Raw genomic sequence first — 1,076,670 nt, forward strand, 5'->3', positions numbered from 1 at the left:
CTACATCCATTTGCTAGATCAAAAGTAAGAGGTGAAGAGGCAAAATATATCTGGACATTGCATATACTTCATATTTAATATATTTAAAAATAGAACTCATGCTTAACATATTTTAAGTCAACTATACCTCAATAAAACTAAATTTTTAAAAAAGAAACAAGAATGTAAACTATCAAAAAATAAAGTCCATCACAAGGCCAGAAGAGGTAAGGGGGACATGACAAGTTAATACAATATAATGCCTTGGTTGTACCCTGGGCAGAAAAGGGCCATTAGTGGAAAAACTGATGAAATTCAAATGATGTTTGGAGTTTAGTTTATAGTGAAGGTACCAAATCACATAGATTTTTTTAATGTACCAAAGTTCGATGAGATGTTAACATTCAATGAAACAGGATAAATGCCATATAAGAACTCACTGTGCTATCTTTGCAACTTTTCTGTAAATTTAAAATTTCCAAAATAAAGTGTTTTTTCTTTTAAGGTCAAATTTATTGTCATAAAATTATTTGTAATATATTATTATTCTTTTCTGTGTTGTTTATATGTTTTAAATATAGCAGGGGGTGTATACATGTCAATCCCAAACTCCCACTCCATCCCTCCTGTTCTCCCTCCCCCAGAAACCACAAGTCTGTTCTCTATATCTGTAAGTCTGTTTCTGTTTCATAGAAAGTCCATTTGTATCATATTTTATTAATAGATGCCACATATAAATGAAGTAACAAGTAACATATTCAGATTTTGGTTTATTTTATATTCAATATTACAACACGGGATATAGAAATGTTGAAAGTAAAAGAGTGGATGAAGATATACCATGCAAATATCAACCAAAATAAAATTACTATAGCAATATTATTACCAGACTCAATAACTTAAGGCAAAAAGCATTACTAGAAGTAGAGGGTCTTCATAGTGGTAAAATAATTCACCATGAATAAGTTACAATTTTAAATAACAATTAAAAAATATTTAAAGCAAAAACTATAGTACTCAAAAAAAGTACAGTACTCCAAAAAAGTACAGTACAACAGAGGATGAGATGGTTGGATGGCATCACCAACTCAATGGACGAGTTTGAGCAAGCTCCAGGAGTTGGTGATGGACAGGGAAACCTGGTGTGCTGCAGTCCATGGGGCCACAAAGAGTCAAACATGACTGAGCGACTGAACTGAACAGTACTCAAAGGAAAAATAGATTCACAGTCAAAACGAGAAATCGCACACATTTGTCTCAGTTGTTATTCACTCACTAAGTCGTGTCTGACCCTTTGCGACCCCATAGACTATAGCCCGCCAGGCTCCTCTGTCCATGAGATTTCCCAGGCAAGAATACTAGAGTGGGTTGCCATTCCCTTCTCCAGGGGATCTTGATGACCCAGAGACTAAACCCATGTCTCCTGCATTGGCGGGGTGATTTTTACCCCTAAGCCACGAGGGAAGCCCCTTGTTTCAGTAGGTGGTGGAAAATAGCAGCCAAAAGTTTAGGAATAATATGGATTTGAACATTAAGATTAGCAGAACTGACCAAATGGACATAGAGGGACACTGTCCTCACCACCTCCCACCCCCCACCTTGTCCCATATGCAGAAGAGGAAGCTCTAAAGAGACACTATTTTTAACACTTGAAGAATATATCTTATCTTTCAGCACACATAGAATTTTTAAAATTGACCATAAACTGGGAATAAAGTCTTAAAACATTTCAAAGGATTGCAATTAAAGTGCATATTCTGACCACAATGAGACTGTTAGATAACCAGAAAATTCCCCTTTGTTTAGAAATGTTTAAATGAACTACTAAATAGTCCATGGATGAAATAAGAAATCATGATGGAAATTAGAAAATAGCTAGAACAGGATGATAATAAAAATTCTATATATCATAACTTGTGGCATGAAGCTAAAGTAGTAAGTAGGAGGAAATTTATATCTTCAAATGCACAATTAGAGAAAAGGGGCTAAAAGTGAATGATCGAGTCATTTATCTTAAGAAGCAAGTTAGAAAAAAAAATCCAGCAAAATAAATTCAAGGAACAAAGAAGTAATTATGTCAGTTATATCTTAATAAGGCTGGGGGGGTGGCAGAAAGTAGAAGTAAGGAAATAATAATGACAAAAGCACAAAATACTGAAATAGAATACAAACATTCAGAAGAGTTGGTTCTTTGAAGAGATTACTTGACAAATTTCTAGCAAGATAGATACAGGAAAAGGAAGAGGGGGAGAGATAGGAGGTACAAATAACCAATATCAGAAACACAAAAGAAACAGTACTATATTTGAATAGCTGTATGTCAATACATTTGAAAGAGTAAATTAAATAGAAAAATCGCTAGAAAATACAGCTATGGTTTTTCCAGTAGTCATGTATGGATGTGAAAGTTGGACTATAAAGAAAGTTGAGCGCCAGATAATTGATGCTTCTGAACTGTGGTGTTGGAGAAGACTCTTGAGAGCCCCTTGGACTACAAGGAGATCCAACCTGTCAGTCCTAAAGAAAATCAGTCCTGAATATTCACTGGAAGGACTGATGCTGAAGCTGAAACTCCAATACTTTGGTCACCTGATGTGAAGAACTGACTCAATGGAAAAGAGCTTGATGCTGGGAAAGACTGAAGGCGGGAAGAGAAGGGGATGACAGAGGATGAGATGATTGGATGGCATCACCAACACATGGACATGAGTTTGAGTAGGTTCTGGGAGTTGGTGATGGACAGGGAAGCCTGGCATGCTGAAGTCCATGGGGTCGCAAAGAGTCGGACACAACTGGGCAACTGAACTGAACTGAACAGCTCTCCAAAGCTCAGTCAAAAAAAAAAAAATCCCCAAACAAATTCTCAGTTGTATTATAACCTTCAAATAAATTGAATCTGTGGTCAAAAATCCTCACCCACAGAAAACTCCAGGCTTGTATGGCTTTGCTGCCTAGTTGTACAATCACTGAAGTATCAAATAGTTCCATCTCATACAAACTCTTTCAGAGTGTAAAGAAAAAGGAAACATTTCCTAACTCATAAGTCTAGCATAACCTTGATATCAAAAGCCTGACAAAGACAGAACAAGAGAAGAAAATCACAGGCTGGCCTCATCCTTGTAAACAGGTCACAAAAATCCTAAACAAATTCAATTGGAATGTAGCAGTACATTTAATGACAATTCTCAATTTACTTAAGAAGACGTGTTTACAAATTAGTAATTATTAGTAATCAGAAAAATTTAAGTTATAACCACTATGAAATATCATTACCATATATACCTAAATGGCCAAAACTAAACAGTCTGACAGTTACAAAGAGTCAGACACGACTGAGCAACTGAACTGAGCTGAAACAGCCTGACTGACAATCCCATGGACAGAAAGCCTGGTGGGCTACAGTCCACAGTATCGCAAAGAGATGAACATGATTGAGCAGGAGACAAAACAAAACAAAAACAGCCTGACAATACCACATGTTGTCATGAAAAAGAAAGCAAGAAGAACTGCCACTCACCACTGGTGGAATTATTAATTTATATAACCACTTAGGAAAGACAGTTTGGCACTGTCTTCAAGGTTGAGTTATACCTACACTATAACCTAGCAATATCATTCCTAGATCGATACTTTGATCAGAGATCCTCAAAGTATAGTTCTTGGACCAACATCATCAATATCACCTGGAAACTTATTGGAAATGCCAAATTCCTGGGTTCCAGTCCAACTTAATCAGCAATCAGCATCCTGCAATCTGTGGTTTAACAAGCCCTCCAGATGACTCTGATACATGTTAAACCACTGCCATAGAGAAATAGAAATATATGTTCACTAAAACACATGGACCAGAGAAGGCAATGGCAACCACTCCAGTACTCTTGCCTGGAAAATCCCATGGACAGAGGAGCCTGGTAGGCTGCAGTCCATGGGGTCCCTAAGAGTTGGACATGACTGAGCAACTTCACTTTCATTTTTCACTTTCATGCATTGGAGAAGGAAATGGCAACCCACTCCAGTGTTCTTGCCTGGAAAATCCCAGGGACGGGGGAGCCTGGTGGGCTGCCATCTATGGGGTCGCACAGAGTTGGACATGATTGAAGCGATTTAGCAGCAGCAGCAGCAAGACACATGGACAAGGATGTTTTTAATAGCATTGTTGATAATGGCCAAAATGGAAAACAAGCCAAATGTCCATCAACATTAAAATGGATTAAAAAATTATGGAATAGCTATATACTGCTACATATATTAGCTATATAATGCAATGCAATAATAATGTGAATGAATCTCAGCTTTACAAAATAGCATGAATGACTCAAAATGGTGAGTGAATATTTAAGACACAAAAATATATTTTAATAGAAATATATTTATATAGAAAAAGTTCTTGTTGAGATATACACATGTGTTAAGACCCCAAAACTGTACCTTCACCCCTAATCTTTTTTTTAGAAATGCAGTACCTGTCACGTAATGTGTGCTCTTATGACAGGCTTCATTCCTTATAATCTTTATGGTGACTGCAGAGTATTTCATAATACGGATATATCACATTTACTTAACCAGGTCCTTGTTGATGGGCTTTTCAAGAATATTATTTTGGCTGCCTCAATAGACTGAAAGTTCTATGAGGTGAGAGTCCATGTCTGTCTTCTTTTAAGACAGGGCCTACTATTCAACAGTTATTGCATTGTTTTTCCAAATGAATTTTCCTATAAGAAAAAAAATGCCCTGGCCAGTTTTATTTATCTTTGTTATCTACTAGACCATTCAGGTATGACCTAAATCAAATCCCTTATAATTATACAGTGGAAGTGAGAAATAGATTAAAGTGACTAGATCTGATAGACAGAGTGCCTGATGAACTTTGGATGGAGGTTCGTGACATTGTACAGGAGACAGGGATCAAGACCATCCCCAAGAAAAAGAAATGCAGAAAAGTAAAATGTCTGTCTGAGGAGGCCTTATAAATAGCTGTGAAAAGAAGAGAAGCGAAAAGCAAAGTGAAAAAGGAAAGGTATACCCATTTCAATGCAGAGTTCCAAAGAATAGCAAGGAGAGATAAGAAAGCCTTCCTCAGGGATCAATGCAAAGAAATAGAGGAAAACAATAGAATGGGAAAGACTGGAGATCTCTTCAAGAAAATTAGAGATACTAAGGGAACATTTCATGCAAAGATGGGTTCAATAAAGGACAGACATGGTATGGACCTAACAGAAGCAGAAGATATTAAGACAAGGTGGCAGGAATACACAGAACTACACAAAACAGATCTTCATGACCCAGATAATCATGATGGTGTGATCACTCACCTAGAGCCAGACATCCTGGAGTGTGAAGTCAAGTGGGCCTTAGGAAGCATCACTAGGAACAAAGCTAGTGGAGGTAATGGAATTCCCGTTGAGCTATTTCAAATCCTAAAAGATGATGCTGTGAAAGTGCTGCACTCAATATGTCAGCAAATTTGGAAAACTCAGCAGTGGCCACAGAACTGGAAAAGGTCAGTTTTCATTCAAATCCCAAAGAAAGACAATGCCAAAGAATGCTCAAACTACTGCACAATTGAACTCATTTCACATGCTAGTAAAGTAATGCTCAAAATTCTCCAAGCCAGGCTTCAGCAATACATGAACTGTGAACTTCCAGATGTTCAAGCTGGATTTGGAAAAGGCAGAAGAACCAGAGATCAAATTGCTAACATCCGCTGGATCATCGAAAAAGCAACGGAGTTCCAGAAGAACATCTATTTCTGCTTTATTGACTATGCCAAAGCCTTTGACTGTGTGGATCACAATAAACTGTGGAAAATTCTGAAACAGATGAGGATACCAGACCGCCTGACCTGCCTCTTGAGAAACCTGTATGCATGTCAGGAAGCAACAATTAGAATTGGACATAGAACAGCAGACTGGTTCCAAATAGGAAAAGGAGTACATCAAGGCTGTATATTATCACCCTGCTTATTTAACTTATATGCAGAGTACATCATGAGAAACACTGGGCTGGAGGAAGCACAAGCTGGAATCAAGACTGCTGGGAGAAATATCAATAACCTCAGATATGCAGATGACACCACCCTTATGGCAGAAAGTGAGGAAGAACTAAAGAGCCTCTTGATGAAAGTGAAAGAGGAGAGTGAAAAAGTTGGCTTAAAGCTCCACATTCAGAAAACTAAGACCATGGCATCCGGTCCCATCACTTCATGGCAAATAGATGGGGAAACAGTGGAAACAGTGGCTGACTTTATTTTTCTGGGCTCCAAAATCACTGCAGGTGATGACTGCAGCCATGAAATTAAAAGATGCTTACTCCTTGGAAGGAAAGTTATGACCAAATTAGACAGCATATTAAAAAGCAGAAACATTATCTTGTCAACAAAGGTCCATCTGGTCAAGGCTATGGTTTTTCCAGGGGTCATGTATGGATTTGAGAGTTGGATTATATAAAGAAATCTGAGCACTGAAGAATCGATGCTTTTGAACTGTGGTGTTGGAGAAGACTCTTGAGAGTCCCTTGGACTGCAAGGAGATCCAACCAGTCCATCCTACAGGAGATCAGTCCTGGGTGTTCATTGGAAGGACTGATGTTGAAGGTGAAACTCCAATACTTTGGCCACCTGATGCAAAGATCTGACTCATTTGAAAAGACCCTGATGCTGGGAAAGATTGAGAGCGGGAGAAGAAGGGGATGACAGAGCATGAGATGACTGGATGGCATCACCGACTCAATGGACATGAGTTTGGGTAAACACCAGGAGTTGGTGATGGACAGGGAGACCTGGAGTGCTGCAGTTCATGCAAAGAGTCGGACACGACTGAGCGACTGAACTGAACTGAACTGAATAGCATGGGTTGATTCCTTGTAAATTTTGTTTTCAGTGAATTAGCTCTAGAAAATCCAGTCAGTTCTGGATGTGATGACAAAATGGAAGTTCTAGACTTGGAAAATGTTACAGACTTAGAGTAGAGTGATCCTCTAAGTTCATTTAATTTCTCTATGTGATATCTTTTCTCTGTCTCAATGCAATAACAACTAGGAAATGTGTCAAGCATCGGATTAGGAAACCATATATCACACATTTTCTGAGAGTACCTACTTAAAGTATTCTAGCTTTCTTAAATGTGCTTGACCCTGTATTCTAACGTCTGGTTTGAAACATTTGGCACCATACCTGGACTTCTAGGGAGTAACTGGCTCCAGAGAAGACACTTACAGGGAAGGGCATGCCATTTGGAAGGCTTGCTCTTTTGAAACCTTGCCACCATATTCTCTGGTCTATAACAAATGGTCCAGTCCAATTCTAGAAGAATCATAAAGGAGCTTCCTTGAGCACTGGCTGTCAGAGCAGGGCACAGAGGCAGCTGCAGAAAAGGGCAGCAGGTGTGTGACTCAGAGAAGGGACTCAAGCAGCAAGCACATTGGCTGGACTCTTGGGATGCCCATTGTGACGTCATATGGAGTTACAGCCTTGAAGGATAAAACTGTTTGGCTGATACGGGCATGGGGTTGAGTGATGGCTCCGATTTGGGGGCTCACCATCCCACTGCCACCATATGTCAGCCTTCTACTATTATTTGGTTCCCTTGTCTGGGGGCTTTGGATGCTGTTTTCTGGGAAACAGAATAGGGAACAGGTGGCAGCCAAGACATGCTCGGAGGTACGTGATGCAACAATCTCTTGAAACTATCTGCTCCTTGCCTCTGCTCCTGGAGACATAGAAATTCCTAATCTTGGCCTGTGGGAGGAACTGACAGTGGAAAGAGGGGAGTTGAGATAGTGCCTATGGATGTCTTCCTATAAGTCACTCTCAGTCCTTTTCCTTTCAATTCATTTCAACAAACCTTGAGCACCTATTATATATGGCAGCATACTGGGAATTGAAGAAGAATAAAACACCATCTCCACCTTTTCAAGGTGTAGTGGGGGAGACAGTCAGACATATATACATATAGCCCAAGGAAAGAGAAAGGGATGAGTTAATAGATGTATAAATATTGCTAAAGAGATGAGAGGTAAAGAGTATTGTAAGATCTATAAAATATCTTTGGGGGGAGCTTAGGTTTGAGTTGTGCTTCAGAGGAAGGATAGGATTTTAAAAGTGGGTAGGATGGGGGGAGGAGGGTAATGGATGACTTTCTGGACAGAAGGAATTGATTGGGGGAAAGCAAGGGAAGCAGAAGAGTGTTGGCAGTGTTTTGAAGAGAGGTGAAGACACCTACCTGAATGGAGTGTAGAAGTGTAGAGAACGGTTTGGGGAAAACTGAGAAGAAAAGAGGTCAGAAAGAGGAAAGAGGTTAGAAGTCCCCTTGTAGAGGGATTCAAATGCCAGACTGAATAGTTGGCATAAATACTACTCTGTCTGCAATTGAAAGATATTAAAGATTTTAAAGCCAGGTGAAAGTGTGCTTAGATCTGTGCCATCTAAAGATCTGTGCTATCTAAACAGAATTTAAACTTAAAAAAATTTAAGCTTTTTCCCTCAGACTTATCACCTGGGAGTCTAATTAAAAAGCAGATTCTGATTCAGTAGTCAGGGGAAGGGATCGACAGTCTGCAATTCTAAGGAGCTCCCAGGTGATGCTACTGCTGTTAAACTGAGCACCATACGTTGGGTTTTCTGTTCATATTTGTACTTGTTTGGTGTTTTGTTTTGTTTTGGTTTTTGGCCACGTTGCCTGGCAGAAATCTTAGTTCCATGAGCAGGGATTGAACCCTGGGCCGTGGCACCGAGTCCTAACCACTGGACTGCCAGAGAAGTCCCAAGTACCATACTTTGGATGTGAGGCTTTACATACCTCCAGGGAGTGCTTCCCTAGTGGCTCAGCTGATAAAGAATCCACCTGCAATGCGGGAGACCTGGGTTCGATTGCTGGGTTGGGAAGATCCCCTGGAGAAGGGAATGGCTACCCGCTCCAGTAGAATTGCCTGGAGAGTTCTAGGGACAGAGGAGCCTGGTGGGTTACGGTCCGGGGGGTCCCAAAGAGTTGGACAGACTGAAGTGACTTAGCACAGCACAGTGAGTGTCTACGGTAGTTCTCTGGCTTGGTTAAACCAATAGAGGCTACGTTAAAAATGTAGTGAGGAGAGAAAAGGAGGTGAAAGAGTCAGAGCAGCGAGATGGGAAACAGGACCTTGATTCACTCCCCCAGCGTTTATCACCTGCCACCAACACCATGTACAAGGCATTCCTCTGGGAACCACGGATGAAGTTAATGGAAGGAACGAAAATCTGCCCTCTGGGCTGTAAAAGGAAAAGGGCCTCGGGTGAAAATTTGGATGTAGGAAGCAAGGCAGAAAGAGTGAAGGGGGAAATTCCAATGGTTAGAACTCTGAGCTTCCACTGAAGGGAGCATGAGTTTGAGCCCTGGTTGAAGAACTAAGATCCTGTCACACTATGTGACCAAAAAAAGGACAAAGAAAGAAAGTAAAGAGACTGAGTCTTTTTTCCTGATTGGACCTTAAATACAAACAGTTGACTATAAACATTATCATCATTTTCCTATGAGGACTATATTCATCTTTGTATCCTCTATGCCTGGTATACTACCTTTCATGTAGTAAGCACTCCACGTAGGTTTGTGAAATGAAAGAATGGCTTCTCAGTTTTAACCCTGAATGATTGAAAAGATGGCATTTTAAACAACACAGGAAACATCTGACAAAAGTTACAAGTGTGGCAGGAGGCAGAAAATGTATGTAATGTGGAGATATTAATCAAGCTTCTCAAATTAATAGTCTAGACTTGGGCTATCCAGTCTAACATCTGTTGGCTACATGTGGCCATTTAAATTTAAATTGACCAAAATTAAATAAAATTTAAAATTTGGTTCCTTAATTGCACTACCTACATTCAAGTGTTCAGATAGGATGATTTCCATCATCATAGAATATTCTGTTGGGTGGCATTAACCTAAACTTTAAATCTTGGAGATAGATAGTGGCTGTCTGTGTATTTGGACACAAAATCCTTTTATTTTTTTTTCCTCAGAAACATTTCTCAAGTGTGGCAATCCAGATTCAGTGTCAATGTTTTAACTACAATTCCTCTTGAACTGTTTTCAGTCTCTAAGTGGTTTCCTACAAATGTTTTCCAGCCTAAGAGCATAGACCCTGGCTCTACAAAACAACACGAGAGCACACACAAAACCTCCCAAAGCTGATTGTGCCACTCCACTAAAAGTAACTCAAGAAACTGATAGGGACTTCCCTGGCAGTCCAGAGGTTAAGACTGTGCACTTCTAGTGCAAGGGGTACATATTTGATCCCTGGTTGGGGAGCTAAGATCCCACATGTCTCCTGGCATGGCCAAAAACAAACAAAAAGAAACTAACAAAAATTTCTCAGCATCCCACTGCCTGCAGCAGCATTTCTTAAACTTTTTTACTTTCAAACTTCTTTGCCAAAATTTGTCAATCACCTTAAGAATTTAAAAATTGTTTCATCACTTTTTCATAATATTTAAGCGATTTGGGATAAATAATATTTCATTTTAAAACACTGTGTTTTCTTAAAATTGCAAAGTTCATTTTAATATCATCTGTTATAGATAAATGTTCACCTTTTCTCATGTAACAAGTGATGCATGACATTTAATTGACTTTAACTTAACAGATATGAACCCCCCCTCCACATTTAGGTATGAAAAATGGTAAATGTATTTCTTTGTCTACATCAAATATAATCCAGCTTAAACTTCCTATCACCTAGGTTGGCACAAAGTCTAGTATCTGTTTTTCTTCCCCAATCTGTGTGCCATATGAGAACCCTGGAGTGGGTGCAATTTATCCAAAATACCAGAGGGCAGGTCCTTAGCTATGGAAACAGCTGTTGCTTTTCTTCTTTGCCATCTTAAGGCAAAAATTGCAGTTGTGTGCCAAGCTTGATCACAGAGACCTTTGCCAAAGACCCCAGTCCACTATATCTGAGCTCTTAAGAGCAGGAGGAATAAATTGCATCAGGCTGAGGGCCTCACTGCCCAGCAAACCTGTAGTGTCCCTGTTGTTTCCCAGTTTCAGTGAGTCAGCTCATCTCTTCTTAACTCCAGAAGCACCAAACACTAGACCTCTGGCACAATTCAACTTAAAATCCTCCACAGACCTAGTTTTATATGAGGGTTATCTCACATATTGAGATATATCATACACTGGAAGTTCCAACCAATCTTTTCAGCACCCAAAAACTAGCTCCCTACTCTGGATTAGGAGAAACAAGACTGTAAGAACACATTCCTGGCTACCTTTTTCGGTGAGGGGAAACATTAGTTTCTCTCAACAGAAGAATGCAGCAATAAACACAAAGTGGAGTATAACTTATTCCATGCTGCTCTTCTACATAAAAAAAAATTCTCACTACGTATTTATGTAAGAAGAAGCTATTTTTTTCAACAATCCTACTTTTTATTCAGATACACAGGTTCCCCTTGACTTTTACCACAATAAAAAAATTAAAACAAAGAAAAGTAGAGTGAGTCTATGAAACCTTTTATAAGCCAAAATGACACAAAGAGAAGAGATTACCTTAGCACATATCTTTCTAATGGATACATAGAATAAATTGAGATAAAGCGCAGATGCTCACAGACACATTTCAAAGCTATGACGGCCTGATGATGAGATGCTGAGTGTAGTTCTCAGGGAAGCTGTGTGGCAGGGCCATTCTTGCTGCTGGAGTGCGTGCTGCTTCTACAATAACTCGCCACAAAATGAATGTTGAATGATTTTGCCTTTGTTTCCCCTATAAAAATAAAAATCCTCTGTAGATTTCTTTCAGTTAGCAAAAACATACTAATAAAGGTCTTTCTTAAAATGGAAGCAGCATAAGACAAATTTTCAAAAAGTGGAGGATACTTGTAGTTACATGCAGTAAAATGCACAGATACTAAGTGTACCGCTTGATGAATTTTGATAAATTCATACACCCATTAACTAACACCCCAGTCAAGGTACAGCAAGCATTGCCATAATCCTGGAAAGTTCCCTCATGTTTCTTTTCTACTCAAAGGAAACATCATTTCTGATTTATATCATCATGGATTAGTTTTGCCTATTCTTGAAACATGTTTAAATACACAATGTTTTAATATACAATGTATATTCTTTACTATCTGGCTTCTTTTTGCTGAGCATATTTTTGAGGTTCATGTATGTTGTCAACAATAAATTCTGAAGTGCCATTATGTCATGCTTATTAGTTTGGGGACCTAGTGTATATTGAAATATAGAATGATATTTAACTACCTGTTGGCATAAAAAATAGACCAAAAAATTTCATTCCATGATCCAGTGGCTATAATTCTTGCATCTTGCATTTCAAAAAGCCAGTTGTTATTTTATACTTAAAAATTAATATCTATATGAGAAAGTGAGGTTTCAGGATGTTCATTGCAAATAACACATTGTTGATATGGAACCCCATTTCCAGTAGAAGACAAATTGCTTGGGCAAGTGGTAATATGTTTAATTTTAGTAGATGATGCTGAACAGTTTTCTAAAGTGATTATATCCATTTACACTCCCACAAGTAGGGTACGAGTGTTTCAGTTTCTCCACATTCTTGCCAGTACTTGTATCTAAGTTCAGTTACTCTAACGAGTGTGTTTGGTATTGCATTGTGGTTTAATGAGCATTTCCCTAATGATTAATGATATGGAACAACTTCTCAGGTTTATTGGTCTTTTGGAAATCCTGTTGTGAACTGTCTGCTCAATTCCTTTGCCAATTTGTAAGGATTGGGTTGTCAGCCTTTTAAATCCTTATTGATTTTTAGGAATTCTTTAATTATGCATATGAGTCTTTTGTCAGTTATTGGTATTAAAAACAAATCCTCATTCTGTGGCTTACCTTTTCACTCACAGTGGTGTGTTAATAAACAGAAGTTCTTAATTTTAATGAAATCTAATATATCAATTTTGGGTTTATGTTTAATGATTTTTCTGTTTTTTCCCAGTGTGAAAATATTTGCCTATTGCTAGGCTATGATGATACTCTTTTATGTTTCTTCTAAAAAGCTTTTTTATTCCTTTCACATTTAGATCTATGATCCATCTCAAATTACTTTTTCTGTATGATGTAAGGTAGCGATAAAAGTTCTTTTTTGTTCTACACAGATATCCAATTCCTCCAGTAGGGCAGGGACTCAGTGCAATTTAGTTGCTCAGTTGTGTCTGACTCTTTGTGACCCCATGGACTGCAGCATGCCAGGTTTCCCAGTCCATCACCAGCTCCTGGAGCTCACTCAAAGTAGGGCAGGGATGAGTGTGAAATAAATGAGGCACTCAACTTGGGGACAACATTTAAGGTCACCATAAAACTTTGTGATTAAGATAATATTTAATGCAATATTGTTTAAAAAAGACAAACTTAATGTGGAAAATCTATGATGAACAAAACATTAGAATTTTAAAACTGACTCTGCACTTACATGACCATACATCACCACCTCGCTCTAAAATCCTGGGCCTTTCTTCCAACACCATTTATTGAAATAGCCATCATTTTCTCATTGACTTGCATTGGTGACCCTGTCATAAATTAGGTAATTACATATAAGTGTGGTTCTGTTTCAAGAGTCTCCTCTTTGTCACACTGGTTTATTTTCTATACTTGCACTGACAACTGTTCTTAAATATATAATTATTTTGTAGATAGTCTTGAAATCTGGTCTAGTAAATATTCCAACTCTGACCTTCAAAATTGCCTTAGCTATTCTAGGTCATTGAACAAATTTTAAAATCATTCTGTTAATTGTCTCATAAAGACATTCAGGATTTTGATTGAAATTGCATTGGATTTGTAGTTCAGATTAAGGATAACTGACTTCCTAAAAATAATGAGTCATCTGACCTATGAATGTATTTGTGTCTCCATTCATTTAGGTCTTCTTATTTCTTCCAAAAATACTTAGTTTTCAATAAAGAGGGTTTTTAAAAATTACAGTAAGTGATTGTTTTTCATTTTTATTAGGAAACTTTTCAAACAAATCAACAGCATACAGAAGTATATAGTGAATCTTCATGAACCCATCACCCAGGTTCAATTCTCGTAATAATTTAATTATTAATAATTAACCACATAATTTTGTAGCAAATCTCAGATAATATAATTTCATTAATAATTAAATATGAATATCTAAAAATTAAGTGTTCTCTGAAAATAATAATAATATCATTATTATGCCTAAAATTTTAATAATAACTCTTGAATACCACCAAATATCATCAGTATTCAAATTCCAATTGTCTCATAAATGATATAAATTATTGTTTACAGTCTGTTTAACTCAAGATCAAATAAGGTCCACATATTGAGATTGATTGGTGTGTTTCTTAAGTTCTTTCTAATTTGTATTAATAGATTCTCCACCTCTATATTTTTCTTTGCATTATTTTTTTTCTTTCCATTTTTGTATTAAAGAAAGATTGGTTGGTGGTTTCTTACATTCTTTCTAATTTGTAGATTCCCCACCTCCGTGATTTTCTTTCTTTCCATTTTTGTATTAAAGAAAGGGATTGTTTATCTTCTAGAGTTTTTCAAGCAGAATTTTGCTTATTAAATGCTCCAGTTGTCATTTATCATGTTTTTTTGTCTTCTGTGTTTCCTATAAATGAGGAAGTTGGATCTAAGTCTTATCAGAATTAGGTTTGTTTTTGGGGGGCAAGATTATTTCATAGACGATGGTGGTTATCAGGAGGTTCAGAGCGTTTGGTTTGGTATAGTATAACTGTCATCTTCTAAATGATGCCAATGCTTGGAAATAAGTAGATGTTTTTAGATTGATCTTCTACTCAGTGAAGTGAAAGTCGCTCGCTCAATCGTGTCTGACTCTTTGCGACCCCATGGACTATACAGTCCACGGAACTCTCTAGGCCAGAATACTGGAGTGGGTAGCCTTTCCCTTCTCCAGGGGATCTTCCCAACCCACGGATTGAACCCAGGTCTCCCCCATTGGAGGTGGATTTTTTACCAGCTGAGCCACAAGGGAAGACCAAGAATACTGGAGTGGGTAGCCTATCCCTTCTCCAGGGCATCTTCCCGACCCAGGAATCGAACTGGGGTCTCCTGCATTGCAGGTGGATTCTTTACCAACTGAGCTATCAGGGAAGCCCCCTTATGCTCAGAGACTTTGCTAAATTTGCTTATCACTCCTTGAAACTTATCTATAGATTCTTGTTTGAAAAGTATATTGTGATATTCTACACAACCATATTGTTTGAGAGTGATAATTTTATTTCTTCCTTTTCAATCCTATGCCTTTTATTTCTTTTCCTTGCTCTTTTTGCACTGACTAGAACTTCAAGTACATTGTTCAACAGAAGTGATGCTAGTGGAAATCTTTATCTCCTTTTTATATATTTAAAAAATATATCTGCGTATCTATTTCTTTGGCTGCATCAACCAGAATCTTGGGCAGAATCTTCTGTTGCAGCACACTTAGTTGCTCTACGGCATATGGGATCTTCATTCCCTGACCAGGAATCAAACTCTCATCCCCCAAATTGCAAGGCAAATTTTTAATCACTGGAGCACCAGAGAAGTCCCTTCTTTTTTGTTTTTAATACAGAAGGAGGTTTTCCTTACCTCATCCTTCATGTATATTGTTTGCTATGTGATTTTTGCAAATGTTCTTCATTAGATTAAGAAAGCTTTCTTTTATTTCTAGTTTGCTAAGGATTTTAGCATGAATGGGTATTGAATTTTATCAGGGTTTTTTCTGCCTCTATTGAGATGCTCAGATGCCTTTTCTTGTTTATTCTACTAATGTGCTGCATTACAATTAATGTCTAAAATATTAGACTACCTGTGAATTCCTGGAATAAATATGACATGTTTGTGATGTTGTTCATGATCTTTTTTATGTATTAATAGTTTGCTGATATGTCATTTAGAGTTTTTACATCTGTATTTTTAAAAGTATCTTAGAAAACATTTGCATTTTTTTGCACTTGTAATGATGAAAATGATTGACCTATAATTTTCCTTTCTAGTACTATCTTTATCAGATTTTAGAATCAAGGTTATTCTAGGCCCCTACAATAAAGGGAGAAGTAATCCCTTTTTCTTTCTCATTAACATAGCCAAAGCATTTCTATCACTCAGGAAATTCCAAGGGTTTTTGGACCTTTGGGCCAGGAACCCAAGACAAACACCAAATATATTCTTTATTATTACACACGACACTGCTGTGTGCCGTGCTTAGTTGCTTAGTCGTGTCTGACTCTTTGCGATCCCATGGACTGTAGCCCACCAGGGTCTTCTGTCCATGGAGATTTTCCAGGCAAGTATACTGTAGTAGGTTGCCATGCCCTCCTTCAGGGGATCTTCCCAACCCAGGGATTGCAGGCAGATTCTTTACCATCTGAGCCACACACAACACATGCACACCTGAACACATATGTGAAAGCACGAGAGAGAACTGGCTTACATAATCATACAGGCTGACAAACCCAATATTCTTATGGCAGGTTGAAAACTCAGGGTTTCTATTTTTCAATCTTAAGGCAGAATTCCTTCCTCTTCAGGAAACATACCTCATTCTCTGCTCTAAGGCCATCAACTAATTGGATGATGCCCACCTGCATTATGTAGGGTAATTTCTTTTACTTAAAGTCGACTGATTTTAGATGTTAATCATATCTTAAAAATACTTCTCCAGCAACATCTAGACTAGTGTTTGGTTATAACCAGGGGCACCATTGCCTAGCATATAAAATTAACCATCACGACGTAAAATTAACATAAAACTAATCATCACAACCTTTTTTTTTTGAAGAATGTTATAGTTTTGGCTCTGCGATCTAAGTCTTTGACACATTTTTAGTTAATTTTTGTAAATAGAATAAAGGGTTCAACTTCATTCTTTTTATTTTTGGCTGTGCTGGATCTTCCTTGCTGTGTGGTCTTTTCTCTAGATGCAGTGAGCAGAGGCTACTCTCTAGTTGTGATGTGTGGGCTTCTCATTGTAGTGGTTTCTCTTGTTGCAGAGCCAGGCTTTAGGGCACGTAGGTTCAGAGTTGTGGTTCCCAGGCTCGAAAGGACAGGCTCAATAGTTGTGGTGCATGGGCTTAGTTGCTCCACGCCATGTGGGATCCTCCCACATCAAGGATTGAACTTGTGCCTTCTGCAATGGCAGGCAGATTCTTTACCACTAAGCCACCAGGGACGCTCCACCCACCCCCACAACTTCATTCTTTTCTATATGTTTATTCAGATGTCCCAGCACCATTTGTTGAAAGACTGGTCATTCCCTATTGAATGGTCTTGGTATCCTTATAGAAAATCAATTGGTTGCAAATATGAGAGTTTATTTCTAGACTCTCAGTTCTAGTCCATTAATCTATATATCCATCCTTATATTAGTACCAAACTGTTTTTGACTACTGTAGCTTTGTTGAAAGTTTTAAAATCAGGAAGTGAGAGTAGTTCAACTTGTTTTTCTTTTTCAGGATTGTCTTGGCTATTTAGGGTCCCTTGTAATTTCATATGGATTTTAGGATCAGCTTTGCCATTTCTGCTAAAATGAGAAATAAGAGGCATCAAAATTGGAAAGGAAAAAGTAACTGGGATTTTGATAGGATTATACTGAATCTGTAAATTGCTTAGGAGTATTGCCATCTTAACAAAATTAAATCTTCCCATCCATTATTAAGGCTGGACTGCAAGGAGATCCAACCAGTCCATCCTAAAGGAGATCAGTCCTGGTTGTTCATTGGAAGGACTGATGTTGAAGCTTAAACTCCAATACTTTGGCCACCTGATGCGAAGAGCTGACTCATTTGAAAAGACCCTGATGCTGGGAAAGATTGAGGGCAGGAGGAGAAGGGGATGACAGAGGATGAGATGTTTGGATGGCATCACTGACTGGATGGACATGGGTTTGGGTGAACTCCTGGAGTTGGTGATGGACAGGGAGGCCTGGCGTGCTGCGCGGTTCATGGGGTTGCAAAGAGTTGGACACAACTGAGCGACTGAACTGAACTTTCCATTTAAGTCTTCTTTAACGTCTTCAACAATGCTTTGTAGTTTTCAGTATGTAAAACTTACATCCCCTTGGTTAAATTCATTTCTACATAGACAAATACTGTATGATATCATTTATGTGGAATCTAAAAAATAATACAAACAAATGTATATATAAAACAGTGTCACAGATATAGAAAAAAACAGTCATTACCAAAGGGGAGAGGGAAGGGGGAACAAATTAGGGGTATGGGATTAAGAAATACAAATTACTATGTACAGAATAAGATATATATATATATCATATAGTAATATTTTATATTACTATGTATAGAATATATACATTGTGCATAAGGAATTATAACCATTATCTTGTAATAACTTTTAATGGAGTATAATCTGTAAAAATACTGAATCACTATATGCTGTACACCAGAAACTAATATTATATTACAAATCAACCATACTCCAGTAAAAAAAATTAAGTATTTTATTTTTTAATTAAAAAACTTTTATTCTTTATGATACTAAAAATGGAATTATATTCATTTTCTTTCCACATTGTTCACTGTATGTAGAAATACAACTTATTGTTGTGTGTCAGTGTGTATCTTTTAACTTTTAGAGGTAAATTTATTTGTTAGCTCTAATAATTTTTTGTGTATATGTGTTCTTTAGGATTTTCTGTCAGTAAGGTTATATCATCTGTGGACAGAGATAATTTTACTTTTTCCTTTCCAATTTGGGTGTCTTTTATTTCTCTTTCTTACCTAATTGCTCTGGTTAGAACTTCCAGTACAATGTTATGAAGAAGTAGTGAAAGTGGGCATCCCTTTTTTAAATTGAATTATAATTGATTTACAATGTTGTGTTAGTTTGAGAATCTCTTTTTCATATTTAATTTTTTAAAATGTATTTGTTTTTTTTATTTGAAGGATAATGCTTTACAGAATTTTGTTTTCTGCCAAATGGATAGTTTCATTGAGTAGAAAGGTCTGAGTAGTTATTTTCTTTTAGCATACTGAGGATGTCATTCCACTGTTTTCTGGATTCCATTATTTCTAAAAAGATATAAACTATTAATCTTATTGCTCCTTTGAATGTTATGAGTCCTTCATCTTTGGCTCTTTTAAAAATTCAGCAACTTTGGTTTTCAGCACTTTCTAATGTACTTAAGTTTGGCTTTTCTTTGTCGTTACATTGCTCATAACACTTCTTGCATTTATAGCTTGAATCTCAGGCTTTCTCAGTTTTGGAAAGTTCCCAGGGATAAACTTTCCGCCTAATACATGCTTTAGTTTTTAGAGCAGTTTTTAGGTTCACAGCAAAACTGAGCAGTAAGTACAGAGAATCCCCATATATCCACTACACTATTAAATTTCTCAAATATTTCTCTATTCTCTCTCTTTCTCTTCTGTAGTGTCTATCACTTTGTCCTTCACATTTCTTGGTTCTTATATCTTTTTTCTCTTTTTTTCCTCACCATGCTTCAGTATGAATATTGCCTTCAGACTTCTCTTCAGTTAGTTGTGTCTAATCTGCTGTTACACCCATTTTAAGTTCTTTATTGTTGTTCTAGAATTTCCATCAGATTTATTAAAATAGATTCTAGTTCTTGGTTAAGATTCTCCATCTTGTCACTTAATTTCGTGAAGACATAAAGCATATGTATTTTAAACACCATGCCTTTTTAACAACATCTGGATTGCCTGAGAATTTGTTTGTAGTGCTTGTGTTTGTCTCTTAGTTTTCAATCATTCAGTCTTATCTTCAAGTATACATGGCAATTTTTAGTTGAATAATAGATATTTTAAAAGTAAAATTTAAGAGATAATTCAAAGCTCTGGATAAATTACTTTCCTCTAAACAGTAGAATTGTTTTTGCTTCTGGAAGTCATCTAGAGTAAGGAAAGATGATCTTAATCCAATCAAGGGTTAGATTCATTGAAGGCTGAGCTTCAGTTTTAGAGACTAGTTTATTTCAGGTTTATTACCAAGATATGGCCATTTGGAGATACCAACTAAAAGCCTGGAATTTCTATTAAGGCCCCTCCTTCTTGGTCCCTGAAGTCAGTTTTTGTCCATTAGCCATATAAAACTACTGAATGTTCTGCTTAGACTTTTATACATAATTTAAAAAATAATTTTATTTATTTATTTTTGGCTGTGCTGGATCTTTGTTGCTGCATGGGCTTTTCTGTAGTTGTGGTGAGTAGGGGCTACTCTCTAGTTGCAGTGCAAGGGCTTCTCACTGCCGTGGCTTCTCTTCTTGCAGACAGAGTATAGGCTCTAGGGCACTCCAGCTTCATAGTTGGGGCACATGGGCTCAGTAGTTGTGGCTCCCGGGCTCTAGAGCACAGGCTCAATAGTTGTGGCCCATGAGCTTAGTTGCTCTGTGGTTTGTGGATTCTTCCCAGAACAGGGATCAAACCTGTATCTCTTGTATTGACAGGTGGATTCTTTACCACTGAGCCACCAGGGAAGCCCTTGCTTAGAGTGAACATCAACATTTTAGGAGTCAGTGAACTAAAATGGACTGGAATGGGTGAATTTAATTCAGATGACCATTATACCTACTACTGTGGGCAAGAATCCCTTAGAAGAAATGGAATAGCCCTCATAGTCAAAGAGTCTGAAATGCAGTACTTGGGTGCAATCTCAAAAATGACAGAATGATCTCAGTTCATTTCCCAGGCAAACCATTCAATATCACAGTAATCCAAGTCTATGCCCCAACCACTAATGCTGAAGAAGCCAAAGTTGAATGGTTCTATGAAGACCTACAAGACCTTCTAGAACTAACACCAAAAAAAGACATCCTTTTCATCATAGGGGACTGGAATGCAAAAGTAGGAAGTCAAGAGATACCTGGAGTAACAGGCAAGTTTGTCCTTAGAGTACAAAATGAAGCAGGGCAAAGGCTAACAGAGTTTTGCCAAGAGAATGCACTGGTCATAGCAAACACACTCTTCCAACAACAAAAGAGACAACTCTAAATATGGACATCACAAGATGGTCAATACGGAAATCAGACTGGTTATATTCTTTGCAACCAAAGATGGAGAAGCTCTATACGGTCAATAAAAATAAGACCAGGAGCTGACTGTGATTCAGATCATGAACTCATTATTGCAAAATTCAGACTTAAATTGAAGAAAGTAGGGAAAAGCACTAGGCCATTCTGGTATGACCTAAATCAAATCCCTTACACTTACAGAGTGGAAGTGACAAATAGATTCAAGGAATTAGATCTGATAGAGTGGCAGAAGAACCATGGACAGAGGTGTGTAACATTGTACAGGAGGTGATAATCAAAACCATCCCCAAGAAAAAGAAATGCAAAAAGGCAAAATGGTTATCTGAGGAGGCCTTACAAATAACTAAGAAAAGAAGAGAAGCTAAAAGCAAAGGAGAAAAGGAAAGATATGCCCATCTGAATGCAGAGTTTCAAATAATAACAGGGAGAGATAAGAAAGCCTTCTTAAGTGAACAATGCAAAGAAACAGGAAAACAATATAATGGGAAAGACTAGATATCTCTTCAAGAAAATCAGAGATACCAAGGGAACATTTCATGCAAAGATGGACACAATAAAGGGCAAAAATGGTATGGACCTAACAGAAGCATAAGATATTAAGAAGACGTGCAAGAACACACAGAACTATACAAAAAAGATCTTCATGACCCAGATAACCACAATGGTGTCATCACTCACCTAGAGCCAGACATCCTGGAGTGTGAACTCAAGTGGGCCTTAGGAAGTAGCACTAGAAACAAACCTAGTGGAGGTGATGGAATTCCAGCTGAACTACTGAAAATCCTAAAAGATGATGGTTTTAGAGTGCTGCACTCAATATGCAAGCAAATTTGGAAAACTCAGCCACAAGAGGCCACAAGACTGGAAAAGGTCAGTTTTCATTCCAATCCTAAAGAAGGGCAAAGCCAAAGAATGTTCAAACTACTGCATAATGCTCTCATTTCTCATGCTAGTAAAGTAATGCTCAAAATTCTCCAAGCTAGGCTTCAACAGAATGTGAACTGAGAACTTCAAGGTGTACAAGCTGGATTTAGAAAAGGCAGAGGAACCAGAGATCAAATTGCCAACATCTGTTGGATCATCGAAAAAGCAAGAGTTCCAGAAATCTACTTCTGCTTCATTGACTATGCTAAAGCCTTTGACTAAGTGGATCACAAGAAACTGTGGGAAATTCTTCAAGAGATGGGAATACCACATCACCTTACCTGCCTCCTGAGAAACCTGTATGTAGGTCAAGAAGCAACAGTTAGAACTGACCATGGAACAATTGACTGGTTCCAAATTGGGAAAGGTGTATTTCAAGGATGTATTTTGTCACCCTGCTTATTTAACCTATATGTAGAGTAAGTATACCATGTAAAATGCCAGGCTGCATGAAACAAAACCTGAAATCATAACTGTGGGGAGAAATACCAATAACCTCAGATATGCAGATGACACCACCCTTATGGCAGAAAGCAAAGAGGAACTAAAGAGCCTCTTGATGAAGGTGAAAGAGGAGAGTAAAAAAAGCTGGTTTAAAACTTGATAGTAAAAAACTAATATCATGGCATCTGGTCCCATCACTTCATGGCAAATAGATGGGGAAACAATGGAAACAGTGACAGACTTTATTTTCTTGGGCTCCAAAATCACTGCAGATGCTGACTGCAGCCATGAAATTAAGAGACACTTGCTCCTTGGAAGAAAAGCTATGACAAACCTAAACAGCATATTAAAAAGCAGGCACATTACTTTACCAACAAATGTCTATCCAGTCAAAGCTATGGTTTCTTCAGTAGTCATGTATGGATAAGAGAGTTGGACCATAAAGAAGGCTGCGCACCAAAGAACTGATGCTTTTGAACTGTGGTGTTGGAGAAGACTCTTGAGAATCCCTTGGAATGCAGAGATCAAACCGGTCCATCCTAAAGGAAATCAGTCCTGAATAGTCATTGGAAGGACTGATGCTGAAGCTGAAGCTCCAATACTTGGCCACCTGATGCAAAAAGCTGACTTATTAGAAAAGACTCTGATGCTGGAAAAGATTGAAGGCAGGAAGAGAAGGGGATGACAGAGAACAAGATGGTTGGATGGCACCACCAACTCAATGGACATGGTGAGTTGGTGAAGGACTGGCATGCTGCAGTCTATGGGGTCGCAAAGAGTTGGACACGACTGAGTGACTCAACAACAACAACAACAATAGTCATGGTAGTTGTTTGAGGTTTAGGATGAAGATCTTTCTCAGAGAGTATCTCATCTGTTTTAGACTATGGTGCCATCAATCCAGGATGACTTCAAAATCATGGTTTGGGGACCATGCAGATGATGTGAACTTGAGCTGCAAATTACACAAAAGTTCATGACAGAGGATGAGATGGCTGGATGGCACCACCGACTCAATGGACATGGGTTTGCGTAGACTCCGGGAGTTGGTGATGGACAGTGAGGCCTGGCGTGCTGCGATTCATGGGGTCGCAAAGAGTCGGACATGACTGAGCAACTGAACTGAACTGAACAACCTGTAGTTACAACTTCTCAGATACTTCCTTCCAGTCCTCTTAACTTCTCAGGGTCAAGGCAACTTTCCCTTCAGGCCTCTGAGGTTAGAAGTGGCAGATTTGTCATTTTGTTGTCCCAGTTGGATATGGTAGTCTTCTATGGATTTTTCCCCCCCATTCTGGTATTTTCTTTAAGACGTTATTCTGTGCCCTAGGTCACAATGGTTTTCTCCAACATTTTTTTTTAAATTTTCTAGTCTACCTTTCACATTTTAGTTTTTAATACATTTAGAGTACATCTCTATATGCAGTATTAGAAAGTGATCCAATTTTATTTTTCTGTTTATATTGAGCCAATTTTCTCATCACTATCTGTTAAAGAATCTTTTTCCCATTCATTTGTAGAATTCCTTTTTTTCATATTAAGTAGCCATATATATAGGAGTCCCTTTTGAGTTCTCTATTCTGTTCTATTGGCTTACTTGTTCTTGTTTCTATTACTATATATTGTAGTGTGTCTTAGCTTTTGGTACAGCAAGTCCTTTCTTTGCTCTTCTTTTCAAGGTTGATTTAGCTGTAAATAGACCTTTATTTAGCCATACAAATTATAGATATTTTTTACAAGTCCTTGAAATAGTCCAACTGAAATTTGAATTGGGAATGTATTAAGTATAATTTAATTGGGGGAGTACTGACATCTTTATAATCTTAAATTATTCCAGCCAGAGCCTAGAATGTCTCTTCATTTATTCAGACTGTGCTCTATGTCCTTTAATAGAGCTCTAATAATCTTTTACATGATGCTGTTCTGTCTTTTTAGTTAATATCTTGGTATTGGTCATTTTATTGCTATTGTGAAAAATATCTCTCATTATTTAAAATTACATTTGTCTAGATTTTTTGCTACAGTAGAGAAATGCATTTATAAGACATTTATAAGTTGTGCTTGTATTCAGAAACCTTTGGTGAGTTCTTTCATTAGCTCTGATGGAGAATGTCTTTGATTATCATTTCAATTGCTTTCATGCTTACTGTCCTACTCGATCTATTTTTTCCCCAATTTTGATGTTATATTTTTTCTAAGAAGTTAACCATTTCACTAGGTGTTTCACATTTATTATTACAGTTATTCAAATTATTTTTCTTTTCTCTTTTCTTCTACTTCAATTTTCAAGGAGCTTTATATTTACTTTTGCCTTTTACCCAGGCCCACTTTTATTTTCAGTTTGAGGGCTCCTGACTACACAGGGCATATAAATTAGAATTTCAAATCAGTATGAGGGTAGATTCTTGGTTAAAAATTTCAAAGAAGGCTTTTTCCCCACCCAGAGTTCAAGCTTCCTTGTCTGGCAATATATATTTTTTTAATTTTCTTTTTTTGTCTGTACTGGGTTTCTGTTGCTGCTCGGGTTTTCTCTACTTGCAGTGAGTGGGGGCTACTCTCTAATTGTGGTGCAATGGCTTCTCAATGTGGTGCCTTCTCTTGTTGGGGGAGATGGAGTTCTAGGCATACAGGCTTCAGCAGTCGTGGCACTTGGGCCTAGTTTCCCTGAGGCATGTGGAATCTTTCCTTACCAAGGATTGAACTGCATTTTTTGAGGAAGGACTTCCTGCATTGCAAGGCAGATCCTTAACCACTGGACCACCAGGGAAGCCCTGGTGGCATTTTTTTCTAGCTACCTTTTTACCAAGTGTGTAGTAATTTGTGAATCCTGGCTTTTTTTCCCTGGGGTCTCATTTAAATACCACTTCACACAGGCCTTGTCTTTGTCCCCACCTTGCTGTTCCCTCAGTGGCTGACACTGCAAATGACCGAGAGCATTTAAGTATTAACAAGTTTCCATTCTTGTTTCTCAGTTTTCTCCTGATTTTTGGCCTGGAGATTTCCCTTACTTTCTTGTAAGGAGCTACATTCTGCATTTAAAAAGATGTTTGTTGTATTTTATTCAGCATTACCAAGTGTTTCATAATGGGAGATTATTTTAGGTCTATAATACATGGAGATCATTTTGAGATAAAAATAGAGAAAGGTTATATGTAAATATATCAACTTGTATTTCAACATTAATTTTCCTTTTGCTTATTTTTTAATCAACAGTCCATTATGGATGTAAATAACATATCATGAAGTATAAAATCAATTTTAAACTGTCTAAAAGTAAAAACTACCACTGCATCTAGGACTATTCTACTGAGTAATAAACTGAGTTTCTTCATTATCAGCATATTCATGAATTCCCAACTAATTGTTGTAGGCTCTTTTAATACACTTTCAGAGACTGATAACCTAATTTAAAGAAAAGAAAAAAAAATGTTTAGTTGAAATTGTAACAATGTCACTTCTGCCTTCAAAAGCACCTGGAACACCCTTGCAGAAATATTAGGAGTTTATTACCTACTGGATGGGAAATTCTGACCTGCAGGATGAAATGAAAATCCCATATAATCTGGCTTCCCACCTATTTTTTCAGCTTCATCTTTCACTACTTAGCAAAGATGCATCTGACAGGGACTTCCCTGGTGGTCCAGGAATTAAGAATCTGCCTGCCAATGCAGGGGACACAGGTTCGATCTCTGGTCAGGGAAGATACAATATGCCGTGGGGCAACTAAGCACATGTGCCACAACTCCTGAGCTCCTGCTCTAGAGCCAACGAGACACAATTAGAGAGAGAGGGTAGACCTCACTCTTCACAACTAGAGAAGGCCTGAGCACAGCAACAAACACCCACCACAGCCGAAAATTAACTTATTTAAAAAAAGTACCTGACAATTGTGATGCTCAGTGATAGTCCTGCTTGCCTGGATGGCTCTTTCTTCACCTAAAAACCTTCTGTTGATTCTTCAAACTCCAGTACAAATGGTAACATCTTTGAGTAATTCTTCCTTTCTCTCCCAGGCAGTTAATCACTATCCTTTTTATGCCCTCACATTTCTATTTATGTTACAGCATTTACCCCATGGTATTGTAACTTACCTGTTTAGACTTCTCTTTTCCCTACTATAAGTTCCTATTGTAACTTACCTGTTTAGACTTCTCTTTTCCCTACTATAAGTTCCTAGAACACAGGAATCATATTTATCTCTACAGTTCCAGCACCCCACACATCACATTGAACATAGTAAGTACTCAATAAATGATTCAGTATTAAATGAATGAAGTAACTGTTGCTGTCTTTATGAATGCCAATTGTTTATATTTATGTCTATCAATAAAGTCTCTAACCTAGAGCATTACTTGATTTTATCTGTTCTTTTTGTGCCTTTCTAGGCTTCAAAGCAGCATATATTGAAAAAGATCCAGAAATTCACAGGTCAGAAAGATCTTTTATTCTTCAGTTCAAGACTAATGACAAATCAACTGCAGGGTCTGCTTTAAGACTTTAACCTGTAATAGCAGGTAGAAGGAAGAAGGTTGAAAAGATTGTGTTATTGGAAGAAATATGCCTACTCTTTCTAGCAACTACACTTCTGAAGAAATGTAAATGGCTTCATAATTCTTTTCATGAATGAAAAGAATCATGAATTCTTTCATCTCTATCCTCATACTTTCTTTCCTAATCTCCTTTTGTGCAAAGCTTATTTAAAGTATCAGGAAAGAAACTCTGTGAGAGGGGGTAACTGTGAAGAGTTTGGTCCAGGAAGTTTTGATACCTTTTTTCTCTACCATAGAGACTGGATAATACATATCTTTTCCTCCAAAGATATGTATTTCTCTGTTTTCCCCACTTCTCCTTACCATGATTATTCCTGCTGCTTCCAATGGCTTACAGTGACTACATGGTGAAGACAGCATACTGTAGCTTAAAAGAGAAACAAACAAAAGGAGACATTGGTTAAATCTGAGCTCTTCCACTAATTAGCCTTTTGATCTTAGGCATGGTTTTGTCTTTGTTTCCTTATTTGCAAAATGAGGGGATTGAACTAAGGTAAGGCCAAGAGTCATAATTCTAACAGATTCTTCACCTCTACTCCCAGATCCACAGTTGGAAAAAAATCTCAGGATGAGTTGCATTGAAGCTAACCTGAAACAGTGAGTAAAATCAATCTTCTCTGTGCCTATTTTTTCTCTCTTCAGCTTACCCTACTGATAAATCCTGTGACAGTCAGGAGTAAGATACCTGGGATTCTGTTTCACTTTCCTCACTATGATAGCTGTCTCCTTTCTAAGTCTCTTTTTTCATTGTTCTCTTACCAGTATATTAATATCACTTCAATTACACTAACACACTCTGCTGCACCCAGTTTTTCAGAACTCCCTGTGGGATGGACCCAGGAATATGTACTCTGGTCAATGGACAGGAGTCTTCAACAGATCTTCCAACACCTGGAAAGTACAAGGTCAGGTGGTTTCTGAGTGGAGGTTGAAAGTGGTAGAGCTTTTAAGAGGGAGGAAGGAAGGGAGTGAAGGAAGGAGGGAGGGAGGGAGAGAGGGAAGGAGGAAAAGAGAGGGGGAGGGAGAAGAAAGATGGTTAGTTTTCGTAGTGGGGCAAAGTTTAAGAACCACTGGTTTGTGAATCATTTCTGATTGGAATGGGGACAAATGCCTCCCTTTTTCCTGGTGGAGGAATTCTTTCCATAAATAAGCAATTAATGTTGGGGAAAGCCACCTTTTTTGTTTTCCCTCAGTCCAAAATATTTTGCATTCAAAATGGCCATTGTCTTTCCATTTTCCTACTTTTTCCTGTTTCAAAACAAATGGGAACTTTTCTCTTTATTTCTTAGATCAAGTCTTATGGAATTGGGTTTGCCTGAACCACAGGATATGATTTCTTCTTCCACCTCCTCTGTTTTTGTGGCTCAGGAGCCTGTTCTACCCTGTTGTGACTGTAAGAATGCAGAACATTCTACTGACAGTAGTATCTCCTCTGGATCATCCTACAGCTCGAGCCTGTCTCACCTTCCTGTCTTTTCTGAAGAAACAACTTGGCAATTCCGGAGCCGTAGTTTACCTATTTTACCCCAAAATCAACCTCCTGTGTTCAGGAACCAAGGCAGATCTCTGCCTTCTTTTAGGCTTTCAGAGCTTGGGAAATCAGAATTTTTTCAGAATTTGGAAACTCTTTCATCCTTAAGCCATCAAAGCACTTTTATCAACTCTCTTTTTGAATCCCCAGATCTCCACAGACAAGGAGAAAAAACAAAGGATAAGAGAAGGAGTGAGAGTGATTTGACGTCAGATTATAAGCCAAATATTATCTTCAAAGAGAGACCACTATTGTCAGGGTCAACTCCAATCCAGCTCTCTCCTTTGGCTAGGTGGGAGTTAGAGGGACATATGGCTTGGAAGGTTTGTACTTTGCGGGAACAAACAGTGCCTCTGCCTGTGAGGGAATCATGGGCAATGCTGAATTATTTAATTGAGGTGCAAGGAGGAGTCCCTGAACCAGAGAAACCCCAAATCCAGCTATCTATGCCCATTCATCAAAGCACTGAGCAAAATATCAACAATGAATCCCCAGACCTTCCATCTCTTCAGCTCCAGGGGAACACTGGAGTGGAATCTGGATTAAATAGAACAGAAACAAGAATTTCTCAGACTCTTATCCCAGGTAAGCAGTCACAACCTGGATATGGCCCGCAAATCCTTGCATCCAGGCCATTAATGACATCAATAGATATTCTACCTCCCAAAAGCTTAGGAGCTGACATCACTCAAGAGGAAATGACTTTACTGAAGAAGGACCCAAAACATGTGCTAGAGCTTAATATAAAGCAGAGGGTCTTAGGTCTTCCAGAAAAAAGGATACAGCAGCAACAGACCCAGGTGCCTAATATGGAGCTGACCCCACAGCGACCATACCAAGTCACAGATAGTGTAAAAGTTACTCCACTGGCATTACTTCAAGTCATGGATTCAATGGGGATGATTCCAGATTCACATTCAGAAGTGATAGAATCTGTGGGTTTGTTCCAATGGCCATCAAATGAAGTTGTAAAACCAATGGAAGCCATGGAAACAGTGCATGTAAACCAAAAACCATCATATCAAGTCATTAAATCAGTGGAGGTAACCCCAAGACCTCAGCAGCAGGTTATGGAATCAAGAAAGATAACTTCAAGACCGCTGAATCAAGTCATAGATAATGTGAAGGTAACTCCGATAGCATTGCTTCAAGTCATGGATTCTATGGGGATGATTAAAAAATCACATCCACCTATCATACAGTCAATGGGAATGACCCCAACAATGCGATATCAAGTTGTGGAGTCAGTAAAAAGGAGTACATTGTTGGACCATCAAGTCATACAATCAGGAAAGATGAGTCCAAGACTACGACATGCAGTCATAGAAACTGTGGAAATAACCCCAAGGCCACATAAAGTTATGCAATTAGTTGATGTAACATCAAGGCCACAAAGTCAAGTCACAGAATCACTGAAGATTACTCCAGGGCCAGTATGTCAAAATATGAAATCACTTGAAATGATCCCCAGGCCACTGCATCAAGTGATGGATTACATGAAAGTGACTCCAGTAGCACTATTACAAGCTATGGACTTTATGGGGATAATTCCACCAACAAAGTCACATGTTATAGAATCTGGGGGTTTGATCCCAGATACACAGTCTCAAATTGCAAATATAACCCAAAGGGCAATTCAATCAGATGGTTTGACTTCAAGCTCTCTTACTACTATTGGTACACTTGGAGTGGTAGAATCTGTGGGCTTACCTCCAAAGCCACCACATAAAGTCATGGTATCAGGAGGAGTGATCCCAATATCTCAAGCCAACTCCAGGAGTCTGGAATTGACTCCTGGGTCATGTATTCAAATGCCAGATTTTAAGGGAATGACTCCACAACCGTATTATCGAGGCACAGAATCTATGGCATTAATACCAGGGCCATCTCATCAAGTCACGGAGTCTTCAAGGTTGACCCCATGGCATCAAATTCTGGAGTATTCCGAGATGAGTCCAAGGCAAAGTCATCATGTCATAGAAACTATGGAGTTGACCTCTGACTCCTGGCTAAAAATGGAGAAATCTGCAGAGGTGACACATTCACATCATCAAATGATGGAATCTTTAGGGACAATCCCAAGGTCACTGGGTAGAGGTACAAAATCTATGGGAAAGAGCCAAAAGCCACTGCCTCAAGTCACAGAATCTGCAGAAATGTCTACTACATCAGTTCAAGATGTGAACTATAGAGAGATGAAATCAATCCCACAACTTAAGGTTATGGGTTCTATGACATTATCCCCAAGATTGCAAAATTTGAAGTCTGGGAAACTGGTTTTAGCACCAGAGTCACAAAATATGAAATCTGTAGACATAACCACAGGTTCAGTCCCAGAATTGGGAAATTACAGACAGCCAGTCTCAACTGTGAACTCTATAGAATTGGCCACAGAACCACAACAGCAGAGTGTAAAACCTGAGGAGTTGGCCACCACACCACAGGGGCAAAATGAGAAATCTGTGCAGTCAGCCCCAGGGGCTCAGCTTCATGGTGCGAAATCTATCCAACTGATGCTGGGACCCCAACAACAAAGTAAAAAATCTACTGGGTTAGTTCCAGCACCACAGTTGCAAAGTAGGAAATCTATAGATTTGGTCCCCAGTTCACAGTTGCAATGTATGGAATGTGGTCATTTGGCTCTACCATCAGAGTTTCCAGGTATAAAAACTGTGGAATTGTCTCCAAGAATAGTACAAAAAGATGTGAAACCTATGGAGTTGGCCCCAAAGTCATGGTCACAAGATATAAGATCCGAGGAGACAGCCCCAATACCATTGCTTGAAGATGTAAAAACTCCTCAAATGGTAGAAAGCACAAGACTGACTCCTAAGACACAGGTAGAAAGTATGAAAAATGAGGAACTGATCCCAAGAGCACACATTCAAGCAGTAAACTCTGTAGAGGTAGACTCCAGACCAAATCATCAAGTCACAGAACCTGAAGGACTGATCTCATGGTATCAAGCTTCAGAATCTTTAGGGATGATCTCAGAACCAGGATATTCAGAAACAGAAGCAAAGCTAACCTCTGACACTGGTCACCATGCGAAAGAGTCTATGGGGTTGATACAATCATCTTTAGGAAGTACCCCCAGGTCATTGAGCCAAGCATCTATGCAGATGAACTCAATGTCATTCAGGGGCACTCTTGAGCCAATGTTCCAAAGTGTGAGAGCCATGGACGAAACTCCAGTGTCAGAGCACACTACACAAGAATCTCTGGAGTTGGTACCAGGATCAGAGATGCAAGGTATGAAATCAAAGATGTTGACCCCAGAGCCTCAAGATACGAAGTTTGTTCATCCGAATCTAGGACCATATTCAGAGGTTATGAACTATGAGGAACTTATCTCAGAACCACGATTTCAAAATGTGAAATCTGTGTCATTGACCTCAGAACCACAGTCCACAAGTATAAAACCTGAGGAGTTGACTCTAGGGCCATTAAGGCATGATGATAATTTTGTGGATTTACATATACCACTGGAAGAATCTAGTAGGTTAATTCCTGAGTCACAGTTACAACATGTTGAATCAAGGAAAGTGACTGTGGAACTGCATTTACAAGAACTGAAATCTGTGGGTCTACCTTCCAGACCAAGGCATCAAGACATAGCACTTACAGAGTTAGCTGCTGAGAGCTGGCCACAAGAGGAGGAATCTGTAGTCTTGAAACCTGGTGGTGTGATGCCCAGGCTGTGTTTTCAAAAATTTTCAGAGTTGACTCCAGGTCAAGATCGTGAAGACACAGAAACTGTAAGACTGATTTCTGAGGCTTTGCCCCAAGTTAATTTGCCCCAATTAGTGCAAAAACCAACAGATCAAGTTATAGAATCTGCAAGAATGACTCCTCTAAGGCCACATCTTCAAGATACAGAATCATCAGAGATATCCCTAAGGTCAGAATATGCAAACACAGAAAATGTGGGGTTAGCAGCATTTCCAGTTGAAAACATCCAGGAGGTAATACCAGTACAACCAAATTCAGAAAAAGAATCTCTGGAGTTGACTTTAGAACCAAGGATGCAATATGAGATATCACAGCCACTACTGCAAAATTTGAAATATGTGAAGTTAACCTCCGAGTCATCCCCATTAGTGGTGGAATCTAAACAGTTTGTTACAGGACCAAAACCACAAGTTACCGAGTTGACTCCAGAGCCACAGTTCCAGGAAGTAACATCCAGGCAGTTGGAATCAGAGCCAAAACTACAAGACATGAAATATGTTAATTTAATTCAACAGTCAACTACTACCAAAATGGTAGAATCAGAGAAGCCAATACAAGAGCCAGTGCTACAAAGTATGACACCAGAGGAACTGACTCAGGAGGTACAGCTCCAAGGTGTGTCCCTGGGACCAGAGTTGCATAGTGTAAGATTTTCAGAGTTATCTCCCGAGCCACCACTTCAAGGAGAAAGACTTTTAGATTTAATCTCAGGGTCTCCACATCACAGTGTGACATCTGATGAATTGACCCCAGGTTCCCCAATGCAAGAAATAAAATTGTCAGATTGTATCCCAGGACCAAAGCATCAAAGTGTTGTATCTATACAGTTGATGGCAAAACCACAAACTCAAAGTACAAAATTCGCGGAACTAAGCTCAGGACCATGCTTACAAGGTGTCAGATTTTCTGATTTGACTCCAGACCCACAGCATCAAGGTTTTGAACATGTGCAGTTAATGCCAGGAACACAGCTTCAAGATACAAAGCCTGTAGGATTTGTAACAGAGTCATCTTTGCAGTTAAGTCAAGGGCTCCCAGTTGAAAATATGAAATCTATTCTGTCTATTGATGGGTCACAGTTTCACAGCATGAAATCAGTGAAACTGACCTCAGAACTACAATTTCAAGATATGAAATCTGAGGAACTGAACCTAGGGTCAAGGCAGCAAGATGTCAAATTTTCTGAATTGACCTCAGGACCAAAGCTTCAAGGTGTCAAATTTGGGAAGCAAATCCCGGAATCACCGTTTCATAGTGTGACTTCCATGGAGACAACTCTAGAGTTAGGGCTTCAAGATTCTAAATCAGCAAAGATGTCTCCAGGGCTTCAAGGTGTGAAACAGGTGGGGCCATGGCTACAAGATGTCAAATTTTGTGACCTAACATCAGGAGTTCAGTCTCAAGGTGTGAAATCCTCTGAATTAAACTCAGGGCCACAACTACAATATGTGAAGATTTTTGAGTTAACTCCAGAACCAAAGGTGCAAGGAGAAAGATCTATGAAGTTGGCCTCAGGACCTGAACAGCAAGGGGTTAAGCCTGAGATGTTAGGACCAAAGCCACTGTTCCAAGGCATAAAATGTGAAGCAGCAGACCAAATGTCAAGCTTTGAAGGTGACATTTCTTATAAATTAGTTTCAGAGCCACAGAGACCAGATGTAAAATCTATGGAGGTGTCTCCTAGACTCCAGTTGCCAAGTGTAAACTATTCTGAGTTGGCAAGAAGACCACTGTTACAAGTTATGAAATCTTCTGGATTGACCCAAAGACCACAGATGCAAGATGTAAAACCTGCAGTGAGGACCCCAATCTCAAAGGTTGAAGGTTTACAATCTGAGGCACTAATGCCAGAGCCACAGCTGGAAGATACAAAATCTGTGAAGTTAACCCCAGGACCACATTTAGGAAGTATGAAATCCATTCAGTTAACATCAAAGCCACAACTGGGAAATGTTAAATCTATGGTGTTAACCCCTGGGTCAGAGGGGGAAGATGTGAAACCGGTAGAGGTGACCCCAGGCTCAAAACTTCATGGTTTAATATCTGAGTTGCTGTCCTCAGAGTTGGAGTTGAAAGATGTGAACTCTGCAGTCTTAACTCCAGGACAACATCCAAGAGGTATGAAATCTACATTGCTAACCCCAAGTCCACAGCTGGAAGATAAAAAATCTGTGGAGATAACCTCAGGACCACTGAGAGAAGATGTCAAATCTGTGAAACTCACCTCAGATTCCAAGCTTCAAGGTGTGAAATCTGATGTGTTGGCACTGTCCTTAAGAAATCAAGGATTAAAAACTGTGACGTTCATCCCAAGAACGCAACTGCAAGATGTGAAAGCTATGGAATTGAAACTTGGGCCAAGGATGCAAGATGAGAATTCTGTGTTTTTGGCACCATGGTCATTGCTCCAAGGGCCTCAACTGCAAGGTATGAAACCTCGGGAATTGACTGCAAAGCCCCAAATGCAAGATGTGGAAATTTTGCAGCTAACCCCATGTCCAAAGCTTCAAAGTTTAACACCTGTAGAGGAGATTCCAGATCAAGAGCTGCAATTTGCAAAACCTATGAAGTTGACCCCAAGGCTAAAGAAGCAGGTAGTAAAATCTGTGAATGCGAGCAGAAGACAAAAGTTTCAAGGAGTAAAATCTGTGGATTTAGCCCCAAAGCAACAGTTTCAAGAGACGGCACTTGTGAACTTAACTCCTGGGCCAAAACAGGTTAGTGAGATATCTGTAATCTCACCAGAGCAGCAATGTGTGAATTCAGAGTCACTGAAGAGAGGGTCTAAGTCAGAAGATGGGATGTCTTGGGAGTTAATTCCAGAGCTAAAATTTAAAGATGGAAAATTAGTAGATCTCAACTTTGAATTACAGTTGAAAGGTAGGGAATCATCTGAACTGACTCCAGAATCAAATATTCAAGGTGTAAAATCTAAAAAGTTAAAACTTGAACCACAGTTGCAAAGTATGAAGTCTTCCAAGCTGACCCCAGGACCACAGTTACACCAAGTAAAATCCTCAAAGTCAACTTCAGAGCCACAGCTTCAAGATGTGAAAACTGCTAAGTTTAAACAAGAGCCACAACCTGAGAGTATGAAACATATTCAGTGGATACCAGGATGTGAGTTCCAAGACGTGAAATCTGCAGGGTTAAGTCTTAAGTCACAACCTCAAGGAGGCAAATTTGTAGAGTTGAAATCTTCAACACAGTTAAGAGATGCGAAGTCATCTGAATTGCATCTGGGGCCAAAAATTCAAGGTACAGCATATTTGAAGTTCGACCTTGGGCCACAGTTGAGGAGGGTGAAAACTCCTGAGTTGTCCCCAGGACCACAGTTGCAAGAAGGAAAAGTTTTGGCATCAACCTCAGGGCCACAGTTTCAAGGTATGAAAATTGTGGAGTTAAACCAAAAGCCACAGTTTGGAAGTACGAAAACTGTTCAGTGGATGCCTGCACCAGTGTTTCAAGGTGTGAAATCTCTGCTAAATCTTGAGTTGCAACCTCAGTGTGTCAAACCGACAGAGTTGATACAGTTGAGAGATATGAAATCATCTGTATTGACCCCAAGGCCAAAGCTTCAAGATGTACAATCTTTGACATCACTCCAAGAGTCTCAGGCTCAAGGTCTCAATGTGAAACCCTGTCTACAGTTTAGCAGTATGAAATCATGTGACCTGACTCCCAAGTCAAAGCTCTGTGATATAAAATCTATGATGTTCAAATCTAGGCTTAATTTGCAAGATGGCAAATCTCCTATGTTGACCCCAGGACCATGGCTTCAAGAAGTGAAACCATTACAGGCAGCCCCAGGAACACAGCTTCAAGGTGTGAAGTCTCCACTGCTTACACAAGAGCCACAGTTTCCTGAGATGAAATCTGAGGTATTAAGCCAAGGGTCACAATTACAAAGTGATAAAACCATAGAGTTGAACTCCCCACTACACTTGAAAAGTATGAAGTCATCTGAGTTGACTCTTCAGCCAAAGCTTCAGGGTGTGAAATCTGAGGATTTCAACACTGGGCCACAGTGTCAAGGTCTAAAATCTTCTAAGCCACCGTTTGAGACAAAGTCCCAAGATAAGAAAGTTACTGAACTAATCCCTGGCTTACAGTTGCAAGGTACAATGTTTTCTAAACTGACTGTGGGAACAAAGACTCAAGGTGTCAAATATACAGATTTTGACCCTGGGTCATTGTTAAAAGGTGTAAACTCTTCTGGGTGGACCTCAAAGGCCAAACTTCAAGATGTAAAACATAAAGAATTTAGCCCCTGTCCCCAGTTGCAAGTTCTGAAATCTTCTGAGCTGATCCCGGCATCAAAGCTTCAAAATGTGAAATTGGTGGTCAACTCTGAGTCACAATTTCAAGGAGAGAAATCTTCTCAATTAATCTCAGACTCAAAGTTACAAGATGTGGAATCTGCAAAGTCCAAATCTGGGCCACCATCGCAAGGTGTGAAATCTGAGTTGACACTGGGGTCAAAGCTTCAAAAAGTGAAATCAGTGGAACTCAAGTCAGGTCCACAGTTGCAAGATATAAAATCTTCCAAGTGGATCACGGGTATAAAGCTTCAACGTGTAAAATCTATGAATTTCAGGTCTGGATCAAACTTGCAAGGTGTGAAATTGTCTGAAGATATCCCAAGGGAGAAGCTTCAAGGTGTGAAGTCTGTAGACCTGAAACCTAGTCCAAAGTTACAAGGTGCAAAACCTGATTTGACAAGGAAGATTCCAGTTGTGAGATCAGTAGAGTCAGACTCAGGCCAACACTTACAAGATATGAAATGTTCTGAACTGATCATGGGTATAAAGCTTCAACATGTAAAATCTAAAGGGTTAAGTTCTAGACCACACTTTCAAGGTATGAAGTCTTCTGAAGCGGTCTTAGGGACAACGCTTCAGGAAGTGAAATCGATGTTCAACTCTGAACCACAGATACAAAGTAAAAAATGTTCTGAATTGACTCAAGGGACAAAGCTTCAAGATGAAAACTCCTTAGAGCTCAATCATGGACTGAAGTTACAATGTGGGAAATCTGATTTAACCCAGAAGAGGGAACTTCAAGGTGTGAAATCAGTGGAGTTCAACCCTCAACCACAGAGACAGGGTGATAAATCTGATTTGAGGCTAGGGTGGAGGCTTCAAGATTTGAAATCTGTTGTTCCACCTCTGCAAGGTATGACATCCTCAGAGTTAACACCAAAGACAAAGCCTCAAAGTGGAGAATCTATGGAATTCATCACCAGGCCAATGTGGCAAGATATGAAACCTTTTGAATTGACTCTTGGTACAAAGGTACAAGATGTGAAATCTTTGGGGTTCAACTCAGCTCCACAGTTACAAGATAGAAAATTATCTATGCTGACATCAAAGGCATACCTTCAAGGTGTGAAATCTATGGAATTCAACCCTGTGGCAGAGTTGCAAGGTGCAAAATCTTCTGGGCCTATAAAGCTTCAATTGATGAACTCTACAGAAGTCAATCCTGGCCTAGAATTTCAGGTTGCAAAATCCTGTAAGTTGGCCTTGGAATCAAAGATTCACAGTGGGATATCGTCTAAGAGCAATGCTAGAAAGCAAAAGCAAGATGAGAAATCGTGTAAGTTGAATCCATGGCAAGAGCTTCAAAGTGTAAAAGTCATGGTGTTCAGTCCTAGGACACATTCACAACATATAAAATCTTCAGAATCATGCAAAGGGACTAAGTTTCAAAATGTGAAGTCTTTGGAATTCAATCCTGACCAACAACTGCAAGATATGAAATCTTCTGATTTGAGTCTGGGAACAAATCACCAAGGTATTCAATCTTTAGAGTTCAATCCTGGACCACAGCTGCAAGAGGTAAAATCTGAGTTGAGCACAGAAATGAAGCTTCCAGATGAGAAATTGCTGGAATTTAACCATGAGCCTAAATTACAAGGTGGGAAATGCTCTGAACTGAAGCCAGGGCCACAACTTCAATGGGTGAATTACACACCATTCAACACTGGGTCACAAGTGCAAGATACAAAATCTTCAGAGTTGAATCCCAGTACGGAGCATCAAGGTAGAAAATCTAAGGTGCTCTGCGTTGGGCCAGATTTGCAAGGTGTGAATTCTTCTGCATTCATTTCAGAACCAAAACTTAAGTGTGTAAATCCACCTGGATGCCAGCCTGGGTCACATTTGCAAGGTACAAGCTCTTCTGAATTAACTTCAGTTTCAAAATTTCAAGGTATGGAGTCTTCTAAGTTAAATTCAGGGACAGAGCTTCAAAGTGAGGCATCTATGGTGTTCAACCCTGGACCACATTGCCAAGGTCTGAAAGGAGCAAAATCATCTACGTTGACTTCAGGGAAAAAATGTCAACATATGGGATCTGAGGTGAGACTAAGCACAGAGAATCAGTGTGAGACATTTATGGTGTTCAACCCTGGACCACACTGCCAAGGTTTGAAATCTGAATTGAGGCCAGAATCAAAGTTTCTAAGTGTAACACCCACAGAATGCAACCCTGGGCCACAGATGCAGTGTGCAAAGTCTTCTAAGTTGAATCCAGAGCCAAAATCACAATGTTTAAATTCTATGGGTTGCAAATGTGGGCCACCCTTGCAAGATATAAAATCCCTTGAGTTGACTTCAGGGGAAAAATGTCAATATATGGGAACTGAAGTGAATCCAGGCACAGAGAATCAATGTGAGACATCTATGGGGTTCAATCCTGGACCACACTGCCAAGGTCTGAAATCTGAATTGAGTCCAGAGTCAAAGTTTCTCAGTGTAGCACCCACAGAATGCAACCCTGGGCCATGGATGCAGTGTGCAAAGTCTTTTGAATTGAATCCAGTACCAAAATTACAATGTTTAAATTCTATGGGTTGCAAATGTGGGCCACCCTTGCAAGGTATAAAATCCCCTGAGTTGACTTCACGGGAAAAATGTCAAAATATGGGGTCTGAAGTGAAACCATGTATAGGGAATCAATGTGAGACATCTATGGTGTTCAATCCTGGACCATACTGCCAAGGTTTGAAATCTAAATTGAGTCCAGAGTCAAAGTTTCTAAGTGTAACACCCACAGAATGCAACCCTGAGCCACAGATGCAGGGTGCAAAGTCTTCTAAGTTGAATCCAGAGCCAAAATCACAATGTTTAAATTCTATGGGTTGCAAACGTGGGGCATCTTTGCAAGGTATAGAATCCATTGAGTCAACTTCAAGGAAAAAATGTCAAAATATGGGATCTGAAGTGAAGTCATGTACAGGGAATCAATGTGAGACATCTACGGTGTTCAACCCTAGGCCACACTGCCTAGGTCTGAAATCCGAATTGATTTCAGGGTCAAAGTTTCTAAGTGTAACACCCACAGAATGCAACCTTGGCCCACAGACACAGTGTGAAAATTCTTCTGAGCTGAATCCAGAGCCAAAATTACAATGTGTAGATTCTATGAAGTGCAAATGTGGGCCACACTTGCAAGGTATAAAATCTCCTGAGTTAACTTCAGGGACAAAATGTAAAGGTAGGAAATCTTCTGATTTTAATCCGGGGCCAGAACTTCAAGGTATAAAATCTGTTATGTTCAACCCTGTGCACAATTTACAAGACATAAAATGTGAATTTACTCCAGGGACAAAGTCTCAAGGTAGAACCTCAACAAAGTTCAACTCTGACCCACAGCAGCAAGGTGTGAATTCTACTGGGTTGAATTCAGGGTTAGAACTTCAATACTTAAGTTCTGTAAAGTCTAATCCAGGGCCACAGATGCATGGTATGAAACCCTCTGAAATGAACCCTGGGCCAGAATCTCATGGTACAAAATCTATGTTGTTCAACCTGGAATCACACTTGCAAGAAGCAAAATCTCCTGAGTTAACTTCAGGGACAAAGTTTCCAAAAGTCCAATTTTTGGTTAACCATGCTGGGTCAGAGCAACAAGTTGTGCAGTCTGTGTTCACTTTGGGCCCTCAGTTAAATGTTATGAAACCTATGTTATTTTTACCAGAGCAACTGTTTGAAGATATAAAATCTATGAAGATGAACAAAGAGCCACTGCTTTGTGGTACCAATTCTACAAAACTGATTTCAGACTCTGAGCTGCAGAATTTGAAATGGAACGTGTTTGCTCTAGAGCCATGCTTTCAAAAAGTGAAATCTATGGAGTTAAACTCTGGGCCACATCCTCAAGGTATGAATTGTGAGGAGTTGCCCTCACACCTCAGGCAGCATAGTATAAGATCTGTGGTGTTTGCACCAGAGCCATGTTTTCAAGATGGGAAGCCTCTGGAGTTGAAACCAGAGATACAACCTCAAGATGTGAATTCTAATAAATTGATTTCTTGCTTCAGGCAGAAGTCTGTAGTATCTGTATCAGTGCCATGTTCTCAAGATGTGAAATCTATGAAGTCAAACCTACTGCCCCAATCTCAAAGTATGAACTTTTTAGGATCATCATCATGTCTCAGGTCACAATGTGTTAAATCTGAGATCTCTGCACCAGAACCATGTCTTCAAAATATGAAATCTGTAGAGTTGACACCAGGGTCTCAAGAGCAAGGCATGAATTGCCAAGAGCTCACTTTAGGATTGCAAGGTGTCAAATCAGGAATCTCGGCACCAGAGTCAACTAAGAACTTCATACCAGGACCAATGTTGACTAGTGTCAAATTTTCAAATTTGTCTCCAGAATCACAGCAACAAGGTGTGAAACATTTGGAGTTTACTCCAGAACCAAAGTTGCAAAGCACAAGGCATGCAAAATCATCTTCACTGTCTCTGCAACAAGCTATAAAATCTGTGGAGTTAGCATCAGAGTCACTGTTTCAAAGACCAAAATCTGAGGATCTAACTCCAAGAACAAGCTCTCAAATGACAGGCTCCTCTGAAATCATCCCTAGGCCAGGGCATCAGTTTGTAGAACATGCAGAGATGATTCCAAAGCCAATGCATCGAGTCCCTAAATCTGTTAGTTTGACTTCAATACCAATTTATCAAGTTATAGATTCTTCAAAAATGCCACAAAGTTTGGCACATCAAGACACAGAAACTGTAGAGAAATCTGTGAAGATGACCCAAAAACCAAAAGGAAAAGCCATGAAAGCTTCAGGAATGCCTCTGAAACTAAATCTTCAAGTACCAGAATTTGTTGATCTGACTCCAGTGCTAAGGAATCAAGGTTTAAAATCCTTAGAATTAACACCAAAGAAAAGCCACCAAATCCTGGAAACTCTGGAGTTGCTCTCTCAGTCAGGGTCCCAAGTTAAGGAGTCACATACAGGGCAGCTGCAGCAAGTTGTGGAATCTGAAGGGATGACTTCAGGACCCAAGAATCACATTACAGAAACTATGGGGTTGACCTTCAAGACAAAGCTGCAAGGGGAGGAATTTCTTGGAAGGAGTCCAAAACCAATAAGTAAAACCACTGATGCAGAGAGATATTCAAGGCCCTACCCTCAAGCCCAGGAATCTGTGGAGGTGATCTCCGAGCAAAAACTGCCAAGGGGAGAGTCTATAGCATTGATTACAAGGACATTTCAAGATGTCCCAGAATCTTCAGAGATGTCAGAAGGGATACAATATCAAGTTCCTGGGTCTATGGGTTTGACCTGTAAGCAATTCCTAAAGGCGAAGCAAATAGGTCAAGTTGCAGGACACACAGCATCTGCAGAGGTCACCACTGAGACATGGGAACAAGGGGAGGGAAAAATGAAGCTAACCCAGTCACAGAATCAAAGTATGAAATACTTAGAAACAGCCCCAGGACTACTGGGTCAAATTACAGAATTCATGAGGATTAGTCCAAAGCCATTAGAACAAGTCACAAACTCTACAAAGACACAGCTTCAGGTTGCTCAAGCAATAGGGGTAAAGCCAGTAGCTCCCATCAGAGTTGCTACACCTGTGAACGTGACTCCTGGGCCACCATATCAAGTTGTGAAGTCTGTAAAGTTAACATCATGGCCAAACTCTCAAATGGTAGACTGTGTTGAGTTGACTTCAAAACCACAAGATGTGAGACCTTCAACCTCAGGCCTAAGTTTGCAAAATGCAAAATTTAAGAAATTAAGCACAGAATCAAAGTACCAAACTTTGAAAAGAATGGATTTGACAGGGTTTCAAATTGTAAAGACTGTGGGGCCACCACTTCAAATTGTAAAATCTGAGGAATTAGCACCAGGGCCAATTCCCCAGATTGCAGAACCAATAGGAGTGGGGCTTAAGGCAACAAATTACTTGGATTTATTCCCAAGGCTACATCTTCAAGAACCAGTAGAATCTGTAGAATTAACACCAAGGCCAAATACTGAAGTGAAATCTGCAGAATTAACCACACAGCCAACATGTACACTCAAGACACCTACAGTGTTAAATCATAAACAAGGGCTTCGGGCTGTGAAATCTACAGGGGTAAAAACAGGACCTCCTCAAGTCATGGAATCTGAGGATTTGAATCTAAATGAGGTGTGTCAGAATAAGGACTTTGAGGAGGGATCATCAGAAGAAGATTTACAAATAGGGAATTATTTCTCTAGGTTTCTACACAACTCTTCAGACTCACTCAGCTCAAGTTCTGTCAGAACATCTGAATTAGATTTTTGGGATTCTAAGATGCCGCAAGTATCAAGTGTATTGGATATAAAAAACCTTGTGACAGATATTTTGCAACCTGAGGAGTCTTTTATAGACCTTGATATGATACAATCTTCAACTTTTTCCTTATCCCTTCATAACCAATCCCCTGATGAGACAGTTATTCCTGTAAAAAACTCAAATTCTGAGATGTCAGGAGTGGATGTCATACCTAATGAAAGGACTAAGAGGAAACATGTGGAGGAGTCAGAAAGCTCACTCCAGAGACCCTCACAACATTCACCACAAGACTGGATATCACCACCTAGGTTTTTCCAGGCAGAGTCAGGGGCTCAAAGAGCCCTTTCCTGGCCTGTCCTGGGCAGGCAACGGAATGTCTGGGAGAGTCGCTCCTCGAGGCCACGACTAGCTAGAAAATATCTCTCCAATATGCTAATGCTGGGGAATGTCTTGGGGACCACTATGGAAAGGAAGCTTTCTTCTCCAACATCTTTAACAGAAAGAGCCACTGAAGATACCTGTCAATCTATTCAGAATTTATTTGGGGTTCCAGCTGAATTGATGACATCTTCTGAGAGATTATTTGAAAAGGGTCAAGGTACTATTTCTCAGCCTTCAGTGGTCAAAAACTACATTCAGAGACATACTTCATGCCATGGTCATGGAAAAAAAACACCCTTAAGGATGTGGACACGTAGTTCCATGCCCTCCATAATACAGCACTACTCTGGGAGTAGAACGAGAATAAAGAAAACAAACTCAAAACCCTGCAATATATCCCAGGAAGTCATTCAGTACGTGCCTGTTTCATGCACAGGGAGTCAGCCTCCTGCCCCAGCAAAGTCAGAGTCTTCCCTCAACATATTTTTTGCCAGGAGAGATTCTGTTCCAATGGAAGAGACTGAGAACTCACAGAGTGATTCACAGACAAGGATTTTTGAGTCCCAACACTCCCTCAAGCCAAGTTATCTTTCCCAGGCCAAGACTGACTTCTCAGAACAGTTCCAGCTGCTACAAGATTTACAGCTAAAAATAGCAGCAAAACTGTTGAGGAGTCAAATACCCCCCAATGTACCTCCACCTTTAGCTTCAGGTCTGGTCCTAAAATATCCTATCTGCCTACAGTGTGGCCGATGTTCAGGATTTAATTGCTGTCATAAATTACAGGCTGCTTTTGGGCCTCACCTTCTTATCTATCCACAGCTTCACCTTGTAAGCACTCCTGAAGGCCATGGAGAGATTAGGTTACATCTTGGTTTTAGGTTGCGAACTGGTAAAAGACCCCAGCTCCCAAAGTATCACAGAAGAGACAGACCAGTCACGCCAAGGAGCCTTAGATCAACATCATTAAGGAAAGCCAAAGGTTACACACGAGCTTCCAAGAGTCCTACTTCTACAATAGATTTCCAGTCTGGGTCTTCCCAGTCTCCTTCTCCTATAGAAGTCCACATCAGGCGAAGGCAATATGACAGCTCTAGCCTAATAGAAAAGACAGAAATTAGAGAGCCTGGACACTATGAGTTCACTCAAGTTCACTCACTATCAGAGAGTGACTCTGAAAGCAATCAGGATGAAAAATGGGCTAAAGTGAGAACCAAAAAGACTCATGATTCAAAATATCCAATGAAAACAATCCCCAAGGGAGTTAGATCACAAAATACAAAGTTCTACACAAATGGTAGAGCTATAATACAGAGTTCCTCCAGGGAATTACCAAACCAGTTAAGAAGGAAGAGGAGTGGAGCATCTCAGACAACGACCGCCTCTTTAAAAAGACAACCTAAGAAATCCTCCCATCCAAAATTTATTCAACTGCTTTTTCAGGGCCTAAAGCAGGCAATTCAAACAGCCCACAGAATTATGGCTTTGGCTGGGCAGAAGCCTGAGGACACAGCAAGGTCAGACTATTTCTGGTCAAGCAAAACCTACCTTCCAAAACAAAAAGCCAGAGACTATTGCTTAACAAGAGACAGCAAAAGACACAGGATGCCAATTCTCAAGCTAAGGCAATCAGAGTCAGTCACCAAGCAGGAGAGCACACGGTGGGAAGAAACAGACCAATTCAGACCAGCTCAACAACCAAAAAGGGATAGCTCTTTCCAACTCAGACCTAAGCAATTACCCAAGCCCACAGTTTCCCAAAGAAGTACCACTCTCAAAAACACCTCAACTAGCCAGTGTTTGGGTCCTGTTCAAAATGACAGTAGTAGCAGAGCTAAGAAAAACTTTAACAGAAATGAAATCTCTAACCAGGAGTCCAAGAACTTCAAACCAGGAATCAGAGTTCATGCTGGAGGGAGACTCTTACAACCTGGTTCTCTTATGAAGAGGACCTCACACAGTCACCTTAAAGGGAAACCCACACACAAGGAACGAAACCATCAGAGCTTCGGCTTCAGTAGGGAAAGAACCCCATGTTACTCTTCTGGAAGGAGCCAATACAGTCCCTCTGAGAGGGGCCAGCACAGTATCTCTGAGAGGAGCCATAGAAGTGCCTCTGAGAGAAGCCACCGCAGTGCCTCTGAAAGGAGCCACCGAAGTGCCTCTGGGAGAAGCCATCGAAGTGCCTCTGAGAGGAGCCATCAAAGTCCTTCTCAGAGGAGCCATCAAAGTGCCTCTGAGAGAAGTCATCGCAGTGCCTCTGAGAGAAGCCATCGAAGCGCCTCAGAGAGAAGCCATCGCAGGGCCTCAGAGAGAAGCCATCGCAGCGCCTCTGAGAGGAGCCATCCAAGCCCTTCTCAGAGGAGCCATCACAGTCTCTCTGAGAGGAGCTATCGAGGTCCCTCTGAGAGGAGATGTCGCAGTCCCTCTGAGAGGAGATGTCGCAGTCCCTCTGAGAGAAGGTGTCGCAGTCCCTCTGAGAGGAGCAATCGCAGTCTCTTTGAGAAAATTCGTCGCAGTTCCTCTGAGAGGAGAGAACACAGTGCTTCTGAGAGAAGACAGCACAAGCCCTCTGACGGGAGCGGACAAAGTCCCTCTGAGAGGAGCCACAACAATCCCCTCAAGGAGAGACTCAAACACAGCTCCCCTAGGGAGAGGCCCAGACATGGTTTGAGTAAAGATTTCAAGAGTAACTCTAACACGTCTCCTGGAGACCACACCAAAAATCCCCAAAGGAGGGCAAGTTTGGAGGCCTGACGCTAGTAGATGGAAGAGACCCCCCCCCCCCCCGTTATTCATTGCCTAGCTCAAGTCTCCCCTGAGCGGCCCTGGCTTCTTTCCTACTCGGCCAAGGCCTCCACTTCCTAAGCCCTCAGCAATGAAAGAGCTTCTTCGTCTCTCTACCTGGGGGGAGGGAGAGCGGGAATGGGTCTGTCATTTCCCTAAGATAAATAAAGGGCAATAATTGACCTTCCTGTGCATCAAGAAAGACCACTCTTCTCGCGGGGTGGAGCCTGGGGGCGCCGGAAGGGCAGGAGAGGTTGTGCAAACCGTGGGAACGAAAGGGAGGGGCTCACAGGCCAAAGTTGACGCTCCAAACCCCACCCCCAGTTTCCCGGGTCCCACCGCGCACTGCCGGGGCGGGGGTCTCAGAGGAAAGGGGGGCTAGTCACGTGACTCGCCCCTGCCGCAGCCCCCTCGGAAGCTGCTAGGCGGAAGTAGACGTTCGCCACCGGGCTCGCGGACCCGACTCTACATCCGGGAGCGGAGAGGAGAGCGGAAGTGGCGTTGGTCTGGCCGGAGCCCTTGGGTGAATTTGTTGGGCGTGGAGAGGGAGTGATGTCTTCCAGACTCGGTGCAGTGCCCGCTGTGAGTTTCTCGGTTTGACCGTTACGCTTTAGGGGTAGCGCTGTCGAGCGCGCCACACGCGGTGCCTCGCTTTTGTCCCCAGCTCAGAGTCGGTTTTCTCAGAGCTCAGCGTAGGCCCCACCCTTCTAGGTCAGATCTGTGAGCCCCCGTATTTCCCCCCCACTTTCTGCTGCCCGTTCCCCACCCCCTTGGACTAAGTTCCTCATCAGATTACCGTTAGTCTCTATTCCTTTTACATCCCTGATGTCTCCCATATCCTTTGTCCTGTCTTTCCGTCTCCCGTTTAGAGTCTTTCTTGGACCAGGGCTTTGAGAATGGAAGAGATGAAGGCTCTGGTGGTGTCACCTACCTTGACCCCGTAGGTAGAGCGGCGCACTTTCCCTAAAAAGTCTTGCCTTGTTCAGTGTTCAGTAGTAGCCCTGGGAGAGCTTCAGTTCTTGGCGCAGGGGGATTCATCTTTTTGTGATCAAGTTTCAGAGGTCCCTAGCATACACTCACTCGTGTGCTTACCATTTGCTAGACCCCGGGACCCACACCCTTTAAGCAGCAGAGGAGCACGAGGATCGTGGGAGCTAAGAAGTAAGTGAGGTTTTCTGCAGTCCATTTATAATTGTGTCACCAGTGTTGTCCAGTAGAACGTCCTGTGATGATAAAAATATTCTACGTCCACACTGTCAAGTGTGATAGCCACTAGCTACGTATCCTTTTTGAGCGCTGGAAATGTGAATAGTAGCAGTGAGGAACTGAATTTTAAATTGTATGTTGATTAACTTAAATTTAAATAGCCACCTGTGGCTAGTGGCCATCTGATTAGACAGTGCAGGTCTAATCTTGGTGTGGGGGAGGAAAACGTCCCTTGCAAAAAAAAAGTACGGATTATAATAAAAATGGAATGTGTGACTGTGTAGCCCTGCATTTCTTTAGACATCGTATAGGTACTCAAGAATACATTGATGAACTTGGGAAGGACTGATGAAAATGACTAAGAAGTACTTATATTTTCAAACTACTTGGCTTCAAGGCTGGTTTATTATATTGTATATTGAATGCGCTAAGCTTTTCCATATTCGTTAATACCAAAAAAAATTCTTGTTCAGGAGATATTCAGAAAGGATTAATTCCTTCATATAACATTTACTAGATACCTGCTTTATGTCAGTTGTGTGATAGGTTAGATATACAGACATGAAAAACACAAGATCAACACAATACTGAGTAATGAAATATTTTTATTTCAAGAATTATATATAGTCTTTTGGGAAGGGGAGTGATGTTTGGAAGGGAAGGGTTGCTGGTGCAAATCACTCCTAAACAGACTTGAAAGTCAGGGAATAATGCATTTAACCATAAGGAAAAAGATTTTTTTGTTTGTTTTTCAGAAGAAATAACAGAATGTGAATTTGTAAAAGGTTTTAATGGAATAGCAAATGGGTAATTGTTAGGAAATGTAAAGGCTTATGGGCTCTCATCCATTGATAATCAGAATCATTGGGCATCAGAATCCCTATTTTTAACTGGCCTAGGATATTGTGAAGTTTGAGAATCACTGGTGAGAATTGAGACTAGAAGAGTAAAGGATTAAAACGTGGAAAAGATCAGTGTTTAAGGTTTGGGTAGAATAAAAAAAGGCTGCAGATGATACTGAGATGAACTTAAAATATTTTTCTAATAAAATATAACTATTTTCACCTAGAGAATGAACTAGGGGCTCTTAAAAGTTCTTGGTAGATCAGAAAGGAGTTGAAAATAGGTTAAACTTCTCATCTTCATGATAAGAAGCCAAGACTAAACAACAAATTATTTTAAAGTCACTACCATTATGATAGTCATTGTTGAAGCCAAAAGCTATTTCTTGTCATATTTATGGAAAGAAAGAGAGTGAGTGAGTGAGTGAAAGTCACTCAGTTGTGTCCGACTCTTTGAGACCCCATGGACAGTAGCCTACCAGACTCCTCTGTCCATGGAATTCTTCATGCGAACACTGGACTGGCCTGGGTTGCCATTTCCTTCTCCAGGGGATCTTCCAGACCCAGGATCAAACCCGGGTCTCCTGCATTGTAGACAGATTATTTACTGACTGAGCCACCACAGAAGCCCCAGGATAAAGAAGTTTGATATTAATCTGGTTTTTAATAAATAATAAAAAAATAAATGAACCCTGAGTTGATAGGTACTGTAAAATACTTGAGAATTGTTTTTGTTGAGTGCTTTAAAAATAAGAAACCTGGAGAGAGAATTCCCTGTCCACAATGACTTAATCCTCAAGTTAATCATGCTGACATATAAACTAGTTGATTTTTCACTATACACATGCTTATTCATGAGCAGGGAGCTGGGTATGTCTGAGTCCAACATTGACTGTATAGAAATTCCTATGAGGATGTTACCTAAGAGGAGTCAACTGGGACTTGACTCTTTATAGCCTGTTGATACTATCAGGTCTTTCTGGTAGAGATTATTCCCATTGTTTGGTATGGTGGGTTTTGGCCCTAGAGGACTGCCTGTTCCCATTAAATTATTTTTATACCTTCACTGAGGTATAATTGAAGTGCAGTTGGCTGCATATATTGAAAGTATAGGGTACCTTCAGCTTTGACATAATGTAAGTACCCATGAAACTGTCACCACAATCAAGATAAGTTTCCCTGTCTCCCATAAGTTTTCTCATGTCCCTTTGCAATTCATTCCTCCCTTCACGCCTGTTGCCAGACACCCACTGACCTGTTTTCTGTCACTGTACAGTGGTTTGCATGTTCTAGGATTTTATATAAATGAAATCAGACACTATGTCCTCTTTTTGCATTCTTTCTTTCACTCAGAATAATGATTTTGAGTGAAAAATAGTTTTTATTGCTAAAAAGAATTCCATTATGGATATACCATAGTTTGTTTAGCCATCTACCTGAGAGATGTTTGCATTATTTTCAGTATGAGGGTGTTAGAATAAAACTGCCATGAACATTATGTGCAAGTTATCTGTGTGGAAAAATATTTTTGTTCTCTTGATAAATACTTAACACAATATATATTTATAAGATGGTACTTACCATCTTAGACTGATTAGCTCATATGTCAGGAGTATGTTTAAGTTTTTAAGAAATTATTTTGCAAGTCGGTGGTATGATTTTACATTCCTACCAGCAGTGTATGAAAGTAAGTCTCTAATTTTAGCAACTTTAATGGTGTGTAGTGGTGTTTCATTTTGGTTTTAATTAGCATTTTCCTGATGAATAATGATGTAAAACATCTGTTTATGTGTTTTATTGGTCATTCATATATCTTCTTTTGTCAAATGTGTGTTCATGTCTTTTGCCACCAAAAAAAAAAAGTTTTGTCTCACTATTAAATTTTTTTTGAATACAGTTCCTTTGTTACATATATCTTGACTATTTCCTCAAGTCAGTGGTTTGCATTTCATTTTCCTAATGGTATCTTTTGAAGAGCAAAAGTTTTAAATTTATCATTAAAAATAAAAAGAATTTTATCATTTTTTTCCTTTTATGTTTTGTGCTTTTTGTGTTTTATTTAAGGAAACTTTGCCATCTCTAATTGCAAAGATTTTTTTCCTGCGTTTTCTTCCAGATGTTTTATAGGTTTTGCATTCAGGTCTGTGGCTCATTTAGAGTTAATTTTTATGCATGGTGTGTTATAAAGATCAGTATTAATTCCTTACATATCTAGTTGTTGAAAAGACTTTCCTTTCCCTATTCAATTGCCTTTGCACCTTTGTCCAAAATCAGTTAAATGTAAATAGGTGTGGGTTTCCTTGGTGCCTCAGTGGTAAAGAATCCACCTGCCCATGCAGGAGACATGAATTCCATCCCTAAGTCAGGAAGATCCCCTGGAGAAGGAAATGGCAACCCATTACAGTATTCTTGGCTGTAAAACACCATGGGCAGAGTTGCCTCGTGGGCTACAGTCCATGGGGTCACAAAAGGAGCCGGACACGACTTAGTGACTAAACAACAGCATATATAGGTGTGGGTCTGTTTCTGAACTCCTGTTATCCTATTCCATTGATGTATATGTTTGTCTTTTTGCTAATACTGAACTGTCTTGACACTGTGGCATTAGAGTAAGTCTTGAAATCAGTTGTCATGTACTTTCTTGTTTTTTCAAGATTGTTTCAGCTGTTATGTTTTCTTTGTTTTTTAATATAAATTCTACAGTTTGTCATCTCTATAAAAAGAAGCTAAAATAAAAATAAAAAAGGAAGCATGCTGGAGTATTGATTGGTACATATATTGAATCTGTAGGTAGATTTAGGGAGAACTGCCATTTTTAACAGTGTTGCATTTTCTGATTTATAAGCATATTTTCCATTTGTTTTGGTCTTCATTTTTTCTTACCATTGTGTTGTAGTGTTCATTGTAAAAGTCTTGGATGGCTTTTTTTAAAATTTTAATTCGAGGCTAATTATAATGTTGTGGTGGTCTTGGATGGCTTTTGTTAGATTTGTTTTTAGGTTCCTAGATTTGTTGTAGATTCCTGTGTTTTTTGTTATTGTCAATGCTATTATTTTTATAAGTCTATTTTCTAGTTGCTTGTTGCTAGCAGCTACGAATAAGTTGAACTTTTGTACTTTAACCTTGTATCCTGCCACTTGCTAAATTTGTTTTTAATTCTAGTAATTATTTCATATATTTCCTTAGATTGTCTTTGTAAACTGCGAAAAATCTGTTAAAAAAATCTGCAAATCAGTTCAGTTGCTCAGTCGTGTCAAGACTCTTTGTGACCTCATGGAATGTAGCGCACCAGGCCTCCCTGTCCATCACCAACTCCTGGAGTTTATTCAAACTCATGTCCATTAAGTTGGTGATGCCATCCAACCATCTCATCCTCTGTTGTCCCCTTCTCCTCCTGCCTTAAATCTTTCCCAGCGTCAGGGTCTTTTCAAATGAGTCAGTTCTCATCAGTTGGCTAAGATTTGTAGAATTGTCTGCTTTTCTTTTTCTGTCAGTTTTATTTTGTATACTCTGAGCCTCTGTTGTTAGACATGTGCAATGAGTAATTATGTCTTCCTGATGATATTTTTATTATGAAGTGTTTCTTTTTATATCTGGTAATACTCTTTGTCTTGAAGTCTATTTTATCTGATAGTAAAATAACTACTCCAGCCTTACGGTGTTTGCTAATGGCATAGTATAATTGTTTTATACCTTTACTTCCAATCCACATATGTCGTTTATGTTTAAAGTGTGCCTCTTGTGGACAGCCTATATTAAAATACTTTTTTATTTACTCTCTCAATGTCTGACTTTGACCTGGAGTAATTAGGCCATAAACATTTAAATTAATTATTGACATGATTGGATTTAAGTTTGCCATTTAATTATTTGTTCTCTCTACCTTGTTTTGTTTATTCCTATATACCTTCTTTTGGATTATTTAAATGTTTAGTGTTCTATTTTATTTTATTTAATTTTTACTCTCCCTCCCCCCTGCCTTTTTTTTGGTGGGGGAGAGGTTTGGTAATGGTTGCTTTCAGAATTAACAAATATACATACCTATCATTTCATCATCTACTTAAAGTTAATATCCAACCACTTTGCTTAAATGTAGAAGCCTTACAACCATATAAATTGCTTTAACTGCCTATTGCTGACTATTAAATTATAGCTGTTGTATATGTTATATCTACATTTACCTTACTAGATAATGTTAAAATTTTGCTTTAAACAGTTTTTAGTATTTATCCACCTATTTACCATTTCTCTTACTCTTTCTTCATTATTAAAAATCCAAATTTCCCTCTAGTGTCATTTTTTCCTTCAGTTGAAATTATTTCCCTTTGCATTTTTCACAGAGCAGTTCTGCTGGTGACAAATTTTCTTAGTTTTTGTTCATCTTAAGGGTATTTTTCACTGAATGTGGAATTTCAGGTTGATAAATCTTTTCTCTCAGGATCTTAAAGATGATGTTGTGCTGTCTTCTGTCCTTGGTTTCTGTTGAGAAAATCATCATTTGAATCATTGTTCTCTGTATGTAATATGTCATTTTTTTTCTAGCTGCTTTCTGGATTTTTTAAATCTTCAGTTTTAAACAGTTTTATTAAGATATATCTAGGTGTTTTTTTTTTTTTAATTTATCCTATTGAGTGTTTAATTTACAGCTCTGTGAATCTGTGAATTTTAAGTCTTTCATTAAATTTGGGGGATTTTTTCCACTGTTACCTTTTTAAAAATATTTTTTCTTAGTCTCTGTCTCTCTTTCCTCTTCTGTGATTACAACTATATCTAGGTTAGATCTTTTGATATTGATCCACAGGTTGTTGAGGCTCTGTGGACTGTTCTTCAGTCTTTTTCCCTCTTTCTTCTTCAGATTGGTTAATTTCTCCTGATCTGTCTTAAGTTCATAGATTCTTTCCTCTGTCATCTCCCTTTTGTTACTAGTCCATCCAGTGAGTTTTTTATTTTATTTGTTATTTTTCAGTTCTTAAATTTCATTTGGTTCTTTTTTATGATTTTTATTTTTCTGCTGATGATTCCTGCATTTTCCTTTATTTCAAGTGTGTTTTCCTTTCATGAAGTGTAGTTATAATAGCTGCTTTAAAGACTTTGATAGTTCCATCATCTGCATCATCGTGGAATTGACATCTGTTTATCTGTCCTTTAAGAATTGCTTGCATTTTACTGGTTCTTTGTATGCTGCATAATTTTGGATTTTTATTTTCAAGATTGTGAATGTTATTTGTGTAGACTGTGGGTCTTTTTAGAATCTTCCGGGGATCATTGCTGCTTTTATTTCTGTTTAGGTTCAGACCATAAATTCTGTTCTGCTTTCTGAAGGCATTGGTTCAGTCTTAGTTCCTTTCTTTGAGTCTTTTTTATGATGGTTTAGAGCTTAGGGGTTAGTTTTAGACGTTTTCAGGTTTTTCAAATCCTGTTTTCAGTTTTCCAATCTTCTAATACATTGGTTTGGATCTGTTTCACACTGATAACTTAGGGGTTAGTCTGAGACTTGTGTGCTTTGTTCAAATCTTATTACATTTTTCAAAGCCTTTGCTAAGCTGGTTTGACTATGTTCCATACATACATAACTCAGGTTAAGCAGTGATTTGTGTGGATTTGTACACAGAATTAGGAGATTACCTTCTTTGCCTGCTTCTACTCTGTGATTCACTCACGTTCTCTAGTATATAGAGACCCCTTTTCATGGATTCTAAGGCCAAAAAGTTTCTACTGGAATTTAAGCTGTCCTTGCTGGTCTGCACGTGGAGCCCATCATGTTGCAAAGCCACTTGTGAGAGGGGGAAAAAAACTAGAAAGCATACCCTGTGTAACTCACTTCTACCAGTTTTAACTCTACTGCACAATCCACCTACTTTTGTTTACTTTTTGAGGTCCAGAGTTTTTCGTTGTAATCAGCAGGAAGAATGGGCTATAGTGGGTGTATGCCACTATGCAAAAGCGGGACATTTCTATATTAAAGCTGTAATATTGGACCTCATGTACAGAGAGCTGAAAATCATTTTTCCCTTTTAGTAGCATACTGACATTGTAAGCCTCTGTTATTTTTCAATCTCCATGTCTGTCCCCTTCCTCCCAGAGATAGCCATACTAACAAGTTTGGTATTTGTCCTTAAATAGTTGAGTCCTTGTAAATAGCTAGTGCTATTTGTGTATTTGTTAATTTACTGAGTTGACATTGTACTATAGATCTGTTCTGTTTCTTTTTTTTATTCCACAATATGCCTTTTAGTTATGTTCAAAGATGTGTAGAGATGGTTTATTGCTTCTAACAACTACATAGTATTCTGTAGTAAGCATGTATCACATTTTACTTTTTCCCCCCTAAGAATGGTCACCAGTGTTACTTCTAACTCCCTGCTACCACAGACCTCTATGTGTAATTCTTACCAACTCTGCCTCTAAAGTATTGTCTTGAGTTTTTTGGTTTGTCATCTCTACTGCGAAACTTTAGTTCAAGCTTAAGCTTTTGTCATCTCTTACCCATACTGTTGCAACAAACTGCTAACTCTTCTCTTTTCATTCACTCATCCTCTGTGGGTCATTTTTCGTACCATCCAGAGTGGCCTTTCTAAATCACACATCTAAGGTAGGTCTCACACAGTTGGTTGGAAAGGGGATGTCTCAGAGATCCTGGACTAGGCAGTTTGAGAACTGCTACTCTACCACACTTTGAGCCACCTAGAAGATACTGTGTTGCTACTCAGTAATGTTTGTTAACTGCATAAGTGACTGGTCTTAGATTTGGAAATTTGGATGTAGCTGTATACCAGATTTCTGGCCAGTGTAACTCAGATAAGATAGCACCCTTCCTTTAGCTATGAAATCTTAAGTATCATGTTGCTTAAGTAAGACAGGGTGTCCTGACATCAAGGTTTAGGGCTGAGGCTAAGGGAAAAGGAAGATGGATCAGACTAGAGCTTACAAACTGTTCTTTTCCTTCTTTATTCTAAGGGGTACTATTTGGTTACTGTCCCTCTGCCAGAGAAATAGAGAAGCCTGGATATACGTTCTTATAGATCAGGAGATCTTCTGAAGGGTCATCAAACACCCTGTTACTTTTACTACTTTCTTTTCTTTGATGAATTTAGGAAAGAATACCTATTTTGGCTATAAAGTGATGATTTATGGAGAGTGCTTATTCTTTCTGATTATAGCAAAGTGTAATAACAATTTTATGTATTGTATCAGGTCAACTATTTTAATTGTTAGAAAATTACAATCTAAATTGTTTTTATTATCAGGCTTCTTAGTTTTTTTGCACAGGTAACCAACTTGGTTATCTTCTTAGGATATAATATAGTTAATAGGAACTTTATCCCAGACCCTTCTTTGTGGTATTTCTCTTTGTGTCATGTTAGTAGCAGGACCCAATGCTCCATAAAGGATAATAGTTTCCAGTACACTATCCCTCACGATGACTCCTTAAGCGGCTCATCATCTGCTTCTTCATGTGAACCAGTGAGTGATTTTCCAGCATCTTTCCGAAAATCTACCTACTGGATGAAAAGGAGAAGGATCAAGTCAGCTGCTGCTTCCCATGTAGAAGGTATCAGTATTATTATTTTATTCTATCTTATTCCAAAGACAGAGAACTCTCTACTTAATATTTTGAGGTGGTGGTTTAGTCGCTAAGTCATGTCTGACTCTTTGTGACCCTATGGATTGTAGACCAGACTCCTCTGTCCATGGGATTTCCCAGGCAAGAATACTGGAGTGGATTGGCATGTCTTTCTCCAATATTTTGAGGTAGCTATTGTAAATGACTTTTAAAGTGTTAAGTACCACTTACGTGTTTCTTATTAGTGATTGAATTTTTTTTTTTTTTGGCTGTGCTAGGCAGCTTGTGGTATCTTAGTTCCCCAACACGGGATTAAACCTGGGACCCAGCAGTGAAAGCAGAGTCCTAACCACTGGACAGCCAGGGAACTCCCTTGAAATTTTTTAAGGTGTTAGGCTGTCACACACTATTAGTTTCATGAACTGTTCCTCTATTTTACTGAGTGAAAGTCTGCAGATCTTATTTCTCTAGGCTATACTGGTATCACCTTTCCTTTTCACATGAATTGAACTTTTTTTTCCATTGTTCTAGTTTCATCCTCTGTTGAAGGTTTAGGGACTGGTGGTAAAAGGGCTGTTCTAAGTAGAATTTTCTTAGTGGTTATAGCCTGAGGGGTTCTTAGGAGCCCTTTATCTTGGACAGTTAGCCTCAAATCAGGATCAAACAAATCACACTGCCTAAAGGACCTTATTAGTCATAGGGAACAATTAATCACTTGGAATGGAGAACAATACAGAAGGAAAAGGGGAGGTTGAGTCAATTAATAGAAGGTTATATCAACTTCCCTAAAAAACTTATGAACACTTCATGAGGCCTCGCTTGCTGATGATCTTTTTCCTTTCATGATCTTGTGATAGATGATTTAGAGGCAGGCCCAGATGTTCATATATAAACCATACTAAGATTTTGTTTTGTTTTCTTGTGTTATTTCAGGGTCAGGTGGAGTATCAACCAAAGGAAAAAGGAAACCGAGCCAGGAAGAAGATAAAGACTATCGAGAATTTCCTCAGAAGAAGCATAAGCTTTATGGTAAGGGAGTAACTTCGCTAATTCTTTTTCCCTGGGTGCCTAGGTTTTGTTTTTTGAAGGTGAAAGGAACCTTAGAAAGCACTTTTGAGCCCTTTGAATTTTTTGGCAAGGAATGGCCTCCAACCTGCCTTATTTTTTACCCTTTTCTTCTCTCCTGACTTAAGGGAGTCAGTTGGTTGAGGGAGTGGGGCACAGCGTGTTGAGGAGGGAAGAGATTTTTGGTGGTAGCGCAGGATCAGCAGAGGTGATGTGTCAGGCTTCAAGTTTCTGTTTTGCGTCAGGGAGGAAGCAGCGGCCTAAAGCTCAGCCTAATCCCAAAGCCCAGACTCGCCGTATTCGGAAGGAACCACCAGCTTATGCAGCAGGTATGCTTTCAGAAGCTTTGTGAGATCTAGTTCTCTCATTCTGTCTTTGTTGTTGTTGCTGTTGGTAAAGGAATGATGTACCAAAGCATTTCTTTAGGAGGCACTTATTAGGGACATAGGTTTGAAGATAAGTCATGTTTGTTCAAGTTTTGGCTCTTTGTTAGTTCTTTGACCTGCCTCTTAATTTCTGCAAACTTCAGTTTCCTAGTCTCTAAATAGGAATAATAAAGCAGTCAGAATTGTTGTGAAAATTAAATGGGATAAAAACATTCACCAATCTCTGGCACATACAACCACTTAGCAAACTGGTTGTTACATATCTCAGTTACATATCCCATTCTTACATGCTGCTATGAAAAATGTTACTCATTGTCACTTATATAGGTCAGTAAAACTGGGGAAAAAATTATTGTCCATTTCTATAAGCCACTGGGCTTGGGAGTGGTTCTTGGATGGTTTTTGTCATGGGAATTGAGTGGGAGTTTCAGAAACTCTTCACTGTCTGAAAAAATTTATTTCTAGAAGTTATATACAGCAAGAGTCTTTCCCCCAGGAAGAGAAAAAGCCACTTTATGATACTTTTCCTAAAGTCTGAGATTGTGCTTTTTGTATCTGGAGAATACCGCAAATTTTAAGTGTTCCTTTCTCTCCTTTGTAGGCAGTTTAGAGGAGCAGTGGTACTTAGAAATTGTGGATAAAGGCAGTGTCTCCTGTCCTACCTGCCAGGCAGTGGGGAGAAAGACCATAGAGGGCTTAAAGAAACACATGGAAAACTGCAAACAGGTTAGATAATTTGTGGCATTTCATAACTCTTATAAATTTTTACCCAAACTTGAGACCTCCGGCACTGTGTTGGATATGCTGATTATTGTGGAGAAGAGGCAGCATTGTGTCATAGAGAGTCTGACAGACTTGGGTTTGAATCGTCATTCAGCCACTTACTTGTTGGGTCATTTAGTTTTTCATTTGTGGACCTCAATTTTCACACTTACAAAGTAGCAATTATTACTACCTGTGTAACCCATGAGGATAAAAAAGTGCCTGTCCCATTTCTTGACAAATACTGGCACTCAGTAAATGGTAGTTCTTATTATTTTAAAAATGCGTAGCCTTTACCTCTTTGCCCTTGAGGACATGACAGTGAATTATGGGGGATTTTGAGATTCATTATTATTGTATAATTTGGGAAATGAAGATACAGATGAGAGCATTTTCATAGGACTTTGTGACATCCTATTTCTTTGTTGAACAGTTTGGCTGAGCAGCATTTTTCCCTTGTAGGAAAAGCTTACTTGTCGTCATTGTGGGAAACAGCTTCGTTCATTACCAGGGTTGAAGTATCACGTCATGGCAAATCATAATACCTTGGTAAGAGCATCTTCTGTCCCTCATGAGCGTGTGATATTTGAATATCTTTACTTGGATGAGTGTAGATACCTCAGTGGAGATGGCTAAAGCTCTGGGACTTCATAGGGATGTAAGGAAGAAGAGATCATTTTGATAGAAGAGTTACACACAATGAAATGTGGATACGGAAGTATTTGAGGTATTTGTGTGTTTAGGTTAGCCCAAAGGTTCATATCCTGAGAGGCAGAGACTTTGAACTCTTAGTTCCTTTACATTCACTTTACTGTTCAGGAGAAGATAAAGCCAGGAGTCAGATAACTTAGATTTCGTGATCATCAGCTTAGGTTCTAGTCCAGGCCTTGATTCTCATGGAATTTTTTTCTGTGAATCAGCTGGCTGTTTGTTTCTCTTGTTTTCAAGCCCATTTTAAAGGCTGGAGATGAAATAGATGAACCCAGTGAGAGGGAACGTCTCCGAACAGTTCTGAAGAGACTGGGAAAGCTGAGATGCATGCGTGAGGTAAGAGCCCAAAGACAGAAACTCCATTTGCCTGGAGCCTCAGGTCAATGTCTTTCTGTTACTTCCTCCCATCTCTCCTTCTCCCTTACAGACCTGGTTTTGTGTCATCTTCCAGCATCAGAGTAACTTCTGATTTTCAAGGTCTCCTGAACTCATTAACAGTTCTTTATTTTCTTTCTCATCTCCAGAAATGTGTGCTTCTCCCTTTTCCCTTTGTTTGAAGGAGTTTCTTTGTCATCCTTTCTTTTGTGTGATAAAGAGGATCATAGTAACCTCATATTGAGGAACTTTGATATTGCTGGGTATTTGGTGTTGGAATGGAGCTGGTTCATAGATCAAGGAGGAAGCTCTGACACAGAGGAGGTATACAGTTCTAGTTTGTTGAATGCTGACTAAACTGGTTGAATTTCATGCTTGGTGGTAGAAAGGATAGCACTTGGGCCAGGGAAAAGGAAGGGTTGTGCCAATGGGAAATGTTGAAGAGGGTCTAGTAATATCAGAGTGTCTAGTTGTGTGATATGGCTCTTTAGAAATTAGAGGTTATATCAAAATATGTAAGATTAAAATATAGGCCTTTCTCCTGTGTTCAGAGTTGCTCTAGTAGCTTCACCAGCGTCATGGGATATCTGTACCATATGAGAAAATGTGGCAAAGGGGCTGCTGAGCTGGAGAAGATGACCCTGAAATGTCACCACTGTGGAAAGCCGTATAGATCGAAGACTGGACTTGCGTATCACCTGAGGTCAGAGCATGGTCCTGTGAGTACTGATTACTTTCCAGACCCTGTTTGGGGGTCTATTCTGTGGTGACTGCTTTGCGACTACATGTTCTGTACATCCTTGGTTCCTCATTTGTAGTTCCTTTTATTCTGAATGTTTTTGTTCTCTTTTTCCTTGTTTCTGTGCTCTTCTTTCTGCTGTTTGATCACTATTAGAGAAATCAAAGTTTATTGTGTAGTCTGGGTCTAAGTAAACTCAATACTTTATTTTTAAAGCATAAGGCATTCTCCCTTAGCTAGAAATTTTATGGGACTCTATCCAGCTGGTTCGGTCCCTCTATTCCAGTTTTCTTGTCCTGACTTTTTCTTTTCCTCATTACATTTCTAGGCTCTCCCACCTCATGTTTTTTTTTAGCACTAAGTTTCAAGGTATAGTTTAGATATGGTCATTAATATTCACCCTTTTTAGTGTATATTATAAGAGTTTGAGAAAAACATATGTAACTACTACCATAATCAAGATATAGAACAATTTAATCATTCCCCCCAAATTCTTTTGTGTCCCTTTGTAGTCAGTTGTTCTTCCCACTCCCAGCTGGCTCACCACTGATACATTTCATGTCCTTATAGTTTTGCCTTTTTTGGAATGTTATATAAATGAAGTTGTACAGTATGTACCTTTTTGAGTCTGACTTCTTCCACTAAGCATAATACATTTGAAACTTGTCCATGTCTTACATGTATCATTAGTTTATTCCTTTTTGTTTCTGTCTAGAATTCCATTCTGTCTAGGATGTTTCACAAGTTGTTTATCCATTCACCAGTTGAAGAGCATTTGAGTTGTTTCTAGTTTTTGGCAATCAGGAATAAGCTGCTGTAAATATTTACATAAAGGTTTTTGCATGAAAATAAGTTTTAATTTCTCTTGGGTAAATAAATACTTAGGAATGGGATTGCTAGGTCATGTGATAAATGTATGTTTACCTTTTTAAGAAACGGCCAAACTTTTCCAAAGCAGCTGAGCCATTTTCTCACCAGCAGAGGATGAGAATTTTAGTTGCTTTGCATGTTTATCAACTCCTGGCTATTGTCAGGTTCATTTTTGAAATCCATTCTAATAAATATATAGTGGTATTTTACTGCTGTTTTAAATTTGCACTTCCCTAATGACTAGTGATGTTGACTGTCTTTTCATGTGCTTATTGGGAATGTCAGTCTTTAGTGAAATTTCTTCTTTAGTGAAGAGTATTGAAATCCTTTGTTCATTTTATTGTTGGAGTATTTGTTGTTTTACTAATAAGTTTTAGGGCTTCCCTTGGTGGCTCAGAAAGTAAAGAATGCACCTGCAATGTGGGAGTCCTGTGTTTGATCCCTGTGTTGGGAAGATCCCCTAGAGGAGGGCATGGCAACCCACTCCAGTATTCTTGCCTGGCTTCCCTGATAGCTCAGTTGGTAAAGAATGCACCTGCAATGCAGGAGACCCCAGTTCGATTCCTGGGTCAGGAAGATCTGCTGGAGAAGCGATAGGCTACCCACTCCAGTATTCTTGGGCTTCCCTTGTGGCTCAGCTGATAAAGAATCCACCTGCAATGGGGGAGACCTAACCTGGGTTCAATCCCTGGGTTGGGAAGAGCCCCTGGAGAAGGGAACAGCTTCCCACTCCAGTATTCTGGCCTGGAGATTTCTGTGGACTGTATAGTCCATGGGGTCACAAAGAGTCGAACAAAATTGAGTCACTTTCATTAAGTTTTAAATAATATTTTGAATTTTTTTTAATATATTCTGGACACAAGTCTTTAAGCAGATACATGTTTTACAAATATTTTCTTCTGGTCTTAGTTTGTCTTTGCATTTTTTTATAGTGTTTTTCAAAGGGAAGAATTCTTAATTTTCATAAAGTTCAGTTTGTCTTTTTTCTCCCTTCATGGATAATGCTTTTGTTTTTATAGCTATGATATTTTTGCTCAGTATGATGTATAATTTTCTTTTGCTGCATTAAAACAATCATCATAAAATTAATGGCTTAAACAACATAAATGTATTATCTCACAGTTTATTAGGCCAGAAGTTCAGGCTCAGCTGGTTCTCCTGCGTAGAACCTCGTCAGACTGGGCTCAGTGTTAGTAGGACTGTTCCTTTATGGAGGTTCGAGGGGCGGATCTGTTTGCAGGCTCATTAAGCCCAATCAAGAATTCAGTTCCATGCAGGTATAGGACCTTATTTCTTTGCTTGCTGGGAGATGTGCTCAGCTTCTGAAGGCCACCTGCAACCTTTGGCTCATGGACTCATTCGTGTTTGAGTCAGCAAGAGTATTGAGTCTCTCTCACCTTGGGAATCTTTCCTGTCTCTTTTTTTCTGTCACACCTGTCTTACTTAAAGTCAGCTGACTGTGGACACAAATTAGATTTACCTTAAAATTAAACCTAGGTTAATGTTTGATTGACTTAACTGATGACAGTAGCCTAACGAAGTGGACCCATCAGAACCCATCATGCCCAGGATCATAAGAATGTTCTCCCTAGGTTTCTCCTAGAATTTTTATACTTTTTATGGTTTATATCTAGGGCTATGATGCATGTTTATTTCTTTTTATATGGGTATGTCTTGACTTTTAACCACTTGTTACAATATAACAGATTTTATCCTGCTAAGAAGCTTTTTTACCAGTAAAATATGCAGTAATATGGTGGAGCTTGATACTAGTGGTTAGCAAGCTAGTAAAGAGCTATTTTGATTTTTAGGGCAGGAAGGACAGCCTTTAATCACTGGCTCTAATGGAAACCATTTCTCAGGCCTGTGTTTTACTATGTCTTATTCTTGCAGATATCCTTCTTTCCAGAGTCAGGACAGCCAGAGTGCTTGAAGGACATGAGCTTGGAGTCGAAGAGTGGAGGCCGAGTTCAAAGACGTTCTGCCAAGATAGCTGTATACCACCTGCAGGAACTGGCCTCTGCTGAACTGGCCAAGGAATGGCCTAAGAGAAAGGTGCTTCAGGATCTGGTACCTGATGATCGGAAGGTGAGGCAGAAACTTGTATCAGTTTTGAACTGTTAGGTCTGATATTGTGCTTACTACACGCAGAAAGGTAAACACATATGAAATTACATGACAAACAGTATTTTTCTCCTTTATCCTCGGAGATGGAGTACATATGATCCAGCTTCAGTGTTTGAATTCATGTAGGTCCTAGAGTGACAGTCTTTTTCAGAAGTTCCTTAAGGAGCCCTCTTAATTTTAGACTACTTCCAGGGGAACCTGAATTCCCAGATTTTTGTTTGGTCTTTGCCCAGTGTGTTTTTACTTTGTTAGTTCATATGTAGTAGTTTAATATTTAGTTTAGGTAAGAACTCCTCTTATTTGTTTCAATTTGTTTTTATAGCAGTAGACTTCCTCTTCCCACCTTCTTTCTTTTCCCAAATAAAAGCTTATGCAAAACACCATTTTATATACTAAAAAGGGAGTTGCACTGACTGGGGGTAGTGAGCCCAAAACTGAAAGAAAAAAAATCTTAAAAGCAGCAAAGCAACTGGATATGTACAAGAGAACTCCCACAGAACTATCAGTTGACTTTTCAGCAGAAACTTTGCAGGCCAGAACGGGGTGACATAATATATTTAAAACCATGAAAAAACCTACAACCAAGTACCCTACCCAGCAAGGCTGTCATTCAGCTTTGAAGGATAGAGAAAAGATTTTACAAGACAAGTAAAAGCTACAGGAGTTCAGCACCACTAAATCAGCTTTATAAGAAATGTTAAAGGGACTTATGGATATATGAAAGAAAAAGATATAGAATATGTCTAAAACATTTGATGGGGTAGAATAAAAATGCAGGGTTGTTAGAAAGCCTTCATACTTAAGAGAACAGCAAGTATATATGTATATGTGGCTTGCTGTTGGGTTTTCTCTGGTGGCTCAGATGGTAAAGAATCTGCCTTGAGTGCAGGAGACCTGGGCTTGATCCCTGGATTGGGAATAGCCCCTGGTGAACAGAATGGCTACACACTCCAGTATTCTTTCCTGAAGAATTCCATGAACAGAGGATCCTGGCTTGCTATAGTCCATGGGGTCCCAAGAGTCAGACACGACTGAGCAACTAACACTTTCACTTCCAAGGGTTGCTGTATGTAAACCTCTTGGTAACCACAAACCAAAAATCTGCAATAGATAAACATGAAAAAAGAGAAATGAATCCAAAACTGTCACTAAAGATAGTCATCAAATCACAAGGGAAGAGAGGAAAAGAAGAAGAAGGAACAAAGAAGAATAGATAACCTGAGAACAGTTAACTAAACACAGGAAGCACATATCTGTCAATAATTACTTTAGATATACATGGACTAAATATTTCAATCAAAAGACAAGGTTACTGAAGAATGGATATGAAAATAAGATCTGTATATATGCTGTCTAAAAGAGACTCATTTCAGATCTGACTGGCTGAAAGTGAGGGGATGAAAAAAGGTATTCCATGCAAATGGAAACAGAAAGAAAGTTGTTCAATACTTATATCAGACAAAATAGAACTTAAAGACTATAACAAGAAACAAAGTACATGACATAATGATAAAGGAGTCAATCCAACAAGAAGACATAACAATCTCAAATATATATTCACTCAGGGTGCTCATGCTCGGTTGTATCCGACTCTTTGCAACCCTTTGGACTATAGCCCACCACACTCCTCTGTCCATGGGATTTTCCAGGCAGGAATACTGTAGTGGATTGCCGTTCCTCCTCCAGGGGATCTTCCTGACCCAGGGATCGAACCTGCATCTCCTGCACTGCAGGCAGGTCCTTTATCCGCTGGGCCAGCGGGGAAACCTATTAAACACATGAAATGTAAAAATAATGTGTCTTATGTGGCTTTAGGATGGAATATATATATTTACTATATAAAGTCCATGTGGTATAATGTGTCATTTAAGGCGAGTTTTCCTTATTGATTTTTTTGTCTGGATGATCTGTCTGTTGATGTAAATGGGGTGTTAAAATCCCGTGCTGGTATTGTGTTACTGTTCTCCATTTTTGTTTGTTAAATACATAAAGCAAATATTAACAACCAGTTCTGTACTCTGATTTATCAAAGTTTCTTTAGTTTACCTTCCTTACTTCCCCCATTACCTCTCCAGACTTGATTCTGTCTTTCTATCTCAGAGAATTAGCTTCCTTTCAGATACTTTCATTTTTCAAGTAGGAGGATTCTTTACTCACCAGAAATGCAACTGTCTGTTACCAGTGGTGAACTTTGTAAGAACTATCTCTGCAGATGTTAAAACTTTTTTCTGGAAACTAGTTAACAGGACTTCTCTGATGGTCCAGGGGTTAAAACTGTGTTCCCAACACAGGGGGTTTGAGTTCGATCCCTAGTTGGGGAAATAAGATTCCGCATGGCTGAAAGCATGGTCAAAAAAAAAAAGTCACTGGAAACCAATTACAGTTGTAAGAAAAGACCAACTGGTGTCAAAACGTGTGAAAGAAAGTTCTGGGAATAATTCTAATTTTGTAGTATAAGGAAATAATAGGTGTTCTATACTCTGAGTCTTCTCACATTCTTTCAGGTTGAACCTTAGTTTTTTGGTGTTAGAATTTTTTGAATATCAAAAATTAACATGATTTCATTGAAGAAAAATGATAAATGCAGATAAGCAGGAATAAAATGAAAACCACTCAAAATTCTAGCACCCAGATAATACTGCTGTTAACATTTTGATTTCTATCTTTTGACCTTTATACATCATATTTATATATATTTATATGTTATATATGTATAAATATATAATATTTATATATAATATTTCTTGAGTATAATGTATACATATATATAGAAAGGACATATCTGTATTGCTTTCTCTCTCTTTTGTAACAAATATTTTTACTGTGTAATGCTCTGTCACTAGCTTTTTTATTTTCAACTTTAGCTGAAATGTTATATCTGAAAGTCTCCTGTCTTCTGTTAAAAGTCAAACTGTTTTAAGACAAAACAGTAGGCAATGTTTTGAAACAAACAATATGTTTTAGGAACTTAAAAGGATCTTACATGTTTTTTGTGTATGAAAATATACTTCTGTAAATCCAGAATTACATGACCTGAAGAGTTCACATAATTCTCTTACATGGGATATTTTGGTTGACAGTTAAGTTCCTCCAATAAAATGTTTCCTGTCTTATAGTTAAAATATACTCGTCCTGGGCTCCCGACCTTCAGCCAAGAAGTACTACACAAATGGAAGTCAGATATCAAGAAGTATCATCGCATCCAGTGTCCTAACCAGGTGGTTCTTTCTCATTCATCTAGTCATTAAATGTTAATCAAGTATCTGCTGTTGTTTCAGTTATTTATTCCTTTGTGACAAAGCACGTGAATCTTAAAGAGTTAAAACATTGATTACTTTATTAACAGTTCTGTAAATCACCAATTCTATCCACACTCAAAGTGCAGTTGTATTAATACATGGCATCAGCTGGAATCATTTATGGGTTGCTTTCAGCTGAAAGTTCTGAGTGTTGAATGGCTTCTAAGCAGCCACTTCAGCTGGGATATTGGCTGCCCATATGCACTCTCTATCTTGTATTGTAGTTGGATTACCAGCAGGATGCATGGTGACTGAATTCTCAAGAAGAGTATTCTAAGAACATAAAGCAAAAACTCAGATCTCTTAGGCCTAGCTTCAGAATTTGTTAAGCATCATTTTCATAGCATGCTGTTTGTCAAAGGAATCACAGGACTTACCCAGTTTCAAAGGGAGAGTGTATGACTCATTTCCTGATTGGAAAAGTGGCATAGACTTTCCCACCATCGTTAATCAACTGCAATTGTATATGCAGTGCTTTGGGGAGGAGTAGATATACAAGAGACATTTATACTAGAGAAAGTTGATTTTTGCAAAACCTGAGCATACAATTTCTTATGTTTTTCTAAGTATCGGAAAAGCACAGGGAAGAGAATGTTTTAAGCTTCATTAAGCAGCTTGCTTATCTCTTTTTCTTTTACCTCTTGTTCTCTGGCTTGCATATGTTTCTGTGTGGTTGTGATGCAATTTATTTGACCTCTTCCTCCCGGGGGCAGAGTGGGTTAATGTGAATGGCCAGATTGCTAAGAAAACGATGCTATTTGGTGTCATCTTCATATGCTTTCTTCTCTGTTACAGGGTTGTGAGGCTGTCTACAGTAGTGTATCTGGTCTTAAAGCTCACCTGGGCTCTTGTACATTGGTTTGTAACATTCTGAACTATTTATCTGAACATGACCTCTAAAATAGTCTGACATGGAAGAGAATTCAAATTCAGTGAACAGCTACTTACCCTGTTGTCTGTTATCTTCAAAGACTGGTTTAGTTTTTTTGTGTGTCCCAAAAATTCTTGGTTTGTTACTAGGTGGGATACCAAGGCATGCCAAAGATGCAGAATAGCCCAAAATAGCCATAAGTCATATCAGGGAAAAACATTTGGAGAAAAATACGTAGTTCTCAGTGCCTGTCAGGGATTTAACTTTTTCTGCTTGAGCCTATGCTACACTGGGCCTGTCCTGCTTTACTGGATCTTCAGCTTCCTAGAATCAACTTAACATGTGTTTATCTAGATGGGTGACAATCTCCAGAGCCATCTGAACTATACCGTCTTCTGGGGATGGGAGATGGGATCCCTGGATGTCAGGTTCACAGCCATTCACCTCACTGAATCTTTTCCATGTTGACCCAAGGGCCCTATAGCCCACCAGCCCTGGGATTGCTGCCACTTTCTGTTCCTGTTCAGTATCTGCTCACACAAAATGAACACCATGGAAACCTGAAGCCTTAGGAGGGGAGAGAAGTCTTAATTCAAGGCAACAAGGGAGTGGTAGGCTCCCAAAACCGACCTGTGCAGGAATGCTTAGGGGTTTGTCATCTTGATCCTAGTTTGAGTCATTCAGCTAGGTCTTATTGAGGGTGATCTTCTAATTCTGAATTCCCAAGGCATTCTTTACAGCATTGGATGATTCTAGTGGGAAGAATTACATGTTGGTTCCTCATTGAACTTAAGGAGTTTGATCATTTAGGGGGAGAAACCTGGAAGGAAGTGGAAGACATAGGGAAGATAGAACAATGTGACATGTTACATAACAAAATTGGGGACCTTCAGATTGTGTTGGGGTCTTAGTGGGGGCAGTGTTTGGTATAGAATTACATTAGAATAGATGTATTATGGTGATAATATACCCAAATGAGTTTTCCTAAATATATTGCTGTGCTTCACTTTGCTGAAGTCATATTTCCTCTTTTCATCTCTAATAGTCCCTACCCATTGCCCAGGTAGCACATGTGGCTTGTTGGAAGGGTAGCATTAACTATTTAACATGTAATGGTGCACTTTAACTTTTACCTGGGATGTTGTCTTCTCCATACTTTGAGGAAGGGAGGGTCTCTGCTGGCACTAACTTACTTATCTGCTGAATTAGCAGTTTACTTGTGCTGTAACCATTATTTGTGGGTATGACTTAGGATAGGCTTAAAGTGCTGGGTGGTGATTTGCGTTCAAACAATAAATTGTATTTTTTCAATATTGTAAATATATGTATGTGTATATGGGTGTGTATACACACACACACACATAGATAACATAGATACATACATTACTGTTTGAGATTTTCCTAAATTTGCTCCTAAATTGACCAATCATGCTTTTTTTCTTTTTTGAAAATAGGGAACATTTGTGGCTGGAAAATACAAGTGTCTTCTCTGTCAGAAAGAATTTGTGTCAGAGAGTGGTGTCAAGTATCACATCAACTCTGTCCATGCTGAGGTGAGGTTCCTTCTTTCCCACAACTTCATAATCTTATGGACCCCATGACTGTGCCACAAGGGTACATGGATTTTGTGCTTCTTACTATGGGCTGGGACTGTCAAGAAAAACTAAAGGGTCTACTGGACTCATTAGAGTTAAACAACTTCCTTAAATCAGATGTAGACTAGTATTTTTCTGTGAAAGCATTTGGGCTTCCTTGGTAGCTCAGCTGGTAAAGAATCTGCCTGCAATGCAGGAGACCCTGGTTCAACTCCTGGGTTAGGAAGATCTCCTGGATAAGGGAGTGGCAACCCATCCCAGTATTTTTGGGCTTCCCTGGTGGCTGAGACAGTAAAGTATCTGTTTGCAATGTGGGAGACCTGGGTTTGATCCCTGGGTTGGAAAGATCCCTTGGAGAAGGGAATGGCTACTGACTCCAGTGTTCTAGCCTGGAGAATTTGATGGACAGAGCAGCCTGGCATGCTACAGTCCATGTGGTCACCAAGAGTTGGACATGACTGAGTGACTTTTACTCACTCATTCATGAAAGCATTTGAAATAACTGTGGCTATGAGCATCCCTGATTATTCTAATTAACTTGTATGCACGGGCTCAGTCATGTCTGACTCTGTTGTGAGCTCATGGAGTGAGGCCTACCAGGCTTCTCTGTCCATGGGATTTTCCAGGCAAGAATACTGGAGTGGTTGCCATTTCCTTCTCCAGGGGATCTACCCGACACAGGGATTGAACCCATGTCTCCTGTGTCTTCTGCTTTACCACTGAGCCACGTGGGAAGCCTTCTGATTTCCTGAAGTCTAGTTAAACTAGGCATTTGACAACCAGGTTGCATTTACACCTTTGGAATTCTTGTTTCACAGCAATGTCTATACTCCTGAACTCCTGTTTTCTGGTATTCCAACATCTTTGAGCAACCTGTTTTGAATATTGTTGAAATACTGCATAGAAACAATGTAAAAGATGTTATTGAGAGAACTGAGGTAATTTGAATACTAACTACTACAAAGTGATAGTAATAAGTCAATGTTAATATTCCAAAATGTGATAACTGTATTGTAGTTATGCAGGGAATGCCCTTGTTCTTAGGCAGATACATGACGTTTTTAGGAATGAAGTACCATGTCGGTAACTAAACTGAAGATGGTTCAGAGGAGGGAACAAAGGGAGAGTTGGAGGGAGGGAAGGAAGGGAAGAGAGATTAACAGAGCTCAGTCTCGGTGTTCATTGAACTATTGTAACTTTTGTGGAAAGTTTGTAAATTTTCAAAATTAAAATATTAAAAGTTGAAAATGCTTTAAGTTCAGAAGATCAAGAGTTTTCTCTTGGGGAAGGTTTTTAGGAGTCCAGATGAACAGAGAATTTGTTTGCTGTAGAATTAAATCCCTTATTGCAAAAGCTCAGGGAGTAGAGTGTGCATTCTCTTGGCATATTTTACTGCAGAAACTGTTGTTGCCTGCTGGGGAAAAATAGCAAGCCCCTGCAGCAGTTCTCTGCCCTCAGATGTAATAGTTCTTAGCCATGTGAGGTTCAATTCAGTTCAGTTCAGTCGCTCAGTCGTGTCCGACTCTTTGTGACCCCATGAACCGCAGCATGCCAGGCCTCCTTGTCCATCACCAACTCCCAGAGTCCACCCAAACCCATGTCCATTGAGTCAGTGATGCCATCCAACCATCTTATCCTCTGTGGTCCCCTTCTCCTCCTGCTCTCAATCTTCCCCGGCATCAGGGTCTTTTCAAATGAGTCAGCTCTTCTCATCAGGTGTCCAAAATATTGGAGTTTCAGCTTCAAAATCAGTCCTTCCAGTGAACACCCAGGACTGATCTCTTGTAGGATGGACTGTTTGGATCTCCTTGCAGTCCAAGGGACTCTCAAGAGTCTTCTCCAGCACCACAGTTCAAAAGCATCAATTCTTCTGCACTCAGCTTTCTTTATAGTCCGACTCTCAGATCCATACATGACCACTGGAAAAACCATAGCCTTGACTAGACAGACCTTTGTTGGCAAAGTAATGTCTCTGCTTTTTAATATGCTGTCTAGGTTGGTTATAACTTTCCTTCCAAGGAGTAAGCGTCTTTTAATTTCATGGCTGCAATTATCATCTGCAGTGATTCTGGAGCCCAGAAAAATAAAGTCAGCCACTGTTTCCACTGTTTCCCCATCTATTTGCCATGAATAGTGATGGAACTGGATGCCATGATCTTAGTTTCCTGAATGTTGATCTTTAAGCCAACTTTTTCACTCTCCTCTTTCACTTTCATCAAGAGTCTCTTTAGTTCTTCTTCACTTTCTACCATAAGGGTGGTGTTATCTGCATATCTGAGGTTATTGATATTTCTCCCAGCAGTCTTGATTCCAGCTTGTGCTTCCTCCAGCCCAGCATTTCTCATGATGTACTATTGCATATAAGTTAAATAAGCAGGGTGACAATATACAGCCTTGAGGTACTCCTTTCCCTATTTGGAACAAGTCTGTTGTTCCATGTCCAGTTCTAACTGTTGCTTCCTGACCTGCATACTGGTTTCTCATTTGTTATTCTCACTGGCATTCCCATCTGTTTCAGAATTTTCCACAGTTTATTGTGATCCACACAGTCAAAGGCTTTGGCCTAGTCAATAAAGCAGAAATAGATGTTTTTCTGGCTTCAGTTAGTGTCATCTGTTGTGGTTCCTGTTGCTTTACTGGTTGAAGCTTTGGGAATCCCTTTCCTCATCTGAGATTTCTTCAGGAAGGCCAGTCCTTATTTTCTTTTTTAATAATATTATAACTTTTTATGCTACAGGAAGTGTTTGAAAGATAATTATCTCCTAACAAAATATGGTTTTGTGTAGTTCACTTGTTTCTACAGTTTCTTCCTCAAAAGTTGGAACCAACAAATTTCACTTAGTCTTGGACTTGCTCCCAAGCATTTGTTCAATGATTTATGATGGTATTTATGAACTCTGTACTGTGGTAAACGTGTTTACCTTGTTCCTACCATTTTGCCTCACTTTCTTAGGCTACATTTTTTTAAACAGACATTCAGAAACAGTGTAAGTGGACAGAGTAGTGTAATGAACAGCTTTCACAGTCCTCTGTGTGGCCAGTCTTGTGTCACTGATAATTGCATCCACTTTCCTTGTCCTTTTAAGGCTTATTTTAAAGCAAATTCCACATCACATATTAGCTGTCAATACTTCTTTCAACCTGTGTCTAGAAATATGAGGACTTTTAAAAATATATAACTGCAACCATCATCACACGTTAAAATTTAACAAAGGTTCCTTCATATCATCATATATGTACTCAATATTTATACTTCCCTGTCTCATCATTTTATTTCAGATTTGGTTTATTCCAATCAAAATCTAAAACCGGACTTCCCTGGTGGTCCAGTGGTTAAGACTCTGTGCTTCCACTGCAGGAGGAAAAAAAAAGGAAGTAAATGAATGAATTAATTAAAATAAAAAAGACAAATGCAATATATGGACCTTTGTTTTAGATTTTTTTTTTTTTGCCTCACCACATGGCATGGGGAATCTTAGTTCTCCGAACAGGGAACCAGTGCCCTTTGCATTGTGAGTGCCGAGTCTTAACCACTGTACTGCTAGGGAAATCCTTCTGTTTGTTTTAATCTAGAGCAGTGCTATCTAATAAAAATATAATGTGAGCCACATGTGTAATCCCAAGTTTTCTACTAACTGCATTTTTAAAAAGTATAAAGAAAACTGGTGAAATTGACTTTTAATACTGTATTTTATTTAAACACAATATATCTAAAATACTATCTTTTTAACATGGTAGTCAATATGGAATTATTAATGAGATACTTTACATTTTTTTTCTTTTTTTTTTTTTTACATTTTTTTTCACAGAAAGTCTTTGAAATTTACTGTGTGTTTTACATAGAAAGCATATCTCAATTTGGATTAAGCACATTTCAAGAGCTTATTAATGACACATGGCTAGTGACAATCTCATCAGGCAATGCAGATGTTTCTTTTCCCCTATTATTTAAGAAACCAAGCCCTTGGTCACTTATGTTTACTCACATTCTGGACTTGGCTGTTTGCATTCCTATAGCAGTGATTCTCTATTCTGCTATTTCCTATAAATTGGTAGTTAGAGCTAGAAGACTGAGCAGATTTCTTGATTTAAGTTGACATTTTTTTACTGAATTTATTTCTGTGTTTTGTTTTGTTTTTTTTCTTTCGGAGGAATACTTCTTCATTGGGTGCCAGTTCCTCCAGCCCTTAATTTTTTAAACTGAGACTCAGAGAGGTTAAGTAGTTTTCTGATGGTCACATGGTTCGAAACAGAGCTGAGATTTATACTTAGGTGGTCTGACTGCAAAATTAAAAATTGAAATAAAAATCTCCTATGGCCAAATGTTTTATGTTTCATGAGGAGATCTTCAAAAGGATAGGAATGGGTGGGATGATGCTAAGTAGTCAGACTTTGTAGATCCCTTACAGTAGTACCTGAAGTCATGTCTTATACAAGAAATGCTTGTAATGACTGCTTTGTACTGAATTTCTCCAGTTTATAAGACACAGTTCTAAGCTCTGGTTTCATATCTGTTGCCTCCTTACTGTGTTCTGCCCTAATCCTACCTTAAAAAACAAAGTCTTCCATACCGCTTCCTTGGGCACTGTATTTTGACTGGATGGTGTTTCTGTTTTGCCTCTGTAGGACTGGTTTATTGTCACTCCGACAACAAGCAAAAGCTTTGAGAAGCTGATGAAGAGAAAACAGCGACAGCAAGAAGAAGAGAAGCGGAGGCAGCAGCATGGGAGCCAATGGTCTCTAAGGCGGCGGCAGCAGCCTGGCATTGAGCTTCCTGAGACAGAGCCAAGTCTTAGAGTAGGGAAGGATCAGAGGAGGAATCATGAGGAACAGCTAGTGGCAACATCCGGTAAAGAACCAGAGCAGGAGCCAGTGCCATCACAGTTTCAGAAAGTCAAGTCCCCAAAGACAAATCACAAATGAGGAAAGAAATAGGCAGGCAGTGTGAAAGCACTCCTGGGAGAGTGGATGGGAGGCTGTGGTCACAGGGACCTGTGTGGAGAGGCCTGAGTCACGGGGGCTGAGTGAAGAGAAATCTACTCTTTCAGCTGTTTGTGTAATGCTGTGACACTCTCAGCTCCTTCCTCCTGTGTAAATTTCACTGTTTTCCCTACTGATTCTTGTGAACCCTCCACTACCCCCACCCCATCTCCTTTTTGGTAGATTTTCATGCTATTCTCATTGGAGTCCCCCTGTTTTTCTCTCATCGTGCCCAAAGAGCTCCCCCTTAAGGTCCACTGTAGGCCCTCTTGCCCTGTACAAGACTAAGAAATCTGTTTGATTATCCTTTCCATACTGGGGTATAGAATGTTCTTGGAAGCGCCATTGATTTCGTAGTTGCTCCATCATCTATCTTATAAAATGATTCCAAACTAACTTTTTAAAACCATACTGATTTGATGATTTTGTATTTGTGGTATAACAAGCCTAGAACCTAGAACTGTTGTCGCTCCTTTAATAAGGGTCCCCTGTCTGCTTGGGTGACAGAATATATGGAGGCTGTTTGTTGTCTCATTATGGTTTTAGGATTGAAAGTGAGAAAATACTTAGAATAATAAAACTAGACCCTCTGGATGCAGGTTTTCCTGGGAAATACTTCGTCCCAGGTGGCAGTAAGTAACTAGATGCACAGGCATTATATGCAACCTTAGGAGGAATATGTCTCACATAAAATGACTGGAAAGAAGAAGGCAGCAGAAATAAATACCACCTCAAATCAACTTTCCTGCAGTTTATTTTGTTCCTGCAGTTTTGAGGATTGAGAAGTAATACCCTTTTTCCTCTGATATTTGATACAGAACCCTAATATTGCTGGTACTGCCATGAAGATTGGTAGCCAGGGTGCACATTCCTTCTCCCCTGGACTTGACCTGATGGTTAGTCTGCACTCTGTTAAGTCCTCGTATCTCCCTTTAGCCAAAGTCTGTCTCTGAATTTTCTGAGAATGTTGTTCTCTACCCTTTTTTAGATGTTGTGTTCTGTCCTCTTTATAACCTGAGACTTTGACACCAGGTGTAGATACTTATCTGGAGTTGGAAAGAAAAGTTCTTTTTCTGATACTCATGCCTAGCTGATAGTATCTGTTAGGCTGTTTCTCCTTGAGGCTGGCTTTCCCTGGAGCATTGATTAGAGCAGCTCTGTTATTGTATTTCTGAATTCTCTTCCCCTTTTCCATAAATATTGGTCTTCTATATTCTTGCCAGTTTTTGTGGCTTATGCCACATAAAAAGCCAGAGACCCTTAACCCTGATGTGGACCAATACTGCCTTTTCAAAATCTAAAAGGCTGTTACCACTATTAACTGTTCTCCGTGCTCCTCCATATAGCCTTAAAATGTGGGCTTTTGTGAAGACCACTTTGACACATAGGAGCATTGAAACCTGGTTGGGATACTGCCAGAACAGGTAGTTTTGAAATGAAGGACATGGTCTATCCACTCGACATTGTCATTGGCAGTTGCTCTCTTAAAGCCCTTTCCATTCATGAGGATTGTCAGGGAGGAAAATGGAGAAGCTCTGTTAATTTCTGGTGAGTAAGATTTGGGGAATGTTTGGCAATGGCAAGAAAAATAAATTACTGTGTTAGAATGATGTTTTCCATTGTTCATTGACTCCAATGTGCTACCTGTCTCTTTGCTGACACTCTATGTGAAAGGAGGGAAATGATGACTAGAGATGGGAATGAGTTTTGAAGAAGTAACATACAGTTGTCTCAGTAGTTGCTTAGGTCCAAAATTATGCTGGTTCAAATGAATCTACTCATACCTTGCTTTATTGCTCTTCCCTTTAGAGATACTGATTTTGATTTGAAGTACGTACAATTGTTGCTTTAGACACAGTGATATTGCACACTTTAAATCAACTACAATGTAGTGTAGTCTACATTGTATACCTTTTATATGCACTGTTCAGTTCAGTTGCTCAGTAGTGTCCGACTCTTTGCGACCCTGTGAACTGCAACACGGCAGGCCTCCCTGTCCATCACCGGCTCCCAGAGTCCACCCAAACCCACGTCCATTGAGTCGGTGATGCCATCCAGTCATCTCATCCTCTGTCGTCCCCTTCTCCTCCTGCCCTCAATCTTTCCCAGCATCAGGGTCTTTTCAAATGAGTCAGCTCTTTGCATGAGGTGGCCAAAGTATTGGAGTTTCAGCTTCAACATCAGTCCTTCCAGTGAACACCCAGGACTGATCTCCTATAGGATGGACTGGTTGGATCTCCTTGCAGTCCAAGGGACTCTCAAAAGTCTTCTCCAACACCACAGTTCAAAAGCATCAATTCTTCTGCGCTCAGCCTTCTTTATAGTCCAACTCTCACATCCATACATGACCACTGGAAAAACCATAGCCTTGACTAGACAGACCTTTGTTGACAAAGTAATGTCTCTGCTTTTTAATATGCTGTCTAGGTTGGTTATAACTTTCCTTCCAAGGAGTAAGCGTCTTTTAATTTAATGGCTGCAATTATCTGCAGTGATTTTGGAGCCCAGAAAAATAAAGTCAGCCACTGTTTCCACTGTTTCCCCTTCTATTTGCCATGAAGTGATGGGACCAGATGCCATGATCTTAGTTTTCTGAATGTGGAGCTTTAAGCCAACTTTTACACTCTCTTTCACTTTCATCAAGAGACTCTTTAGTTCTTCACTTTCTGTCATAGGATGGTGTCATCTGCATATCTGAGGTTATTGATATTTCTCCCAGCAATCTTGAGTCCAACTTGTGCTTCATCCAGCCCAGCGTTTCTCATGATGTACTCTGCGTATAAGTTAAATAAGTAGGGTGACAATATACAGCCTTGACATACTCCTTTTTCTATTTGGAACCAGTCTGTTGTTCCATGTCCAGTTCTAACTGTTGCTTCCTGACCTGCATACAGATTTCTCAGGAGGCAGGTCAGGTGGTCTGGTGTTCCCATCTGTTTCAGAATTTTCCACAGTTTATTGTGATCCACACAGTCAAAGGCTTTGGCATAGTCAATAAAGCAGAAGTAGATGTTTTTCTGGAACTCTCTTGCTTTTTCAATATGCACTGGGAAACTGGAAAATTCATGTGACTCGCTTTATTGTGAATTTCACATTGCAGTAGTATGTGCCCAAGCCCCCAATAATAGATGTGTGCCTGTAATTGGTTTGAGATTAAACTTGTCCAGTCTCATCCCGGGCCCTCACAGGGGATCCTTTTATTTTTGCTATCTGAGCCATGCATCAACAGGACACAATAGAGAGGATTCTAATCATTACTGAGTGTTTAAGTTTTTAAACCAAATTCATTAGAATACATTTTCCTGAAGTTGGACTGTATCAGGTCCAGCTAGATTTTGGAGTAGTGTGAACTCCCTGCACTTGGGAACAGACACCGGTACAATTAATTTATGAACAACTTGGCAAGATCTCTTAAAATTGAAGATCTGCCCTGCGACTCAGCACACCCTAGGGCTATATAGATTCCTCCTGCTCAGGGGTTCCAGTAGACATCTACAAGAATGATATTTCAGTCTAAAAATAATGATACTGCAATCTTATTCCCAATTTATATTGGAAGCATCCTTATACCAGACTACTGACTGTCCAGCAAAATTGGACAGGGTTGCAGAGTTACAGAGTTATAGGACAAATGACTACACTTCCCAGGGCTCCACCCAATCCCCCTATAGTGATGGAGTAACCAGCTAACCTCTCCAGTGGAATGTGAGTAGAAATGTGTCAGTTCTGTGCCAGAACTTTTAAGAGGGTGAGTGTGCTTCCATGCTTACTTTCCCCTTCTGGTAGATGCGTATGATATGGCATCTCTAGGGCCTGGTAGAGCATAGCATGGAAGATGTTTGATTCCCTCAATCACCTCAAGAAAGACTATTTGCCCTTCAGGATGATCTCTGATGGGTAAAAAATAAATGTTCTTTGAGACATGATACAGTCTGTTCTGTTAGTGAGCCTAGTCTCCTGTGTAACCTATCTGTCCCCTCCCACTAAGAGTCAGTTCCCCTCTATGCCTTCTGTTCACTCCCATGTTTGCCTTTCCATTCTGAACAGTCCTCACCTCTTGCCTTTTCAAGAGCTTCCTTACTGGATTCCTTCTTTTCACTGCCTTGGTATACTCCACATACAACTGTGCTGAGTTTTTTATACTATAAATCAGACTTTATTCATTTGCTCAAAGCCTAATGATTTCCCAGTGCAAGTAGAATAAAATTCATCCCCCTTTGTCCTACAAGGCCTCCTTGCTCTCACCGTTAACCTTTTTAACCTCCTTGGTCTCTGCTCCACTCTTTTTTTGTCCTGTCCCCAACTATACTTAGCCACATTGACTTTTGTTCCTTAATCCTCCCAAACTCCTTCCCATCTTGGGGCCTTTGCATTCTCTGTTCCCACTGTCTAGAATGTCTTTTTCCCTAGTTGTTGTACTGCAGGCTTCATTTTATCACTTAAGTCTTAACCTAAATATCACCTCTGATACTTTCTTTTATGGTCTTTTCTGTCTAACACACTTTCTGTAACATCATCCTCTTTCCTTTCCAGCATAGGGAAGCAGACAAAAAGTAGACTGAAATCCTAGTTGGCCAACCTACTGCTGGCTTGCTGCTAAGAATTTCTAAGGGCTTTTATCAGATGACCTACCCCTTAAAATTCTTCAAGTCCTCAGAGGCCTCACTCCCAACAGAGAAAGCCAGAAGTACTACACCAGACCAGATCCCGTTATCTGGGATGAGAGAAATTAAAAATAAACTGAGACAGGATGGAAATTATTCACTCCTGAATTAGATCATCAGGATAGCACTGGCAGGAGGGGGAATTAACAGAATAATAAGAGTCTCCATCCCTCCTGCATTCCAACTCATTATCCTTAGTTATATATTTTCCTGTTGTTTTTGCATCCATAGAGAATAAAGGTTTCAAATGTGTTTTGGATACCACGTTTTAAAACAAGCTCTATTTTCAGCTCCACTGACAAACTCTTTAGGTTTCTGTGTGCTACCTAACAATTTGTACACTAAAACTGCATTTTTATATACACTAGTATGAGGAAGACATTCAGAGTTGGTAAGAAGTGAGAAAAGATATGAAGTAGAAGGTATATTACATTGGAACAATAATAAAATCACTGGGTATTATAATCTTTTTTTATTTTCAATAAAAAATTAGGAACCAAGACATTACACATTTAACAGCAAGTTGTTAAAGCTAGAAGTAAAGGCACATGGAGGCAGAATCCTTTTCTGAATCTTAAGTACAAGAATTCATTTTACATATGAATGAAACAAAACTGGGAAAATCATTCTGAAGTTTTTCATCACTCACAGTTTCTTAAAAACATAAAGCTGATTCTATTTTTTCATCAGGGAGTGATATTAAAATATGAAGCTATATTTCTGTACCAGGATTCAGCATTCAAAGAAATCCCTGATTTGATCATTAGTATGTCCTAAGTGCCAAAAATGTAACTATCCTAAAAGTCTAGATTAATTTAAAATACTATTCCTAGTTCAATTGAAGGGGCGTAGATGTAGGATACACATGACCTAAAGCTAAAGTGCTCTTTCTATTGAAACTTCAGTCATCTTTGTAATCTTAGAATTAGGATGTTGCTAGGGAACAAGATGGCAAAAGAGCTTCAAAAAGTTCTCCAGATATATGATCACTTTCTTTTGATACATTTTTCTAAAACAGGCAGAAGCATTCAGTCATCTCACTCAGGTTAGTGGTATTTCTCCACAGAAAACTGACTAGCTATACTGTGCCTTCTACCCTTCCTTCACAGAGTTTGAAAGTGTAAGTGTTAGTCGCTTAGTCCTGTCTGACTCTTTGTGACTCCATGGATTGTAGCCTGCCAGGCTCCTCTGTTCATGGAATACTCCAGGCAAGAATACTGGAGTGGGTTGCAATGCCCTTCTCCAGGGGATCTTCCCAACCCAGAAATTGAACCCGGGTCTCCCGCATTGCAGGCAGATTCTTTACCGTCTGAACCACCTTCATAAAGAATCTGCTTGCAATGCAGGAGACCCAGGTTCAATCCCTGGGTCAGGAAGATACCCTGGAGAAGGGAATGGCTACCCAATCCTTGCCTGGAGAATTTCATGGACAGAGGAGCCTGGTGGGCTACAGTCCATGGGGTCACAAAGTGTCAGACACGACTGGGCAACTAACATCACACAGTTTACTCAAAATTGTATGGGCTGAGCATCAGATAGCAGGTCATCTTGTTTACACTTGCTGTTACTAATCTTTCAATCATGAGAAAACTACAGAAGCAGCTACTTGATCACCAGCACAGACTTTATAAAGAAGTTTGAAAACACTGCACATGTGTGCTAAGGTGGCCAAAGAAGGGAGGATACATGGACATTGGTTGTTTACAGAGCACAAAGCAGAATCTAACAATCTGAAATGCTATTCCTCAGGAGTTTCTTTTTCTGTAAAGAAACCTAACTTAGCTAGGTGGAACACACCACACAACTGTTTTTCTGTCACTTTCTCAAGGTGTTTTCTTGAGGTGGTTTCACAGGTGAATTTTTGGCAAATGGTACTGGGTTATCTGGAGGTATGAGGAACAGCCCAGTTATTACCAGGAGCTAATTAAAAAAAAAAAAAAAACCTAACTTAATGGGAAGCCAGTGCTACCAAATAATCTAGCAGTACTGGTTGAGAAAAACACCTACTCCTTCACATTAACACATTATAATGGGTATTTTATCATAGCAATCTGATATCTCAAAGCCTTCCTAACCAGGGTTATGTTATATAGCACCTAAGAACCCTTGCTCCAGTCTAGACTTAGTGTTATTTTAGAAATTACTTTGGATGCACCTTTGATTTGGTGCCTAGGGCAGGGTTCCTTGTGGCCTTCGGAGAACCCTGTCCATTTGGGCACCGATTACGCCTTTCTTGCAGCTGTTGCCTCCCTCGCCTTAAGCACTCCACGTACCAGTGCTCCTGTTGCAGCAGCAGCTGCTTCTTTTTTAATTGGCTGTGAGTACCCTCCAACTGATGGCATTTCTGAACTAACTCCGGCAGTTCCTTCTGTAACTGTTGGTGCTGTCTGTTGATGTTACTGTGGAACTCGGAAACGTGCTGCTTTGCTGCCTTCTCCAATGCCTGGTTCTTGCTTTTCAGCTCCTTTGTTAACTTCTTTCCCGACTCCCTTGCCTCTAGCTCACTCAGCTGTGCCTCCAGTAATGCTTTGTCCTGGAAGAACTGGACGAGCATCGCCTGTTTCTTTGCAGCTGTCTCAACGTGGGTCTTCTTTATCTCCTGCTGAAGTTTCTCAATTTCTCTGTCCTGTTTTTCCTTTATCACTGAAATGTCCCTCATTGCCTCCAACTGCTTATTCAAATTGGATAGGGTGTTTTCCTTCTCCAAGAGCTCTCTTTTAAGCGCTGAATTTTTGTTCGCATATTTGGAGGTTAATTCTTGTTTTCTTTGTTCAATCTTCACGCTTTGTTGTAGATAGTAGTTCCACAGCTTCTCGGTTCTCTGTCTAGACTCCTCCGTTTGCTTGGTCAGGTATTCCTGAAAGAACTGGTTTTCCTTCTGTATGTGATCTTTTTCCTCCAGTAGCTGCCGGGTTTCCACCACTAAGGGTTCTAGCCGAATTTGAGTTTCTTTGATTTCCTTGTCCAGCTTCATCATTTCCATTACTGCTCTTCCCTTAAACCTTTTCTCGACCTTTGTTAGTTTCTCTGGCTTGAGAAAAGTATGTATGAAATTAACATCTGGTTGAAGGGAATTACTGGTGTCCTCAGCCAACCTGAAAGAAGAAGTGAGACATTTGCTCATGTTTTTCATGAGAAATTAGAAAATAATTTTAAAAATGCACACTTGTACTGTAATTCATATATCAAGTATTTGGGAGGACAAATCAATGTCCCTCACACAAGGTAAGGGGGTAGGAGTGGTGGGGGGAGAGTGGTAGAACTAGGGGTAAAGACAAGGGAGTGAAATTTACAAGTGACATGTCTTCGCTGCAACCCTGAGAGGTAGTATCTCCAGCTTAAAGAGGGGAAAACAGGTTCAGAGAATTGAAGTGACTTCACCACAATGTACACCCCCAGAAATTCCTAGTTTCTCCAAACTAGGCTCTATGTATCTCCGGGCGGCCCAGCAACTCTGGGGCTTGGATCCTTCCAGGGTCCGGAGTCCTGCAGTCCTAAGCCGCTTAACGTCCTCAGCTGATGGCCAAGCCTCAGTTCAGTTCAGTTCAGTCGCTCAGTCCTGTCGGACTCTTTGCGACCCCATGGACTGCAGCACGCCAGGCCTCCCTGTCCATCATCAACTCCAGGAGTTTACTGAAACTCATGTCGATTGGGTCGGTGATGCCATCCAACCTCTGTCGTCCCCTTCTCCTCCTGACTTCAGAAGTTAACTCCAGGAATGTACAATGTACAACAGAGCCTGGGTGTAAAACCCACATCTCACAGCTTACTGAACACTAGAGTCACTCCAAAGGGCCATTGGAGCCAACCGGGTGATTGGGAGGAGCACATGCCTCAGCTTTTAGCTTCAGCTTTCCGGGTGCCAAGGGCTCTAGGGTGGAGGGAGGTGCCCCTTCAGTACCTACTTGACAAACTCGTCAGCCGACTGTTTTTCCCCGATGTCACGGTTCTGTCCCTTTCGGGAGACCACCAGGGAGCGAGAGCTACTTTTGGGGGCTGGCAACACTCGGAAATAGCGTGTCATTACGGGGGTTATCCCCAGTTTCTCTGAACTAGGCTCTGCGGATCTCGGCGTGGCCCAGCAACTCTGGGTCTCGCATCCCGTCAGGGTTCCCTGTCGTGCAGTCCTAAGCCGCCTAACATCCTCGGCTGACGGAACAGCTCTGACGGCCGGTTCTCCAGAGGCTCGGTTCCCCGCTCCCCGGGGGCTGACAGGAAAACGCACTTTCTTCACTAACGTAGCGCGGGAATACCTGGTCGTCCCTGGGGTCCCCGGGGTCCCTGGTGGACCCTGGGGTCCCTGATCGTCCTGCCCGCCCGGGATCCAGAGCTTTGACCTTCCCAGGCCCTGCCCGACGACCGTGAGCAGCTCTTTGGTTGGCCTTTTCCAGCCGTCCTCCCAGTGCCTCCACTTCCCTGACGGGGTCCCTAGTTGGGCCCCCATCCGGATCACAACGGACAGAAAAAGGTGCACGTCTCGCCCCTTGGCCCTGCCCTTACTGGCCGGTTGGGTTGGATTCGATTTGGTTTTGTTCGGTTCTAGTCTCATTCAGAATCCGGAAAGTCGCGGGTGTCTCTCTGGCAAGTAGCATCTCTATGGTCTAGTGGGCGGAGCCAGGAGCAAGATGGCCGCGCCCGCAGCTGCCACGGAATCTCAAGCTTCAGGAGGTCCCCAGTCCCCAGCGTGTCTGTTGGTTTTGGGAATGGCGGGGTCTGGGAAAACCACCTTTGTACAGGTGACCTACATGGCGCGGGCGTAGTCGGGGCGCGCGACAAGTTGTCTGTGGTGGGAGTAAGGCCAGGGGAAAAAGTGAGGAGGTATCTCTGGGGAGTTGGAGGGAACCGGCGCCTGCTTTCAGGGACACACCGGCAACTCCGGTTCCTTTCTCCGCGAAGCCTTCTCAGATCCTAACCTGGGTTCATTTAGACTCTTCTACGCACCATCAGTGCCGATTTGGTACGACCGTAGTTGGTATAGAAGTTGTCATGTTGCCAACTCCACAAGGCAGAGGCTTAAAGGAATTCTGGCGGTTAATAGAGTGCTAGGTTTCTGAAGTGTAGATTTCTAAAGAATTCTTTCTGGGATGCCTGCCATGTTTCAGGCACTGGGGATACAGCAGAAATGACAAAGTTCCCGCTTAGGTGGAGCTAATATTTTGGCGGGGAGATAGAAACCCCGCCCCCGCGCCAAGTTAAGTGATGGAGAGTAGAGGAGACTCTTGGATGTGCGACGAAGAAAGGTAGCATTTCAGCTGAGAGTGAATGTTGTAGGTGGAGATCAGAGACGAATAAGGTAGAGGGAAATGGAAGTACAATTCTTCTGGTAAGTTGGATAAAGGGGAGGAAGTTCACTCTTGTCCCTGTGTCCTGCTCTTGGTCTCAGTCCATCCCTCTCTCCATGTCATTGCAGAGGCTCACAGGATATCTGCATAGTCAAGGGTGTCCACCTTATGTGATCAACTTGGACCCAGCTGTGCATGAAGTTCCCTTTCCTGCCAATATTGGTGAGTAAACTCTGCCAGAACTTGTGTAAAGTTTCCTAGAGAATGGGAAGCTGTCAACCTATCCTACCCGTCTTCAATACTTATATTTTTAATGTTTTCTAAACTGCCTGATTTCATTTCCCTTAGATTTGCTAGTATCCTGAAACAGCCTTCTTCCTATTTCCCATTTTTTTCTTTGTTTACTCCCTCCCCTTCCTTGTTATTGTTGTTCAGTCCTTCAGTTGCTCAGTCATGTCCAACTCTTTTAGACCCATAGACTGCAGCACGCCAGGCTTTCCTGTCCTTCACCGTCTACTGGAGTTTGCTCAAATTCATATCCGTTGAATTGGTGATGCCTTCCAACCATCTCACCCTCTGTTGTCCCCTTCTCCTCCTGCCTTCAATCTTTCCCAGCATCAGGGTCTTCTCAAATGAGTTGGCTCTTCCCATCAGGTGGCCAAAGTACTGGAGTTTCAGCTTCAGCATCAGTCCTTCCAGTGAATATTCAGGGTTGATTTCCTCTAGGGTTGACTGGTTTGATCTCCTTTCTGTCCAAGGGACTCTCAAGAATCTTCTCCAGCACCAGGTTTGAAAGCATCAATTCTTTGGTGCTTAGCCTTCTCTGTGGTCCAACTCTCACATCCGTACATGACTACTGGAAAAATCATAGCTTTGACTATACAGACCTTTGTCTGCAAAGTAATGCCTCTGCTTTTCAATGTGTTGTCTAGGTTTATCATGGCTTTTCTTCCAGGGAGCAAGTGTCTTTTAATTTCATGACTGCAGCCATCATCTGCAGTGATTTTGGAGCCCAAGAAAATAAAGTTTGTCACTGTTTCCATTGTTTCCCCATGTATTTGCTGTGAAGTGATGGGACCAGATGCCATTAGTTTTTGAATGTTGAGTTTTAAGCCAGCCTTTTCATTGTCCTCTTTCACCTTCATCAAGAGACTCTTTAGTTCCTCTTTGCTTTCTGCCATTAGAGTGGTGTCATCTGCATATCTGAGGTTATTAATATTTCTTCCAGCAATCTTGATTCCAGCTTGAGCTTCATCCAGCCCAGCATTTCTCATGATGTACTCTGCATATAAGTTAAATAAGCAGGGTGACAATATACAGCCTTGATGTACTCCTTTCCCAATTTGAAACCAGTCTATTGTCCCATGTTCAGGGCTAACTGTTGCTTCTTGACCTGCATACAGGTTTCTCAGGAGGCAGGTAAAGTGGTCTGGTATTCCCATCTCTTTAAGAATTTTCCAGTTTGTTGTGATTCACACAGTCAAAGGTTTTAGCATAGTCAATGAAGCAGAAGTAGGTGTTTTTCTGGAGTTCCCTTACTTTTGCTATGATCCAATGGATGTTGGCAATTTGATTCTGGTTCCTCTGCCTTTTCTAAATCTAGCTTGTCCATCTTGAAGTTCTTGGTTCACATACTGTTGAAGCCTAGCTTGAAGCCTTGCTTGTGTGTGAAATCAGTGCAATTGTGTGGTAGTTTGAACATTCTTTGGCATTTCCCTTCTCTTTGGGATTGGAATGCACACTGACCTTTTCCAGTCCTGTGGCCACTGCTGAATTTTCCAAATTTGCTGGCATATTGAGTGCAGCACTTTAACAGCAACATCTTTTAGGGTTTTCAGTAGCTCAGCTGGAATTCCATCACCTCCACTAGCTTTGTTTGTAGTAATACTTCCTAAGGCCCACTTGACTTCACATTCCAGGATGTCTGGCTCTAGGTGAATGATCACACCATTGTGGTTATCCAGGTCAAAACTTTTTTGTACAGTTCTGTGTATTCTTGCCACCTCTTCTTAATATCTTCTGCTTCTGTTAGGCCCATGCTGTTTCTGTCCTTTATTGTGCCCATCTTTGCATGAAAAGTTCCTTTGGTATCTCTGATTTTCTTGAAGAGATCTCTGGTCTTTCCCATTCTATTATTTTCTTCTATTTCTTTGCATTGACTTAAGAAGGTTTTCTTATCTCTCCTTGTTATTATTTGGAACTTGCCCATTCAGATGGGCATATCTTTCCTTTTCTCCTTTGCCTTTTGTGTCTCTTCTTTTCTCAGCTATTTGTAAGGCCTCCTCAGACCACCATTTTGCCTTTTTGCATTTCTTGGGGATGGTTTTGATTACTGCCTCCTGTACAATGTCACAAACTTCTGTCCATAGTTCTTCTGGCACTCTATCAGATCTAATCCCTTGAATCTATTTGTCACTTCCACTGTATGAGTGTAAGGGATTTGATTTAGGTCATACCTGAATGGCCTAGTGCTTTTCCCTACTTTCTTTAAGTCTGAATTTTGCAATAAGGAGTTCATGATCTGAGCCACAGTTGGCTCCTGGTCTTGTTTTTATTGACTGTACAGAACTTCTCCATCTTTGCCATTATGTTTGTGAAGAACATAATCAATCTGATTTTGGTATTGACCATCTGGTGATGTCCGTGTTTACAGTTATCTCTTGTGTTGTTGGAAGAGTGTGTTTGCTATGACCAGTGCGTTCTCTTGGCAAAACTCTATTAGCCTTTGCCCTGCTTCATTTTGTACTCCAAGGTCAGGCTTGCCTGATACTCCAGGTATCTCTTGACTTCCTACTTTTGCATTCCAGTCCCCTATAATGAAAAGGACATTTGTGTGTGTGTGTGTGTGTGTGTGTGTGTTAGTTCTGGAAGGTCTTGTGTGTCTTCATAGAACCATTCAACTTGGACTTCTTCAACATTAGTGGTTGGGGCATAGACTTGGATTACTGTGATATTGAATGGTTTGCCTTGGAAATGAACAGAGATCATTCTGTCATTTTTGAGAATACATTCAAGTACTGCATTTTGTACTCTTGTTGACTATGAGGGCTACTCCACTTCTTTAAGGGATTCTTGCCCACAGTAGTAGATATAATGGTCATCTGAATTAAATTCGCCCATTCCGGTCCATTTTAGTTCACTGATTCCTAAAATATTGATGTTCACTCTTGCCATCTCATGTTTGACCACTTACTATTTACCTTGATTCATGGATCTAACATTCCAGGTTCCTGTGCAATATTGTTCTTTACAGCATTGGACTTTACTTTCACCACCAGACATATCCGTAGCTGGGTTTCGTTTCCTCTTTGACTCAGCCTCTTCATTCCTTCTAGAGCTGTTTCTTGACTCTTTTCCAGTAGCATATTGGAAGTTCATCTGACCTGGGAAGTTCATCTTTCAGTGTCATATCTTTTTGCCTTTTCACATTGTTCATGGGGTTCTCAAGGCAAGAATGCTGAAGTGGTTTGCCATTCCCTTGTCCAGTGGACCATGATTTGTCAGAACTTTCCACCATGACCCGTCCATATTGGGTGACCCTACACGGCATGACTGATAGATTCATTGAGTTAGAGAAGGCTGTGGCCTGTGTGATCATTTTGGTTACTTTTCTGTGACTGTGGTTTTCGTTCTGTCTGCCCTCTGATGGATGAGTATAAGAGGCCTGTGTAAGCTTCCTGATGGGAGGAACTGGCTGTGGGGAAAACTAGGTCTTGCTCTGGTGGGCAAGGCCATGCTCAATAAATCTTGAATCCAATTTTCTGCTGATGGATGGGGCTGTGCTCCTTCCCTGTAGTTTGGCCTGAGGCAGCCCAATCTTAGAGGCTACAGACTCTATGGTTCAGTTCAGTTCAGTTGCTCAGTCGTGTCTGACTCTTTGCGACCCCATGAATCGCAGCACTCCAGGCCTCCCTGTCCATCACAAACTCCCAGAGTTTACTCAAACTCATGCCTATTGAGTCGGTGATGCCATCCAGCCATCTTATCCTCTGTCGTCCCCTTCTCCTCCTTCCCCCAATCCCTCCCAGCATCAGGGTCTTTTCCAATGAGTCAGCTCTTCGCATGAGGTGGCCAAAGTATTGGAGTTTCAGCTTCAGCATCAGTCCTTCCAATGAATACCCACGACTGATCTCCTGTAGGATGGACTGGTTGGATCTCCTTGCAGTCCAAGGGACTCTCAAGAGTCTTCTCCAACACCATAGTTCAAAAGCATCAATTTTTCGGCGCTCATCTTTCTTTCTTTCTTTCTTTTTTTTTTTTGCTCATCTTTCTTCACAGTCCAACTCTCACATCCATACATGACCACTGGAAAAACAATAGCCTTGACTAGACGGACCTTTGTTGGCAAAGTAATGTCTCTGCTTTTTAATATGCTGTCTAGGTTGGTTATAACTTTCCTTCCAAGGAGTAAGCATCTTTTAATTTCATGGCTGCAATCATCTGCAGTGATTTTGGAGCCCCCAAAAATAAAGTCTGACACTGTTTCCACTGTCTCCCCATCTATTTCCCATGAGGTAATGGGACCAGATGCCATGATCTTAGTTTTCTGAATGTTAAGCTTTAGGCCAACTTTTTCACTCTCCTCTTTCACTTTCATCAAGAGGCTCTTTAGCTCTTCTTCACTTTCTGCCATAAGGGTGGTGTCATCTGCATATCTGAGGTTATTGATATTTCTCCTGGCAATCCTGATTCCAGCTTGTGCTTCTTCCAGCCCAGCGTTTCTCATGATGTACTCTGCATAAAAGTTAAATAAGCAGGGTGACAATATACAGCCTTGATGTACTCCTTTTCATATTTGGAACCAGTCTGTTGTTCCATGTCCAGTTCTAACTGTTGCTTCCTGACCTGCATACAGGTTTCTCAAGAGGCAGGTCAGGTGGTCTGGTATTTCCATCTCTTTCAGAATTTTCCACAGTTTATTTTGATCCACAGAGTCAAAGGCTTTGGCGTAGTCAATAAAGCGGAAATAGATGTTTTTCTGGAACTCTCTAGCTTTTTCGATGATCCAGCGGATATTGGCAACTTAATCTCTGGTTCCTCTGCCTTTTCTAAAACCAGCTTGAACATCTGGAAGTTCTCGGTTCACATATTGCTGAAGCCTGGCTTGGAGAATTTTGAGCATTACTTTACTAGCGTGTGAGATGAGTGCAATTGTGCGGTAGTTTGAGCATTCTTTGGGATTGCCTTTCTTTGGGACTGGAATGAAAACTGACCTTTTCCAGTCCTGGGGCCACTGCTGAGTTTTCCAAATTTGCTGGCATATTGAGTGCAGCACTTTCACAGCATCATCTTTCTGGATTTGAAATAGCTCAACTGGAATTCCATCACATCCACTAGCTTTGTTCCTAGTGATGCTTTCTAAGGCCCACTTGACTTCACATTCCAGGATGTCTGGCTCTAGGTGAGTGATCACACCACTGTAATTATTTGATTCTATGACAGGGCTATAGATTTCCTTTTTTCCTTACCACTACTATTCTCTCTACCTCTTTTTGACCCGAGGGTGTCAGAGTATGGCTGTTTGGAAAAATGAAGTGACAGAAAGTCAATCCTCTGTCTTCTAAGACATAAACCCTTCAGCAGGCTCTGATACATAAACCTTGTGTATGTAGTTTCTTGTCTTCAAGTTTAGAGCATGAGGGTTTGGTGCATAGTCTGCTTACTGATCTGTAGCCATCTTGCAAAGTTACATGGGAAAATGTGTGTGTATATGCTGGTGTGCATTGTCATGGTAAGAGGTTCCCTCCCTCATCACACTCTGTGAGGATAAAAAAGATTAAGAATGGGTGAGAGCCAGTGTCCTGATACTTGATAGGATCTAGGCCTCCTGATTTTCAGACTATTCCTTGGTATTAGTCTTTTCTCCCCTGGTCTCTTTTTAATCTCATTAAGATTGTACTCCAAACATACTAATTAAGGAAGACCTGGTATTAAGAAGCAGAAATCATTATGGGAACAATTTTGGAGAAAAAATACTTCCATCTTTTCACTTAAAGACTCAGTTCAGTTCAGTCACTCAGTCATGTCCAACTCTTTGCGACCCCATGGACTGCAGCTTGCCAGGCTTCCCTGTCCGTCACTAACTCCCCGAGCTTGCTCAAACTCATGTCCATTGAGTCAGTGATGCCATCCAACCATCTCATCCTCTGTCGTCCCCTTCTCCTCCTGCCTTCAATCTTTCCCAGCATCAAGGTCTTTTCCAGTGAGTGGGCTCTTCCCATCAGGTGGCCAAAGTTTTGCAGTTTCAGCTTCAGCATCATTCCTTCCAGTGAACACCCAGGACTGATCTACTGTAGGATGGACTGGTTGGATCTCGTCGCAGTCCAAGGGACTCTCAAGAGGCTTCTCCAATACCACAGTTCAAAAGCATCAATCTTTGGCACTCAGCTTTCCTTATGGTCCAACTGTCACATCCATACATGACTACTGGGAAAACCATAGCTTTGACTAGATGGACCTTGTTGGCAAAGTAATGTCTCTGCTTTTTAATATGCTCTCTAGGTTGGTCATAGCTTTTCTTCCAAGGAGCAGTAGTTGATGGGGTAGGTCTACCAACTGCTGCTTAGGTTTAGTTAGATATTACTGGATAGATCAATTTCCTTTTTATTTTGAATTCCATCCAAATACATTTTTTTCTAGTTCTGTTGAGATATAATTGACATACATCATTGTATATGATTAAATTGTATAACATAATGGTTTGATTTAGAAATTCAGGAAGTGATTATCATAGTAAGTTTCAGTTCAGTTCAGTTGTTCAGTCATGTCCAACTCTTTGCGACCACATAAACTGCAGCACGCCAGGCCTCCCTGTCCATCACCAATTCCCGGAGGCTACTCAAAATCATGTCCATTGAGTCAGTGATGGCATCCAACCATCTCATCCTCTGTCGTCCCCTTCTCCTCCTGTCCTTAATCTTTCCCAGCATCAGGGTAGTGAACATCTATCGTCTCATATGATATAAAATTAAAGGAATGCAAAATCTTTTTCCCCTTGTTATGAGAACTCTTAATAGCTTTCATATGTAACATATAGCAGTGCTCGTTATGATTATAATATTGTATATTACATCCCTAGTATTTATTGGTGTTGGCATTGGAAGTTAGTACCTTTTGCCTACCTTCGTCCAATTGTTGCCTCCCTCTGTACCCACTTCTGGTAACTACAGATCCAGTCTGCTTTTTCTGTGTGTTTATTTGTCTTGCAGTGTAAGTGACCTGCCAAAGTATTATCATTAGTTCCTGGTACACAACATACTAATTTGAAATATCTGTAAACATTTCAAAATGATCGCTGTGACAAATTGAGTTAATATCTGTCACCATACAACAGTATTATATTATTATTGACTATATTCCCCACACTGTACATTTCACCCCCATGACTCATTTGTTTTGTAACTGAAAGTTTGTACTTTTTAATCTTCATCACTTATTTCTCTCCCTGACATCCACTCCCCAAGTTAATGCCTTTATAAAAGTATTATTGGCTTTAACGTAGTTACTAGTAAGTGAGGAGTAAGAAATAAGCCTTTTTTCTTGATTTAACTCCCTTTTTCTATATATATGGTCACTGAGAAAGTATTTAAGTTGTATAGAACTTTTCTTTTCATCTCAGACCATCCCTACTGTAACTGGAGAACTCCTAGCCTAAACTTCTTCTTCGGTTACTTGGCAGTTATCCTTGGCCATAAGGAAGTAAACCAGTGTGAAACTGGAGAAATTATTAACAGACAGTGCTGAGCATAGAAGCTTCAAAAGCTGGTTTCAGTTTCTTGTCGGGAGGGAAGATACTTCCAGGGTACCTTTTCTCCTCCTAGTCTGTTCCTGAACTTGCTTCTTTTGCTGTCACAGTTCAGTGATCTTAGCTTGAAAATTTATGAAACAGATTTGAAAAGTGACTTGGATGCTAAGAGAGAAACTGATTTGTTTCCTCAGAGGAAGCAGAGATGACTTGAGAGGTCAATTGGCTTAGATATTATAGACAGTCTGAAATTGTATTGTTTCTTATGTGTTAAATTCTATTTCTTTTTTTTTTTCCCCTGCAGACATTCGTGACACTGTGAAGTATAAAGAAGTCATGAAACAGTATCCTTTTCCACATCTACTTTGTTTTTGGCTCATCCCTGGTTAGTTACTGTCTGTGTATTGTGTAGCTTTGAAAAAATATCTGTGCCTTTCCTTGTGAATTATACTAGCAAAAACATTTGATAGCTTTCAAGTGACTTTATAAAGAGGAGGGATGATGAATGTGAGGAGAGGCACTGTAGGTGATTAGACATCCTATTTCAGCTTGTGAGTTCCATTTTCTGCCTTTGTCCCAAAGTGCAGGATGTTGTGATTAGCACGGAGGATGAGAGGCTAGCTGGTGGTGTGCCTGGGTCCACAAGGTAGTATTACCTGGGTGGATAAAGCTATTGGTCACCATCTCTTTAGACTGGGAAACTCAAAGGTTAGTAAGATCAACTCTAAGTTTTGGGTTGGTCAACTCTTAGTACATTGCCCATAAAATGTGTACTTTCCCTTTAGGTCCTACTGAGTAGGAAGACTGACTCCAGTCCTCAGGTGACTTGATGAGTGAGAATCGGAGCAAGGAGTGGTACATAGATGATCTTCATGGCTAATGCTCTCAGGCTATCAATGCCTGAAATATCTGTCCATTCCATTTGGCCCCATTTTACGTGGCTGTTTTTAAACAATAAATGAATGAGGTAGATATAAATAATGAATGTTTCCCCATGAGGTTAAGATTGTATGGTACATTCTAGTCAATGGAACACTAATGTTATGCTGGGTTTTTGTGTGTGTGTGTGAGGGATTGTCAAGATAATAAACTTTATCATCTAAATTGATCTATAAGCAATTTAAATCCTTAACTTAATGTCTAGGTATGGACTTGGACCTAATGGTGGCATAGTGACCTCACTCAATCTCTTTGCTACCAGATTTGATCAGGTATATCTGTCTCTATTTACATAGACATGGCTGTGTTAAAACTTGTGACTCTTAAATGCCTTGGCTTGATCACATCGGGAAAGAAGGGCAATCCATCTGGATGTCCATATAGAACATAAGGAGGCATTTTGGTAGACAGAGAAGTAGGCAATGTGAGGATGATCAACACGGTGAGAGACTTCACACTGAATGTTTGTGGCAGCCAACACAGCAGACACCTAAGAGACTTGAGTTCTCTTGCTATCTCTCTTTTTTTTTTTTTTTTTGGCCATGTGTCTTGCAGGATCTTAGTTCCCCAGCCAAGGATTGAATCCTGGGTCTTTGGCATTGAAAACACGAGAGTCCTAACCACTGGACCGCCATGGAATCCCCCCGGGTTCTATTCTTGATCTGTTGTTGGCATGCAGTTTTACTCTGAGGGTGGGTTGGAGGGATGGGGAGTGGGAAGGTCTGCCAGGCAGAGAATGGAATGATTATGGGGCTTTTCACTTCCAGTAGATAGTTGTCATCTATGAGGTTTTCTCTGTCACATTCCACTTCCTTAAGAGTTTTGCATCACTATTTTTTTTTTAACCCTGGTTTCACCCAGTGAGACAAGCTGTTAACATTTTACCAAAGCACCAAGAAAGAGACTTGGGAGCGACAGATCAAGTCTTCAGCTGCTTAGGCCCTTGCCCTGTGCTCCAGGGGGTTGTGCTGCTGCAGGTGTGGCTTTGCTTCTGTAGTTCCATGAGCATGTTAGCTGGTGTCCTCAGATGGAGAACATAGAGATTCAGTTTTGAATGGTGCCTGTGAGGTGGGCCACTCTGGACAGGGCCCTGCAATTTTTTTTTGTTGAACCTGGATCCTGTTGTAATTGACATCTTTCCCTTTTAGGTGATGAAATTTATTGAGAAGGCCCAGAACATGTCTAAGTAAGTGATTTCAGTCTAATGCCTATTTATTACTCTGCAGTAGACGTGTTTCTAGGTGTTTTGAAAGATTTTGGGATACTCTCAAGTTTTGAAAGAGTGAAGTTTGAGATGAAACCATGACAAGTGAAAAAATTGTGGGCAAGAAGACAAGTCATTGAGATGCTCCACAATGTGGAGCTCGGTTTAATAGAATCGCACCCCCAATCATTTTGGAATATGGTTCTGGCTTCTTAGGAGGTATCTTTAGAATTTGAGTCAACTCACTTGTTCAATTGCCTTCTCTTACTTATTGGCATTAAAGTCTCTGAGATACCTTTCTAATCCTTATTTAAAGTAATATAATTCACATGATTCAGAGAGACTATTTTTTAATTTAAAAAAGTATTAAAACATAAAATAGAGTAATATTCTTATTATCATTGTCTATGATTAACTTGTTAAATTTTTAATAGGTTTGCTTTTTTAAAAGAAAGGAAGATAATTTATTGTTTTTGTAAAAAGTGTATAGACATTACTGTGAATATTTCCTACCATTCATAGATTTAAAATAGGAAGCTATCATCCTTCTTATCATTAGAAATAACAATCATTATTATCATTATTGCTACTATGAGGATATAGTAGCAGTGATTTATCATCCCAGGTGTTTCTGTTTATATGTACATAGATAGAAGGATGGCTGGATAAGGTGTTTTTACAAAAAAAGGATCATATAGGAGTAGTTTTTTATTTTTATTTTATTTACTTTTTTTTAGGAGTAGTTTTTTTAAAGTAACAGCTTTATTACAGTATGAATTCACAGACCGTAAAGTGCACTCTTTAAAAGTGTACAGCTTAGTGCTCGCTTCGGCAGCACATATACTAAAATTGGAACGATACAGAGAAGATTAGCATGGCCCCTGCGCAAGGATGACACGCAAATTCGTGAAGCGTTCCATATTTTTATAAATGTTAAAAAAAAAAGTGTACAGCTTAGTGGTTTTTGGTATATTCACACATTTGTGCATTGATCATAATCACCTGATTTCAGAACATTTTCATCTCCAAAAGAACCCCATTCTCATTAGCATTCATTCTATTCCCTGTTCCTCCAAGCTCCTGGTGGCTGCAGGCACCATTTTACAACATACATGCATTGAGGGTTCCATTTTCTATACATACTTATCAGTACTTATTACTGTTTTTGATTAGAGCCATCTTAGTGGGTACGAAGTGGTGTCACATTGTGTTTATGATATATATTTCCTAAATGATTAATGATGTTGAGCATCTTTTAGTGTACTTCTTAGCTATTGGTATATATTTGGAGAAATGTCTATTCGAATTTTTTGCTTTTGTTTTTTTAAATAAGTTTCCAGTATGCATTATAATTTAACATCTGTATACACTGCAGAGTGATCACCCCCAAAGGCCAGCTATCATCTGTCCCCATACAGTTGATCCCTTTCACCTCTGTGACCCACCCACAACTCCTTTCCCCTCTGGTAACCACTGATTTGTTCTCTGTATCTGTGAACTTGCTTTTGGTTGGTTTTCTTTTCTCTTTGTTTCATTCTCTCTCTTTTTCCCAGATTATTCCACCTATGAGTGAAATTGTACAGTACTTGTCTTTTTGCTTCTGATTTGTTTTACTTAGCGTCATCCATGTTGTCACAAATGGCAAGATTTCATTCTTTTTGTATGGCTAAATAGTTTTCTACTATGTGTATACCACGTCTTCTGTATCCATCCATCCATCGGTGAACACTTAAGTTGCTTCTGGGTGTTGGGTGTAGTACGTAGTGCTGCAATGAACATATGGGTGTGTATATTTTTTCTAATTAGTGTTTTTATATTCTTTGGGTAAATACCCAGAAGTGGAATCACTGAATCATATATGGTAGCTCTACCCTTCAATTTTTGAGGAATCTTCCTACTGTTTTTCATAGTGGCTGTACCAGTTTATACTCTCACTAACAGTGTACGAGTGTTTCTTTTTCTGTACATCTGCGTCAACACTTGTTATTTGTTATGTATTCGATAAGAGCCATTCTAACAAGTGTGAGGTGACATTTCACTGTGGTTTTGATTTGCATTTCCTTAGTAATTAGTGATGTTGAACATCTTTTCATGTGCCTATTGACCATCTGTGTAGCTTCTTTGGAGAAATGTCTACATATTATATCCTCTCTCATTTATAAATCATGTTGTTCGTGAATTGTATGTGTTCTTTATGTATTTTGGATACCAATCCCTAATCAGATATGATTTGCAAACATTTTCTGCTGTTCAGTAGGTTGCCTTTGGGTTTTTTTTTTAGCCATGCCCAGTGACTTGTGGGATCTTAGTTCCCTAGCCAGGTATTGAACCCTGGGCCACCACAGTGAAAGCGCCAAGTCCTAACCACTGGACCACCAGGGAATCCCCACCTTTTAGTTTCGATGATGTTTTCCTTTGCTGTGCAGAAGCTTTTTCATTTGATGTAGTCTCATCTTTTATTTTTGCCTTTGATTTCCTTGCTTTTGGTGTCCGATCCCCATCACTAAGACAGATGGCACTGAGGCTACTTCCTCTGTTTTCTTTCAGGTGTTACATTCAAGTCTTTCATCCATTTTGAGTTCATTTTTGTATGTGGAGTCGTCTGGTTTCATTCTCTTGCATATGACTGATTTTCCCAGCACCATTTCTTGAAGAGACTTCCCTTTCTCCATTGTATGTTCTTGGCTCCTTTGTTGTCAGTTAATTGTCCATATATGAGTGAATCTTTGTTCTTTTTTATAAACAGCTTTGTTGAGATATAGTTCATGTGCCATACACTTTACCCATTTTAATTGTGCAATTCTGTGGCTTTTATGGTAGTTATAGAATTGTACAGCCATCACCACAAGTTTAGAACATTGCATCCCCTCAAGAGGAGACCCTCTTCTTTAGTTACCACCTTCTTCTTTTTCTCTTCCTCCCTTCCCTCCGTTTTCCTCCAACCCCACTGCTAAGTAAACAGGTTTCCCAAGAGATTTACATACTGGTTTTGGTTATCTCTCATTTTTAATGCAGTGTGTTTCTAAAACTGTCAGTTTCCTCTGTGACTGCAGCACTGATGTATTGCTGCTCCTGCCAATGAACCTGAATACTGGACACTGATCAAAGCCTGGGGGAATGTGGTCTTCACTTTAATGGCAATGGGAAGACGTGAGACTTGGCATGGGAGGTTATTTCTTGTCTTAAATGCCCAGATGTTAATGTTTTGTGGTCTGGAATATCTTTCAGAATGCACAAATAAAAACTTCTTTTATGATCTTTTTTGACACAGGTATGTCTTAATTGACACACCTGGACAGATTGAGGTATTCACATGGTCAGCTTCTGGGACAATTATCACTGAGGCCCTGGTAAGTATTTTAGGACTTGTTACTGAGGGTTAAGTAGAGAGCCAGACAAGAGAAACTTCATATTTCTGCCTGGGAACTTATGTGGGATAGAGTCATAGAGCTCTGCACACCCTCCTATAGTGGTTCTTCCTCTCCACAGAGGGTAGGAGAAGAGTTTGGGGACAGGTCAAGGACCTTTTGACTAAAGCTGTGATTATTCTGTGGCTTTAGGCATCCTCGTTTCCAACGATTGTCATTTATGTAATGGACACATCTCGAAGTACCAACCCAGTGACCTTCATGTCCAATATGCTCTATGCCTGCAGGTAATGCATTATTGTTGGGCATAGTATTGTGTCAAGAAGTGAAGTCTCCACTTGTTCTTTTCCTTCATTTTTGAGTCCTGAGTGCTTCCCTCTCAGTTTGTGCTGCCCACACCCTCTTTAGTGGCTCTGGATTGGTGAGGGAAGAAAAGCACATATGCCTTGGCATCAGCCCCTGGTGGTCTTTCCCCTTTGCTTATTACAGAATAGGTGATGAATGAAAATGCACCTTCTGGTAGATGCATTGCCCCAGTTGAATGAAATCCAATTCTGAATAGAATAGAGGCTCTGATCTAAATGCTTTTTCTTTTTCTTTTTTTTTTCGTGCTAGGAAAAATGAGATGATAACATGAGGAGAGACTGAATTAAAGATTCATCCGTGACTCTGCATGCACATATTTTCTCAAGTGTGGTGCTATTAGGAGAGGAAGGGCATCTCCTACTAGGCTATGTTAGTGTGTTAGACCTAGGAGCAAGGTGGGCCATTATTAACACTGAGTTTAATTTTAGGCATTTGCAAAAAGCAAGCACTCCAGTTTGTCTCTTCTGATGTGACCAGGGATGTTCCTTCCTGTTAAACACAAGAAATCCTGGTCCAAATAGAAATCTGATGTTTGATAGCATGATTTTGTCTTCATAGTAACTGTTTAATAAACAGTTAATTTGGTGAAAACACACACACACACACACACACATACATAAACATACCCAGGATCAGTACCAAAGCATTATTACTCCAAGAATAGGAGAGAGTGTGTATGTGTGTTATTTGCTTAGTGGTAGTGGTTTCCTGCTTGGGATGGGAACACACGTGAGTGCTGTGTGAAAATGGATACCTGTATTTAGAGTCTGAACCCCTCTCCCTTTTAATTACTCAGTTCCATTGGATTAATAATGCAAGCAGGAGCTTAAGTGCTTTTACTAATAATGCCTTCATATTTGATTTTCAGCATCTTATACAAAACCAAGCTGCCTTTTATTGTGGTCATGAATAAAGTAAGTGGAGTCTTCTTCCTGTCTTGCCTGAATATTTCTTTTCATTAGAACCTTGTGTTAGAAGTTTGGTTAGGTGAGAGGGATGATTTCAGATGCTGGAGAGCAGATTTAAGCTAACTGAAAGCAAAGTTGTGAGCACTTCTCAGAAATGGACTCAATTAAATTGAATGAATATATGTCACTGATTCTTCTCCAAAGTTAATTTAGGCTAAATAGAGTAGCTCCTGGTCCACAGCATATGGGTTGTCCCTCAAGATCAGGACTGTGTAATGGTGGAGGGCCTGCCAGTCTATGGGGAGTGGCAGTTAAAACAAAACCAAAACTTCTCTGTGGTTGGTTGTTGGCCAGAATGCAAGAGACTGTGTACTTGACTTTGGAGCCTGGAAAATGTTGGCCTCCACTGTGGCCATGGTCACTTGGCAGTGGATAGTGAAGGGTCTGTTTTAACCTGGAATATACAGATCTTCATTTAATTATTTATACTGCACAGTAGTCTTGGCTCTTTGTGGCTTGTTTCAGTGGAGGAGGAAATGGGGGAAGCAGAGAAGGAAAATATATGAATGATTGCTGTTTGTTGTCACCACTTAATTAAAAGAAATTGGGAGGAGGAACTTCCCTGATGGTCCAGTGGTTAAGACTCCACACTTCCACTGCAGGGGTCATGGGTTCAATCCCTGGTCAGGGAACTAAGATCCACATGCTGTGGGATGTGGCCAAAAGTTTTAAAATTGTTTAAATTAAAAATAAATAAATAAAAATTTTAATTAAAAAATTAGTTTAAAAAAATAAAAATTCCCATTGTTTGGGGTCTGACCTCATCTCTGGTTGCTGATAATTGTCTTCTCTCTGGTACAGACTGACATCATTGACCACAGCTTTGCAGTGGAATGGATGCAGGATTTTGAGGCTTTCCAAGATGCCTTGAATCAAGAGACTACATACGTCAGTAACCTGACTCGTTCAATGAGCCTGGTGTTAGATGAGTTTTACAGCTCACTCAGGGTAAACTTTCTCTCTTGCTTATGCTGTCCATCTCTCCAGTTAATCTATTAATCCAGAGGGCTGGCTTTGAACATATCTTTGGAGAGGAAGTTCATTCCTTTACGAAAAGTAATTTGTAAGGCATTACTTATTAAAAACTGGAGATTTAAAAGATAAATATGATAGAGACCCTACTTTCAGAGAGTTTATCATCTAGTTAGGAAAGAACACTAAACACAGAGTTGAAATACAATGTATTGTAATTTATATTTTGATATATTAGGAAAGATTAAAAGTTGGCCTGATAGTGGTTAGGTGGTAGATCACTTTTGAAATGAGGGATTTTGGAGGATATAGCACATATAGGTGTGCTTTGAAGGAAGGGTAAGATTTGTGTAAGGAAAAGAGGGTGTGGGTAGCAAGGAGTATATTCACTGTCCAAGCAAAAACATTGAGATACTAATTTTTATAGAGAACAGACTGTGGTTTGATGTGATAGGGAACAGATGAAAAGAACTGCTGCTTGTTTGGTCCTCATTTTCTTTTTCACTTCTCTACTTTCCATGGACTTATTACCATGACTTTTAAACTTAAAAAATTAAAAAATTTTTATTTCCATGACTTTTGAGTAAGCATGCTGTTCTGTATTGTTTTAGCATCATTCTTTACCAGGGACTTCTTAACTTCCAAACTTCTTCTATGAAGATTTTATGAAATTTGAACCAAATAATGTACACTGTTTAAAAATATGCAGTTGTTTCCTCAGTGGCATTAATGATGCTTTTGGCAGGTGGTGGGTGTGTCTGCTGTTCTGGGTACAGGATTAGAAGAACTCTTCGTGCAAGTTTCCAGTGCCACAGAAGAATATGAAAGGTGAGGATAAAAGAACATTTTATTGATGACATTCTTAGTTACTCACAATTCTGATATGACAGCAGTTTTGTTAGGCAAAATGTTTTGGTTTTCATGTTTGTATTATATTTTCCATGTAGATGTGTACCGGGTCTCATCACATTTAGGGTTAACAAGTACCCATTAGTTTAAAAAAAAACAAAAAAACCCACAATAATATAAAATCTTCACTTTATTGAATGATGAAGAACAGGAGTCATCAGGTATTGTAAAAGTCAGATATTAAATATTTTTGGCTTTGTGGACTGTAATAACTCTTATCATTGTGGTGCAAAAGCACCTATAGACAATTCCTAAACAATTGGGTGTGGCTGTGTTCCAATAAGACTTTATTTATAAAAATAGACAGTGGGCTGGATTTGGCCTGTTTGCTACATTTGTTGACCCCCGATTAAGAACATAGACTTTGGAGTCAGATAGACATGAGTTAGACTTCTTTTTCCTTTGTTTAATAAGTGAGTAACTGTAGCATTTATTGTTAAGGTTGGTCATTGTGAGGATTATTTGAGATTATTTGAGATGATATACCTAAAGCACGTAGCGTAATTGCTGACACAATGAAAGCATGTTTCTTTATAAATGATTGTTATAACTGTTGTTGTGGTTAATACTGGAGTTCCATTTATCTAAAGGAAAGTGGAGTCAGAGCACCTATACACTTCCCTTAGGTCCGATAGCTGGCTGCTTTCTAGCAAGCTTCATACTTAGTACGATCCTAGTAGCCACATTATTATTTTCAGACATTATTTTTTGTTCATCAGACAAGGATTGTGGGTTTTTTGTGGTTTTTTTTTGCGAGTGTTATCAAAGTCTCAGGATAGACTCTTTTCTGTATCCTTTGTTGCCCAGATGAATGACATAATTTATATACTGGGCTTCCTGAGTAGGCCTAGCTTCTTTTACTCATGATTTAAACATCTTTTATTCATGTTCATCCAAGTGTATGATGAACTCATCAGTCATGGTCTCTCCAGAGTTGATCTTCCCAGCTCAGCAGTCAGTCTTTTGTCTCTGCTGGTTTCAGGGTGGGGGGCATGTACCTTGCTTTTAATTCCTTAGGGATAGAGTCTTAGTGACTAAGATTTGTTACATCTGATGTTTGGTGACATAAGATCTTTTGTTATCATCAAAATACTAGGAAAATAGAAGTAACATGATAAATTATTAATCAAAGGGATTTAGAGTGTTTCTCTTTCCAGAGAGTATCGTCCCGAATATGAACGTCTGAAGAAATCACTGGTAAGATAAGAGGCTGTTTGTGTTTTAGGGCTACTAAAAAACAGTCTCAAACTATGTCCTAATCCTTCTATTGTAAGTTATTTTGTTTTGGTTTATCCTTTAGATACTTGTAATGGCTTTCCTTGTAGCTCAGCTGGTAAGGAATCCGCCTACAATGCAGGAGACTTGGGTTCGATCTCTGGGTTGGGAAGATCCCCTGGAGAAGGGAAAGGCTACCCACTCCAGTGTTGTGGCCTGGAGAATTCCATGGACTACAGTCCATGGGGTCGCAAAGAATCAGACAGGACTGAGCGACTTTCACTGTCACTTAGATACTTGTGAAGGATACATGTATCTTTTAGATATAATGTATCCTTTAGATACTTGTTAATTTGATCTATAAATTTGTATGTATGCTGTCTGGATGCAGAAAGACCTCTTTTTTTCTTCTCTAAATTTGAAGTAATAAAAATCAGGTTTATCCTGTTATATGTGCTGAGCCCTTCTAGTGCTACACCTCCACCCTGACTCCAAGGTCCATTTAAAGGCTGTTGTAGAATTTTGTTTAAGAACAGAGAGGCAGTTCATAACTCTTACCCCAAATGATCAGGTGTCCTGTCCCCATTGGCTCCATTGGACATCTTATGATTCAGCCTTCCTGCTATGTATACTTGAGGGTTCTTTTGAAGATTCTGTGTCTAGTTTCTGAAACCTCTAATACAGTCTGCAGAGCCCTTTGGAATGAATTTATGCTAATATGGGCCCACATTGATTAGTGTTTCTGTCATCATTCATCCCTTACCTCCCTCATTGTTTAAGTAGCCTCTAGTATTTGTATAATTTGTCATTTCCATTAGAAGTCTGGCATCTAACTTGGGCCTTCTTTTTTAATATAATGACATATTTTTCTATGTATATAGGCCAGTGCACAGAGCCAGCAGCAGAAAGAACAACTGGAACGCCTCCAGAAAGATATGGGCTCTGTAGCCTTGGACACAGGAATTGCCGCAGGTACTGGAGGGTCTTCTGGTGTTAGGAACTAAAAGAAGGGTACAGTTATCTCCCCTTAGTAGTTAGGTGTTTGGATTTAAGGGAGAGAAAGAGAAAAGGATAAAGTAAATGTGGTATTTTATATCTGTCAATCAATTTAGATAAATCCTAGATCCAACAAGTAATTGGCCACCCATGTTTCCCAACTGAGCTTTTTTAACCTTTTAGGCTCCTGAAGAGGGAGTGGTGGTGACATCCCATGGCCTTAGGTTACATGGCTTGATGTTAGGTTCTCCTAGAGACCATTCCCTAACAAGCTGAATCCTCTGCTCAGGACTCAAACCCACTTGATTAGACTTTCTCCTGATTATTGGAGCTCAGCCCTTACTTAGTTTCCCTGTGTAGGGAGCTTACTTCTATTAGTATATTCAGTTTTCCATTTTTTTCTCCTATTTTTCTTTTAAAATTAATTTATTTTAATTGGAGGCTAATTACTTTACAATATTGTAGTGGTTTTTGCCATACATTAACACGAATCAGCCATGGGCGCACATGTGTTCCCCATCCAGAACCCCCCCTCCCACTTCCTTCCCCATTCCATCCCCCAGGGTCATCCCAGTGCACCAGCCCTGAGCACCCTGTCTCATACATCGAACCTGGTCCAGTGATCCACTTCACATATGATAATATACATGTTTCAACCCTACTCTCTCAAATCATCCCATCCTCGTCTTCTCCCAGAGTCCAAAAGACTGTTCTTTACTCCTGTGTATCTTTTGCTGTCTCACATATAGGGTCATCATTACCATCTTTCTAAACTCCATATATATGCGTTAGTATACAGTGTTTGTGTTTTTCTTTCTGACTTACTTCAGTCTGTATAGTAGGCTGCAGTTTCATCCACCTCATTAGAACTGATTCAAATGCATTCTTTTTAATGGCTGAGTAATATTCCATCATGTATATGTACCACAGCTTTGTTATCCATTCATCTGCTGATGTACATCTGGGTTGCTTCCATGTCCTGGCTATTGTAAACAGTGCTGCGATGAACATTGGAGTACACGTCTCTCTTTTAATTCTGGTTTCCTTGGTGTGTATACCCAGAAGTGGGATTGCTGGGTCATATGGCAGTTCTATTTCCAGTTTTTTAAGGAATCTCCATACTGTTCTCCATAGTTGGCTGTACTAGTTTGCTTTCCCACCAACAGTGTAAGAGGGTTCCTTTTTCTCCACACCCTCTCCAGCATTTATTGCTTGTAGACTTTTTGATAGCAGCCATCCTGACTGGTGTGAGATGGTACCTCATTGTGGTTTTGATTTGCATTTCTCTGATAATGAGTGATGTTGAGCATCTTTTCATGTGTTTGTTAGCCATCTGTATGTCTTCTTTGGAGAAATGTCTGTTTAGTTCTTTGGCCCATTTTTTGATTGGGTCGTTTATTTTTCTGGAATTGAGCTGCAGGAGCTGCTTGTATATTTTTGAGATTAATTCTTTGTCAGTTGCTTCATTTGCTATTATTTTCTCCCATTTTGAAGGCTGTCTTTTCACCTTGCTTATAGTTTCCTTTGTTGTGCAAAAGCTTTTAAGTTTAATTAGGTCCCATTTGTTTTTCTTTGCTTTTATTTCCATTACTCTGGGAGGTGGGTCATAGATTTATGTGTGATTTATGTGTGATTTATGTCAAAGAGTGTTTTGCCTATGTTTTCCTCTAGAAGTTTTATAGATTTATGGTCTTACGTTTAGATCTTTAATCCATTTTGAGTTTATTTTTGTGTATGGTGTTAGAAAGTGTTCTATTTTCATTCTTTTTCAAGTGGTTGACCAGTTTCCCCAGCACCACTTGTTAAAGAGATTGTCTTTTCTCCATTGTATATTCTTGCCTCCTTTGTCAAAGATAAGGTGTCCATAGGTGTGTGGATTTATCTCTGGGCTTTCTATTTTGTTCCATTGATCTATATTTCTGACTTTGTGCCAGTACCATACTCTCTTGATGACTTTAGCTTTGTAGTATAGTCTGAAGTCAGGCAGGTTGATTCCTCCAGTTCCATTCTTCTTTCTCAAGATTGCTTTGGCTATTCGAGGCTGTTTTTATTTCCATTACAAATTGTGAAATTATTCGTTCTAGTTCTGTGAAAAATACCGTTGGTAGCTTGATAGGGATTGCATTGAATCTATAGATTGCTTTGGGTAGTATACTCATTTTCACTATATTGATTCTTCCTAGTCATGAACACAGTATTTTTCTCCATCTATTTGTGTCATCTTTGATTTCTTTCATCAGTGTTTTACAGTTTTCTCTATATAGGTCTTTTGTTTCTTTAGGTAGATTTATTCCTAAGTATTTTATTCCTTTTGTTGCAATGGTGATTGGAATTGTTTCCTTAATTTCTCTGTTTTCTCATTGTTAATGTATAGGAATGCAAGGGATTTCTGTATGTTAATTTAATATCCTGCAACTTTACTATATTCATTGATTAGCTCTAGTAATCTTCTGGTGGAGTCTTTAGGGTTTTCTATGTAGAGGATCATGTCATCTACAAACAGTGAGAATTTTACTTCTTCTTTTCCAATCTGGATTCCTTTTATTTCTTTTTCTTCTCTGATTGCTGTGGCTAAAACTTCCAAAACTATGTTAAATAGTAGTGGTGAGAGTGGGCACCTTTGTCTTGTTCCTGACTTTAGGGGAAATGCTTTCAATTTTTCACCATTGAGGATAATGTTTGCTGTGGGTTTATCATTCATACATGGCTTTTATTATGTTGAGGTATGTTCCTTCTATGCCTGCTTTCTGGAGGGTCTTTATCATAAATTCTCCTTTTCTTGAAAAATACTCAGCTCCTCTGTCATTTCACCCTCTATTCTCTTCAGACCCTCTCTGAACTTAAATTTCCATCAGGAAGTTTCCTGAACACTTCACACTTTTATGCTGGACTTACCAGCACACTGGGTCTGCTCACATGTCTTTAGCCTTCATAGGAAAAACCATAGCTGCTTTCAAGCTAAGAGCTAGTAAAAACAAATGACATTACTACTAAGACAAGCTTCTTGAGAGTTGAGTTTTTTCTCAACTTAAAAATGAGACCTCTTGGATTACTGGCACTTTGTGAAATAAACTAGTATAGAAATGTTTAATGGTGTGAATAGTACATTTAAAAGAGAGAAGATCCTGGATTTTATCATGATCACTTTATCCTGCCAATTTTTAATCATAGTTACTTACTGATTCAAAATTACCCTTTTGAGGAGGCCTGTGTTCCTGATATGCTGCTGATAGTATTTTACATGCAGGGAGCTCATCTCCTGTGCTGGACCCTTCTGATTTGATCCTGACTCGGGGAACCTTGGATGAAGAGGATGAGGAAGCAGACAGTGATACTGATGATATTGACCACAGAGGTGAGAGGTGGCTGAGGTGACTCATGAAAACAGAACAACTGCTTATCCTCTCATTGTTTGCCTGGGAGCTTTCTGTTATTGAGAGACTTTAACCATGCAGCCAGTAATAGGGGGGAGAAGAAATGGTAAAGGATATAGCACCAGGAAGGAGTTCCATACATTGAGAGTTCCTGGCCTTCCACAAGAATGGTTAGTACTGAGCTTGATTATGGCCTTTTCTTAGTCTTGTGTCTTCTCATCTTTAGGTCCTAACTCAATTTTGAGGAACCCAGGATTGTTTATTATAATTGTTTTAAGAATACAGGAGGCCTTAGTGAACCTAAACTAGTCAGAAGGGACTGTAACATTGAGGAGAGAATGGCTTTGGAAACCCTAAAGGGTTTTATGTGGCATAGTTTTATGGACTGTGGACAGAATCTATTTCTTGAAACAACCCTTTTAGGTCCTTGCTGTGCTCAAGGGTAAACCTCTATTTCAGTGTGCTGGATGCTAACATGTAAATTGCCTCATTTAATAATATTTATTGAGGTATAATTTACAAACAATAAATCCCACCCCTTTAAAGTGTATAGTTCAGTTCAGTTCAGTTCAGTCAGTTGTGTCCAACTCTTTGCAACCCCATGGACTGCAGCACGCCAGGCTTCCCTGTTCATCACTGCCAGAGCTTGCTCAAACTCATGTCCATTGAGTCAGTGATGCCATCCAACCATCTCATCCTCTGTTGTCCCCTTCTCCTCCTGCCTTCAGTCTTCCGCAGCATCAGGGTCTTTTCCAATGAGTCCATTCTTCGTATCAGATGGCCAAAGTATTGGAGCTTCAGCTTCAGCATCTGTCCTTCCAATGAATATTCAGGGTTGATTTCCTTTAGGATTGACTGGTTTGATCTCCTTGCAATCCAAGGGACTCTCAAGAGTCTTCTCTAACACCACAAGTGTATAGTTAGATGAATTTTAATACATATAGTCTTGCAGTAATTACCATCATAAGCAAGGAATAGAACACTTCCATCACCCTAAAATTTTGCTCATGCCCATTTTTATTTAGTTCCTTCCCCTACACCAGTTCCTGGCAACCACTTATCTGATTTTTGTGCCTATGATTTTGCTTTTTCCAGAATGTCATGTAAGTGGAATCACATATTTAACTTGACTTTTTTCATAGTGTAATGCTTTTGTGATCCTTCCATGTTATTGCATGTGTAATATGTTTTTTTAAAATTGCTTAGTAATATTCCATTATGTGAATGTGCCTTTGTTTATCCATTCACAAGCCAATTGACATTTGGGTTGTTGCCAGGTTTAAGCTGTGGTAAAATAAATTGCTATAAAGATTGGTTAATAGGTTTTTGTGTGGACACAGGTTTTCATTTCTCTCAGTTAAAAATATGTAGGAGTGGGACCTCATTTTAGTTACTTTATGAGGGAAGCATCTCCCCACCTACTGGTCAGAGAAATTGTACATTTTGGGCAACATGGTAAATAGAACCTGCTTCTAGGAAATACTTCCTTATTGGGAGAAGTAAACATGTAGTGTCTTAGAAAGCATACAGTTGACTCTTGAACAACTCAGGGACTGGGGTACCTATTATCCTTGGTACAGTTTTTTTTCCCCCCTTGGTACAGTTTTAACAGTCCTCATATAACCAACTTAGAGTTGGCCCTCTGATTCTGTGGTTCTGCATTTGTCGATTTCATCAACCATGGATTATATAATACTGTATGTTGTATTTACTACTGAAAAAAGTTAGTGTGTAAGGCGACTCACCCAGTTCAAGCCCATGTTGTTCAAGGTTACATGTACTATTTCTTATGGATGAGAGACAGTGGCTCTAATCCACCTGTCTAATGGGTAGAGTTTGAAAATAACTCAACTTCTTTTTTCCTTACAGTTACAGAGGAAAGCCGCGAAGAGCCAGCATTCCAGAACTTTATGCAAGAATCAATGGCACAGTACTGGAAGAAAAACAACAAATAGTTTCTAAAGTTCAAAATTTTGGAACTCTGTGTGAAGGACTATCTTTATCTCTGACTGGGGGCTACAATCTATAAAGGATGGTTTTGTTCAGAATAGCAGTTTGTCTTACTAGTGAAACTTTCTGACTCCGATGAAGCCAGGAATAGATTATTTGGACCTGCTGATTACCATTGGCCTTCCCCTTGGATTTATGCAAGGAAGCATATTCTGTTTTTGGACACTGATATCCCTTTGAGCCTAAAACCGTAAGTTGTTATCATTTGAGCTCACATACTTTTGCTACTGATGGATGAAACAGAGAACTTAGTAGGCTGTATCTCTAGCCTCTACTTCCCGAGCACTTGCCTTTGAACTTGCACCATGAGTTCCCTTCCTTTTTAGTAGAAAGGGCGAGAGGAAACAGGAGCTTGTCCAGAATAACAGTGGAGTCTCCTTGGCAACCAGTCAATGTTGGTATGAAATGTGCCTCCCACTGGGGAGCTCATTATAGAACATCAGGTTCACTGAAGAAAGTGGGCAACATGTAGTTATTAAGAATTCTACTTTAGATGCTGGCTTGGATAAAGAGTTTTTAATTTTCACTTTGTTGTAAGCCTGCTTGTCATCATTTCAAGTAAGAAAATCATCACAAATAGTCACTTCAGTTTAGAAGAGAGATTTAAAGCCACATGATGTTTATTAAAGTTCTGTGTACACACCACACCTAATAGCGAGGTATGAAGCCAGGCCCTGTTTGTATTGTACTTTAATGAAGTGTGTCCTTCCTTAGTGATTTACTCAAAGGACATGGATTTGGGTCAGGTGCACATTCTACGCATAATAGCCCTGGTAAGGGTTTGCTTTGCCTCCACATTCTTCACAGTATCTTAAAACATAATATTATTTCTCTTAAGAAATTTTATTCCTGCCTAACCTGTATTTCAGTTCAATGGTTCTCAAAGTGTGGTCTCTGGAACAGAAGCATCAGCATCATCTGGGAAGTTACCAGAAACGGGACATTCAAGACCAAAATCAGAAACTGGGGGTGGGGCGTGGGGCCTAGCAGTCTGTTTTAAAACGGCCTCCAGGGGATTCTGATGCATCCCAAGTTCAGAACAGTGCTCTAACTCAACAGCCTATGGCATAATTCCAGACCAGGTGAATCTCAGGTATCAATGCTCCTATGACTTGCTTTATCAGAGTACCCGAACCTTGGCCATCTAGTGCCTATTCTCCAATTTAAACCTTCTAAAAATAAAAATATTTTGTTTTACATGAAGTATTAATTTCAATACTGTGTAACTAATGGGAACCACTGGTCTAAAAACTTGAACTTGTTCTTTAAGAGGGAACCACTTGCACAGCAAACCTCTGCATACCTGTTTTTCTCCCTAGTGCCTTTGAATACTTTTTCATTAAAGAGGAAATCATCTGGCCTAAGCTATAAGCTCCATAATGGCAGAGACAGTCTTACTCATCTGTGTATCCTTTGCAAAGGACCCAGTACATAACGGGTACTCAATAAATGTTTGCTAAGTGAACCAACTAAATACTAAATGGCTACTTTCTGGAAACTGACCACCAGATGTATACTTTCATCAGTAAATAAGGGGAAGTGAAGTGAAGTAAAAGTTGCTCAGTCATGTCTGAGTCTTTGCGACCCCATGGACTACAGTCCATGGAGTTCTCCAGGTCAGAATACTGGAGTGGGTAGCCTTTCCCTTCTCCAGGGGATCCTCCCAACCCAGGGATTGAACCCAGGTCTCCCGCATTGCAGGCAGATTCTTTACCAGCTGAGCCACAAAGGAAGCAAATAAGGGGAAATGAAGCTAAACCTGGAACAGGAAAGGTTTAAACATGCCAAGGATGTCCAATTAGCAAACTTATAAATGCTTTGGCAACAGTTTAAATCATAACCTTATTTTGTTGCTGTTGCATTCATATTTATTCCCAATACCTGAGACATTTAAGGCACTCAGTGATATAGGCCTTGATTTCTAGTCTACTAAGAGTGTTCTAAATTTCACAAGACTTGTATTCTGCACCCCCAAACCAAACATCAGAAGTACTTAACTTGCACACATTTGCTAATTACTCCTGATTATTCCAGTGCTACATCAAGTACTTAATAAATAATGATTGACACTATCAGATGCCAAGTAGGGCAGATACTGTGATGGATGAGTAACAGCAGTCAAGTTGTTCAGGACATGATGTAAAGCAGAAAGGTGTATATTGTTAGCCTTTTAGAGGCTGCCCATCCAGTAGAAGCACAATGTGCAGGTGTAGAATTCTGGTAAAGGAATGGACCACTGTCCTCTGATGGCCAAGCAGATGCAACAAATGAAATAGGCACAAGTCTGTCTATGGACAGGTCCTGTTTGCTTCATTCACAAAGTGAAAGTGTTAGTCCCTCAGTCATGTCCCAACTTTTTGTGACCCCATGGACTGTAGCCTGCCAGTCTCCTCTGTCCATGGGATTTTCCAGGCAAGAATATTGGAGCAGGTTGCCATTCCCTTCTCCAGGGGATCTTCCTGACCCAGTGATCGAACCCAGGTCTCCTGCATTGCAGGCAGACTGATGAGCCATCAGTTAGTTTCATCATTCAAAGAGAAAATGAAAGGAGCAACTGAAAAATGTGCATGCTGAAAATACTGGGTTGCCCTCGTTTGGGTTTTTGTATAGAATATGGAAAAGCCTGAATGAACTTTTTTGGCCAACCCAATGTTAAAAATCCGACTGGAAATAAAGAGGATTGGAATACCTGGACTAAGTCTAGAGAAGGAAGAAGAAAAATATATGGTTGAGATAGGAGAGGGCTATTTAGATAAGCAAAAAGGCTGTTCACAGACTGTTCTGATTTCATAGGAGATTCTGTGGGCAGCAGAAACAGTTCGAAAAAAAAGACTACTGATAGATAAGCTGTGCAATGTTGAGCTATTTCCATTGGATTCCCAATGACTTGAACCAAAAATGAAGCAAGTTAAAAGAAAAAAATTGACATCTGATATCAGCATATATGTGAGTCTGTTCAAGCACAGCTGTGAAGCTTAATAACGTCTTCATCTTCATAATATCCCTGCAGTGTAGGCCAGACCCAGTGTGATTCTTAGTGTGCAAGAGAAACAGCTTGAGAGAAGCTAAGTCACTTGACACAAGGTAAAGACAAGTCAGGGACACTGTTTTGGTCTCTGGATCACCATCCCGGTATGATATCTGTGAAAGGTGGCTTGGTTGTGGAAAACAACAAAAACTGGATGCAAAAGGTAAAAGTAAACTTATTTGGTTAAATCCAGCTCCACTGATATCAGGAAAACCCATTGTGTTTAAGAGTTTAATCACTATTTGTGGAAACAAATAAGAATTCACCAGAGTTTCTGTTAGGTCTTTTAAGTCTGGAGAGGTCTCCCTCTTTGCCTTTTATATTTTCCTCATCCTCTTTTTGCAGCGTTGGTTGAAAACAGGGGAGGAGCCCATGAGGCTGTCAGTGGAATGGGAGCCGTAGCTGCTGTCTGAGTCATCAGGGCTTTGGGGGATCCCAGCTTCACTCATGCCTGACATCGGCTCCTCAAAAACATCACTGCCCAGCACGCCGTGCCCAGAGACGTTGCCTTCTTCACTTTCTTGAGGCTCCATTTTCACGTGGGCCAAGTTCCAAAAAGGGGAAGCATTTACCTCTGTACCTGGGGATGGAAAAGAACACAGAACTAACTAGCAGCAAGAAAGGCTGGAACAAAGCAGGTGGCATACACCACCCAGGGCTGGCTGATGGCCTTTGAACTCAGTTTTCATTCTGATTCACTACTTGCCTAGAGAATATGGTGGTTATTCTCTGCTCAAAAAGTTACCAACTCAAAATATCTTCTTTTCCACTTCCTCCCCTTCCTTTACCTCACCTCATCCATCTCCATTTCCCCTAAACCAGGGAAAGTAAAGCTATGCAGGTGGAAATAGTCACGGTTCAAAGGCAGGCACAACCATGGGTTCTTGGGCAAGTGTTACATTTGCCTGTCCTTTTATGGGGCTGTCTTGTTTTTCTGCCTTGTGTTTGGGTCCCTGGTTCTCTCTCACATTATGAAGTTAGTGATCACTACAAAACGGTGGCAGCAGTTCCCAGACTGCTGAAAAGAGACATGACCCTGATGTCTGAAAGAATTTCTTTCTGGCTCTCCTGCCTCTGTGTCTTCTAGCAAAGCTGTTCTGTGGTTATTACATCTTCCATAGTGAAAGGCTCTCTGCCCAGTACTTTGAAAATGTGCCCTAATTCTGTTTAGGCCACACTGGAGGACTGGCTGTTTGCATCATTAGTTCATTGATGACATAATTTATATTTCTAAAGAACTGGGACTTCCCTAGAAGTCCAGTGGTTAAGACTACCACTGCAGGGGGCTCAGGTTTGCTCCCTGATTGGGGAACTAAAATCCCACATGCTGTGTGGTGCAGCCAATAAATAAATAAATATATTGTAAAGAACTGAGCCTCTAGAATTATTTGCAGCCTTTTTGACTTAGGGATCATTGAGCCTTCTGGTTCTGAAGGGAATCACAGAGAAGCAGCAGCCAGCTGCCTATAATTGAGTTGCCCTATTTTAATCCTTTCAGGTTCAATTTTGTTGGTACTACTGTGGCCAAGGAACCCCAACTATTCAAACATCCTTGAGCAATTAACATTACTCCACCTGTCTGGAAGTTGCCTTAATTAACCCAGCACAAGCATTGGGAAAGACCAGAATACCGAGAACAGGAAGCCATCTGTCCACCTAGCTGGGTCGGCTGAATTAATTGTCATCAAGAGAGTAACAGCAAATTTGGAAAACTCAGCAGTAGCCACAAGACTGGAAAAGGTCAGTTTTCATCCCAATCTCAAAGAAAGGCAATTCCAAAGAATGTTCAAACTGCTGCACAATTGCACTCATCTTACATGCTAGCAAAGTAATGCTCAAAAATCTCCAAGCCAGGCTTCAACACTATGTGAACCATGAACTTCCAGATGTTCAAGCTAGATTTAGAAAAGGCAGAGGAACCAGAGATCAAATTGCCAACATTCGTTGGCTCACTGAAAAAACAAGAGAGTTCCAGAAAAACATCTACTTCTGCTTTATTGACTACACCAAAGCCTTTGACTGTGTAGATCACAACAAACTGTGGAAAATGCTTAGAGATGGGAATACCAGATTACCTGACCTGTCTCCTGAGAAATCTGTATGCCGGTCAGGAAGCAACAGTTAGAACTGAACATAGAACAACAGACTGGTTCCAAATTGGGATAGGAGTATGTCAGGGTTGTATATTGTCACCCTGCTTATTTAACTTACATGCAGAGTATATCATGAGAAATGCTGGGCTGGAGGAAGCACAAGCTGGAATCAAGACTGCCAGGAGAAATATCAATAACCTCAGATATGCAGATGACACCACCCTTATGGCAGAAAGCGAAGAAGAACTAAACAGCCTCTTGATGAAAGTGAAACACAGTGAAAAAGTTGGCTTAAAACTCAACATTCAGAAAACTAAGATCATGGCATCTGGTCCCATCACTTCATGGCAAATAGATGGGGAAACAGTGGAAATAGTGGCTGCCTTTATTTTTTTGGGCTCCGAAATCACTGCAGATGGTGACTGCAGTCATGAAATTAAAAGACACTTGCTCTTTGGAAGGCAAGTTATGACCAACCTAGATAGCATATTAAAAAGCAGAGACATTACTTTGCTGACAAAGGTCCATCTAGTCAAAGCTATGGTTTTTCCAGTAGTCATGTATGGATGTGAGAATTGGACTATAAAGAAAGCTGAGCGCTGAAGAATTGATGCTTTTGAACTGTGGTACTGGAGAAGGCTCTTGACAGTCCCTTGGACTGCAAGGAGATCCAACCAGTCCATCCTGAAAGAAATCAGTCCTGAATATTCACTGGAAGGACTGATGCTGAAGCTGATACTCCAATACTTTGGCCACCTGATGTGAAGAATGGACTCATTGGAAAAGACCCTGATGCTGCAAAAGATTGAAGGCAGGAGGAGAAGGGGATGACAGAGGATGAGATGGTTGGATGGCCTCACTGACTCAATGGACATGAGTCTAAGCAACCTCCGGGAGTTGGTGATAGGGAAGCCTGGCATGCTGCAGTCCATGAGGTGCAAAGAGTTGGACACGACTGAGTGACTGAACTGAAGAGAGTAATATTGCATCTACATCCTAACTAGGAATAATTTCAAAGAATGTCTGTAAAGCTGTGTTAGTTCCCTCTTCACCAATTAGGAAGAGAATGTTGGTATCTCCAGATCAGTGAAGCTATATTTCTTTTTAGACTTTCCATTCCCCTGCCCATCCCTACTTTTGCTCTTCCATCTCCAGACTTTGACTCTAAAATGCAAGAAGTACTGAGGCTGGCACATCTCTCAGAATCAAGATGGGTAGGTTGTTCTCTCTTACTTGAAGCCTGTGGTGAAGCCTCGACCTCCAGGTTAGATGGGAAGCGCTCGCTCTGAGCCCCAAGGACTCCCATGGGCAGCGACTGGTCTCCAGAAGCAAGGTCGGCCTCCAGTTCTTCACTGACAGGGAAGGTGATGTCGCTCACAGGTTCCTCCTTGATCTTGACAGGCTTCGTGTCCTCTGTGGCCTTCTCAGGATTGACGATCCTCTCATACTCTTCAGAGAGCTGCTTACTAATCTGTTGGCAACCAAGAGTCAATTTTCCAAAGGAATGTTAAAAGCAAGTTGGATAGTCAGCTTGTGGCATCCAGTGGAAACAGAATATGAATACAAATAAAGCATCACTGCTAATGGGAGGAATTTGAGTTTGAAATTTATAAATGACAGGGACATGTAAAGAAAATTTGTTTGGCAGAGAACGTGTATGTAATTAATTAAAAGGTACATAAAGGTAAAATATTTAGATGTATTATATTGGCAGAGAATGTGTATGTGATTGATTAAAAGGTACATAAAGGTAAAATATTTAGATGTATTATATCAGATCTGGGATGAAAGGTGACATTTTTGGCTATAAAAACTAACATTTGACATAAATACAATGGGTGGCTAATGAGCACTGTAGACATCTGGATCACTTAGCAAAGCCGATTGGGTGTTATGAATTCCTTATATTTCAGATTTGGGGAAACCAAAACAGTGAACAAAATGCTTAAGGCCACAAGGGAGGGAGAGATTAGATAGTTCTGGTTTTAACAAAAAACGGTGTCTCCCCCACCACACTCTACCTTTGAAGGCAGTGTCATCTCACTGTTTTGCTCCTGGTTCATAACACTTAATGCCATCTGAAATGATTCTGATCATTGTTTACCTGTTTTTGTCTCTCTCTCAACAAGAATGCAAGCTCAAGGAACTTGTCCTAATCAACTGCTGAATTCCACAATAGGCACTCCACAAATATGTGTTGAATAAAAGCAGGCTAGCCACCTGCTATAATTTCACTGCCTGAAGAAGAACCCTGGGTCTGACCAGGTCAGTGTGGGTCACAGCCGGGGCCAAGAGGAAAGCCAAGTTAAGCTCACTCTATTCCAGTCCCCGCTCTCTGCACCCTAGGGCAAGTGTTAGGGATCCTGCCTGAACATCCCCAGATCACACATCCTTGTGCATCCCTCCTCAGGATCCTCTCACCTGCAGCATGTAACTGTGATAGTCCTTGATGCGGTGCTGCCAGAATTTCTGGAGGGAGAGCACGCTGCCGATGCCCACTTCATGGAACACCTGCTCCATCACGTCGGGGAAGGGAGTCTGCCCCAGCCGGGCTTCCTGATCCACAGCAAAGCGCAGCAGCTTAGTGAACTTCAGGCAGTACTCGTGTGCCACATCAGTCAGGGTCTCCAGGACGCTCTCATTAGCACACTCAAAGCCCGCGTGGGCCAGGATTGTGGCCACTGCCTGGTAGAGGAGCTGTCGGCAGGAGTGCCAGCTGAGTTCAGTCACAGGCTCCCCTTTCCCCCTGAAAGTGGAGACATGATGAGTGTCATTGGTTCTCTTGCAAAGGGGTGACCTGTTCTGTCTTCCTAGGTGGTTTACAATCCTAATTAAACATCTGGCTCAGTTTTCCAGGAGAATTTTAGGCAGGTTACATAGCCTAGTTTTACCTTGCTGCCATTTCAGGGCATGTCTCAATGACCCACAGTCATATCCCTGAGCGGTTCCAATTACATAAAGCTTGCATAGGTTATATGTGTTTATAGTAAACATTATAAAAGGGTATCTACTGAAAAGTAAGTTCCCATCTTCTATCAACTGCTGATTTTGATCACTTTTTCTGATTAAGAGCATAGCTCAATGGTGCACATTTTCAGCATAGTATAGGTTCCTCACATGCTGGGCAATATATGGACCTCTAGAATTTAACTACAACAAACCGTTTGTAAAATAGGAAAGCAATTCAATTTTATAAAAGCAGTTTAAAACATATATTGCAAAAAAAACCACATATATTGCTTACAACTGACAGAGGATGAGATGGTTGGATGGCATTACCGACTCAAAGGACATAAGTTTGAGCAAACTCCGGGAGATAGTGAAGGACAGGGAAGCATGGCTTACTGCAGCATGGGTCGCAAAGCGTCAGACATGACTGACAGACTGAACAACAATTGCTTACAAAGCATTTTTATCCTACTTTATGCTGTGAAATTGGTAGGGGTCCATATTATTATTCCTATTTGGCAGGTGAAGAAATTGAAGTTCAGAGGGGGTGGTTTGCCAAATGTTTTTTGGTAATATAAAGTAACAGAGCTTATGACTCTAGATCCTGTGTTCTTCATAATACTCTGTTTTGCACCTAATCATTGTGGCAAAAATCCTATCTTTCTAAAACAAAACAAAAAAACTTCAAAAGCTGTCTGATTTCCTAAAAGTAACTTTTAATGAGCTCCTAGTAATTTACCTGGTCTCCTGAAATTTCCTATCTTCTGCCTTCCCCTGACAAAGGAAGTAAATAGATAAAAATAAAATAGGGTATAGAAAATGACTCTTCCCTGTCCACACTTGACATTTGTCACCCCGTGCTTGCTGTAGAGAGTGCCTGAGGAACTATTCACCCACGCTGCTATTATCTGCTCATTAGCAACTACTGCAATTCACCTACTAATTGGAAAATAAGAAAACCAACTGTCAAGTAATTTTTCATTTACTGTTTATATCATCATTTCCCATGGCCAGTCTCTCTGGATCAAAAGCTAAAGACTTCAGATGTGCCTAATAAACAGAGCTAAATCAATTCTGTTTTACTTAATACATGGACCCATTTCAAAGGAAAATAATTCTTCCTGCAGCCCCAGAACTGATGCAAATTATTTTTGTTACAGTCTCTTAAATATATATAAAATAAACTATGTGTAAATATCTGATGTTCACAGAATCTTCCTAACAATTAAAATAATTAGAAAACTGACACAAAACTACAAATTCTAAATAACAGCATCAATTTAACATGAGGGACAGTATTATTTTGTTAAAGCTAAGTTGCTCTCAAAATGTAAAGTTGGTACTGATTGCTACAGAGCAAGTGTTCTGAAGTTGGGCACATCTATACCAATATGTGCCAAGCATGTAATGACACATTTCTCATTCCCTTTTTCACTATTCCAGTATCTTCAAAACTTCCAATTAGATAACGCACCATGATATCATCTCGCCTTAATATGGCCCAACTGCAAACCTTACATAATAAGTCTATTTTTCTTCTTTTTTCATTAGTTTGGGACAATTAAAATAGTAGCAACATCATCAACAGGCAGATGCAATAGGTGATGTACAACACAATTAGTTATGAAGCATTTTTATCAAACATTTAATCTGAATCTTATCTTGAGAAAATAATCAGCAAATCCAGTCTGATTTGGAACAGACAAATGACCTGAACTCTTAAAAAAGATTAATATCATGTATTATAAAAGGGGAAAGTTATTCTAGCTTAAGACACTAAAGAGGCAGAGAAAGACAAATACTGTATGATATCATTTATACAGAAAACAAACTAGTGAACACAACAAAAAATAAGTAGACTCACAGATATTGAGAACACACTAGTGGTTAACAGTGAGGAGAGGGAAGGATGGGGCAAGATGGGGTAGATTAAAAGGTACAAACTACTATGTATAAAATAAATAAGCTACAAGGATATATTGTACAGCACAGGAAATATACCCAATATTTTATAATAACTTTAAAAGGAGTATAATCTATACAAATATTGAATTACAGTGTTGTACACCTGAAACTAATATTGTAAATCAACTATACCTCAAAAAAAAAAAAAAAGACACTAAAGAGGTATAACAAGGAAATGGAATACATGGTCTGTATTAGGTCCAAGACTAGGGAAAAACATACCTAATAAAAGATATTTCTGGGACAACTGGAAAAATCTGAATACAGATGTATTAAATGATAGTACTTAATTTGTGTTCACTTTGATGTGATACTAGTTATTGGGATTATGTAGAAAATTTATTTTTAGGCTAAGATGAAGAATTTAGGGGTGAAATATGTGATATCTACAACTCTAAAAGATATGGCAAAAAAAAAACCTGTATGTGTATATGTATACATAAATATTTGTATATTTGTGAGTAAATGTGTGCATACACACTTATACATATGTGAGAGAAAGTAAATGTAGTAAAATATTAACAATTGTTGCATTCAGGTGAAGGGTATTTGGGTTTTTGTCATTCTATTATTTAAAATTTTCTGTAGGTCTGACGAATTTCAAAATGAAAAGAAAAAAGTACTTATTTGGCATCAAATGCAAACTTTCATACTGAAATCCAGTAGTAGCACTAGCTTTTAAGGCAATCACTCAGCGGATCTGGAGCAGGGTTTCTCAAATTGAAATATATGTATGAATCTCTGGAGATCTTGTTAAAATGAAAATTCTGACTCAGGAGGTCTGGGTGAGTCTGAGACTCTGCATTTCTAACAACCTCCCAGGTGATATTGATGTTGCTGATCTCAGATCAGATTTTGAGCAGCAAGGATCAGGAACATTGTTACACTATTATTTCTTGAACTGTGTTATCAAAATGAAAATACACCATTAAAAAATTCTTGTATAGAACTCATGGATTCCTAATAGTAAGAGAATAAGTCCATAAACCTCATCTTGAGGACAATGAGCTAAACCCACAGTATGTCTTTTTTTTTTTTTTGTATGTCTTTTAATTAACAAGAAAAACTAGATTTGGAGGACTATGAGACCACGGCCTGTTTTACAAACCAGTGTAGTACTCTGCTCCTGGTAAAGTGCTTGGCATATATTAGGGACTCAATAAATATTTGTTGCATCAGAAAATAAAAAAATACAGACTCTGGAATTGTAAGGACATGGTTAACTCTTAGACTTTCCACTAATTACCTGAGCAACTCTGGCCCAGTCATTTACTCTCATCTTCAGTTTCCTCCTGGAAATGTGGTGACATGCTTAACAGGGCTGTTGGGATGATTTTTTGAGAAAAGTAACATAGAGCAAAGCCTTGCCTTACCGATAAAAGTCACTCTCTGGGTCACTGTGCCGGACCTGGAATGGTGCATTGGGATTCTTACAATCTAAAGGAAGGAGATCATCAGGAAGAGGAGGTGACCCAGGGCAGGATGGAAGAGGTTCACTCTCTTCAGTCTTTACACCTTCTGTCTGTTGCTGATTCTGGGCCTGTGCTGTGGCAATGAGGTTACGCAGACGTCGGTTGTGCTGGATCAGCTGAATGGTGTGGATGGTGAGGCTGCAGGGCTCTGAGGGGATGTCCAGCATAGTGGGGGGCTTGGGCTTGTTGGCTGAGGGTTGGTGCAGAGGCGGGTCATGGACTTCTACCAGTCGGAACTCCCGAGGGAGCAAGTCAAAAGAACTTCTGTTGGTCTGGCTTGATGAGATTGGTATCTCTCCCCAGTATCTCAACATTTTGGAATTACAAAGGAAGAGCTCCCAAGTTAAATGTGGATGGTATCCTAAAGGCAGTGTTTTAAAATCTCTAGCAACTGCAGGTTAAAGGCTTCTGTAGTGAAGAATACGAGGTCTAGCCAGGTATTGACATAAAAACTAGGCAGTTCAAGACCACTTAGAAAAAGTCAGTGTCAGCAACACTGTTGGACCAAGGACGTTCTTCCTGAAGAAATTAAGAGAAATATAACTGTTAATATCACAGTCATACACTGTGATAATTCCTACTGGACTGAACCACAAGGTAGAGTCTGGGTCTTTAGTAGACTAATAGCTGCAAGAGTATATAAGGCTATAGTGTCCATATTTTCCAACTCACCCCACTAACTTATTACCAATCCTGAATGATTTGCAAGGCAAGACACTTAAATGAGACTTGGGATATTTCTCAGAGTATCTTGACACATCTCTCCTAGATCTGCAGGAGAAAAAGGAGTAGAGTTAAAGATAGGAAAAGGTTCTTCTTCTTTTTCTTCTTTTGCCATGCCATGCAGCCTGTGGGATCTTAGTGCCAAGTCCTAACCACTGGACTGCCAGGGAACTCCTGAGGTGGTTATTAATCTGTGAATGCTTCCCAGGTGGACTAGTGATAAAGAACCTGCCTGCCAATGCAGGAGTAAGAGACATGAGCTCAATTCCTGGGTCAGGAAGATCCCCTGGAGAAGGAAATGGCAACCCACTCCAGTATTCTTGCCTGAAGAATCCCATGGACAGAAGAGCCTGAGGGACTACCATCCAAAGGGTCGCAAAGAGTCAGACACCACTGAAGTGACTTAGCATGCATGCATACATGCCAAGCATGGGAACCTTTAACTAATCCTGGTGGGAAAATTTATGAACCGCTATCCTAAACAGTCTTATGCATTCAACTTCTGACACTCATAGGAAAGAATCTCAGCTATCTGCTATCTCTTAAATAATATCCCTTCCTTTAGTCTTTCCTTGTATCAAATCTACTCCCTACAGTGATGCTGTGCTGTGCTTAAATGCTCAGTCGTGTCCAATTCTTTGTGACCCCATGGACTGCAGCCTGCCAGGGTCCTCTGTCCTTGGGATTCTCCAGGCAAGAATACTGGAGTGGGTTGCCATGCCCTCCTCCACGGGATCTTCCCAACCCAGGGATTGAACCCAGGTCTCCCGCATTGCAGGCAAATTCTTTACCAACTGAGTCACCAGGGAAGCCCAAGAATACTGGAGTACCCTATCCCTTGGCCAGGGGATCTTCCCAACCTAGGAATTGAACCCTTGTCTCCTGCACTGCAGACAGATTCTTTACCACAGCTGAGCTACCAGGGAAGCCTCTATAGTGAGGCTAGACTTAATATTTTAGACTTAGACCTAATGACTTCCCATTGCCTACTGGAAAAACGTCAGTCAAAAATTTTTGATTTACCATTTAACACCAGTTACAGTCCAGCTTCAACTCACCTTTCCAGATTCATTGCCCATATGTCTCTTCAAATTCAATAAATATTTATCAAATGCCAAGTGTCATGTGAGGAGATAAAGACTAATTCAAGGTTCTTACCCTGAGGTGAGGGAGAAACACATGAAAAGAATGCTTCAACATTAAAGTGTGTGGTCAGTGCTGTTCTAGAGACACAGACCAAGTTCAGCGAGAAAACACAAAGGAGGAAATGCCATGCATTTCCACAGCTTAATGACGTGATCTCTGCAGGCAATGCCTTGCTACCCGCCACATCCCTGGCAGACTTGTGTTCATCCTTAAGTATGATTTAAGTCACCACCCTCTATCACCTCCCCAACACATCTCCCATTGTTAAGTCTCACAGCACTTCGTATGTCTCCATCACAGCATTTATCCCTGTATTTAAACTAGTACTTGTTTCAATTTTATTCTTCCATCTGTCTCTTACAGCTGTGATCTTGAAGTCTAAGATTTGAGTGTCTACTATACATGCCAGGCTTTGCCTCTACTGTTAATTCAATTCTCCCAACCTTTCTGTAAGTAGATATCATTTTTTTTAAAAAAAGTAGATACTATTATTACCCCACACTTCAGACATGGAAGCTGAGACCTTCTGTCTTGCCTAATGTCAGAAACAGCTGAGAGGGAAGATGGAGATGGTCAGGCTCCAGGGTCTGCACACTTAATTACACTATGCTGCCTCAATTGGTTTCAAAAGAATAAAAGAACGAACGAATACATGAATGAACCAAGTGACAACAAAAATCGCCCTCTCCCCTAAATTGAACCAAAGGAGCAGGAAGGACAGGCATCAAGCACAAGCAATGCCCACATCCCTACCAGGGCTCCTCTCTCACCATCAGCAGACTCGGGCGCCAGTCACAGTGCCCTGGGGTCGTTTAATGCTGGGGCAGCCCAGACACAGGGAGATCTGGACCCGGACCGAGGCAAGGAGGCTCCACTATAGACTGCCACTTCGCAGGTACTGGACTGGGCGGCTCATCGTTTCCGAGAGGCCTGAGACAAAGTTCGTATCAGGTCCGGAAGGCTGGTGTGTTGACCGGCGGTTCAAGGCTGCCGGAAGCGCTTCTTCTCAATTAGGCTCTGCTGCAGGAAGTCATTACGACCCGGTTGCAACCTCTAAAGATGTCCCCATTCTGACAGAACCTGGACCGCCTTTTTCTGTTTTCCTCTTACTACAACTTCCAGGGATAACTCGATTCTTCATAAAGCTCTGGGTCGTAAAGGATCAACTCCACTATCGCTGCTAGAGAAGCGGCTGGGGGGCTGGAGAGAGGGAGACGTGGAGAGGAATGTAGAGACCCGAGGAGGGCGAGGTTTCCCAGGGACAGATTTTGAGGCTGCTCCCGATTGAGGATGGCTGATAGTCCCTCTCAGTCCGAGCCGCTGCCTTTGCCGGAACTCAATGACGACTTCAAGAAGCCAGCCCTGCCGGTGCCCCCGGTGGCGCAGAGTAAGGCCCAGGCCAACAATCCTCCAAACCCGGAGGAGGTGAAGGAAAGGCCCACGGCGCTGCCGGACTCTGATTCCGGGGAGCCTGATGTCCCGCCGGCCCTGCCGGACAGCGGGGAGACTAGGGGTCCAGCGGAGGAGCAGCCGCGGCCCCACACGGCGGCTCCTTCCCCTGGCGGCCCGGCCCGGGCGCCCCCTTACCGAGAGCCGCCGTGGGGCGGCCCCACCACGGCCCCCTACAGCCTCGAGACACTAAAAGGAGGCACCATCCTGGGCACCCGGAACTTGAAAGGACTGAGTTGCTGCCTTTTCGGGAGGCTGCCTAGCTGTGACGTGTGCCTGGAGCATCCTTCGGTGTCTCGCTACCACGCCGTGCTGCAGCACAGAGTGTCCGGCCTCGATGCAGAAGGCGACGGCCACGGGCCTGGCTTCTATCTCTACGATTTGGGAAGCACCCACGGCACTTTCCTTAACAAAACCCGCATCCCACCCCGCACCTATTGTCGGGTCCACGTCGGACATGTTCTTCGGTTTGGAGGCAGCACCCGGCTCTTTCTTCTTCAGGTAAGTAGAAAACCCTAGAATTGAAATCTCTAGAATTGAAAAAAACCCTACAATTGAAATCACCCGGCTGCGTTCCTGAGCTCCTTGTTTTCCCTGAGAAAGGAGATTGTCCTTTATGAAAGTGCGGGAATCTGGCTCCTCATCTCCAGACGTCTGTACGCATTGCTTTGTTTCTGAAAGTGACTTTAGCCATCCTAAACTCTAAAAGAATTCTTTCGCTTGATTCATCAGGGACCAGAGGAAGATCGAGAGGCAGAATCCGAGTTGACAGTAACGCAACTGAAGGAATTGCGCAAGCAGCAACAAATGATGTTGGAAAAGAAGATGCTGGGAGAAGACTCAGATGAAGAATTGGAAATGGATACCGCTGAAAGAAAGAGAAATACTAGTAGTCAGGACGATGAAATGGGCTGCACCTGGGGAATGGGTAAGGCATTAAAACTGCTGCCAGAGGTTAATAAATTCGTTTCTATTGGTACAGTTAATTTTTAAAAATCATACAGCTTTCGTGACTCTTTGAGAAAGATAGGGCAAATACAGTTTGCACATAGATTACCAAAACTTAGATTTATTAACTTTTCTGATGCCAAAAAACTGAATTATGGGCCCAATTGATTTATCTTCTTGTGTTTTACATTGCACTCCCTTGTTCAAAAGTCTTAGTGTATGGAGAAGGAAGTGGCAACCCACTCCAGTGTTCTTGCCTGGAGAATCCCAGGGACAGGGGAGTCTGGTGGGCTGCCGGCTATGGGGTCACACAGAGTCAGACACGACTGAAGTAACTTAGCAGCAGCAGCAGCTTTTGTTCTATCATGTACAGAAAACAGTAATGGCATCATTGAATATATTTTTTTCAGAACCATATGTCTGTAACATTAATACTTCCTTTTAAGACAAATATAAATTCAAAAGATTTTATTTAGAGAAACTGTTCTAACTAAAATTGTTTTCCTTCACGCTGAGTTAATATTTAGATTCATAATTGTTGAGAGAAAAGAATTCACTGTAAAATAATGCCAACCTATATAATGCTGTAATAAATTATTTTATACTTAAAAAAAAGTCTTAGCATATAGTTTAACAATTAAAATTTATTTCATTAATTAAGTACTGACTATCGCTAGAGGGAGTGAAATAAAATGGAATATTATCTAATGTAGGAGTTCTGTCAAATTTTTTGTACTTTGTGTAAACACCCTGAAGTGTGAAATATCTAATCGGAGGGATAAATTGAATTTTCTGTAACACCAGACATTTTGGTGGATAGATATTCAGGGGTGGAGTCTGAAAAGCTGGATGACTTTAACTGTGTTGTGGGGAAGACAGATAAATCTTATGAAATTACTTGTGGTAAGTGCCAAACAAAAGCTGGAAACCACTAGTATGCTGGAGTGAGGGTTCAGAGAAGGGAGCAGCCCCTGACACCTAGACCTGCACTATCCAGTATGGTCATCATCAGCCACACTGGGCACTTACGGGGTGGCTAGTCCAAACTCACAAGTGCCGTAAAGGTAAAATACACACTGGGTTTCAAAGACTTAGCGTGAAAAAAGAATGTAAAATATCCATAATGCTTTTATTTTGATTACATGGTAATTTCACCTGTTTCTCTTACGTTTTTAATGCAGCTACTAGAAAATGTAAGATTGCATATATGGCTTTCATTATAATGCCTGTTGGGTAGCACTGACAGAACTTTGGGACAGTGTATTAGTTTATAAACAGAAGGGTTTTAAGCTGGAACTTGAAGGAAAGGAAAATAAGCCCTTAGGAAACTGAGCATTGGGACGGTGTCCAGGGCAGGGATTGATGATTTTTAAGGAAGTACTGAGTAGATCAGTCTGTTGGTGGACATGATAAGTATTGGGAAATTATATTGAAGACAAAGTATAAGACCTGGCTGTGAGAGAATGAGAATGTGGGACTGAGGAGTTTAGATTTTTCTTTTTTTACATAGAGAATGTGGTAGGCAGTCTTGCTTTTAAAATACATATAGTGATGGAGAAAAAAGTAAGGTGCCATGAAAACAAGTTTTAACTTGTCACCCAATGTAGAAACCCGAAGATGTTCAGACTGATGGTTTTGTGCTTGTTCTTCCCCACCCCCACCTTTCTTTTCATCGCTGGTAACTGTATCTTTGTGCAGCCTAAAAGGATAGTGAGTGCCATTCAGATAGTCTCTTATGTCTGATTGGCATTGCTTTCTTTCCTGTATCCTGTAGGAGAAGATGCTGTAGAGGATGAGGCTGAAGAGAACCCCATTGTCTTAGAGTTTCAACAGGAAAGAGAGGCTTTTTATATAAAGGATCCAAAAAAGGCTCTCCAAGGTTTTTTTGACCGAGAAGGTATGTATACAGATTCTGACCCTGCTGGTAAAAATGTATCCACAAGAGGGTGCTTTTCTAGATCTTCAAGTACTTAGAAATGCTGTATTTTATCTAATGTCCTCCTTGTTCAGTTCTTGCCTGTGTGGTCAGTTGCTTCAGGTTTGTTTTGGAAATTGTAAAAATTCTGTTAGTCTTTTTTCACATCTTGGAAAAAGGAAGTACTTTTTTCCAACTCATCTCATCCTTCTCAGAAGATACAGGATGGGGTGGTTGGGAGACTGACCCAATTTATTACAATTTCTTTGTTTCTAATTCCCCTGATCTTTGTCATTCTTAACATGGATTTACACTTTCTGTGATTTAAAGAATGTTTCCATTAAAAAAATAATTAAAGCTGGAATAAAGCATTTGAGATAATAATTACAAAAAGAATGTTTCTGCAGAGAATTGTTTCAGTGGATATGCTTTTAGAGAACATTTATATGTATGTGTGTGTATGAATATAAATATATACATATGAACTGTTGGCATTCTTCACTTAATAGTTACACTTCTAAAAACTAAGCAACTGTGACAAATTAACATCAAGTCTACAACTTACAAGTGTGAGAGCTTCTGTTTCGTGGACAAACCTGTGTGTGGAGACTCGATTGTTTTGAGTTTGTAGTTCTCTGTCTCAAGCTCGTCTTAATTTTATTATCAGATAATAATTCCTAGTAATAGGAAGTGAAATGCTTTGAAATTTAGTGTTCAGTGTGGTTTGAGACTTTGTATTCTTATTCAACCTCTGCTCTCTTTTCCCTTTGTATCAACTTGTAATTTTCAGATGCTATTAAAATTGTTTTGCCTTTCTTCCTCCCACAGGAGAAGAATTAGAATATGAATTTGATGAACAGGGTCATAGCACTTGGCTCTGCAGGGTGAGGTATGTTCTTTTCTCAGTAACATCCATTTCTGGAAAGTGGCTAATTTCAAGTTTAATTTATGGTTACAAACAACAACCCAAAAGGCAATTTTAGTCTTTTTGAGACTTCGTGAATTTGGGGATTGATAGTTTAGTAACACATTGGGGTTATAGAGGGATGGGTAAAAGGTGTAAGGAAAAGAATTGAAATTCACCCTTGGCAAGATAGAACAAAATGAACTGAGATTAAAAAGCTATCTCAAAAATATGACTGTTATCATAAAATATTAATGTTTTTCATGAGACTTGGAGCTTAGTTCTGTGCTTAAATCCCTCCCATACCAATGCAGATTACCTGTGGATGATTCAACTGGAAAACAGCTAGTGGCAGAGGCCATTCACTCAGGAAAGAAAAAAGAAGCAATGATTCAGTGCTCACTGGAAGCTTGTCGAATCCTCGATACTTTGGGATTGCTGCGGCAGGAGGCGGGTGAGTATGCGGGGACTCCTTTTCCCTTTTAAAAAAAAAGATGGATAGAAGGAAGGAAAATTTAACACATAAAGTAATAAAACCTCTTTTTAGGGGAAAAGTGTAAATTGTACAGAATTCTATGAAATGAGAAGAAAAACATTCTCTATGTCTTTAACCAAAGGTAACCTTTGTTTTGGAGAAGGAAGTGGCAACCCACTCCAGTACTCTTGCCTGGAGAATTCTGTGGAGAGAGGAGCCTGGTGGGCTGCTGTCTATGGGGTTGCACAGAGTCAGACACGACTGAAGCGACTTGGCGGCAGCAGCAACAGCAATCTTTTTTAATTTATATTCTCCCAGACATTACCTGTAGACGTGTTCAGAACTAAAACCTTTAACAAAATACAAACACTCATAGCAAATGCATTTATGTTTATATTCTTGTGACTTTAAGAAAATTTTATTTATTTTTGGCTGCACTGGGCCTTTGTTGCTATGTGTGGGCTTTCTCTAGTTGCAGAGAGTAGGGGCTACTCTCTGGTTACAGTGTGCGGGCGTCTCATTGCGGTGGCTTCTCTTTTTTGCGGAGCCCCGGCTGTAGACTGCTGGCTCAGTAGTTGTGGCACCTGGGCTTAGTTGCTCCATGGCATGTGGGATCTTCCAGGACCAGGGATCAAACCGGTGTCCCCTGCATTGCAAGGCGGATTCTTAACCACTGAACCCCCAGGGAAGCCCCTTTTGTGACTTTTTAACATAAGAATGTATCATGGATAGTTTTTATATTGTTGTGTTAAATTTACCTTATTTTGGTAATTTATCATTGCATTAAATTTACCTTATTTTTTAAAAAACTGGGTATGTAATTTTTTTTTATTCTGAAGTTACTTTTTATTATTGCAAAGTAATTACATATACTTTAAAACTACCAAAGTCTTATAGCAGAATATACCTGTTCTTGTCCTGCCCGTCTCCAGTCTTCGACTCTAGAAGGTCTTTAACTCTTTCAGTTATTTCTTCTAGCATTTAAATATATCCATATGTCTAATCCAATATCTTATAATAACCTGTAAGGGAATATAACCTGCAAAACAAAAATGAATTACTATGCTGTATACCTAAAACTAATGCAGTATTATAAATCAGCTATACTTCAATTAAAAAAACATTTAAAAAATTTCATATTTCTAAAAAACATGAGCATGCTATTATATTTTTAGTCATGTAAACATTGACTATAACAAGTATTTAATGTTTACAAGGTTATGTTTATGCAAATATTAATCACAATTGAGCAGTTTTATTTTGTCGTTTTTCCTGGAGTTAATAATTGCGTTTGTGTGTCATGTGTTTGATTTTTTTGGTACCTCTTTCTCATTCTTCCCACACATTTCAATAACCTTCTAGTGTGTTTTTCCATATGGTCAATTACGTTAAGTAATTTATCAGTCCTGATTTTTGGGGAGACATTTCTCCTGAAGAGCACTCTTCTTTTAAGGATGCCTGCTGCAGAACAGTAATCTAGGGCTTCATTTGCTATCTTCTTTGAGATTTCCTTTCTTTTTCTCTAGGGTTGGATTTTCTGTTTCATGATTCTCATATTTCTTGGTTTATTCATTTGTTTTAGTGAAACACATCTTTCTGTAGTTTTGGCAGGTTAGGAAGCTGGTACCAACAATAAGGGCATGGATGGTAATAATCTTCAGTGGAGTTCACATCTTTCATTTTTCTTGCTCTATTGTTGTTTTGGTGGACATCCTCTAGTAGATTCCTAAGAAAGGACAGATAGCAAGTCAACTTTATTAAACTCTCCATTCTGAACATAAAATTATTCTGACTTTACTTTTGGTTAATAGTTTGGCTGGGAATAGAACTCTAAATTGGAAGTAATTTTCCTTTACAACTTGGAGGGCATTGCTCTTATATGACATCCAGCACTGCTGTTGAAGTCCTAAACTATTCAGGTTACTGATCTAATATATGTTATCTTTTTTCCCATCCTCTCACTAGAAGTTTGTAGGAGTTTCCCTTTGTTCTTAAAGTTCTGAAACTTAACTATGATGTACCTTTCTGTGGGTTTATTTTTATCCATTTCCCTGGGTACTTGTTGGATCTGTTTGACCTGGAAATCTGGACAGTTCAGGAACATTTTGGGAATTGTGCCATTCCCTCATTTTATCTTTCTGTTTTTTCTGTTCTCCGGAATTTTGTTTGTTAGATAGTGAACCTCTTGGGCTGGTTGTCTATGTTTCTTTTTTCCCTTCTCTATCCTGTTTCTGTGTCTCTTTTGTTCTTTCTGGGATATTTCTATAACTTTCTTTTTGTATTTTGCTATCAAGATTTCAATTTCCAAAGCTCATTTTGTTCTTTGGATATTCATTTTTAAAACGTAATAAGCCATTGTTGTTCATGGATTATTAACATATCATCTCTCTGCTAATCCCTTTTCTCCAGGTTGTTTTTTCTGTTTATTTGATGTCTATTCTGCATGGTAGAGGTCTTTCTCAGGTGTCATGTAGTTCTTAGTTGTAAAAACTACTCAGGGACAAAAAAGGTGATGAGCAGCTTGGAATATATAGATGGGGCTATTTAAGTTTGAGGAACACTATAGAAGGATGTGGGTGGGCATTTTGCAGGGGAGTTCCTCATGTAAGTATCTTTAGATTTTCCTTTTTCTGCTGGCAAGATTCCCCAAAGAGTACTCCTCAGTCTCCTGCATGAAGGGAGAGGACTGGCTGCCAGCATTCCTGGACCTATGTGGTAGAGATAGCTAAGAATGTTCTCAAATTTAGCCATTTTCAGGACAGTGCTAGTTTTTGAACACAGTACCCATGCCCTCAACTATACTAGTCAGTCCATAGTTCAAAGACTTTCTATCTTAAACGCTGGGTTTTTCCTGGGGATGGGAAGGAGGTGAGTAGGTGGGGTGGATGATCTGTTTCTCTGTCAGCTTTTACTCAGGCCTCTCTATTTTGTCACTGCTATCCAGCCCCAGTTCTAGATCCTTTTGAGGATTCTGTAGTATAATCAGATCAGTTCTGTTTCCCCCCCTGTTGGGTTAGGATCCTTTTTTTTTTTTTTTTTTAGTTTTGCTAAGTTAGTTTCCACTCATCTGTCTGCTTTCTAATTTCCAAAAATTTGGTGTTGTTGCTGTCCCCATTCCTATTCGTCCTGTCTTTGTAGATTAGTGTTTTTTAAAAAAAGATCTCTTTGGTGCAGTCTTAGTGGGGTGTGGGGAGAGAATGAAGTTAGATATGTGTGTTCAGTATACCATCTCAACTTGGAAATTACCAGGTTTATTATTAATAAGGACTGTTTTGTTTGCAAATAATAGAAACCTAATGAAAACTCACATGGGGAAAAGGTTATTGGCTGCAGAAGCTGGAAAGAATAGCGCACAGGATTGAAGAAAGAACTGCATGAACCAGGACTGCAAGTTCTGGAAGCAAAACTTAGTGCTGTGAAACCAGAACTCGGTATCCTGAGGACACATGCAACCTGTATATGTGTATCTATATTTCTGTCTCATGAGTGCATGGTTTTATTTTGCAGAGATTCTAACCCCATAAGGAAAAGCTGGATGCTTACAGCCTGTCTGTAATAACTTCATTGGAAAGAGAGCCTCTTTTTCTCCTATATCTAAATATAACTCTGGGGGAAAGATTCTCGTGAATCTGGTGTGGTCACATGAATACCTAATCTAGATGGAATGGGAGAAGAATTTTCTAGAGAAAAGAGGGCACTTTTACCACACCCAGGGGAGTAAGATAGGATAGATAGAAACATAATGGCTACCATAGTTCCCTGCTGATGGACTTTCTAGATTTTCATTGTTACAATGTTGCATTGATAAATATGTTATAAATTCCTTATAAATAGAATTGCTGGATTAATTGCATCTTTAATGTTGATGGATGTTGTAAGATTGACCATCAAAAACATTGTGTCAGTGTGCATTCCCACCAACTGTTTGAGAGTCCTTTCCCCATATCCTTACCAAGTGAAAGTGTCAGTTGCTCAGTGGTGTTTGACTATTTGTGACCTGGTGGACTGTAGCCCACCAGGTTCCTCTGTCCATGGTATTCTCCAGGCAGGAATACTGGAGCAGGTTGCCATTTCCTTAGATATTATTAATCTTTGTATGTTCTTTCTAGTCTAATATATGCTTCCCTTGTGGCTCAGCTGGTAAAGAGTCTGCCTGCAATGCGGGAGATCTGGGTTCAATCCCTGGGTTGGGAAGATCCCCTGGAGAAGGGAAAGGCTACCCACTCCAGTGTTCTGGCCTGGAGAATTCCATGGGCTGTATAGTCCATGGGCTTGTGAAGAGTTGGACACGACTGAGTGACTTTCACTTTCAGTCTAATATATATGAAGTGGTATCTCATTATTTTAGTTGGTGTTTTTTAATTATTAAAAAATGTTTGACATCTTTTTAAATGTTTGTTGGCCATTTGTATTTCTTTTCTGTGAACTGCTTTGATTATTTTTAAGATTTTCTTTTGGATTATTGGCCCTTTCCTCATTTATTTTTTTCCTTTTTCACTAATTGATTTTTGAGAGCTTTTGCTCATTAAATAAATTAGCTCTTCCTTTGTTTTAACTTTTTTATTGTGGTAAAACATACACATCCTAAAATTTACCTTTGTAAGCATTTTTATGTATACAGTTCGGTGGCATTAAATGCATTCATGTTGTGTAACCATCACTACTATCCATCGCAGAACTTTTTCTTCATCTCATACTGAAACCTTGTGCCCATTAAATAGTAACTTCCTATTCTTCCTCCCTCCAGCACCTGGTAACCAGTGTTCCACTTTGTCTTTATGAATTTGACTAGTTTATGTACCTCGTGTAAGTGGAATCATGCAATATGTGCCCTTTTGTGTCTGGTTCATCTCGTTTTTAATAATGTCTCCAAGGTTTTCTAATTTAAATGTCGCTATGTCGTGTTGGATCTTTTGAGACCCCCATGGGCTGTAGCCCTCTAGGCTTCTCTGTCCATGGGATTTTCTGAGCATGAATACTGCCCTTTGTTTTTATATGTATTTTGGCAGCTTGTTGAGTCCTTTCTTTTAATAATTGGTGGTGGTGTTTTAAGCTGCTTGCCTACTTGCCTTCTTTCTTTTTATTTTATTTTTCTAATTTTATTGTATTTTATCTACCTCTAGTATCTCGGAAAAGGAAAGCCAAGAACTGGGAAGATGAAGACTTTTATGACAGTGATGATGACACATTTCTTGATCGGACTGGCCTGGTTGAAAAGAAGCGTCTGAATCGAATGAAGAAGGCTGGGAAGATTGACGAGAAGCCAGAGACCTTTGAATCACTGGCAAGTTTTAGTTGTAGGAGTAGCTGTGGTAGTATTATAAATAATGTATTATTTATGTTTGTTTTTTAATTTTTAAAGCAGTAGCATTGAAATCTGGTAGTGAAGTATAATTTTTGTGATCTGTAAGTTTGATGGTAATAAACAACCATCTAGTCTTATCCAAGTTGGAAAAAAGTTTGGCTTGTTGCTAGAAGCTGCATCTACCTCTAGGTGGGTAGTGATCCATTAATGAGCATTCTTTGGATATGATCTTACCATATCTTTGGATATGATCTTTTGAAAAAGAAAAGGAAAAAGTTCCAAATAGTGACGTTCTGAGGTGCAATTGACCTTGGCTTTTGGTAGTCAAGAATTGTGAAAGGAATTTTTGAGGAGTATAGTTCCGGTAATATAGGCACACCTCAAAGACATTGTGGGTTCAATTCCAGACCACTGCAATAAAGTGAATATTGTAATAAAGTGAGTCACATGAATTTTTTGGTTTCCTGGTGCATATAAAAGGTATATTCACACTATACTGTAGTCTCTTAAGTGTGCAGTAGTACTATCTTTAAAAATATGTATATATTTTAAAAATACTTTATTGCTAAAAAATGCTAACCATCATTCTATCAATGCAGAGTTGTGACAAATCTCTAATTTACAATATCTGCAAGTTGCAAGTAAAGTGAAGCTCCATAAAATGAGCTATGCCTATAGTCTTAAACAGTGTGTCCTTCATGAAATTATCATAAGATGGCCTGCATTTTCACTATATTAATTAGTATTCAGTTTAAAACATTACTCAGTGTCTATCTTTTTGATTGATCAATGAAAACAAATGCCTTGGGTTCTTTTGAGTAAAATAAAGTCTGTGTTTTGTACATTCTTTCTATTTAATTCTTGGTTCTTTAATTCAGAAATAAATTCAATTAGAATTAAATAAATGAAAAATGTTAACTCCATGAGGAGCAGATTTAAATGCACTTCTGAATTAATCCTCTTAAAACTTGTCACAATAATGAAAATAAGAGGAAGAAGAAAAGGAAAGCTACCATATTTTGAAAGATATAAAACATATGCTAACCCTGGTAATTTGGTGTTATAGGTTGCGAAGTTAAATGATGCTGAAAAGGAACTCTCTGAAATTTCTGAGAGACTGAAAGCCTCCAGTAAAGGTAAGGGAGTGACTCATTAAACAAATATTTATTGAGTGTCTACTGTGTGTAGTGCACTTTGCTAGGTACTAAAGCTGTATTGGTTAGTAAGATAGATATGGAGCCTTTCTAAGGAGCAACATATAATTTTAGAACTACAAAGAACATTATAAATTATTTGTTTCAACCTTTTTATTTAATAGATGAGGAGAATGAAGCCCGTTGAGGCACAGTGACATTCTAAGATCTGGTACAACCAGTTTCCTTATTCCTAATATCAGTATCTTCCTCTGTCCAGCTTCAAGTTAGTGACTTTTCTATGGAAACTTGGGCCGAATTTTAAAATATTTTCAGCCATCTTTCTGAATACGTATTATCCCTTTCTTGGACAGCTCTGTCAGAGTCACCATCTCAGGACTCTTTAGATGCATTCATGTCAGAAATGAAGTCAGGGAGTGCATTAGATGGTGTGTCCCGGAAGAAACTTCACCTGAGAACTTTTGAACTGAGAAAAGAACAGCAGAGACTTAAAGGGTTGATAAAGATTGTAAAGCCAGCAGAGATTCCAGAACTAAAAAAGTAAGTGAGTCTTAATTATACTTGTAAGTTTAAATAAGCATGTTTACATAGATAACATTCTGAATTATATCTTTGTTTCTTAGCTAATCACTTTGGACTAGAAATAGAATATAAGAAACTCTTTAAAGCACAAAAGGCAGTGGTTTTGAAATGGGTAAAAAAACATTTCATTTGTGAAATAGAAACTGCTAGAAGATTTTTAAAGAAAACATATTGATTCCTGTTTCATTGGAGGGCTCTAAATTTTTACTTAATCTTTTAGTGCAGAGTAAACTTCTTTAAAAAGCAGAGACATTACTTTGCCAACAAAGGTCCATCTAGTCAAGGCTATGGTTTTTCCAGTAGTCATGTATGGATGTAAGAGTTGGACTATAAAGAAAGCTGAGCACCAAAGAATTGATGCCTTTGAACTGTGGTGTTGGAGGAGACTCTTGAGAGTCCCTTGGACTGCGAGGAGATCCAACCAGTCCGTCCTAAAGGAGATCAGTCCTGGGTATTCATTGGAAGGACTGATACTGAATCTGAAAGTGCAATACTTTGGCCACCTGATGTGAAGAGCTGACTCATTGGAAAAGACCCTGATGCCTGGAAAGATTGAGGGCAGGAGGAGAAGAGGACGACAGAGGATGAGATGGTTGGATGGCATCACCGACTCAATGGACATGGGTTTGGATAAACTCCGGCAGTTGGTGATGGACAGGGAGGCCTGGCGTGCTGCGGTGTATGGGGTCGCAGAGTCGGACACGACTGAGCGACTGAACTGAACTGAACTGAAACTTCTTTAAAAAACAACATGCACAAAAGGCTAATTTCCCTAATATATAAGGACCTATCCACCAAAGAGATAAATGGGCAAAGGGTATCAACTGAAAGTCTACTGAAAAAGAAATACAGATAACTCTCAACTATATAAAAAGAGAAATAAAATTACTATACTTATAATAAGAAAAATACAAACACTACAATGTATTACCATTCTTATCTATGATTTTAAAACCAGAGATGAAAAGATATGAGTAGATTGTCATTTTAATGCCCATATCTGTCATTCTCAAGAACAAATTGATAACCCTTTAGTGTATTTAAATATTTTTAAAAAATGGAATCTGTTCCTTTAAAGGGGGGAAAAAGCACAATCCCCTGAAGTTGATTTTATTGTTAACTTTGGTTTCAGGGCAATTATTGGACACAAGTGATATTTGAATTACATTATTGATAGGTGGTAGATTAGCACTAGAGTTAGACTTTCTAGGTTTCATTCTCAACTCTGTCAATTACTTTTTGGGAATTTTTTTTTTTTTATACAAAGCATCATTTTGTTTATAAAGTAGATTTGGAGTCTATCAGTAGTTTAGCTTGACAGTCGGTCATAAATTGTACATAAATGTTCTTTTTTTAAAACTTTTTTATTTGGAGGATAATTGCTTTAGAGTATACTTTTTGGGAATTTTAAGGCAAGTTATATACCTTCTTTGATCCTTACTTTCCTCTTCTGTAAATTAGAAGAAATGATGTTGCAAAGATTAACTGAAAAGCACTTAACAATGTGCTGGCATATATATATTGTCATCTTGTCATAATTTTTACTGTCGCTGATATACTTAGCAACTATTTGTGGAATTGTTTTTGTGGAACAAAGGTAAAAACTCAGGAACCGTAGTCCAGAGCAAACAAATTAACAGTGAGTTTCAATTGTGGGGAGGGGATGTGAGGGATGTTTGACAAAGCATCTTTAAGGGCAGGCAGGCAGGATTTCCTCTGGTGGCCTTCTCAAGGCAGTGGGTCTGTCTCAGTAGAGAAAGGGGGAGAGTACCTCTGAGCGGGGAAGACTAGGTAAAAGAAGGCAGGATTGGAAGTGGGGCTTCAGTCGAGCAGAGTAATCAGTTTCTTGTATGAGTCCCTGTGAACCAAGGGTGCCAGTGCTGTCCTTATGTTCCAGAATGCAGGGTTGTTCTCTCGTCATGCAAAGAAAACACAGGGCTTTCTTCCCTCTGTCTCCTCATGCTATCTTATTTCTGCCTACTCTCTGAGTGACTTGTCAACTCAACTGCTATCCTTTTTGTTTTGCTTTGTTCTTTTTTCCTTGCATCTTTTCTAATTTTTACAGTCTCTTCTTTTTGCTCTTCCTTAGCTTTACCCTCAGGTGCTTAGCTTTTAAAACTATATTCAGCCAGTGATAACATTGACAGCTCACCAACTGTGGGGTCTCTCATTAAGTCTTTGTCAGGATATCCTGCCTCCCACCCCCTACACACATACTTTTTTTTTTTTTAAACTTCTGTGCTTAGAGCTGTTGTGTGTGGTTATGATAAGTGTGGCCTCCAGGTAAGTAAGGTATTGAGTACTTTTGAGAGGTTGGTGGAAAGTAGGGCTTTACACCATGGATCCATCTCCTGCCACTTAGTGGGAATGGGTCATGTCTATGTGTCCTGTCATGTTACGAATAAGTAACATACAGGCAGTACCCAGGTCAGTGTCGTTTGTCAGTACCTGTGTACTGTACGTATCGTTTTATGAATGTGAAGTCAGATGGCATGTTGTAAATTAAGCACCTTGTAAATGACTGGACTGCAGTAGCAGCCTCATCTGACCCTAAATAGCTCTGTGTCTGTGTTGTCCATTCAAATTCTGCTGGCCTGAATCCCTCTTCATTGGTGTATGCGTAACTGTTTACTTTATGGAAAGTTTTGTTTCACCAAAAGTTTCTTTCTCATGGTATTTTTAGATAAAACCTTGGCCTCACTGGGATATATATATATTTAATTATTCTTTCTTCCTAGAACTGAAAGTCAGGCAACAGATGGAGAAAACAAAGCTAAAAAGCTCACATTGCCTCTCTTTGGTGCCATGAAAGGAGGAAGCAAATTCAAATTAAAAACGGGAACAGTAGGGGTAAGTTGTAGGTCAAGGTCTTAAACTTTTAGCTCTTGAGTTATCCCGAGTGAATTTTTCTCTTTTCTTTTCAAAACTCAGTGACTCATTGCACAGTAATGTAAAAACAGGCTGTGGACTTGGTACAATCACATCTTTTCCAGGATGTGGTTCTTGGATTTTTCTCTTCAGCCTGGGGTTATCAAGAATTGATGAATCGGGAATTCCCTGGTGGTCCAGTGGTTAAGACTGCGCTTCCAGTGCAGGGGGTGTGGGTTCGATCCCTGGTTGTGATCTAATATCCTACAGGCTGCTCAGCTGAAAAGAAAAAAGAATTGATGAATTGATTCATGCCAGTTTGCATGTAGCTAATTTATGAATTAGAATACCAGTTTATTAATTTGTGATCAGTGTTGCATTTAAGAAAGGGTCTCCTGTGGTTTTTTTTTTTCCCTGGTGGATAGATGTTAAAATATTCAGACTCAGCTAACACTTGTTAGTAACATAATCTATACACTTGGTTCTGCTATATGGTTTTTCTTCCTTCATTTAATCCTTCCATGACTTTATGAGACCTTCCCTGGTGGCTCATATGGTAGAGGATCCCCTGCTAATGCAGGAGACATGAGTCATACTGTAAAGCTGCTTGTTCATGGATTTTTTTCCCCCTCATAGAAGTTACCCCCTAAGCGTCCAGAACTCCCTCCAACTCTAATGAGAATGAAGGATGAGCCTGAAGTAGAGGAGGAGGAAGAGGAGGAGGAAGAGGAAGAGGAGAAAGAAAAGGAGGAGCATGAAAAGAAAACGGAGGCTGGGAGCAGTAGGCTGCAGCAGGAGACAGAGCCAGAAGAAGCAGCGCAGGAGACGAGTCCTCCCATAGACTTCACATGTTCTAAAGAAACAAAAAACCATGGTAATGTCTTCTCTCTCCTTCTTATGCTGTGCAGTGGGCATTCATCATGCATAGGTTTGAAAAAGCAAAGCCAGTTCTTGCTTATGCATTTTGACTTTGTGACACTTTGTGATAATGTGATACAACTGACTCAAACATACCTTCCTGGTCTTTCTTTGATTGCCAGTTATTATTTATTCTCACTGCAAAATAAGGGCAAGTATTTCCAGTGTGTTCCAGAATTACTGAAAGTTGAAAGCTGTGGAATCTGAAACCTCAACGGCTGTGGAACAGTCCTGAGCTGCTGCCTCTCTGTGACTGGAGGCCGGTGGAACAGGGTGGATGACGGGGCCTGACCAGATGGTCTCAGGGAAAGCCTTCCCTTAGTCATTTTTCCCCCACAGAGGCTAAACGTAATTGTATCTGCAGCTTGCACTTCTTAGGAAGCATCATACCTCATTCATCTTTTTGTCACAGTACCTGGCCGAGAACCTGGCATGTAGTTTTCACCTACCTCAGCAAAGGGCTAATGAAAAATGTAAAAGAGGAAATTGATTGGTTTTTAAATATTAAGTATAATTTCTTCTGCTTATAAAAGGAATATATGTTCATTTTAGAAACTTTGGATCATACATTAAAGTCCAAAGAAGAAAAGAGGAATCTGCTACCCCTAGATATTATTATTTTTTTAGTAGCCCCTTAACCCTTGTCAGCTGCAGGGGTTATTTTCCTGCTGGTTTGTTGAACTGCTTTGCAAGATTAAGACTGTAGAGAAAATAGGGAACATTAGGAAAAACATAAAACATCGGCAGTAAGCATGTGTGGAAATGTGTGCATATGGACTTCCAAAACAAACCAGGCATGTCTATGTGAAAACACGGAGCCTGCCTGGTATTTTTAAGTTACTTTCAGCTGTTTTAGGCACAGAAAAGTTACTGTTTCCTCATCTATGAGAAGTAAATCTTTTGTTTTTGCATTTTTCGTTGTTACTGGCACAATGCTTAGCCTTTTCAAAAAAGGCAGTTATACATACTTTTTTTAGCATCTAGTCTTTGATGCATTCATTATAAGGATGATACATAAACAGCATTATAGGGGATCAGTAAGTATTGTGGTTTTTGTTTGATTGTCTAAGGGCCCAAAGCAAATGTGTGTTTCTAAAAATAGCCAATTAAAAAATTTGGCTTATAAGATACATTAATTAGTAAATGCAACTGATTAGGGGTTACTCCAGGCATTCATTTATTTTTAAATTTACTTATTTATAAAACAACATTGGGATCATATTGTACATGCTATTTTATAATCTGTTTTTTCCTATGCCTTAAAAAAATATTCTTTTAAGTGTGGTTTTAATAAGGGGCAAAGTGGTCTATCACATGAGTGTGCCATAATTCATTTAATCAACTCTATTTTATTATGCATGTATATTTTTATTAATTTTTGCTATTATAAACATGCTTGTATGTAATAAACCTTGGTGCTCATCTTTGATTATTTTATTTGAATATATTCCTTGAAGTAGAATTTTTGGTTAAGGAATATGTCCTTTTTTCAGGCTTTCAGTAAGTATTGCTAAAAAGTTTTACTTCAGAGATGGCCAGTTTTTGAAGTAGAAAATTGGTGGTTCTCTGTTAGACATCTGGAGGCACGTTTATCGAAAACCTAATTAAGCTTATTGAAGCTAATGATAGTAAAACTGGATGATTACGTATGTACTTAGCTTTTCTTGCCTTTTTTTTTCCTTGGGTCCCCACCGCAAATTAAGTTAATACAGTATGCTTTGGTTCTGCATTCTATAGAAAACATGTCTCAACTCAGCCAAGTGGAACAGAATAAAGATTACCAAGAGATTAGTGAAGCAGCTGCGTCGTGTGAGGAGCCCTCAGGCAAGTAGAACAGTGACTCCTCTGCTGCTTCTCACACAGGCAGCCAGCCGGTGTCAGAGAGGGGATGGGAGCTGAGCTGCGGGGTGCAGACCGGGGGTCGATGCTGCTGCCAGGGCCAGGGACAGAGTTGGAATATATGAGAGGTGTCTGTTTGGTGCCATCTCATTTGTCCTTCTTTTCCTCCTCTGCCTCCTGCGGGTCCCCCAGGAGGTTCCCCCCCAACCTCCAAAGCACCCTAATACCTTCGTTTTCCTCTGGCTCTGCAGAGCCCTCTACAATTTTACCTCTTCCAGAGTTGAGTATGTGCCTATCATGAGGGTAATTCCAACATTATTAAATTGGTTGAAAGATTGGCTTATTAAAAGGACTGGTTTTTTTTTCCTGGTTTTTTACTGCTTTAACTATAATGATTAAATTGTAAAATAGTAGAGTCACCCCATTTTCCTTTACCTTTTCAAAAGATGTGATTAAATTCAAGCTTAGGATTTGAAAACTAAGGTTATTAATGAAGGGACAGCTCTCTCTTTATGTAGTCTTTACAGTAGTCAGAGATTTTGAGAATTAGATTGTGATGTTTTCTTCAATAATTAGAATACTGTTTAAGGAGGAATTTTTCTTTTTTATTTTTCTGACATAGCCATTGCCTCTTTTTTTTTTTCTTTCTCATAAATTAGCATCAAAGAATGAGAATGAGAAAAGCAGAGATGAATTCAAGAAAAAGAAAGCTCCTGGTCCAGGAAAAGTAAGTATTTTAGTCATAATCTTCACTTCTGAAAGTAAAAATGAATCCCTTTGTCATGAGCCATATCCAGAAGAGTGAATCCAGGGGCTGTCTTAGAAGAATTCCCAGATGTCTACTACTATCTCTTCTAGAAATCTGGGCTCTTTTATTTTTATTTTTGAATTTTTATTTTTTTAACCTGTGGTGGAAATCTTTGTATTAATATATTCAGTGCACTGAGAGCTTCCTACTGTGTGAAGTGAAGTGAAATAAAAGTTGCTCAGTCATGTCCGACTCTTTGTGACCCCATGGACTGTCTATGGACTTCTCCAGGCCAGAATACTGGAGTGGAAAGCATTTCCCTTCTCCAGGGGATCTTCCCAACCCAGGGATTGAACCCAGATCTCCCGCATTGCAGGTGGATTCTTTACCAGCTGAGCCACAAGGGAAACCCAGGAACACTGGAGTGGGTAGCCTATCCCTTCTCTGGGGATCTTCCCGACCCAGGAATTGAACCAGGGTCTCCTGCATTGCCGGTGGATTCTTTACCAACTGAGCTATCAGGGAAGCCCTCCTACTGTGTGGGTGTACTCTATTGAACCAGTTCCCTACTGATGGACACTTGGGTTCTTTCTAGTCTTTCATTATAACAGTGCTATAGTGAATAACCTTAATGTATATATAATTGTGTTAGGATAATGTAAGTTCCCAGAAGTGGAATTGCTAGGTTGTGTCGGGAGGTCCACCCTCAGGCTGGGTAACTTCACAAGAGGCCTCACATGACCCAGCATGTGATGGAACTTACAACTGTGGTGTATTACATCATTCACATGGATACTAAGCACAACCAGCAAAGAGAAAAGGCACGTGGAGTGAAGTCTGGGAACCAGGTACAAACTTCTCAGGGTCCTTTTCCAGTGCAGCCACATAGGCTGTGCTTGCTTCCCTTCACAACAAGTGACAACTTGTGAAACCAGAGAGGCTCATTAGAGACTTAGTCCCCGGGATTAGTACTGGAGACTGATCACATAGCAATCCTGCCTGGCATCTACCCAAATTCCATTGTCCTAGAAGGAAAGCAGGTGTTCAGCATAAACCACATTGTTTTTCTAGTTTTGGCTCAGTGGGCCACTCTTGTCAGGTAGGGTAGTGGGAACCCTCCTGAAATCCAAGTTCCCAGATGCCAGCCAACAAGTCTTTCACACAGGCCCTTCAAAGGGTAACAGTTAGGTTTCTTTGTGAACTTTTTTGCACCTGGATCAAAAGGCAGATGTCAAATTTTCCTCTCTGCGGTTATATCATTTAGAACTCACACCTGCAATGACTGCCTCTTTTAGAAAAAATGCCACTCTCACTGGCTGAAAATAAGCTTGTTGAAACTTTATGGGAAAAAAAAAATCAAGATTCAGAGAGAGAGTGATTCCCCATTTTTGGTTACTTATGTCAAGATCATTAGTGGAAACTGTTCTCTCAATTTTTGTTTGCTAACAAAGATAGGGACAGTGGTTCTTAGAGTTAAAATTCATTTGAATAAAATAACATCTTTTCTTTGCAGGTTCCACTGATACTTTCCTCCAAATATCCAGAAGATGACCCAGATTACTGTGTGTGGGTCCCACCTGAAGGTAGATGGTTTTTACTTTTCTTTTACTATAAGATTTATTTATTTAAGGTTTCAAATAGGTAATATGTACTGAAGTATAAGAACTTTTTACAAGAGTATATAGTAGAAAAGTCTCCCATCTGGAGGAATAGGTAGATATTTGATGATACTAGGAAATTATTGTTAATTTTTTTGAAAGTATGAGTGATATTGAGTTTTTTTTTTAGAGAAAGTCCTTATCTTCCAGGAATATTGTATTGTATAGAGGTGTTTGCAAATGAAATGATAGCTGGGACTTGCTTAAAATAATCCCGTGGTGGAGGATGAGGGAAGATAGAGGAGGGGCAATAGATAAAGCAGGATACCACATACTGATAATTGTTGAAGCTGAGTTCTGGGTACATGGAAGTTCATTATATTTTCTCTTTACTTTTACGTATGTTTTAAATTTTCTGTAAAGTGGCGCAAAAAAAAAAAGTTTTCTAGCTGTGCTTAAGCTACTCAGTTTTTTTCTTTAAAGACAACCAAATATCAGTTTCTTATCACTTCTTATATGCATTATATAAAATGCCTTTGAAAGCAATAAAATTTCATTACTTTTTTTTTAATGTAAATGGAAATATACCCTATACCTTACTGTTTTGCACTTAATAGTATATGGAAATCCTTCCATAGCTGTTTACAGATTTCTTTTCTTTTTTTTATGGTAACATAGTTTTTTTTTTTTTTTACATAGTTCTTTTTTATGGTATGGATATATCTTTACGTATTTAACCAGTTCTCTCAATGTATATTTGCTGTGTTTCTAGTCTTGTGCCATTACAAACAAGTCTACAATAAGTAATTTCTAATAAGTATAATTTTGCAAGTGTAGATGTGCACTTGTAGAAAACAAATTCATAAAAGTCAACATATTGGAGCAGAGGCTATGAACATTTTTAAGATAGTATAAATTGCATTCTGTAGGGATTGTACTAGTTTATGTTCATACATACACCCTTAAGGCAATATAGGGCTTCCCTGATAGCTTAGTTGGTAAAGAATCCTGCAATAAAGGAGACCCCGGTTCGATTCCTGGGTTGGGAAGATCCTCTGGAGAAGGGATAGGCTACCCACTCCAGTATTCTTGGGCTTCCCTTGTGGCTCAGCTGGTAAAGAATCTGCCTGCAATGTGGGAGACCTGGATTCGATCCCTGGGTTGGGAAGATCCCTTGGAGAAAGTAAAGGCTACCCATTCAAGTATTCTGGCCTGGAGAATTCCATGGACTGTATGGAGTCCCAAAGAGTTGGACACGACTCAGTGACTTTCACTTAAGGCAATATATGAGATACTTGTTTCTCCATGTACTTACCACAAATTGCTTTTTCTGTGGATTGGGTTTCTAATATGTTAGCAGTTAATAGAAATGTAGGTACTAAAATGCTTGCTTTTTATTTGCTAGTAAATGTTAGAGTAGTGGTGAAAAGACTGTAGTTTGAAATTATATACGAAAGGTCATGTTTGTTTTACTTTTTGGCCCACTGATGACTGGATATCTTTTCCCTCCTGACTTGGAAATGTGAATGTCTATTTTTCTTTGTTTCTTTTTATGCTGATATAGGCCAAAGTGGAGATGGCAGGACCCATCTTAATGACAAGTATGGGTATTGATTGCTTCTGAATCTTGAAGGAAGACCTTGTGGACCATGTGACATGGGGTATTTAGGATAATATATCAAGTTGAATGTCCGGAGAAGGAATTCAGATGCTCATTTGTAAAATCTGGTGACTGGCATTTTCTTCTGTACTCAGCTTCCTAAATTTACCTACCTATCTGATTCTCTTGAATTTGATATTTATGTTTAAAAGTGTTTGTGTATGTATGTAAAAAGGAACCATATATTTTGAGAATTAGTAAAGTGAGAGACATGAGTCTATTAAAGTAAGAAACTGAAAATGTCTCATGTTTATTTAAGGCCACAATGTCTTTCTTAAGCTTTAGGGACTATGGTTTTACTGAGCAATAGGGTACTTTTGTCAGGTGGGCTCTAGGATTCACTGATAATTGCCTCCTCAAGTAAGTGCCGTAATAGGAGGTCATGCCAGAGCATAACCCTGAGTTCTGTGTCATTCGTGGAACTAAGAATAGATACACAGTGGGGGTTTCCTACTCCCTCCCACTGTAAGCTTCCTGCCAAGTTTGAGGACAAACCCTGGCCTACCAGGACACAATTCAGGAACATATAACACACCTCATGCACTCAGGCACCAATGCTGATAGAAACTCAGCCCTTTGAATATCCTGGATTCTGACCAATTGGGTTAGTCACTCCTCCTGTGGAAAGGTGCAAATAAGGTCACAGAATGAAAAGCTGGATGTCTTCTGCCCACTGTGGGGCTTCTCACCTCTGTAATGAGGGGAATCAAAGTTCCTTCCTCTCTGCAAACATGAAGAAATGCAGGACTATGTCTATTTCCACTCCACTTCCCATGATTAGTGCCTCTTTTCCACAGGAAAGGAAAGCCTAAGAGTGGAAGCAAGGTGGAAAACCTGTGGATTAGGCTGGAGGCAGACATAGTAAGCAGGCAGGAGAAAGGCTGTGGCCCAGCGAGAGGGAGGGGATTCTACGGGATGATGAGGTGGGCAGGAAGCGGTAATGAGAAACTTCAGTTACCCTGACAGATGTCTGGCCTGCTAAAAATAAGTCTGACTTCTCAGAAAACAATACCAATATTGGCATTAAGAGAAACTACTATTTTGAACTTCATTTAGACGAACAGATAAGAACTTGATGTAAGGAGTGACTGGAATTTGGGGGCAGAGTGGCCATGCCACTGTAGATCTAAACAGTGGACTGATCCGGATCACTGATCTTCAAAGGTAAAACTCTTTATTTAAACAAAATTGCATGTGGAATCCTAATACTTGAACAGGTGAAAATATACCTAACTCTGGTTGAGTTGAAGGCATCAGGATTGGATGTACACACATACACACACCTGCATGCCTGTCTTCCCCTCCTCACTCTACTCTCGCAGTGACCTTAAGGAATCCTAGGTGCTGCACAGAGCACAGTCTGCTTTCGGAAGGCAGATTTCTAAATGTTCTGGGAATGGTAGGTACGGTCCTGTGTCTGGAGAGCATGAGAGCAAGTAGGACTCCACTGGCCAAAATAAAATATAAACATGTAACTTGTACAGTTAACATCAGTGTTCAAAAGACCTGCACATGGATCTTAGCTTCTTTTTACCAAATAGGAGGCTTTGAGGACATGACTTATATGCCTTGAGCCTCGGTTCTGTCATGTTTGAAGCCGGGACAGTAATGCTTTTAGCTCTTTGGATATTCGAGTTTATTCTAGGATCAAATGAGACCATGTAGACAGATGTGCTTTACACAGTTTTGAAGATACTAGTAGCTGTTAATCACCACAAAAAAGATCATAACATCTGGGCTGACTTATCTGTGAGAGAGACTGGGTCATATCAGTGATTCACCACTGTAGTTGTATATTAGAATTACCTAGGGATATTTTACCCCACTCCAGTACTCTTGCCTGGAAAATCCCATGGATGGAGGAGCCTGGTAGGCTGCGGTCCATGGGGTCACTAAGAGTCCGACATGACTGAGTGACTTTACTTTCACTTTTCACTTTCACACATTGGAGAAGGAAATGGCAACCCACTCCAGTGTTCTTGCCTGGAGAATCCCAGGGACGGGGGAGCCTGGTGGGCTGCCATCTATGGGATCACACAGAGTCAGACATGACTGAAGTGACTTAGCAGCAGCAGCAGGGATATTTTAAAAGTTTTTGATTCCAATACTTGGATTCCATGTCAGATCAATCTAATCAGAATCTTTGGGCTTCCCAGGTGGTCCAGTGACTAGGCCACTGCACTTCTGCTGCAGGGGACACGAGTTCAATCGGGAACTGAGATCCCACATGCTGTGTGGTGTGGCCACAAATAAACAAATCAGAATCTCTGGGTCAATCCCTTTTAAAAGCAGTCCAGGTGATTTTAATGTGCAACCATAGTGGAGAACCTCTGAAGCAGAGTTGGCAGACTTTTTTTTCTTTTAAATTAATGGCCAGGTATTTTAGACTTGCATGCCATACAATCTGTTGTGTACTCAGCTCTGCTGTTGGAGTGCAAATGGCATAGACAGTATACAATGAATGAGTGTGACTGTGTTCCAATAAATATTTACTCATAAAAACAGGTGGCAGGCCAGGCTCGGCCCAACCTCAGCTCTGGGCTAATTCACTTTTCAGGGTCTCATCATATTGAAGATGTTCCTTACAACTTCTTTAGGATATTTGAAAAGTTTCTAATCAAAAGGCTAATTACCCACTCCTGTACTATATGGGTTGTAGTTTTTTGGTTACCAGAAATCAAAGTGATCCAGTGTCCTTTTCACAAAAATGGAGAGCAAGGTTATTAGACAATACAAAAAATATTGTTAATACCAAGAATTCAACAGGTTATCTGTGAGCAGGGTGTCCCTGGTCTATTCTCTTGGCTTTCTCAGGAATTCTGCATTATATCTGCCTCTGAATTTAAAGAACAATGGGAAGCCACTGGGGTGTCAGTGATAGTGAAATGGTCAGATTTGGGTCTTTAAAAGAACACTCAAGCTACCGGTTGGAGGAAGGATGGAAGAGGAAAGAGAATACAGGAAGACCAGTCAGGAGTCTGCTGCAGAGATCCAGCTAAAAGACGATGGTAACTTGAATTAAGTGGAGATCAAGATGCAGAGACAGAAAGGGGTCCTTGCAACTATTTAACAAGTAAGATGGCTGAGACTGAGTGATGGATTGTCTGGGAGTGAAGGGGAAGGAGGCTGGAGGGTAATTCCTCAGTCACTGGCTTGTACATTTGAATGGCTGATGCTGTTTGCTGAGATGAGGGGACACTGGAGCAGGACCTGCTGGAGGTGGAGTATATCATAGATATCATCTGGACAAGTTGAACTTGATGTCCCTTTAAGACATCTAATTAAAGATGTCGAGAAAGCAGCTGGATAAAGAGGTCTGGATTTCAGAAGAGGGCTTGAGAACAATTTCAGTCTTCACCAGCTAAGCCTAAGATTCAGACCAGGTGGCAGGCAGAAATTTTGCAAGCAGACTCGAGTCTTGGACAACTGGTCTCCAAATCTTTGGTACTGGGAACAGTTTTTCTTGGCTACCGGTACTCATTTATTTGGGGAAAAAGTAAGTGCTACAGTGAGCAACATTCTGTAAAGAAAAGGTCAGTGGTGTGAATTTAAACAGAATCTCTGTCTGCTTTCAGACATTTCTAAGGATTTTGCAAAGTACCTGGTATATGCAATAAATTTTTGTTGAGTGCCTGCTCTCAAAATTTTCCCTGGAATTGTCCCAATCTAGGATAGGAAGTATGAAGTCCCATTATTTCCCTGTAGCCCATTATAAGCCTTTACCCATTACTGCTTCACTGGAACTGGAAGGGGTTAACTATGTGGGAAATAATGACACAATTCCTATCTATTGAACTTTGAAGTCATCACCACAGCCTGGGGATCTGTTGCTTTACCATTGAAATGCTGCCACCTCCCGGATAGGGTGTGACAAGTGACCAGCAGCTGTGGACGGCTTCCTGAGAACGGGAGCCAGGGGGAAGCCTGCCAGCCCTGTGGCAATCAAAAGCAGGAACCCAAACCCCTGTTGAGGCTGAGTTCCCATGCAAGGTTCGGTCCACCCCTGTTTGGACCCAGCAGGTTTGATGAACTGCTGGGAAATGATGTAAAACTCTCCTTGACCTTTTTGGAGGGTGGGTCACAGCATCAAGCTGGTATGGCGTCTTCTAGTGACAGGCTGCTCTTTGATCCTGAGATTCCTCACTTGATGTGGGCGTTGAGAACCATTTTTCAAGATTTCTTCTCAGCAATCTGAGAGGACTTTGTGCTGCTTTGTTTTAGAGGTTTGGCGCAAGCACAGTCCAGGATGGGACTGAGAGAGACTTCTATTATAGGGTAGACCAGAAGTTTTTACCCCCAAAGAGGACCCAGCATGGATGACAGGTTTGAGAGCTCAGCATGTGATGGGAACAGTGGTTCCCACTGAGTGTAACTCCACCTTCTTTGCCCCCCAAATCAATCTATTTCAAGTCTTCATAGAATTTGTTACTCATTTTAATGAGATATCAATAAAATTGATAGTATGACTTTGAACAGATTTCTATTTGGAAAATGTGAAAAGATTTAAGAATAACTCCTTTTAAACTTAGTCCACATCCTTGGTTCTGACTGTAGTAATTGCCAATTTGATATGGAATTTTAAGTGTAGCATTTAGAGTCCTCATTTATCCTTAAAAGTAAGAGTCTATTTACTTCCTGCAGAGGACAATTTTTCTTGCCATCTAACCTGTGAAAGAGCATCTTATAAATCAATGTGTATATCTTATATGTCTTGAGGAAGCATTTCCGCAGGCTTCGTAAACCTTTAGTTGAAAAGGATTCTATAACCATTGTGTCTCAATGTTTGTAGTAGGAGGTAGTATAACATGAAACATATATCTCTTGAGGTCTTTGTCTGAAACCAAATACTATGATTTTGTTTTGCTCAGCCATTTAAAGTACCTTCTTTTTTTCCCTTTTAGCATTAAAAAAAGATGGACCCCAGGTCAATCTTTTTTTTTTTTTTCCCAAGTCAATCTTAAAAATTTCTCCATGTAGGGCTTTTAGGATTCATTCCTCTGTATCGCCCACTGCCCTGACCCAAGCTTCACTTCCCTTATGATTCCTCCCAGATTTCCCTTCCTTTAGTCTGTGCCTCATCCAGCTCTTGTCCACACCTCTGAGCTCTCCTAAAGAGAGAAAAACCCCAAAGAACTTCTTGGGCAGTACATCACTGAGCAGAATCCTTGTCTCTGAAACCTCAAAAGCCTCTCCATTATCCAAATTCATTTGAGGCTTTAGAATCTGTATCATAGGGTTCCTGTAATTTTTTTTTTATCATAACTCATTCCCATATGCTCTTGTCCCTTCCCTTTCTGCCACCCAACCACCTGTAGTAACCATAGATTTGCCCTGAACAGAACTTTTCCTTTTACTTCTTCCCATATTGTCCATCAAGCCTGCTGTACATGGCCTTTAGCCTCAGTTTCCTTGTTTATTAAATAGAGAAAATATGAGCTACCTCAGAGTATTGTTGTGGAGATTAAATAACTGAGCTGTCTATAAAAACTTTAGCCAATCTTGATACATAATCAGCTCCCCAAAATGTGGTCCTCTTGGGCTTTCCAGGTGGCGCTAGTGGTAAAGAACCCGCCTGCCAGTGCAGGGGACGCTAGAGACTGGGGTTCCATCCCTGGGTCGGAAAGATCCCTTGGAGGAGGCCATGGCAACCCACTCCAGTATTCTTGCCTGGAGAATCCCATGGACAGAGGAGCCTGGTGGGCTACAGTCCATGAGGTCACAAAGAATTGGACATGACTGAAGCAACTGGGCATGCGGCATGCGTGGTCCTCCTGGCTTGTGTCCACTGGGTAAAGTCCTACTCATTTTTCAGAAGTTCAGCCTGAGTCTAACTGTCTTCAGGAAACCTTGATCATCCTGGTTGTCACTAAAGCCCCCTTTCCCCAGCAGCCCTGCAGCACTTTATTTCTGCTTCTGTGATGGCTCTTGCTTGGATGGCCTGACAGCTGTTAATTATGTGTGTGCTTGGGCATTCTTTGCTCACTCCTTCTAGTTTTCGTTTACGTTTGTAAGTGTTACAAGTTGAGGACAGGAACTATCTTATTTTGTACCCCACCTGCACCTCATGGAACTTACCAGTTCACAAAATAGGTGCTCAGCTAACTTGCTTTACATGACTGAGGGGTGGAGGGCAAGTTCAAGGCCTGGCCCTTCCTACCATTGGGTTTTCCAGGCAGAGAAGGGGCCTTAGAACTCTTTGTTTCCAGAACTTTTCCAGACAAGCTGGATAATCTCAGCACCTACCATTTTAGCAGCGTTAACGCAGGCAGAGGCCTGGATTCCTGTCCTACTTGGGGCAAAATCAGGCAGAACTACCCCTTCCCATCAAAGAGCTCTGGGTTACAACAGCTGGCTTTAATTTGGGCTCTAAGTCCTCTGCTGGCCCTGGAAAATCTTGATCTGGAGGGTTGGCTCTGGTTTCCTCTGGCTGTCACGCACAGCCCTTCAAAAGTCAATGCAGCTATGTCAGGGAGTGACCACAAGAGGGCAGTAAAGCTCCATCACTATACAGGAGTTGGATGCCAGAAGACAAACGTTTCTAAGCAGAAGAAAGAAGATCCTGAACTCTTTCACAATCAGGATTCTGAAAGACTTCAGGGCAGCAAGCTGGTTCAGGTCACCAGAGGCTTCCCAGGCCTAAGACCCAGAAGCAGCAAATTAGGGACACTGACAAGCTCCCCAAATCTCTTCCCAGCCTGTTGTTTCTGGTGCTTCGTTTCACCTGGAGAAAGTCATCCTCCAGTCTTAATGCAAATATTCTATGGAGGAGCTTGCTGCTGCTGCTGCTATCAGTCTTAGAGGTAAAAAGAGGAGATATTATCACCTTTTGTCTAAGGAAACTGAGGCTCAGAAAATGAAGCGACTTGCTCAAAGGCATGCCAAGTTCATGGTGGAACCATAATTCCAGATTCTTTGCTCATTCCTTCTAGTTTTCAGTTGTTTGTGTTTGTAAGGTTTGTGAGTTTCTCGAGCAAAGACTACAGCTCATTTGTCTTTTTGTCTCTGCATGCTGCTCCCTTAACCTTTAGGACTGTGAATGGGTGTGCTGTATAAGACTCTGTCCCTTATGAGTTGGATTCCATGACCTCTCTTATCCCCTCTGTTTTAGTAATTCTGTGATTTGGAGGCACAGCCCTAACAACGACAGTGGTGGCCCTGAGTGATCCTACTGGCTGAACATTTCAACAAGGGCAGCCACTTGGCTGCCAGCCTGTGACAATCCATCATTAGTAATGCAGGGAGGGCGGAGGACAGTTGGACAGTTTCTCGAAGTGTGCACCAGCATCGCTGGCATTATGAAAGTTGACTTTGGGGGAGGAGAATGAACATGTTTAATTTTAGCAGTTGTGAATATAAATACATGCATTATTACTTATACATACACACACGTATGTAATGTTGCATAGAATGAGGTCAACTTTTAAGGTGAGTTTATTTAAAGAAGGACATTAAGTAACAGTGTGGTGGAATGAAACAGGTATACCAATGAGTGAAGTTCAAGGAACTGTGGTGGGACTACCTGGTGGTCCAGTAGCTAAGACTGCGCTCCCAGTGCAGGGGGTCCAGGTTTGATCCCCGGTCAGGGAATCCAGACTACAACTAAGATCCCATATGCCGCAGCTAAAAGATTCTGCCTGCTGCAATGAAGACTGAAGATCCCACATGCTGCAACTAAGACCTGGCGCAGCCAAATAAATAAATACATTTTGAAAAAAGGGACTTTGATGAGGTGGGAAGATACTGTAATCACAAAATTATTTCACATTTGGCTCTGTGACCCTTAAGCCATGAAGCCCTAAGTTGCTGACCTTAAACAAGTCTTGGTTTTCTCATCCGTAAAGTCAGAGAAGAATTATTGCCCTCCTTAACTCAAATGAGAACAAATGAGAGCACAGTGAAGTCTGGAAAAGTGTCCAGTGGTGCTGTATCACGATTCCCGCTTCCACCCAGCTCTCCCTGGGACCTCCTCTTTACCACCACAGAGGGGGCCCCTCAACTAGCATCCGCTTCCCAGATCCCAAGGACCGAGTCCAGTTCTGCTTGTTGTTCACACCTGGGCCTGCCATTCTGAGGAGGAGGAGGAAGGAGGGGCTGGAGAAATCCTGGAATCAATCAGGGAACAAGTCCCAACACGTCACTGTTTGCTTTGTCATCCTGATTCAATGACCTCATACAAGGAAGGGAGGGAGCAGAAGGAGCTGTTCTCTCCCAGATACCTAAGGAGGCTTCTGACATCTCCTGTTTTCCTTGTCATGAGAAGAGCAGGCGCCAGGCTGCGATTTTTAAGGTCTGAGCTAATGCTGGAAGCGAAGGAGAACAGCACCTCCCATAAACTGGCCAGACTCTGCTTCTTGGGAGCTGCTTGGAGTAGAGGGGCAGAGGTGGCTGTGATGGGCATTGGAATCCAGGCTGTTGCCCCTGCTCCCCAGAGGGCTCAAGAATACACAGCCTTGTCCTCGGGTTCTGAGCAATCTCAGCGCTATTTGGGTGAACCCTAAGGATTTGCAGTTAGCTGTCCCTGAGGCTAGGGCAGCTCCTGGACTGGTTATTCATCTGGTCTCCAAGGGGCAGCCCCTAGAGTTGACAGAGGCTTCGGTGACCCCAGTGTCATCATTCTCATGTACCCTGCACCTTCACGTACAGTATCCAGTGAATACTTTCTGAGCATCTACTGTGTACCAGGCCTTTTGGGGAAATGAAACAGCCGTGTGCATCCAAAGGCTACATGGGACCTTAGACTCACCTTCTTACCATGGAGATTGCTGCTGTTGTCCTTACCGTCTTCTCTCGTGGCTCAGACAGTTAACAATTTGCCTGCAATGTAGGAGACCCGGGTTCAATGCCTGCATCAGGAAGACCTCTTGGAGAAGGGAAACGCAACTCACTCCAGTATTTTCGCCTGGAGAATTCCACAATGGAGGAGCCTGGTGGGCTATAGTCCATGGGGTCGAAAAGAATCAGACACGCCTGAGTGACTAACACACACACACCCCCATCTGTTCTGCTATCCTGAACTTAATTAATATTTAAATGAATTATCTTGTCAGCCAAACAAACTGCATTTGTAAGGTGTTTATTTCCAAGTTTTTTGTAATCAAACATTTATGTAACTGCAAATAAGTGCTTCTGATCAACACAAGATAACATTATGACACCGAGTATCTAGTCACACAAAAGCAAAGAAATTCAGCATTTTTGCTATCCTGTTTATCCTGGTTTGGCTTTTTAAAACTTGAAAGGTAGCTGGCAGTCCACCTGGGGAATCAGTTCAAGGTTTTTGAGGCAGTGACATCTCAGCTGGGTTTAGAAAAATAAGCACGCTTTCACAAGCAGGAAGAAAGAGGTCCCTGCAGGCAGAGGGCACAGAGCGATCCAGGTGCTGGGCCCAGCAGCTCCATCCCTGGGCTGGTCAAGGGGATCAAGCTGTGGCTTGAACTCAGTGGGGGGAAGCTGCAGTTTGGGATGGAGCTGATGAGGGTGGAGATGGGAACCAGGGATCTTACAGTTGAGTCTACTCATGTGATGGTCCTGGAGAAACCGAGGCAGGAAATCCTCGGTAGGATTTCCTGGCAGTTTTCCTAGGCAGGAGTCCCTTTGGTTCCCAAGGGCAGGAAGGAAAAAGACAGCAGAGGCCAAGCCAAAACTCTGCCCCAGAGCTGGCCGGAACCCCATCTCCCACCCTGGCTGCCCCGCCTCTTAACTCCCAGAGCAAACCATTTTTCTGTGATTTTTTGGCTCATCTCTTAAATGTTCCAGAGTCAGAACAGGCTGTGCCATGGTTGAACAAACCTGTTGAACAAATAAACAAGGCAGGCTGTGGCGCTGGGAAAGCACCAGACGTGGGCCCCCAACCAGACCCATGGGTTCCGGTAAGTCTGTCCCAAGCCTGGGCCTCAGCTTCTTCCTTCAACCATGAGAGGTAGGAGCCTGGCAGTTTGAGGGGGTCCCTCCTAGCTCTGTGATATAAGCAAGTTGCCCACAGAGAGGAAAACTCCAGAGCTGCCAGTTCAAAAGAAGCCTCCTTTCTTCTCACTACCCAATGCAGCTAAGGGCAGAGAGAGGGGAGATTACCTCATGGCAAATATTGAAACCAAAGGACATCCGTTCACTCATTCATTCATCAAACACTAACCGAGTGTCCAATCTGCTGGGTGCTGTGCTGCCCCTTCCCCCCAGGAACATACAAGGAGTTATAAATGCTCCAGCTGAGGAGACAGGGTCACAGTTCTTGTGTGTAACTAGTTCCCACCACCTCAGGGCCTTTGCTCCTGCTGTCCCCATCCCCTAGACCACCAACCCCTCCTTCCTCCTTCTCCAGGCTCAGCTTCAATGGCATTTCCACTGCCTACCCTCCCGGTAGTAGGGCTTCCCCATTTCTCCCTGTCTCTCCAGCCACACTGCATCACCCTCATAGAATCTATGGCAGTTTGTAATTGCATGTCTGCCCTTCATTTAGTCATTGATTTTTTTCACCTTTTTGACTTGAGTATGAGCTACCTGAGGGCAAGAATTCTGTTTGCATTTTTCACTTCTGGACACTTAGCAGCATATACTTGTAGAATTTGGCATGGGCTGGATTTTTTTACATGGACTACGCTATTTAGTCCTCTAGATAGCCCTAGGGGAGAGGCATTGCTATTCTCTATTTTGGAGTGAAGAGACAGATGTCCAGAGGATGTTAAGTATCTTGCAGTTGGCAGGGCTGAGTTTGGACCTTGTCTTTTAATTTTAATTCTATTTAATTGTTATATCTCTTTAGTTTTTTTATGATAAACATTTTAAGACTTTTTTGATGTGGACCATTTTTAAACTCTTTCTTGAATTTATCACAATATTGCTTCTTTTTTATGTTTTGTTTTTTGGCCTTGAGGCACATGGGATCTTAGCTCCCTGAGCAGGGATTGAACTCACACCCTAAGAAGGCAAAAGTCTTAACCACTGGACCACCAAGGAAATCCCTCAGTCATTTTGTAGAATGTCCTTTTGCTTGGGTTAGTCTGATGTTTGTTAGTGATTGGATTAAAGGTAGGCATTTGTTGGCAGGAATCTCACAGAAGTGCTACTGTGCATCTCAGCGCATCATCTCAGGAGCCAGCGTGCTATCTGTGTGTCCCGGGACTGGTGATGTTAACTGCCGTCATTAGGGCCGGGAGGTGTTGGCTAGGTTTCTCTGTGGTAAAGTTACTATTTTTCGCTTTTTAATTAGTAAGTAATTTAAGAAGAGATACTTTAAGCCTGTGAATACTCTGCCCTCATCAAAATTTTCCATCTATTTTTTATTTATTTGGTTAGTTAGTTATTTGATTCTGGCTGTGCCGGGTCTTTGTTGCTAACGGGCTTTTCTCTAGATGCGGCGAGCGGTGGCTACTCTCTAGTTGCTGTGTGAGGGCTTCTCATTGCTGTGGCTTTTTGTGTTGCAGAGCACAGGTTTTAGGGAGCTCGGGCTTCAGTATTGTGGCATGTGGGCTCAGTAATTCTAGCTCCCTGGCTCTAAAGCACAAACACAGTAGTGGCACAGGGGCTTAGTTGCTCCACGGCATGTGGGATCTTCCCAGACCAAGGATCACACCCATGTCTCCTGTATTGGCAGATGGATTTCTTCCCACTGAGCCACCAAGGAAGCCCCGAACTTTTCCACCTATTGATGATTGTTGACTGAATCAAGAATTAGTTGTAAAATCAAGATCCTGGCTCTGATTTTAAGGCTGCCTGTCTGTATTTCAGAATGATAGCATAGGATAGAAGGGAGGAGGAAGCAAGAGACAACATCTGACTCTGTAAACTGTTTCTGAGATGTCTGTCCTGGAAAATGGAAGGTGACTGAGAGTGACTTTCTAACCCTATTAAGAAAAAAACTGAGGGGGTGGAGGATTGGGAGCTTAGGATCAATACATGATCACTATTAATACTATGTATAAAATAGATAACTAATGAGAACCTACTGTATAGTGCATGGAACTCTACTTAATGGTCTCTGGTGACTGGAACGGGAAGGAAGTCCAGAAGCGAGGGGGTGGATGTGGACGTACGGTTGATTCACTTTGCTCTACAGCAGAAAGTAACACAGCATTACAAAGCAACTATATTCTTATAAAAATTAATTTTAAAAAAAAGAAAAGGAAAAAAACGACCTGCAAAATCAGACTGGATTTTAAGCAATAAAAGCTTTTACTTCCTAATGGAATAAGAATTTCCCCTTATCTAGCACTAACTCCCAAACACCACACCAGCCATTTAGCAGACACAATATTTTAGTGCTCGTAACCATTCTTCTTAAGAGTACTGTAATCTTCAATTTATAGTTGAAGAAACTGAGATCAGAAGGGAGGAGGTGTTTGCCTAAAGTTACACATCTAGGAGTGGAAGAGTGTGGATTCTGACTAAGATCCGTTGGGCTTCACACTCTTACTCTTTTTAGAGGGAAGGAGCTTGGGGTCATGTCATGACTTTCAGCCTCAACACACATCCCGCCAGTGCCAGTTTTCAATGAATTCCCAGCTTAGGAGTGAGGTAATTCCCACTTTCCACGTGGATGTTAAGCCCTGGAGTCCTGCAAAGAGGCTGATGAGGTCCCAGTGCAGCGATCTGGCCCCAGCCAGCTGGTCCTTGACCCCCAGCAGTCCCCTGGCTGCAGTGTCCTGAGAGGACCTCCCTCAGCTCTGCTGCTGCCCCTGCGGCCCAGGTGGCAGGGCCATCCAGACATTGACTCAACAGTTCGCCTCGCCTGCCCAGCACGGCTGCATCTCCCGTGCTTAGAAAGGCAGGAAGCCGAACTCCGGTATTTTAGAAAGTCTTTTAACAATAAGCTTGATTAAAAGGGGATTTTCCAGTTAACCCTGGAGAATTTTAGCTAACCAATGACTTATTGTGTTCTAGTTCTTTGAAATGTGGTTATCTATGTTCATTGTGTATTTAGGGTAAATCTCATTTACCAGACGATTCAATTAAACAGGATTTCCCTCTTTAGGGAAATCCTAAAATTACTGTTTGGTATAAGCCACAGAACCAGAGAATAACCATGTTGAAAGGTTTTAGGGATCATTTAATAGGATTTTTTTTATTGTTCAGATGAGGAAACTGAGGCCCAGAGAGGACTATAACTTACCCAAGGTCACACAGTTTATTATTGACATAACTATTAACTAGGAACCTTGCATCCAAAGTGCTTTCTGACACATCAAAAATAATTACAAGGCAGGAAACCTTTATGTCTAGGGTTACCTGCAGGCTGAATTTATCTTGTAGCTGTGTCCTTTTTTTGTCCTGCACAGTGTGTTAAAAGTTGGGAAGCTTCCTGTAAAAATCCAAATTTGGTGTTTCTTTGGAAAAGCTGTACAATCTAGCCACACTGAGCCCAATGGTGATGAAGGGGGGCTGAGCTGCAGCAAGCCCTCTGGAGTGGGGTCATGGGATCTACATTCCTCCGTACCCTGTCAGCTCACACCTGGGTAAGCTGACATTTCATGACCTGCTGGTCCCTCTAGGCATTGGGATTTGGGTTCTCTGCTTTCTGGTGGAAGGCACTCCTTAGTTAATTAAAATAAATAAATAAATAAATAAATAAAAGAGGGCTGGAGTGGCCAGACTGAAAAATAGGGGAGACAATGAGGAATCAGAAACACTTGTGTTACATGCCAGGGTGCAGTGCCAGGCATGGAGCTGGTCCCAGGTAAGCTCAGATCAGGGGCTAGAAAGAGCTCCAAGAGCTTCTCATTTAGGTGAAGAAGGTAAAAAGCTCAACAGCAATAGGAGGGACTTCCTTCAGGGTCCAGTGGCTAAGACTCTGTGCCTCCCAATGCAGGGGGCCCAGGTTCGATCTCTGGTTGAGGATCTAGGTCCCATATGCTGCAAAGGAGTTTGCATGCTGTAACTAAAGGTTTTGCACACTACAATGAAGATCAAAGATCCTGTGTGCCACAACTGAGACTCAGCACAACCCCCCCCCCCAAAAAAAAAATATATATATATATAGAAATAAACAGTAAAAGGAGATAAAGCACCTGGCAAGATAATATGTACTGGTAAAGTGAGTGGAACAGGAAAGATGTGCTAGAGTAGTTCAGATGGTCAGGGAAGTTCTAGTGGAGGTGGATCCTGACTCAGAAGTTGACTTATTTTAAAGAATGGAGACACTGTGGGCAGAACAACTAGCCAGGAAGCTGTTTCAGCTATCAGAGCCAAGAGCCAGGGTTAGGTGATTGGAGACAGAGAGGGAGGAAAGAGGTGGACGCCAGAGAGACACCAGCAGGGATGGACAGTATCGGATGCATGCATGGAGGAGAGGGAAAGAGAACAGTCAAAGCTGGTGGATCCTTTGTGCCTGTGTGACCAGGAGGAGGTCATGCCCCAAACAGAGAAGGGGAGCTGGGAGGAAAAGCTGGGTGGGAAATGATGACGAATTTATTTCTAGACATGTTGAGTTTGAGGTGATAATAGGGTCAGGCAGGTCCAGGTGAGGAATCAGAATGTAGACCCAGAGCATGCCCCCAACCCCCAATAAGCACTTTACAATCCAGCCTCCCTTTGCCCATTTGGGAGTGAAATCCTTAAACATACAGATGCACTGATTAAATATAAGGAGGCCTACCATAGGGGAGGGGAACAGCAGAAGGGAGTGGTGAGCATGGTTGGGAGGAGATGAGTACTCAGGACCTCTGTGCTGGAGCTTTTAATCTGGGGTCTTGGGACACCTAGGGTCTCATGTATAGCCCTGTCCTTAGAGGCAGAACTGAAGTGTGTGTGTGTGTGTGTGTGTGTGTGTGTGTGTGTGTGTGTGTGTGTGTGTGTAGTGGAGGGGTGGGGGTGGGGGTTGCCTAAGGACATTTTTTGGAAAGAGGGTGCATAACTTTCATTAGATTCTCAAAGGGGACTTGTCTCTCTGGCAAAGTTGAAAACCACTGAAATGGAAGCCCCTGCAGTCCCCCTGGTGGATCTGGAACACAGTGGTGTCATTTATCCTGGTTCCTTGTCATTTTTTTCCCCCAGATCCTTGCCTAGAAGTATATTCTAGCTGGCCTCTCTCACCCAGAACAGGGGGAATGTCCCTCCTCCTTAAAGGCCTGTTTTTTGGGTTGGGCGTGGCTGAGTGAGTCCGTGAAGCTGCTGGGGTGCAGCAGAGAGGGGTCGAGGAGGCACAGCTTTCAGGGGACGGGAGGGGGAGGCTGCGGGGAGCCAGAGCGGATGTCACGGCTTACCTCAGAGCCCGAATTAGAAGGCTGAAAAAATCACAGCAGGAAATAACGTGGTGCCTAAAATAGAAGCATCAACTGGGAGAGAGGCCGGGAGTAGGTGGCATTTGAGGCTCCCGCCGCGTCCTCCCCAGCGGCTGCCTGACAAGCGCGTCGGAGGAGGAGGCGTGTGGATGAGCAATGGGGCCAGAAAAGGCCAGAAAGGCCGAGGCCGCGTTTCTGCTGGGGAGAAGGGAAGGAGGATCGGAAAACAGCCATAGTCTAAGGAGCAGAAGGGGCCCTGCTGTCCTGGTCATCTCCCCGGACCCCCCCCCCCCCCCGCCCGACACACACACACACACCTCCACTGTCCCCCTAACCTCCCCCTTCCTTCTCACCTCCACCCCGCCACAAAGCCCCCTCTCCCCTTCTTCTTCCTTCCCCCACCTTCCGTCTCTCACCTTGACCACTGCCTCAGCCTGGCCACCCCCCCCCCCCCCCGCAACCTTTCCAGTACCCTCTGTCCTTCCGCCAAAGTCCCCTCCAGGCTTGTCACCCACAGCAGCGCCTCCACTTCCACCCACTCCCACTGGCCCTGCCCCTCTGCTCCAAGCCTCTGGACTGCAAGGCCTTGGTCTCCAGACAGGAAGCTGCCCAGCGGTCCTCACTGCCTTCCTGGGCCATGTAATCAGAGGTCATTCTAGGAGCAGCAGCGCTCAAGGTCAGCCTCCCTCTGCCTGACTGTAGTAACCCCTCCACCACCCCCAGCCCAGCCCCTTCCCCTCCTCTATGAGACTGCCAGGGCCTGGTGCCTTGGGAAAGGCAGGGGTCCTTCACCTGGACTCTTGTCTCAGGAAGGATTGAGACCACACAAAACCTTTGCCTGCAGACCTGGGCTGTCCCTCCTTCCATGGCCATGTCTATAGAGAGGACTCTCAGAACTGTTCCCTGACTGTTGGTTCTCCCAGCTCATGCCTGCTCAGAGCAAACAGCCAGGAACAAAAACAGTAATGGCCACTACTTATAGAGCATTTATGTGTACATATTAACTCGCTTAATCCTCACAACTCCATGAAGTAGGTATTTTTATCGTTCCCATTTTAGGGATGATGAAACTGAGGTTAAGACTCTTTACTTCCACTGCAGGGGGCTTGGGTTTGATCCCTGGTCAGAGAAGTTCTACATGCTTTGAGGAATAGCCAAAGAAAAAAAAAATTGTTTTAATTATGTAAAAAAAGAAAATGATGAATTAACTTGGCCATATTCACAGAGCTAGTCAGGGGAAGGGCCAGGCTTTGGGCCCAAGGGGTCTGACTGCAGGTCCTAACTGAATTTCATACAACATTGCCTCTCAGCTTAGTGCTGTTCTCTGCAGCTCTTTTTTCTAAAAAAGTAGATTTTGTTTTATTTTATTTATTTATTTTTTTTTTTCTGAAAATAAGCATAAGGTATTTGAGATTCTAAGCATGATGAGTGCTTGGAAATTTCAATTTTTAAAAAAATCAGATAGTTTTATTTTTACTTCTCTGGGTTGTTTTTCCCCCCAGCTGTTGCTCTTCTGAAAACAAGTGTTCTCATTTTTGCCAGTCTCGAGTGCCGAGCGTCCTCATCACCATCTGGAATGAAGGGGCATTCACTCGCGCTCAAGTGCACTGCCCACACACATACGTGCACCACTCGCTCCCTCCCGAATCACGCCTTTGTGTTGTTCTGGGGTTAATGGCTGATGATTTGCCAAACAGAATTCTCAGGGAAGGTATGTGGCTAACGTGGCTTCACGCAGGCTTTGTTCCCTGGAGGCTGAGAGTTATTGGAATCGTGGTAAGAAACAGTGGCTAAGGTTGTGGGTAGGGGACTCAAAAAAATGTCAGAAGGAAATAATAATGTAGTTAACATTTATTCATGCTTACTAAATGCAAGGCTTTGTGCTAAACATTTTACAGGAATGATCTCATTTAAGTGACACAATAACCCTGTGACATTAGTAGTATCGTGACCATTTGACAGAAAATTTGAGGTCATGTAAGGCTTAAGGGCAGAGGTTCTGATGTACTGAACCAGCACTTACTGCCATGAAAACTTGCTGGTTTCTGCAAGGGTTTTTTTTTTTTTTCTCTCTGATATGGAAATATCTTTGTCATCTGCTAATTATAAAAGTAATACATGCTCAGGACTTCCCTGGCAGTCCAGTGGTTAAGACTCTGTGCTTCCAATGCAAGGGGCAGGGATTTAATTCCTGTTGGGGAACTAACATCCCACATGCCATGTGGCTCAGCCAAGAAAATTTTAAAAAAAAGTAATACATGCTCATGGAAGAATTAAAACAACACAGAAGTGTATAAAGTAAAACATTGAAGTCTTCCCCAATAATGCCCCTCTGTGTAGACTTTTAATGCACTTGTCCATTTTAAGATACCTGGTATCCCACCATTTTACTCCACAGTGGACAACTTTGCACAGTCAGTACACACTAGATGATTTCCTTAATTCTAGCAGGGGAATTGGTGAGTCAGAAGGTAGAAGCATTTACATTTTGGTCACTTGTTGAAATGGATGAAGTATTTTATTTTAAGCCATGGTATTAAATGGAGGGTAAAGAGGCAGTGAAAATAGGCCTTTGTTCTGCTGGCAATAGTTTAACTAGTACAATCTTTCTTTTTAAAGAAATTTTGTTTATTTATTTATTTGATTGTGCCAGGTCTTGGCCACACGTGGGATCTTTGATCTTTGTTGTGGCATGCAGACTCTTAGTTGTAGCATGTTGGGTCTAGTTCCCTGATTGACCCAGGGATTGAACTAAGGCCTGGGTCTTAGTTGAACTAGACCCTGGGTCTAGACTCAGGGATTGAACTAAGGCCCCCTTGTTGGGAGCATGGAGTCTTAGCTGTTGGACCACCAGGGAAGTCCCTAAGTAGTACAATCTTAAAGAAATTTATTAACATATATTTAGAGACTTAAAAATGTTCACACTTTTTACTTTAGAGCAACTTATGGGAGTCTATTGAACTCAAGGAAATAAGTGAAAATAATATTTAGTATGATGATAGGCAAAATCTGGGTATAACTTAAATGTCCTTCAATAAAGGAATGGTTAAACAAGTCTTGAAAAGAATTATGACCATCTCCATGCTGGAATACTATATAGTCATTAAAAATGATGGTTTTGAAGACTCTCATAACATGGTGGAAATGCTGAGAAAGTAAAGTCAAGTGAAAAAGTAATATACAAAATTATATGCATGTATGGTTATAGTTGGAACCCCCCTTTAGCTCAGTTGTTAAAGAATCTGCCTGCAATACAGGAGACCTGGGTTTGATCCCTGGGTCAGGAAGGTCCCCTGGAAAAGGGAATGGCAACCCACTCCAGTATTCTTGCCTGGAGAATTCCATGGACAGACCATGGGGTTGCAAAGAGTTGGATGTGACTGAGCAACTTTCATTCATTCCATGGTTACAGTTGTACAAAAAGAAACAGTAAATAAATAGTAGCAAAATGATATCATTGGTATATTAGAGTGTTGGGATTAATGCGGTTTTTCTTTTTCATTCTTTTTGTAATACGGTTTATTTTTGTAGTAAATGTTATATTTGTTAAAAACTGCAGAATTGTTGGAAATTATCCAAAGACTTTGCTTCCTTTTCCTCTATGGATTTGAGTTCTTATCTCTATAAATGAAGCAGTTAGATTGAAGTTGATGACTTCTAAGTCATCCCAGTCCTGTTATTGTATATTCTCTGATACAAGCAAGCAGTTCTTTCTGTTACAGATTCAAAGCCAAAAGTCAGTCTTCATACTGAAAGTGGACAGATCACACTGGAACCTATTTTGTGACCATGAGCTCAGGTTATGCTTACATGTGTCAAAGCCTCCTTTGAAGAAGAAAACAGAATGTTGGTAAAATCTTCATAGATACATCTTTAGGCTCAGTGTTTCCCCCCAGAACATGGGGTGTTTGAGCAGTGACTGCCCAGCTTGTCCCAGTGTTGAGGGGCTGTGTCTTAGACCCGCTCTCTCCCTCATTCCCCCTGCTGTGGGTCTGTTACATTGGAGACCCAGTAGGATTTCACAGACCCTGGTAAACAATGGGAAATTAGTAAGGCTAGCAGTCAGGGGAGGCATGTTGAATTGAGCTGGAGAAATCCAGTTGATCTGGAGAAGTAAGTGTGTGTGTGTGTGTGTGTGTGTGTGTGTGTGTGTGTGTGTGTGTGTGTGTGTGTGTGTGTGTGTGTGTGTGTGTGGAGAAGTGTGTGTGTGTGTGTGTGTGTGTGTGTGTGTGGAGAAGTGTGTGTGTGTGTGTGTGTGTGAAGGGACAAGGCTGGAAGAATGCCACTGTGCTGGCACAGCCTTCGTCAGAGCCCTGAAAAGGGCTGAGTGGGCTCTGACTCAGCTCTGTGACTCACCCTCTGTACTGCGTCTCCATGCTCCATCCTCTAGACCATTTCAGCCCAGCCTCCAGTGGAGGAAGGTGAGATCTGGGCTGGCAGCTCCGGATGACTCATCCTGCTGAGCTGGAAGGAAGGGGCCACAGCCCCCTCTCCTACACCCCTCATCACCACCCTGCCTCCCCGGGGGTTCCCATGCAGGCCCAAACCCCATGTGTTATGGCTGCTCCACTAGAAGCCCCCATCGAGGCTCAACCCACCCACCCATTCACATACCTGCTCCCATACCATCATTTCCTTGGTCCCTTTCCCTAGTTGTCCCCTGTCCTTCCTGTGGGCATCTGAGGTCAGCTTATAGGGAGGCTTGTAAGCCTCTCTGGATTGCTTGTCATTCTGTTCTTTGCATCTCACAACTTCCCAGCTTACAAAATAGTTTTACATCCCTTTTCTCATTTGATTCTCTGAGACCCTAAGAAGCCTGGCAGGGCAGTAAATATCACCATTCTACAGGGAAGGACATGGAAGGTCACAGAAATGAAGGAAATATTTAAAGGAATTCATGAAGGGCACTGAGGTCTATGATGCAAGAGGCTTGCCGGGAAAGGGCAGAGCTGTTAGGGCAACTGCAAGGCTTTTGACTGGACAGTGAGCTGGGGAAGAGGGACAGTGCTGGCCACTATGTGACATGACAAGAAATGTGCCTGCCTGAGAGCAGAAAATGGGTGAGGTGTTTTGACTTTATCCCAAGACCAATGAGAGGTTCCAGTGAGAGGTTTTAAGTGGGGGGCCTGAGGGTGGCATGCCAAGGAGCCAGAAGGCTATTTCCATGGTTCAGATGAGAGTGGATGACCTACCTGTGAGCAGTGGCTCCTGGGATGATGTCAACCCTGAGAAAATTGTAATTTATTCCTGTAAAGAGGCCTGGAGCTCTCTGTAGGTGGTGACTGGAGCCAAGCAGAGGGTGAGATGGCTGGGGGAAGAGGGAGGGACACGGGGGACACCACACGTAAGAGCTGAGCCAGGGAAGGAGTGCTTTACCCTCTTTACCTGAACAAAGGCATGTGTGGCCCCTGCAACAACAACCTCTCTGGAAGAGGGCTCGTAATAAGTGAAAGCAGTGCCCACCATGACCTCCATCCATGTGGACAAGACCCTGTGAAGGAGACGGGCTAATGTCACCTCACAGAAGCAAGCATGAACACCTGAGGGAACCCCTTGCTCCCCCTACTGTCATGGTCCTTCTCCTCTTCTACCCAGCGCTGGGCTACGTGGGTCACCAACTGAGGACACAGTCTTGGCAGGCACCCAGCAAGTGGCCTCTCGGGAGAGTTCCTGGAACCTCCAGTGAGCTGTGGCTCCAGACTCTGGGAAGGGACTGGGCTTCCTGAGCCCTTTTACCCTCGGGCATTGGTGGAGGTGACAGGGTTTCCAGATAAAATAGGGAATGTCCAGTTAAATTTGCATTTCAGATCAACAACAACAACAAAAATTTATTTTTTAGCATAAGTATATCCCAAACATGAGATATACTTATATTTTTAAAGTATTTGATGTGTATCTGAAATTCAGGTCTGACTGGGTATCTGTCCTGTATTTTTATTTGCTAAATACAGGACAGACATCCATAGGGGTGCCTCACTGCCCCCTGCCTACCAGGGCCTCAGGGATTTTCCTTTGTCTGAGGTCACGAGAAGACCCAGCCTCTGCATCCCTCAGCCTGCCCTGGGACTTCATGTGGGGCTCAGGGTTGCCTGGGGAAACATGCCTGCCCTGATGGCCTCCCCCTTCTGGTTAACTAGCATCGAACCCAAGCTACTGTGACCTTCCACGTGTCCGTGGCTCCCCACCTGGATGGACAGCTTGCTGCCTCTGCTTGTGAGGCCTAACTAGTGAGGGGACCAGGGCTCTCCTCCGGCCATCAGCATCCCCCAAGGTGTTGGTCGCATCCAGGCCCAGTTGGTGGCCCCAGGAGCATGCCGCTCCCAGCCACCAGCAGCTTGCACAGTGGGGCCTGGGCTGAGGAATGGAGGAAAACGAAGGTGTAAGCTCTGCACTTGGGGGTAGTGTAGTGTGTGTTTGTTCAGAGGCCTACGTTAGAAAACAGCACAACCACACCTGGCCTGGCTTTACAGAGTTCAAGGTGCTTTCCCATGTCTGAGCTCATTTGACCCTCACCAAGACACTGTCAGGGGAGCAGAGAGGGAGCTGCCTCCTCCTTTATGCATGAGTGACCTGGGGCTGGGAAAGGTTAGGTCTTTGCCCAGAGTCACCTATCCTAACACATGTGAGAGTGGCTGCTTCACCCTAGCACAGAGCAAAGTGCTACAGCTCAGAGGAGTTGGTGAGTTGGTGCTCTGGGCGAAGTTCCTTTGTTCCCACAGTAGGGGGCAGACCTGAGGCCTTGTATTGAGAACCAGGTGGACCAGGTGGACAAGTCCGCTGCCCTGCCCTGGCCGTAAGCAAAAAAGGCAGGCCTCCCCACCCCACACCCTGCCCTGCTCTCACTGGCAGAACTTGGAGAGCTTCCTCAGGATACATCTTATCTCCCTGCTTCTCCGACAGGAGAGGGGAACCGAGATCTTGGTGAGGACTTCCCTGGGACAGCAGGGCTGGGCGCTGAGTGCCCTGAGTGAGGATCTGACTCAGTCACAGCAGAGTCTTATTGAATGCTGAACAGACTTTGAAGGAGGAGGTCACAGTGAAGAGTGTGTACATGAGGAATTGTATATATCTACTCCACAGATATTTTCTGAGTATCCACTGTGTGCCAATCACCATTCTAGATATTGGAGATACTTAGTGAAAGTCACTCAATTGGGTCTAACTCTTTGCAGCCCCGTGGACTGTAGCCTGCTAGGCTCCTCTGTCCATGGGATTTCCCAGGCAAGAATACTGAAGTGGGTTGCCCCTGGAGAAGGATCTCCAGGGGATCTTCCCAACCCAGGGATCGAGCCCAGGTCTCTCACATTGCAGGCAGATTCTTTACCATTTCTTTACCAAGGAAGTCCTGGGGATGCTTAAGGATAGAACAAATATGCATACACTGATGCCTCACAGATTGCCCTCTCTTGCTTGTGAGCTATCTTGACCCCAGCTAACAGAATGTAAAATTCAGCCCCTTTACCAGTTTCTAGAAAAAAACTTTTTCCTCCAGATATGGGGGTGGGGTAGGGCATGTGTGTATGGGGTAGGGCATGTGTGTATGGGGTGGGGGTATTGTACTAAAGATTTATGGGGCCATGATGAGAGGTTGTCACCCCCTCACAGGCTCTCACTGTGAATTAATCCTCAGTGTAGGAGACCCTTCTCCCAAGTCCCCGTTTTGGCCCTGCAGCCATCCTGGGGGTGCACCTCCTTCCCTCTGCTCGGCCTCCCACCTCGATATCCCAGCCTAGCCCGGCTTTCTCCGGCAGTTTTCTCTTAGATGTCCACTCTTGGGAGGGAAGTCTTTTGAGTCATTCTGCTGTCACTGTTTGGTCTTAAAGGACACAGTCTCTTTCTGCAAGGTCCCTACTTTCTGACATGGGGATGCTGTCCCTATTCCATTTCTCCTTCTCAGAATTATTCCAGGGTGAAATGACCTTGTATCTGAAAAGAATTGTTCTCAGAACCCTCTAGCGCCGTAGGTCATGTCAACGAGAAACACATTTGACAGTGACTTGCTCTCAGTGTTAGGTCAGCCAAGAGAATAGCAAGCCCAGTGTGTTTACAGGAGGAAAGCGTGAGCTGAGCCCCTCTAGTCTGAATCGGATGTGATTCAGCATCTTATTCTCACACTTTTGTTAATAAAATAAAACAATAAACACACACTACCATCAAAAGAACATTGACAGCCTGTGTTTATGTGTTTATGTTGTGTCTGTCTCTAATGTAACCGCTATGTAGGTTTTTTAACAAAAACAGTGGGGGGGGTATGTTAATTAAACCAAAGAGAGAGAGCCGTTCCTTTTATTGTGTCTTTCTTTCTTGCTCTTTCTCTTCCTTTTCTTTCTTTCTTATTTTTTTCTATCTACCTTGAAACAGAGATGTTGGCCCTTCCATTGATGTTGATTTTAGCCATCTCTGACAAGGCCAAAGCAGAGAAACTGGGTTCTGAGCATGTCTGTTTTCACTCTGCAAAGACTCCAACCAGAGTCAGGCAAATACTCTTTCCATCCGCTGTTCCCAGGGGCTTTCTTAGCTGCTCTACCCTCCCCTCCCTGGAAAGGACCTTCCTGTGAGATCTGGACACCTGAATATGGTGCCTAGGGCAAGAGATGTGTGAATGCGGAGAGCAAGGAGAGAGGAAAGGAATGGAAAAGAAGAGAAAAAAGGAACATTGAAAGAGACAAGAGAATTAGTGTAAGCTTTGTGAACTCAGTGACAAGAATGACAGACATGATGGCCATCTATCCCTTTTAATGAGAAGTTTGATCTTTTGGCTGAAGTAATAGAAACACAGCTGTAATTAGCTTGGGCCCCAGAGGAGGAGGCGTTAGTTCACTTAAGCTGACTGTGGAGACTGTGGAGAGAGAACAATTGGGTTCATGGACGCCCTCAGGACTCACCCTCCTCTTTTGGGTGTTGGTTCCCCGAAGCTCTCAGGGCTGTGCCAGGGTAGAGAGAGCCCCTCCCACCAGTGCCAGCACTGACACAAACCCCTGAGATATCTTGGCAAACAGCAACATACCATTTTTCAGTCGTCAGATTTCAAAAATGTTCAACTCTGATACTCTCAACTATCAGTGAAGAACGGGGAAAATAGAGATGCTAACACTCTGATATACTGCTGGAGGGGATGTAACTTGTTCCAGCCACTTTAGAGGGACAGTTGACCCTATTTATCCTCTTTTTTTTTTTTTTGGCCTTGCTCTGTGGCTTGTGGGATATTAGTTCCCTTACCAGGGATCAAACCCATACCCTAGGGTGGCGGGGTGGCGGGCAGTGAAAGTGCAGAGTCTTAACCACTGGAACACCAAGGAACTCCCTCTGTTGTGATTTTAAAGGGCTTCCCTGGTGGTCCAGTGGTTATAAGACTCTGCTTCCACTGCAGGGGGCGTGGGTTCAGTTCCTGGTTGGGGAAATTCGAATGCCTTGAAAGTGAAAGTTCCTCAGTCGAGTCCAAGTCTGAATCTTTGCAACCCTATGGACTGGGGCCTGCCAGGCTTCTCTGTCTGTGGAATTTTCCAGGCAAGAATACTGGAGTGGGTAGCCCTTCCCTTCTCCAGGGGATCTTCCTGACCCAGGAACTGAACCGGGGTCTCCTGCATTGCAGGCAGATTCTTTGCCAGCAGAGCTACCACTGCAGCCAAAGGAAAAAAAAAAAACAATTTGCAAACTATAAAAAAAAATGTGAATATTATTACTCTGATGATGCCACTTCTCAAAATCCTGACCAGTAACTCTCACACGTGTACATAAGGAAATATAGGCAAGGGTGTTATTTGAAGTGTTGTGTGTAGCACAAAATTAGGAATAACTTAAAAGTCCATCTTTAAACTATAGTATCTTTTATACTCTGAAAACATGGAAATTTAAAAAGAATGAAATATACATTGACATAAACCCCTAAGATATCTTGGCAAATGAAGAAAGTAATTTGCAGAATGATACATACAATATGGTGTCACTAAAGTATAAACAAAAACAAAAGTTTGAAGTAATAATAGGTATGTCTGTGTGTATGTTTATAATATATATTTCTAAATGTGCCCAAATGCATAGAGAAAGTTCTGGTGAGGGACAAAGATTAGGGGTGGGGGGGGTCATAGGAGACTGTCAGGCTTGAATTTTTTCAGTGATAACAAATTATGTATTTAGACTTAATTTTTAAAACTTAAATGAAAAAGCTATGGAGGCATTCTCATTAGTTTAACTTTGGTCATATGACTATTTCTAGACCAAGCACTGTAGCTAGGGAGCCCCTAGGGTTCTATGACTAGCCCCAACTGGGTTACACACTCACCTCTGTGAACCTGGGAGCAACACATTTGATTGGCAGCTCTTTCCATAATTTCATGTTGGAATGGTGAAAGAGGAGTTCCCCTAAAGGAGGGAGGTGTTGTTCTAGACAGGCAACATAAGTCCCTATAGTGGAAGCTTTTGAGCCAGCATTGTTGTGGGTTTATGTAGGTGTCATCCAAGGCTGATGGAGAAGGCAATGGCACCGCACTCCAGTACTCTTGCCTGGAGAATCTCATGAACGGAGGAGCCTGGGGGGCTGCAGTCCATGGGGTCACTAAGAGTCGGACACGACTGAGCAACTTCACTTTCACTTTTCACTTTCATGCATTGGAGAAGGAAATGGCAACCCACTCCAGTGTTCTTGCCTGGAGAATCCCAGGGATGGGAGAGCCTGGTGGGCTGCCGTCTATGGGATCTCACAGAGTCGGACATGACTGAATCGACTTAGCAGCAGCAGCAGCAGCATCCAAGGCTGAAATACTTCGTCCAGTATATTTCTATGACAATACAGGATAAGGATTTGTTCTGCTCACTGGAAGTTCACCCATGGAAGTTCTGGGAATACAGTTGTTGTTCAGTTGCTTAGTTGTGTCTGACTCTTTGTGACCCCATGAACTGCAGCACACCAGGCTTCCTTATCCTTCATTATCTCCTGGAGTTTGCTCAAACTCATGTCCATTGAATCGATGATGCCATCCAACCATCTTATCCTCTGTTGCTCCCTTCTCCTCCTGCCTTCAATCTTTCCCAGCATCAGGGTCTTTTCCAATAAGTTGGCTCTTTGTATCAGGTGGCCAAAGCATTTCTTGGTTTAGATATTAGTAGAATGGAGACAACACTACTATAGTCTATGATTATTTTCATAGTAATCTACAAATGGACAACTGCAAAGGCAGCTCCTCCCAATGCTCTCAGCAAGGGTAGAAGAGCAAAGGAAAAGGAAGACAAACCACCAGCTCGGGACTCCTCCCAAGGCCAGGGAGTTGCCGTGACACAGGCTGGGACAGTTTGACGATGATGTGGACTAGGTGTGGGGTTGTGCAGGGGGAATGTCTTCAACCCAGTTGCTCACACCCACTCATGACTAAGTGGCGATTTCTTTCCAGGCTACTAAGAGTTTGTAAATGCTTGTTTAGCCAGTGTAATACCTTACAGTTGATCTATGGGAGATGGAGACACAGTGAAAGAGAAGGTGACAAAAAGGCCCAGGTCACCCAGGATGGGAGACCCTTGGGGGGGGAGTCACCTAACTCATCTAGATCCTTTCCTCCTCTGCAAAGTGACAAAGATCTCATAAACAGTCTCTCCGTGACCCCATGAACATGTTCCTTCACTATCCATTGCAAACATGGAGACATCAGCAACAACCATGATGAGGGTGTGGTTTTCGAAGAGAGCCCCCTGGAGAAGGAAGAGCAGAGTCCCAAGGATTGAACCCTGGCAGGTACCCCCAGCAGGAAGGGAGGCTCAATCCTGAGCCCCAGACCTGACTCTGGCCATTGTCACCCCCTCTGCAAGATAACTGGATCCTGCTGGGTCCTGCGCCCATCCCACCTCTCTACTCCCTGTGGGCTGAGGTCCTCCCTGGAAGGGCCCAACCAGCTGGAACCTCTCTTCCCAGGCCTGGCCTCCCAAGAGCATGATGGCGGAATGAGCTTCCTTTAGCCAGCTCCAGAGCATGCCTGCCCAGAACCTCGGTGTTCCAGACCATGTGGTTTTCCTGTTTATAGTCTCCCCTGCCAGGCATGCTGTTGAGTTCCCAGCATGCCTCTCACTTAAGCACACTTCCTGAATGGAGAAATAGGGGAGAAATAATATGGTCTTAAGACACAGCACTGAAGTATTATAATATTAGACATATACATAAATATATAAATCATATAACATTGTAATGTATATAGCATCCATATTCCTACTAATATCAGTTTATTTTAGGGGGTTGAGGCTTTACTATAGATACACAATTTGTATCTCTCTCTCTTTTTTTCTCACATAACACCAAATCACAAGCATTTTACCAGGCCATAAAAAAACTTGTGAAGGCATTTTAATTAAGGCCAGGAGAGGCCAACGTAGAGACGAGTATATAGTTGTAGGCAAAGGAGAAGGTGTGAGTGGAGAAAGAAAGCACAAAGATGCTACAAAATGAAGGAGTTCAGCCAGGGGTCCCAGTAGGGCCACGAGGGCGGAGGCTGAAGTGGCAAGGCTGGTGGTGTCCAGGATGAGGAGTTGGCTTGCCCCCGAGTTTGCTGACCCAAGTTTGATCCCAGGGTTGGGAAGACCCTCTGAAAAAGGGAATGATGGCAACCCCCTCCAGTATTCTTGCCTGGAGAATGCCATGAACAGAGAAGCCTAGTAGGCTATAGGCCACAGAGTCACAAAGAGTTGGACCCAACTGAAGTGACTTAGCACTTACTCACTGCTTTACTCTCACTCCTGTAGGTGCTCTAGTGACCCTCAGAGATCAGGCAGGAGTCTACACTGTTTAGGTTCTATGGATTTTTCTGGTTGGAGAAACTTGAGAATTTTAATTGTGGCAACCAAACCAATTTAGTTGCTGTACGTTGGGCTGAGTCTAGCTTGGCTCAGTTTTCCCTAAGGAACCAAGAGGAGCTAGAGCTGTGTATGTCTGGTAGAGATGAGAAACCCAAGCCAGATAGCCCACGGACTGTGCACATTCCAGGGTGGGTTTTCAGATACATTTCTTTCATTTCCCACCACCTTGTCCCCTCCCCAGCCTCGTCATCGCTGGCCACCTCAACTCACACAGCTGGGATTCTACCCTGGTGAACACCTCCATCTTTTGCTGTCATCTTTACCCAGCATTTCATTCTTTCATTGGAAATATTTAACAAGCATCTCCTTGGTGTCAGATATCATGTTATGCTGTTGTTATAAATCACACCCTTGTCCTCAAGAAGCTTCCATCTACCCAGCAGTCAGCTCAAGGGACCACAGAGATCACCAAACCTTTTGTCTGATTATCAGTCTTCTCCCCTCACCATGAACTGACGACAGCTTTGCACACTTCCCCAGAAAAATATGCACATGCATAGATATGTGCATGCAACTGTGGGCAGCACCAACCTCCTGAGGCCCATTTATCATTTAAGGATCTATGTTCCCCAAGTTGCAAACAATTGATCTAATTTAACTGTCTCATTTTATAGATCAGGAAACTAAGACCTAGAGACAGAAATGACTTGTCCATAGTGGATTATGGGCTGAGTCAGCCCTGGAAGCCAAGTAACTGGCTCCCCAGACACTGCTCCACTGGGCTCCTCTGTCTTCCCTGTTGGCTGGAGGAACCAGGCTGGAGAGGGGACCTAGGCCAGTTCCCTTTTCAGCTGCCAAGACCAGGGTGTCCAGCCTACAGGCTCTGGCCTTCACCAGCCCTCTGACTCCTGGGGTATACGGGCTGGTGATCAGGAGCTCCCAGAACAGTCTCTCTAACCCTGACCACCCCAACAGGTTCCCCCAGACGTCAAGGGAAATGTGATAGAGGGAACAGGATGTGTTTTCCTGTAAAATCACTTGTCTCACAAGATGATTTGCATACTGGTGGGACACAAAAGTCAGTCCCTGCCCATTTCCTCCCTAGAGAAAAGTGTTCCCATCACAGCTTTCCCTTCAAGGGAGGAGACAGCTGTGTGGGCACAGCCCCAGGCCCCCGGGAAGACTTCCTGATAGAAGGGAATCAGACATTAGTGAGGACTCCCGGAAGTAAGGAGGCGCCTTTATTTGACTTCTTCCCACTCCCAGGGCTTGGCTGGAAGGGGCTCATGGCTCCAACTCTGGGAATCAGCCTGCTTCTGTGATCCCTGGAGCACTGGGCATCCCACCTGGCTCTATATTTGTTGTTGTTGTTTAGTCGGTAAATTGTGGTCGACTGTTTGTGAGCCCATGGACTGTAACCCACCAGGCTCTTCTGTCCATGAGATTTCCCAGGCAATAATATGGATCTTTCCTCTTCCAGGGGGTCTTCCCCGCCCAGGGATCGAACCCATGCCTCTCGAGTCTCCTGCGTCTCCTACATTGGCAGGTGGACTCTTTACCACTGCACCACCTGGGAAGCCCTATATTATTATTGGAGTTAAATAACTGGAGGTTCCCTTGCTAAAAGAGAGGGTTGACGTGATGATAGGTGAAAAATAATAATAAATACTTAGTGTTTACTCTGTCAGACATTCCTCTAAGCATGTTACATGGACTGTAAATTCATTTAATCCTCACAAGGATCCATTGTCTGTATGAGAAATCAGAGTTCAGAGAGGTTAAGTACCTTGCACGCATTGCATTTAGTTGTCATATTCTCTTCCAGTTTGGAATAGTTTCTCAGCCCTTGTTTACCCTTTAGTGGCTTTGTGAAATGCCCCTCAGTTCAGGTTTATCTGATGTCTGGCTGGCTGAGCTTGCGTGGTCCGTTTGGTGGGCGCTGAGGTCAGGTCCCGCAGCTGCAGAGGGGAGGAGCCCGGGCCGAGCACAACCTCCGGAGAGGGGCTCAGGGGAAGCTGGAGGAGGAACCTGGGCTGCTAGATTCCCCACTTGGCGGATTTACTGGGAAGTGCCCCGAGAACGGCAGAGGCTCTGTGGGGGCTTCTCCGTCACCCTTTCCCAGGAACAGCCAAGAGAGAACGCGAGGGTGTGTCTCGAGGCCAAGTGCTTCCCGTTGTGGCTTCACTGAGGGTTCCCGAGGCCTCGACCAGCCCGGCCCCGCCTGGGAAAGGCAGCAGAGAGAGACGTCGGGATGTCCGGGAAAGGGCAGGAGGGGGGAGACCAGCAGGCCCAGTGCTAGGAAGGAGCTGCCCCTTTCTGGGAAGGACTTTGATGCAAGAGCCCACCCCTTCACCCCTCCCTCCCCCGCGCCCTGCACTCCAGCTTCCGGCGGTCCCAGCCCGGTTCTCTGGAAGGCTTTGGGGGAGGAGGCTGCAGCCTGATTCTAATCAGAGGCTGGAAGTGGAGATGGGAGGATGGAAGGCGGCTGGCTTCGCTTGGCCCTGAGCCTGTGTGTTCTTCAAGGACTCCCAGCGCAAGGCCCTGCCCACCTTTGCAAAAGGCCTTCTAGGAGCTCCATCAACAGGACTGAGGGGAGCAGAGTCTTTGATCCTGCCCCTCTGCTGCCCAGAAAAGTTCTGCCTCAGGCAGTAGTGGCTTGTTTGTTCCTTCATTCCTTCATTTTGTGGCTGAAGATCCGTGTTCCTCATCCTGACCTCACCCTCCTGGGGAAGAAGCTTGGTGGGCCTTCCAGGTGGCTGTCTGGGACTGGGCCTGCTTCTGTTGAGAACACAGGTCCTCGCTCAGCTACAGGGCCTTGGGTTCAGGCCACAGCCAGGGCTGAGCCAACCTCAGCTCAGTTTACAGTGTGGTAACAGTAACCACCTGGGGAGGGCGGTGCCTTAGAGAGCCAACCAGAAGCAGAGCAGGGAGAGGAGGAAGGAAACTAATACAGAGTGAGCCCAGAGGCCAGCAGGCAAGTGGACATCACCTGAGTTCATGCATTGATCACCAGCAGGTATGTTCTGTTCTGCCCTCACCAGCTGTTGACAGTTGAACAAGTTCATGTGAAAAATCCAGACTTCTGATTTTTCTTGACAAATAGAAAGATCTGGCAACCCTGAGCCTGCCTTCTGCGTGGCAGCCATGGTAAATCAGGAAACTTGATTGCAGAAACTCTCTTCACTAGTCCCATTACCTGCCTGTTCCCCAAGGGCACCTGTGATCTCATTCGGCCCTTACCACCATCCTGGTGAGGCCAGAAGCATTAACTCCATTTTAAACATGAAGAAAGCGAGGGGAGACGTCGGTAGTCTCACCCGAGTCCTGGCCAGGGAGAGGCAGAGCTGGGCTTCTCATCCAGGTAATCCTCTCCAGGTCTGGGTTCTCTGCATGCCCCTCAGCTTTTCCCTGGTCAGAGAGCTGGTACTCCTAGTAGCAGCTGGGGAGACTGCAGATGCAGACAGCAAATGAAAACCCTCTGACTTTCCAGATCTGGGGCCTCCTAAGCCTCAGCAGAGTCCTGAGCTGGGTGAAGCAGCACTTAGCTGAGGCACTAGAGAGGCAACTCTTTACCCACACATGGAGCAGGAAGTGGCTGGTCATCGGTCCCACCTCCACAGACAGGCGAGAGGACCTGTGCACTTCTGGTCGGTCTAGGTGGTGTCTCCCTTCCTGGCTTCTCTCCCTTTGCTGGAAGCTGGCTCCTATGGCAGGATCTTGCTCCATTTAGCTTTTTTGCCACACACGGTGCAGGCCAGAACCATTGCTGGTTGCGAATCACAGCACAGTTCAGACCAGTAAGACTTCCTTGAGTGGAAGCCCTCTTTCTGGTCAGTTGTATATGCTCCTTCCTTCTGGAGAAGCTTGCTGACCCTTTTCCTGGAACGGTTTGTCCAGTGTTCCCTGGCAGTTTTTAGGAATGAATGGAGGAACAGTGCCTGAGGATGGCAGGGCATCGGAGGTGGAAGGGTAACTGCCTTATAAAAATAGCTCCACTGTGTATGGCACTCTATAAATCCATTCACATCCTTGTGTAGTATTTGGTTCTCACAACTTGGTGAGCGAGATAGAGTAACAATTGGCAAATAAGGCTCATCTAGGAAAGGGCACGGGATTCTGAGTTCCATTCTTAATCGTACAACTTACCTTGAGCAAGTTTATGCCTTCTCTTTCAGCTTTTATTTCCTCATTGACTAAAAAAGATAACAGTTTCTTTATAATGGGTGGTTTTTTGTTTTGTTTAATTAAAAAAGGTGATAATCTCTCCCAGCAAGGCTCCTCTGCTTTATAACTTCCGGGAGTATTGTTCACATGGACTACTATGGATCCCCTTGAAATTGTGCCACCCATGGAACGCCTCATGTGTGTGTCGTGATGTAATCTATGTGCTAGCACAAAGCCTGGGAGATAGTAGGTGACTAACAAATGCATGTTGAGTGGATGAACTAATTTACTCCATCAGAATGGATTTTGAGGGGAGCTCACAGGAAGAAGGAAGTAGTGCTGGCTCCCTGTGGCTGGTGTTGCATTTCCTGCCCATTTTTTCTGTGACTCTTGCCAAGTTGCCCTTTGTCCTAGGCCTCTGGGCTCTGAGCTGGCTCGAGGCACAGACTTATCTGTGGGGACTGGAGAGCTGGGTCTGGACTGGGTAATGACCAGCCTTCCGCTCACTTGAAGTTTCCGCTGGGGGGACTGGAAGCCACAGCATCCAGATGGCTAATTGCTTTGTGCCTGTTTCTGCAAATCACAGTGATTCACTGTCCCTGCTGAAAACACGCTCTCATTTCAAAGATTTAATGGTTTCCAAAATTAATTTAGCCTCATCTGTTATCCCCCTGCCCTTCTGCACTGTCCCCGCCCCCCCCACCCCCCCCACCCAGTATCCTCCCCCATCCCAGGATGGAGTTTTCCGATCCAGAAAACCCGCTTTCACCCTGTAGGGCATAGTGGAGAGGGGTGGGGAAGGCAGGCCCCTTTCCAGGGTCACCTGAGCACATACTGAGTGCGGATTTTGGGGGGAAGAAGCCCGGGAGGGCAGGGCTAGTGTTAGGAACACACTTACCTCCCACCATCCTACATGCTTTTGACCACCCAGCTCACTGACTCTCCTAGATGAAGAACTCCAAGAAGCTCCCATTTGCACTGCTTTGCTTATAAGACTCCCAAAGATCATCTGTTTCTTTTTTTTTTCCTTCGCACGTGAGAGACATGGGCAGCTCTGTTTTAGGCAGCTCTTTATGGTTCCATGAGACCTTGGGGCCAGAGCTCTGGTTAAGAGGCCAGACTTTATGAAGTTTTCCTCCATCTGATTCTGAATTGTTTCTTGACCATCTTAAGACTTCTGTTCTTCCCTGTGATATAATCCTTCCCTCTGCACACTATTCATTTATTTAATAAACAGTTATTGAGCTTCTCTGTATATCAGGCATGTGCTAGGGATTGAGAACACAGTAACCAAAAACCTCCACAATCCTGGCCTTTCAGGATTAACTTCCAGTCTAGAGTAGAGAAAGGAAAGGCCTGAGGCCAGCAGGCTGATACATTCTGTGTTAGGGAACAGTGGTGGCTAAGTGAAGACCCCATCTGGAGGAGCCAGGAAAGACCACTGGATAAGGTCTTGCCTGAGCTGAGCCCTGAGTGATTAGAAGGAGTTATCCTGAAGAAGAAGGAGAAAAAGGGGAGGAGGAGAAGAGGATAGATGAGCAGTGTCCAGGTAGAGGAAATAGCATATGCAAAAGCCCAAGGCAGGAGAAACCGTGGTTCATTCTGAGGATCTGCACACCAGTGCAGCCTGACTGGTGGGAAGACAGGGAAAGCAGGAGTGGTGAGGAAGGTGGCTAGGACAAATGTGGAGCCAGAGCAACAAAGTCCTTTTAGCACTTTGTGGAGTCACTGTGGGGTTCTAAGCATGGTCCAGTGTGTGCTCTGGAGAAATCACTCTGGCTGCAGTGTGGAGAATGGATTGGATGGATAAGACTAGAAGTAGGAAGTCAGTCTGCAATGGCTGCATCTTCAGAGCATTCTGAGACCCTGGGTGAGATATTGCTAACCATATTTTATGATACATATCGAGAAAATATCTTTATGGATTTGTAAAATTCTCTCTGTAACTCTTTTGGATTTTGCTTTATATATTTCAAGACTGTGTTGTTGAAAACATTCAGATTCCCAGTTATTACATCTTCTTGGTAAATTGTTCCTTTTATCAGTATGAAATGTCCTACTTTTATCCTTATGATTTTTTTTACCTTAAATTCTATTCTGTTTCGTCTGTTAGTAAGAGAGTCATTGAATCAATCATGGTATATCTATGGCCAATAAAATCACAGAGAGAGGCATTCAGATATAACATGCCTCCTGATGAAAGTCTACAACACTGTCTATTAAGCATTCTGGCCAAAAGCTGAACCTGAATCAGATAAAAATTCTGTATCTTGTTACTGATTGACAGAAAGTACAGGGTACCAAAAAGATGTAAAGAATATACAAAAAGGCAATCAGCAAAATCCAGACCAAAATCCAGAAACTCTACAAAAAGGATACAATTCAATAGATATAATAGAGAAATAGAATTTTAAATGTATTTAACATATAATAAATATAATATTTAATATACATAATGTAAGTATATATGAAAAATAAAAAAGGAAGAACCTTACAAATTAAAAGAGACTTAAAAGATATATAGAACAAATACAACTTGAAAAAACTTGATAAAAACATTTTCAGTGTGATAACAATAGCCAAGAAGTGGAAGCAACCCTAATACCCACTGACGGATGAATGAATAAACAAAATGTGGTATATACACAGAGTGGACTATGCACTGCCACAGCGTGGATGAACCTTGATGACATTAAGCTAAGTGAAGTAAGCCAGTCACAAATGGACAAATACTGTATGACTCCACTTATATGAAGTAATCAAAATAGTCAAATTCATAGAGACAGTAAGTAGACTGGTGGTTACCAGGGATTATCTGTTGTATCATGGATACAGAATTTCAGTTTTGTGAGATGAAAGAGTTCTGGAAATTTGTTTATAATAAGGTGAATTTACTTGACGCTACTGAAATGTATGCTTAAAAATGACTAAGATAGTAAATTTTATGTTATGTATTTTTTTTAACCACCATTTTAAAAAAGAATAGGTTCAAGGCAAAAAAAAAAATGTGTGATAACGACACTGGTTATTTTTAAAGAGAGTCTTTAGCTGTTCTGGACGTGTACTGAAATATTCACAGTGTAAATAATAAGGAATCTTGGACTTGCTTCAAAATAATCTAAGACAAAGACGGAGGAGTGAGTGGGGCTAGAGCTGAAATAACATTACTTACGTGCTGCTGATTATTGAAGCTTCTATAATGGGTATCGGGAGCATCATTATACTATTTTCTTTATTTTGCTTACGTTAGAACATTTCCATAATGTATTAGTCAGCTTTTCTGTGCTAACAATTCTTTAAATCTCATTAACAAAATTTAGGGAAGCACTAACTCTCTGGTGTGGACTCAAAGGACATTTTATATCCTAAACTGTCACAGTTTCTTTTTGTACAGGTTGGTATTCTTTTGATGATGCAATTTTCTCGAAAACTTTGCCTTTTTTTTTTTTTTTTTTAAAGAACTGTTTGATTTCAGTCAACTCTGTGTGTCCAACATTGTACCCATAATTCTTTTGGAGACTTGCCTGTCTTTCTAGGCTTTGTTACAGATGATTTGAGTTAATCTGCTCCTGTGGAATGCTGTCCATACTCCCTTTTTTGATCCAACTGAAAGGATTTACTAGGGGCCATCTCATAATGGGCTTCCCTCATGGCTCAGATGGTAAAGAATCTGTCTGCAGGTTTGATCCCTGGATTGGGAAGATGCCCTGGAAAAGGGAATGGCTATCCACTCCAGTATTCTTGCCTCCACACGCCCAGGCTTTAGGTAATCAGTTCTTTTTGTCTCTTGACTTCAAAACTTGAAAATTTATTCTTGATATTCTCTTGATAATGTTTTTTGATGTTATCTCATTTCTGGAAAATTCTCACATATTCTTTGAAAAAAATTACTTTTTGTCACTCTTTTCACTTTCTTCCAGAATTCTTACTATTGGACTCTTGCCACTTCTTTCTTATCCCATCTTTTTATCTCTTTGATGTTTCTGGTTATGATCTAGAAAACAGTCCTTACTTACTTCTGTTTTCTAAATCACTGAAGTGTCACACCTCAGAATAGAGCTACAGAGTGTAAAACTGCTTAGCCACAGTCCAGAACTGGCCCCACAGTTAATGTGCATCCCACAGTTCATGTTTCAGTCATCTAACCCTCTTCGTTTCAGTTTGTCTGACTGTTTGGTGTATGGGACCAGGAGCACAGGGAACTGGCATCTTTGGCTTCTTCCTTTGCTGTCTATGTGAGTAAAACATTGTCTAAGTCTCAAGGTGGCTAATTACATCTTTACTGGTTAAATCAGTTAGGTCTTGACTTTGCTTTGCCTTGTATGCATGGACTTGACAGATACTATCTATTGATTTTCTCCATGATAATTGAGGTGTTAGTTCTCTTACATTTCCCCTTTCTCATATTCCCATATAAGTGTAGACATGATTTTAAAAATTAGTAGTCAAATGTGAAACCATACAACCATACAACCCTGGGACTTGACCCACATCCTGGGACACAGCAGAGCCTCCTTCATCCCTGTTGCAAATGCTTATCTTATGATTTTGTAAATATCATTTACTGCTGAAAAATAGTATTATATAATTATATTCCCTCTGACTTTGTGATTTTCTTGCAGTTAACACTTGTCACAGTTTTTATTTTGCTTAGTTTCTTTATAATAGCTATTGCTTATGTTCAAAATGTTCTTTCATTTCAGTTCAGTTCAGTCACTCAGTCATGTCCTACTCTTTGTGACCCCAAACACTGCAGATCGCCAGGCCTCCCTGCCCATCACCAACTCCCGGAGCTTGCTCAAACTCATTCCATTGAGTCGGTGAGGCCATCCAACCATCTCATCCTCTGTCATCCCCTTCTCCTCCCACCTTCAATCTTTCCCAGCATCAGGGTCTTTCAAATGACTCAATTCTTCCCATCAGGTGGCCAGAGTATTGGAGTTTCAGCTTCAGCATCAGTCCTTCCAGTGAATATTCAGGACTGATTTCCTTTAGGGTGGACTGGTTGGATCTCCTTGCTATCCAAGGGACTCTCAAGAGTCTTCTCCAACACCACAGTTCAAAAGCATCAATTCTTTGGCGCTCAACTTTTTTAGAGTCTAACTCTCACATCCATACATGACTACTGGAAAAACCATAGCTTTGACTAGATGGGCCTTTGTTGGCAAAGTAATGTCTCTGCTTTTTAATATGCTGTCTAGGTTGGTCATAACTTTCCTTCCAAGGAGCAAGCATCTTTTAATTTCATGGCTGCAGTCACCATCTGCAGTGATTTTGGAGCCCAAGAAAATAAAGTCTATCACTGTTTCCATGGTTTCCCCACCTATTTGCCGTGAAGTGATGGGACCAGATGCCATGATCTTAGTTTCCTGAATGTTGAATTTTAAACCAACTTTTTTACTCTCCTCTTTCACTTTCATCAAGAAGATCTTTAGCTCTTCCCTTTCTGCCATAAGGGTGGTGTCATCTGCATATCTGAGGTTATTGATATTTCTCCTGGCAGTCTTGATTCCAGCTTGTGCTTCCTCCAGCCCAGCGTTTCTCATGATGTACTCTGCATATAAGTTGAATAAACAGGGTGACAATATACAGCCTTGACCTACTCCTTTCCTAATTTGGAACCAGTCAGTTGTTCCATGTTCAGTTCTAACTGTTGCTTCCTGACCTGCATATAGATTTCTCAGGAGGCAGGTCAGGTGGTCTGGTATTCCCATCTCTTGAAGAATTTTCCACAGTTTGTTGTGATCCACAGTCAAAGGATTTGGCATAGTCACTAAGCAGAAGGAGATGTTTTTCTGGAACTCTCTTGCTTTTTTGATGACCCAATGTATGTTGGCAATTTGATCTCTGGTTCCTCAGTTCAGTTCAGTTCAGTCGCTCAGTCATGTCTGACTCTTTGCGACCCCATGAATTGCAGCACACCAGGCCTCCCTGTCCACCACCAGCTCCCGGAGTCTACCCAAACCCGTGTCAATCAAGTCAGTGATGGTATCCGGCCGTCTTATCCTCTGTTGTCCCCTTTTCCTCCTGCCCCCAATCCTTCCCAGTGTTAGGGTCTTTTCCATTGAGTCAACTCTTCACATGAGGTGGCCAAAGTATTGGAGTTTCAGCTTCAGCATCAATACTTCCAATGAATATTCAGGACTGATTTCCTTTAGAATGGACTGGTTGGATCTCCCTGCAGTCCAACGGACTCTCAAGAGTCTTCTCCAACACCACAGTTCAAAAGCATCAATTCTTTGGCGCTCAGCTTTCTTCACCATCCAACTTTCACATCCACACATGACTACTGGAAAAACCATAGCCTTGACTAGATGGACCTTTGTCAGCAAAGTAATGTCTCTGCTTTTAAATATGCTGTCTAGGTTGGTCATAACTTTCCTTCCAAGGAGTAAGCGTCTTTTAATTTCATGGTTGCAATCACCATCTGCAGTGATTTTGGAGCCCCAAAAAATAAAGTCTGAGACTGTTTCCACTGTTTCCCCATGTATTTCCCATGAAGTGATAGGACCAGATGCCATGATCTTAGTTTTCTGAATGTTAAGCTTTAAGCCAACTTTTTCACTCTCCTCCTTCACTTTCATCAAGAGGCTTTTTAGTTCCTCTTCACTTTCTGCCATAAGGGTGGTGTCGTCTGCATATCTGAGGTTATTGACATTTCTCCCAGCAATCTTGATTCCAGCTTGTGCTTCATCCAGCCCAGAGTTTCTCATGATGTACTCTGGTTCCTCTGCCTTTACTAAATCTAGCTTGAACATCTGGAAGTTCACAGTTCACATACTGTTGAAGCCTGGCTTGGAGAATTTTGAGCATTATTTTGCTAGCATGTGAGATGAATGCAGTTGTGTGCTAGTTTGAGCATTCTTTGGCATTGCCTTTCTTTGGGATTGGAATGAAAACTGACCTTTTCCAGTCCTGTGGCCACTGCTGAGTTTTCCAAATTTGCTGGTATATTGAGTGCAGTACTTTCACAGCATCATCTTTTAGGATTTGAAATAACTCAACTGAAATTCCCTCACCTCCACTAGCTTTGTTTGTAGTGATGCTTCCTAAGCCCCACTTGACTTCTCATTCCAGGATGTCTGGCTCTAGGTGAGTGATGACTCCATCATGGTTATCTGGGTCATGAAGATCTTTTTTGTATAGTTCTTTTGTGTATTCTTGCCATCTCTTCTTAATATCTTCTGCTTCTATTAGGTCCATACCATTTCTGTCCTTTATTGTGCTCATCTTTGCATGAAATGTTCCCTTGGTATCTCTAATTTTCTTGAAGAGATCTCTAGTCTTTCCCAGTCTATTGTTTTCCTCTATTTCTTTGCATTGATTACTGAGGAAGGCTTTCTTATATCTCCATGCTGTTCTTTGGAACTCTGCATTCAAATGGGTATATCTTTCCTTTCCTCCTTTGCCTTTAGCTTCTCCTCTTATCTCAGCTATTTTAAGGTTTCCTCAGACAACCATTTTGCCTTTTTGCATTTCTTTTTCTTGGGGATTGTCTTGATCCCTGCCTCCTGTACAATGTCATGAATCTCAATCCATAGTTCTTCAGGCACTTTATCAGATCTAATCCCTTGAATCTATTTGTCATTTCCACTGTATAATCATAAGTGATTTGATTTAGGTCATACCTGAATGGTCTAGTGGTTTTCCCTACTTTCTTCAATTTAAGTCTGAATTTGGCAATAAGGAGTTCATGTTCTGAGCCACAGTCAGCTCCCAGTCTTGTTTTTGCTGACTGTATAGGGCTTCTCTATCTTTGGCTGCAAAGAATATAATCAGTCTGATTCAGTACTGAGGTGATGCCCCAGTGTAGAGTCTTCTTTTGTGTTGTTGGAAGAGGGTGTTTGCTGTGACCAGTGCGTTCTCTTGACAAAACTCTATTAACCTTTGCCCTGCTTCATTCTGTACTCCAAGGCCAAGTTTGCCCGTTACTCCAGGTATTTCTTGACTTCCTACTTTTGCATTCCAGTCCCCTATAATGAAAAGGACATCTTTTTTGGGTGTTAGTTCTAGAAGGTCTTGTAGGTCTTCATAGAACCATTCAACTTCAGCTCCTTCAGCATTACTGGTCAGGGCATAGACTTGGTTTACTGTGATATTGAATGGTTTGCCTTGGAAGTGAACAGAGATCATTCTGTCGTTTTTGAGATTGCATCCAAGTACTGCATTTCAGACTCTTTTGTTGACTATGATGGCTACTCCATTTCTTCTAAGGGATTCTTGCTGACAGTAGTAGATATAATGGTCATCTGAGTTAAATTCGCCCATTCCAGTCCATTTTAGTTCACTGATTCCTAAAATGTCAATGATCACTCTTGCCATCTCCTGTTTGACCACTTCCAATTTGCCTTGATTCATGTACCTAACATTCCAGGTTCCTATGTAATATTGCTCTTTACAGAATCAGACTTTACTTCCATTACCCGTGACATCTACAACTGGGTGTTGTTTTTGCTTTGGTTCCATCTCTTCATTCTTTCTGGAGTTATTTCTCCACTGATCTCCAGTAGCATATTGGGCACCTACCGACCTGGGGAGTTCATCTCTTAGTGTCCTATCTTTTTGCCTTTTCATACTGTCCACTGGAGAAGGGAATGGCAAACCACTTCAGTATTCTTGCCTTGAGAACCCCATGAACAGTATGAAAAAATGTTCTTTATGTATCTGTTAAATATCTAACAATGTTTTTCCCCTCAGATAATAAATGTATCAAATAATCTATCACTATTTTCTCTCCACTGCCCCACCCCTCAAATCCTCTGTTTTCCTGCTTCAGTTTGAATGGGTTTTTCTCTGTACCTGGGGCTCAGGTGTCATCTTAGGACTTCCTTTTATCAGTCTTCTCCTTTGAATTGTTCTTCTGTTTTCTGGAATTTCTTTGTTCCTCCTTCTTGGCTTAGTCTTGCATTTCACTGAATCACACCCTTCACTATCTTCCTAAGAAAAGGTATGTGGGAGGTAAAATTTTTGAGTTCTTACATATCTGAAAATATCCTTGTTCCACACTTACACATAGCCTTTATTTGGATAAGTATAGAATTCTAGGATTAAAATAGTTTTCACTCAGAACTTTGGGTTCCCAACACTACTGTCCTCCAGTATCTTGTACCACTGTTGAGGTATCTGATGCCCCAGCTCTTTACTCCTTCACATATGATGTGATTTTTCTCTCTAGAAGTTATGATTTCTTTCTTTTATCTGGGCATTCTGAAATTCAAGTTATTGCCTTGGTATTTTCCCTATATTCTACTGGACATTCAGTGGGTGTTTTCAATTTGGATGTTTATCTCTTTCACTAATGGGAAATTTTCTTACATTGTTATTATTTTTAAAATAACTTACTATTCTTTGCTTTCTCTTTCCTGAAACTGCATACAGATGTCAGAACTTGAATAATCCTCTAATACTATTTCTCTCCTCATTTTCATCTGTCTTTCTATTCTACTTTCTAGGAGATATCTTCAAGTTTATTTTCCTACTCTTTTGTTTAATTTTTAGTTTTAGCTATCTGTTTAAAATTCCTAATTGCTCTTGCTCATTCTCTGATTATTCCTTTTTTTACACCATGGCTTTACCAGTGGCTCAGTGTTAAAGGATCTGTCTGCAGTGCAGGAGACCTGGAGACTTGGGTTTGATCCCTTGGAGGGGAAGATCCCCTGGAGGAGGAAATGGCAACTGATTCCAATATTTTTGCCTGGAAAATCCCATGGACAGAGGAGCCTGGCAGGCTACAGTTCATGGGGTCGCAAAAGAGTCGGCCACAACTGAACAACTCAACAATTCTTTTTCATGGATGTGTATCTTCTTTTAGCTGTCTGAGGTGACTAAATATATACATAAACTTTTATTTTTTATTTTTTATTTTATTAGTTGGAGGCTAATTACTTCACAACATTTCAGTGGGTTTTGTCATACATTGATATGAATCAGCCATAGATTTACACTTATTCCCCATCCCGATCCCCCCTCCCACCTCCCTCTCCACCCGATTCCTCTGGGTCTTCCCAGTGCACCAGGCCCGAGCACTTGTCTCGTGCATCCCACCTGGGCTGGTGATCTGTTTCACCATAGATAGTATACATGCTGTTCTTTTGAAATATCCCACCCTCACATTCTCCCACAGAGTTCAAAAGTCTGTTTTGTATTTCTGTGTCTCTTTTTCTGTTTTGCATATAGGGTTATTGTTACCATCTTTCTAAATTCCATATATATGTGTTAGCATGCTGTAATGTTCTTTATCTTTCTGGCTTACTTCACTCTGTATAAGGGGCTCCAGTTTCATCCATCTCATTAGGACTGGTTCAAATGAATTCTTTTTAACAGCTCAGTAATATTCCATGGTGTATATGTACCACAGCTTCCTTATCCATTCATCTGTTGATGGGCATCTAGGTTGCTTCCATGTCCTGGCTATTATAAACAGTGCTGCGATGAACATTGGGGTGCACGTGTCTCTTTCAGATCTGGTTTCCTCAGTGTGTATGCCCAGAAGTGGGATTGCTGGGTCATATGGCAGTTCTATTTCCAGTTTTTTAAGAAATCTCCACACTGTTTTCCATAGCGGCTGTACTAGTTTGCATTCCTACCAACAGTGTAAGAGGGTTCCCTTTTCTCCACACCCTCTCCAGCATTTATTGCTTGTAGACTTTTGGATAGCAGCCATCCTGACTGGTGTGTAATGGTACCTCATTGTGGTTTTGATTTGCATTTCTCTAATAATGAGTGATGTTGAGCATCTTTTCATGTGTTTGTTAGCCATCTGTATGTCTTCTTTGGAGAAATGTCTGTTTAGTTCTTTGGCCCATTTTTTGATTGGGTCATTTATTTTTCTGGAGTTGAGCTGCAGGAGTTGCTTGTATATTTTTGAGATTAATCCTTTGTCTGTTTCTTCATTTGCTATTATTTTCTCCCAATCTGAGGGCTGTCTTTTCACCTTACTTATAGTTTCCTTTGTAGTGCAAAAGCTTTTAAGTTTCATTAGGTCCCATTTGTTTAGTTTTGCTTTTATTTCCAATATTCTGGGAGGTGAGTCATAGAGGATCCTGCTGTGATTCATGTCGGAGAGTGTTTTGCCTATGTTCTCCTCTAGGAGTTTTATAGTTTCTGGTCTTACATTTACATAAACTTTTAAAATTCAAAAATCATTTTCTTAAATTATCTCTATTTCTTCTGAGTTCCTTTTTTATTTTAATGTTTGTTTGCTTTAGTCTCTCTCATGTGGGATACTTTGTGTAGATTTCTGGTGATTTCAGGCTGTCCAGTCGTATGTAACAGTGAGCGTCAGTGTGATTGACAGCTGTGTGTGTGGGCAAGGATTTAACTGGTGGGCTTCATCCTCAGGCCATTTCATTGGGGAACCATGAAAAGCCAACACTTTGAGGATTTCTCTCGGGGGCAGATAAATTTTTTTCCGGTGAATCTTCTATCCCCGGGGACATATGCCTGAAAGTTCCTTTCGGGGAAGGAGTCTGGTGGAGGGCCCTACTATTATCATGTGAACTGACACTTAATCAGACATCTGCCTTTTTTCTTGCTGGAATCCCGGAATTTGGGGATGCTCTGATTCAATTTCTCTAGAGAAACCTCCACTCTCTGGTAGGGGCATGGTTCCTGACCGTGTGATGGAAGGGTATCTAGAGTTGTAATTTCTTCATAGATCTCTTCTAGCCAGTTCCCTAGAGTCTAATCCCATGATTCAAACTCGCTTCTTGCAGAACCTGCTGCCTCTAAGACCCCTGCCTCTCTGGGGAGAGTCTGCTCACTCATCACCATCAGTTCCTCTCCAGGTCCTTTAAGTCTTAGTTTCCTCTATTCTGGCGACTCTGTTACCATTCTCCCAGCCACTTTTTTTCTTCTAAAAAATATTTATTTATTTGGCTGTCACGTGGCACACAAGATATTCTATCTTCATTTCAGCTGCAAGATCTTTAGTTAGGGCACATGGGATCTAATTCCCTGACCAGGGATCAAACCTGAGCCCCCCTGCATTGGAAGAGCAGAGTCCTAGCCATTGGACCAGCAGGGAAGTCCTTTCCAGCCCAAATTACTGAACTCAATCTTGTCCATCGATGTCCTCATTTCCACCCTCTGTATTCTCATGAGTCTTTACTTTAAAAAGAATTTTGTGGAGTCTGTGGAGGAAGAGGAGATAAAGATACATGATCAGTTTGTTATCTCTAACTGGAAGTTCATACCTACCTTAAAAAATGGTTTCAGATTATATAAATAGTACATACTTGGTAGAAAATTTGAAGCAAACTTGTATGATCCTACCATCCAGAAATAATCAGTATTAACATTTTGGTGTATGGTACCTTTTTTTTTAAATAAACTTTTTGTTTTAAAATAGTTTTAGATTTACAGAAAAATTACGATGATGATACAGAGTTCTCATATACTCACCCAATTCCCTCTATTATTAACATCCTACATCAGTATGGCACATTTGTCATGATTAATGAATCAGTGTTGGTACACCATTATTGTTGTTCAGTCTCTCAGCTGTGTCTGACTCTTTGTGACCCCATGAATGACAGAGTCCAATCTTAATTCAGTTTTCTGTAGTTTTTCCTCCAATTTCCCTTTCCGGGATACTATGTTATCTAGTTGTCATGTCTCCTTAGGCTCCTCTCGACTGTGACAGTTTCTTGGAATTTTCTTGTTTTTGATGACTTTAACAGATTGACAGTCAGGTATTTTATAGAATGTCATTCAATTGGGATTTGTCTAATGTTTTTCTCATGATCTGACTGGGGTGTGGATTTTGGGGAGAGGAAGACCACTGTCATCATATCAAGAACACATATATCAACATGACTTCTCCATCTCCTTGAAGACAGAGTATCTGTAATACACAAGTTATTTGGAATTCTTCTATATGGAGGTTCACCTTTTCTCCCTCATTTGTCTAATTATTCAATTTTTTATTTGTATTAGTGTACTCATGAATACTCATTTTATACTTTGGGTTATAATACAATAACACTTTATTTTCTTGTTCAAATTGTTACAGCTTTAGCCCTTAGGAGCTGTTTCAATTGGCTTCTGTATTCCTTTGTGTTCTCTAGCCACTCCAAACCCCATCATTGTGGAGTTTTGAGCTTTGTAAGATGCTCCTGGATCATTCTGTATATTTCCTGCCCCAATTCTAGATCAACCATTTCTTCAAGGTGACCTAGTCCGTTTATTGAAAAATGGTATTAGAAACCAAGTTCTGGGCAGTAGGTGTGCTTGTTGCTACTGGGATGTCATTGCTTCTCGATCCTCTAGACTGACACAGCAAGGAAATAGATGTGTGTGTACTAACCCATATATGTGTACATATATCTGTAAATATTTCCATATGTAACCATCTGTATTATATCAAGTTATACATGATTTCCCACTTATGTCTCTTAAGTCATTACCACATGGATCATTTTACCCTTCTCCTGTCTGTCTGTAAACACCTACTCCAACAATAAGAAACCTGGCTCTCACCATCTGCCATTCATTTACTTAATCATTCAATTCCAGTGTACAGGTGTTGTCAACCACCTGCTTTTTAAGTTAGGAACTTAATTATTCCCAAACTACTTATGTAACATGTCCAAGATTCCATAAAGGACTTTATGCACTCAGTCCTTGTAGTCCCTGATCTGCTGCCAGTCTTCAGTTTGCCAAACTAAAACGCCGACTCTCACACCAATGTACTCTCTAGGCTTGGGTTGACTGAGTTTTTTCTAGTCTCTCTCCAGCTGAAGTGTCCTTCTGTAGGTCTGCTGACAGGAATGCATCATTTCAGACACTGCCTGAATAACAAACTTGTATTCTACCAGATCTATGCCTAAATGGTTGACCAGGTGGTATAAAAGGCAGAGCTTGCCTCTGCTGTGAGGAGAGGAGTACGTTCTCTACATTCTTCCTCACTGTAGACAAAGTTCTCAGAAGCCACTTGGGCCGCAATGAGAGATAGAAGTATCCCTTAAATGGTGTGTTCCCACATCACCACACACCACACTGCCTGAGGAAACACTGCTATAAATAGCACGTGGTCTCCTTACCAGTCGGCCACAGCCGGGTTAACCCAGACATGATGGAGACTTGGTAGGAAGAGGAAAAAGCAGAAAACTAGATAAAGCAAGAAGAGGGGAGGAAGAAGGATGATGTGGCAAGGGTGGTGATGATATTAATAATACATGTAATTAATGATTTTAGTAATCACTGATATTTGCAGAAATCTTCCATATGCATGGTCTCGTTTATTTAATTAAGTATAACAACTCGAGAAAGTAAATATTTAGTTCATTTTAAGCTATCTTATAGGCTAAATTGACTTTTGTGGGTTCTAAATTCAGAGTTCCTTGAGCCTGGAATCCAAGCTGGGCCAATGAGAGTTCGTCCTGGGACTGTTGCTATTAATAGAACTATTGGAAAATAACATGTTCTCTTTTCATTGGAATTATAAAATAAGCATGGGTGGGTGTTCAATATATCTAGTTATCTGTTTGTTTATTTATTTGTTTATATGCATAGAGGAAGATCTGAAGATAGTATCCCAAATGTTGACATCGATTCATTTTGAGGGGGTTAGGTAATTGGTGATATTTATGGTTTTTACATGTTCACGTATTATTTATATTTTCTATAAAGTAGCATATTACTTTATACTATCATAAATTTTTCTGTTGTAAATTATTGTTTTACATTTTATACTATATGTATGTTAAAATATATATCATAATATATTTATGTTTTCTTATTAATAGAGTAATTTTTATACTAATGTAAGACAGAAATCCTTTACCCCCATTTTTTAAGAATCAGTTTGCACCTTCATAGCTGTTACTTTATTTTTTAAAAAAATGTTTATTTAGCTGCATCCAGTCTTATAGTTGTAGCATGTGGAATCTTTGTTGTGGCACATGGGCACTATAGTTGTGGTGCATAGGCAGGTTTAATTGCTCTGTTGCATGTGGAATGTGGGATGTTAGTTCCCAGACCTGGGATCGAAGCCGTGTCCCCTGCATTGCAAGGCAAATTCTTAACCACTGGACCACTAGGGAAGTCCCCATGTAACCTCTTGATGTCCATTGATTCCTTCCCTTGGTTACTGACTCAAGCCCAGTTCCCTATGCCTGGTAGGACATGCACCCTTAATCCCAGGATGATCCAGTTCCCTAGAATAACTTTTTCAAAATAAAGTTTTTTACCTTTTCAAAGTAAAGTATTTGTGAAAAATATTTTTCAAAATAAGAATATTTAGGAACTGGGAGGTTCTGTCGGTTTTGGCCACATTCCATCAGACACTGCTGCTGCTGCTGCGTCGCTTCAGTCGTGTCCAACTCTGTGCAAGCCCATAGACAGCAGCCCACCAGGCTCCCCCGTCCCTGGGGTTCTCCAGGCAAGAACACTGGAGTGGGTTGCCATTTCCTTCTCCAATGCATGAAAGTGAAAAGTGAAAGTGAAGTCGCTCAGTCGTGTCTGACTCTTAGCGACCCCATAGACTGCAGCCTACCAGGCTCCTCCGTCCATGGGATTTTCCAGGCGAGAGTACTAGAGTGGGTTGCCATTGCCTTCTCCGCATCAGACACTAGGCTTCATCAAAGAGCAGAGTGGAAAGGTGGGTGAGGTTCTGGTGTCATGGAGGTGCTCCTGCTCCAAGCTGACAGTGGCAGGGGTGCCAGGGGTGGATGGGTCAGTTTCACTCGGTTTTGTAGTCATTTTAGAGGAAGCTCAGTTTTTTTTTATGTAGCCCTGCCAGAGGGAGGAACAAATCACAACCCCCAAACAAAAGAGAAGCAGCGCCAGTGGCCACGATCTTGCTGGGGTTCCCTCCTCCAGGTTTGTGAGAAATCTGGGAATTGTACGCAGACCTGCCCTCCCTGCCCATCACCCACTCAATCCAGCTCTCTCCCACTGTAGACACAGGCCCCACTCTCAAGTCCCCAAAGCACAGCTAAGGCCACTCTGCAATATTCAGAAAACTTCCCATAAACCCTGACGAGATGCCACTCATTCCATAAGAAAACCACCTTTTATAATTATGATGCAGAGCCTGTAGTTTCACATTGTTCTGCATTGCATTGTCTCTTTTCCAGAATAGGTTTACGTTTTATCCCTGCATAACCCAAAATCCTATTAAAATATTTGCCTAAAAACAAAAGGGATTATTCCCACAAGAACAATTTGCTTCCCCCTCCACAGGAGATAGAGGAACTGGGATGAAAACCCAAACCCACACAGTTTAGACTAGCACTTTGTTCCCTTTTCTCATCATTGCAGTTTTCAAAAATACTAGAGACCACTTTCTTCTACACATTTCAGTATCTACCCATTTGGAAACAAAAGCCTGGGTCTAACAAGGGTCGGGGGCTTGGCTGGGGGATGGGGTGGGTGTGGGTGGGGAGTGTGGATAAAGGGGTGAGGTGTGTGCTCTGGGATTGACTTTAGGAGGAGGGAGGGGGGTCAGGACACAGAAAGCGCCAGTTTCCCTTTGGCTTGGATTTTACATCTTGGCGTCAGAAGTAGGGAAAGAGAGATAGACAGCCATCACGGGCAGTTGACCTGACCACTGAGTGTTTATTTCGTCTTTAAAGGAGGCACCTGGAATAGATGACCTCTCAGGCTCCTTTCAGCTCCCGAGCTCTCTGGACCTCAGCCAGGTCAGTGAGGTAAGGGGCTTGCTACCCATGTGTAGGTCGCTACAGACCTTTTCCTGGATTGCAATCAGAGGCTGCCTGCCCACCTGCCAGAGAGCACTCATTCTCCTGATTCCAAGGGCGCCTACACCTCCCAGACTTCTTAGCTTGAGATAACAGCCTTTTGTCCTCTCAGTGACTCCACACCCATGGGGAGAGGGAATGAGGAAACCTTCGGGAGAGTGGGGGCTATCTGATGAAGGTAAGAGGTGGGAGGCTGCCCCGTTGCTTCTCCTGCCTTCCAGGTTCCCAAGGGCCCCCACCCAGCTCAGGAGGTGTTTCTGGGCTTGGCTTCCTGGCAGAGGAGGTTTGCAGGCACTGGGGGAACTGAGGAGGGTGGTGAAGGCCCTTGGCTCATAAATCTTCATCTTGGGGATTCATTAGGGATTTTTTCCAAGGACTCTTCCAGGGTGGAGGTGGGTGTCTTCTAATGGGTTCCCATCAGACTCAGGATCAGGTCCCAACTCCTCAGCCTGGCATCAGGATTCTGCAAAATCTTGCCTCAGCCTTCCTGCCAAACCCCTCTTCTGTTATTTTTCCCAGACCCACTGAGCTCTAGCAACATAGAACTACACTCTAGCAACATAGAACTACACTATTTCCCTGGACACATTATGCATGTTCACATCTCTGTGGCTACTTTGCATATTGTTTCCTCTGTCTGAAGTGCCCACTGACACTTCTCAAAGAACTCCTATTCATCCTTCAAGACCCTACTCATTGCTTCTTCAAAGCCTTACTTGACTCCTTACACAGGGTTGATTGCTCTGTGCTCCCAAGGGATAGGGTTCCTTTCCTGGCTCATCACCCAGTAGGGTAATTATTGGGATTTGCATGTTTATCTTCCTCCTAGTGGCTCCTCTAGGGCAGGGACCGTGTCATTTACTTTGGTAAACCAGTGCCAGGCTAATAATTCTTCAGGCAACATTTGTGTTAGAATGAACACCATTTCTGCTAGATTCATGGTATTTTGAGTAGCATTAAGAGAATGCTTCTGGGGACTTTCCTCATGGTCCAGCGGCTGGGACTCTGTCCTTCCAATGCAGGGGGCATAGGTTCAATTCCTGGTCAGGGAACCAGATCCTACATGTCGCAACTAAGATCTGGCGCAGCCAAATTAAATAAATAAACATAAAAAAAAAAGAGAGAGAGCAAGAGAACACTTCTGTTACCATGGCCATTTCTTGGCCCACAATGCTATTTCTCCAGACAGAGGTCATATATCTGTGAGTCTATGTATTCACATAGCATCAGTACAGCACTCTTCAGGTAATTTTATATCTGATTTATTTATGCATTTACCTGATGGGTGGTTATTATAATTACCACCATAAGATGAAGAGACTGAGATGCCAAGAGATTAAGCAGCGTCATGTTCAATGTTACAGTCCGTGTATGGCAAAGCTGGAACTTGAACCCGGGTATTCTTACTGTAAGATCTCTGCCGACACCAGAGATTCTCAATAATCTTTGTATCAGCATCACCTGGGAACTGGTTAGACATGCCCATCATCGGGCCCCACCGCAGACCTACAGAATCAGAAACTTCTAGGGTGGGCTCAGCAATGCTTTAACCACCTGCAGGTGATTCTGTTCCGCACTCAGCTCCAAGAAACCAGGCCTACATCCTCAGAGCTACTCCAGTGGCTGCCCAGAGCCAGAGGAGGGCGCTCCAAGGCAAACTTTTACCCCTGAATAGTCATGGCTTCTGCCATAGAAACCCTGGGTAAAATGGAAGAAAACATGTCGACTGGGAGTTAGGAGCCAGAGTTCTAGTCCCACGGGTTCTGCAATTATTGACGGTGATTTTGAGCACCTCCCTGGGTCTCAGTTTTCACATCTGTAAAATGAGGATGTTGACTAAATGATCTCATCTCTAATTTCCCTTTACACTCTGTTATTCAGCTCTCCTTTGGACTATGCTGTCCATGGCAGGACTGGGATGAAGATGGAGTATGTGTGCTCATTTTTCATGAATTTTCCCCGTACTTGGAAATTGATCATTTCCAAATTCCAGATCCTTGGGCCAGCTATCCTCTTATCATCTTCTTCTTTGGGGGCAGAAAATGGGAGCAAACATTTGAGTTGACTCATGAAACTTAATTAGGCAAAAGATAGAGAACTGTTTAATAATGTTGGATTGGACCCCCTCCGGTTGCCTGAGGCTCCTCATCTGAGCCTCTCCCCTGGTTCCTCTCCTGTTGCCTGCTTCCTCACTCTAACTGTGCCAGACGCTCTTGCTCACAGGACTGTCCCCTGTCCCTGTCCCCACTGTGAGCTCCTGTGTCCCCTGCCCCTCTCTGTGGGGTTGCCTGATTCAAGGCTCTTGATAAGTGCCCATCCTTCTGAGGAGGGGTGAAGGGTGATGTGTCAGGGTGACTCCCTAGGTGCACCAGCGAGGGGCTTGGTGACCAAATGGGGGAGCCCCATGAACACAATGAAGCCCTGTCCTCCTGTTTTCATGTAGACCCCATGGCTCTCCCAGGAGCACACCTGATAGTGGATGGTGTTGTGTTCATTGGTACCTGCTGGGGCCCAGCATTTAACCGGCAGCTGGAAAATCTCCTGTGTGCAGCAGGCTGAAAAGAAGGAAAAATGCCTCTTGCCCCTTTGAGATAATATAAGAAATTCAAGGTGAATAATTGCATAGTAAGAGTAGAGCCCTAAGGGACTTCCCTGGTTGTCCAGTGGTTAAGAATCTGCCATCCAACGCAAGGGACACGGCTTCGATCGAGGATGCCCCGGTGGAGGATGCCCTGATCCCATATGCCTCAGGGCAACTAAGCCCACACACTGCAACTAAGACCCAACGCAACCAAAAAAAAAAAAAAAAAGTAGAACCCCCCTGAATCAGAAAGGTGGATTGAAGAATTTTAATCTCTTAGGACCTGGGTGTCAGCAGGAAAACATGGCTGAGCTCTCAAGTCCTGAGGGGCTGTGAGTATGTGGGCCGTTCTAGAAGTCAGTTAAAGAAGATATTGCCTTCAGCAAAGTCACAGGTGCCAGATAAATAGCACAAGTGTCTGTTAAATCAGTGTCAGGCTCAGAGAGAGACTCAGCATGAGGTTTCCAGAGTCCAGGAAAAGCCTAAAAACTGCAGGACATCACGTGTTGCTGGCAGCCTTTGGGTTAAAAACCAAAAAAGGTGGTTCTTAAACAAGGTCCCAGAGAGAGCAGGAGCCGATATTGATCCTTCATCAGCTAAAGCTCAATGAGGCTGCCCTTCTCAGCTGCAAGTGACCCAGGAAGCTGGACTCCTCTTGGACTGAGCATCGGTGGAACTACACGTAAATAAAGAACATGTGTGTATTCCAAACTCATCAAATTGTGTACATTAAGTACCTTCAGCTTTTTGTGTGTCAGTCATACCTCAATAAAATGATTTTTTAAAAAGAATATGTATGTGGATTTGTGTGTAGTTCTAGCTTCTGTTGTTGTTCAGTCACTCAGCCTTGTCTGACTCTGCCACCCCATGGACTGCAGCACTCCAGGCTTCCCTATCCTTCACTGTCTCCCAGAGTTTGCTCAAACTCATGTCCATTGAGTCAATGATGCCATACAACCATCTCATCTGTCACCCCCTTCTCCTCCTGCCTTCAATATTTCCCAACATTAGGGTTTTTTCAAATGTTTTTTTGACTCTTCTAGGTTTTTTTTGACTCTTCTAGGGTTTTTTCGGCTCTTCGCATCAGATGGCCAAAGTATTGGAGCTTCAGCTTCAGCATCAGTCCTTCCAATGAGTATTCAGGGTTAATTTCCTTTAGGATTGACTGGTTTGATCACCTTTCTGTCCAAGGGACTCTCAAGAGTCTTCTCTAGCACCACAGTTCAGAAGCATCAATTTTCCAGTGCTCAGTTTTATGGTCCCAATCTCAATATACCCTTAAATCAGCATACATTGTCAGTAGTTATTGATCTCCACTCAGTGCCCTGGAGTCCCATGTTCATAACTTCAGCTGATGGATGCTTTCTTTGTGCATCCTGGTCCCCCACAGTGGGCCTGGTAGTTGAGTTCAACCTGGAAACTGATGACCTGCCTTAGTGGACCTGAGACTTCTCAGTATTCCGGGGACTTGAAGGCTGGGGGAAGAGCCAGGCATTGGTTAGGCTTTCTGGGACTGCTCCAGAATGGGTCCCTCCCTTCCCCAGTCTGCTCCTGTCCAGCTCAGTCTAAAATTGGCCTGCTCTCCTGCAAGACTTGGATTAAGGGATTCTTCTGCACAGGTTCAGAATGGATTTCAACCTCACTCATTAGAATCTCCTAAGCATCCTACTCTCCATCTTAAATGACTTTACAGATCTCAGAGCACTCATTTCTGGTGTTGTCTTCCATTCAAATACTTCCCAAGTCCAAATACTTTGGTCCTTTGTTTCTGAGGTTGTGCAAGGAGAGAGGGGAGATGTGAGCTATAGACTGAGCAAGCTGATTCACTCTAGCTGTGGGCTCTTTGGCAAGTCATTTTGCTTCTCTGGGCCTCAATTTTATCATCTGTAAAATGGGAATGTTGATTCAGGTGCCCTCTGAGGTCTTCTGGCCCTAACATTCTGAGATTCTAGATCCCAGTTTGACCAAAAGAGAAGCTCAGAAGTCCTGTCCATCACCGCATGATGTCCAGGTGGAGGTAGAAAGGGCTGTGTGTAGTGTTAGGACAGCTGGGAGGACTCCGGGCCTGAAATGTGCTTTCCCTTCACGGACTTGGATTAGGAGTGCCTGTTGGGTGGGGCCTGGCTGGAAGGAGTGAGACAGTCTCTTCCAGACGTCCCTCTGCCTGAGTGGTTGCCTCACAGGCTGTTACGTAGCTCTCCCTACCACTTTCCAGGGTGGGGCGGGGAAGGGCAGCTGGGGAGCAACTGATGCAATAGGCAGGCTCAAGCCTGTGTTCTTCGACGACTAACTAAGCAAAAGTCGGCTGGCTGGGCTGGGCCGACCTGGGCAACAGCTTCAGGGCCCTACTCTTTGCAGAGTTTCAGCTTCCTCTTCTTTTCCTGAAATGGGGTTCATTCTCTGGTCACCAGAACCAGTAATTGACATTTTGTATTATACGTTTACTCGTGGACTCTTTAATCTTATAGCCTAAGAGAATATCCTTCCTTGCTAGGAATGGGGACATGCATGAGTACACATACACAGTGTAAGGACACACACACACGGTGTGGGGACATGTGTGAGTACACACACACACATATACAATGCGAGGACATGCATGAATATGCGCTTGCACACACACACAATGGGGTTCTCCAGAAGTAGGATAGCTGTTTTGAGAATCTGCTCCCACCAGACCATGCTTCCCACCAGCTCTTCCAGGAGGAAGTGGATCCAGTCAAAAGGATCAGAGAGCATCCGAAGATGGGGAAATTTCCTCTGTATAGCCAAAGCCTCCAAATATGCCCCAAGGGATGCCATTTCTATTCAAGGCCCATCTATCAAATATAAATGAGTCTCTGGGCTACTTTCCACCTCCCAGGGATCTGGATGCCCAGAACATAATAACTAATCTTTTAAGTTAGTGAGAGGGAAAAGAAAGGAAGTGCATCAAGTTCTCAACAAAAGGAAAATGGCTAAATATTGCACTCAAACTAGCTTGATAATGAGCAACTATGTCTCCATCATAAATTCCAAGGAACTTTGTCTTACTAAACCCATGCTTCAAGGCTCTGTATTCCTTGCAAAAGGCTCAAGAAGGAAAGTTGAAGTCCAGTTGGGCTCTACGTCCCTTGTAATTATCATAATTTACTTTGTACTTGCTGTGTTTCAGGTCCTACGCTAAATGATTTATGTGAATTATCACATTTCATTCTCACAAAAACCCTATGAGATAGGCTACTATAATCCCCATTTTACAGATGCAGAAACTGAGGCACAGAAGTTTAAGTAACTTGCCCAAGGACACAGGGCTAGTAAGTGGTAGAGTCAAGGTGTTAACCTGATTCTCCTGACTCCAGGGCCTAGGCTCATAACAGTCTGAAAAACCCACATGTACAAATAGAGAGTTTAAGTGGCATAGAATCCTTCAGATTACAAAAGGATTTGTCAGAATGTTCTCTAAATCACAAATTCCTCTATAGCTTTAGTCGATAAAGTCCATAATTTTATTTTCCAGAGTTTGTTTTATTTTTTTATTTGTCTTTATTTTTTTGGAAAGTTTGTTCCAAATTTTTAGGAATGTATTTTTTTCTTTTTTAAAAAGTTATTTTTATTTATGCTGGATCTTTGTTGCTGCACAGGCTTTTCTCTAGTTGCGGCAAGTGGGGGCTACTCTCTAATTGTGGTGTGCAGACTTCTCATTGCAGTGGCTTCTCTAGTTGTGGCTCCCAGGCCCTAGAGTGCAGGCTCGGTAGTTGTGGTACATAGGTTTAGTTGCTCTGCAGCATGTGGAATCTTCCCAGATGGGGGATCGAATCCATGTTCCCTGCATTGGCAGGCAGATTCTTATCTACTGTACCACCAGGGGAGTCTAGGAACATATTTCTTAATCTAACACACAGACTTTTGCTCTTTGGGAAGTGTCACTCCTAGACTTTCATCAAATCAGTTCATTCTGTTAATAGTTAACAACTGACTTACATTTAGAAAGGAGCTTCGGGCAAGGTAGTTCTAATTTAAGTATGAATTGTATAATTATACATTTGTACATATTCACACATAATCAAATTTAATCAAAGGGACAGCCTGAAAGAGTGAAATTGGAGTGTTTTCATGGTAGAGCAGGAGTTGGGGGCTTTCTTCTTGATTCGGCCGTCATCTTGATTTATAGATGTTTTATCTCATTAACCTTAATGTCATGGAGCTAATTAGTAACTCTGAAAACTGCAAAACACACTTGAAGCACTCCTGTAGCTCTTTAACTTCACCATGCACCAGATTAAACTGGACTCAGTTATTCTGAATCACAGAAGACATCTTTCGAAAAGTTGTGCCTCCTTCATTTGGAATGGCTTACTGCCATGAAAATCAAGGTGGATGTGGATCCCAATTTTCCCTTTTGGCTGCACATCATGTTACATCAAAACTGTCTGAATCCATCAAATCTCTTGCCTCACAGAGAGACAGACACATGCAGATTGCTGTGATTACCTCTGTTTGGGTTAAGTAGTCCCAGGACCCTGTGGAGGGGCCTAAGGATCTCACTGCCTGCGTTCTGCCTGCTGGTGAGCATCAGGGCAGCCATGTGGGGACCCAGCGCTGTTCAGGAGGCTGCCATCTTCAGGATGCAGAAGGTCCCTTGGTCCTAAGAGTACTATGGGCATCCTTTTCCTTCTTTCCCTCTTCTCACCTCTGGACCAAGACCCCGATGCACAGGTAGTTACAGTCTTTCTTCCCTTCTGGCTTTCTATGGGAGGACTCTGGGCTGCTTGGCAAGTCCTCCCTGCCCACCCCCTCCCTTTTCTTATGGCTGAATTAGATGGTTGCTAGGATAGAGGATGGTAGACATCAAAGAGGCTAAATTAATCTACAAGATAAAGGGGAAAGCCATTCTCTGGAGAGAGAATGGGCTAGGTATGGCTGTTGAATGGGACTTTGGGTGAGAAAAATGGTCACTTCTCAGGAAACTTCTCAAAGGTTTCCATGATTTTTAAGGCATTTGGAGTTCAACTTATGTTTCTTTTGAATAGGATACCATGTAAAGATGGAACTACATAAGGAAGGAAGGGGGCTCAGGTTTATTCAAGTTACATTTCAAATAATTTTTTTTAAGAAAGGAAAGTGATTTTTCTAAGATGCTGACTTGCAGTGGGGTTTTCTGAATTTGCCTGGCCCTGGAACAGGACTGTGAATTGTAGGAGTAATAGAGAGCAACCTGTGATGACACATTATAAAGTGGGGAGCCTTGGATCTGTGCATGAAGCTGAGATTTCTCCTAGGAGGATTTCACATGAAGAATAAACTCCAATGCTGGAATAGGTGATAACAAGTGAATCTCTATTCTTGATTCAGTTTGAAAATGGACTAGATTGTTAACATACAGATGAATTTTTGTGTGGGCCCTTGTTCCTTAAGTGCCAAACTGATGTTCTAATGCCATTTGACATGTCTCCCAGCTGAGTGACTCAGCCCCGGCCTCATGGACCCTCCGCAGGCTCTCCCTCCCTCAGGGGTGCAGGTGTGTCCCCACCTCTGTCAGAGGCCAGGAAACTAACCACAATCTCCTGGCTAGAGACACAGGCTTCTGCCTTGGAGGCAAAACAGGGTGAAACACAGGCAGGCAGGATCCCAAACCACAGAAGCTCAAGTTAGGTCATCCTTGTGAACATGACAACTCGCTGTCTCTCTCGATCAACAAAAAAGAAACACAGACCCATTCAAAATGGCCCTAAAAGACTGAAAATTTGCATGACTATGGCAACTCGCCATTGAATGCTATTCCTAAACAACATGAAAAGTTAATTAGCCATTCTTTTCACTAGGCAAGAAAGGTGCAATGATACATTCACACAAGGACAGTGGAGTACAGGAGTTTAAATCACTTTTCTGGCAGCCAATGAGTACAGTGTCAGAGTTCATGATCCCTCCTTATATGCACCTGGCAACTTGGGGGATTGGGTGCTAGGCAGGGACCATCCTACCAGGAGATGCCAAGACATTCAGAGGATTGTTTTCCTCTGTGGGACCCGCCTCTCTGGAACACTTAGAAATTATGTTGAGGATTGGGTTGAAAGGGAGGAAGTCATGATGGAAAATTATTATTCTTTTGAAAACAGTTATTCATGGGGACTTCCCTGGTGGTCCAATGGCTAAGACTCCATGTTCCCAATGCAGGGGGGCCTGGGCTCGATCCCTGGTCAGGGAACTAGATCCCACATGCTGCAACTAAGACCCAGTGAAGCCAAATAAATAAATAAACTTTTTTTTAAAGAAAGGAAAATAGTTATTCATTGAAACTTTGCCATGACTAGTATGGCCATTACCGTAGTCATTTTACTTTACCTTAAACATGGACCCCAGTTCAAGACAGAGGTACATGAGCCCTAGGGAATGCACAGTTACTATTTACTCAATTCATTTGCAGGAATCAAGCAAATGAAATTGATGATTAAAATGACATTGCTTTAGAAGGCATTCTCTCATGTTCACGGTATATTTAAAATAATCATTAGGAAAAAGGTCATGGTGTTTTGAAGAATCTGTCAGAAATCTTCAGCCCAATTTGTTCCTAGGGCAGGTTGAGAATGGATTTCCTTTGGCTGGAATCCTAGCTTCTATTGTTAGGATGATACAGACATTTTGGATAATAGTACACATGGGAAAAACAAAGAGAAATACTTTCTCTTCTAGACTGACACCCTTGAAGACTACTTCAGATATGAATTATTGGTCTGTTCCTCTAAGGCTAGTTAATAACAAACACGTTTGTCCTTTGTAGGATCTACTATTTCCCCAACCCACAAAAGCCATACTGGTTGCCTTTGACTCTGGGGTAGGCCTTACTGACATCTATTTTAAACAGAGGAAAGAGGAGGTATACTAGAATTGTTGCTGAGTGTAATTAAATTCTACCCGCTATAAACATGTTGGAGTCAGCTTCATGGATTCCCTCCTCCAGACCAGAAGGTTATTTCTGGAGCTGGGGCTCCTTTGGCCACCCATACCCCACTAGTTGGCTCAGCCCCTGGTTCTTGTAGCAGACCTACTTGAGAAGACCAGTGTTATTTTTTGGCTGCAATTTCGTATAGCCTTTTCATCTTCACAGATGAGACAACTAAATACATTCCTGCCTCACATGGCCATGAGTTCTACCAATCTTGTCTTGGACAGAGGGCTAGAAAGACTTGGACCCTAGAAGTTGGCATCTAGTCATGGTGATTACTGGCTCCACTCTAGCCTCATACCTGGCCCCAGAGACTGGACTCTTAGCTCATCCACTCACTTGACAAATATTTATTGAGCTCTTATTATGTGCCAGGCTCACAAATATGGCAGTAACTGAAAGAAGTGAAAATCTCTGCCCTTCTCTAACTTAGACTCTGTTTTAAGGAGCCGAGCCTTGTCTTCCCATTCCTCTTTCAACCTTGATTCCCTAAGCAGTTAGTCACTTCTAGAACAATCTTTCTTGAACCTCAAGGTGCTTATGAATCACTTTGAGTTGCAGATTCTGATTCAGTGGGTCTAGGGTGGGGCCTGAGATTCTGAATTCCTCACAAGCTCCCAAATGATGCTGCTACAGCTGCTGGGGGTGTTGCCTGGATTACGCTATGAGTGGCATTGATGCACCATCGGTGAGTCTTTCAGAAACACAGAATCTAAAAAAAAAAAAATCTCAAGCCTTACTTTGGACCTCATGGCTGAGAATCTGCCTTTTGACAAGATCCCCAGGAGTTTCTCCCCACGGTCTAAAACAGTGATTCCCAAACCACATGAAACATCAGAAGCACCAGGTGAGAGTTACAAACCACCTGCAGGCCCCCATCCCCCACTGAGTTGTATTATTTGGTGCTGAACACCCCACATGATTCTGATGGATAGTAGGTTTGAAAACCTCAAAGAGCATTTTCGGAGGGCACTTTCCTATGCTCATGGGACCTCACAGTGAAAAAAGCCTTAGAGATGACCTGAGGATAATCATCTGAGATTGTGGTCTCCTCTGAAGTTACTGTCACACAAGTTCCAGGTAAGGAACTGAGGCCATGTCCTCGAGCAGGGCCCCTGGCTGGTACACGGTGGGGTCAGGCCTTACACCAAGTTCTCCTTCCACCGCAGCTGCCTCTCCTGCTGCTGTGATGCAAAACAGCTCCCACCACCCCCCCCACCAGATTGCTTCTCCTTGACCACACCCCAAATCTTCCTTTCCTCCCGCCAAGAGTTGCAGCCCATTACCTCCACACCCTCACACCCGCTTTATTTCAGCACCCACAGTTGCCACCCTCTCCCCACCTGTGTCACCAACCACGTATTTAACTGGTTGACTTTCCCCAAAGGCTGGTTCTGCCAGCCCTTTGATAACGTTGCAGCTCTTCTTGGGGAGGTGCAGTGTGTGGGTGGGAAGGGTGTTGTCTGCGGGCCTTCCATCCATCTCTCAGGAAGGCAATTAAGCTTCATGCTCTTTGTCTTCAGTTCCAGCGCCTTTTTTGCTAAGTATTCTGCAACCTTCTGGAATGCAGGTGAGCACCTCCTCTCTCTACTGACAGCCCCAAGACTTCCTCATTCTTTCAAGCTGGCTATATTCTCCCCTCCCCTGCCTACACAGGTAGGTGCTGCTAACCGTCAAAGTTAAATGGACACACATGGACTTTATGGTCTACGCTAGGGGCCTTCACTTGGAGTCCACAAATCTACTTTAAAATTTTCAGTGTACACTAAAATCTCCTCAGTTCAGTTCAGTTCAGTTGCTCAGTCGTGTCCGACTCTTTGCGACCCCATGAATCGCAGCACGCCAGGCCTCCCTGTCCATCACCAACTCCTGGAGTTCACTCAAACTCATGCCCATCGAGTCAGTGATGCCATCCAGCCATCTCATCCTCTGTCGCCCCCTTCTCCTCCTGCCCCCAATCCCTCCCAGCATCAGGGTCTTTTCCAATGAGTCAACTCTTCACATGAGGTGGCCAAAGTACTGGAGTTTCAGCTTCAGCATAAGTCCTTCCAATGGACACCCAGGACTGATCTCCTTTAAAATCTCCTAGAGAGTTTAAAATTCCAGACTGCACTGAGATCAATTAAATTAAAAACTCTGGGGGTGGGAGGCAGGCATCAGTTGCTGATAAATCTCCCCAGGCATTTCTAGTGTGCAGCCAAGGTTGAGAACTACTGGAAAGTCCAGGTAAAATTGTTTCTGGACAAGTATATGTCCATTTGGTGGAAAAACTAAGCCACAGCTTTTAGCAGATTCTTAAAGGCGCCAATGACACTCTTCTACTTCCCTTTCTCCCCTTTTCAAAAAAGGTGAGTTGACTGGAAGCAGGAAGAGCTTACCAGTTATTACAGAAACACCAAATACATGTGTTAACTAAATAAGCAGGTATTAACATGTAGGGCAGAGAAAGTGCCTATTGTTGCTTCACGAAGTGAAGGGGGCTTGCCAATGTTGTGTTTGGTGAGATGGGTTGGTCCCTGCCTCTCTCCCAGTTAACAGGAAAAAGGTGTGATTTCAGATGCTACCACTACAGAGATCTGATCACATCACTTAACTCCCCTGCTGCCCACAGAACCAAGGCCTCACCCCCACTACATCATCTTGGCTCCTTCCTTCCTGGTTACCTAGCCCCAGGGATCCCTTCTAGTCACCATGCTCATTTCTTCACACACTCTAGCCCCAGGAGGATGTGCACTGCTTATTTTATTTATTTATTTTTTTGACAAGCCTGTGCCTTTGCTTCTATTCCTCTCCTGGTTCCTCCCACTCTCCCTGTCTCAAGTGGACCTGGGAGGGGAAGTAGGATTGAAGAGACGGAGAATGGCTGAAGGCAGGGTTCCCTAGTACAGAAGATGCTCGGTTCATACTTGTCAAAGTTAGTGGGGCACCCCTTTGTGTTAAGAGCTCCTGCTGACAGGGAATGGAGGGTGCACAAGTGTGGGATTGGGAAGATATACAGAGACTCAGAAGCTCTGGCTCTCAAGGGACTTAGATGCCAGTGGGGAGGCAGACCAGTGATCCAAGGAGGGCAGAAAACATAACAAGTGCTCTTAGGGGAAACTGTGGAAGGTAGGATGGGAAATGGAGGGTCAGGAGAGACTTCCTTCAAAGAGTAACTGTTACTCTTCCAGGAAGGGCAGGCTCCATGGAAGAGAGATGGGGCTGAATTAGGAGAGTGAGGGCAGACTATAGAAGGCACTGAATGCCAACTTGAGGATATTCTCTGCACACAGATTGAACCTGGTTGGTGCCCCTAGGTCTTGCCAGCCTTTAGTCTTTCTCCCTCAAGAAGTTTTTGCTGTAATACTAAATTGTTGAGGTGGAGGACCCAATTTTGAAACTGTCCAATCTGCCAGGAGGTGCCTGAGTTGGTGAAGTGAAGGTGACTCACTCTCTGCTACCCCAGGGACTGTAGCCTACCAGGCTCCTCTGTCCTTGGGATTTTCCAGGCAAGAATACTGGAGTGGGTAGCCATTTCCTTCTCCAGGGGATCTTCCCAACCTAGAGATCAAACCCAGGTCTCCCACATTGCAGATGGATTCTTTACCATCTGAGTCACTAGGGTAGTCCCTACAGATGTGAGAGCTGGACCATAAAGAAGGCTGAGTGCAGAAGAATTGATGCTTTAAAACTGGTGTTGGAGAAGCCTCTTGAGAGCCCCTTGGACTGCAAGGAGATCAAACCAGTCAATCCTAAAGGAAATCAGCCCAGAATATTCATTGGAAGGACTGATGCTGAAGCTGAAGCTCCAATACTTTGGCCACCTGATGTGAAGAGCTGACTCACTGGAAAAGACCCTGATGCTGGGAAGGATTGAGTTGGTGAGGGTAGAAACTATTTGCGCCTTGTCCTGTAGTCTCCCTCCCTCAAATGCCCATGTGCCCAGGCCCCTGGGACAGCCAGGCAGCCAGGATTACTGACCCTGTAGACAAGAACAGTGGCTGTACTTACCAACTGTAAGTCAGGCAGGATGTAGGTAGGACAGTGGGCTGAACAAATACGCAGTTAGGGACCTCTCAGCACAGCAGAGAGGGGAACAGCTGTGATCCTAGGTCCTCACGGCCGAATCCCAGTGCTAAGCAGTGTGGGGTTGACCAACACAATGCAGACACTGACTAAGGCCCTGCAAGAGCAGATATTCAATAGATGTTATTGTTTCCCTCCATCTATTTTTCTGGACTGAGAATCTAAGTTAAACAGCTCTACCTTCTCCCAGGTGCCAAAAGAGGATGAGTGCCCCTCCCCTAAGGATTATACGCTTTCCATTTGGGCTGCCAGGATGCTCTAATTGTTCTGCACTTTAATAAGGCACAGAGGGCTCATTATGTAAATTCAGACAAATATACACACACATCCCAGATCATAAATTACATCTATATTAATAAACATTTTAATTAACACTTACCAACTGCCAACAAAGTGTTAGGTGTAAATAACAGGTGGATGTAGGGTGAAGTAATAAGACTAGAAAGGCACTGCTTCTCTCTACTCCATACAAAAATTTCAACAAACTGTACATGCTCTTTTTAAAAGTAAGCTTATAAGTTTGCCTGAAGCCTGAAACAATCAACAGTATACAAATTCTTATCATTGTTTGCCATTTAAATGTAAGTATTAATAATTTAACATTTGTATGGTGTATCTCATTCCAGAGTCAATTCATTCATTCATTTATTCATTCATTCAACAGATATTTAATAGAGGCAGCAAGCATTGTTCCAGGCACCAGGATACAGAAGTGAGTAAAGAAGACAAAATTCCTGATCTTAAGATATTTACATTCTGGTGAACAAAGATAGACAATAAGGAAATTAACCAGTACACAAGTAATATTAAATGATAATAAGAACTATCAGAAAATATAAAAGTGGGTTAGAGTGAATAGGGAGTGTGTGCCTGTGTGTGCATGTGCTTGCCCATTGCTTTTTTACACAGAGTGGGCACAGAGGCCTCACAGATTAGGTGACATTTGAATGACAGGACTTGTTGATGGGTTGGATATAGGGTGTAATAGAAAGAGGTATCAAGTTGGCCGCCAGGGTTTCCATTTTAGCAACTGGAAAAGTGAAATTGCCACATACCGACATAGAGGAAGCCTGTGGGGTGCAGTGCAATTTTGGGAATTTGATTTTGGATGTGTGATGTCAAGGAGGCAATTAAATGCACCAATCTGAAATTTGGAGAAAAGATTGGGACAGGAGACATAAATCTGAAAGTCTTCCGCTTGTAGATTTTTTTAAAAAAATATTTATTTGACTGTGTTGGGTCTTAGTTGCAGTATGCAGGATCTTTGTTGAATCATGTGGAATCTTTCATTATGGCCCACAGACTCTCTAGCTGTGGTGTGTGAGCTCAGTAGTTGCAGTACACAGGCTTAGTTACTCCACGGCATGTGGGATCTTAGTTCCCTGACCAGGGATCATACCCATGTCCCCTGAATGGCAAGGTAGATTCTTAACCACTGGACTGCCAGGTCCCAGCTTGTAGATTTTTAAAAACATAAGCCAGATGTGACCATCAAGGGAATTAGTGTGGACAGAGAAGAGATCCAAGAACTGGATCTGCCCTCATGACCTCATCACCTCCCAAAAGCCCCACTTGCAACCATCACGTTGGGGATTAGGTTTCAACATATGAATTTGGTGCAGGCGAGAGGATACACAAACATTCAGTCTTTGGCAGATACTGTATAACTGTGGTCCTGATTTGATTCTGAAGTGCTGTTTCCTATCTCTGAGGAGGTGTAAGTTTTGAGTGGTCTTCTGCTGCATGCTGTTCCTGCTGCTGCCAATGTGCCCATAAAGCTCTCTCCTCCCTGGACCAGGCCTCTGCATGGTCAGACAGATTGGGAAGGAAGACAATGGAAGTATGACAAAAGACTGCAGGGCCTGTGGGTGGGATTTGAAACCTCAAACTGGAATCCAGAGCAATGGCACTGGAAGAGAATGTGGCCATTTCCATAATCCAGAGTTTCCATGACTTGTGGAGTCCAAGATTCTGAGGACATCCCTCAAGAGATGATGCTTCATTTTACACTGTGAGCTCTGAGACAGATTTCACTTAAATGAAAATTCTATGGCTTAAAATAAAACTTGAAATCCCCTAAAATCTAGTCCAGTGCTGTGCATCAAATGGTGACTTCTGTATATCACTTCCTTCCAAAAGAACTAGGGTACCTTGAAGAAATGGCTGATTCCATGTTTGGGCCAGGAAAAGTACAAGGTTAACCTGAGATAGTTGGTGACAGAAAGCAAGGAAGGAAATGCATTGAAAAAACACTGGACCAGCTTGAAGGAACTCCTAATGACCTCCTTTGGGAAACTTTGAACATCAAAAATAATAATAACCATGTTTGATTATAAAACAAGGAATAAAAATCCATTATAGTGATACTAAAAATTTAAAGAAAATTACACAAAGGGGAAAACGTCTTTGTCACCATTGGAAGTGATTCTTATGCTAATATCTTACTTGAATTTTAGTAATTAAAGAGAGAACAATTAGCATTTATCTTGCCTTTTTAGGAAGAATTATAATTCTGCCTCAATTGATTATAGAAAGCTTTTCTTTACAGAAGACAACTAACAAATGAATAAGGAATGAAATGTTAGAAAAATTACCACTGTGTACCCCAAAACATAATTCTTGGGTAAAAAAAAAAGACCATCAATGAATGCTAAAACCATTGAGGAAAGGTTGATGGGGAGCAAGATATTTTCATATGCTGAAGTATCACCATACAGAAAACTGCAAAGAGAAACAAAATCTACTTTTACAATGAAAAGGAGGGAAAGGTTGTGATGTCTCCAATTTGCTTTTACACAGCTAGGCAAAAACTAACCAAATAATATATATATATATATAACATATATATACACACATATATGACACCTATACATGTTATATATGCATATTAAAAATTCAATGTACATAGCAGAATCTTAGCATTTACTGCATTGGGTATAGAGTTTGTTCATTATACTATCTTTTCTACTTTTTGATATATTCAAAATGGTTCTTCATAGAAAATTGGGGAAGGGGAAGAAATACTGTATAGACTCTGGGCCTTACCTCTGGCATCCAGGCCTTTTAAAAGACCCAAGATGACTGATACACTCTCAGGAATGAGAATCACTGATTCAGTGTCCACATTGAGCCTGAAACTGAGGTCTGAAGAGTTGAAATGACTTTCCAAGGGACAGAATAAACACTAGAATTCATGTTCCTTGGCTTCCAGTCTTGTGTTTTTTCTTATAAATCTTCAAAAGGAATTTCCTAAATAAAAAAAATTATCCTCTTGAACACCTGAAGCTCTTGTTTGTCAGCAGCTGAACGACACAAGGTAAGGAAGGATTTGGTCACCTAGAGGGTGCTCATTTGTTGGAATCTAGTTATGGGAAAAAACCATCAGAGGTACCCAGGGCAAGGACAGTCCAAATTTTAAAAATTGAGTTGTATTGGATAACATTTTCTCTTTTTAATAATTTTATTACCTTCAGTGAGGATAATCCATGAGAATAAGTCTTTCACTTGTTTGTAATAGTTAATATGTAGATAAAACCACAGATTAGAAAAAAAAAATCCTAAAATCCTGATTATTAGTTGGGAAATAAGGTTTTGCCTGAAGTACCTGGTGTTGCAGGTACTTGCAGGTTTCTTGCAGAGAGATGAAAATTGGAAGATGGTAAAGTGGTTAGGTCCCAATGTCTAGTGGGAAAGGCATGAGTCTTTGCAGTCAGACAAACTTTGGGTTCAGATTCTGACTTTGCTATTCACTAGTTTTGTGACATTAAGCAAACTATGTGACTGCTCTCAGTCTCAGTTATTTGCCCCCTATTGCCAGGTAGGTGCTTAGATACAGCAGTTAAGATGCTCAGGGCCCAGCCTTCCTAGAAATCCAACACATAATCAAGAATAGGCATATTCAGGTGGAGTTCTTAATTCTGGAGGGACTGAGAGTAGATGTTAACCAGATGGAGATGGAGTTGGGCTGGAGGGGGAAAACGAAGGCAACAATTGAAGGAAATAATGCAGAAGCCTGATAGCCTGGAGTGGGTGAGGAACATGCAGAGTTCCTGTAGCTTTAATGTAGTCGACTGCGATTATTTAGTGAAACATGTATGGAAAACATCTAACTCTGACCCAGAAGTAGGAGTTAGGGTCTGGGGCGCGAACCCCGAGCGATAACAAAGGTCTTCTCCCAAAATGAAAAGGACTCCACACCACAGCACCACATAAGAGACACCTGGACTGTAGAGACCACAAATAAGAGGCGGGCTCAGCCCTGAGGTTTATGTAGGGGGCGTGGCTGCGGAGAACTTCCGGACATCCTTTTCCGGAACAGGCCTGTGCCCCGGAAGCAGTTGTTTGTTGCGGGAACTTCGGGCCCGTTACCGAGTCTTCAGGGGTACTGTCGCCATGTTCCTGTCAGCGGTTACGTGTAAGTGGGGCTGGAGGCGGCGGCAGGGTCTGCAGCGCGGACGGGAGGTGGTGACAGGTGGGCCCTGGGACATTGCAGGGTGGAGTGCGCGCGCCGGTGGGGAAGCTGCCGCTGCGACTTCCCAGGCTTTCAGGACTACAGCACCCGGCATGCCCCGCGGCGCGCTCCCTGCGGGGTGAGTGGGTCTTGGGGGGTCTTCGGCGCAGATTTCGGGGCTGTTGCGGCTCATTCGGACGGTAGAGTCTGGCCGGCAGAAGTGGGGCTCTCCCTCGCCCTCTGTAGCGGTGTGTCAGCAGAATCGCTGGACGTTCTAACTGAGAAAACTTCAGAATTTTTAATTCACTCATTTCGAGTTCTCCAGGTGAGAAACAGTGATTGATCCTAGGTCGTACAGCGGGCTGGTAACGAAGCCCACTGGCTCCCAAGACTGTTCTGCGGTGCACCAGGCTGACTTCCCGGATGGATTTAATATTCTTTCTCCACCTGACGTGATGGTTGTTGAAGTTTGCATAGGTTAATTTACCAGAGAAAAGGCTTGTTCTAGTGCAAATATTTGCACCTTAGAAGAGGAGCAGATCTTACTTTGGGAAAATTTAAAAGGTAGTCAGTTCAACTGAAAAGAGATTGTGTAGAGCCTTCCGTCCAGAATTGTGGTGGTCCGATTGGATTTTTGAGAGGCTTCTATAAAATCCTAACGGGATCCCCAATAGCTTGGGAGTAGTTACTTGAGTGACAACTTATGACATATTTCATGATTTAAATATTTTTATTATAATCTTAAAATTTGAGCTTTATTTGAATTTTGCATAAACAAGATAATAGTTTTTTTTCTTTTCTATCCGACTTTTCCTGCCTATGAAAAAGTTGCCAAGAGCAAGTCAAAGTAAGTAGCAGTTTTTCTTTTTTATTTTTTAAAGCTTGTTTATGTTAGACTCATTAGTTCAGCTACTCTCAATGAATTCTTGTGTTAAATTAAGCATTTGGCTTCAGTTTTCTAAAGTCTGATTTGAGGATTACACTCGAATTGTTTTGGCCCCATGAACTGTTTCCGAAAATATTTTCCCTCCCTCCCAACTGATCTACTTAAGTGAGCTCTCAGTTAATTTACTTAAAAGTTGCTTTTGCTGTCTTGTTCCTAAAGAAATCATCAGGGTCCCCATGTTTTTTGGACTATGACTGCAGTTCTGTTTTCTCAAATTGAGGATCAGGGGCCATTTGTCTGGAGCTCACTACAGGAATATAGCAAAAAAAGCTGTGATTTGACTATCCACATAGTCAGTTTTGAGTTTTTTAATCTTTTGCATTCATGGTACAAGCATTTCAAAAATCTCAAAGGCTAAGGATTCCATGCTGTACCAGAGAGACTATTAATACCAAACTGGTATTTCAAAAATAAATTTTGTAGACAATAACTGAAGTAAGATTTTCTGTGTTAAAAATAGAAAAATTCTAAAACAGGCAGCATTTGGTTACAACCCAAGACACATAATCCTTAAAGCTAGGTTTTCTGGATTAAAGTTAATGAAAAACATGTATGTTAGTATTCTTCCCTCAATATCTTTTATTGCTTTATATATATCTTTTCACATAATCCAGTTACTTATTTTTTTTCTTCACATTCTGGGGGAATCTGCTGTGTCTTCAGTTTCTTTAGAGGTGCGCCCTACCTCTCATGTTCTTTGTGTCCTTCTGGTGCCATTTGTCACATGTCTTGCCTTACAGACCTTGTGTACACAACTCACCTTCCACACTGTTAGTGTTACTTCTCCAGGGTGCAGATGTAGACTTAGAGGGCCTTGCATATAGTGCTTTCCATAGGGCAAATACTTAATATTGTATCACTCTAATGCATGAAGCACTATGCTGAACATTGAAAGGGATGCAAAGATGTGTAATATATCTTAGGTGCTTCAAATTCTTTTTGGAATTAGAGGAGAACTCAAATAGCATGATCTACACAGGAAGATAAGACACCTGAAAAAGTAACAAATGTATGAGGTATTAAATGGTCCAGTGGGACAAAACGTGAACTTTGTGCTTTGGATGATTGTAACTTAAACTATGAAAGGAAACAAAGTTTTACACATTGTCAGTATGGAAGTTCCAATCCCTTTATTCTGTTGCTTCCTGTTGCTTCCTGATTTCACTCTTAACTGCTCATATGTGAAAGATAAAGCTCTTCGGAGACAACTATCTTCCTGACTGGCCTACTAGGGTTACCAGTATTTGTGTATCTTCCTTGTCCTGATTTCTCCTCATGAAATATGGGGGTCTGAGTCTATTCCCACAATGCAGTTTGATTAGTCTTCTTGCTTTGGTTAGGTCATTTCCAAAGCACTCTGTGTATTGGAACAAATCCTGGGAATCAGAACCATTCTAAGACATAGACTGTCTTAGAACTGAACTTAAGGTTTAATTGATGTTCCCACAAGTAATACTACTGTATAGTGTTCTCAGAATGTGCCATCCCTCCTACGACTGATTTTAGTCTATTTCCTTAGCTTGTAACAACTTGCTTTTAAATCTTAGAACAATTCTGGTGAAAATGGTGAGCCAAGCTGGAACAGGTTTTTCCTTCAACACTAAGAGAAGCCGACTATGGGAGAAACTGACTCTACTGCATTATGATCCAGTAGGTAAGATTCCAGAAAAGTTGCTCCATAATAAATTCAAGGCCTGTTGCCCTTTTCAGATGACATTGAACAAAGGCAGTTTTGTGGCCCCTTTGTCACTATAGCATTCATTCCTAGTGTATATTGAAAGTTTACTTTGGTGCTAGTTACTATCCCAGGTGCTGGGATAGTCATGGACATAAGATAGACTCACTGCCTTCAGTCTTGGCGATCAAAGTCTGGTTTTGGAAGGGAGAGGAAGGAAGATGACAATTAATGCTCAGTGCCATGTGAGGAAACAAGCAGGATGCTGAGATACAGGATAGACTTGCAAGGAGGTAGATCCCATCTTTATTCTTTAGGTAGGATAGTTCAGGGAATGTCTCTCCAGTAAGAGATAACTGAAGATTTGAAGGTGAAAATCCAGATATGTAAATAGAATAGGCAATACTGTTTGGGAAACAGAAAGAGAAGTATGTCAAGGTTGAGTTGAATTATAAGACACTTGGTTGTTGATTAGAGTTGGAATTGGTGCTAGAATCTTATTTCTTCAAATTAATCCATTAAATAATGAAATATAGGCAGTTAATATCATAATCCCTCAGGGAGGAAATGGCAACCCACTCCAGTATTCTTGCCTGGAGAATCCCATGGACAGAGGAGCCTGGCAGGCTTTAGTCCCTGGGGTCGCAAAGAGTCAGACATGACTGAAGTGTCTTAGCATGCATGCAGTGTCGTAATCAGTTATTTCGTTACTTAAGAACAAGGCCTGATAGACTCACTTCTGGCCAAGATGGAGCAATGGGACTGAATTTACCTTCCCTCCTGAAACAACAACAGAAGGACAATATAGGCAACAGAAGGCAGTGACCCTTGAGAGAAAGGAAACGAGTACTTGTGAATAACCAGACAAAATGGAAAATTCTGTCTTCTTTGTTTACTTGCCTAAGTCTTCAGATATATGAATGCATCGCAACACAAGCACCCATACTCTTCAGGCAATCTGAACCCCATTTTATAGATGATGAGCTTGATGCCAAGGATTTTAGTTAAGGACACATAACTAAAATATGTGACAGAATAAAGATTTGAATTTAGGACTGTCTGACTCCAAAACCTAGGCCCTGAGGTCACTCTACGTATGAACCTCTAATGGAGAGAGGAGGCTAAAACTCACTTATTAGTGTGTGAGCTCTGGTTGGGCACTAGTACGAATCTGGCTGACAGCCACCTTAATAACTGCTTTCAGAATTTGCAAAGAAGATCTTACAAACTGTTCATTATGCTGAATTCATCAAAATAAAAAATAATATCATCTTCAAAAAAATCAGGGCTGTACCAGTGTAAAGAGGCATTTAAAGAGGGCTCTGAGAGGGATTTCCCTGCTAGTCCAGAGGTTGAGACTGTGCTTCCACTGCAGGAGTGAAAGTGAAAGTGAGAGTCGCTAAGTTGTGTCCGACTCTGCAACCCCATGTACTATATAGTCCATGGAATTCTCCAGGCCAGAATACTGGAGTAGGTAGCCTTTCCCTTCTTCAGGGGATCTTCTCAACCAGGGGTTGAACCCAGATCTCCCGCATTGCAGGTGGATTCTTTACCAGCTGAGCCACAATGGAAACCCAAGAATACTGGAGTGGCTAGCATGGGTTTAATTCCTAGTTGGGAAACTAAGATCCTGCATGCCATGTGGCCAAAAAAAAAATGGTATGCGTTCCATTCTTTAACAGAAATAAAATTTCCTGCTGTTTTTATGATGTGAAACTTTCTGGTCATTCTTTAATAAAAAGGGAATTCTAGGTTTGTCCCTGATGATTAGGAGTCTGAATTTCAGGATGATATATCTCAAATGATGAAAAATTATTAGAATGATAAGGTATATGTCTTAGTCTGGGTTGATATAACGAAGTACCACAGACTAGATGACTTATAAACAACACAGTTTTATTTCTCACAGTTCTGGGACCTGGAAAATCCAAGATCAAGGTGCCAGCATGGTGACTTGCCGGTGAGGGCCCTCTTCCTGGTTTATAGGAGGGGGTTCTTGCTGTGTTCTCACTTGGTGGAGGGGCAGGCAACCTCTGTGGGCTATCTTTTATGAGGATTCATCCCATTCACAAAGGCTCCACCCTCGTGACCAAAACACCTCTTCAAGGCCCAACCTCCTAATACGATCATCTTTGCGGGTTAGGATTTCAACATAAATTTGGGGTACACAAACTTTCAGACCAATAGCAATATGATATTAGATTGATGTGGTGGTTTTCTCTCTGATTTCTTTGTATCAGCTGGTGAAAACCCAGAGTGATGAACTTTACAATAAAGTGGTTTTCTAGCATTTTAGCTCCTTTAGAGCTTTTTTAGGAACTTGTACAACATTAATAAATGTTGATTGAATAACCTTCTGTGAGATTTTAAGTGTGAAAATGTACTGGAATTTTCAGTCTTAGTATGGAGGTATTAGGAACTTTCTGTTAGATTGATTTTACATTTTGAGATCGGGAAAGGATACAACCATAAACAGTTCTAACCATGAGTTGAAAGTGGAAGAAAATATTCATATATAAATTTCAGACAGACGATTAAAGCTTTTCTGAGAAGGGATTGTTGGTTCCTTGACAACACAACTTTGTCTCTTCTGAAGAAAAGAATGTTCTGGGATAGCTGACTGCTTGGCTTTCTGCCCACCTACTGAATGCCCTGTGGGCTTGCATGATGTTTGCCTTGCGGCCTGCCCCATCACCCAGGGTACCAAATAGCTTGGCAGTTGTCCTAGCATGTTTTACTGCAGTGAGAAAATGGTTTAAGGGTTTGGTTTAAGGGTAATGTTTTGCTTGTCTGCTTTACAAAGAAAATCAGGCAAGGAAACATGGAAAAATTCCCAACTATGTGAGTACTTCAGGGTATACTCTATGGCTAGAACCAGCCTGTGTCGTTTCAGACTTCTTTTCCTCATATGAAACTAGATGCAAATTTCCCAGGAGGAAGGATTAAAGGTTGAGGCATAAGTGTATTAAACTTTGTTAAATATATGAAGGTTTATTATAAAGAAAATGAAAACTTGTCAGTTTTAATTCCTTGGATGACTAAACAAGACAATATAGGCTTTAATCGAAGCAGAATAGGTTTAGGTTAGATGTAGGGCAAGAACTTGACAGATTCATTCTTCTGTGAATTAAGCAGCAAATATTTTGACAGAAAATTAATTTATGTTTGTGACTGTGGATAGCAGCATGTCATTTGAACTCAGCTAACACATAGGGAGTGTTTGCTCTCTGGCAGCCCTGTGAGGGAGATGGAGTTATCCCTCTCATGGGGAAGAAAACTGAAGGAAGAGTATTTTGAGAAATTTGCCCAAGAACTTACAGTAGATAAATGGTGGAGGCAAGGCTTGAACCCAGTCTTTCTGATTCCAGGCCCCCTATTTTTTCTATTACATGGAGCCAATTTAGTCTATTTTTTTCCTTTTTTAATCAGGACATTCCCCTGCGATCAGCACTGTTGTTCTTACCTCCTGCCACCATTTGTCTAAACTAGATGCTCTTCCCTGTTAGTTCATCCAAATGCTTGAGAGCCTAAACTTGACCCTGTTTGTGAGATTCTTGCCTCACCATTCCAGTCCCTTTTAGTCTTTAGGTTCCTGTGGGGCTTACTGGATGTTCCTACAGGTACCTCATGGTATATTGGTACTAAATCAGGGACTCTTCTTACACTTTCATAAATTCCACATTGCCTAGCACAGTTCTATGAACTTTTGAATTAAGGGAATGAATGCAGCAAGTATATCAATTTTCATTGATATGGTCTTCATCAGTTATTCCTATCCAGGGTCACTTGAATAATCTCCTGACCAGTTATCCATGAGACAGGTTCTTTTAATCCATTTTTTAGTTCCATGTGGAAAAACATGGAAATACTTCTTGCAGTGAATAACATTGATGGAAAGTTGTTTGGGTTCTTTACTACTGTCTTACAATGCTTTGTAGTCTTCCTTTGAATTTGAAGGAGCACTGGTCCTACTTATGTTTAATACTAGATCTTTTGAAATATATTAAAAATATTCCTATGTACAAAGTAATAAAATACGTTATTAAATTTACAGATAAGTTTCTGTTGACTGGTTAATGGTTATTCTAGCTGCCATCAGAATCATCCTGAGTTTTAAAATATACAGACTTCCAGTCCCACTCTAGTTCTATAGAAGTAGAATTAGGGTAGAGATGGAGGTAAAAGTAGGAATGTATTTAAATAAGCTCCCTATCTAACTGTTGATAATAGACTGTTTGGGGATCTCACAGGGTATCCATATTAATTATCAAAGAATAACAAAAAACAAAGCTAAAATTTCTTGTGTGGTAGGGACAAGTGAGTTGCTGTCATGTCATACATAGTCTTTGGAGTTCCTGGATCTTCCTTGGTGCACTGTTCTTGTTTTTTTGCAAAGAATAATTCAGGTGGGGTGGTTGTGTGTGTGTGTGAGAGAGAGAGAGAGATATGTGATGTTAGTGGAATGCTATATAGGGCATTACAGGAACTATCAAAACCTTATTGCTTAGCATCTAGTCTCTAATCTTTCATCCAGGCAGTGAGCACTTTTGTTTGGTGTGTTTCAGAGAACTATACTCTGTTATGATATTCATAATAATAAGATTTGGGTTATAATAGTAAATCTGTACTTGGGTATATGAAACCATTTCTGGAAAGTACAAGGTTTAATGTGTATTTACTCTTTCAGCCAGGCTTCCTTTTCTTCTGTGGTCTGCTCAGTTTTTCCATTCTTTTTCTGGAGTCCAGCTTTTTCCTACAATCTGTCCTTGCTTTACCTCATACAAGAGTGGGCATTAGCTGAGTGAAGACATTTTTTTTGCCTGTAATTTTTTTTTTTAATTTGAATATTTCACATTGGTTAAATGTGACTTTGTGGGGTATCAGGGATGCCACAGGTTGGCTGATGGGCCTTCCCTGTTTTCCTTACCATTTTTTTCCAGTCCTGTCTGGTCTCTGGGATCAGTGAACTGAGTTTGCAAGTCAGCTCCATCCTCATGACAAAGGAAAGTAAAAGAAGAGAAAGGAGAGGGCTCATGGTCTGATGTGTATTTTTATTAAAAAATGCTGATGATACTTTTTAGTTTTCTGCTACAATCCTTTTCTCTCCTCCTACAGTGAAAAAAAAAGTCCTCTTTGTGGAACAGAAAAAAATACGCTCCCTCTAAACAATGGATTGAAAATGAATTTGATTTATAAATGAGAAGATCGAGGGTGGGATACTGATTCAGAAATTCTGCAGCGTGTAATAAAAGAAGAGGAAATAGCACGGAATCACTGCCTCCTGTGATTTGAAGGCCATTGTGAAGGAAAACAATGCAGTGAAAACAAGTTCTTCATATTAGGACATATACCATTGCATCACATTTATTTATCTTTCTGGATATTTTTATAGCCCTTAATAAAATATATTAAAATAGCCTGTGCTATTGTCTCTTGGTGATGTTTTCCCCCACTATTTGAAATTTTAAAACTACAGTACTAAAAAATAACCATTGTTTCATATAAGAAAAGAAAATTTTCCATAGTGAGATTTGTGCAAGAGTTTCCAGTCTGCCCTCACTTGTACTTCATAGAAAAGGCAGGGTCATGGTCCAGAGAGATCTTGAAAGAACTCCTGTGCGATAACACGGATGGCAAAGGGAGCAGGAATGAAAGGAGGAAGCCAGCCTCTTAACACAGAAGAAACCAAGAGAACTTCTATTTTTGATCTGTGCTTATAGAATTAGAAAAATGCCATTGGTCCACACTCTCAAACTCAGGTCACCAAAGCAGTATCTAGGATTTTCTAGGAACAGTTTGGACTACTTCTAGAATTTTTTTTTTTTAATAAGAGGTGCTATAGTGTATTTCCATAAAGCTCATGGCTCAGCTCCTGGGGCAGTGGTTACTACACAGCCAACCAGCTTGGAAGTTCCACTGATTATCCCAAATGTACAGGTAGGACTCCTGCCCTACCCAGATCTGTATGCTTTCCCACCCAAGCTATTGTTTACCACAAGTTTTCAAAATTGCTCATTTCTCTCCCTGTCAAATTTCTTGTTGAAGGTAAGGATCAGCTCATATTTTGAGCTCTGCTGGTATGTATCCTATAGCATTTAAAGCATTTACAGGGGAGAAGGATGGAGTGTCCACCATGACCACAAACATTAAGAAACCCATGCTGTTGTTTATAATAGCCAGGGCATGGAAACAACCTAGATGTCCATCAGCAGACGAATGGATAAGAAAGTTGTGGTACATATACACTATGGAGTATTACTCAGCCATTAAGAAGAATTTGAATCAGTTCTAATGAGATGGATGAAACTGGAGCCCATTATACAGAGTGAAGTAAGCCAGAAAGATAAAGACCAATACAGTATACTAATGCATATATATGGAATTTAAAAAGATGGTAACGATAACCCTATATGCAAAACAGAAAAGGAGACACAGATGTACAGAACAGATTTTTAGACTCTGTGGGAGAAGGCGAGGGTGGGATGTTCTGAGAGAACAGCATTGAAACAAGTATACTATCAAGGTTGAAACATCACCAGCCCAGGTTGGATACATGAGACCGGTGCTCAGGGCTCAGGGCTGGTGCACTGGGAAGACCCAGAGGGATGGGATGGAGAGGGAGGTGGGAGGGGGGATCGGGATGGGGAACACATGTAAATCCATGGCTGATTCATGTCAATGTATGGGAAAAACCACTACAATATTGTAAAGTAATTAACCTCCAACGAATAATAATAAATAGAAAAAAAAAAAAAAAGAAACTTGTGCTGTTCCTGAGTAACAGGTGTTCCCTCCCTGTGGCCCAGTCTTGTCTCCTGAGGAAATGTGAGCGCGCCTCTCTGGAAATGGAATTAGACAGTTGTTGAGTCTTAGAGGCTTGCGGCATTAGTCAGTCAGCTATTTTTCTGGCATCTTTTGTTAAAGCTCTAATTGAAAGCAATAATAGGTGAGATCTTAGCTATTTTTAGATTGAAACTCTACATTGTGGTATTGGGTTACAAGAAAAATCCTTCACTTGATTCTACCTAAACCTAGTGTAAAGGGGCTGTGACATGCCGGAATCACTTAAAAAAAAAAAAACCCAACTTAAAATCTGGCTTAGCAAATGACTTGTCTATTTAGCACATAGGCTAAAAGTGGCCCACAGGTGGTGTTTACAATGTTAAAAAACTCAGTTGCTGATACTTAAATGTTGAAAGATTTCAATAAACGTGTAAACTTCTGGCTTCTCTTGCAAAACCAGAAGCTCTGACAACACTCAAGGCAAAGCTGAATATCAGCTGCCCTTCTTAGGAACTGCTTGTGTGGCCCAAGTCATCTTTCCCTTATTTAACATTCTCTGCTCTGATTAGACACTGTTGCTTGCAAATTCTGCTGTTTGGTGTACATAACAGTATTCATGATGTGTTGGCAGTAGAGTTTGCTGGTTCCTGAATGGTGGGGTTGTTTGTACAGGTCTTTGTTGTAGTATCCTTAATTCTGTCTAGTTGACTTTTGCATGAAAAGCAAAGAAATCATTATAAAGAAATAATTGAAGGCTTGAGGATGACTTGGTAAATGAACATAGTATTTGCAAAGAAAGGAGGTGACATTTTATAGTAAGCTGCTAGTTAACAGTGACCATCCCTAAGTACATGTTATTTCTAGGTATATTTACTTTGGAGTTAATAGCAATCAAAATAGATCAAGGGGTAGGTCTTTTTTGTATGGATAAGATGACTGTGTTCCTGTGACCTGGACACTGACCGCTGCGATGAAATTAGATCTCTTGAGCATTTCTTCCAAGGACAGATTTGAGTAGTAAGCCAGGTAGAAGGCCAAAGCTCCCACAAAACTGTCACCAGCACCCTGTAATTCAAAGCACATTTGTAGAGATAAGCATATAGTCATTTGTTGCCCAGTCTGTGTTTTCAAAATATTTAAATATACTTTTTTTCTTTTCTTTTTTTTTTTTTTTTATTAGTTGGAGGCTAATTACTTCACAACGTAAATATACTTTTAACTTTAGTTTTAGGTTTACAGAAAACGTACAAGGATAGTAGAGATTCCGCATCGCACATAGCCAATTCTGTAAACATCTTACATCACTAGGGTACATTTGCCACCACTAATTAAATAACAGTGTTAATAGTATTAACTAAACTCCATTCTTCATTCTGGCTTCCCTGATGGCTCAGTGGGTAAAGAATTGCCTGAAATGCAGGAGACAGAAGAGATGTGGGTTTGATCCTTGGATGGGGAAGATTCCCTGGAGGAGGATATGTTAATCTTCTCCAATCCTTGCCTGAAAAAATCTCATGGACGGAGGAGCCTGGTAGGCTACAGCCCAAAGGCTCATAAAGAGTCAGACACGACTGAGTGAACACACATACACAGCCATACTGCATTTGGATTTCATTAGTTTTGCTTAGTGTCTTTTTTCTGTTCCAAGATCTCATCCAGGATACCTGAATTACATTTCACTGTCATATCTCCTGAAAGTCCTATAGGTTGTGACAGTTTCTTAGACATTCTTTGTTTTTGATGACCTTGATAGTTTTGAGGACTGGTTGAGTATTTTGTAGAATGTACCTCCATTGGGATTTGTGTCTGTTTTTCTCAAGATTAGACTGTGTTTATGGTTGTAGGGAGGAAGACCACAGAGGTGAAGTGTCATTCTCATCAGAGCATAACAAGGGTACATACTGTCAACATGACTTACCACTGTGTTGATCACGATCGCTTGGCTAAGGTAGTCTTTGTCAGCTGTCTCCACTCTAAAGTTACTTTGGTCCCACTTATCACACTGTGTTCTTTGGAAGCACATCACTAAGTGTAATCCATACTTAAGGGGTGGGGAGTTATGCTCTACCTTCTTGGGGGTTGAGTATCTCCATAAATTATTTGGAATTCTTCTCTATGGCAGATATGTTTCTTTCCCCTCATTTATTTATTTAACTGTTTATTTATATATCAGTATGAACTCAGGGATATTTATTTCACTCCTTGGGCTATAATCCAACACTGCACTATTTTGTTGCTCAAGTTGTTCCAGCTTTGACCATTGGGAGTTCTTTCATCTGGCACTTGTGTCCTTCTGATAAACTCGCATTATTTTGTTTTTTGAGTGCTTTCCTTATTCTCTGACATTATAAGATGCTCCAAGCTCATCTTGTATATTCTCTGCCCTAACGTTCGAATTAGCTGTTTCTCCATTAAAAATTCATCAAGTGGTGAAAGGCATTCAGATGTTATTTTCAAACTAAATGTAGGGACATATAAGGCTTATTCCATTTTCCCTGAATTTCCAAAGGCCTACATTGGTGAAGGCCATATAGGAACTCATGGAAACAAAAACCACCAAAGAAAGTCTGTTGACCTCGCCTTCAGATTGGGCAATACTTAGTCATGTGTTCATCCAACAAATGTGTTTAAAATAAATCTGATGACACAATTTCACTTGAAAAATCACTCTGGTATTTAACAGCTTTCAGGGTCCAGTTTTCCCCAGTTTGTTGCTTCCTTAGTCCCAAGGGCTTTCATAAAAAATCTTGAGGCTCTACTTGAGCCTTTATAAAGAGCCTTGGTATGCAGTACTGTTTCAGTTGCAGTTTAAGTATTTAATGAGCTATGTGCCTAGAACAGTGATGGGTATTTGAAAAACAGTAAAAAAAAGAAAAAAGAAAAAAGAAGAAAAACAGTAAAATCCATTGTGGATTAAACGCTAATATGGCAGTACTTTACATATACTGTTGAACTACAAGGAAGGGTTTGAGGAAAGCCTGCTTAAGGGGCGTCCTTATGAAATGGGACAGATTTATAGGGAGAAGGAAGGCCTTAGAACAAAGATATAGGAGGCGGAAGGAACTGAGTGAGCTCATGAGACAGTGAATGGCTTTAAGGAGAATGACATTTCCCCTTGTTTACTCAGATAAGCCTGCAATATTAAACTTGCCAAGGAGTCATAGTAACACAGGTGTGAATTCAACACTTTCCTTCCTCCCATAAATGTTTTCTGAGTACCGAAAATATGTCAAGCACTGTGCTAGGTGCCTTAAAATTGTTTATTAGTGTTTCCTAATGGAAACAATGGAAAAAGAGACAGACATGCCCTCCCTGAGTTTGGAGCACAGCAGTGTGACAATAGGTCTGAAGCAGAGAAATTAGGAGCTAGGTCGAGGGTGTATTATGAAAACATGGGAAATACTACAACATATGAAGAGTTATGGCAAACCCTTTTTTTTTTTGGCAAACTTAAGATTTCACATCTTCATTCCTCCTTATATCATACACAAAGTTAAACTCCTGGTAGGTTAAAGGCTTGAATGTAAAAAAATAAAACTAATATAATATGAAAATTTAGATGAATATTTGAATAATTCCAGGCAAGGAAACCATAAGCAAGTCACTAAACCCAAAAACCATGATGAAAAAAAAGAATAGATTTAATTTATAAAAATTAAAAAAATATATATATATATGTCCAAAGACACTGTAAATAAAGTTAAATGAGGGACTTCCCTGGTTGTTCAGTGACTAAGACTCTGTGCTTCCTCTGCAGGAGGCCCAGGTTCAAGCCCTGGTAGGGGAACCAAGAACCCACATGCTGCGTTGCTCAGGCAAAAAAAAAAAAAAAAAAAGCCAAATGAAAAAGTACAAATTTGGTGAAAATTCTAGTATATATGACATGTTCCTAATATTCAAAAAACACCTTCAAATTACTGGGAAAAAGACAAATCCAGGATAAAAATGGGCAAAAGATATAGGTTTGCAACTTCAGAAAAGGAAAAGTAAATTGCCAATAAACAAGAAAAGATGCCACGTTATCAGCTATTAAAGAAAATTCAAATCAATATTTTTTACCCATCAGACTGATACAAGAATAAGATTGACAGCAAAAGCAGCAAGATGAAGATAGAGAGGACAATGATACTCTCATATAATAAATTTGTTGGTTGGAATGGAGAAGAGCAATACAGTATTTGTTAAAAAATGTGTATGTCTTTTGATCAGTGGTCTTGCTTCTGGAAATCTACAGAAGTGAAAGCTCTTATATATTGGGATATATGCTCAAAGATGTTTACCGCTGCATTGTTTCTAAAGACAAAATACTAGAAATAACGTGATCTTCTATCAAACAGGAGAATGGATGAATAAACTTATACTTTTGTATTACAGAAAAAATATGCAGCTGTTAATAAGGAAAGGTTAGCAGTATATGTACATACCTGGAGAAATGTCCACTACTTGAGGCAAAAAAGATTTCAATATCACAATCCCATGGCGGGTTGGTGGGAGAAAAAAGAAAAACACCTGTGCCTAGAGTATGTATGCATTTTTTTAAAAAAGAATACAGAAAAAATCAAGAAGGGTATGTATTAAATTGTTAAAATTTATTTTTCTTATCTGCAAAGAATGGCAAATTCTTCTTTTTCCTATCTACCTTTATATTATTGTTTAACCTTGTTATTTAAGCTTACTATTTTAAGCTTGTAATACTTTTCCAAAAAAATTTAAGGCAATAAGCATATTTAATGAGAAGTTAAGTCATGCCTCTGTGCCTTGCTCATTTTTAACTTGCAGCCTAACCAGAGCAGAGGCACAGGGCTGACAGGAAACATTCTAGCACCAATGAAGACATTAGTCTTACATACTCCTGTCAGCTAATAGGGCATTTGACTGCAAAGGAGATGTTTAAGGAAGTTTAAAAAATACTGTACCTATATCTGAAAAGACTCTACTAGATCACTTAAATATTTTCCCACTATAGCGAAAGTCATGGAAACGCAGTGCTTGGTAGAACTGTGTGTGCCAGAAGCATTATTTCGGCACCAACAATTTTTACAGCTTGATTTACATTTATTCTCAGTGCTGTACAGTGTGTTGGTAGACAGCAAAGGCAAATCTTTTCTGTATTAAAAAAAAGGGATTTTTTTTTTTTTTGCAAAGAAAACTGTAGGCTAGATGAAAGAAAACCAAAGTCTAGATGACTTCACTGGAGAATTCTAGTGTTTAAGCAAGAAACAATACTAATTCTACATAAATTCTTTCAGAAAATAGAAGAGACAAGGGAACACTTCCCAAGTCATTTTATAAGGCCAGCATTACTGTGGTACCAAATTCAGACAATGACATTACAAGGAAAAGCAAAACAAAACAACAGATCAGTTTCTCTCATGAATATAGGTGTATAAACCTTAAAAATTTTAGCAAATTGAATCTATATCATGACCAAGTAGGGTTTATCCCAGGAATGCAAGACTGGTTTAACATTTTTAAAAAAGGAATTCACTATATTAAAAACCTAAAAACATTGTATATTACTTATACTCAAAAAAAAAAAATAGAAGCAGAAAAAGCATTTGATAAAATTCTACATTCATTCATGATAAAAATTCAGTTTGGAATAAAGGTATAACTCGATCTTCTTGCTAAAGAACATTTATGAAAAATCTATAGTTAACATCATTCTTAATGAGAAAGACTGAGAGCTTCCCCCTCTAATACTGAAAATAATTCAAGGATTTGTTCTCACTGTTTCTGTTCAGCATCATACTGGATTTCCTTGCCAGTGTAATCAAAAAGGAAAAGCAGGAAAAGGTATACAGATTTGAAAGGAAGAAGTAAAACTCTTACTATGCAGATGGCATAATCACCTATGTAGAAAATCCTAAGACATCTAAAAAAGTTACTAGAAATAGTGGCTTTAGCAAGGTAACCAATATTAAATCAATTTTATTTCTGTGTACCAGCAATTATTAATAATAATCATAAGAAATTAAAATTATCAAAGCAATAGCATTTGCAGTAGCATAAAAAATATGTTGTCAGTTCTCCCGAAACTGATCTACAGATTCAATGCCATTTCAATAAAAACCCTAGCCTGCAATTTTTAGAAACTGGCAAACTGAGTCTAAAATTTACATGGAAGTGCAAAGGACCTAGAATAGACAAAACAATTTTGAAAAAAGTAGAACAAAGTTGGAGGATGTCAACTATCTGATTTCAAGAGTTACCATAAGTTATAGTAATCACAGATATTGATGTAAGGATAGACATGTAGATCAGTTGAACAGAAAAGAGAATATAGAAATAGACCCACAGATATATATGGTCAACCTATTTTTGACAAGGTAATTCAATGGATGAAAGGACAGTCTTTTCAACAAATGGTGCTGGAACAAATGGGAATCTATATGCAAAACATGAAACTTTATCTCACACCATACACAAAAACCAACTTCAAATGAGTCAGAGACCTAAATGTGAGAGTTAAAATGACACAATATCCAGAAGAAGAAAATATAGGAGAAAATCTTTGTAACCTTGTATTAGGCAGATTTCATAGGACACCAAAAGCATGAAATATAAAAAAAAAAAAAGATAAACTGGACTTTGTCAAAGTTAAAAGTTTTTGCCCTTCAAAAGAATATCAAAAGGCAAGCCACAAACTGGGAGAAAATATTTGCAAATCATGTGATAAAGAACTCATAACTCAGTAATAAAACTCAATATGACAAGCCAATAAAAATGAGCAAAAGATTTGAACAGAGGTGTCTTCAAAGAAGACATATAGATGGCAAAAAAAGTATGTATAAAAATTCTAGACATTATTAGACACCAAGGAAATCCAAATTAAAAACGAGATAATACTACATATTCATTAGAAAGGAAAAGATTAAAAAGACTAAAATACTGACTTTTGGTGTAGATTTGGAACAATCTCATTCATCATTTGTGGGAATGCAAAATGACACAGACACTTTGGAAAATAGTTTGGCAGTTTCTTATGTAACATACACTTACCATATAACCCGGCAGTTCTCCTCTTAGATATTTACCCAAGAGAAGTGAAAACATATATCTCCATAGAGACCTATATGTGCTGTTTATAGCAGCATTATTTATAATTGCACCAAACTGGAAACAATACAGATGTCCTTGAAACTGATGAATGGGTAAACAAACTGTAGTATATCCAATATAATAATAAAATACTACTTAGCAATGAAAGGAAATGAACTGCTAATACAACATCATGAATGAATCTCAAAAGTATTATGCTTAGTGAAAGAAGCCAGTCAAAAGACTACATACCATATTGTATAATTTCATTGATATGAAATTCTAGAAAAGGCCTAAGTATTGAGATAGAAAGTAGGCCAGGGGCTGGAGAATATCAACTGCAAAGGGACTGCACAGAGAGCTTCCTAGAGTGATAAAGTTCTATATTATGATCATATTGGTAAATGATTATATACATTTGTCAAAACTCATTGAATCATAAACTTAAAATGGGTGAAATCTTATTACATACTGAAATGATATCTCCATAAAGCTGATTTTTTAAAAATAAAGACTGGGATAGGGTGGGGGCATTCAGACATGCAGGGTCATAAATTCTGAAAACCTTAACTTTCTTAAGCACACTGGGCTTACTATTGATTTACTCTAAAGTGCATGGTTGGGATAATTACTGAGATGGTATGACTGGCACATAGGAACCTATCTGTTTTTATATTGAGAGCCCTAATTCTATCACTGTTCTTCCATTACAGATGTCTCTCTTTCTTTTGACAGCGTGGGCTTTGAAGTTAGATAGATTTGTGTTTAAATCTTGGCTTTAAACTTAGTATTTTGGGGACATTGGGAAAATTAAATTCTCTGTGACTTAGTTTTCTTATAAATAAAATGAAACTATTAGCATCTTTCTCATGGGGATTTTGGGAATCTGTCATGCCCTGCTGCTCAGTATTCTTACCCAAAGTCATCGAATATAACTCTTAACTAGTTCACATACCTTTCCACCTTACTCCCTTGACCTCCCTTGCGCTTCTGCACACTCTACCCACGGACTGGGCATATTAATTCCACTTTGGGTTCTTTCCCTGCCCTTCCCCCATCCTCAACATTTCTGCTGAGTCCCCCTTTCTCTGTGTTTAGTCTGAAAGACATTGATTGTGCCTTCTCTCACCTGTCTGTGGAACCCCTTTCCTTCCTTTTTCAAAAAGGCCTCCCAGAGTACCCCATTTTGCCACAGCTATTCAAAACACTTCAGTCACCTATGTGTTAAGCTTAAAAGTGCCATAAACGTTTTCTACTTCCTGTTCACCTTTGCAGATATTGAGGTGTAGACTAAATGTTCAAGTTCACATAAAAAAGAGATCCGCTTGCAAGTAGGTTGACCTAAAAAATGGAGAAGTAATTTATCTAACGTGTGGATTCCAAACATAGATAAGTTGCTAACAATTACGTTAAAATTTATTGAGGGAGGACTTCCCTGGTGGTCCAGTGGTTAAGAATCCATCTGCCAATACAGGGGACATGGGCTTGACCTGTGGTCCAGGAAGATCCCACATGTCGCTATGGAACAAGTAAATCTGTGCGCTGCAACTCCTGAAGCCTGTGCAGCCTAGAGCCTGTGCTCCACAAGGAAGAGTAGCCCTTGCTCGCTGCAACTAGAGAAAGCCTGAGTGCAGTGGTGAAGACCCAGCACAGCCAAAAAGAAATAAATAAAAAATTTATTAATAATCCATAAATCTAGACTGATATTAAATAAAGGGAAAAAATCCTGGACAAAACTCATCCTTAAAGTAGAATGCCAGCTAGTAAATACAGAAATCTGAAAAAATCACCATTTTGAACCCAGAGTAATAACAGCTAATTCAGGGAAAAATCATCAATAGATACATTAAAACTGCTGAATAAAGGTCTGATGAAGGCAGAATATTTACAAGTTTCAAAGTCTCTCCCCACAGATTACCTATTAATTACAAAAGGGAAAAAGAGTAACTACATGGAGCACCTTGACCAAGTGGTTGACGTACCAGTCAAGAGAGAAACTGACATCACACGCTCCCTGATGTGGGGCCTTGAAAAGGAAATACGGTCACTTGTGTAGTATTCCTGCCCCAAGTGCATAACCTAACTTGGGTTATGGGGAAGCACCAGACAAACCTAAACTGAGAAAAATTCTATAAACAATGAGGTTGTGCTTTTCAAAAAAGATCAATATCAAGAAAGGCAAAGGCTAAGGACCTGTTTCATAGTAAAGGAGACGAAAGCAACATGACAATTCAGTGAGATACATAATCTTGGACTGGCTCCTGAACAAAAAATTTATAAAGAACATTATTGCACTGTGCATGGAAGATAAGATTATCTTAGTGTTAAGTTTCCTGAATTCAGTAATTACATTGTAGTTTTTTTATGTCCTTGTTCTCAGGCGATATATCCTGAAGTATTAAGAGGTAAAGAGTCACCATGTCTGCAACTTACTCTCAAACTGTTCATCAAAAGAAAAAGTATCTTTATGTATTTTGAGAGACAGCAATAAAACAAATTAGCAAATTTGTTAGCATTGTAAAAATGTTAATAATTGGTAAAACCATGAAGAGTATATGGGAGTATTGCAATTTTTCTGTTCTTTTAAAAATTAAAATTTTTGTTAAGAGAAGTTTTTAATAAAAGAAATTTTACTAAAGAAGTTTAAAAAAATCAATGTCAGTCACTCTTGAACTTTTAAATGGTCCAATTTCAGCCTCTGAATGATTTCCCTCTTTTTCTAAATTCAATCAAGTGGACATCTGAGACAAGCTGGGGAGAACTGAATTGAGAAAACCTCCTTCCTGCAGTTGGGAATATCCCATCTCATTAGGCAATTTCCTTTGCAACTGAGGACTAGGCAGTGACCCCCTCCTGCAAGTCCAGGGGACTGGAAGGAACGTTTTCTGGCTGTGACACTGACTGCAGAGAAACTGAATTCTGGGATGTCAGTGGTAGCATTGTAATGGTGTCCAGTGCTCCATGCCAGTAACACAACTGGTTTTCAACCAGGAGCTTTGATTGAGGCAATTCCATGTGTCAAAACTCCTCTGAGAGGCCAGAAATCTTATCTGGTTCTTTCCTATCAGCTGACTCCCCAGAGTTACACAATCCTTAAAAGTAGTATGTGCTCAATTAATGACTGCTGATGGGCCAACTCTCAGCTCCCTGGTATCCACCTTCTCACCAGAAAAGAGGTGGTGGGAGTCCAGGGTGGTGGTGGACTACATTCTTCTTCACAAAGAAGGCAGCCATCTGGCCTCATTCCAAAAACAGTACAAGAAAGCAGGGAGGCTCCTGGCTGACAGGGGGCCGTCAGCTCAAAGACGTGAAGGCCAGTAAATACTATCTTAGAAGTCACATTGCATCAAACTGGAAAAACTCTGAAATTTAAGCATGAAGGGGTGGGACAGTACTGCTTACGTAGAAGAGTGTTAGGGAAAGGAAGGGAGTGAACTTCTATTGTCTGCTCTGCATCCATCAGGAGGCTGCAAATCTGGGTACTTTGATACACATGAGACTGACCTCATTTCATCTTACAATGTCGTCCCCTCTCCGCCCCCCACACACTCCAAACCAAGCTGAAAAGAGTCTCCCTCCCTTTCGAATATTTATTTGGCCACACAGGTCTTAGTGTGGCACTCGGGATCTTTAGTTGTGACATGTCAGCTCTAGTTTCCCAACCAAGGATTGAACCCGGACCCTCTGCCTCTGCATTGGGAGTGTGGAGTCTTGGCCACTGGACCACCAGAGAAGTTCCTCCCTCCCTTCTGATGTATTTATTTGTACTTCTTTAGGACACTTAAAACACTGTAGTGACTATCTGGTGTACAGGCCTAGAGTCTAGGACAACGTAAAACTCCTTGAGGGCAGAGACCGTATCTCCGCCCCCTCTGTCTCTTCGACTTCCTCACTCAGTGCTGACTGGGTGAGCTGACCTGACTCTCGGTCCTAGCTTCACTGTGTTTTTCGCTCCTGGTGCTCTCTTCCAAGGGGGCCGGATGTCCCTCACTGAACTATGTGTGACTTTGTTTTGTATCGGTGAAAATGGAGGTTAGGTTGCCACAGCCCAGTTACTTGATAGTCTCATTGTTGAATCTATTTATACCACAAGGCTTTCAAGTGCCAATAAATTACTCGGCTGTTGATTCACATCTTCAGTATAACTATTTTTATACATTGGTATAATTTTTTTTTTAATGGAAAGTGCTTTAAAAGTAGAAGCTGTATTGTATCACTGTGATTTTCCTGTAAGTAACGTTCTTTCCAATCAATCATTCTTGGAATAATGGAATAGTTCTCATTGATACAACATGATGGTTTTAACCTTTTACTGAAAATTATTTTTGTGCCAAAAGGGGTGATGGGATAATTCATCTATCTTCAATAAAAGTACCCATGTGGCTACTATTCATTGCCTTCTCAACAATAACTTCCTCTTAAGGAAGAGCCACCCTTAGAGAATGGATGTGGCATTCTGAAAGTCCTGCTCTCCCGAGGGCCTGCCTCTCCTGGATTCTGAGGGGTCCTGCTCTGAGGGACCTGGGAGACGCTGGAGTATCCATGAAGTGGAAGGAGCAAGACACGCTGTGGAGAACCTGAGGCCTCCAGGGGTGTGGAGGGTGGGAGGGCAAGGCACTCTGCAGGGCTGGTGGGGTAGAGATGACACTCATGAGCAGCTGATGACAGGAACCCCAAGGGGAGAATCTGAGAGGTGGGTGGGTGCTCCTAAGGACAGCACCCAGAGGTGGCTTGGGGAGGGGGCAGCCTCTGGCACCAGGACTGGACGTGATGTGGCCCTGGGGAGGCTGGTGGCTCTTCTCCCTTATTCTCCCTTCCAGACCATCCTCTCCGTCCGCCTGCCCCCACTCCCCATTCCCTCCCACTGCCCCTTGCCTGCCTGAGTCCTGGACTATGACCCTGGTCTGTTCCTGCACTGAGCTTACCGGCTCAGTCTCTCAGGGCTCTGCTGTCTGACAAGAGACACAGTGATAAACCTCACAGGTATTGATGGGGCTGCCGGGTCTGATACAAGGCGGTTCTGCATGAGGGTGCCCAGGTGACAGGGTGACCCTGGGTCTGCAGGCCATGCTCAGCACTCCGAGCGTGCCCATTCAGAGGCACCTTCTGATTTGCACAAAGTACCTCAGGGGTTGGCAGCAAGCCTGGGGGATCCTTATTTTAAAACAGAGGAAACTAGGATTTAAGGAGGTTAAGTAACTTGCCCACGGTAGGAATAAAGGAGGTAGATGGCAGTAAAGGCTGTACCAAGGGCATCTGGGTGGAAATCTAGCGGCAGAGCAGGTGGATAAGCTATTTTGGGAGTGAGATTAGGCTTCTGGCTACTGCTGAATTTTTCCTGTTTCCCCAGGGGAAGGACATGTTTTCTGTAGTGATGAAGAATGCCAGGGATGAGTGAAGACCATGAATCTTTAATGATGTCCCTCTGGAGGGGGTCCCGTTTCTCTCTGCATGTTTGAAGCAGGAGCAGAGAAGAGTATGGGAATCAGAGTTGCCCTGAGCAGGTGTGGTGGAAGAGGGCGGGTCCAAAGGGAGCAGAGATTTCAGGAAAGAACAACCAGATAAATAATCAGTCTAGCCTGGGTAAGGAAGGAAGAGGTCAGGAGGGGTCAAAAGGTCAGAAGAAAAGAGGTAACTAAGGAATGTGAGAACTAGTGTAGGAGAAGAAGGGTGAGAGCTGGTTGTGGGATGTGAGGTTTATTCCCACAGAACTGAAGTGGTGCCAGGTATTAACCATTTCCTGGGAGTCGTCATGGGAGTGGGAGGCTGGAGTGGAGGTGAAGAGTCCCTGGAGGTGAGGGCATCTAGGAACTATGGGACTTGGTGATGGTTCATCCTCATGGTACTGGAGTCATCTTATGTTGGTAGCATTGCAGGGGTGGGAGAGGGATGGAGAGAGAAATGGTGATATGGATGCCAGCATCTTAGATAAACAAGAGAATGACCAGGAAAAGAGGTCCGGGCTTTGTAACTGAATTGCATGAGCCTCGAAGATGCAGGAATTGTTACAGGAGGGGAGAGAAGGGGTGGCTGGAAGCCGCAAGAATGTGCCTTAGGACCAGGAGCAGCTTTCACCTACAGGGGCTGTGTGGGGAGTTAAGGATGTGAAAGAGCTTACTTATGAAGAACAGGACAGCCAGAGGTTTAGGGGGCAGAGAAGCACAGAGCAGTAAGGCACTCTCTTGGGGCCCTGTGGCTCTCTGACCCTCCTTTGTCTCTGCCCTGGGTCTGTCTTCCCCCTCCTGCACCATGGCTGTTGGTATTCTCTCAGGTTCTGTCCTTCACCCACTGCCTTTCTCTTCCCCCTAATATCCTGGGTGTGTCAAATACTGTGCTGTTATGGTTTCGACTGCTATGAATCTGAGGAGTCCTCAGTCATTACATTTAGCCCAGATTCTCTTCTGTCTTCAGGCTTGTGTATCTTACCTACCTGTGAGTCAGCTCAACCAGCCTCATGTCTCTGGCAGTCGATTCTAACTCCACATGCCCGCATCGAACTCCTAATCCTAACTAAACATGAGCCTTTTCTTATCTTTTCAGTTTGTGGCACTTCCACCCTAAAAATCTTGGGGGTCTTCTAGATAGTCACCAGCTGCCAAGTTTAAATTCTAAATATTTCTCTAATCTGTCCCCTCATCTCATCCCTACTCCATCCCTATCGCATGCTCACATAACCACCAGAGGACCAGGTTCACTTCCTTAGCTATTTGCCTTGTCTCTGATCTGGCCCTTTCCACTCCATCCTCCATACTGCAGTACATCGGGCCACCTCACTTCCAGCTTAAATCCCTTTGAACATTTCTCGTCTTTCTTAGGATAATGTTTTAACTCCTTAGCGTGGCACATGAGGCTCCCCCTGCCTACCTCCCCAGTTTCATCTCTTACTTTTTCCGACTCACACATGTGACCTTGGGTCTTCATTCATGGAGATGTCTCTGCTTGACCTCATTCCTACACTAACTCCAACTCCTCTAAGACTCAACTCGGGTATGAACTTAGTCATCACATATTTACTGACTGGTACCATATTCAAAGCACTGCGTTTTCCCTGATCCCACAAGTCTGGGTTACGTACCCTCCTAGACACCCCCGCCCTCCTCTGTGGTTTTCATCACTTCCATACCCTCGGACTAGTGCAAGGCCAGGCTCACTGCTGAAATATGTGCTGAATCAAGGACTGTCAGGAGGCTGGGTGCTGAGTGATTAGGTGAGGAGCACGTGCTGTCTCAAGATTGCCCTGTAGGAGGGATGACAATGAGACAGACCTGTGAAAGTCCTGGTTTGCCAACTTCCAGTTGATAGAAAAATGGAAGAGTTGTAAGGTGTGATGGGTATTAAATGTGGCTAGGAAAAAAAAAAAACTATGTGGTGAAAATACCCAAGGTAAGAACTTGTCAGGCGCCTACAGCAGAACCTAGATGATCTTGCAAGAATGATGTCATCACGAGGGTTCATTCGTTAGGAATCTGTACCCACACGGGATGATTCATCACCCAAACTGCAGAGGGACCCTAACAGTTAAAGTCCTTGCATTCCTGCCCAATGTGTTAACACATTCCATCGGACAAGCAGATAGCACTTTCCTTTCTTCTCAGAACCTCTCCCTATACAAAGCTATTCAAAGCCTACACTGTGGACCTGAATTCCTCAGCCAGGCTCGTGGTTTTTGAGGCCAGGGAAAAGGCAAATGGGATGACGCATGACTAAATCCCAAGTCAAGGCGCTACTTCTTCATAAAAACAGAATATTGCAAGGGGCTCAGGAAAGGGACAGAGGACAATGGAAACGCACCAGGTTCCCTGCTCCATTCCACCCCTGTGCAGGCAGGGCTGCTGACGTGGCACTGAGGTGGCACTGAGGGGCTCACCCTCAGGCTAGCTTGGTGGCAAGTCCTACTTTGCTCTTGCCTCCAGGTTCCAAGAATGGGGCTTCTGCCTCATTCCTGTGTGCTGGAGGTTTAGGCATGAGCATCTGGTTAAACCTGGGAGAAGAAATGTCATCCTTTGTCCTTAAAGGGCTAGTCATGGATGGGCAGGAGACCCGGTGTCATGCACTTTGGTCTTGGCTTTGAAGGAACACAGAGGGAACACACACATAGGATTAAATCCCACCTTCTTCCCTCTATGTTACCTCTGTCATCATTGGGGAATGGTAAACCTACAGTGAAGTCCCTCTGTACACAGCTGGGAAAAATGTGTTTCTCAAGTGGAAACATGTTTTCTCAAGTGGGACAATGCGGTAGACGGTGTGGAGTCAGACAGACCTGACCTGAAGCCCTGATTTCACCACTTTGGCGAGTGACTCAACCTCTCTTGTAAACACTGAACTGGATAACATATGTGAAAAGGTCTGGTATGGTGCCTGGAGCACAGAAAGTGCTCACCAAGGTGGGGGGTACTGGATGGTACCATCTCAGAGGCCCTTTAACTTGCTAGCGTTTTGGGAAATGAAAGCCTGTGATCTAAGTTGGAGGGTTCGAAGGGACAAAGGTCATGTTCCTGTGGATCCCATAGCTGGGGGTTTCTGCTGTGCCTGGCATTATGTCCCCAGCTCCGAGCAGAAGAGGGCCTCCAGGAATGCTCCAAGAATCAGGGAAGGCAGAGGAGGCAGAAGCATGTCCTGCAGCTTTTAATTACAAGGAGGCCAGGCTCCAGAGAGTTCTAGCAGTGACTATCCATGTGTGCTGGGGTCTCTGAAATCCATTTCTCTGTTGGGGCAAGGGAGATCTTTATGAGGCCTTTATAGAGTTTGTGAGCAGAGACTAAAGAATGTAAAGTGAGAAGCAGAGGGGTCAGTGCAAGACTGGGGAACCTGGTAAATCTCCTGCTTTCATTTGATGAAGGAACAGGGAGAACAGTGAGCAAGGGTTCTGGGAGAGGCTAGAGCTGGGAGGGGCTGGAGGACAGCCCGGGACGGAGGGAGCTGCTGCACAGAAATCTGTGCATCTCCACCTGCGCTGCTGCTCTGATGGAGGAGCTGCCTGCGTCCCCGCCAGCCGGTCACTGGGCAGAGGGCTCCTGCCAGCGAGAGGAGGTGGTGGCAGAGCCCCGAGGGTGGCAGGCAGGCTGCATGGATAGTTGTGGGGACAGTATGACTCAAGAGGACAGTCCTCAAGCTGTGCTGGAACCTGATGTCAGGGCCTCTCCTGGTTAGTGATGGACACTGGGTCACCTGGTCCACCTTCTCTGTGTGACTGACCTTACCACTCCAAATGTGAGCGGAAAGAGAAAGGCCCTGTTAGACTCTTCATTCCCTCCAGGGCATGCATTCTTAATGGAGGGTGAAAATTCATTCTTGTATGCGTGGGAGAACCACAGTGTGTAAACAGACATACACACATACACATATGTATATATATTATATATACACACATATTTATTTATGTATATATATATATGCATACACAGAGAGAGAAAAAATATGAATGAGTATCTGTGGTGTTAAAATTTCATGGGAGGAGATGACAATTAGGGAAAAACATCTCTTAGGCTCCTTGGGGTGGTGGGTGATGATTAATGATTAAAAAAAAAAAAACATGTTTGAGATACACCAAAGTAGGGCCTCTTACCGCAGAGAACTGCCAGTGGCCAGTCATATGCTTCTGGTGCATTAAGGAGCCCTAACCAGCAGCCTCCAAACTGCAAGGCTTGCTAGGCAGGTGTTGGTAACTCCCTGGTTTCTTTCCACTGAGCCAGAAATTCCTCCATCTCCCAGCCAGTTCCTTTCCTGTTTACCTCATTTGACAGTCTCCATGGCCACCAGTGAGCCAAGGGCAAGCCCCAAACCCTGGAGCGAGGACTTTCACAAGGAGATTAGAACTAGTGTGGCCTGGCCTATCTTGCCAAGGCAGGAAAAGGGCAAATGTTCTTTCCTGGGCAGACAAAACTGAAGCCTAGACGATAAACATACCACAAGATATGATGCTGCTTATACAAGAGCCCCATTTCATAGCTTGAATCTGAGTATTCCTGTCTTCTCTTATCAACACATATTCCCATCATCAGGATGAGATCACATCCTTTCCAACTTCACCTTCCAGCCTTCCCTAACCAGATCAGCTTAGGGCATCATGATGGACAGTGAGAATTCAGTTTTCTTACCATTATTGTGTAGATGCTGCTGATTTTTATTCTAAATATATCTTAGGGAACATGGACTAATTATTCTGTCATAACTGTTTTTTGACTTTGGTTTCAACTACTAGTCACCTTAATTTATTACATTTAAATTTCAGTTAGTTGGCTGAGATAATCTGCTTTTAAAATAGTGTGATTAAAAGAAAGCAAATATTTTCTGCCTTAATGTATTTCAGATGATCACTATTTCATATTTATCAAGTAGGAAGCCACATGCAGCAAAGTTTTGATGTGATTTTTATTTCTGTCTTAAATAGACACAGCATTTTCCTTGGCTCCACAATTTATTAGCAATTTGACTTAAAAAAAAAAAAAGCTTGGTTGCGATGTAATTCATATTCCAAATAATCTGTCCATTTAAAGTACACAGTTCAGTGTTCTGACTATTCAGTTCAGTGTTCAGTATTTTCACAGGGTTGAGCAACCATTAGCACAGTCTAATTTTAGGAAATTTCATCCCCCCCTAAAAGAAACTCTGGACTCATTAGCAGTCACCCCTCACTCCTCCCTACTCCCCCCAGACCTAGGAACCACTAATGTACTTTCTGTCTCCACAGATTTATTTAATAGGCACACATTTGGAGCAAAATCATTTCCTATTCTAATTTCATAATTAACCAACAGCTTATTTTCCCATAATTAACCAATAATTTAATCATAATTAACCAATTGGATTCCTATAGAATCTCTTGACTTTAGCTGCCACTGTGTGTGAAAAGGAAAGCTGATGTTGGCCTAGTGGGAATTGTTCCGTGTCACTAAAACTGAATTCTCAGTAAGCACTAAGGCCACAGATTTAGCTTTCTTCCTGCCCAGATATGGTCCCTCAGGAGTCTATAAAGTTTTCAAGTTAAGTTATAAACACACCAGGAGCTTGGTGTTTATGAATTCCTATGGTGAAGCTGTTTGTAAGTGCTAACCTCGGAGGGAAAATCCGCCCACACTCTCCTCAAGCACAGACACATTAACGGGTCTGTTTTAAAATCTTGGTTGCTCTAGATTTGGTTTGCTGGAGGGAGTTTCTCTTTGGCCCTCTTGTAGCAGTGGACACTTAGCTTCCTTTTTGAAGGTCATGATTCCCTTGCACAGGGCTGATGTGGGTGGTTTCAGCATAGACCCTTTCCCTGCTAGTGTGTGACACGTTCTGGCATGAGTGTGCAGTGCCCACATACATCGTCCATCTATACTCACCATCACTCATCATGGAGCTTTCCATAGAAAATAGCATGTCTGAAAATGAATATATTTTCCTTGCCCCCTGTAGCCACTAGTCAGGCAATAGTTTCCCTCTCTTAACACCAAATAAATCGGTGGGTTGCAATGGCAGAATCTTAGACATATCTACCAAGGTGATGAATCGGTCATAATATGAACAGAAAGGTGGATCTGGCCAAGCGAATGATAACTACAGGCCTTTCCCCAACTCTTTGCCCTGACATAACACCAGGACTACCAGAATCCTGTCTGCAAAATGATGTGGCTTTTGCATTTTCATAGTACTTTCTGGTTTCCAGCGCATATTTGTAGTTGTGACTCACTTTGAATCTCATTACAATCCTGTGAAGTAGGTAGGGTGGGCCTTTCATTTTCCAGATGAGAAACCAAGTGTTAAGAAGTTGCTCAAGGTCAAATGGCTAGGTGGCAGACCTGGAATGTTTCAGTGGAAGACCAGTCTCTATTAAAGCAGTCCCCTGGAGAGGCATACATGTACTCCAGCCTTGCTCAGAAAGGTTTTGAAACCCGTTCTTTGGAAGGTCTTAAAAAAGCAGTAGCACATCTTTGAATATCCTCAATAAAGGCAATAGTTCATCCTAAAAAACTAGGATTGCCTTGCTAAATGCAGATTGTTGAGCTCCACCCCCAAGGTTTCTGATCCATTAAACTTGCCCCAGGATATGTGTTTCTTGGAGAAGGAAATGGCAACCCACTCCAGTATTCTCACCTGGAGAATCCCATGGACAAAGAAGCCTGGTGGGCTACAGTCTATAGGGTCACCAAAAGTCAGACATGACTGAAATGCATGCATGCATGCATGTGTTTCTTATGAGTTCCCAGGTGATGCTAATGTTACTGGTCCAGGGCCACACTTTGTGAATCACTATCCTCAGGAATTTATTTCTGGCAAGAGTAAATCATTTAGAATCAAGCCTAGCAATTAAGGTGGGGGATCAAGCTAGGAAGTTCCACCAATGTCCAGAAACAATGGGCAACTGTAAAGAACAACACTGGCTGTAAGGGAAATCTGAATAGAGAGCTCCAAAAGGTGCTGAATAACGGCCACTCATTGGATAAGTGGATGTATGCTAAAGAATAGTTCTCCAAAGTGTCAGGAATACCTTGTGCAGTCGTATATGTCTGAAATGTGCATTATCAACCTTTTATTTTCCAGCTTTAGGAAAATAAAAGAAACCATGGACGTAATACCCACATTAGAAAGAATCCATATTAAGGAAGAATTAATAGCTATCTACAGCAGCTGAACTAGTCAGACTGGTAGAGTGGGGTCCTTTCTGTGCTGAAAATGTGATGGGTGTGGAAGATGAGGGGAGGAAAACGTTGAGTATTCCTACCCTGACTTTTCTGTTGAGATCAGGATGGAAAAAGTGAAAAGATCTAATTTTGGATGCCAGAGATAAACAAGCAACATTTTATGGGGAAAAAAAAATACCAGCAGAAAAGAAAAATGAACTGCATTAGGTACTTAAGCTGGGAGTCAATCCTTCATGTCACAGTAGGGAAGAAAGAGGTGGAGAACTGCCTAAATATTGCTTCTAATTTTATTTTCAATTCTACATTACATTAAACTCTCCGTGTACTCGTCTTTAATTTACAGCAACTGCTGACACAAATTGGTGTGCCTTCTCTTCTTTGACATCAGTATTTCTCTTGAATTATGCATTTCCATCTGGAATAAGGTTTATGGGGCTGAAGGCTTCTTTCATTTAGATGGATGAAAAAAGAGAGGGATCAATGGGGGGTCGACTGCAAAATCTAAGTAAGGTGGGGCCAGATATGTTCAAGGCAGCATGTCACTCTCCCCAAAGATTGTAAGTGGTATTAAAAAATGACTCTGGTCTTTCAACCTTCAACATATTGATTAAAATTCAACTACTAGAGAATAAGAAAAACTCTACCAACCTTCATCCCAGAACTGCCAGATTCTTTATTTATTGGTACCCTACTAATATTTAATAATAATTTGTAAGAGTAGGGTGATCATAATAACGGCATCATTTTGATCTGATCTAAAATTGAGTCAGGGACTTCTGTGGTGGTCCAGTGGCTAAGACTCCATGCTCCCAATGCACGGGGCCCGGGTTCAATCCCTGGTCAGGGAACTAGATCCCACATGCTGCAACTAAGTGTCTTAGCCTATTCAGGGGCAGGGGCAGGGGCATGGCCAGCACGTGCCCAGCATGCTAAGCCACACAGAATGGCCTGTGGAGACTGAAATTGATTAAAAACCCCATTCTGCCCCAAATGTCTGTGGTGTATTAATTTATGCTATAATTTAAAGAATTCCACTATTAACGAGAGAGAAGTAAAATCCTGAATATGAGCTAAAACTGGAATAAAAAAGGCCCATTCTTCAGGCACTATTAATGGAAGCTTTGTATATACATAACTTTATATATTGATGAATAAATGGCACTGACAACTAAAATGTCTGTTCATCATTCACTGGGTTTTAAAGACTGCCCTGGCCTTCTGTGGTCAGTGATCTTTTTCCTTTGTCACTCCACCATTCTAGACAGAACAGTTAATCCAATATGATTTAGTATCTCAGAGAAGATTCTTCTACAATATTTTCTGCCAAATGTTCCTCTTCTAACAGCTGCTTTTTTATTTCAGTGAAAGCTACTTGAAATAAAATCATTATTCTCTGTGAAAACTGCATGCTAAATAATATAGAGCTACCAGATTATTAAACAGCAAAGGCATCTGATAATATTAGCACCAACCACAGGTCCCACTTCTGCTGATGCACAACATTTTGAGTAATTAGTCATTGCACAATATTGTATTTATATCCTTTTTTTTTTGCTTGAGCTGTTAGGCCACAAAATCAGCAGGCAGTTGCTGTTATAAAAGGGTTCTCTGGGTTATTTATAATATTTCTGCTTCCTTACAGTTACTGCTTCACTCTTGGGTCTTGGGCCAGGTCTACACTGTGAAGGAACTGAGCAATTGTTCTGTGACTCTAACTGCTGAAAGCTGGTGTAGGTGATTCACAGTGCACTGTGTGTGCCTTGGCTGGAATACCTGGTATTTTTGTCTGCACAACCCGGATTCATCACATACTGGCTGATGTGTCACTTCATCAGCGGGGAGACTGTGTAGTTTCATGAAGGCTGTGTCTTTATCAGGCGTCAGCTATTGTCTAGGGCACCAGTGGTAGGGCGAGATAGGTGAACTAGCATTCTGTTGCAAAAGAGTTTCCTTCAAATGTTATTTACTTTAAATGAAGGATAAGTTTCTCTTCCAAATGTTTCTCTGTTGCATAGACCAGTGATTCCCCCAAATGGTGGCAGGCAGCCAGGCATATCCAATAGAAGGGCACAGAGGAATCAACAGAGAATTTCATTTTCTTTTTTTTGTAAATGACACAGGCGTCTTCCTGTGCCATCTGCAGAGAATCACTGATGATATGAACTATTTCTAATGGGAGGAGGTCTGAGCCTTAGGTGAGTCTGGGCTGAACAAACTGCTGAGGACCAGAGACCAGTAGAATGATCTATTTGTTCTGACGATGAAATAGGCATTTTACATAGCCCCCACCCTGCCACCCCCATTCGTAAAAAAAAGCAGATAAACTACCATTATGTCCTCTGAATTCTTAAGGGCTCTCAAACCCACGTCTCCACATCCCTCGTTGCCGTGTTGCCAATCTAGGCTGCCATAATCTCTCAGATCATGCAACACTCTTTGGATGGTTTTCCCTGCCTCCACTCTTGTAATCTCCAATTTAGTCTTCACTCAACAGCCACGTTAATCTTTTTATAAAGTACAAATCTGATAAAATGTATCCCTTGCTTAACCTCTTTTCAATGACTCCCACTGCCTGCCAGAGAAAGTGCAAATTCCCAGGAGTGGCAAACCAAGCCCTTCACGACCCATCCCCATTCCAGATGTGCATGTGTACATGTGTGCTCAGTCATGCCTAACTCTTTGTGACCCCAGGGACTGTAACCTGCCAGACTCCTCTGTCCATGGGATTCTCCAGGCAAGAATACTAGAGCGAGTTGCCATCTCCTCCTACAGAGGATCTTTCCAACCCAGGGATCAAACCCGCGTCTCTTGTGTCTCCTGCATTGGCAGGCAGATTCTTTACCCCTGCACCATCTGGGAAGCCCCGTCTTCCAGCTGTATCTCATCCTTTCCCACTTTTCTTGTACTTTGACCTCTTTACAATCAGAACTACTTGAAAAAGCACAAGCAGGACCTGTTCTCTTGCTTCTGGGCCTTTTCATGAGCTGTTGCTATAGATTTTAAAGGAAATTAGGAGGGGGAAAGCAAGAGTGACTAGTTACCCCTTTAACCTCTGTCCCACTGTAGTACATTTACTCACCCCCCTGCCACACACACATACAAACACATGGCATTCATGCAACTCATCATTCACATGGAGCACACATCATCAACACTGAAAATACACAAAGTAGGCATATCACTAACCTAACACACTTACACTTTATAACACACTTATACACAAAGGGCAGACGAATGTTCAGCAAGCTGTGCCCCACACAGCTGTTTTCTCACTTCTGTGTCCCCCTGTCAGCAAACATGGGCACCGAGGGCAGTGGGTTCCAACTCATTGGGCTCTGCGGTTTGGCTCCAAGTGGGTTTTTCAGCTCCTTATTCCAAGCCTACCCAAGAAGTGTCCTCACACAATGAAAACCTCTTAGGAGACCTACAGTACAGTCCTGGGAGCTCTGGTCCTGGGGACACTACTGCAGCATCCTAGGAAGATGAGCAAACAGCAGACTGCCAGTCACTGCTGTGCCCTCACACTGATGCCCAGGACACTGAAGGAGCAGGGAGAAGCAGGCATAGGAAGCTAAGAAGACTTAATCATGGATGGATAAGCAAGCTCCCACAACCCCATCCTATCCTTTCTTACTGGGAGAGGGACTGTTTCCTGTCCCTTCTGTTAGGGGCCTACTGGATTTAGATTTTGCTCTCCTGACTTTTGCTAAGGCTATAACAGTTTTTTTCCCACTACGTCCTACTTCCACACCCTTGCCCCTATTATCCCCTACCACTGCTCTTCTTTAGTCTCTGGCCATTACGGCTTCTGAAGCAGGGCCAGGGGAGACACTTGGGAGCACCTAAGATGTCCAGCTCTAGGCACATGTACCAATACATGCAAGTCCAGTTCTGGCCATGGGATGGTACTTTAGAAAAATGGAAAACAAACAAACAAACAAAAAACAGCCTTGTATCTGGCCCTGGTTCAATTCTTCAAAGTGAAGATGACATTTCTGGTAAGCAGTTACAATTAGATTTTTAGAACCCTGGGTTTTCAAATGATCACATGCAGGATTAAGAAAGATAATTTAAAATGTTTAATTCTGCCTGATTAGCTAGTAAATGAGGTGATCTGCTGATGTGGAAATAATGTAATAGAGTTAATAAGGCTCCCCGGCATGACAGATGTCTTGTGCCTTGTCGATCAGTCTCCTCAGCAATTACCTTGTCCTCTGTCCTTTTTTTCTTCATTTTTTTTTAAGTCAGTGAACTTCATTTTGTCATCTTCATCTTTTCTGGCAGCCAGAGTCGGCAGAGTTTGCACAGACATCATGCCCATTTATTAGTATCATTCCTAAGGTGAAGATGGCTATCTCAGAGCTCATTTAGATGTAGGTTTTCTTTCTTCTATGATGCTGATTTCAGAGATGTCATTTAGCCTCTGTAAGTTTTTTCTGGGGGGACCTGGCCTTTCTATGACTGAAGGTAAAACAATCAAAGGGTATGTTTTAAAATGGGAAACTGGGTAATTATTTTGTTTGCAAATCATTAAAAAAGAGCATTTGTACCTGAGGTTGAGTCTCTCCCTTGGCGTACTCAATGTAGCACTGAAGTACTGTAAGGCATCCTGTAGCTTCTAGTACCCCGAGAACACGGAGGGTCAGCAAGGCTGCCTGCGTGCATGCTGAGTCGCTTCAGTCACGTCCAACCCTTTGCGACCCTATGGGCTATATAGCCCGCCAGGGACCTCTGTCTATGGGATTCTCAGGCAAGAATACTGGAATGGGTTGCCATGCCCTCCTTCAGGGGATCTTCTTGACCCAGGGATCAAACTCACATCTCTTATGTCTCCTGCCTTGGCAGACAGCTTCTTTACCCTGAGCGCCACCTGGGAAGCCACTCAGTGAGGCTAAGTGACTCTTACTAGTTACTTTCCCAGTAGGAACTGGAACTCTTTCCTTATTTCAGGAGGACCGAGCATTATATTAAGCACTGGGGTTGTCCAAAAAGAACTCTCTGAGCTGGACCTTGGGGATGGGTAGGTGTTTGCCAGGCAGGGAAGGAGTAGTGCTTTTTCTTTCCTTAAACGGGAGGACTAGTTTGGGGGGAAATTAAAGAAGAATTGTATTTTCCTTAGCCTTGATAGTTAGCAGTTCGTAAAGAAGTTACTTAAAATAGTTTAATGAAAGATGTTTTGGTTACAGACTCTAGGAGTGGTACACATTTCCTCCTTGATCATTCAAAGACAAGAATGAATGAAGTGATCTGGGTCTGAAGCTTGGATATCTGGCCTGGCATCATCCTGCCACATGGCTACCTGTGCAATCCAGCTTCTTGTCCTGTACAGGAAGATGCTGGAGTTGAATGGCAGTGGGACCTCTGCCTTTCCCAACATTTCTGGGTTTCTCTCCAACAGTGTACAGAGCCAAGGTCATAACTACCCTGTGTAATGGTGAGTAATGCAAGCTCCTGGTATGTGCCACTGGTTACCCACCCCCACACACCCTAAAAAAAAAGAGATCCAGGTAAAGTGAACATTTAGGCACATAGGGACCTACTAATAAGCACTAAGGATGTACTGAGCTCTTACATGAGCCAGGCCCTGTTCTTAGGACTCTATGTGGGTAATTGCATTTAAGTGAGGTTGCACTGTTCCACACAAAGCAGGTGGTGCTTTGCCAAGATCTGGAACTTTCTGAAAAACTAGAGACATGGAGCAATTTTCAGAAGCCTCTATCATGACAAATACAAGGAGACCATGCTGGAATGCCAAGAAGAAGAGACTGGACACTAGGTAGACTGCTACCAAATCAAGAGGGTGTGGTAGAGAGTACATGGATGTCAGACAGATGGGCAGGCAGACCTAGAATCATTTCCTGACTCTTTCAACTTATAAGCTGGATGATTCTGGGCAAGTTGTTTACCTTTGGGAGTATAAGTTTCTCCTCTCTAAAGTGGGCATTAGCCCATCTTGCAGGGTTGTTCTCAACATGTGAGAAAATGCACAAGGAGTACAGCACAATGCCTGGCCTAAAGTAGTACTCTGCTTTTCATTATTAGTCAAAGGATCCTTGTGTTCCCAAGAATCTGTAACAACCAAGGAATTTCAGAGGTTGAAGACACCTCAAAGATTGCCCACTCCAAACACATCATGTTTGGATGCACCACCTGAACCCCAAACATAGTGAGTCATTTCCCCAAACTGTCTGCTAGTTACTGGTTAAATGAGGATGAGAACCCAAGACTTCACCTGCCTCTAGCTGCTGGGACCAGTGATTCCAGTTAACCCATAGGCAATCCTCTTGAGAAATTTCATTAAAAAGGTGTTTTACACTGACCCTAAATTTAGGGTTAGTTAGTTTGCTTCAGCTTATTTTTTCCTCAGAGAACAGCTGACCTGTTGAGATTCACTCTCGGTCACCTCTGAAGCATGCTCATTTGGTTTCTTGTGCCAATTGACTTGGGTCAGTTCAGTTCAGTTCAGTTCAGTCGCTCAGCCGTGTCCAACTCTTTGCGACCCCATGAACCGCAGCACGTCAGGCCTCCCTGTCCATCAGCAACTCCTGGAGTTTACCCAAACTCATGTCCATTGAGTTGGTGATGCCATCCAACCATCTCATCCTCTGTTGTCCCCTTCTCCTGCCTTCAATCTTTCCCAACATTAGGGTCTTTTCAAATAAGTCAGCTCTTTCCATCAGGTGGCCAAAGTATTGGAGTTTCAGCTTCAACATCAGTCCTTCCAATGAACACCCAGGACTGACCTCCTGTAGGATGGACTGGTTGGATCTCCCTGCAGTCCAAGGGACTCTCAAGAGTCTTCTCCAACACCACAGTCCAAAAGCATCAATCCTTTGGTGCTCAGCTTTCTTTATAGTCCAACTCTCATATCCATACATGACTACTGGAAAAACCATAGACTTGACTAGATGGACCTTTGTTGACCTTTGTAATGTCTCTGCTTTTTAATATGCTGTCTAGGTTGGTCATAACTTTCTTTCCAAGGAGTATGCGTCTTTTAATTTCATGGCTGCAATCACCATCTGCAGTGATTTTGGAGCCCTCAAAAATACAGTCAGCCATTGTTTCCCCATCTGTTTGCATGAAGTGATGGGACCGGATGCCATGATCTTAGTTTTCTGAATGTGGAGCTTTAAGCCAAGTTTTTCACTCTCCTCTTTCACTTTCATCAACAGGCTCTTTAGTTCTTCTTCACTTTCTGCCATAAGGGTGGTGTCATCTGTATATCTGAGGTTATTGATATTTCTCCTGGCAATCTTGATTCTAGCTTGTGCTTCATCCAAGCCAGCATTTCTCATGATGTACTCTGCATAGAAGTTAAATAAGCAGGGTGACAATACACAGCCTTGACGTACTCCTTTTCCTATTTGGAACCAGTCTGTTGTTCCATGTCCAGTTCTAGCTGTTGCTTCCTGACCTGCATACAGGTTTCTCAAGAGGCAGGTCAAGTGGTCTGGTATTCCCATCTCTTTCAGAATTTTCCACAGTTTATTGTGGTCCACACAGTCAATGGGTCACCATAACATAAAACCACAGTCTAGGTGGTTTAAACAACAGAAGTGTATTCCTCACAGTTCTGGAGGCTAGAAGTCCAAGATCAAGGTGTCAGGAGGTAAGTTTCATTCTGAGGCCTCTTTTCCTGGCTGGTAGGAGGCTGCCACTTGCTATGTGCTCACATGACCACTGTGAATGCACACACAGGAGAGTGAGCTCTCTGGTGTCTCTTCTTATAAGGGCACTAATCCTACTGGGATCAGGGCCCCACCCTTATAATCTCATTTAATCTTAATTGCCTCCTTATAGGCTCTATCTCTAAATGTAGTCACTTTGGGGGCAAGGGCTTCAACATATAAATTTTGGAGGAAGCACAGTTCAGTCCAAAGGCTTGTATTACATATGCTCCTCCATCCCTCATGAACCCTTCCATTTAGGTTGGTTTCTTTCTTTCTTTCTTTTTTTGCCCTACCATGGCGGCATGTGGGATCTTAGTTCCCCAACGAGAGGTTTGAACCGGTGCCCCTTGCACTGAAAGTGTGGAGTCTTAACCATTGGACCACCAGGGAAGTCCCTCAGGTCTGTTCCAAATAGGAGGTACATGAACAGTGAAGTCCATGAACTAGTAAGTACCTCAACCTAAGTTATCTCCTATGGCCTAGCCCCTTTTACAGCTCCTCCAGGTCATCCATTAGCCAAAGATCAAGAGATGTGGTAAAGCCAAAGTCTGGATCATTCATTCTGCTATCAATTGTGAGAATGAGGGTTAAAGAGTTAAACTGAGATATATAAGCAGACTCATTCAGAAAGAAAACCTGAACATGAGTGAAGTTTCTCTGAATATCTGCTGTGCATTTGAGTGACAAACAGACACAGTGCAGCTCTGACATTTATTCTGATATTTCCAAAGGAAACTGTATAAAATAACATGTTTTTGAGGGAAATTGTTTCTTTAGAAAGATTAAGGAAAAACCTGTCAAAAGTGTGTAGTGAAATATCCAGATTTATGGAGGCTCAAGTACGATGGATCTGAAGGGCATGCAAATCTACGTGTCCATATATAATCAGGACTGTCCATTCAGGGGTCATCCGAAATCAAATGGCTACTCAACCTACACATATAGAGACTTGGGAATGCATGAGAGGTTCCTTGTGAGACTGGGAGTGAACTGTGGTCCCTTTGTGAGAACAATGCCCAGTTTGCGCTTTGAGAAATATTACCTATCTTACTTGCTAGATGTGGCTCCAGATAGTTTTTTTGCTACGTCTGAAAGTCGTATTTACTCCAAATTTCAAAGTAATGCATTAAAAATACAGGTTTATGGAAAAATGCAAACAAGTAAGAAGGATGTGGAGCAGAACACTGAAGTCCTCGTTTATAACACTTTCTTATCCTCCAGTTTATTCCCTTTTCCATGAGTAATGGAAAACAGTTTGGTGTTTTATCTTTTTTATTTTTATATTTCTTTTAAATTATACTTACGGATAGCTAGAGTTATTTTTAAATCAATGGCACCATACTATACCATTTGCCCTTCTTCTACTTATGATTATGTAGACCTGTCTAGTCAATTTTTTGGTTATAACAAACAAAGCTAAAATAAACATTCTAGGACAAATATTTATATATGTGATCAATTCTGTAGGACAGATTCTTAGAAGGAAATATACTGGGTTAAAGGCAAAACATGTTTTAAAAATTGCTATTGTCAAATTGCCTTCCAAAAACATTCTGTGAATTTATACTCCCACCAGAATTACATGAGAGCATGTGTTTTCCAATTTATTTGGATTTTGACATTAGCTATTTTTTATTTTTTGTGACCTAATGGGCAGTGAAGGGAATCTCACTATTATTTTGATTTGCATATTCCTGATTTCTTGTGGGGTTGAACAGTGTCTAATTTCTTTATCTTTTGTATGTCTTCTTAAGTGAATTGCCTATTTACATTATTCTAAAGAAATGTTTGATTTTTTTGAGTTGTAGAGCCATCCCATAATAACACATTCACATTTGCTGTTAACAGATATTCAAAATTATGCATAGAAATATCTGGATGGATTTATACTAAAATGTTAACAGTGATTACATCTAAGTGGTAGGATCATGAATATCAGACTTTCTTTTTTATACCTTTCTATGTTGTTTGTTCTTTTCTCCTCTTGAACACTAAGCATGTATTAATTTCAGAAAGTGGAAAAAAAATAGTGTGATTGAGGGGGCAAAGGTGATAAAGGCTCTCAAGGAAATTATAAAAGAGCATTTCCCAAGGTACTCTGAGTATTGGCAGTATCAACATAGATGTAATTCTCCTAAGGTCAAAATTTGAAAGAAACAACAGTCACTTCTTAAATAATAAATTGATAGTTAAAGTTAGCCTTACTATTTTATAGTTACCTCTTTAGCACCCAAGATCCTGTCATTCAGGATGTCATTCATTCATTACCTACCATATTTTATGGCCCAACCCTTTCTGAAGTATTGGCAATCAACAGTGAGGGGCACGCAAACATTTTGGCTATAACAGAAGTTTCTGGACAGAAATGTGCAAAGTCTCTATTGAAGGACAAAATGGCTACTAAGCTTCAAAGACCCCTCAGAAACTCTACCAGTTATTAACAAGTGCAAAGAATGTACATGTTGATCAGAAAGAAGGAGGCGGGAGAAAGAAAGGTTTGCTAGGGAAACACAGTTTAAGGAGTATCACAAAAACTACCACTGGCGGGGCCACATGAGACCTGGTGAGTCCCCAGTCCTCTCAGGAAGACTGTGGCTCTGGAGGAAACAGTACCTAAATCTGCTGGAGTTGAGAAACACCTCTTGATAGCACCTAAATTCAGTGGTCCTAATGTATGGATGTGAGAGTTGGACTGTCAAGAAAGCTGAGTGCCAAAAAGTTGATGCTTTTGAACTGTGGTGTTGGAGAAGACTCTTGAGAGTCCCTTGGACTGCAAGGAGATCCAACCAGTCCATCCTAAAGGAGATCAGTCCTGGGTGTTCATTGGAAGGACTGATGTTGAAGCTGAAACTCCAATACTTTGGCCACCTCATGCGAAGAGTTGACTTATTGGAAAAGACCCTGATGCTGGGAGGGATTGAGGGCAGGAGGAGAAGGGGATGGCAGAGGATGAGATGGCTGGATGGCATCACCAACTCGATGGACATGAGTTTGAGTAAACTCCGGGAGTTGGTGATGGACAGGGAGGCTTGGCGTGTTGCGATTCACGGGGTCGCAAAGAGTCGGACACGACTGAGTGACTGAACTGAATTATATCTGACAAATGGCCAGGTGGCTGGGGATGGGAAGTGGGTGGAGGTTGGGGGCAAGGTCACACCAAGATGGAAATAATGATCTTTCCATTGTTGGATTATCAAAGACTGAACTACCATTCTGGATGATATCTCAGAAGTGGGTCAATGGGAACCTATGCTTGAGAGCTGAATAAGCCTGTGCTTGGATGGCTGAAGGCCAGACCCCAGGGTGAGGGCAATATACCAAGGAGGTTACCTTAGAAAGCTGTGGGTAGCTCACCAGCCCCAACAACCTCCCTACCCTCATGAGCTGGCTTCCAGATCAACTTTAACAGAAACAGTTCCACTTCCTACTGGTACAGTCTCCAGTTTGGAGCTGATTCTCCAGCCCTGTATTGTCCCTTGGGGATATCCTAGTTGGGCTGATGCTGTCTAATGCCTCATCAACAACTGTGAATACTACAGGACTCAAATGGATAGAAAGAAAGAGGAATAAAAAATAGGGAAGAGGAATCCCTCATCTCACTGGCTTCTGATTTTTCTCAGCTTACTTATATACCCTGAATTATGATGATTTATTACAAAGTGAGTGATTATTGAGAAGACAGATTTAGCCTTTGGGCTGAATTCTTGAAATTAAGAGTGTCAATATAGCTTCTAGGACTTAACCATTTACACGTGGAAACTTGTAAATCAAGAATTTTACAGAGTCGACAGACGGTCACAATAATCCGACAGTATCACCATGCTTATCTGTGTGTAACTCTGACAGTGCGGCGAATGTTCAGTGCCGTCATGAACACAAGAAAGCAAGCCCCTGACCTTCAGGTTGGAAGGACCTGAGCGAGGACATGAGTGCAGAGATGGGAAACGAGACACATCTGTCATGTCTTCCAAACTGAGCTGAGGATATCTGCAGCTATTGCCACCCTCTCACTCTAGTACAACAGGAAAAACAGATTAAAAATAGAAGCGATACATCCAACTATTAACACTGAGGCAAAACCGAACATAGCAGCCTGCAGAGGCCTGGTGTAGAGGGGGCGATGGCTCCTTCTAGGGCTGGCTGGCTCCACTGGACAACGTGCCTACTAACTAAAGGGGTTTCCACCATCCATGCCATTCCTGATGTACTGAATTCCCCCCAAGCTTTACTGAGATATGACTGGAAAATAAAAAAGGTGGCTATATTTAGGTTGCACAGCAGGATTTTTTGCTAAGGTGTAGTGGATGAGGAGGAGGAGAAAAGGGAGAAGGCTATAAACCACCTGAGAGCCAGTAATACCCTCCTGACAGGAAAGTGAAGGAGCCCATTTGTTCAGAAGAAAATGCCTCCCTAGGAGTTCCTCACCTCACCAGGTGAATTAGCTCCTCTTTACGAGGCTTATGAAGAAGCTCAACAGTTGAGTGCAGAACAAGCAAGAGTTTTAATAATGAGAGTGCTGGATGAGAGGAGAAAGACAGCGTACAAAAGCTTGAGGGAGATTCTACGCCCAGAAAATAACTACCCTTGTTTCCTGTGGTACCTCCGTTGCTCAGGGTTGGGGAGAGGGATGTTGAGTGCCCATTCAGTAGATTTAGTAGAGCAATTAAGTGAAAGATTCTTTATTACAAGAGTATCCATTAGTGAAGTGGCTTTTTGTTATTTTTGTCTGTTCTTTGTTTTCTCAATTGAGAGAGAAATACACATACCATGAAATTCACCCTTAAAAAGTGCAGAATTCAGTGATTTTGAGCATATCCACATGGTTGTGCAACCATCAGCACTATCTAGTTCCAGGACATTTTTATCACCCCCAAGAGGAACCCCTATACCCAATAGCAGTCACTCCCCTTTCTCTCCTTTCTCCACCCTCTGGTAACTGTCAATCCACTTTCTGTTTCAATAGATAAATGTACTCTGGATATCTCATATAAATTGAAGTGAATTTATATGAAGGCTACAATATGTAGCCTATTATGCCTACCTTCTTTCACTTACTATAACATTTCAGATGTTTATCCATGCCATAGCATGTATCAGGATTCCTTTCTTTGGCTGAACAATATCCTATCATATGTGTCTACCACAATTTGTTTATCCATTTATATCAGTTGATGAAATTTGGTTTGTTTCCAATTTTGGTCTGTTATGAATAATGCTGTGTGAACACTTGTGGATAAGGTTCTGTGTAATATAAATTTTTATCTCTTTTGGCTATATACCTGGAAGGAGAATTGCTGAGTCTGTTGTAATTCTAAATTTAACTTTCTGAAGCACTTCCATAGAGTTTTCCAAAGTGGCTACATCATCTTGCATTCCTGTCAGCAATGTTTGAGGCTTCTGATTTCTCACATCTTAGTCCACAGTTGCTATTATCTGTTTTTGATTATGGCCATCCTAGTGAGTGTGAAATGGTACCTCATTGTGTTTTGCCATTAAAAAAAAATAGTGGATGTACACTAAAAGACAAAGCTTAAAGTGTAAATGCCCCATTCCACTCCCATTTCTATGAAGCAAATACTTTAAATTCTTTTATTGCTTTCCTCTGTTTTTATCTTCTATTTCTTGGAGTGTTTATACTGTTTTTTTTTAATCTGTTTTAGATATTATCAGTTGAATTCTAGCTAAGGAAGATGAGCATTTAGTTCTCTTATCTTCCCTGATATGCACGCAAATACACACTCACTTTATCTTTCCATTTTCATGATATGATTATAATCTCCATGTTTGGTTAATTAATTATTGTTTCACCCTCAAATTCTGCAAGAGAGCTAAAAATCTCTGGGCATATTCAAATACATGGGATAGCTGGATGTTCCACTATTTCTTTCTTTTTCTTTTTTGTTTCTGGAAGACATTCCTTCTGGAATGGAAGAGGCTGCCAAGCTCCTGCTCTAATCTGGACTGACTGAGGATGGGGTTTCTGCATAGCTATTGTCCTGGAACTTTCCTTCATTGTCACTGACTTCTCTCTCTCTCTCTTTTTTTAATTAGATTATTTTTTTAATTGAAGGATAATTGCTTTACAGAATTTTGTTGTTTTCTGTCAAACCTCAACATGAGTCAGCCACAGGTATATCCCCTCCCTTTTGAAACTGCCTTCCACCTCCCTCCCCATCCCACCCCTCTAGATTGATACAGAGCCCCTGTTTGAGTTTTCTGAGGCATACAGCAAATTCCTGTTGGCTCTCTATTTTACATATGATATTGTAAGTTTCCATGTTACTCTCTCCATACATCTCACCCTCTCTTCCCCTCTCTCCATGTTCATAAGTCTGTTCTCTATGTCTGTTTCTCCATTGCTGCCCTGCAAATAAATTCTTCAGTACCAAGTTGCATCACCTGTTTCCTGGATCCTACATCTTCCTCAGTCTTAGTTTTATCCCAGTTTACAACAGCATATCTTTCAGTATCTTTATTCCTCTGTCCCTCCATTAACTGTCTTCCTTTGTGTTTAAAAGATATTTTCTAGTGTACCATTTTAACTATCTTGATTTTTTCTTTTGTTATTCTTAGTAATTGTAATTAGTTGGTGATTCCAATTAACACCTTAACTTAACCTAGTTTAGATTAATACTAACTTAATTTTAAGAGCATACAAAGTTGTTTATGGATACTTTCATGTTACCATGATAGTGCTGAGTGGTTGTAACACAGCATGGATGCATATGGCATATAAAGCCTAAAACTCTGGCCCTTCACAGAAAAAACTTGTCAATCCTGATCTAACACCCTGATCTTCCTGATCCCATCTTCTCTCTCCTTTCTGATCCCATCACTGTCTCTCACCTTTCCTGAACCTTAAAAATTAACTGCAGGAGCTCAGAAACCAAATGAAAAGGCACAAGACAGTATCAATGAAGTGTGAAAACCTCCTTGGTGCACACGGCTGTATGTAAGATGCTCAAAGTTATAATCCATCCTGATCTGTGAAAGCCAGTCCTTCAACATGAAATAACTCAGCATTATTACTATTGATTCCAATTTGAACATTTCCAAGGCTAGTTTCTCCAATCAGTCCTATACCCAAGCAGTGCATTTCCACATGAATGTTCTGTGGTGGGCACAGGTGGCTTTCTCTGATCAATATCCACTTCCCATCCTCTGAAAAGAGCTCTTTGATTTCTATTTGACATCGAGGATGGGATCATGATGTGAGACACAGTGTGGGAAGGGGGCTGCCAGGGGCTACCACCCGGAGGGTGCCAGTCTGAGCTCAAAGCCCACCACAAGGCAAGCAGTGCTGACAGGGCGAGGGTGAACAAGTGAGTCCTGAGGACACGGTTTAGTCTCTGCATTCTCCCGTACCTTCGAACGTTCTACTTATGTGCACCAGGTACATCCCTTGTTCTGGGTTAAGTCATTTGAGTTGTGTTTCTGGTTGGTACTCATGAGCAAAAGGAGTTGTGACTGACACAGATGTTGAGCAGAGGCTGAGCCACTTCTCGGCAGCCACAGAGGTCCGACAGCTTCACAAGGACCCTTCGTTTTATTTTCAGCAAAAGAGAACAAACTCTTCTGCTCTAGTTCAGGACCTGGAATAGTTTTAGTCTAATGGAGGACTGAGTTCAGAAATAATAAGGAGTCTTTCAAATCAAGTTACTGTCTTTCTTGACAAAGCAGAAAAACTAGTGGTTTCAGAAATAAGTAAATATGATGAGAATAACACTGCCAAGTATAGTTTATCAAATTCCTAATAAAGCACATTTTAAAAAGCATTCAGGATGTAATTTTATGTAAGAAGTAATTTCATGTAAGAAGAAGTACTCCTTGCACTTATGTATTTCAATGTATATTTGTGTCTAAAACTTTATCAAATGCCCATAGGCTTCTTTTTTGATAAATAAGCCACATTTTATAGTCTTTCCTAAGCAATGAAATAAACAAACATACTGTCTAAATATAATAAAATGTACAATATATAATACAATAAATTAAATATATATTATCTAGTATATATATATATATATAATACAATAGTAACTAGTGCTCTTTGCTATTTCATTCTAGGCAAGAGGCTTGTAAGATCTAGCAGTGTGCTTATTGTTTAAAAATCTCAGCCCATGAGGGCAGAGACTTTGTCTTGTACATCACTATACATATGCACCTAACACATGACTGGCATATAGCAGGCATTCAATCAAGGCTTATTTAATGAATGAATGAATAAAGGTAATATGGGTATAATTTTACTGATTCCAGTTTTATGGAGGAAACTGATTCAGAGAGGCTAAGGGGACTTGTATAAAGTCCCACAGTGGGCTAGAGAGGGTTAAGATACAGTTCTCCAGCCTGATTGATTGTTCTTCTCTTCCAACATATTACCTCTTAGAGCCTCTACCACATGATCCAAAAATTCAGGTGCAGTATCTTAGTTACTAAATGATGATTTTCAAAGGCCAAAAGGATTCTGAAATTGAAAAACCTACCGTAGTATCCACAGCCTTGACTTTCTCCGTGGGAATGTGCTTTGGGACAGGTTCTGTCTGTGACAGCATCACACATCCTTCAGCACCTAAGGTGATGATTACGACCTGGCAGCCTCTTTCCAGGAGCACCAACGCAGCCTTCCCAGCTTCTGTGGGGCTGCCGACCTCAAGGCCGGTCAGAATCTCAGCCTGAAATACACAAAAGAGAAAAGAAACTGTTGAGAATAAGTGACTGGGTCCACTTCTAGATTAGATCTGTTTTTCTAGGAGATGTCTCCCTTCTTTTTCATAACAACCAAGGCCATGGCAAACATTGGTGGATACTGGCTCAGGAAAATAAATGAAATAATAACAGTGACAACAAAAAAGCTATAAAAGATGTTCCTGGGACAACTGGGAAAATTGGAATGTGGCCTGAATATTAGATGATAGTATAGAATTACTGATAATTTTCCTAGATGTGATAATGGTATTGTGGTTCCTCTTAGGAGATGTAAGCGGAAGTGTTCAGGGTTGAGGGATCATGTCTGCAGCTTACTCTCAAATAATTCAACCAAAACAAAAATAAATACACACAGGGGAGAGGGGAAGCCAATGCAGCAAAATGGTAACAACTGCTTAGGTAGAGAGGATATGAGTATTCATTGCCCATTCAGCTTTTCCTTATTTATGATGATTTCCATAATAGTTAGGGGAAGCAAAGAGAATTTCACAAAAGAAAGAAGGGAAGGGGGAAGGGAGGAAAAGAAGGAAGCAAGGGGCCACTGCCAGTGATTTTTGATGTAAATCATACCCATAACTTTCACACCTAAATCCTTTTAGTCCTCTCTTGGGCCATAATGCCTTTTTCATATTGCTAGTTTGCAGACCATTCATTTCTTCTGTTTGTTTTGCTTGAGAAGATGGAAGCAGAGCAGGAGAGACTCTGATATATAGCAGAAAAAGCAATGTGCTGACATTCAGAGACCTCCACTGCTCACTCACTCTGGAAACTTCTCCAAGTCACAAAAAATCTGTAAAATGTTGGGCTTGGACAGGATCAGTAGCTTCTCCCAGAATATAAACAAGTCTCTAGCTGAAGTAGGGGTGAAGGGCTGCAGTCCTGCTTCCCTGCCCGCTAGGTACCCAGCCAGCATCTCCAGGGAACCTTTATGGTTTTGAGATAAGCAGCTGAATATACACTGGACTAGGTGAATCATGTGATGCTTTTTGACTTAAAACGTTTATAACCAGATTCTGTCTTTTCTGTTACAGTTTAATCATATGCTATCTTAAGAGTGGGTTTGTCCCTTCCTGTACTTGCTCCAAACATGCCTAGATTAACCCTTCTTGTTGCCTATAAGTCATCTCCGTGTCTGCTCATTCTTGGTGTCAGTTTTCCCAGGAGCATGGGTTTCACTAACCTCACCATGTACCCTGCAACCCGATCTTTTCCATAGACCCTTTCAGTCTGAGTTGGTTATACTGTGAGACCACTTTCTTTTTTCTTTTTATATAAAAGAAGGTTTGCATTGACCTTCATTACTGGGATCACTTATGTACGTTGAGCTGGATGGTTCATTTTCAGAAACATTGACTTCTTATGGTTTTTAAAAACCTTTTAAACAGCTGTTCTTTAATGGAAAAATCTTGAACATGAAAAATAATGCATAAACACTCATGTACTTACCACCTACCTTTAATAAATTTTACTTTATTGTACTTTATTTGCTTCTAATATTTTTCTTTAAAAAAGTTAAATGATATCTTCCACATATATTATTTAGCAATGTACGTTTCCTCTTAACATTTTAAAATTTGTGTTGATATGTATAGCTTAAAAAAAAACTGCTCTGTATTCCATACTGCAAATATGCTACAGTTTAAACAAAATCTCTTCTCTTTTTCATGGACACTTTGATTTTTTTCCATTTTCCCCCTTTACAAGCAATGACGTATCAGATATTCTTGATATTTATATGTAATCTTTTTTCCTCTAGCTGTTTAAAAATATTTTTATCTTTATTAAACCCCTTGATTTTATACAGTTTCACTAAAATGTACATTAGTAGAAAGTTATATTTATTTATTTTATATGGTGCTGTTAATACACTTTTGATGTTTTGAGGGCTCATGTCTTTTCTCAATTCTAGAAAACACCCTACAGTTTTTCCTCTAATAGAGTTTCTCTTCAGTTCCATTCTCATCTTCCTTCAGTCCAGTTTGACACATGTTGAAGCCTCTCAAGCTGTCCTTCATTTCTCTAATTTCCTCTTTAATAGTTAACTATTTTTCTTTCTGTACTATTTTCTAGGAGAATTGAGTTTTCTTCCTCCAGGTGAACTGATCAAGATTTTCTTTTAGTTTGCAAATTCTTCATCCCAGTTTAATGTTTATCTTTCTGTGAGTGTTTAAAAATTTTTTTCAATGACTATTTTTTCATTTTCAAGACTTCTGATTGGTTGGTTTTCATATTCACATACCATCGGTTCAATTCTGTTTTTCTTTCACAATTTCTTCTTTTTAAAAAATTTTTAATTGGAGGATGATTGCTTTATAGTGCTGTGCTGCTTTCTGCCAACAACAGTGTGAATCAGCTCTAAGTATACATTATGTTCCCTCCCTCTTGAACCTCCCTTCCACCCCACCTTTCTAGGCTGTCATAGAGAGCCAGGTTGAGCTTCCTGTGTTCTCCTTTTTTAATGAATGAGAATCTTTTTTTTTTTTTTCCCATTGAATGAGAATCTTGATCATACTTATTTTAAAGTCTTTTTTGCATTGTTTTATTATTTGAATTTCATCTTGGGCAAATTCCTCTTCAGACTGTTGATTCTGCTGGATCTCTCGCAGCAGTACATTTCTTCATCTGCAGGCTCACTGCTCTCAGTGAGGTGGAGAGTCTGCAGATTTCACTCGCACCAGGTTTATCCCTGCCTTTCTAGTGATTTAATGGCTGCATTCACTAGGTCCCCAGGGGTCTCTAAACCAGAGCGACATGTTACATTGACAACAGGGAGTTCCTCTTCTGGGGTTCTTAGCCATACTGTACCACCTGTCCAGTCTCTACGTCATCAGTTGGCTTGGTTTTCTTTCTGAATCTGAGGCAGTTTCTCTGTTCTCCTATCTCCACATGTTGGGAGCCTTCTATATGTTCTCGGCATAGCATCTTCCACCACTCTTTTTCCTTAGCAGGGAAGCCTTAGCCCAGCCTTCTGGTTTCCAGCCATGGGCACTGCTCCATGCTCCCATGAGTGGCACTCTTTCAGTGCCCATTACCCATCCAGCAACCAATGCCAGCTTCTGGGGCTGGAGTACAGCATACCCAGGGCTAAATGCTTTGTGATTCTGTTCCATTTCTGATCTGTAGAGTTATTTATCTTGTTTTTGAGCTTGTAAGTATGTTTTCATTGTCTTTTTATATTTATGAATCAGTGGTTTGTGTGTGGTGCACAAGGCATATCTTAGAGCATGAATTTACATTGTTATCATGATTAGAAGTCATCCATGAGAATGTTAAGTTTAAAATTTTTTTTTATTCCATTAAGTTTTTGAGGTCAGTTTCCTTAAAGACCAGAGTTCAATTTATTTGTTCATTCATTCAATAAGGATTTACTAGGTGCCAACTATGTTCCAAATATAATATAAAAGGTGATAATTTCCAAAGATAACTATCAATATATTATCACATTGTACATGCTCTTTTCACACTGTGACAATGACAGTCTTCCATTGAGAGGGTACCAGGGTGTACTTTCCTATGTCAATCATTAGAATGGGCTAGAAGAGATGCTGTGTGACTTACAAAAGTCACATAAAGCTACCATGTCTTCTGCCAGGCTCTCGCGCTCTCTCCTCACCTTTCCTTAGGAGATTGGATCTAGTGAGAACCTAACTTCCATATTGTGAGGAAGCCCAGGCCACAAGGAGAAGCCAAGTGTAAGTGTTCTGGCCAACAGCCAGCATGTGAGTGAAAGAAGCTTTAGATGATTCCAGCCCTCAGTCTTTGAGTCTTCTAGCTGAGACCCCCAGATATCGCAGAGGAGAAACGAACCATGCTGTGTCCTGTCTCAATTCCTGATGCACAGAAACCATGATGGACCATAAATAGTTACTGTTGTTGTAAGCCACTGGATTTGGGGGTAATTGATTATGCAGCAATGATAGCCATTGGGATACAACAGTGAATAAGAGATGTCCATGCCCTTCCAGGAGAAGATGGAGGTATTGAATAAGCAATCCGAGCTGTGATGAGTGTTTGAAGTATAAACAGTGATGCTCTCTAAGTGTCTAACAGGGAAATCTAAACCAGTTTGGCAGTTGAGGGTAGTCTAACATCTTATTGTGAAATGGCCACTATCTCCCACAGTTTCTTTCTCCCCGCACAATGCTTGGCTGTGATGGTTGCTCAAAAATATTGCATAACCTATTGTGGCTTCTTAAAATTATCCTCCTTGTGGCAGTCCTCTTTCTTGGTTTCCTTTATGTTCTGAGAGATGAACTTAACCAAAAGGCAGATCAGGAAATCCTAAAAACCTTCATTTGGCCTTTGTACCAAGTGGAAAACTACTTTTATAGTTTATTAATTATAAACTGTCTTTCTCTGTATGTTGCATTGTATGATACGTCTTGCCTCGCAATGGTGGGATGAGTGCTGGTCTAACACTGTCTGGTCGATAAAAGGGAAAACATGGAAATTTTTTCCCTAAAATACTTCAGAATGAGTGGCATGATATGAATCTATATAGACATTTTATGCAGATATATACATTATGACCCTCAGACAGACTGAGAGGGTGGTTTCCCAATAGAGTGGCCACCAAGGGCTTCCCATGGCATCAATGGAGAGCCTGTGTCTGTCTACCAGTGCAGTTACAGGGTCTTCACAACAGAAGGTAGCAGATGCTCCAGGGTTATATGTTAATTATTAATAGCACTGCTTGATAAAATATAGGACTCACAGTTAAACTTGAATTTCAGGTAAACAACAAATAATTTTATAGTATGTTTAGTATATTATTTCTTGTTTGTCTGAAATTCAAGTTTAACTGGGTGTCATATTTTTGTTTGCTCTCTCTGGCAGTTCTAATGGTAATTAGTCCATAGATTATGGAATGATTAAATAAGAAAACAGAACATGGGTATGACTCAGGGAATCCTTTTTCTTCTAGGACTCACTACTTTCCTTTTTTCTACATCCCAGTCAACCAAAAAAAATCTGTTTTCATTATGCCCAAGAATTCATATGCAATAAATTTCATGTGGTTAGTCCTGGATTCTTTGCTTTATCCACATACATGAAAGTCTTTTGGTCTCTTAAGGAATGAGCACAACCTTCTATCCTTACCTCACTTTCATTGCAGCAGAACACATCTGAGAGGGTGTAGAATTCGGGGTCCAGGTCAGCAATGGCAGGCGCTGGATTGAACAATGTTTTCACTACAAAGGAGTGAAAAGGGAGTTCTGTGGTTATTGTTTTTAACATGGTGCATTTGTGAACATTCAGTAAGGGAAACCCCCATGTACAACCATTTTCCCCAGCAGATTAAAAAATCAGCTTAGTTATAGATGTAGAAAAGTTTGGAATCTCAATCTCCGTGATAGCCTAGTATCAATTCCTTCTTATGTCCATTTGGTCTGCTTTTTACTTTACAACATTTCAGCCCCAAGGACAAGCATCAGTATTTACAACTAATGTGGTAACAAAGTTTTGGCAAAGAGCAAGAAGAACATTAAAGAAGAATTTGAATGATGTGACATGAAAGCACACGTGTAAATGTGAACATGCAGGCTGGTGAACATTTTTGAAGATTACTTTAAGCACTTAGTTGCAAGGCTAGTTCATAAATCCATTTTCTAGGAAAAAAATAAAGACATGATAGAAAAGAAACAATGAAGAGCTCAAAAATTTCCTGGTAAGGATAGTAAGGAGAAGGGTCATGTACATAAGCATGTTTTGAGCACCTATTTTTTAAAATACCTTATGAATATATTTCACATATGCAACCATGCACATTCACACAAAAGCTTACAATCTTAGCTTCTACGGGCAATCTGGGAACATAAGGTAAAGATTGATAAAGGAGGAGAAATTCAATCAGAGGCTGAGAGCTAGCTCAGAATAGGAGACTATAAGAGGAGAATGGATGGGGACAGCAGAAAGAGGAAAAATGAGAATATCACAGCGATCACAGTGTCAGAAGAAGTACATTTTTCAGAGGAGGAAAGTGAGCCTCAGAGAGATGAAGTCAGCCTGAGGACACACACTGGGAGATGGTTAAGCAGGGTCTCTACCCAGGGTCCTCTAGTTTGAAGTCTAGGGTTTAGTCATCTCTCAAGTGGTTGCCTCTCTGGGACAGGACTCTGTCCATAGCAACACAAGCCCCTCCATGCCAGTGTACAGTATTTAACAGTAGTCTTTGTTGTGGAACTCTGTAAACATTTAAAAAAAGTATTTAAAAATTACATTCACAGGAAGTTCTCCTTCTGTCAAAACACTCATGTATACACCAGAATACCTGACTAGATTGGTCGGTCTTTTTTTTAAACTTATTTTTAATTGGAGGATAGTTGCTTTACAGTGTTGTGTTGTTTTCTTGGTTGGTCGTCTTTTCCTTACCCACGTCCACTGACTTATGTGTTTAGTCACTCTAATTTACTATAAACCCGCAGAGTAAACTACTCTAGCTGCAGTCCTCAGAGACTCTTCTAGAACAGTGGTTCACAAACTTGGCTGCATATCAGCCTCACTGGGAGAGCTTATAAAATGCCTGATTTCTAGGCTCCACCTCAAACCCACTGAATCAGAATCTCCGGGGGTGAGGTCAGTGAGTATGCACAGTAACAAGTTCTGCAAGTGGCTCTCCCATGGTTAGTTTGGTGCTGATCCATCCACGTTACTGGGGAAGATGTGTATCCGTACGTCCACTCCTGCCTGGGGAAGCGAGCTGGTGTATGGCTGCACCTTCTTTGGTCTTACTCAACATTTTGGTTTGGTCGGTGGATGTTGACCAGCGGTTTGTAGGCCAACGCTATTCCCACATTTTCATTATTTTAGAATCTAGAATGTCCACCCACAGAAATTCTATGGTATATTTTTGGCTGCTCATATTTTTGCACAGGGCTATTGCGAAGCTTAAATTAGAAAATGGATGTAAAAGCCCTGTGTAAACTGTAAATTGTTGTACAAAAGTAAAGGATTATTACTGTTATTATATTGTCCTTTAGCCATAGCCTCATACCCCCGCCTGTCCACCCATCTTGTCTGCTTTCTGTTGGACTTTGGATCCTGGCAAAAATCTCTCTCATTGGTTTTCCCACCTCAGCAAGGTCTCAGAGATGTCAATTATGCATAAAGGCCATCATTGCCCAGCATTCTAAAACACTCATTTAGTTCTTAGGTTTTCAAAACAAATATGTTGTTCCCTATTTTCCGCAGGCATAGAGTTGAAACACCATTGTTCACCCTATCCGATCCTGAATTCTGCACCCAGCAGCTCTGAGCGCAGGTTAGAGCCAGCTGTCAGGCAGGATGGAACAACTGGACAGAGTCATTTTTCTTATAAAAGTTCCATTTTATTGCAAAAGAGCCTCGATCTAGCAATTCCTTTTCTAAACCTGTCCTACACACACATACCCAGGCCTGCAAAGATAAGGTACAGTAGTGTTCATTGAGCTCTGCTTATAACAGAAAAAAACAAAAGAAACTAAGTATCTATCAGACTAGATAAAAAATTATGACAAATACTCCCTGCTACTACTCAAAAAAATGAAGCAGATCTCTGTTTTGTCATAGAAAGGCTTCTATAATTTATAAGTTAAAAAAAGTATTATAGTAAAGTCTGTGGTAAGATCCCCCTCTTTTTTTAAACAAAAGAAATAAAATATAATTCTATGTGTGTTTATATTCATACATCTATACAGAAGAGAAAAAACTCTGAGAGATTACTCACTAAATTAATAAGTGATTAGTTACAAAAGGCTGAGAATAAATCTGACCACAGATTAGCTGCCATGCAGCTAATATATATATACACCATGCAAAGACATAATTCTTAAAATATATATAACATCTCACATCAAAAAACAAGTACATTCTGAGTGAAATGATATAATGTCTTGGCTTCATTTCAAAATAATTCAAGGGTATAAGTGAAACTAGATTGGCCAAGTGTTGATAATTGTTGAAGCTAGTATATATGGGTTTACCATGATATACTCACATATATTTTAACTTTTTCACCATAAAAAAACAAATTTTAAAGAAACAGTTACATTGAATTTTAAGCAATAATTGCTGGACTGAGAAACTCTGCAATTTAATTTGACTGTAAATACTATATAAAAACCAGTCAAATCTTATTTGCCTATATCTTACTAAGGGGAAGCATTCTTACCAAAAGAAATTGAATACATAGGATTAGAGTCCAACTAATAACTAAATTTAGGAGAAAAGTGAAAATACCATAAAGAAAGGATCCTTTTTGGCTCATGCTACCATAAATAAGCTTGGATACTTTACCATGATGAAAAAAATGAAGAATCAGTAGATGGAGCTCATCAAAGAAGAATGCAAATTTGTAATAGTCAAGATGGGAAAAAAAATGATGTCACCCTGGAACCATGTGAAACTAGAGAACACAGGATGTGCAATGCCATGGAGTAACTTGGAGCTGCAGAGGTGACAGACGGTACCAACAGTAATTATTATTCATTACCACATACAGTGGACTAAACTCCCGATTGTCTTAGCCTGTCGATGGCTGGCACAATAATATCAGTGAGGAACTGGTGAGGCCCAGGGAGGCAACTGTACAGGCAAAGACAGGAAAACGAAGCTGACTCTCAATGATGTCAGCATGAAAGGCAGAGGCTGGATAGTTAAGAAGGCCCTAAGAGCGAGCTCAGGGAAACAGGAGAAGACATCACCCTAAGTAAAGAAACCATGGGAGAGCTGGGCTACCCAAAACACTGGCTAGGCAGTCTCTCACTCTCGAGTGTCTTCTCTGTGACTTGAGCAACAAAAACACCCAAAGCTTGGGCGATGTGCTGAACCATGTCATCAGAGTCGAGGTGGCCAGCCAAGAAGCCTGGTCTGCTAAATGGAAAAGGGCTAAAGTGGCATTAAAAGATATTTTGTATCCTACCTAGAATTTAATTTCTTGGCGATCTTACAATTTCAATTATTTATAATTGTTCCTGTAATGTTCCATTTGCTTTAAAATGGATATAAAGGCCAGAACCAACATGCATAATTTCATCACAAGCAGCTGCAGCGCCAGCTCTGCCGTGGGCCTCCCTCACAACACTGCGGCCTAGACAGGAGAGGGCTGTGGAGGGATCTCAAGTCATTTTTGACATTGCAGGTGTTGCGTAAGACCAATTCTTTCATTTTGGTAAATTCTGAGACAGTATATTCAAAGATGGAGGGGGGACTTTCTTCTCTGTATTTTAACACCTGATATATAATCCAATTATACAATGTGTTTAAGTCAAACCTCACTGCTTGTAGAGATAAGGGAGTTGTTAAATAAACCCATGGCAATGGGTTTACTGTCGTCAATGGATGACGACCATGATTTTACCATCTTTCTTGTAGATGGAATAATGCTGATCAGCACCTATGCCAGCCCTGGGCAATGGACAGGACACTCAGTGCTCAACAGACCTTCATGCTCTGCCTGCTCTGCTCTGTGACCAGCCCACTCTCACATTACATTAAAGGAATGTGAGGGCTCTCAGTCCGATTCCCATGTTTCACAGAAGAAGCTGAGGCCCAGTGCGAGGGACTGAAGTACTTGCACGAGGTCCTCCATTTGGTAAGTGATTCGATTCTGAATTCAGAGCCATACTTCATGACTCCCAAACCAGTGCTACTTCTATTGTACTATACACTTCTCTCAGGTGAGAATGAAGACACATTAAATTCAAACACACACACACCCACACCACTCATAGTATAGAATCTAAGCCATGTCTGACTGATAAGTACCAAATGGGGACCAACTGGATACTAGACAAAGGCACATGTGTGCGCGGTTGCTTGTGTATGTGTTTTATGTGGGCAGGTAGGGGACACACTGCCGAAAACACTGTAGGGTCTTGTCTCTGTGACTTAAGCAGTAATAACACTGAAAGCTTAGGCTACATGTTGGAGAGTATTACAATTCATTGGTTTCACTTTTCTAGAGATACTTCTCATAAAGGCTCAGTTCCTTGAAATCAATGGGACGCGACAGTTTCTTTATTTAAAGTTTGCCCTGTAATAGCCAGGACATGGAAGCAACCTAGATGCCCATCAGCAGAAGAATGGATAAGAAAGCTATGGTACATATACACAATGGAATATTACTCAGCCATTAAAAAGAATACATATGAATCAGTTCTAATGAGATGGATAAAACTGGAGCCCATTATACAGAGTGAAGTAAGCCAGAAAGATAAAGACCAATACAGTATACTAATGCATATATATGGAATTTAGAAAGATGGTAACGATAACCCTATATGCAAGACAGAAAAAGAGAAACAGATGTATAGAACAGACTTTTGGACTCTATGGGAGAAGGCGAGGGTGGGATGATCTGAGAGAACAGCATTGAAACATGTATATTATCAAGGGTGAAACAGATCGCCAGTCCAGGTTGGATGCATGAGACAAGTGCTCGGGGCTGGTACACTGGGATGACCCAGAGGGATGGGATGGGGAGGGAGGTGGGAGGGGGGTTCAGGATGGGGAACACGTGTAAATCCATGGCTGATTCATGTCAATGTATGGCAAAAACCACTACAATTTTGTAAAGTAATTAGCCTCCAACTAATAAAAATAAATAAAAAAAAATAATAAAGTTTGCCCTAGGACACAAAACTTGGGTCTTGGAGTCTGGAATTATGGTTTCTACAGTGACCTTGGTTGAGCTAATTACTTAACCTCTCCGAGTCTATCTTCTCCTCTTTAATCTCGGAGAATAATATGTGCCTTACTTTGTCATAAGGCTTTTCTGAGGATCAAATATGTATGAAAGTGCTTTCTAAACTGTAAAGTACATATAGGTACAGGTATTACTAGTCCCAGTATTACAATATAAGAAAGATCATGCAGAATTTAATGAGGCATGCTGGCTCTCAGGAAAAATGTGAAGTAGACTAGGTGGGCTGTAGCTCTCCATCACCTACTCCCACCCATTCCTGATGCCCCAGGTCCTCCAGCTCCTCAACAGAAAAATTGCCTGGCAGATAACAGAGGAAACATTGCTGGACCCCAACCAAATGACCGCCCAGGTCAGGCTGCCTGCCCATCCAGATAACTCTAGCCTCACCTGTGAAAGGTTAGCTCTTCAACTGTGGTTGCTGTACCTTTCTCTCCTTCACAAGCTGGGTAGGTAACAGGCTATTAGACTAGGACAGAAGAAGAGTCATCTCTGAGAAGCAAGGGATAGCAGGAAAAAAAGAGAAGTTACATGAGAACATGCTTTGACCTACACAAGGAAAGATAGGAGCTTGAATGAAGTGGCTTGTTGTACGCACATCACCTGATTACGATGAGTGCAGTGTGGAGAATGCTCACCATAAGCCTTGGACTTTATCTGTGACGCCCTGAGAAAATGTAACCAAATGAGTTTTGGCTTAAAATTCTTTCTGACAGCTTTGAGTCCATTAGAAATACATTAAATGTCAGTGAGAATTTGCCACAGCATGTTGTCTTGCCAAGAGGAAATTTGTTAAATCAGGACATACATTTTAAAATTCCCCACAAAATCATTTCGGTAACTTATTTTCCATTTATTGCTATGTAGAACACTTACACTTTGAGAGAAAGCACTTATTATAAACACAACACACACTTTTCTCTTCTTTTTTTCCTTTTTGTCTTGATGAGAAAGTTGGATCTGGAAAAGTCAGTGTGGTTCTCTCCCTATTTTCTTCTTAGTATAAGTCACAAAACTATGGCCACAATATCAAGAAGAAGTCACTGTCTTAGATAAGTGGCTACTTTTTATTTTGATTTTTTTCACCAAAAGGTGCTGAGATCAGGATATTATCCTAATTTTAATTTAAAAAAAGAAGTGAAAGAGAGAAGAAAATTGGTGTCTACTGAGAAGTACTACACCAAACTTGGCATCCTATTTTATTTCATTCTTAGAACAATTCTGTAGGGGAGTATGTCTATATGCATTTAACAGATATGGCTCAAAAAAATCAGATAATTCTGCTAAGACTATAAAGCTAACAAGGAACAGAAATGGGATTCTAACTCAGACGATTTCCTATTAGTCAGTGGTAAAAAAAAAAAGAAGCAAACAAACTCTTTAGATTTTTTTCAAGTTTGTTATATGTTGGGGGTGAGAGAAGGGGAGTGGGTGAGAGAACAGATGAATCAAGAATAACCACGAGTTGACAACTGTTGAAGCTGCATGATGGGTTTCCTTATAGAATTCTGCCTGCTTTTTTGTGTTTGAAAACTTCCAAAGAGTAAGATAAAACAAAACAAAAAGAGCTACTTAAAGGACACTGACAACATAGAAAATATTACATATAAATAATCTTTTGTTGTTTTTAGAAAAGATGATAAAGTTTTACAAAAAGGAGGAAGATTTAATCTTCAGTCCTTGAGATGTTTATCCAAGTGTACCTGGGCAGTGATTATCCATGACCTACAGCCTAAACTCTTCTTCTCAGAATGGAACTCATTCTACTACGTAGGGTATATCTTGGACAAGGGGCTCTTTCAGAGATTCCAGTTACTACTTGAATTATTTCTGCTAACTAGACTGGAGATTTATATTTCAGAATATCAGAAATGCTACTCATGTTATTTTCCCCCTCCCCATTTGTAAGGTTTTCTAACATTATTGAGAATTACAAGAAGACAGTGAATCTCAGAATGGGAGAAAATATTTTACTGCAGAAAAATATGGCATTGCTTAACTTGAAAGGTTAACTTTCACTGAGACAGTGATAAAAGCTTTTATAGAAAGGACAAATGTGTAAAATTACCTCCATTGCTGTGGGCTATTCTCAGGGCTTCCAAAGAAGTTGCAGGAGTTACTTCTAGCTGGCAGATCATTACTTTGGCTCTGCTAATGGCACTGGCTGCTTTCCTCAGGTCTTCTGTATTCAAAAGTAAATTTGCTCCAGCTACTATAACGATGATATTCTGGCCTATAAAGAATTTCTAGATGTTTATATTAAAAATCAAGCAAAATCAAGCAACAACATCCTGCAGTGTTACATTCACCCTTAGAAAATCATTATATACAAAAATGTGTTATAAGTATGAATTTTAATATTTCTAAGACATTCAGGTTAAATTTTGTATTCCCCATGGATAGTCTTTTATATCTCTGTAGGAATCATATTATTCTGATAATCATGAGCAAAATCTCAAAAAAAAAAAAAGATTTCCCTTTCAGTTTCTTATGTACACAGAATGTTAGCTGATAAATTATATATAACATACTTAAAATAGTTTCTCTTATGGGAAATGGCTGATACAATGTATATGGTAAAGATTCTGAATCCTAAATGACAGATGTCATAACGATGAGTATAAACAGGAAGAAGCTTGCTTAATGCTAAAAACTAATGCTCTCTAGTATGCAGTCAGTTCACATGTATGTCTCAGGGTATTCTGAAAAGTGATTTCTGTAAATCAAAACACATTTTATAATACTGAACAGATAAAGTCTGTACTAGGTAAGTAGGGAGACAGTGATATCTGGCCTGTACTGTGCTAGGTCAAACAGAAGCAGGACTGAGGAATCTTGCATGCTCATCCCTTGGAGCCACTCTCTACAGTCCAACCCAAGTCGGGGAGGGGTGGTGGTGCATTTTCTCTGTCAGGTGAACTCTCCAGAGCAGTGCTGTCCCTTAGGGTACTCATGAGTACAAGCCGCATGTGGTGACTGAGCCCTTGAAATGTGGCTTGTCCCAACTGAGATGAGCTTCAGTTGCACAATACATAGCAGATTTCAAAGACTGAGTAGTAAGAAAAGAAGGTAACATATCTCATTAATTTTAAAGAACATTTTGATTGCATGTTGAAAGGATAATATTTTGGATTAAGTCAATATATTAAGATTAATTTTACCTGGTCCTTTTTACTTTTTAAAATGTGACTATAAAGGTGGCTCAGTGGTAAAAAGTCTGCCTGCCAATGTAGAAGATGTGGCTTCGATCCCTGGGTCAGGAAGATCCCTGGGAGGAGGAAATGTCAACCCACTCCAGTATTCTTGCCTGGGAAATCCCACGGACAGAAGAACCTGGCGGGCTACAGTCTCTGGGGTCACAAAGAGTCAGACAAAGAGTCAGACTTAGCGACTAAACAACAACAAAGGAAAATGTAAATTTATGGATATCATTTGCATTATAGTCTATAGGACAGCCTGACTCAGAGGGATGGGCTGTAGCACTCTTCTGTGCTCTAGGCTGTTTGTGCTAATTGTGTATAGACATGACCTAAAATCTCTTCCGACTACAGAACACGTGCTAGTCTGTCATCTTACCACAGGTATGTGTGTTGACCAAGGAAGACTTGATAACATGGGGATGGTTCAGGGTAAACCCAATCTCAGTACTGGAAAAATTCAAAGTACCTGCATCCTGGAAGACAGCATACCTCCTCTCCCCTCTCCTCCAGTGGCTTCATTCTCTCGGCCACAGTCCACTGCTGCTCTGTGTTGCTGACGGGTTTGGCCTGGCTTTGGCTGATGTGCAACAAAGCCTGAGCCTATAGCTGTCTGGTGGACACTGTCATATGGCTAGCTCACTCATACCTCAAATTTAACTTGTCAGAACCACTACTCACCCCTCCACTTAAAGATGCTGCTTGTGGCCTCTCTGGGTATCTGTGTTAGCTCTTACCCCATATGCTGTAAACCAGACTAAGTCTACTGTAATAGGCAGCCCATACACAATATTAAACTATATCTTTGCATGGAAAACGTGGTATTGTGTCACCCAGATAAGGAAGAAACAGAACTTGATGATATATCCCTGGAAACCGCCCCCCCCCCCAATACTGAAAAAGAGGATTCAGACAGGGAATGAGCTGTTGTTGGCAGTGATAATTACATAAGATATGGCTTAAAGTAATGGACACAGACTGTTGTTAGAATGAAAACTTTGGTCTACTGTTTTTAAGTGGAATATATTTTTGGGGGGTTGTTACTGCAACTTCGAGATCACTAAAGTAGACTAAAAATACCATAATTTCTGTGATAAATGATTTTGTGAAACTGCATTATAAATAAAAGACATATTGGGATAGTTCAGTTCAGTCAAATCCTAATTTAATATAGTATACTCTGACTCCTCACAGTGCAGTAGGTTCTTCTGTCCTAGGAGCTCCATGAAATGCTTGGCCCTTCTGAACATTGTGTGTGTGTGTATGTGCCCAGTCATGTCTGACTCTTTGTGACCCTATGGACTGTAGCCTGCCAGGCTCCTCTGTCCATGGAATTTTCCAGGCAAGAATACTGGAGTAGGTTGCCATTTCCTACTCTGGGAGATCTTCCCGACCCAGGGATCGAACCCTTGTCTCCTGCATTGGCAGGTGGATTCTTTACCACTAGCACCATTCAGAGGGTGGTGGGAAGCCCTCTGAATATTAACTCTGATTTAAAAAAATCTTATGTAGGTGTTTTTATACTTCAAATAGTTGGCAGAAATTCTAAAAACTTTCCTTGAGGGTAAAGAGAAGTTACTGGTTTTTTTGACTGCCCCTTGCGGCATGCGGGATCTTTGTTCCCCAACCAGGAATTGAACCTGCACCCTCTGCAGTGTAAGCATGGATTCTTAACCACTGGACCATCAGGGAAGTCCTGGAAAGTTACTGTTTTTAAAAGACACATTTCAGCTATTGTAAGGTCCTGTGACAGATATCGTTGTATATATAGACTTTTGAGATTTGATTGCTGTTTAAAGAGTAGACGAAATTGAACACTAACAAGTTATAAGCAATTGGTTGCTGCCATTTGCTCAGTAAATATTCTATAAATATGATTCATCAACTTTCCTTTGCACCTATCTATTTACATGTATTTACTTATAACTGAAGTGACAGATGAATACTTAACTACTTTTAGAGACAAATATCAATTCTGGGTTCACATGAAGGGTAATGGGATGCTACAGAATATAAGTATAATTTTGAGGCAACTATATCACTTCATTTGTATTGGACGGACAGTTTTGTATTTGAGCGATCAACTTGGGAAGTATAAATAAAGGGAAACATATATATTTACATTGGAAAGACCATACATTAGGCCTTGGAGTGGTGGGTATGGTAAGAGATCCACAGGAATAGAGTAAAAAATGGATGTTTCTGCTCTAGTTCTAGAAACGATACTCCAATGTGCAAAACATATACCTTCATTATCGACAATGATAGAAGCAGCTCCTGTCGCAGCATCTTTAGTCTGATATGTAAATTCTAAAAGAAAAAAGAAATCATCACGTATGTACAGCCTGGCAGGGATAATCTATTTTTTAACAATTTCAATGCAACACTAATCCTTGGAAAAACTTTTTAACCTTTAACCATCTGGAATGATAAAAAAGAAATAAGTAATTAGTGCTAATTTATACCCATCACCTACACAATGAGGAACATACAAGTCTTCACACTTAGTTGTGCCTTTTTTCTACATTAGTGGCAGCCCAGCAAACCACCCCCGCTTCCAATTCCTTCAGATTATTCACATTTGTACATGTGCATTTTCCTAGACCACCATATTTCTTTTCTTCAGTGAAAGAAATGACAGACTTGAGATGAAAGACTAAAGGTCAAACTCATAAAATGAACTTGTTTGATTCTCTTCATTTTCATAAGCTTTGCATCTCATCAAGGATTATGGTCTGGCGTGTAAATGGAAATGTTGATCAGGCAGCCTTTGGCAGCAGCAAAGAGCCCTGAACTGGAGCCAAAGACCTGCATTCTAGTCCTAGCTCTGGCTCCAGCTTAGCTGTGTGCTCTTGGACACATTCAGAACCAATCTGGCCTTCAGTTTTCTCTCTTGTAAAATGATGGTATCAGCATCAGTGGTTTCTCAGATCATTTCCAGCTATGACATTCAATGACTTTTCTTAAAATATCTTCTGTGAATGCAGCACCTGTTTTCTCTTGTCACCTACTTTTGAAACATTTCTATGAGATGAAGGTTTGTAACCTCCTACCATTTTATTCCCATCTGGAGAAATGTATATGAAAGAAGTAACCAAAGGGTAGTCAAGCAAGACTAGACAAAGCTGAGCATAAAAATTCTCTGGCCACCAGGGGAGGATCTAATAACTCTAATCTACATTCGACTTTTCTTATAACCAGATTCCAGAAGAAAGTTATAAAAACTAACTTTAAGAAAGACGAAATTTTACCTGTAGAAATATCATTCTGTTTTAAGTTTTCTATATAATCATTGCCAAAGGAATCTTTGCCAACCTGTACCAAAGAAATGATGAACATTAGATGTTTTACACTTAGTAAAATGCTACAATGTAGTTTTTAGAATACTTAGCATTTTAAAAGGGCATATCTGCACGGTACTTTATAAACATTAACTAATTAATCTTCTTAATGTAAGATGCTAGACTTGATTTCAACCCAAAGAATTTTTATATATTAATGTTCCATTTATATCCTGCCTAAAATGTGAAGCATTTAATGACTGTCACAAGTTCCATAGCTTCATTCTCACTTTGATCTGTTCACACGAAAATTCCTATTGTGACAGAGCTGTCCACCATCAACAATCCTCAATATTTATGAAGAATCTCAGTTATTCATACTATATATCTGTACTATCTATAGTATATACTGATATACTATAAATCACTATACATGAAGACAACTTTGGAATGACCTGCCTGGTGTTTTAGAATCTTCTTTATCTTCTCCTCTGATCCTGACAAGGGGGGCAAAGAGGAGGGAATTTAAAAAGCCCTAGCTAACTTGGATAAGTTGGTACAGTTGAATTCTGTTGTTTAGCATCCTAGCATGCATTCTGGGAATGATACTTCTGTTTTTCCTTTGGACTCTTCTAGTCATAGACAAAATGAGTAAGGTGGCCTATTTGTTACAATTAGTCAATCTGTATTGACACATCATTATCACTTTAACTCCGCAGCTTACATTCCGGTCCACTTGGGTATTGTACAATCTTTGGGTTTTGACAAGTGTATGACATGTACCCACCATTATAGTCTCATACAGAATTTGTTGTTGTTCAGTCACTAAGTTGTGTCCAGCTCTGTGCAACCCCATGGATTGTATCACACCAGGCTCTTCCGTCCTCCACTATTTCCTGGAATTTGTTCAAATTCATGTCCACAGAGTCAGTGATGCTATCTAACGATCTCATCTTCTGTCACCCTCTTCTCTTTTTGCCTTTAGGCTTTCCCAGCATCAGGGTCTTTTCCAATGAGTACACTCTTGCTCTTCGCATCAGAATATATATATAAAGCTATATACCTTATTCCTTTCATAAGAACAATATAGTCAACTGGGAGCATATCTATGCCTAGGTTCCAATGTTTATTGTATTGAAATGTGGACAAAAAGCAATGGAGATCTGAGTCCTATTTAAAAAGGACTTAAAAAGTCCTTTTATTTGTGCATTGCAGAGTTGCACAGATGACTTGTGCAATGTTTTGTTGTTGTTGTTCAGTTGCTAAGTCATGTCTGACTCTTTGTGACCCCATGGACTGCAGATGCCAAGCGCCTTTGGCCTCCATCATCTCCCAGACTTTGCCCCAATTCATGTCTGTTGAGTTGGTGATGCTATCTAACCATCTTATCCTCTGCTGCCCCCTTCTCCTTTTGCCTTCAGTCTTTCCCAGCATGAAGGTCTTTTCCAGTGAGTCAGCTCTTTGCATCAGGTGGCCATAAAAGAATGCCATCTTCCCTATTTCCTCTCCCACAAAATGTCTTACACATTCATTTATTCTTCTGAATTTACTTTAAAAAAGGATGAGAGAAATGAACATCTCCCAATCTCCTTTGTTTACTTCTGACTCAAACGTAAGCCTCCTCCCCAGCAACTGGAAGTTGATAACCATAAGACCACTGACAAAATGTGGTCCACTGGAGAAGGGAATGGCAAACCACTTCAGTATTCTTGCCTTGAGAACCCCATGAACAGGCAAAAAGATATGACACTGAAAAGATGAACTCCCCAAGTCGGTAGGTGCCCAATATACTACTGGAGAAGAGTGAAGAAATGACTCCAGAAAGAATGAAGAGATGGAGCCAAAGCAAAAACAATGCCCAGTTGTGGATGTGACTGGTGATGGAAGTAAAGTCAGATGCTGTAAAGAACAATATTGCATAGGAACCTGAAATGTTAGGTCCATGAATCAAGGTAAATTGGAAATGGTCAAACAGGAGATGGCAAGAGTGAACATTAACGTTTTAGGAATCAGTGAACTAAAATGGACTAGAATGAGTGAATTTAACTCAGATGACCATTATATCTACTATTGTGGGCAAGAATCCCTTAGAAGAAATGGAGTAGCCCTCATAGTCAACAAAAGAGTCTGAAATGCAGTACTTGGGTGCAACCCCCAATACGATAGAATGATCTCTGTTTATTTCCAAGGCAAACACCATTCAATATCACAGTAATCCAAGTCTATGCCCCAACCGGTAATGCTGAAAAAGTTGAAGTTAAACGGTTCTATGAAGACCTATAAGAGCTTCTAGAACTAACACCCAAAAAAGATGCCCTTTACATTACAGGGGTCTGGAATGCAAAAGCAGGAAGTCAAGAGATACCTGGAGTAACAGGCAAGTTTGACCTTGGAGTACAAAATAAAGCAGGGCAAAGGCTAACAGAGTTTTGCCAAGAGAACGTATTGGTCATAGCAAACACCCTCTTCCAACAACACAAGAGAGAACTCTACACATGGACATAACCAGATGGTCAATACCGAATCAGATTGATTATATTCTTTGCAGCCAAAGATGGAGAAGCTCCATACAGTCAGAAGAAACAACAACAGGAGCTGACTGTGGCTCAGATCATGAACTTCTTATTACCAAATTCAGACTTAAATTAAAGAAAGTGGGGAAAACTACTAGACTATTCAGGTGTGACCTTAATCAAATCCCTTACGATTATACAGTGGAAGTGACAAATAGATTCAAGGGATTGGATCTGATAGACAGAATGCCTGAAGAACTATGGACAGAGGTTCATGACATTGTACAGGAGACAGTGATCAAGACCATCCCCAAGGAAAAGAAATGCAAAAAGGCAAAATGGTTGTCTGAGGAAGCCTTAAAATAGCTAAGATAAGAGGAGAAGCTAAAGGCAAAGGAGAAAAGGAAAGATATACCCATTTGAATGCAGAGTTCCAAAGAACAGCATGGAGATATAAGAAAGCCTTCCTCAGTAATCAATGCAAAGAAATAGAGGAAAACAATAGACTGGGAAAGACTAGAGATCTCTTCAAGAAAATTAGAGATACCAAGGGAACATTTCATGCAAAGATGAGCACAATAAAGGACAGAAATGGTATGGACCTAATAGAAGCAGAAGATATTAAGAAGAGATGCTAAGAATACACAAAGAACTATACAAAAAAGATCTTCATGACCCAGATAACCATGATGGTGTCATCACTCACCTAGAGCCAGACATCCTGGAATGAGAAGTCAAGTGGGGCTTAGGAAGCATCACTACAAACAAAGCTAGTGGAGGTTATGGAATTTCAGTTGAGCTATTTCAGATCCTAAAAGGTGATGATGTTAAAGTGCTGCACTCAATATGTCAGCAAATTTGGAAAACTCAGCAGCGGCCACAGGACTGGAAAAGATCAGTTTTCATTTGTCATTTTGGCAATGCCAAAGAATGTTCAAACTACTGCACAATTGCACTCATCTCACACTCTAGCAAACTAATGCTTTAAAATTCTCCAAGCCAGGCTTCAACAGTATGTGAACCGCAAACTTCCAGATGTTCAAGCTGGATTTAGAAAAGGCAGAGGAATCAGAGGTCAAATTGCCAACATCTGTTGGATCATAAAAAAAGCAAGAGAGTTCCGGAAGAACATCTATTTCTGCTTTATTGACTATGCCAAAGCCTTTGATTGTGTGGATTACAACAAACTGTAGAAAATTCTTTAAGAGATGGGAATACCAGGCCTCCTTACCTGCCTCCTGAGAAATCTGTATGCAGCTCAAGAAGAAACAATTAGACCCAGACATGGAACAACAGACTGGTTCCAAATTGGGAAAGGAATACATCAAGGCTGTATATTGTCACCCTGCTTATTTAACTTATGTGCACAGTAGATCATGCAAAATGTTGGGCTGGATGAAGTACAACCTGGAATCAAGAGTGCTGGGAGAAATATGAATAACATCAGATATGCAGATGACACCACCTTTATGGGAGAAAGTGAAGAACTGAAGAACCTCTGGGCGAAAGTGAGAGTGAGAGAGTTGGCTTAAAACTCAACATTCAGAAAACTAAGATCATGGCATCTGGTCCCATCACTTCATGGCAAATAGATGGGGAAACAATGGAAACAATGACAGACTTTATTTTTTGGGGCTCCAAAATCACTGCAGATGATGACTGCAGCCATGAAGTTAAAGGACTCTTGCTACTTGGGAAAAAAACTGTGACCAACCTAGACAGCATATTTAAAGGCAGAGACATCACTTTGCCCACAAAGGTCCGTCTAGTCAAAGCTATGGTTTTTCCAGTAGTCATGTATGGATGTAAGAGTTGGACGGTGAAGAAAGCTGAGCCCCGAAGAATTGATGCTTTTGAACTGTGGTGTTGGAGAAGACTCTTGGGCATCCCTTGGACTGCAAGGAGATCAAACCAGTCAATCCTAAAGGAAATGAATCCTGAGTATTCATTGGAAGGACTGATGCTGAAGCTAAAACTTCAATACTTCGGCCACCTGATGTGAAGAACTGACTCATTGGAAAAGACCCTGATCCTGGGAAAAATTAAAGGCAGGAGGAGAAGGGGATGACAGAGGATGAGGTGGTTGGATGGCATCACCGACTGGATGGACCTGAGTTTGAGTAAACTCTGGGAGTTGGTGATGAACAGAACAGCTTGGTGTGCTGCAGTCCACAGGGTCACAAAGAATCAGACATGACTGAGTGACTGAACTGAACTAAACTGAACCAGAAGTCAGAGGAATAGAAGCCAAGTAAAGGAGTCATTTGGGCTACTCTGGTAGCTCAGACAGTAAAGCGTCTACCTACAATGCGGGAGACCTGGGTTCAATCCCTGGGTCGGGAAGATCCCCTGGAGAAGGAAATGGCAACCCACTCCAGTACTCTTGCCTGGAAAATCCCATGGACTGAGGATCCTGGTAGTCTACAGTCCATGGGGTCGCAAAGAGTCGGACATGACTGAGTGACTTCACTTTCACTTTCAAAGGAGTCATTCATTGCCCATCACTGACAGCTAAGTGAAAGTACCTTGAAAACCACCGTGAATGCTACAAGGGCAAGACCCCTGGAATAATGACAGTTACAAAGGAATCCTCATGGGCATTGTTGGAAGCTTTCCCATTTTCCCTTCACACTTTGGCTGTCAAATGTGTGAAAACTTTAAATGTGGCCATGAGGCAAAATGGCGCTTGTGAGAATCAGTGCATCTGGAACTGAATTTCAGTTCTGCTATTATCCTAATTAAAATGCTTTACAGTTTGCTGTAAACTGTTCCACCTGACCCAGGCTGTAGGGTGGGACTTGTATGAGTTATCTCAGGCAGGTAGGAAGCCAAGATTTCTCAGCCTGAGGATGCCCAGGTTATACCCCAGACCAATTAAACCAGCCCCTGTGGCCGGTGGGACAGTGGCAAGGTCCCCAGGTGATTACAATGTGTGGCCTCCAGTCAAGGCTGCTGGTTGCATTGTTAGAGCTGGGAGAGTGTCTGGAAAGCTGTGTCTGAGTGGAAGTGAAGAGCGGGAGCATAGTCCTGCTTGGTTTCCATTGGGAGGTCAGCTCAGTGGGAGTCTGAAGGGACCTGCAGAATCTGCTGGGGGCAAGGGGCCCATCAGGGTCCAACACTGGCATTAAGGTACTGTAAAATCCGAAAGCTTTCTTTGGCTTGTGTTTGTTGACTCCAGACTGATTTTGACATGGCCCAGGCTTGCTTCCCCTTGCTTATATTCCTCCGAAACTCACAGTTGGCAAAATAGTAGGATTTCTGTTTTTCAGAGTGGTTAGTAGAGGCACTCCTAACTTGAATGGTCAGTGTTTGTGTTAAAAACATGCTGTGAGTACAATATATTTATGCCTATTTCCTTGCCTTCTACTTACAAGAACTCAGAAGTCCTTTCGTCTCTCCTCTACCTAATCAAACCTCACCTGTTTTTCAAGCATCAACTTAAGGCTTACCTTCTCGATTCTAGCCCTTGTTATTCCTTTCATTTCCAGAACTCCTACAGCATTCCTCATGGATACCATATAATTAAACACTTAATTGAATACCATCTTATCATGTTTGCCCAGTCCTAAAGTCTCATCTTCCTAAAAGCTTACTGGAGACTCTAGCTTAGCATATATTTATCCCTCCCCCAGTCCTGTGCACTAAAGGTGTTCTGTAAGTATTTGATTGTCTTAATTGCTTGTCTGTTCATTTTCCTTGAATCTAGCTTATCATTCTTAAAAGGGACATGACTTACAGGCATCCAGACTATGCTGATTATGGCTACAGGAAGCTTCTAGCCAAGGTTTTTCTTTGAACAGCCTTCTTGAAGGCACCCTCACATTCTTTTGGTTGCAGCAGTGAAATACTTTCAGGAAGAAAGATTCTGGGAAAACCACATAGTCTGAGGTAGCCTGTGTCAGGCTGTTGCAGGTGAAAGAAGCCAAGTCAGCAGCAACTAGGGACAACCACTCACACATAAGCCAAGGTAACTTACGGAACCCAGGTGCTCTTCAGGAAATCCCAGGTTTCAGCCCTACCTGAACATTGTAGAATGGAACTTTCTGCAATCATGAAATGTTCTATATCTGTGCTGCCCAATACAGACACTTGAAAATGTAGCCAGCATGACTGAGGAACTCATTTTTTTTCTTTATTTTTAATTGAAGGATAATTACAATGTTGTGTTGGTTTCTGCCATACATCAAAATGGATCAGCTATAGGTATACATATGTCCAATCCTCTGGAGCCTCCCTGCTACCTCCCTCCCCATCCCACCCCACTAGGTTGTCACAGAGCCCTGTCTGAGTTCCCTGGGTCATACTGCCAATTCCCACTGGCTATCTATTTTACAAATGTTACTGTATATGCTTCCATGCTACCTCCATTTGTTCCACCCCCTCCTTCCCACCCTCTGTCCCCCTGTGTCCAGAAGTCTATTCTCTTATGTTTGCATCTCCATTGCTGCCTTGCAGATAGGTTCATCAGTATCATCTTTCTAGATTCCATACATAAGTGTTAATATATGATATTTATTTTTCTCTTTCTGATGAAGAACTCAATTTTTAATTTCACTTGAATTACGTTGAGATATAAATAGCCACATGTGGCCAGTGGCTAGTGTATTGGACAGTGCGGCTGTGGAGGGATGTGAATTAGGATCATGGAAAAGTAAAGGGCTGGATGGTGTTGGGAACAAGAGCAGTTCTTCATGCTGAGGGCACTGAGGTGCTTCATTCACTCCGAGGACTGGAAATATCTCTCTGCATTGAGGGAGGGCCACTTAGCGGCTTCCACAGTCCATAGCTATGACCAGTGATGAGGAGAGTAACTGCGGTTAGTGCGGTCATGATAACCAACACTGTCAAATGGGTGAGGAATGATGGGCTGCTTAGAATCCTTGAATGGCAGAAAATATCTAGTAATTGCACCCATCAACATATACTTGAGGTAAATGAAACAGGGGACCAAGATAGCATACCCAGGGACACATGAAATGATATATACTGCTAAAAAAATGATCACATGTATTAAAACAGGTTCCTGAGTTTCAAAGTTAGAATACATGAAGATACAATTAACAGTAAATCTAAGTTGAACATAATTTAATCTTTGTGATTCAAGAGATTTTGTGGCTTTTCAGTGCCTGAGGGTCACAATGAACAGCATGTTGAAGAGACTATAAGCTGCATTTGTTGTCACATAACAAAACTCAGCAGTTGCTTTTTTTTGGAGGAAAACCCTCATAGTAATTTTGTAACTTGTCATTTGTGGCTTTATCATAAAAGATGAAAGAAGAATACATAAAATTCCAGTTTATGCTGTCTGGTTGTTTAAATCCTAGATAAATGGGTGTTTACCCTTACTGAATGATGGCTTTTAACATGCAAAGTTAATGTTTCAATCTACATTATCAGGCCTGCTTATCTGAGAGTGGTGGTGGGTTTGTGATAATCCAACTGTTTCTTCCATTCTTCCTATATGAGTCATATTGGTTAGGGTCATAGGATCCTAGTGTTTGAACATGCATTTCTATCAATACAGCCAACTAATTTTAGCCAGTTATCTTTCAACAGAGTTCAGAAAAGAGATTTCACTTCATTATGTATATTATCTATAAAGGCCTGGTGACTTAGGTTTTGATCTTTGAAGATTAAAATCTCAGTGCACAATCAGTGGATTGTCCCACAGTAATCTAACATAGAGGGCTTCTCAGGTGACACTAGTGGTAAAGAACCCGCCTGCCAATGCAGAAGACTTATATAAGAGACTTAGGTTTGATCCCTGGGTCAGAAGATCCCCTGGAGGAGGGCATGGCTACCCACTCCAGTATTCTTGCCTAGAGAATCCCATGGACAGAGGAGACTGGTGGGCTACAGTCCATAGGGTCGCAAAGAGCTGGACATAACTGAAGCAACTTAGCACACGATCTAACATTTAGAAGGGTACTTTTATGGCTAACGTGATGGATACATTGCTTTTCAAGTTTTTTATGGTCAAGGATCAGGTTTCTGTTTTTTTTTTTCCTTTTTTTCATTTTCTATACATTATGAACTAATAATTTTTAAAATATAACAGTAAAATAAAAATACGAGTCATATAAAATACAAGGCCTAATTTATTACTGTTATATTCAATAGCTATAACGGTACCTTCAGATTGCTGAAAATGCTCCTAACTGCTTACTCTCAAGTTTCTGTACTGTCCTGATCAGTGACAGGTTGCCCTGAGGACCAGATTTTGAGTAGAACTGCTCTAACTTACTGCCTCTGTCACAGACCTTTATGCCTTTAAAAAATAAAAAATTTTTATATTTGAGCACAGTGATTAAAAAATGTTGGGTTAGTTTCAGGTGTACATCAAAGCGTTCAGTGTATACACATACATGTATCTATTCAAATTCTTTTCCCATTTAGGTTATTACAGAATACTGAGCAGAGTTCTCTGTGCTGCGCAGTAGGTCCTTGTTGGTTATCTATTTTAAATATAGTAGTGTGCATATGAATCTGACCATCCTTAAGAGAAAATAGATTATTGATAGTTATATGACAGTTTATATGACTTATATGACAGTTTAGACTATCCCATTGTGTGAAGGAGGCGAGACCAGGTAATTTGTGAAGGTCCTCCCTGTTTGCTGATTTGCTGCGTGGGTTGTCAGGGTCCACACCTGCTCATGGCTTCTTTCTACCCTTGGGAAGCAAGGACCCTGGGCTCATGCTGGGTCATTGAACCTTGAGCTGTTTATCCTACCATGGTCCTCCTGAGCTGCCGGTTTTTGATGTTTAGACATAACTTCCTTCTAACATTTGGCTTCAGTGGAATGGAGGAAGAGGAAATACTTAAATCAGGTGAGGTCCGATGCAATGTGTCCTAACAGGCTTTTTGCCCTGACAAGTAGACCTTCATTTTCTATATCTGCCTGAATTTTTAATGTCAAAACATCACCTCCAATTATCCTTGGACCATGACCTTGGCCATGACTCAGTTGAGTACTGACTGCACAACTCTTAACTTGTGGAAGTCTTTCATTACACATGGATCACTGTACCCATGTTGATGGATTCTTGTTTAGCCGCCCTCATCACAACTGACAGACATTTCTCCTGAGTTCAGTGTAAGCTGTACCTGTGTCATCAAACAGTGTTCCTTCGTCAGAACTCGAATCTGAGCTTGTTGCAAGGCCGTAGTAGAGAGGTTAATGTTGCTAAGAAAGCCATAGAACATTTTCTACCTGTTTTTCTTTTGCTTCATCTGTTCATTTTTATCTTGAGTAATTTAATGATTTTGGTTTTCTACTTGGAATTTGTTATCTTTAAGAAACTGCTATAAGGCAGTTAGGTTAATTTGCTCAATAAAAATATACCTCACAATTGAATGAAATATTATGATTAATGGTTAACAATAACTCTTATTACAAAGGATATTTTATTTTTATTTTTAAGAAGCCTAAGAATACGATGCAATTTGTTTAAGCTTAAATAAATCTACATCTAAAGGTCCCTCAGGGTATCTAAGCAAAGTAAACTTGTACAGGTTTTAGATGAGGCCATGTTTCCATGTCCTTTCAGTACAGACAATCAGGGTAAATTTCACTGTGGGGCTAAACAACAGACGACTAGATCAGGCACTGTAGACATAAAGAACTTTCAGAATGGTACAGGTGCTCACATAACCATCACACACAGACCAGAATAAAACAAACAGCACCACTGTTTAATCAACCTTCTTACTGGAGCATTTCCCAAAATACAGCCCTCTGTCTTCTATTCTGCTCACCTCCACTCCTATGGCTTAATGATTCATTTCCAAAGTTCCATTCCACAATTCAAATGTTTCTATTTTGCATTTCTCTTTGCCTTAAGTTCAACAGACCTAAAATAAAACCAACCTCAAAATCTTTGAGTTGGATGAGATTGCAGGGGACATCCATTTTTTACTTTAATGGGCTACAGGAATAGCTTTTATAAAGCCTCCAACAGGGGGTTCTCTAAACTCTCCTTTCATATCTCCAACTCTAGGGGACTCCCCTCTGCCCAGGGTACCCATTTTTGGTAACTTTCTTCCAATACCAGTACTAATTCTCTGTCCAGGTTTCCCAGCCAGGAAATGATACCATCCTCTTTTCACTTCCCAAGCCCCACTTAAATCCTACACCATCTGATTGTTCCCCAAACCCCCAATTCTAATCAGGTATAGGATGGGTCAGGCCTAATACTTTTAATCAGCTCCTTCTCCCAGTCCCATAATTCTTAGCACATAATAGGTCATCAATAATTAATTACTAATTGATATTTTAAAAATATTAAAGAGCTCAGCCTTAGCAAGTGAAGGTTTCTTAATTTGAATTTTGTGCTTCATGTGATGTTTTTGACCAAATAGCCAGGTAAGAATTATATCATCAATTAGAATAAAGATATAGTTCCTTAGCAGATGAAGTGATAATTGTATACTTTATACATCATTTAAAGACTCCTGTGGAGAGAAAAGTGCTGTATACAATGGGAAATGACATTTCAGAGAAATTTTGGTAAAATCTACCCAGCTCACAGGAGAGAGATTATTCTTTTAAATTTCTCCTGTTTTTCTTATCCTCTACTGTGCAGACCCTAGCTAGCTTTCCTAAAGCAAATAAATGACTTTTCCCGTTATACCAATAATGCTAGCTAGCATCTTAAAATTTCATTAAAGATGCAAAAATGGAAACTTTGGCAGCCAATTTTGTTTTATTTTTAATAATTTCAGTAGAATGGCTAGAAACAGGATTTCCATATTTTACATGTCTTTTCTTAATATACCTGAAAACAGAACTAAAGATCAGTATGTGCAGTTCATTAAGGCCCAGATTCCGTTCTGATCTGAGATATAGCATTAGAAGAAAACAGCTTAGAGGTGAGGAAACCACCAGTTATTAGACCAAGTTTCCAAAAGCCATGCTGCTGGAGTGAAACTTGCTAAAAACAAGATGATTCATGCCGTTGTTTAGAAGCTGGACCACAGGAACCCAACAGAGTAGGCTAATTCCCCTCACTTCTCACATTCCAGTTATAAACTTGTTAAATTCAGGGAATGCAGCATTAGGTTATTTGAGGACTGCTACTTCCCAGAGGATTCAGTGGGTAGAAACTAATACAAAGGACAAGGAAGATTACTCTCTCCTATTTAAATCTTTAAAAACAATGAGCCTCTCAAAGGCCCATACAGCTACTTAAACATGCATGTACATGTACGTGTTTATAGCAGCACTGTTCACAACAGCCAAAAGGTGGGAACAGCCCATCAACAGATACATGGATAAACAGACTGGTATATACAATGGAATATTATTCAGCCACAAAAGGAATAAAAGTACTGATACATGTTATAAGGTAGATGAACCTTGAAAACATTATGCTCAGTAAAAGAAGCCAGACACAAAATGTCACATATCATATGATTCCATTTATAGGAAATATCCAGAATAGATAAATCCATAGAGACAGAAGGCAGACTGGTGGTTGCCAGGGGCTGAGGGGAGGGGGAATGGGGAGAAACTGCTTAATGGGTAAGAAGTTTTACTTTGAAATGATGGAAATGTTCTGGAACTAGATAGATATGGTGGTTGTATAACACTGTGAATATACTAAATGCCACTGAATTGCTCATTTTAAATAGTTTATAAAAAAAACGAGCTCATGTCTTAACCAGGTTCTTGCCTCTAGAACCCTCTTCACTGTACTTTATGCTTACCTTGCATACCATGGATGTCTTTGCTCCAAGCCTAGCAGCTTGGACACACTGGTTGGCACCTTTCCCTCCAAAGCCAATAAAAAACTTATGTCCATGGATGGTTTCTCCAGTTTTTGGCAGACGAGAAGTAAGGCTATAATTTAAAAGAAAAAGAGGGGAAAAAAGCACATTGGTAACTGCAGTCAATTTGAGTTTTTCAGAAGACAGAGGGAAGTTTATCTGATGGAGCCCTGGTCTTAGCAGCCAGAACTGCAAACAGGAGCAAAAAAAATTCTCTTTTCCTTGAAGATAATATTCAGTAGTTTGTATCACTATCAAGAAGTCATCTGTTTGACAAAATTCCTCGCTCTCAAACTGCTGTAGCTCTACTTCAGGGCACAACTCTTAAGAGTCTGTACTGCCTCAGGGTTGTTATGGCTGCCTCTGTTTTCCTTCTCGTGGACCTCTAAGAGGGAAGTAACTTCATATTCCCCCTTCCCAGTGCCCAACACAGAACTTTATTCACAGTGGGACTTAATAAATGGGACCAAGTTAATGTGTTCTGTACAGGTTTATCTAGTCACTTACAAGAAGGAGGAAGTGTGCTATAATTCTGGTAACCATGTGCAGGACCTAAGGAGAAGAGGGAAGTTGCAAATCCAGGCAGGGAAGAATCTTATTTGTTTCCTTGGGGGTGGGGTGGAAGTAGGGTATTTAGATGGCAGGATTAGGTTTTAGTCCTAGTCCATCTTGTATACCATCCATTTCATGCACTGACTCAAAAAGAGCATTAATCAAAAAAAAAAAAAAGAAGGATTCTAAAGATCTTAGTTTAAAATTTTTACTATAGAAAATTCCAAACATAAAACTATAGAAAATGTTATAATGACTTCCCCTAGCCCCATGTACCTATCACCCAGATTCAATTATTGTCAACTCAAAGCCAATCTTCTTTCAGTTTGTACCTTCTCTGACGTCTCCAAGTGCTAAGGAGTTTTACTGACATGTTACTGCCTAGTGAGGATGGTATTAAGTGAGGCAGAAAGAGTAAAAGACTTTCTCTAGGATAACATTAAAGATGTAAGATGTGAGGAAACAGTACCTTTGAAGAATAGACAACTTTAAAAGGAGAAAGAGTTCTGGGTATAGGGACAAGTAGAGAAGATAGACTCCAGTGGCATGAGGACTGCTCAGCTGGCCACAAAGAAGTGGGCCAAGGGCTGTGCGCGTGTGTGCTAGGTCGCTTTAGTCATGTCCAACTCTTTGCGACCCTACAGACCGTAGCCCACCAGGCTCCTTTGTCCATGGGGTTCTCCAGGCAAGAATATTGGAGTGGGTTGCCATGCTCTCTTCCAGGGGATCTTCCCAACCCAGGGATTGAACCTGGGTCTCCTACATTAGCAGGTGAATCCTTTACTACTAGGGCCTGGAGCCAGTGGGGAGAGAGAGCAGGCGTTAACTAGGTTTAGACAAGAAAGAAAGGCCAAGAGATAAGTCCACAATAAGTCAACTGAGAACCTACTCTGCTTTAGCAGGTTAGAAATTTATATTCATTTCCCACATAGGCTGCAAGCTAACAGAAGACAGTATCTTACTGTATTAGAGTAACAGAACAGTGCAGTTCCTCCAGGTCCCTAACAGCCTATTTGCAATGGGATGACATATGAATGATGCCAGGAACACATGATCATGTCAATAAAAACCAAGTTTGACCCATGAACCTCCCTTATGAAGTTATAAAAGTCTCAATAAATTGGGCTAAAACATTGCTTGGTTCCCTAGCAATGCCCTGTCAAATATGGTTATTTGAGATTCAAAAGAGACTCATCAATAATTTGAAAACATCCCACTCTACTCCTCCCCTTTTCAATTCTATTTTTATCTTGGACTCTAAATGCATTTATAGTACCGATGGAAAAAATATACATCTACAAGGTTCACTTCTGAAAAAGGTACTCAATCAAGAGAAAAATGCTCTTAATGTAATGTTATTATCCTGTCATTTAATTTAGCAATGACAAGTGATGATGAGAGTTTGATTTGCATCAGAAATCTTAAGCACTTTAGGATTCTGTTATGAACAGGCAATGATGAGTAATCTGTGTGATTGAGTAACTGTGTGAATTCTTGGCTTATTGATGCTGCTACAAACAACATTCATAACAACCTTAAAAAGAAAAAAGTATCCAATGTGGCTAAAAACAGGCCGAAATAACTTAATTAGTAAGACTGTCACTAAAGAAACTTATGACTTCCACTATATTTATACTTAGATCTGGGTCACAATTCACTGGTTTGAATTAAGTGTATTTTTTATTATCAACTGTGGGAAATCATGAAAAACATATCACCAGATTATTATTGGGATGTACGTGTTTGTGGGGGAGGAGGGAAGTCAACGGTACAGCGTGTATGTGTTTGACGTGGGAGCAGATGGCTGAGATTTAAACTTATTTCTAAACAACTTATACTAACACAAGCACTGTACTGATTTAGCCATCACTTAAATTTCTCACTCCTTTGGAATGCTACTATTTTCTTTTCTGCCTGCATCTCTGTTCTACTCTTATCTCTTCCTCCCCTCAGTTGTCACCTTTTCCAGCACGAGGACAGGGACCGATGTCTGTACCATCTTATCCCCATTTGCTGACTGGATGAACCTTTGTAAGAGTCTCCTCTTGTCTCCGAAGGGCAGCAGAATATGCCACCCCAAAATACAACTGTAGGAGTTGAGGACATGCCACTGCAAAATGTGCTGCTTTGGCATATTATCTGGAGTTGTGGGCACTTGAAAACCAGCAGATGCAGGGAGAGGTTTGCCCTGAACTCCCTTATCTGCCTATAGGAACTCAGCTGCCATCAACCCCCTTCCTGGAGTTTGATCAACCAGACGGGATGGACTCTTGTCACAGGAAAGGAGAAGTCAATACCATGCCTAGAGAGCCTTTCTCACAGACTGTCACACCTCCCATCTATTTTTCTAAGGACCATCGGTTCATTTCAGTTCAGTTGCTCAGTTGTGTCCGAATCTTTGTGACCCCATGAACTGCAGCACGCCAGGCCTCCCTGTCCATCACCAACTCCCGGAGTCCACCCAAACCCATGTCCATTGAGTCGGTGATGCCATCCAACCATCTCATCCTCCGTCGTCCCCTCTCCTCCTGCCCTCAATCTTTTTTTTTTTTTTAATTTTTTTTTTCTCCTGCCCTCAATCTTTCCCAGCATCAGGGTCTTTTCAAATGAGTCAGATCTTCGCATCAGGTGGCTAAAGTATTGGAGTTTCAGCTTCGACATCAGTCCTTCCAATGAACACCCAGGACTGCCATCAGTCTGTCCTAAAAATCATTTACTCTCCCCTAAGGGTTCTACCAGGCTTTCCAGGTAACTCAGTGGTAAAGAATACACCTGTCAATGCAGGAGACGTGGGTTTGATCCCTGGTCCATGAAGATCCCCTGGAGGAGGAAATGGCAACCCACTTCAGCATTCTTGCCTGGAAAATTCCATGGACAGAGGAGCCTGGTGGGCTACAGTCCATGGGGTCGCAAAAGAGTCAGACATGATGTAGAGACTAAAAACAATGAAGAGACCTACCACTCCCCTCTCCCTTCCCTATTAAGATGTTATTTAATCCCAAATTCTAAGTCACCTTGTAGATTCATTTCTTCCCCTGGATATCTCCCATGTATATCTGAGGGATACATGTTACTGAATTTCTGTTTTCCTCTTGCTAATCTGTCTTTCACTACAGGGGTCTCAGTCAAGAACTGAGAAAGGTAGAGGGAAGGTGAGTATTTCCTCACCTACATCTCTTTTCCATGTCTCCCTTGTATGGCATCCTTTGTTTCTTCTTATTTGAAGATGTGGAGGTGTTGACGAATGGGGAAGAGGAGGCTGGGATGACTGTTCAATTGTCTGACAATAACAATTCCATGTTTTACAAGACCTTGTCCACTGCATTCCCAATATCGGCAGCATTCCTTTTCTATTAATATGAGCAAGAACTGTAACTATCATTCTTACATTCAGACATTAATTCAACAAATGTTAAATCAGTGTTTTCCAATGAACTTCCTACAGGGCAAAATCAGCTTGCTGACAAGATAAAATCTAACCATGATGCAAATAACAGAGGAGTGAAAAAAACATGTTACAGAATAAGATTAGTATAACCTGATTCATGTTTCTTAAAAGGAAAAAGATAATATGTATATATCCTCATATGATATGCAAATGTATAGAAAATGAAATGTTAATGACAGATATCCATGAGAAAGACGGGAGTGGGGAGCAAAAGTACACGGAACTGTATGTACCAAGAATATCTTTGTGTTTTGAGGGAAGCCACTTGTAACTATTTCAGATTTATCTGGCCTCCCTGCATCCCAGCACCGGTTGCCTGTAGCTGGCTTCTTGCAGGTGCAACCTAACAGAACCTTGCCTTGGGCGACCCCCTCACCATTTCAGGGTTTCTGTTTCTGTTCTGGGCTGTCCTGCAGGACAGAGAAATCTGTTAAAATACATCAAGTATCTTGGTAGAGACGCTTCTGCTTCTTGGCTTCACTTTCTCTGGCTCTTGCTTCCTGGATTATAGTCCAGCATAGAGGACATGCACTCAAGCCTTTGTTTTATCGATCTGCTTTCTGCTGAACCCAGATTAAGGCAGTTTATTGCTGATTTATTATTTTTTTTAAAAGTGAATGAGTTAAAGAGTGGAAAGTGGACTGGAGAGCAACTAGAAACTTAATTACAAATGGGCAGAAGACTTTCTGAATTAAAGATCCTAATTTACTTTGAATTAGGTTTTTCTATCTTTTTCTTTTCTTTATTAAAGCCATGAAATTAAGGTCAGGTTCATGAAAGAACCTGCACAAAGTACTGTCCTCTGTATGAAAGCATCACCATGATTCTTCCCAATTCTAACATGAGCTCTCAGTAGGGTGTCAAAGACTGTACTCAAATAAGTACTCAAAGGAAAAAAAAAAAAAAGGGAAGTAGTACTGGTAGAAATATGGGCATCCCAGGTTGCTCAGTGGTAAATAATCTGCCTGCCAGTGTAGGAGACTGGGGTTCAATTCCTGGGTGGGGAACATTCTCTGGAGGAGGAAATGGCAACCCACTCCGGTATTCTTGCCTAGAGAATTCCATGGGCAGAGCAGCCTGGCAGGCTACAGTCCACAGAGTCACAGAGTTGAACACCACTGAACACACACTGGCAGAAATACCCTGTTGCTACCATTTAAAATTTTAAATAGTACAAATTTCTGAATGAAGGAGAAAACCAGTTATAAGAAATATATTTGAATTTAAAACAAATTTGTAGCTTTAAAGTGTCATGATATTTCAAAGTTGGACAGAAGGAACAACCAATAAATGTTTAGAGGTGGCCCCCCAGTCTCCTGGGCCATGAGAGGCCATGCAGTTAGAGCTTAGTTGTACAAGGCAGGCGTGAGCCACTTACAGACTTGCATTACCTTTGACAGCTTTTCCCTCTTTGAACCAGATTCTTCTCTTGCAAAACAGGTTTAATAATACTTGTCAACTCCTTAAATGCCTGGGTTTTGTACTCTGAGTTATTTCACTGACAGGTATTATCAGAACAACTTATCAATTGCTTTTAACTTCTTGACAATGACGTCCCTGTTAAAGATTCTCACAGATGATTCATACTGAAGGAAGGAATGACCTGGTGAAACAGGGATGAGAAGCCTTTTGACCAAAGAGGTCACACTGATATTGACTCCAGCCAAAAGTCAAAGGATGTGTTGCTTTTTGGCTTTTGAATTCCATCCTTTCTTCTTTTAGGCTGCAAGCTTCTGATACATGGTACACCCCTGTAACAGGGGATTGTACCATTCGTTTTTACCCAGTTAACATTCATTATGCTCATTTATTATTCCTACAGCCTGTATTTTTCACCCATATCTATTCTTCTCAGCATTTGTGTATGTCACATTTACAAGCATAAGAATAATTCCCAAACCAAGCTGGTGACAGCTATTTCTACCCTTGTAAAAAGAACTTAGCCTCGAAACTAAAACTTCATTTTGTGGAGCCTAACCTTACATTTGCAGACATACACTTAAGATTTATTTAAAGAAATGAAACATGAATTAGGCTTTAAATGCATCTTAACTGATTTCCATTTCTAACTCTTTTCCTGGCTAAACAAGCCTGTGGCTAAAAAGTCATTTTGTCTGAAGATACAGCTACTCTTGAATTTATAGAATAGATAAACAATATTCTAGTCAGAAGTGGCCAGCGTTTCAGCGTGTCATATACTTGACCCTTATTTATTTAAATTTTGCTTATGTGTGAAAAAGCATGCTATGTAGGCACTGGAAGAGCCAGTAAAGCTTTAGCATGTCATGGTCTTCTTCCATGTTATGGTCTTCCATGGCATTTCATTCACTACTCTGCTCAAATGTTACCTCCTCGGAGAGGCCTTCCCAGACCACGTTACAGGTGAGATACCTGTACCTAACTGAATTTTTGTGAAGTATTCATTCATTCATTCTGACAAGAAGCACTGAGTATGTGAACCAGATCCAGGCTTTTAATTACTCATAATTGTGTTAGTTCTCTGTGTACCAATCCCCCTTGGGGTGAGGTGATGAGAGAAACCTTTAAATAATGAATTTTGGGAGCTGATGCAGGACAACCGCCACAGCTGCTGCTCCTCCTGCCGTCTAGGGTGGGATGGGCAGAGAGCGAGGGTGGGAGGGAGGGATGGGGAAGAAGAACATGACCTACTGACCTCTGCTCTGCAGTGTAAACCAATCCTCTTAGGGGAAAGGAAGGGTAGGCCTCTAGGTTTATAACCCCTAGAATGTAAATAAATGTATCCAAGGAAAAGTCTAAATATCTCCAGAGGTCTCTGACTTTTAGGCTTTGTTTGGCATTCAAAAACATTCTTTAATCCAAGTGCCAACAGACTTTCTCAGAAAGTCCTGATCGCACAGCAACGTGAAAACATTTATGGAGAACTGCTTCCCAACAATTTTCTTCATAGCAACACCATTGCCCAACATTACAGCACTCACTTCTCTCCTCTTGCCCTAGTTTCTTCTGAATTCATTGTACTCTGTTTCTTCTTCACTATACTTCCCTGGTGGCTCAGTGGTAAAAGAATCCGTGTGCCAGTGCAGGAGACACAGAAGACCTGAGTTCAGTCCCTGGGTTGGGAAGACACTCTGGAGAAGGAAATGGCAACCCACTCCAGTATTCTTGCCTGGAGAATTCCATGGACAGAGGAGCCTGGTGGGCTATAGCCCATGGGGTCACAAAGAGTCGGACACGATTGAGGGAGTAACAGTGATGTGTTATTGACTCTCTTTTTCTATTTTTTAAGAAGTGACTGATCTAGGGTTTACAATATGCACTTTAACTTGGTTTATTTCCCAATGTTACTACTTTACTTATAAATGTAATTTACAGTAGTATTCTTCCATTTCCCCTTCTTAACCTTTGTGCTATTATTGGCATACATTTTACTTTGACATGATATAAATCTTACAGTATTGTGTTATTTTTATTTAAATTGTCAACTGCCTTTTAAAGAAATTAAGAAATGAAGAAAATAACTCATTGCACTTACCCAAAGATTTACCACTTCTGGGGCTTTTCATGCCTTTGAGTGCATCTGAATTTCTATCCAGTATTATTTTAGTTTCCCCTAAAGAACTTCCTTCAGTATTTACTGTAGTGCAGGTTTCTAGTAAGAAATTCTCTTGACTATTGTTTTTGTATTTATTTCCCCATCATATTTGAAGGATATAGGATTTTATGTTGACAGTTCATTTTTCCAGTACTTGAAAGATTTCTTTTTTTTTTCCCCCCCTGGTTTGCATTGTTTCCCACAAGAAGTCTGCAATCAATTTTTGTTCCCGTTATGTAATGTGTATTTTTCCCTTTGGATACTTTTAGGAGTTTCTGTTTATAATTGGTTTGCAGGAATTTGATTACAGTGTCCTTTGCTATGGTTTATATTGTTTATTCTTCTTGGGGTTCATTGAAATTCTTAGATCTATGTGTTTATATTTTTTATAACATTTGAAAAAAATTCAGTCATTATTTCTTCAAATATTTTTGTGCCTCTCCCACTGTTTTTCTTCTTAGATTCCATTTACATACATGATACACTGCTTGTCTCACATCATAGAAGCTTTGTTCATTCTGCTCAGTCATTTTTTTCCCTCTGTGCTTCAGTTTCAGTTCAGTTCAGTTTAGTCGGTCAGTTGTGTCCGACTCTTTGCCACCCCATGAATCGCAGCACTCCAGGCCTCCCTGTCCATCACCAACTCCCGGAGTTTACTCAAACTCATGTCCATCGAGTTGGTGATGCCATCCAGCCATCTCATCCTCTGTCGTCCCCTTCTCCTCCTGCCCCCAATCCCTCCCAGCTTCAGGGTCTTTTCCAATGAGTCAACTCTGCATGAGGTGGCCAAAGTATTGGAGTTTCAGCTTCAACGTCAGTCCTTCCAATGAACACCCAGGACTGATCTCCTTTAGGATGGACTGGTTGGATCTGCTTGCAGTCCAAGGGACTCTCAAGAGTCTTCTCCAACACCACAGTTCAAAAGCATCAATTTTTCGGTGCTCAGTTCTCTTCACAGTCCAACTCTCACATCCATACATGACCACTGGAAAAACCATAGCCTTGACTAGACAGACCTTTGTTGACAAAGTAATGTCTCTGCTTTTTAATATGCTATCTAGGTTGGTCATAACTTTCCTTCCAAGGAGTAAGTGTCTTTTAATTTCATGGCTGCAATCACCATCTGCAGTGATTTTGCAGCCCAGAAAAATAAAGTCAGCCACTGTTTCCACTGTTTCCCCATGTATTTCCCATGAAGTGATGGGACCAGATGCCATGATCTTAGTTTTCTGAATGTTGAGCTTTAAGCCAACTTTTTCACTCTCCTCTTTCACTTTCACCAAGAGGCTTTTTAGTTCCTCTTCACTTTCTGCCATAAGGGTGGTGTCATCTGCATATCTGAGATGCAGATAAATAACCTCAGATATGCAGATACTTCAGTTTAGATAATCTCTATTCTGTCTTTGAGCACAGTGATCTGTTCATAAACCCCTCCAGTGAATTTTTCATTTCAGATATTACATCTTTCATTTCTTAAACCTCCATTTGCTTTCTTGATACATCTTCCACTTTTCTCCTCAGTATATTCATGTTCCTCTTTAAATCACTGAGCATATTTATAAGGGCTCTTTTAAAATCCCTTTCTGCTAATTCCATTATCCTTGTTGTTTCTGTGTTGGTTTTGACTTTTATTTCTTGGTTATTGATAACATTTTCTTGATCTTGCACATGTACAGTAACTTTTGAGTGAATGGTGAACATTGCAACTATTATGTCAATGAGTATCTTAATTTTGTTGTATTTTCCCAAAGGGTTGAACTTTGTTTTTTCAGGCAGCTAAGTTGTGAGTCTGTTTGATCCTTTGAGGATTGTTTTTAAGAGTTGTTACAGTGAGTATAGAGTAGCCTTTACTTCAGGACAAGTTTACCCCTTTTCCTAAATCCAATAAATGGTCCTTATTGGGTCTCTACTGAATGCCCCAGGGGTTCAACAATGTCTCTGGCTGGACAGAACTCAACACCTCCCATTCCTATATAATCTCTGGGACATGTTCAGTTTAGAGCTCTCCAGTAGGAGCCCAGTTTTGTGGCATTTCTTTTTTTTTAAACATTTATTTGGCTGTGCCAGGTTTTAGTTGTGGCACACAGCATCCTTAGTTGGGGCATGTGGGATCTAGTTCCCTGACTGGGGATCAAACCTGGGCTCCCTGCATTGGGAGTACAGTGTCTTAGCCACTGGACCAACAAGGAAGTCCCCAGTTTTGTGGAGTTTCTATGTATGTCCATTGAGGATTTAGTAATAGAATCTAAGGGACTCCGATGCAGATTTCTGGACCTTTCTCTGGTTAGTTTCCTCCTTCCCAGTATGTGTTGCCATAAATTCTAGCCACTGTAGTCTTCCTAAATTATAAACTCGGTTTTCTCAGCTCATGAGAAAATGCTACCATGCTTTCCTTGAACTCCTTCTCTTTGTGCCATGGTCGGTAACATGCTTCCGGGGCTCATTCTATTTGTTTCATTAGTCTTCTGGATAATACTCCTGTTTGTCCAGTATCAGAAACAGTTGCTTCATATGTTATGTCCCATTTTCTAGTAGTTTATAGTGGTAAGATAAAGTCTAGTATTATTTATTCTAATACAGCCAGAAGTAAGTATTTTTGAACGAATGGTCTGTACCGTAAAAGCTGCTTAGATAGTTCTTCCAATGTAAATTGAGTCCTCTTCCAATAGAGGACTGAGTACAGAAGGCACCAGGAGAGGCATATAGGTCAAAGATTAGAAACTTTAAAGTACCAGCTAATGTCAACTATTCCTTCTGAATATATATATATACATACATATGTATACATACACATATACATACACACATACATACGTACATACATATATATACGTATATATATATACACACATATATATGGCTTGCCAGGTGGCGCTAGTGGTAAAGAACCCACCTACGAATGCCGGAGACATAAGAGATGCAGGCTTGATCCTCGGGTTGGGAAGATCCCCTGGAGGAAGGGATGGCAACCCACTCCAGTATTGTTGCCTGGAGAACCCCTTGGACAGAGGAGCCTGGTGGGCTACAGTCCAGAGTTGCAAAGAGTTGGACACTACTAATGTGACTGAGCACACAAACAGACACACACACACTTACATACCTCCTTACTCCCAGCTAAGAAAAGTCCTGGAGAAAGAAGAAAAGCTTGGATAGGTAGGTGCAGAATGAGCTAATTTTTGAACTACAAGTTGCAAGAGGAGAGGGCAGGAGAAATACATATATGTGTTTATGAGAGATCAGTAAGGGGGGACTGGACAAGACAGGATAGCAGAAAGGTATGTAGGATGAGGAAAGAAATACTGAGGCCAAAGCATTTATCAAAGTTCCTGATGAAAATGTTTTAATTCTTTGAAGAAGACAAGCAAAGTATGATAGTGACAAATAACTACAAAATCAATATTTTATTTTCTATTTTTCCAATTAATTATAGTACATTTTAAATTTCAAAATGACTTCTGTCACCACCATTGTAATTATCTGTAGGCTACTTCTTGCCATCTGCTGGTGTGTATGCTAAGTCACTTCATTCATGTCTGACTCTTTGTGAGTCTATGGACTGTGGCTCTCCAGGCTCCTCTGTCCATGGGATTCTCCGAGCAAGAATACTGGAGTGGGTTGCCATTTCCTTTTCCAGGGCATCTTCCCAACCCAGGGATTGAACCCATGTGTCCTGGGGCTCCTGCATTGAAGGCAGGTTCTTTACTGCTAAGCCACACATTCTTTACCGTCTCCTATGACTCCTGCATTGGCAGGTGGGTTCTTTACCACATGTGCCACCCGGGAAGTCCAGCTGTTAGGTGGATGAGCCTAAATTATAATTCTGGACTTAGAAATCCACTGCCATGGTCTTTAAACCACTCAATACTACTTTTTTTGACAATCAACTTTCAATTTTTTTAAATGAAAACTTAAAAAAAACCTACTCTCTTAGCAATATAGTATTATTTACTATAGTCACCTTGTTACACTACATCCTTACAATTTTTTTATAATGGGAAGTTTGTTCCTTTAGAGCCCATCCCATTTTGCTCACCTCTGAACCCCACCTCTGGCAACCAATAGCCAATTCTTTGTATTTATGAGCTTAGTTTTTAAATTGAAAAAATTTTTTAAAGATCCCACATATAAGTGATATCAAAAGGTATTTGTCTGACTTATTTCACTTAGCATAATGGCATCCAGGTCTATTTATATTGTTGCAAATTTTAATTTTTTTCTTATGGCTGAATAATAATTCCATTGTATATATGTATAACCACATTTTCTTTAACTGTTCATACATCAATGGGCCCTTAGGTTGTTAGTTCTATTTTTAATTTTTTGAGGAACCTCCATTCTGTTTTTCAGAGTGGCTGCACCAATTTACATTCCCACCAACAGTGCACAATGGTTCCCTTTTCTCCAATGCTTATTTCTTGTCTTTTTGATAATGGCCACTCTAACAGGTGTGAGATGATAATATATTGTGCTTTTGATTTGCATTTTCTTCACGATTAGTGATCATCATTAGTGACTGAGCATCTTTTCATGTACCTGTGGATCATCTATAGGTCTTTGGAAAAATGTCTATTCAGAACTTCTGCCCATTTTTTAGTTATGTGTGTGTATATATATATATATATATGCTATTGAATTGTGTGAGTTCTTTATATATTTTAGATATTTTTCCTCAATTTTGACTATAATACTGGACCTTCAGTAGCTATAACAGATATTTTTAACATTTTTATGAACATAGAAAACAGCAAGTTCTGTATTCAAAGAGACCTGTAGTTCATTGCATTCCTCTACTCCCTTTGACTGTGGCACCAAGTGATATTACACAGGAGAGCAGTGGCCTCCACACAATGTCATGATAGATAAGTGTTCATGTGGCTGCAGGACCTTTGCTGCGTCATGGGGGATCTTTCTGCTGTGCTGCACAGACTCTCCAGTTGTGAAACATGGGCTTAGTAGTTGCGGTGTGCAGGCTTAGTTGCTTCATGGAATGTGGAATCCTAGTTCCCTAACTAACCAGGAATCGAACCTGCACTCCCTGCATTGCAGGGCAGACTCTTTATTTTTTTATTTTTTTATTAGTTGGAGGCTAATTACTTCACAACATTTCAGTGGGTTTTGTCATACATTGATATGAGTCAGCCATAGATTTACACGTATTCCCCATCCCGATCCCCCCTCCCACCTCCCTCTCCACCCGATTCCTCTGATTCTTAACCAATGGATCACAAGAGAAGTCCTGATAAATGTTCATTCTTAAAATTTAACTTGTATTTTGAATCTCTTTGCATACCCTATTCCCTATGATTGGAAATTTCTTTCCCCTGCTTCTTTTTGGAGCCAGTCTATATGCGTCCCTTAAAATTCAATTCAGTTATTACTCCCTCTTGGAGTCTGAATGTAACTGTGTGGGTTAGCTGCCCTGCCTCCACTCTCTAGCAGTCTATGCCTGCTATCTCTCATAGACTGTATCCCATCTGCTTCTGTATCACCCTGCCTAAGACTTTGCCCATACACACCAAGTGTCCAACAAACAGCTGTTAAGATATATGTACATCAATAGTGCCAGATACCATTTCTTGTTCTTTTTAAAAAATATTTATTTATTTGGCTGTGCTAGGTCTTAGTTGTGGCATGCAGGGTCTTTGATCTTAATTGCAGCATGTGGGATCTTTGTTCCCTGACCAGGGATGGAACTGGGCCCCCTGAACTGGCAGCATGGAGTCTTAGCCACTGGACCACCAGGGAAGTCCTCAGATACCATTCTTTGAGTGCTTATAAGACAAATAGTGCACTAAGCATCTTATGACTGCTAAGTCACTTAATCCTTACAATAACCCCAAGACAAGGTTATTATTTTCATCTCCATTTCACAGATGAGAAGAATGAGAATTAGATTAAAAAACATACCCAAGTTCACCCAGTAAAAGACGGCAGAGCCAGAATTCAAACCAAGGTTGGTCTGACTCCAAAACCCATATAAGATATTATGTACAAATGTATTCAGTGTCCCTTGGAATTATTTATATTTCATGTTTTTATAATTTCTCACATAATTTTTGGTAGCTGTACTTTTGAAGAACATTGGAATTTTGCAAGCTGAACCAAGACGGTAAGGTGGGAAAACCAAATAATGGTGTTCTTTTCCTTAGAGTTCAGAAAGAATTAAGTTGATGGATCAAAGAAGAAATCCAGTGATATTTAGGAAGTAATGGATACTAAGTTATAACAACAACAAAAAGTTACAAGCATACCTCAGAGATATTTCTGATTCAGATCCCAACCAGCACAATAAAACAAATATTTCAATAAAATGAGTCACATGAATTTTTATTTCCCAGTGCATGTAAGTTACCTTTATATTATACTGTAGTCTATTAATGTGCAATAGCATTACATCTAAAAAAAACAGCATACCTACCTTAGTTAAAAATACTTCATTGCTAAAAAATGCTAACCATCATCTGAGCCTTCAGCGAGTCATAAGCTTTTAGCTGGTAGAGTGTCCTGTCTCGATGTTGATGGCTGCTCACTGATCAGGGTGAGATAGCTGTGGCAATTTCTTAAACTAGGACAACAATAAAGTTTGCCACATCAATTGACTCTTCCTTTCATGAACGATTTCTCTTTACAGTGTGCAGTGCTGTCTGATAGCATTTTACCTTCAGCAGAACTTCTTTCAAGTTTTGAGTCAATCCTTTCAAACCCTGCTGCTACTTTACCAACTAAGTTTATATAATATTCTAACCCCTTTGTTATTGTTTAAACAATCTTCATAGCATCTTTACCAGGAGTAGATTCCATCTCATGAAACCACTTTCTTGGCTCATCCACAAGCAGCAGCTCCTCATCTGTTCAAATTTTGTCATGAGATTGCAGCAATTCAGTCATATTTCAGGCTCCATTTCTAATTCTAGTTCTTTTTCTATTTCTACCACATCTGCATTGAAGTCTTAAACCCTCAAAGTCATTCGTTAGGTTTGGAATCAACTTCTTCCAAACTCCTGTTAATATTAATATTTTGACCTCTTCCTATGAATCACAAATGTTCTTAACAGCATCTAGAATGGTGAATCCTTTCCAGAAGATTTTAAATTAACTCTGCCCAAATTCATCAGAGGAGTCACTCTGGCAGGTTTAGCCTCATGGAATGTATTACTTAAATAATAAGATGTCAAAGTTGAGATTACTCCTTGATTCATGGGCTGCAGAATGGATGCTGTGTTAGCAGGCATCTCGAAACATTAATCTCTTTGTAAACAACATTAACCTCAGTGTACATATTCATCAGAGCTCTTGGGTGACCAGGTACACTGTCAATGAACACTAATATTTTGAAAGGATTTTTTCTTTTTTTTTCCCCCTGAGCAGTAGGTCTCAATAGTGAGCTTAAATAAATGTTGCAAACAGATGTGCTGATATCCAGGCTTTGTTGTTCCATTTACAGAGCACAGGCAGAGTAGATTTAGCCTAATTCTTAAAAGACCTAGGATTTTCAGAACGGTACATGAGCACTGGCTTCAACTTTGAGTGGCCAGATGCATTAGCCCCTAACAAGAAAGTCAGCCTGCCCTTTGAAGCCAGGCATTGACTTCTCTCTAGCTATGCAAGTGCTAGATGGTATCTTCTAATATGCAGCTCCTTTGTCTGCACTGACAGTCTTCTGTTTAGTGTAGCCACCTTCTTATGATCTTAGCTAGATCTTCTTGATAACCTGCTGCAGCTTCTACATCAGCACTGGCTGCTTCACCTTGCACTTTGATGTTATGGAGATGGCTTCTTTCCTTAAATATCATGAACCAACCTCTCTGCTGGCTTCAAACGTTCCTTCTGCAGCTTCCTCACCTATCTCAGCCTTCACAGGATTGAAAAGATTAGGGCCTTGCTCTGGATTAGGTTTTGGTTTAAGGAAATATTGTAATTGGTTTGATCTTCCATCCAGACCACTAAAATTTTCTCCATATCAGCAATAAGACTGTTTTGCTTTCTTACTATTTTATGTGTTCACAGAGTGAACTTTTAATTTCCTTCAAGAACTCTTCGTTGGCAGTCAAAACTTGGGTAACTCTTTGACACAAGAGGACCATCTTTCAACCTCTCTCTGCTTTAGTCATGCCTTCCTCACTCAGCTTAATCATTTCCAGCTTTTGATTGGAGCCTGAAATATGAGAGAGAGGTGTGCGACCCTTTCACTTGAACACTTGGAGGCCACTATAGGGTTATTAACTGGCCTAATTTCAATATTGTTGGTTGTCTCAGGAAACAGGGAGGTGTGAGGAGAGGGAGAGAGACGGGGCAATGGCTGGTCAGTGGAGCAGTCAGAACACACAAAACATTTATCAAGTTTGAAGTCTTATATGGACATGATTCAGCAGCTAAAAACAATTACAATAGCAACATCAAAGATCCCTGATCACAGATCACAGTAACAAATACAACAATAGTGAAAAAGTTTGGAATACTGTAAGAGTTACGAAAATGTGACACAGAGACATGAAGTGTGCACATGCTGTTGAAAAAACGGCATTGACAGACTCTCTCCATGCAAGGTTGGTATAAAATTTCCATTTGTGAAAAACATATCTGTGAAGCACAATAAAATGATGTTATACCTGTACTGAAGAACTGCTTATAATCTTTATCAAGCCTGAAGGACTTTAGAGTTGAATTTCTTTAAGAGTTTTGGCAGAGTACAGTTGACCCTTGAACAACTAGCTTGAATTGTGTTGGTCCACTAATAGTCAGATTTTTTTTCACTAAGTACGCACTATTGTGCCACATGACCTGTGGCTGGTTGAATCCACATATGTGGAACCATAGATATGGGCGGGGGGCGGTGACTTAACCCCTGCATTATTCAAGAGTCAACTGTACTTATTTGCAAACAGGTAACTGAAAATTTGGATTTGTTATTTCTCACTTGAAAAATGAAGATTTCTAATTTAGAAAAAATCAATATTATTGCTATCACAGTCTATGGATTATATAGCATTTTAAACCAGCGGTAAAGCTCCAGATGTAAAATATAATATGTAAGGTTCTTAAAAACTACTGCACAAGTTACTTTCTGCAATATTATGGAAGAATTGCATTCGAAAAAAATTTTGGCCACAGAGGAAAAGCCAGTATCTAAAATGTGATATATTTGGGAAACAAACTAAAAACAAAACAAAACACCTCCAAGCCCCAAAACACCCAAACCCCAAACAAAACCCCCAAGTTTTGTTTAGAAAGCAGATCGACCATATACATACAAAGATCATTTATACCTGCCTGCCTTCTGCAGATATACAAGAAATGCCCCAAGTCAAGCTAGTATTATAAAAACTGTGAAGAAAGTAAAGTAAGATAGATGGAGATATTTAAAGTGCTCACATGAAGATTTTAAGAAGATAATCAGTTGTCATAAGAACTTTGCACAATTCAAAGAAATCCTCCCCATGACCTTTGTTGTATGACCTTATTATACAACAAAAGGGTAACTCATCACCATGTGGAGAATACTAACAAGTGTTTGAAATTATATCCAATGAGGCAGATTTTGAGGTAGTATTCTTGCGTGGGAAATCTCATGGACAGAGAAGTTGGCGGGCCACAGTCCACGGGGTCACAAAAGAGGTGGACATGACTGAGCAACTGCACATAATTATGGAAGAAATACATTGGAATCATCTCAGACCTGTTTGGGATACTCAGTTCAACTGTCAGCACACATTAATTATGGTACTATATTCCAGGCTCTGTCTGGAGGTTCTGGGGACATCCACACCCTGTCCTCACCGAGCTTACAGTCCAGTGCTAACACTGTAAGCTCACTGTCACAATGGAGGAAGATCCAGCCACTTAACTAGGAGGTAACTATCCTTAGCAGAACTCATGTAATTCAAGAACTGGTATCCATTTTGTCACTGTTCTGTGACACAGTGTGTCAGGAGTTAACATTCTGTATTATCATAGCTGAGAGACTGTATAACCAGGTATTTGCTGTTGTTTAGTTGTTAGGTTGTGTCTGACTCTTTGTGACCCCATGGACTGCAGCACGCCAGGCTCCTCTGTCCATGAGATTTCCCATAACCATGTATGGTGCCACTTAAAAACTGATGTGCTCATCTGTACCAAGGATGACTCCCCAGGGTCAGGAATAACTCTACTCCCATTCTCTCAAAGGGTAATTTCTCCAAAAAATTGAGTGTGTTTTGCCACATTCACATGACTTCACAGTGCCTGGTTTTATTGATTAACCACTAATCTTTACCTTGGTGGCACATTAAAAATCTATGGTGGCAGGATGGGAGGGAGAAGGGAGGCTCAAGAGGGAGGGGACATATATATAATTATGGCTGATTCACGTTATTGTATAGCAGAAACCAACACAACATTGTAAAGCAGTTATCTTCCAATTAAAAAATAAAAACATATTTTTTCTCTCTGCAAAAAAAAAAAAAAAAAAAAAGAAGAAGAAGATAACTGGGCTTTCCTAGTAGTTCAGACAGTAAAGCATCCCCTTGCAATGCAGGAGACCTGGGTTCGATCCCTGGGTCGGGAAGATCCCCTGGAGAAGGAAATGGCAACCCACTCAAGTATTCTTATCTGGAGAATCCCCATGGACAGAGGAACCTGGTGGGCTACAATCCATGGGGTCACAAAGATAATTGTAAAGGTGAATACTTTAGTTATTAAATACTTCTCTATCTTTATTGATCACATTAAAAAAAATCTATGGGAGGAATTTATTTAAAAAATATTGATGACTGGGCCCTATCCCTGGAAGTCTAGTTTAATTGATTCTAAGGGCAGCCAGTGTTGAGATCTTTTTCTTCTTCATTTCCATAGTGTCTTATGCTAGTCAATTTGACTTATGGAGTCAATTTTTTAGCTCTACTTTCACTTTTACTCTGTTAGTTCCTTTGCTAGAGAAAGAACTCTCTTTCATACTAGACTCCTCACAACTTTTTTTTCCCTCTGAACACTCTCATTTAAAATCTCAAAGGGAGGGCAACAGAATAATGGACAAGACACATGGAGAGGCAATTCTTGAAAGAAGAAATACAAACCAACAAACATCTGAGAAAAAACTCAATCTCACTAGTAGTAAAACAAGAGAACATTTATCACCTTTCAAACCAGCAGTGTGTTGGTTAGTTTTCTAGGAAATAGGTGTTTCTCACATTGCTGGTGGGAGTGTATTTCAGAACACTTTTTATGAACGCAAATTGGAAATATATTATACAAAAATGTTATTTCCCTTGATCTAGAGATTCTGTATCAAGGAATTTTCCTAAGGAAAAGGAAACAAGTCCAAAAGATAAGAGTTCAAAGAAATTTATCAAAGCAAACAGATCAACTTACAGATATAAATTTAGGACACTCTATCTTCAAATAATACAGTGGTGAAACCATGCTGTTGCTTAGCGTGGGGTTAGTGGAGAAGATGTGAGGTTTACTGAGCTCATCTGCTCATCTGCTGCACAGACACCCCCTCCCCCACCAGGCGTACACTTGTAACATGTATGCATGCACAAGGGAGATACATAATTGCATAAGAGGACATAAAAGAGGGATCACTAGGCAGGACCTGCCTCTTGAGAAACCTGTTTGCAGGTCAGAAAGCAACAGTTACAACAGGACATGGAACAACAGACTGGTTCCAAATAGGAAAAGGAGTACGTCAAGGCTGTATATTGTCACCCTGCTTATTTAACTTATATGCAGAGTACATCATGAGAAACGCTGGGCTGGATGAAGCACAAGTTGGAATCAAGATTGCCGGGAGAAATATCAATAACCTCAGATATGCAGATAACTACCAACTGTGAAGAGAAAGTGAAGAAGAACTAAAGTGCCTCTTGATGAAAGTCAAAGAGGAGAGTAAAAAAGTTGGCTTAAAGCTCAACATTCAGAAAACTAAGATCATGGCATCTGGTCCCATCACTTCATGGAAAATAGACGGGGAAATAGTGGAAGCAGTGGCTGACTCTATTTTTATGGGCTCCAAAATTGCTGCAGATGGTGATTGCAGCCATGAAATTTAAAGACGCTTAGTACTTGGAAGGAAAGTTATGGCCAACCTAGACAGCATATTAAAAAGCAGAGACATTACTTTGTCAACAAAGGTCCGTCTAGTCAAGGCTATGGTTTTTCCAGTGGTCATGTATGGATGTGAGAGTTGGACTATAAAGAAAGCTGAGTGCTGAAGAATTGATGCTTTTGAACTGTGGTGTTGGAGAAGACTCTTGAGAGTCCCTTGGACTGCAAGGAGATCCAATCAGTCCATCCTAAAAGAGATCAGTCCTGGGTGTTCATTGGAAGGACTGATGTTGAAGCTGAAACTCCAATACTTTGGCCACTTGATGGGAAGAGCTGACTCATCTGAAAAGACCCTGATGCTGGGAAAGATTGAGGGCAGGAGGAGAAGGGGACGACAGAGGATGAGATGGTTGGATGGCATCACCGACTCAATGGACATGGGTTTGGGTGGACTCCGGGAGTTGGTGATGGACAGGGAGGCCTGGAGTGCTGCAGCTCATGGGGTTCCAAAGAGTTGGACACTACTGAGCAACTGAACTGAACTGAACTAGGTAGGAGCTAAAAAAATAACAGACAAAAGAAAAAAATCTTACCCAGGTTTTATAAACTGGAATAGAAAAAGGAGGCTTAAACAGATAAGATGAAAAATAGGCAGTTTAAAAAGAAATGGAAGATAGGAAAGGAAAAGTACAACTGCTACGGAAAATAATATGATGGTTTCTCAAAAAATTAAACAGAATTACCATATGATCTAGCACTTCCAGGTACGTACCCAAAAGAACTGAAAACAAGGACTTGGAACAGATATTATACAGCCATGTTTCATAGTAGTATTATTTACAGTAGCAAAACTGGAAGCAATGCAGTGTCCATCGATGGATGAATGGATAGACAAAATGTGGTGTCTACACACTGGAATAGTATTCAGCCTTACAAAGGAAGGAAATTCTGATACATGCTAAAACATAGATAAACTTTAAAGATACCATGCTAAGTGAAATGCTAAGTGAAATAAGTCAGTCACAAAATGACAAATACTGTATGATTCCACTTACATGAGGTACAAAGAAAAGCCAAATTCATAAAGAAAAGTAGAATGGTGGTTGCCAGGGGCTGATGGGGGAGGGGTGATGGAGTTATTATTTAAATGAGGTCAAAGTTTAGGTTTGGGAAAATGAACAGTTTTTAATTATGGACCTTCTGAGTGAGTGGTTCTCAACCCTGATACATATTAAAATTATCAGAAAGTAATACAAAAAACCCCAAGGGGGATGCTCTGTCTAGCTGGAGGAAATCAACCAAGTAGGGCGGGTCAATTTTTAAACCATTTTAAAATTTTCCCTGCTGCGGCTAGGATGACAAAGACTGCTGTAGGCCAGAGGAAATAAAATATTGTGATTTTTCTATAACTTAAAAAAATAAGTCCTGGAGGTGGATGGTGATGATAGTTGAATGTACTTGATACCACTGAACTGTACACTTAAAGTGGTTAAAATAATTTTATGTCTAGGGTATTTTATCATAATTTAAAAAATCTGAGGGAAAAAAAACCCTCTAAAGGACAATATTAAGCCTTTTGATACAGGTAATTGCATTATTTGCTTTTTCTTCCTTGCAAGGAAACTGTTCCCTAGTAGCATTTTGAATTCCTTCTTATCTCTTGCAAATATATGTCAAACTGCTGAAATGCTACTCTAACCTTCACAATAATGTGTTAGTATCTGAGAGTCAAGAGAGGTAAATTTTAATCCGGACTCCAACCTTTACGGGTTGAAGCCAGATCACTGAAGTCTTCCCAAGTCTTGTTTCCAATAATTAAAATGAACAGGGTGGCAGACAAAAAAGAACTGGACTCAAAGTCTCTAGTTTCATGGTATTTAAGTTTCCAAACGACACTTTTGCTACATTACATATATCTTTGTTACATGGGTAGTTGAGGTTGTATAGTTTCTGTGTTTTTAAAAGTATTGGTATATTTACTATCTTAGTTTTATTATCTCCAATAAGCAGTTGTGAATTTCCTGAGCCAACTTTGTTATTAATTTCCCATTATAATTATAAAAGCACATCAGTGTTTTTTCTTAAATCTCAAAGTCAAATTTAGGATTCACTCCCTTCCACCCCCCGCCCCGCCCCCCCCAACTCCCCACCACCAGGAGATTTGACTGCTTTATAGTTACTTGATAACACTTATTTTTATTTTTTAAGGAGTAGAATCTTTTTCCCTGCTAAAAAGCATGAAACATGGAATTCTTTCGTTCCACCAAGTGCGATTCTTTCTAAGAACTCTACTTTCCAGGTCTTGTCAGTGTGGGAAAGCTAACAGGGCTTGCTCATAAAGGAACAGAGAGCAGAAGCTTGACTCATGCCCATTTTACTTAACAGATGTTTTGAAATCTTTTACTCCCTAAAGCTGAGCGCTGAAAAATTGATGCTTTTGAACTGTGGTGTTGGAGAAGACTCTTGAGAGTCCCTTGGACTGCAAAGAGATCCAACCAGTCCATCCTAAAGGAGATCAGTCGTGGGTGTTCATTGGAAGGACTGATGCTGAAGCTGAAACTCTAATACTTTGGCCACCTCATGCGAAGAGTTGACTCATTGGAAAAGACCCTGATGCTGGGAGGGATTAGGGGCGGGAGGAGAAGGGGATGACAGAGGATGAGATGGCTGGATGGCATCACCGACTCGATGGACATGAGTTTGAGTAAACTCTGGGAGTTGGTGAGGGACAGGGAGGCCTGGTGTGCTGCGATTTATGGGGTTGCAAAGAGTCGGACCCGACTGAGCGACTGAACTAACCTGAACTAAATTCAACTCCCCAAATATTTAACTTTTTTCCTCTTCTTTACTTTTCACTACTGTCTTAGTTAAGGTCCCTATCAACTTTTGTGAAGACCACTGCTTTCCCTTGGGTCTGTCTTCAAGGACAATATCTTTGATGACTTCCAAACATTGCCTTCTTTTACATCTGCCTTTGGCACTGAGAGCTATGGCACTGAGCAAGCTAAGTGAAATGCAAACCTGACTGTGTCGTTTCTATACTTTGAATCCTTCCCTGGCTCTCAGAGCCTACAAAGTAAGACCCAAGCACCTTAGCATGGCTGATGGGGCCTTTCACTGAAACCTTTTATGTGATGCTCAGTGTACAGTGAACAGCTAGTGGTTGCTGTCCCCGGCACAGCCATGCATGCCCACAGCCATAACTTCACTCCTGTGTGATCATCCCAACTGGCGAGGATGTTCTCCCTTTTCAAGAGGTGGCTGGGGAGGCATCTTATCCAGGAACATTCCTTTGTGCTCCCACAGAACCTGCAGGTACTGAGCATATCACACTACAATGATCTGCCTCTGTGTCTGCCTACTTCTTTGGTCTTCAAGTTCCTCAGGAACTTGTTACACTGTGGCCATATTTCACCAATTGCAGTATCCCCAGCACTTAGCTCAGTCTCAGCATTTTAACATTAGACATAAGTAATCACAACACTGGAGCACACTCATCACAAAGCCCACCTCATCGTGCTCTCCCCACCGTGCCGACACTAGGGCGTGAAGAGCTGGCCAAGGAATGGATCGCTAAGTGAAAGTCGCTTAGTCGTGTCCGACTCTTTGCGACCTCATGGACTATACAGTCCATGGAATTCTCTTGGCCAGAATACTGGAGTGGGTAGCCTTTTCATTCTCCAGGGGAATCTTCCCATCCCAGGGATCGAATCCAGATCTCCTGCATTGCAGGTGGATTCATTACCAGCTGAGCCACAAGGGAAGCCCAAGAATACTGAGGTGGGTAGCCTGTCCCTTCTCCCTGGGATCTTCCCGTCCCAGGAATCAAACCAGGGTCTCCTGCATTGCAAGCAGATTCTTTAACAACTGAGCTACCAGGGAAATCCTAAAGTATAATAATACCAAGCAATAGGTGCTCTTTGTCACACACAATTTACCTTTTAACATGTATTTTCTTTGAAGGGACCAAAATTCACAAATTTCCCATGCATAATTGCTTTTGAATTTAGAGAATTCAGTTGACAGAAACATGTTCAATGAAATATTAACTGAAAAACTGATTTGTAACTGATAAGCAACTTTCAAGGCCAATTTAAGGAGGAGAAAGAATAATGATTATATGATATTCTTCTCATATTGGGAATGCATGATACTTCTTGGACCAGCATTACTTTGGCTTTTACTTTCCTGAAAATGTGACTGCTAGGGAGATCTTTCTGTTCTAAATACAACAACTCAAGAAGCTTTTGTGGAAGGCAGGTTGCTGCAGCTGCTGCTGCTAAGTTGCTTCAGTAGTGTCCGACTCTGTGCGACCCCATAGGCGGCAGCCCACCAGGCTCCCCTGTCCCTGGGATTCTCCAGGCAAGAACACTGGAGTGGGAAGGTAGGTTAGAAGGTACTATAATTCGCCAAACACATATAACCTTTTCTAGGTATAATATAAAATTTTGGTCTTTTTTTTTTTGTAATCGAGGTCCAGCATTTCATTCACTTTGGATCTAAAGAGCTTCTAAATTCACTTCTGCCACCATCCAATTAAAATCTTTTGAGAATTAAGCAATCATTTCCTGACTTGCCAAGGATTAAATTTAGATGCTTGGTTGAACATGAGCCTTATCTCTCCAGCCATCACTTTTAATTGGAGCATGTAAAAGGATAACATAGAGTTTTAGTTGACATCATAGTCTATTACCATGGAAATGTAAACATGGGTTTGTATTAAACTTGTCTCCAAGCAAGTTTTAGGGGTACAGAGAGACTGGGAGACAGGAGATAAATTATGTAAAACAGATCCTCTGAATGTTGGAGTGCCCCAGGAGCACAGACCGGGGTGATTTCATCTTGTCTCATGGCTTTAAATACCATCTATACACTGATGACTCTCAAATTTATATCTCCAGCTCGATCTTTCCTCTGAACTTGAAACTCATATATCTGTCTTCTTGACCGCTTCAGCTGGATGTCTGACAGGCCCCTCAAGTCTCACACATCCGGCCTGAGCTGCTAATACTGCCCTCTCCCTATGCAATTTGCTCTATCACCATCTCAGCACATGTCAGTTTCCCCTTCCACTTGCAGAGGGCATAGAACTGGGGTAATCCTTGACCTGTCTTGTATTCCTCCACAAATCCTGTCAGCTCTACCTTTAAAATATAATCAGAAGATGCTCACTTCTCCCTACTTGCACTGTTCAAACTACCGTCATTTCTTGCCTGGACTATTGTTAATTAACTCTGAACTGGTCTCCCTGTTTCTGTTCTTATGGGTCATATCATGTCACTTGTCTGCTCAAACCCTCCAATGGCTTTTCGTTTCATCCAGGGTAGGAACCACTGGCCTTTAACCATCAATTATCTTCTCCTCTCCCTTATTTTCTTCTTCAGCTACACTGGACTCCTGGTAGTTCACTGATCCTACGAAGTGTGCTTCTGCCTCTGGGCCTTTTCATATCCTCTTCTTCTGGTGATTTGTATGGCTTGCCTCCTTTCTTTTGGTAGGCCTTTACTCAAATCACTTTCTCGTTGAGGCTGTCTGTGGCTAATGATCTAAAATTACTATTTCCACCCCTGTTTCATGCTTTATTTTCCTCCTTAGCATTTCTGTAACAGGCTGTGAATTTTACATATTTCTACCGATATTGTTTGTTTCTGCCACTAGAATGTAAGCTCCAAGTGGCAGGGACCTTTGGCTGTGTTTTTCATTGCTGTATCCTCTGCCCTTAGGGAAGTGCAGAGGCACATGGTATAAAACCAATAAATATTCGCTGAGTGAATAATTAAAAAAATGGGTGATACATGTCATAAGAAATAAAGACTAGTGAAGCATGATTAACTAGTGTCTAAAAAAATTCATCTGTTATTGGGTTTTCATGGGAATCTGTCTTTGGAGGAGCTCTGACTTAATTTTCCACAAGAACAGACTTGATTTCTCTTATCTTTGCAATTTGGAACTTCAGAGATGATTGTTCAAGAAGGAAGAGAATAATTAAATAAATACAGGTGGGTAGTAAATAATGTTCATTGTTTGCCATGTTGGATGAGCTAATGATTTTTAAAAATTATTAGCACACAGAGCTTACTATTCATAGTGGACTGAAATTAGAAATGAAAAAAGCTGCTCAATGATTGCATTAGCTGTGTCTGGCACACAGTAATGCAATATATAAAGTGAGTTAGACTTGGATACTATCCAAGAGGGCTTAGTTACTGAAGTAGTTTCATTTCTAAAGTGATTCTACAGTACAGGCATGGGTGTCCAGGTTGGTTATGGTTAAGCTTAGACAGAAACTAAGAAATAGTAATGGAGATCCTATCTTTAGACCTGAAAATGATAAATCTTTAGTTGTTATTCCTTGCCAACTTACAAAGTAAACACTTAATGAATGCAGAGACTATAAGCCCTTAAATGAACTGTAGATGAAAAGGGCAATAAATATGTGCCAGAGTTAGCGATACAATGATATAATGGAAAGATAAAGGTTGAGAAACCTGGGTTCCCACTGACTGGCTCTATGATTTGGGGTGAGTCACCTAACCTCTCTTAATTACCTCATCTGTAAAATGTGGAGGATGGACTGATAGGCTTCAGTGGTCCTCCAAGCTCTAAGTATTATAAGATTTTTTGACTTTAACCACTGTGGTAGGCAGAACTTTGCCCCACCCCCACCTCAAGAATGTCTACATCCTAATCCCCAGGACTTGTGAATATGTTATATTATATGGCAAGGGGGAATTAAGGCTGCTAATAAGCTACCTTAAAATAAGGAGATTATTCTGAATTACCCATTTGGGCCCAATGAAATCACAAGGGTACTTAAAATGCAGAAGATGGAGGGCAGAAGAGTGAGTGTGAGAGTGAAGCTATGTGAGAAGGACTTCACCAACCATTACTGGATTTGAACATGGATGGGGAAACAATGGAAACAGTGGGAGACTTTTATTTTGGGGGGCTCCAAAATCACTGCAGATGGTGACTGCAGCCATGAAATTAAAAGACGTTTGCTCCTTGGAAGAAAAACTATGACCACCAGCCTAGACAGCATATTAAAAAGCAGAGACATTACTTTGCCAACAAAGGTCCGTCTGGTCAAAGCTATGGTTTTTCCAGTAGTCATATATGGATGTGAGAGCTGGACTATAAAGAAAGCTGAGTGCTGAAGAATTGATGCTTTTGAACTGTGGTGTTGGAGAAGACTCTTGAGAGTCTTCAAGGAGACCCAACCAGTCAATCCTAAAGGAAATCAGTCCTGAATATTCACTGGAATGACTGATGCTGAAGCTGAAACTCCAATGCTCTGGCTACCTGATGCGAAGAACTGACTCATTGGAAAAGACCCTAATGCTGGGTAAGGTTGAAGGCAGGAGGAGAAAGGGACGACAGAGGATGAGATGGCTGGATGGCATCACCAACTCAATGGACAAGGTTTGGGAGTTGGTGATGGACAGGAAAGCCTGGTGTGCTGCAGTCCATGGGGTCACAAAGAGTCAGACACGACTGAGTGACTGAGCCAGTCGCTGAACTGAAGAGGCCATAAGCCAGAATGTGAGCAGTCTCTAGAAGCCAGAAAAGGCAAGAAAACAGATTTCCCTTAGAGCCTCCAGAAAGGAATGCAGTTTTACAAAAGACTTGATTTTAGCCCAGTTAGACCTGTATCAGACTTCTGGACTTTCAGAATTATCAGTATTCAATTTGTATTGTTTAAGCCATTAGGTTTTTGGTAATTTGTTATGGAAGAGATAGGAAAATAATACAAGCAAAGTTGGACCCAAGTTTATTACAGACGCAGGCTTTTAAATAAAAATCCTATACTGAGGTATTCTGTAAAGATCTTCAGAGGTAGCAATAATCAGAAACCATGGGAAGCTTGTTAGAAAAATTGTGGGAGAGTGTATGTGTATGTGCATGTGCACACTCGTGCTAAGTCACTTGAGTCGTGTCAGACATTTTGTGACCCCATGGACTATAGCCGGCAGGCTTCTCTGTCCATGGGTTTCTCCATCCATGGGCTTCTCCAGGCAAGAATACTGGAGTGGGTTGCCATGCCCTCCTCCAGAGGATCTTCCTGACCCAGGGACTGAACCCTCATCTCTTAGATCTCTTGCACTGGAAGGCAGGTTCTTTACCACCAGCACCAACTGGGAAATTTACTAGTGATTCATGTGAAGACTAGAAATCTGGGTATCTTATAAAGAAAAGAAAACGTCAAGAGAAGAGAGATCAAAGATTTTCCACAATGTAAGAGTTTCTTCTCTGGATCTCACTGTACTCATCTATAAGTACAGTGAAGGACTGGGATAAATAATCTCTAAATTTCTCTAGCTCTGAAATGAGCTTTTAAATCCTGACAGATGCTAACATGGGCATTTGAGACCCTCCCCTCCCCAAAGTTTGAAGAGTATTCATTTTAGAAAGTAACTATAATTATGTTTAATGTGTAATAGTCAAGCTTCACAGAAAGTTCTACTTAGTTTAATAAGGAGGGGGCTCTGAATTCTAACCCTGACATTCTTATTCAGGTTGAGTGCATGGGGAAATTGTTCAGCTTTCCTTCTCTTCTGTTACTTCCCCTATAGAAGTATGGTAAAATTTTAGCTAGATGGATTTTCTAAAGAATGAATTATTTCAGATGTCTCAAAGTTTAGTCCTTTATGTACTAACTACATTTTAAATATATTTGATGGAACTATATCTAAAGTAAAACTCATTCCCCATTTTTATATACAATTTAATGATTACCATATTCCCTTCTCTTGAAGAGTCATGACTAATAACATCAATCACTAGAGTGAGCTCTCGGACAGCAATGCTCTAGACAGCAGTTGGCAAACTATGGCCTGCAGGCTGTTTGTAAGATGTAGTTTTTTATATTCTGTACATGTTAAAAATAAGGTGGGGGGGGGGAATATGTGACCTTAGACCCTATGTGGCTCAAAAAGTCTAAAATAAATATTATCTGGCTCTTTGGAGAAAGGTTTGCTGACTCCAGCTCTAGAGAAAGATGTGTAGGCCTCTTCATCAAATGTCCAAAACTAGACTGAACTTTGTTATGTCACTAAACAAAGTACATTCATCTTGGCACAAGGTAGCTCAAGTATTCGTGGAAAAATAAAGGCTCTGGGCAGTTTTTTTTTTCTTTTTTTTGGCTGAGCTGCACAACTTGTGGGATGTTTAGTTCCTGAACAAGGACTCCAACCCCAGGCCCACATCAGTGAAAGTGCAAGAGTTCTGTCCACTGGAGTGCCAGAGAATTCTCCAGGATCTTGCATTTAAAATTCTTCTGTTGCTTGTTACACGCTCCTCACTTTCAGGGTTTTTTTGTAATTTCTACCTGCCCCTTGCAGTCTCTTCCCCTTTCTAATCTCAGTCTGGAAATTTGATAACCTAGTTTATAAACATTATTAACAATGGAAGATTTAGTCCGTTATGTGAAGACCCTAAAACTAGTTTTTAAGTAGATCACAGGTGGTTTAGTGCAGGGATTTGGTGACTAATTTTGCTGGTCCCAAGGTCTTTTTATTTATTTCCAGGTTCTCAGCTGTCCTTTGAAAAGGCAAGGTGGCAGGACAGATAAGGTCTTACTGTAGTGTGATCATTTTTTATTTTTATAATATAAAAATAGCAGTATATCTGAAAAGCCACTCACCAAAAAATTAAACTCAAGCAATCTAAATGGTAGGATTTTCTTGGAACATGTTTTTTTTTTTCTTTAAAATAAATAAACATTACTTTTACAATCAAAAAGGCGATTTCAGTTAAAAAAAAAAAGCTATCTTGGAAAGATCTCTCCATCCAATCTCACTGCCCTAACTCAACTATTTTCATCTAGCATATTTTGTTTATTCAATCACTTTTTAAAATGGTTGTATATACTGGGTTTTTAACTTGATTCACATTTGGTTTGCCATAGGTAACCTATGGTTACTCTAATACTGAAAAATAAGCTGTAAATATGAAATGCAAGAAAGCTGACAATCAATATGGTGAAAGATGACCGCCTAAAATTTTGGCCTCAGCTCCACCCATTTTCTACACATTCACACGTATAACACCCAACCTGGATAGTGTTACAGCTCAAAACACCTTCCTCCATTTAGTGTTGCAAACAACCCTGTTAAGTGGGCACATTCTCAGAGGTAAAATGACTCGGCTAAAGTCACTCGGCTAGCCAGGGAACAGGTTTAGCATCCTAGTGAAGAAAACAGAAGCAGGTCTTTGGAGGCGCTGCTAGTTAAAGGGGAGCTTTCACTACACGCTGGCTTTTATGTTCCCTCATCTGACAATGACCTTTACAAACTCAAACCTGCCTCTTCTACCCTATTGAGGCACGCGCAGCGGGCTGGGGAAATCTGTGGGTTAGTCGCCCAGTTGTGTCCGAGTCTTTGTGACCCCATAGACCGTAGCTCGCCAGGCTCCTCTGTCTATGCAATTCTCCAGGCAAGAATACTGGAGTGGGTAGCCATTCCCTTCTCCTGGGGAATCTTCCCGATCCAGGGATCGAATCCGGGTCTCCCGCACTGCGGGCAGATTCTTTACAGACTGAGTAGCTCACATCCAGACTCAACACTCCATCCCCAAAGCCCTAGGGCCAAGGCAGAGAGAAGAGAGCACAGTCCGCCCCTCGCTGGAGGCGCAGCCTCTGCACGATGGCCCCGAACTAACCTGACCAGGTCGGTCATGCAGGAGCCCACCACCACCACCGCCGCCTCCGCCACCTCCTCCTGCCACTGCCTCCCAGGGTCCCCAGACGCGGCCATTGCTCAGAGTCGGCAGTGTCCAACCTGGAGGCTGCCCTTTAACCTTTGCCCCACCCCGTAACCAGAGACGCTGCTCCCACGTTCCCGAACGACGCGGGCCTTCCGGACGCCCGGGTGGGTCGCCCACCTGGATGCCCGAAATAACCCCATTCACCAACTGTCCCTAGTTCCTCCAGGAATTGTCTTCCTGCACAGCCTCTCGTAGCAGAGGCATCCTACGAGTTCCACACTCCGCGCAGCTCGCCGCGCACGAGGTAGGCGCGGAGGCAGGAACTTTCAGGCACTCGGGGGACGCCCTTCCGAGCGCCCGGCCTGGCGCGGCCGGGGACGCGCACGCCGCCCGGCTCCAGGGCCGCCGAGGGGGCGGGGCGGGGCGGGACGTCCGGGGACGCGCACGCATCCGGCCCGCGGTGCGCGCGCAGGTTGGTGCGTCGGTCGGGGGCGCGCTCGGGTAACCTGTACCCCACGTAGTCGCCGGTTACCGATCCGACTTAAGTTCCAGGTACCTGGACTGGGGCTGGTGCGGGGAGGTTGGATCCCGAGTTGCACAGGTGGCGCTGAGGACCGTGGTTTTACATATGCCCAGGGCTCGCCTTCTCTTCTATAGAGAAGGCCCCTGTCCCAAAGATGCCCTACTCATTCCCGTCACGCTGGTCCCCTCAAGAACGAGCCCCCAAGGCCAGAGGCTGCTCTCTCTCCACACCTAGCCCGCCCCCGGTCCCTGATTAAGCTCAAGACTCTTTGCTTTTTCCTTGCTGATTAGGGGATCATACAGTTTGGGAGAAGGTGTCCCCTTTTAGAGCGGGGTGGTCATTCTTTGGGTTCGAGCTGGTTGTTTTTCTTGAATGCTGCCCCTTGGAGAAATTACTTCCCTTGTGTACTTCCCTCGTGCGCCGTATGACGTCGACGTGACGCAGCAGGACGCCACCCCTTTCCGTTCCATGACGTAAGCTGGGCACGTGTTTCCGTGTTTGTCATCCCATCTTAATTGCGAGAAGGTAGATGATGCTTTAGACGTGTTTGTATTCCCCAGACTGCCCATCGAAATACCTCATGTGACCCTATCTTGAGGCAGCAAAGCTCTGTAAATTGTAAAGCTCTGTAAATTGTATTTCTGCATTTCCTTCTGTATATTACACGTCAAAATCAGGAAATAGAAATTTCGCAACTAGCTTTCAAGGGAAACGGGCCACAGTAAAATTTTGCCTATCTGGGATCGATTATTGTGCTTTTTTTGTGTAAAAAATACTACTGGGAGATCATCCCCCATCTGTGTACCCCGCTCAGAAGCCAAAGAACTGTCATTTTTAGCTATTCGGTGACCTCCGATTTTGGAGTCAGGTTTTCCCCCCACCCTCTCTTGTCTAGAGAAGTCACAGCAGCTGTGCTTGTAACATTTTAATGCTGCATAAAATCTTGCACTGTCAAAAGATAGTATTATGGCTGTTCAGGAAACAAAGACAAATTCATTCCTTCAGGTGTCATTCTAAGGTCATGACAGTTGCTGAATTGGATGGGGTGTTGTCACCTTAAGTATAGTTTGGTTTCTGGAGCAGGTTTGTTCCCCCTAGCATTTTACCTAGTGAATCACTTAGGCCAGCTTCAGCAGTAGGCCAACATTAGTCTAATTTGTTTCTAGTTGTCAAGCAACCATTAGTCTGAATTCATGACTTTTTTGTTCATTTTACTAGATGTATGCTTTAAAAAAAACAAATTCACTTTGATGCTTTTCTCTTTGGTGTTTATTTGAGAAGAAGATAGGCATAGTGGACTTTGAGGGAGATCTGGATTTGAATTCCAATGCTTCTGCTTGCTAGGTTTGTGACTTTGAGTAAGTTACTTAGTCTTGCTCAACATTAGTTTTCTTATCTTTGAAATGGGAACAATAATATTAAACAGAGGACGAGGTAGTTGTTGAGAAGTAAATGAAATTGAAGCTAGAGATGGGTAATATAGTGCCTGATATTCAGTAGATTTCGAGAATGTATTGGTTCTGTTTCCGTTTTTCATAGAAATGAGAGATGAAATAATAATAGGTATTGTGGGAAAATACATGGAAGAATAATTTTGTAGTGTAGGTAAGGTCCTTTTGCTTTTTTCCAAAATGAGTATTTCTGTTTTGCATATGATCTAGATAAGCATCCTTTCAAGAACTGTGACATCAATGAGCAGAAATAAAAGTGGAAATGTTGCAGAAATAGGAAAAAAATAAGACTTCAGTGATAATATGGTCTAGTATACTGTTCAAAGACAAATTATAAAAGTTATCTATGTCATTTGTAAAATGGGAATTCTAATATATGGCTTACCATCCAGAATTGTGGAGGTCAAGTGCACTAATGTTTATGGAAGCTCTTTATGATAAAGTATTATAAATGTACTTGATTTTTATGACTGATAATACAGTGCACTAGATGTTTATTCTTATTTTGTGATGACATATTGGAATGGTGGTGGGAAGCCATCTGTTAAGTGGTTAGGGGAGGACCTTGTTTTATATTTGTAGAAAAGATGATTTGAATACTGAAGTATAAAGCTTTTTCTACTTCAGAGGTACTTTTGGGTGTCAGCAGTATGTAGGGTCACAGTGGGTTTTTTTTTGTTATTATTTGTTTTTATGATTGTTATTTATTTTTTTGCCCTTTATTACTACTCTGAAATGTTTAAAATGAGTACAAGTTTTCAGCATTTAGCAGGGAGCTGTAAATCCTCATATGGCATAGTATATGAAAACCAGAATGAGCACATCATTTACTTGCAATTGTAACTTGCAGGAAATTAATTTGCTTTTGATGTGGGATTATCCTTTCAGATTGAGGAAGAAAATGATCATTTAAATTGACTTATTCACCTCTGAAAGTGGAGGCTTTCATTTAGAAATCTGTTAAGAGGAATTCATGTATTCCCTCCTCCAGCCCCATGGGTTTCCAAGTAATTTAGAGATGATTTATTGGTTTTACTTTTGTATTTTCAAGTTTAAGAATTTCTTAGTGCCTTAGAATCAAAAACTTTTGGATCTATGATAGTTTGTGCTGCTTAGTATCTGGATAGGTGTGTGTTTTCATGATTTAATGGTTACATAGATTTTTGCTACATCTCAGATATGCTATTTTCTACCAGATTTTTTGAGGGCATAATATCTTTTCTTCATACCCAAATATTTCTCTAGCTCTTGTCTCCTTATTCATCTTTATTAAAAGATGCTTCTTGGTGCTCATGGTGTATTAGGTGCTTCTGTTAAACACTGGTGAGTCAAGACAGTTCTGCAGGGAAGAGATCAGTAAGCAGGTAATTATACTGTGGAGGGGAAATAAGAAAGAGGTGTGCCAGTAAATACACCTACAAGTAAATAACTTGTAAGTAATAATTGCAAGTAGGTTTGCTTCTTCTGAAATTTTGCAGTTTTATCAATCCAGTTCTTACTCTTTGTGGGGACAAGGTGGGGGGGACTCCTAACCTAGCAGTGTGTGTGTTTTGTGTGTCGGGGGAGAGGATTGTCAGTAAACCCTTCTTGAGAAGGAAGGACCTGCCAGTTTTAAGACAGAGTAGGACAGCTTTTAAGTAGAGTGTGGCAGCATAGAAACTGGCTTTGAAAAGGGGGAGGCAATTAGATTTCAAGGGGTTGCTGCTCCTCCTGAAAAGTCTGTGTCTTGAGTAGGTGAGCAATAGTGAGATAGGCTTTTGGAGGGTCACTGCAAGAGGCTGCCATAAGACAGGAGATGAGGTATCAAGCAGGAGACACTTCTGTGTACTGCACCAGTTTCCAGGAAGATTGTTATATCTAACAATTTGGATATTCTGATCATCATTCTTTCCTTCTTCTTTCAGTGGTGATTTGCAAGGCAAGTTAAAATGTCTCCAGAAGTGGCCTTGAACCGAATTTCTCCAATGCTCTCTCCGTTCATATCTAGCGTGGTCCGTAATGGGAAAGTGGGACTGGATGCTACAAACTGTTTGAGGATAACTGACTTGAAATCGGGGTATGTACCAGAACCAATTCATCCATTTCCTCATAACAGACCTTTCTCACCAGGCTTGTTAAAGTCGAACACCACAGAAATTCATCAAGTCATGCCCTTATCATGTGTTAAATTGGTTTTGTCCAGTTCTTGACATTTTATGTTTCAGGTTATTTACTTGTGCTGTGGGCCATTGCTTCATGATCAGAATGGGGTGTGTGTGTGTGTGTGTGTGTGTGTGTGTGTGTGTGTGTGTGTGTGTGTGTGTGTGTGTGTGTGTGTGTGTGTGTGTATGATTAAGGCATACCTCTTTGTTAACAGTGTGCTAGTGGTTTTTAGCTAGTGTGTTTTTCATCATTGACTTGTTTTCTTGTTCTGTGTTCTGCAATTCAGTATGCACTGTAAGAGTTGGGATTTGAGATTGTGAATCTGACATTATTTGGTAGTCTCTCCTAATAGGAAAATTATAATTGCTAGCCCAAAATGAGTCATTTTTCACAATTAAGTTGAAACAGTAATATTTCATACCTAAAAATGTTGCATTAAAAAAACTCAATTTTTTATTTTGAAATAGATTTACTTAAAGAATAATTACAAAAATGCTACAGAAAATTAATGCTGTTACATGCTGATAATTGTTCTTTAAGTCTTATTTGAATTTTACCAGTTTTCCTGTTAATGTCCTTTTTTAGTCCAGAATCCAATCCATGATACAGATTGCATTTAGTTGTCATGTCTACTTTATCTTCCAAATCTGTGACAGTTTCTTGTCTTTCATTGTCTTCAGTGGTTTTGAAGCTTTTAAAGGTAGCATTGGTTAGTTACTTTGTAAAATATTGCTCAATATGGGTTTGTCTAATGTTTTCCCTTTATCAGAGTGAGAAATACTCACTCTGATACCCGCCCTCGGTGTTACAGAAGGGATGTATGATTTTCAGTACATCATTAAGATTGTGTGTATCAGGTTTTGCCACTGTGAAACTGATTTTCCCTTTGTGATTAGTAAGTACATTGTGCAGTGTGTTTGACATTGTGCAGATGTTCTGTTTCTCATCTTACTTTTGTCCGTTAATTTCAACCTCCATTAATGGTTCTTGCCTGCAATAATTGTTACTGTGGTTCTTGGATAAGAGTGATTTTTAATTTCCCTTTTCCTCCTACACTTAGTCATTTAATTCTTCTATAAAGAAGCATTACCCCTTCCCTGCCAATTATTTATTTGTTTATTTATATCAGTATGAATTTTGAGGCATTTATTTTATTTGAGTTATAATCCTTAATGAACTGTGTTCATTTATTTTATTTTTTTGCTCAGTTGTTCTAGCCTTTATCATTGGGAGCTCTGTCAAGTTGTCTTTTGAGCATATCCCTATCATTTTTCGAACATTTTCTTTCTAGAGATACTACATTGTTGATTAGTTCTTCTTTTAAAAGCTCTTTTATTTTTACTTTCTACAAATCTTGCTATTTTCTGACTAAGCTGAAGACCTGGATAAAACTGGTAAGATAGAGAAGACTAGGTTAGTTGGACATTTCGTTGGAATGGTAGGATGCTTTTTAAGTAATCATTGGGTATGGGTTTCTATTTGAGGTGATGAAAATGTTCTAAAATTAGTGGTAATGGTTACACGACTCTCTAAATATACTAAAAATGACTTATTTGTGCACCTGTAAAGGTGAATTTTATGGTTTGTGAATTCTCTCTCATTAAAGTTGTCACTAAAAAGACAAACCTGTGTACCCAGGTTATTTACTGGCTTGAATGGACAGGACATGGAAAAAGATCTTCCTTCTCCAGTTTGTCACAAATACTCTCCTCAGAGATATTGAAGACATGACAGGACTGATGGCAGAGGACTGGGAACTGGTTTATGTAAGGTGATATAAACACATAAACCTGAACTTCTTACTCTTTTGTTGGTATCCTGAGAGAACAGTTGGATTCATCCAGATAAAGTCACTTTACTTCTTCTTTGTAGACTCCCTCTTTGGTGCTCCCAAATTCCTGAATGTTTAGTTGAGTGTTCAGGTGCAGATAGTGGGTCTGATGATTAATTTGAAATGAATCGACTAGACCTGGCCCTGTCTGGACTAACTCTGTGAAAAATACTGGAAAGGGTGTTTAATGACTTTTAGTATTTATGGAGTTTACTTTAGATTTAGAAAAGAAATAAAATTATCTCTACCTACATTAACAAACCCGCTACAGATAAAATGATGTGAAAAGCCTCATTAATCTAGAGCATTATTGATGCCTTTTATGTCGTATTTAACTGAAAGATTCATGAAAGTTCTTTTGAAGCTCATTAACAATTCTTTCCTCAGTGTTTCAACCAAAGTATGAATTCCAGAAGTTTCTATAGCAAAACAATGACAGAGTTAGAGAAAATAATTTTTTTTTTTTGGTGTGTTGCTTTTAGCTTTTCCCTTTCTTTTAGACCAGCAGCCATCTGGTGGCTCAAACAAACGGTAGAGAATCTACCTGCAATGCAGGCGATCTGGGTTCAATCCTTGTGTTTGGAAGATCCCCTGGAAAAGAAGATAGCTACTCCCTCCAGTATTCTTGCCTGGAGAATTCCATAGACAGAGGAGCCTGGAGGGCTAGAGTCCATGGGGTCACAAAGAGTCGGACATGACTGAGTGACAGACAGTTTCACTTTTCAGTCCGTTATGAGAATTGGGATCCATGTTTGGAATTTCTCTTAACTCAAATGTTTAAAATGAGGAGACTGATTTTTATAGATCACAGGAGCCAGTATTGTTACCATATATAGCTACTTGTCCTTGAAGAGATGAGGTACCAGGGTTTCTGTATTCTAGGTATGATTCACAGAAGGACTAGATAGGCAAGAACCTATGCAAAGTAAGTTATTTTTTTTTAAATAGCAATTCACTTTTATTTCTCTTATGGCAACTAAATCTCTCTACCTTATGTAAGATTACGTGTGTTTCCAAACTCCATTGCTAGGCTGTCAGTGTCAAGGACAGGATTCTTGTTTAAAATATTTTTATGCCTCTGTATAAAAACAAAAAATATTTTTATGCCTTGAGAAACCTGTATGCAGGTCAGGAAGTAACAGTTAGAACTGGACATGGAGCAACAGACTGGTTCCAAATAGGAAAAGGAGTACGTCAAGGCTGTGTATTGTCACCCTGCTTATTTAACTTATATGCAGAGTACATCATGAGAAACCCTGGGCTGGAGGAAGCATAAGCTGGAATCAGGATTGCCAGGAGAAATATCAATAACCTCAGATATGCAGATGACACCACCCTTATGGCAGAAAGTGAGGAAGAACTAGAGAGCCTCTTGATGAAAGTGAAGGAGGAGAGTGAAAAAGTTGGCTTAAAGCTCAACATTCAGAAAACTAAGATCATGGCATCCGGTCCCATCACTTCACGGCATATAGATGGGGAAACAGTGGACACAGTGGCTGACTTGATTTTTGGGGGGCTCCAAAATCACTGCAGATGGTGACTGCAGCCATGAAATGAAAACACGCTTACTACTTGGAAGGAAAGTTATGACCAACCTAGACAGCATATTAAAAAGCAGAGACATTACTTTGTCAACAAAGGTCTGTCTAGTCAAGGCTATGGTTTTTCCAGTGGTCATGTATGGATGTGAGAGTTGGACTATAAAGAAAGCTGAGCACAGAAGAATTGATGCTTTTGAACTGTGGTGTTGGAGAAGACTCTTGAGAGTCCCTTGGATTGCAAGGAGATCCAACCAGTCCATCCTACAGGAGGTCAGTCCTGGGTGTTCATTGGAAGGACTGATGTTGAAGCTGAAACTCCAATACTTTGGCCACCTGATGGAAAGAGCTGACTCATCTGAAAAGACCCTGATGCTGGGAAAGATTGAGGGCAGGAGAAAGGGACGACAGAGGATGAGATGGTTGGATGGCATCACCGACTCAATGGACATGGGTTTGGGTGGACTCCGGGAGTTGGTGATGGACAGGGAGGCCTGGAGTGCTGCAGTTCATGGGGTTGCGAAGAGTCAGACACAACTGAACGACTGAACTGAACTGAACTGAATGCCTCTGTAAGTTCTACCATGGTGTCTTTCTAATGTAGTAAGTAAAGGTTGAATGAATGAATGCATTAGCTGTTTTCCCAGAGAAGTTGCTCAGTTTGGGGATCAGAGTAGTTTGGACTTGGGATTCAGAACATGTTCATTGGTCTGAGAGTTGATCGCTTAAATTCTGTTATGCATAATCCTTTTAAATGACATTCCCTGACAAATGAGTTGGTTTTAGAGATTACGGTCAAGTGTGTTACAGTACTGGGCTTACTCTTCTAGGTGAAATTTATATTGAGACCTGGAGGGGCTGAATTTTTAATGTTAGGGAATTATTCCATGAGCCTACTGAACGTTTATTAGCTCTCTACCCTATGTTAATTTGATCACAAGCATGTGTTATTTGTAAGATGCCATATTTTGTCTTTTTTTAGTGATTTACTAATCTCGAAGATGTCTAAGTGTTCCACATCCTGGAATGATTCCTGAGAGGAAAGCAGGGGAGGACTCACTGCAACCTGTGGCAGCTGAGCCTTAATATCTTTTTTCAGCACATCACAGTGACTCAACCTTACTGGCACATGGCTGTGTTTGGGGCATCTGCTATGACATCTCATCCACCCACAACTACCTGTTGCATTTTTTGGGTCCATGTTCTGAATTTCATTACTTAGTTAAAAATAGATACTCAGTGTAGTTGATTACTAAATGGAACAGTTTTGAAAGATGAGTGCTGTCGGCTTTGAAGACTCATCTCAAATTGGCTGCTTTAGTCTCTGGCTGGCAGGCTGAGCCTCTGTCTTCAGCCTCGTGTCTAGAAGGGACTTGCTGCCCTGAGAAAATGTTAGTTGCTCAGTCGTGTCTAACTCTTAGCGACCTCCAGGTTCCTCTGTCTATGGAATTCTCCAGGCAAGAATACTGAAGTGGGTAGCCATTCCCTCCTCCAGGGGATCTTGCCAACCCAGGGATTGAACCCAGTTCTCCTGCATTGCAGGCAGATTCTTTACCATCTGAGCCACCAGGGAAGCATCCCTGAGAGGCAATAGTTTAATTTTGAAGATGGGCAACTTTTAACAATTTAACTATCTAGCTGTTTACTTGGTCTTTCCATTTTACTTTTTCATACTCCTCTGTGATCTTTTTCCTTTTTCCCTGAGCATATTTTTATACTTTATTCATCATGTGTAAATGTATCCCTAAATAATATGTAGTATTGTTTTACATGTTTAAAAAGTTTATGCAAATGATACCATACTGGACGTATTCTTCTGCAACTTGCTTGTTTTGCTTAGTATTAAATTCATCAGATTTATTGATAATTATATTTAATGGTTCTCATTCTTTCATTGCACTGCTGTATCATATTCCATTATCTGAATATGCCTCCCATTTTTAAATTCACTCTCATGCTGACTGACTTGTATGTTATTTTAAATTTCTTTTGACAAAGCAAGCCACCACGAACATTGTCCCACCTTTGCTCAAGAAGATATTTTGAGATGATTTTCTGGGGCAAAGGTTTTTGAATTGGGTATGTTTACCCATTTTTGGTTGTAAAATCAGTGGAATGAGTCACCCCAACATTTGAAAACTGAATGAGAAGAGAATGGAACTATCAGAATGTGTCACACTTAATAAGAATAAGCTCCTTTTTGTGAATTTTCCTTTGAGTTGTATGCTTGAACTGGGTCACAGTATAAAATGTGTGTGATGATCAAAAAAGTTTGAAAGCTACCCCTTTAGGGTATTCCTAGAAATGGAATTGCCAACTTTTAGGGTGTATGGTATTTTATTCCATTAGATATTGCCGATTGTATCAATTTCCTTCCACCAGAAATGAATGAGAGTTCTCGTTTTTCTATAGCCTTCACAATGCTCTGTGTTGTCAGACTTAATTTTTTGTGAAGCTGATGGATGTGAAGTGGTATCTCACTATGCTTTTAGTTTGTATTTCCCTGATTACTAATGTAGTGAAGAATCTTTTCCTTGATTTCTTCTTTTGGGAATACCTTTGCTCATCTTTTGGACTTCCCTGGTGGCTCAGATGGTAAAGAATTTTCCTGTCTGGGAGACCTGGGTTCGATCCCTGGGTTGGGAAGATCCCCTGGAGAAGGGAATGGTTACCCACTCCAGTATTCTGACCTGGAGAATTACATGGACAGAGGAGCCTGACAGGCTACAGTCCATGGGATCAAAAAGAGTAAGACACGACTGAGCGACTTTCACTTGCCCATCTTTTAAGTGGATTGTTTATATGTGTGTGTGAGTGTTTGTGTGTGTGTGTGTGTGTATACAGAGATCTTAAAATGTTGTTTATGTAGTTTGGATACTAATCTTTCAGCAGTTACATATATTACAATCTCCATTTAGTCTGTGGTTTACGTTCTTAATTTGGTACTACTGATATCTAGCAGTTTTAATTTAATGAAGTCATTCATCAACATTTTCCTTTTTAGATTTGTTCTCTTTGTGTGTGTGTATGTATTTGTAAGAGAGAGAAAAGAACCATTTCAGGAAATTCTGTCCTACTCAAAAGTTATATGTCTTTCTCTCAGAATTTTAAAGTTTTCCTTTTTGGGTCTTTAAACAGGAATTTATTTTTCTATAAAATACGTTTTAAGATAGGACTATAGTTTTTTTCCACCAATGGATAATCGGTTGTCCCAGCATCGTTTATTGACAAGCTCATCCTTTGCTTGTGGCTCTGTAATGCCGTGTCTCTTACTTTGTCAAGTGTACAGTGCACATGGATCTATTTCTAGGCTTCCTGTTCTGATCAGTCAACCTCCTTGTCCTTGTGCTATATTAACTATTACAACTTTATAGTATGTTGTGATAGCTGGTAGGAAAATTTCTCCTTATCCATCTGTTCTGATTCTTAACACTTGTCTTGCTTAACCATATATCCTAAATACTTTGTTTTATAACCTCATTTATTTTGTTTGTTTTTTGGCCACGCCATGTGGTTTGCAGGATCTTAGTAACCCAATCAGTGATTGAACCCAGGGCCATGGCAGTGAAAGTACTGGGTCCTAACCTCTGGAACTCCAGGGAAGTCCTTCATTGAAATGGTTGCATATGTAAAGAATCTGCCTGCAATGTGGAAGACCTGGGTTCAATCCCTGGGTCAGGAAGATCCCCTGGAGAAGAAAATGGCAACCCACTCCAGTATTCTGGTTTGGAGAATTCCATGAACAGAGGAGCCTGACAGGCTACAGTCCAAGGGGTCTCAAAGAGTCAGACATGACTGAGTGACTTTCACTTTCACTTTTTACTTTCATACTGTTCTTTAAGGATATACCGTAATTCACTGAACAAAACTCCTTCTTTTTGACTCACTGAGAAAGGAAAGGAAACTGACTTGGTGAGGGGCTAATTGAGAATTGACCATCAGGAAAGCTGTCTCTGAGGAAATGACATTTAAGGTGAATCATGAAAGATGCGAATAATTCAATGTGAAGAGCTGGGGAAGTTGTTGTAAAAGGGAAATATCATGTTCAGAGACAGGAGAAAGCTTCCATGTTCAAGGATCTGCAAGGCCACTGTGGTTGGACTATAGGGAGGGAGTGTGAGAGGGAAATAACGTGAGATTCTAAAGATAGTCAGGGGCTAGATTATGCAGAGTCTGGTGGGCTAAATTTGGGAACTTAGATTTTAAGCAGAGTGACATGATTTATTTATATTAAAAATATTACTGGTTGTTATATGGAAAATGGTTTGTGCGGGATAAGGTAGACTAGTTAGCTGTCCATTACAATAGACCAGGTGAGAGATAATAGAGTCTTGGAATATGGTGGTGCCAATGGAGATGGAAAGAAGTCAATGTATTTATAAGTTATTTAGAAGGTAAAATCAAGAGTATGTTGAATTTGGGTTTTGAGAGAGTCAGGAATGACTTCTTTGTTAGCTTGAGTGGGTAGGGTAGGTGGTCATGCCATCTGCTGACATGGGGAGGTGAGAAGATGGATGGAGGAACTGCTGTAATCTGGATTGATTGTTGTCTAGGTCTGCCAGGCAGCTCTCATTGTATCATGTATCATTCCCTTTACCTCTTTCCTGTGTTGAATCTCATATCTTACTTTCTTGTTTTACCCTCTAGCTTTGTTGGAGCAAGTACTCCAGTAGCATCCTAAGAAAGGGAGAAGAGGAGGTTCCTTTTTGAGTTCTTGAAAGTCTGGGAATGTCTTTATTCTACTTTAAACTTAATTTGGACAAGTACAAAAGTGTAGGTTGCAAGTTGAAATTTGGGAGCCTTGATCTGTAGTCTTGGGGACTTCCAACACATATTGTAATTTTATGGATGGAGTATTCTCTTTTCTGCAGGGATAGTAATTGTAGTTTTTTTTTGTTCAGTTGAGGTATAATTGACTAAATGTTTAAAAAACACTTCTTCTTTACCTTGTAGTATCCCTGTTTTCTCTTTCATCTTGGTGGCTCTCCTTAAACTGATGATTCTTGGCTGTCCGTGTCTATTAAAGAGTGAGATTCTGAAATGTGAAACTGAAGCTCTTTGGGCATAGGTGGGCTTGTCAACTGCTGAGCCTCACTACAGTGTTACCAGGCAGTGTGGTGTTGTGGTTTATATTTATCTCCTATAAATTTGGTCTTCATCCACAGTTTGAGGCTCATAGCTCCCCAATTCCTTGGAGTTTCCTGAATGATAAGAGCAATGAGATAATATTTGGTCTCTTGTCCTCAGTTCCTGAACCTGCTTCAGGGAGGGTGATTATTCGTTCCCACTCAAGGTTGGGAGCTGGCCCCTTAGATCGTAGTTTTACAATACTGAGTATTCCTGCTATATAATTTTGAGTATACCTCTTCAGGAATATGGTCAATTTCTCTTCTTCACATCTGTTTTTGTATCTGTGAATAAAAGTGTGTGTTTTCTTCATTTTGTTCCTGCACATTTACTGTTAACTTATTCCTAGGTTGTTTATTCTTTGTGTGCTATCAGATAGAAATTCTTAGTGGTTTATTGGCATATATGAAAGCTATTACAGAAGTTAAAGTGGAATCAGGAGATGTATTGAAAAATTTAGTAATTCAGAAATCTATTATCAGAATACTGAAGAATGCTTAGGGGGAATTTGGAGAAAGGAAACATACCCATGACTGGAAGAGCTGAAGCATGTCTGGGGAGTGGGGCTGGGTGGGCACAAGCCAGAAGTCAGGGTGGTGGGACTGGAACCCTCTGAGCCATCTTTAGAGGTGTTGGGTAGCAGCATCATATAGTGGTGAGTATGCAGGCTTTTCAGCTGGTGAGGTCTGAGTTTGAATCCTGACTTTACCACTTAGCAGCTTGTGACCTTTGGCAATTTACATACCCTTTGCATGCTTTTTCTTACATAGGGATGATGGTAATAATTATCTTATTATGTACTTATGAGAAGCTTTGTGGAGCCCGAAGGTGCTGCTATGGGTTCCAGTGGGGCCGATGTGAACATTGTTGGCTGGGCAAATGGAGCTCCTGAAATGCCAGACTACATGGGTGATTGGCTTGAGGGCATCTACTGCCTCGCTACTGATAGGAATGCTGTGTGGAAGAACTTGATCCTCAGTTTGGGACTTTTTGATGTGGGAGTGTGGCTCGCCAGGAGTTTGAGTGACATTGATCTAATGGCACCTCAGTTTGGGGTGTGGCCAGAAAGGCACATAGAACCTCTGTGCTGCACTCGAACCTTCTAAAAACAGAGCCTCCATTCTGTGAGTGTCACAAGAACTTGCCCAGAGGGACAGCTTTCCTCCTCTGCCTGATGTCCTTTCTCTGCAGAGTCTCCTCAGAACCCCATTCCCTGGTCAGCAGTCAGGTTTCAGCTATAGAGTTGTTTTCTGTAAAGTTCTGTACATGGTTGCTAAGTTTCTGTAGGGAATTATCTTTGTTCCTGTCCTGTGGAATGACCTAATGGTATTTTAACAAATACTTGAGATAAAGACTACTCATAAAGATAAAAAGTGGTTATATCGATGAAATGAGATAACTTATGTAAAGCACCTAGAGTAACTTGGTCATAGTGCTCAATAAATGGTAGCAACTGTTATATTACTATTGTTATGTTACATATAGTATATATATATTTTTATCACCATTTATATGTATATATTTTCATAGTTTATATATTATATATATTTATTGTTTCACTGTATTATTGTCGTTTGGTAGTTGGTAGAGTCACATTGGCATTCCAGAATCAGGGACTGTGTGAAGAGTGAGTGTCCATGTGAGTGGTATAAAGGAGCTGTCTAATAAAACCCAGGTGATTTGAGCAAGCTAAGAACTCACACATGTATAACAGAGATCAGAAATCATAGAGCAGAAAAGCACAGGAAGGCCAGAGACTTTTGTTTCTAGGGTAACTTTCTATCTTGTTTTTTGGAGATCTATGGAGGGAGGAAAAAGTGTGGCTAACTGAGACCCAGCAGGGGGATATATTATTCATTTGGAACATTTGATTATGTTGAAGAATGAATGGGTGTGAAGATACAAGCTTTCTTTTTTTAAGCAGATGGAACCTAACAGTTTTAAACAGCTATTAGAGGCTGAACGTTGCTTGCCCTGAGCAGAGACAGCAACAGTTTTTAGCAGAGGGTTAATAAGCCTGCCTGGCAAGGCCTGCTAAGATGGTGTGCAGGCTAGATTAGGGAGCTCTGTTGGAGGGTGGAGAGTTAGTGTGGGCAGTGGGTGGGTGGGGTTGTGGATATTAGAGCAGATCTTTGGCTAGGGTTCAGGGTGCTTATCTAGGTACCGAAGCATCTAGAAACCTAGGGAACAGTGCATGGTATTGATGTTTTGAGTGCTGTCACCATGTTCAGGTCATCCTCTAGGAGTTAGTCCTTGAGCTTTTTTAACCATTGGAAGCACAGGTTCTTCATCCTCCTCTGCCCCAGCCCCATACTCTTTACTTGTCTTAGACCCTTGTCCTGAGCAGTCTTCTTCTGATTATAATAGTATAATACAGTAATATAAATATGTTAATGAAACAGTTAATGGGTCCTTTTAACGTTTCAAAGGGCTGTCATTTATTTTATATTTTGTACTTAGGATTTTTGGGGGAAAAGTCAGAGTGGTGATATTGTCTTTGACCCAGTGAACTCTGCCATCACTAGCCTTGGGAACTTTTGCTAGGATTCCACAGTCTTTCCACAGAGTCTGGGGTGGTGAGTGCTAGGATGAATCTGAGTCTGGAGTTTTAGATGGTTGTCAGTCTTGGGCTTTTCGTGCCTTATAGTGACTTCATTTCAGGATGGCTTCATTTGGGGAAGGGGAATAAGTAGAGGGAAGTAGCCAATTTAATGTGCGAAGGAAAGAACAGAAGATTCATTTAGTCAGTTCCTGGCTCTACTTTGCATTGTTCAAGGGAACAAAAAAATCACTCCTACCCTTATTTTTGTCCTCTCTGTTCTGTGCAATTTTAAGGTAGTATTTTTTGACTAGTTTTTGTTTAATTAAAATGAAAAATTTGTAAGTTGCTTGATTACAGTGAGGCTCTTCCAATACATGATAATAGGCACATCAGTTTGTTTCAGAGCTCCAATTAACTGTTCCTATGCTATCACTTATATATTAAAGGACCCCTTATATCCATGTAACACAGCCCCCTTTTTAAGCTTCCATGTTGTTTGAATTATCTTGCCTTTTGATGCCATGGTCTTGAGAAATAATTTTGTAATTTTCCTTTCCAGGGCCACATTTCCTGAGTCATTTAGTTATCTTTCTAATGGCATGTTATGAAAGTTGTTTTTCCCATTGACCTTGCTTCTCTTGACTTTTTGAAAAATGTATCCCTTTTGTTTTCTGAAAAGGTTTTTTATCTCAACCTTTGCTCTTGCCAACTTATTGATAAGAGATCTTGAATCAAGTGGAAGTTTTGGGAACCATTTTGATGTTCTACCATTAAGTAGATATACTGCCCTCAGAAAAATTGCTTGTTTCATCTGTAGACACATTTGTAGCCTCCTAAGACTTCTTCAGTTAAAAAGGATTATTTAAAAAATTTTCTGTTTCAGTAAAGTATTAACATGAAGGTTCACTTGGGGACTTAGCACATACTTTGTTTTTAATGTGGTGAAATATACATAACATACATTTGCCATTTTCACCATTTTTAAGTGTACAGTTCAGTGTCATTACATACTTTCACATTAAACAAGAGCTCCCCATTCCTTCCTTCCCTCAGCCTTGGCAGTCACCATTTTATTTTTTGTCTTTGAATCTTAGCACTTGAAGTACCTCATGTAAGTGAACTCAGGAAGAATCTGTCTTTTTGTATCTGGCTTATGTCACTTAGCATAATATCTTCAAATTTTATCCATGTCATACCATGTGTCAAATTTTTCTTTTCTTTTTCTGTTTTTTGGCTGCACCTTGAGGATCTTAGTTCTGTGGTTAGGGATAGAACCTGGGCCCTTAGCAGTGAGAGTGCAGAGTCCTTACCAGGGAATTCCCAAAATTTTCTTCATTTTTAAGACTGAATAATATTTCATTGCATGTATATGCCACATTTTGTTTATCTATTCTTTGATAGGTGGCCATTTAGGTTGCGTCTGCCTTTTGGCTGTTGTGAGTAATGCTGCTATAAACATGGGAGTACAAGCACCTGTTTGAGTCCCTGTTTTCAGTTTGGGAATACCCCCAGAAGTGGAAGTTCTGGATCACATGATAATTTATGTTGTCTCCATGCTGTTTTCCATAGTGTGCTTTCTGTTCAGTCACTCAGTCGTGTCTGACTCTTTACGATCCCATGGACTGTAACCTTCCAGGCTTCTCTGCCCATGGAATTTTCCAGGGAAAGAATAGTGGAGTGGGGCACCATTTCTTACTCCAGAGGATCTTCCCGACCCAGGGATCAAATGGGCAGCTCTTGTGTCTCCTGCAATGGCAGGTGAATTCTTTACCGCTAGTGTCACCTGACTTTTCCACAGTGGCTGCTGCCCTTTACATTGCCCCTAGCAATGCACAGGATTCTAGTTTTTCCACACCCTCACCAACACTTGTTGTTTTTTTTTTTAAAAATTGTTTTTAAATAATATCCAAATGTATATGAAGTGGTATCTCATTATGGTTTTGATTTGCGTCTCCCCAGTGATGTTGAGTATCTTTTCATATGCTTATTGGCTGTTTTATATATCTTCTTTGGAGACATGTCTGTTCAAGTCCTTTGCCTATTTTCATTGATGTTGTCTAGGAGTTTTTTATGTATTCTAGATATCAAATTCCTTACCTTCTCCCACTCCACGGGTTGCCTTTTCACTCGGTTGACAGTATCCTTTGATGCATAAAGTTTTTACTTTTGTTGAAGTTGACCTTATCTGTTTTTTTCTTTTGTTGCCTGTCCTTTTGGTGTAATATCCAGGAATTTTTTTTTTCTCTTTTAAACCAAGAAGTTATTGCAGAATCCAATGTCATGAAGCGTTCCCCCTGTGTTTTCTTCTAAGAGCTTTATCATCTTAGCTCTTGTAATTAGGTCTTTGATCCATTTTGACTTTTGAATTAAATATTTTAGGGTATGGTGTAAGATTAGGGTTCAACTTATGTTTTTTTTTTTGCCCATGCATATCCAGTTTTCCCAGTGCTGTTTGTTGAAAAGACAATCTTTTCCCCATTAAGTGCTTTTGGTACTATTGTTGAAAATCATTTGATTATATATTCAAGGGATTATTTCTGGGCTCTTTATTCTATTTAGTTGGTCTGTATGTCTATCTTTATGCCAGTACCACACTCTTGAGTATTATAGCTTTGTATTAAGTTTTGAAGTTGGAAAGTATGAGACCTTCAACTTTGTTCTCCTTTTTCAGGATTGTGTTGGGTGTTCGTGAATCCCTTGAGTTCCCATTTGAGTTTTAGGATAGCATTTTCTATTTCTGCAAAAAATGTCATTGAGATTTTGATAGAGATTGCATTGAATCTATAGATTGCTTTGGGTAATACCAATATTTTAACAATAGTAAGTCTTCAGTGAACATAGAATGCCTTTCTGTTTATCGGTGCCTTTAATCTCTCTCAGAAATGTTTTTTAGTTTTGAGTATTCAAGTCTTTTGCACCTTGGTTAAGTTTATTCCTAAGTATTTTATTCTTTTTGATACTGTTGTAAATGGGATTGTTTTTGTAATTTCCTTTCCAGATTATTTATTGTTAATATATGGAACTGTAACTGAATTTTGTGTGTTAATTATGTATTCTGCAACTTTAATTAATTTATTTATTAGTTCTAACAGCTTTTTTCTGGTGGAATCTTTAGGGTTTTCTAAATGTATGACCTTGTCATGTGCAAACAGAGGTATTTGCTTCTTTCTCAGTATGGATGCCTTTTATTTCTCTTTCTTGCCTAAGTGCTCTAGTTAGGACTTCCAGTACTATTTTGAATAGCCGTGGTGAAAGCAGGCATCCTTGTCTTGTTCCTGACCTTAGAGAAAAGGCTATCAGTCTTTCACCATTTTTTTTTTCCCCTTCAATTTATGCTTTGATTCAAGCCTTTGGCTGAGAAGGCAAAGTGAATTAAGTACTGTGAGGAAAGCTACAACAGTACTGAAGTTGTGAACTTATTCTTGAACTGTAAATTCTTATGAAACTAGCTTCTGTAAAGGAGCCTGCCACAAGATTTATTATTAGCTAGAATAATAGCAAGGGGAACACCCTCATAATTTTACAAATAGCTGAGGTTCTTAAAACTCAAAGAGGCTTTTTTTACCTTTTCATTCTGTGCAAGCATGTAGATTTGTGTCCACACTGTATTTTTAGCTTTATGTGTAAATGTGTCTGAGTACATACTGTTCTGTGTAGGACTGAGGGATACAGTCAGGAAAAATAGAGGAGATCAACGTGTTGACAATTTGGGCTGTATAAGAGTGGCTTTTAGTGGACTTAGGTCTATAAAATAGTCACAACAATAGTAGCAACAATAGTAGCAATAATCCTGGCTAGGCAAATTAGGTATATAACCTCCTGCAACATCACATCACTGCATAAGGTGTAGATATTAGCATCCTCTTGTTACAGGTGAGGAAGCAGTCCTGAGAGGTCAAGGTGAGGGTCTCAGGCTGTTACATGGCAGAACCATGATTTGAAACTAAGTCTCTGATTTCATAGCCCTTTTGCTTTCCCCTGAATTTATTGTTTTTGTTTGATTTTAGTTCTGCCACATATCTTAAGTATGATTCTTTGTGGTCCCAAGAAAGTACCAGGTAATAAATGAAGGTACTGCATATATTTTCTTTGGTTGGTTAATTTGAACTCCGAGGTGATGTCACTTGTCTAGCCTTCTCCTTTCTTAGCTCTGTCTGTCTGTGCTTGCTTCTCTTTAAAGGCTGGAGAAGGCTGTGCTGAAATTGAATCAGGCCTTTGTGTCAGCGCCTCTTTAGAGGGAATGGAGAGCCATTTATCAATACACCTGCTTCTACCTAGAATAGAAGCCTTTTAATTGAGAATTAGTGACCTAGAAAATTCCTTGTTATTATTCCTTGTTATTATTACTGTATTAGTGTAGGCCAGGCTGGCATTGGTTAACTCAAGCAAGTTTATATTGAGCATATGCATGCTAAGTCCCTTCATCTGTGTCTGACTCTGTGTGACCCTATGGATTATAGCCCGCCAGGCTCCTCTGTCCATGGAATTTCTCAGGCAAGAATACTGGAATGGATTGCCGTTTCTTTCTCCAGGGGATCTTCCCAACCCAGGAATTGAACCCTTGTGTCTTGCGTCTCCTGTGGTGACAGGTGGGTCTTTGCCACTAGTGCCACCTAGGAAGCCCCAAAGTGTTAGTCGCTCAGTCGTGTCTGACTCTGCCACCTCATAGACTATAGCCCACTAGGCTCCTCTGTCCATGGGATTCTCCAGGCAAGAATACTAGAGTGGGTAGCCATTCTTTTCTCCAGGGGATCTTCCTCACCCAGGGATCAAACCCGGGGCTCCTGCATTACAGGCAGATTCTTTACCATCTGAGCCACCAGGGAAGCCCTCTTATACTGAGCAGTAAGGACAGTAATATGATAAGAGCTGTTACCATTAATAATGCTATCATTATAAGTGCTTTGAAAGATATTATCACATTTGATCCTTATAATAATCTCTTAAGGCAAATGAGGTAACTGAGATTCAAGTAAGTTAAGTGACTTGTTCAGGGTCATCTAGCTAGATGATACCATCAAAAGCAGGTCTTGCCTGTTTTTCTCCATTACAGGATCTGGCTTTTTGCTAATTTCAAGCACACACACACACACACATACACACACTCACACACATATACTTGAAATAAATATATGTACACACACATGTATTTGTTGCCTCAGAGAAGGCAGGCTTCTCATCTGGCATCACAGTTATGTCCTCAGTGCCTAGAATAGGACCCAGCCCAGCAGAGGAGCATTAAGTATAAAGCTGGGAATCTGAGAGTAGAGTTCATGGTTCCAGGTTCAGAGCCATATCACAGTTGTCTCCTGGGGTAAACAAAGTAAGTCATTAGGACCTTGAGGTTCTAATGATCCATGAGGGCATCATGGATCAAAAAAGTGGCTAGTTGTTGCTACTGCTCGCTTCCCCTGGACATTAAAGTTTTAAGCTCATTGATTTAAAAAAACTTTTATTGAAGTATAGAATACATTCAGAAGACTACACTTAATCAAATGTGAATATAACTGAATTTTCACAAACTGAACACATTTGTATAATCAGCACCCCCTGAAACGGAACATTACCAGCTCTTTATACGTCCTCCTGGCATTCTTCCTTCCCCATCACACACACAACTACTATCTTGCCCTCTAAAAGCATAGATTAGTTTTGCTTTTTAAAAAAAATTTTTTTTTGGTATAAGTAGGATTTATATTCCACAAGGCACCATTTTGTGTCTGGTTTCTTTTGTTCAATGTTATGTTTGTAAGGTTCTACATTGTGGTGGATATATTGATTCTCCTGGCTGAGCAAGGAGTATTCCATTATTTGAACACATCAGTTATCTCTTTGACTGTTGGAGGATATTTGGGTAGCGCCTGGTTTCTGTATTTTTAAAAAAAGGATTATTTAATTTTTGGCTCTGCTGGGTCTTCCTTGCGACATGGACTTTTCTCTAGTTCAGTGACTGGGGGTGCTGACTAGTTGCTGTATATGGGCTTCTCTTTGCAGTGGCCTCTCCTGTTGTGGAGCACAGGCTGTAGCGCTAGTGGACCTCAGTAGTTGTGGCTCCCAGTCTCCAGAGCACAGGTTCAGTAGTTGTGGCGCTCAGGCTTAGTTGCTCCACTGCATGTGGGATCTTCCCGAACCAGGAATTGAACTGTGTCTCCTGCATTGGCAGGAGGATTCTTTACCACCATGCCACCAGGGAAGCTCCTAGTTTTTGTCTTTTGTGAATAGTGCTGATGTAGACATTGGGGCTTCCCTGGTGGCTCAGAGGGTAAAGCGTCTGCCTGCAATGCGGGAAACTTGGGCTCGATTCCTGGGTCGGGAAGATCCCCTGGAGAAGGAAATAGCAACCCACTCCAATCCCCTTGCCAGGAAAATCCCATGGACGGAGAAGCCTGGTAGGCTACAGTCCATGGGGTCGCAAAGAGTCAGACACGACTGAGCAACTTCACTTTCAGACATTCTGGTATATGTCTTTCGGTGAATGTATATAAACATGTTTGAATCCTCCAGATTTTAAATTAAGAACTGTTCATTAAGTAGAATAGATATTTAAAAATGATTTCCATTTCATATTGTATCTAAGTAAGGGAGGAGGTTATGGAGGGAAAAAAGAAGGGCTGGAAAGGAGGCAGAAGGACAGTATGGGGAGATAAAATTGGGAGAGGCAAAGATCAGAGAGAAGAAAGGGTAAAGAAAGCCAGAGGCCAGTAAACAGACACTGAGAGGGGCTTCTATGTACGGGGAGCCACTGAAACAGACCCCTGACCCAACCGTGAGCATGGACTTCAAGGTTACTTTACTTCTTATTTTTTTCAAGGAAATTTAAAAAAAAAAGCTTTTTAAATTATTTTTATTTGTAGGATAATTGGTTTATAATATTGTGTTGGTTTGCCATACATCAATATGAATCAGCCATAGGTATACTTATGCCCCCTTCCTCTTGAAATACATCTTTTTAGTCTCATCAACTCTTCTCAGAGGCTCTTTGATTTCCAGTCTGCCCATTTCCCTCCATCTACATTGTCAGCATCAACTCTTATCTAACTAGTCTCTTTATAAGTGCTCTAGGTCGTCTCTGTAATTCTCATCAATTTATTTTAAGTTAAAAATAAAAAATAGATGCTGTGACTCATTCAGAATTATTGAACAGCTTCCCTTTGCTCTTAGAATAAAATCTCCAAATGCTCATTGATTTGCCATGTGGTTGGGCGCCTCTCCCCTGTTCTGCCTTGTCTTATGTTGCTTTCCTCCTAGTTCCCTTCCCTGAGCTTCACTGACCTCTCTGTTCCCAGAAGGCCTCAGACCCTTTTCTAGGTGGGACTTTTGCTCACCTTCTTCCTTCTTCTGGATCATTCTTTCCCATTACCAATTGTCTGATTTTTGTAATGCTTCAGATTTATCTTGAGTACAGCTTCTTTTAGTTTCAGAGGAGTCCCCCAGCCCCTATCTGAATTAGATCTCCTGACTGTGTTCTTCTGTAACATGTTATTTTAGCACTTACTGCCATTTGAAATTATGTGCACAGCTGATTATTTAATGCTGTGTCTTGCCAGACTTTTAGCGCTATGAGGGCAGGCACCATGCCTGTTTTGTTCAAAACTTAAAACCCTGCAGATGGCACAAAGTAGGCACTCGGTAAATACTTGTTGAAGCTCTAAGTAACTGTGCTGTGAGCGGAGTCATCTCAGTGGCTCACCTCTGGGAAGTATTGCCTGTACTGCCAAAGTGCCACTAGAGGAATGTTGGTCAGGACCGAATGCCAAGTAGGTTAAGTGTCAGTCTACAGCATAACAGGTACTGTATGACTGTGTTACACCTGCGTGCGTGTGTAAACAGGTACTATATGACTGTGTATACTGGCATGCATGTGTGCGTCCTAAGTTGCTCAGTTGTGTCCAACTCTGTTCGACCCTGTAGTCGAACTGGTGTAGTCCACCAGGTTCCTCAGTCCATGCAATTCTCCAGGCAAGAGTGTACTGACATGGGTTGCCACGCCCTCTCCAGGGGATCTTCTTGACCCAGGCATTGAACCTGGGTCTCCTGCATTGCAGGCAGATTCTTTACTGCTGAGCCCTCAGGGAAGCCCATATGTATACCTCTGAATTTCTAAGTGTACAGAGGAAGATTTGGAAGCATATTAAACAAACTTTTTTCAGTGTTTAACTTAGGAAAGGGAAGGAGTGTGAGCAGTGAAGGGATTCTTGGTACCTTCATTTCCATATTATTGTAGTTTTTTTTTTAATAGTAAAAGATTTTTACTTGTGTTTATTTTGAAAAAGGTAGATTTGGCTTAAGAACAGTTTCTGCTGTAGGAGCCCAGTGGGATGAGACAGTAGCAGGAGGTATTTGTCTCAGTATTAGGAGAAAAGACAGACATTGGGATAGAAGATAGAAGAAATGGAACTTGAGGAAGAATGAAATTCCAGAAAAAGCGTATTTTTCACTTTGTGCTTTTCCTGGTGTAGGTTTATCATCAGGATTCATTGTCTGGGTATATATTTTATATTGTAATAATGACAGAACTTTGAATAGTATTCCTGGAAATAACATAAAATTTGTTTTATTGTGAATTGAACAGTGGATTTAGAGCTCTAAGTAGACAATATCTTTCTGTATATCTGCCTGTCTGTCTTTTACCATAAAGAAATGGGTGATAAATGTATTTAGCATTTGTGAATAGTACAAAGCTCTTGTTTCATTGGCTTTCTTTGTCTTCAGTAAATCCATGAGGAATGTTTTTGTAATCATACGTTAAAATTTATGCGTATATATATTTAAAAACATGTGAGGACATAAGTCTCAGAGAGGTTAAGCAACTCATCCAGGGTTACTTAGCTGATAAGTGGTGGAGGATAGAACTGGATCCCAGGTCTTCTTTATCAGATGTTATTTATTTTTCAGGAAAGCATTGGCCAGAAAAAGATAAGAATCACTTATTAATATAGTATGCTGTGGAATGGGTGTTTAGGCCATCTACATTTGTGAAACATCTTTATATATGACACTAACAAAACCCATTTACTGGATAGATTTTAGAAATTGTTAGACAGTTGAGACTAAAACTTAAACATCAGAAAGAGGTCAGTATTTGAAGTTATTTAGAAAAGGCTATCTGAAATAATATTTTCTAGGCAGTAAGTTACTACAAATGAGCTAGTTCTCAGCATTTAAATAATTTGACAAGAGTTTGTAGATGTCTACAAATCAAAAAGACTGTGGGGAGAGAATACAATTTTATAGTTGTAACTGGAGCAGAAATTAAAAATGTGTAGTTTTTTTTATTAAGACTGTCACTGATTCATTCTTTAACCTAAATCTCAGACTCTTTTGTAGTTCTTTTTTCTTTTTTTTGCTTTTTCCCATTATTCAGGTTATTGAACAGTTGGAAGCTTAAGTGATATTGCACATCTTAACTAAAAGTATGTAATTATTGGCATTCTGGAATAATTTCTTGTAGTACAGCCTTGTATATTTATTCAACTTTTCCTCAGAGTAGTATTGATCATATTTTTTATAATAAAAATATCTTTGGGAATTTTTTGTTATTGGCAGGTTTTTATAAGTACAGCTGTTCCCCTCCTCTCCTCACTTTATCCACGGGAGATACGTTCTAGAAACCCCCAGTGATGCCTGAAACTACAGATAGTATTGAACTCTACATATATGGTTTTCTTTCTCTACACACATATTTATGATAAAGTTTAATTTATAAATTAGTCACAATAAGAGGTTAACAACAATAATAAAATAGACCAGTTAGACAATGGGGCTTCCTGGGTAGCTGAAACCGTAAAGAATCTGCCTGCAATGCAGGAGACCTGGGTTGAATCCCTGGGCCTGGAATATCCCCTGGAGAAGGGCATGGCAGCCTACTCCAGTATTTTTGCCTGGAGAATTCCATGGACAGAGGAGCCTGGTCCTATAGTCCATGGACTCACAGAGTCAAACACGATTGCGCGACTAACAAACATACACAATTATAAAATATACTGTAAAAAGTTGATGCTTTTGAACTGTGGTGTTGGAGAAAGACTCTTGAGAGTTCCTTGGACTGCGAGGAGATCCAACCTGTCCATCCTAAAGGAAATGGGTCCTGAATATTCATTGGAAGGACTGATGCTCAAGCTGAAGCTCCCAATACTGTGGCCACCTGATGTGAAGAACTGACTCATTTGAAAAGACGCTGATACTGGGAAAGGTTGAAGGTGGAAGGAGAAGGGGACAACAGAGGATAAGATGGTTGGATGCTATCCCTGACTCAATGGACTTGAGTTTGAGTAAACTCTGGGAGTTGGTGATGGACAGGGAGGCCTGGAGTGCAGTCCATGGGGTCGCAAAGAGTCGGACACGACTGAGTGACTGAACTGAACTGAACTGAAAGTTAAGTGACTGCAGTGTCTCTCTCAGGATTTATTGTGACCACCCTTTTTCTTCTTAGGATGATGTGAGATGATAAAATGCCTGCATGACTTAGGTGAATTGAGGTGAATGACGTGGGAATTGTGACTTGGTGTTAGCTACTCACGACTTGACCATTTGTCAGAAGGAGGATCATCTGCTTTGAGTGATCCTGGATCATTGAATCCCGACGATGTCAGTGACTGGATGTCAGGAGCAGACTGCATTGATGGTTGGGGATTCCTTATGGGATGGCTAAAAATTTCATCCTGCTACTCAGAAAGGACATGAAACTTAAAACTTATGACTTGTATATTTTTGGAATTTCCCATTAATTCCTTTGGACTTTGACCATTGGTAACTGAAATCTTGGAAAGGGGAACTGCATTTAAGGGGGGACTTGTTATTGTTGTTTAGTCGCTAAGTCATGGCTGACTCTTCTGTGACTCCGTGGACTGTAGCCCACCAGGCTCCTCTGTCAATGGGATTTCCTAGACAAGAATACTGGAGCGGATTGTCATTTCGTTCTCCATTAAGAGAGACCATATATGTATTATATCCATCTTTGTACTTATTTGTGTAAGAACTAAAAGAACATGTACGTCAGAAAAGAGTTCTGGGGACCAAAATAGTTCAAATAGAGAATTGAGAGTCTAGGTAGATTGACAGAATTGGAGATATCAGATCTTTAATCATGAGTACAGGATGCAGCAGGCTACTACTTCAGGTGTGGAGGCCTAGGATTTAGACTTGAGTGATAACTTTCTTTAGACTTTCTAAAACATTGTGACTTGCTGCCACAGATTCTGCTAGCAGTCATATTATAAGATTGGGTGATCCCCTTCAAACTGGATCTCAAATTACTTAATATCTTTTTAAAAGGAATGAATCCAAGAACATGTTGGAACTACATTTGGATACAAACGAAGTAGTGTTACAAATTCTGAGCAGTCAGATAGATAATCTGATGATAAATTATAAGCAGTGAGCTATATTGATATTACTGGCAATTTAGCAGGGATATCAAAAGAACACTTGGCAAGGAATAAATTAATAGTGTTTGTTACTATAGTGGGAAAACCGAAGTGAGTGGAGGGACTGGGGGACTTCAAAGTAAAGCAGTTTATCTATATAATCAAAGACCTTCGGCATTTAAATAAAGGATATTTAGCTAAATGTTTCTCAGTTGTCTTTGGTGACTAGAGTTTTAAAAAAGCTTCTAGTCTGTCACCAAGTCCTACTTTTATAAAATATAATAAAAAGGAATTAGTCAAAAAATGAAATTAAAAAAGACACATGAAATGCAAGGCCTGGCTTTTTTAATGTTAAACTCACCAGACTTAAAACTGCACTTTTAAATTGCTATAAAAATTTCCAAATTCTTACTCTCAGTATCTGTTCTTGTCTCATCATGTATTAGTAATGGTTTGTAGTCTAGTACTGGTCCGTGGGCCTCACTTTGAGTATCACTGTTCAGGGGGTTTCTGCATTCTAACAGTTTAAGAGCTGGCCTTTTCAGAATTCTGAGTGGTGAGACAGTGGTATACTAGTGATAAGTAATTGCTAGCTACACATGGGATAATCTGAGGTAATTTTTTTCCTTTTTAAACAAATACAGTAGAAAAATATGGTAGAAGGTTGTAAGAATGCAGACTTCTCTCAAAATTACTAAAGTTTTCAATTAGTGGGTCAGTGAAAACTGAGAGCATCCTTACTTTATTTATGCTTTCTGCATATAGACCAAAGAAGCATGACTTTTGAGTAAGGAGAGAATGTTTACAATACAGTTCTTTTTTGGGAGACCTTCTTACTTTGTTCCTGTACATTTTAAAGATAACTTTTTTTTTTTTTTGCTTTTTGCCTGTTAAAGCTATGTATAGATTTATATTTTCTAAGTTGATAAACATCTTAACACTATGTCAGTGACTTGGGTGGTAATTCAGTTTTTCTCTCCTTGTAACTGATGAAGGTTTTTATTGACTGGGCTAGGCACATTTAGTCAATTTTTATTATACTGTTTTTTGTTAAAATGTTAACATTTGCCATTTCAAGTTTGTTTAATGTAGTTCATGGTAGAATTCGTTTCTTTATAAAAACTTAATATAGTTGTAAAGAGAAAAGCAAATATCATATATTAATGCATATATGTGGAATCTAGAAAAATGGTACAGATGAAAGTATTTGCAGGGCAGAAATAGAGATGCAGATGTGGAAAGCGGTCGGGTGGACACGGAGGGGAGGAGAGGGAAATGAACTGGGAGGTTGGGGTTGATGCCTGTGCGCTGCCCTGTGTAAAACAGATGGCTGGTGGGACCCCGCCGAACAGCACAGGGAGCTGAGCTATAGCAGAGCCGTGCTCTGTAATGACCGTGATGGTTGGTATAGCGGGCAGGGAGGGAGGTCTAATAGGGAGGGGCTGTGTGTATACATGTAGCTGATTCACTTTGTTGTACGGCAGAAACTTACATAATGTTGTAAAGCAACTATATTCCCCCCACTCCCTGCCAAAAAAAAAAAAACAACAACTTAATAAAGAACTGGTGTTGGCTTTTGAAGTCATATTATAGTTTAACATTACCTTAATCTAGTCTGGAGTTAACAGAATTTCAGGATTGGAGGCATTAAACCCTAACAGCCGCCATGTGATCTATTAGCCCCTTGTGATGCTTCCTTGCTAAATACCTAGTTCTCCAGTCACAGGGAAACTTGAGTCCCAAGGCCACTCATTGGGCACCTGGGCTGTTAGAAAGTGCTTTTGTGTCACTTCTGCTTATTGACACAGTAAGGAACAAACTTAATCAGTTCTCCATGTGACGGCACTTTGAATAAAGGAAGGCAGCTGTCATGTTTTGTATTTTTCTCTTCTGTAGACTGGCATATAGCCTTTGCTTATACCATATGATTTGTGTCCTTTTACCATTCTTGTTGGCTTTTCTGAAAGTGATCCAGTTGATCTCTCTGCTTCTTAAAGTGTAACACCTAGAACTGAGCGACTTGTTTGATGGATAGCTTTGACTGTTGTGTAGTATAGTACTGTTGTCTTCATTTTTCTGGAAGGTACATTCTTGGAGGTTGTTTTGGACAGAGCTTTGGTAGCAAACCATTTGGTAGGTTGTAATCCATTGGTATGTTATAAAATCATGTTAGTGGGTCTCGATCCACATTTTAAAAAATATCAAATAATATAGAGTTGAATAAAAAATTTCAGTGCATTTCATGTAGTATTATAGCTAAGTATTATAAAAAAAGTTTCAATTTATGTAGACACATACACACTCTTGTGTACTCTTGTATGTGTACATAAATACTCAGCACATGTGTGTGTACTGGGTGGTGGTATAAAGTGGTGACATGTAAGTTTCTTACTGTGCGTCAGAAACGTGTGAATGTCTCTGGTCTTGACTTGAGGCTTTCTTCCTTGCCTCTCTCTGAGGGCTGCTTCCGGTCTCTTCTGGCTCTGCCACCACGTAGATCTTCCAGCTGATACTCTTTGTTCTACCATGGGACCTGCTGTGCAACCCGAGGCGCATCCTGGGCTCCATTTGAATTGGCCCCTGGAGAAATAATTTCCCTGCTCTGATTCAGTCTCTGCACAGTGGGACTACTTCTGATAACTTTTGTCTGTAGACTAAAGAAGGCGTAGTAATGAGGGGGTACACTGAAGGTTTTTTTGGTGGTTGCTTTAAATTCTAAAAATTATTGCTCAAGTGAAATTAAGGCTTTAATGAAAATAATGTTTGAGATAGTCTTTCCTTCTCCATATTTTTGATTTTGCAGTTGTGCAAAACAGTTTTGCAGTACTTCTAACTGTGAGTACTTACTCTGTGCCAGAATCTAAGTTTTATCTGTATCATGTCAGTGGATCCTCATAACAACTCCATGGAGTGACTATCATCCCCATTTTACAGATGAGGAAATTGAGGAAGAGACAGACTATTTAACTCACACAAGGATTTACAATTCATGGTGTTTAACTTATATCCCAGCTGGCAATCTAAGGAAAAAATCCTCTAAAACAACCTAACAATGTAAAATACATGGATGGTGTGTTTATCCCATTGTGCTGTAGTTCTTGATAAACTTATATTAATATTACTAAATCTTTTCATAATCACTTAGAAGAATTTGAGAATTAAAATTTTTTTTTCTTTCATCTTTAGAAAGCACCTCTCACCAACAGTAGTGGGAATCCTTTAATGACACTGCAGTCTGTTAATTCTCCTGCTTCCCTTCTTCTCTGCTCTCCCATTCTATCCTCCATTTTTATCTCTACCTTGTTATCTGTCTCCACTGCAGTTCACTCTTCTACTTTTTGCTTGTTTTTTTTCTCTCTCTGTCCTCCTCTGTCCCTTGCCAGTTTCCTGTCTGTTCTTTTCTGTACCTTCCCTTTGCATTGTTCATGTTCACTCAGATTTATTAATTTTTTTTATTAGAAAAGCATATATTGAGCAGCTAGTAAGTGTGAACCACTGTGGAGATACAAACATAAATAAAACGAGTATCATGAAAAATCAGTAAGAGAAAGATCAAGGCTCTGCTAGTTCATTCCCTTGAGAATCTGAACCACTGGAGCCTGCCAAGATAAACACTCTGCAGTCCTTTCTTGTAAGGAGCAGGAATTGAGATTGAGATCTAGATACATAGGATATAAATGATATAGAATATAAAGCGGAGTTCCGAGAATAGGGAATGCATCCATTTAGGTCATGTTTGGGGTCAAGGATTGAAAATGGTGGCATAAAACTGTTATAGGAATATTTTTATTGAACAAATTAAAAGTGTTTAGTGTAAAAATTGCTTTTTCTAAATTTATGTTGTGTAATACATTAAATGTAGAGGAGTAGTATGTAAGTTGGCCTTGTCCCTGGGGATTTCTTATGCAATTTTCTTTTTTTTTTTTTTTAGTGTAAGAATTAACGGCTTTCCCACAGTTGGAATAAGAATCTGTTCAGGATGTTTATGTAACTTATTTTGACTTTGATATGACCTTGGAGTGTGCTTGTCATCTCTGGCTCCACTTGCTCACCTGTACTATATATGCAGTAGTTATCAGGTACCTCCTGTGTGTTGTCAGGTATGCTGCTGAGCACTAAGGGATCAAAGGTTTAATGTACTCTAGTTCATCGTAGAGCTTTTATTCTAGCAGACTGTGTCTTTGGTTTTGCCCTTTTAAGGACACTTGCTGGTAGGTATTTTTCCTTCCTCTGTCTTGATCAGACCCAACTTATTCTTTGAGGCCAGTTATATTCCAGTGAACCTTCTTTGATTACTTCTGTTGTACATGGTTTCTCTGCTCCCTCAGCTTCTATTGTGTTTATTTTCTTTAACCACTAATTTGGTAATTAATCATGTTAATTGCTTTGTGACTTGTATCTATTGTTGTCTTGAGTTGTTATTTAAGTTGTGCCTTGTTTGACTTTCACAGATTTGATTTTTGTCTTCTGATTACAGTTCGGGTTCTTGAGGAGAGAGACTCCTTTCTGTAACTTACAGCAGTGATCTTGTTCAATCATGCACCTCAAATAATTTGATTATGAACCCCTAATACGTGCAAGTTTATTTAATTATAAAGCATGCTTGTATAGTATAAAGCAAATATAAAAAGAATGATATATCCACTACTATATATAAAATAGATGATCAACAAGACCTACTATATAGCACAGGGAACTCTACTCTGTATTCTGTAATAACCTCTGTGGGAAAGAATCTAAAAAAGAATACTTGAAACTAACAATACATTGTAAATCAACTATACTCCAATATAAAGTAAAAATTATAAAATGGAATAAACATTACTGTAAATATAATTTATATAATTGAAAAATTATTTTTGGCTGTGCTGTGCAAAATGCAGGATCTTAGTTTCCCTACTAGGGGTGAAACCTGTGCCCCCTTGCAGCAGAAGCATGGTCTTAACCACTGGACCAAGAGGAAAGTCCCAGGTGTAGCACTTTATATTCATGTTCAACAAATACTTATAATTTGATTTGGAGTAAAGAAACATGTATTCCCAGTTACAAATTTTTAGAAAACTTTCTGGCTCCATAAGAGTTAAGAAAAGTTCAATTAAGGAGGAGATGAAGATTATGAACATAAACTATTTCAAAATGACTTGGTATCATGGAAAGGAAAATGTGAAGTTGCATATGCAGGTGGCTGTGGTGATCCACTGGCAATAGAAAATCCAGCTCAGGTTCCTGTGATCATACTGAGCCTAGACATGGTACACATTCATAGCAGTGGTCAAACTGAGTGTGCATTGTAGTCTCCTGGAGGGCTTTGTTAAACCATAGATGGCTTAAAACATATTCTTGCAACTTAATGAATATTAAAACATGAACGTCTTGAGTTACCACTACCCATATCAAGAAATAAAATGTTCGGCAATGCCCCAGAAACTCCTTATGTGCCTCTTCCCAGTCACCACCCCATTCTTCCCTCATTTGTAGACCACTGTTCTGACTTTTGTAGTCATCACTTTCCACTTTCTTTGTACTATTTTTATCAGTATACAAACACTATAGTTTTTTTCTCTGATTTTGACCTTCATTTTTTTTAAAGTAATATATTTATTTATTTATTTATTTTTATTAGTTGGAGGCTAATTACTTTACAATATTGTAGTGGTTTTTGCCATACATTGACATGAATCAGCCATGGATTTACATGTGTTCCCCATCCCGATCCCCCCTCCCACCTCCCTCTCTACCCTATCCCTCTGGGTCTTCCCAGTGCACCAGCCCTGAGCACTTGTCTTATGCATCCAACCTGGGCTGGTGATCTGTTTCACCCTTGATAGTATACTTGTTTCAATGCTATTCTCTCAGATCATCCCACCCTCCCCTTCTCCCATAGAGTGCAAAAGTCTGTTCTATGCATCCGTGTCTCTTTTTCTGTTTTGCATATAGGGTTATCGTTACCATCTTTCTAAATTCCATATATATGCGTTAGTATACTGTATTGGTCTTTATCTTTCTGGCTTACTTCACTCTGTATAATGGGCTCCAGTTTCATCCATCTCATTAGAACTGATTCAAATGAATTCTTTTTAATGGCTGAGTAATATTCCATTGTGTATATGTACCACAGCTTCCTTTTCCATTTGTCTGCTGATGGGCATCTAGGTTGCTTCCATGTCCTGGCTATTATAAACAGTGCTGCGATGAACATTGGGGTACACGTGTCTCTTTCAGATCTGGTTTCCTTGGTGTGTGTGCCCAGGAGTGGGATTGCTGGGTCATATGGCAGTTCTATTTCTAGTTTTTTAAGGAATCTCCACACTGTTCTCCATAGTGGCTGTACTAGTTTGCATTCCCACCAACAGTGTAAGAGTACCTCATTGAGGTTTTGATTTGCATTTCTCTGATAATGAGTGATGTTGAGCATCTTTTCATGTGTTTGTTAGCCATATGTATGTCTTCTTTAGAGAAATGTCTGTTTAGGTCTTTGGCCCATTTTTTGATTGGATCATTTATTTTTCTGGAATTGAGGAGTTGCTTGTATATATTTGTTCTGTATAGTTGCTCTGCAGGAGTTGCTTGTATATGTTTGAGATTAATCCTTCGTCTGTTTCTTCATTTGCTATTATTTTCTCCCATTCTGAAGGCTGTCTTTTCACCTTGCTTATGGTTTCCTTTGTTGTGCAAAAGCCAGCAATCTATAGATTCAATGCAATCCCTATCAAGCTACCAACAGTATTCTTCACAGAACTAGAACAAATAATTTCACAATTTGTATGGGAATACAAAAAACCTCGAATAGCCAAAGCAGTCTTGAGAAAGAAGAATGGAACTGGAGGAATCAACCTGCCTGACTTCAGGCTCTACTACAAAGTCACAGTCATCAAGACAGTATGGTACTGGCACAAAGACAGAAATATAGATCAATGGAACAAAATAGAAAGCCCAGAGATAAATCCACGTACCTACAGACACCTTATCTTCGACAAAGGAGGCAAGAATATACAATGGAAAAAAGACAACCTCTTTAACAAGTGGTGCTGGGAAAACTGGTCAACCACTTGTAAAAGAATGAAACTAGAACACTTTCTAACACCATACACAAAAATAAACTCAAAATGGATTAAATATCTAAATGTAAGACCAGAAACTATAAAACTCCTAGAGGAGAACATAAATCACACTCTCTGACCTAAATCACAGCAAGATCCTCTATGACCCACCTCCCAGAATATTGGAAGTAAAAGCAAAAATAAACAAATGGGACCTAATTAAACTTAAAAGCTTTTGATTTTGAACTTCAAATAAATGGAAACACACAGTATGTATTCTCTCTTTAAGCAATATGTTTGTGAGGTTTATCCACCTTGTTGCATGTAGGTATGGTTTATTTATTTTATTGCTATACAATATTTCTTTGAGAAAAAAAATTTCTTTTGATGATCACATCCTAATTTATCTTCCTAGCTTCTTGAGCTTCCCTGTTAGCTCAACTGGTAAAGAATCTGCCTGCAATGCAGGAAATCCTAGTTCGATTCCTGGGTCGGGAAGATTCCCCTGGAGAAGGTATAGGCTACCCGCTCCAGTATTCCTGCCTGTAGAATCCCATGGACAGAGGAGCCTGGTGAGCTACAGTACATGGGGTCACAAAGACTTGTACATGACTGAGTGACTAAGCACATCCTGTAGCTAATAGGCATTTATATGGTTGTTCAGTTTGAAATTCTAGTTTAGTTGTTCAGTTTGGGGCTATTTTCAAAGATTGCTGCTGTTATTGACATAATATTCTTTGGTGAGGGCTTACCTGGTGGCTCAATGGTAAAGAATCTACCTGCCAGTATAGGAGATATAGGTTCAATCCTTGAGTTGGGAAGATCCCCTAGAGAAGGAAATGGCAACCCACTTCAGTATTCTTGCCTGGGAAATCCCATGGACAGAGGAGCCTGGTGGGCTACAGTCCATGGTGTCACAGAAGAGTTGGACACAACTTAGTGACTGAACAACAAATTCTTTGGTGAAGTATATGTACATATATCAATTGGGATCATTTTAGGAGTAAAATTGCTAGATCACAGGGTTGTATATATATTTAGCTTTAATAAATACTGTCCAGTGGGTTTTTAAAGTGGCTGTACCAATTTATACTTCTGCCAGCAGAGTATAAGAGTTCTCGTTTGTCTTCATCCTTGTCAGTACTTGGTTGAGATTTTAATTTTAACTACCCTGATGGGTGTGTTGTGGTAGCTTATTGTGGGTTTAAGTTGTTATTTTCCTGGTGACTAATTGAGTTAAGCACATTTTCATATGTTTATTGACCATTTGGATCCCCTTTTATGAAGTGCCCCTTTGGATCTGCTAACTTAGTTGCCTTTTTCTTACCGACTATACAGGAGTTCTTTATTTATTCTGCATATGAGCTTTAATCAATTTTGTATGTTGTATCATTTCCCACTCTGAGGGTTGTCTTTCACTGCCTTATGTGTGTGCTAAGTCGCTTCAGTCATGTCCAATTCTTTGAGACCTTATGGACTGTAACCCACCAGACTCCTCTGTCCATGGGATTCTCTAGGCAAGAATACTGGAGTGGGTTGCCATGCCCTCCTCCAGGGGCTCTTCCAGACCCAGGGATTGAACCCACATCTCTTATGTCTCCTGCATTGTCAGGCAGGTTCTTTATCACTCACACCACCTTCACTCCCTTAATGGTATTTTTTGATGAACAGATCTGTAATAATATTAATGTGATCCTATTTACCCATCTTTTCCTTTATAGTTAGTGCTTTTGGGGAACTTTTGTTCACCCCAAGTTATTTTTTTAAAGGTTTTGATTTTGTATTGGAACATAGCTGGTTAACAATGTTGTAATAGTTTCAGATGGACAGCAAAGGAACTCAGCCATGCATATACATGTATCCATTCTCCCCCAAACTCCCCTCCTATCCAGGCTGCCAGGTGACATTGAGCCAAGTTCCCTGTGCTTTAGAGTAGGTCCTTGTTTGTTCACCCCAAGTTCTTGAAGATATTCTTCCATTATCTCCCTCCATCCCAGGTTGTCTTCTAAAAATATTTTTCTTTTTTCTCTTTTTTTACATTCAGAGCTTCAATCCACTTGGACTTGATTTTTGTGGAATGTTATGAGGGTAGGCATTGGGTTTCATATTTTTCACTATAAGTATCAATATGTCCAGCTGACCCAGCATCATTTATTGAAAACAATTTTTTTCCCTCACTTCTGTGTAGAGCTACCTTTGTCAGAAATCAAGTGTTCAGGTATGTGAGGGTCTTTCTCTGGACTCTCTCTTCTGTTTCTCTGTTCCTTTTGCCTATCTTTGTACCAATATCAGTACTTTCATGTTTTATAATAATTTTTGTTAGCCAATAGAGCAGGTTCTCCTACGAGTTTTTTTCTTATAGTGGTAAAATATCACACAAACTTTACCATTTTAATCACTTTAAGTTTACGTTCAGTAGCATTAAGTATATTCATGTTATTGTGCAGTCATTGTCAGCATCTATCTCTGTAACTTTTTCATCTAGCAAAATTGCAACTCTGTACTCAGTAAACACTCTTTCCCTTCTTCTCTAAGCCCCTGGCAACCATCATTCTCTTTTTGGTCTCTTTGAATTTGACTACTCTGTGTACCACATAGTTGGAATCATATAGTATTTGACCTTTTGTGGCTGGCTTGTTTACTTACTGTTGCATTTTCAAGGTTAATCCATATTGTAGCATGTGTCAAAATTTCTTTCTTAAGGCTACTGAATAACATTCCATTATGTGTGTAGACTACATTTTGTTTATCCATTCATCAGTTGATGGACCCTTGGATTGTTTCCACCTTTTGGCTATTATAAATAACTCTTTCAAGTTTTTCTTCATCAAGAGAATCTGGTCTATTCTTAGTTCTTAATATTCCATTTACATTTTAGATTCTGCCATTCAGGTTCCAGATCAACTTAAGAACTGTTGTCTTTTCATTGTGTTTCTTTTAATTTGTGAACATGGTATCTATGTTCTTTTTTTGGTTTTATTTTCTTCTTAGTAATAGCTTTTCTATATAGTGCTCTTGTGCACCTTTTGTGACATTTATTTCTATATATTTGATTGTTTGATGTTTTTAATAGCATCTTTCTAAAAGCTTTTGTTTTTTAACTGTTGATGGTATATCGATATACATATACAGTATACAGTTGATTTTGTGTGTGTTCTTTGTCTAGCAGCTTTGCTAAACTTGAATGTCATTTCCAGTGATAGATGTGAAGATTTTAAAATGCTTTCTACATAAGGTCATATTACCTACAAATGAGTATAGTTTTATTTCTTCCTTTCCAATGTTTATACCCTTATTTCCTCATACTTCAAACTTTGTACTAGCCAGGATTTCCATTTCAATATTAAGTAAAAGTGGTAACAAAGGATATCCTTGTTTCATTCTCTGTCTCAGAGGGAAAAATTTAACATTTTGTTACTAGCATGATGTTGCTGTAAGTTTTTTATAGATGGCCTTTACCATATTAAGGAAGTTTCTTTTTTATCCTTGTTTTCAAAGAGTGTGAAAAAAATCATGAATGGATATTTAATTTTATCAAACACTTATCCGGAACTTATTAAGATAATCCTCTTAATTTTCTTTTCTGTTCTGTTAACAGAGTGAATTAAATGCATATATTAGAAAAGAAGAAAGGTTGAACAGTAATGAGCTAAGCGTCTATCTCAAAAAGTTAAAGGATTTCCCCTTGCCTACTTAACTGTTAAAAATAGTATTTGAGCCCATTATTCCTACTGAAACGATATTATAATGTAAACCACGTTTTTGCTATAGAACACCTACTAAGATTTAAAAATATTTCCCACTCTAAAGTAGAGTTGAAACCTCTCACTTGTAAATGGAGATACAGCGGAGAAACTGAGAATAACAGTTGATGCCACATGAACTGGCAAACATGTGTTTTTGAATATTTTAATTTTATAATTTTTAAAACATTCTGGGCTGAGTCACTTATTTTGGTAATGGCATTTTGAATTCCTATGCTATGAATTAAATCCCTCACTTTCTAGTAGGGTTCAGAAATAGATTTTAGACTTTAGAGATGTAGAGGATGTACTTGGTATATTAGGAACATCATATGTCATCAAGCGGGTAGTTCCAGTCACCTGGATAATCATCTGAAACATCTACCTCAGTGTGATTTTGCTGCTTTCTTTTACCAGTTTTAATCCATGAGTCTTCTTGTAGAAAGGCCTAAGACTTGCTCTAGTGGGTTTTGATGTAGTCAACTAGTTGCACCATAATTTCCTTCCAAGACTGAAGGTGAAAGATTCTGTGAATCAGAAGTTCAGATACCTCCACAGATAAAATGCCCATTTTATAGATTATTTAGATAGCTGTTAAGATATCCTACTTCAGCCTTCTAGCTTCTTTACTGCTGAATTTCAGTCTGGAAACCATGATAATTTTGAAAGTGCTTTAGTCTGAGTGGAATTTTTGATGTTAGAGTTAATTCAGAGAAAATTAACTCTGTAAAATGAAACTGTGCTGAATATCAACTCACAATAATTCACTCTAATTTATGACTTAATAGTTATTTAAAATGCAGTTATTGGTCTTTGAGCCTGTTTTTGCTTCATACTCACCTGGCATTTTAGGTTGCCAAAGCTGAAGACTTCCTTCTTAGCTGATGTTAAATATTGTTGGTTAAGCACACACGTCATTATCAAGAAAACAGGAAGCTATGTAGGAGAACATGCCAAATGGTGAATTAATAGAGTAAAGGAAACTGACGTTTACTCAGGGAAGGAACCCTAGACTCATCTGCTTTGTTCTTTTTAGGTGGCTTGAAGAATAGAAATGGTTTGTCATTACTTTTTTCCAGAAAGTATGTCAAATAATAGGTTTAGCTTTAAACTGGAAAGCATATATTTTGCATTGTCTTAAAAATGCTGATGTCTTAAAGCTTGTAGAATATCTTCATTTAACTTTGTTAAATCAAGATTAATTCTTGGCTGTTACTCAGATCGTGTAAAGTGTTGTGAAATTGCCTATCTTTTCTTCTTTATAGTGAAACTCTCCTAATTTGAGTATGATCTCAGTAATTAGGAACTCAAGTAATGATTTGAAAAGGATTCAAATCTAAATTTACATTTCACTATTATTTAAAGACTTTGCTGAATAAATCAAGAGTGTCAACACTGCAGCACAGATTTAATCAAATACATTTGTTGAGAAGAGTTACAATTCACATTTTTCACTAATTCTGATGGTTTTCTCTTTAATTATTGAGAGATGATTTAGTTTGGTGGTTAAGAAAATGGGCCTCAAAAAAGAAAAGAAAATGGGCCTTGGAGCTAGACATCCTGGGCTTGGATCCCAGCTCTGTCACTTACTAGCAAATTACATAGCTTCCATTTGCCTCAGTTTCCTCATCTGTAAAATGGAGACAATAATAGTACCTATTGCTGAAGGTTGCTGTGGGCTTAAATAGTTTAATTAAAGAACTTAGTGACCTTTGCACAGTAAACGCCCAATAAATGTTAGCTGCTATTGTTATTATTTATTTTGAAAATAGAGTAATTTTAGGTTATGACTTTAAATTCTGAGTTGCATGGACAATTCTTCAAAGGGAGGACCTTCCACAAATAGTCACTTTTAACTTTCTCAGAGGTGAGGATGAGAACGGCTTCCCAATTCTAGTTAAATCCTCGGTTCTTGCAGGAAAAAAGCACTAGACTGGGAATCAAGTTTTATGCAAACCTTTCATTCAGCAAACCTTTACCTCCGTGCATAGTTGTTGGACTCTCCGTGTCCTGGACATAAGTGCTGCTGGATTCTGAAGATTAGAGATGATTTAAAGATGCTTAGGTCAGGGAGACTAAGATGGACTAGAGTGCCTTGGAAGTGGTTTCCAATCTGTTGTCGTCTATAAAATGATAATTTTTGAGTTTAGTTGATGATTTCAGTCATCAGTGCTGGGTTTGTAGCACTGTGCTGGATTGTTGTACTAAGACATTTTGAAAATGGTAAACCAGTTCTTGGCACCAAGAATCTTAGAACTGGTAGGAAAAACAAACCACAATTAGAAAATAGATCAAAGATAATATTGAGAGTCATGTGATTAGATGGGAAATAGGAGATTGTAGGGATGATAGTTTGAGAAGGTTATTATGCTTAGCATTTTATAACGTCAGTGGTTAGCTCCAAGTTCTTAATAAGGTACCAGAGTAAACTGCCTATTTGATGTTAACTTGAGAGGAACCTTCTCTTTCTCAGAGTACATCATGAGGAATGTTGGGCTGGAAGAAGCACAAGCTGGAATCAAGATTGCCAGGAAAAATATCATTAACCTTAGATATGTAGATGACACCACCCTTATGGCAGAAAGTGAAGAAGAACTAAAGAGCCTCTTGATGAAAGTGAAAGAGGAGAGTGAAACAGTTGGCTTAAAGCTCAACATTCAGAAAACTAAGATCATGGCATCCGGTCCCATCACTTCACGGCATATAGATGGGGAAACAGTGGACACAGTGGCTGACTTGATTTTTGGGGGGCTCCAAAATCACTGCAGATGGTGACTGCAGCCATGAAATTAAAAGATACTTGCTTCTTGGAGGGAAAGTTATGACTAACCTAGATAGCATATTAAAAAGCAGAGACATGTTGGCTTTGTCAACAAAAGTCCGTCTAGTCAAGGCTGTGGTTTTTCCAGTAGTCATGTATGGATGTGAGAGTTGGATTATAGAGAAAGCTGAGTGCCAAAGAATTGATGCTTTTGAACTGTGGTGTTGGAAAGACTCTTGAGAGTCCCTTGGACTGCAAGGAGATCCAACCAGTCCATCCTAAAGGAAATCAGTCCTGAATATTCATTGGAAGGACTGATGTTGAAGCTGAAGCTCCAATACTTTGGCTACCTCATGCGAAGAGCTGACTCATTTGAAAAGACCTTGATGCTGGGAAAGATTGAGGGCAGGAGGAGAAGGTGATGACAGAGGATGACATGGTTAGATGGCATCACTGACTCAATGAATGTGAGTTTGAGTAAACTTCGGGAGTTGGTGATGGACAGGGAGGCCTGGCATGCTGCAGTCCATGGGGTTGCAAAGAGTTGGATACGACTGAGCGACCAAACTGAACTGAACTGAAGCGTCACTTGGGAATTCCTACATGCACAACCTTTCTAAAAGGGAGCTCAACACCCTTTGTTTTCTTACCTGTTAGACTTTAAAATAGTGAATCTCCAGTATAATGAGGTAATTAGAATTTAGTGGAAGGTACATTTTTAGAGCATGGTTCATCCCCAGACCCTTTATATGTTATGATGGTAAGATGATATCTTTTTGTTCTTGTCATTGCTGTATTCCCAGCATCTAGCGCAATGCTTGATGTGTAGTCAACACTCAAGAAATATAGTTGAGAGGGAATCCCTCAATGGTCCAGTGGTTAGGCCTCTATACTTTCATTGCTGAGGGCCTGGGTTCAGTTCCTGGTCAGAGAACTAAGATCCCATGAGCCTCCACTTGGTGTGGCCGAAAATGAATAAAAAGTAAGAAAACAAAAATATAGTTGAAAGGCAAATTTGAAGTTACATTTGAATCGTCAGCAATTTCTAAGTCATCAAAAATTACTTTATTATTAAAAGATATTGGTCTTTTTAAATTTTAGATCTAACTATGTTAGGGCAAGTTGCCATTATGCAAATATAATTTTAATGAAGTTAGTAGCTTCTTACTTACTAGCTTTTTCATACTTGGGTCAGGAAATGCCTTTTTAGGAGTACTTGCCCTACACAAGGACTAATACTGCATTCTCTGTTACTGCATTTGACTACAACTTCATGGAAGACCTTACACCAGAGTTGCCCTTCCAAGCCATTCCTAAACCCTGACATGTGAGAAACTGTGAGAGATAATAAATATTAGAAATGTCATGTTTTGTGATGGCATAATATAAAGAGTTTCATACATCTCATTTGAAGACTGTTCATCAGTAAATCACCCTGTCGTATTTCCTTTTGAAAAGGAGTGAAGCACTTTAGAAGAAAAAGATAAATGAAGCCATCATAACCAAGTTTCCTGAGTCAAAATGTAAAAGAATATGTTTAGCTTTAAAATATTTAATTGTAGAATGGTTCATGTTCATTATTAATCAAAACAATGCAGAAGGTCATTGAAGAAAGTTCTAAGGATCACCCTAAATCCTACTACATTTTGGTGATGCTCTTTTTGAAATCTGTTTTTGTACATAGACATAAGCACACTTAGATCTTTCTTTTCTTTTTTTTTGACAGGAAATAGCATTTATTGGTGAGCGTGATTAAGGAGGGAACAGAGCTGATGCTCATGAGTGCAGGGCCCTCCATTTGTCCAGGGGACCACGATTAGGGATGAGTCGCTTTTCTGCCACCATGTTCTCAGATTCATCCGCATTGAACTTGGTAAATCCCCACTTCTTGGAGATGTGGATCTTCTGACAGCCAGGGAACTTGAACTTGGCCCGGCGGAGGGCTTCAATCACATGCTCCTTGTTCTGCAGCTTGGTGCAGATGGACATTATGACCTGGCCAATGTGGACCCTGGCCACTGTGCCCTGGGGCTTTCCAAAGGCACCGCGCATACCTGTCTGGAGTCTAGATTGAGAAACAGCAGGCCAGTCATGAATGCCCACTAGGAAGAGTTGTCTCCAAGGTCCCTTAGGGCTCCCTGTACAGGCAACAGGTTGCATACACTACCAAGGAGGCTGCTGTTTGCAGCCATTGCACACAGATCTTTCTTTTCCATACGTGGAACCTTTCTTTTTATATGTGTTTTTCAGTATTTTTTAACCCAAACCTTTTTTTTTTATTAATTGAAAAACTATTGGCCTCCTTGAGTATGATTTGAAATTTCACAGTAAATTAAATAACATGACCAAAACCAGTTTTAGACTGAGGTAATTTAAAAAGGGGAAACAGTTTAATCTTAAACGAACCATTAGGTAAGATGACATTGGCTTGTTTCCCATCAAGCTGTTTATCCTAAGAAATATGGAAGACCGCATAACAAGATATTTTAAGTAATTTGCTTAACGTTTCCTTGGAGGAGGAGCTGAGTGCTGTTTAGGAGGGGGAGGCAGCTTAGCCTTTCTTCTCTGCTCCTTGAACAGCTTGGTTCTTGGCCCCAAATTTGTGTATACCTCTCAGCCAGACTGAAGCCCTGCAGTTAACTGGAGACTAGCTGATGTAACCCATGTATAGTCCTGCTTGAGGACTGTTACCCCTGCCATCATCCCCACTTCAAGTAAGTGATCTTTCCAACATCAGACAGGGCTCTTTTTTGATGAGTTTTTCTTCGATCTTCTTTTTTGTGTGTGTGCAGCTTTAGTGGCTCTTTTAGATTGTCTGGCCCTCCCACAGACCTGCCTCTGTTTCCAGGAAGAATTGGCTGTCAGCTGACTTTCAGCTCTTGACTTCCCTTCTCCCTCAGCTTGCTTCTCTCCTAGTTGTCCCTGTTGAGTAAATCCTCTTATCTCCATCGCCCCTGCTGTTTCCCCAGCCCAAGGGCCCAGCATCTTTCTTGCCTGTAATGGATTCTTCTTTGGTTTCCTGGTTTCTGGTTCACCTTTTCATAGTCCCCTTTTCCATACAGTGTACTGGATAATCTTTTAAAAACTTAGACTCAGATAATAATACTCTTCCTAAAACCCTCCTTTGTACTCAGAATAAAATCTGAATTAATCGCCACCACTTCCGTGGCTCTGCGTGGTCTGTCCCTTGTGTATCTCTTGTCCTGATCTTTTGCTGTTCTGATCTCCTGCAGTCACTCTGCTCTAGCTGCACTGCCCAGACTTAGCAAGATTCCTTCCCGCAGAAATACCCAAGTTGTTCCTGCCTTCACGCCTTTGCACCAGCTGTTTCCTCTGCCTGGAATGCTCTTCACCAGAACTGTGCATAGTTGGCCCCTTTGCGTTATTCAGGTTTCGGATTTCACCACCTCCAAGGGTCGTTTCCAGTCTTCCAGCATCGTGTGGCTCCCGTTTTATTGCAGCTCACTGTTTTATTTTCTTCATCACATTTAGCAATCTTAAACTATCTTTGTACATTTGTCTCTCTCTCTCTCTCTTTTTAATCATTTTTCCTTCCCTTGCCAGAATGTAAGTATCATGAGACTGTAGCTCTTGTCTATCTTGTCCACCCTGTATTCCTAAGACGTGGAACAATGTTCAGTCAGTCTTATCTAAGTGAAAAGAATCAGTGAGTGAATCAATCAGATGGAGAAATGTATTTTTTCTGCCCTGAGGTGGCTGGAACCAGCCATTCAAGTAGAAAGGGAGGAAGGTGAAAGGGCAGAGCACAAAGACACTTTCCTAGTCCTGGTTTAAGCATAAAGTGAATAATACAGAGTATGGCACCACAGTGACTGTAATTATTTCAAAATTTAATTCACATTGTAGAAGGATGAGTTTATTCAAATTAGAATCAGATTAATCTTGAGGATTTCCTGTACTATTAATAACTTCAGTCATTAAGTGATGTAGGTGATTTGATCTTCAGGCCTCCAAAGACACTTGATTGTATGCTTATTTGTTAAATTATTTAAAAACATGGTTGAATATAATGTAAGAGAAAAAAATTCTTGGTGTTGCTTGTAGAGTAATTTCTGTCATTAGATTATACTTCATATTTTATAATGTTAGTGTTTAAGTGTTTTCCATGAGTGTTTTCAAAGAACTACTATGTTGTAGGCTAGAAAAGATACTATAAGAGAGATATTTTAGTACCTTCAATAAAATGTGCCCCAAAGAATTTTTTATGTTGAAAGGTAAAGGAGACTGTGATCTTAAAACTTGTAAAAAAAAATTAAAGTAAGTTACTCTGTAATTATTAGTGCAGCTTTGTTGTTTAGTTTATAAGCTAATGTTTTTATTGGCCCCTAAGGATAAAGAGGAATACTCGACCTGGTGTGCGTACTCAGTCACTCAGTCTGGTTTATGCTAAATACATTAAAATTTGTCTACTTTTCTCTTTCACATTCACAGAGTTTTGGGAAAAAGTAATAGTAAATCTAATATGAGCTCTGAGTTAGTGTTTTTAGAGTCAGCACTTCTCAAATTTAGTTTCAAATGCCGGTTGCCTTTCACAGTGGCCATCTAGGGAAGTGGTACGTTTGTTCCAACAGTGCTTCCTTTCCTTAAACCACTTATGCAGGTTCTTTTTCAGAAATGTTTCATAGGCAGTTTTAGAGTTATGAAAAAATTTAGCCTTCTTACTGTACCAATGAAAAGCTTTGCTTATTTTTTTGACTAAACGAAGACATACAACTTCCTCAACTGACTTCATATTAATATTTTATTAATTTATGAAGCCAATATTGCTGTTACACAGTTGAAGTTATGACTCAGAAGATCATGAGAGATAGCTTACAAAGTAAATCTGTGTAAAGAACAAAGAACATTGTATAACTTTACGAAGTAATAGATTTAAAAAAAAACAACAAGCTGTTGAGACCTGGGTGACTAACTCACCCCCCCTCCCTTTTAAATTTGCATTTTATCTGAAACTGAGTGCAGAGCATTGTGCTCTGCTACAGATGTAAGTTATGGGGTGCCAAATCTAGAGGAAGCGCCTTGTTTTCAGGGAAAGAGAGAAAACCATCTGGTACCAGAAAAAGGCCAAAAGTGGGCTCTTTTTAGTACTAACTGAGTGAAAACTAAGAGTCTATATATAAAATATGACCATAAAACTGTGCTTCTTTTACAATTCTTGGCATCAAAGACTATAGACCTGTTTTGGATCATGTACCTGTTTTCAAAGTTGAGATACACTTCTTTGAGAGAAGTAGCTGAAGCAATGTTGGTATTTAATGTTAGAAGGCATATAGGTTTTATTGTGAGATAAATGAATTATTTCTTTGAGCACAGGTCTTATTTTGTCTTAGCCTCCATGACCATTAAGCACTTTTATTTTGGTCTATAAGTCAGTGTTTTAATCTTTGGTCTGTAAGGTTACTTTTAATTAACTTTATTAAATATAAATATGTGGGGTTTTGAGAAATGCTTTTCTTTTCTTTCTTTTTTAAAAAGCTGCACGTCATTGACTCCTGGACCCAACTGTGACCGATTTAAGTTGCATATACCATATGCTGGAGAGACATTAAAATGTAAGTAAATGATGACTGTTTTACTGAAAATGTAGATTACAGTGCTAGCTATTGGACTTTGTGCTTTAGTGTTTTTATTTCTGGCTTTTAAATGTTATCTCATAAGATATCAATCAGATATCTTATGGATTTACCACTTTTTGAAAATTTGTCTTTCAGTCCTAGTTCTAGTCAAAGTAAGACAGTTGGCAGACAGTAAGTTGTGGTCAAGTAGACATGCACGTGTTTTATCTTTTATAGCAAAGATCAGAAATATAAATGACTATAAGGCCAGACTGGTAACATGAATGAGGGACATAGGCTAGGGGTGACAAATTGGAGCACTCAACCCAGTTTTGAGTGGTTACCCTTACTGATTTATTGAGAAAAGGTGGAAATCTGTATTTTTATTTGAATTCTCTCAGTTTTAGACATTGGCCACTTCTTGAAAATTACAGTGTGAGCCAGCATTAGGTAGGCCAAACCAAATGTGTGTATGGGCTGCCTTGAGCTCTTGAAACTCTGGTTTGTGACCTTGGTGAATAATATGCAAGACCTCCTGTTGGATTTAGTCCACCATCTGCAGCACTTGCCTAGGTTGCGTCAGCACTTCTCTGCCGTAATCACCAGGACTAAAGCTGTAGCCTGTGATGATGGAGATGATGATCGCTTTGGTTGGTTAGTATCAGTACTCTCATCAGAAATTTTCCCTTGAACTGAACAGGGTATGAAAGTCTGACTTTTCTTACAAAGAGGAATAAAGAACAAAGATATTGAAGGTGGGACAGATGGGTAAGCAGTACCTTTCAGACCATGGATTGTGTGTTTTGCCATTTTAGGCCAGAAAAGGCCACATCTTAATATTTGTAGAATCACTCTATATTAATTTACCGATTGCAACATGAACTGAAAAATTTGTGACGTGCTGACCTGTTAACCTTTTATTGTTAGTTCATTCTCTAGAAACCATTAAAATAGAAAAGAATTTCACCTGACTGAGATAGTAGGACATATCGGATTGCTGCTTTTTTGGGGAAAAATATTATTAAGTAAATTTGAAAGAAATGGTCAAAGTAAATCATTCACATGGTGAAAAATGTAAGTAGTTCAGACATTTTCTAATATATGAAAGCAGTGGTCCTCTGTCCCATTTCTCTCCAATCCTAGACCTATGTCTCAAAGGAACCACTTAAAACCTTAAAAAAAAATGGTTTCAGTGTCCAGTTCTCCTGGGGATGACCTCCATATACCTAAGCAATACGCTCATGCCTCTCTTTCTTGGCTTACTAGTTTTAGATGTTGCTGCCTTTTGACTTCCTGCACTGATGCATGAGGTATCAGCCTGTTTTCATTGTACCGGTTCTCTCTCTTGTCATCTTCATCTTATAAAGTTGCATTGTTGTAATTATATCACCAGTATTGGTTCCTGTATTGGGAAACAAGGGAACAGTGAGAGACTTTATTTTCTTGGGCTCCAAAATCACTGCAGATGGTGACTGCAGCCATGAAATTAAAAGATGCTTGCTCCTTGGAAGAAAGGCTATGACCAACCTAGACAGCATATTAAAAAGCAGAGACATTGGTACTGGCACAAAGACAGAAATATAGACCAATGGAACAGAATAGAAAGCCCAGAGATAAATCCACGAACCTATGGACACCTTATCTTTGACAAAGGAGGCAAGGATATACAATGGAAAAAAGACAACCTCTTTAACAAGTGGTGCTGGGAAAACTGGTCAACCACTTGCAAAAGAATGAAACTAGAACACTTTCTAACACCATACACAAAAATAAACTCAAAATGGATTAAAGATCTAAATGTAAGACCAGAAACTATAAAACTCCTAGAGGAGAACATAGGCAAAACACTCTCCGACATAAATCACAGCAAGATCCTCTATGACCCACCTCCCAGAATATTGGAAATAAAAGCAAAACTAAACAAATGGGACCTAATGAAACTTAAAAGCTTTTGCACTACAAAAGAAACTATAAGTAAGGTGAAAAGACAGCCGTCAGATTGGGAGAAAATAATAGCAAATGAAGAAACAGACAAAGGATTAATCTCAAAAATATACAAGCAACTCCTGCAGCTCAATTCCAGAAAAATAAATGACCCAATCAAAAAATGGGCCAGAGAACTAAACAGACATTTCTCCAAAGAAGACATACAGATGGCTAACAAACACATGAAAAGGTGCTCAACATCACTCATTATCAGAGAAATGCAAATCAAAACCACAATGAGGTACCATTACACACCAGTCAGGATGGCTGCTATCCAAAAGTCTACAAGCAATAAATGCTGGAGAGGATGTGGAGAAAAGGGAACCCTCTTACACTGTTGGTGGGAATGCAAACTAGTACAGCCACTATGGAAAACTGTGGAGATTCCTTAAAAAACTGGAAATAGAACTGCCATATGACCCAGCAATCCCACTTCTGGGCATACACACTGAGGAAACCAGATCTGAAAGAGACACGTGCACCCCAATGTTCATCGCAGCACTGTTTATAATAGCCAGGACATGGAAGCAACCTAGATGCCCATCAGCAGATGAATGGATAAGGAAGCTGTGGTACATATACACCATGGAATTTTACTCAGCCGTCAAAAAGAATTCATTTGAACCAGTCCTAATGAGATGGATGAAACTGGAGCCCCTTATACAGAGTGAAGTAAGCCAGAAAGATAAAGAACATTACAGCATACTAACACATATATATGGAATTTAGAAAGATGGTAACGATAACCCTATATGCAAAACAGAAAAAGAGACACAGAAATACAGAACAGACTTTCGAACTCTGTGGGAGAAGGTGAGGGTGGGATGTTTCAAAAGAACAGCATGTATACTATCTATGGTGAAACAGATCACCAGCCCAGGTGGGATGCATGAGACAAGTGCTCCGGCCTGGTGCACTGGGAAGACCCAGAGGAATCGGGTGGAGAGGGAGATGGGAGGGGGGATCGGGATGGGGAATAAGTGTAAATCTATGGCTGATTCATATCAATGTATGACAAAACCCACTGAAATGTTGTGAAGTAATTAGCCTCCAACTAATAAAAAAAATTAAAAAAAAAAAAAAAAAAAGAATACTGGAGTGCATCCCCAATGTTCATCGCAGCACTGTTTATAATAGCCAGGACATGGAAGCAACCTAGATGCCCATCAACAGATGAATGGATAAGGAAGCTGTGGTACATATACACCATGGAATATTACTCAGCTGTTAAAAAGAATTCATTTGAACCAGTCCTAATGAGATGGATGAAACTGGAGCCCCTTATACAGAGTGAAGTAAGCCAGAAAGATAAAGAACATTACAGCATACTAACACACATATATGGAATTTAGAAAGATGGTAACGATAACCCTATATGCAAAACAGAAAAAGAGACACAGAAATACAGAACAGACTTTTGAACTCTGTGGGAGAATGTGAGGGTGGGATATTTCAAAAGAACAGCATGTATACTATCTATGGTGAAACAGATCACCAGCCCAGGTGGGATGCATGAGACAAGTGCTCGGGCCTGGTGCACTGGGAAGACCCAGAGGAATCGGGTGGAGAGGGAGGTGGGAGGGGGGATCGGGATGGGGAATACGTGTAAATCTATGGCTGATTCTTATCAATGTATGACAAAACCCACTGAAATGTTGTGAAGTAATTAGCCTCCAACTAATAAAAAAATTAAAAAAAAAAAAAAAAAAAGCAGAGACATTACTTTGCAAATGCAGGTCTGTCTAGTCAAAGCTGTGGTTTTTCTTGTAGTCATGTATGGATGTGAGAGTTGGACTATAAAGAAAGCTTTCACCGAAGAATGGATGCGTTTGAACTGTGGTGTTGGCGAACACTCTTGAGAGTCCCTTGGACTGCAAGGAGATCCAACCAGTCCATCCTAGAGGAAATCAGTCCTGAATATTCATTGGAAGGACTGATACTGACCCTGAAACTGCAATACTTTGGCCACCTCATGCGAAGAACTGACTCATTGGAAAAGACCCTGATGCTGGGAAAGACTGAAAGCAGAAGAGGGTGACAGAGGATGAGATGGTTGGGTGGCATCACTGACTCAATGGACATGAGTTTGAGTAAACTCCGGGAGTTGGTGATGGACAGGGAAGCCTGGCATGCTGCAATCCATTGGGTCTCAAAGAGTCAGACACGACTGAGAGACTGAATTGAACTGATTGGTTACCCTGTAGCTTCAGTTTTTTTTTTTGAAAGATTATTTGATGTGGACCACTTTTAAAGTCTTTTTAAAGTCTACAGTTTTGCTTCTCTTTTTTTTATGTTTTGATTTTTTGGTCCCAAGGCATGTGGGATCTTAGTTCCCCGACCATGGGTGGAACCCCCACTCCTTGCATTGGAAGGCAAAGTCCTAACCATTGGACTGCCAGGGAAGTTCCTTTTTTTTTTTTCCCCAAAGACTCATTTAAAGCATTGTATTGTATAGTTGAATGAACAGCTCCTAAAAATTCTTAGTAAGTGCCTGGCGCACAGTTACCGCTGTTGTTTCTTAAGCAAAATTTCTGTGCAATAATGATGCTCACTTAGTGTGCTTTTCTTTAGTTTCACATTAGCCTAAAGAATCCTGTGGACAGAGGAGCCTGGTGGGCTATGGTCCATAGGGTCGTGCAGAGGCTGATACGGCTGAAGCAACTTAGCATGCTTGCATGCATTGGAGAAGGAACTGGCGACCCACTCCAGTATTCTTGCCTGGAGAATCCCAGGGACAGAGGAGCCTGGTGGGCTGCCGTCTATGGGGTCGCACAGAGCTGGACTTAGCAGCAGCAGCAGCAGCCAGAGACGGTGTCTTTTGGCTCCTCACTTTGTAAGATGATGATATTAACCCCTGTCCTCCTTCACCTCCCAATTTTTGTCTTCTATTATTTTCCTTTTGCATTGTCAAAGTTGATAACTTATTGTCTGTTCTAAATCTGTAATTGCCGTCTGTGCTTTGTCTGTAAATTGCTTGACTGATTACCTTACAGGCCTGCTCCTGCAGTTATCACTGTAGGATTCACCTTTATTCTCTTGGGTTTGACCTTGCTTTAAAAAATTACCTGAAAAACTCTCAAATTGATACCCTTTGAGGTGCCTCAATGCTTCAATATGGAGGCCAAACTAAAACCTCTTTAGATTTCCAGATGGAAATTGTTTTTTAATATCTGTTGACATTAAAATATGATAGTCATCAAAATAAATGAAACCAACTGCATAAATTTTGAAACAAGTTACTGCTCTCTGATAGTATGAACTAGAAAAATTTATATAAATAAAATCAAAACAGATGAACAAACCCTTCAAATACCTAGTTAAAATTCAAGTAAAGATCCATTGAACTTATTGGACTGGTGTTTTGTGACTCTGCCCACCTAATATCAGTGATTGTATAGCAAGGTTATTTTGCTTTCCTTAATTTGCGCAACTTTTAGGCCATGGCAATTAAAGTTTCTCTCTTTGTCACTGTACTTATTTAAATTATTTCAAAATTAAATCTCTTTACAGTATTTTATACAGTTTATCCCTTGGTATCGACAGGATTGGTTCCAGAAGCCCCTGAAGATACCAAAATCCATGGATACTCAAGTCCCTTAGATAAAATGACATGGTACATTCGGTCCTCCATACTCGTGGGTTGCACATGAATATGGAGGGCTGACAGTAAACGTTTCTAAGCGGAGTTTGTTGAATCATGATGCATCAGTGGTAGTGGTAATGTAAACAGCTTCTTTATCTAACAGTTCTCATTGAAAACTTGTGGTATGTGATTTAAACTATACTTTTAACTAAGGCTGAATCAAAGTATTTGGAGTTTACTTATTACATAACTTTAAACTCAGCAAAGTTAGAGATGGAGACCTTTTTGTCTATTTTATTAAATTATATCTTCAGTCTCTAGCACTGTAAAGATACTCAGTTAGATATTTATTGAAGGAATGTGATGAATGCATGAATGAATTTTTGAATCTTAGTGTTCAGATTTTTGTTGGTTGAAGTATGGTGTAGTAAAGAATGTGACATTCTGTTACTTGTATCAGCCTTTTGCCAACAGAAATTCAATCTTTAGAAGTTATTTATTACACAAGGAATTTGTAATTGGAACATTGCTCTTAACAATTCAGAAAACAGGAAGGACATACAGTATTTTTCAGATTTGGAATCTGTTTCCATTTTCTTTATATATTTTACTGTGCCTTCTTAAAGCAGATTAATGAAAATAATATGTGACTAAATTTTATATTTTGGAATGTTTTATGTACTAGGAAATAGTTCTTCTATAAATGTTTCATCTGGAATAAAGGAAGCTGAATAAAGGAAGCTTTGCAGTTAATAATAGTGAAAATGAAAGACTAAGGAGAGGGCATATTTCTACCTGTAAATTTATGAATTGATTCCTAAGAATTATCCACATGTATAATGAAGTAACAGACATTAAAAAAAAAAACACAGAAGATTATCGTGCACTAGGAATGATGTTTCCTCAGCTCTTTTTAATGTGAAGAGAAAACTGTTGGGCATTGAAAGAGGTGCCAATTTGTGTAAGATTCTCATAGAAAATATCAAAGGATATCTGAATTGAAGAGAAGTCCCTTGAACTGCATGATTGTAAAAGAAATAACTAGTCCTTACTTAAAGAGGATTGGAAAAGTGACTCTTCAGTGATCAAATTGATTTAAATAAAACAAATATTAAGGTCTAGGATAGTGCCACTGAAATGACTCAAAAGTTACAGCAAAATTCACAGAGGAAGATGAGAGTCATGTATTCATATTTGTAATAACTGTCATGTTCTATAACACTTAACTCTTGAAGAAATTATTGTGTTTGTGCTTTGGTGTATCCTATTTAAATGGGGCGATAGTGAGGCTATTTTGATCATTTTATTTCCAGTCTGTATCTCATATTTTATTTCCAGTCTGTACCTGGCATTTAGAGGGGCTAAATACATGTTTGTGAAATGAATGAACCATACTCATTCTTTGGATATAACACTGATGAGGTTTGATGGAGTGGCAGAATCCTGCAATACTCTCAATTTTATAGGTTTTTTGAACAGCACTATTTTATAACTATAAAGAGAGATAATGGAAATATTTTAAGTTTTATAAAGCAAATCTGTGACTAGTAAATCTAAAGATTTCCTAACATTGGTTTCAAATATGAAATTATCTTTTGGTTTAAAATTGCTATTTTTTCATACTGACAGTTTGTTTTAATCAGGGACTGTTTGGTTATAAAAACCCATTGGAACAAACATAAACTAAGGAGTTTGTTTGTTTGTCTTTATAAGGAATTAAGTAAATTCCATGGTGCCCAAGGGCAGGAAGTATAACCAGGCCTTGTAGGGACTGGAAGGATGGTGGGCACGATAGTAACCAGTCAGTATCTGTGTTCTTGAGTGTCTTTGTCCTTTAGCATATTTTCTTGTCATCATATTCACTTTATTCTTTTTTAAAAAAATTTATTTATTTTTAATTGGAGGATAATTGCTTTCTAATGTGTTGGTTTCTGCCATACATCAACATGAATCATCCATAGGTATACATATGTCCCCACTTTACTCTTTTTCCACCAAATTTCTGTTTCTCCTCACAGGGAGTAGAAATGACTTCCTGTGCCCCCCTAGGACATGGTGACTAAGCTCATGGCCAGCAGAGACAGCCTATGGTCTAAATTCCTGGGAGAGAGGGTCTAATTGGCATCTTGGGTTGGGTATTCACTTGTGATTCAGTCGTATGGTCAAGAGTTCTGGTTAATGTCTTGGCTTGGGTACTAGAGGCCAATTTAACACAAAGTGAGCATGGGCTGGGCAGGTACCCAGGAACCTATCTATCACACTGTTTCAGGAGTTCTTTCTAAAGAGCTTCCAAGTGAAACTAGAGACATTCTCCCTTTGTCTTTAGCAACAGAAGCAATGCCATTGTTTATCATCCGAGAGGAATGATGAATATTTCAAAGCCATTTGTGACAGAGTCAAGAAGTCATGCCAAAAAATTTATCTCCAAAGGTTTTGAAGTTGAAAGACTTTCCCAGAGGAAAAGCTTTTTTCCACAGGAAGAAGTGAAAAAAAAAAAAAAAGATAATGATTTGAATAATATATTATCTCTTCCGTGTCTTCAGAGGAACAGTATAAAATTACTGTTCATTTCCAAAGCTTTGATACTACATCACTAAATTTAAATTTATTTTTGAAAATTATTACAACAAAAAGAAATCAATCTCAGAGCTCCTATTTCAGTAGAATGTACCATTTAATTTAACAATGGTCAGACACATACAAAACTTTTTATAGGCAAATTGCAAATAGTGTTCCAGAATTTCTGCTTTACTGAATCTTGAAATTCAGCTTCATTTTTGATTCTGTCTCAAGTAGTTTGGCTGCTTTATGTGTGTGTGTGTATGTGCTTCTTTCATCTCAGGTCTATTATACATTACTTTGTCTTAGCCAGTCAGCATAGTAAACTCAGAAGACTCTTTTCCTCCTCTTTGTCCTCTAAGACTTCACTTTATGTAGTACTGTGTAGAGACACTCAAGGTCTTCATACTGATGACCATCTAACAGAAACTAAACCCCAAACTGGTTGCATCAGAAGGTCCCAGTGGTGTTGTGAAGAAGTTTGTTGTATCAGCTGAAGGAGATACTAAGGTTCTGTTGATATATCTAAAAGAATCTTGCACTTTCCTTAGATTTGTTCTCATACCTTGTATTTTGAACTTTGGTACATCCAAAGGTTGGCTGCTGTGGCTACAACTGTTGGCAGTTTTGTTGGGATGAGAGTGTTATTTTGTGAAAAATTTCTTGTATTGTTTACAATAAATAATCTGTTTGGGAAATGTTAACCACGTAATCTTTCCCCTCTTCCCTTCAATATTTTAGCAGCCGAATCCCACAGCCCAACATTCAAGGCTGTCACAATCTGCCCTTCCAGCCCCTCCATGGGCTCCCTTGTTGGACCTCAGCTGATGACAGTCCAAGTCAAAAGCCTGTACAAATGATTTGCTTGTTATCCTTCTCAGATATCCTGCCTGTCCTCTTTCTGCTTTTGTTCACACTGTTTAGTCTTCAGTGCTTATACTTAATTGTTCTGTTGTGTCCAACTCTGCGACCCCATGGACTGTAGCCTGCCAAGCTCCTCTGTCCATGGGATTCTCCAGGCAAGAACACTGGAGTGTCTTGCCATGCCCTCCTCTAGGGGATCTTTCCAACTCACGGTTCAAACCCAGGTCTCCCACATTGCAGGTGGATTCTTTACCGTCTAAGCCACCAGGGAAGCCCTTTAGTCTTCAGTAGGGCTTCCCTGATAGCTCAGTTGGTAAAGAATCTGCCTGCAATGCAGGAAACCCTGGTTCAGTTCCTGGGTTGGGAAGATCCCCTGGAGAAGGGATAGGCTACCCACTTCAGATAGGCTTCCCTTGTGGCTCAGCTGGTAAAGACTCCACCTGCAGTGTGGGAGACCTGGGTTCGATCCCTGGGTTGGGAAGATCCCCTGGAGAAGGGAAAGGCTACCCACTCCAGTATTCTGGACTGGAGAATTCCACGGACTGTATAGTCCATGGGGTCCCAAAAAGTCGGACATGACTGGGCAACTTTTACTTTCACTTTCAGGATGGACCAAAGAAATAGTAAAATGGCCTGACAGTTCTGTGACATATTTGGTTCTTCACTCGCGCTCACCAGCCTGCCTCTCCAGTGGTTGCCCTCTCTACGAGGCTCCTCGGCCAGCACTGTTCTTGTCTTCAGGATCACCTGCAAGGAGAGGAGGAGTGAACCAGTTTTACTAGGACTTGTAACAGTTGCGCTAAGTAAAAAGTTGGATGTGCAGTCCAGGGATTTAGTTTGGCATCATGCTGAGAAGCATTATAATTTTCCTTGGTAGCATAGTTCATTTTACTTTATTTTTATCTTTTTAAAAGATTCATTTACTTAAGGATTATTATTATCTAGCATTCAAGGTATTTTTAGCGGCTAATTAGGGAGGCAGGTCACCTTTGATTTAGTGACTGTTCTAAAAAATGCTCATTGAAAGGCAAGTAAAAAGTGCTAATTTTGTGGATTAGACATTAACGCTCCCTTAAACTTTGAGGATTCCTTTGTCTTGGTATTTCAGAATGTTTTTTCCTTGGAATTCATGGAATGTTAGAAGAATTTTTAAGAATAGCAACTGTTAAAATTTTGTAAAGTGAACTTAGTTATAGCTAACTGTATATGTTTAAATCTGGTTTTGATGCTAATTATTATTTATTAAAAATGATACAATTGTTGAAAGTGACTTATTGAGCATATATTTTATAGAGTATTAGACTTATTTTTATACATCTTCTCATTTAATCACACAGTAACTTTGGGATAGAAATTTATATCCCGCATTTTTGTATTAACTTTATAGAGGTATAATTTATATAAAACAAAATACCCATTTTAATGTACAATTCCATACATTTTGGCAGTTATAAATAGCTATTTAACTACACTACAAAGTGTAGAAGATTTTCATCCTCCAAAGATAATAGAACATTTTCTTTCCTCCCTAAGTCAGTCCCTTTCACCATCATCCCCCAACCCATGATCTTTATCTTCTCTCTGAAATTGTAAAACAATTCTTCCTAATTTAGAATTTCATATAAATGGAATCATATACTATGTAGTTTTTGGTGTATGGCTTCTTTTATTCAGCCTAATGTTTTTGAGATTCATCCATATTATTCCTTATATCAGTACTTTGTTCCTTTTATTGCCAAATGATAGAACATTGTATGGATATACCACAGTTTTTTTTTTTTTTTTAATCATTCATCAGTTAAAGGTTATTTGAGTTATTTCTAGTTTTTGGCTAATTTTCATAAAGGTGCTATTAAATTTTTGTTCACATCTTTTTGTGGAGATATGTTTTTTCATTTTTTTGGGTAAATATCTAGGAGTGGTATTGCTGTATTGTGAACTCTGTTAATGGTTAAACTGTTTTCTAAAGTGATTATACTATTTTGCATTCTACTTATGAGCAATTTGCAAGAATATTTCATAGTCACAACAACATTTGATATTATTGGTCTTTTAAATCATATCCATTCTAGTGGATGTGTAGTAGTGTCTCATTGTGGTTTTGATTTGCATTCTCATGTGCATATTGGCTATTCATATGTCTTTTCTTAACTGTTTAAATGTTTTGCTCAATGTTTTGATTGGATTGTTGGTCTTTTTGTTGAGTTATATGTTCTTTATATAGTCTGGAAAGAAGTTGTTTGTCAGCTTGTCAATATTTTCTAATAGTATGTGGCTTCTCTTTTCATTGTTTTTAATGGTATCTTTTTAAGAGCAAAAGTTTTTAACTTTGATGAAGTCCAATTGAGCAGTTTTTATCTTTTATTGTTTATGCTTTTGACTTCTTGTTTAAGCAGTCTTTGTCTACCTGAGGTTCTTAAAGATTTTCTCCTAGAAGTTTGATACCTTTATCTTTAACATTTTGATCCATTTTGGGTTAACTTTGACCACATCTGTGTTAACCAAGTGTGGGCCCATTTTTGGAGTTTACGTTGTATCCCACTTATTATGTCTGTTCTTATGTGACTATAACACTGCCTTGATTGTAACAGCCTTGTAGTAAATCTTTAAATCAGGTACAGGAAGTCCTACTACTTCTACTATTTCTGTTTCCATAGAAATTTCAGAAGCAGTTTGTCAGGTGTCTATAGAAATCCTGCTGAGACTGCATTGAATCTGGAGGTTGATTTCTGGACCTTAATAACATTGAGTCTTCCAATGGATGAAAATGATAGCCTCTTCATTTATTTAGGTCTTCTTTAATTTCTTTAAGTATTTTATAGTTTTTGTGAACAGGTCTTATACAAATTTTGTTAAATAAATCTCTGAATATTTCATATTTTGATGTTAATTTGTAGTACAAATATTTAACTTTCTTTTTCTCTTTATTGCTCATCTATTGAAAATACAATCCCCCCATGTTTCTTTTTCTTATTTTAGTGCATTGACTATAATTTTGTACATGTTGTTGGATTCAAGTGATGAGAGCATATATTCTTGCCATGTCCAGATTTTAGGGGAAAGTGTAAAGTCTTTCCCCCTTAAGTATAATGTTGGCTATATATTTTTCATAGATACCCTTTATCAGTTTGAGAAGTTCCTTTCTATTCCTAATTAATTGAGAGGTTTTTGTTTTAAAACAAAAAATGGATGTTGTATTTTGGCAAATACTTTCTTCTTGAGATGATCATGTGATTTAAAAAAATTTTACTAACATGGTGATTAACTTTTGAATATTCAGCTTATCTTGCATCTCTGATATAAACTCCAATTGGTCATGATGTATTAGCCTTTTAATATGTTGTTAATTCAACTTGCTAAAACTGTTTAGAATTTTGCATTTATGTTCATGGATGATACTGGTTTGTAGTTTCTTTTATACTTTTTACTGGTTTTAGCATCATAGCAAAACTGATTTCAGAATAGAATGAATTGTGAAAGAATCATGAAGGAAAATTGTGAACCATTTTCCTCAGTATTTGGGAATGGTTTCTGAAGAATTCATATTATTTCTTCCTTAAATGTTTGATGGGATCCTCCAGTGAAACTGCTTTCAAGTACAGATTAAATTTCCTTAATAGATAAAGGCTTAGGTCATCTACTACTTTTCAAGTGTCAGTAGTTTGTATCTTTAAAGAAATTTGTCTGTTTCAAACAAGTTGATGAATTTATTGACATAATTTTTAAAATAATATTCTTTTTAAAAAAATATGTAAAGTCTGCAGTGATGTCACATCTGTTTGTCCTGATGTTGGTGACTTGTTTCTTCTTTTTTTTTTAACCAGTCTGGCTGACTTTTTAATTTTCTCTTTTCAAAGAAACAGCTTTTGACTTCATTCATCTTCTCTGTTATATTTCTGTTTTCTATTTTATTGATTTCTATTCTGATCTTTAATATTTCTTTCTTCTCTTTGAGTTTTCTTGCTCTTCTTTTTTTAGTTTGTTAAGTAGAAGCTGAGGTTACTGATTTGAGGTCTCTCTTTTCTACTATCAGTATTTAATGCTATAAATTACTACCTAAGTACTGCTTTAGCCTTGTCTCAGAAATCTGGATATGTTATGTTTTCATTTTAGTTCATCATATTTTCTTATTTCCTTTTTGATTTCTTTTTTGACCCATGGGTTATTTAGAAACATATCATTTAGTTTCCAGAATTTTCTCGATTTTTCAGATATCTTTCTTTTAGTGATTTTTGAATTTAGTTCCACTATGGTCAGAGAACATACTTTGTATGATTTACATCCTTTTAAAATTGTTGTGACTTGTTTTATGGGTTATGATTTGGATTGTCTAGGTAAATGTGTAGTGTTCTTGTGAGGATACAAAGTTGGTGTCAATTCAATACATGCTTACCTTAATTATCTTTGGGCAATTTCCCCCCACTCCCCTTTTTGGCAAGCTTATGGCTCTGGCAGTAGTGTCTTAATATCAGAAAAGAGGGACTTGAAGTTTTTCAGAGTAGATAAAGCAGAGACTTTAAAATTCTGGTCTGACCTAAGAATTAAAGGAAGCCAGCTAGAACCTTACATGGAACAACAGTGGCAGATTTTATTTTCTTGGGCTCCAAAATCACTGTGGACATTGGCTGCAACCATGAAATTAAAATACGCTTGCCCCTTGGAAGAAAAGCTATGACAAATCTGGACAGTGTATTAAAAAAGAAGAGGCATCACTTTGCTGACAAAGGTCTGTATAGTCAAAGCTATGATTTTTCCAGTAGTCATGTATGAATGTGAGAGTTGGACCGTAAAAGAAGCCTGAGCCCTGAAGAATTAATGCTTTGGAATTGTGGTGCAGGAGAAGACTCTTGAGAGCCTCTTGGACAGCACAGAGGTAAAACCAGTCAATCCTAAAGGAAATCAACCCTGACTATTCATTGGAAGGACTGATGCTAAAACTGAAGCTCCAGTACTTTGGCCACCTGATGTGAAGAGCCAACTCATTTGAAAAGACCCTGATGCTGGGAATAATTGAGGGCAGAAGGAGAAAGACGCAACAGAAGATGAGATGGTTGTATGGCATCACTGACTCAGTGGACATGAGTTTGAGCAAAGTCCAGGAGATAGTGAAGGACAGGGAAGCCTGGCATGCTGCAGTCCATGGGATTGCAGGGTCAGACATGACTGAGCAACTGAACAAGAAGTCACATTCTTAATGGAAATGTATGGAGGGCCCGCATGTGCTTCTGTTTGTTTTGAACTAGTCCTTTTTCTTCATAATTTTGATCCTTAAGTACATTCAACTGCTCTCACCTCTAGGATATTTCTGCAGAAGATAGTATAAGACCTTTTGGGACATTTGATGGGCATTCCAGATGGCATAGGTACTCCAGATCACTGTAGGTTACATGGCAGGATTTGTGTGTTAGTCACTCAGTCATGTCCGACTCTTTGTGACCCCATGGACTCTCTTAGGTGGTATTTTCTGCTTGCTGACCTCCATTGATTTTCATTGGGTCATTAGTCTATTTTAGAGGAAATAATTGAGATTTCATATTTCTGTTAGGTAGAAAGTTAGACATGAGCAACAAGGGTTGGCTTAGCTGGAAAGGATGCAAGCTGATTTCTAAACCCCACCCCAGACACACCCAGGAGAGCTCACAGATATGCTACAAAAATAGCCACAGAGACTTGCAACTCCTGCATTTGCTCCCTAGGCATGCAGTGGATACAAACTAACCACAGGGGTTTCTCCAACTTGGTCACATGTGCCCTTGATATACAGCTATATCCTCAAGTAACCTTAGGCAGCCTGGAGCCCATTAAAGGTTCATAAATATTCTATACATACATACATCTGGTTATAATAGACTGAATTACCGGAAAGCCATATGCAGTAGAACCTATTGTTATTAACTTGCAACTGTCAATCAAAACTCTCAGTCCAGGCCCACCTGGATGAATATGTAAAAGCCCTAATTTGCATGTGTCCAGACACAGCCCTTCCCTGATTGGCATTGAGCATATGGCTATTTGTATTCCCTTTCCTGATTGGCAGTAGGTACAGGCTCTGTTTTGCACAGGGCCAGAACCAAGAGTTGAAGTATAAAAAGGGAAGCCAAGAGGGATCTTGGCTTCTCCTTTGGGGTTTGCCTGCTCCCATGTCAGGAGTGTATTATCTACTGTCAGTTTAATAAAAGTTCTGTCTACTTGAGCTGTAACTGAATTGTAACTAGTCTGTTGTTTCAAATCCTTGCTACTGCTGCAAGAGCCTAGAAATCCTGCCTAGTTGAACTGTAATTAGACCTTCTGCCATACCAAATCTTTGTTACAACAAGACAAGAACCAAGGCAGAGAAATAAACCAACCTGACATTTCCATTCTCCCAAAGGATATGAACCATGTCTAAATTTCCTAGTATGTGACATCATTTATATTAACTTGTATGTGTTGGTTCTTAATAATCAGTCTCTATATACTTCTTTGTGTGGTAGATATGACTCTTCTGTTTCTACTGAATTAAAAAGTGAGACTTCTGTCTGATATAAGCAGCCTAACTCTTCATAGAACAGCCCTTTTAATACTTTTCCCAGGTTGCTGTCAAACTTCAAATTTATTGAAAGCCTTCTTCACATTTCCAGAATCAAGCAAAATCTTTTGATTCTTCTACAGGTTCTATATCAGTATATAAAAAAGAAAACCAGCAGTGACTTTATCCTTCCCATTTCCCTTTTGATGCCATTCATGTTAATATCATTAGTAACCACCCCACCAGAAACAAATAAATAAAATTCTTGTTTTTCTTCTGCTTTTGGCTACAGGCGAGGTTGTAAAAAGAAGAGAACAAAATGTTTTAGTATGTTCATGTCTTTAGTGATGGGGAATTAGAACCATTAAAAAAAAATAAACAAGTTAACCAAAAATATGGCAAAATAGGAAGGTAGATGCAGGAGGATTTAGGAAGTTCCAGAGCGTTTTACAGATATGGGATTTCAGGTGAAGACCACATACATCTAACTTTTTGGGGAGATGAAGGAACACAGGAAGAGAGTTAGCTTGAGGAGAAAGAGAAAGGAATTTTAAAAAAGTTTTCATGCAGTCTGAATAAAATTTATAGTTTCTCCCTCCCTGGGCCTTAGAAATTAGACTCTTTTCCCTGTTACTGTCACTCTGTATGAGAAACCCTGTTTGATAGTGGTGCTGTAAACCTGAATTGATGTGGCTGCATTCAGTGTATAGAAAAGTTCTAACTCCATCTCTAGTTAGTTCTTCCTTTGTACTTACGCCTAAACCCCTTCATCTGGAGAAGTGCCAATTTACCACTAAATTTAAATAAATAAGAACATTTCTCATCAATAGGGGTGGCAAATTTAGCCCCTCTTTAGAGCACTGAGCAATTTATGACCATATGTTAAATACCATAAAACAGCTTTAAAGACTTGGTCCCTGGCCATTGCCAGATTGTACCGTAGGAGTAGGCAGCATTGCGAGGGACTGGGAATGTTTCCTCCGGCCCTTGGAGGCCTCAGTAACTCACTGATGTCACAGCCAGAGAGGCCTGTTTTCAAACATTCCCTTTATAAAGGTGAAATACTAAAAGATTCCATTTTGGCATTTGGGTGCAAAGAAGGCAAGGCTTCTTTTTTAATTTTTAAGGGTCGAAATTAGTATGGAAAGTGTTGTGTGGGAGAATGAGTAACTTGGCAGCAGTGAGTCCAGAAGGCAAGTCTAGGAATAGGTAATAGATATCCTACTCATTCTTTTTCTTGGAGCATGAACTGGACTTTTATAAGGCGTAAGCAAACCAAATATCACGTTTCTCAATCGTTTTCTTTTTGCCAACTTTTATGGAATTAATATTAACGTTAAAAACAATTTTGAAAATTTCGTCCTATAGGGCTGCCAGTTACAAGGATTTATTTTCTTCCAGGAGTATGACTCATTATTTGGTGAACTCCAAATATTAGTTTTTATTCTTACCATCATCACAGCCTGTGAATCATTTATGGCATTCTGTGGGCTCATGGCTGAGAAAACGAAGGTGTGTGCCAGCAAGCATGTGATTTTTTGGTCAAGTAAGTGCCATAGGATCTTTGATGGACTTCTGACACGTGAGGAAACCTCTGGTTCAGGCAGGGGGCACTTACTGTTACTAAATAGGAATGGGCCTCAAGATGCTTTGTCCAAGATCTTTCTGACTATTCTATCTGATGGAACTCTTCCTACAAAGGAAGATGATGAAACTGGGTGTCAAAGGTCTGGGAATACTAGCCTTCTTAAATGTGTCAGTGCCAGCCCAAGGGCTGACTTCCTGTCAGTTCCTGTGTGGTTTGCACTACATCCTCTTTGCCCCAGATCAGTGTTTTAGGTCATCTGTCATAACTGCTATTCTGTGAATTCTTGGCAATCTGATCTCAGTCTGCAGAAGGCAGCTGGCACCCTTCTCTAGGAAGTGCAACAAGAGAGCTCCCATCTCCCTCTTCCTCAGGCCAGGAAGTACACTATTGTTATCCATCGGTGCTTTCTTCCTTTGAAAGAACAAAAATCTTTCAAACTTTGGCAATTCCTAAAAGTGCTGGGTAGCAGTTTGAAATGACCCTTTCCATTTTGTTGGTCTAGGGCAAAAACGAGTGATCTTTGACATCACTAGTAAATCTTGTCTGGTTTGTCCCTGATGCACGTATATGCATTAGTGGAAGTTTCCCCCGCGTTGTGATTGAAGTCATGCTTAAGTCTTCAGAGTCACATCAGAGTGCTTTGTTTTATTTTGGGCTTTGATATTCAAGGCTCTTTTGACTTAGGCCCTTTGACTTAGACTATGTTGTTGCCCAGTTATTTATTCTCTGTGTGTCTTAACAGTGGGAATTTTAAATTCCTGTTACCAGCATTCATTAAAGACTATTCACCTTGGATATGACTTCAGTATTTGCATTGGATTTTCACTCTTTGAAATAAGTGATAATTTAAAGCACATTTCTTCACTATTGAATGTAAAGACAAATGTCATCGTAGTTGTCCTGATTTGTCATGCCATAGTTTGGCATTTGTCATGCCAAACATGACATAGTTCATGTCATACCATGAACTATATTGTGGATCTTAGAATAGTTTTCTTCCTTTCTCATGACTCAGAGGTCACATTTGGGCAACTTGATTTTATTCAGATAGAATAGGAGTTACCTTTAGCCCAGTTCATCTAAAAAACTTGTTTATAAGGGAATACAAACCCATGGGTGAGTTATTTTAAGTTGCATCCTTCAGTCTGTCTTGGCACACATCATTTCTACTTCTGACTCTTCTTCCTTTCATCTTATGAAAGCCCCATCTTCTGTAAAGTTTCAACATCACTAGTGTAGCTCTTGGTTTCTTTTGTGTCCTTCTTCTTAAGATGGGTGAGGGGAAAGGGAAGATAAATTGTGCTTCTTTACAGAAAAAAGGTGAACTTTCTGAAGGTGGATTTTATGTTATATTTATGGACATTGGGCAGTATCATCATATAAAGAGCCCGAATCCTACTAATGCACTAAGAACAGCATGAAGGAAGAAACTCGGATTTCAAGACATGAGGGAATTTGTTAGTCAGATTATTTATATCCAATCAAATCTGTGGTTCCTGAAATAATACACTGTAAAACTCTAGGGGTGGTATCCCTGAGATCTCTAAGGTCTGTATACCCCACACAGTAGCTGATAAAGAAGTACATGTTTATTAAATGAGACCAGAGCACTAAAAGAATTATTCATGTGGAAAGTCTCAATTGGAAGGATATTAAATTTCAGAGGGACTTTGAGTAGGGTGCGGGTTATCTAAAGATATTTGAGAAAGAGCATCATGGTTTCTGCATTGAAGACAGGGAAAGAGAGCTCTGAAAGTTTATATAAATCTACCAGGTTGACATGCATATTTAGAAAGAAACAGGAAAAAGACTCACAAAGGCAGTTTTGCCAACACTTGGCTACAACAGGACTAAATGACTTAACTTTGTAAGAACAACTCTTAATCAATGAACTCTTATTTTAAAATGATAAGTATAGTATATTGGGAAGGAAAGAATAAATTGAATTTGTCCTGAGGGTAGCATCCCTTTTGATTCTATCTTCAGGATGGATTGGAGAAGCAGATCATGAAATGATTAGTGAGACATTAAATACGTTGCTTGACAGTATGCCTAAAGCCTGTCATGATGAAGGATGAATGCTCCTTATTGTTGAAACCAGACAATTTGGTCATCCTAATGTAGAGCAAATTGCAAAATGGTTTCTTTTGCGGTTAATTTTTTATTGTTCTTATTTTCCTGTTTCTCCTTTTTCTATTTTTCTGAGTATAATTTCACTACTCTTTGGTAAGACAAGTTCCAGGCAGTCGTCCTCAGATATCAGACCGTTTACCTGCTTTCTCAGGGTTGGCCATCTCCTGTAGAAAGGAGAGGTAAGGATCCATGAATCTCAAAGCACTTCTGCCCATCCACTCATCCAGTCATTATTGAGCATCTCCTCAATCCAAATTCTGAAGCCCAATACTTGAGGGCCTCCGCTGTTTGGCACCATCATAACGTTGTTCACATTTCTCTTTGCCCACTTTTAAACTCTGAATAAGACTGCTTGAACAATCTGTCCCTAACCTTCATTTTCATCTCTTATCTGCCCTCTCCCTTCTGAACATCTCTTTCTTACCAGTGTAGTCTACTTGCTATCCCCTGGGCACATAATTTGCTTTCTGCCCCCAAGTTTCGCTCATTCTCTTACCTTTGTCAAATTTCCCTGTTTATTGAAGCCTACTGTGGACAGCCCTCTGCAGACATTTTAAGAGAGATTTGATTAGACTGAGCATGATTTTAAACTGAAGCAAAGCAGGCAGTGGAGCGGGAGGCTGTGGCCGGTTGTCTGTAGATGGCCATGGCAGTGTCCCCTGCTCTGCCTGCTCTTCTGTACTCAGTGAGACCTTGCCGCCTCTCCTTCGAGAGTTGGAGTGTAATTTTCCTCCCCTTGAATCTGTATGGGCTTGTGACTGTTTTGATCAACAGGGTATGATGCAGATAATGGTGTTTGACCTCTGAGACTGGGTCATCAAAGATAATTGAGTTTTTATCTTGTTAGCAGGGACATTTGTGCTTGGCGCTTTCAGCCACTGCATGAGAAGTCTGACTGCTTTGAAGTTGCCGTGCTGTCTGGTAGCCAGGCCACCTGGAGTGTTCATATGTAGGCACTGCAGTTGGCTGTTCTTGCCTTGGGATTATCCCAGCCCAGATATTGGACCCTTCAAACTAATCTGTCCACTAGCTGAGTACCACTTAGTGATATCAGTCAATGCTGTGAAGAGTAAAAGAATCACTCACCTGCATTCTACCCAGATTTCTTTCTTGCTTTCTCTCTCTCTATTTTTTTTTTCTCATTGTTGCTGTTTTGGCTGTGCTTTGTGGCTTGTGGGATCTTAGTTCCCCAACCAGAGATTGAACCCGCGCCCTTGGCAGGGAGAGTGTGGAGTCCTAATCAGTGGACTCCCAGGGCGTTTCCTCTTCCCAGGTTTCTAACCCACAGAGTCTGTGAGCACAATAAGAAGGTTGTTGTTTGAAGCCTCTGAGTTTTGGGGCAGTTCGTTAGGTAGCTTTAGTAATTAGAATACAGACACTGATGAACAAGAGTGGATTAAGAGCCTGTAGGAGGGCGGCAGAGATGGGACCCAGGGCAGAGACCAGAGGTGAGGTCTGCAGAGGGAAGAGGAGAAGACAAAAGGATTAGGAGAGAAATGGGAAATTACTTCTCATTTTATATTGGAGTATAGTTGATTAACAATGCTGTGATAGTTTCAGGTGGACTGAATCAGTGATTCAGTTCTATTCTTTTTTGAATTCTTTTCTCATTTCAATTGTTACCTAACACTGAGCAGAGTTCCCTGTGCTGTACATCGGTCCTTGTGGACCCATTTGTTTTAAACATATCGGTGTGTACATGTCAATCCCAAACTCCCTAACTCTCTCTCTCCCCTTCCCCCCAACCATAAATTCATTTTCTAAATCTGTGAGTCTGTTTCTGTTTTGTAAATAGGTTCATTTGTATCATTTCTGTTTATATTCCTTATATAAACAATATCACAAGATATAAGTGACTAGAGTCAGTATGACAGTCTTTGGGTCTACCCATGTTGCTGCAAATGGCATTGTTTCCTTCTTTTTAATGGCTGAATAATATTCCACAGTATATATATATATACCACATCTTCTTTATCCATTCCTCTGTGAATGGACATTTAGGTTAATTCCATGTCTTGGCTGTTTTAAACAGCACTGCAGTGAACATTGGAGTGCATGTACCCTTTTGGATGTTTTTCTCCAGATGTGTGCCCAGGAGTGGGATTGCAGGATCGTATGGTGTGTCTCTTTTTCATTTTCTGAGGAACCTGTATACTGTTTTCCATAGTGGCTCCACCGGTTTACATTCCCACCAACAGTGCAGGAGGATTCCCTTCTCTCCACACCCTTTCCAGCGATTACTGTTTGTGGAGTTTTTGATGATAGCTGTTTTGACTGGTGTGAGGTGATATCTTATTATAGTTTTGATTTGAAATTTCTCAGATAATTAGTGATGTTGAAAATTTTTTCCTGTGCCTCTTCGCTATCTGTGTGTCTTCTTTGGAGAAATGTCTGTTTAGGTCTTCTGCCCATTATTTGATTGGGTTGTTTGTTTTGATGGTATTAAGCCGCATAGAAATGGGTGAATTTTGAGGGAAAAAGGTGGGGAATTCACATCGATGATCTATTATTATTAATTATATATGTATATATATTAAATATATCTTTGAATTATTTATTTTCATGTTTGGGTGAGTTTGGAGTTGAGATCATCTTTCAAGAAGCAGAAGGTCTGGAGAGGGCCTGGCTGCTTGATGGAGAGTATTGAAGACAGTACAGATAACCTGCTGTCAGGTCTTGCCTTTGACAGATACTCTGGTGAAGAAAGACAGAAGCTTGGTATTTAGTCATTATGGTGTGCTTTCCTCAAGTGCATACTGTCGGCGTGAAGTACTTGGAACCCTCAAAAGTACAGGAGACCCTCCCCAGAGGGGTGCCTTGGACCTCCGTGACTGTGTGGGAGTTCTGAACCTCAGCATGGCTCTTCTGGATTTCCAATAACACACAGCTGCCTGTGGTTTTGGGGAATGAAAAGGATCCTACCTTTGCCTGGGAACATTGTTTTTAAGTAGCAGCTTTCTTCAGAGAAAAGGGGAACACACCTCCAGTTTTAGGTAAGGACCTTCAGAGGGCTTTTGTCCACATTGAAGACTCAGCACATGTTATGAATTGAGTGTTGGCATTGCTTTCATAAAAGAATTGTTTTCTGTATCCATCCAGCAGTCTGGCCACCAGCCACATGCAAGTCAGTTTATTTCTGTGAAGTATTACATGCTCCCTGTCTAAGTGGACTCTTCAGAGTCTGGGAATCTGAAAGTTTTAGGTAGCTTTCCATTTAGTAAAATATTTAATTCGTAGTTGGAATTTTTTTAATACTGTTGTAAGGAGAGAGATGCTATAGCCTCCTTGAAATACTATTACTGGATAAAAGAGTGCTACTTTTGTGACAAAGTAACCATGATGTATCAATCCTTTGCTTCATGTATTATTGTCAGGATAGAATTTGCCCCTGTGTTATAAAGGACTCTACTATGTTTCACTTGGTCTCTGTTAGGTGCTTTTAGATTTCACTATTTCTTCTCCCCTCCTCCCGCCCCCCCGCCCCCCTTACTATGTTGAAGTGACCTTGGCACTTCTGAGATGTTGTGACTTGTTTTTGTGTACCTCTCCAACCCTTCCCTGAAAATGGCAGGGCATGTAAATAACTTGATTTTACAGATCCTGCTTGATCTGTTTCTTTCTGATTTGCGAAATTTTCCTGTCTGGTGCTTGACTGTCTCCGTCCTTTGTTATTATCAGTTTGAATTTAAATTATCAAACAGAAAACTTGTTATGATACCATCGCTTTTAAAAAACTGTTATTTTCTGTTGCTTTATTTTTCAGTTTTCTTTTTTTTCAGGGGGTATTTTGTTTGAATGTTGGCTAGAGCTTTAACTGTTCTTTGATAGTGGTTTTATTTTTATGAATTTTATCATTCCTTGCTTTCTGTAAAGCATTTTCTTTTATCTACTTTTGAAGAATTTTATTTAATCTGTTCATCTTTATTGTTCAGCATTCTAAATTTTCATTCATTTGGATAGATTCCCCCCCCCCCCCGCCCCCCGCCACTTTAGCGTCCATGGATTACACAACTTGCTTTTGTTCATTGTTAGACTTGTTTGACTCTTGTCGTGTGTGAACTCAAAAGGATCCTTCACTATTTATTTATTTATTTATTTTTAGCATCTTTTTGGTCCAGCTGCTGGGCATTTCAGAGTTATTTGACAGTGAGAAGTATTCTGTTTTTTTGTTCTCATGAATTCCACAGGCTAGTCCTTGGTTTTCACAGTTTCTGAAAATTTATGAGTGGGCTTTTGCACGATCTTCCAAGCCCTGTTTTGTGGGAGCTGAAGCACGGGGCCTGGACTGAAATTGTTCTTTGTATGCTTGTTTGATTCTGCCGCTGGTGCTCTGGTTTATGCCAGTGGGTGCAGTCAGCAGAAGACACATTGCTAAACAGTGAACTCAGAATTGAAAGAAAGATTGGTGTGGTTTTTTTCTCCCCATCTAGCGTTCTGTGGTCATTTCTCCTGATTTTTTGGCAAGTGTTATTTGCCTTTGTCAAGCTGTGGCCACATCAGCCTTAAATTTCTGCTTCATATAATTCAGCTAGGAATTAGAAAGAAGTATTTGCAATTGTGTAGCATTCCATGTTTTTCGAAGTATTTATACTTAAATGATCTCACTCTAATTGCCCGACAGCTCTCAGAGGGCCAGTGGCTCTGCTTCTTCAGATACAAGAGCGGACTTACAGAGTCTAAGTGACAAGGTCAGATAATTGGGAAGTCAGGGACCCAAATCCAAGACTTCTGAGTACAAGCCTGACGCTTTTCCTGCGGTTACCATGCTAGGAAAGAATTACTGTCCTTATTACCATACACTCATAATTGGCTTTTCAGTTAGGATCAGATAAAGGCAAATCAGCATGGTGAGAAAGTCATGCAGGAAATAAGGACAAGCAGTGGCATTGCTGAATAGGAAGTAAACACAGCATCGAACACTCATGCCTTCTGTCATACATCAGCTGGGAAAGGTGTGGTGGTCGATTTGACTAATACCTGATTGGGAAACTAACTGACATGCTTCCACTTTTGTGTGGATCTCTCTTGGACACTTGGAGAGTAATAGCTCATGGCTGGATATATTTGTTTTGTTTGTTTCTGAAGGCAGAAATCACAAGCAGAAGTTGCTGAAAACAGAATGAGAAGTTAATCAGGCTTGTGAGAGATAAAGGCTTAGTGTCACCCCCGAGATGTAGAGAATAGTCTGAAATGCTGATTTTACTGTGTGTGTCTTTAAGCCTGTGATCTTCACTTATCTTATAGACCTTGACCTAGCAACATAGCTTTATGATTCAGATCTATTATCTGGCCTAATACATCTTTCATTGTCTTAATTATATCTTTGTGATATAATAAAATCTGTTGTTTAATTTGCAGTCAGATCATAAATTAAACATCAATTTTGAGCAACTTTTCAAAATCACTTGGATGGTTTCTCTTTAATGTGGGAAAGATGAGGGAAGAAAATTTAAAGGTCAAGATAACTTAAAGTCAAGATAATAAAATGGATCAGTTATGTAGAGCCAAACTCTTTGGGTATTTTTGAATGAAAGAATTGGCTTTTCATTTAAAAATGTACTTAATGTTTATTTAGAAATGAAATTATCAAAAGATTTTGACCTTAGCATAAGCTTTAAATATAAAATACTCAGTTTTATTTTATGAAACAAAAGGAATCTTAAAGAAATTAGATATGATCAAAAGCAAATTTAATTAAAATAGAATATTCTACCCTCAACCTATTAGTCTTGCTGTAATTCCTCTTATGAGACACATTGATTTGTTAGATCTTATGTCATCCTAATAATTAACTGAAGTAAAAGAATTTTATTTTTAGAGCTGTAGACTCTTTGATGTCGTGTAATCCACTACCAGTTGTAGCAATTTCTTTGGTAAGTGGATATATAGCTACTGTAATCAATGGGAATCTTATCATTCATAAGACAGCATTGCAGAGTGCTCTTCAAAAAATATTTTTTGTCCCAGAGACAAAACAACTTTATTTCCTCATCTGTATGACAGCTTCATGGTACTAAAAGGAATGCTTAGTGGAATTCTTGTTTGAATTAATTAGCCAAACCAAGATTCTTTTTATAGTGGTGATCTTTTTTGGAAAATGGAATTGCTGGAATTACTAGAATTACCAAATAATTATTAGGGTTGAGAAATGGTGGGTAATAAGCAGACTACAGATGAGGAAAATCATGGACCCAGTATTTAAAGAAAAAAGAGAGATATATTCTTAAAATGACAGATTAATTTTTGTGTTGATGCTGGTTAAGCTTCAAGAACTGATTGTTTTTTTATTTACTTTTTTATTTTTGAGCTGATTGTTAAGCAAATGGTTTGAGAGCATTTAAAACATGTTACGTGTTTAGTAGCTGGCATAGGTTTACTTAGAAACAAGTTATGCCAAACTAACATTTCTTATTTTTGATATATCAGCTGACCTAGGAAATAATTTCAGCAGAAAGTCTGACCACATCTCTTGATGTTCTTTTGGATACATATGTTAATAAACCAAAAAATGGTTAAGGAGATTTTCAGTAATATGTATAATCATTGAAAAGTCTCTAAATGAAATACTCTAGGGTTGTATTTTTGACTGTGTTTTAAGATTTTTATGAACTATATGGAACTTGTGGAGAATACAAGTTTAAAGAGGCTAATACAATCTTTCATTACCAGGCAATATTTAGATTTCCTTGAGTCAATGTATACACACAGATACACACATACATATGTAAACAAATGTGTTTGTGTGTTCACAGTTTGTTTGGATAGTGAGAGTGTATGCATTGCAATAATAGGCTGATGCGTTATTTACAGTCATCTCATCTCCCATCCTTCCTTCTTTCTCTTGTTTTTCCTTTTTCTCTTCATGGTCTTTTATGTCCTGTTCTCTTTTCTCCTCTTCCTCCTTCTTCAGTTTTCTTTCTCTCTTTGTTTTTCAGTCTATTTGTGAAGAAACTGGGGCATTTGTCCTACAGAGTTTTCCCCCATCTGAATTTTGATGATTTCATGTGATTTAGCATGTTCCTTCACTGTTGTGTATCTTGTATGATATTGGTTATCAAAATGAGTAGTTTCCTTTGCATTTTTCAAAGATAATGTGATTGTTTTAGTGTTTCATTGTTAACTCATGGTTAACAGGTTATTGGAGTTTCCCAGATGGCACAGTGGTAATCTGCCTGCCAATACATGAGACACAGGTGTGATCACTGGGTCGGAAAGATCCCCTGGAGGAGGAAATGGCAAACTCTTCCATGTTTCTGCCTGGGAAATCCTATGGACAGAGGAGCCTGGAAGGTTACAGTCTGTGGAGTCACAAAGAGTCGGACACGACTGAGCACATGGGACTGACTGACTTAGTTGGTTATTAATGTGTTTCAGCCCAGTACGTTTATTGTTGTTGATGCTTGAAGCGACCCATCTTTGGCTAGTGAGAGCCTCTTTGTGATGTTCCTGAGTCTTTTCAGTATGATTCCAAAAGCTTTGATAGCTTTCTTGCTTGCTGGCATGACCAGATGTTCCAGGCTCATCTTGTACTTTTTTTTGCCCTGGGCCTCCAGCTAGCCTTTTCACTCTTTCTCTCCTTCCAGGGAACAACTGGGAAAGGAGTTCTTTGTGGGAAATTGTTGCACTTTGCAAAGTTGTGTGTCTGTCTCTAGTAAGTTGATGAGCCAGATTCTCTCAGGTCTCAACCTACACTTTGGTTTGATTAAGTTGGTAGAGGTAGCTTTAATGTGTGAACCATTCTTCTCTATTTGAAGTAGCTTGGTTTGTTTGTTTAGCCTTCTGTTCTGTTTTTTGCCTTTGGGTACAGGGATTCTACATTCCTTTTCTGGTTGTGGATTAGAAGTGGAAGGACTGAAGCCCAGTCTCATGACACTAAACTGTAGGGGCTCAGACAGAGACCTGAGCAAAAAACTGTCAGCGAAATGGTTATGGAAACTCCCACCCAGTCATGGTTAAACATTTCATTTTTCCAGGAGGAACGTACCTTTCTTTGAACAGCCACATGTTCTGCCTTAAGTTTGGATACTTAGAACAGCGGAGCCTGAGACAGGATTTGGGTACAAATAGTTTATTTGGAAGGTGATCCCTGGAAACATAGTGAGCGAGTAGGGAAGAGAGACAAGGGAGGCAGAAAAGCCAAAAAAAGGTGTATAAATGAGTGCGTTATTGCTGTGGGCAAATGGGGTTAAACCATACTTCCAGTGTTCCAACTGTAGAACTCTTCCATACTGTCCCAAGGAAAGGGCAAGGAATGTTTATATATCCATCTCATCCTTTAGTCTTAGTGTCATTCACTTTCACTTTTTGTAGCCTTTTTGTTTTTTGTTTTGTTTTTTGGCCAGGCTCTCTTTTAGGCCAGAGAATGCCCTTAGGGAAATAGGTGAGGTTACTTAAGCTGGGTGGCTGTTAGTTTAGTTTAGTGTGTGTGTGTGTGTGTGTGTGTGTGTGTGTGTAGGGGGTGTGTAGCAGAATTAGGAGGTGAGGTAGGGGAATGGGAGTGGGGTCTGGGGCAGGGAGGTTGGTTTGCTCCCCAGTGACCATTTGGCAGTATCTGGAGATACTTTTGATGGTCACAGCCAAGGGCAGAGGAGAGTACTGCTGGCTGGTATTTAGTGGGTGGAGGCCAGGGATATTGCTAAACATCCCTCTTTTAGGGTGGCCTTGGACAGCAAAGTATGGAGCCCCAGATGTCAATGGGACTGAGGTTAAGAAGCTCAGGTGGAATCCAGAGCTGCAGTGAGTGCTGCGCTGGGGGAACCAGGGGGTGTGTTGGGAGCCCTGGAGGTGTCTGCTACATTTCTTTACATGTGCTTTGGGTTTCCTGCGACTCTGCTTTTTGCTCATGATGTTCCCTTCATAGATTCATTTTTAAATCTTTTTCACTCTTTAATTTTTTGGTATATATTCTGTGTTATTTCACTTTCTATAAGAGAATATATTAATGTATTTTGTAATTTTTTTTTCCTTTAGAGCCATTTTTGTTATCTAACACACAGCTCAAGTGCCACTTCTTTGATGAAGCCATCTCTTACATTCCTTACTAATTACTCCATTTTCAGAATTTCCATGGCATGTTATTTGTCTGTTTACTGTGACACTAATCTGTTTTAACCTTATACCATTTTTTGTGTCAAATTTTTATTTTTAAAAATAACATCTATAAAAATTTGGAAGAACTGTACGATGAATATCTGTAAACTCTTTATCTAATTTGTCAGTTGTCAACATTTTACCATATTTATTTCTCTCCTTACTCACACACATGTGCAGATGTATGAAGCTATAGATTTTATTTATATCTATATGTCTTCATTATTTGTAGAATCATTTTAAAGTAAGTTGCAGACATTTTGATATTTCACACGTACTACTTCAGTATATATCTCTGATGAAAAGGACATTTTTCTTCTACAGAATCTCCTGCCATTATCACACGCAAGAAATTTAACATTGATGCAATGATATTATCTAATATGTGGCGTATATTTATATTTTCAGTTGTCTGATGATGTCCTTTAAGCTTTTTTCTGCTGATCTGTGGTCCAAGGAAGAATCATCACTGTCCTTACTGCTCATCTCTCTGTTATTTTCTTTAATCTTGAAGTGTTCTCTAACCTTTTTTTGTTATTGTTTTCTTTTTTTGTTCATGATATCTATGGTTTTGAAGATTCTAGGCTGGTTGTGGGTTTGTCTGGTTGTTTTTCTTCATGACTGCATTTAGCTTAAACATGTTTGTCAAACTGTCTAAACAAGTGATGTTATGTCCTCAGTGTGGTCTTCATAAGGTCCATGTTGCCTGTTCCATTGTTGGTGTTGCTAAGCTTGACCACATGGTTAAATTAAGGTAGTATCTGCCAGGCTTCTCTGTTATAAAGATAGCCTTTTTTCTATTGTAGTTTATTAGTATCCATGGGGGTGATGTTCGAAACTATCTGGTTCCTCAACAAGATTTTGTAAAATGGTTTTAGTGTCTATTGGCTAATCCTATACTGAATCAATAATTTGTCAGTGTTTATAGTTATTTTCGTATCTCCTAGATTGCAAGCTTTATTGAAATAGAATTTCTTGATTCTTTTTTCTGTTACTGACGTGACTTAGAGTATTGTATATGGTTAATATTTTTTGAGATATTGAGTGAATTAATAAGTCAAGATTATCTCTCTAGAAAATGAGAAAAAAATTCTTTTTTCATTTTGCCAGTTCAACCTAAATCTTTACAGTATGTAACTACTTCAGTGGTTACATACTCTTTTTGTTGAGCTTCTTCAACTATAGAATAATCACTTACTGTTTTGTTTGGTATTGCTTCACATTTCAGGATTTTTTCTATAGTGTCCTCCAAATGACAGTGTCTCTTATTCTTCTCTGTAAGTGCAAAGTTACTTACTCTGTACTTCTAAATTAACCTTTTTATCCACCCAAATATGATATTTAGTTCACAGAAAGTGAAATGTAAATGCATAGCAGTTTAGAGGCTATACCTAAATTAATTAACATCAGTTTTTCACTATTTCATGACAGTCATCATTACTGACTGTTTAAAAATTATATTTGATTCCTAACTACTTTTAAAAACTATAAAATAATCATAGAAAGGTTGAGAAAGCTTACTTTCTTTGTATGGTGTCAGATACATTGTAGTCATTAAAAAAGAATTGGTAATAAATTATATTAATGAAACATTTTGTGAATATGCATTAGAAAATTATTACAACTAAAATTGTCTGCAGTAGAATATTTATTACTCAATAAGTAATGCTAATTCACAGCATTTGGCTTAAGATATTGTTATTTTATGTACTGAAATAAGAACACAGAAATTCAAGGGTAAAGGTTCATTTAAAGCATATTATAGCATCTGAAGATGGGACATTATACCCCTAATTACCCTAAGTTTCTAAGAATCAGCAACATAGCAAATTCCCTTTGATATACCTAAGAATTACGTAGCTTAGGCTTAATTTCCTGAGGACTGTCTCTTATTGTACACCAACCACTGAAACAACTGGCATATTTTATCTGAAGAAGAGGTCATTTGCAGATAGATGATTTAGGGACTGCCATGTAGAATAATGCTTAGGGTAGGATTTCCATGAATAGGTAAAAGTGATATACAGGCATATATATTTTTCCTATGTAAGAACGTACTTTATCCATCAACTAATAACTGTCCAGCAACAGAATATGCTGCTTATGAAGTTGTGAGCACATTTTACCTGAAAGTGGCCATGGAAGGTTGACCTCCCCTTCTTTCTTTCCTTTCATTCCCTTTGTTCTCTTCTTTCCTTTTATTTGTTCCTCTAGCTCTGTGCTGCTCAGTGTGGTTACTGCTAGCCACATATGGCTGTGGAGCACTTGAAATAAGAATAATCTGAATTTGAGGTGTGATGTAAACATGACACATCAGATTCTGAAATCTTAATAAAATAATATAAAAATCTCACTAATTACCTTTATATTGATTATGCATTGAAATGATACCATTTTGTATCTGTTGGCTAAATAAATATGTTAAAATTAATTAAGTTTACTTAATTATTTTATTTATGATTATTTATTAAATATTTATTTCTTAAGATTAATGATCAATTACAGATAAGAAGACGTAAATGTATTCCACCCTATCTCTCTCAGTGGTTGCAATTAAAAAGTCTAGAATACCTAAAGAATGTAAATAGCAACTACTTGAGGACTCAGAAAAATAAATAATAGATACTAAGAAGAGAGATAAGAGCTTAAAGAATGGCCCATATAGAGGTAAGAGGTGAATTTCCTGCCCCCCCATCCTATCTTTCTTCCTTTCCCTGGATCCTGGAACCGTGCAGGGTGTAGACAGAAGAAGTTTCAAGGAAAACCCTTTCTCTTGGGTCAGAAGATCAAAAGGATTGAGCGGGGCTTAGGATGGAGCTTTTTTTAAACTGCTGGCCCTAATCAGGTAATGAAACTGGACTTCTGCAGCAGCCTGGATAACTCTTTTCTTTTGTTCTTTCATCTTTAGGTGGACATAGACTTAGAAAGTGCACTTGGGGAGGCTATAATTCCTACTTTCTATCATAAGACCAGGAAAACATACCCCTAGGAGCCAGAGAGTATAGAGAGAAATCGTGAAGCAGAGGGAGCTGGAGAAAAGCACCCTTTAGTTTGTGTGTGGAATCTCAGACTTACCCTCAGGCTGCCCGTGTGTGGACTGGACAAAACCAATAGGGCAAGGTCTTTGAGAACTGGACTGTAGTGTAGCCTCTTGCCCAGGTCCTCAACTGGTTTCTGGGTAATAAACACTTGGGGAAAACCAAGATAGCATTAAAAGGCTTTGAAAACTATACTGACATTTGAATCAAGCCCACAGAATGTAGTTCTGCACTTTTAGCCTGAACCTAACTTTTTATCAACTCAGTTGACAACTTAAATGAACAAATTCCTCAAAAGACTTAAATTATTGAAATTCACTCAGGAAGAGGTAGATAATCTGAATAATCTGATATCTATTAAAACAATTGAATTCATAGTTTATAAAAGAAATATTTCAAAAGTAAAACTCCAGGTCCAGATTGTCTCAGGAGAATTCTACTAAACATTTAAGGAAGAAATAGCACCAGTTCTACACAGTCTCTTTCAGAAACTGAAATGGACACAGTTTACCAACTGATTTTATAAGGCAGTCAGAGATAGCAAAACCAGTCAGAGAAAGTACAGGAAAAATAAAACATACTATAAACCAGTATCCATCATTTGAAGAGAGAAACAACTCTTCAAAAAAGTTACCAGCACCTTGAATCTGTTCTGTTCTGTTCAGTTGCTCAGTCATGTCCAACTCCATGTTGTGACCCCATGGACTGCAACATACCAGGCTTCTCTGTTCTTCACTATCTCCCAGAGCTTGCTGAAACTCATGTCCATTTAGTCAGTGATCTAGTGGGAAAAAAATGTATCACTACCAGGTGGGTTTTATCCTAGAAATAGATAACAGGTTCAACATTTGAAAATCAATGTTACTTCAGTTGTTTACAGACTAATATAAGCTGTATGAGCATACCAATAGATGCAGAAAAAAGCTTGAACAAAATTAAAAATCTCTTAATGATAAACCTAAAAATAGTATGATGGACTGTAAACTAGAGAGCTAAATCTGACAAGATTGAAGTGGAATAGGGGTAAATTTAAAATCCTGAAATGGCTTCTGAAAATCAGGTGTCCAAATTAAGACCAAGTCTTAGCATTAGTGTATATGTAAAAGTTTGGGGGCTTTTTTAGTTGACAGGAAGCATAACATGAGTTAACATTGATATGGCTACCAAAAAAGCTACTTCAATATGTAATCATATTTGTTAGTACAAGTTTAGTATCTAAAATGAAGGCATGGATTTTTATTTGTTCATTTTTTTTTACTTGATCTGTGTTCTTTAGAGCACACCTGAAATCTTGTTTTTGGTTCTGGGTATTACCCTCAAAGAGGACTGTAGACAAACTGTACACATGCAGAGAAGAGAGAGGAAATGGTAATAAAGGAAATGGAGACCAAGTCATAAGAAAAGTAGTGCAAGAAGCTGGGATATTTAGCCTGGTTACGAGATGACTCTTGGTAGGGTTGAAAGAGAGGTCATAAGAACTGCCTGTGAATAATTGAAGGACTATGATATTAAAGTGAACCTATACTTGTTCCATAAATTCCTAAGAACCAGTGGATGAAGTTTTCAGAGAAAGATAAAATTTTCAGAGAAAGATAGGTTAAATTTCAGTGTAAGGAAACACTATATCAGGAGTTAGAACTAACTCTTGGAAATGAATTACTTCTCCAAAATCTTTGGTAAAACTATTGCCTAAACCTACCTTTCCAATGAAAATCTCCTTCAACCTGGCATTTCCACAAGACTCTTGTCTGACCCTTACTTCCTATAGTTGAGAGTTTCAGTAAATAGTCATTTTATGTAGCCTCTGAAAAGAATATTTCTTCCATCACTGGTGGGCTTCCCTGGACACCAGTCATTTGCCATTTGAATTGTTTCTTTGAAACGATGTTTTCCTGGCAGTTATTTCAGCTTTAAGGTAGACGAAGTAGCATGATACTATTCATTGATGAAAATCAGGAAGGGAGCTTGGCACAAGCTGCATTCCTTCTGTAACTGGGGAGGAGGACAAGTGGCCTACTCTGCAGCTCTGGTGACTGGGCCTTCCTGAGATGGTGCTCGTACGTTCCAAAGAGTGTCAGCTGCCAAGACACAAGAATGTAGACAAAAACTTTCTTGCTTCTATTGTGCTTTTTATGAAGAATTGTAGACATATATTTTCAAAGAAAAGAATTTCTGCCCCATTGGTCCTACAGTTGTAGTGTGTGAATTTTCAGCGAATCATGAAAAGTAAGACTTAAAACAGCCCCATTTTGTTGTTAGGTGTTTGTTGTACTAGCCATTCTAGGAGTTTTGTTTCTTTACTTACCTTTTTTTTAAACCTCACCTTATATCGCCTCTGATTCTATTTTTATTTCTTTGTTCTCTTGCCTGCTCTTCCTTTTTATGAAAAGTTGGAGCAAGCAGTATCCAAGGGATCTGTCCTCTGAGTTCCTATCATCTTGTCCAGGGTGAAATAAAGGAAACACGTTGTTATTGCTCTTCTCCGTGATTTGTGTTGGTCTTTTCTCCACCATCTCTGTCTTGAGGTCAGGGACTGTGTTTTCTACTTCCTGTATATCTCCCCAGGTGTCCAATATGTGCATCTGTGCATGGTGGGTTTTTAATAAATGTTCTTGACTGATTTACTGACTATTCTTCCTAGCAAGGAAACAATGCTGCATTTTATTCCAAAGAGGCTATACAGTATTAAAGTAAAGTATTTTAGGAGTTCTTTGAGGTTGAAGGTAGAGTTTGAGAAATTCGGAAGTGTTTAAGAGTGTGAGATTCTGGAAGACTTTTAAATTTATTTTTTGTTTTGAAAATTACTTGTATAATATTTTTTACTCTGTGTAGTATGGTAATGTCTCTCTCTCTAAAAGGATTGTTACAGTTGAGGATGTAATCATTGGTATACATGGTTTCCTTAAAAAATTTTTTTGTATATTTAAATAATTTTGGCAGCTTAAAAAAATTTTTTTTTAGATTAAAAAAATTAACACCCCCCAGAACTCTCTTTTAAAAAAAACCCATTGGGAAACTTCTTGAAAAATAAAGATCTTTGTAAGTATTCATCTTATAAAAACATTATTTGCTTTTAAAAAGGACTCATTGCAGAGTTTTTTTTTTTTAAATGGAAAACTCTACAATTGCATTTTCAAGATGATTTTATTTATAAAAAGTAATTTACTCATAACCATTGAGTAAACACCTTCTAATTTATTTGTGTTTAAGTTTGGATTAAAGTGAGGTGAATTTTTGCATCAGAGTAAAAAATTCAACAACAATGGCTTTATTGAAATATAATTCACATACCATGCAATTCACTGTTTGAAGTGTATAGTTTAGTGGTTTTTAATATATTCATGAAGTTGTGCAATTATCAAGACTAATTCCAGAACATTTTCATCTCTACAGAAAGAATCTTTGAAATCATTAGCAGTTAACTCCCTATTCTGTCCTTTTCAGGCCCCTGGCAACCATGGATCTACTTTCTGTCTCTATGGATTTCTATATTCTAGACATTTCATAGAAGGGGAATAATACAGTAATAATATAATATATGGTCTTTGGTGTCCAGCTGTTTTCACTTAGCATAAAGTTTTCAGGGTTTATCTACATTGTAGCATGTATCAGTATCTTTTTTTATACTTGAGTAATATTCTATGTATATACCATATTTTGTTTATCCCTTTATCAGATGAATGTTGGATTGTTTCTGCTTTTTGGCTATTGTGAATAATACTGCTACAAATATTCATGTGAAAGTTTTTGTGTGGGCATGTATTTTCATTTTTCTTAGGTATATACCTAGGAGGAGCCATGACTTAACTCTAGCATTCTGAGGACTTGCCAAACTATTTTCCAAAGTGATGGCACCATTTTATATTCTCACCATCAATAAATGAAGGTTCTGATTTCTCCACAACCTCACCAACACTTATTATGTTCTCTTTCTTTCTCTCTCATTTTTTTCTTTAGTCTCAACCTTATGAGTATCAAATTATGAAAAACTCTTTTTACCCCATTGAGTTGTCCTGGCACCCTTGTCAAAAATCAGTTGACTATAAACAGAAGATTTATTTTCAGACTCTGAGTTCTATTCCATTTATCTGTATGTCTGTCTTTATGTTGTTGCCACACTGTCTTAATTACTGTGCATTTCTAATCAGTTTTGAAATTGGGAAGTGTGAGGGTTTCAACTTTGCTCTTTTTCAGGATTACTTTCTGTTCATACAGAATCCCTTACGTTTCCATATGATTTTTAGGAGTGGTTTGTCAGTTTGTGCCCCGAGAGGAAAAAGCCAGCAGGATTGCTTTAAATCTGTACCTTAATTTAGGCAGTATTGCTATCTCAACAATATTGTCTTCTGATCCATGTACATGAGATGTTCATCTCCCATATATGTAGACTTTCTTAAAGTCTTTCAACAATGTTTCGTAGTTTTCAGAGTACAAGTCTTCACACTTCTTTTGTTAAGTTTATTCCTAAGTATTTTATTCTTCTTTATATAGTTGTAAATATTCTTAACTTCATGTTTGGATTGTTGGTAGTGTATAGAAAAGCAATTGATTTTATACATCCATCTTGTATTCTTGGAACCTTGCAAAACTTGTTTATTAGTTCTCATTGTGTGTATGCATGTGTGAATTCCTTAGGCTTTTCTTTATGCAAGATCATGTCATCTGTGGATAGAGATAAGTTTGCTTTTTCTTTCCAATATAGATGCCACTCATTTCTTTTTCTTGCCTAATTGCCCTGGCTAGAACCTCCAGTACAGTGTTGAATAGAATTGGCAAGAGTAGATATCCTTGGATCAGATTCCTAGTGTTTAGTGGTTTGGAAATATGTATTACTGACAATGCTCCTTTGAGAACTTGAAAATCCAGCTTTGTGTCCTCCTGTAGTAACAAAAGTAACAAAATTTCTTCTATTGGAATTTAGCATGCTATTTATTTTTTGAGCATCAAGGCACAATAGATTCTAGCATGGCTTTCCCCAAAACTTCAATGCCTCTGTTTTATTAACTTATGAGTATAGTTGAGTAAGAATGAATAATTAGAACGTTTATATTATCTTTGCCTCTTAGTCTTAGCTTGGGGTAATGCTTTATAGTTAGCACATTTGAAGGAGGTTTATAATTTGTAATAGATATAGTTAAAAACCGGAGATGATAATAGGGTGAAGGAAAGGTAGTGATTTTATTGCTTTTGATAATTTAACTCTACACCAAACTTCTGATGAGTGTATTTCCTTGTTTAGATTTATTCACTACAGAAAGTGGTAAAAGTAACTCTTCTATACTTTATTCCTTACTCTAGATTTTGTCAGTACTTAGATATCCAATTCAGAAAATAGAATTTCTTTCATATATTGAACATTTCTTGAATATATTCTCTATGTATTGTATTTTGCCCTGTCAAACACATGAAGTCAGTATAAGAGCATGTTTATTCTCTGACTGCGTGTAAGATATGATATGTAGGAAGATCAAGTATATGTACTTACTTTGTACTGCTGTGTATTTGTGCTTCAGTGTATCTGTTCTGTCCCTCTTACTAAATGTGAGCTCCTTGAGGTTAACCATCTTTGTATCGACATGATGTATATCATAATGCCTCACATATACCATGTGTTTATTATGAATTTGTAAAATGAATGGAGCCACTTAAGTGTAAGCCTCCAGTTAAGTATTCTCACTCAATGGCATAACTGATCAGTATTGTTGAATTTCACAAATAACAAGGATCCGTGTTTCCTGGATTTATTAGGAAAGGCTTCATACAAGAGAAGGTAATTAAAGGGGCTCACACAGAATGAATAAGAACTGAGCAAAGAGAAAGAGCATTTCAACTAGGTGTCATAGTTTGGAGGTCAGTGAGTAGATTATGTTGGTTGGAATAGAAAATTAGTATTGGCTTTTAGATATCTAAAGAAAAGGGTGGATAAATAAGGAACATTGTGTTTTGGAGGCCTTAAATTCCATTTTGAAAAGTTTAATGTTGCTGTGTTAGAGAACCATTTGAAATTTTTGGAGGCACAGCAGTACTTTAAGAAGATTTGCTTTATGATAGTATGTGGTATGGGTTGGAGGTATTGGGAGAGCACTTAGGAGGGTATGGTAATAATTCTTCTAGTCTGTTGCTTTTTTAAGAACAGAGTTCTTCATTTGCTTTTTCATGCTCAGCATAGTGCCTAGATGAGAGTTCAAATATCTGTTCTTTGGATGCACAAACATATGGACTAAGTCATCTCAGCCTGGGTTGAGCAGTTAGCAGTAGGAAATAGTATATGAGAAGCACTTTGGGGGAAGAATTGAGATGCCTTGTTTTCTAAGAGTATAAGGATGTGGGTCAGGTCAAAGATGACATTGAAGTTTCAGTCTGGGTGATTAAGGAGTAGCAGTGCCATCCTTAGAAATAGGGAAGTCAGTTAGGGGAAGAGAGGAGTGAGAAAAGTGACAGTCATGTACGTGTTTTTAGACTTGGTTGAGTTTGAAGGTGAAATCTATAGTACACAGGATTAGTTAGGCTCAAATGAAAACTGAAGTCTGAATGTTTAAATTTAGACGTCACTACCAAGATATTATTGTTTGAGCAGTTAAAATGATTGGACTGATATAACACTATGTGTGTACCTGGGTGCAGCGGTTGTGTGCATATATACAAGTAGATACAGTCTTAAACACTAGAACCCAATATGTGTATGAGAGGGTGGATATGCTTATCTGTTAGTGGAATGATGAGGACTGATTCTTTGTGTGAGCAGAGGGGAAAGAAAAGGAAGTTAAAGAAGGAGAAAGGGGAGGAACAAAGAGGTAGAACTTATAGGACCAATTTGCCAAGGAGTTTTTGTCTTATGCTTGAATATAATACTAGTAATAACAGCAGTAATACTCCTGTGTGACTTGTTGAGTGCTTCCAGTATGCTAGACATCTGGCTAGACATGCTATCTTTTTTACCCTCATAACAAACTTGTGATGTCAGTACTGCTATATCTCCTTTTTAACTAATGAGGAATCTGAATACTGAAAAAGTTAAAACTTGCCCAAATGACTTGAACTAATAAATAATTAGGAAATCTTGTGAATATAAACCTGACTTTTTGGTTTCTGAGCCAAAGGTTCTTTCTATTATACCAAAGGTTTGTATGCTTAATTTCTTCAAGGCCAGGACTTTATCTTTAGAAAATCAGCCCTTGATAAAGGCTTATTAATTAGCAGGCAGTGATTGGACAGTCATGTTTGCTATTAACAAAATCTGCGTGTGCTGTGGATGTAGTTGTTTCTACTTTTCTACCTTGGTATTTGTATTTATGTGCTTCTCAGGTAGCACTAGTGGTGAAGAACCTGCCTGGGGATCAACGCAGGAGACAGCGGCAGGTTTGATCCCAGGGTTGGGAAGATCTTCCTGGAGGAGGGCGAGCCAGCCCTCTCCAGGATAGTGTATCAGGAGGTAGCACTTTTGACTGCATGTTGTGAATGTTAATTTAAAACAAGGTATCAGTTCTTTTTGTTTCTGAATGAAAGTGCTTTTCAGTATTTTTGTTAGAAGTTTTTCTGATGCACTGCTCTGATCATTCATATGTTTGCAAGGAAATAAGAACTGACATTTTCTGTATTACAGGGGATATAATTTTCAATGCCCAGTACCCAGAGCTGCCTCCCGATTTTATCTTTGGAGAAGATGCTGAGTTCCTGCCAGACCCCTCAGCTCTGCATGTGAGTACTGCAGGCGTGTTCTGTGTTCGGATGATCTTTATTTGTTGAAAGGAAAATAAAGTTGCCTAGTCTTTAACAGATACATTTGCTGAACACATAGATTTTTTTTCCACCCCTTTTTTTCCCCTCTATCCTGTGAAATAAGTAAATTCGTTTTGTGCCAAAATTGTTTAAATAAAATTTTTTTGTTTTTCTTCATTGCAGCTTTATTTACTTGCAGACTATTTTGAATTAAAGAAAGTCTCTAGCCTTTTGGTTAAAATATTGTTGCTTCAGCTTAAGGAGACATGTTGAAAACATTTTCTTTGTTTTAACTTAATATTTCATGCCTGCAATCAATTTTCTAATGTTTACTAACACTTCATCACAGGACTTGTTAGGGGAGTGTTTCTCGGCTTTTCATGAGGCCTTTTTTTTGCATAGAAGTGAAAGTGGCAAATTTGGACTTGTATGCGCATTATCTCAGTCTTATTATCAGAATGGTAAAGACCAGATTAAGTGTTCTTTATTAAGCAAGACCAAAAACTTTGTAATTGAAGTAAAATATTTCTGGATTTAAAGCAGAGAAAGGGGTGGTAGAATTGATACTTGTCGGAGCACATGCGGTTTGTATAAAAAGTGTGCTTTTCATGGCTGGTAGAGAAAAACATATGCCATTTTGTTTAAAAGGTCTGACCAGACAAAATGTCTATTTCTTTTCTTTCCCAAGTTTTGATTTTGCTATGATGCTTGTACCATAAGAAGCTCTATTGTTGTTCAAAAACTTTGTTCTTAGTTGTGTTTCTTGTAAAACTTTTTGCCACATTGAAGTTTTGTAATTAAAAGTTTGAGAATTTGCTTTGAAATCTTGTCCTCCCTCCCTTTTTTAAAAAGGGAAGTATTAAACAGGAAGTATTAACCCAAACTTAAAGAATTGTCTTAAATTTTGGAACACAACTGTAAAAATACAGTTGACAAGAGTAGAATGGATTTGTTACAAAATTTCTAATATTTACACATAAACTGCTACTTTAGGTGATTTTTTTTTTTAATTGTAGTTTATCTGTTCAATGTTATGTGGCAGCCTGGATGGGAGAGAAGTTTGGGGGAGAATGGATATTGCTGCCCACCCGAAGCAAACATCACTTTGTTAACTAGCTATACTCCAGTATAAAGTAAAAAATTTAAGAAAAAAAGAGAAAAGAAGTGCCAAAAAAAATTTAATTGAAGCTTTGAATAAAGAATTTAGTTTAAGTTTGGACCCTTTAAATGCTTCCCTGATAGCTCAGTTGGTAAAGAATCCGCCTGCAATTCAGGAGACCCTGGTTCCATTCCTGGGTCGGGAAGATCTGTTAGAGAAGGGATAGGCGTATTCTTGGGCTTCCCTTGTAGCTCAGCTGGTAAAGAATCCGCCTGCAATGTGGGAGACCTGGGTTCGATCCCTGGGTTGGGAAGATGCCCTGGAGAAGGGAAAGGCTACCCACTCCAGTATTCTGGCCTGGAGAAATCCATGGTCTCTATAGTCTATGGGGTCGCAAAGAGTCGGTCAAGACTGAGCGATTTTCACTTCCCTTTAAATGCTTTGTATTACAAATTCACCCCATGTTGAAGCTGAAGGCCTTACCTGAAGAAAATAAGGCAGAAGTACCCCTATAAATCTCTCCTGTATTAAACCTGCCCAGTGGAAGGTAGCATATGCTAAATGCCAAAGTTATATAACAGGCTAAGTGCTCCAGAAGTTTAAGGATACTTGTCAGAAAAGGCTTTGTTGTGGAGGTGAGATTTGTATCAATATTTGCAGAATACAGTGAAAGTGGGGGCAGTATGTTGGAGAGTGTTTCAAGGGGAGGGAATGACATAAACAAATGATAGGTATAATATATTGTAGAATAAGGTGCTTGACAGGTTTGCTGAAGAGTAAGTTAATATAAGGAAGGGCTAGAAAAGGTTAAAAAGATAAAGTGGGGTGAGATTGTGGAATGCGTTGAATTCTAGGTTAAGCGTCACTGAAGGAAATGAAGCATGGAGAATTGTCTAACAGTAGTGTGGTTAATATAGTAGATTATAAGAAATTGAGGAAGAGAATTGAGAACTGTTGTAGAGATCTAGGTGGAGGTGGGAAAGGGGCTTTAAGCTAAGATGAAGCAAGAGGAAACTGATGGAAACAATAAGAAATACATGTTTACAATTTATTTTTTTGGAATTGCCTTTAAAATTTGCAAGGCACATCTTCAATATTGGCAAGGATTGTGAGTGTATTAGACCTTATCTTTCTATTTATTTATTTATATACTTATTTATTTGTTTTGACTAGAGTGTGGACTTTAAAAGCTGTAAAGGGCTTTAAGTTTTATCTTATTACACTTTTTGGTTTTATATTCAGGAAATTGACCTAGATTTATATTGTTGTGTTGGAGTTTATATTATAACTTCACTTATCTGATGTTTAGTTTTGAGTGGAGTTACCATTAAATGTTTTTGAGAAATTAGCTACAGAAGAACAGCCCAAAAAATCAAAGCACTATGTCTAAAAGAAAGATCACACATCTAGGGGAACACCTGTCTTTAGCTATAGTTAATCTCAGACCTCAAGCAGTCTACCCAGTGCTGCTTCATTAGACTAGTGAGTGAGCTGGGAAAGCCTAGAGAAACAACTGGATACAACCTTCGCTAGTTGGGTAAAGTCTACACAGCTCTGGAGGGTACCCTGTATCTTTCCAAACAGTACTTTGAAGTAGCTTATAGGATACCCAGAAGGTTAATAAAAATATATGAGGTGGTTATATATATTTAAATATCTTCTTTGGAGAAATGTCTATTCAAATCCTTTGTCCATATTTAAGTTGGGTTATTTGTCTTTTTATTGCACTTTTTCACCATTTGGTAAATTTGGGGCTATTTATTAGGTATCTATTTCTGCTCAGGTGACCAAATGCCCTTGTTCAGGAGAGAGGGATTTTCTGGGACTTTTATGTTCACTGTTAAGATGGGACAGTCCTGGGGGAACTGGGATACATGATCACCATGTTTATTCACTGGACCGGAAGCTTCTTGAGAGAATAGAGTTTGTTTTGTTTCCTGCTGTATCCTAGCATCTACAAGAGTGCCGGGTGCATTGAGATTAGATGAACAGTTTGCATTCAAGGTTCTGTATTCCTTAAGGGACTTGTTGGTTTCCAAGACTGAAATGCTTTAAATGAAAAATTCAAACTAGAAGAAAAATTCAAGTTTTGAGAAATTTGGGGGATAAAAATCAGTTAACAGAAACTCTGAAGCAGTGATTTTTCAGCCTTGCTTTTGCAACACCCTGTGGTGTGTTCAACTGCCTCAGAAGGTATTGTGAAATTCTTTCCCCTCAAAGTAACAGTGATAATTCACTTTAATTTAAAATAAAATTGCATAAAGGAGGAAGGGTGGATCATACGCTTAAATGAGAAGAATGTGTTGCAATTATCGTGTGTTAGAAACCACTGATATCTGACTTCCTAATTTAAAGAAGGTGATGATCTTGTGTTTGGGACAAGCGTCTTCAGGGTAGGGAACCTAATGCTACCACAGGTAGTAGCTACTGTTGTGTAATTCCTTTGCTGACTTCGCACTTGTGTAATTCCTTCACTGTTCTGCTCACATGGAATGTGAGTGTATAAAGAGTATTGTACTAGCATCTTGTGTCTCCTCCCCTGCTCTTCTCTGTGCTGGAAGACATCTTTTGAATGTGTCCATTCAAAACAGTCCATACCTGGTGTACATAAAAAGTATTTGAAATACATGTGAAGAAAGCACTAAGCTGAGATGGACCGCATGGCCTATTATTGAAAAATGCCATCCAGGTGTGTGGTGCTCCCGCTCCTGGACACGTCCATTGCCATGGCCACTAATGCATTGTAAAATAGGATGCTCTGCATTTTTCAAATATCTGTTTAATGTTTCATTGGAGACCTATAAAAGAGTCATCTTTCACCCTGAAGCTGGACATAATGCTGAAAACAAGTAAGTGAACAGAATTGCAGCCTTGGGTGATATGAACAGGAATAGAGGTGTATGCACAGGGTGCTATGGGACATGTCGAGGAGAAGTTTATCGGATCCATGGATAGTTAAGTGTCAGTGACTTAAAAACATATTATTTGGTTGTTTATGCTCTCTTCTTCTAGAAGGTTCATCGTTCCCTTCTAGAAGGTTCATCATATCATAGGCAGATATGCATTGATGGATCACCTTAATCTGGACAGGGACTCTGCTGGGTTGAGGCTGACTTATGGCTCTTGTCAGGATGTGTCTACCTCTGGTTTGCTATTGCTCTTGAGGTAGAGCTCTTCAGGATTTTTAACCGAGAATCTGGCATGGTCAATATTCCTAGACCCTTCAAAGTGCTTGGGCCAATAAAGTATTTTAAAATATACTGACATGTTATTTGGACTTCCTGATAGCTCGCTCAGTTGGTAAAGAATCCGCCTGTCATGCAGGAGACCCCAGTTCAATTTCTGGGTCAGGAAGATCCGCTGGAGAAGGGATAAGCTACCCACTCTAGTATTCTTGGGCTTCCCTTGTGGCTCAGCGGGTAAAGAATCTGTCTGCAATGCGGGAGACTTGGGTTTGATCCCTGGGTTGGGAAGATCCCTTGGAGAAGGGAAAGGCTACCCATTATCAAATTATTCCAGTACCCACATGGCATGGATCTTAAATTTATTTAAATTGGAGGATAATTGCTTTAAAATGTTGTGTTGGCTTCTCCTAAACATCAACATGGATCAGTCATAAGTACACCCATGTCCCCTCCCTCTTGAACTTCCCTCCCACCCTCTAGGTTGCACACAGCACCAGTTGAGCTCCCTGAGTCCTACAGCAAGTTCCCACTGGCTATCTATTTTACATACGATAATACATGTTTCAGTGCTACTCTCTCAGTTCATCCTTCCCTCTCCTTCCATGGCAGTGTCCACAAGTGTGTTCTCTATGTCTGTGTCATTATTGCTGCCCTACAAATAGGTTTATCAGTACCATTTTTCTAGATTCCATATGTATCTGTTAATATACCATACTTACTTTTCTCTTTCTAACTTACTTCACTCTGGAAACAGGCTCTAGGTTCATCCACTTCACTAGAACGGGACTAAAATTTGTTCCTTTCTTTGACTGAATAATATTCCATTGTCCATGTGTACCACAACTTTTTTATCCATTCATCTGTTGATGGACATCTAGGTTGCTTCAACATACTGGCTATTGTAAATGCTCACAGCATGGATCTTTGTCCTGACAGATCTCATATTCTAAATTTTGCTTTGTAAGACTGCTGATAACTCTGCTCTGCTTTTCAGAAGTAGTTGCTTAAATTTTAGCTTCTTGCCCTGGGCTGCCCAGAACTTATCAGATGTCTTGAGGGGAACTGGCTGCATGTTTGAGGTCTCTCAGGACTCTTCTGATGATTTTTCGGAGTCCAGCAGCAGCTTTGTGCTGTGCAAAACTTGGTTTATCAGCTTGCCTCCTGTGCCCAGAGTTTGTAAATATCCCAGAGATATCTTTCTCTAATGCTTTCTCCTCTGAATTCTCAGCCCCACCAGTTTTCATTGCTTCAGCAGATGTTGAATACCTTCAGATATCTGGCTTTCTGGTTGTTTTTTTTGAGAATGCTGGTTTATACAAAGTCATTCCATTCTATCTGGAAGCAAAAGACAGTTATCCTACATATCATTTTGTCCTTTACTTTCAAAGCAAAACTAAAAATCTTTAGTGGACTGTAAATACCCCTTACTTTGTTGGTAAGAATACAGAATTTAAAAATTATTATTCATAATAAAAATAATAAAATTTTCAGTAACATTAAAAAATTAATAAAATGTTAAAAACAATGTACTTTTTTGTTTCTTATGAAAACCTAGATTTTAAATTCCAATAGATTTTCCTAAGGTGGAAAGAAGTAAGGGTAAACATTATATAGAAATGGTATCTATGGTTCTCTTGGGTTATTCAGCTTGGATTCAAAGGGTACATCAATGTATGGTTTCAAGTGAATATGAGAAAATTACCAGAAATTTCAGTGCGAACTTGGTTTATATGCTCATGAGTTAAAAACTCTATATTTACACCATTATCTATTTTTACTTACCAGCCATGGAAGCATTTTATGAGGTATGAAGATACTGTTATTCTTTGTAAAATGTACCTCCTAAGGGGAGATAGTAGAAAGGTCCCCAGTCTAAAAATGACAGTTTATATAAGTTCATCTATTTTTTTCCAAAGGTGTTGCTACTATAACAATTGTGTATTAAAGAGAGGAGTATTAATATACACACATATGCATACACACACAATTTTGAAGGCATGTGTTATAAACAAGGCTTTTAAAGCACAGTTGTAGAAAAACAGAACATCTTGAAAGTATAAACAAGGTACATTTAAAATGTTCACTCTCATAAGACAAATGAAAAAAAGGCAAACCAAGTTATTTTTTGAAATCCAATGGCAAATATAACATTTAGCAGATGTTGCCAGTTTTGATTTACTCAATTGAATTTGTAAAAATGCTTTTAGGAAAATGAGGTACTGAATTGAATACGAAGCATTTCCGTTCAAAAATTGCTTACTCAGAGGATTATTTAATGATCGGTTTTGAAGATTATTCATTGTCTTTGGTTGGTCGGTCATCTCTCTTCATCATCCTCTTTTTTTTAAAATTCACTCTTTTATATATAATTTTATTTATTTTTTTATTTTTGGCCGTGCTGGATCCTCACTGCTGAATGGGCTTTTCTCTAGTTGGGTTGAGCAGGAGCTGTTTTCTAGCTGCGGTGCATGGCCTTCTCATTGCAGTGGCTTCTCTTCTTGGGGAGCACAGGCTCTAGGGCACATGAGCTTCAGTAGCTGCGGCACATGGGCTCAGTAATTGTGGTCTGGGCTCTAGAGGACAGGTTCAGTAGTGTGCCGCACAAGCTAAGTAGACTCATGGTATGTGAAGTCTTCCCAGATCAGGGATCAAACCTGTGTTTCTTGCATTGGCAGGCAGATCCTTTACCACTGAGCCACCGGGGAAGCTCCACCATCCTCTCCTTATCATTTTCTTTCTCTTCAGCACTCTCCTCAGAGAATTGGATTTTTAAATTAAAATAATGTATTTTTTTTATTATTAATGACAGATTGTATAGAATACAGATAAGCACCAAGAAAACACACCCGTAATCACACAGTTAAGAGATGAGTATTAAAATGTTAATTATTTTAGTGTATTTACTCCCAGTATCTGTCTCTGTCACATGCATACATGTCCTTTGTATGAATAACTTTTCAGCCGTTATTTTTTTTAACTTACATATTACTGAAAGCATTTTTCCTTTGATGTTATGAATTCATCTGAAACACCTTTTAAAATTGACTTCTATTCTTCTTCCCTGATGGTTAGTGCCTCCCCAGGAAAATAGACATGAAAGTCACTCAGTCGTATCCGACTCTTTGCGACCCCACGGACTATATAGTCCATGGCATTCTCCAGGCCAGAATCCTGGAGTGGCTAGCTTTTCTTTTCTTCAGGGGATCTTCCCAGCCAGGAATCGGGAAAAAAAAAGGTATATCTAAAACCAGTCCTATTTCTTTATTTTTAAGTTTGTTTTTCATCAGAAACAATGAGCTTCACTTAAGTGAAATGGGAATAATATGATTTCTTAAAACCTAATAGTTGATGATGGTAATAACTTTAAAAAGTTTTTTACTTCATCATTATAAATCTAATTTCTGTGAACAGGGATTCCACACATACTCCTCTTAAGAAAATAAAGGTAAAAAAAAAAAAGAAAGAAAATAAGAGGTAAAATTGAGGTTTTAGTGAAGTAACATCCATATTGTTTTTGGCTAGTTTGTATACAGCATTGAGTAGAGATGGACAACTCCACCTTTTAAGAGGACTTTGGTTTAACTGGAGAAACAGGGCTTAAGCATAAAAAGAGAAATATTGTAGCATATTGCAGTGCATTGTCTTAACACTTTATGTATACTTCTGCAGCACTACTATTTGTCTAGTAGCTGTTTGTTTACATTTTTGTCTTCTCTGACATTCTGAGAGCACCTTGAAGGCTGAAGTACACACTACTAAGTGTTCTTTTAAAACTACTAAGTTCTTTTTTTTTTTTTTAATGAATGAATATGTTAAGTACCACATTAATGGTGCAGGAGTTCTGATGAAGTAGTGGTTATTGTGCCTTGATGGTCGTATGAGGTTTTATGGGGAAAGGAAGGGTTTTACCTGGGTCTTTAAATAGGGGTAGGTTTAGAAAATGAACAGAAGGGATGGTGCTGTAATCAGGAAGAGAAAGCTGCAGAGAAGTATCTCAAACCGAGGACAGCATGTTAGAAGCATTGAGCAAAACAGTTTTCTTTTCTTTTTTAAACTATTTTCTTTAAAATTGGAGCAGAGTTAATTTACAGTGTTGTTAATTTACAGTGTTGTTAATTTCAGGTGTACATCAAAGTGATTCAGTTTGATAGTAAGACATTCAGTATAGTTCCCTATGCTGTATACAGTAGGTCCTTGTTTATCTGCTTGATATTATCGTTCAGTTCAGTTCAGTCACTCAGTCGTGTCTGACTCTTTGCGACCCCATGAACCGCAGCATGCCAGGCCTCCCTCTCTATCACCAATTCCTGGAGTTTACCCAAACTCATGTCTGTTGAGACAGTGATGCCATCCAGCCATCTCATCCTCTGTTGTCCCCTCCTCCTCCTGCCCCCAATCCCTCACAGCATCAGGGTCTTTTCCAGTGAGGCAACTCTTCACATGAGGTGGCCAAAGTATTGGAGTTTCAGCTTCAACATCAGTCCTTCCAATGAACACCCAGGACTGATCTCCTTTAGGATGGACTGGTTGGATCTCCTTGCAGTCCAAGGGACTCTGAAGGGTCTTCTCCAACACCACAGTTCAAAAGCATCAATTTTTCAGCACTCAGCTTTCTTTATAGTCCAACTCTCACATCCATACATGACTACTGGAAAAACCATTGCCTTGACTAGATGGACATTTGTTGGCAAAGTAATATCTCTGCTTTTTAATATGCTATCTATGTTGATCATAACTTTACTTCCAAGTAGTAAGCGTCTTTTCATTTCATGGCTGCAGTCACCATCTGCAGTGATTTTGGAGCCCAAAAAAATAAAGTCAGCCACTGTTTCCACTGTTTCCCCATCTATTTCCCATGAAGTGATGGGACCGGATGCCATGATCTTAGTTTTCTGAATGTGGAGCTTTAAGCCAACTTTTTCACTCTCCTCTTTCACTTTCATCAAGAGGCTTTTTAGTTCCTCTTCACTTTCTGCCATAACGGTGGTGTCATCTGCGTATCTGAGGTTATTGATATTTCTCCCGGCAATCTTGATTCCAGCTTGTGCTTCATCCAGCCCAGCGTTTCTCATGATGTACTCTGCATATAAGTTAAATAAGCAGGGTGACAATATACAGCCTTGACGTACTCCTTTTCCTATTCGGAACCAGTCTGTTGTTCCATGTCCAGTTCTAACTGTTGCTTCCTGACCTGCATATAAGTTTCTTAAGAGGCAGGTCAGGTGGTCTGGTAATCCCAAACTTCTAATTTATCCCCCTCCCCACCCCCACTGCCACTGCCCTCTTTGATAACCGTGTTTGCTTTCTATGCCTGTGAAACTGTTTCTGTTTCATAAATAAGTTCATTTCTATCACTTTTCAGATTCCACATATAAGTGATGTCATATGATATTTTCTTTCTCTGCCTGATTTACTTCACTTGGTATGATAATCTCTAGGTCCATTTATGTTGCAAATGGCATTATTTTGTTCTTTCTTTTAATGGCTGAATAATGTTCCACTGTAATATATGTACCATATCTTTTTTATTCATTCAACTGTTGATGAATTTTTAGGTTGCTTCCATGTCTTGGATATTGTAAATAATGCTATGATAAATATTGGAGTTGCCTATATCTTTTCAAATTAGAGTTTCCTCCAGTTATTTGCTCAGGAATCGTATGGTAACTCTATTTTTAATTTTAAAGGCATCTGCATACTGTTCTCCATAGTGGCTGCACCAGTTTACTTTCCCACTGACATAGTAGGAGGGTTCCTTTTTCTTCACACCCTCTCTGGCATTTATTATTTATAGACTTTTTAATGATGGCCATTCTGACTGGTGTGAGATGGTACTTCATTGTGGTTTTGTTATGTGTTTCTGTAATAATTAGCAGTATTGAGCATCTTCTCATGTGTTTATTGGCCATCTGTATGTCTTTGAAGGAATGTCTATATCGGTCTACCCATTTCTTGATTGGGTTTTTTTTTTTTTAATATTAAGCTCTATGAGCTATTTGAATATTCTGGAGATTAATTGCTTGTCAGTGCATTGTTTGCAAATATTTTCTCCCACTCAGTATGTTGTCTTTTTTTTGTGTGTGTATTCAAACCAGTTTTCTCAGAGTGGAATTTGCATAGGTTAAGAGTAGAAAATTATAGAAGTAGATGGAGGCAAAATTGTTAGGAGTTTAGAATACAAAAGATTATTCATTATAGATTTAGGGTGTGATTTTAAGCAACTACTGCAGCCTTAGGTTTTAATTTGTTTTCCTTTTTTAAAAAAAAAATATGGTTTACCAAGACATTTTTGAGATGTTCGTGATTTGAAGATTTCTCTTCCCCTGTGGTCTTAAGAATTACACACATTTTTGATGCTTTTCTTTTTTAGCTACCTGTTGGGAGGGTACACTTCTGGAAATAGTTATGAAATTAATATGCATATGTTAGTTTTTCAGAGGAGTCAGATTTTATTCTACATTTTTAAAGAAAAATGTGCACTTGATTATTGATTATGTTCCCTCATAATCTCTAAATTGATTATTTCACATTTTCTACTTGTTTCAAAGGCTAGTCTACAACTAACTTACTTTGTGTCCTTTTAGTATACAGGGCCTTATGGGTGAAGGGCTATTTATTTTTTAATAAACTTTTAGTTTTAGAACTTTTAGTTTTAGATTTATATAGTTATTGAAAAGATAGTAAGAGTGTTCTGGTGTACCCCTCATTGTTTTGCCTATCACTAACTTGTTACATTACTATGATACATTTGTACAATTATGAACCAATATTGATTCATCATTATTAACCGAAGTCCAAACTTTATTCAGATTTCCTTAGTTTTCCCCTGATGCCCTTTTTCTGTCTAGAATCTCATCCATGATAACACATTGCATTTAGTTCTCTTGTCTATTTAGGTTCCTGTAGTTGGGACAGTTCCTCAGACTTCCCTTGTTTTTGATGACCTTGATAGTTTTGAGCAGTACTGGCAAGATATTTCATAGACTGTCTCTCAACTGGGATTTGTCTAATATTTTTCTCATGGTTAGATCACAGTTATGGTCTTTTGGTAGGAAGACCTCAGAGCTAAAGTGCTATTTTCATCACATCATGTTTAGGGTGAAAGAAAGAAAGTGAAAGAAAGTGAAGTCACTCAGTCGTGTCCGACTCTTTGAGACCCCATGGACTGTAGCCTACCAGGCTCTTCCATCCATGGGATTTTCCAGGCAAGAATACAGAAGTGGGTCGCCATTTCCTTCTCGAGGAGATCTTCCCGACCCAGGGACTGAACCCAGGTCTCCTGCGTTGTAGGCAGACACTTTACCGTCTGAGGCACCAGGGAAGTCTACATACTATCAATATGACTTATCACTGTTGATACTGACCTTGATCACTTGACTTGAGAGAGTGTTTGTCAGGTTTCTTTACTGTACTGTACTGTAAAGTTACTCTTTTCTCATCCTTTCTGTATTGCCCTTCTTAGAAAGGAGTTACTGTGTATAGGCCACACTTAAAGATTTAAGAGAGATGGTACCTCTTCAAGAGCAGAATACCTGCATAAATTTTTTGTAATTCTTCTGCATGGGAGATTTGTGTGTTCTCCCATGTCACTTATTTATATCAGTATGGGCTGATAGGTATTTATTTTATACTTTGGGTTACAATACACTACTGTATTATTTATTTTGTTGCTAAAATTGCTCCAGCTTTGGCCATTGGAAGCTATTCAGTTGGCTCCTATCTTCATTTGACATGCCCCCATTATTTTAGATTTGTTTGATGGAGCACTTTCTTGCTTTATAGGACTACAAGATACTTATCTAGTTCCTGCTTTAGCCTTAGAATCAACCATTTCCCTAGGAAGGCCTGGTTCTTTTTATTTTATTGGAGAAAGGTATTGGAAACCAAGATCTGAGTGCTAAGTGTGCTTGTTGCTACTGGGGTGTCCCCTTTTGGGTCCTCTCAGCTTATAGAGCAAGGAAATATGTATATCTTGAAATATATGTATATATTAGTCATTTGTATCTATATTAAGTGAAGCGTGGTTTGTATATATTAGCCATTTGTATCTATATTAAGTGAAACATGATTTTATTACTGATGTCTTCAACTTTAATTCACTACCACATGGATCATTCTAGTCTCTGGAAAGTGTTATTTCAAGATACTGTTTTTGTGTGTCCTGATCTCTGCTCTATTGAAATACTATTTCCAGCTGCTTATTTGTCAGTTAATTTCTTCTACAAGCATGTATTGAGTCTGTAGTATATTTAAGCCTTTGTATTAAGTATTAGGAATATAAAGATGGATGATTTAGTCCCGGTTTCTTCAGTATATGTTTATCCAGTACCTCTCTTGTCAGCACCTGTACTCCATGCTGACAGTTCAGTAGCAGAAGAAATCTGACTGTAGATTATTATGATATAAGGTAGAAAGATAATAATAAAATTCAGATGGAGAAATGCTTCAAGAAGGGAAATCACAAGATGAATTTTATCAATTAGATTCTGGTAGCATTCGAGTGACAGAAAATGTAACTTAACTGGCTTAAGTAAAAAGAGGATTTATTGGCTCAAATAACAGAAAAGACCAGGGTAGAGCTAGCTGGGGATATGACTGATTTTAGGGTCAAATACTTAGTAGCATCAGGGCTTTGTTCTACCTCCTCCTCTTCTGTCATTGTTCTCAGGTTCTTCATAGCATCTCCTTATAGCTCTAGGTCAACATCACAATACCAGAATAAGAGAAGATCTGACATCATGACATCATGAACAAAAAGTCTTAGAATTGAGACTTGTTAGTCTTGGTTAGCCTCACTTGGGTCATCATATCCATGAACATTGTTGCTCTGGGGGCTAGAATGTGCTGGTCAGCTTAGCTTTATATATGTGTTCCCTTCCTTTCATAGGTGCTGGTTTTATGATTATTAATCGAGTTATACATTTTTGTTTTGTGACCTTGTCTATGTATATGTTTTATAATAAACCATTAAAAAATTGAATTCATCATTCAAAAAATTAGCATAATTCCTCAGATTCAGAAAGTCCAGTTGATTCTAAGAAGGTAATATAAAGAAAAACACTTCTAGATTCATGATGACAAAATTACAGATAACTAGGCAATTAGAAAAACCTAAGAATAGCTAGAGAAAACAAAAGTGTGACTGGGAAGACCCACAGGGGTCGGGTAGAGAGGGAGGTGGGAGGGGGATCGGGATGGGGAATACATGTAAATCCATGGCTGATTCATGTCAATGTATGACAAAAACCACTACAATATTGTGAAGTAATTAGCCTCCAACTAATAAAAATAATGAAAAAAAAAAAAAAGACTGTTAGCTGACTTCTTATGGCAATATGGATGATAGAAGACAGTTAAGCAGTATCTTTAATGCAGTTAAACAAAACCACAGTCATTTAAAATTTGTTGCTAGCAAATATATCCTTCAAGAATTTAAGTGAAATAATTACATTTTTAGGTAACAAAAACAGAGAGTTCATCATCAGCAAACCTTTACTAATTCTTCAGGGAGAAGAAAGGTTTCATTTGGACGATTAGAGATTTATTAGGAAGATTAGGATATATTCCTTCAGAAAGGAATGAAGAGCAATAAAATATGATGAAGGGGGATAGCAGTAAAAAGAGCATAAAATTACACATCATCCAGAAGGTATTTCAGCTGCAGTTGTCTTTTAAATTTTGGTGGATGTTAGGACTTATGTTCACAATAGACTTCATGTGTGCATGCCAAGTCACTTCAGTTGTGTCCGACTGTTTGCAACCCTATGGACTGTGGCCCACGAGGCTCCTCTGTCCAAGGAATTCTCCAGGCAAGAATACTGGAGTGGGTTGCCATTTCCTTCTCCACACTTCATGAAGGCAAATATTAAAATTAAATGAGTTTTTCTTGGTATTTGCTAATTTGGGAATGAGGACGTGGATGTATGTAGGGTGAGAAAAAAATGGCATTAAAGCTTGCCTTTACAAGTGGTTGGCTTAATATTGCCATCCTTCTTGTGTAATACTGTGATTCTTTCATGGGGACCACTGGAAATATACTGAGCCTCCTATCTCCTAAAGAGTCTACCTTAGTCTATGTTAGAGCCAGGGCACCAGTGGTTTTAGAAAGCTCATATTCGTGTACAACCAGAGCTGAAAACTAAGGTTACTGAAAATGAATATGACTGAAACAGATCTGAATTCTAGTTTCAGCTTCGTTGATTACTATGTGGACTATACTGACCAGGGTACTAAACATCTATGTGTTTATTTATTAGTAAAACTACTAATATTAGTACCTATCTCACAAGGCTGTTGTGAAGAATAAAGAAAGTAACATTTGAATGGAAAAATGGAAATTAAAATAGAGGTGTAGAAACCAAAATGACCAAGGGCAACATATAATCTTAACTATAGAAGGTTTAGCAGATGTTTGTGTTTTCAGAGAAGCCCTCTGGTTTCCCCGTATAACTCAAAGCAGTTAATTCTGATCTTTGAGTTTGCATTTTCATTCATATCGAAGTGAGGTTTTGTACTTATTGAACGTCTTTAGGTTTGGGATTATCTTACTATACTTGGGTTATCTGCGGGGATGAGAACATTAAAAAGGGAAACAGTATTATAAATTTGAAACTTAATTCTAATGTATGCTTTCTCCAACATTTTTAAAAAGAAAAAAAAAAACTTTAGCCATTTAAAAACATTTTTTGGATAAATTATCTGTATCCGGCTGAGAATTTTATGCCAAACTGCAGCCCCCACATAAGCTTGGAAGAGCCAAGATAATTTAAAGCTGCAAAGTAAAGTGCCAGCACAACCTTTACACTGGTCTGATGTAATCATTTAACCATAGAATGATTTGTAGCCTTGATTTGACAATGACTCAGTAGACCTTGTATACATTTTAAAATGTTTTTAAGTTGTTGGGATTATGAAAATACCATAGGAGCACAGTATTGTCATAAGTAAAACACTTAGCATTTTTAATGAAGCTTCTTGAATATGTTTCAAGAACATTTGTGAAGAAGCCAGATTGAAAAGTAGAAAGTCTGGATTATAATAGATTTTTAAAAGAAGGTCAGCTCATTACTTACAGTATCTAAAATATAGCATACCAGAAGTGATCAGTCACATTTTTAAATCAAAGGAGTTCTTTAGAAGATTTGAAAAAATTAATTGGTAAGAATAGTGATTAGTATAACCCTTGTATATAATTTATATGTTTAAAGGTACATTTTAAAAGGATTTACTTCTTTTATTACTTTGGAGATGTTTGCAAGATTAACATGAACTTTTAGCACAGCCAGATTCTATGAGAATTATTTTAAAAATGTAAAAATTTGTCCTAATGAAGTTTGATTTAATGTAAAAACTAGTATATTATTTTTGTGTTATTATATGAAAAGTGTATGTTAACCATTTGTTTTACTTTCAACCTCTACCTAGGTAATACTGCTCCTAAAACCAAATTCACTAAATCCACCCATATTAGATTTAAAGCATTTTAGGGTCAGAAAAATATGAAAAACTGTTTGGAACATTTAAGTTTATATGTTTGTCTTGATAGATGAATAGAACTGACTAGAAATAATTTTGGTATTAGGTGTAGATTTATGTTATAAATGTTTCTTTTGAATTTCATAGTGAATGTATCATAGGCACCCTTAATTATATTCTTACCGAATCAGAAAATCTGTAATAGTAATTTTCAGACTTTTAGGACTAAAAATAAACACTTGAAATATACCCATTAACCTAGTAACTTTAACTTCCTGAAGAGAGCCAAGGATACATTTCTTAGTTTTTGTTGGTACTTTTTGTACATTTTTATTTATGACTATTAAAATTGTGATCTAAAATTTTGTGCTGTTTTGCAACATGTCCTGTGAGAATTCTTTTCTAAGACAGTAATGCAGTGTAAAATGTTAATAACATTTAAGGTAAAGGATGAATGAAGATTTTGAAAACTGAGAAACTCTTTTAACTGGATTAAAAAATTAAGATTACTGAAAAAGCTTCTTTAACTTTTAGTATGAATTTTTAACTAGCGATTTTTAGAGATCAAAGCATAATCTTAGATATAATTTTTAGAAATCAAAGCAAAACAAAATTCTAACTATAGAATTGCTTTATTTTAAAAATTGCTTTATTTTCAAAAATTTTATTGTGGAAAATTCCAAGTATATACAAAAGTAGAAAGTATTATATAGTAAATCCTCATGGGTCTGTCACCCAGCTTCAATAATGGTCAGCTCATGATCAGTCTTGTTTTATCTGTACCCTCATCCACTTACTCCCTAACATATTATATTGAAGCAAATTCTGTACATTTTATCATTTCATCTGTGAATATTTTGGTATGTTACTAAAAATGATAAAGAATCTTTTAAAATGCATAACCAAAATATCATTATCTTGTCTAAAAAAAAAAAAACAGTAATTCTGTAGCATCATGAAATAACCAGTGTTCAAATTTCAAATTGTCTGAATCAAAATCTATGCATTGTAATTGTTACAGTTTAAAAATATCTTCTAACTTGTCAGTTTTCTCCATCTTTCCCCCCTATTTGCAGTTTATGATTGAAGAAGCATATCTACTTGTCTTATAAAATTACCACAGACTAGATTCTGTTGATTATATTCCCATGGCGCAGTTTAACATGTTCCTCTGCATTTCCTATGAATTGGTAGGTGGAAGTATGTCCCAGATTTTGTGCACCTTCAACCACCTGGTACATAGTCACAAACCAAAAATAACCCCACCCTCCCAGAGAAAGAGGTTCTGAATTTTCTGATAGGGACTACATGCTATATTTTATATATGAGCTATAGAAGCATCTTTAGTTTTTATTTAGATAATTGTGTATAATGTATGACTGAAGATTAAAATTTACAATGACACTGGATATAGCAAAATGAGACAAATGTTTGTATAGTAGATAGAAAAGAACTATCAAAAGAAACTGAAGGATTATTAAGGTAAAGTATCCTGGATGCATTCATTTTAAGGACAGCCTGTTCACTTGAAAACCTCTAATGATATCACTGTTTTTTAAAAACAAACTGGCAGTATAATATGCTCTCATAAAAATGACCTTGATTCATCAGGAAAGGTGAATTATATTTAATATGGCTTATTTTAAAGAATAACCACAACTAGAGAGTCAACAGTTTGGCATTTAAAGGACTGAAGAATTACCATAGCTGTAAAATATGGTGTTGTGGTTAATCTGCAATTCCTGTTAATAATATATGTAAATATGTACATTTCAAAGATAGGAGTCATATATAAAAATTACAAAAATTCTGCTTTATCAAGAATAACTGGGAAGTATGTGTATTGGTTAATTAAATATTCATACTCATAAAAATTTACTGTGGACGTTATATATAGATCACCAGTTCTTTTAAAATAATTGATTTTTGATAAAAATACTCTTTACCCTTAAAGTAAAAGATAATTTGATCTTTTTTTGATGATTCAGAAGCTTTTAAGGGACTGTTTATAGCATCAGAATTATTATTAAGCTTGATTGTCATATTGTAGCTGCATCGTAGAGTTGATTAATGCAGATTTCTAAAGTAATTTTAATTACCCGAGCATTATCACTGGATTCAGAAAGCCCAAATGGGCTTTGCGTCTGTGGTGTTCACAGAGAGTCACGTAGAGAGACTTATAGGAACCAGTGTGCATGCATTTGTATGTATGGCTGCATATGTAGATGTTTACACATGTGCACATGTGTACATATTACTCTTAAATTTATAATCTATATTGTTAAACACATAACGCATATATACTGACTTGTGACATGTGTAGCCATTACCAGTGCTGAGGAAATTGCAAATTGAAGGAATTTGATCAAAATTTACCAAGAGGAAATTGGCTCCAAGGCATAATGATTTTGGCTGGAGGAGAGAGTGATCCTGGCACAGTACGCTCTCTGTTTCCTTGTGAGGGCTCCAAGATGATAAGAATTAGCTACATAGAGGCAGATGCTTGGTAGTTTTCTGGAAGCACGATTATAAGGTTTATGAAAAACAGGAAAATCAACATCTCATGCAGGTTTTTTTGAACGGAAAACTGATTTAATGTGCTATTTTGTACCCCTTAGACCTTGTCTGTTGAACCACGATAATTTGATTTTTAAAATAATTTTTTATACTTATTTTGAGTGTGCTAGCTGTTCGAGAGAAATTGTGTCTTAAAAATGCTTTTAAGATAGTATTTTTCAGATTGTTCAAACTTTTAATGATTGATAACTGTAATTAGTCATATTGCAATATTGTATTTTCAGAATTGCTGTCCCATTTCCTTTTGTCTACTTTTTCTCATAACCACAGATTAACTTGGCTCCCAAGAGCCAGTATCTCCATTGACCCTGCAAAATTTTCAGATCCTTTAATATATTTAACTTAGTTTATAATGAATTGAATAGTAGGTGATCATTTGACAAATAATTTTGAGTGCCCACATTGAATAGCCCATGATGTCTAGCATGCCTTTTGCACACAGATGAGTAAGATACTGTCCCTATTCTTGGGTAGTTTATGGTCTTATGGAAGAAAAGTAATATGAAAAAACTGTATCACCCATTCTTCATGAACATTAGTGGGTGCACTTGAATAGGAGAACTTTCTTTTCATCTTCAGTTTTCAGTGTCTGAGAAACTTTAGCCATTTCTTTTACGTTTTGCTTATGTGACACCAATAAACACCTTATGTATCTACTGTGAGTGAAGGGACTAAGGAAGGAACTAAAAATTAATCTTAGTAAATTCCCTAGACTCTGAATTTAGGTGTTGCAAACTCAGATGCCTAGAGGAGCCAGCCAAGCAATGCAAATGAGTGAGAAAGGTCAGTATATAGCGGTTGTAATTGGTGGTGATTGTGTCCTGCAGAAATGTGTATGCTTTGTCTAAAGATTTTCAAATAGGAATTTTGTGTAGGTCAAAGAAAACGTGTCTGCAGGCTGAAGCCGCAAATTTGCAGTCCCTCTGTAATTCCTTAATAAAAATGAAACCAAAAAAATTTGAGAGAAAAGATGTGGTTTAAAATTAAACACAAATAGGGATTTTCCTGGCAGTCCAGAGGTCAAGACTCCTCACTTTCTCTACAGGGGATAAGGGTTTGATCCCTTGCCCTTGCAAGTGGCAAGATCCTACTTGCCACGGTGTAGCCAAAAAAAAAAAAAAAAAAATACACACACAAATAAATACTTCCAATTTAAGAATGATCACACCATTTAGTAAGCTATTTGGTGCTGTCTTTCTGGGTCTTCAGTTCAGTCACTCAGTCGTGTCCGACTCTTTGCGACCCCATGAATCGCAGCATGCCAGGCCTCCCTGTCCATCACCAACTCCCGGAGTTTACTCAGACTCATGCCCATCGAGTCGGTGATGCCATCCAGCCATCTCATCCTCTGTTGTCCCCTTCTCCTCCTGCCCCCAATCCCTCCCAGCATCAGGGTCTTTTCCAATGAATCAACTCTTCGCATGAGGTGGCCAAAGTATTGGAGTTTCAGCTTCAGCCTCAGTCCTTCCAATGAACACCCAGGACTGATCTCCTTTAGGATGGACTGGTTGGATCTCTTTGCAGTCCAAGGGACTCTGAGGGTCTTCTCCAACACCACAGTTCAAAAGCATCAATTTTTTGGTGCTCAGCTTTCTTCACAGTCCAACTCTCACATCCATACATGACCACTGGAAAAACCATAGCCTTGACCAGACAGACCTTTGTTGGCAAAGTAATGTCTCTGCTTTTTAATATGCTGTCTAGATTGGCCATAACTTTCCTTCCAAGTAGTAAGCGTCTTTTAATTTCATGGCTGCAGTCACCATCTGCAGTGATTTTGGAGCCCAAAAAGTTCCACTGTTTCCCCATCTATTTTCCATGAGGTGATGGGACCAGATGCCATGATCTTAGTTTTCTGAATGTTGAGCTTTAAGCTAACTTTTTCACTCTCCTCTTTACTTTCTGCCATAAGGGTGGTGTCATCTGCATATCTGAGGTTATTGATATTTCTCCCGGCAATCTTGATTCCAGCTTGTGCTTCTTCCAGCCCAGCATTTCTCATGATGTACTCTGCATAGAAGTTAAATAAGCAGGGTAACAATATACAGCCTTGACGTACTCCTTTTCCTATTCGGAACCAGTCTGTTGTGCCATGTCCAGTTCTAACTGTTGCTTCCTGACCTGCATACAGGTTTCTCAAGAGGCAGGTCAGGTGGTCTGGTATTCCCATCTCTTTCAGAATCTTCCACAGTTTATTGTGATCCACACAGTCAAAGGCTTTGGCATAGTCAGTAAAGCAGAAATAGATGTTTTTCTGGAACTCTCTTGCTTTTTCAATGATCCAGAGGATATTGGCAATTTGATTTCTGCTTCCTCTGCCTTTTCTAAAACCAGCTTGAACATCTGGAAGTTCTCGGCTCACGTATTGCTGAAGCCTGGCTTGGAAAATTCTGAGCATTACTTTACTAGTGTGTGAGATGAGTGCAATTGTGCGGTAGTTTGAGCATTCTTTGGGATTGCCTTTCTTAGGGATTCGAATGAAAACTGACCTTTTCCAGTCCTGTGGCCACTGCTGTTTTCTGAATTTGCTGGCATATTGAGTGCAGCACTTTCACAGCATCATCTTTTAGGATTTGAAATAGTTTAACTGGAATTCCATCACATCCACTAGCTTTGTTCGTAGTGATGCTTTCTAAGGCCTACTTGACTTCACATTCCAGGATGTCTGGCTCTAGGTGAGTGATCACACCATCGTGATTATCTGGGTTGTGAAGATCTTTTTTGTACAGTTCTTCTGTGTATTCTTGCCACCTCTTCTTAATATCTTCTGCTTCTGTTAGGTCCATACCATTTCTGTCCTTTATTGAACCCATCTTTGCATGACATGTTCCCTTGGTATCTCTAATTTTCTTGAAGAGATCTCTAGTCTTTCCCATTCTATTGTTTTCCTCTATTTCTTTGCATTGATCACTGAGGAAGGGTTTCTTATCTCTCCTGGCTATTCTTTGGAACTCTGCATTCAAATGGGAATATCTTTCTTTTTCTCCTTTGCTTTTCGCTTCTCTTTGTTTCACAGCTATTTGTAAGGCCTCCTCAGACAACCATTTTGCCTTTTTGCATTTCTTTTCCATGGGGATGGTCTTGATCCCTGTCTCCTGTACAATGTCACGAACCTCCATCCATCGTTCATCAGGCTCTCTGTCTATCAGATCTAGTCCCTTAAATCTATTTCTCACTTCCACTGTATAGTCATAAGGGATTTGATTTACATCATACCTGAATGGTCTAGTGGTTGTCCCTACTTTCTTCAGTTTAAGTCTGAATTTGGCAATAAGGAGTTCATGATCTGAGCCACAGTCAGCTCCCGGTCTTGTTTTTGCTGACTGTATAGGGCTTCTCCATCTTGGGCTGCAAAGAATATAATCAGTCTGATTTTGGTGTTGACCATCTGGTGATGTCCATGTGTAAAGTCTTCTCTTGTGTTGTTGGAAGAGGGTGTTTGTTATGACCAGTGTGTTCTCTTGGCAAAACTATTAGCCTTTGCCGTGCTTCATTCCGTACTCCAAGGCCAAATTTGCCTGTTACTCCAGGTGTTTCTTGACTTCCTACTTTTGCATTCCAGTCCCCTATAATGAAAAGGACATCTTTTTTGGGTGTTAGTTCTAAAAGGTCTTGTAGGTCTTCATAGAACCATTCAACTTCAGCTTCTTCAGCATTACTGGTTGGGGCATAGGCTTGGATTACCATGATATTGAATGGTTTGCCTTGGAAGTGAACAGAGATCATTCTGTCATTTTTGAGATTGCATCCAAGTACTGCATTTCAAACTCTTTTGTTGACTATGATGGCTACTCCATTTCTTCTAAGGGATTCCTGCCCACAGTAGTAGATACAATGGTCATCTGAGTTAAATTCACCCGTTCCAGTTCATTTTAGTTCACTGATTCCTAGAATGTCAACATTCACTCTTGACATCTCCTGTTTGACCACTTCCAATTTGTCTTGATTCATGGACCTAACATTCCTGGTTCCTATGCAATATTGCTCTTTACAGCGTTCGACCTTGCTTCTATCACCAGTCCAATCCACAACTATGTATTGTTTTTGCTTTGGCTCCATCTCTCCATTCTTTCTGGAGTTATTTCTCCACTGATCTCCAATAGCATATTGGGTACCTACCAACCTGGGGAGTTCCTCTTTCAGTATTCTATAATTTTGCCTTCTCATACTGTTCATGGGGTTCTCAAGGCAAGAATACTGAAGTGGTTTGCCATTCCCTTCTCCAGTGGACCACATTCTGTCAGACCTCTCCACCATGACCCAACCGTCTTGTATGGCCCCACACGGCATGGCTTAGTTTCACTGAGTTAGACAAGACTATGGTCCATGTGATCAGATTGGCTAGTTTTCTGTGATTATGGTTTTAGTGTGTCTGCCCTCTGATGCCCTTCTGGGGCATAGATGATGGTAAAGAATGCACCTGCAATGCGGGAGACCTGGGTTTGATCTCTGGATTGGGAAGATCCCCTGTGAAGGGCATGGCAACACACTCCAGTATTCTTGCCTGGAGGATCCCATGGACAGAGGAGTCTGGTGGGCTACAATCCATGGGGTTGCAAAGCGTCAGACACGACTAAGCACAGCACACAGGTGGCATTAAATTAGGGATAATGGGTTCTCAGGAGGAGCCTGGAAGATAGAAATCTAGGCAGATGAGGGGGATTGAGTTTGTAGGAATTCACAAGAGTGATGTTGGTTCTCCATTGTTAGAGATTTTCCTTTCTGGATATGGATAGCCCTGGATTTCAACTGTTAGTTATTGTTAAAAATAGGTCACCGGTGTGAAGACACATTCTCTTATTCCTGGGACATGTTCAGGGCAACTCGAATGGAAAGTTCTAGTGGATGGCGCCTTTAGCCATCATTTAAACGGTGGATCTTATGTGAAGGATCAGTGAGTTTATATGAAATTATTTGGGTCTTTGAGCACAATAAGAAAATTTGTCAGAAAGATGATCTAACTTCCTGGGTTTCTGCCTTGCTATCAGGATCCCTGAACATGACTCCAAAAATTACAAAACAGATTCTCTAGGGCCATGAAGTGGGTGTCCCTCCAGGCTTACTGAATCAGTGTCTTTAAGTGTGTTATTGTTTTTCAGTCACTAAGTTGTGTCTGACTCTTTGTGACTCCATGGGCTGCAGCATGCCAGGCTCCTCTGTCCTCCACTATTTCCTGCAGTTTGCTCAAATTCATGTCTGTTGAGTTGGTGGTGTTACTTAACCATCTCATCCTCTGCTGCCCAGAGTGCAGGATCGGAGTCTGTCTTTTTAATAGACACTTCTACCGTTTTTCTGGTGACAGACAGGATGGGAACTACAGCTGTAGGTAGAAAAGGTTTCATATATTGCTGAGAATACCAGATTTCTTTGGTCAATGAAGATTGTATACTGACAGACCTTTATTAAAGAATTTTTTTTAAAAGTGGTGTTTATTGATAGAAAGAACCCCATTCTGTCTGATAAAGTGTGTTGATGGTAATAGATATTGGTGGCTCAGGTTATAAGGGCATTGTTAAGGTGCTTGAGGCACATTGTTGGCAGGGTATGTATTTGTAATTATTTACTCTGAGACCCAGGGAAGATTGTTTGGGTGGTACAATTTGAGATAAATACTTCTCTTTAGTTGACTGTGAGGAGCACCACAGTTTTGAAAGAAGTGGTTAGAAAAATGGCCTTGGGGACTGGAGAAGGATGTTGAGTTTAAGGAAGTAAAAATTGATGAAACTGAGTAATAATCACTGTGTATTGCTGAGTTGACAAATGGCTTGGGGCCTTCACTGTGGCTGCTATTGTGGGGGCCTATTTTCAATCTCTGGAGAGAATTTGTGCAAAAGATGTAAAGGCTTATTAGTCAGAGCTGCACACTTCAAGCTTGGCATGGAACCAGCATTCATAAGACACCTAGTACAGTGTGTCCATGCTGATTGTTTCACTCAAGTGGAGGAAAGGTAAAAATACCTCCTGTTTACAGGACCACGAAGCCAGTAAAGGCCTCTCTGAGCTCATGTTAACGAAGGACTGGGCTGCTGCTTGTTGTATACGTTCCCAAGACACATGTCACTAATCAAAATGTGCTTATCTGGTCTGAAACAGTTGTTCACTTTTCTCCCTTGCAACCTTCAACAGCGCTATGAATTTTTCAGAAATCTCACTTTATTACCCACTGAATCAAATACCTTACTGGTATTTGAAAAGCTCTGGGATCGGGAACATCTCCGATACCTATTTCAGATTCATTTTAACTTAACATGTATTGAATGAGCTGTAATATATAGCAGTAGAGTCTTCCATCTTTCCTTCCTTCCTTTTAATTTACTTTTTCCTTAAGGGAAATTATTTTAATCATTGTTGGGTTTGTGGAAATAGATTAATCCTCTGTGTAGATTTTCCTGCAGTAATGTAAGAAGCTTTCTTTTTTCTCTGGCAGAAAACATAAGGACCCATGTCAGATGTATACTTTAGATTAAAGGGCTCTCAAATAATGATCAGAGTTTATGAATGTTTCCCTCTGTTCTTTGTCTTAGTGAGGTGAAATAGTGACATGGTGTATCAGTACTCTTTTATTTCTTCTCTCCCTCTCCTTTTCCTCCTCCTCCCTCATTTTCTTCCAACAGAAAACCTGATTCAAATTAGCCTAAACAATAAAGGGAGAGCTCATTGACTTACAGAACTTAGAAGACCAGACGTGGGCTTCAGATAAGGCTTGGTCCAGTAGCTACAATAATGTCATTTAAGGATCTAGTTTCCATTTCTTTTCTTCTCTGCTCTGCCTTCCACTGTGCTGACTTTATTCTTACTCTCCATGTTTATTCTTACTCTCCATACTTGACCCAGCAGCTCAGGTCTCTTCCTTAGTGAATATAAAATTGTTACTCCAGTTCAAACTTTGTATTCTCCTATCATGGGAAGAAAGAATACTTTTATTTCTCAGAAGTCCCAGCTGATGTCTTCATTTTTCTCATTGCACTTGATCAGATGTGTGCACACAGCTGAATTTCCTCAGTGCATAGGAAATGTTGATGGGTTTAGGCAGTCAGGACCATGGAGCTTGAAGTAGAAGTTCTAACTCAAAACACATGCCTGAGAGTGAGGAGGTGTGGTTTCCCAAGGAAATTTGGGTTTGTCTTAACCAGAAGAAGGGAAATGGATGTTGGAAATCAAACAATAGATGTCTACTAAATGTGGGTTTTGGCCAAGGACTTTATATGGACCTGGGCTGAGGTAGAATTTTTAGGGGGAAGGATAGACATTGAATGCTTTTACTATCTCCTGTGTTACACTTTTTGGGTATCTTTTCCTTTAGTTGATGGTCTGCTTTACACTGCTTTTTCTTCCTTGCTCTTATCGTAGTTGCCTGTGGCTGGTGTAACAGGAGGAGCTTGAAGAAGAGCCTTCTTTTCAGTGGGCGTTTCCCCTGATTATTTATATGCAAACTGTGTTACTAGGACTTTGGTTGCTTCAAGGCAGCTGGCCAGAAAGGCCCAAGACTGAGATTTTGGCTAAGAGGATGAAGGTCTGTCAAATACTGCCGGTCTGGAATTAAGTCCAGGGAGCTCGCTATGGTGAGGAGAAGCAGTTGTATAGTATAAATTATTGTAGCCCAGGGGCCAAGTCTAGCTAAGAAATCATTGATAGGGCAGGGGTCAGAAACCAGGTGTCAGAGCTTGCAGGTGTTTGTCTGGTTAAAAATAACAACTTGGTTGAAGCTGTTTGTTTTCTTGTCTTGTTCCATATGGCTCATTCCTATAGGTCTCTTTGTGATTATCATAGTTGCAAAGAAATGAGAATCTACCCTGAGGTCTGATCCTGACTTAAGTGGAGAAGAGATTATTGTCTTGACAGGGGAGACTGGGTAGGATTCCTGTGGTGGTGTGACTCACCTATGGCTATAAAACACTCAGTGCCAACAAAGGATGCTAAGCTTGAATCATCTTCTTCCATTATTTAAATAATTTGCTCCAAGTTTAAAATCTCTGTGCAGAAATTGGGATTCTTCATCTTTTACGTTTAAAATACTCCTGAAGACATTTTTCTAATGAAAAGTGAAATCCTAACAAAGTGTTTGCTTTAACTAAATGGATTGCAGTTAATTTCTTGTAAAGAAACACAGAAGCACACTTTAACTTAAAATAAGCTCACACTGTTGTTTCTTGTAGTACAGCCAGGAAAACCAGAAACAAGCTGTTTCCTTCAAAATCACATCCCTGGATGATATTCGAGCAACCTGGACAATTTAAATGCATCCCCAGGAAAAACAATTTGAGTCAAGTTGGAAATCATATTTGCTAATTTCCTTTCTGTCATGGCAATGTTGCCTTTTATTCTCAGAGTCAGAGTAGGCTTGATTGAGAAGGTGTGTGGCATTAGCGACTCAGGTGAATAGCAACATTCACTTCAGAGCCACAGCCAATCTGGGGTCATGAAAAGGTTTCTTTTTTGTTTTTTTTTTTTTAATTGGGGTTTTGGTGAACTGGATACATGTACAGCCTAGAGGAATTTAAATTTCTTTGAAACACTTTGCTGACCAGACAGAAGGATTTCTAAATGTTTAGGGATCACTAGTCAAATTTTAGTCTACACTGACATTTTGTTCAAATACTGAACTTAATAATATCATTTATTCATGCTTTTTTAAATTTGTTTGAGAAACAGTAGGTATAAAACTTAAGCATTTTGGCCCCCAATAGATTTGATTTTGTATTTAAAAGATAGCAGCTTAAAGTTGTGTGTGTAGAGACAATATCTTAGGGAAGAAGAGTGGATTTTGTCATTATTAAATTCAGCAGTCAGTGATTTTAGGGTCTCCAGTCTTAGTTCTTTTATATTCATTTTGGAAAAGATGCTGGTCTGTGCTCTAAGTGGTTGTACTGTTAAGAAAGGCTTAGAAAGGTTCTAGGGAGCCTCTTTTGTTTTCAACTTTGTTCCACTTGCAGCAGGGTTTCCAAGATAGAAAAGAAGCTGCTCTTTACTTTCTTCCTCTTGATAGACAAGAAATGCTGGGTCAACAGATGTGGTTTGAGATTCCTTTCTCCCCCTGCTCTCTCCCACTCTAGGTTGCTCCCATCTCTCCGTCCCAGTTCCAAGGAAACAGAACTTAGAAATGTGCCAGGTGATCCTAGAGACCTATTTGAAGTGGCAGTTCAGCGTGTCCTGGGGTTGCATGCTGGTCACTTTCTTTTTTAGAGGAGCTGAAAGGTCATTTGTAAGCAACTTCTCATGAGCAAGAAGCGATATTACAGGTTGTTTTTTTTTTTTTTTTTTTTTTTTTGAGTTTTCTAAATGGAGCTAAAGTTCTATTTTTGAGATGTGCTGTGCTGTGCTTAGTCACTCAGTTATGTCCGACTCTGCGACCCCATGAACTATAGCCTGCCAGGCCCCTCTGTCCATGGGGATTCTCCAGGGAAGAATACTGGAGTGGGTTGCCTTGCCCTCCTCCAGGGGATCTTCTCATCCCAGGGACCGAACCCAGGTCTCCTGCATTGCAGGCAGATTCTTTACTCTCTGAGCCATGAGGGAAGCCTGTATTTTTGAGATACTTTTGTATATTTTAGATTAAAAGCATGCTGGCCTGTGGAAGAAAGCAAACATGTATGTCAGTTCCAATGAGTCTGCTGAGCATAAAACAGTGATGGTAGAGAAATTCTGGTGTGATGTACCAGTAGGTGGTAGATATTTGAAGATTCCCCAGAACTCCTCTGTTATTTGGAAGTTTTGCTTACCTAGCAATTGTTGGTGAGGCTGCCCACTGAAAGGCATTTAAAAAAATTCAGATTTAGAATTTATTTTCCTTTTCTCATTTGCAAACCTGTTGGTTCTTTCATAAAATCATGCAGGAGAGTGATTTTTCAGAAACCAAGATATTTGTATATTTTGCCCAACACATTACCTTTGTCCTTCTCAAAGATGTTTATCTGTCATGTTCTATATTGGCATAGGGTTAGTATCACATTACTACTGGTATCCAGAAGATTTAAGCCAGGGAATGGACTGCTGTCTTTTTTATTTCTCCTGCAAGGCAATAAATCAGACCTTTTAGAAAAGCCTAGGTCACAAAAAATCCAGGGAAGTTAGTTGTTGATTGAGAGGGAGGTCAGAACCTTGGAGAGCTCTAGAGAGAGCAGGGACAGAATGCAGCGGAACCTGCCATGGCTGGCCCCAAGCAGACTAGGTTTTTTTGAGAAGATTGTAGTTCCACTTTGTTTATTGTTAAGATATGTATGATTTAAAGAGATAAATCCCTTTTACTCCCAAGCTATGAGCGCGCGCTCTCTCTCTCTCTCTCTCTCTCTATATATATATATATATATACACACACACACATATATATATAATCTATAATTTCATGACATGGGGCTACAGCCTTATAAACCAGAGAAAATGCTTTTCTGCAGCACATCTGGAAGATCCTCCAGGCCATTGTATAATTTCAGATTCCTCCTGGGAGGGCCTCTGGTATCATGATGAAGATGGTCACAAATAGGAAGGATAAAAGAAGCGTAAGATTTCAGTGAAGTGTTTACTACTTACTAGACTAGATCCATTTCCCAAAAAATAAATTTTTTTTTCAAATGACATGTTAGGTAAAACTTCAACACAACCCAAACTCAAAGCAAACCAAAACAACCAACCAAACAAAACCAAAAGCAGAATGACAGTGGTGTTCTGGTTAAAGCAGGTTGAGAGGCTGGGGTGCCCTCTACTAGGTTTACTCCTGGCTCCAGCAGTAGCGAACACAGGCTGCAAATTGCCACATTTGACCAGAATACTTCAGTTTACTTCTCAGGCATAGTTCTTAAGCAAGTGTGAGAATTTAACTTAACTGTACTTCTAGGAATATTTTTTACTAGCCCGTATTAATCCCAAAAATGGCCGTATGTTGGTCGTCGTCTTAGCTATTCATTTGGATGTCACAGATTTGCATCTCTTTCTAATTAGCTTCTGTGCTTCCAAGAACCCACTGAGTTTTCAAGACGGTAATTAACAACAACTTCAAAGAACATGGCAACATTCTCAAATCTTAGATTCAATAGGCTCTGCTTACAAGAATGAAGAGAATTATTAGACTATTTGAAAATAAAGCCATTGAGGATTATAAAACTACCCTAATTAATTTTTTGCCATACCAATATTTATTTCTGTGAGTACTCTATAAATTGTAGAGGTCTCAGTGTGGCTCCATCTGGGGGATAAGAATAGTCTTTCTGGAGAATGGAGGGATCTGATAATATAGGTTGTGAGGAAGACTTACCTTTATTCTTTATACTCTTATGCTATCAGAAAAAATGCTGTTTCTCTTACCATATGTATATTACTGTTTCAATGAAACATTAGTTTATGAAAAAGAAGAAATCAATAAAATCACATTTATTTGCTAATTAGTAAGGTTATATACTTTTTACACATTGTTTTTTAACTTTTTATTAAGATATAATTGACATACAACATTTAGTTTTAGGTATATAACATATTGATTTATGTATATATTGTGAAATGAATACCACAATAAATTTAACTTTCATCACCATACAGTTATAGATTTCTTTTTCTTGTGATGAGACCCTTTAAGATTTACTCTCTTAGCAGCTTTCAAATATATGGTACAGTATTATATGTTGTGTACAGTACTAGATAGTTGTACATAATTTTGTTATGTTTCAGATAATTTTAAAGAAGTGTTTCTAATTTATATCTATACTTTATCCTCTTATTAATTAACAGTTTTTATTATAAGCATTTTTTAAAAGAAATTTTTTCCCCCATATAAGATTTTTTTCTCCTTCCTTGTTAGTCAGTGATGGTCCCGGGGCTCATTTGCTAATTTGCTTATTTCTCTTCTTCATCTCCCCAGTGCTGTGAATCTAGTATATTGTTTCCCAACTCTTTGTATATTTGTATCATTGTGAGTGAATTTTCTTTAGTATGACTGAGAAGCCTTGTTTTGAGTAAGTGAGATGTGATTTGGGGGTGAAGTGAGTTAGGCATTTGCAAGAATTATAATCTGCTGTGTTCTCACATAAGGAAGCTCACAAAAGCAGCTGAGGATTGGTTGTGCTTTTTCAAGTCTGCAGGGCCATTGATTTGAGAGTATAACATGTGTGGTAGATTGTATTGATGAGAGAGACCTGGGAAGGTTGCGGGTCACACAAACAGGAGCATCCCTCAAGTCAGGCAGCCTATAGAGTGAGCCAGAGTGGGGAATCCAGAATTACTGCTAGATGGGACAGGTTGTGACTACAAAGAGGCAGATGCCAATTCTTCAGTTAGAAACTGATATTTTAGTGAATATCATGTCACTGAGGGTTGGCAGGTTTACATTCTACACTCTCAGTTGTCTACACTTGAGTATCATCAGAGTTGTTCAACCTCTTTAGGTAACCAGCATTTAAAAAGCACTGGCATGATATCTTCCCTGAACTGCTTCATATGTGTTTGGTGAGAAGGAATAAAGTTTCATGATAGTAGTTCATTTTTTCACTTTTCTCTGTTTTCTCTTATTATACTTTTATCACTTTCTCCTAATGCATTTTTACTCCTTCCTATGTTGATATATTACATGTCCCATGCCTACTCTTCTTGACCATCCTCTTTTAAGATTTCCTCTTTCATATATCACCAAAAATAAGTAAAATAAGAACCTTGTGCATAGAGAGAGAAACTTTTTTCTTTTTCATAAAGAGTCTTCTTAATTTATGCTCCCTCACCCTTTCCTTGAAGAAGTTTTGGGCATTTTTCTCTATCTCCTTCTCAAGAGGGTGGAAAACCCCAACGTCCTGCATTGTTAGACCTGTTTTTAAAATACGCTTCAGTCTTAGAAAGTAACCAAAATCTTGTGTATCTTCTATGTTCTCCCCTTCTAGGCCAAGTAATTCAGAGCACAAATGACTTCATATGTAAAAGTGGTCATGCAGCAGCAGTAGAGGAATTTTTATCCCAGTGAACATATCGCTGCTTTCCTTGTTTTTCAACTAAGTTGTTTTCCAGTGAAGTGCGCTTTGAATGGCCAGAGAGGTCAAATGCATTTCCATGTATTGGGAGGTTGTATTTAATGGAAAGGGACTGCTTGGCATGTCTTTACTATGCATTTAATAATTAGATTGAATCACTTGAAATGAATTCAAATTGGTAAGAGGTATTTGCCAGCTTATATGCTTTCATAATTTAAAAAATTTTTATAGATATAGGCTGTAACTTGCCAGATAGCTAAAGAGAAATGATAGAATTAACGGTTTAGAATGAGAGACTTCCCTGGTGGTCCAGTGGTTAACCATTTGCCTTCCAGTGCAGGGGACACTGGTTTAATCCCTTCTAGTGCAGAGGACACTGGTTTAATCCCTGAACTAAGATCCCACATGCCACGGGGCAGCTAAGCCTGTGTGCTATAGCTGCTGGGCCCACACGCTGCAGCTACTGAAGCCTGAGCGCCTGGAGCCCGTGCCCAGCCGCACGAGAAGCCACTGCAACAAGAGCATGTGGCACCACAACCAGAGTAGCCCCTGCTCGCCGCAACTAGAGAAAGGCTGCTCGTGTGGCAAAGAACAAAGACCCAGTGCAGCCAAAAATAAGTAAATAAATAAGGTAAATAAAGAGTTTAAACTGAGGCAACTGAAGCTTTTTCTTTTTGTATTGGAAGAAGGACTTGAATACTTGACTGAGAAAGGGAAGATTGTGTATTTTTTCTGTATATCAGTGTTTAATGATGATTTCTGAAGGAAATGCATAGCCAGCTATATAATGATCATTTTGAGTTTTATACTGTGTTGTTATATCCTGTTGATACTTTAAATGTGGTCTTGAGTGCCTCGAAAGGACCTCAGGCTCCTGAGATTCAGACGTTTGCCAGTGAGGAGTTTACGCTCTTTTTGTTCAGTCACTTCATAGCAAGGGCTGTCTGTGACTCACTGCAGAATGCTGAAGCTCCTGCTTTTCCCTCTGTTCATGGAGTCTTTACTTGGATATCCCTGAAGACCTATCTTTCCTATAAGTGAAAGAGCATTTAGTGACCTCTCCATTGTCATTTATTCCCTAAGTCAACGCACTCTTTGGGGCAAAATCATTATTATCCTTTTAAAGGATGTATTTCTTTAGCTTCTGTTTGTTTTCTTTTGATAGAAGACTTCTCTGGTGAGATTGGTCATGGTATTAATGAATGTGATTTTTTGGTGTTACATAAATGAAATGTGTTAACATTCGGAATATCTCCATAACTCAGTGAATCGGTATTTTCTAAATGACCAATGAATGACGGTGCAAAGTCATACATGAGTAAAAGTTTGATTTAAAGTACAGGATAGACAAATGGAATTTAGGGTAAGAGTGTGAAATATTTATCAATATAACTTTAGCCTACTGTTTAACACAGGGAATTGCATTCAGTATCCTGTAATAAACCATAATGGAAGAGAAAAAAAGTAGTTTTAGATTCCACATTACAACTAACCTTTAAGAAACCACCACTTGTTGAGTTTTGGTGTAGTATCAAAGAAGAACATCCAGAATTATTTGGAAAGGCTGTGGAACTACTCTTCTTTTTTCGAAGTACATATTTGAATGAGGCTGGATTTTCTTCATATACTTCAGCCAAAACAACATATTGCAACATTGAATGTAAAAGCACATTTGAGAATCCAGCTCTTTAATTAAATCAGACATTAAAGAACCTGTGCTGTAGTGCTTAAGCAGGGACTTGGAGCCAAATTGCTTAAGTTCAAAACTCAGCTTTATTATTTTAATAGCTCTGTGACCTTGGACAAGATACCAAACTACTTTTGGCCTCAGTTTCTCATCTGAATAAAATGCTATAGTAATGTAACTTGTAGGTTGTCTTAAGGATTAATTTGAATATATGAAAAGTTCTTAGAATTTATATAGTACTCAGCAGGCTATATAATTATCACGTTTTGAGCATTTGTGATGTATTGGTGTTTTCCTTTATAGATGCCAGATTTCTAAATTTCTGGAAATTCAGTGTTTTGTGGTATATACATGGTCTATCATCAGTAAAGTCCCTGATACCCTTAACTTTTCTACACCATTCCCCCCCCGCCCCCCGCCAAAGTCAGTGGTTCTCAACCTTTGCTGCATTTTAGAATCACCTGGGGAGCTTAAACAAACAGACTGTCTGTGCAGATTGACTCAGTTAAACCAAAATCTGGAGGTGGGAATAGGGACCAAACATAGTATTTCTCACTCTTGAAACCTGAATATTCAGATCCTCTGCCCTGAGATTCTGTCTTTCCCTCCATGCTCTCAAATAATTTATTTATCACAGCTGATTTCTCTCTCATCTTTTGTATCACTGCACTTGGAGGGGCGGTAGGTATTCTCCTTGCTCGATGCTGCTGCCAAGGAAATCATCGTTCCCTTTTCCCTGACACCCCATCCCCAGCCTTGAAACTTAGCCCATCAGACAGTAGAACACACCCCTCCCTCCTTGTTGTTATCTAGAGACATCCTTTGAAGATTTTAGCGCATGGCTCACAGTTATTTTCTCAGCACTGTTGATTGCTCTTTTTGTGATTGCAGGTGATTTAATATTCACATAAACGCTTTAATATTCACATAAACGCTCCTTCCCACATGTGGGCCTCTCAGTCCCTGACTTCCTTTCCTGCAGGATCTTGTCCTCCCTCCACCTCCCTCAGCCAGACACATGTTCAGCCAGGCCTTGTCAGTACCCATTACAGATCAAACATCCCGTTCTCTGACCACACCTCCTGTCTTTTAGAATTCATTCTTTTTAGAATTTCAATGGCAACAATTCTTCAGCTCACCACGACCATTGGTCCTTTCATTTTTCCACTAACTCTTACTTCTCTTATGAACTTACTTTGCTTTTTCCTGGCTTAGGGTGTCCATGTCCATAATTACAATCATTCTTCTGCAAGCCCTCAAAGATCTCTTGCCCTTCTTTCTTTGTATTGTACTTACCTGGCAAAATCCCAACCTTTGTTAAATCTAAATTCCTCCCACTCTACATTGCACCCAGGTGAGGGAATTTATGCTGATTGGTCTCACTTAAAAATCATACCTCAAAAAAAAAAAAAAAAAAAATCATACCTCAAGCTCAGTGGGGCTTTTAGTGCTGTCTGGAATTCCTCCTCCATTTCCCCAGTTCATTCATTGTTTATTGTTCTAAATGACTATTGCACACTCTTTTCTCAAACTTCCTGTATCCCCTCCTTCTTCCTCACTCTCAGCTGATGGCCTTGTTTCAAGGAGAAAATGTAAACTCTTAGAAGAGAATCATCACAAGCTTCTATCGCCGCATAGAACAACTTGCCTACATTTGTAATCCTAAACTGGCCTTTTCTCTTATACCTACAGATGGATTCTCTGTGCTCCTTTCTAAGGCATCCCTCTTGGAGATCCCATTCTGCCTACCTAATTGTTACCTTCCCTGATGGTGTTCTGTGCCCACTTCCCTTTTCAGCAACATGTTCCCCCCTCTCTATGGGATATTCCCTCAGACTATAAACATCTGAGCAAAACTTTCTCTTCCCCTCTGGTTACCAGTTTGTGTTGTCTGTATCACGTTTCTAATTTCTTTCTACTCATTCTCTCTTAAAGCCTCTACAGTCAAGCTTCTACTTCACCAAGATAGCCCTTGTGGAGCGCACTACTGACCTGTGTGTCCACACACCCAGCCGTCAGTTCCTAGGCCTTCTCTTACTCAGCAACACCATTTGGCACAGCTGATCACTTCTCTCTTTTGAAGCTCTTCCTTCACCAGTTTTCTCAGTAGCATTTATTACCATCTGATTTTGTTGATTATTTATTTTGGTCAATGAAACTGTAAGCTCCTTTAGCAAGGACTTGGTTTATTCCTGTCACTGCCTGGAACAATGCTTGATACAGAATAGGTACTTGATAAGTATTTGTTGAATGAATGACTGTGAGCTTAAAAGCAGCTATATACTTGTCAGATCTTTCCCATCTCCTTTCCTGGTCAGGCCTTTTCTCTGGACCTCGCATTTCCTAATTGTATTTTCTGCCATCTCTACTCCATTCCTATCTTTTTCAGGCTGAACCACCACCATTGTGCTTACATGTCTGTGGGGCTCTAATGTTTACAGAGCATTCATTTATATCTGGTATTATAGATGCAGATGGTCTGTGGATTTGAGTTGAATGACATTAGCTTTTAATGCTGAATTTAGGTGCAGATGGAAGAAATTAAAATTATGAAAGAATAAGAAACAAGTCTTTAAGGCTAAAATTATGGTCTTCTTAGGATGTTTTGTTTTCTTGTTTTGTTACTACGCTACTTTACACTTTACTGTTTCTGCCTGCCCATAGTGGAATTCTCCTTGATTGTCTGCAAGAATTTTTAGAAAGCAGGAAAAATCAACAAGTTCAAGAGGCCCTTCTGACTTCAGCTCCGAGCTTATCATTAATTAAGAGTAGTTTCTTAATTAGATTATTATTAATCTAATAATTTAGATTAATTAAGAGATCTCTCTAATTAAGAGAGATCTGTTTCTCTCTTAGATTATTTGTGGGAATATAAATTGGTGCAGCTTCTATGGAAAACAGTATGGAGGTTCCTTAAAAAAACGAAAACTAGAGTGGCCACATGCCCAGCAATCTCACTCCTGGGCATATATCCAGAAAAACTCTAATTGGAAAAGATTCATGCTCGCCAATGTTCATAGTAGCACTGTTTATAATAGCCAAGACATGGAAGCAACCTAAGTATCCATTTGCAGATGAATGCTAAAGAAGATGTGGTACATACATACAATGGAATATTACTCAGCCATAGAAAGAAGGAAATAATGCTATTTGCAGCTACTTGGAGGTTAGAGATTATCATACTAAGTGAAGTAAATCAGAAAGAGAAAGACAAATACCCTATGATATCACTTATATGTGAAATCTAAAATATGATAAAAAGGAACTTATTTACAAAACAGAAGCAGACTCACAAACTTAGAAAACAAACATGGTTGCTAAGGGGGAAGGGTGGGGGAGGGGAAATTAGGAGTTTGAGATTAGCAGATACAAACTACTCTATATAAGATAGAGATGCAACCAAATCCTACTCTATAGCAAGGGAACTGTATTCTCCATCCTATAATAAACCACAATATGAAAAAGAATATATATATATATACATATATATCTGTGTGTATAATTGCATCACTTTGCTGTACCCCAGAAACTAACAAAACACTGTAAATCAACTATACTTCAATTAAAAAAAAAGTAGTCTATTTCTCTTAGATTTTCATCCGTCTTTCCCTCTATATTGATGAGCCAATGTGATACTGGATTTGTGTGAGAACTCATTTGTTACTGGGCTTTTCTTTTTGGCTTCTACAGAACCTTGCCTCCTGGAATCCATCAAACCCTGAATGTCTCTTACTGGTGGTGAAGGAACTTGTGCAACAGTATCACCAGTTTCAGTGCAGCCGCCTCCGTGAGAGCTCCCGCCTCATGTTCGAATACCAGACGTTACTGGAAGAGCCACAGTATGGAGGGAACATGGAGATTTATGCCGGGAAAAAGAACAACTGGGTAAGGTTTTTCGAGAAAGGGAGAAAAAGGTCACTTTATCTGTAATAGAATAAAATAATCAATTCCAACATTCATTTATAATAAACCCTGGCCATTTCCTTAGATAAACATGATTGAGGATGCCCGGATATTCTCTCAGTCTCACACCCGCAGCCCCTGACTTCTGAGTGTCTGCAGCTGGGAATATGAGTCTCCAAATTTTACAGGCTTCCCAGGCGATATCTTTGAGAAACCACATAAACATTAAGGTCTCTTCAAAACTCTGAATTATGAGAAAGTATGTGATATCTCAGTCAGACGAGAGAGGTCAGTAACTCCGGAGGTAACTAGCTTATGTGGAGCCTTTTATAATTTCTTTTACATTGTGTGATCCTTTAAAGACACAAGCCAGAGTGTATCACTCCTCTGCCCAGAACTTTCATATCCCTCTCTTTTTCTCTCACAGTAAAAGCCACCGTCTTTCCAGGGGTATAGAAGAGCTCAGCCTGATTCCCGTCACCGCCATCCTCCATCCATCGTTCCTGCTCTCTCTTCATCTCCTGCTTTCCTATCTAAAAATAATGATCTCAGCCACACTAGCGCCTCTGTGTACTGTAGACACACCAGACATGCCCCTGCCCTTGGGTCTGTGCATAGCTTTCCTGTCATCTGGCTTGTTTCCCCTGTATAATCACAAAGCTAATGCCCTTCCTCCTCAAAGATTTTACTCATATGTGACTTTCTTAGAAATGGCTGTATTAACACCCCCAATTTTTTTAAACAACTTCTTTTGAGGTATTATTTTGATATCATATATCCACCTGTTTTAAGTGTAAAGCAAGTTGAACAACCATCATCAATCCAGTTTTCGAATGGTTCCATCATCCCAGTGATATCCCTCAATGCCCATTTATAGTTAATTTTATTCCCACGCCCAGTTTTGGGCAACCACTAATTGAGTTTCTGTCAATAGATTTTCTTTTCTGAACATTTCATGTACTTGCATACTTGGGAAATACTGTGGGTTTGGTTTCAGACCACTGCAAATAAGCAAATATCAAAATAAAGTGAGTTGCATGAATTTTTTGGTTTCCTGATACATATGAGTTATGTTTACACTACACTGTAGTCTATTAAATGTGCACTAGCATCATGTCTATAAAAAACTTTTGATATATTCTGCTTAAGTCCAACGTACACACAGGGGAGGCATTACATAAGAGTGTGAATCCCACCAGAGATCACATCGGGAGCCTACCACACTTATTATGTTTGTTGTTTGTCTCCCCCCAATGGAATGTAAAATTCCACAAAAGCAGAGATATTTGTTCACTGGAAATATCGTAAATACTTAGAACAGTGCCTGGCATATTGTTTACATTCCATAAACATTTGTTGAGTGAATGAATGAATGAATGAATGAGTAAACTCTAGTTTATTTAAGCACAGAGTAAGTTTAGGTTCCCTTCTCTGTGTTAAGCCTTTCAGATTTCTCTCAGTCTTTCTTTTCTTAGGTTAAACATACCTCTCCCATCTTGCTCTTCAGCTCTTTCTCAAAGGACATGTTTTCCAAGGTCTTACATGTGATTAATGCCTTTGAATCAGTGAGACTAAAATTTATCCTTGTTACAAATCATCTTGTTTGTTCAGTTCAAGGTTTTTTTTTTTTGTTTGTCTGTTATTTTGTAAATTTATTTTGTTTATTTTATTGTGGTAAAAGACACGTAAAATTAAATTTGTCATCTTAACCCTTTGTAAGTATACAGTGAAGTAGTATTAAGTTTGTTCACATTGTTGTGCAGTCACTCTCTAGAGCTTTTCCATCTTGTAGAACTGAAACTCTGGACCAATTTAAACACTAACTCCATTTCCCTCCAGCCCTTGGCAGCTACCTTTCTACTTCCCGTCTGTATGATTTTGACTCCTTTAGACACCTCATATAAGTGGAATCATCTGGCATTTGTCTTTTTGTGATTGGCTTTTTTTGCTTAGCATACTCTCTTTGAGGTTCATTGATGTTGTAGCATGTGACAGGATTTCTCATCTTTTTAAGACTGCTTGGTATTCCAGTGTACACTTTTGCCACATTTTGTGTATCCATTCATCCGTCAGTCAGCATTTGTGTTGCTTTCACCTCCTGGCTATTGTGAATAATGCTGACTACACCTGAGTATATATAAAGATACTACTTTGAATTCTTTTGAATACATCCCCCAGAGTAGGATTGCTGGATCATATTGCTAATTCTGTTTTTAATTTTTTTTTTTTTTTGAGAAATCTCTGTACTGTTTTCCATAGTGGCTGCACCATTTCATATTTCTACAAGTAGTGCAGAGTTCAAGGTTTTAAACTATTATTTTGAAACTTTATTCCTATGGATAGTAAGGAAAACTTCACTGAACTTACTTAGTTTATCCTCTAATCCAAGCATTTCTCTTATTAAACAATCAATTTAGTTGTCCTTTCAAAAGAGTTATTAGGTTAATTTGGCATGACTTCTTGATGAACCTGTTTGTGTTGTCTTTAGTACTGATAGATTCCTTTAAAGACAGGAATCACTGTCAAACTAATTGGTCTTTAGTTTTTAGGATTTTCCTTCCTACCTAATTCCCCCTTTTAATATTAAGGCTGACTTTAAATTTATCCAGTTTTATGGTGCCATTTCTGATCTAAGAATGTTTGAAATTATGTTCATTGGCCCAGCTAATACTTGAGTTGTAGTTCTTCTGAGTGTAGGAGTATAGTTAGATAGTTTGAATTTATAGTATATTTAAAACTTTCAATTTAATGTTACTGATAATCCATTCTTTACTTATAAAACCTACTACTGCTATGTTTACCCCCAGTTTATTTTCATATGCTGTTGAGTAGTTTGTAAGCATCAGGGCAATGATTATGGACTGAGGGGAAGTAAAGAAACTGAGAACCTTGTAACAAGACAAGGTGGACAATTAGAGGTTAAGCTTACAGCAGACCAACCCAAGGAGGAGATCAACAGAAGTAGGAGCTGAGACACTGGAAGTAAAAATACAGGTATATGAGTTAGTTCCTGGTCCAAAAACAGAACATAAAGGTGAGTCTTGCAGGATGAAACACATTGGATCTTGATGTGCTGCTTCAGGAATATGTTAAAGGACAACTTGCTACTGGAATTCAAATACACCCCAAGAATTTGGTTGACAAACATGGGACCCTAGCAGAAAGAAAGGAGTTTGATTTTGAGGTGAGATCTTTTGAATCAAAGGCTGTATTAGTTTCCTACTGTTGCTGTAACAGATTACCACGACCTTGGTAGCTTAAAACAACACAGATATATTACCTTATGGTTCTGGTGGTCAGAAGTCCAAGGTGGGGCTCCCTGGGCTAAAATCAAGTTGTTGGCCAGGCTGCACTTCTTCTAGGGGCTCTGTTTCAGGGCTGAAGAAACCAAAGAAATGGGCAGATGTGCTTCAGAGGTATTATCTTTGAGAAATGGAGAAGCAGAAAGATCCTCAGGGCTGTAGAAAGTAAAAACATTCTGGAGATTTTTAAAAGAAATTGCACTCAGGTCTTTAATGGATGGTTTAAATAAGAGTGCAATAGTCAGTTGGAAGAATAGTTAGGTAACTAAGAAACAGTTATGGCAAACTTATTTTATCCTTTTAAGGAAGGTGTATATTATTAGATTGTCTCATTTTCAGTAAAGCATTCAGTCATTCTCTCTTAGTATTCTACTTTGTGCTCCTTTCTTAGTTGTCTGAGTCTCTGGAAGAGCTACATCTAAGAGATTGGATGTACGTCTAGTTTGCCATCAGATGTCTTGTGAAATGTCACAGAGCTGCTCCTTTGATCCTATTTTGTTCATTCTTTTATTAGGTAATTGAAAGGCATGCTTTTCAGTTTTTCTGATAACACAGAGCTTGGAACGATAATTATTTTGAAAGACTACAGAATCAGTATTTTAAATTATATTTACATGCTCTGGAATGCTGCACCATACCCGTAAGATGTAATTCAACAGGGCTAAGCCAGTGTACAACTGATATAGAAAGTCTACTATGCTGCTAATGATTCGAGTTAAAAAAAAAGTAGTCCTGGCTTTGGCTCTTGAAGGTGTTAAAATCCAGTTAAGAAGACTCAGCACGTATTTGTAAAAAATGAAATAGCAACACTAAATAGATTGCCTCAAATGGAATGGACAGCCTGTATATGAATTCAGAAGAAGACCCAATCACTGAGAAATGAAGTAACTATGGAGCCTTCACTGGTGAACCGGAACTGACCTAGGCCCTAAAGGAAGGTGGAGATAAGTAGCACTATAGGTAGAGGAGGTCAGTGGGTTATATGGTTGCAGAAAAACTTTAGAGGGAAATTCCCCAGCGTTCAGCGATTAGGACTTCCAATGCAGGGGGTCCAGGTTCTCTCTGGTTGGGGAACTAAGATCCTGCAAGCCATGTGGTGCAGCCCCCAAAAAAGAAAGAAAAACTTATAGGCATAGCATATGTGGGAGACAAGAATTATAAGTATTCATATGACTGGTTTATAGATCAGTAAATCACATCTATTACATCTTATTGTAGCAAGAAAACATTTTAATATGAAATAAATTGATATAGGAAATAAAATATGAAAACCAATATATTCTTTTAATAAAATAGAGTAAGAATCAATATGTTCTTCCTGGGCTGAATGTGAATCCATGTATTGTGGTTCTCCTGATCCTACTAGTCCACCTGATAAATGTTTTCTGTAAGGAACCTAAGACTGTGCATAATGATTGAAGACCTTTGGATGACAACATCCTGTGTTCATTTGAGAGGATGGTGGCTTTCTATTCCCCTTTCTGTTTCCACCTTTGCCATTACTGAAGTTTTCTTTCTAGAACGTATGTTTGCTTTCTTAACCTTCCGTTTCTGCTCTTAAAATCCTGAGATGCCTCTTCCGTTTTACCATCAGTTGGCAAAAGGAAAAATTTAAAAACCATGTAGAAGAGAGAGCGAAGGCTCTCATCTCCTGTCAGCCTTCTGACAAGCATGTTAACTTGAAATACAGTGCTTCTCCATGTCACTGCAGACACTCTTCTTTTTTCTCCTCAGTTTCCAGTTAGAAGATTTCAGCAAGTGCACATTTGAAAGTAAACACTAAAAAAAAAAAAAAAAAAACAAAACACAAACTCTTTATTATTTCTTTGCCATGGTCTTTTTATGAAGCCATCTCTCTTATTGCTTTGTCCATCTCCTTTAATGAGTAGAGTTTTTAATGAGTAGAGTTTTGAACACTGTTTTCTTAGTCTGTGTTGGTTTTATAATTTTTAATAAATGCCAATTTTTTTTTAAATTGAGAGAAACACAGATACATTGGGATGCAAGGTTACCTGTTCAGAATGAACAATTCTAATATTCCTGCATGATCAGAGTAATTTTAAGAAGATATAGTAAATAGTTACAGATTCACAAGAAGTTGCAAAATAGTACAGAGAGGTCTTGTATACCCTTCACCTGGTTTCCCCCAGTGGTTATGTTTTATATAACCAAGAAATTGACATTGATAAAATATATGTGTATGCCATTTTATCACATGAGTAATTTCCTATAACTACCACTGTAGTCAAGATACAGATTACCACAAAGACGTCCCTCCTGCTATTTGAGCAGTTATTTTTAAGATTAGAATTTTAATTTTAATGAATGTCCTAATGTAAGCTATAGATGCTAATATTATATATACTGTTTTGATACAATATATCAACATAAAGGTACATTATAAGTTTTCTCAATGGACAAAATTTAAGGTCTCACTTTATACTGTAAATAATCAACTGCTTTCCTGCTTGAGTCAGTAGTATCTAAAGAACCAATGTCAGTTAATAGTAACAATAGTAACAGTAAGCAAATTTGTGAATTTTTCTTTGGCTTTTGTTTTAATTCCCAGAGCTCAAAGTTAGTTTATCATCCCTAATATTTTGATCAAAGGCATTTTTCTTTCCTGCTATGAAAAGAATGTTTTGAGATGTTCTAAAACCACATATTTTCACATATTTTCCATATTAAAGATCACCAGTGGGTAATCTGTGAGATAAAACATTTTTTTAGCAACTGATTTTTTCCTTTTGTGGGAATTTTCTTAATAATGATATATGATGGAGACTGAAACAATTACCCCCCCCTTTTTTTTTTGCTGTACCTGGCCACAAATCCCAGTAAGATTTTAAGAATTTATGGCTTATAAATTAAACTCTGGCAACATTTAAAAATACCATGCAGAGAAGAAAGGAGCCATTTCATGATAGCTCCTCATCTGAATTAATGACATGCTTTTGTCATCCCAGCTTGCTGTGACATTATGTTTGAAGGAAAGTATATGAGCAGTGTTAAAAGATAAACTGAGATATACTAAAATTTTTAAGAGTTTATTTGAGCAAATGTTGATGCAGCGTGGTTAGGAGCATTCTGCTCCTTAGAGTTATGGGCTAGGGATTTACAGAGAGGACTTGGAAGAAAAGCAAGTCTGTTGTTTGGCTAGAGCTTGAAGTGGTTGCATTATTTGGGAAAGACTAGTCGGCTGTTTGTGACTGGCTGTTCTTCTTAATCTTAAGGCATTTACAGGAACTGATTCTGGTTTAGGTTTCCATTTGCCTAAGTTGGCTACCAAGGCATTAGAGTCATCTCATCCTTATGGTCTCCTTGTTTGATTAATTTTATAACAGGGTGGTTCAAGTGTAAGCTCCTTTAGGGCAGAGGCTTCAACAATACGTGAACAGTGAACTTTCAGATGTTCAAGCTGGATTTAGAAAAGGCAGAGGAACAAGAGATCAAATTGCCAACTCCATTGGATCATAGAAAAAGCAAGAGAATTCCAGAAAAACATCTTACTTCTGCTTCATTGACTATTCTAAAGCCTTTGACTCTGTGGATCACAACAAACTGTGTCATATACTAGTCATATAACATAGGTGTGGCTACTGAGCACTTGAAATGTGGCTGGTCTGAACTGAGATGTATGCAAATGTGAAATACACAGCAGAGTTCAGGAAACTGGCACAGAAAGTGGTCTCATTAATAATTTTTCATGTTGATTATATGCAGAAATGATAGTATTCTGGATATACTGGGGTATATTATTGAAATTAATTTCACCTTTTTTTTTAACCTTTTTAAATATGGCTATTAGAAAATGTTAAATAATGTCAAATTGCATAGAAAGATCAGAATAGCTGGAGGGTCTGGGAGAGGGTGACCCTTTCACTGCTGGCCACGATGATGGAGTAGATATTTTGGTGACACCATTCTGCCACATGGAGCAGGGGATACAGGGGGCTTCTCATCATCTCTGTTTAATTTATGCCACTTGGGAGTTAAACTCTGAGGCATTTCACCTGTGGCAGGGATAAACTTGTGGTTGCTCCTTTGGAAAAATGTGTAGCATGGTAGTGAAATCTATTAGAGTCACTTACAATTGTCCAGGTTTGTTTGTTTTTGTTTTTAACCGCATGGAACTATTAGACGTTGAACATTATTTAAAGTAATAGAACCAATGACAGGGGCTCTCACATTTTTCTTGTTTGTGTAATGGAATTTGTTATATTGGATTTTGACCTGTATGTCACTAAGAGTACTTAGGATCTTGTCACAACAGTTTATTTCTCAGGTTTTTACTTTATTCACTAAAAGTACTTGTGTGTGTGTATGGGTGTATATGTTTGGGCCTAAATTGCTTTATATCTCAAGATGTTTAAAGTGAATATAATAGGTGACTACTGATCTTTAAAAGGACCTTTATTATTATTATTTTTTTTAATGTAAGTATCAGTAGAAAATTCCAACTTTCCTTTAGCAGCAGGGCCCATCAAGTAGAAAAAACCTGGTTTTACAGAAACATGAAGCACAGAGGAAATCTTTGCCTGCACCTCGCAGAGCAACATATGAGGAAGGACTGGAATTGGGTCACCTCACTTGTATTTGTGAGGCCACTTGTTGGTTCTGAAGTCTTGGGTGCTTTGCCGCATTTTTGGTGGTACTTAGCTGTTGGGGGCACCCCTTCCACAATTTCCTCAGCATGAGGAGAAGGTGTGAGTATCTTTAAAGGACTGATTGAGTCCAGTTTTTAAAGGTTTCTCTCTACATATAAAAGGAAAAAGATGAAGAATCTCGTATTTGAAGTGTTCTCTAAGACTTTTTTAGGGCTTTGGGGAAGTGTATGTATAACTGTACCCTACCTCTCCCAAAGAGTTGCCTGCTCTTCAATGCTTTTCAATGAATTTGTGGTAACAGTAACTTTTTCATTGTAAAAACTGTGGAAATAGTGTTGATTAGATCAGGAGGCACCTGAGTCAAGCAGAGTTCTCATCTAGGAGTTTGGAGTTAGTTGTGAGAGTAAGATTGGTCTTGTTAATAGTAGCTGGTCTGTAACATGTGTATCTGGGACCTTTTTTCCCCTCAAATTATCTAGTCAAAAGAATCAGAAGGTGGTAAATAGAGAGTAAGATGAAACACAGAGAGCAGAGATAAAAGACAGAAGGTCCTGGGGGCATTAGAGTTCTTTGAACTGAGGCTGGGCTGCTTTTAAAATCTTAGATTTCCTGAGATACCGCCTATCTTTAAAATAAATTATCTTTTATTTGCCCAGTTTAGTTTGAATTAGAATTCTCTCACCTGAAACTAAGAGTCCTAACTTAGTTACCTCCAATGCATCCTATAAATATCTCCCTCCAGGCATTCCTTTGTAATATCTTGTCTGTCTGTCAAGATAGACTTTAAGCTCTGTGAATACACAGACTGTATTTTGTTGATCTTAACATCTCTATTATCCAGCCTGGTACTTGGCATGGTGGGTGCTCAATAAATGCTTGTTGAATATATGTATGAGTGCATGATTATGAGCATCTCATTATACATACTTCTAGCTTTATTTTTCAAATCTCTTAAATTTTTTTGAGTGGGTAATATATTCTAGTGTTCAGAAATCAAAATGTACATAGTAAAAAGTCTCCCTCCCATCATTGTCTTGTGTCCACCCAAATCAAACCTCCTTCCTTTCTTTCTCCTACCCGAAAAAGCGCTGGTGTAGCTTTTATCTAGTGTAGTTTTTCAGGGTTTCTTTATGCACATACAAGCAAATACAAATACACACATACACACACACACATATATATATGCATGTGTGCATGCTAAGTTGCTTCAGTCATGTCTGACTCTGTGCGACCCTATGGACTAGCCTGCCAGGCTCCTGTGTCCATGGGATTCTCCAGGCAGGAATACTGGAGTGGGTTTCTTTGCCTTCCTCCAGGGGATCGTCCCGACCCAGGGATCAAACTTGCATCTCTCCTGTCTCCTGCATTGGCAGATGGGCTCTTTACCACTCGTGCCACCTGGGAAGCCCCTATAGACATAGATAGTGCCCCCTTTTTATGCAAATGGTAACATATATTATATACTCTGTTTTGCAGCTTACTTCTGACTTTATATAGTTCAGATCTTTTATCCATATAAGCATTCCTTTAAAAAAATTGATTGTATATCATTACACTGAATAATTGAACTGTAATTTATTTAGTATGAATTTTATTGTTGGGCATTAAAGTTGTTTTAAATCTTTCCCTGTTACAAATAACACTGTGGTAAATAATCTTGTGCATGTGACTTTGTCTGTGTTCCAGTATGTCTATAAGATAAATAACTAGAAATGGAATTGCTGGAATAAAGATTATATGTGTTTATAATTTTATCACCAGAATGCCCTCAGAATGTTTATACCAATTTATTAACCCAGCAGCAACATATGAGAGTGATTGTTTCTCCACAGCATTGCCAGTCGTAAATTAAACTTATTTATAGATTTCTGTCATGTTCCGCTTTGCATAATGGCCAGGTAGCTCCTGTTAGACTAACCCATCCACAGATATAAAGCCATGTGCCTTAAGGCGCTGGAGAGTGATCAAAAGGAGGCAGATATTAGATGGGAGGTTGATACTTAGAAGGGAAAGCAGAGCTTATGGGATAAAATCTAAATGTGAAAGAAAGCAGGAAAATATTTGGTTAAATAATGCCCAGATATTTTCAGATAGAATGGAAGACATGCATTTACAGACTTAAGAATCTCAACACACCCCAACCAAGACAAATGCAGGGAAAAAACAAGGCACGTCATAGTCAAAATACTGAAAACCAGACATAAAGAGAGAATCTTCACCACCACAGAAAGGAACACTTTACATGTAGGTGAAAGTTACCTACATGTCACCACTTACTTTTCATTAAAAACAGTGGAGGTCAGAAGACAGTGCAGTGCTATCAGATTTCTCCCAGTCTGTTTGGTGAAAAATGATGCTCAATTTAGTTTTAATTTGTATTTCTTTTGATATGAATGAGGTTAAGCATTTTTTCATATGCTTAAGAGTCTCTTGTATTTCTTTTCTGTTTATCCTTTCTTTTTGTTCTCTTGGGTTTTTAATCTCTTCATTAAAATCATTGCTGTTTGCGATGGAATTGCAAATATACTTCCCTCAATTTGCCAGTTATCTTTTAACTTTGCTGATGGTGGTTTTTATCATCCCAACAATTTTTATGATCAGGTAGTCAAGTTTGTCTATCTTTTCTTTTATGGCTTTTGAATTATAAAGTCATTCTCTACTGCAAGGTTTTATAAAGACATTTGTCAGTGTTTTCTTCTACATGGTTTCAGTTTTTACACTGAAATCCTTAGTCCACTTGGAGTTTTTCCTTATAGATGATGTGAAATATGGGTCTAAGTCTTATTTATTTCTAGATGGCTACCCAGTTGTCCCACATTATCACCCAGGCACTAAATCTTCTGGACTGATTTCCTGTTCCATTACTATGTCTGCTGATGTAACAGCAGACTATCCTGCTATAATTACTGTGTGTTTATATGATGCTTTGCTGTTTGGTATAGCTAGCCTCCTTTCATTGCTTTTCTTCTTCACAGTTTTCCTGGCTGGTATTTTGTCTTTTCTTCAGAATAGACGACGTTTATCAGTTCCTGGCTGGTATTGATTGTTCATTTTTCCACATGGTCTTTTGACTCAACTTTTTAAAGTTCCCTCAAGTAATGAGCCCCAAAGCCTGGACAGGGGCTTCAGGCCAGGTCTTCCTGAATATGCTCTCAGAGCACTCTGCCCTTTTATGGATATTATTTTTTGGAGATTTTAATTTATAGGAGTATTATTTTATTTTGGATTAATGACTGACTCACTCACTAGAATATAAGCTCCAGGAGGGCAAGGATCATATTTCTTTTACTCATTGTATTTGCAGTGCCTTGTATAAGGCCTTGCACATGTGAGGCTCTTAATCCACAGTAATGAATGGATGAATAACTTTTGAATCTTGAGGTTGAGTTTTGACTCTCTGTTACACTCTCAATGACTTCAGGCAGGCTTCTTGACTGTTCTAAGCCTTGGTTTTCTCATTTCTAAAGTAGATGTAAATGAATTATACCTACTGAACTGGGCTTTGGGAATAATTAAATGATATATCTTAGAAAACAGTTTTGTGAAGTGTGAGATGTTCTAATTAGACTAACTTTGGCTTCCCTTCTCACCTGTGGTAGATAATTACGTGTTTAACAAGGAACAATCTCTAGATTTAGGCTGTTGGTTCTGAGGCCATTTGAAGATTCATCTTTACCAAGCTGTCACCCAGCTGAAGTTAGTCACTCTTGAGTATTTCTTAGCTTTTAGCCACCTAAGCATTAAGACAGTCAATTTCAGATGACAGCTTGTTTGTTGACAGCAGACTGTCTCTAAGAAAGGAAGTACAATTTCACTTTGCAGAGCAACCATATTTTGGAATCCATTCTGCACAAGATGTCTACCTGCCACTTCTGAAAGGAAAAGAGAACTACGACACAGCTGCTGTTACCAGAAGAAAAGCTTAAACCTAATAAACTGCCAAAACTCAGCGTTGTTAGTTTAACTTACTTGCCAATGTACTATAACTTGAAGAAAAGGGAGGATGTGTGTATTTATTGCTAATGCTGGGGAAATTGCCATTAAAGCAGTTGGCAGAACGGCTGACATTTTAACGGTCGTAGGTCAGATCATCTTCTGCGTCTATCAAAGAGAAGATTTGACCAAGGATTGACAAAAAGGAAATCAGATGATTCTGTTGACTTGGCTGCATCTAAATGTCTCCTTTTCGGCTTACAGGAAAGATTGCTATGGAAGCAGTCTTTGATGTTGCAACAGAGTGGCTGTAAATTGCTTGAATAACTGTTGGAACTTCAAATATAAAAACACAGGAAGAGTCACTGTCTGAGGTCGAATGTGAGGAGGAGTTTTCACTTGTGTTATGCTCCTCATGTAATGTTTAGGGCTCAAATTTTACACTAAGATATGTTTTCAATCACTGTTTACTCAGTTTCACAAAAAAGGGTTCACTTACAGGTTGTAAGGAAAATCCGTGGCAACTGAAAACTGAATTCTAGAATCTTAGTCTCCAATGTTTCTAACGCTATTAGAAACAAGTGCAAAATTTTCTTTGTTCTCTCAAAGGTAAAATAAAGAATGTATAGTAGGCTTGAAAGTTAGAGATCATAAAGCACTTTTTATGGTTTCCAAAAAGTTCAAATTCTTTTCACACTCTTAAGCTTTTTTTATTATTAATTTAGTTATTTAAATCAGCCCATTTCTGATAAACCAATTAATATTAATCCTGAGATCAACATTTCTTTTATTATGAATTTAGCGTATAAATCAGTCTTTTGCCACCAAACATAAATTTATATTAGTTCTAGGATCAACATTTTGAGAAGGGATAAAGTAGGGATCGTCTGAGCATTTTTAAAAGAATGTTGGTCAAAAATAGCCAGTAGAATAAAAATACATTGTGCAAGCTAAAATAGGGCAAAACAGCTAAAATGCAGCCCATGGACTAAAATAACTGGCAGTTCAAATGAGTCCAAGGGCTAAATATGTGAATATCTTCCGATTACCTTATATGTAGAGAGTTTTTAATTTTTTAAATTGCACATTTCACTTCTTTTGTTGTTGTTTTCAAAAATACTATAAGAGCCATTGAGTCTAACAAACTAAAAGGTCGGAGTTTGTTAACTTTAACATTTTAACCTACAGGTTGACATTTTTAGGCTAGTAGGTAGAAATGGCTATTTATTGATTGGTAGGGAGTTTATCTAGTAGGCATTTAATGTTCACTCATTTTATGTGTGATTCTTGCACAGCCTACAGGGGTTTAGCAGTGGTGCACACTGGGGAAGTTTCTAGGAGACCTGAGATCAGTGTTAGTGCTTATTTGTGCCAGAGACACTGACCTTGTTGCTGTTTCTTGAACATCCAGGTGGACTCCTGCATCAAGCCTTTTTATGCTTGTTCTCTTTACCTGAGATATTTCCACCCATGTTTCATATGGTTTACTTCCTCATCTCTTTCACATCTTTGATCAGTTGTTATCTTGTCAGATGCCTCTATGAAGAAGCTAAATCCCTACCATCTAAGACTTTTGAGCCAAGGAGAAACGTAATCTGATGAACGTTGAAAGGATCTCTCTTCCTGTGGTGATGGGAATCAGTTGCACATGAGCAATGGCTGAAGCGTTTAGGTGTGGCTGCAGTCATCCAGGCTGGAGATAACAATGGCTTGGGTCAGATGGCTATGGAGATGGTGGAATGTGGCCAGACTGAGGATATAAATTGACAGTAGAGTCAGCAGGATTTGCTGCCACTTGGAATGTGGAAGAGAGAGAAACATAAGAGTAAAGGGTGATGCTGAAGTTTTTTGGCTTGAGAGATAGAAAGAATGAAATTGCTGTTCTCTGAAATGAATGAATATCAAAGGGAAAGTACAAAATCAAGATTTGGGTTTTTGTTGTCATAGCTGGATAAATGAAACTTGAAGTAGAAAAAGATTTGAGATGGAGATAAAATATTTGAGAACCATCCCAGCATAAAATCAGGAACCTGGATGGAGTCACCTGGGGAGTGTAAAGAAAAGAGGTCTTGGGGAGAAGCGCTGGTACACAGCAGTGTTAAGAGGTTGGGGAGACCAGAGGGAGGGCCAGTGAAATAAAAAGCTCAAATAGACTGGCTCTTGGAAATCAAGTAGAGAAGGTTCCAGGAAAAAGAGTGATCAGCTATGCTGGAATGCTGCTGATAGAACAGCAAGAAGATAAAGACTGAGAAAGGACATTAGATTTGGCAATGGTGTGGTCACTGGTGACCTTCGTGAGCTGTTTTGGGAGAGGGATGTGGTGGCAGGGCTGACTTAAGAGGCTTTTGGAGAGAAAAATAAAAGAGAAAATGTAGACCTCAAATATAGACTAATCTCTAGAGAAGACAATTTTGTATAGTAGAACAGAGAAATGAGATGGGACCTAAAGAGGGTATGAAGTCAAGAAAGACCTGTCAAATGATGTTTGCACGCTGATGGGAGTGAGTGGGTAAAGAGGAAAAAATAGAGTTTACAGAAGATGGAAAAGGGGGCCCATTGCTGGGAACCTGTATTCTTTGATGAGTCTTCCTCCCTCTTTAGCACTATATGCATCACTCATGGGAGACTTTTCTGTTCTTTCCAAAATCTTACTGGGATGGATTACGCTCTTATGTGTTAGTTGCTCTGTCGTGTCCAATTCTGCGATCCCATGGACTGTAGCCTGCCAGGCTCCTCTGTCCGTGGAATTCTACAGGCAAGAATACTGGAATGGGTTGCCATTTCCTTCTCCAGGGGATCTTCCCAACCCAGGGATGGAACCCAGGTCTCCTGCATTGCTGGCAGACTCTTTACCCTCTGAGTCTGCAAGAAAGCCCCATATTCCCCTCTTGTAAGTTCCTATATAATTCTGTTTCTCCCATACATACCCCTTTCAAAGTATGACCTCTTGTACTCACACTTTACAGGGTATGTTAGTCCTCTAGCAGCCTCATAGAACACTAAAACCACACTTTCTAATAATCTGGGACTATAACAGAAGGTAAGAATTTTATTAGACTCTTTCACAGACCTTCTCCTCCCGTCCATCATGACGAGCTGTTTATAGATCCTTAAGTGGCTCTCAGCTGTTCTCTTAAGTGTTCGGTTGTGAGTAACCTGTGCGATTGGGGTTCCATCCTGTGTCAAAGATGATTCTGAGGTTTCTGGCTTGAAAAACCGGAAGAATGGAATTAGCATTTACTGAAAAGAGGAACAAATATCAAAGGAAGAGCACAGCTGCTGAGTCCTAAGGAGTAGCATCATTTCTTACCATTGGCATTCCTGGTGGCATGATGACTTCTGGGACCTCAGCATTGATTCTGGCCATTTGGTTCTCTGTTTTCTGCCTTTTCTGTCATGGGATTAGGCTTGTGGGGTTGAAGAAATACTCTGTCCTTAGCCAGAGATTGATGTTAGTTAAAAAATGTTGCATGCAGTAAAACAAACAACACACAACTATGTGGATGGTAGCTATCATTTTTATCTTTTGAGCTCAAGGTTTATATTTCTGTTTGCATTTTCAAGGTTTTAGGTCACAGTTAGGGCCAGGACCTTGAATCCAGTCACTTGGGTGTTTGTAGAAAGGAGTGGTGACTCTTGTGAAATCTTATATAAGAGGTGTGCATACATCCTTAAGTGTGTTCATCCACCCATCCATAAAAAATATTTATAAATGCTTGCTATATTTAAAGATGTGTTAGGGAGTTTGAAGTGCTTGTTTTGTCAGGAGGGAAGAGGTAGAGATTCAGGGAGCTCTTTAATGGTCATAATATGAAAAAGGCAGAGACCACTCTTTAGAGTAGTTCTAGCTCATCCCGAGAGTTCTTTGTTCAAACAGCACATCGTAAGAAAACCCATGGTATCATAAGAAAATCCCAAGCTGCGCTGCAGGCTTTGCTGCCAGAGAGGCTGAAAGATCTAGAACCTTACTAGCTCACACCCCTCTTTGTTGCCTTTGCAGAAGTTTCTTAGAACCCTGAGGTGTCTGCATAGCACAGGTGGAAAAACCCCTCCTTCTAGACCATGACAGAGTTGTTTTTCTTTTTTTTTTTTATGTCATTCCTTAGTCTTTCCCATCATAAAAAATACAATAAATTATGATGATTTGCCATTGTAAATTGAGAGGGAAACTTTTTTCTTTTACATGAGTTTTCTGTTTCAGAAAAAAAAAATAGAAGTTATTATTTAACTTGGTTAAATGTTTTAAATCACAAAACCTCTGTACATCTTTCCTATAGAGACTAGTTCATAGAACTGCTAAAAAATTTTAGTTGATGATAATGATATTAACAGATCATCAGGAGTTTAGAGTCTTATTTGGGATACCTGCTGATATACTCCTTTATATATGTGGATAGAAGTTTGACCTTTGTTCTTACTTCCAGATGTAGTATAAAGGATGGTGATTTATGTCAGTAGCCCATGGGTTATAAATATTAGTGAAATGATCTGAATGCTTTAGTAAAATCAGATGAATTGAATGGGCAGGTCTGTGCCTATTGTTTGGATTAAAAAAAAATCACACATTCATGTCTTCTTTTCATACTGTTAAAAAACAGGTAATACTACTGCATTATAGTTCTAGTGCACATTTAAAATGCAGATTAAGAATTCTAATTGTATTTTTTAGTAACTAATAATTTAATAATGCTTTTTGATCCTCCCCTACTTTTTCAACTTTCTTTTCTTGCTTGATGTTAGGAAACCCAAATTGAAGATGCCTACAGTTCAAATAGGTTGAACTTGTGGCCTTGGCTGTAATTGTCACTTCATAATCTATTTTTTATTTTAATCTTATTATTAAACCTTTTTTATTTCTTGCAGACTGGTGAATTTTCAGCTCGTTTCCTTTTGAAGTTGCCAGTGGATTTCAGCAATATTCCCACGTACCTGCTCAAGGTAAAAATGTATGATTATCACTATGAGAATTCAGTTGAACTTTTTAAGTCATTATTTAACTTTGAATATTTGTATAGTTTGCCAGCATTTTGTTTAGGTGATGAATTCTATTAAAAATTTTATTGCATGAAGATCCAGTGAGTTACCTAAGAGCTAAAATCGTAGCCCTAAAAATAATTTCAAAATGGACTTTCCTTATAAGATAAAATTAGTATAAACAAATTAAACCTTGGGAAAAAGACTGCCTTTGGTTAATGATCTTTTGGGGATGAGAGACTCTCTTAAAAATTACCTTAATATTCATTTGTCTTTAAGTAGGATTGCATGTTAACTATTTTGTACTACAGGGCATTTCATTTTCTTTATGTATGTTAGCACTTGATCTCAGGCATCTTCAAAGTTGGACTGCCCTGGAGAGATCTAGAATTGAATTAGGCCAGTGTATATGGTACTTTAAAATACAATGAGGGCAGGGGATGGCTTGGGAGCCGCTACTTTGGGAAGGGGTCTGCAAAATGATTTATAGAGGAGAGGTGGAACCCAAATCCACATCAGGCTGTGATTGTTGTTGTTTAGTAGCTCAGTCGTGTCCGACTCTTTGCGGCACCATGAACTGTAGCCCACCAGACTACTCTGTCCATGGGATTCTCCAGGCAAGAATACTGGGGTGGGTTGCCATTTCTTTCTCCAGGGGATCTTACCAACCCACGCATCGAACTTGGATCTCCTGCACTGGCAGGTGGATTCTTTACCACTGAGCCAGCAGGGAAGTCAGGTGAAAGAAACTAAATGGACCAGTGAACTGGCAAGTTCTGAACAGGAACCCTTGAGACAGGGGCTTAAGTTTACTGTGGATGTGGTTTTGGGTATGGCCTCAGCCATATTTAGCCTGTGGTGATATAACTTTGCTGTGATGTAAGAAAAATTTCTGCCTTCCAAATTTGATGTTATTCAGAGAGTTAATCGTATTTATTACAGTCTAGAGAGAAGACAAAATCCTCGTGCAAGTATTCCTGTGTATTATTGTAGTCGTAAATAACATGAGATTATTCTTGATAGTGATTGGAATTAAAGTATAGTCTGACAGAATATAAACTATAGACCATAGGAAAGATTAGGACTTTTTTTTTTTAGCATTCTACCCATGGGATTTATTACCTTTCTTCTCCCTAAGTAAAACATGGGATTTTTGTGCCTCATTAAACTTTCATTTTTAATTTCTAGTTGACTGTTTCCCCACTCTGTATCCAAGAGTTGTGAAATCCAAGTGAGAATGAAAGTTAGCAATTTATATTAGTTTCTCTATACTCCTGTTGTGGAAAATATACATATTAGACCTGTAATTACCAAGCATAATTAATTTGGTTTCAACAGTTACTGTGCTCTATTAGAATAACAAAGTCTCCTTGGAGACTCTTACATAACAGACTCACTGACTTCCATATGTTCGGTTAAAACTCTATTTCTGCTAATTTAAAACAGAATTTAATAGTATATGAGAGAATTATTATTCACATAGTCACTTTAATCCATAATTTATAGTTACAGTGTCTTTGTTTTGATCTGTTGGGCCTTATCAGTTTGAATGGTTATCCTGTTTATTTGAACTTAGTGTTGCTCTGTTCATGTTCTTGAAGGCCAAAGGCAAAAAAAAAAAACACTTCTTGGATCATAATCTATGTAATTTTTTTCCCTCTTCAAAATCAAATTTCTGTATTTTCTGTTCTAAGAATTCTATCTTTATATTGTTATGCCCTTACTTTCCTCGCCAGTCAGATAGGAAAAAGGTAGAACCTATTTGGCAAAATTGGAAAGTGTTTTTTATTTCCTCTCCCAAAGTACAATGAAGTACTTTTTCTACTCTTAAGTAAAACGCCTACCTTGCAACACTAATGTCTTTTTGTCTTTTAGTTCCTGCAAAGAGGGTAAAACAACAGGACAAAAAATATCAGTGTAGGCAGGTTCATTTTTTGCCATACCCTCTCCAGCATTTATTATTTGTAGACTTTTTGATGATGGCCATTCTGATTGTTGTGAGGTGATACCTTATTGTAGTTTTGACTTGCATTTCTCTAATAGTTAGCAGTGTTGAGCATCTTGTCATGTACCTGTTGGCCATCTGTATGTATTCTTTGGAGAAATGTCTATTTAGATCTTCTGCCCCTTCTATTTAGGTCTTTTTTATTTTATTTTTTTATTGAGTTGTATGAACTATTTGTATGGTTTTTTTCTTTTTTTTTTTTTTTTGATATGGGGTTATATAAGCTGTTTGTATATTTTGGATATTAACCCCTTATTGGTTATATCATTTGAAAATATTTTCTCCCATTTAGTCGATTACCTTTTCATTTTGTCAATGGTTTCCTTTGCTGTACGTAAGCTTTTAAATTGAATTAGGTCCTGTTGATTTATTTTTCCTTTCATTTTCTTCACTTTAGGAGACAGATCCAAAAAATATTGCTGTGATTTATGTTAAAGAGTGTTCTGTCTATGTTTTCTTGTAGGATTTTTATGATTTCAGAGCTTACATTTAGGTCTTTAATTCATTTTGAGTTTATATTTGTATATGTGAGAAAATGTTCATATTTCATTCTTTTACAAGTAGCTGTCCAATTTTCCAAGCACAGTTTATTAAAGAGACTGTCTTTTCTTCATTGTATATTCTTGCCTCCTTTGTCATAGATTAATTGACCTTAAGTATGTGGGTTTATTTCTGGTCTTTGTTCTGTTCCATTGATCTATACGTCTGTTTTTGTGTCAGTACCATACTGTTTTGATTACTGTAGGTTTGTAGTGTAGTCTGAAGTCAGGGCATGTGATCCCTCCAGCTTTGTCCCTCAAGATTGTTTTGGCTATTTGAGGTCTTTTGTGTTTTCATACAAATTTTAGAATTCTTTGTTCTAGTTATGTGGGAAAATGCTATTGATATTTTGATGGGGGTTGTAGTGAATCTGTAGGTTGCCTTGTGTTGTATGATCAAGAATTAATGATATTAATTCTTCCAGTGTATGAACATTTTATATCTTTCCATCTGTTGTGTCGTCGTCAGTGTCTTTCATCAGCGACTTATGGTTTTCTGAATAAAGGTGTTTTACTTCCTTAGGTAAGTTTATACTGAGTTATCTTATTTTTTTTGATGTGATTATAAATGCAATTGTTGTCTTAATTTCTTTTTCTGGTAGTTCTTTGTTAGTGTGTAGAAATGCAATGGATTTCTGTATATGAATTTTGTGTTCTGCATCTTTAGTGAATTCATTGATGAGCTCTAGTAGTCTTTTTCTGGCATCTTTAGGATTTTCTACGTATATTATCATGTCATCTGCAAACAGTGACAGTTTTACTTATTCCCAATTTGGATTCCTTTTATTTATTTTTCTTAGCTGATTGCTATGACTAGGACTTCCAGTACTGTGTTGAATAAAGTTGGTAAGAGTGGGATGCTATCATTCTTTTATATAGTAGGGGGAAAGAGGTAATAGCATGATCATTTAAAAAATGTGTGTATGACAGTCAAATTTTGTGACTTGTCATCAAAGACTGAATTTTAGTAAATTTGCGTTTTAAAATTCCTCACTCTTCTTACCTTCCCTTAGGAAGAGGGGAGGATTTTGCATTCTGTGCAGCCAAAAAAAGAGAATTAGGCTGATTAATCTCCCTGGATTTTTTTTTTTTTGGATGGATGAATACTTGCTTTGTTCTTTATTATGCAGAATTGTTTGAAAGTCCATATAGTTTTACATATTTACTAGGAAGGAAACTGATAACTTCCCCTAAATAGTTTCTTTTCAAAAATATAGCAAGCTTGTTAGGGTGATATATAATATATTGATTATAGTTGTTTCTCAGAAAGCTTAAAATAGCAAATATTAAAAAGTCCCCTGATCCTGGTAAATGAATTTAAATTGAATGAATTTTTATTTAGTGAAAATAAATTTTATCCTTATAAAATTTTTTCTCTGAACCATCCATTAGATGATGCTTCAAAGTTTGAAACTTTTTAGTTTATGAAATTTTTTGGATCCAATAAAGTCACACTTAATAAGCAGCTTTTATAAATAAAGACTGCTTTAATTCATTCCTGTGAAATCTGGTCTTAAAACAGTTGTCTGGTGCTTGAAAGACCATAAAGAATTCACAGGAAACCCTCATCTTATCTGAAAGGAAATAGTTTCTGTCTAATCAAATAGGAGTAGGCATACTTTTATAAAAGTAGGAATGTGTACCTGGAAGAAAGTGCCATAAAAGTAGGGTGCTGTTTATTCCAGTAATAAGTCTGATTTATCGTTGCTAAAATTGAGCCAAATTTGCATTTGAGACTTAATCATGTGGAAAGTAGTGAGATGGTCTAGAAATAGCCTGCAGGATATTTCCCCTTATTCCTTCATTAAGTAGGAGACAAATGACTGCTTTTAGTTCATTGTCCTTGTCCCATGTCCCTTCTGTAGAGAATCAGGGCTTAGAGAAAAGCATACTCTAGATCAGGGGCTCTAGATGTCTGCACTAGAGGGCACGATAGTAAAATTTTAGGCTTGCGGGCCCTGTGGTCCTATCACCACTACTTGACTCTGTTGTCACAGCGTGAAAGCAGCTATGACAGTATCTAAATGAATGATTATGTCTGGGTCCCAATAAAACTTTATAAAAAACCAGACATTAGATTGGCTTTAGATTGTGGGCAGTTGTTTGCCAGTCCCCTTTCCTAAATTATAGGACGGAAAGTGGGAGAAATATTGCTTCACAGTATCATCATAGAAAGATGAGAAGAAAAAGATTTGGTTCACAGAGTTCAAGTTGTTTTTTAATACTGTGGTCTGTTTGTTTTTATTTAACTAGTACCTTGAACTTGGTTGTAGTCTCCCTCCCTCTTTTCTTCTTCCTCTCTTCCTTTCCTTCCTTATTTTCTTCCTTCCTTTATTCCACCTTCTCTCTTACATTTAAACAGTCTGTTAGCAGCATATAATTTACTAAGTTCTCTTCCAAGTCTTAGTTCCCCTAACTGTTATAATGTGGTCAGGCTATTGCATACCATATTGGGTTGTTGGGAATATCAGTGAGACGATGAAGATGGTAGTACTTAATACACTTCTGAGGTTGGAGTAAGTGCAGAATAGAAATGGTTTTGATTTTATTTAGTCATTAATTTATATTTCTAAGTATTGAATTTATTGTGGTCTAGGAAGAAAGTAAGCATTTCATTGAAATTAAGATAGAGTTATAGCTACTGCTTCTTTTTTCTTCTGTCCTGTTTTCCCCCCATCTAGAATTCAAAACCCAAATTTTCACTTGCCAAACCCAAATTTTCACTTGCCCCAAATTTTTATATATAATTTATGGTAATCTGAACATAGTATTTTTCCCTACAGAAAATGAAGAATAGTCACAGGCAGCTTCTGTGAAATTTCTCCTTTTGGTTTTGTTTTATTGTTTTACTGTTTTCTTTTGCTTTTATTTTTTTATGGTATGCTCTTGTTTTTTCCTCTAAATTATAATTTTATAGTGGAGCTGTGTCTCAGATCACTATTAGTTGACCAGCTTTGTTGCCTTGTCCCCATATATCTTGTTAGTTCTTCAAGTAGAGTGTATTCTATAACATACAATGCTTTAGTATCATGAATTAGTTCATGCATGATTGATAAATAGTGAAAGTATACCAGTATAAGGCAGAAGTTGCCATGGTTTATAGTTAATAGGTTGACCACCAAATAGCAGCTGAGTGAAAGTTCACTAGTGCAGATGAATTTAGCAAGCTGTGAAGGGTTCTTGTATGGCACACAATGTCCATTCACTTCATTCCTTCTACTTGGCTCAGTCTTGCTGTACATTCCGTTTTAAGTATTTATTGCATAGCTTCTTCCCAACTTTGTGGAAAAGAAACAAACATAAGACAATAAGCCAGAGCTCTTTCTCTCTGGCATCATTACATTTTGTCCAAAACCTGCTTCTCTGCTGTAACTTCTAATGGTGATGTCCCTCTATGCTTTCCTGTAACTCATCTGTTTCAGACTTTCCTTGTCACCCCTTTCATTAAGTTATCTTCAGCTTTTTAAAAGTCCTATACTTAGTATAATAATTCTTTGTTTATTACAACTATAGCATGTCATTTTAGGTATATTAGTAGTTTCACTGGATATACTTTGGTTTTTGTTAATGCTATAGTTACAGAGTTGTACAGGCAACTGTAAGGTAAAGTCTAGACTTGCCATAGTTTTCTCATAAGCCTCTTATTTTTAATGTGTGATTTATTAGAATGCAGTTTTTTAAAGGAATGCATTTTTTCACTTTCTAGCAGAAGAACTTATATTCAAACAGCCAGAGATTCTGTTCTTTTGTAGACTAGGCATCTTTTGTCCTTTCTACTTATATGTCATACGTTTTTAAATCCTTCTCTATCCTTGTATTTCTCTTCAGTAGGTATTCCAGATTGCTGGCATCTCTCTTAAACTGCGGTGCCCAGAAATATGCACAAAGCTTCAGATAGGTTTGATCAGGGCAATGTTCATTAGAACTCTGATCATCACCATTAGTATTTATTGAGCTTGTGAAGAAAAACTAAACCTCCTTGTTTTACGAATCCTGTTTTATGTAGTTGGTTTTTTAAGGGAAAGCATAGATGAATCCCTTAATATTGATTCCCTTTTTTTTTTATCCCCCAGCTCGTTTATGGGGGAGGTATTGCCACCTATAATTCAGAAAGGAAAGTGTGGGTTGAAACCAGATAGTTCAGTGAGGGTAGCAAGAATTGTAGGATATGATCATTATAGGTTGACTGTTTTTTTTCTTGGAGCTATTTTCTCAGTGGTGACATTTCCCCTACTCACGTCATAAGTTACTGCCTGGCACTTGACATGGGTAGTGTCAGTTTATCACTGTCATCTGTTACTGTTAATCTGTTTTCATCAATCAGTGGACGTACAATTCAAATAAAAGTAAAATCTGGTTTGGTGTGTAGGATGATTGCATAGACAATAGTAATGCAAGTCATACTAAATTAAGTACCATAAGAGAAGTACAAAGTTCTTCAGTGGATTGGTAAGAGATTACATCTAGGTAGAAAAGACCTTTATAAGGGATGTAATATTTGAGATGGGCCTGAAAGATTTGTTTTGATAGAGAAAGTATGAGCATGGTTTTAGGTGGCAAGGAAAGAACATTTGGAGACTATGAACAGTTTAGTTTGCTTAAATCACAGACTATGTGTACAGACTAGTGAGAAATAAGAAAGGAAAGGCATTTTAAATATACATAATGATATATAGAGAGTCTTAAATATTCAACCACAGAGTTTAGTGATTGTTTTGAGTAGTACTATGATTGGGATTGTATTCAGGAAGAGAAATCTGCCAGGAAACAGTATATAAAATGACTGGGGAGCAGGAAGAGGGAAATGAGGCTGGTGGGCAGGTTTCAAGGAATGTAGAGCTGAATATTATGGCTCAAGGTGACCATGTTTCAGACTTGATGAAGTTTTCATACATGTAGGTGGTGTGCTTACTCACCTAACTCAATGATCAACCTGAGAAAGTGGAGGAGAGGAAACGGTATAGTCGGAACCTTCTAGTCAATGCTATCCAAAGTATATGTTTTTACTCATGAAGAAATAAGTACAGAATTGATAAGTCTTTAGAAGCATTTGAAGCAATTTGACAGAATAATCATGTCTGTTGACTGTAATGATAAAAATATTGGGTTTGCATTTTGATGTTTAAAATTTTTTTCTCTTTATAATAACTCATTTTTAATGTATTTTATGAAGCCATCAATCTGTGAAGGATTAGAAAAAAAAAAAACCAACAACAGTAGCATCTCCTTCATCGTAGATATTTTGAGAAGTACTGTACTGACTCATACCTTGTCTTCTAGGACCCTGGCTGCCCTTGCCTCCCTTATCCTGAGACACAGCAATCTCTTAAGTATCCTTGGGGGTTTTCAGTTTTGTTCTTTTTTGCTGAGCTGGGTGTTGTATTCACTGTTAGACAATGTTCCAGTCTCCTCTTTTTCTTTATAAATGAACCACTAGGATTTGGAGTAGGAAAAGGAAACTTCAGCCCTTGATTAGGATGGCATCTAATACAGAACTGGTGGAGAGGGATTTTGTTTTTTTCTTTTATAAAATAGTTTAAAACAAATTTTAACAGCACACTTATATTTTGATCTTAGTTTCATTACAAAATAATGTCACAGTGATATTTGCCCTCTTTCTACTATTTTTTTGAAGATCCCATTCCTTTCTTGAATCCATTTACTGTAGTTTTTTTTTTTTTTTTTTTTTTTTACATGATGACCATATTGTTGAAATGGGTGACACCCAGAAACAAGGTTGGTGTCATTCTTTGTTCCAAGGGTGCTTATAAAAAGCTTTGGCTCCCTTGAAGCAGGATGGACAATAATTTAGGTTTTTCACACTTTGTGCTAACTCTGGAAAAGTAGTCTCTAATGCTTTGAATGTCTGTTCAGTATGTGGCTACTTCATGAAAATAGTCTTTAACATAAAATCCTGGAATATTGATGGTGACAGTATTCTTAGTCTCTATTGCATAGCCTAGTACTCCGCAAAAGTGTGGTCCCCAGACCCCTGGTGTCACCAAGACCATTTTAGAGGGTCCATGAAGTAAAAACTATGTTCAAAATAAAATTAAGAATTTACTTACCTCAAGATTGAGTAGTGAAGTTTTCTAGAGGCTACATGGTGTGGTAACATGTAATCATCATTCTGATGGGCAGTGATGTGTTGGCTTATGTGTTCTTGTATTTTAAAAATTTTTCAGTGTTTACCAAAACATATTCAAGAAGAAATGGATAGCTTGAATAGTCTTATGTCTGTCATAGTTAAATGGCTAAATACCTTCCTGTAAAGGAAAGTATAGGCACATGATGCCTTCATTGGTAAGGTTCATCAGTTATTTAAGGAAAAATAATACATGAATTCTCACATTCTTTTGGAAAATTGGAAAAGAGAGAATGCTTTCTGACTGATTTTGTGAGGATAGCATTACCTGATAACAAAAATTAAACAAAGATATTACAAGAAAAGAAAAATACAAATGAATGTCTCTCATGAATATAGATGTAAAATTCAAAATAAAATTTTGTATTGTATTGAAATTCAGTACAGTAATATATAAAAAAAGGTAACATATATCATGACCAAATGGAGTTTATCCCAGGGGTGCAAGATAGGCTGCATGTTTAAAAAACCAACAATGTGATTCACTGTATTACCAAACTGAAAAAGAAAGACTGTGTGATCATCTTAATAGACACAGAAAGAACATTTGGTAGAACCAAACATCCATTCCTGATAAAAGTCTCCAGATAGAAGCCCAGGACTAAAAAGGGACTTTGTCATCTGGTAACTTGTATCTCTGAAAAGTCTATAGTTAATAATATACTTAATGGTGGAAAAGACCACTGTTTTTCCTCTAAGGTTAATAGCAAGGCAAGGATGTTTACTTTCACCAATACTGTTCAGTGCTGGAGTTTCTAGCCAGTGCAATAAGGCAAGAAAAAGGAATAAAAGGCACACAGAGTAGAAAGGAAAAAGCAACTGTTTTTATGCACAGAGGATATGATTATTATGTAGAAAAACCTAAGGAATCTACAAAAATGTTTCTAGAACTAATACATGAATTTTGTCATGTTGCAAGATACAGGATAAATATATAAAAATTAATTATAGCACTTTCACTTTTTTCCCCCTAACAATGAATAATTTGATATTAAAACTAAAGCTGAGAGAAGCTAACTGGGTTATGCAGGTTACCTTTATCTATATGTGGCAGAGCACAGAGTTTCAGTTCAGGTTTGTCTCACTTGAAAACCTAGGCTCTTTCCACTATGAGAGATTGTTGTGCAAGCTCGTGGTAGAGCAGGCCTGTTTCTTGGCACAAAGGGGAGGAACTTTATTGTTACACATTCATAGGTCAACATAGGTCTGTCTAGCCTCTGATATAGTAGAACAGGCACAAAAGGGAGGAAATTTATTGTTACATATTTGTAGATCAGCATAGTTCTGTCCTGCTTCTGATACAGTAGAATTATGAAAATACTTCTATTTTTGACAGGAACTTTTGGGGGCAAATACATTCCACCTCCACCCCTCTCTAAAAAGTTACTTTAGCAAGTCACTTGGCCGTGAATGGAACTTGCTTCAGTCTTGCTTATCCTGTGGTCACATGGGTCCTGCTTTGTAGACTGGTAGAGTCATCTAGCCTTGTTTCATTTGAAATCTATTATAGCCTGTCCAGGAAACTTTATTAGCACCTCTAAACAATTACGTCATTAAAAAGCAAGACTTACGAGCCCTGTTAAGGCTGCATAAAATTTGTTTTCCATCCTGAATATAGTTAAGCAAGTTCCCACAGTAATTTTAGAATGATTCAGTCTTTTCTAGGTTCCATAACTGATGTTGCAAAAAAATTGGAAATCAATATGAGGCTATTCTTTTTCAGTTTTTCAGTCATTTTGAATGATTACAATACTTTACTGTTTAGTTGACAGTTGATCTCTTTTAGGAAATTTGTCACAATCCCACATGCTGAGGATTAACAGGCACAGAGCTGAGATTTTATGCTAGAACATTCAGACAGTCCATAATCTCAGTTAAAAAAAAATTTATACCTGAAATTCAACTTATTTACCTTGTTAGCACACTATCAGCTATTTAATTATTAGACAATAACACAACAGTTCAAGGCAGTTTAATTTTAGTGAATAATGTGGCATAAAGCTCCCTAAAATTCAAATCTACAAAGCAAGAGTGCTATCTGATTTACAATGTGAGGTCTGAACCTGCTACCACCATTACATCTCATTCAGAAATTCCATCCATGCCTCTTTTATGCTATGTATTAAAATTTTAAGGAAAAAAAGATAATAGATTCACATTAAGGGTTTTCCCATTCATGATCCTGTCACACAGCTCTTGCTTCTCACCCGCAGGTTTTACAGTTGGCAGGCAGGTCTTAATGCTGTGGGAACTCTGCTCATGAGATCCTGGCCATGATGAGAGTCACCTCTTGGATCTGATTCTCATTTAATTGTTTCTTTCTTTTCTAAGCCTAAGTAGTCTGGTTCTTCCCTTGCTTAGATATGGGATGTAAGGAAACTATATCTGCACACATGCTCTGTTTGGAGGGGCTCTTGGGATAGCTGACAAAGTTCTATTTTTTGACCTGGGAGGTTCTTTTGAGGGTGTTTGTCTTTTAGTAATTCACTGAGCTATAGATATTTTTGTGTGTCAGTTTCTGTACTTGTAGTTATATTTTTCAATAAGAAAGGTAAAAAAAAAAAACCAAAACCAAAAAAATTGAATGTAGAGGGTTTTAAGGAATTATATTCTAACTCCATTTGTCATGGCTAGTCTTTTGCTAAGAAACTCAGGGCTATAAAATCTATTATAAGAAAATCTGCTTCAGAGTCATTCTCAGAAAGGGGTCCATCCATTCAACAAATATCATTGAATTGTTACTGTATTAGGCTCCATACTTGATACTGAGGATATGTATGGGGAAACCTTAATAAATATGATCTGTGTCCTCACTGTGCTTTCTAATCGTATCAGTGATACCACAGGTTAAGAGGCTTTTTATTCTTTGGTATACTGTTTGGGAATATTGTCATAAAGATTTATATTTATATCTGAAGTAATTCTTCCTGGTAGACATTTATCCCATAGGTAGTATAGTGGTTATTTACTATTGCATAATAAATTATTCCAAAACTTAATGCCTCGAAACAGTGAACATTCATATGTCATAGTTCCCCTGGGTTAGGAATTTGGAGTGACTTAGCTGTGAGTTTCCAGCTCAGAGTCTTTCATATGGTGGCTGTCAGGATGTTGGCAGTGATGTAGTCATCTGAAGGTTTATCTCGACCTGAAGCATCCATTTCCAAGATGGCTCACTCACAGGACTGTTGGCAGGAGAGCGTAATTCCTCATTTAGACGGGCTTCTCTATAGGCTGCTTGAGTGTCCTCACAACATGGCACCAGACTTCCTCCAGGGCAAGCAATCTGAGAGAGTAAGAAGGAAGCTTCAGCCCCAGTGTCTAAAGTCGCACAGTGTCTCCTTCGTTCACTTCGTTAGAAGTGGCTTAAGTCCAGCCCACAAAAAGAGGACTTTCTGGTAGTACAGTAGCTAAGACTTGGCACCCCTGATGCAGGGGCCCTGAGGTTCAATCCCTGGCCAGGGAACTAGATCCCACATGCCGCTGCTAAGAGTTTGCATGCTGCAACTAAAGATCCCCCTTGCTGCAACTGAGACCCTGCACAGCCAAATAAATAAATACATATATTTTTTAAAAGATTTATTGGAGATGGCACATGGAGGCCAGAAGCATAGGTTAGAGGAGACAGCAAATGTCTAGATACGTGATACAGTGGTAGTGGTACCTAGGAAGGAAAGGATCATGTTTGTGAGCTTAAGCTCTTTATGGCAGAATTAGTATTCTCTTTATATTTCTCTGCATTCTAGGGTACTATCCTGAACACATTATATACTCAGGAAGAATTTGCTTTAAAAAATGTATGTGTTTGTGTATATCTCACACGCTAGTAAAGTAATGCTCAAAATTCTCCAAACCAGGCTTCAGCAATACGTGAACTGTGAACTTCCAGATGTTCAAGCTGGTTTTAGAAAAGGCAGAGAAACCAGAGGTCAAATTGCCAATATCTGCTGGATTGTTGAAAAAGCAAAAGAGTTCCAGAAAAACATCTATTTCTGCTTTACTGACTATGCCAAAGCCTTTGACTGTGTGGATCACAATAAACTGTGGAAGATTCTGAAAGAGATGGGAATACCAGACCACCTGACCTGCCTCTTGAGAAACCTGTATGCAGGTCAGGAAGCAACAGTTAGAACTGGACATGGCACAACAGACTGGTTCCAAATAGGAAAAGGAGTACGTCAAGGCTGTATATTGTCACTGTGCTTATTTAACTTCTATGCAGAGTACATCATGAGAAATGCTGGGCTGGAAGAAGCACAAGCTGGAATCAAGATTGCCGGGAGAAATATCAATAACCTCAGATATGCAGATGACACCACCCTTATGGCAGAAAGTGAAGAAGAACTAAAGAGCCTCTTGATGAAAGTGAAAGAGGAGAGTGAAAAAGTTGGCTTAAAGCTCCACATTCAGAAAACTAAGATCATGGCATCCGGTCCCATCACTTCATGGCAAATAGATGGGGAAAGTGGAAACAGTGGCTGACTTTATTTTTTTGGGCTCCAAAATCACTGCAGATGGTGACTGCAGCCATGAAATGAAAAGACGCTTACTCCTTGGAAGGAAAGTTATGACCAACCTAGGCAGCATATTAAAAAGCAGAGACATTGCTTTGTCAACAAAGGTCTGTTTAGTCAAGGCTATGGTTTTTCCAGTAGTCATGTATGGATGTGAGAGTTGGACTATAAAGAAAACTGAGCGTCAAAGAATTGATGCTTTTGAAGTGTGCTGTTGGAGAAGACTCTTGAGAGTCCCTTGGACTGCAAGGAGATCCAACCAGTCCATCCTGAAGGTGATCAGTCCTGGGTGTTCATTGGAAGGACTGATGTTGAAGCTGAAACTCCAATAACTTTGGCCACCTGATGTGAAGAGTTGACTCATTTGAAAAGACCCTGATGCTGGAAAAGATTGAAGGCAGGAGGAGAAGGGGACAACAGAGGATGAGATGGTTAGATGGCATCACTGACTCAGTGGACATTAGTTTGGGTAAACTCTGGGAGTTGGTGATGGATAGGGAGGCCTGGCATGCTGCGGTTCATGGGGTTGCAAAGAGTTGGACGTGACTGAACTGAACTGATATAGTATCTGTAGGATGACAACATGACAATGTAGATGATTTCTTTTATTATTTTAGCAAACTCCGCTTTTTCTGCTGATTAAAAAAAACACATTATCCTCATTATAGCAATTAAAATCTTAAATCTGAAGAAAATATGGAAAAGGATATATAAGTCTAGAACTCATTTTATTTTTATTTGGTATATATATTTTACTTGGTGTGATGAGACTAGTCTAATAAAGGATAGAAACAGACTTCTGATTATGTAATAGCCTACAATTATTTTTATGGCTATTGCATTCCAGTCTTCTTATGCAATATTTACAATGTACATGTGTAACAAGGGCACAATACAAGTTCTGACAATCTTAACCATAAATCAGAATCGAGTCACGCAATGTAACATCTGTGAACTTGCTTGGCTGATGCAGACAACCTTTGTTAAGAGTACATAAAATTCTGAGTTTACAACTCTGTAGTAGATTTGAGGTTTTAAGCTCTAAAATTTAATTACCCTTCCCACCCTATAATTAATTCTGCCAAGACATTTTGATATTGGTTTAATTGTGAAGATGGGGGAAACTCATATATTACAGTTTGAAAAAAAATGAAATGTTTTAAATATTCTATGAATGTGATGAGAATTTCAGCAGATTATGGCTACAAAAGATTATGATTCAGCCTGAAAACATAACCTATGGAAAATCATCAACTGTGCAGAATGAGCTCTTCCAGATGACAGATCTTACTAGGAAAACCTGCCAATAAAAGAGAGAACGCTAGAAGAAAAAGAATCCTGTTGACTTTCAACATATGGCCTCGACACTGACATTCTTATAGCTTTTAGTGAATAGCAACCCAAAATAACTGGGTTGATAAAAACCAAAAAAATTAAAAAAAAAGAATGCATGAATTAAAAAAAAATCTGCTCTGATTTTTTTCTTTACTTTTAGTTCAGAGGACTTAAAAAAATTTTTTTTAATCTTATATTGGAGTATATTTGATTAACAGTGTTGTGTTAGGTGTACAACAGAGTGATTCAGTTATACATATACATGTATCTATTCTTTTTCAAATTCTTTTCTTAGGTTATTTTAGAGTATTAAGCAGAGTTTCCTGTACCATACAGTAGGTCCTTGTTGTTTATGTTTAAAATATAGCAATGTGTACATGTCCATCTCAAACTCCCTATCTATCCCTCCCCCTTCCCCTGGTAATACATGAAGGTGATGGAGTGGTACATCTTCCTTATAGTTTCACCTTTCAGGATAATAGTGACTCGTAGCAAACTGAAAATAAAAGACAAATATCCATATACATTTAGGCATTAGTGAGAAAAACTGAATCATCTCATATTATCCTCTCTATTGGTTCTCTCAGCTATATACTCCTTGCATTGGTCTCTTTCTTTCCCACTCTTTTTTCCAAGGATCCTGCGTTTTACCCTTTTTTTGGTTCAGCCTTTTGAACTACTTAAAAAGAAGTGGGCCACTAAAGATGATTAGTTTACTTCCTTGGAACTATGAAGATTATACAGTGTGTCTCAAAGTTTTGTGATTGTTGACTTGTGTATTTATTTTCACTTTCATTCAATATTGAGTACCTACTGTGTGCCAACCACTGTAACAGAGAAATCTATAGCTTATAGGCTAAATCCTGTCTGATAATGGGTCAAAGAGTTAGTTACAGCAAGTTAAGCATAGAGATCAAGTATACCTCTGATATTTCCTTCCCTGAAATAGAATGGACTCAGATTATTCCCTCTAGAGCGCTCTTAGTTCCTTCTCAATTCCATTAAGGTTGTCCCACTACCATGGGGATTGTGGTGCTAATTTAGAGCAAGCAGTATAGGCACCTGGAGAATCCCAGGGATAGGGGAGCCTGGTGGGCTGCCGTCTGTGGGGTCGCACAGAGTAGGACACGACTGAAGCGATTTAGCAGCAGCAGCAGCTGCAGATTAACTGCCAGGTAACTGCAAAGCAGTGCTTAAATTAACACGCAAGACACACAGAAGTCTCAGTGTTCCACGTCTGTTGCTTACTAGTTGTGTACTTTGGTACATACAGAGTTGCAGCCTACTTCCAAGAGTGGCTCTGAAGAGTAAATGAGTTGATATCTGTCACTGGTTAGTTCAGGGCCTACCACAGAGCCCTCTAGGAATGTTACTTACTATCATTACTCCTATTGTGACTGGTATAAAAACTAATTCTTAAAATAACAGGGCAAATATTTACTTACGACTGTGATTTACAAACAAATCCAAGGCTAGATGTTACATTGAATATATGCAAAAGAGTTAGACCTACTTTAAGGTACAGTTTCAAATAGTTTCATTAAACCTAACTGTAATCAAAGTACTTTTTCATTCTAGTTTTCTTTATAGTTTTAAGAAAATCTTTTAATTCGCACAAATCTTTCTGGTGTCTTTTTATGCCTGCTCTGGAGATGCAGAAATTACCTCTTTATGCCTGCTCTGGAGATGCAGAAAGCTTACCCCTTTATTAGCTAACCTAAAAGTTTATGTCCACAGTAGCCCCTATTCTAATACCCCATGCCTGTCTCTTTTTTCTGTGGAGAGAAAATACTTTGTCATCTCTTACTTCCCATGAAGCCATACCCTGGCTTTCTTCATAAATCCCCGGGGAAGTATTAATTGGTTAGTAAAAAAAGAAAACTGAAACACTAGATCACATAGGAAGCATTGTCCTGTCTTATCCCCAGTTCCAGGAAAAGCTCACTTACTGCTGTGGTCTCTGAAGTACTTTTCTTGTTAATCTTAAATTGTTAACAACTTGATTTTGCCCTGGCAAACGTATTTTCTTAAAGAGTTTATGCATTTCTCTCTTTAAGTGGATATTAAAACCATCATAAGAAAGCAGTGTTTCAAATGTAAAGTTCATTGGGCTTTACTCTCAAATAAAAGTGATACTCCAAGTGTATGCATTTTAGTTTTTGTAAGTTAAACCTTAAAAAAAAGATGCTAAATTACAGATAAATCCTGGGCAGGAGCTCAAGTCTATAGAGCTCAAGCCTGTAGTCAGATAGTCTGTGTGTGAACTACAACCACACAGCCACCACTTACTATGTTACCTTGGTGAGTTGCTCAAACCCACTAAGCTTCAGTTCCCTTAATTATAAAATAATAATATCTGTCCCTAACAGGTGACATCTCTCTAATGTCACCTATTAGCTCCCCCTTGACTTTCTGTGCCCCATCTCAGTCACAGCCTTCTTCCTCACATCAAGGATAAGCACTACTCTGAGTTTTAGGAAAAACCATTGAGATTCTTTATGGTTTCATTAACCAAGTGTGTAGCCTTCAACTATGTAGTGAAAAGTGAAAGTCGCTAAGTGGTGTATGACTCTTTGACTCCATGGACTGTAGCCTGCCAGGCTCCTCTGTCCATGGGGATTCTCCAGGCCAGAATACTGGAATGGGTAGCCATTCCCTTCTCCAGGGGATCTTACCTACTCAGGTATTGAATCCAGGTCTCCCTTCTGCATTGCAGGTTGATTCTTTACCATCTGAGCCACCAGGGAAGCCCAAGAATGCTGGAGTGGGTAGTCTATCCCATATCCAGGGAATCTTCCCGATCTAGGAATTGAACTGGTGTTTCCTGCATTGCAGGTGGATTCTTTACCTGCTGAGCTACCAAGAAAGCCCCATCCTTCAACTATAGTTGTGTCTTATCTGTTGTTTTAAATTTGATGTGTCTTCATGTACCCCAGTGTTCATTGCAGCAACATTTACAATAACTAGGACATGGAAGCAATCTAGATGTTCCTTCAGCAGACGAATGGATAAGAAAGTTGTGGTACATATACAGAATGGAATATTGCTCAGCTAAAAAAAGAATGCATTTGAGTCAGTTCTAATGAGGTGGATGAAACTGGAGCCTATTATTCAGAATGAAGTAAGTCAGAAAGAGAAACACTAATACAGTATATTAACACATATATATGGAATTTAGAAAGACGGTAGTGATGACCCTATATTCAAGACAGTGAAAGAGACACAGATGTAAAGAACAGACTTTTGGACTATGTGGGAGAAGGCGAGGATGTGACAATATGAGAGAATAGCCTTGAAATATGTATATTACCATATGTAAAATAGATGACTGGTGCAAGTTCAATGCATGAAGCAGGGCACTCAAAGCTGTTGCTCTGGGACAACCCAGAGGGATGTGGTGGGGAGGAAGGTGGGAGGGGGGTTCAGGATGGTAGGGGGGACACCTGTATTCATGTCGATATATGGCAAAATCACCACAAAATTGTAAAGTAATTAAAATAAATTAATTAATTTAAAAATTTGATGTCTTTTAAGTCTTCTTCTTGGAGAAGGCAATGGCACCCCACTCCAGTACTCTTGCCCGGAAAATCCCATGGACAGAGGAGCCTGGCAGGCTGCAGTCCATGGGGTCTCGAAGAGTCGGACATGGCTGAGCGACTTCACTTTCACTTTTCACTTTCATGCATTGGAGAAGGAAATGGCAACCCACTCCAGTGTTCTTGCCTGGAGAATCCCAGGGATGGGGTTGCACAGAGTCGGACACAACTGAAGTGACAGCAGCAGTAGTAGTAGTAGTAAGTCGTCGTCTTCTTTTTTTTTCTTTTGGTCTATGGGTTCCTCCTTTATTCCTTTCCTTTCATCTTTTCCCCCCTGCACAACACAGGTCACTTACATTTAGAGTTGCCCACAGTCTAGATTTTGCTGATTGCAGACTCATTGTCTGTGAAGTGTGTTCCTATGTGTTTCCCTCAAACTGGCAGGTAAATCAAAAGGCTTAATCAGATCTGGGCTTAATTCCTTTGGCAGAACTATAGGTGGTGGTGTGTTCTTTTCTCAAAAGAGGTACATAAATGTCATTCTTTTTGTGATGGTAGCAACCATTGGTGCTTAATGCTTAGATCCATTAATTCATAGGGAGTTGCAAAATGGTGGTGCTGTGATTTTATCATTGTCTTTCTGTGAATTAGCTGGAATAATTGAATAAGGAGATACTTCCTCTCATCTGCTATTTGGTTACCCAGCGATTGAGTTCATATGGGAAAGGCTGGTCCAAAACCACTGAATCCTAACCCCTCCCCCCATTTTTGTTTCTATAATGCAAATCTGTTTCTTTGAATTTAATTCTTAGTCCCTTCATATCAATTTACATAATGATTAAATTCCCGAAAAGTAGTTTAAATTTTCTCATATATGTTACAGTACTTTGAAGGGGAAAACAGCTTGGGTTTAGTTTCTTTGGTAAAACTAGAGGTGTTTTTGCCTTTTCCTTGAACAGTGAAGACAATTTGTGGGAAATGGACTATGTTGAAAACTTATTTATGCAACACAGTGATTTATAATGTTCAGTTTTGCTCACTCTCAGCCCTGACGCCCCCTGTAAACTTGGCGGTGTCGTCCCACTGTGTTGCGTCCGATGTCGCTCTCTGTGGAGCCAGCGGCCATGCTGGTCACCTTTGCTTTGTCTTCATTGCATCTGAGGACCACCTGCCCCCCTAGTTTTATTCAGTGGTGATAACCCTTTGCTGCTTCTTATCTGGCCGTGATTTCTCTTGGAAGTGTAACACTCCCCCACCCACTAAACCACAAATGAATTCAGAGGATAATCTTGGAATTTTCTTTCAGCTAGAAAGTTGCATATGTGGTGTTTCTGTTGGGGCTGAAGCTGGTGGAGCTGATAGAGACCAGATCTTGAATGTGGTAGAGAGCAGACTGCGTTTCGTCAGTTTTACTTTTCAAAATATTTGAAGTGGTGTGTAAGGAAATAAGAATCATTTGTTACGACAGCTTTGCTCTTGTGACAGGAGCCATGACAACAGAGTCCTTCTCTGACCCTGAACTCAGTTCCTACCTAAGATTTAGGATTGCGAAAGTGTATCCTAACAAAGAGCTAGTTATGGATTTAGGAAGATGCTTGAAGTGGGTGAAATGTCCACTTGACCTTCAGATTCTCCCTAATTCAGTTAGGAAAAGTTGATGGTGTGCTGTGCTTTGATGTCTCCCCTTGTTACTGTCTATTGATGTGAAGCTCAAGTTCAGAACACTTTTTGGTTGTTCAGCTTAACATCTCTTAGGGCCGTACCAAGTTCTCTCTAATCTCTGGTCGAAAATCAGATGCTACTGGTATCACTTATATTTCTTTATTCAACAGATTTACAGAGTGCCTTATTTCTGAAAGAAGGGGCTAGGACCAATGCTTATGAGGCAGGAGCAAAATTTTGTACTTGCTTTGTAGATTTGTGTGTGTATCTATAAATAAAACAGGATATTGACTCCCTCAACCCTTCCTAAGAGTGTCATTATACTATTGGTAAATCTTCAATAGACCCATTTCGCTCTCTCTGGACTTTCACATTCTCTCTTCTTTACTACTCTCCATGGCTTTAGTACAGGTAGGGGAAGATGAAAAGTGTGCAGTATTTATTGGAGGGAATGGTCATCCAAGCAGATGAGGACCAGTGGATGGCACTTGTTTATCATCCATAGACATCTGAATCCATAGATTCAGATAAATTTGGATTTTCAAACTCTTATTTGAAATGTAGACTTTCTTTGAGAATAGTGAACTTTATACTCTTAGTGTACATTTAACCTAAATAGTTATTTGAGATCATGCTTCTGCCAAAAATCTTTGGGAATTGGGGGGATTGCTACAGACCAGGAATAGGAGGGTTTTTTTTTTTTTTTTAAGAAGCTCCCATAGGGCATGCCTAAGGTAGTCACAGACTTTCCCAGTTCATGGACCATCAAGACCACATCTGTGTTGAACTTTGAAGATTTTCTATACTACTTAGTTACGAAGTCAGCTGTTGTCTTTGCCTCCTTCCAGTTTTAATACAAAGTAGACCTAGTACAGCTAATACAAGTTCTGACAAGCAAGCTTTTTTCTTGATCACAATGGAAACTATTTGAATCTAGTAGAGTATTCTGGGACATACAATTGTCTGGACTGGACCACACCTCTGGTCCAAAAAAGCTGAGAGGGCTGTTTTTTTAATTTCTTCTTTACAAAAAAAAAAAAAAAAATAACTTGGCCTTCAGGCTCCTAACAAGTTAGTGAGGGAGCTGTATAACTGTGGGGCCCCATCTCTATAGTAAGCAGTGGCTCCCTAGTTCATAATGGCATTCCCTTCTAGGCAAGGACAACTGATATTTACATAAGAAAGGATGAAAGTACAATCATCCCTCAGAATCCGTGGGGGATTTGTTTCAGGACCCCCAAGGTTACCCTAATCCCTGGGTGCTCAAATTCTTTATATTGATATAAAGTGGCACAGTATTTAAATACAACCTGTACACACGTTTTAGTGTACTTTAAATCATCTGTAGATTACTTATAATACCTAATTCAATGTAAGTTCTGTGCAAATCATTGTAAATACAGTGTAAACACTATGAAATCAGCTGCAGGGCAAATTCAAGTTTTGCATTTTAGAGCTTTCTAGAATTGTTTTTCCCCAAATATTTTTGGTTTGTGGTTGGTTGAATCTGTGGATCCAGAACCCTTGGATACAAGGGCCAACTGTAAGGTTAAGTTTGAAAAAGCATTGCATCTTCTTCTTACCATTTCAAATTAGAGCTACCTTAAAAACTAAGTATGTATGTGTGTGTGTGTGTGTGTGTGTATGCACCTACCATCCCAGCTTTTTCCTCAGGTCCATCACTTGCATTTGTTCACAAGTCTTTGTGTTCTTTAGTTTTTGATATATATGGAAAATCACTTTATTTGTTCAAATGCAGTGTTTGTATACAGCGTTTGCTGTTGTAGTTCAGTTGCTGCAGTTACTGTAGTAGCCAGCTAATCAAATAGAGTGCTCTGTGGCCTGTGATTCCTAGAACACTAATAAAATCTTTATTTTCCCTTCATTTGAATAAGACTGTCTACTTCCATATTGTCTCATGGATTTTTCCTCATTTGCTGTATATATTTTATAAATTACATATTATGGATTATTACATTTAATTAAAATATTGAGGTAGAAAATTTCATCCCTGTTTTTTATAAAATTTTATATTTGAAATGTTTATGGAGATAACACCTGTTTTAGTAATTTAACATACAGTTTATTTGGAGGTCATTTCAATCCTAGATGACCACTTAACATTTTTAATAAAGAATCTTATCACTTCATTTTTTATGCTGTATATCTGTACCATGAGCTCGCAAAAGATAGATTCAGTACCTTATTTATCTTTGTATCATCAGTACCTAATTTAGATGATCAGCAGTGTTTTTCACCTTGACATATTCTTTCATTAATTGTAAATTGGTAGTGGGAGTAAATGACTGAGAAGATCTATAAGTATTCTCTCAAACACTATTATCTTTCATTTTCAGAACCTGAGCAAACCTTTCAGCCTTTAGGTTTTAGAGACAAACACTAAAATTGCCCAGAGTTTTGTCTACTTACTGACAATAGAATTAAATATAATTAATGGGGGTGGAGAGACTAGTTAATTATAAAAGTACAAAAATGTTTGTAATACAAAGCTTAACTTTCTGTATTTGAATATCTTCTTACAGCATATATAAGTAAACTTTTTGCTCTTTAAGGACTAGATCCGTAAGAGAAGACTGCTGCTCTTTGTTCCTATGTTTTATGAATTTAAAATACTTTTATAGAGTATTAAGATGCTATTAAAATTGTATTGTAGTAACTTCGGGCTTTTATGCTGTGGTGTAATTATCCTTGATTACAGACTTCACATGAGGTAGTGTATGGAAGAGCTGTTTATCTCACAAACATTTTCACATAAGATTCTAGAATTTACATTCTAAGAATAAAGGCTCTTCTTTTTGAGGTAATTTAAACCTAAGTGAATATTATTTCAGAGAAAGATGAACTTTATTTTAAAAAAGGACAACTGTCTTTGGTTTTGAAGTACAAATATTCTTTAGCATGGATAGTTCTGAACACCCAGAATGCTCCCAATGTCTAATTTGATCATATCGCTTCAATTCTTTTCCTAACCTCCCTCCCCTTCTTTAATCCCATCCCGAAGAAGATGCTTAGGAAATAGAACAAAGGCACCAGATACTGTTGTCAGACTTCCTTCCTTTACTTCACTAGAGTTTCAGTATCTTGAGAAGGAAGGACTGCATTAAGTGCAGTTTTCATCAGATTATTTGTTGTTCAGTTGCTCAGTATTGTCTGACTCTTTGCACGGAGCCCATGGACTGCAGCATGCCAGGCTTCCCTGTCCTTCACCATCTTCCGGAGCTTGCTCAAACTCATGTCCATTGAGCCGGTGATGCCATCCAACCATCTCATCCTCTGTCGTCCCCTTCTCCTCCTGCCTTCAATCTTTCCCAGCATCAGGGTTACATCAAGTGGCCAAAGTGTTGGAGCTTCAGCATCAGTCTTTCCAATGAATATTAAGGACTGATTTCCTTTAGGATTGACTGGTTGGATCTCCTTGCTGTCCAAGGGACTCTCGAGTCTTCTCCAACACCACAGTTCAAAAGCATGAATTCTTTGGTGCTCAGTTTTCTTTATAGTCCAACTCTCACATCCACACACAACAACTGGAAAAACCATAGCTTTGTCTATACAGACCTTTGTCGGCAAAGTAATGTCTCTGCTTTTTAATATGCTGTCTAGGTTTGTCATAGCTTTTCTTCCAAGGAGCAAGCGTCTTTTAATTTCATGGCTGTAGTCACCATCTGCAGTGATTTTGGAGCCCCCAAAAATAAAATCTCTCACTGTTTCCATTGTTTCCCCATCTGTTTGCCATGAAGTGATGGGACTGAATGCCATGATCTTAGTTTTTTAAATGTTGAGTTTTAAGCCACCTTTTTCACTCTCCTGTTTCACTTCCATAAGAGGCTCTTTAGTTCCTCTTCACTTTCTGCCACAAAGATGGTGTCATCTGCACATCTGAGGTTATTGATGTTTCTCCTGGCAATCTTGATTCCAGCTTGTGCTTCATCCAGCCTGGCATTTCATATGAGGTTCTGCATATAAGTTAAATAAGCAGGTGGCAGTGTACAGCCTTGACGTACTCCTTTCCCAATTTGGAACCAGTCCATTGTTCCATGTCAAGTTCTAACTATTGCTTCTTGACCTTCCATTATTATGTCAAGACAATTCAATACTAGTAGTGAGAAAGCAAGGATGACTACTAGGTATCTGGCTTGGGTAACTGGGTAGATAGTGGTGCCTTTTATATAGATGAGGAGGATGGGGAGGGAGAGGGGTACAAGTTTGGGGTGAGGTGAAGAGGTTGAGGGGTTGACTAAGAATTCCAGTTTTGACATGTTAATTTGGAGCTGCCTAGTGGAACATTTGGGCTTCCCAAGTGGTGCAGTGGTAAAGAATCCACCTACTGATCCTACCAATGCAGGAGACCCAAGAGATGCAGCTTCCATCCCTGGGTTGGGAAGATCCCCTGCAGTAGGAAATGGCAACCCACTCCAGTATTCTTGCCTGGAAAATTCCATGAATAGAAGAGCCTGGTGGCTTACAGTCCAGGGGGTTGCAAAGAGTTGGACATGACTGCGTGACCGAGCACACACACACAGTAGACATTTAGGTAGAGATATTCAGTAGATCGGATCTGTAAGTTAAGTCTGGAGTTTGGAAGAGAGGTTGAAGAGGAAATGTAAACTTGGAAGTATTGCCCAGATGTATTGGTAATTTGGATTGTTAAAATAAAATTCCTTTCCAAATCTCTTGATACTTGAAAAAATAAAACAACTTGCAAGTTTTTAGCACAGAGACATTGCTTAGACACATTGGAATGCCTGGGGTCATCTGAAGAGAAAGTACAGAGACTGAATAGTCCAAGCCCTGAGGATTATTTAGAGGTCTTGCAGAGGAGAAGCAATCAGTAAAGGAGACTGACAAGGGTGGTTAATAAAATGGTAGAAAACCCAGGAGAGAGTGGCGATGCAGAAGCCGAGAGAGGAGATTGCCCAGAAGAAAGCGCGGTCAACTGTGTCTATTGCTGCTGAGCACTGACTGAAAGGAAGATAATGTTAAAATATGGTGGCTACGTTGCTTGTTCTTCATTTATTCATTTGTTCACTTTTTATTCACAAACAAATGATTTTCAACTCAGATCTTAAAGTTATTAATATTTGCAACTTGAACCAGTTTTTCATCTCTTATTTTTGTGTCAAACATACAAATTGATATATACTCTCAAATAAATTGGGGAATATTGATCTCAATTTCTCTAGCAAATTATCAATACTTTCTAAGTAATAGAAATTTATAGAAGAGGAAAATGACAATAAAAGCCATTACTCAAAAAGGCATCAGGCATGCCAAAGTGGCCTCAAAATATTTCAGGGTGCTGGATAATTGAGAAAGGTGATAGGGGAAAGGATATAAAAGGGTGGAGGATACACAGGCACTTCTTTTGTATTTTATGTGTTTCTTTATCTGCATAATTGATAAACTGGTGTTAATTATATCTGTCTGGACTATTTCATTAAAGGGGAAAAAAACTTTTACACACATGTCTAGAGAAAGTCTTCAGAATTTGATGATGACTTCAGTGACAGTGTTTCTTCATTTTCTTTTTTGTTGTCATAAAAATAAGGCAGGAATTAGAAAAAAGGTAAATAAAAGCTTTTTGCTTCCTTTATTAGTAAATATAGCTTACTAAAGAAAAGTTTTATGATTGCGTATTGAATTGCAGTACAATTTTATTTATGTAAACTTTGTTTAGTATAGTAGGTACATTATTTCACTGTTGATAAGTATGACCAATGTATTTGTTTGTTATTTTTAACAGGATAAAACCACAAAAAAGTTCAATAATGTGTACATGGGAGAGATCCAGGAAATCTGAGTAACTCTCATTGTATATGTTTATAAATAAAATTTTGAGCTCAAGATCCTGGGTCAAGTATCTTTCCTTCATAATTCTTTTCATGGGAAATTCAGAGTCTAATTGCATTATTTGGATTTACAGTGCTTATTAAGGAATATGGTTCTCTGTAAATGTAAGCACCCCCTTTAATTTGCAGTAAAGATGGATGGATTTAATTTTATTGATTGAAACAGTGTCAAAGACATTAGAAGATAAAATACTTTACATTTTTGTTCTCAGATGGACCCTTTTGAAGAAAGCAGAATTATCCTAATGTTTTGTTTACAATGGCATAAACAGTGAAAATTATTTTCTACTGTTCTACAAATATACTATGCAAAGATCAGTCATGAATCTGGGCTCATAGTTAACTATGTACTAGAGGTATATTTCTATGGATTTACTGAACATTTATTTGCGTAATAAGTTCTTAAATAAGGAACTACAGGAACTCATTTTTTAAGGAACCCTTCAGCAGTCCTTTTATAAAATGAGTAATTTTTTATAAGTACCAATTTTTAGGTTGGATTTTTCAAAATAGTTAACATTGGATGCCCTGTATCCTATTTGTCCTTAATTAATCATGTTTTCTGGGGAAGTTAAGAAACCTCTCTGAGTTTCAACCTTCTTATTTTTAATTCCAGAATTTGACTAGATAATCTCTGAGGTTCATGCTTAAAATTCTATGATGGTCATTTAAAAATAACTGTGTCATACAGCATTTAAAAAATTATTAAGGGAGGTGGGAGGGGGGATCGGGATGGGGAATACATGTAAATCCATGGCTGATTCATGTCAATGTATGACAAAAACCACTACAATATTGTAAAGTAATTAGCCTCCAACTAATAAAAATAAATGAAAAAAAATAAAATAGATAACCAACAACAACAACAACAAAAATTATTAAGGGCCTGTATCTTCTTAAATGAAAGCAATATTGGAACACTGGGGGAAAAGTGAGTGTGATCTCAGTTATGTAGGTGGACAGTTACATAGTCTGTCTATTGGGCAGACTACTTGGATGAGGCAGAAAAATCCGTAAACTACCTGCCTTGCCTAAGAGGAAAAAAAATCTCCAGAACTAGTGGAAGAGATGGTACTGCTTATAGATGAGCTACCTATCAGCTGATGGTTTTTTAAAAGATTGTGGTAAGATATATATGACAAAATTTGCCATCTTAATCATTTTTAAGTAGTATAGAGTTCAGTGGGTTAAATGCATTCACATTGTTGTACAGCTATCACCGCTATCCATCTTCATAACTCTTTTCAGGTTGTAAAAATGACTCTCTATGCTCACTAAACAATAACTTCCCATTCTCCCATCCCTTCAGCCCCTGGAAATCATGGTCACGCTTTCTGTCTCCATGATTTTGACGACTCTAAGTATCTCATATAAATAGAATCATAGAGTGTTTGTCTTTTGTTAACTTGCTGATTTTGCTTAGCATAATGTCCTCAGAGTTCATCTGTGTTGTAGCATAGTGCAGAATTTTGTTCTTCTTAAAGGCTGAGTAATATTCCAGCATATATATATATATATGTGTGTGTGTGTCTGTGTCTGTGTCTGTGTTTGTGTATACACTATATTTTGCTTATCTGTTCATCTTTCAATGTACACTTTGGTTGCTTCCACATTTTAGCTATTGTGAATAATGCTGCTGTGAAAATAAGTGTACAAATATCTCTTCAAGACCTTGCTTTCAGTTCTTTTGGGTATATACCAGAAGTGAAATTGCTGGATCATTCAGTAATTCTATGTTTAATTTTTTGAGGAACTGTCATACTGTTTTCCACAGCAGCTTTACCATTTTACGTTCCTACCAACAGTGCACAGAGTTTCAGTTTCTCCACATCCTTGCTAATACCTGTTCTCTGTGTTTTTGAGAGTAGCCATCCTAATGTGGGTGAGGTGGTGTCTTATTGTTTTGATTGGCAATTTCCGTTATGATAAGTGATACTGGACATCTTTTGATGTGCTGATTGATCTTTCATATGTCTTCTTTGGAGAAATGTCTGTGTAAGTCCTTTGTCCATTTTTGAGTCAGGTTATTTTGTTTTTTTGATGTTGAGTTTCAGGCATTCTCTCTATATTCTAGACATTAACCCCTTATCAAATGTATGCTTTGTGAACATTTCTTCCCTTTCTGTGGGTTGCCTTGTTATTCAGTTGATACTTACTTTTGATGCACAAAGTTTAAAAAATTCCTTATGGAATCAGATTTGCCTGTTGTTTTTTGTTATCTGTGCTTTTGGTATCATATTCAAGAAACCATTACCAAAGCTAGTGTGAAGCTTTTGTCCTGGGTTTTCTTCTAAGAATTTACATTTAGGTTAATTTTTTGAGTTAATTTTTGTATATGGTGTTACATAAGGGTGCAACTTCATTCTTTTTCATATGGATATTCCATTTTTCCAGCACTTTCTGTGGTAATGGTTATGAATAACAGTAAACAAAACAAAAGTGATCCTGTTATCAGAGACCAATCCATGCCCTTGATTTTCAGTGCCCTGTAGACCACATTGTTTAGAGCATGGTTCAAATAAAAGAAAATTGCTTTTAAAGCCTTGTAAAATTACCTTGACATTCTCATTTTTAGTAGCCCTCAACAAGCATATCAATTTCATTATTTCAGTGAATTCCCTGGTTGATTAGCTGGTGACTTGATTTAGTAAACATTTGTCAGAATATGTCTTCCCTGGAGATATACTAAGCTTGGAGTATGTAAGGCATCTTTTCCTCATCCAACAGTGTTAAGTTAGGAAAGTGTTGTGGTAATATTATGAGTACAATTGTCTAAGAACATTAAGAACCTTAGTCTGGATCTTTTGTAACCATAAAAGGCAATGTGTCATGCTTTCCTGTTTTGCATGGATGAGAAGGGAGTAAAAAAACACCAAAAGAATTTTTATTGCATAGAAATATTTCCTTCCTAGCAAGGAGTATGTGAAGCAATAATGAGCCTAAAAAACAATCTTATATATTAATAGTAAGGGGGGAGACAGGCAGGGAAACACAGTGCAGCCATATAGACTCGAGGGCTGATCATGAAACTGCTGGTTCCAGCCAGGGGCCCTTCTCCCTCCCTGCACAGCACTTTGCTTTAATGTGCATCTTCTCACAGCCCTCTTAAGATGGGCTGGATAAGCCGTAGCTTCCTCTGTCTGGAAGAGGAACTTGTCAGAGTCTGTGGTGCAGATAATTGATGAAGACAGGCTAGAACCACACTTCCCTAATTGCCAATCTGTGGCTAAGACCAGAGGAGTGTCCTTTGTGTTGAGAAGTTGTTTTCCATGATGCAGATTGCTCAGTACAGAAGATGGCATTTTTAGTGTATCCAGTGGTAACTTGACCATCATAGACCGTCCCCACAAAATACCATCAGTCCACCTGAACTGCGGGTTTTTTGAGCACAGCTTGACGTGGTCATCACACCTCAGCACATCTTAAGAACACACATTTTCCACCAGACTGATTCACACTGGGCCCTTCTCACATTGTTAATGACATACTGCTCACATTTCTTTTACTACCATTTCCTTCATCTCATTCCTAAAAGAACTTAGGTTGCTGAATCAAAATGACTGTGAATCTCTATTTACACCAAATTAGAAGAGGCCAATGGCTTCCTGAGTTTGTTTCAGACCCATCGCCTTTCAGTAGACCAAATCTGCTTCGTTCTCTGGGTGTGGAAATGATACAGCTACTGAAAAGGCACAGGAATTAGTTCTGTCAGGTACTCTCCTAAAGATGTGTTTATGTGCAGTTGATTTTTTTAAACAATTCTGTACTGTGTATAAGAATTAAGGTAATAATACCTTAATATATGTTCTTACATATTGTTGTTGTTTAGTTGCTAAGTTGTATCCAACTCTTGTGACCCTACGGACTGTAGCCTGCTAGGCTCCTTCTGTCCATGGGATTTCCCAGGCAAGAATACTGGAGTGGGTTGTCAGTTCCTTCTCCAGGGGATCTTCCTGACTCAAGGATCAAACCCATGTCTCCTGCATTGGCTGACAGGTTCTTTACCACTGAGCTACCAGGGAAGCCTCTCTTATATAATAATAATAAATATGTCCTGTATTTTTTTAGTAATGAGTTATAGCAACAAAGTGAAGATAATCTAAAATTATTTATTTTCTTCTGAGATGAGGAAACAAATCTTGAGGCTAAACAGAGCTGCCTAACATTTTGTTGGTGTGACTGTGATGTGTCCTTGGGACATGACTGTGGAGGAGAAAATAAAAACCAAGCCATTCACTCTGATACCAGTGATTTGAAAGTGGAGAGCAGTTGTTCTTCAGCATAATGTATTTTTCTGTTTTAGGTTAGAAGTGTCACATTCCCTGGGAAGACACTACAGTGCATTCTTAGTGCAGTGCAACAGTGTGAATTCTCTGATGTGGTTGAGAATTGGTATTGTATAGCTTTAAAAGACATGTTTTAAAGATAAAAGAATGAGGAACAGAAATGTGGGAAGAAGGAATACTTTATACCATCTTAATTCTGTTAGTGGTTAAGAACAGCAATGGCCCAGTTACCCCTGGGTTCCAGTCTCATCTTTATCACTGACTCTGACCATGGGCAAGGTATTTGACTTATTTATGCATTTGTATCCTCTTCTCTAAAATGAATGTAATGTCTGTCTCATAGTCCAGTTGTAAGGAACAACAGACTGGTTCCAAATAGGAAAAGGAGTACATCAAGGCTGTGTATTGTCACCCTGCTTATTTAACTTATATACATCATGAGAAACGCTGGGCTGGATGAAGCACAAGCTGGAATCAAGATTGCTGGAAATATCAATAACCTCTGATATTAACACCACCCTCATGGCAGAAAGTGAAGAAGAACTGAAGAGCCTTTTGATGAAAGTGAAAGAGGAGAGTGAAAAAGTTGGCTTAAAGCTCCACATTCAGAAAACTAAGATCATGGCATCCGGTCCCATCACTTCATGGCAAATAGATGGGGAAACAGTGGAAACAGTGGCTGACTTGATTTTTGGGGGGCTCCAAAATCACTGCAGATGGTGCTTGCAGCCATGAAATTAAAAGACGCTTACTCCTTGGAAGGAAAGTTATGACCAACCTAGACAGCATATTAAAAAGCAGAGACATTACTTTGTTAACAAAGGTCTGTTTAGTCAAGGCTATGGTTTTTCCAGTAGTCATGTATGGATGTGAGAGTTGGACTATAAAGAAAGCTGAGTGCTGAAGAATTGATGCTTTTGAAGTGTGCTGTTGGAGAAGACTCTTGAGAGTCCCTTGGACTGCAAGGAGATCCAACCAGTCCATTCTAAAGCAGATCAGTCCTGGGTGTTCATTGGAAGGACTGATGTTGAAGCTGAAACTCTAATACTTTGGCCACCTGATGTGAAGAGCTGATTCATTTGAAAAGATCCTGATGCTGGGAAAGATTGAAGGCGGAGGAGAAGGGGATAACAGAGGATGAGATGGTTGGATGGCATCATCGACTCAATGGACATGGGTTTGGGTGGACTCCGGGAGTTGGTAATGGACAGGGAGGCCTAGCATGCTGTGGTTCATAGGGTTGCAAAGAGTCAGACACGACTGAGTGACTGAACTGAACTGAACTGAACTGAAGGATAAAGTTAGATAACTCATGTCCACTTCATTATAGTCTCTTGCATGTTACTCCTCAGAAAATTATTCTTAAGTCATTTCTTCACTCCTTTATGTAGTTTCCCTTCTATTCTTAGCTTCTCTTATAGCTCAGGTGATAAAGAATCTTTCTGCAGTGCAGGAGACCCGGGTTCAATCCCTGAGTCAGGAAGATCCCCTGGAGAAAGGAATGACAACCCACTCCAGTATCCTTGCCTGGAAAATACCATGGACAGAGGAGCCTGGTGAGCTGCAGTCCATGGGGTTGCAAAGAGTCGAGCACGACTGAGTGAATAACACTCTCCTCCTATTCTAAGTGAAAATTGATTCTTTCCTCTTCTGTGGAGGTCTCATTTCCCCCCCTTACCTTGACTTGTTGAAGAAGTATTAAAATGCAATCCTTTGTCAACCTGTACCGTTCTCTTCAAGTAATCATGCTAAGTCTGTCCCCCTAGGACTCATTTCTACCTTTTTAGGCAACCTCAGTACCTGGGTCATGTCTTTCCTCCATCCTCTGCCATCCTCCTTACCAACTTTGGATGTGAGATGGTGATCCACTCATCATTCTTCACCCTGCTAGAGTCTTTCCACCTTCATCTCTGCTTCCACTGCCCCTTTTTGCTGTGCCCTATACTCATCATTGCTTCTCTGCTTCTAAGGTTCTCTCCTCTGTTTGCAGAGTCTTGAGCTACTGCCTCTTCCATCCAGGTCTTTGCCTTGAGCCATTCACTCCCTGTTGTTGATTAGTTGCTATGTCATGTCCAACTCTTTTGCAACCCAGTGGATGGAAGCCCATCAATCTCCTCTGTCCATGGAATTTCCCAGGCAAGAACAATGGAGTGGGTTGCCATTTCCTTGGGGATCTTCTTGACCCAGAGATCGAACCCACGTTTCCTGCTTGACAGGCTGTTTCTTTACCACTGAGCCACCTGAGAAGCCCACTCACTCCTAGACGCTGCTAATCCCCTACCCTTCCTGGCCCCTAAAACCTGCTTCGCCACCACCTCCTGCTTCACTACCACTTCACTATCACCTTGCCATGCGCTTGGTCTGCTGTGTGCCTTTTCCCTTTTTGCAATCTGATGGTAGAATATTATAGGAGAAATTTCCAGAACCATGCTGATTTGGTCCACTACCAATTTGTGATTCAAATTTCACTTTGGGCCCTTTTGGTGGCTCAAAAATTTCTTATCAATTCTTTAGCATATTTTCTGCAATGACTAAAAATATATATTCCATTTTCTCTGTGCTTCCAGTTCTAAATAGCCATCCTTCCCCTTGGGAAATGATTTTACCTGTTACTTCATGAGATTACTGATGTTTCTTGCTACTAATGCATGTACGGTCATGATCCCTGGAAAACTCATAACAAAATGTTACCCAGCAGCATTGTGTCTCTGAGGTCTGATTGAACCTTTAACCAGGTATCTTAACTCTTGCCTTTGTCTTAGCTTTAGAAAGTGGCCATCTTTGACATAGATGATGTTTTCTTCCTTGTATATGTGTGTTCAGTAATTTGATAATCTGTATTTATTGAGTGCACTGTCCTACATTAGGTAGTAAGAGATGGTAAAAAGAGAGTAAAACATGCAGTTTTTACACTTGTGCTAACACTTAGAGAAGGTCTAAAGACAGAAAAGTCACAGGAACTACCAAATTGATTAGAATAAGGGTCTGAAAAGGCCTCTGAAGGGGTGTTAAGAGGGAACTCAGAGCTGGGCTTGGAAAAGAGATGTGTCATTTGATGAGATGGTCTTGCAGAGGACATCTCAGGGATGTGAGTGGCATTCTTGGCTGGAACAGCCTGAGAGCAGGCCTCAACTCTGTTGAGAGATGCACACAGATAGGCATTTCTCTAGCAGACAACATAAACATAAACCCTTGTAGAAGCTTATACATAGAATGTACCCGTCATTTTTTTGTGGGTGTGTTGAATTGTATTTGAAAGTAGAACTTGGAAGGGCTCCATAACCTAGGCAGTTCCTTTCCTCCTTTCTAGAGTTATAGGTCTTGAGGGAGCCGAAGGATATGTGGAGGGGAGGATGTTCATTTTGGTTGTGTACCTTGGGTATCTCCATTTCAGGTGGTTTCCTGAAGAGAGAGTGTTGATACCTTTTCATGTGCTGTTGACATTTTAGTCTGTTGCTGAGGAGAATAATCCTAGAGATTTAATCCATTGGAGGAATCCAGGAAGCCTAAGTGGTAGACTCTGACAGCTGGTCTAGACCGGTAGTTTAGGGACCATAGTCCATGAAAACAAGGCCTAAGAATCCCTTCTTCCTTCTCATAGTCTGTTAGGAAACCATGATAAAGAAAGAAACCCAAGGTTAACTTTAAGTGCCCCCATTTTTGACACTTTCACAGTCCTGTGTAATTTATTTTAAAAGATAGAATATGTATTCAGGCATTGCTGGTGTCGTTTTACTTAGTGTAGTGTTAGAAGCACACCAGACTAATCTCTTTTTTATTTTTGTTTAAAAAAAGAAAAAGAAGGTTGCTCTTACAGAATGAAGAGTAATAAATAGTACTAGGACCAATAAAAGGAAGGCATTTCCAGTCCATTTTTACAAGAAATAACACTTTCAACCTTTCCACTTTGTGCATTTCCCAACTTGAATACTGCTCTTAAATGTCATTTATAATCAGATATAACATAGGGAATGTTTTAAATACCACATTTCAGTTGGAGATGAATAGAACATAACTTGTATTGTGTTAACAAATACATAAGTTGCTCTAAGGTGCATATTAAGCTTTAATGGGCAAAGAGATAAATATTTTGTGTCTGTTACTGTTTAACTCAAGTAACAGTAAATCTCTAAAGTCTACCAAAACATGAAATTATTGCACAATGCATGGTATGAATGTATTCTTCAGAAGTGATTTATGCATCTGACTTTTATGGCACTGAATTTCAAAACCTCATAAAGAAGTCCTTTAGAGAAATGTCATGCTGACCTGTGTTGAGGGAGAGGTAAGATTTGCCTGTGTGATCAGCTTCATACCAACTTCACTTTCAGAATTATAGATGTAGTTGAAAAGTTACATATTGCTGATATTCAATAAGTATTTGTTAAATGAGTGAATTACTTGAGTCATGTATTAATGATCTCTCTAAAATTTGAGCTTTTTAGCCCCAATAACTGAAAGTTTATTTCTCATATATCACATTATCATTCTTTCCTTCCTGTTGGGCAAACCGAAGAGAATCTTAGTGTTTTTGGGACTTTGCCTCAGGATCATCACAAACTACTTGTATGTACTTTAAAAATTCATATCATAGCATCTTTAATATATGGCAGTTTTAATATTTTGGCATCTCCTAGACATTGACTTATCAGGGAAAATTATGTCTTTATTTTACTTTAAATGAAGTACTGTTTTCAGAGATGATTTCCTTAAATCCATCTGCACTGAAAAAATGTAATTGATCTGACATTTTGTAAAGGTTTCATTGAATTATATTCTTGTCTTATGCTGTGCAAGGATACGTACGTATACATTTTCAGCTAAGATTGGCTTTAGGATGTGTTAAGGAAAAAAGATAACAGTACATATTTTATGATCAATATATTTTAATTAGTCAGTTTTCAAATGAGCTTGTCCATCTGTAAATTGTAGATAGGATATGCCCAACTGCAGAAAAAAATGATTTAGAACTTAGACAAATAGAAGAAAGAATTTTGGATATATCTGTGTGAAGCTCATATCCAAGAATAGGCTGGTTTGTGTATGACCCAGTGTTCTAACACATTGACACAGCCCTCAGTACAAGGAAAAACTTGACTTGGGCTTTAAAACACAAATACTCTTTGAGTTCATAAAACAGTTTTCTTCCCCACCCCCACTTCCTAACTAAATTAATTTAATTATTTATTAACCACTGTGAGTAAATTTGGACCCCAGAGTAAACATGCCTCCATTTTTGACGAGCTTACATTTTTACTTTACCAGTGGAAGGGTTTATCAATGAATACTTGTTTAATACATGTGGACACCTGTTTCAGGGTTAACAGTTTTTTTCTTAAAGTTTAGTATGGCATGTAAGTTCCTTTTGTGATTGATTGAGGTTTTTTTTTTTTTTTTTTCTTGCATGAAGGAAAGCAAATGTTTAAATATGCTTTCAAGGGCCTTATCTATTTTTCTAATCCTGTGATTTTATAATTTTACTACTGTAAAACTTCTTAGAAATAGTAAAACAAGTACTGTGGCAGAGATGTATTGTTTTCCTCTTCAAATGAATGATTTCAAAAAGTTCTTAGGACAAGCACAAAAATGCACCTGTAAGTCTCAAATAAATTGCATTTTCCTTGATTCCAACATGGTTTCTTGAATTGTTTCTAATGGCTTGTTACATCTTCAAAATATCTGTGTAGTCAGCCTACCCTCCAAATTGTTGTTGTTCAGTTGCTTAGTCATGTCCAGCTCCTTGCAGCCCAGTGGACTGCAGCACGCCAGGCTTCCCTGTCCTTCACTATCTCCTGGAGTTTACTCATACTCATGTCCATCGAGTTGATGATGCCATCCAACTATCTGATCCCCTGTGGTCCCCTTCCCCTCCTTCTCCAAATTAGGAGAAAACAAATGTTGATTTGGTTTTCTTCTGCTCTGCCACCATACTTCAGCAACCTTTTGATATATTTTTGTTTCAAGAATGCAAAATTAATTTTAATATCAATTTAAGCAGATCTTCTCTGCAAATTAGCAGAGAAGCAACCCTACTGTTTAAACAAAACAAAAAAGTTTACTCATGTAATTCATCATAGTATAGTTGCCTGTTCATTTTTTCCTTCTTCAGTGTTTATAAACAGGAGGTGACTGTGTAGGCAGTTGGGACCCTTTTGGCCTGGAGACGCTTATCTTTCTAGGAAATTGTCTTACATTTTTCCTTTGAAAATGTACTCCATTTCATTTTCTTTGTTCTCTTTCTCTAGAACTCCAGTTTATTGGAAATTAGACTTCTGGATTATATTTCTTTCCTTTTCTTTTTTTTGATTATGCGTCTCCTGATTCTCTTTGCTTTTTTTCATTCTACTTTCTGGAAGTTTTTTTTTCTTTTTTTTGTCTTTATCTTCAGTTTTTCCATTGATATTTTAAACTTTGCTATCATATCTTTAGGATATTAATTCTGTGTTTTTTTAAATTTCAGTTTTTCTCTGAGTTCTTTCTTGTTTATATTGGAAGCTTTCCTTGAAAAACTGGTAGTTCTTTTATACTCAAGAATGAGACATTAAAAGTCTAAACAGAAGCTATGTGTTGCAGTGGGTTGGGGGGAGAAAAGAGATTGACTTTGTGTTTGTGGGTGTGTAGGGAATGCTTGTTAATTGAGGGCTCAGCTGTGGAAAAGATCAGACAGTAAGCACTCTTTTTCACTGGGAGATACTCAATGGCCAGTAAACTGTTACTGCTGTTGCTTCTGGAGGAATTTTTAACTTCTCTAGAGGGTAAAATTTTGTCTCCTGCCTGGAGACAGAGGAGAGGTGTGAGAACATAGAGATATGACTGCTGACATTCTAGGAATGAATTTCTGGTCAGAGTTTGAACAGCCTAAGACCCATCCTTACCACAAGAAAAATGCTGGACAGACAGATTTTTGTGAACCCATCAAAGAACCAAGGTCACAAAGCAAATGACCACCCCCAAATCTGGAAAGAGTCAGAGTCCTTCAATAGATAAGAACATAAGCATTCCCTTATCTGAGGTAGAAGTCACCATATGGTGGTAGGACAATGGAACTAGAAATTTTGATGAATTGCTGGAAGTCGAGGCTGTTGAGAACCTGATGTTTCTGGGGCCCACAGCCATAAAAGGACTATGTTCCTCTTTTGCAATCCTATACTTAGAAGATTGTCCCCTTGTGTTTTCTCTTAGCTTGTTCTCATCTAGATGTTTAGGATCATAAATGGCTAGTATTCCACTGAAACTTGTCATTTGGGTGCATTAAGTGGTGACAAGCATAGTTCTTTATACCTGGACCCCAGTGATGGCCCTAAAGCTCTCTTAGGATCCCCTCCCAAGCGCCAGGGCTTTAAGTTGAACTGCTCTGGAGCTGCACATGTGGAAGAAGATGGCCTGTGAACTCCTGCAATTATTCTTTCTCCCAGGTGAGGACATTTTTCAGGGCAGGGTGACTATTGAATTCCCAAGAGATTCTGTGCTCTTTGATGACAGTGGTGCTCAACCCTGGCTACATTTGAAGAGCTTTCACAACTCCTAATTGCTTAGATCACACCCAAGACCAATTAAATCAGAATCTCTGGGGAGGGGTCCCAGACACCTATAGTTTTTTAAACTCTTCAGATGATTTCAAAGTCTCTGCTCTGAAGGACAAATTAAATCTTTTCATTTCTAAGTAGCCCTCTGTATCTTCAGAGACAACCTGGAAAAATAATCTCTGACTGACTGTATCTCAGTACACACCTGGTAGGATTCTGTAGCCTCTTTATACCCTGTGACTGACAGGCCACACTCATTGTGTGTTTGTGTGTGTATATCTGCCTCAGTGTGACAAATCTTAGGTAATAAGAGGAAAGACAGCCTCTTCTGTTTTATTATTGTATCCCAAGTGTCCAAAATCACTGCAGATGGTGATTGCAGCCATGAAATTAAAAGACGCTTACTCCTTGGAAGGAAAGTTATGACCAACCTAGACAGCATATTAAAAGGCAGAGACATTGCTCTGTCAACAAAGGACCGTCTAGTCAAGGCTATGGTTTTTCCAGTGGTCATGTATGGATGTGAGAGTTGGACTGTAAAGAAAGCTGAGTGCCTAAGAATTGATGCCTTTGAAGTGTGCTGTTGGAGAAGACTCTTGAGAGTCCCTTGGAGACTGATTGCAAGGAGATCCAACCAGTCCATCCTAAAGGAGATCAGTCCTGGGTATTCATTTGGAAGGACTGATCTTGAAGCTGAAATTCCAAAACTTTGGCCACCTGATGTGAAGAGCTGATTCATTTGAAAAGACCCCGATGCTGGGAAAGATTGAGGGCAGGAGGAGAAGGGGATGACAGAGGATAAGGTGGTTGGATGGCATCCCCGACTCAATGGACATGGGTTTGGGTGGACTCTGGGAGTTGGTGATGGAGAGGGAGGCCTGGTGTGCTGCAGTTCATGGGGTTGCAAAGAATCGGACGCGACTGAGCGACTGAACTGAACTGAAGTGTCTAGAACAGTCCCTGTCCTAATAGGTTATCAAAGATATTCATAAAATTAATGAATTCAGCTTTTTCTCTTTAACTAAAAGGGGGAAAGACTGTTAAATGGTCAAAACATCATTCCATAGTCTTGATTGTTAAGGGCTGTACCAGCTTGGATTGTGTGGCATTCAGTGAGGAAAAGACCTTTCCTTTTCCTGTGATTTGTGTTTTGAATACCCATGGTTTGCACAGGGCTATGGTGGCTGTGATAAAACACACACCTTTGACACTGTGCCTCGGAAGAACTAAAACTCAGAGAGCCAAACCTTTAGAGAAATAACAAACATCTCAATACAAAAGTGAAAATCACTGTGAGCTAGATTCATTTTTCCATTTAACATGTGGGTTTTGACCATCCCTATCTTGTAGTCATTGTTCTAACTATAGGAGGCCCTGAGGTGAGTTTAACAAATTCCCTGATATTGGTCAGTAATTTAAAATTTTAACTTTAGGGCCTGGTTTTCATTCTTTTAACAGTCAGATTTTGGACCAGAACCCAAATAATGGATTTCTGGCTCTTATAATAGATGATGAAATCTGTAATTGCACTTGTAGTTTATAGTAAACAATCTGATGAGAAAAAAAGTGGATATTTTTATTATCCTTATTTTACAGATGAGGAAACACTTTAAAAAATTTATTTATTTATTTATTTTTGACTGTGCTGCGTCTTCATTTCTGTGAGGGCTTTCTCTACTTCTGGGGAGTGGGGGCTACTCTCTCTATAAGTAGGCTTCTCATTGTGGTGACTTCTCTTGTTGTGGTGCAGTGGCTCTAGGTGTGTGGGTTTTAGGAATTAAAGTTCCTGTGATCTTAGAGCACAGTCTCAGTAGTTGTGGCTTATGGGCTTAGTTGCTCCAAGGCATATGGGATCCTCCTGAATTAGGGATCGAACCTGTGTCTCCTGCATTGGTAGGCAGATTCTTTATCACTGAGCCACCAGGGAAGCCCAAGATGAAGAAACACTTTTAATGTACTTTGAGTAACTTGCCCAGGTTCGTAACCAGTAGTAGGACAGCTGGGATTTCAATCTAGGTCCTCCTGTATCTTCAAATATTCACAGTAAGAAGCTTAGTATTTTGCTTGTTACATTATGGCAGATTGGATTAATTTTGTACTTAGTGCAATGAAGTTACATACTGTTAAAAATTTTGTTACAATAAATTAGTTTCAATGCCATTAATATTTGTTTTGAAATCACCTAGAAGCTATCCCTTTAAGCTCTGTGTTGTTTTTGTGCACGTGTGCATACATGTGTGCGTGTGTTTAATGAGTTAATGTTATTTTACAGGAAGATGTGACCTTTTGAAGGTGCCTTCAGATGAGCTGGCAGAGCCACTCATTACACTTAGGAAGGGTTTTTCAGTCTCCAGTGTTCAAATAATCTTGGAATAATTTTTACCTGTCTTTGTTAACAGGGATTATACTTATAACTTCTTAACTCCTAATACACGATTAAAAGGTACTAATCAAGAGATGGCCAAATGACAAAGAGGTGGTATCTGGCACAAAGAACTTAGGTCACTGGGAAAAGTAAATTACTTCTTCCAATTTCTATTCTGGCTGTTGTTTTCATGTCCTCATTGTCTTTCCCGAAGATTTCACCTATCAGAATATTTAGTTTTGGACTTAGATAGAAATGCTTCTAGCTCAGGGCGCCTCCAAGGGGGTTGTATTTCTTTAAGATCTCTATTCTTTAAGATAGATGTATCTTCTGGTTTATCTCTGGAAGATATTCATGTGTAAGTTATACATACAGCCAAACAAAGGACCCATGGCCAAGTAGAGTGATTTTGTTTCTGGAATTGGAGGGCAAGGGTAAAAGCCCAGACTTGCCATTTGCTGTAAGTGCAACCTTGAGCAAATTGCTTAGCTTTCTGAACCTGTTTTCTTACCATGAAGATTAGGATTGTACAATTTGTGTTTCTGTTTTCCTGGGTTTTGGGAGAATCAAGTGAGACGTGTGTAAACACACATTCTTAACTACCAAGTGCTGTGTAAATGATGTACTTCATTGTTTAAAATCTACCATGGTGATCATGTAATTTTCCTCACTCTTGAGCCTTAATAAAATATTTTCCTCCTGATACTACCTTTATAATTTCAGTTTTTCAATTTCACGTAAAGATATGAAAGTAGTCAATTTGTTTTCACGTAAGTTCTGCTCTCCATCAGTACTTCTTGTTTTCCAGTCCTAAAACAATTAAAATGCAGTCAAATGTCAGTTAAAACCTTGTTTTGATTAAAAATGGTGTAAAAAATGCTATTTTCTTTAATAGGGTTTTTCTTTTTTTAATCAAATGAATACATGATACTTAGGTGTTACTTGCCCAGAGTTCGAGTGTTTTCTGTTGAACTTGCCTGGGAAAGTAGGGGTGCTCGTCCTGGTAGGGGTGGGGTTGGGGTAGGGCCAGGGAGACTAGAGTGTGCCTTGGATGATTGTAGGGATGGGAAGTAGTAGAGTTTCATTGCTGTTTATGGTGTGAATGGAGCAGTTTTGTTTCTCAGAGTCAGGGAAGCATGTGTAAAGATACAAACAGTAAGTAAATACAAATCTCTGATGTTTAACATCATCCTGAATTGCCTCCTTGTCTCTGAAAGATAAATTATTAGGACTAGGGAATATGGAGTTAAAGTGAAATATGGCTTAGTTTTCTCCTTATGCACCTTGGGAAAATAATTTTGTCAATAAAGCTTTAGTCGCTCAGTCATGTCTGACTCTTTGTGACCCCATGGACTGTGGCCCACCAGGCTCCTCTGTCCATGGGGATTCTCCAGGCCAGAGTACTGGAGTGGGCTGCCATGCCCTTCTCCAGGGAATCTTCCCAACCCAGGGATCGAACCCGGGTCTCCTGCACTGCAGGTGGATTCTTTACCGTCTGAGCCACCAGGGAAGCCCGAGAATACTGGAGTGGGTGGCCCATCCCTTCTTGGGGGGACTTCCTGACCCAGGAATCGAACGGGGGTCTCCTGCATTGCAGGTGGATTCTTTACCAGCTAAGCTACCGTGGAAGCCCCAATAAAGGTGTACAATATGCTTATATAATAATTTCTCTAATTGTCTTACACGTAAAATTTAGCAACCATTCTCTGAATTTGCCATTTTCAATCTATGCGTTGCTAAAATCAGCTGTAAATTTCAGCCCATCAGTGTAGTTCAGTAAAACTGGTTATTATAAGGCCAGAATAACTCTACCAAAACCTACTAGGATACTGCAAGAATAGAAAATTATAAACTGTTATCTATCATGTGTGAGAACACAGAAAGCTTTAATGAAATATTAGCAAATAGAATGAAATATTATATTTAAAATGATAATAATACATCATGACCAAGTAGAATTTTTCCCTGTAATACAAGGTTGATTTAACTTTCAAAAAACAATGTAATTAACTATGTTAACAAAGAATAAAAATCATATGATCACTTCAGTAGAAACAGGAAACACATTTGACAAAATTCAATACCCCTTCATAATGAAAGAAAAGGAAAACTTAGTGAACTATAAGTATTAATAGAAGGTAACATCTTCAGTCTGATTCAGGGCATCTATAGGAAAACCATAAGTAACATCATACTTAATGATGAAATGTTGAAGATACTAAGATCAGGAAAAACACAAGGATGTCTGCTTTCACTACTTGCATTCAACATTGTATGAGATGTGCTAATCTGTGCAATAAGTCAAGAAAAGTAAGAGGCACAATGACTGAAAAAGAAGAAGCAAACGTGTATTTGCAAACATTACAATTGTGTGTGTAGAAAATCCAATAAAATCTACAAAAAGGCAATACCTTTACAAAGGGTGAATTTAGCAAGAGCATAAGATACAAGGTTAATATTAGAAATTATTATATTTAAATACACTAAGAGAAGAACTAGAAAATGTAATTAACAACAATATCATTTAAAGTAGCATCAAAAACATAAAATAGTTAGCAATAAGCTTAATTAAAAATGTAGAAGATCTCTACACTGACATCTATAGGATGTTACTGAGGTAACTTATAGACCTAAAAAAATGGAAAGATAAAACATGAGGTAGAGCCCAGGAATCTTGAATATACCCCACGATGCCTTGAAACAGGGGCCTGGGGGAAAAATAGGTTAGAATGGGTTCCTGAAACTCCCATAGTACTCTGTACCTAAGCAATCAATCTTAATCATTCTATGCAGTCTCCCTCAGTCCCTCCCTCCCTCCCTCCATCCTTTCTTCCCTTTTTTACACACCCCCCCCCCCACACTATCGTACCTTAATTACTTGTACTTATTTCTGCCACCCTCAGTGGACTATGAACCCTTATAGGTTCAGGATCACAGGATCATATCTTCTTTGTCTTCATATTTTCAACATTGGGCTTAGTCTCTCTGGCACGTGTTCCCTGAGTAAGCTGTGCAAAATACATTTTGCTGGTGTCATCTTCAGGCCATTCTTTTTGGTTTCCACTGAAGTATAAAATGGCAACTTTTGAGGAACTTAGTTTAAGATGTGAGTTGTCCCTGTTGTGTTTAGTCTCACTGAATTTTAATCATTAACAAATCTTTGGGCTATTTTGATCCAGATTTGAAGAGTAATCTTTTTATCCGTTGTCTATATATACTTTACCATCACAAAACTCTCATAAAGAGTGTTTTATGTGTTAATCCCAACAATTTCCATGTGGTAGATAGGACATATACTATTTTTCTTTTTTTTTTTTTCCACTCTCAGGAGGAAATTGAGCCAGGAGGTAAGCAGCTTGCACTGGGTCTTGTGGCTAGTACCTAGTAATGCTGGGAGGGCTGAACCCATTTCTTTTTTTAAAATAATTTTTGACCGCACTGCAGAGGCATGGGGAACTTCCCTAACCAGGGATCAAACCCATGCCCCATGCAGTGAAAGCATGGAGTCTTAACCACTGAATCATCAGGGAAGTCCCTGAACTCATATCTTTTTATTTCAAATTCACTTTTCTTTACTCCACCATATCACTAACCACCATCTTAGTTGAGCCATTTGCTCCTTTTGAAGAAGACAGCATGTCAGTAACATGGTGTCAGCACTCGGCTTCCTTTATTCTCTGCATAACCATACCTTGCTTTGGGCAAGAGCCAGCTATTGTGCATACTTGTAATGACAATAAATATAGAACATTAATTTCCTTGTGGTTTCTTTTCAATATTTAACATATCCTTAATTTAGTTTTTTTGTGATTTAACCATTCCTTTGTTTGTTTACTTGTTCATTCTTTTATCCATCCAGCAAATGTTTATTGACCATCTACTGTGTTTTTCAGGTGTTGAATAAAACTGGGGCTGAGCCCTCAAAGTGTTCACAGTTAGTGGAGAAACAGATATAGAAATCAATTACTATAATCATTAAGAGAGAAAAGCAGACTATCTTATGAAATATTTGAACCAGTCTGAGAATCAAACATTAATACTGCTATTAGAGATTGACAGCATGAATCTTTGGCAAACCAGGGGGTGGGAGGGCTAACTTACGAAATATGATAACCATAACTTAAGAATATGATAACCATATTCTTATCTGCCCTGAGCCAGGTTGAGGAACACATTGAAATGTCCAGTAGTGTTTTCTGGCCTGTTCAGGGCAGGCCCAGGTTAGATCACCAGAACATTGAGCTGTCCCTTCTCAAATTTAATTTAAAAGTTTTAAATCAGATTTGAGAAAGTTTTCTATAAAAAAAATTAAAAGCAACACAAATATCTATCTTTATGTAGAAAAAGAAATGACAACATTGTATTTAAATTCGGTGTTAACATCTGTAATGAGGATAATTTAAGGTCTGTACAGTAAATGCTTTGTTAATTCAGAGACCTAATTTTTAGTCTTGGTCATAACTATGCCTGGCCCAGTTAGGTGCTCAGTTAAATCTTCATTAAATTTCAATAAATTTAGAGGCATTAAGAAGATCTAAATATAGGTAGAAAGAGAAGATTGTGTTAGTCACATAATATAGTTTTTAAGATACTCCTCTTGGTCTGACGTAAGTATTCAGTTTTTTAAAAAATAATAGGCTTTAAGCTTTCTTACAAATGAAGAATCTGATGAATATTTGGTTACAAGTTAAGTGTAGGTTAAGTCATATAATCACAGAATGTTAAGAGTAGAAGAGCTTTAGAAATCATCTAGTCCAATTTTAAAATTAATGTAAATAAATAGGTTCTGAGTCATTTACATGACTCAGAAATTGAAATACATAAACAGGTATACATTGATTAAAAAACTCACTGCCATCCCATTTTCCTGTGCTCCATTCACCTTCCAGTTCCCTATAGATAATCACTTTTATTACTTATTCTTATATATCATGGACGAGAGGAACCTGGCAGGCTATGGTCCATAAAGTCGAGAAGAGTCGTGCACGGCTGAAGCGACTTGGCACAGCGCAGCACGCACACGTTTCCTTCCAGGATGTCTTTATACTAGTACACGCGTGTGCATACATGCAGTCTTATTTATCCTCCTCCTACAGAAGGTGTCATACTACATACACTACTCTGCCTTTCAGGGTTTTTTTTCCCTTAACAAATGTATTTTGGCAGTCTTTTTATGCTGCCATATAGCCCCCCGTTTCTGTGTTTTTCACAAATGCCTAGTAGTTTATCATGTGAATGTATCATGGCTTCTTTAATCATCCGCTGGAGACACCTGATTGTTTTCAAACTTTGGCTATTGTAAATAAAGCTGCAGGTGAATAACTTTGTATCTGTGTTATTTCCTGTGTTTGCTGGTATATTTTTAGGCCAAATTCCCAGAAGTAGGATTGCCAGGTCAAAGGATAAATGCATTTGTTATTTTGGTCGGCAATGGCGAGTTTCCTCCATAGCAGTCACTCCATTAGGAGTGACAGAGTGAGGCCATTTCTCCAGGAGATCTTTCTAGACCAAGTTTTGGTCAGGTGCATGTCTTCCATGCTCCCATGATACCTTTTGCCTCCCGTAGCAAAGCCTTTATCACATGGGCTGTAATTGTTGATTTATTTACCTGTCTTCCTGACTACATGTTCATTACAATAGTTTTGATACTTAACACAGCACAGAGCCTGATGCAGAGTTGATACTCAATAAATACTGGTTGAATGGATGAGTGGAAACAAGTTCAGTCTTTTGATTCATGGTTCTCCTTCCTTCCTACTTTCATTTTCTCTCCTTCCTCCCTCTTCTTGACCACATGAAATCAGGCAGGACCCACATCATACACCGAAAAATCTGGGACTGGCTGGGGAGATCAGTGGGGAGATGGGAACAGGAGGCAAAGCTTTGTATCCAACCCTGCCCTAATTGGATTTTCATAATTTATTCTACTGAGTTGGTAGTTATGGTTGTGATACCTTAAAATGGTCTTTCATTGCCTTATTAAGCAATGTGTATACATTGTATATGCTGTATATCTTCCCAGGATTCATTTTTCTTGGACCACTTTTTAAATTAAATTCTGTTGATTGACTCTTTTTCTTTATATGCTATGGGTAGTAACCTTACATCGCATGCATCACATCTCACCAGTTTACTCTCTCTGTCTTTTAGATACTAATATCATATTGCATTATATTGGTATGTTTGATATTTGATATATTTAGGGGAATAGATATTTTTATCATGGAAAGTAGCTTGTCTGTGATAACATTTTACTTTTGGGGGAGCAGTTTTAAAGTTGTCTCTCTTCCATAGTTGGAATAAATATGCTATTCTGGTTTCTTTTGCATATATTTTCGCTCTTTAGCTTACATGTATGAATGAGCTTAAGGCTCTAAGTTAGTTCTTTGCATTTGGGTTCACTTCCCAGTTGCTCAGTAGCACCTTTTCCTCTCATAGGATTGCTTTAGCCTGATCACTGTTTATGAATTCTGTTCTGAGTTTTTTCTGCTTCAGCTAATACCCTGTCTTTCTTTAAGAAATAATTTTCCTTTTGTAACAATTTAAATAGTTTGAAACCACTATCGTAACTTCAGTGTTTTTCTTTTGGTGTTTTTCCAACTTTTCAGACAGATGTGTTTTAGTACCAATATCAAATTCTGTAAAATCAGTATTTTATTTAATCTACATAATAATTTGGGGAATGTTGTCATCTTTACTATATTTAGTTTTCCCAGCATGGAGCAAATTATATTTCTCCATTTATCCATCGTTCTTTAAATCAGCTATTAGACCTTATGTCATTTTGAATAAGATGTCTCTAATTTTCTGATTTAAATTAATACCCACTTACTGAATTTTTTGTCATTGTTACGAATGGGGTCTCTTCCACTGCATTTTCTAGCTGTGGCCCTTGTCACTTAGGCCCATAGTAGTTTCAAATGGCTTTTTATCCTGCAGTTTTGCTGAAGTCGTTACTTTAAATAATGACTTAGTTTTTTTTTTTTAATTTTAAATATTTTTAAATATTTTTGTGGGCTTTTTTGTTCTGATTTTTGGTTTTTGGCCGTGCCACACAGTATGTGGAAATTGTCTGACCAGGGGTCAAACCTGAACCACCTGCACTGGAAGCATGGCGTCTTAACCCCTGGGCTGCCAGGGAAGGCCCAGCTTATTTTAAATGACTAGTTATTTTAAATTGATTTTAGTAAGTTGTATAATCATGTAATTTCATAACATGATGTTGAACTATGTCGTATATAAAACATTTTTTCTTACCTTTCTATGTTTGTACTTTTGAATCGTTTCCCTAATACCTAATGGCTCATTCAGTGAAGTAACTATTAATATCTTCGATTCCCTAAGAACTAGGAAATAGGGGAATCAAATTACCCTGTGAAAGCTGTAGCCAGCACATAAACAGATGAAGATATTAACATGAGATATTCTCTTTGGGAGGTGAAATGGACCCCCAGGTGAGTGATATTACACCTGTTTGAATGTGATCATGTATCTGGAGAGAGAGTATATCAAATGAAAACTAAGGAAAGAACAGGAAAAAAAGATTGTTATAGAGTCAATTTGGTAGTAACTGTTCCAGTGTTATCCAAGATATAGGAATAGGTGAATTTTGAATAATCTGAAAGTTGCAGGATAAAAAGCTGTTTGAAACTACTACAGACCTATGTGCCATGGGTCACAGCTAGAAAATGCACTGGAAGAGACCCCATTTAGAGTTGGATGCAGAAGGATGTTGCTCATAGTCTAAGCACTCCTAGTATCCCATTGGCCCCACTGACAAGATTATTCCTAGGGTGAGCTTGATGCATCAGGCTTTATTAAAATGCAGTTCCTCTAACTCACCTGGGTTGCCTGGCAGCCCACATGGGTCTGCCTCATGCAAAGAGCATGCCGTGATAAAGGGGCTTGAAATATTCCATTCCCCTTGACTAATTTATCGTTACAAAGTGATGGACTGGCATTATGGGGAAAGAACACACTAACCATGTGAACTTGGAATATTTTAGTACCTAATTTCCCATGGTAAACTAACAAGTTAGCATTCTGTTTGTATGTCAACTACCCTTTGGCCATGGCCATGCAGTTGGTGTGCAAACAGAATTGAGTTTCTGAGCTCAGAAGGCTCAAAAAGAATATAAATGTGCTCCTAAGGTCTCTTGGAGAGAGCCTGACAACCTGGCTGTTTTGTTTGCATTGGCAAAAGGCTGAGAATGAGTATTTTAGTTTTCTATGAGCACTTGCTGCGGTGATGCTGTGATTCTTACCATTTCTCCTTTTCATGTGACAAATTTTAATATTTTCTTTGTGTCCAGTCATGCAAGTGTAAACTTGTGCTTGTTCATAGTGGAAAATTATTTTAGTGTTGTCTTATATTTTATTTATTAAGATTTTTATTTAGTTATTAGAGCCATACTCATAAAAAACTATTGTGACTGTCTTGTCTGTTTATGGGAAATAAAACTATATTTGCTTTTATTTCATAATGTATATAAATGTTGAATCACTATATTATGAAACAAATGTAATATATGTTAGTTACACATCAATTAAAAAATTATATTTGCTTTGTGAAGTAGATTGAAAAGCATAACATTCTTGTCTATTTTTGGGAAATTTAGAAGCATTCTACACCAAACTGATTGGCCAGAGGCAATTTTTAAAATGGTAGTTCCTAATAACATTTCTTTTTTTGTAACTTGTTCTTTACCGTTTGCTGTTTCTGGGTACTTCTTTTTTGTTCTCCAGTTATTTTGAATTTTTATCCATTTCTATTTAACTGCTAAATTTATTAGCAGATAACTAAAATTTATATTGCCCCAATTAAAAAAAATACTATTTTCTAACATGTAGCCTTGATTTAATAAAATGATTTTTCTCTGGATTAATGTTATGTTTGCTTGTTATATTTTTTTCTGCTCTTGGTTTTATTTTTCCTTTTCTGACTTTAATTTGATATTCTTTTTTCTTTTCCTAAATTCTTTTAGACAGGTTCTTATTTGTTTTTATTTCTTTCCTTGGCAGTCTATACAGTTGGAAAATCTTTTAAGAGGCCTGATTTTCCTTAAGATGGCTACCTGACTTTTGAAAGTTCTATGAATTGAAATGCTCTATGGTATACATGTAGGGCCATTCCTGCAGCCACTGGTAAATCATTTGAGAATTGCCTTCTTAGTCTTCACAGTCAAATGATTTTATTACCTTTTATTTGAATAGAGATAGGAAGCACAAACAAGAAGGCACTGGAGAGGAGGCTATAACTGGAAAAGAGAAAATATTATCTGGTTTGTTTTTTTTTTTAATGCCGCAGAGAGAAAACAGCCAGGAAGTGAGCTGTCAGATGAAAGGGCAGATGAAGGCTGCTGGTCCACGAAGGTGTAACCCTGAATTCAAAGTCAAGGGGCTGCCCCTTGGCCAAGCCAAGCAGGAAGTGGCTTTAACATCATCAGTTGTGGGGCCATTCGTTTATCATGGTTAGCAGGGACCAAACTAGAAACTGATGCTGCACAGACAGGCCAGAATTTGCCAACAAAGAGTTTATACAAAGAGAAGGCAACTGACAGGTATCATTTGCAGGTGCACGAGCCAGGATCAGAGTGTGCAGATAGCAGGAAACAGGTGGGCCAGGTGTTCCAAGGTGATCTGGGATAACAGTGACAATGATGTGGCCACAGTGATGGCCACCCTTTATTCATGGTGTAACTGATACTGTAGTTTTATATAACTACTCCCATTTTACAGTTGAGGAAACAGAGGCTTATCCAGGTTTTAAATAACTTACTCAGCCAAGTGGACATAGCGAGCAACCAGGGGAGAGCCTGATTCTCACTAGCTTGTCTAATCTGGAAGCCTGTACTCTTTCTACCTTTATCACATGGTCAGGAATCTAACATACACAGACACATTCACACATGATTCAAATGACTGACACAACAGGGTTACAGCTGCTGAACCTAGAATGGAGTTTATATGTTTTTCCAAGTGTGGTTTTTCCATACTTAGTGTATGTCAACAAGAGCTGGCAGGTACGTGTTGGCAGGTGGAGTGAGGCAAGGTCTCCTGAATTCCTGCCACTGAGATTACAGTTCTAATGCCCTCTGCCTGCTTCTCTCCCCTGTGCCATAAGTGAGAAAGTGTAAGTTTACAGATCAGAGTGAGGGCTGAGATAGTCTGTCTTCCCAGGCTGTGAATGAAAGGGCTTTGCCTTCAGTTGCCCTGCTTCCCAGTCTTTGTGTGTGAGGAACCTGCAGGCCCCTTGGTTTGCCCCACTTCATAAGTTGCAGCCTGTGTAGGCAGCCAGCCGGGTTGGGAGAAAATATTTGTTTATATTTATTTTTGTCTCACCTTCCTAGAATTTCTACTGTTTGTGCATATTTTAAGATATTTATAATGTATCAGCATAGCAGTCCATGTATATTGCTTATCAGTAAATACATAGAAGATACATTGATCTTAAGATCTTTGATCTTCAGCCCAAACTTTAAAAAAAAATTTATTGAAGTATAGATTACAATGTATAAATTACAATGTTGTAACTACTGCTGTACTGCAAAGTGACAGTTTATACACACACACACACATACACATACACAGAGGTTTCCTTGGTAGCTCAGATAGTTAAGAATCTATCTGCAATGCAGAAGGCCCGGGTTTGATCCCTGGGTTGGGAAGATCCCCTGGAGAAGGGAATGTCTTCCTAGTCTAGTATTCTTGCCTGGAAAATTCCATGGACAGAGTCTGGTGGGCTACAGTCTGTTGGGTTGCAAAGAGTTGGACACAACTGAGCAACTAACACACATACACATATATACATAAACACACATCTCTTTTTCATAATCTTTTTCATTGTGGTTTATCACAGGATATTGAATATAGTTCCCTGGGCTATACAGGTTATCCGTTCTATATATTGTTTTTAATCTATTCTATATGTAATAGTTTGTATCTGCTGATTGCAAACTCCCAGTCTATGCCTCCCACCCACCGCACCCCGAGCTTGGGAGCCACAAGTCTGCTCTCTATGTCTGTGAGTCTGTTTCTTTTTTGTAGATAAGTTCCTTTGTATCATATTTTAGATCCCACATATAAGTGACATCTTTTGATATTTGTCTTTCTCTTTCTGATTTATTTCTCTTAGTATGATAATCTCTGGTTGCAACCATGTTACTGCAAATGGCATTATTTCATTCTTTTTTATGGCTGAGTAATATTCCATTGAATACCACATCTTTAGCCATTCGTTTGTAAATGGACATTTAGGTTGTTTCCATGTATTGGCTATTGTGAATAGTGCTGCTATAAACCTGGGGGTGCGTATATCTTTTTAAATTAAAGTTTTGTCTGGATATATGCCCAGGAGTGAAATTGTTGAATCATATGGCAATTCTATTTTTAGTTTTCTGAGGAACCTTCATACTATTTTCCATAGTAGCTGCACCAACTTACATTCCCACCAGCATTATAGGAGGGTTCCCTTTTCTTCATGCCCTCTCCAGCATTTGTCATTTGTTGACTCTTTAATGATGTCCATTTTGACCTGTGTGAGGTGGTACCTCATTGTAGTTTTGATTTGCATCTCTCAAGTAATTAGCAGCGTTGAGCATCTTTTCACATGCCTACTGACCATCTGTATTTCTTCTTTGGAGAACTGTGTCTTTAGGTCTTCTGCCCATTTTTTTATTGGGTTATTTGTTTTTTGTTGTTGAATTGTATGAGCTGTTTGTAAATTTTAGAAATTAAGCCCTTGTTGGTCACATCATTTGCAAATGTTTTCTTCCATTCTGTAGGTTGTCTTTTATTTTGTTTCTGGTTTTATTTGCTGTGCAAAAGCTTATAAATTTGACTAGGTTCAATTTGTTTATTTTTGGTTTTATTTCTGTTGCCTTGGAAGACTGACCTAAGAAAACATTGGTATGATTTATGTCAGAGAATGTTTTGCTTATGTTCTCTTATAGGAATTTTATGGTGTCACATCTTATGTTTAAGTCTTTAAACTATTTTGAGTTTATTTTGTGTATGATGAGAGGGTGTGTTCTAATTTGATTTACCTGTGGCTGTCCAGCTTTCCCAGCATCACTTTCTGAAGAGACTGTCTTTTTCCCACTGTGTATTCTTGCCTCCTTTTTCAAAGGTTATTGACTATAGGTGTGTGGGTTTATGTCTGGAAACCAAATATTTTAAATTGACATTTTTAACTTAATGCTTTTAAATGTTTGGAAGTCAGTATTCTAGAGCAGTAGACCCCAAACCTGATGAGCGGTTCAAGCTCTTGATAAGTTGAAAAAAAAATCCATATTTCCTTGGCCCAGATACGTATACTGAATCATCATGGCCAGGGGTAGGGTCCAATAATGTGCTTTTAAATAAGGACCAGGGTTGGAACCACTGCTCTAGAATATGGTTCCTGAAAACTATCTTATTGCTTATAGTTGCTGGGAAAAAATCTTAGTGCCAATGGTATCAAATAGACAGTTGGAAACCTGTAGTGCTTTGAAGAGTATTTATGAATAGGCTTACTTGTTGTTTGTTTTCCCCTGTGGCAAGGTAAGCTCCAAGAGGTGGCCATTACCTAGTCTGTTCCCCACTTGTTCCTAGGACAGTGCCTGACATGTAGAAGTGATCAGCAGTAAATATTTGTTGAGTAAATAATGAGACCCTCTCCCTACTGGAGTCAGTGTGTGTCCCCTCTTTTTTCAAGTACCAAAGAAAGAACTGAAGTAATCTGATAAAGTCCTTGGTTATTCCACTCTTATTGCAGTGTTTTAATGTTCAAAAATTATGTAAATTCTCATATTTTATTACATTTTAATGCCATCAAAGATAGTAGTGGAGGTTGGAAGGTGACATAGAGATCTGCTTTGATTTCATTTCTCATTTCAAATCCCTGTGTCTTTAAGGAAAGGGCTAAGCTACAACTTGGTCATTCTCCAGATCCAAGAGGAAATGGATTGTAGCAGTTGTGCCTTTGTAGAGCAGATGTTTTGGTTGGAAAGACTGTCAGCCATCTGACTCATAATAAATCCTCAATTCCAGTAAATTCCCAGTGTTCAGTTACAGTAGGTAGGATGCAAGAAAACAATGTCTTCCACTTTGGGAACTTTGAGCTTATTTCACATATTACCACTGCCCCCTGTGCATTATTGTGTATGAAAGGATGAAATACTAGGGGAGGTTAACAGCAATTCCAGGAATAGACTCAGTTGGTGTTTGTAACAGAGACCATTGGAGGTAAACCAAAGCCACGGACTTGCCTGACATAATACTAATGATGAGAAACATAATAGCATTGAGTCTTCTTACATATTCCCCTATTAAAATCATTTCTAAATTATGCTGATTTGAATAATATATAAACAGGCCTATAGTTTCCTATTGTCTTATAGGGAGGATTCCCTTTTATTTTTTTCTCCATAAAACTTTGAAAGTAAGTATATGATTACTTACATGTTATCTTGAATTTTAGAAATTTGTTTTTATGGGGAAATCTACTCATACATATAAGCTTCTCAAAATTCTGCCAAGACCTATATCCAGTGTTTTATATGGATAAATAAAGATTACAGAAATGATATTAAACATGTCACATTTTGTATTATGAGCTTGGTCGAGGGAATTCATTATTGATGGAGTAAATTGGCATCTCATTGTCCTCCCTCTTCTTTTATGTAGCAGTCAGTTTCTTTTTAACCATCACTAAAATGAGCGAGGGAAATGGCAACCCACTCCAGTATTCTTGCTTGGAGAATCCCATGGACAGAGGAGCCTGGTGGTCTACAGTCCACGGGGTCGCAAAGAGTTGGACACAACTGAGCGACTTCACTTTCAAAATGAGCAGAATACCATAATATTCACAGAGATAAATGAGGAATTCAATGTCCCATTGCTTCCTCAGAGAATGACAGTCCAAGCGAGAGCACCATTGCTCTAGTCAGGAGCTTGACTCTGATTTCTGAGAGCTCCTTCTTTTTTTTCCTTAATACTTATTTATTTATTTTGGCTGTACTGGTCTTAGTTCCAGCTTGTGGGATCTTCATTGCAACATGGGGGCTTCTTAGTTGCTGGGCATGCAAACTTCTTTGTTGCGGCATGCATGTGGTATCTAGTTCCTTGACCAGGAATTGAACCTGAGCTCCCTGTAACAAGCGACCAGCATCTTACCCTCTGGACCATCAGCGAAGCCCTCTGAGTGCTTCTTAGGTGACCTCTTCTACCAAGTGAAACAACAAAAGTTTGGAAGGAAGCAGTTCACTTGTCCAGAACTCCTGGCATTTCCTGGGTTGGTCTTTGGCTTTTTTCTTATCTAGTATAACATTATTTAGAAGTAATACTATTTTCTTTATACTCCTTTTGTTCTTTCCATTTTTAGCTGATTAAGTGGTCATTGTATACTCAGAAACCTCATTTAACACAGTATGTTAAGTGCTCATTTTTTTGGTCTTTATATTCTAAGGCACATTTGTACATCTTTAGAATTGCTGTCTCATCTCTTCAATGACAGAAAAGGTAAAGAAAACCGTGTTCCTGAATTCACCCACTGATAAAAGCTGAGATGTGGGAGAGTCATAGCCGGAGGCAAGAGGAAGACGATTCTGACTGCGACATAAAGGGGAGAAAGCAGAAGTGGTTAGTTCCGTGAGAACATGTCTTATTACTCTTGTCTCTCCCATGGTGAATCACATGATGCCTTGCACGTAGCAGGCTACTGGATTGTAGTGGAAAAAGCATGGGCTATGAGTGAGAGAAACCTGAATTTATTTTCTGATGCTCCATTTATTAGTAGAAGATTTTGGACATTTTGCTTAATCTCTTGGAGAAATTTTTAGATCTGCAAAATAGAGATGACAATATCTATCTTGAAGGTTGTTGACAGTGTAAGTTTAGGTATGATGTGTGGTACCCAGACAGAAATCAGCCTTATTAAACTATTTTCTGTAAGAAACTGGGACTACTTTAGGTGTCAGATCTTGACTCCAGGATCAGGTGGAGGTCAGCCATTCCTGGTAGATAATTATAACCAAACCTGGTGAAATTCCTTAATTTGGGGGAAAATGGCAGTATTTGGAGAAATTATTTAACTGTGTTGTGATTTGAGAATTATATATATTTTATTATGCAGTTAAGCATAAACATGTACTTTGGGTTTCTAATTTAAGATTCCAACTCCTCTCCTCCTTTTTCTTCCTAAGAGAACAGTATTGTATCTTTGTATGGTCTGGTCTTGATTTTTATCATCTATTAATTCTTTCCTTTTTTATATTTGGAACAATATCAAATTCATACTAAAAATGTAAGAACGTACAAAGCATTTTTTTTTAACCATTTGAGAGTAAGTTGCAGTGTGATGCTCTTGACCTTCATATACTGTAGCATATTTCTTATAAATAAGAACACTTTCCTGCACAATTCTAGTATAGATATAAAAATCGAGAAATTAACATTGTTGTAGTACTACCATCCAAATGTAAGACCTTATTCAAATTTTGCCATTTGTCCCACTGATTTCCTAATGGAGAGAAGAATTCCATTTAGAATCATGGATTCTATTCTTTTGTTATGGCTCTTCAATTTTTAATAGTTCCTCAGTTTTTCCTTGCCATTCACAAGCTTTTTGAAGATTATAGACCAGTTTTTTAAAATGTATGAATATGGGTTGTCCGATGTTCCTCCATGATTGGATTCCATGTATGCATCTGTGGCAGGAATAGCATGGAAGTGGTGCTGTGTTCTCACTGCACCTCAAGTGGCACATCTGATCTGTTTACTGATTGATATGATCACTTTGATGACTTGTTTAAATTGGTGTTTGTAAGGCTCTCTACAGCAGAGTTGCTTTTTTTTAAAAATGTAATCAATAAGTATCTTGTGGGGTGGTCCTTTGAAACTATACAAATATGTTTTTCATCTAACTTTCTTTACAACAGTATGGACCCATGATTTCCTGTTCGAGTTAATGGACTATATAGTCAGTTAGCGTTGTTGTTTATTTTGATGCTCAGTATTATTTCTATATCTAATCTGTGTGTATTAACCAGCCATGTTCATACTGATACCTCCATTTCCAATTTAATATGCTGAATTTGTTTATACATATTTATATCTTTCTTCTTTGAAAGCGATAAATCCCATTATCCATAATATATTTTGTATATACTTCCCATTATCTATAATATATTATAGCTATATTACATTGGTTATATATGTAACCAATATGTAACCAATTGGTTACATATGTTCCAGTATTTCTGCTGTCCCTCCATCATGTGGGCACCTTCTGCCCTCCACTTGGGCTCAGACATCCTGCACCAAATTGCCTTTCTTTGGGGACATCCTTCTTGTTCTGCTCTGGCCCACTGTAGAGCTCCCCCTGCCTACATTTATTCTTGCCCTGCAAGCTGCTAGAATATTCTTTGTAGAGCAATCTGATCACATCATTACTTTGTTTGTAATCCATTATTGCCTTGCCCTTAAAAAAGCAAACTCCTTGGTTGTGTTGCTGCCTGAGAACTGGAGAAGGTCCTTGCTTCGGGGCTGCAGCTCTTCCAGCTGCCTGACAATGTCATCTCATTTAGTAGAACAGCCACTGCCCCTGCACAACAACTGTGAGAAAGGTGAACAGTCTCTGCCACTGCCTGCCAGCCTCAACAGTTCCTGGGTGGAGCTCCCCTGAATAGCAGCAATGGCAATGATAATGGCAATGGGAAGAATGGGGGGCTGGAGCACATATCCTCCTCATCACAGTGGGGACATGGAAAAGATTCTTTTGGATGCACAGCATGAATCCAGACAGAGCAGTTCCAGAGGCAGTTTTCATTGCAACAGCCCTTCCCCACAAGAAGATGGGCAGGTCATGTTTGATGTGGAAATGCACACCAGCAAGGACCATAGCTCTCAGTCAGAAGAAATTGCAGAAGGAGAGAAAGAAGTGGATGCTCTGAAGAAAAGCATAGACTGGGTGTCCGACTGGTCCAGTAGACCTGAAAACATTCTACCTAAGGAGTTCCACTTCAGGCACCCTAAACATACCAGTTCCTTAAGCATGAGTTAAAGTAGAGCCATGAAGAAAGGGGGGATCTTCTCCGCAGAATTTCTTAAGGTATTTGTTCCATCTCTCTTCCTCTCCCATGTTTTGGCTTTGGGGCTAGGCATCTGCATTGGAAAAGGACTGAGCACACCTTCTGCCAGCACCTACTGAGGGAAGAGAGGAGCCCCCAGGCCAGCAGCATGTGACTTGTGAAGTGGTGTCTTGTCACAGTAATTCATTTGAACTTGAGACCATTGTAAGCATGACCCAACCTCCACCCTCTTTTAACATATCCAAGTTCCAGTAATTCTCAAATCCAGTATTTTATTCCAACTCTGTTGAGGCATTTTACTAAGCTCATTCCCTTTTTGGCCTGTAAAACACTTTAGAATTTTCTAATAAGAGTTTACTCTTGTTTAGAAATTTGCAAGGGCTTCTTTTCCACAGACGCCACCAGCAGATGGTAATTTTGTCAAGAATGCCATTGTCTCCGTTCAGTACCACCAGACCTGGAACTGTACCCTTCATGGTATAAATCTTACTCTTGCAAGATAACTCCTACCGGTCTCTTCAAACTAGACCAGGTTGCAAATAATATGAAAGCTTTGTTGTTTTGGTTCTCAAGACAAAGGCAAGCTTCCCTAAACTTGAATTTATAGTTATGAAAAAAGAAAACAAAAACAAAACAGACAAAATATGACACAAGGAAAAAAAATATCCTGGGCAATAAAGTTATTTAAAAAAAAAAAAAGCAACTCCTTGGCTGAAATGCATTGAAGTTGTTTGTGGTCAGGCCCTTAAACTTGTCCCGGGACTTTCCTGTGGGCCAGTGGTCCAGTGGCTAAGACTCCACAGTCCCAATGCAGGGGGCCCAGGTTCCATCCCTGGTCAGGGAACTAGATCTCACATGACACAACTAAATATCCCACATGCTGCAACTAAACCACATCCCTGGTGCAGCCACATATTTATATATAGACTTGTTCAGCTTCATCTGTCACCCCTCCTCACTAGTGTCCATTGTTTCAGCCTTTCTGAACCCTACCCTGGGTGTGCCATATGCCTCTGTACCCCCATATCTTTCCACGTGCTCTTCTTTCTTCTTTCACTTCCTTGTACTTTCTATTCCTTCAGAGCACTGTGATTCCTTCCAACTAAAAGCATTATCTCCTTGATGTTGTTTAGTCACTAAGTCGTGTCTGACTCTTTTGCGACTATAGTCAGCCAGGCTTCCCTGTCTGTGGGATCTCCCAGGCAAGAATACTGGAGTGGGTGGCAGTTTCCTTTTCCAGAGGATCTTCCCGACATAGGGATCGAACCCGCATCTCCTGCTTGACAGGGGGATTCTTTACCACTGAGTCACCTGGGAAGCTCAACATTATCTCCTGAAAAAGCTTCATGTGACAGCCAGTTTTGCCCTTTCTTTAACACCTCTCCTTTTTTCTGTCAGAGGTTCACACCTGTATTATAATATATCTTTATTCTAACAGTTTTAATCAAATGGTTATTATTTTTTTATTGTTTATTTAGTTTTCCTACTTGTCTGTGAAGATTTTGAGGGTGTGTATTCCTAGCACCTTCTGGGTAGTGCCTCACACATAGTAGGGCATTAATAACATGTTTATAGGGGTGAATGAATGAATGAGTCTTGAGGTCAGCATCAAAGGTATAATCAGTATAGAAGGAGAATGGAATTAATTGAAGGCAGAAGAAAATAAAAGAAATCTGTAATATATTTTGCCCATGGTGCATAGGCTATAGTAGGTCCAGTCATGGTTTATCTTGGGGAGAAGCCCAGTTTAGTTTGCTGAGGCATTGGGAAGGTGTTCTGTCTGCTCTTGTATTTTTTTTTTTTTTAATAGTTTGCTTGTTTGTTTTTTAACATAGTTCATGAAACCTGTTTTGGATTATTGTGCAGGTTTTCTTGTACACTTAACCAACATTTGATTCTATAATTAACAGACCCAAGAGAACCTGGAACTTAAAGGGTTCAACCTAATCTGCTTAATTACATTCTTTCATGCTTATTTGATATTAATATAAACTTTTTTTTAGTAAGTTTAATCCACATTCCAATGTGAACCAGAAATGTTAAGCTGTTAATAGCTTCCCTGGAGAATTGCAACTTGCTTGGATGCTTCAGTACTTTCATCATCATTTATGCATCGTGAAATGTCACAATTTCTCTTCATAAGCACAAAACTGCAAATGTTCATCAATTGGTCTATCTTCAACCTGTTATTAGCTTAGAAATGAAGTATTCTTCACTAACCCAAGCCAGTGATAAAGTCTAGCTCAAATTTTAGTTGATCTAAATCTAGTCATCAGCACTTCTATAATTAGTCAAGTTCTAAATAACAAAGCCACCTACTCAATAGTTATGCTAAGTACAACATTGAGTTTTTCATTTTGGGAACTTTTTAGTATAATAATATATTCTTCATATGAAAATTTCCACTCTTCATAACTTCCTCCTCTTTTGGGGTCTTAACATTTTCTTTTTGATTCACACAGACCTCATTTAGTAAGTGGCACAGTTTTGGAAGCAGATTTGGATATAGTAGATTGATGTAGTGAAAAGAAGCATTGATGCAAGAGTCAGCAGTCATGAGTTTTGGTTTCAACCCTGTGACTAATCAACTCTGCACATCAGACAAATCACTTCCCTTATCTCAGTTTCTCCATCTATAAATCTACGAAGTGTGGGTGTTGGGATCAGTGGCTACAAACTTTATTTTTAATATAATAGAAACCTTCTTACAAGTGAAATCTTTCTCCCAGTGCCCAGTATACAAAACACAGTCATAGTTGCTCTTAAGACACTTACTCGTAGGTACACATGATCCCAAGTGTTTCCCAGAGCACAGGGTAACAACCCCTGGCCCAGATCTCTAAAGGGTCTGTGTTTTTTTCTTTTTTTTTTTTTAACATTCTCTGATTTTATTTACCCTTCACTCGTGTCCTTTCACCTTTGGCACGTTACCAGTATCATTGACCCAAAGGGGATAGTGGCCACAATACCAGCTCTCTTGACCTGGCCCCTTTCTCTGGCTCCTCCATAGCTTATGGATGTGGCCAGTTAGAAGAATGTTTGAGAAATATCTTATTGTACTTTTCACCTTCTACCACAGTTCTTTCCTCCATTTAACTCTGAGTTTTTGGAATATGCCACAGAGACTCATTTTTAAATCCTAAACTTTGTCTAAGATACCTTCCACACTCTTCCACAGTCCTATGCAACATCACAGTTCCTCTGTGTTCTCCTGTTCAATCACAGGATGAATATCTCAGTCCATTGCTTTTCAGTTCTCTATTTTTGAACCTGTTTTCTCTTCCTTAAGTGTCAGTTCTCTAAGTCAGTGCTTCTCAGACTTTAATGTTCTAGAGATCATCTAGGCCTTTGTTAAAAGTGTCCCCAAGGTGAAGCTGATGCTGTTGGTCTAATTAGTGAGGCTCCACCCAAATAGGCTTCAGCTGCTGGCTCTTCAGGAAGGTAATGCCACACCTGCATTTGGGATCTGGTACTGGTTCTCTGTCTCTAGGCGTTTTGAACGAGATAACCTGGAATACGGAAGTGGTAGAACTGTTTTCCTGGGAAAACACCAGGACTTGCTGTTTAGCATCTTGCAGGCTGGGAAAGTCAGAGCTCTTTTTCCTGTCTTTTACTACTGGTAAAAGTTTTGCATTTTTCCATTTAGGATGCTCATTACTCTCCTGCTTTATCTCCTTATAAAAGTCTAATGTCAGAAAAAGTCTGATGAATTCACTCTTAACACATAGAAGAACTGATGAGTTTTTCAGCCTTACCTTATAATGATTAATCATGTCCTATCTTACTGGATCTCTTATTGAAGAAGGAAGAAAAAAAAAAAAAGCTTCTCATCTTCATGTTTTTACATATGAAGTTGGGAGATGTATTCTTGCCATTTTTTCCCTTATTGTTTCCATCCAAATGTCTTGCACATGGTAGGTAAATCATAAATGAGTACTGACTTAGTGATAGCACATGGTGTGTTATTTGGAAGTTGATTAGAAATGGCAAAAAGATTGCTCTTGCCTTTTTTTCTTGTAGGGTTTGATCTCTCAGTCAAGTGTTAGAACTTGAATTTTCCTATTATTCTAGAGGATGACCTGAATCCAAGGATAATGGCTCATTCTGCCCAAAGTTACACTTACTGATTTATATTGGAAGGTCAAATTAATAAGAAGCATAGATCTCTGCTATTTCTGCAAGGGAAGTCTGCTTGTGGAACCCATTTTTGGATCAGTAGTTTCCTGACAAGCATATGTAGTCATTTTTTTTCATATACATATTCATGCATTTGTTCATCAAATATTTACTGGGTGCCTATTTTTGTGGTAGGCACCATACTAGGCACTGGGAATACAACAGTGAGTACAACACTGCCCTTAAGGAAGTTAGCCAGATACATGATAAGAGCACACATGTAAGTAACTTTAAAACACAGACAAAACAATCAAATGTTACCATATGAAGGGTGTAGCTAAATATCTGTAGGATCCCGGTGGAGAAACCATTACATCAGAGGGCAGGACCAGGAAGTCTTGTGAGAGGACATGACAGTGACTTTAGAGAGCAGGTAGAATTGGGAGATTTGGGGTTGAGGGATGCAGGGTTAGAAGAAGGCATTCAGGATTGAGTGGCAGGATGGAGTGTGGGCAGCTGCTGTAGTTAGGGTGTGTCAGTGACATAGTGTGGAAATGAGGTTGGAAAGATATCTTGTAGAGGCTGGAATGCCAGGGGGCACTTTTGAGTCTGAGAGAAAGATGCAGTATATACTTCTCGGAGCTCTTTTCCACTCTGAAATCATTCATCCAGCCAGTTCCAGAGGGATAGGGCTCCAAGTCACTAGATTTTTTCAGAGCTCCTAGCTGCCCTTTAGTTTCTGAAGATAACATCAATATGCAAACCAGAAGATCTCATTATAATACTTTAAGGAGAGAGTGTCCAGTAGGTTCCATTTTCTGTTCTTGCACCTGTGGTTTTTGATCGTCGCCAGCTAATGAGGGTGCGGTACCAGGTGGCTGAAATCATGTGGAAGTAACCAATTGCCTAGTTGCCATGGGCACCAAACAGTTTGTGTAAGAGACTGGCTGGGTGGGTGGGTGGGTGCAAAGGTGTTATGCGCTTCTAGGGTGCCTTTCCCTTCTGTCCTCACTCACAGAACCTCCCAGGAAGAATCTCTAAGCCCCATAACTCAAAGCCACCTAAACAAGAAGAGGAAAGGGTGGAGCTTTAACAGTAGGAAAAATAGCATGGTAATGGATATGATCTCAGACCAGGAGTCAGGGAGGAAGGAATAAGAGAAATGAAACAGCGTTTAACGAGACCCTTCTTCATGCCTGGTTCTGTGCTCAGCTACTTTCATACACTTTTGCCAAAGCCATGAGAACCTGTTGCTTCCTGTAATGCCCACGTTTAGCACATCTTGCTGAAAAAATACAAACACGTGCAAACTCTTAGCAATTTTTATTTTTATTTCTGTAGCTAAAAGATCACCATTTTTGTGCCAGTTGTTAAGTTGTGTGATAAACTTGCAAAGCAGTGTATGTGTTCAAATAGCCAGCCATTATGGTTTAATAGCCATTAGCGTTGGCTCCTCTGATACATTTTCCTTCATTGGTTGAGGTTAGGGAGGCTACAGAACAGCGAGGGCAGGATGTTCCATCCAAGGCTTGGGGTGGGTTACTCTGCTGTTTCAGATCTTCCCGGATGAGAAGCAGTAAGTGCAGGGAAATAGCCTCATTGCAGCCCCAGCCTGGTGCTGAGGCAGATTGCTCCAGTAAAGCTTTCTTCTGGCACTTGCAGAGACTTGCCATGCCTCTCAGTGTTAAAAGCCCTTTCCAGGTTCTGATTAGAGCCTGGCATTTAATAGTATGCGACAAGCATTTAGATAACCCAGGGATGAAAGTCTCTTTTTAGCACTTAATTCTGTAAATTTCCATTTGCCATGGTTATCATCTGTATGAGTCAGTTTAATCATTTACAAGAGAAAATGTTGGTTGTACATGAAGGAAAACTACCTCAAACCAGCTGAAGCACGTAGGCAATTTATTGGCTTTCCAAAGTCGGAAAAAGGTTGAAGGCAAACAACAGGAGGAGCAGGACACAGCTGGACCAAGCACATGGGTGTGCGTCCTGCCAAGACTCTCTTCTCTCTCAGCTCTGCTTCTCTTGGTTGTCATTGTTACTGTTCAGTCACTAAGTCCATGTCCGACCCATGGACTGCAGCACGCCAAGTCTCCCTGTCCCTCACTGTCTCCCAGAGTTTGCCCAAGTTCATGTCTGTTGAGTTGGTGATGCCATCCAACTATCTCATCCTCTGTTGCCCTCTTCTCCTTTTGCCTTCTCTAGGGTGAGGGCTTTGTTCTCTCACAATGGCCTGGCCTCTTTTGCGGATGGGGAACATGGCTACTGACAGTTTCTTTTGCCTCTGCAAAAGGACTAGGTCACTCTTCTAGGGACCCATCAGCTCTTCCCAGGGGGTTGGAACTGGTATCTCTGCCAGGTACTGTAAGGATTGGGGTCTAGGCGTGGGGACTAGATGAGAAAGGGGCTTCCCAGGAGAAGAGAAGGTGTCAGCCAAGTAGTATCACAGATGTCTACTGTATTAGCTTTCATTTCAAATCTGTGTTTTCTATCCTTTACAAAGAGCTGTATGAACTCCTATGTAAAAGCTTTTCTACCTTTTTGTTAAGTCTTGGAGACATACTGAGGATGTGGTAAATGGTGTTCGTATTTGTTCCATATGTGCTTGAGGAAAACTCACTATTGTTTTAACTTGTTTTGTTGGGCTCCTGAACAGTCTGGCACAAGGTTTGTATCAGTAGGTGTGCGTAAAATCACAACTCAGATGTCTGAGGATGTGGTTTGGTACAATTTGTAAAACAGTTGCAGAAACTGATGCTTATATAAATAAGTTTAGTTTCTTATCAAACTCATTAAGAACACATTGTTAGAGTAATAGGGGAAACCCCCCACTCCAGGTTCTTTCTCTAAAAACGGTGAGGAGAGAAGGTAGTGGAAGCCAGGAAATATTCTGTGCTTCTAATGAGGACCCTGTCTGTATTGCAACTCCCCACCTGCTCTCCTGTCCCCCTAGCCTCCAGCTTTCTAGAGAAAAGGCTCCAGTTCACACACCGTTTAGTCAGAACGTTGGTGTTCTCAAGACTGTGTCTGTTAGGTATAATAACTGTTGAGACAGTAGTTGACCAGTGAAATCTTGATTATGATTATTTTGGAAGAGCCAGGAATTCTTTTTTCCCCAAAGTTATTTGTACAACATATGTTTCAATTTAGTTTTATAAACAGAAGCTATAACCAACATATTAGGGGTGAGTACAGCTTCACAAGCAGATTCCTGCATAAATGAGGGCAGTGAAATGGTTTCTGTTTATGAAAATAATAAGCAAGATATAAATTAGAAAAATGCTAGCCCCATACTATGTCATGACATCTCATAGTAATGAACTCAAGATGTCACTTTCAGAAAACACGGGTGGGTGACAACAGCTCCATCCTGGTGTCTCGGACTCCCCGTCTTAGAGCTGCTGTTTCAGGAATATGGCACTTATCCTTTCCTGACCTGATGATCAGCTCCTCTTATTTCCACTGAGTGTACTTAGTTAATCATGTGCTGTGCTGTGATATGCTTAGTTGCTCAGTTGTGTCCAACTCTTTGTGATGCCATGGACTGTAACTGGTCAGGCTCCTCTGTCCATGGGGATTCTCCAGGCAAGAATACTGGAGCGAGTTGCCATGCCCTCCTCCAGGGGATCGTCCCAACTCAGGGACCGAATCCAGGTCTCCCACATTGCAGGTAGATTCTTTACTGTCTGAGCCACCAGGAAAGCCCTAGTTAATCATAGAATGTGCCTAATTGTACATACAATTGAAGGAAGGTTGATATTATGTCTTAGAACCCCACAGCCCTCATTGGTGTTCTCAGAGAAGCCATCCTTCTTTCAATGAGTCTGTGTAAAGATGTCAAATAAATACATTTTGTTTGGCGTGGTGATCTTTATAGCTTTTAGTCTTTGTACTCTTAGAATTTTAAATTTCTTGCTCCACAGTTTCTAAAAGTAAACATTAAAACACATAAAGCATATATTCTTTTCAATTTGCTTTGAATACCCATTGATGCAGTCAGGATAGTCTTCTTGGGATAAAAAGAGAATAGGGAATGGTTCCTTAAGTTTCTCATGGTTGTTTGAAGCATACAGGATTTAGACACTAAATGGAGGATGAGTACATGTACAGTAGATCTCTGCTACCTTTTCTGCATGTGGGTTTCCACATTTTTTACATTTTTCTCTGAGTGCTGATACTTTCTTCTTTGTGCCCAACAGTATGCCAATGGGTATAGCATTGTGGCTAAGAGTCTGGGTTCTGAGTCAACATCAGTTCAGTTCAGTTCAGTCGCTCAGTTGTGTCCGACTCTTTGCGACCCCATGATTCGCAGCACGCCAGGCCTCCCTGTCCATCACCAACTCCTGGAGTTTACTCAAACTCATGTCCATCGAGTCGGTGATGCCATCCAGCGATCTCATCCTCTGTCGTCCCCTTCTCATGACTTCAAAATGCATTTTCACAATTTAATCACTTTCAGCCTCGGTTTCTCCATCTGCAAATGTGTAATAATGGTATCTACCTTATAAGGTTGTCATGGCGATTATATGAGAGAATGCATATAAAGCACTAAGCAAAGCGATGTTGAGTAAACACTTAATAAATGTCAGCTATGGTTATTAGACATAATAGGAAATAGATCTCTACCCTGACCTCAAGAAATTCACAGTCTATTTGGAATATAAACTATACACTGCTTAAATAGCACGAGGAATTCATAAGGCAACACGTAAAAACTACCTAGAGTAGACATAGATCACAATGCAGTTGAAGGGAATCTTAATGAAGCAAGTGAATTTACAGAGTTAACTTAAAATCACACCAGTTAACATGGCTGATTCATATCAATGTATGACAAAACCCACTGGAAAAAAAAAAAAAATCACACCAGTTAAGGAAAGGAGAGAGAGAGCATTTTTAAATTATACTTTATTTTTTTATTGAAATATAGTTGAGATACAATATTATGTTAGCATCAGGTGTACTGCATAGTGATTTGACATCTGCATACATTAAGAAATGATCACCATGATCAGGCTAGTAACCAACTGTCCCCATACTAAGTTATTACAGTATTATTGACCATATTCCTTATTCTATATATTATATCCCTATGACTTATTTATTTTATAACTGGAGTTTTGTACCTCTTAATCCTCTTCACCTATTCTGCCCTTCCCAACCATCACAAGAGAAAGAACTATTTTTTTTCTTTCTGGCTGCATGGCATGGCATGTGGGATCTTAGTTCCTCAACCAGAGATTGAACCTGTGCCCTCTGGATTGGAAGTGTGGAGTCTTAACTCCACTAGACCAGGGAAGTCCTGAGAAAATGCTTTTTTATAAGGGGAATGGCAAGTGCAAAAGCGTTAGTCAGGAAAACATATGAGAAATAGCCCAGTTTTTCTGGACTAAGCAGAGAGAAACATTTTATTCTCATTTTCATTTGGTGAAACCAGATCTGAAGTAACTGTCTTAAAACTATCGTCACATGATGTATCAATACATTGAAGTCACTATTAGCCAAGAACTCAGTATGTGGTGAGATAAGCTGTAACTAGGCTTTCAGAATCCCGACCTCAGTGCTGCAAGCCCTGCTGCATGGAACAGAGGGGCCCGGGGCCGGGAGCCAACTAGCAGGCCAAAGGGCCCAGTATGGCACCCATTGATTCCTTACCCTTGTATCCATTTTGCTTTCTGACTGAACTGCCTTTCCTTGCACTTATATATTTCCCAGCACTTTGATAAAGAGGAAATGACCTGATTTCCAAAATGAGCAGTGTCATTATTGGACAGAGACTTCTTAGCAGTGAGACCGAGGTCTTCCCTTCAGTTCAGTCGCTCAGTCGGGTCCGACTCTTTGCGACCCCATGAACCGCAGCACACCAGGCCTCCCTCTCCATCACCAACTCCCAGAGTCCACCCAAACCCATGTCCATTGAGTTGGTGATGCCATCCAACCATCTCATCCTCTGTCGTCCCTTTCTCCTGCTGTCCTCAATCTTTCCCAGCATCGGGGTCTTTTCAAATGAGTCAGCTCTTCGCATCAGGTGGTGAAAGTATTCGAATTTCAACTTCAACATCAGTCCTTCCAATGAACACCCAGGACTAATCTCCTTTAGGATGGACTGGTTGGATCTCCTTGCAATCAGTCTCCAAGGGACTCTCAAGAGTCTTCTCCAACACCACAGTTCAAAAGCATCAATTCTTCGGCACTCAGCTTTCTTTATAGTCCAACTCTCACATCCATACATGACTACTGGAAAAACCATAGCCTTGACTAGACAGACCTTTGTTGACAAAGTGATGTCTCTGCTTTTTAATATGCTGTCTAGGTTGGTCATAACTTTCCTTCCAAGGAGTTAGTGTGGTCTTCCCTTAGGTACATAGTTTTTCTTATTCTTCCATATTTCTTTTGCTGTTGTTCAGTCGCTCAGTCATGTCCGACTCTTTGCAACCCCATGGACTGCAGCACGCCAGGCTTCCCTGTCCTTCACCATCTCCCAGAGCTTACTGAAACTCATGTCCATTGAGTTGATGATACCATCCAACCATCTCGTCCTCTGTTGTCCCCTTCTCCTGCCTTCAATCTTTCTCAGCATTAGGGTCTTTTCCAGTGAGTCAGCTCTTTGCATCAGGTGACCAAAGTATTAGAGCTTCAGCCTCAGCATCAGTCCTTCCAATGAATATTCAGGATTGATTTCCTTTAGGATTGACTGGTTTGATTTCCTTGCAGTCCAAGGGACTCTCAATAGTCTTCTCCAACACTACATTTCAGAAACATCAATTCTTCAGCTCTCAGTCTTCTTTATGGTCCAAACTGTCACATCTGTACGTGACTACTGGAAAAACCATAGTTTTAACTATATGTACCTTGATCAGTAAAGTCGTCTCTGCTTTTTAATATGCTGTCTAGGTTGGTCATAGCTTTTCTTCCAAGGAGCAAGCGTCTTTTAATTTCATGGCTACAGTCACTATCTGCAGTGATTTTGGAGCCCAGGAAAATAAAGTCTGTCACTGTTTCCATTGTTTCCCCATGTATTTGCCATGAGATGATGGGACCAGATGCCATGATCTTAATTTTTTGAACGTTCAGTTTTAAGCCAGCTTTTTCACCCTCCTCTTTCACCTTCATCAAGAGGCTTGTTAGTTGCTCTTTGCTTTCTGCCATAAGGGTAGTGTCATCAGCATATCTGAGGTTATTGATTTTTCCCCCGGCAATCTTGATTTCAGCTTGTGTTTCATCCAGCCCAGCATTTCACATGATGTACTCTGCATATAAGTTAAATAAGCAGGGTGACAATATTTCTTTTGCTTAATGTGACTGCATTGCATCTTAGTTGTGGCAGACGGGCTCTTTCTTCCATCATGCATGATCTTTCGTTGCTTTGCACCAACTCTCTATTTGAGGTGCATAGACTCTCTAGTTGCAACCCCTGGGCTCAGTTGCCCTGGAGCATGTGGGATCTTAGTTCCCTGACCAGGAATTGAACCTGTACCCCCTTCATTGGAAGACAGAGTCTTAACTCCTAGACCACTAGGGAAGTCCCTTGTTGTCATGTCTTAATGCTAGTAGAATCCAATTCAAATTTTAACTGGGGTTGCTCATACTGATATGTAACAGTGAGTCTAGAGGACATGTTATTGTAAATCTCCTGTCTCAAGTAATGAGAGGCCACTGCTGAGTCTCTATAAGCTGTCTTGACCACTCTTGAAACTTCTGTTCCCTCCTCACTCTTAATCCTTTTCTCCAGCTTTAATTTTCCTCTATAGTATTTGTAACATACTATATATTTTACTTACTTTGTTCCATGCTTGTTAAATGAATGGTAGCATCATGAGAGTCTCATTCTCTTGAAAAAACTTGACTTGTAAAAACCTAAATATATGTAATCTGATGACAAATCTATACTGTCAAAATTCTGGGGCCTCTAGAGTACAAACTTCATTTAGTATATTTTAAAATAAGGTTCTGTTTTGGAAATTTTTAATTTGCTTATATCTTTTAAAAAACGCATACCTTTTGTATATGAGTTGCTTACTTAGATGTAGTTTTCAGTCACCCTAGGAATCATGATTAATCCTGGGTCTTATTTAATATAATTTTAAATATAACTCAAAATAGTTCTTACTGTGTTTTTGACAGACAGAATAATAGCTTCTTTATAGTCTTTATGTCCACAAACTGGTTTTACTAGTAATGGTTATAGTTTTGTTGTAAAACTTTCTGAGTTGAGAAATGCAATTTTTTTTTTACAGTCTTCCTATGTGACATGTGGTTTGTAATATATATTGTCCAGCTAATATTTTCTGTCAGCAACTAGTTAATTGATGGTTTGATCCTACATATAGGATCAACATATAGGGACTTGTTTAATGACTGCTTTCCTCATTTGGAAAATTAGCATATCAAAAAGGTACAGCATAATGATAAATTGTACTTGTGTCTACTTTCATTTCCAAGGCTAATTATTCTCTCTTTTATACCCTTTTGATATTGCAATGAGCCCCAATGAAGAAAAGGTGTATAAATAAACCATTATAACCTAAGCAGAGTGTTAACTTTTATTGGTCAGTATATCCTTCGCTTATATATGGTTTAGATTTGAGTTTTCTATGATAAAATCTGAACTAGTTGTAGATTTAAGGCACAGAAGAGATAAATATTGAGAATCTTTGTAACAGAAAGCGTTTTCTGTTTAACTCCATCATTTACTCACTCTTACAGTCATTCCTGTGCTAATTCAGTTTTTTTTCAACCAATTTGCTATATATTTACTATGTTCCAGACACTGGGGATACAAAAATGAACAGGAAAAACTCCCAGCCTGCAAGGAACTCACCATCTAGTGACTATTCACTGCAAGCCGCAGGAAGCCCTTTCTGCTATAACCAAGTGCCATGCCAAATCCACTGATAATTCTCAGCAAAATATCACAGCCATGATTGCCTTGCCATATGCATATCAGTGCCTGACATGCTTTTGTAAAGGTGTGAGGCAGTATTTTTGTTTCAGCTTTAGCAGATTCGGCATTGCCCCCCAACCCCATTTTAGTCTGCTGCAGTTTCAAATGGCACAGATAGGAAGCCCTGAAAATGTATACTTGTACATTTTAAAATTTCCCCTACTACACTGTTACCACCCCCTGTTTTCCAAATGCTGCCATTAGTGGTTACAATAATCATCTGTAATGTTAGCTTCTAAGAACCATGGTACAAGAGCTTCTTTTATAATTTCCCAGATGGGAAGGAACACATGTACAGGCCTGTTAGAGCTGCAGAAACTGGAAGCAGCACTGTGTAGATTTGTATTTTTGGAACTCTTTGGGCTTATTTAAGCTCTCAAAGTCAAACTTACGTATCCATTAGATATCAAATACCAACTCGGGGAAAACTCATGTGCCACACACACCAAGGGGAATAAATCATATTAAAGAAGTTCATAAAAGGAACTTCTAGAAACAGCTATTTTCATACTCAGATTAATGTTTCATGTACTTTTTGCAGGATGCCAGATAATAAATGTTGATTATGTAAACCAGGGTCATTCCGGTTGTTTGGAGGACTGTCTCTGAGCATTTCTGTTCTTTGCTTAAATAGTAGTGAAATGCAAAGTTCAAAAAACAGGAAAGGGAAATAATTATAAGTTATTCATAGGCGTATGGAATGAAGCTGTTAATTAAAAGGATTTTTAGTGGCCCCCGTTTTTTTCAGTGTTTTTTTTAAATTTTAACAGAGTTCTGTGACTTGTAGTCAGAGACGTTTAACAAGGAAACTCAGTTGTTGGGCAAAGGTATCTGAAAGACAGTTTAATGTTAGTTCTTCTTTTACTATTTCTCTGAAGGTGACTACCCTAACTCCAAAGGGAACTACTTTTGCACTTAGATTATAAAATGAATTTGTCTCTCTGAATGTGAATTTTTTCAAGCTCAGCTTCACCCTTATTTTAGATATTTTATGAGTTTTAGAATCATATAATTACATAGTTTCTATTTGCTGAGGCTATAAGTATTTTTAAAATTTTCCATCCTTACTTTACAGAAAGGAGCATACAAAGTTGGATTCTTTCTCATCTATAAAAGAGTAAAAAGTGATAGATAAACTCAGACTCCCAATCTTGGCTTTCCTTTTAAAACCACTAGTTCTGGGGACTTTGGTTTACTGGGGAGGGGAGGTGGGGGAGAGGACAGGAGCCAGGAACCAGTACTTAGTTCTCAGACATCACTGGTGACAGCAGCTTTTATAAAATCACTAAGTGTGGAGGAAAAAGGCTAGGAATTAACATTAAATTGTTTATTGATTTGTGTATTCAGCAGACATTGAGTGGTTTCTGTGTTCCAGGCACTGTACTACTTGTTCCTTTTACATACTTCCTCTGTCATTCCACCTAAAGATATAGTCCAGATATACATGCATTGCAAAATCTACATGTAAAAATAAAATTGTAACAGTGTTAGAGGAAAAACTAGGAAAATGGTTAAACAACCTCTGAGTTATTAGCCAGATTTAACCCTATAGCATTCTCAATTTTCTTCTGATGTCAGAAGAGCCCCCAGACAAAGTCAGAAGCCAAAAAGAGAAAATATTTGCATCCAACCTGGGCTGGTGATGAGACAGGTGCTCAGGGCTGATGCACTGGGAAGACCCAGAGGGATGGGATGGAGAGGGAGGCGGGAGGGGGGATTGGGCTGGGGAACACATGTAAATTCATGGCTGATTCATGTCAATGTATGGCAAAAACCACTACAATATTGTAAAGTAATTAGCCTCCAACTAATAAAAATAAATGGAAAAAAAAGAGAAAATATTTATAATACATGGGATAAACAAGGGTTAGTAAATGTAATAAACAATAACAACAAAAAAGTCCAAAAGCCTTTAAGCAAAATGGGCAAAAGATTTGATGGGAAGGTTTATAGGAGAAATGTAAAGTATCTATAAACAAGTAAAAAAAAATTGCCCAGCTTCATTCATTGAATCTAAATTGAGGTACAGTTTTCCAGCTATCAGATTGCCAATGTCGAATGAAAGAGAAACAGCCAATATCATCCAGTTACTCAGGATGAAGAGAAAGAGGCTTTCTCATACTGATGCAAATTCATGGGCCCAAATGTGAATTGCTGCAGAAGTTTTAGAAAAACAATCTATTAAAATGTAAAATGTTTATAGCCTTTGACTCAGCAAGCTGAGTTTTAGTTATCTCCTAAGAAATATAAGTCCCACTACTAAAAGGTGTTTATCCAAAGATACTTATTGCAGCACTATCAAGTGGCTAAGAACTACAGGCAACCTGAATGTCTGTTGCTAGGGGAATGGTTAAATACAAAATAAATCCATGACGTGAAATACTATGTGACTATTTAGAAAGCAGTGGTAGAGTCCTGTGTATAATAGGACTCTTATTAGGGAAAACAGAACACACAGTTAAAGAGTTATTTTTATGCAAGTGTGTGTATGTTTTTATGATCATAGAAAAAGCTGTTTAAGGCCACATACACAGTTACTATTGGTTACCTTGAAAAGCAAGGATGGAAATGCCTTTTTATTTATTTATTTATTTTTGGAAATGCCTTTTTAAAACAACAACAACAACAAAAAAACCTTCAGTATCATTTGACTTGTTACAACAAGCCTGAATTTTGTAATGTAAAATGAAAAAACAATTGAGAAGTTAAAAAAGAGAGGAAGAAAAGAGAGGGGGAAGTGGCCAAAGAGACACGAGAAGACCAGGAACATATAGCTTCTTCGGAGCAAGAAGGAGTATTTTCAGAGGAGAGAGAATTCCATGTCAAATACTGTTTAGAGATCAAGTAAGATGGGGACCGAGAGGCATTTGTTGTCTTTAATGGCTGTCCTGGTAGGAATTAGGGTCAGAAGGCTACTAGAGCGGGCTAAGGGGAGGTTAAGAAGAGGAGAGGGAGTGAGACAGGGAGTGTGGACCAGTCTTTCAGCAGCAGTCTATGCAGTGGAGGGGAGATGTGAGAGAAAACCCAGGGAACTAAGCAGAAATCAGCATGATTTCTTTTCTTTCTTTTAAAAATTTTTATATTTTAAGGTAGGGGAGACTTCCGTTCCTTGTCTCTATGTATACTTGCCACAGTTTTGCATCCTGTAGACACAGTAGAAAGCAGAGCAAGGAGACCAAAGATGCTAGAGGTAAGCAGGTGAGTGTGAGGACCAGCTTCCAAAGATGCAGAAGAATTGGGCTGAGGCCTGTTTTAGACCAAAGGAAGGACATCATGTCTGAGATTCCCAAGTATCACAGGCAGTGGTTCTTAAAGTCTGGGTTGGGACTCTCCTAGGATGTCTGCTGAGAACGTGTGATCTGATTTAGAAATGTGGGTTGGCTCTTAGCAGTGCCTTAGTGTGAAAAATGTGCAATTCTATTAAGTTTCTTAAAAACTTGTATTTGACTTGGAGCCATTTGCGTGTGTGTGTGAGAGAGAGAGTCAGTCAGTCATGTTCGACTTTTTGCGACCCCATGGACTGTAGTCCAACATTCTCCATCCATGGGATTCTCCAGACAAGAATACTAGAGTGGGATCCCCTTCTTCAGGGGATCTTCCTGATTGAACCCGGGTCTCCTACATTGCAGGCAGATTCTTTACTGCCTGAGCCAACAGGGAAGCCTCTGTAGCCACTTACCAATCAGAAATAAATTAAGGGTTATTAAAATTTTTTATTCTCAAATTGAAATCACCATGCTATGAGAATTTATTCTAATTCAGTATTTGTTTCAGAAGTCTGCCAAATTCTCAGTGCTTGGCAGTGATTGTAAAGTACATTCACATAGTGGTAAGTCCCACAGTTTTAATTCAGGACAGTTTAATATATCATCAGTGTTGGCTTGAGTTGATTATGACATTTGATTGTTGCTATTCTTGTTTTTTAATTATAAATTACAATAAGTTTAGCTTTATCATTATCAGTTCAACCTCTCAATGTTTCTTTGTTTTTGTCTTATAATATTCTTATAACTAGACTTTTAAAATACATACGTCTTGTGGTTCACATATGAGTCATCCATGATCATTTTGTTTGAACAGGTATGTGTGTAACACCCTGCCATTTGCATGTACAGTGGCACACTTCATAGTAATATATTTCTTGGCAATGTTTACTATTTAAATATCTTACAGTATATTATCAAGATAGATATAATAAAATTCCTCGGGTATTTTAAGATTTTCTTACTGTCTGGTGATATAAATCATGTTTATAATGCATCTTCTTTCTAGGAAAAGTAAATTTTAAGCCATCTGTATGTACTATATAAATTGTAAGACATTGTATATCTTGCTAGCAGCATGTTTACTGTAACTTAACTACATTTTTGTCTAATCCTTTATTTTAACACCAGATTCACTTGTCCCTTCTTAGAATGTGGGAACAACTGAAAGATTTGTGGGGATCTTTTTATTATTATGGTGGAGTTTGAACAGAATGTTTGAAAGCTGTCACTATTAAAGAGTGACTAGATATGTGGCAAAGCATGTATGGAGTCTCAAAACTAGAATCCAGGTGACCCACACAGCCTCATTGCTGGCGGACAGTAAGCTGGTCACCAGAAAACTGTTATGAGAGCAAGTACTAATGACATTGTGTTTTTCACTAACTGTTTAAGGATGTGAATGAAGACCCAGGAGAAGATGTGGCCCTCCTTTCTGTCAGTTTTGAGGACACTGAAGCCACTCAGGTGTACCCGAAGCTGTACTTGTCACCCCGAATTGAACAGTAAGTATTGGTGTCGTAATTTTATGTAGCCTGATGATTCCTCTTGTTAATGAGACATGATTGCTACTTCTTTTGCCAGTCTTACATTCTTAAAATGGTTTCTCTTTATTGACTTTTGTTTTCTTAAAATGAATTGTATTCAGTGTTTAGATTCCAGATTAAATACAGACAGTATTTGCCATAGTGATCTTTGGATAAGACTTAGCTGTGCACTTTGTGATGTGAATACTGTGCCTGGGTCCAAAATTGTGACTCCTTACGAATGTCCCTGGGTATGTGTGGTTGGGCTTCCCCTGATGGCTCAGTGGTAAAGAGTCCGCCTGCCAAGTAGGGTTGGGAAGATCCCCTGGAGAAGGGAATGGCAACCCACTCCAGTATTCTTGCCTGGAGAATCCTGTGGACAGAGGAGCCTGGTGGGCTACAGTCCATGGGGTCGCAGAGACAGACACAACTGAAGTGACGTGACACGCGTGCACTGACTCGTGGAGAGCGGGAGCCATGCAGACATGGTGGGGGCGGATCTTTCAGCCAGGGGAGAGCATTCCAGACTGCAGGAGGGAGGCTGCTGGGGACTAGCAATCCCAACTCTGAGGCTGGTGCCGCCCCTATGAGCTCCTGAAGCCCTCCCCTGCGTCCCTAGCAGAGTGCACCCTGATAGTTAATGCATGCAGGTTAACCCACTGCCTCCCCTCCAGATAGCAACTCTGAGATGGGGCCCTGCTTGCCAAACTAATAGGTTAGCCCTATGTCCCCTGGCAGTTCATGGGGTCGCAAAGAGTCGGACACGACTGAGCAACTGAACTAAAATGATGTCCCCTAGGGCTTCCCTGGTGGCTCAGTTGGTAAAGAATCTGTCTGCAATGCAGGAGACCCGGGTTCAATCCCTGGGTCAGGAACCTCCCCTGGAGAAGGAACTGGCAACCCACTCCAGTATTCTTGCTTGGAGAATCCCATGGACAGAGGAGCCTGGCATGCTATAGTCCATGGTATCACAAAAGAGTCAGACATGACTTAGCAACTAAACAACAACATGTATGGTTACCTTAAAGAGGACTGCTGAACAGCACCCTACTCAATTTCTTGTGTATTCATAACTTTTCTCATTGTTTGTAAAAATGTAACCAGTATCCTGACAGTATTAACTTATTCAGAAGTTAGTGAAGGGAATATTAGAAGCAGGTAGCTTAAAAAGATGACATGTTTGAATTATTTTTTTGCATTTAAATAGTTCTGTATCACTTTACACAACATTCAGACTATGTGGTACCAGTAGTTTGATATTACGTTTGTGTTTTAACTCAGTAACTTTGTCATCAGTAATGGATCTTATAAGCACTAGCCTCACAATGTGCTTATTGTTGGCTAAAATGCTTTACTAGCTTATTCTACTTCAAAGGAAGTTGAGGTTCATTGAAAATGGATTGTAAGCAGATTTGGTTGGGAACTTCTGACAGGACAGATTTTTCATCAGCAGAGAGAGTTTTTACAGACTCTGCTTGAAATGTATTATTAAAATTCTCTGTAAGTCATCTAGTCAGGGTTGGCTGATTTCTGTCTGAGATGTGGTCACCATCCACATTCATATACCAAGCTCTTTTCACCCCCCTTCTCCTTAGTTGCTCTTAATTCATGAATCATGGACATACCATCTTACTGATAGAAGGCATGGCTCTTTATACTCAAATATGGAAGATTATGAGCATTTATAACCCACAGGCATTCTCTCATCTATTTATATACCTCTGACAATACCTGGAACAGGATCTTAAAGTAGCAGTCACTCAATGAATCCTTTAATTTTTAATTGAAAATACTGAACCATAGCAGTAAGAGGCCAAAGGATATTGGAGAGGATACAGTGAAGTGGTAACAGGCAAGGAATCAAGCATATGTGATTTAAACCTGGATTCTGTCACTTACCAACTGGCGAAATAGTTAACATCTCTGAATTTGTTGCCTCATCCGTAAAATGGGGTAATCATACCTTTTTCATAGTTTTGTTTTGAGGATTATATTAAATACTGTTCATAAAGCATTAATTGCAATGCCTGTCACTATAGCAAGTTGGAGCTAGTAATGTTATTATTATTGATATAGTTTACAGGAGAAGAATGAGTGACTGAGTGAGTGGTTAGTAGGACAGATTGGGGCAGAAAAGGAGGGGATGAGTAAACATGTGAGCAAATACTAGTTCCGGAGTAGCCACTCAGTACATACAGAATGCATTAAACTAAGAAGGTATTTTGATGATGAGAAAAGAGAGTTGTAAAACAATCACAAGATACAGGTAATAAGAATATTATCAATTAAGCTGCAGCCACAAATTTGCCAGCATTTACTTTATTGTTCTTTGAAGTGACTGCTCGTAGTTTGCAAGTAAACTTGCTAGTAAAATATTTCTCACTCTAAAAATCAAAGATATGGTGGGAAAAATTATTAGTAAAGGGAATGTTTTAAAAGTGATTTCCTATTTCTAAAATCTAGCTTTCTACATCCCCCCGCCCCTTTTATGTCAAGAACTGGCCACAGCTTACTTTTCCAGATCAGTTTCCCCCATGTCATTTCTCCCCATGTATCCTGTCCTTCAGCTGGACTCCTTCACTTGAAGTTTTCTACATTCACACATACTCTCTTGCCTCTGTGCCTTTACTAAAATTGTTACCTCCATGTAAAATGCCCTTCTCTAATGCTGTCTTTGTGTTGAAATATTATACATTTTCTAAGACTTTTTTTTCAGATGCCATCTACCACCCATTTTCCCTGAGCAAAATTAATCTAGCCTTCCTCTGAGTTCTCACAACACTAAACTTCTATCACTGTTATAATCTGCACACCATAGATTTAGTTAGTGCTGTGCTTTTTTTTTTTTCCTTCATCTTTTATCTATATCACAAGCAACTCACGTGCAAGGAGCAAGTCTTTTCATTCCTTTAATGCTTTTACAAATGCAGTGCAGGGTAAATAATATCAAATAATAGTAAATAATTGACAGTGTTCTAGGGAAGTAAGTAATTTTCACAAGAAAATGTGAAAATGCATCATTGAGAGATTGTACGTTTTTACTGTTTGGTACAAGCTCCCTTAATAGAACTGCATGTGTAATAGCAAATAAAATGACTAAACGTTCTTATATCCTTGAGTAAAAGTTGTAAAAATGAGCTTTTAGAGAAAGGTTAAAATGGAAAGTGGTCGAATTGTGGTATGATCTTCTAAGGGCTTACATAGTTGCTAAAGTTATTCATATCTTTGCCTGACTCTTATGGAGTTCAGAGCATAGGAAAGAAGTAATGTAATTTCACTAAGGTCAAGGTCATAGGATAGATTTTAGGAACTGAGTGAAGAGAGGTTGATATTGTGTTAAGTTCTTGTTTCTGTGTTTCATACAATCCTGTCAACTTTTAACTGTTGAGGCACTGATTATAGAGTCAGACTTGGAGAGTTCTTTCAGGAGTCATGGGAAAAGCATCCTACGTGGACCCGCCCGAAGCCGATGCCAGACGCTTGCCCTAGCTCAGGCTTGCACACTTTTTGGCTTTTGCTGTGGCTCTTTCGAGGAAGTCCCAAGTCCCATGCACTGTATTTGACAGGCAGAAGCCCTAGAGATTGACAGCCTGATCCACAGTAGGTAAAAATTGATAAAAGACTTTACATGGCATGGAGCCTGGGAAATAACCCATTTTAGTCTGGCTGGTGTAATGTCTCTGCCCCAGCTAGTTCATGCAGTAGGCAAGGGCACTGTGCTCACATTAACTAGTCTCAAAAATAGGAAAAGGCTACTCTGGGGTCTTGTCATCACATACAGGAAGAGGGATAAATTTATTTTGCCCTAAAGATTTCTAGGGATATGGATACCAAATGCCCCCAAATTAGAGGCTCCCACAAAAGAGAACATCTGTCAGAGACACTGGGTAGAAAACTCCCAAGTGTATTATAATTTATGAAGCTCTGCAATGTGGTCTCACTTCAGAAATCTGTCCAGGCACAGTTGTCTGGTGTTTCTAGCAGTGCCGGGATGCATGACTGACTGAACGCCTGTATAGTGTTTAGATGCTTGTTGTTTCCTGGTCTCTCGCTGTGTTCTATATGTGGCTTGCAGAGTAAAAGGTTCTGAGAACTTTGTGTTCTCCAACAAGGGACTTTTATAAAATGCGCATGTTTCAGGGTCCATTCATTTGTTTTCAAAGGAACCCAAGTCAATCAATTGAATTAGACACTAAGTAATGTTCATTTAAATTAAAAAAAAAAAGTGGTAAGGTATGCAAGACAAGCTAATGGTTAGTTATGTAAAGTAGATTTTGGTTGAATAACAGGAGAAGGGGGGTGAAAAACTAGATTCCAAACCAGTTGCCTTTTTTTCCTGGCAGGAAAGCTGGAATCATAGGGTTATGTCATCCGAGCTGGCACGAATCCTTCCTTGCCTTCACCTCCGCCCCAGACTGTGGCAGTTCCAGCGGTGACACCAGAGGTCAAATGGCAGCAGAGACTGCACAGTTCTCTCCCCCAAAGGTGTGGGCCTGTCCTTGGCTGCAGCCGGTTAGTGGGAGTGGTTTGAAGAAAACCAGCTCGTCACTCCCTGTGCTGTTCCCACTCCGTGCATAAAAAGAGGACTTCAGCCCCTGAGGCGGACCAGGTGGCATCTTTCACAAGTACAGAATTTGTTTTTAGAACTTTGCGTTGTTGAGTTACAGTCCCGCCTTGGAAATAAATACTCAAAGCTTACCAGCCCAAAGACATTCGCCATTATTGAGGCCAGTGTGCCTGTGAATATCCATACATTCATTCTTTCAGGCAACAAAAACACATTGAAAAGTGACCCAGTATAAGGTCTCTTGCTATATGCTTCAGAGAATATCAAGAAAAAAATGAGATGTGGCTTATGCCCTTAGTTTGTGTATAATCAGTAAGGGAGATCAGAACAAATATGGCAAGTTCCAACTTGTGTGTAGAAATAGCACAATAAGACTCGGCATGAGAAGCCCTCTGTTCCTCCACTTGCTAACTGGCAGTCTTGCTCAAGATACTTTAACCTTTTTGAGCCTCATTTCATCTTCTGTAAAGGGAGATACATCTTAAGCTTCAGTTTCATCCACTCCAAGGGGGTATGGAAATGCCTACTGTAGTGTTTGACTCATGGTTGATGTTCTGTTAGTGCTTCTTGAGTTATATAAACACCCAAGAAAAGACATTAACAACTGAAAGACTTCAGGGAAAGAGGAGATCACAGTTCCAATCAACTTGTTGAGGAGGGGACTTTGGAAAACTTTGAAAAGTATGGCTCTGCCAATACGACGTGGTTTTTCTAGAGATTAGATATGGTAATACTGTAGCAATAAAAATGTATTTGTTTAGTGTTTTGAAATATTCAAGTTGCTTTACAATTTACCATCCCATCTAATCTTCATGGTAATATTCTTGGCTTGCATTTTTTTTAATTGAAGCATAATTGATTTGCAATGTGTTAATTTCTGCTATACAGCAAAGAGACACAGTTATATATACACACACACACATTCTTTTTTGTATTCTATTGTGTTTTACCATAGGATATTAAATATAGTTCCCTGTGCTATATAGTAGGACCTTGTTTTTTTCATCCATTCTGTATATAGTAGCTTATATCTGCTAACCCCAACTTCCCACTCCATCCTTCCCCCAATCTCCTCCCCTTTGGTGACCACAAGGCTGTTCTCTATGTCCATGAATCTGCTCTGTTTCATAGATAGTTTCATTTATGTCATATTTTAGATTCCATATGTAAGAGTTATCATATGGTATTTGTTTTTCTCTTTCTGACTTCGCTTAGTGTGGTAATCTCTAGTTGCAGCCATGTTGCTGCAAATGGCATTATTTCATTCTTTTTATAGCTGAATAGTATTCCATTGTATATATGTACCACGTCGTCTTCATCCACTCATCAGTAGATGGACATTTAGGTTGTTTTCAGGTCTTGGCCACTGTGAATAGTCTAGCATGAGTTTCATAATACATCTTTTCACTTCTAAAAGCTGGGTTTCTTAGATCCTTCCTGGTATCCTTCACTGTCTTTACTTCCTTTCCCAACACATTCAGTTCAGTTCAGTTCAGTCGTTGAGTCGTGTCCGACTCTTTGCGACCCCATGAATCGCAGCATGCCAGGCCTCCCTGTCCATCACAAGCTCCCGGAGTTTACTCAAACTCATGCCCATTGAGTCCATGATGCCATCCAGCCATCTCATCCTCTGTTATCCCGTTCTCCTCCTGCCCCCAATCCCTCCAGGCATCAGGGTCTTTTCCAGTGAGTCAGCTCTTCGCATGAGGTGGCCAAAGTATTGGACTTTCAGCTTCAGCATCAGTTCTTCCAATGAACACCCAGGACTTATCTCCTTCAGGATGGACTGGTTGGATCTCCTTTAAATTATGCTAAATTATGTTTCCCATGATTTCACCCTAGGCCTCTTTCATGGTTTCACCTCTTTGTGGACGACCCCCAAATCCCCATTTCGAATCCCAGCTTTTCTCCCTGTCTACAGGTCTGCTTTTCTAGCCACTTGATAGATTTTGTGTCTGTGTGTTCAGCTGACACCTCAAATTCAAAGTGTCTGAAATGAAACTCATCATTCCTCAAGTAGATGTTTCTGCTTTGCAGCCTTCTTTGTGTTCACAGCACTCTCATGGTCTTCAGTGCCCAGTGCTGCATCTCAAGATCAATAACCAGCCCATTGTTTTATACTAGAAACCCTCTCTCCGCAGTGTCTTTATTTTTGTCATTCTTCCTGTCATTTTAGTTCAGTTCTTCAATTGCCACGTCTCCTGATAGCCTTTTTTTTTTTTTTAACTTTCCCTGTTATTTCAGTTTATTTAGCAGAAAACTCTCATGTCTTCTTAAAGTAAGTTCTAGTCATATCATGTCCTTCCATGACTTCATCCACACCACCAGTGTCTCCCTGTTACCAACTGAATTAAGCACATCTCTCTCATCATCCAGAGTATTCTCTCTTTTAATCCTGTCTGGTCTTTCTACCCTGATCTGGCCTCTATGTATTTCCTGTTGTTCAGCCAAACTGGTTTTTTGTGTGTGATTTCCTGTGAACACAGTTTTTATTTTTTTCATTATTATACCTTTGCTTGGACTACTTGTTATACTTGAACATTAAATTTATTTCCCTCTCCCGTAGGGTCTGTCCTCTTAGACCTTCTCCCTCACCACCTGCTCTGTGGAGCTTTCGTGACCACCACCATCTGTGTCCCCAGCATGACTGTACTCTCCCCTCTTTGTGCCTCTGTTGTCATATTGTTTTCCTGGACTTTAAACCCCTTCTGGGTGGACTTCTTCATCCAACAGTTGAGGCCTGGTGAGCCACAGCCCACCTCCTGCCAAGCTGGTCCTGCCCTTGGTCCCCATGTGAGCTCAGCCACAATCCCCACCGATTAGACTCCCTGGTGGGGCAGAAAGCTCTGAACTCGTTATATCCCGTGCCTGTGAATGCAAGTGGTTTCCTTCATTGTTTCTTGTTGCTGTGCTTTGTGACCAGCCAGCAGGCTTGTTCCCCTTGTGGACCCTGGCTTCCTTTGGAGAGGTGGAATTTATTTCGTAGAGGGGCTTATCAGCTGAATCCTGGAAGTGGTGCATTTGCTTGTGATTACATATAATATATAAAGTATGAAGTGTTAGTCTCTCAGTCCTGCCTGACTCTGCGACCCCATGGACTGCAGCCCACCAGGCTCCTCTGTCCATGGGATTTTCCAGGCAAGGATACTGGAGTGGATTGCCATTTCCTTCTCCAGCGGATCTTCCCGACCCAGGGATTGAACCCAGGTCTCCTGCACTGCAGGCAGATTCTTTACCATCTGAGCTATGAGGGAAGCCCATGTGATCGCATATGACCTGTCAACTCCTCATTCTGTGGCCTCTCCAACCTCCCCTTTCCCTGTCTTTTCTCCATGGTGTGCCTAGCAACAGACATAATCACTGGGAATATTTGGCTGGCCTGTAATCCACAAAGCCTGGGATAAACTGAAATTTGACCAAGGGCCTAGAGAAAAAGGGGATGAGGAGAACTGAATATTGACACTTAGAATTAGGGGTGAGAGTCAATGAGATTGTGGATATTAAATTCAGATAAACCAGATAAAATAAGTTAAAAGCAGTGAGCTAATTCAGTATTTTGTGAATTTTTATTTAAATTTGATACTGAATGCAACATCTTAACAGGATGGGAAATTTTCATTTTAGATGCTAAAAAGATTTTTTAGAATAATTGAGGAGGCGTGCGATTAAACACAAATAGATTTAAAAGAAATCTTGCCCTTTAACTTTTAAAACTGCATCGGTTGTCTCAAGAAATGGACCCCAAATCTCTTGGGGTGATTCTGTGTCAGGATTTAAGTAATAGAACATCATAGTAAACATGGTTTAATTTAGCCTTACTTATGTTTACTTGAGTCACAGAGATAATCCTGTAATAAATATTGTGCTGCTGGAGATTTTTTTTTTTTTTGCCTTTGATAAATATATAGTCCTGAGTATGCTAAGACAACCAGCTGTCAGGAGATGCATATTTGGTTTTAGTGGAGCAAGCTATCTTCGCCTCTGGGGACTTGAGATGTTCGTTTTACTAGTCTGGGAGCAGGGCCAGAAGGGTTCTTCGTGACTTAGAATGGAATTCTGAAGAGTAAGTTCAGCAAGTTTTCATTAGCGAGTTTGGCCTTTTGTCTTGCCCGTGCCTCCCAAAAGATCAAGAGCTCAGCCTGCACTTTGAAACATTACAAAAAAGAACCAGAACAGAATTTAGTTCTGGGAGAAAAATCAATCAGTCCCCAAATACCATATTTATGGAAACATTCTGGTGCAGAACTCCCACCTCCCCAGCCACCCAAGTTAGTGATAGATTAATGTTTTTAATCTAGTTTTCTTTTCAGGCAAACAGTAGACTTCCAGAAAGAAGATGTGTATAAGTCTGTGAGCTTAAATCTCGCTGGTACATGGTTCTTAAACTCGTTGGACCTTTAAGCTCTTAGATTTGTTTTGTGTCTTTGGGCAGTTCTCTGCCTTGTTTCTATTAAATGCTTTTCTCTTCTCTATAGTGTAATGATTCTCTTACATTCTTACAACTTAGCTTGATATCTTTAAGGTATAAGATATAACTTAAGTGTCCTCACTTAAGAGCTGAGGCCAAGCACCTTTCCATTGAATAGGTCAAAGATTTTGTGCCGAGTTTTTTCTGTAATGAAAATGAGAAGGTGATGATTTTCTATTTAAATGTATATATCTCAACAGTGAAGCTCTGAGCACTGATCATTACATATAGTTCATTTATGTTTCACAAGTAGGAAAATATTCCTCAATGGAAGGTCTGAGATAAAGAGTGGGTGGTTCTTGAAAACATTAAGCGGTTTTATAGGCAGGAGCAGAGAAATTACGAAGCAGAAGAGAAAATGATCTAGAATGTTCCAGGACTGATGGAAAACACCAAGTAGAGGAAATACAAGGAATCTCAATAGCCTAAATAAAAAGAAATTGACACCCATACACATCATCTGAATAGCAAAGATGTAAAGTATCTGAAATCGACACATCATGTGTAAAGGAATCGCAGACTGACACAGACCTCTTTGAAAATCTTGGAGAGCCATGGACTTTATCCAGGGAAATATACAGGTGCAAGAAGTTCAAATGCAGTTTTGAGAATACCACACCTGCCCCTAAAATCAATTCATAAACTTTGTTTAAGGATCTTTGTTCTTGGTTTCATTTCTGCGTTATTAATTGCCTTCTACAGTACCTCATGCTGGAACAATCACTGAAGCTTCGAATTTAATATCTAGAGTATAAATCATCATCTGACATTACCCATTTCCCCTTCCTCAAAACCTGCTTTTTTTCTATGTTCTTATTTTCAGTAATGATTTAACTATCCTTCTGTTGATCTTAGCCATGAAACCTAGGCATCCTATTTTCGACCTTCCTCCCGCCATTGTTTCCTGAACTTAAAATCTAAGTTCATTCTCTTTTCTCATAAGCAATCACTCACCAGTTTTATCCAACTCATTACTTTTCCCTGTATCGCCCAGGCATATTCCTTTTTTAAAAAAGAACTATCTATTCTACTTTATGCTCAAGTTCCAGCATTTTTTCCTTTATACTATCTTGAAGTCTGAACTCCTCCACGTCTGTTTCTTCTTATCCCATTGTTTCAGCTACCTTACCCTTTAATCCTTTTGGTCAAGAACTGAGTGGAAGTACAGTAGAAACCCGTGTGTAAAAAAGGTGGCATGAAGGTATGAAAAAGTTGATCATCAGTGCTATGAGACACTCATCCTCATTCTTTTCAAGTGTGAGGACCTGTTTTTAATGTTGAAACTTTTTATACAAGGTTGACTACAAAAAGTCAACAGAAGAAAATTTTTTAGTATGATGGAATTGTTGTGTATCATGATGGTGGTAGTAGATATACAACTCTATGCTTTTATCAAAACTCAAGGAACTGTGTGTCACACAGAGTGGATTTTACTGTGGGTAAAAAAAAAATTTTTAAATGTTTCACAGACCTGTGTAGAAAGTAGTAGTACTTTTTAGCATTCCACATTATTAGTGATGAATTAAATGCGTTTTCAGTGAACTTACATTTTATTAATCAGAAATAGGTTATATATATAATTGGAAATGGATATATATATATATATACACACACACACACACACACTTGTTTGTGCTGTATATTTGTGGATAATATGTGTATATAGGTATGTGTATGCATATATGTATCAGTTCAGTTCAGTCACTCAGTCATGTTCGACTCTGTGACCCCATGGACTGCAGCACACCAGGCTTCCCTGTCCTTCACCATCTCCCAGAGCTTGCTCAAACTGATGTCTGTTGAGTGGGTGATGCCATCCAACCATCTCATCCTCTGTTGTCCCCTTCTCCTCCTGCCTTCAATCTTTCTCAGCATCAGAGTCTTTTCCAGTGAGTCAGTTCTTCGCATCAGGTGGCCAAAGTATTACAACTTAAGCTTCAGCATCAGTCCTTCGAATGAATATTCAGGGTGGATTTCCTTTAGGATGGACTGGTTTGATCTCCTTGCTATCCAAGGGACTCTCAAGAGTCTTCTCCAACACCACACTTCAAAAGCATCAATTCTTCAGCACTCAGCCTTCTTTATGGTCCAGCTCTCACATCCATACGTGACTACTGGAAAAACCATAGCTTTGACTAGATGAACCTTTGTCAGTAAAGTAATGTCTCCGCTTTTTAATATACTATCTAGGTTTGTCATAGCTTTTCTTCCACTGAGCGAGCATCTTTTAGTATGTATATGTATATATACATTTGTGTATATATACATACATATACATATTTTTATACATGTGATATCACACACACAGCATTTACATAGCATTTAATTGGAAGTCAGACGCTTAGTGTTCAGTAAATTAGTAAACCTATAAGTCTAAGGTTGCATAGTGTCTTGAAGCCAAAAGATTGAAAAGCCTTGCTATAAGGGGTGTATAATGAATGACCATTTTTCTAAGAATTATGATGTTTATGCTTATCAATATTTGCTTTAGTAAGAGCACATTTTAACTTCCTTCTTGTTCTCAAAATAGCTAACATAATCACTATGTTAGGAAGCAGTTTTTAACCTTATTGTTTTGGCTCACAGTGGAAGGACAGATTCATGAAGACCCTGCCACTTGCATTTCTCTCTGCCCAACACTAGCACCTAGGTTTCTGAGTTTAGCTCACAGTGGAGAGAGAAGAGCTCCAGGAGCAAGGATCCAGGGGGCTGAGGCCTGACACTTTGGGGCTTTCCTCTGATGTTTGGGCCTTGATTTCCAGGAAACTCATATGGTTCACAGCACTTCTTTCCCAGGGCTTCCAGCTCTCAGATATTCCATTGGTTCTCATTTTTCTCAGTATGTTTCTATCTCCACAAGGATCCATGAATTAGTCTGTTGTTGTTTAGTCACTAAATTGTGTCTGATTCATTTCAACCCCAGGGAATGTAGCTCTGTCCATAGGATTTCCCAGGCAAGAGTACTGGAGTGGGTTGCCATTTCCTTCTCTAGGGGATCAACTCAACCCAGGGATAGACCCTGCATCTCTTGCATTGGCAGGCAGATTCTTATCATTGAGCCACCAGGGAAGCCAAATTGGTCTATGACGTTAATATGAATATAATAGCTTGTGGATGTGCATAGAGTGATGAGTCAGTTGGGTTTTAAAAATAAAGTCATTCTACCTCATCTTCTTCCTAAAAGTGTATATGGTTTGTTATGTCCACAACATGATTTCAAAGGGTAATTACTTAATACCAAAAGGTAATGGCATGTTTCTTGATTACAAGTGTTTGGTAGGAGTAGGTAATGACTAAAGCTCTTAATGTGTAAAATTAATGTATAAAGTGGAACCCCTATACTGTTGTTGGAGGAAAGGTTGAACACCAATGTTGTCAGATTTTACTGTGTGACCTTTTATTAAAGAACATGTAATTTGATCCTGGTATGTCTGATTTTGAGTCTCATAATACAGGGTTAATAATTATATTGAACGTTTTCTGCACTGGTTAAAATTCAGACATGCTGTCTTTCACTAGAAGCACTAATGACTTTAATGAATGGAGAAGTCTTTAGTTTAAAGCAAAACAAATGATGAGTTAACATAATATTGTAACTAGGACCATAATAGGGAATGGACATCCTGTCTGTGAACATTATCTTTATAGACAGCTTCAACACAATAGAGGTCATACCTGAAAAAGACTGAAATCTGCTACCTTGCCAAATTTCAGCTAAAACCAAGCCATTAATTTGAAGAATTTATACATCAGTGGAAAATTTATTTTACCAGCAACCTTTTTTTCTCTTACATCTAAAGAGCTTTGCTCTCCCGCTTTTTAATCCCTCCCATCCCTACTCCACCCCAGTCTTTGAAAAGGATGATGTAAGATTGGGTTATTTTGTGCCAAGTTTTCATCCTGAAACACGTTTTTATAATCGTGTTTCTCTGAGAAAAGTTTGTGACCAAATGGCAATAACGTTTCCATGTTTCCATTTCCTCCTCTGACCTGGTGCTTTTGTGCAAACTTCAGTTTTGTCAGAGTTTGACATGACCAGTATAATATGTATACTAGAGAAAACTACGTTGAAAGCTTTTGAGGATTTATTTGTTATACTCAATATGTATTGAGTATATGTGGTTCCTTGGGAAAAACATTCAATATATGTGGTTCCTTGGGAAAAAAAGATTATAGAGGGTATTATTATTTTTAAGTTTTAGATTCTTATGTTCATACAATTAAAAAACCCTTCAAAATATTTGTAGGTATAATTTGTTTTAGTGATTGGTTTCTGTTATTTCTATTCTATTAGTGACTCTTCATTTACTTTTTGCACACACTTTCTTAAGGACACAGATAAACTTTGGAACCCTGTTTTTTCTTGGTCAGTAGAGAATTTAACATTGAAGGTCCAGATGGTAGAAACAACTGAAATGGTTGTCAGTAGGAAAATGACTAAAAATACTTTGGTATAGAATGAAGCAGTAAAGAACCAGGTAGATTTCTGTTTACTCACATGGAAAGTTTTCTGAGTTAAAAAAAAAAAAGAGCAAATATCAGAAAGATGAGCAGAACCATGCGTTTTTATGTTTAAAAAAAGCTAAAAATCAAAATCATAGGGTATATTCTCTACAAGTGAGTGTGTATGTATGTGGGTGTGTATATGTGTACTGGATACTAATGGTACCTGATACTTAATGAGTACTTGGGTCACATGTTTTTAGTATGCTGTATCCATTAACTCACTCAGTCCTCACAACAGCCCTATAAAGTTGGTTACTACTGTTGCCCCGTCTTATAGATGATGAAGCTGAAATTCAGAAGGGGTCTCTTCAGTTCACTGCCTGTCTGCCTCCTATCCTCCCATAATCTCAGGAAGAAAGCCCGTAGCTTTTTACTTGGTAACTTATTTAAAGTGTGTTTCTTCATTTGTAGCTTTGATCTTTTTCCTACTTTCCACTCCATACTCAGTACAGACAAATATTTCCTAGTCGGTCTTCAGTTTCCTTACACACTTTGTTGATCAGAGCAGTTTTGCATGTATACCTTTCTGGGATGATTTTTATAGACTTTTTTGGAAGGATCCCCATTATTTTAGTTCCAAAGGCTAACATAGCTTGAAGACTAACTAGGTCCAAGGTCTGATTCTACCCTTTTGCCCAAATTCTCAATTCTCCATAAATGTAATTGAGCCAAGGCAGACTCCTCCTCTCTGCTTTCAATAGCCACTTCTCCTCTCTCCCGGCCCACCTACCTTTCCCATCAGGAGCAAGTCTTCAGTGAAACACCAAGGCAGAGCCCTGCTTGGCTGTAAGACAGATGGCGGTTTTTGGCCTGACTGTAACTTTCTGGTTCTGTGAACCTAGTGTAAATTACACCTCTGTGACTCAGTTTCTTTATCTATAATCCTCATAGATTTTTGCTAAGATTGAATGAGAGAATGTATATAAATTGTTTTAATATAGTGCCTGGCATATTATAAACCCCAGATGCCTAGTAAGTTGCTATTCTATTATGACTGTCATCTCAATCAACGTCATCATCTTCCTCCTCTTGAAATACCTGGAGATCCCAATTTTTGAAAAATTCCACTCCAGATACTTCCCACCAGGACCATAGGTATTATCAGTCTCCTGAATTCATTTAGGATAGGCTGGTGGGGGAAATACAGGAATAGACATGAGAATATCATGGTAACTATGACAACTATGACCATCAGTGGGCCACCTCAGACTGCTGACAGGCTAGACCTATTGAGTAAATCTGGATACTGCTCAGCCTCTGAGATCTTCAGGCTGAAGTGGGCTTTCAGTCAGAACAAGAAGATCTGGGAAGTCTTCAGTACTCTAGTGAATCCATACTGATTTTGGCTTGGGTCTTAATCTTAAGAACTCTTACATGGATCAGATTTCCATCATTTTTAGGAATTTTAAGAAAGGTCAGTATGGGCTTTTCAGTTCAGTCCAGATTTAGAGGTGTTCAGGATTTCCAAAGAGAGTCCTGGAACTAAGAAAGTCTTCTTCTGAGTTGACCAGATTGTCTAGTCCTGAGTTGGGCTGGTTGCAGAATGAAGTGGGATCTGAATCTGCCTGTCATTTGGGCCTTTCTGGAGATCTGAAAGGAGGCTTTTGCACATAATCCCTGTTTCTCTGCATGATCACTGTTGCTTGCATACATGACAACTAGAAAGTTTCAGTTACTTGCAGAGTGAAAAGAGGACCTATCCGGACCCTGACCTTGGACTGACGAGTTCTGAACCCAAAGATTACAGTAGGCCTCAGGGCAGCTTTACCCTGTTAAGCCTGGCATGGAGCCTTTTACTACCACCAGTTCTTTGGAGCCCTGTCTGTCCTTTCTTGGAAATTAAAGTCGCTTCCTTCTTCATTTTAACAAGTCATTTTTTAACTTTTACATCATGGGCTTAACACTCTCATCAAACAGATTAAGAACTTTAAAAATATTATTTAGATTCTTTTGCCCCCTTCCTTTTTGTCTTTCATTTTTTAAAGAGAAAAGACAAGTGGTAACAAGTACATTTAAAAATTTTAATTAAAAAAAAAAGTACATTAAAAATTGATTATTTTTCTCATTAGGAACTTCTTTTGGTAACATGACACATTTTCTCATGTGGATGTTATGCTTTGTTTTGTCGTGTGGTCCTGTCCTGTGCAGGGCAGGGCATTTAGCATCCTTAGCCCCACCTGCTGCTTGAATGACCCCTCAGATATTGAGACCACTTCATGGTGCATGTCCCCATGCATTTCCATATCCCCCTAAGAGGGTGCTGTCACCCCGGTTAAGAGGCAAAGTAATAACCTTTTCCCTTTGAGTTCCAGATTATAAAATGAGCACTTTGTAAGACTGTTTATTTGAGAACCTTAGTCCCATTCTTAGCAGAGATTTCTAGGAATCCCAGAAGTACTTTACTCTTACTCTGTGGTTGTCGAGCCTCTTACTTCCAGACCAGGATCTCATCTCTTGGGACATAGCATCCACAGAAATAGTGTCACATAGCTCAGGCTGGCACATTTCAGGTTTGGCCTTGCCCTTCTATGTTATGGCACCCTTCAATTGGGCTGCACGGAGACATCTGCTTTGGGGCCGCAGTAAGGGTATCATGACGTTTTAAGATTACTAATTTTTCCTGGTGTGACCAGCCCCTACTAATAAGTTACATTTCAAATTGTATGCGTATGTTGATTATTTGGACTCTGGGACATGCTTTGCCATGGAAACCATTCAGTACATAGTTAGGTTACCAAGGAAACTAGATTACTCAAGCCATAGTGCCTGCCGTGTAGAGCAGCACATTCAGAGGAATGGGGCCCAATCCTTTTATTCCTCTTCCGTGGCTGACACTTGTACAGCTTGCCTTGCTGGGCGGTGGCAGGGGGCCAGCAGTGATCCAGTCACAGCAGATTGGGCAGACTCAGTTCAGCCAGTACAAGTCTATATACCATCTTTCTAAATTCCATATATATGTATTAATATACTATATTGGTGTTTTTCTTTCTGACTTAGAAAGATGGTAATGATGACCATATATATGAGACAGCAAAAGAGACACAGATGTAAAGAACAGACTTTTGGACTTTGTGGGAGAAGGTGAGGGTGGGATGATTTGAGAGAATAGCATTGAAACATGTATATTATCATATGTGAAATAGATCGCCAGTCCAAGTTTGATGTGTGAGACAGGGTGCTCAGGGCTGATGCACTGGGTTGACCCTGAGGGACGGGATGGGGAGGGAGGTGGGGGGGGGGTTCAAGATGGGGAACACATGTACACCCATGGCTGATTCATGTCAATGTACGGCAAAAACCTCTACAATATTGTAAAGTAATTAGCCTCCAATTAAAATAAATAAATTAATTTTTTAAAAAGTCTATATACCAAGAGGCCTGCAAACAAAGCTCAGGCATAGCTTCTCTCTATAAAGTATAAACACAGGGCAAACCACAGCTGAGCTGTCACTTGGCCCTGGATTGTTGTCTGAAACAGTGGTAATCGCCTTTCCTTTATTCCCTGTGAAACCCCCTCTGCATCCCAAAGCCAGGGCAACTGGAGCTGGAATGAACACAGAGCGAATGGGGTACTTTTTTTTCTTCCTTGTGTTATCAAGTGTCCTTGCAAGAAATTACTGTTTCTGAGCCTCCATGTGGGCCCTCTGTCACCCAAACAAAGCCAACCAGCTCAAACCAGACAGGAGTCTGTGCACAAATGCTTATTAACCCACAATCTAGGTTCTTGAGTATTAACCACATTTCTCTGTTATTTGTCACTTATTCCAGTAAAGATAGGAACCGAGTGACCTCTAGACCCATTGTACTCTTCTGAAGACAGGGTGGTAAGAGTATTAGTGCTCTTCCTGTTTTTATTGCCTGATTTGAAATTAAGCTGAATTTGGCTTAAATGTTTATAGTGCCTGTTTATCACCTGCCCCGGCATGGTGGGTTAGAGCCGCCCTGCCGAGCAGCGAGTGTATAGTGCTCAGCCCTTCCGTGTTACTCTTTGGCCTCTACTTAGTGTCCTCTAGTCAGGGCGATGGCTGCCATCCTCCTGTCTTGTCATCACCCTTTGGGCCTTCCTCATTTTATAGTCTGTTATTTCTCATCTTTGTATGCTGTCTTACTCAAAATAGTTGCACTTTACATATATATTGCACTTCCGACTTTAGAAGTATATTCTCCACAGTTACCTTTGCAGGCTAGATAGGACACGCATGGCCATATCCGTTTTCCAGAGTTAAAGTCACGGCTCAGATACCTTAAAGGCCTTGCCCAGCTCTCACCCCCTTTCCCGACAGGTCTGGAGCTGGGCCTCAGGGCTTCCGAGACCCAGGTTCAGGCTCTTCCCACCGTGGCGCGCTGCGCACCTATGTGTTGCTGCTTCCTGCGGCCCTGCTTAGATGCTCAGTCGTCTCTGACTCTTTGCAACCTCATGGACTGTAGCCCGCCAGGCTCCTCTGTCCATGGAATTCTCCAGGCAAGAGTACTGGAGTGGGTTGCCATGCCCTCCTCCAGGGGATCTTCCCAACCCAGGGACTGAACCCAGGTCTCTCACATTGCAGGTGGATTCTCTACCGTCTGAGCCACCAGGAAAGCCCATGAATACTGGAGTGGGTAGCCGTGCTAACCATCCCTGGTAGAGAGCTAAACTTCCTTCTCCAGCTGCTCTAGACAGTTCTTGGCGCTTTGGCCCTGGTGTACCTCGTCAGCAAATTGGCAGTCTCAGACTGCCATGACTCCTGCCATGACTTATTTATTAGTGAATTGGTACCTTTGCATATTTTATAAAGTGAATTAATGCCTTCAGGTATTCATCTTGATGGTTAATAATCATATTTTGTTTTTATATAGTGTCTTTTCATCAGAAGCATATATTATCTTCCATTATGTAGGGGAGGTTAACTAGTTAGTTACTTGTCTAAAATCTTAATAATAAGAGCAGAAGAGGGGAAAAGGGAACTCATTTCTTTGAGAAGCTCATGTGAAACAGACGTTGAACTAGGAACTTTAAATATATGATTTCATTTCATCCTTGCAAAAGTTCTATGATGTTTCTCTAAGATGGTATAGAAAAACTCAAACGAACTTTTTGGCCAACCCAATATTTTACAGGTGAAGAAACTGTAGGTCAGACAAGCCAAGTAACTTACACTGCAGGGAAAAAGTAGGTGAAATATTGAAATCTGGCCTTCTCTGTTCTGAAACTCATGTTCAGTCTACTCTCCTGTATCCCTTCCTGTTGGGCGAAGGGCTCAGTTTGCAGGGCTTATAGTAACAAACAAAAAGGTGCCTGGGACACTGGGTGACACAGAGGGGGAGGAGGTAAGCTGGAGGACAGCTATTTCTTTTTCCTGATAACTCCCAGGAAAGAGCAAACTCACTCCTTTCCTTTTCCTCTGGAGATCGTGAATGTGTTGACAAATGTTCCAATTCAAGTTTGAGCTTGAACCAGATGGTAAAGAGTCCACCTGCAGTATAGGAGACCCAGGTTCAGTCCCTGGGTTGGGAAGATCCCCTGGAGGAGGGCATGGCTACTGTAGGGGAAGAGCAAATTAGCCAATATGGCTCTCTGGCACCACATCTTCTCGCCCCATGTTTTGTAAATAATGACTTTGCATGGTTATGCAACCGCTGAGATCATTTGTAGACCTATATAAGCACCACCTGAAAAGCTCTTGTGGCTGTGTCCACTGGGTCAACCACAAGAGAATACAGCATGTCTGCTGCTTGTCTGCCTTGCTGCTGTGGCAGCCAAGAGAGAATAAAACATGTTTGCAATTCCTACGACTCCTCACATCTTCTTCCAGCTTCCCCACTTGCTCCTTGCCTACCCTGGGCTCAGTGATCAGCGATGCAATTGGCATAGTTGGCAAGATACAACGAGACAGCTACCCACTCCAGTACTCTTGCCTGGAGAATCCCGTGGACAGAGGAGCCTGGCGGGCTACAGTCCATGGGGTCGCAAAGAGTTGGACATGACTGAGCAAGTAACACTTCCAAAGTAATCAGGAGCAATGAGTCAGTGTTTTAGGAGCTGTTCAAGGAGGGCCCATTCAGAAACATCACCCACGCCAAGCAGTTAGAAAACTGCTTGGAAAGAGTGGTGCTTCTCTCCTAGAAAGGCAGTGAAACCTGGGAAGTAGAGGGCCAGCCTGGAAGGCAGGAGTACTGTGTTGTGGTTGTGTGACCCTAGGTTAGTAAGTCGCCTCACCCGGCTGGGTCCCAGTTCCCTTACCTGTGAAACGTGGGAACTGAACTTGATGGGCCTCCAGCAACTGCAGTTTTATTATCATAAACCTGTCTTTAGCATATTTGTAGGAAAAATCTTTAAAAAACAAGACTGAGAGAATGATGAAAACTTCTTGATACTCGGTGTCCTTGCCAATGACGGTTTTTCCTGGGGAAGCTGGTGTCAGTAGCTGCCTGGGGTCTGACTCTTTTTGCAGCAAATAGGGCACCACGGGAGAAAGTGCTGCAGTCAGACTTGTGGGTGAGACGGTTATTGATTAGTGAGTGACTGGGGACAGTGTTTAACATCTTCAAAGATACTTGTGATTTGAGATTTTGCTCTGTAGGTTTTGAAGAAAACATATCCCAGGTTTTGAAATTTCTCTTGGACACTGTTTACAGCTCTTCTCACTGACTCCAGATGACTTGTGATGCCCTTGTTTATGCCCACGTGCTCCAGGCAGATCAGCTGCTCTGGAGGTGTGGAATCATAAAGAAAGGAGGGTAATGGCATACTTGTTCACTGGACAGTCAAGTGCTCCTACAATAATTCTTAAATAGCTAAAGCTAATAGCTAATTACTTACATTATAAGTATGAAAACAAACTAAATTTAGAGCAAGATAGTTAAAAATACTTTGGTCCAATTTGATCTCTTAATAAACTACAAAAATTTTAACATTTGTGGTCTAAACTGCCTCTGGCTTTCTTTCTCTAAATAGAAAATTCAGTTCAAATCCTTTCTTGGAGAAAGACAGGAGAACTTCCAGAGCTTTCAGGGGACCTTCCCTCTTCCTTGAATCTAGCGTGGGCCTTTTATTGGTCTTGGCAAGGAGAGGGGACGTTGCAGGAGCTGAGTAGCAAGGAGGAGCTGGGAGGCTTCCCTCCTCTACCGTAAAGGTGTCTGCGGTGAGAGGTTGGGGAGGCAGGACTGGACAGAAGGAATTGCAGAGAACCAACAGCTGAAAGAGCCCAGGATGAATGATGCTGCCTGCCCCTTGTGGATTCATGCTGGAGTACCAACAGAAATACCGGTATTTTGATTTGTAAAAATAGTATGATACCAGAATACCAAAACTAGTAAAATTTCCCTTGCTGGAATAAGGAAGAGAAAACTTCACAGAAGAAGTGTGATTTGAGCCGAGCCTTAGACAGTCACCAACTACTAGGCCCTGAGCCCTAATAAAAGATCAGTTGATTTGGCTGGTGACGATAGGCTGGTGAGGATAATAAGAGTTCCACGTAGTGTTAGTTGCTCTGTTGTGTCTGGCTCTTTGCAACCCCATGGACCATAGCCTGCCAGGCTTCTCTGTCCACGGACTTCTCCATGCAAGAATACTGGGGTGGGTTGCCATTCTCTTCTCCAGGGGATCTTCCCAACTGAGTTACATGCTATTCCTTGCAGGAGTTCAGTCTGTAATTTAGCTGGGGGGTCAGAGGAGGGAATGGTGTAGATAGTTCTTCTGTTCTTTAGTTCTGTTCTTCATTCAGCTGCATCTCTTCTACCCCTTCTCTTTGTAATAAAAGCTTCCAGTAATCACTTGAGCAGTTCTGTGTGTTATTCTTAGTGGGTAACACTTTGATACATTAACACCTCATAACATTTCACATAGAGTTGTTTTTTTCTCCCCCGTGACTTTAGCATTTAAGAATGCAAAGACACATTAGGATTTTGGATCCTGTTTCTTGGATGCTCCTCTTTTCAGAGGCTTATTCACAAATGGCTTTTTTTTTTTCTCATACTTTTTCTTTAATGGGCATTAAATTGGCCCATTGTTTGTCACACCTGTTCTCTGAGTTGCTAGTTGATGTATTTGAAAATGCAAAGCATGTAGCAATCACTTTTTCTATCTAAAGGCTTTTGTTCTGCTTTATTCTGTTCATATACAGGCGTATTTCTTGAGGCTGTGTTTTTGGAACAGCTTTCCAGTTTAGCTTCTTTTTGGTCAAGATTTTAGAAATTCTAGTCCAAATCTTAGTCACTTACATTGCTGTTTAATTGAAGCTGTGTTTTAAAAAAAAGTAATTCATTTATTTCACTTGGTTTTGCTGTCTCTGAGACCTCCAAGTCTTTGTTGAATGTGTTGAATCAAAATTTTGCTGTTTTATTAGATGGCTTTCTGGAACCCCAAAGAAGTGCTTTTCAAAAGTGTGACCAGAAGACTGTTCATGTGTAGGATAGATTTCCTGAACTCGTCCCAGAACTACCAAATTAGACTTTTGACGGCTCTGAAATTTAGGCTTTTAAAAGCTTCCTAGGTTGTGCTATGCACACAAAGTTTGGAAAGTTCTGCCTTGAGCATTTATTTATATATTATATTTGGGATTTATTACCTAATTGTCTTCAGGACATGCTTGAGTTAGGTTTGGACTTTCTTTCTGCGGATTCTCTTTGATTTGAATTTTGTGAAGCATACTCTTCAGAAAGAGTAGGGTCATACTTTCCCTGGTATTCAATAGCATTACAGAGAAAATCAGGCTCCAACAGTGTTATCTAAACCCAAGTCTTCATACCCTCTTAGGCTTCTTGTTTGTATGACGCTTTGATACATACAAGGGCAGCACACCTACACATGATGCTTGGAAAATCACCCTCCTGGGTCACAGAGGGCCACATAGCACCTTAGACATCAGACTATAGCTAGTCTAAACTCTGGAGCCTTATAATAATAGTAATTAACATAATGATACTTTGTATTTCTCAAGTGTTTCTAAGCCAAAGGCCTTCAAGTGCCGTATTAAATATGGTATGTAACACCCGGGCAAGAGAACTCAGTGTTAAGTTTCTCATTTTATAGATTCAGAACCTAAAACTGAATGAGAAAGTTAAGCTTTGACACTTCGACACTTCTTTGGGATAATGACACATTCAGCATAGAGAAATGGGACTCTTTCCAAGAAAACGTTTGTGATTTGGGGGGAATTGGAGAGCAGTAGTGGTAGGCTATTTTGGTGTTCCAGAGTATATCCTAAGTGAGAAAACATTTTTTGGTTACTCTAATTAATGCCTTTAATAACTAGAGGTGTTTACCTGGAAAACACCATCATTTTATTAGAATTTCTGTGCATCTTATAAATCCCATGTTCCTTTGTGCTCCTTCGTCTGCCTTTCCTTTACTGAGTCTTCTTTATTTTCAATCATTTTTGCAAGTCAAAATATTAAAGATAAATAAAACCTTCTAGAAAGGACCTTAAAGATCATATCATCAGGCCCCTTTGTTTTATAAGACAAGATACTTGAGACTAGAAAGGTTAAGTAAAAGACTCACCCAAAATGGCCCAGATAGTTTGGATATGAAAGATACGAACATTTAAATTCTATAGTCTTAACAAATCTCAGTAGTGCGCTACTACAGCATTCTCAGCTGTATTCACCACGTTTTACATTAGACCCTCAGACTTTATTCATCTTACAGCTAAAAGTTTATACCCTTTTACCAGCCTCTCCCTCATGCCCCACCTCCAACAACTTTCCTTCTGTTTCCAGAGTTCTTACATTTGTGTGTTTTATTATATCTCTGTTCTCAAATGAGCTGGAATATGCATTAAGTGAACACAGTATAGGCTTGGGAGTTAGTCCAGGTCCTTCGGAGTCCCTGTGTAGTTATCACCATTTTTTCTTGCCATTTTTCTTTCTTTAATGTTCTTTTTTTAAGTTCACCTTTGGAGCCTGAGGTATTTCCTTGTTATTGCTACCTTTTACATGTTCTCCCATTTGCTTTTCCTGTGTTCTTCCCATCATCTCCCTTCTCTTTCTTCTGCTTTTGTGAACTAATAATACTGTTGCATCTTAAATAGTTAAATATCCCAGAAACATAAAACTAAGTTTTTTAAAAATCCTGAATATGTTTCTCATTTAGAAAAGGCAGACTTAATTAAAGAAAAGGTACTGAGAGACTTCTGGAATATTTGAGGTTTTTTTTCTTAAGCACTTTACAACTGTAGAAATAAATCATTCTTAATTATCTCAATCTTCAGCATTCTTTAGCTCAGCAACAAGTGTATGCATAACTAGTATTCCTCTTATGGGTTATTTCTGGTGACTTTTGCCTTACAAATAAAATGAAGAACAATTCCTAAGATAACAGATTAAGAATTTGAAGAAAAGATAGGAAATTTATTCATCAAATAGTTGATTGATAGAGAGGGATCATCTCCTTATAGCTGGAGTACAGTGTAAAAATCCCAATGCAGGCTAAGAATGCTGGTGATTTATGCAACAGAGTTCTTCATCTTCATACCCAGATGAATGAGCAAAGGTACACAGTAAAAGTACTTGGGAAAAATGGAAAGGGCCTTACAAAAGCCTTGAATTAGGAACTTCTTATTTGAAGCAGTTCAGCTCTGTAAATATTTATTGGGAATATGAAGAATAAATATTAGTGTACTAAAGTCCAGGTGCTGGAGATACTGAACTACAGGAAGAGAAGTAGGAACAGTGAGGGAACATAGTATTTATTCTTCCCTCTGGGAAAGGAAAATGGGCAGAAATACTAACCACATAATTTCCCATCTTGACCACCAGAGGGGGCTGTCAGCCATAGGCAGCTCAGTTGCTGTTGCATCATGCTTCCATTTGGAAAGCAATGGGGTAGAAGAAGTGTGAACTAATTGTTATATATGCGGATAATTCATATCATGGCCCCTGTGTTAGGCACAGTGTTTACCAGAATTTTCTACATCACTTTCCTGTTTTTACCTCCTGTACCTGAGAAAAAAATGAGAGTAATCTGATGTGATTTGTTTGTATAATAATGCTAGTTATTATTAACTCCTCTTTTTCTGAAGCTTATAAAGTTATTTGAGGGCACAAGTATGAATAGGTTTTTCTAAGTATATGTACCCACACTTAAGAGACAGCATGAGAAAATTTATGTCCTACTTTTTCTCCCTGTAATCTTGCTATCCTAGTTAGTTTTTAGTCTTCCTTCAAGATTCAGATTAAATGTCATCTCTCCAGAGCCTTTCTTGGCACTATTCTGTATAACAGAGCTAAGTGCTCTCTTTCCTAGTCCTGCATGGCTTTTATGCTCAATCAGGGTTTTTAACCTCATTGAATTAAAATTTCTTCAGTTTATCTGTGTCACTAGTTGGAAGATCCTAGAGACTATGTAGTATTTATATTTCTGTTCCCACTGCTGTGTACAAAACCAAATACAAAACCTGGTGAGTATCAGGCACAGACTAAGTAAATTTTAAATATTTGTGAATTACAGTTCTACATAGACTATTTAAAGAATATTGTATTATATATTAGTAATTATGGATCCTTTCCCAGAATTATAAATAAACTATCAGGAGTCATCTTAAAAATAATTGATTTTAGAAGACCTTTAGAAAGTGGTATTTATCCTAAAAGGGAAGAGGTTATAGGATTAGCTTCACAGACCAGGCCCTATATATGGTTTATCTTTTCTTCCTGTAGTTTGCTCCCAATGCAGCAGATTTATGAAATTTTGAGACCTATGTGGAATTTTCATTTTGTGACTTGTTTGAAATGCATTTTTAAAATTACTTTGATTAGAGAGAAATAAGTATTTTCTTTAAATGATTTTAAGTAGTCCAGGGACATCTTTGAGTAGTAGGCCAAATTTGATTCAATATTATAAATTTTTAAGTGGAACTTAATGGGAAAATGTGATTCATTCCATTCAATTCAATTGATAGAAATCTTTTTCATAGCCAGCTTTTCTTTAAAGTGAATCATGTGTTTCTATTTAGAAAACAAATATATTGATGTATAATTTTTAGATTTCTGTAAGGATGAAAATAGTAAGTTCTTTGACTTAAAGAAAATTGTAAGACTTTTTTTTCTCATAGAAATAACATCCCAGTTACTTCCCTGCGTATGGAAAATTTCCATTTCTCTTATCTTGACTGGAGAAGTTTCTCCTGGGCAGTTTAGAACTCTGAAGAAGAGTATTTCATCATCTTAAATGAGCATTTATCAAGTGACTGCTATAGGAAGGTCATATTACAGTCTCTTGGAAAAACCCCATGATTTATCCAAAGGTGAGACTCCTGGCAACCCCCAGGAAAAGAGCCTTGCTCCCTGGACTCAGAGAAAGGGAGTGACTCTGAGTATTGAAGAGCCTGTTTTATTTTTAAATTAATTTTTATTGGAGTATAGTTGCTTTACAGTGTTGTTGAAGAACCTGTTTTAAGGACAAACTCTGATTTTGTTTTATTAATATACTGACCTGGCAAAGTTGGTTAGCCTATTTTTACACCTATAGCATATATGAAGCAACATACATGAAGGTAGGTAGGCTGATCTACATATACTTTTGGTAGCAGTAGCAAATACAGCTTTAAGAAAGCAGGGAAAAAAAACAAAACCCAAATTACATTATATCAACTGACTTCTCCAGTGTTGGCTCTACATCATCAATAGAGTTTAATAGTGTAAAATTAACTCTGTTCAGCAGATTATTTAAGGACTTGAGTGGGGAGATCAGACAAGCCTGGGTTCTAATCTCAGATACATTCCCCCAGCCATTCAAGCTGAACTTTTCTTCTATGTTAGGACTATCATGAAAACAATTTAAAAACAAATTGGAAAGTTATCTGTCACAAGTATAACAATAATTGACATCATTTCTGCATAAATGATCAGAGGAACACTTAAGATCCCATTGTAAATAAAGAATAATGCCCTTCAGTTTACAAGAGAGGAATAAGACAACTAACAAATATCAAACCATGTTCACTGTCATCTGATGATCCAGAAACTCAAAACAAAAACAGCACAATACTTGCATCAGGTTTAAGTTTGCAGGACAGTAAACCTATACAAACAAACTCAAAATGAAGAAGCTCACGTAGGGAGAAAAGACACAGACCTAGAGGAAAAACAAAAATGACTGCTTATATTATATAGCGTTCATCAGGAAAGTTTAAAAATGCTGATATACACACAGTTTTCTTAATAAGGTGGCTCCCACTTCATGCCTCACTATTGGTAGCAAAGGTGGTTTTGGTAAAGGACTCCCTGTCTCTATTCTGTATCTCTGTGCTACTACTGTTTCACCCCACTAAGAGGGTTTATCCCTTAGGACTAGAATAGTCACACTTAAATTTGTATTTTTCCATTTTTTAGACCTTTCTGGTCTGTCTCCTTTATTATTTAGAAGCCAATTCTTACTCTTTCATCATTACAAAAGAGGCAGTGAACTCAGCTTGAGACTTCCACCCTACTCTTGATCCTGCTTGCCTAAGGCAGCTTTCGCCTGCATTATTATTATTTATTATTGCATGATTGACACTGTGACTCTTTAGCTAGGGATTGTGGGAGGTTTTTTGAATAGAAAAGAAGTTAAAGTTGGCAGAATAGGAAATCTTTGTTTATTCTCATTAATGCCTTTGTCCTTTCTTTCTCTGTTTCAAGTTATCACCTGTGGTTTAAGCTATCTGGCAGCCTCAATTCTGCTTTTAGTTCATGCCTGGAAATTTTATTGGTATGGAAAGCATATTTTGGAGCTTTAAGTACCATCAACAAAGTTGTCTTTTCAGTTGAGTGGGTGAGAGAGAAAGCTTCTGTTTGATCTGAAGTTCCTATGTTCTGAGTGAATCGATTTCTGTCAAAGTATTTCAGGATCTTTTTGTTTATTTGAAGAAATGCTAAGTATAGCCCTTTATTCACGCAACCAGTTTTCTGAGAGCCTGTCACATACCAGGTGGGCTTCCCTAGTGGCTCAGTGGTAAATAATCCACCTGCCGAGCAGGGTACTCAGGTTCGATTCCTGGGTCAGGAGGAGGAATCGGCAACCCACTCCAATGTTCTTGCCTAGGAAATCTCATAGACAGAGGAGCCTCGTGGACTACAGTCCATGGGGTTGCAAAGAGTTGGACATGACTTAGTGACTAAACAGCAGTAGCCCACGCCAGGCACTTGACTAGCATTGTTTGGGTCGGGGTAGGGAGTTGTGAAATAAGGATAAAGATGTCACTGCCTCAAGAATGACAGTCTCCTGGTAGAGACAAGCCCAGCAGTAACCAGCTGGAACAGTGTGGTCAGTCCTGTACTGGAGGTGGGCACGCAAAACCGCTGGAGCCCAGCCGGAAGAGCCGTGCACTTGGTCTTCGGAAGGCCCAAGGACTCACAGAAGGTATGGCTCCTGTCGTGGACATTGCAGGAAGAATAACAATTTTCCAGGAGGGGAAGGACAGCCAGAAGGAATGTGTGAACTAGTCCCAGGTGGGAGAATGTGCCTGGCATTTTCAGACACTGTCAGGGAACCACCATGGATGTTTAATCATGTGTCATCCTGGCCGTAGCTTAATCATGTGCCAGAATTTGGTTAGGTAATACATGTTCCCAACTAAAAGGTAATGATCCAGAAGGATTCTACATCCTCAAAAAAAAAAAAGAAAAAAATCCAAATTATTCTTTTGTTCTGGGCTCTATGCACAGAGCTTACCATGTGTTCAGCAGGAGCCAATGGCCATCCAGGTCCCTCAGCCCCCTAGTCTGCTGGGTTAGTGTCTGTCTTCATACATTATGTTGCCAGCATTTCCCCGTTCACTTGGCCAGGGCCCTGAGCTGTGGAAGCAACAGTTTAAAGGAGCCCACACACGTGCCCTTGCGTGCTTAAGCACCACCCACACAGTCACACAAATATGCTTTTTGTATTCCTATTATTCCTAATAGAAAATTGAGCTCCCAGAAGGTACTTTCTAAGTATTTGGTGGCTTTTTTTTTTTCTTTTTCTTTTTTGGCACAAGCACTACATTTAGCACATGCAAATATCACATACACATTTATCCAGAGAACTGAATTAAGTGAACTGGGAAGGGACACAATTGTTTAAAAAAAATAAAAATAAAAACAGAGGTAGGTGGAACTTCAAAGGACTTCATAATGAATAGTGAGTGTGGGCAAGTGAGCAAAGGGTGTGATATGGTGGCTATTAGTGACAGTGGTGAATAGGAGAGTTTGGAAAGTATAGGAACTTGTGGTCTAAGAGTTGTCAGAATCTGGTACATGAAAGATTTCTACTATCCATGCTTTTTTCCCCTTTAATTTAAGGCTATTTAGTCAAATTTCTGGAGACTACTACAAAGTTAAAACTATTAGTGTGGTTTTTCGTAAATTTATTAATGATGGCTTATGACTGTGGTGATCCCAGTTTTCAATTGTGAAGAGCCAGCTTTCCAACAGATTCCCATTAGAGGAAAGGCTCATAACTGAGGAATTAGTTAAACCAGCCAGACATTTTCAAGGAATTATGGGTAAGCAGTTTTCTTTTCAAGTGGTTTATAAAGCATCTGAAAAATGGCACTGTGGGGCAGAGGGCACATATCCAACCATTACCCTTCTGGGGGAAGGGACACTAGTTGGCACTTCTTGTCTTTAGTTGCCTGAACCCCAGGACTATTCTGTGACCCTTAGGGCTCTTGGGGTGACTTTAGGGCTTGGGGCTGGTGATGGAGGAAGCCAAAGATCTGCCTGCTTGAGCAGGTTTTAATAGTGCACATCACCCCAGAGTTTGTCATGGGGATGAGGATAAGAATTGGGTTGAGAGTAGGTGGAAAGTGGGAATTATATATTGGTTAGATAAGAATATGCCAATTTTAATTTTCCCCATTTTCAAAGAGTGTCTGGTATGATCCAGCCTCCCAGTGTCTCAAAGCTCCTTCTTCCTTTTATTCTGAAACTGTTTAGAACCCAGATTCTCCTTCCACTTTTCCAGCAAGGATCAGCCAGAGCTCTGTGGCAGACCTGTCGCGGATATTATCCTGAAGCCCCTTGAGCAGTGCTGAGCCCTGCATTCATAATGTAACAGGGAGCACAGTGGGTGTGTCCCTTCTGGCGCTTGTCCCCTCCAGCTCTTTTGTGGTCAAAGCATCCTGCACAGAAGTTGCTCAATGCCAGGCTGGCACAGCTGCAGCTCATTTAACCACTCATCTGTTGAGTGAAGGACTGTTTCCTTTCTACATTTTGGGTAAACAGGGATGAGATGGTTAATTGTTTAATCTAAAGCCAGAGATAGACTCTGGTGGATCTTGGACCAAACATTTGGACATCCTTTTGCTTGCTTTCAATTTCAAACATAATTCACTAGGTTATACTGTTTCCTGTCCCTTAATTAGCATAAGTTTAAATCTGAGCAATGGTAACCATCTCTTCAGATCAAATACTATCAAAAAATGAATACCAGTGGTTTCAAATAAAGCCTTTTGAATTTATACTCAAGTGGTTAGGTGATTGGCAGTTAGTTGTTGAAGCATAAAATTTAGAAATTTGAAATGTTGAACTTTTACTGTTTCATGCTGCCCTTAGGAGCTGGTAAGGGCAAGATGAAGACGGTACCACCTTTGGACTCTGAGTACAGGGCTCATACCTGGGCAGTAAAGATACAGGACGCTTGAAATGTACACCACTTTCTGCAGAGGGACACAATGAGAAACTAGAACTTGCATAGTGGTTAAAGTATGGACTCCAGAGTCAGAAGAACCTGGCTTTGAATCCCACCTTCGGTGCTTACTAGCTGGTAATACTGGACTAGTTCCTTAACCTGTCTATGAGTCAGTTTTGTCCCCAGTAAACTGGGCATAAGGACAGTTGTGGGGATTGAGTTCAAACACATAAAGCATGTAAAGTGTCTGGTGTACACAACCACACACAGGACACACCCTTGCAGGAGACCTCTTCCTGCAGTGACCTCCTCTGTTACCAGCCTCTTTCCTAACTAAGCACTGTTATGCTCATTAATGCATTTCATTTTCCCCACCAACCAGCCAGGTAATCCTCTTCCTTCTGCAGCTAGAACAGTGTTAGCTGAACATTTGCATTTTGAAGCATCTTGACTGAATATGACACTGCATTGGTGACATTTTGATAGCTGTCACTGCATGGTTTAGTTCCAACATCTTTCAGCACATTCAGAAGCATCAACCTTTACATGTTGGGGCGTCTCCAGCAGCAATTATAGCCACAAATGAAGAAAAGCTATACATGTTCCCATAAAATATCGAGATTTGTGTCACAGGCCTCTGGTGACAAAGACTTGTTGAACTGCTAAGATGTCAGCTTTTTTTCCCCCTTCAGATAAAATTAAACTGTGGCGTAACCATCCACTCCGTTAGAATAAATTGGTTTTTCAATCACAGTTATATAGAAAATCAAAAGTGGTACCATATGTATGCATAAGCATTTTTTATTGTGTGTGGACAGATAGAGGGGGTGTCCCAAAGAAAAGATGTTGGAATTGTGTTTGAGGGCAGACTTCTGGCATGCCCCACCCTGCCCCCGACCCCTGTGAAATCCTTGCTGTTCCCTACACGCCTTCCCAGCCTCAGCTACTCTGCTTTCTCCATGACCTTCTGAATATGAAGCTCTGAGTGCTGGCACTTGTTCCAGCCAACTCAGTAGGTGGACTCTGGTAAGTTTTATAATTAGTTTTCTTAACAGCCCCAACTGGCCACTTTCAAAGTGATTCTGTTAAATGCAGCCTCTTATGTTGTATGGCATAAGTCAGTAGCTGGCTCTACCAGGAGACTTCAGAGATAATAGAAAGCTATATGCCTATGAGGAGAAAGAAAAAAAAAAAAGAGTTTTTTTTTTTCTGGACTTGAGGCAGGTCAGAGCAAAAAGATATCTGGGGGAAAAAAAGTCCCGTATGACTTAGATAATCAAGGCACCATGGTTATCATGACTTAAAACTCCTTGTGTAAATAACACAGAGCCAGGGACAAAGGTCAAGGAAAGAAGCATAAGGCCGTCACCCCTGCCTGGTACTTAATAAAATGCCAGATTTAGACATTAATGCCATAATGAAAGAGAATCATAAAAAAAACAAAGAAACAAACCTGTGCTCACGAGGTGTTAGGAAGAGAAAAGGCAAGTAAATTGAATGTCAGTACAGGTTTTGACTGCAGCCAGAAAGAAAGATGGAGGGTGAGGCAAAGTCTGTCTACATCTTGACACGGTGTGCTGTTCAGAGTGAAACTTGTGTAAGATGGGCTGGGCTGACAGACTGGGTCAGAGGGTGCAGAAGTGGACCCACGTGGCCCAAGACACTGAGGTGAGGTGATCTACTGTCTTGAGGATGGGAATTAAAGCCACCCAACTCTCCTTGGGGGTGTTTCCCTCAGGGCACTCACTGCCCACTGAAAATTGCTAGTGTTCCCATCTAATTTCACCTCTCAGCCCACAGCTACTCACATCTACTCTGTTAGGGATGCAGAAACTAACAGGTGATCCTGGAGACTGGAGAAGAATCTGCCCAAGGATCTCTCTCCTTAACAGAAACTCCCAGGCTCAGTGACTGATTGCAAGGGACACGTCTGGCACAAGGAAACAGATGCTTTCAGCATATTGTACTGAGTATCTTGGTACCAGGGACCATAGGGATGGGAAACAAATGCTGATCCCCTGCATGTGACATGTCTGGTGACTTTAATGGAAACAGTAAAAATGGAGTGTTGGGAGAAACCCGTACAAACAGAGCAAGGCAGTTCTGTACGTACCCGCGACTGGTGTTTGCCCTTCCCTCCTGTGTGCTTTTTGCCATGTCAAACACAACTAAAGGAGAGCTGCCCCCAGCCCCAGCCCTGACTGGAGACAGTGGAGTGTGTCCTAGCCTGGAGTAGGCCTCTTTCTAGGCCACTCTCTGGGCTGTCTGCACAGAGAAAACACAAATAGAAACCTCGGGCACGTAAGGACACACACAGGCCACAGATCCTGTCAAGGAGGCTCCATCATGTTCCGAGTGAACAGATGTTTATTCCACAACATTCTCCTTGGGGTTTGTCCAATGCATTTAAAAAAAAAAAAAGCAAAACAAAACAGTTTACACTAATTATTCCCTTTTGCTGCCTTTGCTTGTTTTGCTTTGCTCTTTTCTTTTTCCCATACGTTAAAAACTATTCGTGTGAGGAAAATCTGCCCAGCTGCTTGCTGGAACAGACCCTTCCATAGCTTAAACCAGGAACCCTTTGTTCTTGGATTGGAGTGGAGCTCAGATTGCCTTGTCACATGTGTCTTGGGGCTTCTTCCCTGAAGTTTATAGGCTTTTTAAAATCCATTTCCTTTTTACTCCAAAGATGATCGGCTTTCATAACTTATCTTCAAGTGAATTAATCCAGAGCCCCTCATTGTTTTGGGTTTTCTTCTATGGTTCAGTCAGTATTTTACTCAGCAATCATGTATTAAGCACATCCTAAGTTTGGTGATTACCATACCACTATACTGGATATTAAAAGAGAAATTAAACACTTTTTGCTGTCACTAATTTGTTCATATCTTCACTTCATTATTCATTTCCTTTGTTCAAGAAATATTTTTTTCGTTCCTGCTGTGCACCAGGTCTGCACTGGGTGCAGAAGAATCAGTAATGAGGAAAACCAGGCTTGCTCCTTGCCTTCAAGGAATTTCCAGTGAGGTGGTGGAAAAAGACATGGAGAGAATTAATTGCAGTTCAGGGTGATACATGCTGTAATAGCAGGGTGTTCAGGGTTCTTGGAGGAGTGGGAAGAATGTAATGGGCTCTGCCTCAGGCATCAAAATAACTTCAGAGAGTACCTGATATGGGAGAGTATTGTAGACAGAGACAACAAGATATTCACAGTCAAGGAGGTATGAAAGAGTATGTTTGGAAAATGAACATTGGTTCAGTGGGGTCAGTATCTAGGGTGCAAAACCAGGAGATACAGGAGAGGAAGCTGGAAAAGTAAGATAGGCATCCAGGTTGGTAAGGTCATTTTACATGCCACGTTTAGAAATCTATAATATGTTGTATAGAAAACTGGGGGAGGGAGCAGCAAAGGCTTTTAAGCAGAGAAAATACATACTCGTTGTCAGGGGCTGAATTGTGTTCTTTCCAAATTCATATATTGAAGCCCTAACCACCCCCCCACCCCATATGTCAGAATGTGACTATGTTTGGAAAGAGGATTTTTAAAGAGGTAATTAAGTTAAAACGAGGTCATCAGTGTGAACCCCAGTCTGTATGGCTGGTGTCTTTATAAAAAGAGGAAGTTAGGGCACAGATACACACAGAGGGATGACTGTGTGAAGATGCAGGGGAAAGTAGGCCATCTACAAGCCTGAGACAGAGGCCTCAGAAAAAACCCTATCCTGCCAATATCTTGACCCTGGACTTCGAGTCTCCAGAATTATGAGAAAATAAAGTTCTGATTTTTAAACCAATGACTAGTGAAACACTTTCAAAGAGAATATTTAAGTAACTTAGCACAGGAAGATATTTTTGAGACTTCTTAAAGACTTCAGTAATATATTTATTTTTAAGTACAATTGGCCCTCCATATCCAATGGTTCTGCATCTGTGGATGTGGCCAATCAGGGATTGAAATACTCAGGGAAAAAATCTCCAGAAAGTTCTGAAAAGTGAAACATGAATCTGTTGTATTCAGGCAACTATTTACACTGTGTTTAAACTATTTACATAAAATTTACATTGTATTAGGTATTATATGTAATCTAGAGATGATTTAAAGTATGGGGAGGATTGTGCCATAGTTTTTATACAAATATCACACCACTTTATAGCAGCCATAAGTTTTGGTATCTGCTGAGGTCCTTGAACCTACTTCTGACGATTGCTAGGGGACAACTATAATCTGTGTGTTTCCAGTTCAGTCGCTCAGTCGTGTCCGACTCTTTGCGACCCCATGAACCGCAGCACACCAGGCCTCCTCTCCATCACCAACTCCTGGAGTCCACCCAAACCTATGTCCATTGTGTCGGTGATGCCATCCAACCATCTCATCCTCTGTCATCCCCTTCTCCTCCTGCCCTCAATCTTTCCCAGCATCAGGGTCTTTTCAAATGAGTCAGCTCTTTGCATCAGGTGCCCAAAGTATTGGAGTTTCAGCTTCAGCATCAGTCCCTCCAATGAACACCCAGGACTGATCTCCTTTAGGATGGACTGGTTGGATCTCCTTGCAGTCCAAGGGACTCTCAAGAGTCTTCTCCAACAGCACACTTCAAAAGCATCAGTTCTTCTGCACTCAGCCTTCTTTATAGTCCAACTCTCACATCCATACATGACTACTGGAAAAACCATAGCCTTGACTAGATGGACCTTTGTTGACAAAATAATGTCTCTGTTTTTTAATATGCTGTCTAGGTTGGTCATAACTTTCCTTCCAAGGAACAAGTGTCTTTTAATTTCATGGCTGCAGTCACCATCCGCAGTGATTTTGGAGTTCAGAAAAATAAAGTTAGCCACTGTTTCTACTGTTTCCCCATCTATTTGCCATGAAGTGATGGGACCAGATGCAATGATCTTAATGACAGGTTATTTTCACTATTTGTTAAAGCAGTGTAAGTCCTTCTGGTAGACAACATTTTGTTGGTTGAGATTTAGTTACTCTATATATTCCAAGGTAATTAACCTGTCGTACCTATAACAATAATGTTCACATATTGAGTGTTTTTCCTGTGCTGTCTTATTTAATCTGCATTTTTACCCTATAAGGTGGATGCCATTAATAGCTTTCTTATTACTGATGATGAAACAGAGTCTTAGAGAAGTACTTTTTTTCAAGACCATACCACTATTAAATGTCAGAACTAAATCATTTTATCTATCTAAGTAAATGAGAGTTTTCATTTATACTTGGAAAGACTTTTTTGGACCCCATCCAAGAGCTTTTTGTTACGGAAGAACTCAAGGAACCCAATGTAATGCACTTTCACCTAAAAGGTGTCCTTGTGGTCTAAACTTGGAAGATACTTTTAAAGAAGATCCAGCACAGAGGTGAACCATTTTATTATAAAGGGTCAGAATTGTCTGCATTGAGTGGATTGAAAAAAATACATATTTTATCTCTTTGGCTATTATAAAAGTTTTATCCTTTGTACTAAATTAAGTAATTTAACCAGAATCTGATTTTGTTGGAAGACCATTATTCATATTTTGCATACTGTTGTCAGAGTATGTTTGATTCTTTTATGAGCCATGGCCTACTACTTCTAGAAGTCTGCACATGGCCTGGTTTGGTATCATGGGTGTTTGGTTCTGCTTTGTACAGGTAATAACCACTCCTAGTGGCCGTGAATTTTTCTCCTTTCCTTTATTCCAAATTCTACCCCATTTTTAGGTTTTGAAAGGTGGGACCATGCAGAAACTGAAATGGATTGATTTTATGACCCAAGGCCCTTTTTATTGTTTTTGCCCAATGCATTGTTGAAAGTTATCAGCATGTTTATAATTCTCAGAGGACAGGAAAATTAGTTCTGAACAAGATTGTAATCTCTGAAACTTGATTTTTAAATGGATTTGAAGGACCTGCCTAAAAATTGAATGGTTTCAAGTCAGACTGGAAATGCAGACAAGAAATTATTAGAATCTTCACACTTTTTCCCTTTGTCTTCTATCTGGGTGGGCACAGATCTGCTAACTTCTTCCATGATGTGAGATGGTTAGTCTCACTTCTCCCCAGATCAGTTACTTCAACTAAACTTTCAGAAAGACAGTGACAGTAGGAGTAAATGTTCAGTCTTATTATTTAGTCATCTATTGGTTTGATTCTAATACCCTGCTTTATTCCCCTCATGGTGTGGTGGGGCTTCTGAGCAAACTGATACAAGATGTAGCTTACTTCTAATATGTGAGCTTCTGATTATCTTCCTGCTCACATTGAAGACCTGATAACTGAATTTTAGTATGAATTTATTTAAACCTTTGCTTCTTTTTAAACCCCAGGAAGGACTATGGGTTATTTTTTAAGAGCAGTTCTGAGCTCTGTATTGGAATTTTATTTCAAGCTGGGGTAACAACACTTGAAACCTATTACTTTAACTATTCTTATAGTTGTCTTTGGTTCAGGGAGAAAAATCACATATATTTTATGTGTATGATAAAAGACGTTTTTATTTTGCTCTAAATATGTCCAGTGTTGTTGGCATTGTTGCTTATTACCCCTTCTGGAAGATAACTTGAGAATATGTGTTGAAAACTTTTAAAAGGTTCATATCAATTGTTCAGGATTTCACTATGTTCATATAATTCTAACCTGGGTCTAATCTAACATGAGGGCTTTTTAGCTGTCATCTTTATGTTCTTTGTGACCTCTTCAAAGAAACAACCTAAATATCCAGTAATAAGGGACTAACCAAGTATATTGTGACGTATCAGTGTAAAGAATCCTGTCATCCATTTGAAAAAATTTTAATGTCATGAAAATATATTTATAATACAGAGCATTCCAAAAGTCTTCAGTTCAGTTTTAAGCTTTAATAACCTTAGAAGTATAAATGCTTCAAATTTTCAAAAAGCATTCTTTGAGAGTTTAATTATGTAAATTTCTTTTACCCTGGTTTCACTTTGTGAATTTTGAGTCATTTAAATTTTTTTGATTTCAGGTAATATTTGTCAAAGAGACTAAAACAGAAAATTAAAATTAAAAATTTATCTGAAACTTTACAAGTAATGCATATTTTATAATCTTAAGTACAAAAATTATAAAACAAATATAAGTAGAAGTGATAATTTATTAAAGTAGACTCTTTAAACAATTAGTGCAGCTTGATTCCAAGTATTTAAAATATATATACTTGAATGCATTGGAAATAGAAAAGGAAGGCTATACATCAAAACTAATAGTAACTTTCTCTGGGATAGTAGGATAATGAATTGTTTTAATATTCCTTTTTGCTTTTCTCTATTTTTCAAGTTTTCTACAGTGAGCATGCATTACTTTTTTATTCAGAAAAATGTTACTTAAATACTTTAAAGAATAGAACTAATATTTTGACTTCTCTGAAACCCAAAGGTCATAGTTACTATATGTAAAAAGCCAGGAACTATTAATTCCATCCACCAATTGTCGTTAAAGTAATTAACTTAGCTATTAATTCTGAAAATAAAGAACAACTATAAAATATAAGAAAGATTTCTCCCTAAAATAGCTAAAAACTATGTTCCAAAGCTTTTTGTTTGATTGGAAGTATCATATTTTAAGATATTTTTAGATGTTAATGAACTACAACAGAATCATACAACTGAAAGTGGGAGATTAGAGGGCATTTTGGTTATTATTGTTTTGTATTTAATGATTCTAAGAGATTATACAAAGATTAATGAATAGAAGCTACAAAGGAAAAGAATTTAACTTTACAAGAAGAAATTCATTTCTCTCTCACATTTTTAAGACATTTTTTAAAGAAAAATCAAGCAGTATATCCATAAAATAAAATTTAAATTTAAAAAATTTTAAGCAAAGAAAATGGTATAAAAGGATATACAATGCAAAAGACATTTTCTTCATTCCCATACTACCTAGACTTCCAGTTTCTCTCCCCATTGTAGCCAGTTATAAAACGGTGTTCTTCATGAGTATAAAAGTATGAAAGTATCTTTTCTGTCACTTGTATATCATACTATACGAAGTATGCTGCAACCTTCTTTTTTTTTTTTTAAACTTCACAATATATCATGGAGATTATTCTGTATTAACCCAGGTGGGTCTATTGAATGTTTGTAACATAATAATTTATTTTACCAAATCCTTGCTGATGAACATAGCAGTTTTTGTTTTCATTTTTCAGCCTTTTGCTACTGTCCCTAACACTGAATATCTTTATACATACCTTGTAGAATACTGTTCTAGCAATCACATATATCAATGAGAGATGATGGTGGGATTCTCATATTCCTATAGTACTGCTAGTTTTGAAGACTTTTCCTGTATATCTTCTTTGCTTCATTTGTTTGCCTTTTGAAATGATTAGCTCTCCACTGCTGGAAGTGGGCCACCATCAGGTACATCCAAGGTTGCTATGGAGAGAGATCATTCATTTAATGGTTGGGAGTGCCCTCTGGTTAAGGAGTCAAGAAATGAGACAGTCAATTCATGTTTTCCTGTCTAATAGGTCTTCCCAAAGTAAAGGCTTCCCCCCCCAGCCCCCGCAGTTGGTATTGTCTTACTGATAGCAACTGAAGGCAAAGGAGGGGGAATCTCATTGTCCTCTAATTGTTTTTCATGTTTCATGCCCTATACTCATTTTTAATTGGAATACTGTGGCTGAGAATTTCATTTATCCCTTGTTGGAGGCACTCTTAATTCCATATTGAAAGTGAAAGTGAAAGTCTCTCAGTTGTGTCCAACTCTTTGTGATCCTATGGACTATACAGTCCATGGAATTCTCCGGGCCAGAATACTGGAGTGGGTAGCCTATCCCTTCTCCAGGGGATCTTCCCAACCCAGGATCGAACCCAGGTCTCCTGCATTGCAGATGGATTCTTTACCAGCTGAGCCACAAGGAAAGCCCAAGAATAAAAGAGTGGGTAGCCTATCCCTTCTCCAGTGGATCTTCCAGACCCAGGAATTGAGTCGGGGTCTCCTGCATTGCAAGCGGATTTTCTACTAACTGAGCTATCTATCAGGGAAGCCCTAATGCCATATTAATGAATAAATTATGTCATTGACACCAGGACTGACTCTTCTAGAATAGGTATAGCACTTGAAATGTTTAGTGATTTGTAGGAGACATGTCAAAGTTTGTAGATTGGGACCTTATTTTCCTCAGATTTTAAAGTTAATGTCTTTTCCTTCTCTTTAGCTAATTTGGAAACAATGGCTACTTGATTTCTTTGTGTGTAAATTTTAGAACAAAAGACTTTCTTGACATGTTGTAAGTTCTTTAGAGTTTAGTTCAGGGATGTGATCAAAAGGGAACAATAAAATCAGAGGAACTCAGGAAATGCAGCTGTACTAAAGGCTACCTACTTCTGCTGTGTTTTCTTTTCTTTTGAGGGGTGCATGTGTGTGTTTGCATTGTCCAGCATACCATCCTTAATAGAATTGACCAGTCCTTTTTTTCCTGGCATCTGATAGTATGATCAGATAAGTGTGTTTGTTCAGGGCTTTGAAGAACAACATCTACGATATTATGCATGGGTTTATCTCCCTATTCCTAGCTTGGACATTCATTGTGTTAATTTTTCTCATTGAAAAGCCAAGAATAGATTCTTGTGTGAGTTTGGAGGAGCTCCTCTGAATGGTTACAGAACAGGGACAATGCAGTTGTGTGTTTCACGCCTCTGCGTTTAGCCTCAGCATGCATTCGCCCCAGCCCACCTTCCGTGCATTTGCTTCCCTGTCCTGCTTCTGGCTTCTCTGGATAAGAACACTGGAGTGGGTGGGGGCCAGGTCTCTGGGATCCTGCCTTGACATGCCTTTTTTTTTTCACCGGGACATTCTGGAATTGTTCTTTCCATCAGTTTATGGTTCCCTGCAAAGAAGACTTGTCTCGGCATGATGTGGCTGCTCTCAGAGTAGTGTGTGTGTGTGTGTGTGTGTGTGTGTGTGTAAGAGGGAGGGAGGGAGAGACAGGGAGATGAGGATGGGCAAAAGAATTCCTATATTCTCCTGTTGTGAATAGAAGAAATCAAATTTAGAATGTTGTCAACAAGCATACAAATATGCTTTCTGAGACTTGGCAATTTAATGCAACTTTTATGCATTGGAGAAGGAAATGGCAACCCACTCCAGTGTTCTTGCCTGGAGAATCCCAGGGATGGGGTTGCACAGAGTCGAACACGACTGAAGTGACTTAGCAGTAGTAGCAGTTAAGATCTAAAACCTCATGTATTAGTCAGCTCAGGCTGCCGTGACAAAACACCATAGACTGGGTGCCTTAAGCAACAGAGTTTTATTTCTCACAGTTCTGGAGACGAAGTCCAGGTTCGAGGTGCCGGTCTGCTTGGCTTCTGGTGAGGGCTCTGTTCCTGGCCTGCAGACAGCTGCCTTTTCACTGCCTTCCTCACAAGGCACAAAGAGCAGTCCCTCTGCTCTCTTCTAAGTGTGTTGATCGCATTGGTCCAGGGCTGTACCCTCATGACTTCTTCTCATCTAATTACCTCCCAAAGGCCCCATCTCCAGGTCCCATCACACTGAGACTTAGAGCTTCAGCTCATGACTTTGAGGAGAGCACAAACCTTCAGTCCTCGTCTAAGGAAGCCTTGGTGGGTGGGGTGCCCTGGCACAGGTCACCATCTGCTTTTGACAAGACCCTAATTGAGCAAAAGCTAACTAATAATAATACATAAATAAGTGACTCTTTACTTTCCCCACTTTGGTGTGTACAATTCACAGCTTGAATTCAAGCCTCTAGGCTTCATAAGACTTCAGGCAAGGACCAGGTGGGCTGCCCATATCCCTCAGGTCCACACAGGCCCAGGAAAGCATAAGAAGGGTTTTTGTTATTGTTAATTATCTGGGGTGTCCTAGGATTCAGAGCACCAGGAGGATGTGCTTTAAGTCATCAAAAGCAGCTATGGTGACCCAAGCCAGCTCCAGTGATCTGGCTCCCAGATTGTAGAGTGCAACAGGGGCGAGGCTTTGGATCACACTGAGTGTGGCTTTAATGTGTGCAGACTGATTTCATGCCAGGATCACAGCGTCCCTAATCTTTCCTTGCTGTTTTTAGATTTTTAACTCAGTCAAATCTAGTTGTTGGATTAACGTGATGTCATTTCTTTTTGATTTATCAATGCATCACTTGACAATGTACTGCCAAGAAATCAATGACAGTTCTGTATTGCCAATGAAAATTTCTGGCAGCTTAAAGCATTCTGTGGTACAGGTTGATACATGACCTTTGGTTTTGCAAGCCTTGGATATAATCCAGGAGAAAACAAAAAATGAAGATGAGATTGAGAAATCGAATTTCCAAAGTTTAAAGAATTAGGAGAATGAAGAAAAAGATTAACCATAAACTCCTTTAGTATATAGGAATTTGAGTAAAAAAAAATTAATTAAGGGGCAGAATACCTTGCTTGAAGTCATTAAAAGCAGCTAGGAATGCAGGGATCAAACCAGTCAATCCTAAAGGAAATCAACTCTGAATATTCGTTGAAAAGACTGATGCTGAAGCTGAAGCTCCAGTACTTTAGCCCACTGAAACAAAGAGGGGACTTATTGGAAAAGACCTCGATGCTGGGAAAGATTGAGAACGGGGCAACAGAGAATGAGATGGTTGGATGACATTACCGACTCAATGAACATGAGTTTGAGCAAAATCTGGGAGACAGTGAAGAGCAGGGAAGCCTGGCGCATTGCAGTCTGTGGGGCTGCAAAGAGTCGCACGTACTTGGCTACTAAACAACCACAATCCCTTGCTTTAGAGTAGAATGGCACTTTCTAGCCAATTTATTTGTGAAGCACCTTTCACTAAGAAGTTTTGATTTTCCCATTAGTCTTTATAATAAAAGTCAGAAATATAATTTTGCATAGGACTGTGTTGTAAACACTTGGGATGGCCTATTCACCCATTCATTCACTCATTAAACAAATATTTATTGGACACTTACTGGCAGTGTTCCAGGCGCTTGCGGGTAGAGCAGTGAGCAGAAGAGATGAAGTTCCTGTCCTCATGGAGAGTACACTGTACCTGGCAGAGACAGACAACAAAGTAAACAAGAAATACGCAGAAAAATAAAACCGGGAAAAGGGGCAGGTGTGTGGATGGGGTAAGGGTGAGAGATGAAGTTGCTGTTTTGGATAGGGTGGTCAGGTAATGCCTCTCTGAGAAAGCAGCATTTGAGCAAAAAAAAATGCAAGAGTGAGCCATGCATAGATCTGGGTGAGGAACACTGTGGGGAGAAGAGTCAGCAAGCATGAAGGCCTGAGATGGGAGGCTGCTGAGAGTGATCCAGGATCAGCCAGGATTCCAGTGTGGCCAGGGCACAGCCTGGCAGTGGGGAAGATGAATGATGTGATCTGTCATTTTATCCAGATCACTCTGACTTCTGTCATGTGAATGGATGAAAGGGATCAGGGTAGAAGCCAGGAGACCAATTAAGAGGCTCCTGCAAGAATCCACGGGAGAGTTGATGGTAGGTTTGAGTGGAGTGATAGCAGCACAAGTGATGGTGAATGTCAGGTTTCTGAATATATTGAGGCAGTTGAGGGTTCGCTGATAGACTGGATGTGGAGTGAGAGTGGAATTATTGGAATTAGGGGTAATTTCAGGGTTTTTGTTTGGTTGGTTAGTTTTTATTGGTTTAATTTGAGAGATTAAATAGTCATTTACTGAAATCAAAAGCACTGTGGATAAGTGCAGATAGAGGAGAGAAGACCTAATCTGAGTCCTGGAGCTCCAGAATGAACCAACCCAGGGCAGAGGTGAAAGTCTAAGTCAGAGGTCAGCAGATTTTTTCTGGAAAGGGCCACATAGTCAAGAGTTTATGCTTTGTGGGCCAATAGTTCAGCTATGCCAGCATATCAAAAAAGCAACATAGAAAATGTATAAAGTAAGAAACAAGGCTGTGTTCAATAAAACTTTTCAAAGCTAGGCAGTGGGCTGCATTTATTCCATGGACCATAATTTGCACATCCCAGTGTTTGTCTCTATGCCAGGAGTTTCCCTTCTTTCTTTCATGCTTTCTTAGACTCTGAGACTTTCTTTTATTCCAGGAGTCCCTTTTAATTAGATAGCCATACTGTGTAATAGAGCCAGGATCTAACATTACACTTTACTGTTAAATTAGTCTGGCCTGATTCAGTCAAGAGAAATCCTAAATTCAGGATACTACTTTTAAGTTCTGTGCCTTATTATTTTTTAATTCACTTATATGAGGAGAATTACAAAAAAATTACTGATGACTTGATGATGGATAATCAGTAGAAGTCAGTTACAGAGAAGGAGACAAATTTGCAGCAAGAAAGATTTAGGCTGTATATAAGTAATAATATTTTGATGGTAAAAGTTGTTAAATATTTTGCCCTATACAGTTCATGGGATAACTGTCTTAAAAGATGTCAGTTTTCTTTAGATTTTGCTTTTTAACGTTATTTCTACAGTTTGAAGTAACCTATGTACATTTTATAGTCTGAGGACGAAGGCATAAAGCATGGCTTTGAGTTCTCTTTTTGACCATTGATAGTAATTAATCTGTTCAGTTAGTAATATGTGTTTAAGATTCCTTTGTGTCTTATTATGGCATGATCATTTCTTTTTAGTGCTGAATAATATTCTATTGTCTGGATGTACCACAATTTCATTTATCCATTCATCTACTGAAGGACGTCTTGGTTGCTTCCAAGTTTTGGCATATGAATAAATTTACTGTAAACATCCACATGTAGGTTTTGGTGTAGACCTAAGTTTTCAGCTCTTTTGGATAAATGTTAAGGCACACAATTGCTTTTGTTTGTTTTTTTAAACAAAAACTTTTTTTTGGTGTTTAAAGAAACTGTCAAACTGCCTCTCCCAAAGTGGCTGTACCATTTTGTATTCCTGCTAGCAATGAATGAGAGTTTCCATTGCTCTGCTTGCTTCACTAGCATTTGATGATGTTGATGTTCTTAGATTGGGGCATTCTAATAGGTGTGTAGTGGTGTCTCTTCCCCTGATGACATGTGACATGGAACATCTTTTCATATGCTTATTTTCCATCTGCTTATCTTCTTTGGTATGGTGTCTGTTAAGGCCTTTGAACCATTTTTTAATTTGGGTTGTTTGTGTATTTATCTTGGTTGGTTGGTTGATTGGTTGGCGGACTGAGGAGGCAGAATTAAAAGTATATTTCCAAAGAATTGTCACTCATGTGTAAACAGTCCTAAAAACCATCTAAAGAAAGCAGAACTGTGGAGAGTCAGTGTCAGAAAGGATTTGGAGTGTTTGTCTTGAAGTTCCGGGTTCTTAACCTTTAAACAGAGGACCCAAGTTGGGGTGGGTGTGTCTGCTGTGAAATTATTGCAAAAACGACAAACTGATATGAACACTCACTGTTGTTTGTAGACTAAATAAATAATGTCTAACATCTGTATACCATTCCTTTAAAAATGAATGCAAACTCTGCTGTGATTAATAAATTGGAATTTTATTTTCAATTGTCACTGTATCGAGAGTTTCTTTTTATCATTACTACTGCACAGATTTTTGAAGTGTAACTGCTTTCTAATTGCGCAGATTCTTGAAGTATAACTGCTGCCATTTGATTAGGCCGAGAGAGATTTTAATGTGTTAAAATGCCCCTGGTGCCTGAAAAGTTTGAGAAACGCATTTCTAGTCCAACTGATCAACTTACAGCCTGGCACACTGAGATCCAGAGGAGTTACCTGACAGCCTTGCGGTAGTGGAGATTGTCAGTAAGAAACTAAGGACTAGATCCTGGTTCTTGGGTTCCAAAAGTGAGTTGTTTTTTTTTTTAATAGGTCATATATGGTTCCCGTTAATCCAAAACATCCCTTTGAATCACACAATACACTTCTTACACTAATTACACTTCAATACACAATCACACAATACAGTTTACAATATTCTTCTCCCCTCAATATACTTCTCCCCTCAATATAAGTGAAGGTTGTATAATAATGAGGCATGAAGTAAGCAAGCCACAGCAACACAGCATGACACGTGACAGTGCCTGGGTTCACTTTAGAAAAGATGGGACATTTCTGCAGCTCAGCAGCCACCTTATCATGGAGCCAGTCACCAGTGCAGACAGCATCTAAGTAAGCCTGACAGGTGTTCGCTCCCTTATCATTCTTAGGCAGATTCCGCAGACATACTGTCAAACCAGCCACACAGCTTTTGACATCACTGTTGGAGAGAAGGTGCTGCACAAAAATAAAGTGCACTGATCTGTTTGTGAAAGCTGAGAGCAGACACCAACATCTGTTAACCAAATGGTGGTGGTGTACAAAATGCGTCTCCTGTTTATGTTTGTGTGTGTGTGTGTTTCTCTTTCCTATTTTTTTTAGACAGGACTTATTTCCCTTGGAATACCTTCATATCAGAGAGCCACAAAGTAGTTATTTGACCACAGAGATACATATATAACGCTTCCCTCTGTGCTCTTATTCACACATAACTTAACTCCCAGTCTGTTGAATGACGAAGTTTGCTTTTGGACACAGGAGATAAGTGTGCACTTGCTTAGTTGGGTCCCCAACTCCTTTCCTGCTGTTAGCTTTCTTTTGTAAGTGAAATAAATTCCAGGCTATCTGTGAAGCTTAACCAAAGATTCAGGGCTATGACTTAAAAGGATTATCTGCCCTGCCTTCTATTCAACTCTCTCTCTTTCTCTCGAAGTAGTTTTACAATTTATGAAACAGTTACTGTGCACTGCCTTTACATATAGGACATATTTAATATTAAGTGCATCACTGGATGGTATGCACACACTACTTTGTGATGTGGTTTTAATTAAGTCACTTATTTTCTTAAGACTTTATCTTGATAATTTTCTTTCTTGGTTCATAATGAGATGGAAAATATTTCTGCCCCTACTGTCCTGAAACCTTTGTGCTCTTGTCTTATGTTTATTGAGACTGAAAATAATAAGTAAGGCTGTTTAAATCATGGGTGTCTGTAACCCATTTATGTTGAGAAATGGGTCTTTGAATAGATTAAAAAGAACGTAAAGGCAGGTGTAGAAGATGCTTGTCAACTGAAAAGACTCGCCCAGTTTGGAGTAGTGTTAATGCCTCAAAACCTCATTTCTTATCAGAACACAGTTATATTAGAACAAAACTCCAGAGATAAATTCATCTGTCTGCAGACAGAGCCATGCACCTGAGCCCCAGGTGGGTGTTTGTGTTTGGGTTTGTTTCTAGGTAGAATGATCTCATGTTCTGCCCTTACCGCAGGATTGTGCAACACATACACACCTGTGTTTTGATCTTTAAAATCTGTCGTGCTTACATGTCAAGCAATTGTAAATAACTTCATGGATGATCCAGAACACACACCTGCCAGAAACAGCAGTGGGCACAGTTTTGGAACTGGCTTAGACTCCTGTAATATTAAACTCAAGTTATATTGAAAATATATTGGGTCTGAAGTTCCAGTCTTCTGCCTGAGACTCTTGTCTTAATGCGTATTGGTCCACAAGTGACCCCCAGTGCAGGGGTCAGTGCATGAGGGATTTCCAGACACCCTTAAAGAGAGTGGGACAAACTACCTAGAAAGTAAGGCAAAATACCTGAATCACCACCTTTCTTTTATTTTCAGTATTTATCTTAAATACTTAAAGTATTTTTTGACCCTTTTAAATACATCTTTATTTTTAAATGTGACAGTTTAAAAATGTGCTAGTCGCTCAGTTGTGTCCAACTCTTTGCGACCCAATGGACTATAGTCCACCAGGCTCCTCCATGCATGGGATTCTCCAGGCAAGAATACTGGAGTAGGATGCCATTTCCTTCTCCAGGGGATCTTCCAGACCCAGGGATCAAACCCAGTTTCTCTCACATTGCAGGCAGACTCTTTACTGTCTGAGCCAGTTTAAAGTACTTCCAAAATGAGTTGGTATGATGTGAAATATCACTGGTTTCTTTCTTTAAAAACTGGTGTATACCCAAAGGTAGCATTTAGTGTGGGAAATGATAAAGAAGAGTGAAAGAGAGAAAGCTGAAGCCAGGGCTTCCTTCTTTAAAAGACAGTGACTCATGAATGCAAATTAACACGTTTCTGTCATATCTGCAAATCCGTGGTGAATTCCTACCTTAGCCTACCACCACGTTTTCATACTGTCCTTTCTGGGCGTCTGTCACTTTCTTCATCCTACCTCCACATTGACCTGTGTGACAGTGGCCTAACATCCCAGCCATTCAACTGGCTTGCCGCTTAAAAAACACTGTTGATACTATCTATGGTGAAACAGATCACCAGCCCAGGTTGGATGCATGAGACAAGGGCTCGGGCCTGGTGCACTGGGAAGACCCAGAGGGATGGGGTAGAGAGGGAGGTGGGAGGGGGGATCGGGGTGGGGAATACATATAAATCCATGGCTGATTCATGTCAATGTATGACAAAAACCACTACAATATTGTAAAGTAATTAGCTTCCAACTAATAAAAATAAATGAAAAAAATAAAAACCAAACCAAAACAAAACAAAACACTGTTGGTGACTTCCTTAAACTGTCCTGTATTCTTTGTGGCAAATAAGTTTGGAACTGACTTATTATGTGGGTTGGGGGGATCCTAGAGTTCAAGGGCTTGAAAACAAGTTGGTTACAACCTTAAACTATGCTCAGAAATAGTTAGGGCCAGAATCCAGAGTTCAGTAGTGGGCCTGAAAACTCTGAAATAAATTAATGGATATTGGAGGGTAGGTTCGACCTGTATCTTGTAAACAAACAACTGCCTTTATCTTGTAAACAGACTCAATCAGATGCTAACAGCTATTTGTCAGAATGTACATACCAGAGACTGAAATGGAAAGTGGACAGAAGCCACCATGCAACTAGGCTTCCCCTGGCAACAGGCCCTGGGGCCCTTTTAGAACCGCCATCTAGGTATGGAGTGGGATGCTGTCTTCAGTGCTTTCCTTCCTTGTGAGCTCCCGAAGGACAAGAAAGCAAATCTACAGTTCCTTGAACCCCTTAGTCTGCAGGCTATGGTTGAACATAAGAAACACATATTTAATATTTGGTTTTTTTATCTGCTTAACTGTAAGGTAGTACTGAATACAGATAGGCTGGAGTTTTAGACAGGTTTTGTTTGCTGAATTTATGAGTTCCTTCATTAAAAAAAAAGATTTCCTATTTGCCTATCAATATTCTAAGCATTGTAGATTTATAAATAAGTATACATTATAGTTTTACTCCCAAGGGGCTTGCGATTTAGTTGGGCAGATAAGGCATATACAAGAAACAATTAAAGAATACAACAGCAAACATAACAATGTTGTGTGATGCAGTTAGAATAAATGTGCTGTTTGGATATTATAGGCAGTGAGAGCAAAAGGGAAGAGATCAGCATGGGCCAGAGTCTTCAGATCCTGGCACATGGATTGCACAGAAAATATTGATTGTGTGGAAGGACAGAAGATTGGAGATAGGCAGAACAGAACAAAAAAAAAGAAAAAATCTTTTCTTTGAAAAGGAGCTGTTTTTGTTACATACCATTTACAGTAGTATCAAAAATAGGGAGTACTCAGGGATAAATTTAACAACAAAAAAGGATAAAAATCTAGATGCTGAAAACTGTAAAGGAAAAGTTAAAGAAGACATAAATAAGTGAAAAATATATTATCCATAGGTCATAAGGTTCAGTATTAAGATGTCAGTTCTTACCCAAATTGATCTTTAAGATTCAAGGCAATCTCAAAAAAAATGTCAGCAGACTTTTTTTCACAGGAATTGACATCCTGACCCTAAAATATATAGTTAAATGCAAAAGACCAAGAGTAGTCATAACAATTTTTAAAAAGAGCAGAGTTGGAAGAAAGACTTACACTACCTGATTTCAAGACTGACTATAATGTTATAATTATCAAGGCAGAGTGACCTTGATATAAAGAGATAAAAGTAGATAAATGCAACAGAGTATTGAGTCCAGAACTAGATCTACATATACATGAACAATTGATTTTTGACAGAGGTGCCAAGGTGACTCAACAGGGAAAGGATAATCATTCAACAAATGATGCTGGAACAATTGGAGCCGTAAGCAAGATGATGAGCCTCAGTCCTTTCCCCATATCAAATACAGAATTAACTCAAAGTGGATTATAGACCTACATGAAGGAGCTAAAACTATAGAATATTTAGAAGAAAACACAGGAAAAAAATCTTAGTAACTTTGGGCTTAGAAGAGATTTCTTAAGGATGGTACACAAAAAGAAAAAAATATTAATAAGTTGGACTTCATCAAAATAATAATGTTTGCTCTTCAAAGGCACCATTAGAAAAACAAAATGGCGGGCCAATAGGCTGGAGAGAAAAAATATTCTTGTCAATGTGTACAAAGAACTGTTAGAATTTAAAAAGAAGAAGACAAACAGCTCGATAAAATATAGGCAAAAAAATATTTGAGCACATACACAGCCTCTAGGGAAAGATGAATTAAAACCACAATGAGATAACACTAAACAGCCCCTTTAACCGTGGAAATTAAAAACACCAGCCAAACCAAGTGTTGGCAAGATAGAGAGAAATTGGAACTTTCATGGGAATATAAAATAGTACATCTACTTCGCAGAGCAGTTTGGCACTGTCTTGCAAAGTAAACCATACACCTGCCAAATGACCCACTCATTCTACTATCAGTACTTAGCAAAAGAAACAAAAGCATATGTCCACAGAAATGTTTGCACATGAATTTTCATAGCAGCTTTGTTTTCAGTAGCTAATAGGTGGAAACAATTCAAGTGTCCATGCAATGGGTGGTTGGATAAATATATATTGTGGTATGTCTATACAGTGGAATATTACTCAGCATTAAAAAATGAATGTACTATTGAAACATCCAACCATTCTGAGTGGGGAAAAAAAACTAGATAAAAAAGAGTACATATTATATGATTACATTTATATAAAGATCTGGAGAACACAAACAAGTCAACAGTGACAAAGCTAATCAGTGGTTGCCTGGGGATAGGAGTGATGTAGTTACAGGAGGGAGAGATTACAAAAGCAGGAGGAAGCTTTAAGGGAATATGAATGTGTTCATTATCTTGATGGTGATGATAGTTTCTTGGGTGTAGTGTATACTTATGTCAAAAGTCTCTTAACATTGTATGTTTTGAAAACGTGTAGTTTATTTTATGTCAGTTTTTCCTCAAAGCTGTAGGAAAAAAAATATTGATTGCTTAATATGATCATTTTCATCTAACTGATGATATCAGTCGAAGAGATATTTCCGACAGGAGCAAAGTGTCCCCCTGATGTTGGCAGGAGATTATACGTGATGCCGGGTAGAGAAGCTGAAGCATCGCAACTTGTGGGTCTCTATCTCCTGTCTGTTTCCTCATGTGTGAAATGAGAAGAGTAATAATATCTGTCCAGCCTGCCTCCCAGAATTGATACGAGAATCCTGTGACCATTTAAAAAAACTGTAAAATAGCATAAAACTGCAAGGGGTTATTGCTACTTCTGTTGTATCTCGCCTGGGATCTCATTGTCGGCATATTCATTGCTCAGGAAAATCCAAGGTATGTCACCCTTGCAGTTTACAAGAAGGAAGAGAAGGCTATGTCATGATCACGTCTATGTAGAAACAGATGATGTGCCTTAACTTATGACATGATTGCCATGGACACCCCACCCTGCTCCTTCGGAAGCAGCGCTCTCTCTTCCCTTTTTCCTCTTCCCTCCTCTGCTTCCTCATTTTGCTTCATTCACTTAGCAGATAATCTCTGAGCACCTGCCAGGTGTCAGGTCTTGTAGGCAATAGAAATAAAACAAGGAAGAAAACAGATGAGTCAGTGCAGTGCCTTTGAGAAACTGCCCTTCTAGTGTGTGGGGGGAGAGTAGAGGGTATGCAGTTTGATATATATTATGAGGGGGAAGAAAGGGGTACTGTGGAGCACTTGAGAGGACCCCCTAACCCAGACTTGGGGTGTCTGGGGAAGGAGATGTTTAAGTTGAGACCTGAGGATAAGTAAGGGTCAGCCATGCAAAGAATGGGAGAGAGAGTTCCACCCAAAAGGAGCAGCATGTGCAGAGGCATGGAAGAAAGCTTAGTATGACTGGAGATGAGAGTGGAAGGCAGGTGGGTGAGATGAAGATGCTTTCTGGGGTTCGTGGAAAGAGCAGGGGAGCCATGGGTCAGCTTGCCCGCTCTCTGGCTCCTGCTTGGTGGTCCTCAAGATTAAGAAGGTTGCTAGACAAGATTTTCTTGGATAGAACTAAGCTTATGGTGACCAAACTGACCTTTTTTTTCCCAAACTGACTTTGTTTACATTGTTTTCTGCCAAGAAAACAGAAACTTCTGCGAGTAAGCAGTGACTATCACTTATGCTGGTTAGTAAAACCATACTTCTCATTGTCTCCCTCACAACGTGTGATATGTTTGCGACATAGACATTTTAGAGGGGAATCCTATACCAGAGAGAAAATTGTGCTCTAGCAGGAACAACTAGAAAGATTTGAGTACAAGGAAAGCTCTGAAGTTAAATGCAAAGAGTTTATTTTTTAACAGTAGAATAATTAGTTTCTGTTTCCCCTTTTCACAAATGTCACATTGGCACTTCTAAACACCTTGGGAGAAAGGCATGCTAACTTTTGCAAGTTGCAGCTTGCTGTTAAGAATGCATCTTCAGTTTTTGCTTATTGGTACTTGCATTGGTCTTCCCTTTATCTTTTTACTTTATCATTTTATATTTGTTTGGACAAGGTTTCTTCTCTACTTTTCAGATTCCTTAGTCTCTTCCAGATAATAATACAGACAACCTTTATAGGATTTTCCCTAGCTGTCAGGGTAGTTTATTTATTTTTATATCCATGACATAAGAATTCCAAAGGGCAGAGGGCATGGACGTTATGAAGCAAATTCCTGGATTCAAACTGCAGCAACTGAGCAAAATGCATCCTTTTTGGTCGGCGGCGGGGTGGGGGCTGTGTCTTAGAAGGCCAGAGCCTCTAGTGCACTAGTGTATCCTGGTTGAACAAAATAATGTTGTCCTCTGTTTACATTATGTGTGTGTGTGTGTGTATGTGAACAGCCTGTGTGTGTAACAGTGGCTCCCATTGGACATAAGGTCTCAGTCAGTGTATTTGACAAAAGACCATTAGTCAACTTACTAGCAGAAACGAGTGTGCCAGGTGAGAGTAACACATTTTCCACTCAAAATAGTTAAAAATTCAAGTCTGTTTAATACAGAAGTAGCTTTGGGCAAGTCTAACACACACATAAAATATTAGCTTGAACAAGTAAAGACAGAATCCCATCCCAGAGGCACTGGAGTTGTAACTAGTGCCAACAAGTTTGAAGGTGTTGCCCTGTGAGCCGCCATACTTTAGAAGTAAGCATCAGCTTCCACCATAGTGAGCAGAGTGCCTCTCACAATTGTGCATAATTAATCCAAAGTTAAAGACTTTTCCACAAAAACAATTTTACATTTTTTTTTTTTAAGTTAAGCCTGGCGTTTGCAACCAGGGACTCAGCAACAGTGCCCACTCCGCCATTCACTTGGACTGTGTCTGTGAGCCTGTCCCTCACCCTTTTTTTAACCTCAGTTCCTTCATCTCTGAATTGGCACACTGGTTGACCAATGAAAATGTCAGCTCCAGGAGGACTTGAGCCTTTATTTCCTGCTCCTCAGGAACAACATTATGGGTAGAGGCAAAACATATTCTTTTGAGTCGCACTGACTCTTGGCTTAAAGCTTCATGCATGTGTGTCCTTGACCAGTTTATTTAGCCTCTGTGAGGTTACTGCTTTATCTTATAATACTTTACTTACTAGGCTGAAAGAAGAAGTCAAAGAAATAATGTGTGTGAAATCAAAGATCAGAAGACTTGTATGCTTTTCAAGTGCTCAGAATGTGCCTTCCTCCCTTTTACAAGCCCCACAGATACTCGCAATGGAAAATGGGCATGGCATATTAGAATGCTTAGAATGTTTCCTCTTTACAGTTATCTACATGTCCTACTCTTTAACCTAGATGGGAGATGAAGATGGTAAAAGAGATTAGCTAGATAATTGCTGTTTTTGTTAGAAGGAATCAGGAAATTATGTCTACTGCAGCCATGGTTGAGAGCTCTTGTAACCACACCTGATTCCACATCTGAATCATTTGGGGAACTTTCTGACACAAAATACACGTCCCTGCTTCTGTTTCTCCTGGTATGCAAGATTAAGTACCTAAATAACTCTGACCAAAAACTCTGGAAATGAAATAAAATAAAAACTGAAAGAAAGTTACATAGCTTCAAAGGCCAGAAATAATGTTTAAGCAGAAATCCAGTGGAATAGGTTAGCACTCAAGTCAGCTTTCAGTCCAGGGACATCTACTTAACTGTGATGCCTTTGGGCTTGTGTTCTGATAACTTGGTGGATGTGGGGCTTCCCAGGTGGCGCAGTGGTAAAGAATTCACCTGCCAATGCAGGAGACACAGGTTTGATCCCTGGGTTGGGAAGATCCCCTGGAGTGAAAAATGGCAACCTGCTTCAGTGTTCTTGCCTGGAAAATCCCATGGACAGAGGAGCCTGACGGGCTACAGTCCATGGGTTCACAAAGAGTCGGATACGACTGAGCATGTGCACACACACACACACACAACTTGTTGGATGTAGGGGACAGGAGCCAAATCCAAGGTTTTGTCCAAGGTAAGGAGTCTAGTAAGAGGGACCTGAACAAAATTGGGGCCCCAAAGTACAAAACCCTCCATATAAGGCAAAATGAGAAAGAAATCTGTAATACAGAAGGGGACAACAAGGAAACATGTCTACCATGACCTTGGGATTGGGTAGAAGGGAACACAAGCTCTTTCCTGAGAATTTACAACTTCAGGCAGCCTTCAGGCAGGTTTGCACCTGCGTTTACACTGTTAAAGGGTCTGAAAGCCTTTAGTGAAAGCCTTTCCTTTAACATAGTATTTGGTTGTTGGTACTCAAGCTGCCTTCCTGCTCCACATCCAAAGCACCTGCCCCTCCTTACCTTCTTGCCTTTAGCTCCAGTGACTAAATACCGGGAGACTGAGTCTTTTTTGTCCTTCAGATATTGGAGTTTTTAGTTGGTTGCAGTATTCGTCATTAATATCAGTCTTACCTCAGGCCTTTAGGTAAGCAGAGATCCCCCTGTGATATCCACAGTCTTTGGTCTTTACCTGCAAGATGCAACTGGGAAGGGGGAAAGAGAAAGGAAGAGGTTTTTTTTATGCCTTAACTGTATTAAAAATCATTTCTGATTGTAATAAATCCCCCAAAATAAGCAACCCTAAAGCAGGCCCTTTGTGGGCTTTAGGAAGCCAGGGGGTGTGGATTAAGAGTGTGGTCATTTTGGCAGCAGGACAGAGAGGGGAGGGTTTCGACTGTAGCAAGATCCCCTAAGGCAGCCAATGGAGGGTAGTGGGTGGCGGGGCCTTAGGTCCTCCAGGGCCACTCCCACTAAACAGCCTGGAAAGGCAGGCTCAGGAGTGCTTGCTGGTTAGGTGTGGTTATTAAAAACTAGAATTTGGGGTTTGCTGGGTCTAGCTTGTGTACCTGTTCCCATGGTTCCGACCCAGCATATCTTTTTAGAGTCTTTGCGATTCTTGGATTCGTTTTTTTTTTTTTTTTTAATAATAATGCAGTGCTAATCTCTTTGCTGGGTCAGCATTGAGGAGAGACAATTGATTTTGGAAGCATCGTGCCAGTTGGTGTAATCCCAGAAGCAAAGCGGCATGTGCTACATTACATGCTGAATTGACTTCTTGGCCGACGCACAGCCTCTGCTCTTGCATTACGTGCTTGTAGCAAGTTGTGTGTTTTACGTGTGTGTTCTTGGCCAGGCTGGCACAGGTTAGTGCCACCCAGCTCTTCCTGTTCCCAGCCTGTGTTTGCTGCTCGGGCAGCTGTGGGTTTTTCTAGCAGATTGCAGTCTTTATTTCTCAATGTAAAAGTTTAACAAATGATTTTGTCCACTCCTATACACCCAGCTCCTAAAATTGTGTTTGGCAAATAGTGAGCACTCAATAAATTCTCTGAATGAATTTTTATTTTTGTGTCGATAGCAGTTAAAGTACAGAGGATAAAACGGAGACTAGGTATGAGCTAAGGAGATTAGGGACGAGTGACCTAAGGCGGGATTGGAGAAGAGCTCAGGAGCTGTGTTGTCCCATTAGTTGGCAGTAAAGCAGATGAGGAATGGAGAACCAGCTAGAGTGCTGGGTCACATTGGCAGATTGGGTTCTGGGAAGGTTAACAATGTGTTTCTGGCCATAATTTAGGAGCCACGGTGAGGCATAGAACAAAACACCTGGACAGTAAGACAAAGTTAGTGTTCTGTAATTGACATTAAAGCAGGGCATGGGTAGAGCTGGTCTGTCCCCAACATCCTGTTATTTTGTAAAGTAAATATTAGGAAACCCCTTTCCATTTTGTGCATGTTAATGAAAATGAACTGTTAATCACAGTTAGCACTGCTCTCTTCTCTACTAAATGTGTGAAATGTGACTTTTAGGGAAATATGCGTTCTCTTCTTGTTTATCTTCTTCATGGTTGATTTAGAATCTACTTTCTGAATAACCTTCCTGTCTGCTAGACTACTGACAGTGCACAGCACTTAAAGGAAAAGGCAGGACAAAAGACTGTGGTCTTTGCACTAAATTCCTTTCTCTCATCAGTCACTGATGAGTCTTCTATGTTCATTTTTCACGGATCATCGTTCAGTGTTTGCCTCTCGCTAAGTCCCAAGTGTCTCTCCACTGAATGTTTTTGTATGTTATTACTGTCTACTAATGAAAGGCTAAAAAGGCTAATTTGTTAGAGAAGTGAATGAAATATAAAGTAATCTAGATATATTAACCCTCTTCTTCATTCCCTGTTAATAAAAGCAGTGTATCATTGCAGGTGGAAAAAAGGACCATCAACTATCCGTTTGTAACCATACTCTGCACACTCTCAGTTGGCCAGAAGGGTCAAGTGTATATTAGTAGGCAGCTGTGAGTTTGCCGAAGCAATTAATTGGACTTGTCATCTATAAATAATAGTTTAAATAACTTCCTCTTCTTGCTCACTTGACTGAAACAGCCATTCAAATTCAAATCATCAATGACCTTTCCAAAAATAGACTAGAACTACAAGGTTTGGCTGTTTTATTAAAAACTCTATTCAGTACTCTGTGATGGCCTACATAGGAAAAGAATCTTAAAAGAGAAAAAAGGAGTGGATATATGTATATGTGTAACTGATTCACTTTGCTGTACACTTGAAAATAATACAGCGTTGTAAATCCACTATACTCTAGTTAAAAAAAAAAAGACTCTAGGCTATTTATAAGTTTACCAGGTTTTTTGGATTTTGTTTATTGATGGGGTGGGGGTCTGGTAAATTTCACTAATAACCAAAGAGTTGTAGCCTGTGTAGAAAACAAACTATGGTTACCAAAGAGGAAAGAAAACAAACTATGGTTACTAAAGGGGGTCGTGGGGGCAGGGGGAGGAGAGATAAATTAGGAATTTATCTAATTCCTGTTAATTGTGGGATTAACAATACACACCACTAAATATAAAATAGATAAAATAACAAGGACTATAGCGTAGGAAACCATATTTAATAGCCCATGATAAACCATGATGGAAAAGAATATGAAAACAGACACATATATATGTAACTGAATCACTTTGCTGGACAACTGAAACTAACACAATATTTCAACTGCAGTACAGTTTTTTTTCTAAGTAGGAAAAAAATAGAAAAAACAGAATTATGTCCTGAGTTCTATTTTTTTAAAAAAGCAGTATAATATTCTATATTTAAAAGGCTTTTTGTTGTTGTTATTAAGGATTTAACTGTAAGGAAAGGAATCCTAGTATTATATGACGAGGATAGCAGAAATAAACAAGATGCCAGATTTTAGAGATGAATCTGAATTTCATATTCCTTGGTTCTAGTATCACATAATGATTGTTTTTACCCAAAAATACCATATGGCTAATATGGACCCAATCTTCTCGACATTTGTTTGCTGCTCTATACACACATTTTCATTTATATTTATTTTTTATATATGAGGCTTTGAGGATGCCGAGAGAGATGATACTTTGGAGGAAGTCAGTGCCCACTCAGAGAGGCTGTGGTGTCAGCCTGGGTGTTACATGGTACTCTAAATCTCAGGATGTGTAAGGAGTAACCTTCAGCTTGTGGCTTTCATTGTCACCAAGGGACAGACCGTTGTAAAGTTTGCTTAAAAGTTCTTCTGTTGTGTATAGGTGGGTTTTTAATATGAAGGGAAGGAAGGGAAAAACAACCACCATGACCCAACTCTCGAGATTTGGCCCTACCAGGAATTTCATCTCCATTTTGTAGCCTCATCTGACCCTCTCCAGCTTCTTGCCAGGGATTTCTTAAGTCTCGAGACACACGAAGATCCTGGCTGGCAAGAAGCTGCAGTGCATCAGCAGGGACAGGTTGCAAAATGAAGACAAAGCCTCTGGCAAGACACGAGGGAGCGGTGGAGGCCTGGCTGCAGAATGGAGATGAAGTCTGGGTGGTGAAAGATCACCGTGGTCACCACATACACGCAGAGACGGGCTGTTCCTCCCTCAGGGGAGTCATGTGGGGTGAGCCACTGGGAAGGTTGGCCAGGCCAGCAATTGGGAACAGCAGGCCAGGGGCATCCTTTGCCAGAGGAATTTAAAAGCTTTAGAACTGAGGGTGCTCCCGGGTCTCAGGACTGTCTCTGGGTGCAGTTCACTCCTCCATGCTGATAAGGAGTGTGCAACTGTTTGGAAAAGCACTGCAGGGTCAGAGAAGGAAAATAAATCTTAGAGAAGATACCAGAAAGGTTTGGTTAAATACTGCTTAATGGAGTACAACTTGTGACCAGGGTGCTCACCGTGTTCCCAATATTGGATTACTTTAACCCTGCTCTGTTAGTTGTCCTCAACTTTGACCTTCCTCTCCCCTTCCTTGGCTCCTACCCCACCCATGTGTCCCCTGCTTCCTGTTGCCTCCCCTCCCTCTTCCTCTCTTTCCTTCTCCCTCCTTTTCCCCTCTTCTTTCTCCTCAGATTTAAGAAGTGACTCTTCTCTCAATAGCTTTATCAAGAACTGCTTATATTCTTACAGTGTTAAGAAGTTCCTCGGAGGATAGAAAATTGTGCTTTAATTCCAGCATCTAGTTGCTTCAGAAACAGCAAGGTGAATTGGACTTGCCAAAGCTGAGCTTAATGTTATTGTTCTGGTTAATGTGATGGGAACAGGTTAGCTGGAGGCTTTTGTTAATTTAATACATGCAGCTAGGGAAAGAAGAGAAGACATGGCATTATTTAACTTGTCCACATGTCCGAAAGAATATCTTCAAATGTTCAAAAGAAAAAAATTGAACCTTTGAGTACAAATCATCAGAAAAACCTCTCATCCTTTCTTTACAGGTAATTTTTAAAATAAGAGAAAATCCAAGCCAAAAAAAAAAAAAAGAGACTTAAACTTAATAAAAATCTTCAGTAAGTAGTACAAAATACAGCCTGTAAACACAATTTAGGGCTTCCCAGGTGGCTCAGATGGTAAAGAATCCACCTGCAATGTGGGAGACCTGGGTTCGATCCCCGGGTCGGAAAGATCCCCTGGAGGAGGGCATGGCAACCCACTCCAGTATTCTTGCCTGTGAGAATCCCCATGGACAGAGGAGCCTGGCAGGCTGCAGTCCATGGTGTCGCAAAGAGCTGGACACAACTGAGTGACTAAACACACAACACAACAGGCAAACACAATACAGATGTGTGTTTTTAGCACTTCAAACATGGGGGGGGGGCGGATTCTTCTTTTACTACTGTTGATTATGGCAAAGCATTGGCAGGTATTTTGTACTTTAACCTCTGGAGAAAGAATACATTCTTACTGCTAAATCTTTGTGGGACACGTCCTGCCTTGTGTATGGGTAGTCATGTCTCAAAATTAACCCATTCCAGAATTAGAAAAGTCAAAATGAAGTGTCAGAGTGAGCTAAGGTGGCAGGTTGTACTTGAAGTTTTGTAATGAATTCACTTGGTTTACTTCTCTTTTTTTAATTTATTTTTAATTGAAGGGTAATTACAATATTGTGGTTTCTACCATACATCAACATGGATCAGCTATAGGTATACATATGTCCCCTCCCTCTTGAGCCTCCGTTTCAACCTCCCACCCCATCCCACTCCTCTAGATTGTCACAGAGCACTGGTTTGAGTTCCCTGAGTCATGCAGCAAATTCCCACTGACTATTTTACATATGTTAGTGTTTATGTTTCCATGCTACTCTCTCCATTCATCCCACCCTCCTTCCTACCCCCAACCCTGTGTCCATAAACCTGTTGTCTATGTCTGGCATCTCTACCGCTGCCCTGCAAATAGGTTCCTCAGTACCATCTTTCTAGGTTTCATATATATGCGCTAATATACGATATGTATTTTTCTGACTTCACTCTGTATAATAGGCTCTAGGTTCATCCACCTCACTAGAACGGACTCAAATGTGTTCCTTTTATGACTGAGTAATATTCCATTGTATAAATGTACCATAGCTTCTTTATCCGTTCATCTGTCAGTAGACATCTAGGTTGCTTCCATGTCCTAGCTGTTGTAAATAGTGCTGCAGTGAACATTGGGGTACATGTGTCTTTTTCAATTATGTTTTTCTCAGGGTATATGCCCAGTAGTGGGACTGTCTCTGTGACTGTTTCTCCAGGGCTGCCTTTTATTTTAGGATCTTGGTTTCTCGTTTTACAACATCTGTCAGTTAATCCATTAAGAAAGGGGCTTAACTTGTAAAGGCTACTGTGAAACAATCTTGATCTACTGTAGCTGTTAAAAAGCAAGTAACAACATCAGTATTTTTCATTTGCTTAAAGTCTTTTATATTCAGATCCCCATCACTCCATAGCCCATTTCATTTTATTTGTCTGCATACTTCAATCAGTAATTTTAGGAAGAACTTCATAAATGATTATCACCTAACTTCTGCCAATGCTTTTTGTGTGTGGTGGTGGTGGTTTAGTCACCAAGTCATGTCCGACTCTTGCGATCCTATGGACTGTAGCCTGTCAGGCTCCTCTGTCTGTGATTTTCTAGGCAAGAATACTGGATTGGATTGCCATTTCCTTCTCCAGAGGATCTTCCTGATCCAGGAATTGAATCCGGGTGTCCTTCGTTGCAGGCAAATTCTTTACCGACTGAGCTGAGGGAAGCCACTTTTGTATGTGGGTATGAGTATCTGTCGGAGAAGGCAATGGCACCCCACCCCAGTACTCTTGCCTGGAAAATCCCACGGATGGAGGAGCCTGGTAGGCTGCGGTCCATGGGGTCGCTAAGAGTTGGACATAACTGAGTGACTTCACTTTCACTTTTCACTTTCATGCACTGGAGAAGGAGATGGCAACCCACTCCAATGTTCTTGCCTGGAGAATCCCAGAGACAGGGGAGCCTGGTGGGCTGCCGTCTATGGGGTCACACAGAGTCGGACACGACTGAAGTGACTTAGCAGCAGCAGCAGCAGCAGCATGAGTATCTATGGAACCTTGGGGTGGAAAGTTGAATTCGTCCTACTGCTAGGTTAATACAAGTACATACCATGACCACCAGTCTGTTCAAGGGTTACTTATTTTCTCTGTTTACTTCTTACCCTCATCTCCATTCAATTCTCATTCCCACGAATAATGTTCTTGATATACCCTTAAAATATATATTCTGTTGTTTTGTGGACTTTACAGAAGTGATGTTTTTCATTCATATAGGTGATTACTAAAGTTCATATTCTATTTCTTACATTTGCTAGGCTTTATTCTTTTAAGATCTTTCCTTTATATCTAGGTTGTTGAACTTGATTGCCATTTGGGGTTCCATATCAGGCATCCATCACATTTTCCTTTTCATCCCCATAGTGACAAACAGCTAAGTTGCCTCGGTGTGCTGTGTGCGGTGAACATTCTTACAACTAGGCCAGGTCACTCTCCCTCTAGGACTGTGCCATGTTAGAATCTCGTCAGCAGTCCCAGAGATGCTTGTGGTCCCACAACCTCACCAACACTTTGTATTATACAAATTTATAGTTTTTGCCAATCTTTATGGCATCTTGCTTTAATCTGTATTTCTCTGATTATTAGTAGACTGTTCATCACTTTGTTTGCTCTTACACATTTAAGTTTCCCCATCTGTGAATTGCCTGTTCATATTTTTGCCGATTTTTACATTATTTCTTATTGATTCACTGGAGTTCATTACATATCTTAGTTGTTAATCCCTGTTATAATCTTTGCCATTATCTTCTCTCTGTATGTTACCTATCTGTTCATTTTTTCTGTTGTGCCCATCTTTGAATGGATATCATTGTTGATTGTATTTAAATGTTTATAGCTTTCCAGGAAAAGTATAATTTTGTATTTGCATTGAACTAGAGATTGGCAATAAATGATATAAAAATTGTGATGTTTAGGCCATGACCTTAGAGAATTCAAGAAGCAGCCTGATCTCTGGGATGAGAAGCAGTGTGCAGAATGTATTCCCTGGGAACTTACAGGGAAGCTGTGGACCAGGACTCCATTGCGTGCTCAGTCACTTTAGTTGTATCTGACTCTGTGAACCCATGGACTGTAGCCCGCCAGGTTCCTCTGTCTGTGGGATTTTCCTGGCAAGAATAGTGGAGTGGATTGCCAGGCTCTCCTCCAGTGGATCTTCCCGACTCAGAGATCGAACATGCGTCTCCTGAATTTCAGGTAGATTCTTCACCGCTGGCTAAGCCACCAGGGAAGCCCCAAGACGCCATTAGACAGATGGAATTAAGGAATATTAGAAAGGTCAGCAATGGAGAGTAACCAGAATTGCTGACATCTTTTCTGAGTCTTCATTTTTCATCTGGATTCTTGATAATGATGATGATGAAGATGATGCTGATCCATGAGATGATGATCGGGGTCTGAGATCCCACCACTGCTCCACTTGCCCAGCTGCTCTTGTTGCCAAACCAGTGCTTTGGCACGTTTCTCAGTTGAGAGGAAGGGACATCTTTTTGTCATTTATCTTTCGGGGAGGGGTATATCTTTTTAAAAATCTCTATAAAGATTCCTTATATGACTGCAGCAGTCCTGATTAAGTGGCAGTGCTATGATTTGACTGCAGCCCTACCTAACTACAAACCTTTGTGACTTTGTCACAATTTACTACTGTTACAACAACTACCCCTATTACTACTACAGTTACTAGGGGAGAGAGGGAATATAGCATCTGATAGTCCTTGAGTGCTTGCCGTGTGCCAAACACGGCATTCAGTGATGTACACATATTATTTTATTTCATCTTCACGGTCTCCCTGTGAGGTGAGTACTGACACTAGCTATCTCACTGGCAGTATGGGAATTGAAGCCAGTCTTTCTCACTCCAGATCTGAGGGCTCACCCAGTATGGTAGTAGCTCCTCTGAACACTCAAGGATGAAGTTATCTCAGAAAACAAAATTGCTGCACTATTAGAAATCAAACAACAACAAATTTTTTAAAGCAACAAACTTGACCAGGGGATAGCATTAGTTCAGTGCTCTGTCAATAAATGTTTCACTTAATTTATACACACAGCCATCTTGAATGCTGACACTTGAGGAAAAAAATATCAGGTTAAAGTAGAGGACACAGTAAAAATAGATAAAGATTATTGTGAAAACTCTGATGGTGAATTTGGGATATTTCCAAGAGAGTTTAAGTTTGGTGCTATAGGCTGCCTATTAATCAGGTCTAATTCTTCTCCTTTTCCTTAATATGAGTAAATGTCTAGTTCACTGCTAAATCCTGGTAGGTTCTCTGTGATTTAGGTCCTTGGTTTCCGCTGTGTTTTCATTTCTGTTTTGTTCCTTTGCTTTACAAAGGGAACAAACAAAGAGAATACGTTTTTCTTGAGCAATTCATTAAGCATTGTGAGTGAGAGGGGAGGTGTTAAAGGCTGTGTGTGTGTGTGTGTGTGTACACACCTATATGAATGGAACAGCCCACCGGTAGTAGATTTCACTGAGCTCTGATAGAAGATCCCTGCCTGCAGGTAGTTAGCTCCAGGTACCCATCTCCAGAGTTCATACTGCCCAGTTGCAATGAGAACAGACTTAGGGTGGGACAGAGGGAGCCCGGCCCAAGATGTTGTGTCTGTAGCCGGCCGTGTATATTTATGGAACATTTCCTAACAGGGTGTTGCTATTTGAAAATAGAAAAGCTTACTTGTTGAGTTTGGTTTGTAAGTACTGTAGGACAGTGGTTTTGAAACTTTTAACTTTTTTTTTTTTTTAAGTTAACAAATACCTCCTTTTCCAACCCCCATATTTACAACTTAGAATCAGGACCCAGCCTGGTGGAACCCTGTTTACTCAGTCTTTGGTATGTCCGAAAAGGGGCCCCTGAGGCACTGCCTTCTAGACAAATTCTTCTTTTTGTACCTTTCCCACAATTTTGGTTTCCCTTTTTTTTTTCTTTTCCTTTGCATACCTGCCTGAGTGTTCACCCTCTTCTCCTATTCTTCAGACCAGTATGGGAGTTCCTAAGCAGCCCCAGGAACTTGAGTCCCTTGGACTGCAAGGAGATCAAACCAGTCTATCCTAAAGGAAATCAGTCCTGAACATTCATTGGAAGGACTGATGCTGAAACTCCAATACTTCGGCCACCTGATGTGAAGAACTGATTCACTGGAAAACACCTTGATGCTGGGAAAGACTGAAGGCAGGAGAACAGTCGACAGAGGATGAGATGGTTGGATGGCATCACCAACTCAATGGACGTGAGTTTGAGCAAGCTCCAGGAGTTGGTGATGGACACGGAAGCCTGGCGTGCTGCAGTTCATGGTCTCGCAAAGAGTCAGACAAAACTGAGTGACCGATCTGACTGACTGAAGCAGCCCTATGCTATTAACAGTTTAATCCTGTGTTTAGATAGGATTTGACAAATCTACCAGGTGAGCAGGGGCTCTTGAGGAAACAAGTGGGGTGATGTGATAGTGATCTCTAACAAAGTGTTAGATGGGCTGATTGATAGGTGTTAGGTGATTGACTGATGATAGGTTTCACCTGCCTTTCTCTTGGTCACCTTTCTCTGCTGGAAGGTCAGAAGCACAGACAGGTGATTCTAGTTATAATGCTGCCTCCACCGGCTCTGTGATCTCAGGCAAGCCTTTTTACATGTCTGGGTCTCAGTTTCCTAAAATGTACAAGGAGGCTAAATTAGGTCTGAAGGTCCATGAGAAGTTATTTTCAGTAATAACTTAGGATATTCTTGGCTAGCTGAGTTGGTCATAGTTGCTGTCATGCCCATTCCCAAAGCTCAGAGATCCTTTACTGGATAAATATGAGCCCCCGGGCTGCATGTGTCCATAGCAGGAATCAACAGCTCACTCTGTGGATTCTTCCACTTGAGACTGGAGGTGGAGTTGGGTGAGGATTGCTTTGTTTATCTCTGAGGCAGTGTTTCCTGTCATGGCTGCATTGGGTGGAGAAGGTTCTGACTACCTATTAGATATCTGCCTAGGATTGGCATCCCACAAATTGGGGGTGGGGATTTGGCCAATAACAGAAACTTTGGACTTTAACCTGATCTTCAGATTCCCCATAAAAGGTGTGGCCTGGAGGAAAAGGGTTACCTTGATAAGGAACAGAAAAGATTTTGAAGTTTCTACACATTGACTTTTGAGCATTGCCAACTGAGAGTAGGGAAAGGCTGCCAGATTAGTAGATGATGTGTGTGCTATAATTGTGTTGTTATTGTTGTCACATCATTCATTCATTCATTCAACATTCATTCATTCAACATACATTCACTGAACAGCCATGTGGCAGAACTTGTCTGGCTCTCTAGTCCTAAGGGCCAGTTCTGAGAACTGTTTTTACTTATACACATTTGCTCTGCAGTTACGGTTTCCTGCCATTAGGAAGTAGTGAATTTTTTTTTTTTATACTACATAATCCAGTCTCAGGAATTGAGATATTAGACATAGTTTACTTGAGATAGGGATTCTAGTATGATTTTCCTTTTTAGAAATAAAATTATTCCATAAAATAAGCAACTTTAAATTCACTTTGCCAACAAAGCTATGATTTTTCCAGTAGTCATGTACGGATGTGACAGCTGGACCACAAAAACTGAAAAATTGATGCTTTCAAAGTGCGTTGCTGAAGACTCTTAAGAGTCCCCTGGACAGCAAGGAGATCAAACCAGTCAATCCTAAAGGAAATCAACCCTGAATATTCATTGCTGAAGCTGAAGCTCCAATACTTTGTGGCCACTTGATGTGAAGAGCGTACTCATTGGAAAAGACCCTCATGCTGGGAAAGGTTGAGGGCAGGTGGAGAAGAGGGCGACAGAGGATGAGATGATTGGATGGCATCATCGATTCAATGGAGATGAGTTTGAGCAAACTCCAGGAGATAGTGAGGAACAGGGAAGCCTGGCATGCTGCAGGCCATGGAGTTGCAAAGAGTTGGACACAGCTGAGCTACTGAACAACACCAGCAAACTCTAAGGCTTGATGTCTATATTTTAAAGTCATTGGTATGGAGAGAAAGCAGAAGTCTTAAGTATAATTATGTAGTTTGTTCACATACCTTTAACTTCTCTAATTGTTAACCCTGTGGTTCCGTTTCCCTGGTGTCTAGAAGAGGAACTATTTATTCTTTTCTTGCACCTCCTTTCTTAAATGTAGAAATCCCTGGACTCATTGGCTCTGTGGGTTTGAGTACTGCTGTTCCATCTCTACAACATTATTAGGCCTCTTGACAAAGAAAAGCCTGCAGGGCGAGCAGAGCTAGAGGAGCTCCTCTCTTCTCTGATTCTCCTCCCTGCTTCCTGCCTTTTATTAGTTTATAAGGTATTTGGTACCTCTGCCCACAATGCAGAAAACCTGGGTTCGATCCCTGGGTCAGGAACATCCTCTGGAGGAGGAAATGGCAACCCACTCCAGTATTCTTGCCTGGAGAATTCCATGGACAGAGGAGCCTGGTGGGCTACAGTTAATGGGATCGCAAAGAGTCGGACAAGACTGAATGACTAATACACATGTGTCTAGGATGGAGCCAGGTCCTACAGCTCTAAAGATAAGTAAAATGTGTTTTCCATTCCTGAGCTGCTCACAGTCTGCGAGGAAGAACAACATAGGAAATAGTAAATTATGCTATACCATAGAATGTACTTGTGGTTTTTTTAACTTACATTTTTTTAGTTAGAAAAACTTTATTGTTAAAATTGTTCTTTTTCGTTGTTGCTTTTAACTTTTTATTGAAATGCAGCTGATTTACAATGTTGTGTTAGTTTCAAGTGCACAGCAGAGTTTTTCAGTTATACATATATATGTATGTGTATATATATATATATACACACATGTACATACATTCTTTTTTAGATTCTTTTCCATTTTGAGTTATTGCAAGATACTGAGTATGGTTCTCTATACTATATGGTAGGTCCTTGCTGATTATCTATTTTATATATCATAGTGTATATATTTTAATCCCAAACTCCTAATTTTAGAGTACTTTTAATGCATGTAAAGAATTACCATAGCACTTGGCATTATGGTGCTACTCAAAATATTTAGCAACCAATATAGCTCTGGCATTGATCAATCAGAATTCATGGAGCTCCATCCTCAGAATGGAGCCAGCTGGTGCTGTTGCTGTGGTGTGTACAGGCTGAATATCTGTGATGCCTGGCACACACAAACTAGGATTGTGGTGCACTGACTGATCAAATCCAGTCTTTATCCCCTTTCCCTAGTAGAAAGTGCTGTGTTTGCATTATGAACGAAGTATACTAGAATAGGAGAGAGTGCTGGTGATGTCCTGAAAGACCAAGGAGTAGGACTTTCACCAAGGTATGACAGTGGTTGAGCTGGGTATTAAAGAGGGCCTTGAAGCATGCCCAGTGGCAAAGGTGGTAGCAGGAGATAGTATTTCACCTTGAAGGCTCAAGAAAAGAGAAAGATATCAATAGCATGTGCTCCAGTGACTTTTGTTTTCAAAGAAAAAAGGAAGTATTTTGTTTTTCCCTTAAGAGAGAGTTATAAAATGCAAGAGAAAGGAAAAGCAAGGGCAGTCGAGATTTCCTCCTCCTAATACTTAATGCCAGTAGATGCTCCTGGATTAGATGTTCCTTGAAACTGAAGTACAGTAGCAGAGCTTAGTCAATGAGTACTTTTGGCCAGCCCCTTGCAAATGAATCTCCAGAAGGAAAGAAAAAAGGACTTCCTCAGAGCAGATCCCTTGAAAAGATTATATTTCTTTAAAACAGAACATTTAAAACATTTAAACAGAACACTCAACAGAGATTTTGGAACAGAGGTATAAAGTGGTTTCATCTCAGCATTAACTGTTAATTTCTGATGCAAATGAAGACAGAGGTAAAGACAATTCAGATATTTTAAATCTGTTTTCAGAATGTGGTTTATATGATTTGGTTTGCCAAGTTTACTGTGATAGTTTTCTTGGCTCAATAATAAAATTAATTCTCATTCCCTATAAATGGGGCTAATAACTGTCTCATGTTGTTATGAGGATTAAATGAGGATTATATATGTATATAGATATACATACATATATATAATGCTTAACAGACTGTAGACATTTAGTAAATGTTGGCTGTTGTTGTTATATTGTTGTTACAGTGGTTTGTATATTTAACAGTAATTTATTAAGCTCTCTTTAGTTTGTGACAGAGTTAAGTGTAGATTTTCTTATAAGAGTGTACCATTTAATTTTCAAATATTCCATATATTTGAGTAAAAGAATAAACAGTCTACTCTTCTGTCAATCCAAGACTGGTCAGTGTTTGGTCCTTACTCTTCCACTCCTTTCCTTTGCACCTGTCCTCTTTTTCTTCCTTTCTCCTTCCTCTTCATTTCCCTGTTTTTTGGTCACAGCCCAGCTTCCCAAGTGGCGCTAGTGATAAAGACCCTGCCTGCCAATACAGGAGATGAGGGCTCAATCCCTGGGTTGGGAATCTCCTGGAGAAGGAAATGGCAACTCACTCCAGTATTCTTGCCTGGAGAATCCCACGGACAGAGGAGCCTGGCAAACTGTGGGCGGGCTATGGTCCATAGGGTCACAAAGAGTCGAACAGTACTTAGCAGGCACACACACCAACTTAGGTGAGCCAATTTCTACCCTTCCACTCTCATGGGAATTTCCTCTTCTCCTCTTCCTTCATTTTATTTTTTCAGTTTTTCATAGTTCCCATAATTGTATTTTAGGCTTTCTCTTTAATTTCTTTGTTTCCTTAGAGAACGTCTAGATGGCCCAGCAACCTCAGGACAGTCACTCCTCATGGTTTGCTCTTTTATTTCTGAGCCCAAAACGACCATGATCATGACTAAGCCATCTGAGAGACACCTGAATCCAAAGTAATAATAATATAAAATTAGTGACATTAATGTCTAAAAGCCTTGATGGTGCCCAGAATTCCTTAATAGAATCTCTTCTAAAATTTCCATTTCTGTACTCATTTTCTTCTAATTAAACCTTCTTTCCCTCAAATGACAGTATGAAGAAAAATTAAAAGCTCCAAATTAATTTTTGTTTAATTGCCACATTTCAAAAGAATTCACTTCTATTATTTTCTCAATGCAAATTTACAGTATTTCTGCTACTTTATGAATTTTAAAAAGCTTTAGTGGATTGGCCTGAGTCTAACCTCCTTTATAACATTCTTTCTGAAGGAAGATGCATTCCCTAAACTCCTCACAAACAAGCCAAGTTTAGGAAACCACTTTGTTGGTAATTTGTGCCCTCCCTGAACTAAATCTTCCAACTTGTAGAGGATTGCAGTTCTGTCAGGTATTGTAGAGAACCAAATCAGCCTGGAAGTGTATTACTTGGTTCATCCTCCTTGGAAAGAAACCCATCTAATTAGAACTGCCATGACAACTCTTGTTTTCATGTGGTAAAATAGACTTACTGACCTGAGGTCAAGGTTGTTGGAGCAAAGGTACATGATGGTGACAGAAACCATCATTCATGATCTTAGAGTATTGGCTCCATTTCTCTCCTAGCTGCTTTTCTAATTTTTGCCCCTAATAAGCATTTATTAAGCACCTGTGGTATGGGGCGTTTATATAAGCCCATGAAATATCTACCATAACGAGAAAGAAACAGTGTAAAACCCTTTCACAGATACAGAATGAAATCCAAATATCTTACCATCACCTTCATAATCTGCTCTCTGCCAGCACATTTGACCTTCTCCCATCTACCCCTGTGCCTTCCGCTTTGTCCTCACTTGTTGACCTCTTTCTCTGCTTCAGGCCTGCCAGGCTTCTTACCTGCCGTTTGAGCTTTTGCACTTACTCTTGCCTCTGTCAAAGGGACTTTCCCCCTAGAGGTTTACTTGCTTGACTCCATGTTAACGTTTGAGTGTCAATTTAAATTTATTTCCTCAGAAAGCCTTTTCTTGATCACACTGAAGTTGCCCCCCACATAAATAGTTATGCTCTTTAACATGATGATATTTTCTTTCTTAGTGCTTTCTGTTCTTTTCAATTACTCTATTATCATTATTGTATTGTTTGTCTCTTATTAGAATGTAAACACTGTAAAGGAAACAACAGTATTTGTCGTGTTCCCTGCCATGTGTGTTAATATTTGTTGAATGAGTGAATGAAGAGGAGGGTGATTGAGTTTCATGGGGGTCAAGAAAGGCTCCGTGGATTGGCCCTTAATTGTTTCGGAAAAGGTGATAAGTATGATTGGGCAGAAATAGTGGCCAGAAAGCATTTTATGTGTGAGGAATGATCCATACGAGTAAGTGCTGTGTGGAGGTCAAAAATCATTTGTTCGGTAAGAGCATTTTTGAGTGTCCAGATCAACTGTGGTGAAGGGACCTCTTAGAGAGTGAGTGTGAAGGAAGCTGGATCAATGAAATTCAGAAATAAGGAAGTAGTTCAGATTTGACTGAGAAACACAGGGACTCATTCCAGATTCAAGAAAATAAACAGCAGACCTACAGTAGAAAAAGCAGAAAGCCTTACATGCTTAAGCAAATCTCTATTTGAAGAAACATGTCTAAAGTTGTACAGCCTCCGAGGAGAGAGGAGGTGGGGCGAGTGAGACTAGTGACCTAGAAAGTTTACAAAGAACCTTTAATTGCTCTTTCCTCCAGGATAAACTGAGTTTTAAAGTTCATTAAAAGCATGATTTTTCAAACATTTGACAGTGGATACCCACGAAATGAATTTATTTTTTAGCTTGGTTTGAATGTTGATTCTCTTTCCTATGAAAGAAATAATTAAACTAGTACAGAAGTAGTAGAACTAAATGACAGTAAAAAATAACATTTAAAACTGTGCCTGAGGCACAAGATTCTTTACTTTTCACAGTAACCCTGTGAGCTTTATTATTACACACGTTTCACAAATGAGCAAAACTGAGGCTTGCGTGCATGCGTGCTCAGTTGCTTCAGTCATGTCCGACTCTTTGCAACCTCATGGACTGTAGCCCTCCAGGCTCCAGTGTCCATGGGATTCTCCAGGCAAGAACACTGGGGTGGGTTGCCATGCCCTGCTCCAGGGGATCTTCCCAATACAGGAATCGAACCTGCATCCCCCGCGACTCCTGCATTGCAGGCGGATTTTTTACCTAACTGAGCCACCTGGGAAGTCCAAAACTGAGGCTTAGAGAAATGTTAAACAACTTGCCCTAAGGTCAGTATACTAAATGGATATTGGATTTCAAATCCATCAGTTTCAGATCAAGGACTCAACCTCCTCATTTTTCTGGCTCATTTACACTTGAAGCTAATTTTTTAAAAAGTTTTTATTTCATGTTATGTATGTGTCTCCATGCTTTTATTTGGAATGCCAACTTTCCTACTAAAAATAAATTACTTCTTTTTAGCCTGCAGATACATACTGCTTGCCTACTATAGTCATGGTATTAAATAACATATTAACATTCATTGAAAAATCACCTAGCCAGTTATATATTGTATTACTTCAGAGAAAATTAAGTTCATTGAATTCATATTTTCCTCCTCAAAAATTCTCTTTGTATGTATAATAGTATATCTAGTATAAACATAAGAATTGAAAGCATAATTTATATAGTTTGGGAATAGAGTTTCTTATGTTGATATCTAAAAAGTGAAAATAAGTTACTAGAGTGAAGAACTGCCTCATACCATTTACCCATTTTCACCACTCGTTTATATTTTGCCCCATTTGCCTTACTATTCTGTGTATTTGTATTTGTGTATTATGATTATCTTTTAACACAGCCATCTGAGAGTAGGCTGGGGACATGGACATTACCCTAAACACTTCCGAAGGCATTTCCTGAGAACATGGGCCTTCTCTTTCATAGCCACAGTGCAGTTATCAAGTCAGGAAGTGTATCACTAACACAGCACTATTATCTAATCCCCAGCCTGTGTTCTAATTTTGTCAGTTGTTTCCCATAATATCCCTTTTAGCTATTTTTTACCCGGGTCCAGGATCACATGTTGCCTTTAGTTGCCATGTCTCTCTATTTTCCTTTAGTCTGGAATGGTTTCTCAGTCTGTCTTTATCTTCCTTGACCTTGACAGCTTTGAAGAGTAGAGGCCAGATAGTTTGTTCCTCAGTTTGGATCCATTTGGTACTTCCTCCTGATTGGATTCAGATTATGACATTTGACTACAGACACAATAAGTGTCCTGAGTACATCATTCCGAGATGCACGTGATGTCATACGTGATATCCTTTTGTCTCAGGATTGGTGATGTTAGCTTTGATCATTTGGTTAAGGCAATGTCTACAAGATTTCTTTACTGTAACATTACAAATTTTCTCTCTATGACTAGTAAGAAATTTATAGAGACCAGTGTAAAGACTATGTAAGTGTCCTCATCAGACTTTAACTCATTAGTTTTAACATCCATTGATGACTGATGATTTTTCTAGCTTCGTATTTCCTTTTACATTTATTAGTTGGCCTTCTACTGAAAAGATGAGTTTTTCTTATCTATTTATTTATCTATTTATCTATCAGTATAGGACTTAGCGATTCTCTTTTATTCAGTGGAATATGCACCGCTATTATTATCTTGTTGCATAAGGAAAGATAAATTCATCTCATTGTATTTGCTTTAAAAAACAGTTGTATTTGGAGTTCTGTATTAGATTTCTACAGCTACTATAACAAATTGCCCCAACTTTAGGAGCTTAAAACAACATAAATATATTATAGTTCTGTAGGTCTCAAGTCCAGTACAGTTGTCACTGGGCTAAAATCAAGGTGTTAGCAGGCTCTAGTGGAAAACCTATTCCCTGGCTCCCTTGGATTGTTGGTGGAATCCAGTGCCTTGCAGTCACAGAACTGACATCCTGTCCTTGCTGGAGGTCAGCGGAGGGCCTCTCCCAGCTTTTCAGGGCTGCCTGCATCCACTGGCTCCTGGCCTTCTTCCTCCATCTTCAAAAACAGCAGATCCAGTCCCTCTCACACTTCACATCTTTTCTGTCTCTTCATCTGTTGTCACATCTCTCTTACCTACTCTTTTGTTGCCTCTTCCACTTTTAAGGACTCCTGTGATCAGATTGGGCCCACTCAGGCAACCCAGGATAGTTGTATCAAAGTCCTTAACCTTTATTACATTGCAGGGTCTCTTTTGCCATGTAAGGTAACATGTTTGCAGGTTCTGGCAGTTAAGGCTTGAACATCTTTGTGGAGCCATTATTCTGCCCACCACAAATGCTTATTCTTGTTCAAGGCTTATGCTGGAGGCTTCTATTTAATCAGACAAAACATCAGGCAGAGGCTTGCAAGCAAATAAACTGTTCAATAAGAGACTGAACAAAGTCTGAACTTTTGTTAACTGAACTTTTAGTTAAAAGTATAGGCTTGTAGGCTACTCTGGTGGCTCAGCAGTAAAGAATCTGCCTGCAATGCAGGAGATGCAGGATCCCTGGAGGAGGGCATGGTAACTCACTCCAGTATTCTTACTTGGGAAATCCCATGGACAGAGGAGCTTGATGGACTACAGTCCTTAGTGTCGCCAAGAGTCAGACACGACTGAAGCGACTGAGCATGCACACATGCACGATAGACTTGTAGTAGTAATAGTCCAAAGTGGAAGCTGAGAAGAATATTTAGTAGCAACAGGGCCTCAACCACAGCACTTGGAAGGTTGGACAGACCACTGAGGAGCCAAGCGAGCATGTGGGGCTTCGTGTCCAAGTGACCCTGTTGCAAAATAAAGTCATGATGCTGCTGGCTGCAGGGAGTTCAGGTGCACCCAGGCTGGTGAGCAGAATCAATTGGACAGTTGTGGCTCAGGGTTTCTGTTTCCTGGATTTAGGACCTGCCCTCTTTACAGCATCTAGACCATCTGTTTATGAATGATGTGCTTTCCTTAGCTAGTCACTATTTCATAATTTGGTGCTAGGAAAGTTTGGGCATTAAGATTGGATCTTCCAGGTGTTATAGGACTTCTTATAAAGCTTTCCTTAATGAGATACTCCCAGCTTTTTGAATCCAAATATCTACCTGTCAGTCTGTAGAGTAGAATGATGGAACCAAAAGAGATCTGAGAACGAGTTGGCTTCATCCTTGTGCACATAAGGAAACTGGACAGTAGAAGAGTTAAGTGATTGCTAAGGCCTCAGTACCAGATGGTCTGTGGCAGGAAGTAAGGTGTTGGGCAGTGGTGAAATTGTGTGGCTTCAGGAATTAAATGGCCCAGCTCAATCCAGTGTCTGTGATTTACTGGATGAGTTAATTGAGTCAGTTACTTAACCTGCCAAGCCTTACTGTTTATCTGTAAAATATTATCAACCTTATAGGGCTTTTGTAAGGAGTAAATAAACATAATAAATGAGAATTCTCAATACAATGCCTGGCTCACAGAAAGTGTTCAATATGTGTTAGGCATTACGACTGCTCTTCTAAATAGTGGTAGGAATCAGATCAATAATATGGAGTCCCAAAGTCCTTGGGAATTTTAGGTTCGCAACCCCAGAACCAAACAATGAACTACTCTGCACACCCCTCAGGAGCTCCATCCGTTGGGTCCCTGCCTTTTTCCTTTTCACCCTTACCTGTCCAAGTTTAGTACCTTCTCTTCTTTGCATTCACTTCTTTTTATATCCTGGTCCCCGTTACCCTCACAGGTAATAAATGATGATTGTAACTTTCCAGTAGCACCAAAGAACCAAGTATACAGGGCGAAATGTCATAGCTGTGTCCTACTGCAGCTCCCCCTTGGTGTGCAGGTTGTTTTGCAGCATCATCTCCTCAGTCCCACGGGGGAATTGGAATAGAACCCCTCTCCACTTGGATTTCCGTCAGGTGATCTGGAACTTCTAACCTCTTACCACCTCTACCCTGCTTCTCCCCCACCCACTTCCTCCACTTATTTCTTTTTCCCTGTCTGTCTCCACACAGACACACGGAGGTCCAAGGCCGGTCTCTCAGACACCCAGGCAGACCTTGTTTTCTCTGATTCTCTCCCCCTTCTGCTTCTGTTTCTCTTCCTTCCCTTCTGGCGGATGTGCTCTAGCCGTCTTCTTCCCTGGACTGGGGGCTCATCTGACCTGGGCGGGACCACCCACTTCCTTAGGACAGTCAATGAGCCTCAAGTCTCCACCTCAGTGAAAGGAGGGGAAATACAGATTTACTGGGAAGTGCAAAGTAGGTCGATTTCGTGTTTTCACAGTGTTGTCCCTGCTAGTTCATTTGGGGTTTTTGTAGTTATTGCCGTTGCTTGTGGAGAAGGAAATGGCAACCCACTCCAGTATTCTTGCCTGGAGAATCCCGTGGACAGAGAAGCCTGGTGGGCTGCTGTCCATGGGGTCGCACAGAGTCAGACAGAACTGAAGCGACTTAGCATGCATGCATGCATTGGAGAAGGAAATGGCAACCCACTCCAGTATTCTTGCCTGGGGAATCCCAGGGACAGGGGAGCCTGGTAGGCTGCCGTCTATGGGGTCGCACAGAGTCAGACACGACTGAAGCGACTTAGCAGCAGCAGCAGCAGCAGCTGTTGCTTTAGTCACGTGGATGGTTTGACATCTTACAGGCTGGTCTGCAGCTTGCTTTTTTCCCTTTAACAACACATCATGGCCAATGTTCTCACTCAGGACCTTCTCGTGGTGGCGCGGTACTGCGTCGGAAGAGTTCACTCTAATGTATTCAACTCTGCAGTTGACAGATAACTTCGGTTGTTTGAAATTTGTTGTTTACGTCTGTGATTCGGTCCTACCCATATGAAGCCGTCATTTCTTCTCTAGGAGTTGGCTTCAGTCCCCCCCACCCCCTCCCCCACCCCACTCCCTGCTTCTGAGGAGGCCCCAGTCTCTCAGAATACGCCCACTGCATGTGTCGAGTCTGAAGGACATGGTGTGTTTGCTGCTCAGGCAGCAAGCATGGCTGTAGCTTAGTAGTTTGGGGATGTGATGTGAGTTGAGCGCATGGGCTCCCCTGGTTCTGAAATGACCTTGACCCCATTCAGGGAGAAAATACTCAGAAGAGACAGTTGTGCCGAATTTGTCATCACCAATACTGAGAAGCAGTCTCGGTCTGACTGGGAAAGAGAGGTGCTGCTGGGAACCCAGCCCCCTCACAAGGGGCTGGAAGCTCTGAGATGGACCACTGAGCCCTGCATGCTCAGAACTTGCCAGGTGGCCCCGAAGCTGTGGATCCCTCCCTGCCTTTCTCCTTGAAGACTATAAATATCCACATAGATTTCTATGGGATATTATTCTTGGAGAGTACTTAGGACTCCTGAGAATTAAATCATGTCCTAAACTGAATTCTTACACTGAGCAGTCCATTCGGCATCTTCTGTGTGACTCTGGGTGACACTGATGCCCCGCATGCAATATTGACACATTCACTACTGCAGGGTCAGGATTCAATAGCTATGGTTCAGCCACACAGCTTGTTAAGTAAGTCATTTTGACAGTCCCCTGTATGCTCTTAATATTCCTCTGTTAGTAAATTTTGAGTGTTTGATTTTAAAGATTTAAGAGAACAGTAGTAATAAAAATTCTGAAGCAACCAAGAAAGTGAATTGCAAAGAAGTTAATGATAGGCCAACTTCAATTATATTTGACCAATTAAATTAGCATCATCCTTGTCTACCTTTTCCAGAACTGGTTTCCTTCCTCACACAACCTTTCTGCTTCTGTTGCATCTTGTGCCACTGGGATAAAGAAAGCAAACACATCTCCTTCTGGAGTTATCACGTTTCCCCCAGACAGATTTCCCTGAGCTGCCTGGACCATGGGCTCTCCCAGGCTGCCTGCTGCTCCTCCTCAGGCCTGCCTGGCAGCCTTTGTCTGGGAGTGTGTAGACCAGTGTTTATTGTCGTGGCTGATTTGAATTATCTATTGCAGAGAATTGGATAAAAATAGGATTTAAACCAACGGAGGTATTTTTAAAGCAAAAGATGCAGGTAAATAAATTAAGATATTCAGAAACAGGCTCCAGTTTTGCACAGATGGGTGTTAACAGAACTGAACTCCTACTTCCTTCATTAGTTAGTAAACAGTTTATTTAGTAAGATAAAATGTGTTTTTAAATGACAGGAATCTACTCAATACTTGTTTTTGTTAAAGTTCTGACTACGCCGATAGCCTCCTCAGTCCCTCACCTCTTTAAGTTCCCAAGAAAGGACTTTCCCAAGAGAAAGGACTTTCTCGTTATCTTTTCCTCAGTTTCCTCTCCCTAGTGTCTCCAGAAAATGGGTCCTCTGGCTTTCCGGGTGCGTTTTGGAGTACAGGGCCTGGAGGGCTGGCAGTCCCGTGGAAGGGAGCAGTGTTCCCACCCAGCATCCGTGCCGTGTTTTAGTAGGATGATAGCATCCCGCATCCATGTGTGTAGGCATGTCCTGGGGCAGTAGCTGGCACCAGGGCCTGGCACCTCCGCGGCAGCAGCGCAACGTGGAGCAAAGGTGGGGCTGCTGAGCAGCACCTGCCGGCGGCGCCCCCTTCCCTCCGCTGCCTTGCGTCAGTCACACGCTCTGTCCCGTTGGGCAGCCAGGGGTGCGTGGCAGGGCAGAGGGGCTGGGAGAAGGGCAGGACGATCAGTGGGCAGCTGGAATGACATGGATGATTTGGCTCTTAAAGGGGTAATTAGGGCCAGACTGAACATTGCCAAAATTGGGAGACTGGCAGTTTCACCTGTTAGCTAAGAAGATCTTTATCTCCTAAGGATAAAGGACTCCTCCTTCTGTATGTTTGACATGTGATTCTTATGCTGGTGCGAGGGCGGTTGAGAACCTATCCTATTCATTCACATCAGAACCAGCTACAGGATCTGCTTTTTCAAATCACACATTTTCCTAAGGTTCTAATATGCTGCTCTACAACAGGGATGTATGTGTTAGTTGCGTTAGTCATTTAGTCGTGTCCAACTCTTTATGACCCCATGGACTGTAGCCCCCAGGCTCCTCTGTCCATGGGAATTCCCAGGCAAGAATACTGGGGTGGGTTGCCATTTCCTTCTTCAGGGGATCTTCCTGACCCAGGGATTGAACCAGGCTCTCCTGAGTTGCAGGCAGATCTGTACCATCTGAGCTACCAGGGAAGCCCAGAACAGGGATGGGCAGAGATTTCTCTTCTCCCCAGAAGAATCTCTGGAGGGTATCACATCACTTGGGTATAGTGGGGCATATGAAGGTGGACAGTCACTCCCTAGTGGCTTGTCTGTGGATGGCTCATGTCGAATATGCTAGAGATAATGTTCAAGAACAGACGAACTTCCAACATTAACCAGAATCGCATGCAACTGTTGGCCAGCTATGGTTACACATCAGTAATGACACATATATCCTGAGGACAGGGGATAGTGACTTCCCAATGTTTGGAGATTGTGGCACCTTACTGTTGTCTCTAAATGGCTTGGGTGTTGGGCACATGTTTTTAATTGTTTTTTTTTTAAAACCACTTTAACTTTACATAAGCCCTTTTGTGATAAGTGCAGGTATCATGAGAGCCTGACCTGAGAATTGCTATTGCCTGTAAGCTGAATGTGAATTTTCAATGTCTGCATGCGAATTCAACCCAAACTTTACTCAGCTTGCTAAAATTTGGGGTACTTCGTGCTCCAACCAGTGGTATTTGGAGTGGCTGCCCCTCTTGTAACGGCAGAAGGATGCCTGAATAATGCTTGAGGGCTCTGCTGACAACCCTGAGCTCTCACAAAACTTTGAAGGTTTGGCCCACATACCATCAAGAAGCCAACATCCCGATCCTAAGTACAGGCCTTGCCTAAGGTTAACAGTAAGACCAACATTTTGTTGCTTCATTTTCCTATTAAGCTCCAGATCGCTGATTGAAGCAGAATTCCAATGTATTGACACACCACCACATTGTTAACACGACAGGGAGGATTTGATTATGGGAGAACAAGTCCAAAAACGGTAAACTGGCAAAAAAAAAAAAAAAAGAGAAAGAAAAAAAGACTCTGGGGCCTTGCTTCTCAAGGCAGCTTTTGTGGTTGCATTCCTTTATTTGATGTGGTTCCCTCCTTCTCCTGTGCCAAACGGTGCAATATGGGAAAAATGATGAAGCTGCAAAAAGGGCGGGATGGCAGGGGGCAGGGGAGATAGGGAGTGAACCATTTAGTAACAGGAGAAAGAAAACAGAGCTTAGGGATCAAAGACAGAAATACCTGTCTCTCCAAGCAGGAAGCAGAAAGAAACACAGGAGTCCTTTCCCCGTGCTCAGGGAAAGGCTGAGACGCTGTCAGCTGGCGCCTTTCAGGCCAACCCCGGCGGGCACAGTAGACAGGGTGGCCATGAGCTGCCTGCAGGTGAGAAGAATCAGCTTGAGAAAGTCAAGGCTGAGCATGCTGTGCCTGCATTACCAAGAACTGCAGGGTTAACCTGGGAGGGCCCCAGGGAAGAAGGGTGGGGACCAGAGGTTGCCTCCCATCAGCAGATTATGGGAATCAACACGTTTTAACACCAGCCACCCTCAGAGGCCAATCCTCGGACAGCATTAGAATCTAGATGAGGAAAAAGCTTCCGTGCAGAATCAGAATTTTATTTATTTACAATTTTCAGGCTGGGCAGCCTTTCTGTTGTGTGGTTTGTGACTTCCCAAAGTGACATTTTCTGAGTTTTAAAATTATCTCTCTTTGCACTGTGAAAAGAGCATCTATGATTCATCTTAATATTTCTGAGGATCAGTCACCAACGAACAGCTAGTATTTCGGGTAGGAGGAAGGCTTTTGTAGGCAGCTTTTTCACCTAGCATAGAAGTAAAAGCACCAGAATATGCCTCAAGCGTCATTTGAGATCATATAAATAGCTCTCTCTTGCAGTTCTAATCCAATATCATTATGAGAACTCCCACAGTCCACGAGTTGCCTAATGTTCACCTCACCCTTGCCTGAAAAAGGCTAATGCTTGTGGTTTACCTGCTGATTGAATATAGTTTCTGAAAATGCTTGTGGTTTACCTGCTGATCGAATATAGTTTCTGAGAGGTTTGACCAAAGGATCTGCTTTTCATTTTGGCTGATCTAATCTAGGTCTTTTGGCCTGTATTTATTCCTGGATATTTTCCTCAGCTTCAGCATCTGTAGAACTGTCAAGTGATCCTTTAATCCTAGTTCAGGAGTCAGCAAACTACAGCAGACCTGGCCATATCTGGCCTGCAGCCTGTTTTGTATGGCCCGGGAGCTCCAAATGATTTGTACATTTTTTAAATGATTAGAAAAACATTTAAAGAATAGTATTTTATAACTTGTAAAAATTATGTGAAATTCACATTTAAGCATCCATAAATAAAATTTTACGGGAACACAGCCGCGCACACTTATTTACATATTTCGTCTGACTCTCTTCCTGCTACAGCATCAGACTTGAATAGTTTTGACAGAAATCTTAGGGCTGCAAGGCCAATGCTATTTACTGCCTGTCCCATTGCTGAGAAAGTTTGCCAATCCCTGTCCTCGACCCTTAAAACCTCCTTTTTCACAGTGACTATTTCAGAAAAGATAGGTACATTTACAGACTTCTCATGTCCATTTTAGAAATTAAACTCTCGTCTTTCTTTATTCTTTCAACCTTAATGCCACAAATATTTATTGAGTGCATACAATGGATGTGGTCTTATTCTTATTTCTGGTGTCTTAGCAGTAAACAAAACAAATAATCCCCATTCTGGAGGAGTTTACATTCTAGTGGAGGGTAATGAGGGGAGATGGTAAACAAATACAATATGCAAAGTGTTTTATGGAGCTCTGTGCTGTAAACAAAGTAAAACAAAGAAGAGGGGTTACTGGAAAAGGAGGTGGATTGTTTTAAATAGGTTGTTGAGGAAGCTTTACTGAGAAGGCAGTGTTTTAGTAAGACCTGAAACAGGTGAGGAAGCCCCGCAAACAGCTGGGAAGAGAGCTGCAAGGCAGAGGGGACAGTGGAAGAACTGAGGCATGTGTGCTGAGGTGGAACAACACTTGCATATCCAAGGAGGCAAGAATCCAGACGAGAAGCTATGCTAGATTGGACTGAGTCTAAGGAGCCGATCGGTTAGAGCTAGCATGTGCTGACATGGGAGAGCAGGAGCAGTAGGTTTTGCAGGCAGTTTGCTGATGAGCAGGTTAAGTTTGAGGTACATTTTATACACCCAAGTAGAGGTGATGAGTAGGCAGTTGGCTCTATGAGTCCTGAGTTCAGTGAAGGTCTAGCAACGGTATAAATTTAGAAGTTGTGGGTATAAAAGAGCTATGTTAAGCAATGAAGCTGGCTGAGATTCAGGCTCAAACCCCAGACTCTTCCTTCTCTTCAGGACGTCTCTCACTGTAAAACTACACAGAACTTCTTTTTAAACCTTGAATTTTCTTTTCCATCAAGTTCACCATTGGCATGCCTCAGGATGGACATCAGAGCTTCTTATCCCCTCTCCGGGCAGGTGCCCTTTGATCAGTGGATATCCCAGGCAGCCTGAAGAATGAAACAGGCTCTTCTCATTGGGGCAGAAAACTGCTTGGTGTGGTCCAGACCCCACAGCCTGCTGTCCTTAGAGTTCCTAGTCTTTGATCACGTGCCTTACCTTGTGTAGAATGTTTCCTCCTTCCTTCCATCTGCAGTCTCGATTTGACAGCTCTTTGCTTTGCCTTTTGGTTACCTGCATGTGACTGGACTTCATTTTGCCCATGTACGCACTTAGCTGTAATTACCTTTTTCTAGTTGTTTCCATAAATGTCTGTTCTCCCATTCTAGACTTTGAGTCCTTGAGAGCACATCCATGTGTTCTTCTTCTCCTCTTGTCCACACTGCCTTTCAAATAGTGACGTCATGCCTTGGGGATGGAAGGCAAATTTGCTTTTTCCACACGCCTTCCCATCCTCATCCCTGTTGTGCATCCTTGGGAGGTACAGGGCAGGGTGTGAGGACCACCTGCACCTGATCCACTGGGAACCAGGTCAGCTTAATCAGTCACCTTCTCTGTGGGTGGGCCTTGGGTGTCTGAGTTATTAACAGGCTCCTTAGATCATACTTATGCAATCATGAAAAGAGTGCAGAGGAAAGATTCCAAACCCACTTTGACTATTGCCAGCCTTAAACCTTGGACAGATTATCCATCTCAAGCCTCTGTCTTAGCATCTCTACAGTGAGTTAACACTTGTTACCTACTATGTAGTGCTCACTCAGTTGTGTCCAACTCTTTCACAGTCCCATGGACTGTAGCTCACCAGGCTCCTCTGTTCATGGAATTTTCCAGGCATGAATACTGAAGCAGGTTGCCATTTCTTACTCCAGGGGATCTTCCCAACCCAGGGATTGAATCTGTGTTTCTTATGTCTCCTACATTGGCAGGCGGGTTCTTTACCACTAGCGCCACCTGGGAAGCCCCACCTACTATGTATGACTGTTGTAAAAACCCAAATGAGGGGCACTTTGGAAACAAATTATAAAGTGCTGTGTACTAGTAGCCTGACTAACTGCATCTTCTGGTATCCTTTCAATCTTGGTGTGTGAAAGCCAGGCTCCAGCTCCAACAGGTTAGCTCTTGGAGCGCAGAGACCAGTGCTGTGTGTGTGAAGTCATTTATGCTGTTTATAGGCTTATAGCATGTGTGCCTAGTCGTTCAGTCATGTCCAACTTTTTGCACCTCTTTGGGCTGTAGCCCACCAGGCTCCTCCAATCATGGGGATTCTCTAGGCAAGAATACTGGAGTGGGTTGCCATTTCCTCCTCCGGGGGATCTTCCTGACCCAGGGGTCCAACCTGGGTCTCCTGCATTGCAGGTGGATTCTTTACCATCTGAACCACCTGGGAGGCCCATTCATAGGCCTGAACCTTCAGTGAATACCGACAAACAGGAATCAAGTGGATAAGTTTCTCTACCCTGATCAGACAGATGGTAGTTTTTTCCTCTTCTTTTGTCCATGATTAAAACCTGTGTACAGTGAGGAGGAGAGAGTTACAAAAATGCTTGTGGGTTTAGTCTAGGGTAACTATTATATGCATTGATTTTTTTCCAGCTTTATTGAAGTATAATTGACAAATTAAAATGTAAGATATTTACAGTGTACAATGTAATGATTTGATATATTTGATATGTATTGATTTTTCTCAGTAAGTATGTTTCAAAAGTAACTCATAGGAAGAACAACCTCTACCTGTGTAGTAGCAGAACAGTAAAGTCATTCATTGGAGTCTCAATGTTGTAAATAACAAATTCACTCATTCCTAATGACTAGGGTTTGAGAAATTGTGATGGAATCATACTGCAGGTAACAGGCCAGGGATCAAGATACAGTAAGAGGGAAAAAAGTTTTTCCTTCCCTTTGCCTGTTCATGTCTTGCGTGGCCAGGCATCATTATAAGTAGTTCATACCAGATCTTAATAGAACATCTGCTAAGTTCATTGTTGTTTTCCAGGGCTTACTTTAAATGCTTTTCCACATGCTAACAAAATCCTGATGGTGGACATCTGTTAAGATTGTCCCTTAAAGGCTTTTCTGAGATGTTAACAAACTTAAACACATTTCTGAACAAAAACTTGGTTAGTGTTCATGTCATTAGACAGACTGTGTTTGCAATTAAAATATTCTCATCTTTTGTATTTCTTGAAGTATAAAGTTTCCTTGCTTGCATTTCCCCTCCTCTCTCCTGGAAAGTGCCCATCAAGTCTTCTGGCCTTCAGAGTTTCTAACAGTTCATTTGATGTTGAAAACATCCCTAACCGCTTCAACTTCAGGTACCTACATAAGTTTAATGAGTGTTCCTGGCACTGGCTCAGGGCTCAGTCAGCCCAGGCATCTGCCTGAAGACACCCAGGCCGGAAGGAACCTGATGGACCTGGCACACATGGAACCGGATGTCAGGCCTGCAGATCAGGATTCAGTAGTCACAGAAGTGATCAGTGAAGACCTAAGAGTGGTAGACTGAGGTCAGAGAGACCTAGATTTAGATGCCAAAATGGCCATCCTCTCCAGTATTCTTGCCTAGAAAATTCCATGGACAGAGGAGAGGAGCCTGGTGGGCTACAGTCCATGGGGTCGCAAGGAATCAGACAAAACTAAAGCAACTTAGCATGCACATACTGCCATTTTACCACCTGTATGACTTCAAGGAGGGTTATGTGGCTTCTCTAAGCTCTAGCCTTCTCATCTGTAAAACAGGACAGCACCTCTCTTGTAGATTGATGAGAAGAAGAAATGATATCATTCATGTAAAGCACTCAGTATAGTGCCTAATATTACACATAAAGCTTCATAAATGGAACTGTTATTCACCACTCCATTCTGTGGAGAATTCATTTTACCAACTAAACCCCCGATATTGCCTTTTAAATTCTCTTCTTTTATACTGCGACTAAGCAAAGAATGTGTATGTGCTTTTTCGCTCTGCCATGTGTGACTCTTTGTGACCCTATGGACTGTAGCCCTTCAGGCTCCTCTGTAAATGGGGATTCTCCAGGCAAGAATACTGGAGTGGGTTTCCATGCCCTCCTCCAGGGGATCTTCCCAACCCAGGAATCAAACCCAGGTCTAGTAAAGACTACCTGATTCAAATTTGATCATTATAGTATGCCTACACCTTTTAAAATTACTCTATTTAATAACTCTATAACCTTCTAGGTAATTTAACTTAGCAATTTCAACTTCTTTAGACTTTGCTCCAAATAGGAACGTTTTCTGAGTGTTTAATCCTACTCACCCTGTCTCAGAACATTTCCATTTTTATATGTCCCTTAAAAAATGGGAAACAACAAATGGAAAACAACAAATGGAATAATAAGACCTGATTTTATGCCATGAGGCATGTTTGGTGGAACTTTTTGATCAGGTACACAAATGGAATACAGCCAGGCCCACATCCGTGTCTCAGTGAACCTCTCATCCAGTGTGACTCCCTGGATTTTCTCCTACTTATAAACTTAACTTGTCATTCTGATCTTTTATTTTCCTGTTATATTATTTTATTCCCCTGTTATAGTCATTGAGATTTTCAGTATTTTGAATTAAACTCTGATTTTGTTTAACTGAGGGGTGGAGAGGCTCTTAAGTAAGGGCCTTTAAGTAAGATTCAAAGCTGAATCTATAAAATGAGACAGTGGCTAACAACAGCTGTAGAAAATGCTTTACTAAGAAACAGAAAATCCAGTTAGGAAAACAACAACAACAACAAAAACCCAGACTCTTTGCTTAGTGTAGTATTTGTACTTTTGGAAACTACATATGATTTTTCTTTATCCTACCCAGTTAATATCTGGTGACATGATATCTTAAGAAAAAGTGGGATAACAAGGTGATGAATTTCATGGATGAAGGTTTTCTAAGGATAATTTCAGCCACTTCTGCTACTGTTTCAGTATATAGGTAGGGATTAGTAGAGATTAGAGTTTTAGAAATTCCACACCATCCTTCTTATGAAAAAATTTCTAAAGAAGGGCACAGGCTTTGGAACCAGAGAGACTCGGATTCAAACCCTGCAACTTACTTGCTGCATAATCTTGGACAAGATACTTAGACTCTTAGAATCTCAGTTTCCTGATCTGTAAGTTGGGCTAATTAGATCTACCTGGCAGAATTCTTGGGCAGTTTCGAGCTAATGAAACATTTAGTAGAGTGCCTGGCAAAAGTGGATACTCAATAAATAACAGTGACTTTTGTTTTATTGTAATGGCTTTCCTGGCAGGCTACCAAGAAACATACTCTCTCATTATAGAGTGCCCTAGATTCTTGAGGTCCCTGGCATTTCTCTACCTTGAAAGGAGTTAACAGTGGTGCCTGAGTCTTGTATTCAGAATGGAAAACTCAAGTCCAGAAAGAGATTTAGGCATATAGTTCATGTTTATTGGATTGAATTGAAGGCTCACCTTTCTTTAGGATTTCTCTTAACTTGGAGGCCAGTGGCGGCTGGGTCCTTCTATCATCCTTGAAGTTCTCCATTTTCATGCTTCACCCTCACACTCCCCTGAACCTTACTGTGGAGGAGGCAACCAGGTCAACTTCCTGTCCCTCAGAACCGGGTTCAAAGGCAAAAATGAGACCCCAAGACCGCTTCACGCATCCCTGACCATGACTTGACATAACCCTGGACGTGAAATACTCACATAAGAGGCATTTTAGCATAACATCTCTCTTGGAGTGTGTGGTGCTATTTTCATATTAGTGTAACTCTAATTGTTACTTTAACCCTTGAGAGAGATGGGTCTTTTTGAGAGTAGTAGTATCCCCACTGTACTCAGGGGAAAGTGAAGAAGGACCAAAGAGAGCAGATTTGATAGAAGCAAGAACTGCAGTTGAAAATCAGTGGCCCTTCTGGTTTTCTCCAGTGCTAAATCACGTTTTCTTCATTTTTATTTGGCCAATAAGGTAAGGCCCCACAGGAAGAGGGGGGAGTTACTATTTCATAATGGGTTAAAACCCATTATCCCAAGTCAAGCTTGCAGACAGGCTGATTGCCTGCCTTTTTCCAGGTCAGAATGCCCCAAAATATTTCCTTATGCTATCGACTGTAGCCAAGTCAAGTCTTCAATATTAGAGACATTTTGAATATTTGCAGACAGAGCAAGGTCCACAGAGGCTCAGTTAGCTGTATTTGCATGGAAACAATAATATTAGTACATAGACAGTTCTTGTATTTGACTTTTAGAACCCAAGGAGGACAGACTTGGAACTGTTTTTCTGGCTACCTTTGGGTCTGTTCACCTCCACCGCTGGAAAGGTTTCTCCAGCTCTGGCCTTGTCCTTCTCATTTCTATCCATGGACTCAGTTTCAATTCTAAGAATAATCAGCTAGTTTCGTGTTTCATTGCAGCCCATAAGGAGATAGAAGATGCTTTCTCATCAAAGCAGCCCTTTTCACCCTCTCCTCTCAAGTTCAGCCTGAGACCCTGCCACACCAATTCAGTTTCTCCATCTTTTAACCCAGCTTTCTCCCTGAACCGCTCCAGAGATCAGAAGAGTCTACAGCCCCAGTGGTCCCTTTCATCTCCCCGTCACCCTGTCCCCAGCCCCTACTCAGCCATGGAGTGGGTTAGCGAGGCCCGGCTTTTCGCCAGCCAGCCCTGCATTCCTGAGAAGAGCTGAGTGAGGCTGGGCATGCCTGCAGAGAGAGAGTTTTCTCTTGTACACGCTCAGCACGGTATTTTTTGATTCATGAATATTAAAGGACTTGAGATCACAAGGCCTTACCTCCTCCATCTTGCACCCTTTGAAAACATAATAGCTCTTTTATTTCATGGCACTTGACTTTGTTTATTCAGCACGATCAGGGCAGCATTCAGGCTATAGCAAGCCTGTTAAATATTTACCCATGAGGCGGATATTTATACATGAATCAGCAGCACTTATCAGCATGCAATGCTGGAAGTCAGGTTCAGAACTCTCACAGGCTGAAAAACTACTGAGTTAAATAAAGAGTGCGGCAAGTGTCCGTTAAGAAATCAGCTCTCATTTAAAGCAATCCTTTGTAGTATCTGAAGTGCTTCACACATTGAAGCTTCCTTCCCCTGCACAGCTAAGTCATTCACAGTTGAACATGACAGTGGTTGGTGCATCACATCCGAGATGCAGTGAATCTGGTTGTTTGACCATCTGGGTGTGAAGACAGTCAGGAGGAATGCTTGCCCTGCTGCCATGTGGAAGTTGTAAAAGGAGATGAGCTGTGCATCACTGTGCTTCCGTGGTGGTCTGAGTGCTTCTAGAAGTCCTTTGCTGCTGCTATAACCTCATTGAAATCCTGACCCTGCTCACTGGTAGTCATCCCCAGTGTGTCTTTCCATTCTTGCAGCCCTTTCAAGATTATACTCCACCCCTGCTGGGGTGGCATAGTGGTAAAGAACCTACCTGCTAATGCAGAAGATGTAAGAGACATGGGTTTGATCCTTAGGTCGGAAAGATCCACTGGAGGAGGGCAGGGCAACCCACTCCAGTATTCTTGCCTAGGAAATCCCATGGACAGAGTAGCCTGGCAGGCTACAGTTCATGGGGTGGCGAAGAGTCAGACACAACTGAAGTGACTTAGCACACACACCCCCTCCCCAGGGAGGTGCATAATTCAGCAGTCGCAGCAGCCTGGACACCAGCAACAGGCTTCCCTGAATTCAGATCCCAGCTGTACTATTTCCCGGTTGTGTGACTGCAGGGAAGTTTCTTCTGCTCTCTGAGCCTCAATTTCTTCACTTGTAAAATCACAGGGATGATTTCCACCTCGTTGAGTTGTAGAGAGGGTTCAATTAGATAATGGGAAAGCACCTAGCGACCAGGGTTAGTTCTTGATAATCACAGAAGCAGGGTGCGGAGAGATGGCCCTGGCAGCCGAGCAGCCGGCCTTCGGGTTTCTCCAGACCTCTGCTTCTTGCTGTTATTATAGGTAATTTTTGTTTAATGGCTGTATCTCAGAAGTAGAGAGGGAGATTCAAGTTGACTTTTCACACACAGTTTTTACTCATTGTATTCAATATAGTGAATGATTTAAAACTTATTCTGTAGTATTTTATACAGCTCAAAGTCCATTGCTATCAATTCCAGGGAACTGTCCAAATCATTTTGGGGGGTGCGGTTTATTATGCTAAAGATTGTTTCTCTAAGTAACCTATGAGAAACCTGGATCTTAGTATTCTGTTATGCAGATATTTCACCAAAAACCACAGGCTATAGATACTGGATTTGTTCTCGTAATGTAAAATTTTCTTCTTAATCAGTTTTCCATCCTGATGGAACCATTAGACCCTTGGAGTGAGATGCGCACCCTCTGTGTACTTTTGCATACATAAGAGGAAACAGAAAGCCTTCCTCTAGTTCACAGAAAGTCACAGGAATTTTCCTAGCTTTCTTCCTAGCTTTCTCGTCTAGTGTCTACTCTGAGAGTAGCAAATGGAAGTGATGTTCTTGCTAATTCTGTGTAGTTGCAGGGTGTACGTGATTCATTAATGTCATACTTAGTCAAACACTGTCTCAGAATCTTCTCAGTTGTCAGAGTTGTGTGTTTTACTTATCTTCTGAGTAGGGTAAGGAAACAGCGAATCTTTCCACTCTGTATTGAGTTACTCGCATCACCTGGAATTTTGTTTCTTGGGATTTCTCATTCCCATAAATAAACATAATATTCATTTTTACCTAAAAAAATTAATTTCAGAAATCTGTAGTCAACAGAGAGACAGACTGGTCCTGGAGTCCTTTGGCTAGTTACAGATATTGTTCCTTGTACCACAAACTCTGTCTGTGTGTGTGTGTGTGTGTGTGTGTGTGTGTGTGTGTGTGTGCGTGTGTGTGTGCGCGCGCGCGCACGCGCGCTCAGTCACTTCAGTCGTGTCTGACTCTTTATGACCCTGTGGATGGTAGCCCACCAGACTCCTCTGTCCTTGGGATTTTCCAGGCAAGAATGCTGGAGTGGGTTGCCATTTCCTCCTCCAGGGTTCTTCCTGACCCAGGTATCAAACACGCATCTCCTGCACTGCAGACTGATTCTTTACCACTGAGCCAGCAGGGAAGACCACAAACTCTAGACTGAGTCTCTCTGCTCTAAACTATTTGAGAATGATTTTCCAGACTGTTATTGTGAAATGTTTTGTTTCCATTTACAGTCTCATTACGGTGGGGACTTGGATAATGAATAATCACAGCATTAAGGGATTGAGGGGTCTTTTTATATCCTTTTTGTCTTAAAGAAATGGTTTAAGGGAGTTATAGAAATATATACATTAAAATAAAATTCAAGTAAGAAAAACAAATTAGGACCAAAGAAGAGTAGGAAAAAAGATGAAATCAAGATTAAGGATGATATAAAAAATGCATGCTATAAGGTTCTGAACGATTTTCTTAATAATTTTATGCCAGTTAATTTAAGCTGAAAAGAGAATCTCCAGGAAAGTTCTGGAAACTGTCTCGAGATCAGCAGTGTGTCTTAGTGCTTGGATTGATGATTTTTTACTGTCCCTTCTTGTTTAGATGAATCGAATATCAGTGTTGACTGTGATTAGTTGCACACTTTCTTTTTTTTTTTTTTTTTTTTTTAGTTTTTTTTTTAGTTGCACACTTTCTACCCATATTGGCCCACAGACTCCGGACCAGTATTTCAGAAAATGCTTAACTGCTTAACACCATTTAAAAATTGAGAGCTTAAATCATCTGGATTTCTGGCTTCAGTTGCAAAATTAGGATCTGATAAGACCAGGCGTGTGTTCCTACGTATTAGAAACCAGCTGAGGCTGAGCAGTGGGAGCCCTTCCCATTGTGTGCAAAATCTCCAGTCGCTACCTGGTTCTCTGCATTTATTTACAAAACCTGCCTGGGCTGCCTAACCCCCAGGAGACTGCATCCCCTTCTCTCAACACCTGCTTCACATGGCTCAGTGGTAAAGAATCTACCTGTAATGCAGGAGACGTGAGTTCGATCCCTTGGTTGGGAAGATCCCCTGGAGAAGGAAATGGCAACCCACTCCAGTATACTTGCCTGGAAAACCCCATGGCCAGAGGAGCCTGGCAGGCTACAATCCATGGGGGTGCAAAAGAGTCAGACACGACTGAGTGACTTTTTCTCACTTCACTCACAAGAAAGAGAAAACTAAATTCCAATGAGGCTGCTCAAGGCAGCCAAGCTAGTGAGCTGCAGAACTAGTCCCTTTGGTTCTCTATCACACCGGCACATCAATTCAGCATTTAATGAATGATATATCTTTGCTTGGCTCAATTATGAATTGGGCATAATCAAGAGTATAAAAGTCTGTGTTTCAGTAACAGGTGTAACCCATTCGTGTTGGTAAGACATTTACCTGTGCCAGTCAAAATTTGCTTATCTGTTCTTTTGTGATAGGATCATGAGTTGTCATTTATCGTTAGTTGTTAGTTATGTGTAATGTGAACATGCTGCTGTAACAAAATGGATTAAAATATAGAAATGGAATCATAAAGTGAAGCACCTAGTTTCACCATCATTGATTCAGGCAGTTGGTGGGCAGACTTGGACAAGAGAAACCAAGTGTGTTGGGAATGTCTCGTAAGTTGCTTGAGCCCTAAGAGATGTATCCACTATACTCTTGTCCTTTCAGTGCACTTGGCGGCTCCTCGGCTCTTCATATCCCGGCTTTTCCAGGAGGAGGCTGTCTCATTGATTATGTTCCCCAAGTGTGCCACCTGCTCACCAACAAGGTAAAAGCAAGTCCCCTGCCTCCCCAGCCTTGTAAGGCTCCTTCATCCAGTGTCATTTTCCCAGCATCATGGTGCAAGACACCATCCTCTCCACCCCATCTTAGTTTCAACCTCGATCTGACATGGCCTTTCCTGCTATGAATTAGATTTCATCAGTTTCTCTCCCACTTTGTTTGCCCTCCTTCCTTTTCTAAGGATTCTGACCTCCCTGTTCCAGTCTTATCTTCATCTTTTTTTAAAATTGGAGGATAATTGCTTTACAATGTGTTGTTTTCTACCATACAAAAACTTGAATCAGCCATAAGTATATGTATGTCCCCTCCCTCAAGAACCTCCCTCCCACCTCCCCCACTAACTCACCCCTCTGGGTTGTCATAGGCACTGGGTTAAGCTACCTGTGTTATACGCAATTTCCCACTAGCTATCTGTTTTACATGTGGTAATGCACATGTTTCGATGCTACTCTCTCAATTGGCCCCCCTCTCCTCTCACTGTGTCCACAAGTCTGTTCTCTATGTCTCTGTCTCTATTCCTGCCCTGCAAATAGGTACCATTTTTCTAGATTTCATATATATGCATTAATATGCAATACTTGTTTTTCTGACTTACTTTACTTTGTATAACAGGCTCTAGGTTCTTCTACTTTACTAGAACTGACTCAAATGTGTTCCTTTTTATGGCTGAGTAATATTCCATTGTATATGTATACTACAACTTCTTTATCCATTCACCTGTTGATGGACATCTAGGTTGCTTCCATGTCTTGGCTATTCTAAATAGTACTGCAGTGAACATTGGGGTACATGTGTCTTTTTCAATTATGGTTTTCTCAGGGTATCTGCCCATTAGTGGGGATGCTGGATCATATGGTAATTTTATTCCTAGTTTTTTAAGGAATCTCCATACTGTTCTTCATGGTGGCAGTATCAATTTACATTCCCACCAACAGTGCAAAAAGGGTTCTCTTTTCTTCATACCCTCTCCAGCATTTACTATTTGTGGATTTTTTTTTTTTTTTTTTGATGATGGCCATTCTAACCGGTGTGAGGTGATACCTTATTGTAGTTTTGATTTGCATTTCTCCAATAATGAGTGATGTTGAGCATTTTTTAATGTGTTCATCGGCCATCTGTATGTCTTCTCTGAAGAAATGTCTGCTTAGGTTCTTCATCTTTTAAACTTTTATCTTCTCATTCTTGAATTTCCATTATGCCCTAAGTTTTTGCTTCTTCTTATGGTTTAAACCTTCTTATGGCTTAAAAATTTTGAACTCTTTCATTTCCCAATTATTATGTGTGTATGTGTTTGCCACTAGTTAATATCACAGTGATTCTGTCGAGCAGCTCTCATCTCTTTCTGCTTTTCTGTACAGCATGTTTTAATAGTTGGTTCCTGATTCTTCCTGTCATGCCCAGGAACAGTTTGCCAAAGTCCTGCTTGTTGGGACAGGATTTCCAGGTTAGCTTGGCTTATAGCCAGATTATAGCGAGATTATTTAGAGCTTTTCCTTAGCTGCGTTAGTGAGCCTTTACACTGGCAAGTAACTAAACTTACACTATTGGGTCTTATCAGGTATTTCTGCAAGTATAGAATATACTTGTTAATGTCCAGCCAGTTTATTTAGCTAAAAACTCGAGCTATTAGTCCAGACAATACTGACTTTCTTTCTTCTCCCACATGGACTTAGTTTGCTTAATTCCGCAAATCCTATTTTCTTTGCTTCTGTTGACTTGTTCACAATGGCTTGGAAAATAAATCTTTTGTTTGTCTCTTTCATTCAAAAGATAGCTCATCTCTGTATAGAAAATACTTTAGAAATATAATAATATTTCAAAGTCTTCAGTATTATTTTTTAAATGTCAAAGGAACTAAAATCTGGCAACTCTGCAGTCTGTGGGCTTGGCACAGATTCTAGGGTGTTTAACTCTCATGGCGTGGTTGCTGTTCATTGGACCAGATTCCCCCAGCCCCTGCCCTCCCACAAAACTGATCGGAGGACAGCATTCTTACTTACAGTGTAGATTTTACACTGCCTTCAAATCTGTGTCCCAGTATTATAGAGAAAAATCCAAATTTGGTCTTCCAGAACTGAGAAGAAAAGCCTTTTTAAAGCTCTCCAATTGAGATTAATTTCTAGTCATACATTCTCCTCAAAAAAAATTGTAATACCATTTTCCCAGAAATACAAGAATCAGTCAGTTTTTCTTATCTGGTTCCCTTTCATTAATTTCACTTGTGTTTCGAAATTGATGTTCTTCTGCTTGCTACAAATGAGGACAGTATGGGCTGCTTTTAGAAACAATCTCTTCAAATGAATTTCCATAATTGCATTGGAATCTATCTTTATAGCCAGTTTTGTTGTGGGTTTCTGTTAAAATGGTTTTCTGTTTTTAAAATCAAGTATACAGAACTGTTTTCATCCCCTTTTTAAACAAAGCCACTTAAGCAAACTTATCATCTGTTTTTCTTTCCCCAAAATAACATTTCTGATCCTGCCTTAAGCCCGCAAAGCAAGCACTGTTTTTATAAGTTGACATAAAACCCCTATTATATAAATAGAATTGTTTTACTTTTAAAGGGTACAAATGGCTATCAGTACCAATTGTGTCAAGGTTATTTCAAGCACTTTATCTTGAGCTTTTGTTATGCATGGAGACTCAGTGTGGCTACAGCCAATATAAACTATTTGGGGGGTCTTTTTCTCCCACTGTTTCTTTCAGCCATTATAAAGACATTTTATAAGAAATGTATTTCTGCATTAGAAACTGATGGGTAAATGACTAACTTTCAGATGCCTAGCTTAATGAGTTCACGATTTTTTTTATAGAAACTGTCACTTGGTGTTAAGAAGGAAATATAAAAAGGCAAAATAAAATCGCCTGTTGTAACACTCCTTATTCTGAATGTTACAAACCTAAAAAGAAATAATTGAGCATTACTGTCCTTTTCAATAGGATTTGTAGTTCAAGATAACCAAATAGACCCATTTGATGAGAGGAAACTCTTCTTTATGGAGGATGCCAGCTGTTAAATGAGATAGAATGAGAAAATACAAACATACCATTTTTCAGGCCTCAGTTGAAGTAATTGATTCAGACAAGGATCTCCAACAGATACTAAAACCACTAGGGAACTTGATCTTCCCATGCTTCGAGGAGTGTACCCCTGGATTATTCACTCCGGCAAAAGGGAACCATTCCCTTACAGTACTGTGGTTTGGCTGACATCACCTTAACCAGTGATCAAACTCAGTATCACCTAGGAAGTTTTCTTGCCAAAAGTGTTTAACCTGGATCTAATCACACCTTTAGCTCTAACTTCCAATTCATAGGAAATGGAGAAGGTAGAGAAAAAAGGAAGGAAACCATCGGAGAGCCTAGAATGCAGGATAAGACAGCCCAATCTCTGAAAAGTCAGTATTAGGCTCTCACACTCACATCCCAGGAGCTACTATTATTCTATAGTAAAAGACTTTCTAGATTAAATGCCTGATCCCTGTTTATATCCTTGCTTTTTTCCAAACGTATTTTGGGGACAGTTGGGAAGTTTGGAAAATTGTCAGGGTACTAAATAAATTCAGAGAATGAATTACTAAATTTTGTTGAGTGTGATAACAGTATTGTGATTGTGTAGGAAACTGTCTTGTTTTTCAGAGATGCATGCTGAAGTGTTCAGGGGCACACTGTCATGATGTCTCTAATTTCCTCTGAAACATTTCAGCAAGATTGATTGACAGGTTGATAGATAGGTAGATGGCTAGATAAAGCAACTAGACAAAATATTCACAGTTATTGAAGATAGGTGTGGCAATACGGGTGTTCGTTTTACTATTCTACTTCTGTGAATCTTGGAAATTTTACGTGATAAAGCATTTAATAATTCCCTACTGTACTCAGCTGTGGGTTTGTATTCCAGGTGCAGTATGTGATTCAAGGCTATCACAAAAGAAGAGAGTATATTGCTGCCTTCCTCAGCCACTTTGGCACGTAAGTTCTTCATTAAGACCTTAAATCAGTGATGCCCTCACATCCTAGTGACCCTAAGGGGAGGGCTCAGTGAAGAAAATAGCACTTAGTTCTTCTATATGATACCTTTCAGTGCTATTTTGGTTCTTCCTGGTGTGTTACTCATACTAACGCTCCCAGAAAGACACTTTTTTCAGCATTGTTTGGCAAATAGAGTCAACTGTCTTCCCTGGAGCAGCCACATAACTAGCCCCAAACACCACAGTAAAAGTGGTTGTCACACCTGCTGCTTCTTGTGCTCTTTACAGTCTACACAGCACTTTCACCTCCGTCATCTCATAGTGGTCATGAGGTGAGCCAGGTGGGCATTCCTGGCACATTCTACGAAAGAAAGCCTACAAAACTTGACCAGTTCAGTCACCTGTGGAATTCTCAGAGAGAACTGGGGCAAGAACCCTGTTCCTCAGAACTCAGGTCTCCTGACAGGACTCCCACTCCCCACAGGGCCACAGAGATTTGGGAAGGAAATCTGACTTTAGACCCCAGCGCCATGACTCACACTTGGGATTAGTATGTTGGAAGAAGGCCCTGCGAGGGAGGAGGGCAGTGTGTAGCTGCAGTTCCAGGGTGGGCGTCTCCTCTGACCACCCACCCTATACTCTGGCCCTTTCCTTCATGTGGCCCCTGCTGGCTGCTCTGCAGCTGTTTCCTTAATGGTGGCAGAGCCCTTATCAACCTCCCACTCAGGGCTTAGCTTGGGGGGTGGTGGGTGGTTGCATTTTCCTCACAGTCTCTTTAAAAGGTGGAGCACACTCTGCCTAAGCACTAGCATTTTAGTGCTCTCGTTACCTCCCACCTCATTCCAGAGAAGGTGTGTATATTAAAATTTTAAATTAGTAACTGAAGAAATTAAGATAAAAGGAAAGAGAAGATGAAATAAAAAATAAGGTTGGGATATAATTTTACAAATGTGGCATAATTAAAAGAAAATTTCTGACTCCTCAAGACAATTTTAAGAAATGTTCTCATTATCCATTGTGGAATTTCTCATATCGCCAAAATAGAGTAACAATATCTAAACAGCATAACTGTTAATGAGTCATGAGTCTCTTAACACTTAAGGTATTTTTCAGCTTTCTTTATGAGCATTTTGAGAAAGTACTTATGATATGAACAGTGCTTAATAAATAACTCTGTTAGTCTTCTCATTTTTGAGTAAGATTATTTTTTGTGTATGTTACTGGAAATGAAGATGTTAGCCCAGTGACCTGCAAAGCAGGGTGTGTGTACCTCAGGGGCATGTGCCTCCCCTCACTTCATTGGTATTCAAGAAAAGGGTGAAAAATTGCATTTACACTTGTTAACAATTGTTTTTAAATCTCATTCTATGTGTGTACATTTTTGTGTTTTATTACACATATAATATAGTAGTAGTTGTCTACAACTACAAAATCATATACAAATACTACTATATACTGTACTATATGCATAATGAGAAGGATTCTGTCAGTGCTTGTTTTTGCTTATGGGGTGCAGGGTCTAAAAAGTTTAGATATCAGTGTTGTAATATTGAGTAAATTACATACCCATAAAAGAAATACAAACTGTTGAATAAAGTTGTTGACTTGTCAGCAGACTTTAATGATGTGTCAACAGTCTTTGAGCAAATCATTCAACCTTCAGTGCTTCAGTTCCTTTACCTTCACAGTGGGGTCACCTGTTGCTTCCTACTTAAACCTAGAGGCCATCAGTATTAATGGTCTGTTTAGCCTGACTCAGCCAGGGAGAACGCATTTCTAAGGACAGCAAAGGTCTCCTTATATGGATGAGAGAGAAAGTTATACTTGTCCTCTCTGTGTGGTTAATATTGGTACATTATGGTGGTGTCGCCCCCTGTACACTCAGCTCCAGAGGGAAATGGGGGAGAGGAGCCCATCAGAATTCAGTCTAGGCCCTTCTGTGTTCAGGGACTGTTCTCCTTTGACACAGGAGGTGTGCATCTCCCATCTGAACCCCACGTCCACCCTGCTAACGTTGCTACTTTGTCTTGAGCCCAGTGGGGAAGATCAGGGGACACAAGAGAAAGGATGCCAAGTACTTTGGAAGATAGTCATCTATAATCCTGAACTTAGTCATACTGTCATTGCTTGTGACTGTTCAGTACCTGAATGAAAGTGAGACTGGACAATCACTGTATAGACCTGGGGTCTTTGCTGCCCTGACTTCTTCATTTGTCCTTTTGCTCATCACTAGTGACTAACATTTGCATAGTATTTTGTGGATTGTTATTGTTGTTCTGTCACTAAGTCATGTCCAGCTCTCTGCAACCCCATGATCTGTAGCATGCCAGGCTTCCCTGTCCTTCATCATCTCCTGGAGTTTGCTCAAACTCATGTCCACTGAGTCAGTGATACCATCTAACCATTTTATGGGTGGCCTTACTTGTTTTTCACAACTCCATGATGAAATTTGCACATGTGATTGTATTTGTTTTACAGATAAGGAAACTGAGGCTCCACAGGCTAAGTGATTTGCCAGAGGTCATAATAGATAGTAAAGCTGTAACTCAAACCTAGATGCTTTCATTCCAAATCCCACATCCTTCCTGTGGTAACACTCACTTGTTTTAAATGTATCTCGGATTCAATAACCTTGCTTTATGAATACATTCTCTACTTGGTTCCATCTCTTTGATACCTTGTTTTTATGAGAGTTTTTTGTCTGTGTGTGTTTTTATTACTTAGGGGTGTCGTGGAATATGATGCAGAAGGCTTTACAAAACTCACTCTGTTGCTGATGTGGAAAGATTTTTGTTTCCTTGTACACAGTGAGTATACTTTTGCTATTAGCATGTCAACATACATTTTTGAATGCACTAAACCACATGTAATAATGAATATAACAGCCTTTAGTGTCCTGACTTGGTTCATTTTACTTTAGCATAAGCATATTTACTGCATGATCTCAACCAGGTATAATTTGCTACTTGGGGGATGTTTGGTAATGTCTGGAAACATTTTTGTTTGTCATGATGGTTAGGGGACCAGGGGTGGCTTTGTTGTTACTGGCATCAGTGGGTAGAGGTCAGAGATGCTGTTAAACATCCTACAGTGCATAGGGTAGGTCCCTAAAGCAAAAAGTTATTGAGTCTACAGTGTCAGTAGTGCTGAATTTAAGAAACCCTATGCTAGAGAGGGATCTTCCCCAGTGGCGCTAGTGGTAAAGAACCCACCTGTTAATGCAGGAGACGTAAGAGACGCAGGTTTGATCCCTGGATCAGGAAGATGCCCTGGAGGAGGGCATGGCCATGCACTCCAGTATTCTTGCCTGGAGAATCTCCTGAACAGAGGAACCTGGTGGGCTACAGTCCATAGGGTTGCAAAGAATCAGACACGACTGAAGCAACTTAGCATGCATGCATCCTAAAGAGATTTCTAAGTGTCTTTCCAGATTCAGACCTCAAAACTTTCAAGATTACTCAAAGTGTAGTGCCTTGATCATTTGGTTATCATTCTTACTTTTTAAGGCAGGGGTTCCCAACCTCCAATCCATGGGCCAATCCCTCCTGTTAGATCAGTGATGACATTAGATTAGAAATACAGCACACAATAAATGTAATGCACTTGAATCATCCTCAAACCATCTCCTCCCTGCCCCCAGTCCATGGAAAAATTGCCTTCCATGAAACTGGCCCCTGGTGCCAAAAACGTTGAGGACTGCTGGCTTAAGGTACTTCCCAATAATAACTGCCTTGCCAGGCAGTGCTTCATATGGAGCTTCTACTCCATATAACTAGTCTTACATGGGAGCATCATTTCAAATGCATCTGAAAAGTGCAAGCATATTGTCTACATATGCACAGAAAAGCAGAGTTGGAGAGGTGAAGGTTTTCATCTTGGGTGTGCCTCCAACTAATTATATGACCTTGTTCAGATTGCTGGGACAAGCCTCCCCCTGCTTTAGTCTCCTCTTATGTCACTGGGGATCGGGTTGTTAAGTCCTGTAGAGACATCAGCAGACGGAGCTTATCCTGCCATACAGGACCAGGTGGGAGAGGAAGTCCCAGTCAAGGCCTCCTGGCACTCTTCTCTTTGCTCACCATCTCTGTGGCCCTACCCAGCTGAGCTGTATACTAGTGCGTCCAGCTCTCACTTTTGATTCTGACCTTATGTATCACAGCTTTGGTTTTCTGTTCTGAGTGTTAATTCCTTTCTGAGATCTCACTTCCTATTTGCCATGTCTGCTTTGCCCCACCATCTTGATCCTGTGATTCTGTGATTCTGTTTCTAGCTTGGTAATCTGACCCCAGGTCCTGAGTGTATGCTTGGTTTGTCTTTCATGACCCTGGACAGCTGCCTGGGAGATTAGTCTGGTGTGTTTCCTCTAGGCCGGCTCAGCAAGAGGGGTCTGTAACCTGCCACGAATGGTGGTGGCTGTGGGCAGAGGCATCCCAGAGGAGCTGTGAGAGAAGGACACAGAAGGAAGGACACATGGAGAGACAGTTAGAAACAGTAAATTAGATGACTGCTTCAACCAGTTTTTTCATCCCAAAGTGGCATGAAATCTCAACAGTCTGTCTCCTGGCCATGATTCCACTTTCAAAAAAGATGTTGTTCAGTTGCTAAGTTGTATGTATCCAACTCTTTGCAAGCCAGGCTTCCCTGTCCTTCACAGTCTTCCAGAGTTTGCCCAGACTCATGTCCACTGAGTCTTTGATGCCATCCAACCATCTTATCCTCTGTTGCCTCCTTCTCCACCTGCCTTCATGCTTTCCCAGCATCAGTCTTTCCCAGTAAGTCAGCTCTTCCCACCAGGTGACCAAAGTATTAGAGCTTTAGCTTCAGCATCAGTCCTTTCAGTGAATATTCAGGGTTGATTTCCTTTAGGATTGACTGATTTGATCTCCTTGTAGTCCAAGGGACTCTGAAGAATCTTCTCCAGCACCAAAGTTCGAAAGTATAAATTCTTTGGCACTCAGCGTTCTTTATGGTCCAACTCTCACATCTATACATGACTACTGGAAAAATCATAGCTTTAACTATACAGACTTTTGTCAACAAAGTGATGTCTCTGCTTTTTAACATGCTCTCTAGGTTTGTCATAGCTTTTCTTCCAAGGAGCATCATCAAAAAAGATGATGTCAGGTCATATCAGATATATGGAAAAAATAAATCCTTGGCACTGATCTTTCTCGCTGTTTTTCCCACATGGGACTCAAGGATGGCTGCTGTGGTGCTGCTGGCAGGAGAGGTGTTCAGAGATAAAAGAGCGTCCACCTCTCAGTTCCTGTTAGCTGTCTGCTCAGTATGCTCAGTGTTAAGCAATTCTTGTTCCTTAGGAAGGTCTGTTCCCCAAAGAATATTTTCTGCATGGAACAGTGTCCAGTATTTCTTACAGCTCCTTCTCTACCTTCCTTTGTCAGACGTGCAGAACTAAGTCCCAGAGTCATATTTTCAAAGTTACAGTTTCATTTAGTTTTGATTACTTCTTCAGAAACAGAACCCCCAGACACTCATTAGAGCAGGTACAGGGACCTCGAGGTTTGTTTAATTAACTCTTTCCAAAGTGTTTCCTCAGGCTGTTACTCCTTTCTTTCCCAGCCCATGTGCTCCCTGTTCTTAGCATCATGGCCACATTCTTGGCTCTTTGGCAGATAAGATCTTACGCAGACAAGGGACAAGATCTTATGCAGAATCAAGGGACTTTGATGCTATTTACTACTCCATCATTAACTCACAGCCTGTCTTTAAATAAATTATTTCCACCCTTTTTTCTTCTTATATCTAAAATGTAGGGCTTGCTACATCATCAGAGTGAAACTTGGTTGTTCAGTCGCTAAGTCCTGTCCTACTCTTTGTGACCCTATGGACTGCAGCACACCAAGCTTGATTAGGTAATGCATTTTATTCAGTCATACTGTTAAGCATCTTCTTTGGGAAACACCTACTTGCTAGGTTATAACCCACAAGGGACCACTTGTTGTTTTTGTTCTTGCCATGAAGATGGGAGTTGAATATGGAGTGGCAGAGACTTAATGCTAGAACATTGCAGTGAATTATTCTGAGACCCCAAGAACATGAAAAAGAAAGAAGTGCCTAGAGATGGAGCCAGTTTTCTGTGGCTGGCCCACTACTCCTTGGAGATTGAAGAGCTGGCAGGACATGAAATAATGTCTCTGATCTGCCCAGGCCTGGGAAGAAGACTTTTGAGAGGATAGGTGCTGGCAGTAATTCTGAGCCTTTTGGATGCTACAGGAAAGAGGCACTGTTCTCTTGAGGCCAGTGGCTCTGACCTCAGACTTTGCCAGGGTGCAGAAGCAAAAATGCCCTAGGGGAAAACATTGTACACATTCTGGGATCTCTCAGGAGACACTGCAACTTCCTGGCATTCTGGTGGTTCCAGGAGTGGGAGCTGTGGCCATAATTATGGCCAGGGAGTATTTTTATCCATTTATTCCTTCTTTCCTTCCTTCATCTAGATCAGTATATCACAAGATTTGGAACCACACAAGAGCAAGTACTTGCTCTCATTCAGACACTGTTTTCAGAATGGTTTCCTGGTCACCATCTAAGAATAATCTGTAGTGGTTAAATAAGTAATTCTGTATTTGTCAAGCTGTTTGTACCTCTGGAGGTAGATGCTGTCTTTAAACCAGCAGCTTTTCAGAATGCTGGGTGACAAGGGAACCAGAGACCAAGGCATAGTAATGCAGAACAAAAGTAACCACTGGGGAAAATTGACTCTTTCTTGGGCCCCTGTGAGCCACACTAGACGGAGGGCAGCTGCCTAAGGTCACAGGGTTGCTGCTTGGAAGCAGAGGGTATTAAGATTGTAACAGAATGAGAAGCTGTCTTTTCCCATTACCTGTAATCCCTGTAAATGACCCTTTGAGTCATTCAGCTTGGACCACAGGCCTTCTCTCCCCGGCAAAATACCTGTTAGACCAAATCTGACTGAGGTGTTCGATTTCATTTCTCCTCTATGCCTAACCCAATCAGTTTAGCCCAATGCAACTGAGTTCTGCGTCTATGGAGAACCTGCTGCGTGCTCAGTATTGTGCTATGTCCCAGAAGATATAAGTAAGTAACTCAGGCTTGACCTTAAGACAGTTGGAGTCTACACAAGGGTTGACTGCCTACAACCTATGGGCCAAACTCTACCCTCAGTCTATTTTTATATCGCCCTCGAGCTGAGAATGCTTTTTATGTTTTTAAAGGGTTGTTGAGGAGGGATGAGAAGAATATGCAACAAAAATGATAAAGTCTCAAATATTTACCCTTTGACTCTTTACAAACTTTGCCAACCCCTGACCTAGTTAATGAGACAAGAGATCAGATAAAGGTGAAGTATACTGATATGTATTTTTTAAAAGCAAATATTTTGTGAGCTTCTTTACTATATACAAGGCACAAAGTGATATGTAGCCCAGAGAAAACTTCATGTGTTTTATAGATGAGAGAATCAGAAAGACACCCTCCGTAATGGAGTCTAATGAGAGAAAGAGACAATAAAGAAGTAAACTAACAAATATATGTTACAAATGGTGATAAATACCATAACGGAGCAAAACAGAGGGCTTTGAAAGAGCCTAAAAGGGGAGCTGTTGTTAGGATGGTCAGGGAAGCCTTCTCATAGGAGGTGACAATTCAACCAAGACCTTGATGAGCAGTTACTCAGATTCAGGGAGATTTCAGGGGCAGGGAATGTCCTTCCACAAAGCGCTACAAAAGGCAGTAAAGAATTCTGCATGCACCCAAGCGGCTGGAGCACAGTGAGCAAGGAGAGAGTCATACAAGAGAGGTTAGAAAGAGAGTCAGGGCCAGGTACGAGTGCCTCACAGGCTGTATGTATCAGGATTGAGGGGCAGATGCTTGAAAAACAATGGTTTAAGCAAAATAGAAGTTTATTTCTTTCTTGGATATGAAGTCCAGGGCCAAAATGACAAATCCAAAGGACACATGGGACCAAAATTCTTCAGGCTTTATCCTCTATCATCCTTCGGTGTGGTTTCCTTGCTTAAAGTCCAAAACAGCTGTTGGAACTCTAACCGTCACATCCTTTATCCAAGTAACAGAATAGATAAATGATGGAAAGAGGGTGCAGATCTTCTTGTTTACTGAGACTTAGTTCGTATGGCCTCAGCATGTGTCCTCGGGCAGACTGGAAATGTCGTTCTTTTTCTGGGGCAACAAATGCCCAGCTAAAAATCAGAGTTCTTTTAACTTGAGTGAGAAAGAGAGAATGACCATTGAGTAAGCAGCTGCTGGTCTCTTTCAATCCAAGGAGGGGACTTTAGATAAAGGTCAAATTTCCGTCAGAAGACAGATGGCATATCACACAGGTGGTGGTGGTTTAGTTGCTAAGTCATGTCCCACTCTTGCGACCTCATGTACTGTAGCCCACCAGGCTCCTCGTCCATGGGGATTCTCCAGGCAAGAATACTGGAGAGGGTTGCCATTTCCTTCTCCAGGGGATCTTCGCAACCCAGGAATTGAACCCAGGTCTCCTGCATTGCAGGCAGATTCTTTACTGACAAGCTCTGAGAGAAGCCCCATTACATCTCAGGGGTACCTAGGGAGAATTCAGTAGAATCAAAAGGGCTTATTAGCAGCAGCAGCAGGGAGTCATGACCTTCCCTAGGACCCCTGGGGTGAGAGGAGAGTGTGGGTACCAGAAGCTGGAAAGAACTATAGTTGTTGCTGTAGGAAAGGGTTTTCTGGCAGGAACTGGGGACGGCCTTTCATTGAGAAATGTTGATACTACTAACAAATGCAAGAAGGATTATTTCTACTTTCAGTTCTGTCTGTTTTGTTCTTAGGTACATGTCCATTCATAATTGTTTCATCCTCCAACGTTTTGACCTTTTATCATTATGGAAAATTCCTCTTTGTCTCTAGTGATATTTCAGAACTTAAAGTCTATTTCATCTGATATTAAGAACCTGTTCTAGCTCTATTTTGTTTATTGTTTGCTTGGTATACCTTTTCCAGCTCACTGCTTTCAGCCTTTTTTTTTTTTCCTAAATGCCTTTAAATCTAAAGTGTGTCTCATAGATAGCATATGTTTGGGTTTTGCTTTTGTATGCATTTAAAGAAACTCTGCTCTTTTATTAAGATAGCTTACTCCATTGACATTTTATGTAATTGTTGGTACGGTTGGATTGGGGTCTGCCATTTTGATATGTTTTCTGTTTGTCTCATTCTTTTTTTGTTCCTCTTTTACTGCCTCATTTGTGTCAAGCAGAATTTTTTAGTGTACAGTTTTGATTCTTTGTTGATATTTTAGCTACTGTTTTGTTGTTATTTTCTTAGCAGTCTTTTCTGGATATCACAGTATGCATCTTTAGCAGACCCAGTCTACTTCAAGATTAATGATGACTTGATTCTGGTGAAATATAACAATTTTGCCCCTCTGCCTCCCCCTTTTTTGTGCTCTTATCGTCATATATGTTATATTGATATGTGTCATTATGTAAATAAACAGTACAGCTTTTTGTATTATTGCTATAATCGTATATTTTTCAAAAGAAATTAAAAGAAGGTAATAATTTTCTTTGTATTTTGCTCTGTCCATTATTTAAGGTATGTCTTAGTAGGACCTTGTTACTCCATTTCATAGTTGTAGTGGAGGCAGAGGGAAGTGGAAGGGTTTATTTTCTCTAGCAGATGATGAGTTTTTACTATGATTTTTTCCTTTATTTTAAATAATTAAAAGTTAACACAGTTTTCTTAATATACTTTTGGTATTTGTTTTTATCTGTCTCTTTCCATTCATTCATTACTTTTAAGCTTACTTTTAACTGTTCAGAAAACAGTTATTTTACTTTATAAAGAGCTTAGTTTCTGGTAAAGTTTTTTTTTTTTATTTTTAAAGCTAGAGGAGATTGACATCTGCAGACTAATTTTGCTAGTCATTTAAATAATTCTTTCCTCATAGGCCTGTAATCAAGGCCAATAAGCTAGAAATCAGGACAGCTTTTGAAATTTTAAGTAAAAATCAGAGGCTTCTGTTTATTGTTGCAAATGCCCCTTCCAAGCTCTGATTGTGTCAGGCTCTGTGATTGCTGGTCTAACCAAGGAAATTATTTACATTGATGTATCACTGTCTTTTCACCACTCAAGGCAGAGCTATTAAAGTGACAGCTACTCATCTCCTGAGCAAAGTGGTGTGAACTCATCTCTTTGTCACAGAAACAAAGTCTTGTAGAATATTTAGCAGCAGCAAACAAGATAGCTACTAGATAATTTAGTAAAACCACAACTGTGCGGTTTCCCAAACCTACTTACTTTTTTAATACAGATCACATTTTTATATAAATAAGCAGATTTGAAGAGTAAATCAGTCAACAAAGTGATTAAAACTAGGAATGATATGCATGAGAATTCATTTCATACCAGATTTGTGAAAAGTGTAATATAATTTCAGAATTAATATACTTAGCTCAGATCAGGCATATATCAAACTTTATGATTTAATTTTATCATTTTGGTAGAAATAATAACTAACAAAGCAATAAGAACTAAAATTGATTATGAACAAAAGGTGAAACAAATCAATTCTCTGTACTGTTCAAAATGATTTAAAAATACAGAAAAAGATAAAAGAAACTCTACTTTCTAATGCAAAATGCCTTTTTGCTTTGATTAAGAGAACTATGGGTCTTTTAGATACTTTAAACATGTGGGTTAATTTTTATCCTGGACTTCCTTGAAAGTGGTTAGCTCTGCTGGGCAAAGTGGTTTTCGTCTTTTGATTACACATACAAACACACCCTATTCAAGGTTTACAGCTCAAATAACTCCAATCCTTTAGAAACCACTGTCACTATTTTGATTCAAATTGAAACTTCTGTTTCATGTTGAGAGTCTACTTCCAGAAAGTCTTTTTTTGTAATTTCTGACACTGATCTGAGAATTCATTTCATTAATTTTCGTCAGGAATATTCTCTTCTATCTAATACCTTGTGAGACTTTTTCAGTGACTTTAAAGGACTTCTTGTAAGGAAAGAGGTTGTGAATATCAGATCAGTTCAGTTCAGTCACTCAGTCGTGTCCGACTCTTTGTGACCCCATGGACTGCAGCACATCAGGCCTCCCTGTCCATCACCAACTCCGGGAGTTTACTCAGACTCATGTCCATTGAGTCAGTGATGCCATCCAACCATCTCATCCTCTGTCGTCCCCTTCTCCTGCCTTCAATCTTTCCCATCATCAGGGTCTTTTCCAATGAGTCAGTTCTTTGCATCAGGTGGCCAAAGTATTGGAGTTTCAGCTTCAACATCAGTCTTTCCAATGAATATTCAGGACTGGATTTCCTCTAGGATGGACTGGTTGGATGTCCTTGCTGTCCAAGGAGCTCTCAAGAGTCTTCTTCAACACCACAGTTCAAAAGCATCAATTCTTCGGCACTCAGCTTTCTTTATAGTCCAACTCTCACATCCATACATGACGACTGGAAAAACCATAGCTTTGACTGACGGACCTTTGTTAGCAAAGTAATGTCTCTGCTTTTTAACAAGCTATCTAAGTTGGTCATAGCTTTTCTTTCAAGGAACAAGCGTCTTTTAATTCCACACGATTCCAAATACCTTCTTATATATGTTATAGGATTCTTTTCAACTGTAATTATTGGATTAGCGCAATTGCTAAAATGAGTTTATCTGATTTAAGAAAGGTCATGAAAACTCAGTGTTTTTAACTTAAAAATGTTTGTAGCTGCTTTGAAATTAACAAATTATAACACAACAAGGCACCTAACTCAATGAAAGAAAGGATGCTTTTTACGGAGAGTAACTTTTATAGTATCAATCTCATTTAGTGTAACCTTTCCTTAGAATTAATTTTGAGGTATTATTGAAATATGGGCATTATTTTGGTGTAAAACTTTTGGTATTGTTTAAGATAATAGTTATGGTAACAGTAGGTAGCAGATATTAACTCTATACCATGCTCCAGACATTGTTCTCAGGATTGTGCATGTATATATATATGTGTGTGTATATATATTTATATATGTGTATATATATATATATATATAGTTATTCTTCCTCATCATCCTTCTGAGGATAATTACTAGTAGTTCCCCATTTTACAAATGACAAATCTGTGACACAGAAAGAATAAATATATTCACTGTGACAGAGTTGGGATTTAAATCCATGAACCGATTCCAGTGCTTATATGAAAATGAACTGCATTTCTACAATGGCTTCATGTCATTGGTTGGCAGTGTCCCCATGAATGTGATGAATGTTGCAAGCCTTTGGAGTTTCACAGAGAACTGTGAGTCCCAGGAACTAAAGTAAAGGGTCAGTGTCCATCCATGCAGTGGGAGATAGGCATATAGTGTCTCATCTCCCAGGAACGTGGGTGAACATCTCACCAATGACGTTACTGATATATAAGCAGTGGGGTATGAAACTGGTGTTGCTCCTCAGTGGTAGTAACAGTTTGTCCAGCTTTGATTCCCTGTCGAGTGGCACAGATATATTGGCTCAAGAAGGGTTTCACTCTGTGGCCATAGGAAGAGAAAAATAAGTGGTTTAATTAAGGAATTATCAGCTCCTGCAGCCACTATTAAAAACAGTATGGAAGTGCCTTAAAAAACTAAAAATAAAATTACCATATGATCCAGTAATCCCCCTACAGGGCATATAGCCAGAAAAGATAAAACCTCTTAATTCCAAAAGATATAATACATGCACCCCAATGTTCATAACAGTACTATTTACGGTAACCAAGACATGGAGGCAACCTAGGTATCTGTCAGCAGATGAGTAGATAAAGAAGATATGGTATACATACACAATAGAATATTACTCAGCTGTAGTATAGAATGAAATATTGTCATTTGCAGCAACATGGATAGACATAGAGATGATCAAACTAAGTAAAGTCAGACAAAGACAAATATATCACTTATTCATGAAATGTAAAAAAATAATACAAATGAATATATTTAGAAACAGAAACTCACACATAGAAAGCAAACTTATGGTTATCGAAGCAGAAAGGGGGAGGGAGATAAATTAAGAGTATGGGATTAACAGAGACACACTATTATATATAAAATAGATAAACAAGGGTTTTTACTGTGTAGCACAGGGAATTCAAAATCTTGTAATAACTTATAACGGAGAAGAGTGTCAACAGAATGTGTGTGTGTGTTTATCTGAATCACTTTGCTACATACCTGAAACTAATACAATATTGTAAATCAACTATAGTTTAATTTTTTAATAATAAAGATTGGGAAAAAAACAAACAAAAACGAACAAAAAAGAATTACCAGTTCCTGGCCTGAGTTTGAGTAAACTCCGGGAGCTGGTGATGGACAGGGAGGCCTGGCGTGCTGCGATTCATGGGGTCGCAAAGAGTCGGACACGACTGAGCGACTGAACTGAACTGAACTGAGTTGTTAAAAACTAGATTTAAGCTCTTTAGACATAGTGAATGTGGTCAGTTATAATGGTTCATTATGTAAAGACTATGCAAACCTACAGAATCAAATGTTATGTGAGCCAAATAGACAACATAGATGGAGTAACCAGGTTCTAAGACAAGAGGGTGTGGTAGGAACTGTGGCAAGCTGCAGACTCCTTTACATGATTTTTAAAATTTTTAATATATAGAGTACAATCATTTCTGTGGGCTTGATCTATCCTGAAAGTCTATGAAACTTAAAAAAAAAATTTTTAATATTTTTTATTATTAAAAAAATTCAAACAAAACACAAAAAGGAGAGAAAAATATAATGAACCCGCAGTATCCATCATCCATATCGCAACTTTGTCTACCTTATTTCTTTTTTTAAAATTTTCTGAAATATTTTGAAGCATATGTGAAATATGATCTCACCTATAATTCAACATTTATCTCTAGCAGATAAGAAATTTTTCAAAAAAGATGTAACCAAAATAACATTACATCTAAAATTCTTTAATATTATCTAATAGCCAGTCTATGTTCAAATTTTTCTATTTATCTCAGACATGTTTCTTTTTTGTTTTTTGTTCTTTTCTTTACAGTTCGTTTTGTTCAAAGCAGGATCCAAATAAGTCAAGACCCGTAAATCTTGAAAAATCTTTTTTTAGAGATGTGGGCCCAAATAATGGGTATCACTACCCATTTTCCTTGCCCTAAATTTAGTTTAAAAAGCTAAGGAGTGAAATCATTGAAGACATCACTTCACCCATGGGCCCACAGAAGACAGCTTCTCACATTAGTCTACTACCTTCCAGTTTCAAAAGTGCTTTTAATCATCTTGTTTACAATATGAGCTGTCTATCTCTATGCCAGTTTTGGATAGGATTCCTAGCACTTGAATGAATGGTTAGAGGTCATCTTGCCTAGGGATTTTTAATTTTTTTTTATGCCAAAGACTCCTTTGGTGAACCCTATGGATTCATTCTTCAGTGTTTTAAAATGCATAAAATAAAGTATATAGTATACTACAAGGAAGCCAATTAAAATGCTGTTACCACACCTTTAAAAAATAATAACAGAGATATAATTCTTTTTAAATACCTTAAATAACCATATCCATGGCAAATCTAATAATCACTGCAATTTTGAAGTAGTGACGAACATAGACTATTTTGAAAATATGAGCAACAACCACAATGTGATATAAAAATACCTGTGATTTTTCTTGATACCAAAGTCGGGGTACTGCTAACTGCTACAGATGGTTGCCTGCATTCATAATTAGAAGAAATGCTAAAGTTCAGTTAAAAGTAGTGAATGTAAAGATACACATTTTTCCCATGCAAGTTCCAAGATGCCCTGAATTTTATCCAAGGACCTTTGTGGAAGGGAAGGAAGAGAAGGGGGTTTCATGGACCTCAGATTAAAAATCTGAAAACCTTCTGTAGGATGGAGTAGGATGGATTAAGAATCTGAAAACCTTCTGTAGGAGTAGGATGCGGCTCAGTGGCTGACTTGGGGCCATGCATGATGTTAGGGGAGGAATAGGACTAGAAACCAGGTTTCCTAAATCCAATTGTTTTTCCTATGTTTGAATGGCTCAGTTCCAAGATACTAAGATAGGTGAGCACTTTTATAACAGTATGTGTTCAGTATTGTACTGCTTATATCTTAACACCAGCCTGAAGAACTAAATAATGTTCAGCATAAGGAAAATGCCAAATAATAATGTTCATATTTGAGGTTTAATGGCTTTTTCATTTACATATTGTATACTTCCTAACTGTACAACTTTCATAAGTCAGTGAGGCAGATTTTACCATGAGGATAGCAAGAAGTTACTGAAGGGACTTCCCTGGTGGTCCAATCTGCCTTCCAGTGCTTTTGACCCCTGGTTGGGGAGTTAAGATCCCACAGGCCATGGCCCAACTGAGCCTGCGCGCCAGAACTAGAGGGAGTCTGAACACCATAATGAAAGATCCTGCATGACGTGACTAAGACCCCAAACCAAAAATAAATAAATAAATATATTTTCTAAAGTCATTTAGTTTTTTTTAAAAAAGTCACTGAAGAATGCCTAGTAGAGAAGAGACAAATATTTGCTTTTTATGAAAACAGATTATTCTCGTATATAGAAGATGATTTGAGACGTGAACCAGGAAATCGGAAAGATAGATTAGGCAAAAGATGATTAGACCAGAACTAGAGTAGTCATGATAGAGATGAAGGGAAAGAAGATATTTCCAGAAATATTTTGGAAATAAAACTGGCAACACTGAGTAATTGATCCCAGTGAAGGACTGAGAAGAAGTAGGATGATTCCCAGCTTTCTTCCATAAGCGTCTGTTAGCCGATGATGCCAATCACTTGAAGCAGAGGTTATGGTGAGGAGGAGCAGATTTGGAAATGCTGAGCCCAGTTTGGGATATGTTGAGTTTTATGAGCCACTGGATATCCAGGTGAAGAATCAATGAATGAACATTTATATAAAATGAATGTGTGGTGGAATTCTCACGGGCTTCACCTGGAGTCCATCCCAAGCTAGAAACCCCTGGTCATCCCCAGTCTGGACGATTCAGAACTGTTTGGCCTGACTGAACCCTTAACAAAAGGATTCAGTCCTACGTGACACTGACAGAGTTTTGGTTTGAAACTTGAAACCTTGTTGGTAACTTTTCCTCCCATAGTGGTGGTCCAGATTCTTGACATGGCCTGGTGTGGAATGTACTGTAAGAGGCTTTAGGGAATGACTTCTGAACTGAGAATGACCTTTGGGTAAATTTAAACCCTTGTGTTCAGATAGGTGAAGTGAATGTCAAGACACAATTAAAAGGACAAATACCGTGTGATTCTACTTGTATGAGGTACCTACAGTAGTCAATGTCACAGACCGAAAGCGGAATAGAAGTTACCAGGGAAGAGGGTGACGGGGAGTGGGGAATTGTTGTTTAACAGGTAGAGAGGTTCAGTTTGGGAAGATGAGAAAAGTCCTGGAGATGGATGGTGGTGCTGTTTGCCCAGCACTGTCAGTGTACTTAAAGCCACTGAACTGTACATTCAAAAATGGCTGAAATGGTAAGTTTTATGTTTTACCACAATTTGAAAAATGAAGAAATAAAAACCAATTCATTAGTAGGTAGGCATCTTATTGACCACATGTCTTCGGTCTTAGTCGACCTGGTATTTTTTTTCTCTTCAATTCATTCTCAGAGGTTACTGAGATGATAAGAAGTGCCTTCTGGTGATAGGTGATGATGATAGTGATCATGATGATGCCATTGTCTTACTACTGCATAAATAATATCAGTTATTGAATGCTCATTAAGGGCAAAGTACTATGCTTTGCCCTTAAATGTACTTAACATTCCTAATTCCATGTAATTCTCTCAATAGCCTTATAAGATGGCTACTTATCCCCATTCTACACTAAAGAAAACTGAAGCACCTAGAAATAAAGTAACTTGCCAGGGTCACATAGCTAGTAGTTGAAGGGAACAGCATTTGAACTAAAACCTTTCCAGAACTCTTGTTCTCCACGTTCACTGAAGCTTCCCAGCCCATGTACTGGGACACACTCCTGGGGTGGGGACAAGCTCCAGGTAGGCTGCTGATCATTTCAGTCCTTGGAAATGAGAACTGGGCTCAGGACTGGCTTCTGTAGTTAGTGATCTCTGCCTGCCTCACATATTTTTCCTGTTGTGCCATAAAATCATAGCACTTTCTGAGTTCAGTTCAGTTCAGTTGCTCAGTTGTGTCTGACTCTTTGCGACCCCTTGTACCACAGCATGCCAGGCCTCCCTGTCCATCACCAACTCCCGGAGTCCACCCAAACTCATGTCCATTGAGTCGGTGATGCCATCCACCCATCTCATTCTCTGTCGTCCGCTTCTCCTCCTGCCCTCAATCTTTCCCAGCATCAGGGTCTTTTCCAGTGAGTCAGCTCTTCGCATCAGGTGGCCAAAGTATTGGAGTTTCAGCTTCAACATCAGTCCTTCCAATGAACACCCAGGACTGATCTCCTTTAGGATGAACTGGTTGGATCTCCTTGTAGTCCAAGGGACTCTGAAGGGTCTTCTCCAATACCACAGTTCAAAAGCATCAATTCTTTGACGCTCAGCTTTGTTTATAGTCCAACTCTCACATCCATACATGACCACTGGAAAAACCATAGCCTTGACCAGACGGACCTTTGTTGGCAAAGTAATGTCTCTGCTTTTTAATATGCTGTCTAGGTTGGTCATAACTTTCCTTCCAAGGAGTAAGCGTCTTTTAATTTCATGGCTGCAATCACCATCTGCAGTGATTTTGGAGCCCAAGAAAATAAAGTCAGCCACTGCTTCCACTGTTTCCCCATCTGTTTTCCATGAAGTGAGAGGACTGGATGCCATGATCTTAGTTTTCTGAATGTTGAGCTTTAAGCCAACTTTTTCACTCTCCTCTTACTTTCATCAAGAGCTCTTTAGTTCATCTTCATTTTCTGCCATAAGGGTGGTATCATCTGCATATCTGAGGTTATTGATATTTCTCCCGGCAATCTTGATTCCAGCTTGTGCTTCTTCCAGCCCAGCGTTTCTCATGATGTACTCTGCATATAAGTTAAATAAGCAGGGTGACAATATACAGCCTTGACGTACTCCTTTTCCTATTCGGAACCAGTCTGTTGTTCCATGTCCAGTTCTAACTGTTGCTTCCTGACCTGCATAAGGGTTTCTCAAGAGGCAGGTCAGGTGGTCTGGTATTCCCATCTCTTTCAGAATTTTCCACAGTTTATTGTGATCCATACAGTCAAAGGCTTTGGCATAGTCAATAAAGCAGAAATAGATGTTTTTCTGGAGCTCTGTTGCTTTTTCAATGATCCAGCGGATGTTGGCAATTTGATCTCTGGTTCCTCTGCCTTTTCTAAAACCAGTTTGAACATCTGGAAGCTCACATTCTGTCACAGTGTGGTCCACTGGAGAATGGAATGGCAAACCACTTCAGTATTCTTGCCTTGAGAACCCCATGAACAGTATGAAAAGGCAAAAAGATAGGACACTAAAAGATGAACTCCCCAGGTTGTTAGGTGCCCAATATGCTACTGGAGATCAGTGGAGAAATAACTCCAGAAAGAATAAAGGGATGGCGCCAAAGCAAAAACAACACCCAGTTGTGGATGTGACTGGTGATAGAAGAAGCAAGGTCTGATGCTGTAAAGAGCAATATCGCATAGGAACCTGGATTGTTAGGTTCCATGAGTAAAGGCATATTGGAAGTGGTCAAACAGGAGATTGCAAGAGTGAACATCGACATTCTAGGAATCAGCGAACTAAAATGGACTGGAATGGGTGAATTTAACTCAGATGACCATTATATCTACTATTGTGGGCAAGAATCCCTTAGAAGAAATGGAGTAGCCATCATAGTCAACAGAAGAGTCCGAAATGCAGTACTTGGATGCAATCTCAAAAATGACAGAATGAGCTCTGTCCGTTTCCAAGGCAAGCCATTCAATATCATGGTAATCCATGCCTATGCCGTGACCAGTAATGCTGAAGAAGCTGAAGTTGAATGGTTCTATGAAGACCTACGAGACCTTTTAGAACTAACACCCAAAAAAGATGTTCTTTTCATTATAGGGAACTGGAATGCAAAAGTAGGAAGTCAAGAAACACCTGGAGTAACAGGTAAATTTGGCCTTGGAGTACAGAATGAAGCAGGGCAAAGGCTAATAGAGTTTTGCCAAGAGAATGCACTGGTCATAGCAAACACCCTCTTCCAACAACACAAGAGAAGACTCTACACATGGACATCACTAGATGGCCAACACCGAAATAAGATTGATTATATTCTTTGCAACCAAATATGGAGAAACTCTGTACAGTCAGCAAAAACAAGACTGGGAGCTGACTGGCTCAGATAATGAACTCCTTATTGCCAAATTCAAACTTTCTAAGTACATGCTATCATTTGAACGAGGTTGGGGAGCACAGTATATAAACCATATAACACTATGTATGCAACATAATACTATATTATTGCCTCTTCTATAACAATCAAAAGACTCTATGTATGTGATCAAGAGTCCCTACCCTAGTGTACATGAGGGTTTGAGTTCTGAGTCTTAGTTCTTTTCTGTAAATGAGTTACTTATCCCTGCGTTACTTCTGATGCTCCCAACTATGAATCTGTCTCTTTGTACTGAGTCTTTTGAACTCTCCCAAGTGTTGAAAAGGTGGATTAAGAATTCCCTGTCTCTAGGGAGACCATAGTACCCACCAGTGATCAGCACTTTGCATATAGGGGAGCCTAGTGAAGATAATTACAAAAATGAATCTCTCCACGAGGCCAGGGAATTAGCAACTACATTCACATTTAAAATGCCATGCACCCAGCAATCTCTGACCTAAACCCTTGTCTGCACTCAGTTTGTTTCCCAATAAAGATACAAATTTAGTTCTGTGCATGTTTCCAGTTCGTCTGTCAGGTTAGGTCTTATTTAGCTTTACAGACCCTAACATTTGTAGAAATGGAGTTTGTCTTTTTATGTCCTCCCAGGTGGCAGCTGCGTTTAACTCCGTGAACATTTAAGCATATTCTTCGTGACAGGCACCATACTGAATACTAAAGATAGAGGGCTGAAGGGGACATGTTCATTTTCCAAAGGAACTCATAGTCTGCTATACTCAGATTCCCTGAGGCTTTCCCCAATGAACACTCTTCTTTTTTTAAAGTCTCTTAGGCTATGCTAATATTTCTTATTTTTCCATTTGGCTGTAGCATGGAAACCTCATGTGTTTTGTAAACTGTCTCCTATGTCAGACAAATTAAAAGAATTTGCAAAGTTTATGCTTCAGTTCATGTTTGGTTGAGACCTCAGAAATGAACTGTGGTCTCAGCAAAGAATCTCCCAATGGCATAGCCTTTGTTTTATGTTGGGAGAATGGAAAGGACCAAACCTTCTGTTCACACCGTTCCACCGCAGTCAGTCAATGACAAGCTAGAAGCCATTTCGATTGGGACAGTGCTGGAACACTGTATTTACAAGAAAATGAAAACATGCACACTTGGCCTTCAACCAAGAGGACAGAATACTTCAAAAGGCCCATTCTTCTGGGAGGTGAACAGCCCAAGATTGCAGGCTTAGTGGACTCCACAGAGAGTAAACAAAAAGAGACTATACACTCTAAGGTTCAAAGACGGTTTATTCCACATCATTCACTGTTTCCATTATTGTCGAGATGGTGGAAGCTGCAGAAAACCAACACAATCAGAAAGAACTGCTTCTTGATTTCAGCTTTTCAAATTTAATTCTTGTAACAACTAGAAAGTCCTTTGAGACAACCCTGGTTTTACTTTGGTACCCTGAGAGCATTTGTGTTTTGAACTGCTTAAAACCCAGAGGAAGTCTTGACTGGTGGTTGTAGAGCAGATATGGGAGTAAAGGCCTCAGCTGCTATTTCTAACCTCCTTCTGTCTGGATGAGTGAGTTAGGTCAGCCTCAGTTTCCCCATATAAAGTAATCATTTAATTAAATCAGTCGGTGTTCTGAAACATGGTAATAAGCTAAGGGGCAGAAAATTGAAAAGCAAGGGTAGCAGTTCCAGTGGTTCCCCCCTCCATGATTCCTGGGTATTTCCAATTTGGAGAGACAGGAAGGAGGTAAGACCTTGTCCAGAATTCTCTGGCATGTGCAGACTTATACTAAGACACACACACTGGTATACACAAATACACACCCCAGTGATAACACTCAGCAGACTTCATCCTTCTGGAACTAAGGCTTTGAGAAAAACAAAAGTAACTGTCACACCCACACACACAAAATAGGGATCCTCTCTAAGAATGTCCCTTAAATTTTGTATTTTATTGTTTGATTAGGCAATATATATTCACCTAGTTTTTTAAAAAGGCACACTATGAAAAATCTCACCCTCCTCAATCCACCCTATTTGTTGTCTTGTCACTTTTATTAGTTTTTAAATTCAGGCTTGCATAGTTTCTTTATGTGAATAAAATAAAAATGAGTATATATTGTTGATTTTTTTTCTTTATTACATGAGAAGCAGTGTATCTCACACTCAGTCTGCACCTGGAACAAGGAGGACCTTTATCTTATTATCACAAAGGTGTAGTCCTTAACAGCCCCTCAGTCCTGGTCACTAAGTTAACACAAAGACTCAGCGCCCACAGCTTTCCAGCACTTATAAATGTAGATGGGATTTGTATAATGCTTTGTCATTGACAAGTTGTTATTAGAAATGAGTCTTCAATATCCTGTGTAAAACTTTTCAGTGTTTCAGAGTACTTTCCTATTTATCATCTTGTGTAATTTGTTTCTGCCAAAACCCTATGAGGTTTTAGGGCAGGTACTGTCCTTGTTTTTAAGGTGAAGAAACCAAGGGCAAAGGATGTTCCCTGGGGCACACACCTGGGTCTAAGGGCCATCCTCTGTACCTAACACCATTTTATTTGGCTGCTTTCTGAAAACAAGGGAGAAACTGCCTTCTTCCTTTTGTTTAATACTTCTCCACATTTACCATACTGTCTTTCACAGTTTTGTAAGCCTTTTTCTTTTGAGGTAATTATATAATACCTGTGAGGATAGCACATAACACAGAGGGATCCCAGGTTCCCTTCACCCAGTTTCCTCCTTGAAAAACTGTGGTGCATTATCAGCAACCAGGATATTGACATTGACACAACCAAGACGCAGAAAGTCTCCATCACCCCATGGATCCCTGGAGCCATTTTATGGGCATACCTCCCTTATTCCTTCCTCACCCCTAGCCCTGACCTGACCCCTTCTGACACACATACACACACTCTAATCTGTTTTAATGGAGGTTGTATTAGTCAGGAAAGCCTTACAGATATAACAAGCAACCCCTGTCTCTGTGGCTAACAGTAAAGGTTTATTTTTTGTGATATCACTTCACCCATGGTATTTGGGCAGTTTGGGTAGGGCTCTGCTGCTTGCAGGCATCCCAGGGCCTGGGTGTTTCTACTCGGTAGCTCCACCGTCCCTTGTGGCCTCAGCACCCTCCACTGCATCTTCTGCCTCGGGCCAGCACGTCCAGGGGTGTAGGACCAGGTCGAGAAGGGGCATTTATCCCTCCCGTCCACAGTCCATAGGTCAGAATTCAGTCATGTGGCTTCACCTCATTGCAGAAAGGCCGAGAAATTTTGTTTGGTTTTGCCCAGGAAGAAGAGTGTTTGAGGCACACGTGTACAAGAGTAGTCACCGTGGCATTGTTAGCTGTGGTATCAACTAATGAGAGAGTGAATGTTCACTGATAGGGGAGTGGATAAATAATGTTAAACTCACCCCACAGAATATTACGCAGTTGTGGAAATGACAAAACCGTATCTGCACACAATGAAGATGAAATCTTAGAAACTCAATGTTGACTCAAAGAAGCCAGTTACAGGAGACACCCGAGGTGACAGAATTTATATATAAAAAGCTCAAAAATAAGCAGAACCAGACACTATATTATTTAGGGATAGGGAAATAGGCAGTAAAATCATGTTTTTAAAAAACAAAGGAGGGACTTCCCTAGAGGTCCAGTGGCTAAGATTCTGTGCTTCCAGTGCAGGGGTCCCAGGTTCAATCCCTTATCAGGGAACTAGATCCCACATGCCATGCCGCATCTAAGACCTGGCACAGTCAAATAAATAAATAAATATAAATATTTTTTAGAAAGGAATGACAGTGGACTGTGATTATCTCTGGGCAGAGGCAGGGGGTTGAGTGGAGAGGGAGCACACAAAGGGCTTCCAGCTGTAGGTTGTGTCTTTGTTCAGAGAGGGAGTGTGGATTCATGCATGTTCTGTTTTTCCATATGTTGTATGTGCATTACAAGTATTATTTGATATGTATCAGATATTACACAGTAAGTTTAAAAATGAACTGAAACACTATCATTAGTAGCAATACAAATAAAACTTTATTAGTTCTAAGAATGTGACAAGGAACAGACGCATCACTTGAAAAGGTGACATAGTAATTGGTGTTCCTTATGCAGTGAAAGCGACCCACTTTGGGGCTGGGTCCACCTGAGATCACGAACGTTGCTGGCCCTGTGGTCAGGGTCGGAGATCAGCCCCCGTGCCCTGGTCAGAATCCTTGCTGGTTCTCCTGTGTGGCTCAGTCATCATCACACTCTCAACATGTCACGTCACTTGATGTGTACTGTGGCAATTATTCCTTGCAGAGAAACCCTGCAAAGCTGTATTGTGATCCTTCGCCATGAAAGGCAAGCTCTGTGTATCTAAATTTCCTAACAACTGTCCCTTTAAAAGTATCTCCTGCCTACAAAGATGCAACTGAATCCCTCATCTCAGCAAACAAAAGCTGAGGCTTGTAACAAGCAGGAGTCATTGCTAGACAGTTATCACCACAGGTAAAGGCCCAACTTCCAGGGCAACCAAATGACTTAATAAACACGTCAAATCTCCTTTATCGTTAAGTGAAAAACCCAAAGAAGCAGCATGGTAACAGTCGCCAGCCAGGATCCATCTCCTCTTATCGAGCTGCTGGCAAACTGTCTTGTAAATAATCAATCCAGCTCTCTGGGTTCCTGTTTTCTCCACCCCTCTCCCTTCCCCCTTCTCCTCCTTCTTCCAAGTTTCAGCCTCTGCTGTCTCCACCCTCTGTAGGCTCCACCTTCTGTAGAGGACTCTGCTCTCTGCACCCAGAATGAGTCAGCATATGGATACATACCCACGTTTTCAGGGAAATGGACTGAGGTTATCAAAAAATGCAATCCCTCTAACCATAGATAAAAATCAAGGCATTTACAGCAGCCTGGAGAGTGAGTCCAGCAGCTGCCCGCACACTGGAACGGACAGTACATCTCCTTTGGGAAATACCTCCCTGGGGAGTGACTTTTGGTCTCCTGGGTAAAATGTTCACTTGTCAGACAGCAAGCCCTTTGTAAAAGGGAAACAGACTCCGTCAAAACTGGGTGGCGATGAGATAAAGACAGGCCACTCCTGTTTGAATGTTTGTCCTGTTGGTGGGGATTTTGTTTAACAAGGTGCCTACCTTATCTGTCTCCTTTAAGATTTATAGCTTCAGAGCCCATAAAAGGGAGGCCACAGATATGACCATGGGCTGTAGAAAGATTAAAAACAAACCTAGGCTATTCAATAAAAATAATCTTGAGATATTTTGGATTTTCTTCTTTTTTTCCCACTGAAGATCACATCAGAGGCTCTAACAGTACTTGACTAATAGTACTTAGCAGCACTTGGCTAATATACATATTATGAAAATGCTGGAAGGAATATTGCCTTGGCACTGTTTATAGCACATGTGCTATTTTCCTCTACTCTGCCCTGGAAAAATGGGGTTAAGCCCACTATTCAATTAAAAATTAGTTTTTGAGACCCCATCTTGGACCATGCAGTTTATCAAGTACACAAATAAGATATGATCCTTCCCTCAAAGGAACTTAGAATTAAAAATTCGCCAACGTATCCTGCTGTTCCAGAAAATGATGTGAGAATTGTCTCTTAAGAAAGGACCAGATCTAGGAACAAGCCTTTTTAGTGCTGATGTCTGACACCTGTGTTACCCATTTGCGGACTTTGTGTTTTGAAGAGCATTTCGGCTACTGCTGCTGTTGGTCATGGATCTGATTGAACCTACACTGGAAACCACCTTCATCTTCTCATTCCTGCACCACGAATCCTGTTCTCCCAGATGGCGAGTTCTTTCTCCAGTCTCCTGATAACTACCCTGCTGTTTCTATGGAAGAGAAAGTATCTGGACCCTCAATCCACATCACATGGATAGTTGTCATGGACCACTCGTTCTGAGACAGTCACTGTGCAAGATAGTTTACATGCATTGTCTCCTAATCCTTACAACAATCCTGCCAGATAAAATTCATGATTGCCATTCCCCGAATGGAAAGGTAGAAAGCAGAGAGGGTTACTAACGTACCTAAGATCCCATGGGTGGTAAATGCAGAATGATTAGATCAGGTTCCAGATGTTTAAATTCAAACTCTGATCCCTTTCAGCTCTACCTTGCCTTATCTTACTCACTCAATGATGTAATGCTATTATTTCTTGATTATTGCTGTATGCTGTTGCCCTGTTTCCATGGGATGCAGGCATCAGGTATGCAGTGGGTACATGAACACCAAGTTGACATATACAGAGTATGTGCCAGAGCCTTGGAGACAAAAAAGGATGCAGAGTGTCTTATTTGGGTTTCCTGATATAGAAGATAGCCGTCCGCAGACATACAGCTAAAGTTCAGTGGAATGCTTTACTCGTCTAACAGTGTTGAAGATAAAAGGAGGCAGCTGTGTCACATGTATGCAATTCTTCAGGAGAATACAGACCCAGTCTTTTTCACCTCTCGTCCAAATAGAAGGGGTTTTTGTAAATGCTGTGGTGGTTGGCTGTGTTTGATTTGGTTGGGCCTCATACTGGACCAGAGCCACCAGGGCCACTTCCTGCTGCACGAGGGACATTGTTCCTTCAAGGTCTCACCCACCTGGGGAATGAACCAACGTAACCTCCCCTCCTCACCACTTGGGCCCTCACAGGCACGACTGTGCCTCCAGCTGCAGTGATGTGACTCAGCTACAGTCTTCAAATAGTTCCTGGTGTTCCCGTTCAAAGAAAGAGATTCTAAGAGAGTGACCTGTCAACGTATTGTGAAGGAAGCAAGGCTCTTCAAGATCCATGCCACCCTTCCCCCACCTTTTATTGAGGTATATTTGACAAGTGAAAATTGAGGTGTATCTGACAAGTAAAAATTGTATATATTTAAGGTACACAACTAGATGTTTTGATATATGTATATACTGTGAAATGATTGCCACCATCAAGTTAATTCACATATCCAAAACCTCAGATAGTCACCTTTTTTTTTTCCTTTTCTTATTTTTGTATGTGGTGATAACATTTAAGATCTACTCTTTTAGCAGATTTCAGGTATACAATACAGTGTTGTTAACTATAGTCACTATGCTATACATTAGATTTTCAGAACTTACTCATTTGGTATAACTGAAACTTGGTATCCTTGGACAACATCTCCCCATTTCCTCCTCCCCCACAACCTCTAGCAACCACCGTTCTACTCTCTGTTTCTATGAATTTGACTGTTTCAGATTCCACATAGAAGTAAGATCATACGGTATTTGTCTTTCTGTGTCTGACTTATTTCACTCAACATAGTGTCCTCCAGGTTTACCCATTTTGTCACAGATGGTAAGATTTCCTTCTTTTTAAGGCTGAAGAATATTCCATTGCCTGTGTAAGCCATGTTTTGCTGATCCTTTCATCTGTTGATGGGCATGTAGGTTGTTTTCATATCTTGGCTGTTGTGACTACTATGACTGTAGGAACACAGATGTCTCTTCAAGATACTGGTTTCATTTCCTTGGATATATACCTGGAAGTGAGATCACTGGAGTATATGGTAGTTCTATTTTTTATTTTTTGAGAAATCTCTATATTATTTTTCATAATTTTGGAACTAGTTTACATTCCCATCAGTAGTTCCCTTTTCTCCACATCCTTGCTAACATTTGTTATCTTTTGTCTTTTTGCTAAGAGCCATTACTTTCTGTGAGGTGATAGCTCACTGTGGTTCTGATGATTATAATCTTGAGCACCAGTTGGCTATTTGTATGTCTACTCTCGAGAAATGTCATTTCAGGTCCTTTGCCTGATTTTTATTGAGTTATTTGGGTTTTTGTGCTACTGAGTATGAGTTTTGTAAATATTTTGGATATTAACCACTTATCAGATAAATGGTGTACAAATACCTTCTTCCATTCCATAGGTTGCCCTTTCACTCTGTTGATTGTTTCCTTTACTGTGCAGTAACTTTTTAGTTTGATACAATCCCTTTTGTTACCTGTGCTTTTGGTATTATATCCAAAAAAACTTTTACCCAGACAAATGTCAAGAAACTTTTTCCTCTCTGTTTTCTTCTAGTGGTTTTATAGCTTTGGATCTTATGTTCAAGTATTCAATCCATTTTGAGTTGATTTTTATATGGTGTGACCTAAGTGTCCAGTTTCATTCCTCTGCATATGGCTGCCCAGTTTTCTGAGCACCATTCATTGAAGAGACTATTCTTTCTCCATTGTGTGTTCTTAGTAACCTTGTCAAAGATAACTTGACTGTAATTGAATAGATTTATTTCTGGGCTCTCTATTCTTCTTTGGTCCATATGTCTGTTTTTAATGCCAGTACCATACTGTTTTGATTAGTGTAGTTGTGTGATATATTTTGTAATCAAGAAGTATGATGCCTCTGGGTCTGTTCTTCTGGCTCAAGATTGCTTTGGCTATTTGGGGTCTTTTGTGGTTTCATATGAATTTTAGAATTTTTAAAATAGTAAAAATTACCATTGGGATTTTGATAGAAATTGCATTGTATCTGTAGATTGCTTTGGGAGTATGGTAAATATCTATGTATTTTACAGTAAGTGTTCCATTAACAAATAGAGAGTTAAGGAATCTCATAATATGGGGTAAGATTTTAGATACATACAGGAGCATGTATCACCTCTATATTCATCCTTTATTGAGTCATTAGTTAAAAGGGACAAGGCCAACCAAGGAGTTTAACTGTACAATGTAATATTAGAAGACTATGCCTATCCCTTTGAAATTGGTAAGTTTAGAATGGATTTTCTAGATTCACAGATATGTGCTTAAGCTTGGTAATTGCCCTCAGCTTATGAAATTTATGCTAATTGGTAACATTTATTAATTTCAAATTATTCATGAAATAATATTCTAGGCACATGGTAGATTTTAGAGATGGTTTCTACTCTCAATGGTATTAACTGTTGGTCGGCATGTTTGTAGAAAATATAGATAGAATGGGTACAATTACCCTTTAAGAGGAAAGGAGAAAGGAGAATTATGTTAGCTGGTAGAGAATTGAGAGAATTCTTTTGGGAAAGCATCCAAGAGGTCTTAGGTTTCTACTGTGAAGGTGGGGTATGGTAAATAGAAGATAAGAGATTCTTTCTAGTGTTTAGACCAGTTTAACTATTCACAAAAACATCAGTGGAGGTCTATGACCCAACTGTGTTCAGAGGTGTAATTCAGAAAGCCTAATAGAAATCAAAACTCATGGTAAAGTTGTATCATGGATAAATGAAACATTGAATTTTTTGCTTTGGTTTGGAATTCTGTCAGTTTGGCCTAGTAAATATGGCAGTTTCATGGGGAAATCATTGTTAAGGCAAAATCTCTTAAAACCTGTAGCTTCAGGGAGGGAAACAGAATGTAGGATGAACCCCATATAGTAAAAGGGGCAACCAGTTCCTTGGACAAAGGCAGAACAGTCCAGTTGAAGACGTGGTTTGATAACAAGTTTGTGTTTGCTCCAGAGGATGGGGGCGGGGGGTGGGGGGTGAAGCAGAAAGCTGAGAATTGGACAAAAGTTTATTCAGTTTGGTTTAGATTCAGTAGTCACACGAAGTAAGAGCTTCCCAGATGGCGCTAGTGGTAAAGAACATGCCTGCCAATGCAGGAGGCATGGGTTGGGGAGATCCCCTGGAGGAGGGCATAGCAACCCACTCCACTATTCCTGCCTGGAGAATCCCATGGATAAAGGAGCCTGGCGGGCTACAGTCCATAGGGTCGCAAAGAGTCAGACACAACTGAAGTGACTTAGCACATGCACGCGGGTGGGCACACACACACACACACACACACACACACACACACACACACACACACACACACACACACACACACACACACACACAAAGTAAACCAATAGTCCCCAAGTCTCTCCTGTGTCAGGAAACAAGATGGCGCCAGACTGTGCCTGCTAGCAAGTGGTTCCGTGTCTAGCAGGGAACTCTGTGAAACCAAGAAAGCCCACAGCAGGGTAGGAATTTCCAGAGTTCTGTGGAACTGGAGAAAGTTCTGAGGAAGCTGGGGAAGGCTTCACAAAGACCCCGCGTGGACTAGGAACTGACAGGGCTGACGTAGCAGAGGGAGGGATGAGCGATAGGAGATAGGGAGGCCGGGGCCCAGCGGCACCCGTGCTCACTCAGAGCCGGGAGAGTGCAAAGCTGCCTGACACACAGGTGGTCTTCACAGCCACTGCTGCCAGCCAGTCTTCTGGAATCCACAGGACCCTTTACTCTGACTGGTGAAGACACAAGATAGGAGCTAAGACAGGCACATGAAGCTGGTAGATGGCATCCCCGGCTAGGAGACAGTTTTTACCAGATTTCCTGCATTAAACAGCTTCTGCCCCACCCAGCATTTAATGGCAGGACCAGACTCCCATGAACTGAGGCTCCAGACCTTGGAATGGAGGGTAATTTCTCCTCTTCTGTTACCCACTATATCCACTTGGACTGCACAGGGTTCCAGACCCAACCCTACGTCAGGACCCCTCAAAGTCTTGAAAAAGTCTGACACCTGAACACCTACCTCCCTGCCTCTGTCCTCTCCTCAACCCGCCCACCCCCCCTTGTTACTGAATCAGAATCCAGAATTGGTGAGGGGGAGATGCTGAACTTACATATTTTTATTTTTATTTTTTTTAATTTTTTTTATTAGTTGGAGGCTAATTACTTCACAACATTTCAGTGGGTTTTGTCATACATTGATATGAATCAGCCATAGAGTTACACGTATTCCCCATCCCGATCCCCCCTCCCACCTCCCTCTCCACCCGATTCCTCTGGGTCTTCCCAGTGCACCAGGCCCAAGCACTTGTCTCATGCATCCCACCTGGGCTGGTGATCTGTTTCACCATAGATAATATACATGCTGTTCTTTAGAAACATCCCACCCTCACCTTCTCCCACAGAGTTCAAAAGTCTGTTCTGTACTGTGTCTCTTTTTCTGTTTTGCATATAGGGTTATCATTACCATCTTTCTAAATTCCATATATATGTGTTAGTATGCTGTAATGTTCTTTATCTTTCTGGCTTACTTCACTCTGTATAATGGGCTCCAGTTTCATCCATCTCATTAGAACCGGTTCAAATGAATTCTTTTTAACGGCTGAGTAATATTCCATGGTGTATATGTACCACAGCTTCTTTATCCATTCATCTGCTGATGGGCATCTAGGTTGCTTCCATGTCCTGGCTATTATAAACAGTGCTGCAATGAACATTGGGGTGCACGTGTCTCTTTCAGATCTGGTTTCCTCAGTGTGTATGCCCAGAAGTGGGATTGCTGGGTCATATGGCAGTTCTATTTCCAGTTTTTTAAGAAATCTCCACACTGTTTTCCATAGCGGCTGTACTAGTTTGCATTCCCACCAACAGTGTAAGAGGGTTCCCTTTTCTCCACACCCTCTCCAGCATTTATTGCTTGTAGACTTTTGGATAGCAGCCATCCTGACTGGCGTGTAATGGTACCTCATTGTGGTTTTGATTTGCATTTCTCTAATAATGAGTGATGTTGAGCATCTTTTCATGTGTTTGTTAGCCATCTGTATGTCTTCTTTGAAGAAATGTCTGTTTAATTCTTTGGCCCATTTTTTGATTGGGTCATTTATTTTTCTGGAATTGAGCTTCAGGAGTTGCTTGTATATTTTTGAGATTAATCCTTTGCCTGTTTCTTCATTTGCTATTATTTTCTCCCAATCTGAGGGCTGTCTTTTCACCTTACTTATAGTTTCCTTTGTTGTGCAAAAGCTTTTAAGTTTCATTAGGTCCCATTTGTTTAGTTTTGCTTTTATTTCCAATATTCTGGGAGGTGGGTCATAGAGGATCTTGCTGTGATTTATGTCGGAGAGTGTTTTGCCTATGTGCTCCTCTAGGAGTTTTATAGTTTCTGGTCTTACAATTAGATCTTTAATCCATTTTGAGTTTATTTTTGTGTATGGTGTTAGAAAGTGTTCTAGTTTCATTCTTTTACAAGTGGTTGACCAGTTTTCCCAGCACCACTTGTTAAAGAGATTGTCTTTTTTCCATTGTATATCCTTGCCTCCTTTGTCAAAGATAAGGTGTCCATAGGTTCGTGGATTTATCTCTGGGCTTTCTATTCTGTTCCATTGATCTATATTTCTGTCTTTGTGCCAGTACCATACTGTCTTGATGACTGTGGCTTTGTAGTAGAGCCTGAAGTCAGGCAGGTTGATTCCTCCAGTTCCATTCTTCTTTCTCAAGATTACTTTGGCTATTCAAGGTTTTTTGTATTTCCATACAAATTGTGAAATTATTTGTTCTAGTTCTGTGAAAAATACCGTTGGTAGCTTGATAGGGATTGCATTGAATCTATAGATAGCCATTTTGACAATATTGATTCTTCCGATCCATGAACACGGTATGTTTCTCCATCTGTTTGTGTCCTCTTTGATTTCTTTCATCAGTGTTTTATAGTTTTCTATGTATAGGTCTTTTGTTTCTTTAGGTAGATATACTCCTAAGTATTTTATTCTTTTTGTTGCAATGGTGAATGGTATTGTTTCCTTAATTTCTCTTTCTGTTTTTTCATTGTTAGTATATAGGAATGCAAGGGATTTCTGTGTGTTAATTTTATATCCTGCAACTTTACTATATTCATTGATTAGCTCTAGTAATTTTCTGGAAGAGTCTTTAGGGTTTTCTATGTAGAGGATCATGTCATCTGCAAACAGTGAGAGTTTCACTTCTTCTTTTCCTATCTGGATTCCTTTTACTTCTTTTTCTGCTCTGATTGCTGTGGCCAAAACTTCCAACACTATGTTGAATAGTAGTGGTGAGAGTGAGCACCCTTGTCTTGTTCCTGATTTCAGGGGAAATGCTTTCAATTTTTCACCATTGAGGGTGATGCTTGCTGTGAGTTTGTCATATATAGCTTTTATTATGTTGAGGTATGTTCCTTCTATTCCTGCTTTCTGGAGAGTTTTAATCATAAATGAGTGTTGAATTTTGTCAAAGGCTTTCTCTGCATCTATTGAGATAATCATATGGTTTTTATCTTTCAATTTGTTAATGTGATGTATTACATTGATTAATTTGCGGATATTAAAGAATCCTTGCATTCCTGGGATAAAGCCCACTTGGTCATGGTGTATGATTTTTTTAATATGTTGTTGGATTCTGTTTGCTAGAATTTTGTTAAAATCAAAATATGTATAGAAATGAATGAAAATGAAAACACAACAACCCAAAACCTATGGGACACTGTAAAAGCAGTGCCAAGGGGAAGGTTCATAGCATTACAGGCTTACATCAAGAAACAAGAAAAAAGCCAAATAAATAACCTAACTCTACACCTAAAGCAATTAGAGAAGGAAGAAATGAAGAACCCCAGGGTTAGCAGAAGGAAAGAAATCTTAAAAATTAGGGCAGAAATAAATGCAAAAGACACTAAAGAGACCATAGCAAAAATCAACAAAGCTAAAAGCTGGTTTTTTGAAAAAATAAACAAAATTGACAAACCATTAGCAAGACTCATTAAGAAACAAAGAGAGAAGAACCAAATTAACAAAATTAGAAATGAAAATGGAGAGATCACAACAGACCACACTGAAATACAAAGGATCATAAGAGACTACTACCGGACTTCCCTGGTGGCAGAGTGGATAAGAGTCTGCTTGCCAATGCAGGGGACATGGGTTTGGCTCCTGGTCTGGGAAGATTCCGCATGCCACAGAACAACCAAGCTTGTGCACCACAAATACTCATCTCACGTGCAGCAACTACTGAAGCCTACGCCGAGAGCCTGTGCTCTGCAACAAGGAAAGCCACCGCAACAAGAAGCGTGGCTACCACAACAGAGTAGCCCCCCACTCACTACAACTAAAAGAAAGCCTGCACAAAGCAAGGAAGACCTAGTGGCGAAAAATAAATAAAATAAAATAAAATGCTGATTAAAAAAATTAACCTTTAAAAAAAAAAAAAAAAAAAAGAGACTACTACCAACAGCTCTATGCCAATAAAATGGACAACTTGGATGAAATGGACAAATTCTTAGAAAAGTATAACTTTCCAAAACTGAACCAGGAAGAAATAGAAGATCTTAACAGACCCATCACAAGCAAGGAAATCGAAACTGTAATCAAAAATCTTCCAGCAAACAAAAGCCCAGGACCAGATGGCTTCACAGCTGAATTCTACCAAAAATTTAGAGAAGAGCTAACACCTATCTTACTCAAACTCTTCCAGAAAATTGCAGATGAAGGTAAACTTCCAAACTCATTCTATGAGACCACCATCACCCTAATTCCAAAACCAGACAAAGATGCCACAAAAAAAGAAAACTACAGGCCAATATCACTGATGAACATAGATGCAAACTTACATATTTTTAAAAAACTTTATGGTAAGCCTGAGGCATAGCTGGTCTTGAGAACCACACACATCGTAGAAGGAACCCTCACCTCACAGTCAGGAAACCTGGGTTGCATCTCCAGCCTCACCTATACACTGGCCCTGAGACTGTTTCCTCATCTATAAAATGGTATTGTTGCTTATCCTGCCTACTTCACAGGGGTTTTGTGTGGATTAAATCACATGATAGCCAACTGGAAGCCCTCCTGTGCTCTAGAAATGCAGATACTCCTTAGCCCTGTTTGCCCCACCCCTGCCTCCACCCCAGTTTACAGCCAGTCACCTCACTCCTGGATTGCTTCTGGGCTAGCTGGTTGGTTTGTCGTGCCTGCGCCCTGCCACCAAGTTAATCCTCTTGAAACACCGCTTCTATTGTGTTTCTCTTCTGCTCAGCGTCACCTCTCTCAGGACACAGGCTCCCTGTTCCCACTGCGCTTTCTCTCTCTTTCCCACCTTTGGCCTCTTTGCTGTCAGTCCTTGACCTCCATATATTTCTTGCATCATTTCTGAAAACCTGTCTCCAGTTTTTCTAATCTGATCACCTCCATCTCAATCTGAATAACATAATTATGAGACTTTAACATATATTATACTGAATGATTCTTTCATTGTTGTGTGTATTTGCTTCATTATTCTGGTTAGTTTGCTTGCCAAGGTCCCAGACTACTAGGGCTGATTGATCTTTTAAATGATATTATTCTTATGTGCAGTGCCCCCCACGGTGATAGGCACTTGGCAGGAGCCCAGCAGCCCCAGGCCGAGCTGGGAAGCACAGCGGCCAGAGCACGCTGACCTGTCTGTAAAGCCCTTTCCTTTATACTTGTCTTTTCATCTCACCACCCTGAGAGGTAGATAGTTATGCTCCCCATTTTACAAGTGAGGAAAGAGAGGCTTGGGAAGGTTAAGTAACATCAAAATTGCAGGAAAAAAAGGGAGGCGAGGGGACTCTGTGTCCTGAGGAGAACCAGTGGCTGGAGCCCATGGTAGGGTGCAGATGTGAGTGACAGCTCCTGCAGGTAGTGCTCAGGCCGCAGCAGGTGCCCAGGGCTGAGACTGAATTAGTGAAGAGACATAGCAGAAGGGACCAAACCTGACAGGCTGCAGTGGGTGCCCGTGTAGGGGGCAGCTGCTCCCCTGGGGTGAAGATCAGGCCAGGGTGACCCCAGCTGGCCTCCTGGGGACAGGTCAGGTGATCGGGAGATGGGAAGGATTTAATGTGACTCGGCCTCTGCCCAGGTAGGAGCCAGGCAGTGGGCTTTGTAGGTCATTTCCTGGGGAATTTTCAGATGGACCAATGGTTTCATCTTCCTATTCTAAAGCACCCTGGTACCCTGTGTAATTATCCAATTGTGGCCAAGTGGTCTGATATCTTAAAGGAGAAGCTAAAACAGCAGTGGAAACTTACCAGGTTTTGAGACATCAGTAATTCCATTCCTGAGTAAACACTGATGAGAAAGAAACCCTTCCAGTCTTCTCTGGCTTCAGCCAGAGTATAGTTTAACAGTGCTTTGATATTTCCAGATTGCTCCCTGACTTATGAAGGTGTAAGCTCCTTGCAGGTAACATGCTTCTGCCCCAGGTTGAATTCCTTGCACATATTGCCTAAGTGGGACAGGCCTAGGGTGGGGCGGCTGAGAGCTGGCAATGCCAGGCCCACAAATGCAGGCAAGCAACCGAGAGGCCAGCAGGCAGGCCTGAGGGCTGGACAGCTATCCAGCAAGTGGGTGGAGTACTGAAGCTTAGTTGTGTGGCTGAAGAACCCAGGGTGTGGCAAAGAAATCGACTACTGGAACAGTAAAAATGAATGCTTAATACCCATGCATTTATTAGCGTGGCTGGGTATTTTGTCAAATGTGTCATACATTCACAGTTTAGGATTTTAGAATAAACAAGATTATTGATATTTCTCCTTCAAAAGCCGATAAGCACTCCTTACTAAAAGTTCAGAGTCTTTGATTAATCTTCAACTTGAAATATTAAAAATCTAGTTTTCATAAGCTATTAGAAATATTTTTCAAAGGAGTCCTTCCCCCATCCTGCAGCCCAAAGCCCTGCCCACATCAAAGATTAGGAGTAAACCATATTTTCTGTAAACCATCTGATGAGATTCAACTCCCTTCCTCAAGTCTACCAAATTTTGATCTTTAAAAAAATACAAAAACAAAGGGGGCTAATGTGACAGTAAGATTTATACCTTCACAAGTAAATATTACAGTTTGGCTGGGTAGCTTGTGGAAGCTTGTCAGGTCACAGTGACTCACTTGCATAGATGAAGTTATTTTTAGAGATGTAATTTGTACTGTTTAGAAAAGAATAAAGAGATGGTAAAAGGCTAGATCGCTCATTATAGTTTACAGAGCTCATGAACCCAGCATCCATGCGAAAGATGACTAAGCAACGGGTCGGTTGGTACTTTCTCTCAGAATTTTACAGACATGAGTCACCCACTTGAGATTGCAGACACAGCACCGAGGTACCTGTGACTCAGCTCCCATTAGGACGAGCACTCGAATTCAATTCTGATACACTTTGGTAGTTAAGGACTGAGGAAATTACATAGCAAAGCAAAATATGCCTTTCTAGCACGCAGCCATCGGATGTTTTTAACAAGGATTGATTTATCTTCAGCTCTGGCCTTTGAAAGACTGTGGTTTGTGCTGGGTGATCTGCCCGTTTTATCTGCTGCTCTCCATAGCAGTGCCACCTGACCCTAGGGTATCCTCACCCTTTCTGCACTTAGCTGTCCAGCATTCAGGCCCACTTCCTTTAACCAAATGTGTGTGTGTGTGTGTGTATATACGAAAGATCTTCAGCCTAACATGGACATTCTAGTTTTCTTAAGCTGGGAGAAATAGCTTTCAAAGACTTGCTTCCCCCACACTGTGCCCAGGTCAGGGAGTAGAAGAAATAAAAAGGTATTTTCTTAGGGTATTTTTGTATGTTTTTTAAAAAGCCATATACACAAACCTGAGCTTCCCTGGTGGCTCAGATGGTAAAGTGTCTGCCTACAATGTGGGAGACCTGGGTTCAATCCCTGGGTCAGGAAGATCTCCTGGAGAAGGAAATGGCAACCCACTCCAGTATTCTTGCCTGGAAAATCCCATGGACGGAGGAACCTGATAGGCTACAGTCCATGGGGTTGCAAAGAGTCAGACACGACTGAGCGACTTCACTTTTATACACAAACCTACACATCCACATGTGTGGTCACGGATCAATAAGGACCATCTGTGTACGTAAGCAGACTTTCCGAAGTGAATGCGTTATTCTCTCTTCAGGGCTGCTGCTTTGTTCTCAGTCACAGGGCTCTGCTGGCCCCAAGGTGCAGCCTCACACTAGGATTGCCCCCTGGTCATCAGCACACCCGCCTTATGCAGCCCCTTTGGAGTTAAGCCCTCAGAACTTGACCCTCTGTTCAAACACACAGAAAATGGTCCTTTGCAGCTTGTAGACATATCAATAGACTATTCATAACCAACAAAGAATATTATGCGTATTACTTTTATAAAAGAAACATGAACATGGTTACAAAAGCACATACTCCAGAAAGAAATGCAGTGAAAAGTGAAAGTACTCTGCCTCACACCACTCATGGACAGTCACTGTGAACCACTTCTGTCACCTGGCAGTTACTTCTGAAACCATCGTATTCCTCAGCTGCTGTGCCTGTAGCACTATTACTAAGAGCGTCAGGCCATGCAGAGGCTACGAACTGGGTCCTGTTGTCAGAGAGAAAAGCCTTGTGTCCATTCAAGTCAACTCAGCAGACATTTGGGGATCTCCTATGGACTGAGCCCTCTGTCAGGAGGGGTGGTCACAGAAATGGGTAGGAGTTTGCAGATGTGCAAATACATGAATACAACCACTGTGCAAAAATGCTATAACACAGTTGTAAAATACAAGTGTATAAAACCCCTTCTGTGGGATTTTATAGAAGCATCCTAGAGCTGGGTCTTTAAGTGCTTAATAGAAACATACTGTGGAGAGAATCAGGTGAGGATGCCCCAGGGAGAGTAGCATACTCGTGGACTGATGTGGTACATTCAGAAGACTGGGAGTAATTCATAAACTTGAGTGTTTAGAATGTGTGAGTTAAGGGGGTGTTGGGAGATGAGGCAGGAAAGAAATGTGCCTGATGAGGAAGAGCCTTGCACATGAGGAATTCAAAGAATGTCCTATTCCTGATGGAGAGTCTAGGAAGAATTTTAAACAGAGCTGTGCTGTGATCTCACTCACTTATGCCACAGGTCTGATGGCAGAGTAGAATATGAGTTCTAGTGGGAAGAAACCCAGGGTAGGAAAACCCTTTGGGATAATAGTCCAGGCAAGACAATATAAGGCACGAAACAGTGGCATTAGGGAGGGGGAAGAAAGGACAGATTCTGGAACTACTTCAGAGATGGTAGAACTGCTTCTCCAGCAGACCTTCGTGAACACTCAGACTTTGGAAGCGAGGGGAAGTGGCAGATGGCTGTGTGATTCATGATGGGGAAAGCTGAGTAGAGAGTGAAGGGTCCCAGAGTTGAGGGGAAAGACTGTGAGCTTGAACTTGTTGAGTTAGAGGTGTTTAGGTGGTAAGGAGGTGAAGTCAGTAAGTAATCAGCAATGTAAGGCTGAAGTTTGGGAACAGCCCTCCTAGTTGATAAAGATCTGTGATCCATGTAGCACAGGACAGGGGGAATGGCCGAAGGACGAGCCTGTAACAGGAGAGGAAAACAACTGTGGGGAAGTCAGCAGCAGAGTGGCAGTCAGGAGACTCAGGTGGAGACAAAGAAGCAGTGGTGAGATAAAATGAGAACCAGGGGAGAGCGGCCCTAGGAAAGCAGGAGGTGCAGATGAGGTTGTAGTGAAAAACATTCACTTTGGTAATTAACATGGACAGTGTCCGAGTGGGAAAAGCAGTTGGAAGAAATGTCCATGTGTTAGAGTTGGCAGAAGCCAGGTGTGAATGGGTTACAAAATTAATTGACAATGAAGAAGGTGGACCAGTCCGCTTTATGGGGGTTTAGAGAATGAAAAGAAGAGCAGATGGCAAGTAGCTAGTAGGGGTGGTGGTCACGAGGGGTCCTTATGGGAAGAGGAGGTTCTTTAGCATGATGAGAAGGAACCAGTGGAGGAGAGATTGTAATTTAGAGGGAAAAGAGAGGGATCTTTGAAAGAGCAAAATCCTAGAGGTGGTGATTTAAGAGTATAGAACCTGGAACATGGGTCAAGGAAAGAGCTATGGACAAGAAGGAACTCCACCACCTCTGAGGCAATAGGAAAGGATACAGATATTGGAGTTAATTCATCCCTCTATCACCAGCACCCAGCAGTGCCTGGAGTATAGTCAGCACTCAAAAATATCTCTGAATCAGTGAATTTTTAAGTTGTAGTATTTTAGAAGTTATTATTTTGTGGCTCAGCATGAATAGATGATGAGGAGGTTGGGGGTGTGGCCACAGGGAAATGGGTGCTGGGTAGGATGCCTTGTTAGATGCTGATGTTACACTGGCTGGTTACAGAAACCCGAGTGGAAAGGAGGACTTGAGGCCAGTGTAGACATTTCTCAAGAAGTTAGTGTGTAACCAGGAGACTGAGTAGATAACACACAGTGAGAATCAACAGAAATGCTCTAGCCAAATGATAGAAGCTTCAAATAGGGTTGCTTTTCTTAGAGGCAAGATTGAGTGTGTAGGCAAGTCTGGGAAAACAAGTGGCTTCTACTCAAGGGAGTGGCTAAGGGGGAAAGCTAGGTTTCACTTGGGACAAAGAGGTGGCAGGAACATTCTGGGAAGAAAGTGAGAAGGCTTGTCTTAGAGTCAGAGCAGAGGTAACGGTGTGATACAGTGGGTATTTGTCCTGAGAGGATCCAGAGTGACAGACAACATCAGGAAGAGATGGGAGGATGGATTTTTTTTTTTTCCCAACAAAAGATGAGCGTCACTGTAAGTGAGAGACTAATTAGCTAGGGAGGTAGTGGGTTGCAAGGCAGTCCGAGCAGCCGGGAAAGTCGTGGTGGAGAACTTGACACTGTCTGCAAGTCTGCAGACCCTCAGAGGGCCACAGTTAGCTGGTGGTCAGATGGTCCAGGATGCCACCTCCACGAGCACACGTGTTCTAGGAGAGCTCCTCTGGAGGCCTGGACTGTCCCTGCTCCAAAAACACGTCAGGCACGCCTCATGGCCTCTCTGACCCGAGGCTTGAAGTACAGTCTGCAGCTGATTACTTGACCATGAAGAGGCATGAAGACATTGCGAGTAAACAGAAACTTTTATAGCTGTTTGACATTGCTACGGCATCTGGGCATGATTGTGTTTCTAGTCATTCAGTTTTATTTTGTCAGTCTATGACAGATTGGAATTTAAAACAAAACACAGTAGGATGTCCCTGGTGGCCTAATGGCTGGGAATCCACTTGCCAATGCAGGCCATTATGCACATGATCCATCTCTCATACCAAGTCATAACTGATTTTTAAATAGTTAAAACCCTATAGGTCTTTCTATGCTGTGCTAGAAGGTGCCTCAACTCTCACTAGTCAAGAATCCCATGGTTAGGAATGCTCATGACCACTATCTTTGAGTTTCAGACGAGCAACTGTCTTCTCATTTGTACAAGTCTTAAAACTTTGGAGCTCTTTAAACCGAATACATGCACATATATACCTCCATGTACTTAGATATGCGTGTGTGTGTGTTGTTGTTTAGCTTACTCAGTTATGCCCGACTCTTTGCAATCCCATAGACTGAAGCCCACCAGGTTCCTCTGTCCCTGGGATTTCCCAGGCAAGAATACAGGAATGGGTTGCCATTTCCTTCTCCAGGGGATCTTCCTGACCCAGGGATCAAACCTACGTCTCCTACATTACAGGCGGATTCTTTGCCACTGAGCCACCAGGAAAACCCATATGTGTGTGTACACACATATAAAAGATGATGACATCTCTTGGTGAAGAATTCCTTCGGACCTGAGGTTCCCACACCTCTCCTATAGATCCAAATTGGTGCCTACTCAGGGCACCCCTTTGCAGACTCTAGTTTAATCTAAGGGTAAGTGATGACTTAGCAAGTTGAACATCAAAAGACTCAAACCTGTTTTTCCATGCAGCCAATTAATAATATACCTAAATTATATTAACCTTTTGGCTTATGGAAACAAAGAGAATTCCATCACCAAGAGCACTGATAAGGGGTAAGAGAAAGGGTGGGGCTGGATAGAATAGATACTGTGAGAGCAGCAGGCAGGCTGAACGAGAAGGGGTTAGCTGTTGAGCCCAGATCAGGTTCTATTAAGGTGTGCCCTGGTTTAAAGTACTTTATTTTAAAGCCCTTTGGATCTTCCCTCTCTTTTTTATTCTTAATCTGATTCTTTACATCTGTCTTTTCAATGCTCTTGTGTATATGAACTTCAACTTCTATATTCAAACCTTAGTCTTAACTGAAGCCTGATGGGCTGTACCACACACACCCTCTTAAGAAGGGCAAACTGTGTAGGCCTTTCCTGAGCTGCTCCACCAACATTTAAAAGTTATGTTTTTATCCAGGAGACAGTGGTTAGTCCCTATCGGCTGAAACAAGGTGGGAGAATTAAGGTAATCAAGCTGGCTCCAGTGTGTAGGACAGACAGAGAAGCAGTTCTTGGAGGCAGAGAAAGCTTATTGAATTACTTCAGGTGTGAATTGATTAGTATTTGGAGCTGACCTAAAACGGTTGGCATAGGAAGCCAACCGTTGGCAGTTGTTCTTAGGTTTAAACAAAAGTATATTCAGTTGCATAAAGTGCATTTTAAAAAATACCCATTCACACTTCTGTTTATCGTGATGGAAGTAGATGGGCTTCCCACCTTACCAAGTAGGACAGGGCCTTGTGGACTCTCCTCTCCAGGATGTGCTACCAACAGTGAGCCTTTCGGAGATGCAGACAGCAGGATGAAGAGTCAATGTGACTCAAAGGTCCTGAGCTTGGCTGAATACTAGACCCAGCCTGTGTGGATGAGCAAACTTACGGCTTTTATTTCATACATGTGGTATGATTCTTCCCCTGTTGATAGTAGGACATCCTGATGATGTCAGAACCATGGGTTTAAAATCTGAAGACTTGAATCCAAGGTCCAGCTCTGTCACATAACCGTAATTTTAAACGAGCTTCTTTCTGTTCCTGAGTTTCAGTGTTCTTACCTGTGAATGGGATAATATGCCACCTTGAACATCACAGATGAGATATGAAAACTTTTAAGCCAAAAAAATGTATGTTATGACATTCGCCAGGCCTCTGGTCTGGAATTATCAGATTGCACAGGTGAGCAGTCAGAAGGATACGGAGATTTAGAAGACATCAGAGGGTAGTGAGATGGAGCTTTCTGGGACTTTCAAAAGGAGGAAAGCTCAGGGCCAACCCTTCAAGGTTAACTATCCCTCACCTGAGCTTTGTGGGGAGCTGTTACACAAATGGAGAAAGGAAACGGTAACTGTTTTAAAAGGAAGGGAAGTACAGATTGATCCAGTGTCATGGAAACTATGAGAGAAGAACAGAAGTGAGCACCAGGGTCTAAGGCCATTAAAACCCCATAGATATGACCGTAAAATATTTTCCCAATCCAAAAGAAAGAAAACAAGGAAATTGAAACATCAAAAATAAAAATCCTTAAAAGCCTGAGCTCATTGAACCCAGAGGAATAACTCGTGAGGTCTGGAAGGCAGGCACATTCTGTTCTTCCTCTTGGTCTATGAGGACCGTGAGAGTCAGTCGCACTTTCTGATTCACGGCCAGAAAACGTGCCTGCCCATAGCAACCTCTGGCTGAGATGGCAGATAAGCCAAAGTGTCCCTGAGTAGAAACTCCTTCCAGAATGTCAGAAACAAGCAGTAAGTTTAATTTGTAGCACTTGTGATAGAACACGGACTCCAGTCCCAGACGGGCCAGGGCTCACCCTGGCACCATCTCTTCTTCCTGGCTTCACGAAGGTTCTTGGGCTTGCCACAAGGCATGGGTTTCCTCCCTAGTGAAAAGGGACAAGAGAACCATGTGGCAGGAAGCACCCAGAACATTGTAGGTATTCAGCAAATGCTTGTTTCCTTCCCTTTTCTTAGCATTAAAAAAAAGTACTTATTAGAACAGAACACAAAAATAACCACCATGCCTAACTTTTCTCTAGTAAGAGATTTTTCATACTTGGGTTAAGGGAGAACCCAAAGTCATACTGTGGACTTCCCTGGTGGCTCAGTGGTGAAGAATCCACCTGCCAATGCAGGAGACGCGGGTTCAATCCCTGGATCGGGAAGATCCCCTGGAGAAGGAAATGGCAACCCACTCTAGTATTCTTGCCTGGGAGATCCCATGAACAGAGGAGCCTGGCGGACTACAGTCCATGGGGTCGCAAAAGAGTCAGACAGGATTCAGTGACTAAACAACAGCAACAGCAAAGTCATACTGTAAAAGCGGCTTTGGTAGCTGTGGTTTACGTTGTTCCTGTAGGGAGATTTGCTGAGTCACAAGAGGCTTGCTGGATCGGGGGTCAGGACCGTGGGGTTCTCTGTCAGCTGCCCAGGCAGCTCACTACTCTACACCACAGGCTTTTCAGTTAAATGGATAGATGACTTCCAAGGCCTCTTTCTGAACTGTGGTTTAGTGAGTTTGTCCTCTGTTGTGACAAGACATGGAGATCTTTAAGCACCTCAACTGCCCGTAGCTCAGCTCTTCCCTGAAAGCACATCTGTCAAAAACACAGCTGAAAGAAAGGGAGTAGACTAAAGAGGTATTGCAAAGTTTATGTATTTCACTCACAGGGACTTCAGGCCTGACTCTTACACCTGCTGTTAAGCTTGGTGCACTAGTTCCCTGATCCGTAGCAGCTTAACTGCTCAGAGAAGGTCTATGGTCTCTAGGTACAGCATAACCTATAGCCTGAGCTGGGTGGTGGGGGTGGAGGGAACTAAGAAACTATAGACAGCAGAATGCTAGACACTTAGGCACACACACCTCATTTGGCCTGGGTTGTCATGACTGTATGGCCCACTCTGAGAGCTAATATTCATAACTGTGATTTAAGTCATTTAAAGGGGGATAGGGAAGAAGTAAATGTGAAGGCTGCTTTGGAAAGATTTCAATAAAAAGCAATAGAAAGGGGAAAAAAAGTTTTGGAGCATGCAAGAAAGAGCTCTCAGTTATTGGGCACAAGCCTGCTCCTCTTAGGAAAACCTTTGCTTGAAAAAGATTTTATTCCTTTACGTTTGAATGTACAAGTCAAGCAGCTAACTTAAGTCAAAGGCTTGCCTCAACATGCTCACCTTGTGTTTATATATGTGTTCTCTATAATTCAAGTTAGGAGAATATGACAGTTTAAAAACATCATTTTAGACAGCTGTCATACTTTCATCTGAAATGAAATTTCTAAATGGAGTTGCTATCAAGGAAGAACGTGAATTAGTTTCGATTTTTCCCACTGTATCCCCCTCCCATTCTCACAGAAGAAATAATAACTAAGGAGATGGCCAAAGAAACAACTAAACAAAAACTTGGATAGTTCATGAACCACATAGCAATCTTTAAATATACAAAGATTGATTACGTTTCTGATCTTTTTTTAATCCAAGCATAATGGAAAACTGTCTGAGTTTTCAACAGGCTTCCTCTCTGTTCAAATGTTTTATTGTCTTTGGTCAGCTCTTGCTGCAAAACCCCATTTGACCTTATATTATCCAGAGCTGTGTTTTTTGTTTTTTCAATTTGAAGGAAGAAGATTGTAGAATTAAAAATGGGGAGTTCTCAAGGACTGTGAATTTGCCCCACATAAAATGATGGGCAGAACTAAGTTGGAAGCTTAATTGAAAGAACCTGGCTACTTTAATCTGTGGGTTGTATTTTCTCAGCTGGAAGTCAGGTTGGAGAAAGAAATTAGGTAGACTCGGGTTTGTTTTAATTTCTTCTAAGAGAAAAGTGCGTAATAATAGTTATCATTATGAATATCTGCTAGATGCCAAGTATTCTTTTACATGTATTCATTGTGTCTTATAAATCACCCAACAGCCTCCCATTTTAAAGATGAGAAAACCTAGACTCAGAGAATTTAGCAAATTGCACAAGGTCACCCAGGTCATAACTGGTCAAGTAGGAATCAAGCCTGGATCTGCCAAATTCCTAAGATCATATTCTCTCCACTATACCTACTTGTTCTTACATTCCCTTAGGCTCCAAGCTTTATTTATTGAGCACTTTCTATGCACCAGATGCTGTACCACATGCTTTATTTTCAACCTGGAGGTTAGAGTTTTTCCAGTTTTACAATGAGGAAGAAGCTCAGAGAGGTCAGTGAATCTACCAACGCTATATGATCACTAAGTGGAACTTGGTCACCATGTGTTCTTCACCTGACCCTTCAGCCTCACCGAGATAAGCTCTTTCCTGTTCATCTCACCAGACGGAACTGAACCTAAAACAACCAAAGAATGGAGTGACTTATCTCTGAACATTTCCACAACCACCTAATCTAGCGGGTCAGACATTTTCCTGTAATTTTGATACCCCAGCCCAGTATAAATCTGGAGTGGAGAATGCTTGGAAAGTGTAATACACAAAAAATAAGTTCTTGCAGCTTTCTGCATGGGAGAATGACAGGGTGGCCAGGGTTCTAACACTGTCTTGTAAGGAAACATACAGTCACCCTTGAGGGTTCTGGTTTCCTAGCGCTGCCACATATTTGACCTAAACTATTTCCCATCCCAGTCTTACACCCAGTCCCAAATCTCAGGCTCTGCTGTAGAATTGTCCTCATAGGAAGTTAGAGTTGTTTGAGAGAAAACAGAAGATTTCTATAAGCTGATGACAGCCCATTGCCAAGCTTACCACTCAGAGCCTCCCTCTGACCATAATGGACACACTAGTAAGTCTTAAGAGATATTTTGTAAAGTGGAATTGGTTCCCGAACTGAGAAGTGAATGACTGCACTCCTCTAATAATAAATAATAAATTATTTGTGATCTGTGCATGTGTACCTTCTAAAATGTTCTTCTTTCTAGAAGATTTCTACCATTTGAGGGTATTTAAATTACAGGAAAATTTCTGACCAGAGTGGGTGGTGTGGGATATCTTCTCCAGAAATGTTCAAGGATCTCGCTGCTCATGGAAGAAAGTCCACACTGCTTTGCTTTGTGCTCATGATTCTCCACAGTTTGGCGTATTTGTCCAAAGTCCCCCTGCACCAGCGTTGTATCCTCTGGCCAGTGCTCCCTCTGCCCTGATCACCCGCATCCCTTCACCCTCCTCTGCTCTGACTGCTTGATGCTGTTCCTTCTGCCTGGAATCCCCTCACCTTTCTCCCTCCCTTCCCTGTCACAAGCCTCCCACTGCAACTGCCTGTCCAAATCCTAGTGGTCTTTCGAGGTCCTGCTTATCCAACAAACCTTCTAGAAGCCCTTGGATTATCTTTCCACCCCACACCCAGGCAGTTACTACCTCTATTATAACCCATGGTCGTTTTCCTGCCTGAGAACAGTGATGGTCGGGGGCGGGGGTGGGGGGCGGGGGAGGACCAGGCTATACTCAACTTGGCCCCCTAGAGCTAGCTCATAGTAGATTCTCCAGGAATGCTTCTCAAATTGGAAACTTGTTGCCATTTTCTCTAGCATATAAAGCTCATAACCAGACCCTTTCAAAAATAAAAATAACTAGTTTCAGGTTTTTTTTCTTCTTAAAGCCTAGTTAGTCATCCTTCACTTTGGAGTAGTTGCATTATTTGCAAATTTGTGCCTGGCAGGATGTTCTAATTTTTCAAGACTGGAATTTAAACTGACCAGTGTCAGTCCTCCTCCTTTTCAGAATTTGTCTTATTCCTTCTAATCATCTGTCTTTGGTAAATCATCCATGATTTTTTGAAATTAGAAGCTTATGACTCTTTAAAGACTTTGCCCAGCTTTTAAATGCCAAGGATTTTGCATTTGAATATATTTTAACTTATTTAAGGATTTTTCTAATCAAATTCTTCCTTAATTTAGCCAGATTTCTGTTTTAATCCTCCCAGGCCAGGAGTTTATTTACTGTGACTACATTCTTTTAAAAATAAAAGTTTAAACAGTATTAAATTATGTTGGACTATAAAGAAAGCTGAGCACCGAAGAATTGATGCTTTTGAACTGTGGTGTTGGAGAAGACTTGAGAATCCCTTGGACAGCAAGGAGATCCAACCAGTCCATCTTAAAGGAGATCAGTCCTCGGAGTTCATTGGAAGGACTGATACTGAAGCTGAAACTCCAATACTTTGGCCACATGATGCGAAAAACTGACTCATTTGAAAAGACCCTGATCCTGGGAAAGATTGAGGGCAGGAGGAGAAGGGGACGACAGAGGATGAGATGGTTGGATGGCATCACCAACTCAATGGACATGAGTTTGGGTAGGCTCCAGGAGTTGGGTGTTGAACAGGGAGGCCTGGCGTGCTGCAGCTCATGAGGTTACAAAGAGTCGGACAGGACTGAGCGACTGAACTGAAATGCTATTTATGATTTTTCTCTGCATCTCTTAAAAACATGCCTCCTTTTTTACATCTCGTGCCGTTGACCTCTCCTCACTTTTATGGTCTCTGCCAGGCAGAGTTCCTAGACATACATCAACTACCTGCTGTGTGTCTAGCCCAGTGTTCACATGTGGAGAATATAGAATTACAACGGGAACACTTCACTGTTAGCAGTTCAGCCAAGACTATATCAGGGGGACACGTCACTTAGTGACAGAGTGGGCAAGAGAGGCTTCCTGGAAGAAGGCCGCAGAAGCAAGAGCAGCTTATATGGACTGAAGCAGAAGCCAAGCCTGAGGAAATGCCAGGATCCAAATGGGGTGCATCCTCGGGGGACACGGAAACCAGAGGACATCACAGGAAGCGCACAGTGTCGCGCCTACCATTCATTTCCAGGAAGCGTGGGTCCTCAGGTCTAGCCTGGGACCTGCAACATGGGATGTGCTCACTCCATGTGTGCTAGATGAGGGAATGGATGAACCAGGAAAAGCAGGCAGAGAAACACTGGGGTAAGGAGGGTCTCCCATGCGGGGAACCCCTTGGTCCTGGCCTTGGCCATTGGCATTCTCATTTTCTCCTGGGGAGGACAGCCCTGATGTGTACTTGTTTGGGAGTACAAGTTGAAAGCATGCAGAGTTCTAGGACAGAGGCATTTCCGACAAACTGAGTCGTGACGAGAGGAAAACCTGGGGAAGGAAGGTTCCTCCAGGGAGGGAGAGCAGCTTGGCCATGAGCTTCCAAGGGCAGCATCGGCTTCCTTCATCTTTGCGTCCCCTGTTGCTCTCCACGTGTGCAACGGTAAGGGCAGTGGGGAGAAAGTGGGATTGGTGAAATAGGACAGGTTATAGCTTCTCTGAATTGAATGTATGCAATATGAAAAGAGTCAAATAAAAATGGAAAATTGATGACTTCTCTGGTGATCCAGAGGTTAAGACTCCATGCTCTCAATGCAGGGGTACCCAGTTCGATCCCTGGGTAGGGAACTAGATCCCGCATGCCCCAACTAAGAGTTCACATGCTGCAGCTAAGACCTGGCAATTTTTTTTTTTTTTAAAGAAAATTGTTAGGTCTGCACAACATCAAAGCTTTATTGACTTTTTCCCTCTTTACGGAATATCCCCCAGACTCTGGTTCTGAATCAGCCCTTAACTTTCTGGATCCAACTCAAAATCCATCTCTTCTGCAAAGCTTCCACCTCAAGCAGTGTCCCCTCCCTCAGCATGGACACCATGTCCGCACCTCCGCTGTCACCCCACGTGAGCTGTGGGAACTTCTCCTCTTCCCCTGTGCCTGCTCAGGGCCCAGACACCTTCATTCTTCCCAGCACTCCGCCTTCCACTCAGCAAATCTGGGAGCAAAGGAGCAGCTCAGTGGACCCGCTGACTGTGCCAGCCTGACAGTGTTCTTATGAAGGAATGTCCCTCTTCTCCAGTGCCTCTGTAAGCTGTATTCCAGGTTTTCCACACCATTTTCTTCTATGTTATTTTATTTTTCTTTACAACTTTGGTGTCTTATTTTTCCCTGGAGACCATTCAACTTTCTAAACCCTCTTAGTTTTATAAATGCTCCCATTTAAAAAAATAATATTTCTTTGAATATATATACAAGGATCATAGTAATAAAACACCACCGACTTCAGAAATAGAACACAGTGCCATTATCTTAGAAGCCCTAAGCATGTGCCCCTCAGAAGTAACCACTCCCCTGAATTTTATGTTTATGTGATACTTCTATCACGTAACATATACCCATAAACAATATGTCATTATTTTTGCTTGTTTTTGAAATTTGTACAAATGGAATCATATTGATTGTTTTGTGCTGCTCTGAATATCAATGTCTGTCTGCTTTTTTGAAAAACTTTTAAAAATCATAAATATTTAAAGCTTCAGTTCAGTTCAGTCACTCAGTCGTGCCCAACTCTTTGCGACCCCATGAATCGCAGCACGCCAGGCCTCCCTGTCCATCACCCACTCCCGGAGTTTACTCAAACTCATGCCCATCGAGTCGGTGATGCCATCCAGCCATCTCATCCTCTGTCATCCCCTTCTCCTCCTGCCCCCAATCCTTCCCAGCATCAGGGTCTTTTCAAATGAGTCAACTCTTCGCGTGAGGTGGCCAAAGTATTGGAGTTTCAGCTTCAACATCAGTCCCTCCAATGAACACCCAGGACTGATCTCCTTTAGGATGGACTGGTTGGATCTCCTTGCAGTCCAAGGGACTCTCAAGAGTCTTCTCCAACACCACAGTTCAAAAGCATCAATTCTTCGGCGCTCAGCTTTCTTCACAGTCCAACTCTCACATCCATAAATGACCACTGGAAAAACCATAGCCTTGACCAGACGGACCTTTGTTGGCAAAGTAGTGTCTCTGCTTTTTAATATGCTATCTAGGTTGGTCATAACTTTCCTTCCAAGGAGCAAGCGTCTTTTAATTTCATGGCTGCAATCACCATCTGCAGTGATTTTGGAGCCCAAAAAAATAAAGTTTGACTTTAGTATATAAAAAGTACCAAAACAAATACCATGTACCCACCTTGCTGCTGCTGCTAAGTCGCTTCAGTCGTGTCCGACTCTGTGCAACCCCATAGACAGCAGCCCACCAGGCTCCCCTGTCCCTGGGATTCTCCAGGCAAGAACACTGGAGTGGGTTGCCATTTCCTTCTCCAATAAGCCAAATCTTAATAGTTTGCTCTAATTGCTTCTGCTAATTTGGTTATGTCCCCCTGAGTACCCCTCCATGATGCATTCCTATCCCTCTCTCCTTTCCCATTACCCCCAGAGGGAACTTCTTTCCTTAATCTGGTGTTTATCATTCCCGTGCACGTATTTATACTTCTACTACATAGGCATTCATAAGCAGTGTGTAATAATGTATGCATGTTTTTGGACTTTGTAAGTATATACTGAACACTGCTCATCTATAACTTGCTTTTTCCACTGAACATTATGTTCTTGAGGTTCATCTGTGTTGGTACATGTAGGCCTAACTCATTTGTTTGAACTGCTGTAAGGTATTCCATTGAGGAATGTACCACAGTCTCCTGTTGATGGACACTTTAAGATGTTTCCAATTTTTGTTATCACAAACAGTGCTACAGCAAACCTTCTCCTACCTTCTTATGCACTTGTGGCAGTATTTTAGGAGTGGTAATGCTGAGTTATGAAGTCTATACATCTTCACTTTTACAGTACAGGAGGTTATAGAAATTTATATTCTCATTGTCAGTGATGAGAAATTCCAGTGTTCCACATCTTTGACAATACTTGGGGATTGTTGGTGTTTTTAATTTTTGCCAGTCTAATACATATTAAATGGAATCTCCTTGAGGTTTATAATTTTGCATTTCCCTTAAATGCTCCTTTAGTTCAACAAGCATTTATTGAGTGTCTCTCCTGTGTTATGTCAAGCCCTGTGCCAAGTGCTAAGAATATAAAATAACTAATTCATGACCCCTACCCCTGGAAGCACTCAGCTTCTGTAGTAATTCCCAGCTGGGGAGGCATATCAGAGACACTTCAGGTGCACTTTCAGGAACCAGAGGTCTGAGATGGGGCCCAAGGGTTAATTCCTTGGTGATGCAGATGCTGACTTCTAGTTGAGACCCTCTGAGCTCATGGCAGGAGAAGCTTAGCTGATATGGTTCAGCCTGGGTTCATTTATGGGGCCAGGTGGGAGAACCTGGTTCTTCCTGGGCCTACACTATGGCATCCCTTTCACAGTGAGATTCTTCTGGAGTTTTGTGTGAATGACTCATTGGGGGTCAGAATTATTAATTTGTCTCTAGAAAGTACCTCAAAAGCAAATGCTAAACAAAATGTAAGCAGGAACCAGATTTCCTATAACTTCACCTACCTGGAAGGAAACAAACAACCGCAGGTGGAAGAGGAGGAAGAGATACTATCTGAACTCCAAACAGTGACTGAACCAGAGCTCACACGGCATCAGTTCACATCATACAGCCCCTGCTCCACACCAGGTTCCCAGCCTACGGATAGAGAATCAAGCACGCTGACTCTTCAGGAGCTGAGACACAGGCTGGATGAAGTAGACAAAAGGCAAAGAGAAGAGGCAAGAGAGAGAGACCATACTGAGGCCAGGCTGGCCGTGGTGAGAAGTGGCAAAGGAGCTGGCTAGGGAAAGGCACAGAAATAAATAAAGTTTGTGGTCAGGGGGCGAACAGCACATACATGCCAGTAGCACTGGGGAAACTTCAGCACCACCTCAAAGGCATGTCAGCTCTTTAACTGAATGGTTTTGGGGGTCTGGCTTGTGGTAGAAGGCATTTGTGAAAGAGCAAGTAAAGTCTTCTCTTTTTTAACTTTTTATTTTATGTGGGAATACAGTTGATGAACAATGTTGTGTTAGCCTCAGGTGGACAGCAAAGTGATTCAGTTATATCAGTACATATACATACATCTATTCTTTCTCAAATTCTTTTCCTGTGTTGGTTGTTACATAATATTCAGCAGAGTTCCCTGTCTATACAGTGGGTTTTTGCTGGTAACCCATTTTATTTATTTATTTATTTATTTGGTTACCCATTTTAAATATAGCAGTGTGTACAGGTCAATCCCCAATTCCCTAACTATCCCTTCCCCCCCTTGTAACCATCAATTCGTTCTCTAAGTTTGTGAATCTGTTTCTGTTTTGTAAATAAACTCATTTGTATCATTTCTTTTTAGAGGTGAAATCTTATTAACACTTGAGACTCTTATGTATAATGATCTTTTCCTGTGTTGTTTGTCATCAAGAAAAGGCTAAATTCTTTTCAGTATGTTATTTTTACTGAGATGTAAAGGTCTGTACAAAGTTTAGAAAGAGATCCATCAAAATAGTTAAACACTGTGAAAATTTATGCTATAGTTAGAAATTTCACATATATAGAAGTATATAAAACTAGACTGAAAGTAAAATACAAAGTAAGGAAAAGGATGAGTCGGAGGAAAGAATGAATGTTTATTTACTACCTGTTCTGTTTTTGTTCAGTTCTTTCAACAATGCTATAAGAATTATTACCCTCATTTTTCAGGTGAGAAAAGTCAAGATTCAAAGAGATGAAATATTTTGCCTATGGTCTCACCACTAATAAATGAATAGGGCTCGGAATTGAAGCCCATTTTTATCAGACTCCAAAGGCTATGTATACCTTTTCCATCATATCATGCGGTCACCTCGCATGCTAGGATTTTTAGCATTTACAGCAAAATCCAAGAAACTTCAGGCTTTAGTTTGTTAGTATTACTACAACCCCAAAGGTCATCTGTTTACATGATCAAATCACAAAAAAAAGTGAAAAATTAAAACCAGTGTATTAAAATGTGGTTAATATTTGGTCTTCTTGGTCACTTAAATGTAAGGCAATGATGATAAAAAGAGACTCCATTTGATTTTTAATGCCTTGAGTAGGGACACTTCTGAATTGGAAAACTTGTCTTTTCTGTATCTTATAGGTGAGTATTTTGGATATGTGGTATTTAGCTTTCTAGTGGTTGGAATCCATGTGTCTCAGAGGTTTAGTGTGTAGTTAGTAAGATCAGGGGTGGTCAGTCAATAAGTGGCAACTTCCCTAATTGGTTGTGTGCCCACTGTGGGGGCAGCCTGAGAATGAGACCTGTATAAACTGCTCATAAGAAGAATTGACCTCAGATGGAATCATCATCGGAAGCGGAGTTTACAGCCAGTCAGCATGGGGTTAAAACTAGCTCCTATTGAGGCTTCGAGGAACTGGAGGGGCCTAAGAGGACTGGAAATCAGAACATAACCATAGCCACCACATAGTGAATCCACGAAGCATCTTTCCTACTAGCCCAAGCACACAAGAATATAGAGCTGGGAAGGTTTGGAGGAATGAAATAATGGCTGACTTGTGAATAATGATGAAAATATTTGATGATGCGACTTCCAGGGAAGCAATTATGGTTAACCCCTCATTTGTCTGGCATTTTCAAGGGTTGAACTGTCCCACATAACTGAATTTTCCAGACAGCTAAAACTTTCCTATTTATGTGCCTTGAATGTTTTTAACCATGCTTGATGGAAATATTTCTGAAATAGATTATACAATTATCCTGCCTTCTTGAACAGAAGCTGCAAGGAATAACATTTCCTTTAGTTTTCTTGCACTGCAGGTCCAAGAAGACCTAATTAAAAGAGGTTGAAATAGTTAGGTCTTGTAATCGTCTGACATAACAAGGAATCCAGAGGTGGGTGGTACCAGAAAGAGATGAATTCGACAGCTTAGTGATGTCAGGCTGACTTTCCGCTCATGGTCACGAGATGAGTGCCAGCTCCAAGCCTCAAGATCTCACGTGATAAGATCTAGGCAAAAATGAAATGGGGGCTTCTCCAGATGTGTCTTAAATTAGGAAAATATTTCTCAGAGACCCCTGGCCGACTTCCGCTCGGGTCCCATTGGCAGAACTGAGTCACATTTCTTTGCCTTGGTTTTACAGAAGGTTGAGGGAGTGAATGCTCTCTGACTATGGGAGGAGGTGTCTAAACATACAAAAAAAGATGGAGAATGGCTGTTGGTTAGGCAACCAAGAGTGTTGGCCCCGTTACCAAGATTGGGAGTGAACATCACTATGTATGGTAATAGCTTGAGGGCCCGATGAAGCTCTTTGTTCCTACACTGAATCGCGCCCCCCGCCCCTCCCCCACTGGGATGCTTTGTGATTTCCTAAGTCTGCTCTTATTTATTATTCTCTCGGTGCTTTGTGCCAGACTGCTAGTTATCACTATTTGCTGTTAATGTCCCTTATTCTAATCTTGCCATAATTAGATTTTTTTTCTTTTTCCTGGAAAAACCATATGATCAAACTTGTTAGAACAAAGCCTGAAATGTTGAGTATCTGGCAGCTGCCCTGTGGATCAGATACACAATGTGGAGTTTTTCTTTTGGCCATTCAGTGTCATTTTTCCATTGTTGAGGTCTGAGGCTGAGAAGTGAAGTTTCTCGAGAGTCTTGTGAACTTAGATAAAACTAATGAAGTCTTCTTCTGGTGCAAGGACGAGCACTTAGGAGCAGTTAAGCATATTTACTAGAGAAGATAAAACCATCAGAACTTCAGCATGGTTTGGAGAGAGGCGGCAAAGTTTCTCGGCGCCTCTCAAAGCTGCATGGCGGGCAGTTCTCTGGGACTGTGACCAGTGGAACCTGTCACTGCTGTGACTGTCCAGCGTGAGGCAAGCTGGTGCAGAACTTAATTATTCCTGCTTTCTGCCAGGGCGTCAGAGCCCTGTGAGCAACTCCTGTGAAGTGTCCGGGTTAAGCAGAATTAGCAGTGTTTGTGACTCGTTTCAACAAGTTCTTGAAGAAAATAATGCTTAGGAAATGGCTATTGAAAATCATACTGAACAAGGAGGGGACCATTTCTTCTGTGGCTCGAGAGCTGGGCAAAATTCAGTCTCTGAATCCAGAAAGAAGGAAATAGGAAGCACTTGTGAAAACAATGCTGACAATGAGTAACTGAATCCAATGGAATGATTCTACTCTGGGAATCAAACCTGAGCTAGTAGAGGAGTTGGATTCTAAGGAAGCAGATGTTCAGATGCTCAGATTTAACATGGCTGAGACGACGAGCCCAAACTGCCTGGAAGCTAGAAGTTTCTTAAAGTGATTTAGCTGTTTGAAGGCTCAGCAGTCATCATTTTAATGTGCCAGAAAAATCACGATGTAGCCTGTAGGCAAAATGTAAAATGTCAGAAGCATTTGGGGATAAGGAAAACAAATTTTGTTTTGTTTTTTTTTTTTAATTCTAACTAACGTACCATTCAAATCATTATTATAAGAAAAATGCAAAGTATTTCTCATAGGTATTTTAGTTATTAACTCCTTCTTAGAACATTTTTAAAGAAGTCATCCTGCTACTGACTACTGACTGATCCAGGCAGGATACGCCCTTGTTAAACTGAACAAGATAAATTTTTTTAATTTTATTTTCTCATATGTGAATTAATGTGTGGATTACCAGTTTTTATCTTTGAAGGACTCTGACCAGTCCTACCCCTTCTAATGATGTAGCCACTGTGTTCAAATTTTAGTATTTACTCCAGCTACACTTTTTAAGAAAAATCTCCATGGCAAAATAATCATGTAATCAAATACTTTTGGGGAGATCTTGGTACATATCAACTAACAGGTTTTTTAAAATCATATAACTCACTTATTTAGGTAAATAAAATTTTGTTTGTATTTTGAATTGGTCCTGGTCTTAATTGGGCATTTTGGGGGTTAGAGTGGATGTTTCAGGACTAGGTGGGAAAATCATTTTTCAGCCTATCAAAATACCAGCGACTCATTTTCTATAAAACAAAATAACAGGAACAAAAAATAGAATGCATTTCAAAGCCCCAGAAAGCTGGTAGCTTAAGAGTCATGAAGCTTCTGATATTATCTATATTGCCTGGATACTGAATGATGACTGTACTTACTTTGAATTGGTAAATTATTGCCATTGAATTTTATTATTGAAAATTACTGCTGTTTTGAAGGGAAACTTGCATGTTAAATACTTTGCACCAATGCTATAGCTATTGCTTTGAAGATTAATCTGAATCTCATTTTATGTATGAAACATATAAAATATAAACATAGTTGAAGTCAAATTAAAATATATGTGAATAGGCATTTTTTTCTAAAATTAATCAGAGGAAATGAAATGAGTAATCAGAAGACAGATAAACAGCTTTGGAAAACGACATTTATTCCAAATGACTGAAGATATTTCATATCAAACTCTGTAAGATGAAGGGATTCAAATAGGTTTTCTGAATCCAAGTGCTTATCATGTGAATTAGTCTGTTTTTCATGTTTTGTATTATTGCTATATGTTACCAAATTTTTGCTTTGGCACAAACAAACATGTATTGAAACTGCATTGAGGCACTTGGAAAATGTGACTAAAGAGTGGACATTCAAAATCTTGCCACTTTTCTTTGGTGTGGGGTGATTCATCTGTAGAAACCCCCTGCAGCACTGAGTCAGAGTCAGATATACTCAGAGGTCTAAGAGGCCTTACCAACTGGACAGTTTTTTGTTTTTTAAGTTTGCTGCAAGCCTAACTTCCTTCAAAAAATCATTTTGGGTACTTGGTGGGCCTATTCCAAGTCAAAGGTCACCCTAACTGACTTTGTGATACATGTATAGCTATCTAGTAGTCTTTTTCTTTCCTGTATTTGCCTCATGGAGCCAAAAGGATGAACCCTGTACGTCCTTCACAGTGGAGACTTTAGCTTACTAAGTTGTAATTTTGACATAGTGAGCAGTAAACCCAAGAGCAAAAGGCAACCTGAGCCAGTGGAAGGAGCTTAGGATTTAAATTACAGGACTAGATTTGAGTCCTGCCTCTGTGTAGCTATGGTATGAACAAGTTAATAAACCTTTTGGAGTCTCAAGTATGTCATTTATTAAATGCAGCTGGTGAAAATAATGTCTGCTTCAAGGAATTATAGGTATCAAATTAGATAAAGTATACAGAAGTACTCTGTAAAGCTAGAAAAGTCTATATACATTTTTCTTGTTATTATTTATTTAAACTAATGTGCCTATTCTGTGTCCTCGGAGTAACATTTACAGAAATACATATTATATGCCTTGAGGAATTTGACAGCGAAACAGTCTGTGTTTTTAGTGATAGTTTGCCTGAACTGAGAATAGGAAGTCATTTTATTTTTAAAAATGGAGTTAAAGGATCCCAAAATGAACATAAAGCACATAATATTTATAAATAGCAAATATTAAAATCAGTATATACTATAACAGTAGACATATGTAGTCCCTGTGGCATTCCATTAAGCAGCTCGTACTGATTGAGGAGATATATATGGTAACATATACGGAAAAACGTAAAACTGCTCAGTATCAAAATTCACTGCTAGATTGAAAATAAAGTGATATACTTTGTTTTTTCTGGTGGCCCAGTTGCCATCTCCTGTAAAAAAGAAAGATCATCACTTGCCCTCTTGATCCCCTTTCCAAATCCATTCTTTAAGAACAGTCTTCTTCAAATTCTGGACGAGAAAGACACTGCCCAGCCTTTGATAAGTTTATGATATAATAGATACTTAAAAGAGATATACAACTAAGATAAGAAGATATACAACTTCTCTGTGAATACTGGACTGGGTAATAAGTGCCACAGCAGTTCAGGCGGCTGGGGTTGCCCAGCTTCTGAGACCATTTCCTAGTACTCTTTTCAGCACCTACTTACACATCATGCCTCATATTGGTTAAATTTTTATTTATGGGTGATTTGCCTCTCTACCTGAATCATAAACTCCTTGGAGGCAGGGAAGATACCTTGTCTTGGATTGGCCAAAAAGTTTGGAAAACCCAAATGAACTTTTTGGGCAACCCAATATTTCTTGGGTTCTCTCTCCATACCTGTTACCTAAACGTCAACCAGTGGTTATGGTTTAAGTAGAATCTTGTACCCACCATTTGAATTTAGCCAAAAATGTGTATTAAGATGCATTTAAGCTCTAACTTTCTTTTCCTTTCTTCTGTCTTTACAGTTGACCTGCCCCTGTTTTTCCCTCGAGATCAGCCAACTCTCACATTCCAGTCTGTCTATCACTTTACCAACAGTGGACAGCTTTATTCCCAGGCCCAGAAGAACTACCCATACAGCCCCCGATGGGATGGAAATGAAATGGCCAAAAGAGCAAAGTAAGTGAATCATTGTTTTTGTTGTTGTTTTATTTGGCTGTGTTGGGTCTTAGTTGCAGCACGAGGGATCTTCGTTGCATCTTGCAGGATCTTCCCTTGCGGTGTATGGATTCTCTAGTTGTGGCATGCAGGCTCAGTAGTTGCAAAGGCGCTTGGGCTTAGTTGCTCCACAGCATGTAGGATCCTAGTTCCCCAACCGGGGATTGAACCTTCTTCCCCTGCATTGCAGTGCGGATTCTTAACCCCTGGGCCACCAGGGAAGTCCCCTGAATCAATTGTTATTTCTTGCAAATAGGTAACACATTGTTTATCTAGTCCAGGAGTTGGCAAGCTACTGCCCTGTGCCTGTTTTTATAAATAAAGTTTTATTGAACCATAGCCATACCCGTTTTTAAACTTATCTTCTGTGGCTGCTTTCATGCAACAACGGCAGGAGGAGTAGTTGAAACAGACCACATATGGCCTGGAAAGCCAAAAGTAATTGCTATTTGGCCCATTATAGAAAAAGTTAGCCAACTGCTTGTCTAGCCTCATCAGGTAGATTGCCTTTTTTTTTTTTAATGGGTTACAGGATATCTCTGAAATCTACCTTTCTATTTAGATTAGATTCTATTTACTAGATGGGAGTTGGAGTTATGGATAAACAGTGTCTATGATGAAAATATCGACAGCTGCTTTCACATTTTTTAAAATGGGAAATTTCAGTAAACAAATAGAATTCTGGTCTTGTTAGTCAACATGTGGATCCAGTACCTAGTTTTTCATATGGAACTGTAGTGCCTTTGAAGGAACAGAGTGAGTTATATTCCTCATTGCATCTCTGCAGCCATTGCCCAGAGTAGGGCCTGCATCATCTTTGAATAAATGGCTATACAAATAACTTAGAACTATTAATATCCTTAGGGAAATAAGTTGGGAATTTGAGGTTGAAGTTAGCTGGAATTTGGAATTTAGAGATATAACTATTGCACTTGAAACTCTCTGTAGAAAGTGTTCCCCAGTCATATGGAATAGGTAAATATAAATTCAGAGTGTTTTTTATAGGTAAGACTTCAGTATCTGGAGCACCAGTCTTCATGAACCATGAAGCAACAGTGAGTGGGTCAATGTCATAGTTTCCAAAAATAAATTATAGAGTGGCAGGTGGTTATTATTTTATCATACGGCTGTATGCTCACACCTGTGATTCCAGCTAAAGGATGATCAGATCCAAAGAATTACAGAGATGAAGAATATCGATTCAGCATCCTCTTCATTGTTCATCCAATATTTATTGAGCATCTCCCATGTTGCAGGCAGTGTGCCCAAGGCTGGGGATACAGTGATAAACAAATCAGAAATTTTCCATGTCGTCATGGAATTTATAGCCCAGCAGGAGAGATCAAAGCCTTTATGATATCAAACTTGTGATGGTTTTTTAATGTGTCTACTAGTAAAACCTGGTCTTCCCAGACCTAGAACGCTCTTGATTGGTAAGGCTTCTTGCTCTTTTCTTCCCCTCTGTGGAGAAGGCAATGGCACCCCACTCCAGTACACTTGTCTGGAAAATCCCATGGATGGAGGACCCTGGTGGGCTGCAGTCCATGGGGCCGCTATGAGTCAGACACGACTGAGTGACTTCACTTTCACTTTTCACTTTCACGCATTGGAGAAGGAAATGGCAACCCACTCCAGTGTTCTTGCCTGGAGAATCCCAGGGATGGGAAAGCCTGGTGGGCTGCCGTCTATGGGGTAGCAAGAGTCGGACACGACTGAAGTGACTTAGCAGCAGCAGTGGATTCTCTTTCGGTCCCCAAGTGCCCCCGGCATCTCCTATACTTTCAGTAGTACAAGGCTTTCACTCACAGCAGAGTTGGGACTCTTTTAAATAATGACAGGACAACTTTCTCTAGAAACCCAGATTGCCTCAGATTCATATGTGGAATCCAGAGCTGTTGTTATCTGAACCTTCAGTGTGCCCTTCCTCACTGTGTTTTTCCTTTTTGTCCACAATGCCCAAGTCTGGAGTTCTATTTAAGGAAAAAACAAACATGCACAAAGGTAACTAATGACGATGAGTAAGACTTACTTATCTTGAAATAAACTTGAAAAGGGGGATTATGAAATAAGTTTTATGTTCGAGGAATTGCAGTTTAATTTTCTGGGCTTTCCCTGGGTCTACACAGGATCTTCCCTTAAAAGATGGGCTGTTATTTGTGGTATGTGCTGTGCAGTCTAAACTAGACGTGTTTTTGTGGTTTCCATGGCAAAGTTATCTCCGCGTGTATGTATGCACATATGCATGTGTATACCCATAGACACACATGCTTTTTCAGTAAACATTTTAGCATGTATGAATTGAGTCTTTAAGGAGTTACAAACCAAAGCCTATGATTTCAGTGTAGGCATATCATAAGTGAAGCCTGTTTATCTTAACAGATTGGTTTAGAATTGCAAGAGACATTTGCTTTACGTTACCACCAGCCTAAAGAAAACATCTGAAGTAATGTTGAAAAAAAAAATCTGCCTTCTACTATAGTGAAGATGGATCCATTTTAAGTGTAATAAAAGAGAAAGCCAGCAGCTCATGCTATAAAGAAGTAGTTTAAAAACTCCCTTCTTAAACTGACCCAAGTAACTTCTCTGAGCTGTGTCAGAAGTCCAGGTAGTGGATAAGCACAACCAGAGAACTGTCCTGCAGTACAGACTAGAGATTGGGGGAGAAGGTGAAGAGACAGGACAGAAAGAGACAGAGGCCAACTGCAGCATTCTTTACACTCCCTGCTTCTTTGTCCTGTGAAAATACTGTATGCACACAGTGTGCACAAGGCTGTAATTCACTTGAAGAGCTCTGCCCAGGACATCAACACTCTCGTGGTTTATGAACAGCACTACAGCCCTTGGAGTGGAGTCAGCTGTTTATTCCCTCCCATAGAGCAAAATTCTAAACATGTGAACTCAGAAAGGCCACTTTCTGGCACTGACCAGGGCTTCTCCTGTGACTTGTACTTCTTGCTCATGGCTGTCCAGCAAATTCTGTCCTCACAAGTGAATCCCTTCTGCTGGTGAGCACAGGCTTTGGGGTCATGTGCATGCCAGTTCTCATCACATGTTCTAATCTGTAAGCTCTGTCGCCTTGGGCAGGGCTATTAATCTTCCCAAACTTCTTTCTATAAAACAATACTGTACTCCTCCCTATGATAGGCTTGAGGTGAAGGGTCAGTCAGGGGGTGGACATGGGAAAGACCTTTGGTTGGATTTAGCTTCTGCTTTGACTTATGGTGCCTTTGCCTGCTGCTTTCCTCCTACTCTCTTTCTGCTCCTGCAAATCTCCCCTTCCTTCCACAGTCTTCCTTATGGTTTTCCATCCATATTAACTTACAGGCAGTTCTTTCACCTCTCTCCAGTTTTGGTTGACTATTGGTCATAGACTGCTTTGAAATCTCTTTTGTATTGTTCTTTGCTTTTTCACATTTTTGTATACATCTCATTTCTTTCATAAACCGGTGAGTCCTTTGAAGCCAAGGGTTTTGCATATTTCTTTTAAAGATATCTTTATCATTTAAATGTGTTTATTGTAGCATAATTTAGGTACACTTATAGTTTACATAAGAAAGTGAGGTCGCTCAGCCGTGTCCGACTCTTTGTGACCCCATGGACTGCAGCCTACCAGGCTCCTCAGTCCATGGGATTTTCCAGGCAAGAATAATGGAGTGGGTTGCCATTTCCTTCTCCAGGGGATCTTCCCGATCCAGGGATCGAACCCGGGTCTCCCACATTGTAGGTAGACGATTTTACTGTCTGAGCCATGAAGTAGACAGATTCAAATATAACTTTTGATGGAGTTTTGACAGAGTTACCTTCTACTCCTTTCCAGTTAGTCTTCTCACCCCCAAAACAATGCTTTTTTCTATCACCATGTCTTAGTTTTTCCTCTTCTAGATACTTCTTATAAATGGAATAATACAGATTGTACTCTTTCATATCTTTTGTGTTCAACATAATTAATTTTAGACTTATCTGTTATGGTATGATATTTCTGTTACATTATTCCTTCTTTTTTTCTGCTGAGTAATATTTTATTATCTGAATATACTATAATGTACTAATCCATTCATCTGCATATGTGTGTTTAAGTTGTTTCCAGTTTGGGGATTTTTATGAATACAGCTGCTATGAACTTTCTTACATAAGTTTTTAATAGGCATGCTTTCAATTCTGTGGGTCGATAATTGGGAGTGGGAATGTTTGTATGATTAACTTTGTAAGAAACTGACCACCTTTTTCATAATCACTGTACCAGTTTGTACTCTCACCATTAACATGTCAGGTTCCAGTTGTTGCATATCCTCTCCAACACTTGGTATTGTCAGTCTTTGTAATTTTAGCTATTCTAGAGGGAGTGAAGGGGTATCACATTGAGCTTTTAATTCTGATATCCTAATGATTACTGGTAAGCATATTTTCATGTGCTTATTGGTATAAGCGTTTGTTCAAATTTTGTGTATTTTTAATCAGGTTGTTGGGCTGTTTATTTTTAAGTTTTAAGAATTCTTTATATATTTGTCAGAAATATGTGTTACAAATATTTTCTCCCAATCCGTGGCTTGCTTTTTCATTCTCTTAACAGTATCTTTTGATGAGCAGAAAATTTTTAATGAAATCTATTTTATCAGTGTTTTGTTTTTATGTTAATATTTTTGTATCCTCATAATTATTTGCCTTCCACAGATGCATGAATAGATTCTCCTCTGTCTTTCTCTAAAGCTTTGGTTTTGGTTTGACATTGAGGTCAAATTCAAATGAATCCATCTCAAATTCATTTTGGGGTATGGTATGAGGTAGAAGCTGAAGTTAATTTTTTTTGTTTATATGTCTCCAGGTATTTAAGTTGTTGAAAAAACTTTTATTTTCCCCATGGAATTACCTTCATGCCTTTATCAAAATAAATAGACCATATATGAGTGGATATATTTCTGGATATTCTAGTCTACCTAGTTTTCTGTTTATATACGAATAGTTCTTAAAGTCAGGAAATGTAAATTCTCCAACTTTATTCTTTTTAAATATTGTTTTGGCTGTTTTAAGTCCTTTGTATTCCTGTATAAATTTTAGAATCAGTTTGCCAATTCCAACCCCAACCTTCAAAAAAGGCCTGCTGAGATTTTGATTGAGATGGCATTGAATCTGTAGCTCAACGAAGAACTGACTAACATTTTAACAATACTGAGTTTTCCAATCAACAACATGATTTTTGTTTAGATTTTCTATATTTTATCTCAGATATGTCTTAAGATTTCATGTGGAACTGTTGTATATTTTTAGTGGTTTTGCTTTTATTGTGAATGATAGTTTTTCAGATTTCATTTTCCAGTTGTTGCAAGTATTAGGAATATAAATGACTTTTCTATATTGACTTTGCTCAATTTATAATCCTACCAAGTTCTAGTAGCTTTTTTGTAGATTTCTTAGGATTTTTTACATACACAGTCATATCATCTGTTAACAGCTTTACTTCTTTCTTTCCAGTGTTTATAATCTATATGTTTTTTTGTTTCTTTCCTTTTTTTTTTTTTTTTAACCTTCTGTACTGACTGGGACCTCCAGTTCATTGTTGTACACAAGTGCTGTGAGCAGACATTTGGCTTTATATATCACCTTAAGGTTAATGTTAGCATTAGGTTTTACTTAGATGTCTTTAGTAAATTAAAGAAATTCCCCTATATTCCTGCTTTGCTAAGAGATTTTTATCATGGCTGAGTATTAAATTCTGTAGAATGCTTTCTGGTATCTATTGACATGATCCTGTGTTTTTTCTTTTTTATGTTAAAATGGAGAATTACATTCATTAGTTTTTGACTGTTAGACCAACCTTGCATTCCAGCAATAAATAAACCCTTCTGAGTCATGAAATTTTATCCTTTTTTATATTATTCAATTCAATTTGCTAAAATTGTATTGAGAATTTTATATCTACGTTCTTGAGTCATAATGGTCAGAAGTTACTTTTCTTGTATTGTCCTTATTAGACATTTATAGTAGCACTAAACTGGTTTCATAAAATGAATTGGCAAGTTTTCCTTCCTCCTTTGTTTTCTGAAAGTTTGTGTAGGTTTTACATTATTTTTTTCCTCAATGTTTGGTGGAGTCTATTTGTGGAAAAAAATTAAATGTCTGTACTACATATAGGGATATTCAGATTTTTACAATTTCTTCTTCCATTAGTTTTAGCAAGTTGTGGGTTATTTTTTAAAGAAATTTATCCATCATATTTAAGTTGTTGAATTGATTGGCATAAAATTGTTTATGGTATTGTCTTACTTTCCTTTTAATATCTGTAGGATGTAGTGATATAACTTCTTTGATTCCTTATAGTGAAAACTTGTATCTTTATCCTCTTCCCTGCTTTTCTTTAAAAAAAATCTAGTTAGGGGTTTATCAGTTTTTCTAATCTTTTCAAAGAAGCAACCTTTTACTTTGTTGCTTTGTTTCCCGTGGTTTGTTTTCCGTTTTGTTCATTTATGCTTTTATCTTTATTATTTCCTTTGGCTTATTTTCAGTTTAATTTCTTCTTTTTCAGTTTTCTCAAAACGGAAGTTTAGATCATTAATTTTAATCCTTTCTTCCTTTTTAATATAAGCCTTTAAAGCTATAAATTTCTGCCTAAGGTTTGTTTTTTGTTTTAGCTGTCTCTCTCAAATTTTGATATGTTGTTTTTCTTAGTCATTTTGTTAGAAAATTTTTTAAATTTCCTTTGTGATTTCTTTTTGAACCATGAGTTATTTATAATTGTGCTGCTTGAATTTCAAGTGTTTGGGGACTTTTCTAGATGTTTTATTGTTACTGATATCTAATTTCTATTTTGGTCAATTATAATCTGTATGGCTTTAACCCTTTGAACTGAACTGAATCCTTTGAAATCTGTTGAGATTTGTTTTATGACTCAACATGTAGTCTGTCTTGATAAACAGTTCATGTGAACTTGAAAAAAATGTATGTCCTGCAATTTTGAGTATAGTGTTTTGTATACATATTAGTTACTTGTTAGTATTATTCAGTCTTCTATATCCTATTTTTTGTGTGTTTATTATTATATCAGTTACTGAAAGGAGGTGTTAAAATTCCACCTATGATTTTGGATACGTTTATTTCTCCTTTTAGTTTTGTCATTTTTTTGCTTTTTGCATTCTGAAGTTTTGTTATTTATGTACATACATATTTAGAATTGTTACATCTTCTTGATCAATTGACCCTTCTATGATTATGAAATGACTCATGCTGTTTCTGATAATACTCCTTCACTTGAATTCTGCTGTGTCTAATATGAATCTAGTTTTACCAGCATTCTTGTACTTATTTTTTGCACAGTATATCTTTTTTCATCCTTGTTCTTTCATCCTGTGTGTGCCTTTATATGTCAAGAAAACCTTTTATAGGTTGTTTTTTTTAATCTAGTTTGATAATCTCTGCCTTTTAATTGGAGTATTTCATTCATTTACATTTCATATTATTAATGAGCTGGTTGCATATAAGTCTGCCTTCTTACTATTTGTTGTTTAATTTCCCCTGTTCTTTATTCCTTTGTTGTTCCCTTCCAAATCTTTAATTTGTTTTATTTGAATATTTTTTAGTATACCATTCTGTCTTCTCCTTGGTCTTTAAGTTATAGCTCTATGTACCATATTTTAGTTTTTAACACACTAAAATACATTCTTAATTCATATCAGTCTATGATGAATTAATACTATAACATTTCAAGTATAATGTAGAAACCTGCTGCTGCTGCTAAGTCACTTCAGTCGTGTCTGACTCTGTGTGACCCCATAGACGGCAGCCCACTAGGCTCCTCTGTCCCTGGGATTCTCCAGGCAAGAATACTGGAGTGCATTGCCATTTCCTTCTCCAATGCAAGAAAGTGAAAAGTGAAAGTGAAGTCGCTCAGTCGTGCCCGACTCTTAGCGACCCCATAGACTGCAGCCTACCAGGCTCCTCCATCCATGGGATTTTCCAGGCAAGAATACTGGAGTGGGGTGCCATTGCCTTCTCCAATGTAGAAATCTAAAACAGTATAATTCTCTTTATACTTCCTGCTGTCCTCTGATATATCTTCATATATCATGAATCCCACAATATATTGTTATTACTTTGGCTTTAAATAGTCAGTTGACTTTTAAAGAATTTTAGAAAAGAAAGAAAGGTTATGCTCCACTTTATTTGGTAATTTCCAAATAAAGGTAATGGAAAATATATTTCCCCTCCAAAAAGAAAAAAAAAAAACCCACTTATTTTTAAATGTCTTCTTTGGAACAGGCCATCAGAGAACCATGTCCAGCCTATATGCAGAGGACATTGAGACTCTCAGTCACCAAGAAAAGATACACCTGCATGACATCCAGGCACCTCTGCCTGCCCTGTGGACTTTGCCATTTATCATGCACCCCCACATACTTTCTTGAAATCATCACTGTAGTCCTATGAGGAGTTTAGTAAAGAAATTCTCACCACCCTTCATACATATAAAAAACCTGAGGCTCAGAGAGACTCAGTGACTTTCTTAAGGGCACGCAGGTAGCTTCTAGTGGAGTCAGGACTCAATATAGGGCCTCTGACTTTCTGTACATCCACACCTAGGCAGATAGATAAAGTTTTCCATTCTCTTTACCACTTCTGAGCCTCATCTCCCAGAGGCCTGGTATTTGAGTAACATAAATGTAGAGAAGAAATACATGTGGCCTTTAAGAGCACTGACCCTAAAGTCAAGAGAGAGTTGGGTGTAAACCTATCTCTGCTACTTACTAGCTGTGTGACTTTAGGCAAATTCATAATCTGAGTCTGTCTCCTTATCTATAAGGTAGGGAAGCTAGTTTAGAATATCAAGTCAGTTCAGTTCAGTCACTAAGTCGTGTGTGACTCTTTGCGACCCAATGGACTGCAGCACACCAGGCTTTCCTGTCCATCACCAACTCCCAGAGTTTACCCAAACTTATGTCCATTGAGTCGGTGATGCCATCCAACCATCTCATCCTCTGTCATCCCCTTCTCCTCCCGCCTTCAATCTTTCTCAGCATCAGGGTCTTTTCTAATGAGTCAGTTGTTCCCATCAGGTGGCCAAAGTGTTGGAGTTTCAGCTTCAACATCAGTCCTTCCAATGAACACCCAGGACTGACCTCCTGTAGGATGGACTGGTTGGATCTCCTTGCAATCCAAGGGACTCTCAAGAGTCTTCTCCAACACCACAGTTCAAAAGCATCAATTCTTCGGCACTCAGCTTTCTTTATAGTCCAACTCTAACATCCATACATGACCACTGGAAAAACCGTAACGTTAACTAGATTGACCTTGTTGGCAAAGTAATGTCTCTGCTTTTTAATATGCTGTCTAGTTTGGTCATAACTTTTCTTCCAAGGAGCAAGCATCTTTTAATTTCATGGCTGCAGTCACCATCTGCAGTGATTTTGGAGCCCCCAAAAATCTGTCACTGTTTCCATTGTTTCCCCATCTATTTGCCATGAAGTGATGGGACCAGATGCCATGATCTTAGTTTTCTGAATGTTGAGTTTAAAGCCAACTTTTTCACTCTCCCCTTTCACTTTCATCTAGAGGCTCTTTAGTTCTTCACTTTCTGCCCTAAGTGTGGTGTCATCTGCATATCTGAGTTTATTAATATTTCAAGTAGGGTATGTGATTTTCTATTGTTGATGAACAGCAGAAATTTAACATCTTAAAACAACACAAATTGTTATCTCATACTTTCTGTAGATCAAGAGTCCAACACAGCCTTCCTCACTTCTCTGTTCAGGGTCCCGAAAGATTAAAGTCAAGGTGTTGACTCAGGCTGTTACCATATGTGAGGCTCAGGGCCTCTTCCAAAGTCATTCAGATTGTTGGCAGAATTCATATCCTTGTGGTTGTAGTACTGAGGTCCCTGTTTTCTTGCTGAGTGTCAGCTAGAGGCTGTTCCCTGTCATGTGGGCCCCTCCATTGTCAAGCTTTTAGTGGTACCTGAAATCTTCATACTTCCAATTTCTGACTGTGTCACTGACATCTAGACTCAGATTTAAAGGGTTTATTTGATTAGTCTAGGCTTACCAGTTAATACCCCTTCCTTCAAGTCATCAATCCATTCCATGTAACATAAACCACTTGTGTGTGTGTTTGCTCTGTTGCTCAGTCATGTCTGACTCTTTGCAACCCCATAGACTATAGCCAGCCAGACTCTGTCCATGAAATTTTCTAGGCAAGAATACTGGAGCAGGTTGCCACTTTCCTGTTCCAAGGGATCTTCCTGGGATCAAACCCACATCTCTTACATTTCCTGCGTTAGTAACCCACTGACAAGAATGAAATCCATCATTTTCACAGTCCTGGGGCTTATACAGGGAGTATATACCACGGAGTGAGGACATAGGAGCTATCTTAGAATTCTGCCACTACACAGGTAATACAGGTGAATTGTCTAGCATAGGATATGGCATGTTGTGAGCATTCAGTAGATGTTAGCTATCAATGTCATCATCCCTGGAGGAAAAACAGAGATTTTTTATTAGAAGGTAGCAGAGTCAGCATTGCTATCTACACATGTGACTGTGTAAAACAGTCCCTCACCTCAGTGACTTCACCAGAGGTTCTTCAGTTCTAAGCTGCCCCATTCATGGTTGCTACCCTCTGTGGTTGTGTCTTCTTGTTGCCAGTATAGCTGGTTTGAAAAGTGGAAAAACTCCAGCCTTCAATTGTTTAATCTACACAAAACCAACAATCACTGAAAAAAAGTTGAACCCACTAGTTACCTACCTTGGTATCTTGTACATAGCTTTAGTTCTCTCTAGAGGAATGAACCAGGTAACTTTTATAATCCTTCCTAGCTTGATAAAAATATGAATAGATGGCATGAGTTTTCCCTGAGTTTCATTGTATAAAACCTTAAGTTGATTCTAGAGGTCTGAGTAGGTTCTTAGAATAGAATTTAACCTCCAAACCACCTACTGCAATGGCTTGTCACACATTAAATCCATCATATAAATGGAATATTTTAAAAAATAACTTCTCAGTCAACACATGGGAGTAATTCATTGTGAACCATCTAAAACATCTTGTTGTTTTCCCCTTGCCTCCAGGTCAGAAAGAGATGTTATTTTCTTATTTAGAAACTTATCCAAAGCAGTCTATATTTCCCCATATGTGGCTTTTCACCATGCATACTTCTATTATTTGTCATTCCTTGATTGTCCTTGCAGAATAACTTTCTCTTTCAAGAATTTTTTAAATTGTACATTCTGGACTACTTCAGTTATTTTTCTTCATTAATACCTTAGTATTCCCAAAGACACTGTTTTCTTTAGACTTCTCATTAGCGGCCAAATGCTTCAATCCAGTCTTACACATTCGTCTTCTAAGTCAAACAGATAAAGACAGATCTCCTCTCCTCAAGAGAGAGGGGTTAGATGTCCCCTCATCTGATATAGCCCCCCATCCATCCCTTACTGTGGCCTCTGGGCCCCTCTGGGATGCCATGGAGCACAGCATGGAAGTCCCAATCCTAAGAGGGTTCTTCACAGTATGGTTTCAGGACCCCTGAGGCCTGAGAATTCCTTGGAGACCAGAGTAGGGCTGGTGATGGGGAGGGGATGATCATGAAGTATAAGTGGTTATAATGTGAGCCTATTTATGTGTTTGTTTCTCCAGAAATTACTCACTTGCGCCTTCTGGTAATATTTAGCTGTGGCATCAGGCGTCTCTCTCGGCCCCTGTGCTTGGCCAGCTGACCACAGGGAGTCCTGGTTGAACCAGCTTTGGGGCCCAGGTAGCCAGTCATCACTCAATGTTAGGGAAAACCCTGATGGGGACTTCACAGCACTCTCCTGGGACCACTGCCCCTCCCCTCTCCAATTTATGGTTATATTTTTGGGACTCCCATCTGGCATCCAAGGGTAGGGGTTGACCAGGAAGGTAAGAATTGCGGCCACTATGACTGCATACCCCCACAGCCCTTCTGAGGTGGGTGGTGTAGCTGCAGAACTGAGCCACTCTGGGCACGAAGCTCCCTGGGCAGAAGGGAGAACCCCATGCTGGGCAAAAGCAACCAAGCTTAGGCTCCCAGGAAGCTTAGCCACAGGGGCCCATCGGGGCTCAGACCTCAGTGGCAGAGCCTGCAAGCCCAACTGCTGCTGTGATTCATGTGTTTTCTGTTTTCTTTCTTTTTTTTTTTTCCTTTGAGTTTCCTAGGAATAGTTCCCTTTAAAAACTCCCAACCTCATCTCAGCTGAACTCCCCTCAAGAGAGAAGAGGGAATTTTTCAGGTCCAGGCTAGCCTAGCTTGGGGGATGAGAGCACCTGTTGAGGACAAGAGAAGAACCAGTGATGGTGCCTGCAGAGGAACTTGTCGAGGACCCCAAACCTTCCTTTCCTCCAACATGCCCTGGGTTCCTGCGTGCACATGCTTACCATCCCCCAGGTTTAGAGATAGAGAGCATGTGCATGCATGCTCAGTCATGTCCAAATCTTTGCAACCCCACGGACTATAGCCCATCAGACTCCTCTCTTCATGGGATTTCCCAGGGAAGAATACTGGAGTGGTTGCCATTTCTTCCTCCAGGGGATCTTCCCAACCCAGGAATCGAACCTGGGTCTCCTGCAGAAGCTGTGTGAAATTATTGCATCCTTGAACTTGCACAGAGATTCATTTTGAAAAGTATCTTCAGGGGACTCAGTTTGTTTTTCCTCTGAGAAGAGAGAGCAACAGAGATGGGAGGAATCCAAATGTGCCTGGCGTCCAGGCCTCCTCTCCAAATTGCGTAGGTCAGAGAGAACATGTTATTTATTAGAACCTGACATCTGTTGCTGTGAAATGATAAGCTCCATTAAAAAGCCTGGCCATCAATTACTGCTAATACAGCCCTCATCCTGGAGTAGGCTGCTCACCATTCTTCCAGCCTGCACAGACCAGGCTGTACCAGGCACGGAGCGTTCACAGCCCCAAGCAGCCTCCCCACTCCTTCCACACGACCCCGCAGGCCATCTCTTCCAGGTCCTCCATCTGTGTTCCTGGCTTCCTTTGATTCCACTCTTTGGCCACTCTGTTTTGGGGACTGAACCCCCTGTCCAGGCTGCTTTCTTATTGGAAAACAGGGTGAGGCTTTACCCTCTGGTCTCAGTCATGCAAGCCTGAGTCACACAAGAAGCTGCAGGTGGGAGGGTAACAGAGTGATCAGCAGGTCTAATTGGAGGAATTCACCTAGTTGTCCTGTTGTGAAAGCTACTGATCAGCTCAGGCTTGGATTCTGATTATCCCTCCCAGATGGGAAAACGTTCATGTATAACCAAGTACAGCTACTTCCTTGTTTGTGAGTTATACTCCTACATTTTCTTAGAAAAATAGACAGATGTCTTACAGAGTCAGAAAGGAAAGAGTCAGGGAGTTGGTTTGGGATTTTATAGTGTACCAAAGTAGAAACACATACTTACGGAATTAAAGTTGCCTTTGAATGGATGGAAGGAAAACCGTAAGTAACGAAAATGCAAAAAATAATGGCCTGGGAGTTAAGAGACCTGGGTTTCATCTGGACACCATTATTAATTTCCTGTGTGAACTTGGAAAGGACACTTCACATTTCTGGGCCTCAGGACCCTCATCTGAAAGTATTGGGCGAGTAGCCAGTGATCACCAAGCTCCAACTTATTTCTGGAATTGTAAATGAAAATTATGTTTAAGGTAGTTTTACATACTTTTTTATTCTTGTTGAAAAAATTCCATCTCTGTTGCCAGAGGTCAGGCACAAATTGAAAACACTGCTAAATGGAATTAAGTACACTACGTACGTGATGCTTTTTTGTACAACCCGTATCTAATATTTATAGAACACTTCAGCTGTGGAACGTGCACACAGATGCCCTGAACACACACACCCAGTAAAATAATTCTCGATGTAATACTTTTTCAGATGTCAAGTTAAAACAGCTTCTTGGGAATTAGGCTTGACTGTTCAGATGTGCATGTTGGTTTCTGACAGGTGCTGTTGGGGCTGCTCAGGGCTGTCACGTGTGATATGGAGTCCAGCCAAGGCAAGAGGGCCAAGCCTCACGGTTCTATCACTTCTCATTAAGGCATGAATTTTAGGGAAGGGGGAAAGCATCAAAGAACAGCCATCCAATCTGCACATCATTAGTGACAAGCAGAGGCCTTTTTCCTGCAGAAATGAGATTCTGTCTTGTTTGTTGTCAGCTTCCTCAGCACAGGGGCCACCTGTGAACATGAGCTAGATTCATGACTTGTTAAAAATCACAGCTTTATAGAGGTGAGCAAAAACAGGGCACAGATACTGGGGTAGTTACCACTATGCCAGTGACCTCCCAAATCCACAGCCAGTAACAGAGCTGGGTTAGGTGCCCAAGCAGGATTGCATCTGGGAAGGTAAGTTTGTCAGTAGTGGCCAGTCTCAGGCTGTGGAACATGGAAGGGACATCAGGGATCATCCAGTACAGCCAAGGTTGAGTGTGGTCAGCATTTGCCATTGTGGTGGAGATTAAATGGAGTGATTGGTATATTTAAAACCCTCAGCACAGTGATTGGCATAGATTTAACACTTCATTTTCATTTTCTGGAAGAACTTGTTCAGGGCCATACAGTACAGAGATTAGAACCCTGTGTCCCTGATCACTGGTCCAGGGCCAGCCCAAGCCATCTCTGACCTCCCCCCGTTTCTCTGCCCGTTTCTTGCTCCCTTGCTCACAGGAGCAGCACAGTGGAGTCAGGGGCTGAAGGGTAGCATGCCTGCATTCATGTGCCCGTCACCTTCCCATGGGGTGACCTGGAATGGGAACCTTCTTCCTAGCGTCTCACCTTGGAGGCTGAGGGCTTCTGTGGCAATGGAGGCAGCCCGAGGTATTCTTGAGCAGAAACAGCTCTTCTGAGAGTGTGGAGACCTGGCACTGAGTACCTTTAAGGGAAGGTAAACATTCCTGTGGCTTGACTTATTACTATAACCAATGGGCCAACGAAGAAAAGGGGTGTCGTAGCAGAGCAGGCCAAAGGAAGGACACTGCTTCACAGCTGCCTGCAAACCAGCAGGAAGGCTGCACATTGAGAAAAGGACAAAAAATTCCAGTGACTCCTATCTTCCCAGACAGACAGAACCTCTGGCACTTAGTCATGCCTAATGGAAAATGGAAGCCGAGAAAGCAGAAGTGAGCCTGGAGTGATCTCAGGTAGTCCTTAATCCAGAGTCACTTCTGAGGAGAAAAAATGGTTTGCTTCCTTGTGTGCCCTGGCTGATCAGGGCTAAGTTGCCAGGTAGAGATGCCATGGTGTGGAAAGAACAGGCTTTAGAGCAACTATAATTGTAAGAATCAAATGCAACAATGGCTTCTGCAGTGAAGTTATTGCTTGTATTGCTAGTAAGTCATTCAGTAAATAGTTAAGAGCTATATACAGTACAGTTGACCCTCAAACAATGCACAGGTCAACTTATAGTCGACTCTCTGTATCCAGAGTTTCTCTGCATCCACGGATTCAACCAACCACAGACTGTAATATTTACAGTTGAAAAATATCCATGGTTAAGTGAACCCTCACAGTTTAAACCTGTATACTTCAAGGGTCAACTGTATATACAGAATATGTGCAAGGTACTGGGGACAACACACACACACATGCACAAGGTTGCTGCCCTCCTCCAGGTGCTGAAACTCATCCACCTGTTGTGTAGAATCCCAACTACAAAGCTTGCTGATTGATTTTTGGAACGGTCCATCACTGGGTGAGATTCCATTCCAGAGATGGGGCATCCATGGCGTTAATTCCTCAGTATATTGAGTACAAGTCAGAATTGCAAAGCAGGAGGCTCTGTAGCTCTTCTAAAACTCAAATTTAGAAAACCAAAATTTTCCATTATTGATCATCTGGGGGATCAAATAACCCTTAAACTGTCATTATTTGAGTTGCCAAAAAAGTGAAATTAATGGGAACATATATGTAAAGGCAAGATTATATTGTTTCTTTGTCAGAATAGGTGATAATGGATCATTCAGTCAGTCCTGATCATCTTATAGATGATGATAATAATAAATATACATCAAGTACACCAGCACAGCTGTTAACAGCTTATGTATTGATATTTTAACACTGTGACTCTCACAACAACCCTGTGAGACAGGTAGTGCCATTACACCATTTTATACATGGTAAAGCTGAGGCCCCGCAAAGTGAAATGGCTTGTCCACTAGGTCATAGTGTGACTTAGTGTAGGATCTGAGGATATAGTTTGGGTTTCCCAACTTTTAGACTGATATTCTGCTATTATAATGCCCTGCCACTCTTCCACAAACTGATCGCCCGAGGTATCCTCAAATTGCCAGACAGCTGAGGTCAGCTGTCTGTTTGGAACTACAGAGCTTCGATGCTCGCTCAGGTTTGGTGAGCCATAGTATGGATCTGTAGTGGCAGACATTTAGGTTAGGTTCTGTCCAGATCACCAGCCCTCTTCCCATTTGTTTATTCATTCAGCAAACATTTATTGAATTCAAAGTAGGTGTCAGGCACTATGTTAAGTGATGCTTGGGATGCAGTCTGCCTTCACTGGACGAACTTTCTGAGATGAAAGTTCTACATAAATGACTTATCAGGCAGCAGCCTGTGCAATGTGCAGGTGAAACACAGTTGGGAGTCCAGAGGAAGGAGATGGTATCTGTCTCCTGAGATTGAAGTGGCTGGCACTGGAGGTCAGAGGTTGGACAGGAACTGATGTGCAGAGATGGAGGGAGGATGCTTCTGCCAGATGCTCAGAGGCCGGGGAGCACAGGGGTTCCCGGTAGGCCAGTCTGCTTTGAGGAGGGCTGCAGTAGCTGAGGCAGGAAAAAAAGAAAGAAGAGAGGCAGATAGCAGAGTTCTGCAAGGTGGAGAGAATATGTGCTCTGGGCTGACCCAACCAGGATTCAATTCCTGATTCTGCCACTTTCTATTGAGCATTTTGTTACCTCTGTGGATATTGGTTTTCTCATCTGTACAGGAGGGTGACAGTCCTGTTTCACAGGCGGCCGTGGATGTTTTTTGGTTTTTGTTTTATTTTGGGGTCTTCATTGCTGTGTGTGGGCTTTCCCTAGTTGTGGTGAATGGGGGCTACTCTTCTTTGTGGTGCATGGGCTTCTCATTGCGGTGGCATCTCTTGTTGCAGAGCACAGGCTCTTAGCACATAGGCTTCAGTACTTGTGGCATGCGGGCTTAGTTGCTCTGTGGCATGTGGACTCGTCCCAAAGCAGGGATTAAATCTGTGTCCCCTGCTCTGGCAGGTGGATGCTCAATCACTGGACCACCAGGGAAGTCACTGTGGATATAAAATGGGAAAATGATTGTAAAATGTCTGGGTTATTGTGTGCAATTAATGATAACTTGTTATTAACTGCTATGCTAAGACACTTGATTCTCTTTTCTGTAGGCAATAAGGTTTTCCTTAAATCAGCAAATTACATACTGATACGGTGACCTGCCTTGGCATAGGATCACAATAGATCCTCCTTGCCTTGGAAATAATAAGGAAAGCAGTAAAAACTGAGATCTGTGGTCACACATGTCCATTCCTATAAAGGAATCCTTGTCTTGGGCCCTTTTACCTTTCCTTTGCCACCTCAATGCCGAAAGACCCAGTCTTACTCTCCAAGTTAGGGGCTCCAGTTATAGCAATTGAAAATACAAGTTGCCCAGGGTAAATTTGAATTCTATAGAAACAACAAATAACTTAGTATAAGTATATCCTTTGCAATATTTAGGATATACTTATACTAAAATGTTATTTGAAGTGTACTTGAAATTTAAATTGATGTGGGCATCCTTTGTGAAGGGACAGCTCAAGAATCAATTGAACAGTCTGTCCACTGACTTGGGGAGGAGAACTCACCCATTTCCTAATCCTCTCCCTCTGGTAATAAAGGCTCAGCAAGACTTTGGCCGTGCCTTCAAATCATTTCCTGGGTAGAGACAGTAAATGCTGACAGGTCCTGCTGTGTGTCTTTGGGGTGGGAGCAGAGGTGGGGGGCGGGGTGTGGGATGTCTTGTACCAGCCTTCACATCTCCCCAGCCCTCTTTCTTGTGAACATTCTCATAGACAGTTGGCAGAATAAAGACAGCCTTTGTGGTCTAGTAACTTGTCTCGTGAAATAAGGGCAAGCCCTCTTCACAAAGGTTCTTCTAGGAACATTGCAAAAGTGGGGACTGTAGCTGCTCCTGTGATGTGAGTAACTTGAAACAGCCAGAGCAGGCGTGATGATACCTGACTGGATGCTCCTTACTCTGGGAAGTCTAGGGACTGCAGAACTGGAGCTCGGAGGATGATCCAGCTGCCCTACTGCAGGTGAAATAAAGAAGACCCAGGGAAGGGAGGTGCTTTGCCCAGGGTCACACAGCTATCCAGAATTGGAGTCTGAACTTCAGTCTGGGTCTGCTGCCTTGCATTCTTTTGTAATAATTCAGGGGGTCTGAAAATTTCCCACACACTTGTTTGGTGGACTTGGCAACATTTTCTCTGGATGACTTGATAACTCTCATCTCCAGATATCAACTGAATCGCGTGTCCTTCAGCACTGCCATGCTCAGCTTCATTCTTGCCACCCTTAAGAGCAAGATTACTACTGATAGAGAGTTCATGGCACTTTCTAGACCAGCTTGATCTTGGCCTGCCCCAACAGTGCCTCCTTGCTGATCCCTTTGCCCCACCCTGACCAAGTGTTCTGTGGTTGAGATGGAAAAATCCACCTCAAAGCAGAAGGCTTTTAACCTCGGTTTCAGAGGAGTAATTTCTCCACATAACAGGAGGTGAAAATTAAAATAAAGCAGGGTGTAGGTTGGAGCAGTACAGCACTCCTGGGCTTAAGAGTGCCTTTGACCTGTCCCCCCAAGACTGGAATGATGATCTGGCTGCCAGAGAGTTCTTAGAGGATGCCTTCTGTTCAGTGGTGTCACTGGCGAGATGGTATTAGCCCTAAGACCAGCTTTATCTGCACACTCTGAAAGCGGACCTGACGGTGCAGGCAGAGCCAGCCCACGTGGAAGCCTGGAGCGGTGATCATGGGATCTTCCACTCTTTATTTTCTTGTTCTTGCCACAACCTGTCATGAGACCAAGAAAACTTGTTTTGAAAATGCTTGACAGCCAAAACAACCTGTTCTCAGCCCCGGACGAGAGGGTTTGTCCTCTCTGACCATTTCTGTACTGTTTGATGTTTGACTGGCTGCTGACTGGAAAAAATGAAGTTTCTGTTTTCTTCTCATATTGTTCACAGACCAGGGCCGGCAGCTTGCCAGGTCCTTGTTTCCCGTTTTATTCCCCAGCCCTTCACCAAAGAGATTTTAAGACAGTGCCTGAGTTTAAGTGATGAATGTGAACATTAGCAACATAAACTTATGAGGATTTAACCTCATAAGAGCTTGCTTTAACCTCAAGCAGAGCTTGAAATGTGGGTTGTCTTTCCCAGTCCCATTAGATTTCAACCTGTGATTTTCCACTTGTGTTTGTCCTCTTTCCTGAAGTTGAGTGTGTGAGTCAGAATCTCCAGTTATCCCAGTGGCTACTTTGGGCTTCCGCATCGATGGCTCTGAGACAGCAACGTCTCTTCTCCTCCCAGGGGTCTTGGTCTTAGATGGTCTTGGGTGGGTCCTGTGAGTGGGAAGGAACCACTTCACTTCTATTCTGCAAATAGAGGGGTTGGACTGGATAAAGTATTGGCAAACAATTTGTTGTTGTTTAGTCGCCAAGTCATATCCGTCTTCTTTTGCGACCCCATGAACTATAGCCCGCCAGACTCCTCTGTCCATGGGATTTCCCAGGCAAAAATACTGGAGTGGATTGCCATTTCCTTCTCCAGGGGATCTTCTCGACCCAGGGATCGAACCCGAGTCTCCTGTATTGACAGGCGGATTCTTTACCACTGAGCCACCTGGGAAGCCCTTGACAAACAATAGCCAGAGGGCAAATTTTACCAACTGCTTGTTTTCATAAATAAAGTTTTATTGGAACATAGCCCCACCCATTTATCTTCATGTTGCTCATGGCAGCTATCACTCCAAGGGCAGAGTTGAATTGTAGACAGGATATATGGTCAGCAAAGCTGAAAATACTTGCTATCTGGCCCTTTACAGAGAAACTTGCTGATCCCTGGATTAGTTGACATTTAGGGTTGTCTAATCCAACTTTTTATGACTTTTGAACTCATAGCAGTTTTTTTTTTTCTTTTATAGCAAGAACTCCTGAAGTAACTAATAAGGGGCTAACTAGAAGGGACCTCTCTCTTCCCTGCAGTAGTTACAATGCAAAAGGTTGGGACTTATTTTGCTATGTCTTTAGTTTATTTTGCTGTATGTCTGTATTTGTTTATTGGTCTGGCATCTTTGGTGTCCATCAATTTTGGTAAAAAGACACCAAAGCTGGGTAGGTCTGATTGCCTCCAGTGGCATGGTTCAAGGTGGGACACCCATCTGTACCCACATGGAAGAAAATGAGGATTTGTTTGCTTGATAACTATGGCAGGAAAGGGAGCCAGTACTGCCTTGAGAACCTGTGTGGCTGCCCAGACCCACCCCACCTGCTGTTTGTGTTTGCCTGTCTGAGTCTGAGCACTGAGAGTGGTAAGCTCTGAGCATTGAGCTCAAAGTGGTAAGGTAGGTTGGTGGCCATGGCTAGAAAAACAGGAAGAAGCCTTGAAAAATGCAGAGACTAGGGAAGAACTAATCTTTTTAATCTTCTTCCTTGGTGCCAGTTCAAACAAGAGGCCAACACAAAATTTGCATCCCAGTGACATACATTCCATACCCACATTCCCAGTGCATAACAGAGGATCCCAGGCAAAGAGCTGCATGGTCCTCCTGTCAGGCCACCTTAGCCTGTAAAGAACTTTTGTCCGAACTAGAAAAAAGTGCCCCTTTGGGTTGGTGCGGGCTTGGCTAACAGCTTTGAGTAAGAAAACCTTGCCCCTTTCTCTTGGCATATAGCCCTGGGTAAACTAGCAAGTGGGCAGGGGCTGGATTTCAGCCTCCACTTGCTCCCTTGGCCAAACTTCTTTTGCAGGACAGACACTGCACTGCCTAATGCAGCAGCCACTCCTGCCAACTGGCATCACTGAAGTCTAGGTGGGGTGGGGGTAGGGGGGTTCCTCTCACAGGGGCTTGCTGGCCAAAAAACAGGTCAACTCTGCTTGACTTTGGTTTTTGAGACCACAGCAGCGTGGGCTGGTCCCCTGCATGTCCATTAATACCCACTCGCTCAGCAGTGCTATGGAGCAGGGTGGCCGAGAGCCTCGGATCTGGGAGCACAGGGACATGGTCCCCCCACAGCTGCACCGGGGACCCCGATCTGGTCAAGGTGCTTACTTTGGAGAGCCCACGGCCTGGCTCTTCTTTGCCAACTTCTGACCTAAAACTGGCTCAGCTCAAGGAATGCACACAATTTTCCACAGTTACATCTCAGAGGTAATACGCTGGCAGCACAAAGAAATGTGCTAAGAGGGCCAGAACAGACGAGCTCACGGCAGTAAGAACTGACCTCACCCCCTGGGCTCTGGGTTACATGTAGCCCAGGGTGCACAGTGACGACATTGCACCAGGCCACCCTCCTCTGCAGGGCGTGTTGTTGGCGTGGTTTGAGAAGGCTGTTATGCACTCCTCGTGGGTGAGACAACTTTGCGGTGAGATCTGGTTTCCACCTCTCAGCTCACGTTGGAAATTGTATTGGGCCAGCCATGTGGGCAAATTTTGAAAGATCCCTAACCTACCCTTTTCATTTTGCATCTGTCAGCAGTTCCCAGCAGATAGTTCAAGGCCAGAGGATTGGGAAGAAAGCCTGGGAGCCCAGAGTAGCCAAAGACCCAATATCTACTTCCGGTCCCCTTTCTTGGTTCTTAAAAGGCTCCTGGGAATAAGAAGGAATGTAGTTTGTTGCTGTTCTGAGCCCCTAACCAGTGTGGAGTGCTGTGCTAAGGAACAGAGTCCTGTGGACCAGAGCGCTTCTCTCTGTGTACTGGAAAGATACAATGGAGGGGAAAATGGGTGGAGTGTGGGCATTAGTGCTGCTGCACCCCGTGGGGAAGATGATGGGAGCCCATGAAGTTGGCACTGGAGAGTAGCCCTGTACCCTAGTTTCGGACCAGAGCCTCAGGGTTGAAAAGAAGGAAACCTCCCAGTTAGGAAATGTTCCCAATTTAAAATTTTTACTTTTCCAAGTCACCGGACGCATGATGATACCCAACACTTTTAGCTGCAGGTGTTATGACCAGAGATGGGGTGGGGAGCAGCACTCAGCAGGGCCCTTCTAGTGGAACATGGGTTCCCCAGAGCCATGCTCATCCCTCTCCAAGCCTGTGGCCACGGAGGGCCCCTGGAGCTGGCAGTGTGCTGCCACAGGGCCCTGGCTCATGTCTGAACCTCACTCTGCCTTTGCCACGCACCTGACCCTGGGTAGGTTATCTGCCATCTCCCAGCCTGCCTCTTCATGTGCACAGTGGGAGCAGAGCAAAATTATCTATTTCATACACATGACTGTTGCTTGGATTAAAATGGGGTTATTTTTAAAAGCACAGTATAAACTGTAAAATACTAAGGGTCGAGTTAGTTCATTTACTTCTCCAGTAACTATTAAATGCCTACTAGGAGCAGGCACTTTCAGGCAGTGCCCCAGGTATTCCAGGCCCTCCCGTAAACATGAACTGTTCAACACATGTGTGGTAAAATCAAGTGAAACGGGAGTTCCTCAGCTAGGTGATGGGAGGGGAAGGTGGGAGGAAAGGAAACTACTCGGGTGTGAGTTCTGACCGTGTGCCTGGCACTGTTGCTTAAGTTTCTCTCTGGGGTCATCAGAGAGAAACACGCAGAGACTCAGAGAGGTCTCCGAGACACACAGCCACCAAGTGACTGACCCACGTTAGAATTCAGTTCCCAGTGATCCCAGATGTTCCCTTGCTGCAGAAGGATACAAGCAGATCCCCTCTCTAGCCCACTTTTCTCCTCCCAAGCTTCCCCCAGATCAATGAGCCAGGCCAAGTCCAAGCCAAAAACGACCACCCCCACCACATTCTAGGCCAGTATAAGTTGGGATCATGTGAAATCAGGGCAAATTGAGGCTCTATCACCACAAGCCAAATCTCTGTTCACAAGGGCGCAGGTTTTAGGAAAACAACGGCCTTCGATGCATGCTCGGAATTCCTTCCATGGCAAGCCACTGTGAGAAAAATCTCACCCAAACAATGCACTCTTGGCCGCCAAGGGAGGGCGGCTGTCTTTTCAGGCATAAAGCTACCAGCAAGGACCCAGAAGTCACCCCAGGGAGCTGTTGGTTTCCCCAGAAGATCTAGCTGTTTGAAATCAACTTAGCAAGGGATTCCATTCACCCCTCTGCCCCACCTCCCAGTGCTGAGGCTTTTCTTGCCTCTAAGTCCTGGGAGAGCAGGAGGGTCATGGAGCTCGTCGTCCTCATGTGGGTTTTCAGTTGAGCAGTCGATGAATCCTTTTCTCAAGTGTAGCACCGAATGTTTATTCTGAAAAAGGATTTTAAAGAAAAAAGAACTAAAGAGATCATTGTCTGGCTTGGTCTCCAAAAACCAGTCCAGATATTGTCTAGATTTAAGATGATCGATTTAGGAAAGAAGATTATTCATTCATTGTCATTCAGTCATTCAACAGAAGTTTAGGGTATTTCTGGGTCAGTGAGGTGCACCCCCCAGAAATGAACACAGGAAGCCTCCCATGTCTACACCATAGGGGGAAACATCTAAAGAACTGCGTTTAAAGATGGACTGACCCAAGGCTCCAGCTGGAGGAGGGTGTGACAACCCACTCCAGTATTCCTGCTGGGAAATCCCAAGGACAGAGGAGCCTGGCGGGCTACAGTTCATAGGGTTGCATAGAGTCAGAGACGACTTAACAACTTAGCACACACAACTCCAGAGCCAGCAAAATCCAGGGAATTCCTGCCCAGGAAGTCAGCCTGGCCCTGGAACTCAGAGCACATGGGGGAGGCCTCGACTGACCTCCACCATTCAGTTCACAAGGCCTCCCTGAACCTTGGTAACACTGAGCCACCAAGCTCCACCCATGCGTGACTATAGAAGTAGACAACATGTGTACAAGGGACAGCAGCCAGCAACCCCAGACAATTTAGTTGGAATTGTTTTGTTCCAGAAGGCGAAAGTAGACTCCGTGGGTGGGGGTTCCCAGGGGACAAATTCCAGTTCAGGAGAAGGAAGACCATCATAACTGTTCAGTGCTGCAGGCTCTGCGGAGGGCCTGATGCTTATGCCAGACCTTGAGGGTGGTTACGTTTTCAGTAGATATGGAGGCCCTCAAAAAGTGTTGCATGGTTCAGGAAAGTACCCTTCACCTGCAAAGCAAAGGGACTCCTACTTAGCTGGCTCCCAGAATTGCCAAGGGGAATTAATTATTGTTTGTGAAACACTTTAAGATTCTCCGATGAAAGACCTTGTATAAATGCAAATTATTATTATTGTCATTAAAAGTGCTAGACAGACGTCTGGCCTGCTGGATAATACGCTGGCATAGTTCTGAGCAGCAAAGAAAGTCAGTTCCAGGCAGCAAGTTTGCTCTAGTTGCTCCGGAGGAATAGCAGGAAGAAACAGTGGGCGGAGGAGGGCTCAGCCCCTGACTGTGAAGTGAAACCACCCAGCTCCCACCCAGGCTGAACAGGCAGCAGTCTGTCTGGGAGTCCAGGCCTCTGTGTCTCCTGAGGGTCAGGCCTTGCTCAGATCTTCCCCTTGCCCCCTGTAGGAAACAGCCCTTGTTGAGTACAAGAGCTCACCATGAGTGAGTGAATGTCTGGTTGTCTGCTAGTCTGACGGATGAATGCTGGCCTCCATTCTTGGAGTCCTAAGTCAGATCTGGAGACAAAAGAGAGATAGATAGAAACCTCTTGTCATGCCTTTGATGGTGCTTATTAAGTCTCTTGAGGGAACCCCTTTAGCAAAGCCCAGGGAGAGATCATTTATTAAATTACTACTTCCACTAAAGAAACTGTCTCTGCCTAAAGTGCTTGGATTGATACCAAAGCAATAATAATAATAATGGATAATAGTACAGTCGGCCCTTCATATCTGTGGGTTCCACATCCAGAAAATATTTCAAAAATATTTGGAGGAAAAAACTCCAAAAAGTTCAAAAAGCAAAGTTTGAATTTGCCAAGCACTAGCAACTATGTACATAGCATTTATATTAGTATTTACATTGTATTAGGCATTTAAGTAATCTACAGGTGATTTAAAGTATATGGGAATATGTCCATCATAAGTTATAAGCAAATTCAGTCAAATCTCCACATTTGTAACATTCCATATCCACATATTCAACCAGTGGAGGATAGGAAACCAGAGTTGGTTGAATCCAAGGCTGCAGAATCCAAAGATACAGAGGGCCAACTAGTATACCACTTTATATATGGGACTTGAGCATCCTTGAATTTTAGTATCTGAGAGGGTCCTGGAACCAGCTTCCTGTGGCAGGTTCCAGGGGATGACTGTATGTTAGACCTGGAAGTAAACGCAGAGGCCATCCCCTCACTTTCCAGATGAGGCATCTGGGACACAGAGAAGTGAAGTGGCTCATCCACGATCACATAGCAAGAGCCAGGATCACAACTCATGTTTAATTATGTCAGGGTAATAATCCCTCCCACTGTATATAGCATTTTACAGACACATCACTTCTGAACAGCTCTGGGGAGTTTTCAGAAGCCCACAGATGTTACTGTTAAAGGAATCTTCTTTAAATCTTCTTTAAAGCAAAGGTACCTTTGCTCTTCTGGGGCTCATTATTTGGAGAACATTTCTGGTGCCTCCTGCGTGCCCTTATGGGGATTGCAGGTGCCCTTCCTTCTCCAGACACTCAGACTAGGCCTCATTCTTCCATAGGATGTCTTGATACTTCCAGGAACCAGATGGGCAAGTGAGCGAGAGGTCCAGTTCCTCCCTTCCGTCCCTTGTTATCACAGTCATAATTCTACTGGAAAGTCACCCAATGCAAGTTCCTAGATGAGAGCTAAGGATACCAGTCACCACCTCTGGACAAACAGACTTACAGGATGGAGGAAACAGACATAGGTGTAATGGGAGTTACCAGTAAGTAGCCCTCAGCATTCATTACTGGGCCATTGGCAATTCCAGTATTATGGAGTTTTAATGAAGGAGAATAAAAGATCCTAAAATGATGTTTGGGAGGGGAGGATCACCAAATCAAAGAAATTTAGAAATCATCTCACCCACGCCTTCATTGTGTGGATGAGGAAACAGAGTCGTGAGTCAGCGTCACACAGCAGATGCAGACGTGGAGGCCTCGACTCTGCGCTTAGCCACCAGCACTCTTTCCACTGGAAATCCTGGCGGTGTGCAAAGTATGTGCACTCTGGAGTCGAGCAGCATTGCCACCTGTTAGCGATGTGATCTTAGAAAATTACTTGACTTCTCTGAATCATAGACTTCTCATTGGCAAAAATAAAGATATAGGCGTCCCCCTCTTTTGGAAAAGTTCACGTTATGCCACTTCGCTTTTACAAAAGGCCTACATTAGTGCCTGTTTTCAGTGACCCAAAGACATCCAAAGAGGATTTTCACTTTTCTTTTTTTTTTTAAAGGCAAAAATAGCTTTCATTGTTTGTTTTGTGGCAAGCCCTTGTAGAGGCAGCGTACACCCCGAGCAGCCGGAGTGGCACCGCCAACCCCATTCCCCAGGAACCATGCTCACATCTCAGCATCAAGCCACCAGAGCTCACTTTCTGGAATTGCTGCTTTTCTATCTGTGAGCCCAGGTGTCTGGGAATATCATTTTAGCTGCTGGGCCAGGGGATTAGCTTGAAAAGAAGACGGACCATAGCCCTCCTTGCTGTCCCTCCCCCAGATCTTCAAGATGTATCTGTGAGCACCCACCTAAGAGGGCAAACACCCAGAGTGTTGTCCAATGACCAAGAGGTGCATTCAAAAGCCAGTAGACAGGGGCCCGGGAGGCTATGGAAGACAGAGCTTTGGCCTCTAGATGCTGAGAGTCTAGTGGGAGAAACCAAATTTACAACCAGGCAAACAACACTTAGCCCCAGAGAGACTCTCTGGAGAGGAGGAGAATAATTTATGCTCCAAGGAGTTGATATCCTACGTGTTCTCTGTCCTTCAGGGGTCCAGTACTCTCCTGGTCAGCTCCACCAGGACCCTGGGCACTTCCTCTCTGTGGGCAGTTCTTTGGTTTTTCCCCTCTTGCTGACTAAGGGGGAGAGGGTTGTCTGTGATCTTGACGGTGACTCACTGCCATCAGACAGGCAGCTGGCTTCCCCTCAGCAGTCCAGCACAGGTGAGCTGCATGAGTAGCCCTCCTCCCGACAGGCCCTGTGGACAATCCCAGCACCCTCCACAGGCATCTGCCTGGCCATCAGCAGGGCCACTGCTGGGCTCCTGCCCATACAACCCTGGACAGAGTGAGCAGACAACTTGAGATGCCCATTGCCATGGCACCTACCACCTGAGATATGTCAGATGTAGGTGCAAATAGGGTGACAGGGTGGACACAGAGTAGCTCCGCTCTGGGGTCCCAGGCCTCAGGAGGCACCACATTCCTTAGCCCACTATCTGGCCTAAGCTTAGCGCAGCCAGGTGCCCTGGGTCATCACAGCCCACCCGCCCCCACCTCCAGGGTAGAGGGGGGCCAGCCTTTCTCTGTGGCCACACTGTCGGCTGCTCCTCCCAGTGTCTCATCAGGCAGTTCACAGTAGAAAGAGCATCAGCCTGAGAGTAAGGAGATAGGGAGGACAGGCTCAGATTCTACCTACTAGCTCTGGAGTCTCAGGGCAGCCCCTTGGGACAGCCATTCATTCATTCATTCTTTCCTGCCTGTGAGGCCTGTGGATGGTGAGCACCACAGTGCACTAAGGATGAACCATCACCCAATTCTGCCTTCAAGGGGCTTCAGAGAAGAGCTCAGCTTTGTGAGAGGGGACTATTAACTTCTCCAGCTCTTAGTTTTCCCTTCCCCGTAATGGTTGGAGTATACAGCCGCTGAGGTTTCTGTTATAAAATTTTATCATTCTAAAGTACATCTTTAAATAAACCACGTGTTTATTACATCGTTTGAGAAATGTTTGTTGAGCTGCAGTGTGTCAGCACTAGACTCGAAGCTGGGCTGCAGAGAGGGATGAATATGTGCAATGGAGCTTGCAGTTAAGGAGCTTCTGGTCAGACGTGGCAGGGTGAATAGACAGATGTGGGCAGAGCTAGAGCCCAGGGGAGGAAAGCAGCCCTGTGGCTGGGAGAGCCCAGGAGGACTTCCCTGCCCACCCCCCTCATCTTGCCAGCTGGCCGTCTCATGGCCTCCTCCTCAGACCCTGCGCCAGGGGATGCCGAGGGAGCAGAGGCACCTACAGTCCACCCTCACCCCCACTCCTGGGCAAGGACTGGCCCTGCAGTTGCAGAAGCTGGCTGCATGCTGCTTTAGCCCCAGAGGAACTGGCTAGGCTCCAGAAGGCCTCCTCGGAGAGTCTCAGATGGAGGGAGAACCACTAGGTAATTTTGATCATTTCAGTACCCATTGACAAATACCCTATGATTTAGAAGGAGCCAGATTTCATCCCAATACTTTGATGTCTAGAAATGGATTCCAGTTGGTTGTTTGTCCTCCTAAAGCAGCATTTTATTTAATTCAACACATACTGAGACTACAGCCAGCTTTCTCATGGGCGAGGAGCCCGAGCTGTATAAGACAGAGTCTAGACACCAATCTAAACATCTCAAACTCAAGGCAGACCATGACTGGGCCTGAGGTTGGAGGTCAGGGTGCCATGGAACCCGGCAGAGGGGAGATTGATTCCAGCTGAGGGCGAGGGCCTCTGCCTGAGGCTGCGAGTGTGTTCTCAGTGTGATATCAAGCCTTTTGCAGCTCGTGGGTTAGTTTCCTTGTTTTGCGAGCTTAGATTCCTTAAAAACAAACCAGCCCTGCCCGAGGATTGGCACCTCAAGGGAGACTGTGTACATGAACCAGTTATAACCACTTGTTTGTTCCTAAAGCCCACACCAGCAATCCAGGCTGGCCTGGCAGGGCACAGCTACAGAATAAGCTCCCATCGTGCCAGGCATTTGCTCACCAGGGCGCCCAGAGTCGGGTGGGCCGTCTTCACAGGGGCTTTTGGAGGGCTTGGGGTGATGGGCATTGAGGCAGAACCAGGTCTCTTTGTGGAGATCCTATTATGAGGATGACCCCTTTGCCACGGGAGAGTAACCCCCGATGAGTCAGTCTTTACCATGGCCATTCAGGACAATGAGGACAAGGCAAGACCACAAGGATGATTAGTGGGACTTGTCTTACACTATTTACAGGACCGCTTTGATTTTCAGACCACAGTCAGCTTGCATATGACTGATTAAAAACATGTGCCAGTTGAAGTCACAGCTGCAGAAGAAAACTGGAAAAAAGAAAGGAGCCTTAGATGTTTAGGAACTCGCCTCTATTTGCAAAAATGAATTCTGACTTGATTTGTGTGTCCTTGATTTCCTGACAGTGAGGTTCATGTCCCCAAACCGCTTCTCCCACCCTGTCCCACCCACCCCCAAACTGGCCTGACTCGAGCAAACATCGTAAGGCTCATCTTATGATTGCCCAAAGAAAAGCATTTGGGAATTCCAGAGAGAGACCTCAGAGTCCTGTTTCGGAAGAGAGCAGCTGTTTAGGCTTCTGCAGAATCAAAGGTCCCAAGTAAATGAAGTTAAAGGCAGCAAGATCCCAGGGGCTACTCCGTCAGGTCGGGCTCCCATGGGAAGACGAGCTCTGGTGGCACTGGGGTCAGCGGCTCTCACCTGCAAAATGGGACCATGACTCCTGCCGCACGCGGCAGTATCATGAGCGGCACCTGCGCAATGTTCCATCTGCTTTCTGGGCTTCCTTCCTCTTTCCCCGGAGTCTCCAACCTCTTGGGACTTTTTATTCTCTGTTTTTTGTTTTCATTTTCTTAAAGTGGTACTGATTCTAATGTTTAGATGTTGATTTCACAGATTTTTGTCCTTTTGAAAAGGTCCATTGAATAAATCAAGGCTTATAAATACCAGCAGGGAAAACCCCTTTTGGTGAGAAAGGCTCCTAATTGCCTTCATCTCAAGGCCTCTGAGGATTCCTCTCACGGCTTCCCCGTCCCTACTCTCCTTAGTGCCCCCAGAGCCCCTGCCCAGGAGCACCTAGATGATGGATTTTCCAGGCATTGTTACCTCTGACAACTTAGCTTGAGCTCCCTGACTCTGGACCTCTGCTCAGTGGGAGGGCAGACATGGCTGAGAGAAACGAGCCTCCCTCCTTCTCACCACTGCCTGTGATTCCCGGAACATGTGTTCGGAGATCTGCCATGTTTGCAAAAAAGCATCCCAGATAATGACGAGCACTGCCTCCCCCAGCACAAGTCCTTCCAGTGCCTCGAGGCGTGGGCTTGGCTGGTGCCTTGATTTAACCAGTGAAGAGTCAAGACACAAAGAGGTTAAGTGGCTTGCTCAAAGTCATGTGGATTTCTCAGAACCATAACTGGGTGGCACCTAGAGATGACCAAGTATCCATCTGCCTTTTGGAGGTGAGGAGCCGGGCCTCAACTAGAGCCCGTGACTTCTGCCTCGTGGCTCAGGGCTCTTTCTGCTCACCCTGCTGTCTCTCCTTTTCAGTACTTGTCCTGGACAGAGAAAGGTCTGTTTGAGGACTGGGCCAATTGTGACACCCCCACTTCTGGTTATCAGAGCCATGTGATTATCTGAAACATCTGTCAGGCCCACAGCCCATCTTCCCCCAACCACGCTCTTGACCAGAGCTGCACACAAGAGCACACCTAGAACTCAGGCAAAAGCCAGCCAGGGGCGCAGGTGCCTCCCACTGCAGAGCCCATCCTTAGATACCATGAGTCCACCTCCAGTGGCTCTGGGCTGCATTTCAAGAGGTTCACAGTTTCCTGACAACTTTGGCTGGTTATCAAGTCCTGAGACCAACCATCTCTGTGCCTCCAACTGCGAGCACGTATGATCTATGAAAAGTGATCCAAGAAGGCCCAGAGGAAAGGATGATCTGGGACCTTTCCATCCACACAGGGTTTTTCTCTTTTTCTCTTTTGCAGCCACACATGCCCTGGCTGTCCCAGGGACTCAGTCTTTCCCCCTCAGACCCAACTGGGTCCCCATGGTAACAGTTGACATCTATTGATCAAGTAGTATGCCAGGCATCAGGCCAAGTGCTTACTTGGAGCATCTCATTTAATCCTCATGAGGATTACTCTTTAAGGTAGGCGTTATGGCTCCCCTCTTATAGTCAAAGAAATTAAAGCTGAAGAGGTGAGTCACTTGAACAGGTGGGACAGCCAGTAAGGAGCAGGGCCAAGCCTTGAGCCCAGGCGTGGCTGGCTCCAGAACACACACTGCCTATCCTGCACAGCCTCCAGCCTGCGGGGCCTTGGAGATCATCAAGCACAGCTCCCTGCCTTGAAGATGAGGGATCTGGTGCCCAGAAGGGAAGTTACTCCTGGATCCCAGGCCCAGAAAAGCAGACCCACTGAGCTCCCCAGCGCCCTGATTCCTGACCTCGGGGTCTGTCTGCTCTGCCCTCCTGGCAGTGCCTATGAGCTGAGGCCAGGAGCCAATCCTGCTTCTGATTCATGGAAAACCTACCAGACCTCGGCCTGGAGTCAGTTCTTTAAGTTTTATTCTGTTGATCTGAGACTCTGTGATTAGACTAAGTTGTGATTTTATAAAACCCAGAGTGAAGGGACTGAGATCAGTGAAAAGGATCAGAACCTGATGTTGTCCTCAGGCATATTTAGCTCTAATCTGGTCTAAAAATAATTTCCCTTCCAGTGTGAGTAGAATGAGGAGCTTGACTGACTCAAGGCCTCTATCCTGCAGGCCCTTTTGACCAGAGAAGGGGGACGTGAGAAGACCTTCCCCTCACCACCCCTGTAACACGCTTACACTTTTAAAGCTTACCATTTACTTTGTCTTTGGGTCAAAGAGTTTTTTTAAAGGTGTAGGCTAGTGCCATTGGCAAGTGATATATTCTGAGCAGCTCTCCACTTTCTCTGATAAAAAAACTGAAATAAATGAAAACAGTGCTTCAAAAAAAATCTATAAATGGCTGGGAGCCAGTTGTCATTTTCCCCTTCCTCCCCCCTTCCCCAAGCTGACTTTGTGCGGCTCCGCGTTGAGAAGTGCTCACTGACAGCAGCTGGTAGCATCATGCCTTTAAATAGCACTGCTCCGTACTGCTTCCCCTTGGCGTCACACAGTTTGCCCTGGCAGGGAAAGCCCAGGACAGAACAGGAAACTTCAGAATTTTCTGAAGAAGGAAAGAGCTTGCTGTAAAGCTTGCTCCCTCTTGCCAAGACCTTTCCGTCGAAGGAGCTTGCACTGGTGTGGCCCCTTCCCCCAGAATTTTCCAAGGAAAAAACTGAGCTGAGGAGATTCGCTGCATCAGTTTCACCCCATGTGACACCGGGCATGAGGAGAGAGCCCGGGGCCCCGTTTCAGCAGCAGTCAGTCCCACTCCCTCATCGGGCATCTACTGTGGGGCCAACCGCCTCTCCCCTTAGTGTCCTCACCTGGGACCTAAGACAGGGGCGCCGCCCCACCCGTTGCTCGGACTCCGAGATGTCCTTTGGGCAGGAAGGCAAATGCAGCGGAGGTTGGCAGCAGCCCATCGGTGCCGGACCCCCTGAAGAAGGGCCACCAGGCCCCCCTCCAGCAAACACAAATCCTGCTGGGGAAATAGCAGCACGTGAAACACCGGGAAGGAATGAACAGCCCTCACGACCCGTGGCGGCAGCCTGTCAACAAGCTTCCTTCCCACATGTGGTCCTGTGAGAGCATCACGTCAGGGCAGGCCTGTCGTCCCTTCTCGCCCTGGGGAAGCAGAACTCAGGGCATCTCTTGCCTGGTCCGCCTGGCTCTCCGTCTGGGGCAGCTCCTGCCTCATCGCAGTTCTCCTCCCCATGAGGACGATTGCAGGCAAGGGCTCCAAGGTTCTGCGTCTCAGAAAAGGCGGAGGATTGGCTGGAACAGGGATGGTGGAGGGCATTGATCCTTCTCACTGACAGTCGGCATAGGTTGAAGTTTGAGAACGGACGACACTTTTGCAGTTTTCTTCCTCAAAATCTAAATGTCACATCTGCCTGCTTTCTGGGCTTGCTCTCTTTCACCCCAAAAAGCATGCAAGGGACCTGCTTCAACTGCTCTCGCAAACTGGTGGTTGTCAGTTACCTTAGTTACAGCCATGAAGTCCTCGCGGGGCACTCTGTACAGGCCAGGCCTGTGGGGTCACCGAGAAGGAGACTCGCTCCCTCCTTTCCACGGCTAGCAGTGCCGCCCAGAAGAAGCACAGAGAGTGCATTCAGGGAGAGAACCTTCTGGTGACCAGGGAAGGCTTGATGGGGGCAAGGGCATTTGGCCTGAGCATGACTAAAGGCCCGGGGTGGTAATGGCACGTGTGAGGAAGAGCAGGTGGCCAGACGGGAGGAAGTGGGAGTGGAGGCTGGCGTCTGGACCGTGCGTGGGCCTCAGGGAGCTTATGACACCCCCGATTGCTCTCTTCTCACAGGTGGACATCCCCTCATTGCCTCTCACGGCTTCAGCATGTCTGCCATCTGCCTTTAAGTGAGCACCCTGACTCGTAATGTGCTTCTGATCTCCTGTGACATCACAGTGAGGAGACTCACCTGCAGGTTTTCTGGGAGAGGATCTTCAGCTTTCTTAGCTTCTCAGTGGTGGAGGGCAGGGCATGATCCCAAAATGAGACTGAGGAAAAGTGCAGATGGTGACAATCATGGCTGCAGGTTTGGGCAGATGAAGGGTCTTGTTTGGGGTAGGGACACAGACCCACGCTCAAAGAGAGTTCATTTACCTGCAACAGGAAGATGAAGCCTTACATCCCAGGAAGAAACAGCAGTGTTGTAAAAGGTAACAAGGCAGGGAGCCCAGGGTGTGGGGACACCAGGGAGGAAGAGAAAGAAGCAGCAGGATGAATTCGCTGCAGAGGTTTAGGGAGAAGTGGAAAGTGAGGGTTCTGTTACAGAAGTACCAGGCCCCGATGCACTTTCAAATGCGTAATAGCGATGAACACATCCATGTGGCATGCACTGGCTTGGATGAATGATAGACGTTCAGGTCATGATGTCCTGGTTGGAAATGTGAGACAGGCCATTTGGGAGAGGACTGGAGACCCAGATTCCAGGGGCGGGGGGAGGTGTTCTCTGCTGGGGGTGTTTCAAGCCTGAGAGGAAGCGAGGGGAGTGGAGAGCAGGACTGGAAGAGGCCAAGGAGAGATGTCACCTGGGGGTGAGGAGGAGCAGGGAGAGAAGGGAGGGAGCAGGTCTGGGTGTGTAATGTCCGGGCAGTAGCTTCCAGACGCAGGAACCACTGCAGAGAGGCTGCAGAGACTAGGACTGAAAAATCTAAGCAAATCCCTGAACTGTGAAAGAGGTCCTCCCATGACCTGGCTTTGCGGGGAGGGGATCAGGCAGGTGTCATCACTGATGCTCTGTGTGGCTAACTCATGGTAACCCCGGGGCTGCTGAGTGTGTGGGACTCCTCGCCCGACATCGAACCACCCGTTTGAGCTTCTTGACTCCTGAGCAGTTCTCTGCTCTTTTCTCACGGGTGGACGTCACCTCGTTGCCTCTCACAGCTTCAGCACGCCTGCCATCTACCTTTAAGTGAATGCCCTGACTCTTAATGTGCTTCTGATCTCCTGGGGGCCTGGAGCATCAAGCTTACTAGGACTGTATCCTAATTATTAATAACATAGACTTGGGTAGGGTACCTGAGGCCTTTGTGGTACCGATGGTGACGGGTCATCTAGCTCATGTCACAGGTCCGGGTGAGCCACTGCTGGACAAGTCAGCTGCTCCGATCTCACCGGCATCGGGGGCAAGGGAGGGAGGACCGGGAGGCGCACAGGGTGCCCACCCCAACCTCTCCGTCTTGTTGCCTTCCACTTCCCACCACGCCCTTTCTCTTCTGGAAGAGTGTTTAGTTCCCAGCTCACGAGCAGCAGTCCCATGCTCCGCAGGCCTCTGATCCTGCTGTGTCTTTCACCTGGAACATGTGTAAAATGCCTGCTTCACCTCCTCCTCCGTTGATTGCCCCAGGCTGGTGCCTCATGGCACCTCCGTAAGTGCCCTCGCCACAGCAGTTGGTATTTCTTCTGTGTCTGCTGCTCCTCGAAGCTGATCTCATCCGCATGGGGTGCCATGTCTGGGGCATCTCCCAACCCCTGACACCTCAGACAGTGCCGGGCACAGCCTCCTGCTATTGAATGGAGAGTCTGCTTCTACAGGTTCGAATCTGGGTGCCGGAAGAACCAAATGGTCTGCCCCAGATCCTGTCGCTAGTCTGAGAAGGCTCTCCTGACACCCAGCCTGGTTTTCTTTCCAGTAGATCAAACCATGAGTATGTTTGCAAATAAATGGAGACCATGGATCACTTTGAAATTCATCGTATTAGGCCTTGCTTATCTATACACAGGAGACCTGGGTTTGACCCCTGGGTCAGGAAGATCCCCTGGAGAAGGAAATGACAACCCACTCTGGTATTCTTGCTTGGGAAATCCCATGGATAGAGGAGCCTGGTGGGATACAGTCTACAGGGTCGCAAAGAGTCAGACACAACTGAGCAACCAGCACTTTTTCCTTTTCTTTGTCTGTATGAAGTTGAAGATCCAATTGAGTGAAAAGTACAACCCTGTTGATATTTCAGATCACGAAAATGACTGGTTGCTTGGCTTGGTCACTCTCTGGCTTGTAGCTTGGACCCTTGGTTTTGACCTGGGAAAGGGCAGACAGAACCTGAATACTGATGTCTAATGGGAATTGGCAGCCAGGAAGTTCTGAATACAGGCCCCTTAAGCATCCATGAGAGAGAGCACAGCAGTGAACTGCATGGACCTCTCTTGGAAAAATCCAGAAGGCTTTGCATCAGCAGAGAAGGAAAATCCAGCCCAAGATGCATGAACAATAAATAACAACTGTTCTGAGTTAGGTTGAAAGCTCTGAGTTGCACTTTTTTTTCAAGTTGTTTGTGCTAACCACAATTTTTTTTCTCCCCTTTTCCCACCAGGGCTTATTTCAAAACCTTTGTCCCTCAGTTCCAGGAGGCAGCGTTTGCCAATGGAAAGCTCTAGGAAACACCAGTCTTGAGAGGTAGCCAGCCAGACTTCTCTGTCCACATGCGTGTCAGCACATATGACTGCTTCCTGGAAGCCATTGGAATGTCTTCATGGCAGCGTTTCGCTCACACAGCAGCTTTGCTCCCCGACTGGAACCCAGACTTGAGCTGGCTGGCGGGAACCTGGGTCCCAGAGCCCCCCCGCCTCTGGTGGCTCCCTCTTTGTTTCCTGCAGTATATTTCTTAGTTGAAAGAAATAAAGTCACAAATCATGATGCCGTATTTTTCCAGGGAAAGTAAGACATCCTAAATGCACACACCCTGATTCCAAAGCCTTTGTCTCTGAGACCTCTTTGTAAGTTTTCAGATTAAACACACCTTTGCTTTTCTCTTTCCCCCGAAACTAGTGCCTGTGTGTTTCACACCCCAGTGTTTCTCATTTTGGACAGTCCTCCACTTGTAAAGGTGCTGCCTGAATGAGTCTGACCAGCTGGCAGGGTTTCAGCCACTTCCCAGCTGGGCCCAAGACCGGTGCTCAGGAACAACTAGGTTCCAGCACCAGCCTCACTTCCAGGCCCTTGTGTGTACTCCATGTACAAAGCCCATCCTGACCCAGAAGGCAGTCATTAAAGTCATTAAAGCTTGTTGAATGCCTCAAGAAATTTATCTCTCTTCTCCCGCCCCTCCTCCCGATGCCATTGGGAGAGTTGTTTGGACTTATGAAGCACTGTGTGAATTATACCTGGAAGACACAGGTAGGGTCCCATGGGCGAACCCTGGGTTCAGGCCTGCCAGCTCCACTGCCACCCAGGAACAGGGCTGGGGAAGGTACCCTGAGCAAGCTCCATCTTCCCTAAATTTGTGGATTAGCAGAGCTGGGCGGGGTTTCAGAAGTCATCTGTTTCCACCCCCAAATCCCTCTCCCCTGCTACTCCCTTTCGGGTCAGAAGTAAGAACCAAGGCCCACAAGCTAAAGGAATACTCCAAGTAAATTAGGGCAAACCTGGGAGCTGGGAGCCTTACATGGCTTCCCTCAGCTTACACCCAGGCTGACCACGGCCAGCTTGTCCACTTGACAAGGTCTAGTTTAGTTTAGCAGGGTTCCACCCTGAGGGCTTTCAGCCCCGGAAGTGGGACCCTGGCATGGAGGCGAGAGAAACAAGCTGACCTGTGTGGCCTGCGCTCCTTTCTTCGACTCACCTGCCTCCCACCCACTAAGGGCCTGCACAGGTGGAACCCGGCCCCTCACTGTCCCCTCAGCTCCTCTTGTGGCTCCTGGAGCCCATGTCAACCTGAAAGGGAGCCAGCTGAGGACCCTTGTGGGGGCAAGTGAGAGAAACCCCTCCTTCCGGTGTTCTCCAGCACTCGAGAATATTCTCAGGAGGCAGGGGAACTGCTAAAAGAGACCTCTCAGCTTGGCTTCCAGCTGAAGGGCTGCCCTCCTCTGGGATATTTCACCACGTGAGTACTTCACCTCGAAGCCTTGGGAATTCCTGTGACAGAACAGTCCGGTGTCCCGTGTCCGCACCCCAGCTCTGCCGTCAGCCAGCTGCGTGACCCTGAGTAAGTCCCTTCTCTGTGTAGTCAAAACCACCCCAGGAGCTTTTTAAAGAACCACTGCCCAGGGCCCCACTGCCAGCCTGCTGAATCACATCTTGTTAGCTGAGGCTTGGGTGTCTGGATTTTGATAAAACTCCCCAGGTGATTCTGTTGAGCGGGTGGTCATGACCACACTGGAGTCTCTCCTCACCAGCTGCCTGCCTCCTCTACGTCAGGCCAAGCTCCACTCTTCTGCTCCATGACATGGTCACTTAGGATGGAGGGGGATGGATTGGGCTTGATGCCCACGGAACCAAGAGTAGACTGAGTCAGACTTTGTTTCAGACCCAATAGGGGTTTCCAGCTTGAGTTCTAGCAGGGGCTGGTTGGTGGTTATGAGATGGGTGCGATCACATGGCCTGGACCCTTGGCATTTCAAATAGCCAGTCAGTAGTGGCAGCAGCCAGTCCTGGGCAGTGCAACTCAGGAGTGGCCTTCCCTGCCCTTGCCAACCTCTAGGGGTCCAGACGGCTCAGGCTGGCCAGATCGTCCATGGTAGCCCACACATCGGTGAAGCACGCCCGGCCAACCAGAAGTGCTATCTGTGCTTTATCTCAGCACATCTCTACAGCAGACCTGTGAAATAAGCAAGTGAGGAGGGTTGCCCTTGTTCCACAGATGAGGAAACAAGATCAGAGAGGTTAACTGAGTTACCCGTGATCACCAGCTAGTCAGTGCTAGTCGGGGCTCAGCCCATGCTCCAGATCCAGTGCCGCTTCTCACTTTTGTCTGTAACTCTAGGAAACAAGGGCTTCCCGGTGGCTCAGCGATAAAGGATCTGCCTGCAGTGCAAGAGATGCAAGAGACTCAGGTTCAATCCCTGGGTCGGGAAGATCCCCTGGAGTAGGAAATGGCAACCCACTCCAGCATTCTTGCCTGGAGAATCCCATGGACAGAGGAACTAGGTGGGCTACAGTCCATGGGATCGCAAAGAGTCAGACATGACTGAGCAGCTAAACACACATGCACACTAATAAACAAACAGATTTTTTCCCCCACTGAAGGATGATGTACTATGTGTAGCTTTGTGAGTGTGGAGATGATAGGACTTTTGAGAAGACTTTCAGCCCCAATAGCACAGAGGGAAGGTTTGGGCTGCTTTTCTTAGGGGCAGCCAAACTACAGAAGGTGACAACAGCCACTTCATAGTTCAAATGCCAGGGACTCAGAACCAGTATTTGTGAGATTTTTATCTCCACCCCCAACAGCAACAGAAGCAAGTGGCACTTGTAAATGGGCGACAGTCGCCTCTGTGTTTTTTAAACACTTCTTGCTGGTTCGGCCCATCGCTGCATTGTATCTGCACACAGAGTGCAGCCCAGGACTAATTAGTAAATGGCTATAAAATGCTTTGAAGATGAAAAGTGCCATATATGAGAGCACATTATTATTACCTCGTAAATCCTGTCTCCAGCTTACTCAGCCCTTGTAATTTCAGTTGCATCCTTAAGCTCCGCACAGACAAGGAAAAGGTGTTATGAGTGCTGCTAATAACTGGATCAGGGCATCTCCTGGGGTGCCGGGGAGGAGGCACAAGAGACTGGAGAAGCAAGTGTTCATCCTTCTCCCAGCCGTTCAGCTTCCTGAGGACCCACCACCAACAGAGAGATGGTGCTTCGTTAGAGAGAGAGCGATGGGGCCCATTTACTCCTCAGGATGAACTGGAAAGTGGGTGAGCTTTAGGAGGAGAGAGACTTACATTTGAATCCTGGCTCTGCCCACTGAGTCACTAGCAAATATATAACAAGCTGTTCTTCAGCAGTTTAAAAAAGAAGACGAGGATAGAAGACGAGGGTTGGGGGAGGAGGAGCCTCGTTTGTATCATTTGCTGCTTTTCATGGTGTGAATGCTCCCATAATGACCGATTCCAAGCTCCCAGCATAAGGTCACTAGACGCAGGCTTGGGGAGAACACGGAGAGCCACGTGGTGGAAGCCTGTTGGAGTGAGCAGGCTCCAGTGTGTATCTTAAATCTCGCTGAGTTTTATTATCCTCATCTGTAAAATGGGAATAAATACCATCTGCCTCCCGGAGTGGTGAGAATTAAATAAGAAAAATACATGAAGCTCCAAGTAAGGAGCTTGGTACACAGAAATGTTTGCTAAACCATGGCTGTTACAGAGCAGAAAAAGGATTTTTTGATGTTGACTTTGGCCTTTTCCTAATAAGTCAGAATGCCCTTATTTGAAAGTCCTGCTTGGACTTACCTGGCAGTCCAGTGGTTAAGACTCCATGCTTCCACTGCAGGAGGCATGGGTTTGATCCCTGATGGGGGGACTAAGATCCTGAATGCTGTTCAGTGTGGAGACCCAAAAAAAAGTTTTGCCAGTGAATGTGGCCTTTGGAAGAGTGACCCTGTCTTTACGACTAGGAAGAGAAGATGATGTCATCCTGATTTTAATAAATGAGGGATTAGATGTATCCATGAACGTTCCCTCCTCCCCTGCCCCCACACTAGTCTTGCTTTAACTCAGCAGGTCCCCAGGTGCTCGAAGTGACCTGGTTTATTGCCCCCACCTCCGATGGGCAGGAGAATCAGAACAGCACAAGCCACGTTTGCTTCTGACTCAGTTTCAGTTCCTGACAGCTACAGGTCTTTGTTTTGGAGTCACAGCCTAGCCAGAGAAACGACCACACTCGGTTGGCCTCTTGCTTGGGCCTATAAATAGAAAGAGCCCAGACTCTGCCCCAGTTCATGGGGACTGGCCTGTCCCACAGTTCTTAACGTGAATGTTAAAACAGCATCTAATGGTAAGGTGACATCGAATTCTCTCAATGGCATCGTCTTAATTCACTGGTGCTTTTAAAAATGAAAACAAGAGAAGAAACATCCCCTTTATGTATCTTTGGTGCTTATGTGCAGTGGCAGGAGAATAAAAGCCAAGAGAGTAGACCAGGTATGTAATAGTCACAGTGGCGGTCACTCTGATCACTGCCCTTAAGGAGCTATGAGTGATAATTCCATACTAGCTGCTTTTCTTTCTTTCTTTTTTACAAATATTTATTTATTTACTTGGCTGCTCTGGGTCTTAAGTTGTGACACATAGGATATTTGATCTTAGTTGCAGTATCCAGGATCTTTAGTTGTGGCATGTGGGATCTAGTTCCCTAGTCAGGAATGGAACCCAGGCTGCCTGCACTGGGAGCTTGAAGTCTTAGCCACTGGACCACCAGGGAAGTCCCACTAGCTGCTTATCTAATCCTCACAACAACTAAGCGAGGTAGGTGTTATGATCCCCATCTTATAGAGAAACTAAGCCTCAAAGAAGTTAAATAACTTACCCACAGACAGGAAACTGGTACATTTCCTTATTAATCCATCATTTCTAACTTTCCCTCCCTAACCCTCATTCTCTCCCTTTCCATCCCCTTCCTGATTACACAAAGGAAGTGAACTCAGATCTCTGTTTCTACTTCCTTTTTCCAGCTTCCCCAAATGAAGAGAGATTTATTGAGCATCTACTGTGTGTATAGCTCTGTATAAGACATTCATATACCTGTTTTTGCTATTTTTCCCAGGAGGAAGAGGGACTTGGGTGGTTGGGACTGGTCAGGGTCAGATGCCCAAGGCTGCTGGTTCCAAGGTCAGGCTTCACACAGTGGTTCTGTGTGTCTGTGCCCCAAGTAAGATGCTCTGCAGCAGTCTTTGTAAACATGGATGGGTCTATCTATGTGGCTACCTAAATATAAATACCAGTTGATTTTCAGATGGTTGAGCCAGGGTCAGCCTACAGTTTAAAAAAGAAAGTCTGACTTCAAAGCTTGTGCCATATTCTCAGGTTAAAGTCCAACACACACTTGGTTGAAATAATGGCCTCATATCTGGGAAAAACAAGATGAAAATAGTTGTTGTAATCATTAAGGAAAACTACCAAGGTATTACCAAAGACAGCAGGATCCATGACTGACTCCAGGTCAAATATGAAATAACTCCAAGGGTTATTTCCTAACATAACTCATGTTTTCTTCCTCAGGGTTTCCACATTGGCTCCTTCATTCTTCTCTGATTCCCTGAGAAGAACCACACTTTACAAGCCTGCAAGGTCATAGTTGGGGTCATGATGAATTATGACTAATTATGGCAATAAAAGTAGCCCCACAGGCCCCAGGAGTGGCCAGATGGCCCTCCCTGCCCTGGGTCAGCTGCCTTGATACCATCTTGGGATGAGCCAGATGGTGTGGGACACACTTGTTCCTGCAGAGCACAGCCCACCACCCCCTTTTTTAAAGCCCCCAGAGGGCAGAGTCCCTCTACAAAGGTCTCCTCATTCCAGGTTCTCTTAGAAAATGCCCTTGGAACCGGTTTAGAAGCCACTCAAGAAAATTCATTACTTTTGATTCCATGACCACATTTCTGCCACAAAATGAAACTCCCCAGCTCCTGGAGACCTGTGGCTGTTTGGGTAGGTGCCAACAGCGTAGAAGCTAGGAGGGTACCAGGTATCTCTAGAAATAAGGTGGTGGGTGGCTCTTAATAGTGACACCATGAGTGATATTCCAGGCCCTTGTTCTGGGTCCTTCGCATCCATTGCCTTCTTGGTCCTCTGACCCTTCAAAGCACTAGGACAGGCCACTGCTGCAGAGAGAATCAAAGGGAGGGGTCAGGGCTCTGCTGGCAATTCCTGAGAAGGTCAAGATCATTTGAGGAAGGCAGCGTCTCCTACCTCCCCAGGGGAAATTTTGAATGACACGGATCATGCGGGTGCATGAGTTAAGTAGGTTCTTGGAGGGGTTTTCCCTTGGATTTATTTCATAGCCCAGCTGGAGGCTGGTGTCGTGCCATGCCTGGGAACACGAGGACTGGGGCAGGGGTCGCTGACAGGCCAGACTGCCCTGAGGGGAGATGCAGTTCACCTGGAAGTGTGTGCACACCCACACATGCACACAGCCGGGGATTCAGCTGACCTGACCCTGCTTACCCTGTCTCAGTGGTCACTCCTGGGACTCAGCGTAGGCCCAGGTCAGGGCAGACGCCTCATCCCGACTCCACGACATGGTGCTTGGCCTGTTCTGGCCAGCGGGTTGCACAACCCAGCCATCTCCCTACTTTCCACCTGCACCGACACCCCAAGCTACCCCCAGGCCACCCCGTCGCCTCACCTGCTGTCACCCTAGCCTCCCAGAGCTGGTGACACGCCCCCCCCCAACCTCGCCCACTCCAGCTGTTGGCCGGTCAGCAGCCGGCAGCCACCGGGCAGCGACCCCTTCCAGAACTCTTCCCAGGCTGGAGCCTCATGTGGGTGAAACAAGCCCTGGGCTAATTGGCTTGTTGTTGGAGTTGAGGCCGTGGGCTCTGGAGCCAGCTGGCCTGAGTCAAATGCCGCCTCCACCACTTTCTGGAGGCGTGGACTTGAGTAAGCCGCTTGACCTCAGTTTCCTACCCTGCGAAATGGGGCAACTGCCTGTATCCTGGGCCTGGCAGCGGACTTGGTGAATCCAGCCATGAGGGATGGTGAGACCATCGCTGGCAGAGTCAATGTCCAGACAAGGCTGTCTTTGGTATTAGCGCATTTTTGGTCTGACGCAGGCTGTCCCTCGCCTTCTTCTTAATTGCTTCCTTTCCTTTAACATCCCTGCCCTTGAGCATCACCTGACCAAAAAAAAAGAAAAAATCCTTTTCTGCCCCTGCCGTCCAGTCTCATGGATGTGGCTCCTTCCTAGAACATCTGGGAACCCGTGCTGCCAGCCTCCTGCAGTCCCACGGGCCCACAGCCGCCTCCTCCCCTCCTGGGGTCCCTAGCAAGCCTGTGCTGAGTGAACCTGGGCTCCCCAACTTGCCACTTCTGTCAAGCTCCTAAGACCCCCTTATTTCAGAAAGTTTTGCTTATTCCACTGCATTTCTTAAGTAATCATTTGAAACCAATGACTTACATACTTGCTTACATTCCAGTGAACACCGGAGACTGGAAGTTACCTCACTGAATGGGCATGTTTCCAGTCAAAACTAGAACACTTTACTAGCTGGGGTTCCTGCTTGCTGGTAAACAAGCAGTAGGTATTAGCTTTCCTTAAAATCTTGTTCAATGGTGGACCTCTTTCCTGCCTTTCGGACCCCCAGTTGGAAAGCCTGGTCTGCCTGGGCCAGGCCCAGGGGCTAAATGAAGAAACAGAAGGACACCCAGTGTAACCATCACAGCTCCCTCTCTAGTACCCCCTTCTCCTCTCTCTCACATGTGAGCCACCTGGGTCTTGACAGGCCGCCCAGAGAGTGAAAAGCATGTTTCTGGGGCTGGAGACAGTAACGTCATCCAGAAACCTTGAGGAGAGTCCCACACCCATGGAAGGGTGGCCAGCCCTGCAGAGGCTGTAGGAAAAGATGCCAGGGCCATCCTGGAGCTGAAAGACGGAGAGTTCAAAGAGGACACACGTGATCCCAGGCTGTCAGTTTAGGATAAACGGATGTGAAGTAGAACAGAAATCAGTGCCCAGCCAGGTAGCCCTCCATCCCTTCCACACTTGTTTATTGAGTACTTTCTATGGGCCCAGATGTGGGAGTTGCTTCCCCAGAAAGTAGTTATTGAATTCCGTCTGTCAGCACCCCGCCCCTGATCCTGGCACTGAGGCTGTACTGATGATAAAACCAGCCGTGCCCCAGAAGAGCCAGGAGGATAAGGCAAGTACCAAAGGTCAGTCTAGTCAAAGCTATGGTTCTTCCAGTAGTCATGTATGGATGTGAGAGTTGGACCATAAAGAAGGCTGAGCACTGAAGAATTGATACTTTTGAACTGTGGTTTTGGAGAAGACTCTTGAGAGTCCCTTGGACTGCAAAGAGTTCAAACCAGTCAATCCTAAAGGAGATCGATCCTGAATATTCATTGGAAGGACTGATGCTAAAGCCAAAGTTCCAATACTTTGGCCACCTGATACGAGGAGCTGACTCATTGGAAAAGACCTTGATGCTGGGAAAGACTGAAAGCAGGAGGAGAAGGGGACGACAGAGGATGAGATGGTTAGATGGCATCACCGACTTGATGGACATGAGTTTGAGCAAGCTCCAGGAGATGGTGAAGCACAGGCGAGCTTGGCGTGCTGCAGTCCCTGGGGTCACAAAGAGTTGGATACGACTGAGTGACTGAACAGCAGCAACTCCTCCCCTCACCCCCCACTGCTGACAGGGGAGACAGTGATGAGCTGTGTGGTAAAGCAGAGTCACACTGCTTAGGTCCAGGCCATGCATATCAGGGAGGGCTTCCTGGAAGAGGGGCCAGCTGTGCACACATTCAGCCTCTTGGCCCCACCAATACTTTACCCCTTTACCTCACGGTGATGTTCCATCCTCCTGGCAGGCTCTGCAAAGGGGCTAAGGAGCACGTGATGCTTAGTTTGGATGCATATTCAGTTATTGCTTGAGCATGTATTTGTTGCCCAGGCACTGTTCAAGAACAGCAGTGCATAGAGCGTAACAGTCCCTGCCCTCGTGGAGCTTCCACTGTGGGGAGAGCACGAACAGGATACGGAGGAAATGGTGCACATGGTAGACGACAAGAGAGGAGGAAAATAAAGCAGGGAGGGGTAGGAGTACGCTTTTAACCAGGGTGGTCAGGGAAGGCCTCACTGAGGAGGTGGCATTTGATCCAAGACCTAAAGGAGGAAAGCGAAAGGGGCAGGACATGGCCCTCCAACTTCCTTTCCCGGAACCTGCCCCATCCCCAAGGCCTGGTATGGACTTGCCTCGGTCCCCTGGGAACCCATCCAGAAATTCAGTGCTGGAACCCAGAACATCCAGGGGTGGCAGGCAAAGAGCAGTGAAGCCCTGGGACACAGGAGGTTTGGGCAGTGAGGAGAGACCCAGAGCCCAGCCCTTCCCGTGTTTCTCACACCCTCAGCCCCTCTCTCTGCCTCTACTCCTGCCACCTGGTGGGAAAGGCAGGTGGCAGGGGGCCCTACCAGGACAACGGGCAACTTTATTGTTTTCTGAGGGCCATCAAGATCATCGGGGCTAATGCTAACACAGGTGGGCAACCTGAGGAGCAGGGGCCCAGCATGAAGCTAAAGCCCAATTTGACTCCCGTGATTTTTCACCTTCCTCTTGGACTCGGCTGAGGCAGGGGCCAAGCAGGCTCTTCCCCAGTATCAGGGGGCCAGCATGAGGATGAGGAGGGAAGGAAGATGCCCTGAAGGAAGGCGGGAAGGTTCTGATCTGCAGGGGGCCTTCCCCTGTCAGGACCACCTTGAACGGGAAGGTGGAGGAGGTCAAAGTGCAGCACCACCCCCACCTCCCCGCCCACAGCTACTCTGCAAATCCTAGGGGCAGTGGTCCAGTAGAAGCACCTTTTTCCAATTTGCCCTCAGACCCTGTAGAGACCTCCTGCAGTCCTGATGTAGGTCAGCTGGCCTATTTTGGAAGGGCTCCCTGGCCAGCCGAGGCTGGAGCTGCAGCTTGCTATTGGAGAGCCCGTGGGCCTGGGGGAGGCCAGAGGGGACAGTGATGGCTGGAATGCTGGCCCGGCCCTGGGCTGGTCACCTTTTTCCTCCTGTCCCGCCTGGGAGCCACGACGCTGCGTCTGTTTTGGGTACTGTTTCCTCACATGGTGTCCATTCCCATCCAGGCTGGACGTATCTGCTTCAGGCTCCTGTCTCTTCTTGTCTCAGCCCCTGGCCCACCTAGAGCCCCACCAGAGCCACCCTTACCCCACAGGTGGGGCTGCCACACCTGTCCACTGGTAGGCCAGGGCCCGGTCCTCAGGGTACCTGGCCTGACTCTGCAACCCTGGAGACTACCCATGCTGACTGGAGCCCTGGGGCTGGCGAGGCCACACACACAGGGCCAGATCTGACCTCCCTCTGCCTTGTGGTCTGCATGATGTCGGCAAGACTGTCCCCTTGAGTCCGGGTGTTGGTGTCCACCCCCCTTCCTTACAGGATGCCCTGAGCGGTGGACCTTGTCCCCCCACCCCACCTCCGTCTCCATTATGAGGTTCAGAGCCGTCTGACGGTGACCTAAGTCTGGGGAAGGAAGCTTCGTGTTTGGCGTCTCCTTTCTTCCAGGGGCTCAAAGCATTTTTATAAGCATTAATCTCCTTAATCCACACCGGCTGTTGTCTTGTTTGCTCTTTGTGTTTTATTGTTAGCTGACGTGTTGTGTTTAACCCTTGAGCAGCCAGCAAGGGGGAATTCCCCAAGCCCAAGGTGGTGCAAGCACAGGACGCCTCCTGACCAGCACGGCTGGGACCCTGGGGCCAGGTCCCACCCCGACTGCTGGGCAACGCCTTCTCCCATACCTGCCTTCGGCTGGGCATCTGCCTTCAGGATCCGTCTGGGCAGTGGGGAAGGTGTCCCTGTGAGGCCACTGCTGGACGAGCTGTGAGGTGGGGACCCCAGTGGCCAAGACGTGTGGGAAAGAGCACTGGAAGGGGAGGCAGGAAGCCTAAGCTCCACCAGCCGCTGCTGTGTGACCTTGGGCCAGTCACTTCACCACTGAACGTGGTTTTTTTGAGATATACAACAGGGGTAATGAGACTCTGTGAGTATCGAGTTGGAGTAAATGCTACAGCTCTGGGAGAACGTCCAGGGCAGGGCACCCCTTCTTTGGGATAGGTGTTGATTGAGATGATCCCGTGAGGATGTCAGTCCAGAATCCCACTTGGATTCTAAGATGAAAGGAGCTTTTTCTGTTCTCCCCACACCACCCTAAGCCTGTGTCCCGGGGCCCAAGTGACCAGAGCAGAGGGCAGTGAGGAGAGGGAGGGAGATGTGTCAGAAATCAGCCTCAGGTGCCCCCAGATAGATGGCCTGACCTAACGGGGATCCTTCCACTGCTGTGCGCCACAGGCAGCTTCTATGGTTCACAGCTCTTAGACAATAGGTGAGCCCATGGCGTGAGGGTGAAGCCAGCCCCTCCAGTGTCTGTCAGTGTCCGTCAGGGCAGGGCCACGCTATTGGGCTGTGTGGTTTGCTGGCGTGCTGCTGGCTTGCCCAGAGGAAAGGATGCATTCCCGGCTTACAGTTTGGGGTCTGTTTACTGTGTCTCACTCCCGTGGGTGCTGAGCCTGCACAAGGGGATTGCTGTTGTTTAGTCACTAAGTCATGTCCGACTCTTTGTGAACCCTTGGAACTGGAACCTGCCAGGCTCCCCTGTCCCTGGACTTTCCCAGGCAAGAATACTGGAGTGGGTTGCCATGTCCTTCTCCAGGGGATCTTCCCAAGCCAGGGATCCCACCCGTGTCTCTTGTCGCGGCAGGCGGATTCTTTACCACCGAGCCACCTGGGAAGCCCCGCACGGAGGGGTGCTTTACTCAAATTCACACAGAGGTGCCCAGTGCCTGGTGGAGGCCCCGCCTGACTGGGCACTCTCCAGGGCAGGCCGTGGTGTGCGGTCCAGTTGGGCAGGAGGGAGTGCCCAGGCACCCTTCATGTTTGGCTCCACACGTTGCCCACCCTGACCATGGCCCAGAGCCACCGGGGAGCCACCACAGAGCAGTGGAAAGCATTCCAGCATTTCCTCCTAAATAGACCAGCACAATAACAATACACCTTCCCCAGTCCTTCGTCTGCCACTCTAAACTCCCCTAAGCACTGAAAACCCAAGTTTGTTTTTTTTTTATAGCTTATTTGGCGTAAGAATCTGGCCTGATCAAACATGAGACTACCTATAATTTTTCCCACTTAGGGTGAATAGCCATGGGCGTTAATGAAGAAACAGCAATGTGTTTCATCACGGGGTGCTGCCCAGACCTCGCTGCATTAGATGAGGTATATTACCTTCCTAAAAATGCAATAATGTATAAATTCTGAAGCACAAGTGACCAAAAGTTCTAGATAAGAAATTCCAGATCCATAATAACCAGCACTTGGTGGGCCTTTGAACAAGCTCTGGAGGGTGGTGAAGGGCAGGGAAGCCTGGCATGTTGCAGTCCATGGGGTCGCAAAGAGTCGAACACGGCTGAGTGACTGAGCAACAAAGTGTAGGCCTTGCCATTGCCCAGACACTGTGCGGAGAACTTCACTCATACAATCCTAACAACTCAACTTATGTCCATTTTGCAGATGAAGAAACTGAAGCCTGAGAAGCTCTGTAATGTTCATATAGTTAACCGAGGGTGGTGCCAGGATTTGAATCCTGCTATTAACCCTCCACTGTAAAGATGAGGAGATTGTGGTCCAGAAGGAAGAGGGATGGGCTTGAGGTCATCCAGGGAGTCCTGGGTGGAGCTGGAGCCCCGCCACCCCCACAGCCGTGCCTGCTCCTGCTGATGGGGGCTGGCTGGTTGGGGGAGGTGAGTCCCCCAGCAGTTGCTCAGGGGCTCACAGGCTGCTCAGGCTGGGTTTGCCCAGCCCATCCGGGAGAGTTTAAAATAGAAGACATTCCCGTGGAAAGTTGGAAGATTCCACTGGATTGAAACCAGATGATGCTGTGCAAACAGACCCCATCAGCAGGCGCAGAGTCTGGGCCTGCGCTGAGCCCCATGCCTGTTCTCAGCCCAGGGCAGGGAGAGAAACTGCCCTGGGGCTTCAGAGAGGTCAACGACACAGGACACTGGACAGGACAAGCTCTGGCTGATGGGCAGGGGCAGGAGACCCTCTTGCCAGCAGAGAAGTGTCCCTAACACTTTCACCTGCTCCATCTGTTTTCCAGTTTCTGAAGATGGACAGAGACTCTAACAAAGAGCATTTCCCCATTGCCGCATGCTTCCAGTCATTTCTTTACTCCACCTACTTGTTCTCCTGCAAATTCAGTCCTTTATTTGTACACCCTCAGTCATGCTGCAAACCTACGGGACTTCCCTGGTGTGATGGCTGCATGTGAAGCAGAACACAGTGCTGCCCTTCAGAAAGCCCCAGACGCACTGAATAGTCATCTGAACAGGGCTGGGGGGTTGAGGCTGCGGGCACAGGAGCAACTTCAGGGAGGGCTTCTCAGAGGAGGTGATGAACAGGAACCCTGAGGCAGGGAGAAGTCACGTCTTCCTGGGACCAGGCTATTCTAGGAAGGCTTGTCTCCTGGCAGTGGCCACATGAAAGCAGCCTGAGCAGTTTCCACAACAATCCCTAGGTCATACTCCTTCTAGGAGCAGCAGACTGATTTCTCAGACATAGAAATTAGAGCTGGAGATTGTCATTCAGCACACAGGTCACATCATGGGTCACCTCAGCTCAGTGATCTCTCCCTGAAGAACAGAGCTAGGAGCTGGACTACAGAGGTGACAAGGGCAGGCGCTGACCCAAAGGAGACTGATGTGGAAACTGCTCAGGTCACTTCCACGTGGCCCCTGCCAGGAGACGAGAAGTACTTATTGGTAATAACATGATGTCTAGGATTATTTCCAAATATTTTTAAAAAGTGGAGTGGGAAGTAGAGATTAGAAAATGTTGATGGGTATTGAAGCTGAACGGTGGACTGATGGAGGGGGTAGAGGTGTGGGTCATGATACTTTTTCCTTCTTTTGAGTGTGTTTGGACTTTTTCATGATTTTTAGTTACGAGTAGAGAGAAAGTTTGTGAGTCTTTAGAGCACTGACCCCATAGCGCAACTGGAGCCAGGCAGATAAGACCTCAGTCATCCCACCTTGGAAGCAGATGGGATGGGGGATCCTCTGGAACTAGAGGGTGACTACATAGGCCCAGAGGGGCCTCGGGCTCAGATGATGACACCCCAAGTTGCCAAGAAACATCACCCCCACTCTCTCTAATCCCTCATCCAACCAGGCACTGGCCCTTCTTGAAAGTGAAAAAGTGTCATCGCTCAGTCGTGTCCGACTCTTTTGCAACCCCATGGACTATAGCCCTCCAGGCCCCTCTGTCCATGGAATTCTCCAGGCAAGAATACTGGAGTGAGTTGCTATTTCCTTCTCCAAGGTATCTTTCTGGTCCAGGGATTGAACCCGGGTCTCCTGCATTGCAGGCAGACTCTTTACCATCTGAGCCACCAGGGAAGTCCTTCTTACTCTACCTTCAAAACTGAAGGTTCCTAGGCACGGGGTTCCCCCGGGCTTGGTGCTCTTTGAGAGCAGAGCTCTAGCCAATGACTTCCAGAGAAATCGAGGGGCTGATCACCGGTGTCTGACCCTCACCATCCTGGCCACCTGCAGAGGTCATTGTGGCCACCACAGCCACTACACACGAGGTGGCCTGAGAGCCTGTGGTGGCCACATCTCTGTCCCTGTGTCACCCAAGCTTGGCCTTTAAGTGGGCCTCACCCAGCTCACTCTGGGGACAGCTGCCATGACCTGGGGACCTTGCTCCTCCTGAGTTCCAGAGCGAGGGCCACAGCAGGGCAGCTGGATGGCAGGTTGGTATGGAAAAATGCTGCCCACCCCTCAGACAGGCCCTAATTAATTACCATGGCAGCAAGGAGAGCGAGGAGCCTTCTAAGGACCAAAGGAGGCAAACCTGCTTCCCCCTGGGGCCCGGCTGCCAGGCCAAGTCTGGATAATTGGAAAAGCCTTCCCGCTGAGTCCGTCAATCTTTACCCAGATGCTTAATGAAGAAAACGGCTTTTTCATGCTTCTCGGGCCCCCACACACAGCCTGGGCCGGCCCCACAGGGCCATGCAGGCCTCACAACTTGACTTTCCCAGGCCCCTCCCACCCAGAGCAGGGCCCAGGAGGCAGCTTCTCAGTCACGAATCAGCCTGTGAGGCCGGCTCTGAGCCTGGGCCTCCTGCCAGGAGCGTGAGCCAGCGAGAGCTGGGCTCAGACACCGGCCCAGTGCCTTCGCTCAGGGCTCACTGCCCTTGGCCCTGCCCCATCCCTACCTCCCAGTCACCCTTGGGCCCGGCAGACCAGCCCAGGGTCCTGCCTGCTCTGGGGCCCCAGAGAGCAGCTCCTGTTGATGGAGGAGCAGACGATGGGCTGACAAGAGGAGAGGGTGGCCGAGGGCAGAGAGCGGAGAGGAGCTGCCCAGGACTGTAGCTGTAGAATTATCACCCCCTCCCATCCTCGGGTGCAGGAGAGCCCTCCCCACCCCAACCAGGAGCTGCCGGCAGGGTGGGCAGGCAGGCAGTTATGGCTGCCTAAGAGTGATTCGTGATGACCAGCAATGATCTGGGAACAGACTCCGAGGGGCCTGGAGGCCCTGCAGCCAACCCAGCCTGTAGCGTGGACGCGCCTGCTCCAGCTGAGCTCTGGGAGCCCAGGCCAAGGACAGAGGCGCCCCGCCTGGTTTCCTCTCAGGCTCTCCCGGAGACCACCCACGTGGGCGCTATCTGCTCCCATCATTGTCCAGATCTCCAGCTCAGCCCACAGACCCAGCAGTCTCTGAGTGGCTCAGGGTTTCCATTCGCTCCCGGACAGCTTAGTCCCAACAGCTGACCCAGGAAGGCATCTGGGCCACAGGGAGTAAGGCGGGAGGTTGACACAGAGCTGAGGGGGGTGGCCCAGCCCTGGAGAAGCTCCCACCTGGACTGGCCATTGACCCCGAGGACACAAGCTTCTGTGAAGAGCCTAGGCTGCACCAGGGTGGGGTCTGTCCCCTAGCATCTGCTCTGCCGGCTCAGTCCTTCATCTCTCTCCCCAAAGGCACCCCCTTCCCACGCCCAGGTTCTGTCTTAATGGGACAATTTGTACCATCAACCTTGACTGAGGCTGCAGCCCTCTTGAGAATGCACTTTGCCTCCTCTGTTCCCTTCACAGGCCCCTGGCTCCCTTTCATCCCTCCCTCGGCATACCCAGCCCAGCTTTCTGGAATGGGGTTTCTGCTTCAGGTCAAAGTTATTGGAGCTCTGTGGTCAGGACCACAGTCCTATAGTCTTGACTGTCCCAGATTTGAATCTCAGCTCTGCCATTTCCTAGCTGGGTGACCTGGAGCAAGAGACTAAAGCTCATTCTCCTCTTCTATAAAAGAAGCAGTAGCCACTTTGCAGGGTTTTTAAAAAATGTTTATGTACTTATTTATTTTTGGCTGTACTGTGTCTTCATTGCTATGTGGCCTTTTCTCTAGTTGCAAAGAGCTGGGGCTACTCTCTAGTTGCGATGCGCGGGCTTCTCATTGTGGTGGCTTCTCTTGTTGCAGAGCACAGGCTCCAAGGTGAGTGGGCTTCAGTAGCTGTAGCACAAGAGCTCAGTAGTTGCAGATCCTGGGCTCTAGAGCACAGGCTTAGGAACTGGTGGCTCACAGGCTTAGTTGTTCCCGCGGCATGTGGGATCTTCCCGGATCAGGGATTGAACCTGTGTCTCCTGTGTTGGCAGGTGGATTCTTGACCACTGAGCTACCAGAGAAGCCCCTGCAGGTTGTTTTTAAACCATGGGTCGATGAGACAAGCATGTGACATGCTGAGTGTGGGGCTAGGCCCACAGTCACGCAGTGATCATGAACACTGTGGCGGTGCTGGCCCATGCCCTGTCATTATGTCTGCAAAAAGTGCAGGTTCCCCGAGGACAGGAACCAGGTCTTTTTGTCTCTGTGTCCTCTCCCCTTCATTCATTCCCTGAAGCACCCTGTGGAGTGAGCAGGACAGGCACAGGATGGAGGCCCAGTAAGGATTTGGATCAAGTAGAAGGAAATAAGGCCCCCTGGGAAGGTGGAAGGGCCATCACACTCTCCAGCAGTGGACAGGCCTGAACTGAGCTGACTCTGGGTTGCTCTGGCCACCCCCGGCCCCATTCTGAAGTCCAAGCTCTTTCTGAGGAGGCCCTGCTCGGCCAGGACCCCTCCCACCTCAGTACAGGTGTCCCTGGAAAGGAACTGGTCTTGTGCTGGGAGTCCTGGAGACCTCTGCTTCTCTAGAAGATACCATCAGGGCTCATTTCTATGCAGCAGACATTCTTGAACACTAACTGTGTGCCAGTCCCATGGCTCACTGGGGCCTTGGGCAAGTCGCAAACCTCTCTGAGCTTTAGGTCTGTCTTCTGTCACTGAGCACTCTATAAACTACCTACTTCAAAGGGCGGTTAGAACATTACTTGAGATAATAGAGCACAAGAGCCTGGGAGAAGGTGGATGTTCAACAAACGTAAGCTGCCCCTTCCCTGTCCCCCAGCCCTGGCATCCTCCAGACTTTGTGGGGTTGGCAGGGGGCAGGGAGGGGTTTGTGGCCTGGTTTGAGGAAGGGGAGGGGTCCTCTGTGGATCGTGTCTGTGGAGCCTGGTTCTGTCACCTGGGACCCTGGAAGTCCCAGCCCTTCCTGACCAGCCTCGGGGTCCCCAGCTCCTGCCCTGAGCCTGATTCCCACATGTAGAGAGCTCTGTCCAAGCCTGTACCAACCCAGGTTCTCAGAGCTAGAAAACCCCCTTTGGCCATCCCAGGTCAGCCTGGGGACGCCTGGGCTGGGGATGCCTTCAGCTGCCCTCTCTGAACCTTCAAAGGACCATGAAGGCCCCATTTCCCAGGACCAGTGAGATTTTGAGCAGTAAAGTCTCTTCTGGTTTATCTGGAGGAAGGAAGATGACGTCATGAGGTAAACCGCACAGCCTGAAACCACGAGGCTGGGTGCCCCAGTGATGTTTGCTTTTTAGCAAAAGTTACTCATGTGCACAGAGGGACAGAGAGCTTGGGCCATTCTGGTCAGAGGAGAGCCGGGAAAACAGAGGGAGATTTCCAAACATGGAACCACAAAAAAGGAGAGGGCTCCCAGACAGGACAGACGTCAGAGGCCAGGAAGGGTGTCTTCCTGGGGTGCTGCGGGCAGGGGCCCAGGGTGGGGCATCTCCTTGGCACCTGAGGCACCAAGGATCATGTTTACTGTGGTGGATATAAAGAGTAATAATGATAATAATATTGACAGTAAGGGCCATTTATGTGGGTCCCTGACCCTGTTACCTCCTCAACAGCACCCCCTGAGATTGCACCCCGTGAGGTCGGCATGATCCCCATGCAGAGATGAGGGAAAGGGGCTGGTGGGCCTCTGCTGTGTGCTTCCAACCTTAAAACAACAAGTCTGTTTCCTTCCCAAGGCCTGGGTGGAAGGCTCCCAGGTCCAAGCCCCAACCCCCTCCTAGTTACTAGGTTACCCTTGTAGGCTCAGTTTGTTCATTTGTTCCATGTCCTGCCTCATAAGCTAAGAGGTTTCCTAACATGAACCCCACTCTTCAGTCTCATTCCATTCCTTTCTCTATCCTTTGAGCAGCTTTCTCTGGAGAAATTGACTCTGAAGGGTAAGCCTGGGCACTGTCCTGATGGGCTGGTGAGTCAGGAGTGGAGGGGGGTACCCTCTGTGTAGGAGGAAACGTGGACAACTTGTGTGAGGACAGAAAGCTGTCTGGGGAGGCCAGAAGGGGCTTCCACACCCCCTCTCCAGGGCTGCAGGAGTTGGGGAGGCAGTGCCTAAAGGGAATTTGTGGGGTCTGGGTGAGTGTGGGTGGGAGTGTAGGGGTAAGTGTGATGCCCTCAGGGATAGGTGAGATCCTTGATCCTATGGCGTGCACTGACCTGCCCCAGGTCCAGTCCCTCTACCTCGGGGAGGGCCCGTTGCTCCAGCTTTGACCTACTCTGAGAGCTGCAGGGGCCGCTGTGTGGGGCGGGAGATGGGAGGGCTCGGTGCAAAGAGTTAGCCAAGATGTCTTCACTGAACTCAGAGCTGTTTGGGTTGAGGCTTACCCTTTTCAGATCCTTTTCTTATAATGCAAATACACAATGGGAGAGAGAGCACTTCATCAACCTTAAAGGTCAGAGTGCATAAGGATGTAGCGACACCCAGCAGGAGCTGTCTTTTTATAGAGGAGAAAACTGAGAGCAGAGAGGGGACAGGATTTCTCCACAAGCACACGCTTAGCTCTCAAGAGCCCAGGAGCCAGAACACAGTTCCACCCCCCTGCCCTCTACTCGCCAAGGGACTTTCCCTCCCTGGCACAGGTGTTACCATCCCAGTATAAAATACCCATCAGATTCTTTCCAAGGCACCCCCAGCTTTGTGCAGAGAGCAAGCTTGGGATTGAGGAGCCCTGGCATGATGATGTGGAACTGGGGGAGGGTCCTGGGGGGGGTCCAGGGCCCAGGGGAGGCTGCCAGAAACAGACTTAGCCTCCCTTGCCATTTTCCCAGGGCCAAGTCAGCACCTTAAGTGTGAGGATTAGTCATAAGCAACTGCTTCACCTCAAAAGTCGTAGTTCACTGGGTTGGTGTCACAGTGATGCTTCTGTGACTCATGGCCCGAGGCGACTCGAGGGCCAGAGGGATGGCCAGAGATCCCGATGGGCCAGCCAGATGCTCTGGGTTCTCGCCTGCCTGTAGCCACCTCGCTTGGCAGCTGGGGCTTTAAGGAAAAAGAACCACCAGCAGTGGAAGGTGGGCCAAGAGGCAGGCGACTGGGATCCAGCCCTCCATCTGCCGGGGCTTAGTAGTGGGCCTACAGAGTTCTCTTCCCTTCCCCAGGATCAGTTTGCTTGTCTGTACAATGAGAGGGCGGATTAGATGGTCTCTGGGTTTCTTCCCAGTTCTGAGAACCCAGCAGTTCTCCGGGAGGAGAGGGTAGTGTGGTCTTGAGGCCTGGGCCCCAAAGCTATCAGAGCTTGGCGTCCTCTCACCCTGCTCCCATGCCATCCGGGTTCTCCTGGGACCAGGCCACCGACTCTTGGAGCTCACCCCTGTGCTGGCTTCTCTGTGGGAAGAGCCTCGGTGTGTCTCAGCTGAAAGGCCTCTCAGATTCCTGAATCCCACTGTCTCCTAGATGGGCAGAGTGAGGCCAAGAGAGGGTAAGGAGCTTATCCAAGATCATGAGCAAGCCAGGAACCAGCTTCCCATAGCACCAGCTGCCTTGTGTTTGCACCTGAAGGAACCCTCTCATGGGAGAGCTGGAAGTAGCCAGATTCCTTAGCAGTCCTCCCTTCAGCACCACTTCCACCAGCATTGCCAGCATGGGCTCTGACCCTCCAGCACCATCACCCCTCCCCCATTCTGCTCCCCTTCCTCCATCTCTGTGCTTATGTGCTCTTCTCGCTCATTCTCAGAGGCAGGCTAGTGCCTGTAGGAAGGAAGATGCAGATCCAGGCAACCTTGAACTGGGGTCAGCTTTCATTCTCACTGTGCTTTAGTCCCTTGACTGTGAAATGGGAATGCTAGAAATGTCTTCTCAGAGGGTTGTTGGGAAGCTTAAATAAGTCAATACCATAAGGTGCTTAGAACAGGGCCTGGCATTTACGCAGGGACTGCTACCATCCATTCATTCATTCACTCAGTCTGTCCTGACTGTTTCCAAATAGGTTAGAGATGACTCACAATGGAAAATACAGGCAGAAGAGGCCTTTAAAGTCTGGTTTAAAGGAATCCAGGGCTGAGGTAGAAGAAGAGAGAGTTGTCCCAGAACTGCCGGCTGAGTGGCTGTGGCCTCAGAACATAGCTTCCAGGCTGGCTTGTCCTAAAGGTGATGCTCTTGGTGCCAGGCTCTCTTTATCTGATAAAGGGAAGCACACCAGCTTTTCAGGAGAAAGAAGATTTTTCTGGTTCGACGTTTTAAATGGCAATGTCTGGGGCAGAGATTCTCCCCGGCCTTCCCGCGCCACTTTTTGAATCCACCCCTGAGAAACTCGGGGCTCCTCTTCATGCCATTCCACTCCCCACCTTCGGAAGCTGGGGAACTCGGGGCCCAGGACCGCTGCCCTAAAGCAAAGCCCTCGGCTGTCTCAGGAGCAGAGCTAGCAGCTCCGAGAGAAGCCAAGTCAGTGAGACCCGAAGGGCCTTCCCTCTGAGGCAGAGCGGTCCCTCCCACGGGCCGCTTTCCCAGCAGCCGGAGCAGCCAGTGCCCCGGGGAAGGGGGCCTGGGAACGGTCACCGAGAAATCCCAGAGCTGCCCACACACTTCCCCTTCTCTCAAATGCCAGGAGGCAAGGGGAAGGTGAGCGGGGCGCTCCATACTGAGTCACTGGAAAGACTGGGGGACCCAGTGGGCAAGGGTCTCATGGCATCTCCTCCAGGACCCCTGACAAGGAGTGCAGTCCTGGGTGTGGCCCAAAACCACCTGCACAGAGCTAGGTAGCACCAGGGGATGGAACCTTCCAAGCCTCCCTCTCCCCCACCCCGTCTGGCCCCTCCACATGTACACACACACATTATGGGGACAATGGGAACTGCCCTCCAGTCCCATGCAAAAGTCCTTTGCAAAAGACTTGTGGGGCCCCCAGCTCTCACCCACCTCTTGACTGAAGGAGTGCCCCCTTCCTAAGCCAGGTCCCAGGGGTGTTTTCCTAGCATCTCATGGGCTTCCGTACTCAGCTGCGAGCCTCTGTGCAGTGGGAGGAATCCCCCCTGCTTGCTTTCCAGCACAAAATGTACCAGCTCCTGGGGGCCCAAGTGCAGCCGACCCCCATCCCAGTTCCCCTGAGCCAGCTGTAGGGAGCAGGGAAGCCAGCCCAGCAGCTGGCCTGGCAGCTCTCCCTCCTGGAGTGGTTGGGGAAATGCCTTTGGTACCAGGATGTAACCATCAGGACGTAATGATTTGCCCACATCAAGGTCTGTCCGTGCATCAGTCACAAAAACAGTTTGTCTGTAGGGGTTTTTGAAGGCCAACACTAGACATGAGTGTGAGGGAAGTCCCAGCTGGTCCTTGGTCCCCTCCTATGGTTTATAGCTGGTATCAAAAGGCAGAGCTCAAGAGCTTCCCTTGTGGCTCAGTCGGTAAAGAATCCAAGGGGGGATCAGGATGGGGAATACAAGTAAATCCATGGCTGATTCATGTCAATGTATGACAAAAACCACTACAATATTGTAAAGTAATTAGCCTCCAACTAATAAAAATAAATGAAAAAAAAAAAAAAAAAAGAATCCACCTGCAATGCAGGAGCCCTGGGTTTGATCCCTGGGTTGGAAAGATCCCCTGGAGAAGGGAATGGCAGCCACCATCCCCCACCCGCTTCCCTAGGAGAACCCTCTGCCCCAACCAAAGGCCTCTGGTCTCTTCTGGCTCTAGCCTCTCCTTCTCCTGGCTGGGCCTCCACTCCCTCCCCTCAAGGCGCAGCCCAAGCCCCACCTCCTCCAAGAGGCTTTGTCTGATGAAAACACCCAATGAAATCTTGGCATTCACCTGTTGGGAAAGAGCCCAGTTTTGGAGTCAGAAAGGTCTGGGTTAGCATCTAAGCTCCATTCTCTTTCACTGGTAGGAAGTTTCCATCTCCCACTCAGGAAGTGGGAACAAGCCCACCCTGGGAGTACAGAGGCTGAGAAGCATCTGTTGTTTTGGCCTTCCCAGGGTCCATTCCTCTTTCTTTTGGTGATATCATGGACTTGCACTTGGATGTGTGGTCCAGGTAGGGCTTACCTTACTTCCTGGTTCCCATGTGAACACATGAGAATGAGGATAGTCCATTGCCCTGGCCACAGAGATAGGTTCCCAGGGGATGGACATGCGACTCACCCCAGGCCAGTGGGAATCTTACTTGAAAATTTAGCTGGAATCACTGAGATTTCATTTCCACCAAAGTTCTAGGCTTAGAGAAGGAAAACTGGAGCCCTTAGCCGTTGTTACGGGTTGAAATGAGTCCCTCAAAAAGATATGCTCAAGTCCTAGCTGCCTCTAAAGGTGATCCCGTTTGGGTAGAGGGTCTTTGCAGGTGTAAGCAAGTTAAGATAAAGCCATACTGGATGAGGTTAGACTCTAATCTAATGACTGGTATCTTAATTATTGTTGTTGTTGTTTAGTCACTAAGTTGTGTCCAACTCTTTGCAACCCCATAGACTGTAGCCTGCCAGGTTCCTCTGTCCATGGGATTCTCCAGGCAAGAATACTGGAGTGGGTTGCCATTTCCTTCTCCAGGGATCGAACCTGTCTCCTGCATTGGCAAGTGGATTCTTTACCACTGAGCTCCCAGGGAACCCAGTATCTTTATAAGAAGAGGGAAATTTAGAAGTGGAGATACACAGGGAGAAGACCCCATGACAACAGAGACAGCAATGTGAGTGATGCAGCTACAAGCCAAGGAGCACCAAGCCGTGCCAGTAGCCACCCGCGGCTGGAAGAGAGGCCTGGGCCAGTTTTCCTCTCAGCACCTCCAGGAGGGACAGACCTCGCCAACACTGTGGCTTCAGACTTCTGGCCTCCACAACTGTGGGAGAATGCATTTCCGTGTGTTAAGCCACCCAAGTTTGTGGTGATTTGTTACAGCAGCCACAGGAAACTAATACAGGCCCAGAGGAGAGACTGAGCCTGAGACCGAAGCCAACACTAGAAACGGGGCCACAAACGCACACTCTTGGCGCCAGCACCACACTCGCATCCAACAGGGGCTGAAGCAAGAGGTTTACCGGACTTTTCAGTCATGCGAGCCAATACATTCCCTGTTTTACGTAAAGCTGCTTCAGCTGAATTTGTGTGTCATTCAACCGAGAGAGGCCTGGCTATTACAGAGAGGGTGGAGGTAAAATGCACAGCTCAGTGCCTGGCCCATAGGAAGCTCTGTGTGGTCACTGTTACTGCTGTTGTTGTTTCTATTCCCGACTAGACGGAGCTCTCTTTAGAGCAAGGGTCACATCTCTCCTCGGCGTCACTGGCCGGGTTCCCTGGAAGCAGGCTCTGACGCAGTCAGCAAGCAGGACGTTTCTTAGGGAGGGGCCTTGGGATTAACCCCAAGGGGTCAAGGGGGCAAGCAAGCAGGACTGGGCAGAGGGAAGCCGAGCAGCCTCAGCCAGCCCTGTGCGGGTCCTGGAACCAGAGCTGCTCTCCAGAGTCATTCCGAAGGGTCCTTTATACTCTCGAATGCATCTGGCATGAATCTGTGCAGCCCTGGGAAACATCAGCTCTTGGGAGAGGCGGATCCCTGGAGCTGAGGCCATGCCTGAAGGGCCAGATGGCTGGCCAGCCCCCTTGGGAACCTGGGCAACAAGTCCTCACCAAAGGGGACCCAGCTGGGCCATTATGATGCCCACCACACTTGGGGCATAACTCGGAGCCTGGCACCCAGTAGCTAATTGTTGTGGAAAACATTCCTTCATTCACTCAAACCCAAGGTTGACAGTGCAAAATCAGGTGTCCTGGTGGTCTGACATGGAGTCCTTGGCAGAGGGGTCCTGGTGGTGGTTGGGTCTGATGGAAGCACCATGAGGAAGCTGGCGAGGATGTGGTCAGGGTGATGTGACCGGGATTGGTGGTAGGGCCTTGCCTGGCACAAAGTAGGTCAAGTGAGTACTGAGGGATCAGGGTGCTGAGGCAACGTTTCCCTTGCTTAGAGCTTTAGGCTCCTGGGGCTGTAACACGCCGCTTCCTTTTCTGTGTTGATTTCTGTATGTTAGGGTGGAGTCTGGAGGCCGGCTAAGTCTTTAGAGTTTTCTTTCTTGCGTCTCTCCTGCCTCCACAGGCACTCTTCTTATAGCTGGGGTGTTCCCCAATCTCAGCCCGCAAGGGTGGCCTCCTGCAAGGGCTCCACGGGCCTAGGGCCTCGGGATCCGTGCTGGCGGGGTCGGGCCCTCCTGAGAAGCCAGGCGCTCCTTATCAGATGAGAAATTAAGAGTCAGAGAGAGGAAGCTTGTTGTTCAAAGTAACAGTCGGTGGTTGAGTCAGGAAGCAGGACCCACTTCTCCCTGCTTGGCCTTCCTCGTGCGCAGCGCAAACCGCAGCTCTAGCCACAGCCCTCCATCTAAGGAGCGTCCAGCTCCTCTGCCTGCAGCTCCTCCTTGCAGAGGGCTGCCTCCTTGGCCTGGCGATCGGGGGCAGGGGCTGCCAGCTGCACATGCCACGGAGGTTAGCCCGGGGCCTGGGCTGAGGATCAAGAGGGTGTCCGGCCTCCCAGGGCTTCTCCAGGAAGTGGGGAGCAGCCAAAACGCCCTCCCGGGCCACCTTGTCCTGCCCTGCCCCCTTCTCCTGTCACAGGTGAATGGAAAGTCTTGAGGTAAGATCTTCCTGAGGCGACACAGTAAGGGGTTGAACTCAGTGGTCGTCCTGTTTTCTCGATAGTTACTCACCTCCCCACGTTTCCGTAGAGCCCTTAACCCTGTGCTGTGTGCCAAGTCGCTTAAGTTGCGTCCGACTCTTTGCGACTTTATGGACTGTAGCCCTCCATGTTCCTCTGTCCATGGGATTCTCCAGGCAAGAATACTGGAGTGGGTCACCATGCCCTCCTCCAGGGGATCTTCCCGACCCAGGGACTGAACCCATGTCTCTTCTGTCTCCAGCATTGGCAGGCAAGTTCTTTACCACTAGCGCCAGCTCATCTTATTTCCAAGTGGTCTTAACAGAGAACAATGCAATAATACACCAACTGGAACAAACACCCCTGAAGGGTGGGTCACCAACAGGGAAGGATGTTGGTGATGGGAAAGGCAAACCCCTTCACCTGTGGGCCGTCCCTGGCTTAGGTGACCTAGGCTGCTGTCTAAGAAAGGTAGCTATACTAGATGAAGGGCATTTTGCTCTGTGAGCACCTGGCTGACTTGGATGTGCAGAGAATGGTCTAGAAGGAGTCAGGCAGGAGGGGATGGGGAAGTTGGGCTGCCTGACAGAGGAAGAAAACCTGAGAGGGCACATAGGGAGGGGAAGGTGGGGGGACGGAACAGAGGGGCAGAGCCCGGGAGAAGCTGACCCTGGGACTCTGGGGCCCTGCAGGGAGAGGCAGATGGAAAGTCTTGTGACTGGAGAGCATTTGAAGAGCTGGAGGGTGCAGTGTGCATTTAGGAGTTCTTTGCTTCTCTGTCCTCCCAGTCCATTGCACAGTGAAGACCTCTGGCTCTGGGTGTGGGAGAGCTGGCTTTTGATGGAGAGGAAGGGACAGATTGCCTGGGCTGTCACAGGGTGCCACACACAGAAACTCAGAGGCTGAGGGGCCCTGAACCTAGGTGCTCCCAGTCTCACCCCACTGGGTGATCTGCAGACATCCTGGGGAGGGCCCTGGACTCCTTAGAGCCTGCTGTGGGGTCTCTCGCTGATTCTTGGAGACCTCCGGGGCTGGGGAGACCCCAGCTGGCTCTGTTACAACTGCATTTTTTGATTTGTTCTTCTTCACACCTCTCTGTGGGAGGTAACGTTCTACCCATTTTCCAGCAGAGACACCTGGGGCCCAGAAAGTTTCAGTAACCCCCACCTGACCACACTCCTGGTCGATGGCTGAGCTCGCCCCACCTCTCCAAACACTCATGCTCTGCACATGGAGGGGACTGAAGCTCAGGCCCCGGGCTCCATAGATGGGATCCAAATCCTGCTCTGACCTGACCAGCTCTGGTGCTTTAGGTAAATCAGACTCTCTGAGTTTCGGTTTCCTCATCTGTCAAGTGTGGCTCTGATTCAGGCACGCGGTAGATACTGAATGAGTATTAATACCACCATCACTATTACTCAGCAGCCAGAGCCCGGGATGGAAGCCCTCCCCTGGGGAGAAGCTCATCCTGCTGAGTGGCGGGGGTGGGGGGTGGGGGTCCCATCCTCACTACCGCCTTTCTTCTCCCTCCCAGCTCTGCAAGAAAGACAAGCCTCCAAGTTCATCCTGGTGTTTCCGGCATGTCCTGTCCCTTGAGAAGTGAGGGTCCTACCCAGGGGAGAGGTGTCCCTAGCCATGACCCTGGGAAAGGCCTGTGACCACGCAGAGTCCAGGAGGGGCCTTTGGGACGAGGAGCGTGGTCGGAAATGGGCGGGGTGGAGGCGTGTGGTGGCGGCCGGTCTCTTGGTTCCCAGCTTAAATGGAGAACTGCAGAGACCACCCACTGAACCACAAGCCAAGGGCCTCTACCTTCCCTGCCTCTCTGTGCTCACCTGCTACAGAGTTCCCTGCGTCTGGATCCCATTCCTGGATCCTAGGCCTGATGGATTAGGCCTCTGGACTAGAAAACCTGCTCTCGATACCCGCCACCCCCGCTTTCCTCCATCTGCACTGCAGGAATCCGGGCCCTCTCTCTTCCCCTTTCTGCCTGGGGATCTGCTCAGCCTCTGAGCAACCACCAAACCTGCAGTGCTAGGTGCTCCTGGGCTCAGAGCAGGGCAAGATTCAGTGGCCTGTGGTTGTAGCACTGGTGCCCTGTCCCAACTTCAGGAGGCATCATTGCCCATTTTCCAGATGAGACCCAAGATTGCCCAGGTCCATGGAACTTGCCATCGAGCTGCTGGGATTTGAGTCTAGGGACCGGCTGATGTTGACGGCTGCCAGAAGGATCTGGAAACGAGAAAGGGAAATGGAGGATGGAGTAGCGGTGGAGAAAAATACCCAGTTCTGCCTATAAGTAGAACATGTCAATCACGTTTTGTGGGCACTATCTGCAAAAGCCTTTTAGCATCTACTTGAAGATGTTTAATTACTTAGTACAAACAATAATAAGAACAGTGGTTCTGTTGGGCTTTCTTTGTGCCAGGCAAGTCTATTAACTCATTGAACTGAATCGATCCTCACGTTGAGATTAGAAATGTCACCCCTCCCTCGGCAACAGTTCTGACCTCTGCCTGCTCTGATGCCTGGTCTCACAGAGCAGGCCGTCAGCACCCCTCTCTCACCTCCCCACCTGAGCCCAGGAGAGGACAGGACAGTACTCCTCCAGCATGGTGTGTGTTGAGCCATTTCACCCTTTTTAGAAAGAAAAAGAAGTCACCTTCCCCTTGGGGGTCTTCTCAGCAAGCCGGGCTCCCTGCCCCTCCCCGCTGTTGCAATCTCACTAGCTTCCAGGTCATGACCCCACTGACCTGGGCTCTGACTCTGCCAGTTTCTTGGCCTCCACTTGGGGAGATTTCAACAGCCAAGTGGGCAGTCTGTCCAGATCCTTGCCTCACAGTTTCTTGACCTTTCCAAACCCCATGACTTACAGCTTTTCTGCAGCAAGTCACCCCCTGGGCAAAATGTGAGACTTGACTCCACCGGGAAGGGCTCCATTCTTTAAATTCCGCTTTAGAACTCTCTGCAGCTTTCTGTGCATCTCTCTCCTGTGCCTTCCAGGGAGCACCCCCTCCACCCGCTTTTCTCTCACTTGCCTGCTGTCCTTTCCTCCCTACCTGCATCCTGTTTCCACTCCACCAGGACATCTAACAAGACAAGAAAGAAAGGGGCTTTCCCGGCCGTGAGCCCTCGGAGGAGGCCTTTTGGCCGCAGCCAGGCGCCCAGCTGGAATGGCATGATCCTGAAGCCCCATTTCCACACGGACTGGCAGCGGCGCGTGGCCACGTGGTTCAACCAGCCGGCTCGCAAGATCCGTAGATGCAAGGCCCAGCAAGCCAAGGTGCGCCGCATTGCCCGGCGCCCCGCGTCCGGTCCTCTCTGGCCAGTGGTGAGATGCCCGACGATCAGGTACCATGCGAAGGTTCGCGCCGGCAGGGAGCTTCAGCCTGGAGAAGCTTAGGGTGGCAGGCATCCACAAAAAGGTGGCCCGGATCATTGGGATCTCGGTGGACCCGAGGCACCGGAACAAGTGCACAGAAGTCCCTGCAGGCCAATGTGCAGCGGCTCAAGGAGTACCACTCCAAGCTTATCCTGTTCCCCAGGAAGCCCTTGGCCCCCAAGAAGGGAGACAGCTCTGCTGAAGAGCTCAAACTGGCCACTCAGCTCACCGGACCTGTTATGCCCATACGGAACGTCTATAAGAAGGAGAAAGCCAGAGTCATCACAGAGGAGGAGAAGAACTTTAAGGCATTTGCCAGTCTCCGCATGGCCCGCGCCAACGCCAGCTCTTTGGCATCCAGACAAAAAGGGCCAAGGAAGCCGCAGAACAGGATGTTGAAAAGAAAAAATAAAGTGCTGTTGGCAACTTATGATAAACCTGCAGTGTCCATGTGACCTTCATTGTGTAAGGAGCCATTGATTGGGGGGACCTCCTCGAGGGGGACCTGAGGTGTGTCTGACCTTTGTCACAACAGAGCTGAGGGAAGCAGCTTTGGTACCTGGGAGGCTTGTGCTTAGTGAGTGTTCTTGTCTGGACCCTCCAGCCCAGGAGGTGCTGTGTGTTCCTGTTACTATTAAAATACTATTTTCTCATCTGAAAAAAAAAAAAAAGAAAGGGAACACCAGGCTCTTCTCACTTATGAATATTGGATACATAATTCCTAAATATTAACACACTGAATCAAGCATTATATTCTAAAAAGCACATCCCGACCAAATAGACTTTATTCTAACCACAGGGAAAGAGATGTGGTTTTAATACTGCTAAATTTGATACTATAACTCATATTAATATATCAAAAGAGGAAAAACAACTTGACCATTTAGATGAATGCCAAAAAAATCTACTTAATAAAACTCAATACCCATACCTGCTTTAAAAAAAATAATAAACTCCTAATAAAATTGAAATAGAAGGATACTTCTTTAATGTGGTTTTAAAATATCTATGTCAAACCAATAGAGCCATGTGTGATGCTAAAGCATCAGGGATATCGCTTATTAAAGCAGACATAAGAAGAGGGTGCCAGATTTCCCCTGTTCTTTGACATTATTCTGGAATAGACAATCAATGCTATTGGTTAGAGGCAATTGCCTAGAGGCAGTGATACCCTGGTAGCAAGAAGCCATCAAGAGCCCACCTCTTAGTTTTAAAATATCATTCTCCACTAGAAGGAATCAGAGCTAATAGCCGATCCCAGGGCTAACACAGGAAAAATACAAAATGAGTTTAAAATACCTTTTTGTGCCAGAAACTAAGGAAACAGTCCAAAAATAATGGGGACATGTCAAGATGACATCGGAATCTCCCTGAAGGCTAAATTTTAAACAATCTGAGCATCAAAATAAATAGTGATGGTAACAGATTACAACCTTTGGATTAAAATAAGAATCTGTGCATCTCTAATGATATAAATGAATAAATGGTGGAGAAAAGAAAACTTTTCCTTACAGTAGAATGCCAACTAATATGTGTAGAATGAGTGATGGAAATAGATCTTCTCCACTTGGCAACCATCAGCCTTGTGGTTGAACAAGGCTGGAGTCATCAAAGGTCAGTGGAGATTTGAAGAGAAATGGGATATTAGGGTAGTCTTGGAGTACCTCCCCACCATATATGTATCAAAGACAAAGATGATGAGTTTACTATGGAGAAACCCGGCAGGCACCAGCCTGACCTGTGATCAAGGTTAGCATCACTGTTGGTGGGCCAGGTCAGTAACGTATGCCCAGATGTGATGCCCTGAGATGAGCACATTATCATTTCTGTGGGATTCTTGCCAAGAATGCATGTCCTGAGGGTGGACATGAGGAAATACAGGACAGATCTGCCCTGGGGGACATACTATAGACTGAATGGCCAGTACTCTTTAAGACTATCAGGGTCATGATAGACAGAAAGATCAGCTTGCTTCAAGATTGAAGGAAACTAATGAGGCATGATAACTAAATGCCAGTCAGACGTGGACACTGGGCCAGAAAGGCAAATGAGGCATTGCTGGATCAGTTGGAGAGATCCATCCAAGTCCATGGATTAAGGGATGGCATTAAACTAATTTTGATTTCCTAATTTGGAGGGGTGAATGATAGTAACATGGAGTAGGAAATGGCAACCCACTCGAGTATTCTTGCCTGGAAAACTCCATGGACAGAGGAGCCTGGCAGGCTATAGCCCAGGCTATAGCTCTGTGTTGCAGAGGCAGACACAACTAAGCAACTGAGCACACGCAAGGGATAGTAACAAGGAGAGGGTGTTGTTTGGGGGAAGTACAAACTGGAGTATTTGGGGTCGTGCGGCATTCTGTCTACAAGTTTTTATCAAGTGGTTCAGGAGGGGAAAAAGGCAGATCTATATGTATGTCAGAAGAGAGAGAGAAACACAAATAGAAATTGCACAATTGTGATCAATGTTTATCAGAGGATCTGGGGGAAGGGGATATAGAAGTTCTTTGCATTGTTCTTGAAAAGTTTCTATAGGTTTGAAGTTATTTCAAAGTAGTAATAAATGATCAGTGAATAAACCTCAACACCGGTCATGGGGCAGACAGCTCTCACATGGCTCTGCTGACAGGTGCTGCCGCAAGTGTGTGGTACTTGATACTCGGGCACTTTTGTGTCCAGTTAACTGCCCCTTTCATTCCTGACACAGAATCTCCAAACTTTTGCCAGTGACTCAAGCCCGTATCTGTCCCTTTCTCCCTCCCATTTTGTCAGATAACTTATTTTTCAGAGAAACTATAGGACATCATGAAGAGTGGCTACTAATTTCCCTAACCTTATCTCGGTATCCTTCCCATTTATTCTCAACACACTGCAACATGGTTCATCTAACTTTGAGATGGGCTTCCCTGATAGTTCAGTTGGTAAAGAATCCGCCTGCAATGCAAAAGTTCCCGGTCTGATTCCTGGGTGGGGAAGATCCGCAGAGAAGGGATAGGCTACCCTCTCCAGTGTTCTTGGGCTTCCTTTGTGGCTCAGCTGGTAAAGAATCTGCCTGCAATGCGGGAGACCTGGGTTTGATCCCTGGGTTGGGAAGATCCCCTGGATGAAGGGAAGATCCCCTGGAGAAGGGAATGGCTGCCCACCCCAGTATTCTGGCCTGGAGAATTCCATGGACTACAGTTCATGGGGTCACAAAGAGTCGAACATGACTGAACAACTTTTAAATTTTATTTTATTATAACCTTGAGACAGAGTGTAAAAGCCCCCACAGATCTGTGATTCATTAACCACAGAAACCCCTCCCGGAGGCCTCCACCCTCAGGGTCTGAACTGGATGGGCCGCCCTCCATGCCTGCCATACAGCTGTCACCTGAGATGTCTCTTCACCGCTCATTCCATTCCTGGGTTCCTAGCTCTTCCCCTTTCCACTTTGTTAGGGAAGCAACTCAAATAACAGCTTCCAGTGAAAGAATTCACAGGAGGTAAACTTTTTTGAGATTTTCCATGTCTGAAGATCATGCATAGCTAGTTTTTGTATATATATTTCTACCCTCACACTTAGTTTAACCAAGTATTCATTAAAGACTGTTTTTCTTCATAATTTTAAAAATACAGCTTCCTTGTCTTTTTTTCTTTCAAAATTGCTCTTAAGAAGTCTGATTTCATTCTGATTCCTGATCCTCTTCATGTGACCTGCTTTCTTTCCATCCTGGAAGTTTTTGATTCTTTTATTTCTCTCCGTTCTGAAACTTGACAGTGATGGTCCTTGGTGTAGGTCTTTTTTCAGCTATTGTGTTAGGCGTTTGGTAGCTCCTTTCATATTGGTCACCTATGTCATTTTGTTGATTGTTTCTCCCCTCAAATTTCTCCATTATCTTTTTCTGAGATTATTTACAAGCAGATGTTGAAACTCTTGGATCCATTCTCTAATTCTCCATCTTGTACTTGTCCCCTTTTCTAATATTTTGCCCTTTTACTCAATTTTCTGGGAAAGTTTCTTGACTTTATCTTCTGACTTTTTCTATTAGATTTTTAAAAAAGGTTTTCTATCACATTAATTTCAAAGCTCCTCATTAATTTTCCAGTGTCACCTTTTAAACTGTCACCTTGCTCTTATTTCATGGATGCTTCTCCCATTTCTTTGAATACTATAGGTTATTTTAAAGAGGTTTGTTCTGCCCCCTGATTGGTTAGTTGGAGGCAGAGGAGGCTAGGAATGCTGTGTTTGAGGCTCCCAGCCAGAGCCTCTATCCTGAGGCCTTTCACTTTGACAGTCACCTGGACCCCTTCTAATACCTTCCCTTCACAAAACCCACCCATCTTATGCCCATTTCCTTAGCAGCCTTCTGCCACGTCTCAAGAAGACATCCAGGGAAAGAATCTTACAACCCTGGGAGTAGGTGCCTCAGCCCGCCTCCTCTCCATCTATGTCAGAGCTCTACTGGAATTGAAGGTTTCATAGGAATTTCTGGTGACAGAAGAATCAGTGAAGGAACAACATTGGGTGAGAAGGGCCTCCTGGTTCCCTCTCTATGGTACAAGTAAGCTCCCTCTCTCCTTGGGGAAAAGGTCTCAGGGGATGGTGGTGTGAAGGAACTGGCTTGAACCAGCTTAAGAGAACCAACTGTCAGGGTTTTGAGAGATGAGTGAGCTGATTGATGTTACAGCAGTAGCTTGAAGTCAGCGATAGTATTTATACCACTGAAATTGGCAAACGCTACATGTCAATCTTTTTGCTTTTTTTTTTGGCTTTGTTTTTTGAAAGGTTGTTATTAAACATTTAGAATACGTCTCTGAATATCAGTATCGCTCATTCAGTGCTCTGCTTCCTAGGGAGTGGAGCTGAGGAGCAAGACAAGGACCAGGAGTTGTGCAGCCCCGATGGGGCTTCATGCTCTGAGGCTGGGTTTGCTGTGGAATACCTCTTTAGCATGCCACCTTAAAGCACTGATTTTATTCCATGTACTTGGAATCATGGCTCTTTCTGCAAATGAGTGCAACCTGTCTTCAAACTACCAGCTCTGGGATACTTAAAAAAAAAAAAATTACCATATCCATATAGCAGGGCACCAGGGAGCCAGTCACAAGCACCAGGGGCTCCTGATTGTTTCCAGGAAGCAAATGGGCTTCCCCCAGAAAAGGCAGATGGGTGTGGGGCTCTCTAGTCCAATGAGTCCTCGATAGACTGACAGCCCAGAACCACCCACCTCATCAGTCATAGAGCGTCGTGCTTCTTCCCCTTCTTGAATGCCCTTGGAGAGACAGCTTGGAAGGTTGGACTCGCGTTGGTTTACTGGAACTGGATATGATCCCACCCTCCAGGTGACAAGAGGAATTTGGGGAGCTTCTGAGCCCAGCACCCAAAGCAGTGAGCTGCCCTGGGTCTCGTCTCCACTTCCCGGTCCCATTGTGCTCTCTGCTTTCATGGTCCTCCTTCCAGTCCCCTCAGTGCCAGCTTCTGCCACCCAGCCAGACTGGAGATGGGCTGCCCTGAGGGAAGAATTAGAGGAACAAGTGAGGAAGTACCTCACCTACCCTGTGGGCCCTGGCTGGCTGGTCCAAAGGAAGATGCTCAAGTGTACCCTGGGGGCTGAGGATGTAAGAGCCAGGGTGGCAACAGATTCTAGGAACTTTGGGCCAGCTCTTCCCTTTCCTACCCTGCTCTGACTTCACTTCTCTCTGTGCCTTGGTTTTCCCAAATGTGAAATGGGACTAATCACCCTCAAAATATCCCTGCAAGGTACTAATTACCATTTGTAAGAGACTTTGAGATCTTTGGATGGACTATAACAGTACTAATAATGGATAATAATACTCTGCTCTTCTCTGGGGCCTTTCATCCATGGATCTCAAAGCCTTTTACAAACCTTAATTAATTCTCACTACATCCCAGTGCAGGAGGCTGATGGTCATTAGCCCGATTTTTACTGGTGGGGAAACTGAGAGAAGCCCAGAGGTTGGCTTAAGGCCACACAATAAGTCTGCAGCCCTGTGAGGGCTAGAACTCACAGCCCCTGACCCGCACGAGAGATCACATGATGTAGGCTCCAGCCTAACCTGGCAGTAAGGCTGATGGAGCAGCAACAGAGCCTCCTGCCTGCCAGAGCCCTGGAGTGGCTGCCAAGGGGAATCTGCACCACTGAACTCTCAGAGGACTTGGGCAAATAGGAGGAGGCCCATAGGCATGGGTTTTGCTAGCTGGTCTAGAGATTTGGGGAGAGAAGTAACATTGATAGGGTGCCCCATGTGTGCCAAGCCCCTGTTTAAGGCACTTGTGTCATCTGGTTACATCCCACCTGTGATACGCATAGTGTTCCCATATCGTTCCTGTATCACAGGTGAGAAAACTGGCTTGTTGAAGAGGCCACCATTTATGCTCACCCATGTTGGACCAAACAACGTGTTTGTGGTGCCTTCATTGTCATACATATGGGCCACAAGTCATCCGGGTAGCGTGAAGCATAATTAGGCATCATTTTAGAGATGGGGAAACTGAGGTACCCAGAAGAAAAGTGACTCGTTCAAGGGTGTGACCTTGGACAGGTCCTGTTCTTCCACAACCTCTCCCTCCCTCCCAAGTCCTCAGAGTCCCCTAGCCCTGACTCCCTCTTAACCCCAGCTGGCCGGCAAGGCTATGTGAGATCATGGCAGGAAAGGCTTTGAAGTGCTCTGAGGCAGCACCCAGGTCCTCCCAGGGGCAGATGAAAAGCCTCCTCCCCTGGGTTCTTTCTCATCCCACAGGAAAGCTCCAGAAGATGGAAATGGCACAGTCACGAGGCTGACCAGGGATCACTTGGGGACAGTGGCCCGTGGGCTTCCCTCCAGACCTCTAGAGTGCACCCGCATGTCGTGCCTGGGGGATCCTCTGGGGAGGACCGGGCTTCCTGGGACAGAGGGCTGAGGGTGTCCCTCCCGTCTGGAACAGAGTAGGGAGAGTCTGAGCTGAGGGCATGTGACCGGGCAGTTCCTGCCCCTCTTTGGGGCCCTGGTCTCCCAGGGAGTTAATCTAGAGGACCTCTGAGGTCGCTTCTGGCTCTGATGATCCCTGACACCCTAACTTGGATCCATGCTCCCCAGAATCCTGTTTGTTAATGATTACCCCACAGGAACCCAGAGAATTCGTTAGCGAGCAGATTCCTCCAACATGACAGTGGTGGAAGCTTTACGTCCGAGCAGGGTGTCTGGGGAAAGATTGAGGGCAGGAGGAGAAAGGGATAACAGAGGATGAGACAGTGGATGGCATCACCGACTCAATGGACATGAGTTTGAGCAAGCTTCAAGGGTTGGTGATGGACACGGAAGCCTGGCGTGCTGCAGTCCATGGGGTTGCAAAGAGTTGGACACGACTGAGCGACTGAACTGAGGGTGTCTGGAGACCTGGCTCTAGCCCCCCACAAACAAGCTGTGTGGTCTGGACAAGGGTTTTCCTGATCCTTGCCTCAGCTTCCCTGTTGGTAAAAACAGCAGTGGGGGATGCCTGAGGGGCCTTTGAAACTGGAGGAAAGAAATAGAGATGGCGAGATGAGTCTCTGTCTGGGGTGGGGACGTGGGGGGCAGGGCACGCAGGGGACACAATTCTCACTGAGTAAAATGGGTTGGAGGCGGGGGCAGGGTGGGAAGAGAGCCTTGGAGTGATATTTGGCAGCTGGAAGGGGGTGGAATGAAGCTCGAGCAGTGGTGTTGTTGCCCACTGCCTGCTTAATCTTGATAGAAATTCTGCCTAATATTTATTTATGCAGCCTTTCATCCAACTTAACAAAATGCTTTCTCCCATGTTGTCTCTTTCTATTGCCCTCCCCATCTGTGGGAGAGGTCTATGAGCACTCCCAATCTACAGATGAGGAAACTGAGGCTCAGAAAGATGAAGTCATCTCAAGGACACCTAGGTAGTAAGGAGCAGACCCAGGCTTCTAGCCCCGGTCTGTCCCTGAGACATGCTTCTCTAGCAAGTTCCATACCACAGGGTCCCTTCTGGAACGAGTGCAAGGCAGCCTTGACCTGGGTTGAGGGCCTTGATGGCAGAGTCCCCTCATGGGGCCCTTTTCCTCCTCCTGAGGCTCCTTGGGGGTGGTGGTTGGGTGGGGGGGGTGCTGGCCCTGAGGGAGGAATCTCAGATGGTGAGTCCAGGGTGCGGCCAGCAGTGGGCGGGAGGCACTGGAAGCTGCTGCTAGCTGGGCTGGGTGGGGCAGGGCGGGCACGGGAACAGTGTGACCTGGACGGTGTGACCTGTGATAATTGAGAGCTGCACGCAGTGGCTGCGATGGAGGCAGGGAGGCCCCCCTGTGCTTGGGGGTGGCCTCACCATCAAGACTGGGGCCTCTGTGCCTCCCGCCTGCTGGTTCCCCCTCACTACAGCTTGGCCGCTTCTAGGAGACGATGCTGTCTCTCCCACCAGCAGGTCCTCCCCTGGGAGCCTGCTCAGACCTGCCTTCCTCACAAAGCTCGGTAGCAACTCCCTGGGGCAGAAAATGTCTCTTCTGAAAGCAAGACAAGAGTTTAATTAAGCTCTAAACGCACACAGTTGAGCCTGAAATTAGGGTGGTGTTGGGAGGGGGAGAAGGCAATCGAGGACGGGCGGGGGGTGGGGGGGGCTTCGACCCAATTCTGGCCCAGCTGAGCCAAACAAGCCTGCAAGCAAACATTTACAGAGCCTGTGGGCGCGGTTACAAAGCCTCTCTGACCTGGAGAGGGGAGAATGCCATGTTTCCTCTTGTGTTTGGGGTAAGTCTGTGGAGGATTTGGAAAGTGGGAGAAGGAGCAGGGAAGTGAAGCGACACCAACCTCTGAGAGCAGATCCTAAGGCTCTAGGGACACGCGAGGGTGCCGGGGGCAGGGGTGGGGGGACACTGGGGGGTCCTGTGAGACTGCAGGTGGGCCAGTGGGAGCCCTCCCCACACCCAAGGCCAGCTGGGTTCTGGGTGAGCCCAGCCAACCGCACGCACAGGTGTGCCAGGGCTGGGGCTCCTGCCCAGCACCCCGCTTGGCTCACCCAGGTGTGCAAAGCTCATTCTGCTCCCTAAGAAGGCAGGGAGCAGCCAGCCAGGTGCCCGAACGGCTGGGCTCCCAGCTGGAGGACAAAGCCGCTGACACTGGGTTTGCCATGGCTGCAGGCCTTGGGGCCAGTCAGGAGCTTTGAGGGGAGCAGAGGCTTCAGCCTCCTCTCTCTCCTGTCCCCAGCTCTCCCCGGGTTGTTGCTCAGACAGTCAAACCACAGCCTCCCCCTCTACCTGGCAATTAATCCTGCTGTGCCCTGCAACCTGGGTTGGGTCTTACTCTGCCAGGGACTGAAGCAAAAAGAGACGGGCCGCTGGGCGTGTTATCGCTTGTCTCCGGGGCAGAGAGGCGGTTGCGACAGAGCCCCTGCGTGCGTGTGGACATGCCTGCATGGAGCGGTGAGGGAACAGGCTGTCCTCGGGGGGCTCCCTGGCCCCCCTTCCCTGTGTGTGTGACAGGGAACCCAAGGGCAGACCCCACTTGATTGACACAAAAGCTGCTCTCACAGAAGCCGTCCCCCCTACCCCGGACAGGTCATCTGATCAGTTAGCAGAGATGCTGTAAGTTCTTTGATTTAAGGGACCCTCTGCTGAAGACACCAAAGTGGGGGTCTTTGCCGGGGCCGTAGGAAGCACCAGCCAGGGTTCAGCCACTAAGCGGCCCCCATTGGCTGTTCCTAACTTGGGCCTGATGCCCTGATGGCTTCCCCGTCCCAGGGCAGATGGGGAAATCCTGGCACAGGCTTTCTGTCACTGAGTCACAGGTGTCCTGGAGGTATGATGACCGCTGGGCACAGGGTCAGGAGAGGCCCCGAGGTTCATCCAAGGAAGCCTCTCTCACCCATCTGTGCTTATCTCCCCTTGACAACATCTCTGCCCCTTATCCTGTGGCTGCTGTGACAAATTACCACAAACAAGCTGGCCTAAAATGACAGAAATTTACTCTCCCACAGTTCTGGAGGCCGGACGCCTAAACTCAAGGTGTGGACAGGACCTCTTTCAGCCCCTGGCAGCTGTGGCGTTTTGTAGCCTTAGCACATCTGTCTCCACGGTCTTCACATGGGCAGCTCCACAAGGTGTGTGACCTCCCTCAGCTTCATTCTTATAAAGACATTTGTCACTGGATTTAGGGTCCATCCAGATAATCTAGGATGACCTCCCCTGCTGAAATCCTTAATTTCATGACACCTGCATAAACCCTTTTTTCCAAATAACACATTCCTAGGTTCTGGGGATTGGAACATGGACTTACCTTCTGGGAGCCATCTGTTACCCCACCCGGTGGTCAGTTAGCATGAGTTGGACCCCTCCAATGATGGGAAGCTTGCTACCTTATGGGTTGACTCAGTTCATGCCTAGACAGGTCGAATTATTTTAAAGTTCTTCCTTGGGTGGAGCTGAAATTCCACTCAACAAGAACCTCTACCCACTGGCCCTGGTTCTATCCTTCAGAGCATATATAATATACCTAAATAAATAAACTCTATTCCCACTGCCCAATGCCCTTGATTACAATGCAAAAACAAAATTCAAAAAAGATGACCCAGCTTAATCCTGGAGTCAGAGACAGAGCACAGACCCTGGGGTCAAGAGACCTTAACTCACCAAAAGTTCTCTCCCTAGAATCTTGTGCCTCAGTTTCCTCACCATAATGCCAAGAGGCTGGTTGAATCACTCTTCCCAGGGGATGCTTTTGGAAAATGCATCCTGGATATTCATAATTTGTACTGGCCTACAAAAGCCTCTGAGAAGCCCTGACTAGAGAAGCCCACTGAATTCAGTCTTTTCCAGTCTTATTTGGAAATGGAGTCATTTTATTGACTACCATCTTTTTTTTATCACCCTGCAGAACTTCTTTGCTGCTTTGCAAGGAGAATCGGTCTCTGTGATGCCTGGGTGTCCTTTTCAGCTTTCACAGTCTATTAAGGTCAAACCAAATAGTTGAGTTCAAGTTCACTGTCTTTGGTTCCCATCCCTAGAGTTGTTGACAGGCATTTTGCTGGAGGTGACACACGGTCCATTACAAGCTGAGAGTCAAGGATCTGGAAAATGAGAAGCCCCTCCCCCAAGCCACAGACAGCCTGGGTGAGGATGTGGGTGGGGGCCTCCTCCCAGGGGCCGTGGGCCTGCTGGGGTTGCCCTGAGGGAGGAAGCCAGGAAGGAAGGAGCATTTCCGCTGTTCTGCCCTCACAGGACCTCCTCTTCACATCCCCGGGGTCCAGACTTCTCTTCTGCCTCAGACTCCACCTACTCAATCCTCCTTCATTAGGTAAAGCTACCTCTGAGCCTGGAGGCTTTCCAGGTGGCGCTAGTGGTAAAGAACTTGCCGGCCAATGCAGGAGACCTGAGAGATGTGGGTTCAATCTCTGGGTCAGAAAGATCCCCTAGAGGAGGGCATGGCAACCCACTCCACTATTCTTGCCTGGAGAATCCCATGAACTGAGGAGCATGGCGGGCTACAGTCCACAGCGTTGCAAAGAGTCAGATATGACTGAAGCGATTTAGCATGCACCTCTGAACCTGGCTCTTCCCAAGCTTTCTGCTGAGGGTCCCAGTGAAATCCCTCTTACATTTGCTGGGGGGAGGGGGTAGTAGGAATATCCCAGAGAAGCTGGATCTTCTGAAATGAGAGCAAGAAGAAACTTAGACCTCCCAAGGGAAAGGCAGGGCTGGTGGGGGAAGAGAAGGGCCTGCAGGTGTGTCCCAAGGAGAAAGGGGAGAGAACCTGAGGATGGGATGGAGGGGGTGTGGGGCTCCTACCCTGGGCCCAAGAGAAGGATGGAAACATCGAAATGACAGCTAAACCGAAGATGACGATTGACTGAGACGGCTACCAGGTTTATTTCTCTGCCCCAAGTGAGATTACAGCGAGGCTATTACCCTCCCCCAGCAGGGGCAATCCAGCTCAGATCCACCTCGTATTGTATGGAGTCCCTGTGGCCTGACGGTTTCATCTGCAGATACAGGTTCACCATGCTCTCAGACACAGCTCCGGGGTTACTTACTGAGCACCAATATATCAGGGGCTATGCTAGCTGCTTTTACGTGTATACTATTTCATCCTTGCAACCCTTAATATTTGCAGTTGAGCAGACCAAGACAGAGGTTTAGTATCTTGCCGAAAGTCTAGAGGAGAAGCGAGGAATAAGACCAGCTCTGGCTCCCAATCCACCCCACAGCTTTTGACGGTACTGAGTGATGCACCCCTGGATCCCGATGGTGTGGGCAGTTCTCCCGTAGGTCTGGCCCGAGTCTCTCCTACTCTCATCTGAATTGGATCAGATGGAAGGACCATGTCAGTAGGTCGGTTTTGCTCCCAACCCAGCCTCAAGAGACATCACCCATCCCTTGGTACAGGTGGTAGCCTTCCAGTTACTGGGGTGGGGAATATTTGCCTTCTGTTAATGAAAAGAAATAGATGTGATAATAAATAAATGCCCAACCCAGTGCAGCAATCGATGTCCCTAACAATGAGGCTCTGTGTTTGCTCTCGGCTGTGGGTTATGTTCATTGGCCACAATTACTGCTCAGGAGCCCCTGGGCACATCATCCCAGGTGGGGCTCCAGGCGTACTTCCCAGGGGAGGGAACAAACCTTCCTGCCTTCAGCTACCAGAATTCATCCCACAACGTGAGGTTCCTACAGACCTACTTCCAGGCACCCCAGGCCAGAGTGAGGGGAAACATGCCAGGTTCACAGTGGAAACAGTGCCTTACCTTTTGCATCAGGAAATGAGTCTGGTCCCAGCACTGCCTCTGCTGCCCTGGGTGACCTGAGACCAGCCTAGTTCCTTCTCTGAGCCTCAGTTTCCTCATCTGTAAAATGGGGTAGGGGTAGAGTAGTAATACATGATCTCTCATGTTCCTTCTAGCTCTGACTTTACAGGACCCTGTAGCCATGGCTTCTCCCAGAGCTGCTTTATGAATTAAGCATATGGGCCCCTAGCTGGTGCCCCTTGGGGCTCTAAGAACCCAAACTCTTCCCCTGTTAGGAGGCCGGATGTCCATTCCTGCCTCAGCTTCCCTCAATCCTTTTCTTTCCCCCTTTCTCTAGCTGTCATGGGTCTGGAACCCCCCCAGTTTGCAAGGCATTTTTCAGAAACATTATCCCATTTGAGCCTCACCCCAACCTCATGAGTTTGGCAGAGAAAGGGATGCAGTGCTTTCAGCCCAACCAGGTGTCAGGCCCCTCCCTTGATGCTGCAAGGAATCTTCCCCCATAGCTACAGAAATCCTTTTGGGAATAAGCACAATATAAGTAAATAGACAGTGGGTGGATATTTAGATGAATGCATATGTGCGTGATCCTTACCACACCCTGAGGTCTTGGTGTTATGATGGTCCCCACATTACAAGGGAGGAAAGTAAGGCTTGGAGGGGTTCAGCAACTGCCCTGGGTCCCTTGGCTCTCAGGCAGCAAAGTGAGGATTGGAACCCAGACCTCTCTGATCTAAGCCCACAGCCCTTTCTGAGCACCTACGTGGGCACAAATCAGCCTTCTCCACCCCACTTTGCAAACGAGTGAATTTGGTGTCTAGAGATGATGTGATCTTGTCAAGGGTTTGCAGCTCCGAGTAGCAGAACCAGGATGCCTTGTCTTTTGCCTACAAACTGAGGGCTGTTTCTGGAAATATCTCAGTTGCCTCCAAAGAAAAATCAGTGGTGTCCCTTCCTCCCTCCCTTTCTGCCTCCCTTCCTTCCCGGAACATCTCTTATCTCTCAAGTGTTTCCTTGTCTGAGGCAGGGAATCACGTGATGTGCTCACTGTGCAGATAACAGGGCCACCACCCCCTGGGCTCGGCGTGGCTTCAGGGGTGCGGGTCCCCATGGCAGCCCATGTGCTCTGTGGCCCACATCAGCTGATCCACAGGGGTGCTGGGTGGGGTGTACGACATCCAGGGGGCTCTCAGTAGGGGTAGCGCCTGCACCCTCTCTGTGTGTCATTCTTGGGGTACCCTCGAAACTGTACATGGCTGCCCTCCCCAGGTGAGCATACCCTGGATGACTGGAGTGTTGGGGACTTGAGCATTGAACACGGACGCGGCTCTCCCAGACCCTTGCCCTCTGTGGTCCCCCCACTTCTCTCCTCTGGGTCTCCAGTCTGGGCTCTTCTCACTCCCTCCCACCCTCTACCATGGTGACTGGCTTAACGCTAGATTTTTGTCTTCTGGCTGCAGCCATGATGTGTATCTCTGAGTAATGCAAACACAAACAACACTTCTCCCTGAGGGGAGCATTCAAACTTGTTTGGAAAACTCAGGCTTAAGGCCACAGTTCACACCGTGTCTTCTAAGAAATTATCAGTGGAGGAGTGGTGTGTGCTTCAGACCGCTCTCCCTCTCATGTGTATATCACAGTTCTGGTCTCTGTACCACTTATATGCCCGTGTGTGCGTGCACATGTATGTAGGGTTAGCATTTTAGGGTAAATTCATGGATGTATAAAACATACATCCAGAGGGAGGGGACATGTGTATACCGTGGCTGATTCGTGTTGATGTGTAACAGAGGCCAACACAATATTGTAGAGCAGTTGTCCTCCAATAATTGTATTTTGTTCTATACTGCCTCATATTGTACAATTATAATCTTTGATAATTATTAGTTACTCAAGAGTTATGTTTTATGAATAATGTTCAATTGTCATCACCAACAGAATGATACTCAGAAAACAAAAACATCCAGCCAAGTACACAAATTGTGTGCAAATTCACTGAGTTTTTACAAAGGGAACACACAACACACTTGTAAGCCTAACGTAGCCAAGAAACAGGACTCAGCCCATACGCCCCTACAGTTTGCCTGACCTGCAATGACTTCTAAATTCATTTTGCCTTTAAAAATTATATAATAGAACAACACAATCAGTATCACTTTCTATCTGATATCTTCAACATTATATTTGCTAATTTTGTATATGTGTCTAGTATACATATACACACATATACATATACTTGTGTTTATCCACACATACACAGGTATGTGTATGGGAAAAAAATACATCTTTTCTGCCTCTTTTCTTGCTTAAATATTCTAAATCAAGATGCAAACATTATGTCGTTTAATCCCTATGTTCTTCAGCATGCATCTAGAAAATATGCTATTATCTTATATGAATGAATACCATTATCCCATCTAACAACAAAAAAAAATTTCTGGGCATCACCTCTGATCCCATCCATACTAAAATTTCCCAAACTGTGTGTTTACAAAAGAAAGTCACAGATACAGATATATATCTGACCCTATCACTGTGCCTGCTTCCTTTCCTCCCTCTTCAAGTTGCAAAATATTAGCACTGCCTTTGAAATGAAATCCAAATCCCTCTAGTATGAGCCAGATTTCCAAGTCTGGCTCAGTATTCACAGAATGGTGAGGGTCAGCCAATTCAGACTCCCTTCTGCTTTCTGAATCCCCTTATAACACTCACCAGAGTCTGGCCTCTTTTTGAACATCTTCCCACACTTCTCATGATATTGACTGGCAGGGCTGCCTTCCTTAGGCTAAGGTCAACTCTGCCTCTCCCAGTACCAGCATCCACCCTTTGCCCTAGCCTCATCCTTTGGAGCCATACCAAATAGACCTAGCTTTTTTCCCACAGGGAGTGCCTTCAGATATTTGGAAATCACTCAAAACAATTCTCTCCTCACCAACCCCCCATGCTATAAATTTTAGAATGTTCCCTGGTCTCAGTCAACCCCATCACTTGATTCTTGCCCCTGCATATGCATACTTTCCTGAACTTGGGCTTTTCCTAACACTGTCTACTCTGCAACCTCCCCCACCTTCACCTGTAAGCATCTCATCAGACTCTTGAGGCCAATGTCAGTGCCACTGCCTTCAGAAAGCCTTTTCTAAGGTGTTCCACCTGATATGTTCTCACCCTCTGCATCAGCCAGAGAATCCTGGTGGTTGCCTTGTGGTGTTTATTGTGCTCTGGCTTGTTTTAAAGTTGTTTGAGAATCTTTTTCATGCCTCACCAGATTCCAGATACTTTGAAGACAGCCACTTCCTTACCTGACATTGCTTATTTCTGAAATGTCTAGAAACAGTAAGAGCTAATAGTAGGTGTTCTTTAGGTGCTCACTGGTGGGCTCTTTTACTTGAAACTGACAGATTTGTTGTTGTTCAGTTGCTAAGACATGTCTGACTCTTTGCGACCCTGTGGACTGCAGCACCCCAGGATTCCCTGTCCTTCACTATCTCAAACTCACATTCATTGAGTTGGTGATGCCATTTAACTATCTCATCCTCTGTCATCCCCTTCTCCTCATGTGTTCAATCTTTCCCAGCATCAGGGTCTTTTCTAATGAGTCAGTTCTTCGCATCAGGTGGCCAAAGTATTGGAGCGTCAGCTTCAGCATCAGTCCTTCTGATGAATATTCAGGATTGATTTCCTTTATGTTTGACTGGTATGATCTCCTTACTGTCTGAGGGACTCTCAAAAGTCTTTTCCAGCACCACGGAAACTGACAGATACTCAACTGAAATTGACTCCAATGGAAAAGGGAATCTCTTGTAAAATGGAAAGTCTAGGAGCAACCATTCTAAGCTTGCCAGTGTCCAGGAGGTGCAACAGAGTCATCAGAAGCCTGTTGTTCTCTGTTGAAAAGAGAGAACATCTTTCCCAAAGGTTTCAGTCAAAGCCTCAGGTCTGCCTCTTAGAAGCAAGTCTTGTGTCATGAACACAACCCTGAACTGGTCGGTAACTGAGGCCAGGGAAATGGATGTTCTGTTTGATTAGGACCGCATCATGTGTCCTTATGTCCATCCCTGCAGCCCAAGGGTCAGTATCAATGGGGAAGTGGAGGTTCTCCCAAAGGAAAATCAGGGTGTTCCTACTAGAAAGGGAAGTGGCTGCTAGGCTGCCACTCAACAGAGATTCATGAGCACTGGAAGGAGACCTGCGACAAGCAATGAGGTCTCCTGCTCTTGGTTGTTCTATGAGCTCCTTTTGTATCCCCTGTGGCCCCGTGTGTGGAGGAGAAAAGCAAAGGCCAGGCACATGGGAGTCTGAAGACCTGGGTAAACTGTGCTCTGCCTGCACGGTAGGTGTGGCCTTGAGCCCATGGCTTACCTTTCCTGAACCTCAGTTTCTCTGTTTGGAAAATAGGCCAATAACACAGGTCCTAGCTACTGCATACCCAGGTAGGCAGAGATGATTTGTCATGATTCCATTTCAAGCTAGGGGAAGATTCATTGACCCCTCCCGTAACAAGAGTCTGGGGCCTAAGTCAGTTTAGTTAAGTCACTCAGTCATGGCCAGCTCTTTGCAACCCCATGGACTGTAGCACACCAGGCTTCCCCGTCCATCACCAACTCCCAGAGCTTACTCAAACTTATGTCCATAGAGTCGGTGATGCCATCCAACCATGTCATCCTCTGTCATCCCCTTCTCCTCCCACCTTCAATATTTCCCAGAATCAGGGTCTTTTCCAATGAGTCAGTTCTTTGCATCAGGTAGCCAAAGTTTTGGAGTTTCAGCTTCAACATCAGTCCTTCCAATGAATATTCAGGACTGATTTTCTTTAGGATGAACTGGTTGGATCTCCTTGCTATCCAAGGGACTCTCAAGAGTCTTCTCCAATACCATAGTTCAAAAGCATCAATTCTGTGGTGCTCAGCTTTCTTTATAGTCCAACTCTCACATTCATACATGGCTACTGAAAAAACCATAGCTATGACTAGACAGGCCTGAATGCTCGTGTTCAAATCCCAACTCTGTTTCTCTTTTGCTCTGGAATCTTGAGAGAGTTTACCTCTCTTGACTTCAGTTTCCCTCATCTGTTGAATGGGGATAATTGTAACTAACTCATAGAGTTGTTGTGAATATTAACTCAGTTAATATATATGACAATTAAAACACTGTCTGGTATGGGGAAGCCCTATAAAAGGTTTTTATAGGTGTCACTATTGTTGTTGCTTCCTGCCCAAATTATTGTGTGTTACTCTCTATTTTTCTCAGCTAGATTGTGAGCTGCCTGGGGGCAGGGTCCATCTAGGTTCCAGACTTCTCCTACTCCTCCTTCCTCAGGAAGTGCTCAGCAAATCCTGGGGGCAGGCTGATGGACAGCTATGAGAGCCCGGCAGGTCTTGGACTCTGACCACATTAGAAGTGGAGGGAACCTGCCTGGAGCCTCTGGCCTGGGGTGGAGCAGGAGGGGGAAAGCTCATGCTGGAGTCTGAAGAACCCCCTGGGTTTCTGTAGTCCTCAGGAGAGAGCGGATAGGTGTTTCTGTGTGAGACTTGAAGATGCCTGGCAGGAGACTTGTCTTGGATGGAGGAGTGGTGGGGAAAGTGTCTCCCACTTTAGGGCTTCTCTGTATCCCTTGCCCTATGACAGGGCTTGCGTTCAGTCCAGCCTCTTGGTGGCAGATGAGGAAGCAGAGGCCTGGAGATGTCAAGGGACTTGGTCCAGGTCACACAGCCAGCCATAGCAGGGCCAGCCTTGGACCGCTGTTTCTCAACTCAAAGCCCAATCTGAGCTCCTCTCCTTGTGCGGATCTTGGACCCAGAAGAGGAAGCGAAGGAAACTGTCCTGTTCTTCCTCTCCAGACCCAACAAACATTCCTACCAGGGGTCACTTCTGTTCTGACTCATAAAGATATTTCTGAATAATCACACTGGTCACCTTATCTCTGGAATGTATCCTGCTTAAACACACACACACACACACAACTGGGGAAGTACCTTCTTCCTGCCTGAGTCTTCTAAGGCAGTCACTACTGAGAGTCTCTCAGGGGCCACGAGCTGAACTGGGACCAGAAAGGCCTCATTTGCATATGCTTTCTGAGAAGTCTTGCACAAACTTCAGTATAATGCTAAATGTGGTCTAAGTCAATCAAAAGGATTTGCTGTTGTTTGTGTTCTTTAAATTGGAGGTAACCTACAGTAGAGGGCCCTAAGCTGAGGGCAGAGCTTGATGAGTCTGTCACATGTATGCAGATGTAACCACCACCCAGATGCAGAATATTCTGTTTTAATATTAATGTTAGGATGGCCTCTAGAGCAATAGTTTTTGGACTCCCTTGCTTTCACATCTCCTCCTTGGTGTGCATCCCATACGTGAAATGGAACTCATGGTGGGTAAGGGCACGTGTCACGTCTCAGAATACTTCAGCTGGGTGGGCCCCTCTTGGAATGTAAAGGAGTTGTGTAAGGCCACAGGGAGGAGTCAAACTGCTTATTCACCCTGCTCTTTCTTCCAGATGCTGATCTCTTTTGATCCATGGTTCCCAGCCTTTCTTTCTGCCCCCACACCTGAGGGATACAACACATTCCCTTGGGATTAGTGGCTGAGTGTATCCCTGAGGTTTAAAGGGAGGGGAGGTGCAGCTTGAAAAGCTGTGTGGGTTATTCTGATGTTTACCCCGACTCGGGGTGAGATGTGAGAGTCACTGATGGACTGTATTTCCCCCCATCCTGAAATGCCACCCGTGAGAAGATACATCTGGCTTTAACAGCATCTGTGCTGGTTTTTCCTTACTTGCTGAACGTGTCTTTCCCACCCCCACCAGATCTACTGTTCACCCTTCCTTGCCCTTCTCTGCACCCTGGGAGGCTGACAGGGGTGTGAGAGATGGGCTTGTGATCTTGTCGCCATCCTCTTCAGGGCTCTCTCTGGCAGGGGCTGCTTCTCTTTATCCTGCTGGATGGCCGCCTTCCATGGTCCCAGTGTGCACAAGGCTCTTAATAACTCTGTTTTCTTCCCTTTTCAACCCTGGGGGTGGTCAATAGTTTCCACCACCTGTTACCAGGCCTGGGGTGCAACAAGGTCCCTTGTCACTCTCTTCGCCCTGCTCACACCTCTTTATGGAAATGTTCTATTAAAGCCTCTTCCTTTGAACCATCTGGGCTGAAGTCTGTTTCCTGATGGACTCCTGACTGATCCAGAGATCTTGGGACAAACAGAAATGCTTCCAGGTTAGTCACTGATTATAACTTGCACCTGACTTTCAGAAATGTTCAAAATGTATGGTTTACAATAGAGAAAAGATGGCAGATTCACTCAGGCATGGTGGATAGAGGACCATTTATCATTAAGTCATGGACTTTGCTTCTGACCTGACAAGGCTGGGAGCACAGGTAACAGGCGAGCACTGAATGTAAAGGCAGGTGAGAAGGGTTTGCGTTCAGACTCTGGTTGGGAAATCTTGAGGAGGTTGCCTTGCCACTGTGTTCCTCAGCCTCCTCTTTGCCAATCCAGAGTGACCCTGATTGTTGTCACATCCCTGGAAGGGATGTTGTATGAGGAGAAACGAGACCATGTATGTGAAAGGGCTTCATGAACTGTCCAGCACTCAGACAGGAGGGCCAGTACAGTCCAGCCAGGCAGTCATTTTGGTCAGGAGTCAGACATCAGACTGGGAGGGACAGAGGAGGAAACACCTCACTTTAGTGCAGGGAGGTCCCAAGACCTGGAGAGGCAATGAGAAGGCAGCCCAAGTTACCTTTTTCTCCCCATCTCATTTTATGATCTCTTCTTCTGGCACTTGACATGACCTTTCCTTCACCTGAGTGATAGTGGTGGGCAGAGAATTAAGGAGAACCTCTAAGCGTAGGACAGAGTCACGCACAAGATGAAGTCCATGCTTTCTGGGGACCAGTAAGAGAGAAACAAAGACATTCCGGTAGGAGGCAGGTCATGCATGTCCTGTGTAAGAGGAGGAGCCTGGTGTCATAGAGGATCAGCCGCACTTCCAGCTGGGTCACTAACCCTCTAACTAATTCTCCTGGGCAAGTTACTTCATCTCGTTTTCTTGATCTGCAACCAGGGAATAATACCCACCTCAAACTTTTGTTGGGAGGATTGCATGAGACAATCCCTTAAAGTATTCCGCCTGGTAAGTGTTCAATAAAGATTGGCCCCTATTCTTCTTAGTATCTTATTCCAGAGAGTCAGAGAATCCTTTGTTACTGGGTGATCCTGGAATGATTCCCCACGGAGGGGGCCATGAACTGGGCTTGAAGGCTAAATTCTCGGTTTGGCATTCAGTTAGTCGGAGGCACCAGCTGCACCAGTTGGTCGGTCCCGCAGCATCAGGGCGCTGCTCTGTGCCTGGCGCTCAGGGACTGAGAGGTGAAGGCCGGCTGCAGATCGCGGGCCTCCCGGCGGGCAGAGGGAGCCAGCACAAATTCTGGAGCCGGGAAGGCCAGGATCAAAGCGCTTCGAGGCAGGCCGGGGCGCACCAAAGGGAGGCTAGCGACTTACATCAGCACAGATTCCGTGATGCTCTGCAGACGTCTCGGGGTTGCTGGGCTTTACGGGAACCCACAAGAAAGGAAAAGGCTGGGGAGCAGGCAGGGCGGGGGCGGGCGAGGGCGCGAGGGTGCGCTCGCCCGCCCGCGCGCTCCCGGCGGCGCCTGCCCCGGCCTGGACGCGCCTGGGACGGCGGAGGCCACGGAGGAAGCATAGGCTCCCTTTCCCCCTCCTTCTTTCCCCCCGAATTACTGGAAGGACTGTGTGGGAGAGACCCAGAAGCACTCGGATTTTCAAGCGCAGGGTGGGGGAGGGCCGGGTAGCCGCTGCCGCTCAAAGAAAAACTAAAAGTGCGTCTGTGAGCGCCGCTTGGACACGCGGCTGCTCCCAGGAGGGCGCTGGACGCCCGGACCGCGCCTGACTTTGTAGCCCCACCTAGCAGCTCGCCGGGGCGGCCGAGGACCGTGCGGTGCGGGAGGCGACGAAGGGGCGAGTCAGAAAGTGTCACGATTTCTTCACCTGCGCTCCCCCCACACCGTCCCCACCCCCAGTTTTCTGGGTTTTGCCGCTGCCGCTGGGGAAAGGGCTGAACGGTTTTGCGTCAAAGGACTGCATTTACTCAGTCCTGCTGGGAGAGGAGCGTAAACACAACCCAGGCAGGCAGGACACAGGATTAAAAAAAAAGAGAGAGATGGCAAAAACGCCAAGCCCCGCGCTGGGTGCGCGCATCCATCTGCCTCGCACTTCTCGCCCCGACCCGCGGAGTTGCGGACGCTGCGCTGCAGGGCAGCGAGGGAGGTGCGAGGAGCTCAGCCAGCCTCGCCTCTCCACGCGCGTCCTTGGGGATGGAGCCGAGGACAGAATGTGTTTTATAGTTGTAAACAATGACCCCGAGTATTGTTTAGGATTACCGTATCTTGGGGCCATTGGGGCGGCCAGATGCCGCCAGCCGTCCCGGAAACGCCAGCGCTTTATATAGAGCCACGGGAAAGCTTTGAGTTCCCGGCTGGGTTCTATTTTTCTTTCCTAGCAACACCCCCACTTTACAGATAAAGAGACTGAGGGCCGAAACTGTGATGTGTTACAGTGCACAACGCTTCACAGCCTTCACGCATCTTCCCGCTGGTACATTAAGAGCTGGGTACGAGACTAAGGCAAAGCGTGGAGCAGAATTCGATTTCCTTGACTCCTAGTACAGTGCTCCTCCGGATCATCATCTCTGCAGAAGGACTGAAGTTCCAGAACTGACAAGGGCCTTAGAAGGTCATGTCTCAATCCCTTCGTTTTACAGAAAGAAACTGAAGCCCAGAGAGGTTAAGGGACTCGCCCAAAGTCTCACAGCTCGTAAGCAGCACAGCCCTGGCGTTCACACTCCAGGGCCTGTGCTCTTTACCCCGCACCTCGCCCCGCCCCGCCCAGTGAGGCGGGGGAAGCTAGGAATCCGGACTACCTACTGCCTGAACTTCGCTCCAAAACAGCTGAAGACAACGTTGGGGCACGCCCTCTCTCGGGCCTCCCTCTTCCCTGGTTTTTTTTTTTTCTTTCAAATTCATAACAGTCGAGGTTGCTTATAATGCCCGATTACTCCTATTAGATGAGTCCTAATTGCCCAGCATAGAGGGCGGCCGGAATGTCTTGACTGGTTAATTTCGTCTTCAAGGCTACTCCTAACAAATTAATTGCAGGGCCGAAAAGGGGAGGGGGGAGGGAAGCAGTGGGCAGCCAGCCGCGGAAGGGAAAATAGGCAGGCCGGTCCCGCCCGGCGGCGTTGCGCCCCGCCAAGGCCCGGCCGCAGGGAGGCGCGGATACCCAGGGCGCCCAGGGCGCCCGCTGCTCCGGGTGGCGCCGCGAAGGGCGCCGACGACCGTGCACGGCCGCGCCCTCCCTGCGAGCGGCTCTGCGCGCCCGGCTCCCGGCCTCGCGGTGGCGCCGCACTGAACCGCCCGTCTAGCTCTTCAGGACTGTGATTATTTTCTGAAACCCGGCGCCGAGGCCCGCGCGGCGGCTCTCAGGGGCCCCGCCCCGCGCCCCTTCCCCGGGCGGTGGAGAAGGTGGGGAGGCCGTGGCGCTCTCGGGAGCCGGCGAGGGAATCCCTCTCCCTCCACGTCACCCGAAAGCGAGGAAACCCGCACTCGCGTCCTCTAACGCAAATGACCATCTTTGGCAACGTGCGCCAGTGGAACAGACCAAGGGCACGTGGCCCGGGGGGGTGGGGATGGGCCAGGCTGTCTCGGCTCCCCCAAACCGCGCCAGCGGTCCGCTCCCACCCCCGCCACCGCCTTCCTTCCTCGCACGGGGTGTGCGGCTGGCGTCAGCGCGGCCAGGAGCCGGGGCAGATAGGGGAGCGCTGCGCCCGCCTCCTCCCGCGCGTCTTCCTCCTCCTCCCCCTCCTCCTCGGCCTTCTCCCCCCGCCTCCCCGCGCGCTCCTCCCTGCAAGGTGGAGTCGGGTTGACGTGAGGTACAGGGGCTGGAGAATAAAGAGTGTGGAGTTGAAATCGTGCCATTGTAGTGACTCATCTCGGGCAGAGCGCTGGGGCTCCGAGCAAACCAGCGAGCAAGCGAGCGGTGCTCGGCGGGGACCGAGAGAGGGAGAGAGAGAGGCGCGGACGGGCGAGGCTGGCCCGTCCGGGAGCGGGCGCCCGGGAAGGGGTGTAGGTCCGGGCGCCGGAGCCGCGGCACCGCGTCCCTCTCCACGCCGGCTCAGCTGGATCCTCGCGGGCCGGGCGCAGGCTGCCTTCTCCTAGTCAAGTGTCCGAGCCGCTCCAAACTCCGGCGGCGAGTCGGCCACAGGAAGTTTATTCTCAGCTCCTTTTCTAAAAGGAGGAAATAGAAGTTTCTCCAAGCGGGCTGCCTTTCTTTCTGCCTTTTTTTTTTTTTTCTTTCTTTTCTGCCCTGACATCGGGGGTCCCCAGACCTGGCAGGGTTGACCCGCCGGGTTGACTCCCATTCTTTTTTAATTACCGATTTTTGATTGAGCCGGCGGTCCAGGCTGGGCTCCGATTGCGCGCGGGGGCGGGAGGGCGCGCGCAGGGGAGGGACCGAGGGACGCGCGGACTTTTTAGAGGGAGGGACTGGGTGGACAACTGGTCCCGCGGCGCTCGCAGAGCAGGAAAGAAGTGGTGTAGCGCTCGGCGCTCAGGGGGCCCTGTTCCCGGGGTGTCTCCGCCTAGGGGGACAAGCCCGAGGCGCGGCCAGCAGAGAGCCAGCGCACAGCAGCCGGTGCGCGGCCGCGGCGAGGGCGGGGGAAGAAAAACACCCTGTTTCCTCTCGGGCCCCCACCGCGGATCATGTACCAGGATTATCCCGGGAACTTTGACACCTCGTCCCGGGGCAGCAGCGGCTCTCCTGCGCACGCCGAGTCCTACTCCAGCGGCGGCGGCGGCCAGCAGGTAGGTGCGGGCCCCGGGTGCACCTGGCGGCGCGGGTGGACCCCCGCCTTCCTCTCGCCGCCACTGCCTCTTTTGCTTTCTTTGACCTTTCTCGGTTTGGCGAGAAAATTCCTACGGGCCACCATTGTAAGTTCTGAATTCTCAACTCCTGCCCACACCTCCTTTCACCCCCTCTATCCTCGCCAACACTTTTTTTTTTTTTTTTAACTGGAGCGGCGAGTGGGCTGAAAGAGCCTACAAACCCTGTCCTTCACACTACATCGTATCCAGACAAGCTCCTGGAATTGCAGGTCCCGTTTCGAGAAGCCTGTACCTCCCTCCTCTCCCAGGAATTCATCTCCATTCCCCTCTATCTCCTTGGTGGACTGCCCCCCTCCCCCCGCCAATTTTTCACGCACGGGCCCCTTCCGACATCTAGGGAACTTATTCCTGCGTAAAAGCCCTCTCCTTCTTCCCCCACCCCGACCCCGCACCTTCTCCCGCCGTTGGTCTTAGTTAATTTCGGAAAGAGGTTGGGGACTCGGAAACTGGTTGGACTCCTTCAAGTAATCCAGAGTGAGGGCGAGAGTTGTCACTCAGGGAATCAGGTGCGAAGGTCAGAAAGGAGGAGGTCAGCCTTGATTGGCTCTGGCTGCGTGCGCCTATGTACCCTGCGCCCATCCACCTCCTGTTAGGGCCGGACTAGGAGCCTAAACTGCCACCCAAAGGGGCACCTTGGGGTCTGGGGAGTACCTGGGGCCAGGACGGCTGCAGAGAGAAGGGAAGCTGGAGAGACCTCCTCTAGGCTCCTGAATGGTTCTGGAAGCCGAGAAATAACTTGTTTCTAAAGCAGGCGGACTGGTTTGCACTGGAGGGGTTGTGCCTGCCATCTCTGTCTGTAACTACCGGAAAGGTGCTGCTAGGTTGGTGGTGCTGGTGGGCTGCCTGCCCTCTGCAACAGCCACCCCCAACCCCACCCACCCACCCACCCACCCAGAGGCTTGTGAGGGAGCTGACTTAACAAACAAGGCTGCTAGAGCCTGAAGCCCGTCTTGGTCAGGATCTGCCGAGTCTCTAGCCCAGTTGACTGCAGCAAGAGTTACTCTGGTTAGGCGGTGGCCTTGGCGTCTATAAGCCAGCCAACCAGGAAGGGCTGGGGTGGGCTTCCAGGGAAGAGGGACCCTGATGGAGAATAAAATGGAAACGTGGCTCTCTTTAGTAACTGAGGAGGGATCTCTTATTCCAAAGTGGTTCCCCATACCTGGTGGATCCTCAGAATGGCTTTTCCGTGTCTTCCCTCTACCTGCCCTGGTATCCCCATAAGCACCCACTGGAGAGAGCCTTGTCAGTGCATTGAGGGTACAGTCAGTGCATGCACCCTTAATAATGAACACTAAGGTGATGAGTTTCAAATCTTGTCCCAAAGTGATTTTGTTTGCTTTCCAGCCCCATTGGTGGTTTCTGTTGAATCCAGCCATCATTAGGCAATGGGTTGGAGTCATTTGAAATCCATTCCCTCATTCTCCAGTTCAACAGCCCCAAAATGTCCCTCTCTGCCTCTCCAAATCAGGAAGGAATCTTTTGATTTCTCATCCGCTCCTTTGGCTGCCGTTTCTGTGGCAGTCATCACTGAAATGTTACAACCTTGCAGCCGGGCTTTGCTCAGACCCTGGGGCCTGGATGGGAAGTCAGACCGGACATCAGTGCCCCGATTGAATAATCTGTGTCACTAGGGCTTTGAGCCCAGGATGTGAGTGGAGGCAATTCCCTGTTTTGGAAGAAAATCAGACAGGAAACCAGAGCTAGGAAGAAGGAAGAGAACTCAGTCCAGCAGAGTGTAATGGGGCCTCATTACTGAAGCAAAAAGCAGCTGTTGGCTAATTCCTAGCGTGCTGTAACACATGAGGATTTTGCAATTAGTAATAACTGGTGCACGGGGTTCTTGCGTATGTGCCTGTCCATTCGGCCCAGCAGCTCAAGCAAGGCGCCTTTAAACCAGAGGGATTGGTAAGGTAATGCCGCTTTGGGCAAGTTTCTCAGCCTGTCCACTCCTGAGGGAGGAGGTGGCGAGAGGACGGGAGAGGGTTTTTCCATCATCCCTGTAACTGGGAGCAGAGCTGTTCTGTGGTCCTAAGAGCTGACGTGAGAAGCTTTTGTTACTTCACATGTCTGTGGCCCCACCCGGGCTCAAGGTAACTTTATTGCATACCAGATAAAACCTGTAATCACTTTATTTCTCTTAGCTTCCTTTATGGAGAGACTTTCCTGGCAGTTGGTGATGGGCCTTCCTCCTTTTGTGGCAGCTCAGTGTAAGAGCTCTAGTTTTACCTTGGGCAAGTGAATATTATTTTTTTCTCCTCTCTTTGTTTTTGTGGGGTCTAATATTCCTTAGAAATTTGTTGCTGTTTACTCAGCCTAGTACTTTCTTCTCACTTCATGAAGCTTGGTCTTAACACATGGCCGTGAGTTTCAGTGACTTGAGGGGGGCGGCAGATAACTCTTTGTTAAAACCTCTGTTCTTGTATGTGGCAGGAACTTGAAGCATGAAAAATATTTCCTGTTCCAGTTATAGTTTTAATCTCAGACGTTGGTCACTGGTGATTTGATTTGCCCCTAATAGTTGCACCCCCACCCCCACCCCCGGCTTTTTCTTTTTATTGTTGTTTTCTCTCTTTCCTAACTTTCCTAGGAAAACACCTCCCAGATATATGCCCTGGCTGACTGCTCGACTCACGGTTTCAGGCCCTGAACATTACGCAATCCAGCCAGTTACACAAACATAGGTCATTTCATAACTTGTTTTCATCAGCTTGGCCCCCTTTTAATGAAAAAACAAAACAAAAACAAGACCCAGAACTTTTCCAAGGCTGCCATTTGTCTGTTTCTCAGATAACTTGTGAAAATAAATCAAAAGGGACAGTTCCTTTTTGGAAACAAGGAATACCAGACTAACTCTCTTCTTTGGCAACCATTCTTTTCCAAGAGACAGACAGACACACATACATGCACACACACACACACACACAAAATTCCCCAGAGTGAACTTTTGCCAACTGTACCAGGCTGGGACATTCCTCACATCAAAGAACTTTTACCAGAAATGACTGTGTCAGCCCCAATCATGCCTCTCTAGTGCCCCCTACGGGACATTCTTAGAAGAACTATCTGGGGAATGTATTTTTCCAGCCCCACAGAGTGTTAACTTGGTGAGTTTTCCGAATTCTTAGGACTTTTTTTTTTTTTTCTTTTTAATTCAGGACAAATAAATGCCATATATTTAACAGTGGTTAACTAGGAGTTGCTTGACTCCAAAATGCAGTTTCTTTTCTAATTTTATTTTGTTCTAAATAAAGCGTGGTTGAAAAAGGAGTGCTTTTTTCTTTCTATTTTTATATCTGTCCATTGCCAGCACAATGTCTTCAAATTCAGTAGGCTTGTTTTCTTGATATTGTTTGTAGTAGGACACTGGAAATTGTTTGAGGAGATGGTCTTCAGAATTGGTGGGATGGTGGGAGCTGTATATTAAGGGTATGGTGCCCTTTTTATTTTTTTGCCTTGATCTCACAGATGTTGTAGATTAGGATCAGACAAAATGTTATCCCAGGAATTTGTCTGTTCCGCTGATTCTTGCTGGTGGAAGTCAGTGTCACTGGTTCGTCAAAGTGAGTGGGGTGAAGCGGCAGTCACGTCTTGTCTGAGTGGCAGTTGAATTTTCCTATCCAACCCCCTCAGTGCATTTCCATTGCTTTATTTCTGCCTGCCTCATTATTCAAGGTGAGTGTAGAGTTAGGAGCCTCTGTTTTTTTCTTTCCTGTCTTAATACAAACACACCAGAACTTACGCATCCAAATCAGCTGTTGTCCCCTTCATAATCGTTCCTTTAGGAGACTAAATTCTTGTTTGGATGCTGTGGCTATTAGTCAGACTCAGAAAGATTTTACTTTGGCTTCAGCAAATTCTTTTGAAAACCCTCCCTCCTAACATATTTTTGTCTTTTGAGGGTGAATTTAATATTTGGAAGTTATCAAAAGATCTGGCATAGAAGGAACCAAGGGTGATGTGTGAGGTCTGGGTGATCTGGCAGGGTCCGAAGCAGGATGTGACCCCAAATCCTGCTGGTCTCCATCTCAAGAGTCTTCCTGGGAGAGCAGTCGCCAAGACAAGGCACACCAAAGCAGGCACCTCTGCCACCTAGACCTTTCGATTCCGCCCCCCCCCCCAACCCCCACCCCTGGCCTGTTACAGAGGAATAAAGGCACTGATTTTGAGAATTCAGGAGGCTAGGTTTCTCGTCTATCCATTGAAAGAAAGAAAAAGAATTAGTGTTTTGTGACTACATCTCTTCCATGCTGTGTGGCATCTTTTGTGGCCACAGCATTTCAAAATGACAGCAGCTGCCCTGATGGAGGCAAATAAATCTGTTCCCATCCCCAGTTGGTAACTCTGTCCCTCTTGGACTCACTGGGCCAGAGAGGGAAAGTGTAAGAGTCGTCTTATCCAATGCCATCTCACCCCCATTATGGGGCAATGACTTGGCTGTGCTCACCTGCTGTGGTTGTAGAGAGGATGAGATGGCCTGCCCTTCCGAAGGAGTGCAGAGCTGTCTTAGGATTGGTGGGGGTACAGAGTGGGGGTCTACAGAAGGGTGGAGGGAATTCCCTCTTGCTTTGGAGTGGAATTTCTGTCCAAAATGGCCCTGGAAGGAAAGACATCAGGGAACCTGGTAGACAACTCGGTATTGATCACCTTCTTTTCCTTGCTTTTTTCTTTTCTTTGCTGTCCTTCACCCTAGCAGTTAGGTGAAGGAGGATAATGTGATTCGTTCAAGTGAACCTGGCAGGAGGCAGATCACTTGGAAAATGGGTGGGGGGGGAATTATGAGTTATTGAGGACCATTTCCATGATGACATTAGTACTGATCCTCAGGAATGAAAGGTCAAAGGTCAAGGTGATGTCGCATATAAAATCTATGAAAATTGGTCAAATTCCACAGAGAAGCCTTTGGAGAACACCCCACATTTAGTAAAAGTACAGAGCATTTGAGTCAAACTGAACCTCAACAAGTTTATTCCGGGGCATTTGAGGCAGCATTCGCCCTGCCCTCTCCTCTTCTCCCAAGCGAGTCTCCTGGATGTTGGAATTTTCCTTTTCCTGTGTTGGGAAACAGAAAAAGGGGTTCTTAAGAGAGAGAACCCAGTCTCTTCTCAGACATGTATAATCATTTCTACCTGTTGAGGCAGGTCCCAGGTATTCAGGGTTTTGATGACTTGAGTGCTTGGTGGCCCAGTCAAGAGTCAACCTGGTGGAGAAATGCCTGGCTGAGGGGATGGATCCTGAACACCAACTCTGATTCCATCTTAAATGCCACTTCTGGGCCCCTCACCCCAGGAGTTTCTGGGATAGGCCCTGCCACATCCATGTCTGCAGGAAAGCAAACCCTACTTCCTAGATCTTTCTGAACCTGAGGCCCTATAAAGTTCAGAAAGGTCATTTCCCCAAGTTAGCAACTTCTGGACTGTAGGGACCTCTCTGATCTGATGAAGCTGGGTAACACTAAAGGCCCCGTGTTCTGAGCTTTCTCATAGGCAGCAGGAGGATACACATACTTACTGAGTGGCCCCAAGGCTCCCTTAAATTCAGGTTGCTTCAGGATAAGGAGGTTCTGCTGCCCAAAGACCGGCATCAAGGCTTGTAACCTCAACATTCAGCTTCAGGTTCTGGAGATTCACGCTGTCTAGTGAGAGTCCATTGTTTGACTCCCTGGGTTAGAAGAATGGTTCTGCTTTTTTGCTTTCTCATTTCCTCTCTTAATTCTTTTCCCCTCAACCTGAGCTTATGAGATGAGAATAATCTTCTAGGACAGAGGTCGCCAAACTATGGCCCAAGTATTTTTGTAAATAGGGCTTAAGAGAGCACAGGCACGCCCATTTGTTTACATCTCGTCTGCGGCTGTACTCACGCTACAGTGCCCAAGTTGAGTAGCTGCAACAGAGACCTTATGGCCTGCAGAGTCTGAAATATTTACTATCTGGCCTTTTACAGCAAAAGTTTGCCAAACTGCCAAAGGAGGTTGGGGGGAGGGGGGCAATTTGTCCTTTTATAGGCATTCTTGCCCACCCAGAAGTCAACAGGATGACACAGTTAAATAAAGCATTTGGAGGCTCTGCCAGACTGGAATACCACATAGCCATCCAGCACCTTCCATGCTGTCCTTAGAGGAGGCGTTTCCAAGGGAGTGGAGAGCCCCAGGGGGGTCAAGTGAGGGCCCTGGGTTCCCTCCACTAGCCCCCCACCCCCAGCACACCAACATTCCTGTTGGTGCTACAACAGGGATCAAACCACCCTATACCTACAGCTGAGAAGCCCCATCTTGGTTTCTGTTCAGTGTTAACTCATTGGTAGAGAACTGTAATTTCTCCCTAACATGACATGTGACTGATTCTTGGGTCCTTGGGAGAGAAAAATGCCAGGCTAACTCCTGGGACCACAAACTCTGAGGCTCACCTCTTCACTCCAACCCGTGTCACTTTCTGGAAAATACTTTCAGAGTTGACACAAAACACAAATCTGCCAGATCTCACTTAAAAACTTTTGTGTGTGTCTCAGAGAGCCTTCTGCTGGAGACAAAAGACTTCTTTAGCAGAGCCTCAGTCCCCTCTGGGGCTGGGACATTGTTTTCCTTGCAGTTCAGAAGCAGTGTGTTACCCAGATGCCTTTTCCTCCCTCTGAAACGAGTTGTACATGCATTTAGAGGCAGTTATTACCTACTGCCTTGTTTTTATTGCGTCTTGTTTTGTCTAGACCAAGCTACTGCTGCAGGGAATCTGGCTGATGGCCGGGCACGGCCTTCTGTAGACCTGCCATCACAGAGAGAGTGGACCGGAGGACCCCCTGAGAGGGGCTGAGAGTCTGCCACTTAGTCCTAAGCAGAATTAGTCTTTTCAGCTTTGCTTCAGGCTTTTGGCTTTCCTCCCCTCGCCTGAAATGGGAGCTCTTTTGTTTGTTGGAATGAGGAGTCAACTTCTTGGGTGCTCTCCTGAGAGGAAAGCTGACAGCCACCCACCCCTTCAAGGAAGGATATTAAACTGTCCTATTAGATGCCTTGGATGTCTTTCAAACCCAGAACCTGACTCGGGGAGAGAAACAAGAAAAATGTTGGGTGCTTCCCATGAATGAGAAGCTGGCAGTTCTGCCAGGAGCAACCCCTTCCCACAGACACTTCCAATGACAATGCATGTGGTGGTGGTGATGGTGATGGTGGCCATGATGGTCGTCGTCGTTGTGATGATGATGATAGCACCTTCCATTTATTTGGAGCATCATTTCTCAACCCTGACTGCACATTAGAACCTCCTTAGTTTTGTTTTGTTTTTTTAAAACACCTTATCAGAACCCCACCTGAAAACAGTGGTTTTAGAACTCTAATGGTAAGCCTGGCTCCTGCATTGGTATTTTTGAAAAGCTCCTCAGAATATTCTAATATTGCAGCCAGGGTTGAGCACCACTGGTGTGCTTTCATAGCCTGTGATTACAAGTAGCTCCTTATTTAATCCTTGTGATAGTGCAAAGAGTTTGGTGTTACTGTTCCCCTTTCCAGACAGGGAAACTGAGTCCCCAGTGATTCACCAAGGTCTCACATCCAGGCCTCCTGACTCAGATGACCTCCCAGCCTCCCTCCCAATTCAGCATCCAAAGAGAGACATCGCTGCCTGGGCTTTAGTGCTTCTGCACACACTTAGCTGCTCATGTGTTCCCAATGCCCTCTTCCTTATGGCCAGCCCTGGTTGTCTGTTTTTCCTTCTTGAAGATCATTTCCCACTTGGATCCTTCCATGTTCACTGCACCCAGCCCTCCTTCACACACACCACACATACTCAGATACACCTGCTACTTTTCAGTCAGCTCCTGATAAAAAGCCCAGTTGTTTTTGCCTTGGGACATGACTCAGAATCCATTCATTGCACTGGGCAGCTCTCATTGCCTCCCAGAATCCGTTGTGCTGGCAACTTCACAGAATCCCAGAATCCATTTCATCCAGGTTAGTCTGGAAGGTGAGGCAGCCCCATCCCACCACCTAGATTGGGGTCAGGCAGGGGAGTGAGCAAGGAAGAGTCCCCAGCTCCCTGAGCTGCAATGAAGTACTCTAAGCTTCACTTTATTTACACAGAGGAACACAGATGTCGTCACCAGGGGCAAAGACCATGGCAGAGTCAGCTGCCACTGCTGCTGATACTTCTAATCTTGGTTAGGCTGCAAGAGCAGGGATGCTATAGCATCCGTGCTAATGTCAGTGGGCTTTCATCTGGGGTCAAACAGACCTGTGGGGCCTCCTGGGTGAGGGAGGGAAGGTCTGTAGGGACCCTGGGTGGGAATGACCCTGATGCTCTGTCCGGGTGCATTGGGGGTGGATACCAGCACTTGGGGCTGGATTTCAAGACTGGAAAAACAATTCTACAATGTGTTGCATTGTGTGGGAGAGACCTGGCCTCTCTGTCAGACCGAACTGGGTTTGAATCCTGACCCCACTGCTTATTAGAACGTGGCTTTGGATAAGTTACTTAATCTCTCTAAGCCTAAATTTCTGCCTCTAAAATGGAGATAATGGTAGTTCTTACCTCAGAGGGAGAATTAATGGGATAATCTAGGTTAAACACTACTGTGGCGCCTGTCATTTAGTAAGTGCTCAGTAAGTGTTAGTTATTACTGTTGTCATCATTTCATCCCCCAAGTTAGGGAAGAAAGGATGTGCAGAACCTTTTTGTGGGAACAGGAATCATCTGAGGCTTAGGATTCCAGGAGGGGGGCTCTCCCTTGAAAATCTGGAAGTTGAGGTGGGGGGGGGGGTCTTCCCCTTCTCCCTCCTCCTCGCTTTCTAGTAGCTGCCCTGAAGGAAGGTCAGGCCCAGCTGCTGAGGAGCATGGCCCATTTTAGCTTTGGTACTCTGTCATCATGTTATATTTTAAATAGACTGCTTCCTGCAGCATGTTCCACAGGGCTCTGCAACGTGGTCTGGGCATAAATTAAGTGACAGGGAGAAAACTCAGATCTAGCAGCACCAAAGTTTCCCATAGGCACGCCTGTGAGCTCAGATAGATAGATACATGAATGGGTAGAGAGAGACGCAGTGTCTCTCAAGATGCGGGTGAAGGTCAAGGAGGGCAAGGACAGCAAGGGGAAGTCTGGCAGCAAAGGCTACCACTTTCAGTCTTATGGGTCAGGGGACATCTTTTCATGGCCCTGTTTCATGTGACCCTAATGGGATCACAGCCCCATGATGAAACTGTTTGGAAAGTAACAGAAGCAGACATGATAAGCTTCCTGGTGATCTTTGTTGCTGTAGAGCAGTTGGTCTGCAAGTCTCCTCGAAGCATCCTAAGCTGGTACCTGGGGAATAAGAGCAAGTGACCCAGAGGCTCAGGTGGCCAAGATGGGAGGCCTGCTTTCCTGCAGATGGGGGCGTAGCTGGCCTGGAGGGTTTCAAAGAGGGCCTGCTGGGATGTGAGCTGCTGAGGACCACATCTGTCCTGGCAGCCATTGGGGATATGACCACATCTTTCCTGAGCCGGTGGGGGGATGGAGTTTCCAGGACCTCAGTCAGGGAGTGGATCTGACGTGGAAGAGTTAAGATCCCCTTGATTCTTGGATGTGCAGGAAGCCCGCCCAGTTATCCTGACCTCGGCACTCCAGGCACTGACCCTACTTTCTGCTGGTTTTGGCCTCCTATCTCGGCTTGGCCTGTTTTGCAGTATTTGTTGGCTCAGTCCTGTCTTCCTCTTCATTTCAGAAATTCCGGGTAGATATGCCTGGCTCAGGCAGCGCCTTCATCCCTACCATCAACGCCATCACGACCAGCCAGGATCTGCAGTGGATGGTGCAGCCCACGGTGATCACTTCCATGTCCAGCCCATACCCCCGCTCGCACCCCTACAGCCCGCTGCCGGGCCTGGCCTCTGTCCCCGGGCACATGGCCCTCCCGAGACCCGGCGTGATCAAGACCATTGGCACCACGGTGGGCCGCAGGAGGAGAGATGAGCAGGTACAGTTCCGTTCGGGAGCCACATTAGTGGCTTTATAATGCAGAGTGTTTTCCTGCAGACTGGTGAGGAGCAGGGTGTGTGTTCTGGGAGCACTGGGGAGATGAAGGAACTCAGGACCCTCATCCTTGGAGGCAGAGCATGCGACCTGAGAGTCAGGCATCTTGCCCATGTCCCTTAGAATCTCTGAGTCTCAGTTTCCTCAGCTGCAAAATGGGGATGGTGTTTTGCCAGCCAGGACTTGCTGCCACTGGAATGAGATCATGGTGGGAAAGCACATGGTGAATGATGAGGTGTCAGCACATGGGTAGGACTGTTAGGACCTGCCTACAGCAGTATCCTCTGATCCTTGGCAGAGGGACCGTGGGACAAGTAGCCGATGAACCCTGGCTGGGAGCTTTTGTGGGCTTCTCCCTTAAGTGTCTCCTAGTATCTAACATGGGCAAGAACCCAGCTGTCCTAGAGGGGCCCCCCTGCAGGCCAGTACTGCCCATGGTGTGTCCATCACCCCTCCATGTCCCAGGCCTCCAACTCGAGGCTGGAGCCCATTTCAAGTGCCTGGGATACACATTCCGGAAGTGCATATGGGACCCTGGGGTCTTTGGAGTCTGCGCAGCTCCTTAAGCTCCAGGCACATGCGGGGGAGTGGGGGTCAGACAACAGCAGCCTTTTTTCCCCTCAAGCGGCTTAGCTTTGAGCAGGAGCCAACCTGGCTGGGAGGGATGCCAGAAAGGGGCGGGGCCTATGCTCTCTAGATAGCATCTGCCCAAGACTCCAAAGGCCCGTCATCTGTATTAACAGAGAGCAGGGCAGTGATGGCCCCTGGCTTCCCAAAAGAGAAATCAGAGTCGTGCATAATTCTAGAAAGGAGGGAATGAGCCTTGTAAGAGCCCTACCTGTCCCCCTTCACAGATGACACAGCCAAACAGCTACCTGGGGCTACTTGGCCAGTGAGTGGGGAAGTGTGGTCTAGAACCAGGCCTCTGGGGTTCCACCCCTCTCCAGTGCTCTTTCTACAATACCATGCCACTGTGAGTCCAAGGAAGGGAAGTTCTTTAGTGGCAGAATCCCTTTTTCAACTGAAATGTTAGATTGGAGAAATACTTCGATTACAGCTTTGGAACCCCTTCCCATTTCAGCCACTGTCCACCTCCACTGTGGGATCCCCAGGCCCACAGTTTTCCAATACAAGGACCTTTCAGACGTGGTGCCCAGTGGATAACTGTGGATCCAGTGCCACTACTCCCCTTGCATGTGTGCTAAGTCACTTCAGTTGTGTCTGATTCTTTGCGACCCTATGGACTATAGCCCGCTAGGCTCCTCTGTCCATGGAATTCTCTAGGCAAGAATACTGGAGTGGGTTGCCATGTACTTCTCCAGGAGATCTTCCCCACCCAGGGATCAAACCCAGGTCTCTTATGTTTCCTGCATTGGCTGGCAGGTTCTTTACCGCTAGTGCCACCTGGGAAGCCCACTACTAGTCCCCAGGACACTTAGAATTACAAGGATCACTGCTTTGAGGAACCAGACGCTTTCACACGAGTCCCGTTCCTCTGAGGACAAAGCTGGGCCTTGTATCCACTACTTGTTGGCTTGTTCTCTTAATGGCAGGACCCTGTGCAGGGGCAACATGGGGAGATGTGTGTAATAGACACTAACACACAGTTCCCAGGTCCTGTTGGGCTTTTGCTCCTGGGGCAAGTGGCCAATATCCCCCCACACTGCTGCTTCCATACTTGTAGTTATAAATATGCAGTAGCAGCAATCCCAGTGTCCTCTATAAGTGTGCTTCCTTCAGGGAGCTCAGGGTACCAAGCTTTATACTCACTGGTGATCTGGATTCTCCTGGTATGTAAAGGACCCCTTATCCTTTACAAGCTAGTCTTGTGAGGGACTACCAGGTTAGCGGGACAGCCAAGCAAGATGTGCTAAATACTCTTCATTCTTTTGTCCAACTCTTTGCGACCCCATGGACTGTGGCCTGCCAGGCTCCTGTGTCCATGGAATTCTCTAGGCAAGAACACTGGTGTGGGTAAGCCATTCCATTCTCCAAGGGATCTTCCCAACCCAGGGATCCAACCCGGGTCTCCTGCTTTGCAGGCAGATTCTTTACCATCTGAGCTACCAGGGAAGTCCTTTTTCTGGACCCAGGTCACACCAAATTTGCAAGATTAGAGAGGAAGAGACTTTGGAGACTGGCTTTTCTAAATTTCCCTCTGCACCCATTTTACAGATGAGGAAACTGAGGCCTAGAAAGAAGGGCCTTGCCCAGGCTCAAGCAGTGAGTGGCAGCAGAGCCAGGACTGGAATCCACTCCCTTTCCAGGACTGGCATCCACTCCCTTTGACCTTCAGCTTTGTGATTTTTCCCATCACACCACCCAGGCGTGCCCTTGGAGACTTTCCTTCCATTTTTGAGAGAGAAGGAGAGCCAGGAACATTTTATCCCATGTCAATTAGGAGTTCAGACCATCATTTGGCAGCTTGGAGGAAGCCTAGGCAGCAGCATCCTAGAACTTGGCTCTTTGGGTTCCTAGCTCTAGGGTCTTTTCTCTGAGGCTCACTTCCGCCTTCCCAGCCTCCCCCAGGGGGCAGAGGCTGTTATGGCGCTGGCCTGGTGCCTCACTGCCCTCCTCCGGGGCCTGCCCCAGAGGCTCCCTCTGAGGCCAGCAGTGGCAGGGAAGGGAGGGTGTGTGTGGCTTGTGGGTGGCTACGTGGTGGTGTGACACACTCATGCTGTAACCATATTGTCACCACCCCTGAACACTTCCTATGCCAGGAGCTCCCACAAGTTGCCCTGTACCTCACCAGACAGGAGAGAAACTTCTAAGGCACTGGGGAGGCCAGAACCTGTCCAGGGGGGATGGAGGCAGAAGTGGATCAGGACCAGCTCTCTGTCTTGTCTGCCGCTCATCAGTGAGGGAGTGGGGTGCTAGCGGGGTGCTACCAGGAGCCCTGGTAGCCTTTTGATGCTGAGCCCTGAACCTGGGGCTATAACAGGGCCATCAGGCTCTCTCGGTCCCTCTTGGGCTCAGGCTGAGATGGATTTTGGAGTGGCAGGTATTCAGGGCCTTGGCCAAGTGGCCTTTTGTGACCTCAGCCTGTGATCCTCTGGGATCCCACAGAGAATAGGGTGCTCCAGTCTGTGTTCTCTGGGTGTCTGGTTGATTTGCTGCTCAGTGAGTGCAGCAAGGGTATCAGAGAGGAGACCTCTGGACTGCGTCGTCGTCTTTCCAGCACTTTCTGGTTTAGAGAGGACTCTCACACTGCGTCTCATCTGATCCCTGCAGAAACTTCGTGGGAGGCAGGGCAGGTCCTATTAACCCCACTTTCCAAATGAGGATCTGAGGCTCGGAGGATCAGTAATCTGTCTGGGTCCTCCCAGAAGTGCCACATCTGCATTTGGCCCTGAGCCACCTGACACATCTCAGGAGAGAGACCATGGAGCCATCAGCTTTCCCGGGAAGGCGGAGCAGGGGCTTGAGGAGGGAAGTGGAGCCAGGATCCAGTGTGGGCTCAAAGACCCGGCCTTTGTAAGAGGGTTGAAGACTAACAGGAATGTAATGTTACCAGCTGGATGGGCTCAGGTCAGTGCGCCCCATGTGGAGGCCGCTGCAAGGACAGATGATGCTAGGGAGGGACACGGTGATGCTATGCCCTGCTCTACAGGCAGCTTCCTGGGGACTCTGGCCTGGGCACAGCCCACGGAGTGGCTCCCTCACGTGCAACCTGGCTGGAGGTCCAGACAGCATCCCTCAGTGGGGGTGGCTTCTCTCTCAAACCCTCCAAAAATGGCTTTGGCCTTTTCCCTACATGTCCCTTGAGGGGAGGACTTGGGCCTTACTGCCCCCAGAATCTTCTAAGCCACCAGTTCATCACTTGGCACCTAGGTGGTGTGCTGTCAGGGTCTGATCACTGAAGGAGGGGGTCTTTCCTTTTGAATTCCTTCCTGCCTTGGCCCACAGCCATCTCCTCACATCACCTCTGGAAGGGCTGTATGGTAAACAGAGTATCAGCCCTGCTGGTGGAGCAGAGTTCTTGCCCTCTGGCCTGAGCTGCAGGCCCCTAACCAGCTTCCCGGTGAGCAGCTAGGTCATAAGCTCTGCAGGCGGATTTTTGTTCATTTGGTTCGCTGACACATCTCTAACCTCTCAAACCATGCGTGGCATGTTGAAGGGCTGGCTGGTTGAATGAGTAGGTGTGGTGGGCAGCAGGGTTTTAACCTGCCCCAGGGCTCCTCCTCCTTTTTCCCCATCCTGCCCAATCCAGCACTGTGCCAGGCACACTGGTGAGTCCTCTGGGTTGAACTGCGAGCAGCCAGCACTTGAGGGCTGGCAGAGGGATTTGGGAATGGGGTGGCTCTTCCTCCCGCCCTCTGGCAAGAGAACATGACCACCCCCCCTACCCCGCCACCCCGGGTGGTTCTTACTCTGGGCCCAGCTACATAATCAAGTGGGGATAATGAGGCTTGCAGAGCAGGCAGAGTGTTGGGGAGGAGTAATTAGGCCGAGTTGGGAGGAAGCTGCTTAAGTGGGTGGGGCCAGGCCTGGCACGAGGGGACTCTCTGGGGAACGGTCCCCGCTCATTCTCTCAGCTCTTGGCACTGAATCAGGGCCGACATGACACATGCCGCCATCATGCCTGGGCTGGTGAGTCTCTGACCCATGGCTACCCTGCTCTCCCTTCAAACATGTGACATCACCTTCTGGGGGCTGGGGTTTAGTTCTGAGTGCTCCGGTGACCCCCAGGCACCCAAACTGGGGTGAGGTACATGTTCTGGGGCCCCTGCGCCACGTTCCTTTTGCCTTCCTCCTTTGCCGCCCGGTCCCAGAAGGGCTTCTTCCCCTACTTACAATCCGGTTAAAAGCGGAAAACCTTGGCGAGTCACGCTCCCGAGCCTAACCGTGATCCTTGGCTCTGGCCTCTAGCTGTCCCCTGAAGAGGAGGAGAAGCGTCGAATTCGGAGGGAGAGGAACAAGCTGGCTGCGGCCAAGTGCCGGAACCGCCGCCGGGAGCTGACGGAGAAGCTGCAGGCGGTGAGGAGCCCTGCGTGGGGTGGGCGCGCTCCTGGGTGGGCTGGAGCTGGGACCCCAGGGCTCCCGGACCTCTCCCTGCCCTCCCTTACCCCTAGTGACTGACAGGAGGGTTAGTGTGGGCAGAAGCATTCCTTCTTCTGAGCACATGGGTCAGCCCTGCCCTGATTTGAAGGAGGGGGGATGGGGAGAAGGGAGCTGGCCTTTATCACCCAGCCTGGACCCAGAGAGAACTGGACGAGCTTCTTGGGCCTGGCACCCTGTCAACCTCAGCACCCGAAGGATCCTGTGCTGAGACCTGCTGGGGCTCCTGGGCAAGGGATGGCAGAGGGTGTCGCCGTTGCCCGCCAGGACACAGGCAGGCCCAGGCCTGCCCACTCCAGGGTTCTTCTTCCCAGGCTCCAGCCGCCCCCATGCCTGCCTGCCTGCCGCCAGCAGGAATGGGCCCAGCCTGGCTTCAGCCATCTGGTTCTCTGGGCTTCTCTACCTCTGCAGGGTCTTGGCGTTCCCTGGGTCTCATGGGGATGGATCATAGCCAGCTGAGTTGTACTATCTTGGGGTTTTCTCATATCCTCCGTGGGCGGGAGGGTTCCCCACCTCTGCTCTGAGCCCGAAGCTGTCACCTCATTGGTACCTCATTCTGCCCTGTGAGTCATTCTCCCCCGCTGCCTAATTGCCCCCACCTGGGGGCCCTCAGCCCCGCCCTTCCCTCCCCAAACCTTGACCTGACCGACATCACGTAACTCCCTCCAGGAGGGGCCATGTGGAGGAAACCCAGAGCCAGGACTGACTCTTCCTGGGTGGAATGTTTTCCAAGTAAGGAGATGAGGTGGACTGTGTCAGCGGTCCTTGCACTGAGCAGCCAGGTTGGAGCTCTGGAAACTGCAGTGGCCTTGCACATCCTATTATTTTATTTAATCCTCCCAGCTACCATTCCCCTGCTTCCACTTCCCTTTGTCCATCCCGGAGCCCTCGTTCGTGGGCCTTAAATGTGTACTGGGTGAATTCTGTGATGCCCGTAGTAGTGTCCTGTGGAGGTGTTAGAGGCGGCAGGAGAAGTGGGAGCTCTCCGATGCCAGGTGGGGCGGATCCATTAGTGATCAGCACTCCCCGGGAGACACCCCCAGAGAGCCCTCCCCACTGCTAACCTTTCGAGGATCCATATCCCCGTGGGTCTACCCCCAGGTGCTTCTGCCACCAGCCCCAGAATAGCCTGCCCCCCGAGGCCCCTTGGTTTTCCTCCCCTCTCTCCCCTTGAAGCCTCACACCCTACACCCCCGCCTCCCCACGACCCAGCCACGCAGGCCCCTGAGCCACATCCTGCACAGGAAGCCTCTCAGAAGCTCATGACGTTCATCAGACCCTTGAGACAGATGGAAAGTTTTTTTCACTCCGGAATATGCTGTACTCTGCTTAGCGAAGCTCTGGCCCATGTCATCTCGTTCTCAAACAGGAATCTGTGTTCGGGAAAAGTGGGGAGGAGGCTGGTGACACGTACCTCTCCATAAATTCCGTGACGACCTCCCCACCCCCTGCCACCACATGCATCTGTTGCTTCTCTGGCTTTGTGTGAAAGGAGGGGCTGAGGTCCTTGCAGAGGGTCCCTGCTGGCCTTATTTGCCCACTCAGGCTGGTCTCATCTGTTGAAGCATGGGGGCTGAACTGAATGTTCTCCTGGGGTTCTGTGAGTCCTGAAGCATAGGCTTTCTACTTAAAGCAAAAAAAGGGAAGAGGGGCAGGGAAGATCCAGTGGGATGGGTTGAGCGCTTCCTACAAGCCAGCTACTCCTAGGCCTGTGGGTGCAGGCAAATATCCAGTCATGCGGCTCAGAGTTCAGTGTCAATATGTCCATGGCGAGCTGGAGGGGCTTGAGGAGCCATGGGGGGAGAGGAGTGCAGCTGCCTGCTCTGCTCCCTTCCCCCAAGAGGTCTCACTATTACTCACCCCCTTGGGGTACCGGGGGCAGTCCTGACAGAAAAGCATAGTAGCACGTGGACTCTGCAATCAGATACATTGGAGTCAGATCCAGGCTACCCTATCTGCTTGCTCTGTGCCATTGGGCAAATGATTAAACCTCTTGGAAACTCAGTTTCATATCAGCACTCAGTCATGGCCACTACAAGGGTTGATTCGCCCTTCCTCCAAGCTGACTTACCTCTCCTCTCAATCTGGAGTTCTGGAAACAGAAGGAATCCTGAACATGCAGGTGGCCCAGAAGCAGTCGGGTGTGAGCTCGCTAGCTTCATGGTCAGCCCTCTGAGGACCGTGTTTGGTTTTCCCTCTCTCACCCAGATTTGACACCCCCTGGCCCATCCCCTACCATCCCTCACAGAGCCCTCTTCCCCTGCAGGAGACGGAGGAGCTGGAGGAGGAGAAGTCAGGCCTGCAGAAGGAGATCGCCGAGCTGCAGAAAGAGAAAGAGAAGCTGGAGTTCATGCTGGTGGCCCATGGGCCCGTGTGCAAGATCAGTCCCGAGGAACGCCGGTCCCCGCCAGCCTCCGGGCTGCAGTCCCTGCGCGGCGGGGCCAGTGGAGGGGTCGGCGCCGTGGTGGTGAAACAGGAGCCCCTGGAAGAGGACAGCCCCTCGTCCTCATCAGCGGGGCTGGACAAGGCCCAGCGCTCCGTGATCAAGCCCATCAGCATTGCTGGGGGCTTCTATGGCGAGGAGCCCCTGCACACCCCCATCGTGGTGACCTCCACTCCTGCCATCACTCCGGGCACCTCGAACCTCGTCTTCACCTACCCCAGCGTGCTGGAGCAGGAGTCGCCAGCATCGCCTTCTGAGTCCTGCTCCAAGGCTCACCGCCGAAGCAGTAGCAGTGGGGACCAGTCATCAGACTCCTTGAACTCCCCTACTCTGCTGGCTCTGTAACCCAGCTCCCAGGGGCGGGGGTGGGGATCCTCGTCACTGCCTCCTGCCCAGGGACCAGCACCTTCCAGCACTCCAGGGCCATGAGGGGAAGAGGGGGACCCTGCCAGAGAGCTTCCTGGCCCTGAGGAGACCCAGGTGGGATTTGGTGGTGAGTCGCCAGAGGACTTGGATGAGCTCTTGGATGTCACAGGACCTCCTCCTCCCTCGTCCGTCTCGCAAAGCAAATCCTGTTTCTTGAAAAACATTGGAGAACTTGGTTTGATGGACTCGGGCATCTCCCTGGCTTCTGAAGAGCTTGAAGCTGGTGTGGACCTTTCCTGTCCCTTGGTTCCGACGTGTCTCTGGAGTGATGGCGTCCTTCCCGCCCCACCAAGCATGCTCAGTGCCTTTTTGGTTTCACCTTTCCTCTGTTTGCCCCTTCCTTCCCCCGGTGTCAATTTCACTTCCTCTTAGTTTTTTATCGAATTTGCCATGACATTTCATCTGGGTGGTCTGAATAGTAAAGCTCTTCATTTCTGAAGAGGGGGCAGCAGGGTGACTCTTTGGCTGGGGCTGACTTGTCCAGAAGGGGACAGTCCATGTGCAATACAGAACCTTCCCTCCTCTGACACTTCTGGTCCACCACCATCTCCGGAACTGCCAGCAGGGCTCCTTGAGCTCTCCAGGAGAGGCCACCATCGCTAGGAGGTTTGGAGGACCCTTCCTCCCCATCCTCGGAGACGGCTTTTGGAGGAGCAGCTTGGCCAGAAGACAGGGTGTGAGTGAGACAGCTGGGGCACGGATTGGGTTTGCCAAATGCCTAATTACCAGGCCGGGAATGGCCAGGAATAGTGCCAATGAACTACACGTTGTGTCCCAGCCAGCCTCTCTTCACCCGTGTCTTGAGTAGGACGTCTCTTGTAATTACCGCCTCGTCATTCTGCCCCGGACCCTTCTCTCCTTCCTTCCTCGGAGCCACACATCACTCCAAGTCCCTGCCGGCTCCACCCTCCCCCAGCCTGCCTCTCAGGGCGACGCCACCCGTGGAGGTTTAATGAGCGTGGGCCCTCCCCAAGCCTCAAAATCACCTCTGCTGTGGATGGAGAGGCCGGGGGAGGAAGGAGGGAGGCAGTCGGAGTGGCGTTTGCCTCGCGGCAGCCCCAGCGCCTGCTTCTCGCCTCTCACCGAGGTGCTGGGCCGTGCTACCCTCTGTGGTCATCTGCTACCTGATGGATCTCGCGCTTTTTCTCTTACACTCCCCTGCCCCCTCACCCCAGTGTGCTCCCCAGGTCCACCAGCCGGCTGTGAACAGCTGGCCCAGAGCTGTTGCTGTGGCTTGCAGCTTACGCGCCATTCCCCAGGGGCTGCTGAAATCAGAGATGAATCCCACTGCAAGAGAGCTGCCCCTTCCCGTGGGGTGGGGGATGGGGAAAAGGGGTCCTCCAGTCCCCGGGAGCACAGCTCCGCAGAGCTCCGCGGAGTCCCCGCCTGCCACCCCTTGGAGCCTTTTTTTTCTCCCCAAGGCTGGTCTTCCAGCTTTGGCCTCTGCTGGGCTAGTGCTCTGAGGGAGGCCCCGCTATTGTGATTCAGCTCTAGAGATCATTGTATGATAATTTAAAACTATATAGATATTATTTAAATCAACCCAGTGGGGGTTAAATCTCAAAGTTGGACTTGGGAGAGAGAGAGAGAGAAAAAGCGATGACAGGGCTGCTCACCTGTTCCCTTCACAGACCCAGGCCTGGCACGCCGGCTGGTATTTAATGTTCATTACTCGTTTGCCATGCCCTAGACACACAGAATGGAACAGCCCAATGCCTAAAATACACAGCCCACTATGCCTGGGAGTGATGTGTGGAGGGGTAGGGCTTGCAAAGAGAGGAGACTAAAAGAAACAGGATTTTTTCCCAAAATGCTTTAAATATGTTATTTCCCACATTCCTTGGCTGTGACGCTGCCCCCCAGTTCCCCAGAGGTTCTGGGAGGGGCACTCCTAATAAGATGGGGCCTTTGGGTTTCTGGCTTCAGATTAATCAAGGACACAGAAGTCGGCTAGGAGTAGCAGGAGACAGGCAAAAAGAACTGGGGTGAACTCAGCTCTGAAAGACTTAATCATCTCAAGTGGTATTTGTGGCCAACTGGGAGCTATTTACTTCTTTTTGAATATATGTATTATATATTTCTTAAATGAAGCTGCTCTCTGGTGTTTTGTTTCTAAAGTCCCTTTGTGCCCCGCTTTGCACAGCCCTGATCCCAAGGCAGGCCCCGGCATGTGACTTGGGGCCAGGCTGGACATTCCTGAGATGGAGTCTGGCTTTAGTTCAGATTTCAAACTGCATTGGCTTTGGGACCAGCAGAAAGCAAGAAACCAGCCGACTTGCAGGACTTCGAGGCCTCTGAGCTGTGTTTCTATTCAGGACCCTCTAACTTTTCTCTCGGAGGTGGTTTGGCTTCCCCAAAGCCAGAGGTTATTTGGAGAAGACTGAATATTCACTCGTAACTCATAGGCATATCCTCAGTCACTGCCTTCTGGCTGGTTCTCTAAAGCTGCTGCCAGACACCAGGCCTGCTGCTTCCCCCTCCTTCCTTTCTCCTCCTCATCAGGAGCAGTGGCAGGGGGAGCCTTTGGACTTGGGCAGGGAACCCCGTGCACCCCTGTGTCCCCAGCCGTGAGGCAACTGGTGTGGACTCCAGTTGGGCTGCAGGCAGCTCTGGGACAGCATAGGGCAGGCACTCCTTGACAGGCTGGTGTGAAACACACAGTCCCCTTGGCCACCTGGCCACCTCTTGGGAATAGCCCTCTTCCTGTTGAGTGGATGGGGACAGCTGCTGACACAGGACAGAGAGGCGATCCCAGGTGAAGCTTAGGCAATTACCAGAGCCAACTCAAAGCAGAGAATTCACCGGGGAAGTTTTCAGGAAGAAATAATTGTTCTGCCTGTGAGACTGGCCAGCTGTCTTCACTGTGGCCCATCACACAAGCATCTCAAAGCCAGGAAACATCAGAGGCTACTGGTTCCCTTTCTCAGGCTTTGGGGAAGGGATCTCCTCTCTGTTCCCACTAGGCTCCATTTTAAGGTTGAGCTCAACTTACAGGCATTGGGACTTTTCTCCCCTTTCCTTGATGGACCAACAGTACTTGCAATCTCACCTTGTAACTTTTAGGTTGATTTCCTCCCTTGATCAGACATCCATGTGGCCTCTTGAAGAAGGAAAAGAATAGCACCTACTATGTGCCAGGCACTGTTAGGCACTTTTATATATATATACTCTCTTTAGGGTGAGACTACGTGATGAGGACTTCCCTTATTAAAGGCCCACCACTAATGGATCAACAAAAACACTTGGAGGTGAGAAGGTCTTTCTCCAAAGATCCAAGGCAAGATTGCCTTCAGTCTGAGGTTTGTTCTTAAAGACCCACCCCCTACAATATCCTCCCACCTCTGAATTTGTTTTCCCTGTGATGTGCTCCTTTGCACTCATCAGATGGTTAACCTGAGTCCTTATAGAATTTGTGGACCAATAGGATATGTGGTGTGTGTAACTTTCTTTTAAAAACTTAAGTAAAGTGGTCTTGCTACTTTCTGCTTGTTGAGTCTTCTTGGCATTCAATCTTAAAAGCCAGCATCTCACTATTTATTGACGGGTTGTGTGTATGTGTGCGTGTGTGTGTGTGTGTGTGTATACATTTCTAGGTGTGCCCATGGTCCTCCTGCACCTTTTAAAAAGGAAACCCAGTCACCTCACTACCTATTTGACATCTTCTCATGCTTCTAGTATATTGGTTGTACATCAACAAAGGGTTTTAATTTTCTAATGCTGACATGTTCAGGAGGAGCTGGGTCAAATTTTGAGCAGGGCATGGGAAGGGAAGGGGGAGAAGTAATTGACATTTATTTTATTATTTATTTTAAATGTTTACATCTTTGTAGCCTGAATAGAAACAGATAGCATTAAAATGCTCAGTTCCTCTCTCCCTCTCTTTCTTCTTTATAATTTTTTTAAATTTAGGCTAATGATGCTTTGTTGTTTCTAAAATGATTTGTGACTTGTGCTGTATAAACTGTATAAAAAAAGGTTCTGTTTTTAAAGATGGTGTGTCATTCCCTCTGGGGACAGTGGTCACCAAGAACTCTACGTTAGAAGAGAACACAAGGAAAGATCCTGCTCTGTTCCTCAAAAATTATTTTCTGTGTATGATTAAAAGTTTATTCCATTTATTTTAGTTTGTGGTTACTTGATGTCGAGGAAGAAAAAATTTCACGTTTGTATAAAGAATAGGTATCAGGGTGTCTTTTCTGAAGTGAAAGATGTATATATAGTATTTTGGTATATTGTGGCAAATCAAAAGCTTTGTGCATCTGTATTTGAGGTATGTTGATGATGTGGAATAAAGACTGCTCTAAGATTCTGGAGGTAAAAAAAAAAAAAGTTGTACAAGATTCCTACAGCTTGATGGGGAATTTAATTATCTTTCTGAGCACCTTGTCTTTTTTTTTTTTTTTTAAGTATTGGTGAAATGGTCCCATTGGAAAGGCTTCTAAATAGGCCTCTCCAGGCAGGACTATGAGCTCAAAAATCTTTGTATAGTTTTGAAATTTGAGGAGTAGCTCAGCTCTGAAGCATCTCTGGTGGTGTTTTGTTGTTGTTCTGTTTTGTTATTTTACTGTATTACAAGCCTACAGTATTTGCACTAAAGAAAGCTTGTTAGAAAAAGCTTGCTGCTATGGAAGAAAGAACATATTACAACTTTTTTTCCTTTTTTTTTTGTTAGCTTTTTCACTTTCCATTGAGTAGCTTTTTGTAGAATAAAATGAATTAAGATTGAAGAGCCTCTGATGGTTGGTTTATTCTGTCTTCCTATCTTTCCTGTCACTTCTCTTTTTTCCTTCTAGGCTTTTCTACCTTTGGCTCCGTGGGCAGAGTTGGTCTTTTTACTGGGAATGGGGAAGCAGGGAACAACTCCCTGGGAATCTCTTTTGGCAGAATTAGAAGGTGAGCTGCTGGGGGTGGGGCTGCTTAGACCTTCCCCACCTCCTTTCTCATGCTTCTTTCTCTTTACCCTCTCCAATCCCTCCCAGTCCTATTTCCCACTTCTTAGGGCCTGATTCTCAGCTAGCTGCCAAGTACTACTAAGTGCTAGCCACTAACAGTTCACAGGGCTGTCCCTTCCTGGGGGCACTTTGGATTTTGTTTCAATAAAATTGACTCTGGAGACTTGAGAATTTTCAAAAAGCCAATTTAAGGTATTGCTCAGAGGGTCCAGGTGGTTGCATGAGGTCATGCGCGGGCCTCTGGAAACAACCAAGGCATGTACATAAGTGGGACGATCACATCTCCGGACGTCCTTTTTGAACAGACACAGGTTGGTGTGTGTGGAACACTGAGAAGTGTCAGCCAAACCCTGCTGCCCAGGAAGCCGGGGGTAAATGGGAGTGTCTGTCCTGGGTGCTCTTCCCCTGCGGTGTAAAGGCTAGGGAGGCACATGTGTCAGTGGTCAGCAGTCAGGATGGTCGGCAGCAGCTGAGCGTTAGGTACTGAGTTAACACCACTCACTCCTAATCTGCGGAAGAGGAGCCCAGAGTGAAGGCCTCGTTCCTTGGAGGACCCAAGAGCTCTGGACTGTGAGAGTTACAGGCACTTTGAATCCTAGCCCTGCCCCTCTACTCGTAATCTCTCTGAGCCAGAGTTTCCTCTCTGTAAAGAGGGAGGGTAATGATAGTGCTGTGGGAACCCCCATGTTTTATCTCCTTTCCCTTTTGAGAAGGCCTGGGGTATGAGGGAACCGGACATTCAAAGCTCTTGGCACTGGGCCTCCTAGCAACAACTTCTGCCTGAGCAGACAACACAGGCCGTGGTACCCGGGGCGTCTCAGTGGTACCTGCATTTTTCTGAGCAGTTGACATGGCTCTTTTCGGTGTAAGTGTCGAGGAGGGAGATGCTGGGAATGTTCACATTGGCTTCAGTTGGCTTTGCCGGTTATGCTGTCCTGAGAGAAGCATATGTCTCTGCTTGCCTCTCATGCCTAGGCGCTTCTGTCACATTTTTCATCTTCCAGGAACACTTCGAAATCTCCTTCGTTTGTTTGAATTCCCACCTCTTCGCCCACATGGCAATTAGAGAGGTTGGTGATTGCCAGGTGCTTATTAAGTGGAGTCATAAGTAGTCCTGCTTCTTTGGGCAGCTGTAAATGCCTTAAAAGCATGCAGAGAGCTTTTTAGTTTTTTTTTTTTAATTGAGAAAAACAATAAGGGGCCACCTCCACTGGGTTTTAACAGAGTCTGTCGGGGAATTCTGCAATTCCAGCTGAGTCTAGGTCTTGGTCCAAACTGGTTCAGTGATCTGGGTTGATGGCAAATGCTGTCAATTACTTTTCTAACAAAGTTGGAGTTCTTCAGACTGAGTGGGGTTCTCTCCCAGGAAAGACGTCTTGGTGAGGAGCTCCCAGGGCCGTCTCCTATGCTGGACCTAGACTTTCCCAAATGGATGCTTGTCACTGGGCTTTCTTTGTTCACTGGACTGCTGCTGGGTAAGGGAACAGGAATTTCCCCTGGAGTTGCTATTTTCCAAGGCTGTCAGCAATGTTTGTTTCTTGGGCTAGTGAATGAGACGGTATATGTGAAGGCACAAGGAAAGGTATGACGTGCTAAAAAAGGGAAAAAAAAAAAGGAGACTTGGTTATAAAGTTGACTGATGCAACTTGATTACAGCATAGCCCCTGGGTTTTGGGCTCCGAGGTGTGTTTGGAATGAAAAGGTGTGATTTCCCCTTGGGTCCTGTGTGTTTAAAGGATGGATGGGTACTTGTTCGTGGGCAGCCCAACCCTGCTGGCCCAGGGCCCACCAGGCCTGAAGGTCGAGGAGTGCTGACGGCCTTCCCACCCCACCAGCCTCGCACCTGCCCTTGTTCTCGAGTCTGTTCCTTCCCTGACACAACAAAAGGACTGTTTCCTGAGAAGCTGTGAGCTGTTAGGACAAGTCCACCCGCCCTTCTTCACAACTGGTCTTCGCCTTTTCGGGCCCTGCCTGGAGTGGAGAGAAACTATGACCCCCGACTCTGCCCTCTGGGATGGGATTGTCCTCCTTCCTCCCCACCGGCCCCACTGGACAGACAGATGGACCAGGAGAGCATCTGGGGCACCATCTCAGGCTGTGAGCTGTTGTCTCTGGGAAGTTCCCCCTGGTTTAAAGGAAAAAATAAAACCTGCTCCAGGCTCCACCTCTGGAACTATCAAATCCTTAATCAAACTAAACACCTTCAGAAGTCCTTGTTAAGGACTCAGCCAGTGAAGTAAAAAACCAAAATACACACACTCAGCTGGTTGGTAATAGTGCTCAGCTGAGTGTCTCTGAGGACGCTTGGAGGTCATGCTTATACATGGGGGGACTCCAGTCTTGATCCAAAGGTGCAGTACAAGGGGCTATGGGACCTTGACTCTGGGGCTGCCCTAGAATATAGCACTGTTGTGCCCTTCAGGACATTTAGAGATGATTCAGTGTTTAGGTATGCAAATTTTTTTAATTGAGGTAAAATCCACAAAACCATAAAAGCCAACCATTTTATGAACGTCTCTGGCAGTCCAGTGGTTGAAATTTCCAATGCTGGGGGTGCAGTTTGGATCCCTGGTCAGGGTGCTAGGATCCCACATGCCTCCTAGCCAAAAAAAAAAAGCAAACAAACATAAAACAGAAGCAGTATTTTTAACAAATTCAGTATTTAGACTTAAGAAAATGGTCCACATCAAAAAATCTTTTAAAAACTAACCATTTAAAAGTGAACAATTCAGTGACATTTAGTACCTTCACAGTGTTGTGCAATGACCATTTCTGTCTAGGTCTAAAACATTTTCATCACTGTGAGAGGAAGCCCTGACGCATTACACAGTTACTCCCCGCCCCGCTGCCTCCAGCCCCTGGCAACCACCCATCTGCCTACTGTCTCTATGGATTTATATTGAAGTAGAACTTCTGAGAATCCCAATGACTCTATTTTTTGAACTAAAAAACAATCGTGAGACCTTAGCATGGAAAATAATATCTATGAATAGTGATGTAGTTTCCTTCTTATTTTAGCGCTTTGTAGATTTTATATGCTTTCACATACCCGATCTCGTTCAGAAGCCTAAGAGACAAATGCTGCTGAACACGTTGGAAATTATCAGCTCCAGGAGAAATTCCTTTTCCCTTATGCAGTGGTGTGTCTGGTACGCTGGCAAATACAGTCACCACCTTGATCTACTGCATGAGGCATGCATTTGTTTCTCAAGGAAAGATGGAAAAAATCTGAAAAGACAGATTTTGTTCATGGATAAAAACAGGCACCTCTTTTTGTGTTGTAAGCATAGGAAAACCACATTTAAATTAACTTAAAAATTAATGTTGATGGAAACTGTCACCATCATATTCTTATAGGTATGATGGAGAAAATATTCATTCAAAATTATTTTTGTGTTCCTACCAAGTCCATGACACCATGCAGACACCACTGGGGATGAAGTCGTATAAGACTATACAGATGTTATATAAGGTGTCTCTTTGCCTCACAGTCAAGTGTTTTCATTTGAAATAACAATTACTATGAAGAGGTTTCCCTCAAGGAGGTTGCAATATGATGGGAGGACAGGGACAGGAAAGACATATTCACAGTAGAATATGATAAGTGGCTCAGCTTGTGGCTGGTGGGGGTTTCAGAGAAGATTCTGCAGTGGAAGGGTCCCTGGGCTGGGAGGGGAGTGGGGTCTGTATGGACAGAGTAGAGGGTGGGCATGCTGGGCAGGGAAGAGTCTGAGCAAAGACCTGTGCAGAAGGAAAGCATGGGGCGACCTTGGGAACCAGGAAGGAGTACCCAGCATCTGGAGCATGGGCAGGTTTGGGGGATGCTGGAAATTTAACCTGAGATCTTAACAGCCTCAATGACAGGCCTGAGTCTTGCTGTCAGTTGGTCATTCAGCCCAACATAGTGCCTGTTTTTGCCAGGCTGTCCTCTGTGCTTTGGAGGCAGAGGTGATAAGCAATCACATGCATACACACACACACACACACACACACACACACACACAGGTGATAAGTACTCACATGCACACACACCCACACGCATACACACCAGCCATTGTCTAATGGAGCAGTCTGATCACATAATTACAAGGTCAGTGAGTGCCTCAAAGTCATATAAGCTATTTTGGCTGCAGATTATCACTGGGACTTTCCCTAATCTGGGGGGCTTTTCCAGAACTAGCCCCACTTAAGCTGGGACTCCAAAAGTCAGCAGAAATGAGACCTTTGTTTTGAGGTATTGGGAGCTGTAGACGAAGGATCGGTGGATGCGGCTACAGTCACTCTAGGAAGATTAAGGTAGGTGTCCAGGGTGGTGGGGGTGGGGCAGAGAGAGGCCAGGGGCTGGGAGCTCTTGAGAAGGTTCTGCCCACAGTCCAGGAGAGAGCCTGCCTGTCTCCCGTCTGCCCTCCTTCACCTGCTTTAACAGAGAAGGGGTCCTCCTGCTCCCCAAAACTCATTCCTCCCACCTTCTTCTCAGGGACCCTCTTCAAGCAGCTTCTTCCTCTTCTTATTCCATCACTGACCTCTAACTCTCTAAGGGTCCTTTCCTTTAAATGAGGTCAAGTCTCGCCCATTTTAAACATAAGAATCCTTCATGACTCCACCCCTAGGTCAGCTCCAGAGGAGTTATCTCTACGTGCTGGGCCCACTTCCTCACCTCCCACTCTTCCTTCAACCCACTCAAGTCTGCCTCCACCTCCACTGTCCTGAGGCTACTTCCTTGTGACCAAATCCTACAGACTTGTCTCAGCCTGCATCTTCCTTGACTGTAGCATCACTGATGGCTCTGCTCACTGCTCCTTCCTTGCAGTGCCATTTTCTTTGACTGCCTTCTTCCTGTCCTCATCTTTCCCTCACCACCACCAACTCCTGTCTTACCTCCTAAGTGTGTTTCAGATCTGAGTATTCTATCCAGCTCTACTGTTACCGTCCTTGTATGAGCCTCTGTCACCCCTCACCCAGACAACTCCAATCCCCACCTGCAGCCAGAACATCAGCATTGTGTCTGCAGGTTTTGGGTCCCAATCACTAAACTGAAGCTATAATTCTCCCACTTGACCCCTGTCTTAGAGGTATATCAATTAGGATTACATTCAGCTGCCAGTGACAGAAAACCCAAATAAGCAGAACTGTGAATACACAGAGCTTCTTTCTCTCCCTTAAAAGTCTGGAGCCAGAAGCTTGAGGGCTGGTCTGGCGGTTTCAGGAGGTTGTCAGGGTCCAGGATCTTCTTTTCTGTCTGTTCCCAAGATATGCCTCTAATTTCCATGATCTACATTCTGGCAAACTCTAGCCATCATATTTGCTTTCCAAGAAACAGTCTGGCAGAATGGGAGAGGGGCTTCCCCTTCCCTCTTTTATTTCAACTCCCATTTTACAGAGACTTTCCTGAAAGTCCTTTTGACATTTCTGCTTATATTTTGCTAGCTAGAACATATACACATGGTCAGAGCTAGCTGCAAGGGAGTCTGGGAAATGTAATCTTAAATACAGCCTTAGTGGTGTACAGCCTTAGGGTGTAAAACTGAGGGTTGTGTTATTGAGGCAAAAAGGGAAGAATGGGCCCTGGAGTAACCAAAGAGCAGTTTCTGCCATAGTCACTCCAAAATTCACATGCCCCCTTTCTCGTACATCAAATTCATTCCTCTCCTCCCTGGGAGAGATGACCCCAAAGCCTCATGCAGATCAAGAATCAGTAGGCTATGTGCAACCCTTTTCATGGGCTCTACATGGTCTGAGCACATAGAAATGAAAACACTCCACCCCATGCTTACTATGGCAGGTGGAATAGGAGCAGGATAACTGCAGTGAGGGCTCCCATTCAGAGAAAAGAAGCATGGGAACGCATCTGGCACTGGTTCCTGACAACGATCAGATACTCATGGGCTGGAGGAGGGAGCCCCGCCTACCCCAGCAGTGGAGCTTTGTCCATTGTCCATGTCCCTGGGCTTTTCCTTCTGGGAGGCTCTTATCCCCCACAGCTACACCTGAAACAGGCATTGGTGAGCGGGGCCCCTGGGAGCTTCAGAGTGTTCACCTCTACTTCCTGCTGCTGCAGACTGTGGATCCCAGTGATTGTATTAGGAAATAATGGTCATAGTCAATACTTTTTATTGTTTGTTCAGTGCATTAAAAAAAAAAAAAAAGCTTAGCAGGCTTTCAATCTATCTGCTTCTGATCAGTTTCTTATATAAAATCCACAACTACAGACCTAGTGCAGCCATCATTCTAACACTGCAGGGGAACCAGGGGGTCTTGAGAAAGCTAAATTCAAACTTCCCCTGTGCCTAACCATACTGCAATTTACTTTGATGTGAAGACCTTTGGAGTGATGTGTAAGGACATCTCCTCCCAGAGCTCCCCTCCCTCCCTTTGCTGTCCGGGACTTCAACTGGAGGATGGACAATGATGATACACACCTGACTTCCTCCCACACTTACCTCCTCTCTCACTTCCCCCCCGCCAACCTCCAGACCTGAGATCAGGGCTCTCCCATCTGTTCTCCTCTTTAGATAAAGCTCTAGGGTCAGTTCTGTCCTGCTAGCTTCTTGATATATTACAGAGAAAGTTAAAGACATCCAGAACATCCTTTTTCTTAATAAAGACTGTCTTTTAAGACCATTGTCTGGCTGAGGAATCTGATTTTGAATGTCTGCAACTCAATACTCCTTATCCCCTTCTCTGAATATTTTTTTTTCTTTGATCACTCTAACACTGCTTTCAAGGCAAGCAGACCAATGCACTGACCAGGAAGGTCACATACACAGAAATGCAAAAGAGAAATGTAAGTGATCCTATTTTTCAAAATAGGATCCTGCTTACATCATTCAAGACTTCCTGTTTTACTGAGGGTAAGTCCAAAATGTGTAAGAGTGTTTCATGGGGTTTGATTCCTGCTACCTCCCCAGCTTCATCTGGTCAAACTTCCAGCCTCACATTTTCACAAGAACCACACTGGACTTTTCTCAGTTCCTTCAGCACATATTGCTGAGAACCTTCATAATAACTTTAGTGTAGTCTGGAAAACTTTGCCTCTCTCACTGACCATCTCCTGTTCATTCATTCCTCAGGTTTCAATTTAAAGTCTCTGCCATGGCATCCCTTAGAGTACCTTGCACCTTTGGGACTATTTAACTAACTATTTTGAATAACACATGATGTATCTCTGCTTCCCATTGGAAATCAGCTGCAGGGGGAGGCAAGAATGACCTCTCTTCTGTCTGCCTGGCACATCATTAGGTCATCCTAATCTCTAATCTACATTAGAAAAATGAGTTTCTAAAATGTAAATCTGCTTGAATTCCTTCTCTTTTCACTCAGGTTAAAGTCAGTCTCCTTTATGCAGCTTCCAAAGCAAGGTGTGATCTGGCCCCATCTTTTCTCACTTGTCTCCCTCTCCCCTTCCACATTCATCTAGATTGAAACACTCTTCAGGGTATTGTAGGGGCTGAACTTTTGCCTACAAGTCTTCAGGTAAATTATGCCTAATTCCTGGTATAAACGACTCTCATCCTCTGGCTCCTAGCTGAGAGAGCTGCACTGATGGATGGATGAACGTGTCATTCATCCTGTTCTAGGTGCCAGAAACGGTGCTAAGTGCAAAGGAAACAGCATGAACAAGGCAGACAGCATCCCCAGTCTATCTGCCCTGGATAACCTCACCCTGAGGCTGTTACCTGTCTTTCCTGTGGGCTCCCCTGGCTCTCTGAAAAACGTCTAGCAGTGCCTCATCACACTGTTGCAATGATTGCAACCTGTTTATCTCCCCTGCCAGCCCAGAAGCTATTTTTTGAATGAATCTAGGAAGCATCAAAGTCCTCTTCTGCGGGTAGTTACAAGAAATAGGAAATGGCATAGAACAGATGAGCTGGGTCACAGACACTGTGGGCCAGGGTGCAAGGCAGCACGGACCAGGGGGAGCAAGGATAGACACAAAGGAAACAGAAATGGCCCTTGCTCTTCCTCCTTTCTTAGGGAGTTACAGAAAGTGTGGTCCAAGAAAGGTGTTTGGAGTCAGACACAAAAGGTCACATACTGTATGATTCTGTTTCTTCCATTACTGGAATAGGTATACCCAGAGAGGCTGAACGTGGGTTGGTGGTGGCCAGGGGCTGGGGAGAGAGAGGATGGGGAATGACAGGTACAGGGTTTTCTTCTGGGGGCAGGAAAACGTTTTAGAACCAGGGAGAGGTGGTGGACCACGACACTGTGAACTGTGATAAATGCTGCTGAACCGTACACTTTATTTTATTTTATTTATTTTTTGATGGTACTGTTAATGGAATTGTTTTCTTTTTTTTTTTTTAATATATTTTTTATTAGTTGGAGGCTAATTACTTTACAATATTGTAGTGGTTTTTGCCATACATTGACATGAATCAGCCATGGATTTACATGTGTTCCCCATCCTGATCCCCCCTCCCGCCTCCCTCCCCATCCCATCCCTCTGGGTCTTCCCAGTGCACCAGCCCCAAGCACTTGTCTCATGCATCCAACCTGGGCTGGTGATCTGTTTCACCCTTAATAATATACATGTTTCGATGCTTTTCTCTCAGAACATCCCACCCTCGCCGTCCCCCACAGAGTCCAAGAGTCTGTTCTGTACATCTGTGTCTCTTTTCCTGTTTTGCATATAGGGTTATCATTACCATCTTTCTAAATTCCATATATATGCATTAGTATACTGTATTGGTCTTTATCTTTCTGGCTTACTTCACTCTGTATAATGAGCTCCAATTTCATCCATCTTATTAGAACTGATTCAAATGAATTCTTTTTAATGGCTGAGTAATATTCCATGGTGTATACATACAACAGCTTCCTTACACTTTAAAAATGGTTGATTTTATTACGTGAATTTCACCTAAAGAGGAGGAAGGAAGGAAGGAAGGACTTGGAAGCTGGAGGAGGGGAGAGAGAATTTCTTTGCCAGTCCCTGATGAAATCACAGCGACTCCTGGGACTCTGGGGCTTGGTCAGCTTTGACAGGAGAGTCTCCTAGGGTGTCTGGTTCTTCTCCAGGTACAGGTAAGCCTGGAACACCAGGACACTGGCCCCTATGCACCCGGGCATTGGCAAGAGCATCACAGTCTTCTCAGACGCAGGGACTAGAGCAACAGGCCTTCCTGGATGCAGAAGAGAATGCTCGGCACACGTGTGCACCAAGAACTAGGTCTCGAAAGCCAACAGTGAATAAGTGTTTGTGAGCGTGTGTGATCAGTGTGTCCAGCTGAGGGGCAGCATGGTCAAAGGGCAACCACCTAAAGGGCCACTGCTTTCGAGTCCTTCCTCTGTCAGTGAGTGACTATGTGATCGTAAGCAAGTTACTTTTCATTTCTGAATAAAAATGAAAGCCACAGCCATTGCTACGGAATGAGAAATGGTACAGTCACTTTGGAAGACAGCTTGGCAGTTTCTTATAAAACTAAGCATACTCTTAAAATTTTTTTCTTATTTTATTGAAGTATAGTTGATTTACAAGGTTGTATTAGTTTCTGGTGTATAGCAAAGTGCCCCAGTTTTATATATATATATAATAGCTTGTATTTGGTAATCCCAAACTCCCACTCCATCCGTCCCCCTTACTCCATCCCCTTTGGCAACCACAAGTCTGTTCTCTATATCTCTATATCTGTGAGTCTGTTTCTGTTTCATAGATAAGTTCATTTGTGTCATATTTTAGATTCCACATATAAGTGATATCATATGATATTTGTCTTTTTGACTTCACTTAGTATGATAATCTCTAGGTCCATACATGCTGCTGCAAACAGCTTTATTTCATTCTCTTTATGGCTGAGTAGTAGTCCATTATACACACACACACACACACACCCCACATCTTCTTTATCCATTCATATGTCCATGGACATTTTGGTTGTTTCCAACACATACATATCTATCAATAGTTACCTTAAATGTCAATGAACTAAATAATCCAATTAAAAGACAGAATGGCAGGTTGGATAAAAAACAAGGGCCTACATTAAACATACTCTTTATGAACCCACAGTGGTGCTTCTAGGTATTTTCCCAAGTGAGTTGAAAAGTTATATCCATGCAAAAACCTGAGCATGGATGTTTACAGCAGCTTTATTCATAACTGCCAAAACTTGGAAGCAACCAAGATGCCCTTCAGGAGGTGGATGAAGAAAGAAACTCTGGTTTCCATTCAGAAAATGGAATATTATTCAGTGGTAGAAATAAATGAGTGATTAAGCCACAAAAAGACATGTGCAGGGTATTGTGTAGACATAGAAGATGTGCTTTTATTTGATGAGCTTGCTCTGTAAAGGGTATGTGTAATAAGCTCTTGGAAAGAAGATTTGCTTTAAACCAAGGGCAGTGGCCTTTCTTGGACTTGTGGGAACAGCAGCAGGTGTGTGGGTTGTGGAGGTGCCAGAGCTCTCACTTCCTCTTCATATTCTCAGGAGTCCTGGTGGCGACCTGGGTCATCCCCACCCACACTCTGCATACCAAGCCCAGGGTCCAGCCCTCAAACAGCAGTGAGATGGAGCATAAAGGAACCGGGGTGGCCCTTCTGGATTTTTCACACTCAAGATGGAGCCAAGAGCTGACCCTGAGGGATCTAGCACTGGGGTTAGCAGGCATTCAAGGCTTTAAAGTCCTATTGGGTGGCTCATTAGCTGTGTGAATTTGGATGAGTTACTTAACCTTCCTGATCTTCCCTTTTCTTATTTGCAAGATGAGGATAACCCTCCAGAGGATTATTGGAAGGATTATGTGATATAACATACTTAAGGTGACTCAAACCCAGTAAGCTCTGCATAATGATTTACGCCATTGTCATGCTGCCATCCTTCCTTCTTACAACACGAGGGAGGTGCAACCCAGAGAGTGGAAGCAGCTGGTTCATGGCTACACAGCTGGCTCACGGCTGGCTGGAGCTTCCTCTGAAATCATTTCCCCCGCTGCCTTGGTCGGGCCTTTTCTGAGAATCCCTAACAGATAGTATGAATTGATAGCCTGCATTTCACATCATCGTCAGCCCCCTGTGCCCATCAGACAATGGAATTACAAAACCATAGGCTGCTACTTTTTTCCAGCTCTTCCACTAGTTTGCAAACTGGGATGGTTTGTTTGAGTTCCTTTGTGCTGAGCTCCACCCTCTTCATGGAGCCAGCCTCCCTGTGGGAGACAGCAGAGCTCCAAGGAGCATACACCTCTCCCTCTGTTAGCATTCCAGAGCCCCTGGCCTGCTCATCCTGCAGCAAGACCCAGTGCCAGACACCATACCCCCACCCCTCCTGAGTGGACCCAGACTCATCAGCATTTCCCTGACTTTGTGACACCTTATCCCCTCCTTGAAAGTGCTGCCTGACATACAGATCTTTTGTACAATTAAAATGAATTGAAAGTATGTTATTCTCTTTGGAACATTTCACAACAGCCCTGGAGATAATGAAAGACATGTTGGTGTTGGGAAATAGAAGCAGGAGTTCTAGCTCCATAAAGCTGTCTCTGACACTCCAAAGCCAGACATTTGGTGACCAGCAGTGTCTGCCCTGGGCACATCTCCCTGTGGAAGTCTCTGCTACTCTGGACCCCTCCTGTAACGGAGCGCCTGCCCACATAACTACTATCTCAGAAGCCATCATTCTTTCCCCTTCCCTGTGCCACAGGCCCTGCTGCTCAGACCACCCCAAGGGCTGGAGGAGCAGGTGTGAGCAGGTTAGGGCCATAGCCAAGAAATACATGTAGCCTTTAGAAGCTGGAAAAGACAAGGAGATGGATTCTTTTCTGGAGCCTCTGATAGAAATCTTGATTTTCGTCCAATGGGATATCTGATCTACAGAGTAAGATAATAAATATTTTAACATGTTATTGACCAGAGATGTATTAATATGTCTTTTGTTCAGTTCAGTTCAGTTGCTCAGTCATGTCTGACTCTTTGCGACCCCATGAACTGCAGCACGCCAGGCCTCCCTGTCCATCACCAGCTCCCGGAGTTTACCCAAACTCATGTCCATTGAGTCGGTCATCCCCTTCTCCTCCTGCCCCCAATCCCTTCCAGCATCAGAGTCTTTTCAAATGAGTCAGCTCTTTGCATCAGGTGGCCAAAGTATTGGAGTTTCAGCTTCAACATCAGTCCTTCCAATGAACATCAGGACTGATCTCCTTTAGGATGTACTGGTTGGATCTCCTTGCAGTCCAAGGGACTCTTAAGTGTCTTCTCCAATACAAAACACTTCAAAAGCATCAATTTTTCAGCACTCAGCTTTCTTTCGAGCCCAACTCTCATATCCATACATGACTACTGGAAAAAGCATAGCCTTGACTAGATGGACCCTTGTTGGCAAAGTAATGTCTCTGCTTTTTAATATGCTGTCTAGGTTGGTCATACCATTTCTGTCCTTTATTGAACCCATCTTTGCATGAAATGTTCCCTTGGTATCTCTAATTTCTTGAAGAGATCTCTAGTCTTTCCCATTCTGTTGTTTTCATTTATTTCTTTGCATTGATCGCTGAGGAAGGCTTTCTTATCTCTCCTTGCTATTCTTTGGAACTCTGCATTCAAATGGGAATATCTTTCCCTTTCTCCTTTGCTTTTCACTTCTCTTCTTTTCACAGCTATTTGTAAGGCCTTCTCAGACAACCATTTTGCTTTTTTGCATTTCTTTTACATGGGGATGGTCTCGATCCCTGTCTCCTGTACAACGTCACGAACCTACATCCACAGTTCATCAGGCACTCTGTCTATCAGATCTAGTCCCTTAAATCTATTTCTCACTTCCACTGTATAGTCATAAGGGATTTGACTTAGGTCATACCTGAATGGTCTAGTGGTTTTCCCTATTCTTCAATTTAAGTCTGAATTTGACAATGAGGAGTTCATGATCTGAGCCACAGTCAGCTCCCGGTCTTGTTTTTGCTGACTGTATAGAGCTTCTCCATCTTTGGCTGCAGAGAATGTAATCAATCTGATTTTGGTGTTGACCATCTGGTGATGTCCATGTGTAGATTCTTCTCTTGTGTTTTTGGAAGAGGGTGTTTGCTATGACCAGTGCGTTCTCTTGGCAAAACTCTATTAGCCTTTGCCCTGCTTCATTCCGTACTCCAAGGTCAAATTTGCCTGTTACTCCAGGTGTTTCTTGACTTCCTACTTTTGCATTCCAGTCCCCTATAATGAAAAGGACATCTTTTTTGGGGTGTTAGTTCTAAAAGGTCTTGTAGGTCATCATATAATCATTCAACTTCAGCTTCCTCAGCATTACTGAAGTTCATTCCAATCCCAAAGAAAGGCAATCCCAAAGAAGGCTCAAACTACCACACATTTGCACTCATCTCACATGCTAGTAAAGTAATGCTCAAAATGCTCCAAGCCAGGCTTCAGCAATACGTGAACCATGAACTTTCAGATGTTCAAGCTGGTTTTAGAAAAGGCAGAGGAACCAGAGATCAAATTGCCAACATCTGCTGGATCATCGAAAAAGCAAGAGAATTCCAGAAAAACATCTATTTCTGCTTTATTCACTATGCCAAAGCCTTTGACTGTGTGGATCACAATAAACTGTGGAAAATTCTGAAAGAGATGGGAATACCAGACCACATGTCCTGCCTCTTGAAAACCTATATGCAGGTCAGGAAGCAACAGTTAGAACTGGACATGCAACAACAGACTGGTTCCAAATTGGGAAAGGAGTACGTCAAGGCTGTATATTGTCACCCTGCTTATTTAACTTATATGCAGAGTACATCATGAGAAATGCTGGGCTGGAAGAAGCACAAGCTGGAATCAAGATTGCTGGGAGAAATATCAATAACCTCAGATATGCAGATGATACCACCCTTATGGCAGAAAGTGAAGAGGAACTAAAAAGCCTCTTGATGAAAGTGAAAGAGGAGAGCGAAAAAGTTGGCTTAAAGCTCAACATTCAGAAAACTAAGATCATGGCATCTGGTCCCATCACTTCATGGCAAATAGATGGGGAAACAGTGGAAACTGTCAGACTTTATTTTTTTGGGTTCCAAAATCACTGCAGATGGTGATTGCAGCCATGAAATTAAAAGACGTTTACTCCTTGGAAGGAAAGTTATGGCCAACCTAGACAGCATATTAAAAAGCAGAGACATTACTTTGCCAACAAATGTCTGTCTAGTCAAGGCTATGGTTTTTCCAGTGGTCATGTATGGATATGAGAGTTGGACTGTGAAGGAAGCTGATCGCCGAAAAATTGATGCTTTTGAACTGTGGTGTTGGGGAAGACTCTTGAGAGTCCCTTGGACTGCAAGGAGATCCATCCAGTCCATCCTAAAGGAGATCAGTCCTGGGTGTTCATTGGAAGGACTGACACTGAAGCTGAAACTCCAATACTTTGACCACCTCATGCAAAGAGTTGACTCGTTGGAAAACACCCTGATGCTGGAAAGGATTAGGGGCAGCAGCAGAGGGGGACGACAGAGGATGAGATGGCTGGATGGCAGCACCGACTCGATGGACATGAGTTTGAGTAAACTCCGGGAGTTGGTGATGGACAGGGAGGCCTGGCGTGCTGCAATTCATGGAGTCGCAAAGAGTCGGACACAACTGAGCAACTGAACTGAACTGAACTAGGCTGGTCATAGCTTTTCTTCCAAGAAACAAGAGTCTTAATTTCATGGCTGCAGTCACCATCTGCAGTGATTTTGGAGCCCCAAAAAATAAAGTCAGCCACTGTCTCCACTGTTTCCCCATCTATTTGCCATGAAGTGATGGGACCAGATGCCATGATCTTAGTTTTCTGAATGTTGAGCTTTAAGCCAACTTTTTCGCTCTCCTCTTTCACTTTCATCAAGAGGCTTTTTAGTTCCTCTTCACTTTCTGCCATAAGGGTGGTATCATCTGCATATCTGAGGTTATTGATATTTCTCCCAGCAATCTTGATTCCAGCTTGTGCTTCTTCCAGCCCAGCATTTCTCATGATGTACTCTGCATATAAGTTAAATAAGCAGCGTGACAATATACACCTTTGACGTACTCCTTTCCCAATTTGGAACCAGTCTGTTGTTGCATGTCCAGTTCTAACTGTTGCTTCTTGACCTGCATACAGGCTTCTTAAGAGGCAGGTCAGGTGGTCTGGTATTCCCATCTCTTTCAGAATTTTCCACAGTTTATTGTGATCCACACAGTCAAAGGCTTTGGCATAGTGAATAAAGCAGAAATAGATGTTTTTCTGGAATTCTCTTGCTTTTTCGATGATCCAGCAGATGTTGGCAATTTGATCTCTGGTTCCTTTGCCTTTTCTAAAGTCAGCTTGAACATCTGAAAATTCATGGTTCACATATAGTTGAAGCCTGGCTTGGAGAATTTTGAGCATTACTTTACTAGCATGTGAGATGAGTGCAGTTATGTGGTAGTTTGAGCATTCTTTGGGATTGCCTTTCTTTGGGATTGAAATGAAAACTGCCCTTTTCCAGTCCTGTGGCCACTGCTGAGTTTTCCAAATTTGCTGGCATATTGAGTGCAACACTTTCACAGCATCATCTTTTAGGATTTGAAATAGCTCAACTGCAATTCCATCACCTCCAATAGCTTTGTTTGTAGTGATGCTTCCTAAGGCCCACTTGACTTCACATTCCATGATGTCTGGCTCTAGGTGAGTGATCACACCATCATGATTATCTGGGTCGTGAAGATCTTTTTCATACAGTTCTTCTGTGTATTCTTGCCACCTCTTATGTCTTTTGTTACCTGAACGTTATTGACCAGAGTGTTTCAATATTCACCTACATAACAATTCGCTGGCCACAGGCATTTTTTTCTGCAAAAATACCCCAGTCGATAATGTGTTAAGCCAGAATATTTGAGATGATTTGTTGCAGCAGCAAGTGAACTGTGAATTTGCTCAGTCATGTCCGACTCTTTGAGATCCCATGGATTGGATTATAGCCTACAAGGCTCCTCCATCCATGGAATTTTCCAGGCAAGAGTACTGGAGTACTTTCTCCTTCTCCGGGGGATCTTCCTGACCCAGGGATCAGACCCAAGTCTCCTGCACTGCAGGCAGACACTTTACTGTCTGAGCCACAAGGGAAGCCCAGTTACAGCAGCAGTAGGAAACTAATACGGTGGGTGTACAGCTGAGATAAGCAATAATACTTATGGCAGTAATTAGTGTTTATTGAGAGTATATAATATGCCAGACATTATTCTTCTGCTTTGGATAGTGTATTAGTGGGCTAGGGCTGCCATAACAAAATACCACAGACATTTGTTTTCCTAGGTTTCTGGAGGATAGATGTCCAAGATCAGTGTGCCCACAGGGTTTATTTCTCCTGTGGCCTCTTTCCTTTTGCCATCTCTTCACTTGGTCTTTTCTCTGTGTGCCCATTTCTTTGTCTTTTCTTCTTCCCACAAGGACACCAGTTGCATTGCATTAGGGCCCCACCCTAGTGGCCTCATCTTAATGTCATCACCCCTTATAGGGCCTGTCTCCAAACAAATTCTGAGGTACTGGGGGGTTAGGGCTTCAGTGTGTGAATTTAATGGGGAACACAATTCTACTTATAATATGTGGATTATCTCATTCAATTCCCAAGTAACCCATGTGTTAGAACCCTTATTATCATAATTTTACAGATAAGGAAATAGGCTCAGAGTGGTTAAGTTGCTTCCTCAAATTTACACAGCAAATAAATAGCAAGGCCAGGTCTGAGAATGATCAGTTCATATCCTTTGCTCTTTGTTTCTATGAGAGAAATGTCTGCCGTTTGGGGTTTGCAGGTGCATGGGGGCTAAGGAAACATTGATTGATGAAGGAATGAGTGGGAGTCACTCCCACGACTTCTAGAAGAACACCGGCCAGGCTGGGCTCAGCCTGAAGGCAGCTTATGCCCCACTTCCACAGGTTGTCAGGGAGTGCTTCCAGGGGAAAACCAAAAACCATGCAGGAGGTGGGTGGCCAGTAGGGGTGATGAGGTAGGAAACGTTGCCTGCTATTCCCCAAATAAGCACACTCCTCAGAGGTTTTCTGGATGAGGGAGTGGTCTGGTTTCTCTTAACCCTCAAAGAGCTGTGGCAGACAGTTTTGTAGCTTGAGGTATCCCAAGGACAGCACTGGGATGCTAGTGTCAAATCCCTTCACATCTAACTCCAGATTTCAGGTACTCGGATGTCCCAAGAGAGCTCCTCTTCAATATGGACAATCCCGGCCAGCTGCAAAGGAGGGATGGACAGTGACACGGCCAGCTGTCTCTTGGACACAGGTGGCTGGCCAACACCCAGGGCCGAGGCTGGACTTGCCTTGACCTGGCCTGACCGCTCATTTTGGTCACTGCGGCAAAGGAGACAGCTGCCCATGAGGGCCAGGCAGGTCTTTGGCTGGTCACCCAAATCAATGGGAATGTCCCAGTTACCTCTTGGGACTACAGAGAACAATGGCCTCGGAGTGCTCAGCCCTCAGAGCATGGAGCTCCAGCAGACCCTTCCCCAGTCAGACTCTCAGCTTGCTGTGGTCCAGAGCCCACCATGCAGCCCACCACACAGCCTACCATCCCTGCTCTTGACACCTTCTCTCCATTCTATCCCAGTCTGTAACAGCAGGAGGTAGAGACACTCTGCAACAACTTTATCGTGATCCAATACGGAACTCACAGAGGGTCGCTCAGTCTTGTCTGACTCTTTGTGACCCCACAGACTGTGGCCTTCCAGGCTCCTTTGTCCATGAAATTCTCTAGGCCAGAATCCTGGAGTGGGTAGCCATTCCTTTCTCCAGGGGATCTTCCCAACAAAGGGATTGAACCCAGATCTCACGCATTGTAGGCAGATTCTTTACTGTCTGAGCCACCATGGAAGCCCCATAGAGGGGAATTTGAGGCCCAAATGGTCAAATAGAAGCTGATATGGCTCCCATTTCATCCTAGGCTCTTGGTGTAGAATAAATATCGTGTAGCCTTGTTCTTCCCACTCACCATGACAAGAGTTGAATTTCCTATATAACATTCCCAGTGTAGAATGATTACCCAGCCTTTGCTTGAACTCCTTCAGTGATGGGGAGCTTACCTCTTTGTAAAGCAGCTGATCACACCCCCCCACTAGGCTGGAGAGTTCATCTTCATACTGATCCTTCCCTATATTGTGTCCCATCTGCTTGCTGCTGCTTCCACCCATTGTTCCCACCGAAGATGGCCATTCCCTGTTCCTCACAGCTCTTCAAAGAACGTCATGGGGTTGAGCAGGAGGAAGGAGGTTCAGCCTTGTCAATCCTCAGGCAAGGTTTGCCCTGAGTCTCAGGCACACTACAGAATGACTTTACTTTTTTGACCTTCTCGATGAACTGGCACTGCTGCCAAGGGCAGAAGCGTGGTGGGCCTCTAGGCCCTTTGGACCACAGATACACAGCCGTGCTGGCTGGGAAGGCCTCAGCCCACTGTCTGAGTTCTGGTGGGGCTTTTCTGGGTCCCTAGGGCCTGTAGTGAGGGACATGACATCCCAGAGACAACGATGACCTTGGAATTTGACCACCTGGGTCCCTGTCCTGGATTTACTGCTTTCTAGTTGGTATCCTTTAAGCTTCTCGCTTAAACTCTGAACTTTAGTTTCCTCCTCTGTAAAATGGGGAAATATTGTTTTGTTATGAGAATCAAGTGACACCACATGTGGGAAAAAGGTTTATCAACCAAAACAGGCTCTGCCAATGAGTAACCAGTTCTAGCCATTAGCAAAGGGGCTTGTGGGGCTTGGAGATTTCTCTGGTCTGGGCCTTCCTGGGAGGGTGAATGTCTGAAGCAGAGTTGGTTTAAACAGGACTTTAAACTCCTCCTCAAGCCCTGTGGCTGGTCCTTTGGCACCCTCAGGGCCTCCCTGTGGCAAGGCAAGATGACAGAGTTCCATGCCTGTGTCTTCAGGGGAGATTCTGGCCCAGGTGCCTCAGCCCTGCTTTGGAGACCTGGATAAAGCAGGTAAACCTCACCAAGTCAGGGTTTGGAGTGGGGGCAAGGTGGGAGGTACCAGGCAGGGCCCCCTCACCCCCAGCTATCAGGTGGTTCTCCTCTCTTCTCAGGAGACCCCAGGGCTGCCTGCCCAGAGCCACACATGCATGGCCTCTGCCCATCATGGCCCACCATCCCTCCCTGCCCAGCCTTTAATATGCTCAGTCGCTTCAGTTGTGTCCAACTGTATGGACTGTACCCTGCCAGGCTCCTCTGACCATGCGATTCTCCAGGCAAGAATATTGGAGTGGATTGCCACACCCTTCTCGGCCTTTAACATAGACACAGGTTAATTCTCATTCCCCAATGGAAGGGTTTACTGAGGGAAGCAATTGAGGAGTGGGTGTGGGGCCCAGCCTGACGATAGTGGAGGAGCATAAAGTGACGGGATCTCATCTAATCCCACCCCTCAATGGACAGATGGGGCCCTGGGAGGGGAGGGCTGCCCCAGCCCAGTACAAGGGGGCTAGTTTGCTGTGCGTCCCAAGCCCGGGTTCTTTCCTGGCCACTTCCCTGGCCGTCTGCAGACTCCAGGCCTCCAGGCTGGCTTCTGGCAGCCCTGAGCCCTGTGACGGGGCAGAGATGGCAGCTGCCCTCACCCTGCTGATGTCACAGGAGCAGGAGGCCAGGAGCCTCCACAAATAGCAGCATGTCACCACCCGCCTAACCCCAATCCGGTTTATCCTGAGTTAGCAGAAGCACCTGTGGGACGGACTCCCCAGGCGGGGCTGGCTGGGCGGCTCCGTCCTTCCTCATGTCACATGCCACAAACGTGGGGGGTGGGGGGCGTGGGGAGGGGAGCTAGGTCTGGATCATCCGGGGCTGTGAGATGATGTGGGTCTGGTTGGGGGCAGGGGGCAGGCAACTTGTCTCAGTGGGGCACATCCCCGCCCCACAATGGCAGTGTCCATCCAGGGGGCTGAGGGCAGTGCGGGCAGGGCCAGTCCCCTGGTTGGTTCCAGATACAGGGTAGATGCTGGGCTGTGCCCGTGGCCTCCCCTCTCTGCCTGCTCATCCACTCAGCTTGGGCTTCCCTGCTATAAAGCAGGAACAAGTCCCATCCCTTACCTGCCTGGGGGGACATTGAACTGGAGTGAGATAATGTCTGCACAGCTCAGCCATCCACCAAGGAAGGCAGCCTGTAAACACGAATCTATTTTTACTGCCTAGAGCTCTGCCTGGCTCCTTCTGGGGGCCCCTGCTGCTGCCTGGCCCCCTGGAGACAGACACGAGAGCTGGGCCTGTGTGCAGGCCCTTCAGGCCCGTCCTAGGCATGGCAGTGGCAGAGGCAGCTCCGAGCGAGCGCCCAGCCCCTAGCTTTCTGGGCCCCCTGGCTCTGGGACTGGATTAACTCCTCACAGGCCATTGTTCAGGGTTCAAGGAGCCGCCCGCTCCTGGCATTCTGGTTCCACCAGGAGTCTGGGCGGACAGGCGTGGCCAGGGCCTAATGAGTAGGGTGTGCCCCGAGGAGTTGTTAGGAACAGGGTGACAGCTGTGGGCAGGTCCCCGCCCTCGGCTGGTGGGCGGACCGGCTTGCACAATAGTCACCTGGGCTGGGGGCACCGCATGGCATCCTGGCCAAGTGTTTATTTTTAAAAAACAAATACTCAGCTTTGGTGGTGGGGCGGAGAATGTTTCTAAATATTTAAAGGACATCATGCCAACACTTTTTAAACCCCCAAATCTATTGTATTAGGAAAGCTGATGCGAGTTTATAAAATTGCTCCCAACTACAAACTCTGGGAGATACTGAAAGACAGAGAAGCCTGACGTGCTGCAGTCCATGGGGTCACAAAGCGTCAGACACGACTTAGCGACTGAACAACAACAAAGAGGGTAGAAGGCCAGACCTATATCTGGGTTATTATCTCCTTCAGCTTACCCCTTCCCCACCAACTTTAAAAGGAAAGGATTTCTGCAATCACTAGGCAATTGTGGGCAGGTGGGTCTCACACCGTGGCCATCATCCACGCCTGTGTCAGGATGGGTTTCCTGGTCTCAGTCCTCTGCAGGCAAACATAACTGCCTGCTGTCATTTCCTGGGATGAAAATGCTGGTAGGAGGGTGGGTTCCTGGCCTGCCTGTTTTCATGGTAGAATTGTCACCTAGACCTCCAGCAGCTCATGGAGTTTGGAATGAAATCAGTCCTCCAAGTAATAACCAAGTGGAAGTGGACTCAAAATGCTGAGTGTTTGTGTGTCTTCCGGGGACTGTTTCTCTGTTTTCCAAAGCAGGTCTCCTGCCCGGCAGCAAAGGTTAGTCTGTCTGTTGCGTACGTGGGAGAGGGCCTGTTGAGACAATGTTGAAGTATGTGTGTGTGTGGTGTGGAGTCTTGCATCCTGGGTCCTGCTGTCGTCTGGGAGGCTTCTAGCTTAGAAATGGGACTGTGGAATCCAAGGGCTCAGTGGGAAATGCTGTGGGGAAGACAAGGGCAGGCAGGCCTGAGAAGAACACGGTGGTGGTAGCAACGTGTTTTGGAAGCTTTCCGCAGCTGCTGCTGGGTCTAGCAATAGGGCAGACCCTGGAGACACCAGAATTTCTGTGGGGTGGGGCTCAAAATAGAGACCGTTCCTCTAGAATCTCTTTCTAGGATCGTAAGCACTAGGGCCCCAGCGAGGACATCTGCTACAGTCCACCAGTCAGCCATTTCTGTCCTCAAGCAGCTTAGTCGTGCACCACGGCAGACTCTGAGAAGACCATGAGATGAGTGAGCCTGGGGTGATCTCCAGTCAGCCCAACTTCTGTCTCACTCTAGCCTGGATCTCTCTGCTGAGCCCCAGACCGTGTGGACCGCCCACCTGACACTACTCATCCAGTCTTCACGGGACTGCAGGGCGAACACCATGGTTTCTGCTAGGAAAACCCAGGAGATTAAAAAACGCAAACCTCATCTCTCCCACCTCCCCACCCCCCCAGGTCCCTGTGTTCCAAACAGTGGCTCCTTCAGCCTTGTGGGATAAACTAAGCTCATTCTTCCATTCACCTCTGCAACACACTATAACTTATATCCTTCCCTCCAGTTTTTCCAATTGATTTCAGAAAAATTTAAATCCCACCTCCCTTCTTCTGGGGAGCATTCTTCAGCCAAACCCTTAAACTCTATCTCAGTGGAGGGGGTTTCTATCACCAGCAAGGGTAGAGGGTCACTGGAAAGAACTGGAAGTTGTTAAAGCAGATGACAGCCACTGGGGAGGGAGGAGGTCAGAGTAGAGCATCTAGAAGTATCTTCAGTCTTACAAATAAGACGGTTCTATGTTGTGATGGAGGGATTGAGGAAAGGAGGTGCAGGGGCAATGACTAATTTAGTAGGAGACCTTGAACAAATCCACTCCCCATTCTGAGCTTTCATTTCCCCACTGACAAAATGGGAATGATGAGTTCCATCTCTCAGGGTATATGATATACCCCTTATGAGTTTTAACACAGACCTGACCATGCTTGCTAAATGCCAGCTCTCCTTCCCATTTTCATAAGGCAGCAGTCTGCTCCAAAGGCCAGGGGAGTCTAGAAAGTGCCCCCAGAGCATTGACATCCCCCAGGGCACTCTTGGGAGATTGAGGAGGTAGAGGGACCAACCAGCAGGGGTGACAGGGATTCTGAAAACTGGGAATCAAGACATTGCCAGTACCATGGCTGTCATGCTGGTCTCTTAATTAGCCTGCATTAATGAACAGCATGATTCATGATTTGCTGCTTCTCAACGATGCCCTTTCTGTTTGTCTTCCTCCCACCTTAGCCCAACAGCTGTTGCCACCCCAATTCCACCGTCCACATCACCCATCAGCCATGTCAGGGAGGTGGGGTCTGTTCTCCTTGGTCCCCTGGGCCTCTGGCTCTGCCCCTGTCTGGTTCTTGGACCGGCTGAGCCAGAGAGGAGTCCCAGCCAGTGCTGAGGAACTTTGTGTAGGAGGTCTTGAGCGAGTCCCTCCAACACAGGTGACAGATGACAGACTTGGCAGAAGCCGCACAGGGTGTTATAGGTGGAGTTCAGGCTAGCGGACTGAGGCCTCCCGGTGCAGGGATTCCACTTCCTCTCCTCAACCTCCTCCCTTCCTTCAGCCCCGCACACACAACTGAGGCAGGGCCTTGCCCTTCTCGTACATGCAGACCTCTAGGGGACTGGCAGTGCCCAGTTCTCAGAAAATGCATTCATGAGAGAGGTCTCCTGAACTTTCCAGCTCCATCTATCTCTGTCCTCTGGGGTGCCAAGATGGGCTGAGACCTGGGAACTTGAAAGAGTCTGCCATGTTCCTCAGTTTGGAGCAGGGCAGCCTGACAGAGAGGACTCGCATCCTTCTCAGTGCCCACTTACTTGTCCACGGCCATCCGCAGCAGCTTCCATGCCCCTGAGTTACCTTGCCTTCTATTTCAAGGACTACATAAATATTATGAAATTAACTTGCTTGTGTTTGACCCCTCATGAGTAACGTTTGTTAGGCTGGATGTGGTAGAATGTTTAGTTTTTTAAAATCGTGCTGTGCTGTGGTCAGTTGCTTCAGTGGTGTCCGACTCTTTGTGACCCCATGGACCATAGCCCACCAAGTTCCTCTGTCCAGGGGATTTCCCAGGCAAGAGTAGTGGAGTGGGTTGCTATGCTCTCCTCCAGGGATCTTCCTGACCCAGGGATCAAACCCAAGTCTCCTGTCTCCAACATTGCAGACAGATTCTTTACCACTGATCTACCGGGGAAGCCTTAAATTGTGGTGCAGTACATATTATATCAAATATACCGTCGTAACCATTTCTAGGTGTACATTTCAGTAATGGCAAGGATTTTCACATTGTTTGCAACCAATCTCCAGACCTTTTTTTTTTTTTGTAAGACTAAAATTCTAGACCTATTAAACTAAAACTCTAGACCTATTAAATTGTAGAAAGTAGGGAAAATACTAGACTATTCAGGTATGACCTGAATCAAATCCTTTATGATTATACACTGAAAGTGACAAAGAGATTCAAGGGATTAGATCTGACAGACAGAGTGCCTGAAGAACTATGGATGTTTATGACATTGTATAGGAGGCAGTGATCAAGACCATCCCCAAGAAAAAGAAATGCAAAGAGGCAAAATGGTTGTCTGAGGAGGCCTTACAAATAGCTAAGAAAAGAAAAGATGTGAAACGCAAAGGAGAAAAGGAAAGATATACCCACTTGAATGCAGAGTTCCAAAGAATAGCAAGGAAAGATAAGAAAGCCCTCCTCAGTGATCAATGCAAAGAAACAGAGAAAAACAATAGAATGGGAAAGACTAGAGGTCTCTTCAAGAAAATTAGAAATACTAGTGGAACATTTCATGCAAAATGGGAACAATAAAGGATAGAAATGGTATGGACATAACAGAAGCAGACGGTATTAAGAGGTGGCAAGAATACACAGAAGAACTGTATGAAAAAGATCTTCATGACCCAGATAACCATGATGGTGTGATCATTCACCTAGAACCAGACATCCTGGAATGTGAAGTCAAGTGGGCCTTAGGAATCACTATGAACAAAGCTAGTGGAGGTGATAGAATTCCAGTTGGGCTATTTCAAATCCTAAAAGATGATGTTGTAAAAGTGCTGCACTCAATAGGCCAGCAAATTTGGAAAACTCAGCAGTGGCCACAGGACTGGAAAAGGGCAGTTTTCATTCCAATCCCAAAGAAGGCAATCCCAAAGAATGTTCAAACCACCTCACAACTGCACTCGTCTCACACACTAGTAAAGTAATGTTCAAAATTCTCCAAGCCAGGCTTCAACAGTACGTGAACCGTGAATTTTCAGATGTTCAAGCTGGTTTTAGAAAAGGCAGAGAAACCAGAGATCAAATTGCCAGCATCCGTTGGATCATAGAAAAAACAAGAGAGTTCCCGAAAAACAACTACTTCTGCTTTGTTGACTACACCAAAGCCTTTGTGTGGATCGCAATAAACTATGGAAAATTCTTAAAGAGATTGGAATACCGGACCACCTGACCTGCCTCCTGAGAAATCTGTATGTAGGTCAGGAAGCAACAGTTAGAACTGGACATGGAACAACAGACTGGTTCCAAATCGGGAGAGGAGTACGTCAAGGCTGTATATTGTTACCCTGCTTATTTAGCTGATATACAGAGTACATCATGAGAAATGCAGACTGGATGAAGCACAAGCTGGAATCAAGATTGCCAGGAGAAATATCAGTAACCTCAGATATACAGATGACTCTACCCTTATGGCAGAAAGTGAAGAAGAACTAAAGAGCCTCTTGATGAGAGTGAAAGAGGAGAGTGAAAAAGTTGGCTTAAAACTCAACATTCAGGAAACTAAGATCATGGCATCTGGTCCCATCACTTCATGGGAAATAGATGGGGAAACAGTGGAAACAACTCACTTTATTTTTTGGGCTCCAAAATCACTGCACGTGGTGACTACAGCCATGAAATTAAAAGACACATACTCCTTGGAAGAAAAGTTATGACCAACATAGACAGCATATTAAAAAGCAGAGACATTACTTTGCCAACAAATGTCTGTCTAGTCAAGGCTATGGTTTTTCCAGTAGTCACATATGGATGTGAGAGTTGGACTATAAAGAAAGCTGAGCGCTGAAGAACTGATGCTTTTGAACTGTGGTGTTGGAGAAGACTCTTGAGAGTCCCTTGGACTGCAAGGAGATCCAACCAGTCCATCCTAAAGGAGATCAGTCCTGGGTGTTCATTGGAAGGACTGATGCCGAAGCTGAAACTCCAATAATTTGGCCACCTCCTCCGAAGAGTTGACTCATTGGAAAAGACCCTGATGCTGGGAGGGATTGGGGGCAGGAGGAGAAGGGGACGACAGAGGATGAGATGGTTGGATAGTATTACCAACACAATGGATATGAGTTTGAATAAGCTCCGGGAGTTGGTGATGGACAGGGAAGCCTGGTGCGCAGCAGTCCATGAGGTCATAAAGAATCAGACATGACTGAGCGACTGAACTGATTAAACCCATTTCCCCCCATTTCTCCTCTACAAAGCCTCTGACAGCTGTCTTGTTCTTTCATTGAGGTACACTAGATATGGTGAGATAGACTTATGTGTAAAACCCATGTATTTTGACATATCTGTATGTGTGTAAACATGTCTCCAAACAAGATGCAGTGTCTTTTTATCACCTCACAAACTGGCGTTATTTTCCTTTCCTTTTCCTTTTTTTAAAAAATTTAGTTTAGTAAAGCTAAAGCTAACCAAAAAAACAGTTCATCTATTTCTCCCCGCTGTCCCCCTTTCCTGCCTCTGGCAACCACCAATCTGTTCTCTTTATCTGTTAGCATGGTTTTTAAATTAAAAAAATTTTTTTTTAGATTCTTCATATAATCCTTCTTTTAAAAAACAGTTTTATTAACTATAATCATATTACCATGTTGTACATTAGGTCTCCAGCGCATTTCTGTCAATCCCCACCTGATTTCTATCATCATAGATCAGTTTTGCTTGTTCTAGAACTTCTTGTAAATGACATTATACTATATGTATTTTCTTGTGCTGACATTTCTTTCAGCATCATATTGTTGAGATTCACCTATGTCATATCTATCAGTATAGGCACACCTACAGAGACACTGTAGGTTCAATTCCACTGCAATAAAGCAAATATTTTTGTACTTAATTCTTTGTCTGATCTGATCTTTTAAAAAGACTCCTTTATCTTGTTAGTTTGATCCAATTAACAGTGTTGTAACAGCCCCTGGTGCTAAAGCAAATATTTCAATAAAGCAAGTCACAAACAATTTTTGGTTTATAGGATAAAGTTACATTTATGCTATACTGTAGTCCATTAGGTGTGCAATAGCATTATGTCTTAAAAAACAATGTACATATTTTAGAGAATACGTCATTGCTAAAAAATGCTACCCATCATCTGACAATACAAGGTTGCCACAAACCTTCAGTCTGTTTAAAAAAAAAAAAGACAGTATCTTCAAAGCGCAGTAAAGTAACGCACAATAAAGTGAACTGCAGTAAGACGACACATGGCTATGGCTTGTTCATTTCTATTGCTGAGTCGTATTTCAGGGCACAGAGATACCACAGTTAGCTTATTTACCCACATATGGATGGACATTTGGGCTATTTCCAGTTCTTGTTGTTATGAGTAAAACTGCTGTGAACACTTTTGGACAAGTGTTTGGTGACTATATGTTTTTATTTCTCTTGGGCATATGCTTGGGAATGGAATTGGTGAATCACAGGGCAGATGTATATTTATCTTTATAGGAAACTGTCAAACAGTTTTCCAAAATAGACCATTTTACAGCCCCACTAACAATGTCTGAGTCCCAGTTGCTCCATGTCCTTGCCAACATTTAGTATTGTTGGTCATTTTAGGTGTAGCTATTCAGTAGGTGTAAAATGTGATTGTATGGTGGTTTAATTTGCGTCTCTTGATTAACTCAATGATGTTGAGCAATCTTTAATTGTTTATTGGCCAATCTTCTTTTGTGACATGTCTGGTCAAGTTTTCTGCTTTCTTTTATCTAATATTTCTTTATTTGAGGGGAAGTTCCTTTTTATTGGAGCTTCCCAGGTGGCACTATTGGTAAAGAACCTGCCTGCCAACACAGAAGATGTAGGAGATGTGGGTTCAATCCCTGGGTTGGGAAGATCTTCTGGAGAAGGGCATGACAACCTACTCCAATATTCTTGCCTGGAGAATCCCATGGAGAGAGGAGCCTGGGGTCATGGGGTCGCAAAGAGTGGGACATGACTGAAGTGATATTGATCTGTTGGTATTCTGTATATATTCTGGATACCAAAACTTTGTCAAATATATGTTTAGTGAATATTTCTTTGTTAGACTGGCCTGCCGATTTTTGTGACAATGTCTTTTGATTTTTAAAGAAAATTTTGATGAGGTCTAATATATAAATCTTTCTTTAAAAAAATGGTTTGTGCTTTTCATGACCTGTTTAATAAAACTGTCTTCTGCAAGGTCATGAACATTTTCTGCTCTGTTTTCTTTTGGAAGTTTTATGGTTTTAGGTTGCCTGTTTAGGTCTATAATCCATCTTAGCATAGTTTTTGAATATGATGTAAGGGTCAATATTCATTATTAAGTATATGAATATACAGTTATTCTACCACCATGTGAAATTAAAGACTTTTCTTCCCCATTGAATTACCTTGGGGTTTTTTGCTGATTTGCTGATGATCAGTTGACTGTATGTGTGTGGATATAGTTCTGAACTCCATTCCTTTGATCCTGTTGTCTATTCTTATGCCAAGACCCACCATCTTGATTACTAGAGCTTTAAACCAGCTCTAGTAATCAATCAAGTCCTAAACCAGGTAGCGAGAATCCTCCATGGGGCAGCATAGTTTTGAAATATGAACCCATTCCCTCAAGTATGTGTCCTCTGCCCTTTTCACCACAGTTCTGTGCTGATTGCCAAGGGGAAGTGAGCACAATCCTAAGAGCAGTCAAAAAAGGGAGACTTCCTGGCTTTGGTTTTGAAAGCCCAAGTCCTCTGAGGACTAGAGACAAAACATTTGGGGAACACAGGGTGATAAAAAGTGGCTCATCCATCCACTTCTAGTTAACAATTCTTCTAAGATGAGAGAACCCACCCTAGGCTTAGTGGAAGGAATCAGAACAACCATGCACCCCTGCATTGGAGTTAGGATCTCAGGGAGGCAGGGGAACCCTTGCAGAACACCCCCTGTCTCTGATGGCCCAGGGAAGCAGAATGAATCCTGGACCCTCACTGTGGCCCTGGGGAAGAGCTATGCCCTGAACAGCCTATGGATCAGAACAATGGCCATCCTAGCAGAGGGATGAAAAGTTACCCTAGTGCCTTGGTTCCCTATCTGTCCTGACCCTAAGATGGGAGAAGGAATCATGAATTAACTGTGATTAATGTCCTGCCACTCTGGTAGCAAGGGGTCTAAGCTGAGTCATAAGGAAGTAAAGCAAGTAATATACTGAAGCACATGAGTTTATTACTTAAGGTTTATCCTGCTTTAAATGGAACTTCTAACAATCCACGTTTAAATAACTGAGGCTAATGATAATAAAGAGTGAAGGTGGAGGAGAGGAGCCCTCCTTTCTGCTGGGAGAGGGACTGGCAAAGAGAATTCAGGGGCACACTGGCTGGTTCATTTGCCTGCCTCACTAATGTTTTAGCTCCTGGATCTAGGATCTCAAGATGCTGTGAAACAACTCATCCTATGTTCTTCTGAGATCTAGTGCCTTCTCTGTTCTGAAATGCCTTATTAAAATCCCTCCACCTAAAAAAAAAAAAAAAAAATCCCTCCACCTGATGCATTGATTTTGTCTTGAGCAATTCAAAAGACATCAGAGTGGGTCCCATGTGACACCTCAAGATCCTCGTGGGGCAAAGCTTGGAGGTGAGTCCCATTTCCTACACGAAGGGACCACCTGGGGAACCGAGGCTCAGAGTGAGGATACCATCTTGTCCTGGCTGCAGAGAACATCGACGTGGGTCTGTCTCATGCTTCACAGTCCTGGTGCTGTTGTCCATGCCGTCCATGTCGACTGCGCCCGTGTTAGGAATGGGGAAACTGATGCTTCAGCTCTATTTATCAAGTGCAGGAAATCTAGTTTGCATGTTGTTTTGCTTATAGTAGTATGTTCAGCTTGTACTTTAACTCCAAGAATGTAAAGCAAACATTTCAGAACACGTTGAATTAACACCTCCCCTTTGCTGAGATACCATTTCCACCAAACGTCCAGAAATGGGACATGTGGATAATGGAAAACAGACCAAAAATATTTACTTGACTGGCACTGTGGATTAGGGTGTAAGGAGAGTGTAAACATACACACCCACTCCACGTACGCACCCTGCAGGTTGAGCCCTGGATTAAGGTCCTTTCAAAGCAGCCAAGGCTAGGCTGCCAAGTTCAGGGTTGCCTGGGGCCTGGCTGTTCTGGGGTGAGGCTGGGGTGCTTGGGTCAAAGAAACACAGCGTCTTGGAATCCAGCAAGAGCCCCTGCACCCACTGCCCAGAGAGGGGTGGGGGCTGTCAACCCGTGTTGAGAAGACTACCATCACCCAAAGGTTGGCAGACAGCCTGGGGGAAGGTGGAAAGGACTTCTAGCTTGTTGCTGACTGGCTTTTCTAGCTTCCATCTAGAGTCTTGTGGCCCCTTCCACCAGCAGGACTCCTGGCACATGTCTAAGTAGCCCGGCTCAAGGGAGCATTGAACTCATTCACCCTCCCAGCAGTTGGGCCATGACGCGCATGGGCCTCTTACTCATCCTGAAGTCATCAGTCATGTTTCCAGGAGTATGAGTAATTCAGGGAGGGAGGGGGAGGGGAGAGGACTCGCGATTGTGGGGGTGGGATGATGTTGAAGAGGCAACGTGGCCCAGAATGAGCCCTCATCCCTCTTAATCCAAAGCTGGAAATGTTACTTGTTTTGAAAAGTAATGCATCCTTAATCTGCTGCAACGTGTGGGGTGTGTGTGTGTGTGTGTGTGTGTGTGTAATGCTGGCAGTTTAAGGAAATTGGAACCCAAAGCAATATGGACTTCTCCCTTCATTCCTAGGAAGCTGAGAAAGTGGTAGCCCAGAGGAGCGTTGCCAGTAGGATACCTCTAGGACTTATTGATAAAATATGAACTCGCATTGTTCTAACACATTATCCCATGTGTCTCTCTGAGGGGAATGTAAGCTCAGAAAGTCTCGTGAATTGCCCACCACTGGAGACTATCAGAGCTGGGAATAGAACCTGGGTCCCCACACTAGTCCAGTACTCACCTCTCTGGACTGTGAGGTCTGGTCTATGCAAGCCCCTGGACTTGTTTTCTCTGCCTGACCAGCTTCTATAGCTGGGTCAGCCTGGACCCGATGACTGTCTCCACTCTTTTCTACATCACACTCTCACAGAGGTCCTGGCAGTGGGTACTGCTGATGAGGTTCAAGTCCAGATTGTTTTACCCTCTTCCTGCATTGGGGTCTGGCTGCTCCAGAAGTGTGGAACCTCTCCTGAGGCAGTAACAAGTGGAAAAGTCAGGAGTCTACCTGTGGGATGGAGAGTTGGTGAGCTGGTCAGCCTGGACTGTAAGAGGTGCCCAAGGAAGGGTCCTTCTGGCCCAAACCTGAGAAGTCAAGTATGGCGGTCAGGCATTTGGGCTATGGATTGGCTGAGGAAACTGATGTCTTAACCCTGTATCTGAGTTTCTTACGTTTCCTGGCACAGTCCTCTCCCGGGAGTGAGACTGGATGGAATACATGAAATACATCCTTAATACCCTGGAAGAGGAAATCCTGCAGGAGATACACCTGGAAAAGGCACTCCTACTAGGTGAGCGGGCTTCCCAGGTGGACTAGTGGTAAAGAACCTGCCTGCAAATGTAGAAGACGTAAAGAACCAGGGTTCAATCCCTGGGTTAGGAAGATCCCTGGAGCAGGGCATGGAAACCCACTCCAGTATTCTTGCCTGGAGAATCCCATGGACAGAGGAGCCTGGCAAGCTACAGTCCATGGGGTTACAAAGAGTCAGACATGACTGAAGCAACTTAGCACACATGTACTTGGTGAGTACTTACCGTGTTCCCAGACATTGCGCTCTGTTTCACATGTATTATCTTTTTGGATCTTCACAAAAACTCCCTGTGAGACAGGCAGTAAGATCCTCATTATACTGTGAAGAAGCAGAGGCATCAGAGCCTATGTAGCTTGAGCTACATCACCCAACTAGTAAGTGAGGGAGGCAAAATTTGAATTCCGATCTGATAGTTCAGTGCCTATTCCATAGAGTCATCCTGCCTTAGAAAGTCTACAACAGCACAGGAAATACATCCTAAACCACCTCGTCTCAGGGGCTAACCTCAGATGGCAATCAAAGAGAAAGCTGTTGTCACAGGAGAACGCCTTCTTGAGACCAAAGCCTCTTATCAGCTGAATTGTGTTCCTCTCAAATTCATAACTCCAGGAGACAGTGAAGGACAGGGAAGTCTGGCGTGCTGCAGTCCATGGTGTCACAAAGAGTCAGACACAACTTGGCAACTGAACAACAACAAGATTCGTAAATGTTGAACTCCTAATATGATTGAATTTGGAGACAGGATCTTTAAATAGGTAGTTAAGTTAAAATGAGGTCATATGGGTGGGCTTCCATCAATGTGACCAGTGTCTTTATAAAAAGAGGAGGTCGGGACACACACATAGGGAAGATCATGTGAAGTCATAGGGAGAAGGCGGCTGTCTGCAAGCCAAGGAAAGAGGCTTCAAAAGAAACCAGCCTGCAGACCCGTTGGTCTTAGACTTCCTGCCTCGAGAATCGTGGGAAAATAAATTTCTGTTTAATCTGCTTCATCTATGACACTTGGTTATGGCAGCCCCAGTAAATTAATTCAGAACCTCCTTTAAAATTCACCTCTGTGTTCTCTGCACACGGTAGGCACAGCATCCATGTTGGCTGATGGGCAGGGGGGAAGAAATGCCGCTCCAATAGGCAGAGAGATTCAAATTTTGACTTTTGCAACCAGCCTCTATCCTTCTGTTGTAACTTCCTGTTTCTGAAGAACAGATTTTTACAGATCCCAGAGGGCATCCAGTAAACCCAGCAGTGATTACCAAATAATTCTGGTTTTGATGAGCTCAGTGGGTATGAATCAGAAGCAGACAGAGTAGCGTTTCCCTTGAAATACACTCAAGGTTAAATGTTAGAGGGAGAAACAAAAATATGTTTGGGAATTTGTTGCCGGCCAGGAAATATGGGCAGTGTTGGCACCCCAGGCCAGGTGGAAAAGGTCTTTCCTTCCTTCCGTGCAGAACAGAAGCCACCATGGGCCCGGGCGAGGCCTGATGCTGATGTTGTTGTTCATGCCAGGGCCTGTCCTCGTGGTGCTCACCCGGGTCTCCTTTTTGAAAAAGGAAATTCCAGGTTAAGAGTCCCTCATGCAAGCCCCATCATCTTGTTAGGCTGTGGCCTAGAGCAGTGGTCCCTAACATTTTTGGCACCAGGGACTTATTTCGTGGAATACAATTTTTCCATGGATTGGGGGATAGGGATGGTTTTGGGATGATTCAAGCCCATTGCATTTATTGTGCACTTTATTACGGGCTTCCCTGGTGGCTCAGTTGGTAAAGAATTCGCCTGCAGTGCAGGAGACCGCCTGCAACACAGGAGACGATGGTTCGATCCTCTGGGACAGGAAGATCCCCTGGAGAAAGAAATGGCTAGCCACTCCAGTGTTCTTGCCTGGGAAATCCCATGGACAGAGGAACTGGTGGGCTATGGTCTATGGGGCCGCAAGGGTTCGACTCAACTGAGAAACTAAACTACCACCTACTTATTTCTATTATTATTACATTGGCTCCACCTCAGATCAACAGACAGGTTCTGGAAGTTGGGTACCCCTGACTAGAGGATAACCTGGCTCCAGCTCCCCCAGGAGAGAGGTGTAGAGGTTTGGGACAGGGAGGCAGTATGGGGTCCTCACAGCTAGGAGCCCCCCAGGCCCTGACTTGGGGAGCCAGGGCTCTGGGTCCTGTGATGGGATCAGAAGGAGCACGGGTGAGAAGGTTGAGGCAGGGAGTTTGAGGCAGGAAGGTTCACATCATTGTGAAGCCTGGCTGTTGTTAAGAGCAGCCTATGAAGCTTCTGTACCTGGGGAGGAGCTGTGAAAAATCATGGAAAGTGAGTTCAAGCAGGAGGTCCTAGGAAGGCCTCATGGTAGTCGGGTTTGGAAGCAGGGCTTGAGTGAAAGCTTCTGGTTTCTCAAAGCAGTGATCCTTGTAATTCTAAGTGTCCTGGGGACTAGTGGCAGGCTTCCCAGGAGGTGCTAGTGGTAAAGAACCTGCCAGTCAATGCAGGAGACATAAGAGACGTGGGTTCGATCCCTGGGTTGGGAAGATCCCCCGGAGAGGGAAATGGCAACCCACTCTGGTATTCTTGCCTGGGAAATCCCATGGGCAGAGAAGCCTAGTGGGCGGCAGTCCATAGAGGTGCAAAGAGTCGGACATGATTTAAAGTGAGATTTAGCATGCATGATTTAGCACGCAAGAGCTCAGAAGGCCTGGCTTCTGATTTTGGTTCTGCCACTTATTGGCTGTGGGATGTGGGCAAGCTTCAACACCTGTGGCACCTCAGACCTTATATCCATCCACAGGGGAAATTGGATCTACCTGTGAGGGCCACTGAGGGTGGCAGGGGGTGATGTGTGATGAAACCTCCAATGCAGGCCTGACCCCTTGAGAGCACCCTACTGAGGCCAGTCTCTCTTCTGGGCAAGCCGGTCACCCATCTATCAGAGTCACTTGCCCGTATTAGACATGGGGTCTCCTCTCCCAAGAGGGGGCCTGATCCATGCTCTCCTGGGTTTACACCTTCCAAGGACCTTGATGCCTAGAAAGAGCATCTCAGCTCCTTCAGGATCAGCTGTGCTTAGGTCTTCAAACTGATTCTCAGCACCGTCCCCTGCACCCTTCTCAGGAACTACATACAGTTCCCCAAACCTCCCCCACCCTGCAACCTCCGTGCCTTCCAGCACGGTGCTCCTTCCTCTGCCTGTAACTCCCTTCCCCCTCCCTCTGTCTGTCTGGCGACTGACACTACTCCTCCCACACCACGTCTCCTCCCCACCCTCCCCTTCCCTCCTGGGGGGCAGTCTTTCCTGCCACTCCCTCAATGCCGCCAGGCTCCTGCCCTCCGGCCCCATCTCCCTCTGCCCCTGCACACCCATGCTCTGCAGTGGAACCTCTTTCCTTCGAGGCCACCAGCTCCCAGTGTCTTGTCAGTTCTCACTCCCACCCGGGTGCCTAGTGCAGTGTCTAAAACAGGATAACAGCTCCATCAATGTGTATTGAAAGACTTAATGACTTACTAAATGAATGACTTCTCCTGGGTATGGGGGCCAGACTTATGAATGAGTCACAGGGCCTTGCCCCCACCCACTGACCTGGGTTTAGCACTCCCCATGATAACATCACTAGTTACCCTTAATTCTCAGAATCACCCATGCCTTCTTTCTTCTCCTTTTGGTCCTGTCATCCCCCTCCTCTTCCTTCCTTCCTCCTCTGGGGCAGCATGTCTAAATAAGGCGATGCTCTTCCTGGGGTCGGCTGTGTACAATCATGTCTTTTGTGCAGTTACTCTCTGGGATAATTGTGAGATAGCCATGAGTTTGATCCCTGGGTGAGAAGGTGGGATGCATGACACAGAGACCCTGCAGGAAATGTGGGACCTGGTGATCAAGTTAACTGAGTAGGAACCTGGGAGGACGTGGGTAGGGAAAGGAAGAGCATGTCTGATGAGACCTGAACCAAGAAGAATGGGCACAGGGTGAGGGAATCTGGCAGGTTTGGGCCCCTTAAAGCCTCCATTTTCCAAGGAATTCCTGGTTCTGGTTTGGGTGGCTGGGGCGGTGGGGGGGGGGGGACCACTCTCACCCAAACACTCATGTCTGGCAGCCTTCAGGCCCTTGGGGATGCAGTCGTCCTCCCCTGACCCAACTCAGATGATCAGGCAGGAGCCCAGAGGTTTTTGTCCTGGACATGAGCCCTAGCCAAACCCAGGGGACACCCTGCCTCTTTCCTCTCATTTCCTCTCCTTTTCCCCAAGACGCCCCCCAACTTCATTAAATTTCATGGAGGTGTTTCAGACATGTTATGAGGCTTGGCCTTGCAGAGGGTGCCTCTAAGTCACTGCCATTTTCCAGTTGTATACTTTGTCATGAGAATGAAAAAATAAATTAGCACCCTGCTTCTGGAACATTGATGTTTACAGGATCATGAAGGAGCAGACAGGCTATCTGTGATTCTTAAAAAAGAATGCCCCATGATCTGAATGGAAGGCAGCTCCTGAGGCTGGCGAAAAATAATATTATAATGAATAAAAGGAGTGCTACTTCATGTCCCTGGTGGAAAATGTATGGCATGAACTGACCTAAAAAAGTTGGTTTGTACATAAGTAAAAGTAAATTAACCCAAGGAGAGAGAAATCAAAGGAGGCTTCTGCGTAGGGTCTTAATGGGCAGAGGGGCACTGGTTGGCCACACTTCTCCAATCATCTCATCTATTTCCTCACTAGCTGGTGAGCCCTATATAAGGCTTTATAAGCCCAGTGGCGTTACGTAGCATTCCTCTCTCTCAATCCTGAGGGCCTAGCACAGGTTCTGGCACACTAAGTAGGGTGATCATACAGTCTATCATCCAAAGCAGGACACCTCAAGAGGGAAAGGAGGCCATTAATCATTATGTCAGGACAACAGTTATAATCTGGGACTAATGCATGAATGAATGCATGAATGAATGAACAAATGATGCTTTAAAAGGTTGAGGCTGTTGGCACTGAGGCAGCCATGGCTTCCTACATCCCCTGATGTCACTGTCAAATAGAAAATTCATCCGCATGTACCATAGGTACCATCACATGTCTTATGGTCCATCTTTGTTCTTCTCTTGCAGACAAGGACTCCGGCTAAAGAGAGAGAAGCTGGGCTGGAACTGAGGAGCCCTGCTGGTGCTTCCCAGAGTCTCCTCCACCAAGGGCACTGTGTCCTCAGATGCCAGGCACTGAACTAGGTGCTCTGTGTTCTTACTGCATTTAATCCTCCCACCACCCTTGTGAAATAACTGCTCTTATAACCTTTGGTAGGTGAGTCAACTGAGGCTTAGAGAAGTTAATTAATGTGCCCAATGTCACACATCAACCAATATCAGAGCTGCAACCCAGGCCCAAGTCTGTTGGAAGTCAAAGCATGTGGTTTTAACAGTCCCCAACCTTGCTTTTGTGTGGCCTTCTCTCTCCTGCTTGGGGCCCCAGTAATATTGGGTTCATCAAGGAGAGGGGTCATGGGGGTTGGGGGCTGGAGAGAAGAACAGGAATGGAGAGTTTGCCTCCCTGGAGGCTGATCCTGTGTCCAGTTGTGGGTTGGATGGGGCAGTGGCCAGGTCAGGATGGTGAGCAGCAGGCTCTTGGCAGGTTATATGCCTTCCAGGCTCTCCACGGGAGTGGATGCCCAGACCCAAGTGTTGTGTCTGAGTCTGCACTATGGGGAGGGTGGGTTAAGGAAGAGAAAGCAGGCCCCTCCTACCTCCTGCCAGCCCCCTCCCCCACTTCACCCCTGCAGGGATGTGGGGTTTCCTTTGACCCGGCCTGGCCATTTTTCCAGAATGGCCATCTGAAACCCAGCCCCAGACCACTGGGGAAGACCCAGTGGTCTGAGGCCTCCAGCTGGGGTGGACCTTGCCACACCCTGGGGAGAGAGGCTAACAGGGACTTCGTCAGGCTGAAGTGGAGGAGGGGAGGCAGAGTGGGCAGGGCTCAGCACTCCACTGGGTAGACAGGGACAGTGGGAGGGGTGGGCCAGGCTGGGTGCAAGCCAGGAAGGGTTCGACTAGGGCTCTGCTGGTCACTCGCCCCAACCTGCACGTCTCTGCCTGAGACTCTCTGCAGAGAGGTCTTGGCCCGGGCTGCCAGTCTGGCCCATCCTGGAGACTGCCCTCCAAGCACAGCTAACTGGCGCCCTCTAGTGTCCACCTCTCTGGGCCCAGTTGCCCCCTCTTGGAAACCACACATCACACACAGCTCCCCTGAGCCCGTCCCCCAACAATCCCCCCAAACCTATCATGTGTCTTCCAAACCAGGACACCTCTGAGAGTGAGAGGGGGGCTCTGAGGATAACGAGGCTGAGACAACAGATATAAAATGGCATTGTCCCCAAAACAGGGCATCTGATCCCCTCCAACCCAGGTCAGAAGCAACACCCGCCCCCACCCCCATTTTTGTGGCTACCAGAACCATCTCTGGGAGGTATCCCATCAAGGAAATGAGAACCTCATCAGCACGAGGCCTGGGAGAGCAGGTGATCAAGGAATGTGGGATCAATACACAAGTACCAGCTGCATGGGTGGTGGTCACCTATTGGTCTAGCTTGCCCAGTTCCAGCTGGGCGGCAAGGGAAGCTGCATCCGAAGCTCCTTGTGATGTGGGAAGGAGGACCTGATTCTGGAGTCCAGTGCAAAGCAGGAGGGCAGTGGTCATGAAGCCGATAGACTGACCGAAACCTCAGCCTATGAATAACTGAGACATCCCTGCTCCTGCCATTTTGGGTCTTGCTGGGGCATCTGGAGAGAAAACCACCACTCCACCAAGAGAAGGACATGTTGACATGGCATCTCTTCTGGCTAGTTTTCAGGTGGGTCCTCCGTCTCCCCGCCCACCCCTTTTGGGGTGGCGTTCGCCATGACCACATCTCTGCAGGGCATGCTCCATGCCCTCAGTGATGAACACAGGCCAGTGTGTGGGCCGCCACCTCTCCCCGCCCCAGTCGTCCCCCTCCATTTCCTCGTCATTGCCTTGTGGCTTCTGGAACAAGGCTTCAGGGTGGTGATAACTGCTGACTCTCTGGGGCTCCCTGATGTGGGCTGATGTAAGGTGGCTGGCATCCGTGACCTCTGCACCCCGTGGGGCCCAGCAGTGGGGCTGCCTCCTACCCTGGGGAGCCAGCCGTGAAGCCCAGGCGCCAGAGCCTGGGCAGAAGGACCAAACAGGCTTGGGAGAGCAGGGGAGAGGAGGCGTCTCAGGACTGGGGGGTGGGATGGGAGCGAGGGGTCTCCACAGGCGAATCTGGGGCAGGGGGGCACAGTGCTGACTTGGGCTCAGCCTGGGGACCCCCAGGGGAGGGCTCTGGGGTGGCAATCTGTGTGTGTACATTTTGAAGACACTCAGGTGTGACTTTGGCGAAGTCAGGCAGCTTTGGAGGCAGGGCAGATGTCGTTCTGGAGAATTCCTTGGCATAGGGATGACAGGGCAGGTCTGGTGCCTTGTGTGGGAAAGGGAAGAAAGCTTTCAGTTGGGTTTTTGTGTTCCTCAAACCAGTCTGCCCACATCCTTGGCATCTGTGCCCCGGGAAGGATCTGTTCGCAGCCCTGCATGTCTGGGCCTGAGGGGCAGAGCGCCTACGTGAGGCCTGCGGTCTCTCCAGCCTCTCCCCCAGGGGTCTCGGCTACTGCTGGAGGGGAGGGCGCCTCCAGCTCTGCCCGTGCTCCTCCTGCTCCTCACTCCCTCCTCCCCCACCCCACCCCCCCCAGCCAGCGGGCTCTGCTCTCTGTGCCCCCTTTTCTCTCCTGGGGTGCTGGCTCTAACATAAGGCTTTCTTCTCCTGCCACATGCAGGGCTCTGCACGACCAGCAACACACAGACATTGGGGCTGGAACAAAAAACCCAGGGTGTGAGATCAGACTCTGCCATTTACCAGCTATGTGGCCTGGGGTAAGAGAAACTCTTTGAACCTCAGTCATCTCTTCTGTAAACGGGGGATAATAGCACTTGATGGTCCTTATCTCATGGGGCTGTCATGAGGCTCAAATGCATGATGCATGAACACTGTGCAAAGGGCTCCACCCACGGGAGGGATTATTATTACTGTTTTCATACCACACAGGAGACCCAAACAGAACACTCATCCAAGGCTGGAAACACGTGCTGAGGGCTGTGCCTTGACTCATTCCTCACTGTCTAGTGAGCCTAGGCCCTGTTCTAGGCACATGGGCTGCATAAACAGATATGAGCGCTCACCATCCTAGAGCTCACATCGTAAAGGAGGAACTCCCCCACACTCCCCTCTGCTCTGCTCACCCTCTGACCCATCTCCTGCATCTGCAGACCTAGCCTGAGAAGTCAGGAAACATCCATCAGGCTTCTAGGAACTCTCTTCCTAAAGACCTCGCAGTCACCCAGGAGCCTGACAGAAGTCCTTGAGTGGAAAAACAAGGTCATTCTGATACTTGCTGGAACATTCAGAGCAGTGTAGCAAGAAGAGAGCACAATCATTAAGTCTAACCGCCCATTTTACAGTTGAGGAAATTGGGGTCCAGAAAAGTTTAACTGCCTTGCCCTGGGTTATGCAGCTGGTTACCCGATTACTCAATCAGTCAACAAACATTTATTGAGCTCCCACTCTGTGCCATCCACCAGGCACCAGGGACAAGGCTCTGCCTTAGCTTTGGCCTGTGTAAGCAAATAAGCTAATTTCAGGTGGTAAGGAGGGTTGGGCAGAAAACCAGGCCTCCAGATAGGGAGGCGGGGTGACTAGGGTTTGGGGAGGTCAGGGGAGGCCTCGTGAAGGGTGACATTTAACCTGAGGAATCAAGTAGAGGGCTTGAAGGAATCCCCTCTCCACACTTCCAAGGCAAAGGAGCGCCTCTCCATCCCCGCCCCTGGGAAAAAGAAATGGCATCGGAAAAGAAGATGGGGCTCTGAGCCCTCCTGCTGGTGAACATATGTCTCTGAGCCTACAGCTGAGTCACTGTGTGTGAGGAGCGAGGTGGTAGCCCTCTCTGGTACCCAGATCTCAGGGTGTCTGGAGCTGCTGGTTTTTTTTTTTAAATAGACTTTCTTTTTTTTTCAGAGTTTGAGGTTCACAGCAAAATAGAGCAGAAAGTACAGAGAATTCCCATATGCCCATGGTCCCATATATAACCCCACCCCACACATGCACTGCCTTCCCACCATCCATATCCCCCACCAGTGAGGTCCATCTGTCATAATCCATGAACCTGCACTGACATGTCATTATCACCCAGAGTCCCTTTTAGGTTTCCCTTTTAGGGTTCACTCTGGATGTTGTACACTCAACGGGTTTTGACACTTGTATCCATCATAATAGCAGCACACAGAATAGCTGCACTGTCCTAAAAATACCTTGGGCTGTACGGATTTGTCCTGCCCTCCTTCCTAACTCCTGGCAACCACTGAGCTTTTTACTATCTCTGTCGTTTTGCTTTATCCAGGAAGTCATAGGGCTGGAATTGTATAATATGTAGCCTTTTGAGCTTGGCTTCTTTCTCTTAGTCACCTGCATTTAAATTCCTCTGTGTCTTTTCATGACATGATAGCTCATTTCTTCTTTTTTTTTTTTAGAAATTTATTTTAATTTTTGGTTGCACTGGGTCTTTGTTGCTGTGTGGGCTTTCTCTAGTTGCGGTACCCAGACTTCTCACTGTGGTGGCTCCTCTTGTTGCAGAGGCGGTCTCAGTCGTTGGGGTGCCTGGGTTTCATTGCCCTGGGGCAGGTGGAATCTTCCCAGACCAGGGATCAATCCTGTGTTCCTGGCATTGGCAGGCAGATTCTTAACCACTGGCCCATCCGGGAAGTCCTCATTTCTTCTTAATGCTGACTGAAGTTCTGTCTGGGTATAGGGGCTGTCTTTGTTCTGGTTTTGGTTTTTATCTAGCTTTTCCTGCAGTGGTTTCAGCTTGCAAACCTTTCCTTCCCTGGTGGTGAGGTTGAAGCAGGCATGCTGTTGCCTGGTGCTTGTGGCAGGTCTGTCTGGAAAGGATGAGGTGTCTCTCTGGGCCCCAAGGCTGCACCACCCCTGGTTCCCAACAGGTGGCCACACCACCCTGCCCTGACCAGCTTCTAGCTGGCAGTGACTGAGGGCAAGGGCATCTTGGGAGACTGCGTGAGGGAACAAGATAGAAGTGGTGGCTCTCCCCATCGGCCACTTCTCTCTCCCTCTCCCCAGGCAGCTCAGGTGACCAAGCTACATTTCTTGGTTTGGAGCAGCAGGAGGACCTGGAGCATTTTGCCATCCCTGTTCTTCAAGGAAAGGCACAATACTGTCTTCTAGAAGACTGTAAACTACCACTGTTCTCACAGTGGGATCTGATTCCAAGGTGGTAATTCCCTGTGCAAATAACCCCATTGCATAGGGAGAGCTTCCCTGGGGTAAAGAGCAAGGATGCTGGCACAGTCTGCTCTTGGAGCTGGCAGCCTAAAGGTGGAAATATTTCTGGAAAAACAGGCTACTCCTTTTGTCAGCAAGATTGAACCACAATTGAGAATGAACACAGACAATGTGGTATCTAATACATACAGTTCGGTTCAGTTGCTCAGTGGTGTCCAACTCTTTGCAACCCCATGGACCACAGCACGCCAGGCCTCCCTGTCCATCACCAGCTCCCGGAGTTTACCCAAACTCATGTCCATTGAGCCGGTGATACCATCCAACCATCTCATCCTCTGTTGTCCCTTTCTCCTCCTGCCCTCAATCTTTCCCAGCAACAGGGTCTTTTCAAACGAGTCAGCTGTTCGCATCAAGTGGCCAAAGTATTGGAGTTTCAGCTTCAGCATCAGCCCTTCCAATGAATATTCAGGACTGATTTCCTTTAGGATGGACTGGTTGGATCTCCTTGCAGTCCAAGGGACTCTCAAGAGTCTTCTCCAATACACAACACTTCAAAATCATCAATTATTCAGCACTCAGCTTTCTTTAGAGTCCAACTCTCACATCCATACATGACTACTGGAAAAATCATAGCCTTGAGTAGATGGACATTTGTTGGCAAAGTAACGTCTCAGCTTTACTGCTGTTAATATGCTGTCTAGGTTGGTCATAACTTTCCTTCCAAGGAGTATGCGTCTTTTAATTTCATAGCTGCAGTCACCATCTGCAGTGATTTTGGAGCCCAAAAAAATAATGTCTGGCACTGTTTCCACTGTTTCTCCATCTATTTGCCATGAAGTGATGGGACCAGATGCCATGATCTTAGTTTTCTGAATGTTGAGTTTTAAGCCAACTTTTTCACTCTCCTCTTTCACTTTCATCATGAGGCTCTTTAATTCTTCTTCACTTTCTGCCTTAAGAGTGGTGTCATCTGCCTATCTGAGGTTATTGATATTTCTCTCAGCAATCTTGATTCCAGCTTGTGCTTCATCCAGCCCAGTGTTTCTCATGATGTACTCTGCATATAAGTTAAATAAGCAGGGTGACAATATACAGCCTTGATGTACTCTTTTCCCGATTTGGAACCAGTCTGTTGTTCCATGTCCAGTTCTAACTGTTGCTTCATGACTTGCATACAGGTCATGCATGTATGACCTGCATACAGGTTTCTCAAGAGGCAGGTCAGGTGGTCTGGTATTCCCATCTCTTTCAGAATTTTCAACATTTTATTGTGATTCACACAGTCAAAGGCTTTGGCATAGTCAATAAAGCAGAAGTAGATGTTTTTCTGGAACTCTCTTGCTTTTTCGATGATCCAACAGATGCTGGCAATTTGATCTCTGGTTTCCCTGCCTTTTCTAAAACTAGCTTGAACCTCTGAAAGTTCATGGTTCACATATTGCTGAATCCTGGCTTGCAGAATTTTGAGCATTACCTTACTAGCATGTGAGATGAGTGCCATTGTGTGGTAGTTTGAGCATTATTTGGCATTGCCTTTCTTTGGGATTGGGATGAAAACTGACCTTTTCCAGACCTGTGGCCACTGCTGAGTTTTCCAAATTTGCTGGCATATTGAGTGCAGCACTTTCACAGCATCATTTTTTAGGATTTGAAATAGCGCAACTGGAATTCCATCACCACCACTAGCTTTGTTCATAGTGATGCTTCCTAAGGCCCACTTGACTTCATATTCCATGATGTCTGACTGTAGGTGAGTGATCACACCATCATGGTTATCTGGGTCATGAGGATCTTTTTTGCATAGTTCCTCTGTGTATTCTTGTCACCTGTTCTTAATATCTTCTGCTTCTGTTAGGACCATTTCTGTCCTTTATTGTGCCCATCTTTGCATGAAATGTTCCCTTGGTATCTCTAATCATCTTGAAGGAATCTCTAAGTCTTTCCCATTCTATTATTTTCCTCTATTTCTTTACACTGATCACTGAGGAAGGCTTTCTTATCTCTCCTGGCTATTCTTTGGAACTCTACATTGAAATGGGTATATCTTTCCTTCTTTCCTTTGCTTTTTGCTTCTCTTCTTTTCACAGCTATTTGTAAGGCCTCCTCAGACAGCCATTTTGCTTTTTTGCATTTCTTTCTTGGGGATGGACTTGATCCCTGTCTCCTGTATAATGTCATGAACCTCCGTCCATAGTTCATCAGGCACTCTGTCTATCAGATCTAGTCCCTTAAATCTATTTCTCACTTATACTGTATAGCCATAAGGGATTTGACTTAGGTCATACCTGAATGGTCTAGCGGTTTTCCCCACTTTCTTTAATTTAAGTAGGAATTTGGCAGTAAGGATTTCATGATCTGAGCCACAGTCACAATACATCAGTGAAATATTATTCAGCCTTCTAAAAGAAGGAAATTCTGATAAATGTTATGATACAAATGAAACTTAAAAACATTTTGTCACATGGAATAAGCCAGACACCAAAGGACAAATATTGTTTCATTCCAAATAGGAAAAGGAGTACATCAAGGCTGTATATTGTTACCCTGCTTATTTAACTTATATGCAGAGTACATAATGAGAAATGCTGGCTTGGATGAAGCAGAAGCTGGAATCAAGATTGCTGGGAGAAATATCAATAACCTCAGATAGGCAGATAACACCACCCTTATGGCAGAAAGTGAAGAACTAAAGAGCCTCATGATGAAAGTGAAAGAAGAGAGTGAAAAAGTTGGCTTAAAACTCAACATTCAGAAAACTAAGATCATGGCGTCCGGTCCCATCACTTCATGGCAAATAGACGGGGAAACAGTGGCAGACTTTATTTTTGGGGACTCCAAAATCACTGCAGATGGTGACTGCAGCCATGAAATGAAAAGATTCTTGTTCCTTGGAAGAAAAGCTATGACCAACCTAGACAGCATATTTGAAAAGACTCTGATGCTGGGAAAGATTGAAGGCAGGAGGAGAAGGGGATGACAGAGGATGAGATGGTTGGATGGCATTACCGACTCAATGGACATGGGTTTGGGTAAATTCTGGGAGTTGGTGATGGACAGGGAAGCCTGGCGTGCTGCAGTCCATGGGGTTGCAAAGAGTTGGACACGACTGAGCGACTGAACTGAACTGAACTGAGCTACTTACATGACGTACCTGGAATAGTTAAATCCATAGAGATAGAAAGTAGGACGGTGGTTGCCACGGGCTGGGGAGGGGGACAGAGCTTCAGTTAGGGATGATGAAAAGTTCTGGAGGTGAATGGTGGTGATGGCTGCACTATCTTGTGAGTGTACTTATTGCCACTGAACTGTACACATAAAAATGATTAAAGTGGTGCCTTTTATGTCAGATATATTTTACTACCATAAAAAAGCTTTGTAAAAAAAGATTGAACCGAGATCGTGAAATCATAATGTGCACAGCTTCCATCATGTTCTTCTCCCGCGGTTCACATTCCCTCCCCCCAACCCCTCCATGACAATCCAACATGGAGCCCTACTGCTCTCAGCCAGCACTTCAAGAATGGAGCTATCAGAGCCTCGAATGAACTCTGAACTTCAGCTGAAAGGACCCGGGTTGAACCTAATGGCCGAGTCCCTGCTGCCTCAGGCATAAAATAGGGAAAGAATACTTGCCCTTTCCTACATTACAGAACTGTCACAGAATCAGTGAGGTTACGTATGTGAAAGCACTTGTAAACTCTGAAGTCCTCTGAACAGATAAGGAATCATTAGCAATATCATCCTTATTGCTTGCCTCGGTCGTTGGCTCCATTTGGGGACATCTCTGATTGTTGGAAAGGTCACGCAGAATTGTGAAGTAGCAAAGGTTGCTCTTGCTGTCACCCTCCTCTTATGTATGTCTTAGGATGTCCCTCTCCATTTAACAACTTCGTCTTCCCTTCCGACCCCTTGGTACTGTGAGCGATGCTAACCTCCTGCCTATATCTTGTCTCTTGAGAATTGTGCAAGGGAAACACACTTCTCCGGTGTGTTTCCTTTGCTCTCACACTTCTGTCGTACTTACAGCACTCCTGACACCAGATGTGTGGGGCTCGTCCCCACCACCCGACATCAAGTAAATTTGTGACACCAACTGGTTGTCCTACATGGAATTTCATCCAGTTCTGACACTGTCTGCCTGGAGATAACATCAGATGACACAGGTTAGGGCTTAGTCCCACAAGGTTGCCCCCTTCTACCCCACTTTCTTTTTTCCTTCCTCCCTCCCACCCCATTCTCTCTCCCCTTCTCTCTCTCTTTCTTTCTTTTTCTCTCTCTTTCTGTCTTTCTCTCTCTTTCTCTTTCTCTCTCTCTCCAAGCAGCATGCAGGATCTGTTCCCTAACCAGGGTTCAAACCCATGCCCTCTGTTATGGAAACATGGAGTCTTAACCACTGGACCTCCAGGGAAGTTCCTTCTACCTCACTATATATTTTTTAAATTTTTAATTTTTTAGACTTAAAAAAGATATACTTATGATTGTGCTGATCTTCATTGCTGCATGTGGGCTTTCTCTAGTTGCAGCAAATGGGGGCTTCTCATTGCAATGGTTTCTTTTGTTGTGAGCACAGGCTCTAGGGTGCTCAGGCTTTAGTAGTTGCAGCTCTGGGGCTCTAGCGTGTGGGCTCAGGAGTTGTGGCTCATGGGCTTAGTTGCCTCACGGCATGTGGGATCCTCCTGGGCCCGGGATCAAACCTGTGTCCCCTGCATTTACCATCCCCTGCATTGGAAAGTGGATTCTTTAGCACTGAGCCACCAGGGAAGTCTCTCCCACTTCACTTTAGATGCCAGTTTGCAAATCCAGGTTGCCACCTATGCTGCTGACTGATTGACTATAAATCGGAGGAGGTTCAACTAATTTGCTGCTGTGGCTCATAGACCTCAGGAACAGTTTCTTTACTATTTACTAGTTTATTGTGCATGTGTGTTCAGTCATGTCTGACTCTTTGTGACTCCATGGACTGTAGCCTGCCAGGCTCCTCTGTCCATGGAATTCTCCAGGCGAGAATACTGGAATGGGTTGCCATTTCCTTCTCCAGGGGATCTTCCAGACCCAGGGATCAAACCTGAGTTTCTGGTGTCTCCTGGGTTGGCAGGTGGATTCTTTACCACTAGTACAGCTGGGTGATCATCAACTCCATTTCCCTTCTTCTCTCTCTGGAGAATATGAGGTGGGGCTGAAAATCCCAAGTTTCTGATTGTGGCTTGGTCTTTCCAGAGACCAGCCCCCACCCAAGAACCTACCAAGAGCCACCTTATTACAGCAAAGGCATTGCTATCCACCCAGGAAATTCCAAAGGATTTAGGCATTCTGTGTCAGAAACCGGGGTCAGAGACCAAATATTAGAACAAAAGACGCTCCTAGTGCTCTTATCATGTGGGGAATTATAAGGGTTTTAAGACTCTGTGCCAGGAACTGGGAAACGCATAAATATTTTTTCTCTTACCTCACCGGATTCAGAATACCACCTCCTCCAGAAAGCCTCTCCAGATACTTCTGATCTCTCCCTCATCTGAGTCAGATGGGGGTTGGGGAGTTGTGTGAGGCAATGAATGTATCAATGAAATTAATAGAGCCCTAGGTTGAATTCTGCCACCTTCACTTACTACACATGTGACCTTGGCAAACTACCTTTCTGAGCCTCAATATCTCTCTGTAAATTAGTGGCAATACATGATTTAACAGGCTAGTAATAAAGATTAAATGATATAACCAATAGTGATAGAATATGAAGAATGCTCAGTTAATAATAGTTTCCTTCGTTTAAACTCTCATAACTCTTTATCTGAACTTTCAGTCTTGTGTTGTAGGTATTTGTGTCATTCATTCATTCAACAAATGTTTAAATAATTATGAAGCCAAAACGTATTATGAAGAAAAGTGAAAACAAAGGAGGCTGGTTAGGAAAGACTTCACTGATAAAGCATCATTTAGGCAGAAAATTGAGGGAGTGGATCCTGAAAATACCAGAGAAGGAGATTGGGGCAAGAGCAAAGTCCCTGAGACAGCAACATGCTGGTGTGTTTGAAGATTGAAGGCAGGAGGAGAAGGGGGCAACAGAAGATGAGATGGTTGGATGGCATCACCAGCTCAATGGACATGAGTTTGAGTAAGCTCCTGGAGTTGGTGATGGACAGAGAGGCCTGGTGTGCTGCAGTCCATGGGATCGCAAAGAGTCTGACATGACTGAGTGACTGAACTGAAGGAAGCCAAGGTGGCCAGATCAGGGTGAGCAAGAGAGGGAGGGAGGAGGAGCAGGGACCACATCACGTGAGGTCTTTGTAGACTGTGGCAAGGACTCTTTTTGTTCGCTGGTGAGATAGGAAGTCAGCAGAGAGTGATGAGCGGAAGAGTGAAAGAACTGACATAGGCTTTACCCTTTGGGGGGACTTCCCTGGTATTCCAATAGTTAAGACTTCTCCTTCCAGTGCAGGGGGTACAGATTCAATCCCTGGTCAGGGAGCTAAGATCCCAAGTGCTTCATGGCCAAAAGCCAAAGCATAAAACAATACTATAACAAGTTCAATCAAGACTTTTAAAATGATCCACATAAAAAAAAATCTTAAAAAAAAAATTCTTTTGATTGCTATGTCCTATGCCATTGACTGCATGGTAGCAAGAGTAGAAATAGATTGATTGGCAGGTTAGTGCAGTAACCCAGGCAGGATATGCTAGTGCCTTGGACCGGAAAGGCAAATGGAGGTAGAAAGAATGGTCAGATTCTGAATATATATTGATTTGAAAGGAGAGCCAAGATTACTTTCTGGGGAGTAAGAGAAAGACTTAACCCTAGTATTTTTGCCTGGGGAACTGTGAAGATGGAGTTTTCATCATCAAAATAAGGAACCTACAGGGAAAAGCAGATTTGGGTGGGGCAAAGTGGAAATTACAAATTTGATTTTGTATTCATCCAGTTATTACTATTTGCCATGGTCTTAATTTGTTTCTAATCCATATTTCCTTATATTACTTTCCTTCAGCCTGAGAACTTCACTTAGCATTTTCTGTAGTGAAGATCTGCTAATGGTGATATTTTTAAGTTTATCTTTAACTAGAGATATCTATTTTAACTTCAGTTTTGAAGAATATTTTTGCTGGGGTAGAATTCTGGGTCAAAAATGTTTACTTTCAGTACTTTAGAGATGTTTCTCCATTGTTTCCGCTCCCCACTACCTTTTCCAGTTTTATTAAGGTCAGTCCAGTTCAGTTCATTTCAGTTGCTCAGTTATGTCCAACTCTTTGTGACCCCATGGACTGCAGCACGCCAGGCTTCCCCTGTCCATCACCAACTCCTGGAGTTTACTCAAACTCATGCCTATTGAGTCACTGGTGCCATCCAACCATCTCATCTTCTGTCATCCCCTTCTCCCACCTTCAGTCTTTCCCAGCAGCAGGGTCTTTTCCAATGAGTCAGTTCTTCACATCAGGTGGCCAAAGTATTGGAGTTTCAGCTTCAGCATCAGTCCTTCCAAGGAATAGTCAGGACTGATTTCCTTTAGGATGGACTGGTTGGATCTCCTTGCAGTCCAAGGGACTCTCAAGAGCCTTCTCTAACACCACACTTCAAAAGCATCAATTCTTCAGTGCTCAGCTTTCTTTATAGTCCAACTCTCACATCCATACATGACTACTGGAGAAACCATAGCTTTGACTAGATGGGCATTTGTTGGCAAAGTAATGTCTCTGCTTTTTAATATGCTATCTAGGTTGGTTATAGCTTTTCTTCCAAGGAACAAGAGTTTTTTAATTTCATGGCTGCAGTCACCATCTGCAGTGATTTTGGAACTCCAAAAATAAAGTCTGACACTGTTTCCACTGTTTCCCCATCTATCTGCCATGAACTGATGGGACCAGATGCCATGATTTTAGTTTTCTGAATGTTGAGTTTTAAGCCAACTTTTTCACTCTTCTCTTTCACTTTCATCAAGAGGCTCTTTAGTTCTTCTTCACTTTCTGCCATAAGGGTGGTGCCATCTGCAAATCTGAGGTTATTGATATTTCTCCCGGCAATCTTAATTCCAGCTTGTGCTTCATCCAGGCCAGCATTTCTCATGATGTACTCTGCATATAAGTTAAATAAGCAGAGTGACAATATACAGACTTGACCTACTCCTTTTCTGATTTGGAACCAGTCTGCTGTTCCATGTCCAGTTCTAATGGTTGCTTCCTGACCTGCATACAGATTTCTCAGGAGGCAGGACAGGTGGTCTGGTATTCCCATCTCTTTAAGAATTTTCCACAGTTTGTTGTGATCCACACAGTCAAAGGCTTTGGCATAGCCAATAAAGCAAATGTAGTTGTTTTTCTGGAACTCTCTTGCTTTTTTGATGATCCAATGGATATTGGCAATTTGATCTCTGGTTCCTCTGCCTTTTCTAAATCCAGTTTGAACATCTGGAAGTTCACGGTTCACATAATGTTGAAGCCTGGCTTGGAGAATTTTGAGCATTGCTTTGCTAGCATGTGAGATGAGTGCAATTGTGTGGTAGTTTGAACATTCTTTGGCATTAGGGTAGAGCTGATAAAATTATAAGATATCTAAAGTACATAACACAATGATTTGATATGATATTTATTAAGGTATAACTGATAAAATGATAGGATATCTGAAGTACATAACAGTGATTTGATATATGACCCATGGTGAAAGGTTGCCCCCATCTAAGTTGATTAGGACATCCATCACCTCATATATTTATCTTTTTTGGGGGCTGGGGTGAGAACATTTTAATTTTCCTCTCTTAGAAAATTTCAATTATACAATACAATGTTGTCACCTTTAGTCATCATGTTATACTGTAGACTGTCAGTCCTTATTTGTTTTATACCTGAAACTTTGTACACTTTTACCCACTTCTGCCTGTTTCTCTGACCTATAGCCCCTGAAAACCACTCTTCTGATCTGTCTCTATGAGTTTGACCCCTGTCCCCTTTATTTAAGATTCCACATATAAGTGTAAGTGATACCATAAAGTATTTGTCTTTGTCTGACTTATTTCACTTAGCACATTTCCCTCCAGGTTCATCCATATTGTTGCAAATGACAGGATTTCCTTTTTTTTTTTTTTTTTTAAGGTTTAACAGTATTCTGTTGTACCACATTTTCTTTATCAAAAATATTTTGAAAGGCACTTCAGTTGTTTCCATACCTTGGCTATTGTAAATAATGCTGCAATGAACATGGGGTACAGATATCTCTTTGAGATAATGGTTTTACTTCCTTTGGATATATATCAAGAAGTGGGATTGCTGGACCATATGGTAGTTCTGTTTTTATTTTCTTGGGGAGCCTCCATACTATAGTGACTGTACCAGTATACATTCCCACTGACAATGTACAAGGGTTCCCCTTCCTTCACATCCTTACCACATTCTTCTCTCTTTTTTTTTTTTCATAATTTCCCTGATGATTAGTGATGCTGAGCACCTTTGCATGTACCTGTTGACAATCTGCATATCTTCTTTGGAAAAATATCTATTCAGGTTATTTGTTCATTTTATTTATTTATTTAATTTTATTTTTTATTTATTTTTATTGTTTTTTTATTTTTATTTTTTCATTTATTTTTATTAGTTGGAGGCTAATTACTTTACAATATTGTAGTGTTTTTTTGCCATACATTGACATGAATCAGCCATGGATTTACATGTGTTACCCATCCCGATCCCCCTCCCACCTCCCTCCCCATCCCATCCCTCTGGGTCTTCCCAGTGCACCAGTCCTGAGCACTTGTCTCATGCATCCAACCTGGGCTGGCGATCTGTTTCACACTTGATAGTATACTTGTTTTAATGCTATTCTCTCAGAACATCCCACCCTTGTCTTCTCCCACAGAGTCCAAAGTCTGTTCTGTACTTCTGTGTCTCTTTTTCTGTTTTGCATATAGGGTTATCATTACCATCTTTTTAAATTCCACATATATGCGTCAGTATACTGTATTGGTGTTTATCTTTCTGGCTTACTCCACTCTATATAATGGGCTCCAGTTTCATCCATCTCATTAGAACTGATTCAAATGTATTCTTTTTAATGGCTGAGTAATATTCCATTGTGTATATGTACCATACCTTCCTTATCCATTCATCTGCTGATAGGCATCTAGGTTGCTTCCATGTCCTGGCTATTATAAACAGTGCTGCGATGAACATTGGGGTGCATGTATCTCTTTCAGATCTGGTTTCCTCAGTGTGTATGGAGTATATCTACCTAAAGAAACGAAAGGCCTATGTATAGAAAACTATAAAACACCGATGAAAGAAATCAAAGAGGCCACAGATAGATGGAGAAATATACCGTGTTCATGGATTGGAAGAATCAATATTATGAAAATGAGTATACTACCCAAAGGAATCTATAAATTCAATTCAATCCCTATCAAGCTACAAATGGTATTTTTCACAGAACTAGAACAAATAATTTCACAATTTGTATGGGAATACAAAAAGCCTCAAATAGCCAAAGCAATCTTGAGAAAGAAGAATGGAACTGGAGGAATCATCCTGCCTGACTTCAGACTCTACTACAAAGCCACAGTCATCAAGACAGTATGGTACTGACACAAACACAGAAATATAGATCAATGAAACAGAATGGAAAGCCCAGAGATATCCATGTACCTATGGACACCTTATCTTTGACAAAGGAGGCAAGGATATACAATGGAAAAAAGACAACCTCTTTAACAAGTGGTGCTGGGAAAACTGGTCAACCACTTGTAAAAGAATGAAACTAGAACACTTTCTAACACCATACACAAAAATATTTGTTCATTTTAAAATTGGGTTACATGGTCTTTTGCTATTGAGTTGTACAATTTTTTTTTGGGTATATTTTGGATATGAACCCCTTTTTGAATATTGGTGTCCATTATTTCTGATGTGAAGTTAGGGTCATTTGAGTTGTTTTTCCCTCTATATGGGGTTCCCTTGTGGCTCAGCTGGTAAAGAATCTGCCTGCAATGTGGGAGACCTGGGTTCAATCCCTGAGTTGGGAAGATCCCCTGGAGAAGGGAATGGCTATCCACTCCAGTATTCTGGCCTGGAGAATTCCATGGACTGTGTAGTCCATGAGGTCGCAAAGAGTTGGACACAACTTTCTCTTTCCCTTCTATATGTAAAACATCTGTTTCCTCTGGTTACTTTCAAATTTTTCTCTTATCTTTGATTTTTAGCAATTTAACTACAATGTGCCTTGGGGAAATTTTCTTTGTACTTGTCTTGTTTGGGGTATACTGGTCTTCTTGAATTTGTAATTGTATATCTTTCACTTTGAGGGAATTTTGGCTATTTCTTAATTCTTTTTTTTCTGTCCTGTAGTCTCTCCCCTTTTCTTCTGCGATTCCAGTTACATGTGTTAAACATTTTGATAGTGTTTCTTATGCTTTGAGGTGCTGTTCATTTTTTTCAACTTTTTTTTCCTCCTTGTCTTCAGATTGGATGCTTTCTACTGATCTAACATCAAGGTCATTGATTCTTTCCTCTGTTATCTCCATTCTGTTGTTAAGCCTAGCCAGTGAATTTTTTATCTCAAATATTACCTTTCTCAGTTCTAGAGTTCCCATTTAGCTTTTTAAAAATAGAGTTTATTTTCCCCCCAAGGTTTTCTATCTCTTCATTTGTTACAAACACATAACCACTTACCTCATGAAGTATAGTTATAACAGTTTATTTTAAAATTATGATCTGTTGATTCTAACGTGTGGGTCATCTCAGTTTTCACTGATTATCTTTTGAGTATAGGTCACATTTTCCACATTCCTCATGCATTGAGTAATTTGGGGATATCCTGGACTTGTGATTAAGTCATACGACTCTGAATTCTGTTGTACAACTCCCCCCAAAATGCTGGACTTTTTGTTTGCTTTAGCAGGCAATCTACTTGATTGTATTATCAGACTATAAACTGTCTCTTAGGCCACAGTTCAAATCTCAGTTCTTTTATTCTTATCTGGGCCTCTTAAGCCTGCCTCATATATTACATTTCAGGAATTGTCCAGAAATCTGGACAGAGCTTATACATAAAAATGTATGGTTTTTCATCTCTGGGTCTCTTTTCTTGAATTCCTCCCCTCATTTTCTATAGACTATGGCTGCCTTAAATTCTCTCCTTTGAATTATCAGGCCAGAAGGACTGCAGGTTTTCTATTATTTTAGCTGCCCTGTGTGACTCTACTGTGGCCTGCTTCAGGCTAAAAACCATTTAAAAAATAAACAAAAGGAAACATGCCCTATGCATTCTCTTTTTCCAAATGTTGATTCCTCTCCAGAAACTGCTTGCTTTTGTTCACTCTCCAGGGTAATTGGTAGTTTCTAAGAGTTCATAGCTGCTCTCTGCAGGAGTCTATCTCCTATGAGCTTAACTGAACTATCCTGGAAACAGAACTGCTAACATTTTTGGTTTGGACACATTAAGTTGCAGAAGTCCATTAGACATCCAAGTGGAGGTGTTCACTATCCAGTTAGAAATGCACCTGGAGTTTCTGGAGAGAAATTATTCAACATTTGAATGGATGTAGCTGGTGTATAGTTATAGGTGTAGGAAAATCAACCAAGATGTGAATATACCTGTAGAAGAGGGAACCAAACCCCATTGTATTCCAGGGCTTAACGATCAGTATGATGAGGAAGAATTAGCAAAGAAAATCAAGAAAGAGTGGACAACAAAGGAAGAAAAAAACCAAGACAGTGTTATCATGAAGTCCAAGTGAACAAAAAATTTCTAAAAAAAAAAGGCCAGGCAGTCACATGTATCCAATACTGCTGAGAGATTAAAATGAATAGTAAAAACTGACTTCTGGGGGACTTCCCTGGTGGTCCAGTGGTTAAGACTCCACATTCCCAATGCAAGGGACGTGGGTTGGATCCCTGGTTGGGGAACTAAGATCTCGCATGCTGTGCGGTATGGCCAAACAAATAAATAAAAACTGGCTTCTGGATTTAGCAACAAGAAGGTCGTTGGTAAACCTAAAATAATTGTGCTGTTCAAGTGCAGTCAGTTCGGTTTAGTTCAGTCGCTCAGTTGTGTCTGAGTCTTTGTGACCCCATGGACTGCAGCACACCAAGCCTCCCTGTCCATCACCAACTCCAGGAGCTTATTCAGACTCATGTCCATTGAGTTGGTGATGCCATCCAACCATCTCATCCTCTGCCATCCCCTTCTTCCACCTTCAATCTTTCCCAGCAACAGAATCTTTTCAAATGAGTCAGCTCTTCACATCAGGTGGCCAAAATATTGGAGTTTCAGCTTCAACATCAGTCCTTCCAATGAATATTCAGGACTGATTTCCTTTAGGATGGACTGGTTGGATCTCCTTGCAGTCCAAGGGACTCCCAAGAGTCTTCTCCAACACCACAGTTCAAAAACTGTGGAGTCAGAACTCACTGAAATAAAGTGAGGAATTGAAGTCCAGGAGAAAGGAGAAATCTAGCAGGGAATTTTACCATCAAAGAAGGAAGAAAGATGTGATTGAAACCGAAAGGGGTTGTGTGACATCAAGAAGTTTTGCTTTGCTTTTTGACATCAGGAAAAATTAAACCATCTTAGTTTGCTAAAGTAGAAAGTAGTTGAGAGGAAATAACTGGTGTGTTGAAAGAGAGAGGACAGGCTTCTGTGCACAAGTGGGGAGTTGGTCTTAGATAAAATCGTGAGCAGCTCTTTCAGAGCAGCCGGAGGCAAGAAAGGAAGCTGTTAGATGTCGGATGTGATGGGGGTGGGAAGGTCTATTACGAGAGGACCCAGAAGAGGGAGAAGTAGAAAGAGGCAGCACACCAAAAAGAAACCCCCTTCACTTCTTAAACCAGTTTGTGTCAGATTTTGTGTTGCTTAGGATCAAAATTATCCTAAATGATAAATATACTTCTTATGAATCTTTCAAAAATGAATTTTCATAGACCAGAGCATTACCATTTATAAAAAATGACCACAAGGGACTTCACCACTGGTCTAGTGGCTAAGAGTCCACACTCCCAATGCAGGGGGCCTGAGTTTGATTTCTGGACAGGAAACTAGATCCCACATGCTCCAACTAAGAATTCACATGCTGCAACTGAAGACCCTGCATGCTACAACTAAGACCTGGTACAGTCAAATAAATATCTATATATCTATATCTATAAAGAAATGACTACAAAGTAATAAACTTTCTTATTAATGGGCAGATCAGAAGTTCTGAGTCCAAATGGGTATTTACCATGCTTTCATTTACTTCTGGGAACCAGTTCCAAAGAATGTCACACCTCAAAATATCTTTGGACTCTATTCTGTTTTGAATTCCTTTAAAAATCTGTTACATGTTTTGAGTACTCTCAAAGATGACAGATTTGGTCTTTTGTTGGTAGATTTGGTGTTGGAAATATACATAAGCTATTTGGAGTTGAGTCTGGCAAAAACCTTTTTATTTTTAAAGTTTTTAAAAAAATTTTGGCCATACCACACAGCATGTAGGATCTTAGTCCCTTGACCAGGGGTTGAACCTTTGCACCCTGCACTGGAGACCTTCCCAGGTGGCACTAATGGTAAAAAACAAACAAACAAACAAACAAAAAAGCCCTGCCTGTCAATGCAGGAGACATAACAGATGTGGGTTTGATCCCGGGAAGAACCCCTGGAGGAGTGCATGACAACCCACTCCAGTATTCTTGCCTGGAGAATTACCATGGACAGAGGAGCCTGGTGGACTACAGTCCATAGGGTTGAAAAGAGTTAGACAGGACTGAAGTGACTTAGCACACACACCCTTAACCCTGCATTGGAAGTGCAGAGTCTTAATCAGTGGACCTCCAGAGGAGTTCCTGGCAAATAACTTTTTAGATCAAAACTTGTTCCATGGAAAGTCCAGTACAACCTGGAGCCTGAGTATGGGAAAGAAAAGTCACTATCCAGAGCTTGTCCTTTTGGAGTCAAAAAGTCATCTCAAATCCTTCTTGGTCAGCCTGACCATTCAACCCTGTGGATTATTTTCTTCAGGCATCATATGGCTGATGGCAAGGAAAATAGCCAATGTGGACTTCATTTCTGATGTGCAGGAAGTTAAATTTTCTGCTTTGAGACAGGATTATCCTCAGATGTGTGTGAGGCAAGAGAGCCACAGAAGGGTCTCCTCTTCTCATTTATCTTTCACAGGGAGTCTGCATCTTTCTTACTTTTTCACTTTCTCCCTCTCTTCCTCACCCCTTTCTCATTCTCATGCCCCCTCCTCCCCTTTGTTATTGAAATATAATTGACATACAGCAATGTAAGTACCAGGTGTACAACATTGTGATTGATATTAATTATCACAACAGTAGGTCCAGTTACCATATGTCAGCATTCAAAGATATTACAATATTATTGACTATATTCCCTGAGCTGTTCATCTCTATGACTCATTTATTTTATAACTGGAAGTTTGTACCTTCTAATCACCCTCACCTGTTTCACCCATTCCCACCTATTCCTCTCTGCTCTAGCAACCACCTGTTTGTTTTCTGTCTCTATGAGTCTTGTTTTGTCTATTCATTTGTTTGGTTTTTAGATTCTACATATAAGTGAACTCATACAGTGTGTATCTTTCTATGTCTGATTTATTTGACTTAACATAATACCCTCCAGGTCCATCCACATTGTTGCAAATGGCAAAATTTTATTTTTTGTGCCTGAATAATATCCCATTGTGTATATACACCACATCTTCATTATCCATTCATCTATCAACTGACCCTTAGGTTGCTTTCATATCTTGGTTATTATAAATAATGCTAGTATGAACATTGGGTACACATAACTTTTCAAACTAGGGTCTTTGTTTTCTTTGGAAAAATACCTACAAGTGGAATTGTTGGGAAAAGTTGGCTTAAATCTTAACATTCAGAAAACTAAAATCATGGCATCTGGTCCTGTCACCTCATGGGAAATAGATGGGGAGACAGTGGAAACAGTGTCAGACTTTATTTTTTGGGGCTCCAAAATCACTGCAGATGGTGACTGCAGCCATGAAATTAAAAGACGCTTACTCCTTGGAAGGAAAGTTATGATCAACCTAGATAGCATATTAAAAAGCAGAGACATTACTTTGCCAACAAATGCCCATCTAGTCAAAGCTATGGTTTCTCCAGTAGTCATGTATGGATGTGAGAGTTGGACTATAAAGAAAGCTGAGCACCGAAAAATTGATGCTTTTGAACTATGGTGTTGGAGAAGACTCTTGAGAGTCCCTTGGACTGCAAGGAGATCCAACCAGTCCATCCTAAAGGAGATCAGTCCTGGGAGTTCATTGGAAGGACTGATGCCAAAGCTGAAACTCCAATACTTTGGCTACCTCATGCGAAGAGTTGACTCATTGGAAAAGACCCTGATGCTGGGAGGGATTGGGGGCAGGAGGAGAAGGGGACAACAGAGGATGAGATGGTTAGATGGCATCACCAACTCGATGGGCATGAGTCTGAGTAAACTCGGGGAGTTTGTGATAGATAGGGAAACCTGGCGTGGTGCGATTCATGGGGTTGCAAAGAGTCGGACATGACTGAGCAACTGAACTGAACTGAACTGATAATAGTTCTATTTTTAATTTTTTGAGGAACCTCCATACAGTTTTCCATAGTGGCTGTACCAATTTACATTCCTACCAGCAGTGCACAAGTGTTCCGTTTTCTCTGCATCTTTGCCAATACTTGTTATTTTTATTTGTTTGTTTTTGATAATAACCGTTCTAACAGATGTGAGATGATATCTCATTGTGGTTTTTGATTTGCATTTGCCTAGTGATTAGTGATGTTGAGCATCTTTGCAAATATCTGTTGGTCATCTGTATGTCTTCTTTGAAGAAATGTCTACATATTCAGATCCTCTGCCCATCTTTTAATCCAATTGTTTTGCTTTTTTGAGTTGTATGAGCTTTTTGTATATTTTGGATATTAACCCCTTATCAGATAAATAATTTGCAAATATTTTCTTTCACTACATAGACTGCCTTTTTGTTTTGTTGGTGGTTTCCTTTGCTGTGCAAAAGCTGTTAGTTTGTTATGGTCCCATTTGTTTATTTTTGCTTTTGTTTCACTTGCCTGCTGTGACTGATGTCAAAGGGTGTACTTCATATGTTTTTTCCTAGGAGCTTTATAGTTTGAGGTCTTACATTTAAGTTTCTAATCCATTTTGAGTTTATTTTTGTATATGGTGTGAGAAAGTAGTCCAGTAGGATTCTTTTGCATGTAGCTGTCTAGTTTTCCAAACATCACTTATTGAAGACTCTATCTTTTCTCTATCATATATTCTTGCATCCTTTGTCTTAGATTAACTGATCATGTAAGTGTGGGCTTACTTCTGGGCTCTCTATTTTGCTCCAGAGATCTATGTGTCTGTTTTTGTACCAGTACCATACTGTTCTGATTACTATAACTTCATAGTATAGTTTGAAATCAGGGAGAATGATACCTCCAGCTTTTTCTTCTTTCTCAAGACTGTTATGGCTATTTGAGGTCTTTTGTGTTTCCATACAGATTTTAGAGTTATTTGTTCTAATTTTGTAAAAAATGCCATTAGACTTTTGATAAGGATTCCATTGAATCTGTATATTACCTTGGATGATATGGTCATTTTCACAATATTAATTCTTCCAATCTGTGAGCATGGTATATTTTTTTATTTGTTTGTGTCATCTTCAATTTCTTTCATCAGTGTCTTAGAGTTTTTTTGAATACAGCTCTTTTACCTCCTTGGTTAGATTTATTCCTAGGTGTTTTATTCTTCTTGATGGAATTGTTAAATGTGATTGCTTTCTTAATTTCTCTTTTTGATACCTCATTGTTAGAGTATAGAAACACAACACCTTTATATATATTAATTTTGTATCCTGCAACTTTATTGAATTCATTTATTCATTTAAGCTAATAATTTTTTTGTGGTGTCTTTAGGATACCCTGAATATTCATTGGAAGGACTGATGCTGAAGCTGAAAGTCCAATACTTTGGTCACCTGATGCAAAGAACTGACTCATTGGAAAAGACCCTGATGCTGGGAAAGATTGAAGGCTGGAGGAGAAGGGGACGACAGAGGATGAGACGGTTGGATGACATCACTGTCTCAATAGGCATCAGTTTGAGTAAACTCTGGGAGTTGGTGAAGGACAGGGAGGACTGGCGTGCTGCAGTCCATGGGGTTGCAAAGAGTTGGACACAACTAAGTGATTGAAATGAACTGAACTTAGGATATCATGTCGTTTGCAAACAGTGACAGTTTTACTTCCTCCTTTTCAATTTTGATTATTTTATATCTTTTTCTATCTGGTTACTGTGGCCAGGACTTCCAATACTATGTTGAATAAAGGTAGTGAGAATGGACATCCTTGTTTTGTTCTTGATCTTAGAGGATATGCTTTCAGCTTTTCACCATTGAGTATGATGTTAGTGGTGGGGTTCTTACGCTGTGCTGCATTCAGTCATATCTGACTCTTTGTGACCCCATGTACTGTAGCCCACCAGGCTTCTCTGTCCACGAAATTTTCCCGGCAAAATTACCTGATCCTACTCCAGGAGATCTTCCCAACCCAGGGATCAAACCCGCATCTCTTGTGTCTCCTTCATTGGCAGGTGGATTCTTTGTTTTTCTAATTTCTCTAGGTGTAAGGTGAGATGGTTTATTTGAGATTTTATTTGCTATTGTAGGCCTGAATCACTATAAGCTTCTCTCCTAGAATTGCTTTTCCTACTTATCATAGATTTTGGATCATTGTGCTTCCATTTCCACTTGTCTCCAGATTTTTTTTTTTAATTTTCTTTTTGATATTTTCAGTGACCCATTGGTTGTTTAGTAGCATGTTGTTTAACCTCCACATGTTTCTGTTTTTTTGCAGTTTCTTTCTTATAGTTGATTTCTAATCTCATTTCACTGTGGTCAGAAAAGATGCTTGATATGATTTCAGTCTTCTTAAACTTATTGAGACTTGTTTTGTGGCTTAATAGGTGATCTTTCCTGGAGAACATTCAATGTGCACTTGAAAAGAATATGTGTTCTTCTGCTTTTGAATGAATGTTTTACATCAGAAGTCCTATATGTATTTAATCTGTCTGATCTGTGTCATTTAAGATCAGAGTTTTCTTTGATTATCTGTCTGAATGATTTGTCTGTTGATGTCAGTGGGATGTTAAAGTCCCCTACTGTTACTGTCTTACTGTTAGTTACTTCCTTTATGTCTGTTGATATTTGTTTTATGTGTTTAGATACTTCAGGGTTGGGTGTGTATATATTTATAATTGCTATATCTTTTTGTTGGATTGATCACTTGATCATTATGTAATATCCTTCTTTGTCTTATTACAGTCTTTGTCTTAAGTCCCATCTTTTATGATTGTATTGACACTGCAACTTTCTTTTTGTTTCCATTTACATGGAATATCTTTTTTTCATCCTCTTACACTCAGCTTGTGTGTACCTTTAGATCTGAAGTGAGTCTTTTATAGGCAATGTACATATAGGTCTTTTTTTGAAAATTCAATCAGCCACTCTATGTGTTTTGATTGAAACATGTAGTTTATTTACATTTAAAGTAATTATTGATAGTTAGGTCCTTATTACTGTTTGTTCATTGCTTTCTGTTGTTTTTATAGTTCTTTGTTGTTCTTTTCTTCTTTTGCTCTCTTCTCTTGAGATTTGATGGCTATCTTTAGTGTTATTTTTAATTTCTTTCTCTTTTTTGCATGTATATATTATAGATTTTTGGTTTGTGCTTGCCATGAGATTTATAATAGCTCTAACTGTGTATAAAAGCCATATAACATATATACATTATTATTTTAAGTTGATGGTCTCTTAAATTTGTACACATTCTAAAAACCCTGCATTTTTATTCTCCTTGCCACATTTAATGTTTCTGATATCATATTTTACATCTTTCTGTTTTGTGTATCCCTTAACTACTTATTGGGAATACAGATGATTTTTACTACATCTGTCTTTTAATGTTCCTTCTAGCTTTATAAGTAGTTGATCTACTACTTTTACTATGTATTTACAGTTGCCAGTGGTATTTCAGTCATTATATTCTTCAGTTCTGATTGATTCTTCTATATATTTTGTAACTCTTTGTTAAACTTCACACTATGTTCATCCATTCTTCTCCTGAATTCATGGAGCATCTTTATGATCATTAACTTGAACTCTTCATCAGGTAGATTACTTATCTACACTTTGCTTAGTTCTTCTTCTGGGATTTTATCTTGTTCCTTCATTTGGAACATATCCCTGTTACCTCATGTTGATTTTCTGTTTTCATTTGTATGTACTAGGTAAGTTGGTTACATTTCACAATTTTGAATAAGTGGCCTTATGTAGGAAACATCCTCTGGGATCCACCAGCATACTTCCTTTTGGTCACCAGAGTTATATGCTCTAGGGGTGCCTATGTGCTGCATGAATCCTCCTGTTGTAGCATGTTGACTACCATGGCGCACTGGTAGATGGGGCTAGTCACCATCCCTGTTGGCTGTCAGGCCCTACTTTGTATAGAGGCTGCTGGCTGCTACCTGGAGGGTGGCCTCAGGACTGGTGCCAAATGACTGGTGAGTGGTAAGACCCTGATGCTAATAGGTTAGAGAGTGGATTCCAAAATGGCATGTGCCAGCACCAGTGTATTTGTGATAGAATGAGCTCCCCAAAATGCTGCCACCAGCATCTTTGTCTTCAGCGGGAGTCCCATTTCCTTCTGCCTCTCTGGAGAGGCTCTCCAAGATCAGCAAGTGGATTTGACCCCAAGCTCCTTTCAGATTACTGCCTCTGTGCTTGATCTCAGAGCAGGTGAGATTTTGAGATTTTGTAAGAAACAGAAGCAGAGTCTCTGTTTCTTACAGTTCTCTGACTCTCCTGTGTGCAAAACCCCCTGACCTTCAACACCAGATGTTCAGGGGATACATCTTCCCATTGCAGGACCCCTAGGATTCAGGAGCCCCAGGTATGGCTCAGACCCCTCATTCTTTAGGAGGAATCTCTGCAACCATGATTATCTCTCATTTGTGGGTCACCTACACAGGAGTATGGGTCTTGACTACACTATACCTCTCCCTTCATAACTATCTTTTGTAGTTTCTTCTTTACACCTTTGGTTGTGAAAAATCCTTTCTGCTAGTCTCGGTCATCCTCATCACCCTGTAAACAGTTGGAATTCTGGTGTGCCTGTCAGAGGAGGAGCTCAGGGTCTTCCTATTCTGCAGTCTTAACCATAAACCCAAGTCTGCATCCTTAGCTAAAACAAAGTCACGAGTAGGCATTTGGACTGTTAATTTTTTTTTGGAAAACTTTGTATTCCCCAAGGAAAACTACTTATTGGTCTTCCCTGGTAGCTCAGACAGTAAAGAATTCACCTGCCATGCAGGAGACCCAGGTTTGATCCCTGGGTCGGGAAGATCCCTGGAGGAGGAAATGGCAATTCACTCCAGTATTCTTGCCTTGGAAATCCCATGGACAGAGGAACCTGCTGGGCTACAGTCCATAGGGTCGCAAAGAGTCCGACACGACCGAGTGACTAAGCACACACACAAGGAAACTACTTAGGCAGTGTTTGAAAGTGTGAAATACAAACTAGAATAGGGGTCAGAAGCTACTGGCTCACTTTTGGCTCTTGCATTTATTAGCCCTGCAACTTTGGATGATAAACTCACGGGGGCCCTAATTTCTCCATCTGTAAATAGCGGTGATTCATATTCAGCCCAAGAAGATTAAAAGAGGAAAGGTTTATGAAAGCACCTAGCAACATGCAATAAAGGAGTCATCTTGCTCAAGTTCAGATCCTGGCTCTATTGTACTAGCTATGTGACTTCAGGCAAGTTACTTAGCTACTCTGCCTCAATTTCTGGGTAAACATACGTAATAATAATACCCACCTCACAGATTTTATATCAATCAGAGTTTAGTGCAGAAAACAGTAGACAAACAGTTTCTGCCTTCCTTCTGTATTCCAAAATTCCTTCTAATTGGTGGAACCTGTTTCATATCAGGGGCCTCAGCTGCAAGCTCCTTTCCAGCCTCTGCAGTCGGAAGGTACACAGAAGGAGGATGCTGTGGGGGCTACGGAAGCCAGTGCACACACACCTCCCGAGTTACCATGAGGATGAAGTGAAATGATGTGTATGAGGGCTTGGTAAGTGTTCAATAAACATTAGCCATGGTTATTTTTAGCATATAGATAATGCTTGAAATCTATTTGTTTATTCATTTGTAATAGATCAGAATATAATCTATTCTATTTACACAAAGAGCAACTATCTACCTCCATGTATTATGGACCCAGGTTTTCCCATAGCAAACTGAAGGTCCGAGTTTCCCTATTTTAATCAATATTATTCAGGCTTTAGACACTGGTGTCTACTGTGGACCATTGCTTCCCTTCTTTGAGAAAACTACTGAATGATTTGAGATAATGTGTGTAGAATGTAAAATGTTCTCAATATCTTTGGAGAGATACTTAAGAAACTATGACAGTAGTTTCAGTGGTGTGTGCAGAGCTGGGGGTGGGGACTGGTTGCATGTGGAAAAGAAGGGGGAGATTTGCATTTCACTTTCAGTGAGAAGAGTTGACATTGTCTCATTCCTTTGAATTTTGTGATATGTTCATATATTACCTATTCCAAAAGTTACAGAAAAGGTAAGTCTTTGAAGCATTTTCTGATTTATTATTGGCATTCCACTTCAGAACAAAGCATCCTAGGATCAAGCTACTTGAGTCATAGCATTCTGGTTTTTAATGCCCATTTAGGGGACGCATCACAAATCGGCTGCCTGCAGTACGGGAGACCAGGGTTCGATCCCTCGGTACGGAAGATCCCCTGGAGAAGGAAAAGGCAACCCACTCCAGTGTTCTTGCCTGGAGAATTCCATGGACAGCCAGGCTATGGTCCATGGGGTCACGAAGAGTTGGACACAACTAAGCACACATCAAAATCATGTGTTGGCCTAACACATGCACACATAAAAATCAGGGTGGGTAGAAATGGATTATTTACAGAAGTTCCAGTGTGAAAGGCAAAAAGCAGTGTATAATTCTGTCCCAACTCCAGTTCTTGTGAAATGGTGTCTAAACAATCTGCTCCAGCCCTTAGGTAAGTCCGAAAGGGTACATGTGTTCTCCAATTCTGATGGCCAGGTACCTTCCAGCAGGTCACTGAGGACTAGCTGCTCCTAGGAGGCAGCTCCTGCAAGGAGAATAGCTCAGCATAGACCACACCATTGTGCTTCTGCTTTCCCCACCCCCGCCCCCCCCACTTTGGTCAGTTCCTTCAGTCTGCAGATAATAGTAAAGGAACGTATTTAACAGATTACGTAATTCAGGAAATGGGGAAGGGATACGGATTATGCAGCTAGTTCCTTGCCGTAACTCGGGCACTTAGGCAATCTTGGGTGAAAGGTATCAAGGAGCTGAGGTGGAAGGGTCAAAGGAACAGACCTGGTCATGGGGCAGACTCCAGAGGCTCAGTGGCTGTAGAAGTTTCTGGCTTAATCCCAGGGTGAATTAAGGCATGTGATCAATGAAATTACCAAGACAGTAGCTGTCATCATGGAGAGGTATTTCTCCAAGTGGCAGGATACTCAGGGGAACAATTTCATCTGAGAAGACTGACACCATCTTCCTGACGAAAGTCTGGGATCGGCCAGTGCAATCTGCCGCTGCCTCCTTGACTTGCATACAGTTGTTAGCATAACTGACGCCATCTTTGACCCTTACAGTTTCTCCTGTCCTTTGGCTGACCCTAGCCAGGACTGTGCTGTGTGGTGAATCACTCTTCTGTCATCAAGGGCTTTGTAGTTAATAGATATTGCTTAATAATGATTAGGACTGGGTAGCCACTGTGCTCTGTTAGTCCCCAAACAATGATAAAGACATTTGGTGACGTATTCCTGGTGCTCATGTGACTTGGTACCCATCATAGGAACATGCGTCCCATTTTCAAGCTCCTACCCTCACACCTTGCAGTCTTCTTGCAGTCCTTGCATCTCCATTGGACTGCAAAGAGATCCAACCAGTCCATCCTAAAGGAAATCAGTCCTGAATATTCATTGGAAGGACTGATGCTGAAGCTGAAACTCCAATAGTTTGGTCACCTGATGTGAAGAATTGACTCATTGGAAAAGACCCTGATGCTGGGAAAGATTGAAGGCGGGAGGAGAAGGGGACAACAGAGAGTCAATGAGATGGTTGGATGGTGTCACTGACACCATGAGTTTAAGTAGGCTCTGGGAGTTGGTGACAGACAGGGAAGCCTGGTGTGCTTCAGTTCATGGGGTCGCAAGAAATTGGACACAACTGAGCAACTGAACTGAACTGAACCCCCACACCCCAGGTCAACTATAAAGTTGTCCCAATGGTGCTTTGGCAACACAAAGTATAGCTGCAAGTGATTCTAGATCATTGCCTGCCTGATCAGATCCCACCCTGTGAGTAGGTTACCCTGCAACAAACTAATCCATGGATTATATGGAGCTGCCGGTCTCAATTTTCAGTCTCCAGATGCCGTATCAGTTTGGTGGGCACTTTTGTTCCCTCTGTCCTCCAACAACTGGGAACAGAGCCCATCAAAGTTTGGTCCAGGAGGTTGGCTTTTATTCACCAATTTCACATTATAAATCAACACACGCACACATATGATATATGCACTTACCCATTATTGAAACTAAACTTTAAAGAAATAGTTTGTACTAAGTTGTGATGCACTCTTTTTTTTTAAAGTGCTGGTTACAACCAATCAAATTGATTTCATAACCCACAGATGGGTTCCAACTTGTAGTTTGGAAAACACCACCCTGACTACATAAGCTAATCTGTTCTGGGTCTCTCTGGTTCTCAAGGGTGGGGAGCCACACAAACATCCCGAGTCTCTTACACAACCTATTATCTCAGCATATCTATCCATTCCCCACAATTTGCATATACAAACTTCAGAGTGCACTTATGTAAATGCACACTTTGTCCTCCTTGACCTAACCTCAAATAGCCTCACTTTCCTGACACCGAAGCCACAGTGCTGAGTTCACCTCTTTATTCCTTGCGTCTGTCCTTTGAACCCAGCACTCCACCTTTTCCACTCAATCCCCATGGGAGGTCCTGGAAGGTAAAATATTTGAGTCACAGAATGTCAAGGATGAAAGAGACCTTGAGAATCATGTAATACAACCACTTCTTTGATGCATCTTGGTAGTCTCCAGTCTCTGCTTGCATTCCTCCAAGGACAGCAAGCTCACTACTGCCAGGGACAGCCCCTTCCCTCCTTGAACAATTAGTTAAACCAAAATCTGTTTTCCTATGCTTCCATTTATTACTTTTTGTGTCAAAATTAGTCTTCTTGAAACAGTGCCTGGCACATAGTGATAAATATTTGTTACTAGTATGACAAACCTAGACAGTGTGCTAAAAAGGAAAGACGTCACTTTGCCGACAAATGTCCGTATAGTCAAGGCTATGGTCTTTCCAGTAGTCACGTACGGTTGTAAGAGCTGGACCATAAAGAAGGCAGAGCACCGAAGAATTGATGATTTCGAACTGTGGTGCTGGAGAAGACTCTTGAGAGTCCCTTGGACAGCAAAGAGATCAAACCAGTCCATCTCAAAGGAAATCAACACTGAACACTCTTTGGAAGGACTGATGCTGAAGCTGAAGCTCCAATACTTTGGTCACCTGATGCAGACAGCCAACTCATTGGAAAAGACCCTGATGCTGGGAAAAATAGAAGGCAGAAGGAGAAGAGGGTGACAGAAGTTGAGATGGCTGGATGGCATCACTGATACAATGGCCATGAACTTGGGCAAACTCCAGGAGACAGTGAGGGACAGAGAAACCTGGTGTGTGGCAGTCCACTGGGTCGTGAAGAGTCAGACATGACTAGATGACCAAACAACTGTATAACTAGCAGGGGCTGGTTACTGCTGTAAACAGTAATGACTAATCTGTAACCTTTTCTCACACAACTTCTCTTCACGTGTTCAAAGGAAGGCATTGCATTGCCCGAGTCTTCTCTTTTCTCTGCTAAACACCCACAATTCCATCAGTCCTTGCTGTAGTGTGCCTTCCTGCCCTTTCCCATCCAGTTCACTGTCCTCCTGATGCAGGTGGGTCTCTGACAGGTTGATACTTCCTCTGAAAACACCAGCCTCCAGAATTGGCCCCAGGCTTCCCCGGTGGCTAAGAATCTGCCTGCCAATGCAGGAGACATGGAGGAGATGTGGGTTCGATTCCTGGGTTGGAAAGATCCCCTGGGAGAGGAAATGGCAACGCACTACAGTATTCTTGCCTGGAAAATTCCATGGACGGAGGAGTCTGGCAGGCTGTGGTCCATGGGATCTCAGAGTTGGACACAACTGAACACACATGCACTCCCTGTGTGGGGCACCAGGGCAAAGAACAGAGACTTGCACCTCCTGTGACCTGAGAGCTTGGTGGCTAATTATGCTGCCCAGGATTAATTAATAGCCCACATCAGAGCAGAGAGAAGCCTGCACCCGCAAATAATGGAGAAGCAGGAGAGATGGCATTGCTCCCTCCAGAGCAATGGCCTTGGGGGAAATGTACCAGCTGCTCTCCTGGAAGGAATGAAGCCTGCAGGCATGTAGTGAGCCCATCCAAGAAGAATTAAACATCCCATGGCGGCACCAGGGAGTCGGTGTGATCGAGTGGTGGGGCTATGATGATCTTTGGAGGAAGCACTTAACCTGCTCCAGCCAGTTATCACCATGCAGGAATGTAGGCCCTCGTGTTTCAAGATCACCCACCTTTTCTAAAAAGCCAGAAATATGAAGTTTTAAAATAGACTCATCCCACTTGAAAAAGTCAGCTAGTTCCAATTTTTTCCCCCCAAATATGGTGTAAGGCAAAAATGTCCAGGCTAGACCAAATGCTGTGACCTCAGCTCTCCTGTTGGACTTCTGTTCTCTACCTGCAGAGCAGAGGGCCTTGGAGGGAGAGGCTGGGACTCAGTGGAGCCTGCTGACTTCCAGGCTGGAGCCACCCTCCTCTTGCTTTCTCTCCAGACAGTTTTCGAGCCACGTGGCAGCCAGGGCCAAACCTGGAAAAACAGCTCTCTTATCTGAGCAGCCGGAGGGAGCTTGCCTGAGTCTCACATGAGTGTTTTCTGGGCAGGTGGAGAGGGCAATTAAGCCTGCCATACGGGGTGGAGGAAGGTTTTAAATGGAATCCACCCCCTCCTCTTGCAAGAGGTGGGAACGCTACCACCTGGTCAACATTACCTGCTCCGTGGGGCTGAGTATCAGGCTTTCCTCAGCCCCTGGCTTCCTGAGTGACCTCATCTCTCCTTCCTTGTCACTGCAAAGCAATGAACATAAAAATGCTTTTCTGTGTTTTCAGATATAAAGCATGCAAGACAGGGTTGAAATGTAATCGGTTTTCCTGAAATTTTTTATTCGTTATGGGATCCACAGAACCATAGATTTTTAGGGCAAAAGGGAGCCTTTCAACTGGTGAGCTGGCCAGATGGGATAAACTAAAGCAGAGCGTCATTTGCCTAACGTCTTGCTGTTGGTTCACTAGTTCCTTTATTTCACGTCATCCACCCTGTGCTTTGAAAGAATGAACCCCAGTTTCCCCTCACCCCATCCCACCACTCACAGCTGGCCTGGTCAACTCACCGTTGCCATAGTATCATATCTTGTGCAGAGTATAAAATTTGGACAAAATATAAAAAATTTTAAGATACAATTTTATTTTAAAAAGTTAGTAAAATAATTAACAAAGCCTTTATTTATATGTAACACATGAAAGGATGTGTTCACCGACTGCATGATTTGAAACCTGGCAGGCCAAGTGAATGATAAACTGTTAATACCACTCCCATGTGGTGTAACAACTTCAGTGAGTAAACAAAAACTACTACCAGACACTGTCAGAATTGGTTTTAATTTGCATGAGCTTAAAATGTGCAGGTTTCCAATATTCATGTTTCACATAAAATGAAGTCCCTGGTACTCCGCTAAACAGGTTTTATTGTTTTCCCGACTGATGAAGCCTGCTCTGATCTGAGAGCTCTTGGTGATGAAGGAGACATTGTTGGCTCCCTTCCCAACAACTATTCCTGCTTTCTACCTCGTGAGAAGAATCCCACTTTTGCTTAGATATTGATCAACAATATGTTCAAAGAAGGTGGTACCAACCCTAAGAGATGACTCGTGCTTGCTCTAGGCCAGACATGGTAATACCATCTCCCTTGCCAATGACTGATCCAGTTCTGCCCCTGAGGAGGAGTCAGCTGGAGACCTCTGGGAACAATTTCCTCTGACAAAAACCAGACATACACCACAAGAGCCATGTTTATGTTCTGCCTTTGGACATTGTTATATAAACATGACAAGCTTGGAGATGTGGCAGCCATTTTGCAACCATGAGGGAAAGCAAAAGAGACTCGTAGAGAGCTCCTATTTGCCAGGCTGAAACATGTGTTTTATGGTAACAATAAAAGGACAGGTAAGAAAAGGGAATAGACACAGAAATGTGAGGCATATAGGGCCAGACCTCCCAGCAAGTCAAGACCAAAGCTGAAGTGACAATGGGCTCCCCCTCTTAGCCCTGGAAAGAAAGGAGCTCTTTCTCCTGCACCAGGGACATGAAAGAAACATATGTACTTGGAATGGGAGCAAAGGGTTCTCAGAAGGTATGGGACACTCAGAGTGTCCTGTGCACCCTGAGGGGAGTGTGTGGAATACTCCTGCATGTGTCACATGCAAGGGGGCTCCAGACAGGACTTGAGAGTCCTTGTGCCCCATACGTATGTATGGAGTTGTGTGATAATGTGGAAAATCTTCTCCCCTGGAAATGAAGCCATTTATCAATTCACTCAGTCATTTTATTAATTTACAAAATGCTGACTTTGGGCCATACTCTGTATTGCTTCTTTGTGGGATGCAAAAAAGGAGAACATAGCCTTGCTGCCTTTTTGGCATTTGCTATCCTGCACAGAGAGACAGATTATGCTTGCAAATTCAGAATCAAAAATAGGACAAATCAAATAGCAGGTGAAGGGCCCAGGCAACCAGGGCTTGAGGGTTGCCCTGGGGAATGGTCTCTGGAACCTGGGTAGTCAGGAAGGGTTTCGTGGTGGAAAGGACAAGAAGAGGAAGGAATCTGATGATGCAGGTTTGGGATCTGGAAGACAGGGAGAATGGAGATTCACAGAGTTTGCGGTGTCAGAAGGAGGCTTCATCTTACTTCTTGGCACCAGTGGGAGAAATTTAAATTCTAGATCTTAATCTACATCCTAATTTGTGGTTTAATTCGTGTCAATACATTTTCACTGAGCAGCTACTGTGTGCCAGCACGTGCTGGCAATTGGGGCCAAAGAGAGGCAGATCCCTCCAGGAGCTCTTTGTCTATGATGAGACAAAGACAGGGGTGAAGTGCTATTCTAGGAGAGACACAGGATGCCACCAGGCCTGGCCAGAGGAGGGACACCAAGGAGGGCAGAGGGGATGGCAAGGTGGTTTTTCAGGGGCACAGATGGAAATTTATCTTGGGGCTCCAGGGAATCTGCTAGGCTGGGGGTTGGGCTGCCAGTCTGCTGATGAACCCATCCCCCACTTTACGGTTCAGTCCCCAAGGCCAAGAGCTCACCCTGTCTATTTGTGCGATGGTACCCCCGGTCCATCTGATCATTTTGGTCTCTTATCCCAGTTGTTGTTCAGTTTCTAAGTCGTGTCCATCACACCGGTTTCCCTATCCTTCACTATCTCCCTGAGTTTGCTCAAATTCATGTCCATTGAGTCAGTGATACCATCCAACCATCTCATCCTCTGTTGTCCTCTTCTCTTGCCCTCAGTCTTTCCCAGCATCAGGATCTTTTTCAATTAGTCAGTTATTTGAAACAGGGGGCAAAAGTATTGGAGCCTCGACTTCAGCACCAGTCCTTCCAATGAATACTCAGGTTTGATTTTCTTTAGGATTGACTTGTTTGATTTTGCTGTCCAAGGGACTCTCAAGAGTCTTCTTGAACACCACAGTTCGAAAGCATCAGTTCTTTGGTGCTCAGCCTCCTTTATGATCCAACTCTCACATCCATATATGACTACTGGGAAAATGATAGCTTTGACTATAAGGACCTTTGTCAGCAAAGTGATGTCTCTGCTCTTAGGAAGGGGGTTGAACAAGGAAAGACTGCTTTGCCACACTGAGCAGATTCTCTTTGCCTTGAGTTATATGGATGTCTGTAAGTTGACACCTGTTGTCCGGGGGTGAGGAAGGATGTGACAGTACAGTGTGGACCCGTCCTACACACATAGTTCTCTGTAGGCAGAGCTTGAAGACTGCTGGGAGGAGATGGGCAGCTGTGAGCTGTCTTGAGGGCTTGCTTCCTGCTCATGGAGGGGGGACCATCAACACTAACATTTCTACTGAAAGTGACTCTGTCTGAGGTCACCTGGTGGCAGAGAGTACCAGGGGCCTTGGGAAGGAAACCCCTTGAGTGTGGTGCTCCATTGGCACAGTGCAAAGACACGAGGCCATGTGGAGTGGCCGAGCTGGTGAGGCAGGAGCCCCTGGGGCACAGCTTCTTCTTTGGCCCTTGTTAGGGGTCTTTTCTGCTCAACTAGGCCTATTCCTGCCCAAGGTCACTGTGTTGAAGGGACAAGAGAAACAGGGAGGTGGCAAAAGTAGTCTAGTACATTGGGATGTGGTGTGAGACCAGATGGGGAGGTAATTTCGGGATGAAAAGGCAGCTGCTGGCCTCTGTTGGTTTGGGGGCATCTCCAACCATAGGAAATCTTTGTCCTTCCCAGGTTGCGTCCTTACTGGTCCATCCTCATTTCCATTCAACAAATACCTTCTGTGTAGGACCCACAGGGGCACAGAAGCAGTTTCTGTTTTAGGGAAGTTTGTCACCTATAATAGAGGGCCAAATTGGGTGAGACCCCAGATGTTCCAGAGCTTCAAAGCAGAGTGAGATCACAGCTGGTAGGAGGGGAATGGAAACAAGCCCCAGTAGTTAGCTTTCCTGAGTCTCCGCCAGGAACCACATGCTGCCCTGAGCACCTCGTACACCTGGCCTCCTTTCATCCTTGCTTCACTGAGGGGTGGATCAGCCCTTGCTTTTATAGAGTGGAAAACAGGCTCAGGAGACATGAAGTGACTTGCCCAGGGGCAAAGAGCTTCAAAGTGGCCAAGCAGAGATTAAGGTCAGAGGTCTCTGGCTCCAAAGTGCATAGTCATGTACATTTGCTTGGCTGCCAGATGAGACAGATGGGGTTTGAGGTGAATCCAGAGGGGAAACAACTTGTTAGATGGAAAGAGGAGGAAGGTAGTTCAGGCTGAAGTTACAGCCTGATAAGAGGTGTGGAGGCAGCCTGGTATCAGTGATGTGTGGTTTGCTCAAAGGGAGTCTTTCAGGGCAAGGAAGGAAGGGAAGGTTTCGACTCATCATGGAGGATATTGAGGGCCCAGGCCAGGGGCCAGAGGAGGCCTAGTGGAGGGAAGAGCCTCAGTGATGGAGAGAAGTGATGACAGAGAAGGCTGAGGACTTTTTGCCACCTCCCTGTTCCTCCTGTTCCTCCAACACAGTGACTTGGAGCAGGAATAGGCCTGGCTGAGCAGGGAAGACCCTTAACAGGGAAGGGTTGTTAAGAACCTTGGTTGAGGAGGAAGGAGGGCAGCTGGGCATGTGGGCTGGAGGGGAGGGGACAATGGAAGGAGTCGCCTTCCTTGTGTGGGCAGTGGAACTTCTCGGAGAAGAGTGCCCAGAACACTGCTGTCTTGGGCTGAAGGTGCAGTGGGGAGACCCCAGGGAGGAGCCTAGCAGCACCCACCACCCTGGGGAGGAGAGCAAGAGGCCTGGCACAAGGCAGGTGAGCAGAAGGAGAAGGGGCTTGTGATTGGTCAAGGTGAGAAAGGAACCCACTGTTGGCTGGGTTGGGGGCATGAGAAAGGGCTGGGGTCTGGTGAGAGCCACAGTCAGTTCTCGAATATTCTCCTACAGTCCCAGACCTGGCTGTGACATGCCATGAGTCTGTGAGTTCATGTATCTTGATCAGGGCTGAAGTCACTCTTGGAGGAGCAGGTCCCTGTGGGGTGATACCTGCGTTCACAGGTCCCATGAGGCATTTGACCCATGGTGCTGGCTCTGCCCTGGGGCAAGGTCTGTGCCCTGGACCCAGACAGAAGCAGCCATGCCCACATATCCCCATCTCTGGGGATCCCCGCCCTGCCAGACCTGTCAGCCAACCTTTTATCAGTCTGCTCATGGCTCACCTCCATGCCTTTGCCCAAGTTCTTCCAATGAGTACACATCCCTTCTTCCAGACCTGGGTCAAGGTTTGCCCACTCCAAGCAGCTTTCCCGCATGGACCCAGCCCTTATTTTCTGCTCAGAGGTTCCATGTCCACCTACAGACTCTTTCCTCAAACTTACACAGTCTCTAGGCTTTATTTTTGTGTATGTTCATTGTATCTCCCCAAAGAGATGATAAGATCATTGAGGGTAGGGATCACATCTTATATCTTTTCTGTCTCCCACATAATACCTACACTTGGCTCATGGAAGGCCCAACACTCACGGAATGTCAGATGAATGGGAATTCCCTTCTACCCACATGTAGGTCTTGCACCTTTAGGAATGTAACCCTAAAACATACCCAGAGGATGCAGTAAGATGCAGGTGGGGAGCAGGGCCAGGCAGGAGCCAAGGCATGCCTCCATCATGATGTTTCTCTGGAATGATGTTCAGCTGGGAGGGACCTTGTTGATGATCCAAACTTCTTCCTCCACTGACTGGTAAATGGAAGTCTCAGGTGGGGGCATAGTTGCCCCCAGGGGCACAGAGCTGAGCTGAGGCTCCAAGGCAAACCATGAAAACCAGCAACAATGCCCTCTGCTAAAACCCAATTTCCCAGGTCTCAGATCCTTGGCTTCTCAGCAGCATCCCCATGCTTCTCTCTGACACAAACCTTCTACTTCTTTGGCCAGTTTTTCTCTGGCTAATCTTTAAATAATTTGCGGTCTAATGATTAGGACTAGGATGCAGTCCTTGGAGTTTTCTCTTTTCTCCCTCCATCCTCTCTCCCTAGGCAGACTCATCCCACATCTGGAACAGCCATCTGACTCCCACATGACTCTGGTTCAGAATTCTCTGCAGAGTTTTCGATCCATTCATCTGCTGCCCCTCTGGCATCCCCTGAGTGTCCAGAGTGACACTTCTGAAGACTTCTGAAGTCTTCCCTCAGCATTCTTCCAAACCCTTCCTCCCTGCCCCGTGGTCCCTACTCAGCGTGTGAACCACTGTCTGGCTCAGTTGCCCAGGCCAGAAATGGAGACAGTTTTCCTCCCCTCTTGTGCATAATCCGTAGGTTTGACTTCCTGAGCATCTCTACATCCCCGCCACTGTCAGTCTGCTTCAGACCTCCTCCACCTCCTGCCCAAATGCTGACAGCCTCCTGACTGGTCTCCCTATGGTCCCTAGTCCACTCAGCCATCAGTCCACTTTTAAAAACATCAGGTAGATTCTGTCACTTTCCCATTTCGATCCTTCATTGGCTCCTGGTCTCTCTTGGGCTAAAGGCCCAGGTGTGACTGAGGCCTATGAGGCTTGAATAGCCCCTCCTACCTCCCCTGCCTCCGTCTCCCTTCTCTCCGCATTGCAGTCACCCTGGCTTTTCCCAGGATCCTGCTAATCACAGAGTCTTGAAATGAGCCCAGGAAAGATCCCCTGGGCACATGTTTCCATAACCTCCTCTTACATGCATTTGTAAAACAAATTCATGTTTCCCTCTGTAGCTGCCTAGAATCTAAGCTCCATGAGGTCAGGGGCCTCCCAGGGCACACAGAAGTAGCTCAGGATCCACGTGTTGGCTCTTAGGTCTCTCTCAGGGATGATGTGCCGGGGTTCTGCTCACCGAGCTGTGGGCAGATGCGTGCCATCCTGTGCTGTGTAAGGTGTGAGCACCTGGGCTGGGGACAGGGGATGCGGAGAGGGCTTGGAGTACAAGCTCCAGGGAGGAGATGGCCACAGGGGAAAAGGCATGCCAACTAAGGGACTTGGCCTTGAATTTGGGGAAGAATTGCTTTGTTTCCTGGCAATATGTGATGGGAGGAAGGATAAGCCTCTTGATCACAAGGTGGGCAGTTCTTGTTTTCTCCTTAAATCATTAGCACACACTGGAGACTCATGAGGTGATTTAGGGTCCAGAATTAATGGAACTCAGCAATGAATGATATGTTGGGACTGAGGAGATGAAGTTTTTAAGAATAATTCTTGGGTCTGTCCACAACCACTGTTGCCATTTGCTGTAGGAATGCAAATGAATGTGGGAAAATCATACATTCAGTTCTTAGTTTCTTGAGTTTGAGGTCCTATGAAACATCACAGTGGAGATACTGAGTCAACGAATCCATGAGTTCATGGGATTTGAAGGTTGAAAGAGAGGACTGGCTGGGAATTGAAACGTAGGAGTTACCGATGCTTAGATTTTAAATGAAGCCATGAGTTGGGGTGGGGGGTGTACATGAGATCACCTTAGGAGACAGGGAAAGAGACAGAGGAGGGCCCAGGCCAGCATCCTGAGAAGCCGGCAAAGGAAGCTGAAAAAGAACAGCTGGAGAGAAGAAACCAGGAAACTAGAAGCATGGGGGTCATTTTCTGAGAAGAGGGGTAGCAGTCAGGGAAGGAACAAACTGAAATGAACAAAAGTAAGGCAGTGCTGTGTCTAGGGTTTTGAGGACAGGCCTTTGGGGCAGAAGAATCAGTATTAAAAATCGGGCCTCATCACCTGTATTCTGTGTGATCTTGGGCAGGTTTCTAAACCTTTCTGTGGTTTATCAGAGTCTGTTTTCAGATATGTTACAGTATGAAAATGTACAAGGCTTAGAATGAAGAAAATCAGGAATTTGAAAATTCCTTTTTCTCAGGCTTTCTCTTTGGGTTAGAACCAATTATAAAACCCTCCAGTTATAAACAAGGTCCTTCTAGAATCAGAGAAATAAGAACAGGCTGGCCTGTCTCTATCAACAGTGCCCTGAAGAGAGGCACACAGGTACTCCCTGGAAAACAGAGTTTGTGGTGACAAAGGTCCTCAGAGCTAAGCCTGATCCAGGCCTGTCTGTCCTGGTAGGGGGAACTCAGCACGGATCTGCCCAGCAGGCCCCCTGCATCAGCGCCCTGGGACAGAAGGGACCCCACCCCGCCTGGGTCACTTGCACAGCCCTCACCCCGGGTGATGCTCATCAAAGGTAAACAGGGAGCCAGCCAAGCGGACACACTCGTGTATCATCATCATTACCGAAGCTATTAACACTGCACACGGTGTGTGTGGGGGTGGCTGGCGGCCCAGCCCCACAGCAAGCTGGTGATGCCAGACGGCAGCCATCCCCGGTCCCACAGCCAAAGGCCCAGAGGCCCCCTCCTGGATCAGCAGCGTGGATCAAAGACGTTGACAGCTGGTAAGCTGCCCTGATTCGGTGGTAGACAGGCTCTCTTCCTCCTTTGGCTCCGTGGTCCGGGAGACACCCTCCCGGCTGGAGGTCTGCTCTAAACACAGGCCAGGGAGGCAAGTGGGGTCAGGCCATGATGACTGGGGCTGTGGGAGCCAGGAGCCTCCTAGTGTGGCCTTAAGCATGTGAGATTCCCAGGAAAAACCAGGAGACTTTGGTTATATACCCTTTGGATTTGAAGGACAGATCATAACTCTCCAAGGATGCAAGAAGGATCAAATAAGAGAAAGCTTAGCCACACAGCACAATTCTATGTGTCCCCCTAGCCCCACCCCGCAGTGGGCAGAATACTCTCACCACCACTTCTCTCCCCCAGGGCATTCCCCGGCTCCTGCCCCAGGGACCTTGGCTCTAGAAGCTCCCAAGAAGAGCTTCTCCTGTGTTCTAGTGCCTACTGGCTATGCTGGCCAGCCTGTCTCCACAGGAAACCCCTTCCCAGAAAGCCCAGAGGTGTGGGCCCAGGGTTTTAGTTGGTATCTGCTAGTACAAGGTCTGTGCCGAGTCTCTCTGACTTGAACTTGGCCATTCCTGGACTGTGGTAGAGAGGGCAAGTGCCCTGGGCTCTACCCTGAGTAGCTGAGCAACTGGGCAAGTTCCTAATCCTCTTTGGGTTTTCATTTCTTATCAGTAAAACTGGCCTAAAATTTCCATTGCTGCAAGTGTTCTGGGGTGACTCAGCCCTGCAAGATGAGTGGGAAAGAGCCCTGGACTTGAAACAGGGACTACAAGACCTCGCTCCCAGTCACAGACCGGCCCTGCTGCTTTCTTTGTGTCACTCTTCTCCACTGTACGGTGGGGGTGGAGGGGACTGACGAGATGGCTGCTGAGGTTTAGGTGCCCTCTGACCAGTTCTGACCTAATCCCTGCTGCTTTTCTGCCTCTGGGTGGGATCCTCCCTGGGAGGGGAAAGTATGTCACTAGCATAGATGGAGCAGGGTATCCTTCTTTGGTCCGCTGGTCCTCCTGAGATGGAGCCGAGAAGGACAGCATCTCCCCTACAGGTTAGTGGGTGCCCCAGGCCTGGCCTGTGAGGCAGTCAGGCTGGGTGGTCTGCTCAGACTCAGTGCCCAGGAGGGAATGGTCACATGGCCAGACTCTCCCACCAAACTGGGTGCATGGGCCAGAGGCTGCCCTCCACCAACGCACCATCAAGAACCTTCCTGGGCTTCAGTGGGTTCATCTCTCAGTCATGCCAAGGAGAAACTAACAGACATGGAGGTAGAAGCCTTGGGTTAGAACCTCCTGTTTACAACTTACTGGTTGGGTGACTTTAGTCATGGCTTTTAACCTGCATGGATACAGCTGGTATTAAACAAGATAACATTCATTTATGAGTTGGATTAGAAGATGCCTGGCACCTAGTAGGTGTTTAGCAAATGCTGCTCAAGTCTTCACCTGGATCAGAACCTCCTGTTTACAACTTACTGGTTGGGTGACTTTAGTCGTGGCTTTTAACCTGCATGGATACAGCTGGTATTAAATGAGATAACATTCATTTATGAGTTGGATTAGAAGATGCCTGGCACCTAGCAGGTGTTTAGCAAATGCTGTTCAAGTCTTCACCTGGGTGTAGGTGCATAAGGTGTACAGATGTACAAAGGCATTGACGATCCCCCGTACCCAGCCCTGCTTGGTGTGGCAAAGGTGGGGAGGGGGGAGGAGGGGAAGAGGTTTGGGAGCAGTCCTGGCTGATCATTTCAGGCTACAGATTGCCCCATCTGCTCACTCAGTGTTGTGTGCGTACTTCCATCTTCCATGTGCTGGGAGGCATAGAGGTTGGGAAGAACTGGGGGTCCTGGGGGGCTCGGTGTCTGGAGATGGTGGATAAGAGAGGGGAGAGAGGGACAACAAGGTGTGTGACTTGAGGATGTCAGGGTTCATGCTGGGGGTGTCTCACACTCCCCATCTGTAAATGCTAGTCAGACGACGCCCTTCTCTGCAAAGGGCTGTGTGGGAGTGGGTACCCTGTACGCTTGAAGGAGGCAGCTCATCTCACCGCTTCCCTAGTTGCCATGCTCCTGTTTTTTATATTGCATGTAAGAATGGAATTCATGCCATCAATTTCACAGATCAGGAAACCAAGACAGGAAACCAGGAAGAGAAAAGGCCTGCAGGTGAACTGTAGCCCACACAGCCTGGAACTCAAGGACTGGGCGTCTCCAGACACTAGGATCTGGCCCTGTCCCATCTACTCCCTGACCTCAGAGGGAAATCCCAGAGTTTTTATCCAATATGTTCACGTGGGTCTCCTCTCTGGAGAGGCTGCCAGGTCAGTCTGACTTTGTCAGCATCCATAGCCTGTTCTGGTATCAAGCTGCATCCCCTGGACCTTTGGTTCATCCAGAACAGCAGAGATGAAGCCTGCTTATCCCTCAGTGCTAGGCACTGGGCAGGCCTGGCTCCACTAGAATCCATCATTGAACTTGATGCCCAAGTTCCTGTTTAATTTAGAATGTCCAAGGGTAAAACCAAGGCCAGGGTATTTTTTTTTCTTTCTTTTTTTGGCTGCTCAGCATGTGGGATCTTAGTTCCCTGTCTGGGGATGGAACCCACTCTCCCTGCATTGGAAGAATGGGATCTTAACCACTGGACAACCAGGGAAGTCCCCCACAGGTATTTTTCTTAAAAAGCTCTCCAGGTGATTCCATTGTGCAGCCAGGCTTGAGAACCACAAGGTGGGAGAATAATGGTATGACCTGTGGGAAGACCATGGGCTGAGTGCCTCAATATTGCTTCTCCATTATTTTTCCCATCCTGCGACATGGTATTGGAATATCATGCCTCTTTCTCCTCAGTGTTCTATTCTAAAACAGAACGTGTATTCCCTTCATCTTTTCTGTTCTGCACTATTGAGCTGATCTTTTAATAGCAGTCTTGGTTTCTTTCCTTTTTATTATTTCATTCATTCATGTATTTGTCCAACATTGAATGAATGCCTGCTACAACATGCAATGTGCCAGCGGCTGGGGACATAGCAAAGGACAAAGAGGTCAGGTCTCATGAAGTGAAGTGTGCATTCTACTGGGATTTATCCTCTTGTTCTTTTTCTTTTTATTAATAAGGCTGTGATACTTGAAAATCATATTTTTTTTCCTAGACCTCCATTGCTGGTCCCTTCTTCACTTTGTCTCTTACTGATTCACTTCTTAACTGAAATCTTATCTTTAGTACATTGATTGTAAGAAAATCCTCTGCCCCAGGCAAGCTAAATCTGTCAGTCACTCAAACTGGACAGTGTTTTACTGGTATGTGTGTTCATATAGGCTTGTGTTTTTTATCCACAGGAACACATGTGTGGGTAACATTCAGGTCTGGAGATGCCTAATCTAAGCCTCCTTTTACTTCTGTGACCAGGAAGGGCTAGGAGAACATAGGTTTGGTTAGGCCAGTTGTCTCTTTGCCCTTGGAGAATATCCAACCAATGAATGAAGATTTGATGAGGGCCTTGTACGTGCAAGACATTGAGCTAGGTGTTCTACAGGGAGGGGTTCCAGGAATGCTAAGATGGCAGGAAGAGAAAGCCCCAACGTCTCCCTCAGGAAACCCACCAGGATCATGGGACTATTTCCATGCAGGACTGAGTGACACAAGGCTGTCATGGTGAAGGCCAGTAGGTGCTTCAGAAAAGCCAAAACATGGGGCAGACACTTCTCAGGACCTGACTGTCATCTGTGCAGATTATTCTGAAACTGACACTCCTGGTTCCACCCCTCCCACAGTTCTGGTGTGTACCCTTCCTCTTCCAGCTGTGGACCTTCTTTAGAACAGGCCCCAATGGCTACTTGTCCTAAATAACAGGCACACACTTCTACCTCATTGCCAGAGTGCACCTAGGAGCCAAAGACTAGATTTTCCTTTGTTGAAAGAAGAGAATAATTTTATTTACTCCTTGCTCACAACCATCTAAAAGCTTGGTTTGTAATTTCTTCCCAAGGCCCAGATCTAATCACAAGTATGGTGGGCTTCCCAGGTGGTGCTATTGGTGAAAACCCACCTGCCAATATAGGAGAGGTAACAGACATGGGTTCGATCCCAGGGTCGGGAAGATCCTCTGGAGAAGAAAATGGCAACCCAGTACAGGATTCTTGCCTGGAGAATCCCACAGTCAGAGGAGCCTGATGGGCTACAGTCCATGGAGTCCCAGAGTTGCACATGACTGAACAACTTACTCACTTTCCATTATGGCTTCTAGCTCCTGGCGCATGGGAATTTGGGGTAGCTGTATCCTTCCCCAGAGGGAAAAACAAATCAGCTTTCTTTTTAGTGAAGTCTAGGGATTTCTTTGTGGATCTGATCAACTACTCTCTGAGGTAGTGGGTTTTTTTTTCTTTCTTTTTCACTGTGATCCATGTTTAGAAATACATATTGTAATATTGTATCACCAGGTTTAGTTGAAATTAAAGTTTCTTAGAACATTACTTATCCTTACTACATACAATGCACTCCATTACATTATATCCTTTTCAGTTTTTTTTTAATGGGATTATCATCCACCAAATAAAATTCGTGGGATTATAATAGATTGTAACCTTTCAGTTTGAAAATACTCTTCTAAGGCCAGTGCCCCTTTAATCCACACAGGCCCTGTGGCCGAGGCTTGGTCTAGCGCCCCCTTGTGGATTCTTGGACAACAGCAAAGTGAAAGTGAAAGTGAAAGTTGCTCAGTCTTGCCGGACTCTTTTCAGGCCCCATGGACTATACAGTCCATGGAATTCTCCAGGCCAGAATACTGGAGTGGGTATCCTTTCTCTTCTCCAAGGGATCTTCCCAACCTAGGGATCAAACCCAGGTCTCCCACCTTACAGGCGGATTCTTTACCAACTGAGCCACAAGGGAAGCCCTTGGCTTTTTCAGCCCCAAGAACTAACAGCAAGCACATAGCTTTTTCAGTCACCAAAATGCCTTCTGACCAAGGCATGGACTGCCATCCCTGAAAGATTTGAATTCCTAGGGCTGTGCCTTTCCCTAAAGGAACATCTGCTGAATGTTGCTAAAATCTGATATGGAGCACCTTCCAATCTCTAGATGTCTACATGTCCTCATACGATATTTTAGTAGCAAAAATCAGAGAACAAGTTTATAAACTTTGGGAGTTTGGCAAGTCCTTTTTCTCTTGTTTTCACAACTGCTAACAGATCACAAAGGTCAATGGTGCTAATTAGACTAAGACGTGTGAAGAGCACCCCACAGAGGGGGACAAGTGTGCCCAAGAAATGCTATTCCCCCACTGCCACACAGGTGGTGAGAATTCTTGATGCACTGAGGACTCAAAGATTTTTTTTATCTAAGAGGTAATTCAGTATACAAAAATGCTTCACAAGGGTTCAAGATGATTTTTAAATCACTTCTCCATTTTTCTAAATGGGAAAGGGGTGAGAGATTGGTACATATGTCACTCCAGTTGGGCCATAATGGTCATGTAGAGAAGCAGTAAGAGATGGAAGGGGATACATGGACTCTGGGCTATTTCTGTCCATTTCTCATTGTGCTTGCCATCCCACCTGCAACTGACCTAAGCATGAGTGGGGACCTATGAACACTCATGCAGTCCAAGCAGGTTCAGGGGTGTTCCTCAAAGCTGCTAGTGGCCTGGAGCTGACTCCTGGACTCCAAACATCATCTTAGAATGGGAGCTTTGGGTCTCTCATTAAGCTTATGGGCAGATTGGTGAAGATAACAAGTGTCACGGACTTCCCCAGGCAGTCCAGTGGTTAAGACTCCATGCTTCCACTGCAGAGAGCATGGGTTTGATCCCTGGTCTGAGAACTTAGATGCCCCATGCTGGGCAATGAGGCCAAAAACTAAAAACAAGTTAAGAATAAAACAGAGAACAAGGGTCAGATGCTCAGAAGTATCTATGCTCAAATGACCCCTGCAGACTCATTTTGGGTTTACTACTTCTTCCTTCTCTGCCTGTGTGCCACCCTCTGCCAGGCTCCAGGACCAGTGGACCGCCAGCTGGTCAAGTTGAATCAGTGCCTCCGCACCCCTGGTGTGACCTGAGACCTTCGTGTCGCCCTGAGGCTGAGCCTTTGGTATGGCTAAACCTGTGGTCACCCACAAGCCACATTATTCTGAGTAGGTGAGAAAGGAAGACATCTTAATATCTGGAAGTCAGAAACAAAGGGGCCACCCACTTGGTCTTCACTTTATACTTAAGACAACTCAACTATGATTTTATGCAATTGAGAAAAATGTCAGCAGATCAAGACTTGAGCTGGATGATAGAAACCAGCTCCAGTCTCCTGGTTAGATCTCAGGAGCCAGGCTCTCGGCTTTGGTGCTGTTAGGGTGGCTGTAATGCAAGGATGATTTAAATACATCTGTTTTATTAACCATGGGCCATCATTCCTTGATACTTGTGGAAAAAATTTCAGCTTCACACTCAAGGCTATTTTGTCACCCACGCTTTAAATTCCAGCTCCATCTGCTCAACCTAGACCCAGGGCAGTATTCTGGCTTCATTTGCCCAAAGGAAGCTTCTGGTTCTATCCAATGAGCTCCATGGCTCATCTCTTGATTTACATCTGTCAATTCAACATGCAGCCAGTAAGTGTATGGCATGCACCTCAGCCCCACACTCCCGACCACCCATGGCTCTGGGGGTGGGGGTTCTGAGAAAGCCTCTCTGCACCGACCAAACCAGGGAGCCCGTTGGCACTCCTGAGACTCTGTGGGAACACATTGCACACTCAAAGACCTCATGTTTGGAGGTGGCCGTTTGGTTTACAAATGTTACAAGGTACTTTCAATCCTCTCATGGCTTTCCATAATTTACAGCAGAAAAACTGGGACTAACCTAAGGGATGACCCCAAGCTCTGACCCAGGATTCTAGCCCAACACCTTCCATTTCCAGTGCCTGGACACTAGCAATTTCTGGACCCTCACCATCCTGGAAGGCCACTCGAAGGGGGCTGTGTGGTCCTGGTCTTCTGGTGCCTTTGCCTAGAATGTGCCACCCATCTTTTACCCATCTACCTTGAGAAGTCTTCTGCCTAAATGTTAATATTTATCATTTATAGCTGGCCACGGCCCCTCTCAAAGGTGAAGACAATAAAATTTATGACCGGCGCTCTATCAGACAACAGAGGAGCATAAAAGCCGCAGGAAGAGTGAGAGCCCATTAGTCTGCAGACATCTGGAAGGTTCCGGCATGGGGCTGCTGCCCTGCGCGTTCCTCCTGGGGCTGCTACTGCTTCTGGGGCAAGGTAAGTCCACTTTTTCTCATTGGGCAACCAATGTCTCGGCCCTGCAGGTGTCCCATGTTGCTTCTGCTCGGAGCTTGGGAGAGGAGCAGGCAGGTTGCAAGGCAGAGGTTTGAGTGCCTCCAGCTGTGGGGAAGAGGCGGGTCTTGAAACAGGCGAGAAGGTGCAGGCGGGCTGCAGCCCTGTGGTGGGGAAGCAAGCAGTGGGGGAGTGGGGGTAGGGCCCCTGCTGCTCCTTCTCTGTGCTGTGTGGTCTTGGGCAGGTTCTACCTCTCTGGACCTTGATTCTTAACATGGAGATATTGATACCTCTGCTACCACTAATGGTAAGCCCATTTATATGATCGCATGGGCTTTGCTTGGTTTTTGTTTTTGTTTTTGTTTTTGTTTTGCTGAAAGGGGAGAGGGAGGCAGATTTGAGGATGATAAATCCTAAGGGATGGCCCCACGCTTTTTAGGGATACTGGCCCTGATTGAAACAAGAGGTCACCCAGCCAGGGCTCTGGACTCCTCAGAACTAATAGTTAGAAGACTGGGCCTCTGCCCCTCTTCTCCCCGCCCCTGGCTCTTCCTTTCTCCCTTTGTCCAGAAAGGCAAAATCTCTTAAATCTGAAGTAGGCCTTAAAGATGACTTTTTTACTCTCTCCAAATAAGAGGCCTGGGCCCAGAGTGGGAAAGCCCTGGAGCCCCCTGACGGAGAGAGGAGGTGGGGATAGAGGCCAGGGCCCGCTGGCGTCCAAGCCCTGCTTCTACTAATTACCTAGGACATGTCACCGCTTTCTCAGAGTCTCTGGGGTGGGAGGTAGGTATGGTGGTGGAAGATGGTGCCTGCTTAGCTCCCTGTATGGGAAGACTGCATTTTCCTGACTACTCCTGAGGCCTAGGAATCTTTACTGACCATTTGAATTCCTCTTTTGTGAAGTGCCTATTCTTGTGTGTTTCCCATCTTTTCCCCAAAGGTTTGTCCTTTTTCCTACTTTATTTTGTTTTAGTTTTTAATATGCACTGTGCACTTGCTGTTCATTTGGTATAACCAAAAATACCTTTTGCTCTGGGCACTTGTTTTTCCAGTCTCTTTGTAGAGACTTTAAGAGAGCAAAATTCTAAATTTAGGGGGAAGTAAATTCACCAGGAAACCCCAGAGGGAGACCACCCAAATGAGAACAATTGGAGGCATTTATTCTGAGGTTCTTCCCAGGTGGCACAGTGGTAAAAAATTCGCCTGCCAATGCAGGAGACGCCGAGAGATGCGGGTTCCATCCCTGGGTTGGGAAGATCCCCTGGCGAAGGAAATGGCAGCCCACTCCAGTATTCCTACCTGTAAAATCCCCTGGACAGAGAAGCCTGGCAGGATAAAGTCCATGGGGTCACAAAGAGTCTGAGCACATCAGTGTGTTACTCCAAAGTTGCTATGGCCAGGAGGCAGCTGCTATCATTTGCGTTGGGCAGAGATGCCTTCAAGGCAGGCAGAGGAGTGGGAAAGCTTGATGACCAAAAAGGAGAAGGTTTCAGGGGTGCTCTGATTGGTGGCAGTTGCCAGAGGGAAAATAGCTGCAGGTGGCTAACTGGAAGGCAGGCCCTAGGAAACATACTCAGCTTCTCTGGTTCATCCTGTGTTGGAGGCAGGGACAAAAGTAGGGGTAACATAGACAGGGACCAGGTCCTGACTGTTCTAGGCTGATTGCTACGGGAGTGGTGGGGGGCTTCCTTGGCTGTCTACTGCCGATGTGTGGGTCAAAGTTGTATTGTCATCTATGGTCTGGCCATTGTCTGTTTGTATATTACCTGTCCATTTCTAAAGTTTTTTAATCTTTTCTGGTTTGTGCTTTTTGTGTTGTCTTTAAGAACTTCTCTCTGGTCTCTGGGTTAAGAAGATATTATCCTATATTTCCTTCTAAAAATTTTATAAATTTGCTTTTTTCCATGGATCATTTCAAAGACATCTGGGATTGATTTTTGTGACTAATGTAAGAGGAGAACCATCTCCCCCCTCCCCGCCCCGCCTTTTTTTTAAATGGCACAGACGTGTCCGACTCTGACTCTTTTTAACCCTGTGGTCTCTACAGTTCATGGAATTCTCCAGGCCAGAATACTGGAGTGGGTAGCCATTCCCTTCTCCAGGGGATCTTCCTGGCCCAGGAATTGAACCGGAGTCTCCTACATTGCAGGTGGATTCTTTACCAGCTCAGCTACCAGGGAAGCCCTAGTGGGTTTTTTTCCTTTCACACAATATCTGATTGTCTCAGCACCATTGAACAGTTGGCTGCATCCTCACCTCTGTTCACATATAAAGGATTCACAAGTGCCTGCATCTGTTTGAAATCTGTTTTGCTTTATTGGCTGCTTTGTCTATTTTTGTGCCAGGAGCACATTATCTTAATTCTATAGGTTTATAGTAAGCTTTATTATTGGGAAAAACAAGTCTATTTTTTCTTCTTCTTTAGAAGCGACTGGGCTTTGAACTTTCATATAAATTTTACTATTTGTCAATTTCTACCCCCAAAAAAACCTGTCAGACTTTTGATAGAAATTGCTTTTAATTCTATAAATCAAGTTTAGGGGAAAATAAATATCTTTACAATATTGAGTCTTCTTTAATGTCACTCAATGCTTCATAGTTTTCTTTGAGGTCTTGCATATGTCTTATTCAATTTTTTTCTTAGTTATGTGATTTTTTTTTTGGTATATGATAAATGGAATGTTGAATTATCATTTTGAAAATGTTATCAACATATAGAAATAAATTTTCATTTTGTACCCAATTAAACTCTTGGGCTTCCCTGGTAGTTCAGACAGTAAAGAGTCTGCCTGCATTGTGGGTTTGATCCCTGGGTTGGGAAGATCCCCTGGAGAAGGAAATGGCAACCCACTCCAGTATCCTTGCCTGGAAAATTCCATGGACGAGAAGCCTGGCGGGCTATAATCCATGGAGTCGCAAAGAATCAGACACAACTGAGCGACTTTACATGTACAAACTTAAAAATTTTAGTAAGTTATCTGGTATATTCTTTTGAATTTTCTGTACATGCAATCCTGCTAATGAGGACAGTTCGGTTGCTCTTTTTTCAACCTGTGTACCTTTTCTTTCTTTAGCCTTACTGTGCTGGCTGGTGCCTCCAACTACAATTTTTTCATAGCAGTGATGGTTGGGCTTTTCTGTAGGTATTCTTTACGAGACTAAGAAAGTTCTATTTTATTCCTAATTCGCTAAGAGGTTTTAAAAAAAATCATGTGTGGGTGTTGAATTTTATCTTATGCGTTTTTTGCACTTATTGAGATGATTGTATGATTTACTCTAATATGGTGAATAAGTTAATTGCCTTTGTATTATTTTGTTCATTTTTTCAGTCATTGCTTGTTGGATTTACCAAAGACCACACACTGCATTTATTTTCCTGCCTCTTTAATCCCTTTTAATCTAGAATAGTTCTTTAGCCTTTTTTCCTGCTTTCTTTTCTATTTTATATTTTTGTGTTATTGAAAAATTGAGGCTTGCTTTTTTTGTGCACTGCAGTTTGAATTTTTCCAAATTGTTTCTTTACTGCTACAGTCAGACTAAACTCTTCAGGTAGAAATACAGCATAGACTGCGTTTTGTCCTTGATGTGTAATATTTAGGGATACATGTGATATTAACAAATATTTTCATTGATGTTAAATTTGACAATTTGGTTAAGGTGGTATCTGCCAGATTTCTCCCTTGTAAAGGTACCTCCCCATGTGATTTATAATTTGTAGGGAGATACCAAGTGACTGTTCTTATAACTAATGGTTTTAGCATCCATTGATAATTTTTGCCTGAATTATTATCATGATGAGTGTAAGATGGTGACTTTAAAATGTCTATCTGTTTCCTCTTCTATTGTTAGTTGGCATTCCTCTTTAACAAAATTCTCTTCTAAAAATACCCCATTCTTTTTAGATTTATCTTTCGTAAAAGATAAAATGGACTTATGGATTCTTTTTTTAATCAGTATGTTATAATCCAGCCTTGTGCTTATTCATTTTGATGCTCAAGTTTTTGGCCTGTGAGAGCCTCTCCAAGCTGACTTCTGTTTCCTTATCAATTTTTAAGCACTTTTAACTTGATGGAACAAGTTATTCAGACTAATCTATTTCCCCTATTTCAGCCTTGCAGTTAGCAATGCCTTTAAGATGCTAATTGATAGGGGGTTTTATTTAGAGCCAGGTGCTAGTGGTATTCATTGCTGCTGGAGCATCATTATGTCTAAGTTTTCTCAGCGGCAGAGCCAAGAAACATAGTTTTCTTTTTAAAAAGATGTGTTTATACAGATATCTCCACTTTTAGTTAGGTTAGGGTTTTATCTCCTTGTCCTGTTCCAGATTTGTATTTTCCTTATCCTGCAGTGCAAACCAGCTTTACAAAAACTCAATACATTTATTCATTTGTTAAATCCTACAGTACATACAATATTAAAATTACCACAATACTACACCACAAACAAATGAAGTTCAAAATCTTTGTTTTTTTTTGTCCTTAGACTGTCCTGTTCCACTCAGGGTATGTAATCAAAATATTTTGATCAAAATCACTTGTATTAACTCTTTTCTTCTCTCTGTGTGGTTATCTATTTGACATATAATTTTGTTTCTGTTTGTATTCAATTACAGGGTTTCTCCTGTTCTTGTTGATTTTACTTTTTTTTTCCAAGTTGTTTTTTTTTTTTTTTTTGATGAGGACTATTTTTAAAATCTTGAATTTGTTACAATATTTATTCTGTTTTATGTTTTGTTTTGCTTTTTTTTGGCCATGAGGCATATGGGATCTTAGCCTCCCGATCAGGGATTGAACACATACCCCCTGCACTGGAAGGCAAAATCTTAACCACTGGACCACCAGGGAAGCCCCTCACTTTATTTTTTGAATATATAAAACATTAACATGGTTCAAGAGTCAAAGCTATGTGAAAAGATATACTCAAAATTTCCATTCCTATCCCTAGTCTTTCCATCCCATTTCTACCTGTCCCTATAGGTAGCAGATTTAATTATTGTCATACCCTTTCTATGTTTCTATCCTTCTATGTATATGCTTTGCAAACATACATTATTTTTCTTCTTGCACAAAGATAAACTATTATAAATTTCTTTTTCATCCTGGGTTGTTTGTTTGTTGTTTTTTTTTTTTCATTTAACAGCATATCCTGAAATTACATTATATCTGTTCAGACATCTTTTTAACTTTTTTCCCAGCTGTAGGATATTCCATTATGTACCACGTGTATTCAGTCTCCCAACATGGGCGTTGGGTTGTTTCCAATATTCTGCTATTTTAGGTAATGCTGTCATGAACAATCATGTACATCTGTCTTTTTTTGTTTTTGGAGGTATAGCTTAAATTTAGGGTAAATTCCTAAAACTGGGATTTCTGGGTCAAAGGATAAGTACACAAATGGTTAGATATTACCAAAATTTCCCCCGGTCATAGGGACTGTACCATTTTACATTCCCACTGGCTATATATATATATAAAAATATGAAAATGCCCACTTCTCCATAGCTTGACAATAGAGTATATTGTCAGGCCTTAGAATTCTTGAAATGTCACAGATGAGAAGTAATATTTCAGTTAAATTCTCTGATTGCAAAGGAAGATGTCTTTAAAAAAAAATCATATATTTTCAGGTGCCAAAAAGCAATGAAAGGGTAAGTTCCAAAAGTATCAACACTTTTCAAGTCTCATGCTTGCATCATGTTTGATAATGTCCCATTGACCAAAGCAATTCATACAGCCAACCCCGGGTTTAAGGGGTAGAGAACTTAACCTCTCCTCTTACTGGAAGGAACAGCAACGTGATGTTGCCAAGTGACATACATTCAAGGATAGGAAGAATTTGTGATTGTTTTGCAGTCTACTTTACCTACTTCCTTGCTCTTGTTTTCTAGGATTTTCATAGCTATTTTTGCATGTTTATTTTTCTATATGAGTCTTAGAATCAATTCACCTAGCTTTAGAAAAAAGAAAGGTATTGCTGTTTTATTGAAATTGACTTAAATTTGTAAATAGAGGAAAATAGGCTTATTCAGAAGTGTTTTATCTTATGTTATTATAAATGTCTTCCATTATATTTGCTAACTGAGCCAGGCCATATACTGGTGTATATGAAGGTTTTTAATTTTTATGTTAATTTTATACTTTATATCTTGCTAAATCATTTTATTGTTTGAAATAGTTTTAACACTGATTCTCTAGAGTTTTCAAGGTTACTCTCACACTATCAACAAATAGCTTTCCTTTTTCTGACTTTACTTTTCTGATTGCATTGTCTGCTGCTCCAATACAGTGCTAAATAACAAGGGAGATAGTGGGAATTCTCACTTTGTTCCTGACTTTAGTAGAAAACAAATTTTCCTTGTTCAGTTGGGCTTTGGGAATTACACATACATATGGGCTTTGGGAATTACACATACATATACATAAATTATGTTTTGTGTGTTCACATTAAGGAAGTATCCACAAATTTCTGTTTTCTTGAGTGTGTTTATATTTATCAGAAATGAATGTTAAAGCTGTTGAAGGTCTTTTCAGCAGCTATGGAAACATCTTTTTCCTTTCAGATTTTTGAAAATTGGTTCCATTTTTCAAATTTAGTTTACATTTAGTTCTCTATCAAATTTGCAATGTCACTTTTAAAAATAATTTTGTATTCCTATAAATATCCTCAAATTTGTCTTTTATTTTTAAAAACAGCAGTTCTATAATTTTTGTCTATAATTTCAGTCTACAAAGTTTTTGATCTATTTTCTGCTTTGTTTTTTCTGCTAATACTTGTTCCTGGATATGTTGTTTGGTTACTTTTGAGTGTGTGATGCTTTAACTCCTTGAAAAACTAAGATTTGTTGAGGCCTGGGATGATGATGCCTGTCTTCAGAGACTATGAACATTATCTGTCAGGCACCTGGGGCACTACCATTATACCCTTCAAAATAAATTCATGGTGTGAGGTTAAGTAGAACAGCCAAGCCCCATGCTAAGCACCGTACATATATAACAACTTCCCTTTAAGAGGGGTGTACTATTCTCTTCGTTTTATAGATGAGAAAACTGAGACTCAGAAGTTAAATAACTTGCCCAAGTTCATCCAGCTAATAAGGACCGAAGCCAGAATTCAGTTCTGAGTCTGAGTCCACAGAAAAGGCCTTTCACCATCTTGCTGTGTCACAATAGAGCCCAACGGAGGGAAGAAGCAAACCAGAGCTTTTGTTCAAGCTTTAAAATGGACTCAACAAAACCCATATGAAAACAGATTCCTGTTCTGAAAGTTTCAATTTAGAAAAGTTTTGATTTAGAAAACTGAAACATCCTTATCTCAAAACTGCAATTTGCTAACGCAAGTTGGCAAGGAAGCCCTATGCCTAATAAAATACAATTTTCTCTAGAATTTCACTTTCCTGGCAGGGGTCAGAAGTTCTCCAGGAGACTGTCATACTAGTAAATGAAGGCTCTTGGCTTGGTAGCACACCCACGCCAGGCCTGTCACTGCAAAGCCAAAGATGGGAACTGGGCGAAGTCATTGTGAGAGGAAAGGAATGCCTCTTTTAGTATTAGAACAAATAAAGTTAGTCAATGTTTGTTTTACAAGGGCCTGCAGTCCTTCCTGCAGGTTACCAGCACAGTCTTCTAGAAATAGGCTCTTTCCAATGAACAGAAAGCAACCTTGGAGGACTTCTGGTTGGCCCAGATCCTTCCCGTTATTGATGGGGTGGGGTGGGGGGCAGGGGGACTTTCTCAGGTCACCCGTCTAGTTGGTGCGGAGCCATCCCTGGAGCTCTGGTGTCAAACTGTCTCTTCTACATCAGATGCCTGAATCCCTATTCCCCACCCCCACTTCAACTCTCTTGCCTCTGAATTCCTGCCCTGAGTAGTAGGCACAGGTATGGGATTTTCTCTGGGGGCTCAGGAGTCCTACTTTTCTGGAATGTCATCTGCACCTTGTAGATATTGAAGACTTTATTGTCACTCATCATTTTCATCTAGTTGCATTTTTGCTACTGTCAGTTAACTGTCTAAGCACCCTTCAAGAACCCAAGTAGGGCTGAACCTGGTTGGGAAATAAAAAACCAAATGTAAGGAAGCCTCTGGGGAGAGAACTGATCTGCATAAAATCACTGGAGAAGAATTAAGCTCCAAAATAGGTGCAAGTAGATGTAATAAAAGCAACAGGATTCAGAGAACTGAGAGATGAATGTGGGCTGGAGAAGTTTAATGTGGGAGTTGAAACTCAATTAAGTGCTGGGGCTGAGTGGGATTAACGTAAAGGCAGAGGAACAGAGAGGGCATCCAAGTGGGGGAAACAGCATACCCAAAGGCAGGGTCAGGGCTCAACGTGATGGGTTTGAGGAGCAGGGAGCTGGCCCGCCGACTGCAGTACAGGATTGGTGTCAGGGGAGGTGACGAGTTAGGTAAAGTGCGATTTTGAAATCCTTCAATTCAGTTCAGTCACTCAGTCTTGTCTGACTCTTTGCGACCCCATGGACTGCAGCACGCCAGGACTCCCTGCCCATCACCAACTCCCAGAGTTTATTCAAACTCATGTCCATCAAGTTGGTGATGTCATCCAACCACCTCATCCTCTGTTGTACCCTTCTTCTCCCACCTTCAATCTTTCCCAGCATCAGGGTCTTTTCAAATGAAATTTCAAATTTGAAATCCTTAGATGAGAACAATAGAGTATCAGAGTGTCTTAAGACTTAGAGACTTCTAAAATGATTTAATCCAAACCTGTTATTTTACATTTTAAAAAACTAAACCCTATATGTAAAATAGATAAATAACAAGGTCCTATGGTATACCATGAAGTAAAAATGTTAGTCACTCAGTAGTGTCTGACTCTTTGCAACCCCATGGACTGTAGCCATGGGCTCCTCTGTCCATGGAATTCTCCAAGCAAGAATACTGCCATTTCCTCCTCCAGGGGATATTCCCAACCTGGGGATCAAACCCAGGTCTCCTGAATTGTAGGCAGATTCTTTACCGTCTGAGCTGCCAGGGAAGCTTAGCAAACTATATTAAAATCATGTAATAAACCATGATGTGAAAGAATAGGAAAAAGTGTATATGTATATATCTATTTATATAACTGAATCACTTAGCTGTACACCAGAAGCTAACATAACACTGTAAATCAACTATAGTTCAATTAAAATTTAAAAACCCAAAAAACTAAGCCTTAGAGAGGTTAAGTGACTGGCTCAAGGTCATGTAATAAGCCTAAGGTTTGGATTTGCTGTATTGGGAAGTGAGAACTATTCAGTGTTCTTCAGCAGGGGAGTGGCCTAATGGAAGTGGTATTTTGGGCAGGATGAGTCTGCTGGCTTCAGACATAAAAGGTCATGAGCTGAAAGAGGCGACAGACTAGTGAGTCAGTGGGCTTGGCTCCTAGAAAGATGCCCCGCAGGGTGTTTGCTGGGCTCTGGGAAGGCCTGCTTTCCTCCTGGCTTAGGCAGCCATTTCCTCTTTACACTCCTGCGTCTCAGGGAGAAGCAGTGGTCCTCAGGCAATGCTCCCTTCTTCACACAAGCAGGTAGTTTTTCAGGGAACTCCAAGCCCTTCATAGATCCATGAGCTTGAGAATAAAGCAGCTTTCCAAATGGGAAAATTGCCTTGGGATTCCATGATTAGTGTTCAAGCAATTCACAAATGCTTTGACAATTTCTCCCTAAAGGCCTAAGGGTGGTGTGAGAAAGGCAAGAATTTTTCATCCCATTTTCCTGGTGGGAAACAGAGAACTGGGTTCGTGAAGGCCCAGGAGTCAGTGGGGATAGGTCCGAGGGGTCCCGAGTTTCCATCTGGGTCTTCAAGTCTAGACACTTCGATTCCAGGAATAGCCTCTTCGTGATGCCTTAGAGCATTTTTCCGGGATGAGTTAAATCACTAAGGTAAACTGCAGATGGTGATTGCAGCCATGAAATTAAAAGACGCTTACTCCTTGGAAGGAAAGTTATGACCAACCTAGACAGCATATTAAAAAGCAGAGACGTTACTTTGTCAACAAAGGTCTGTCTAGTCAAGGCTATGGTTTTTGCAGTAGTCATGTATGGATGTGAGAGTTGGACTGTAAAGAAAGCTGAGCACAGAAGAATTGACACCTTTGAACTGTGGTGTTGGAGAAGACTCTTGGGAGTCCCTTGGACTGCAAGGAGATCCGACCAGTCCATCCTAAAGGAGATCAGTCCTGGGTGTTCATTGGAAGGACTGATGCCAAAGCTGAAACTCCAATACTTTGGCCACCTGATGTGAAGAGCTGACTCATTTGAAAAGCCCCTGATGCTGGGAAAGATTGAGGGCAGGAGGAGAAGGGGACGACAGAGGATGAGATTGTTGGATGGCATCACCGACTCAACGGACATGGGTTTGGGTGGACTCCGTTAGTTGGTGATGGACAGGGAGGCCTGGTGTGCTGTGGTTCATGGGGTCGCAAAGAGTTGGACATGACTGAGCAACTGAACTGAACTGAAACGTGATTTCTCTAGTTATATGAGGAAATCCCAAAGCATTGAGACTGGAAGGATCTGCACAATGGTCTATGCTTGGTCATCTCTCTGATATTGAAATTTGAATAATCATAGCTGCCAGTTACTGAATCTTTACCATGTGTCAGATGCTGCACTTCATGTTTACCTGTGTTTAATCCCGACAGCAACTCCATGAGGCAACTATTATCAACCTTACCTTAAAAGTGAGAAAATGGAGGTCTGGAGAGACTGACCAGACCAAGGGTGTCCAAGCTCCTAACACCTGTCTGATGTGTGTGCCACATGCCCACCTTGGTCCTCAGCCTCTGCCTGGACCAGGTGCCCTGAGTGGCTCATTCTTATTGAGGTAGCCCAAGCTATTCTACCAAGGGACAATCTGTCTCCACTGGTCCTGTCCTGGTTTAGGCGTCATGTGGAACAACACCATCCCCCTTGGTTTTCCAGTCCTTTCAGATACTGAAGGAAGTTCTCATATATCCCCCCTAAGCTTCCCATTTCTGGTCTTACCAAGTGTGATTTAAAATGATATCTGACTATTCTTCAATGTGTCCTACCTGTTCTTTGATCTTCTTTCCTTCTTTCTTGTCTTCTTCAGATTAAATATTTCTGTTGTTTCAGTTGCCCCACGCTATCCTGCTCAGTGTTAGCTTGCTGACTGTACAGTTTTGTTATTTTGGCATTAGATTATAGCATGCATCCTTGTCCTATGAAAGTCTAATATAAATAAGTGAATGGGCTTCCCTGGTGGTTCATACGGTGAAAAATCTGCCTGCAATGTGGGAGAAGGGAATGGCTAACCCCTCCAATATTCTTGCCTGGAGAATTCCATGGACAGAGGAGCCTGGTGGGCTACATAAGTCCTCGGGGGCTGCAAAGAGTTCGACGCGACTAAACGGCTAATATTTAATCATTTCCCAGATAAAGGGAAAACCTCACACAAATACAGCTCCATTTGCTCCATTCAAACCTGCTCATGTTACATATATTTCAAACTCTACACTGTATTCTTTTTTTAAAAAAATTGTTTATTTATTTGACTGTACCAGGTCTTAGTTGAAGCATGTGAGATCCAGTTCCCTGACCAGGGATCAAACCTGGGCCCCCTGCATTGAGAGCACAGTCTTAGCCACTGGACCACCAGAGAAGTCCCCTTTTTTATTTTTTTATATCAAGTTTGGTAAACTTTTTTTTCTGTAAAGGGTCAAATGGTAAACATTTGGTTTTGTGGATCATGTATGGTCTCTACCACAAGTTCTTATTTGTTCTATACCCCTTTAAAATGTAAATAACATTCTTGTCTAGTGAGCCATATAAAAATAAGCTGTGGGCAGATTTGATCTATGGGTCATAATTTGCTGACTTCTGTTCTATACAGACAATTTTATTTTGGATTTACCTCATATACTCTTTGTGTACTTCATTTCTTTTTATATTACCATGCTTCCACATGGAATCATCTTCCTTTTAGCGTTTTAAATTCATCATTCCACTGCCTTCTGGCCTCCACCATTTCCCATAAGTCAGCCGGTAACCATAATGTTGGTCTCCTATACGTGAAAAGTTGTTTTTCTTCTGTTGAGTTTTGTTTACCTTGGCTTTAATCTACATTTAGACACTCAGTTATTACAGTTGATGTGTCCAGGGAAAATTGTGTTTTTCTTACCTAAAGTGGTTTTTTTGTTTGCTTTTGTTTTTTCCCTGCTTCTTTGATCTGTGGCTCAACGTTCTTCATCAAACATGAAAACATTTCAGCCATTATCGCTTAATCTTTCTCTGCCTCCCTCTCTCTGTCTCTCTGGGACTCATTACCTGGTTATTTGTATGCTTGACAATATCCACACACTTCTGATGCTCTATTCATTTTTCCTCAATCTCTTTTCCTCTGTATTTTTCAGAAAGGTATTTTCTATTCTATTGATCTATCTTTAAGTTTACAGATTCTTTTTTTCTGCCATCTCAAGTCTGTTACTGAAACCATCTAGTAAATTCTTCAATTATTTTACTTTTCACTTTTGGACTTTTTTTTTTTTAGCTTCTATTTGTTGAGTCTCTAAACTTTTTTTTTTCTTTAAAGAAGAAATTTTTCTTTAATTCTTTGAACATATATATAATAGCTACTTTGCAAACCTTGCCGGCAAAACTCAACATCTGGGTCCACTCAGAGCCAGTTTTCATTGGTTCCTGGACTAGTTTTTCATTGGCTAGTTTTCATTGAAAACTGGACATGTCTGATAAAATTTAGCATTCTGCTTTATTTTTCTGAGGATTGTTGGTTCATTTTTCAGTTTCTTGCCTCGACTTAAACTGCTTCCCTCACAGCGGACAGACAGAGATGTCTTTGCTCAGTTTTTTCTTTTCTTTTTTTTTTTTTTTAACCTGGCATTCTAGGAATCACCCTGGGTTTGCATGGTTAATGATTTTGAAAAAGATAGTGGTGGCCAAAGACCTTGAGTTTCTAAGACTCCGTTTATCGTTCTGTGTGTAGGGTGGGGAAAGAACACAAATTTGCAGCCAATTCTTAAGTTTCTTTTCACTTAAATTTTACATGAGTTGTACAAGTTGTTCATATATTTTGGAAATTAAGCCCTTGCTGGTCACACCTTTTGCAAATATTTTGTCCCATTCTGTAGGTTGCCTTTTTGGTTTTTTGTTTTATAGTTTCCTTTGCTGTGCAGCTTGGACAGCAAAGAGATCCAACCAGTCCATCCTAAAGGAAATCAGTCCTGAATATTCATTGGAAGGACTGATGCTTAAGCTGAAATTCCATTACTTTGGCCACCTGATTCGAAGAACTGACTCACTGGAAAAGACCCTGATGCTGGGAAAGATTGAAGGTGGGAGGAGAAGGGGATGACAGAGGATGAGATGGTTGGATGGCATCACCGACTCTATGGACATGAGTCTGATTAAGCTCTGGGAGTTGGTGATGGACAGGGAAGCCTGGCGTACTGCAGCCCATGGGGTTGCAAAGAGTCAGACACGACTGAGCGACTGAACTGAACTTGCTGTGCAAAAACTTGTAAATTTGATTCAGGTCCCATTTTGTTCAGTTTTATCTGTACTGCCTTGGGAGACTGACCTAAGAAAACATTAATATGATTCATGTCAGAGAATGTTTTTCCTATGCTCTCTTCTGGGAGTTTTGTGGTGTCATGTCTTATGACATCTTTATGTCATGTCTTTACATCTTTAAGCCATTTTTTTTTTCTTTATTGTAGTGGTTTTTGCCATACATTGACATGAATCAGCCATGGATTTACATGTGTTCCCCATCCCTATCCCCCCTCCCACCTCCCTCCTTTAAGCCATTTTATTTTTGTGTATGGTGAGAAGGATATTTTCTGACTTCATCAGTTTACATATAGCAGTCCGACTTATCCCACACCAGTTGCCAAAGAGACATTTTTCCATCATATATTCTTGCCTCCTTTGTCAAGGATTAATTGACTATATGTGTCTGGGTATATTTTGGGGCTCTCTATTCTGTTCCATTGATTTATATGTCTGTTTTTGTGCTGATACCATGTTATTTTGATTATTGTAGCTTTATAGTATTGTCTGAAGGAGGGTTATGCCCCCTGCTTTATTCTTTTACTTCAGGATTACTGTGGCAATTCTGGATCTTTTACAATTCCATGTCAATTTTAGAATTATTTGTGAAAAATATCATGGGTAATTTGATAGGGATCACGTTGAGTCTGTAGGTTGTTTTGGGTAGTATCATCATTTTAACAATATTAATTCTTCCAATCCAAGGGCATGGGACAGCTTTCCATTTACTTGAATAATTTTCAGTTTCCTTTGTTAATGCTTTACAGTTCTCACAATATAAGTCTTTCACCTCCTTGGTCAATGTTTGTCCGACTCTTTGTGACCCCATGGACTGTAGCCTGCCAGGCTCCTCCATCCATGGAACTCTCCAGGCAAAAATACTGGAGTGGGTTGCCATTTCCTTCTTCACCTCCTTGGTCAAGTTTACCCCTAAGTATTTTTTAGTGCAATATTGAAAGGCTTTTTTTTTTTTTTTGTATCAGGTCTCTTTGATATTTCATTGTTAGTGTAAAGAATTGCAGCTGATTTTCATATGTTAATCTTGTATCCTACTGCCTTGAGAATTTATCAGTCTTGTAGTTTTTGTGTGGAGTCTTTAGGGTTTTCTATAAATAAAATCATTTCACCTGCAGTTAATGACAATTTTACCTCTTCCCTTCCAATTTGAATACCTTTTATTTCTTTTCCTTGTCTGATCTTTGTGACTAGGACTTCAAGCACTATGTTGAATAGAAGAGGTGGGAGTGGGCATCCTTGTCTTGTTCCAGATTTTAGCAGGAAGGCTTTCAGCTTTTCATTGTTGAGTATTATATTGACTGTGGGTTTGTTGTAAATAGCTTTTATTATGTTGAGATATATTTCCTTTATACCCACTTGTGGTAAGGGTTTTTATCATGAATGGATATTGAATTTTGTCAATGCTTCTTCTGCATCTATTGAGATGATCATGATGTTTTTGTCTTTTATGTGGTATATCACATTGATTGATTTGCATATATTAAACCATCCTAGTGAACTTGGGACAAATCCCATTTGGTTGTGGTGTATGATCTTTTTTATGTGCTGTTGAATTCAATTTGCTAATATTTTGTTTAGAATTTTTGCATCTATATTCATCAGAGATACTGGCCTGTAGATTTCTTTTTTGGTGGTGTCTTTGTCTGGTTTTGGTACCAGGGTAATGGTGCCTTCATAGAATGTCTTTGAGAATACTCCCTCCTCTTCAATTTTTTGGAAGAGTTTGAGAAATATTGGTATAAGTTCTTCATTGTATGTTTGGTAGAATTTACCTGTGAAGCCATCTGGTCCTGGACTTTTGTTTGCAGGCAGTTTTTTTCTTTATAGATTTTATTTCACCTCTAGTGATCTTTCAACTTACCTATTTCTTTTATTTTATTTTTTCAAATTATCTATTGATTCAATTTTGGTGGGCAGTAAGTTTCTAGAAACTTGTCCATTTCTTCTAGGTTGTCAAATTTGATGGCATATGATTGTAACGTTTCCTTGTGTTTTTGGTATCTCTGCAGTATTGGTTGTTATGTCCCCTTTTTCATTTCTTATTTTGTTTATCTGGGTTCTCTTTTCTTCTTGGTGAGCCTGGCCAGATGTTTGTCAATCTTGTTTATCCTTTTAAAGAAACAGCTCTTGGTTTTATTGATTTTTTTTCTATTTTTTTAATCTCTATTTTATTTATTTCCTCTCTGGTCTTTATTATATCCTTCTTTTTGCCTAGAGTTTAGGTTTTGTCTGTTATTCTTTTTCTAACTCTTTTAAGTGATAGGTTAGGTTGTTCGAGATTTTTCTTGTTTTTGAGGAAGGCCTATATAGCTAGGAACCTCTCTCTAAGAAGTGTTTTTGCTGTATCCCGTAGATTTTGTATGGTTATGTCTCTGGATTGATAATGAAGCACTTTTCAGCAAATTTAATGTATCTCAACATACACTTTGTATATTGTCCTTCACCTCTTCCTTTTTAGAACAGTGCCTCATGCCCTACATTCTCCTTCATTTCTCCATAAAACTTTACTTCATTGTTGAAGTGAAGTAGACACTGGGCTAGATCTTTTACTTACATTATTCAATTTTTTTAAATGTATGAACTATAGAGTACAGGTATATCCTTGGTCATAAAAAAAAAATTTTTTTTTAATTAAAGAAGACTTCTATTTACAGCAGTGACCAAAAGCTTTCTTTGAAGAGCAGTTTATACCCCACCCGCTCAGGCACGAAGCCTGAAAGACCAGGAGTTGTGCTGAGTGGGACATTTCTCAAAGATCAGGGGAGAGTTTCTCTAGCACCTGTATTCTTCTACTTGTGAAGGTGCTGGCAAAGCCCAGTGAGGAGCTGTGGCAGTAGCAAGCAGCCTGGTAATCTAGAGGTAGATCCAGGCTCCCACCTGGGATGCCTGGGGCTCAGGGCCATTGCTGATCACTAGAGATGTCATCTTCCCATTTCACTTTGGCCTCTTTTTAGTAGTGTCTAGATCAGACACTGGTTCTCATGTTGTTCTCATAACAATAGCCCATGGGCCAAATCCAGCCTTTACCTCTTTTTGTATGATCTGTGAGTTAAGAATGATATTTACATTTTTAGATTGATTTTTTTTTTCCATGTGAACTTCTGGTTATTCCAGCATTTGTTGAAAAGCTGTCTTTTCTCCCTTGTGTTGCCTTTGCACTCTTATCAGAGAGCAGTTGACTCTCTGTGGGTCTATGTCTAGGAACTCTCTCTTGTTCCATGGATCTATTTGTCTGTTCTGCCAATATCACCCTATAGCTTCATAAAGCTTTATATCACCCTAAAGCTTCATATAGGTAACTTTTGAAGTTGGGCAGCATCAGTCCTCTGACTTTGTTCTTCTCCTTCAATATTCTGTTGGCCATTCTGGGTGTTTTGCCTCTCCATGTAAACTTTAAAATCAGTTTGTTGATACCCAGAAAGGTTTTTACATTTTTTTAATGGTTAAGAAAAAAAGATATTTCGTGGTACATGAAAATTATATGAAATTCAAATTTGTCTCTATAAAGTTAATTTGTTTACATATTATCTATTGTAGCTTTCACAATACAATCAGAGCTGAGTGTTTGTGGCAGAGACTGTATAGTCAGCAAAATCTAAAAGACTGACAATCTGGCCCTTTACCAGAAGTTGATTGAGCCCTGGTCTAGATCCTAGGCTGTGACTTACACTTAGTTTGGTTCTGAGCATGGCCTATGGGGCCAGACTCCCCGTTTTCAAATCCTTCCATCACCATTTGTTCACTGTGTTACCTTTAAAATGTCACTTACCCTTTCTGGGCCTGTTTCTTAACTGTAAGGTGGGGAGGATAGCATTTATCTCACAGAGTCATTGTGAAGATTAAATGAATTATTTCATGTAAGTGCTTAGAATAGGGCTGGGTACCTAGAAACTGTGTATACATATTGACTTCCATGCTTGTTTTTATCCTGGCTTAAAAAGAATATTACCAAAATGGTCTCAAATCTCTCCCCTGCTAATTCATCTACCCTACTACTTCCCAGAGTGATCATCATCTTAAAACACACCCTAATGCTCATCTCTTCAAAGACCTGCCACAGCTTCCTGTTGCCTGTGGAGTAGCCTGGTGTTCACAGCTCCACAGCCCAGCTGCCATCTGTTGGAGCAGCCTCATCTACCTTGCCCTCCGGTTATGATCCCTGTGCTCCAGCCCTTTCAAGCACTCTGTGTTTGTCCACATCTCAGCACCTTCCCATCCTGTGGTTCTTTCTGCTCAGAAATATTTCTTCTGGGAATTTCCAAAGGGTCACTGAGATCTGGGGGCAGGATACAACCCACATTTCTGTTACGACTTCCTACGTGGAAATCAATGCCAGATTGCACTGTAGGCATGAAATGGAAATACACTCTTGTCCCTCATGAAACTCCAGATAAATTCTTTCCAGGTTCAGGAAGAAAAACTGCAGAAGAAGGCTGGAGTGGAAAAGAAATCAAGTCCCCTCTCCCCAAATTAGGCCTCCCTTCGGCCTTGTCTGATGCTGTCTGGGGGTTCTCGCATGGCATGCCCATTCAAGGAATGTGCACCCTGGACAGAGAACTGGGTGGAGAGAAGCCAGAGAGAGCAAGGGAGCCAGACCTCTGATTACATATCAGTATCATAAATGTTTCTTGATGCTGTGGAAGTAAGCATCAAGATTATATATCAGTGTGAAAAAGAATGCTCAAGATACAGCATTAAAGGAGCTTGTAGGATACAAGATTGCATCCACACTGATTACAACTGAATGAAAAGTGAGACTGATCAGGAGCCTGATGGTGGACATGAGTGTGAGCACATGAAACTACTCTTGGCTATAGGGGTGCTGTCACCGCGAGTGATTATTTTCATTCCTTTATTTAGAGTGCTGTTACTGTGCTATACCCTTATTTGTGTATTTTAAAAGCTAAAGGTTTGATGGGGAAACTCATTGGCTTATAAAGTGAATCTCTCATTATACATAAAATTTTTTAAAAACTAAGTTTTAAAAGACTGGCACGTAGTAAGCTGGGATGAGAACAGTGTCTTAGCAGTCTCTCCACCTGCCTTTTCTTCTTCTTCATTTCATGTTCAGTAAGATATCTGAAGACAGCCCTTGTCCAGCCACTGTGTACAGTCATGGCTATTGGGAAGTACAGTCATGGCTATGCCACTATTAGCTCTTGTCTTAAGCTCATATCACCCTTCAGACTGTTCCAGAATGTCCTCCACCTTCCCTGATTCGTCCTGGATCCCCAAACAACAGCAGTTATTTGTCCAACATCACTCTCCCCTAGAGTTCTGCCCTTCACTAAGGAACCCACAAAGTGATCTGTGGTAATGTGTCCATGCAAGATATAGGGTTATTGCTAACCCCTCCCAGATGACACTTTTGCTTCTCAACCTAGGGATTCCGCCTTAAAAGGCTGTATTAATGGATGTACAGGGTCCCAAACAATGAAGGTGATAGTTGGAGGGATGGAACCTGGACTTTCCTAACACAAGGGACATTAATGAGCAGGGCAAATAGGTAGGGCAGAGAGGGAAAGCACTAGAGCTGTGAATCAGCAGGGAGTTAATTCCAGATAAATAACCAGGACAGTTCTTGCTTTCTTTTAGGAATGACCCAGGCCCATACCTCCCCTGGAGAGAACACATTGGAAGAGCAGCTATGGCCAGAGGTAAGGGTTTTGTCCTCATGGGAGAAGTAGTGACTTCCCTTCTGAAGGGTGAGTCCAAGTCTTGATACAAGTTGACAGGCCCTTCCCTGAGGCCTTGAGGGTATAGGCTGGGTGAGCCGCTTCCCCAGGAACAGGCAGGTTACCTGGCAGAGTGGAGGCAGCATAACTGTAGCTCCTACAGCATTACTGTAGGAATTTGGGGCTCAAAATCTCTTCAGACTGAGCAGGTGATTCCCAGAAGTGCCCAGAAAGACTTATAAACAGCCTGGTTATCTCTGTGAACCTTGAAGCAGATGCTGTGAGTTATCCGAAGTCATTTGGGTGAGGTTTTCCCAGAACATCTACAAGATAAGAGTTGAGAGTAAATGCTTTATCTCTTACTGAAATCAGTAATTCATGAGAAATTAACTTGTGTCTCCTTGTGACAGATGTGCAACCAATTTACTGCACGTTTGCCCCCACTGGAATGTTTCCCCTTTTGCTCTCAGTTCTGGGGAGAATACATATGATCTCCTTTCCCAAAGTCCTCCACCTGATTCACAGAAGTGGAGGTTGCTCTGGATGTACATGGGCATCTGAGGCAGCCAAGTGGACTTGAGGACCAGCCCTCCCCCCACCCCCACCTGCTTTCAGCAGCCCCTCTGGGCTTAGGACACATTCTGTTCCAGTGGGGACAGAAAAGTCTCCCAATTTCCACTTTATCCAATTCCCAGCTTTAAATAACATAATGCCCCGTATACCCACTTTTGTATAAGCAATCAAATTTAAAGAAGGAAAGTAGATGATATGAAAAATATAACATATAGAAGAGATTTAATTTTTTTTTTTAGTCTAGATATATTGGGTCTCTTCTTAGTGATTTCCTTTTTATTGTGATAAAATATACATAATATAAAATTGATCATTTTTGAGTGTACAGTTCAGTGACATTGAGTATATTCACATTATTGCGTACCTATCACCACTTTCTATCTCCAGAACTTTCTCACTATCACAAGAGTTGGTTTTTATTCTTTATCCTGCCTCCCTCTCTCTCCACCCCACTGTTCTGAGGCATCCTTACTTGCCACCTCTAAAATCGTTCTCAACAGGCATAAGTCTCCTTTTACTAAGTGAACTGGGTAAAGGGTTAATAGAACATGACTATGGACAGTTGTTGCTTCTGGATTTTGAGCCTCATAGAATAAGTACATGGTCATCTCTACATCAAGCTTTTAAGACCTGTAACGTTTCCTTATAAGGCAGTTAATATTTCTGACATTTGGTTTCAGGGGCAGAGCCTGAAGAGTTTTTCATTCTTTTGCAACCCAGAGAATGTGCCTTCTCCAGGATCCACAGTGCCTTCTAACTCAGGTACGTGACCCTGAGCCATGAGCCAGGAAGGCCAGCATCTTCTCTTTGATGTGGCTGTCAGAGGCTTGAACTCCACTTACTTGCACCTTTGGCTATTCACATCTTCCCTCTTCCCTGTCCTCAGCCTCTCTTCTTTTGATATCCTCAGTCACTTCTATGGAGGGACACAGCCCAACACACTGCTCAAGAGATAAAACCAACATGGCCCCATGGTGGTTTTACCTGGGTGAAAGTGACCCCTGGGAGCTCACCTCCAGGTGGGTGGACCATGTCACAGGAGCTGTGGGTTGGATGGATCTGTGCTACACACATACCTTCCCAATCCTGTAATGTAGCCACAGTGGCTGCTCTAGACATATTTTCCTATAATGGGTTAAGTTCATCTAATACCTGGATGCTATGAATGTTGCTGTTGAACTGATCCTCTTTTCCAGCTTTATCATGTTACATGGCTGCATTATGGACTGTGTTTAATGGCTTTATTTGTTTGCATTGTACTGGCTTATCAGGATTTCCAGTTAAGCATGCTATTCTTACTATTCTGTCATGTAAGAAGTGTGGTTGGAAAAAGAAATCAATGTGCTTCTTAGGAAGTGGCTTCTTTAGGAGGCTTACCCTTAATGCCCCCATAACATGACCAAGGAATATATCAGTGGTTTCTAAGGAAATTTAATTTTAAGGATGCTGGTGACCCAGGTAGGTCGTGGAGGCTTCCTGCAACTTGTGTCTGATATTTATGAGTGTTCACAGGCTGTTCACAGACCTGTTCTCTGGCAAGCCTCCAAGCCGACATGATCGCTTTTGAATCCAGATGGTTTTCATTTTACTGTGTTCCTCTCTTATTAATGGTGGCCGAGAAATGCAGAGTCAAGGGATAGAGGGAAGTGAGAGGCAGAAAGAGCGCCAGATGAGAAGGAAAGGTGGTCCGTGAGTAACCTTCCATGCGACACCTACTTGGAGATCCTGAGACCAGTCAGCAGTGTGGCCTCTAGCTGAGGACTGAACCTCTTTGGAGCAGGTTTAGGGCTTCCAGTGACTTCTTAGTCTTCAGATTTCCACTCCCATGGCCAACCTTGGGGCATCCTTGGGGTGAGGGCCTTGGGTCTGCTTCTCCCATTTGGCATCCTGGGCCCACACTGTGAGAAATGTAGATCTAATCTTCTTACATGGGTTCTTGTCTTTGCAGTTCACTCTCTGAGACCTTCTGATATTAAATTTGTGGCAGCCATTGGCAATGTGAGTATAGCAAGGGGATGGAGGTTGGAGGCGGGGTTTGGGATGGGTATTCTTTGAATGAGCTCCTAGTAACCAGGAAGAATGTTTCACTTGGGGAGAGAGAATATTTTCTGAACTGGAAAAATCCTAAAATATAGGGTTCTGAGTTGATGTTGTTGTTTTAAATTGAGTGCCTGACTCTCTTTACATTAGGATGAAGAAACTTTTGAACTTTCTCATGAGTAAATCAAACCTATTGATAAATAAGCCAAAGATCACACAGAATTTTAAAAGCAATCTCTTAAACTTTCTACTTATGAGATAAAGAAGAAAAATGTCCTTACCTGCTTGGCAAATTTTTAAAAATACACCCATCTTTGCTAATAAGTTTGAAGTGGTATGGTTTTATGTGGTCAGGAACTGAGAAAGGGAGCAATAAGGGAAGGATGGAAAGAGGAGAGAGGGATAAGCAGAAAGAGAGGAGGGTTGGAGAACAGAGCCAGTGTGATTTCCTGGTCAGTCCTGGCTTCTCGCAGGCCCACTCCCTGGTCTCAGCACTGCTGCCCCACAAGTCCTAGCAGTCCCAGCTGCATGGACCACTAGTCAGGTGTTCTCAGCTCTGCCCTGTACCCCTCACACCTGAACCAGTGCACTGCCGCCTCTCCCCTTCCATGTCTTCCTCCCATCTCTGCCTACCTTGTTTCCTTCCCCATGTCCTCTGTCGCCGCCGCCCTCTGCACCCCTGCAGCCTCAGCCCCTGCCCCTGGCCCGGGCTGCCTCCTTGCTGCAAACCCATCCCACTACCCTGCGCACAGCACCGGCCATAGGTGAAGACTTCACGTTAGAAAAACTGATCAGGGCCCAGTGAAATCTTCAGCCAGGGCTCCCACTCTTGTTCTTTGCTATTTGTGATGGTGGGGTTAAACCTGCATGTGTGACTGTGTGTGTGTGTATGAGCGTGCACGTGGATGAGGGTGAAGGCGGAGGTGTCCCAGGGGGAAGGATGTAAGGAGAGGTGGGAATAACGAGAAGAGAGATTTTCTGTCACGAGGAGCACATTACCGCTGCCGAGCCTGTGTGTCCCTGCATGCTGATGGTGACATCGCAGAGCCAGGAGTGTGTGACACTGGCTGGAGGACTCGCGAATTCTCCTTCCTGAGGCAGGGAAATTCCCTGCAGGGAACTCTCCACTCCAAGCCAGGTTTCTAAAGTTAAACCAATCAGTGGTTTCCACTCTTTGGTCCTGGCTCTGAGAGAGTTCTTTGACTCATGAATTATGCAGCCTCACAGCTCCTGCTGTCACTCAGCTCACCCTCTCTCCTCCTGGGAGCCCAGGGTGCTGGGAGATGCTTTCAGTCCATGATGGTCTCCCAGCCCCCGATCATTATCCTCAAGCTGACGGCACCTCAACCTTCAGGATAAGCCCCAGGAGCACAGTTCTTAGGAGGCTGCCTGCCTCTGTCTGCCCTGAGAGTCAGCTCTCATGAACTCAGCCTGGTTTATGAAAGACATCAGGATAGGGAAAGATAATGGAAGATAGTGAAATGAAAAGGAAGGAAGGTGGAAAGCTGGTGCTTTTGTTCCAAGTTCCTGGAGCTTCCAAGGCCTAGCACTTACTTGTGACCAATGCTAGCACTTGTTTGTTTAATTGCTCTGGACTTCCTCTTTCTCACACAATGTTAAAGATCAGAGTCGTCAGAATTGTTTTCAAACTAACACTTGTGACAGACATTTATTATAAGGAAAAAATGAAAACACACGTAGATAGTATTAAAAAATGGAAGATCTCACTCATATCTCCTATTCTCTTGCCTCAACAGCCACATACATACTTCAATATATAGCGTGTGTGTGTGAGAGAGAGAAAATGTGTATGACCTAAATAGGGTTACACTGCAATATGCTATCTGTGACCTTTTATCCCTCTTAACTAAGAGTCACAGACATTTGCCATGCCAGGGAGGTTATAATCCACTCTATCAAATTCCTTGAAGCCAGGGATTGTGTCTCAGTTATGTGTCTCTAGGGCCAGGCCACAGAACATGCAGCCAGTGAAGAGCATGGGGGGAAAATGGCCAGCAGTTGGCAAAATGGCGGCAGAGGAGTTTGCTGCGTTTGTTCCAGCCTTCCCCTCTGTGACCTCTCCCTCAGCTCTCCCATACTCTCTCTACCTTGTTCCTCTCATCCTCTCCCTTCCTTCCCCTCAGCACCCCCATCCAGCTTTTCTGAGGAAAACCTCTACTGTCAGTCAGGTCCACTTTGGCACAGGCTGACCCCTTTGCCTCAGCCCCAGAAGCAGGCCTCCCTCAGGACTTCACCTGACTTGTATTTGCATGTGGTTTTCTCTTTAATGTGTTACCTTCCCTCAGAAAACTTTTTCAAGCTCCCTCTTGTTGAAAAGAAGAAAGGACTCCCTCCCAGTCAGAGGAGAGTCAGCCTGCCATCCCCAGAGGGAGCCAGAGGTGTGGCCCATTTTTACAGACTGACTGGCTGTCTTTGAAGCTGGGTCCTTAAGGACAGGCAGGCCCTTTAAAGGGAAGCAACAGCAGGCTGGGAGTAAGGTAGTGAGGATACAGCATCACCTGTCATCACCACACCTGGAGACACTGTCTTCTAAGGAGTTTTGAGAGAGACAATTTGTGTCAGAACCTGTGAAAATACTACTATTGACAACAGCTAATATGTGCTGAGCATTTTCAGTGTTCTGGGCACAATTCCAAGCATCTCTATGCTTAGTCACTCAGTTGTGTCCGACTCTGTGTGACCTCATGGACTGTGCCAACCGGGATCCTCTGTCCATGGGATATTCCAGGCAAGAATACTGGAATGGGTTGCCATTTCCTCCTCCAGGGGATCTTCCCAACCCAAGGATCGAACCTGCGTCTCTTATGTCTCCTGCATTGACAGGCGGGTTCTTTACCACTAGCACCATCTGGGAAGCCCCCAAACATCCCTGGGACCTCACAAAAGACAAGATTCTCATGGTCTCACCTCAGCCCTACGACCAGGGAAACTCTCCAACTTAGTCCTGTGTGGTTCAGCTTTTACCAAAAGGACAATAAAACACTTACAGTGTTCATTCAAAAAATAGTATTGAGTGAGTATTTATTGAGTACTTATGACGCATCAGATGCTGTTCTGGGTCTGAGGAATATAATCAGAACGAAACAGAGGCAAACTGCTGCTCTCCTGGAATTTACATTCTAGGCAAGGGAGACAGACCACACACATTTTAGATTGTGTATTAGATTATCTAATTATTTTAGAGTATGGAAAGTCACAATGAAACAACCTATTGTGTTTCTATGAAGGATGTTAACATTCTACAGAGACACATTTAAGTCTAAGCTCTCCCACCCAGTTTTCTCATCTGAAGAAAACTTTTACACCTGTTATTCCCTGAGTTTGGGCCAGCAAACCTTGGAGAAAATCTAACATCCTTTCTTCCCTCCCTGGAAAATGAATGCAGGCAGGTCTGGCCATTTTCTGGATCCAGGGATTCCCTTTTGTTGGCGGGAGGGGGTGTATGGCAGGCAGCTGGAGTCTCCCCAGGACAGGCTCTGCCACCTTCCCTGGCTGGGCTGCTCACACCCCGTATCTTTTCCAGCCTCCAGACTCAGGGACGGACGACCTGGAGGAACAAGAATGGTAATTGTTCGGGAACGCCAGAGCAAGAGAGCTGAGCTGAGCCTCCAGGTTGATCAACTCTTGTCTCCCTGCTTCATTGGCGGGGAGACCTGAGGGCCAGGGAGGAGATGCTTGTTCCAGGCTCCCTTAGGGGCAGGCAGAAGAGTGGAGACCAGAACACAAATGCCTGCCTCTTTATCCAGTGCTCTGTGTGGGAATCCCCCTGGCTCCCTGGGGTGAATAAGGGAGGAATAGCGGGAAGGGCTGAATGAGGGGTTCTTGCTCTCTTCCTCCAGCCTCTGTGCTCTGCTCTGGGGGATGCAAGCAGAGTTGGACCAGGGTCAGGCTCATTCTACGTAGCAGTCTGTGTCCCCTTCCAACTTGAGACTGGACTAGAGGGGCAGGGAGGAGGGTCCAGAGCTGCTCACCCCATTTTGGCAACTCCATTGCCCTCTGAGGTGTGCCTCTGTCTCCAGGAAGGATAAATCCAGAATCAGAGCAATGCTGAGCTGATGCCTGTTGTGAAAGAGATCACAGCAGTTGAGGGCAAGCATTGGTAGGCGACAAACTCAGGCTGACGTTTTTATGTCTGCAGGACCGAAAAGCAGGAGCCGCAAACGTGCATGGGAGTGGTGACTGGTGAGTTCGGTGTTTTCATGGCCGGAATCCAGATTGTCCCTGTCCCCCCAACACAGCAGCCCTTTGGTGAAAGAAGAGGATGCGCCCTACTGGCCACATTGTGGCAGAGCCTGAGGAAAGGAGGAGGCATTCTGAGAGGACAGAGGGAGCCAGGGTGTGAAGAGTCACGTCCCTTGAAAGGAAGGCATGAGAGATGTCCGAGGGTCCCTGAGTGAGAAGACTCCAAGAGACATGGGGTTAAGGTTAAGGCATGTAGGAGAGGGGTCAGGGGTGCCTGGGCCAACATCCCGAGGCTTCTTCTCCCCCAGGACCCCAAACAGCACTTCGTCTGGGAAACTGTCGACCATTCACTGCCCCCACCGCCACACCCAGGAGAAGACCCAGCTCCAATTATCAGTTCATTTCATTTTGTAGTAACTCCCTTACTTACAAAATAGATATATCAATTGACTTCAGCAAAGTGAAATGAAAACTAACTGTAATCCCTCCATCTAGAGATAATCATTGGGCTTCCCTGGTGGCTCAGATGGTAAAGAATCTGCCTGCATTGCAGGAGATCTGGATTTGATCCCTGGGTCAGGAAGATCCCCTGGAGGAGGAAATAGCAACCTACTCCATTATTCTTGCCTTGAGAATTCCATGGACAGAGGAGACTGGCATCTACAGTCTATGGAGTCGCAAGGAGTCAGATAATCAGTATTAACATTTTGACCTTTTATATATGAACATGCTTAGGAATATGTTATATGTAGCATGTTGTTTTTTTTTTCCCCCCACTTAATATCAGAGTTGCCTTGCAACTCGATTAAGTCATCCTGAAACCCCTGAGTGCCTTGACGCCAGCTGAGTTAGCCTGGTGGATAGAGTCACCTATAGCTGGTGTTCACAAGCCAAGAGCAAGAATACCACTTTTCACTCCATAATTAGAGTGAAAAGACTCGGGTGGCAATACAAATGCCCTCCTGAGCTGACACTCGAGCAGAGCATAATAACAAGTGAAGTAACTGGTGCCCTGTCAGTTCAGCCCGTGAATGTCACCAAGGACCTGGGAATTATGAGGCTCCCTGCAAAGTGAGGGATAAATAAGACACTGGTCCTGCCATTTGCCCTTGCCATCCATCCGGGGAGGCAGAGGCCTGGTGTCCAACCCTCTAGGATCTGTTTGACAGGTGAGGGGACACTGGTGGCCAAAGTGGTGGTGGGGGGTCCTCTTGCAAAGGGTCAAGGGTTCAGAAGAAGCGTGCCCCTGTGACTTGGTGACTGTCTCAGCTCAGGCTAGGTTTAGCCCTGTTTACCTTTAACTGGTAGGAAAAAAGAAATGAAGTGTGTATTTGGGGGAGTCTAGGAAGATGGGAGAAGGAAATGGCAACCTATTCCAGTGTTCTCGCCTGGAGAATCCCAGGGATGGGGGAGCCTGGTGGGGTCCCACAGAGTCTATGGGGTCACATAGAGTTGGACATGACTGAAGCAACTTAGCAGCAGCAGCAGGAAGGTGGGAAAATCCCAAGGACGGAGGAGCCTGGTAGGCTGCAGTCCATGGGGTCGCGAAGAGTCGGACACAACTGAGCGACTTCACTTTCAATTTTCACTTTCATGCATTGGAGAAGGAAATGGCAATCCACTCCAGTGTTCTTGCCTGGAGAATCCCAGGGATGGCGGAGCCTGGTGGGCTGCCGTCTATGGGGTCGCACAGAGTCGGACATGAGTGAAGCAACTAAGCAGCAGCAGTAGCAGCAAGAAGATGGGATATAGTTTAGACCCTGAAACCATAAGCACAGCTATGGCTTTACCTGATTTCTCAGTCTGTCTCCATTTTGGGGGTCCCTGACCCACCTGGTAACAAGTCCTACTAGCCCCCCATTAAGTACAGCGTGGCCAGGAGCCCCACTGACCAGAGGAGCATCAGAAGGCAGGGCGGTGAGGGCAGGGTGACCTGCGTGCCCTTAGGGACAGGACTCACCTCGAGCTGACAGTGAAGCCAGTCTACCTAAGAGGGATGGGCCAGGGAGGGGGGTGATATTGGATAGTCAAGCCCGCAGAGGAGCAACTGGTCTTCCAGGAGAAAGTGCTACAAAGGCATCCAGGCCCGAGCTCAGCCCATCTGTCCTCCAACCCCAAAACCTTAGAGCCCTTCCAGTCTAGCTGTGTCCTTTCACCCATCACAGACATTGTGCCATTGTACAGATGGGAAAACTGAGTCTCAGGAAGGTAAACAGTCCTTCACAGTTACACGGTCAATATGTGGCAGAGTCCCTAGGAACCCAGGTGGCCCAGCCCCACAGCCTGCGTCCTTTGTTCTGACTCCAGAGAGAGCTAACGAGGACAGAGCAGGTACACAGCAGCCCTCGAACAAAATAATGGGCAGATTTATGTGAAAAGATCGAGGGTCATGTTTGGTCACAAAGAAGCAGTGCTTTACAAATGCCCTTAATTTGATCTTCCTTGGTGGCTCAGCTGGTAAAGAATCCACCTGCAATGCAGGAGACCTGGGTTCGATCCCTGGGTTGGGAAGATCCCCTGGAGAAGGGAATGGCTACCCACTCCAGGATTCTGGCCTGAAGAATTCCATGGCCTGTATAGTCTATGGGGTCGCAGAGAGTCAGACATGATTGAGCGACTTTCATTCCCTCACTAACTTGGAGAGCCTTTCACTTTCAAAAATGTCACACCAGGCTGTTCTGTCATTCTTCCTCGCAGACCCCCTGATGTGAGGAAGAGAAAGTGCCCCATCGCCCACCCACTCACACGTGCGCACTCTCACACAGACACACCCCCATGCCCACACTGTCCCTGTCAGCTCTGGGTTCCCACCACGCCTGGGGGATGGGCTCCGTCCACGGGTTGGTCAGGGCGCCATAAAGGAGGCTCCTGAGTTTGGGTTGAGGATGAAGATGTTGTGGCCCCAGGTGACTGAGGGGGCTGCCCAAGCGGACAAAGCCCAGTGGGCGACTCCCGCTCTCCTGCCCCTTCTCTCCCTGCTACCTGCACAGTGTCAGCTTCCTTCAACAGCAGCCCCTCTCAAGCTGTCTTTTGGATTCTGCTCCAGAAAGCCCCAGGCACTTGTGGATGGGGACAGTAGAAAGAGGGGCCGGGGAGGGGGCACCACTTCGCTGCTATGGCACTCTGCCCGTCTGCCGTCTCCGCTCTCGGGAGCAGACACAGCCTAACTGCTCCTGACAGCACTATTTTTAGCGGTCCTCCGGCTGTCAGCTCTGGGACGCGTCTTCCGTGTGCTCCCTGGAGCCTTCCTGTTCTGCTGTCACTCTCAGGAGGAGGGAGGGCAGGGAGGCAGCCTGGCGGGTCCCCCGTCCCAGCACACTTTCCCTAACGAGTACGCAGCACAGGACAGTGAAGAACTGTGGGATCTGAGTGCTCAGGCTCAGATCCCAGCCACCTCAGGCAGCTGGTGTAGCCTCCCCCAGCCTTGGCTCCTCTTTACACACACACCTCAGGGCTTGGCACTTGGCTGGCCTAGCACCTGATGGATGCTCCTTTTTCTCAACTCCGTTCACTTCTAAGGGCCTGCTACAAGGTGGACCTCACAGCCCAAGGCAGGTCATGCTTTGGGACAGGGGCAGTGACCCTGGCCCCTCACCCCAGAGTGGGTCAGTCTTTACAGGTGACCACTGGCTGCCGGGACCACAGCCTCACCCAGCTCTCTCTTTAGTCCTTTCAGAGGTCATCAGACACTTCAGCCCATCTGTTCTGAAGCCCATATGTGCCCTTGGGACGGGAGTGGTACGCCAGGATGCTACTGAGTAAGCTCTTTTTCTGGCTCTTGGCAGGGCTGGGCACCCTCTTGTCCTGGGCATCCAGATGGGAGGATTTGATGGGTTTGGTGGGGGGAGGGTAGTGGTGCTGGAAGAGTCAAAGAGGTTTTAAAAGAGAGATCTGTGTTAAGTCAAAGCCAAAATGTGTCTCCCGTGCTGACTTTAGTCTGTTGATGGGCCTAATAAAAAAAATCAGGTCAATGTCTGCCTTCTAGGACTCAGGAGGGGTGCAGTGCAGCCTCCTGCTCAGAGCCTTGTGCATAGGCTGGGGAAGCGGCAAGCTTTCAGCCCCTGACAAAGTTGTATTTAACTGACTTTTCTCTTGGCTCCCTTCCCTCTGCAGAGACTTGTGGATTCAGGCAAAAGACCTGGTGAGGAACATGAAAGAGAACCAGGTAAGAATCCATCCGACTCTGCTGGGGGCTGTTCTGTCTGCTGGGAGGCCATCAGACCAAAGACACCGTGCAGCTGAGGCCCTTAAGCCATCATGCCCTGAGCTTGGCAACTGGTGTGGCCTGGGCCCTTCAAGAACACCTCTGCCCCTGGTATCCTCTGGAGGCCAGTAGAACACAGGGCCTCTTCTCATATCCCTAGTATGGTCCTGCCAAAGTTGGCAGATGAACTAAATACCTGCAAAGAAAGAAGGTCTTTAGGCACCAGGTTTCCCTGCCATATCTTTTTCATGCTATCGTCCTTTCTTTCTTTTTTTTTTTTTTTTACAGCAACTTGACTTTCAGAATGATTGGAAGCTCATCAATGTGTTCTTCAGTAATGCTAGTCAGTGTCACCTGTGTTCTTCCACCCAACAGGTAAACCACAGGCGGGAGGCAGAGGGATTGCAGATGCTGGGGTGGGTGCCGAGTGAGTGAACTAAACCTGACTGATCTACACCTGGCAGGCTGGGCCTGATGACACATATTTCCAAGTTAGGGCAGGCAGGTAGACAGACAGACAGATATCTAAGGGTCAAGGAACTATATTGAGGGACATGCATATATGCATGCTTAGTCACTCAGTCGTGTCCGACTCTTTGCGACTTCATAGACTGTGGCTGCCAGGCTCCTCTGTCCATGGGGATTCTCCAGGCAAGAATACTGGAGTGGTTGCCATGCCCTCCTCGGGGGAATCTTTCCAATCCAGGGATCAAAACCACATCTCCTGCACTGCAAGAGGATTCTTTACCACTGAGCTATGGGGGAATTTTTAACTTACCATCCTATCAGGAAAAGGAAACCATGATATAGATAAACTGAGCCAATGATCATTCTACAACTGAGGAAAATTCACTTTCTGATAAAAGATCATTTTGCCTCTTGTAGCTCCAATTTCATTTAAATGCTGACATCAGGAGTTAAAGCAGGATTTATACTTTTGGCATTGCCTCTTAACTAGTACACTGTGAACTCCAGTTTTAAAGGAAAGTTGTCGAGTTGTTCATATAGGTTGACTATATCATCAAGGCTCTTTGGCATTCCCAGGAATGGGATATGAAATATGTGACTTTTAAAATATTTTATGTAGGTGACTGACTGTGACTTACGTCTTTATTGAAGAGTGTCTAGGTTAGGATCAGTTGAAGGTGAGAGGGTGGCTTAGGCTATGGTAACATAAATGGCACACGGATGATTCTTCAGGAGCCTGCTTGCCTCCAAGATGGCCCCACCTCTTATGACAGTTCAATTACTCGCCCACTGTCCTTTCAGCCACCTTCCAGGGCCTCCACCAGGCAATAGCACAATCAAGGGTGAAGTTTCTTAAGGTGCTGTCCTCTTATTTTCTGTGCCCCTCTCCCAAACACACTCTTGCCTTCCTCCAAATGCCCCATGAATCCCGGCCTACCATCAAAACTCCACTTCCTTTAGTGATGTTGGACATGTAGATCTTGAAGCTTGTTCTACTTCTCTGCTGTTTTCTCCCATGGCAAGTGAAATTTACATTATCTCTTAATTCTTGGCACCACCCCCTTCACTTTAGCCATTACACAAACCAGCATGTACTCATGAATTTACACGTTCACACATTGAATGCTCAAACAAGCGTTTAGGCATTGCTGTATTCCTCTGTATATCCACTCATGCATCCATTTATCCATCCATCAGTTATCTATTCATGCATAACTTCATTCTTGCTTCTTGCATGCAGGCACATATTATGGTATTTATGATGAGTTTTTCATGCTAGCATTTGACTTTTTTAATATTTGAATGTATTCATTGGCACTCATTCTCATTCATGATTTCTTCCATACATTTTATCTTAGGTTCAAGCATTGCTGTGTGAATTCTTGCATTCTTTCATGTATTTATTCCTTCAATACATTACATTGATTCTTAAATATGTATATGACACATTCCTGTGTGCATGTGTCCATTTATGTATTATTTACTTTTGTTAATTTATGACTACACAAGCAGTACACAGATGCTTTCTCCTTTTAAAAATGAAACATTACAGTTAAAGCTAAAATATTCTTTAGCCAACACCTCTGATCCTCTCACTTTTTTCTCCTAAATATTTTGCACATTTGTAATTCCTAGTATTCCTTTATGTGTATGTATATGAGAGAAGTTTAACATAAATACTGTTATATTGTATGTACTATTGAACAATTTTTTTCACTAAATATTTTTGAGATATAGTCATGTTGATACTTACATATTAAATTTATTCCTTTAATTGCTAAATAATATCCCATAGTGTATAGTTACCAGATTTTATTTTGCTGTTTCTATATTGGTGACCATTTAGGTGTTTCTAGTTTTTCAGTATTGTAAACAATCTTGTTCATTTACTTGAACATAGTGTTTTTCTAAATACAGTGATTATATTTCATTGTATTCAATTATAGTGTAATTATATTTCAAATTGTAGATTGAAGTATATTAACAGGTCAAAAGTCAGTTTACAAGATTATAACCAAAAATTATTGAAAATAGAATAGAATCAGCTATAAAATACTAGAGTTTATTGCACGTAGAAAGGTCAGTGTTGGCTTGTGATTATTTTTGTTTCATTTGTATATCGATCTGTATGTACTGGGTTGTGATGTGAAATATACCTCACACCATGGGTCATGATCAAGGCAGTTTGAAGAGAAGTGCCTTGAGTAGATTCTTAAACAGAGAATTGCTGGTCATCAGATACATACACTTTAAATCTTGAAGGACTACCTAATTGTCCTCCAAAGGGGCTAAATCCATTTATAGTCTAATATCCTGGGACCAATCCCAACATGTAAGGGACTTTTCCATACCACTAAGCAGTTCTCAGATACCAGCTGGATGTCCTACAATTCAACTCAATTCTACCTGGAGATAGCATCAGATCCCACAGGCTAAGGGCCCAGTCCTCCAATACTGCCCCCCACCCCACATTTCAGATGCTAGTCCCAAGTCCAGGGTGTCAACTGAGCTTCTGCCCAACTGGCTATAGATTGGAGATTCCAACAAGCCCCTCCATGAGTTCAGTTAGTTTTCCTGAGTGGCTCACAGAACCCAGGGAAACACTTTACTTATTAGGTTATTGGTTTATTATAAAAGGACATAACTCAGGATCAGCCAGATGGAAGAGATACCCAGGCAAGGTATGGGGAAAGAGCCAGGACCCGCCATGCCCTCTCCAGGTGGGCCACTCTCTGAGCACATCCAGTGGTCACCAACTGGGAAGCTCTCTGAACCTATCCTTTTGGTCTTTTATGGAAGCTTCATTATATAATACAATGATTGACTAAGTCATTGACCAATGGCAATTGATTCAACTTTCAGCCCCAGGTAGGGGGTGGGGTAGGGGAGGAAACTTAAGTTCCAACTCTCTAGCCACAGGGTTGATTCTCCTGGCAACCAGCCCCTGTCCTTAGGTGTAGTCCAAAAGTCACCTCATTAGCATAGCAAAACACACTTTTATGCTCTCATCACTTAGGAAATTCCAACGGTTTATAAACTCTGTGCCATAAAAAGGGACAAAGACCAAATATATACTCTGTATTATAAATCAAAATATCATATATTCTCACCAATGTCTGAGTGTACCCATTCTCTACAACCTTCCCAACACTGTTATCAAACCTAATGATTTTTTTTGTCAGTATGTGAAATTCCCTCAAGATCTAGTCATGTTGATACTTATGGATTAAGTTTATTCACACTTAGAACCTCACACTTTTAATTGACTGTAAACATATGACAAAAGTAATCATGCCTCACCTCTGATTTCTAAATGGCTATACACCAGTGACTTAATCTCTGTAAAGTGAGCTAGCTGTAGCAATGTTTACTAGCATTCACTTAAATTCCCAGTTCGTTGCATTTTTTCTTCTATCTTGATTTTTGTTTTGCACAAAGACCACCAAGGCTTTGGCACCTAGAATAAATCCTACCTCCACTGCCATTGCCCCCGAGGGACCTAGTGGCTCACAGGTCTGGCTCTCAGTCTCCTTGGCCTGGGTCAGCTGCTTCCTCCCTTCACTCCTCCAGTCTTGCTTCCGCAGCACAGACTCACCCCTCACATCCTAGTCTTCCTGGTGGTGCCTCTGGCCACAGCTAACCCAGAACCCCCATCTGAGAAGCTCTTACACAGCAGTTTGCATCCCTGTGTCAGCCTGTTCTGAAGGTGGAATTCAGGGTCTTCTGGTATCAAAAGGTCACCAATGGAACTCTCAACACATGCCCAATTGGAGGTCTCAACCACTCTTGTTCAGTTGGAACTCGAGCCAGTGAATAGCTGACTCCAAATTCCTGAAAAACAACTTGGGCAAACATTTCATTGTTTATGCTATGTCATGCTTGGAGGACATACAAGTTATTGTAAAAACAATTAAAGTGAGCTTGATCAGTGAAGGCAGGTTGCAGTTCATTATTTATTAAGCAAGTTATAATTTAATGTACCTAATAGATAACGACCCTTGGTTTCAAAAATACACTCGTTTATTCTTGCAGATGCCTTTAGAAATGGATGTCAACATTTTGGAGGGCACACACTGGCAGTATGACTCAAAAAATCTAAAAGTGTTTGTGCCTTTTGGCTGAATAATCTTACTTCTTGGAACGAATCCCAGGGAAATAATTTGTTAGAAAAAGTTGTCTGGTTGCAGGCACACGTTTGATAATAGAGCATTCTTCTGATTCTAGGGAAGTTCATTTGAAGAAATAGGGCTTCCCAAGTGGTGCTAGTGGTGAAGAACCCACCTGCCAATGCAGGAGACATAAGAGATATGGGGTTTGATCCCTGGGTCAGGAAGATCCCCTGGAGGAGGGCATGGCAATCCAATCCAGTATCCTTGCTTGGAGAATCCCATAGACAGAGGAGCCTAATGGGCTACAGTCCCTAGGGTTGCAAAGAGTCTGACACACCTGAAGTGACTTGGCATGCGTGCATTTGAAGAAATAAGCTTTTTCCTGATTTCAACTTATGGAGGAGTTTATCATATGTGACCTCATAGGCAAGGGACATTTTATAGGAGTATCATATTTTCCACTAAAGAACAGGAACAGTTGGTGCCCCAAGGGCAAACCATTCAGCACTTGGAAAGCCTGGGTGGGCCCCAGCTCACTCTGCAGCAATGAATAGGCACCTTGACCAAGAATTTTCTAAAGCAGGGTTTGCAATCCAAGGAGAACCATGCAGGGACTCCCGGAGGGAAGAGGGATGCCCTGAGTATGGTCCAGAGGGACAGCGAGGCCCTTTCTCGACAGACTTCCCATGCCTCTTTAGAAGGGAAAGTGTGATGCTGAATGTCATGCTCAAGGAAAGAAAAAATGAGACAGGAGGCTTTACTGCTGGCTATGGCAGCAGCATGGGCAGGAGTGGCTTCCAGGGGATAGCCTCACGTGGAAGCAGAGACACAGGAGTGGGGAGACTGCCTCAGCCCGAGTGATTGACAGCTGTCTCCAGAGTCTGTGCCTGTGAGTGTGCTTTGTCTTCCTCTGAGCCATGTTGCCTCGGGGGGACATCAGGCTTGCAGGCAGCTGAGGAGTTTTTCTTGTTGAAAAGTTTACTTTTATTTTGTTTTTACACTGAAGACTGTAAACCGGGGCTGTTTTGTTTTGTTTTGTTTTGAGGTGCTCTCATTTGTTTATTTTCATTACATGAGAGGAACTGGGTGGGTAGGAGGTGTCTTTAAATAGTCAATGACAGGACTCCTTTTCTTGGGGCGGATGTGGCAGCGAGAGGTCTGCTAAGAGTGCCATGGAGAAGTTTGGAGTACCTTCCGAGTTCTTAAATGGACCTGATTTTCTTCAGGTCAAAGTGATTCCATCAGCCTCTGGGAGTAAGTCTGGTCTGTCCCACATGTCAGCTTTATAATTGCCTTGATCTTGGGTTTGCTCTTCCCTGACATGAAACTTCTCATTTGAGGAAGTTTACTTTTTTGCTGATGGGTGATGGGTTGGGGAAGTCAGAGAATGGTCTGTGGGAAACTGGGATCTAGACAGGGCCTTTGTTACTATCAGGTCCATCGAGGAGGGTGGGAGTGGCTGGGGAAAGGAAGAGACAGGCCGGCATGAGCCTGGGCATCTTTGCCCATATCCCTCATCCCCACCCACACTTAGCACATTTCTCCTTCCACAGCAAAGACATGTGACGAGCAGCATGGACCAGCTGACTAGGATACTGGACTACCTGCACCAGGAGGTGAGGCTCCCCTAGGTCTGTGGGCCCAGGCACCCAGAACCCCATCACGTGCGCCTGCAGCAGCCAAGAGAAACTGCCCTTCTGCGGGTTGGTGGGGTTCTGGTTTCCTTTAAATGGCCTCCACTGGGATGGGGAAACGGACTTCCAGGAGGGAGACCAAGACCCCAGAGAAAGGGAAGGCATTGGAGGAACCAGATTTCTTGCCCTTTTGATGAAAAACGGATCGGATATAGAACTCTTTACTCTTGCAAAGGATATTTCTGAGGGACCTCTGGAGAGGAGGAAGGATATAGGCCAGTTCTTCCCTGGGCTCTTGGTGTCCTGCTATTTCCTGAGGACTGGCTCTGACTGCATCCAGGGTGGTGATGGCGTGGAGGGGCCTTGAGAACCCACAAAGCTCCCCTAACTGACCAGTGAGAGCACTGCATGTCTTGGAAACCCCAGGGGAGCTCTGGGGGGAGAAGAGAGTCTACAGTCCTATTACCACCAGGTCTTGCTGCCCTGTCCATACTGTGGTGGGGAGGCGCCCTGCCCACCATGGGGGATAATGGCACAGGGGCAGGGCTAAAAGCTTTGAGCCAACCCCAACCAACCATCTCCCAAAGGGCCTACCTGTTTAACAAAGAGAGCCCCATCGTGCTCAACCAGATCCCAAACTAGGCTCAAACCAAAGGTTCCAGAAAGGCCAGGGAGCTGTGACCCTGACTTTGCAACTGTTCATCTTTTCCTTTGTATCCCCCTAGGTCCCCAAAGCATTTGTGAACCTGGTAGATCTCTCCGAGGCTCTGAGGGGTTCACACTGGCATCAGAAGACTCTGCTTAGGTAAAAAAGGGAAATGGAGGGGGACTAGCATTTGCGGCTTGGTGCCACGTGCCAGGCACTGTGTGAGACACTTCATGTGCATTAACTGATCCAAGGGATGGAGCTGGAGAGGGTCTAGGGGACCTGTGTGTGATCACACAGCCAGTGGGGGCAGAGTCGGGCTGCAGGAGGGGCCTGAGTTAGAGGATGAAATACTCACTCTGACTGATGTGGTGCCAGGTGCCCTACCCCCACCAGAATGACTTGAGAGTTTAAAAAACAGCTTGAGCAAAACATCCAGAAGCCAAGAAGTGTTACTTCAGGACACTGGAGAGACAATTTAGCCTAAGTGGATTTTATTTTCACACAACTTGATCCCCATATATTTCTGAGACGTTTCGGAGAATTTAAACTTTTTGAACCCAAATCTTGAGGTTTCTGGCCTTGTATCCAGAAAAGATATCCTTGGTGATGTCCTTGGCGATGGACAGTGCTGCAGTCCATGGAGTCGCAGAGAGTCAGACACGACTGAGCGACTGAACCGAACCCAGAAAAGAAGTTCATGTGGATAAAGTCAGGACAGGGATGGCTGAAAGTGGTGGCAATGGAAAGGAGAGGAAAGGGGCATTTGAAGAGGAAGAAGGGAGAGGGGCTCAGAGTAGGGGAAGGAAGGAGAGGAGGTGGGCTTCTGGGGGAGAGGGGGAAGGGAGGCGGTGCATCAGGAGATTCAGGGATGAGTGTCTCTATAATGTACCCTTTTTCTCCCCAGTGTGTCCCTCCTGTCCTCCCTTTCTTCTTTCCTTCCTTCCTTCTTTCTCCTGAACCCTCTGAGACCCCCAACTTGTCCCTTCCCTGCTCTCTAAGCAGCTCCCAGTCCCCGCATCCCCGTCTTTCCCCAAGGGGCTGCCTGGATGGTCCCAGCACTGCATCCACACTCACTTCGGGCTTGTTTTAACCTGCAGCCCCACGGCCCAGCCCTGCACGTGCTCAGGGGAGACCTCGCGGCTGTCCAGCGTTGTGACCCAGTGGGCTTATCAGGTGGGCTCACTCTGGGACACTGGCTGTTGGCTCACAGGGGAGGGTGGTCATGAGAACAGAGGTCCAGGAACAATTAGGGTGCCAGCTTGCTGAGGTGGGACCCCACCTGCTGAAGTCAGGACTAAGAGTTAGGAACAGAAGGCAGCAACTCCTCTTGGGCCACTTCTGGGTGGTGACGTGATTTTCCTGTATGTAAAGTGGGGACTACAGTACTGGTTGGTGGGAGGAGAGTAGATGGAAGTGTGAGAGTGGTGGTGGTACCTACGGTTAAAGATGCTGAAGAACTTTGTAGATCACTCCGAGATCGTTTGGTCATCATCACCGCTTATACTGTGGCTGCTGAGCTAGTTTGCCCAGATTAGGCTTGTACCCCAGACTATAGTCAGGGACAATAGCCCCTGAAGACGTGTATCTAGCTTACACATCTTACATGACAGTGTGGATGGCTCGGCAGAAGCCTTCATCCCCACCAGCAAACAGCACAGAGCACAGCTCCCACTGATACATGTTACCCCGATGATTTTTATCTAAGAAGAAATTTATACCTGTGAAGCTGTATGGCACTTAACTCACTCGGAAAGGGACAGTTTCTGACCGGGTCATAGCATATCCCTCCACAGAACTCAGCCCTTGAAGAGAGCGTGGGGGCCCTAGCTATGTGCTGGGCAGCTGTATACTTCTTGAGCTCTCAGAGAATATATTTCAGGTCTAACTCTGCTATTACCTGATGCTAGCACTTCAGAGGAGAATGAAAACCCAATTTAGTCAATCACAGGGCCCCAAAATATGAGATGAGAGGAGCTTCCAAACAGCATACAAATCAGACCAGCACGGGTGGGTCATTCTGACTGGGGCAGGGGTGAGGGAGTTGCTGGGAGCTCCTTGCTGGGAGGACAGGAGGACGGGAGGATGGGGCAGGCTGAGCCTTGACAGTGCTCCTTTCTTCAGGAGACTTGGGAACGTCTCCTGGCCTCCAGCAAGTACAACGAGCAGGAGTCCTTCGCGGTCGTCTTCCAGCCTTTCTTCTACGAGAGAGCCCTGCCACCACCCTCAGTGAGTGAGGCCCGGCCCACACCATCTCCCACCCCTGCCCTCTCCTCCACAGGAGCCCCAGCCCAGGACGTGCAATCTCAGGGGAAATGCTGCAGTTTTCTCTTATGCTCTGGGGCCCATTTCCCCGTGGGACTGGCTAACCCGGTGACGTGGGTTCCGAGAGGCAGAGCAGCCCGGAGGTAAAGAGCATGGACTTCACACAGACAGCTTCCAGCTCTGGAGTGGGCTGGCTGTGTGACCGTGGGCAAGTTGTCTGAACTCTTTGTGCTTTGGTTTCTCACCTGGGATGTGAGGGCCATTGTTAGTAGTCCCTCCTTTAGGGTGGATGAGTAAATACGTGTGAGGAACTTAGAACAGCGCCTGGTGTATGGAAGCCCTCCATATCTCTCAGCCATGGTGACTATTCAGGGTGGAATTTCCAGGCACTACGCCACACTCCTCTCTCTGCAGGCTCCTCCACACCCATCCTTACAAGGGAGGGTGATTCGAGTTGCTTCCTCACCCAGGTCACTGGACCAATGCCTCTCACCCCAGGAGGCCCACAACCACAAGCGCTGTGGTGGGTCCAGGCAGGCTCAGCTCAGCAAGGTCTCTGACGCCTCTGGGGCTTTAGCACTGAGCATCTGGGGCAGTTTTCCCTCCAGGCTCTTGGTTTCTGTTTCCCGGAGTCACTGTGATGTTTAAATAATGGTTTAGAAAGAGGAGGAGGAGGAATATTAGTTCCCATCCCCCCCTTACTCAGACCACACCTGAATCGCTTCCGAGCCATCTGCTCCTTCTGCTGTTTAGTTCAGTGTGTACAACCACACGATGACGAGTAGCAGCCAGGTGTGTAACCCACCCCCCCCAGGCCCTCACCTCCCAGCCCTGACCCCAGACAGCAGTCCTCTAAGTTCCCACCATTCTTAATGGGGAAGCATGAAGGATCGAGGCACATCAGGGCCCCCCATCTCTGCCAGGGGAGCTTCGAGAGTATGTGGCAGGGCTATCCCATCCCTCGGGGCACACAGGTTCTCTTCTTCACCTGGTTCTCTTTCAGGGGGAGCGGCCATTCCAGGATCCCACTGCTCTCGGCTTGACTCTCTGGAACAGCATGGTGAGTGGCTGGGGGCCCTGGGGCTGCACTGATAACCTGGGGTTTGTTCTGTGGAAGGAGGGGCAGGACTCTGCCGTCGCACCCAGCCTGCCCACTTGCTGCCGGAGGGGCTGCAGAAACAAGGAGGACTCCAGGATGATGGTGATTCTGGGCCACCAGGGGTCCCTCCCACACCTAGTGATGACCCAGCTGGGACCCCTGGGAGTTTCCCCTCCTCTTCCCATAGCTGGGCTGTAGCCCTGACAGTGAGCAGGGCTCCCTGGAAAGCCTCAGTTCTGCTCTTCCTGGAGGCAGGGACACTTCCCTGGCGTCTGTCCGGGAGGCTTCACTGGGAGTCATGCACTAGGGATCAGGCTCACGTAGCGAACGGGTCCCGGTTTCCCTCACTTCACACTTAAGGGCAGTCATGTGACTTCCAGTGCCCAGGGTGGTGCCTGGGGTGAGCGTAGACTCTAGAGTGATAAAGACCTGGGTTCAAAACTTTCACAGGCTGTGTGAACCTAGGGTCTCAGCTCCCTTTCTGCAAAACCCCTGAGCCGACACGTGGTGAGCGTGTGGCTCCCTCCCTCCCGGCCCACGGCTATTACTCACCACAGTGACCCTTCCTCCTCTGACTGGGACAGGCTTTCCCCAGACTCTGAAGTTTCCCCCTGGGCTGTCTGGGATTCATCAGTGGATGGCATGTTCTGTCAAGACTCTGAGCCTCTCCAGGACACCAGACAGAGACCTGATTTTGCCATTTACTTTTTCCCCCATCCAAGCTGTCTTATTTTTAGAATTCCCAAGACAGAAACTTGGTTTTCTTCTTTCTTGAATTAGAAAATTTTTTCTCTCCGTCTCCTCAACTGGGGTGCTGTGCTGAGTCCATGAGCAGCTGCAGTTGGGTATGTGGTAGCCGATGAGACAGGGAGGGCAGGGCTGGCCCAGGCAGCCCAGGTCCATGGAGTCACACCAGCTTTCAGAAGAGGCATTTGATTTCTTTGGATGAGGACCCTTGTTAGTGGGCCTGACCCCTGGGCGAGATATTCCCCCGGAAATCCACTTTGCTGCTGATCTCCTGTGAAGGGCCGAGGAAAGGAGCCTGACCCACCCTGCACAGGCTGCCGTCCCCCACCCTCTCTCTGGGGGAGGAGAGCTGATGCTTTAAGCTCAGCCAAACCTCTCTCCTCCCCAGGAGCCCAGAGGGGAATAGAAGGTCTCGCATTCAAGACCAGGGACTGGGACCTAGTTGGTGCCCTAGGGGCTTTGAGGTGGAGGCGGCTTTCCTAGGTGGGCAGTTAGCTGCCCACCCCAGACAGCAGCCATTTCACAGCAAGAGGCCTCACGCTTCCTGGAGCTGAGTCGCTAGGAGAGAATTGTGTCACCAGGAAGGCCTATACCCTTCTTCCTCTAGGGTGAAATGACAGGCTATCCCACTGTCTCACTCCCAGAGCAAGCACAGCTGCCAGAACACACAGATAGTTCCTGCAGGCCCAGGGTAATTTATGAGAAATCAGGGTAGTAACGGGTTTCAGGAAAGGGCACCGGGTGACGAGCCAGAAAACCTAGGTTCGGGTCCAGCTGTGCTTTTGGTTGTTTCTTGAGGTGCATCACGTGGTCTTTCTGGGCCCCATTTTCTCTCCTGGCCAGCCTCAGAGGGCCTTGGAAAATACAGGAGCATTTCCCCCTGGGTTCCCTCCTATATCCTCCCAAGGACATGGGGCGACCACGAGTCTCCCATCATGCCCAGATTTGCAGACCCACAGAGGCCCGAGAGAGGGCCACCCTCTTGCTTGGGGAGCAGAGAGGCGCCAGCAGAATTGCTGTGACCACAGGGGCCCGGATTCTATTGCTTCTCTCCTCAGCCTCACCCCAGGACACAGCAGTGGGGCTGGCTGGGCGAACCACACAGTGTCTGCTCCCCTGGCTGAGCTTGGGATGGGTGTGAGCTCTGAGAGTTGGTAAAGGAAAACCCCACACACCTAGCACCATCCCCGCCGAATGAACCACTCAGATGGAAGTTGAGCTCCCGACACAAAGCAGAGGAGGATTTGTGTTTGGGATGTAATTCCAGGCCCTTCCTGCCTCCCCGGTAATTTCTGATAATTCTTATGCAACAGTAGCCTTGACGAGACCCACCTGTGGGGGTCAGTTGCCAGATCCAGTGGCCAAGGACCCCCACCTTATGCCAAGCCCTATGCTAGTGTTGGAATCTCAGGGCAGAGCAAGAAGGCTGGGGAATGGCTCCCAGTGGAGTGGGAATCTCAACAGCATGTCTAAGGTCATCCCCCTACCCCTCCCACACTCCAGTTCATCTTGGGGGCAGGGAAGCCATGCACACGAGATGCAAGCAATGAAAGCACTGAGAGGAGGCCAAGAGCAAAGACCCACATCAGGGTCCCCAGAGTATGTGCGCGTGTGTGCAGCGTGGGGTGGTGGATGGAGGGACACACGAGTGTCCTTTTGATGGAGCAAGTCATTTTCCATCCTGAGGATGGAGGGTCAGAGCAGGTGTAAAGGGAATTAATGGCAGCAGGAAGGATGTAGGTGATGGATAAACAGACATTTAGGATAAGATTATTCATGCAAATGGGTTTATTGGGAAAAACCTATGAATCTTCCTTTGGAGCCCTTAAAAAAATTAGGCTCCGTGATATCCATTTGACTAAAATAATTGTGATGTGGTTTTCTCAATGTTTCTTTCCAGATTCTATCATTGATTAAATTCTTGAAAGATTGGAGGAATCAGGCCAGTTCGACATCAGGCCACAAAGCCAGGCCCACTAGACACTTCCTTTTAGAGCAGTCCTGAACCTTATGGGTGGGACTCCCTTACTTAGAAGTGTCCACCATCAGAATAAAACTGAAAGGAGCTGAGGAGCCCTGTTTTTCCTCCAGCCCCTGAGCAAAAGGTTGCCACTCCTTTGCCAAAAGGTTAATTACACCCTTTTATCTGACCTGGTCCGTTTGGGTGACAAGCCAATCCCAAGAAGGGTAAAGTTCTTTCCTGTTCACTGGGCACAGATGCTGGGATAAGATACTGCTGAGGAGTCTAAAAGGCTCTTGCAAGATGGCAGAGCCCATGACTGAGCCAGACAAGGGGCCCATCCCATAGTCTACTGTCTCTTGTGTCCCTTATTGGGGTCCTTGGGAGGGGAAGGGAGTAGCAGGATGAAGTGCCCTAGGACCCCAGCCCCTGGGGGCAGCAGTGACAGCAGCAAACATGAGGTTTCCAAATAGTAGAAGTGCGGGCAAGAGAAAATCTATGATCTCTCAAAGCCACTGCGTTTTTCTCTTAAGTGTTTACAAATGTATGTATGTGTGTGTGTGCATTCTAAGTTGCTTCAGTCGTTTCTGACTCTTTGCGACCCTTTGGACTGTAGTCTGCCAGGTTCTCTGTCCATGGGATTCTCCAGGCAAGAATACTGGAGTGGGTTGCCATACCCTCTTTCAGAGAATCTTCCCGACCCAGGGATCTTGCCGACCCAGGAATCAAACCCATGTCTTTTACATCTACCTTCATTGGCAGGCAAGTTCTTTGCCACTCATGCCACCTGGGAAGTCCCTTACAAATGTATAATGAACATTTTAAAATAACAGAAGGAGCTTAAAATTTCTCCCCTTTGAATTCTCCAACCACCTTCATTTTCTCATCTTTTCTCCAATGAATTTCCCCGAGTGGATCTTCCGCTGCTCTCCCTGTGGATACACCACACGCTTTTTGCTATGTCACTTTCTGCTATGTTGTGAGATAGGCTTCGGTTATCATTTAAGTAGCTGCCTCTATCAGCGCTGTTACCACTATCACTGTTCCTGAAATGCAGACACTCTCTCTAGTTGTTAGCATGGGGCCGTGCTGCGCCCCATGCCCCCGCGCCTCTGTGTTCCAGGTAGAAACATGGGGCTTGCCAGGTGACCAAGGGTATCATTCATTCCCTGCTGATTTACACCATGTATTTGCCTTTCCTTCCTATTCCTATTCTCCTCTCAGAGGGAAACGTAATCAGGGAGCCAGGCAGCAGCAGGGCAGCAAGGACAGGGGACAGGAAGTCAAGCAGAATAAATAACTGGCTGCTGGAAGGTCAGGAAGCCGGTAACTGCATGAGAGGGATTCGATTGGATCTGGACACCCAGGTCCTCATGTCAGTCCAGTCTCTCTGGTGTTCAGTTTCCCTGTCATAACAGTGGGCTGGGAATCGGCGGTTCCTCTCCTGCATTGGAACTCAAGTTCTTGTTTAGTCGCTCAGTCATGTCTGACTCTGCGACCCCATGGACTGCAGCATGCCAGGCTTCCCTGTCCTTCACTATCTCCCTGAGTTTGCTCAGATTCATGTCCACTGAGTTGATGATGCCATCCAACCATCTCATCCTCTGTCACCCCCTTCTCCTCTTTCCCTCACTCTTTCCCAGCATCAGGGTCTTTTCTGATAAGTCAGCTCTTCGCATCAGGTGGCCAAAGTATTGGAGCTTCAGCATCAGTCCTTCCGATAAGATTGAATGGTTTGATCTCCTTGCTGTCGAAGGGACTCTCAAGAGTCTTCTCTAGCATCACAGTTTGAAATCATCGATTCTTTGGTGCTCTGCCTTCTTTATGGCTCAACTCTCACATCCATACGTGACTACTGGAAAAACCATAGCTTTGACTAGATGTGTTCAGTTCTCTCTGGTGTTCAGCTTCTCTGTAATAGGAGCAGTGGGCTAGGCATTGGTGGTTCCTCTCCTGCAGTGGAATTCAACTTGAGCCGGCATCAGAATCCCTGGAGGACTTGATAAAACAGAGGGAGCTGGGCCCCACCCCAGGGCTGGGGGCTGGAATTGGCATTTCTAATGTGTTCCCAGCTGATGCTGCCCATCCAGGGTCATACTCTGAGAAACACAGGGCGAATGAGCCTCTCTCAGTGGTACCCTAGGACGCTGCCACCTGTGTAAGACTTTGCTGTTCTAAATATTACCTTCTATTCCAGATGCAACCAGCAGGACAGAAAGATGAACCATTCAGTGCAAAAGAGAGAAGGCCTCTGAAATGTCCCTCCCAGGTAGGCAAGGACTGGAGGGGACGGAGGTGGGGGCGGGGGGAATCTCCTACTGAGTTGGGAAGAATGGTGGGTCACAAAGAAGTGGGCTTTGCTATGAAAGTGGGTCTTACCTGGATGAGACATTAGTCCCATTAGAGTCATGGGTCTGTTCTTCTGGGCCTGGGCATACCTAAGGTTTATACCTGTGGGTCAGGAGAACTGTTTTAATAGAACTCAGGCCCCTTCCATACCTATGCAGGGCATAGGAACAAAGCCTCAGCTTACCTGGCCCCAAATGCCAAGAAGGGTGTCTTAAATATGTGCCTAGTATATAGTAGGTGTAGAATTAATGTTGATGAATAAATTAATTGTGAAAACGACGACATAAATGAGTAGAATTCCTCTTATCACTTAATGCTGGTCAAATTTTTGGCTTTCTTGATGAACTGGTAAGTTTTTTGTTACTGGGCTATAAGAACTATGCAGTTCATCCTATTTTCTCTTGGCCTTGGCTCTCAGGAAACTTTAAGTTCTCTTTTCATGGAAATATACCTACTGCGCCTTGTGGCATGAACCTCAGGTAGAGAGCAAGAGATGCTGACTGTGGCAAATGGGAAATTTCAAAGTGTTAATGAACTCCTGCAGGGAACTAGTGGGCAGTACAGAGAAGAAAAGCCAGAGAATGGTTTTCTCATCATTTCAAGGATGGTATGAATGTTTCAAATTGGCCAAAGGCATTGCTGGATGATAAGACCTGATGATTCAAGGATATGGATTCCTGGATCATGGTTACAATACATTATCTTTCTCTGCAGGAGAATCCCTATCTGTTCACCTACAGGAACAGCAACTATCTGCCCAGGATGCTAAAGCCCCAGGTGAAGACTGAGGTACGGAGAGGTGTTCTGTGATTGACAAACATGCAAATGAACCAGGGGTAGCCACTTGATGAGTCTTCGGAAGCTTCCAAGGATTTCTTTAAGTCCTGGACCCCCGGGGGCAGGCTGGAGAGGATGAAGGAACACGTGTGTGGGTGTCCACTAGGTGCTTGAAGCAGGGCTGCCCTCCAACTCCATCTTTAGAATGATCTTGGCAACCAACATCCCATGGCTTCACTGGATATGCTGGGGGCTCAGTGCTGTCTGCTCCCTGTCTATTTTGACGTGAGGCAAGAATCTTTGTTTATGATTATGCTCAGTCATGTCCGACTCTTCGCGACCCTATGGACCATAGGCCACCAGGCTGCTCTGTCCATGGGATTTCCTAGGCAAGAATACAGGAGTGGGCTGCCATTTCCTCCTCCAGGGGATTTTCCCAATCCATGGATCGAACCCACGTCTCTTATGTCTCATGCATTGGCAGGCAGGCCCTTTACCCCTAGCACCACCTGGGAAGCCCTAAAAATCTTCAGGCCCTCCTCAAATCTCTGACAAGTCCTTTTAAACTCATCCCAGCCCTTAATCTGAAGAGAAAGTCAAGACAAGACAGAGAAACAGGGTGAAATCTGAAAGCAGTCAACGTGGAAGTCCTCAGCCATCAGCTGAGGACCCCTTAGGGGCCGCCTCACACTCACTCACGTCTCCCTTATGACTTATCTCATGTGTCTTTTTCTAATACTTCCTGTCGAGATTAGATAGGGCACTCCACAGTCCTCTGAGGACACAAGAAACACTTGAAGGTTGTCATCCTCCTCCTCAGAGGACCAGGGACCAATGTGGGTTGAGATGAATTCAGTCCTAGGACCACCCCTGCCTCCCTACTGGATAAAAGAGGGTGCAGTTTGCTCTGGGTGGTGAAGACAAAGCTGATGGACAGGGCCTGCATCGCAAAACCCGAGAGAGAACAGTGTGAAAGACTTGATTTATCAACTCATCCCACACTTTCTCACTAACATCACAGCAAAAAGGATATATCTAAGAGGCAATACGGCTCAGTGAGTTGAGCAAGTGTGCTCTGGGTTCAAATCTAGGCTCTTCCTATCACTGGCTCTGTGTCAGCAGGCAAAGTACTTAACATCTCTGTGCCTTGGTTTTTCAAATCTGAGAAATGATGAGAGTCATCATCCTACCTCATAGAAGTATTAAATGGTAAAAATTTATAAAGTATAATGCACATTTAACAGTATCTACTGGGCCACGAGTTTTATATAAGAGGGAGCAATACAGCCCTTCAGGATAAACTTACTGAATACCAGCTGTGTACCACTAGGATGCAGGCTTCGTGAGGGCAGGGGCTCAGGGCAGGTATCTCGTCACTGTTAGATGAGAAACTAAATGAGTAGGTGGATGGAGACCAGGCATAGGAGATGAAAATACAAATAATCTAGCGGGGTCGGCCAGCAGAGGCAGCACAATGTACCAAGTGCAGCGGGGTTTCCATGGGTATTCTGAGAACTCAGCTCAGAGCACATGATCGATAGGAGGGAGTCAAGAAGGCTTCCCCAAGGGTTCCCAGGACCTCAGCCTTGGGGGTGACTAAGGTGCAGCCAGGTAGGTGGGAGGGAGGGGGACAGGGAGAGGGAAGAGGAAAGAAAGAGCAGAGGTAGGTGTTTGAGCAAAGACATGGAGGGGACAGAGAGCTAGGCAGATGGTTTGGAATGTCAAGGGCCTCCTAGGCCATGCCAAGGACGATGGACTTTATACTGCTGTTAGGACAGAGTAGAAACATGCTTATTTAACCAACAAGCATTTACTGAGCTTCTACTACGCAGTGTTATAGGCTCTGGAAACACAATAATCAAAACAGACAAAAATTCCTGCTTTCACTGAGAATTTGGGCAAAGGAGTGATTTTTATGTTGAGAGAAAAAGAGTCCTCTGAATGGATTCAGAAAGCTAAGGAGGAAGCCCACAGGCCAGCAGCAATGATGCTGAAGAATACAGCCATATTTTAGAAAGAAGTGATGAAGCCTGAAATTAGGCTGAGGGCTGAGGGACTAGAGAAGAGGGGCAGGCCTGGGAGCAGCTGGAAGGGGTTTTGTGGACACTCGGTGTGAGTGTTGAAAGAGAGGGACAACTCCTAAAAGATGCCCAGGTTTCTGTATTAAGTGGTATCTCCCCAGTAGAGGCACATTTCTCACCCAGTTTCTTACGTGGCAAGAACCATTTCTTATTATTTCTCCACGTATCTCCTTTCAGGTGAGAGATGGAGCGGAAATCAGGTGCTCTGACAAGGATCCCTCTGACACGGTTCCCACTTCAGGTACACAGCTTAAGTCCAGTGATTTGTAAGCTCACGTGAGGTCTAAACTCATCACAGTAAGAGCAGCCTTAGGATGTCAACCCCCACAATCTGAGATATACCTGAGAGGTTTTCAAGGCCATCCAGTTCTGTCTGTGTACTTGTAAGTTCATGCCTGTATTTGATTATTCTTTAACAAAAATGTGATAACATTATCAGAAAGCATTTATTGAGCATTAACTGTGTGCTAGGCCATGCTCGCAAAAGGCCCAGTGTCGGGTGAGTGAGCTGATGTCATTGTCGCCGCTGGGAAGCCTCGATGAGGCAGATTTGTTCTGTGAAAAGCAGAACCACCTTTAAGCAGGAAGCAAAAAGCCCACACTCTGAGTAGAGCCGTATCAGGGTATACTCAAACACCACACAGCACAGGAAAGCACAATCTTACACACGTGCCATTTTCACTACTTCTTGGTATTTTCAAAATAACTGTTGCTGGGTAATGAAAGTGAGACTCACGGAACGTTCTAGGCAGAGACCTTTCCTAAGAGGGGCTGCCTAAGGGCTGAACCTTTTCCTCCAAATGAGTCAGCCTGGGGGTGATAGCTGTGTGCACAGGACCGTGGAAGGTCCCAGGTAGGGGGGATGTGGTGGCCCACATGACTCAGAACCTCAGCCTAGGAGCATCTCTGCAACTGTGCAGTGGGTTCGCGTGCGTCCTGGGGAGTGACTCGTGTGTTCATTGATTCGTTCCCTTGTTCACTCGTCTATTAGATGATTGTTGAATGCCTCCTACGTGCCTTCCAGGATAGAAAGCAAAGTTTGGAGATGTCACGGTATGCAAATCTTTGTGGTCAGGTTGTCTCCTTTTGCTGAGTGTTAGTAGAACAAATAAGTGTCAGCTTGCCCTTCATGCCTGTCTTAGCTGTACACACTCTAATCAAGCCAAGTGACTGGCAAGTAAGTTAAAAATCTTCTCATGGAACACTTCAGTATGTAACTGGCTCTTGACTAAGTTGCAGGAGAATGGAATAGGTGATAAAAGTCTTGCACACACAGCGTCTTAATGCTTTTTCCCCATATTAGTGACAACCTCTTTCTGTTGGTTAGTTTGTTAGAAGAATTTTAGTAACAGAAACAAATTATTAGCTTCATATGTATGCGCTCCAGTAGCAAAAGCTCAAAGATGTATATGTATATTACATATGTGTGTATGTGTCTATACATATATGTATACACACGTGTCTATACATATATGTGTGTATACATATGTGTGTTTGTACAAGGAGAGGGAGGGTGGTGTTTGTTTTAATAGCCATATTCTCTACAGTGAAATGATATCTATCCTCTTTTAATCTTATCATTCTAAAGGGATAATCTGTAAAGATTTTGCAATCTGTCCAGATTATGTTCCTATCACAACAGTGAAAAGCAAGCAATCCATTAGAGCGTATCTGGACATCTGAAAGCCAAATGAAACAGGAACCTCTCCTTTATCCCCTGACCCTGGAGATGGTCCTATTTATTGGCACTTGAAGATGTAAGCACAAGAAATCTCGAGACCTTGAGATATGAGATGCTCTGATGATAGTTGTTTGGATAAGCAGATGGACAGATACAGGCATCCTTGATCTAACCAAGTAGGCCTGGGAACAAAACACTGGCACTGTCCACCTGGGGGGCAGTACTCATGGGCTAATGCTGGGTTGGCCCCTCTGAGTACCCCCCCTAAAATGCGTCATTTTGAAAAATGGCCACAGCTAACTGGACAAAAATGAAAAACACATTTCATTACTGCACTTGATATCTGATTGGACATTTTAATCATACTTGTGGCTGTTAGGGCAGGAGAAAGACTTAGCACTGGGTCACACCATTATCACCCTTGATAATTGTCACATTTTTGGTGAGGTCATTCACCCTTCTGGAGACTCATGTTTACAATTTCTAATTGAGATGAAGGCATCTGATACGTACTTACAAGAGCAGATCATCTATCTTTACATCGCCAGTGACTCGGCACATAGTGGGAGCCTGATAAATGCTTGTTGAACTTATCTTTATTGCAGAGTATTTCTACTTCAACAAATCAAAAATTCCCAGGGTTGAAAAAGATCCTAAAAACCCATTGCACCAAAGTGCCTTCCATTAAGACAATTTTTCACTGAGACTATCTTATCAAATAACTGTTTTACCTTCAGAGTTATTTTCAAAAACCTTTGTAGTCCCCTTTTCTAATGTCTCTCTCAAACCAATCCACCAATACACCCAGCTAATGAACAAGTGGTAATTTCAAAATAAGATACTGCCTTCATCAACAGGCCACAGCCCCTGGCCGCCCGGGTGCCTCACATCACTCCATCCGGAGCCCGTAGGTGATGAACCTCTTCCGCTGATCTGTGGGGTTTGGGATGAGATATGTAGAGCTGATGTAAGTAATTTTTATTGCCACTTGCTATTTGGTAGCATGAATAAGTGAATGCATGCATGCACACTTCTAGTTTTTTCCTTCTGGTCAGTGGACTGTGGCTTGTGTTCATGCTCAGTAATGTCTGACTCTTCGCGCCCCTATGGTTTTCAGTGCACACATAAAATGTATTGAATGCTACCTCCTGTGGGCTTTATAACTTCATAAGTACTTACATCATTTTGTATTACTTCATGGCCCTGTCCATAAGATCAGTGGAATAAGTTAAAAAAAAAAAATACAATGGGCCTTGAGGATGACTTAAGGTTTTCCCAGTGGGAAAAGGAATAGCATTTTGTAAACAGAATACTGGCAATAAGGAGCCAGAGAGGGCACTGGCTGTCTATTGAAGCTGGCTATCTTGAAGTCAAGCTGCTAATTCCATGCAAAGGGGGAAAATTCATAGCATTTGAAAATAGAACAAAGTTAATTCTATGCCTCTGTCACCAATAGTATAAATTAGAACAACTCATTTCTAAGTCCCTGATGTCATTTATTTAAAATGAGTGATTCCAACGCTGATATTGAAAATGCCCAGGTTACAGCACTGTGACCACCAGGGGCTTCGCTTCATTGTGAGTCCGTGGCGAGCTGTCCAGTGTACATCCTATCCAGTGTATATCCTGAAGCTCTTTCTAGAATCACCACATGCTCCTGAGTCTCGGGACCTAACTAGTCTGTGACTAGGAAGTCATGATGCCCCACAAGAAATAACAGCCTGCCTGTCCCCTGGTGGCACAGAGGTTAAAGCATCTGCCTGCAATGCGGGAGACCTGGGTTCGATCCCTGGGGAGATCCCCTGGAGAAGGAAATGGCAACCCACTCCAGTATTCTTGCCTGGAACATTCCATGGACAGAGGAGCCTGGGGGCTACAGTCCACAGGATAGCAAAGAGTCGGACACGACTGAGCGACTTCACTTTGTCCCCTTGGCAGGACCCACCTACTGAACAAGTTCAAACTCACCCCAAGACACTTGGATGAATGTATTTCCCTTCCCTGCAGTTTCTATCATTTAGAGCTTTGAGAACTGTAAAGTCTCTGATACAGAGCCTCTTCCTTAGCCTTTAATTCAGCTGAACACATTTCTTGAGCTCCTATGTGCCAGTCACATTTTTCTTATATAAACTCATGCCAAAGCACTTCAAAGACAGAAACACAGACTAAGCTGGGCCAGCAGTTTACCACCACTGCAAAAGTCCTTATTTAAGTCCCTAAAACATGAGAGCAAAGGGTTGGGCAGCTCTAGCTGACAATTGAGAGAAAGTTGGTTTTTCAGATTATGGCCCCAGGTAGTTTAAGAACTCCCAAACGTCAAAGCTTCTCCCTGCCATTCCTTTTTGTGTCCAGTGGGCAGTTTCCCCATTCTGTACTCTAGTCAACCATTTTCTGGTAATTCGTGATCTTTTATCATAGTTTAGATGGCCTTCTGATAAGAGGCCCCTTCTGTAAAAATTTTGATGAGTTAACAATATGTTTATCAACTTCTTTTGAGGTGATGGACAATCTGTACCAGATAATGTTTAGGCTAATCAGCCCACACAAATTTAATCTTATCTCTGCAGAGTTCTCTCCCTAAGGAGAGCAATTGCTAAAGTGCTTTGCTGTGGTTCCAGGCTGTGTCTTTATGATATATGATGATATTAACAAAACTCAAATCGAGGTTTCTGGAATAACAAACCAATGAAATGTGTGTGGGGTTCTATTTTAATAAGATCCCAGATGAGTCAAACTTCTTCCATCTCTATTTGGTTCTTTTGGTTTATTATCTCTTACAGGTCATTTCTTACAGAGTGACCAACAGGAAGCCACCCCTTCCAATATACATATCAAGCTATATACATGTATGCACACACACAAATGTGGACATACATGAGCATACATGTATGTGTGTGTTTCCTTTCTGCCTGCTACATTTGAGGCAGAAATGGCCAGCTTCAGCCACCCCTTTATAATACTGTAATGTGCTTTCAAAGCAAATCTCTCATCTCCTCAACATTTTACCAGCCCCAAAGATTTCCCCTAACCTTTGCACACTAGTTAGTGTTCCCAGAATTCACTGTATTACACATTATGGCAACAAGAATACGGTGATTGGCCATCATCATCAGAAGCTAAAATAAACCCTCTAGAGTTGAGGAGAAGAGGTCTTATTTTTCATTTTGTTGCCTTTTTTACCCAGAGCCTGATTTCTTTGAGAAGAGGTCATTTCAGAGTTCTCAGGCTCAGCCCCGTGGATGTGTGCTAATGTCTGCAGCTGGCTTTGTGATTTGATATTGTTCTTCTAACCACAGAGCCTTGGGCCCACCCCAGACCTACTAAATCAGAAACTCTGAGGGTGAGGACCAGCCATCTGTGTTTTAACAAGCTCTTCAGATGATTCTGATGCATGCTCAAATTTGAAGACCACTAATCTCTATATTTTGCATACACACATTCACAGCTATGCATGTTTTAGTTTGCATGCTGTCATAGGAAAGAAGCAGGGACTTTTACTCTTCCAATGAGAGCAAATTCTCAGTGGGAGCAACAGTTTCCCATAGGCGGACAGCATAGAAATCAGGTAGACAAGATGTCTCCATGGAGGGAGCGAGACCTGGAGATTGCTTTGAATATTGTTTCTGCTGAGTGTGAACGCAGCTTCCCATGCAGATGTGATCATACCACATGCTGATGAGTGAAGTAGAGTCTAGGTAGTCAGGTGGTGTCGAAAGCATCTTTTTCTCTGTGTTTCACCGCCCTCATCATAGAGTGACTTGGTAAAGAAGGGCTGTTGAGAGAACCTCCTGGAAGATAGATTTTAGTTTCTTTACCTTAAGCAGTGGCTCACTGAAATGAAAGGTTTCTTTCCCTGTTGGAGTAGTGGGCCACTCCCTGGTATAAATGCTACATTAGACTTCTTCCAAGGCTGAAAGGTAATTGACCAGTTAGTGCAACATCACATAGCTAGAGACCATGGTAGGCACATCTGAGGATAGATGGAGCTGTGTCAAAGTCGGGGTGACTACGGGAGGAGGTACTCCAGGGAGGTGGGAGATATAAGGGGGAGTAGGAGGTGAGCTTGTGATTTGACGAATGAATAGACGAAAGGTGGTATACCCACACAATAGGATATTAGCCATAAGAAAGAATGGGGTAATTGCACCTGCTACAACATGGGGAGCCTTGAAAACATCATGCCAAGTGAAGAGAGCCAGACACACAGGTCGCATTTTGTATGATTCCATTTATATGAAATATCCAGAACAGGTAAATCCATAGGCAGAAAGCAGACAGTGGCTGTCACAGGCTGGAGGGAGGGAAGAGTGACTGGCTTAGTGGGTACAGGTCTCCCTCGGAGGTGATGAAAATGTTTTGGAACTAGATAGAGGTCATGGTTGCATAGCACTGGGAATGTACTAAAGGCCACGGAATTGTTGACTTTAAAGTGGTTAATTTTATGTCATGTAATTTCACCTTGATTTTTTAAAAAATTGTCAATAGTATAAAGGCATTTCCCTTTTCACTTCAGAAAAACTGAGCTGAATTTTTTCTAATGAAATATAAATATAAAATAAAATATATTTTATCCCAAATATCAACAGCTCCTAGCATAGATGAAGTATAGGTTTCACCTCCACCACAACCCCCTCCTCACTCCCAGATCAGGTCATCAGGGACTGTTTATGCCCTGAGGATAACTGCCCGCCTGTGGCATCAGGTTCACCCAACACCAGCAGATGCCCCTCTGAAAGTGAGGCCACCTTCCAGCTCCCCAGCGCTGTGCCCAGGCGCCCCAAGGAGGAGACTGGCAGTCAGGCTCCACAGCTGCTACTGCTGGGCTTTAGGACAAGGATGGGCTTTCAGTATCTTTGTCCAAATGGAATTTCCCTACTTTGTGTCAGTCTTCCTAGAACATTCTCCCCTGATTCAGAGGAGACAGGAAGCTGATCTCCTGTTCATCTTTGCATTCAGTTCACAGGCTTAAGTTGGCTGACATCAAGGTCATCGGAGCCCTGGGCGACTCACTCACGGTGAGTTATGGATGGAGGAAGGAAGGGCAGGAGAGGAGAAGATCTTGGTTAACAGGAGAATCTCACTTCGAGCCCGTAGAGCTGCCATCATCCGTGCAACCTCAGTCCCTCTCCACCTTCCTACCCACCCTGAAATCCAGCATTCCCTACTGGCGAGTTTTCCACTGCCATTCTAGCCTCATCTTTCTTCTCCTAACATTGGATTGAAAGAGAGAGCAGGAAGTGGGGGGCCCAGAGGGAGCCCCTGAGATAGAAGTGACCTAGCCCAGACCACACAGCCTGTCGGTGGTGGGGTGGAACAGTATGAGGTCTCCTACCCACAGTGTAGGGCCCCTTCAAATACCAGATGCTCTGCTCTGTCCATGTAGGAAAGCTAAGGGACCATGCCAAGGGCCATGTGATGATGCAACAGGAACCAGTACTAATGGAGGGGGTGAAAAGCCAGGGTCAGTGGAAGAGATGGAAATACTAAAGATGACCCAGCCTGTGTCTGCAACTGACCCGTGGTAACCTCCCAGTCCCCACAAAGAGTGATCCAGAATAAGCAGAATCAAGTCCTTAGAGAGCTGGGGTGGGAGGTGGGGGTCCCTGCTTCTGGTCCACAGCAACTCATTACAGAGGAGTCCAGCTTCTGTTCCCTGGGTCAGTAAGGTCAAGGGCCTCCAGCTGAATTTTCCCATCCAACTACCAGCTGACACCTTTCATGTCTGTGGCTTGTTCACATTGATATGATCTCACTCAGTATACTCAACAAAATCCTGTGACGTATATCTCTCCTCAAACTTAAACTAACAAAGAAGGTGAAGCTGGCTGAGTCAAAGTGAGTCCCACGGCCACAGAGCCTGTAAGTGCTGGATGAGGACAGAACTCTCAGGTCCTGACTCTGAGGCCAGAATCCTGTCCCAATCCCACAGCCCTCTTCTCCATGACCCTTCACTGACTCTTTACCCCAAAGGCAGGGACACCTTTCCTGGAGGTCAGCCTTCCCCCACTGACTGCCCGGGAGGTTAGCCTTCAGCACAACCTTGAAATGGCTCATCTCAGAAATAACAGGCTTCAGGCAAGGGACATGAACCTGCAGTGTGTCAGGTGGTGGTTTTAAAAGACTCTGCTCTTTCTTTAGCTGAGGAGTAGGTACATGGCATTTCGTTTTAATTTTTCACGTTGTACATATGTGAGATCTATTCATATCAAAGGAGTATAATACACTTCCTTTTATGATATAGTTCTCAGCTTTTAGAAAAATGGGGCCCTGCAATGAGTCCTTTGGAAAACCACACTGCCGTCTAATTTCCAGAGCACTTTTGCCAGCCTGGGGTCTGGGCAGGGTTTCCCAGGGTGGGTTCCAGGATTCCCATTGGGAGCTTGCACTCATTTCTGACAAGGCAGGATTCAGATCAAGACGTGGTGCTGTCAAGACTCTGGGTTCTAAAGGGCTTGGCGTTCTGGCCTGGCCAGGACAGGAACACAGAGCCTCTGATGAGCAGGCAAGAAAATCACCCCCATGTTGTTCTCTTTTCAGGCAGGTAACGGGGCCGGGTCCAAGCCTGGAAATGTCCTGGACGTCTTGACTCAGTATCGAGGTCTGTCCTGGAGGTGAGTACAGCCGTGGCGAGGTCCAGAGACGCCTCACCGTCACAGGACAGGGGAGGATCCCCCTGAGCAAGTAGAAAACAAGTTCTCTAGCAAAGAGATGAGTCACCTGGTACTTTTCCATGAGAAATTTCTAGGTTTAATTTAAGAAAGGTATTTATCAGCTTCCCCAAACCACTATTTTCCCCCAAAACAAGTCTGGACCTAAGCAGGAGGAGTTTAGGGGAGAACCTACTCAAACATTTGGGTTGGAAAAGTTTGGGCTTCCATTTCTTCCTCTGGGCAGTCGTCTCCAAAGGAGGCAGCAGCCTTCAGAACCACAGTTGTGTCTGAGTCCCACCTGCCTGCTCTGTGTGACCTTGGGCAAGTTATTCAACCTCTCTGGACTGGTCTCGTCTTTGATGCAGAGACAATAATACTGGCTTAGCACTGTCACAAAACTTGCATGCTAAGTCACCTCAGTCATGTATGACTTTGTGCGATCTCATGGACTGTAACCCACCAGGCTCCTCTGCCCATGGATTCTCCAAGCAAGAATACTAGAGAGAGTTGCCAGGCCCTTCTCTAGGGGCTCTCCCAACCCAGGGACCAAAACCACATCTCTTAAGTCTCCTGCATTGGCAGGCAGGTTCTTTAGCACAAGTGCCCAGGTCACGAGGCTTAGAAAGAATTTAAATGCCTAGCACAGTGCCTGACAGAAAGGAAGGTATAAATGGTAGCTGGGATCACTATTGAAGGGCCTTCATTTAACAGATGAGGAAGCATGGCTCAGAGAGGACAAGTAACCTGTCCAAGATCACACAGTCAGACAATAAAAGAGCAAAAAGTAGGGTAAATGGCTCCTGACCCCTAATCCAGCACCTCTCCTATCACGTGTATATATATCTTGTGCATGCTGGTCCTGCTCCGCCTATAATCAAATCCAGGCACCACAGACTGTGGTGAGCAGCACTCCAGCTTCACCTTTGAAAGCCTGGCTCATGCCAACGTGAGAGGGCAGGTTTGGTGTTTTCTCAGCCTTCAATCCATCATCTCTGGCACCAGCTTGGACCTGAGTGCTGAGTCCCTGGCCTCCTCCCTGATGATGCTCTGCAGAGTTAAACCCCAAATGTTTTGAGAACCTTTGAAATGTTCCCAGATATACTTGGCAGAGAAGGAGGAGATATGGAAAAGCAGGGAATCCAATCAACTCTGGAATGCTGTGTATTTTCATGCCTAGAAACCCATCCAACTTTGATTTCCTTGGAATTTTAGAAGTGGTTTGGAAGATGGGTTGCTCTCTAGAAGACACCCTTTAAGGACGGGTTTTCCCCAAGCCAAACAGGAAGAAAACCAGGGCAAACTTTCTTTTTTTTTTTTTCCTTTTTAATGAAGGGGCCCACTTAATTCCCTTGCCTCGAGGTTAAAGCTTAAACTTAAAAAACAAATAAATCAGCCCCACTGGTTTAAACCAGTTTTTTATTTAGACATTCTGGTTTGTGGGGCAAGTAGAGAGCAGTTGCTGTGTTCTGGTTTTTTTTTCAGTTTTTCTACAGAAATAATGAGGAAAGGGAAAGCCCCAAGCCCCCAGAGTGTTTCTCAGAAGGATAAAGGTGTGTCTTGGTGGTGTCTGGGGTGTTTCAGCGTCGCTGGCAGTTTTAACCTTCATTTTCTTTTTTGTCCCCACGACGACGCAGTGTGGGCGGCGACCAGAACCTCAGCAGCGTCATCACCCTACCCAGTGAGTACGCGCTCCCCTGGGGTTCGGGGCGGGCCCGCCGCAGCCCTGCGCGTTTCGGCAGCTCCCCCTGGCGGTGACCGCGGGCTTAGCAGAGAACCGGGCTGCAGAAGACAGCCGTGTTCGGCAGGGGGCGCTGCTTCCCCAAGACAGTCTCCTCGCTCTGCTTCTTGCGAGTAATTAAAGCATTGCGGATTTTTTCTTTTAAAAAAAAAAAAAGAGAAATTGTATTTGCCTGAGGAAGGAAGAGAGTAAGAGAAAAAGAATGTTCCATCCAGCTCTTAGTGCAAGTTATTATTAAGAAGTTATTGAAGAAGGAAGGAAAGGAAACCCCTTTCTGCTTTGCCTGTCATTCTGATCAGAGTACCTTTCTGGGAGGCGTTGACTTAAGCTTGGACTGCGTTAGGCACCACTGCGTACAAAGACGTTGAATTCCTGTGTGTCCAGTTTAGGAAAAGCTGCTATGGCAGCAGCAGATATGAAATTACCTTGTTCAGGCCATGCAAACACAGCCATACTTGGGGCGCAACATTTTCCTTAAATTGCTTCATCAACAACCTGTTTGGAATGATTTGTTTAAGCCTGATTACATTCTTTCAATGGTCTTATCTTATTCATCTTTTCATTCTCCTTAGTGCATACACAGTGCTCGTTCTTAAAGCACACATAAAATGTATGTTATTTTCCCTTAAAATCTTCTGGCTAACAATTTTGCCAGAGAGAAATTTAATCGGTCCCATTCTTGTTTGCTTTTCTTATAATTATCCCTTTGTAATATATCTTTAGCAGTTAAGAAATTGTTTCAGCTCTAAGTCACCCAGACTTTGATGATAAAGATGGCGTGATTGCTACATGGGCAGAACTGGTAGGACTTCATGTGCTATCTGTTCTTGCTATTTGCAAATCCTGTTGAGTGTAAGTAGGTACAGTTCTGTGGCACAAGTACTCCTTGTCTTCTTTATTTCTAGGTCCACACAAAAGAGCTCTGAATAAACTCCACTATCGCTAGGAGATGGTTGGCGTTGCTTTTGTGAATGTAACTGACTGGGCTGTGAGCTGGGCTAGCATACACAACGGTTTGCTGGACTCTCTGATTGCCATGCAGTTGTGGTAAATAAAATGACTGGAAACCATCTGATTCAAGGTCTTCCACTAAAATGATTTGTGGAAAAATTGAGAAAAAGTCACCCCTTAGATGGATGCCCCTGCCACGCTTAGCTCAGCAGTGGAACATTGCCTATTCAGACTTCCTTACTAGAGTTGTGAAGACAGGTTGATGGTAGGGACCAGATAATCTATGTGGAAATAGTCATATAGCCATATGTTGGAAAACTTATGAAAACATAGGGTCAGAGCAGAAGCTCAGTTCAACTCCCTCTTCATTTTAATCCAGCAAATACTCCTGCGCTGGGTGCTTGCGAAACAGGACAATTAGACAAGGCCCCTGCCCTGATGACATTACTAATGTCTGTTTAGGGCCATGTCTCCTTAAAGACAGACCCGCATACCAATCATTATTGCCACGTACAAAGTTTAGGGGGAAATAAATAAGAAAGTTGTTAACCTTGCCTTTTGAAAGGGGGGCTTTAAGAACTGGAATTCATCAGATAAGGAAAGGGAATGGAACGTTCTTGGCAGAGGTAACTGCATGCCACAGCAAGCGCTCACCCTGTCCAACGACTAGTGCCTTTCTGTGACATTCCTGATAAAACCTAGGTAGCCAGAGATGTATTCTTCCAGTAATGAGGAGTCTAGGACAATCCCTTCCATTTTCGGATAGCTCTCTAGTGATTGCACAATGCTTCCTTCTATTGAGTAGAAGTCAGAATAGTTATCATCTGTTCGTACAATGTCCCCAGAGCCACAGGGAATGAGTTCAGTCCATCTGGGTTGCACAGGCCCTGCAGCAGTGCTTGGTTCCAGAGAGCACCCTGCTGGATGGCATGGTGCCTGAAAGTCCGGACTGATACATAGCCTGTTCCTTTCCCACATCCGAGAAGATTATAGGTCTGGAAAAAATACCCTGTGTTAGAGCTGAAAGACTAGGTTTCTAGCTTAGGATTCTATTCTTAGTAACTGTATGACTTTTAACAGTTTTCCTAGCCTTTCTGAACTTTGAGTTATTCTTACTTGAGTCATAAACATTTATTGAGCACATGCGAGGCTCTGGGGTATATACAGACCCTGCTTGCAGGAATTCTCAGCCAAGTTGTGTGCAGGATGCAAAGTGAAAAGGGTAGATCCAGCATGGAAAAGGCATTAGAATGAGTGAGATTGAAAAGATCAACAAAATTGGCAGCAGGTAGACTGACCAGAGTAGAGGGGGGAATAGAGCCTGAAAATCAGAAATGAAAGAGGAGACATTATTACTGAAATACAAAGGATTATGAGAGAATATTTTTAACAATTATATCCATACAATAGAATATTATTTGCCAATAAAAAGGAATGAAGTACAAATACATGCTATAACATAGATGGAAACTGATAACACAATAAGTGAAAGAAGCCAATCACAAAAGACATTGTATTCTATGGTTCCATTCTTATGAGTGTCCAGAGTAAGCAAACCTATAGAGACAGAAAGTAGATTAGTGGTTGCCATGAGGCTGGAAAGCTGAGCACTAAGGAATTGATGCTTTTGAACTGTGGTGTTGGAAAAGATTCTTGAGGGTCCCTTGGACTGCAAGGAGATCAAACCAGTCAATCCTAAAGGAAATCAGTCCTGAATATTCATGGGAAGGACTGATGCTGAAGCTGAAACTCCAATATTTTGGCCACCTGATGCCAAGAACAGACTCATTAGAAAAGACCCTGATGCTGGGAAAGATTGAAGGTGGGAGGAGAATGGGATGACAGAGGATGAGATGGTTGGATGGCATCACTGACTCAAGGGAAATGAGTTTGAGCAAGCTCCGGGAGTTGGTGAAGTACAGGGAAGCCTGGCTTGCTGCAGTCCATGGGGTTGCAAAGAGTCAGACATGACTGAGTGACTGAAATGAACTGATGGGGCTGGAAGAAATGGGGAATGACTGCTAGTGAATACCAAGTTTCTTTTTGGGGTGATGAAAATGTTCTCAAGTTTATAGGGGTATGGTTGCACAACTGTATGAGTGTACTAAAAGCTATTGAATTGTACTTTGGTGAATTTTATGTTATGTGAATTATATCTCAGCAAAAGTGATTATATATTTAGAGAAAAAGCAAAGTGCCGAGAGCAGCGCCTGAGCCAGACTGGCACTTATTCAGCACCAATTCATTGAGCCCATGTGGCTCAGCATCGCCCTTCTGGATATTTTCTTTGGGGGCCGAGTGAACTGTAAGAGTGAGACCTGGGTGGGGGGGGGGGGCTCTGCTTTGTCGCCAACACCCCTTGGCACTTATCAAAGGAATTCAAAAATGGCTTTGGGGTACTGACATCACTTCCTTGTATTTACAGACATGCTCCGGGAATTCAACCCTTCCCTGAAGGGCTTCTCTGTTGGCAAGGGAAGAGAAAGCAGTGCTGGGGCCTACCTAAATCAGGCTGTGGCGGGAGCCCGAGCTGAGTGAGCAGGAAAATCTTGGGGGTGAACCCCAAGGGTCCCCTGGGGACCTGGTCGGGCCCTTGGCCTAGACCAGGGTGTATGGCTGAAGACTGAGGGGTTTGGTCCAGGGGAAGGATCTGAGGGTCAAAGACGGCTGGGTGGGCTCTCTTGGGGGGGTGTCCCTTGCTCTGGGGCACAAAAACCCACTAGCCCACCCCTAACCACACCCCCCAGGAACTAGTCACAACTGGTTCTGATTCCAGGTACAAGCTTTGAGCAAATTACTTTGCCTCATCTGTATTTCTTCTAGAATAATCACACACCTTACTTTACCATGTAGTTTCTAGGGATTCCTATGTTTTGGTTCCTAGATCCCCGCATATCATTCTCTCAACTCTCATGGCCACCCTGAGCATGAGCCCCCATCCCCACCCCCACCTGAGTAACTATTATTTATTCAGGACCGGAAAGGTGACAGATTATCCAAAGCAGAGATCATACAAAGCCTAATAGGCTTTATCATGAATTCTGTGACTTCCTTTTCCTTTTCATGGGGGAGGGGTGAAAGGCTACCACTTAATGGCTTAAAATTTGAGGCTTACCTTAATCTTGCTTTTTTCCAAGTATATGTCACCTGGTAGTATAAGAAGAGAGGCAGTTCTCAGAATGATTAGATCAGGAAGCCATCTAAGAATGAAGCCTAAGTTGAAAGCATGGAAGTAACCAAAGCAGAGTGTGATTCATATGGCCCTAGATTTCTTCCCTGCTTTCCCCAAGGCCCCAGGGCTCTTCCATGCGAGAAATCTATGTATCCAAGTTTCCATGTCCTGTGTTGTAGGGGAGAATTAAGGATTATTATTTCAGATTATGGTCATTATAGATGAAGGCACTGTAGCACCAAGAGATGAAGTGACCTGAACAAACGTATTATCTCGACCACACGGTCTCTCATCTTTGTGCCTCACAGGCTTTATTTCAAGTTCCGATAACAACCTGTCCTACTAGACAACAGTGTGCAGTTTAGAAAGTACCTTTGTTATCTCTCATATATCCTGTGTAGTAACTGTGAGATTGAAGAGAGGGTCAGACGCCCATGTTTCCTTGGTGATGCTGCTGAAGCTCAGAGAGGCCAAGTAATCACCCCAACACTCTGGTCCATAGAAAGAGCAGCAGCCCTGCTAATTTCAGAGCAATCGATAAGGAAACTGAGGCTCAAAGAGCAAAGTGTCCATCCCGGTAGTCTGATACCTAGCCTGCTCTGCTGGTCACGTGACTTTTTTCTTATGTCTGCCCTCAGGGATTTACCTGTTCAGGCCAGGAGGCTGGTGGACCTGATGAAGAACGATGTGGTAAATCTGGGGAAAGTGGCATCTGGGCCTACTTGAGGTAGGATAACCAGAGCAAGGAGTAGGCGGGAGGAATTATGGAGATGGAGAGTTTCGGCTCTGGGGGAGGACAGGGACACACAGGAATCTAGAGAGGCCACCTTTAAAAAAAAAAATGATTTAGCACCTGTGACCTCAGTACCCCCAAACCAAAGAAAAGAAATTAATGTTCCCATTAGACCTCCAGTGTGTCCAGACCCATCCCTGTAGTATTCAGCGCTTTGTATTTTCCTAGACTTGACTCTGGGGCAAGACATTTACTTGTTTGTTTCCCATTCATTTCAGAATATAAATTTTCAGGAAGACTGGAAGATAATAACCCTGTTTATAGGCGGCAATGACCTCTGTGATGTCTGTGATGACCCGGTAGGTCTCCAGGCCCTAACCCAAGATTCCCCCGGGGAAGAATTTTCACCCCGGGTCACTGGAACAGTGCAGCTGGGTTGGGACTTGGCTAGTGGTCAGGCATGGATCCAGCCTGGGCAATGTACTGGGGGCCAAGCAGTCACTGGAACACTGCTCTGTCCATAGGGAGCTCACACCTCCAGGGCAGGGGGACACAGACAGCTCACCTTCAGGTGTGATAGAGCTGTACCCAGAAGAGAAGCCTGGGGTCAGGAGTGCCATGGGATTTGGCCTGGGGCTGGGGGTGGCATCAGAGCTTTACAGAGAGCAGGAGAGTCTGGGTCGTGAACACAAGAAGCTTTGTCAGGCAGAAAGGGGACCAGCCGAGCAAAGTGGTGGGTCTGGCTGTGGCTTGAGAGCACCTGCCCCCCGAGACTCCTCAAGGCCTGCTTTCCTGGCATCAAAGTCACCAGAATCTGGGATTTTCAAGCTGTGTTGCGGAGGGCCCACAGTGGGGCCTGAGGGCCACTGGCTGCAGGGTGGAGCAAATGAGGAGGTGGGGCCATGGGTTCCTCCCTCACTTCCCCTGAAGCTTTGATCATTTGGTAGAACAGGGCTCTTGGCTAAATTTCATTCAGAGAAAGGGTTCCACTGCTTTTTTTTTAAAAAAAGTTTGATAACCATAAGATGAGGGGAAATCACCCTTAAAATGTTTTACCCTTGGGGAGGGGGAGGCAGGACCCTCTTCCCCTCTCCTTATCTCAAACGATACGGTTGAACTGTGAGTTCCCAGGCACGGGAGACTCCAGCAGAAGTGATCAGCCACTAGGATGTTCAAGCTGCAGGAGATCTTAGAGGCCCCCTACTCTAGCATTCAAAGGTGTGATGTGCTTTAGCTAAGGCCCTACCTCTAGTTGACACAAAGTGGGTCCAGAGCTTTCCATAGCAGAAGAAAGGGTGTTTCCCTGAGGGTCACAGCCTTAACAACCTTGAGGACTGTGAGGTTAGGGTGGAGGCTGGGGTCCCAAAAGACAGCTTGTGCTTCAGTGTTGCCCGTTCAGACTGAAAGGCAGGGAGGAGGGGACCCAGGAAAAGCCATGGTCCTTGTTACAGAGAGACTGGGTGGTGACTGGGGTTAAAGACATCGCCTCTCCCCGCAGGTCCGCTACTCTCCACAGAACTTCGTTGGCAACATTGGGCAGGCTCTGGACATCCTCCACGCTGAGGTACGAAGGCTGGACCACGTGTCCTCTGAGCCGCTCAGCCACGGGCCTCCTCCTTGGGCCTCTGGCTTCCTGCTGAGACCCTCCCACCTGATCCCCTTCTCCTGGAGACCAGCGCCGGTCATGCTGTCCGTCCTGGGCCCAGGAGCCTGAACACACGCGTGTTAACAGCAAGCAGCGGAAAGGAGGAGACAGGGATGATGGATGTGGGGGGGGCGGGGTGCCCAGGTGAAAGGCCGCAGACCTGACACCCAGCAGGAGGCACGGGCCCCAGACCTGGGGGAGAGGCTGGCGCTGCCCAGCCTTGACCCTCTTGGGGACGATCTTGCCTTTGCTCAGGTGCCTCGGGCCTTTGTGAACCTGGTCAAGGTGCTAGAGATCATCAACCTGAGGCAGCTGTACCAGGATAAGAATGTCAGCTGCCCGAGGCTCATCCTCCGGTGAGTTGGGTGTTCTCCACCTGTTCCCTAAAGGTCCCATGGGACCCTTAGCAGACAGTGACTCTGGCTGGTGAGAAAAGCCAAGGGCAGGAGTGTGAAGAGTGCTGAGACCCCCTGGTCAAACCTGACAAAGCCTCCTGTAGGAGACCCCCCAGGGCATTGTGACCCCAGTCCAGGCTCCTATACCCTCAGAGGACATGCATTTGCCACCCAATGTACTTCTTTTGCCATGACAGCTCAGGACACTCTTCAGTCCTTCAGGGAAGTATAAAGCATGAAGGGTGAACGAGCCTTTGTGGGCCAGGCTCACTAGGGCCACATCTTTCTCAGTGTCCAGAACCTCCCCGCTCCCTCCCAGAGGCCCAGCTCCCGGATAGAGGAGCCTCTGTTCAGCATGGGTGCCCTGGGCTGAACATTCACAAAGGTACGGCTGTGGTCACTTTCTAGAAGACAGGGTGGTCAGGTCAGAATCAGCATGGTAGAGGACAAAGAACTCTTGCCTTGAGAGGCCACCTTCATCCCCAGCCTCCAGAGCTGAAGATGGCTCCCCTGCCCATGTTGCATGTGACCCTAGGGAATAAGACATCCTTCTGCCCCAAGCGTGAGCGGTCCCTGCCTGCAAGGTCTCCTCTGGTCTGTTAGCCCAGATCACAGTGGCTGTGCCCCCCACCCCCTTCTTCCCTCCCAAGCTCTATACAGGCCTCCACCATAGGCCTAAGCACATCATGTGGTAATGACCCTGAGTGCCTCTCCCCCCTCAGCCCTGAACTCTGTCTGAGTCACTGCCAGCGCAGAGTCAGGGCTCCGTGGTTGTTTGCTGAATGACTGAATGAATAATTCACAAGGGCCAGATCTGCTCTTGGAAATGAAGGGGTATCTTGGCTCTTCCCTGAGGATGCATGCCAAAGCGCCCCCGGGGGCCTAGACTGCATGGGTCCCCTGGGGAAGGCCCGAGGATGCTGTGAACAGTGGGAGGACGGCTGCCGGGTGACACATGCCTATTAGCGCAGCTGGTGTCAGGCGGGCTATTTTTGGCTGCTGACTCATCCCCTGGCTCCCACTTTCTCCAGTCACTGGGCCACATGGGGCGGGGGAGGGGATGGAGAGAGTTCAGCATTTTTATTCCATTTCAGAGCACCTCACCTAAACGTGTCTGGCTGCCCATCACTACAAGGTTTCTAGACGATTAAAGCTGAAGGTTCAGAGTTGGCATTTGTCTGACCTGGAATGGCCAAGTTGCTGATGGCGGGATTAGGAAGGCTCAGGGTCACCTCATTCTGCCACCTGTCCACTGTCCTATCTCAGTGGCTGTGCTTTCCTTGGTGGTGCTGAATCTGCATTGAGCCATCCTCACTATTATTGTCTCCTGCCTATGGACCACAAACCCAGATTTGTGAGATGGCTAGTCAGGACAGAAGCAGCTTAAACAGGGGTTGAGAGCTCAGGTTGAGACCAGAGAGACTTGAGTTCAAGTCCTGGCTCCCACACTCAGCATCCACTTGAACTTGAGAAACTACTAAACCATGCAGAACCTTAGTTTACTCATCTATAAAATGGGGGCAATGAAAAGACAGCTTCTAGAATAGCTAAGAGGACTCAGCAAGTTAATAAAACTCTCAGCACAGTAAACATTCAGTATGTGTTATCATTATTGTTGTCACTTATTTAAAAGGAGGCATGCCTTATCTCTACTACACTGTTCTCAGACATTAATCTGGTAACTTGGCTTCATAAAAGTCACTCCTGCAGGTGTCAGAAGACATAACTATTTCATTTTCCTGAGCAAATCCAGGTCTGGGAAATTTTCTTAGGTTTCAGCTGGTGCAGTTGGCAGGTTAGCCAGCCAGAGCTCCCCCCACCGCCCCCTGCTTAGCACAGGCATCTGGTACCTCTGAGTTAAATACATTCTGAATCTCAAGCCAGTGTTCCTGTGTCATGCTCTCAGACGGTGGTTCTGGTGGGTGAGCACCTCTGTGGTTTGGTCTGCAGGAGTCTGTGTCCCTGTGTCTTGAAGTATGATGATAATGCGACAGAACTTGCCTCCCTCGTCGAAGTGAATAAGCAGTATCAGGTAAGCTGGGAACTGCTGTGTGGTTCATGGTTCTGGTTAGAAAAGGAACAGACACTTTGATTATTTCAACCTCGACTGCGTGTGACATTACCACTGACCAGTTTGCAGATATAAAGACCACTCCCCTCCCCCCCAAGGCAGCAGATTCAGTTTATTTGAATCAAGTTTTACAGAGCCAAGTCACTCAAGACACATGACCAAATCTCAGTTCCTGGCCTTATTCCAAAATAAGTATTTCCAATTGTCCATGGAGAATGGGTATGAGGTAGAATCTGGAGGATTCAGTGTGATAACACATACTCCCTCTGCCCTCCCTGCCGAGGGGGAGCAGGTGTTATTAGGTGTTACTGGGGTGCACAGGGAGAAAGCTGATGCTCTCCCAGCATCCTGTGGGCTGTCCCTTTGAGGCTTTTCTCCATCAAATCTTTGACCAGAGCAGCAGACTCTCTTGAGTTTTGTCCCAAATAATCATCCAATCACTTGAGAACAATGGTCACCTTCCAACTCTTCCAGAGTGGGTGGGATGCAGAGAGCTTCCAGGGTGGATCAATCCTTCAAGCCCATGGACACCTTGGAACAGAACCCCTCCTGGCAGCCTCTCTCAGAGCAGCCTTATCCATGAGTGGTGTCTGGGCTCAGGACAGTGACCTGTGTTCGTTCTTAGAGGCCATCGCCCGGCCCCGTGGGTGACTCCTCAGTGCACTTCCCTCTGTTCCTTTGTGTCTGCTGAGGAAGTCATGGCCCTCACCAGGCAAGGGAAGGCAGCCAAGGTTATGGCTGTGAAAGCAACCCTTTTGCAGGTGGGGTTTGGGTGCAGAGCACAAGTGCTTATGCAATTCTGGTTGGTTTCTTGTTTATCATTATATCAGATGTATTATTTTCTATAACTTGATCTATTTTTGGCTGTGCAGGGTCTTTGTTGCTGCACAGGATTTCCTCTAGTTGCGGAGGGCGGGGGCTACTCTCTAGTTGAGATGCTCTGGCTTCTCATTGCCGTGGCTTCTTTTGTTATGGAGCTTGGGCTCTAGGCACTCGGGCTTCAGTAGATGCGGCATAAGGGCTCAGTTGTGTGGTTCCCAGGCGCTAGACCAGCGGCTGAATAATTGTGGCACATGGGCTTAGTTGTCCCTTGTCATGTGGGATCTTCCTGGATCAGGGATGAAACCCGTGTCTCCTGCATTGGCAGGTGGATTCTTTACCACTGAGTCACCAGGGAAGTCCCAGATGTATTATTTAAGCAGACTATTTGGAAGAGCTAAGGTCAGAGGCCAAGCAACCAGAAATTGAAGTCATGGAGTTCTGGGGCCATGCCATAAGAATAAAATCAGGCCAAACAACTAGTTTGATGGAGTCCCCATAGACACCACTATCACTGCTGTTTCTAGAAACTAGATGCACCCTCAGCAAAATGGACTCTGTGCCATCCCTCCATCTTTCAATCTCTAGCTTCCAAACCAAAGCCTGAGGCAGGAGCCCCCACACATCTACTGGGGGACCCACGGGGGTGTGTGGGGGATGTTGGGAGAGACAGCATCTGGGCTTCTCACCTACAGTGTGAGGCGGGCTCTTCTTCACATGATGGAGTGGGTTCAGAGAACCAAAGAGAAGGAGAACGGTTCCCTTAAATGGTCTTCACAACCTCTCTAGATTAGCCAGCTATTCCCAGGTCTGCTCTTGGTGACCACTGAGATCCTGCTATAGCGTCCCAGACGAGCTCACAGGTTGGCCCCATGAGGCCATCATGTCCCCTCTCTGAATCCTCTGACTCTCTACTTCCTGTTCCCCTCTCCTTGAAGATGATCGTTGCTGTTAATTATTACCACCATGTGCCAGGCCTTCTCCACACTATTTACACCATTTCTGAAAAGTTGGGGTGGCGGGGGCGGGGGGACCTCCACTCTGAGCCATTGTGGCTGATTCACAGAGGCCCTAGCAGCATTTAAAAGAATTTAAGGGATGGTCCAGGCCTCAGTGAACATCCTCCACTTACAGATGAGGAAATAGAGGTCCAGAGGGGGAAAGCAGCTTGCTGAAAGTCACACAGCTAGTTAGTGGTATCGTACCTTCTGCCTGCCTCAAGGCTCTGTCTGTAACTGGAAGAGTCTCCCCCTGGAGGTCAGAGCTGACATATTCCCAGCCTGGGGACTGGCTGACTGTGGAAAACAGAAGGTGTCCTGGTGTCTTCTGAAGTGACTGCACTAATGTTCCGGGTGTGGAAGCCTGACTTCCCCCTCCAGACCGGGTCCTGGCTCCGAATAATGGAAACGCAGCAAGCACTGAAATGGCAGAGTGTGGCAGAAGTGGGAGCCAGAATTAGGGTGACTGGTCCTTCTGGAACTGAGTCTAGGTATAAGCTATGATAGTAACAGCTCTGCTACCTCCTAGGTAGATCTGAGCACTTCAAGGGTGCGTGCTCACACACACTGCATGCATGAGTGATACAGATGGACATTAAATGTGATTGTTAATTCACCTTTGATTTCCTGAACCAATGTAGGACAGAAATAAATGTAAGGATAATCCCCCAAAGTCATTAAATCAAATTCATACTCACTCTACCGCCACCCTAGTCTTTAATCAGAATCTTTAAAAGAGGATCAAACTGATGGACTTAGGTTTTTTGTTTTTCCCAACCTGGGTCAAATGGATGCAATGACAGCTGAGGTTGGGGGCAGGGCGTGAGATGAAGTCTGATCTGCAACATAACTAACTGGCTCCTGATCAGTAGGGATTTTGCTGCAGATTGATTTCACTCAAAGGTCAAATTGTGTTTAAGTCTCTGGTGGAGAAAAAGTCCACACAAAGACCAGACAGGTGCAGAGAGCCCCCTAACCCCTGACTCCCTTCCTCCTGCAGGAGGGGACTCACCAGCTGGTCGAGAGTGGGCGTTACGACACCAGGGAAGATTTTACAGTGGTCGTGCAGCCATTCTTCGAAAAAGTGGACATGCCCAAGACCCCGGTAAAGCCTCATGGATAAGTGGGAGCCACAGGTAGTGTCCAGCTTTTTCTGAACACCACTGGTGTTCCTATGACACGGCCCCTCTGTTCTGTCCTATGACCAGGAGGGGCTGCCTGACAACTCTTACTTTGCTCCTGACTGTTTTCACTTCAGTAGCAAGGCTCATGCCCACGCAGCCAGTGCCCTGTGGAACAACATGGTAAGATGACCGAGACAGGGAAAATTATGCTTCCTCTGATCATAAAAGATTCCGGAAAGTGTTCAGAGGACTTCAGAGACCCATCACTCAGGCTGTGAGATTACCCACGCAGCACTGATGATAAACCTCAACCCCTCTGTCCCTCCCTCCCTTCCCCAGCCCTGCCTCCCGACTTCTCCAGTCTTGCCACCTGTTTATCACTCCCCATCTTCCTGCTTCTTGGTTTAGTTGCAACCTGTCGGCCAGAAGACAAGACAGCATAATTTTGAAGATAAGATCAATATCACATGTCCAGACCAGGTAGAGTGAAGAGCACAGCCTTGCCAGGGGTCTACCTAAAGCCTCTTTTGCATCCTTTCGAAACTTTCATTCAGGTTTCTCAGTTCCCTTCATCCCAGGTTCCCATCCACACCCCCAGCTCTGTTCCCCTACCCTCCCAATCCATACTGCAGTTAACCATCCACAATGCCCCATCTGATTGGACTGTGAGGGGTGACAGACAGTGGCCAGGAGGCCCTAGATCTCACCTCTGTCTCTCACTGTCCCCACGAGCCCTTGCACAAGTCTGCACCCAGGCCTCTTTCCAGCTGGGAGGAGGAGAGTGGTAGTACCATCCAGCCCTCATGTTGAATCTGAGGCTGGGAGGACATTAAGGGCAGGATGGGACATCTCCATGTAGTCCCCATGGCAGGATGAAAGAGTGAGGGGCTGAGACCTGGAATAATATCTTCTAGGATGGAAGTGGGGGTGAGGGTGGGGAGGTCCACTGGAAGCCAGAGATAAGAAAGCAGACATTCACCAGGAAGGCAAAGCAGATCTCCCTGTTCACTCACAGATTGTCAGAAAGCTTCTTGGACCTTTGCAGCTGCTCCCTCACGTCTATCAGTTTCTTCCTCTGGATTCCCAGAGGGGTCCCAGGTTTGGGACAGGAACCTGAGTAGGGGCTTCAGGGGATGGAACCTCGAAGTGCTTGGCTTTTCTTGTCTGGGTGTGAGGCACCTAGGCTACTACAGGGCAGGAGTGGCCGGGATGGGAAAGCGGGCTAGGCGTTCAGGACCTGGGCTTGTATTAGTAGACAGGGGGACTCTGTTAGAAAGGGCAGGGTGGAGAAAGAGAGGTGACCTAGCCACCCCGGCCAGCTGGATAAGAGGCAAAGTGCAGAGGTGCTTGTTCCTGGGAGCCCTGCAGGGTTTATTGTGGTTGGTTAAGGGGGTTGCAAAGAAGGCTGGGTGCATCCTGGGAGGGGGCCCAGCGGTCACCCTGGAGGGCAGGGACTTGGGCACCTGGAAGGTATTTCTGCATGTGGGAGCAGAGCAGGAGGCAAGTTGACTTGCTGCGGTGGTTCGCCACCCTCTTCTCACAGGCCCGGCCATTTCTGAGCACCTACAAGAACCTCGTGCAGGTATGTACTTGTTGCTTCCTTCCAGCTCAGCCACCAGTGTAGTGGGCAGCCCCTAGCAGGCACCAGTTCTGCGAGGCAATGGGAATGTGGTGAGCATTCCTGATGGACAGTTGGGGGGTATTCACACTCTTCTATAAAGTCCATTCACCTATACCTTCAGACAGTGGGGAGGGCAAAGTACCCACTATTGGTAACAGTTCAGACAGGGGGCCAGCTGGTCAACTCTCAGCCTCTTTAGACATAAGTGAAGAGAACCGTTCCCTTAAAAATCTGCTGCAAAAGTGGAGGGGGCGGGGGATGGGAAGGGTGTGTTTGCAGTGGGCTGGGCTTATCTTGTTGATGTCAGTTTTGGCATTGGATGGTAGGGGTGATGTGGGAGAACTAGGTTAACAGAGGGAGCCTGGCCTGACACTCAGAATCACCTGGGGCACCTTCTTCAGATGTCCCACTAGGCCCTCCCCTGGGTGGGGCCCAGGAATCTGCATTCATTAAAGCTCTTGGGTGAGTCTGATGCCCAGCCAGCTTCTCTGGCCCCTGGCAACCCTGGGATCTATTCTGCATTCCTAGGATCAGGGGAGCCAGCTGCTCTGCAGTGACAGAGCCCCTTCTGCTTCGCCACCCACCTCAGGTAAGCTCCCGCTGGCACACCAGGACCCTGGGCCCCTCTACAAGAACTCAGCGAATGGCCAGTGCTTGCTTCCCGTCTGGGTGGCTGCCTAGAAGTCTCCCTCGTCTGTAGCAGAGTCTGACCCAGCAGAACCCAGAGCGGATGGGGTCCCCCCTGTTCCTCCCGCTAACAGGAGCCCATGTCAGGGAGCCACAGGAGAGCTGCCCTCAGTGGCCCAGCCTGGGGAGTGACCTCACCAAGGCCCAGAACCGGGGTGTACGGTGCCCACGAGGGAGTCGCCACAGGGAGCCAGCTCTGTGGGTCCCTCTGTGGCCCCAGGCTCTGCAGTCACTGCTGCCGCCTGGAAAGTTCTCAGGAGTCTTCAGAAGACACCTGGGGGCAGGAAAAGGCCCAATGTGATTATTCCTCAGAGTCTTGGAAATCCAGAACCCAGCTCGAAAGGGGCCATGCATCAGACTGTGACCTCCTCTCTATGGGCCAGTGCCCATCTGGTCGTGTCCTCCAGTCACAGCTGGTATCCCATGTGACTGCTGGCACCAAAGTGCTGGGATCCCATGGTGCCCAAGCATCCTGCCCTCCCCTTCCTCCTCCTACCCTCTCTTAACACCTCTCCCTCCCGGTAGGTCCAAGTTGATTGGTTGTGTCTCTGATGGGGAAGCTGTTTTCCCCTGCCCTCTGCCTCCACAGAACCACAAATGCTCAGTCCTACACGGCCCAAACACACACGCGGGTCATGTGCCTGCTCTTGCTGAAAGCAAGTAGCCCTGGACTCTGATGGTAGCTTCCTCCCCACAGACTCACGTGTGTGTCTGTCTGTCTTTCCAGTGCACACCCTGAGACCTGCAGACATCCAAGTTGTGGCCGCTCTGGGGGATTCTCTGACCGTAAGGACTCTTGGGCCCCGTCCTTGCAGGGTGGGGGTGACTGTGTCAGCTCCAGGTCCCCGTCCTCCTAGCTCCAAGGTCTGTGCTCCTGGCCTCTGCGCTCTCCCACCCCTCTGTCCTGACTCCATCAGGCTGAGAGCAGGACGAGGGTTTGATTTTGCAGTTTCGTTCTCAGTCAGGTATGTAAGCGGGAATCCTTCAGGAGTGAGCTGAACTGCCTCAGGCACTAGAGGTTATGAACATTTAGCATCACCTTTTGAACAACTGTAAAAAATAATGTCATTTTTGACTCAAAAAATCTTCTAAACCTTCCGTGAGGGTGCTTTCCCCTTGGATTATACTTTACAAGCAGCTCCAACCCTCACATCTGTTTCCTCTTTGCATCCGCCGCAAAGCAGGAAAGACTCTGTAGTTATGGTAAGTTATGCTCTTAAGTTCCAAGAAATAGGGCCATGGTATCATCCCAGAGCACCACTTTCTGGCAGCACTTCTGAAGCCATGAGATTGCCTTACAGAATGTCCCCAAGGGAAAGAGAACTGTGAAATGCGTGAGAAATCTGTCCACTGCAGATCTGTAGGCTCTTTCTTCATGCACGTCAAGAACTTAGGAGTAGAATGCTGCTACTGGTGTTGAATCTCACATTCGTAAAGCACTTTAAAGGCTTCAAAACTGATTTTGCAATGACCCAATTTGGTCAAACAAAACAATCCTGTGAGATAAGCAGGGCATGGGCTCAGGTCTGTAAGGAAGCAGCTGAGATCTGGGGAAGGCACGCAGCTGGAAAAACAGCAAGCCCAGGAATTCTGACCACCCCCCCCCGGGTGATGCTCTGCGCATGCTGCAATGCACGCACAGGGAACACCTTGAGAAGCCCTGCACGTACGCAGCCTCCCTTTTCTCTGACTTGCTGATTTTCCCATGGATTTTGATATTTGGATATGTTTTCAAAGGCCGGCAATGGAATTGGCTCCAAACCAGATGACCTTTCTGATGTCACCACTCAGTACCGGGGGCTGTCGTATAGGTAATGTTAACCCGTGACCCCCTCCCACCCCATGCTCACTGCTCCCCTCAACCTCAAGAGATGGAGCAGGGATGTGTCTCCTGTAAAATGCATAAATACCAAAGAGCAAGGACCAGGTCTGGAGGGGGCTTTCAGAAGGAAAACCTATCTTATTTCTGGAAAAATGGAACAATTTGATGAGTGGAGAGGATATTTTTCTTTGATAACTCTTTTCTTTTAATTGTGCAGAAGAAGCAAACCGAGGTTCTTATCAGACTTCTGGGTCAACAAATTCAACATGAAATGCACCAGAAAAGCACCAGATCTCTGAGTCTTCACCTGCCTGTTTGCATGTATATGTGCCCATGTGGTTGTTCCTATGTTTCTTGTTTACTGTCTGTCTGTGTTTGTTCATGTTGCTTATTCACGTTGTGTAGCCACACCTCTGCCTTTATGTATATGCATACATCTGTACAGAAAGTTCTGAAATGCGGCACCCACTTTAGGTGGAATCAGCCGAGACAAAAACCCCAACCAATAGGCATGCCAGGGCCCCTCACTTGTGCCTGCATAATGGGGGGAGTGGTAGAGGGGTGGTATGGGAAGCACAGGCTAAGCCTTATGCTCAGTTGGCAAGTGCCTGATGCTACAGGAATATAGAAGAGGGGATAATCAACCCTGCCAGCTGGGAGAGGAGGGCTTCCCAGAGAAGGTGGTACCCCGTTATGCCTTGACATGTTAGCGGTTTGGTAGGTGAGAAGAGTATTGCAGACAGGAAGTAGGATAGCTTAAGGCATGTCAGGAGAGTGGTTGCACGGGAGTATTTGTGTCTTTCTTTCCTAATAAAGTTCATGTTTATGAGCCCTTCGAAGTCATTGGTGACGAGCTCAGGACTCTGCCACGAGAGGGCAGAGCGCTGATGAAAAGTGGGGTAGCCCAGTGCTGCCCCTCCCTTTCCTGCAGAGAGAAACAAACGTGAAATGTTTCTTTCAAGGAAGCTGGAGGGAACGGTGTGTGGCTGATGACGGCCCTGAGGACCGTCCCAGAGAGAAAGTTCTTCCTGGATGAGGAGCATCCTCACTCAGCCAGGAGCCACCCACAGAGAGGACGCAGGTGTGGGTAGTGTGGGGACATCACCTAGCGAGAGCTGAGCGAAAGGCCTCCCAGTGCGAGGTCCCATACACTTTCAGGTGGGGGATCTCTGAGGAGCAAAGTCAAGGTTGCCTCTTGCCCACTGGGTCCCAAGTGTTACTGAGGCTGCAGGAGAAAGACAAACCAAACCAAAAGGAGGAGCAGGAAAGCGGAGGGTATTATAGTCGAAAAAACACGAGGTAGGGGCAGCTTTACTTGGTCTGAGCTAAAGAAGGAGGCAGTGTTGTCGCATCCTCGTGTGGGAAAACAGGTAAGACAGACAGGCCAGCCAGCAGTTGATGGGTGAGCTACCCCTGGTGTGGTCAGGGGAGCAAGGTGACCTACCTAACTTCACAGTTACTGCGCAGATTCCCAGCTTTCAGATACAGATAGGCCATCTTCTGCTGAACGTTTCTGTCTGCAACAGTGAAAAAAATCCAGCCACTGATGTTTCTTCCTATGAGTGAGGTCTAATAAGGCCTGATGTTTTAATCTGCTGGTTCTGTTTTCAAGGCCTCACATAGTCAATGGCTCCTGTCGCTTTAAACCCTTTATTCTAAGTGTTTCAAAGACCTACCCCAAAACCCACATGCGTTAAAAAAGTAGAGGTACTTGGTCAGAGTCTAAGAGATAGTTTGACTCTTCATAAAATGTGTAATGTTTCCCAAAGTGTGTTCCATAGAACACTAGCCCCAATCTTTGTTTTGGGGGAAATTTTTCCTACTATATCCTTCCTCTGGGAAATTCACATGCCTATAAGCGTATTAAAGGCTCTGAGAAGCCCGACAATGAAGAAATCTATTTAAATTCTGTCTGTTTAATCCAATATTTCCCTTAATCCCAGAACACTTTGTTTGTTCAGAGTACCTGTTAGCATCTCTTGGGAAATGTTTATGTAGTAGACCAAGCTGAGAAAAAGCAATTTTCTGAAGCCATTAAAGCTTCTGAATAGGAAAGTAATGATTCTAGGTAAACTAAGAATGCAATTTGAGCCTCTTTCTCCAAGGAAACAAAGTGGAGGGAGTGGACCTCACGGAGTCAGACTAGGGAGAAGAGTTCTTGGTAGATGGGTAGCTATAGCAGGCCTTGCAGGAAGAGGTTAGGCTGTGAACATTTCCAAGGCCCCTTGGCCTGTAAGAATCACATAGCAGTGAAAGGCCCCAGCTCTGGCTAGCTTACTAGTGTGCCAAATCTGGAGGTCTTTAGAGAATTGCCTTTCCTTCATTTGAAATGTTGGCTTGATTGCTCATTCAAAGGACCAAAATAAAATTTATTTATCAAAAAAAGCATTTCTTTGTCTTATTAATTAGGAGTTCAGTCTCACATTATTGAAACTCCTTTGATAAATGTTATCAAGCATCAGTTTTGCATTTCTCTGCATACTGTGAGTGACTCTGGAACAAAACCCATCCTTTGAGCTTATGGTGTAATATGAACTCCATTCATCTGAAGGGTCTTGTCTAAACTAGCTGTTTCATGTGGGTCTGTTTTCTTTCATGTTTCCCATAGTTCTGATCAAAACGAGGGTTTTCATATTTTTGTTTCTCCATATTTATTTGTATAATTCTCTCTTTTCTCCTGGAAAGGGGCTCTGAGAGGTTTCTGTAGCCTATTGTCTTAATCAGCTACCACACTTGTAGAACAAAGATAGTTTTAGATAAGAAATTGCAATAGAACATACTTGATGTGTATGCATTTATATATGTTTCTGTGTTTATAATTTTTTAGCTTTTATATGTTTCTAGAAGGAGGAAAGGAGGCAGGGTTAGAAGACAGTGATGGGAGGAGGTATAAGTCTTTGTCATTTCCTGCCAAGTGAAAAGTGTTATGATGAAGTGCTTTTGGTCCAAAGAAGGCAGGCTCAGGAAGCAGCTAAAGTAGTAGCTTCATGCAGAGTTGGGAAAAGATCAGAAGCTTTAGAAGCAGTGTCCAACCAAAGGCCATGTTCAGTTCAGACACTGAATGGGAGGTGCGAGAGAGATACCTGAGTGAGAACAGAAGGGTAGAGTGTACCTGGCTGCTTTTTCTCTCCACCTTTTGAGGATCTTGACCCTTTGACTTAAGCCCTTGACCCCACCCTAGCGTAAAACAATCAATTTCATTCCAAGCCTTCTCTTGAATGAAGAACAGCCATAACTTTGATTCAAGGCCAGTCCTTCAGAAGTCTACACTGAATGCTAACACTGTATTCTCTGAAACCTCTTGGCCTGTAATAATATACGGGGATGGAGGAGGGAGTCACAGAAGAAAAATAACAGTAAATATAGTACATCTGAACAGTGGACTTCATTAAAACAGAAATACTTCTCCCCTTGCCTCCCACATATGTTCAGTTTAAATGCATGAAAGAAACTGAAACTTTGAGTGTGTCTTGAAGTTAGATTGAGGGCCATAAAACTAGATTATATGAAATTAGATCGGGTGTTGAAAGGCAGTGACAGGACATCCCCTGAACCTTCCAGTGGAATTTACCTGACCACTGGGCAGAGAAGAGCTTATCCATTTTCTAAAGGTTTCCAGTTCAAGCTGGTTTTTAGTTACCTTTATGGTTTTAAGTTTCCATAGAAAGTTGATTAACCCCTGTGTGCCTCAGCTTCCTACTCTGTAAAATGGAGATAATTCATCCACATCCCAAGCTTGTTTGGAGATATGAGATAACTAATGTAGAGCATGGCTGGGTGCATGGTATAGAATCAGCTAAGTATGCGCCCCCCTGACTTGCAGAAGGAAAAAACAGCCCTCAGATTTCACCTTCAAATCCTGGATTTGGAGGATCCAGCCTCTTGGGGAATTCACATTTTTTCAGAATCCCTCAAACACAAAGAGGTGGCTCTGGGGCATCTGACAGATGCTGATGGTGTGGGTGTCTTTAAAAGATGGGGGCCCTTTTCTATAAAGCCTGTACATTGATTCAGTCTCTCTCACTGACCTGCTCACTTTCTACAGCTCAGGAGGGGACAGCTCCCTGGAGAACGTGACCACCTTACCGAGTAAGTAACCACCAGGGTCTTGAGTCTGTCCACTGGGTCCATCTGATGCCCAGACTTCCTGAAAGTGCCTCTCGGCTAAGAAAGGGAGAAACGACATCTTCCTTTAGGGACTGCCATTGAAATGAGAGGAGAGACCTGTGGACAGGCCATTGAAGGGGATGGAAAAAACTAAGTTCAAGCCCTGGCCCTTCTGTATGCTGGCCAGGTGACCTGGCCCAAGTTACCAAACACCCTGAGCCTCAGATCTCTTCACCCAGCCCAAAGGGTATGGAGATAGATGAGCCAGTGAGTATGGCTGAAAGTATAAAGAAAGAAAAGAAAAGCTGAGGGGCTCTTGCTGCCTTGGCTCAGCCTGTCATCAAGTCTGAGGCCTCATCTCCTTTCTGGGGCATACTCCACCTCCCATCCTAAGCTGTGTCCTGTGCACCCCCTTCTCTTCCAGATATCCTTCGGAAGTTCAATGGGAATCTCACAGGCTATGCGGTGGGCACAGGAGATGCCAATGAGACAAATGCATTCCTCAATCAAGCTGTTCCTGGAGCTAAGGCTGAGTATGCATTTTTCGGGGGAGGGAGCTGTTGGGTAGGGAGTGGGAGGCACATCATTCCCTTTAAGGCTGTAATTCTGACCTCTGTGTACATAGGGGACCTTTATTTACAGCAATGATTTGAGAATCTCTTGGCCATTCTCTTCGCTGGTTGCCTCTGTGACTGCAGGGAGGCTGGATGGCTGGATCTTGGACAGAGACCATGATCCTGGAGCCTGAACTTGGTCTTGCTTTCCTGTGCAGCATGTCCTAATCTTCCAACTACCTGACCCACCATATCCAGTTTTTAAAACTTACCATGGCATAATGGCATTCTCTCCAGTGCCTCATGAGTGGCAGTTGCCCCCATAGATCAGGGAGTATCAACCAAATGGATGGGTAATACAGAGTCTCCACATTAGAGGCTGCTTAAAGGAGCTGCTTAGAGGAGTAGCGAGTCATAGCCTGTCCTTATGCCCATTGTGGGGCTGCAGGAAATGCAGTTGAGAAGCTAGAGGCAGCTGGAGCCAACCACTCAGCCCCCCAAGCTGACCTCCAAGGAGACCCCTCCTCCCACACCCCTCTCCTAGAGGCTTCAGCCACCTGGGTCTCCTCACTCCTGGCCCAGCCTGGGAAGACCCTTCTTGGTAATAGAAACAGCCAAGATGGTGGTACACATGGACCCACCTCCAGGTGCCAGGAGACCTCTGGTCTGTGGCTCCATCTCACACTAAAATGGGGGCCAAACTAGTGAGGAGCTGAGGGTGCCTGAGGGATAGTCTTTCCGTGAATTATAAACCCAGGTATGTGTAGCATGTATGTTTAATGCCCCACCTCTTTCTATGCATGTGTGCTCAGTCACTTCAGTCGTGTCCTCCGGCTCTTTGCGACCCTATGGACTGTAGCCTGCCAGGCTCCCCTGTCCATGGGGTTCTTCAGGCAAGAATATTGGAGTGGGTTGCTATGACCTCTTTCTAAGAGAAGCATTTAGCTAAGTTGTGTCATTACCAAAAATGACACAACTAACATATACCGAAGAAAAATCACAGCCACTGGTGGGGGGAGGAGGGGAAGAAGCAGCTGTGTCAATATGAGACTTTTAACTATTATACTTGAGCATCAAATGCTCAGCTTCCTGGCAGCCAAGGTAAAAGAGGAAGCATGCAAAAACTTTCCTAGATCTAATTTCAGAGTCTATACCAGTCCTTTAAAGGAGATGAACAGTTTCCTGCACGGAATTGTTAAAGACACTTTGCATGTGGAGTCCTAGAAAGGAGACCATGCGTAACAAATATAATTGGCAGTATCCTTGACTATAGAGGCTGAGGACAAACACACAGCTAGTTCTGTGAAGGGTTATTTGTTGTAATAACTTCTCCAGAAGAGGCAAGTAGCTTCTTGTCCCTGAGCCTCAGGGTCTCTGCCAGCTCATGTTAGAGGGTGGGGGGTCAGGGGTGGAGTGAATGCCATGGAAGCCTCCAGTTCAGGCCATTTAGGGATGAAAGATTCAGGGGCTCTTCCTCAATGGGACTGATTTCCTCTCCTCCTCAGGGAACTTGTAAGCCAAGTCCAGACTCTGATACAGAAGATGAAATCCGACCATGTAAGTCAGATTTATGATTATCTTTAAATACTAGCTTGCTAGCCCAGTAAAATCCCCAAATGGAATTGTTGGCCATGAAAACAGTGAGCCCCCGGCCCCTAGAGACATTCAAGTGGCAGAGGGGGCAGCCCCTGTCGAAGGCCGCCTGGATGAGATTACGTCAACCAGAGGGAGGTTTGTCACTGATCACAGTGACCCTGAAAGTCCTTCCTGATGCTAAGAATCTGTGGTCTATAAATAAATCTCTGAAGTGCTGTCAGCTCTGAGGTTCTGATCCTGTTATTTCAAAAGGGCAAGGAAGTTTTAGAGGTTTGAATGGATTTCCTAGAGCTGTGTTGTTTTTTGGTTTATTGGAAATCATCAAGCATTTTCCTCCCTCTGTACAGAGAGTAAATTTCCATGAGGACTGGAAGGTCATCACGGTGTTGATTGGAGGCAGTGATTTATGTGACTACTGCACGGACTCGGTAATGGCAGCTGGTCAGACCTACTTATTGCTCTTGACTTTGACCTGTGGGCCCTGGAGATCCTCTTTGAGAACAATCCCTAGAATTAACCTCAGGATTGTCCAAGGATACCTGTGTGTGTGTAAATGCACACACAGTTCACACACGTGCACATGTACACACACACACTTCTTTCCCCAGCCCCTCAAATTTCTGGCCCCACCTCCTTGTCCCAGGTAGTGAGAGTCAGCAGGTGGCAGATATACAGGGCTTCTGTTCCCCTCTCTTACAATTCCTGAAAGAAAGAGAAGAAACCGTAAACCCCAAGCAGTTAGAAGTGGGACTTGACACGTCCTACTCCTGAAGTAAAGCTCTAATTGAAGGTTGCAGTCTTCTGTCTGGCCCAGCAAGTCCCCAACTGTTCATCTCAGATTCTGACATCGTGAGCTGGTCACAGTTGGAGGCCAAGGGAGAACGAGTCCTTGGGGCTGGAGTCCTTGGGGGCCTGGGGGAGAACCCAGTTCTGCCCACTGCCCTCTCTCCCTAACCAGCGTCTCTTCTCTCTCCTGTCTCTTCCAGAATCTTTATTCTGCAGCCAACTTTTTTGACCATCTCCGCAATGCCTTGGACATCCTACATAGAGAGGTGGGTGGGGGCTCCCACAAACTGGACACTGCTTAAGTCTGGTGGGGAGAAGAGGGTAAAACACCCCTTCCCAAGGAGCTGGACAAGGACATGGGCTCCTGCCCCTTCCATAGTTTGGGGGTACCCCCAAGGAAGCCTCATGCTATTTGGGACCAGCTCCAAGGGTCTCAGGCTTGAAGGGGAAAGCATTGTGTGCACCAAGCATCCCTTCACCGGTACTGGCAACATTCTCTGGTGGTGGCAGCTGGGTGGCTCCCAGGCTGGGCACTGCACCCTGAGTGGCAGGAGTGTCTACGGCAGGCCCCTTTCTGGTCCTGCACCCAACGTGTTCTCTCCCTACCCCCTGGCATGGACAAGACTTTCTGGCTGCCTGGGAGGGGCGCTCAGACAGCCAGATGCTTCTCTGGTTTTGCCACAACCCTGAGCCTGCTCAGCAGAATTAGTTCAGGCCAGGCTGGAGGGAACCCATTAAGGGCTTATGTCCTGGCAAATGGGGCTACCTCACCAAATTCAAAGCTAAATGATAGCTGAACAGAGCTAAGTCGTATCTGATTCTTTTACGATCCATGGACTGTAGCCTGCCAGGCTCCTCTGTCCATGGGATTTCCCAGGCAAGAATGCTAGAGTGCGTTGCCATTTCCTTCTCCAAGGGATCTTCCCAACCCAGGAGTCAAACCCAGGTCTCCTGCGTTGAAGGCAGATTCATTATGAGCTGAACCCTCAGCATTTAGACCCAAGACTGCCATGTTGGCCCACTCTGGGAGGCCCATTCACACTGCTGCCCATGTGGGTGGCACAGACTGCAGGACTCTAGGTGCTCACCTTTTGCTGACACCTCCCAGAACTCCACTCAGGGACCCCTGAACCCGGTCCCACTTCTCAAGGTGCTAAGGCACCTGGTAAAAGAAGCTTCCCAGGCCCTCTCTCACCCAGAGCCTTGCACATAGGTACCCCGGGCGCTGGTCAACCTTGTAGACTTCATGAGCCCCAGTGTCATGCGGCAGGTGTTCTTGGGGAACCCCGACAAGTGTCCTGTGCATCAGGCCAGGTAGGCGGGTACTTGCTGATCTGGTTCACATGGTGGGGACTCCTCGGGGTCTCTGGGACTTTATCTGTCCGTGTGTGCATCTATAAAGGGGTCTGTGCCAGGATCACCTCCTTCTGGGAGGTCAAAGTCAGGGCTCCCACTTCCCTAACCTCAGGGTGCCAGTGAACCTCTGTGATGGGGGAAGTTGCTGGGCAGAGGTCAGGACTGGGACACACACTAGTGTTTGGGAGACAGTGCAGCCCAGCCGGTGAGAAGTGACATACAGGTGTGTCCACACATGGTGAAACCATAACAAAAGCAAAGCTTACTTACCTTTGTGGGGAAGAAGTGACCTGGGGAGGGACACGCAGAACTTCCAGTTGGGAGTGTTTTGTTTCTTAAGTGGGGTGAGAAGTACACGGGTGTGTGTTTTATTGTTCCTCCTGCCTTACACATCCATTTATTCGCTTAATAAATGCTTTTTAAAGTCTTACTGTGCACCAGGCTCTGTTTTGAGTAGAGAAATCTTTTTTAACATCCAGTAGATTTTATGAGTGTGAAATAATTCATCATAAAACAACAGGGAGCACAGCAGGGCACTAGTATGAACTCCAGAGGTGTCTGGGGACCTGAGCAACAGAGGCTCACAAAAGCGTGCATTTGTACTTGTTTTTAAACACTAAACATGGGTTTCTCATTGCCTAAATGCATTTGTTCAGTGTATTTTGTTGAAGGCCCAGGGCCTGTGGTCCAACACTTAGTACTCTGTTAATGTGAGAGGATGCCATCCATACATCCTCCCCTTGTGCATCCCTGGGTCAGGCCTGAAACCTGCCCCTGAGCATGTGTAGCAGAGCCGCCAGTGAGCCATTCCCCCACCTCCACCCTGACAGCAGCTTTGGCTCTGGGTCTTTCTGTCCCCCCTCTTTTTGCAGCATTTTGTGCAATTGTGTTCTGACCCCGCGGGAGAGCTCCCAAGAGCTGGCCAAGTTGGAGTCCATCACCCGAGACTACCAGGTAAGACCAAGAAGGTCTCTCCTCCGCCTCAATCAGCACGCCAGCCCAGAGCCCCCCTGGAGAGGCTCATGGGAAGGGAAGAGCTATTCAGAGTTTGAGAGGCAACATCACCATCCAGGCCACTTCCTGGCTGAGGTATCTCAGGCACCCCAGGCAGGTTCACAACGTCCTCATGGCTGAGCTGTCTTGCTGGCTCAGCCCCAACCCTTGGCCTGACAAAGGGGCTAGCCCTGGGTGCCCCATGGAACTGCCATTCCCTCCCCTGCCCCTAGATGCCCAGCTGCTCCTCCAACCCCCCATCTCTCCAATAGGCAGGCCAATGGGGGTGTTGCAGGTCCCAAGCCTAGGGGCCCTCTGGAGGTCTCTCCTAGGTTTCTGCTCCTTTTGGGACTTCTGGCTGGCCCTTCAGAACTTGAGGTTCACTTAAAACCAGAACCATAAGGAGATACAACCCATTTCTAATTCCCTGGAAAGAGATTTGTCATCAAGTGTGTTTGTGTTCTCAAGAGAAGAACTGAGTTAGCCCACCTGTTGAGGGAGATGGAGACAAGGTCACTGCCCATCACCCCCAGCCTTGCGCTAACGGGTACCTGGAGCGCCTGTGCTGAAGATGCCCACGGGTGTGTCCACAGAGCAGCATGCGCGAGCTGGTGGAGTCTGGTCGGTACGACACACGGGAGGACTTCTCTGTGGTTCTGCAGCCCTTCTTCTACAACATCCGGCTCCCTGTCCTGGCGGTAGGCTCCCTGCCCTCCCTGACAGGGCTCCCACAAAGAGGAGGAAATTCAAAGTGGAAATGTCAAGTGCTCCCATAGACTGGGAACAAATGGGGCTGATCCAGGCAGCTCTCTAGCTGCTGATCTGGTGGCTGGAGCCTCCTTGAACATCAGAGCTGTATTCAAGAGGCAGCCCGATGTTTGATGTTCTCATGACTGCTCATTGCAGCCTCCATTTTACTGAGTAGCTACTACATGCCAGGCACTGTGCATACCATACGTAAAATCTTCACAATTACCTTTTGAGGTGAGCTTTATCATCCCCGCATAAGAGAGGCTCAGAGACATGAAGACTCCTTCCTAAAGGCATGCAGGAAATAAGGGACAGAGGTGAGATTTGAACACGTCCAACTCCAGACCACTCACTTTCGGCCCCAAACCCAACACTGTGGTGATTGTTTCTCTCCCTGGCTCTGCTCTCCACCTGACTTCCATTCTGAGCAGAAGGGCTCTGTGAATGGGCCAGGGTGGGGACTTGGGTCTGTCCACCAGGGCCTCCATCCCAAGGGCCTGGTCTACCGAAAGAAGCTTTAAGCACCTAGACTTTGCCCAGGCCTGAAGCCCTATTCTCCCTACCAAGCTCACTGGGACCAACTGGTCAAGAATTGGGAAACAGCTGTTCCAGCTGGCTGGCTAAGACTTTCTCAGGGACTAGTATCTCATTCCCTCCTCCATGGCATGGGTTGCATAAATGCACCTGAAAATATATATCACACTTTTTAAATTAAATAATGGGAATTGTGAGATCCAGAAAGCAGGTTGGGGGTTTGGGGTCACTCAAGGTTGTTGATGTGTGGGACCACTCTGAGCTCTCTTAGGAAGCTGCAGGCTGGGAGCGCCCCCCAGAGGAGCAGGGTGTTGAGAGGTCCACTCCAGAGGGCAGGCCTGCCAGTGAGGCCCACTCTCCACCCTCTGCACCAACAGGATCTTAAGGATGTCTATTTCTCTCCTTCAGGATGGGCACCCAGATGTGTCCTTCTTTGCCCCAGACTGCCTCCATCCAAGTCAGAAATTCCACTCCCAGCTCTCCAGGGCCCTTTGGGTCAACATGGTAAGATGAGTGGGGTTTCCTGGTTCTCTGGGGTTCTAGTCTAGAGCAAAGTACCAGGCCCTCCAGAATGGAGCTTGTTCTTGGCCTCCCTTTGCAAGCAAGGTGTGGAGGAGAGCAACTGGCGCCTCTGTAGAAACCGATGTAGAATGAAAAATACAGTCCTTAAGATTCCTGGATCAACTGCATCCTCTCTGATGGGCTTTGGACTGTGATGCAGGACTCTACATGAATACAAGGCAGAACCCTCATGTTTATTCAGTATTTTCTATGTGCCAACAACTCTGCTAGGCAGTTTAAGCCATGTTTATCTCATTTAAGCTTCTCAGCAGCCCTGCAAGACTTATAAGTTTACAAGGAAGCTGAATCCTGCAGAAGCTAAGAGACTTGCCCAGTATCCCACAGCTGGTGACTGGCAGAGCCAGGAGGAGAAGCCAACCCCCCTGAAATCAAATTCTGAGCGTTCCCCCACTGCAGGATGCCCTGCCAGGGAATGTTCACTTCAGCAGAGACAAATTAGTACACTCACGGCTCTCTTTTCTTCCCCCATCAGCTTGAACCACTGGGAAGGAAAACAGATACCCTAGATCTGACGGCAGACATACCCCTCTCCTGCCCTGCTCAGGTAATGCTGCTCTCTGGAAACCCAGGGCTCAGGCCCTGCCCGTCTCCCTTTATACCCACCCCAGCCCCCTGCACCCCTCGCACCAGCATTTCTCTGTCACCCATCTTGCCCCTTGCCTGGGAGCAGATGGATTCGGAGGATGGAGGGGAGTGGAGGAGAGTGGAGAGGGGAGAAGAGGGTACAGAAGCACCTCTGTCTTTGGGAGAAGGAGGTGGGAGAGGAGGCCTGAGCCCAGCAACAGGAGAGGAGCAGGACATGTATGGATTCTTCAGGAGGGGAGTTAAGAAGCCAGAGGTGGCCAGACTGAGCATTTCAGCAGAGACACGTGGGGCCAGTGGGAAGGTCCACCGGCAGGTTGGTGGCCTAGTGTGAAGCCAGCTGAGCTCAGAAGTTGCAATTAGTGGTCATGGAGTCTGGATCTGGAGTGTCTGGCAGGAAATAGGTCAAAGAGGAAAGCCCTAGAGCCACCTGGGGAAGGGACAGGCAGGACCGGCTTTGCGATAGTTGGAGTGAGGCTGGCCTGGGCTCATTTGAAGGAGGAAGATACTGTAAGTGGTTGTTAGACCTGATTTCAGGACTAGGAGTGGAGTAGGTACACATGCCCTTTGCCTTCAGCTCCCTCTTCAAGCCCCTGTCTTAGGGCTTTTTAACCAAATAAGGTTGAGGCCAGAGAGCCCTTGACAGCAATGAAAGGGGGACAGCCTGACCCAGTCTGGGAGGCCGGGTTTCCCGCCTGGGTCTGACTGCGTCACCCTTTCCCACCCTCCCAACTGAACAGGAGAGGACCTACATCTCCCCCATTTGTCTGCCGGGGGTCTAGAGGCAGTGGGCACCCTTCTCTGTCTGCTGCCTTCCCCACACCAGTCTCGGACCCAGGCTCAGCCTTGGATACCATCACAAGTCTCGAACCCAGGCCCAGCCTTGGGTACCATTAGCCTCACCAGGAGCGTGGGTTTAAGGGATGCAGAAGTAGAGGCAGTGGTCGTAGAGGGCCAAGTTGCTGGGTCCAGGGCTCGGGGCAAAGATGATGGTCAAATGATGTAACAATCAGTGCAGCGTGGATGCCTCCAGTCCAGATGGTCAGATGCGGGCTGAAGGGGTGGGGCAGAGGCCTAAAGGCCCTTCTGGACCGCGTGTAAATGCTTAAATTGCTAGATCCTGAGCTTGTCCAGTGCATTCTAGGGGTAGGGCCAGGCAACCTGGGTAGTAGAGGCATTTGAGGACTCAGAGTGGTGGCTGAGGGGGTATTTCATATTTTAACATATTCATGGAATATTCATATTCCATATTGGGGGGGGTATTTCAATATTTTAACAACCATATGGCCATACTGAACATCAGCCATGGGAAACCCTCTCCAATCTGCCAATTCTCCTTCTATTTAATAGTGAAAGTAATAACAGCCCAGTCCAGGGAGCCATCCTGTGCTCTCTTTCTTTCTCACAAATATCTACTCCGTACCAGGTTGGAGCCTTAGGCTCTGGGTCAGGTAGAGCCCTGTCACCACCGGCCTCAAGGCCCCAGACCAGGCAAGGAGCCCCGAAAGGCTGCTGCCTCAGCCAGAATCTCAGGCCACTCCTGAGGTGGGCTCCGCTCCTCCTCCTGGACTAGCGTGACTGAGCCGTTGGTGAGCAGAGGAGAGCAAATCCAGCCTCCTGGAACTGTAAAAGCCCCGCCTGGGAGAAGCGGTTGCCAGGCAACCCCAGAGCCCATTCCAAAAGATCCATCTGTTGGCCGGCCCAGCTTCAAGGCGCCAGGCACTGTGGAATCCTGCACTCCTCAGGTCCCATCTGCTCCCTGCAGTGTGCCATGGAGCTATATAAAAGTCCACCAGCATCTCAGTGTGAGCCGACAGGGGCCAGGCAGCCCATATTTTAATCCTAGCTGAGTCTAAACATAGACGCAACAGGCAGGACCCAGTGGGGAGGAGGGGCTGAGACAGATGCAAGCACCGGGGAGCTTCTTTCTCAACTTCCTGCCTGCCCCTCCCCCAGCTCCAGTCAAGGGCAAGTGCATTCTGCCCAGCCAGGTCAGGCGCTTAACTGTGCTCTGTGGATTTCTATTAGACTTTCAGGTTGGACATGTGATTTTTACGGCCAACTTTAGCTTATTTGCTCTGTGAACTGTGACTGTGGTCCCCTTACTGCCCCCAGCACCTCTCTGCCCACTCGTTCCCTAACCCAGGGCAGCTGCCTGTGGCCCCTCCTCAGACTTTGAAAAAATGGGCTCAAAGACCAGCAGAGTCCTTTTTCAGCTTTTATTTTTCTTGCCCTTGAAAAGCATTTGTCAGAGTTAACCACCTCCTCCATGAATTTATTCCTCCCTGCATTCGTGGATGGAAAACCACCTTGACTACTTTGCTTTTCTAGTTTCTGCCCCCTCCCATCTCCTTTAATGACCCCTCCTCCCTTCTCCCAGCCTCAAAAATGTGGACATTCTCCAACTTTCATAACTCAGCCCTCTTCTCTTTTCTCTTTCTCTACACTATCCTCACTCTGAGATTTGTCCCTTTCCAGGGTTTCCTGTTAAATTTCCTTGCCCAGGATCCCCCAACCTATATCTTCGTTTCTTATTTTTTTCTCCAAACTTGAGCTATATTTCTAACCCTTCAAAGGTCTTTCTCCCTTGGATGTAAAGTTTACCCAGAAGACAGATAAAATATGTAATCAGAGTACCAACAAAATAGAAAGACATAGTAAGACAAACAAAGAATTTCAAGTGATACTTCATCATTCAGTCTTTCCTCTTGAGAAAAACTGAGATTTGTTGGATTCTCTTATACTTACTTTATTGTTTAGTGATATTTCTATTTCAGCATTATGTATGCAGGGCTATTCTCTTTTGAATGCTTTGGACTTCCAAATCTCCCAAATCTGCCCTGACCCCATCATCTCAAACTCAACATTCATTTAGAAAATAATTTTTGAGTAAGAATGTCAAATAGGACTGAAATCGATGTCTTCCCAGACTCCCTAATCCTGAAGACTTCCTCTGTCTGTCCATATTGTCGTGGTGGTCACAGTTCTGCAGGCGTGAAACGTCAGGCACCTCACCTGATAGAATCCTTCCTAGTCCTTCCTCTTCCCACTTCCACCAACCCAGTTCAGGTCCTCGTCACTTTGTGTGTTAAAAGTTACCTGCTCCTTTCCATCATTAAGCAACAGAGAATTTTATAGCCTTAGAATCTCAGTGGGGAGGGCTTTGGAGTCCTGTTGATGCAATCTCTCATATAATTGAATTATTCTACCACATCCTGCCAGGCTTCCCAGGTGGCACTAGTGGTAAAGAACCCACCTGCCAATGCAGGAGACATGAGAGATGTGGGTTCAATCCCTGGGTTGGGCAGATCCCCTGGAGGAGGGCATGGCAACCCACTCCAGTATTCTTGCCAGGAGAATCCCATGGACAGAGGAGCCTGGAGGGCTACAGTCCATAGGGTCGCCCAGTTGGACACACCTGAAGTGACTTAGCAAGTGTGTACCACATTTTCCCAAGGCAAGCAGAGGCTTATGGTCTCTACTTAAACCTCCACACTCTCAAGGCAGTACATTACTAACAGTCAAGTCGCTATCCATTAACAGGTTGTGGAATCAGCCTAGTAGGTCATGTTTGGGATGGGATGATGAGATGGGATAGAAATGTAATTGGATACTCCTATGTCCTCCTCTTCTTTACCACTACCACCCTTTCCTGGATCTTCTCTAATTTCCTCAACCATGTATGGCAGATAAGTATTCCGAACCCTGCCTCGTATAGTAGGTATGAGTCCTTGGAATGTGACCCCCACTTATGTCAGTGCCCGGACCTGACTATACCCACCTGGTTTGGTCCGAGCAGCACAGAATAGAAGACCACCAGCTCTCCTTCACTGTGGAAGTTTACACCTGTTAACACGGCCAGGACGCACATGCCCTTTTCTGGCAGCCACTGACTCACGTCGCTGACTCACAGCAGTGGCTGACCAGGCTCTGCCCCCGGGCAGGCTGCACCGTCTTTTCCCAGCTGTACCAAGGAGGATAGTTCCTTGTGCTGGCATTCAGTGGGCTTAGCTTTCTGCTTACTGGTGTTACCAGCCTAGCCTAGGAGAGCCAGCAGGCTAAGTGGACTCCCTTTCCCCTCTGCTGAGCTCCAGGCCTTTCACCCAGTCTGACTCATGTATGCACAATGTAGCCGACAATCAATAAAACAGGCCCCAGGCACTCGGGCCTCTTGCCTGGCCCTGTCCTGCACCTGTTCTCATTGTTTCTTCTCTGGCCTCACTTCCCACCAATTCTAGTGTCTCCCTGACCTCTGACCTCTTAGGTCAGTCTCTCCCCTTTGGCCCTTCCTTCTCCCCTTGGATCATGTGATGAAATAAACTCCCTGGCTTGACTTTCGGCACATCCAGAAGGGCAGGTGGAGTCTGCCCTCCGGTTCCTCTTATGCTAGCTACTCTGAGAAAAGCTCTGGCTTCCAGGCCCTGTGCTCAATCAGGGTCCTGGGAAGTGGGGGAAGAATAATGAGGAGTGACCTACCTCCCACTGAGTCTCATCTTTAAGGACCACACATCCCCAGATCTTGCAATCCTTCCTCAGCAATTACTACACTTACTGGACACACTGTTCTTTGACGCTTCGCTACCCAATACTTGTCATGTTTTCTACCTGACTGAATTGTATGCCCCTGGATCCTCCCTTCATCCAGCACCTAGAACTGAGCTCTGAACACATGGGGTTTTACAAAGGTGAGTCAGTTGTTTATAGGATGCTACATGCCCTCAGCTGCTAGGGAATCTCAGGGGACAGGGGACACTGAATAGCATTGGCCGGAGACAAGTCTTGTTAACCATGGTGACATGCCACTGTAAGGTCTCTCTCACCTTGCACTGTAGCAGATGGTCCAGGGCACACTTCCTGCCCTTGGCCCTGAGTGCTCCTCTGGCCCATGTTTCGGCTAGGAACACCTGGACTCAGAGCAAAGGAGAGGCGTGTCATGCCCCAGAGGGTAAGGTCTGTGCCGAGGGCTGGGGGTTTGGGTTTTGTGCATGTAGATTTCATCCTCCAAGCTAACCGCTGAGACCACCTGCTCATCCCTCTGTCTGGCCAGCAGGTCTTTTGCAGGCCTGACCCCAGTGTGTGCAGTGGAATGAGGGCATTGCTGGTCAGGAGGCCTGATGGGTCAGGCCCCACTCTGTCCTCAATGCTGCTCTCCACCGGGGGCAGGTCCCTGCTCCACCCTGCACCTCAGTGGCCCCTCATCTGTAAAGTGGGATCACTCAGGGTTGGAAACTCAGATGCAGTGCCAGGCTGGAACATGGCTGTGTGGGTGGGATGGACAAGAGACAGTGGTAGGGCAGAACTGAAGGGTACACACCTCTTGTGGCAGCATTCAGAGTTGTCGTCTTCTCTCCTCCTTTTAAAACACCTTTCATTGTGAAGTAATTAGCCTCCAACTAATAAAAATAAATGAAAAAAAAAAAAAAAACACCTTTCAGGCCAAAATAAAGCAGATGGGCAATAGGCTTTCAACCCCTGAAACAGATACCCAATGACGTCTCCTCCAACATTCTGGTTCTTCCTACTTACTCCCATATTATTCCCAGATTTTCAGACCATGGCCCTTCTACTCCACTGAGCATGACTTGTGAAGGTGTTGACAGCCCTGGGCTATCTGGGCTGATCTCTGTCTTACAAACTTTTTCTTGCTTCACTATCATTTCCACATTTTCTCATTACTTGCTTTCCCCTGCTACCTCTCTGTCTACTTCCTTCTTCCTTCTTTGACTAACTTATCACCCACAACTGAATAGACCTGGGTTCTTGACTGGGCATGTATGAAACCGATGGTGAAATAGATAGGTGAGCAGAGAATGAAGAGGCTATTTCATGAGAAAAAAATGCAACCAGCGTGTGTGAAACCAACCCGAAACAGGTAAGGGACATAACTCAGAGGAGGCAAAATCACAGCAACCGATGTTAAAATACACTAGTGATCGTAACATTTTTTGGAGACTAAGAGATCCCTGTAATATCAGTCTTTTGCCAGAGCAACAACAAAGGAGAGAAAGTCATTCTGATGATTAGGGAGATGTTCCATTGTCAGGGTGAAAAGAAAAGCCCAGAACCCTGAAAAGAACGTGGATGGAACCCTTTTTAGTCCTTTTATTGTGCATCCCTTGTCAAAGCTGTTATGTAAAACCCTCTAGGGAATGAATGAAATTATGTCTGTACGATTCTTTCTATTTAAATGCAGAAGAATCATGTTAAATGAACCTAGAGGACAGGATTGTTAGTACTTAATATTTCCTAAGCAGTCTTCCAGGCTGTCAGGTAACCTTTCCCTGTGGTTTCTTTTCCTCTCTTAGGTTGAGCCCCTCCTGCGAACCCCCCGGAACAGTAACTACACGTACACCACCACGCCAGCCATTGAGGTAACCCCTGACACATGTCTGCCTCTCTCAGAGACAAACCGTTTCCGCCCCCCGCCCCCAGCGACTCAGGGAGTGGTGCAGATTTCAGAGAGGTAGCTTAAGCAGAAACATACCTTCTTACCTACTGGAAATTGGAATGTGAAACAAAGGCTCCTGAACCACAGAGTCCCAGGATTGTCCTAACTTGTTCTCAAGTGTTTACCTGACGTCAGCAACCAACTAGAGGAAGTGCCTGTGGATCAGTCTTCTTTGACTTTTGCACAGACGTCATTTCTGATCAGGCAGCTCAGCCTTTCAAGAAGGGATGAGGGGGAGGCAGTGAGTATAATGCACATCAATTTCCTGTAAGGTGGGAGCTGAGTAGGAAGAGCCTCAATTCCAGGGGCTGGGCCCCCAGGAAGCTGATGTATATGCAGGTGGGTCTCCAGGGCTTGTCTGGTTCAGGTCAATCATTCTAGCTCTGAGGCTTTAGGGTCCATGGCTTTAGGGACAGTTGCTGCAAAGATGGCCTGGAAGATCCTGAACCACACCAGGCCTTGCGGGACAGGCTTGGTCCAGGCTACATCTGTCGGCCACCTGGACAGGGAATCAACCACCAGTGTCAGTTGAGCACCTATGGTTTGCTGAGTCTTGTGCTAGGGGCCAGAAGGGATTCAGTGTAGTGTCAGGCATAGTTCTGTCCTCGGGAGTTAGAGGTCATTCTAAACTGGGCACCTACTGTGTGTCGGGCACTGTTTGAAGAAGACAGAGCAGTAGAGCCAACAGATGGAGCCCATCCCTTTTACGGACCCTACAGTCTACTGAAGGAGGCATCCAATAGACAGCGAAGCATAGTCATGTCAGAGAGTAAGGACAGTCTTGAGAAAGTGTGATGGGATAAGGAAGGCACATTCTGATGAGCTGTGACCAGGACCAGTGATTGCAGAGGCTCAGAACTGGGGCTGAGTTGGGTGTATTTGAGGGGAGAAAGAAGTCAGCGTGGCTATGGGCGTGCGAATGAAGTGGAGAGTGGGGTCATGATAAGTGGGGTCATCAAGGGCATAATCATACAGAATCTGAACCCCTGAGAAAGAAGGTTGGACTTTGGTGGAGAGCTGTGGGAAGCTGTTGGAGGTTCTAGAAGAAAGTGATGTAATCTGGTTCACCTTTTTAAAAGAGCTCCCTGACTAGTGTGGAAAATGGATGGGGGAGTAGCAGGAGTGATTGAGGAAAGACCTTTTATAAGCCAGCTGAAGCACTGAAACTAACTTACATGAAAATATTGAAGAACTGTCAGATGCTCAGTTCTGGGATACAGGCCACACCAGCTTCATGGCTGGAGTAATGCCACCGTTCAGCCTCTCTGAATTCTCTCAGCTCACATTAGCCCAACAAAGGCTTATTTCAGGCCAATCGTGGACCAGAATCCATTAGGACTGAAACGTCAGCTGCATCTTGTCAGTTAGGTATTTATTTATTTATCTAATGTGTGTATTTATTGGATGCCTAAATGATGCAGGTGCTGTGCTAAGCGCCAGATACACATATACTGATGAACAAAGTGGTTCTGGCCCATTGTCTTGGATCTTAGTCTCACATGCCTTTGCTTCTGTTGCTGGAAGAGTGAAAAACTCAGAAAGTGATTTAAAAAAAAAAAAACTTTGCTATTTAAATTAGCCAGACGAGCCACGTCAACATTACTTGAGAGCTGGTTAGAAATGCAGAGTCCTGGGTGGCACCCCAGTCCTGCTGACTCAGGACCTGCATTTCCTAAGACCTGCAGGCGATCTGGGTGCCCTGGCATAGGGTGCAGCCTATGCACCCTAAGCAGTTCTTCCCTTGGGACAGATGAACGTGCTCCAGTTCCAACCTGCGTCTGTTCGTCTGAAGGGGATGGACTTGTCTCTGGCTCATCAGTTCTCTGAGATGTTTCTAAAGCACTCATGGCTGTAGAATTATTTTAAATTGCATCTTCTCTGGATATTTGTCATCTACACACAAACATGTTCTTGATTTCAATAGAACCTCCACACGGAAGGAGGACTCCATCAATATGACTAACTGAGCAGTTCCTTGGAATAAACTCATTTACATCAGATTAAGCAAATAATATGTAAAGGCAGTTGCATTGTTGCTCCCTTGTGAGAGGAGTGTTTTAACAAGGTGTGTCTACGTCAGCCTCTGGTCAGATGAAAGAGACAAACTTCCAAAGGCTTGGCAACCACACACCTGGAAAATCAGTCAACTAGACAACACCTATGTGTGGGGCCCTACTGTGCACTCAGCACTGGGCTTGTCCCTCAAGCCTCTCTGGGGATGTGCAGTTGTCTGGGACACTAGGGAAGGATGTCTGTTTCTCTCTCAACTTCTGTGCCATCTGCTTCCTACCTCATCCCCTCCTCCAGCACTTGGAAAGTATGATCTGTATTCTAGAGTCAAGAGAACGTGACTAAAAGTACACAGGTCATGGGCTTCCCTGGTGGCTTCGTGGTAAAGAATCTGCCTGCCAATACAGGAGATGTGGGTTTGATCCCTGGGTGGGGAAGATCCCCTGGAGAAAGAAATGGCAACTCACTCCAGTATTCTTGCCTTGGAGATCCTATGGACAGAAGAGCCTGGTGGGCTATAGTCCATGGGGTTGCAAAAGAATTGGAAATGGCTTAGCGACTAAAACAGCAAACAAAAAAATCCAAGTTATAGACTTTAATTTATACATATGCAAGGAACTGGTTGGCTATTAAATACACAAAAAGACATACACACATTTGGAAATGATATGCAGAAACTAGAAACTTTGCATTTGTAAAAATTTCATATTGCTTTCCTAAAAATATTGTAATTATTATTTTGGTCCTAGCATTGTAATTAGTGTCCATTAGTTTCACGTTAAACACCACCACCTAAACCCATGTGGAACCCTGTGGTTGCCCTATGGCGAGGAGATCTAAGACAGGAGTGTGCAAACTCCATGCGATGATCACCTGGGGAGCAGCTAAAAGGTATCGAATACAGGTGCCACCCCAGACAAAGTCAGAATTCCTGGGGACGAGACCCAAGCACTGTTTGGTGCATGGGGAGGTGGCAAACACCCTTTTTCTCTTCTCCGATTCCCCTCTCACTCCATCTACAACCCACAGCTCTTTGCCTCACATGATCCTCTACAGTGACATAGTTTTAGCTAAGGAATTCTTGGTGGAGACTGGAACTAAGAAGGTTGAGGAGGCATTTGTGTTTATGTTGGTGCCTGTACAGAATCTTAGGATAAATTCTAGATTAGTGAAAGTGAATGTGTTAGTCGCCCAGTAGTGTCCGACTCTTTGCGACCCCATGGACTATAGCTCACCAGGCTCCTCTGACTGTGGGCTTCTCCAGGCAAGAATCCTGGAATGGGTTGTCATTCACTTCTCCAGGGGATCTTCCCTGGATTTAACATGAAAGAATCAATGACCTATATCCTGGATGCCAGTGTCTCTCAGCTGCCTCTGCCGGTTTTCATCAAGGCACCATGTTCAGGGAACAACTGTGTGCGGAGGAAGAATTCTTTAGCTAACTCTTGGGCTAACCTTCCTGCACCGTGAGTGTCTGCTGTTGTGTGTTTGCTTTTGTTGATTTAGAACTGGGGCAGTGACTTCCTGTGTACGGAGCAGAATCCTTCCAACAGTGTCCCCACGTCAGGTGAGTATAAACGTCATCATCCCCTTCAGTCAAGGACTAAGTGTCAGGTTGCTGGGAGAACCTACAAGTACATCTTGGAGCCTTGAGCAGGCCTCGCTGATTCCTGTGCACTGGAGACTTTGATCCTGGGAAGCCCATGACAAGCTGGCCTGCAGCACTGCTGGGCTCCCAGGTGCTCCACAAACCACACTTCTCATCTCAACTTATTCCTAATGGCAACCCCTCAGGCCTCCCTGCCTGGTGAGGTAGGTACAGTCAGGGATGGGGGTCCTCTCTGCCTGTGCTCCTGATCCCCACAGCTGGAACTTTCTTGGACCCCTCAAGAATGAATTGGGCTCCTCTCCATATGGCTAAGAGCCACCTAGCCCATTACCTTCAGCGCCTTGGTTGCTCTGGATGCATGGAAGAGACAAATTTTCTAAAGCCTTAAGCTGGAAATAAGTGTAATGGGGATGGATGGGATGAGAACGGAATCTCAGGCTTCTAGTCAGGTTAATAGTTTAAAAGGAAGACCTCTGCCAACCATCCATCTCTTTGCCTGTCTCCTTAGTCCATAAGCTCCGGCCAGCGGATATCAAAGTGGTGGCTGCTCTGGGTGACTCGCTGACTGTGAGTACTAAGTTGAGCCAGGAATCAACTCTTCTTCCACACTGGCTCTGCGTTCAGCATCTAGCTGACCCTGTCGAGAACCTACCTGTGTCTGGCACTGAAACACAGTCAGGCAGCCACGAGACATCACCAGGCAATCTAGAAGCCCTGCCCTCCACGCTTCCACAGCCCTGCTCAAACACCACCTCTTCCCATGAGGCTTCCCTCCAGCCCCAGATCAAAGCCATTCCATCCCTTCTTCCCCCCTGTTCCCAGGCATTTCATCTGTATGTGCTAAGGTACTTATCCAAGTCTGCCCGACATTCCTGGGGAACTTATCTCCCTCACTCCCTCACTCCTCAGGTGGTGGGTCTACCCACATACTGCCCAGCTCCCCTTCACCCCATTCAAAAATGTGTTCTTCAGGGCAGAAGGGACCCAATTCCTGCACATAGTATAGTTTCACTAAAGGAATTATATTGGCCAACCAAAGATTTCGCTATTGCTATGTGTGAGACAGTCTGCTAGCTTTTCAGAGGGAAAAAAAGTATGAGATGTAGTCTTAACCCTCTTGAAACTTGTCCAGCTGGGGAAATAAAAAACTTACACTGAAGGAGATACGTATCCAGATAGGTGACAAACAGGACTCTTGAAATCAGGTATTCATTTCTATAGAAAAACAACTTCCCCAGATGTGTATGAGTGCATCTTAATTTTCATACGAACATGGGGAAAGCTGTGGAAGGATACACATCAGGCTCTTAACCATTCATCAGCTCTGGTGGTATGTATATGTGGGTAAGGGGTGAGGAGGGATGTAGAACCTGTGGCAGGAGGCAAGGTTATTAAGAAAAGTGAAGTCGCTCAGTCGTGTCCGACTCTGCGACCCCATGGACTATAGGCTACTAGGCTTCTCCGTCCATGGGATTTTCCAGGCAAGAATACTGGAGTGAGTTGCCATTTCCTTCTCCAGGAGGTCTTACCAACTCAGGGATTGAACCCAGGTCTCCCACATTGTAGGAAGATGCTTTACCGTCTGAGCTACCAGGGAAGTAAAAGTAGGGGTAAATTATTAACTAAAAAGTCCTTGTATTATTTCACTGGTTCACTTACTTTTGTAAGTTTCAAAGAGGACTTTCTCTTTTTCCAGGGCCTTTAGGTAAAGCTTCATGGAGGAGGTAGAAGCTGACCAAAGTCTTAGGGAATGAACTGGAGACTTAAGGGCTAGAAAGGAGGAAGTTTAGCATTCTGGGAAGGGATGGAGTGGCTGTTAATAGGTTGCCCCGAGGTTCTCATGCTTCAGGTCAACTTGTTTAGACCTGAAGGTGTGTGGACAGGAAAGGAGGGAGTGAACAAGAAAGGAAAGTAGAAACCAGGTCGTGGTGAGCTCAGAATGTTGGTGAAGGGTCAGAGTCAGGGGAAGTGTGAAGAAGCAGGTGTGCTTGGAAGAGCAGGTGGGCAACCAAGTGAGAAGGGAAGAGACATTGGGAGCTGGGGTCAAATGGAGGCCAGAGCTGTCCACGGCGAGGAGATGAGAGTCTCACCGGCAAGTATGGCAGAGGGAACACAAAGAAAGGGTCAGAAGCCAGAGAAGTTGGGGAGGAAGAATCTTGCTTCTTCCATGACTTGGTTACTGGTTGTGTGTGGAAGGTTGGGGAGTCAGGACAACTCAGAGATTAAGCAGCCTGGAGAAAAACTGGTACCATTTTCAGAAAAGGTAAATCCAGGTCCCAGCTGCAACACCAGGGCCAGAGGGGCTCTCCCCAGTGCCCCCAGCCTGCCCCTGACCCAGCCCAGCTATATAGCCTTCTCTTTGCCTTTTTCAGACAGCAGTAGGAGCCCGACCCAGCAACTCCAGTGACCTCCCCACATCCTGGAGAGGACTCTCCTGGAGGTGAGGCTGTTCTCCTCTCATCTCTCTTGATGATGCTCCCCATAGAGGCATGGGTGGTATATTTCCCCATCACTTGTCAGAGATGAGGCCAGGTACTCATGACCCAGCGCTGAAATGCAAGGCGATGCCTTGATGCTCATGCTGGTCCTAAGGGGGATGGGAATCCTGCCCTGGGGCACCCTCTCTGGTTCTGACTTAGAAACATGAAGACTGGCAATTTTAACAAATGTGCTTTCTCTTCCCCAGCATTGGAGGGGATGGCGACTTAGGGACCCACACCACACTGCCCAGTAAGTAGCAACACAGAGAAGCACCATCACTATGGCCATAACAACCCCTCGCTGTGGCCAGGACTCTCCCCTGAGCGAGGGAAGAGAAGGTTATCTGTAAGGAGGGGGAGTCAGCCCACCCTGAAAAGACAAGGAGCGTCCAGTCCACACCTGTGCCCCAACATTGTACATCCATCTCCCACTCACCTGTGCACTCTTCCATCTCCCCCTTCAAAGACATTCTGAAGAAGTTCAACCCCAACATCCTCGGCTTCTCCACCGGCACCCGGGAGGAGACGGCGGGACTGAACGTAGCCACGGAAGGGGCCAGGGCTCGGTGAGTAGATGTGGGTACCGGAGGGACAGAGGAGAGCGAGGCTGAGAGATGGCGAGGGGAGAAGGGTGGTGTGTGAGCAGCAGCAGTGGCTGTGCACAGAGCGCTTCTGCTCCCCAGCCCCGAGCTGCCCCTCACATGGATTACCTCCTGAAGTCCTCGCCCACTTTGAGATGAGGACCCAGAGGCATAAACCGTTTCCTGAACAGCCCAGGGTCATCAAGAGCAAGTGCCCAGGGAAACCAGGATCAAACAGCTGAATCAGAGCCTTCGCTCTGCCTGCTGCACTGTTAGCACCTCTCAGGGCAGTGGGAGGAAGCACTTGAGGGTGGCTGGGTGACAGGCAGGCAGCCGGGGCCCAGGATGCAGCCTGCTGACTTCAGCTGACCTCCCCACCCAGGGGAGGCTACAGTGGAATGTGTGGGTGACTCTCAGCGTCCTGGTAACGCACAGCAGGGCCCCACAGAGGGCCAACCTTCCTCTCTCTCTCTTCTCACCTCTGAGCCTCTAGTCTTGGATTCGGAAAAGGCTGTATTTGACACTAGGGAGTTAGGCGGTAGAGCCCCTAAAACACCGAGGCAGTCGTTTGTTTTCACTTGGATTTCTGTGGTTGACAACAACCCAGATAATTAAAGTTGAAATGCCTGACCGAGCTCATTGATTTTCTGCACGGAGTGTGCTGGGTCTTTGCTTTGTAGAAGGGTTGATGCAGTCACGTCACCAGGGAGACAGAACCGGCTTGACTCACTCTGTTTACAGGCAGCATTCCTTTCAGACACGGTAAGGAGGGCCCCACGCTCGCTAGGTTTGAGTCTCTGAGCCACAGGAAGCGATGTCAGTTCCTCAGCGTCATAAGCAGGAAGAACTCATTTTTCTGTGAAAAATTGGGCTGCCTGGGGCTGAAATATCAACATCTAGTTGCTGATATTGCCATTATTATTATTATGATCATTATGCTTTTATTAATATCATTATAGAGCTCAGGCTTCATTAACCAGGAATTGATTCTTTAGTCTGTTGATGTTCAAGCCCCCTTCCCCTTTCTTGCTTCACTTCTCTTAAACTGCCTTTTCTGTTTCACTGCTTCTTGCTGCCTCCGTGAGAACGTGGAGCGGCAGGGGAAGTGGCCGACACGTGCAGCTTCTTGTTAGGCTCTCAGAGGTCCCGTGTTAGGGGAAAGGACAGCAAGCCATTAGCCAGCTTAAGTAAGCAAGGATGGAGCACTGTTCTGTGAGCCTTCCTTATCTGCACTGTGGCACGTGGCATGGTGTGGAAAAGGATGAGTTCACCTAAAGAGAGAGATGAATGCCCCAGCAGGGCAACCAGGATAATGAGACCTGCGGTTAGATTATTTATGTCCAGCCCCCAGCCTTGCTGGCTGTGTGACCTTGGGCAAGTCACTTAGTATCGCTGAACCTGAGTTTCCTCATCTATAAGTGGAGATACTAATAGTACCTACTTCTTTGGCTGTCACAAAGATTCAATGAGACCAATAACCCACCTAGTTTATAATATGTATGCAAAAAGAAAAAAGTTGGTGGTCATTAGGGTATTTTGTTTCAAAGTTTCATTCAAGATCAAGCTTCCTTTCTATCAATCAATAAGCAAGAATTCACTGAGCACCTGGGAAGGACTGAGCCCCATGGCTGTTACTAAAAGATAGAGAAGAATCAAGTGAACTAAATGTCTGCCCACAAAGAGCTTGCTGTCTAGTTAAGGAGCCTAAACCAATAGGAAATAATTTTGGGGGGAAGAAGTGTTGTTTCTGGCAATGTTGCAGACTGAAATGATTTTGTACTCAGAAAACAGAAAAGTGTAAAATGTGAACTGGGCAGTCTAGTTGCAGACAGGTACAGACCCAGAAGGGACCCCAGAAAACATCTAGTCCTGCCTCTTTGTATAAAGGTGAAAAAATTCAAGGTTAACAGGGTTCCATAACTTGGGTGAGCTCCACAGCAAATTGGTAGCAGAGCTGGAAGGGGATCCCTGGTCCCATAGCTCCCAAAGCATGGCTCTGTACACCAAGACTGAAAAAGGAAAGGGAGGAGGTGTGGGTAAACAAACCCAGAGGGAGACTCCTAGGGGAGGTAGGGCTTGCTCTGAGCTTGAAGCATGGGAAGAATTTGGCTAGGGAGAGGGGAAAAGAGGGCATTCCTGGCTTCCGCTAGTGTTCTGGAGGGCTTATCACCCACAGATACCCATGTTCATATCTCGAACCTGTAAAAAGATTACAGAGACTTATGTGGTCATCTTTAATCAAGCCAGGCTTTATGACTTTCTGACATACCCATGATAGCAATAGCATATGAGATACGGTCCTGAGTGAATAAATGAGAAACATGGCAGAAATGGTACATACATACATGTATGCTTGGCCACATGCTCAGCTCATTGTGGACATGCAAATATTTAAAATGCCCATTCTGTACCAGTTCTTCTTATATGACTCCTTCCATGGAAGCCTCCATTTGCTGTATGCCTTCTGTTATGCATATCTGTTTTAAATAATTGCTTTATTGAGGTGTAATTGACCTAAGTACACTGTCCCAGTTCCCCGATGGCTCAGAGGGTAGAGAGTCTGCGTGCAATGCAGGAGACGTGGGTTCAATCCCGGGTCAGAAAGATCCCCTGGAGAAGGAAATGGCAACCCACTCCAGTATTCTTGCCTGGAAAATCCCATGGATGGAGGAGCCTAATGGGCTACAGTCCATAGGGTCACAGAGAGTGGGGCACAACTGAGTGACTAACACTTTCACAGTGCACATATTAAAAGGGTGCAATCTGATCAGTTTGTTATATACATATACCTATGAAACCATTACCTCAATCAAGATGATGAATATATCCATCACCTCCAAGTTTCCCTATGCTGCTTTATAATCAATCCCTCCCTCCTGCCCCTTCTGGTCTCTACCCCACTCACTTCCTGGGACCCGGGTAACCACTGACCTGCTTTCTTGTCACTATAGATTAGGTTTAATTTTCTAGAACTCTATAGAAACAGAGCCATAGATGATGTACTCTTTTCCCTTTTTTAAAAAAATATTTATTTATTTATTTGGCTGCACCAGGTCTTAGTTGTGACTCATGGGATCTTTGATCTTTATTGCAGCAGGCAGGATCATTAGTTGCGGCATACAAACTCTTAGTTGTGGCATGCAGGATCTAGTTTCCTGACCAGGGATCGAACCCCAGTCCCCTGCATTGGGAGCACAGAATCTTAGCCACTGGATCACCAGGGAAGTCCGTGTACTAGTTTCTTGTCTGACATCTTTCACCCAGCAAAATTATTTTGACATATATCCCTGTTGTTATGTGTATCACTAGTTCATTCTCCTTGATTGCTGAGTAGGGTTCCTTTGGCATGCCTCTCTCTAACCCAGAAGCATTCATGACACACATCTAGCGGTTGAAGTGAGGACTAGCCCTGTCGGTATTTGTCTCCCTCATCCTGTTTTGTTACCAGCGGGGAAAGTGAGGAGATGGGGAATGATTTGGAAATCCAAAGGAATGATAGAGAAGAAAAACAGAAGGATTAAAAGAAGAGAGACTGGGACTTAGAGGTAAGGGTTGAAGGAGTCATGAAGCCTGGAAGGGAGGAAGCTGAGGGATCATTTGGGGTGATGGCTTTTTTCAAATATACAAAAGGTTATTTTTAAGACAGGCAGCCAAATAAGAACTGAACAGGCTCAGCCTGCAATGAAAAGAGCTGGATGAAATATAAGGGAATGTCCCTGACGGGAAGGTTGAGCAGATCCCCACTGCCCACCCGCCACCCCCCCACCACCAGCATTCCTGCTGCCGAAGTGGTGACATGCGTGTCAGCCCCATGGCAGAGTCAGGATCAACTGGGGCTCCAATGCCCACAGCAAATCTTTGATTGTTCACAGGTTGAGATTTCTTGAGAATTGAAAGCCTTTCAATACCTTCTGAAGGAATAGGTCTTTATATAACTTTTTTTTTTCCCTGAAACATCTCCTCACCAGGCCCAAATCCTACAGCTTGAGCCCTTGCTCGTGAACCAGCTCTAATGTTCCCTTCTCTTCTCCTGCCCAGGGACATGCCAGCCCAGGCCCGAGACCTCGTGGAGCGAATGAAAACCAGCCCTGTGAGTAGAGGCCCCGGGCCACCCTCTGTCTTTAGCTGGGGTGGGTGCAAGTGGCCCTGAATGAGCCCCCTTTGCGCTGCTGCAGTTCAATCTCTTGGCTCGTCTTTACAAGGGACCAGATGAGCAGGTCTTGCCACCAAGACGCCATCTCTGCTGCACCCCTTCCCCAGGTACCCTCCCCTCCAGGCCGGCTGCAGGAGGAGAGATGAGCAGAGAGCTGGTGGAGGTGGCAGGCCTTGGCCTTTGGCAGCTTTCCACTGCACCCAAGAGCTGGCTTCCCAAACCTATTATGTAAACTTTGGCTTCTAAAAATAGGCTTCTCATTCCAATCCTTCCTCCTTCCCGCTCACCCGGCCCCTCTAAACCTCCTCACCAGCACTTTTTCCAATGCTTTGGGTTTATGCCTTGGAATTCACTGCCTGGCAGCACTCCTATTACAGGGCTGCTGAGTGGAAAGCAGGCTCCCTAGAACCTCTCCAGCCCCCTCCTCACCTCTCTGTCCAACCGGTCCCCTTCCCTAGCCCCAGGCAGCTCTGGGCTTTTGCTTCTAGTTGCGTCTTTTGCCCTGGGCTCCTTGGAAGGCCTTTGGATCACATTTTTTGTTCGATTGCTAAGTCGTGTCCGACTCTTTGCAACCCCATGGACTGCAGCACGATGAGGCTTCCCTGTCCTTCACCGTCTCCCTGAGTTTGCTCAAACTCACGTCCATTGAGTCAGTGATGCCATCCAACAATCTCTTCCTCTGTTGCCCCCTTCTCCTCATGCTCTCAATCTTTCCCAGCCTCAAAGTCTTTTCCAGTGAGTCGGCTCTTTAGTAGTATGTTAATACAAGCCACCTCCTCCTGGACTTCAGCTTTCTTAAGATCTCAAAGGGAAAAAAGTTCTCTGTACTGAGTGAGTAGACACACAGACACACGCACACACACACACACACACACACATACAGTGGAATCCTTGACCAGCACCAAAGTGAGGATGAGGGAGCTCCACTTGCCATCTTCTCTCCACTGTGACACAGAGGATGAAAGGCACTAGGGGGAAAGGGTGTCTAGCACATGCATATGCTCCCCCACCCCCTCACCAAGGCCTAAGTGGGCTCTTCTGTCCCCTCAGGAAATCAACCTACAGAAAGACTGGAAGCTGATCACGCTCTTCATTGGGAGCAACGACTTGTGCCATTACTGTGACAATCAGGTAGGCCCCTGACCGGCCCCCTGGGGGATGGAACTGAGAAGGGAGCTGCTGGCCAAGGTCACTGTCTGGACCCAGGCTGGGACGTCCCTCGTGGGAGGCACCCTGGCCGGCTCTCCCAGGCACCTGAGTCTGCCCAGACAGCCCGGCTCACACACGCCAAGACAGGCCAGCCATCCCCACTGCTGAGTGTCTGCTGCGTTGGTTCCCTGATTCCAGACGTGTCTGGACGTCCCCACTCTCAGGCACTGATAAGTTGATCTCTCTTACACCCTTAATTACTGTTCTCTGGTAGCCAGTATATAACCAGGGAGCCCACTCACCTGTTTGGAGTCTCTGCCCATTTTTTTTTGGTGTTTCTGCAGGGTTGAGGAGGTTGCAGGGGGAGGCTGAAACAATGTCATAAATATGGCTGATACAGTTGAACCAATCCTGATCCCTGGCTCACTGCCCTTCAGGGACACCATGTGTAAACCACCTTCAGCCAGCCTGTGAACCCAACTCACTCCTAACCTTGTTTCTGTGGGGAAATACGTCCATACTTACAAACTGTGGGAAGTAATAACTTCTGGAATTCATCTTGTTCTAAGTTGAAGATGAGCTATATTTTATTTGGCCAGGAAAAAAAAAAAAAAAGCAGCTGCCATAACTCAGAGGTTGTGCTAGAATGTTTGACAGTCACAGGCAGCAGGGAGAAGACATTTATCATTCCTTGTGGCTCAGAGAGACAGTCTCCAAATTCTAGATGAGAACCAGCCTCCCCCACACAGGGACCTCTCTTCCTCTCTGCCCAGACTAGAGGAAGAAGTAATCCAACCCCATGGGGTTTTAAATGTCATTGTGTCCTGCACTCCATGGGGTCCAGGAAGCCAGAAGTGACCCCAGAAGATCTGTCTTCATGCAAAGTCAGGTTTACCTTCCTGAGAGCAGCGTTTTGTGGAAATGACTTGGGACCACCACCAGGATTCAGGCCATGTTTTGGAAGGGGCTAAATCAGCCTCCAGTTGGGAGAGGGGCCAGAAGAGGAGACCCTCAAGCTGAGTTATAAGGGTAGAAGTGATGGGGAGGCAATGCAAAGGGTCCCAGGCAGGGGGGCCAGCACTGTCAAGATCTGGGTTAGAGATACCATGGAGCAGGGTGGGGTGGGGGCCGTTGATGGTACCTAGCAGGCATCAAGGGATGACTTTTCCTTTCCTTTTTTTTGGCCTTGCTGGGTCCTTGTCATGGTGTGTGTGTGCTCTTCATTGCAGGCTTCTCTGGTTGCAGCATGTAGGCTCCGTAGTTGCTGGGCACTGGTTTCTTGCTAGTTGCAGCATGTGGGCTTAGTTCCCTGACCAGGACTCAAACCCACATTCCCTGCATTGGCGTCCACTGACTACCAGAGAAGTTCCCAAGGGGTGACTTCTTACCAGAGACTGTGTCCATCAGCAAGGAGGGTTGGGCTTCCCATCTGGCTCAGGACCCTCCTGTGCTGGGCATCAGGCCACCTTCTCCCCCTCCTCCCAGGAGCTGAGCAGAGCCCCTTCCTTCTTCACAGGAGGCCTGCTCCGCTGAGGAGTATGTTAAGTACATCCGGCAGGCCCTGGACATCCTCTACGAGCAGGTAGGGAGGCACAGTGGCACGTTCCCGAGTCCTGTTTCCTGCCAGCAACCAGGCTGTCTGCTGGCTCACTGGGGGTCGCTCCCTGAGTGCAGCTAGAGGACTTCTGTTCAGTGAGATGCACATAGATGCACACTGCACAGAGTCCCCCAGGAGCAGGTACCCAGATGGATGGGATGGTAGGGAGGCAGCTGCCAAGCTTCTCTGTGGGGTGGCATCTAACTGGATCTGACTGCCTTGGTTGGGTGGCAAAGAGCCTGCTTCTGGAGCCAGTTGGCCTGACTTATAGCTGGACACTGTGGCTTCCTAGCCATGTGACTTTAGGAAACTGAGACAAAGTCAACTTGCCCAATCTATAAAGTAGGGCCAATAAAGACCATTCCACGGGATAATATAAGGCATGTTCCCTCTCTGGACCTCAGTTTATTGATAAAATTGGGGAGGGGGAAGTAGACTTTAGATGATCCCTCAACCTCTTTCCAGCAGTAAGCTCTGCTCCCCCACAAGTGCCTGGGGACTACTGAAGCTCTCCCCTCCACTCTCCGCAGCTTCCACGGACTTTCATCAATGTGGTAGAGGTCATGGAGCTGGCTGACCTGCACCAGGGTCAAGATGGAAAATGTGTCATGCCACTGGCAGCCCAGTAAGTAGATGGACGTGGTCCCAAGGCGAGGGCACCTAGGGAGAATGGCGATCAGATGCCAGCGGGTGAGACCGAGACAGGCAGAGCCAGACAGTCCTGTCCAAGGGGCAAACATCAGCAATTAGCCAGGGGCTTGGAAAACCATTCTATAGTGTTGCTACCTTATTGAATGCCTACTGTACACAAGTTGCTTCATTTCTCTGGACCTCACTTTGCCCTTCTGGAAATGATCTGTGAGGACTCCAGAATTTCTGTGATGCCAAACCCCACCTTCAGCAAGTTGTTCCATTTGAGAGGCAGCACGAGGTGACGAGCTTTCGAGACAGTTCTATTGGGCCTTACATCCTGGCTTTGCCATTGAGAAGCTGTGGGACCTTGTACAAACCACACGACCTCTCTGGGCCTCTTACTCCTCACATGTGAAAATCTCCTGGGGAAGTAGAGGTGACATCTAGGGGAAACACATGTAAAGTGCATGGTCCCCCTTGGGCAGGCACTCAGGAAATAGTAGCTATAATGTGCTTCTTAGGACTGGCCTTGAAAGCCAGGCTTAGAGCTAAGTTACATCATGCAAGAATCTCTGTTGGGCTGGAATTTGTTAAAGCTCAGCTCTGACCCTACAGGAAGTTGCCCTCTTTAAGGCCAGAGGGTTGCCCAGAGTTCCTGTGACGGTTGTTTTGGGGGAGGAGATTCTATAGGGTGGCTAAGCAGCCCTATCTGGGATCAAATGGATTTGTTGGGAAGGTGACCAGCTGGTTCCAATCTTGCCTGGAACCTGGTCCATGCGTGGAGCATCCAGTGCTGCCCAAGAGCATCTTCCTGCAGGAGAGTCCTCAGCAGCTGAAGGTAGAGAAGGGAGGCCTCGGGAACATGAAGAAAGGCTGGGCCACTTTGGGAGTCTTCCCAAAACCCCATCCCCCCTGGAGAAACTCCAGGAGCCACAGGCTAGGGAAAGAATAGTCAGGTGGCCAAGGAAACGGACGGCCTGTCCACAGGAGCCCCAGGCACTGTTGCCAACCCTTCTGCCTTCTCTCCTAATAAGCACCTTCTGGATCTCATGTCCCTGAGTCATGCTTCTCTGACCCAGGCCCAAGAGGCAGCAAGTCTGTGTTGTGGGGGGCACCTGTGTGTATGGAGGGGGTGGGGGCAGCCTCCCAGGGTCCCTGAGCCTCAGGACTCCTCACCCCACAGGAGCAACTGCACCTGCCTCCAAGGCTCCCAGGAGAACTTGCCAGAGATGCAAGAATTGAAGACAGTGAACTGGGACTTCCAGGTGACCCTGTCCCCCTTTCTCCCTCCCCACACTCCTCTTTACTCCCAAAGCAAGGATTGGGAACTTAGGTGTTTGGCAGGGTTCTGCTGAGAGCAAGGCCACTTCCTAAAGGGAGATCACAGCCCCTGAAATGTGTGTCCAGGTAAATCAACATCAGGGGAGGGGAGTGAGAAGCTCAGAAGGGAAGCTGGGAGAAACCCCTCAACTCTCAGAGGAGGCATCACCCCTTCACCCCCCACACCCACCGCCCCCACCAGAGGAGAGATGGGCTGTGTTCACTGCCCTTGGGCTCCCTCCCTCCTTACTTTCTCATGTCTGTCTCTGCTCTTGCTGTCCTCTCCCCGGACCTGCCTGCCTGGGCCTTTCTGCAGCGCATCCATCTCACGCTCGGAATTTTGTCTTCTTACCTGAGAAGCTTCCCTTGACTAAGCTCCCTGCTGGCAACTTCAGTCAGCACTTCACTGACCCTTATGCCATACATGATTTTGACTTTTACATCTCACAGATGGATGACCAGCTCCTTGAGGGTGAGCACAGCTAGTCTATCCCTTTTACAGTCCACCTTTGGGCGCTTAAGCAATGCCAAGACCGTGGAAAATCATCCTAAGGTCTAAGGCATTTTGAGGAGCTGGTGTTGAAAAGTTCCCCATTGGGACTGGAGTCCTGTGTTCTAATCCACTTCTTCATGCAGTGAGAGCAGGGTGGTGTCCATGCCTGGTGCAGCCTAGGTGGATGCTTGTGCACTAGAGCAGCTCCTCTGGGTCTCCTGGCCCTGACACAACCCACCCGAGGCCTCAGGGACAGCCCATCTGTCCAGCCTCACTGTGGGACTGAACGCCTCTCTCCCCATCCCTAGAGTGCCCTGTCCACGCTCTCCTACCAGTACCTGCAGCGTGAGGACTTCGCCGTGGTTGTACAACCTTTCTTCCAAAACACTCTCGTCCCCCTGAACAAGGTGAGCAGCTGGGGGGCACGTGTATAGCGGCCATTATCTTGGGGAATGTATTTCCTTCTCCATATGGCCTTTTTTGGACCATCTTTCTCTAGGAGTGCTCCCAAGGAGCTGCTGTTTCTGCTTTTGTTCCTTCCCCCCTTTTGAGTATTACTTGAACTTAGATGTAGTTGGAAAGAAAATGTGAAAATTAACAGTGACCAAGCTCCCCAGGTATGGCCCTGATATTTGCCAGGTTGGAATAAAATGAAAGCTTCCCCAAAATATTCTTTTCAACTCTTAGGGCAGGGATGCTGAAGGAAAAGTGATGGACTGAAAAAAAAAAAAAAAAAGTGATGGACTGTAGGTGGCTATGGGCTTCCGTGGTGGCTCAGAGGTAAAGAATCCGCCTGCCAATGCAGGAGACCTGGGTTCAATCCCTGGGTCAGAAAGAGCCCCTGAAGGAGGAAATGGCAACCCACTCCAGTATTCTTGCCTGGGAAATCCCATGCACAGAGGGGCCTGGTGGGCTACAACCCATGGGGTCCCAGAAGAGTCAGACACAACTTAGCCACAACAAACAATTAGATTGCTACAAATTTTTTAAAAATAAAAATTCCAAAACTAGGTAGTTTCTCCATCAATATCTGAGCCAGCTGGCAGCAGAAATGAAAGGATGGAAGGTGGAATGCCCAAGGTGCCACTGCCTGGGGCAGAGGGCTTGGGCAGGTAGCAGTGCTCTCAGCTCAGGAAGATAACCCCCTTCTTTTGGTCACAGAGAGGGGGCGCTGACCTCACCTTCTTCTCCGAGGACTGTTTCCACTTCTCAGAACGTGGGCACGCAGAGATGGCCATCGCTCTCTGGAATAACATGGTCAGTACCTAAGGGTCGAGTGGGCTTGGGTCACGGGTACAGCCGAGGACGCTCTTTCCCACAAAGAAAAACCTACTGGTTGATATGGCTCCTTTCTCCCCAGAGTTCAATATGGCAGCCCACGTATTTCTGTAATTTTTCAGTGCTGTTGGGGGATAACTTTGTCATCAGATAGACTAGATGAAAATATCAGCATCAACCCTTTACTGTGTGATCTTGGGCCATTGAGCCCACTCTGGCCATTTGTGGGCCTCCCAGGTGGTGTGAGTGGTAAAGAATCCGCCTGCCAATGCAGGAGACATGGGTTCAACCCCTGGGTCAGGAAGGTCCTCTGAAGTAGGAAATGGCAACCCAGTCCAGTATTCTTGCTCAGAAAATTCCATGGACAGAGGAGCTTGGCAGGTTACAGTCCATGAGATCACAAAGAGTCGGACATGACTGAACGACTATGTACACACTGGCCATCCATATCTGTATCTACAAAAACAACAAAAGTGAAAAAAAAAAAAAAACAACAAAAGTGACACAGATCTTAGAGATAACGTGTGTACCACCATCCAGCACAATAATCCCCATACTCCCTACTGTTATTTCTTTAAACATTAAAAAAGAGACGCTCAGCCAGTTTTCCCAGGCTGCCACCTAGTCTAGTCCTTTTTGGTGGGGGGAAAAGGGGACCTTACGAAATGAAGGTACAGCCCAGGGGCCACATCCCTGTGCCTTGCTCTGCCCTTTACAGCTGGCCACTCATGACTGGACAGTCAGCTATGTTTGCACAGAGCTTGACAAGTAACCCTGAGTGCTGTATCCTCTTGTGCAGAGCAAATGAAATGCCTTTCCAGTCCACTGGCTTCTTTTGATCTAGGCTCAGCGGGTAACCCAATCCCCACCCCAACCTGCATGTTCTCTCCTTTCTCCCATGGTGATTAAACCATCCACACGCCTGCTCCTTTCCCTGCAGCTTCAGGCCCACTGTGACTTTGCCAGGCACCACTATGCAAATATTCCCACACCTGTCAGCTCCGCCAGCGTGGCCAGTATCTTCCTCGGCTGACTCACAATATTGACTTTCTCCTTAGCTACACCACCTCCTCCTCCTCCTCTCAGAACAGCATGTAAGGAGGTTTTCTCCTTGGCCTACTTAATTGCAGGCTCAACCTCCCTCTGCTTGTGTTTTCCTGGTGTTTTCCTCCTGTTGACATCACAGTCTGCCCACTCCTGGAACTTTCGTCATCTCTGTCCGTCCAGGACCGGGAATTGCAATTAGAACACTTTGAGTTCTCTCCCAACCCTACTTCCACAGTGGATTTTTTAAACCAAAGTTAAAACAGTATAATTCCTGGGAGCAGTTGTGTTTCTCTTGATGATATTTTGCTTTGAAGTCCAGTTGTCTTTCAGTGACTGAGTCATTCAACTTCATGCTTTTAACCACCCTGCACCTCTGCCCCAGTAAAGCCTGGATATCTCTGCATGGTTTCTTTTCTCCCCCTGCAACCCTGGGGGAATCCACGGATTCCAAGGAGGGGCAGGAATGCTAAGCCCTTGGCCTTTCCCTCCCAGTGTCCCCATCAGGGTATGGTTTTCCTACCTGGGGGTATTTGGGGTCTCCTGGGATGGATGGCCATATTGATGACTTCAGAGGACCCACCTGTCTCATTCTGCATGATTTAATGTAGTTCTGGCCTTTCTCTTCCAAAGCAGCTCGGTAGGTCTTCCCATTAAATGCTTCTGTTTCATAAAAGCAAGTGGAAGGGATTTAGATCTGAAAACAAAAGGCAAATGCTGCATGGAGACATATTATTACTACCACAAGACTGTTCATAGCTCCCCAGCCATGCCCCAAATTTAAAAAACAACAGCAAACACAAAGCAAAACAAACCTAAAACAATCTACGAGTATGTTATCCTGTGCTATATGACTTGTGGGAATAATTACATAGTCCAGTGTTTTCCTCCAAAAGCATCTCAGATATAAACCTACAGCATTGTGCCAACTTCTCAGGTCATCTTCTTCCTGGAATTTCACCCCTAGAGTGACATACCAATAGTGACAAACCAATAGGACTGGAGAGGATCTTAGAGGTAGGTCATCGAGCCAGAATGATCTGTAACTAAAATACAGAGACATGGAACAATTTTTGAAGGGTTAAACAGCCAGCAAGTGGCAGAACAAGGATTAGAACTCAGGTCTAATCACCAAGCATCCTGGCTACAGCACCAGCCTGATAAGCACATATGTAACCGGTGAATTCATGTCTCATAATTAGAGTCCTATGACATAGTGTCTGCAGGCTTTGGCTGATACCCCGGGTGCCCCACTGTGGCAACAGACGCTCTTGAAACTGTTCTATCTCATGCCCCTCCTCTAGGAACAGTTTTTGCCTCCTTTTTCAGAGACTTTCGCAAAGCCAGAAACTCCAACAGCACTAGGGCATGTTTTTCTCTTCCTTTTTCTTTTTTCTTCTTACCAACAGTCTCGCTGCCTCTTTTCTGATAACTATTCCTCCACTGCTGCCTGCTCCCTCTTTTGTGGAAATCTTAATCTCTTCTAACATTGACATCTCCCTGGGCATCTCCCCTAACACAAATCAGGAGACAATGCTAGCCTCCTAATTGGCGTCCCTATCTCCAAGGCTTATAGCTGTTAACACAGCTCTGGCTGTGTATTACAGTTATCTGGGGGCTCTTAAAAATAATGAATACCTACAACCACTTTGTATATCTACTAAAGCTGAACACACGTATTCCCTATGACCCAACAATTCTACTCCTATGTATATCCCCAACAGAAAGGTATACACTCATTTCACCAAAAGATGGACAAGAATTTTCATAGCAGCACTATTCATGACCCCCAAACAGGAAAACCCCCAAATGTCTACCAGTAGCAGAATGTGTAAACAAACAGCACATTCATGCAATAGAATAACCTCACAGCAATGAGACTAAAACTTTAACATACAACTATATATATAAATTTCAAAAACAAGCAGATATACACATGGTCTTATTGGGATGTGGATAGTGCTAGAAGAGAGCAGGAGGGAGCTTTTGAGTGTTGATTGTATTCTATTCCTTACCTGGATGCTGACTATGTGAGTATGTTCATTTTGTCATAATTTATCAGTGACTCATTTTTTATATTTGTTTCTATATGTATGTTAGCTTCAGTGAAAAAGAAAACAGTGCCTGGGCCTGATCCCCAGAAATTCTGACTTTGTCTGGGGTAGCATCTAGATTCAATACCTTTTAGATGTTTCCCAAGTGATCATTGCATAGGGTTTGTGAACTACTGCCTTAGATCTCCTCTCCACAGGGCAACCACATGCTCTCCATAAATGAAATATGACCAAGTCACACCCCTGCTCTCAAATGTCCGAGGCTGGCCCCTCCCCGGGGAAGAAGGGCCAGGCACACCAGGCCTTCCGGGTCTCGGCCCCAACTAACCTCTCCAGCAGCCACTCCTACCAAGTGACCTGCGCTTGGCAATCCAGCAAGGAGTGAAGCTTCCTGCACCGCCCATGCTGTCTCCTGCCTCTGTGTGTTTGCCCTTGCTCATCCCGTTCTCTCTGGCTGCCCTTTCTGCCTCCTTCCCCTGGCTAGCCTTGACCCACCTCAACACTGGCACTGGCACTCAGGTGCCAGCTTCAACAAGAAGCCTTCTCCAAGTCCCCAGAGCAGGCTAGAGCCCCCTGGGACCCATCCTGTCTCAGTCCTGTCATTTGCCACATTGTTGTAGCCACCGTGTCTGTCCTTAGGAAAGGTGGGTTCTAGCAAATACAACTCCCTTTCCTGTGGGCTCCAGGTCTGTGTGACTCCAGTTCATCCATCCATCCACTAGACCACTCTTTCCTGAGCACCACGATGCCACAGGGGCTGCCCCAGGTGCTGGGGAAAAGAGATGCCCTGCTCTTGGGGAGCTTCCAGTCTAGTGGGGAAAAGAGATGAAAAAAAAAATAACAAGGTAATTTGTGACCACATTCAGGGCTTTTAAAAAATTAAAGCAGGGTGCTATGACAGAGAGAATGGTGGGGAGAGGGAGGCCTCACTGGAGAGTGACATGTGAACTGAGAACTGAATGTCAAGAGGCTGCCAGGCATGCTGAGGTCTCAGGCCAGGGTGTTCCAGGCAGAGGAAACTGGACCTGTGTGGGCCAAGAGTCAGGAATGAGCTTGAAGTGTGTGAGGAGCGTAAAGGCCAGTGTGGCTGGAGGGAAGGAAACAAGGTCAGAGAGGTGGACAAGAGCAAGGGCTGGGTCCTTGGATGGCTTTCAACAGGGGAGCCATGAGACCTGGTTTACCCTCTGGCTGCTACATAGAGATGGATAGGAGGGAAGCAAGAGAGGAACTCGACCATTAGGAAGCTGCTGAAAGTCCAGGAAGGTGAAGGTGGCAGAGACCACGGGATGGCAGCGGAGAAGGGAAGTCATTGGATCTGGGATGTGGTTTGGACTGGTTGGTGGTAGACGAGGAATAAGGGATGACTCTTCAGTTTGGAGTCAAGGAATCGGGGTGGACAGTTGAGGTGCATAGAGAGAAATACAGTTGGGAGGGGAAAATCAAAAGTTCGTATTTTGGACATGGTCACTGTGAGCTGCATTCCAGAAGTCCACCTGGAGGAATCAGGAAATGTGTTAAATGTATGATTCTGGAGTTCAGGGAGTCAGCAATGGAGATTTTGGAGGAGGGGAGAGAGAATGTGGGGATGATTAGCCTAGAAGTGCCATTCAAGGCCACAGAATTGACTGAGAGGCTCCTAGAAAAAGATTAGGGGAAAAAAGGCATAGGGCCAACCACCAAACCCTGGGGCTTTCTTCCAGCTTTTGGTCTAGCAACAGATGAGAAGGACAGAAGGAGGAGGGGGGAGGGAAATAACAGTGCTGTATTTTGGGAGCCAAGAGAAGTATTTTGAAAAGGAAGCATCAACTTTGACAAATTCTGCTGAAAAGTGAAGCAAGACAAAAAAGAAAGTGAGCACTGAATCCAGGAATATAGAGATCACTGGTGACCTTGACCAGAGCTTGAGTCAAGTGAGAGAGACAGATAGAGTGGAAGATTGAGAAGTGCAGTTCAGTTCAGTCACTCAGTCATGTCTGACTCTTTGCGACTCCATGGACTGCAGCACACCAGGCTTCCCTGCCCATCACCAACTCCTGGAGCTTACTCAAACTCATGTCCATTGAGTCGGTGATGCCATCCAACCATCTCATCCTCTGTTGTCCCCTTCTCCTCCCACCTTCAATTATTCCCAGTATCAGGGTCTTTTCCAATGAGTCAGTTCTTCGCATCAGATGGCCAAAATATTGGAATTCAGCATCAGTCCTTCCAATGAATATTCAGGACTGATTTCCTTTAGGATGGACTGGTTGGATCTTCTTGTTATCCAGGGGACTCTCAAGAGTCTTCTCCAACACCACAGTTCAAAAGCATCAATTCTTCAGTGCTTAGCTTTCTTTATAGTCCAACTCTCACATCCATACATGATTACTGGAAAAACCAAAGCTTTGACTAGATGTTCCTTTGTTGGGAAGTGCAACAGGGGCTAAAAACTACTCTTCTAGAACTATGAGGAATAAAAGTGAAGGCAGTCAAAAAAAAAAAAAAAGGTGAAGGCAGCTGGTGGAGAGGTGGGAGGGGATTCAACCTGGGAGATAGAGGATACAGTAGATTGTGTACCAAGCCCAAGGAACCAGTAGAAACAGAGAAACGGATACAATCATCAAAACCATATGATTATCACCTTCCTCTACGCCAGTTAGTTCCTAGGTTCCTGGAATATCACTGGGAGTCAGCCAACCTGATCTGTAGCATCTGTTCTGTCTCTGGGTGGTTCTGTTACAATTGAAATAATGCTTTGTTACCTATATAAACCACCTCCTGCTCACACGTGTTTGATCTTCTCATTTGATGCTCACGACACCAGATGTGGAGTTGTCCAGTCACAGTTTAATGCCCCACCCCTAACCCTGGGGCAGTTCTGGAGTCCTCTTAGCCCCACACAGCATTATTAGCAGAGCCAGGACCCCAGCCAATGAGCCCACTGTGCTCTGTCCATTCACAGCAGCATCTCTCCCAGGACCAGAGCACCCTGTCCTCCTCTAATTGTTACTAACAAACAGGTACAAAAAGGCTTTAAGACAACAAAAAGCAAGGTCCTGGGCCAGGTGTGGTCATTAGCTGGCATCGTGAACTTGCACTTCCCTCCTGGGCAGTACCTGGATATCAGGGGCTGATGAGGTCAGGAACAGGCGGGGAGCAGATCACGGGATGGGTGGAGGTCAGATGTTCAGGATGGAGTCTGGATAGGTGAGTGCCAGGGATCCATCTCCTTGGTGCAGGCCACGTGTCACAGGGCAGGGTACTGGCTAAAGATGCTGGGGAGGAGGTTACAGCAGCCTCCAGCTCATTCTCAGAAGGTCCCAGGATCAAATGCATTAAGCTAAACCTGAACCATAATTGCTCCCCAGGAGGTTCAAGTAAACCTTTTCATCTATACAAAAAACACACAAAAGTAGCTCAAGCAAGAAAGCTCCAATTTCTTAAGGATCAACAAGTCAAGCATAGTAGTGATGTCATGGTAACCAGTGCATTTTCAAAGTGTTCCTGAAATTGACTATCCCCAGACACTTCAAGAAGTTGGGAAATATGCTCATCACCATTTTGTAAAGTTGAAAATGCAGAGTATCTGCATTCACAGCCACCCACAGGGATGCAGGAGATGGAAGTCCTGAGCCCTGCCTCCCCCTACCCCGACTCATCATTCACTGAGGCCTCTGAACGGGTCAGACTCCCCTGGGTCTCAGTGTCCTTTGCAGTAAATCCCAGATACGAACTCGGGGTCCTTCTGCTCTGATGGCCTCTGATTTGCCAATCTCTGAGTCAGAAGTCAGGTCCAGCTCTGGCCTCAGGGTGGCAAATGTCGCCCGTGGGTCTTGCCCCTTTGCTGGTTTCAGCAAAAGCGGGAACCTGGTGTGAGATACTCCTCCCTCCAACAGCGGGGGAGTGCTCAGCCTGGGAGGAAATCAAGGTTTCCTTTTCTCTCTCCAGCTAGAACCCGTGGGCCATAAGACCACCTCCAACAACTTCACCTACAGCCGAACCAAGCTCAAGTGCCCCTCCGCTGTGAGTAAGATCCCTCCTGTCTGGTATGCAGCAGGTGTCTGAGCTGGGGGAGGAGGGCCCTGGCCACCTGGAGGCACCAAAGTCCCCTGGGAGGCTTTACCATCAGACACGGTCATTCACGACCACCCTTCTCAAATCTCACCTCCCCTGCCTGCCCCTGACATTTCTCAGGTCCTCAGGCGCTCAGCCGGGAGTGAGGCAAGGGAGAAAGCACAGGCTCACTGAAGCAGGACGAGGCCCAGGGGAGGCAGATGAGCAAACACTGGCCAGACCCTCATCACCCACCATGATCCCGGAGGGTCTGAGGCATCCTCTGCCTTAAACGTGCACCAAGGAGCCCTCCCGCACTAGGCATGCTCCTGGTACTGGGGGCTGCAAGGCAGAGAAATAAGACACCATGTCTCTGCTGGGTGCCTGCATCGTCTTTCTGGCTTGCCAGCACTCCCAGTGTCCAGGCCCAGACACCCTCCCCCAGACCACTGACAAAGCCCCCCCCTCCCTGGCTCTCCTCTGTCCATCCTGTAATCATTGCCAGACACAGAATGGCATACCTGGAAAGAATTCCAGTCTTCTCAAGACTGCTTGAAACCTTTCCCTGGTCCCCATGTCCCACCGAAGAGAGTCCAGACTGGAGGCCCACCTCCCTGTATCACCTTAGACACATAACTCCGCTCCTGGAAAACGGAGCCACTTCCCAAACAAAACCCATGATGGCCCCCGTCTGTGCTTCCACTTCTGCCATCTGCTCCCCTGGAGGCTCATCCCTCATCTCCACCTGTGGAAAATGTTCACATTCTACAGGCCCAGGTGTTGCCCCTTCTCTGCTGTTGCTCACCCTATCTCCTCTACACTCCCACCCCAGTGTTGGTGTCTTTTCTCTGCCTGCCTCTCCCAAGTCCTGACCCAGGCCCTTTGGTGATGTGATTATTTCTAAACACTTCTGTCTCCCAACTGGACCATGAACAACATGACATCTCAACCCTCAGGCATTCTCTGAGCTCCCAGCACATGCCAGCATGCCATCAGCCTTCACTGGGGGAACAGAAAGGATCCAGGGAGGCAGGCCCTTTGCATTTTGGGTGCTTAGTCCACTACAGAACCAGCTGTCCTTCCACACCAACCTTCCCCATTCACAGGCACCCCTGGGATGGGAGGAGGGAAGTAGCTCTCCAGTGGAGGCCTAGAGGAAACAGAGGTAGGGGCTCTGCCAGCAACCCCAGGTCTCCCTTCCATGGGTCATCTATCACTTCCTGATCATTCAAAACTGAGTTGACAGGAAAGGAGGTGCTGGTGAGAAACCAAAAACCAAAACCAAAACGGTATCCATTTTGGATACCCCTCCTCATTCAAGGGGCTTGGGCTCAGTGTGGCTGAAGGAGCTTTACAAACAAGAGATAGGCTGTGGAAACAAGGCCATTGCTCCCTCACTGGGATGGGGACCACACAAGCCTCAGATGGGTGGTTTTCCGGTCCCTGACCCAGAACTCTCACCTCCTCCACAGGAGAACCCCTATCTCCGCACCCTGAAGAACAGTCAGCTGCTCCAAGAGCAGGCTGACGCAGAACCCCCAGTGCTCTCCTGGGCCATGCCAGTGGCGGCAGGAGGCGGCCTGGTGGTTGGTGTTGGTGCAGTGATGACCTGGAGAGCCCTAAGAGGTCGCCAGAAGGAAAACTCTCCCCTAAGTCTGAATACCATGAGCTTCTAGGCCTGCCAGCCTTGTGTGGGCTCTCATCCTGAACTCCCCAGCCCTCCACCTCAGTCCCCCTTTCCCCACTTCAGAGGCCACTCCAATGCCAGGACACAGGAGAACAAATGGATAGTCACGACTTCCTGGGGCCTGGGACCTATCCTCCTGGAATTGGTGCATTTGAATAAAGGCCAAAGCTGTTCTATTCTTGAGTTTGCCTGCTTGGAGCGCTCACCTTCCACCTGTTGCGTGCTGCAGGTGTGGGAGCTGGAAACTTTCGTGTCCTGTCTCAACCAGAACTGCCCAAGGGACGGCCAAACGAGCCTAGACCATCACCCTACAAGCCCATTCTCCATCACCAAAACCCTATTTCAAATGTGGGGAAAATGCCGGTCACCATGGCTGGAATTGGGGGGCTTGCCGGCCACCACTGGGTACAATCCAACACACATCTGTTATGCACATTTCTGTACTCAGGGCAAGGTAGAGCACTGTAGTACCTCCAAGGTTGTGCATGTCACGGCCCAGCCCAGAGATGAACTCTTTTCAAAAGACAAGATGCTCTGTGACCATGTGATTCAGTCCTGGGCAGCAGTAGGTAAATGTGTCTGCTCTTGAGAATAGGAGTTCCTTGGGAAAGGTTTCCCAGAAGAGAGCAATTTTGAAATGTCATTTTACAAAAGGATTGGGACATGAACACGTCATATATCCTCAACCTGATTTTCTCGAGGTGCTACATTTAGGAAAGAATCCTTCTTTCTACACTATCAAGTTTATGAGAGAGCTAAGCAGAGTCTGTTAACACAGCCTCCCTTCATTCAGCCCCTACCAGCAGCAAGGCCCTCAGCTGAATTCTTACATAGATAAGCTCTTTTATTCAGCACAAAAACCCAGGGAGGGCATAATGAAAAACTCTGAACACAGAACTAGTGATTGCACAACATTGTCAATGCACTAAATGCCACTGAATTGCTCACTTTAAACTGGCTAATGATATGTCATGGGAACTTCACCTCCATAAAAAACAAGCAAAAGTCCATTATCATAGGATCTATGTACCTTTCTGATCCCAAAGCCTGAGATGACAAAGAATATATCATCTGAATGTGTGGCTTTCATCAAACCCCATTACCAACCTGAGTCCCAGTTTCTCAGACATTTCATCTATACAATGGAAAAATGGAAATAAGAGTATTTTGCCTGTCTCCCAGTCTTGCTTTAAAAAACAAACAGAAGCTGTATAAAAGTTCTCTGTTCCTCTAAAACACGGCACACATGAAAGTGGGTCATTTTCTCTTCTATGAAGAGTTGAGCTAGGGTCTAGATTATTGGGGTCTTAGAGGTTCAGAGATGGGTTTGGGGACCTGGGAGTAATGTGTGGATGAAGACTACTTGCCTTCCACTCATGGAGGTTCCTCATCTTGTTTCTCTTTAGCAAAAATGAATAGTCTCTCCAGAGGACCTCCCAGTCCCAGTTTTCTAGTTTCAATTTCTGCTTCTGAACAAGAGGAAGCAGTATACCTGCCCCCACTTCTTCCCGTGGACCAAAAACAATGACTAAATAATCACACACCCTACAGAATGACCACATCCCAGCTTGTGTTCTTGGCTTAACACAGCATAACAACCAAGATAACCCATGAGGTTGAAGAATTCAACATTTTTTTAATTCCCTAAGTTTCCATTTCAGTAGCACCTACTTCAAAGAACCATGAAATTCATAAGTCTACCCTCACTTGGATTGGGATTGAAATTTATACTACCTGAGTAATCTAGGAGCCCCCAGTCTGAAAAATTTATGAAAGATGTGGTCCCACACGGGGAACCAAGGAACACTTTGGAGAAATAAAGGGAAACCCCCGCTGGAGGGACTCAGCCACAAACCCACCCACATTCCCACCAAACATATGCTAAAAAGCCAAAATTTAAAAATACATGAGAGCACTTACTTGAACCCAGTGGTAGTATATATACACTGGAACATGCCCTTCTCCCCCAGGAAAATGTTCAGTCTAGTTAGGAAGTCAACCATGGCCACACCAGGAGTAAAGTCACCAAATCCTAAGAAAGCTACACTCTATGATACTTTCCATGGAGACTTTTTCATTCAAAAAAGATGGAATGAAAAGCATTAGTCCTTCAGTCATGTCTGACTCTTTGCAACCTTGTGGACTGAAGCCTGCCAGGCTCCTCAGTCCATGGAATTTCCCAGGCAAGAATACTGGAGTGGGTTGCCATTTCCTTCTCCAAGGGATCCTCCTAACCCAGGAATTGAACCCAGCATCAAAAAAGATCAGTGTGGATTACACTTGGTCAAAAGCCTTCATAAAGGATATGGAAATTTCAGTTCTGAGGGATGAAGAGATGCTTTGGTTAGAGGCTGAAAAGAATGGGGTCATGGAGACTGGAAAACTCCATTTAAGTAGAGAGATGAATGAGTATGGTGTGTATATAGGACAACAAGAAAGATGTTGTCCAGAAAATGAGGATGTTTGAGCCAGATATCGTCAGGTTAGGGGAGACACTATGGCAAGGACAAGGAATTAATATGATTATATTGTTATAACAGTTATAGTATCACACTGTATTTGATTTGGGACTGAATGCTACTGGGAAAAGATTGGTACAAGAAAAATAATGCCAATAAAAATTGACATACAGTGTTTACACTACAACAGACAAATGGTGCACAATTAAGCTTCCATATGCCTTTGATCATCCCCCCCTTTTTTTTAAACAGACGAGAAACTCAAGACTCAGAAAGTGTTAATTGGCCCAGAGTTATGGTTTCATTCCATAATGGAACATTCATCAAAATGAATACTGGTTTTCAGAGTAGGAGAATAACCCAAAAATACAACATAGATGATTCTAGCTGAAAATTGGGCTGAACTGCAAATAAATATGATATAAAATAAAATATGATCTAGAAAAACAGGGATACATATTATCATCACAAGGCTGTGATGGCACCGTAAGTTTTTGTGCTTCCAATTGGTCTGAAGAATTCAGCCATCTCTAGCTAGTAAGCTTTTAAAAACTTACTATAGGACTTATCTGGTGGTACAGTGGATAAGAATCTGCCTGTCAATGTAGGGAATGGGTTCAATCCCTGATCCGGGAATATTCCACATGCCGCAGGACAGCTAAGCCGGTGCACCACAACTACTGAAGCCCACACGCTTACAGCCCATGCTCTACAACAAGAGAAGCCACTGCAATGCGAAGCTCGTGCATCACAACAAAGAGTAGCCCCCACTAGCCACAGCTAGAAAAAGCCTGCACACGGCAACACACACAGGCGCAGTGCGGCCAAAAAAAGGAAAGAAAAATTAACTATAGGGACTCAGATTTACTTTGCTAGGATGTATGTGGGGTTATAGCAGTTAGCGAATCTTTTAATTAGGAAAAAAAAAATGAAGAAACAATCCCAGTGAGAATTAGTAGACACAATATATGACAGGAAACATAGGATTAGAGTCACATTTTATGTAATAGTACTGAAGACAGACTATATACAAGTAGATTTCAGAAGATTAAAGAGAAAAGACACTTAAAACATGAGGTAAGAAAAAGGTAGTATTTTTTAATAAGGGCAGATTTATAAAAAAAAAAACTAAGAACCAAATGGAAATTCTAAAAATAAAATATATTGTTATTAAAATAATCATTAAATTTGTTCAAATAACAGATTAGAAATTCAATAAACCAACATGTCTGGTGTATTTACTGTGTATCAAGTACTGCTTTTAATAGTCTATATTACTCATTAATTCTCACAACAGCCCAATGAGATAGGTACAATGGTTATCCCAATCTTCTAAGACAGAGAAACTGAAGCAGATTCACTGTCTTTTTGGTCTTTTTGTAAGAATTCAATTAGATGAAAACAATAGTTTAAAAAGTAGGTATTTAATAATGCACTCCCTTCCTATATCCATATGAAATCCAATAGATTCAATGGGGACTTGGTGAAACAACAATAAGGAAAATGTATTTGATACCTTACAGTTTACAAAGCATTTTTATATGTTTTCATTTGATCCTCACCACAAACTTGAAAGCAAATTGCTGTATTGTTAAGAAAAAAATATCCCAAACTTAGAAGGCAGGCAAGAGAATGACCACATATCCTGTTAATGTCACTGTTGAACAAGCTTGCTAAAGAAATTTTGTTATCTAAAATACACTTGTGTTTGACTTTTCTATTTGATTTAGAGCCCAGATACTCTGAAATTATGTTAACTAATGTATTTCTGACTGATAAAAAAGATAAAATCAAGGTTATAGTTTTATCACCCTGTAGAACATTAACCAGTTTTCTATTAGCAACATATTTCAGCATTCCTTTGGCCAACTAACAAAGTAAATTTCCTTCCTGAAATTCTCCTTTAAACCAAACTTGCCCATCATGATGATTCCCTCGTTGATAACTGAGTTAAACTCTAGACGGTGGGATGGCATCACCAAACTCAGTGTACATGAGTTTGAGCAAGCTCCGGGAGTTGGTGATGGCAGGGAAGCCTGGTGTGCTGCAATCCATGCAGTCCATGGGGTCACAAAGAGTCAGACACAACTGAGTGACCGAACTGAACTGAAAGTCTAGACATATGTTCATCCTATATTCATATGAGAATTTTTTTTAACTTCTTGAAAATACCTTTTAAAATTCATAAGGGGAAAACTTTTATTAATTATGAGAAAATATATAAAATGATATATTATAAAAAAACCTAGTAAGGTTGAACAAGTGGAAAGCAGTGATCCATTCCCTAGGTGATGGTTCTCAAATAAACATTTGCAAATGTGTCTCTTTGGGGAGATGTGTACAAGAATATTTGTGGCAGTGTTGCTCATCAAAACAATAAAGCCAGACATGAGATGACTATCCATCAATAATGGGCTGGGAAAATAACTTATGGTATATTAATCTAAGTGAGTATTTATTCATCAGTGAAAGTAACTACAGCTGCATTCATCAGCTTGGGTGACTAACACATAACTGAGCAAAAAGAAAGTATGGCAAAGAACACATGTAATATGACTCCATTTAAACATGGAGATAGGCAGTAGAAGTAGTCAAGGAAATCAGTGTAACAATTATCAGAAAAATCAATAATGTTACTTTTGAGAGAAGGAGGGGTTGGCAATTGAGGAAGGATGTACAGAAGGCTCCTAAGACACTGGAATGGCAATTTCTAAATGTGGGTGGTAGTTTCCCAAGATCTTGCTTGATTACTGTTCTTATAATTGAATGTATATATACTTCTTTTTGTATATATACAGACTTTTTCTGTATGTGTAATTCATATTTTTTAAGTTAAAAGAATGAAGGAGGAAGATGTTTTTATAAAAGAACTAAGCTAAATTAAACTGCTTATTCATTCAATGACCAGTTGAAGGGGGTTTTTTCCTGATTGCCACCTACAGAATTTGTGAGTATTCATTCCAAAGTCACTTGAGTGAAATAAATAGAAGTCAAAGTTGACCCAGGCAAAGAAAAAGAGATCCCACATCCAGCTGGCAGGGAATCTGCCTACCCGCAGCAGATCAGTTTGAGGCCAGCTCCTGAGCAAGCATGGGATTCCCTGGTGGCGCAGAGGTAAAGAATCTGTCTGCCAATGCAGTGGAGCAAGAGATGCAGGTTCGGTCCCTGCGTCAGGAAGATCCCCTGGAGTAGGAAATGGCAACCCACTCCAGTACTCTTGCCTGGGAAATCCCATGGACAGAGGAGCCTGGAGGCTACAGTCCGTGGGGTCTCAAGAGTCGGACCACGGCTGAGAGACAGCACACCTGAGCAGCGTGGCATTGCTGGGTGGCAGCAGGACTCACCAGGCTTCCGCGATAGGAGGCCACTCGTGTGTACCCGCTGTGTTCTATGCGAAATCCAGAAGACTTGTCGCTAGAAGCTTGTCCCACTGTTTGGCAGCTGGCACTGTGACACCCCGAGGGCCAAGGGAACATGGGCCTTCCTGGAGGCCCAGGGTCCACCCCTCCTGGGCCATGGCTGCATCTAGCAACAAAACTGCTGCCATCAGAACACTGTCGCCCAGTCCTGGGTGAGCAGGAGGTGAGGACAATGAGAGCAGCAGGAGAAAGCAGAGGCTTCTCCTGAGTACATTCACTCGGATGGTGTTTCAGTCGCTTGAATTCCATTCTTTATGACCAAATAAAGTTTCCAGCACATGCGGGCTCTGGGAGGAGGGGAGCTGGGGAGCAGACAGGAGTATAAAATGATTCCCATCCTGAACTATTAGGATTGACCTTCTTTCTTCAACTGCAATAAACCAGGGATAACGTCTACCTTAAAAGGCTATTAGCAGATTAAATGAACAAAACACATGAAAAGGGGCTGACAGAGGAGGAGTTTGATCAATGGCAGCTGTCATTTTTCTCATCCCCTGTGTGCAAACTGGGCTGACAGCGTGTCCACGAGCCCTGCTCTCCTTACCCTCAGCCACTCTGCATTGTCCACTTGGGTTCTCAACCTAAGAATAAAATGATTGGCCGTCCAGCAAAAACTCAGCCTCCCCTGGTAACCTAGGAAGAGGCCTCTCCTCTGGATAGAACAACCAAGGCAGCAGCCGGGGTCTCCCACTCAGAGGTGAACAGGGCAGCTGCAAGTGCCTCTGATGGTTCCTTTCTGAGCATCAGTTAATTTAATTTGACTTGTCTGTCTTTGCTGATATCCCAAAAGGATATGAAAGAGGTTGACAGGACTGCCTCCTTCCAGCGTTATCATCTCGGTTCCTCTGACTTGGGGGATATCTCAGGGTCTAGGATGCAAAGGAGGGCAGGCTCACACCACCTGGTCCCCACATCACCTGGGAGGCAGCTGTTTCCTCTGCCCACTCCATCAGGGGACTCTGTCATGGAAGAAAGTCTGGTTTTAGTCGATTTCTATACCTGCCTAGGTTTAGAAGTGGAAAAGCTAGCCCCGCCTTAGACTACTTAGTGCTCTGTGCTCTCAAAAGCCAGACAGGACCTCCCTGCACCCCTGTTCCCCATTTGTGGGCAGAGGAACAGAGGAGGCCAAAGGGCATCAACCCCCTAGAGAGGAAGTGCCGGGCCTTGGAGTAGATTCGAGGATGCCCTGCCCACAAGGAGGCCTGCAGGGCAGGTTGGTTTTTTCCGCTTGCTGGAAAAATCACTCAGAGCATATCTCCCGCGCCCAGGAAATCAATGATAATGTCATTATTCATGGAGCCTCCATTTCAGCCTTTCTCTTGCAGCTCTGTTTCTGTAACTCGTTCTACACAGGAAGGCACACGATCGGGATCTCCTTGGGTCTGAAATCCCCTGAGCAGACAAGGAAATAGTTCTCAACATTGGTCCCCAGAATAATTCACCTTCTAGAAGGTGGCATAGGGGCCTGTGACAGCAAGCCCTGTGCTGGCACATATCACAAGGCCGTTGTGAAAATTCGAGAGGGTCTGAGCGTTAAGCACAGAACACTCCTGGCGCGGAGTAAACACCCCATGAATTTAGCCACTATTAAGTGTTTTTCATAGGATGCACCTCAGGCTTCATATTTGATTGTTTTTGTCCCTCTGCCAAATGCTTATTTATGTATTCAGTCCTTTCCCCCTGAGATGATATTTATGTTGTTCCTATGACAGAAACACTTTTACCAATAGTTTTCATTCAGCCAGCCAGCCAGCCAGCCCATGGAACTGAGGCTCATAATCATGTGTCCTGTGTGGGCCATGAGTAAATCTCAGTGAGGAAGACAGGTCACCTCCAAGGTATTTACAGTCTGCTGAAGGCTTTGCCACACACTTTCAATTATGTACCTGCAAAAAATATTAGCACATGAACCACAATGAAGAGATGTTTATTTATAAGTTGTATTAGCCCACTAAGCTCCTCTGTCCACGAGATTCTCCAGGCAAGAATGCTGGAGTGGGTTGCCACGCCCTCCTCCAGGGGATCTTTCCAACCCTGGGATCAAACCCAAATCTCTTCTGTCTCCTATATATATATCAGGAGACAGATATATATATTAATACATCAGTTACAAAACACATAAAAATAGACATTTGCAAAGAACAAGGTAGTTAAGATTTGGAAGGAAGAGAGCATTTTGATTGAATATATTTCACTACTTTCAAAATCTTGGGGAAATTCCCTGGTAGTCCAGTGGTTAGGACTCCATACTTTTGCTGCCTAGGGCATGGGCTCAATCCCTGGTCAGGGAACTAAGACTCCACAAGCTGCATGATGCATCCAAAAAGTAAAATCTTGATTGAGAGCTTTGTGATATGACTATGCAAAGGTCTGGTTTTAGGTTAATTTTCTCTCTAAATTTGTCTTCAAAGGTAGTCATGGCTCAAAAATAAGAAGAGAGAGAAGAAAGAACTGACTGGAATAGGAGAGGCATCCTGTCTAGTCCTGCTCTTGGTTTCCTGTGTGTACATCACCTCTTCCCAGTCAGAACAGGACACACTGTTGCTTTCATTTGCTTCCCAGAGCTCGGCGCACAGAAGGTATTAAACATTTCTTGCCTCAATCCCCACTAATACTGGTTGTGCTCCGGGCAGGGCTGGGGGACACAATGGTCACCACCTTCCAGGGCCCAGGACTATGTGCAGGACTGCCCTGTGACTTCCATGATCCTTAGACACTTTGTCTTCATGGGTACCTTCTTCCATAAAAAAAAAAAAAAAATTAAATAATATATTTTACAAGTGTTTTGGCATAAAGACAAATATAATCCAGGCAGGATTTTAAAAAAGCATAACGTGGTCATGGCTGAAAAAAGATTCCTCACCAAGATGGATAGTTCCAAACAGAAGATGTACCTGGTTGGTTGTGCTAAGTCATGATCCTCATTCAATCGTATAAAGGTTTTTGTTAAATGTCACTCATGAAATACTCTTTTTCTTAAAGTTAATCTTTTTATATTTTAGCAAACTAACTGAAAAGTGTCCCATTTTTCACAAATGGGCTCATACTCCCCGCTGAAGCCATTTTCAAGTTTTGAAGTTTGAAGTTTGCTTCCTAGATTTCTTTAATGTACACAGATACAAGAATTTATGGAGGAAGTTCATGATTGTCAGAAGCACAACCACATAAGCAATGCTTCCAAACATCTACTTTCCAAGTCAACTCCCAAAACCACCTTTGTTTTCATTTTGTTGACTTTTAAAAGTTTAGTTTATTGAATTATAGTTGATTTGGTGGTTCTAGTCGCTAAGTGTCTGACTCTTGAGACCCCATGGACTGTATCCTGCCAGACTCCTCTGTCCATGGGATTCTCCAGGCAAGAATACTGGAGTGGGTAGCTGTTCCCTTCTCCAGGGAATCTTCCCAACCCAGGAATCAAACCCGGGTCTCCTGCATTGCAGGCAGATGATTTACTGACTGAGCTATGAGGGAAGACCAATGTGTTGATTTCTGTTGTATAGCAGAGTGATTCTTTTTCATATTCTTTTCCATTATGGCTTATCACAAGATGTTGAATATAGTTCCCTGTGCTACACAGCAGGACCTTGTTTATTCATTATCTATATAATAGTTTGCATCTGTTAATCCCAAACTCCCAATCCTTCCCTCCCCACACCCTCCCTTTGCTTTTTTAATTATTATTATTTTGCTTTAGGCTGCTCTGGGTCTTCGTTGCTGTGTGTGGGCTTTCTCTAGTTATGACAAGTGAGGGCTACTCTCTAGCTGCACAGTGCTTTTCTTTGAGGTAGCTTCTCTTGTTGCAGAGCACAGGCTCTAGGGCATGCGGGCTTCAGTAGTTGTGGCCCATGGCCTTAGTAGTTGCAGCTTACGGGCTCTAGAGCTCAGGCTCAGTAGTTGTGACACACAGGCTTAGTTGCCCCAAAGTATGTGGGATCTTAGTTCCCAGATCAGGGATGGAACCTGTGTCCTCTGCACTGGCAGGTGGATTCTTAACCACTAGGTCACCAGGGAAGTCTCCCTATTTTTGTTTTTAAAGAGTACCTTTGCATATCACACTCTACAACTTACTTTCTGGAAGCAATTACTTCCTCTCCATTTCCATGAAGTGAGGTTGCTTTTTTTTTTTTTTAATATATGCTAGGTGACATTATCAACAGCCAGTTGTCATCATTTCAGCAAGTTTGAAACAGTTGTCTATTGACTTTAAAAATGCATAATCCATCTTTAGTCTTGGTGGCTTTTACAAGCACATTGCCAAAATATTTACATGGTGACTCCCTATCTCCTTACAAAATGTTATAAGGATTCTATGACACTTAAAAACCTGGCTCTAGAAACAATAACCACATTGATAATATCCTATCTCTTCTCTATGCTTTTGGCTTTGCTGCGACAGTTTGCCAACAGTGATACAGTGAAAGAATTTTATTGATGGTGCTGTGTTTGTACTCTTACCCAGGAATCTTTTATTCTAGTCAATGCAGTTAGCTCTATTAGTGAAGACATTTCCACAATTTTTCCAAAATATTGGTTTTAGTAAAAAGTAATTTTCTATTGAGTATATATCTTCACTGGTACATTTTTCTTTTTTTAACGGTACACATAGAAAGAGAAAGAGCAACTGCGTATTTATTTCTTAAGTGAAGTGATTCAACAAATACCATAGGCTAAGACATATTGCGTTTATCTATATTTTATCCAGATGTCCAATGCTTCATAATTTGTTCAAACACTTGGCAATATTTTCTGTGCATCTTCCAACAGTGAGGCCAGACAAGCATGTACCTATTCTTTTTGCAGTGTGTGGTTTCTCTTGTTTTATTTTAGTCATTATGGCATGTGGCTGTTTGCCTCAGCTAGTAAAAAAAACTAGAAAAAGAAAGAAAGAAAAAGCCTCTAAACATTTACTGGTAAGTTTAGTGAATTTTATAAGATGTTGAATTCAGAACCCTATGATTTCAAACATCACTTTTATAAAGTGTAGTGGTTTGCTGACATGTTATCAAATGCTTAGTTTTTAAATGTCTTGTGAATCCATATGGCTTCATTTCATTAGTTTAGATCTGAATACACCATAATGCACTTAGGGAGGGGGTTATTATTACTAGGAAGAGGTGCTTATAAATTCATAGTCTAATAGACTTCTCGACTTCTTGATAATTTCAGTGTCAATGTTTTAGGGCGTGTGGTGGTTGTTTTTGTTTTGTTTTTGGAGGGTTTTTTATCTCCTGCGTCAGGTCTGCTTAGATCATGGTTTTTCTTTCACAATGTGGCTTTGAAAAGCGCTTACTCTCAGGGCTGTCAGCTCCGCCATTTTTCTTGTGGCTTTAATTTGTCTGACAGCTTGTTATCAGACAGCTTTCAGCTCTGGTTCTATTACTTTCTAACTCTATGACCTGGGAGGACAGTCATCACACCACGTTGGAAGTAGACAATTGAGCAAAGGACCACTTTCAACCCCTCTGTGTTGGGTTCACATTACCACCCCTGGGAAACCACTCATACTTGTGACACTTGCATGAGAACGCCAGGGTCAACCCACAGATAAGATACTAGGAAGGTCAGCTTCTTTCACTGATATCAGAATCACCTGGAGAAATTTTAAAATTTTTAAAATACAGATTACTGGGTTGCATCCCAGATCTTCAGAATCAAAGTTTCCAGGATGTATACAGAGAGCAATATGTATTTCAACAAACTCTCCAACTAAATTTGTTTTGCATTACTCTATCACCCCACTGCTTTATCTCCACCCTGAACTGTTCAGGGGCATACTAAAAATTGAGAATAAAAATTAATATAAAAAAATTTAAGAAAAAATAATTGAGAATACATTATTTACTTTAGAAAACAACTGTGTGGTTGGTTTGTAAGATAGAAACATAATCACTTGCTGATACATTCTATCTTAGCATTCCTGATAGTTACCTAAATTACTCTTAGATTCAAACTTGAAATACAGTGCTCATTATTTTTTCAACTTTAAGCCTATATTGTTATTAAAGAGTCTAGCTTTTCCCCTCTCTCAAACTTGTATCCCTCTCCTTTTCCTGGCTCCCAAGTTTTACATAAATCATGTGGTCAAGGCCAGGTGCTTTATCTTTTAACATTGTATCCTTACAACAACTTCATGAGGGAGACACGATTCTCATTTTTAAAATGAGACTGGAAGCTGGACCCCAGTAAGAACCAATAACTCATCCACAGTTAAGAGGTTAGCAATTAGGCTTCCCTGGTAGCTCAGTGGTAAGAATCCACCTGCCCGTGCAGGAGACATGGGTCCAATCCCTGTCTGGGAAGATCCCACATGCCTCGGAATGACTAAGCCCATGTACCACAACTGTTGAGGCTGTCCTCTAGAGCTCAGGAACTAAAACAACTGCACCCATGTGCCACAACTAATGAAGCCCTTCTGCCCTAGAGCCTGAGATCTGCAACAAGAGAAGCCACCGCAATGGGAAGCTCGTGTACCACAAACTAGAGAAATAGCTCCCTGCTTGCTGCAACAAGAGAAAGCCCCAGCAGCCATGAAGACTCAGCACAACAAAAATAAATAAATAAAATTATTTTTTTTTTTAAAAAGAGGTTAGCAAGTAACAGAACTTGAATTTGAAATCTGTCTAGCTTTGAAACCTGTGCTGTTGAAATTTTAAACACTAACAAGTGTTGGTGAGGCTGTGGAAGAACTGGAATTCCCATACACTGCTGTTGGGCATGCAAAATCATACAATCACCTTGGAAAACAGTTTGGAAGTTTCTCCTAAGTTTAAAATGTACCCTTACCATATGACCCAGCAACATATTCCTGTGTTTTCCCCAAAGAAAAGAAATATACATCTATATAAAAAGTTGAACAAAACTGTTGATAGCAGTTTTTCTCATAAAAGTCCAACACTGGAAGCTCAAACTAATGACAGGAAAATGGAATGAACAAATTGGTATACCCATACAATTGAATACTACTCAGCAGTGAAAACTACCAAGCCTCACAACATGAATGGATCTCAAAAAGAAGCCAAATATGTAGGAAATACTCTTTGGAACTTCCCTGGTGGTTCAGACGGTAAAGCATCTGCCTGCAATGCAAGAGACTGGAGTTCAGTCCCTGGGTCAGGAAGATCCCCTGGAGAAGGAAATGGCAGCCCACTCCAGTATTCTTGCCTGGAGAATCCCCTGGACTGTGGACCCTGGTGGGCTACAGCCCACTGGGTCACAAAGAGTTGGACACAACTGAACAACTAACACTTTCATATACTCTGTGTGAAATTCTGTTTATATGAAATTCTAGAAAAGGTAAAATAGATCTATAATGACAGGAAACAGACATGTGGACTCCCTCGGCTGGGGCAGTGAGTGCAAGAGGGCTTGAGAGAGGTAATTTTGGGTAGTGGGACTGCTTTATATCTTGATTGTGGTGGGGATGCATTTGTCAAAACTCATTAGATACACTGAAAATGGGTGCATTGTATCATTTATATTACACCTCAGTAAAGTAGATTTTTTAAAAAAAGCAACAACTTCCTGTGCTCTTTCTACTGAACCACATTGCCTCTTTCTCTGACTCTACCATAAATCACACACTCTGCCCACCGGCCAAGTGAATGATGTAACATGCTGTGACATCTACAATGGAGGCCTGGGAGGCCACACAGCTGCCCCTGGTGACCGAGTGAGATTTTGGTGCAATATCATGTCCAAGTTCATTCCTTTACTGGGCTGTTTGAACTGAATTGAACTGAAATGTAGTTTTAGCCTGAGGCTCCATCCAGTGGCAGGAGTGGGGGGGTGAGGGGGGGCAGTTTTTGTTTTCCTTCTCATCTGTGCTGAGGAACAAAAAGGTAGGGTCTCCCTGGAAAATTCTCCACACAGGGCTGGAAGGACACCACCAAGGAGAGAAGTACTAACCATGCACCTCCCCTGGCACCACCAAGAAACCTAATGGGAGCCCAAGTCAGGAACAATGGCAAAGTTGTTGCCTACCCTGGCCTCCTTCTAAGTGTCTCCCACACTGAGGAGGGGCTCTGGAAGAAGAAGGAGTGCATCTCCTCCAATCCCTGGAACTCAACATTTTTCAGTCACCCAGATGCAGCTTCATGTCACACCTTCTCCTTGACTCTTTTTCCAGCTTCTAACTGCCAGCACTACTACTCCCTGTCTAAGCTCTGAATTCGCTTATTACCTTGCCTGCATATGAACAGCTTAATTATACTGCGTATAAACCCAAAGCAATCTTGAAAAAGAAAAACAGAGCTGGAGGAATCAGGTTTCCTGACTTCAGACAATTCTACAAGTCTACAGTAATCAAAATAGTATGATACTGACACAAAAACAGAGATCTAGATCAATGGAACAGAATAGAAAGCCCAGAAATAAACCCATGCACCTATGATAAGTTTATCTATGGCAAAGGAGGCAAGAATATACAATGGAGAAAATACAGACTCTTCAATAAGTAGAGCTGGGAAAACTGGACAGCTACATACAAAAGAATGAAATTAGAATATTCTCTAACACCAAACACAAAAATAAACTCAAATAGACCAAAGACCTAAACAGAAGTCCAGATATTATAAAATTCTTAAAGGAAAACATGGGCAGAACACTCTTTGACAGAAATTGTAGCAATACCTTTTTTAATCTACCTCCTAGTGTAATGAAACTAAAAGCAAAAATAAATGGCACCTAATTAAACTTAAAAGCTTTTGCCAAACAAATGAAATCATAAATAAAATGAAAAGACAACTCACAAAATGGGAGAAAACATTTGCAAATGAAGCAACTGAAAAGGGGTTAATCTCCAAAATATGCAAATATCTTGTGCAGCTCTTTATCATAAAAACAAACAACCCAATCAAAAATGGGCAGATCTAAATAGACATTTCTCCAAAGAAGACATATAGATGGCCAGAAAGCACATGAAAAGATGCTCAACATCACTGATTATCAGACATAATGCAAATCAAAACTACAATGAAGTATTACCTCACACTGGTCGGAATGGCCATCATCAAAAGTCTACAAACAATACTGGAGAGGGTATGTAGAAAAGGGAATTCTCCTACGCTGTTGGGCGAGGTGTAAATGGGTGCAACAACTATGGAGAACTATATAAATGTTCCTTAAAAAACTAAAAATAGAACTGCCATATGATCCAGGAACCCATTCCTGAGCATATATCTGGAAAAAACCATAATCCAAAACGATATATGTGGGACTTCTTTGTGGTTCAGTGGTAGAGAATCCACTTGCTGGTGCATGAGACACAAGTTCAGTTCCTGATCCGGGAAGACCCCACATGCTGCAGGGCAGCTAAGCGCATGCGCCACAACTGCTGGGCCTGCATTGTAAAGCCCGTGAGCTGCAACTGCTGAAGCCAGTGCACCGTAGAGCCCAAGCTCCACAACCAGGGAAACCACTGCCATGAAAGCCCATGCACCGCAATTGGAGAGTAGCCCCCACTCTCTGCAACTAGAGGAAAGCCTTCACAGCAACGAAGACCCAGCCCAGCCAAAAATAAATAAAATTATTTTTAAAAAGGTACATGTACTCCCCAGTGTTCATTGCAGCACTATTTACAATAGCCAAGATATAGAAGCAACCTAAATGTCCATTAACAGAGGAGCAGATAAAGACAGATACATATATACAAAGGAATATTACTCAGCCACAAAATAAGATGAAATAATGCCAATTGCAGCAACATGGATGGAACTAGAGATTATCATACTAAGTGAAACAAGTCAGAGAAAGACAAATACCATATGATATCACTCATATGTGGAATCTAATTTTTAAAAATGATACAAATGAAGTTACTTACAAAACAGAAACAGATTTCAAAAACAAACCTATGGTTACCAAAGGGGAAACATGATATAGGGGATAAATTAGGAGTATGGGATTAACATACACACACTACTATATATAAAACAGATAACCAACAAGGACCTACTGTATAGCATAGGGAACTCTACTCAATATTATAAATAACCTATATAGGTAAAGAATCTGAAACAGAATGAATTTATGAATATGTATAACTGAAATACTTTGCTGTACATCTGAAACTAACACAATATTATAAATCAACTATACTCCAATAGAATTTTTAAGTAAATATTTAAAAACTACAAGATATCACTTTACATTTGTCCAGTTCAGTTCAGTCGCTCAGTCATGTCCGACTCTTTGCGACCCCATGGACTGCAGCACACCAGGCCTCCCTGTCCATCACCAACTCCCAGAGTTTACTCAAACTCATGTCCATTGCGTCGGTGATGCCATCTAACCATCTCATCCTCTATTGTCCCTTTCTCCTCCCACTTTCAATCTTTCCCAGCATCAGCGTCTTTTCAAATGAGTCAGCACTTCGCATCAGGTGGCCAAAGTACTGGAGTTTCAGCTTCAGCATCAGTCCTTCCAATGAATATTCAGGACTGATTTCCTTTAGGATGGACTGGTTGGATCTCCTTGCTGTTGAAGGGACTCTCAAGAGTCCTCTCCAACAACAGTTCAAAAGCACCGATTCTTCGACACTCAGCTTTCTTTATAGTCCAACTCTCACATCCATACATGACTACTGGAAAAACCATAGCTTTGACTAGACGGACCTTTGTTGGCAGAGTACTGTCTCTGCTTTTTAATAAGCTGTCTAGGTTGGTCATAACTTTTTATATCTGTTAGGATGGCTATTATCAAAAAGACAACAGATAATAAGTGCTGGCCAGAACATGGAGAAAAAGGGAACATTTGCACATGGTTGGTGGGACTATAAACTGGTACAACCACTATGGAAAACGTTTTGGAGGTTCTTTAATAAACTAGAAATAGAACTACCATATTATCCAACATTCCCAAGGTGAATACATATCCAAAGGAAATGAAACCACAATCTCAAAGAGATAGCTGCACTCCTGTATTTACTGAAACATTACTCATAGTAGCTACAGTATAGAAATAGCTTAAGTGCTGATTCATGGGTGAATGGATCAAGAAAATATGATATTAATATATATATACACACACATAGTGAATATTATTCAGCCTTAAAAGAATATCCTGTCATTGCAACAACATGGATGAAATTGGGGAGATATTGTGCTAAGGATCAGTAAAATAAGTCAGACAAAGGCAAATACTGCATGGCATCACTTATACAGAGAGACTCTTGGAAAAAAAAATTTTAAATAATGTCAAACTATAGCAACAGAGAGTTGAAAAGTGATTGCCAAAATCAGGAGAAGTTGGCAAAAGGTTATAACACTTTCAGCTATAAAATGGAAAAGGACTGATGATCTAATATGTAGGATAGTGACTACAGTTCATAAGACTGTATTGCGTACTTGAAATTTGCTAAACAAGTAGAACTTAAATATTCTCACACACACACACACACAAAATGGTAACTATGTGAGGTGACAGTGTTAACACCATAGGGGGAATCCTTTCAAAATGCCCATGTATATCAAATCACATTTTACACTTAAAACACTTTGCAGTTTTTGTCAATTATATCTCAATAAATCTGAAAAAAATTTAAATACTGTAACCATAAACCAACCAACTGCTCCCACAGATAGCTTCTCATTTAATTTCCCACAGATCAAATGGTTTATCTGTGTTTTGTGCCTACAACATCTCCATAAAATATCTCACCAGGTAGCTTAATGTAAGACTTCCTTGTTTCTTTTCCAGAACAATCACCTGAATTTTATTGACATAAACTAAATATAGATCGTTTTTGCCCTTTGTCAGCTGAGGTTATATTGCTAAGTCCTTCTATCCAGCAACCACTTGAAACAGCCTAGTGAATCAGAGGCCAGCCCAGGTTCAACCCTGGCAATAAATGAGTTTACTTGTATAACTCACATGTAATGGCTAGAAATGGATGGAAGTGCTCCTAGTTGGTGTTTTTACTATGACCCCAGTTGAGGTCTGCAATGCATTGATGTCTTGAATATACTGTGGCTTTTACCATGGCATATAGTGCCCCAAGCCTGGCTAGACTGAACTGGAGTAAATGCAAGTTGGTACTGAAAAGAGACAAAGGAGGGGATGGCTAGAGAACGTGGATCCACAACAAGGCAAGGACAATATGAGCGGGCAAGTCAGAGACAAGCAAGGCATCCAAAGCTAAAGAGGTGAAGGACAGAACAGAAAGGAAGAGAATGAAGGGAGAACTGCATAGACACTTTGGGATGCAGTTCTCCCTTCATTCTCTTCCTTTCTGTTCTGTCCTTCACCTCTTTAGCTTTGGATGCCTTACTTGTCTCTGAGCATATCAAGAGGGGTTAGAATTGCCAGGTAACCTAAAAGACACGTGGTTAAATTTGAATTTCAGATAAGCAATAAATAGTGTTTTAGTATAAAGGTGTCCTAAGCAATATTTGGGACATACTAACACTGAAAAAAATTCATTATCTGAAATTCAAATTTAACTGGGCATCCTGCCATCTTAAATCTGTCAACCTTAGGAGGGGTAGATAATTAAATTCTCACCAAAGAAAATGTTTGTTTGAGAATCATACCTTGACAGAAAGCTCCCACCCCAACAGTGAGATACAAGTGTAGACACAGTGAAAATAGAGGAGAGAGCATTTGAAGGGAGCAAGCAGGACCATTAAGAAACTGAAGAGAGAACAGTAGAGGCAGGAAAAGAAAAGAAAAGAAGTGAGATTTAAGATGTAGAACAGGGGCAGAAAAGTGCAAGTGATGCCAGCCTTATAGGGTATTGAGTTACTTGCAGAGGGAAGCAATAAACCCAGGCTTCAGTTCTGAGCAAAGTAAGCTGACACTCTTCCAAACAGAGAGCCAGCAAAAAGAGTGAGGTCAAGTAGGACAGCCTGAGACCAAGAAGGGTAGCCTGCTGGCAGTGTATCCTGGACAAGCTATTTTACCTTGCTGAGTCTCATATTTCTCAGTTGTAAAATGAAGATTAAAACACAGGGTTTTAAACCCTAACTCAGGCACTTACGCTTTCTAAGTTGTTTCAGTCATGTCTGACTCTTTGTGACCCTATGGACTGAAGCTGCCAAGCTCCTCTGTCCAAGGGATTCTCCAGGCAAGAATACTGCAGTGGATAAGCATACCCTCCTCCAGGGGATCTTCCTACCCAGGCATTGAACCCGCATCTCTTTATGTCTCCTATATTGGTAGCTGGGTTCTTTCCCACTAGTGCCACCTGGGAAGCCTCCAAGCACTTGTACCACTATAGATTTATTTTACCTTTTCCAGAAATGTCATATAAATATAATCACAGAGAATACATTCATTGTTGTCTGGCTTATGTTTTTCCTCAGTTCATCCATGCTGTTGTTATTTTTTATTTCTAAGTAGTATTTTTCTGAGTAGATATACCACAATTTATTTATCCCATTCACCTGTTATTGGATGCTTTGGTAGTTTCTGGTTTGGGATTACTGTGAACAAAACTATCAAGTACACGTCTTTGTGTACGTTTCATTTCTGTCGGGTAAATATCTGTCAGTGCTAGATGACTGCTGGGTCACATGATAAAGGTTGGTTTAACTTTAGAAGAAACTGTCAAACTTCTTTTCAAAGTGGTAGCACTATTTTTCATGCCCATCAGTAGCATATAAGGGTTCCATTTTTTCCACATCCTCACCAATGGTAGTTATTATTCATCATTTTAATTTCAAGAGCACAGTTTTAAAGTCAGACAAACTTTAGATTCTAGTTCTGCCACTTGCTACCCTCATAGCCTTGAATAAATCATTGGTCTCATTGGGTCTTGTTTTTAAAATGAGAATAATATTCATACAATGAAATTTTATGTGGCAAGTGAAAATGAAAACTATGTGTTCAGACATTTAGCACCTCTAATTACACTCATATTGCATTTACTCAGTATCAATTCTGAAGACTGGTTTGTCTGAGGTTTTAATTTCAGAGCTCTATCAAGATGTTTTTGTATAAAAATTACCTGAAATAAAGTGCAGCCTGATGCCATGAGCTCACCACAGTGATCAGACAGAGGTATTAGGTTTGCCTTCACACCAGCCCCCCAGGTATAAACGGGAGGAGATTATCCTCAAAATCAGGTGTAATGACACCCTTCTAGATCTTTCTCTCCAGCACTGGACAATAGGAAAATAATGGAACTTGGAGTCACTGGCCGATTTCTTAAACCTTCTGAGGCACAGACTCAGAAGGGTTTAACATGGAGCTTATGATTCTTTACAACATCGTATTATTGTTGAAGATCAATATTTGACAAATTGTAAGTGCTATGCAAATGATAGTTTTACTTCCACTAGAGAGAGAGAGAGAAAAAAAAAATCACATCCAGATAGGCACCTTTAAACTAATCAAATGGCAAATACAAATCCATCAACTCTTCTAGCCACACTGGAGATGGTGGATTTCTGTGCCAATGGGCAACAGAGGAAGATAACTACAGAGGGGCCAGTAACCCGGTATTCCTATTTGGCACCAGAGAGAGGGAAACTGGCCACTGGAAGCCAGACCAGAGAGAAGCAAAGGAGATACTGACCCTTGGCAATCTCAACTCAGTAGGGCTGGTGAGCTCCAGGAACCTCCATGTAAACAAGCTACCCAGTTGACTCTGATATACAGGTCTGGAAACTGCAGATAATAGTTCTCAAAAGGTGGTCCTCTGAAAAATAACATCAGTATCACATGGGAACATACAAGAAATGCAAACTCTCAGGTTCTAGCCCATCAAAAATTCTGGGGGGGGTGGACCCAGCAATCTGTGTTTTCAAAAGCCTTCCAGATAATTCTGATGAACATCCAAGTCTGAGAACCACTGTAGAAGATCAGTGACTATTGAAGTAAAGTGAAAGTTGCTCAGTCGTGCCTGACTCTTTGCGACTCCATGGACTACACAGTCCATGAATTCTCCAGGCCAGAATACTGGAGTAGGTAGCCGTTCCCTTCTCCAGGGGATCTTCCCAACCCAGGGATCGAACCCAGGTCTCCCACATTGCAGGCGGATTCTTTACCAGCTGAGCCATCAGGGAAGCCCAAGAATAATGGAGTGGGTAGCCTATCCCTTCTCCAGGGGATCTTCCTGACCCAGGAATTGAACTGGGGTCTCCTGTACTGCAGGCAGATTCTTTACCTGCTGAGTTACCAGGGAAGCCCATTGGGGCTTTCCAATACAGAGGGGCTGAGGCCAGAGCAGGAGGAGCAGCAAGGGAATAGATCCCATGAAGAAAAATCAGGAAGCATTGCTGGTTTCAGCCCAAATGGCTATGGTTACACATCGGACTCGGCTGATTCAAAGAAACAAAGACTGACTGCACTCTGCTCCACTCTGTCCCTCTGGGTCCTGCTCACTTGAGTGAAGAAGGTGGGCAGCTTCTGTCCTGGTAAGTATAGAAAGGCTAGAGTCCCTAGGCTTTGCAGATCTTTTCTTCTGAATTTCAGTATAGTTTGGCACATTGACTGAGACAGGCTGCCAATGCCCGTGCACAAGACCCCAAACACTAGCTTTAAACATGTTAGACTGTGATAACCAAGCTTTAAAAAGGCATTGAAAAAAAAAAAAAAAAGGACTGGAAGGAAACATGCTGAATTCGGGATGAAAGGGTAGGCTAATCTTAAAATTACAATTCTGATTTGTTCAGGTTTCTAACCCTAACCACCCTTCCCTACAGCACACTCAGGAGGAGGCAGAAGGCCAGGGCCCCAATATAGAAGCAGAAAGCATTGCAGGTGTGAACCACTGGCCCAGCTGAGCATGGGTTGGACTGAGTTTCCCAGTGTTCCAGGAGATGTTAACATGTGTGCCAAAGGAAAAACAAAAAAGGCTATAAAAGAAAAAAAAGTTTGGAAAACTCTGCTTTCTATAGCTCTCAGCTAGAAATTCACATTGCGTATTTGCACATTAAAGGTCCTGAGGACTCCTGTGGTACAGGAACCTATGCGGCTTCCTTTGATCCAGTATTTCCCATCTTTACTGAGCACAGACCCTGCTGTCCGGACACACTCAGAAGCATCCTAGGGAACAGTGTTCTGGGGACCATCAGCTTGGGAAACAGCTCTACAAAAAACTGTCAGACATTCTTGCACTCCATCTCCTGCTTCTCTCACCACAGTCCACTGGCTGGCTTGCCTTCCACCATGGATTCAGACCAACCTAAGCACTTACACCTAGTTCTGTCTTGGACAGGAAGTCTAAAAGCAGCCTCTGCCTAGATAGTGTCTGTCTTGGTATTCTTGGTCTCTTGTGTAGACACTTTGTTTTTTCCAGACTGTTTGTTGCCAGACATGAATCATTGACAATTCTCCTTCAGAATTCTGGGCCTGGGTTCTGAAAACCCAGACTCTGGGCTTCACATGCCTCCTGCCTCAGCTCTTCCAGATCAGAGCCTGGCTGGCTCTTGCTGGGTGGCGCACCCTGCCTGCTGCTCCCCATATCAGCTATCTCCGGGCATGACCTTGGACCTGCTCAGTTCTATACCTGTGTCCTTCCCTCCAGAAGCATTCCTGTCCCTCCCCTGGGTTTTTCAGGTCCTGTTATTCAGATGCCAACTCAGCTCCCAGAGCACTTTGGGTAATTTTCAGGTGTTTTTCTAAAGAGTTGTATTTGGGGGTGATAAAATAAGGAATGACAGTTGCTGGTAGTAAATCTGCCAGGACTTGGGTGGAGCGCCCCCTCTGAAGATACTCTGTTGGCTAGCGACACTGTGCATCCACGGCAAGTGACCCCAAAAGCTCTGGAACTGGGGACAATTTGCATTGTAGACCTAGAGCTGAGACCTTGAGCAAGTCCATTAACCTCTTTGAGCCTCAGTTTTCCCATCTATAAGATGAAATTAATAACACCCTTCCTGCCTGCTTTAAAAGAAGGCGTCAGGAGGAATAAGATGAATTAGTCTCATCGGCTAATTAGAAGTGACCATTGCCATAACAATGGAAGGTATTATTACCAGTATTTTACAATTTAGCATCTTTCTGCCCACATCATAGGCTCAGGATGCGAGCAAGGCCAAGGGGGCTGTTGCTTTTTTTTCCCCAAAGGTTGGCTTTATAAGCAGTTGTGAAGTGATACTGACATTGCTGACCATTTTCCCACGTCCCCTTCATTGAATTCAAAGGTTCAGTGAAGTGACAATTCAGCCTGCCACTTTGACACAGAAGCATGGCCATAAACAAATGGGGTTGGTCACTGGACTCGGGAAGATTTGATTTCCCGCTCTGGCTGGATAAGCACCATGTCCCAGAGGAGAATAAATGTGCCCCTCTCCATGGAGCAGGCCCTCCCTGCTAGGATAAAACCACAGACTCACTGATGAGACTCAAGTAGAAAAGAGACCTATGGCTCCTTGGAGGAGACAGTGGAACAGGGGGGTGATGACACTTGCTCCGGAATCAGGGGACATGGATTTGCATTCCAACCCTGCCACTTGGAGAAGGAAATGACAACCCACTCCAGTAATCTCGCCTGGAAAATCCCATGGACAGAACAGCCTGGAGGACTACAGTCCATGGGGTTGCAGAGAGTCAGACACGACTGAATGACTAAGCCCCTGACACTTACCAGCTCTGAGACCTCAGACATAGAGTGTAGTTTCTTTCACCCTTATACTTTTTTTTTAAAGCAGGTAACAGTGCCTACCACATTGGTTGATATGACAACACCACGAAACTACCAGAGCGCTACATGAGGACAAGCTAGAGGCAGAGGAGGTTGAGATGATGGAGTTGGTGCTGGAGAGGCAGAAGAGGCAGTGGTAGAAGTGAAATGTTGGTGGGAGCAGAAGTGATGGTTGTTGTGTACAGCTGGATTGGATTCCAGAGGAGAACTGGGTGTGTACAAAATCTCCGGAAGTAATGTCCAGGCTAGAAAGAGAACCTCAAAGATCCTAGAACTCAGCCAAGACCCTTAACATGACCATGGGATTCTAGTGACCACCTCCCTGGAATCCAGGAAGGCTTTGGTCACAAGGGGTGCTCAGTGAGGCTGAGAACACAAACCTCTCCATCGTAGGGATGTTCGTGGGGGCCAGCAGTGTGAAGAGGGGAGATGCTTGCCTCCTCTTTCTGCCTGGTCCTGGGGCTAGACCACAGGGCTCAGCAAGTGGCAGACAAGGCTGGGAACTAGGTTCTTTTCGAATTCCAACCTATCGTCTTCTGCTTTCCAATGAAGATAACTTCAGCCTTTCTAACCACCTCTCAGTGAGGCCCAGGTGGGTATGTTAGATCAAATCAGTAAGTGACTGGCCAGCTTTTAGGAAGGATGAATATCTCTGCTCCAAGTGTGGCCCAAGGACCAAGAGGTTCAGCATCATTTAGGAGTGTTAGAAATGCAGAGTCTCAGGCCCCACCTAAACCTACTGAATCAACATTCAAACTAGATTCTTGAGTGAGTGATTTTTTTTAGGAGGTGTCAGCTGAAGGCTTGCAAGGGTGTGTGTGTGTGTGTGTGGCGAATCTATTTCTTTGCATTTTGCAGCTTATAGAGGCTATCTGTATTCCTTGGCTCCAGACTCCTTGCTCCATCTTCAAAGATAGCAATACAAGACTCAAAAAAAATTTCAGAAGTGTTCATTTAGTGAGCTATGTCTGGACTTAAGTCCTTCCTCAGTCTCTGGTGTCCTTTTTCACAGTATTCAATTAAATATTCATTCCTGTTCATGCAACAGATACTCAAGTATGCATCTACCTGGTACCAAGCGTTTACCAGACTCTGGAGACAGGGTGGGAAACACCACCAGCATAGTACTGAAGAGCTCGTGGTGACATCTTCCAAAGGAATGGAAGCCAAGGCCATGGTCAAAGCCAGTCCTCCAGGGCAAAGGCTTCCCTGGCTGCATTCTGGGAGATGTCCAGAGCTCTGGACACTCACTATAACATATTCCCATGTGGACAGTTCACCTTGCTATGAACAGCAGAGCACAGGGCGTGTTTAGTAGGGACATACTGTACGCACATAGAACTGAATTGCTCAATTCCAGCTGATTGCCTCTCCTCCCCCAGCCTTCTTTCTCCTCCCCTTTGCTTTGTCCCCTCCTCCTCTCTTCTTTCTTCTCCTCCAGAATTGTCCTCCTAAAGGTTTCCTTTCATGTGATATTCCCCCCTATCTCTTCCAAAAATCTCCATGTTGCACTTTACCAATCTGTGTAGCAAAAACAGCTGGGGACCCAATGGCTCTCCAGAGTTTGTTTTAAGCCAGGAGGACACACACACACACACACACACACACACGCCACAAACCCCTGACGCACAGCACTTAGGAACATTTCTATTTTGTAATGTGACTCTTCCTTTTGAAGGCTCTTCAGCTCAAATGCATGGTTGGGGCAAGCCAATCACCCGCCCACAGGCGCCAGGACGCTGGGGTGCCTCAGCCACCAGCTCCAGGAAGATTAGATGCAGCTGTAAGGCTCCGATATGCCAGGAGGCCTCGCGTCTCAATGACATTTTAAAGGGCCAAGGAACCACTCTGTTTTGACTAATAGCAGCAAATACAGCTCAAACTCAAGGGGAAACAGGGGGCACAGGTGGAACACAGAACAAGCAGGGCTGTTTGAAGAGAAATTCATTCCTACAGAGAATGAAGTATCGGGTTGTTCCAAAGCGGTGGCACAGAGCAGATGGCCTGTGCAAGTGCCTGAGGCCACACTCCACCCTGGCTCTCTCACCAACATGCAACCGGACCTAGACTCTGTGTCTACAATCCACACTGTGGGTGAGGCCCAGACCCCAGCCTTCCCTGTAATTGTGATGGATATTGTGTGACTCCATGCCCAGAGGACCGAACTTGATCTCTAGGATAGAATATCCAGCATAGATTCTCTTTTAGGAAAGAAAGAAAGTTGCCTCTGGCTTTCCAAGGGAAAGAAATAGACTCTGTCTCCCCAACCTCCTGTTTACTGCAAAGCTGACGCAGACGTTAAATTGTGTTTATGCAAGGCACTCGCTCAGATTTGCAAAACACAGAGGGCTCAAGTCCCCTGTAGGGGATGCGGGCTGGGACGGGAGAGGAGGGAGCGCCTTGATGATGACGTGGGTACTTCACCCTTGTGACCTCCTTCACCCTCACGACTGTACTATTTGTAAGGTAGGCATGAGGAAACCCATTTTAGAGATGAGAAAACTGAACCTCAGCAGGATGAAGAGAAATTTCCTTGAAATACCCAGATTCCCAGAGCAAAACCAGGGTTCAGAGCTGTTTGGCCCAATTCCAAAATGCTATCCTCTGCAACCGTCTTGGTTCCTGCCAGAAGCCTCCCCCAGGGAGGACAGTGTGGGGAGGCAGGGGGTGCATGAGTGAAGGTAGACTTGTAATTAAAGCTCGGAAAATCCATGACCTCCTTGGAAACAATCTGATAACTCACCCCACGTTGTTTCCCAGCAATGGAATCTGGGCTCAGGCATCAACAGTCCCGCCTCCCCCTGCCCCCACACCTTTCCTGGTCTGAAGCCAATCCCGCCAGGCGTCCAGCCCTCTCAGCCCCCAGCCTCGGGCATTGACTTCACCTTTCCAGGCGCACATCTGTTGCAACAGACACCCACATGCCCACTTACCTTCTCGTCTCTAACCATCCAGTCACCAACTGAGTTCTTGCATAGCTCTGCTTCTAGGCCTGGAGCGCCCGCCTCCTCAGCTGGTCCCTGCTATGAGACCTTGCCCTGCCTCACCCAGCTCCAAACCTGAGGGGCTTTCAGGTGGCTACCCCCCAACCCTTGCTTCCTTCTCCCCATGACCAAGAGACTCCCCTCTCCGCATCCCACACTTGGGCTCTAGCAAGCCCTCATCATGTGTCAAAACCAGTTACTGATTTTGACCAGTAAGATTTTGGCCCCCTCCCTCAGAAACCAGCTCCGCAAATGAGTGCCAACTTCCTCTCCACTCCCACCGCTAAGATCCCCGAATTCCTTCCAGCCCTGCCCACCTGAGCCAGGACCTTCACAGGTGCAGACAGTAATGGTGATATGCCTGCGAGGACTGGTGCGTTATTTAGCGTCAATGGGCAAAACATGGAGGCTGGAACTCTCACTGCCTGCCAGCAAACATGGAGTTGTGGGATTTAATTACAGCTCTGGGACAATTGATTTTTACCAACAACTTTTCATAAGATGATTTATTGATTTTAACATGACACATCCAACTCGGGCATGCCAGCCCCTGACCGCATGTAATATTGATATCCCATTCATCTTCCCGTCCCTGGAATGACAAAGCACCGGCAGGTAGAGATGTGAAACAGAAACCCGAAAGCCTAGAGACAGTGCTCGTGGTGTAACAGCCAACTGCACCCCTTCCAAGGGAAGGGATGCCCCACACTTCACCAGGGCAAGGAGCTGGAGGAGGATGGGTGACGAGAAGTGTGGGAGGTGCCAGGCACACTGTGAAATGTGGAGAATGCAAATTGCTCGCTGACAGTGTTTTCTCATGCAAGGCAGTTATGAAGGTTACTGCCAAGTAATAGGGCAGAAATCAATAACTAACAACCAGGCAACCTAGAATCTTTGGCCGGTACCCAAGAGCACAAGTGAAAGTGGCTGAGAGGCCAGCATCTGCTCTGGCCCGGCCCGCACATTAGGGCCTGGCATCCCTAACCAGGCTTGGCTGTCCCAGCGGCTGCCCACCCTCCTTCGCGATGGAGTCCCACCGGTTCCCTTACCTGTTATCCCTGGCTGCCAAGGTTCCTGCTTCAGGACGGACCTCCTCTTCCCAGGAAGCAGCATGTTCTGGACAGACACCTTAGTGGCTCTTCACAGCCAACACTCCAAACAGGCCAGGACACACCTCACTAGCCTGCCCACCACTCTCACTGTAGCCCAGAGAGCCTATCAGCTCTTGCGTCCAACCCTTTACACCTTTCACCTGAGCACCTACGAGAGCAGTGTTTCTCGGATTCATCTAAAATTCAGATTGCTGCTAATTCAGTTAGCCTGAGGGAGTCCCAGAATTTGCCTTTCTAACAACTCCCAGGTGATCCTGATGCTGCTGGTCCCAGGACCACCCTTGGAAAGCCAACCACTGAGTTAGAGGAAGCGTGAGTGTCCTCTGAACCAGTCTAAGGCACAGCAAGGGCTTCATGCATGCAAGTACGTGCTCAGTCACTTCAGTCGTTTCTGACTCTTTGCAAACCCGTTGGCAGTAGCCCACCAGGCTCCTCTGTCCATGGGATTCTCCAGGCAAGAATACTGGATCAGGTTGACATTCCCTCCTCCAGGGGATCTTCCTGACCCAGGGTGGATACTTTACCACTGTGCCCCTAGGGAAGCCCCAGCTAGGGGCTTCACTATCTTGCAAAACTTGTCCTGAGCCCATGATGAAACTAGACAGAAAAACACGTCAACAGCCCTACTTTCCTGCTGAATATAAGACTTCCTTCTCCCTGAGCGAGGCCTGGCTCTAATGTTGTCCTTGGGTTCCTGTTTGGGGGCAGTCAACAATTAAATGAGAACTTTATGGCACTTTAATAACACAGTGTGTGGGATGGGCCCCGAGATAAACTTTTACTAAAGTCCAGGCAGCTGCAGATTACAGGTCCAGGGCCTCCCACGAATTTACAAGGCTGGCAATGCACAGAGGCCAGACAGGCCTGGTGGGATGGCCCCGCCTGGGAAAGGCAGGCTCTGAGGTTCCTCTCTGGGCTCCCCTGGAGGTGCTTGCTTCCTTCTGAAGCTGGTCTCCAGGATTTCATTTATTTACAAAGCAAAGGAATGTGGAGCTGGTGCAGAGAGGTAGATGATTCAGCAGTCTCTCTGGCCTCCCCCTTCTAGGGAAGAGACGGCTGGGCTAGGAGTGAAGGAATGCATGCTCAGGCCTGCTGAGTCCTAACTGGAGCACTAACTGATCTGTGACCTCGAGCAGCGTCTCTACATCACTGAACAACTTATTTCTTCTGTCAAGGGGAAAAAAATGTCTTGTCTAACTCATAAGGTCATGGCAAATGCATAATGATGCTGTAGGACATTATTTATTTTCATTAGTATTATTGTTATTTTTCTTAGGCTCTAATTCATAAGGTCATGGCAAATGCATAATGCTACTCTAGGACATTATTTATTATCATTAGTATTATTGTTATTTTTTCTTAGGAGAGGATTATTTAATCCCAAAGCAGTTTCTTCCCTGTTTTGGGACACTTTCCTGGCCCCTCCCTCCTATAATATTTTTGCCAGTGGTATCTGTTTGTTCTGTCAAACACTTGTTGAGCCCCTCCTCCTTACCAAGCACTGCACCAAATACCAGAGCACAAAAATGAAGCAGACCAGATTCTCAGCCTTAAAGAGCTCTCAGCCTAGCAGGAGTAATAGCAAGTGTCAAATAATCCCATTCCAGTGAGACATGCTGATACCAAGGTATGCAGAGGACACTGAATCAGAGGTGAGGCCTAACATTCCTACCTAACATTTAGGCTTCCTTCTTCCTTGGTAACAAAACTCCCAGTTTTTAGTACACTATGCAGTCCCCCAAATAAAGATCATAGTTTCCATTCTCCCAGCAACTAGATTTGATAATATGACTAAGTTCCAGCCAATGAGATGTAATTGCAAATGGTATGGGGATACTTCTAGGAAATAGACAACAATTAGCATGTGCCCTTTCGCTATACCCCTTTCTTCATCCTGTTGCCTAGAATGCAAATGTGATGGTTGGAGCTCCAGCTGCAACTTAAACTCATGAGGACAGAGATGTCTTTGAGATGATAGAGCAGTGAACTAGAAGGGGTCTGGTTCCCTAACAGTTTTGTGTACCAGTCCTGGGCTGCCTGTCTCCAGAATTCATTCACATGAGAGAGAGTGAGTAAACTATTTCATTTTAAAGCCACTATCCATTTGGGCTTTCTGATACATGCAACTGAGCTTAATCCCAACTAATTCAAAGCTGGGTTGAATTAGTGGCCTGAGAACTTTTGACTTCATTATATAGGCAATAAAGAGCTACAGACAGTTTATAAGCTGTGGAGTAACTTGAGGTGGAAAGATAAAGGGAGAAGATAAAGAAATGACCCAAAATATAAAAAGACTATGGAAATTTATTTCTATTGATAGAAATGAGGAATTCTGATTTGAAGGGACGGTAGGTGAGCATGGTTTTAGACTTGTGGTCTTTGAGGTGACTAATGATTCCATGTTAAAGAATCCAAAAGGGAGCTGAGGTTGTAGATGCAAATCTTCAAAGAGAGGTAAGGACTGAGCTTACGAATTACTTGTATAAAAGAGCTGACATACTGCACCAAGGATAAACTTTGAAAACATTGTGCTAAATGAGACAAGCCTGTCACAAATGGACAAATACTGTATGATTCCACTATGAAGAACCAAGAGTAATCAAATTCATAGAGACACAAAGTAGCATGGTGGTTGCCAGGGATTGGGAAGGTGAGAATTGGGAGTCAATGTTTAAAGGGGACAGAGTTTCAGTTTTACAAGGTGAAAAAGACTTCTGCAGACAGATGGTGGTGATGATTGTACAATATGAACACACTTAACACCACTGAACTGAGCTCCCCTGGTGGCTCAGTGGTAAAGAATCTGACTGCCAATGCAGAAGACTTGGGTTCATTCCCTGGGTCAGGAAGATTCCCTGGAGAAGGAAATGGCAAACCACTTCAGTATTCTTGCCTGGAAAATCCCATGGACGGAGGAGTCTGGTGGGCTGCTGTCCATGGGGTTGCGAAGAGTCAGACATGACTGAGCGACTGAGCACGTATGTAATATAACTGAACTGCCCACCTAAAAATGGTCAGGAATGTAAATTAAAAAAAAATTTATATATATAAAGGAAATATCTACTGACTTTTAAAAGCAATAGTCCAACCCGAAGAGTAGGTGAAATTTCCTAGAAAAGTGAGATAAAAGCACCCACTTTTGAGGAACAGGAGAAGGAAGCTGATCTAAAGAGAGATAGTTGGTCTGAGAGATGGGAGGAGAGGGAGGAAAGGCGTTGCCTCACAAAAGGCAAAGAGGTAGAGAATTTGTGACATGATTCGAAAATTTTGGAAAGTGGCAATACCAGAGAGAAAGAGGTTGTTCAGCAAAATCTAAACAAATTGTTTTGGTAACAAAAGAGTCTGAGTTAGCATTGCAGGGAAGACTGAAACTGCTGGAGGTGCCAAACTAAATTGGATTTTTCAAAGCTGATCAAAGAAAATGTCATGTACAGCAAGACTGGGCTTGCATGAAGGGCAACCCAGGCACCCATTCCATTGTAATTATTTCCAAAGTAAAAGGGCTGCCTGCATGAAGTACAATGGAGAATCCACCCAATCAGAAGTCAGTTTCTGAGCCATGTTAGAGAAACCCGGGCTTCTGAGGTGGCTCAGTGGGTAAAGAGTCCACCTGCAATGCAGGAGACACAGATGTGGGTTCAACCCCTGGGAAGAGCCCCTGGAGGAGGGCATGGCAACCCACTCCAGTATTATTGCCTGGAGGATCCCATGGACAGAAGCGCCTGGAGGTCTACTACAGTCTGTATGGTCGCAAAAACTAAAGTGACTGAACATGCACGCACACATGCTGAGAAACCTAGAAATGCAGGGTAAAATGTGCCAGCAGCATTCTGGGGGAAATGCCTAGGAGGAGGGAGAAAAATGGTCTCAGAGAGAAGAGAATTCTAGAAAAGTGTCTTCACTGTTCCTCCAATTTGAGTCAGTCAGGAGAGGTGACCTTTAACACTTGATCCATCTGTGATTGCTCTAAGAATTAACTGAGACCAATGGGAGAAAAAATGAAAAACCTTCGTTTAAGGCCTGGTAACAGAATTCCCCTTAGGGCAGAAACTGTCTTCCCACAAGATAGTACCTTTACTTTCAGATGGCAGGTGTGACTAGAGGCACAGGCTAGCTGGAGACAAACTTATGAGGGAGAAAGTTAAACCGGACTGCATGGGTGAAGGGATGGGAGTACAGAGTGGGGACCAGCAGGAGTATAGAGTCACCAAAGGACTTCTAACAATAGAGGCTCCTCATAATCCATTGTGTGCAACTCAGTAATGAAAATGCACTCCTTCTGTCTCCTCAAACTTTATTCAAGTAGGAAGGTTTGGGTAAAAAGTAAGGAACAAAGGATGAATTCCCTGTTGGTACAAACACTAGGGTAGCAATAAAGGGAAAGGCCTATTGCCAGAGCAGAGAACAAGAACTCATTGCAGACAGGAAGCTGGAACCAGAGGTCACCTTGAGAATGAGAGCAGGAAGTCCCCAGGCAACCTCTGGGGTAGATTACGGTGAGGGTCTGCCTTTGTGAACAGCTGTGCTGGGACTTGGGGCTAGTGGAATAGCCAGTCCATTTTATAGTATTATACCACTTGTATCCTTATTCCAGCTCCATCCTGTCTCCTTCAGTTCAACATTGTTGCTGTTCAGTCGCTCACCCCTGTGGGACTCTTGGCCCCATGGGTTGCAGCACTCCAGGCTTTCCTGTCCTTGGCTACTAATTCAACATAACAAGTTGCAAAGAGGAGGGGGTGGTTTACATCGTCACAGGAAACTGAGAGAGCAAAGAAAAGGAGAACTAAGGAAAGATCATCAGTTTTGATGACACTGGAAAGGAAATTTTCAGCAAGAGTAAGGTACCTGCCATGGTATGGATTGTGCACTGCACCAAGGCAGCCCATCTGCAAGGCACCCTCCCTTCCTAGTCCTCACGGAGTGGATATTCATGACAATTCTCCACCCAAAGGGAGAAAAGTATCTCAAGGAATGGGTTCCCCTTGCCACTCTTTTGTTGACTGTGCCACAAGTGAGGCTTGCAGGATCCTTGTTCTCCAGCCAGGAATCAAACCGGGGCCCGTGGCAGTGAAAGCACCAAGTCCTAACCACTGGACAACCAGGGAATTTCAGGGTCCCTTTTCTTAATCGGCACAGGTGCCTGATGGGCCAGCAGCAGCCTTGGTGGGGACAGAAGGTAGATGGCTCAAAGGTTATAAATGAATCACTAGTGAAGAAATGAAAGCCATGTATTCAGAACTCCTACATGGGGATATGTATTATTTATCTATAGCTGCATAACCAACTACTCCAAAATCCAGCAGCTTAAAACAACAGATATTTATCATCTCACAGTTGTGTGAGTCAGAAAGCCAGGAGAGGCTCAGCTGAGTGGTTCTGGCTCAGGGTCTCCCGTAAACCTGCAGTGAAGCTGTCGGCTGGAGCTGACGGATCCACTTGAGAGCTTTCTCGTGGGGAAGTTGGCGAGCTTCCGCTCTTCCAGCTGTTGAGCTGAGGGTCTCAGTTCCTCACCACACCACATGACTGTTTCCATAGCGTTGCCCACAACATGGCAGTTTGCTTCCTCCAATCTGAGTGATGCAAGAGAGAAGGATGATGGACAGAAGGGATGAGGAGAGGAGGGGAGGAGAGGGGACAGGAAGATGGGAGGAAAGTGTGGCTACATTTCTAATACAGAAACCATAGTCTTTTCATAACCTAATCTCAGAAGTGACATCCCATTCTTTTTGCTCTATTCTGTTCTTAGAACAGGTCAGTAAGTCCAGCCCTCATTCAAGGAGAGGAGAGTAACCTAGAGTGTGAATACTGGAAGATGGAGACCACTGGAGACATCTTAGGGGAGGCCTGTCAGGATATCAAGGCTCAATCACTATTTCAGAGAGAAAGCAAAATCTCTCTCTCATCCTGGGGGTGAGATAATTAAGAGACAAACAGAATTTGGAAAAAGTTCTAAGCTCACTCTCAGTGGAAACCAGATTGTGCTCCAAGTTAGTGACATGGACCCTGAGTTAAGCCTGATGGCAGAAATCTTTGCCACTGAGCTGCCCCTTGGAAGGGACTTGGTCACTAGCTTTACAGGGATTTAAGCTTCGGTACCCAAGCAAAGCTTTCTCTGCATCTACCTCTCATGGATGTGAAGAAAGTTGGTGAATGCCAACAAAGGTTTCTAATCAGGAGAAACAGCCCATGCAAACATCTACAGAGGCATTCAAGAAAAATAAAGCACCTCACAGGCCAGCTTTGATTCTGTTTTCCGTGTGGGCAGACCTGTTATACAGAAGCATGGAGGGAAGAAAAGGCTCATTAGATCTGCCAGTAACAGGCAACAACTGTTCCCTCACCTCCACTATCAGGGGCCCTGTCCAGGCCACCTAGAAGGCTGGGCTTGAGGCTGCCAACTATGCTGGAGAATAAAAGTCCTGTGTGGAGAGCAGCCTCTTGTCTCATCCTGACTCACACCCTCATGGAACTGTCTATGCTTTCTTTTAAACTTCTGGACACAGAGAAGCACAGGGATGAAAGAGAAGTCTTAACTTGGAACATACCATTAGATGACAGCCAGCTCTTCTGGATTCTCTTTTAGAAGTACCTGGAATTTCTGAACCACTCTGGAGTTGACTCAAATCACAAATATTTATTGACGACCTGTTAAACATGATGGGTCAGCTCCAGGCCATTGGCTGTCTCGGATGAAGTGGGTCAGGCACTAGGAGGTGGGTCAAACTGGTGGGCATGGTGGCCAGAATTTGTCATGTCAGCGTTTACAGTTTGGGGGTCAGTTCATTGAGGAAGGAGATGTGTGGTAACCATGAACCCAAACATTGAAGTCAAGGGCAGAGACAGGAGATCAAAGGCAAGACACACATAAGACAGAATCTAGGTAAGAGAGCCAAGGCTAACGATCAGCACTTCCAGGTGAACAGAGAAAACATGTATAGCTCTGGTCAGAGAGTAGAGGCCAGGAGCCAGCATCCTTTCCTGGAAACAGGCTCCCTTCTGCCATGTTCAGCATCCTATCCCTATCTGGCACAGTGATCCATTTAGATGCTCAGGCCAGGCAGGAGAACACGGAGGTGCGGTCATCTCTGTGTGTGTGCTTAGTCGCCCAGTCATATCTGGTCTTTTCGACCTCAGGTACTGTAGTTCACCAAGCTCCTCTGTCCATGGAATTCTCCAGGCAAGAATAGTGGAGTGTGTTGCCATTTCCTTCTCCAGGGAATCTTCCTGAGCCAGAGCTCGAACCCAGGTCTCCTGCATTGCAGACAGATTCTTTACCATCTGAGCCACTAGGGAAGCCCAGTCATCTCTGTAGATACCTATAAGTCAAGGTTTGGGGTCTAAGATGGGCATCAGGAAACAAGCAGGGAAAACTGTCCAGACCCAGCAGCTAGGAAAGGCAGCTCAGGATCCAGAATAGGTGGGTGGGGCCACCTAACAGCCAGATCAAGGTATGAATGCTGAGTCCAGGAAATTCTCAGGATTAATTATAGAATTAATTATTTTAAGCAGGATTCTGCTGGACTGGGGACTGAAGCCATGTCTGTCTTACTTATTGGGTATCACCAGGCTGGCACAGAGCCTGGCATGAAATACATGCTCAGTAAGTATGTGTGGAGGGAGCAACTGATCCCAGAGAAAAGAGGGATTTGTAAGGGTTGGAGCACAAGCCCAGGACCCAGAGAGTCCCCACAGTCAATGCAGAGGTAGAAAGGTTTTACTTCCAGGTTATAGGGACTCGGGTGAAGCCAAAGGAGCCCAAATTTCAGATTGAGAGCAAGGAATAAGGTGTCAATCTTCTATTTCATGTCCCTATCACCCTCCTGGCTGTCCTTCAGAATAGAGCAGAGGATTTAAATGACAACAGCCATTCACCTTTCCCAGAGCCCAATCTCCAGATAATGGCTCTCCATAGGCAGAAACCAGGCTAATAACTTCAACAAGAGACTGTGAAATATTCCCTATGCCCAAAACTAGGTTGGTGGCCTTGAGCAAGTCATTTAGCCTGTATCATAGCTTTAAACTCTTTCCTTATCTGTACTGAGCAGAAGCTTTTTAATTTGATGTAGTCCTGCTTGTCTATTTTTGCTTTTGTTGCCTTTGCTTTTGGTGTCAAACTTTAAAAATCATTGCCAAGAATAATGCCAAGGAACTTGATTTCTCTGAATTTTCTTCCTAGAGTTGTACAGTTTCAGTTCTTGTGTCCAAGTCTTTCATTCATTTTGACTTGATTTTTGTATATGATGGAAGATAATGGTCCAATTTCATTCTTTTGCATATGGTTGTCCATGTTTCCCCATTTATTTCAGAGACTATCCTTTCCCCATTGTGTATTCTTGGCCCCTTTTTTGAGAATTGATTGACCACATATACATGGTTTTCCTTCTAGGCTGTCTATACCTGTTTTTATTCCAGTACCACACTGTTTTGATCACTATAGTTTTGTAATATAGTTTGAAATCAGGAAGCGTGATGCCTCCAACTTAGCTCTCCTTTTCTCAAGACTGCTTTGACTATTTGGGGGTTTTGTGTTTGCATAGATTTTAAAATTATTTTTTTCTATTTATATGAAAAGTGCATTGGAATTTCTTTTTATTATTTGTTTATTTTTACTTGGAGGATAACTGCTTTACAATGCTGTGCTGGTTTCTGCTGTACAACAAGGTGAATGCCATAAGCATACATATATATCCTCCCTCTTGAGCCTCCCTCCCATCCCTCCCCCCACTGGAATTTCTATAGAGGCTGCATTGAATCTGTAGATTGCTTTGGGTAGTATGGACATTTTACCACCATTAGTCCTTTCAGTCCATGGGCACAGAATATCTACAGGAAGCCATCACAAAATAAAAAGGCAACCTATGGAATGGGAGAAAATATTCACAAACTACATGTCTGATAAGGGATTAATATCCAAAATATATAAGTAAATCATTTAACTCATCAAAAAAACAAATAATGACAAATAAAAAAGATCTGATTAGACATTTTTTCCCAAAGAAGACATATAAATGGCCAACAGGTACATGAAAACACACTCAACATCACTAGTCATCAGGAAAATGCAAATCAGGAAAAGAAAAAAAAAAAAAAACCACAATCATGTCACACCTGTTAGGATGGCTGTTATCAAAAAGACAATAATGCTGGCTAGGATGTGGAGAAAAGATAACACCTGAACACTGTTAGTGGAAATGTAAACTGGTACAGCCACAACAGAAAATAGTATGGCTGTTCCTCAAGAAATTAAAAATAGAACTACCATATGATCCAGCAATCCCACTTCTGGGTATATATACAAAGGAAATGAAACTATTGTCTCTAAGAGATATCTGTATTTTCATGTTCATGGCAGTAATATTCACAATAATCAAGGAATTGAAACAATATACTGTCCATTGATGCATGAAAGCATCAAGAAAATGTGGTATAAAAATATAATGGAATATTATTCAGTCTTAAAAAAGGAAATCCTATCACTTGCAACAATGTTGGATGAAACTAGAGGAAATTATGCTACATGAAATAAGCCAGACAGAGAAAGACAAATACTGCATGGTATCACTTACATGTAGAATCTTAAAAATAAAAAACATTTTTTAAAAAGATCAAGCTCATAGAAATGGAGTAGAAAAACGGTTGTCAGGGCTGTGGGGGGAGAAATAGGGAGAAGTTGGTAAAATCGTACAAAGTTTTAGTTACAAGAGGAATACAGTCTGAGGCTCTACTGTATAAAACATGGTGATGGTAATTGATAACACTGTATTTGTGTAATTGAAATTTGCTAAGACAGTGTAGAACTTAAATGGTCTCAAACGCACATACAAAGGTAAGTATGTGAGGTAAAGGGTGTGGTAACTGGACAGGGCAAAGCGGAGGAAGCCTTTCACAATGCACACGTGTTTCAAATCATCACATTGTAATGTTACATATCTTACCATTTTGTAAATTATACCTCAATAAATCTGAAAAATGAAAGAAAAATTTTTTCCTCATCTGTAAAATTAGGGTATTCAACTAGAAGAAGACTCTGGTTTATTTTCTGATATTCTGTGATTCAGTTCTGGCTTTGAAGAGGACATAGGTCAGAACTGACCCACCATGAAAATACAGGGTGGCTCATCAGCTACTAATGAGAAAAGGAGTGGGTCTAGAGGAGACACCCGTACACACCCTCTGTGTTCCGTTTCCATGGAGTTTAGTTCTGGAACGCCGTGTCTGTGAGGAAGGTGAAGCATATTTCCTGTAGGCAGTTGCTTATGCTCCCTAAGCCCTCTGGGAAAGAGGCTGCATGACAAAGCTGAAAGCTTGTAGCCTTAAATATGAGAAGACCCGGATCCTGGTCCTGAACCAAGCGTGCGAGTCAGCAATTCACTCACCCTCTTTGGGTCCCCATTTGCTCATCTCTAATGGACAGAATGCCCACTCTGACAGCCTCACGAGACTGTGGAGAAAGTCCTCCCCCAAAAATTAAGTGCTAAAACAGACGTATTGTTAGGAGAGTCCTGTCAAATGGCTGGTTGGAAAGAATGAAGAATGTCGTCCACAGTTTGGAGACACAAAGGACTCCTTAAAGATTTGTACATTCTGGAAATTAAGATGAAGGCTGGACTTTGTGAGTCTGTCTGGTGAGAGGCAACGTGGCATAGCTGTCGAACCTGTAAAACTGGTGGATCTTGAGTCCAGCGTTGCCATTTATGAGCTGGGTGGCTGCAAAAGCCACCTTTTTTGAGTCTCAGTTTTCTCATCTATAAAATGGGTATAATCTTTGGCCCTGCCTATTTCCCAGAGTCATCCCTTGATCATATAAAATCATTGTTTCTAAAAATGTAGTTCACTAGAAAGGCCATCATGTGCTGGGCGTCAGTACTCCTGGGAGGGTCAGGCACTTAGCAGGAACTCTAAGTAATTACCCCAGCTGAGCACCCAGCAAGGCACATCCAGGCTATGGCATCGGCTCCGGCATGAGAGTAGATGGACAAGACAGACACTACACGAGACAGTTTGTGGGCAACTATGAGACTTCATCTGTGTCCAAAACTTTCCCCTCCTTCCTAGTCTAGAGACTTTCCCATTAGATTCACTCCTATGAAGCATACTCAGTTGAGAGAGAGCTCAGAGCCCAAGGGTGTCCAGGCAAAGGGCAAGTAGGGACAAGAATCCAACCTCATTTCCACCTGGCAGGGTCTGAGCCTGCCCAGAGGGAGGGACGTTTTTCTCTAATTCTCATGGACAGCCTGCCATATACACCAGTTCATCCATCCGCTGGAGGTTAGGAAACAAGTGATCAGGGTTTAAATGAACAAATATTCCCCTGAAATGTGAGTCACTCTTCCACTGCCTCCCTTTAGTAAACAGAACTCTGGAGAAATAAAATGCTAACTGGTGAATTCTGTGTGTGTGTGAGTGAGTGTGTGTGTGTGTGTGTGTGTGTGTGTGTAAACCTTAGTCCTGGAGGGTATGGCAGGAGAGGGTTGTATAATGAGACCCACCCAGGAAACCTAGTGTTGGCCCTGGGAGCTGGTAGATGTGGGCCAACACAGGAGGAGTGAGCAGGACAACATGGTATCCCATCTGGGTTCCAGGATATAGCGGGTAGCTTGACCATCAGAAACTGGCTGACCTCAGACTCTTGCTGAAGATCAGTGCTTCCAGCTTGGGCTGTGGGGGAATAACCATAGTGCTTGATATTGCATGAGGGATCACAGGGCTCCACCCTCAGACCTCTCAGGCAAGCCCTTAGCCTTCCGCCAAAGTGCTTGCTAGAGTGCCTTCACCCCCTCTCCTCCTTTTGGCAACATGGTAGATCTTGAGCATAGCTAGGTAGCCTCAATCCAACAGGAAGAAACAGTCAAGGCCACTCCAAGGTCACTGCATCCACAAGGATTCCGGGGACTCCCATGCCCCTCCTTTCTCTCCAGATGAGACGTCTTATTGTCTGGGGCTCACCAGTCCTCCAGGGAGTTCTGGGAACTGGACTCTGGGCAAGACAATGAAGAGAGACAGTGGATTGTGCCATTGTGGGAAGGGAAGAACATTTTCCTTCAGGGAGGGCAGCGTAATTGCCCGGGTGTAGCTCCCTATGAACCTTGGCAGTGCAACCTTGCAGCCAAGGGCACATTCATCTCATAGGCGTGTCTACCAGCTTTCCAGGCAAGCAGAAGGGCCACAGCAAAGGGCTTTCCTTCTGGTGGAATGAAGGCTCTAGCCTAACCCCTCCCCATGGAGTCCATCTTTCCTCACTTTGGAGTTGAGAAACTTATCCATGGAGAAAAGGAAAAGAAAAAGAAAAAGGACATATCTAAGGCAAATTGCACACCAGCCCCCAAAGCTCCAGTTTTGAGGAATGGGAAATAAAGGCTACTTATTATCAAAGACCTTATTGGTATGGATGAAGGCCTAGAAATAAACACTTCAAGACATTTATTTATTAATTTATTCTTGGCTACGCTGGGTCTCCATTGCTTTCTCTAGTTGCGTCAAGCCTGGGGCTACTCCCATTGCAGTGGCTATTCTTGTTGTGGAGCACAGGTTCAAGGCACACAGGCTTCAGTAGTTGTGGCCTGTGGGCTCAGTATTTGTGGCTCCTGGCCTCTAGAGCACCGGCTCAGTAGTTGTGACACATGGGTTTAGTGCTTTGCGGCATGTAGAATCTTCCTGGACCAAGGATCAAACCTGTGTCCCCTGAAATGGCAGGTAGATTCTTATCTACTATACCACCAGGGAAGATTCCTTCAATTTTGATGCAAAACTGATCCAAAGGCCAAAGAATCACCTCTTTTCACAAATGGATATTATATTAATACAATAATGCAGTTGATTCTTCTAGCTCTCATTTACAGCCCATTCACATTTCTCATACTGTTGTCTGTGCTTTTTGATATGTTTGAACATCCACAGAGCTTTAGAAGAAGCACTCAGCTATGTTCTCCCAGTTATGTCAGAGAGCAATGGGTTTTCTCTTTTTATCAGGCTTCCCCTTGGGGCTCTCATAATAGATCACTATGAAGCAGCCCACCCCTAAAGTTTGTGGGGCCCAGCACAAGAATACAAATAGAGCCCCATTTATGTAGATCTCCATTTATGTAGGTCTAATATTTAAAGGTTACAGATCAAGCTAACAAATAAATGTTATACCAAATGTTATACCAAAAAATGTTATACCATCCTAACCAGGGCTTCCCAGATAGCACTAGTGGTAAAGAACCTGCCTGCCAATGCAAGTAGACATAAGAGACTTGGGTTCAATCCCTGGGTTGGGAAGATCCCCTGGAGGAGGGCACAGCAACACACTCTAGTTTTTTTGCCTGGAGAATCCCATGGACAGAGGAGCCTTGAAGGCTGCAGTTCACAGGGTTGCATAGAGTCGGACACAACTAAAGTAACTTAGCACTCACGCACACCATCCTATCCTAATGAATACATGTTCACATTGACTTAGAAAGCCATTTTCACATTTAGAACTCTCTTCCTCCTCAGAATTCAGCTAAAAATGTAGAATTCACCCCCAAATGCTCACATCTGGGCTCATGGACATTTCTTCCCATCCCCCATCACTTGCCCATATCCCAGCCCATATACACAAGCTTCCTCTACACACCCCACTATCAGCCTCCCATATGCCACCCTTTGTACAGACTGGCCACATTGGCTGTGACCTCTGCTTTTGGTAGGAAGAACCTGGTAAAGAGACCTGAAGAAGGCTGGAAATAGGCTCGGGATCATTTAGGCAGCAAATTCTAGGTACCATAGAGAATCTCTAGGTAGCCAGAGAATGTTCTAGAAGAGGTAAATGGGCTCAAGACAGTCACATTTCCTTGTCCTACAGACTCCTTACCCATCTATACCTATAGAGGCATAGCTGAAAGAAAGTCATAGTGGAGGTCCTGTAAAGTCCGGGGTCCAGGGTGAGAGAGGGTATCTGAGGGCATTATTATTATGTAAAATCTGAATCCAGGAACTCAGTGCTCACCCAGATCACTCCCCGTGACTTTGGACAATCCCCTTCAACTCTATGGGCCCAATTTCTTCGTTTATGGTTTGAACCAAGAATTTTTTCAATGCCTTTACAGACATCAAATCCTATGCATCCTCTCCAGATTAAATTCCAGTAACACATGTGGAGTACCTATCATGGGCCAGGTGAGTGCTTTTGTGTGCATGGTCTTATTTAATCCATGATTCCCTCACTGCACACCCACTTCCCAACCAGACAAATTTATGGAGCTGTGCCCAGGCCAAACATCCCAAAGACTTTCAGAGATGCCCACTAAAAATGATTCAATGCTAAGAGCATCCAGGAGGGAACAACTAAGATTCAAACAAACCCACAGTCCACCTACGGCAGCAACCACGAGGGGCTGGCAAAGAGGACACTATGAAACAGACCTGGAGGGAATGGGTTTCTGCTGCCTAGTCTACAGATGGAGAGCGAGCTGGTTAGGGCTGCAGGGCAGGCACAATTTCATACAAAAAGCAACTGAAAGTTCCTGGGTCATTCTATTTGTCTTTTTTTTTTACTTTTTGGTGGCGCCACAAGGCATAGTGGGATCTTATTTCGCTGACCAGGGATCACACCCACAACCCCTACACTGGAGGCACATTCTTAACCACTGGACCACCAGGAAAGTCCCTCTATTTGTTCTTAAAGGGAGAGGTCTGGGCCAGGCAAAGAGAACAGCAGTGGGAGAAGAGAAGCTAAGATCGGAAGAGACATCAAAGTCAGTTCTAGGTTTGTTGTGCTAAGACTTGAGGCAGGTCTGCAGACGTTTGGGGACAAGGCTTCCTATCCTTTTTCTCATTCCCTAAGATTCTCTAGCTTGTGAAACCATCTCTGCCTGAATACCCCAGTTCTTGAGGTCGAGTTGACTCATGTACTTATTCTCCTTGGTTAGCTGGCCCTCCTCAGGTCACGACCTACTATTTGACCTTGAGCCGGTATCTTCATTCTCCAGGCCTCAGTGTTCTCAATTGTAAAATGAGCCTTCCGAGGACTAAGAGAGATAGCACCTGTTTCGTGCCGGGCGTAGGATAAGCAGTCAGCAATTGTCAGATACTAGTGTTATTATCCATTCAAATGGAAGAGCAAGAAAAAGAGAGAAGCCAGTTTTGAGCCGGTCAGCCCTGCTGTGTCCCTGAAGGACAGTGGGCCCCTTATTCCCTGAGGACATTGCTCTTTGGCCTATCACATCAGATGCAGGACAGCTGGTAGTCACACAGCTGAGTCGGTCAGCCAAGCACACCGCACACCCGGGCCTTATCAAATATTGATGGAGTGTATAATGTCTTCTGAACACAATACACCTCTTCTGGAACGTGAGCCCAACCTTCTCTGACCCCAGAGGAGGGAGACAGCTTTCCATACCCCTTAAGCAGCTGTACATCTATGGAAACTTGCCCTCGTCAGAGGCAAATATCTCAGAGTGTGTTATCTTTTCTGTGGCAGGAGGAAAACTCCCACTGCCTACTTTCAGGATTTTCCTACTAGGCCAGCTCCCCAAGAAAGAAAGGGATGGAGATGAAAACTGATGTTGGAAGCATATCTTCTATGCCAAGCTCTGTACAGAGGGCAGTGCATCCATGGTCCAATTTAACCCCAGCAGGCCCCCTATAACATGGGTTTGTAGTTGAAGGCAGTGAGATGCAAGGCAACTCACTGGGTAGCTCAAGCAAGATCATGACATTTGTCCAGGGTGGAGCTGACATGTAGACTTGTGTCTAAAATCAGTGTGCTTCTGCTGAGAGTACTCAAAGTAAACCAGAAGTCAGGAAGTCCCCAGGATCCAGGTGGGTCTGTTCCTGGGACCACTGCTCGGGCTCAGGCATGCCTGTCTGTGCAACCTTCCTCGAAGGCTGATTACAGAGTAAAGCCAAGTCAAAACTCTAAGTTCTCTCTGTGCTTCCAATGCAGGACACGTGGGTTTGATCCCTGGGCTGGGAACTAAGAGCCCACATGCTGTGAAGTGTGCCCAAAACAAAACAAAAAGACAAAACAACAACATCAACAACTCTAAGTTCTACAAACTAGTGCTTACCAGTAGGGAGAAGGAAGTGGGTAGGCACACTGTAGGAGTAAGAGGTACAAAGTTATTAGGCATAAAATAAACTACAGGGACTTCCCTAGTGATCCAGTGGTTAAGATTCCGTGCTTCCACTGCAGGGGGCAAGAGTTTGTTCCCTGGTCAGGGAGCTGAGATCCTGCATGCCATGCAGTGTGGTCAAAAATAAATAAAATAAACTACAAGGATATATTATACAACAAGGGGAATATAGCCAATATCTTATGATAACTATAACTTTTAAAAATTGTGAATCACTATATTATACACCTATAGCTTATATAATATTGTGCAACAATAAACATCTACTTCTGCTTTATTGACTATGCCAAAGCCTTTGACTGTGTGGATCACAATAAACTGTGGAAAATTCTTCAAGAGATGGGAATACCAGACCATCTGACCTGCCTCCTGAGAAATCTGTATGCAGGTCAGGAAGCAACAGTTGGAACTGGACATGGAACAACAGACTGGTTCCAAATAGGAAAAGGAGTACGTCAAGACTGTATATTGTCACCCTGCTTATTTAACTTATATGCAGAGTACATCATGAGACACGCTGGGCTGGATGAAACACAAGCTGGAATCAAGATTGCCAGGAGAAATATCAATAACCTCAGATATGCAGATGACACCACCCTTATGGCAGAAAGCGAAGAAGAACTAGAGAGTCTCTTGATGAAAGTGAAAGAGGAGAGTGAAAATGTTGGCTTAAAACTCAACATTAAGAAAACTAAGATCATGACATCCAGTCCCATCACTTCATGGCGAATAGATGGGGAAACAATGGAAACAGTGATAGACTTTATTTTGAGGGATTCCAAAAATCATTGCAGATGGTGATTGCAGTCATGAAATTAAAAGCCACTTACTCCTTGGAAGGAAAGTTATAACCAACCTAAACAGCATATTAAAAAGCAGAGACATTACTTTGCTAACAAAGGTCCATCTAGTCAAACCTATAGTTTTTCCAGTAGTCATGTATGGATGTGAGAGTTGGACTATAAAGAAAGCTGAGTGCTGAAGAATTCATGCTTTTGAACTGTGGTGTTGGAGGAAACTCTTGAAAGTCCCTTGGACTGCAAGGAGATCCAACCAGTCCATCCTAAAGGAAATCAGTCCTGAATATTCATTGGAAGGACTGATGCTGAAGCTGAAACTCCAATACTTTGGCCACCTGATGTGAAGAACTGACTCACTGGAAAAGACCCTGATGCTGGGAAAGATTGAAGGTGGGAGGAGAAGGAGACAAAAGAAGATGAGATGGTTGGATGGCATCACCGACTCAATGGACATGAGTTAGAGTAGGCTCCAGGAGTTGGTGATGGACATGGAAACCTGGCGTGCTGCAGTCCATGGGGGTCGAAAAGAGTCAGACACGACTGAGTGACTGAACTGCAGCAACTATATTTCAATTAAAAGAAAAAAAAAAAAACAACGAAGTTCTATAGTTCCCTGTCAAGCAATCGCTGACCAGCTCATGTCCCCTGACCCTCTGAACCAAACCTTGTTTTCAGATTCTTTGTAAATAAAATTCCATCTATTCTTTTAAAATCCTCATTGATAGTAGATATTTACTAAGGTGTCCCCTGTGATGGGGCCCTGCATAGGTTGGGGCAGGATGGGATAAAGGTGTGGCACATCCATTTCTCAGCACAGCTTCAATCAGTATTTGCCCTCAAGTTATTTATAATCGACTTACAAGTCACAGGGACTGTGCTGATAATCAATGGTATTTATAAAATGTATGAGAATTTAGAAATTAACTCCATATTAGGGCACCACCAAAGGAAGATTACACGTCTCCTGGGATCTTCATGACATCCTGATGAAGTCATCGGTATTTTTATGAAAAAACCGAGTCAAAAAGTGTTCAATGACTGTCCCAGAGGTAGTGCTGAGCCAGGACTGGAACCCCGGTCTTTTTTTTTCTTCCTTTCCTTTTTTTTTTCCTTTGCTGTGCCATGTGATATGTGGGATTTTGGTTCCCTGACCAGGGTTGGAACCCAGGTCCCCTGCAGTGGAAGCGTGGAGTCTTAATCACTGGACCACCAGGGAAGTCCCCCAAGTCTGTCTTACAAATGATATTTAATATGAACCATCATTGTAGAGGGCTTTCCTGGTGGCTCAGATGGTGAAGAATCTTCTTCCAATGCGGGAGACCTAGGTTCGATCCCTGGGCTGAGAAGATCCCCTGGAGGAGGGTATGGCAACCCACTCCAGTATTCTTGCCTGGAGAATCCCCATGGACAGAGGAGCCTGGTGGGCAGCAGTTGATGGTGTCGCAAAGAGTCCAACACTACTGAGCGACTAAGCACAGCATAGCACATCATTGTGGGAGCCAGCGATTTTAGAGATTAAATAAATAGTTGTTTTTAAAAAAAGACTGGAGCAGAACAGAGAAGTAAAGTGGAATGGCTTGACTCTGATCACACAGCTAGCCAGGATTTGAACCTAAGCAACCTAGCTGCAGCGTCTGGTACTTAACCATCATTTCTTCCTCTGTAACAACTTAATTTCTACACCAAGTTCCCTTCCACTGGGGAAGCAGAAACCTAAGTTCTGTCATTTTGTGATTTTTCTTCCCTTTTCTCTGAAGTGTGTGCAAGTTCTAGTGGCTGGGGGTGGGGCGCGGGGGGGAGGGTAGGGTGGGGTTGGGGTTTGCCAAGTGCCAAAGGGGCATCTCATGCTGAGGTGGTCTGGGGTGGGCTGACCCCTCAGGGCCTCAGTCATCATGCCCCATGTGGGTAGCCCTCACTGTCCACTGTCCCCACCTCCAGAGGGGTGCCATGCTCAGGGCAGCAGACTCACTCCCCTGTTCTCTGCCACACTGGCCCTAGGAAGTTCTGTGAGGCAGGCCAAGGCTTGGTAGACCAAAGCTCACCACATGGCCATTCCCTCTGTGGTCTGGCGACCTCCCCAGGGCTCCCCTGCAGGGCGCCAACTGTCTCTCATCCTCCCCTTCTCTTGCCCCCCAACTTCCTTCTCTTGTGTTTCCCCCAGTCTTTCTGTCTACACCTGTAGCCCCCTCTGGTCTCCTAAAGGTAAATTTGTGGAGCCCCAAAGATGAGGGGGAAAAAAACCAAAACTTCCCTGGTAGCTCAGCTGGTAAAGAATCCGCCTGCAATGCAGGAGACCCCGGTTCAATTCCTGAGTCAGGTCGATCTGCTGAAGAAGGGGTAGACTATCCACTCGTATTCTTGGGCTTCCTTAGTAGCTCAGCTGGTAAAGAATCTGCCTGCAATACAGGAGACCTGGATTTGAGCCCTGGGTTGGGAAGGTCCCCTGGAGAAGGGAATGGCTACCCACTCCAGTATTCTGGCCTGGAGAATTCCATGGACCGTATAGTCCATGGGGGTCATAAAGAGTCGGACACAACTGAGCAACTTTCACTTTCACTTTCAAAGATGGGAAGGGGCTTCCTAGGTGGCGCTAGTGGTAAAGAACCCACCTGCCAAAGCAGGAGACATAAGAGACATGTTTGATCCCTGGATGGGGAACATCCCCTGTAGGAGGGCATGACAAACCATTCTAGTATTCTTGCCTAGAGAATTCCCATGGACAGAGGAGCTTGGTGGGCTAAAGTCCATGGGGTTGCAAAGAGTTGAACATGGCTGAGCAACTAAGCATAGCACACAGCACAGGTAATTATCTACATACATACACATATATATGGAGGAAGATCCAAGAGTGGATATAATAAGGCTTCACAGTCTAACATGTATTTGAGGGAGATCTTACAGCAGGTAAACATTGATCAACCAAGAAGAGAGAAAAGGCAAGTATTACTATTTCTACCCAGTCAACCCAGGGATAATAACACCACCCTTCGCAGCGCCAGAGGAATTGAGGGGAGAAGGTGGTGAGTTGTTTCCTTCACACTCAAATTACAGTAAAGGTGAGACAATTAACTTCATTCATTCTTGAGCACCTGCTATGTGCCTGGTACTAGTACCTAATACCAGCACCTGGTACTGGGGATTCAGCCAAGAACAAAACTAACACAAAAAATGTGCAGTAGGTACAGTGCCAGTAAAAGGCCACAAAGTCCAGCATTCCAGGTGGATGCCATGGCCATGCATCTTGAAGAGACAGCAGCTCCCAAGGTGAGGGGTGGACCTGAGGTCAGAGACAGAGGGCTCTTGGCAGAGAACCTGATCACAGTGAGCGCCCAGTAAATACAGCTACTGAGAGTCATTATGAGTCTTCCCCAGTCAGGAGCCATTGCTGTTTGGACTCCCGTGGGCATCTCCATCGTGGACATGGGGCCAGGCCAAGGAAGCCATGTGCTCTACATCAGGCTTGGTGACCCCGGGGACCAGTGTCTCCAGTGTTGGCAACACAGCCCCCAGACGTTGGCTCTGGCACAAGCACTCCAGGCCCCTGAGCCTAGAGAGAAACCTGCTTCCCAGCACGACTCCCACATTCCTTCTGGGTGGAATGCCTTTATATGGCCAAGTCCCATGGGCAGGGATTTAATTAACTCTTTACATGCCTTCACAAAACTCCGCATGGGAGAACAATTCCTCCTCTATCTACGGAAAACGCTGATGCCAAGGGAATGTTTATATTTGGTGATTCTCCAGTCTCCTCTTTATGAGATCCTGCAGTGCCAGGTAACCAGGGCGGGGATCTGTCTGAGCACCTCAGGGGCAGGACTGAGTCATTCCTGAGGGAGTGGGAAGAGTTTGTTTAGTTGGTTTTGAGTTGGGCAAGAATGTTGCATGCCTACTGTGTGCAAAGCCTGGTGTGAGATATACCAAGTTAGAAAAGATGTAACTCTTGATACAAGAGAGTAAATACATAGTGGTGAAAAAAAGCAACAAGTAATCTGGGTTTCCCTGGTGGCTCAGACTGTAGAGAATCTGCCTGCAATGCAGGAAACACAGAAGACTCAAGTTCAGTCCCTGGGTCAGGAAGATTCCCTGAAGGAGGAAATGGCAACCCACTCTAGTATTCTTGCCTGGACAATCCCATGGACAGAGGAGCCTGGCGGGTTACAGTCCCTGGGTCACAAAGAGTTGGACACGACTGAGGGACTAACACTACTTACTACTACTAACCTGGAAGAAGCATGACCCCCCTAGACTATCCAGAGCTCAAAACCCTGAGTTTTAACACAGGGGTCTGACAGGAAAGGGGAAAGCCAAGGCAGCTATTTGACCCTCCCCTCCCCCCACCCAAAGGGCCTGGATAAGGTCAGTCTGAGAGAGAGGATCTCCGCTTATCTGTGACACACCGCTGAACTGGCCTATGTAACCTGGCCGCCTTATCAGAAGCCCTGTCTCGCAAGGCCAGTGAGGGTCAGCACAGCAAGGAGGGTGGTGAGGTGGCTCCAGGTCCCCAAGAGGAAAATTGAAAAAGCTCAGGCTTCCACTAGACTGCAGAAGAGCCTTCTAGAAGGTCCTCTGGGCACCAGGCACTCCCTACATCAACCTATGGCGGGTGCGATATCCATTCTGAACTCTCTGAAACCAGTGACCCATGTTCATATTATCTGTCCCCTGCCCTAAACCTCTGGGGGTTACGTCCTTACTGCCAAGCTCCTGTGTCAGCTGCTCAGCCCAGCATCCCAAACCCCAGCCCCCGTCATCAACAGCAGGGACCCTTCCAGCCTCTCCCCAGTACTCAGGCTGCTCAGGCCACCTAGATCAGCCTCCCCTGCCTCCACCTGTTGAAATCCTGCCCCCTCCCTCAGGGTGACCTCAAATGCCCTTTCCCTCACAGAGGCTTCTCTGTTTCCCCAACCCCCACTTTCTGCCTGCCATACCCCCAACTCCTGAAACGCCCCTGCATTTCATACCTGCCTGTTGTCGTGTGTCTCACTCCAGCCAGGACGGGCCTCTCTTACTTCATTAACCTGGCAGCTCCCTGAGATCAGCCTCCATCCTATCCCCTCCTTCTCCCTTCACCAGAGCCCCTTGCAGTAAAGGAGCTCTCTGTGCTCCTAGCCTCTCCATGATGTCTGGGACCCTGTTTCCCTGCACAAGCCTTGCCTGCTCCCCCTTACAAGGCGATGGTCAGGGCCGCTGGAAGCCCGCTGGGGAGATCGTTTGTTGTTCGGCTTTGGCATTCATTCACATAGAATCAAATTGCTATAAGGTCCTAATGGACCCTTCCCACTCCTCCTTTTCTTGAAAGTCTTGGTCTAGTATTTGGATTTTTTTTTTTTGCTTTAATTTTTGTTGGAGCAGAGTTGGTTTCCAATGTTGTATTAGTTCCTGCTGTACAAAAAAGTGAATCAGTTATACATATATATATATATACATATATATATATATATATATATATATATATATCTCCACTCTTTTTTAGATTCTTTTTTTTTTTTTCCAGTATTCTTACCTGGGAAATCCCATGGACAGAGGAGCCTGGCGGGCTATAGGCCGTGGGGTCGCAAAAGAGCCAGAGACAACTTAGCGACTAAACAACAACAACGTAAAAGCAGCCAGTCCCCAGCTCCAGCCCCACACCCTTTATGGAGCCTGTCTGATATAGCCTCTAATTCATGTGCCCTTCTTGTCAGCAGCCCACAGTGGTCACTTAATGTGAACGGCCTCAAACCATTAAGGAACTTGGAGGGTTCTGTCCTCAACCAAACCCACAGCCCCGGAGGTCAGCATAGTCTCATCTTAAACTTCCCTAAGCTCTTCTCTTAGCACCTAATTCTGTACATATACATTACAGATATTCACTAAAGACATCCTGAATTTTGAATAACCCCCAGGTGTGCAATTCTAAGATTATCTTGCCTTTCATTTACATCATGCACCAGGTAACCAGGACGAATTCCTGTGATGGAGTTCTGACCTTGCCACAGTCATAGGCCCCTTCTCTGCACTCAAGACCCAGCAATGCTACTTCTTGGCTGAGTGATTCTTGCTCTTTTTAGTGTCCTCCATCTATAAAATCAAACTAGTAATGCCTACTTCATAACATAGTTGTGAGGATTAAATAAGACTGTATGTGTTCATGCATGTTTTAAAAACAAAATGCTATCTAAATATAAAGTAATATAAATCCTACAAGATACTGAACCAGGTTTAAGATCTGATTCCAAAGTGGCCTAACCATTTAATTTGGACTAGCCATTTAATTTCTAGTCTCTTCCATCCTCATATGCACTCTCTCCCGTTGAAGGCCCCATGGTCCTCTTGACCTGCCTTTTCCCACCCCTCCCCACTCCCAGGCTCTAGGAATCAATTTCCTTCTCAGCCTTCATGGACTGGCTTAAAATCCTAATGACCACTCAGGTCAGGATTCTTTTTTCTAGGTCATCAGTTTAGATAATTTACACTCTCCTGCAACTGGCTTCATCCTGATTATACATCCACCTTCCTCTCTAGACCAAGGGTCAGCAGACTTTTTCTGTAAAAGTCCTGATGATAAATATCTTGGACTTTGTGGGTTATATGGTTGCAATGACCTGATTCTGTAACTGTAGCCAGAAAGTCATCACAGATAATATATAACTGAATGGACTTGGCTGTGTTCTAAGTAAGCTTTATTTACAAAATAGGCACAAGGCCAGAATTGACCCAAGGGCCATAGTTTGCTCACCCTGCTCTACACTGCCAGCTTCCTAAAGTACTGACAAGTTTTTCCTCTTCTCTCTGCCTTCATGTGTAGCCTCAATGCCAAGCACAGAATTTAGCCCCGAGAGGTCTCAAATAATTCTTAAATGAATAAATAGCAGTAATAATAATAGCATCCTTTTACTGAAGCCTTATCAGGTGCAAAATACTTGGAACTTTGTAAGAAAAGTATAGGAGTTGCCCTGGTGGTTCAAGTGGTAAAGAATCTGCTTGCCATGCAGGAGACCTGGGCTCGATCCCTGGGTTGGAAAGATCCCCTGTAGAAGGGAATGGCAACCCACTCCAGTATTCCTGCCTGGAGAATTCCATGAACAGAGGAGTCTGGTGGGCTACAGTACATGGGGTCACGAAGAGTTGGACACAACTGAGCGACTAACAACAACAAAAAAAGGTATATGTTATTTCACTTTACAGATGAGGAAAATGGGAGCTGAAGGACTTTGCCTGCTGAGCTGGCAAGCAACAGAGAATCACATCCAGGTGTGTGCAAATCAAACCCGCCCATGCCATGCCACGTGTGTGTGCAAATGTTAACTGCATTGCATCTGAGTGGTGTGGTTGAACTAGGTGTCATCCAGTTTTTCTGGCAGAGTTAGCCAAAGAATCTTCAAATCCCAGCCTGACTTCCCGGGCAGTCTCAGGCTGCCGCTCTGTGGGGTGAACACCATCTGAGTTGTTCTGTCTCCTTCTCACTCGCCCAGGGCCAGTCCCTCCATCCTCTGGGGCATGTACAACTCAGCTGCAAGCACAGTGGGACCTCCCTGAGCATGAACACATCCTGCCTTGGCGGGGTGGAGGGGGGGGGGTGCTGGGTTGTTTGGTGCACCAAGAGCCTGGCCCCTCCCTCTGCCCATTCTCTCTCGGGAGCCCAGAGAGGGAGAACCATTGTGGCGTCCTCCCAGCTGCAAAAGTGGGACCACCATCCCAGACTCTCCAAGAGACAAAAGGAATTTATAGGAGGGGGAGAGAACAGGAGATGGGGGTTAAGGGCCAGATCTGAGTTCAGCTACCTAACTTTGTGTTCCCCAGGCCTGTCTCAAATCAGCTTAGAATCCCAGGCCTTAAAAGGACAAAGATAGATAGGGAAGAAGCCGATCATTTTTAAGTAAATGATCTCCACGGTGTTCCAAGGTTGAGAACAACATGAAGAATCCAGGTTGAAAGCAGGAGGTTTCTTCTGAAAGCAGAAGAATCCAGATTGAAGCTGATACTTGGAAGCACACAACAGAATTTAATCTCTACACTTCCAGGAGCCGCTATAGCATTGGCTGAAGCAAATGAGAATGAGATTTTGGGAAAGCCCCTGAAGCAGTAGTCAGGTAGATTGGAGGAAACCAGTCAGGAAGCTGCCGTCCCGGGGGGGGAGCTGTTCAGAAGCCCTGAAGCCGGGGATGCAGGGGGAACGGGGAAGTCCCGCCTGGTTCTTTGCTAGCACTGCCCAGGCTCTCCACCTTTTCCTTCTACTTCCTCTCATCTTTCATTCATTCGACAAATATCACTTGAGCCCTACTATGTGCAGACGTGTGATAAAGATGTATACACCTGTTCCGTTCTCTTCCCCATCTTTTCCCTTTTCTTTCCTCCCTTCTTCATGCCTCACAATCTCTCTTTCCTTGCTTCCCCGACATCCTCTTTCATGCTACTTTTCCAATTGGAATTCAGGAGTGAAAGCCTAACTCCTATCTTCTCGCCAGAGGTAGGGGGCTGGCAGTCAGGGGGCTGCACAGATATCCTGGAGGGAGACTGTGCATAGGGGGCCCTCAGAGCTCAAAGTGAGCATCATTGTGGTCTGGAGACCAAAGAAATGCACCCAACCTCCCACCCATCCAGGCTAAACATATACACCACGCACCCTTACCCCATCATAAACCAGAAAAAGACAGAAGTACACTACCTCCTCCAAGGTGCACATCAGTGACCTCACTCCCTACAGTGGGGTCACAAAACTCAACTAGTCAGGGTCCAACCAAAAAACAGAAAGCACCAAATACGTCCCACAATGGGGATCTATTTAAGGCATGAGATTAGTTACAGGAGTGACAGAGGAGCTGGTAAGTCTATCAGGAGATGATGAGGCAACCCTGAGCAATTGGAAGCAACTATCACCCCCAAGGACCAGTGGGACGAGGAAAGAGAGAGCATTACCTGAGCCCAGGGACCTGCCAAAAACCAGAATAGTAGCAGGCCATCTGGCAGGTACCCAAGACCCCAAAAGAGTCACTGCCAACAATGCCCCAGCTTCCCACCAACAACCTGGTCAGAAACCACTGACACAAACCCTGTGGTGTCAGCCTCGCTGTGATTCAGAGCAAGCAAGAGATCTGGACGTTAATGGGCTCAGTTTGTTCACCTTTGCATGTTCCCTTACCATGTACCTGTGCTAGGCCTCCGGAGGCCCACCTGGCTTTGCCTTTGATCCACAAGTTTGGGTCCCAAGACTCGAAGAGAAGTCACTTTCATCCTGGAGGCCAGATATCATCTGGGCTCCATTTCCCCACACCCTTGGGTCTTGCCTTCTGGATGTTCGAACTCACTTGCTTCCATCACATCTCCCTTCCTTCCTTTCTTCTTCCCTCCTCCCTTCCTCCTATTCTGCCTCCATCTCTCTTCCTTCTTTCCAGTATCCCTCATTCACACATTTGGTGACAGGTGGCTCACCCTCTATGTGTCAGGCACTGTGTTAGGCACTGGCCACATGTTGGAGGATGAGAACTACTCCCTGCCCTCCAGGAATTCACAGTCAAGGGACAATTCCATCTATAACCCTCTGAAGCAAAGACAGGGCTGGTCAGTTCTGACTGGGAACTGGACAGGGAAGGCTCACAGAGGTGCTAATGTTTAAGCTGATTCTCGAAGAACATTTCACAGGTAAGTAACAAGAAGCAAGGCTTTCCAAGCAGAGGAAACAGCAGATTCAAGGATCTAGAAGCAAGAAAAGATTAAAATCCAGTGGGGCAGAGGATGTGATGGCGTGACAAAGGATGGGTAACATCTACGAGGCAAGGGCTCATTGCTGAATGGCCTTGTGGGCATACGTCTCCTGGGAGCTATCGAAGGATTTTAAACAAGAGAGGAAGCCTATGAGAACTGAACTCTAGAAAGAGTAATCTGGCTACAACATGGAGGAGGGACTGGGGTCAGACCTGAAGCTAGAAGACTGGGGAGAAAGCTGGTGTCCATGCAGGAGTCCAAGCAAGCCAGGCAAGGTAAAATCAGCATCTCTGGGAGAAATCCACAAGGACCTCATCATAGTCAAGGTCTGATTGTTTGAAAAGAAGGAAAAGAAAAGAGAAAGGAAGAAAAAGAAAACCTGCTTGGAGAAAGTCAATCTTTTCTCCAGTAAATCAGTTGTCAGGGGCGCGGGTTGCTAAGCTACAGCCCGCTCTAAAAGGAGCTTTGGGGGAGGTGGGTGTCATCATTCAGGTTGCTCCCTCCCCCAGGCCCAGAGGAGGGGAAGGGGTCGCTCCACCTCCAGGAAGGACCCACAGGGTGCAAATGGCAGCAGCACAGCAGGGAGACGAGGCTGCAGGGCCTTGGCGGTGTCTGATGTTCAAGCTGGGTGTGCATCTCATCAGCTACTCACCACGGCTGCAGTGTGCAAAGCTCCGGGGCCAGTGAGCACAGCAATGCTTTGTTACGTAGGGTCACAAGCTTCCATCTGTCTTTTAACCTGTTTCTAGGCCATGGAGGTATGGGTTTTTCTATATCCCTACTCTTGCAGGTTTGCCCTGTGCAATCAAAGAGACTTAAAAAAAAAAAAAAAGTCAATTTAGTCATCCAATGATTTAACTACTATCACCTGTAGCTTCTTAAAATTCAGAAGACGGGGGTGGAGAAAGTTGCATTGCAGCAAGAAAGTCAGCAGTGGAGGCTCAGTTTACTTTCCAATGTCTTAAATTGATGGATTTTCCCCTGGAATTCAAATGTGAAGCAACAAGGCCTGGGGTCTTATGGGGGCTCCTCATGGGGTCTGGTCATACTGTGTGTGGCCAGGAGCTCCAGCTGCACATTCCAGAGACTTTGTTTCCCCATCCAGGCCCAGCACACATCAGCTTTGTGTTTATCAGGGTTTTTTATTATTATTTACTTATTTTTGGCTGTGCTGAATCTTCATTGCTATGCAGGCTACTCTCTAGTGATGATGTGTGGGCTTATCATTGCGGTGACTTCTCTGGTTGCGGAGATCGGACTCTAGGGCGCACAGGCTTCAGTAGTTGCAGCGCATGGGCTCTGCATTTGGAGTTCCCAGTCTCTAGAGCACAGCCTCAGCAGTTTTGGCACACAGGCTTAGTTGCTTTTCGGCATGTGGGGTCTTCCTAGATCAGGAATCGAACCCATGTCTCCTGCATTAGTAGGCAGATTCTTTACCACTGAGCCACCAGGGAAGCCCCATCTTTGTGTTTATAACAGTCACTCGGAGACAAAGTACTCTTAAAGGTCAATCACATCCTACCTCCCTCCTTCTCTGATTTCCAGATGTCCTACGGCCTCTGCCACATCCCACTGGACCAAGTGCTCCTGGAGGTAACTGTTTAGGGAGCGAAGCCAGTGTAAGATGCCTCCCAAGATTTGGCCCTGAGAAGTAAGCACAGGGAAGTGACGGGTTACCCGGAAAGAGAGAAACCTGAGGAGCAAAAGACAGGAAACTGGAGTCTGTGGATGCGGTGATGGGGATTGATGACCGTTGATGGAACCAAGACCTGACTGAAAAGAGAAAGCCTGGCAGGAGAGGTGAACTGAATCACAGGGGCTGCAGCTGAAAAACAGCAAGCAGGAAATCTAGGCTGGAGATAGAGAAGCCGCTAGAGGAGATGACCAGGGCAGGGAGAACCTAGCAGAAGAAACTGATCATTGTCAGCCTCACCTGTTGAACTCCCTCCCACCTGTTGAGCGAAGACCATGCAGGGCCCAGTGGTGGCACAAGGCGAACGCTTCCTGAATCCTTTTAGATCTGCACAACCCAGGCCCCAGGGATTTTTGTCTGCCTCTCTTACCAAACATAACTTTCCCACTTACTATACTACCTAGGGGTCCCTGAGCAACTTACTTAACTTCACTGTGTTTCCTCATCAGTAAAATGGAAATCAAATCATCCCTACTTGACAGAGCTGTTATAAGGATTAAATATGTTAATATATGAGAGATGCTCAGAGTGATTACTCAATAAATATGAACTGTTAGGATTTATATCATTACTGTCATCATCTTCACTTTAGTGAAAAATGAATAGATTCTAAAACATGGATGGGGGTGGGAACCTCTCACCCTTTTTCTGTAACTAGGCAGAAAGAAGGCTGAGAAGGTCAAATACTTTCTGAGCCCACACAACAAAATGAGTGATGGAGCCAAGATCCAAACTCAGATCTGCTGGCTTTACACCTCAGGTTGCTTCCACTGTATTTGTTCATCTCTCTGGGTTCCTTGGATCCTTGATAATGATGGATGTGGGAAGCAGCCTGGGCTGGTGGGAACAGCACAGCCATGGAGTTGGACACCTGGATCCCATGTCTTACCTGTTAACTGGTGACCTGGGACATGGTACTTCTACCCTCTGGCCCTCAGCTTCCCCACATCAAATAATAAGACCACCTCGCCAGGGGTGTTGTAAGGACAGTGAGGCTATCAAGGTGAAGAGGACAACACAGAGCATTTACTTTTGATGACAAGACTGTCATCAAAAAGCATGAAATGATTCTGCTGCTTCTTCCCATTGCTTGTGGATCACTCGCTGCTGTTTCCTGGCTTTCTGTGTGCCCTGGGAAGTCATTTTTACCTCAATTTCTGAAATACCTTTGCTCACTCTTTGTTATTTTCTTTCCCTTTAGTTTCCACCTACTTCTAAGTTTCTAGTCCCTGTTTGCGGCTGGTGCTGGCACCTGAGCCTTTAGCTGGAGAACTGAAATACTGTTTCAGTCCAAGGACCCATTCCAAGCCAAATATGGGATTGGGTAGAGCTGGTTTTTGACTTCTCTGACTTTGTATGCACCCTCTCTTCCCAGCCCCTGGTACCAAGGCTCCCTAGGTTCCCTAGGTTTTCTCTTCCTCTAACCAAAACTGATCTCTGGACAGAATCTGAAATTCCTTCCCATTCATGTAAAAGTGACAGACAATCACTAGTACCTCTAAAGAATATATATACACACACACACATATATATACACATATAATATATTATATATAATATTATATATATATTAAAGCAATGGCAACCCACTCCAGTACTCCCGCCTAGAGAATCCCGTGGACAGAGGAGGCTGGCTGGCTACAGTCCATGGAATCACAAAGAGTCAGACACAACTGAGCAACTAACACACACACATATTTGGCTGTGCTGGGTCCTTGTTGCTGTGTGGGCTTCCTCTAGTTTCAAGTAGCAAGGGCTACTCTTTATTGCAGTGCATGGGCTTCTCAGTGCAGTGGCTTCTCTAGGCAGGTGGGCTTAGTAGTCGTGGCTGCCAGGCTTTAGTTGTTCCAAGGCATGTGGAATCCTGCCAGACCAGGAATCAAACCCATGTCCCTGCATTGGCAGGTGGCAGGTGGATTCTTATTCACTGTGCCACCAGGAAAGTCTGCAAGAGCATTTATATATTTTTAAATTTTTTTTTTTTGTCACTCTGCAAGGCATGTGGGATCTTAGTTCCCCAATTAGAGATCGAACCAAGGCCCCCAGCATTGGAAGCACAGAATTTTAACAGCTGGAAACCACCAGGAAGGTCCCAGCATTTATATTTTAATGAGAGTGAGAACCTTCTGCCAAGCACTGAAATCTCCCTGCAGAATTTCAGTTTGGTGTGTCTCCAAAGTGTAGGGCCTTCCCTATACCATGCAGGTGGTTGGGACTCACCTATGTATCATCCAGGCCCTTGCAGTCTTTCTGAAATGTTTCCTTGCTTTGGGATCAGTATGTCACACCTATGACAGCTCTTATCTTTCTATCTTAAAGAGCTCTGGGAATGTTAATTAATGCAAGACCTTCTGAAAAAGCAGAGTTGCAGGCAACAACCTCCAGCTACAACTGCAGTTCCTTTTATACTTATATCCTTTTATACTTATACTTTTAGACTTAAGTCTCCATTAAGAACAAAATTCAAGGTTTGCTAGCCCTTGTTCTAGCAAAGAAGTAACATGCCTCGAGTGTTTTGGACATGTTTGCGTTCCATTCCTAGCCGATTTCTAAAAAAGTATTTCATTATTATTATTCCATTTGTATCAGGTACCGATCTCAGTGTGCAGTTTCAAGTTCTAGCTCTGAATCCCAACTTCGTGACCTTGGGCAAGTCTTTTGAGCTTTCTGTCTCAATTTCTTCATCTATAAAGTGAGATAATATTATAGTACCTAATTCTGGGGATTGTTGTGAGCCTTAAATGAGATAATATCTGCCAAGTACCTACCCAGTGCCTGGTTCTTAGAGGCACTCAGTAGAAGTCAGTTCCTTTCTCTCTCCTTCCCCCACATCCCCGCTCGTTTGCTCCAAAACACTGTAGGGGAGTAAACAGAACGATCCATTCAGGTTCATCCACACCATGAGTTCTGAAAGGACACACACTTGATTATTAAAAACCTCAGACACACATCCTTTTTGTTTAAAGGCTTTTCAAGAAGGAATTTGTTAGAAGTTTGAGATTAAAATATACACACTATTACATTATTGGAGAAGGAAATGGCAACCCACTGCAGTATTCTTGCCTGGAAAATTCCATGGACAGAGGAACCTGGCAGGTTACAGTCCATGGGATCGCAAAGAGTTGGCCACGCCTGAGCATATCAGCACATTATATATAAAACAGATAACCAACAAGGACCTATGGTATAGCACAGGGAACTATACTCATATCTTGTAATAACCCATAATTGAAAAGACTGTGAAAAAGAGTAAATATATGTATATATATATGTATATATAACTGAGTCACTTTGCTATACACTTGAAACTAAAACATTGTAAATCAACTATATTTCAATTTTTACAAATTAGGTGTTTTGTCCTTTTTTTCATTTTCTGCTTGTGCTAAGTCTTCACTGCAGTATGCAGGCTCCCCTTGTTGTGGAGCACAGGCTCTAGAGCATGAGGGCTCAATAGTTGCAACACGTGAGCTTAGTTGCCCTGTGGCATGTGGGATCTTAGTTGCCCCAACCAGGGCTCAAACCCCTATCCCCTGCATTGGAAGGCAGACTCTTAACCACTGACAACCGGGAAAGTCCCCCCTCAAAAAAATTTTTTAAGACTTTTCAAACACTCCCTTTTCACTTTTTCTACCTTTTCCTAGGAAAGAGAAGAGTAGAAAGTGAACTGAAGAGAAAGTTGTGGAAAGCTGTGTATGCTGATCATTAAGACACACCAAAATAAACAGATTGCTTCGAACAAAGAGATTATTTACAGTCTGCAAAGTAGAATTACCAACCTGGCCCAAGCTGCAATGTATTAGAAAGAAGCCAGCCAACTGTTTCCTCCTTTGGAAGCACTGTGGCAATTAAACTGTCAGCTGGTGTGGCTGGTATTCATCTGAAGGTTGCAATAACAAAATCTTGTCCAATTCGCTACAGCTTTCTTTAACCTGCTCCAGGTGCCTCCACTGTCCTAGATCCAGGTTGGTGGGGCAGGTGGATAACTGCAAATCACTAACATCTTTCTGATTTGGGATCAGAGCCAGGAGATCAAGGGCAGTGGTTAGATCTAAGAACAAATGTGAAGTTATATTCAGGAGACAAAGCTGGATGTTAAGAGACCAGGTCAGAAAATAGAATCACAAATTGTGGATGGATCCACCACGGGTGCTGGATAAATGGAACAGTCGGCATCAGTTGACCCAAATGTGCCAGGCATACAGCAGGAGCCAAGTGCCAACCATGGAAAATGAAAGGAGCAGACAGAAGAGAGCAGAGACCAGGAAATAGCCAAAGGTGTAAACAAGTAGAAGAACAGGTTAAGGTCAGAACTCTGTGATCCCACTGCTAAATCCAATAGTGAGTGACAGCGAGAACAGAGGCTAAGACCCAGGCTGAGGGCTGGTGCATTTCCACCAGAGCAGGACTGGAACACTCTGAGGGGAGGGACCCTCCTCTGCCTTGGACACTGCCTTGTGCTCAAAGCCTGGAGCAGAGTTCGGCAAACCCACAATAAGAAGTACAGAAATCCTGGCCATTGACCAAATCAGCAGAAGCCAATGAATGAGCAAAATGAGAAAGACTGGGAGGTCGACCAGACGGAAGGCACAGCATCTGAAATGGACCTTTCTCTACCTGCCTCGGAGCCCTGGTGTACAAGATCTTCAATGGGACACACCTCAGACCTTCCACTCTCTGCTTCCTTAGTTCCCTGTGGTTACCATAAGGAATTCTGACCAAGTTGGTGGCTTAAAACAGCAGAAAGTTGTTACTACATGGTTCTGGAGGCCAGAAGTCCAAAACTAATATCAATCTGTCAAAATCAAAGAGTTGGCGGGACCACACTCCCTCCAGAAACTCTAGGGGGAAATCTGCTCCTGGCTCTTCCAGGGTCTGGGGGCTGTCAACATTCCTTGTTTTATGGCTGCATTACTATAAGCTTTGCCTCTGGTTTCACATGGCTTTCTGTGTCAGTATGTCTGTTTCTATGTCTGTGTGTATATAAAATCTCTCTGCTTCTCTCTTATAGGGGCACTTACAGTACCATTAGGTTCCACTTGGATAGTCCAGGATAATCTTGCCAACTCAAGATCCTTCATTAAATCCCATCTGCCAAGACCACCCCTCCCCCTTCTCTTACAAGGTAACACTTGTAGATTCTAGGGATTAGGACCCAAAGTCTTTGAGGGACCATGATTTTGCCCACACAAGGCCTAGAGCATCAGTGATTTGGACAAGATTCCAGGTTCCCCCTCACTGGAGTGACTTTCCTGGGTGGCTCAGATGGTAAAGAGTCTCCCTGCAATGCAGGGGACCTGGGTTCAATCCCTGGGTTGGGAAGATCCCCTACAGAAGGGAGTATGAACCTACTCCAGTATTCTTGCCTGGAGAATCCCATGGACAGAGGAACCTGGCAGACTACAGTCCATCCCTGGAGTAGGTGGCAGGGCCAGCAGCAGAGCTGTCACCAGGGCAGAGATGAGATGAAGCAGGGCAGAGCAGGGATGCGTGGGAGGCTGGTACAGACCACATGGCAACGGGCAGGGTGACCTCAGTGAGGCCGCGGGGCAGAGTGGAGCTCAGCACCAGCGTCTGGGCAGGGGCGTGTTAATGGAAAAGGTATGAATCACTTGAACACCTGGCCTGGGGAAGGAAGAAACCAAAGCCTAGCTTGTTGCACTGCTTAGGTTCAGAGTCTTGGTGGATGGTACTGGGAGCCACAGGCCTGAGAGCCTCTGTCCAACCTCCCTGAACTGGGCCCAGCTGGTGAGTTCAATGAACAGGACCCAGTCCCTGGTGAGTTCACATCCTGCTGGTGGAGGCAGGCACAGCTCCAACTTCACAGGGCTGTCTTCCTCTGTGTTTCTTATAGGGATGCTTGGCCTTGAATTGAGGCCCACCTAGATAATCCTGATGATCTCATCTCTAAATCCTTAACTGGATTACATTTGCACGGATGCTTTTTCCAAATAAAGTCACACTCACAGCTTCCAGGATGTGGACATGTCTTTTAAGAACTTCCCTGCTGGCTCAGACAGTAAAGAATCTGCCTGCAATGCGGAAGACCTGGGTTCGATCGCTGGGTCAGGGAGGTCCTCTGGAGAAGGGAATGGCTACCCACTTCAGTATTCTTGCCTGGGAAATTCCACAGACCGAGGAGCCTGGTGGGGTACAGTCCATGGAGTCACAGTCGGACACAACTGAGCGACTAAGCACACTAAATACATTCAACTCCACTTTCCCTGTCAAAATTTACCTGTCCTGTGGTTCATCCCTTAAGTCCTAATGTGATGTTAAATATTTTGAGCAAAAATTGTTAATAATTTAACGCATTACCTCTCTACTTTATCAGAGAACTCCTAGAAACTTGATGTCTGTCAAGAGACAAGGGCTCTCTAGGAATTTCAAGCTCTCTGACAAAGATAGCTTTGGGGAGTGACTCTTTTATCAGCAGCCCTTTTATCAAATCACTGTTTACTGTGGATCTGCCCTGGTATCCCAATCACTGAAAATCTTGGGAGAGTTTGGAAATGCTGATTTCACCATTTCCTCTGCTAGCTTGCTAAATAATGTTTGCTTCTTTTTATTCCTAATCCTTCCCTTTCAAACCAGTAAATAGTAATCCTGCACGGTGCTAAGTAATTTACAAGTATCTTCTTTCATGCTCAGAACATCTCTAAGAGATCAGAACTATCAGTATTGCACAAGAACCTAGGCTCTCTCTTACCCCAAACCCATGATGTTAAAATTCTCAACAGGAAGTTCCTACAGACCTTAGAATGGTGTTGCTCTGGAAAATAGACTGTCAGAAGCATGATGGGAATAGTCATGGGAGCCATGGTGGAGGGTGCTGGCTCTGTTTCCAGGAAGTCAGGATGAAGGAGAGTGATGATAGACCCTTGGGGTCTGCAATGTGCATTTATTAGGACCACAGTGACTGAGAGACCCCTTATTTTTAGTAGTATGTAACCTCAAATTGGCCAAGTTGAGAGGCACAGATGTGTGTGTGAAAGGAACAAACTGAATCTTTCTGCATGTTTACTTGTGAGCATAGTGGGAGGGAAGAGTGAGAAAGAAAACAGATTTGAGAAAATAAGCAAGTTTAATTTCTGGTAAGATAGGATGCCTTTAATACCCATAAAGGTAGTAGGTAACGTTATTGTGTCACCCCAAGCAGGACGAGACTTTGCCCCAGTGATGGTCTATCAGACTAAGCTGCCTTACCTCTCAGGAAGGGGGAAAATAGCATTTATTTGAGCATGTAGATTTTTAGACCATTTTCCCAACATTATTTTACTTAATCCTAAAAATCATCCTCTGAGGAAGATGTTAACCACCCTCACTTTACAGACGGGGCACTCAGGCTCAGAGGGCCTTGATGGTTTGCCTGAGGTCACAGAGGACAAAGTCACTTGTGGACAAGGCAAAGTGAAATGTGGGCACACAGCTGGGCAAAGCAAAGCCATGACTCGCGCTTACATGTTCTAACTCCAGATTCGGAGTTCTGTCATGTATTGTAACTTTAAATTGAAGATAAACCCTGGCGATGCTCAGCTGCTTGTTTAGATGTGAAGGAGCCGCATGCCTCACGGGAAGGTGGAATTAGGAAACCTACAAAGACACAGTTAGTGTCCCCAACCTCACATGTCTCCTTGTCTCTTACCCAGACTTTGCCCACCTTTGCCTAGAAAACTCCTTGAACTTGAAGACTCACTTCAAATTGTCTCTTGAAAAGTTTCTAGATCCACCACCCTCTGGCTCCAGGTAGAACAACTATTCTTAGACCCATATAGATATGAGTTGTGTGAATAGAGCACTTTGAATATGCCTGCCTCTGCCAGTAAGATGTGAACTCACCAGGGACTTGGTCCTATTCGTTGTGGCCCAGCTGGGCCCAGTTTAGGGAGATTGGGCACAGGCTCTCAGGTCTGAGGCTCCCAATAGTTGTTGTTGCTGTTCAGTCATTAAGGCTCTCAGTACCGTCCACCTAGACTCTGAACCCAAGCAGTGCAATCAGCCAGGCCTTGGTCTCTTCCTTCCCTGGGCCAAGTGTTCTAGTGACACAAGCCTTTTCTAGAGGCTGTTAACATGCGCCTGCACTAGACCAGGACACTGGGACCCCTGCCTCAGACACTGGTGCTGAGCTCCACTCTGCCCCACGGTCTCACTGCCCGTTGTCACCCTGCCTATTGCCATATGGTCTGCACCAGCATCCCCCATGCTCCTGCTCTGCCCTGCTTCATCTCGCCTCTGCCTTGGTGACAGCTCTTCTCCCCTCCTGGCCTTGCCACCTACTGCTGGGAAAGAGAACCTGGAATCTTGTCCCAACCACTGACACCTCAGGCCCTGTGTGGGCAAAATCATGGCTCCCCAAAGACCTCAGGTCCTAATCCCTAGAACTGGCCATTGTTACCTTATAAGAAAAAAGGATCTTGGCAGAAGTGGTTTAATGAAGGGTCTTGAGCTGGTGAGACTATCGTGGATTATCCAAGTGGGACCTAATGGTATTTTAAGTGCCTCTATAAGAGAGAAGCACAGGGAGATTTCACACACAGAGAGAGACACACACATACACACACACACACACACACACACACACATACATACACACACACACACACAGAGGGCCATGTGAAACCAGAGGCAAAGCTTAGAGTAATGCAGCCATAAACCAAGGAATGTCAACAGCCCCCAGAAGCTAGAAGAGACCAGGGACAGATTTTCCTCTAGAGCCTCTGGAAGCAGTGTGGTCCTGCCAACACCTTTATTTCAGCCCATCAGCTGCCTGCCTCCTCCAATTTCTTATGGCCCCTTTCTCTAAGAACCTAGAATGATAACCACCATTTATTGAGCACCTACTACATGCAAGGAAGTAAACCAGGGCTCTCCCATGGGCTGCATCACTAATCCATCCAATAGCCCTATGAGATGGGTATTGAGCCCAGAAGAAGTTAGGTTACTGGTCCAGGATCATTCAGCTACAAAATGCTGGTGCTGGAATCTATTGATAAACCCAGCTGTGTCTGACTTCAAAGCTTGTGGCCATAGCCCTGGTGCCTCACTGCCTGAATGGGGACCTTGTCTAGTTGACCTGTCATTCCTCTAGAAATCTACTAAGATCTCATATGAATAACAAGAACTGGGACTTCCCTCAGGGTTTAGCGGTTAAGATTCCGTATTACCAATGCAGGGGGCCCAGGTTCCATCCCTGGTCAGGGAACTAGATCCCTCATGCTGCAACTAAGAGCCTATATGTGGCAACTAAGATCCATCCCAGCTAAATAAACAAATAAACATAAATTTTAAAAAATAACAAGAGCTTAATATGTGCCAGGCATTGTGCTCAGGACTTTCCATACATCAATTTATTTTTGTCATCAAAGCAACTCCAGGAGGTAGGAGCCAGTAGTAACCCCTTCCACAGACAAGAAAGCTACCACTAGTGGTAGAGCCAACCCCAAGCCCTGGGTTTTCTGGGGGTCCTGGACCAGTGTTACTTCCTGTGATCCATTTTGCCTCCTGTTCACACTAGCACACAGGCTATAATTTGACTTGGATGCAGTTCAGACTTCTGAAAGGTTTCTCTGTTGTCCCAAGACTGGAGGACTTCCATCAAGTGTATGTGTGGAGCTTGCTTATTAGTTTCCAGAGTTCAAAACACCCACCGTGCCGAGAAGTATTCCACTGCCCAGACATTCACAAACACCCTGCCCACATTTTCAAAAGTGTCTCTACATAGTCCAATCCACCCTCCTCCCCCTTCTCATTAGAAAAATTGAGAAAAATATAGGGTATAATTAATAACAAAACCTGCAAAATATAAATTGTTGCAGCATTTGTCATTATAACAATGATCATACAAAAAATAGGAAAGAAAATGTTAAAGATTTCAGCAGATTTTGTATCCCAAGTCATTAAAGAAGAAAAAAAAAATCTTAATGGAGGCAGGTAGAGGGAAGAAAGCCAGGGAAGAGATACAATGAGACAGAAAGCAAGATTCTTTATATTCATAAACCCTGAATATCTGAATTGATTTACTTAGTATCAGTGGTAATTTGCATGCCCTCCTATGAAATGCTGAACAACTTAATTGAACCAGTAAGCCACACAAGATGGCCAACAGACAACAAATTCCTTTTGGAAGTGAATTAGGACTTCCTGCATCATTTTGGTTCTTTATGGGATTTGGGTAAAGAGAAGAGATGATTGGAAGGGAGAAAAAGCTTGCCCATTGCTGTCCACAGAAGTAGGATAATGAAACGAGAATAGGACCAAAGCAGAAAACCTAGTTTCAGTCTTAGCTCTGACATTCATTTGCTATGTGAACTTAGACAAAGCACTTGCCTTCTCTGGGCTTCAGTTGTTCACGTCCGCAGTTCATTTCCATGGTGCTTTCAAATTCCATAATGATATTTTTAAGTTATATAGAATCACAACCATATTTTTTTTGTTTTGCTCTGCTTTTGCTTTTCTTCTCACAGTTGCATAATCAAGTAAAAGACTGAGATGTGTTGCTGCTGAACACACACATTTATCCAGAGGGCAAAGCCACACAGACATTTGATTAAAAATCTTCTGACAAAAGCTGTGTCTCGCATCCAAATCCCAAGTTCAATAGAACTGCCTTGAGATGCCGGCCAGGGCAGCCTCTGCTAGGAGGAGGCCCATGAAGGCCTCTGAATTTCTTTCATTGCAACACTCCCAGAAAGTCCACCCTGTCATTAGCCTGCAAAGTAAACACCATCCTCTGCAAAAGCTCGGTCAGAGTCACCTAGAGTCAACCTCGCTCTTTTAAAAAGAGAGCTTTCACCATTCATCACTCCACCAGGCCCTGCTTTAAAACATGAAAACAAACATGGGACTCCCCTAGGAAATCACCCTGCCCTTTCATCCAAAATTACGGAAGGCTGTGGGTAGAACTCAGAATTATGTTTCATTGGTCCAGATCACAGTTTGTCTGGAAAGAAAAATCAACAGAGGGGAGAGAGAGGCAGGGTCCTGAGGCTGGGGTAAGAAAAGAGCCTTTCTGCTGTAATGCCATAGAGCTGTGCGTGGTATTAACACAGTTAGAACATTTTACCTAGAGTCTAGAATTTAGACCTATTAATAAGCATTTCTTTACATTGAGGAATTTTTACCATGTCATTTTGTTCTTGTTAATTCAGATTCTGCTTCATTACATTAAAGCTGCATCTTGTGTTATGTCTTGAATCCCCACTGAGTTAGCAAATTCTTCAAAGGCAAAGGAAGTTCCAATTCTTTGGTTTCCAAGCCCCGCAAAGAGCCCAGTGGTGTACTGAGCCGAGATAGGCAGATTGCCTGGGCCAGGGTATCAACTGCAGCTCTTCAACCTGCCCCCCAAGCCCTTCTGCCACCAGTTTATACCCATCCATTTCCGTGACTCACAACACACTACTTCCTCCCCCAAGTCTGAGAAGACTAAGGAGGCCAAAGCGTTACGAGGTTCCTACACAGCCCGGATTAGCCTAAACTCCATCTTGGACTTTCTGAATAATGATTAATAATAATAATAGCTAACACTTATTGAGTACTTACTATGTGCGGGCATTGCCAGGTGATTTCTTTTGGCCACCCACTTCATGACAACCATATGAAATAGCTACTTTTATCATCACCATTTTACAGATGAAAAAACTGAGGCCCAAGATACACACCTAAGAAACAGTAGACCTGGGATGCAGATCAGGGTTGTCTGACTTGAATCCTGTGTTTTATCATCTCAGATATATTGCTTCCTAAACTGGTTTGTATATGACTTAAGAGGAGAGATTCTTTTTTTTTTTTCTTTCTGAACAATCAAAGAACCAAGAGAAATTCTGAGCAGTAAATAGTAGACTCATGGTACATTCCTGATAACTGACTGATGGGAGACCCTTGCCCAGGGTAGTCAAATGCCAGAGACAAGAGTGACAGAAGGATATACAGGGATCCTGCAGAGAGTTTGGAGAACTGCTTAAAGTCAGGCCAATTTAGGGTATGGTAATGTAGGCACAGAGACCCCTTGTAGGCAATACCCGGAAATTTCCAGAAAGCTCTGAGAAGGAAGATGGCTTTCTCTCCTCTGAGAAAGACTCTCCAAGGAATAATGAGGCATCCAGATCTACAGCTAGGGCACAGGGTGGCTACTGAACCAAACCTAATTCACTGTCTCCATCCATTGGTGGTCAGTAAGGAGCCAGTGTTGATCTTTGCAAGCATCTGCTGATTGGCTATCCCAGCTGACATCCAGTTTAGAAAAAGGTAAGCACTCAACAGTTCCTATGCTTTGGGTGGTATGCAGAGGTTTTTTTTTTCCTTTTCATACACTAAAAATATGAACTTTAGTAGGAGACTTCCCTGGCAGTCCACAGGTTAGGACTCTGCACTTCCACGGCAAGGGGGCCAGGTTCAGACTCTGGTTAGGGAACTAAGATACCACAAGTTGTATGGTGTAGTTTAAAAAAAAAAAAAAAAACATATATATATATATATGTGTGTGTGTGTGTGTGTGTGTGTGTGTGTGTGTGTGTGAAGGAAACATGTCATTTAAAGAGATTAGGATCTCAGATAGGTTCTAAAGGCCTTATTTTACCCATTGTTAATAGTACTGAGTTCAATGGTACATATCGGTTACAAAGAATCATGCTTGTATAAGAAAATGCAATCTCAGTTCTTTATCAGCCTTTCAGGATCCCCTAGCCCTTGGAGTAAGGATTCAGAACAGGAGCCCTTCATTGTTTACGACTGATTTCTAGTCAAGAGAGGCCAAATATGATTATGATACACTGAATGAATGAGGGTTTTACAGTTGATTGAACAGACAGATCATAGGAGGCTTGGCTCCTCATGTGGTCACACAGCACATGGTAATATAGGTATGCCAAATTCACAAGGACCTGCCCCTTAGATACCATCCTCAGATTGGAAGCATTCACCTTACATAGATTCCACCTTTCTCTAGCCAGCATTGCGGTAGAGATGTTGATGTTGACTCATCATTTTGGAAACTAGCTAATTGGCTGCTAAACTACTTTAGTCCCCACTGTGAATTTTTAAGAAATAAAGTTCTTTACCACATCTCTTCTTAGCTATTTTTCTTCTCTGATGAGTAATTATAAATATCCTCTAGAATCTTCTCATTTGCCTTCTTAGAAGAAACTCAAAGAAACAAGACAGAAACCTGCTGGTTCAATCGTATATAAGTAGCCCAGGAAACATGTTTATGCAAAAGGAAGAATCACAAAGTTTAACATTAGAAAAAGTGGGAGAGAAAAAGCAGTACACATAGGAAGCACAAAATGAGATGATAGAAATAAATCCAAATATGTCAGTAACCACAATAAATATGAATGGACTAAACTGACCTATTAAAACTAGAGAAAGTATTAGATTGAAAAATATTATAAATCCAACTTATTTTAGAAGAGACTTATTAAACTGTAAGATGCAAAAGGACAGAAAAAAGCATGAAAGAATATAGAGCTGTCAAATACTCACCAAAAAAATAAGGTAATGTGGTTATTATATCAGATAAATGAGTTTAAAACAAAAAAGCATTACTAGGGAAAAAGTGAGTCACTACATTTTGATAAAAGGGTTAATTCATCAGGTAGGTGTAACAACTCTAAATGTATGTGTACTTAAAGTTGACCTAGGAGGAGTCATTTGAAATGTTCTTAAAGGATAAGGAGTTCACCAGAAAGTCAAAGGGAGAGGGCAGGGAGAAGAACATGCCAGACAGAGGAAACGTAAGGCACCAAAATCCAGAGAGGTAAGAAAATGTAGCATTGTATGGAGGTCTAAAGCACTGGATAATTACACTGATGAAATCTTTGTTTCTTTTACACTTTCATGTACCAGGAAGAACTAGACCAAGTTCCTCTTCAGCATAAAACCAAAGCCACTAGAAAAAGAGTATTTACTTACACAGGGCTGAGAGGACTGAGCTATGGTTTCATTTTCTCTGGCAAGTCCTGCACTGCAGATTTGCAAAATCCCAGAGTAATTCGCTCTGGTGATGTCATTTTCACCCTGAATGATGACACATCCTAAACAATCCTGTGGCTGATACCCTCTGGCTGTCAAGGAAAGGTCCAAACAAAACCAGCGGCATTGCTCAGCCTTAGATTGCCAGTAGGCCACCTTGGTTTCTCGCTTTCAAAATTACAATCTAACTTGTTACATGTAATAAAAAGAGGGTAAGAAAGGAGAAAGAAAAACAAGTGTGGAAACAATTTCATATTAATGTCATGACCTAACACATCCATCTGATCTCAGCTGGCAAAGAAAGCAGAAGATCCTGTCTGACAAAAAAGATCCGGGATAGTTGCACAATGGGGTTCTGAGCTAGGATCGTCTTTTATTTATTGTCAGTTTCTTTGTATATTGTCAGTCAATCGTGAGCAAAACACCTCAAAGATCAGCCCAAAAGTTTCAGTACATGAGGCACACTTGATGAGGAATTGCTTTTTAAAATTTCAGATGATTTAGATAATTTGTGGCCTTTGAATTTGGACTGATTTTTTGCTGATACTTTAAACAAAGAAATTATTTAATATGTGGTAGGAATTGGCGCTTATCTGGCTCAGACGGTAAAGAATCTGGCTGCAATGTGGGAGACATGGGTTAAGTCCCTGGGTTGGGAAGATGCCCTTGAGAAGAGAATGGCTACCCATTATAGTATGGCTACCCATTAATGGCTACCCGTTGCCTGGAGAATTCCATGGACAGAGAAGCAAGGCGGGCCACAGTCCATGGTGTCACAAAAGAATCAGACATGACTGAGTGATTAACACTTCCAAATATATATATACCCATTTTTAACTTTGGTGATGAAAACTGGAAAATCAGAGGGGGAGGCAAGAGGGACGTGAGAAAGGATTGTTTCTTTTCCTGACTTCTTCTAAAATGTCCTTTTCTGCAAGGTAAATCTTGTTTTTCCTTTAATCATAGCAGAAAGCATTCCCCATATCAGAGAAAGTGAAGGGCAGGTCTTGAACTCTGTGCTCTATTTTCTCTCCAGCTATCCAGGTTTGTCCTCTGCCCTTCAAGGAGCTCTGTCCCTCTCTTCTCTTATTGATTCCTCCTTTCTTTGTACATTCCTCAGTTCCCTTCTTGCCCAACACAGAATGGCAGAACGTTTGCAACCTAGTACTTTATGTAGAGGCTGCTTTGTTTTATAAATTCAGCAAGTGTTTATCAAGCCCCTGCTGTCTGCCAGCACTGTTCTGGGTGCTGGAAATACCACAATGAACAAAGCAGAAGAAATCCTTTCTGTCACCAAGTTCCCTTAGGGGGCCGCCAGGGAAGGTAGCGCCGAGGAAGTGCCCTCTGAGCTGACATCTGAATCATGGAAAGGAGTGAACCCAGGGGAACACACTTGGAAGAGGTTTCCAGCCAGAGGGACCAGATCCCCCCCAAAAAAACAGCTTTGAGAGGAGCATCAGTTCCATGCATTCCAGGAAAAGGAAGGAATTCCATGAGCTATTCCTGAGATCCAGTCACCCGCCCATGAAGGGCACTTGTAGCTGCTAGGTCACGGGACTAGAGCCTTGCCAAGAGAGGAAGACATGCTGCCTGCTCAAAGTGAGAAGTTCAGATTCTAAAGTGTGGCTTCTAATTCCATTCCGAGCTATGGAGTTAGAGGTTGGGGTGGGGGATCCTGTGCTTCCAGAAAAGCAGTGTGATAGCTGTTGGTGCTGGCAGAGTAGAAAGACTAAAGCCTGAGGAGCAGAGAGGGGAGGCCTGTGCGACAGTCCAGTCTCCCAGGGTGGTGGCAGAGAACAAGAGAAAGATGAGGGCTCTCTAAGAAAGGGAGAAGTGGGCACAGTATCTTCCAGAGAAAATGTATCAGTTTGGATGAGGAAGAATGGGGGTTAGAAATATGAAACAAGGGAAATTAGCTTAGGACATTCTGCTCACAGAGTTCCGGAGTCGGATTAAAAGCAGTCTCAAGAGAGAGCGCTAAACACCTGGGGGACCAACGGCCTGGAGCTAACACACAGATAGGCGTACTTACCTATACACTTACCTGACTCACACGTATAGTCACACGCTCGTGCAGCCATCACAGGTGCCTTTTCATTGTGTGCCAGCTTGAGGGAAATAAGCTCAAAATATTGGATTGGCCAAAGTTTTTGTTCAAGTTTTTGTATAACTTCTTATGGAAAAACTCAAATGAACTTTTCAACCATCTGAATACCTTTTATTATATAGAAGGCAGGAGGACCAGTTCATTCTTACAGACTTATCCTCAGTGCCTTTTAACCTTTGTTCCCCTTCAGTAAAAACATGGAAGTCACAAGCGTGGGTGTGTCCAGTTGGTAAGTCATGTCCAACTCTTTGGGACCCCGTGGACTGTAGCCACCAGACTTCTCTGTCCATGGGATTTTCCAGAGAAGAACACAGGAGTTGGTTGCCATGTCCTCCTCCAGGGGATCTTCCAGACCCCAGGATGGAACGTGCGTGTCTTACATCTCCTGCATTGGCAGGAGGGTTTTTTATCTGCTGAGAAACATTGGAAGCCCAAATGTCACATATTACCTCTCAAAGCTATTTGAAACTTCAAAGTAAAAATAGTAACTAAAAACAAAGCAAGGTAATTTCAGAATGTTCCTTCAAGCTACATATGTCCCCTCTGCCCAGATTTTGGTCTGCACCTTTCTGATCTAGAGGCTTCCCTTCAGGATCTCTGCTGAGTTGTAGAGCCCGAAAGGGTGGCCACACCTGCACACCAGCCTCAGGCTGCATTCATTAACCCAAAAGAGAAAAGGAAAAGGCAACAACTTAGTGGACTGCCAAAACCTGTCTTTAAAAATATGTAGACGGGTTGGGTCAGGGAAGGAGAAGGAGCCTGGAGTAAAGAGAGAGCTTACCTGGCTTCAGAGAGCAAAGCTAGGACCAGGAACTAAAAATTTCAGAAAAAAAAGTTTCGTATAAAAAAAAAAAGATCTCACTAAAGATGCTAAAGATCAGAACTTTCTGACAGTGGATGAACTGCAGGTGGGCTGGGTTGCAAGCAGGAGCCTGCCCTGGGTCTAAGGCCCCTTCCAACACTTTCGTTCCATGATTTGGTTTCTATCTAAACACCATGAGTGCAGCACTGAGTGAGGGTTTTCACAAAGATTTTTGTTTTCTTTCTCTTCAGGAATATTCGATTAAAAAGAAATATCAACTTCATTAGCCATTAGGGAAATACAAAGCAAAATCCCAATGAGACACCACTTATCACTCACTAGGATGGTTATAACAAAAAAGATAGACCCTAATGAATGTTGAGGAGGATTGAGTAGAAACCAGAACCTTCATGTATTGCTGGTGGTGATCTCAGAGAAATAGCAGTGGGTGGTCCTGAACATAGATCTTGGTTCCCTGCCCAGGACTTGAACCTGTATAGCCTGTATGGAAAGCCAAGAATCCTAGTAGCTAGACTACCAGGGGCTAGAAGCTAGAAGCAAAGTGGCCCTGGTCCTTGCCCCTGTTTGAAAGCAAGAATGTTTCAAGGAGGGAAAAACTGTTAAAACTATTGTTCAGTTGCTAAGTCGTGTCCAACTCTCTGTAACCCCATGGACTGCATCACACCAGGCCTTCCTGTTCCTCACTATCTCCAGGAGTTTGCCCCAAGTTCATGTCCATTGAATCAGTGATGCCATCCAACCATCTCATCCTCTGTTGCCCTCTTCTCCTTCTGTCCTCAATCTTTCCCAGCATCAGGGTCTTTTCCAATGAATAAAAGCAGGTACAAAGTTTATTATTAGAGACAGAGCACAAGAAATGGGAGAGCATACAGAGAAACAGTTTATTTAAGACAGAAGCAAGGCAGAAAAACACACACTGAGAGAAAGGGTATGGGTGTCCTCTCTAATGAGGAGGAACACAGTAAAGAGGCAGTTAAATTATTTATATAAGGCAGTTCTTCTGGGTATTCGTTTACCTTCGGCTAATTATCTCACTTCTTTTTTCACACCTGAGTGGTCCTAGAATCCTCCCCAACATGCATGTGCAACTTTTTGCTAAGATGGATTCCACTGCAGAGGCCTGTGGGGGTATGTCCGTATTACTATGGGGTGGCACTCCCTACCTTTTTCACCCCCAAGGAGCCTTCCTGCACATATACAGACAGGGAAGTGTTCCTTGACCTTGGGAGTGGTCATCTCATCTCTTTACTCCAGCAGAGCTCAGCTCCTGCCATTAACTTTGTCCTTGGAGTGTCTGGGGAAAACTAAAGCTTCAGTTTTACTCCACTTAACAAATATCAGCTGTCGACCGAGAGGCCCATCTGTCTCCTACCTCAGTGGGAATGTAAGATGGTATAGCCTCTTTGGAGAACAGTCTGGCAATTCCTCAAAATGTTGAACATAGAGTTGTCATATGACTCAGCAATTTCATTCCTAGTTATATACTTAAGAGAAACGAAAACATAAGTCCACACAAAAACTTATACATGAATGTTCATAGCAGTATTACTCATAATAACTGAAAACAACTCAAATATACATTGGAAACAATTGAAATGTCCGTCAACTGATGAATGGCTAAATGAAGTGTGGTATATACATATAATGGAATATTATTCAGCAGCAAAAGGGAATGAAGTCTTGATACACGTTACAACATGGGTGAACCTTGAAAACACTGTAAGTGAGAGAAGCCAGTCATTAAAGACTACATATTATAGGATGCCAGCTATGTGAAACGTCCAGAATAGGCTCATCTATAGACACAGAAAACATAAGTAGATTAGTGGTTGTCCAGGTCTGGAGAGGGGAAGGAAGGGTGAAGAATGGAGGGAGAGGAATTGGGGAGGAAATAGGAAGTGACTGCTGATGGCTACACAGTTTCCTTTTGGAATAATGAAAATACTCTAAAGTTGATTGTGATGATGGTTGAACCTCTATGCAAATAAAGAAACCAAAAAAAAAAAAAAAAAACCCTCACAGCTAATACAACATTGTAAATTAACTATTGTTGTTGTTTTTTGGTCGCTAAGTCATGACCAACTCTTTGCAACCACATGGACTGCAGCACACCAGGCTTCCCTGTCCTTCACCATCTTCCACAATTTGCTCAAACTCATGTCTGTTGAGTCAGTCATGCCATCCAACCATCTCTTCCTCTGTCATCCTTGAACTCCTGCCTTCAATCTTTCCCAGCATCAGGGTCTTTTCCGAAGAATTGGCTATTCGCATCAGGTGCCAAAGTATAGGAGTTTCAGCATCAATCCTTCCAATGAATATTCAGGGTTGATTTCCTTTAGGATTGACTAGTATGATCTCTTTGCTGTCCAGGGGATTCTCAAGAGTCTTCTCCAGTACCACAGTTCAAAAGTATCAGTTCTTCGTGCTCAGCCTTCTTTATGGTCCAACTCTCACATCCATACATGACTACTGGAAAAACCATAGCTTTGACTATACAGATCTTTGTCAGCAAAGTAATGTCTCTGCATTTTAATACGCTGTCTAGGTTGATCATAGCTTTTTTTCCAAGGAGCAAGCTTTATACTTTATTTAAAAAATCACATGCCATTAAAGAAAGAAATTGATAAATTTTTAAAAAATTGACAAGTACACAATGAAAAAAATGTATAGTATGTGGATTATATTAATATCTCAATAAGACTGCTAAAAAAAACAACAAAAACAGAATGCTGGCACCAAGTTCAGAATGCAAATTGATTAATATATTCCAGACCAGTTTAGATTTCACTGTCAATACATAGGGGCAGTGGGAGAGATAGAAAGAGAGGGATCAAGAGAGAAGGAAAAAAAGAAGGGGAAGAGGGTATAAAAGAAAAAGAAAAAAGAACTATTCTCACAGCACAATGGGAAGTAGATTTTTAGCATAAATATTATTTGTAATTTGCTAATTAAAGCAGGATCTCTATCATGTAAATACGTACTTCTGAATTCTGACACCAGAGGTGTTTTTAAGATGATTTATTCTGAATTTTCCCCTGAGACCCAAACAACAGAGCAGTCTGAGCTGCACCCAGTGTTTAGCGCGTGCGCGCGCACACACACAGACACACAGACACACACAGACACACAGACACACACACACACACACACTAACTTGAGGAAAGGCCTCTGCCCCCGACTCCCCGAGATCCATCACTTCATGCTGGCTCAGCGCAACCCATGATGCTAAACATTTCTTCTTGAGATAACACCATCCTGAACTCACAGGACCAGTTCTGTACCTCTTTTGCTCTCTGTCTTCTAAATAAAAGGTTTGTGGGTTGTTACGCTGCCCGTATTAGAAATAAAAACTACTTTGGGGAGATTTGAGTGTCGGAAGCTCTTAGGTAAGAAAAGACAAATGAATTAAGTTGTCAAACCCTTCTTTTCAGAGTATGAATGCAATAGATCCTTGTATAATGAAGTATCATTATCCAGGGGTGCTGAGAATCCCTTTTCTTTCTTCTCTTTGTGTTCCATCTCATAGTCCTGGAGGTACTTGAGAACTATATGGCACTTGTAACAATTGTACAGGTGACTGAAGATATTTCACAGAGGCAAACCATTCATATTACTTTTAAAATGTAAATATGTAGACGTAGATGCATGAAACATAATATTGATTCTTTATACTGATAACTAGATGGATATTAAACACAAAGATTGCAGTCATTTAAATTTATAAATATATTTAATAAGATTTAATAAAATATTCAGTTAAATTTAAAAGTTCAACTATAGTTAAATAATTTCATTTAAAATGGTGTATTCATGTATTATTTTCACATTTTTACTTTAATTTTAACAGATAATACAAATAGTTTAAAGCAGTAACTTTTTGAAAATATTCTAAGTAATTATAAAATGTACATTCATTTTAACTTACATTTTGATAACATGTACTCAAATTTTAAACATTTTGAATGAGATTGCACTTTATTTTTAATTTATTATTACTGTCAGTTGAACACAAATTGCATGAAAATCTTTAAGAATATAATCGGGAATTCCCTCATGGTCTAATGATTAGGACTCTGAGTTTTCACTGCCCTAGGCCAGGGTTTAATCCCTGGTAAAGAGACTAAGATCTTGCAAGGCGTGCAACATGGCCTAAATAAATAAATAAACAAACAAATAAAATATGGCTCTATTTTTTATTTTTAAAACAAGAACATAGTAATTTTGCTGAAATCAAGAAAATGTTCTGAAATAAATGAATGATATATGGATTACTTATGTCTTTTGTCACTCTTACAAAATGTCACTAGCTCATCCAAACTCCTTTATTAAACTGTTCCCTCATAGCTCGGTTGGTAAAGAATCTGCCTGGAATGCAGGAGACCACGATTCGATTCCTGGGTCTGGAAGATCCCCTGGAGAAGGGATAGGCTACCCACTCCAATATTCTTGGGTTTCCCTTGTGGCTCAGCTGGTAAAGAATCTGCCTGCAATGTGAGAGACCTGGGTTTGATCCTGGGTTGGGAAGATCCCCTGGAGAAGGGAAAGGCTACTCACTCCAATATTCTGGCCTGGAGAATTCCATGGACTGTATAGAGTCAGACACGACTGAGCAACTTTCACTTTCACTTTACATGACAAAGCAGACAAACAACATACATTTTTTAAACACTCACATTTGAAAATTCCTCTAGGTACAATTCCCTGTAATGTACAGCCAGCAAAGCAACCATGACATTCCCTCATTTTCTTGGCTAAATTTAGAAGCAAATATTTTCAGAACATGAAATTAAATTACAAAGGTCATAGGACAAATGAATAATATGCCATGTGTGGTTAATTACACTTAGTTCTAAAGAACAAAGTCATCCTAGCCTCTATATAAAAATGGTGTATATAGTTATTTCATTTTGAAATGTCAAAGGGTTACTTGGTTTCAAGAGAAAAATGGATAAGCACAAAGATATTTATGTAATACTGGAGAAAATATTTCTTAAGAGAATGTAATATTTAATTCTTTATTGCTTTCTTTTGTCCTGTGGCTGGCTTATAAATATGCAATGCACAATTCTTTGTGCCACTGAAATTAAGGGTTCACAGTATTTTTAGTCTTTTCAGAGAAAAGAACCAAATAATTAAGATACAGAGAAGATATGATTGTTTCCCAGCAGTTACTAACTCTGATGAACCATTGTAGTCATAAGATACACAGAATTACATTTAATCTTTTTCCATGAGATAACCTGTACTTTTAACTTCAAACCAGATGCTGTTTTTATCTACCCTTAATACTTCAGACTTCAAAAGGAAAACATTTCTGAAATGCTTGAATCAAAGCCACTTGTCTGCCTAGTTTTTATTTCTACTGTAATTAAAGCAAGGAACTTAATTGTGAGTGAACTCATTCTAATACTCCAATAAGACAAAATAAGCAAGCCATATTGTTAATAGCAATGATGGAAGTGATAGCTCTGGGCAGTCTAGCAAATGCTTACCTGTGACTTGGGGTGTTCACCTAAAAAAAGACACACTGAGGTCAGCTCACTTTTTGGTTTTGAGGGTAATTTTGCTCTGCCATGTTCTGGGAGATCAGAGTTTTTCCCTCAATATTTTTTTTTCCTCTGTTGCCCTAGGACTTACGTTCTAGCTTATTCTGGTTGGTTTAACAAGCATCACTGGACCCTTATTGTCAGACACTGTGCTCAGTGTTAGGAATTCAAAGATAAAGACTACAGTCTTTGGGGTCAAGAAGCCCAACCTAGAGGATTCAGATAATGGGGATACTGTGTGATACGTTTTCTCTGGTAGAGGCATGAATGTATTCTAGCCCAACCTACAGATTTTGAGTCCAGAGGAGGGAATCATTAATTTCATCTGGATAACTCCTCTAGGGCTCATTCAAACTATAAAATGTATATGATTCTAGTTGATGTATATGACTGATGTGTATGTATAAGATTCTGGGTTTCTTACTATTTCAGCTGAGGCATTTAACAGACCTTCCCCAATGCTGATGCCAAAATTGGTCTTACAGCCTCTTCCAGGCTTCTCTTAATGTTTTCCTTATGTTATTAACTTATCTAAAACCCCACAGTTACTTTTTATCCAAGGAGGGCTGTTTTGAAAGTGCAGTACCCCTTCAGCCTGATTTGGTGAAGAATGACTTTGTCATCTTTCTCAATTTACTTTCCACAGACTCAAATTTTAAAAGACATTACTTGTCTTTAATCCTTTTGAAATGAATACAAGTCTGAGACTTAACTCCTCTCTTCTATTTTGGAAAAGAGAAGCCTTAAATTGGTTCTATCCTGTGATTTATTGGGCAGCTTCTTGCCAGTGTCTGAGGCTGGTCCCAGTCTCAGTCTCTTGGTTTGCATCATGCAAGCGCATAGGGTTTGCTGATTCAGGAATCTTTCTGTTCTTTGTAGCTCTTCTGCTGGCCACTTCTAAATAAGTAGAAGCTTATTGAGTTGTAAAACTCATGTTTTGTTTTTTTGCTTTTCTGAGGAGGTTTCAAGAAGACCCAAGAGATGAGTCTTGGGTCATGAATGAGATGAATTGTAGATCAGTGAATTTCAAATGGGAATAAGGAGGGATAAGAGTTTTTTCAAACCACACAGCACCCCTCTGCCCATCCCTGTCCACTGCCACATCCGAGAAGAATGACTGCTGGAGAAAGTGATAATAGCAAATTAGAACCTGGAGGCCAAGTTCCCTTAACATTTCTGTCACCAGCTCCCCAGATGCTCTGTAATCCTGGTTTGCCTTCTGGTCAATATACTAATCTGTTCATCTCTGTATTTTGAATTTAAATAAATAAAAATTTTAAGTGAAATCTCAAAGAATGAAATATATATTGAAAAAGCTATCATAGAAAAAAAATATGTATTTCAACTGTCTACTATACTTAATCCCCAAAACAAATGGCAGAGTTGGTTGAATTGGGTTCATTCCGTAAGCCTCATTTCCCCCACAAAGAAGCAGACATTCAATTGTAGCTGGAGGATGCAGTTTCAAAATGATGCCCATTCATTTTCTGGGATGCAATTGAGGTGTGTTATCCAAACTCCAAGGGCATATCCCTTTACCCAAGGGATAGTAGAATGCTGACAGGGCCCAGCAGAGCCAGGCAGTTACAAACCCACAGGGGGTGAGGGTGTAGCTTGGAGACCCTCATGAGAAGTCTCAGAGAGCCTTTGAATTTGGTACTCTCTACCAGTTACCTGAGTTCATCTCATTCCTGGCCAAAGGCATTTTCTCCTTAGCTTTCTCTAAAAAGTCTCATCTTGCCCTGCCTCCCCCTCCACTTTAGTTCTAAAAATCCTTGCTCTCCCTAGTGTTCTAAGAGGCAACAGCTCTTGTCTGGCCCCTCCAATCCTTGTTCCTCTCTTGGACCTACCTATCTTTATGGCTTTGTTGCTGTTCAGTCGCTAAATCACACCCAACTCTTCGAGACCCCAAGTACTGCAGCACACCAGGCTTTCCTGTCCTTCACTATCTCCTGGAGTTTGCTCAAACTCTGTCTATTGAGTTTGTGATGCCATCCAAGCATTTATCCTCTGACACCCTCTTCTCGTCCTGTCCTCAATCTTTCCCAGCATCAGGATCCAATGAGTCAGCTCATCACATCAAGTGGCTGAATACCTTTATGGCTAGCAAAATCTAATGTATTTATTATCAGACCACTTACAGAAAAAAAAATATGTCAACACATGGTCTAAAGCAGCCATGGCTCCTCTGCAGGGGACGTGTCCAGCACCGTCACTCCTGACCTCTCATCTTTCCCTTGCTCAACATCCCCTCAGGAAGTCATATGAATTGTATTACTATTGAACTTGGGAGAAGGTACAGAGCTTAGGTCAGCCCTTATTTCCACAGAGCCAGCCTGTCACAGCAGGATAAATTCTGGTCTATTCTCTGCTAT

At 42.6% G+C, this 1,076,670-nt stretch overlaps 11 protein-coding genes, 9 long non-coding RNA genes, 1 other non-coding gene and 3 pseudogenes across 34 annotated transcripts; 15 read left to right on the top strand and 9 right to left on the bottom strand.

The window, feature by feature from the left end:
- Nucleotides 1-7,492: 7,492 nt before the first annotated feature.
- Nucleotides 7,493-46,440, top strand: C11H2orf16 (chromosome 11 C2orf16 homolog). The gene is made up of 15 exons (XM_043917185.1): nt 7,493-7,636; nt 26,724-26,820; nt 27,431-27,485; nt 27,698-27,793; nt 28,178-30,003; nt 31,012-31,750; nt 32,294-36,340; nt 36,419-36,491; nt 36,636-37,983; nt 38,149-38,322; nt 38,581-38,868; nt 39,445-39,816; nt 40,318-40,392; nt 40,504-45,839; nt 46,294-46,440. Exons 1-15 carry the CDS (start codon nt 7,493-7,495, stop codon nt 46,438-46,440), a joined length of 14,817 nt encoding a protein of 4,938 aa, XP_043773120.1.
- ZNF512 (zinc finger protein 512) lies at nt 46,253-74,889 on the top strand. 4 transcript variants are annotated; one of them, XM_043917452.1, is made up of 14 exons: nt 46,253-46,469; nt 46,990-47,048; nt 55,303-55,487; nt 56,433-56,528; nt 56,810-56,893; nt 57,552-57,676; nt 58,175-58,261; nt 58,661-58,759; nt 59,350-59,517; nt 62,301-62,495; nt 65,651-65,752; nt 66,629-66,691; nt 68,159-68,257; nt 72,926-74,889. In XM_043917452.1, exons 1-14 carry the CDS (start codon nt 46,440-46,442, stop codon nt 73,220-73,222), a joined length of 1,689 nt encoding a protein of 562 aa, XP_043773387.1. In that variant the 5' UTR covers nt 46,253-46,439; the 3' UTR covers nt 73,223-74,889. The 4 variants fall into 4 exon arrangements, with proteins under 4 accessions (XP_043773387.1, XP_043773386.1, XP_043773388.1 ...); XM_043917451.1 differs by having other exon boundaries at nt 46,256-46,469; nt 55,300-55,487; XM_043917454.1 differs by having other exon boundaries at nt 46,380-46,469; nt 55,401-55,487.
- Nucleotides 74,890-79,260: 4,371 nt separating this feature from the next.
- CCDC121 (coiled-coil domain containing 121) lies at nt 79,261-82,533 on the bottom strand. The gene is made up of 2 exons (XM_043917456.1): nt 81,849-82,533; nt 79,261-81,038 (listed from the first exon to the last, which is right to left on the bottom strand). Exons 1-2 carry the CDS (start codon nt 82,490-82,492, stop codon nt 80,084-80,086), a joined length of 1,599 nt encoding a protein of 532 aa, XP_043773391.1. The 5' UTR covers nt 82,493-82,533; the 3' UTR covers nt 79,261-80,083.
- GPN1 (GPN-loop GTPase 1) lies at nt 82,531-108,759 on the top strand. 2 transcript variants are annotated; one of them, XM_043917460.1, is made up of 14 exons: nt 82,531-82,679; nt 83,354-83,447; nt 91,274-91,313; nt 92,114-92,180; nt 93,057-93,094; nt 96,384-96,462; nt 96,673-96,767; nt 97,715-97,760; nt 98,616-98,762; nt 99,532-99,614; nt 100,853-100,892; nt 101,792-101,882; nt 105,154-105,261; nt 107,150-108,759. In XM_043917460.1, the coding sequence occupies exons 1-14, from the start codon at nt 82,569-82,571 to the stop codon at nt 107,233-107,235; spliced, it is 1,125 nt and encodes a 374-aa protein (XP_043773395.1). In that variant the 5' UTR covers nt 82,531-82,568; the 3' UTR covers nt 107,236-108,759. The 2 variants fall into 2 exon arrangements, with proteins under 2 accessions (XP_043773395.1, XP_043773396.1); XM_043917461.1 differs by lacking the exon at nt 82,531-82,679 and adding an exon at nt 82,712-83,266.
- LOC122704219 lies at nt 93,932-94,038 on the top strand. The gene has a single exon (XR_006343820.1). It is a non-coding gene; the product is annotated as a U6 spliceosomal RNA (small nuclear RNA).
- A 1,461-nt stretch (nt 108,760-110,220) lies between the features above and the next one.
- SUPT7L (SPT7 like, STAGA complex subunit gamma) lies at nt 110,221-121,575 on the bottom strand. Of its 3 annotated transcripts, XM_043917458.1 has the most exons (6): nt 121,437-121,575; nt 119,470-119,568; nt 118,699-119,316; nt 114,833-115,157; nt 113,645-113,882; nt 110,221-110,898 (listed from the first exon to the last, which is right to left on the bottom strand). In XM_043917458.1, exons 3-6 carry the CDS (start codon nt 119,109-119,111, stop codon nt 110,636-110,638), a joined length of 1,239 nt encoding a protein of 412 aa, XP_043773393.1. In that variant the 5' UTR covers nt 119,112-119,316; nt 119,470-119,568; nt 121,437-121,575; the 3' UTR covers nt 110,221-110,635. The 3 variants fall into 3 exon arrangements, with proteins under 3 accessions (XP_043773393.1, XP_043773392.1, XP_043773394.1); XM_043917457.1 differs by lacking the exon at nt 119,470-119,568 and having other exon boundaries at nt 121,437-121,573; XM_043917459.1 differs by lacking the exon at nt 119,470-119,568 and having other exon boundaries at nt 121,420-121,548.
- Nucleotides 121,576-121,908: 333 nt separating this feature from the next.
- Nucleotides 121,909-143,269, top strand: LOC122703281 (solute carrier family 4 member 1 adaptor protein). Its single transcript, XM_043917455.1, has 14 exons — nt 121,909-122,616; nt 122,848-123,043; nt 124,838-124,960; nt 125,807-125,867; nt 126,197-126,336; nt 131,481-131,641; nt 132,729-132,798; nt 133,170-133,356; nt 136,137-136,248; nt 136,903-137,140; nt 138,922-139,008; nt 139,683-139,750; nt 141,285-141,354; nt 142,934-143,269. Exons 1-14 carry the CDS (start codon nt 121,957-121,959, stop codon nt 142,981-142,983), a joined length of 2,223 nt encoding a protein of 740 aa, XP_043773390.1. The 5' UTR covers nt 121,909-121,956; the 3' UTR covers nt 142,984-143,269.
- A 9,462-nt stretch (nt 143,270-152,731) lies between these two features.
- Nucleotides 152,732-158,776, bottom strand: LOC122703292. Its single transcript, XR_006343435.1, has 3 exons — nt 158,714-158,776; nt 158,224-158,436; nt 152,732-152,818 (listed from the first exon to the last, which is right to left on the bottom strand). It is a non-coding gene; the product is annotated as an uncharacterized LOC122703292 (long non-coding RNA).
- Nucleotides 158,777-187,105: 28,329 nt separating this feature from the next.
- RBKS (ribokinase) lies at nt 187,106-315,204 on the bottom strand. 3 transcript variants are annotated; one of them, XM_043917468.1, is made up of 8 exons: nt 315,058-315,174; nt 284,741-284,873; nt 272,489-272,552; nt 271,485-271,547; nt 268,109-268,273; nt 260,460-260,551; nt 255,137-255,325; nt 187,106-187,313 (listed from the first exon to the last, which is right to left on the bottom strand). In XM_043917468.1, the coding sequence occupies exons 1-8, from the start codon at nt 315,150-315,152 to the stop codon at nt 187,293-187,295; spliced, it is 822 nt and encodes a 273-aa protein (XP_043773403.1). In that variant the 5' UTR covers nt 315,153-315,174; the 3' UTR covers nt 187,106-187,292. The 3 variants fall into 3 exon arrangements, with proteins under 3 accessions (XP_043773403.1, XP_043773400.1, XP_043773401.1); XM_043917465.1 differs by lacking the exon at nt 187,106-187,313 and adding an exon at nt 220,074-220,375 and having other exon boundaries at nt 315,058-315,204; XM_043917466.1 differs by lacking the exon at nt 187,106-187,313 and adding an exon at nt 239,402-240,656.
- Nucleotides 191,639-195,259, top strand: LOC122703291. The gene is made up of 2 exons (XR_006343434.1): nt 191,639-191,834; nt 193,767-195,259. It is a non-coding gene; the product is annotated as an uncharacterized LOC122703291 (long non-coding RNA).
- On the top strand, nt 209,742-217,943 carry MRPL33 (mitochondrial ribosomal protein L33). Its single transcript, XM_043917469.1, has 4 exons — nt 209,742-209,870; nt 210,735-210,753; nt 212,400-212,506; nt 217,643-217,943. The coding sequence occupies exons 1-4, from the start codon at nt 209,849-209,851 to the stop codon at nt 217,690-217,692; spliced, it is 198 nt and encodes a 65-aa protein (XP_043773404.1). The 5' UTR covers nt 209,742-209,848; the 3' UTR covers nt 217,693-217,943.
- On the top strand, nt 292,452-298,915 carry LOC122703293. Its single transcript, XR_006343436.1, has 3 exons — nt 292,452-292,462; nt 294,924-294,933; nt 298,784-298,915. It is a non-coding gene; the product is annotated as an uncharacterized LOC122703293 (long non-coding RNA).
- Nucleotides 315,205-315,527: 323 nt separating the features above from the next.
- On the top strand, nt 315,528-717,370 carry BABAM2 (BRISC and BRCA1 A complex member 2). Of its 3 annotated transcripts, none has more exons than XM_043917462.1 (13): nt 315,528-315,654; nt 318,981-319,132; nt 360,663-360,739; nt 399,695-399,789; nt 436,468-436,662; nt 453,386-453,460; nt 528,067-528,176; nt 618,713-618,812; nt 622,728-622,798; nt 625,522-625,604; nt 680,464-680,617; nt 714,161-714,216; nt 716,677-717,370. In XM_043917462.1, the coding sequence occupies exons 2-13, from the start codon at nt 319,005-319,007 to the stop codon at nt 716,754-716,756; spliced, it is 1,224 nt and encodes a 407-aa protein (XP_043773397.1). In that variant the 5' UTR covers nt 315,528-315,654; nt 318,981-319,004; the 3' UTR covers nt 716,757-717,370. The 3 variants fall into 3 exon arrangements, with proteins under 3 accessions (XP_043773397.1, XP_043773399.1, XP_043773398.1); XM_043917463.1 differs by lacking the exon at nt 315,528-315,654 and adding an exon at nt 316,126-316,150; XM_043917464.1 differs by lacking the exon at nt 714,161-714,216.
- Nucleotides 357,277-357,367, bottom strand: LOC122704153 (annotated as a pseudogene).
- LOC122703288 lies at nt 505,183-510,603 on the top strand (annotated as a pseudogene).
- LOC122703290 lies at nt 712,563-714,590 on the bottom strand. 2 transcript variants are annotated; one of them, XR_006343432.1, is made up of 4 exons: nt 714,464-714,590; nt 714,279-714,357; nt 713,166-713,320; nt 712,563-712,658 (listed from the first exon to the last, which is right to left on the bottom strand). It is a non-coding gene; the product is annotated as an uncharacterized LOC122703290 (long non-coding RNA). The 2 variants fall into 2 exon arrangements; XR_006343433.1 differs by having other exon boundaries at nt 713,166-713,323.
- Nucleotides 717,371-732,289: 14,919 nt separating the features above from the next.
- Nucleotides 732,290-745,846, top strand: LOC122703101 (annotated as a pseudogene).
- Nucleotides 745,847-754,003: 8,157 nt separating this feature from the next.
- On the top strand, nt 754,004-757,851 carry LOC122703591. The gene is made up of 4 exons (XR_006343534.1): nt 754,004-754,132; nt 754,693-754,803; nt 755,358-755,480; nt 757,490-757,851. It is a non-coding gene; the product is annotated as an uncharacterized LOC122703591 (long non-coding RNA).
- Nucleotides 757,852-769,094: 11,243 nt separating this feature from the next.
- FOSL2 (FOS like 2, AP-1 transcription factor subunit) lies at nt 769,095-792,715 on the top strand. The gene is made up of 4 exons (XM_043917470.1): nt 769,095-769,990; nt 779,754-780,005; nt 784,931-785,038; nt 787,386-792,715. The coding sequence occupies exons 1-4, from the start codon at nt 769,889-769,891 to the stop codon at nt 787,905-787,907; spliced, it is 984 nt and encodes a 327-aa protein (XP_043773405.1). The 5' UTR covers nt 769,095-769,888; the 3' UTR covers nt 787,908-792,715.
- Nucleotides 792,716-866,138: 73,423 nt separating this feature from the next.
- On the top strand, nt 866,139-996,193 carry PLB1 (phospholipase B1). 3 transcript variants are annotated; one of them, XM_043917590.1, is made up of 60 exons: nt 866,139-866,268; nt 875,839-875,986; nt 876,928-877,113; nt 896,270-896,331; nt 897,603-897,684; nt 898,871-898,920; nt 902,507-902,547; nt 903,122-903,165; nt 906,833-906,923; nt 907,279-907,330; nt 907,658-907,744; nt 913,500-913,562; nt 914,306-914,385; nt 915,327-915,402; nt 916,351-916,455; nt 917,495-917,551; nt 922,495-922,566; nt 923,361-923,435; nt 925,682-925,745; nt 932,142-932,200; nt 933,723-933,796; nt 935,470-935,513; nt 938,950-939,058; nt 940,335-940,386; nt 940,708-940,788; nt 941,928-941,993; nt 942,330-942,430; nt 944,420-944,501; nt 947,358-947,462; nt 947,566-947,661; nt 947,890-947,961; nt 949,025-949,063; nt 949,631-949,691; nt 950,517-950,575; nt 951,527-951,600; nt 955,657-955,700; nt 956,143-956,251; nt 957,778-957,829; nt 958,216-958,296; nt 958,855-958,920; nt 959,868-959,968; nt 960,883-960,964; nt 961,597-961,701; nt 962,696-962,791; nt 963,342-963,413; nt 969,757-969,822; nt 973,416-973,476; nt 974,027-974,085; nt 975,891-975,958; nt 976,205-976,248; nt 976,465-976,564; nt 980,618-980,669; nt 981,783-981,863; nt 983,398-983,463; nt 984,009-984,103; nt 985,295-985,376; nt 986,233-986,331; nt 987,086-987,181; nt 994,228-994,302; nt 995,805-996,193. In XM_043917590.1, the coding sequence occupies exons 3-60, from the start codon at nt 877,059-877,061 to the stop codon at nt 996,006-996,008; spliced, it is 4,386 nt and encodes a 1,461-aa protein (XP_043773525.1). In that variant the 5' UTR covers nt 866,139-866,268; nt 875,839-875,986; nt 876,928-877,058; the 3' UTR covers nt 996,009-996,193. The 3 variants fall into 3 exon arrangements, with proteins under 3 accessions (XP_043773525.1, XP_043773524.1, XP_043773523.1); XM_043917588.1 differs by lacking the exon at nt 866,139-866,268 and adding an exon at nt 869,782-869,853; XM_043917589.1 differs by lacking the exons at nt 866,139-866,268; nt 875,839-875,986 and adding an exon at nt 869,740-869,853.
- On the bottom strand, nt 944,397-949,058 carry LOC122703347. Its single transcript, XR_006343463.1, has 5 exons — nt 948,945-949,058; nt 947,852-947,896; nt 947,590-947,646; nt 946,565-946,777; nt 944,397-944,533 (listed from the first exon to the last, which is right to left on the bottom strand). It is a non-coding gene; the product is annotated as an uncharacterized LOC122703347 (long non-coding RNA).
- On the bottom strand, nt 968,288-976,843 carry LOC122703348. Its single transcript, XR_006343464.1, has 4 exons — nt 976,709-976,843; nt 976,435-976,605; nt 968,766-968,844; nt 968,288-968,355 (listed from the first exon to the last, which is right to left on the bottom strand). It is a non-coding gene; the product is annotated as an uncharacterized LOC122703348 (long non-coding RNA).
- LOC122703346 lies at nt 987,371-1,024,204 on the bottom strand. The gene is made up of 3 exons (XR_006343462.1): nt 1,023,515-1,024,204; nt 988,830-988,943; nt 987,371-987,658 (listed from the first exon to the last, which is right to left on the bottom strand). It is a non-coding gene; the product is annotated as an uncharacterized LOC122703346 (long non-coding RNA).
- LOC122703349 lies at nt 1,001,647-1,008,430 on the top strand. The gene is made up of 3 exons (XR_006343465.1): nt 1,001,647-1,002,060; nt 1,004,309-1,004,476; nt 1,008,319-1,008,430. It is a non-coding gene; the product is annotated as an uncharacterized LOC122703349 (long non-coding RNA).
- Nucleotides 1,024,205-1,076,670: the final 52,466 nt, after the last annotated feature.

The sequence above is a fragment of the Cervus elaphus genome, chromosome 11 (genome assembly GCF_910594005.1).
Source record: "Cervus elaphus chromosome 11, mCerEla1.1, whole genome shotgun sequence".
NCBI lineage: Eukaryota > Metazoa > Chordata > Mammalia > Artiodactyla > Cervidae > Cervus > Cervus elaphus.

What these genes read in the sequence shown, in the direction of transcription:
- C11H2orf16 (XM_043917185.1), top strand. Translation starts at nt 7,493, where the DNA reads ATGGCTCCGATTTGGGGGCTCACCATCCCACTGCCACCATATGTCAGC. An exon ending in TATACAGATTTTGACCCTGG is followed by an intron (nt 36,341 to 36,418) that starts GTCATTGTTAAA and finishes TAAAGAATTTAG; the next exon opens with CCCCTGTCCCCAGTTGCAAG. An exon ending in TCCTGGACCACACTGCCAAG is followed by an intron (nt 38,869 to 39,444) that starts GTCTGAAATCTG and finishes CACACTGCCTAG; the next exon opens with GTCTGAAATCCGAATTGATT.
- ZNF512 (XM_043917451.1), top strand. Translation starts at nt 46,440, where the DNA reads ATGTCTTCCAGACTCGGTGCAGTGCCCGCT. An exon ending in ACATGGAAAACTGCAAACAG is followed by an intron (nt 57,677 to 58,174) that starts GTTAGATAATTT and finishes TTTCCCTTGTAG; the next exon opens with GAAAAGCTTACTTGTCGTCA. An exon ending in TGAGGTCAGAGCATGGTCCT is followed by an intron (nt 59,518 to 62,300) that starts GTGAGTACTGAT and finishes TTATTCTTGCAG; the next exon opens with ATATCCTTCTTTCCAGAGTC.
- CCDC121 (XM_043917456.1), bottom strand. Translation starts at nt 82,492, where the DNA reads ATGAGACTAGAACCGAACAAAACCAAATCGAATCCAACCCAACCGGCC. An exon ending in TCGGCTGACGAGTTTGTCAA is followed by an intron (nt 81,039 to 81,848) that starts GTAGGTACTGAA and finishes TTCTTCTTTCAG; the next exon opens with GTTGGCTGAGGACACCAGTA.
- GPN1 (XM_043917460.1), top strand. Translation starts at nt 82,569, where the DNA reads ATGGCCGCGCCCGCAGCTGCCACGGAATCTCAAGCTTCAGGAGGTCCC. An exon ending in CAATTATCACTGAGGCCCTG is followed by an intron (nt 96,463 to 96,672) that starts GTAAGTATTTTA and finishes CTGTGGCTTTAG; the next exon opens with GCATCCTCGTTTCCAACGAT. An exon ending in TTATTGTGGTCATGAATAAA is followed by an intron (nt 97,761 to 98,615) that starts GTAAGTGGAGTC and finishes TCTCTGGTACAG; the next exon opens with ACTGACATCATTGACCACAG.
- SUPT7L (XM_043917458.1), bottom strand. Translation starts at nt 119,111, where the DNA reads ATGTTGAGATACTGGGGAGAGATACCAATCTCATCAAGCCAGACCAAC. An exon ending in ATCACAGTTACATGCTGCAG is followed by an intron (nt 113,883 to 114,832) that starts GTGAGAGGATCC and finishes GGTTGCCAACAG; the next exon opens with ATTAGTAAGCAGCTCTCTGA. An exon ending in GGCTTCACCACAGGCTTCAA is followed by an intron (nt 110,899 to 113,644) that starts GTAAGAGAGAAC and finishes TTCCATCCCCAG; the next exon opens with GTACAGAGGTAAATGCTTCC.
- LOC122703281 (XM_043917455.1), top strand. Translation starts at nt 121,957, where the DNA reads ATGGCTGATAGTCCCTCTCAGTCCGAGCCGCTGCCTTTGCCGGAACTC. An exon ending in ACTTGGCTCTGCAGGGTGAG is followed by an intron (nt 125,868 to 126,196) that starts GTATGTTCTTTT and finishes ATACCAATGCAG; the next exon opens with ATTACCTGTGGATGATTCAA. An exon ending in TGTGTGGGTCCCACCTGAAG is followed by an intron (nt 141,355 to 142,933) that starts GTAGATGGTTTT and finishes ATGCTGATATAG; the next exon opens with GCCAAAGTGGAGATGGCAGG.
- MRPL33 (XM_043917469.1), top strand. Translation starts at nt 209,849, where the DNA reads ATGTTCCTGTCAGCGGTTACGT. An exon ending in ACTGCATTATGATCCAGTAG is followed by an intron (nt 212,507 to 217,642) that starts GTAAGATTCCAG and finishes CTCCTCCTACAG; the next exon opens with TGAAAAAAAAAGTCCTCTTT.
- RBKS (XM_043917465.1), bottom strand. Translation starts at nt 315,152, where the DNA reads ATGGCCGCGTCTGGGGACCCTGGGAGGCAGTGGCAGGAGGAGGTGGCG. An exon ending in TATCATTGTCGATAATGAAG is followed by an intron (nt 268,274 to 271,484) that starts GTATATGTTTTG and finishes AATTCTTTATAG; the next exon opens with GCCAGAATATCATCGTTATA. An exon ending in AATAGCCCACAGCAATGGAG is followed by an intron (nt 260,552 to 268,108) that starts GTAATTTTACAC and finishes ACTCCTTTGTAG; the next exon opens with TGAAAACATTGTTCAATCCA.
- BABAM2 (XM_043917462.1), top strand. Translation starts at nt 319,005, where the DNA reads ATGTCTCCAGAAGTGGCCTTGAACCGAATTTCTCCAATGCTCTCTCCG. An exon ending in TTCCCACGTACCTGCTCAAG is followed by an intron (nt 453,461 to 528,066) that starts GTAAAAATGTAT and finishes TAACTGTTTAAG; the next exon opens with GATGTGAATGAAGACCCAGG. An exon ending in TGTCTGCCATCTGCCTTTAA is followed by an intron (nt 714,217 to 716,676) that starts GTGAGCACCCTG and finishes TTTTCCCACCAG; the next exon opens with GGCTTATTTCAAAACCTTTG.
- FOSL2 (XM_043917470.1), top strand. Translation starts at nt 769,889, where the DNA reads ATGTACCAGGATTATCCCGGGAACTTTGACACCTCGTCCCGGGGCAGC. An exon ending in GCGGCGGCGGCGGCCAGCAG is followed by an intron (nt 769,991 to 779,753) that starts GTAGGTGCGGGC and finishes TCTTCATTTCAG; the next exon opens with AAATTCCGGGTAGATATGCC. An exon ending in GCAGGAGGAGAGATGAGCAG is followed by an intron (nt 780,006 to 784,930) that starts GTACAGTTCCGT and finishes TCTGGCCTCTAG; the next exon opens with CTGTCCCCTGAAGAGGAGGA.
- PLB1 (XM_043917590.1), top strand. Translation starts at nt 877,059, where the DNA reads ATGGGGCTGCTGCCCTGCGCGTTCCTCCTGGGGCTGCTACTGCTTCTG. An exon ending in TGGACATCCTACATAGAGAG is followed by an intron (nt 958,921 to 959,867) that starts GTGGGTGGGGGC and finishes CCTTGCACATAG; the next exon opens with GTACCCCGGGCGCTGGTCAA. An exon ending in CCCTCTCCTGCCCTGCTCAG is followed by an intron (nt 963,414 to 969,756) that starts GTAATGCTGCTC and finishes TTCCTCTCTTAG; the next exon opens with GTTGAGCCCCTCCTGCGAAC.